This window comes from Saccopteryx bilineata, chromosome 5 (genome assembly GCF_036850765.1).
Source record: "Saccopteryx bilineata isolate mSacBil1 chromosome 5, mSacBil1_pri_phased_curated, whole genome shotgun sequence".
NCBI lineage: Eukaryota > Metazoa > Chordata > Mammalia > Chiroptera > Emballonuridae > Saccopteryx > Saccopteryx bilineata.
The window spans coordinates 129,270,868-130,424,300 of record NC_089494.1 but is presented as its reverse complement, the minus strand read 5'-3'; the positions used below and the strand labels follow the sequence as shown (position 1 = coordinate 130,424,300).

Below are 1,153,433 nucleotides of genomic sequence, written 5' to 3'. Positions count from 1 at the left end.
ACACTCTTTTAAGAATGGAAGTGGGGAAAGAGAGTTGACCAGAATCCCATGCTTTCTGGTGATTTCCTGAACACTTGTTTGAAGTGGAATCCCCATGATAACCCAAGTGGAAACTTCCTAGTTTCTGACAACCTCTCAAAATGTGTCCGATAATGATTAGTTTAAATTATTTATTTATTTATTCAAATCCCCCTTAGATATTAGTCACATGGAAAATCTACTAGATGATGTCTTTAAATACGCAATGCTGCACAGGTACCTTGGCATACAGTGGGTGTTTATTAAGTATCATGTTTCGGGAGGGAAGAGTAGCCAAATGAACCCTACCCTCTAAGTGCTGGTGCCGGTGAGCTCGCTTGGCCAGTCAGCTCCAACTGGAAGCTTACCAGTTAAGTCGGACGAGAGCAAGGACACACAGCCCCATTTCCCCGGGGACTAGCTTAACATTCTAGCCTAGGAAAGAAGCATATTTTTTAAATGTATACTGAAATATATATACAACAAGAAAGTGTGACTGGGATCTGGCTGCATAAAGAATTCACTGTTCTGAGGTGTCTTCTTGGCTCACAATTATTCCTTTTTCTCAGGAAAAGAGTCTGAAAGCAGATACCTTGCTCTGCTCTGCTCTGTCCCGTTGTCTGTAAGACAAGCAGGATCGGGCCACTGGCCATCCAGAGCTCCACTAGACTAATCAGATTCTCCTCTGTGGGAAAAATGAATGTTTAATCAACTCTCTTATCAGGTAGGAGTCCTTGTAGCTGAGTAAGGTTGGTGGGATACTCCAGTAGGGAAGTCTATGTTGCCTCATCACCAAACAGTGGTCCTATTTCTTTCTGTGTAAGTTTTATTTGCTTAGTTCTTCCTAGAATTATAAGGCACAGCCCACTATCTGGCCGCTGATGTCCCTCTCTCACTGGAGCTCCGCAGAGGTGGTTTCTGTTACTTGCAGAAGAAACATAAAATGATTTGGAAGTGTAGGTAGATGGCTTTAAGAATTGATGTAGCCAGAACTCAAGTGATTTGAAACCAGAAAGAAGACAAATGTGCCAGGTTAGGTGCAGGAGGAAATGTTTTTGAAGTAGATTCGAGTCAACTGGAGGTAGGAGTAGATTCCAGGCCAGGAGGACCTGGAGTCCATGCCGGTCATCAGGTAAAGGTAGCAGTAATGCAGGGGTCTGCCCAGATAGTGAGGCTAGATGTGAGGGTCTCTTTCTTCTCCCTACCCCTCCAGGTCTTGGCTTTATGAAGTGACAATCCATTTCCGCAGGTCGAGACTGCAGTAACGCTGTGCTGTGACTTAGTGTCACAGAAAGTTCCTAGTTTAGCTGTATTGAACAAGGAGAATCTTGACAAGAACTTTAAATTAAGTAGATGTCAAGGGATGTGTGGCTCTGGTGTCTGCCCCAGGGCAGCCAAACCCAACCCACAACCTGGAGTCTCTCGGTGGTCCCCTGAGGCCTTCCATGCCAGGGCCCTGAATCTGCAGACCCTCGGGTCATGGTCACACGCAACACCGCCCTGGGCAGGAGGAGTTGCCTCCGGCCACACACCAGTAAACACGTGAAATAACTAGATTCAGAGGGGGTTATTTTTGAAAGATACAGACAAAGCATTTTGTTTGCCCCAAGCAATGGTGGGTCAGCACCTCAGTAGTAGTTATGATTCAGGTGGCACCAACTGGGGACACCAACTGTGACTTGGCAGCCTATCAAGAATCCGGTTTCTTCAGATTCCCGTCGATAGCCACAGCTTTGGGCTCAGCTCTCAGCACAGTCTGCCTGCAGGAGAGTGAGGACATCATCAATTTTACTTATTATACTCTGTGGAAGCAAAGCTAGACATATTGTAGGTACAGAAGAAATGTTCTGTAGGTTCCAATGTTCCTGAATCAAGTTAGTATACCTCATCAGTTCAAGAAATAAGAATGTAATGTGAATTGTTTGCCATATCTGTTCTTATCATATTGTTGGGCAGATAAAATGTATTATGCTCACTTTGTTAAGGATAACACGAGGAGGCCGACGCCCAGGTGACATTAATGTGTATTGGGGTGGGCTAAAGGCAGGCAGGATCCTTGTAGCCTGGGGCTTGGTTTTGGGATTAAGCCTTTCCTACCCTTTTTGATGTGGGGTGGTACAATCCAATCATGCCTCAGAGAAGTGACTTTGTATTAGAGACTTCCCTACTTTGTATATTGGATTAGAGGTTGTGAAGCTACAGTATAAAGTGGGGGCAAAACGGGAGTTCGTGCTCTTGGTTCCTGAGATTATCATTAGAGGAGAGAGCAGAGCAGAGAGCAGAAGGAGGCCATGTGGAGTAGGCCAGGAGAAGCAGCCAAGAAGCCAAGATGGCGGAGTGCTGAGTGAGATGCCAGTTTGTGTAGAGTTTGTATCTGGGATAAGGAAGGAGATGGGGAACTGAGGAGAATAAGGCTGGTGAGCTAGAAACCTTTGATTCTAGGAAACTCGGATAAATCAGTAGCTTTGTGAGCACTGAATGTGATTGGGTTTTGGAGCCCAGTGTGTATGTTTTACTTGCCCACCGGGTGCAAGCTAGGATTAAAGATGAAGGCCCATCAGTTCTTGGCTCCGTTGTTTCTTTACCGACTGTCCGAATCCAATGCTAACCTGCATGTGAATGGCCATGATGGTGGCTTCTGGCTTTACACATATCTACTATTCCTAAAGTCTTTTCTTTTTTTGTCTTTTTTTAATTTCTTTGAGAAAGACAGGGAGAGAGACAGAAACAGCAAACTGCTTCTGTGTGTGCCCTCACTGGGGAATTGAACTAAAGATTTTTCAATATGTCCTTTGAATTCTTCTAGTAAACTGTTTAAACCTAATGAGTGAGAAGACAACCCTAGCCGGACAGCGTGGTTGGCTAGAGCATCGCCCCGAAGGGCAGATGTCGCTGGTTCAATCCCTGACCAGGGCACACAAGCAGAGGTGGATTAAGTCCGCTGAGGCCCTGGGAGCAGAAGAAAATATTGGACCCCTTACATTAGAAAAAAGTGTAAAGTTGGGGTTTTGCGGGGCCCTTCAGAAGTTGAGGCTCAGAGGGCATGCCTGGTGTGTCTGCCATACAATAATGTTCCCGTCTCTTTCTCTCTCTCTCCCTTTCTCTAAAATCAAGAAAATAAACATTAAAAAAATAAGTGTCAGAGGATAGAAGGCAGTTTCAAGATGGATAGCTAAATATATTTGACCAGTTGCATCTCACACAGTCAAACGCTGAGGCTGATATATATATATACAATACTGCTCACCCACGTTAAAAGCACTTACAGAAATAGTTCATGGGTATTTTTAAAATGGCGAGCAACTCTTTTTCTTTCAGTGAGTTTCTAGAAATATAATTTTTGCCAAGGACTAAAAATCTGTGGTATAAACTTAAGTGCTAAATAAACCTACATGGCTTCTGCTCTGATGCAAAGGAATTTGATGACCAAACTCTCTTCACAGCTCTCCACCTTCTCTCTTTGCCCACATCCAAGGTGCAGCATGCAGCAGCCCCGCCCGTCCATCCTCCCAGCACAGTGTTTGCTTGCACCCTGGCAGGGAGCACCGAAAGCCTCCTGAGAGGAAGCCGCACAAGGGCCATGCAGTGTCCAGCCTACAAGGGGATTTTACCCCAACTCAAACCTTATATTTTAAAAGATTCACTTATTCCTAGTCTCAAGTTTCACGGGGGAGGGGGGGCATTTACCACAGAAATGTAACAATAACCTTTCCCTGAGCTTCTGAAAAACTATTAGGCAACCAAAGCAGAATCATGAATAATAACTCTTAAGCAACCAGTTTATCTTCCTGACACATCTTCTTTCCAAAAACTACCACAAGGCCACGAAAGCCTGTCTTTGAATACCATTGCTTTGAAAAGTGAAGTTGTCTGAGTTTTCCTCGTGAGATTAATCAAAATGGATATCCAGTGAAAGCAGAGGCAAGACTGAAATTTCTGTCACATAAATGCTTGTTATGGCAACATTTTTCCATAACGTCATCAGAACATCTTGCCTTATTTTTTTAAATATTAACTACTAATTAAGGGAACCAAGCTTTCAGTGAAAAAAAAATTATAACTATTCCTTGATACTAAAATAAATGTGTGGTAGGCTGAAAATCTCTTTCCTCTCTCTCTCTGATGGGAGGACAATAACACTAAATAGAAAAGACAAATCTGGACTTAATAACACAGGATTATTATTAATAATCAATACAAAAAAACTACTTACCCAAGACCAGCGTTTGACAAACCGTTGTGAGCTGTACAAGATAAGTGCTTCTTCATAACTGCCTGGGAGAGTCCAAGCTAAGAACACAGGGGATTACTAATTATGAAGTGAATAACATAATAAGTTCTTTTTGATAATGAACTTGATTCTCTTGGTTGGGGTAATTGGAAGGACTTGAGGAAAGAAAAAACTAGGTTTTCCAATTTGAATATTATGTGCAAAGTTGGGCAGAAGTGGAGAGGGCATTTGAGAGAAGCTCAAAGCCTGTGGAATAGAGTGAACAAACCGTGTGGGCTCAACGAGTCACTCAGTGAATATTGACATCAGTGCCTGCTTCCTGCCAGCAGTTAGCTTAGCATACAGAAATGGGGACAGTTCTATTCCTCAGATAGATCCCAGTCTTACAGGATAAAACATGCATTTGCAGAAAATTACAAAATAACATAGGAAAGGCTGATACAACAGTGGCACAGCTAGGGCCCCCATTGAGCGAAAGAGAAGAGAAGAGTGGATTAGATTATTTTGAGCAGAGGAGTCACACTGTTAAAGAATTCCATCTGGCCTTGGCTGGTTGGCTCAGCAATAGAGCGTCAGTCCAGCACATGGAAGTCCTAGGTTCGATTCCTGGTCAAGGCACACAAGAGAAGTGACCATCTGCTTCTCCATCTCTCCCCGTCTTCTCCTCCCCCACTTCTTCTCCCGTAGCCATGGCTCGATTTGAGTGAGTTGGCCCTGGGCGCTGAAGATGACTCCATGGCCTCGGCCTCAGGTGCTAAAATAGCTCAGTTGCTGAGCAACAGAACAGCGACCCCAGATGGGCAGAGCATTGCCCTATAAGGGGCTTGCCAGGTGGATCCTGGTCAGGGTGCATGCAGGAGTCTGTCTTTCTGCTTCTTTGTCTCTCACTTAATAAAAAAAAGAAAAGAATTTTATCTTTCTAGAACAATAAGACAGTTTCAATCACAAAGGGCACTGCACACTAAGGGCATCCCTTTATCTCCTAGGCTACAAGGAAACAGAGAATGGTTTTGGGAAAGAAAGGTGTTGGATCACAGCTCACTGGACATAGATGGCACTGGCAGCAGAATGGAAGGGCAGAGAGGTGGGCAGCCTTCCCCAGCAGGGCACCTGGCTGGGAGGCTCTGAATGTGGCATGTCTGTTCCAGGGTGTTGACACAAAGGTTGGAGAAGAGTTGACACCATGGTGGTGAAGGTGGAGCTCAGTCAGGAAACCAAAAAGAAGGATTGCTGAGGACAGTCTCAATTAATGCTGTAGGGTTAACCAGAGGAAGAGGGGGCAGAACTATTATTCTGAGGACTGCGCTCCAAACCAGAGAGGCCCTGGGGGACGTGGTGTGCGGTAGTTTTCAGGAGCCTTGTCGATATTTTGCTCAGATGGGTCACAGGGAAAGCAATATGAAATAATTGTTCCCCTAATTAAATGCACATTTTGTTGAATAAATTGCTTAATTATGTTAGCAATTAATAACCAATAAATACGTATAAGCTCAATAATAAAACTTCATTGATTCCCTATGCCCACTATACCATCTAAAAGACATCTAGACACATGATGGAAAGAAGGCTTGTCGCTGTTTGGACCCACCTCATGCCATATGTCCAGCCTGGTTTGACCAAATACCCCAGAGCCCATCCAGAATGCTTCCTTTCATAGCTCTATGAAGACCAATGATTAGGGCCATGTGCTAATACATTTTTTATTACATGATTCTTTCCTTTTCTTTTCTTCTTTTTTTTTTAAACATATAAAGGTGAACAAAAATATGAGTCTTGCACTTTAAGAATAATGCCCACGGGCCCTGGCCGGTTGGCTCAGCGGTAGAGCATCGGCCTGGCGTGCGGGGGACCCGGGTTCGATTCTCGGCCAAGGCACATAGGAGAAGCTCCCATTTGCTTCTCCACCCCCCCCCCTTCCTCTCTGTCTCTCTCTTCCCCTCCCGCAGCCAAGGCTCCATTGGAGCAAAGATGGCCCGGGCGCTGGGGATGGCTCCTTGGCCTCTGCCCCAGGCGCTACAGTGGCTCTGGTCGCCGCAGAGCGACGCCCCGGAGGGGCAGAGCATCGCCCCTGGTGGGCGTGCCGGGTGGATCCCGGTGGGGCGAATGCAGGAGTCTGTCTGACTGTCTCTCCCCGTTTCCAGCTTCAGAAAAATACAAAAAAAAAAAGAATAATGCCCACGGAAAAATGTCCATCACAACTGGTCAATGTTTCTCTAAGAGGCAGCCGCTGCATGAGCCCCTCACACTCAGGTCAGCCGGAGCTACGGGGAAACCTGTCAGGGCCACTGAACGGCTCAGGAGCCCCAGCAACCTCACCCTGTCTCTCCACTCATGGAGAGTGCTCAAAAGCCCCGATCGAGGCCTGCTTCCTGGGTGACAGTACCTTAGTGGAAAGAAATTGACCTGTGAGCTACCGAAGTCCCTAGGTCCCATGGCTCTGAAGTCTGATTAGGAGGTTCGCTGTGGGACTAACATCCAGTGATAGAAAACATGAAAAAAAAAATGTCTCAAACAGCGTTTGAGATTGATTTAAGGGCAGAGCCACCTGCACTGCTGACCCTGACTCTGCACCTCCTCGCTTTCTCCATCGCCGCTGTTGCTGTGATTGCGCACACTCTGAGCGGAGCTAACAGCCCCACTTCACAGGAGCCCTGCTGGGCAGGGTACTACATGGGGATGGTTGCCGGGCAACCGCCGCCAGAACGACTTGTTTGGGAAGCATTTGGAGAATGATTAAGCTTGCAGGGTTAGAGTGGGTAGGACACTCCGGTGTGCTTTATTTCCCCCTTCCTTGGGTATTATTCTTGGAGGTTGTAAATATTCGTCTACATTTTGCATATGAGAGGGAGAAACATTACTGAGATGAGTCTGGGAGGGTGATTTGGGAGGAGGCACGCCCCCACACTCCTTTAAGCTTTGCAGGCAGTAGGTTGCCAAGAAAAAAGTGCTTGTGTGACCATCCTGACACCAATGACAACGCAACATGACATGTGCTGGTGACGCAGAGCAGCGGGCACTGGAAAGACGCAGTCCAGTGAAGGCCCCGAGTGATGTCTTGGTAGACGCTGAGGATACAAACACCGTGCTCCATCGTCAGATGCATTTTCCTCTCCAGTGTGGCTGCCTCCACCCCTCTTTTAGAATGGGGTGTTCCCTCTTCCTCCCCTGTCGCAAGAGCAACACATGGAAATACAGCACTCAGTGAAGCCCGGGAAGCTGACTTGGAGAGGATACAGGAAGAAACTCCTCCTTTCATAACGAATCCGGCAGGTTTTACGGTTGTGCAGCCCATGGATTTCAGACGAGTCCTAGTCGGGTAGGAATGACAAGTGCTTAAACATCACTGGTGTCACAATTCCTCACGCCCGTGAGATATTGACATGCACATGCACCCCTGCACCCCACTGGAGATGGCCTTGCTTCACAATTCACAAATAGTGAAGAGAACTTTCCAGAATTTTTGTTTTCTTAAGGACTTAGGGAGCCAGCATTAAAATTATGATTCTCCCAAATGCTTCCCCATATGCTTTCAATACTCCCGTTAAAGTTAATTTCTTCAGTTCAGACACATTCTCCACGTCTTAGCAACTACCTCCTCACCTAGCCGAATGTGACATTCTCCTGCTTTGTCTCCTTTTGGCCTTGATGAGAGCCTCTGGCGCCAATTGGTAGAGGTTGAGGCTGGCTCACCGGCAGACACAACAGTTGATTCCAGGACACTGTCCAAGACGGATTCTGTCTCTACACTCTTAGGGACATGTCTCTTGGCTCTCTAACAATATGAGTCTGAGGCTGTTGGGCTTCCAGTCCAAACTGCACTTAAGTAGGTATCTCACCTAAAGGAGTCCCATCTTTGGTCCATAATCTCAGGTCAGCTAACTCTCTTGCACGGGAGGTAGACTTTGGCAAAGAATCCAGTAAAACTTTACCTGGCTCCTTGTTTTACCCAGAAACATGACTTCATGATTCAGTTTCATTTTGGGATGAGGTCACTTAAATATCCCAGAATAAAATTGGGATGAAGGTGTAGACAGTCAGGAGGGTAGAGATGGACAGGTGAAGGAACTCAAAAGTAAACTTGTTTTCTACCTTTCCTTGTGGATGATGGTGCTGGGTTAGAACAACAGGTTGGCCGGACGTTTCAGCCTGAACCTACCCTTGCAAATGGCCTTTCATATCTCCATCAGACAACCTTCTGTTTATGGAGAGCTTATTACGTGCAAGGCACCCTCATCGCACTTGCAGAAGCCATCGAGAGCGCAAGACGCAGACCCCTTCCTCAAGGCTGCAGCACACAGGGCCCCTACTGGGCTTCAGAAAGAACATCCACCCTCCAGCAGCTGTGCCTGCCCTCCTGCCCATGCTGCCACCCTCCAGCGCTGTGCCTGCCCTCCTGCCCACGCTGCCACCCTCCAGCGGCTGTGCCTGCCCTCCTGCCCACGCTGCCACCCTCCAGCGCTGTGCCTGCCCTCCTGCCCACGCTGCCACCCTCCAGCGCTGTGCCTGCCCTCCTGCCCACGCTGCCACCCTCCAGTGCTGTGCCTGCCCTCCTGCCCACGCTGCCACCCTCCAGCGGCTGTGCCTGCCCTCCTGCCCACGCTGCCACCCTCCAGCGCTGTGCCTGCCCTCCTGCCCACGCTGCCACCCTCCAGCGGCTGTGCCTGCCCTCCTGCCCACGCTGCCACCCTCCAGCTCTGTGCCTGCCCTCCTGCCCACGCTGCCACCCTCCAGCGGCTGTGCCTGCCCTCCTGCCCATGCTGCCACCCTTCAGCGCTGTGCCTGCCCTCCTGCCCATGCTGCCACCCTCCAGCAGCTGTGCCTGCCCTCCTGCCCATGCTGCCACCCTCCAGCGGCTGTGCCTGCCCTCCTGCCCATGCTGCCCTCGCAGCATTCCAGCCTCATGATGAGAACAGTCACTTCAACTCAGAGGAACTCTCTGACTCCACTGCATTCGTTGTTCTCTGAAAACTGCCCTATGTCCTCTGACTCCAAGTGTACATCCAGGAACCAGCCCTTCTCTTGCACTGCACTTCTAGGCAAAGAGCATATGTCCTAGCGCCACCGCCACATTTAGACACTTGTCTGTTGTTTGGCTCTGCTGAGCCTGGCCACCACATTGCCCTTCACGAGGCAATTACTCATGAAACCTGAACATGCCTGCAAATTAACGTTAGGTAGCATTCATTTCCCAATTAGCCACCCATCTGCTCTTATAAGATTCAAGTAAGTCATAGTCAGCCTTTCCCCCTTCAGCCTTTAGGAAGAAGATAAGAAAAAGTGTACCTAACATTTTTAGGCAGATAATAATTAACATGTGAAATGATCCACCAAAGGCAACAATGAAATGTGCACGGGAGAGTCTATTCAAAGAAGAGCCAGACTAAGAAGAAAATAAATGCCATGATATAAACATTAGACAGACAGGTGGATGGGTTGGGCTAGACCATATGGCCTCCTTCTGTCTGGAAATGCACTGTGAGATTTCTATTCTGCAAAATCCCTTTAAGAATCGAGTAGGTTTTGAGACAGTACATTAATACCAAAGGAAATGCTCAGGGTGCCGTGGCTGCGTCCATCGACTCAACATTAATATTGTGTTTCTAGGAATAGCACTGATGGGCATACACAGCAATTGAGGTAGCAGAGGCTGAGGTGCAAAGATGGAGAAGAACTTAGTCCTTTTTTCTTTTTTTCTCAAGAGAAGCAGGTATGCATTTTCCAAACTCATGGCAGAGGAGCATGCCCATGTCCCACCGCAGCTTTTGCAAACAGCCACTGTGACGTGAACCCCATTTGCCAACCTCAACAGTGGACATGAAATGCAGCAGTTAATGAAAAGCAGGGTCGTATCTGGAAAGTGTTAGCAATGAGGCCTCTCCTCCTCCAGAAGGCAACATATGATTTCCATTCTCACATTATGGCAGCAACACTCCGTTTGCAGCGCAGGAAGGGCTGTTGCCTGAAGTTGCAAGAGACCACGCAGGACGGGGAGCTGCAAGCCTGCTTTCTCAGGCCCAGTTTAATCGACACCCTGCTTGACCTGATAACACTGTTTTGACAGCAGCTCAGCACGGAAATAGTTTCTCCTTGAATTTCAAAAAAAAAAAAAAAAGCCATTCTTGCCAACAGGTTGGGAAACAAGAATTCTGTGGCCTTTCAGAGCTATTTACTGTATCCTTTGAAACAGGACTCACAGATGGGGTCACCACAGCTGCTTAAGAATGGCAATAGAGTCACTGTTAATTGTGACAAAATAGTACTTCTCTGTTTCTACTCTCATCAGACAACCCCCAACTGCAGAATACCCTGTCACCTCAAATCCTCCTGTTCCTTCCTAGAGAGCTCACAAGTTATTCTCTGGGTGATTGAGCCCTCTCAGGTTCTATATGACACTTATCATTGACCTTGAACCTGCCTTCTTGCTGAGATGCCAACAGTCGCTACAGATGCAAAAGTCACTAAGGCTACAGCGATGCTGGTGGGAGTACCCTTTCACCTGTGCCTATAGGCAGCCTTTATTTCCACCACACTTCCAATACAGCCACACAGACCACACTGGTCGAGAGAACACACAAACTGGCAGGCCCCAGTGCTGGGCCCCAGCGGTCTCAGAGCAAAGACCCTTCTGCGGGAGCTGTTTCATGTCCCAGCAGACATTAGAAAAAGGAGAAAGTGCCCTCCATCCACACTGGTGCTTTGTCCTCATGTAGGCCACCGGTCGTAACTCCCGGTGGGTGTCACAGGGCTCCTAGAGAAACAGCTCTCCTTTGTCACCTGATTCCTTATTGTAGCGTCCTCTTCCAAGACTGCTGTGAGAGCCCCGGAGAGCCTGGCCGGATGAAGTTAGAGAGGCAGACAGGACAATGTCCTCGAAATGTTCTCCCGTGTGTCTCGATGGGTGCCTGACTGAGCCTGAGCTGTTCCCTAGGAAGGTTGTCACCCACCAGGCAACCATGTGCCCAACAGCCATGCCTGGAGCTCTGGGCACATGGTCCCCTAGGGGTCCAAACTGGGTCCCCATGCACAACTTGAATAATTGAATGGAATAATATTTTTATAATCCTTGGCATTTTAATTTTATAGAAACCAATGCTAAATATCCAAAGAGAACATTTAGTAGGTGTTTAGATGAGCATACTGCATGTAAAAGCAGAATTGGTGACTTGATAAAATGGAATTATTCTACTTTTTCCTCTCAGTGTAGATGAGACTCACTTTAGGAAAGTGTTGGAAGATGACTCATTTTTCCTGAGCTTTGGACAGTCACAATGTCTTCAACAGAAGAGCAAGAAAAATAATATTAAACATAAAAGAAAACAAAAAGACCTGGTCAGATAGTCTTTTCAATCTTTTGCCTGCTCTGCCTGCAAAACTAATTTGAACTAACACTATAATATGATAACCTACTGGCCAACGAAAAGGTTGGTCATTTAACTAATCATTTTTACCTATATAGGGCCAAGGAATTAGTGTGACCCACATCTTCCCCTCTAAAAGACTGGTGCATAGATTTTTTAGGATGGCATTTGACAAGCACATGCTAATAATGTAGAAGCCAGAAGGAAGTCATCACTAGCCTCAATTTTAAACTATCATTTCTTCTTTAATGCATCAAACACAATAAAAATAATTTTGTAGGCACTGTTATATGTTTTCTCAGTTCATTTGATCATGCATTCCATATGGCTCCAGAAATAGGAAGCATGTTTATAACCTTTCAATGAGTATGATATTCTTCTTAACTTATATGAAATTTATATATATAAACTTCTAAACTTATATGAAAAGTTCAAATGTGGGTAAAAGAAAATGCTTTTAAACCACTTCCCATTATGAAAATGCCATTCGTACAAACTTTCTGGTTTTATTTTATGGTTTAGACTTACTACAGCTAACCAAGATGACTGCAGTCAATATTTGCCATCTTTCAGACCTCAGAACTGAAAAGGAGTGTGGTGTCCACCCTCAACAAATAAGGTGACCTGGCAGGCACCTAGGTTCCTCCTGAGGTTCAAAAGCCACTTATTTTGAAGGGAGAAAATAAACAAACAAATGGCCCTGGCCAGGAACTCAGTGGATAGAGCATCAGCCTAGAGTATGGACATCATAGGTTCAATTCCCACTCAGGGCACACAGGAGAAGCAACCACCTGCTTCTACCCCCCTCCCTCTCCCCCTACTTTTTCCTCTTCCCCTCCCATAGCCAGTGGCTCAGTTGGTTCCAGCATGGCTGAGGATAGCTTGGTTGGTCCCAGCACATAAGCCTCAGGTGCTAAAAATAGCTCAGTATTGGAGCATCAGCCCCAGACTGGTGTTGTCAGGTGGATCATGGTCAGGGCACTTGTGGGAGTCTGTTTCTCTATCTCGTCTAAACAAACAAACAAGCAAACTAACTAACAAACTAAGGGAAAACAAAATATACCAGAGACTATATAGCCTTTTCAACATCTTCTTGTATCACTTTACTAAACCAGTACAGTCCAGGAGGAGTATCATCGATGCATTGTTTCTTCAGTTTCTTGAGCATTCAAGGCCACTAAAGCTATAATTAAGGATACGCCCACCAACAGGAAGCACACACTAAGGCAGCTTCAACCCACAGTGGCCTGTGCCCTCAGAGGTTGTACTCAGTGCACTGAGCCGGTGTACAAGCACCATCGCCTGTTACAAGGGGACCACACAACTGGGCGCATGTATGAGAAGTGCCAGGTAGGACAGTCTGCAGCATTATGGATTGGCAGCTCCTCCAACACCATAAAGAGATGACGAATCAGCACTATGTCACCTTGGTGTGTCCCAGGAAGATTTTCATGATTGTGTCACAGAAGATTCACACATTTTTATACACTCCCTCGAGGTACCAGTCATTTTCATTTTCTAGATAGTCCAGCTCCTGGAAGCTTTTCAGAAGACAGGGTGAGTTGAGGACAGCACAACTCCGATATCAGGGATGGAGATTTTCAGAGGATTGGGAAGCCCTGGGTTAACTCATCTGCCAGGAAGTAACAGCTTCATTTGAGATGGCTGCACCAGGCAGGGGCTTCATAAATTTCCTATTGTTTCCAAATGGTGCAGAGATATGAGCAGTACCAGCTCAGCAAACGTAGTTCAACTATCTCTGCCAGGTGTCTGGTGAGGCATGAAGGACCTCACTGAGGTCCCTTTGTGTGTGTCTTGGTGGAGCGAAGGGATGGCAGGAGAGAAATAAAATTACTGCAACACAAGCATGTGCATTCATCCACTCCCTCTCAGAACATCCAAGCCCCACCCAGAGCGTGCTCTTCGTGCCGAAGCCATGATCGACACTTGAGACGAAAACCCTTCCAACGTGCAGCACAACCAAGGGCTGGCACGTGTCCATGCCTGGTTGACTCTCTCGTTTCTCAGCTACTCTCTGATGCCTAAGTGTGAAAGAGTCAGTATACCCACACCGAATTTTTAGAGTGCTGCACATTAATACACATTTGTTTGTTTTCCAAATCAACAACGAATGTAACTGAAATACACTGGCTGCTCAGTCAGCAGCCTCGCCTGCCAACTGCCTGGTGCTGGGATGGGGTCCACTCCTCTGAGTGTGGGTGGCTTCTGATGGCACCAATGGTGCAGGTAGAAGCATACTTACAAGGCATGAATCAAAGGACAAAATATACCTGCCCTCTAAGTACATATTATTGTTCCTGGAGAAAATCAGCACCAATGTACCTGCGTGTGTGTGTGTGTGTGTGTGTGTGTGTTTGTACACATAGGACATTGCTTCCACCTCACTCAGAAGTACATCATGAGACGGTCATGCAGCAGGAAGACACCCAGGCAGGGAACCTGTGTCACCCAGGCTGCCAGCTCTCACTGGACCCGATGCTCTGTCCTGATTTTGAAGTTGCCCACACACTGGAGAAAGTGTGACTCCCTCTGAACAAGCGAGTATTGGGGGAAAGCTTGACTGCCTAGAATATCTGAAGTTTTGTTTCTAATTAGTTCCACTAATCTCATGGATTTAGCTTACAGTGAAAAAAAACCCTAAAATATGCAAATGTAAAAAAGACCCCACAATTTAGTGAAGACAAAACCTTTCATAATTCCTGGAAGAAAAATGTCTTCCTAACCAGTGAAAGGAGTCCAGCTATTATCACTGAATAAACGAGGGGCTGTTCTGAGATTCCAGCCTGCAGCCGGCTCCCACGGGCCACCAGCTGCCACTGCACCTTCTCTCCCTACTCTTGCCTGAGAAAGATAGCAGGTTGAGAAATGTCGGTGTGTAAAATGTAGGATTTTAAAGACTTCCATTCACTCTCCTACTCATTGATTCATTCAACTGCCTATTGGTTCTCCCTGCCCACATACATCTACAGATGCCTCCTTGAGAAACTTGGTTATACCTCTTTGAACAGAAGTAGAGGGAAGGTTACTTTCTATGGAAACAATTAGAGAAAGAAACCTAAATAAATGGAAATATATTCCAATTTCCTACAATTTTAGTACAGCCAGAAAAATCTGACTTTCGAGGTTGGTTCACATTTTTGCCTGATGTGAGTCTTTCCTGTGGCTTGGATGTTGCTGACTTCATCCTTTGATACCCTGACCAGAATCAGTTTCCTCTTAGGGCTCCTTCTTCTGGGGAACCCACCCTTGCTCCATCCACACACCCCCAGGTTCTGCTGTGCTCAATATTGACCACAGACATTTAAGTTTCATGGAAAAAGACTATACCAATGTTATGATGGGTCATCTGCACTTGTTTGTTTCATTATTAGCTTCCAGTGATATTATAAATATTTTTTTCTGACCAGCTAGGGTTCGCCACCTGGGACGCAGATGCCCCATTAGTCAGAGGTCATTGTGTTCTGAGAAAAGCTGACTGCCTTTATTCCCAATCCACCATTCTCTGTGGTCTCCAGGGCCAGACCCTGAAGGTATAGGAACCACTGGTGAGACTCAGGTCACTGAAGACAGACTGCCGAGTACAGTAGACCAGTGGTCCCCAACCTTTTTTGGGCCACGGACTGGTTTAATGTCAGAAAATATTATCACGGACTGGCCTTTAGGGTGGGATGGATAAATGTATCATGTGACCGAGACAAGCGTCAAGAGTGAGTCTTAGATGGATGTAACAGAGGGAATCTGGTCATTTTTTAAAAATAAAACATCATTCAGACTTAAATATAAATAAAAAGGAAATAATGTAAGTTATTTATTCTTCCTCTGCAGACCAGTACCAAATGGCCCACGGACAGGTACCGGTCTGCGGCCCAGGGTTGTGGACCACTGCAGAAAACCGTCTACCATGCTGGGTCTAGATGGGGATGGAGGGAGGTGGTTCCTTAGTTCCCCACATCAATGTCACCATGAACCAGGTGGCTTAAACCCACACATCTATTGTTGCACAGTTCTGAAAGACAGAAGTTCCAAATCCAAGGTGTCAATGGGTTGGTTCTGTCAGGATGCTCTCAGGAAGCATCTGCTCCATGCTGCGGGCAGTCTCTGTGGTCCTCTGGCTACTAGGTGAGCCCCCACTTTCTGCCTCTGGGGTCCCATGGCCTTCTCCTTCTGAGGCAGGTTTCTGTCTGCTCCCCTGACAAGGACACTAGTCATGCTGGATGAGGGGCCCACCCTACTTTCCAATATGACCTCATGTCAACTGATGACATCTTCTGAGACACTATTTCCAAAGAAGGCCACTTTCACAGTGTCAGCAGTGGAACCTGAATCTTTTTGGAGGACACAGTTTATCCTACAATGGGTGGCAAGGGAAACAATAGTAATATATGTCTATCTACCAACATTAAGTATAATGTTTATGTTGTTCAGTAGGCAACACACGGGCAACCAGGGAAAATCATGGGAGAGATACTCAGACAGGAGAAGCTGAGAGACTGAGGAGGCCCCGGAGGCCATGCTGACAGTGACGTGTGGCAGAAACACCCTCCCAGCACGGCGACGGAGGACAGGCTGCCTGCCCCAGTGCCACTCCTGCTGGCCCGGCCTGCGACAAGACTTCTGCACAAAAGCCAGAGCCGACGGTTTGGACCTAACAGAGGGCTTATCTCACTTCCAAAGTGTGGGGTTACTGCCCTCAGCTCTCCTCTCGGATCTATAGTTTCACAGGACTCCTGGGACATGTGGACCTTACAGTTGCCTGCATACTTAGAATGCAGTGTCTAAAAAAGACACAGACAACGTCATGGAAATATTTCCAACTGGTTTGACTCATTCGTAAGTCGAGTGCAGAAGTTCTTCATCATTCAGATGCCCCTGTCTGGAGAACAGGTGAGTTTGTGTCTCCTCAAGTTGACCCTGAGACAAAGGACAGCACAGGGAGTGAGGAAGTCCATCCCCTTTGAAAGTCTCCCATCTGGGCTCAAGGGGACAGTTACAATGGCTCGTCCCAGACCATGAGATATAAGGAGATGCAGGTGGTGGGGAGCCAGTGAGCAGGAAGCACATCCAACAGGTCTGAGGCAGAAGGGCCAGAGGAGTGTTTTACACAAAAAACTCCCATCCTCTCTGTTCTTCTCTCGTGTTCTAGTTAGCATGTGCTTCTCATTGATTTGTGTAGATGGACATCCCTTAAGAAAAGATGTTTTCTCAAATATCTGCTAATTTTCCAAGTAGGGACTGCTTCTAGAACTTGCTGGAGCTATCATTTTAACATCATGCTGGGGTTCAATGAGTATGGGCAGGAGCAAGACTGACTCCTCATCTGATGTGAGGAAACCCACCAGGGCCAAAGAGGAAGACTAAAAATGGAGGCGCCTCACCGTGTATGGTTTCTACTAGATTTACAGTACTCCCCTGTCCTCTCGCCACCAACCAGAGATGGAATCTTCCATCTGTCTCTCGTCATAAAGCTCATCACTTTTTAGAAAAATGTGTTGAATTTGAGTCAAGTAGTGGAATTCTGGAGGCTGCTGACTTGTAAGAAAAGCGAGACAGCTGTTTTTGTGTGTTAAAAAGAATTTGGATTTACCATTAACACAATTGACTATGAACATTTTGTCCCCCGCTGCAGATGGATAAGTAAGTACGTTTGGCATGGGGTTGTAAAATCTCTGTATTTGCACATATGTCTTGATATACCATGAGCCTCAGAGAGCTTGTGGTCCACAGAATAGTTGACAGCTCATGTTCCACGTGGACATTTTTTTCCCCAGAGTCATTCACTTTCAAAAAGAAACATAAGTCTTACTTGGTTTTTCTCAGGGGTCTCATCAGAGACTGCTCCTGTGTTCTGTTAATGAGATGTGGAAAGACCCTCATCACGAGGGCTTATAGCATGGAGCCAGCAAGAGCCAGCACACTCCGTCACCAGCAAGTCCCACTGTGGTCCACTAGCAGTGAGGTCCAGGCGCTGAGAACACTATCCCACCGGGGACGGTGTAAAGCAGGCTGGTCCGAAGGCTGGTAACAAGAAGCAAATGCTGACCATGGTCTTTGAATTGTCAAATGCCCAACAGGAGAGCAAAGATTTCAGCTTGATGCAGGGAAGGTCGTCGATGACCAAGATACAACAGACACTGAAATGTCACAGGAGGTCCCACAACCCTTTAACAGTAGCTATGACAATTTATATTGGGGCTTACTGTGTACCTTGTTGTGGGGAGCTTTTAGTTTTACCTATTAAAATATGTAGGTGATAAATAAATACATATATAATAAGTAAATACTATAATAAAGTCATAACATAGTATCAAAAGTAAATTAAAAATAATTTTTTTAGTGAGGAGGAGGGACAGATAGGGACAGACAGACAGGAAGGGAGAGAGAGAAAAGAAGCATCAGCTCATAGTTGCAGCATCTTAGTAGTTCATTGATTGCTTTTTCATATATGTCTTGACCAGGGGGCTCCAGCTGAGCCAGTGACCCCTTGCTCAAGCCAGTGACCATGAGTCACATGGCCCAAGCTCAAGCTGTGATCCCACACTCAAGTTTAAAATCCCTCAGGATTTTAAACCTGGGGTCCTCAGCATTCCAGAATGATGCTCTATCCACTGTGCCACTTCCTGGTCAGGCTCAAAAGTAAATTTTTTTTTTTTTTGTATTTTTCTGAAGCTGGAAACGGGGAGGCAGTCAGACAGACTCCCACATGCGCCCGACCGGAATCCACCTGGCATGCCCATCAAGGGGCGATGCTCTGCCCATCCGGGGCATCGCTCTGTTGCGACCAGAGCCACTCTAGCGCCTGGGGCAGAGGCCAAGGAGCCATCCCCAGCGCCCGGGCCATCTTTTGCTCCAATGGAGCCTTGGCTGTGGGAGGAGAAGAGAGAGACAGAGAGGAAGGCGAGGGGGAGGGGTGGAGAAGCAGATGGGCGCTTCTCCTGTGTGCCCTGGCAGGAAATCAAACCCGGGACTTCCGCACGCCAGGCCGACGCTCTACCACTGAGCCAACCGGCCAGGGCCTCAAAAGTAAATTTAAAGTAATAAATAAGTAAAATAGGTATAAGTAACAAAACACTAGTTGTCTAAATTTTAAACATTGCAAATAAAACTGAAGTTCCCTAGACCATACTCCCCCCACTACACCTGACTTCTGTTTCAAAAACTGTGCAACACAGCACTCAATTTTCTCTGTACATTTCCAGACTTCTTCTTACACACACACACACACACACACACACACACACACACACGCACACCTGGTAGACAGCATTCTCTTTACAAATGATAGATACTATCTAATTATACCCATTATTCTGTTCTTATCATGTATCATTTCAAATATATACATGCTTATCTTTTCACACCAGTATAGATTGATCTACTTCTTGCAAAGTATTATATAGCTAGATATTTAGGCTATTTTTATTTTTTCCCATTATAGGCGATACTGAGAGTATCACCTCGTATCTGCAGTGTCTCAGCAAAGCCATTTCCTCTCATGTTTACTCATGCTTGACATTATCTTGTGGACCTTTAAGAACAAAATGGACAGCCTCCTGCTCCTGGGGGGTCGGATCCTTCATGCTGTGAAAAGCCAAAGAACAGGAGAGAAGATCTCTCAAGTCCACGGCCACTCCTTGAACCAGTGATGAAGGGTGTAATGAGTTTCTCTGATGTTTTACAGAAAAATTACCCAGAAAGAGCAAATTTTTAGAAAACACATCCTTACTTTAATTTTCATAGACGTATGAGAAAGGACAAAATCAGGTGCACGTTCAGTAGCTTGCTTCAGACTTAGTGAAAGCTTCTCTTCCCTAGGACATAGCTTAGGGCTATGGGATATATTCATTATTTAAAGGCTCTTTCCCCCCATACATTCCTAATCACAATGTGGGCTCAGCCAAGTGCTGGCCTCTGGGGATGGAGAGAGAGAAGGGAGACCCAGCTGTCCTTTCGCAGAGTGCACAAGCAACGTGTGCCATCCTCCAACAGGAGCCACAGGGAGATACAATGGAGTTCATCTCAGAGATGAAACCCTGCTTCTGGACAGTGTGAACGCATCCCAGGGAGTCCTGCATGCACTCATAACTATGAAATGCCTGAATTTCATTTCTACAGGCACTGGCCACTGCATCAACTCCACATGCATCTTCTTCCTGGTCTGTGTTGCTCAGTCTACCTGCACTGCACATCAGCCTCCACGCCAGAGCTGCCCTCGGAGGGCAGTAGGGAGCCAGCCACTGCCGGAATAGGGGATCTCTCCAACCCTGCAGATGTGATACTTGAAAACAGATAGGCTATGTTTATTTGTGACCCAGAAGAAACACATATAAACAAAATGACCGGTGACCCTACATTTCTGTCCCCCTGTAAACTTTAAACTGTTCTGAAATAAACTATCCATTTAAAAAAAATCAAAAGAAAACCAACTTCTTTTTGTTATAAGGATAAATCACAAGTGCCAACTTTATAAATGAGCATATTACCTAAATCGTTACTTAGGTACTGACTCAATTAAATTCACAGGTGGCAAAGTCTGGATGCATTGGAGACAGAGCAATTTATCTATAGATGTTCATGTTTTGCCAAAAATAGAAGGCAGCATCTTTTACAGACACTCTTCCCACATTCCTTCTTATTTTTCTGAAGATTAATTGCTTCATCTCGTAGGCATCCATTATTCCTCTCCCCCATGCAGATGAGAAGGACATTTGAGGGGTGAGCAGTTCACTCAGCCCTCCAGGGGCAGCTGGTGAATGGAATGAGAGACGCAGCTGTCCACATGAAGCTGACATGTCCAGCAGCATCAACAGCTGCCATTGTTCTTTCTGCCCACTAGGAGTTCATTGTGTATGGGTGGGTCCTCCTTCAGGGTCCATAATGAACTCTGGGCAGGTGGAGCTAAAATAAGCCTTGGATGGAACCCTAAGCTGTCAAACTCACAGAGGCTCGTACCTGCTGATTGTGGTAGTACTTATCGTAAATTGGAACTGCTTGTTACCACAGTCCTCCTGCACCGAGGGAAACTGGCCACACATCAGCAACTCCTGGCTCGGGTGACTTTGAAAAACTGACCAAGGATTCAAACTTGGATTGGGGAAAATGCTCATAATCTCCAACCTACAAACTCTCTTTGACTAGATGCTATTTCAACAAAATGATCTAGTTTCTCTACCTAGATCTGCACACAAACCCATGCTCAAACAGAAGTATAAATAAATAAAGTTCCCTAAGGATTATTTATACAAACTGAAAATGGGAAGCCTTCAGTGGCACACAAAGGAGTTTTGGTAGTAGTAATTTTGGAATATCCACAAGATAATCAGTTTGGTCTTAAAAAATCTTATTTTTGGTATACAGTCAATGTTATAGTAAATGCTCAAGATAAAAACAATGTTCAGGGGGGAAGAGACGAGCCCAACACTGTGCATTTAATATGATGTCAATGTAGATACTTTGTATATATGCATGTATGCTTTTCTGCCAACCCCCCAAAATACTTACAAGGTGGTAGGATTATGAATAATTCTCTTAAAATGTGCTTCTATATTTTCCGTGTCCATCATGAACATATATTAATTACAGTTTGGAAAGAAATGCACATTTAAAAATTGTTTTTATCTTACAGATGAAGATTGGCTTTGATCACGCAGACCCTCCTAAAGACATTCACTAGACCCCTAATTGTATTATTTTTGAGAAGTACAAACTCCAATAGTCTCAAACTAGCCTGAGCCTTTTGTGATTCTATCTAAAGATATGCCCACATCTATGACATTTAAAATTAACCCCTTCACATGACCTTTGAAACATTTAGCAGTTTCAAACATCATGCTACCTAGAAAGCCAGCAAATAAAACAGTCTGAGATTCCCAGTTCAGAGGCTAAGGGGAGCAGTCTCATCAAGTCAAGGTTTTCACATGATTTATTTACATCCACTTGTTTATATGCAAAGCCAGCAGGAGCAACATCTTTAAGCATGAGGAGTTACTTTCATGGTATACAGAATTTGGGAAAATTTATCTGCAGATTTGCAAATGCACCCAGGGACCACCAGTTCTATTAGTAACTATCTGTTGTTACTCAACTTAAAAAAAGAATGCATATTTTAAAACAGCTTCTCTTGTGTACCACATTAGTTAATTAATTAATACATAAATTCCAGGCCCACACAGGAAAATAATGGTTAAAAAAAATCAATCATATAATTCCTGAAGAAAAAAAAGCAAAGTTTCCAAATATATCAAGCATGGGAGAGCACCCCTTGGTCAAGAGCCATCCTCAGTAGGCGTGGGAAGGACCCAGAGACGGTCCTGCAGAGCCCCCAGTCTGAGCCTCTTTGTGCATCACTTTAGGCACCCAGGTACCTTACCACCTCTTCCCCAAACCCCATCCAAACTCTGCTTTCAGGGGGGAAAAACAAAACCAAATACAACCCTAAAATAAATTTGCTTTAAGTCCAATGAAGGAGGGACACTTAAATCTAAGAATCAACCAATGAGTAGAGGACAGTTTGAGAGGAGCAGAGGAGAGGGCAGCAGAGGGCAGGGACTGCACTTCAGGTGAGAGCAACCCCACTGAGACCCAAGAGAGTAGTGAAGACAGGAGCTGGTGGGTTCTGGGCCAGGGAGCCTGGCCTCAACCTCTTGGGACCTTGGACAAATTAAACTATTGGAGCCTGTTTCCCCATCTGTGTAATGGAAAGATTAGGTAGGATCTTGTACCAAAGGCCCCAGCCCAGGCTTGATTCATAAATAATTGCTCCAAATGGCTAGTGTCATAAGGATGCTCACCATAGTTATGTTTAAATTTGCAATAATAGAAGAAAAAAGAGAGAGAAATTATTTTGTATTCCACTTTCGTGATAGGGAAAGTGAATTTCAAATCCCAGGACCTACTTTGAAAGTTATGAGAAAACTAAATATTCTTGTGTCTACAAAAGAATTCTTTCTTGCTACAACAAATTATACTTATTAATATACAGTTAAAACCATGCATAGCCATTACTTTCTAGGAGAAAGCCTAACCAAAACAAAGATGAAAACGAAAATAAGAAGATCGTGCCCAAGAAGAGTGCTGGCATGTTTTTTCTATCTTTTTGCCAATATTTGCCAGTGTTAACTCACCCTACCTCATTTCTGTCACCATTTTTTAAAACTCTCCAGAATGAGGCCTTGTTCTCTTCTGGAACCCCACCACTTGGTCTCTGTGCACAAGTGATGACACCGATCACATTCTGCTGGGACTCAGGGTCCTGGTCGCCATAGTTCTGCCCCCACCGCCATGCTGGCCCCTCTGTGTCCACTCCAGGAGCCAGGTCATCTTGATATCCGAAGACTCTTTGGTGCCTTGGAGGGAGGGGCTTTGGTGCTTAAAGTAAGAGAAGAGACTTGGGGTTGGGGCAGCAACCAGGGAGTTTAAGACAGCTGGAGGCCTTCCTAAAAAGTCCTTGTTATTTTTGTCACCTTCCTTAAAAGAAATATTTGCACAACCATTTTTATTTTATCAATAGATATATTTTTTCATGTAGCAAGGGTTATTTGGAATTACTCAAATATCTATTTTTCCCATAACCTTCAATGTGTCGTGTTGACCTCAGGTTTGGAATTCCCTTTTGGGAAAATGAGAGGGAGAGCGTGCCTCCAACGTGACCCTGGTGATAAATGGAACCATCAGGGAGCTCACTCTTGGCACCTCAAGTCTCACCCACACGTCTGTCCTGCCAGTCCTAACTGGGAAGACAGGACGTCTTCCGACCCTATGCACACCCACTGTCAAGGTCGGAAAGAGCCCAGACGCCCACACTTGCACAGGCAGTCAGGAAAGGATCAGAAAACACCGTCACTAAACATCTCCTGAGTTGATGAGGAAAAACAAAACAAAAGGAATAAAACAAAAGTCAATCACACTACTGATTAATTAGACTTTTAAATGTGCTATGGATATCAGAGGGATTTCATACAATTGTCTCCTGGAATTTGGCAGGGAAATCATTAATCATTTGATGTTAAATTTATACAGATTGTTTAATAACTGTTACTAGACCCACATGATAGTGAACCAGAGAGAGAGAGAGAGAGATGACAGGAGAGAAAAGAAAAGAGGAGATTTCCTTTTTCCAGGCCACTCACAAAGCAAATCCAGTAGCCGTGGTTACCTAGAGCCTCAGTATTTTAATGCTTGCATACATGCATGGCCAGGAGTTGTAAGAGCTTTAAAAAGCTGGCCAGGCCCAAAGATAGAACTTACTCGAGTATCACGCAGCTTTTAAATAGATGGAAGTTCAGGGCAAGTATGAGTGTTGCACAACCTCAGAGAGTATGGCATGTCCACTTGGTTGTCCTTCAATGAGCTTCCGGGTGTCCCTGGCCATCACTGGGCGTCCACAAACATCGTCTATGCTGGGTGGTGTTCAGGGGAAGGGATGGCTCTGCTTTCATGGGGCTTCACGCATGTAACGTCACAACACTCAGCCCATGCGGCTCCCAGGTGCAACAGTTTCACTCCTCCCCACATGCTGCTTCTTCAGGATGTCAGATTAGCAGCACAGGGAGGGTCAGGCAGCAAGCCACACATGCAGACAAGCTAATCAAGTAAGCCAGAGAAACAGAGGACGCCCATGGGAAAATAAATCTGGGAAAGTGCGGTATTTGCCTACCTCCTATTAACTGGCCATCAAACCTCATGCAAGTTGTGAGGTTTGTAAATCTTTGGTAGCAAAAAGCTGCACTTGGCACAAAGCTGTATAAAATACTATAAGAAACACAGGAACAGGTGAAATGGGGCTCTTGCCACCAAAAACCATGCATTCTCAAGCTCAGGGTCCGTTCCCTAAATCCTCTCTTCTTGCATTCAAAGGCCACCTGCATTGTTTTCTCAGGCAATTGCAGACTTCAGAGAGGTCAGAGTGAGTATGAACCCACACCAACCTTTATCCATCACCACCCCCAGGTGTGCTTCCCTTCCCAGGCTCCAGGCTGTTGTCCTCAGCCCACATGCTCGCTGCTTCTGTGACGAAAGCCTTCCTCTGTGTCTCCAGACCTCAGGTTCACCCATCAATCTGCATAGCCTGAGCAACTTCCCATTGTAAAAATCTCAGTTCCTTCACACCACCTTCCTGAAGAATGCCCTGAAGCTCTCCCCCTATCCACAAGATAGAATCTAGATGCTTCCTTGGGCATTCAGAGAGGGACCCCTCTGTGGCACAGACATATGATTAAGAGATGCAGCGTAACTAAAATCTCGAGCCAGCACGGTTCCCGGCCAGGGCTAAATGTGTGAAAGTGGGAATCACATTAGGACTGGCCTCACTGTGGTGCTTGGGGCTGCATTAATTTTTGAGTGGCAGTCCACCTTGGTGCATATAAATTGGGTAATTACACCAGTAAATTGGAATTTTTGCATTTAGAATCAGCACCTGTAAATAACAGGACAGGGAGCAAAAGGCTGATTGAAATGTTGGCCTTGTTCTCTGAAAGCACCACTCTGTCGGCAGCTAGAAAGCTGAGGGGTTTGAAGAGACCTCCCAGGAAAAAATGGGGAGGGGGGTAAAAGAAAAGAATCCCTAACTGTTTTGTTCATGCATTATTTTCTATTTAAAGATAATAATGTGGTGTAGAAAAGCTGAAACACAAAAATTATATATTCAGTTGTCTCATCTCAACTTCCAGCTGAGCAACAATTGTCTCAGAATTATCATCCCCTGCTTGGACAAGTTTGTCAGAAGCTCACAGCCTGGATGCTCACATCCACCCTGAGACCAGAGAAGGACATGTCTGGAAGCAAGTGTGTTCTCTGTCTTTCTGGAAAGAGCTTGGGTGGTGAGTGGACTTTGTGGTGGATTAACTTGGCCAATCAACCATAATGTGGAAGATGCTGCCCACGGTGACATAGAAATATCTTTGTGTCGATCTGGGGTTAATGTACACGCAAAAACCACTTTGCTATCAGGGGGAAGATGCTGACATGGGCAATGGAACAAATGTAGAAATATATATTGTGTGCCTGGCAATCTAACCATTGAGTGCTGTTTAATCTTGACAACACTGTGTTATATTACTGTCCCTAAATTTCAGATTAGGAGACCTGGAGAGGTCAAATAACCTATCCAAACTCCCTCAGCAGGTGAGTGGCATAACTAGTATTTATTTCACTCATATGTGGAGTTTGAAACCAAAAGCCACAAATGAACAAAGAAACAAAGAAAGAACCTACAGACTCAGACAACAGTATGGTCATCCCTGGAGGGAGCAGTAGGGGTGGGTGAGGAGGGTGGAGGGGACAGATAAAGGGTGGCAGCGGAGTGTATTATACATTGTACACTTGGAACTCTCATAAACTTATTAACCAATGCTACTGCAATATATATAATAAAGCATAATTTAAAAAAATGCTGGTTTGCCTATCTAGGTGATTCTTAACCAAGAATGGAGGGTGGGAGGGACCCTATTATCTCCTCACACCCCTGCCCTCGGCTGGACACCCTGGGCAGGCGGGAGGTAGGACGACACGGCCACTGTTGCTGAGAGACCTGTGACATTCCTCACTGATGTTAATGCACAAAGCAAGCCTGAAAGCTCTGGTCCAGCTTCTCAACTGTGGCACTTCACATCTCCTGGCCATAGCTAAGGTCCCCTCCAACAATAAAGCATTACTGATTTTAATCAATGGTCATGAAGCAAACATCAGTCAGGACCTTCAGGCCTGGGGCATGCAGTGTCTGATCTCTGACATCATTGTCAAAGCCAACATGATATTCTAACCACTCATGGAGAAGGCACTTGAGAACAAAATTCCCCACCTGATTCTCACACCATGCATTCTACAGGATTCTCTCTCTCTCTCTCTCTCTCTCTCTCTCTCTCTCTCTCTCTCTCTTTGGATTAAGGCATCACCAACATTTGTTAAAATGTATTTTAAATCTGGGAGCTAAACAGGCTCTACCATTATTGTCTTTCACAACCCTGTGCTTGTGCTCCCACATACAGAGACACAGACACAAAGAGAGAGGGGAGAGACGGAGACTGAGACAGAGACACCCTACGTCCAGGGACAACAGACCCAGTTTATCAGATTTCTTGGCTGAGAGCAGACTCTTAAGAAAACAGTTAAGAAAGCAAGTCAGTTTTGATGGGAAATGAGATCATAACAGATCAGAGACTCTGGCACTTCCTGAGGGGCTATTGGCGTCGGGGACACTGAGCTCCTAAGAACGAGGAGGGGGGAAGCTAGTGGGGGAGTTGCTGAGAGGAGAGAGCAAACCTTCCCACTTTTCCCAGGACTGAAGCTCTGGTCACCAGCTCTGAGACCTGCCAGATTTGGCTTCCAGGAGTTGACCTTTTGAAGGCCATTATCTGTACTGCTGGCTCTGTCGGAAATGAACTGCATGGGGTCACAGCAGCATCTATGTGGAAGGTGTGCTGGGACAAAAGGGGGCAGATGTACTCTCGGTGGCTGGTGATCAACTGCTTAGGAAAGTTCACTCAAAGGCTGTCCCAGCTCTGCCAGACCATCTTCCACATGTGAGCAGAGTCACGTGTGAGCAGGGCCGCGTGTGAGTGGAGTTGCGTGCATTTATGCAAACACCCAAGTTCTGACTTAGCCATGGCATATCCGTGAGATTCCCATTAAGGGTCCTTTTATTTTTTCGTGTGACAGAGGCAGAGAGAGGGACAGACAGGGATAGACAGGCAGGAAGGGAGAGAGACGAGAAGCATCAATTCTTCGTGGGGGCACCCCAGCTGCTTATTGACTGTCTTCCCACATGTGCCCTGACCAGGGGGCCACAGCAGACTGAGTGACTCCCCCACTCAAGTCAGCAATCCTGGGCTCAAGCTGGTGAACCCCACTCAAACCAGATGAACCCACACTCAAACTGGCGACCTCGGGGTCTCGAACCTGGGTCTTCCACGTCCCAGTCCCGTGCTCCATCCACTGCGCCACCACCCAGCCAGGTCCTTGTTAAGGATTCTGAAGAGCCAAGCTTGGCCCCAACAGGACCTTTGACAGACTATTTATGAGACTAGTTAGTGCTACATACTAAACACATGCACTGTTGGCAGTAGCGTTCGAAGCTGCATTTTATTTCCACAGCAATACTTCTGTTCTTCTGCAACACACATTCCCAAGGGTAAGAGAGGGAGCGGTAAGTCAGACAGGGACCCTCAAGAGCCAGAAAAATGACAGGAAGGGCACCATGTGTGCAAATCGGGAGTCAATTAAGACACCACTGATAGTTCAGCTGACGGTGGCGGCAAATTCAGCCACCAAGGTGCTACACACCTGTTAGCTCCATGCTGTGGAAGGCAACACCCAGTACGGGGGACTAAGTCAGTTGTCCCCTGTACCACAGGGAGTCAGAGGTAGAACAGAGATCCAGACCCAGGCAATGGCTGTGTCCTTCTCCTCCTGAGGTCTGAGTGACACAGCCAACCTGGCTCGGTCATTCCTCAGGGTCCCATAGCAGGCAGTTCGCAGGACAGCAGCTATTCCAGTGGGGGAGGGGACAGAGTACACAGTTAGAAGATGAGGCAAGTGGCCCTCGTCCATGGTCCATGGTCTCACATGCCAGAGGAAAGTGTTGAAAACTTCTGGAAGATCTCGTTTTTCATATTCATTCTGCTTATTTGGCATTTTAGAGCAAAGGGCTCTTAAATGTGGGCTTATTCATGGTGGAAGCCCCCTGTTTGTCATAAATAGCTTAAGTCAACAAAAAAGGACAAAAAATAAAGACAGACATTAATGAACACCTTTACAGTTTCTCTCTGGCAACAGAATTTTGATACATGTAAATTTTCTGTTATTTCTGACATATTTTTTGCAATAAGCAACAAAAAATCCCCTTCCCCTGGGAAGTCCAATGAAGGCTGGAAATGCCAGCTAGCTTGAGACACTTTTCTTTTTTTTTAACTAAGGATCCATTTTCTTATAAAAATGACTTTACTGTCACCTAAAAGAAGTACAGTTTCCCCGTGTCCCTTGCAGATTGTCTCTAGAACACCCCTCCATACCACAATCTGTGGGTGTTCAAGTCCCTTATATAAAAATAGGGTAGTATTCATAGACAACCTGCACATTTCCCCCTACACTTCAAACAACCTGCAGATTCCTTATAAAAAATGAACACAGTGTAAATGCTGTGTGAATAGTTATTACACTGTATTGAATTAAGGAGTAATGACAAGGGGAAGAAGTCTGTACACATTCAGTATAGATCCAACCATCCTAGGTCTAGCTATCTAGTATATGTCAGCAACAACATAACATTCCTTCTGAATATGTCCCATCCACTGTGGATTGGATCCACAGATGTGGAACCCTTGAATACCAGGGCTGAATGCAGTATTGTCCCGGAGCATCCATGATAGCCATTCTGCAATGAGTCCAGCAGGTACCATGTGCTTACTACAGACCTCAGTATACATCGTTCCTGTAGAATTGTAGTTACGGCACGAGTTGGGAAAGAGAAAAGATACGCATGCAAAAGGGAGACACTTAAACATTATCTGAAAACTAATTTAAAGTAATAAACATACTATCTTCCTTTATAATCAGTCTGTTTGCTAAAGAGGTTTGGAATAATGATCTTATCAGAGAATATATGTACAGTTTATGCTCAGAAATTACCATAACATTTAGTTACTGTTACTGCTAAATTGAATCTGATTTTGACCATGGCCATTACTGGTGTAGTGGCCTTTCAGTAACCCATTAACAGTGTCCTAGGCTTCGGTGGCTTAAAAGGCATTGTTTGTTCTCTTAAGTGTTGGCACTTTGCCATCGTTTCTCTCTCTAGCACCACACTCGTGGGTCGATCTGGTGATGGCTTTCCCAGCTCTTCCCCTTGCTCCACCCTGAGATGCCTGCCCCTTGGCAGCTTGTGGACTTTCCAGTGATCTGTAAGGCAGCCCATAAAATGAGGGTGTGAGGATCTGGGGCACCATGCGTGACCACCAATTCTTGCCGCTGTATGTGATTTTAAACAGCTTCAGAAAATGTGTCTGCGTGCATGTGTGTGTATGTGTGAAAATTAATTCAAGCTTCACCCAACGACTTTGTATTCCCCAAGCTTCCAGCCACCTCAGAGCATGTTTCCTATTGAGAATTTATTTTTCTCTAAGACGTGATATCTCTGCTCCCTGCAAGAGGTTTCATTCCCATTTAATGCCTGTTAAAATCTCCTTGAGATGGGATTGAGCAGGTGGTCTCTGAATACAGGTTTCCATGAACAGTGTTACTGCAGAAAACAAAATCAAGTCTGAGAAAATCTAGTTTTTTGAGATAGGTGAGAAGAAATCAAATTGTCATTCTTGTTTGACCTTGGCAATTCCCTTACCCTGTGTCTTCTGTTTGCCAGTAATAGAAGGAAATAGTTTTCGTCTCCTTTCTCCTTCATTAGAGCATTGGGTGCGTACCTACCTGATGCTTTCAGAGCTCACCAGACTTGCAAGTGTAAAAATTACTGGTGTTCTCATGATTCAACACTTGCCTCTGGCCCTGTGTGAAATGGGCATTCTCTGGCTAACATGCAAGTGATCATGGACCTGATGCTTACAAGGGGCACCACATCACAGCCTGTTGGTGATAGAAATGTGGATCACACACAAGATAGCCTCAGGTAAACCATGCATCCCCCTTCTTTTTTTATTAGTTAATATGTCTCTGCTCCAATGGAAGCAAGTGGCAACCCCTTACAAAGGCCTCGCCTGTGAATCAGCCTTGATCACATGCAATAGCAGTACAGAGTCAGAAGGTCACTCTGAGCCATATTAAGTTATAAAGAGGAGGGGAGCCCATGTGATGAATCCAAAGGCCACACAAACCTGAGCCATTGTTTCCCTTTGGGCAGTGATCGATCTAACTGTCTCTCAGGCGTTCACCGTGGTGAAGACCGACCTCCCTGGGCATCCGGAGAAACACCTCACTGTTCCCACATAGGCACACACACAGTTGGAGGCAACTATGGGCAATTTCACATTCTTCTGCAAATTGTCTCAATTTTGTTGTTTTATCCTTTCTGCCACAGCCAGGCTCCTGCCTACTGTCTTTAATATGTCTTTCATGGAATCTCATTTTCATCCTTGTCACTAGAGTCCCAGTGCCAACATACTGATTATTCATGCTGTGACAAAGACAGTATCTCTCCAGCAGTCCCTTCCGGTCTCAGGCTCCTGAGAAAACTGCTCACTCGCCACTGCCATCCTCTTCGTAAACAGCATGCTACAGTCACCACCAACCCTTGCAAGCCCTGCACAGGTTGTCCTGGACAGTCTTCATGTCGGTTCTGAAATGATACTTCTCCCCAAGTTCTGCCTCACCTGTCTCCTGCCCATCTGTGTGTCTGTGTGCAGCTCTGTGGTCAGCAGGACACATCCTTTGACCCCCTCTAGCCTATCACCAAGTTTAATTTTGGCACTCCACAAATTACAGTAAGTCCCACAAATCAGATCAAAGCATTCACCCTGCATGCTGGCCAGACTGGGCAAGATTCCCCTGACAGTTTCTTAAGAGTCAGCTAAGGAGCACCAGGGCCTGCGAGTTCACAGGACAAGTCAGCAGGGTCAAACCGAACAGCTCGGGCAGGATCACTTAACGTGAAAGCGATCCCTGTTCTCTGGTGCCACATGGGGCCAGGCTGAAGGACAGGCTTCTGCAGAGATGCCTTTGTGGAGAGTGTCATACTTGAGACATATCTAAACACCTCAGCTGGGCAAACGGGGCCTTGGTCATATTGGTCAATTTCATGTCCATTTGATAAAAGAGGCTCAGGCTCCCCACAGCCCAGAATGCTGGTCAGTCACCACTGCCTGTGGACACAAGAGTTTCTTTCTCAAGCTTTTGAATTAAAAGAAAATCTACTAAATTTTTTTATGAATAAGATAAATCTTATTTCTTTCTGCTTTATATATATATACCCACTAAACCATTTAGCAAGAAAGTGATTCCCAATGTGTATCTTCTCTTTATAGGTTTATTTTGTTATTTAAAAAAAATGGTTGAGAAGTTTCTCCTGGCTTGTTCCCATGGTGTTTTGGGGAGAGCAACGTGCACTCATCGTCAATTTCTGCCTGTTCTCTTAGAGTATTTCTGGTATCCCAAGAATTTAAATGTTAGGAACGTTGACAGAGGTGCTGACATTTCCCATCTGAAGTCTGGAAGAAGATCAGTCCCTGGAACTAGATAGGCTGATCCTGAAATAAAGTTCGCCAGAGTGCAATTAAGGGACAGCCTGACAGGCCAAGTATAATCCCATAACAGGGGTGACTGAGAGGCCTCCTAAGGGCAATGATTTAAAAAAAGTCAGAACGCTGTTCAGGAGAGAAATTTCATTTTATAACAGTAAGAAAAAATTTTTAAATATACTAGAGAAGTTGTATTTGGTTTTTTTCTTTTTTCTTTTCATGTTCCATTCCTTCACGTGGGAAACAGGCTGTAAGCAGGCAGGGTCCTTCTAGCCTAAGGCTTAATTTTTAGACTAAGCCTTTCCCACCCTTTTAATACTAAGATCTTTTCAACATCCTTCTAATACTAAGATCTTCTCAAAACTAAGCTTTTCTCCACACCCTTGACTGTTGCATGATGTGGGGTGGTTCACTCTTATGAGGAATCCCATTTATGCCTCAGATAAGTGACTTTATATCAGAGACTTCCTTATTTGTATATTGGCTTTAAGGTTTTGATTTCTACACTATAAAATGGGGCAGACCAGGGGCTCACTGTCTTGGTTCCTGAAATTAGCATTGCAGCAGAGAGGCAGCCAAGATGGCATAGTACTGGAGAAGCCAGTTTGTGCAGAGAGAAGGAGATGGGGAACAGAGATGAATAAGGCTGATGAGGTACAAACCTTTGATTCTAGAAAAACTCAGATAAGCCAGTGGCTTTGGGAGCCCTGAATGAAAAGGGAAGTGTTTTCCTACTGTGTGTATTTCTCGCCCACCAGGTGTAAGCTAGGATTGAAGGTGATGGCCCACCCATTCGTGGCTCCGTTGTTTCATTACTGCCTGTCCGAATCACACCTGAACCTGCACTGGCCAGGCGGCTGTGATGGTGGCCGTGGCTACTGGCTTTACACATACCTTCTCCTTGTAGAATTTGGCTGTCAATCAATACATTGATGTCCACCAACCAGAAAGTGCTATTGACCCTCAGTGTCCAGAGTTTTTATTGAAGTCCTGTTATATAGGCGTGATTGATGACTCAATCCCAGCTCCACTTCTCTCCATAGAGGTTGGCTGCTGCAAAGCCCTAACTGTCTAGTTACATAGTTGGTCTTTCTGGTGACCAGCCCTCCTGAGCTATCTCATCATCATTAACTCAGGTGTGACCTAGGGATCTTATGAATAACAGACACCCCTATCCACTGGGAAATTCCAAGGGTTTTCTAAGCTCTATGTCAGGAATCCAAGATAAAGACCAGAAACATTCTTTATTATACAACAGAGCCCAATGACACAAAAGCAAATGCAGTCAGGTAATGCAAGTCTCTACATAGATAGCCTGTTTTGGCCCATATACACAGTTTTCTTATGGATGGCTTAAAAACAAATGTGAATTTTAGAGCACCTAAAAAATAAAATAGACTTAATTATCTTTCAAAATGTTTTTCATAATTAGTTATTCCCTCAGCTATATATTTATAATTTACAGCATTTAATTAATAACCCTGAAAAACTACATGTGAGAAGAAACCTAGCAAACATCACCATAACCAAGTAATTCCAGTTAACATCCCAGTACTGGGACAACAAGACATGATGTGTGTCTTCATATGATTTACTGAGAAAGATACAACATTGCTTCTGTAGTATTACTACCAGCAATTCATAACTTGAATCTATTCCTGAGGAAACATCAGACCAACGTCCAATGAGGGGTGTTTCACGGAATAACTGACCTGTACTCTTAAAAACGGTGAGGTCACGAGAAATGAAAACAGACTAAGGGATGGGATATGACAAGGAAATGGAATCTGTTACCTTGAGTTGGATACAATACAGAGAAGAAAGTAGTCTATAAAGGACATTTTCAGATCAATTGGTATAAATTATATGTGAATTATGGATCAAAGAGTATTATTATTCCAGGGTTGTCTTTCCTAGCTTTGATAATCGTATTGTGTGCAAAGACACACACGTAATAAAAAAATTTCCCTTTTCTTAAAGAACAAACACTGACATATTATGGAGTCACCAAGATGTATCTGGTCTTCACTATCAAAGATCCCCTCTGAGAAACAGAAGGAGGGCAGTATATGATAAAGTAAACAAGGTAAAATGTGAGCAATAAGTGATCATCTCTAAAGAGTATTCAGAAGTTCTTTGAACCCTATCTAAAACCTTTTATTACATTTAAAACTATATTAAAATCAAAAGCTAAGAAAGAAAGAAAGAGAGAGAGAGAAAGGAAGAAAGAAAGAGAAGAATAAATAGAGAAAGAAAGCCATGCACGAAGAGGGAAGAAATGTGAAATATTACAAAGAAAATATGTAACTAGGCTGAGAGAAACCACAACACAGGAGCTGTGATGCAGATATGTGCTCGCTGTACTGACATTGGAGATTTTTTTTCATTGAGAGGAGGGGAGGCAGAGAGACAGACTCTCATATGCGCCCTGACCAGGATCCACCTGGCAAGCCCACTAGGGGGAGATGCTCTGCCCATCTGGCGCATTGCTCTGTTGCTCAACAACCAACCTCTTCTTAGTGCCTGAGACAGAGGCCATGAAGCCATCCTTAGCACCCAGGGCCAACTCACTCTAATCAAGCCATGACTGCAGGAAGAGAAGAGAGAGAGAGAGAAAGAGAAGCAAGAGGGGAAGGGCTGGAGAAGCATATGATCACTTCTCCTGTGTGTCCTGAGTGGGAATTGAACCTGAGACATCCACAAGCAGGGCTGATGCTCTACCACAGAACCAACTGGCCAGGGCCTGGAGATCTTTATAAAATGATACTCTCATTTCTCATCTCATTGCTTAAGACTTTGATACTTTTTCACAATTTGAATCTCTGTTTTCCCCATTCTCGCTAAATGGGATTTTTTTTCTCTCTTCTCTTCTCTTCTCTTCTCTTCTCTTCTCTTCTCTTCTCTTCTCTTCTCTTCTCTTCTCATCTCTTCTCCTCTCCTGTCCTTTCTTCTCCTCTCCTCTCTTTATTCTTTCTTCTTTTTCACTGTTAAAAGAAGAGTCCTGTGCTTTTCACTGCAGGAAACATAACACAAAAAAAGCATGTTTGTTACTTAATGACCTTACCTTTTTGCAAGGCAGATAGTCTTTCTCATATTTAACTGTTTACAAGGGATATAAATTGAAACATAAACATGATATCAAGTGCTATAGAGCACACGTCTGATATCCTGCTGAGTTTTGTGAATAGCGGGACTGGTGAGAGCAGATGAAGACAGAAAGCTGTCCCCAAAGCATCAGCTTCCCTCTCTGGGCAACCCTGACAAACCCTTTACTACAAAAGCATGCTCACATCCTTTCCTCAGTAATTCTTTCAGAACTATGTATTGATGACTTCAAGTTCAAAGGACATTTTGTATTATTTTCTCTTCTATTTTTCCTCCTGTGCTTTTTTGTTCTCTGTCTCTCATTGTTTCAGCAAGCATGAATTCATGCCTAGTGATTCAATCAGTCCCTAACAGGCCGGAATTGGAATGTAGCTTTGACCTCTGATGAGCCTGAGCAGCCCAATCTAGTTTTCCACGGGGGTGGAATTGTAAGCAAAGATCAGCACATCTTGACTCAGGTAAGAATAAAATTCAGGGGCCCTGGCTGGTTGGCTCAGTGGGAGAGCGTTGGGCCATGTGTGGATGTCCCGGGTTCAATTTCCAGTCACGGCACACAGGAGAATCAACCATCTGCTTCTCCACCCCTCCCCACTCCCTTCTCTCTCTCTATCTCTCCCTCTCCTGCAGTCATGGCTCAGTTGGAGCAAGTTGGCCCCAGGCACTGAGGATGGCACCATGGACTCACCTCAGGTGCTAAAATAGCTCAGTTGCCGAGCAACAAAGCAATGTCCCAGATGCTCAGAGTATCACCAGGTAGGGGGCTTGCCAGGTGGATCCTGGTTGGGGTTCATGTGGCAGTCTGTCTTTCTGCCTTCCTGTTTCTCACTTAAGAAAAAAAAGAAAAGAAAGAATCAAATTTGGTTAATGGCCTTTGGATGGCATCGACAGAAGGTGACCCTTGACTTTGTTTGGTGGGGGGAATTCCACACTCCATCAGTGAGTTCCATCTGCTCTCTTCCTTTACATAAAAACAGAGACATAGGAAGTAAACTGAGAAGTCAGAGGTGGTCAAAAGAATGCTTACACATGAGCTTTAACGTTATAAAAACCTGATTTGTGGAAAAACATTGCATTTCTTAGATCAAATTTATGTAGGAGACCCAAATGGACTTTTATAATCTATGGCTTATAAATCCACCCTGATCCTTACCCTTTCAGTCTTCTAAAAACTACAGAGAAGCAAAATGTCTGTGGCACACTCAAAAGAGCCCTCAGGCATCCCGTTCTAAGAGCTAGAGAGGGTCTGCCTACTTTTCAACAGTAGGTGTGACCACGGGGAATCAGGGCCTCTCTGTATGACTTCCCACAGCATTGAGACAGCTCTGACCAACTGACACAAATTAGTACTTCAAACATATACAAGTAGCAGAAGGAACATCTTCATTTGTCAAGACAGACGAAATAAGCTACTTTCTTGCTTTGAGTACAACCATGACACAAAAGAAATAGTATCAGCTTCATTATACCATAAAAAAATTTATGTCTGGGAAGCATTCTTCCCTCCCTTGGGCAAGAACATTTGGCATTATTAACAAAAATACTGTGATAGACTACTTCTTGGCCAGATTTCTATATAACACTGTTGGTCTGTTACATTTGACTAAATTTGCGGGGGAGCAGTTTTGCTTAATTAGATGATAGATAGGTGATAGATGATAGATAGATAGATAGATAGATAGATAGATAGATAGATAGATATTGATGTAGATATAAAAACAGAGAGAGAAAGAGATAAGCTTTTAGCAATTTAACTCATGGAATTGGAATTTTACATGCACATTATTACACATTATGCTTTGAACAATAAAAATGACATTTTTTCATCATCATAAACATTTGAAAAATTCCAGTTGGGTTTAGGGCACTTGGAAATACTTTAATTGCAAGCATTCAAGAAAGACCTCTAAGTTAATAGCAGCTGACTCAGTGTCTGTTTATAGTTAAGGGGACCAGGAAAATTGAGGTAAGATATTAAACACAATCTTTCAACACATGGAAAATTCAGTTCTAACATAGGCAAGCATTCAAGAGATTGAGCTGGCTCCCTGTAAGCTTAACTATGTTCTGTTTCATGGGGACGTCAAAGGGTATGCATTATCTGGCCGCTTGACCTGCTTAGAACCCCTTTCTACTATCCTCACATTCCTTTTCTCTATCTAAAGCCCAATTGAAAAGAGAGACAGAGAAAGTTATACACACTAATCCAGATTAGAGGCTCTATGAACTATGAAAGAAATTATTAAACAAAGAATAAAGTCTTAAGAGACACCAGAAGTGTTACTTACATATATAAATTGCACTAGCTAAGAACTTGGGCTTCTAGACTTACATCATCAGCTAAGAGATGCCCATGTAGACCAACAACTTCCTGTTGCCTCTAACATTGAAATACACGGATCCCATGTTTCAGTGTGGAGACATTCTGTCCCAGCATCGGGCCCCCTCCTTTCTCACACTAATAGTGTGATGAGTCATCCTCATTATTCTAGACATTAGCCATTGATTTATTTTTACTATCTTTCATGACTGATTTAAGTCTTCTATCTCCTTTTTTGTTTAACTCGCCTCTTAATGTTTCAAATTTTTCAAGACCCTGTATAAAAAGATGTTATCCTCTCATATTTGAGTCCCCTGCATCTACTCCCCCACCAGCCTCCCATTTCTTTTCTTGCCTTTTGTGCTCTGCTTTGGCTCTCGTTAGTTACATGTCAGTCTCTGACAGTTATTGTCCATTCCTTTTCTTACCTGCCATGACCGTGAACTCTGCCACTTCACTGAAAGCCATGGTGCATTTGCGTACAGACTGTGTGAAAATGATGCTACCAGAACTGTCCTGCTGCCTGGCGAGCACTTCAGCATCAGTGTCTGCCCCTCCCAATGGGCTGGCTTAAAAGAGGCATCTCATTTCCACCATTATCCTTGACTGCATTAGTCTACCGTCACATGCCGCCTGGAGACAAGGGTACGTTCTGGGAAATGTGTCCTTGGGCAATTTTGTCATGGTGCAAACACAATAGGGTGTACTTACCCAAGCCTAGATGGGACAGCCCGCTACTGGCATTGAGTGGGCTGTGGTTCTCTGAGACAGGCAGGGCAGTGTGTTTGCTCACACCAGCATCAGCACAAACACAGCGGTAAGGCACTCTGCTGTGACACAAGCAAGGCCACAATGCCATCAGGCACTGTAGCACTAGTATAAGCTTGTGAGACTGCTGCTGTATACGCAGTCCATTCTTGACCAGAAACAACATTATGCAGTACATATGGCAACTATATTCTCAGTCCCACAAATGTCATCAGGCATATACCAGAGAGAAATTCTGTAAGTTATTAGATTTTTAAGGCACATTTTACATTTTGTTTTGTTTTGTTTTATAGAGTAATGACAAACCTAAATGGAAATACAATATACCCTACACAGAAGACCATTACAATGTATTTCTCTAATTAGGCAGGTGAGTCATGGCTCATCCTGCAGAAATAACTCTCTGGATTATAATATAATCATATCGTGTGGGACAGGAAAACAGAGAATGGTTTTCCCCTCCTCAAGCGGAGACTGACAAGACTGCAGTTTGTGAGCAGAACTTTGAAGTCACTGCAGAAGGGAGAACCTTCTAAGGGTGTGTCATGGTACATCAATGTATTTCTCACGAGCTCAAGAAAGACAGAAGATGTGTGAAAGGCTGATGCTGATCTCTTGATTACAAATGGATTCCAGATGTGAAAACGTGTTTATCAATAAAAAATAATAATAGTAAGACAAAATGCCAGGCTGCCCAGCAAGCAGGGGCTGAACACCTGCCTGAGAACAATGGGACACAAACTATGCTGCAACAACTTAGATATTCCTGAAACTTCCTTCCTTACCCCTGACAATAGCCCCTGCATAGTTCTTTCTCCACATGAACTACAGATTCCTAGACTGAACCCATCTAATGTGTGTACTTCCAATTTTTCTCAGCACATGTGAGGTATACTCGTGTTTTGCAACTTCTGTGATAGTGTAACTGGTTCTAACTCTCTCATTTCTGTACCAATCGCAGCGCACTCTTCCAAAGCTGCCTCGCAGGGCCCGCACTGGCTGCAATGGCAAGCAGCTGCTTGCTGGCTCTTCAAGTCCGTGGTGGAGAACCAGGAGAATTGCCCTGTGACTATGTACTGAAGTACACTCTCGCATCCTCTGACCAGCTTGAGACAGAGGTTCAACTCTTATGTTGGATTGCTTCTTGAAAACAGACCCAAAAAATTCCAAAGGGACCTCTAGCACAAGATTAAGGAACAACAGGTCACCTACTCGAAAAAGCAAGTTTATTTTTCAGGAAAAGAGACAAACACTAAATTACCTTCTAGAATAATCAGACCGCTCTGAGACCCAGGTGTCATTTTACAGGCAAATCTGACAAATGAACCAGTGAATGGATTTGCAGACTCTGGGAACTTACATGGATTATGAAAACCCTTAAGGATTAACCAAACATTCTGAACTTCTTTCCTGTTTGACCATGAGTATTGTAGAGACATCACTGTAACATGGTTCAAGATACACTGTAGCTAGGTTATATGAATTCTGACTCAAATACCAAAATGAAGAGTCCTCTTTAAAGTCCTTTTAAAATAAATTCAGGAAAACACCAGTGTCAGTGAACTATCGAGAGAAGGAGACTACGGTTAGGCATTACTGGTAAAAGAAATAGTGTTTCCCACCCCCCAGCACCCACATAGAATGAGAAGTGTTTTGTTTTTTTAATTCACATGTCTATGTTTTATTTGTGCTTTATGGGGAGTTTAATCTTCAGTAGCAATTGCCATTGTTGAAAGATCTGCTTTGATTAAGTGTAAGTTAACTGCATTTTGACCTATTTAGATAGTATAATTAAAATAGTAAGATTGTTAAGACCAAGAATTTTTAGAATCTTTGCTTCAGCAGTATAATTTTGTGGGGAAAAGTAATAAAAAAAAAATGAAGCCCGCTTACAAGAATACCTGCTTAAAGGAAAGCTCTATAGAAAAGATCACATGTGAAGTCAGACAAACAATATTAACAACCATATGATAAAATGAAACATCATTACCTATGGAACATGTATAATGAAATATGAATATTTATACAATACAATAATGAGAAACAGAATTTAAAAAACCACATGGTCACTTTTACTTCATCTCAATTAAGCACAATCATGCTTGGCATAGAGGTTTCAGGTGACAATGTAAACAGATATAAAAACCATTAAAATAATGATATTCATAAATTTATTTATATTCTCACATGGTACACTATGTATAATAATAACCTTACACATGCAAAAGCAAGCAAGCTACGGAAAATTTTCTGGAGGTTTGCCTTATTAAATAACTTTTATTTACATTTCCAAAGCTCAGTTAAAGGGTAGGCTACCTATTTTTTATGTGTGTGTATTATTGTTATGAAATTTTGTAAATGTCATTTACATTTATAAATTCAAAACTTCAGAAAAGATATGACTTACCTGGGATATTATTTAGACACTTGCTCAGATCTCATTCTCTAATAGCCATTCAAAACATTTTCACTTTAAGATTATTTCACTTTTTTTGCATAAGATAAGTCTACAACTTCCTTTTAAGATGCTAAGATGATAAAATATTATTACCATCTTAAATATAATAATGAGATCATACTTCAAACATTTTTCAAAATAGAATAAAAAAGTTTTGGAACATAATTCATTTAAGAAAAGTAGTATGAACCTTCCTGAGTTGGCATCTATATCATAAGGAACTACAGAGCATTCTGACCAACATCCATGAGTGCAAGCAACTGTGATGTCCATCAAGTGCTGTTATTGGAAAATGTGCTTTCAGAACATGTTTGCAATCTTAAGGAGATGGTGGAACTCCTGACATGGCCCCAACAGTTCACATCCCAATAAGATTGTGATATTAGAGAATAAAGAAAAAAAATAGTCTTTTATTGTAATTAGTATATATGGCCATTTTATTTGTATTTACTTCATTTTATTAGTAAAGACCACCTCATACCTGTTAGACTGTCTGCTATCAACAAGACAGGTAATAGCAAATGTTGGAGAGTCTGTGAAGAACAAAGAACCCTCATCCACTGCTGGTGGGAATGAAAATTAGTACAATCATTAAGTAAGAAAGTTTGTTGGTTCCTCAAAAAATTAAGAAAAGAGTTACCATATGACCCAGCAATTCCTCAACTGGGTATTTACCCCAAAAAAAACTTAAAAACATTGATACACAAGGACACATGCACCCCCATGTTCATCGCAGTATTATTAACAGAGGCCAAGACATGGAAACAACCAAAGTGTTCCTCAATAGAATATTGGATAAAGAAAACATGGTACGAAGAGGCAGCAAGTCGGTGGATGTGAGGTTTAGCGCCAGTTCAGGAGGTGTAAAGCAAGGAAACAAAGGCTTAAAAATATCAGGTCTTACCTAAAATCACACAACTGGGAGACCTGAAGATGGCAGTGGAGTAGGCAGATGCACAGACTCTCAGCTCACAAGACCGAACTGGATTATAAACTAATTTATGAAAAATTAGCATGAAAAACCAAATCTGGACTACAAGCACAGCTTTCAAAAACCAAGAAGCAAAGAAGAAGCCACAAAAAACCTGGTAGGGAGGGCCTGAATCTCCCTGCTTACAGGAACAGGGAGGGGGGGAGTGAGGCTGGGCTCTCACTCCAAGGAAAAGAGCAGTAAATACTGCTCACAGCCACTTGCCTGGTGACCAGGGAACAAGGTGTGTTTAAAGGGCCCATTTGTCTTCCAAAAAAAAAGAAGAGAGAGAGAGACAGATGGTGAGGGGAAGAGGAATACAGGTGATGACATGAAAAGCTGACTCGTTCAGTGTGGGAGGCAGCCATAACTAGGGGAGTGGCTGATCCTTCCACAAAGCAAAATATAAAAGTACTTCCAGGTAACAGAGATACAGACATCTCTCCAGCTCCAATCAGCACAAAAAGATACAGCTGAAAACAAGAAGTGGGGAGGACGGGCAGTAACTCAGGTCTCCATGGAGATATAAGATACACCTCCCCCTACTGAAGCTGAGAAAGCAACCCGCCCCCAAAGAGATTAACTGGCAGAAGAGGACCTTAGAGCCTAGGGTCACACCCACCTTAGAGCCTAGGGTCACACCCACCACATTCCTGGATACAGTTTCAAATAAGCCCTCTGCTGAGATCAGCAAACAAGACAATCACCTGTTAAGAAAACAAACAAATCAAGACTTCAAAGCAGCCCTAATCCAAAAGTGGATTACAAATAATAGCTGATACCAACCCAATAAGACCTAGAAACAACACAAGTAAAAACTGGAGGCAGAAAACACCAAGCCTAGACTCAACCAGCTCTAGAAAGAAAACACCGAAACACACAGACACAAGGAGAAGACAAAGAACTGCAATCCAAATGAAACCACAAGAGAAACCTTCAGGAGATGAACTGAGTAATATGGAAGTAATCAAACTTCCGGATGCGCAGTTTAAAATAATGATTTTAAGGATGCTTATGGATCTTAGAACAACAATGGATGGTCATTATGAACACCCAAATAAAAAAATAGCAAGTATAAAAAAGAATCAGTCGGAGATGACAAATACAATATCAGAAATGAAGACCACAATGGAAGGAATTAAAAACAGGATGGATAGAGCTGAGTATCGAATCAACGAGTTGGAGGACAATTGGAATGAAGGCATGAAAGCAGAGAAGAAAAAAGAAAAGAGACTCAAAAAGTCATAGGAAACTCTTAAAGAGCACTGTGACAACATAAAGAGAAATAACATCTGCATCAGAGGGGTTCCTAAAGAAGAAGAGAAAGAACAAGGGATAGAGGCTTTGTTCAATCATATCATAGCTGAAAACTTCCCTAAATTAATGCAGGAGAAACTCTGACAAGTTCAAGAAGCACTGAGAACTCCACTAAAAAGAAACCCAAAGAAACCTACACCAAGGCACATCATAATTAAAATACCAAAGCTAAGTGATAGAGAAAATATAAAAAGCTGCGAGAGAAAAAAAAGGTTATCACCTACAAAGGAGCCTCCCTAAGGATGACATCAGACTTCTCAACAGAAACACTTGAAGCCAGAGGGAATGGCAAGAAATATTCAAAGTAATGCAGAACAAGAACCTACAACCAAGACTACTTTATTCAGCAAGACTATCATTTAAATTGAAGGAGAAATAAAAAATTTCCCAGACAAAAAAAATCTCAAGGGATTCATCCCAACCAAACTAATGCTGCAGGAAATTTTAAGGGACATGGTGTAAACAGATCAAAGTAGGAAAAGAATATAGCAAAAGAGGAATGCAGCTTTAAAGAAGAAAATGGCAATAAACAACTACATATTAATAACAACCTTAAATGTGAATGGATTAAATGATCCAATCAAAAACATAGGGTAGCTGCATGGAAAAGAAAACAGAACCCACACATATGCTGTCTACAAGAGACACACCTTAAAACAAAAGATGCACATAGGTTGAAGGTAAAAGGATGGAAAAAATATTTCATGCAAATGGAAATGAAAAAAAAACCTGGGGTAGCAATACTTATATCAGACAAAATTGATTTTAAAACAAAGAATATAGTAAGAGATAAAGAAGGCCACTACATAATAATAAAGGGAGTAATCCAACAGGAAGATATAACTCTTATGACTATCTATGCACCTAATATAGGAGCACCCAAATATATAAAGCACACTTTGGTGGATATAAAGGGTGAGATCAACAGCAACACTATAATAGTAGGGTATTTTAACACCCCACTAACATGACTAGATAGATCCTGAAGAAAGAAAATAAAAGAAGAAACAGCAGACTTAAAAGACACACAAGATCAACTCGATTTAATAGATATCTTCAGAACCTTTAACCTGAAAGCAGCAGAATACACATTCTTTTCAAGTGCTGATGGTACAGTCTCTAGGATAGACCACGTGTAAGGGCACAAAAGTGGTGTCAACAAATTTAAGAAGACTGAAATCATATCAAACACTTTCTCTAATCACAATGGTATGAAACTAGAAATCAAGCACAACAGAAAAACTCAAAAATTCTCAAACAAATGGAAACTAAATAGCAGGTTGTTAAATAACGAATGGAATAAGAATGAGATCAATGAAAAAATAAAAAAAATTCCTGGTAAAGAATGATAATGAGCATACAACAACTCAAAATTTATGGGACACAGCAAAAGCAGTACCGAAAGGGAAGTTCATAGCACTACAGGCACACTTTCAGAAGTTAGAAAAAGCTCAAATAAACAACTTAACCCTGCATCTAAAAGAACTAAAGAAAGAAGAGCAACTAAAGGCCAAATGTAGTAGAAGGAAGAAAATACTAAAGAACAGAGCAGAAATAAATGACATAGAGACTAAAGAGACAATACAGAGGATCAATAAAACCAGGAGCCAGTTTTTTGAAAAGGTAAACAAGATTGATGAACATTTAACTAGACTCACCAAGAAAAAGAGAGAGAGGACTCAAATAAATAAAATTAGAAATGAGAGGGGAGAAATAACAACTGACACAACAGAAATACAAAGGATTGTAAGAAAATACTATGAAGAACTGTATGCCAAAAAACTAGACAACCTAAATAAAATGAACAAATTTTGAAACATCCAATCTTCCAAAAATCAATCGGGAAGAATCAGAAAACCTAAACAGACTGATTACACCAAATGAGATCAAAACAGTTACCAAAAATTCCCAACAAAGAAAAGTCCTGGGCCAGATGGATTCACAAGTGAATTCTACCAAATATTCAAAGAAGAACTAACTCCTATCCTTCTCAAACTATTTCAAAAAATTCAAGAGGAAGGAAGACTTCCAAGCTCCTTTTATGAGGCAAGCATAATTCTGATTCCAAAACCAGGCAAAGACAACACAAAGAAAGAAAATTATAGGCCAATATCTCTAATGAATATAGATGTAAAATCCTCAACAAAATATTAGCAAACTGGATCCAACAATATATGGTAAAAATCATACACCATGATCTAGTGGGATTTATTCGGGGGAGGCAAGGCTGATACAATATTCAAAAATCTATCAACGCTATTTATCACATAAAGAAAGGGAGGAGAAAAACCACATGATAATTTCAATAGATGCAGAAATAGCATTTGATAAAATCAAGCACCCATTCATGATCAAAACTCTCAACAAAGTGGGAATAGAGGGAACATACCTCAACATGATAAAAGCCATCTATGACAAACCCACAACCAACATTATGCTCAATGGGCAAAAATTAAAAGCAATCCCCTTAAGATCAGGAACAAGGCAGGGGTGCCCCTTTTCACCACTCTTATTCAACATAGCCCTGGAAGTTCTAGCCACAGCAATCAGACAAGAAGAAATAAAAGGCATTCAAGTTGAAAAAGAAGAAGTAAAGCTATCATTATTTGCAGATGATATGATATTGTATATAGAAAATCCTAAAGTTTCAGTCAGAAAACTACTGGACTTGATAAATGAACTCAGCATGGTGGCAGGATATAAAATTAATACTCAGAAATCACAGGCATTTCTATACACCAACAATGAACAGTCAGAAAGAGAAAATAAGGAAACAATCTTCTTCACTATTGCAACCAAAAAAATAAAGTACCTAGGAGTAAACTTAACCAAGGAGACTAAAGACTTGTACTCAGAAAATTATAAAACATTGATTAAAGAAATCAAGGAAGATACAAACAAGTGGAAGCATATACCGTGCTCATGGTTAGGAAGAATTAACATCATTAAAATATCTATATTACCCAAAGCAATTTATAAATTCAATGCAATACCAATTAAAATACCAATGACATACTTTAAAGATATAGATCACATCTTTCAAAAATTTATATGGAACCAAAAGAGAACACGAATAGCCTCAGGAATCTTAAAAAAGAAGAATAAAGGGGGAGGTATCACAGTTCCTGATATCAAGTTATACTACAAGGCCATTGTACTCATAACAGCCTGGAACTGGCATAAGAGCAGGCACAAAGATAAATGGAACAGAACAGAGAACCCAGAAATAAACCCACAGTTCTATGGACAACTGATAATTGACAAAGGAGGTAAGGGCATACAATGGAGTAAAGACAGACTCTTCAACAAATGGTGTTGGGAAAATTGGACAGCAACCTGCAAATAAATGAAACTAGGCCACCAACTTACACCGTTCACAAAAATAAACTCAAAATGGATAAAAGACTTAAATGTAAGGCGTGAAACCATAAGCATCTTAGAAGAAAACATAGGCAGTAAGCTCTCTGACATCTCTCGCAGCGATATATTTGCTGATTTATCTCCAAAGGCAAGGGAAATATAAGACAGGATAAACAAATGGGACTATATCAAACTAAAAGCTTCTGCACAGCCGAAGACAATAAGAACAGAATAGAAACACAAACTACACAATGGGAGAACATATTTGACAGTATGCCTGATAAGGAGTTAATAACCAAAATTTATAAAGAACTTGTAAATCACAACACCAGAAAGACAAACAGTCCAATCAAAGAATGGGCAAAAGAGATGAATAGACACTTCTCCAAAGAGGACATACACATGACCAATAGGCATATGAAAAATTGCTCAACATCACTAATCATTAGAGAAATGCAAATTAAAACCACAGTAAGCTATCACCTCACACCAGTCAGAATGGCGCTCATCAACAAAACAACATAGAATAATTGCTGGCTAGGATGTAGAAAGGGAACCCTCCTGCATTGCTGGTGGGAATGCAGACTGGTGCAGCCTCTGTGGAAAACAGTATGGAGATTCTTCAAAAAATTGAAAATTGAACTGCCTTTTGACCCAGCCATCCCACTTTTAGGAATATACCCCAAGAACACCATAGAACGCCATTTCTCCAGAAGGAGAAATGCACCCCCATGTTTATAGCAGCATTGTTCACAATAGCGAAGATCTGGAAACAGCCCAAGTGTCCGTCAGAGGACGAGTGGATTAAAAAGCTTTGGTACATATATACTATGGAATACTACTCAGCCATAAGAAATGATGACATCAGATCAATAACATGGATGGACCTTGATAACATTATACGCAGTGAAATAAATCAGAAAAAACTAAGAACTATAAGAATGCATACATAGATGGGACATAAAAATGAGACTCAGAGACATGGACAAGAATGTGATGGTAACACGGAGTGTGGTGGAGGGGTGGGGAGAGGGCGAGGAAGGTGAGGGAGGGGGGAGGGGAAGGGGAGGAGCACAAAGAAAACCAGATAGAAGGTGACAGAAGACAATTTGACTTTGGGTGAGTAGTATGCAGCATGATCGAAGGTCAAAATGATTTGGAGATGTTTTCTCGGAACATATGTACCCTGAGTTATCAATGTCACTGCATAAAAAATTAATAAAAATAAGATAAAAAAAGAAAATATGGTACATATATATGTACAATGGAATACTACTCAGCCATAAGAAATGATGACCTGTTGCCATTTATGACAACATGGATCGATCTTGAGAACATTATATTAATTGAAATAAGTAAATCAGAAAAAGCTAAGAACTGTATGATTTTACATATAGGTAGGATATAAAACTGAGTACCATGGACATAGATAAAAGTGGAGTGGTTATAAAGGGTAGAGGGTAGGGGGAGGGGAGAAAAGAGAGACAAATATATGGTGACAGAAAATGATTTAACTTTGGGTGGTGAGTACACAGCACAGTCAGCAAATGTTATAGAAATGTTCACCGAAACCTTATGTACTCTTGTTGATCAATGTCATCCCATTGAATTTAATTTCCAAATATTTTTTTTTTTTAAAAAAAAAGCTTTTTTGTACTCTAACTCCCCTAGAAAAGCTGTGAGATTGATAAGAATTTCTATGAGGTTTTATAAATACTGAAACTGGAGAGTCTGGGGTAGAGGGTCCACCCACATTTTGAGGATCCTCATGACCTAGAACTGCAGCCCCGGAGTCTTGTGCAAACCGAGTGGCCACACTTTCACAGAAATACACCACGCAAAGGGAGAGCAGCTTGAGAGCCACAGGCCAGGCCTCTCCCCTACTCTGCAAATCCCTTGCTCTCTGGAAGGAAGAAAGCAAATTCGCCAAGACAAGGGACTGACTCCTGCAAAGCAGAAGGAAAGGACAAGAAAATTCATAATTAGCTAACATATAATGTCTTTTTTTGGCCCCTTGTCCCCACTCCTGGTTCAGTGATGCATCTTCTTTTCAGTTACTCGTGACTGGTCCTGGCTAAGCTGCTGACCAAGGCTCAAGCACTGACCTCTCTCAAACTTTTGAATCGTGGTGTTTGTGGTCCATATTGTCATCATGTCCCAAGGCGATGAATTCATTATGTAACAATATGAGTCAAATAGCCACCATGGTCAAGACCTTCACAAACTCGCTGAACTTTCATAGCATAACTTTGCTAAATAGGAATTTCTCTCAAATGTTCCAAATTAAGACTTAGGAAGGTAAGGAATGTGTCCAAGATCATACGGCTTTACAAGTGGCAAATCTGAGATTCAAACTAGGTAAGTTCGATGGCAAGGCCATCATTACACACCACCAGGCTGATTTGCGATGACTATTGAGAATACATGAAAGAAGATGAGAGGGACACGTTCTCTCTTTTTTTTAATTTATTTATTAAATTTAATGCAGTGACATTGATAAATCAGGGTACATATGTTGAGAGAAAACATCTCTAGATAATTTTGACATTTGACTGTGCTGTATACCCCTCCCCCAAAGTTAAATTGTCTTCTGTCACCTTCTATTTGGTTTTCTCCCCTCCCCCAACTTCTCTCTCCTTCTTCGCCCCATCCCCCCTCACCCCATCCCCCACCCCTGTTGCCATCACATTCTTGTTCATGTCTCTGAGTCTCATTTTTATGTCCCATCTATGTATGCATTCAGACAGTTCTTAGTTTTTTTCTGATTTACTTATTTCACTCTGTATAATGTTATCAAGGTCCATCCATGTTATTGTAAATGATCCGATGTCATCATTTCTTATGGCTGAGTAGTATACCATAGTATATATGTACCAAAGCTTTTTAATCCCCTCGTCCTCTGATGGACACTTGGGCTGTTTCCAGATCTTTGCTATTGTGAACAATGCTGCCACAAACATGGGGGTGCATTTCTCCTTCTGGAGTCGTTCTGTGGTGTCCTTGGGGTATATTCCTAAAAATGGGATAGCTGGGTCAAAAGGAAGATCCACTTTTAATTTTTTGAGGAATCCTCATATTGTTTTCCACAGTGGCTGCACCGGTCTGCATTCCCACCAGCAATGCAGGAGGGTTCCCTTTTCTCCACATCCTCACCAGCACTTATTCTGTGTTGTTTTGTTGAAGAGCACCATTCTGGCTGGTGTGAGGTGATATCTCATTGTGGTTTCAATTTGCATTTCTCTAATGATTAGTGATGTTGAGCAATTTTTCATATGCCTATTGGCAATCTGTATGTCCTCTTTGGACAATCTGTACAACCTCTTTGGTTGTAATTGTGAAGGGGATAGTTTCCTTAATTTTTCTTTCTGACTGTTCATTGTTGGTGTATAAAAATGCCTGTGATTTCTGAGTATTAATTTTATATCCTGCCACCATGCTGAATTCATTTATCAGGTTCAGTAGCTTTTTGACTGAGATTTTATTGTTTTCTATATACAATATCATATCATCTGCAAATAATGGTAGTTTTACTTCTTCTTTTCCAACTTGAATGCCATTTATTTCTTCTTCTTGTCTGATTGCTGTGGCTAGGACTTCCAGGACTATGTTAAATAAGAGTGGTGAAAAGGGGCACCCCTGCCTTGTTCCTGATCTTAAGGGGATTGCTTTTAATTTTTGCTCATTGAGTGTGATATTGGCTGTGGGTTTGTCATAGATGGCTTTTATCATGTTAAGGTATGTTTCCTGTATTCCCACTTTGCTGAGAGTTTTGATCCTGAAAGGGTGCTGGATTTTACAAATGCTTTTTCTGCATCTATTGAAATTATCATATGGTTTATCTCCCTCTTTTTCTTTATGTGATGAATCACATTGATTGATTTATGAATATTGTACCAGCCTTGCCTCCCCAGAATAAATCCCACTAGATCATGGTGTATGATTTTTTCCATATATTGTTGGATCCAGTTTGCTAATATTTTGTTGAGGACTTTAACATCTATATTCATCAGAGAAATTTGCCTAAAATTTTCTTTCTTTGTGTTGTCTTTGCCTGATTTTGGAATCAGAATTATGCTTGCCTCATAAAAGGAGCTTGGAAGTCTTCCTTCCTCTTGAATAGTTTGAGAAGAATAGGAGTTAGTTCTTATTTGAATATTTGGTAGAATTCTGTTGTGAAGCTATCGGGCCCCGGACTCTTCTTTGTTGGAAATTTTTTTATAACTGTTTTGATCTCATTTGGTGTAATCAGTCTGTTTAGGTTTTCTGATTCTTCCAGATTGATTTTTGGAAGATTGGATGTTTCAAGGAATTTGTTCATTTTATCTAGGTTGTCTAGTTTTTTGGCATACAGTTCTTCATAGTATTTTCTTACAATCCTTTGTATTTCTGTTGTGTCAGTTGTTATTTCTCCCCTCTCATTTCTAATTTTATTTATTTGAGTCCTCTCTCTCTTTTTCTTGGTGAGTCTAGTTAAAGGTTCATCAATCTTGTTTACCTTTTCAAAGAATCAGCTTCTAGTTTCATTGATCCTCTGTCTTGTTTCTTTAGCCTCTATATCATTTATTTCTGCTCTGACCTTTATTATTTCCTTCCTTCTACTATTACATTTGGGCTTTACTTGCTGGTTTTTTTCTAGTTCTTTTAGATGCAGGGTTAAGTTGTTTATTTGAGCTTTTTCTAGCTTCTGAAAGTCTGCCTGTAGTGCTATGAAATTCCCTCTCAGTACTGCTTTTGCTGTGTCTCAAAAATTTTGAGTTGTTGTATGCTCATTGTCATTCATTTCTAGGAATTTTTTATTTCTTCTTTGATCTCATTGTTAATCCATTTGTTATTTAACAACCTGCTATTTAGTTTCCATGTGTTTGAGAATTTTTGAGCTTTTCTGTTGTAGTTCATTTTTAGTTTCATGCCATTGTAATTGGAGAAAGTGCTTGATATGATTTCAGTCTTCTTAAATTTGTTGAGAGTTCTTTTGTGACCTAACATGTGTTCTATCTTAGAGAATGTACCATGAACACTTGAAAAGAATGTGTATTCTGCTGCTTTCAGGTTAAAGATACTGAAGATATCTATTAAATCGAGTTTATCTAGTGTTTCCAATAAGTCTGCTGTTTCTTTGTTAATTTTCTTTCTTGAGGATCTATCTAGTGATGTTAGTGGGGTATTGAAATCCCCTACTATTATAGTATTACTGTTGATCTTGCCCTTTAAATCCATTAAAGTCTGCTTTATATATTTGGGTGCTCCTATATTAGGTGCATAGATATTTATAATAGTTATATCTTCCTGTTGGATTACTCCCTTTGTCATTATGTAGTGGCCTTCTTTATCTCTTACTATATCCTTTGTTTTAAAGTCCAATTTGTCTGATATAAGTATTGCTACCCCAGCTTTTTTTTCATTCCCACTTGCATGAAATGTTTTTTCCATCCTTTTACCTCCAATCTATGTGTATCTTTTGTTCTAAGGTGTGTCTCTTGTAGATAGCATATGTTTGGGTCCTGTTTTCTTATCCACGCAGCTACCTTATGTCTTTTGATTGAATCATTTAATCTTTTTATATTTAAGGTTTTTATTGATATGTAGTTGTTTATTGTCATTTTCTTCTTTAAAGGTGTATTCCTTTTTTGCTATATTCTTTTCCCACTTTGATCTGTTTACAACAGGCCCCTTAACATTTCCTGCAGCATTCGTTTGGTTGTAATGAATTCCTTGAGTTGTTTTTTGTCTGGGAAGCTTTTTATTTCTCCTTCAATTTTAAACGATAGCCTTGCTGGATAAAGCAGTCTCAGTTGTAGGTTCTTGTTCTGCATTACTTTGAATATTTCTTGCCATTCCCTTCTGGCCTCAAGTGTTTCTGTTGAGAAGTCGGATGTCATCCTTATGGGGGCTCCTTTGTAGGTGATAACTTTTTTTTCTCTTGCAGCTTTTCATATTTTTTCTTTATTGCTTAGCTTTGGTATTTTAATTATGATGTGTCTTGGTGTAGGTTTCTTTGGGTTTCTCTTTAATTGAGTCCTATGTGCTTCTTGGACTTTCGAGAATTTCTCTTGCATTAATTTAGGGAAGTTTTCAGCTATGATATGATTGAACAAAGTCTCTATCACTTGTTCTTTTTCTTCTTCTTCAGGAACCCCTATGATGCATATGTTATTTCTCTTCATGTTGTCACAGAGCTCTCTAAGAGTTTCCTCTGACTTTTTGAGTCTCTTTTCTCTTTTCTTCTCTGCTTTCATGCCTTCATTCCAGTTGTCCTCCAACTCACTGATTCAATCCTCAGCTCTATCTATCCTGTTTTTAATTCCTTCCATTGTGTTCTTTATTTCTGATATTGTATTTGTCATCTCCAACTGATTCTTTTTTATACCTGCTATTTCTTTATTTAGGTGTTTATAATGACCATCCATTGTTGTTCTAAGATCTCTAAACACCCTTACAATCATTATTTTGAACTCCACATCTGGAAGTTTGATTATTTCCATATCACTCAGTTCATCTCCTGAAGGTGTCTCTTGTGGTTTCATTTGGATTGCACTTCTTTGTCTTTTCATTGTCTGTTTTTGGGTGTTTTATTTGTAGAGTTGGTTGAGTCTAGGCTTGGTGTTGTCTGCCTCCAGTTTTCAGTTGTGTTATTTCTAGGTCTTTTTGGGTTGGTATCAGCTGTTATCTGTAATCCACTTTCAGATTTGGGCAGCTTTGAAGTTTTGATTTGTTTGTTTTCTTAACCGGTGATAGTCTTGTTTACTGATCTCAGCAGGGGGCTTCCTTGAAACTGTATCCAGGAATGTGGTGGGTGTAACCTGAGAATCTGAAGGCCTCTTTAGCCAACTAATCTCTCTGGGGGCAGGGTGTTTTCTCAGCTTCAGTAGGGGGAGGTGTATCTCAGATCTCCATGGAAACCTGAGTTACTGCCCCTCCTCCCCTCTTCTTGTTTTCAGCTGTGTCTTGTGCTGATTGGAGCTGGATAGATGTCCGGAGATCTCTGATATGGAAGCAATTCAGCTCTGTTTTGTGAAAGGTTCAGTCCCTCCTCCAGCTATGGCTGCCTCCAGCATGGATGAGTCAGCTTTTTTAGGTTGTCTCCTTCATTCCTTAGCCCCTCACAGTCTGTCCCTCTCTCCTTCCTTTCCACTTGGGAGATAAGCTGGTCTTTTCAACACACCACACTCCCTGGTTGCCAGGCAAGTGGCTGTGAGCAGTAGTTTCTGCTCTTTTCCCTTTTGTGAGATCCCCTCTGGGCTCTCGACCTCACCCCCCTCCTTTCCTGTAAGCAGGGGAGATTCAGGCGCTCTCTACCAGATTTGTTGTGGCTTCTTCTTTGCTCCTTGGTTTTTGAGAGCTGTTCTTGTAGTTCAGAGTTGGTATTTCATGCTGATTTTTCCTAAATTGATTTGTATTCCAGTTTGGTGGTGAGAGCTGGGCATCTGTGCATCAGCCTACTCCGCTGCCATCTTTTCAGTCCCAGGACATGTTCTTTATAAGGGGTCTTCTTTACACCTCTCATTTCATCACATAAATGACATCCTACACACAGGGCTGGCTCTAAAACCAAATTTCTTACAAACCTTGTTCAGCCTCTGTCATATTGCTTAACCAAATCTATTAAACTAGATGCAATTTATATCATATCTTTGGATAAGAACAAGTTTATAAATTACTACTAGAGCAGGGCAGAAGTTTATGTTACTCAAGCAGCCTCAAATGGGATTTATTTCACACATGGGATCAATTTGGCGACACAGGGAATTGCTGCATTCAACAGTCCCTAACTCTTCTGGCCTGGACTCAGAGTGTCTCCCCACACAGTGTGGTGTGGAAGTGATGTCCCCTGGGAGATGAGCTTCATTTCATTTTCAGTTCTTTGTGTTGAATGAGTTGTATAAGTGTCTGTCCCCTGACTGGTCTGTGCTGTCTCTCTGCTCCACCACAACCTTTACTTTATTTGTAAGGCCCTTCCTGGATCTGTAATTCTCTGGTGCATTTATGAATTTATTCAAGGAATATTTATTTCCTACTATGTCCTTGACACCAGGCACAAAGATAATGATAAATATCTGGTCCTTTCCTGAGAAGTTCTTATCTCTTATTCCTCACCATTTTGAATGGTCCAGATCTGACTTAGAGAGCACTCGTGCCACAAGCCATAGGCACAGATGTGGGTTTCAATGTCATGCAAATTGAGAAAGGGCTAGTGGTCATTCCCAAAGCTGCTGAGGGTAGTAGGAAGGAATCTCTCTTTTTCAAGAAGGGCCAGTGTCTCTTGGAGAATGTGGTTGCTCCCCAACATCTGGGCTCAGAGGATTAAAGACCTTTCCTAATCTTGATAAATTGCTCCCTGGTCCCAGATATTTCATACACAGGTTTGAGAATATCTTTTTATCTGGCTGGGGAGGAACTTCCACTCCAGAATGTCTCTGACACACATGGGGGATGGCTTTCCTCTGGAAAATGAAGAGAGGTGTTCAGACTGCCAGTTTCTTTGAGGCTTCTGAACAAGATGGATGATGATCTTGGGTCCAGCAATTTGCACATATGGGAGGCGCTCCTCTGCAGGGTGGAGTTGCCTTCTTCCAAGGTTGCCCCTCATGAAGTTTTCTCTTTCAGCTCCATCTCTCATTTGAAATTCCTTGCAACTGGAGTGCTAAACTCATGGCTCTTGAACTCGACGACCTTCTTGCCATTTTCAGTATTGAAATTAATGCTTAAGTAGAATCCTTGAGATAACAATTTGCAGTTGTTATGATCACATCTGAAATTTTTGTCTTGACCATCCACCTAATTATTCCCATTTTGTATTCAACTCAAGACAAAAGGGAATGATGTAGAGGATCTAAGTGTTGCATGGGAGGCATTTAAACAAAATAAATACTTTTGAAATGGTATTTTTTGCAGAGGAGTTCTTTTTCCCAATATTTTATAAATTAACACATAAAACAGATAATAGAGTTGTTCTTATTGAATGGAGAAGAGAGCCTTTTTTCACCATCCCTTTCTCTTCCTGTCCCCCTTCCCCTATCACATGGAACATTTAAAGAGGCATGTACAGACATCTAGAAGTGGACCTTAAAAAATTAAATTATCTACCTTTATAATTGCATCTAGCTCTAAAATCAATGTCATGATTTCCAGGTCAGCCACAGCCTTATTAAAAATCATGTCTTCCCTTGCTGCTCTCTCAGCATATCTGGAATCTGAATTTTTGTGCTGATTGTAATTACCATTTTCTTTTCACAATATTATTTGTTCTTTCATTGTATTATGTAAAGCTTCCTGTGTTCTGACTTGCCTATGATAGATTGTGTCCTGCACAGAACAAAGCATAGAATTAGATGCAATATATTTTTTCAGTGTATAAATACTCATCAGCCCCTATAGTTGAAATGTGAGGACAGGAACCATGCCTGACTTTCTCACCTTTGTAGTCCCAATGGCACATAGTAGATGCTCAAAAAATGTTCATTGGAAAGATAAAATTAATTCATTTGGATTAATTTACTAAAAATGTTTATTTTACCTAGTTCTTCTAATTTGTGTCACTTCATGCTTTTGTATTTTTACCCACATAGCCGAATCTAGTCCTCAGAGGCAGTGGAGAAATTAAATGTAAGCCACAATAGCAGTCAACACAAAGTAGGTACTTAGTTAACATTTGTTAGTAAATGAAGAACTTTGCCTTTCCATAGTGGCTGAGTTTACTGTGTTTGATTTTACTGAATGAGTCATTTGCTTTACTATCTTAATGAGCTAGGGTTTTTTTATCCACCTAGAAAATAGAAAATCAGAAAGTAGTAATAAATTTGCTTTTTGCATAATTCTAAGTGCTATGAGTGTTTCTGTGAGAATAATTTTTATTTGTTGGGTTTAGCAGAGGTTATAAAGTATTCTACAAAGGAAATGGCCTCTTTGATTTAAATTACCAGTAACTCAGAACCAGCTGCAAGGAAACCTTTTTCTTATGTTAAAAATCTGTATAGATATTTGGCTTAAAAAGAATCAAGGAGACCTGGCGATTGGCTCACTCGTAGAGCGTCGGTTGGCCCAGCATGTGGAAGTCCCAGGTTTGATTCCCAATCAAGGCACACAGGAGAAGTGCCTATCTGCTTCTCCACCCTTCCTTCTCTCCTTTCTTTCTATTTCTCTCTTCCCCTCCCACAGCCAAGGCTCCATGGGAACAAAATTGGCCCAGGTGCTGAGGATGGCTCCATGGTCTCTGACTCAGGTGCTAGAATGACTCCAACTACAGAAAAGCAACATCCCAGAGAGGTCGAGCACCACCCCCTGGTGGGCATGCCGGGTGGATCCCAGTCAGGTGCATGCAGGAGTCTGTTTTTGCCCCCCCCCCATTCTCACTTATGAAAAATACAAAAAAAGGAAAAAGAAATAAAAAAGAATTAAAATCTTATCTCTAAAAGATAATGTTTTAGAAACTTTTTTTTGACAGAGACAGAGAGTCAGAGAGAAAGACAGACAGACAGGAAGGGAGAGGGATGAGAAGCATCAGTTCTTTGTTGCAGTACCCTAGTTGTTCAGTGACTGCTTTCTCATATGTGCCTTGATGGGGAGGGGGGGATTACAGCAGAGCAAATGACTCCTAGGTCAAGCCAGGGACCTTGGGCTCAAGCCAGTGACCTTGGAGTCATGTCTATGATCCCAAGCTCAAACTACAGACCCTGCGCTCAAGCTGGTAAGCCCGTGCTCAGGCCAGCTACCTCAGGGTTTCGAACCTGGGTCTTTCACATCCCAGTTCGATGCTCTATCCACTGTGCCACTGCCTGGTCAGGTAGAAAGTTTTAATGGTGTGAAACTTGGGGTGACAGTAGAAATTTCTTACACACCTAATGACAGCTTTCACTAGAATAAATAGCATAATGCATATTGGGGTACCCAACTGAATTTACTCTGTCATTGTATAAGACAGCAGACAGGTGACCAACAAAAAGAACAGTAATGTCTTTTAAAGTGAAGAGCAGGTAAGAGAATATTGAGAAAGGTCTTTGTCAGCAAAAAAACTAAAATTGGGACTCACATGTCTCTACTTCTTCCCTGAACTTCTTTATAAGGTATTCATTTAAAAGGGATTCACCATTTTCCCATGTCATTTACATGTCAAATGGGACAATTACAGTTATTTTGCAGAGGTCATTTAATCACACAGACTTGTGTCTCGTGCAACAGAAAATCGCCTGAGCGGAATAGCTTTCAGGTGTTGGCTGGACCCTAGAGGTTTCATGTTTGCTTTTCAGTCACCAGGTTTTATTATTCAAACCTCTCTCAGAACCTCTAATGCCAGCACCACTCAGGTCTATGTCGTGGTTCAGGTAAAAGGTGACATTGATAGCAGAGACAGCCGGGGCTGATTCCAGCTCAGTGCTTGCTGCCACCTATTTGTGGGTGTGTCCCCTGTCGCCAATGGGACTTCTTGATGAGAAAGCTGAGTGTATTGCTTGTTGTGATGAGAGGAATACAGGCCTCTGGAGAGCCAGGGAAGGGTCCTGGGAGGAAAAGAGCACAGTGGGTCTCAGGGAGATTTTGAAGTTTGGTTTATTGGTGGGTTTTTCTAATCAGAACCTTTATTAGAACCAAGTAAGAGTCATACCAGGACAATCCAGGGTGTGTGACAAGAGCAGGGTATGGGTTTTAAGGCCAAGGATCCAAACAACTTTGAAGAACAATCTGTCCATTCATTTCCGTTGAAGGAGTGGTGGATCTTGTTGGTCAGTTCCTGTAATGAACCATCCAATCATCTACCTGAGAATGTACTCCTGGGAAAGGGAAGTGAGGCTCATTCCACATTATAAGTCTCATGCCTTTGTAATGGTTTGTGACACAAAACCAGATACATGGCAGGATCTCAAGAAGTAGCTGTTGATCAGAATGGCATCTCTCACCCCCCTCCACCCCACCACACTTCTCACCCCTCCCCACCTGTTTTCATCTATTCCCAGATAGAGAGGAGAGTGGGAGCTTAGAAGATTCCATGTTTCCAAGGACACGGTGGAGATGTATCTGCTTGATATTTAAACAATTTAGTCAAATTCAGTCTAAAGTCGAGCAAGTCCAGATGTCTTTAATTGGGGAGACAATGTCTAAGCTTTCTAACAATATGGCTTGGGGAAAACATTCTCTCAAAGATTTGCAGGTTTTTTTCTTTTAATCTACTAAACTAGTTCAGAAATGGAGGGAGAGGCTGGGTGGAGTGGGGAGGGGAACCTTAAAGAGAACATTGCATGCAGGAGGCTTGGGCTTTCCTGCTCAGAAACAGACTTCATGGGGGATCTTGGGAAATTCAGCAGGAGTCAAATTGACTGCCCTTTAGACTTATTTGAAGAAGGCTGTCATTGCCCATTCTGGATGGAAGTCACACTCTTGACTGGGCTGCAGTGTGAGCAGGATGGAGTTGTCCTTATTAGAATCTCCTATGTCCTGGGAGAAGAAAAGAGGCATTGTGTCCAGCACACCCCTGTCCCCCTGGCCTCTGCTCACTGCTGACTGTTTAATTCTCATGCTTTCCCCTTCTGAGACCTGTGGTATTCTCCCAGTCCTTAATAGTCTACCTTCTGATATTCCCCCAAACAATATATCTTTTGTGTCAGCTGTCCAATACTCATATTTGACTTGTTATTTTCAGAGACAAATATAAGGAAAGCTGTTAAAATAGCAATTAAGACATAAACCAGAGCTCTTTTGTGCCCTGTTGGAAACAAAGCCATCCTCCACAGCTTCCCCTGTAACTGAATTATCAGAGTGTGATGTCATTTCGGCCTCCTCGCAGGACAACCCTGCGAGAGAAATTTCTCCAGTCCCCGGCCTCGTGACCAGCTGTAGTGCCGAGTCTCTCAGGCACCTGAGAGCGAATCTCACAAGGCCATAATTTCATTTTCCTTATCTGTATTATATCATTTCTTGCCATATAAAGGCTTTTAACATTGTTTGTATCGTCTTTATTATATCTTTGAATGAAGTTAATGAAACTTACACTGTTTAAAATACTTGGAAGATTTTTTAAATAATTTTCATGAAATAATTTCAGCATGCCTAGTGGAATTGGCTTGACTCTTCTGAATGATACCATAATCATGCTATTCCAAAGAATAATGTATTAATTATTCATATTTTTCTTATTAATTACTTTGTCTTGGGATCAATTTTATTACTTGCTCTGTCTCTACCTATTATATCTAAAATGATCAACAACCATGTACTTTAAATTTTCTGTGCCAACATTTTATAGACTCAGAGTTAAAAATCAGTCTCTGTTTTCTTCTAAATAGCCAGTTTTCATTACAATGGAAAAATGGCAACTGTTTGAAAGGTGCCACTCCCCTGGTGGGCACACCGGTCAGCAGCTTTGGAACCTGTCCGGTCACCTTGGCAGCATGGCGAAAGACCGGCATTTTATCATCTCATGCTCACTCAATCTGAAAGCAGAAAAAGGGTCTCCAAATTATTGTCACCACATTGAAGAAGAGTGTGATCAGTCTCCAGGAAACCGAGACACACGTCTGTCCATAAAGGTTTACTTTACGGCATTTGCTGGGCATGACTGCACCCCTCAGAGGAGTGCAGAGTCAGGACTCCTCCCTGGCACACACTGGCTGCTATGTGCCCGTGTGCGAGCACTCAGGGAGCAGAGGAAGTGACCAGTGGAGCTATGGCACGTTATTTAATGACCTTCACTGTAGCCACAAGCATTTAATGAATTCAATTTAGGTAACATGTTGTGACCTGAGCTTGCGAAGGGAGAGCTATACTCAGTCTTTAAGCTCTTGTTTCATAGCAGAATTAGTACCGTAAAGGGCAGTTCATGATTTCCAAATCAAGACAGAGCACTCCATCTTTATTTGGGAACTAATAAAAAATTCTACCCTTAGGCCCTGACTGGTTAGCTCAGTTGGTTAGAGCATTGTCCCAAAACGACAAGGTTGCGTGTTCGATCTCTGGTCAGGCCACACACGAGAAGCAACCAGTGAATACATGACTGAATGGAACAACAGATGAATGCTTCTTTTCCCCCTCCCCTCTCTCTCCCTTTCTCTCTCTGACTCTCTAAAAATCAATCAATAAATAAAAAATAATAAGACCTGGCCAGATACTCGGTTGGTTGGAACACCTCCTTGATGCTCAGCATTTGCTGGTTCGATACCCAGTCAGGGCACATACAAGTGCAAATCAATGTTCCTCTCTCTCTCTCTCTCTCAAAAAAAAAAATTCTACTCTTTTCTTCCCATACCCTCAATTTCCAACAGTTTTCACATATCACAAATTAAGCTTTTTGATTCTAGGAATGTATCTTTTTCAAATATTTTAATGACTTGTCTTTAGCCTGAAATGAATTTTTCTGTAAAGAGGAGTGGTAATATTGCAACTTCAGGGAGGTCTTCCTCTTACTGAAGAAGTTTCTCAGCAGCTTTGGGAATACCCAGTTGTCACGTGCTGACTCCAGCGTCACCCACACCTCATTAATAAGACCACGCTGAGTTTGTTTCTTTGGAGGGAGAACGCCCCTCACGGAGTGCTGATGGCATCTTGGCATGGGAAGGACAAGGTTGAATTTTCCTGAGAGTTTGAGTTCTGTCTGTTGGAGAGGAAGTGCTTTTCCTCCACCCTCTTTGGTTCAGTATTGGAGATCTGCAAACTCAAACTGCAAAAGACAAGTTAGCAAGAGAAAAGATGTGTCTGTGTTCTCATAGCAGGGGAAGCTCACAGGGAAAAGTGACTCAAGAACAGAATTAGAATTTGGAGTTTATAGGCCCTGGCCAGCTTGCTCAGTGGATAGAGCATTAAGCTGGCGTGTAAACATCCTGGGTTCAATTCCTGGTCAGGACACACAAAAGCAGTGATCATCTGCTCTCTCCCTGGGTGCTGAAGATGGCTCAGTTGATTTGAGCATCAGCCCCAGACAGGGATTGTCAGGTGGATCCCAGTTGGGGTGCCTGTGGGATTCTGTCTCTTTATCTCCCCTCCTCTCACTTAAAAAAAAAGAATTTGAAGCTTCTAGACCATTTTAGTAGGAGAAAAACCAGGGTGATAAAGGGCATTCTTGGGAAAACAAATAATTCATGGAGAAAACCAAGAGGCCATTAGGACACAGGAAAGATATAATCATGTTGTGACCATCTGCGTAGGTGACTTCTTAGGGCAGTGCTGACTTTGGACTTCTGCTGTCCAGTGATAAGAGAGAATTTTCCCTTATTGCACAACATTCATCTGAACTATTTGGAGGGGCTCTGCTATTAGGAAAGAAGAGTTCCCCCAAAACACAAACCTCTTTACAGTGGTATGGTCTAGATCTCTCAGGTTTAAGTTGGGCCTTCTGTGACAGTTTAGGATTGCAAGCACAGTCCCCACAGAATCCCCAGGACAAGTTCTCCAGAAAAGGTGCCTTTCCCAATGAGAGCAGCATAAGGATGTCTCGGCCCCTCAGTGTGGGTTACAGAGGACATTAGCCCAAGCCAATCCTCGGGCTTACTGACATTGGTGAGGAAAAGAATGGCCAGTCTGGGCACTAGGCAAACTTGTCAAGGGGTTTGAAGGTCTCTCCCTGACATACAAGCTCTGCCATTTTTAGTTATGTCTCCTGGGCCTATCATGCAACTCCAGAAATATTTTAATAATTTCTATATCATGTATTTCTAAAGCTCAAGAGCTTTTCCCTTCTGGTTTATGAAGCTTCTGGCCATACCAACATGTGACAATAGGTAAGTAATTAGTAATCAACAAAAGAAGGGAGCAAATGGTATCTGACATTAAGCTTGATCTGCTAAGAAGGGGCAGCTTCACAGACTCCCAAGGGTATAGTCACATCCTCCTCCCCAAAAGACACTAAGCAGGCAGGAAGGACTGGCTCCCAGTCTCCCTCAGGGAACAACTGGCCTGTTAGCCAGGATTACCAGGGGAGGGATAAAACAGTAGGGGGTGAGAGGCCCTCCTACTAAAGGGGAGGAATCTAGCTTGGAAAAACCTGGGAAAAGACCAGACAGGATCAAGGCACAGAGCCTGGGAAGATCCAAGGAAGGGATTGGGTAGGAGGAGGCGCCGGCACCAGCCCACAGGAAATTAGGAAGAAGACTGGTCTGTTTGAAAGAAAGTTTACCCTTTCCCAAACCCAAGGAGATATCATCAAAGCCGAACAAAGGCCCAGGGCTCATTCACATGCTGTTTTTAGTAGCCTGTGGGCCTGGCACCAATGCACAGGCCCAAGTGCAGTGCCAGTCGAGGCCAGATGCCATCGGGCCGGGGAGATCAAATGTCCAGATGAGGAAGTTCTGCATCTCTGCTGTTGGCCCTCTTGGCCTGACAGGTTCAGTGCAGGTCTGAAGTCCCAGGGGCTGAACTTATTTTGCAACGAGAATGAGTTGAGCCTATCTGGTCATGGAGAAGACATTGGGCATCTGGGGGAGGGACTTTGTTTTTGCTCCAATGCTGTGAATATTACCACCATCCTCATCTTCTTATATGGGGTCACTGAAATGCTTCACTCATGGCTGCAGGGAAGAATTCTATTTCCACCAGCAGCAAACATTATATTAATAGAACTATATGAGGTCTAGCCCTTTGTAAAGAGTGGACAGCAAGCAGGATGGGGCTAACTCTCAGAGCCCAGCCCACATTCTGAAAGAAGAACATTTGATTCCAACAATCAAAAATATGTTCTTCTGCCTCCTTTTCCTTCTCTCAGCTCTTAGCTGTCTGTGCTGGTCCTTGCTCATTCCAAATCTTCCAACTGAAATAGACCAGCTCAGGCCTGCCTATCTCAGCTTGATTATAACTTGTTCCCAACTTCTATTACTCTGGACTTTGCTCTTGAATAACAGTCATCAATACATTCACAGGTTGTCATGCCCCAAGGGAACACATTCATATTTTATTGGTAGAATAAAACTCATCTCCCCTACTGCATTTCTCCTGGACTCTCACACTAGACCACATTCACAACACTTCTGACAAAAGATGTGCAGATGTGTGGGGGGTTCCCCAACATCTAGCAATTCTGTAACACCAGCTTGGTGCTCAATAACTTAACTCAACTCTTACACTGTCTATCCAGAAGCAGCATCTGACGCCCCCAGTCAAGTGTGCAGGTGCCAATCCCAAGTAGTAAGTCTCTAGGTTACCCACAACTTCTGTCCAATGTGCCTACAAGTCGGAGGTTCCCACGACCTGCTCCTTTTCCAGGGCAGTTCACAGAACTCAGGGGAGTCTTCACTTGCCCGAACTGGTTTATTCAAGGACATGATAAAGAAGAACTCAGATGAACAGCCAGGTGAAGACATGCACAGGGTGAAGTTGAGGAGAGCCCCGGGCACAGGAGCCTCTGTCCTCTGTGGAGCTGAGGCAAGCCAGCCTCTGGGTGTGGAGGTGTTTGCTCACTTGGAAGCTGCCAGAACCCTATACTGTTGGGATTTATGGTGGCTTCCTCATGTCATCATGATTAATCATTAGCTCCCATTCCCAGCCTCTCCACCACTCTGAAGAATGGGAGGTAGAGCTGAAAATTCAAGCTTCTAATCATGGCTTATCTTTCTGGTAACCAGTCCCCATTTGGGAGCCCACTTGGAGTCACCTCCTTAGAAAAAAAGGCATTCCAATGTCCAGGAAATCCCAAGGGATTTAAGAGCTCAGGTCCGAAACTGAGGGCAAAGGCCAAATATTATAACAAAAGCCATTTCTACAACACCGATATTCATATACACAGTTTCTATTATCTCTCACATAGAGGGACAGACACCCTCCATATCTTCATCATAACAGACAGAAGCTCAGGTACTCAAAGACCAGAGATGGAGCTGATGTTCACACAAGCAGGACTGCTGTATAAAGATGTGTACATTATGCACTGCCCAATGTCAATCAAGCAGCACCCCCTGGAGCTGGGAAGATACTGTCCCAAACAACACCTGGGGAACCTCCTCAGTTGACTTGGTACGGAGGCCACCGTGTAGCCTTGAATTCACTACAAAAAGACCACGTGTTCTGCTTTCCTCATTGTGCTGCGAGGTGTAAACTCAACAGTCTCCACTCCTTCTTTTGCTTTTAAAATTTAGCTGGTAGCTTTCAGGGTTCAGGATTAAAATCTTCTGCATGTGATGCTCATGTAGGGAGAAGAAATGTTTTCCCATGTTGTCTTTGATCTTATAGTTTCAATAATAATATTTATACATCAGTCTGACACTGACATGCCTCAGGTAGCCTGTGTTGTAAGCATGCAGGGATAGGTTCTCTTGGTTCAAGAGCAGTTTTTCAGAATTCTAAATAAGATAGGGAAGCATGAGTAATTTCAAATAGCTATAAAATAGCTTTATTTGGGAGAAATTGGCTTGGGTAATGTAATCTGAAGAAAGTAAAGTTTTTCCCAATCAGGGCACACAGGAGAAGCACCCATCTGTTTCACCAACCCTTCCCTTCTCACTTCTCTCTCTTTCTCTCTCTTCCTCTTTCTTCCCCTCCTTGCAGCCATGGCTCGATTGGAGCGAGTTGGCCATGGGCACTGAGGATGGCTCCATGGCTTCCGCTTCAGACACTAAGAAGAGCTCAGTTGCTGAGCAGCAGAGCAATGCCCCAGATGGGCATAGCAACGCCCCCTAGTGGGCTTGCCATTTGGATCTCGGTCAGTTGCATGCGAGAGTCTGTCTCTGCCTCCCCTCCTCTTACTGAATGGAAAAAAAAAAAAAAGCAAAGGTTAACCAAATGTTCCCTGAGGAGATAAGGCAAAGGTGATTCCTTCAGAGAATACATTAGAAACTCTCCCAAGGGAAAGGAACAACACTTTTTGTTTTGTTTGTTTTCTAAAACAAAATGTAGCATGGTTTACAAAAGAAACACTCTATAAACAACCACATGTAAATTGACCTCCAGGAAGAATAAAGCTGTATTTGCAAATATGTCCAGAGTCTATCAGAACACAGCAGTGAAAACTAGAAAATAAATCAGTTGCAGTCAGGGTGACTACTGTCCTGCAACTGTGTGATGTGTGAGCTTGGGCGAGCTACTGAACGTCTCTGAACTTCAGTTTCATCACCTACACTGCAGTGAATTAGTAGACATTACTTCATAGGAAAAAAAGAACAGCTGACATCTCAGAAAGCACTCACTAGACTGTGCTTATTATCATATCCCTGAACATTTCAACCATCTTTTTGACTTCATAACCATTACCCAAACTGTTTCCACTCTTAAGGAAACTAGAAGTCTTGAATCTGACGCCATGAGTTTAAATACTTTAGTTTGAAATGCAAATGATACTTGCTTCTGTCCACTGTGAGGGGGAAACAGCCTCCCACCAAACTAGCCCTCTCAAAAGGGAGAGTCTCTGTCCCTCCAGGAAGCCCTCCACATCTTTGCAGACAAGAGAGCAAAGTTCACAGAGAGAAAAATGACAGGAACCCATGGAGTACTGAAAAATCACTGGGCAGGAAAGCCAGCAGGGTGCAGTCCTATCTGTCCTCCGGGCTACAGAACACAGGTCTGGATCCCTGTCTAACGCCAGATAAGCGGGAAGACAGAGCCAGCGCTGGCTCTGTCTGCTCAACTATTAACGACCACCCACGTGCACACACAGCCAAAAACCTGGGTATTTTGGCACCATATAGATAAAACACGCATTTTAAAACTGAATATTTTACAATTTTATTTGGATGTTTGACAGCATCTGGTTATTTATTTATGTATGCCCTCATTGCTTCCCAAAAAGGTTCCAGATGACAATGCTGTAAAGATAGCCTTAGGTTATAATTTGCTCTAAAAAACAAAACAAAACAAAGAAACCTCTAGCAGCAAACCTCACAAACACATTATTTGAAGAGGGGAGTTATAAGTTTATGTAAATACTATACCATTGACTTAAGCGGTAAACTAAAATAATAATCTATTAGGCATAGAATCACACCCGCGACGGTATCTTAAAGTTTATCCATGAAAATAATCATTGTAAGCTAATGAGAACATTCTTCATTACAATAAAATTAACCAGTAAACCCATTTGCATTATCTTATGTGTTTAGCACCAACACCGTTTCAAAAGCAAGGGTCCTAAAATGGAGGTTAGTACCACACCACTCTGGCCAAATTTGACCAGAACAAAAATTCAGCCAATCTTTAAGTGAGGAAAGAATGAATACATTTTATGCCACTTCAGGACTAAAGTTTCATTTTATTTTTCACATCATTTATGTAATATAGCCATAAAAGAAAACCACAACAGTGACGGCTAACATCACCTGAGCTTCAAATACCTAAAATCTAATGCAGGGGTCCCCAAACTACGCCCCGCGGATCGCATGCGGCCCCCTGAGGCCATTTATCCGGCCCCTGCCGCACTACCGGAAGGGGCACCTCTTTCATTAGTGGTCCTGGAGTCCTGTATGTGGTGGCATCGCTCACATATAGTACTACTTCCAGTGACGCGGGATGCACACGTCACGGCTCCGGAAGCGCATCATATCACTTGTTAGCAGTGACAAATATGGAACCGGACATTGACCATCTTATTAGCCAAAAGCAGGCCCATAGTTCCCATTGAAATACTGGTCAGTTTGTTGATTTAAATTTACTTGTTCTTTATTTTAAATATTGTATTTGTTCCAGTTTTGTTTTTTTACTTTAAAATAAGATATGTGCAGTATGCAAAGGGATTTGTTCATAGTTTTTTTAATAGTCCGGCCCTCCAATGGTCTGAGGGACAGTGAACTGGCCCCCTGTGTAAAAAGTTTGGGACCCCTGATCTAATGGCTCTAATTTGGGACTTAGTATCATTAGATTTTATCAGTGACTCATTTAAAATAAGGGGTTGGGTTACTTTACCAATGATAAAAACATTAAATTCCAGCCTGTCGTCTTAAATGGCACTTCACAAAGAATGCATCTGCCCAGGCTAGTAGATAGAAACATCCCTCATGGTGTGTATTTGCTAACGAGAGCTACCTGACCCAGTCAGACTCTCTCCAGTCTCCTGTGCCCATTGCTGCCGTTGTTGAACAATTATCACCTACGCAGAGCACAGGTGACTTCTTTTGCTCTTCACCACAAACCTGTGAGGAAGGCAGTAGAGCGTGTGCCAGCCTCAGTGGAGAGACTTGGGTTTAGAGAGCTCTGGCCACAGGCAGGGAGCCGGGCACGTGCACTTGGGCCCCAAAGACCATGGTCCTAATCACCTCAACTTCCCATTCAGTCTTGACATCCACAGCTAATATTTCATTCTTACTCTTTCTTCATACATCTTCTTATCCTTGATACCAAGCACTATGTAACAGTAAAGCTCATTGTCAGATTTTATTACTTTCATTGTTTGTCTTGTAAATAAAAACAAAAACACTAAAATCATGGGCCTGCTGTTCAGTTCTCTGGTGTCTATACCTATGGATGTGACCTCACCTAATGGCTGCTCACCCTGTCGGGACCCAAATGATGCAGGAGACTAATGTGACAACCACCATGCTGACTACGGTGACCAGACGTCAGCCTCCTTGTCCCTCATAGCGCCAGCCCCACTCTGCTTCCCAGGGGGACTGTAAGTTCACTGAGAACAAGGGCAGTACCTGACGCTGTCGTTCTCCTCAGAAAGGCTACGACAGGCAGCCGCCAGGGGCTTTGACATCGCGCATGTACGTCATCATGTGTTGTGTTCAATCAATGTAAACCGGACTTGACTCTCCCTAGATTGCCTCGAGAGCATCTGGTCCACAGCTACCTCTCCCTCCCAAGCCAGCCCAGGGCCTCCTGAATGAGCGGCTGACGACAGATGGAAACCTCATCATTAGCTGAATTTAACCTCTAATTTGTGTCAGAAGACCATTAGCATCACCAAGCATGTCCCTGGTAATAATCACATAGACCTGCTTCAGTGTTCCACCACCTCCTGATCTTTCTATTACCCTTCCAAGTTCCTCCAGGTGAATCTAGTCAATCATTCAGCAAAACTTGAAGGATGTGCTGATGCCAGACGATGTGATAGGGAGACAGTTCTTGAACCTCTATCTCTACAAGCATGGCTATTTCAACATCTCTCCTTTCAGAACTTTCCCTCCTCATATTACATCCTTACCTTGGTTTCAGTTTGTAACTCTCTGATCTCTAGTGCTTTTAAACTGTTTCCTCTGTGCATAAGGCCCTGCATATCAAACCATACTTCATGGAACCATTTCTTTTAGATCTTCAAAATGCATGTCTCCTTTTCAAACGTTCTTTGCAGTGATGTTGACCATGGCTTGTGAAGTGTTGATGTTCCACCATCAACATTTTAGTTAAGATAATTACATCTGAAGAGATAGGGGACCACTTCCAAATTCAACCTACATTTTTAAGAAATAGTTTCAGTTGTCTTCTCTTTGACTCTGTGGGTGAGAGAGGGCCTCCTGTCGTAGGGAAACGGTGGTAACCAAACGCGTGGCACCTGCCCCTGGACAGACGAGAACAGCAGCCATTTGTGTGTCACTGGTACTCACAGCCCAGGGGTGAAGGATACTGCCTGCCACACAGAGACAGCCGGGAGCTGCACTTGGGAACAGCATAGATGACCAGGAGGCTGCAGAAGTGTATGGTAGAAACAAGAGGGGGCAGTGTCCCATGGCTCCCACGTGGGGACGTGGTCGGCTTGCTTGAATATTTCCTTGGGCTGTCAAGGCAATGAAACTCACTGCTCAGGAGTAAGAGGAGCTGGCATGACCCACGATGAGGAGATGTGTTTGGCGAAGGTATGTTCTCTGTGTGAGCAGTGTGGGGAGGGGAATTTGGAGTTAGGCCATGGGGGCTCCTCCTGGTTTCCCCTTATGATGAGCTACACATAATATTGGGTCTTAAATTTAGGAACATGACACATTACCTAAGGAGAAGAGCAAGTTCTCTTTTCCCGTATATCCCAAAAGAATATAATTTATATTAGATGTGAAAGGAGAATTTAGACCATTGTTCACAACAAACATGGGGCAGAGAGGACCTATCTGGCCTGAACAATGGACTCTGAGGAGGCGAAGGCCGGGGCTCCCTCTCCCAGTCTCTTCCAGCCTGGGACCACCAGGACCCATTCTTCCTTCCAGCGCATGCAGGTGATACAATGTGTACACAGACTGTCTATCTCTGAGAGTGACAGGACAGCATGCAATAATGGCCCAATCAGCTCGCATCTTCCTTATTCCCAAAAGCATTCTAAGAACGTGAAATGAAGGAGCACGGTCCTCTGCAGGTAGAGCCGAAATGTCTCACTATGGACCGGTGTTCATTCCCATGCTCCATTTACGCAAGAGAGATCCCCAGGAGGGGCAATTTTTTAACCAAACAGCAAAGTAAAATTTGCAATATTTTATTCTATTATGGCCTCCAATTTTTTCCCCTCAAATTATTCTAGAATTCGTTTTTCAGAAATTTCACTGCCTGGAAGCCTCAAGGTCTGTGACAATGAGCATGAGTGCCCCCCCCCAGCCGTCACCCCTCCCCCTCTCGGTCCTGACCAACCAGCTTCGCCTTGGCGAGCACAGCAGGGCTCTGGTGTGAATGAGGATGCTGCAGTGCCTTGTCTCATCCTATATAGTAATGTGCACTTATGTTTCAATTGAGGAATGAGACTTTTTTTTTTTTTAATAAATTTTTATTAATGGTAATGGGATGACATTAATAAATCAGGGTACATATATTCAAAGAAAACATGTCTAGGTTATTTTGTCATCAAATTATGTTGCAAACCCCTCGCCCAAAGTCAGATTGTCCTCCGTCACCCTCTATCTAGTTCTCTGTGCCCCTCCCCCTCTCCCTAACTCTCTCCCTCCCTCCCTCCCATGTCCTCCCTCCCCCCCCACCCTTGGTAACCACCAAAACCTCAGAAACATTGATACGTGAAGACACATGTAGCCCCATGTTCATTGCAGCACTGTTCACAGTGGCCAAGACATGGAAACAACCAAAAAGCCCTTCAATAGAAGACTGGATAAAGAAGATGTGGCACATATACACTATGGAATACTACTCAGCCATAAGAAATGATGACATCAGATCATTTACAGCAAAATGGTGGGATCTTGATAACATTATAAGGAGTGAAATAAGTAAATCAGAAAAAAACAAGAACTACATGATTCCATACATTGGTGGAACATAAAAATGAGACTAAGAGGAATGAGACTTTTAAAAAAGCATTTTTAAAGTCTTTTCCCATTGATTTCTCTTGGAGAACCCTGAGAAGACAAAGCAAGGCCAAGGTTAAACTGTGGGAATATTTATCCGGTGCCTTATCCTGGACGCTCAGGTGCCATTTCCTTCCTGCCATTTTCTCCCCCTGCTAAAGAAAAGTCATTTTTTTTCCATTATTGTTTCTGAACATGCTCTCTAGGGTGACCCTGAAGCAATGTCTATGGCAGCCCCCCTGCCACAAGCTTCGAGCAGCAGCTATTCCTACTGGCCATATCCTGCCATTGACTTTTTACGTAGAACTCCCCATCGATTTCAACAGGGAGTTTTTCTCTGTGATCAATAACAGGGTACAGTAGGTGACATTAAGCATAGATAAAAGACCCTTGAGTTAACTGTCAACAGAGCAAAATCTGAGATGTAAACTTATTTAATGACAATTGGTTTGCAGAGGTTCATCAGAACCAAAAGCATTTCAACATGACTCACTTCCCCTTACAGTCAGTTTAAATAAGATTTCTTGGTCTCAAATTGTTATTTTTTTAGATTTGGCTTTTTACTTTTTATGTTGATCAAAATCACATTTTCATAGAACTTCTAATAGAATTCAGTTTTGTTCTGTTTTTTTTTAAAGAAATTAAACGTGGTTTTTGCCCTCAAACAATATACTCTCTAGTAAAGAAGAAAGCTCAGTGCATAAAACTTTGGCCCAAAGGGGTGGAAAAGGAGAGAGGACAGAGGAGGGGAGTGTATCACACTCTGGGGTTTTTAAAAAAAGACGTATGTACAGTGTGTGTACAAGTTCTCAAATAATGGAAATAAACAATTAAAATTTTAGCCATCCAAGTTTTCTGATGGTTTCTCATATTGCACATTTATTGACTCTATTGGTATTACTTCTGCATCAAGCTCAGAGCAGAAAATTGCCTGTAGACAGAATGGGCTGTCAGTAGGGTAATCCTCCCTCCTAGTATTCCTTGAGAAATCCTAGTTCTTTTAAAGACTCACAGGAATTGTTAAGAACACCCCTTACACTCTCAAAAGTGGCCTCATTCAGGCCAAGAACTCCACCATGACAGTGTGAACAAGGCTGATGTCAAGATCCACCCTAGCTGTGAAGTCAATGCTGAGAATAGAAAGGGAAGGTGTGGAGGAGGCCGACGCGCCAGCCGTGGGTCAGGCCGTCAGGGGCCGGGCTCTTGCCCCATGGCTGTGCGGGGCAGCAGCGCCTGAGTGTGACCTCCAGGGACACCTAAGCAATCTGTGGTTCTGTGGGCTCCACAGTCTTAGGTTCTGTCGACCCTTTTCTCTCCTTTTCATTTATCATTTTGTCTCTCTCTCTTTTCTCCCCATTCTCTGTTTCTTTCCCCCATCCTAGAATCGTCAGTTGCTGGATGGTTATGCCTAACGTCATCTGGTCTGTGGGCCTGACCAAGAACCTCCAGATCTTCTCCTGGTTGTGGGAAAGCCTTTTAGACCCGCCAGCCGTCAGTCAACAAACACCTGCTGAACGACTGTTTTGCACCTGACAGGGTGCTAAGTTCCAGGGATATAATGGTGAAAAAGTCAGCAAGAGATATGACAACCTGTCCTAGATTTAATATTCTTTTACATGGGTTTTGGTTGTATGGGTTGACCATGCAGGACAGGCACCACTACATAAATGTGATCTCAAATTTGTTGACAAACTTCCAGTTTTCCATCCCACATCTAAGAAGCTTGAAAGTCACCCCTTCATCTTAACAAGTAAAAAGTGGAACAAAGGACAAAATCAACAAGCCCTGAGCTCCACAAAGAAAGGCAGGTCACAGGACAGGCCTCTGTCCCCACCCCAGACTGACTGGTGAATAGAGAGAGATTCACAACTCACTGGAGCAGAAAACCACCCTTGGCAGCCCCTGGGGAAGCCTGTAGTAGGATCGGAAAACCGAGAAGTAAGGAAGTGGACTTGAGTTGCCAAAGGCTCTGTGTGGACAAGTCTGAGGGCTGAAAACTTCAGGGAGACCTGGATATAGCAGTTACTTTTACCCAGTACCTCATGTCAGGCTCTCAAGAAAAAAAGTTACAAATTTGCTGACAAATTTGCAAATTATAACCACATAAAATTGAGCAGAAGATTTCATCAGTCTGAATAGCTTAGATGATAATCAGGAAATTTGAAACCTTTTTCTAGTTAGTGGGGAAATCATATTGGGTTAATTCATGTATATTTGAAATGGACATTAATCTCATTCAAACATGTTTAATGAACAATCATTAAAATTTGATGTAAGTAGACTTCAGAGATCCATTCCATTTTGAACAAAGAAATTGTGTGGATAAAATGAAACACAACAAAGGAGCTTTGTTCTTTGGGCATAATAACATCGGATTGACAGATTTGAAATATTCTATCAGCCTAATGTTTGCTTTTTTCCCCCAGTTCTAGTTTGTTTCTTTGGTGTTTTTCCATGTGTATACACCCAAGTAATGGATCTCAGATGTTACCCAGAGAAAGCTGCTTATGTTGAAATTCTGGGATTGTATGGTTACATTTGAAGAAATGGCTGTGGACACAGGTACACTTAAGAGTTAAAAGAGTTTGTTCAGATATTTGGCTTCCAGAACCTTCACGTCACAAGGGGAAGGAAGGTTATGTAGCTCTTGAAGTTATTTCATAGGAATCTGAACTCACCGCCTCTGCTCACTGGCTCCCGCTTTCACCACACCCAGCAAGTGTGGCATTTGAATGTGTAGCTTTATTTGTAAACAACGTGAGCCACAGAAACCCATGCAAATGACAAAAGCATGAAGCTTCAATGAATGTGAAACTCCCCAAGGATGTATGCAAACTGTTCATTTCTTCCTGGCTGAATGGGAGGCATCAGTTCAAGAACAGTGTCAAGTCCCAATAAGCAATAATCATGCAAAAAAAATGGTACCAATTTCTTTAGTACCAGATAAAATCTTTACACAAAGTTAAACCATCAAGGGTGGGGACTGCTCCCCCCAGCAGAAAAGCCTTCCCTTTTCTCTTCAAGCCAGCCTGCCTTCCACTGTGGTCCTCAGTGGGGAGCTGCCTCCATGCCTCCTGAATGAGAGAGCTCGATTCCAGTCTTCTTTCTGGCTTAGGACAGCTCCTCAGCCACATACAGAAGCTCCTCAGCCTGGCTGACAGGAGTCCTTACAATGCAAACAGTCCTATTGCAGTCAAGCACCTGGGAACACAGGAGGTTTATTGCGGTCTGGGGTGGAGATGGTATAGTTTTTTTCATCTTTCCTTCAAGTTGTCTATACTCCACCTTAGCTCTTCACTGTTGCATGAACACACATACACATGCAAATATATATATATATATATATATATATATATATATATATATATATATGCACACACACAACAAACTCACTCACAAGAAATGAGAAAAGGTTATCTGAGTCTTGCCATCACCTCCCTGGTCTATCCACAGTTCACCAGCACGCATCATGGAGAGCTGTGGAAACTGCATGCTACCTGGCCTGCCTTTCTGGACTGTCCTCCAAGCACATGGTGGGATTGCTATTCCTAGCCATCCTAGTCAGCTGTGGACATGTGGTTTGCTCTGGCAGATGAAGGGGACAGGAGTGACACGCATCTCTTCCAGAGGGAACAAAGCTCGGAGAGCAATTGTGTGCCTCGCCGTTCTGTCTTCCCTCGGCCTCACTGAACAGCAGTGTTTTAGCTGATGGCTATTCCATCACCACGGAGATAGGGCAAAGCAGAAAAGAAAACGAATGTGTGGGCTGACAGAAAACAGCCCTTGTTTTAGAACCGCTGAGATTTAGGGGTCACTGAGCACCATAATTGAACCTAGCCTGCATGGCTGATATACTAACCACAAAATCTCACGCCATCTAGGAACGGAGTCCCAGAGGCCAACACTGTAGCCATGTTGCTCCTCTGAACAGCAGGGATGGGAGTGTCAGTACTGCCAGAACCAGCTTCCAAAGCAGCAAAATGCTTTGTTTTACAAAAGCTGGACTGTGCATCTCTGCAGAAGGAAAGAAAACAAAAATATGTTAAAAGTCTATGCCTTTTATTTTTGAAACCAGCACTTGCCCTTCATCTTCTGTCTGCCTGAACTTACTCTCTCATCAACTCCAGCAAGTGCACCAGCCCATCAGACATGCACACAGGCACAGGGCAGCCTCTCTGTTTTAGGAAATACACACTTAGTCATCCATTTCTCCACCTAACTATTCACCCGCCCCACTTCCAGGAATGATTTTCATTGAGAGCAGCAGTTCCTCTCTATCCCCCGCCCCATCTTCCTTGGCTGGACTATCTCTCAATGCATAATGGGCCACGTGGAACACAAACCAGCTGGGGAGGTGGGCCAGCGATCCCTGGGCAGGGGTCCCCTGCCTGGGTCTCTCCTCGGGGCTCCTCTGCTGGGGCTGCCTTAGGGGACTCAGTTCCATAAATAATACACATATACTTTTCATAAAAATTAAGAAATATTTCAAAATGAATATGAAAGATAAAATGTCCCCTAATTTTTGTGAACAATATATTAGAATCTCCAAATGCAGCTCTCTGCAAACTTCACTTTTTTTTTTTTTAATTTATCAGGGTGACATTAGCTATAATAGGATCATTGGGCTTTCAAGTGCAAACTTTAGATTTACTGAGCTTAAGGTTAAAAAAATAATAAATAAATTGATGATGTGCAGGCCTGATAGAAAAAAATGTAAGGCCCTGGCCTTTTGGCCCAGTGGGTAGAGTGTCAGCCTAGCTTGCAGACGTCCCAGGTTCAATCCCTGGTCAGGGCACACATGAGAAACAACCATGTGCTTCTCTCCCTTGTCCTCTCCCTCTTTTCTCTCTTCCCTTCCCACGGCCAGAGGCTCAATTGGTTAGAGCATTCGCTTGGGCACTAAGGATAGCTTGGTTACTCCAAGTGAGTCAGCCTCAGGTGCTAAAAATAGCTTGGTTGATTTGAGCATCTTCCCCAAAAGGGGGATTGCCAGGTGAATTTTTGTCAGAAGACATGTGAGAGTCTGTCTCACTGTCCCACTTCCTCACTTTAAAAATTATAAAAAGAAAAGAAACATAAGGCAAAACAATATGACACTGAAATATTAAAGAAAAGGATTTACCACAACAAATTTAATTTTAAAAATAAGATTTACATGATAATAGGGAAACAGATCATGTTTTTCACCATTGTACCTGCATATAATCACAAAGCAGTATAATCACATATACCACAAAAGAGTACCATATTTTAGATTAAACCTAGAAGTTCAAAAGATTGACAGAAATCTTTTGTTCATTTCCAAAAAAAGTCAGAGAAAGGCACCAGAACATACCTGCTAATAATGGAGTGCCCTTGACCAAGGGTCTCACTAGCTGAGATTTTCCTCTTCATGTCAAAGCCTGTTCTATTGAGACCATCAGTAAAGTGGATTAGATTATATCACCATGCTCTGAAGATCTTTCTTTTCCTTTTTTTTTTACAATTTTATTTAGAAAATTAAATTTAATGGGGTGACATTGATCAGTAAGAGTACATAGGTTTCAGGTGAACATCTCCATAGCATTTGAACTGTTGATTGTGCCGTGTGCCATCACCCACAGTCAACTCATTTTTCATCACTGTGTATTTGTTCCTCTTCACTCTTCTCCCCCACCTCCTCTCCCTCTGATAATCACTTCACTTTTATCTATGTCCATGGGTCTCAGTTTTATATCTCACCTATATAAAGTCATGTAGCTCTTAGCTTTTTCTGATTTACTTATTTCTCTTAGTATAATGTTCTCAAAACATTTCTGTGTAGGAAAAGTGAGGCCTCCCTTCTGGTTAGGTGCCCTTTTGTTATGCCTCTTAGACACTACTCCCTGTATCATTCTATCCTTCTCTTGTTCTCACTGTTCAGGAAAAGTTTGTGCCCTCACCAGCCTGGACATTCCCTGAGAGAGGGACAACATCTGAACTCACTGTGATGTTCTTGGCAGTGAGCATGATGGCTGGCATAGAGCAGACACTCAATAAAGACTGTGTGTCTAGGGTTCTTTAATGATGCCACATTTGAGCATCCCAGACTCTCCTCTGAGCCAGGGCAGGGGGAAGAGGATGTTTTCTTCATAGGAAGAAATTTCCCCAGCTCTGTGTCTGAAGGTTCAGGGGAAAAGTCCAAACAATGCTCACCACCATCTTACAGGTCTATGATCACACTGAGAAATGTCATTCCTTTATCTTAAAGCTTAACCTCTATTTAAAAACTAAACAAACAGGCCCTGGCCGGTTGGCTCACTGGTAGAGCATCGGCCTAGCGTGCAGGAGTCCCGGGTTCGATTTCCGGCCAGGGCACACAGGAGAAGCGCCCATCTGCTTCTCCACCCCTCCCCCTCTCCTTTCTCTCTGTCTCTCTCTTCCTCTCCCGCAGCCAAGGCTCCATTGGAGCAAAGTTTGCCCGGGCGCTGAGGATGGCTCTGTGGCCTCTGCCTCAGGTGCTAGGATGGCTCTGGATGCAACAGAGTGACGCCCTGGAGGGGCAGAGCATCGCCCCCTGGTGGGCATGCTGGGTGGATCCCAGTTGGGCACGTGCAGGCCTCTGACTGCCTCCCGTTTCCAGCTTCAAAAATGAAAAAAAAAAATTAAAAACTAAACAAACATCTGATTCTTCATTTGATAGATTAGAATGTTAAACACACACACACACACACACACACACACATGTACACACACACTAATCAAAACCTCGTTCACATCAGATGTTAAAAGATCCAAACTAGATCCTTCAGTTCCACGCGAACTGAGACTTAGGGCCCAGTTCTCTGAATGGTCTTGCATGCCACATTCCCCCCTTGCACCTTCTGTTCCAGCCTCCCAGCCTACTCTCCACACTGCCTCATACCTAGCCCTTTCCAGAGCAGAGACTTTGCCACATGACATCACCTCTGCCTGGCACAGTCTCCTGCTAGAACTTTGTGGGGCTCACTCCTTCCCCATATTCTTTTGTTCCTCGGAGTAACCTTTTCGAATCCCCCCATCTCCTCTCACTCTCTCACTTTTGATCCCTGTTCTGGTTTGTCTTCACTCACACTACAGACTTGTGACACCGGAGGTTGTTTTGTTGCTCCACACACCAATCGGTTCTCCCACTGTCCCAACACCAGCTGGGTGCCCTCAAATCCGATTCAATTTGGACACTGCCACCAAACTCCACAGGTTCAAGGGCTCAGTTTCACAAGACTGCCCCTACTTCAGATGCCAGTTGCATGTCTCGGGTCTCCAGGTCCCCATATTTCTGTCTGGCTTGTCTACAAAGTCCAGGAGGAGGGGTCTCACATCACCCTCCTCTTAGGTTTGATAATTTACTGGAATGGCTCACAGAACTCAGGAGGACACTTAACTTACCATTGCTATTTTATTATAAAGGGTACAACGCAGAAAGAGCCCGATGGAGTGGAAGCATGGGCAGGCTCTCAGTGGAGAGGTGTGGAGTTCACATGCCCATGCCTCTCCAGGTGCAACATCACCCTCACCTGAAGGTGTTCGCCAACCTGTGATCACACTGAGGAATGTCATCCCTTTATCTAAAGCTTAACCTCTATTTAAAATTATGCAAAAATCAGATTCTTCATTTGATAGATTAGAATGTTAACTACACACACACACTAATCAAAACCTTCTTCTCATCAGATTTTAAAAGATCCAAACTCGTTTTCATGGAGATTTCACTATGTACGCATGGTTGATCAAACCCTTGGCTGTTGGTGATGAACTCAATCACCAGCTCCTTTCCTTCTTCTTTAGGGGACTCACAGAAGGCTGTGACCCTTTTAACCATGCCTTGATCTTTCTGATGACCAGCCCCATCCAGAAACTATGTGAAATTCCTCAACCACTAGCCATCTCATTAGCATACCAGAGACAGTCTTATTATTCTGGAGACTGCAAAGATTTTAGGAACTAGGCCAGGATCCATGAACAGTGTCGGCAATGACATCATTATTTATTTATTGTTTATTTTGCCTGTCACCCTGATTATTGTCTGTCTTCTCCTACTAGAAGGAGAGCTCATGGAGGACCAGGACTCAGACAAACTCAGCAGACACTTGCTGGATGAGGAAGGGAGTTAATAAGCCTGAGGCTCACAGGGTAAGTGACTGCTCAGAGTTACAAGACCTGGGTATTGGACTCTTCTCCATTTCTCACACCAGGATGTAAAGAAACAAGAGTGCTGAGTGACTTCCTCTGTAGTCTGAGCACTGTGTTAGTGTCCTGTGTCTGGTTTAACAAAGTACCACGACTTGGTGGCTTAAACCAACTGAAGCCTCTTCTCTCCGTCCTGGAGGCTAGAAGTCTGACATCCAGGTGTGGCAGGGCCACGCTCCGTCTGCAGGCTCAGGGGAGGGTGCTTCCCTGCCAGTCCCGCTCTGTCGTGCCAGCATCCATGCTGTTCCTCGGCTTGTATTTGCCGCACTCCAGGGCCTGCTTTCACTGTCATGTGGCCTTCTCCCTTGTGTGTGCTTCTGTGTCTCCTCTCTTTTTCTTACAAGGGCACCAGTCATAACGCAATGTGGCTGTCTTAACCGGACTGCCTCTGTAAACAAGCTCATGTTCACAGGTACTGCAGTGGGGACTCCAACATCTCTTTGTGGGGAAGACAATTCAGCCCACAAGTGTTAAGAGTCACATGGAGCACAAGGGGCCACTTTAAGGATCCACCTTTCCTTCTGGGCTAGTCTTGAAGTGAGTCCACATAATGTCTCCCAGGACATAGGCACAATCAGTCTCAAACACATGAAATTTTGGAAGGAGCTGCAAAAGATAATCTCTGAAAATTTTAAGGAGTGTCAGTTAAGGGGGTAAACAGAATACAAAGTTAACTATGTAGATGATAGAAAATTGTAAACTTCTAAGAGTTTTACTGAGTGAACTATTATAGTAATTTCCACACCAGCCCAGCACACAGAAGAAAAATTAGACAACAGTGAGAAGCAAACCAGGGAGGAAAAACCATCCACAACAGTAGGTGGAAAAGAATAAAAATTCTTATTCTAGTTCATGTAAAGGGATTCTGAACCAGGTAAGAAAAGGGAGAAAAGGGAACCGCACCAGTGTTTCTCAGAAGCCTGGGAATTTAGGAGAGAGGTGGGTCTGAATTTTTAATTAAAAAGCAAGCGAGTTTAGTCTTGGCAACAAAAATACATCTACTCTATCTACCAAGGACACACATTTCTGGGGTAGGAATGTGAGAAATGACCCCAGAAGCCCTGACAGCAAGTGGCTAGTCTCTCCACACAAAAAGAAACAAAACCTGCATCCCAATAACTCCAAGACCAGCAGATGATAGTGCAAAAATTCAGCAAGCAGACACTCATTTGGTGTGACGACAAATATTCAACTGTCATGTTGTTGTGCAGAACTACCAATGGTTTGACCTGGTGTCCTGCAGGGTGTATGAGAAATTAGGATGGTAGCCATGCCCTCTGGGATGTTTCGTAGGGTGACCAGGCTCCTATCCTCAGAGCATGACTGACTCTGAGGTTCTACCTTGTCCTGGGTATGGATTGATTACTTGAGTACCAGAAGAATTGTTCAGCTGCTGAAAAGGCCAATTCAGCAAAAGGCATTAAGTCTGCAATTGCTCAACGTACATGTGTCCCACCCTAAGCCCACTGATGGCTGGGTTTGAGGCTCATGAGAAGTTGTGGAGGGGAACGTGCCATTTATCTCTAAGATACATAGAAGTGGGGGATCTTCAGAAGAGAATGTGTTTTCTTTGGCTAGCGCACTCTGCAAATAAAGTGCACTTCCTTGTGAGGTAACGAATGGGTCCTCAGACTTTAAAATATCCAAGCAGCCACTGACTGGGATACTATGCAGTAAATTCCTGCAAAATCATGGAAAACAATCTCTCGTTCTCTTTCCAATCTCAACAATCGTATAACTTTGTTGGGACAGAGATTTTAGTCCGTCTCAGATTTCCGATGCACTGTTATTTCCAGTTCACTGAAGGAAAGACAAGAAAAGAATAACATGATAAATGCTAGAGAGGGAGTTTAACTGTGGACATAGTCACTTTCAGAGGCCGATCTGTATGAACAGGACCAGGGGCGTGGAGTGGCTTTAGAGGCCGGCCATCGTGCGGGGTACCCGAGATATCAAGTTGTCCTCCTACGACAAGAGTCAAGGAAACTGCGATTTGTAATGGTTGATATTGTATAGCACTAGTTTTAAAACCAAAGGTGCCTGCGTGGGAGTAGAGGGTTGTTGGGTTTCATTCTTGAGTGTTTTCACAGTACGGGAGCTTGTCCTTTGGAAGAGGTGGAGGGAAGTCAAGGGTGCATTTGGAAAGGTTCCTTAGGAGCTTCTTAAGAGTCTTACCTGGTTCAGAATCCCTTTACATGAACTAGAGTAAGAATTTTTATTCTTTTCCACCTACTGTTGTGGATAGTTTTTTCTCCCTGGTTGGCTTTGCTTCTTACTGTCGTCTGATTTTTCTTCTGTGTGGTAGGCTGGTGTGAAAATTACTGTAATAGTTCACTCAGTAAAACTCTTAGCCAAGTGAAAAGGTTGTTTTGTTTTGGAGTTTTTTGGGGGGAGTCAATTTAAAAAACACCATTAATTTATGGTGATAACAATCTCTCACATCTTGAGAGTTTGGGAGGAAAAAAAAATTCAAAAACAGATGATGGCCAAAAAATGTGGTGCATTCCCTTTTGTGTTGCTGCACAAGTATGACGTACCCCAACCAGACCTCCCACATTCAGGGACGTTCCTCAAACCCCTAGGCTTTTAAAGACTGAGAAATGTGCTGTAGGTCCAGCTCCCTTAGGTCTCCACACCCTCCTGCTCTGCAGGGAGAGGGGACATCTGCTCTCTGGGAAAGCCTGTTTCACTATTAGATGTCTCTTCTGTTCAAAATGATGTTGGTTTTATTTTGGGGTTTTTTTGTTTGTTTGTTTTGTTTTTTGCCTTCCCTTCAATGTTTAAATCAGATAATAACATCTGTGTCAACAAAAATAACAAGTAATAGCATAGAACTGTGTCTTCTATACTTGCTGAGAAGTAAGAGTCAGGATCAAACCTTGGTTTTCTCAGTTCCATGGAAAGAATTTACCTCCAGAGACTTCTAAAAGCAGGAGTCTGATGAAAATAGGATACTGGGTGCAAAGGAAGATTATAGAATCTTTTAGACTTGGGGACTTCACATGATCAGTTTTTGTTTCTTAGTCCTAGCAGAATGTATTGGAAGGCATGCGTGTGTGTGTGTGTGGAGAGAGAGAGAGAGAGAGAACACGAGAGAGAGAGAGAGAGAGAGAGAGAGAGAGAGAGAGAGAGAGAAAGAGAGAACATGAGAAAGAGAGAACACACGAGAGAGAAGAACGAGCTGTTTTGGGTGAAACAGAAACAATGCAACCATGTCTTCTTCCTAAGAAAGTGTAATGATGTTTCTACATCACGGCCTAAGAGACTGATAAAATGAGAGGCAGGGATTTCACTGGAGTAAGTCTTTGCCCAAAAAACAAAAGCGTTAAGCAAGTCTGGGTCTGGTGTCATTCAAATTTAAGCAACAACCAAGAACCAAGTTACTTAGTTTTGTTAAAAAAAAATTTGTTGTTGCAGTTTTGTAATTTTCTTAGTGTCTTACTTGTTTTAAATCTTGTTTCTTTAAAAACACAGACAAAAACCAGCCAAAAAGAAGTTTGCTAGTTTTTTCTCTGGAGCGGTGGGGGTGGGGGGAATGTGTCAAAGCAGTTCAAACATTTTGCTACCCTCGTCACAGCCAGAACCCTGCCCTCAGGAAGCGGGTGCGCACTGAGGACGAGGGATTACAGACCCTCAGTTCATCCTGTAGGGAACAGTTTAGGGTCAGAGGAGCATATCAGACAAGCCTCTTAGCAGAGGCGGATTTAACACTGAGCGCACCTGGCATGTGCCCTAGGCCCCGACTTCTGAAGGCCCCACAAAACCCCAACTTTACATTTTTTTTCTAGTGACACCAAGTTTGGTTTCATATGTGCAATTTTATCATTAACAGTACATATTTTCATTTATTTAAAAATATGGTTAACATGTATTTTTATTTTCCCTGTCTCTCTTTTTTTAAGAGGCCTAATATTTTCTTCTGCGCCCTGGGCCTCAACCAACCTTAATCCACCTCTGCCTCTCACAGAGGTCATGTTTACACCAGGCTCTCAAACACAGCTGCTCTTTGGAAGCTGCAGGGGAGCCCCAGGCATGACACGGTCCAGATATGTTTCTCCTAAACTTTTGAATCAGAACCTGTACCCATGACCCAGGTGGAACTGAAGCAGTGGTCTGACCCCGGGTTTTGGGAAGAGAGAAAACTGAAGAAATGCAGAAGTACACACCACAGATGGAGGAGTGGCTGGCACTTAGCAAGGTGAAGGGGTCACTTGTCTGAAATGGCGGCCACAGCGTAAGGGGCTTTGAGCATCACCATCAGGAGGCTGGACTTCATCTCAAAGACAATACAGCTGGATGAACGGAGCTGGAGAATGGAAGGAGCAGCAGGGTCTCCAGAGCTGTAGGGAAAAGACGAGAGGCATTGGGAAGCCGCACCAGAATCATGCCCTTCTTCAGGGTTTGAATCAGCCCAGAAGCAACTCTGTTACCTCTGCTGCCTCATTCATCTCCTTCGGCCTCTCATCCTTTTTACTGACATCTCTTCGATTCCCCATCAGTCAAGAGAGAGATGAGGTGGGAACACACCTGTCGCTCATGATGAGCCACACACACCTGACTTGCACCTGCACAGACAGATACGCACACAACCTCAGCAAAGGAGAAAGTGGAATGGCTGTCCTGTCATGTTCTTGGGCTACTTCAGAGGCTTGTTTTAACTAGTCACACTTATAAATAAATATTGTGGTTTGTTAGAGCCTCTCCCTCCAAGGGTGGTGCTAGGCTCATGACCCTAAAACACACCACAGGAAGCTCTCCACACTGTCCTCCCTGCTGCATGACCATGCCCTCAGGTCACAAAGCTCCCCCTGGCTTCAGAGAGGGTCCTGACATCAGGAGAATACAAGTGGACACAACAGGGTGAACAGTTTTGTCACCGAGGACAGGTCCAGCCTCCCATCTTGACAGCTGCCTATCCCCCAGGGGACATACCCGTCAGCTCAACTGGCAAAACTGCAGGTTGGGAGCCAACATCGACAGGAAGATTTAATAAAAACATTTAGTGCTAACATGTCAAGAAATGGATCTTTAAAAAAAAAAGCACAACTTTTTCCTCCAGGCTTTGTTTCAATGAATACACATGCACTTATAAGCAGTGAGGTTTCCCTAAGCAGAGGAAGCAGATAAATGAGGAACAAACCAAGCCCTCACCTCAGTAACAGAGGTTACTTTCATTACCAGTAACCATATATAAAATAAATTGTACGGAAGAGTGACTTGAAGACATTTCCCTTCATCCAGTGGGTGTTGAAATAAGGCTTTTCTTGCAACAATTACACGTGTGGAGAATCTCATTTTAAACGTTGACTATAGACTTCGGCCAATGGGTTCCTCACGCCCCCTCCACATAGCTTCTTGTAGCTGTGTTTCTGTGTTTCCAGTTTTAATCAGCCATCACTGGTATCTGCAGGGACAGACAGGAGCCAAGATGAAGAGGAGAGTTACCAGCCCTGGCCGATTGGCTCAGTGGTAGAGCATCAGCCTGGCATGCAGGAGTCCCGGGTTTGATTTCCGGCCAGGGCACACAGGAGAGGCGCCCATCTGCTTCTCCACCCCTCTCCCTCTCCTTCCTCTCTGTCTCTCTCTTCCCTTCCTGCAGCCAAGGCTCCATTGGAGCGGAGTTGGCCCAGGTGCTGAGGATGGCTCCACGGCCTCTGCCTCAGGTGCTAGAATGGCTCTGGTTGCAGCAGAGCAACGCCCCAGATGGGCAGAGCGGCACCCCTGGTGGGCATGCCGGGTGGATCCTGGTCGGGCGCATGCAGGAGTCTGTCTGACTGCCTCCCTGTTTCCAACTTCAGAAAAATACAAAAAAAATACAAAAAAAAAAAAAAAAAGAGGAGAGTTACCAAAGAATGATTAACCTAACCCTTTGTGGTCTGCTCTGAGTCTAACCCAAACAAACTATTGGAACTCCAAATCAAGACTGTCCAGAAGTCTCAGTGTCCCCCACTCAGACATATTTCTCTCCAAACCATGTCTGTCTGTGGCAAAGAGTGGTCACAGATGGAATCACCTAATCACGGTCATGACTAAAATCTAGAAATTAAATTGAAAGAAAATTTTAATGCAACAAATGCTCCTAAGGAGCATGCAGATGTATTGGTGAATTGGATTCTTATTTGGGGGGAAAAAATTCTTACATGTGAATTTATTTGTTATTCTAATGCTGTAGTTTAATTTCTGGAATGAAGTCAAGATCTAGGTTAAATATAAAACAATTTGAAATACAAATCTATGAGTTCATAATAGAGCTCTTTTTTTAAAAAAAAGAAAGAAATTAATACATCACAAATATATCACAGTTTCTTTTGAGCTATTCTTCCCAGGAGAGGGAAAGAAAAATGGAGCAATGAATAGAAAGAGCAGTACAGGGGAGAAAAAGAAGCCGGAATGTTCTATTATCCATGTGCAGATAGCTTGTTTGTGTCTCACAGTTGGGCCAAACCCAAATTCTGAATGTATAAATGAAAGAGAATAATAAGTTTTTACTTGGGTGTTTGATAGAGTCCCAAGCTTGTGAATATGGATTCAGAAACATCTGACTTCCCTGTCATCTATCTCAGCTTGCCCAAGACTAAAACCTTGGGTGGAACTAACAGCTCCAGTCATGCAAGCTGATACCTCCAAGGGAAAGAGGTGAGAATGCAGAAATATTAACACAGCCGTCAGAGAAACAACACTACACTGGCTACTGACCCTGTTTAGTCTCATTAGCTTGTGAGGATGGGAATGAATTGTGGTTAAGGACTTGCTGCAGGAGAACACAGCCAGGTATTGAAACCAGACAGGCTTGAGGTCCCTCGTAAGATTTCATCTGACAACAGTTTGTGGTTGAGAAGTCAAGACAGCTCCTGAGGACCTAGAGTTAACCCTTCCTAATCTGGTGCCAAGTCCAAGAGAGGGCATGAAAATCAACTTTTATAGAGTCCATGGCACCAACAGTATATAAAGTTTTATCATCTCACATCCACAACACGATCCTTACTGTTTCAATTTCCGTCCTGCTGAGACTTTGGAGGGAAAAATGGTAAACGCAGAGGTTAGTCTAGACATGCTCTGGGCCCAGGGGTTAAAGAGTTTATACGAGTCATTACTTAGGCTGTAAAGACTGGAAAATTCAAAATCAAAACCAAGGTTGGTCCTAAAGAAATAACCTAGGGTCCTCAGAAGGCTGGACACGGACAAAGGTATGTGGCAATCACCCAGGGTTCCAACACATCAGAGCTGTGGGGTCTGGCTCAGTTTTCCTGTGAAAACCAAAGAGGGGACAAAATGCATGTGGCCTGTCCCTCTGCACTTTCCTTTCAGCAAGCACTCTGCAACAATGTCATGAAATCAGCTTTCCTGTTGAGCTCTGAAAGCAAATTAGGTAAATGTGGCTAAAATTAAAAAAAAAGTTCACCTTCATTTGTGATTACCCCCCCTCGCCCGCCAAATCTCACGTAAATAAATAAGGAGACATGGACTCTGACCCTGAATGTACCATACGACCATGTGCTACATTCCTTGTATTCATAATTATTGAAAACCACCCAGAGACACATGAATTGATTTCTGTGGCCATTTCATGGCTTGACTTCAAAAAAATCACATGATTGTCCAAGATTTGCCCAGCATTGTGGATGACAAAAACCACAGAACTGTTTATCCCTAGGGTTATACATGGCAGGCTATACCCAATCTCTCAGACCTTCTGGGACCTAGAAGAGTATGCCATGTTCAATCACAAGACCTAGTTTGGGACCCCAGCTCTGCTACCTCCTGACCCAATGACATTAGACTAATGTACAGTGACCTATACTTGTGAATTGTCTTATTTCTGTTCCATTTAAAACCATTTTCCCATCAGTGCTATGCCTAAATTCTTTCATTTTTACCATTAAACACTTCTATTGCATTTATTAGAATTATGTTTTTATGAAACATTGATACACTAGAGTTTACAATGTCAAGCTCCTTAACTATTGCCCCATTATATCCTGAGAAGTAGAACATGATAATGATTATAAGTGCAGTCACTGGAGTCAAACCTCTGCATTCATAACGCACTTTTGACACCTACTGGGTGTGCAACCTTCCACAAGTGTCTTCACCTCTCTGTGTCTGAAGTTTATATCTACCATATGGCTTTCAGTGAGGAGAGTAAGGTACCCATCTTTTGCAATAATTATGTGAGAATTCAAAGCAAAAATTCATTAAAGTTGTACTTAAAAAAAAAGTTCCTAAGGCATAGTGAAGAGTTAAATAGTCCATTTTTATGAACTGGATAGTTGTATATAATTTTAAAAGTAACATGGTACCACCATGTTGATCCTAAATAACAGGCATCATCCCTCACCTCTCTCTACTATATGTGTCAGTCCTGCCACTGAGCACCAACAGGTGACGACTTATTCGCTGATTATTTTGATAATTGCTTTCCCTTTTTAAGTCATATGATTAAATTCAGACCAGATATATCAATACTCTGTTAAAACAGGGAAGGAGTCAACGATCTGATGTACATATGCACACACATGCACTCTATATTTCTGTTCCCCACCATCCTCCCATCACATGATAGAGGAAGTTTTGGTGACATGCAATTATTGTCTCTAGCTGAGCCACAGCATGAGCTATGACACATTTCCTTCTTCACAGAATTCTCTTGGTTAATAATGTAGTAAATAGTGTTCGTTCGTTTAATTAGTTCTCTGTGCCCCATCACTAAATCCGTCTTTGACAGAGATGAAGTGGGGAGCCTTGATGTGAGTGTATCGGGAGCACCAACATGCTTAGACCCCTCTCCTGGGCCCCCTATCTCCTCCTTGAACCTCTTCTACTTTTACTCTGGGCACAACTGCAATTCTGTGCCTTCTCTTCATCATCAACAGGAAACTGCTTTTTCTTCTCTCTCTCTCTCTCTCTCTCTCTCTCTCTCTCTCTCTCTCTGCACTAGATGCATTGTTTCCTAATCTCCTACCTTGTTCATTATTTATTCTTTTGTCTTATGAAAACAATCTTCCAGTGGCTTCTGTAGAAAAGATGCATGGGAGGTCTGTTTCAAGACCTTAATATGTCTTTAAAAATTCTCTCTGGCCCTGGCTGGTTAGCTCAGTGGATGGAGTGATGGCCTGGCGTGTAGATATCTCAGGTTCAATCCCTGGTCAAGGCACACATGAGAAGCAACCACCTGCATCTCTCCTCCTCCTTCTCCCACTTCTCTCCCTCTTCTTCTCCCACAGTGGTTTGATTGATCTGAGCATCAGTACTGGTCCCTTAGGATAGCTCAGTTGGAGCACATCAGCCTCAGGCACTAAAAATAGCTTGGTTGATTAGAGCCTTGGCCCCAGACAGGGGTTGCTTGGTGGATCCTGGTCAGTGCTCATGAGGAAGTTTGTCTCCTTATCTCCCTTCCTCTCACTTAAAAAAAAATTCTCCCTTTATTGGCTCATTCAACTTGATACAGAATTTCAAGTTGGAAAACATTTCCTCCAGAACTTAAAGGCATTGTTATATTGTTTATCTGGCTTCCACCATTGTTCCTAAGAAGTCTGGTACAACGTATCCAGTATCCAGGTGGATACTGAAAATTTTGGAGGAAACACTTTGTAAAGTATATGATTGTCTAACTCCTAAGCAGACACCTGAAACTAATTCAAAATAATAGTGCCAACTGTCATTGAAATACCTAGAAAATATATTTTAAAATAAAAAAGGAATATACTAAATGATAATCATTTTTCAGGGTAGTGAGTATAAATTTTTTCCTTCTTTTTCATATTTTAGATTTGTCTCAAATAATAAAGATGTATTATTTTCATAATTTTATTTATTTATTTATTTATTTATTTATTTTTATTATGTGTCCTAGGAATCAAACAACTCTGGCCACCAATACAGGCATCGAGCTAGGATGAACTAGGGCTGAACACCTGCTTTGCCCCTGACTGATATAAGGACAGCACCACCAGTTAGGTGCCTCCTTGCCCATTGCCAGAGGCTTATTTTCATAATTTTAAAGGTTAAAAATTAAAAAAAAAAATCTGGTGCAATTGTAAAAAGAAGCCCTCTGTGTGTGTTGTGTGTGTGCTATTTTATTCTAATCTGTAGATGCTGCTGGGGTTTTCTCTTTATTCCTGTTGCTCAGGAATTTTATAATAGTGAGTCCTGAGTGTTTGTTTGTTTTCCTTTTATCACTTTGAAATCTCAGTGTAGAAAGTCATATCCTTTCGTTCTGAAAAATTTACTAGGAATTATATCCTTGATCATGTTCTCTCTTTCTCTCTGTGTCTCTTTCTGGAATTCTTATTTGTTATATATTTTATTTACTGGCCCAAAACTCTATTTTTCTTATCTTTTTTTTTATCACCCTTTTATAACGATAAAAGTTATCTTTGCTTTTCTTTCTATATTCTGAACACTTTTTAATCTTATCTTTTTTGCCTCTTTATTAAATATTTTATCTTAATTTTGCTTTCTTGTTTTCCCACTGTGTACTATTCTTTTTTTTTATTTTAAGGTGGTGACATTGATAAACCAGGGTACATACATTCAGAGAAAACATCTCCAGATTATTTTGACATTTGATTATGTTGCATACCCCTCACTCAAAGTCAAATTGTCTTCCGTCACCTTCTATCTGGTTTTCTTTGTGCTCCTCCCCTACTCTACCTCCCCTCCTACCTAGCCCCCTCCCCCCCCCATTTCTATCACATTCTCGTCCATGTCTCTGAGTCTCATTTTTATGTCCCATCTATGTATGGATTCATATAGTTCTTAGTTTTTTCTAATTTACTTATTTCACTCCGTATAATGTTATCAAGGTCCATCCATGTTATTGTAAATGATCTGATGTCATCATTTCTTATGGCTGAGTAGTATTCCATAGTATATATGTACCAAAGGTTTTTAATCCACTCGTCCTCTGACGGACACTTGGACTGTTTCCAGATCTTTGCTACTGTGAACACTACTGCCATGAACCTGAGGGTGCATTTCTCCTTGGGAACAGTTCTATGGTGTTCTTAGGGTATATTCCTAAATGTGGGGTACCTGGGTCAAAAGGCAGTTTGATTTTTAATTTTTTGAGGAATCTCTATACTGTTTTCCACAGTGGCTGCACCAGTCTGCATTCCCACCAGCAGTGCAGGAGGGTTCCCTTTTCTCCACATCCTCACCAGCACTTATTCTATGTTGTTTTGTTGATGAGCGTCATTCTCACCGGTGTGAGGTGGTATCTCATTGTGGTTTTAATTTGCATTTCTCTAATGATTAGTGATGTTGAGCATTTTTTCAAATGCTTATTGGCCATGTGTATGTCCTCTTTGGAGAAGTGTCTATTCATTTCTTTTGCCCAATTTTTGATTGGATTGTCTTCCTGGTGTTGAGATTTACAAGTTCTTTATAAATTTTGTTTATCAACCCCTTATCAGATGTATTGTCAAATATGTTCTCCCATTGTGTAGTTTGTCTTTTTATTCTGTTCTTATTATCTTTAGCTGTGCAAAAGCTTTTTATTTTGATATAGTCCCATTTGTTTATCTTGACTTTTATTTCACTTGCCCGTGGAGATAAATCAGCAAATATATTGCTGCAAGAGATGTTGGAGAGCTTACTGCCTATGTTTTCTTCTAAGATGCTTATGGTTTCATGGCTTATATTAAAGTCTTTTATCCATTTTGAGTTTATTTTTGTGAATGGTGTAAGTTGGTGGTCCAGTCTCATTTTTTTGCAGGTAGCTGTCCAATTTTCCCAACACCATTTATTAAAGAGGTTGTCTTTACTCCATTGTATGCCCTTACCTTCTTTGTCAAATATCAGTTGTCCATAGAGCTGTGGGTTTATTTCTGGGTTCTCTGTTCTGTTGCAATGATCTATATGCCTGTTCTTATGCCAGTACCAGGCTGTTTTGAGTACAATGGCCTTGTAGTATAACTTGATATCTGGAAGTGTGATACCTTCACTTTATTCTTCTTTTTTAAGATTGCTGAAGCTATTCATGTTTTTTTGGTTTCATATAAATTTTTGGAATATGTGGTTTATATCTTTGAAGTATGTCATTTGTATTTTAATTAGTATTGCATTGAATTTATAAATTGCTTTGGGTAATATAGATATTTTAATGATGTTTATTCTTCCTAACCATGAGCACGGTATATTCTTCCACTTGTTTGTGTCTTCCTTGATTTCTTTTATCAATGTTTTATAATTTTCCAAGTACAAGTCTTTAGTCTCCTTGGTTAAGTTTACTCCTAGGTACTTTATTTTTTTGGTTGTAATAGTGAAGGGGGTTGTTTCCTTAATTTCTTTTTCTGACTTCTGATTTCTCTTTCTGCCTGTGATTTCTGAGTATTAATTTTATATCCTGCCACTTTGCTGAATTCATTTATTAGGTCCATTAGTTTTTGACTGAGACTTTAGGGTTTTCTATATACAATATCATATCATCTGCAAATAATGAGAGTTTTACTTCTTCTTTTCCAACTTGAATGCCTTTTATTTCTTATTCTTGTCTTATTGCTGTGGCTAGGACTTTCAGGACTATTTTCAATAAGAGTGGTGAAAGGAGGCACCCTTGCCTTGTTCCTGATCTTAAGGGGATTGCTTTTAATTTTTGCCCATTGAGTATGATGTTGGTTGTGGGTTTGTCATAGATGGCCTTTATCATGTTGAGGTATGTTCCCTGTAGTCCCACTTTGCTGAGACTTTTGATCACAAATGGGAGCTGGATTTTATCAAGTGCTTTTTCTGCATCTATTGAAATTATCATGTGTTTTTTCTCCTTTCTTTTGTTTATGTGATGAATCACATTGATTGATTTGCAAATATTGTACCAGACTTGCCTCCCCAGAATAAATCCCACTTGATCATGGTGTATGATTTTTTCCATATATTGTTGGATCCAGTTTGCTAATATTTTGTTGAGGATTTTAGCATCTATATTCATCAGAGATATTGGCCTATAATTTTCTTTCTTTGTGTTGTCTTTGCCTGGTTTTGGAATCAGAATTATGCTTGCCTCATAAAAGGAGCTTGGAAGTCTTCCTTCCTCTTGGATTTTTTGAAATAGCTTGAAAAGGTTAGGAGTTAGTTCTTCTTTGAATATTTGGTAGAAATCACTTGTGAAGCCAGTAGGGGCAGGACTTTTCTTTGTTGAGAGTTTTTTGATAACTGTTTTGATCTCGTTTGGTGTAATCAGTCTGTTAGGTTTTCTGATTCTTCCAGATTGATTTTTAGAAGATTGATTCAAAGAATTTGTCCATTTCATCTAGATTGCCTAATTCTGGGGCATACATTTCTTCATAGTATTTTCTTACAATATTTTGTACATCTGTTGTGTCAGTTGGTATTTCTCCTCTCTCATTTCTAATTTTATTTATTTGAGTCCTCTCTCTCTTTTTCTTGGTGAGTCTACTTAAAGGTTCATTGATCTTGTTTACCTTTTCAAAGAACCAGCTCCTAGTTTCATTGATCCTCTGACTTGTTTCTTTAGCCTCTATGTCATTGATTTCTGCTCTGATCTTTATTATTTCCTTCCTTCTACTACATTGGGTCTTTACTTGCTGTTCTTTTTCTAGTTCTTTTAGATGCAAAGTTAGGTTGTTTATTTGAGCTTTATCTAGCTTCTTAAAGTGTGCCTGTAGTGCTATAAATTTCCCTCTCAGTATTTCTTTTGCTGTGTTCCATAAATTTTGAGTTGTTGTATGCTCATTATCATTTATTTCTAGGAATATTTTTATTTTTTCTTTGATCTCATTCTTAATCCATTTGTTATTTAACAACCTGCTATTTAGTTTCCATGTGTTTGAGAATTTTTGAGTTTTTCTGTTGTTTTTGATTTCTAGTTTCATGCCATTCTGTTCAGAGAAAGTGCTTGACATAATTTCAATCTTTTTAAATTTGTTGAGAGCACTTTTGTGCCCTAACATGTGGTCTATCCTAGAGAATGTACCATGAGCACTTGAAAAGAATGTATATTCTGCTGCTTTAGTTTAAAAGGTTCTGAAGATATGTATTAAATCCAGTTGATCTAGTGTGTTCTTTAAGTCTGCTGTCTCTTTGTTAATTTTCTTTCTTGAGTATCTATCTAGCGATGTTAGTGGGGTATTGAAATCCCCTATTATAGCATTGCTGTTGATCTCGCCCTTTATATCCATCAAAGTCTGCTTTATGTATTTAGGTGCTCCTATATTAAGTGTGTTGATATTTATAATAGTTATATCTTTCTGTTGGATTGCTCCCTTTATCATTATGTAGTGTCCTTCTTTATCTCTTTCTATAGCTTTTGTTTTAAAGTCCATTTTGTATGATATAAGTATTGCTGCCCCAGCTTTTTTTTTTCATTTCCATTTGCATGAAATATTTTTTTCTATCCTTTTATCTTCAGTCTATGTGCATCTTTTGATTTAAGATGTGTCTCTTGTAGACAGCATATGTGTGGGTTCTGTTTTCTTATTCATGCAGCTATCTTATGTCTTTTGATTGGATCATTTAATCCATTTACATTTAAGGTTATTATTGATATGTAGTTGTTTATTACCATTTTATTCTTTAAAGCTGTATTCCTCTTTTGCTATATTCTTTTCCCACTTTAATCTGTTTACAGCAGACCCCTTAACATTTCTGCAGAATTGGTTTGGTTGTAATGAATTCCTTGAGGGTTTTTTTTGTCTGGAAAGCTTTTTATTTATCCTTAAATTTTAAATGATAGCCTTGCTGGATAAAGTAGTCTTGGTTGTAGGTTTTTGTTCTGCATTACTTTGAATATTTTTTGCCATTCCCTTCTGGCCTCAAGTGTTTCTGTGAAGAAGTCAGATGTCATCCTTATGAGTGCTCCTTTGTAGGTTATAGTCTTTTTTTCTCTAGCAGCTTTTAATATTTTCTCTTTACCACTTAGTTTTGATATTTTAATTATGATGTGTCTTGGTGTAGATTTCTTTGGGTTTCTCTTTAATGGACTTCTCTGTTCTTCTTGAACTTGTGGGAGTTTCTCCTGAATTAATTTAGGGAAGTTTTCAGCTATTATATGATTGAACAAAGTCTCTATTCCTTATTCTTTTTCTTCTTCAGGAACCCCTATGATGCGGATGTTATTTCTCTTTATGTTATCACAGAGCTCTCTAAGAGTTTCCTCAGACTTTTTGAGTCTCTTTTCTTTTTTCTTCTCTGCTTTCATGCCTTCATTCAACGTGTCCTCCAACTCGCTGATTTGATCCTCAGCTCCATCCAATCTGTTTTTATTTCCTTCCATTGTGGTCTTTATTTCTGATATTGTATTTTTCACCTCTGACTGATTCTTTTTTAATATTTCAATATTCTTTTTTTTTACTTGCTATTTCTTTATTTAGGTGTTTGTAATGACCATCCATTGTTGTTCTAAGGTCCATAAGCATCCTTGCAATCATTATTTTGAACTCCGCATCTGGAAGTTTGGTTATTTCCATATCACTCAGTTCATTTCCTGGAGGTTTCTCTAGTGGTTTCATTTGGATTGCACTTCTCTGTGTTCTCATTATGTCTTTGTGTTTAGGTGTATTGTTTGTAGAGCTGGTTGATTCTAGGCTTGGTGTGTCTGCCTCCAGTTTTCAATTGTGTTATTTCTAGGTCTTCTTGGATTGGCATCACCTATTATTTGTAATCCACTTTCGGATTTGGGCTGCTTTGAAATCTTGATTTGTTTGTTTTCTTAACAGGTGATAGTCTTATTTACTGATTTCAGCAGAGGGCTTATTTGAAACTGTATGCAGGAATGCGGTGGGTGTAACCTGTGACTCTGAAGGCCTCTTCAGCCAGTTACTCTCTCTGAGGGCAGGGTGTTTTCTCAGCTACAGTAGGGGGAGGTGTATCTCAGATCTCCATGGAAACCTGAGTTACTTCCCCTCCTCCCCACTTCTTGTTTTCTGTTGTGTCTTGTTGTACTGATTGGAGCTGGAGAGATGTCTGGAGATCTGTGACCCAGAAGCACTTTAGTCTTTTGTTTTATAGATGGATCAGCCCCTCCCTCAGTTATGTCCTCCTCCAGCACTGGATGAGTCAGCTTCAGGTCATCCCATGCATTTCTCTGCCCCTCACCATCTGTCTCTCTCTCTCTCCCTTTTCTTTTTGGAAGACAAGCAGGCCCTTTCAACACACCTTGTTCCCTGTTCACCAGGCAAGTGATTGTGAGCAGTATTTTCTGCTCTTTTCCTTGGAGTGAGAGCCCTTCTGGGCTTCAGCCTCACTCCCCTCTGTTCCTGTAAACAGGGGAGATTCAGGCACTCCCTGCCAGGTTTGTTGTGGCTTCTTCTTTGCTCCTTGGTTTTGAGAGCTGTTCTTGTAGTCCAGAGTTGGTTTTTCACACTAATTGTTCCTTAATTAATTTGTAATCCAGTTTGATGGTGTGAGCTTGGAGTCTGTGCATCTGCTATCTTCAGGTTTCTCCCCACTGTATACTATTCTTATTGCACAACTACATTACCTTTCTTCTCTTTCTGGGGATAGTAATTATTGAGGCATTTGTTTTGTTTTCTTTTCTTTCTCTTATTGCTGTTTTTTGTTTTTTCAAATATTTCTTTTCTTTTTTTTTCTTTCTTTTTATTTGTTTTACCTTTCATCTGGGAGCCCCTCCTGAAGTACTGGAGAGTCTCACCTCTCGCTTAGATTTAAGGGAAAGAAACTTGAGAGCTAATTATAAGCTCTGTGTGCCTCTGTGGGGCTTACAAGCTTTGCATTAGAAAGCCAGACAGGGACCAGTCATTTAACTGGATGATCTTAAATGTCAATATCAGCAAGTCTCTTTTTCTTGAGCCAATCAATTTCTTTAGAGAAGAATCATTTGATCTCCAGTTATCACTTGGGTCCAGATGTCAGTCGCAGAGGGAACTGGATGAACTAGGGAAATGCATCTCTCAGTAAGACAGTCTCTGGCTCTCTCTATTTATACCATTGTGGCATCCCCTGCCTTTTGTTTTCTTGTGAATGAAAATTCTGAGCCTATGCTGCCATTTCCACAGAGGCTGTGTTGCCTACCGCTTGAGATGGGAGGGAGAGGATGGGGATCCTAACTGCTTCATGGGAAGAACTTCTTCCTGCTAACAAACCTTTCCTGCTAAGTCTCCAGGCTGTCCCAGATTTTATGAAATAACAGAGGGACTCCTCAAGGCTGTTCCTCTCTAAAGGCACACAGACTTCAGAGAGATAAGTCTCTTCTCAATTCTTCTCTGCTGTACATGTTCTGAAATTTTGTCGACAATTGCAGTCCACTGTCTGTGTCCTCACTCAGTCTCTTTGTCCTTGGGCCTTCAACCTCTTAAAATTAGGCACCATCGGAAAAAAAAATTAGGTACCATTGGTTTTGAAGCAAGTGGGCATGAATAGGAGTGACCATGTGTGCTTAGGGCATTTAACACTGTAAAGTATTTTACTGTTGCTGTTATTATTAATGCATAACAATAATAGCATCAGTTAATATTATCATCAAGTAATCGCTCCCCACATCCTCTGCTCACAGTGAATACCAACACATTTTAAAAAGGAAGCAGGATTCATGGAAAGTCAGAAGCTGGTCACAGTTTGAGGAGCTCCCCCTTGCTTGGCAATGAAGAGCCCCACAGTGGAAAATTCCTCCTCCTCCCTCCTGGCTAAACTGCACCTCTGTAGTGGCCTTCCCAAAAATGTTCTGGGCTCCTTTCCTCTAGGAACTGTTTAATAGGCCCCCTGACAACATTTTGACCTTCCATTGACCCTGTGGCTCCTTTCAATTCCTCCCCTCCCAAACCAATCTTCCTCTTCCAACATTTCCCTTACTTCTTCCTGTTCTCCACTGGCCGTGCTGGCTCTCTCCTGCTCAGGTCATCAATAGGTCTCCATCATCTGGCTTCCAGATCATGGACCTGGCAAGGCATAACGAAACCTCAGATTCAGTCTTGTCTGCATGGCAGATGGTCCTGAGCTTTTCCAAGAAAAGGCTCTGTATCAGGGAGAAATCCTTGAGGAAAGGAGAACAAACTGCGTCTCTGCCCTGGATTGTACAAGTGGAAAAGAGTCAGGGTGACCCTTTTCCTTTCTTAAGTTGACATTCTAAAACAAGCCCAGATCCTTTCTCTGTCCAGAATGTAAATTATTAGCAATTCCTCCACAGACCTCTTGGATACTGGGACTCACATTTCTGAAGAAAGCTTCAATTTCTCTCTGTGTCTTTCTGCCTTTCTCCCTAAGTACCACATCATCCTCCCTGCAGAGGGAATTGAAATTCTGGCAGCACGTGAGTGTTCTGCCCCTCTGGAATGTTTCCCTTGATTTTGGCATGCTCTGGCTTACTTATTTATGTCCATTCCATAGGAGGTGAGTGCCTGAGAAAGGCCACCAGGCACTGGCTGTGTACAGGAACTTTTAGACCTGGCATGAAAGGGTAGAGGGAAAAAATAAGGATGTAATAAAGGTGCATTCTAGCACAACAGCAGAAGTGAAGTTCTGGAGGAGACATGTATCGAAGGGAATTGTCTGGCAACTTCCTTTTTGGATGAAGAGATGATATTGTAAGAGCAAGCTAGGAAAAATATCCTGGAGTAGGGGAGTAGGGTTAAATGATGGAATAATTTAAGTAAAGATATTGAATCTTTCTGAAAACCCCTGAATTATAATTCTTGCCTACTGGCAAAATCTCAGGTTAGATACTCCTGGACAATTTGATTGTCCATGCCTATTGTCCCTCTTTAAGCCTCACGGTGAGCCAAGGAAGCTGTCCAGGGCCACCAAATATTTTGGTTTAATAGTAGATTGTTTACCTTGGCTCCTAAACTTCTACATCTCATCCCCTACCTTCTCTTGGGTCAAAAACAAATTACCGAGTTCACAGAACAGATGATAAAAATTGTCCTTTGGAATAAAATAAAGAAAACTGATTTGAGTTTATCCTATATTTGATGAGAAGAATGAAGACATGCACATTCTTTAAATGTTGCCTTACCATCTGTTGTTTTTCCCAATTTCACCTCCCTAGAAAGAGTTATTAGTGAGACTGAAAATGGGAATGGACTCTAACCATGGACCAGTAAGTCTATCATCTTTTTTATTTTCTAAAATAAAAGCTTTGCCAATCACACCACATATAATTTCTACCACCAATACCCAACTGAGAAACAAACTGATAGAAATAAAAGAATAGTTTATAATAGAAGTAATGTTCAAAATAATCTTTTCATTCACATTTTTTTCTTCTAGTAAATATAATATATTTGTAATTTTTTTGTCATTTTTGTAGGAAAATTAAAATTGTGTGTGTAGAAGAGATTTTAAGAGGTTTAATTAATTGGGGGAACCATATCCAATTGAACAAAAACAGTGTCAATTTGGAGGCAGCATTAAACTAACTGGTCATCGTTAAAAATATTAATATGGCCAAGAGCTCTCTATCTTCCCATGAGCAGGGACTTACAATGATATCGGAAAGCTTGCACCCCACAAGCAAAGATGCAGCTGCTGTGCTGTTTTTCTTGGCATGCAGCAGAGTCATTGTGGGTCCTAAATAAACCTGAGCTTTGGAGCCAAGCAGCTCTAGCACCACCAGCTAGGTCTCCTGAGAGTTCACGCCACTGAGTAAAAAGATACTTAGAAAATTCAACTGCTTGTTTGGATGCAAGGAGATATGGACACTTAGCCAGGTGTGACAACATGGCTAGACTTCTGTTGATGTGGTGTTGGACATTGCTGGCTTCGTGGGGTGGAGGGAAACGAGCTTTCCCAGACAACAGACTCTTGGCACTACAGCCCACCCAGTCTTGTAGCTTGCACTCAGAAGTGCCTGTCTCTACTTTCTTGACCCCCTTTCCTGAGGGCTTTCCATTAAGTGCACATTGGTTTCTCCCTTTCCTGTTCTCAAGTGTAGCCTGGGCCAATAAGCACTTGAAGCTTCTGGGCAGCCAATAATAGGCTTCACCAGCCTTCTGATGCATGAAAGTGCTCTCTGAGTCTTACGGCATTGGAGCCCTCAGCGTTTTTCTACGCAAGGTAAGTCCAAGTAATATCTAGGATCAAATGGAGTTGATGAGGTTTGAAGTGTCTAAATGCTTACTCTTTTTTTTTCTTTTTTTAAAAGAAAACTTAACCCCATTACATTCATACAAGTACATAAAGTGCATGATTTACTCACCAAAAAAAATGTTTCTTTAAAAAAAAGGTTTCTTGTAGAACCAAAATATAAAAGTGGCAAGAAATTTTTGCAGCAAAATTAGTCACAAATGGGATGCAAAGAGGCCAAAGAACAGAATTTTTTTACATTGGCAGGGCTGGAAAGCACACTTTTAATATCTGCAGAAGTTACTATAGTCTTTACTTTGTGGAGAGCTGGTAGAAATAGAAAGAACAGTTTTGTAGAAATAAGTAATCCATGCAGACCACTTACAAGAGATGATCACTTTTTCTGATCACTATGGCATTGATTGTGGTCATTTCAAGATTGACTTTACCTCAACACTTGTTGTTAATGGATAGATGAAAACAGGCACAGGTCAAATATATTCCTCATTGAAGTGCTCTGTCTCCTTCTTCTATGCCCCTGGATGGGATTAAAAGGGAAGAACTGAGTCATCCTCTTAAGAGAGAAGCTGCTTTTCATCAACTTGGGAACAGAGATCACCTGACCTACATTGTCCTTGTCTCACTATTACGCCTTTTAAATTCTGCTTAATGGCTTGCCAGGCCAACTTCCCACTGGGTTGTCCCCTTCCCTCCCTGCAGATGTGAGGTCTGCTCCGCACAAGGCGAAGGTTTGCCTGGAAGCATGACAAAGAGTGGTTGCCTCCTCACAACTCCATATTGATGATCAGAGTGTGTAGCAAGGATGGGGCAGTTAATCGTGACAAAGTGAGCACCGTCTCTGTGACATGCTGGGGTGAGACCACACAATGACACATATCATCATCAAAATTCACCTGCTAGTGTACCTGGGAGGTCAACATAAGGTAACTTTGGATTTTGGACCAAGCAAGGAAGTGTTGCTTTGAGAAATGATACAGTTTTATTAGGTCTCCACCAGATAAGAATGTTTCGAGTCAAATGAACGCAACTTATTTACTATGATGTGTTTTATAGGAACCCAGCAGGAAAAGGATCACTTCTGACTAGGAGGTTTGGAAATGCTGTATAAGGAAAGCAGCACTGGAGCCAGACTTGGAAGAGGAGGCAGAGTGTGGACTCATCAGATAGGGTAGGGGAGGGAGAGCAGGTGGGTGGAAGGAATAGTAGCAGCACAGGCAGTGCTGCAATAATGGGGTGAGCATAGCGAGCAGGGGCAAAGGAGAAGCTGCGGAGGTTGCTGGGGGTCCTACCTCACTTGGTCTGACTTACATGCCTGAAGATCAGACTATCTGTAGACAAAAGAGAGCCATTGAGGTTTCCAAGCAAGAGATTGTCATAATCAGAGCGAGATTCTTAGAGGATGAATCTGACTATGCAAGAGGATTGGATTGGAAGCAGGAAAGACACAAAGTGGGCAGCATCTTTGAGGCTGTTGAGTAATCCTCAAGGGAAGTGAAGTTCTGAGCCACAGGTGACAGTGGGGCTGGAAATCAGGGATAGATGGTAGAAAAGGAACCAAGGGTGAGTCAAAGACTTAGATATGAGTTGGACCTGAGGGGTAAGACAGGAGGGCACTACAAGGTCACTCATGTTTCGAGATCAGGAGACCAGACCAAGATGGATATGCCACCAAGGACAGACTTAGGGAACCTGTCTTAGATATATATCATTTGAGGGAGCATCCAGACATTCAAGTCTAACCTTGAAGACAGAAGTGCAAATGCAAGGAGCTAAGAGTCAGACCCGGGTGGGGGGCAGTCTATATAATGTAGGAACCCCAAGGCACAGTGCTGCTCACTTAATAACTATAAATAAGTATTCATTAATTGCATGAATGAGAGTGAACAAAGGGAAAAAAGATGAATATAAATTTATTAGCTCCAGTTACAGCAAAGATTGAACTCAAGGAAAGTCAGATGCAAATAAAGGCTGGAAAGTATCCAAGACCTGAAGATGCAGGTGCTCCCAAAAACTTAATCAAGTTGACACCATTCCTGTCATCTAGGAGTTACTTAATGAAATAAGTAACGGGATGTAATTGTATTGGAGATCATCACTTCCACTCATGAGCTATATTTGCAAGCGACCACTTGCAAACCCAAGAATATGTTGTAAAGTACCAAGTATCACTGCTCTGCTCAATAAACCACATGATTAAATTAATATGAGGTGTTCTGCTATGGTGGTGGGATTTCTTAATCCAAGGATCTGGGCACCCTGCAGCCAGAAGGGGCTCATTACGCAGGATGCCCAATCATTTGAATCTCTCCTTGATTGCAAAGCTTCAGTCCATCAACTGTTGTAAATAGTTTTGTTCTGTGGTTGTTGTTTTTTTCTTTCTTAAACTAACAGCAGGTTGTAGCAGCTAAATTATAAACAATGGGTATTTCTCCAAGCACTTAATTTTTTTTTCTCTTTCATTTCATGAGAGGGTGGATGCTAGTAGAAGATAGGTATGGGTACTTGTCCTAAATATTGTCAGTGGCATAAAGGAGATTGGGAACTGTAATGCTATTAACAATGTATACTGATATAGCATCCTTCCATGAAAGGGCTTAGAGGGATTGTGGAACTATTTTATTATATAAATGGAAAACATTATGGTATTTGTGCTATTTGTTTCTTTAGCTTGGTCAATAAAATGTTCTGTACTCTACCAATAAAGAATATTATGAAGATGTTAACTCTGAATCTGTGTCTTTCTTTTATGAATGGTCACTTTTTTCTAAACCTTCATCACTAATAAATCATCTGAAATGATTTTCATTGAAGTTCCCTTGACTGCAGAGCTAAACAGGATTAATAATTTGAGGAATCACGGCCTTTTATTTTCAGGAATAATAATTTTGCCAAGAGTGCTGGTAGGCGTGGAAGTAGAAAGCAGAGAGTGAGTTTGGCTGGTGGAGACAGGAGCTGTAGAGAGAAAATTTAGCTCTTACCTGTAGGACAATAGCTGAAGAAAAGGACATTTCACCTCTGTCAGTGGATTTCTGGAACTTCTGAGGTACTCCCCATTCTATCCCAAGTCAGCTGCAAAGGACAAGGGAAATAAGTTCCAGCTAATTTAGGACCTCCTACACCATTGCTAAGAGCCTGGGCGTATTTTAGTTTTAGGATTCTTTGGTGGTGTTCTCCAATAGGTTGGCAGCAAAGACACTTAAAACCCCTCATAGGCCCTGCCCCCTCTTCACTGCCACAAACCCTCTGAGGGACAAGGAGATGGGGGACTAACAATTCTTTCATCTTAGCCTACCAGAGGATCTGGCCACAAGCCTTACATTGTAAAAGAGTGAGCGAAGGCAGGAAAGCATGCCTGAGATACCTGTTTAGTTCATCCTCAAATCACCATGGAGGGACTGCTGGAGCTAGGCTTCTTAGTGATTCAAAAATAAACAATACATGCCTAACCAGGTGGTGGTGCAGTAGATAGAGTGTCAATTTAGGATGCTGAGGACGCATGTTCAAAACCCCAAGGTCATCAGCTTGAACATGGGATCATAGACATGAGCCCATGGTCCCTGGCTTAAACTCAAGGTCACTGGTTTGAGTAAAGGGTCACTAATTCAGCCAAAGCCCCTCCTCACCCAGTCAAAGGCACGTATGAGAAGCAATCAATGAGCAACTAAAATGCTGCAACTGTGAGCTGATACTTCTTATCCTTCTCCCTTCCTGTCTGTAAGTCTTTTTCTTTTTATCTCTCTCACTAAAAACATAAAAACAAATCCTGACCTCAAAAGACTACCTCAAGGTGGTAACAGTTGGGGATGGCCAGGTCAGCACCCCTCTTCTCTGGGCCCCTGGGACTATGCTGCATTCTCACTGTCTACCTTCTCAGCCTCGGGACAGTACAGAAGGAGAACTGAGTCACTTAGTTGGTCTTGGCCCCACTCCTTCTCTCCTTCCTGGTGCTGCTTCTTGGCCCCCTTCACCAGCCACTTCAGCAACACAGTCACCTAGCTCCTCCCTTCCTCCCTTCTCTCAGTCATTAAGGGAGAGTAGCCATGCACATCTCTTGTAATCAGACCCCACACGGCATCCTAAACAAGGCACACTCACTCTGAAGCGAGGGGGCTGGTTTTCCTACATGATGCACAGCACACCAGGTCCTCCTTTACTTTAGAGTCATCCTCAGGACACCCACCTTAGCAGGAATCTAAGTGCTTGCTGGAAACTGACCAGCTAGGGTGTTGGGCCTCATCCACTCAGGTTGTTACCACAAATTACCAAAGACTGAGTTACTTAAATAACACACGTTGATTTCTCACACATGCTGGAGGTTGGGAAGTACAAGGTCAGAGGGTCTACACAGTGAGGTCTGGTGAGGGCCTCCTTTTGGTTTACAGTTGGCCGTTTTCAGATGTGTCCTCCTATGGTCACACACTGTGAGAGGAAGAAGCTCTCTCCTGTTTCTTCTTATAGGAAACTAATCCCATTCATAAGGCTTCACTCTCATGACCTAATTACCTCCCAAAGGCCTCTCCTTCTAGTATCATCACTCTGAGGGTTAAGATTTCAACATTTGAATTGGGAGGAGGGGGACACATGTAGTTTAGAAGAAACTTTATTGCTGTTTAAACTACTTTGAGCTTTATGAGCTGGTCAGTGAGTAGTGGTTTCAGAGAAAGGGCCCTTCTTGGCATCTCTGAAGTCACTCTATTAACATGACCCTATATCTTTGTTCAACCTCAGCCTGCAGTATCCTTTATGACAAACAGTAGCCACAAGCAGCTGTTTAGATTTAAATTAACCAAAAGTACAGTGGTACCTTAAAATATGAGCAGACCAACATATGATTTTTTTAAAGATACGAGCTGCGACTTGGTCTATATTTTTGTTCAAGATCAGAGTGAAATTCTGAGATATGACTCATGATTCGGGAAGCTGCCACTAGTTGGCATGTTGGCGCATGGGTCCAGTATCGGCAGCACAACACCAGCATCTCGTTCTTTCTTACATGTTACACGCAGAATGAAGTCAAATTTCATGCACTGTACTCGTTCTTGCATCATTTTTGCATTTTTTACTAACTTTTTCTTGTGTGCTATCATGGGGCCGAAGAAAGAGAGTGTAAAAGACAGTGGTGAGAAGAAGAGAATGATGTCAATAGAAATAAAGCAAGAAATAATAGAAAAACATGAGCATGGTGTACGAGTGATTGAACTGGCCAGCTGTACGACCGCAATACATCTATAATTTGTACCATCCTTAAACAAAAGGATGCCATCAAAAGTGCAAATCCAGCAAAACAAACTACAATTCTGTCCCAATTAAGAACAAATATCCATGAAGAAATGGAGGAAAAGCTTCTGCTGGTGTGGGTGAAAGAGAAAGAGCTGGCAGGAGATACGGTGACAGAGACTAATATGCGAAAAGGCCCCGTATTGTTTTACAGCGACTTGAAGAAGAAAGAACCATCAACCTCAAAAGAGGCAGCAGACGGTAATTTTCTTTATGGCATGAGTTTGGGTAATTTCTATTTCAAGAGTGTAGTTACTCAGAGAGAGAAGATGGCAGCGGAGTAGGCGGATGCACAGACACCCAGCTCTCAACACCAAACTGGAATACAAATCAATTTAGAAAAAATCAGCATGAAAAACCAACACTGAACTGCAAGAACAGCTCTCAAAAACCAAGGAGCAAAGAGGAAGCCACAATAATCCTGGTAAGGAGTGCCTGAATCTCCTCTGCTTACAGGAAGGGAAGGAAGGGGGTGAGGCTGAGAGCCCAGAGAGGATTTCACAGAGGAAAAAGAGCAGAAACTACTGCTCACAGCCACTTACCTGGCGACCAGGGAGCAAGGTGGGTTGAAAAGACCAGCTTATCTCCCAAGTGGAAAAGACAGGGAGAGGGACAGACTGTGAGGGGCTACGGTATGCAAGAAACAAAATTAAAAAGCTGACTCATTCGTGCTGGAGGCGGCCATAGCTGGGGGAGGGACTGAACCTTTCACAAAACAGAGCTGAAGTGCTTCCGGATCAGAGATCTCCGGACATCTACCCAGCTCCAATCAGCACAACAAGACACAGCTGAAAACAAGAAGTGGGGAGGAGGGGCAGTAACTGAGGTCTCCATGGAGATCTGAGATACACCTCCCCCTACTGAAGCTGAGAGAAAAAACCCTGCCCCCAGTGAGGTTAGTTGGAGGAAGAGACCTTCAGCGTCTCAGGTTACACCCACAGCATTCCTGGATACAGTTTCAAGGAAGCCCCCTGCTGAGATCAGTTAACAAGACTATCACCTGCTAAGAAAACAAACAAATCAAGACTTCAAAGCTGCCCAAATCCGAAAGTGGATTACAAATAATAGCTGATACCAACCCACAAAGACCTAAAAATAACACAACTGAAAACTGGAGGCAGACAACACCAAGCCTAGACTCAATCAACTCTACAAATAAAAAAAAGAAGAAGAAGAAGATGAGAAAACAAAGGAGTGCAATCCAAATGAAACCACAAGAGACACTTTCGAGAGATGAACTGAGTGATATGGAAATAATCAAACTTCCAGATGCGGAGTTCAAAATAATGATTGTAAGGATGCTTAGGGATCTTAGAACAACAATGGAGGGGCAGTTTGAAAACCTAAATAAAGAAATAGCAAGTATAAAAAAGAATCAGTTGGAGACGACAAATACAATATCAGAAATAAAGACCACAATGGAAGGAATTAAAAACAGGATAGATAGAGCAGAGGATCGAATCAGCGAGTTAGAAGACAACTGGAATGAAGGCATGAAAGCAGAGAAGAAAAGAGAAAAAAGACTCAAAAAGTCAGAGGAAACTCTTAGAGAGCTCTGTGACAATATGAAGAGAAATAACATCCGCATCATAGGGGTTCCTGAAGAAGAAGAAAAAGAACAAGGAATAGAGACTTTGTTCAATCATATCATAGCTGAAAACTTCCCTAAATTAATGCAAGAGAAACTCTCACAAATCCAAGAAGCACAGAGGACTCCATTAAAGAGAAACCCAAAGAAACCTACACCAAGACACATCATAATTAAAATACCAAAGCTAAGCGATAAAGAGAAAATATTAAAAGCTGCAAGAGAAAAAAAAGTTATCACCTACAAAGGAGCCCCCATAAGGATGACATCTGACTTCTCAACAGAAACACTTGAGGCCAGAAGGGAATGGCAAGAAATATTCAAAGTAATGCAGAACAAGAACCTACAACCAAGACTACTTTATCCAGCAAGGCTATCGTTTAAAATTGAAGGAGAAATAAAAAGCTTCCCAGACAAAAAACAACTCAAGGAATTCATTACAACCAAACCAATGCTGCAGGAAATATTAAGGGGCCTGGTGTAAACAGATAAAGTGGGAAAAGAATACAGAAAAAAAGAAAAGAAAAAGGAATACACCTTTAAAGAAGAAAATGGCAATAAACAACTACATATCAATAATAACCTTAAATGTAAATGGATTAAATGATCCAATCAAAAGACATAGGGTAGCTGCGTGGATAAGAAAACAGGACCCATACATATGCTATCTACAAGAGACACACCTTAGAACAAAAGACACACACAGATTGAAGGTAAAAGGATGGAAAAAAATGTTTCATGCAAACGGAAATGAAAAAAAAGCTGGGGTAGCAATACTTATATCAGACAAATTGGACTTTAAAACAAAGGATATAGTAAGAGATAAAGAAGGCCACTACATAATGATAAAGGGAGTAATCCAACAGGAAGATATAACTATTATAAATATCTATGCACCTAATATAGGAGCACCCAAATATATAAAACAGACTTTGATGGATTTAAAGGGCGAGATCAACAGCAATACTATAATAGTAGGGGATTTCAATACCCCACTAACATCACTAGATAGATCCTCAAGAAAGAAAATTAACAAAGAAACAGCAGACTTATTGGAAACACTAGATCAACTCGATTTAATAGATATCTTCAGAACCTTTCACCCTAAAGCAGCAGAATATACATTCTTTTCAAGTGCTCATGGTACATTCTCTAGGATAGACCACATGTTAGGGCACAAAAGTGCTCTCAACAAATTTAAGAAGACTGAAATCATATCAAGCACTTTCTCCGATCACAACGGCATGAAACTAGAAATGAATCACAGCAGAAAAGCTCAAAAATTCTCAAACACATGGAAACTAAATAGCAGGGTGTTAAATAATGAATGGATTAAGAATGAGATCAAAGAAGAAATAAAGAAATTCCTAGAAACGAATGACAATGAGCATACAACAACTCAAAATTTATGGGACACAGTGAAAGCAGTGCTGAGAGGGAAGTTCATAGCACTACAGGCACACTTTCAGAAGCTAGAAAAAGCTCAAATAAACAACTTAACCCTGCATCTAAAAGAATTAGAAAAAGAACAGCAAGTAAAGCCCAAATGTAGTAGAAGGAAGGAAATAATAAAGATCAGAGCAGAAATAAATGACATAGAGGCTAAAGAAACAATACAGAGGATCAATGAAACTAGGAGCTGGTTCTTTGAAAAGGTAAACAAGATTGATGCACCTTTAAGTAGACTCACCAAGAAAAAGAGAGAGAGGACTCAAATAAATAAAATTAGAAATGAGAGAGGAGAAATAACAACTGACACAACAGAAATACAAAATATTGTAAGAAAATACTATGAAGAACTGTATGCCAAAAAACTAGACAACCTAGATGAAATGGACAAATTCCTTGAAATGTACAATCTTCCAAAAATCAATCTGGAAGAATCAGAAAACTTAAACAGACCAATTACACCAAAGGAGATCGAAACAGTTATCAAAAAACTCCCAACAAAGAAAAGTCCGGGGCCCGATGGCTTCACAACGGAATTCTACCAAATATTCAAAGAAGAACTAACTCCTATCCTTCTCAAACTATTTCAAAAAATTCAAGAGGAAGGAAGACTTCCAAACTCCTTTTATGAGGCAAGCATAATTCTGATTCCAAAACCAGGCAAAGACCACACAAAGAAAGAAAATTATAGGCCAATATCTCTGATGAATATAGATGCTAAAATCCTCAACAAAATATTAGCAAACCGGATCCAACAATATATGGAAAAAATCATACACCATGATCAAGTGGGATTTATTCTGGGGAGGCAAGGCTGGTACAATATTCGTAAATCAATCAATGTGATTCATCACATAAACAAAAAGAAGGAGAAAAACCATATGATAATTTCAATAGATGCAGAAAAAGCATTTGATAAAATCCAGCACCCATTCATGATCAAAACTCTCAGCAAAGTGGGAATACAGGGAACATACCTCAACATGATAAAAGCCATCTATGAGAAACCCACAGCCAACATCATACTCAATGGGCAAAAATGAAAAGCAATCCCCTTAAGATCAGGAACAAGGCAGGGGTGCCCCCTTTCACCACTCTTATTTAACATAGTCCTGAAAGTCCTAGCCACAGCAATCAGACAAGAAGAAATAAAAGGCATTCAAGTTGGAAAAGAAGAAGTAAAACTATCATTATTTGCAGATGATATGATATTGTATATAGAAAACCCTAAAGTCTCAGTCAAAAAACTACTGGACCTGATAAATAAATTCAGCAAAGTGGCAGGATATAAAATCAATACTCAGAAATCAGAAGCATTTTTATACACCAACAATGAACAGTCAGAAAGAGAAATTAAGGAAACAATCCCCTTCACAATTACAACCAAAAAAATAAAGTACCTAGGAGTAAACTTAACCAAGGAGACTAAAGACTTGTACTCGGAAAATTACAAAACATTGATAAAAGAAATCAAGGAAGATACTAACAAGTGGAAGCATATACCGTGCTCATGGTTAGGAAGAATAAACATCATTAAAATGTCTATATTACCCAAAGCAATTTATAAATTCAATGCAATACCAATTAAAATACCAATGACATACTTCAAAGATATAGAACACATATTCCAAAAATTTATATGGAACCAAAAAAGGACACGAATAGCCTCAGCAATCTTAAAAAAGAAGAATAAAGTGGGAGGTATCACACTTCCTGATATCAAGTTATACTACAAGGCCATTGTACTCAAAACAGCCTGGTACTGGCATAAGAACAGGTATATAGATCAATGGAATAGAACAGAGAACCCAGAAATAAACCCACAGTTCTATGGACAACTGATATTTGACAAAGGAGGTAAGGAAATACAATGGAGTAAAGACAGACTCTTTAACAAATGGTGTTGGGAAAATTGGACAGCTACCTGCAAAAAAATGAAACTAGATCACCAGCTTACACCACTCACAAAAATAAACTCAAAATGGATAAAAGACTTGAATGTAGGCCGTGAAACCATAAGAATCTTAGAAGAAAACATAGGCAGTAAGCTCTCCGACATCTCTCGGAGCAATATATTTGCTGATTTATCTCCACGGGGAAGTGAAATAAAAGACAGGATAAACAAATGGGACTATATCAAACTAAAAAGCTTTTGCACAGCTAAAGACAACAAGAACAGAATAAAAAGACAAACTACACAATGGGAGAACATATTTGACAATACGTCTGATAAGGGGTTAATAACCAAAATTTATAAAGAACTTGTAAAACTCCACACCAGGAAGACAAACAACCCAATCCAAAAATGGGCAAAAGAGATGAATAGACACTTCTCCAAAGAGGACATACAGATGGCCAATAGGCATATGAAAAAATGCTCAACATCACTAATCATTAGAGAAATGCAAATTAAAACCACAATGAGATATCACCTTACACCAGTCAGAATGGCGCTTATCAACAAAACAACACAGAATAAGTGCTGGCGAGGATGTGGAGAAAAGGGGACCCTCCTGCACTGCTGGTGGGAATGCAGACTGGTGCAGCCACTGTGGAAAACAGTATGGAGATTCCTCAAAAAACTGAAAATCGAACCGCCTTTTGACCTAGCTATCCCACTTTTAGGAATATACCCCAAGGACACCATAGAACGGCTCGAAAAGGAGAAATGCACCCGTATGTTTGTGGCAGCATTGTTCACAATAGCGAAGATCTGGAAACAGCCCAAGTGTCCGTCAGAGGACGAGTGGATTAAAAAGCTTTGGTACATATATACTATGGAATACTACTCAGCCATAAGAAATGATGACATCGGATCATTTACAATAGCATGGATGGACCTTGATAACATTATACGGAGTGAAATGAGTAAATCAGAAAAAAAAACTGAGATGAATCCATACATAGAAGGGACATAAAAATGAGACTCAGAGACATGAACAAGAATGTGATGGCAACAGGGGCGGGGGGGTTGGGGGAGGGGGGAGGGGGTGAAGGAGGAGAGAGGGGTTAGGGGAGGGGAGGGGCACAAAGAAAACCAGATAGAAGGTGACAGAAGACAGTTTAACTTTGCGGGAGGGGTATACAGCACAATCAAATGTCAAAATAATCTAGAGATATTTTCTCTCAACATATGTACCCTGATTTATCAATGTCACTGCATTAAATTTAATAAAAAAATATTAATATTAAAAAAAAAGAAAAAAAAAAGAGGCAGCAGAAGATATGTTTAAGGCAAGTCACGGCTGGTTTGAAAATTTCAAGAAGAGATCTGGCATCCACTCGGTGGTGAGGCATGGTGAAGCTGCGAGTGCTGATGTTAAGGCAGCTGAGAAGTACATCGCACGTTTTGCTGCGCTTATTGCAAAGAAAGGCTACATCCCCCAGCAAATGTCCAACTGTGACGAAACAGGATTGTTTTTGGAAAAAAGTGCCCCAGAGGACTTTCACCACCACAGAGGGGAAGAAGCTGCCAGGCCATAAACCCATAAAGAACTGTCTGACACTTGCATTATGTGCAATGCTAATTGTGACTGGAAAGTAAAGCCACTGCTAGTGTATCATTCTGAAAATCCTCGAGCCTTTAAGACTCACAAGATTCTTAAAGAAAAACTGCAGGTTATGTGGTGCGCCAGTGCTAGAGCACGGGTTATGCGGCAGTTTTTTATTGACTGAGTAAATCTCGTCTTTGGTCCTGCAGTGAAGAAATATCTTCAAGAAAATAAATTCCCAATGAAAGCATTACTAATCCTTAAAAATGTTCCAGCCCACCCACCTTGTCTTGAAGATGACATTCTCAATGAGTTCAAATTCGTGTAAGTTCTCTACCTCCCACCCAACATGACTTTCAATCTTGCAGGTCATTTCCAACTTTAAAAAGCTTTACACAGCCTGACCAGGCTGTGGAGAAGTGGATAGAGTGTTGGACTGGGATTCAGAGGAACCAGGTTTCAAGACCCTGAGGTCACCAGCTTGAGCGTGGGCTCGTCTGGTTTGAGCAAAGCTCACCAGCTTGGACCCAAGGTCGCTGGCTCGAGCAAGGGGTTACTCAGTCTGCTATAGCTCCATGGTCAAGGCACAAGGCACATATGAGAAAGCAATCAATGAACTAAGGTGTCACAATGAAAAACTAATGATTCATGCTTCTCATCTCTCTCCGTTCCTGTTTGTCTGTCCCTGTCTATTCCTCTCTCTGACTCTCCCTCTGTCTCTGTGGAAAAAAAAAAAAAAGCTTTACACAAAGCACTTGTTCCTCCACTGCTTTGTTCCTCTGCTGCTTTGAGGCGACTGAGAATACAATTCCAACCCTTTGAGAGTTTTGGAAAAATCACTACAACATCATGATATGTTTACACATTATTGATTTGCCATGGCAAGAGGTTATAAGAAGAACCTTGAACTCAGCATGGAAAAAGTTATGGCCTGATGTTGTTGCAGACAGGGACTTCAAAGGATTTGAACCAGAGACCAAGACCTAGGGAGAAGCGTTGGAGGAGATTGTGTCCCTTGGAAAGTCGATGGGTCTGGAAGTAGATGAGGGTGATGTAAATGAGCTCGTCCAGGAACATGAGGAGGAACTCTCAACTGAGGAGTAGAAGGAGCTACAGATGATGCAACATACAGAGCTTCTGCAAGAGGTTAGTAGTGAGGAGGAGGTAGTGTTGGAGGAAGTGATTTCTACAAGTGAAATTAAAGACATGCTGGCAATGTGGGAGAAGCTTTCAAGTTTCATTGAAAAGAAACACCCAGAAAAAGTTTCAACTGGTCATGCTTCAGCACCTTTTAATGACACTTGTTTGTCACATTTCCATAACATTTTAAAAGACAGACAAAAGCAAACCTCTTTGGATAGATTTTTATTCAAAAGTCCTGCAAGTGAAAGTGCTGAAAGTGCAGCCAAAAAGGCAAAAACAGGTGATGATTAAATAAAAAATACGTAATGTTAGGCTTAGGTTAAGTTTAAAGTTAAGAAAGTGCATTCTTTTACAATTAAGTTTGTGTGGTGGTTTCATTTTAAGTAAAGAAAGTGCAGTTTTAGTTTTTTTTTAAAGTAAAGAAAATGCAGTTTTAGTTTACATTTAGTGATAAGAAAGTGCAGTTTTAGTTTACGTGTCTACAGTGCCTGCATCCCTTCCTCCCTCCCTCCTCCACCATTCACCTCTGTTAGCCGCACTCGTCTGTCTCCAAGATAAGAATACAGTACTAAATAACACTTTTTTCTTTCATTTCATATATTTTGTTATGCATTGGTAAAGTATACATGTGTATTTCTAAATTAAAAACATGTATTTTTTTCATAATTTAGGATGTTTTGGGTATATTTCACAGGGCTGGAACAGATTAAATATATTTCAGTTATTTTAAATGGAAGAAATTTGTTTGATATATGAGTTCACTGACTTACGTGCTCAGTTACAGAACAAATTAAACTCGTATCTCAAGGTACCACTGTAAATAAAATTTGAACTTTAGAATCTTGGTCACTTTAGCCATATTTTATGGGTTTAGTAGCCACACGTGGCTAGCAGCCACCATGTTGGACAACAAAAATTTTCCATTTCCTCCGACATTACTGTTGAACAGTTCCTGCTCTGAACCAATATTCAAACTATGACTAAAGATCACTTTCAGATGTGAAAGTTCACACAATAGAAATCTAATCACTTACATTTTAAAAAAATCAGCAGCAATAAAAATTAAACTATAATTATCCAAGACAATTCCTTCTCCCACATATAAAAGGATCAGAGACAGCATTTTTTATTTTATACCAAAGAAATAACATAACAAAGACTTCCTAAATAAAGTAAGGACTGAACTGAAATGAGTTAGAAAGAAAGAAATGAGCAAAAAGAAAGAACAGTTTATCTTTTAAACAGGCTTAGTCCTTGGAGACCTATCTAAAGAGGTTCTTCATAATTATAGTCATGCTCACACAGTACACTCAAAGTCACATAAATATTTTAATCTTTACATTGTTCCTTTCACATCTAATAAAAGCACACATGAAAGCTTGCAGTGTGAAAACCAGTGATACCAGACACAAAGCTATCTCCAGCCAATCAGGTACCAGGTTGGGAAGGACCGAAACCAGGCACAAAGACCAACATTCTGTGCAAAGAAAGGTCCTGGGACAGCTTCTCTGGAAGACTCTCTTGGTGCCAAAGTATCTGGGAAACCTTGCCTGGCTTCTCAAAGCCCTGGTTGGTGCTCTCTTTCTGGTTGACAGCAAAGTAAAAGCTTTTTCAACATCAGGCTCTCTTGGACCTCAGCTTTCTATGGGCCCTTCCTAAAGCTCGCTGTGGTCTTGTCAGCATGGGCTAGTGAAGCTGATAGAGCTGACAGTGCAGGGTCGAGCTGTGCACTGCAGCCCACTGACACTTGGAGAACAGCCCGGCTGGCCCCTGAATGTGATGGGAGAAACATATGAAACATATTTTCACCATCCCAGCCGCAACCCATATCCCTCCCTATTTTCAATCCAGCGCATAACAAAACATGAGATCCAGAAGAGCGTAAAGCAGGAAGCCACAGGTGTGTGGACTCTGTATGGCCTCCCTGAGTCTTTCTCCCTGCACACACTCCAGGTTTTGCCCCATTCCCAAAACTAATTCCCCTTCCCTGGGATGGCTCAGCCTGAGGGCAGCCCACTCAGAGTCACACAGAGTCAGCTTCTCCCTTCTGAGTATGAACTAAAATACACCCAAAGGTCCTTGTCTTGCCCTACCTACAGTCCAACATTAATGCTCTTGGTGACCTAACAAGAGACCCAAAGACCAGCCATTCACAACTGTAGCCATTGGTTCACGCATACTCACTGGCATCCAGTACACTGGGGAACAATTTTTTTTTAAACCACTTACAGTCCAACAGAATGGCAGCTATTTCTTGACAGCTCTAAATGGAGTCTGAAATGTTTTCTCCTACACAACAGTAATGTTTATGCAGCGGTTCCAATTGGTTATTCAACTCATCTGTGAGAAGATTATAATGACATAAAAATTGTCCTCAACTTTCTGAAGTATGAGGCGCATAACTGGATCATTTCTGTGGATCTTAAAATGGTAAATTTCCTGCTAGGACAACAGAGAGGTTTCATGAAGTATCCTTGTTTTCTGTGTGTGGGACAGCCGAGCTCAAGAGAAACACTGGACACAGAAGGAGTGGCTGAAACGTGAAGCTCTGGAAGTAGGGATGCAAAATATTGTGAATGAACCTGTAGTTAATTGAGACAGGATCATTTTTCCCCCACTTCACATCAAACTTGGCTTAATGAAGCAGTTTGTTCAGGCTTTGAATAGAGAAAGTGAATGCTTTCAACATATTATTTCTGCTTTTCCTGCCTTGTCTTTCGAGAAGATAAAAGCAGGTATATTCAATGGACCTCAGATTCGAACCCTCATGAGAGATGAAGAATTTGCCAGGAAGATGCATAAGGAGGAGAAAACAGCATGGCAGTCCTCTGTGGCAGTTACAAAGAACTTCCTTGGCAACAAAAAAGCAGAAAACTATGAACTTCTGGTTCAAAGGATGCTGTTGGCTTTCCGCAACATTGGATGTAACATGAGCTTTAAGATTCACTTCCTGAACAGTCACCTTGATAAGTTTCCCGAAAATCTTGGAGCTGTTAGTGATGAGCAGACTACTGCTGGAGCATCAAACGCGATTGTCCTCAACCAGTACACAAACGCAAGAGCTACAAATGCAAATTTTTGCCTGAATAGAATTTAAGTAAGTTTTGCATAAATTTAATGATTAAAATAAGTGTTTTAATATGTTCTGTTTTGAAATTTTATACAAATTCTGATGCAATCATATTTTTTGGTGTATTAGTGTATTTACTGCATTATATAAATTATTATATTTTCACAAAGATGATGCCCAAGAAGACATTCTACTTCATTATGTTAAACTAAATGTTGAAAATTTTACAATAAAATGAAAACCTAAAATCTTGAATTGCAAACAAACTGTAGCTTACAGAGAAAAACTAATGTCATATTTGAGATCAGTACACTCGAATTAGGTAAGAACAAGTGTTTTTTATCAATGCAACAAAAATTTTGTTCCCCAATGTAATAAATCCAAGCTCTTTGCTTCCATAAAATTCCCAGGCAGAAGTACTCTGCTCTATTACAATGCCCAGAAGAAAAAACAGTGACATAGTCATCAAAACCCTAGCCATTGGTCACTACCTGAGTATTGAAAGCATATGAACAACAGGGGTGGGGGGGTGCTAAAGGGCAAAGGGGGAGCAGCAATGTTGATGATGTCAGAGGCACTGAAAAGAGAGGAAGAGGGACCCTGAAGGTCAGCCTCAGCACAACCATAGTCAAGGACACAGCCTGGGCTTCTTCATTTCACCATCAGGAAACTTCTGGAAGTTAATTACAAGCATCTTTTTCTTCTTTCATTTTCTCCTTAGTTTTGTTCACTTCCCATAAATACCTAGACGTCCATTAAGTCTCTAAAATTCTTATATGAACACACAGCTACTATAGACAAAATATGTATGTCCCACCAAAAGTTAAAAGGTTAAAACCCAAACCCCAATGTGGAGGTATTAGGAATTGGGGTCCTCAGGAAGAAGATTAGGTTTTGATTATGAGGCCCTCACGAATGAGATTAGTGTGCAGGTAAGAAACCTCAGGGAGCTCCCTTGTCCCCTTCTGCCACACAAGGACACCAAGAAAGGGCTGCTGTCAATGAACCAGACAGTGGGTTCTCATCAGACACTGCATCTGCCAACACCTTGACCTTAAACTTCCCAGCCTCTGCAACTGTGAGAAGTATGTTCCTGTTGCTTATACATTCACCAGGCTCTATATTTCTGTTATAAAAGCCGGAAAAGACTAAGACAACTTCTCCGCCACAGTAACCCATTCTCTCTGTCACACCCACCTCCCGAACAGATGTACCTGACCATCTCCTGCAGCAGCCATGGGAGCAGGGCCATGTTCTCAGGGAGCCGAGTCAGGACCAAGCCAGCTGGAGGGCAGTAGTCTCCAGTGCTTCTTGTTTTCTGGACTGCATTGTAACAGTGGGCTGAAGCAAGTGCATGGCTCTGAGCAAGTCTCCAAGCTTGTAAGCACAGATAGGCAGGATCAGCTCCTGAGCCACTCTGTGACTCTGACACAATGACATTTCAGTCGCGCTTGGCAAATGCACTAATTATGGCCTGAAAAAGTGAACACTGGAGTCCATCAGACTGGGATGCGGAGGACCCAGGTTCGAGACCCCGAGCTCACCAGCTTGAGTGCAGGCTCATCTGGTTTGAGCAAAGCTCACCAGCTTGGACCCAAGGTCGCTGGCTCGAGCAAGGGGTTACTCAGTCTGCTGTAGCCCCACGGTCAAGGCACATATGAGAAAGCAATCAATGAACAACTAAGGTGTCGCAACACTCAATGAAAAACTGATGATTGATGCTTCTCACCTCTCTCCGTTCCTGTCTGTCTGTCCCTATCTTTCCCTCTCTCTGACTCTCTCTCTCTCTCTGTCACAGTAAAGAAAAAAAAAGTGAACACTGGGGTGGCAATGAATAACACCATTTTTTTTTCTAGAAGCTCAGCCTGGCACAGATGACATTCTTAAGCAATTTAAGAGTTCCTTCAAGGGTTTGGAATGATATTTAAACCAAAGAGTTCAAGATCAAGGTGGAAGGAAAGGAAAGAGTATCTGTGTGCGACGACAAGGGCTGAGTGGTGAGCAGGAAGTGGAGTTCAAAAGAGGCCGAATAGTGACTCACAAGAGGCAGCAATAGGTTGGGAGGAGCAATTAATTGGATCAGTGTGTCGAAGCTCAAGACAGTCTGATAGAAAGACAACGTAATATCCTCCTTCCCAAGTTAGAGTCCCAAGTCTTCCATATTACTAATAATTAAAGCCAGCTCTTGAGAAATAAGTTCACTAATTTGTATATTCAAAAGGGGGGATGCAGTTAGCTCTTTGACCTTACTCTGAATATTTTTTTGGAAGGGGGAGTGTGATTGAAGTCTTTAAGATCCTCAAAAAAAAGGTTTAGAAGCTCCACATAACCATGATGAATTTGAGACCCTAATGAAAGGGTCAGGAACCAACCCTCGCTTCAACATTTAGCCACACATCCTGTACAGCCCACCTCGTTTGCTTTTGAAGGCCCAACCGCTAGCTTCAGCATATACTTCAGTCTTGCTGATGATGTCGTATTTTTCTATTTCTTTCTCCATTGTGCTGTCCAATTTTTACACTTGCAGGCACACAGGCATATACACAAACAGCACCAGAAATTTGGGCAGGAGCAGGACAAGTAGCTCGACTACAGTGAGCTGAGGTGAAACTCAGGCCAGCTGTCTGGACCTCAGAGCAGAAACCAGGTACTCAGCCATCCAGCGCCCCCTCATTGGCTCTGGCCTGCAGGGAACCCAGACTCTCCAAGGGACAGTGACTCTGGTTTCCATCAGAAGAGTTACCAGCACAATCATGCTGAATAGTAAAGATTACTTCATCTTTTTTTCATGCCATTTTCAAACAGGAGAATGGCCCCACCTCTACCAATGAGGAGGGAGTTGCTCAACTTTTGTGGCTTGGAACAGCGTACATGAGAAAATGACATTGACATACATGGTAGTGACAGGTGAGAAATGAAAAAGAGAGAGGTTTTGTGTTTTTTCTTTTTTTCTTTTTAAGAAAAAGAATTTTACTCTCTGCTTCCAGGAATAGTCAAGGGTTCTTCTCCCCCATCAATAAGAGGAAGCATAAAGTGGACTCTGTGTTAAGAGAAACAATGGAGAATGTGCTGCATTGTTTGTGGAGTGAGGGAAATGCACCAGCTGGAAGGGGGCCAGCTGAAAGTCTTCACTCCAAAGAGCTTGTGAAGGTGGGTCGTACCTCGAGGACAGCTGAGAGCAGGGCACTGGCAGAGGCCACCACCAAAGGAAGCAGAACAGCCCCTAGTTAGTGGCCAACATCCATCAGAATTACCTGGGCCAGTGAAGGTGAGGAAGGCCTTAAACTCAGAGATGCTGTTTTAGCAGGTCTTGGGTGCAGCCAATAAATTTGCATGTCTAACAAGTCCCCAGGTGGTGCTGCTGCTTCTGGGACTGTAGACAGATGCATCTCTGCTAGAGCGTGATTACTATTAAAACTGGAATATTACCAAAATTTATAAAGAACTTGTAAATCTCAACACCAGGAAGACAAACAATCCAATCAAAACATGGGCAAAAGAAATGAATAGACACTTCTCCAAAGAGGACATACATAGTTAATAGGCATATGAAAAAATACTCAACATCACTAATGATTAGAGAAATGCAAATTAAAACCACAATGAGATATCACCTCACACCAGTCAGAATGGTGCTCATCAACAAAACAACACAGAATAAGTGCTGGGAGGATGTGGAGAAAAAGGAACCCTCCTGCACTGCTGGTGGGAATGCAGACTGGTGCAGCCTCTGTGGAAAACAGTATGGAGATTCCTCAAAAAACTGAAAATCAAACTGCCTTTTGACCCAGCTATTCCACTTTTAGGAATATATCTCAAAAACACCATAGAACTGTTCCAAAAGGAGAAATGCACCCTCATGTTTGTGGCAGCATTATTCACAATAGCGAAGATCTGGAAACAGCCCAAGTGTCTGTCAGAGGACGAGTGGATTAAAAACCTTTGGTACATATATACTATGGAATACTACTCAGCCATAAGAAATGATGACATTGGATCATTTACAATAACATGGATGGACCTTGATAACATTATACAGAGTGAAATAAATCAGAAAAAACTAAGAACTATATGAATCCATACATAGATGGGACATAAAAATGAGACTCAGAGACATGGACAAGAATGTGATGGTAACAGGGGTGGGATGGGGGGGTGGGTAGGGGTGAGGAAGGAGAGAGAGAGGTTGGGGGAGGGGAGGAGCACAAAGAAAACCAGATAGACATAATCAAATGTCAAAATAATCTGGAAATATTTTCTCTCAACATATGTACCTTGATTTATCAATGTCACTGCATTAAATTTAATAATAATAATAATAATAAGATATAAAACTAAAAAAAAACTGGAATATTATGAAAAACTCTAGCTCCATGTTGCTTTTTAAGAGTCAATCCAACAGCAAGTCTCAAATAACATTGTTCCATTATAATGTTGACAAAACACCATAGAAGCTTAACTCTGGTTTATGTCCATTTAGTCGGTGACAATGTTGGTATCTTTATGTTATTTCGCTATAGTTCCAAGAGCTATGGGCGGCATCCAGCAAGGACCTACTGCATTTCATGAGGCCTCTTGGTAGAAAATGATGTTGACTTGCTTGCAGGTGAGAAGCTTCAGCCAATCCAGTGGGTCTACCTTGTTCCCAAGAACCAGGGAAGAGGACTCAATATCAATTGTTAGCAATTTGTGACAGAATAATCGCTGTCACCAGAGTTTTACTGAAAAAGTTGGGTTCACATATATACACAGCTTTTTGAACCTGTCTCTGAATTGATGGATAGCTTTGATATTCTGTGATTCCACTTCTTCATGTCCATGGTTTTTTTAAGACACAGCTCAAGATATTTCTGAATATTATACCAGGACTTTTCATTCTTCACAACAATGGTTTACAGCTAATCCTATTAGGAGTCCCTGGAGACTTCTGTACACCTATCAGGAGAATCAAGTACCAGCTTCACTCCAAAAGGGAGCTTAAGTTGTGCAACACTCTGGCTTTGTTTGGTGTTGAACTTGATTTGGTGGTGGTGGGATCAGGTGCAAAGGGAAATTGTAGAATGAATACACACAATACATTTAACTGCAAAAGTCAGTGACTCCCAAACAGGTATATTCTGTTTGGCCAACTAAAAATTGTGTCTCCAGGTGATCTGAGGGAGACAGCTACTTCACCTCATGGTAGAAAAGCTCTACTTCCACTGTAAAACCATTTCAGCACTTGTTCATTACATTTAGATTTAAAACATCAAAGAGAATTTGCAAATCTGGAAAGCATTTATAAAAAATTTAAATGGGGTGTCACTTTGGCAGTATAAGTAGCATGAACTGTTTGATTTTCAACTATTTGCAGATGTATATGACTCTAGGATAATACACACACACACACACACACACACACATTCCAGGAGAAATTATGTATGCAAAGTTTTAACAAATTTGCCTGGAAGAGAGAAATTAATTTAAATATAGATAGTGTAAAACTCCTATATATAGTGTGTGTTTGTTTGTGTATATGAAAAAAGAGGAACAATTTTTTTCAGCTTTGTATTGTTTTGTAACTCTTGATATCATAAATTCTGCATCAAAGATTTAGAAACTTAATGTTCTAGTCCCATTTTGTTTGGAATTCCCAAGTTTCAAAGTTGCTAAATCCTTCCTTTCGTGGTTTATATTTACTTTTTAAAACTTCCCTTAAAAAACAACTTGGTAATTGGTCACACCAGACAATTCCAAGAAACATCACAAACTGAAAATATATCTGGCCCTCTACAAGTCCAGACGTTTTCTCAAGTACTGTGTTTTTTTATTATTATTATTATTATTATTATTATTATTATAGATTCCAGTAAATGAATGATACTGTGACTCAGAGTTTCAACTCTTGGGGAAAACTAAAGAGGAAGAACGTTCAAGTCTTAGCCTAGAATACTCTGAAAAATAAAGTGCTCTCATTTGAAAAATGAAGTTTCTGTAACTCTCATTTTAGGTCATGTTCATGTCACTTCTTACTCCTACAATGATTTGATGTGACTTACATAAGTACACATAATGCTTTTAAAGCAAGCCAAGCAAATGAAGAAAAAAAAATGTTGTCAGAACATTTTATTAGAAGCCTGCTGTAGGTGGGGATCTGCATTTTCTAGCAGCCAAGCCAGAAACGGAAATACTTTTTGAAACTATTTTTAAAACATGAACTGTTCAAGAGAAGAATAATTTGTTCTGGTAACAGTGCTGAGACCTCAGTGAAATTTTTTACATGGGTCAGTGGAGAAAGAACACTCTGTGATATTCTCCAAAGCTTTCCCACACGATATAACAGTGACTTGCAAAAGACTTGAGTTCTAGACGCCCCTCAGTGCAGAACTCACTTAGACAATGCCATGGGGCAGTAGAATGACACCTTCCAGAGAAACAGCTGTACTCTTATCTATCTCGATCCAAGGAGAAAATTATGTATATCTAGCAAAATGGATGGACTGCATATTCTTCAGGTAGTTATCTCGAGGTATCATGTCTTTTTTTGTTTTTAAGTGAGAGGAGAGGAGATAGAGAGACAGACTCCTTCATGCGCCCTGACAGGGATCCACCTGGCAACCATCCATCTGGGGCTGATGCTCAAATCAAGTGAGCTATTCTCAACACCTGAGGCTGATGCACTCAGACCAACCAAGACACTGACTGCGGGAGGGGGAAAGGGAGAGAAGGAGAAAAGGAGGAGGAGAGAAACTGATGGTCACTTCTCGTGTGTGCCCTGTCCAGGGAGCGAACCTGGAATATCCATCAGCTGGGCTGATGTTCTATTCATTGAGCCAACCGGCGAGGGCCCCAAGGTATCATCTTAGAAATCAAGCCTTTGAAAATGTTGAACAATGTCCCCCTAGCCTCCTTGTGCATATCTCTTGGAGAACTGTATAAAAACGCAGTCCTCAGTGATACTTCTGAAATCGCAATTCCACATCTCACTCGTGACTGCTACTGCCCGCCCGAGGTCTGGTCACCACAACATCGCAGCTGGAATGATTGGACTCTGATCTTCTTCAGTCCGGACATGTTCAGAAGAGCTGGAATAGTTTGGATGGAATCGTTTGACATTCACAAAGCACACCCTGGACTTCAGAAGTCTTGTGGTCTTTGACTTACCAGAAAAATTGTTACATATGTGCATCTCAATGCACTTTTCCGAACATCCTGACCGCATGCAGATTCTGTACTTTTCCATGTTTGTTAGCGCGCTCACTCTGTTCCCTCCCGTGGAAATATTCCTCTGATCACCCCCAGACAAGACTCTATTCCTGCCGAGTGTCCGAGGCCACTCAGCTATGCGTCCCACACATCACTTAGAACAATGTCCTTCCCAGAGCTGGAGTTCAGCTTAATATTGAACAAATGTGTGAATAAATGTTTACAATTACATTTTTCTCTTGGCTGCATTATGCAGGGAAGTAAAGTTTTTTATCATGGTTTTTCATTATTTAACTCAATCCTTTCGGGAGCAAACAGTCTTTTTTGATATCCTTTGGCTTTTCTTAGAAATCAAAGAGAAAAGCCCTCATGTGTGACCCTTCACAAAAGGTAAAAGAAATCTTTCAAGGGAGCCACATGACGTATCCTCTCAAGACAACCTTGTTTGACACCACGCATCAGAGTCTCGGTGTGGAGCACACCCCTCCACGACACAGGGAAGTCTGCAGGATGAGCACTAAGGTCGTGAGAGCAGGCAGCGCAGCAGCAGAGCCATGGCTCCATTAGGAGAGAAGCTCAAGAGTCCAGGAGCATCATTCATGCTTCACGTGCCTGCTGCTCCGGGGGCAGTGACACCATGGGACACTGTGACTTATCAGAGGGAAATAGTCCAGTAATAGGAGCACAACTAGACCTCATTAAGATGACACAGTGTCTGATATCCTTGACTCAGACAAAAAAGGATATGAAATTGAAGTGGTCAGCGTTACTGCCAAGCGGGCATTTGAAAAGGATCTGACAAAGTGGCAATTGAAGTCACTCGGGGAGGGAAATACCCACAAATGAAATAGAGGCATGTTGAATGTAAACCTCTGATCTTAAATGCATTCCAATAAGACTTTGCATGCTGAGATCATTTGCATCCAATAAGACTCCCTTCCATGCTGAGATCATTCAGAGCAAATCTGTAAAAGAAACAAGGTGTCCACATTTAATGTGTGCTTGTCAAAGCCCCACAGGCAAAGGTGGTGGTAGGATTTACCTAATCCCCAAACACTCACCCCCCTGAAGTCAAGGTGGACACGGGGAGTGATTCACGAAGAGGGGGTGAAGGAGGACAGCTGGTGACTCCTGACTTGGAGAATGTTACTGCCACCAGCCATAGTTCTCCAAGATGCTTCTGTATTGAATAGAAGGGACATCCATTACCCAACATTACTTTGCTATCTGCCATCTCCCAAAACTGAAGGTGAGATGGAGGCATCTGTTCACAGTGCCCTTTGGCTAGTGAGCCACACAGTCTGTAAATGTGAGAAGCATGTGTCACATAACAAGCCACATTCTCAGGTGGCTTCAAAGGAAGAGAGGCCACGTGCTCTTCTTCTCTGAGGAGCCAAGGGTATACCTCATGGCCTTTCCCTCCATGTCGTGTCTTGTGTTGCTTGTCATAATTTTGTCTTGGTTATTAACAGAAGAAAACCAGATTACCTTTCCCCCAACCAAATCATTGTTCAAAGACACCATTTTCTGTCTCCCACTCAGAGGGCTACCTCCCACCGTTTATCTCCCTGTCTTTAGTGTTCCCCTCACTCTTGCCATATTTCTAAAACAGCCAATGAGCAGCATTTGGCCGAGGAAGCAGCCTTTAGACTCCATGAGGGGCTACAGGGGCCAACATTGAGGGGCTGTCTCCCATGCCCCTCCTTCTGCCTTTGCTGGTTGTTAATAATTTTTTAAAGTGAGAAACTTCTGGACTTGAAATCATGTGAAGCTGCATCTTAAAACAGCATGAACATCAGTCTACTAGTTGACTTTAAAAATATCAAGTTAGATACAGCTATCCATGGTAGATCTTGCAGTTTTTTAAAAAATAGGTTTCTTTGATAGATTATTTCTCTGAAAAAATAAGTCTTTGGAGACTGTCACCTTATGGGACATACCTTCCTCAGCCAACTGTGACAACAGTAATAAAGGGTGAAGTTCTTGCTATGGGGAAAGACAAAGCTAAAAACAAAACAAAAAAGTGCAATGTGCTCTGTGCAGAGATCTGCTTTGAAACATGAATCACAACATCGCAAAAGAAAATTACTTTCCCACAATTCTTCAGAAACCTGTCTCATCTGCCCAGCTGATTTAAAATGAAGAAACAATGAACTTTTCTTTTTTCTACATCTTCTTCTTTTCCAAGTGAGAGCAGGGTAGACAGAGAGACAGACTCCTGCATGTGCTCTAACCAAGATTCCTCCAACAATGCCTGTCTGGGGCCAATGTTCTGTCCATCTGAGGCCATGCTCACAACTGAGCTAATTTTAATGCCTGAGGTGGAGGTTCCACAGAGCCATCCTCAGTGCCGGGGCTGATGTGCTCAAACCACTTTAGCCATGTCTGTGGAAGAAGAAAAGAGAGAGAAGGGGGAGATAGGTAGATGGAAAGGCAGATGGTTGCTTTTCTTATATGCCCTGATTAGAAATCAAACCTGGGACATCCACATTCCAAGCCAAGGCTCTACCACTGAGCCAACCACCCAGGGCCACAATGTACCTTTCTAAGTATAGCCTCACTTCTTAAAATAAATAAATATTTTCAACAGGGCAAAGGGCATTATCTCAAAGGGACACTGTAGCCAAAGACAGAATGAAGAAGTGACCACACAGAGTTCCAGTTCTATTTCCGGGTTACCAGGACTCCAAGAGTCTGTTTCTGAAACTTTCTGTTTCAGCTTTTTCTACTTGCCAGGTGAGATTCAACGACAGACATATTGCAGACCTACAATGTGTCACCATCACAACAATAATAAGAAGAGAGCTTCTGTTAAATTCTGAAGATTTATATTATTTCAAGGAACTGTGTTAAAGAGATTTAATTTCTGGCTTTGACGCTCCTGGTAAATTTTTTCTAAGGAAAATTGCAATGAGTAACAGGTTAAAAAAAATTTTTTCCCAGATCCAAGAGATAACATAAATTTGGTATAGGTGGCCTGACCAGGCAGTGGTGCCATAGATATAGCATTGACCTGGGATGCTGAAGACCCAGGTTCGAAACCCCAGGGTCACTGGCTTGAGTGAAGCCTCATATGGCTTGAGCGCAGCCTCATATGGCTTGAGCACAGGCTCACCAGATTGAGTGTAGCATCATTGGCTTGAGTGTGGGATCATAGGTATGACCTCATGTTCTTTTGCTTGAGCCCAAAGTTTGCTGGCTTGAAGCCCAAGATAGGTGGCTTGAGAAAGGGGTCACTCGCTCTGCTGTAGCTGGCCTCTCTGTCAAAACACATAAGAGAAAGCAATCAATGAACAACTTGATGTTTCTCATCTCTCTCCCTTGTCTGTCTTTCCCTGTCTCTCTCTTTCTCACTTACTAAAAGTAATATATATATATATATATATATATATATATATATATATATATATATATATATATATATAGTGTATATGGTGTAGGTGATGATGGCAGGATGGGAGGGAAAGTAAAGTGTCTCACATTGACCTGTTCTAGCTCCTCTGCCAGTGCACCCCATGAGGTTATTTTACCAGTCAAGAGGGGATGACAGAGTTAACTCTAAATGCAATTCTGGGGGTCAGATAACAAGCAAGTTTTCTTGTTTCTACACAAAGCCAGAACGCATTCATTTTGACTGCAGAGACTTGGGTGTTAATGAGTTCTGTGTCTGCGTGGGAGTTTTTGTATATGGTTTAGAAAAAAACTGTGAAAACCGCACAGATAGTAGAACCATCATCTCAACATTAACAGAGAATCCCCTTTCCCACCCATGTTGCCCAGCCATGCATTCCCGGTGTCTTTGACCTTCTGCAATGTTTCCCACAGCAGTTCCTCCTGGGAGTGGCAGGGCCGACAGTACCTGTAACGGAATCGTGAAACCCAGTCCTGCCCTGGGTGGTTCTTTTTCCTTTCTCTTTCCCTCTCTCTTTTCACTTGTTTGTTTGTTTATATTAAACCTCAAATACCCCAGAACTCTCTTTGCGTTGGCCCTCAGAATCTGACCAGAAAAGAAAATAAGGTCTTTTCCCATGGTAAAAACAAAATATGTCTTCATAACATGTCATCTTAGTTATTTATTAACTAATTATTTATTAACTGATTTTCAAAGCAGAGGCCCTGAGTCATTTAAACCCCCTCTCTCTCCACCACCACTTACAAACTCCTTCACAGCACTCACAACCCGAGGAGGTGCTCCTGAGAGAGGGAGTAATTACAACATGCTCCTGAAGAGTGCAAACATCACCTCTGCTTGACTCTCAGCTCCAGCATGTCCAGGAAAACGAGACGCTGAAGACTCCACGTGGAAATTCATGGGGTGACGCAGGCCATTTTTAAAGCGACAGCAGCTGTGGGACCATGCAACACTCAAGAATTCAGTGGGTAGGACATACTTCTCATTTCCTTTCTGCAATTTGTTTTTCTACCCCCTGATAATACCAGAGCCAAGGAGTGAGCTCGGGGAGTAGAAAATCAAATATTATTATTAATCACTGTAATTACTTTTCTTGGCACAACTGTGGAGCTGGGACACAGACCAAATTCTCTTGAGTGCACTCTTAACTAGAACACATTGCTAAGCCACCATTACCTCATCCTTAGTCATCTACAAAGAATATTACTGCAAATTTTTTTTCTAAAATAGAATTGAACTTGTTTGTTTACATATATCTAACTCCTACAAGACAAAATTTAAAGCACTTTTCCCTAAAGATGGAGAAAAATCTTGTCTTAACTCCCAAATGTTCCAAAAGCTTCAATGTAAACAAATTAGTTCAAAAATTACTTCTATGTATGAGAATATACTTCTGCTTACTGGTTGAGGAAGATTACAATTTCAGAGTTAATAATATTTAAATACCTTGTTTGAAATTATAGCTGTTGCATATTTAATATCTTAGTGGTATGTTCCCTTTTGTTTTGTTTTATTTTCTTTTTACTGCTTATTTTATTGATTTTAAAGAGAGAAAAGGAGAGAAAGAGATAGAGGGATGGAGAGAGAGAGAGAGATAGGAACCTCAGTCTGTTTCTGTATGTGCCCTGACCAAGGACTGAACCAGCAACCACTGTGTTTTGGGACAACCCTCTAACCAACTGAGCTACTCAACCAGGATAGTATCTATTTTGATAAAGGTACATCTATAGGACCTCTATCACTGCATTCCTCTATCAGTGACATTTATATTGAAAAAAATCATAGATTTGTGTCTTTAGTATAACCATTCTCCAACAGATGGAGAAAGTCTTTTGATCTTAAACAAATCAAAACCAGCACATTATGACAGTTTTTTAAGGAAAGCATGCCTTTTTTTCTAATCTGCACAGAAGCAAATATATTAAATGCATTCCATTGAAAGCCACCAATATGGGTTATAGACTGTACCAAAATATTTTGATTGAAATAGATGGGCAAGTGAAACTATCAGTTATTTTGTGTTGTACTAAACAACTGTTAAAAAGATTAAAATTTTCAACCAGGGAATTTGCTTTGAGGTGGTCAAGTGTGAGACCACATGAATGAATGTAGCATTCTGACTGTTTATACATGACTGTGACTTAGCTTTATGGGGGTAAAAAGTTTAGTTTTGCAAGCTAGTTTAGACACACTGAATTCTTACATAATTTAAGGCATATCAATTTACCCCACCCACTTTAGTTACTTCACCTAAAAAAATTATTACAGGTCTTTTTGATTATTTATTTTATGATTATGAATTTGCTCCACTTTCAAGAATGTATAATTGCACTGGATTATAAAAAAAAACAACACCACCTTAAAGAAAAATTAGTATTTGGCAAGTCAAATGGCAGCCTATAAGACATCCAAATGGGTCAACTCCTATTTTTTGTCTTGAAAAACATATATTGAGGGATAATTGACATACAATAAACTGCATATGATTAAAGTGTACAATTTGATAAGTTTTGAGTTATGTATATACCCAGCACCACATTCAAGATCATGAGCTGATTCATCACTTAGATAAATTCTTTCTGCTCCTTCATAATCCTACCTCTGGCACCTTCCCTCCCCAAACTCATTTTTAAACCCCCCCCCACCCCAATGGACTTTATTTCACTATCAATTAGTGTGTATTTGCTGGAATTTTATATAAATACAATTATATAGCCTTTTTTTCTGGATTATTTTATGTAGTATAATTATTTTGAGATTTACCTGTGTTCTTTCAAGTATCAATAATGCACTATTTTTTATTGCAGAATGAGCAATATTTGATCGTGCGGTGATACCAGAGTTTATTTATCCATTCAGCTGTTGATGGACATTGCAGTTGTTTCCATTCTGGGGTTATTATAGATAAAACTACAGGAACATCTGTGTGTATATCTCTGCCTGAACATATACTTTCATTTCCAGGCATAGAGTTGTGGATCATACAGTGTGTATGCACACACCAGCACAATGCAAGGGCTCCAGTTGCTTCGATTTCTTGCCAATGTTGGTGCCATTTGTCTTCTTAATTTTGGATATTCTGTTGGTGCCCAGTGACATGTAAATGTGGTTTTAATTAACATTCCCCTGTGCTCAGCATATTTTCATGAATTTACCTGTCACCCATATAGCTCATTAATAAGATGTCTATTAAAATCTTTTGCTCATTTTGCTTTTGGCTATTTGAGGAGGGAGTAAGCCTCCCTTCTGCTTTGAGAGGAGAGAAACCAGAAGAATACAAGGAAAAGGAGCCATCAAGATAACTGAGTCAGCCAGTTATAAATTAACTACATTCCATAGTTCTCTAAATGGTTGCTTAGAGCCACTTGCAACACAAAGCAAGAAAAGCAGAATCTGTATGTAGCTATGACCAGTGATCCGGAAACCCCTTACCCCTTGCTGACTCCACTGAAACTCCTTTCCCCTCTCGAGTCCTGGGAAACCTTGAAGGAATCACATACCCATTGCTTAGATACTATAACTGTATATAACCTGTAAGAAAATCTAATTCAGGGAGCTTGTGCTTTGATGCTACTAGTCTCACGTGCTCCACCGGCTACTAATAAATTCTTCTTCCTTCATTAATTAAGTTGTCTGAGTGTCTCCTTCATCAGGGTTGTTTTCCTGCAACAGTTTACCTTATTACTTAGTCATGAAACTTCATTATATATTCTTAATACAGTCCAGTAGCTATCTTTTCTTTTTCCTTAGAGATTTTTCAACAAGGTTTTAAACTGATAACCTCTAATTTATCAAATTTCTTTCTTTTATTGATTGTGCTTTTGATGTAATATGTAAGAGATCTTTGCTTAACTAAACATCACAGATTTTCTCCTGTAAGGATAGAAGTTTTCTTCCACAAGCTTTATGATTCTGTTTTTTTATTTAGGTCTGTGGTCTATTAAGAGTTCATTTTTGTATACTGTACAAGATGGTTATCCAGTTGTTCCAGTAAAATCAGTTGGAAAGACTGTCCTTTTTCCCATGAATTGCTTTTACAAATTTTCAAAAACTTACTGACCATATATATGTATCTGTCTGTTTACAGACACTCTTTGTGATTTGTCTATTTATCCTTGTAGTCTATAGTTTCTGCTTCCTATATTTTGAAGTTCTGTTTTTAGATGTATTAGTTCTTATAATGGGTGTGTTCTACAACAAATTGACTCAGCATTTTGAAATAAATTTCTTGATTCTGCTAGTAATACCCTTTGCTCTAAAGGCTTCTTTCATTAATATTAATATAGCTACTGGAGCTATCTTATGATCAGTGGTAGCATATTATCTTTTTCCATACTTTTTCTTTTAAACTAATTATGTCTTTATAGTTAAACTGCATTTCTTCTAAAGAGCATATGGTTAGCTTTGCTTTTTTTTCTGCACCTGAAAATTTCTGCCTTTCTTCTTGTTTTTATTCAGAAAATTAAATTTGACAGGGTGACACTGACCAATAAGGGTACATAGGTTTCAGGTAAACATCTCTAAGCATTTGAACTGTTGATTGTGTGGTGTGCCCATCACCCACAGTCAGATCACTCTCCTTCACTGCATACTTGCAATTTCTGCCTTTCAACTGTAGAATTAGGCCATTGTGGTGTAATGAACTCATAGAAATGGCCAAGTTATAACTACCATCTCACTATTTATTTTTATCTCTGCCATATATTTTTTATTAGATGGTTGAATGACAGCTATTGTTTTACTGTGTATCTGTATTTTCCATATTTCTTGCTCCTCTTTTCTTTTTTTTTTTTTTTTTTTTTTTTTTTTTTTTGGAAAAGGTTGTCATGATGTTCATATTTATTTTAGGACTATTAATCAGCATGTACTCCGTGCCAGGCATCACTGTAGGCACTAAAAATACAATCTTGAGTAAAACAGACAAAAATTCTTGCCCACTGAGGCTTATCCTGTAATGGGACCAGATGCCTAAAATGGGATTTATGAGGAGAGTGGAAGAAACTATAGTAAGAGGTTCAGACAAGGGTCAGATCACAGAAGGTTTTGTGAATCATAACAGTGGTTTAGATTTTATTCTCCGAATGATGAGAAGCTACTGACAGGTTTGAAGTGTGAAAGTAATGGGATCTGGTTTTCATTTCAGAAGAATCAACTCTGGTACCAGGTGGCAAAGGTAGAGTAGTAGCAGTAAGTATCACTTGGAGGCTGTTATAGTTCCCAAAGGAGAGAGATAATGCCGTTCGGAAGGTCAGTGGTTGGATTCTGGCTATAGGTTCATGGTCAAACTGACAGAACCTACTCATGGATGGATTTGGGAAAGGAAAAAAAAATCAGGATGATTTCTAGGTTTTTATCTCAGTAAAAACATGAAAGTTGGCCCTGGCCGGTTGGCTCAGCGGTAGAGCGTCGGCCTAGCGTGCGGAGGACCCGGGTTCGATTCCCGGCCAGGGCACACAGGAGAAGCGCCCATTTGCTTCTCCACCCCTCCGCCGCGCTTTCCTCTCTGTCTCTCTCTTCCCCTCCCGCAGCCAAGGCTCCATTGGAGCAGAGATGGCCCGGGCGCTGGGCATGGCTATGTGGCCTCTGCCTCAGGCGCTAGAGTGGCTCTGGTCGCAATATGGCGACGCCCAGGATGGGCAGAGCATCGCCCCCTGGGGGGCAGAGCACCGCCCCTGGTGGGCGTGCCGGGTGGATCCCGGTCGGGCGCATGCGGGAGTCTGTCTGACTGTCTCTCCCTGTTTCCAGCTTCAAAAAAAAAAAAAAAACAAAAAAAAAAAAAAAAAAAAAAAAAAACATGAAAGTTAGTACCATTTGGTGCAGATGATTGGGTTTTGTTCTGGACATATAAGTTTAGGATGTTTACTACATATTGAGATGGAAAGATCAGCCAGGAAGTTGGATAAGAGCCTGGAAGATGAGGGGAAAGACATCTTGGAGAAGAAACTTTCTGAGTCACCCATGGGATTCTGTAAACTTTTATGAAAATACCTCAATTGCTATATTCCAAGGAAGAACTGATTTTCTTGTGAGGCAGATATGGTATATTTCTTTGTGCTCCAAGTCCAACTATCACATAACCTCAATTCATGAAGGTTCTTTTGATTACATACAACAAAAACTGACTCTGAATTGCTAAAGCAAAACAAAATTTAAAAAATGGAGAAGAAATAAATGAAAAGAAATTTTTCCATTTAATCACAGAATTAAAGGAATGTTGAAAATCATGACATGGGAAAGTCAGCAACTAAGGCCAGACCAGAGATCTCCACGATAAGTGTTTAAGGAATTGCTGTTAATAAAACTCAGGTCCAAATGGCTTCAGGTCCTCAGAACCATTGCAATGTTCTAAAACACCAGAAGAAGGTTCCCCTGGTCCTCCACTGTTAAAGCAGGGGATTGAAATAACTCTTTGCTATTCAGAGTGTGGTCCTTGGCTTAGTTTGTTTGGAATATAGAACCCTATATCCCACTCCAGACTTAATCAATCATAGTTTGCATTACAACGTCACTCAGTGACTAAAATACATGTTAGTGATAGAAAAACACTAAACTAAATAATCCCCTAGCAATAAAGTTCTCTGGTTGTCTGAACTGAGCAGATGTTTCATATAGCAGCTATATCAATGGAAGATCTTTTTGGATTCTTACCCAGATTAACTTGAGGATTCCATGTTGATTGGTTTATACTGTTTTTTTAATGCTTTGTGTCTTGTTTTCCTGTTAGAGACTCTGAGCATGACTATGTATGTATATATGTATGATGTATGTATGTATGTATATGTATATGTATGTAGCTTATGTTCATCTGTGTCAACATTTTACCACTTCAAGTTAAGTTTAGAAACCTTACTTCTATTTAGACCCCCAATCTTCCCCACTTTTAAATACCATTGTCATAAGTATCAGGTAGTATCATATTTTTTGTTTTAGTTATCACATTTGATTTATAGAACTCATGAAGGGAGCGATGGTCTATGGTATGTATTTGCATCTATTTCTACTTTCCATTGTTCTTACTTTTTGATGCTGCAAAATTCCTTCTTTTGTCCTTTTTATTCTGTTTGAAGAACTTTCTCTAGTAGTTCTTCAAGGACAGGTCTGCCAGCAACAATTCATTTTAGTTTTTCTTCATCTGGGAATATCTTAATTTTTCCTTCATGCCTGACAAATAGTTTTACCAGACACTTGAAAATGGTGGTGCCACTTCTTTCTGGCATCCATAGTTTTAGATTAGAAATCTGCTGTAATTTAAATGGATGTTTCCTTATAGGTTGTTGTCTCTCTCTCGCTGTTTTCAAGGTTTTTATTCTGTCTTTAGCTTTCAGAAATGTAATTATTATGTGTCTTAGTGTTGATTTTTTGGAGTTCATCCAATTTTGAGTTTACTCAGCTCCTGGAATCTCTAGGTTTATGTTACTGGCCAAAACTTTTAACCATTATTTCCTCAAATACTCTTTCAGCCCCACTTGCTTTTTCTTCTCCCCTGGTACTCCACTGATAAAAAATGTTAATTTTTTTGTTATTCTCCCACAGATCCCAAGATTTCATTCACTTTTTACGGTCTCTTTTCCCTCTGTTGTTCAGAATGAATAAATTCTATGCACCTGTCCTCAACTTCACTGATGCTAGTCTTTGTTATATCTACTTTACTACTAAATCCTTAAGGAAGCATTTTTATAATAATTGCATTAAAATGCTGATTCTTGGTGTTCAATTGATTTTTTATATCATAGTTTGGACATTTTAACTTTTAGGTTAGCAGACTCTGAGCCTTATTTAGATCTCTTAGGAAAGCAGACAGTCACCCTGTATATAATAGATTTAGCACATGGGTACTAGACTAACTTTGTGCACTGTAGTTCCAATGACCACTTAATTTACAGAGCCAATGGGGTGCTATTTTGTCTGCTTGTTTGCTTTGTGTCACTGGGCTCCCACTAGTGCTGGTACTGCTTGGGGTGATGGGGTATATTTCCCCCAATTCAGGGTATCTAGTGTCTCTACATGGGGAAAAGGACTCTCTGTCCAAGAGTACAAAGAGACTTTCTGGACCAAGTTCTTATTATGGTGGTTTCCTTTGTTAGGACCACCCAGCACTCAATGTCTCTGGCTGCAGGGATGGAGTCTCATGCACGGAGGGAGATCAGAGCACTTCCTGAGTTGGTTTCCTGTGCCACAGGATCCCTCTGTCAGGGCCTCTGTGTCATTAGGAGGAGGGGTGTCTCAGTCCCATTGAGGAACAAGAGCACTTTCCCTGGCCATTTGTCATTAGCAAGACTATCAATCTATCCCCATTTCAGGTGCTGCTAAGCTTGGCTAGTCCTGGCAGGATTTACTTTCAATCCAAGGAACTGATGACTCTACCTGAAACTGCCTTCTGTAGAAATTATGGATCAGAAACTACTAAGCTTGTGTTACCTCTTCTGTTGGGTAAAGAGATTACAAGACACCCTAAAGCTGTTTTTTTCTGTAGTGCTGAAGTCTCTAATCACTTGCAGCTTAGCTGAACTTAACAAGGAGAAATGAATCTATACTATTTTACCTAGAAAAGAAGTCCCTGGATTGAATTTTTTATGTTTATTTTGTGTATGGTTGTGTATTTTATTTTTTTATTATTATTTTTTTTTGTATTTTTCTGAAGCTGGAAATGGGGAGAGACAGTCCGACAAAATCCCGCATGCGCCCGACCGGGATCCAACTGGCACGCCCACCAGGGGGCGTCACTATGTCATGACCAGAGCCACTCTAGCACCTGGGGCAGAAGCCAAGGAGCCATCCCCAGCGCCCAGAGCCATCTTTGCTCCAATGGAGCCTTGGCTGCGGGAGGGGAAGACAGAGACAGAGAGGAAGGAGGGGGTAGCGGGGGAGAAGCAGATGGGCGCTTCTCCTGTGTGCCTTAGCCGGGAATCAAACCCCGGGACTCCTGCATGCCAGGCCGATGCACTACCACTGAGCCAACCGGCCAGGGCCGGTTGTGTATTTTTTTAATAAATTTTTATTAATGGTAATGGGATGACATTAATAAATCAGGGTACATATATTCAAAGAAAACATGTCTAGGTTATTTTGTCATTAAATTATGTTGCATACCCCTTGCCCAAAGTCAGATTGTCCTCCACCACCCTCTATCTAGTTCTCTGTGCCCCTCCCCCTCCCCCTAACTCTCTCCCTCCCTCCCTCCCATGTCCTCCCTCCCCCCACCTCTGGTAACCACCACACTCTTGTCCATGTCTCTTAGTCTCATTTTTATGTTCCACCAATGTATGGAATCATGTAGTTCTTGTTTTTTTCTGATTTACTTATTTCACTCCTTATAATGTTATCAAGATCCCACCATTTTGCTGTAAATGATCTGATGTCATCATTTCTTATGGCTGAGTAGTATTCCATAGTGTATATGTGCCACATCTTCTTTATCCAGTCTTCTATTGAAGGGCTTTTTGGTTGTTTCCATGTCTTGGCCACTGTGAACAGTGCTGCAATGAACATGAGGCTACATGTGTCTTCACGTATCAATGTTTCTGAGGTTTTGGGGTATATACCCAGTAGAGGGATTGCTGGGTCATAAGATAGTTCTATTTGCAGTTTTTTGAGGAACCACCATACTTTCCTCCATAATGGTTGTACTACTTTACAATCCCACCAACAGTGGATGAGAGTTCCCTTTTCTCCGCAGCCTCTCCAACATTTGCTATTACCCGTCTTGTTGATAATAGCTAATCTAACAGGGGTGAGGTGGTATCTCATTGTAGTTTTGATTTGCATTTCTCTAATAACTAATTAAGCTGAGCATCTTTTCATATATCTGTTGGCCATTTGTATCTCTTCCTGGGAGAAGTGTCTGTTCATGTCCTCTTCCCACTTTTTTATTGGATTGGATTGTTTGTTTGTTTGTTGTTGAGTTTTATGAGTTCTTTGTAAATTTTGGATATTAGGCCCTTATCTGAGCTGTCGTTTGAAAATATCAGTTCCCATATAGTTGGCTGTCTGTTTATTTTGATATCAGTTTCTCTTGCTGAGCAAAAACTTTTCATTCTGATGTAGTCCCATTCATTTATCTTTGCCTTCACTTCTCTTGCCATTGGAGTCAAGTTCATAAAATGTTCTTTAAAACCCAGGTCCATGCTTTTAGTACCTATGTCTTCTTCTATGTACTTTATTGTTTCAGGTCTTATATTTAGGTCTTTGATCCATTTTGAATTAATTTTAGTACACGGGGACAGGCTGTAGTCGAGTTTCATTCTTTTGCATGTGGCTTTCCAGTTTTCCCAAAACCATTTGTTGAAGAGGCTTTCTTTTCTCCATTGTGTGTTGTTGGCCCCTTTATCAAAGATTATTTGACCATATATATGTGGTTTTATTTCTGGGCTTTCTCTTCTGTTCCATTGGTCTGAGTGTCTATTTTTCTGCCAATACCATGCTGTTTTGATTATCGTGGCCCTATAATATAGTTTAAAGTCAGGTATTGTAATGCCCCCAGCTTCATTCTTTTTCCTTAGGATTGTTTTGGCTATTCGGGGTTTTTTATAGTTCCATATAAATCTGATGGTTTTTTGTTCCATTTCTTTAAAAAAAATCTCATAGGAATTTTGATGGGAATTGCATTAAATTTATATATTGCTTTGGGTAATATGGCCATTTTAATTATATTTATTCTTCCTATCAAAGAACAAGGAATATTTTTCCATCTCATTGTGTCTTTTTCTATTTCTCTTAATAATGCCTTGTAGTTTTCGTTATATAGGTCCTTTACATTCTTTGTTATGTTTATTCCTAGGTATTTTATTTTTTTTGTTGCAATCGTGAAGGGGATTATTTTTTTGAGTTCGTTTTCTAATATTTCATTGTTGGCATATAGAAAGGCTATGGACTTTTGTATGTTAATTTTGTATCCTGCGACCTTACTGTATTGGTTTATTGTTTCTAATAATCTTTTTGTGGAGTCCTTCAGGTTTTCGATGTATAGGATCATATCATCAGCAAAAAGTGATACCTTTACTTCTTCTTTTCCGATATGGATGCCTTTTATTTCTTTGTCTTGTCTGATTGCTCTGGCCAGAACTTCTAGCACCACGTTAAATAAGAGTGGAGAGAGTGGACAATCCTGTCTTGTTCCTGATTTAAGGTAGAAAGTCCTCAGTTTTATGCCATTTAATATGATGTTGGCTGATGGTTTATCATATATGGCCTTTATCATGTTGAGATATTTTCCTTCTATACCCATTTTGTTGAGAGTCTTAAACATAAAATTGTGTTGTATTTTATCAAAAGCCTTTTCTGCATCTATTGATAAGATCATGTGGTTTTTGTTCTTTGTTTTGTTGATATGGTGTATTACGTTAACCGTTTTGCGTATGTTGAACCATCCTTGAGATTCTGGGATGAATCCCATTTGATCATGATGTATTATTTTTTTAATATGTTGTTGTATTCGGTTTGCCAGTATTTTGTTTAGTATTTTAGCATCTGTATTCATTAGAGATATTGGTCTGTAGTTTTTTTTCTTTGTGCCATCCTTGCCAGGTTTTGGTATGAGGGTTATGTTGACCTCATAAAATGTGTTTGGAAGTATTGCTTCTTCTTCAATTTTTTGGAAGACTTTGAGTAGAATAGGAACCAAGTCTTTTTTGAATGTTTGATAGAATTCACTAGTATAACCGTCTGGGCCTGGACTTTTATTTTGGGGGAGGTTTTTAATAGTGTTTTCTATTTCCTCCCTGCTGATTGGTCTGTTTAGGCTTTCTGCTTCTTCATGACTCAGTCTAGGAGGTTGTATTGTTCTAGGAATTTATCCATTTCTTCTAGATTGTTGTATTTGGTGGCATATAATTTTTCATAGTATTCTACAATAATTCTTTATATATCTATGATGTCTGTGGTGATCTCTCCTCTTTCATTTTGGATTTTATTTATTTGAGTCCTGTGCCTTTTTTCCTTGGTGAGTCTTGCCAAGGGTTTGTCAATTTTGTTGATCTTTTCAAAGAACCAGCTCCTTGTTTTATTGATTTTTTCTATAGTTTTTCTGTTCTCTATTTCATTTATTTCTGCTCTGATTTTTATTATCTCCTTTCTTCGGCTGGTTTTGGGTTGTCTTTGTTCTTCTTTTTCTAGTTCCTTAAGGTGTGAAGTTAAGTGGTTTACTTCGGCTCTCTCTTGTTTGTTCATATAGGCCTGAAGTGATATGAACTTTCCTCTTATTACTGCTTTCGCTGCATCCCAGAGATTCTGATATGTCGTATTTTCATTTTCATTTGTCTGTATATATCTTTTGATCTCTGCGCTTATTTCTTCTTTGACCCATTCATTTTTTAGAAGTATGTTGTTTAGTTTCCACATTTGTGTGGGTTTTTCCCCCTCTTTTTTGCAGTTGAATTCTAGTTTCAAGGCTTTATGATCAGAAAATATGCTTGGTACAATTTCAATTTTGCTAAATTTGCTGATATTGTCTTTGTGGCCCAACATATGGTCAATTCTTGAGAATGTTCCATGTACACTAGAGAAAAATGTATACTCTGTCGCTTTGGGATGAAGTGTCCTGTAGATGTCTATCATATCCAGGTGTTCTAGTATTTCATTTAAGGCCGCTATATCTTTATTGATTCTCTGTTTGGATGACCGATCTAGAGCCGTCAGCGGTGTATTGAGGTCTCCAAGTATGATTGTATTTTTGTTAATTTTTGTTTTAAGGTCAATAAGTAGCTGTCTTATATATTTTGGTGCTCCTTGGTTTGGTGCATATATATTAAGGATTGTTATGTCTTCTTGATTCAACTTCCCCTTAATCATTATGAAATGACCATTTTTGTCTCTGAGTACTTTTTCTGTCTTGTAGTCAGCATTATCAGATATGAGTACTGCTACACCTGCTTTTTTTTGGGTGTTGTTTGCTTGGAGTATTGTTTTCCAGCCTTTCACTTTGAATTTGTTTTTATCCTTGTTGCTTAGATGTGTTTCTTGTAGGCAGCATATAATTGGATTTTCTTTTTTAATCCATTCTGCTACTCTGTGTCTTTTTATTGGTAAGTTTAATCTATTTACATTTAGTGTAATTATTGACACTTGTGGGTTCCCTACTGCCATTTTATAAATTGCTTTCAGTTAGTTTTGTATCTTGTTTGATTCTTCTCTTTTGTTTTTCTATCATTTGTTTTTGTTTGTTTGTGTTCCATACTTCTTTCCTCTGTTGCTACCTTTTTTAAGTCAAGTGTTTTTGTGGTGGTTTTTTCAAGGGTGGTTACCATTAAGTAATGAAAAGGGTACCTACCATATTCATTGTAGTACCCTATCTTATGAGTATTTCTGCACTTCATCGTCCTTTGCTACTGTTAATCTCCATCCTCTCCCCCCTTTTTTTCCTTTGTTGTCACAGTTTAAGTTTGGTTTTATTGTGTTCTTGGTGGAGCTGTTACTTGTGGTGTTGTTTTCTTTTGTTCTTTGAATCTGGTTGGAAAACTCCCTTTAGTATTTCCTGGAGTGGGGGCTTTCTGCTGATAAATTCTCTCATCTTTTCTGTATTTGTGAATGTTTTTATATCTCCTTCGTACTTGAAGGATAGCTTTGATGGGTATAGTATTCTTGGCTGAAAGTTCCTCTCTTTCAGGGCTTTAAATATTGGGGTCCACTCTCTTCTAGCTTGTAGAGTTTCTGCTGAGAAATCTGATGATAATCTAATAGGCCTTCCTTTATATGTTGTATTCTTCTTTTCCCTGGCTCCCTTGAGAATTTTTTCTTTGTCATTGGTTTGTGTCATCTTTATTATGATGTGCCTTGGAGTGGGTTTGTTGGGGTTAAGAAAACTCAATGTTCTGTTTGCTTCTTGAATTTGAGGCTTTAGTTCTTTCCACAGGCTTGGGAAGTTCTCGTCTATTATTTGTTTGAGTATATCCTCCGTTCCATTTTCTTTCTCTTCTCCCTCTGATATACCTATTATTCTTATGTTATTCTTTCTGATGGAGTCAGACAATTCCTGTAGGGCTTTCTCGTTTTTTATTATTTTTGAGTCTCTTTCTTCTTCTCTCTGTTGTGCCTCAAGTTGTTTGTCTTCTATTTCACTAATCCTATATTCAATCTGGGCTGTTCTGTTAGCTAAGCTTGTTACCTCGTTTTTCAGCTCATGAATTGAGTTTTTCATTTCTGTTTGATTTGTTTTTATAGTTTCAATTTCCTTGGTAATATATTCTTTGTGTTCATTGAGTTGTTTTCTGATCTCCCTATATTGCCTTTCTGTGTTTTCTTGTATATCTCTGAGTATTTTTAAGATTTCTATTTTAAATTCTCTGTCATTTAGCTCCAAGGCTTCCAATATGTTAAGTGTTTTCTCCATAGATTTTTCCACATCTATTTGTGTTACCTCTCTTTCTTTTGTATCCATAATATTTGATTTTCTCTTTCTTATTGGCATCTGAGTGTGGTCTTTTTGATAGCACTAATTAGAATTAATAAAGAGTAAAAAGTAAAAAAAAAAAAAAGGTAAAACACCCCACAAAAAAAACCAGTAATAATTTATTATTTCCCCCTTTTTTCTTTCTTCTCTTTCCCTCCTTTCCCCTCCTCAGGGAAATATCGTGATGACCTGTGAATTATATTATTCTAAATGGAACAAAAACTGCCTATAATGGAGGGCCTGATTTGGGGTGAAGAGTTCAAGGGGCAAAAAAAGGGAGTAGGTACCTACTAAATGCAAAAAAAAAAAAAAGGAAGAAAATCTTAGACAAGCATAAGATGATTTGCTTGTAAGTGATTTTCGACTAAGAGATATAATGAGAGGGATAAGAGGGAACCAGAAAAAAGGAGAAAAAAAGAAAGAATAATAAAGAATAAAAAAATAAAAATAATAAGTAAAAATCTGTTGTATTAAGTGGAGCTAAGACTAAATACAATGAAGACCTTGGGTTGGGAGGAATGCTAGTGAGTTAAAAAGCAACGTAAAAAGTACCCAAAATGCCACAAAAATAAACAAACAAACAAAAACAAAAGCGAAAAAGAAAAATAATACCAAAAAAAAACCTTGAGTCCCAAATAAACTAATTTGTTCGTGATTGAGGTTTAAATGGGAGGAAAAGTAAAATGAGAAAAGAAAAAATGAATAGAAAGGAAAAAATAAGAAAAAGAGAAAAACGAAGGAAGAAAAAAAAAGAAAGAGAAAAAAACAAAATAAAGCAAAACAAAAAAAAACAAAAGAGGAGAGAGTGAGAGTTAATTGTTTTGGAGTATAACCTTAAAGGAGGGTGAGGATGAAGAAAAGAAATAAAATGTAACACTCATGGGTAGTGTAGTTCAAGAAAAGGGAAGCATAAGATGGGCAGAGAATAAAAGGACCGAGGTGGAGGAAATAGAAATAATAATAATAAAGGCAATAAGATAGAAGAAACAAACAACAACAACAAAAAAAAATTAGTGGAACAAGTTGTAAAGTCTATGGATTTTTCTTGATTTTGAGAGGTTAACTTCTTCCTTTTTCTTTTCTCTCGCTCTTCCTGGTCGGTGACTCTGTACCCCAGGCTCTGCCCCTGTGTCACACTTAGGTAGGGATTTGCAGTTGATGGGATTCTATGGCAATGTCATATAATTGTCTTTAGTCTTGCTGGTAGTCAAGGCTTGTTGGCGTTTGCAGGGTCCAACGATGAGAGAGTTTGCTTTCCTGGAGTCTCTCTCCTAGTCCCCCCTTCCTGAATTAGCAGCCTGGTGATCCAGCTATAAGGCTGCTACTGCTTCTGCCTGGGAAGTAAGAGGCTCAAAGAGCTAGGAAATCCCCACTCTATCCCCACTCAGCGCAAGGCTTTGGGAAAGGCTCTGGCAGTCAGAGCCTCCAGTGTAATCAGGCGGGGGTGGGAGTCAATTGTTGTCAAGGTGACTGTTCAGCGCCTAGCATTCAGTTGGACCACTCAACCCAGGCTTTTCACACTTTGTAGCCTGTTTTTGCTGGGAAGAAGAGGCACTAGTCTCTGCTTGCGACTAGTGTAGTATAGATCTTATTATCTGCCAAGTCCCTCTTGTTAGCGTTTATCCCTGAATATGGAGGCTCTATCAATCAGAAGTTGCCCCTGCCCCTTTAGCGAGAGGCACTAAAAAATATCACGCCTCTTGTCTTGGATCGCTGAACTGAGAGAGATCTTATCAATTAGAGCCCCGTGGGTGCGCAGATTTCATGGGTTAAGCTAATTTCAGTGATTGGGTCCGCAGCTGTGCTCCCGAAGGTATTTCAGGCTGCCTGCGCGCCCCTCCCCAAATGCTTGATTGTTAGCTTGAATGGCTGGGTGAGGTGCTCCGCCCACGGAGAGAATCTCCCAAGTAGGCAAGACCGCCCTGGCGTCTCTCCCGCTCGCCTGGCCGCTGGCGGCTGGGGCCCACCGGGCGCAGGATAATGGGGCACCCTGGGTGTGTGGGCCAGTAGGGCGCTCTGGGCATGTGGGATGCCCAGGGCACGTGCGCGAATGGGGTGCTCCGGGCACCGGTGGCTGGGGACTCTCACTCGCAGTGTGCGGGCCGCTGGGAACGTTAGCGGTGCTCGCTCTGCAACCGGACCGGGCGCGCGTCGGCGGCTGCTCGCCGCTCCCGAGTGTGGGCCGACTCACCACAGGCGCACTTCCTCCGCGGCTTGAATGAACGTCCCTGCGGTAGTTAGCTTCTTCCACACCCTCGTCTCTCAGATTCAAGTGATAACAGTCCTTTCGCTTTCAGTTTGTGTGGAACTCCGGAATGCTCTGAGGATAAATTTTTCTGTTTCTAGTTGATAAATTTGTTGTGATTCTGGGGAGATCTGTCGGCCGCGCTGCTCACGGCGCCATTTCCGTGACGTCGGTTGTGTATTTTAAAAAGACTCCATTTATTGATTTTAGAGAGAGGAGAGAGAGAGAGAAAAAGAAAGGTGGGGGTTGGGGAAGGAGTGAGAAACATAGTTGCTTTTCATACATACCTTGACTAGGCAAGTCCAGGGTTTCAAACTAGTGACCTCAGCATTCCAGATTGATACTTTATCCACTGTACCACCACAAGTCAGGCTTATGTGTTTTTTAATAATTCCATTTACCTTCTTTGTTTTCTTATAGCTATATTAGCTATAACTCTCTGTGGTATTATTTTGATAATTGGTTTAGGGTTTATAGTACAGTATACATTTTTAGCTCATCAGAATCTATCCTCAAATGATATTATGCCACTTCACATATAATACAAGGACCATACAGTAGTATAGTTCCATTTCTTCCTTTCAGCCTTCACGCTATTATTGTCATACATTTCATTTCTACATATGATATGTATTCCATAATCCATTGTCATTGCTTTAAGTAGTTCATTATCTGTTCAAAAGAGTTAAATAATAAAAAGAAACTTTTTATGTTATCTACAAAATTATTGTTTCCTGATCTCCTCCATTTCTTTGTGTAGATATAAATCTTCATCTGGAATCATTTTCCTCTGCTTAAAGGACTTCATTTAACATTTCTCATAGTGTTGCTAATCATTTTTTTTAGCTTTGTCTGTCTGAATAAGTCTTGATGTGCCTCTTTATCTTTCAAAGATAATATTTTCACTGCTGAAGACTCTAAGGTGACAGTTTCTGTCTTTGAGAGATTTTAAAATGTTGCCCATTGTCTTCTCACTTGCATTGTTTCTTGAGAGAAAACTTGTTTTCTTTGCTCTTCTGAATGTAATGTGTCCTTTTTCTCTAGCCATTTTTAATATAGCCTCTTTATCACTGGTTTTAAACAATCTGATGATTTACCTAGGTGTCATTTTTTCATGTTTCTTATTTGTTTGTTTTTTAAGCTTCTTCAATCTTGTTTAGACTTTCCATAAAATTTGAAAATATTTTGGCCATTAATTCTTCAAATAATTATTTTGTCTTATCTTAATTACACCAATGTTGAACCTCTTGAAGTTGTTCCAGAGCTCCCTGGTACTCTTCCTATTTTTTTCTTCTTTCTCTTTTTAAAATTCTGTTTTCACTTTATTTCATTTTGGGAAGTGTCTACTGCTACGCATTCCAGCTCACTAATGATCATTATGCAATGCCTAATCCACTGTAAACCACAGCCCATACAGTTTTCATCTCAGGCATTACAGGTTTCATTTCTAGAAGTTTGAATTAGTTCTTTTTTTTGTATTTATATGTCTCTACTTCATATATTCAATCTTTTGTCTAACATTTTCATCATGTTAAATAGAGTTATAATAACTATTTTAATTAAATCCCTGTTTACTAATTCTAATATGTTTCAATCCTGAGTCAGTTTTGATTTTTATCCTCATTATGTGATAGCCTCTCTGTTTTTTTGTATTTGTAAGTTTTGATTGGATACCAGACACCGTGATTCTTACCTATCAGTTGCTGAATAGTTTTTTGCATCTTTTTTTCTGAGATGTGATCAAGTTACTTGGAAACAGCTTGATTCTCTTGGCTCTTGCATTTAAGAATTGTTAGGCAGGACCCTTGGAACATTATGTCTGGGGAGAACATTCTTCACTTTTTTAATTCTAATTCTTTTAACAAGTTCTTCCTCTACTCTGAGTAGTTTCCTCAGCAACATGCACTGAGCACTATTCAGCTAAATACTTGATAAAGATACCCAGCAGACCTTCAGAGTTCTTTCTGCACCTGTCTCCAGACTGGTACTCTGTCCTGTGCTATCTAACCACCTTGACCTCCCGGCGTCCCAGTCCCTTTCTCCTTAACTCAGAGAAACTTCCATTCCTTGCGTTAGGGCCTGAAAACCTTCTCCACATTGTAAGCCAGTCATTCATGGGACTCATTGTGTTTCCTATTTCAGTTGCTTCTGTCTGTATCACCTGGCAGCCTAATGTCCAATGTCTTGAGAATTTTTGTTTCACGTAATTTTTCTAGTCTTTTAATTTTTTTATGTGAAAGGGTAAATCTGGTCCATGTTAATTTACTGTGGCTTGAAATAGAAACTTGACTCTTATATTCTTTATGTGGAAAAGCAACCTGGAATTACCAAAACCTAATGGAATATCTCCAAGCAGGCTATGTCCAGGAAACTCTAGGATGGTGTGGTAAAGGTGGAGAGAGATGGATAAACGAGAGATGTTTAGGAGGTAAAATCAACAGTGCTTGATGACTGATGGACTCTGCAGGAAGGTCTGAGGAAGGAGGAGAAGTGTCAGCATGGGCCACTGAGTGCGTGCTGACACTGCTGACTGACAGGAACTCGGAGCAGGAGGTGGCATAGGTGAGGTGAGTTTAATTTGGGATATGTCCAACTTGATTTTGAAGGGTAGAGTGTTCATAAAGTGCAGAGTGACTTATTATTAAAAGATGAGTTAGGAAAAAATAAGAATACAGAAAATAGATTATAGAAAAAGAATTCAATGGAGAAAAGAATGTAATCATAACTTTCCAGGGTACTTTATGGATTATTCATTACTTCCTTTGTGTAAAGACATTTATTTGACACTTAAAAACATAGAAGTTTCACTGTCTAAAACTGACTGCTTTTAGCATGTCAATAAAATAAAAATGGCTTTAATTACTGACTGACCTCAAAGGTAGATGACAAACTGATGTCTCAAGAAGTCAAAGCATTGAGCCAGATTGACAAAGCAAGTTATAAGAATTCACATCAACATTTGGAGAAAATGGTGGGCTCTGTTGTAACACAACAAAGATAAAAATTGTTCCTCATTGTATACACTGAGAATCTCCAAATATATAAAAATAATTACTTACAAGGAAGAGATTCACTATAAATATTTACTCCAATAATAATAATAATAAACTAACATTCTTAACTCTAAAATCAGAAGGTGAAACCATTCTTAGTTTTTACTGACATGTTAAAAGCAAACAGAACTGTTTCAGGCTAAATCTAAAAGGTCTGATTATGAGCTGACATCGAAAGTGTGGACAGTTTTGAGCAGCATTAGCAAACAGTTGTTGAACTCACTGTCATGTTTAATATCATGCTGAATTTTGAGATATAAGATCACAGTTTAAATACTTGTCTAACAAAACAGCACCAGGATCAAGATATTGACCTTTAATTGCCTAAAACACACAGAACACGCTCTTTCCAGTCAGTGAGTGTAGCTGTCAACTGCTGGTGTGCAGCTTACTGAACACTCCCAAGATTGTCAGTGGAGACATGGATGTTAAGTATACATTTAATCAGCTGGGGAAGGTGAGAAGGAGCATTATCCTGACTAATTTCAGCAGTCACTGTAATCGGCTCTTAATTATATTTAGTGCCTAGTAGATGCATTTACTCATTGATTGCAAGACATAGTGGCAAAACCAGAGCAGGTTACCTCTCTTTATAGATGGTGCCCATTTTAAAAAGAAACTCATACTCTCAAAGCCATATGATTGTAAATATAAATCGAGTAAATATGTTCAGAAGGCCATTTGGCAATACCTATCAAAATTGATATGTGCTTATATACAAAGAACTCATAAAACTCAACAACAAACAAACAAACAATCCAATAAAAAAATGGGAAGAGGATATGAATAGACACTTCTCCCAGGAAGAAATACAAATGGCCAACAGATATATGAAAAGATGCTCATCTTCTTTAGCTATTAGAGAAATGCAAATCAAAACGGCAATGAGATACCACCTCACACCTGTTCGATTAGCTGTTATTAGCAAGTCAGGTAATAGCAAATGTTGGAGAGGCTGTGGAGAAAAAGGAACCCTCATACACTGTTGGTGGGAATGTAAAGTAGTACAACCATTATGGAAGAAAGTATGGTGGTTCCTCAAAAAACTGAAAATAGAACTACCTTATGACCCAGCAATCCCTCTACTGGGTATATATCCCCAAAACTCAGAAACATTGATACGTAAAGACACATGCAGCCCCATGTTTATTGCAGCATTGTTCACAGTGGCCAGGACATGGAAACAACCAAAAAGCCCATCAATAGATGACTGGATAAAGAAGATGTGGCACATATACACTATGGAATACTACTCAGCCATAAGAAATGATGACATCGGAACATTTACAGCAAAATGGTGGGATCTTGATAACATGATACGAAGCGAAATAAGTAAATCAGAAAAAAACAGGAACTGTATTATTCCATACGTAGGTGGGACATAATAGTGAAACTAAGAGACATTGATAAGAGTGTGGTGGTTACGGGGGGGGAGGGGGGAATGGGAGAGGGATAGGGGGTGGGAGGGGCACAAAGAAAACAAGATAGAAGGTGACAGAGGACAATCTGACTTTGGGTGGTGGGTATGCAACATAATTGAACGACAAGATAACCTGGACTTGTTATCTTTGAATATATGTATCCTGATTTATTGATGTCACCCCATTAAAAAAATAAAATTATAAAAAAAAAAAAAAAAAAAAAAATTGATATGTGCTTATGTCCCCTTTGACAAAGCAATTTGAATTTCATTCTTTCTCCTGCAGATAGTGTCACAGACAGAAAAAGATGACCATTAGAGAATGGAGGGTAATCAAGAAACATTGGAAACGGCCTAAATGTTCATCAGTAGAAAACTGGTTAGATAAATTATAGTGTTTCTATACCATGGAATAACAGTGCAGTTACAAAAATGAGATGGTACTTCTGTGTATATTGATTTGGAACATTTCCAAGCTACATAGATTTATGAGGAAAATAAACTGCAGAACAATGTGGAATATACTAGTATTTGTGTCAAGGAGGAGGGTGAGTGTGGCTGCTGTGCCGGAATGAGCGCTCGTGTTTCTCGGAAAGCCTGTGTAAGAAATGAGTGACCATGGTTATCCCTGGGAAGAATTGGAGGTGGAAACTGAGGAGCAGGCTATGAGGCAAGGCTGACTTTTTGTACATATCATTTGTGTGTTTTTGATATTTTAGTATATAATAAATAAGCTATTCAAACATTTAAAAATCTGTCAAATATTTGAAATTATAAAAATTTTATTATATGTTTTGATACAGCTTCAGGAAAAACTACTTGTGAGAAGACTGAATAGAGGTCATTCAAAACGTCTGGAATCCTATTAAAATTGTTCATAAAAAGAAAATTAGAGTTTTTGATCAAACTAATGATGATTAAAAAGAAGTTAGAAATACAGAAACAAGGAAGCTGGGATGCTTGCTGGGCACATGAGCTTCAAATTCTGGGGGGAAACATTGTGACATATCTTCTGAGTGAAAGACAAACCTGAAAGTCACTTACTCCCTCTCAGTTCCTCCTCCTCTCTAGGGTGGCTCAGACTTTGCAGTTGCCCAGCATTCATTAGGCTCCTATTAATAAACAAGTTTGTCTGAAAAACAGGGGAAAGAGAATCAGGAAAATGAGAAAAGACACCACTCAGAATGTTTACTGGAACAAAAAAAAGAATAATAGGATGAAAAGTGTTTTATTTTTTCAAATTTCTATGTAATGCACTGTAAATGTCTATCTGTTTAAAAGACCTTCATTGGTGACATTTGTAAGTTTGTGGAAGAATAGAGACAATACACAGTGGACATGATGAAGTAAGCTGTAGATGTGCTCACCCCTTGAGCAGCTCTGCAAAGTGCTATAGCCCAGAGGAGGCACATCTAGGACATATGGAGTAAGTCTTTGTAAATTCTGTTTGGAGTATACAATCTAAACGTACAGCCATTGTTTTGCATTTATAAATATCTGACTAGTCAGTTAGCTCAGTTGGTTAGAGCATTGTCCTGTAACACCAAGGTTGTGTGTTCGATGCCTGGTTGGTGCACATACGAGAAGTGACCAAAGAATGTACAATTAAGTGGATCAACAAATGAATTCTTCTTTTTCTCTCTCTGCCTCTCTATGAGTCTCTAAAATCAATAAATAATTTTTTAAAATTTTTCTTAAATAAGAAGGGGGGAAGCAGAAGGACAGACTCCCATATGTGTCCCAACTGGGATCCATCCGGCAAGCCCCTTACCTGGTGATTCTCTGCCCATCTGGGCATTGCTCCATTGTTCAGCAACCCAGATATTTTAGCACCTGAGGCAAGGCCAACTCACTCCAACCAAGCCATGGCTGCGGGAGAAGAAGAGAGAGAGAGAAAAGGGGGGGAGGGATGAAGAAGCAGATGGTTGCTTTTTCTGTGTGGCCTGACCAGGAATCAAACCTGAAATATCCACACATTGGGCTGACAGTCTACTACTGAGCTAACCAGTCAGGGCCTAAATAAAGTTTTTAAAATTATAAAATAAACAAATAAATTCAGAAGTTTGTTAACTCTTTACTTTCTAACTTAAAACATTTTTTAATGGTACTGGTTCAAGAACTTAATACATTAAACAGAATTTATCTTTTTAATTAGACATGAAAAACTGGTATTTTGTTTTCCCTTTCTGGCCAGTTTGAACCATTATAAGCTGATGGACTAAAAGACTTAGTGAGAATAGTAGCCACCAGTTAAAGAAGAGAATCACCAGATTGAGTACGTAACTCAAACATCAGATTGGCTTGGTCATGAATTGTCCATGAGAAAAGTCATTTTTCAGCTTAATAATTGCCTTCATCAAAGTTCAATCAGATTCCACAACTTGTTGGATGTTTTCTTGGGCTGATCCCCTTTGGTAGAAAACTTAACTGGCTCTAAATACAACCCATGAGAAGTTTAAAAGTGTGTGGCTCCCCTCCTGTTCACAGGAGGCTGCATTTTAAAGAACTGACCTGGTGCCAAGACTAACCACACTTTCTGTGAGGAAAAAAAAACACGAGAAGAGAAGAAAAGGCAATGCAAGAGGTAATGAAAAGGGAAGATACATCGAAGAAAATAAGTCCATTTCCTCCAGAGGAACAAACTCTTTTGCTTCCTGCCTTCTTCACAACATCAACAAGGACAGCTCCTTCGTACATCTCAGAACCAATGTCCACTTCCACTTACCTAATGAAAACAGTTCCTCCCACTTCTCTCTCCACTTGAATATGTTCCAGACATCCTTCCCTGGTCTTGAACAATTCTTCTCTCCTTAACTTGTAGTTGTTTATTTAGCATCCATATGTATGGGACTGCAATGCATGAGTCATCATCCCACTCACCATCGAGCGAAAGTTCTGCAGCTCTTGACTCTGAAAATCAAGCCCAACAAAGGAGAACAGACTTCAGTATAGTCTATCTTCATCAAAACATTCTACCTGTTTTGTGAACTACTTTCACTTCTGCTAGATGCAGAAGTATCTGCTAGATACTGAAGTATCTCCTTCTACTTCAGTTATTATGATTTCTGTTCACAGATTTTCTGTTGCCCAAATGCTGGGTAAGTTGGTATTTGTACTGTTTCCTGTGATTCAACCAAGAAATGCTTTGCCTGTGATGTGGAGAGTTCAAAATGGTTTCACAAAACTCTGTCAGCCCTACAGTTCCATAAATATATAATTCTGCATATCAGGATAACCAAAAATCAGAGTGGTGCTTTAGTGAATCAATCATTCATTGATTCAGCAATAAAGTTATTAAATGTTTACTATATGCTGTACAAGTTCCTAAAATAAAAAAATGTGAGTAAGACATAGATCCTGCATTAAAATCACAAAGAACATTGGACACATGTAGCATGTTGAGTAGAAGTAAAGGGTAAAGATAGCAAGTCACAAAAGTAAACAGGTAATATAAAAGATATGCCTTTGATGGTAAAGGAACACAAAAAAGTGGAAATTGAGACTCAGGGTCAGGGAAGAGTTCTGGAAGCAGGTAGATCCTAGAGAAACTATATAAGATGTATGTGAATCTTTATGGGGAAGAAAGAAAAGATAGCAGCTCATTCAGAAGGCTGAGCTTGGTAGATTACACAACAATGGGACCTGTCTACTCCTTTGCCCCAGTTCTAACACAAGATCTGGTGTATTGTGTGCTAGCAATGGATACTTGTTGAGTGAATGAATGTATGATGAATAAAGGAATTGTTCTAGACATCTGTAACAGAGTGAGGGAAAAAGGAATGTCAATGGATGAGGTTTTAGTAGTAGGAAGGTCATAAAGAGACTTACCTGTCTCTTGGAAAGGAGTTTGTAGTTTATTCTCTAGGCAACAAGAAGCTACGGAGAAACAGACATAGAAATGTTCATCATCATTTGCCCAGGTGTTAAATGCCATGTATCAGTGACTATTCCCACCTCAGTCCTCTAGAGTGCTTGTGAGACCATCTGGATGCACACTTGAGCTGTCACATTTTTCTCTGATGGAACCTTTCCAGAGGGAAGTTCAGAAGAATGAGGATCAGGGCATATGGGTGGGTACTACCTGAATGGGGACATATTCTTGATAGAATCCTCACACCTTGGGAACAAGTAGACATTTTAAATCTGGGACTTTTTACCTGATCTGCAAGCTAATAAATGAGCTTATTTTTGTGTCATGGGTGTTCACAGACAGCACAAGTTTCCTGGGTCAGAGATGATAGACTGTTACAGCACAGCAAGCAGCGTTGGTACCTCATGTTTCCATTGATCCCCTTGCCCTCGAAGTTCCCTGAGCGTAAGGCTCCAGGAACCCTAGTGGATACAGTGCACACAGGAGGTTGGGGTCTTGGCTGAGGACCACCGACCGAGCTTGGAGACCTCACTGCTTCTGGATGATAAGCAAGTCTGTCCGCTCTTTGTCTAGAGAGAGATGCGACCTTATGTCTAAAGGTGGTCAGCCTCAAACACAACCTGAAGAACCAGCCTAGGTAAAAAGCCAACAGCACATTATGCCACACATGATGTAGAGTAGCTAAAAAGACCTGGAATGCCTGTCTTTCTTGATCAAGTTTATAATCTTAGAAACTATACCGGGGGGAGTGGGAGAAGGGGGATGAAAACAACTTATAATATTAGTGTTTGGGCCTGGTCAGGCAGTGGTGTAGTGAATAGAGCATCGGACACAGAGGGCCCAGGTTTGAAACCCCAAGGTTTCGAACATGATCCCATGATTGCTGGCTTGAGCCCAAAGGTTGCTGGTTTGAAGCCCAAGTTTTCTGGCTTGAGCCCAAGGTCACTGGTTTGAGCAGGTCACTCACTCTGCTGTAGCTCCTCCACCCCACCCCACCCCCAACCCCATCAAGACACATATGAGAAAGCAATCACTGAACAACTGAGGAGCTGCAACAAAGAACTGATGCTTCTTATCTCTTTTTCTTCCCTATCTGTCTCTCTGTTCCTCTCTCTCTCTCTGTCTCTGTCAAAAAAGGAAAAATATATTAGGGTTTAGGGCTTCCATGATGCCTTAGCAGATGTGTCATTTCAGAAGTCTCCTCTCTCCGATGATAGAAGAAGTGACAGTCCCAGGTTGAACCCTAGAGAGCAGCAGTATGGTCCTCTGCTGCCTTGTGAATTCCACAACTCAGTAATGATAATGGGATAAAAACATACCCTATTTATGTGAATCATCTCATTTCATCTTTACAACCCCACGTGATGAATTCTATTATCATTCTTATTTTACAAATGAGGTAGGAGAAGTCCAGACAAGTTTCATACCTGTCGAAGGTCACTTACCTGGCAAAGCTGGATTTTTAATGCAGATCTGATGAACTTCAGAGCCCATTCATCTCTGGAAAAATGTTCTAAAATATCAAATGATTCTTTCAGGACCTGCAAGCACATGTTTTTAGTTTTATTTATTTAAATACATTTAATGTTCTTAAAAAATAATAAAGAAAAAGGAAAGAAAAAATCCCTCCTCCCTTTAGGTAACCAGGTAGTCCTGGAGATATTCATGGGCTTGTGACACAGGGATTGCAAGTCCGGGGCCTCATATTGGAAAGCGTTGTTGAGTTTGTCAACGTAAGAAACATCCAAACCCACAGAAAATTTTTATAAGAGTTTATTGAAGCCAAACAAATGCCTGGAAGCAACATCTCAACAGACTGAGAAAAATGCTTCAGAGACTGAAAGTTCTGCAGTTTCTTGTATGCATCTGAGGTTAAGGAGGGACTGTAAGGAAGGTCACATCAAAATGGGGATCATATTGCAGGGTAGTTAAGGAGGAAGGAGGGACTGAAGGGGGCATTTTAAAGCTGTGCTAACCGGGACACACAGGAACAATGGACAAGACTTACTTAGGGCAAAGGTAAATAAGCCTTTAATTAGAAAGTTGTATGCCCGGGGCATGACTACCCACTGTGACCTGCCCAGTTAGGAATTTATGACCAGATCACCTGGAAGGTAACTTTTCATAGAACCCCTTTTTCGTCCACAAGTCAAATAGAGATTCGCAGAGTGGTGAAGTAAGAGCCAAGAACAGACAAGAAAGGAATGGGAGTTGTTTTCTCATCGCTGTCTCAGTCTAAGAGTAAGAAATCAAGGAATCAGCTGAGTCTATCTCATCAGGGCAAGCAGAGTTGCCACCCCAAAATGTGCCTCTTTGGGATATTGAGCTAGTTTAATGTGAGCTAGTGTGTGATAGGGAGACACACAGCAAGGCTCATTCAATCAAAGTCCTTTCTGTGTCCCATAGTTTTGAGATGGCCCAACAAACATTTATTTACCAAACATTAACTCTCTTCATCTCCTTGTAAATTGCCTCACTTATCATTTGCATTCCTAGATCCCGACTGGCCCCTCTTACTCCAGAATGAAACGCATACTTTATTTTGCCTTCCTATCTTTGGAATTACCACATGTATGTGAATTGCCCATGTGCACATTTTAATTCTTTACTTTCTCCTGTTAATCTGTCTCATGTTAATTTGATTATTAAGCCAGCCAAAGAACTTGGAAAGGTAAGAGGAAGATTACAGGCAGACTTCAGGTGACGAGTGAGATAGGTTCTGTAGGTTTGTTCTTAGGTTGAATTTGTATGTGAGTTAAATAAACAGGTACATTTACCTAGTAAAGGCAACTTAGACAGATGTTTGTCTTAACATGGTATTTATTTTTACCTTTCTGAGCATATAAATACTTAAACATTTTCAAATACAACCTTAAACAACCTTGGATGATGCAGAAGATGATGGACTTGTTGGAGAGGATGGGGCTGGTGTTAGAGTCAGGGTTTGACTCTGTTTCTGGAGTCAGTTTCTTGACATAGGCATCTAGGGAGGTTTGGACAGAGTTGTGTTTTTTTGTCTCATCATAGATGTCCCTGAAGCATCTCAGGCCTTCGGTAACTGTACGGTAAACTTTGGTGAACCTCTCTGTATCAGGATTTTGCTCCTCTAACTTTGCCATTCCTGCTTCAATGAGATGAAAAGCATCAGCTAACTCTTTTATAGAAAGCTTTTTCAGTTCTAGAGTTTCTAGGTTCCTGTTTTCTTTCCTAAATTCTACCATCTGCTGTTCTAGTTCCATAAGGTCTTCACTGGTTAGTTCTTTCCTATGGTAGTGGAGTAACTCTACGATATCATTTTCAAGGATGTCCAACTGCAGTAAATTACCAGTTGCCCTTATGGCACTCCGAGACTTACTGTAATTGTTTCTTCCCCCACCCACAATAAGTATGTACCAGAGGCAGGACTCGCTGTCTCAGCCCACCTGTCTGTGAGGCCCCGCCTGGGTCTCTGAGCATCTCATGAGACAGGAGATGTTTCTCAAAGAACTGTCCCTGGAATCACCTAGGGAGAGAATCAGATTAACTGTCAGCAAACAGGATCAGCATTAAGACAGGAAAGTGGTTACTCATTCCTTCACTCTGGAGGGTGAGATAGGGTGTTTACAGAAGGAACTCAGGAACAGAAAGAGTAAGACTATATAAACATGCTTTGTACGGTTCAGTATCCACATGTCTCCGTGACTATTCAAGGGCAGTCTTGAAAGGGTTGAACTGCCCTTGAGGTTCCCATTGTAGGAACCTCAAGCTCAGATACACCATACTTAGCAAAATAGGGAGACCCAAACTGGAAACCACCAACCCACAGGGAGCCTGAGGGAAACAGGCTTCAGAAGGCTGTGTCTCTTTGTCAAAGCTCTTAGTCTCCACACTCAATCCACACATTCATCATTCTAGATATCTTTGTTTAACAAAACTCCGTATCACTGCCCTTAGGAAGATGTACAAGGTTGGTATCCTGGACAGAGACAGCCGGCACTGTCCACAGACCTACAACCTTTTGTACTTAAAGAGGTTTCGCTTGGTAACGAGGAGATGGCTTCTCACAGAAGCGGGTAACTGGCCTTCAGAACCAAATTTGACTCCAGCTGTCCTATGAACTACTGGATCTCAGGAGACAAAAGCTTCAGAGATAACTGACTGTCACCTGGAGATTTTATTCATTTAAATTACACTCTCTAATATCGATGGAAGAAGCAGATTAAGCACCCAACCATGAAAGGACATCTCCCCCTCTCTCTCAGACCTGCCTCCACCTACAACAGACATCAAAGACTCCCTGAAGAAGAGATGCTGCTGACATCTGAGGTGGACAGCTATCCTAAGGCATGGACAGAGTCTGGATACTTTTGGATTGGTATTTCAATTCAGAAACCAATTGTTTGTTTGTTTTAACCTGTCTACTAATGATATTAGTAATAATGATAGTAGTACTTGTTCTTTGTATTTTCTATATAGTCAAACTGTTTATGATTAAACAGATCATGTATAAGATAACTGTTAGTGCTTTTCTGATGGCTTATGTAAATGTCATACTGGGGGCCAAATACAGAAAAGTGAACAGACAGCAAACTCAGCTCAGGATAGTTTACAGGGTAGGAATGACCTCAGATGTTCTTTGCAGTGAAGACCATAGACATGGCTGCCTTCCATTTACCTGTCGTTTCCCTTTTGTTTAGAAAATATGGCCTCAACTGATATCCCACAGTCTTGGTATTACCCCATGCCCTGTGATCCACCTTTTCAACAAGATGATTCAGTTGATACTGAGACTTACTGGGTATGAGCCTTTCTAGCCCTGTGAAACCACACTATCCAACCTAAAGGTTAGTTTTTGATGTATCTTTCAGCTAGGTTTATTGCCAAGAGGCAGAATTGTGAACAAAAAATAGGAGGTTCTATGGAAAGTCACCTCATGAGGTGATTTGATCATAAATTACTAACTAGGCAGGTTGTGACAGGTAGTCATGCCCCAGGCATATAACTTTTTTTTGAGAGAGAGAGAGAAAGAGAGTCAGAGAAAGAAGGAAGGAGGAAGGGAGAGAGATGAGAAACATCAACTCATATTTGTAGCACTTCAGTTGTTTATTGATTTGCTTCTCATACTGAGGGAGGAGAAACCAGAAGAATGCAGAGGAGGGGTGGACTGCAATGTCTGAGATCTTACATGCAAGCCAGTGACTTCAGTGTTTAGGACTGAGGGAGCAAGGGCAGACAGAAAAGTTTGAAAAACAACAAACCACAGATGTGGTCCTTGCTTGTTATCAGTTCCTTGAAATGAACTTGCAGTTCCAGAGAGAATGAGTGATAGTCAAGGACAGACCCTCCAGCCTCCTTTCCTCCTCCCCTCCCAGAGATACAGAAGTCAGGTAGGTCTGCAGACAAAGAAGTCATAGAAATCAGGCTTTTGTCATGTGAGAGCTAAAGCTGTAAAGGTATGTAAGATGTAAGAAATCTAACTTCAGGGAGCTTATGTTTTGCTGTCTCTTTTGACGTCACACTGCTCAGCTGGTTAATGAATCCTACTTCCTTCATCAAGTCGTCTGGGTGTTTTTGTCCTCCTTAATTCCTGCTGCAATACATACTTTGACTGGGATCTCAAGCCAAGCCAGTGACCCCTTGCTTAAGCCAGCGACCTTGGGCTTCAAGCCATCAACCATGGGATCATGTTAATGATCCCACACTCAAGCTGGTGATCTTGTGCTCAAGCCAATGACCTTGGTGCTTCAAACCTGGGACCTCAGCATCTTAGGTCAAAGCACTATACACTACACCACCACCTGGTCAGGCAGCACATAACATTTTTAATAAAAGGGTTATCTTTTCCTGTCGATTGTTCCTGTGCATCTAGGTTACTCACCTTTGAAATAAGCCTAACCACCCCCAGGAAAGCACGTCATCTTGTGAATGCTCCTGTAATCCAACCTGCCTTGCTTCTTCCCACCTCCAGGCAATCTTCTCTATGCTCCTCCACAGTTTCAATGCATGAAACTGCAGAACTGTCATCCTCTCAAGTATTTGAGATCTTGCCTCTCAGCAATTGTCAGTTTGGCTCAAATAAACTTTTATAAAAATTCTCGCCTGACCAGGCAGTGGCACAGTGGATAGAGTGTCAGACTGGGATGCGGAGGACCCAGGTTCGAGACCCCAGGGCACCAGCTTGAGCGTGGGCTCATCTGGTTTGAGCAAAGCTCACCAGCTTGGACTCAAGGTCACTGGCTCAAGGAAGGGGTCACTCGGTCTGCTGAAGGCCCGCGGTCAAGGCACATATGAGAAAGCAATCAATGAACAACTAAGGTGTCACAATGAAAAACTGATGATTGATGCTTCTCATCTCTGTTCCTGTCTGTCTGTCCCTATCTATCCCTCTCTCTGATTTTCTCTGTCTCTGTCAAAAAATTTAAAAAAAAATAAAAATAAAAAATTCTCATAAGAAGAGTGTGTGTGTAACTAAAACCAAGTTTATGTGAGTACATATAGAGCAGTTAGACACTGAGACATGTGAAGGTGAAAAACAACACTCATATATCTACAGATATCTAAAGTGGGAAGTCTCTAGAACAGAGATTTTTTCAACTGGTGAGCCTCAAAAATTTTTAAAACATACAATACCTGACTGTTTAGTTATGGGCACTGACCTCTTTTCCCATAGGTTGTCAAATTTAAAAAAGGGATTATTGTCAACACAATAGCTGTCCAGTGTAAATGAATCAAAAAATTATACCTATTTTTTTTTGTCAGATCGGCAAAAAGTATATTTTTGGGTGTGCTGCAGAATTTTAGTAATTAGTTTGTAAGATGAAAAAGGTTGAAAATTGCTGATATAGAGGGCATTTCTCTTCTCGGTGATGTCATCATGCATCCTGTGACTTCTTCACCGCTCCACTATGATGGAGGAACATTTCTTGTCTGAATGTTTGATGTCGTCTACTTTAAAGTTTTCTGATTTCTTAAGCACAGGACATTGATAGTATTTAATGAGTTTATTTATTTATTTTTTAATTAAGTGAGAGGCAAGGAGTCAGAGACAGACTTCCGTATGCACCCTGATTGAGGTCCACCCAGCAAGCCCCCTACCAAATGATGCTCTGTTGCTCAGCAACTGAACTATTTTAGCTCCTGAGATGAGGCCATGGAGCCATCCTCAGCACCTGGGGCCAAGTCTGCTCGAACCATCCAAGCAATGGCTATAAGAAGGGAAAATAGAGAGAGATGGGGAGAAGGGGTGGAGAAGCAGACAGTCGCTTCTTCTTTGTGCCCTGAGAATTGAACCCAGGCCAATGCTCTATAGCTGAGCCAACTGGCCTGGGCTCAAGGATTTTAGAAGCAGTACCTTAACATTACAGGAAACAAAGCTAGAACATGAAATTACATTGACCTTGGGGAAAATTTTTAGTTGCTATCTTTCTTTTTTTAGCATTTTATAATGTGAGAAATGGATTAGGTTCTTCATTTCATGTATTCAGGACCCAAATGGAACATACGTACCTTTCCTTACCTTTACTTTGACTCATCACACTTAGTGGATAAGAATTAGGGTCACCACCATTATGGTTAAAAAATAAATTGTATAATTAACACCCCTGAAAAGCTCTTTGGTGGATGAAAGAAGTCTCAGTGTATGGACACCACATTCTTGTTTTTGTTTTTTATTGATTTTAATTTGTGTTTACATAGATTCTAGTATTGCCCAGAATGCATCACCCCCTTCTCCATAATCACCTCAACATCTCCCTTGCCCCCTTCCTACAGCGCCCTCCCCCCTTCCCTTCAGGTTTATCCCATCCTATCATCCCCTTTCCCTCTGTTCTCTTTAACTCTAGTCCCTTTGATCTCTCCTCTGTCTCCATTATGTGCCTCAGTTCAAATTGTTCATTGGATTCCTCAAATGAGTGAGGTCATATGATATTTTTCTTTTTCTGCCTGGCTAATTTCACTTAATATAATAATTTCCAGGTCCATCCATGTTGTTGCAAAAGGTAATATTTCCTTCTTTTTCATGGCCATATAGAATTCCATTGTATATACAGTGTGTCCGTAAAGTCATGGTGCACTTTTGACTGGTCACAGAAAAGCAACAAAAGATGATAGAAATGTGAAATCTGCACCAAATAAAAGGAAAACTCTCCCAGTTTCATACCTATTCAGTGCAGTTCGATGTGGGCTAATGCACAGATTTTTTTAGGGCTCCTTAGGTAGCTATCCCGTATAGCCTCTACAGACTCGTCACTGACTGATGGCCTACCAGAACAGGGTTTCTCCACCAAACTGCCGGTTTCCTTCAACTGCTTATACCACCGAGTAATGTTATTCCCATGTGGTGGTGCTTCGTTATAAACGCGCCAATATTCACGTTGCATTTTGGCCACAGATTCAAATGTAGTGAGCCACAGATCACACTGAACTTTCCTCTGTACCATCCACATCTCAACTGGCATGGCCATGGGCTGCTCCGCTGTATACACGGTGTTACGTCATCATCTGTGCATGCACACATGCTGCCACACCATCCTACAGAAACTGGGAGGGTTTTCCTTTTACTTGGTGTATATTTCACATTTCTATCATCTTCTCTTGCTTTTCTGTGACCGGTCAAAAGTGCACCATGACTTTACAGACACACTGTATATTTACCACTGCTTTTTAATAAATTCATCCACTAATGAACAGTTGGGCTGTTTCCAGATCTTGGCTATTGTAAACAATGCTGCCACAACATGGGGATGCATTTCTTCTTTTGAACCAGTGCAGTGGTGTTCCTGGAATATGTTTCTAAAAGTGGGATGGCTGGGTCAAAAGGCAGTTCCATTTTTAATATTTTGAGGAATCTCCATATTGTTTTCTACAGTGGCTGCACCAATCTGCATTCCCACCAGCAGTGAAAAAGGGTTCCCTTTTCTCCACATTCTTGCCAGCACTTACTATGTGTTGTTTTGTTAATGAGCGCAATTCTGACTGGTGTGAAGTGGTATCCCATTGTGGTTTTAATTATTTCTCCAATGATTAGTGATGTTAAACATTTTTTCATCTGTCTATTGGTCATCTGTATGTAGGTCCTCTTTAGAGAAGTCTCTATTCATTTCTTTTGCTCATTTTTTGATTGGATTGTTTAGTTTGAGCTTTACAAACTCTTTATAAATTTTGGTTATTAACCCCTTATCACACGTATTGTCGAGTATATTTTCCGATTGTGTGGGTTGTCGTTTCATTCTATTCTTATTGTCTTTAGCTGTGCAAAAAGCTTTTCGGTTTGATATAGTCCCATTTGTTTTTTCTGTCTTTTATTTCACTTGTCCGTGGAGATGAATCAGCAAATATATTGCTGCGAGAGATGTGGGAGAGCTTACTGCATATGTTTTCTTCTAAGATGCTTATGGTTTTATGATTTATATTTAAGTCTTTTATCTATTTTGAGTTTATTTTTGTAAATGGTATAAGTTGGTGGTCTACTTTCATTTTTTTGATGATAGCTGTCCAATTTTCCCAACATCATTTGTTAAAGACGATGTCTTTACTCCATTGTATGCCCTTACCTCAATTGTCAAATAACAATTGTCTATGAAGGTGTGGGTTTATTTCTGGGTTCTCTGTTCTGTTCCATTGATATATATGTCTGTTCTTATGCCAGTACCAAGCTGTTTTGAGTACAATAGCTTTGCAGTATTACTTGATATCAGGAAGTGTGATATCACCCACTTTATTCTTCTTTTTCAAAATTGCTGAGGCTATTTGTGTTTTTTCTTGGTTCCATATAAATTTTTGGAATATATGTTCTATATTTTCGAAGTATGTCATTGGTACTTTAATTGGTATTGCATTAAATTTATAAATTGCTTTGGGTAATATAAACATTATAATGATGTTTATTCTTCCTATCCATGAACACGGTATATGCTTCCACTTGTCTGTATCTTCCTTGATTAATTTTATCAATGTTTTATATTTTTCTAAGTACAAGTCTTTTTTTTTATTTTATTTATTCATTTTAGAGAGGAGAGAGAAAGGGAGAGAGAGAGACAGAGAGAGAAGGTGGGGAGGAGCTGGAAGCATCAACTCCCATATGTGCCTTGACCAGGCAAGCCCAGGGTTTTGAACCGACGACCTCAGCATTTCCAGGTTGACGCTTTATCCACTGCACCACCACAGGTCAGGTTAAGTACAAGTCTTTAATCTCCTTAGTTATATTTACTTCTAGGTACTTTATTTTTTTGTTGCAATAATAAAGGGGATTGTTTCCTTAATTTCTATTTCTGACAGTTTATTGTTGGTGTATAAAAAAGCCTCTGATTTCTGATTATTAATTTTATATCCTGCCACCTTGCTGAATTAATTTATCAGGTCCAGTAGTTTTTTGACTGAGATTTTAGGGTTTTCTATATACAGTATCATATCATCTGAAATTCTTTTTTTCCAATTTGGATGTCTTTTATTTCTTCTTCATGTCTGATTGCTGTGGCTAGCACTACCAGAACTATGTTGAATAAGAGTGGTAAAAGGGGGCACCCCTGCCTTGTTCCTGATCTTAAGGGGATTGCTTTTAATTTTTTCCTATTGAGTATGATGTTGGCTGTGCGTTTGTCATAGCTGGCCTTTATCATGCTGAAGTATGTTCCCTGTATTCCCACTTCGCTGAGAGTTTTGATCATAAATGGGTGCTGGATTTTATCAACTGCTTTTTTTAAATCTATTAAAATTATCATGTGGTTTTTCTCCTTCCTTTTGTTTATGTGATGAATCACATTGATTGATTTGCAAATATTGTACCAGCCTTGCTGCCCCAGAATAAATCCCACTTGATCATGATGTATGATTTTTTTCATGTATTGCTGGATCCAGTTTGCTAATATTTTGTTGAGAATTTTAGCATTTAAATTCATCAAGTTTATTGGCCTATAATTATCTGTCTTTGTGTTGACTTTGCCTGATTTTGGAATCAGAATTATGCTTGCCCATAAAAGGAAGTCTTCACTTCTCTTGAGTTTTTGAAATAGCTTAAGAGGGATAGGAGTTCATTCTTTGAATATGTGGTAGAATTCACCTGTGAAGTCATTGGGCCCAAGGCTTTTGTTTGTTGGGAGTTTTTTGATAACTGTTTCAATCTCATTTGTTATAATTTGGCTGTTTAGGTTTTCTGAGTCTTCCCAGTTGATTTTTGAAAGATTATATGTTTCAAGAAATTTGTCTATTTCACATAGGTTGTCTAACTTTTTGGCATACAGTTTTTCATAGTATTTTCTTACAATCCTTTATATTTCTGTTGTGTCAGTAGTTATTTCTCCACTCTCATTTCTAATTTTATTTATTTGAATCCTCTATCTTTTTTTCTAGGTGAGTCTAGTTAAAGGTTCATCAGTATTGTTTACCTTTTCAAAGAACCAGCTCTTGGTTTTATCGATCCTCTGTATTGTTTTTTAGCCTCTATATCATTTATTTCTGATCTGATATTTATTATTTTCTTCCTTCTACTAGCTCTGGGCTTTCCTTTCTGTTTTATTTCTAGTTTTTTAGATACAGGCTTAAGTTGTTTATTTGAGCTTTTTCTAGCTTCTTGAGGTATGCCTGAAATGCTATGAACTTCCCTCTCAGGATTGCTTTTGCTGTGTCCCATAAATTTTGAGTTGTTGTATGTTCATTATTATTTGTTTTTAGAAAATTTTTTTCTTCTTTGATCTCATTGTTGACCCATTTGTCATTTAATAATATGCTATTTAGTTTCCAAGTGTTTGAGTATTTTTCAGTTTTTCTGTTGCAGTTGATTTCTAGTTTCATGCCATTGTGATCAGAGAAGATATCTGATATGATTTCAGTCTTCTTAAATTTGTTGAGAGCACTTTTGTGCCCTAACATGTGGTCTATCCTAGAGAATGTACCATGAGCACTTGAAAAGAATGTATATTCTGCTGCTTTAGGGTAAAAGGTTCTGAAGATATCTATTAAATCCAGTTGATCTAGTGTGTTATTTAAGTGTGCTGTTTCTTTGTTAATTTTATTTCTTGAGGATGTATCTAGTGATGTTAGTGGGGTATTGAAATCCCCTACTATAGTAGTGTTACTGTTAATCTCGCTCTTTATATCCATCAAAGTCTGCTTTATATATTTAAGTGCTCCTATATTAGGTGCATAGATATTAATAATGGTTATATCTTCCTGTTGAATTGCTACCTTTATCATTATGTAGTGACCTTCTTTATCCCTTCCTATAGCCTTTGTTTTAAAGTCTATTTTGTCAAATATAAGTATTGCTACCCCAGTTTTTTTTTTTCATATCCTTTTGCATGAAATTATTTCCAACCTTTTACTTTGTCTATGTTTATCTTTTGTTTTGAGTTGTGTCTCTTGTAGACAGCATATGTTGGGTCCTGTTTTCTTATCCATGCAGCTACCCTATGTCTTTTGATTGGATCGTTTAATCTATTTATGTTTAAGGTTATTATTGATATGTAGTTGTTTTTTGCCATTTTATTTTTTAAGTCTACATTCTTCTTTTACTATACATTTTCCCCCTTTGTTCTTTCTACAACAGGCCCCTTAACATTTCTTGCAGCTTTGGTTTGGTCACAATGAATTCCTTGAGGTTTTTTTTGTTTTTGTTTTTGTCTGGGAAGTTTTTTATTTCTCTGTCAATTTTAAATGATAGCCTTGCTGAATAAAAAAGTCTTAGTTTTAGGTTCTTGTTTTGCATCACTTTGAATATTTATTGCCATTCCTTTCTGGCCCCAAGTCTTTATGTTGAGAAGTCGATGTCATCCTGATGGGGGTTTCTTTGTAGGTGATAGCCTTTTTTTCTCTTGCAGCTTTTAGTATTTTTTTCTTTATCTATTAGCTTTGGCATTTTAATTATGATGTGTCTTGGTGTAGGTTTCTTTGAGTTTCTCTTTAATGGAATTCTCTGTGCTTCTCAAACTTGTGTGACTTTTTCCTGCATCAATTTAGGAAAGTTTTCAGCTATGATTTCTTCAAACAGGCTCTCTATCCTTTGTTCTTTCTCTTCTTCTTCAGGAACTTCTATGATGTAGATGTTGTTTCTCTTTATGTTGTCACCAAGCTCTCTTATTGTTTCCTCAGACTTTTCAAGCTTCTCTTCTTTTTGCTTCTCTGCTTCCATGCTTTTGTTTATCTTGTCTTCTAACTCGCTGATTTGATCCTCTGCTTGATCTAGCATGCTTTTAATTCCTTCTAGTGTAGTCTTCATTTCTGATATTGTATTTGTCATTTCTTACTGATTCTTCTTTATTATTTGAGTCCTTTTTGATGCTTGTTTTCTCTTTATTTAGGTGCTCATTGTGTCCATCCATTGTTGCTCTAAATCTTTGATCATTCTAATAATCATTATTTTAAACTCTGCATTCGATAGTTTGGTTATTTCTATCTCACTTAGTTCTTTTTCTGGGGGTTTCTGTGGTTGATTCATTTGAATTGCACTTCTCTGTATTTCTCATTTTGTGTATACACTCCTCATTTGGGTTTGTTGTTTGTGAAGCTAGCTAAGTCTAGGTTGGTATTGTCTGCCTCCAATTTTCAGTTGTGTTATTTCTAGATCTTCTTGGGTGGGCCTCAGCTGTTGTTTGTAATCCACTGTGAGCTACTTATCTGCTATCACTGTTCTTTTTGTTGTTTGTGTTCAAGTTTTCTATGTCTTAGCTGGGTCAGGTGTGAGGAGTTCTTTCTTAAGTTTCCACTCTAACAAAGGTTGTTAGGTTCTGAACTGGTGCTTTCCGTTTCTGTCCACAGAATGTGACTTCCCTGGACCTCCCTGTGAGGGGCCTGGTGCAGATCAGTGGGAGTCACTGCCTATGATTGGCTTTTATCAACCTTTTTGTAGCTAAAGGCATTCCAGATCTTGTGGCTGCCTCTGCTGGGTCCAGGTGCCACTGTAAATATCAGCAGCACTCCTAGGCTTGCTTTTATCTACTCTTGGCCTGGGGGAATTTCCTTTAAAAGTTCAGGTTCCCCTGAGATCCACTTTCTGTTGCCTCTTATTGCTGGCAACTTGTTGGGCTCAGTAGTGTAATTTAGTGATTAGGTATGATATTAGATGTGGCCTGCTCCTTAGCCTCAGGTGTCATTCTATCCAGACGTTTTTATTTATTTTTTTCTTCTTTTTTAGCACTCAGTAGGGTGTAGTCACAGGGGCCCAGTGGGTGTGGCCCCTGTATTACCATTGTGTGGTCTGTCCACCAGCCCACCACCACTGTTGCTGCCCAGACATTTTGGGCTCAGGTGCTGCCGCAGCCACCACTGTCCTGGGCAGGCTTGCATGCACATGCGTGTAGCTGCTTGTACTGCTTCCAAGGCCTCCCCAGCCTCCACCACCTCTGAGGGCAGGCCTGACCCGCAGGCAAGTTTGCGCACAGGCTTGGGCCTCTGCAGATTCTGTCCCAGCTTCTGCCTCCATGGGTGGGCCTGTCTATGCCGCTCAGACCACTTCCAGGGATCCCTCAACCTCCACTGCTGCTGAGGGTAGGTCCTCTCAGCCAGGGCATTTGCGCATCAGCTTAGACCTCCTCATCAGCCACTGCAGCTCCCACCTCTGCAGCAGAACCAGCAGATACCCACTCTGACAACTCCTGAGGTCACCCAGCCTCCATTGTCACTGAAGGTGTGCTTGCACCACTGGCGGGTTTGTACACTGGTCCGGACATTCGCAGTAGCTGCTGCGACCTCTGCTCTCACTGGCTTCCATAGCCGCGCCCTGCCACCTTCAGCCCACCTGCCCCCAGTGAGCACTCAGCAGTTCAGGGGATGGTGTAGCTTAGACCTCTGCAGTCACTATTTGTGTCCCTAACGTGCTGCCTGCCTCTATGCACCTTTGTTCTAACTGGGGCAGGTGAGCCTCCAGTAGATGGGGTAATTTCCTACCTTTGCTGGTGATGCTGTTCTCAGGAAAAAATGTTCATTTTAGATTTGGGGAGGGACTCAGTGCAGGAGTTAGGGTGTCCATCCCTCAAAGTGTCTCCCCCTGTGCCTCCGAGACCGCTCTCTCTCTTGGCAACTCCAGTCCTCCCAGTGCTCCCCACTCCTGGAGCTCCAGAAAAGTGGCTGTGAGCAAGGCTCTCCATGCAGTCCCTTTAATACAGAGCCTGGGTCCGAGAGTTCTGCCTTTTCTCAAACAGTATCTAGGCTCTTTTCTCAGCCAAATATAGTCTGTAAGCCTCTTCCAGGCTCCAGGGCTCTAGGCTGGGATCCAGTTTTGGGGCTGAGGACCCACAACTTGCCAGGCAACCTTTCCCATCTCCGCTGGCTCCTGGGAGCAAGTCAACCCTTTCTGTGTCTCCACCTTTCCTACCAGTCCCAGTGTGGGTTCTTTGGTGGTCCTTGGCTGTAGAATCTTCTTAGCTTAGTCCAAAGTTGATCTTTTCAAGATGAGTGTTCTCAGAATTAAGTTGTAATCCACCTTGGTTTTGGAAAGTGGGAGTTGGAGCATTTGCCTACTCTGTGGCCATCTTGTCTTGACTGGACACCATGTTTTTGATGGCCTAGTCTCTCATGACTGTGGCTATGAAAAAAACAAGGGCTAAATAACATACCACAGAATAGCTCAGCGGCAAATTGTAAACAGTAATAGAGACCCAGGAATTTACAACCAGGAATTTAAGGGGCTATCACCATATTATTAGTCATACATGTTTTTGCCTACCATCGAATCTACTTAAAATATTTTATTAAAAATTTAAAATTATAATTATTTATCACCTGATTCAAGAATAATAGGTAAAGAGACTCTGGGTGATTAAATACTCATCTCAAGATTTTATTTATTGTTGGGGACTGAAATATAAACAGGGTGTTTTTATAATTTGGATATCTAGGGGACAGAGGTGCTGGGCCTAACCACCCATCTTACCTACCTAGTTAACAAAAAGCTATACCTGATTATTGCTTGTCCCATCCATGTTCTCCGCAAGAGGCTGGAAGCTAGTTTCTTATTGGTCTAAAGTTAGATCTAAATGGTATGGTGGGTGTTGGCTTTGAGTTGTCTTGGAAACAACTGAATTGCTAATGGACCACGTTTTTTCCCTGAATAAAGACGGATGAGCTTCTGGGGGCTGCTATTGCATCGACTCAGGAACAGCAGAGACCATTCGCCATGTAGTCCTCCTGAACCCATCTGTATGTATATATCTTTAATTCTCTATCATTTATTTAATTACATACCTTTTCCCATTCGAGGACCCTGTAACAGACTTGTCATGGCTGGACTGTGACAATTGGTGCCCATATGTGTGATCATCGAAAAAGGGAAAGCAGAGAGGTTATGAAACTCCCCCAGAAGTGAGCACACAAAGTTAAAGCTTTTAGAGAGTGAAGCTTTTAAGTACAGTGTGGGGGGAGAGTATAGTAATAATTTGAGAGTAAATAACTATGGGAGTACTAGGTTCAAAAGTGAGGGACCTTTTTCTTTTTGTACAAATGTTTTTATCTGAGAGTATGTTGTTTGATCAGAATGAGGTAGAAACAGAGGAATGTAAATATAAGAGCTTGGAGTCTGAGAGTAACTCGGAAGATGGGAATAGCATGGCTGTGGCCATTTTAAACTTTGCAGCTCCGCAGTCCTCTGCTCCCAAAGTCTTTGTCTCAGATTCTTGGAAATCTCGGCTCCCAAGATTGGAAGGCTGGCCTCCCCAGGCAAGGGTGATGAGCCGAGAGCCAGTAAAACAGCAGGGACAAGGCTGCCCGCAGACTAGGGTTCGTGCTGGCCTCACAGCTTGCCCTGCCCTGTGCCTCTGAGGTGAAGCGAGCAGGTGACAGCGGAGGCAGAAGCAGTGGCTTCCCAGGTCAGTGGGCTAAAAAGACACAAATGCGGCAGGAGAGAGCTCCGGCTGGTGCTCGGAATCCACATACAAAAGGTGCACAGCGGGGAAGGTGCGCCCCAAATACAAGGCTCCAGATGCCGCCAAGTTCCTGGGAGCGCAAGCGGGAGAAGCTGCGCCTTTCGCCCAGCCATGGTCCCCTCTTGAAGGCACAGGCGGCCACTTGCGTGGGTAGTGAAGGAGGAGTGCCCCATGTGCTCGCGCACAGGCGCAGACAGCGGAGGGGACGTGTCCCACAGGTAGCGCGGGCAGGGTGCACAGCACAGCCTCCTGTGCTGGAATGTGTGACTCCCATGAGCTCGCCCCGCAGCAGCAGAGGAAACGCTGCAGAGGCTGGGGCCCCAGATCCCCTCCCAGTGGCCACGGGGGTGGCGGCTCTACTACAAGCTGACCTTTGTGCAAGAGGGGCGCAGCTCTGCCCGGGAGGCCCAGACCCAGGAGAGGAGCGGGAAAGTATTCCCTCCCAGATAAGCTAAACCTGCCTTTTCACGGGGGTTGAAATGGAGGGATTTTGGCTGCCAGTTGTATCAGCTGTTAGAATTTAAGAATGATTAGAAGACTGAGATGCTTTTTAAAGTTGTGTTATTATCTGATTTACTTTAGTAAATGAAAAGACTTAAGAGTTTGGGAAAATTACTTTTTTCCGTTGTTCTCTTTCTCTAAACTCATATTATTTCTTTCCTATTTTATGCCTGAAAAGAGGGTGAAGGGAACGCCTGTTTGGATGTGGCTAAACAGAATCTCAGAAATGGCCATCCTCGAAACTTTTAGAGAGAGAGTTCTGTTTAGTTTCTATCCTTTATATTCCTATCAAAATAGCCCTGTACAAAGATCAAGCAGGCCACATTGTAATCTCTAAAATCCTGGGTTTCTCTAATTTGTCTGATTTTTCTATTCTTCATTGTGTTGGGTCTTTGTTTAATATTGCCTAAATGTGATTTTTTTAAGTTTTTGCATGCAAAAAATTGGAAATTCCGGCTTTAATATTGAAAAAATAAAATGATATCATCCCTACAAATTTTTTATTTTAATTGGAACAAGTATAGCGTGCTCATTTAAATTTAAGTAGAATGGAATGTGGATCCTAAAGATTGCTAAATTTGGCTAAACTGCTTCAAACTTCAGGCTGCTTGCTTCAGCTGCAGAGCTTGAAGCAGAATAGATTTACCTAACAAAGGTGTAGTTTTTTTAATAATATAGGAAAATAATGAAAGCCACACTGGAATTTTCCAGCTTTAATGTGCTCTTTAATTTGCCTGTTAATTAATGGAGTAGATATGTTTTAATAAGTATGGGAATGTTACTTGAAAATGCATTTACTATATTTTGTTAGAAGTTAACATAAAGAAAACTATTTCTTACAATTTTGAAGTCAAGGTATTATAAAATGTGCTCAACAAATGCTTAAAGGTCAATTATAAATAATATAAAAAGGGGGAGAGTCATATCCTGGAACTTCTGCAAATCTATTTTATCATGCTTTTTACTTTTAAAAAAATTTTCTTTTGAATGCTGATGTACAGGGTTATCCAGCAGTTGAGAGACTCTGGAATCCTATAGGAGATGCCAAACTTCTTTTCTTTCTCCTGCAAACTTCTACCCTCTTTTATTTGATCCAGCTGATAACACTGTTTTGTCTCTTTTCAGCCAGCTCTAGATATACGGAAAAAGTTTATATAGGCAGATGGGGACCCTCAAACCCCTCAGCGAGATCTTCTGAGCATGACTTTTAAGGTCTATAATGACCAAGAGAGGAACAGAAAAGGCAGACTGCACCCAAAAAGAGATCAGGCAAAATACCAGCTCTTGGCATAAACCCATAAAGGCTCCAATGCCCCAAAGGGGCTTCATAGGACTCCATCAGGGCCCTGCTTCAAGAGTGGAAAGGAAGGTCATTCAGCTAAAGCCTGCCAGGCTTCTCTGCCCCCACCAGGGACATGCCTTTGCTGTGGGACATTGGAAGGTAAGCTGCCCCCTCACTCCTCCAAGGGAGGGTTCAGTCTCTTCCAGCCCTGCTCCAGCCACCTGTGACCTGACCTTGCTAGCCTACTGGGGCTTGCCACTGAAGACTAAAGGTGTCCAGGGCCGTCGGCTCCATCTCACATTGCTATGGATGAGCCTAGGGTATTTCTTCCAAGTAGCAGGAAAACTGATCCCATTTTTTATGGACACAAGGGCCACTTACTATGCCTTGCCTGAATATTCAGGTTTTTATTCATCCCTCAAAGATCTCTGTTGTGGGTGTTGATAGTCTTATTTTCTGCTGCTTTGTTCAATATATAGTATTTCCTTTATTCCTCTTGCCTCAATGCCCCCTGCCTATTTTAGGCTGGGACTTGCTCCTAATTTAGACAAATTTACATCTGCCACCCAGCATAGTGTATTTCCAGGTTCTCTTCACCATACCATGGTTTCAGAGCTCCAGGGAAAGGCACCCTGGGTTCACCTCTCCAGTTTAAAGAAAACAGAAGCTCTGTCTCCATACGTGCTGCAGATGGCCTTTCCAGTCTACCTGAATTGTTACCAGCTAGAAGCAGTGGTCATTGGGACTTGGACTCTAGCTGCAAAGTGTGGAAATGTGACCACAACTCCAGTGCCTTGTGGACTTTTACTGAATGTGTGTGACTCCTGTTCCTTAGGACACTTCTCAGACTGAAGTGGGGTTGGGTTACATTTACAAATAATATGAAGCAGTGATGGTGTCAACATGGACTTGGTAAAAGTACATTAACATATTAAGGACATTTAAGACTGTAGGAATTTTATTTTAGATCTTGTTATATTAAGACTTTGCTTGATAATCTAATAGGCTTTAATCACTTCATTGTATTAGGACACTTGTTATAGTATCTGTTAGCACTGGCTACTTTAATTTTGTTGTTTATATTTTTCCAGTCTGCCTCCAAATTGGAACATGGGAATTCAGATGAGTATGAATCACAACACATGAATTGAAGTTTTAATAAATACAAAAGAGGGATCTGTTGGGGGCTGAAATATAAACAGGGTATTCTTACAATCTGGATATCCAGGGTACAGAGGTGCTGGGCCCAACCACCCATCTCACCTGCCAGTTAACAAAAAGCTATACCTGATTATTGCTTGTCCCACCCATGTACTCCAGAAGAGGCTGGAAGCTAGTTTCTTATTGGTGTAAAGTTAGATATAAATGGTATGGTGGGAGTTGTCTTTGAGTTGTCTTGGAAACAACTGAATTGCTAATGGACCACGTTTTTTCCCTGAATAAAGATGGATGAGCTTCTGGGGGCCAGCATTGCCTTGGCTTAGGAACAGTAGTGACTGTTCACCGTGTGGTCTTCCTGAACCCATCTTTATGTATATATCTTTAATTCTCTGTTTATCATTTATTTAATTCCATACCTTTTCCCATTCGAGGACCCCATAATAGACTTGTTGTGGCTGGACCGTGACACTTTATTATTAAAAAGAAAATGAAAGAAAAGAAAAATACCTTAAATTATGAAGGGGAAAGAACCCAGAAGCTGTTAATAACTGTCACTTCCAAGTCAAATCACTTAAATTGGTGTTTTGCGCTATGTTAACTTCAATTCTTCCTGCAGCAGAGTGAGGCTAGAGGAGGGTTTATAAGACACTTCTTTTCTTGGTACTCTGAGCTGCTGTTTCTTGCCAGCACTGATGTACATCATTACTTTCTGAGCACATATGGTGGCAGCTGCTTCTGCCAAGCTTGCCTTGTACTGAATTGTTCAAATGTAACCAGCTCTGTTCATTAGAGAAGACAGCATTGGCCAAGAGATAGACTGCTAGTCTCAGCTCCTCTACTAGCTTGATATGTGGCTTTAAAGACGTCTTTGCCATTCCAGGGCCAGATTTTTCAGATCTAATTTAAGGGTGTTGCATGAGGAGATCACAAGGACTTCCCGTTCCTCATTGTATAGTCTGTGATTATAGGAAAGAAACGCAGACCTACAGAGGAGACAGTAACAGTGGCCTGACAGGAAGCTAGTTCAAGCTGAAAGTCCAGGTCAGCAGTTTGATCCAAAGAAGGAAGGAAGGAAGGAAGGAAGGAAGGAAGGAAGGAAGGAAGGAAGGAAGGAAGGACAGGGAGGGAAGAAGGAAAGAGAGAAGGAGGTAGGGAAGAAGGGAGGGTGGAAGGAAAAGAAAGAGAGAAAGAATGAAAAAAGAAAGAAAGAAAAAAAGACAAAAAAAGAGAGAGAAAAGAAAAGAAGGAAATTCAGGGGGCACGATAGCAGGAGCCTAGTTCTCAGTTTTGTAATTCTTGACTCAAATCTTAGAAAACCAACATCTCGGGGTTTTCTCCATTTTGGGGACTCAGATTCAATCCTGAGGCCAACCGTTTGCTCACTGTGCCCATGGCAAAGGGCCCTCCTAATCTGGATTCTTTCCTCGGGGATTCTTTTCCTGTCACGCCAACACAACCATAGCAAGATGGCTGAGAAACAGGAAGAGAATTTATAGATATGCAGCAATGAAACCATGCAGGTGAAGGAGCTCTCACATCACAAAGGAACCCAAAACAGCAGGGTTTAGCAGTAGATGACTACTGTCCCCTCATCCCCCTGATGAATAAGTCTCAAAAAATACCAGAAGGAGAGTGAGGGAGGGGCTGTAAGCAGAAGACTGGCCCAGGCATCCTCAGAAATGATTGAATACATTGAGATGTTTTTTAAATGTCGAAATCAAGAAGAGAATATATTATCAACTCCCAAGGGAAGACGCTGAAGTCCCTTTGCTGGCATTATTCAAATCTAGTCAAGTCAGGGCATGCACAGGGATCTGACAGTGGGGCTGTGTGACTTAACAAGCCTCACCTCACTCTATTTTGGTGTGACGATGAAAGTCGTGGCAGGATCCCTAAGGCTTCATGGACAAGAATAGCATTGCTTAAAACATCCAAGTTCATAGTAATTAGACCTCAGTTTATAGGTACAGGGTAATAAATTTCTAGTTTGGGCAAATGGTACAATGGGACAAGAGTGTGTTTTTCTTGCTGCTGCTCAAATTCTTGACTGCATTGCCATGAAAGCAAACCTCCTCTAAATCATCAACATAAATCCTATAGAACTGTCTGGATCCTTGAGGCATTGGCAGGTGGGTGAGGGAGTACGTTTAGGGGAGGGAGGCATTTTACATCTCTCTACCTAGTTAAACATAAGAATGTGACAATTCTGTTTCTGCCCTAGATAACATGAGAAAAATATTCTGACAAATACCACAGCTCCTTGCGTCCAGCTGGAGAGGGTGACAATCCAGACAGAGCAGCCCAAGTCCCCTCCATTGTAAACAGCTCCTGCGAGTGCCCTGTTGTGAACGGGACACTAGTAGCTTTATCTGTGGCATCTAGGAATGAGTGATGCATGCCGAGTACATCCAAATGCATTCCTGTTCCTCCCAGCAGATCATACTTGTGACAGGACAGTGTCTGCTTCTAGAAACCCAGAACTCCCACGGCGATAGAGAACAGGTATGCCAGTGAATTCAGCTCTCAAAAACGGAAGCACCAAAGAAAATAGCTACAAGAAAAGCAATGCAGGCAGCAATCCAAAGCCTCAGGTCGCCTGCACCCCACTCCGCAAAACAGATTTTTCTGCTGTTGCTGTGAAACAAACCAGCTCTTAGCTAACCAGAATTGCAGATTCATTTTCCCTGCAGGTTCTGACCAGACTCCACCTGACAGAGTTCCTGAATTCTAAAGAACCTTTCCATAATAATGGAGTATCCTCCAGGATAAAACATGACCTCTTTCTTAAACAGCTTGGATCCTAACTAAAAGTTATAAGAGACTATAAAAATACATATATATAGTTACTTCCCTAAAAATCCAAACATTTGTCCAGTAATAAAATCAAAAGCAAGAGAGGATGACGTCAGAGTAATGGCGGGGTAGGAAGCGATACCGATAAATCTCCCCCAAAACTCAACAAGATCTTCAACCAGAAACAGAAAAACCTATACTTGGAGCTTCCAGATGCTTCGCAATACACCCAAAGGTATGATTGAGTGAAAAATTGGCTAAATATATAACCAAACCCCGAAGGAAATAGGGAGTAAGAAATGCTCCTCCTTCCTCACTAACCTAAACAGGGCGGCTTTCTCTGGTAACTGTGAATATAGAAACTGAGGCGGGCAAAGGGGGTGAATAGATCCAGGCCGCCGCAGCACAAACGGCTGAACCAGGCTGTGGCACAGAGATCCAAGCCGAGGAAAATCTGATCCTGTGGCAACCCGGGCAATACAAGCTAACACTTGCGCCAAACCCAAACAAAGAAAAGCAGAGCGGCCATTTTACCCGGTCTCCTGGTCGGTGCGCAGTTAGTGGGCGAGAATTTCTTCCTGGGAAAGCCACGCACAGGAGGGAGTGAGAACTAATTCCAACGGTGGAGATTTTCCGTGCTGGAGGGTGTTTCACTCAGAGGGAACCGTGGCCGGCCTCATATCCTGGTTTGCGCACGCTGATAAGGAGTGAGCGATTCCTCCGAGTGCCTCGGCAGTGCGCGCCCGTGTTATCGCACAGAGGGGCAGAGTCAGGGGCCTTTGTGTGGGCCAAAGCGGAATCTCGAGCCGCCCCAGCGCCTTGCAAAAGCCGCGCACGGGGACGGAGCGAGACTCAATTCCAACAGTGGAGATTTTCCGTGCTGGAGGGTGTTTCACTCAGAGGCAACCACGGCCGGCCTCATATCCTGGTTTGCGCGCGCAGATAAGGAGTGAGCGATTCCTCCGAGTGCCTCGGCAGTGCGCGCCCGTGTTATCGCACAGAGGGGCAGAATCAGGGGCCTTTGTGTGGGCCAAAGCGGAATCTCGAGCCGCCCCAGCGCCTTGAAAAAGCCGCGCACGGGGACGGAGCGAGAGCCAATTCCAACGCTACAACTTTTCCCTGCGGTTGGGGGTTTCACTCAGAGCGTGAGACTGCTGGCCGGATATCCTGGTCACAGACAGTGAGTGAGAGTTTCCTCCAAGCGCCCCGGAAGTGGGCGCCTGCTTGTGTTACCAGACAGAGTGGCAAAGCCAGAGGTCTTTGAGTGGGCAGAAAGCCCGCCTGATTATGCTAGCAGCTCTGACTAACTGACCCTTACCCAGAGCCCTGTGCTGAGTGGAAATAGAGTGGGGAGTTGCCAGCTCTTTGAGCCTCTTACTATCCAGGCAGAGGCAGCAGCAACCCCATAGCTGGATTATCAGGCTACTAATTGAGGAAGGAAAGACTAGGAGAAAGGCTCCAGGAACACGGACTCTCTCACTGTCGGAGCCTATAAATGCTATTGAGCCTCGACTGCCACGAGACTAAAGCACAATACATGACATTGCCATAGAGACTTATCAACTGCAAACCTCTACCTGAGTGTGCCAAAGGGGCAGAACCCGGGGTACAGAGTCACCGACCAGGAAGAGGGAGAGAAAAGAAAAAGCAAGAAGATAACCTCTCAAAATCAAGAATAATCTGCAGACTTTATAACCTATCCCATTTTATTATATTTGTTCGTTTGTTTCTCTTATCTTCATTCTTGATACTTTTTTTTCCTCCTCCAATTTGGCCGATTAACTCTCTACCGGTCTTACTCTCTCCTCTCCTTGAACTACACTACCCATAAGTGTTACATCTCCCATTATCTTTTCTCTTCTCTTCCTTTCTCTCTATGAGGGTTGCACTCCAAAACCCTTAACTCTCTCTCTCTCTCTCCTTTCTTTTTTCTTCTTTTAGTGGTTACCTCTTTTTTTCTCTCTCTCTCTTTCTTTTCTCCCTCTATATTAGTTTCTTCCTTTCTCCTTTACATCTCCTCTCATTCAAACCTCAATAACAAACAAATTATCTTATCTGGGACTCAAACCTATGTTTGTGGCATTTTGGGGGGTTTTTACTTCACCTTTTTAACTCACTAGCAATGCTCTCATCCCTGGCTCTCCATATTATCTAGTTCTTGTTCCACTAAATACAATAGTAATTTTTTAATTTGTCCCACCATTTTTCCGTTTTCCTCTTATTCCTCTCATCATAACTCTTAGACAACCAACACCTAAAAGCAAATCATTTCATTCTTGACCCAAATTTTTTCCTTATTTGCTTTTTGTGGGTCCATACGCTCTTTTTTTTTCTTTTTTCTTTCCTTTTTTTTTTTTTTTTCTTTTTTTTTTTTTTTTTTTTTTGCCCCTTTATTACTTTTCCCCAATTCAGGCCCTCCATCACAGGCATTGTTTGTTATAATTCACAGTCCACCACAAGATTTTTTCAAAAAAGAGGGGAGAGGAAAGGAGAGGAAAAAAGGAGGGGGGGAATAATTTCCTTTTTTTAATTTTTATTTTATTTTTCTTTATTTCATTATTAATTTTTTTTAAAAAAAAAAAACTCTTCGATTTTTTATTTTTTTATTGTTATTTTTTTAACTTTTTATTCTTTATTAAATCTCATTAATACTATCAACAAAACCACCCTCAGATGCCATTAAGGAAGAGAAAATCGAATATCATGGATACAAAAGAAAGAGAGGTAACACAGCTAGATGAGGAAAAATCTATGGAGAAAAAATTTAATATATTGGAAACCTTGGAGCTAAATGACAGAGAATTCAAGATAGAAATCCTAAAAATCCTCCGAGATATACAAGAAAACACAGAAAGGCAATTTAGGGAGCTCAGAAAACAACTCAATGAACACAAAGAATATATGTCCAAGGAAATTGAAACTATAAAAACAAATCAAACAGAGATGAAAAACTCAATTCACGAGCTGAAAAACGAAATAACAAGCTTAGCTAATAGAACAGGTCAGATAGAAGAGAGGATTAGTGAAATAGAAGACAAGCAACTTGAGGCACAACAGAGAGAAGAAGAAAGAGACTCAAAAATTAAAAAAAATGAGATAGCCCTACAAGAATTATCTGACTCCATCAAAAAGAATAACATAAGAATAATAGGTATATCAGAGGGAGAAGAGAGAGAAAATGGAATGGACAACATACTCAAACAAATAATAGATGAGAACTTCCCAAGCCTGTGGAAAGAACTAAAGCCTCAAGTTCAAGAAGGAAACAGAACTCCGAGTTTTCTTAACCCCAACAAACCTACTCCAAGGCATATCATAATGAAATTGACACAAACAAACAGCAAAGAAAAAATTCTCAAGGCAGCCAGGGAAAAGAAGAATACAACATATAAAGGAAGGCCCATTAGATTATCATCAGATTTCTCAGCAGAAACTCTACAAGCTAGAAGAGAGTGGACCCCAATATTTAAAGTCCTGAAAGAGAGGAACTTTCAGCCACGAATACTATACCCATCAAAGCTATCCTTCAAATATGAAGGAGAAATAAAAACATTCACAGATACAGAAAAGATGAGGGAATTTATCATCAGAAAACCCCCACTCCAGGAATTACTAAAGGGGGTTCTCCAATCAGATACAAAGAACAAAAAAAAAACAGAGCCACAAGTAAAAGCTCCAAGAAGAACACAATAAAACCAAATTTAAACTGTGACAACAAAAAAAAAAAGAGGGGAAGAAGATGGAGATTAACAGTAGCAAAGGACGATGGAGTGCAAAAGTACTCACAAAATAGTTCGCAACAATGAACAGGGTAGGGACCCTTTTCATTACTCAAAGGTAACCACCATTGAAAAAACCACCACAGAAGCACATGAGATAAAAAAGATAGCAACAGAGGAAAGATGTATGGAATACAACCAAATAAAAACAAAAGATAGAAAAACGAAAGAGAAGGATCAAACAAGACACAAAACTAACAGAAAGCAAGATATAAAATGGCAATAGGGAACTCACAAGTATCAATAATTACACTAAATGTAAACGGATTAAACTCACCAATAAAAAGGCACAGAGTAGCAGAATGGATTAAAAAAGAAAATCCAACTGTATGCTGCCTACAGGAAACTCATCTAAGTAACAAGGATAAAAACAAATTCAAAGTGAAAGGCTGGAAAACAATACTCCAAGCAAATAACATCCAAAAAAAAGCAGGTGTAGCAATACTCATATCGGATAATGCTGACTACAAGACAGGAAAAGTACTCAGAGACAAAAATGGCCATTTCATAATGGCTAAGGGGACACTGAATCAAGAAGACATAACAATTCTTAATATATATGCACCAAACCAAGGAGCACCAAAATATATAAGACAGCTACTTATTGATCTTAAAACAAAAACTGACAAAAATACAATCATACTTGCAGACCTCAATACACCACTGACGGCTCTAGATCGGTCATCCAAACAGAGAATCAACAAAGACATAGTGGCCTTAAACAAAACACTAGAGCACCTGGATATGATAGACATCTACAGGACATTTCATCCCAAAGTGACTGAGTATACATTTTTCTCCAGTGTACATGGATCATTCTCAAGAATTGACCATATGTTGGGCCACAAAAACAACATCAGCAAAATCAGAAAAATTGAAGTTGTACCAAGCATATTTTCTGATCATAAAGCCTTGAAACTAGAATTCAACTGCAAAAAAGAGGAAAAAAATCCCACAAAAATGTGGAAACTAAACAACATACTTTTAAAAAATGAATGGGTCAAAGAAGAAATAAGTGCAGAGATCAAAAGATATATACAGACTAATGAAAATGACAATACGACATATCAGAATCTATGGGATGCAGCAAAAGCTGTGATAAGAGGGAAGTTCATATCGCTTCAGGCATATATGAACAAACAAGAGAGAGCCCAAGTGAACCACTTAACTTCTCACCTTAAGGAACTAGAAAAAGAAGAACAAAGACAACCCAAAACCAGCCGAAGAAAGGAGATAATAAAAATCAGAGCAGAAATAAATGAATTAGAGAACAGAAAAACTATAGAAAAAATTAATAGAACAAGGAGCTGGTTCTTTGAAAAGATCAACAAAATTGACAAACCCTTGGCAAGACTTACCAAGGAAAAAAGAGAAAGAACTCATATAAACAAAATACAAAATGAAAGAGGAGAAATCACCACGGACACTGTAGATATACAAAGAATTATTGTAGAATACTATGAAAAACTTTATGCCACTAAATTCAACAACCTAGAAGAAATGGATAAATTCCTAGAAAAATACAACCTTCCTAGACTGAGTCAAGAAGAAGCAGAAAGCCTAAACAGACCTATCAGTAGAGAAGAAATAGAAAAAAACATTAAAAACCTCCCCAAAAATAAAAGTCCAGGCCCTGACGGCTATACCAGCAAATTCTATCAAACATTCAAAGAAGACTTGGTTCCTATTCTACTCAAAGTCTTCCAAAAAATTGAAGAAGAAGCAATACTTCCAAACACATTTTATGAGGCCAACATAACCCTCATACCAAAACCAGGCAAGGATGGCACAAAAAAAGAAAACTACAGACCAATATCTCTAATGAATACAGATGCTAAAATACTAAACAAAATACTAGCAAATCGAATACAACAACATATTAAAAAAATAATACATCATGATCAAGTGGGATTCATCCCAGAATCTCAAGGATGGTTCAACATACGTAAAACGGTTAATGTAATACACCATATCAACAAAACAAAGAACAAAAACCACATGATCTTATCAATAGATGCAGAAAAGGATTTCGATAAAATACAACACAATTTTATGTTTAAGACTCTCAACAAAATGGGTATAGAAGGAAAATATCTCAACATGATAAAGGCCATATATGATAAACCATCAGCTAACATCATATTAAATGGCACTAAACTGAAGGCTTTCCCCCTTAAATCAGGAACAAGACAGGGTTGTCCGCTCTCTCCACTCTTATTTAATGTGGTACTAGAGGTTCTCGCCACAGCAATCAGACAAGACAAAGAAATAAAAGGCATCCATATCGGAAAAGAAGAAGTAAAGGTATCACTTTTTGCAGATGATATGATCCTATACATCGAAAACCCCAAAGAATCCACAAAAAGACTACTAGAAACAATAAGCCAATACAGTAAGGTCGCAGGATACAAAATTAACATACAGAAGTCAATAGCCTTTCTATATGCCAACAATGAAACAACTGAGAAGGAACTCAAAAGAATAATCCCCTTCACGATTGCAACAAAAAAATAAAATACTTAGGAATAAACATAACAAAGAATGTAAAGGACTTATATAATGAAAACTATAAACCATTGTTTAGGGAAATTGAAAAAGATATAATGAGATGGAAGAATATACCTTGTTCTTGGTTAGGAAGAATAAATATAATCAAGATGGCTATATTACCCAAAGCAATATACAAATTTAATGCAATTCCTATCAAACTTCCAATGACGTTTTTTAAAGAAATAGAGCAAAAAATCATCAGATTTATATGGAACTATAAAAAACCCCGAATAGCCAAAGCAATCCTAAAGAAAAAGAATGAAGCTGGGGGCATAACAATACCTGACTTCAAACTCTATTATAGGGCCACGACAATCAAAACAGCATGGTATTGGCAGAAAAATAGACACTCAGACCAATGGAACAGAATAGAAAGTCCAGAAATAAAACCACATATATATAGTCAAATAATTTTTGATAAAGGGGCCAACAACACACAATGGAGAAAAGAAAGCCTCTTCAATAAATGGTGCTGGGAAAACTGGAAAGCCACATGCAAAAGAATGAAACTGGACTACAGTCTCTCCCCCTGTACAAAAATTAACTCAAAATGGATCAAAGATCTAAACATAAGACCTGAAACAATTAAGTACATAGAAGAAGACATAGGTACTCAACTCATGGACCTGGGTTTTAAAGAGCATTTTATGAATTTGACTCCAATGGCAAGAGAAGTGAAGGCAAAAATTAATGAATGGGACTACATCAGACTAAGAAGTTTTTGCTCAGCAAGAGAAACTGATAACAAAATAAACAGAAAGCCAACTAAATGGGAAATGATATTTTCAAACAACAGCTCAGATAAGGGCTTAATATCCAAAATATACAAAGAACTCTTAAAACTCAACAACAAACAAACAAACAATCCAATAAAAAAATGGGAAGAGGATATGAATAGACACTTCTCCCAGGAAGAAATACAAATGGCCAACAGATATATGAAAAGATGCTCATCTTCTTTAGCTATTAGAGAAATGCAAATCAAAACGGCAATGAGATACCACCTCACACCTGTTCGATTAGCTGTTATTAGCAAGTCAGGTAATAGCAAATGTTGGAGAGGCTGTGGAGAAAAAGGAACCCTCATCCACTGTTGGTGGGAATGTAAAGTAGTACAACCATTATGGAAGAAAGTATGGTGGTTCCTCAAAAAAGTGAAAATAGAACTACCTTATGACCCAGCAATTCCTCTACTGGGTATATACCCCCAAAACTCAGAAACATTGATACGTAAAGACACATGCAGCCCCATGTTTATTGCAGCATTGTTCACAGTGGCCAGGACATGGAAACAACCAAAAAGCCCATCAATAGATGACTGGATAAAGAAGATGTGGCACATATACACTATGGAATACTACTCAGCCATAAGAAATGATGACATCGGAACATTTACAGCAAAATGGTGGGATCTTGATAACATGATACGAAGCGAAATAAGTAAATCAGAAAAAACCAGGAACTGTATTATTCCATACGTAGGTGGGACATAATAGTGAAACTAAGAGACATTGATAAGAGTGTGGTGGTTACGGGGGGGGAGGGGGGAATGGGGGAGGGAAAGGGGGAGGGGGAGGGGCACAGAGAGAACAAGATAGAGGGTGACGGAGGACAATCTGACTTTGGGTGGTGGGTATGCAACATAATTGAATGACAAGATAACCTGGACTTGTTATCTTTGAATATATGTATCCTGATTTATTGATGTCACCCCATTAAAAAAATAAAATTATAAAAAAAAAAAAATCAAAAGCAATCCGACTAGCTATTTAAAGTTATCCTTGGTTCATTAGAGCTTCAGTATCATACCTCCTACTGAGCTAGTGACAGGTGGGATTTTGCAGAAACCAGGGTGTCCAACTAGCACCAGGGGTCTGCAAGTCAGATGCTTCCAGGATACAAATTATTGGTAACATTTCTAAATACAGATTGACAGCTGAAGCTAGGACAGCCTTCTCTACACTTTTGAAACATTACTAAGAAACAAATACCCTACCCAACTTTTGTAATATATAATATATATATATATATATATATATATATATATATATATATATATATATGAATCCTAAGAATTTTGTTGCCATCCTTACTCACATGGTCAGGAGACTGGTATACACTTTCTATAATGAACCCAAAACCAGCTTCTTAAAGATGTCCACATTTTACACATTTAGGAAAATACCTATCCAGGCAATGAGGCTGTGAAAGTTCTCAGTCATGATAAAATTATACAGTTGTTTGTTGAGAATGGTGCCACTTGTACGCTCTCCTGGCCTCATAACATTCTAGACACCCATCATGCAATAGAGGCCATTTTAAACTAGTCATTCTCAATGGTTTCCTTAACATAATAGTGCCTGATGAGCTAACCCCAAATAATCCACAGGTAAAACCCAGTAATTCCAGACAATCAGTTTGTAGGAAAATATTGGAATTTCTGATTGTTAAGTAGGTTTTCTGGTATGTATTTTTCTTAGATCTTGATGTTCTCCCCTCGGGTGTCTGTGAGAATCCACTGGCAGATGAAAAAGTAGAATAAATAGCAAATAGTCAGAGGGAAACTCTGTAACAGCAGACCCTGCTGGTTCAGCACCTTGTGCCTTTTTCCAGGTACAGGGCTGTGGTTTATATGACAAACATGGAACATGTTTCCATTACACTTTTCAACTTTCACAAGAGGGGAGATGTCCCTACCCACAGCTCAACTGACTGCTTATGCTGTTTTCTCAAAAAATTTAAAATGGAACTGCCTTTTGACTCAACTATTCCACTTCTAGGAATATATCCTAAGAATCCCAAAGCACTTAAAGAAGATATGTACCACCATGGTCATCACAGCATTATTTACAATAGCCAAGATCTAGAAACAGTCCAAGTGTCCATCACTGGACAGAAAATTTGTGGTACATTTATACAATGGAATACTACATGGCTGTGAAAAAGAATAAAATCTTTCCTTTTGTGATCATGAACAGCCTTATCCCTGAAAACCAAAAAATAATTTTTTTAGGTGGGAGGAGAGGCGACAGTAAGGCAGATTCCCACATGCGCCCTAACTGGGATCCACCCAGCAACCCCATCTAGGGCCGATGCTTGAGTACCAAGCTATTTTGAGTGTCTGAGGCTAACATTCTCAGACCAACCAAGCTATCCTCAGTGTTGGGGGCCACGCTTAAACAAATCACCAATTGAGCCACTGGCTGAGGGAGAGGAAGAGGGAGAGAAGGAGGGGGAAAAGCAGATGGTCACTCTTCCTGTGTGCCCTGACCAGGAATCAAACCTGGGACATCCATACACCAGGCCGATACTCTACCCACTGAGCCATTGGCAAGGATGAGGAATCATTTTCTAAAAGACAGAAATCTCCTCAGTAGTCTTGAATTAAAAAGTATGCCCCAAGAATTCTAAATTATGACCATAGCAACAATCCAGGGATATAGATATTCACATCCATCACCTCACATGTTCTGTCTGGCCTGTTCCTGCAAAGAGAAACGTGGACCTCAGCCTTTCTTCTTACTGCTGTCTGTACACAGAAAAGAATGCAGGAAACATGGGGATAAAGATCTGTCATAAATGCTCATATTCTCACAAAATAGTGATTGCCCTCTAAAGAGGAGAGCAGCTTAAACTTTAGTTAAAAAAAAAAAAACAGTTTAAAAAAACAGAAGTTTAATAGAGCAGTATTAATATTCTATTCAAACCATCTCTTGATTTCCATTTTTCAGGGCACCATGAGACAGCTTGATTTTCATGACAGGGAGGAAAAAGTAAAATGACTCCTTCCCATTCTCCAAAAAGAACAGCAAAAATAGGTTTCACTAAAAGTGAACATTGACAAGTCCCAATGGAAAGTTTGATTTTTGTGCAGAGGTGAAGAATAGCTTAAAAAATAGTGCAATCAATTCTTAAAAACTGAATTTTTTTCCTTTTATCTGGGTTTTCAGCTAGTGTGCTCTTCAATCTGGAGTACTCCTTGGAGCGATGTTAATCTAGCACACAGAAGAAAATGAACTAGTTAGCTCCACACTTAATGGCAAACTCCAGTGCAGCATATGCGTGAAGCCCAGACCCCGGTGAGCCCTGATCAATACGTTTGGTTATGAACCAGAGGCCCTTGTGCAGTTCAAGGTGCCACTGGAGACGGAGGACCGAGGGCTGTCACTGATCGATGCTCAGTCAGCAGGGCACTGACAGGCCTGCCCCAGGAAGCAGGCTGGCAAATCATATAAAAGCAATCAGTGGGACCTCAGAAAATGCGGACCAGAGCAGACCAGGAGTCACGACTCTAAGTCAACAGACCTGAGCCCTGGTGTAGCACGTGGGGTTGTGTGTGAGTCTGAACTGTGTCTACCTCTAGTGGAGGCAGTTCTGTGAACCCCAAGGGCTCCCATGGACTCAGGCTGAAGAGCCTGAGGTGGTACATGGAAGTGCCAATCAAGCAAGCTGCCAACCTTGGCCGACCAGGCAGTCCTGGTCGGAAAAGGCAGCTGCCTCCTCCTGAGCATCTGGGCCTGGCTGCAGACACCTTGCAGGGACAATACTAGCAGCACAAGTGACAGGAGAGTCTTTGTCCCAGGCGGCCCTCCAGTGGAGTGGTTCCACTGGTGAAGAAGCAGAGGTATCCCCCAGACAATTCTGTAATAATGCAGAAGCAACTCCTTTTTCTGACCGGAATATGACACAGGTTTGCTGAAGAACGTTGAAGCTCATAAAAAGATGAGAGAGCAACAATAATACATCAAGCAGGTAGGTAACAAGCAACAACAAGAGAAAAGCCAAAAATATTTCAGCAGGTAGTGACAGGCAATCCACACAGACCCTCAGTGAAAGAGTCAGAGGTCCTGTGGCCACATTTTTGTTTCTTCTGAAGAAAAACCAAAACGCGTTAAAAAAAAAAAAAAAAAGAAGCCTGCCAGTGCGTGCAGTACTTCACAAAGGATTGGGACAGGTAAGTCAAATTTCCAAAACCTTTATGTTAGTGCCTGACTGTTAAACAGAAAGGAAATAATCAAGGGTCGACCTACCCTTCTCAAAAAAAGCTGATCCTAAAAACCAACATCTGAGTTCAAAAGAACCGATGGGAACAAATGGCACGTCACCTAAATAAGATGAAATTATGTCATACTCTCTCGATGAGGACCGGGAACCTATAGTCTCTCTAAGCAATTCCTATAGTATAAATTCTCAGGGGGGAAAAGAAATGCCGTTTAAATCAAACAACCCATGTGACATGGTAGGCAATGGATCCAAGTTAGTTTCCTTCCTAATATTTGATCAACTTGCTTTTTTCAGAGGATATCCACATAGCACAGACACAGGCATGGTTCAGAGGAAGATGGCCAGCCACAAAACCATCCCGAGCTCTACCAAAACACACACAGGGGTCCAAGCATGGCCCCCCCCCCCCGTGTTTCAGGTGAATGGTGGTGCTCCAGGTAATCCATTAGATATGACAGTTCACCATTTTCTTTTGCTTTTTTTCTTTCCCTTCTCTTGTTTTGTTTTGTTTTTTTGGTTGGGGTTTTTTGTTTTATTTATTTATTTATTTATTTATTTATTTATATAACAACAGCTGTATTCAGAAACCATTTCTTTTTTGATCCTTGGACAATGGTTGAAATCCTGGAGGTCAGAAAGGGGCATCTTTGTAGTTTTGACCCAGGACTCCTTTCCCTGAGAGCCATTCATTCCCTAGTTGTCCATTCATCAAATTTTCCCTTTGACTCAAGTGCCAGGAGTGCTGTCCTTCCCTCCCTCTAGCTTTTTAGTTAGATTTCCCCTGAGGAAGACTGAGGAGGGGGCTCTGTTGACAGGGAGATCCCCCCAGAGGGGCTTTCATCTCCAAGACCACAGGTTCCAACTCCCCAAGGCTCATTTGCTGCCCCCAGGAAGCCCCTCCAAGGTGGTGCGGGGGTCAGTAACTGAGACTCGCCAGCAGCCCATATTGCATGCTCATAAAGCGATGACCAAGAAAGGACAGCTTTCTGTGGGACGTGACCCTTGAACACACATCCGGATCCTTTTCCAAGGAACAACTCTTCCTGTTCTTGGCTGTATGGCTCTCAGCCATTTGTCTTCAGTGAGCCCTTTTATCTTTTGCAATAAATTTCTGTTGGTCATCTGAAATTCTTTTTGATTGGGAGCTCTAATTAGTAATCATCTTGGCCATAAAAAACTATTTTTGGGGGGTGGGCTTTTGGAACATTAGGTAGCCATCATTCCACCCTGTACAACAAAATCCCTTATTATGTGCCCATCTTTTGGCCTCCCAATCCTATTCTAACCGCCTGCCATTGTGCTTCCTGGCTTAGCCAGTCTCCTTCTGAGAACATCATTACAATTCACAAATGAATAAGCAAATAAAGTGCTAGGATATGCAAAACCAAAGCAGGGCACCAGAAATTCTGGAAACCAGAACTCAGCTTAGAGATCTGTTGCCTAGCAACACACTGCAACCTCTGCCCTCCCATTTCCAAACCAGTTGATGCCTGTGTTGGTTTGTCAGCATACCAGTGTAAAATTTCCCCTTCCCTTTTAAAAATTAGAAATGAATGTTTGGCTTTTTAGTTCAGGGAATCAACTTTAACTACCATCCTTTTGTTGTTGTTGTTGTTTTAATTTCACGCAGTGCTGATTTCCTGCTTCTCAGTAGGTTCCAATGTGTTTTTCTTCCCCAACAAAAACTACTTTTATCCTCCAATTAAGGACTATATAGAAGAACAATTTTCATATTTCTTATAAGCTTCAAATAGAGGTTTAATTGATTTTAATGAATAATAATACCACCAGGAAATCAGGAAATTAAATGGCCCTTTTATATTCTACCAAGTCCTTTCATGTCCACTAATACATTTAATTAACATTTTAGATGCTTATCCACATTTCCCTAGCTTATGACACCATGTTCAAAAATTTTAGAATAAGGGATGGGAGGTAGGTTGTGGTGATGTCTTTTGTTGTTTTGTTTCAAAGTAAGAGAATATCTAGCAACTTGGCTTTCACATGGTAATTTGGGCATTTCAATCCATGGTCTGACCAGAAATTTAAAGGAAATAAAAAAAAATATTCCTCTGCTCCCTTCCTCCAACACTGAGCTCCATCTCACAGGTGACTTGTCTTAGTCAGGGCTGCTTAACCAATGAGAAGCCCATTTAGCTCTCTTCTTCCAGCCCCAACTCCTTGGGGTCTTTGAAAGGAAGCAAGGTCACCCTTATCTTTATACCTTTTTTTATGGCTATTTCAAGACTCTGAAATTTTCTCCAGATAGATAGTAAAGAGACTCTGACAACACTGCCTTGTATGTTATATATAGCACAATTGCCTTCACTGTCATCACAGACCACATCAGCTCTGTGTAATGGTTCATGGGGTCTTTTCATCTTTAACTATTACCCTTCTTGGCAACTCTCCCTTCACACCAGGCTTCCTGTGGACTCCCAGATCATGGGCTGAGCATAAGTGTTCGCAGACTTCCAAAGCACAGTGATCTCTATTTGCTGTTAAATCAGCCAGGGAGCAGGGCCCAGGTTCTGTGACATAAGGGGTCTCATTCGCTGAATCATCCCCGTTTCGTCTCTGCAGTGATAATGCTCTGCAGGGTAGTGGTCTTTGCTCTCCAAGCCTGGAAACCAAGCATCAGCACCACGCGTTATAAAAACCACTTAGAGAGCCCATGGAGAGGTCTGAATAAATTAAATCAGATGAGGGAATTTTCACTGTGAAGGACTGTATTTAGACATCAACAATCAGTAAGGAAAGCCAATGTGTCCTAAAATATCTACATCCTTTGGCAGCTGTATTATTTGGTTTGTGTTTAAGGATATGTGACTGTGTCTATTTTAAGGTTCCAAATATGTAATGTGAAGAAGTAGAGAAAAAAATCTACTCAAATATTTATCTTGATTTCCCACAATGCTATCACTGTCCAAGTAAATCTCAGTAGACAGTATGTATCTTCTATCCTTTATTATTATTATTATTATTATTATTATTACTCATTCACACCAAAGAAAGGGTTTCTCAAGAGTCTTTCTCACCCTTCCCCCTCACTGTCCCCACTGCACACAACTGGACTGGTCTGCACTTCTAAGTGGTTCATCTCTTTAGAGAGCAGAAGAGAAGAAAATGCCCTTGCCAGAGAGTGAACATCCTCTAGCTCAGTCATCATTTGTGGTATTCGAAACAAAATACAACGCCGGACCTCTGTTTTCAAAATGATTAAGTGTCTGCAGGTGGACACAGTGGAGCAGAAGAGCCAGCCCAGGGCTCTTCCCGGCTCACAGGAAGCCTGCCTCGCCTCTGGCAGAGGGAGCACCTCTCTTCTGGGGCTGGAAACTTAGGAAACACACAATGCAGCCAAGGAGGGGTTGTCAACAAGACCAGGATAGCAGTGACAGTGCTTCTTTCTCAGAGCCCTGTCAAGTCTCCCACCATTAGGCAGAAAGGCAGATTCGGCAAGAAAACACTGATGCGCATCAGGCATTGTATGGGAGAGCTGTGTTTAATGTCTGTTTTTGCATTTGCCTCCTACAGCAACATTCTGAGGAAGCTAGGTCAATGTAACAGAAGAAAGAAACCCAAAGAATGCTAGCCACGGTCCCAAGTTTTACAACTTTAAAAGTTATAGAGAGGGAAGCCGATGAGTACACCATTGAAACAGTCCTCACATGCTCTCACCTTGGTGCCCAAACCCTGGACTTGCCCAAACATCCTTCTCATCAAAATGTCCTGTATCCCACAAGTGTCAGGGAAGAAATAGAGTGTGCTAAGCTAACCAACCAGAGCCACATAGTTATGAGTCGATACCTTAGCTAGACTCCCAAAATGCAAATAATGTGTGAATTTCAAGGCTTTATAGCAAGGTCACTGAGGTGAACATTTTCCCCTGAGGAACACTTTACTGAACCCCTCAAATTATACTTCTTAGTCATATAAAATCCATTCTTTGTTGACCTAGAGAAAAATAAATGATTTAGACATGATTATCAGGTACATCGGTTAGGTAACAGGTTGTAGAAAGTCCTCAGATACCACAGAACTTCCCCAGGCAGCAGCGATAAAACACTTGAGGTCCAATCTGCAATAACCTATATCTTGTTGGTGCTAGGCCTGCATTGAACAAAATTATCACTTCTGCCTAATTTCATGATCAGTGATCCTGTGATACAGAGAAGTGTCCAGTATGGATTAAAATGAAATCATCATCAACATAAATGAAGGACCTATGATAGCCATTCAAATCTCCAACCACTTCACTGTGGACTCCACCAAAACAGTAGAAAAATACTTGAGGAAGCATTCCTGCAAAAAATAACCACATCACTCAAAACCTCAATATTGTCCATATTGGATATGATATACTATCTCAGAGTTCCCTGATTTTAATATTCAAATGCTACTCTTTGATAAGAAAGAAGCTATACTGGGTAATAAACTTGGTTCATGTACAAGTTTCAAACAAGTTGAAAAGAATATGCTATTTAGGCTTAGAATGTAATTTTAGCCTTCACTTGAAATGTGGTCATGGTCTGATAGTCTAGAAAATGACTTCTAACAAGTTAATCAAGTCACAGGATGGAGATCTGACCCAGAAGAATCTGGGAGAACTTTCCCAATCTTGTTCTTTTTGCATTTTCCATACTCTTTGGAAACTTTTTTCTCCTAACTTCCATGACACTGTGCTTAATTTCTTAATTACTTGTATGCAATTAATTATTTCCTCTCTGAGTCTCTCCTTTGTGGTTCCTCTCCCCCTATTCTGTTCTCCAAAAACCAGTCATGGTCTCCCATCCATTCCTTCTCTCTCTCTGCCGTTTGACTATTTCTCTTTGCTACTTGTCACAATACCAATGCATATCCTTGGTTCTGAATCTTCATCTCCAATTCTGTTCACTCTGGGGACTTAAAATCCTGCATTCTTAATAATCTAAACAACCTCTTTCCATTATGAACTCAAGAAATCTGAAATGAAACACAAAGGTAGAATATACTGTTAGAGGCAATATAATGTTCCCTATCTTTAGAGATGTCCATTCTTACTTTGAACTTTCCTTGGTGAGATGAGATAGAGGAGGTCTGAACACTGGAAGGGACATTAGACTAAATGAGCTTTAGTTAAGGGCCTACCAACGATGAGAATCCATAATGTATTACTTTTCTCCCAGACTAGCTTCTGTTGAAATTGTCCTAGTTACCTAGTCTCAACATCATGGGGTCGATATTGTTTCTTATTTTCCTTTCCTTGCATATCTAATCAGTCACCAAGTTCCATTAATTCTCTTAAACAGTCTTGTTGGGGCTCTCCTACTCTCCATTCCTATCGCCCCCAGGCTTGTAAGGTGGTAAATTTAGCTGATGCAGGTGATGCCTTTCAGCAGAATCTGGGCTGACTCTGAACGACAAACCTCCATAGCAATCTGTTCATCAGCAGGTCAAAGTGCTCAAAGGTGAGAGCATGAATAAAATGAGCGGAGATGAAGAAGAAAAGATGAGGAATAAAAGCCAGGGGGCAGGTGGGTCCACAGCCTCTCCTTGGTCCCCATTGGTGGCCATGTCTTCAGGGTGGGTTGCTAGGCTTTCTGCTGCCTCTGGGTTGATGGTGTCTCCTCCAAGGTCTACTGAACGTTTCCCTCGATAAGTTCAGTCCCACTCCCCTCAACAAAGCCTCCATTGCCATATTTCTCTTACTACCACAATACTTCTTGGATACTGCACCAGACCCAATGTCCCTTCCCATGAGAAAAAAAAAGAAAACACTGTACCTGGAAGCCTCAGCTGACACCAACTCTCCATCGGGTTCTGTTTGCACTCACTTCTTCACCAGACTGTTTATCTTACTCAGATGTAGCAACCATCCTCCAATATCTTGAAATCATTATCCACTCACACTGGGTGGCTATTGTTCTGATACCTGTTGTCATTTTTTTTTATTTGACAATCTAAAGGAAAAGAAGTCAGTGCCCATGACTATGTATTTTATGTTTTTCATGTATTTCATGTTTCAAAAACAGTCTCACAGATACAGAGAACAGACTGACAGCTGTCAGAGGACATGAGGGTGGGGACTGGGTGAAAAAGGTAAAGGAATTAAGCATATTGAAAAATAATACCGACAATAGTGTGGGGGTCACAGGAGGGAAAATGGGGTGGGGCAGGTGAAGAAGGGTAGAGAGGGAATAGATGGTGACAGACTGAAACTTGACTTGTTTTGGTGAACACACAATGCAATATACAGATGATGTGCTGTGGAATTGTGCACCTGAAACCTGTATAATTTTATTAACCAATGTCACCTCAGTAAATTTAATAAAAATTTTTTAATAAACAAAATAAAAATTCTTGTGGCACACAGATTGAAAATCGCTGGTCTATGGCATGAGAAGACAAGAAAATGTTTTCATAGGCACCTTCTAAATTGTGCAAAACTAAATTCTGTTTCATATACCTGTAACTTTGAGTGAATAATATTTTGATCATTTAGAACTTTAAAATACCCTAAGTAGTGATGTTCCCAGGTAAAGGGATTTTTTAAAATTTGTTGTTTTACCTGGCAAGGATGGCACAAAGAAAGAAAACTACAGACCAATATCTCTAATGAATACAGATGCTAAAATACTAAACAAAATACTGGCAAACCGAATACAACAACATATTAAAAAAATAATACATCATGATCAAGTGGGATTCATCCCAGAATCTCAAGGATGGTTCAACATACGCAAAACGGTTAACGTAATACACCATATCAACAAAACAAAGAACAAAAACCACATGATCTTATCAATAGATGCAGAAAAGGCTTTTGATAAAATACAACACAATTTTATGTTTAAGACTCTCAACAAAATGGGTATAGAAGGAAAATATCTCAACATGATAAAGGCCATATATGATAAACCATCAGCCAACATCCTATTAAACGGCATAAAACTGAGGACTTTCTACCTTAAATCAGGAACAAGACAGGGTTGTCCACTCTCTCCACTCTTATTCAACGTGGTGCTAGAAGTTCTGGCCAGAGCAATCAGACAAGACAAAGAAATAAAAGGCATCCATATCGGAAAAGAAGAAGTAAAGCTATCACTTTTTGCTGATGATATGATCCTATACATCGAAAACCCGAAGGACTCCACAAAAAGATTATTAGAAACAATAAACCAATACAGTAAGGTCGCAGGATACAAAATTAACATACAAAAGTCCATAGCCTTTCTATATGCCAACAATGAAATATTAGAAAACGAACTCAAAAAAATAATCCCCTTCACGATTGCAACAAAAAAAATAAAATACCTAGGAATAAACATAACAAAGAACGTAAAGGACCTATATAATGAAAATTACAAAGCATTGTTAAGGGAAATCGAAAAAGATACAATGAGATGGAAAAATATTCCTTGTTCTTGGATAGGAAGAATAAATATAATCAAAATGGCCATATTACCCAAAGCAATATACAAATTTAATGCAATTCCCATCAAAATCCCTATGAGATTTTTTAAAGAAATGGAACAAAAAATCATCAGATTTATATGGAACTATAAAAAACCCCGAATAGCCAAAACAATCCTAAGGAAAAAGAATGAAGCTGGGGGCATTACAATACCTGACTTTAAACTATATTATAGGGCCACGATAATCAAAACAGCATGGTATTGGCAAAAAAATAGACACTCAGACCAATGGAACAGAATAGAAAGCCCAGAAATAAAACCACATATATATGGTCAAATAATCTTTGATAAAGGGGCCAACAACACACAATGGAGAAAAGAAAGCCTCTTCAACAAATGGTGTTGGGAAAACTGGAAAGCCACATGCAAAAGAATGAAACTCGACTACAGCTTGTCCCCGTGTACTAAAATTAATTCAAAATGGATCAAAGACCTAAATATAAGACCTGAAACAATAAAGTACATAGAAGAAGACATAGGTACTAAAATCATGGACCTGGGTTTTAAAGAACATTTTATGAACTTAACTCCAATGGCAAGAGAAGTGAAGGCAAAGATAAATGAATGGGACTACATCAGAATTAAAAGTTTTTGCTCAGCAAGAGAAACTGATATCAAAATAAACAGACAGCCAACTATATGGGAACTGATATTTTCAAACGACAGCTCAGATAAGGGCCTAATATCCAAAATTTACAAAGAACTCATAAAACTCAACAACAAACAAACAAACAATCCCATAAAAAAATGGGAAGAGGACATGAACAGACACTTCTCCCAGGAAGAGATACAAATGGCCAACAGATATATGAAAAGATGCTCAGCTTCATTAGTTATTAGAGAAATGCAAATCAAAACTACAATGAGATACCACCTCACTCCTGTTAGATTAGCTATTATCAACAAGACGGGTAATAGCAAATGTTGGAGAGGCTGTGGAGAAAAAGGAACCCTCATTCACTGTTGGTGGGACTGTAAAGTAGTACAACCATTATGGAGGAAAGTATGGTGGTTCCTCAAAAAACTGCAAATGGAACTACCTTATGACCCAGCAATCCCTCTACTGGGTATATACCCCAAAACCTCAGAAACATTGATACATGAAGACACATGTAGCCCCATGTTCATTGCAGCACTGTTCACAGTGGCCAAGACATGGAAACAACCAAAAAGCCCTTCAATAGAAGACTGGATAAAGAAGATGTGGCACATATATACTATGGAATACTACTCAGCCATAAGAAATGATGACATCAGATCATTTACAGCAAAATGGTGGGATCTTGATAACATTATAAGAAGTGAAATAAGTAAATCAGAAAAAAACAAGAACTACATGATTCCATACATTGGTGGAACATAAAAATGAGACTAAGAGACATGGACAAGAGTGTGGTGGTTACCAGGGGTGGGGGGGGAGGGAGGACATGGGAGGGAGGGAGGGAGAGAGTTAGGGGGAGGGGGAGGGGCACAGAGAACTAGATAGAGGGTGACGGAGGACAATCTGACTTTGGGCAAGGGGTTTGCAACATAATTTGATGACAAAATAACCTAGACATGTTTTCTTTGAATATATGTACCCTGATTTATTAATGTCATCCCATTACCATTAATAAAAATTTATAAAAAAAAAAAAAAAAAAAAAAAAAATTTGTTGTTTTATTATTTGAAGAAGAAAGCTTCCACAGTTTTCTATGCCCTGGCAAGTCACCAGAATGACCCTTACCCAATCAGATCTGGGGCAGTCTTAATGGTGCTTGAGAAGAGGTCAACAAATATCTGTTCATTGCCAAGAAGACATCATATGCAAGTCACCTGAAGAGCCCTGTGAGCAGAGGTGCCGAAGGAGTGTCTGCCTGTTTCCCTGGAGAGCCCTGGATATGCTTGACCACACGGAGAAGAGACTGCCATCCAGTAGTCATGATAAACCCTGCTGCTGATAACATGCCTCGATATCACCTCTCGGGGAGGGAATCGGGCAAGGTGCATCAGAAACCTTAAAAACGTGCTCGTTCTGTTTGACCTGATCATCCAACATCGAGACTCAAATGATTCAGAATGTGGATGAAGATGTCAGGCAAAAAACATATATATATTGTTGTAGTACTATAATGTTATAGTAATTAAATATATAGAAATATAAAAAACAAAAATATGGAAGATATATAAAATTAATTAAAATATAATATTAAAAATAATTAAGGAAATTAAATAAAATTATGACATCTGGATAGGAATTAATATAGTGTGTGCAGATGTAATAAACAGACTCTGACTTTCAAGCAGGGCCCAGTTAGTGTGTGTGTGAAGTTATACATAGATAAGAAGTGGCTTGATGTCATAACTTTGTAAGTTAAGGTAAATAAGAACATCTTAAAAAGTGGTTTGACGTAAACATTTTAGTAGATTAACATAAAAGGGCTCCCTGCAAGGAACTCCCAAAAAGGTGGTTTGAGGTGATAATCCTATAGATTGACACCTGTTAGAAGGCGTTGGCCAAAAAAGGTATTAAAGCTGATGGGCCCCTGCTGAGGTAGTCACCCACATTCCAACGTGAACGTGAACTGTCTCCACTTCGCTATGAGCTCTGACCAAAGACTGCCGAGAGGAGCACGCGGATGGAGTCCCCTTAAGCTGTACCCAGGCATGCCAAAAAAGGATTTGTGAGTAATAAATTGCCTGTGTGATTATTGCAACTACCTCTGTGTGTGTTGGTTTCATGTTTTTCCTCCGGTGGCAGTTAGTGTTGGCACTGGTTAAGTAGCATCCTCATAGCCGCCTCAAGAGTAGTCTCGAAGAGGTTGCCAGTCCTGCTGATAAGCAGGAGTGTCCCACTGCATGGGGAAGTCGAATCAGGGATGCCTGATCGACGTAGAGCATGGGCTCTACTGGGACATATATTATTAATGAGGAATTATTTAACATAACAAACCAATATAAAAATAATCAGAAACAACTCTATGGTCCAGCAGTTAGGTTAGAATTGTGTCAATTATGAAACCTCCACAAAATAAAGCATTATGCAGTCATTAAAAGTAGTGTTTGCCAAGAGCTTGCTAAGACAAGAGAAAATGTTCATGATGTCATGCTTAATTTAAAAAAAGAGTAAGTCCATGAGTGTTTGTAGGGCATTGTCTCAACTGGCCAGGTTGCCTCCTGCTGGCTTTGTTATCTCCCCCTGCACTTGGCAGCAGCCTCTGTACATCAGGGTCTTGTCTGTGTGTCAGTAACAAATGACTCACCAGCACTAGATGAGTATTTTTAGATGCATAAATAAATTCTGTAAGCAATACATATATATTCCTTCTAACATTTGGATGAATTGAAAGTTCTATCTATTAAGAGATAAGTCTGATTCTCAGTTCCTCAGGGGCACAGTAGAGTTCAGAGAATGATGCAAATAAGTTCATTACATTTCCCTCTCCACCTACAAATCCCTTCCTGCCAAGGGGCAGGGAGTGTGAGCACAAGCTGGTCCACCCTCACGTTCCCACCAGGCCCTCAGGACTCCCTTGGTCACTTCAACCTGTTACTTTCCCCAGGTTCCTTTTTCTAGTTGAGTTTTTCCAAATGATCCTCAAGAGTGAAACATTTACAAGAGAAATAAAACACTTTTATTATGAAGTGGACCATCTTTTAGTATCTCTCTAATGTTCTGAAAGAATCACCATCTTACCCTTCTCAGCTTTACTAAAGAACACTTTTTGCTCTGTAACATAACTTATAGGGACTAGTGCTACAGAGGAGTGAGCAATGAAAGAAGACAACCTTTATTGTCATGAACGCAAATGCCTTGTGCAACAATTAGGATATGCTTATTTTTTATTTGTAAGAGAGCGCAAGAAAAAAACATTGAGTTGTTGTTCCACTTATCCATGCATCCATTGGTTGCCTCTTATATGTGCCCTGACTGGGGATCAAATCCATAATCTCAACGCATCAGGATGATGCTACAACTAGATCTACATACCCATATAACCAGAGTGTTTTTCTCTGGGCAGTAACATTAGAAATAATTTTCTACGGTATTTATATATGTATTTTTTTCTATTTCTCACAACTGGCATGTAAGAGGTTATAAACATTTGAAAGCTAGTTGACTACATTCACAATTTTTAACATCCTTCTCTGTTAGTCAAAAAGCATATTAAAAAAAACCCATTATTCAGAGAAGAAAAATAAGTAGCAATTAAGACAAGCCCCATAGAGCAGTTTCCTCTGAAACCACGCCAACTTGAAATGGAATGTCAAATCACCTCTGTCCTTCACCAGGTCATCCCTCCTGGATAATTTTGAGACAAAACACACTATCTATAATTTATCAAAAGTTTGCTTTCTAAAGACCCCTCCTGATCATCTTTGATTTCCTGAAATTCAATTTCCCTGTACCAGTGAGTCTAAAAGCACATTACAGCCCTTCTCTTTAAAATGCCAGTGTAGTATTTATGAAGAGACTTGAATCTCCACACTAAGCAAGGAAGTCGGAGTCTCAGTTCCCGCGATAAAAGTGATAATTACTATGGTAAGCAAGGCTGGGTCTTTGTGCATTTTGCTGGTCTTGCTAGTCATTGACTGTATACTGTTTTTGGAAAGCAGGAAAACTTGAAGTGACATTTACATATTTGTTTACTTTAATCATTTTATTAAATAAAAGTCAGTGAACTATTGCACATCAACTATTAATAACAACTGTCTTCATTAATTGCTTCCCCATCATCAAATACACACTTCCCCATAATGCCCACGGTTGCTGATTCCTGAGCACATACCCTAGGAGAAGGCATGGCATATTATAAAGTGCAACACACCTGAAGGAGAGGTTGCTATTTCACTCATTGATTATACATCACCCTACTATGCTTCTAGTGCCATGAGCACAATGCCATTCACAGTTTCTTGCAGCAATAGCACAAATATGCCCATTGGTCTGTCATTAGAAAGAGTGAACAATTTTCTGACTGAGACAAGGAAAACAAAAGCTCCTGCAGTCATGTCCCCTGGCCATTGCGAACCTCCTATGGTTACAGTACTAGTTTGTGTGTAAACAATCATGTACAATAGACTTTGATCTCACAGAGCCACTACCTTGCTCAGGCACTATTGAATTGTTTAGGCTGGCTTGCTCTCCTGCAAGATGATCATTGAATGGCTCACAAACTAAAGGGAAAATTGACATTGTTATAAAGATGCAACTCCATCTCAATTTTCTCTCTTATTTCTAAATCATGCAAATATACATGGGCAAAAATGATTGTAGTATTACCACTAATATAATTGTTTTCATGTAGGATTTGGTATGTCTGTACATGTCAATACATCACAAAATAAAACCACCATAGAAAAAAATTTTGAAGCAAAAGTGGTAATTTTATGTGGAAAAAGCATTGGACTGGGAATCAGAAAGAAGGATCTCAGCTTCCAATCTGTGAATTATTTATGAAAACACTATGGGCTAGTGTAGTGACTTCATTTGTCAAGAACCTGGGCTTAATAAATAAGATAAACTTTGGTGTGACTGAAGGCTCCACCACTTACATCTGTGTAACCTTCAGCAAATTACTACTCAAGCCTCAGTCTTCTTCATCTATATACATAAAATAGTACTAGTTAGTATCCAATTCATGTGGTTGTTGTAAATATTACAGTAATAGTGCATGCAAGGTGTTTAGCATGGCATCTGGTAGATGATATCCAATAAATAACAAGTACTATTACTCATACTAAGGCATTATTTTTGAGTGGCAAATTCTTCAGCTCTACAAGATTACTGTGTGAGGCCATATCTGAAGATCCACCAGGGATAACAGTCTATGATTGAACTAGAGAATGGTTGCACTTTGCTATGGAATTCCTTAGAAAAAAATTCAAATGACAAAAATAACAACTCATTCACACACATATTAACTTCTGTTTTGGAAATCTTACATGAGGTGAAGATCTGATAGTAGAAAAAGTGTGCAGGAATTAAGATCATGTATCTCTGCCTTTATTTTTCTTCCCAGTAGACTAAAGTTTGGGGAATTATGTAGTATTTATCTTTGGAATCCCAACATTGATCTAATTGGGCGATTTAAAACACATAGATAAATGAGAGAGTAATTTAATGATGGGAACAAGCAGCCTACCATTTCTTTCTCTGTGTTGAATATAGTCAAGTAAGTAAAAGAAATCTTGGGCTAGAGTTTGTAATTTTGGTTAGTATGGCCACAGAAAGCTTCACCAAGGATGTAACATATGAGTAAGAGAAGAATGTGAGGGAGGAAGTCACTTTGATTTCTGAGGGGAGAGCATTCCAGGCAGTGGGAAAGCAGGTGCTCCAGCCTGGAGTCTGATTGGTGGGTTAAAGGAAGGTGAGGTTCAAATGGAGGAAGTAGTGGAGAGAGAGGCAGGAGATGCAGTCAAAGAGGTAACAGGCAAGAATAACAACAGGTCATGGAGGGGGGTCCTACAAAGCCTTTCAAAAACTCTGGTGTTTTTTTTCTTTGAATTAACGGAAAAGATTTGGGAGGTGGAACAGAGAGGTAACTGAGGCGGATTTGTGATGACTTTGTTGGTTATGCTGGGTGTAGTCAGGGGTGGAGAAGTCTAAGAGGAATGAAGGCTGTTAACTAGGGGGCTATTGCTTCTTAAATAGAAAAGAGGTCATGGTGCTTTGGTTCACTGTAGTAGAACTGATGAAAACATGTCACGCTGAGGATATAAATATTGAAAATGGAATTGTAAGATTTCTTTATAGATACAATTTGGGTGAAGACAGAAGTAAAGAGATCTAAGATAAGCAACTGGAAAGGAGCTCTTTCCATAGCTGGGACATGAAGACCAGGGAAAACAGAGTCTAAGGGAGATGGTAAGAACTCAGTGTTTTACTTGTTTGGTCTGAGGTACATAGTAGACATCTAAGTAGACTGTTTAATACAGAGTTAGATACAGAGTCTGGAGTTTGATATAGAGGTTAGAGTCAAAGGTATAAATTGAGAATGATAAGTGATTAGTAATACTTAAAGCTATGAAACTGAAGGAGATAATAAAGGCAGTATGTAGAGAGAAGGAAAAGAAAATGGTCAAAGACTGGGCCTAGGAACACCTGAATTGTTTTCAGGTGGGTTTTTCTGAAGAGAAACCAGTGACAGAGTCAAAGAGGCTCAGCCAGTAAGGAAGGGAGAACTCCAGGACAGTGGAAACATAGAAACCAAGTCACAAAATGACCAAAGATGAGAGCACAGAAAACTGTGTCAAATGCTGGTGTAAGTCAGGTGAACTCATGGCCAAGAACAAACCATCGGGATTAACAACATGGAGGTCATCAGTGATCTTGATAACAGAATTTTGGTGAAATGGTGTGAGAAAAAGCCTGATGAAGAGGATATGAAAGAAAATGAGTGTGGGGAGTGGGGGAATTCAAGAGAGCGTATATGGGAAACTCTCAGAAGGGAAACACAGTAGTATATAGCAATAGGGAAATGGTCTCTAAAGAGTGGGGTTTTTTTTCTTCTAAAATGGGAGAAATAATAATGTCTTTGTGTGTTGATGGGAGTAATCCACTGAAAAAGAAAACATGGTGGTGTGGGAGAGAGAGGAAGGTTGTCAGAACAATTTCCCGGTGTGAAAGAGGACATGTGGAGCCATTAGCTACAGATCAGAGACAGTCGGTTCCTCCATGATCATCAGCGATGAGAGTAAAAGAGACATGGGCAAGTTTAATCATGTGGTTCTTTATTTTCATTCTTTCCCGATGATGAAAATAGATTGGCTTCTTTCTTAAATACACATCTGATTACCAGAGCAGCCCCGGAGTTGTTATTCTAAATTGCAGATGTTATGGAAATAATTTTAATTCGGCAAATAGCACTTCACCTGACTTTTCAGGAATGCATCTAATGCTTGACTTAAATTACCCCTAGACAGTAGAGCTTACTTTTGGAACCAGCCAGAATTTTTTTTTTCTATTTAATTTCTGAAGCTGGAAACGGGGAGAGACAGTCAGACAGACTCCCGCATGCGTCCGACCGGGATCCACCCGGCACGCCCACCAGGGGCAACACTCTGCCCACCAGGGGGTGATGCTCTGCCCCTCTGGGGCGTCGCTCTGCTGCGATCAGAGCCCTCTAGCGCCTGGGGCAGAGGCCAAGGAGCCATCCCCAGCGCCCGGGCCATCTTTGCTCCAATGGAGCCTTGGCTGCAGGAGGGGAAGAGAGAGACAGAGAGGAAGGGGGGGTGGAGAAGCAAATGGGCGCTTCTCCTGTGTGCCCTGGCCCGGAATCAAACCCGGGTTCCCCACACGCCAGGCCAACGCTCTACCGCTGAGCCAACCGGCCAGGGCCCCAGCCAGAATTTTGAGAATAAACTTTTACTAATATTTTGTTGAGGATTTTAGCATCTATATTCATCAGAGATATTGGCCTATAATTTTCTTTCTTTGTGTTGTCTTTGCCTGGTTTTGGAATCAGAATTATGCTCACCTCATAAAAGGAGCTTGGAAGTCTTCCTTCCTCTTGAATTTTTTGAAATAGCTTGAGAAGGATAGGAGTTAGTTCTTCTTTGAATATTTGGTAGAAATCACTTGTGAAGCCATCAGGCCCAGGACTTTTCTTTGTTGGGAGTTTTTTGATAACTGTTTCAATCTCATTTATTGTAATTGATATGTTTAGGTTTTCTGATTCTTCCAGATTGATTTTTGGAAGATTGTATGTTTTAAGGAATTTGTCCGTTTCATCTAGGTTGTCTAGTTTTTTGGCATACAGTTCTTCATAGTATTTTCTTTTAAATATAGATTTTCTACATAGCTTATGCTCTCTTTGCATCAGCAATCTGGAGTAATATTTCTTATCTAAATTATCTTTCCGTCTTAGAAACCTTTAAAGTCCCCTTGACTACTTTTCATCTTCTCAGAATGCTAATAGTACTTATTGTATATGCCATTTATTTAACACTTCATTAACTGAAAACATATATTGTTTAGTTAACTTACGTGTGATACATATGAGTGTGTGCACACATATCAATGAACATATTAAGTAATTGTAGAGTGTGGGTCACTTTTGCTTGTATTTTTGCATTAGTGTTGATAATTGAAACAGTAACCTAAAAATAAACAAATCCAGGAAGTTTCTGGGAGAACATCCATTGTAATACAGTGATTAAAACAGAGGTAGAACATAAATAGAAGCATGAGTCCATGGAGAAATAAGCCCCCTGGACTACTAGAAACAAGTGGCAAGCCTATATTCATTCTTCAGTGAAGAAAACTTCAAACGTCCCAAGACAAATATCAGACCATTTTCAAAAACAGTATCTTTCTTTTAAACTCTTGGCAAAAAGTATCCCAAGGTAGATAGTACCTGAAAATAAAATTGTTGGCATTATAGATCTTTTCTTGTAAATCTCATATAGAGAAATTAGCTGGCCATGTTCACATGAAAGACAATGAAAGGTTAAATGCAACCCCACATTGGGTGCTGGCATCTTAGAAGTTTTTGTTGGTATACCATGTCAAGTAAAACTTAGGTCAAATCTTCTCTCCCATCCTCTTTTGCACAATAGATCTTAACCACCTGGCTATAAGTTCCTCAAGGAAAGTCTGCTGCCATCTTATAGCATGTAATCAGGTACAGAAAGGCACTTGAAATGTACTTGTTAAATTTAATTTTCACAGAGAAATTTTCAAGTGATAACAAATATTTTTTAGATGCAGTTTCTAATTCTTGGAGATTAAATGTTAAAACAAAATTGTGACATATGTTATTCATATTAATAAACTATGAAATGCAAATTTCTATTAATCAATTGCTTCTTAAAATGTACTGAAAGTGATACATTTTATTAACATTTATTAATTAGGCTTTATTGATAAAATTATAATTTATTATAGAAAAATTGAGAAATATAGAAAACACAAAGAAAATATTTTGTATCATTATTAGATACCATGTCCCAAATAAATCATTAACATTTTATTATATTATAATAATAAATATTTTTCTATCTAGTTGACATTTTATAGTACTTGTTTTATAGCATAGTTTTTTGACATCATTATAATATAACATGAATGGTCTTCCATGTCATTAGTAATTTTCTAAAATATCATTTCTAATGGCTGCATCAGAATACAGCTACACTACAATTTATTTCATAAATTCTTTATAATTTGTTATTGTTATTTTTATTTTTTATTATTATAAATGATGACAAAATAAACATTCCTATAAATAAACTCCTCAAATCTAAGGCTATTTTCTTAGGTTGAATTTTTCAGAGTGAAATTATTTAGCCAGAAGTTTTAAGCACTATAAAGATTTAAAATAAATATAGCCAAATGGTTGTATTTGTATATAATAATAGATATTGAATAATTTACATTCAATACAGACTTTGAGAAAAGAACTGAGTTTTTTTTGTAATCTAATATTAATCCTTTTAAAAAGAGTAGTATCAATTTTGAAAAATTTGAAAGATAAAAAAGTCTCATTGTTTTAATTTGCATTTCTTTGCATTCTAACAAGTTGGACTTTTTTCAAATTTTCTGGCTGTTTATACTTCATATTTTAGAAATTCATGTTTATGTCTTTTGCTTTAGTATGGTTCTCTTTCTATTAACTTAGTCTTCTTTTACTTTTCATTTATATAGTAACATATTAGGATATCAGCCTGTGCTCACATATGTGTCTTAAATATTTCTTGTTCATTATTCTCTTTAATTGTATTAACAGATGGTATTTTTATATGTATTAAATTTTTCTTAAACTTTTTTTTTTAATATTTTATTTATTGATTTTTAGAGAGAGAGAGAGAAGGGGGGAGGAGCAGGAAGCATCAACTCCCATATGTGCCTTGACCAGGCAAGCCCAGGGTTTCGAACCAGCAACCTCAGTGTTCCAGGTCGACGCTTTATCCCACTGCGCCACCACAGGTCAGGCTAAAATTTTTTTTTTTATTTATTCATTTTTAGAGAGGAGAGGGGGGAGAGAGAGACAGAGAGGGAGAGAGAGGAGAGAGAGAGACAGAGAGAGAGAAGGGGGGAGGAGCTGGAAGCATCAACTCCCATATGTGCCTTGACCAGGCAAGCCCAGGGTTTCGAACTGGTGACCTCAGCATTTCCAGGTCGACGCTTTATCCACTGCACCACCACAGGTCAGGCATGTATTAAATTTTTCAATGGCCAACTCTATTAGTTTTATGTAGTAAATATTTGTATATTAGCTTCTTAGCACCCATTTTGTCTTCTTACCAGCACTTCTAATTTCCTTTCTCCATTCCCACTGAGTAGTCTTGCAGGACAGTAATCCTAAACCCTACCCTCCGTGGCCAGAGGGTGGATATATGATAAAAATTTAAGCCTATAGAATATATTCTCTTTATAATTTAAATTTTTAGCTGAGGAAAAAAAGAAACTAAAAAAGGTTTGAATTTGTCCTACTCCAACTGATGTGCCCTGACCATATTGTTTTCTGCTATAAAATCATTCTTATAATTTTGACTTCTTAATCTTCAAAACTCTTATGGTAAACACCATCTTCCAAGCCTGTCTATTTCCAAGCATCCATTCTGTGAGCTTCTGGTTTTAATCCAGTATCTATCTTTTCCCTTAATGAATCAGTCGATATAAATAAGTTTCTGCTAAGGTAACAAAGAACCCGAACACAGAACCAAAGTTCTTTCTCACTCATATTTTGTGCTGGCAAAAAAAAAAAAGTTATGCTCCTCCAAACCATGTAGGACCCCTGCTGACAGAATTTTAATATTAATTCATATTTTCATGATTATGGGGGCAGAGAAAAAAGTAATTTAAATCTCTCTAAGATTTTCTGCCCAGTGGTGGCACACCATCACTTCTTACTTCTCATAGGTCACAGCAAGGCAGACGGCCCAGCCTGATGTTCCAGAGGCAGAGAAATACAACATTTCCCACACAGAGAGACAGAAAATACTTGGGACTATATTAGAGTCTACTATATTTAGTTCATCCAAAAGGATCCCCATTGTTTATAACCGAAGAACTCAATAATTCAATTTTCCTCTTGCAGTTCTACTTTGATATTCTTTAGAAAGCCCTCCCTTGAGTTTTTAATCCAAATTTCCCAAATTGGTGATATATTTGAAAATAAAAATAGTTCTACATAATTATACCAAATGCTGCATTATAATTCAGCAACAAGAAAACCAGTTTAGTTTGATTTGGGGCTTCCCAGACGTATGTAGCCATAGAACTATTTTTCCATGTTAACTTATCACCAGCCCGCAGGTTGGTTGATGCTCCTTTGAGTGCAATTAGGAAATGTGTTCTTTTCTCTTCTTTGGGATTTGTTTGGCTATCCAGGATGTAAACCTCCGTTTTTGTTTTTTTTGTTTTGTTTTGGGGTTTTTTTTGTTTTTTTGTTTTGTTTTGTTTTGTTTTGTTTTGTTTTGTTTTGTTTTGTTTTGTTTTGTTTTGTTTTTGGTGGCAGAGACAGAGAACCAGAGAGTCAGAGAGAGGGACAGATAGGAACAGACAGACAGGAAGGGAGAAAGGTGAGAAGCATGAATTCTTTGTTGCAGCACCTCAGTTGTTCATTGATTGCTTTCTCATATGTGCTTTGACTGGGGTGCTACAGCAGACTGAGTGACCCCTTGCTCAAGCCAGTGACCTTGGGCTCAAGCTGGTGAGCTTTGCTCAAACCAGATGAGCCTGTGCTCAAGCTGGCGACCTTGGAGTCTCAAACCTGGGTCCTCCGCATCCCAGTCCGATGCTCTATCCACTGCACCACCACCTGGTCAGGCAAACCTCCACATTTTGAATGCAAAAAGTTAACCAACTGTTCTAGCACCATAGGTTAAGTAAATTCTCCTTACTTTAAAGTACATTCTCTTTATTAGACACCCCAATTTATCTCTACAAGGATTTGTTTCTGAAGCTTATATTCTATTTTAGTGATCTTTTATTCAGTTCTGATACAAGCAATGTATTGTTTTAAGTCTTTGAAATTTATCACATTTATCTGTTATTGCAGAACCTCTGCTACTCTTTAATGACTTTTTTTTTCTTTTTTTCATTCCATATTCACAAAACTAGAGTATCTGTTAATGCAAGGAATTGTGACAGGCAGAATAAAGTACAAGTGACTAAGGGTGTCTGCATATGTGGCAGGATATACATTCATTAAGCAGTTTATTACACATGTTATTGAATAAAATTTCGGCACCTTCTGTGAAGCATTGTGAAACCATAGGATTAAATCAGTGATTACCCTGGCGTCTTCTGTGAACTACATGATGGTGAGCTCGTTCTTCAAGGACAAGAAAGACACAACCAGGGGAAGAGGAAGAGAAAGAGAAATCCAAGCAGAAGAAAGAATAGTACAGATCTTCAGGTGGAGGTATACGAGCATTTAGGGCACTAAAACCACCAAGGCTGGAGTAGGGAATGTGTCTGGGATACGGTTGAGGGGAACAAGATGTGACTGACTGGTGAGGGTGCCTGCTGATCATAAATACTTAACCTTTTATCCAGGGGCTCTACAGCCCTCTGCCAAACTCCTTCTCCAGCTCACTGTATTGGTAAGATGTTCTAGAAATGATAGCAAGTATCCTTGCCTTAGGACTGGCTTTAAGTGAAATGTCAAGTATAGTTGTTTCTAAAGAACAGTACTGCCTGACCAGCAGTGGCACAGTGGATAGAGTGTCGGACTGAGATGCAGAGGACCCAGGTTTGAGACCCCGAGGTTGACAGTTTGAGTGTGGGCTCATCTGGTTTGAGCAAAGCTCACCAACTTGAGCAAGGGATTACTCCGTCTGCTAAAGGCCCACAGTCAAGGCACATATGAGAAAGCAATCAATGAACAACTAAGGTGTCGCAATGCACAATGAAAAACTAATGATTGATGCTTCTCATCTCTCTTTGTTCCTGTCTGTCTGTCCCTATCTATCCCTCTCTCTGACTCTCTCTTTGTCTCTGTAAAAAGAGAGAGAGAGAGAGAGAGAGAGAGAGAGAGAGAGAGAAAGAGAGAACAGTCCATAAGCTTATAATACATGGTTAGACTGATAAAGGATTCCCAGGCCACCTAAACTTGAAAACACCATCATGAGGAAGGCAAATGGATTTCTGTATTGTTTTTGCTTTCTCAGACGTTTTCAGATGTTACTGTTCATTCTGAATATCTGAGAAGAGCTTAACCTACAGTGCTTTCTAAATTTATTGGAACATCTATCCTTTTCCCTCCTCTTTAGTATCTTTTAGGCCTCATATTTTGCAGGACACTACTTTGGAAGATGCTGCCTAGCTATTTCAGCACCGGTTTCCTCTAAACTGTTTTGGTTGTAAGCAAGGGAACCTCAATGTGGACTTTCCCTAGTCTCACATCAGTGGGTATAGGATAGGTGATAATTTGTGTTTACAGCACCCAGAGATAGTATGTGGGGGACAAGATAACAGTGAGTTTTGTGATCTCCTGCTTTAGTGCCCAGGCTTGTGCCTTCAAGGGATCGGGGAAAAAGGAGATTATTCTGACATTTCAAAGGTATGTTAGCAAAACAAAGACAATAGACAACTTCAAAGTTAAAGGTTAACCTTTGCCAAAGAAGTAAAGATGTGACTACCCCCCATGACCCACTTTTAGTTAGGAGTTTTTACATTTAGACCATCCTGGTAGTTACTTTGGTCTCTAGGTTTGTAAGACTGACTGACCCTGTTGGACCTCCCCTGAGTTTGTCAGGTTTAGAATGTGGTCCCTTTTCTGTCCACACACACAAACCACATATATGCACACTATGTGAATAACCAAAGACATTGCACAAGTAAAGACGTTTTAGTGCCACTCACTAAGTTGCTGTGTTTGAAACGTCTGAAACAAACTCTCTGGCACAGTGTTGCACCACACATACCAACACATAAAAAGGCAACTCAGCTTAAAAAGAAAAAAGTGCTAACAGCCACCACGTTCTAATTGGGGCCAAATGGTGCTCTGGGACACCGTGTGCTGCCTCTTCCACCCGAATCCACTTGGAACATTTCCTCCAGGGGGTCACCTATCCCATTTCCTGCCCTCACTTGGACTTAGAACACTTTACAAGAAACCTGAATGCTTCTGTTCTATCCTTTACCCAAGGATAGAGGGCAACTCCAAATGATTACAATTAAATACAGAAGCAAGTTCATTTTTAACCCCTGAGCTATCCAGACTACATTTTATCCGTTTAAATAAAGACCCACCCAAATGAAATAGAAGGTAGAAGCTGTTTCTCCATGTACCACATGAAAGCAAATGATCACAGGGTATCCAGGACACCATTTGAATGCTCTCTGCTTTGGCAATATTAGCTGCAAATGGGGCCCATGAATAGGGTGGCCAGTAGCTTCTGAGTGTAGGTGTCAAAGACCTGGGACACAACTACCAGGAACCACACTGTGAGCACCCTCACAGGAGCACACTCTTTTTTTTCTTTTTTTTTTCTTTTCTAATTTCTGAAGCTGGAAACGGGGAGAGACAGTCAGACAGACTCCCACATGCGCCCGACCGGGATCCACCCAGCATGCCCACCAGGGGCGACGCTCTGCCCACCAGGGGGCAATGCTCTGCCCCTCCGGGGCGTCGCTCTGTTGCGACCAAAGCCACTCCAGCGCCTGGGGCAGAGGCCAAGGAGCCATCCTCAGCGCCCGGGCCATCTTTGCTCCAATGGAGCCTTGGCTGCGGGAGGGGAAGAGAGAGACAGAGAGGAAGGAGGGGGGCAGGGTGGAGAAGCAAATGGGTGCTTCTCCTATTTTCCCTGGCCGGGAATCAAACCCAGGTCCCCCGCATGCCAGGCCGACGCTCTACTGCTGAGCCAACCAGCCAGGGCTGGAGCACACTCTTACTGGCACCTCAGGTCTCCCTGCATTGCCTCCCTGTCCCTGGGCCTCTATTCCTGTACTTCAAGGGTCGCTGGAAGCTGCTTATCTCTTGGAAAAGAGAATGCAAGGGAAGGAGCTCCCACAAGAAAACACATGGTCTAGTTTCCTGGAATAGAGAATGGAAGGAATGGATTCAAAGGGTGCTCAATTTATTTTAGAGGAAAAAGGTATTGAGCAGGGTAGTAATTAGGCTAAATTGTTTGAAAGAATAATGTTAAAAGATAGGTGTGTTGGACCATGTGTGATATTTTCCATAACCAGATGGCATTTTGTTGTTGTTGTTTTTGTTGTTTTAAAAAAAGAAATGCATGTCAAAGAGTCATTTCCTTGACATTGGAAGCAATAAGGTTAACCACTCACCTACCACCTGCTTCTATTTCCCCATTCCTACCACCACCAGGATGTAGGGCAGAGGGCTATAAGATGATTAAGTCTTCTCTCCATTGGAAGAACCCTTTTCACTCTAACCTTGTCAACCATTTAACTACCTATTCAGAAGAATGAGCTTTCACATTCTCCCACTCCCAAAGCACAACGTGAAAACACAAAAGCTGTAGGTGAAAACTTAGAGCATGCTCAGAGAGAAACAGAAAGCTTCAGGACCCAACAAGCAGAGGAAGAGGTGATTTCCTGGCCCTTCCAGTCACTGGTGGCCTGGGATATGTGAACAGCATGTAGGGAAAGCAGAGCCTCTCTGAGAGTGTGTGAGAGCTGTGCTCCTTCAGGTGAACTTGGAACAAGGGCACAGGTAGAGAATGAGAATTTTCCCCAGCTGGGTGTAAGGACCCAGCTACATGAAGCATGTGTGCTGGGGCCAGAGGTAGAATTGTGAATAGCCACAGAAAAATAAATCTGGTGAACTCAACATAGGTGATACATGCCTCAGATTCTAACAGAATCAGTTCTCATACCCAAACTAGGTTCAGCATTCTCACCAACTCCAACTAAGAAGAAACTGATTTTTCTTTTTCTTTTTGGCCCAAATTCCTGATAAATGATGGTCTCAAGTTTGGAACACTGAACAATTCATCTGTTGATGATACTTCATTAGCTATATAAACATTGCGTAGACTCCTCATTCCATCAATAGATTGCATCATTTTTCAACTGTGATTGTTGTTGTCAAGATGGCTATCTTATTTGCAAAGGTTGACGCTCACAACCAAGGTTTTGCGGTATCACTGAGGAGACCAGGTGGGTAGCTCTGTTGGAGGACAACCCAAGCTGACCTTAGTCTGTGCACACCACCCCCGCACCTAGCCAATGGGAAATACGTGTTTCTCATAACTAAGCATGTCTACCGCTGCATTCCTACATGCGGTCTTATCTCCTGGCTTTCCTACCTTGGCAGTCACCCCAGAAAGGCCTGCAGGCTTCCCTATGACCACCACCTTTCAACACAGCCCTTCTCAGAGAAAGACTCCTCTGGGGACAGGGACCATGGCTTGTTCATCTTTATAGCTCACACCCTTCCCTCAGCCACTCCCCCAAATTCCCAGAATGGTGGCTTACACATGGCCTACACTCAATAAACACTTATTTGAAGTCAATCTGCTATAACCTCCTTTACACTAACATTTTGAAAGTGCTAAACATCTAAGCCACTTATCTTGAGAATAAGAAAACTGTTGGTGAAGGAGGAAGTGTATTTTCAAATAACACTTGTGAGTTTTCATTCTGATTACAAGAGTAATACATATTTACTACAGAAATTTGGAAAATTCAGAAAAGCAGAATAAAAAGCAGAATAATTAATCATCCCATCAGCTATGAAAAAGACACTACTAACATTCGATGTCTAGTCTTCCGGGTTTCTCTCTCGCCTCTAAGCACACACATCACAAAACTGGGATCCCAGTGAGTACTATTTCATAATCCATTTTACATAACTTAAGAGTGTTTCATGCACGTCCTTGAATATTCTCAGAGACCATGATTTTTAATGATTGCAATGTGTTCTACCATATGGTTGTTTCAGTATTCTAGAATTTAACCAATCTTCTTTGTTGGGTATTTTGGTGGTTTTAATTTTCCACTATTATACATACAGCTTCAGTGAACATCCTAGTACATAAATCTTTGCACCCATTTTAATTATATCCATATGTGAACTTCCTAGAAGTGGAATTCCTCAGAAACTAAAAAGCAAGACTGTTTTAAAGATGAAAAGTTAGAGAGGCAGTCAACATTCTCCCTAATCCATTTAAGGAGATGAGGATCAGGTTGCAGTCTCTTGGCCTCAACCTGTTGAGCCCTCACTCTGTGGTTCATGTACCCACAGCCTTTCATTCTATGAACAGAGTATCATCTGTTGAGAGTCAATGCCACAAAACAAATTGGTACTTGAATCTAAAGCCAGACAGGCCTGTGTTCTAATTCTGATACCCCCATTTGTTAGTCATGGGACCTCGACAATACACTGGGCCTGGCTTTCGACAAATGCAGAAAGAACTGTCGAGGAATGCTGGTTCCATATCTAGCCTCTGTTCTCCTCTTTATCTTTATTATAAGTATTTCATGTTTTATTTGAGGAGGCATTGAGGCCTAGTGATTGTAGGACAAAAGTCAGTCCTCTTGCAGCTAGTGTGGCCTGAGGAGGCATTGAGGCCTAGTGATTGTAGGACAAAAGTCAGTCCTCTTGCAGCTAGTGTGGCCTTATGTATTAGAAGTTAATAATAAGATGTAGAGGAAAATTGTGGTGGGATTTCTGTGCCATTTTTCTTAGTGGCTGTATCAGTTTGCATTCTAAGAACACTTCTTTAAAGCAGGAAAGTTGCAGGGGGCCCCTTTACAGTCCTTTCTTTCTGTTGCTTGGAATGTGATGGCTGGAGCTCCAGCAGTTGTTCTGGGACCTTAAAAATAAAGCCATGCTCTAAGAATATAGAAAAAGAAAAACTGGTATCTTGGTCCCATGTGATATCATGGAGCTGCCACAACCACCCAAAACTGACTCATTCATACTTACTTAAACGAGAGAATAAGCAGCGTTTGGTAAAACCACCATTGTCTCGAGTCTTCTCTTAGCCATCTCTAATCCTAATCAATGAGAATACCTGTATTATTATGAGAATAAAATAAAGTAATTTATTAATACACCTGACATCTAAAGGTTAGGTCCTTTTTTAAAAAGTTATATCCAGTTTTCCTTCCCAGAAAAATGCTGACCTCCTCTCCTTTCTGCCTTTCCTCTCCCAATAGGATTTCAGTTGAGAATTTCTTCCTGATAATCTGAGCAGTCTTTTTTCTCCAATAAATTTCTCCTTCTTCCACCACTTTCTGCTTCCCTCCTTCGAGCCTAGGCTTCATTGATTCACGAGGATGTCTGGACTCCCATGCCTCTCTTCTGATTTTCTAACAATTGACTCAAAAGTGTCCTTACAATGTTTTTCACCAAGATCATGTGTTGCTACAAATAGCTATCCCATACCCAGACATATTTGGGCCTGAAGTTCTAATTTACAGTTTAATTTACCCTGCAGGTCAGATTTCTCAGGTTCCCTAGACTCCAGTCAGAAAACCTTCTTCTCAATTCAGAAACCAGAAAAATACCTAGTTGCCCTTTCTGAGGTGCTGAGAACCCATTGAGCTCTCTCTCTCCCCACTGCTTTCCTTTAGTGGACTGGGAATCTGAAGCCACAGAAACTTTGTTGTTGGTCAACAAAGGGATTTGACCAATTTTTCTTATTGAATTTGTTGGGTGACACTGGTTAACAAAATTACACAGGTTTCAGGTGCCCAGTTCTACAGCACATCTCTGTACACAATATTGTGTTCATCCCCCCCAAAGTAAAGTCTTTTTAAGGAAAGGATGGAAAAGAGCTAAAACATCTGACAGAAGAGTAAGTCACTGCCCTGATAGCCTCACGAGATTTTTGAGACCACATGAAACCAAGTTATTGAAAGTAACTTTTACCAAAAGTGCTATACAAATATAAGGTAAAGCTCTGAGACAAACCTCAGTAAACTCTGAATTCCTTCGGGCAGGATCCCTCTCATGTGTGTTTCCAGTACTTACCACGATGCCTGGCATATGCCACATCTCAATTATTTTGTTTTGTTTGTTTATTTTTAGTAAGAGAGACAGACAGACAGAAACAGACAGGAAGAGAGAGAGATGAGAAGCATCAACTTTGTAGTTGCAGCGCCTTAGTTGTTCATTGATTGCTTTCTCATACATGCCATGACCAGGGAATTCCAGCTGAACCAGTGGTCCCTTGCTCAAGCCAGCAACCTTTGGGCTTAAGCCAGTGACTATGAGGTCATATCTCTGATCCCACATCAAGCCAGCAACCCCCCACTCAAGTTGGTGAGCTGCGCTCAAGCCAAATGAACCTGCGCTCCAACCGGCAACCTCAGGGTTTCAAACCTGGGTCCTCAGTGTCCCAGGCCTACACTCTATCCACTGCACCACTGCCTGGTCAGACTCCATTATTTTGTTTATTCAACTGCTACTTCTGAGTGGCTGCCCCGTGCCAGAAATGTGCATTGTGCTGGAGAGAGGGAACAAGAATAGCATTGCTCTGGCCCTCAAACCCACTATGTGCCATTGAAATAAGGGGTCAGTTTCTACTGAGCAAAATGAGATTGGCTTGTGTTCTTCACCTGTTATCTTTTTAAAAAACCTCAATGACAGTAACAGCATATTTCAAACAATATTTTAAAAAGGTGAAGATAAACTAAGGAAATATGAGCAAACCTAAGACCTGTTAGATATATACAGAGTCCCTACCATGAGTGGCCATGCCCAGAGTCTGTGGGGAGTGAAGAGAGGCTGTGACCTGACACCTGTCCCGTGGATGGCAGTGGGCAGGAGGGAGACAGGCACCAGTCACTCTCAGAAGGCGGGCTGTGAGAAACATGGCAATGGGGCAGTACAGGATTAGAGGAGAACAGCATGGATCTTAGTGGGGTTTCTGCTCAGGTCTGCCTAAGCTTGCTTGGCAGCTTCAGCTGGGACAGTTTGACAAACAGATTTGAGAGCATTTCTGACATCTTGCCCACCCTAATGAGAAAACAGCAGCTCTAAGAGTGGTCAGTGGATGAGGGACTCCTATTAATGGGCAGGGCGAGACCTGGATTTCAGCAGGACTTCCCTTTTACCTGGAATCTGAGTTCAGCATCACAAGGCAGGAAGAAAAGCTGGGGACCATCTAGTTCAACAACCCACCTGGGACCTCATTTTTTGTTAGGTCTTTTGATCCCTGAGCCTGTGTCCATGCTCCAAGACAAATGTTCTTTCAATTGCACCCTATGGCAGCCCCTTGGATGTTGAAGGTTGCCCACGCAGAAAGTAAAAGGAGAAGAAATGTACATTCAATTAAATGTAACTCAAACAATCTGTTATATCAAGGCAGGTGGACCATAAATCAGAGGGATGGGTGTCATTCCAATTGCATGAACAAGACAGGAACTTGGCAATGGCTCTATCTTGGCAAAGCTCTTCTTTCAGGTCTACAGAAGGTCAGTATGGTCATTCATTTCCTGAAATTAATTTAATTCAGCTGTCTGTAACCAAATGGTTATTTATCTTCACATACAGAAGCATGTCATTTCAGGTAAAAATTGATATTTGGAAATCCAAGTTTACACTCGGGTGAATTGTTACTACACTGTACCACTGGCTCATTTTACTGAGGGACATTTCCTAAACACCTTAAGATGAGAGTCCCTTAAAGAAATCATTTTATATCACCCTTCCTGGAATATAGTCCTTCCATGACATTGGGTATATCTACAATGAAAACATCCCTCCCTGGTCAGCAGATAATGTTTGTGCTAAGACAAGTTCCAAACATGTGAGTGGTAAAAGTCTTCATGCTGCTGAGACAGCTTGCTGGAGGTAAATTTTAACTTCTTCTCAAATTATAATAATTAATAACAGATTTTTCCCCCTGTGATTGGCCCAGGGGTGAAGGCAAGCTTGAAAAAGAGCCAAAACAGATCTACATGATGCTCTCAACGTTGTTTTCCTCTGTAGCACCAGCCTCACTTTTTCCCACATCTCTGGCAAAGCTATCTCCATGGCCTTCCTCCGGCAGAGTGGGACTACGTGCACCACAAAACACATCCAGAGAGTGGTCAGCAATCTGCAGAGGGCTCACGAAGTGAGCAGCACTCCCCTCTGTGAACTGAAGTCGGGTTGTTTCTCTGTTCACCTCATGTGCACGATGTGACAGAAGACACACAACCTTGAACTCTATTTGGAGCTATGAATTTATGAAACCTTTACCATAGGGAGCCAGACCCAGAGGGAACGTCTTCACTGTGTGCGTGCTCAGTGAAGCAGAAGAGTGTGTGTGTTACTTGAAGATGTTGATGACATGCCCATGCCTGTATTCAGTAAACTTTTAACAAACACTAACAAGACCAGGTAAGGACCAGGTCTTAGATAGGAAGAGATAAACTCCACATATGATGGATGGATGGACATGCCCTAAGAGAGCTGGATGACCCCCAGGAGAAAGGCTGATGCTATCTCGGGCCAGAGGACAGATGTACAAAATTGGGGAGGGAATCTAACCAGCGACGTTACAGTCACTCCTTCCTTTCTCACACATGAAAGCTTTCCAATGATAGTGACTTTAACAGAGATACAATTCTGATTTTGGTCCCCCCCCCAAAAAAAAAAAAACCTGAACGTATGTTTGGAATAACCCATGTAATGAGTTACATGTAAAACTCTTCTTTTCCAAAAAAGAAAAAGATCCTATTTTATGCCAGTGCCGTATATCAGACAGACTCTCTTACTCTCGGCACGTGCTCACCTTTCTCATGTAGGTTACTAGCTGCAGGTGAGCCGATGAGACTCTCCCTCTTCACTTCTCATGGGGAAAAAAGGACGGCTATACCTAGCATAAGGCATTGCCACATGTATGCGTTGGACTAAGCCAATTTAATTTCCAGGATACTAGGACTTTCCAAGCCTTTAGAGGTGACAGCAAGCTGGGGATGTGAAGGGGAAGGACCACCCAAGGCCTGCTCAGATTCTGGAAGTTATTTTTCTCTTTTATATAAACTATTAAGGCAATGGAAATGATTAATTTCACTGTATTTACTCCATAAGATCCCATTTTGTAACTGTATTTGAACACCTATCACAATCAAGGGAAAATAAAAGGTGAGGCGGAATGACCTGTTAGTATTGGGTCTAAAGAGAATGTACCCTCAGCTGCAGACTGGGCTTCTGTGTGGATGGCCATGGATGTCAGGACAAACTGAGGGACCAGGAGCAGTTGGCAAGCCCAACACGCTTGCTGTGAACCCGGGACGTTGTCCTGTTTCCTATGGAAAGGCACAGCCAGAATCAATCAGATTAGGCTTTAATCAAGGACATGGGTCAACCAGGAGACTACATCTCAAGGCTAATTCTGGCACTGTCCCAAACAAAGACAAAAAAAAAATAGATTGACATTGTCTCTGGTCCTCCATGAAAACAGGAGCATCTGCCTTATGAGAAAAAGATGTTATTTATCCAACACAAGTTGAGAGACTTCATCCATGGAGGCTGCATGCATAATTACATGAGGACAAGTCATAATTTCTATAATTCCCAAGAACGTGTTTACAGAATTACACAGCCTTTGATGAAATTCTCATTGCATCCTGCTCGCAGGACTGTGCAGAGGGAGTCATCCTTATCTTTAAATAAACAAATGCCAAGAATATCCCACCTCATAACCTCTCTCGGCAGAGCAAAAAAATGTGCAATTTTTTTGTGTGACTGGATGCTCATTTTGCTTTCATTTTCTGTGTTGATTATATTTTCCAAATTTATTTCTATGTATTGAATTGGTCCAGCTTAAATTTAATTGGCTTCCTATAGAACAAAAATAAGTTTCATAACATTGTTACTGAATTTTTTAAAATGCCAAATAGAAAAATACAAGAATGCAAGGAGATATATTCAATGGTGTCAGTTCTATCTCACATTCTTGTTCACATGTACATGGTTCAATCCAGACTGCACACCTATCATTTTAAGGTGTCTGGAAAATTATTACACATGTGACCATATTAAGCAACTTGTCACTTGGTTTAGAGGGAAAAAGACTACCTATATCATAACTCTGCATTTTATTTTATATCATTTTATGTCTTTTTTAAGTGGGAGGAAGGGAGATAGTGAGATAGACTCCTACATGCACCCAGACTGTGATCCACCCTAAACCCCTGTCTGGGACCAATGCTTGAATCAACTGAGCTGTTTTTAGCACCTGAGGCCAACCCTCTCAGACCAACCAAGCTATCCTTAGCACCCCAGGCCTACACTAGAACCAATCGAGCCACTGGCTGCAGGAGGGTAAGAAGGAGAGAAGAGGGGGTTAGGGGGAGAGAAGCAGATAGTCTCTTCTCATGTGTGCCCTGACTGAGAATCAAACCCAGGACATCCGCACACCAGGTTGACACTCGGTGACACTGAGCAAACTGGCCAGGGCTGAAACTCTGCATTTTAATATCAGGAAAGCCAGCAAGTATAGCCACACATTTAGCAAGAGTTTCTCACATAAGAGTATTGATTAGGAACCCACCTGCACATGTGGCTCTGTAGAGATAAACAGACTTCACCTGTGTCTAGGAAACTGAAATGTCAGTGCCTGCAAATAATATATTGTGTAGAGATCGTAATTGTTCACATGGGATTTGGTTTTCATATGCAGATATAATTTTTAATGAAATATTTTACTGTTCAGTACCAAAATATCATTCTCAGCATATTCTTAAAAAGCAAAAAAAGTATATACTATTCAGTCACCCCTTTTTTTCAGTTCAAGTTGCACTTATATTAAGTCTTTCAGTGTTATATTAGTAAAATGGCTGTGTTCAGTAAAGCCTCTAGTTACCTAGGGTAGGTTGGTTAAAGCTCTTGTACTTTTTATTGTGAAAGGTTTTTCTCACTTAAGAGCAAGTAAGAGTAGTTAATGTGAATCATGGCCCCAACCTAGACAAGGACTCAGCAGGAAAGAGGCCCTAGGAATGACTCAAATGGCAACACAATTTGCTACATCTGGTCCACACACGAAAATTCCTCCTGCCCCTTTCAAATCTCCTTTAGAGAAGGCTGCCCAAACCCTCAAGATTCTTGGAGGGCAAGTATCCTTTCTCTAATACTTCTGAGGGTGACTGTTAGAGGGCAAGGAGGTGGCTGCCCTTGTAGAAACTCACAGCAGAGAATTCAGTCTGGACCAAACTCTTCAAGCTCCCCCAGAGAGGAGGCAGGGAAATGGTGTGTCTTTCTCTGCTCCTCATCCCCCAACCACATCCTTGTTCAATGCCCCTTTCCTTGACCCATAAATCATACCTGAAATGCCCTCCCTAAGCAAAACCCAAGCTCCCCTTTCCCTAATCTACCATTCTATTCACCTATCCTTTGTTTTCTTTTTTCTTTTTCTTTAAGTGAGAGGAGGGGAAATAGACTCCCACATGCACCCTGACCAGGATCTACCTGGCAACCCTTGTCTGGGGCCAATGCTTGTATCAACCGAGCTATCCGAGTGCCCAGGGCCAGTGCTTGAACCAGTCGAGCCACTGGCTGCAACAGGAGAGAAGGGAGAGAAGGGGAAAGGGAAGGAAGGAAAAGAGAAGCAGATGGTTACTTTTCACGTGTCCCCGGATGGGGACCAAACCCAAGACGTCCGCACGCCAGCTGGCCAGGGCCATCATTCACCTACTTTACCTCTTCCAAAATAGGTCTCCACAGACTTCCTCATTCTTTCTTGCCAAAATTTCTAACATTTTCTCCTTTGACAAAAATACCATAGTGCCTGTGCTCTCTCTGTTCTCTGTTTTGGGTAGCATGTCACCCAACTCCACTGAATCGCACAATGTCCAGGTGTTGATAGAACCATGAAAGCTGTTCTCCACCTGCAGCTCAGGCCCTGTCCTCCCAGGGTGCTCATGCCCCACTGGGGCTGCTCTTTGTCCAGTGGTGGCTAGTGACAGGACAGATGGAAGCATCCCATGCACCCTTCTGCCCGGGGCACAGTGTTGTGTCTTACATAGCCCTGACCAGTAGGATCCACAGTAAATAACTTTTGGGGGATTTGGGCAGTATATACAGGGAATGATCAGTTGGTATCAATAGTAGAGCAGAATAAAAAGGAAGGAGACACATCATGACATAAAGCACTGCAGATATTAAGAGATCACAGGATCAAGTTCTGTTTTCATGGCCTCCGTACCACTTGACATCTATGCTGAGTGAGCCTGGGGCTTAAATAGAAAATGCCTCATTAAATACCTACTAGCCTATCCATTTTCTTTGCACAGTTCGCCTCCTTTTCCCTGCCCCCCACATTCAGGAATACCACCATGATTGCTGAGATTCTAGAACCTTATCGCCCATCCCCCGCCCCTTCAGCAATGCATCTACCCCCCCACCACCACCCGTGGAGGTTGTTAGAGACAGCTAAAGTCCTGTTCCATCTGCTGAATGCACAAAGTGTCTGAAGACATTTTGGTTAAAAAATCATTGGCTAGCTGACTGTATGTGAGAACAGTTGGAAAATCAGTACGAAATATAGAGGGGACGCAGTTCTTGGAGGCTGTATCTAGGAATGTCACAGGGACCAGTACACATGATCATGTATTAACTTAACCAGTATCAGAAGGCTGTTTAAGCACACAAAGAATATCAGGGGTAAAAGCCAACAATAAAAATCTGGTTAAAGTGGTCTTTGGAGGCCTGAGGCAATAGGAATAATAGCCCACATGCCCCTTGAAAATGTGCCATGTGCCCGAGTGTGGATGGCACCAACCAATGACATTTGCACCTTACTGAGTTTAATGGGTAGATTTATTTTATTTTTACATTTCTTCCTGGTTCCTGATATCTTACTGAGAGCGATGAAATCATCTGATCTTAAATTCTACTCGGGCGTGTTCGGCGCTGTGCACATCTGTGGTTGATTTCTCTGGGCCGCGTCTACTGCACGGTGACAGACGGCAGCTCGCTTCGCCATAACGCCACCGTCTCATTTTGATAAAGGGTAGAGCCTGTAATGAACTAAGAAAAGATGAAATTGGTGTTTTCATAGTAAAATAAATGCCTTTTAATCTTTTGGAGCCAAAGAAACTCTCAGAAAAAAATCTTTTAATTTGATTCAACTCTGAAAAATTATCTCACTTTCATCTTCTCACTAGAAAGTAGTCTTTTTATTTCACAGCTGATGTCGGCATTTTTTTTCCCAAGTCTTTATATCCTTTGTACCAGGAAGCAATCCAGTCCACTTGCAAGAGTTGTCCCAGCTATAAGATAACCCATTTGCCAAGTCTTCTCAAACAATTCATTGTCAGCAACATTTACAGATACCAGAAAGACCCCACAGATTAGCATTTCATTCACTAGAGAATATAAGTACTCAATTGAAGAGAACCCATCAAAGTGGGTTTGGCATCAAAACCCCACAAAGAGCTTGATCAGGCAGTGGCAGTTGATGGAGCACCAGCCTGGGATGCTGAGGATCCAGGTTCAAAACCCTGAGGTCGCTGTCTTGAGCATGGGCTCTCCAGCTTAATTGCCAACTTGAGCATAGGATCATAGTCATCACCCCATGGTCACTGGCTTGAAGCCCAAGGTTGCTGGCTTGAGCAAAGGATCACTGCCTTGGTTAGAGCCCTCTGGTCAAAGCACATATGAGAGAAAGCAACCAATGAACAACTAAGGAGCCACAACTACAAGTTGATGTTTCTCATCTCTCTCCCTTCCTGTGTGTCTGTCCTCCCTCTCTCTCTCTCTCTCCACACACACATACCACACACATAAAGAAGAAAAACCTATTTATTGATATTGACTTTGTGTTGGAAAATAGTACTTAAAAAATCAATTAATCAAACCACAGAAACTTCTTGATAATTCATGAACTAAATGAAAATATCATTGGCTTTACTCTGATTTTGTAATTATCTCAAATTTCTCAGGAAAAGAGAATTAATTTTAATTAGTGTGTGTGCATGTATGAGTCTCACAAAGTAGCTACAAAAAGAAAAAGAAAGAGTTGCAAAAAAGAGCCAGAGAATATTAGCAATTTTTAAAAGTTAGAAATTACTGGATTAGACAGTGGGCACGCATTTTTTTTTCTTGCTTTACCTTTTAAAAGAAGTGCAACTCTGTCCACAGCATGCTCAGTTCTCTTCTTTCTCCAGTTTTCACACAATCACCTCATGCTTCACAGAGTACAAGTTCAATATGAAATGGAACAAAACAAGACACAGCAGCCCTGGTTGGATAGTTCGGTTGGTTAGGGTGTCATGCCCAAGCATAGAGGTTGCCGGTTTGATCCCTGGTCAGGACACATACAGGAACAGATCTGTGTTCCTGTGTCTGTCTCTGTCTCTCTCTATCTCTCTCTTTCTCTTTCTTCCTCTCTCTCTAAAATAAATAAACAAAAGAAATTAGAAAAAAGATGCACCTCAGCTCACTCTGGCTCTCTGGAAACACTGCTATAGACGTAGGACTTGAGGGTCACTGCCTGGCCAGAAAGAGGGGTCCAGTCAGGCCACAGCGGGAGGCCCTGCTGCTTCTCTCGCAACTCTCTAATCGCTCTGATACAGATTATCCCGGACAGTGACCGCTTACCAGCCTGGAGGCTGCAACCCACTGCTGCTTCCTACAGGCGGCAGAACCACGTGAACGTGAGCCAGTGAGGAATATCATAGCACCTACCCTGTGGCCCAGAAAAGTTACTGTAGGGGAAGGGAGCAGCCAGATTTTAAATGGGTTCCTATTTGGTCTTTGTTTACAAAGGTGCTTGCGGGCTACAACTGTTTTTACTCAACTTAATTTTGTGTGGGAGTAACAACAAGTATATCCATTTCTTACAAACAGGCTTAGATGACGAGCAGTTTCAGACTCCCAGTTGTAGGCCCTGGCCAGTTGACTTAGTGGATAAAACATCAGCCCAGTGTGCAGACATTCACGATTCAATTCCCAGTCAGGGCACATATGAGAAACATGAGAAGTAACCATTTGCTTCTCTTCCTCTTCCTCTCCCTTTCCCTCTTCTTTTGATCTCTTCCCCTCCCATAGCCAGTGGCTCGATTGGTTTGAGCATCAGCCCCTGGCACTAAGGAAAGCTCAGTTGCGTCGGCCTGGCGTGCAGGGGACTCGGGTTTGATTCCCAGCCAGGGCACATAGGAGAAGCGCCCATTTGCTTCTCCACCCCCCCCTTCCTCTCTGTCTCTCTCTTCCCCTCCTGCAGCCAAGGCTCCATTGGAGCAAAGAAGGCCCGGGCGCTGGGGATGGCTCCTTGGCCTCTGCCCCAGGCGCTAGAGTGGCTCTGGTCACGGCAGAGCGACGCCCCTGAGTGGCAGAGCGTCGCCCCCTAGTGGGCAGAGCGTTGCCCCTGGTGGGCGTGCCGGGTGGGTCCCGGTCAGGCGCATGCGGGAGTCTGTCTGACTGTCTCTCCCCGTTTCCAGCTTCAGAAAAATACAAAAAAAAAAAAAAAAAAAAAAAAAAAGGAAAGCTGGGTTGATTCAAGCATCAGCCCAGATGGGGGTTGCTAAGTAGATCCCGGTCAGGGAATCTGTTCTTCTATCTCTCCTTATCTCACTTTTAAAAAGAAAAGAAAGAAATATATCCCTTCCCCTCGCATACCATGAGTGGTGTTCACTTCAGAATGTGATCTCTTGTGAGGAATATGTTGTCTGTTCTGGGCTCCATTCACCCTGACATAACAGGACAGTGTTAGCAAGAGTATGTTATCCTCCTCCAGCCTCTTGGGTATGAAATGCTCTGATATCAGATACATCATAATGACAATTTTAAGGAGAACAGAATCTGGTCTCTGGAGACGGGTACCATATACAGAATTAGTTGACGCTACAGCTATTTGCATCTAGAATCAACAACTCTTCTCCTTGGCTCTCTCCCCCATTCCAGTTATCTGGCCTGCTAATTTACAAACACATTCAGCATTAACATCCCTGTGTTAACATCTTGCCTTCGACATATTAGATGAAATAGGTGATTTCTTCTAATCCCTACTACTCCAAGGCAGTGAGTTTCAACCAGTGTCACAAGAATTTTTAAAACATGCACTACCTGACTATTTAGTCAGGGGCACTGACGTCTTTTTCCTTAGATTATCAAATATTTTTAAAATGACAAAAGCCAATACAAAAATAGCTGTCCTGTGAATAAATCAAAATTATACCATGTTTGTTGTTAATAGACGGGCAAAAAAAAAATTTTTTGGTATGCTGCAGAATTTTAGTAATAAGTTTATGTGTGCCACGAGTTGACAAAAGTTGAAAATCGTGACTCTAAGGTAACACATGCATTTGTGTCTTGGCCAAAAGAAGACCTTCCAAGAAACCCATCTAAGAAATCTCTTCACAAGTCCCTATTATGTTAAAAAAAGAAAAATTCAAACCTTTGCATCAAATACGTATTTACCTGAGGGAATCACTGGGGCATAGTATCATACATAATTCATCTAATGCACGCACCTCGGGAAGACTCTAAATGATACCTAGACAAATTGTTGTGTTACTTAGCAGAAATTAAAAAAGCAATATGCTACCTAAATATTTAGGCCAAAAAAAAAAAATACTCTTCACAAACTGTGCCATTGTATCCTTTCTGTCCTGACTTTAACCGGGTGAAGTCTATTTCCTCAGGAAGGAGCACAGCGGCTCCCTACGTTCCTCCCCCACATGGACTTACAAGCCTGGACACAGTTCTTGGGCAGTTTCCCAGTTTTCTACATTTTGACAAATGGGTCCCAGAAAACCCTTTGTTGATGCCATCTCATAGAGAGCTAATATGTGGGGTTATATCCAATGGGAATTGACTTGTTTTATGACCTGCCTTGAATAGCAAAGTAATACTAAATTTTTCTTTCTTGGTTTTCATAGATCCACTTTTTTAAACTTTGGGAATTTATTACACATTGAGTTTTCAAGAAGCACATCATCAGAGTAATTATTCATTTTATAAGTCATAAGGTCTATTACATACTCAGTAGAAAGAAATAAGAATAAAGAAAAAAGCTGTGTCTTTGTTTCAGAGTCCTCATACTACGAGTGTCTAGAGACCAACCCTCGTCCCTTTCTCCTTTATCTCGTTAGTTAATAAATGCTGGATGACGTCAGAGTAATGGCGGAGTAGGAAGCGATACCGATAAATCTCCCCCAAAACTCAACAAGATCTTCAACCAGAAACAGAAAAACCTATACTTGGAGCTTCCAGATTCTTCGCAATACACCCAAAGGTATGATTGAGTGAAAAATTGGCTAAATATATAACCAAACCCCGAAGGAAATAGGGAGTAAGAAATGCTCCGCCTTCCTCACTAACCTGAACAGGGCGGCTTTCTCTGGTAACTGTGAATATAGAAACTGAGGCGGGCAAAGGGGGTGAATAGATCCAGGCCCCCGCAGCAAAAACGGCCGAACCAGGCTGTGGCTCAGAGATCCAAGCCGAGGAAAATCTGATCCTGTGGCAACCCGGGCAATACAAGCTAACACTCGCGCCAAACCCAAACAAAGAAAGACAAGCGGAGCGGCCATTTTACCCGGTCTCCTGGTCGGTGCGCAGTTAGTGGAAGAGAGATTTCTTCCTAAGCCGCGGAAGTGGGTGCCCGTGTTGCCCCACGGAGAGGCAGGGTCAGAGGCCTTTCTGTGGGCTGAGGGCAGAGTCTCTGGGCAGCCCCAGCGCCCTGGGAAAGCCACGCACGGGAGGGAGTGAGAACTAATCCCAACGGTGGAGATTTTCCGTGCTGGAGGCTGTTTCACTCAGAGGGAACCACGGCCGGCCTCATATCCTGGTTTGCGCGCGCAGATAAGGAGTGAGCGATTCCTCCGAGTGCCTCGGCAGTGCGTGCCCGTGTTATCGCAGAGAGGGGCAGAGTCAGGGGCCTTTGTGTGGGCCAAAGCGGAATCTCGGGCCGCCCCAGCGCCTTGCAAAAGCCGCACACGGGGACGGAGCGAGACTCAATTCCAACGCTACAACTTTTCCCTGCGGTTGGGGGTTTCACTCAGAGCGTGAGACTGCTGGCCGGATATCCTGGTTGCAGACAGTGAGTGAGAGTTTCCTCCAAGCGCCCCGGAGGTGGGCGCCCGATTGTGTTACCGGATAGAGTGGCAGAGCCAGAGGTCTTCGAGTGGGCGGAAAGCCCGCCTGATTATGCTAGCAGCTCTGACTGACTGAGCCTTACCCAGAGCCCTGTGCTGAGTGGAAATAGAGTGGGGAGTTGCCAGCAATTTGAGCCTCTTACTATCCAGGCAGAGGAAGCAGCAACCCCATACCTGGACTATCAGGCTACTAATTGAGGAAGGAAAGACTAGGAGAAAGGCTCCAGGAACACGGACTCTCTCACTGTCGGAGCCTATAAATGCTAATGAGCCTCGACTCCCAACGAGAATAAAGCACAATACATGACATTGCCATAGAGACTTATCAACTGCAAACCTCTACCTGAGCGTGCCAAAGGGGCAGAACCCGGGGTACAGAGTCACCGACCAGGAAGAGGGAGAGAAAAGAAAAAGCAAGAAGATAACCTCTCAAAATCAAGAATAATCTGCAGACCTTATAACCTATCCCATTTTATTATATTTGTTCGTTTGTTTCTCTTATCTTCATTCTTGAGACTTTTTTTTCCTCCTCCAATTTGGCCGATTAACTCTCTACTGGTCTTACTCTCTCCTCTCCTTGAACTACACTACCCATAAGTGTTACATCTCCCATTATCATTTCTCTTCTCTTCCTTTCTCTCTATGAGGGTTGCACTCCAAAACCCTTAACTCTCTCTCTCTCTCTCCTTTCTTTTTTCTTCTTTTAGTGGTTCCCTCTTTTTTTCTCTCTCTCTCTTTCTTTTCTCCCTCTATATTAGTTTCTTCCTTTCTCCTTTACATCTCCTCTCATTCAAACCTCAATAACAAACAAATTATCGTATCTGGGACTCAAACCTATGTTTGTGGCATTTTGGGGGGTTTTTACTTCACCTTTTTAACTCACTAGCAGTGCTCCCATCCCTGGCTCTCCATATTATCTAGTTCTTGTTCCACTAAATACAATAGTAAGTTTTTAATTTGTCCCCCCATTTTTCCATTTTCCTCTTATTCCTCTCATCATAACTCTTAGAAAACCAACACCTAAAAGCAAATCATTTTATTCTTGACCCAAATTTTTTCCTTATTTGCTTTTTGTGGGTCCATACGCTCTTTTTTTTTTCTTTTTTCTTTTATTTTTTTTCCTTTTTTTTTTTTTTTTTTTTTTCTTTCTCTCTTTTTTGCCCCTTTATTACTTTTCCCCAATTCAGGCCCTCCATCACAGGCATTGTTTGTTATAACTCACAGTCCACCACAAGATTTTCTCAAGAAAGAGGGGAGAGGAGAGGAGAGGAAAAAAAGACAGGGGGAATAATTTCCTTTTTTAAAAATTTTTATTTTATTTTATTTTTCTTTATTTCATTATTAATTTTTTTTAAAAAAAACAACTCTTTTCGATTAGTTATTTTTTTATTTTTTTTAACTTTTTATTCTTTATTAAATCTCATTAATACTATCAACAAAACCACCCTCAGATGCCATTAAGGAAGAGAAAATCGAATATCATGGATACAAAAGAAAGAGAGGTAACACAGCTAGATGAGGAAAAATCTATGGAGAAAAAATTTAATATATTGGAAACCTTGGAGCTAAATGACAGAGAATTCAAGATAGAAATCCTAAAAATCCTCCGAAATATACAAGAAAACACAGAAAGGCAATATAGGGAAATCAGAAAACAACTCCATGAACACAAAGAATATATGTCCAAGGAAATTGAAACTATAAAAACAAATCAAACAGATGAAAAACTCAATTCACGAGCTGAAAAACGAAGTAACAAGCTTAGCTAATAGAACAGGTCAGATAGAAGAGAGGATTAGTGAAATAGAAGACAAGCAACTTGAGGCACAACAGAGAGAAGAAGAAAGAGACTCAAAAATTAAAAAAAATGAGATAGCCCTACAAGAATTATCTGACTCCATCAAAAAGAATAACATAAGAATAATAGGTATATCAGAGGGAGAAGAGAGAGAAAATGGAATGGAGAACATACTTAAACAAATAATTGATGAGAACTTCCCAAGCCTGTGGAAAGAACTAAAGCCTCAAGTTCAAGAAGCAAACAGAACTCCAAGTTTTCTTAACCCCAACAAACCTACTCCAAGGCATATCATAATGAAATTGACACAAACCAACAGCAAAGAAAAAATTCTCAAGGCAGCCAGGGAAAAGAAGAATACAACATATAAAGGAAAGCCCATTAGATTATCATCAGATTTCTCAGCAGAAACTCTACAAGCTAGAAGAGAGTGGACCCCAATATTTAAAGTCCTGAAAGAGAGGAACTTTCAGCCACGAATACTATACCCATCAAAGCTATCCTTCAAATACGAAGGAGAAATAAAAACATTCACAGATACAGAAAAGATGAGGGAATTTATCATCAGAAAACCCCCACTCCAGGAATTACTAAAGGGGGTTCTCCAATCAGATACAAAGAACAAAAAAAAACAGAGCCACAAGTAAAAGCTCCAAGAAGAACACAATAAAACCAAATTTAAACTGTGACAACAACAAAAAGAAAGAGGGGGAGAAGACGGAGATTAACAGTAGCAAAGGACGATGGAGTGCAAAAGTACTCACAAAATAGTTCGCTACAATGAACAGGGTAGGGACCCTTTTCATTACTCAAAGGTAACCACCATTGAAAAAACCACCACAGAAGCACATGAGATAAAAAAGATAGCAACAGAGGAAAGATGTATGGAATACAACCAAATAAAAACAAAAGATAGAAAAACGAAAGAGAAGGATCAAACAAGACACAAAACTAACAGAAAGCAAGATATAAAATGGCAATAGGGAACTCACAAGTATCAATAATTACACTAAATGTAAATGGATTAAACTCACCAATAAAAAGGCACAGAGTAGCAGAATGGATTAAAAAAGAAAATCCAACTGTATGCTGCCTACAGGAAACTCATCTAAGTAACAAGGATAAAAACAAATTCAAAGTGAAAGGCTGGAAAACAATACTCCAAGCAAATAACATCCAAAAAAAAGCAGGTGTAGCAATACTCATATCGGATAATGCTGACTACAAGACAGGAAAAGTACTTAGAGACAAAAATGGCCATTTCATAATGGCTAAGGGGACACTGAATCAAGAAGACATAACAATTCTTAATATATATGCACCAAACCAAGGAGCACCAAAATATATAAGACAGCTACTTATTGATCTTAAAACAAAAACTGACAAAAATACAATCATACTTGGAGACCTCAATACACCGCTGACGGCTCTAGATCGGTCATCCAAACAGAGAATCAACAAAGACATAGTGGCCTTAAACAAAACACTAGAGCACCTGGATATGATAGACATCTACAGGACATTTCATCCCAAAGTGACTGAGTATACATTTTTCTCCAGTGTACATGGATCATTCTCAAGAATTGACCATATGTTGGGCCACAAAAACAATATCAGCAAATTCAGAAAAATTGAAGTTGTACCAAGCATATTTTCTGATCATAAAGCCTTGAAACTAGAATTCAACTGCAAAAAAGAGGAAAAAAATCCCACAAAAATGTGGAAACTAAACAACATACTTTTAAAAAATGAATGGGTCAAAGAAGAAATAAGTGCAGAGATCAAAAGATATATACAGACTAATGAAAATGACAATACGACATATCAGAATCTATGGGATGCAGCAAAAGCAGTGATAAGAGGGAAGTTCATATCGCTTCAGGCATATATGAACAAACAAGAGAGAGCCCAAGTGAACCACTTAACTTCCCACCTTAAGGAACTAGAAAAAGAAGAATAAAGACAACCCAAAACCAGCCGAAGAAAGGAGATAATAAAAATCAGAGCAGAAATAAATGAATTAGAGAACAGAAAAACTATAGAAAAAATTAATAGAACAAGAAGCTGGTTCTTTGAAAAGATCAACAAAATTGACAAACCCTTGGCAAGACTTACCAAGGAAAAAAGAGAAAGAACTCATATAAACAAAATACAAAATGAAAGAGGAGAAATCACCACGGACACCGTAGATATACAAAGAATTATTGTAGAATACTATGAAAAACTTTATGCCACTAAATTCAACAACCTAGAAGAAATGGATAAATTCCTAGAACAATACAACCTTCCTAGACTGAGTCAAGAAGAAGCAGAAAGCCTAAACAGACCTATCAGTAGAGAAGAAATAGAAAAAAACATTAAAAACCTCCCCAAAAATAAAAGTCCAGGCCCTGACGGCTATACCAGCAAATTCTATCAAACATTCAAAGAAGACTTGGTTCCTATTCTACTCAAAGTCTTCCAAAAAATTGAAGAAGAAGCAATACTTCCAAACACATTTTATGAGGCCAACATAACCCTCATACCAAAACCAGGCAAGGATGGCACAAAAAAAGAAAACTACAGACCAATATCTCTAATGAATACAGATGCTAAAATACTAAACAAAATACTAGCAAATCGAATACAACAACATATTAAAAAAATAATACATCATGATCAAGTGGGATTCATCCCAGAATCTCAAGGATGGTTCAACATACGTAAAACGGTTAATGTAATACACCATATCAACAAAACAAAGAACAAAAACCACATGATCTTATCAATAGACGCAGAAAAGGCTTTCGATAAAATACAACACAATTTTATGTTTAAGACTCTCAACAAAATGGGTATAGAAGGAAAATATCTCAACATGATAAAGGCCATATATGATAAACCATCAGCTAACATCATATTAAATGGCACTAAACTGAAGGCTTTCCCCCTTAAATCAGGAACAAGACAGGGTTGTCCACTCTCTCCACTCTTATTTAATGTGGTACTAGAGGTTCTAGCCAGAGCAATCAGACAAGACAAAGAAATAAAAGGCATCCATATCGGAAAAGAAGAAGTAAAGGTATCACTTTTTGCAGATGATATGATCCTATACATCGAAAACCCCAAAGAATCCACAAAAAGACTACTAGAAACAATAAGCCAATACAGTAAGATCGCAGGATACAAAATTAACATACAGAAGTCAATAGCCTTTCTATATGCCAACAATGAAACAACTGAGAAGGAACTCAAAAGAATAATCCCCTTCACGATTGCAACAAAAAAAATAAAATACTTAGGAATAAACATAACAAAGAATGTAAAGGACTTATATAATGAAAACTATAAACCATTGTTAAGGGAAATCGAAAAAGATATAATGAGATGGAAGAATATACCTTGTTCTTGGTTAGGAAGAATAAATATAATCAAGATGGCTATATTACCCAAAGCAATATACAAATTTAATGCAATTCCCATCAAAATTCCAATGACATTTTTTAAAGAAATAGAGCAAAAAATCATCAGATTTATATGGAACTATAAAAAACCCCAAATAGCCAAAGCAATCCTAAGGAAAAAGAATGAAGCTGGGGGCATAACAATACCTGACTTCAAACTCTATTATAGGGCCACGACAATCAAAACAGCATGGTATTGGCAGAAAAATAGACACTCAGACCAATGGAACAGAATAGAAAGTCCAGAAATAAAACCACATATATATAGTCAAATAATTTTTGATAAAGGGGCCAACAACACACAAAGGAGAAAAGAAAGCCTCTTCAATAAATGGTGCTGGGAAAACTGGAAAGCCACATGCAAAAGAATGAAACTGGACTACAGTCTCTCCCCCTGTACAAAAATTAACTCAAAATGGATCAAAGATCTAAACATAAGACCTGAAACAATTAAGTACATAGAAGAAGACATAGGTACTCAACTCATGGACCTGGGTTTTAAAGAGCATTTTATGAATTTGACTCCAATGGCAAGAGAAGTGAAGGCAAAAATTAATGAATGGGACTACATCAGACTAAGAAGTTTTTGCTCAGCAAGGGAAACTGATAACAAAATAAACAGAAAGCCAACTAAATGGGAAATGATATTTTCAAACAACAGCTCAGATAAGGGCCTAATATCCAAAATATACAAAGAACTCATAAAACTCAACAACAAACAAACAAACAATCCAATAAAAAAATGGGAAGAGGATATGAATAGACACTTCTCCCAGGAAGAAATACAAATGGCCAACAGATATATGAAAAGATGCTCATCTTCTTTAGCTATTAGAGAAATGCAAATCAAAACGGCAATGAGATACCACCTCACACCTGTTCGATTAGCTGTTATTAGCAAGTCAGGTAATAGCAAATGTTGGAGAGGCTGTGGAGAAAAAGGAACCCTCATACACTGTTGGTGGGAATGTAAAGTAGTACAACCATTATGGAAGAAAGTATGGTGGTTCCTCAAAAAACTGAAAATAGAACTACCTTATGACCCAGCAATCCCTCTACTGGGTATATATCCCCAAAACTCAGAAACATTGATACGTAAAGACACATGCAGCCCCATGTTTATTGCAGCATTGTTCACAGTGGCCAGGACATGGAAACAACCAAAAAGCCCATCAATAGATGACTGGATAAAGAAGATGTGGCACATATACACTATGGAATACTACTCAGCCATAAGAAATGATGACATCGGAACATTTACAGCAAAATGGTGGGATCTTGATAACATGATACGAAGCGAAATAAGTAAATCAGAAAAAAACAGGAACTGTATTATTCCATACGTAGGTGGGACATAATACTGAAACTAAGAGACATTGATAAGAGTGTGGTGGTTACGGGGGGGAGGGGGGAATGGGAGAGGGATAGGGGGTGGGAGGGGCACAAAGAAAACAAGATAGAAGGTGACAGAGGACAATCTGACTTTGGGTGGTGGGTATGCAACATAATTGAACGACAAGATAACCTGGACTTGTTATCTTTGAATATATGTATCCTGATTTATTGATGTCACCCCATTAAAAAAATAAAATTATAAAAAAATAAAAATAAAAAAAAAATAAAAAAAAATAAATGCTGGCTCTTTTAGGAAAGGGAATGTTGAAAAAGAAGTCACAGAACATGGGCACTGCCAGGGAGAACATTTGGACATCTACCTATTAAACTGCATGAACTAAAAAAAAATAAAAATAGAAGAAGAAAAAAAGAAAAAAAAAAGAAAAAAAGAAATATTTTTGAATATAATAAGCCACTACTAATATGTCAGACAAACATATGGCATTTTGTTCACACTTTTTCTTATAACAGGTTTCTTTCAAAGGTAAGGTATATTTTTACCCTTGAAAATCTTTTCAATATCAGTAAATGCTGAGTTAAGAAATATATATAACCTGTCTGTCAAGTGCCTGATTCAATATGGACATGTTAGGAGGAGACAAAGTTGGTTAGACTCAGAAGACATTCAGCATGTTCTAAATGTGTACTAGTCCACCGCTCTCTTCAGAGGAAAGATGAAAGCCAGCTTGTATTTCCCCTCACTGTAAACATGGGTGCATTCATTTTCTGAACATAAAATAATAATGATTTATAAGAGCATCCATTTCTGGTATGGAATCGATTAGCTGGAGTTGTGTTACTAATGGAATTTAAGCTATTTTCACTTACTATTCATAGTGATGCTTGGTTTCAGCTCTAAGCAAAAAGCGTTAAATAGGAAAAACTTATATTTGGTGCCTTCCCCTTCACGAGAAGTTTCCTTCATGGGCAAAGTTAGATCCACACTGACTACGGTGTTTAGAACCAATGCAGCAAAATATTCCATATTTTATATTCACTATTTTGTCTCTGCCAGGGTTATCTGCACACAAATAATGGAATTTAACATTCCCAAAGAAAGTCATTCTAAATTTGAGATCCCAGGTAGTAACAACCAGCCAGAGGAGGCATGTGTGACTGGGAAGGGCTCTGTGCACACCGTCCACAGTTCACAATGCTTCTCCATCGCTGTGGAGGCCAACGCCCATGAAAACAGCAAAGCACTAAATTGTAAGCACCAATCTAGCTATTATTTGTAAGTAGATATTGTATGAAGTGTTTCAATTCAACATTATGGAACAGCACTTCGCAAAATGTTACACGATCTCATTACAAACACAGAGCAGTGTTCTCTGTGCTTTTTCAAAATACAGTGTGTCCGTAAAGTCATGGTGCACTTTTGACTGGTCACAGGAAAGCAACAAATGATGACAGAAATGTGAAATCTGCACCAAATAAAAGGAAAACCCTCCCAGTTTCTGTAGGATGATGTGGCAGCATGTGCGCATGCGCAGATGATGACGTAACACCGTGTATACAGTGAAGCAGCCCACGGCCATGCCAGTCGAGATGTGGATGGTACAGAGGAAAGTTCAGTGTGTTCTGTGGCTTGTTAAATTCAAATCCGTGACCAAATTGCAACGTGAATATTGGCGCGTTTATAACGAAGTGCCACCACATAGGAATAACATTACTCAGTAGGATAAGCAGTTGAAGGAAACCGGCAGTTTGGAGGAGAAACCCCGTTCTGGTAGGCCATCAGTCAGTGATGAGTCTGTAGAGGCTATACGGGGTAGCTACCTAAGGAGCCCTAAAAACTCTGTGCGTGAGCCCACATCGAACTGCATTGAATAGGTATGAAACTGGGAGAGTTTTCGTTTTATTTGGTGCAGATTTCACATTTCTATCATCTTTTGTTGCTTTCCTGTGACCAGTCAAAAGTGCATCATGACTTTATGGACACACTGTACAGACAGCAAGAGGCTTAACACAGACTGTTCTTTGTTTAGCTAAAGGAAATCTCCATGAAATAAGGAAGAGAAGAAAACCATGGCCTCCAGGCATGCTCACTGTCCTCTTTACTGACCTTATTTACAGATAGATGTCTTACTGATGAGCAACAACAGTAGAATTTCCATGGGCGTGATTGCCAAGCCAACTCTTCACTTTCTGAATTATTCCCAGAGAAACAAGAGAGTACAAGGGAATGAATTTTGGACTAAGAATCTAAGTTTCAGAGTTCAAGTCATGGACCTGTCCCTGAGATCTGAGCAAATTATTACATTTTCTCTGGGCTTTTAGATTCTCATCTGCATAAAGAACTAGATTTCAGAAAATCTTGCCAGCACTCACAGCGTCTTGAACTTAAGAACACAATAACAAACACACATGAATAATTGTCCAATTAAAACCCCAATCTGGAATGATAAATAGGCCTTGAAATATTTGACTTACTTTAAATAATGGTTTTCTTATTTCCTCTGCCATATATTCACACTCACACCTGTTACAGCCCTCTAGTTATGATTCATGAAGAAGGGGAAAATATCTTTCCTTCTGATTTAGTGAAAGGCTCATTTTAAATGTAATTCAGGTCAAAGTTGCCTTTTCTCTGTCAGGTGAAATTACAAAACTTGCTCCAGAAAGAGGATTACAGATTAGCTAAAATAATAGCATTTCCAGTAATTGATAAATCAGCTTGTCTTGCTCTATGCAGTGAACATTTCACTCAGATCTGTATTTATTCTATCGTCAAATATGGATAAGCCTAAATGAGACAAAGGGCTGAACACCAATTTCGGTTTGTACAGCACGGTGGGGAGTGGGAGGCAAAAGCCCTGCCAATAACACAGCTTAGTCTTGTATTTATAAATTGCTTAATAATACTCGAGTGGCTTTGGAGAAATTGGATTTCCTCCACATGTCCTCAGGCAAGGAACCAGAAGAGCTCTGAACACGGCGAACAGAGCCCTCTCCTCCAGACTCTTCCCTAAAGCTGAACGATGGATCTTAGGCCAGATTGGCTGCTTTATTTTCATTTCACATCATCTTTCGAAGAATACTCTTTAATAATAGACTACTCTTTGGGTCTCTTGATGGAAGCGAGTGACTATTGATTGACTGGTTAGAACTTTCGTGCCTTACAAATGGTTCTCTAGAGGTGATGAAATGAGGAAATCAATGTTTTTTTTATTTGTGTTTACTGTCAGTCAGCAGAGTGAATTGGATTTTCAAGCACAAGAGACAAAGGGCAATTTTAGAACACTATTAGCCAAGGAATAAAATTTTAAAAGGACTAATTATATCAAGGCAAATGCTGCTCAAAATATTCTTCAATGTTCCAAAACCAGTGATTAATGTGAAGAGAAGCCAACTCTCAGCCATTCGCTCTGGCTCACTTTAAAACAGAAACTGTCATGTTCGTCATTGTTCCCTTGCTGCTTAATATGTGTAAGAGCAGGGTTTGGAGTCATATTGAGCTGGCTTTGCTTTGGATGTATGGCCAGAAGCAAGTAGCTTAGTTTATCTAAATTTTAGTTTATTTTTTTATACAATGGAATAATAATAGTTCTTCCTCCTAGGATTCTAAAGAGGATTAAATAAGTAATTTATCACATAAAGCCTGGCTTATGAACAGCAACATAATAAATGGTAACTGTCATATTACTATTATTATTTTATTATTATAACTACTACTACAATGTAAGTAGAGACTCAATAAATGTTAATGAAGTAAACTTTGTAAACAAGTTCTCAGAGGTCTGCGGCTTCCTGGTCTGACCCCCATGTCTCTCCCATGTCCCATTGTCACATCCACTACTTCAGCTTCCAGTTCTTGGAGCTTGGTCGTCCAAACTAAGGCCCCTGTCTCTTCTGTTGGGACCTTTGGTGTTAGTGAATGGTATACTTTCTTCCAACCAAATGCAACCCTACTAAGCACTTGTGTATTCTCAACTCATAAAACGAACGCTTCTCAGCTGATCTCACTGGTGTGGTCCACGACCACCGACCCCTAGACTTAAACCCTGCTGTGAGGTTGGCTCTTTTTGTCTTACATCCTAATTGGGCTCAGCTTTAATTCTCTACAGGCTTGCTCTGTTTACACTGGTTTTTGGCTCACAAGCCTCCTTCCTGCTCCTCTGATACGGCCGGTGACCATTCCTGTCAGTTCCTCCACTTTCCTCACCCTGGCACTACTGGGTCACACTCTCCAGATTAGAGCTGCACCCACACTCTGAACCCCTCCAGTTTCTCTAAGTCTCTACCCATAAAATCCCTAGACCCTCTGTCCTCCCATATCCCTCACCCTTTAGTTACACTTACCTACTCTTTACTCATGAACACCAATATCTAGATTTCTCCTTTTCTTCTGGACCAGTGGCCCCTCCTACCTTCTCTTACCTCTCTCTCCTTTCCCACCTCATCCTTTCAATGACTTTCTTTCCAGAATCTTAAGCCCCCTTACTCACTGGTCTTTCTGTCTCCTGTTGTGGCTTCCTAATCTTAGATAGATTCCTGTAACCTTGCTTTTTCTTAACTACTCATTATTATTTCAGATCAAAGGAGTCTAGTGTGTGGTTCATTGAAAATGAATCATTGAATATGATTACCCTTTATTTTGGTACTCCATTTTGCTGGCAATGTTTTTATTCATCTTTAATTTACTTCTTATTGCTTTATCAAAGTTAGTATTCAAGTACTTTCTATTGGGTGCAAATCCTTGGGTTTCCACTAACACACACACACACACACACACACACGCACACACGTACTGATGTTCAATACACCTGATATCCTCCATCTACTACCCATGCTTTTCTTTTTCCTTTTTTCTTTTTTTTAATGCTTCTTATTTTGTCCTCTTTACAAACCAACTCCATTTCTTATGACCCTAACCAATTCTCCCTGCTTGTGTTTGATTCTATCTCAATTAATCCTTTTCTTTCCCTTTTCTGTACTCTTTCTCTTGCCAGAATCCATTTCCTTACTTTCTGCAAAACATATTCAAATAGGCCCATTATATAATTTGTTTTAAGTTTTTTTTAAATGTTCTTTGCTTTATCTGCTGTCATCTCTATCTTCCTTTCCAACAAAATTCACTCACTCTCCTACTCTTTCTAAAACTGTCTGCACCTACCATTTCAAAATCATGTTCTACCTCAGAGACATTACTCAGAGAGTTTCCAATTTGTAATCCTCATCCTCTCAGTTTCTCTGCAGCATTGAAAAGTTTTATTTCTCCCTCATGAAACACACTTTGCTCTGCGCCTGCAGCGCTCCCTTTTCCTCCACATACCACCTTGTCTTGCTCTTCTCTCCCCACATTTAAGAGATTTCTATTTTGGCAGGAATCTCCCAGAGTTTTGTGCTTGCCCCTCGTACCTCACTTATTTCTCTTTGTTGGCCGTTTTGTCTACTTATACCGCATCTTTCAGGATAATGACTGAATCTATGCCTCAAGTTCACATCCAAGCTCCTGACCATAAGGTATGACAACATGGGTGTCCCAACACTCCTTATCCGCACATGTCAGAGAGTTTTGTCTGTATACCGATTTATCTGGCAAAGCTGATGAGAAAGCCCAGGTGTTCCACCTTTGGCTCAGGTGAGAAGTTCAAACCAATCATGAGAACCAATGCCTTAGCTATGGGGAAGACTCTGAGCCTATTGCCCTGTGCCCTGTGCCTGCTCCCTCCACCAGTGTCAGATATGCTTGGGAGCTTCCCTGCTCTCCCACAGGGAGCTGTGACTGATGGACTTTCTCGTCCCCTTTGCTGTAGGTGTGTGTGTGACATCGTCAGTCTCCACAACAAAACCACATGTTGGGTGCAAGTCCATCTCAGTTCTTCAGTGTAATCACCACATTTACCCAGTCAGCTTTCTGTGTCTTATTACAAATGTCTAACTCTACTGACCAGTTATCAAGTGCTGCCTTGTTAAATCTCTCCGATATTCTCCAGGAAGCTCAAATATACTTATCTTTTTTCTGATATTTTCTTTTTCTCAATTGTCTCCCCAATGAAATTTTGATCAATCATTTCACAATTTTCCATAACTAAATCTCAAACAAAAAAATTGTATTTCTTTCTTAGTCTTTCCCATTTAGCCTGAAATCCCACTAAACTGTGGCACTTAACTTCCCCCCAAAAGTCCTGCCTTGTCCACAGTGGGCACCCTGATTGCAGTCTGGTCCCTCAGAAGTGATCATCCTCATCCCTGGCTTCCTGTCTAAACTTCACCTGAATGGATTAGCTAAGGTTGTTTATTTGGTTGCAAGGGTCTTAAAATATATCTGGACTAACAAAATAATAAAAGAGAATGCACTGGCTCATATCATTTAAAAAACCCATAGTTCAGGTTTTGCACAAGGCTTGATGCAGAAAATGTACACAGCACCCTCAGGACCCAGTTTCTCTCCCTCCAACTCCAAGTTCTTCAACAACTGCAGCCCTCCACCTTCACAATACCAAAACCAGTAGAAGGTCAAGATCCTTTCCCTGGAACCCCTGAAAAAATCCTATATTCACTCTGATTGGGTCATCCTAGGTTATGTCACCCCGGAGTCAATTATAGCTAAGAGGATGTGAAGTACTGAATGACTCAGGCATGGGTCACATGACCCATCTGTGGAGCAAAAGATTGAAGAACGCCCAGACCACAGTGACTAAGAGTGGGAAAAGGCTGGATTCCCCAAAGATCTAGAAATGTTACAGGGAGAAAAGGAAAGGAATGCTGGGTAGAAAAACAATAAATGTCCATCAGATTAGCTGTTTAGATCCAACTCACATTAAAAAAATAATTCATTTGTGTGTGCTGACAAACATTAACTAGACATTATGGTGGGCGATCATTTTGTAATATATGCAAATATCAAATTATGATGTTGTACACCTGAAAGTAATATAATGTGTGGCAGTTATACCTCAGTGAAGATAAGAACCAGCTCAAATTTCACTTCCTTAGTATATATTTCAACTCACCTCCACTGAAAACAATGTTCTGCCCTAAACTCCCATTACATCAAGCGAGCTTTCTGATAATATTTGGTCATATTGTGTCTTGTAGAGGATCATTTCTCTAAACTCCAGAAGCAGAGAACACATAACACTACTTTTTGTATTTTCCTGATTATAAATAATGCTTTATAAATGTTTATTGAGTCTGTCCTGTGCTAGATAAAGTGTAGACCTGAAACACTGAGGTCACCAGTTCAAAACCCTGGGCTTGCCTGGTTAAGGCCCATACAAGACACAGCTATGAGTTGATGCTTTCCGCTCCACCCACACCCCCTGTCTTTCTCCCTCTCTCTAAAATCAATAAGTAAAATCTTTTAAAAAGTGTTTATTGAAAATAACAAAATCCCTAATGAGAGCATTAAAATCATTAATCAATTTCATTATAACAACTGTATTTTCTTTCCTACGTAGTTAATAGTTATTCAACTTTTCTAGCAGTCACTCTCTGTAGGGAAAGAATAAAAAAATAGCTTGAAAAAGTGTGAATGGTTCAATAAAGTGCAGACAAGATTTATAATACTCTCACCTAAGGGTATATATCAAACTAGAAGTTGTTTCTTTCTCTTCTCATTGCATTTTCCAAAGGGAAATGGGGTAATTTTAATGTATATATTGTTCAGTAACAGAATGTTGCTTTAGGTTTACAAATCATAGCAACTGCAAAGATACTCTTTTTTTTTTTCTTTTTTTTTTGTATTTTTCCGAAGCCAGAAACGGGGAGGCAGTCAGACAGACTCCCGCATGCGCCGACCAGGATCCACCCAGCACGCCCACCAGGGGGCAATGCTCTGCCCATCTTGGGGCGTTGCTCTGCCGCAATCAGAGCCATTCTAGCTCCTGAGGCAGAGCCCACAGAGCCATCCTCAGCACCCAGGCAACCTTTGCTCCAGTGGAGCCTTGGCTGTGGGAGGGGAAGAGAGAGACAGAGAGGAAGAGACAGTGGAGAAGCAGATGGGCACTTCTCCTGTGTGCCCTGGCCGGGAATCGAACCCGGGACTCCTGCACGCCAGGCCAACGCTACCACTAAGCCAACCGGCCAGGGCCGCAAAGATACTTTTAAAATAGTCTCCAGGTCGTGTTCTGACATTAGTGGGACTGAAAAGCAGCAGAATGTTAAAGAGAAATCACGTGTATAACACTTCTCTTAGACAAAATTTCTTTATGGGGTGAGAGTCTATCCCACACTCAAAAGTGTAATTCCTGTGGAGCAGAACAGAGAGAGTAGCTGCTAAAGATGAACACAGAGGAAGACTTGAAGTACCAAGGAACTGAGACTGGATGTGTTGTCTCCCAATTTGCTATTATGCCTCCTTCCATCATGAGCAGACAGTATAGCCCGAATGGTTGGGATAGTGAGGACAGCCATAAGAAAGAAGGCTGTATGAAGGAGACAAGACCAAAGGACATAAGAAAACAAATTTGTATGAGTCAGACTATCTTCCTTAACTGTCATTATGATATAATAAAAGGTGTAATGCATGCTAAATTAAATGACAAAATATATAAAAGATCTAAAAAAAATTGGTGTATCTCCCCATTCAGTGCTGAGTAGTCAACAAATCTTAATTTTCTTCTTTTTAACATAAACATCATTACTATGCTCTTTAACAGCACCTTTTAAATGGATGATTTCAGTTCTTGAGGTAAACATTTCATCACAGAGGTGATTTGTCCATTCCATCTTGCCTTACAGTGCTTTGAACAGAGCACTGTCCCTCTAAAAGTATGTTTGAATGAACTTATTTCATCAATAACGCCCTCTAACCAATTTCTTGAGTGTCATTCCAAATCATTACAAACACTCTAAATGACGCTTCCCTCACAAACAAGGCCTCTGCACACTCTGCTGTCCAGGCCCCTCTTGCTCTCGTCCACCAGCCCAGGAGCTAGGTACAAACAGCAGAGCAACAAATAAACAAACCAACACCCAGGACGTTACTGCTTCCCTGTCTCCATAGCAACCCCTGTTAACTCAGGTTACTTTAGTGCTAGGTCCTCCAGAGCTCAGAAATGACATCTTTTGTCCTTTGCATTATTGGGAGCACCAGATAACAATCTATTAATATTCTCTGTTAACAATTTCAGTATTGTAACTGTTATCAGTTTAAGTGACTGGAAATGTTTCAGGGAGCAGAAGAGAAAATAAGAATTTTATGGGCAGTTTTGTGGTATTATCCTTTCTGCAAATTATTTACAAGGTGGTAAAATATATACTCAATGTCTTGATTTCAATCCAAAATAAAACTTTACCTTGTTTATTGCGTGTCAGTATTTCTTAGTACAGTCAGATTTATAGAATGTTATTCCATCTAAAATCTTCTCTTAAAGTAAAGCTGCCATCAGTGAAATAGACATTTATTTGAGTGGAAGCAGTAATATTTTTTCCTTTTTGTTATTCAGTAGTAAAGATTAGAGAAATTTAAATTATGAAATAAAATTGCCATTAAAGTAGAAACGAGCTAAGGAAAGAATAAATAAGACAAATATGAATACTTTGAAAACAACAAATTACGATAAACATTCATAATAAACGCTTTACATTTCCAAAATACCTCTATTCAGAAATCTAAGAATTAAAGGCAATGGGCAAATAATGATAACACACAGGAAATAAGGCAAATGAATATAGCACTCCCCTGAACATTGAGTGAAGGGAAGTAGAATTTAAAAAGAAAACAAAAGGTCATGGAATGATTTCTTCACTCTTTTATGTTCTTAGGAGAAATGAGTTTTCTTTCAAAATGTCTTTCCTCTCCATGGGTTTCTATGCACCATGCATTCCCTGGGACAGCAGAATAAGACAGGCTTGGTGTGCTGAGGCCAGCATGGTAACGTGTATGTTTTGGAAAGAATAATACTTTTTTTGCTCTGTGTGATTCCCCCTTGCTATGGTTTCTGAACGGAGGGCTAAGACAGCCAGGGGAGAGGGGAGGCAGGAATGAAAATCCTTCACCCAGCCACGAGTCCTCGGGAAACCTCGCACAGATGATTTAACCTCATGCCAGGCTCCTTCGCACCCAAAACAGGGCGCTAGAAACCACAGCCCTCGTGGGCGCGCCTCCCCGTTGCTCTGTGCCTATACTTTTCTCTGTGTACTAAAAATTATAGGAACATTTTAATCCCTTGTTAATTAAAAAACAAAACACCACACAGCAGTCTGTTTTATTAAAAAATCTCAAAATTCTCATCAAGATACAGAAATTTGATCTATGTTTCAGGAGATGGTGTTCAATACAATGTTTCAAGTTCACAATACTCACTCCCATAAAAACTTTAAAAAATTGAGATGTGAATGTTTTGGCTATCATCAATAAACCAACAAGGGTTGGTGAGGATGTGGAGAAAAGAGAATCCTTCTGTACTGTTGATGGGCATATAAACTGATGTAGCTTTTATGGAAAACAGTATGGAGGTTCCCCAAAACATTAAAAAATTGAACTACATAGTGATCTAGTAATTTCACTTTGGGGTATATAGCCAAAAAAAATAAAAACAGGATCTCAAAGAGATACCTACACCTTACCTGTGTTTATTGCAGCATTATTCACAATAGCCAAGATCAGAGGCGGATTAAAGTTGGTTGAGGTCCTGGGTAAAGAAGGAAATATTGGGCCCCTTAAAAAAGAGAGAGAGCCTGACCAGGCAGTGGCACAGTGGATAGAGCGTCGGACTGGGATGTGGGGGACCCAGGTTCGAGACCCCGAGGTCACCAGCTTGAGCACGGGCTCATCTGGTTTGAGCAAAGCTCACCAGCTTGGACACCAGGTCACTGGCTTGAACAAGGGGTTACTCGGTCTGCTGAAGGCCCGCGGTCAAGGCACATATGAGAAAGCAATCAATGAACAACTAAGGTGTTGCAACGAAAAACTAATGATTGATGCTTCTCATCTCTCTTTGCTCCCATCTGTCTGTCCCTATCTATCCCTCTCTCTGATTCTCTCTCTGTCTCTGTTAAAAAAGAGAGAGAGAGAGAGATGGAAAATAAAAATACATGTTAACCATATTTTTAAATAAATAAAAATATTACATACTATTAATGTTAAAATTGTACACATGAAACCAAACTTGGTGTCATTAGAAAAAAGTGTAAAGTTGGGGTTTTGTGGAGCCCTTCAGAACTCAGGGCCCAGGGCGCATGCCTGGTGTGCCTGCTGTTAAATCCGCTTCTGGCCAAGATATAGAAGCAACCCAAGTATGTATCGACAAGCAAATGGATAAGGAAGATGTAATATATAATATTGTTTTGTATGCATATGTTTTCTTATGTGGCCATAAGAAACCCTATCAATTGCAACAACATGGAAAGAACTTCAGGGCACCATGCTAAGTGAAAGAAGTCAGACAGAGAAAGACAAATACTGTATGACATCATTTATACATAGGATCTAAAAAAACGTTGACCTCATAAACAGAATATAATGGTGGTTACCAGGATCTGAGTCGGGGGAGGAACAAGGAGACGTTAGTCAAAGGGTACAAACTTCCAGCTGTAAGATGAGTAAGTTCTGAGGATCTAAGGTTCAGCACCATGATTATAATTGGTAAGACTGTGTTGCATCCTTCAATGTTAAGCTAAGGGGCTAAGAAGGTAGATCTTAAATGTTCTCACCACAAAAAATAAATGGCAAGTATGTGACATAATCGAAGTGTTAGCTAACACTATGGTAGTAACCATTCTATAATATATACATGCATAAAATTAACATATTGTATACTTTAAACTCACACAATGGTATATATCAATAAAACTGCAGGGGTATTGGTCCTGGCCAGTTGGCTTAGTGGTAGAGCGTAGGCCTGGCGTGCAGAAGTCCCAGGTTCGATTCCTGGCCAGGGCACACAGGAGAAGCGCCCATCTGCTTCTCCACCCCTCCCCCTCTCCTTCCTCTCTGTCTCTCTCTTCCCCTCCCGCAGCCAAGGCTCCATTGGAGCAAAGATGGCCCAGGCGCTGGGGATGGCTCCTTGGCCTCTGCCCCAGGCGCTAGAGTGGCTCTGGTCGCAATAGAGCGATGCTCCGGAGGGGCAGAGCATCGCCCCCTGGTGGGCGTGCTGGGTGGATCCCGGTCGGGTGCATGCGGGAGTCTGTCTGTCTGTCTCGCCCTGTTTCCAGCTTCAGAAAAGTACAAAAAAAAAACAAAAAAAAACTTCAGGGGTAAAACCCTATGAGTTCGTCCCTCAGAGTCCTTCAATGGCTGCAGAAGGCTGCATTGAGAAGCAACATTATCTCTTCCAGACATGGAAGGTGCCATAAGAGAAACTCCACCAAGAACAGCATAAGAATGGTGTGCTTTCAGTTCACCTCTCTCACATACCTGTGCAACCTTGGGCATGTCACTTCCTTTCCAAACAAGCCCTCACTTGCATTGCCTGTGATTGTCACAGCATCTGCTGCACGGATTGCTTCAGAGGGTAACATCATCTCTAATGCTTGACTTAAAATAAACGTTGGCTGTAATTAATGTTATTGCCTCTCTCCCAGATTAAGAGTTCAATATCCTTAGAAGATATTTCCACAGCAAGGTCAGTTTGAAGATGTTGCGGTCGGCCCCTTGCACACCTGTTTTTAAACCTGTAATACCAGAAGTCCTCCAGTGGAAGAATAGCACGACTTTCCAATGAGAGACAGATGGGAAGTGAGCTCCTGGCTTTGGTTATGGAAGGGTACACGTCCCATAATCATTCTACTCTGACACCCACCCCATCCCTCCTCCCCACCTCTTCCCTTTCTTGCTCTCAGGGTGACTAGGACAAGTCAATGGCAGGTAATATCTGGAACTACCATTACTTCTGAGAGAGAGAAGGGAGAGGGCAGTGTGGCAACTGGAGGTGGTGTTATCTTTGGGTGGATGACTGGAGTCCAGAAGCAAAAATCATTTCAAACGGGCTGGGAGAGGGAGGACGCAAGAACTGTCAACATGTGAGTGAGGTAGCAGGACCTCGCTTATCGGCCCCAACAGATGCAAATGCGCACAACAGCAGCTGGGAAGATAAAAGTGGAATTAGAAAGGAACTACCTCCAGGAGATACCATGCTCCCAAATTCGATATGCAATTGTAATATAGATAACAAGCAAAAACAGATAATAAATACCACTTTTAATTCAAACACATCCTTCAAAGAGCTTTCTCCTTAGAAACACAAATGAAAAGCCCCAAACCTTTGATAGGGCAGATGCAAACAATAAGTGCCCTCCCTTGTGCTCCCACCCCGAATTCAAGGCACATCACAGATCATTCTTCTTAATAATGGCCTCGTAGTGTACTCTTATCATAGTTTATCACATATTCCAAAGTTCTTTATCACACTGGAATGTTACGCTTCCTCTGCCACATTTTATCTCATTCCAAAGGCATCTTATTTGCTGGGCGAGCCTGTGAGTCTTTCTCAATGACAGCACAGAACAGTGTATGATAGGCAGGGACATTGCCGCCACTCTTATCAGTGGGCAAGATAAAGAGACCATGGCTGGCCAGAAAAGTCAGCCAGGCTTGGCTGAAGTGTCAGGGGCCCCGGCCATGGGGCAGGGAATGAGGAAGGAACCCAAGCCACACAAAGTCAGAGTGGCCCGTGCTCTCTGCAGAAGTGACTTCTCCACTGCAGCCAAGAGATTGTCACTCATTGTCCCTGCGAGCAGAGGGAGGCTCTGCATTAAACTGCTCTCTCCTGGATCCATAGTCTCTCATGTAGGACAGAGCCATAGTACTTCCATTGAAGCGAACTACGCGTGTCGGTCTCTTAAGGACCACGTGGCTCTTCCCACCATGACTGTGAAGCAGACGTTGTTATTGCTACAGGACAGTTTGTAAATCACATGGAAAATCCTGGAAGAACCAAGCCCCTGCAGTGTCCTTGTCATCTTAGTCACTCCTTTTTCCCTGTCCTATCTCTTTGGTTCTCATTCTGAAACAGATCACTTGTGTTGTGTGTCAAGAATGTCCCATGAGACAGGAGGGGTAAACGTACAGCTGCTTTTCTCAAACAAGCATTCAAATATTTGACTGCTTTCCTCATGTTCAAGACTACTGTAAAATACAGGTTTTTAAACAAAATTATAGGTATGGCCTGCTTTCAAAAGTCTGTTACACAAAGAAACCAAATATCACCAGAAAAAAACATTCTCATTTCTGATATTAATGCCTAGTATACATTCTCTGACTAACAAAAGACAGAAACTCGATCTGTAAAAAGTAAAACGAATCTGACCCCAATGATGAATATATTAATTCATCCAATATTATGTGAAATGATACTGTTCAGAAAACATCTTAATCTTCTGAGTCAGGTGCCTGGAGACCAGGTGCAAAGACAACCAAAAAGTTGTAGCATTCCAGATGACCCGGGAGGCAGGTCAACGACCCTTATAAACCCCATGGTCCATTGGGCTGGATGGATGGACCACAATCCACAAGCAAGCTGAGAGGGAGTTATTTCCTCTCCAGGGCAGTTGAGTTGATATACCAGTAATAAAATTACAAATGCTTTGATGGGGTTAGCTGAGTCACTTCACAGACAATGCTAATGATGGCAGCTTTGCAGGGTCAAACCCCACACAGGCTCCTTATGTTTGACAAGGGGACATCAAGGGGACATGATGAACACAGCCAGGGTGGCTTCAGTACCACACACATGTCTCTGGTGGGACACAAACCCAACACCAAAACCCATCAGTACTTCTGGAAAAGCATTTCTTTTTCTTTTTCTTTTTTTTTTTTTGTGACAGAGATAGAGTCAGAGAGAGGTATAGATAGGGACAGACAGACAGGAAGGGAGAGAGATGAGAAGCATTAGTTCTTTGTTGCGGCTCCTTAGTTGTTCATTGATTGATTTCTCATATGTGCCTTGACCGGGGGCCTCAGCAGACCGAGTAACCCCTTGCTCAAGCCAGTGACCTTGCGCTCAAGCTGGTGAGCCTTGCTCAAACTGGATGGACCTGTGCTCAAGCTGGCAGCCTTGGGTTTCGAACCTGGGTCCTCCATGTCCCAGTCCTATGCTCTATCCACTGCACCACTGCCTGGTCAGGCTGGAAAAGCATTTCAAAGGACAACTTTGCACCATCTCATTATGCCCAACAAGTATTTTCACTGCAAGGAACCCATGAGGTCACGACTAAGTCTGGTCGACTGAGAGCACACATGGGCAAGGCAGTGATCTAACTGCCTCTTGTCATCAAAGAGAGCAGAGAAGAGAAAGGGGGAAAGTCAGAGCCAGAAGCGTGATTGCTTCAGAAAGAGATGGTGGAATCTCAAATGTTGGAGAGAGCAATCATAAGACATCTCTGCGGGGGCGGACAAGGAGCAATCTAAAAAGGTTGACAGAGCACAAGGTGCTCCAAAGAAAGGAGATTCTTTCACAGCAGCTCCCAACACTCCATTAAACACTCCCTGGAGGGCCCTGCCCCAGCCCCTAACCTAACAGTCTCCACATTTCACCACCACATTGCAGGGCAAGACAGTCTCAATAGTCTCTTCCTCAGTTGAGATGATGCATTCAAAGGACCAAGTCCACCCGGACTGAGGAATAAACACTAAATTCTGAAGAGTATCTCTATCCTGTTTCTCACAGTTGTGTTCCAGTACCATTACTGATTCAATAGCAAGTTTCATTTCTAAAACAGGAGTTTGGTGAGTCAGGTCCTAGAAAACAAATTATACCCACAACCACGGCAGCATCAGAGGGCTGACAGTGAAACATCCCCTCCAGTTCAGAAGTCAACCCTTTTCCATACACAGGCGTGGACACTGCCTCCCTGCCAGGTCCTGTATGTGCCAATCACAGACCTCAATTCCATTTGACAAATGAGAAGATGTAAAGGGATGCATGAGCTAGCCCATCAGGGAAAAGGTGAGGCGGGTTCATAAATGCTACCACGCCTTCAGGATATTTACCATCAGAAGCCATTCTTAAAAATATAAGATGCAACAAGGCGGCAAGATGGTGATATACTAGGCGGATGTACCAACTTCCACCTCCCAGAACTAAAGTTGATTATAACTTAATTTTAAGAACAGTCATCTGGAAAAACCAACTTTGGGCTAAACTAAGAAGACTCTTTAACCAAAGATCACCAAAGAAGCCACACTGAGACTGGTAGGAAAAGTGCAAACGTGAAGAGGGCTGCCCAGTGAGCAGCAGCCCAGAGGAACCCGTGTGGTAGTGGGGTTTTACTGGAGAGGGGAAGGTCCTAGGCCCCAGGACCAAAGCCCCAACCTGTAGCCCTGGTGCCTAGAAGAGGCATATGAACAGATTTTAGCTACAAAACAAATCAGGATACTATTTTTGAGAAAGAGACAGATTCTCAGACTCAGGATTCTTCTTAAAGGGACCACACAGAAAGCCTCTCTCACAACCACTCACCTGGGGCTCCAGGGGACGGGGAGAGAGGAGAAGACCAGATGATCAGGAAGAGAGTGTAATCTAGGAGGCACAGGAAGAAACACTTTGAAGAACAGCCACCCTAACCCCTGGGACAAGTCACTCCCCAAATTTAAAGTGAATATTTTTCCTGGAACCAGCAATACCAGCAAAGGGAAGCAGGACACCAGCCAAACAAGCTCTTCTGTGGCACTCAGAGCAGAGTTGCTTAGGAGAGAGCCAATGTTGAGTGCTGACGTATGAGCTACAATGTCATCCCCACACTGCTGAGTGTTAATTGGAGGGTGGGCAATGGCGGGATGCAGGAGCATGATCTCTTCCACAGGGGCAAAAGCCGGAAGCCAGCTGCAGCTGAGGCCCAAGCGGGTGAACACAGTCCTGCACACGGGAGCGGGGTGGAAGCCTGGGAACCTGCCAAAGCAGCCAGCGGGGGCAAGGCTGGGCCTGGGGCCACCTAAGGCTTACAGTCAAGATGCTTGAACGCAGTCCTGCCCATAGGGGCAGGGCAGAGGTGCAGGGCCAACCAAGACTTGCTGACTGTGCACGCATGTGCAGTCCCACCTGCAGAGGCAAGGTGGAAGCCACAGCAGCCGCAATGGCTGGCCAGTACTGGCAATGCTGGTGTCTGAACATCAAAAGCTGAAGCAGCGGTGGGGGTGGGATTGTGTACAGACTGCACCTCAAGAACACAAAGGCCACACCCATTGGACTCCTGTGGCCACACCCTTCTGAGGGCTGAAAAGAAAAAACTTTATAAAATAACATAAAATAAAAAAGAAGGTTGGATAGAATGACACCTTAAGCTAAGGGGCAATCCACATCCAATACCGTATCTAACCCCTGATTTACAGTACTGAGCCCAACAAGCAACCAATAAAAGGCAGCAGGAAGCACGTCTCAGGGTTACCTGAACATTTAAATGAACATCTTCCAGGCCAAAAGTAAATAAAAGCCAGCCTAAGTAGATATTATCAATGGCTCCTGGGTTCAGCACAGGCAGCCACAGAATCAGGATTAACTGTTGCTCCAAAAAGATAGATAAGAGCCAGTCATAGGCAGTGACCCCCACTGATCTGTGCAAGGCTTCAGCCAAGAAGGTCCAGAAAGGGCACATCCAGAAGCCAGATACGGAGAGCATCAGTTCAGGACCTAACAACCCTTGTTAAACTGACATCTTAAGGAAGGGCTCCTCACACCTGGCCCAGTTAAGATATAGAAAAGAGAAAAGTGGTTCTACTAGTTAATGATAGTACAACTCGAAAAAGCCTGCAAACCACAAACAGAAACAATGGGAAGACAGAGGAACGTAAGCCATATGAATCCACAAGAAAAATCTCCAGAAAAAGACCTGAATGAAATGAAACTAATCAAATTACCAGATGAAGAGTTTAAAATAATGATTGTAAGGAGGCTTAAGGATCTCAAAGCTACAATGGATGGACTTAATGAGCACCTAAATAAAGAAATTTGTAAGCAACAAAAAGAAAATGAAATCATAAAAAAAATAGACAGAAATGACAAACACAATATCAGAAATGAAGACTACATGAAAATGAATTGAAAGCAGGATGGATGAAGCAAAAAAAAAAACCAGCAAAAAGAAAAGAGAATAAAAAAGTCTGAGGAAATTCTAAGAGAGCTCTGCGACAACATGAAAAGAAACAATATCCACAAAACAGGGAGTCCTGAAGAATAAGAGAATGAACAAGGTAAAGAGAACCTGTTTGAAAAAATCATAGCTGAAAATTTCCCTAAATCTATGCAGGAAAGAGTCATACAGGTTCAAGAAGCACAGAAAATTCCATTAAAGAGAAACCCAAAGAAACCTACGCCAAGACTCATCATAATTAAAATACCAAAGCTAAGTGATAAAGAGAAAATATTAAAAGCTGCTAGAGAAGAAAAAGGCTATCATCTACAAAGGAGGCCCCATAAGGATGACATCCAACTTTTCAACAGAAACACATGAGGCCAGAGGGAATGGCAAGAAATATTCAAAGTAATGCAGAACAAGAGCCTACAAACAAGATTTCTTTATCCAGCAAGGCTATCATTTAAAATTGAAGAAGAAATAAAAAGCTACCTAGATAAATAAAAAAAAAAAACACAAGGAATGCATTACAACCAAACCAGGGGACCTGAAGATGGCAGCGGAGTAGGCGGACACACAGACACCCAGCTCTCACCACCAAACTGGAATACAAATCAATTTAGGAAAAATCAGCGTGAAAAACCAACTCTGGACAACAAGAACAGCTCTCAAAAACCAAGGAGCAAAGAAGAAGCCACAACAAACCTGGTAGCGAGCGCCTGAATCTCCCCCGCTTACAGGAATGGAGTGGGGGGGGTGAGGCTGAGAGCACAGAGGAGATCTCACTCCAGGGAAAAGAGCAGAAAATACTGCTCACAGCCACTTGCCTGGCAACCAGGGAGTGAGGTGTATTGAAAAGACCAGCTTATCTTCCAAGTGGAAAGCAGAGAGAGAGGGACAGACTTTGAGGGGCTAAGAAATGCAGAAGATGACATACAAAAGCTGACTCATCCATGCTGGAGGCGGCCATAGCTGGGGGAGGGACTGATCCTTCCACAAAACATTACTGAATTGCTTCTGGATCAGAGATCTCCAGACATCTCTTCAGCTCCAATTAGCGCAACAAGACACAGCTGAAAACAAGAAGTGGGGAGAAGGGGCAGTAACTCAGGTCTCCATGGAGATCTGAGATACACCTCCCCTTACTGAAGCTGAGAAAACACCCTACTCCCAGAGCAATTAGTTGGTGGAAGAGGCCTTTAGAGTCTCAGGTTACACCCATCACATTCTGGGGTACAGTTTCAAGGAAGCCCCTGCTGAGATCAGTAAACAAGACTATCACCTATTAAGAAAACAAACAAATCAAGACTTCGAAGCTGCCCAAATCCAAAAGTGGACTACAAATACTAGCTGATATCAACCCAAGAAGACCTAGAAATAACACAATTGAAAACTGGACAAAGACAACACCAAGCCTAGACTCAACCAACTCTACAAACAAAACACCCAAACACAGATAATGAGGAGACAAAAAAGTACAATCCAAATAAAACCACAAGAGAAACCTTCAGGAGATGAACTGAGTAATATGGGAATAATCAAACTTCCAGATGTGAAGTTCAAAATAATGATTGTAAGGATGCTTAGGGATCTTAGAACAACAATGGATGGTCATTATGAACACCTAAATTAAGAAATAGCAAGTATAAAAAAGGATATTGAAATATTAAAAAAGAATCAGTCAGAGATGACAGATACAATATCAGAAATAAAGACCACATTGGAAGGAATTAAAAACAGGATGGATAGAGCAGAGGATCGAATCAACGAGTTGGAGGACAACTTGAAAGAAGGCAAGAAAGCAGAGAAGAAAAAAGAAAAGAGACTCAAAAAGTCTGAGGAAACTCTTAGCTCTATGACAACATGAAGAGAAATAATATCTGCATCATAGGGGCTCCTGAAAAAGAAAAAAAAGAACAAGGGATAGAGACTTTGTTCAATCATATCATAGCTGAAAACTTCCCTAAATTAATGCAGGAGAAACTCTCACAAGTTCAAGAAACACAGAAGACTCCATTAAAAAAAAAAAAAAAAAAGAAACCTACACCAAGACACATCATAATTAAAATACCAAAGCTAAGCGATAAAGAGAAAATATTAAAAGCTGCAAGAGAAAAAAAAGGTATCACCTACAAAGGAGCCCCCATAAGGCTGACATATGACTTCTCAACAGAAACACTTGAGGCCAGAAGGGAACGGCAAGAAATATTCAAAGTAATGCAAAACAAGAGCCTACAACCAAGACTATTTTATCCAGCAAGGCTACCATTTAAAATCGAAGAAGAAATAAAAAGCTTCCCAGACAAAAATAACTCAAGGAATTCATTACAACCAAACCAATGCTGCAGGAAATGTTAAGGGGCCTGGTCTAAACAGATCAAAGTGGGAAAAAGAATATAGCAAAAAAGGAATACAGCTTTAAAGAAGAAAATGGCAATAAACAATTACATATCAATAATAACCATAAATGTAAATGGATTAAATGCCCCAATCAAAAGACATAGGGTAGCTGCATGGATAAGAAAACAGGACCCATACATATGCTGTCTACAAGAGACACACCTTAGAACAAAACATACACATAGATTGAAGGTAAAAAGATGGAAAAAAACATTTCATGTAAATGGAAATGAAAAAAAGCTGGGGTAGCAATACTTATATCAGACAAATTGGACTTTAAAACAAAAGATATAGTAAGAGATAAAGAAGGCCACTACATAATAATAAAGGGAGTAATCCAACAGAAAGATATAACTATTATAAATATCTATGCACCTAATATAGGAGCACCTAAATATATAAAGCAGACTTTGATGGATTTAAAGGGTGAGATCAACAGCAATACTATAATAGTAGGGGATTTCAATACCCCACTAACATCACTAGATAGATCCTTAAGAAAGAAAATTAACAAAAAAAAGCAAACTTATTGGATATACTAGATCAACTTGATTTAATAGATATCTTCAGACCCTTTCACCCTAAAGCAGCAGAATATACATTCTTTTCAAGTGCTTATAGTACATTCTCTAGGATAGACCATATGTTAGGGCACAAAAGTGGTCTCAACAAATTTAAGAAGATTGAAATCATATCAAGCACGTTCTCCAATCACAACAGCATGAAACTAGAAATGAACCACAACAGAAAAGCTCAAAAATTCTCAAACACATAGAAACTAAATAGCAGGTTGTTAAATAACGAATGGATTAAGAATGAGATCAAAGAAGAAATAAAAAAATTCCTAGACACAAATGATAATGAGCATATAACAACTCAAAATTTATGGGACACAGTGAAAGCAGTACTGAGAGAAAAGTTCATAGCACTACAGTGACACTTTAAGAAGCTAGAAAAAGCTCAAATAAACAACATAACCCTGCATCTAAAAAACTAGAAAAAGAATTGCAAGGAAAGCCCCAATGTAGTAGAAGAAAGGAAATAATAAAGATCAGAGCAGAAATAAATGACATAGAGGCTAAAGAAACAATACAGAGGATCAATGAAACTAGGAGCTGGTTCTTTGATGAGGTAAACAAGATCAATGAACCTTTAACTAGACTCACCAAGAAAACAACAGAGAGGACTCAAACAAATAAAATTAAAAATGAGAGTGGAGAAATAAAAACTGACACAACAGAAATACAAAATATTGTAAAAAAATACTATGAAGAAATGTATGCCAACAACTAGACAACCAAGATGAAATGGACAAATTCCTTGAAACATACAATCTTCCAAAAATCAATCTGGAAGAATCAGAAAACCTAAACAGACCGATTACAACAAATGAGATCAAAACAGTTATCAAAAAACTCCCAACAAAGAGAAGCCCTGAGCAGGATGGCTTCACAAGTGATTTCTACCAAATATTCAAAGAAGAACTAACTCCTATCCTTCTCAAGATATTTCAAAAAAATTCAAGAGGAAGGAAGACTTCCAAGCTCCTTTTATGAGGCAAGCATAATTCTGATTCCAAAACCAGGCAAAGGCAACACAAAGAAAGAAAATTATAGGCCAATATCCCTGATGAATACAGATGCTAAAATCCTCTACAAAATATTAGCAAACTGGATCCAACAATATATGGTAAACATCATACATCATGATCAAGTGGGATTTATTCTGGGGAGGCAAGGCTGGTGCAATATTTACAATCAATCAATGTGATCCATCACATAAACAAAAGGAAGGAGAAAAACCACATGAGACTTTCAATAGATGCAGAGAAAGCATTTGATGAAATCAAGGACTCATTCATGGTCAAAACTCTCAACAAAGTGGGAATACTGGGAACATACCTCAATATGATAAAAGCAATCTATGACAAACCCACAGCCAACATCATACTCAATGGGTAAAAATTAAAAGCAATCCCCTTAAGATCAGGAACAATGCAGGGGTGCCCCCTTTCACCACTCTTATTCAACATAGTTCTGGAAGTCCTAGCCACAGCAATCAGAGAAGAAGAAGAAAGGAAAGCAATTCAAGTTGGAAAAGAAGAGGTAAAACTATCATTATTTGCAGATGATATGATATTGTATATAGAAAACCCTAAAGTCTTAGTCAAAAAAGTACTGGACTTGAAAAATGAATTCAGCAAAGTGGCAGGATATAAAATTAATACTCAGAAATCAGAGGCATTTTTATACACAAGCAATAAACAGTCAAAAAGAGAAATTAAGGAAACAATCTCCTTCACTATTACAACCAAAAAAAATAAAGTACCTAGGAATAAATTTAACCAGGGAGATTAAAGAATTTTACTTGGAAAATTATAAAACATTGATAAAAGAAATCAGGGAAGATACAAACAATTGGAAGCTTATACCGTGCTCGTGGTTAGGAAGAATAAACATCATTAAAATGTCTATATTACCCAAAGCAATCTATAAATTCAATGCAATACCAATTAAAATACCAATGACATACTTTAAAGATATAGATCCCATATTTCCAAAATTTATATGGAACCAAAAGAGAACATGAATAGCCTCAGCAATCTTAAAAAGGTAGAATAAAGGGGGAGCTATCACAGTTTCTGATATCAAGTTATATTACAAGGCCATTGTACTCAAAACAGCTTGGTACTGGCATAAGAACAGGCATATAGATCAATGGAACAGAACGGAGAACCCAGAAATAAACCCACACCTTTATGGACAACTGATATTTGACAAAGGAGGTAAGAGCATACATTGGAGTAAAGACAGCCTCTTTAATAAATGGTGTTGAGAAAATTGGACAGCTACCTGCAAAAAAATGAAACTAGACCACCAACTTACACCATTCGCAAAAATAAACTCAAAATGGAAAAAAGACTTAAATGTAAGCCGTGAAACCATAAGCATCTTAGAAGAAAACATAGGCAGTAAGCTGTCTGACATCTCTCACAGCGATATATTTGCTGATTTATCTCCACGGGCAAGTGAAATAAAAGACAGGATAAACAAATGAGACTATATCAAACTAAAAAGCTTTTGCACAGCTAAAGACAATAAGAACAGAATAAAAAGACAAACCACACAATGGGAGAACATATTTGACAGTATGCCTGATAAGGGGTTAATAACCAAAATTTATAAAGAACTTGTAAAACTTAATACCAGGAAGACAAACAATCCAATCAAAAAATGGGCAAAAGAAATGATTAGACACTTCTCCAAAGAGGACATAGAGATGTCCAATAGGCATATGAAAAGATGCTCAACATTACTAATCATTAGAGAAATGCAAATTTAAACCACAATGAGATATCACCTCACACAAGTCAGAATGGCGCTCATCAACAAAATAACATAGATAAGTGCTGGCAAGGATGTGGAGAACAGGGAACCCTCCTGCACTGCTGGTGGGAATGCAGACTGGTGCAGCCACTGTGGAAAAAAGTATGGAGATTCCTCAAAAAATTGAAAATGAAACTGCCTTTTGATCCAGCTATCCCACTTTTAGGAATATACCCCAAGAACACTATAGAACTATTCCAGAAGGAGAAATGCACCCCCATGTTTCTGGCAGCATTGTTCACAATAGCAAAGATCTAGAAACAGTCCAAGTGTCTGTCAGAGGACAAGTGGATTAAAAAGCTTTGGTACATATATACTATGGAATACTACTCAGCCATAAGAAATGATGACATCGGATCATTTACAATAACATCATGGACCTTGATAACATTATATGGAGTGAAATAAGTAAATCAGAAAAAACTAAGAACTATATGAACCCATACATAGATGGGACATAAAAATGAGACTCAGAGACATGGACAAGAATGTAATGGTAACAGGGGGTGGAATGGAGGGTGATGACTGGGCGAGGAAGGAGAGAGAGGGTGTGGGGAAAGCGAGGGGCACAAAAAAAACAGATAGAAGGTGACAAAAGATGATTTGACTTAGGGTGAGGGGTATGCAACATAATCAAATGTCAAAATAATCTGGAGATGTTTTCTCGGAACATATGTACCCTGATTCATCAATGTCACTGCATTAAAATTAATAAAAATAAGAAAAAAAACTCCCAACAAAGAAAATCCCTGGGCCAGATGGCTTCACAGGTGAATTCTACCAAACATTCAAAGAAGAACTAACTTCTATCCTTCTCAAGGTATTTCAAAAAATTCAAGAGGAAGAAAGACTTCCTAGCTCCTTTTATGAGGCGAGCATAATTCTGATTCCAAAACCAGGCAAAGACAACACAAAGAAAGAAAATTATAGGCCAATATCCCTGATGAATATAGATGCTAATATTCTCAACAAAATATTAGCAAACCGGATCCAGCAATATATGAAAAGAATCATGCATCATGATCAAGTGGGATTTATTCTGGAGAGGCAAGGCTGGTACAGTATTCTCAATCAATCAATGTGATTCTTCACATAAACAAAAAAAAGGAGAAAAACCACATGATAATGTCAATAGATTTAGAAAAAGCATTTGATAAAATCCAGCACCCATTTATGATCAAAACTCTCAACAAAGTGGGAATACAGGGAACATACCTCAACATGATAAAGGCCATCTATGACAGACCCACAGCCAACATCATATTCAATGGGAAAAAATTAAAAGCAATCCCCTTAAGATCAGGAACAAGGCAGGGGAGTCCCCTTTCACCACTCTTATTCAACATAGTCCTGGAAGTCCTAGCCACAGCCATCAGACAAGAAGAAGAAAGAAAAGGCATCCAAATTGGAAAAGAAGAAATAAAACTATCATTATTTACTGATGATATGATACTGTACTGAGAAAACCCTAAAGTCTCAGTCAAAAAACTACTGGACCTGATAAATGAATTTAGCAAGGTGGCAGGATATAAAATTAGTACTCAGAAATCAGAGGCATTTTTATACACCAATAATGATCTGTCTGAAATAGAAATTAAGAAAACAATCCCCTTTACTATTGCAACAAAAAATAAAGTACCTAGGAATAAATTTAACCAAAGAGGTTAAAGATTTGTACTCGGAAAATTATAAAACATTGATAAAGGTAATCAAGGAAGATACAAACAAGTGGATGCAAATACTGTGTTCATGGATAGGAAGAATAAACATCATTAAAATGTCTATACTACCCAAAGCAATTTATAAGTTCAATGCAATTTCTATTAAAATACCAATAACATACTTCAAAGATATAGAACAAATATTCCAAAAGTTCATATGGAACCAAAAAAGAACACAAATAGCCTCAGCAATCTTAAAAAAGAAGAATAAAGTGGGAGGTATAATACTTCCTAATATCAAGTTATATTACAAGGCCATTGTACTCAAAACAGCTTGGTACTGGCATAAGAACAGGCATTTATTGATAGATCAATGGAACAGAGCAGAGAACCCAGAAGTAAACCCACACCTTTATGGACAAGTAATATTTGACGAAGGTGGTAAGAGCATACAATGTGGTAAAGAAAGTCTCTTTAACAAATGGTGTTGGAAAAATTGGTCAGCTACCTGCAAAAAAATGAAACTAGACAACCAACTTACACCATGCACAAATATAAACTCGAAATGGATAAAAGACTTAAATGTAAGCCATGAAACCATAAGCATCCTAGAAGAAAACATAGGCAATAGGCTCTCCGACACCTCTCGCAGCAATATATTTGCCGATTTGTCTCCAGAGGCAAGTGAAATAAAAGACAGGATAAACAAATGGGACTATATCAAATGAAAAAGCTTTTGCACAGCTAAAGACAATAAGAACAAAATAAAAAGACAAACCACACAATGGGAGAACATGCTCCACAATACTTCAGATAAGGGGTTAATAAAGAAAATTTATAAAGAACTTGTAAAACTCATTACCAGGAAGATAAACAATCCAATCAAAAAAGGGGCAAAAGAAATGAATAGACACTTCTCCAAAGAGGACATACAGATGTCCAATAGGCATAGGAAAAAATGTTCAATATCACTAATCATTAGAGAAATGCAAATTAAAACCACAATAAGATACCACCTCACACCTGTCAGAATGGTGCTCATCAACAAAACAACACAGAATAAGTGCAGGAGAGGGTGTGGAGAAAAGGGAACTCTCCTGCACTGCTGATGGGAATGCAGACTGGTGCAGCCACTGTGGAAAACAGTATGTAGATTCCTCAAAAAATTGAAAATGAATCTGCCTTTTGACCCAGCTATTTCACTTTTAGGAATATATCCCAATAACACTACATCAATGATTTAAAAGAAGAAATGCACCCCCATGTTTATGGCAGCGTTGTTTACAACAGCTAAGATATGGAAACAGCCCAAGTGTCCGTTAGTGGACGAGTGGATTAAAAAGGTTTGGTACATACATACAATGGAATACTATGGGGCTATGAAAAAGAAGGAAACATTACCTTTTGCGGCAACATGGATGGACCTGGAAACTATTATGTTAAATGAAATAAGCCAGGCAGAGAAAGAAAAATATCATATGACCTCACTCATTTGAGGAATGCAATGAACAATATGAACTGAGAAACGGAATAGAGACAGAGGCAGATCAAAGGGACCAGAGGGAAAGCAGACAGAGGGAAAGGGGATGATAGGAAGGGATCAGAAATGGGAAAGAGATTGATGAAATTATACACACATAACACAGTGTTATAGAGAGCAGAACAGCAAATCCTGGAGGTAAGGGGGAGGGTGTTGCTGGGAGGGGGGAAAGAGGGATGTTGTGGGGAACACAGGGGAGGGGGGATGCATTCAGGGGGACACTAGAATCTATGTAAATATAATAGGTTAAAATAAAAAATTCAAAAAATAATAAATTAATTAATTTTAAAAAAAGAAAAATGTAAGACGCTGCAGGTAAAAAGGCTGGAAGATGAGGAGTGGATACCAGGGTAGAGGGTTGAGATTTGACAGCCAAGCATAAGAAATCTGCTTAGTATGTCTATGAAGAAGTCAATAATTCAAACCTCAGTTCCCTCAAATTTTATTCCTGTCTTCAGACCAACAGGTAACCTCTTCTACATTTTTCATAGCTTTTATGATCAAGGTGATTGACTATAGGGAACAACAAATGGCTTCTTTCAATCCTGGACCACTTTAAGGGCATCACCATCAGAATAGGCTAAGGGACACATCTTCCAAATTCTACAGACCTTTAAGACAACCTCCCAGGAAGCAAAACCAACAGAAAAGTCTAGACTTGTACCCTGATGTATTGAAACTGTTATTGGTAAATGCTCTTCAAATTGTTCTTCTTGAGAGTGTGTTTCTAGTCTTAACTGATAAGGAGAAGGTCAGAGAAAAAAAGGTTACCAACTGAGAAGATAGTGCAGACTGTCAGAGAACCCAAGCAATCAACTTAAAGAAAAATTAAAGCCTTGGTTTAATAAGAAAAATGATAACTACAAGTGAGACTTTTCTGTGCTATTATAAACAGGAGAACAATTTTCTCTGTCAGTATCTTAGTGACTGTCTGCTATGGACCTTGACGGAGTGACTTCCACAAAGGACTCCACCTGGGAAGCCTCATTCTGTGCACATTGAACCTCTGTGTCCCTCCCACCCTTCTTCTGACTCGCTGTGTGCCTTATCTGAATTCTGTCTCCATGTCATGCCAGTCCCTCCTGAGAATGTGTGATTGTTTACTTGATGTGGAGGGAAAACATGTAAGTAGAAGAAAAATGAATTCCGCAGCTCACCCACTTGTTCTTATACAATGAGGCCCCTCATGACATTCAAGCCTTTTCCTGAGAAGACTGCTGCCAAGTCAGCAGCTCTCTCCTTCCTTCCCACAGTCCTTATCTCTAACACTCACTGCTAGGTTTAGTTGTCTGTTTATGTAAACTTATCATGCTTTCAGAATAGACAGTAAACTAATGAACACAAAAGCCATTAAAATGAGATAACATAAGTGATTAATGTCATCTGTTTTTATAACTCCCCTAACTATACCTAGCATAATACCTTATATAGTAATTAATAAATATGTTAATTAAATACATATAAGTAATGGTTAAATAGGCAAAACTTCAATACTCAACTACAAAATCAGGGATTCAAGTCAGATAATCTTTAAATGATATTAAAGCTTTAATAGTCTATCATTCTTACTCATTAATTTGCAATCAAATGTTTTATTGCAAGGTTTATTTTTGCACAGTCTACATAAAAATTATTTGCTGATAAACTCATAGAGAATGACAAACAAGACTCAAAGAATGATTAAGTGAAAGGGTTTTGCTGTTATTGGATGGCTTTTTTTTGCACTTCAGATGCATTTATTTGATTCAAATGTATAAGTTAATTATAGATTCTTATATTCATTTTGATAACTATTCTCTTTGGTACTTTAAAAACAACAAAACTATTTTTATAAACTGTAATCAGTGGTTACATGTCTTGATTACTGAAACAGATTTTATCTAATTTGCAGCAAAGTCAGGGTTCAGTCACTAAGTCATTTCCCCCAGACCCACAACCTTTTTAAAGCTTACAAAATAAAAATATATTTAAACCATCCTATTGAATTGGCTATTCATGTCACCATCTATCTTTTATCTGCCAAAGTTAATAGCTCATGTGTAACCAATTCAATAAATACTTACTAAGAGACTATCATACTTTAAGCAATATATGCCACACTAGATTCAAGGAAAAAAATATAAATTAGGTTAAAATTCAGGAGAAATAAGTAGAATTATACAACCAACTTGTACTAAGTGGTCATGTGCTGGAGAAGAACAGAAGATTCTCCTGATGTCAGGAAAAAAATTTTAAATGTTATCCCAGATGAAGTTTAAAGGAGAAGTAGCGTCTAGCAGGAAGTGATACTTTCTACTCAGAAGGAACTGGTCATACAAAAGTGAAGAGGGAAAAAAGGACATGTTCTTAGAAGAACAATTACAAGCTGGACTGGAGTGCAAGGGTGTAGAATGGGGCAATGTGGATGGAAGGAAGGAAAAGGAGAAGATAAGAAAGGAGGGAGAAAGAAAAGGAGGAAGGAAAGAAGGAAGGAAGGAAGGAAGGAAGGAAGGAAGGAAGGAAGGAAGGAAGGAAGGAAGGAAGGAAGGAAGGAAGGAAGGAATCAGAAAAATGAGCAGTGTCAAGATCATGCTAAGATCTTATGAGCCATATTAACAAGTTTAAACTTTATTTTTCAGGTGGTAGGGAAATCCATTGACGTGTCCTAAGATACAGGAATAAAATAATTACAAGATATGAAGTTGTCATGTAGAGAATAAATAGACAATGGTCAAGACTTGGCATAGGGAGAGAGAGCAGTAGGAGTGTGAGAAGACGGTGAGCTGGGCCAAAGCAATTAGGAAGGAGATAACGGGAACATGTACAGGAGTAAGGATTGCTTAATATAGGGGTGAGCAGGTGGAAAAATTGAGAATAGTGCCCAGGGCTCTGTCTTGGATAACTGGGTAAATGCTAGCATTATTCACTGCAATTGAGAACAAAAAAATGATGATTTGTGGGGGTGTGAAGAGGGGGAATGGGGAGGGCAAGTGATAACAAATTGAGTTTTCCTGGTGTTGAGTTCAACAGAAGTGTGAAACATCTCATTGGAGCTCTGTAGTTGATAACTGGATCTGCAGATGAGACAAGAGCTTTGACTTGGAGATAGGCTCTGGGAGTCATTAGCACATAAATGGCAACTGAAGTCACTAAAAGGCAATAACAGGAAAGTAAGAAGAAAGAACAGGGACAAAATCCTCATTAACAGTCATGTTTAACCATGGTTGGAAGAGGAAGTCAAAAAGGGAATTGAGTGGAAACAGCTGTAGAAGAGAAGGAAAGCTGAATGTCATTTCATAAATGCAAGGGAAGAAGGTGTTTCCAGAAGGAAAAACATATGAATAGTGCTGAGTGCTCCTGGTCAATAAAGATGAAAATGCAGCCATTTGGATTTAAGGACAAAGAGGTACCTTGAGGCCTCATTGAGAACAAGTTACTAGGGTTATGGATGATGACAAAAAGCCAAATCGTAGAGTTCTCCTTCCAGACCTCTGCACAGGACTAGAAAGAGCCAACCTCATGTCTCCCACTAGCTCCTAGCTGCATCGGTGTTCTGGTATTCTGCGGGCTTTCCTCTTCTATCCTGGAGGGGTCATTTTCTGAGTCCTCTTCCTCCCACTCATACCCACTGAGCATGAGCACCCTCCAAGGTTGGGTCTGAAGATGGCTCTCCTCTTCTCCCCACTCTCTCCTCTTTCCAACACCCGTCAAGAACCCCATCCTCCCACCTTCATCACTTTCACATCACACCTGACCTCCTACACCTGCTTCCCAAGCCTCTGGCTCTCTCTCTCTTTCCCTCTCCCTCTCTCTCTTTCTCTCTCTATATCCCTTTTTCCCCTCTTCATCTCTCAGTTTCCACTCCTCCTCACTCCCTCTCTGTGACTTCAGTTCCACACACCAAAACCACACTGCTCATCAACTGAAAACATCTTAATTTCAGAATAATCCAACAGAATTCTTTGCCAACCTATCCCTCCTCCCCCCCCAGTGCCTCCATGCCTTCATTTCCTCATTTCAAAACAAGGAAATAATTTTTTTATTCCCTTTTGCTCCCTGACTTCAACCTGTTGAGAGATTACATCTACCTTATTACCTCAATTATGCTCACAACTCCCTCTGCCTTTGAGGACACACCCACCATTCTAGTCTGGGACAGGCTTACACTTTTCCCACACTAACACAGATTTCTCATCAGTCATTTACATTCTGCCTCAGAACATGCTTTACATTTGGGCCCAAGATCCAGCTTTAATCACATTTCTCCTACTTCAACTCTGTAACGCTTCTCCATTGCCCACTGAAATAAGTACAAACTTCTCTGATGTTCTTGTAGAGACCTCCATAATCTGACTTTTCTACCAGACTTGTCCAGTTGATGGCTCCTCTCTTAGCTCTAAGTCTCAAGCACACTAGATAGCTCACCCTTGAACAAACTAAACTTACAATTCTCACCCTGCTTCTGCCTGTCATGTCTCCTCCCTGGAAGTCCTTCCATTCCATGAGGCCCATCTCCAATACCATCCCTGCCCACTACCAGCAGCACCTCCACCCTCAAAAAGAATTCCTCATAGCATTTTTATGGTACTTTTCTGTGGCATTTACTATTTTTAGCTTAACTACAATTATTTGTGTCTTTAACTATAGTCGTCACCCTCTACTGCAATCCAAGATTCCCATAGGCCAAATCCATGCCTGCTAATCTGGGGCTTTAAGTGGGCAGGGATTGTCTTTCAGCTCAAATCAATGAGATTCCATTGCACATGTGTAAGCATTTGTTAATGAGTTAATTTTTCCTTTTCTAGTAGAACAGCAGTCCCCAAATAGGCAGCTGGAGACTGAATCTGGCCCGCAGATGTGTTTTGTTGGATCCACAGTTATTTTTTTTTAATTGAGTCAACATTTTAAAATGGAATGTTTTACAGAAAATGCCAGATTTTAAGCTTCTCTCCATGTAGAGTGTTCTGGCAACAACGAGCTCATATTTACTCCTGACAGTAAACAGTGGGGGCCTGCTGGCTCCCCTTGGATGGAGCGCACACTCTGCTGTTCACCGAGGCTCCCCACACAGCCTCCTCGCCCCACCTCCCCCTGGATGTCACCAATCGCCTCCTGCAGGCATTCACGTCTGCGACTCCTGCTCTAAGTCCTTCTCAGGCAGTCTGTAGAAGCTAAAGTGACCCAAGTTTCTAGCTTAGGACTGTTCCCAGAATCAAATTTGAGATAAACAAATTGGATCATAGCATCCCTTCTCCCCAACTTTTGGTGACAGCCTCCCACAGTGCCCTCAGGTCTCCAGCAGAAAATGCTTCTTTCTTATCAAAATGCACCTACCATCTAATGAGAGTGGGACCATTAATGTATGCTCCAATGTTAATGAATTAATAATGACAACATTTCCTGCTTGGGTATAATAAGTATGGCAAACTTGTGTCGAGAGTGATGAGTGTGTGCACATGCACACCTGCACACACGCACAACCATAGCAGACATCACAAATCCACCATCGTTCTCCGCCCAGCAAGGTGCATGTAGATGCTCAGAAACCACCTTCACACAGCACATTAAAAGCCACCCCAGGAGCTTGGAGCTGGCCTGAACACAAGCACCCTGCATCCCTCACCTGAAACACCTCTTCTTTAACTCAGCAGGACCAAATGGTTGACAGAAGAGGTAGTATTATCATCATTTTGGAGATGAGAAAACAGATTCTGAAAAATCTGTCACTTGTTCAACAATGAGCAAGATAAAAGGTATGCGAGATAAATTTAAAATCCTGCCCTCCCCCATGGGAAGGCACATTTTAATAGCTCTGCAGAAAAAGACTTAGAGACTTCCATTGATTTTAACTAAAAAGAAATGAAAATATGATATGGCTTCCTATATGTTAATGCAAAATTGGACTCTCATATATCAAGAGCAGTGACATGCCTACCCTCTTTACGCTTCTCAAGGTGTGAGGAGAATAGTTGAAGGGTTTGAGGGTGTCTGACTGTGAAAAGAGAAGAAGTGACCATCCCATGAAAGATATTGGAAAACTGATGTGGACTTCATAAAGAAAGGACATTGAAATGAATAATTCTGTTCACTCAGTGGATCGTTGTCATTGGAAACATTCGAGGAGGTTTCAGGGGAATTTCAGACTCCGGGATCCCTTTCATTGCCTTAGTGTTCTGTGCTTCCATGTGAAGGTCCCTTCGCGAGGAAGGGCTGAAGCCAAGTTTGTTTGCTGGCACACCTTCCTTCATATTAGAAGCTTTCTCAGGTAATATATTTGCATTTTAATGGAGAACATCAGTGTCTCAGAGCAAAGAAATGTATAATGTAGTAAGCTAGCACAACAAGGCATGTCAGAGCCACATGGTTTCTGTTTATGATAAGTTATTACTTGTTCTCATACCACCACTCATAGCTATCGTAACCCATACAGAAGCTTCATCTTGCTAACAAGACTCTGCAAAATGCCCAGGGAGCATGACCTGTGGTGGCGCAGTGGATAAAGCGTCAACCTGGAAATGCTGAGGTCACCAGTTCGAAACCCTGGGAAAACCTGGGCTTGCCTGGTCAAGGCACATATGGGAGTTGATGCTTCCAGCTCCTCCCCCCTTCTCTCTCTCTGTTTCTCTCTCTCCCTCTCTCTCTCCTCTCTAAAAATGAATAAAAAAATTAAAAAAAAAATGCCCAGGGATATTTGCTTTCCAAAGGACTCACAATGTTGCTGGGCAAATCTTGCTGATAATCTGCATAATCTGCAACTTTTGTGGGTTGAGTCTTGAGTTTTGCGTCCATCAATAACCCACCTTGGGAGAACTGTTCTACCTTCATGGTGCCTGTAGTGAAATCCAGGGACTAGGTGAGCTGTGCGGTGGTAGAAGAGAATCAGATAACAGTGATCCTGGGAAATGGCGCTGCAGACAGTGAATAAACCAAGGCCTTTCCATAGATGGACAGGACTGAACCTGAAAAGAGCAAAAGAACAGGTCACCAGAGGACTAGTGAGAATGCAGACATGCATCTGTATTTCTGTCTATAATTTGTTCCCATTGGTCATTCTATCAAGATATAATTGACATGTAACATAGTTTAAGATAAAACAAATTATATATATATTACCACAGCTTTAGTTAATATCCATCACCTTGCTTAGTTCCACATTGTTTTCCTTGTGATGAGAACTTTTAATATTTATTGTTAGAAACTTTCAGATATACAATATAGTACAGTTGAACCTTGAACAATGCAAGTGTTAGGTACACCCATCACCTATGCCGTTGAAATTCTGGAAACGAAAGTCAGCTTCCACATATGCAGATATGCAGATTCCTGACCACAGACAGAAAATGCAACTGACCTTTGACCAACACAGGTTAGAAATGTATGTGTGGGTCTACTCGTGCACAATTCAAACCTGTGTTTGGTTCAGAGGTCAACTGTATTGCTCACTGTTCTTCTCACCATGTCATACATTACATTACCAAGATTTATTTGTCTTATAACTGAAAGTGTATACCTTTGGACCACTTTTACCCATTTCTCCTACCCCCAAGTCCCAATTCTGGGAACCACCAATCTGTTCTGTTTCGCTTTTTTCTTTTATTTTCTTAATTTTTACTGAATTTATTGGGGTAACATTGGCTAATATAATTCTATAGGTTTCAAATGTACAATTCTATAACATCATCTGTATATTGAATTGTGTGTTCACCCCCCCCCACGTCGAGTCTCCTTCCACCACCACCTATCCCCCCTTTGCCCTCTTCTACCCCCCCTTACCAGGTAACCACCATAGTGTTGCCTCTGTCTATGAGTTGTTTTCTTTTCTCAATTCTCTGTTATGATTAGATTTTTGTTTTCCATATTCCACATTATTAGTGAAATCACATGGCATTGGTCCTTCTCTGTCTGATTTATTTTATTTAGCATAATGCCCTTAAAGCTCACCCATGCTGACACAAATGCAGGGTTTCCTCCTTTCATGGCTGAATAATATTCCATTGTGAATTCACATATGTCATAGTTTCTTTTCCATTCATAGGTCGATGGAAAAGTTCCCAAGTCTTGGCTATAGTAAATAAAGCAGCAACGAACGTGAGGTTGCATATGCTGACTTCATTTCCTTCAGGTATGTATCCAGAAATGAAATCGCTGGATGATCTAGTAGTTTTATTTTTAATTTTTTGAGAAAGTGTTTCATAGTGGCGGCACCAATTTACATTCCCACAAATAGTGCACAAGGGTTCCGTTTTCACCACATTCATGCCAACACTTGTTATCTGTTGTCCTTATGACAACAGCCATTCTAACATGTGTCAGGTGATACAGCGTTGTGGTTTTGATTTGCATTTTCCTGATTAGTGACATTGAGCACCTTTTCATGGACCTGTTGACTACTTGTAAGTCTTCTTTGGAAAAAATGTTTCTTTAGATTCTCTGCCCATTTTTTAAAAATAAATAACTTAAAATTTTATTTCTAATTTATTGGGATGACATGGCTCACCAAACCATACAAGCTTCAAGTGTACAACTCAAAATAACACCGTCTACAAACTGCATCATGTATACTCTGTCCCAAGAAAAGTCTCTTTCTTTGCTTCTTTGCCCCCACTCTCCCCCCCTTATCCCTCGTCCACCTACCTCCACCCCCCTTCCCTCTGGCTATTGCCATCCTGTTATCTGTATCTATGTGTTATGTATATATGATTTTGGCTAATCCCTTTACATTTTTTGATCCAATCCCCTCACCCCCTTCACTTTGACAGTTATCCATCTATTCCTTGTGTCCATGCCTCAGTTTCTATTTTGTTCATCAGTTTATTGTTCATTAGATTCTGCATGTATGTGAGATCATATGATATTTGTCTTTCTCTGCCTGGCTTATTTTGCTTAGCATGATAATCTCCAGGTCCACCCATGCCATCACAAAGGGTAAGATTTCCTTCTTTTTCATGGCCACGTAGTATTCTATTGTGTATATGTACCATGGTTTTTTTTATTTATTTGTCACTGACAGACACTTGAGCTGTTTCCAAATCTTGGCTATTGTAAACAATGCTGCAAAGAACATGGGGGTGCATATTTCTTTTGAATTAGTGTTTCAGGATTTTTAAGATATATTCCCAGAAGTGAGATAGCTGGGTCAAAAGACAGTTTCATTTTTAATTTTTTGAGGAAACACCACACTATTTTCCACAGTGGCTGCACCAGTCTGCATTTCCACCATCAGCGCAGGAGGGTTTCCTTTTCTCCACATCCTCACCAGCACTTGATGTGTGTTGATTTGTTACTGAAAGACATTCTGACAGGTGTGAGGTGGTATCTCATTGTGGTTTTAATTTACATTTCTCTGATGATTAGTGACATTGAGCATTTTTTCATATGCCTATTGGCCATCTGTACATCCTCTTTGGAGAAGTGTCTATTTAGGTCCTTTGCCCATTTTTTATCTGAATTGTCTTCTTGGTCTTGACTTTTTATAAGTTCTTTATAAATTTTGTTCATTAACCCCTTGTCAGATGTATCAGCAAAAATATATGTTCTCCTATTCAGTGGGTAGTCTTTTCATTTTATTGATGGTTTTTTTTTACTGTGCAAAAACATTTTAATTTGATGTAGTCCCATTTATTTTTTTCTTTGTTTTGCTGGCCCAAGGAGATATATTGGCAAAAATATTGCTTTGAGAGACATCTGAGATTATACTACCTATGTTTTCTTGTAGGGTTTTTATGGTTTGGTGACTTACTTTTAAGTCTTTTATCCATTTTTAGTTTATTCTTGTGTATGATGTAAGTTGACGGTCTAGTTTAATTTTTTTTGCATATACTTGTTCAATTTTCCCAACACCATTTGTTGAAGAGACTGTCTTTACTCCATTGCTCTTGCCTCCTTTGTCAAATATCAATTGTCCATAAAGGTGTGGGTTTATTTCTGGGTTCTCTGTTCTGTTTCATTGATCTGTATGCTTCTTATGCCAGTAACATGCTGTTTTGATTACAATGGTCTTGTATTATAACTTGATATCAGGAAGTGTGAACTTTCCACTTTGTTCTTCATTCTCAAGATTGCTGAAGCTATTTAGGTCTTTTCTTGATTCCATTCACATTTTTGGAATATTTGTTCTAGATCTGTGAAGTATGCCATTGGTATTTTAATAGGAATTGCCTTGAATCTATAAATTGCTTTGGGTAGTACAGACATTTTAATGATATTAATTCTTCCAATCCCACTTGTTTATATCTTCCTCAATTTCTTTTTATAGAGTCCCTTAATTTTCCAACTAAAAGTCTTTTAACTCCTTGGTTAAATTTATTCTTAGGCACCTTATTTTTTTTATTACAATAATAAGTGGGATTGTTTCTTTAATTTCTCTTCTGATAGTTCATTCTTGGTGTCTAAAAATGCCACTGATTTATGAATATTAATTTTATATCCTGTTACTTTGCCAAATTAATTTATTAGGTCTAGTGGTGTTTGGTGGAAATTTAGGGTTTTCTATATATAGTATCATGTCATCAGCAAATAATGACAGTTTTACTTCTTCTTTTACAATTTGGATGTCTTTTATTTCTTCTTCTTGTTTGATTGCTGTGTCTATAACTTCCAGTACTATGTTGAATAAGAGTGATGAAAGGGAATACACCTGTCTTCTTCCAGATTTAAGGGAAATGCTTTTAGTTTTTGCCCATTGAGTGTGATGTCATCTGTAGGACTGTCATATATGGACTTATTGTACCCTATTTCCATTTTGCTAAAAGTTTTTGTTATAAATTGTTGCAGGATTTTATTAAATGCTTTTTCTGTATCTACTGATATGATCATGGAATTTTTATCCTTTATTGAACAAAATGTAATGTATCATCTTTATTGGTTTGTGAATATTATTTCAACCTTGCATACCTGGAATAAATCCTACTTGATTATGGTGTATGACATTTGTAATGGATCCAGTTTGCTATTATTTTGTTGAGAATTTTAGCATCTATGTTCATCAGGGACATTGGCCTATAGTTTTATTTCTTTGTAGTATCTTTATTTGGTTTTATAATTGGCATAACGCTGGCCTCGTAAAATGAACTTGGAAGTCTCCCCCCCCTCTTGAATTTTTTGAAATATCTTGAGAAGAATAGGTGTTAGTTCTTCTTTGAATGTTTGGTAAAATTTATCTATGAAGCCATCAGGTCTAGGACTTTTGTTTGCTGGGAGTTTTTTAATAACTGCTTCAATTTCATTGATTATAATCAGTCTGCTCAGGTTTTCTGATTCTTCCAGATTCTGTTTTGAAAGACTGTATGTTTATAGGAATTCATCTATTTTACCCAGGTTGTCCAATTTGTTGGCATATAATTCTTTCTAGTATTTTCTTACAATCGTTTATATTTCTGTGATGTTATTTGTTACTTCTCCTCTTCATTTCTCATTTTACTTATTTGAGTCCTCTCTCTTTTTTCTTGATGAGTCTAGTTAAAGGTTCATCAATTTTGTTTAGTCTTTCAAAGAACCAGCTCTTGGTTTCATTGATTTTTTTGTATTTTTTTTTAGCCTTTATGTCCTTTATTTTCACTCTGATCTTTATTATTTCCTTCCTTCTACTTCTTCTGAGCTTTGTTTTTGTTATTTTTTTTTTAGTTCTTTTAAGTGTAAAGTTAGATTGGTTTTTTTATAATTTTTTTGCTTCTTGAGATATTCTTTAATGCTATGTACTTCCTTCTCAGGACTGCTTTCTCTGTGCCCATAGATTTGGGGTAGTTGTATGTTCCTTTTAATTTCTCTCAAGGAAATTTTTTTATTTTTTCCCCTTGATCTCATTGTTAACTCATTCATTGTTTAATAACATGGTATTTAGCCTCCATGTGTTTGAATGTTTTTTAGTTTTTCTATTGTAGTGGATTTCTAATTTCATACCATTGTGGTATGACTATGAAATCAATCTTCTTAAATTCATTGGAACTTTTTCTATGTTCTAACATGTGCTCTATCATAGAAAATGTACCATGAGCACTTGAAAAGAATGTGTATTCTACTGTTTTAGGGTGAAATGCTCTGAAGATATCAATTAAATCCAGCTGATCTAGTGTGTCATTTAAGGCCTCTGTTTCCTTGTTGATTTTCTGTTTGGAGGGTCTATCAATTGATGTCAGTGGAGTGTTAAAATCTCCTATTATGACTGTATTGCTCTTGATCTCTCCCTTTATGTACACCAAGATCTGCTGGATAAAAATAGATAATCCTACACTGGGTGAATAAATATTTACAATGGTTATATTCTCTTGTTTGATTGTTCCCTTCATCATTATGTAGTAATTTTCTTTGTCTTGTACTATAGCCTTTGTTTTAAAGACTATTTTGTCATATATAAGTATTGCTTCCCCAACATTTTTGTTGTTGTTTCCGTTGGTACGGAATATTTTTTTCCATGTATTCCCTTTTAGTTTATGTGTATATTTTGATCTAGTTGGGTCTTTTGTAGACAACATATATATGGGTCATGTTTTCTAATCCATTCAGCTACCTATGTTTATGATTGGAGCATTTAATCTATTCACATTTAAGGTTATTATTGATATGTACCTATTTATTTCTATTTTACTCTTTAAGCCTGTAATCCTCTCTCTCTCTCTCTCTCAATTTATTTTCACTTTTTCTCTCCTTAAAGCATCCCTTTAACATTTTTTGTACTACTGATTTGATGGTAATGAACTACTTGAACCTTTTTTGGTCTAGGAAGTTCTTTATTGCTTCTTCAATTTTAAATGATAGTCTTGCTGGATAATGTAGTGTTGATTATAGGTCCTTATTTTTTATAACCTTAAATATTTCCTGCCAAACCCTTCTGGCTTGAAGTGTTTCTATTAGAAATCAGCTGGCAGCCTTATGGGGGCTTCTTTTTAGATAATCTCTTTGGCTTTCATCTTTGGCATTTTAATTTTGATGTGTCTTGGTGTGGCCATCTTTGAGTTCATCTTGACTGGGAATCTTTGTGCTTCCTGAAGTTGTGGGACTTTTTCTTTCACCAGGTTAGGATAGTTTTCAGATATTCTTTCTTTCTTTCTTTGTTTCTTTCTTTGTTTCTTTCTTTGTTTCCTTTCTTCCTTCCTTCCTTCATTCCTTCCTTCCTTCCTTCCTTCCTTCCTTCCTTCCTTCCTTCCTCCTTCTTTCCTTCCTTCTTTTTTAAGTGAGAGAAGGGGAGATAGACAGAGTTCTGCATACGCTCCAACTGGAATCCACCTGTCAACCCCTGTCTGGGGCCAATGTTCAAATTAACTGAACTATCCTCAAGGACTGAGGCTGATGCTCAAACTAATTGATCAACTGGCTGTGAGAGGAGCAGAGAAAAAGAAAGGGAAGAGGGAGGGGAAGAGAAGCAGATGGTCATTTCTCATGTGTGCCCTGACCAGGGATCAAACTTGGGACATCTGCATACTGGGCCAATGTTGTGGACCGTAAATGGCAAAAAGTTTTTGTAGATTCGAGGCTTAGCAAAAGGCTAAGTTCTCCCCCCTTCACCTCCATATTGGCTATGATGCTGAGTATTTGCATCCACTTCACTTGCTTGCTTAAGTTGCTGGAAGCAATTTACATGCCCTTCCTCTCACTCTTTGTTTGTTCAGATATTGGTTGATTTCGCTTATGCATGATGGAGGAATTCTCCATGCCTTGGGAGAGTTCCTGTTTTAGCCTCAGATGTGTAACTTTGTATCAAGGACTTCCTTGATTTACATATGGCTATATAATAAAGCAAACTGGGGCTATGGGGCACTTGGATATTGCCATAAGCATTGAAGAGGCCTCCGATCCCATCCTTTTTTCTTAATAAGTCTGTTTTCTTAATTTTACACCGTTCTCACTCAAGACCAAGAATTATGAACTGTGCTGGTCCATGGCAAGTGGTGCCTGAACAGAGGACTTGAGTATGAGAAAACTAAACTAAAGGCAGGTGACGGAACTCCCCAAGGGATGTGTACACAGTGAGTAAAGAAAGTATTTGGGGAAAGTATAGTCTGAAGTAAAAAATTATGGGGCAGTTAGGTAAAAAATAAGGGATCTTCTTGTAGAAATGTTTCCATATGAGGACAAATCATTGTCTGAAGAGTATCATGGTGAGCCGGAAACAAAGGGATGTGAATATGAGGACAATCTGGAGTCTGAGGATGACTTGGGTGACAAAACATCCGTGGCTATGACTGCCTTAGCCGCGGGGCCTCTTCTGCCCTTGGCTCCTTCCTACGTTCAACCCTCTGCTCCTCTGTTCCCTTATCAGGCTGATTCTGGAGTCTATAGCTCAAAATCTGGGAAATTCCCTCTCCAATAATTTATAGACCAGGCTCGAAATATAGGGAAAACAATAAATGGCTTTACCTGCTTTCCTGTTGTAGAAAGACAGGATGGTACAGGGAGACTAGTGCAAGAACATGAACCTGAACATTTTAGAACTCTGAAAGAGCTTAAACTTGCTTGTGTTCAGTATGGGCCTACTGCCCCTTTTACACTTGGTTTATTAGATACTATTAGTGCAAAGGCTCTTCCCTCAAATGACTGGAAGTCAATTGCTCGTGCTTGTCTCTCTGGGGGGGGGTGATTATTTGCTGTGGAAGTCAGACTTTCATGAAAAGGCTGTTGAGGTAGGAGAGAAATCTCAGCATAGTCAACCTGAGCTGTCGGTTACAGCAACTATAGAATTTGAGAATGGATAGAAGACTCAGGTATTAGGAAAGTTACAGCTTTTCCTGTTATGGCCTGATTTTTTTTAATGTTTTAACTACAATCTTTTGAATGATCACTTTGTTTCTTTCTTATTCTTTGCCTGAAAATTGAGGCAAAGGACTTATGTTGGATCTGACTATAGAAAATACCCCAGCAGCTGCCCAGAGCAAATTTTCTCGGGGAGATTTTGTTTAGTCTCATCCTTCAGTCCCTCTGTCTGAAAATGCCCTGACAAATCAGGCAGGCATCTTTCTAATCTGGTAGTGCTCTGGAATCCTGGGTTTCTCTCTGGTTTGTCTGGTTCATCTAATTCTTGCTTCTGTTTAGTCTTCGTTTAATGTTGTCTAAAATGTGTCTGTTTTTAAGGCCTGAATTAAGGGGGGGGGGTTGCATGCAAAAATTGGAGATGCTGGCTCTAATATTTAGCAAAAATAAAATGATTTTTGAACTTTTAAGGAGCACTCAGTTAAATTTAAATAGAATAGAATGTGAATCCTTAAGACTTACTAATGTGGTTAGTGCATTGTGAGGTGTGTTCAGAGTTAGGAGCCAAATAGCAATTCAAGTATTAGGATTAATCAAAGTTTTATGTTATACTTGTGTTTTTTGTGTGCAAATTGTCTTGTTTATGTGTAAGGTTATACTGAGGCAGGCAAAACAAAGGAATTGAGAAAAATTAATCAGGGCCCTAATAAGTCATTTCAAGAATTTGTCTCAAGCTGCTTCAGGCAGTTAGAAGAATAGTATAAGAATGCTAATTCTGCTTCTCAGGCCACATCCTGCAGAGGGGCCCCAAGGAAATTGGTGATTTGGCTCCTCTGATTTTGCCAATTGGATTCAAAAAATAGGTCAAGAACACCCAGAAATAGAACTAACAATACAAGGGTGTAAATTTAAAGAACTAGTAGATACTGGAGCTGATGTATCTGTTGTTGCTAAGCTACATTGGCCTCATTCCTGGCCCACTGATGCAGCAGCCACAGAATTACAAGGTATAGGGCAGAATAAATCCCCTCAACAAAGTTCTAGTTTTTTACAATGGGAAGATAAAGAAGGTCATTCTGGACTTTTTCAGCCTTATGTGCTCCCTGGATTGCCAATTAATTTGTGGGGTAGAGATGTCTTGAAAAATATGGGAGCATTGCTTGTCAGTCCTAATAGTTTAGTCAATACTCAAATGCTTAATCAGGAATTTTTGCCCACTAAAGGACTAGGGAAAGAACAGCTGAAAATTCTCGCCCCCATAGAAGTGGCACCCAATACCAGAAAAAGTGGATTAGGATATCAAAATTTAGCATAGGGGACTTAGTAGCTCCTGCTATTTCAATAGTGCATTGTGCAGACCCAATTATTTGAAAATCAGATAATTCTATATGGGTAGACCAATGGCCCCTTTCTCAGGAGAAACTTAAGGCAGCTGCTCAATTGGTACAAGAGCAGTTACAGCTTGGGCACATTGAACTTTCTAATAGCCCATGGAATATGCCTATATTTGTCATTAAAAAGAAATCAGGAAACTGGAGGCTATTACAAGACTTGAGAGCAATAAATAAGACTATGGAAGTTATGGGTCCTCTCCAGCTAGGACTCCCTTCTCCTACTGCCATTCCATGAAATTATCACCTTGTAGTTATTGACTTGAAGGATCACTTTTTTACTATTCCTTTAAGCCCTCATGATTGCAAGCATTTTGCAATGTTCCTTCACTTAATTTCCAGGCTCCAATGGAGCGATAGCAGTGGAAAGTTTTGCCTCAAGATATGGTTAACAGTCCTACCTTATGTCAAAAATATGTTGCTCAAGCTATCTCTTCAATACGAAGGCAGCACCCTAAGAGGTACATAATTCATTATATGGATGATATTCTTATTGCTTATCCAGATAAAGACATTGTGTTGACCATTTTGCAACAACTAGAATATTCTTTGAAAGAATCAGGACTTTATATAGCTCCTGAAAAGGTACAGCAATCTTTACCTTTCTCTTATTTAGGACAAATTATTGAGGGACAACAAAATCATCCACAGAAGTTAGAAATCAGGATAAATCATTTGCAAACTTTAAATGATTTCCAGAAATTATTAGGAGACATTAATTGGTTTAGACCTTCCTTGAAATTAACTACCAGGGAACTGAAGCCATTTTTTATATTCTTAGAGGCTCGGCTGAACCAGCTTCTCCTCGGCTACTTACAGCTGCAGGACAGCAAGCTTTAAAGCTTATAGAAAAAGGCAACAAGCACAACTAAAACATATAAATCCTGAAGAATCAATTGCCTTACTAATTTTTCCCTCAAATTACACTCCAACAGGACTTTTGTGGCAAGCTTCAAGTCCTGTTGGGTGGATCTATTTGGCTGTTACTCCTAAGAAAGTTTTATCTCCATATCTTGATCTTGTTGCCTCTTTGATTATCAAGGGATGTAGGCGACCCTTACAGCTTATAGGTTTTGAGCCTTATTGTTCCCTTTGCAAAGGATCGACAACAATGGCTCTGGGAAACTTTCACTAAATGGCAAATTGCTTTTGCAAATTTTAAAGGCAAAATTGATTCTTACTATCCAGCTGATAAAATAGTTCAATTTTTATTAATTACTACATTTGTCTTTCCTAAGACAATTGTTAATGAGCCCATTCCTGAAACACCTACAGTCTTTACTGATGGGTCCAGCTCAGGAATACCAGGCTTAATAATCAATAAGTTTATAATGAAACACTTGCCTTGAAATCAGCTCAACGAGTAGAATTACATGCCATTATCATGACTTTTCAGCACTTGCCATGTTTCTCCTTTAATCTGTATACAGACAGCAAATATTAATGTATAGTTATCTCCACTATAGAGACTGCTGTCTTAGGGACAACTGCTGATGAGGAACTATTTCAGCAATTTTTCCTTCAAAGACTTATATGTCAACATAGAGCTCCATATTTTATAGGACATATTCAAGCTCACTCCCTGCTCCCTGGAGCTTTAGCACAAGGGAATGCCCTTGTTGATCAAGCTACCCAAAAGAAAATTATTGGAGTAACCATGACAGATCAAGCAATTCAGTCTCATCACCAGAATGCTGCAGCCCTGTGTAAACAGTTTCAATCCTGTCCAAAGTGCCCTATACTACAATCTGTCCCTTCATTTGGGGTTAACCTTTGAGGACTCCTACCAGGACAACTTTGGCAAATGGATGTTACTCATATACCTTTATTTGGCAAACAGCCCTTTGTCCACCTTACAGTGAATACTTATTCTGGATTATAGTAGCCTCTGTCAGAACAGGAGAGGCTGCTAAGCATTTATAGCTCATTGTCTATATGCATTTTTTATTATTGGACTTTCTTAACTGATTAAAACTGACAATGCTCCTACATATGTAGGAAAAGCATTTACTATATTTTGTCAAACCTTTGAAATACGGGTATTTTTTATAATCTTTAGTCAAGGTATTATTGAAGTGTACCCAGCAAATACTTAAGGTCAATTTTAAAAAATATAAAAGGGGAGTCATATCCTGGAACTCCTGCAAATCTACCTTATCATGCCTTTTACTTTAAAGCTTTTTCTTTTGAATGCTGATGTACAGGAGACGCCAAACCTCTTTCTCCTGCAAACTTATACCCTCCTTTATTTGATCCAGCTAATAACACTGTTATGTCTTTTTCCAAATAGCTCCAGATATACAGAAAAAGTTTATTTAGGCAGATGGGGACCCTCAAGACCCTCAGCGAGATCTTCTGAGCATGGCTTTTAAGGTCTATAATGACCAAGAGGCAGACAAAGCCCAAAAGAAATCAGGTGAAATACCAGCTCTTTTCATACACCCTTAAAGGCTCCAACACCCCAAAGGGGCCTCATAGGACTCCATCAGGGCCCTGCTTCAATAGTGGAAAGGAAGGTCATTGAGCCAAAGCCTGCCAGGCTTACATGCTTTTGCTGTGATGAAAAAAGGGGACACTGGAAGGTAGGCTTCTCCCTCGCTCCTCTAAGAGAGGGTTCAGTCTCTTCCAGTCCTGCTCCAGCTACCTGTGACCTAACCTTGCTCAGCCTGCTGGGACTTGCCACTGAAGGCTAAAGGTGCCCAGGGCCCTTAGCCCCATCTCACGTCTCCATGGATGAGCCTAGGGTATTTCTTCCAAGTAGCAGGTAAACTGATATAATTTCTTATGGACACAAGGGCCACTTGCTATATCTTGCCTGAATATTCAGGTTTTTATTCATTCCCTCAAAAATCTTTGTTGTGGATGTTGATGTCCTATTTTCTGCTGCTTTGTTTAATATATAGTGTCTCCTTTATTCCTCTTGCCTCAATGCCATTTATATTTTAGGCTGGGACCTACTCTTAATTTAGAGCTCTTTTTTCTCCTTTTTGTCAATTTCTGTTACAAATTTACCTCTGCTACCCAGCACAGTGAATCCCAAGGTTTTCCTCACCACCCTACAGATGTAAAGCTCCAGGGAAAGGCCCCTGGGTTCATCTCTCCAGTGTGAAGAAAACAGAAGCTCCATCTCCACATATGTTGCAGATGGCTTTTCCAGTCTACCTGAATTATTACCAGCTAGAAGCAGCAGTCACTGGAACTTGAATGTGAGCTGCAAAGTGCAGAAATGTGACAACCATGAGGACTTTCCCTGGATGTATTTACTGGACTCCTGCTCCTTGTGACAGCTTTTAATAGACTGAACTGGAGTTGGGTTGCATCTGCAGGGATTTGAAATGGTGATGGTGCCAACTTGGACTTGGTGAATATGTTAAGGACATTCAAAACAGCAAAGATTCTTTTATAGATCCTGTTATATTGGCTAAGAATTTGCTTAAAGGCTTTAATCTTTGTAATGTATTAGAATACCTGTTTGGGAATCTGTTAGCATTGGCTATACTAATTTTGTGTTTATTCTGTATTTTTTTCAGTCTGCGTCCAAATTAGAATCTGGGAAACTAGAAAATCAGATGAGTGCAAATCTCAGCACAAAAATTAAAAGTAAAAAGAAAAGGGGAATATGTTGTGAACCATAAATGGCAAAAAGCCTTTGTAGATTCGAGGCTTAGCAAAAGGCTAAGTTCTCCCCCCTTCACCTCCATATTGGCTACGATGCTGAGTATTTGCATCCACTTCACTTGCTTGCTTAAGTTGCTGGAAGCAATTTACATCCCCTTCCTCTGATTCTTTGTTTGTTCAGATGTTGGTTGATTTTGCTTATGCATGGTAGGGGGTTCCTGTTTATGTCTTGGGAGAGTTCCTGTTTTAGCCTCAGATGTGTAACTTTGTATCAAGGACTTTCTTGATTTGCATGTGGCTATATCATAAAGCAAACTGGGGCTATGGAGCACTTGGATATTGCCATCAGCATTGAAGAGGCCTCCCAATCCCATCCATTTTTCTTAATAAGTCTGTTTTCTTAATTCCACACCATTCTCATGCAAGACCCAGAATTATGAACCATGCTGGTCCGCAGCAGGCCAATGCTCTACTTAGCAAACCAGCCAGGGCCAAGATACTGTTTCTTTAAACAGTTTCTCTATCCCTTGTGTGTTCTCTTTTTCTTCAGATCTTCTATAATGTGAATGTTGTTTCTCTTCATGTTGTCCCAGAGGTCTCTTTTAATTTTTTTTTAGTTTTCTTAATTCTCTTTTCTTTTCACTGCTCTGATTGGGTGCATAAAGTTGTCTTGTCCTCAAAATCACTGATTCTATCCGTGCTTCATCTAGTCTGCTATTGATTCCTCCATTTTTCTCAAGAATGCTGTGGTTATCTGGGGTCTTTTGTGCTTCCATACAACTTTTAGGGTAAATTTCCTAATAGCTGTGAAAAATGCCATTGGAATTTTGATAGGGTTGCATTAAAACTGTAGATAATAAAAATATTTGAACAATATTAATTCTTTCACTCTATGAGTATAAAATATCTTTCCATTTAATTGTGTCTTCTTCAGTGAATTTCATCAATAGTTTATAATTTTCAGTGCAGAGGTCTTACTTAATCCTTTTTTGTGACAGAGACAGAGAGAGGGACAGATAGGGACAGACAGGAAGAAAGGGAGGGAGATGAGAAGAATCAATCATTAGTTTTTCATTGCGACACCTCAGTTGTTCATTGATTGCTTTCTTATCTGTCCCTTGACCGTGGGGCTACAGCAGACCAAGTAACCCCTTGCTCAAGCCAGTGACCTTGGGTCCAAGCTTGTGAGCTCTGCTCAAACCAGATGAACCCATGCTCAAGCTGGCAACCTTGGGGTCTCGAACCTGGGTCCTCTGCATCCCAGTCCAATGCTCTATCCACTGCACCACTGCCTGGTCAGAGAGAAGCATCAATTCTTTATTGTGGCACCTTAGTTGCTCATTGATTGCTTTCTCATATTTGCCTTGACCGGGGGGCTACAGTAGAATGAGTGATCCCTTGCTTAAGCCAGCGACCTTGGGCACAAGCTGGTAAGCTTGCTCAAACCAGATAAGCCTGCACTCAAGCTGGTGACTTCGGTGTCTTGAACCTGGGTCCTCCGCATCCCAGTCCAATGCTCTATCCACTGTGCCACTGCTTAGTCAAGCTTATTTAATCCTTGGCTAAATTTATTCCTAAATATTTTATTCTTTTTGGTATAACTGTAAATGTGATGGTTTTCTTAATTTCACTTGCTGATAGTTTGTTGTTAGCATACAAAAATGCAACAGATTTTTATTGGTTGATTTTGTATTTGACAAACTTACTAAATCTGTTAGTTCTAAAAAAATTTTAATGGAATTTTGAGGGTTTCTTATGTGTAATATCATGACATTCATAGAGATGTTTTAGCTTCTTCTTTTCTAATTCAGATGCATTTGTTTTTCTTGCTTAAATGTTCTGACTAGGACTTTTAGTATGATGTTGGATAAATGTGATGAGAGTAAGCATCCTGACCTTGTTCTTGATCCTAGAAGAAAAGCTTTCAGCTTTACACCCTTTGAGTATGAAGTTAACTGTGGGCTTGTCATATATGACTTTTATTGTGTTATGTTTTCTTTATACTATATTTTGAGAGTTTTTATCATAAAAGATGTTAAATTCTGTCAAGGGTTTTCTCTACATCTATTGAAATGATTACATCATTTTGTTAATATGCTGTACCATGTTAATTAATTTGCAGATGTTGAACCATCATTGTATCTTTTAAATAAAACTCACTTGATCAGTGTGTATGATCCTTTTAATGTATTGTGGAATTCAGTTTGTTAATGTTTTGTTGAGGATTTTTTTCATCTATATTCATTATAGCTATTGACCAGTAATTTTCTTTTCTTGTAGTTTTCTTGTCTAGGTTTGGTATTAGGGAAACATTGGCCTCGTAAAATGAGTTCAGAAGGCTTGGTGTTAATTATGTTAATGTTTGATATTGGTCCTGAATTTTTCTGTTAAAAGATTCTTGATTAAAATTCCATCTCTTTACTAGAAAGTGGTTTGTTCAGAATTATGTCTTCATGATTCAGTCTTAGTAAGTTGCATCTTTCTAGGATTCTTTCCATTATTTTTAGTTTGACAAATTTTTGACATATAATAATAGTCTCTTATGTTCTTTTGTGTTTGTGTGGTATTAATTGTAATTTCTAACTTATTTATTTGAGTCCTCCCTCTTTTGGTCTTGGTGAGTTTGTATATTTTGTTTATCTTTTCAGAAAATCAGCTCTTAGTATCATGTATTTTTTATATCATCTTTTCAGTCTCTATTTCATTTATTGCCACTGTGACCTTTATTATTTCTTTTCGTCTACTAATTTTGGGCTTAGATTGGTCTTTTTTCTTTCTAATTCATTGAGGTGTGAAGTTGTTCATTTGAGCTCTTTCTGTTTTCTTAATACAGTGGTACCTTGAGATACGAATTTAATTGTTCTGTAACTGAGCTAGTAAGTCAGTCAACTCGTATATCAAACTGCTGATACTAGACCCATGTGCTAACGCGTCAACTAGTGGCAGCTTTCCGAATCACAGCTCATATCTCGGAATTTCATTTGGCTCTCAAACAAAAATACGGACCAAGTCACAGCTCGTATCTTAAAACATTCATATGTTGGTCTGTTCATATCTCAAGGTGCCACTGTATACGCATTTATCGCTATGAATGTCCCTCTTACAATTGTCTGTGCTGTGTCCTATAAGTTTGTTGTGTTGTATTTACATCTTAGTTTGTATCAAGGTATTTTTAAATTTTTTTTCTTTATTTATGATTTGACTCATTGGTTGTTCTGTAGTATGTTGTTTAATCTCCACATATTCATGATTTTCCAGGGGTTATTTTTGCCCTTGTAATTGATTTCTTGTTTTATACCATTATGGTCAGAAAAAAAAGATGCTCAACTTGATTGCAATCTTCTTTAATTTATTAACACTTGTTTTGTGGCCTAACATATGATCTATTGTGTAGAATGTTCCATGTGCACTTAATAAGAATATGTATTCACTATGTTGGATGAAGTGTTTTGTGTTTACTAAGTTCATCTGGTCTAATGTGTGGTTTAAGCCCAATGTTTTCTTATTGATTTTCTGTCTGGGTGATCTATCCATTGTTGAAAGTGGGTTAATAAAGTCCCCTACTGATATTGTATTGCTCTCTTTCTCGCTTCAAGTTTATTAATATTTGTATTATATATTTAAGTGCTCCTGGGTTGGATATATACATTTTACAAATGTTATATGTATTTGTTGGATCAGCCCCTTTATAATTCTTTAATGACCTTTTTGTTATTACAGTTTCTGTCTTAAAGTTTATTTTGTCTTTTATAAGTATAGCCACTCCTGATTTTTTTCCTTTGGTTTATATTTGCATAAAATATCTTTTTCTATATCTTCACTTTCAGCCTGTGCATATCCTTACATCTGAAGTGAGTCTCTTGTTGACAAGTATAAATAGACCTTGTTTTTTATTTTTAATCATTTAGTCACTTTATGTTTTTTTGATTAAAGAATTTAGCCTATTTACATTTAAGTGAATTACTTATAGGTATAGACTTACTATTGCTATGTTGTTAATTGTTTTCTGGCTATTTTTTTATTTCTTTATTCCTTTCTTTATATTTTTGTCTCCATTGTAATTTTTTTATTATTTAGAAAATTAAATTTAACAAGGTGACATTGATCAACAATTGCACATACATTTCAGATAAACATCACTACATCATCCATTGTGATTTGACTTTCTGTAGTAGTATGCCTATATGCCTAGATATCTTTCTCTAACTTTTGTGTGTCTATTATAGATTTTTGCTTGTGATGACCATAAGGGTTATATATAACATCTTATATTAAACAACCTCTTTTAAGCTGATAACAACTTAAGTTTGCTCAAATGCTAAGGTCTATATTTTTACTTTTTCTCCTCTCATGTTTTATGTTTGTGATATCACAATTTGCATCTTTTAATATTGTATATTCATTAATTATAGTTATAACTATTTTTATGACTTTTTTCTTTTAACGTTTATACTGTTTATATTTGATTTACCCACTATTAATATTTAGAATATTAGAATATTCTAAATTAACTATATATTTACCTTTACCAGTGAGATTTATACTTTCTTATGTTTTTCTGTTACAAATTAGTATCCTTGCATTTCAACTTGAAGAAGTCCCATTAAAATTTCTTGTAAAGTCAGTCTAGTGGTGATGAATTCATTCAATTGTTGCTTGACTAGAAAACTTTTTATCTTTCCTTCAATTATGAAGAACAACTTTCAGGTAGAGTATTCTTGGTTGGTGTTTGTTTCTTTCAGCATTTTTAATATATTATGCCACTCCCTCTGGCCTCTTTTTCTCCTGAAATACTCTGCTGTCAGTCTGATGGAAATTCCTTTGTACATAAGTTTTTTCTCTTGCTGCTTTTAAGATGTGCAGCTTCTCTTTAACTGTTGACAGTTTAATTATAATGTGTCTCAGTCTGTGTTTCTGGATTCATCTTATTTGGTATTCTCTGGACTTCCTGGATCATGTTTTTTGTTTGTTATTTTTTCCTTCACAGATTAGGAAAGTTTTTCAGCCACTATTTTTAAAATAAACTTTCTGATCTCTTTTCCCTTCTCTTCCTCTTCTAGGACCTTTGTAATGTGAACATTGGTTCACATGATAGTGCTGCATGTTGCATAAGTCCCTGAAGCAATACTCAATATTTGTATTCTTTTCTCTTTTGTTCCTCTGATTGGATGAATTCTATGCACTGTCTTTGAGTTCACTGATCTTTTCTTCCATTTGAAATAATCTCTTGCTGAACCTTATATTGAAATATTTTTCAGTTCAGTTATTGTATTCTTCAACTCTATATTTCTGTCTGATACTTATATTTTTATCTCTTTGTTAAAATTCTCACTTTGTTCAAATATTGTTCTCTTGGCCTCAATGCACATTCTCATGATTGGTATTTTTAATTTGTTAACAGGAGATAAAAAAATTTATGTCTCTCCATTTTATTAAGATTTGTTTCTAGAGTTTTATCTTTTTTGGTTGTTTGTTTGGGACATAATCCTTTGTTTCTATACTTTCTTTGACCCCTTGTGTTGCTTTCTACACATTTGATAGAACAGTCACCTCCCCAGTCTTCATGAAGTGGTATCCTGTAGGAGATGAACCTAATCATGCAGTTTAGCTTTAGTTTTTGGTTGCCTCTTACACACTTGTGATTGTTCAAACCACCTACTTTGTGGATCCCAGTAGTTGAGGGGATGCCAAGTCCATCAGTGTATGAAAAGGGTGGATCTCTGCAGGCTGGTTGGAAACAAGATCTTCAGGCAGCAGCATTTAAAGTATGCAAATATATCTCTTTCAGGGAAAGACTTGGATATTGAAGTACTGTCTCTTCCCTCTGCACTGTGCTTGGGTAGGGTGAGGGGGTGCCATCTTAACTATATTTTTGTTTGCTACAGTCCTGTCAGACCTGAAAACACAAGCCCCACTCGCCATCAGAAGCAGGCAGTCTCAAGTAGTATGTATCTTGGGCGGTGGCTACCAAATTTGGGGTCCCAGACATATACACAGCTCCTTTCAGGGAGATAGCAGCCATATGGAGCAGAATAGAGAGAAGATGGCTTCCAGTGGCTTCCTTGGTCTCCTAGGAAGATCACAGCTGGCCCTTAGAAGTATGCTAAAATAGAAACCTGATTGTCAGGCTACAGATTTTAAGAACTACAAATAGACTTCTGTCATGGAAAGACTAGAAGATGGACATTTTTTTGCTCCTTCTGCAATAGTGCAAGCCCATTAAGAATAGTTTTTCGTTTGTTTGCTTGTTTGTTTACTCATTCATTTGTATGCTATAATCTAGTAAGTCTCTTGGTGACAAGCTCTGTTGGCTTTCAGGGATGGGTGTTTTGAGGGTTCATCCTTCAGATGGAAGTCTTAAAAAGTTAGGGTACCACTTGTTGGGAGTTAAGAGTTTGAGTTCCCTCCTGACTGTGCATTGCTGTGTGGGATCAGGGGATTATGCCAAGAGTATGTCTCAGCCTTTCTTATCTATTTTTATGTGGTTTTGTTTTTCTCAGTCAACCAATGTGTAGGAGTCACTCAGCTAGTTTACATTTTTATTTTGGAGGAAAGAGTTTCAGGATGTGCTCATGAGAAGAAGGGTTAGCTCAGGAGCTTCCTAGGTTAGACCAGATCCCACAGCTAAATTTTGGAAACCATAGTCCTAAAGTCTTTTTAATATCTCAGAGGAAAATAATTTTTTTCTTTAAAATGTGCCATTTCAGTTGCCCCTGACAGTTGTACACTGTCCTTGTGCTGCTTGGTCCCTCCTTGTGGCCAGAGTTTGTGAATAATGAAGTTGAGGCCTTGGGAGACACAGAAGAGCCTCCAAAGTAGACTTGCATTTCAACCTGAACAAAGCTGTAAGACATCAGCCACTAACTACTGGGGTACACCATTCATGAAGGCCCCATGGCACATGATGCCTCATATAAGAAGGTAAACTTAGTCCAAAAGGAGCATAACCAGAGCACTAGAGAACAGACTCCTCAGCAAAACAAGACAGTTAACAAAAAAGGAAATACTAACCATATATTATGGCCTCTCTATTAACACTGGTGATGAGAGGAAAGAGTTAGTCAAGAATACAGAGTGGAGGAAAAGTTAGCTTACAGTTGTGAGTACATGAAACACAGTAGTTTAGTCTTGTATCATTATTTATTACTTGGTGTATTATTATCAATACAAACAACTGTAAACTTATTTTTGCCCCACCCTGTATAGAGATTCCTAGGGTTAAGTGAGCCTGAAAACCAGGCAGGCCTGGCTATCAAACTTAGGTACCACCACCCAGAGGGACCTGAGATGATCTGCATGTAGCAGCCAAGTTTCTTTGTTTTTGTATTTGTCTTGCAAAGGAGAGACAGGGGGGGGCGAGGAAAGGGAAAGGGAAGGACAGACAGACAAGAAGGGAGAGAATGAGAAGTTGATGCTTGTAGTTGTGGCACTTTAGTTGTTCATTTATTGCTTTTTCATATGTGCCTTGACTGGGGGCTCTAGCCGAGCCAGTGACCCCTTGCTCAAGCCATCAACCTTTGGGCTCAAGCCAGTGACCATGGGGTCATGTCTATGATTCTATGCTCAAGCTAGTGAGCCCATGCCCAAGCCAGAAACCTGGGGATTTTGAACCTGGGTCCTCAGTGGCCCAGGTTGATCAATGCTCTATACACTGCTCCACTGCCTGGTCAGGCAGGAGGCAAAGTTTTTTTTTGTTTTTTTTGTTTTTTTTGTTTTTTTAATTTTATTTTTTTCATTTTTCTGAAGCTGGAAACAGGGAGAGACAGTCAGACAGACTCCCGCATGCGCCCGACCGGGATCCACCCGGCACGCCCACCAGGGGCGGTGCTCTGCCCCCCAGGGGGCAATGCTCTGCCCAACCTGGGCGTCGCCATATTGCGACCAGAGCCACTCTAGCGCCTGAGGCAGAGGCCACAGAGCCATGCCCAGCGCCCGGGCCATCTTTGCTCCAATGGAGCCCCGGCTGCGGGAGGGGAAGAGAGAGACAGAGAGGAAAGCGCGGCGGAGGGGTGGAGAAGCAAATGGGCGCTTCTCCTATGTGCCCTGGCCAGGAATCGAACCCGGGTCCTCCGCACGCTAGGTCGACGCTCTACCGCTGAGCCAACCGGCCAGGGCGGAGGCAAAGTTTTTAATCAGCCAGGAGCTTCAGGCTTCCTATTAGTTCAGGAGTTAAACCCATAGCAATTGTAGTCCGAAGGTTACTTCTTTTTTTTTTTTTTAAGATTTTATTTATTGGTTTTGGAGAGAAGGAAGACAGAGAGTAAGAATGGGGAGGAACAGGAAACATTAACTCATAGTTGCTTCTCATATGTGCCTTGACCAGGCAAGCCCAGGGTTTCAAACTGCTGACCTCAGTGTTCCAGGTTGACACTTTACCCACTGCACCACCACAGGCTATGCAATTGCAAAGAAAGGGGAAAATATGGTAGCTCAAGGGCAATTCTGACCCATGGTCATGGAAGCCACCCCAAGATTCAGGGACCTTCTTTGCAGATTCCTAGTCATACATGTGTTGTCTAATATTTTCAGAACTTAGTTTGGAGAATGGCAATTACTTGTACCTTTCCAAAGCTAAGATGTGGTGTGTACACACACACACACACACACACATATTCTCATCTACGCATATTATACTTGCTGGTATTGTGTGCCAAAATATGGCCCACCTACATAGCTTGACAAGAACACAAATTGGGGGAAATAGAAACAGAACAATCCCGTGTATCACTATCTGGCAAACCAGTCTGTGTCTTCAGAGAAATATAAGCCTCACCATCTGGTAGCTTCTCAAAAGCAGTAAAACAAAGCGTACACCCCCAGAGAACAAATATTTCCCTACTTCCTACATGGCCACGTCATCCAAAGCACCATACCTAAGCGACTGCCTGGTAAGTGTCTTGTGATTGTTCTGGTGCAACGTATGCAATCAACACAGAGCCAGCAGGTCTGCCTGCTATGTGTGAGACGGGCCGAGTTTCTACACTGCCGAAGGCTAACTCCAGGAGAGAAAGGGTTAACGGCATCTCCATCTACTTAAACAGTTAACCAAACTGCTCTGTTCAAAGGTATACTGTCACTAAAAAAAATAATAATAAAAAATAATAGAAAGGAGAAAACTTTGGTTATAAAAAAATTTTGAACTAGTGATTAATGGCTATACTTAACAGGGTATTGCTTACATTCATCTCTGTCATAAGTTGCCTTGATAGCTTTGAGAGACCTTTATCTGTGTTAATTTTGAAAGAGATTATTACAAAAATTATGTCTCAAGACGTAACCTTTTATTTTCAGGATTGGGTGGCAGATTCTCCGAGAATGTAACCTGGAGCTTTTGTGTCATCAAAGCACAAACAATGAGAACTTATTGCCTGTGTATCTCTGAACAGAAGAAAGAAAAAATTCTACTGTTTCTTCCCATGCTACACTCAAGGGTAAAATCAATGTCTGTTTCTCAGAGTGGGGCTTCGGTGTAATAATTCAATATTAAATTCTTGACTGAATGGGGTTCTTCCTAATCAGCCATAGTCTATAATCTAAATCCACTTTATAGGCACAAGGAGTCGGAAAGAAGAACGGGGTCCAAAGAATCCACATACGGTGTAAGGAAAGGACGTGAAGTCTATTAGGAATACTCTGGTCGGGTGAGCTCTGCAGGACCCCGGAGCCCTGTAGCTCTAGTAAAGCTCTGCAATAATTGCAGGATCTGCTGCTAGGTGACAGGAGACTCTTAGTGACAGAGACTGGAGAGTTTGATTTTCTTTCTACACTGCGCACAAAAATGAGGGAATCAGGGAACATGCAGATACTGCAGCACTTTAAGCCTTTTGTAGAGTGCATTTTCACCAATGAAATAAAAGTTGGTTTTGCATCTTATTTGCATAATCAAACAACTTTCTTTGACCTGTTTGCTTTTCTGATGTTCTTGTTTAATAAAAATAAACCAAATGCTTCTTTATCACTTCATATTTGTTTTGAAATATCCCCTAATTTTTGTGAGCAGTATATTTTCTAAAGTGATAGAGATTTCGGTATACCACAGCTTAACTGTTCTTTTATAAGTAATCTTACTGAGTAAAGTGTTTGATGGAGATTCATTGGCCCACTTAGAATCCCTTAGGAAGTTACAGAAGATAAGATACCATTTTAAGGAAATAACTAGAAGGAGGGGAGAAAAAACCAAGAAAGTCTGATACCTTCCTGATGCTAGCCACCAGCGTCTACCTCCCTCCTCTGTGCTCTGTGGCTCATGCACAAACTTGCAGGAAGTCTACCCATGCATGTCCATTGCCACACTGGCATGCACACAGGCAGTTCCTGTGCTGCCCAAGCAAGGTTTTTGGGTCATCATCTGAAGAGATTCTAAAAAACACAGACAGACAGATCCTTTTCCTGAATGGGGCATTTTGAAAATGGTGGCATTTTCCCAACCCAAAACAGCAAATGGCTATTATACAAATCTCAATTTGATTAAGGTAACATCACAGTGATCTTTTCACTGTTGGTTTGCAGAGTCAGGTCTGTTGTGACATTTTCTCCATTACGAATCCAGGCCCCTGGTGGGGAGGAGGAGTAGTGTGTGGCCCCCCCACAGGCAAGGAGTGCCTACACCCATGATGGTGGAGCTACAGTTTCTGTGATTACCTCTGAAAGCCCTGGGGCTCAGAGGGTTTAGTAACTCACCCAGGGCCCTAGGCTTAGGGCAAGTATGTGGCTGAGCTGAGACTCAGATTCTGATCTGCATAGTGGCAAAGCTCACATTCTGCCCACACAATGCTCCTGGCCTTCAACTGGTGCATGCTAAGCTGCCCTCTCTGAGTAAGGAAAGGCTGGGGAGGAAAGTAGACCAAGGGAAGGAGACATAAGCAGCAGCAAGCCGAACATGTTCAAGATGACAGTTAGGAAATTCAAGTCAAGGCCAAAAATTCAGAGTACAAAGATTGTCATGAAAACAGACCAGCACCAGCCATCCACACACCCACAGGGAGAGCCAGGGCAGACATCACTGGGAACTGGACATGCAGACATGGGAGAACCAGAACTCAAACCCTGAGACAGTGGACTGGCCTGAGACCGTATGCTTTCATTATCTCCTCACCACGAGTACACTAGTCGTCAGTAAGTCCGGCCTGATGCCCTGCAGGTGAGGACAATGGGAAACACCTGGCAGGCTGGTGCATGTGAGAACAGGGAGCAGGCTGACCCTTTTCCCTGGCAAAGGTATTCTCCTGACAGGTGGCAACAGGAAAGCCTGTTCCCACTTCAACCAAGTTGGAAGGAAAACACTAAAAAGAAACAAATGCCATGTTGCCCCTTCCAAATCTCCACCTTAAATGGGTTGCAGCAGATGAGCTGGACCTGGGGAGGGGGGGAGAGGGGAAGGGGAAGCCCACCCAACTGAGGAATGACACATGAACGCCCTCCATGGCCAGCTCCCTGCAAGCAGCTAAGCCCTGGGTCCAGGAGCTCCTAACTCACGGTAGGCGTGGTGATAATAACAACAGCAACACTATGGAAGAATCCTCATGATTACTGCAAACACATAGCACCAATGGCCTTGTTTATCATCCCATCACCCTGGAGTCTCCCCATGTCATGTGTGAGAACCCAGTGGTCCCCATTAGTTAAGTGACTCGTCCCCTGTATGCAGAAGCACGCTCTCCTATGGACAAATGTCCTAAAATCTCAAAGATGGTCCTATCCCAAAGCCTGTGCCCTTTCGGGGCAGCCTGTGAGAGCCTTCTTCCTCAACTACACAAGGTCCTGGGCAGTGGCCGGGAGAGCGTGCACACACCAGGAAGGGATGTGCTGCTGTGTCCCATTTGGCAGTTTTCAGAGACATGCCCAGATACTTCTTTTTACAATGACTGTGTCCAACCCTTTTGCTCCCAAAGATACATCTTAAAACAAAAATACAAGTGTTAATCACTCATATAAAGTACTTTCTTCACGTCCCTCTTAAGAGCAATTGGCTTATCTTTACCCCCGAATTTAACACTATAAAAACAGAAAATCTTCTTTTTATTTCAAAAGAATTATATCACTTTTTAAAAAAATTTTAGACAATATTATTGAAATTTCCTAGATCCAATTTCCTTGATTTAAAATTTTTTTTATTATTCAGCTGAATTATGTAATCATTAAGGGGCTTTTACAGAAATGTTCCCAGATAGCACACTTAATTCCCTGCTTTTAGGCCAGGAATTGTGGGCTCTCTCAGCCAAAATATGGTTAACTTGAGCACAAGTAAAAATTATAAAGACTTTTTTATCCCATACCACTAACTAAACTGTAGACTTATTTAGCATTTTTGCCCTATTAGAGAGCATTGCATGAAAAAAAACAGATGTATTTCACTAGTTTGTATTAAACTCTATTAAGGAAGTTGATTTAAGGACACATACTTATTAATAGTTGATTGTTTTTATCTGTGGTTTTACATCCAACCCCAGCAAGACCCTCCAGAGAAACTTCAAGGGACTGGCGTTCCTAAGAGAGGACTGTTTATGAAACTGTGCTGTCCTCATTCCCAAACAGGCTCTTCTTAACAAGCATGGAAGCTGCAAACAATGCCAGAAACACATTCTGGAAAACAGCATCCCAACATCCTAATGAGTTACAGATAGGTTGGGAACCTTCCTGCCGTTTTTCGTTGTTTACTGGCTTCCTTTGTTTCTGTCTGGAGTTTTATTGCTCGGTTTCCTTGTTGGCCTCCTGGATTCTTGAATAAATGGACTGTCTTCCCACACTGTGGGCGACACCGACAGCCCTCAGCCCTGAAGGTGCCTGCTGGTGGAAAGGGTTCTTAGGCTTTGGAGTATATGTCTACACAGTCTGTAATGGAAGATGCTCATACTAGCTCTGGCAAGGGGGTTGGAAACTATATTTCTGTAAAAATATTAAAATTACTTTGACAAAAAAAAAATTTTTTGGCCCTGGCCAGTTGGCTCAGTGGTAGAGCGTCGGCCTGGCGTGCAGAAGTTCCGGGTTCGATTCCCGGCCAGGGCACACAGGAGAAGCGCCCATCTGCTTCTCCACCCCTCCCCCTCTCTTTCCTCTCTGTCTCTCTCTTCCCCTCCTGCAACAAGGCTCCATTGGAGCAAAGATGGCCCGGGCGCTGAGGATGGCTCCTTGGCCTCTGCCCCAGGCGCTAGAGTGGCTCTGGTCGTGACAGAGCGACACCCTGGAGGGGCAGAGTGTCACCCCCTGGTGGGCGTGCCGGGTGGATCCCGGTGGGGTGCATGCGGGAGTCTGTCTGACTGTCTATCCCCGTTTCCAGCTTCAGAAAAATACAAAAAAAAAATTTTTAATTCCCACTTTTAGAATAATGTTCTTGGAGAAGCTGAACCAGGTCAGTTTTATTAGGTCAAATATCAGTCCGTAAAGCTCAGGCTGCCAGGGGACTCTTATGTTAGTGAAGTTAAGTTGGCATGTCAGTGGTTCTGCCTGTTGGCAGTATTAACTGGTTCATGAGGCGGGGAATGATTATTGCCTGACACCAGTGTATCCTTGCTGAACGCCAAAAGCGATGGCTTAAATCCAGCCAAAATTAACCATGTCAGACACCACTGGTGTGGAAATAATGGCTGATGGAGACAAATAGTGGAGAAAAGGACGGAGTTTGGGAAGTAGACTGGATCAGGATTCAGAAGACGTGAATCAGACTTCAGCGTACAGCCCCAGGGCTGTAGGAGGCACCTGCTTGTGCTCACCCAGACTTCACCCCTCTTCCTCCCTACTCTGGGCAGAGCGACCAGTGGGGCTGTCCATCACAGTTCACTGCAGCTGACCCAAGCCAGCCAGTCAGAACCCTGCCCTCGGAAGTTCTGACTCTGACCTAAGAGAAGATAAGTTCCTGTGCTCTGAAGTGAAATCAGGGAGCCACCAGTGGCTGTGTCCTCACCACCTAGAAGCCGCAGGTTTGTAGCAGGAAAATAGGAGGCTGACAGTCTGAGAGCAGCAGACACAGGAGAGCTGGGTAGCCAGTGACCAGCGACTGTCCAGCTCCAATTCCATCATCCAACTTTGCCTTTCCCAGAGTTTGGGACCTCCAGCCATCATGCCACTCCCATGCCTGAACTTACTTGATGTGGGCTTCTCTCACTTGACATAAACAAGTCCTGATGGATGAATCTCTCTGGGCGTCAAGGTCTTTGAAAATATTTTTTAAAGTGTTGTACTATATTACCTGGGATGTAGATTTCTCTTCTGTTCAAGGGACCTGAAGTGACCATTTCTTACTCATGTAAAATCTCAGAGCTGGTTTGCTATCCTGCTCTGTGAACTTGTCAGGGTCTGCATCTCCTCCTCAGCAGGGCTCCTGAGGGGCTGTCAGAGAAATGACTGCACAGCAGGGTGGGACTTGTTGCTATTCCTTCCCTGGGTGGGTTTGGACCCATCTTGCTATGGACCAAATACCATGGTGTGTTTCCTGCTCTTTTCTAAATAGAGGAATTGTTGTTGTTTTTTTTAATCGAGTTTATGGGGGTGACATTGGTTCACAAAACCATACTGGTTTTCAAGAGTGCAGCTGCTTTGTGTGCGCATCACCCAAAGCGAAGTCTCTTTCCGTCCCCATCTGCCCTCTGCCCCCGCCCCGTCCTTCCAGCTATCACCATACTCGTGTTGTCTGTGGTGTGGGTGTGTAATTTTTAATTTTTTCTTAATCTCTTCATCTTTTTTTCTGTCATCAGTCTAATCTTGCATTGTCATTGTACATTGCATGTAAGGAGAAAACAGACGACTTGTGTTTACTATGTAGAGGAACCTTATCTAGATGTTACCGAGATGACTATACTATCTGTCACCCAGAGATCTAAGATCTTTTTTTTTTATTAGGAGCATGTTTTTTTTTTTAATTATTGGTTGATTTTAGCGAGAGAGGAAGGGGAAGAGCGAGAGAAAGACAGGAACACCGAGCTGGCCCTGTGTGTGCCCTGCCCTCTGCATTCTGCAGTGATGCTCTAACCAGCCGAGCTGCTGACCAGGGCAAGATCCCAGATCTTGAGCTGAGTGTAGTGACTTGGTGGGACTTTAGGGGGATCTCTTATGGGCAAGGGCTGGGTGTGGTTTAGAGTGAAAAAGAATGCATATAGATCTATGAGTGACCAAAATAGGTACTGTGACGGAGACTGCTGATTGTTCCCAAAGAGCTTCTTCATTTCTTAATGCCTAATTTTTAACTGGATGGACCATTGTAGAATAAATAGTATATATCCTAACCTCTTTGCAGCTAGGCATGGCCAAGCAACTACGTCCCTATTAATGAGGTATAGCAGAAGTGATGTGTTCACTTGTGGACTATACCCCAAAAAAAGAGAAAGGCGTGCCCGCCACTTCTGTTTCCTCCTGAGAGCTGGCATGCAGACTGGAGGTGAACCATCTTGGAAGTGTAGATGAGATCAAGGCCCCAGGGACACAGAGCATGTAGACAGGAGGGCCCGGGTCCCTGACACAGTGATTTCACTGTATCAGTACTGGACTGCTGTGTGAGAGAGAAATACATTTGCATCTTTTTTACGTCACTTTTATCTGGGTCCCTGTTGGGGCAGCTAGATATCAGTCTGTGATAAGAACTGGGAAAAGGCATGTCCAAATCGGCACTCCTTTCAGCACTGAAGTTCCCAGAAGTCAAGGACTAGAAGTATTCAGTGTTCTGTGTGAGTGTCAAATTGTAACAAATGTTAGAGACAAGAATGTAAGGAGATTGAGACGAGCAATGGCATCTTTGCCCTGCTCTCCTTCCCCAGTTCCTTGGGGCAGCCATGTGCTTGCCTTGGGAGTGCCCCTCTGCCCGGATCCACCTCAGTCTTGCCAGGGGATAAAAGGCACAGGCTGCCTGGTCTCCCTGGGGCTGGGAAGAAGTTTTAAGGAGCTGGTATTATTTAGGACATAGGTATGGCTGCCAGGACACACAAAATTATAGGACTTCTGTGGCACTGTGGCAGGTATGAACCTGGAGCAGTCCTAGGAGCAGAACTAACTTTTGGGCCCCAGCACCCCCCCAACCTTACCCCACAGCCTCATTGTTCAGCAACTAAAGGGTTAGCTCCCAACACACTTGGTTAGCATGATCGTAAGATTGTCTCCAAGGCTAGATCACTGCACATCAGGGTGCATAGAATGCTTCGCATCATTCTTGCCCATAGGTACCAAACTATATTTGTCCATCCAACTACATTCAAATGAGTTTCCATGAGTGGGTTTCCACTTAGTTCTCATGCTTATTTTTTCTTCCTCCCACTAGAACTGAAGCCCAGTCTTCATGCCCATGTTCAGAGACCCTCCCATGTTCTTGCAGATTTTCTTCCTTTGGGGACTAGTTGGGTTCTACCAAGAGTAAAAGACACCCCTCATGTCATCCCCCTAATTGCCACACACATCCCATCACCCAGTGAGCACTTGGCTGACACCTGCTTAACCACACCGGGAGGTATTGCATAGATTAGAGTTTAGAGCTCTGGCCTCAGAAAACCAAGGTTCAAATCCTAGTTCCATCCCTTAAAGTAATGACTGTGGCCTTGGGAAAATGAGCTTAAGAATTTTCACTGTCCACATAAAGAGGATAATGCTTACCTCACAGGCTTGTTGTGAGGATGGAATGGAACAAAGTAAGTCACCAAGAAACTGCAGCTGACCTGAGTGGGGACAGCTGAGCTCACCATCCACCTGCTCTCCAGCCCTCAGGCTGCCTCTCAGCAGTCAGCCTCCCCAGGTGAGATGTCCTCCCCATCCATCCAGCTCCCGTCCTTGTTCTACCCGACAGTGTCACCAGTCACAGGTTAGTGTGCTCAGTCCCACCCAAAGCATAATGCCCTTGCACATGGCAGACCCCTAGTGAGTGTCTATGGACTCAGTAAATGGAGGGACACATGAATTAAATACAGTGCCACTATCCACTGTTTCCTAAATATGCACCAAATATCGACTCTAAGAAACGACCAGTCCCAATTGATGTGAGCACACATGAAGTCGCTAAGCATGGTGGCTTCTTCCAATGACTCACTATGGATATCCCTCAGTGTCAGTGTCAAAAAGGGCAGTATGAGTTGGTTGACTTATCTCTTCATGTCCACACTCCCAATAATGCCCTTGAATGTACAGGAAGAGAATAACTGAAGGAAGCTCATGTTTGCTTCTGATTCCTGAGAGTCACCCAATTTGAACCTCTCGGTGGCCCCCACAACTGCACACCAGCCAGCAGGAGAGAGAGCAGGTAACAAGGGTGTGAGTGCCATCACGTCAGTTTTCCTGCAGGGAAGGAATTCCCAAGCCCTGGCCCAGAACTCAGGAGCAGCTGATTGTACCCTGGGAACAGCATAGGATCTAAGTGATAAACCTGAAAATAATGTCCAAAGGGGTAAACTTCAGTGTATACTGGACATGCCACTTGTCCCATGAAGTGGGATGGGTCCCTGTGCCATCACCTCTGAGCCTCGCCGTTCAATACTGCCATAGGATGTGGAACAAAAGACAATGCCTACAAAGCTTTGCTCCGATGGTCACCTCTGCCTTGTCTTGGGGTCTTGGGTGGAAGCCATCTCTTTTCCTTTTGTTGCTCTTTATTCTCAAGGGTAACTGTCAGGTCCTGAAAAATAGTGCCATCATTTTAGAAAGTGGATGGGAATAAAAATGATGTTAGGAAGGGCTGCAGTGACAAAGGAGAGGTAAGTGATCTGATGACAGAAGGGTGAAGATCAAGACAGATAGAAAAAAAGGAAGAATTAATCCAGAAAGAACCAGTTGGAGTTTTATGCACCTAGGAACACACATGCCAGACAGCCCACTGGTCTGGTGGCTGCAAGCTCCCATCCAACTACAGACCAGCAGATGACACAGATGATGAAACATGGAATCTGAGTCCACCGTGTTGATCAAAAGTATTATTTAGATATTTTACAGTGATTTTCCTCTTACTGTCCCTCCCTCATCAGTGGCTACAAGCATGAGCAGTGTCCGTGGAGAGGTTCTGACCCATCAGGCATGTGTCTGCTTTCCCCATAGACACCTGCTCCCTATACCCCCTCCCAAATCCTTGGGCCCTTCCCTGGACAGAGCAGATGTTCCCACAGGACTATGTCCAGCACTATGGCTCTGGTGATCTGACCTACCCATGATATGACCCATGCTCTGGCTGGTTGGCTCAGTGATAGAGCATCGGCCCAGTGTGTGGATGTCCTGGGTTTGACTTCTGGTCAGGGCACACAGGAGGAGCGACCATCTGCTTTTGCACACACACACACCCCTATCTCCCTCTCTTTCTTCCCCTTCCACAGCCATGGCTCGAAAGGTTTGGGCAAAGTTGGCCCTGAGTTCTAAGGTGGCTCCCTGGTCTCTTCCTCAGGTGCTAAGAAGAGCTCAGTTGCTGAGCAACAGAACAACTCTCCAGATGGGCAGAGCATCATCCCCTAGTGGGCTTGCCAGGTGGATCCCAGTCAGGGTGCATGTGGGAGTCTGTCTCTGCCTCTCTTCCTCTCACTGAATTTTTTTAAAAAGGTAGCCATGGCTGGTGGGCAGAGGGGATATCAGTTGTGACTGAGAAATTGAGGCCTCCTTTGGCTCTTCTCACCCATTTCAATATCTTCCACAAGCCAAGCATGTGATAGAAAGGAGGGTAGAATTGTCATGTATTGTGGCACTTAACTGCATTCACTATGGTAGTTGATTAATTGTTGGTGGGTATCAATCCTTTCCTCCACATCAGTTACATAGATTGTCTAAGTACAAGGATCACATCCTGGTCATGGAGACATTCTGCAGTGTCGAGCAGCATGCCACTACATGTTGGAGTCACGAGTGTGAGAAGGTGGAGGCCCAGGCTTTGCGTCTGTTTCTGAGCACAGCTCACCATCCTCACTGCCCTTTCTCTGCAGAAGTCTGAATTCCATTGACAGAGAAGGAGCATGAAAGTTGGCCAACATGTCTCCTGCCACAGAGCTTCTCTCTGGCCAACAATGACTCAATCGGCTCTTAAGCAAAGACCTGGAATGCCTGTCACTCTAGAAGTCTCGTGCCGAGCACAGGGTGTAAAAGCTCACCTTTCCCCCTTGCTGCTCACTCCTTACCCTGTCTTGTACCAATCTCCTCTCTGCACTCAGATGACCTTCCTTGCAGAAGCACAGGCACTAGCTCTCTGGGCTCAGCTTTGCCAAAAGTAACAGACTTCTGCACCATAGTGCCTCCTTTCTCTTCCTGGAGAACATTCCAAATTTCCTTTCACCTTGGAATATGTTGGGCATGGGAACCGAATTGGAATGGCAACAAGAAGACTCAGAGTCACCGAGCTTCCACATTCCATTCTTCACTTCCTGACCACCACCTAACTTCTCTTTGGCACAAGAAATAATGCCTGTGTCTGGTGCAAAGACAATGCTTTATAAATGGCTGTTGAAATATTTGGTGCAAAAACACAACCTGTGACGGATTCTCAAACCCCTTCCCTCTAGGATAGCTCCCGGAATCTCGCTAATGAAATTACTCTTGAACCCTGCAAAAGGATACACTAATTATCTCATATAGATCAGTAACCATCAAGATTTATTTTGCCATCATCTCAATTAAACTTAAGAAGCACCAATGAACTGAAGACTGTGTGAGAACGCCCGGGGCGAGTATGAGACCAGAAGGAGAAGTCCACCGTGTCTGCTCAGCAGAGTAGCACTCAGTTGAGGGAAGGATGGATCAACAATTCATAAAGATACATGGACATCCAAGGACTGTGACACCCACTCGCATGATTCCCCCCGGGAGTAGGGTTGATGGATAGAGGCCAGGCAGGGCTGATTTAGGAAGTGTAGTTTTTCTGGACCTGAAGGCTGAAACACTGTGGTGATTGTGTGCGTATGAAGGGTGCTGGAGGAGGGATAAATGGTGATGGATGAAGATGTGACTTGGCAGGGAGTGAACACACAATATGTTATCATACAACTGTGCACCTGAAATCTGTATACTTTTGTCAACCAGTGTCACCCCAATACATTTAATCTTAAAAAGTAATAAACAAATAAACAAAGGCTGCAATTTTCCTATCAGATTGCGTATGCTGAGGTTGGGGGTGGGAGGCGTGGGGTGGGGCTGAGCAGGGTAAGGGAGAGTAACAAAGTGGGCACTCCCAGCAGAGGAAGGTCATGAGCAAAGGCATGGAAGGGTGAGGTCTTGGCAGTGACTAATCGCATGCGCCTTCAGAGGAGCATTTATAGATGGTGATAAGTTGCTGGAACCATGCAATGGGCCCGACTATGAAAGGCATTGACCTCCACACTTGGGACATGTCCAGGAGATGCCTACATGACTTTACACTGGAAATGGCCTGATCATGTGTGTTTTAGCAAAGCTTTCCTCAGCAGAGAGATTCATTTCACCTGTTAATGAACCGCAGGAGATTGAGTGCCCACTGTCTCACCTCATCGCTAACATATGGATACAAAATGACATCATGGCAAGGTACACGCAGGTGCATGATGTCCCTGTCCAGAGGAGTGTCTTTACCCTGTCCTGGCTCAAGGTCCTCCAGCAGGTTACTAAGCCTGGCCAAGGACGGGTGGAGGAGTGTCTTCCCTTTCACCACCTGGCTCAGGTAGGTGTCCAGACCCCACACCTTCCTCTTCAACATATTCCGGGAAGTTCTCCACCTGGAGTTGATGAGACTGCTAGGCATCAGTGAAGACACAGCATGCCCCCCATCTGCTGGGTACTATGGGAGGGTGCTGGCAGGGCTCACCCAGGGTGGGCAGGACAGTGTGCGCACCAACCCTGCTCCTGTCTGCCCAGTCCCTTCTCCTGGTGGGCCCTCCAGCCTCGCGCTGTGTCCACCCCTGTCTCTGGGCGTGGACGTCTGTCCCCAAGCAGGAGGCCGAGGGAGAGGGAGGATGAGGTGAGAGACTTATGCTTCACAGTGACGTTCTCTTACAATCTTTCAGAAGTTGAATCCGTTTCTTTTCCAGTAAAAGAAAAAAGAAAAGATCCAGAAAGAGTTGTCTTTCTCTGCTTTCTCCTCCCATTTCCGCTTCAAGAGCCAATGCTCACAGAATAGTCCCACAGCCTGAATAGGAAACAGGACAAAATGGGGAAGTTGCTTCATTGCTTCACATCTCAAAAAAAATTATTTTACAGCAGGATGTGGTCAGGGTTGCCAGGTTTTATTAATATCTTTATTATCTGCATGAAATGCCAAATTCTTGAAATTCATAAAATTTCTTTTTATTTTTTTATCCAAGTCACCAGGGTGCAGGTATTTATGGACTGGTGGCTACTAGTAAAGCCAATGGAATCTTAATTGAAGAGGTTGTATTTCCACACAGACAAAACTTGGCAGTGCTCGTTACTGCAATCCATGCTGGCACTGTCTCCCCCGCAGCGCGCTGCTGCTCTGAGTCATCGTGCACAGAAAATACTTTAGCAGATATTTTCTTTTTTCTAACCAAAAAAAAAAAAAAAATGAACTCCAGATACAGAGATAATTCACTTCATCCCTCAACTATAAATCCTAATCTAGCCTAAGTAGAGTCATATCTCTTTTAAACAGTCTCTTTAGGCTCCTTGAGCTTTCTAATCTCTTCTTTCAGAAAACCACTCAGCTCTGAAAAATGTCTCTCCTGGCTTCATACTTGGCCTCGTGCATCCCGCCCTGAACTCGTACCAACTCCAAAGGCCTCACCACCGGGAAAACACATTTCCCAAGCTGCCAAATCTGTTGGAAGACTCTCAGAGATGCCAAAATACTGTTCTTGCCCATATTTCACCCCCGAAAAGGTGCCAGGGGGTTTTATTTCTGTTCTGCAAGATGACATGCCCTAATATGCTTGAACGAGATCACCCTAAAGATGGTCCTCCCAGGAGCTCCAGTGACACAAGCGCGGATCCGTGGGGAGACGTACTCCCAGGTGAGGAGGCCTTGCCCCCACCTGCAGGCAGCAGCGCCAGTAAACCCGGGTCCTTGTCGTTTCCACAGGGAGCACTCCCAGGTGAGGAGGCCTTGCCCCCACCTGCAGGCAGCAGCGTCAGTAAACCCGGGTCCTTGTCGTTTCCACAGGGAGCACTCCCAGGTGAGGAGGCCTTGTCCCCACCTGCAGGCAGCAGCGCCAGTAAACCCGGGTCCTTGTCGTTTCCACAGGGAGCACTCCCAGGTGAGGAGGCCTTGCCCCCACCTGCAGGCAGCAGCGTCAGTAAACCCGGGTCCTTGTCGTTTCCACAGGGAGCACTCCCAGGTGAGGAGGCCTTGTCCCCACCTGCAGGCAGCAGCGCCAGTAAACCCGGGTCCTTGTCGTTTCCACAGGGAGCTCTCCCAGGTGAGGAGGCCTTGCCCCCACCTGCAGGCAGCAGCGTCAGTAAACCCGGGTCCTTGTCGTTTCCACAGGGAGCTCTTCCAGGTGAGGAGGCAGCCAGGCAAGTAGTTTTTTGAAGGTTATTGACTTGACTTAATTTTTCATGCCTAATACATACATTTCTGAAAAGTTTTCCTTCTGCCTAGGCTCCCACTCTAGGCTTTTTCTGGGACTCGTTCTCTCTTCATTCACTGAAATTCAAGAATGTCATTTTTCTTGTTATTTTCAGTATGTATGTTTGATTTTTATCTCACAGTGGACTTTCCAGAATTATGTGTAAGTGGAACTATTATTCACAGAGTATGGGACAGGTAGGAGAACCCTTAATCACTTCAAAACATTATTTCTGCACCAGGAGCAAGTACCTGTGTATGTGGGGGAGGAGACTTTATTGCCTAAAGAAGCTCTTCAATAGCGAATCACTCACTTAAAACTAAAAATTGTATATTCCTGACTGAAAAGGAATTATTTTTTAAGTATACCTGTAACAAGACTAACTAATTAAGTCATCCATTCTTTAAGTTTCAGAATCCTCTGGAATGTTCTTTGAGACTCCAACTTTCTGGGCCCTTCCGCAGGCCAATGAAATCAGAATCATTTGGTGGGAGGGGCTTAAGGGTCTGTGCTTTTAACAAACACTAAGTGATTCTTAAGAACCCTACAGTCTGAGAACCACTAAACTAAATATTGTGAATAGCTATTATTATCCTAGTGTATGTACTTTCTCCACCCCCCCCCAAAAAAATGTTAGATCTCTCAGACTTGGTTTTTATGAAGACTTGCTTTCAAAAAAACGGTCTGCTGCCAGAGTGCATGAAAATAATTTACAATGGATATCATCACAATGGCAGCACCTGATGACTCCCTCAGAATAATTTACACCAAAAATATTGCCAGCAGTACTCCTCAGATACCTACCCTTCCTGCTCCTTCCATCTACTCTCAAAAAATAGATCTCTATTAAAAAATCTTTCTCCCTTATGCACACAAGTTATAAAAGAAATCTTCAGAGAGTTGGAGACATGTGATATGAGCTATATTTATTAAATGGTATTATAGAATGATTTATTTCGTTAGATGTGACAATAGGAGTGTGGTTATGTAAGCGAATGTCTTTGGTCTTAGAGGCTGAACTCTAAAGTGTTTAGGGGTGAGGTGTCATAACATCTTCCATTTAATTTCAAATGGTTCAGAAAAAAGAAGCACAGTACATGTATTTGTGTCTATATGCACATATATACATGTGTGCACATACACGTATGTGTGTGTGAGCGAGGGAAAGCAAATGTAGCTACCTGGTAGTGGTCGGTGCAAAGTATTTATTATGTTACCTTCTAACCGTTCTGTAGATCTAATCTTCTTCAAAATAAAAGGTTTGGGGCAACCAGTCCCCTTTGCTTTTCCTTCCTATTCTCTCCCCACCTCCCAAGCCCCATCACGGGCTGCCTACGTTCCAGCAGGAAGTGACTCCACTTTCTTAACCATGTCAAACTACCACACTTCCAGGTGTTCTTTACCAGCTGTGGAAGCAAAGGGAAAAACAGCTGCTCCCCGTCTAACTAATATTCTTCAAGAAATTCCAACTTATAAAATGTTCCACCCTATCATGCACAGGTATGCTTATCACTTAGTTTCCAACTAGCAGTTAATGGGAAAACTTCAGGGTTCCCAGCCATCCAAATGACCTGGAGAAGTAGAATACCACAGATGGTCCAGGGCATGGGGGCAGAAGGCTGTGTAGAGGGCACATTGGGATTTTTGTCTAGACTGACCATGAGAACCCTCAAGAACAAATATCTTCCATTTACCCCTTAACCAGCTCATCAGTAAAATTCCTTCAGTACCATGGTTCTCTAGTAAATTCTGAGTGCTAGATAATGTCACAAAATCCTTTGCATACTATGAACAAGTAGGACCATGCATAAATGGCTAGAGAGGAGGTTTAATAATGTTCTGGGCAGTATCTTGTCCATTGCCTCTGCCACCGAGGGTCCCAACCTCCCTGTGATCACAACACTTTAGAGATCTTAGGAATGACAGGCCCCGAGCCCTTGGAATTGAGGGGAAATAGGAGTTGCTGCATCCAGTAGCCATCCCAGGGTCTTAAGTAAACCAGGCAGCTAGAAGTTTGTAGAGTTTCTTGGAGCTAAGCCAAGCCCCATCAGCAATACCGTGATAAATGTCACTGTGGTAAAATGCACTTCGGTTATCTGTGTGAGACCCAGAAAGCAACCCTTTGGTGTAGAACCTCATTGAAGCAGTTGGGTCATGGAGGGTGGAGGCCAGGAATCCCCCGCACAAGGACAGAAGCAGAAATTAAGATGAAACGCGAAATCGAAAAGAGCTGCCAGCCCTGAGAAGGACTTCTCTCAGCTGCTCCATGCTGACCGCAATGCCCACCTCCTCAGTGAGGGGAAAACAGGAAATGCTGGTCAGAATCAGACTGTGGTAGGCTGAGAGGCTGTCCTTGTACATAGCCACGTCCTCCTCCCAGAACCTGTGACTATTACTTTATAAGGCAAAAGATACTTTGAAGATGTGATAAGTTAGGGATCTTGAGATAGGAAGATGACCCTGGGTTACCTAGGTGGGTCTTAAGTGTGATCACAAGAATCCTTGTCAGAGACTGGTTAGACAGCCAAAACAAAGAGAAGGTCATATGGAAGGACAATGGAAGTAGAGAGGGGCGCGATGTGGCCAAAAGCCAAGGCCATGGATTGGCAGCCCCTGGAAGCTGCAAGTGACTATGGACATATTCTCTCCTGTAGCGTCCAAGAGGAGCCAGCCCTGCTCACACCTTGACTGTAGACTCCAGGGCTATGAGAGACTAAATATGTATGTTTTAAGTCACTATTTTTGTGATTTGTTACATTGGCCACAGGGAACTAATTTGTCAGTCACAGACACTTTCATTGCATGTGTTCATGCTGAACAGCAAACTTTTGTTGTCATTGCCCAGCATTGACTAGGTATTTCTCATTAACTCCCACTTTTTGTAGCCTCACAAAATTTTAGGTCAACAGATTCTATACAGATTTGTTACAGGCTCTAAAGGAAAAGCCTACCCACTGGCACGGTCAAGGCCAGTGCCGGAGACAGGAAGATGAATGAAAGCCATCCTAGTTCTGGAAGGGTCAGTGCCATGATGGCAGAGTACCATCCCTTTCCAGCTCCCATATGACCACATCACTCAGGACATCGTAGGACCCTGGAATGTAGAAGCTACTTCACAAAGCCACCCCCAAAATGCCAGTGCAGGCCACAGTTTGATGTCATAGGAAAACAACAGACATGTGGGCTTTTGAATCCCAACTCTACAATGGCTGCTATAAATTCTGAGTTCCTGTGTCATCCGAAATCCAGAAACAATAATATGTGTTATTGACTAGCTTTCTCATGTGGATAAAATCAGATTATGCAAGGAAGGCCCTAGCCTAGGAACTATGATGATTGTGATTCCTAATAATAAAAACAAATTTCCCAATCCCACACAGAAAGTAACTGGAGGAAGAAGACTAGAGTCTACATCTCCTGAACACAGGATGCCTCTCCAGGTCACCCACCTGACGCTGGTTCAGGGCAATCTTGGGGTTCCTGTGCACGTCACTTGCTGTCAGCTTTCTGGCCACCCACAATGCTGCCTGTAACAGCCCTGGGCTCACTGCATCGACATTTGCACAACACCAGCTGCGTGACACATGGAGGTGACTGTGGCTGGGCCAGGTGGCGGGGCAGGCACTTGGAAGAGCAAACAAGGCCTCTTCCTCAAGGAGAAGGTACTTGAGTGCGCCTGGACAAGAGCAGAAATGATATTTGTGTTGCAGACGACAGGAAGAGCCATTGAGAGGGCAAAGTCCAGCCATGCACCAGCATGTGGGCAGGTGAAAGGCTTCAGGATGGCCCCCTAAAAGGGAGCTGATTGACGCAGGCCCTGGAGACATCCGGGCTGTGACAGGTGGCAGAGGGCAGGGAAGAGTGGGAACATCTGGGGCCTGCTTTGGCAAGGGCAAGCAGTGTGCCATCTGGGACATTAAGGGACACGGGAGCCATGCTGCTGTCTACTAGCCTTAAAATGCAAATGCCACTGCTTGTTTCAGGAGAGTTCTGCTTCATTCCTCATGGTCAGCAAGCACAGGGTATGGCGCTGAAGTTCAAACCAAGCTGGAGCCCCTGCTCTGTACCGTGGAGCAGACGAGTAACTCTGCTGAGAGAAATACCTTTGGCTGCTTCTCTTAGTTAAACAACTGTCGAGCCAACAGGTGCTCAGGAGCATGAAGAAAATCCAGGGGAGGCTGAAGGAAGGCATCACAGGACCCTTTGGGCATAGCTCTGCGGAGAGACATGCTAATTTCCAGGGAAGCCCAGATCCTTGCTTCCCGGTTCTGAAAACCAGAGAAGCCAGTTGGCACAGGAGAGGGGGCCCTGGCTGTAGTCAGTGGCCAGGAAGGAAGCCAAGGATGCCAGCAGAAAGTCTACAGGAGGAAATGAGGTTTGTGCTGGTGACCAGAGCTCAGCCAAGGGCCTGAGGTTCCTGGGAGAGGACCGGCCCCAACACAACCAGGGCCTACTGCTCCAGGCTCTTCCAGGCCCACGAGCTGACGCAACCCAGCACTTGGATGTGAGTGTCAACTGAAGGAAGGGTGGTCATCTCAGAGACCAGATGAAATGGGATACTCTTCTGAGATGTAATCAGGGGTCCAGGCTGGGGAGAACACCCCCCTAGCAGAGGAGAAGTTAGCGTCAGACTGTGCAGGATCACTCTTCGGGATGACAACTACATTATTTTGAGCATAGAAGCGTCTGCGCTGGGCAACTTGGAAAAGAAAGCAGGAGACTGTTGATCACATTGGTATCCACTGGCCAAAAGGTCCTGCCATCTCCACAGGTGGCTATTGCTTAGTTCCAGATTTCAGTGTGCCAATTTGCACCTGCGTACCCATATCAGTGGTATCCTATTCACAAGGTGACCTAGCAGGGACCGGGGCTGCTAAACACGCATGCTCTGTGCACCAGTCACCCAGCTCCAGAACACTTTTGGATGAGGACCTTGTTAAATATCTGAAAGATCTTCCCTGGGACAGGGCCTGCGTGGATTTTATTAAATGCATTCGTAAAACCCTTGTCAATGTGTCTCTATATTCAATTCTAGGTAAAGGTCCCTTCCCTCCACAGCTTCCTGTCATACACTATTTTTAATCAGGTAATTTCACATCAGATGACGCCAGTTTGGAAGCAGGCCAACACCTGTTCAGGGAAGGGTTAAATGCAGCTGGTCTTCTGGAGTTTGGTTGGGCACTTGGGAGAGTGTCTGCTTATGTTCTTCAGGGACTCAAATTCTCTGAGATCAATACTGTGCTTCCTCCCCACCCTCCAATCTGTCTCCCCCACTGAGTGCACTCCACCCCAGACCCCAGAGGAAGATGCTGGGGGTTCCTACCTCGCATCATGCCCCTTGTTGTCCGAAGGGACTGTGGATTGGGGGGTGGGAGTGGATGGGGCATGAGCATGGCCCTAGGGCTGCTGACCTAGGCGGACCCGGCTCCCATTTTGCCAGGGGCAGGAACAGACAGCTGCCCCACACACACACACATGTTTGCGTAGATGTAAATACCCATCTAGCCCTGGAACTCGAGAGCAGTCTGGTCACCTGCCACCCATTCGGTAAGCGTCTCCCCTGCATGTCACAGATGGACACACACAAGCAGGGGTGTCTCTGCCCCCACCCCCAGCACTCACGCAGCCCCAGAGCTGAATGTCTGAGCCTTTGAGGTTTTCCCTTCACTTCAGTACAATAGAGAACACAATACAAATAAAATCTTGTGTTAGTGTTCCATTGTTCTCTCAAGTGGGCAGGGCAACACTGGGGTACTGTTAGCAAGTCAAGGTTGAAAATGCCCAGACAATAGGCCATATGGGCATTCTTTCCCTCTCTCTTCCAAGCTGTTCTCTTACAGGACCGACTCATACAGCTCTCACTCAGATCCAAATCCACAGTCCTCTGGAAAAGTTCCTACTTCAGATCCCAGAGACAAAAGTGAAGTGCGAAGTGTAGTCCCAAATGAACCCTATTATGCCTCCGACTACCCCTTTTCCAGACCCCAAAGCTGCACTGACTTCCCTGTTCTTTCACTGGATTCTTTTTGCCATACAGAAGTCAAAACAAGAGAGACTGCATGCTTTTTCCCTTCACACCAGCCTCCAAGGGCAAAATGTTATCAAACTCCTGCTCTTAGATATTTACCTGCTGGGAGTTGGAAGTGAGTACGGGAAGTCACCCATGCTTACTGAGTTTCGTCACACACATCAGAGAAGGGCATTGGATTGGCACGTACACGGCAGCTGCAGTGACGTTTCCTCCTTCCAGAAGCATGTTCATCCCTCTACTAGGCTCCCATTTCCTGCCCAGGACCAGAAGCCTAAAGTTCATGTGTATTCCTAAGCACTCTCATGATACACTCTGTCACCCCCATGCCATCCATACTCCAAACCAAGCAGCCCTCAGAGGAATGGGTGAGGCAAGGGGCAGGGAAGCTGGCAAACTTCGTGAAAATTTGTCTTGTCTGTGCCACAATGTGACCTTGGGGGGCAGGCAGTAGGGTGGGGAGGCTGTAGTTGCCCTGTAAGCAGGAAGTAGCTGTTCCAATGACAAGACTACGGAGCATCTGCCTTGGAGAGCTGGCCTCCTGTTAACCAGTTCTAGGCTTTCCCTTCCTTTGTCCACCCAAAATGTGCCTGCCTCCTGTACCACTCTACCAGGGACGGCCTTGGCTGGCTTTACAGGACAACTACATAACCCACTTTGCATTTTCACACCAATATCCTAATGCTAAAAGTGTTGCCTAATGATAGAAATGTAGGGTATGGACAGCTAGCTAGTGCAAGGAACATTTGAGAACACAAAAATAATAATAATAGATGACCACCAGCTGCTTGATGGAGTCTTATATTTATTCTTTTTTTTTTTTTTTGTATTTTTCTGAAGCTAGAAACCGGGAGAGACAGTCAGACAGACTCCCGCATGCGCCCGACCGTGATCCACCCGGCACGCCCATCAGGAGGCAATGCTCTGCCCACCAGGGGGCGATGCTCTGCCCCTCCAGGGCGTCGCTCTGCCGCGACCAGAGCCACTCTAGCACCTGGGGCAGAGGCCAAGGAGCCATCCCCAGCGCCCGGGGCCATCTTTGCTCCAATGGAGCCTCAGCTGCGGGAGGGGAAGAGAGAGACAGAGAGGAAGGAGAGGGGGAGGGGTGGAGAAGCAGATGGGCACTTCTCCTGTGTGCCCTGGCCGGGAATCAAACCCAGGACTTCTGCACGCCAGGCCGACGCTCTACCACTGAGCCAATCGGCCAGGGCCTTATATTTATTCTTAAGCAATAGAGTTGGGAATATTAAATTGATATCCCACCAGTCTTCCCATTACATTATTTCCCATCACAAAAGGGAATGATAAGACTCTAGGAGGCACATCAAATAGGGATAAACAATGTCTCCCAGACCTGCAGTCATTAGTCTGGCAATGTGGATATGTCATGTAAAGCTGGAAGCCAAGGCCAGGGCCACCATCAGAGCAACCCAGCCCATGCAGGTTCACACTGGATTCGGACAATCGGTAAAGAAACAACAGAGCCAAGAACTGATGGGCCTTCATCTTTAATCCTAGCTTGCACCCGGCGGGCAAGTAAAAAATACACACTGGGCTCCAAAACCCAATCACATTCAGTGCTCACAAAGCTACTGACTTATCCGAGTTTCCTAGAATCAAAGGTATCTAGCTCACCAGCCTTATTCTCCTCAGTTCCCCATCTCCTTCCTTATCCCAGATACAAACTCTGTACAAACTGGCATCTCACTCAGCACTCCGCCATCTTGGCTGCTTCTCCTGGCCTCCTCCACGTGGCCTCCTTCTGCTCTCTGCTCTGCTCTCTCCTCTGAAGATAATCTCAGGAACCAAGAGAGCCCAAGCCCCCGTTCTGCCCCTATTTTATAGTGTAGATTCAAAACCTTTAATCCAATATACAAAACAGGGAAGTCTCTAATACAAAGTCACTTCTCTGAGGCATGATTGGATTGTACCACCCCACATCAAAAAGGGTGGGAAAGGCTTAATCCCAAAACCAAGCCCCAGGCTACAACGATCCTGCCTGCCCCGAAACACACATTAATATCACCTGGGCAAGTGCCTCCACGTGGGAGGCACCATCTTTAACAAAGTGAGCATAATATATTTTATCTGCCCAACATGTCACCTGGCCAACGACAAGTTCTTCCTGCTCAACAAGGGCAGTGTGGTGCACGGACTCTGTCCACCTAGAGAGAGCAGAGGAACGACCACTTTCTTGTGCACTCCAGGAGTGTGCACCCCACACCAGCCTGGAAATCAGCCGTGTTCAGAATCATCGGATCACATCGACCCCTTCTCTGAGCATCTCCTCCAAGGATTCTCCTGACACACTTTATTGAACTGGATTTGATTTAAGCACTTTGCTATCTACAGATTCTCCCAGTTGTGCATGGTGAAAATTACGACAGTAAGGCGCTCAGCTTCCTCAATGACCTTTGAGCACTGATGCTCCTGACCTCTTGCATTTCCCAGATTGAGAAAGAATTTGGTTAGGGCTGCCCCTTGTTCCCAGGTAGGCCGTGCATTATGTCACTGTCCTCACACTAGTAGCCATGCCGTCTGGCCACCCAGGTTACTCTCCCTGACAAACTGTGACTCTTAAGACCCCTTCCCCAACACAAATACCTCCCACCAACCTGGAAAAGCCACTTTCCTATCTACACAGAGAGAAGAAGGAAGCAATTTTATAGAGTTACATCTCTCTCCTAGCCTCTTTTTTTTTTTAAAGTCATCTCTGACAGTTCCGGAGAAGGTCACATCAGCTCCTATCTGCGGGCCAGTTCTTTGATTCACTGACAGTCCAGGCAGAGTGGGAATTACGGGTGTGCAGAGAAGACAGATTTTCAAAACAATTTCCTCTCAGAGTGTGAATGGAATTTTAAAATGATATCTAAAGCACAGCAGGAAAATAATGTAAATCTGGTGCCGGGGAAGTCTTCCCTCTGGGCACTATTCAAAAGCCAAACTCATTTGAGAGAAGTTCCAGGGGTTCTGAACAGCGGAGAAGGCACGTGCTTGGCCTCGCCTGACCACATCAGGGGGAGAAAGGAGTGTGGGGGATGGTCGCGAAGACTGGCGCACAGGGCGAGGTGGGAGCTGTGCGGCAGCCCTCCAGACCCTCACCGCAAACAAGCATTCAGGCGTGTCCCGCGGCTCTGGGGAGGTGCGTGTGGGCGGATCTAGTGTTTCAGGGGCTTTCAGAGTATTTTGTCATGTCATTTGTTCCATTGAGATTTGTTTAAAAGAAAAAAAGGAAAAAAAAACCCAGGAAGCTAACACCAACAACTGAGGATTTTGTAAACACCATTCCTCCCACTTCCAGTGGCCCTGCCTACATCAACCCTCACCACACACCCGTGATGTGTCTGAAAGAAATTATGTGGAAAGCAACAGTCCATCGTTCTTCAGGAAGCTTTTACCAAACATCTTGTTTAGTGTCATGCTTCTGAGCACAAGCAGCCATGGCCATCCTGCTAAGCGGAAGCCCTGTTCTCAACAGGCAAGCCAGTAGTGCCTTGGCCAGTGGCTTCTGTCCGAAGCCGTCCTCACACCAGTGTAACACGTGACACAGGACCAGCCCAGAAGTTTATGTAACCCACACCAAAGGCAGGGGGCAAAAGCTCTTAAATAGCAATAGCACCTGGAAGTTTCCTCAGGGATATGCTGATTGTACTAATACACAGGCAACACCAGAGATGAAAATGAGGTTGAGTGAAATGATAGCCTTTTGAGCAACATTCAGATCAAAAAGGACTTTGGCCCTGGCTGGGTTGCTCAGTTGGTTACGTTGTCATCTCAATACTCCATGTGGGTTCCATTCCCAGTCAGGGCACATATGAGAGTCAATAAATGCATAAATATATGGAACAAATCTCTCCCTCTCTCTCTCTCTCTCTCTTTCTTTCTCTCCTCCCTCTCTAAAATCAGTAAATTTTTAAAATTTTTTATTTAGAAAATTAACTTTAACAGGGTGACACTGAGCAATAAGAGTATATAAGTTTCAGGTAAACATTTCTATAGCATTTGAACTATTGATTATGTTATATACTTATCACCCAAAGTCAAATCATTTTCTGTCACTTTATATTTGTCCCTCTTTACACCCTCTCCCCTCCCCTTTTGCTATTCCCCTCCCCCAAGGCCTCCTCCCCGCTGGTAACCACTTCATTTTTCATTTTTATATATGTTCCTGAGTTACAGTTTTATATCCCAAACTTTTTTTCTCACCTAAAACCATAGGGTTGTAATCCTCTCCCACTGCACCAGTAGAAGGCACTAAGGGTTGTGAAAGTTTTGTTTGTTGCATTTGGGAAGCTTATGCTAAAAGCAGGGAACAGTGATAAGAGCAATACTAATGCAACTGATGAACACTGTGAAGCTGGAGAAGGAGACCTTTGCTCCTGACTGTCACCTGGTGGGGGCGGGGGGTGCAGAGCATGCTGTCCACCGGGACCACAGCAAGATGAGCCTAGTGCATTGCTGGGCTTGCTGACCAGCTGCAGGGGCAGGGGTGGGGGTTGCAGAGCATGCTGTCCACCGGGACCGCAGCAAGATGAGCCTAGTGCATTGCTGGGCCTGCTGACCAGCTGCAGGGGCGGGGGGGGGGGGGTGCAGAGCATGCTGTCCACCGGGACCGCAGCAAGATGAGCCTAGTGCATTGCTGGGCCTGCTGACCAGCTGCAGGGGCGGGGGTGGGGGGTGCAGAGCATGCTGTCCACCGGGACCGCAGCAAGATGAGCCTAGTGCATTGCTGGGCCTGCTGACCAGCTGCAGGGGCGGGGGGGGGGGTGTTGGAACTAGCTCCACTTTGGGGCTGATTCAAACTAATCTTCGAAACAAAGGAAAGGCTTGTATTTCAAATCATAAATACCTGGTGTGGTCCTTCCTATTCCTTCCTATCCCTTTCCTTCCCTGAACCCTCCAGTCCTAGAGGAAACAGGGGAGCAGGACAAGGAGTGGAGGGAAGGAACAGCAGTGGATCCTAGTGGGATGAAGAAACCAAGGGCGATCAGGGGGACATCCCAAATAAGTGTCACCTACAAAGGGTGTCAGGGTTCAAGCAGGGCAAAGAGGTAAACCACATGGGGGCAGCAGCCATAGTCCAGCCCAGGGAACTGGAGCCCAAGTGGGGTAAAGGGTGTTGTGTGGGGACCAGAGACAGATGAAGGAATTGAGAGAATCATCAAAAGTGCAAAGGACCATAGGATTTAGGTTTCTCACTGCCTGAGAAGGGAGTGACAGTAGGGGAATAGAGGAAAATCGTGTGAACCCCATGGTTTTCTATTAAAATTGGAGGTGCTAATATGATTCTTTGGGTTTTCAGAACAGACGGCTAGAGAACAGACATTAATGTAGATGCAGAGGTAAATGTGTATGCACACCTACTCATGCATTTGTATATGTATGCTTGAGTGTCTGTGTGGATACACAGTCATTACCTACACACATTTATATCCTATCTCTGTCTACCGAGAAAGCAACCTCCCAGTGGCAATGAGTATCCCTAGAAGCTAGATACTGACCTCTACCTACCATTCTCCTCAAAAGGAACCAGGGATCCCTCAAGAAGTGAGTGATACCCTGGCTAGGGCTAGCAAAGCAATAATGAGCCTAAGACAATTGATTAGCCAAGAAAGGAAGGAAGTGCTCAGATAACAAGTGTAGACATATCAGGTGTCCCAGAAACGAGCTGAAGGATCCTCTGCTAACCACACCGAGGACCACTGAAGAATCAAAGTAGGTAATGTCAGCAATGGACCGTAACCCAGTGGTTTGGACCTGCGGGTGAAGACACTGTGGTAATCCAATAAATAACAAGAAAAGCACGAGTGCATGTTGATACACACATACATGTGTCAGAAAGTCATAGAGTAGCTGATTATTTACATAGTTTCATTACTTATAAATTACAAAGGGTAGAAGAACAACTTCAATGTGGAGCAGGCTGGCAGACACCACAGTCACCTGCCTAAGTGAGCATCACCAATGGAACAAACTCAAGTCACGCCTCCCCAGTAGGATGCATTGAGAAGAATACAGCATTACCTCAGATATTTCTGCCAAAGTGACATGATCAAAATCTTATGAGAACACAGAGAAAACCCAACCTGAGAAACATTCTATAAGACTGTTATCTTCTAAATGTCAAGGTCCGGAGTACAAAACAAAGACTGAGGAAATATTTCAGACTTGCAGCCTGACAACTCGGTGCAGTGCATGGTCTTGGGTTGCATCTTTTTGCTCTACAAAAAGGCCATTGTGGGGACAACTGGTGAAACTGTAATGAGGTCAGAAGATTAAATTATTGTTGTCAGTCGTTGGTGATTGCATTCTGGTTATTCGGGAGAAGACTCTTGTGTGTAGGAAATACACACTGAAGTATTCAGAAATGAGGAAGATGTAAGTTTGCAACTTCATCTCAAATGGCTCCTAAAAAAAGTATTTGACACTTTTCTTTTAAATTTTTTTAAAGAATCAGGCAGGGAAGGTAAATTCTACAAGGATTAATACAGCAATGGGGCTTTCTGAATAGTGATTCTAAGACCACAGACATAACAGAATTACCTAAGGAATTTTTTAAAACACACACACACACACACACACACACGCATCCCAATTCAGCCGCTGATCCTACTTAAGTGCGCTGTAGACAGGGCATTGATGCGGAACCACAGAACCAGCTTGTGGGAGTGCGTGCTTATTATAACACAAGGGAAGGGTCCCACAGAAAGTGGGTTAGTACAAAGAAGCATTTGTTGTCTCTCCTTGTGTTGATATGATACCCAGCTAAGCACACAAGGACCAAAGCTCTCTTTGTAATCTATCTGCTTAAAACCCAAAGTTTAGGTCACAACCACAGCAGATAATAATTGGCTGTAGCTGTAATTACAGGATGCCCAAAGTTGCTGTCCTGAATAGTTACAATAACATAATAAGGTGTCTATCAAGGAAAATATGATTACCCCATAAGTTATAGTAACCTGTGCACTGGAGACACAGAGCAGCTGAGATTCTTGCTCAAATTCACACAGTTATATATGTCCTCAGTATTTGTTCTTCCCAACTCAGGATGGAGGCTGGATCATCCTCCCTTCCGGGTACACTTCACTCAGTGGGACAAGCCCCACTCCCTTAGTAGGAAAGACCCAGAAAAAAATCTATGGAGGGGTGTCCAATTTCCTGAGGGTCAAAAAGAAATCCTTTTCTTATCAGAACACCTTGAAATTGAGCCAAGTCATTTCAGTGTCAAGACGCATTGCTGCTATCCCAACCCGGGAAGTAGTGGAGGGTATCCCTCTCCCCTTCCCTGCTACGGGAGTCCCGCCCACTTCCCAAACTGTATGCAGCACAAACGGAGGGACATGCTTGTCTTCACTGCCCGTGCCCAGTGCACTCTGCTGTCTCTCTGACTCCCACAATCTGCCCCAGCCACTTCTCGCTCTGGAGTGGACGTGACTGGGCAGGACTGGAGGTGCTCACCTCTTTGTGTCTTCCTTACCTAGGCCTCAGCATGTGAGCCTTTCTATAGCCCCTGAGCAGTGCTGAAAAGCTAGGTAAGGTTGTGTGCAACTTCGTGAGAGGTACTCATACTTACACTAGCTCTTAGCAAATCTACAAATGAGAATGTCTACTAGCTGTTGTGCAAAAGAGGCATTTAAACTGAATACAACTGAGTTTTAGCCTCTATATTTATGTCGTGATTTGCAAGACCAGCAGAGACCCTTAACACACTAGTTTTTGGATCAGCTCTGGGATTAGAACAACCCCACCCAGCAGAGGAAAGAAGACAAGGGACTTGTAGGCAGTGAAAAATAAGCAGAAATGCAAAAGGTTACGTAAGAAATATGGACTCCATTTTAACAATGACCTTCCAGAGTTCCATTCTGTTCAGACATTCAACAAACACATGTCAAGACTCTGCTACATGCCAGGCCCTGGTCTTGCCTCTGAGTGCCCAGAAATAAGCCTGGCAAATGGATCTCTGTCCTGGTGGAGAATCAATTGCTCCATCAGTCATTCAACAAATGATTATATGCTCAGCCAATAGTCAAAGCACTCTGCCACTACAGTTTGCTCACTCCTGGCTCTTCCCGCCCCTGTTCTATCCAGCTCCGTCTGTCACTTTTCAGGCTGTGTGGGCCACCAGCTCATGGAAAGGAGGAAGTGTGGGCCTCCCATCTTCCTTCCTCTCCCCAAACAGCACAGAAGTCAGGAGCTGACTAGCAGGGTTTCTGTCTCAGAGAGAAGTGCAGCGACACTGGACTCCAGCCATGGAAAGCTCTAGAAGACATCTCCAAGAAGGCAGCTATGCACAAGTTGTTCAGATCCATTCATGAAAACTGGGCTGTCTCCAGGTGAACACCAGCATCTGCAACATGCAAAGCTGGCAATACTCTGAAGGCAAAGTCAAGACAAGACTCCCTTCTGCAGGGTGAGCAGTGTGAAGCCCCCCACCAGTCAAGTGCTGGGGCGGGGGAGCTGGCAGGACTATGTCCTGTCATGCTGCCGTGAGGCAGATCTCAATGGGCTCCACCATTTTTTTTTTCTGAAGTTGGAAACAGGGAGGCAGTCAGACAGACTCCCGCATACGCCCCACCGGGATGCACCCTGCATGCCCACCAGGGGGCGATGCTCTGCCCATCTGGGGCGTTGTTCTGTTGTGACCAGAGCCATTCTAGCTGCCTGAGGCAGAGGCCACAGAGCCATCCTCAGCGCCCAGGCCAACTTCACTCCAGTGGAGCCTTGGCTGTGGGAGGAGAAGAGAGAGACAGAGAGGAAGGAGAGGGGGAAGGGTGGAGAAGCAGATGGGCACTTCTCCTCTGTGCCCTGGCCAGGAATTGAACCCGGGACCTCCTGCTCTACCACTGAGCCAACTGGCCAGGGCTGGGCTCCACCATTTTTATGGCAAAGACACCATTCTGGAGTTGTCTGGGGCTTATTACAGGCCCTCCTCATGACTGGAAAGGAAAGCCTCCCTCTTTGTACAAAGCCGCTGCATGTTTACAGAGGAGTTCTCGAAACAATGCCAACTGCGGAGCATGAGGCTGGCCTCATTTGGAAGAGAATCTTAATTAGTAACAACAGCAAAAAAAATACCATTTGAACCAACATTGCATGTTCCAAAAGTTTTCATCTCAGCACCCCTAGACTCAGGAATGATTACTTCTGGAGCGATCTCCCCACGAGAGAGCATCCAACACCATATATTTATCTTACTGAGTCCAAGGGGAAAATCCTAAGCAATGCCAAATCACGGTTGGAGAACAAGAATGAGTCCACACAAGCACAGTTGGTCCTGAGCCTCAGGTTTCCCTGAGCGGTTCCCCTGTCTCCGGAGGGAGCTTACCGGGAGCCCCGTCTGCTTTCCTAGCCGGGCCACAGGCTCAGCTATCCAAACTTAGTTGAGGAAGGAAATCTTCAGGTAGTCAGCATTTCTTAAGCATTAATGTGCATGTGAATCACCAGAGGACCCTGTTAAAATCCAGCTCTGGATTCAGGAGGCCTGGGGTGAAGCCCAAAAACCTCTGTTCCCCAGAAGCCACAGACACTGTTGCAGTGGCAGCGTTCTAGGTGAGACTCTGAGTGTGAAAACTGGGCACCCTCTTGCTCAGAAGAAGCCCCCAAACAAGTTAGAGGCAGGGGGCCGAGCTGAAGGGCAGAGCAGGATGGCTGGGCAGCCTGGGGAAAGAATGCCCTCAGGTTCCTGGAGCACTATGCCTCTCTGTGGCTCCATCCGGCCCCTCATGAGAGATGACCCCCCAACAACACGCCACCTAGTGCCCAGGAGCACCATTTGCAGCCATTTCCCCCCACACTTATCTAAGGTGACAGGAAGACGGAAAATCCCACACGTGGCTTAAATGTACTATTTAGAGTTTTAGGTTCGATTTTCTCTCCCAGCTCAAATTTTCTGGCCTGCCTGACTCCTTATTCATGCTGATCCTTGAGGAATGGTGCCTGCCTGTCACCTGTTATGAAGAGTCCTCACCTAAGACTCGGGGCAGCTGGAAACATTTCTGTCTGTTCTGTGCTCCTCCAAACAGTATTGACTCACTGGTGGCTGACTGGTCAGCCCTGCAACATGATGGATCTGACTTTCTACAGGAAAGAGCCCCTCTCCACCCCCATCCTCATTCTCCTCCCCATCTATTCTCTTAACCACAAGGTGGAGCTTTCCAAATGACCACGTGTTCTTCGGGGATGCAACAGTTAAAATGTCAAGGGTTGATGACAGTATAAGCAAAGAAAGAAATGAAAAAATAAATTAAAACAACCATCCAGTCATCTGTTCGATGAAAGTAATGTGAAACTGTAGATTCATTGTGGTTTGGGGTCCTGCTTCTCTAAGGGATCATGATGCACTTGGCATAATCCACATTTCTGGGTCTCCCGGAGATGATCCCTGCTGTGAGGACCTGCCCGTGTGGCTCTCAGTACTTACTTGGGTTCCCAATAGAGATGGCTCCTCTCTTGAAATTCCAATTTCTATTAAATTTCAAAATTTCTCCTGCACGTGGAAAAACGTGGTATGGGGAGCAAACACAAATTCAAGTTCACAGTGAGCTAGAGACTTTGACCATGGAGCCGTGGTCTGGAAACTAGCCACGTTGGGGCCACCTGGAAGCTTGTTGAAAAAGCGGAGTCTCTGGCCCCACCCCACCCCCATGACTGCTGAGTCCCATTCTGCATTTTTACAAGATCTCTGTGTGACTTGGAAGTGCATCACACTTTGAGAAACTGCTATAGAGTGCTAGTATTTATGTAATGTAACATTTTGGCAACTCTCATCCAAGCAAGGAACCGATCCCGGAATAGCAGATGAACTGACCACCTAGCTTGCATGCAGCTCACAGTCTCTACTATGGAAAATAAGACCTATGTGCCCCTTGTTTAGACAGAGTCTTCTAAAGAAAACAAGTGTTCTGGATTTAATAGCCATGAGAACTCTAAAGGATTTTTTAAATGTTTTCTAGGGCAGACTGAGAAGTGTCTACAAATTCTCTTAGATGGACTAAGAGATGCTGGATAATGTTTCCTGATTTTTAATATACAATGGAGTGAATTTTTACCCCACCTCATATTACATTTGTGGCATTATGCTAGCAATCCAAAGAATCATACAGTTTGTTGTGTGTCATGGAGCAACAGGGGTAATAAAAATCTGTCTTTCCCTTCACTGCCATTAGCATCTTACTGCATGGTCTTTCTCTCTTGCTCACAGTTCCAGAAGCACTTCTTATATTAATTATTTTCCTGCTAAAAATTACTAATATTTTGAGGAATAATAGTGTGGCTTATTTGGAGGAATCATCCTACTAAAACAAACCCAAAATTTCCTGATTAAAATTCAAAACAAAAACACAACTGCCTTCTTTAAAAATGTAATTAAAATGGATTCTGCTGCCCAGGGAGGTAGGCAGACACAGAGGTACTTTTGCCCAGAGAGCAATTGCCTATCTTGGCAAATGTGAAAATTTATTCTGATAGTTGATGGGAGAGGACACAAATCATAGTTCAGAGTTTACAAAAAAGGTAGGTGGCCCTCAAGTTAGCTGGTGCCCACCAGAAGCACAGTCTTAGGGTAAGAGTCAACCAGAAGTTACAGAAGCCTAACATTTTGTATCCAGGTTCCTCCACCTCAAGTTCTACACTCATTTTAAGTGTCTCAGACTGGTGATGCAACCAAACTCTTAGGAGAAACAAATGTCAACTCTGTGCAGGAGGGTACCTTCATGCTAACCCTCAGATGATTCTTAAAAGTAACTTTCCCAAGAAAAGGTAACCAGGCCAATGAGAAAGCAAGACACCAGGAGCAGAAACCAAGAGAAGAAGTCATCAGAAAAAGACCTCAGATATTAGAATGAACAGATAATAATTATCAGCATAGTCTGCTCACATATTAAACATCAGGAAACATTATCCAGAATGCTGCACATAAAAAAAAGAGATGCCAATACAGAAGTAAGGTTCAGAGATACAGTGAACAAACTGATAATATCTAACATATTTCAATTGACATTCTGAAATGAGAGAAGAGAAAAGGTGAAGAACCAATATTATTTTTAATATAATAACTAAATAGTTTCCAGAATAATGAGAGATGCCAAATGATAGATTTAAGGAGTACAACAAATCCCCAGTAGAGAAAATAAAAAGACATACACTGACATAACATCAAAGTAAAATTGTGGGAAACAAAAGGCAGAAAGAACATCTAAAAAACAATAAGAGGAGACCTGAAGATGGCAGCGAGGTAAGCAGATAAACAGACTGCCAGCTCACACCACCAAACTCGATTACAAATTAATTTAGGAACAATCAGCACAAAAAAACAACTCTGGACTACAGAACCAGCTCTTAAAAACCAAGGAGCAAAGAAGAAGCCACATTGGGCCTGGTAGGGAGTGCCAAGGAGTGGTCAGTCTCCCCTGCTTACAGGAACAAAGAGATGTGAGGCTGAGAGCCCAGAAGGGCTCTCATTTCAAGGAAAAGAGTAGTAAATATTGCTCGCAGCCACTTGGTTGAGGACCTGGGAACTAGGTGTGTTGAAAGGGCTGGCTTATCTTCCAAAAGGAAAGTGGGGGAGGAGAGAGAAAGATGGTGACTGGCAGAGGAATGCATGGGAGGACCTGAGAAGCTGACTCATCCAGTGCTGGAGGTGGCCATAGCTGGGGGAGGGGTTGAGCCTTCCACATAACACAAGACTAAAGTGCTTCTGGATCACATATCTCCAGACATCTCTTCAGCTCCAATCAGCACAAAAAGACACAGCTGAAAACAAGAAGAGGGGAGGACGGGCAGTAACTCAGGTCTCAATGGATACACCTCCCCCTACTGAAGCTGAGAAAGCACCCTGCCCCCAGAGAGAGTAACTGGCAGATAAGGCCTTCAGAGTCTCAGAGTTACACCCACCACATTCCTGGATACAGTTTCAAATAAGCCCCCTGCTGAGATCAGTAAACAAGACTATCACCTATTAAGAAAACAAACAAATCAAGACTTCAAAGCAGCTCAAATCCTAAAGTGGATTACAAATTACAGCTGATGCCAACCAAAGAAGACCTAGAAATAACACAACTGAAAATTGGAGGCAGACAACACCAAACCTAGACTCAACCAGCCCTACAAACAACACATCCAAACATACAAACATAATAAGAAGAAAGAGAAGTGCAATCCAAATGAAACCACAAGAGAAATCTCCAGAAAAGGATCTGAATGATATGGAAATAACCAAACAGCCGGATGCAGAGTTTAGAATAATGATTGTTCAGATGCTTAAGGATATTAGAACAAAATGGATGGTCATTATGAACACCTAAATAAAGAGATAGCAAGAATAAAAAAGGATATTGAAATAAAAAAAAATCAGTCAGAGGTGACAAATACAATATCAGAAATGAAGACCACAATGGAAGGAATTAAAAGCAGAATGGATGAAGCTGGGTATCGAATCAGTGAGTTGGAGGACAAGATGAACAAAGGCATGAAGCAAAGCAGAAAAATGAAAAGAGATTCAAAAATTCTGAGGAAACTATGAGAGAGCTCTATGACAACATGAAGAGAAATAACATCCACATCATAGGGGCTCCTGAAGAAGAAGAAGAGAAAGAACAAGGGATAGAAACTTTATTCAATCAACTCATAGCTGGAAACTTCCCTAAATTGATGCAAGGAAGGGTCTCACAAGTTCAAGAAGCACAAAGAACTCCATTAAAGAGAAAACCAAAAAGACCTACACCAAGACACATCATAATTAAAATAGCAAAGCTAAGTGATAAAGAGAAAATATTAAAAGCTGCTAGAGAAAAAAAAAAAAGCTATCATCTACAAAGGAGCCCCATAAGGATGACATCCAACTTCTCAAAAGAAACACTTGAGGTCAGAAGGGAATAGCAAGAAATATTCAAAGTAATGCAAAACAAGAACCTACAACCAAGACTATTTTATCCAGCAAGGCTATCATTTAAAATTGAAGGAGAAATAAAAAGCTTCCCAGTCAAAAAAATAACTCAAGGAATTCATTACAACCAAACCAATGCTGCAGGAAATGTTAAGGGGCCTGTTGTAAACAGATTAAAGTGGGAAAAGGATATACCAAAAGAGGAATAGAGCTTTAAAGAATAAAATGGCAATAAACAACTACATATCAATAATAACCTGAAATGTAAATGGATTAAATGATCCAATCTAAAGACATAGGGTAGCTGCTTGGATAAGAAAACAGGACCCATACATATGCTGTCTACAAGAGACACACCTTAAAACAAAAGATGCACATAGACTGAAGGTAAAAGGATAGAAAAGAACATTTCATGCAAATGGAAATGAAAAAAAAGCTGAGGTAGCAATACTTATATCAGACAAAATGGACTTTAAAACAAAGAATATAGCAAGAGATAAAAAAAGACACTACATAATGATAAAGGGAACAATCCAACAGGAAGATATAACTATGGTAAATATCCACACACCTAATATAGGAACACTTAAATATATAAAGCAGATTTTGATGGATTTAAAGGGTGAGATCAACAGCAATACTATAATAGTAGGGGATTTTAATACCCCACTAACATTGCAAGATAGATCCTCAAGAAAGAAAATTAACAAAGAAACAGCAGACTTAAAGGACACACTAGATCAACTCGATTTAATAGATATCTTCAGAACCTTTCACCCTAAAGCAGCAGAATATACATTCTTTCCAAGTGCTCATGGTACATTCTCTAGGATAGACCACATGTTAGGGCACAAACGTGGTCTCAATAAATTTAAGAAATTGAAATCATATCAAGCACTTTCTCTGATCACAATGGCATGAAACTAGAAATGAACCACAACAGAAAAACTGAAAAATTCTCAAACACATGTAAACTAAATAGCATGTTATTAAATAACAAATGGGTTAACAATAAAATCAAAGAAGAAATAAAAAAATTCCTAGAAACAAATGATAATAAGCAAACAACAACTCAAAATTTATGGGACACAGCAAAAGCAGTCCTGAGAAGAAAGTTCATAGCATTATAGGCATTCCTTAAGAAGCTTGAAAAACTCAAATAAACAACCTATCCCTTCATCTTAAAGAACTAGAAAAAGAACAGCAAGTAAGGCCCAGATGTAGTAGAAGGAAGGAAATAATAAAGATCAGAGCAGAAATAAATGACATACAGGCTAAAGAAACAATATGGAGGATCGATGAAACCAAGAGCTGGTTCTTTGAAAGGGTAAACAAGATCAATGAACCTTTAACTAGATTCACCATGAAAAGAAGAGAGAGGACTCAAATAAATAAAATTAGAAATGAGAGTGGAGAAATAACAACCAACAAAACAGAAATACAAAATATTGTAAGAAAATACTATGAAGAACTGTATGCTAAAAAATTAACCAACCTAGATGAAATGGACAAATTCCTTGAAATGTATCATCTTCCAAAAATCAATCTGGAAGAATCAGAAAACCTAAACAGACTGATTACAACAAAAGAGATCAAAACAGTTATCAAAAAGCTCCCAAAAAACACAACTCCTGGGCCTGATGGCTTCATTTCATTTGGTGAATTCTACCAAATATTCAAAGAAGAACTAACTCCTATCCTTCTCAACCTATTTCAAAAAAACTCAGGAGGAAGGAACACTTCCAAGTTACTTTTATGAGGCAAGCATAATTCTGATTCCAAAACCAGGCAAAGACAACACAAAGAAAGAAAATTATAGGCCAATACCCCTGATGAATTTAGATGCTAAAATATTAAACAAAATATTATCGAACCTGATCCAGCAATACATTTTAAAAAATAAGACATCATGATCAAGTGGGATTTATTCTGGGGAGGCAAAGCTGGTACAACATTCGTAAATCAATCAATGTGATTCGACACATAAACAAAAGGAAGGAGAAAAACCATATGATAATTTCAATAGATGCAGAAAAAGCATTTGATAAAATCCAGCATTCATTTATGATCAAAACTCTTAGCAACGTAGGAATACAGGGAACATACCTCAACATGATAAAGGCCATCTATGACAAATCCACAGCCAACATCATACTCAATGGACAAAAATTAAAAACAATTTTTCTAAAATCAGGAACAAGGCAGGGGTGCCCCCTTTCACCACTCTTATTCAACATAGTACTAGAAGTCCTAGCTACAAAAATCAGACAAGAAAAAGAAATAAAAGGCATCCAAATTGAAAAAGAAGACATAAAATTATCATTATTTGCAGATGATATGAAACTGTATATAGAAAACCCTAAAGTCTCAGTCAAAAAACTACTGGACTAATAAACAAATTCAGGAAGGTGGCAGGATATAAAATTAATACACAGAAATAAGAGGCATTTTTATACATGAACATGAACTGTCAGAAAGAGAAATTAAGGAAACAATTCCCTTTACTATGGCTACAAAAAAAATTAAGTACCTAGGAGTAAATTTAACCAAGGAGGTTAAAGACTTGTACTCAGAAAATTATAAAACATTGATAAAAGAAAGCAAGGAAGATACAAAGAAGTGGAAGCATATACCGTGCTCATGGTTAGGAAGAATAAATATCATTAAAATGTCTATATTACCCAAAGCAATTTATAAATTCAATGCAATACCAATTAAAATAACAATGACATACTTCAAAGATATAGAATACATATTCCAAAAATTTATTTGGAACCAAAAAAGAACACGAATAGCCTCAGCAATCTTGAAAAAGAAGAATAAAGTAGGAGGTATCACACTTCCTGATATCAAGTTATACTACAAGGCCATTGTACTCAAAACAGCCTGGTACTGGCATAAGAACAGGCATATAGATCAATGGGACAGAACAGAGAACCCAGAAATAAACTCACATCTTTATGCGCAATTGATATTTGACAAAGGAGGTAAGAGCATACAGTGGAGTGAAGACAGTCTCTTTAACAAATGGTGTTAGGAAAACTGAACAGCTACCTGCAAAAAAATGAAACTAGATCACCAACTTACATCATGCACAAAAATAAACTCAAAATGGATAAAGGACTAATTAAATGTAAGGCGTGAAACCATAAGTATCCTAGAAGAAAACTTAGGCAGTAAGCTCACCGAGATCTATCGCGGTAATATCTTTGCTGAATTATCTCCACAGGCAAATGAAATAAAAGACAGGATAAACAAATGGGACTATATCAAACTAAAAAGCTTTTGCACAGCTAAAGACAATATGAACCGAATAAAAAGACAAACCACACAATGGGAGAACATATTTGACAATACATCTGACAAGGGACTAATAACCAAAATTTATAAAGATCTTGTAAAACTCAACACCAGAAAGACAAACAATCCAATCAAAAAATGGGCACAACAAATGAATAGACACCTCTCTAAGGAGGACATACAGATGGCCAATAGACAAATGAAAAAATTAGTGTTCATCACTAATTATTAGAGAAATGCAAATTAAAACCACAATGAAATACCACCTCACACCAGTCAGAATGGCGCTCATCAACAAAACAACACAGAATAAGTGCTGGGGAGGATGTGGGGAAACAGGAACCCTCCTTCACTGCTGTTGGGAATGCAGACTGGTGCAGCCTCTGTGGAAAACAGTATGGAGACTCCTCAAAAAATTAGAAACGGAACTGGCCTTTGACCCAGCCATCCTACTTATAGGAATATATCCCAAGGACACCATATCACTGACTGAAAAAAAGAAATGCATCCGCATGTTTATGGCAGCACTGTTCACAATAGCGAAGATCTGGAAACAGCTCAAGTGTCCATAAGTGGACGAGTGGATTAAAAAGCAGTGGTACATATATACAATGGAATACTATGGGGCTATGAAAAAGAAGAAAATATTACCTTTTGCAACAATATGGAGGGACCTCGAAACTATTATGTTGAGTGAAATAAGCCAGACAGAGAAAGGAAAATATCATATGATCTCACTAATTTGAGGAATCCAAGGAATAATGAGAACTGAGGAGCAGAATGGAGACAGAGGATGGATAAAAGGGACCAGAGGAAAAGAGGACAGAGGGAAAGGGGATGATAGGATGGAATAAACCTGAAGGGAAGGGGGGAGGGCAGTGTAGGGAGGGAGGCAAAGGAGATGTTGAGGGGAATAGGGGTGTGGGGGTATGCATTCGGGGTGACCCTAGAATCTATGTAAACACAATTAATTAAATAAAAAAAGAAAAAAAATAAGAAAATAAAAAGAGTACATTTAGACTGACAGACAACTTCTCCAAAGTAACACTAACAGCTAAACATCAATGGAAAATATTTTTTCTGTATTGAAGAAAATTACTATCAATGTAGAATTTTATATATAATCTGTGCATCAATATCTCAAATATGCAGGTAAACTAAAAATGAAGAGCTTGCCCATACCACACCTGCATTAAAGGAATCCTAAAGCCTTACTTCGCAAATCCGATTTTTGATGCTGGGGATTTTAAAATTTTCCATCTGTCATGAACTGGACCTGTGGTTTAGAACCAGGTCCTCAAGTCCAGTGCAGTGATCACATACCTGGAAATTACAGCAATGGCAAACTGCTGTCCAGCTTTAAGTTCCTCATTTCCTGTGCTTACCTTGTGGTGGACTGGTACCGAACCATTTATAGACTGCCAACCATGCTGTAGACCACACTGACAGTAGCCCAGTGTTACAATAATGCACTCGAGGGAGAAGGAAAGGAGTCCCTGGTGGGTCATCTGAGATGTAAGAAGCAGGAAAGAGCCAAAAAAAGTGAGTGATCTTGTTGACACACTCATGAGGACTCCAAATATCAGATTTTACACAGAAACAGCTTTACACCTCCTGTTAAATTAAGTGAAGCTGACTGAGGGGAGGTGGCTAAGGGAAGCAGTTTTGCAAACCATCTTTTCCTGTGTGGCAGGAAAGAGTGAATCCCATTGCCAAATGGACAAGGGCAGATTTTTCCTCCTCTCTAAAAAAATAATAATAATAAATATATTGTGTAATGATGCACGATCTTGTAAGGAGTGTTACATTTCCCTGATGATAAAAGGTAACGGTAGAAAACCACTGGAGAACATTGTCCCAGAAAAAATAAAAAAGTAAAACAAATTTTAAAATCTACTCTATTTTCTCTTTACATTATGATGAAGAGAAGCAAAAAGAAACTGGGCGCAGTATCGGGCACGGAGCTCTCAGCAGAGACCCAGGAGGGCACGGCCGGTCAGAGTGGGGCTTCTGTCCTCATTGCTTTAAATAAGTAATAATGTCGTGGTGTAGAAGAAACATTTATTATTTAGTATTAGTATTCTTCAAAATAGTAAGAGCTTGAAAATAAGATTCCCACTGTGGATGATGAAGAGTTTGTACCACCAGCTCAATCAGAACTGGCATTCCAGTATTTCATGTCTTTTATATAAGAATATTTTTTAAATGTGTATTTGGAAGTCATCTTTCTCTTTCCCTTTTTCTCAACTAATTAATATAGTTGTTCCCCTTTTTCCTCATACACAGCTTCTAGTCCCTGATTAGAAGTCATTCAATGGCATTGAATGTGAATATACTCTTGTAAACTATCTATTCTCACAAAATGCTTGTTTTATGTACAGGTATTTGTATTACATGCAAAGAGTGTTGCATTATATGTTTTAAAAATATAAATGTCTCCTGTTTCACAAACTCATGGCTTCATAGCAGTTAAATTGACCTTTGATGTCACAATCCATCCTTCCTGCCAGGCTGGCTTTGCCCATACCTCATCCAAGTGTCAGACATACTGGCTGACCAGGCTGGCTCACACACACTGAAGAATGAGAGCCTCGCCCTGGCCGGTTGGCTCAGCGGTAGAGCGTCGGCCTAGCGTGCGGAGGACCCGGGTTCGATTCCCGGCCAGGGCACATAGGAGAAGCGCCCATTTGCTTCTCCACCCCTCCGCCGCGCCTTCCTCTCTGTCTCTCTCTTCCCCTCCCGCAGCCAAGGCTCCATTGGAGCAAAGATGGCCCGGGCGCTGGGGATGGCTCTGTGGCCTCTGCCCCAGGCGCTAGAGTGGCTCTGGTCGCAACATGGCGACACCCAGGAGGGTCGCAACATGGCGACGCCCAGGATGGGCAGAGCATCGCCCCCTGGTGGGCAGAGCGTCGCCCCCTGGTGGGCGTGCCGGGTGGATCCCGGTCGGGCGCATGCGGGAGTCTGTCTGACTGTCTCTCCCTGTTTCTAGCTTCAGAAAAATGCAAAAAAAAAAAAAAAAGAATGAGAGCCTCAGTGGTAAAGGGGCCAGTGCCATGGTGTGGGTCCAATCCATGAGAGCTCTCTTCATTCTCCTGGGCTAACATGCCACCCTATATGCCATGCATCTTATTAGCTCTGCACTAGGATTCATGGCAGCATGTGACACAGTGGATGTCTCACTGGGGACAGTTCTGCCATCTCGTTTCCTAGGCTGAGACTTAGCAATTGGGCTTTTAAAGGCCTACTGCCTATAAAATCATTGACATTTCCCTTAGCAATAATTTTTTTCTGATATATCGACTCGGGCAAAGGAAACAAAAGAAAAAATAAACAAATGGAACTACATCAAACTAAAATGTTTTGCACTGCAAAGCATAACATCAACAAAATAAAAAGACAACCCACTAAATAGAAAAACATAGTAACCAATGATACATTTCATAAAGAGTTAGTATCTAAAATTTATAAAGAACTCATACTATCCAACACCAAAACCCCAAACAATCCAATTAAATATGGGCAAAGGACCTCAATAGACACTTCTCCGAAGAGGATATACAGATAACCAACAGACACATGAAAAGATGCTCAATGTCACTAATCATCTGAAAAATGAAAATTACAATTACAATGAGATATCACCTCATACCTGTCAGAATGACAGTCATCAATAAATCAACAAGAAGTAAGTGTTGACACCACTGTGGAGAAAAGGAACCTTTGTGCACTGCTGGTGGGAATGCAGACTGGTGCAGCCACTGTGGAAAACAGTATGGAGATATCTCAAAAAATTAGCAACAGAACTACCTTATGATCCTGCAATTCTATTTCTAAGTAAATATCTGAAGAAACCCAGAACAGTAATTTGAAAATCTATATACACCCATATGTTCATTGCAGAATTATTTACAGTAGTAAAGATCTGGAAACAGACCAAGTATCCATTGATAGATGAGTGGCTAAAAAATGATGATACTTATATACAATGGAAGATTACTTGGACATAAAGAACAATAAAACGTTGCCATTTGCAACAGCAAAATTGACCCAGAGGGTATTATACTAAGTGAAGTCAGTCAGAGAAAGACAAATACAGTATGATTCCACTTATATGTGGAATCTAAGAAACAATGTCAATAAACAAAACAGAAACAGACTCATAGATGCAGGGAACAGACTGATGGTTGCCAGAGAGGAGAGGGTTGGAGAACTGGGTGGAAAGGCTGAAGGATTCAGAGGTACAAGTTGGCAGTTACAAACAGTCACAGGGATGTACAGTACAGCATAGGGAATATCATCAATGATATTGCAATAACTTTGCAAAGTGCATGACTGTCTAACAGCTATGCTGTGCACCTGGAACTAATGCAAAGTAATGCTGAATGCCAACTGCAATTAAAAAGTAAAAATTATAAAAGACTTACTGCCTGACGTGTTGTATCAGCTTTCCTTCCCTTGCGTCATTTCCTCCTGTAGAAATCTTCTTGGGCTGCTCAGTTTCTGCAGGGGCTGTGTCTCTCCCAGCCCCTTACACACCGCACCCCCTTTTTCTATATCCCTCCGACCTGCTGCTCACCCTGCAGGCTCCTGCCACTATGGCTGTGTTTGCCCCACTTTTTTCCCCTGACACTGTTCCTCTCTTTCTTCCAAGACTACAAGCAACTTCTGCTTCCTCTGTGATTGTTAGAGAGCACACAGTGAGGGGGAACACCGTCAATGGCAAAGAGCTACCAAGGAAAACAGTGTCCCAATAGAAGAAGCTTTGTGTCATACATGTCTGTGACAGTTCTTGGTCACTAGGAACAGATATCAACTACAGTTCATTTCTGCTAAAAGGGATTTCACATTAAAAAGCTCTATGCTCTATGATCTAGACTAGAGAACAAGTTCAGCAAGCGGACCAGAAGGCAGAGAGCAGAGAACAGAGCCCCACACAGCATGGGTCCTCTCTGTGCATGTGTCCAATGCCCCTTAGCACCACCAGATGCTTAGCACTACCTCTAGCTTCGTGGCGAAGCCAGTGCCACAAGATTCCTGCCACCAGAGCTAATCTTTCGGCCTTGTCCTGTCCTCCACTCACTTCCTCAAAGCTCAGATCCAACACAAGAGCATCTGATACCCAGGCCAGGGTCCTAGAACTACACTCCAGGTGCCAGGAAGAGGGAAAAGGGAACAACAGGCCCTGAGACAGTCTTCCTCACAGGACTCTAGACAAGTCAGAAACAAATAGATTACTAGGAGTGATTAGGAAAGGAACTAATTATTCTTGAACACAATCCACGTTTCCCCAGTTCCGTGATGTCATGCACATCTTGAAAAACTTGTGGAAATGTTCTCAGTCAGGATTCTCAGTGGCAGAAACAAAATCCAGGACCTGCAGCTTGTGGAAAACATCTTACTCCCCTTAGAAAAGAATTTAAAATATTGCTAAAATTTGATGATTATACACAAGAAGCACCAGCAGCTGTGTGAGGAGGGACTGTGGCTCATGCCTCTCTAGTCTATCAGAGGAATCCATGGAGCAGAGCACAGGGGAGGTGTCGGAAACACAGAAGCAGCTGTTGCCAAGGTGGCTCTACCACCAGAGGTGGGTTAAGGTCAGTTGAAGCCCTGGATGCAAAAGAAAATATTGAGCCCCTAAAAAAAAGAGAGAGACAGGGAAAATAAAAATACATGTTAATCGTATTTTTTTTTGTATTTTTCCGAAGCCAGAAACGGGGAGGCAGTTAGACAGACTCCCACGTGCGCCTGACCAGGATCCACCCAGCACACCCACCAGGGAGTGATGCTCTGCCCATCCGGGGCATCGCTCTGTTGCGACCAGAGCCACTCTAGCGCCTGAGGCAGAGGCCACAGAGCCATCCTCAGCGCCCGGGCCAACTTTGCTCCAATGGAGCCTTGGCTGTGGGAGGGGAAGAGAGAGACAGAGAGGAAGGAGAGGGGGAGGGGTGGAGAAGCAGATGGGCGCTTCTCCTTTGTGCCCTGGCCGGGAATCGAACCCGGGACTCCTGCACACCAGGCCGACGCTCTACCACTAAGCCAACCGGCCAGGGCCCGTATTTTTAAGTAAATAAAAAATATTATGTACTTTTAATGTTAAAATTGCACATATGGAACCAAACTCAGTGTCATTAGAAAAAAGTGTAAAGTTGGGGTTTTGCAGGGCCCTTCAGAAGTATACCACATGCCGTTGACTCTCCCAGCTTGACACATGTGCAGACTTATTGTCATTTCAGACCATCTGCATGACCCTCTGCAGAAGCCTTGGACATATAGACCCACTTGCTGTTTCTACTAATGTCAAGTCACAAGGCCATCCAGTGCAGTCTCTCAAATACACGCAGAAATACTTCTTGCTGCCGGTCACAGTCAGGTGCTGCGAGGCCAGAGACACTCAAAACTGTCTTGGTCCAACAGCCAATGGCCAGCCCATGAACCACTGTTGGAGAGGTCACTGAGGCAAGGATTGGACCCTGGAACCAGGTCTGCCCACGGCAGTGTGATAAGCTCAGGGGGCCACATTATCAGCTAGAAAGGTACAAGAAGGGAAGTGGTGGGCACAGGGACCCCTGGATGCAACTAGAGAGCACATTTGGGCCTCTTGCCAGCTGTCGGTACCAAACTCAACAGATGAGAAGAGTAAGGTACCACAGAGACTGCTGCTGGGTGCTTAACCGGTGTCCCCTCTCCCTTCTTCCCTGTAATAGCAGGTCAACCCGACTCACTCAGGAGTCAGGAGCTGGCAGAGGAGACAAAGTGAAAACCATTGAATGGGATTTCGAGGAGTCCTTTCCAAGCCACATGTCCTCTCCCTTCTTTGTCTTGGCTAGAATATGGACATGATGGCTGGAGTTCCTGCAGCCATCAGAGAAAGCTGAAGACCTCAGAATCACCCTAAAGCCAGACAGAAAGACAGACGGCGCTTGAGTCCTCCACGGCTCTGAGAACACCACCTCAGTCCTGCACTGCTTATTCCCAAGCTCGTCTTCATGGGAGTGAATACACTCTTCATCTTTCTGTGCCATTCATTTGGATCTGTTAGCCCACCAAACCTCACATGTACCATGGACAAGAAGAGCTGAGGGACAGGAGGAATTCAGAAGCCCAAGCAGGGGTGCAGTTGCAACTGTCAGAGGAAGTAGGAGGGTAGGTAGGACACTGGCCATAGCAGCACCCTGCGTGCAGCATAGGGCACCGCTGCGGGCTCCCAGATGACGGGGCTGCCAACCATGTCGCCCAGATGGAACATTCTCTAGGCAGCTAGGCAATGTCCAGTTTGGAGAATTTATATACACAAACTGAGTTCCAGGAACAAATGAAAGCAGTTATCAGGACCAGATGTGGCCCCGGGTCAAAGCAGCATGAATAGCAGAAGGGACTCAGTGCCAAGTCCTCCAACCCCTCTTGGAGGGACTCAGGACCCGACCAGAGCCAGAGACCCGGGTGAGGGTCAGCTTGAAGATAGGTGACGAGTGGCTTTGCTGTGATGCAAGGTTACACAGGCTCTGGAGCTGAAGCAGAAGGATGCCAAACCAGAGAATGTCCTTCTTCCCACCTTCTCGGACAGTGAAGAACCAGGTCAGCACACAGGGGCCAGCCCACCATCGCTCCTCCCACGAGGAGTCCCTTCAAGCCCTGTTCCCTACAGATCCCGCTCCTCAGAGAACACTGGGACAGAGGAGGGAGGCAGCAAGGTGCCACCACCTGCTCCGGGAGGGACAGCCCGAGAGGGGTGCTGGGCGGGAAGATGGCGGGCGGGGCCTGGCTCTGCTCCTGGGGGCCTTGTCTTCTGCTTGTACTTGACCATCATAAGGAGTTCAATTAAGAAGCTCCAGCTACGCAGGATCCTATCGCTGGTTAAAATGGCTTAAATGCGAAGGGCATTTATTATTCCACTCAGCAAGAGCTTAGAGTTAGGTTGTTTCAGGAAAAGTTAATTCAGCAGGACTTAAGGCTGCCATGCTCAGTCCACTGACTGTCCACGTCAGCCTTATCCCCATGGCCGCGGGAGGGCCACCCCAGCTGGCAGCAACCCATCTGTGTTAGCACAAAGCCTTTCTTGCCCTTCCCTTGCATGCAGATGGCCGGAATGAGATCATATGACCTGGCTGCAGGAGAGGATGTGAAAATAAATATTTGGCTTTTTTGTTTTTCTAAGCCCTTTGTGAGAAGTGGCTTCTGCCAGCAGAGAAGAGGGTTGGAAGTAGATGTGGAAAGACAGCAGATGGCTTTGTTCTGTAGACAGCAGGACCTGCTGTAGAAAGATGGAGCAACTCTACTTCTATAATCTGAGGTCCTAGGAACTGTCTAGAGCAGGGGTCCCCAAACTTTTTACACAGGGGGCCAGTTCACTGTCCCTCAGACCGTTGGAGGGCCGCCACATACAGTGCTCCTCTCACTGACCACCAATGAAAGAGGTGCCCCTCCCAGAAGTGTGGCGGGGGCCAGATAAATGGCCTCAGGGGGCCACATGTGGTCCACGGGCTGTAGTTTGGAGATGCCTGGTCTAGAGACACTGTCATGAGATTCTCCAAAATGCCTCATGTAGGTGGGATAGCGAGAATCTGTTTTTTCTCTGATCTTGAAGGAACTGTCAGTCAAGCCCAGCCCTGTTGTTGGCCACGGCTGTGGGCATATAATCTTGGTCCTCCAATGTGACTCTGGGTGTCACATATCACTCAGAAAAATCGTTCATCAGCTGCCTCACATTGCCCTCCACAAAATCACTGCATCCCTGCACTGCCCATGAGCATTCCGACCACATCGCCCTTTATGTCCTTCCTGCAGGAAGATTCTGGGGCTAGGCACCCAAGTCTATATTCCTCCAGATCCCTGGCTGTTCAAATATTTGGGAACTTTTTCTTTAGATATATGAGCCCCCCCCCCCATCTCTCCACCAAACATCATTTCGATAGATGGCTTGTTAGACGATGAAGGAAAGAATGGCTTTTACCTGACGTCAAGAAAGAACCTGGATGGCCTCAGAGTCCCACTTGCTCATGGGGCAGCCAAGATAGGCTGTCACTCCCATTCAAAACACACACACCTCTATTCCTAGCCACCAAAAGATGATGAAACACCAGCATTTGAATGGATTTCATGTTATTCAGCCCACATTTCAAAGCACTAACATCGGCCCCTTCCAGGTGAAAACACCACAGTTCCTTGAGGTCTTGCACAAATGAGACACCTTCCACTCAGCCCAGTCGATCGCTGACTTCTTCACAAACAGACGTGAACCCTACCTCCCAGCCCGCTCCATCCACGTGTTAGAAAACCACCAGGCAGATGATAGCTACACCTCCTTTCATGTATGAGTAAAAGAGAGCATTAATTTTACCAGGGCACTCAGCACCGGAATTACCGCTGGCATCTCTCCCCCCAGAGAAAGAGCCCAACAAGGTCTCTTCTTCGTTGAAAAACAAAATGAGAAGCAATGACTATCAGGAATATTCAATGTTAATCTCAGCTTTTTTAAATGACACTGAAGTCCTTTTTCTCCAAAGAGATCTTCAAGCAGGTGCTTGCCATTTATTACGAATGAAACCAAGGACACCTTTGTTAAACCGGGATTATGCTATTGGCCACATTGGACAGCCAGCCCTATTGAGAGAACAATGTTTCACTCCCTCGCATCAAACATATGCACCCTAATAATGATCTGATCATTAGGATTGTGGCTTGTTCAGACTAAGCCCACAAACCATCAGTCCTACAACCAAGCTGGGTTGGGTGGCCGGCACAGGAAGCACAGGGCAGGCTCCTGGCACAGAACTGAGGAGCAAATTGTGCATTTGCAATTACTAATCAATGCCTTGGAACCCCGTGAGAGAAATCTGGAGAGACACATGTGAACGATAACAAAGCTCAATGTGTGAAAAGGCTTGATTTTCACTTGGGCACTGAGCTATTCTCCTGACATCTGCATGGTGTATTCTCATAGTACAGCCGCTCAATCCAACATTCAATACAACAGGGTTTTTAGCAACTGAAACAATATGATCATGCAGCCTGAAGGAAAGCATTAGGTTAGCAGGAAACCCAGATCCAAGTTCCAAACTGGGACTTCCTGCCAGACACACTCCACCCTGGACACGGACAGGACTCTGCGGCTAACACTCCATGTGGGCTTTCCTCCCAGCCATAGCATGGCCAGCACCCCAGGGCAGCTGGCGCCAGGGGGAGCACCACCAGCAACACTGGAAGAGAGCCCTGGGCAGGGTTGGTGCCAGGAGCCCAGAAGGCGCTGTCCCAGAAGGACCCACAGCACTGTCACTGGCCGAGAGCCACCCCAGGGCCCAATCTCAGGCCTCTTTGTACCTCCTTTGATTGATACCGTTTTAGTCGTTGTAACACCATGTTCTTGGAGCTCTGCTCTTTCTGCAGCCGAGTCCCTCCCCTGAGGGGCCTATACAGAATTGGGAATGACTGCCTGGGAGGAAGGACTTAGACTGGACTCTCCTGCACAAGGATCTGTGGAGGCTGCCGGTGGGCCCTGTGTGGAGGGGAGGCTGCAGAGACATCCCCATTTTCCTCCCCTCATCGGACACTTTCCCCAGTGGGGGGGGCAGAATGGGACAGAGGCTCTTTGCTCCAGGATACGTCCCCAAACCCCAGCTTTGGTAAGACATCCCCTGTACGTCTTTTAGAACAACCTGTGCTTATTTTAGCTGATTTTTTGTTTGTTTGTTTTGTTTTGTTTTTACAGTGCTCACATCGACCACATTTCTGTGTATAGAAAATGCATCAACCTCTGCTTTGTGGGGGCTGACTCATCTGAGTCACTCTGATTCCCTCCCAGTAACACAGTGATGGGCAGGGAAAAATAAAAGCAGAAGGTGAAAAAAAAAAAAAAAGCAGAAGATGAAGGAAACACCATTCACTGCACACCCAGGAAAGTAACACTGTCACAGGGACACAGGTGTCTTTGCCCTGATAGAGCATGCTGTCTCACAGAAGATGGGCCCTGTCCCCATGTGGAGGCTGAACCCAGGCACCACGGTGCAGTGCCATGAGTGCTGTGCCCAGGGAGAAAAAGGGTCACAGAGACCATTAGTTATTGCTGGCAGAGCTCACAAGACGTCAAAGCCTCCGAGAGAGGGAGAAACCTCGAGTGCACGACTCTCCTCCAGAGGAGCCCTGGCAACGTTGGCGGCTTACATTTCCATGTCTGACATGCCATGCCTTCCTCCCCACGGTGCCTTTGAAACCCACACCTCAGACTGAACATTCGAGTGAGGAAATGTGCTGTCCCGCTCGGCAGAGGGCAGAACCCTGTGGGCACCCAGGCCCCGGGCTCTCTGGCTGGGCTCCTGCTTGGCTTCCCTGGCGTGTTGTGTTGACGTATCCGTGGGCTGCTGCAAAATGGCTGTAGTGGTTCCGGCCATCACATCAGACATGGTGGATGGGCTTAATCACGTCCCCCCAAGCTCATCTGCTGAAATCCTAATCCACAGTGTCTCAGAATGTGACTATATTTAGGGATTGAGTCTTTCGAGAGGTAATTAAGGCCAAGCAATGCCATTCATGCCAGTTGTAATCAGACTTGTATCTTCATAAAATAACAAGATTGGAACACAGACACACAAAAAGACCATGTGACAGTATGGAGAAAAGACCACCATCTACAAGCCAAGGAGATAGGCCTCAACAGAAACCAGCCCTGCCCAGACATGAACTAGACTTCTGGTTTCCAGAATTATGAGACAATGAACATTTATTGTATAAGCCTCTCAGTCTGTCTTTGGTATGGCTGTCCTAGCAGGCTAATAAACAATAGCCTCAGCCAGAAACACAAAGGTCACACTCTCTCTTCTTTGGGATTCTGTCTCCAAAGGACTATGCTTCATGTCTCACAGGCCAGAATCAAGTCCCAGCCCCCTTTCTGGACAATCTGGCAGGGTGAATGAGATTGCCATGGTCCTATTAAATCCTCACATGAGATGGATGCATGCTGGGAATGCACAGCCTCACAAAGAACAAGGCACTGTCTGCTCCTCTGCCCATTGCCACGCATACCCAGGACAGCTGGATAGGAGCACCCCAAATGTATAAAATGGACCATAGTATTATTCATTATGGCTGGTTGTATTTCTCTTTACGTTCTTAAACTGTGTAGCAACCAACAATCATTTACCTTTCAAGATCAAATCTATTTTTGTAAAGAAAGAGGAAGCCTCGACAAAAAAGAATCACTTTCCTGACCTGGCAGAGGTGCAGTGGATAGAGCTTCATCCCAGGACAGTGAGGGCACTGGGTCAAAACCCTGAGGTTGCTGGCTAGAGTGTGGGCTTTCCAACTTGAGTGTGGGATCATCAAATTGATCCCAATGTCGCTGGTTTGAAACCCAAGGTCTCTGGCTTGAGCAAGGGGTCCCTGGCTCTGCTGGAGACCCCCCCCAGGTCAAGGAACATATGAGAAAGCAATGAACAACTTAGGTGCCGTAACTACGAGTTGATGCTTCTCATCTCTCTCCCTTTCTATCTCTCAAAAGAAAGAGAGAGAGAGAGAGAGAAAGAAAAAGAAAAAGAAATAAAGAAAGAAGACTCACTGTTTTCCCTTTGAGATCATGCAACAAAATGTCCTCTGTCACCTGTTTTTTTGTTGTTATTTGTTTGTTTGTTTTGTTTTTTATTTGTGACAGAGACAAAGAGAGACAGATAAGGACAGACAGACAGGAATGGAGAGAGATGAGAAGCATCAATTCTTTGTTGTGGCACTTTAGTTGGTCCTTGACTGCTTTCTCATATGTGCCTCAATCAGGGGGCTACAGTAGACTGAGTGACCCCTTGCTCAAGCCAGCAACCCCATGCTCAAGCTGGTGAGACTTGCTCAAACCAGATAAGCCCGCGCTCAAGCCGGCGACCTTGGGATTTCAAACCTGGGTCCTCCACATCCCAGTCTGATGCTCTATCCACTGCACCACCACCTGGTCAGGCCTCTGTCACCTGCTAAGGGTCACCTGGGCAGCACACTGTGCCTCACGTATAGTCAGCACTCAGCAGTGGTAGGAAGGTAACAGGTGACTGTGAGAGCCTTCGCTGACTGAGACAAATAAAGACGTGAGTGAAACCTTGGGCAATGTTTGGGAACCACTCAGAACCCACCAACGCTGACTGACAGGGTTCACACGAGAGTCTATCCCTCAGCAAATGGCTGTGCCCAGGCTTTCATGGGGTCTCTCCGGCCTTTTCACAAATAGCTGGGCATTTTGTAAATTTTGGGAAGACATCAGATACACTGTCCTACTGTCCCTGTCCAACAGTGCTGGAGTCCTCTGTCCCAGAGCCTGCCCCCCCCACCACAGTGCCTACTGCAGGGGAGCCCATAAGCACCCACATGGTAAGTACGCACCTCTGTTCTGCAGCCTCATCACATCTGATTCCCAGTCAGCGGTCGACCCACAGGCAGGCCAACACCTCTGCAAGTCAGCGAGGCTGGCCTCACCAACTCCAGAACACACCAATCGGACTCCACATGTGAGGACTCGAGCCGTAACACTGACTCCAGTTAGCAGCCATGTCTGGAAGGGTGTAGAGAGAATGCTCCGGACAGCGGGAGCTGCACCTGTTTACTGAAAAAGCCGGAGAGAGCCGGGGTACAGGTGGGACAAGCCAGGCGGACAACACGGCAACTTTACTTCCGAGTCAGCTCACCACCACCTCCTGCCAATGTGCTGCTGCTATCAGATCATCTCAGGGAAAATTCAGGACTCTCCTTGGAGGCAGCATATTCTGTTGGCCTAGACATGTCATGTTTTCCTTCGATGGTGGTTTCTTCTTACCTCAGAGTTATTTATGGCCAAGTCTTTATGTATAATATGTAGCACCCAGCTGAAGAAAATGAATGAGTGTATCCCTGGGGTTGTTCTCAGATGTGTGGATCAGGGGTTTGAGGGGATGGCCAAGGGCTAACTCCTGTCACCATGACTTTCACCAATGCCTTCTCTTCCTTACCACCTCTAGACGTGGAACACCGGAAAACTCTCCAGAGGGTGAAACCCCTTCAAAGATGGAGCTTGGGAAACTGGTTGAAAAGTACAGTGTGGTGGTTGCCTCTGCTCTCCCGTGGCAACGGCAGCTGTTTTGTTCCTTGGCGTCCCTGCCCTGACCCCAGCTTCTGGACTTGATCCCTCCTTTGGGCTGCCCCTCTGAGTGCTGCTGGCTCTCTACTGGGCAAGGGCTGGTAAGGGTCACTTTCCCTAGCAGGTCCATGTGGGCTGGGAGACTGACATACCAAATTTCAAAAGGAGATGTGTGATGGCAAACATCAACTTTTTGGCCCTGGCCAGTTGGTTAAGTGGTAAAGTGTTGGCCTGGCTTGTGGAAGTCCCAGGTTCAATTCCCAGTCAGGGCACACAGGAGAAGCGCCCATCTGCTTCTCCACCCCTCCCCCTCTCCTTCCTCTCTGTCTCTCTCTTCCCCTCCCACAGCCAAGGCTCCATGGGAGCAAAGTTGGCCCTCGTGCTGAGGATGGCTCCATGGCCTCCGCCTCAGGTGCTAGAATGGCTCCAGTTTGGGGCATTGCTTTGCAACAGAGCAATGCCTCAAATGAGCAGAGCATAACCCCCTAGTGGGCATGCCAGGTGGATCACAGTCGGGCACATGCAGAAGTCTATCTCTCTGCCTCCCTGCTTCTAACTTCAGAAAAATACAAAAAAAAAAATCAACTTTGTTTTCTGATTTCTTCTGTTAGCTTGTTTCCCCTAAGGGTAATCCCTAGAGACCCCCAGGTACAATGACAAAACCATAAAGTGAACCAAAATTCCCCAGAAGCAGAAAACCAGGACACTGGAGAGAGAATACCAAAGAAGGGGCACAGGTTGCTCTGTCTGGGTGATTGTAAAAAGAAAATAGACCCCACCGCCCGGGTCCATGCTTGGAAAACACATGCCCAGTTCGCTGGCAAAGCAGACCACAGCACTCTCTGGACAGACACATCTGGCACGGCAGTGTTGTCTTCTCATTCTTTTCCACACTGCCTGCTCCCGCCTTTCAGGTCTGGGGCTGGGGCTGGGGCTGAGAGTGGGGGTTAAATATTATAATCTACACTGTTTGGAAGGGTGTGTTAGGAAGCACACATTTGCTCTTCTCATTGCCGCATTTTCGAATGCTGATGGAAAATGTAAGGAAGAATTAAGTTAAAAAGGTTTCCAAAGGACAGCCTGGTCCCAGAGAAAGAGCAGGTGTTTTTGTTCCACTGGTCTTTCCTGATAGACTTGTGGAATATGACCATGCAGTCAGACTCAGGACAAAGCTGGCCAGTGTAGAGGGGAAAATGTATACCTGGCAGGCTCTGGGGCACCACGCGGACTATTCTTTGTCATCATCCTCAGTGACACAAACGTACATTTGAGAAGGACTTGCATCCTGCAAGGTAAATAGAAGGGGAAGCTCTCCTGGGGGAAATGTAAAGGGCACTGGCTGTAGTGCACTGGCTTTCTCAGGAAGAGCCGCTTCCCAAAATCACCAGCCCGGGCTCCACACGCTGCGACCGCCTGGTCACCAGTGAGCTCATGACACTTCCCATGCTGGCGGTCAAGGCTGCTCCTGCACTACATGTGCTCAGAGGAACAGAGAGGATGCCAGGTAACCTGGCAGCCAGGTAGAGGTTCCTGCGACTCACTGACTGCTCCAGTGACTCTGCTCTTGGAATTCTGGGTTCCTTCACATCCGGTGGCAGACAAATATATCTAGATAGATATAGATAGATGATAGATAGATGATAGATAGATGATAGATAGATAGATGCCTTTCACAAGGATGTAGAATTGCAACTCCCCTCCATTGCTGGTGGGATGGAAAGTGGTATAGATGCTCCCGAAACAGCTTGGCAGTTTCTTAAAAAGTTTCTAAACACACACCAACCACAAAATGCAGGCATTTCATTTACACAAGAGAAAAGAAAGCTACTCCCATGAAACAAAGTGTACACGAATGTTCATAGCAGCCATAGCAGCTTTCTTTATGACAGCCCAAACCTGGGAAGATTTCAACTGTGTACCAGCAACTGAAGAAGCAGACGATGGTCTTGCCATACAGTGGAGTAGTACTTGGCCAGAAAAGAAAGAACTGACTACATGCAACATGGAAGAATCTCAAAATAATGGTGCAAGGGAAATAAGCCAGACAAGAAAAAGAATACATACTATATAATGTTGCTTATAAAACATTCTAGAAAATGCAGGCTAATCTCTATTGACAGAAAGTCTGTCAGTCCCTGGAAATGGCAAGAACGGCAGGAAAAGATGACAAAGAGGCACAAGGAAGTTCCTGGGGGCACCAGGCATGTTTATTATCTTAACTAACACGATGATTTCCCAGATGTAAACACATGACAAACATCCGTTACATCCTTTCAAAATGTGTCATTTATTGTACATCGATTACGTCTCAGTAAAGCTGTCTGAAAATGTATGCCTTTTGCTCTCTTCCTGGAACCACTGCCCCCTGTTTATCCTTGAAAATTCAACCTGAGCATCTGCCCCTTTCTCTTGGAAGGTATCTTGGCCATTACTCTCTTCCTCTTCCACACATACTCTGTTCAGCCTCCTCTCTACTCAGCATGTCTCTCTAATAACACTCACTAGGGTAGTTCTATAAGGAATGATTGTCTTGTGTGGTCTTGGGGGACAGAACATCACCTTTCATAGCTGTGCCCTTAGCACCTGCTGTGGTATCAGAAGCATAGCTGCTCCGTGACTGTTTGTTGAATGAAGAAATGAATAAATGAGAGAATTTAAAATATTTACTTGGCATCTTCTAAAACATTAGGTAATAAACTAAGGACATAATCTATGTTTAATATTCAATAAAGGATGGATGGATGGATGGATGGATGGATGGATGGATGGATGGATGAATGGTTAGAGGGATGGATGGATGGATGGATGGATGGATGAATGGTTAGAGGGATGGATGGATGGATGGATGGATGGACGGAGAGATGGACGGATGGATGGATGGATGGGACCCACTAGCCTGACCACACCTAAGCCTGTAGCATTTGAGACTATATTTCCCCTTGACCTGGAGTTAGCTTCTGGAATCCCTCCTTGAATCTTCCTCGATAGCCCTGGTGCTACCACACCAACAGCCAGATCCCATGTTTCCTGCCTATCAGGAATTACCAGGTCCAGTTCACCGCAGAGCCTCAGTTTAGTCTCTGTTGTGACATCAGGACTTCTGCCAGGCCTTTCCAAATCAACACTTTACCTGGAGAATATGCTATTTTGTCATGGTGCTGTGTGGGGGAAAATGAAATAAATTATTCCAGTCTGATACCTTCCTTTCTTTCTAGTAAACCCCCAGTTTCTCAAATAATAATTAAAAAAGGAAAACATTAGGGCACAAACAGCCTTAGAACATTGCATCGCTGCATTTGCTGGAGATTCCTCTCTGAATCCACATCCATAGGCAATTTAACAATAGGAGAAATCTCAGCGGCAGTTCCACAGATGAAATGAACACAACACACAGCTCAGGACTAAAATATTTCTCTTGCTTCCAGCTGCTCTGTGTAAAAACCCCCATCAGATGACAGGATTTGTTGTATGCAAATTGAAGACTAAATGGTTGGTGGCACCTTTCAGCTCTGCAATGCTGGAAATGAGTGTTTTAATAGGAAATTAGATTAGTCACATTTTAGTCAATAAAAATGCAGAAGGAGAGTCTGCTCAAAGATGAGAAAATTATTTGCACAAAGAGACTTTTAGAACTAAGTGTGACAATCGTTGAAATTTGTGACTGGTTACCAGGGGTGGGGGGAGGGAGGATGCAGGAGGGAGGGAGGGAGAGAGTTAGGGGGAGGGGGAGAGGCACAGAGAGAACTAGATAGAGGGTGACGGAGGACAATCTGACTCTGGGCAAGGGGTATGCAACATAATTTAATGACAAGATAACCTAGACATCTTTTCTTTGAATATATGTACCCTGATTTATTAATGTCATCCCATTAACATTAATAAAAATTTATTTAAAAAAAAAAAAGAAAGAAATTTGTGACTGGTTATTCATAAAACAATTTCTCGGCACTTCTCCTAGCCAAAGTTCAGGGCAGAAAGTAATGTGGGGTTTTTTGGAGGTTTTTTTTTTTTTTTTTTTTTTTTTGGCATACCTCTATCACAAAATCCCACCGCAATTAGTGTCCTAGATAATGACACAATAGTTCCTTCCATCACAGCAACTTAGTTTGTGTGTAACCTGATGCTTAAACCCACTGCAGGGCAATTATATTGATACATTCTAACATCTGAACGGGTCCTAAGCACTCAGCACATGGTCTCTGGAAGGATGGGGGGGAAGGGGCACAGGGTAGGGAGGATGGTAGGGAGAATTAGGTGGAATCTGGGTATCTGGACCCCTTGCTACAGCAAAGGAACCTGGCTGGGTTCCAGGAAACCAAGTGAGGCAGGCTGCACCTAATACTAATATTAAAGGGAATTGAACACCTAGGGCTCATTCCCAGCACAGGAGAAACTGCCTGGGGATCTAGTCTAAAGCACGCAGTCCCAGGGAAGAGGAGAGAACCTGGTCAGAGACAACAGTAATGAAGGACCGGTCACAGAGGCCCTGGGTACCATGCTAATGCAGAGAAAGATGGGTGGTTTTGTGTTTGGAGACAACCTCTAGAAGGATTTCTTGGGCAAACCTAGGTTGTGAGGGGTGTGAAACTCCTCCAATGAGGGGCGCTCTTTTTATGAAGATAACAGTTTTATCTATTATCTGTGCCCACAGGGGGCACAGGGTCTTAGAAGGAGCTCTGCAAAGGAGGGGCCCTGGGACTTAAGCCATTTATTCTGCTTAAATTTTCTCTATTTCGTCAATTAGAAGGTATACTCCATTTATTAATTATAGAACATTCTCAGCCATTATCTCCCAAGTTATTGCTTCTTTAGAAAGTTTCCTATTCTCTCCTGACATTCTGAATAGACTTACAATTTATCCTTGTAGAAATTTATCTGGCAAAATGAGGGGAGCTGGGGACGAGCCTGGGACACGTGTCTTGGAGGGAGACGACGCCCAGAGATAGGTGAGGTGGAGGGAACAGGCAGAGCACTGGCACCTGGAGCGGTCCCAGAAAAGGAACATCAAACCAGAGAGAGGTGGCCTGTCCAGCTCCCCTGCACCAGAAGCAGGGGATGCAGGGTGTGTGCGCTGCCACTAGGCACAGGCTTGTGAGAGCTGTGATGCCCCCTTCCCAATGGCTGTGCAGAACCCCGTGGAGGCAGCAGGGTGAGAACTAGGGAGAGGCAGCCCTGTGAAAAAGGTTCCTGGGTCCCCTCCTGCTTTGATTGTGCAAACCCTTCAGGGACTGCCCAGCCCCGTGTCCAGGGCCGAAATGGCTGAAAGGGAGAGAGGGGTGCCCAGTGGGACAGCTCGTGAGAGGGGATTTTAGCAACCAGAGCCTGTGGTCCAGCTGCGCAGGTCACTGCACTCAGCTACTGTGCAGACTGTACTGGGTCAGCACCTCATTGTATCCTAGTTCAGAGCGCTGATATTGTAGGGGCCACAACACCTACATCTGCATCCTGCCCTACCACTGACTAGCTGTGTGACCTTGGACAGACAATAAGTGTGCTTGGTTTACACAATTGTGAAATGGGTACTGTCATAATATCTACCTCATAGGGGTGTTGTGCATTAATGTACTTATGTGGCTTGCAACAATGTAATAGCAAGCATAATTACACAGACTGATGAATACACAGACTGATGAATCTCAAACAGGATGTACCCATCGCATCAACAGGCAACCATTTCTTTTTTTGGGAACACCTTTCAAAGTAAACTCTGTGTTGCAATCTAATTCCCATCTAGAAAAGGATTTAAACACTGCTCTCTAACAAAGTCATCCTGAATAGTCTGTGTTACCTCACAGAATTCAGAAACAAGACATAGCTGGGTCCTCCCTCCCAGGGTCTCAAAAGCTGCGTCGTGACGTCACAGAGACGGAGCCTGCTGATAGGAGACCTGGGGGAGGGCTGGCCCCTGCCCAGCACCAGCACCCTGATCCTCAAGCGCAGGGCTGGAAAGGCCCTGGTGCCCCTCCCTACCACACCTTACCGTGTCAGAGCAGGCCGCGGAGTGAGCCAAAGTGCCAGTCTGTATAAACTCAGAGAGGGGCAAAGCCTTCCTCCTGCTGCGACCTGACCTGCCGGCAGAGGTGGGGCCCTGCAGGGAGCGACTACCAGGAGGCCACTCCAGAAACAGCCTGGCCCAGGTCTCATTTCCACATTGAACACTGCTTCCTACCTGCATCTCCGGAGAAAAGGAGCATGAGCCCCAACACCTGGGGCCGCCCCTGAATGGGCAAGTTCACGGTCAGTGCAGTCTCCCATGCAGCACCACGTGGCCTGGGGAACACAGGGCCTTGGGTGGGGAGCATGAGCTGCAATCTGACATGTGCGTGCACCTGTGCATTGGGCAGTAGTTTCCATCCTCTCACTGAGCCTTCCTCTATTTGAAGAAGGTTCTATACACCTTGCAGGGACAGGGAAGAATAAATAGGTTGGAAGCAGAATGCCTGATCTATAAGCAGCACTTCATCATGGTGTTTCCCTCGCCCCATGTTTCGAGGTATTGCTGTCTCTCCGACAGGAAGTGCTGCCGTCCTATCCTCTTCCCTAAAGCCACTCTGGGTCCTGAACCCTCTCAGGCAGTGGCTCCACTCTCTGATCTCCCCCTTACCTTGGAACCCACATCACTGCCTACCCGTTTCACACATACCTTAGTTTGGGAGTTCTATCAATTTAGCACGATAATGAATATGGTCTTTTATTTGAGCTTGTTTCCCAATACTTTCATGTTGGAAATAACATCTCCTAAACAGTTGGTTGTTTGAAGATAGAAGCTATGCCCAAGATCTTTGCTGTTGTTGTGTTTTTTAAATATCTACTCTACTGTCCAGCCCATAATATCCGCTCGCTACTTACTGAATGGAGTTGCACTCGTTCCCATCCCTCATCAGGATAAAACCGACTGCATCACTCATCCCTCATCAGGATAAAACCGACTGCATCACACTGTCTGTCTACATTGCCCTTAGCAGAGAACTGTGGGGTTGACAAGCTGACAGGTTCCCAGAGAGTTTGGATTTACTTCCAATTAACCGATGAGTCAAGAGCACTTTGTGGAGCCACCACGAGGAATGCACCACAGGGGACATGCAAACACACAGAGTACAGTCTTTGCCACCAGGCAGCTGATAGACAGCACCAATGAGAAGTGAGCCCACAGAAACATGATCAATGATGAAAAGCAAAGCATGCAAAGTGTTTGATCAGTAGGACGAATCATTGAAGAGCTCTGTGTGAAGAGACGTCCCATGGTTACAGTGGCCTGGAACACTTCTCCAGGGAGGAGAGAGAACTTGAGTCAGACTGTGAAGGGTGAGTGGGCTGAGGCTGATGGGGAGGAGAGTAAGGAGAGAGATTTTTCCAGCCAGAGGAGCGAAGTGACCCAAGGGTCAGCCAGGAGTACAGGATGTGATTTAATGGGAGAAGTGTGGAGATGGGAATGATGCAGAAAAGGTTAGGAAGGTTGTCTGGGCCAGAGAGAGCCTCAAAGCCAAGGGAAGGAAGTTGGACACTTTGTCCTGGACCAGCAGGACCTGTGCAACTCTCTAGCTGAGGAATGACTTGAGAACTTTGGCTCTGAGGTAGGTCAGTCTGCCTTCAGGGTCCAGCCCAAACTGGAAACTGATGGCATTAAATAGGAGGTCACAACGTGGCCCAGGACAGCCTGGTCCTGACCTGCAGGGACTATCAGGGTCTGAGTGGCTGTGTCCTTAGTCCTTATGTGGCTTCTGCACTAGACAGTTCTCCCTGTGCACTGCTCTGTATGCTGTTTCCATGGAGGGCCTTCTCGTTGCAAAAGACACAAAACAAAAACAAAAGCAAGTAGTCATTTGGGAATTCCTGCAACTGTGCAAGCTGGTGATGGACAACATTTCTCATACCTGGGACCATAGCCACACTGAGCTGCAGAATCAGGAAAACTAAAGAAAGAAAAAACTCAATAGGTTTTTTTAGTGGGTCCCCCCAGACTGCTTTCAACTGTTCCCCACAGATTGGGATTAAATTACTCTAAAACACAATTGCTTCCCAAGAGGCCAGATAAAGAGAATAATAATTTTATTAAAAGAGTTATGAGCCTGACCTGTGGTGGCGCAGTGGATAAAGCGTCGACCGGGAAATGCTGAGGTTGCCGGTTCGAAACCCTGGGCTTGCCTGGTCAAGGTACGTATGGGAGTTGATGCTTCCTGCTCCTCCCCCCTTCTCTCTCTCTGTCTCCCTCTCTCTTTTCTCTTTCTTTCTCCTTCTATCTCTCCTTTCTAAAATGAATAAATAAAATAAAAATAAATAAAAAAATAAACTTAAAAAAAAAAAGAGTTATGATGTTGAAGTTACTTAAGCAACTGCCATATAAACACATTAGTAAACTCCCTCCAAAACATAACAAACCTAAAATGGAGTCAAAGTCAATCAATATTCTGACCACATTCCCCTCTTCCTCAGGAAGCAATGGGGTTTTTGTCGTCAGCAGGCTGGCAACATAAGCAGGCTCTTCTGGGAGCGAGGGTGGTCTCTGCTCATGGGGTGGGAGTGGGCACAGGGTCCTAGCCTGGGTGCAGGGGCTCTCAGTGTGAGATGAATTAAAGATCAAAGCTCCAGCTGTCAGTGAACATGGAGGACTTCTGCTAGAGGAGAAGTGGGACAGGAAAGCAATTCAAGTGGATGGAGGATAAAGAACGTGATGACTGCATGTTTAAGGAGAGTTTCCTGAGCATCCCTGGAAACGCCCTCCGGAGCCCTCTGGACAGAAGGAGACTGCCAGGAAGCACCGAAGGAGCTGCTTTTACAAAGCAATTGTAAAGGAGAAGAGCAACGAACACTGTGGAGGGTACTTATTTTGTTCAAGCAACTAATTCTCTTAACTCTATGACATAGGTCCCTACTTCACAGATGAGGGTACTGAGACTGGGAGGGGTTAAAATCCAAGACAACTTGGTGAGGAAGTGATCAAGCTGTAATGCAAACCCAAGTCAGCTGACTTGAGCTCATGCTCTTTGATGCTGAACTGAGTTGTGTCATAAGCAAGGCTGAGAGCACTACTACCCAGAACATGGGCAACGAGAGAAGACCGTGAGCTCCAGGGAAGCCCCAAGGCCTCTGGCAAATCAAAGCTGTGGCCCAGGAATTGGGGAATTCAGAGGAGGCACCAGGAAGGGAGCTGTGGTTCCTGGGCTCGCTGAGGGGGGTGAGGCAGACCAGTCTGGAGACGGGAGGAGGGGGAGCAGAGGGTACCAGGGACACTGAGACTGGGTGTCTCCAACATGCTGATGTGCAGGAAGGAGGGGGACAGAGCGAGAGAAGAGAAGAGGCCCAGGACAGATGCCAGAGGAACACCAATGTTTTAGGAATTGACAAAGAGATCTCAGACTCAAACCCAATGTTATTAAAATGTGTCCACTTTCATTAGAAACACTTATTTTCTTCTTTCTCTCTGTTTTCATCTCTCTCTCATTGTTTACCTGTTTGTTTTAAGTGAGAAAAAAATTAGAAAGAAAATAAAGCAAAAATGTTTAATTCCTTTAAATAAAGTTTATTGTCAAGCATTCACTCAACAAATATTGGAAGTCTACTATTAAGAAAAGAAAAAACCCAGGAGGACTCAAATTAACTTCATGGTCAATTATTTTCAAAAGAGTACACATAGCAGAAATAATAGATGGAGTGTCCCTGGTGGAATCTGGGACAGCAGAGTGTGACACAAGCCTGGCGTCCATTTGGGGAGATGCCGTAGAGCTGTTTGGTCAAAGCAAAGCATCACGGAGCATCGTAACACTAGAGAAGCTCACTTTGCATGGAAGTAAAACCAAAGCCAGAAATAAGCCTAAAACATGATACTGCGATTAAACACCCTCAGGGTTAACTGGTACAAGGATCAATATGTGTATGAAGCATCAGAATCATGCTGCAGAGCCTGCCTGCAATAGGGCACTCAGGGGGCACAGGTAAGGTCAATAGAAGGGCTCCAATTATTTTTTTAAAACCTGGGCTGGAGTCTCAAATGGATGTAACTGAACTGGAGCCCTGCGGCCTGTGGGTGGGTCAGTTTGTGATGGGCTCCAATATCTCTTTGGCACTCTCCCCTTCAGGTCCACCAAAGTGAAATTTAAGGTGTCTGTCACTAAAAATTCTAGTGTTTGTGGTTTTTCTTCCAGAGGATGGTCCCATTTTTACAGGAAAAACCCGAGATCTTTTTTTTTCTAGGTGAGAGGAGGGGAGATAGGGAGGCAGACTCCCACATGTGCCCTGACCAGGATTCACCCAGCTAGGGCTGATACTCAAGTATCAAGCTATTTTTAGCACCTGAGGCTGATGCACTGGGACTCACAAAGTTATCCTCAGCACCCAGGGCCAACACTCCAACTACTCAAGCCACTGGCTGCAAGAGGGGAAGAGGGAGAGAAGAGAGAAAGGAAGGAGGAGAGAAACAGATGGTTGCTTCTCATGGGTGCCCTGAACCAAGAATCAAAGCCAGGATATCCATACGCTGGGCCTACACTCCATCCAGTGAGCCATCGGCCAGGGCCAAGTCTTAGATCTTTAAAAAAAGAGACGTTAATCAAGAAAATGGGCAGAGAAAAGGTGCCTGGTGATGAGGTCCGCCTGAAGAAACTCAGCCTCTGAGCAGAGAGGAGCACAGCAATGACTCTATCACGGCTCTGCGTGGCAGTGCGCAGAATGTGCAGTCTGGCAGCAGAGCCTGCTTAACATCAAGGCTTCTTTAATGCAGGCGGTTAACCATGCCCACCACCTGAAGCCTTTGTTCTCCTTTGTAAGAAATGTTTAATCAGAGGGGGAGCGGTATTTTCTACACTTCCAGGGTGATCAATACCCCCACCTGTGTGCCAAGAGGCCATTGGCCTGAGCCAGCATTGTCACTCATCTCTCCAATACTCAGAAAGAAAGTCGGCACTCCTGAGCAGGACATGAATCTTTAATGGTCTCCTAATGGCCAGCATGATTAAATAGTAATCATATGGCTCTAGACTCCTCAGCGTCTTGTCCTCTTGGGAGCCAACGAACTCTGAGTGCCAAGCACCCGATCCTTGTCCCACCTCTCTTCTCCTTTCAAGGAGGAGCTGAAAAGCATGTATCCCACCTCCCAGTATGTTGCATGACTTCTCTGTGTCTCTGGTTTACCTTCAATTATAGCTCTAATGAAAAACAGTCATCTGGCAGGCACATTCTCGAAAGGTTGTGATATGGACCATAAGGGAGAGGAGAGAGACCATGGGATGGCTTCTGTGCCAAGGAGAAGCACTGTCTCCCGTGGGGAGCCCCCCCAGGTCCCACTGACCACCCTAGAGGTAAATCCTGGAGCAGCTAAGTGAGAACTCCTATTTCCAGTAATCGTAAAAGCGGAGATCTTAAACAATTCAGCTGCTAATTAAACTTTAAAATCTTTCAGCAATGGCCAGAAAAGAGCCAGCCAAGAGCTGATCATTGGAGGAAAACCTGTTCTATTTCCCGAATCAGTGCTTAAGGAAAGAGGACCACAGAACAGAAAACTTTCTGTTTCTGGATAATCTGAAGGTTTAGAAACCTTCTTACGCTCCTCTTTCTGGAACTCAGCTCTTTAAAAAAAAAAGAAAGAAAAAAAAAACAGGAAAAACAAACTCTCCCAAACCTGAAACACGCTCAGGGGCAGGTAGCTTCCACATCACCTTCTCTGGTTTAAGGCACTGGTCAATAAGAGAAGATTCCCACTGAGTAAGTAGATCTGCAGAGCAATCAAAGTTGTGTTGGTCCATTTTATTCACCCACAGAACATGGAATGGCGACTAGTTAGAAAGAGATCAGCTTATTTCTAGATAGGAGCCAACTGGCAATCCATTGGGGTGGGGAGGGGCAGCGAGGGTGCTGCTTCAGGTACATGCTTCAGAGCAAATGAAATGACCCACCATTCCCAGTCTGAAAGTGAGAAAATTCCAAGTTTTGTCAAAGGTCATTCAGTTGGGGATATTAACACTTTTTTTGGGGGGGGGCATCTTTGTAACCTATCATGGAATAATAAGACCATTAAAAAAAGAGACATTAAAATGTGACACATTTTCTTTTTATCATTCTACATCAATAAGCTTACCAACTTTGGTTATTGCTCCTAATTTTATATGGCATATTCAAGTGTATCAGAGAAAAGATCTTGTTAGAACCTTCATCATCTGCATGGTATGATTTATTAAAAAGAAAATCAGGTCCTATACCCACTACACTCAGAGTTCATTTATTGTATTGTGGAGGGATTGCTATACTGAAAAATTTATAATAAAATATAAATATTTCAAAAAAGAAAAACTACAGTCACACATGGTAAGACAGTCTTCCCATTTCCTGTTTCTAGTCCCAAAAAAGTTCTAAGATGTAGGAACTGGGTGGGAAGGCACCCCAGCCATAACGGCGTGGTTAGCTCCACAGTCTATTGGGTAATAGACTGCCCATGGTCCACACAGTCACTGTGAATGGAAATTTCCTCTACACACTGAGTGTGGTTTCTGGAGGGTTCATACTGCTCCCCTTTGAAGTCTATCTCTGTATCAATGCTGTGCTTTCCATGACCTTTTCTCAGTCAGCAAGGCAGCAGGATACTGGGGCAGACTTGCTCTGGGGTTCCTCTGAGGAGTGACTTTGACTCAAAGACCCCCCTGACCCTGCCATGGTCCTTATCAAAATTTATTAGATTCCCTTTAGCTTGTGGCCTTTCTTCATTCCCTCTCCCTGCACAGCAGTCAGAATTGCGTTACCTTCTGATGTCGTTTCCAGATGCTTCTGGCTCCATCCCTATCACCCCTCACCAGCACTCCTCTGATTAATCTAGCATACATAAAATGCACACGCTATTTCACCAGAAAAGGGTTGTGTCCGTAGACCCAAAACAAGGGACTCAGATGCCCTCACCATCACCAATTAGCTTCAGCTGATAAGTCATTAAGTTTCAAGATAAACCAAGTTGCTTTCCAAGAATTTCAGTTGCATTTCTTTGGGTTTATGTACTCACTGATACTGTATGGCCTCTCCTTTTTTAGCTAATCTTCCTATCTATTCTACCTGCATACGTGGTGTAGTTAATTTTCCTGAAATCTTGCTCTTATCCTATCTCTCCCTTGCTTGATGCTCAAGAGGGCTGCCTCAGAAATCCTTAAATCAATCCTCTGGGGGGCCTGAAGGAGCCCTGGGAACTCCTAACAACAAGAGTCAACAGTGATCCCTCCTCTGTCTCAATTCCGTTCCTCAGTTCACATTGTTCCTCAGATTCCTCAAATGAGTGAGGTCATATATTTTTCTTTCTCTGCCTGGCTTATTTCACTTAACATAATAGTTTCCAGGTCCATCCATGCTGGACCAGAGGAAAAGAGGACAGAGGGAAAGGGGATGATGGGATGGGATAAACCTGAAGAGAAGGGGGGAGGGTGATATAGGGAGGGGGTCAAGGGAGATGTTGAGGGGAATATGTGGGAGGGGGGATGCATTCGGGGTGACCATAGAATCTATGTAAACACAATTGATTAAAAAAGAAAAGAGTCAACAGTGAGCCAAGCATCCTGGTGTGAAGGCCACATCTTCCAGGCCTTCATCCCTTCAATGGGAGTCAAGAGGGGGCCGCAGGTTTAGCATATGATATAGTCCTTCAGATCTCTTGCCAACATTCATAGGGGTTACAAGAGAGCCACAGACACTCTCTTCTCTCTATTCCCTTATATAATAGCCTTGCCACCATTATGCCCACTTTTTCTGTTTATGGTAATCATCACAAGAAGCCACAGATCCAGGAAGAAAAGATGGCAATGGAGTAGGCGGATGTACCAACTCCCACCTCCCAGAACCAAAATGGATTACAAACTAATTTTAAGAACTATCATCTGGAAAAACCAACTTTGGAATAAAATAAGAGGACTCTTCAACCAAGGAACACTGAAGAAGCCACACCGAGACTGGTAGGAAAAGCAAAAACGCAGAGAGGGCTGCCCAGCTCCCTGGAGCGAACAGCAGCCGGGAGAGACTCGTGTGGCAGAAAGTTAGTTTAGCAAAGAGGGGAGGGCCCTGAATCCCAGTAACAAAGCCACAGCCTGCGGCCCCAGAGCCTAGAAGAGGTGTATGGACAGTATTTAACTGGAAACAAGACAGGATACTGTTTGTGAGAAAGAGACTGATTTCTCAGACCCAGGATTCTTTTTAAAAAGACCCCACAGAAAACCTCTCTCACAACCACTCACCCGGGACTCCGGGGAATGGGGAGAGAGGAGAGGACCGGAGTAGCAGGAAGAGAGTGTAATCTAGGAGGCACAGGGAGAAACATTTTGGGAGACAGCCATCCTAACCCCTGGGATGAGTCACTCTCCAAATCTGAAGTGAATATTTCCCCCGGAAACAGCAATACCAGCAAAGGGAAGCAGGACACCAGCGAAACAAGCTCTCCTGTGGCATTCAGAGCAGAGTCGCTTAGAAGGAGGGAGCTTTCGGGACTACAGTAGTGAGTGTTAGGGGCTGAGCTGCAGCGCCCCCACCCACACGGCTGAGGGCTCGCCCAAGGGTGGGCGGCGGCAGGACACGGAAGCATGGTTCTGTTGGCAAGGGCGGGAGCTGGGTGACCACACTGGGCTCACGTGTGAGCTCAATCTTGCCTGGCTGGGGAGGAGTAGGCATGCAAAAGCGGTCAAGCCCAGCTGCGGGCCATCTGTAATGCAGCCTGTGGGAGAAGTGCGGGAACCCTGGAAGGGGTGGAGACCAGTCCTTGAGCAAGGGTGCAGGAACACAGCCTTGCCCCACCCGTGGAACAAAAGCTTGTGACCTGACTTGGGAGCTGGCTTCTCCCACAGGGGTGGAGCCAAAAGCCCAGAACAGATGAGTCCCATTACTGAGTGTGGGCATGCAGTTCCGCCCGGCCTGTGGAGCCAAGGCTTGCAGCTGTCCCACAAGCGAGCTCCTCCTGCAAGGGTGGGGCAGAAGACCAGAAACAGGCAGAGACCCGCAACTGAGCAAGGGTGCTCGCCACTGCCCTCAGAGCTGAGCATAACGCCACCCACGGGGCTGGGCAAAGGCCAAGGTCACCAAGGCTTGTACACCCAAGCACATGATCACAGCCACCCCATGAAGGAAAGGTGGACACGACAGCAACAGCCCCAGTGGGAAGGCACTTGCAACCCCCATACCCAAACACCCTAGGCAGCAACAGCAGAGGGGGTAGCGGGCCTGCAGACAGACCATACCTAGGAAACAGAGGCCACACCCAGTGGACTCCAGTAGCCAAGACCTTCTTTTACACAGAGAAGATGAGAAGGCAGAGAAATGCAACACAAATGAATCAAGAGAAATCCCCAGAAAAGGACCTGAATAAATCAGATATAACCAAATTACCAGATGCAGAGTTTAAAATAATGATTGATAAGATGCTCAAAGATATTAGAACAACAATAGATGGTCATTATGAACACCTAAATAAAGAGATAGCAGATATAAAAAAGGACATTGAAATAATAAAAAAGAATCAATCAGAAATGACAAATACAATATCAGAAATGAAGAACACAATGGAAGGAATTAAAAGCAGGATGGATGAAGCTGAGAATCAGATCAGCGAGTTAGAGGACATGATAAATAAAGGCACAGAAGCAGAGCAGAAAAAAGAAAAGAGACTCAAAAAGTCTGAGGAGGCCCTGGCCACTTGGCGCAGTGGTAGAGCGTCGGCCTGACGTGCAGAAGTCCTGGGTTCGATTCCCAGCCAGGGCACACAGGAGAAGCACCCATCTGCTTCTCCACTCCTCCCCCTCTCCTTCCTCTCTGTCTCTTTCTTCCCCTCCTGCAGCCAAGGCTCCATTGGAGCGAAGATGGCCCAAGCGCTGAGGATGGCTCTGTGGCCTCTGCCTCAGGCGCTAGAGTGGCTCTGGTTGCAAGATAGCGATGTCCTGGATGGGCAGAGCATCGCCCCCTGGTGGGCGTGCTGGGTGGATCCCAGTCGGGCTCATGTGGGAGTCTGTCTGACTGTCTCTCCCCATTTCCAGCTTCAGAAAAATACAAAAAAAAAAAAAGTCTGAGGAAATTCTAAGAGAGCTCTGTGACAACATGAAGAGAAATAACATCCGCATCATAGGGGTCCCTGAAGAACAAGAGAAAGAACAAAGAATAGAGACTTTGTTCAAGCATATGATAGCTGAAAACTTCCCTCAACTAAGGCAGGAAAACATCTCACATGTTCAGGAAGCACAGAGAACTCCATTAAAGAGAAACCCAAAGAAATCAACACCAAGACACATCATAATTAAAATACCAAAGCTAAGTGATAACGAGAAAATATTAAAAGCTGCAAGAGAAAAAAAGACTATCACCTACAAAGAAGCCCCCATAAGAATGACTTCCGACTTCTCAACAGAAACACTTGAGACCAGAGGGAATGGCAAGAAATATTCAAAGTAATGCAGAACAAGAGCCTACAACCAAGACTACTTTATCCAGCAAGACTATCATTTAAAATTGAAAGAGAAATAAAAAGCTTCCCAGACAAAAACAAACTCAAAAAATTCACTACAACCAAACCAACGCTGCAAGAAATGCTAAAGAACTTGTTGTAAACAGATGAAAGCATAAAAAGAATATAACAAAAGAGGAATACAATTTTAAAGAATAAAATGGCAATAAACAATTACATATCAATAATAACCTTAAATGAAAATGGATTAAATGATCTGATCAAAAGACATAGGGTAGCTGCATGGATAAGAAAACAGGACCCATACATATGCTGTCTACAAGAGACACACCTTTAAAAAAAAGATGCACATAGACTGAACATAAATGGATGAAAAATAATATTTCATGCAAATGGAAATGAAAAAAAAGTTGGGGTAGCAATACTTATATCAGACAAAATGGACATTAAAACAAAGACTATAGTAAGAGATAAAGAAAATCACTACATAATGATAAAGGGAGCAACCCAACAGAAAGATATAACCATTATAAATATCCACGCACCTAATATAGGAGCACCTAAATATATAAAGCAGACTAAGATGGATATAAACAGCAATACTATAATAGTAGGGGATTTCAATACCCCACTAACATCACTAGATAGATCCTCAAGAAAGAAAATTAACAAAGAAACAGCAGACTTAAAGGACATACTAGATCAACTCGATTTAATAGATATCTTCAGACATTTCACTCTAAAGCAGCAGAATATACATTTTTTTCAAATGCTCACGGTACATTCTCTAGAATAGACCACATGTTAGGGCACAAAAGTGGTCTCAACAAATTTAAAAAGATTGAAATCATATTGAGCACTTTCTCTGATCACAACAGTATAAAACTAGAAATCAACCACAATAGAAAAACTGAAAAATACTCAAACACTAAGAAACTAAATAGCATGTTATTAAATAACAAATGGGTAAACAATGAGATCAAAGAAGAAATAAAAAAATTCCTAGAAACAAGGGATAATGAGCATACATCAACTCAAAATTTCTGGGACACAGCAAAACAGTCTTCAGAGGGAAGTTCGTAGCATTACAGGCAGACCTCAAAAAGCTAGAAAAAGCTCAAATAAACAACTTGACCCTACATCTAAAAGAACTAGAAAAAGAACAGCAAGTAAAGCCCAGAGCTAGTAGAAGAAAGGAAATAATAAAGATCAGAGCAGAAATAAATAACATAGAGGCTAAAGAAACAATACAGAGGATCAATGAAACCAGGAGCTGGTTCTTTGAAAAGGTAAACAAGATCAATGAACCTTTAACCAGACTCATCAAGAAAAAAACAGAGAGAACTCAAATAAATAAAATTAGAAACGAGAGTGGAGAAATAACAACTGACACAACAGAAATACAAAATATTGTAAGAAAATACTATGAAGAACTGTATGCCAAAAAACTAGACAACCTAGATGAAATGGATAAATTCCTTGAAACATATCACCTTCCAAAAATTAATCTGGAAGAATCAGAAAACCTAAACAGACCAATTACAACAAATGAGATTGAAACAGTTATCAAAAGGCTCCCAAAAAAGAAAAGTCCTAGGCCTGATGGCTTCACAAGTGAATTCTACCAAATATTCAAAGAAGAATTAATCCCTATCCTTCTCAAGCTATTTCAAAATATTCAAGAGGAAGGAAGACTTCCAAGCTCCTTTTATGAGGCGAGCATAATTCTGATTCCAAAACCAGGCAAAGACAACCCAAAGAAAGAAAATTATAGGCCAATATCTCTGATGAATTTAGATGCTAAAATCCTCAACAAAATATTAGCAAACTAGATTCAGCAATATATGAAAAAAATCATACACCACAATCAAGTGGGTTTTATCTTTGGGAAGCAAGGCTGGTACAATATTTGCAAATCAATCAATGTGATTCATCACATAAACAAAAGGAAGGAGAAAAACCACATGATAATTTCAATAGATGCAGAAACAGCATTTGATAAAATCCAGCACCCATTCATGATCAAAACTCTCAGCAAAGTGGGAATACAGGGAACATACCTCAACATGATAAAGGTCATCTATGACAAACCCACAGTCAACATCATACTCAATGGGCAAAAATTAAAAGCAATGCCCTTAAAATCAGGAACAAGGCAGGGGTGCCCCCTTTCACCACTCTTATTCAACATAGTTCTGGAAGTCCTCGCCACAGCAATCAGACAAGAAAAAGAAATAAAAGGCATCCAAATTGGAAAAGAAGAAGTAAAACTATCATTATTTGCAGATGATATGATATTGTAAAAGAAAACCCTAAAGTAGCAGTCAAAAAACTACTAGACATGATATATGAATTTAGCTAGGTGGCAGGATATAAAATTAATACTCAGAAATCAGAGGCATTTTTATACACTAACAATGAACTGTCAGAAAGAGAAATTAGGAATCAGTCTCCTTTACCATTGCAACCAAAAAAATAAAGTACCTAGGAATAAATTTAACCAGGGAGATTAAAGACTTGTACTCGGAAAATTATAAAACATTGATAAAAGAAATCAGGGAAGATACAAACAAGTGGAAGCATATACCGTGCTCATGGTTAGGAAGAATAAACATCATTAAAATGTCTATATTACCCAAAGCAATTTATAAATTCAATGCAATTCCAATTAAAGTACCAATGACTTACTTCAAAGATATAGAAAATATATTCCAAAAATTTATATGGAACCAAAAGAGAACACGAATAACCTTAGCAATATTGAAAAGGAAGAATAAAGTGGAAGGTATCACACTCGGGATATCAAGTTATACTACAAGGCCATTGTACTCAAAACAGCCTGATACTGGCATAAGAACAGGCATATTAATCAATGGAAAAGAACAGAGAACCCAGAAATAAACCCACACCTTTATGGACAACTGATATTTGACAAAGGAGGTAAGATCGTACATTGGAGTAAAGATAGCCTCTTCAACAAATGGTGCTGGGAAAATTGGAAAGCTACCTCCAAAAAAATGAAACTATACCACGAACTTACACCATTCACAAAAATCAACTAAAAATGGATAAAATGGATAAAAGACTTAAATGTAAGCCATGAAACCATAAGCATCTTAGAAGAAAACAATTGCAGTAAGCTCTCCGACATCTCTCACAGCAATATATTTGCCAATTTGTCTCCACAGGCAAGGGAAATAAAAGACAGGGTAAACAGATGGGACTATATCAAACTAAAAAGTTTCTGTACAGCTAAAGACAATAAGAACAGAATAAAAAGACAAACTACACAATGGGAGAATATATTTGACAATGTGTCTGATAAGGGGTTAATAACCAACATTTATAAAGAACTTGTAAAAATTAATACCAGGAAGACAAACAATCCAATCAAAAAATGGGCAAAAGAAATAAAGAGACACTTCTCCAAAGAGGACATACAGATGGCCAATAGGCATATGAAAAAATGCTCAACATCACTAATCATTAGAGAAATGCAAATTAAAACCACAATGAGATATCACCTCACACCATTGCAGAATGGCGCTCATCAACAAAACAACACAGAATAAGTGCTGGAGAGTAATGGAGAAAAGGGAACCTTCCTTCACTGCTGGTGGGAATGCAGACTGGTGCAGCCACTGTGGAAAACAATATGGAGATTCCTCAAAAAATCAAAAATTGAACTTCCTTTTGACCCAACTATCCCACTGTTAGGAATATACCCCAGGAACACCATAGCACTGTATGAAAAGAAGAAATGCACCCCCATGTTTATGGCAGCATTGTTCACAATAGCGAAGATCTGGAAACAGCCCAAGTGTCCGTCAGACTAGTGGATTAAAAAGCTTTGGTACATATATACTCTGGAATACTACTCAGCCATAAGAAATGATGACATTGGATCATTTACAACAACATGGATGAACCTTGATAACATTATACTGAGCAAAATAAGTAAATCAGAAAAAACTAAGAACTATATGATTCCATACATAGGTGGGACATAAAAATGAGACTCAGAGACATGGACAAGAGTGTGGGGGTTACAGGGAGGGGGGTGGAGAGGGAGGGGGTTGGGGGAGGAGAGCGGCACAAAGAAAACCAGTTAGAAGGTGACGAAAGACAACTGGACTTTGGTTGATGGGAATGCAGCATAAGCAAATGGCAAAATAACCTAGAGCTGTTTTCTCTGAACATATGTACCCTGATTTATCAATGTCACCCCATTAAAATTAATCAAAAAAAGAAGAAACCACAGATCCAATAGACCCCCCCTCCCCAACACTCTAATCCCTACAAAGCTCTCAGCACCCCTTATTTGGTCCTCAATCCTGTCTGTCCCTTAGCTGTGGAGCTCGTCCCCGGTGCTTCAGAACAGCCATGTCCGGGTTTACAACAGCAAAGCCTTGTTCTCAGCCTTGTCTCAGCGCCCTGCAATCTGAGGACAGGGTTCCAGAGTCAGCATGTGTGGTGGCTGTTTTTCCACTATGTTCCTCTTAGTTCTGGGCACAGAGTGGTCATGGGTATATATATCTCTTTATCCTGTTACATCTCCAGGTCTGTCTCACCAAACTCCCCTCCTCTTGAATGCCATGCCACAGAACCTGTGACCCTCTTCAACCACCTCCATTCCATCATATCATTCCTCCTCATTTCTCAAGGACTTCTGACCTGGTTGCCTATCACTTTTACCAGCTCTGTTCTTGTCATCATGGGTAGTGATCACAGTGTCCCTGATATCCAGTTAGCTACCTTTCATGGACCTTAACCATTTGCTCTAGGACTGATCATAACCAGTCATGTCAGTCCTTTCATAATCTCAGTGTCCACATGGCTCACCACCCTGCTTCCCTGTTTGTACGGACAGGGCCTCAGTGAGGATTATCTCAGCTCCAGAGGGTTTCTGCTGAAACATGTGGCATCTAAACCCCAAGTTGGGCTCCCCAGTCCAGAGTATCAGAGCTGAGAAGAGGTGAAACATATCATTCAGCTGTGAAAAAGAGCAAGGTTTCAGTCTGCCAGAAAAAGTTGGGAGTTTGCAGAGATTCAGGCACCCTCTTAAAGGGTTAATGCAAAAATCTCATTCACAGCCACTTACCCTGGGCTCCAGCGAATGGAGGGCTGAACAGACTAGAGTCCATGAGTGGAGTCTGGGGTTTGTGGCTCTGGAGAGATAATGTAAATGGATTCAATAAATACTTTGATGAGAAGACATAGGGTAGCTGAACAAATAAGAAAGAAATATACATATATATGCTGTCTACAAGAGACCTACCTCAGAACAAAAGATACACACAAACTAAAAGTAAGGGGATAGAAAAGGATATTTCATGCAAATGGAAATGAAAATAAAAGCTGGAGTAGCAATACTTATATCTCTAACAAAATAGACTTTAAAACAAAGGCATAAGTAAGAGACAAAGAAGGACATTACATAACAACAAAGGGCGCAATCCAACAAAAGGATATAACCCTTGTAAACATTTATGCACCCAAATAGGAGCACCTTAATATGAAAAGCAAATTGTGATAAACATAAAAAGAGAGAGTGACAGCAATACAGTCATAGTAGCACCCCATTGACATCAATGGTTATATCTTTCAGATGGAAAATGAACAAGGAAATGATGGCCTTAAATGATGCACTGGATCAGCTTGATTTAATTGATAGCTTCAGAACATTTCACCCCAAAGCAGCAGAATATATATTCTTTTTAAGTGCACATGGTACATTTTCTAGGATAGACCACATGTTAGGACACAGAACAAGCTTCAATAAATTTAAGAAGATTGAAATCATATCAAACATTGCCTTTGACCATAATGATATGGAAATAGAAATCAATCTCTCTTTCTCTCTCTCTCTCACACACACATGCACACACTAAAAACATACAAAGACATGGAGGCTAAACAACATGAACTAAACAATGAATGGGTTAACAATGAGATCGAGAAACAAATCAAAAGGCACCTTGAAACAAATGAAAATGAGAATACAACACCTCAAAATCTATGAGACACACAAAAACCGTCCTAAGAGGAAAGTTCATAATATTACAGGCCTACCTTAAAAACAAGAAAAATCCTAAATAAACAATTTAATTTTACACTTAAAAGAACTTGGAGAAAAACAACAAAAATCAAAGCCCCAAGTGAGTCAAAGAGAGGAAATAATAAAGATCAGAGCAGAAATAAATAAAATAGTGTCTAAAAAATACAAAAAAATTAATGAAACCAAGAGTTGGTTTATTTTGTTTGTTTGTTTGTTTGTTTTATAAATTTTTATTTATGTTAATGGGGTGACATCAATAAATCAGGGTACATATATTCAAAGGAAACATGTCCAGATTATCTTGTCATTCAATTATGTTGCATACCCATCACCCAAAGTCAGATTGTCCTCCGTCACGTTTTATCTAGTTTTCTTTGTGCCCCTCCCCCCTCCCTCTCTCCTCCTTCCCTCCCACGCCCCCCCTCCCCCCACCCCCAGTAACCACCACACTCTTGTCCATTTCTCTTAGTCTCATTTTTATGTCCCACCAATGTATGGAATCATGTAGTTCTTGGTTTTTTTCTGATTTACTAATTTCACTCCGTATAATGTTATGAAGATCCCACAATTTTGTTGTAAATGATCCGATGTCATCATTTCTTATGGCTGAGTAGTATTCCATAGTGTATATGTGCCAAATCTTCTTTATCCAGTCATCTGTTGAAGGGCTTTTCTGTTGTTTCCATGTCTTGACCACTGTGAACAATCCTGCAATGAACATGGGGCTACATGTGTCTTTACATATCAATGTTTCTGAGTTTTGGGGGTATATTCCCAGTAGAGGGATTGCTGGGTCATAAGGTAGTTCTATTTTCAGTTTTTTGAGGAACAACCATACTTTCTTCCATAATGGTTGCACTACTTTACAGTCCCACCAAAAGTGAATGAGGGTTCCTTTTTCTCCACAGCCTCTCCAGCATTTGCTATTACCTGTCTTGTTGATAATAGCTAATCTAACAGGTGTGAGGTGGTATCGCATTGTAGTTTTGATTTGCATTTCTCTAATAACTAATCAAGATGAGCATCTCTTCATATATCTGTTGGCCATTTCTATTTCTTCCTGGGAGAAGTGTCTGTTCATGTCCTCTTCCCATTTTTTTACTGGATTGTTTGTTTGTTGTTGAGTTTTATGAGTTCTTTGTAAATTTTGGATATTAGGCCCTTATCTGAGCTGTTGTTTGAAAATATCATTTCCCATTTAGTTGGCTTTCTGTTTATTTTGTTGTCAGTTTCTCTTGCTGAGCAAATACTTCTTAGTCTGATGTAGTCCCATTCATTTATCTTTGCCTTCACTTCTCTTGCCTTTGGAGTCAAATTCATAAAATGCTCTTTGTAACCCAGGTCCATGAGTTTTGTACCTATGTCTTCTTCTATGTACTTTATTGTTTCGGGTCTTATATTTAGGTCTTTGATCCATTTTGAATTAATTTTTGTACAAGGGGACAAGCTATAGTTGAGTTTCATTCTTTTGCATGTGGCTTTCCAGTTTTCCCAGCACCATTTGTTGAAGAGGCTTTCTTTTCTCCATTGTGTGTTGTTTGCCCCTTTATCAAAAATTATTTGACCTTATATATGTGGTTTTATTTCTGGACTTTCTATTCTGTTCCATTGGTCTGAGTGTCTATTTTTCTACCAATACCATGCTGTTTTGATTGTAGTGGCCCTATAATAGAGTTTGAAGTCAGGTATTGTAATGCCCCCAGCTTCATTCTTTTTCCTTAGGATTGCTTTGGCTATTCGGGGCTTTTTATGGTTCCATATAAATCTGATGATTTTTTGTTCCATTTCTTTAAAGAATGTCATTGGAATTTTGATGGGAATTGCATTAAATTTATATATTGCTTTGGGTAATATGGCCATTTTGATTATATTTATTCTTCCTATCCATGAACAAGGAATATTTTTTCATCTCACTGTATCTTTTTCAATTTCTCTTAACAATGCTTTGTAGTTTTCATTATACAGGTTCTTTACATTCTTTGTTATGCTTATTCCTAGATATTTTTGTTGTTGTTGTTGCAATCGTGAAGGGGATTATTTTTTTGAGTTCGTTTTCTAATATTTTATTGTTGGCATATAGAAAGGCTATAGACTTTTGTATGTTAATTTTGTATCCTGCGACCTTACTGTATTGGTTTATTGTTTCTAGTAATGTTTTTGTGGAATCTTTGGGGTTTTCGATGTATAGGATGATATCATCTGCAAAAAGTGATACCTTTACTTCTTCTTTTCCAATATGGATGCCTTTTATTTCTTTCTCTTGTCTGATTGCTCTGGCTAGAACTTCTAGCAACACCGTAAATAAGAGTGGAGAGAGTGGACAACCCTGTCTTGTTCCTGATTTAAGGTGGAAAGTCCTCAGTTTTTTGCCATTTAATATGATGTTGGCTGATGGTTTATCATATATGGCCTTTATCATGTTGAGTTATTTTCCTTCTATACCCATTTTGTTGAGTGTCTTAAACATAAAGTTGTATTGTATTTTATCGAATGCCTTTTCTGCATCTATTGATAAGATCATGTGATTTTTGTTCTTTGTTTTGTTGATATGGTGTATTACATGAACCGTTTTATGGATGTTGAACCATCCTTGAGATTCTGGGATGAATCCCACTTGATCATGATGTATTATTATTTTTTAATATGTTGTTGTATTTGATTAGCCAGTATTTTGTTTAGTATTTTAGCATCTGTATTCATTAGAGATATTGGTCTGTAGTTTTCTTTTTTTGTGCCGTCCTTGCCAGGTTTCGGTATGAGGGTTATGTTGGCCTCATAAAATGTGTTTGGAAGTATTGCTTCTTCTTCAATTTTTTGAAAGACTTTCAGTAGAATAGGAACCAAGTCTTATTTGAATGTTTGATAGAATTCACTAGTATAGCCGTCTGGGCCTGGACTTTTATTTTTGGGGAGGTTTTTAATGGTTTTTTCTATTTCTTCTCTTCTAATAGGTCTGTTTAGGCTTTCTGATTCTTCTTGATTCAGTCTAGGAAGGTTGTATTGTTTTAGGAATTTATCCATTTCTTCTAGGTTGTTGAATTTAGTGGCATAAAGTTTTTCATAGTATTCTACAATAATTCTTTGTATATCTACGGTGTCTGTGGTGATTTCTCCTCTTTCATTTTGGATTTTGTTTATATGAGTTCTTTCTTTTTTTTCCTTTGTAAGGCTTGCCAGGTGTTTGTCAATTTTGTTGATCTTTTCAAAGAACCAGCTCCTTGTTCTATTCATTTTTTCTATAGTGTTTCTGTTCTCTATTTCATTTATTTCTGCTCTGATTTTTATTATCTCCTTTCTTTGGCTGGCTTTGGGTTGTTTTTGTTCTTCTTTTTCCAGTTCATTAAGGTGTGAAGTTAAATGGTTCACTTGGGCTCTCTCTTGTTTGTTCATATAGGCCTGAAGTGATATGAACTTCCCTCTTATCACTGCTTTTGCCGCATCCCATAGATTCTGATATGTCGTATTGTCATTTTCATTTGTCTGTATATATCTTTTGATCTCTGCGCTTATTTCTTCTTTGACCCATTCATTTTTTAAAAGTATGTTGTTTAGTTTCCACATTTTTGTGGGGTTTTTTTCCTCTTTTTTGCAGTTGAATTCTAGTTTCAAGGTTTTATGAACAGAAAATATGCTTGGTACAATTTCAATTTTTCTGAGTTTGCTGATGTTTTTTTTATGGCCCAATATATGGTCAATTCCTGAGAATGTTCCATGTACACTAGAGAAAAATGTATACTCTGTCGCTTTGGGATGAAGTGTCCTGTAGATGTCTATCATATCCAGGTGCTCTAGTGTTTCGTTTAAGACCACTATATCTTTATTGATTTTCTGTTTGGATGTCCAATCTAGAGCCATCAGCGGTGTATTGAGGTCTCCAAGTATGATTGTATTTTTGTCAGTTTTGTTTTTAGGTCAATAAGTAGCTGTCTTATATATTTTGGTGCTCCTTGGTTTGGTGCATATATATTAAGTATTGTTATGTCTTCTTGATTCAGCATCCCCTTAATCATTATGAAATGACCATTTTTGTCTCTGAGTACTTTTGCTGTATTGTAATCAGCATTATTAGATATGAGTATTGCTACGCCTGCTTTTTTTGGATGTTATTTGCTAGGAGTATGGTTTCCAGCCTTTCACTTTGAATTGGTTTTTATCCTTGTTGCTTAGATGTGTTTCTTGTAGGCAGCATACAGTTGGATTTTCTTTTTTAATCCATTCTGCTACTCTGTGTCTTTTTATTGGTGAGTTTAATCCATTTGTGTTTAGTGTAATTATTGACACTTGTGGATTCTCTATTGCCATTTTATAAATTGCTTTCTGTTAGTTTTGGATCTTGTTTAATTCTTCTCCTTTGTTTTTCTATCATTTGTTTTTGTTTGTTTGTATTCCATACTTCTTTCCTCTGTTGCTATCTTTTTTAAGTCATGTGCTTTTGTGGTGTTTTTTTTCAAGGGTGGTTACCATTAAGTAATGAAAAGGGTACCTATGCTATTCATTGTAGTACCCTATCTTGCAAGTGTTTCTGCACTTCATCGTCTTTTGCGACTGTTAATCTCTGTCCTCTCCCCTTTTTTTTGCTTTTGTTGTCACAGTTTAAATTTGGTTTTATTGTATTCTTTTTTAAATTTATTTATTAAATTTAATGCAGTGACATTGATAAATCAGGGTACATATGTTGAGAGAAAACATCTCTAGATTATTTTGACATTTGATTGTGCTGTATACCCTTTCCCCAAAGTTAAATTGTCTTCTGTCATGTTCTATCTGGTTTTTTTTGTGCCCCTCCCCTCCCCCAACACCTCTCTCCTTCTTCACCCCATCCCCCCTCCCCCCACCCCCCACCCCTGTTGCCATCACATTCTTGTTCATGTCTCTGAGTCTCACTTTTTGATTTTTTTTTTTGTATTTTTCTGAAGCTGGAAATGGGGAGAGACAGTCAGACAGACTCCCACATGCACCGACTGAAATACATCCAGCACGCCCACCAGGGGCGACACTCTGCCCACCAGGAGGCAATGCTCTGCCCCTCAGGGGCGTCACTCTGCCGTGACCAGAGCCACTCTAGCGCCTGGGGCAGAGGCCAAAAAGCCATCCCCAGCGCCTGGGCCATCTTTGCTCCAATGGAGCCTTGGCTGCGGGAGGGGAAGAGAGAGATAGAGAGGAAGGAGGGGGGGTTAAGTGGAGAAGCAAATGGGCACTTCTCCTATGTGCCCTGGCCGGGAATCGAACCCGGGTCCCCCGCACACCAGGCTGATGCTCTACCGCTGAGCCAACCGACCAGGGCCTCTGAGTCTCATTTTTATGTCCCTTCTATGTATGGATTCATATAGTTCTTATTTTTTTCTGATGTACTTATTTCACTCCATATATTGTTATCAAGGTCCATCCATGTTATTGTAAATGACCCGATGTCATCATTTCTTATGGCTGAGTAGTATTCCAGAGTATATATGTACCAAAGCTTTTTAATCCACTTGTCCTCTGACAGACACTTGGGCTGTTTCCAGATCTTTGTTATTGTGAACAATGCTGCCACAAACATGGGGATGCATTTCTCCTTTTGGAGCCGTTCTATGGTGTCCTTGGGGTATATTCCTAAAAGTGGGATAGCTGGGTCAAAAGGCAGTTCAATTTTCAGTTTTTTGAGGAATCTCCATACTGTTTTCCACAGTGGCTGCACCAGTCTGCATTCCCACCAGCAGTGAAGGAAGGTTCCCTTTTCTCCATTACTCTCCAGCACTTATTCTGTGTTGTTTTGTTGATGAGCGCCATTCTGCAATGGTGTGAGGTGATATCTCATTGTGGTTTTAATTTGCATTTCTCTAATGATTAGTGATGTTGAGCATTTTTTCATTTGTCTATTGGCCATCTGTATGTCCTCTTTGGAGAAGTGTCTATTCATCTCTTTTGCCCATTTTTTGATTGGACTGTTTGTCTTCCTGGTGTTGAGATTTACAAGTTTGTTATAAAATTTGGATATTAACCCCTTATCAGATGTATTGTCAAATATGTTCTCCCATTGTGTAGTTTGTCTTTTTATTCTGTTCTTGTTGTCTTTAGCTGTGCAAAAGCTTTTTAGTTTGATATAGTCCCATTTGTTTATCCTGTCTTTTATTTCACTTCCTCGTGGAGATAAATCAGCAAATATATTGCTTCGAGAGATGTCCGAGAGCTTACTGCCTATGTTTTCTTCTAAGATGCTTATGGTTTCATGGCCCACATTTAAGTCTTTTATCCATTTTGAGTTTATTTTTGTGAGTGATGTAAGCTGGTGATCTAGTTTCATTTTTTGGCAGATAGCTGTCCAATTTTCCCAACACTATTTGTTAAAGAGTCTGTCTTTACTCCATTGTATTTCCTTACCTCCTTTGTCAAATATCAGTTGTCCATAGAACTGTGGGTTTATTTCTGGGTTCTCTGTTCTGTTCCATTGATCTATATGCCAGTTCTTAAGCCAGTATCAGGCTGTTTTGAGTACAATGGCCTTGTAGTATAACTTGATATCAGGAAGTGTGATACCTCCCACTTTATTCTTCTTTTTTAAGATTGCTGAGGCTATTCGTGTTCTCTTTTGGTTCCATATAAATTTTTGGAATATATGTTCTGTATCTTTGAAGTATGTCATTGGTATTTTAATTGGTATTGCATTGAATTTATAGATTGCTTTGGGTAATATAGACATTTTAATGATGTTTATTCTTCCTAACCATGAGCACGGTATATGCTTCCACTTCTTTGTATCTTCCTTGATTACTTTTATCAATGCTTTGTAATTTTCCGAGTACAAGTCTTTAGTCTCCTTGGTTAAGTTTACTCCTAGGTACTTTATTTTTTTGGTTGTAATTGTGAAGGGGATTGTTTCCTTAATTTCTCTTTCTGACTGTTCACTGTTGGTGTATAAAAATGCCTCTGATTTCTGAGTATTGATTTTATATCATGCCACTTTGCTGAATTCATTTATCAGGTCCAGTAGCTTTTTAACTGAGACTTTAGGGTTTTCTATATACAATATCATATCATCTGCAAATAATGTTAGCTTTATTTCTTCTTTTCCAACTTGAATGCCTTTTATTTCTTCTTCTTGTCTGATTGCTGTGGCTAGGACTTCCAGGACTATGTTAAATAAGAGTGGTGAAAGGGGGCACCCCTGCCTTGTTCCTGATCTTAAGGGAATTAATTGCTTTTAATTTTTGCCCATTGAGTATGATGTTGGCTGTGGGTTTGTCATAGATGGCTTTTATCATGTTGAGGTATGTTCCCTATATTCCCACTTTGCTGAGAGTTTTGATCATGAATGGGTGCTGGATTTTATCAAATGCTTTTTCTATTAAAATTATCATATGGTTTTTCTCCTTCCTTTTGTTTATGTGATGAATCACATTGACTGATTTACAAATATTGTACCGGCCTTGCTTCCCCAGAATAAATCCCACTTAATCATGGTGTATGATTTTTTCCATATATTGTTGGATCTGGTTTGCTAATATTTTGTTGAGGATTTTAGCATCTAAATTCATCAGAGATATTGGCTTATAATTTTCTTTCTTTGTGTTGTCTTTGCCTGGTTTTGGAATCAGAATTATGCTTGCCTCATAAAAGGAGCTTGGAAGTTTTCCTTCCTCTTGAAGTTTCTGAAATAGTTTGAGAAGGATAGGAGTTAGTTCTTCTTTGAATATTTGGTAAATTTCCGTTGTGAAGCCATCGGGCCCCGGACTTTTCTTTGTTGGGAGTTTTTTGATAATTGTTTCTATCTCATTTGTTGTAATCGGTCTGTTTAGGTTTTCTGATTCTTCCAGACTGATTTTTGGAAGATTGTATGTTTCAAGGAATTTGTCCATTTCATCTAGGTTGTCTAGCTTTTTGGCATACAGTTCTTCATAGTATTTTCTTACAATATTTTGTATTTCTGTTGTGTCAGTTGTTATTTCTCCTCTCTCATTTCTAATTTTTTTTTATTTGAGTCCTCTCTCTCTCTTTTTCTTAGTGAGTCTAATTAAAGGTTCTTCAATCTTGTTTACCTTTTCAAAGAACCAGGTCCTAGTTTTATTGATCCTCTGTATTGTTTCTTTAGCCTCTATGTCATTTATTCCTGCTCTGATCTTTATTATTTCCTTCCTTCTACTACATTTGGGCTTTACTTGCTGTTCTTTTTCTAGTTCTTTTAGATGCAGAATTAAGTTGTTTGTTTGAGTTTTTTCTAGCTTCTGAAAGTGTGCCTGTCGTGCTATGAACTTCCTTCTCAGCACTGCTTTCGCTGTGTCTCATAAATTTTGAGTTGTTGTATGCTCATTGTCATACGTTTCTAGGAATTTTTTTTATTTCTTCTTTGATCTCATTCTTAATCCATTCATTATTTAACAACCTGCTATTTAGTTTCCATGTGTTTGAGAATTTTTGAGCTTTTCTGTTGTGATTCATTTCTAGTTTCATGCCATTGTGATTGGAGAAAGTGCTTGATATGATTTCAGTATTCTTAAATTTGTTGAGAGCACTTTTGTGCCCTAACATGTGGTCTATTCTAGAGAATGTACCATGAGCACTTGGAAAGCATGTATATTCTGCTGCTTTAGGGTGAAAGGTTCTGAAGATATCTATTAAATCGAGTTGATCTAGTGTGTCCAATAAGTCTGCTGTTTCTTTGTTAATTTTCTTTCTTGAGGATCTATTTAGTGATGATAGTGGGGTATTGAAATCCCCTAGTATTATAGTATTGCTGTTGATCTCACCATTTAAATCCATCAAAGTCTGCTTTATATATTTGGGTGCTCCTATATTAGGTACATAGATATTTATAATAGTTATATCTTCCTGTTGGATTACTCCCTTTATCATTATGTAGTGGTCTTCTTTATCTCTTACTATATCCTTTCTTTTAAAATCCAATTTGTATGATATAAGTATTGCTATCCCAGCTTTTTTTTCATTTCCGTTTGTATGTAATGTTTTTTTCCATGCTTTTACCTTCACTCTATGTGTGTCTTTTGTTCTAAGGTGTGTCCCTTGTAGACAATATATGTATCGGTCCTGTTTTCTTACCCACACAGCTACCCTATGTCTTTTGATTGGATCATTTAAACCATTTACATTTCAGGTTATTATTGATATGTAATTGTTTATTGCCATTTTCTTTTTTAAAGGTGTATTCCTTTTTTGCTATTTTCTTTTCCCACTTTGATCTGTTTACAACAGGCCCCTTAACATTTCATGCAGCATTGTTTTGGTTGTAACGAATTCCTTGATTTGTTTTTTGTCTGGGAAGCTTTTTATTTCTCCTTCAATTTTAAATGATAACCTTGCTAGATAAAGTAGTCTTGGTTGTAGGTTCTTGTTTTGCATCACTTTGAATATTTCTTGCCATTCCCTTCTGGCCTCAAGTGTTTTTGTTGAGAAGTCAAATGTCATCCTTATGTGGGCTCCTTTTTAGGTGATAACTTTTTTTTCTCTTGCAGCTTTTAATATTTTCTCTTTATTGTTTAGCTTTGGTATTTTAATTATGATATGTCTCGGTGTAGGTTTCTTTGGGTTTCTCTTTAATTGAGTCCTATGTGCTTCTTGGACTTGTGAGAGTTTCTCTTGCATTAATTTAGGGAAGTTTTCAGCTATGATATAATTGAACAAAGTCTCTATCCCTTGTTCTTTTTCTTCTTCTTCAGGAACCCCTATGATGCGGATGTTATTTCTCTTCATGTTCTCACAGAGCTAAGAGTTTCCTCTGACTTTTTTAGTCTCTTTTCTCTTTTCTTTCCTGCTTTCATGCCTTCAGTCCAGTTGTCTTTAAACTCGCTGATTCGATCCTCTGCTCTATCTATCCTGTTTTTAATTCCTTCCATTGTGGTCTTTATTTCTGATATTGTATTTGTCATCTCCGACTGATTCTTTTTTTATACTTGCTATTTCTTTATTTAGGTGTTCATAATGACCATCCATTGTTGTTCTAAGATCCCTAAGCATCCTTACAATCATTATTTTGAAATCCGCATCTGGAAGTTTGATTATTTCCATAGCACTCAGTTCGTCTCCTGAACATATCTCTTGTGGTTTCCTTTGGATTGCACTTCTTTGTCTTCTCATTATCTGTTTTTGAGTGTTTTATTTGTAGAGTTGGTTGAGTCTAGGCTCGGTGTTGTCTGCCTCCAGTTTTTAGTTGTGTTGTTTCTAGGTCTTCTTGGGTTGGTATCAGCTGTTATCTGTAATCCACTTTCGGATTTGGGCAGCTTTGAAGTCTTGATTTGTTTGTTTTCTTAACAGGTGATAGTCTTGTTTACTGATCTCAGCAGGGGGCTTCCTTGAAAATGTATCCAGGAATGCAATGGGTGTAACCTGAGACTCTAAAGGCCTCTTTAGCCAGCTAATCTCACTGGGGGCAGGGTGTTTTCCCAGCTTCAGTAGGGGGAGGTGTATCTCAGATCTCCATGGAGACCTGAGTTACTGCCCCTCCTCCCCACTTCTTGTTTTCAGCTGTGTCTTGTTGCGCTGATTGGAGCTGAATAGATGTCCGGAGATCTCTGATCCGGAAGCACTTCAGCTCTGTTTTGTGAAAGGTTCAGTCCCTCCCCCAGCTATGGCCGCCTCCAGCATGGATGAGTCAGCTCTTTTAGTTCATTTCCTGCATTCCTTAGCCCCTCACATTCTGTCCCTCTCCCTGTCCTTTCCACTTGGGAGATAAGCTGGTCTTTTCAACATACCTCGCTCTCTGGTTGCCAGGCAAGTGGCTGTGAGCAGTAGTTTCTGCCCTTTTCCTTTGTGTGAGATCCCCTCTGGGCTCTCAGCCTCACCCCCCCCCCCCATTCCTGTAAGCAGAGGAGATTCAGGCGCTCCCTACCAGATTTGTTGTGGCTTCTTCTTTGCTCCTTGGTTTTTGAGAGCTGTTCTTGCAGTTCAGAGTTGGTTTTTCATGCTTATTTTTCCTAAATTGATTCCTATTCCAGTTTGGTGGTGAGAGCTGGGCATCTGTGTGTCCACCTACTCTGCTGCCATCTTTTTCTCTCTTTTATTGTATTCTTGGTGGACCTTTTACTTGAGGTTTTGTTTTGTTTTGTTCTTTGGATCTGGTTGGAAAACCCCCTTTAGTATTTCCTGGAGTGGGGGTTTTCTGATGATAAATTTCCTCATCTTTTCTGTATTTGTGAATGTTTTTATTTCTCCTTCGTACTTGAAGGATAACTTTGATGGGTATAGTATTCATGGCTGAAAGTTCTTCTCTTTCAGGACTTTAAATATTGGGGTCCACTCTCTTCTAGCTTGTAGAGTTTCTGTTGAAATATCTGATGATAATCTAATAGCCCTTCATTTATATGTTGTATTCTTCTTTTCCCTGGCTGCCTTGAGAATTTTTTTTTTCGTTGATTTGTGCCATTTTCATTATAATGTGCCTTGGAGTAGGTTTGTTGTGGTTAAGAAAACTCGGCGTTCTGTTTGCTTCTTGAATTTGAGGCTTTAGTTCTTTCCACAGGTTTGGGGAGTTCTTGTCTATTATTTGTTTGAATAAATTCTCCATTCCATTTTCTCTCTCTTCTCCCTCTGATACACCTATTATTCTTATGTTATTCTTTTTGATGGAGTCAGATAATTCCTGTAGTGATTTCTCATTTTTTAAAATTTTTGAGTCTCTCTCTTCTTCTCTCTATTGTGCCTCAAGTTGCTTGTCTTCTATGTCACTAATCCTACCTTCTATCTGGCCTGTTCTATTAGCTAAGCTTGTTACCTCGTTTTTCAATTCATGAATTGAGTTTTTCATCTCTGTTTGATTTGTTTTTATAGTTTTAATTTCCTTGGTAATATATTCTTTGTGTTCGTTGAGTTGTTTTCTGAGCTCCCTAAATTGCTTTTCTGTGTGTTCTTGTATATCTCTGAGTATTTCTAGGATTTTTATTTTAAATTCTCTGTCATTTAGCTCCAAGGTTTCCAATATATTAAATTTTTTCTCCATAGATTTTCCACATCTATCTGTGTTACTTCTCTTCCTTTTGTAGCCATGATATTTGATTTCCTTTTTCTTAATGGCATCTGAGGGTGGTCTTGTTGATAGCACTAATGAGAATTAATAAAAAATAAAAAGTATAAAAAATAAAAAATAAAAAAATTGGAAAAAAACCCAATAATTATTATTTCCCCCCCCTTTTCTTTCTTCTCTTCCCCTCTTCTTCCCTTCTTTTTAGGAAAATATCATGATAAACTGAATGACATTATGCTAAATGGAACAAAAACTGCCTATAATGGAGGGCCTGAGTTGTGGGGAACTGTTCAAGGGGCAAAAAAGGAAGTAGGGACCCACAAAATGCAAAAATGAAAAATATTTGGGCCAAGTATAAAATGATTTGCTTGTAAGTGATGGTCAACTAAGAGATATAATGAGAGGGATAAGAGAGAAACCAGAAAAGGGAGGAAAAAACAAACTATTGTATTAAGTGGAGCAAAGACTGAATAGAATGGAGATCCTGGGTTGGGAGGAATGCTAATGAGTTAAAAAGTGACATAAAAAGCACCCAAAATGCCACAAAGAAACCAAAAAAAACTTGAGTCCCAAATTAAGTAATTTGTTCGTGATTGAGGATTGAATGAGAGGAAAATTAAAAGGAGAAAAGAAGAAACTAATAGAAAGGGAGAAACAAGAAAAAGTGGAAAAGGAAAGGAAGGAAAAAAAAAACAAAAAGAGAGAGAGAGAGTTAAGGGTTTTGGAGTGTAACCCACATGGAGAGTAAGGAAGAAGAAAAGAAATAGAAGCACTTATGGGTAGTGTATCAAGAAAAGGAAAGAGTAAGATGGGCAGAGAATAAAAGGACCAAGGTGGAGGAAATAGAAATAATACTAATAAAGGCAAGAAGATGAAAGAAAGAAACAAAAAAAAAATAGTGGAACAAATGATAAAGTCTGTGGATTTTTCTTGAATTTGAGAGGTTAACTTCTTCTTCCCTTTTCTTTCCTCTCCCTCTTCCAGGTCGGTGACTCTGTACCCCAGTGGCACGCTTAGGTAGGGATTTGCAGTTGAGAGTCTACCGCAATGTCATATATTTGGCTTCAGTCTCGTTGGTAGTCAAGGCTTGTTAGTGTTTGCAGGCTCCAACAATGAGAGAGTCCGCTTTCTCGGAGCCTCTCTCCTAGTCTCTCCTTCCTGGATTAGCAGCCTGATGATCCAGCTATGAGGTTGCCGCTGCCTCTGCCTGGGGAGTAAGAGGCTTAGAGAGCTGGCAAATCCCCACTCTATCCCCACTCAATGCAGGGCTCTGGGTAAGGCTCTGGCAGTCAGAGCCGCCAGCGTAATCAGGCAGGGCTGGGAGCCAATTGCTCTCAAGGTGACTTTCTATGAGCCTCCAGGCCTGTTCAGCACACCTAGCACTCTGTGGGACCACTGTCCCCAGGCTTTCTGCACTTTGCAGCCTGTTTTGGCTGGGAAGAAGATGCACTAGTCACTGCCTTCAGTACAGGAGGTCTTAACACTGCCAAGTCCCTCTTTATATCATTTATCCCTGAGTATGAAAGCTCTGCCAGTCAGAAGTTGCCCCCACCCCTTTAGCAAGAGGCACTAGAAAATATCACGCCTCTTGTCTTGGGTTGCTGAACTGAGAGAGATCTTGTCAATTAGAGCCACATAGGTCAGTTGGGAGGTGAGCAGCCTGTGGGCTAAGCTAATTTTAGCGATTGGATCCGCGGAATTTCTCCAGAATGAACTGCAAGCTGTGCGCGTGCCCCTCTCCCAATGCTTGATTGTTAGCTTGAATGTCTGGGTGAGGTGGCCCGCCTGCCTAGATAGGCTCAGGTGTAGGGAAGTTCGCTTTGGCACACTCCCCGTGCGCCGCTGGCAGCTGCTGCTCCTGGCGCGGGCGATTACTCGCACGCGGGTGGTTGCTCTCGGTGTGCATGGGCTGCTGGCTGCTCCCGGCGCAGGGCGCAGGTGGTCGCTGGCAGCGCAGGCCGGCAGCTGGGATGCTCAGGGCGTGGCGCACGGGGGGTTGCTCTCGTGGGCTGGTTCACCACAGGCACACTCCTTCCTCGGCTTGAACGAATGTCTGTGCCGCAGCCTAGCTTCCTCCACACCCCTAGCTCTTCCTGACTCTCAGTTCCAAGAGAAAGCAGCCTTTGCTCAGGTTAGTGAGGAAGGCAGAGAGTTTCTTTGTCTGACTTATTTCCCTCTGGATTGATCATATATTTAGCCAATTTTTCGCTCAATCCTACCTTCGCCTTCAGGGTGTGGAACTCTCGGATGCTCCAAGGATAGATTTTTCTGTCTCTGGTTGATGAACTTGTTGAAATTTTGGGGAGATTTTTCGATCCGTGTCCTCACGGCGCCATTTCTATGATGTCCAAGAGTTGGTTTTTAGAAGAGATAAACAAGATTGAGAAACCTTTAACAAAACTTATCAAGAAAGAAAGAGGACCCAAATAAATAAAATCAGAGATGAAAGAGAAGTAACAACAGACATCAAAGAAACACAAAGCATTGCAAGAAAATATTACAAACAACTATATACCAACAAGTTAGACAAACTAGAAGAAGTAGATAAATTCCTAGACACATACAATCTTTCAAAACTAAATCAGGGAGAATTAGGTTACTGTCCAGTGACACTGAAACAGTAACCAAAAAACTCCCAGCAAACAAAAGTCCTGAACCAAATGGCTTCACAGGTAAATTTTACCAAACATTCAAAGAACTAACAACTATCTTTCTCAAACTATTCTAAATTATTCAAGAGGAATAAAGACTCCCAAGCTCATTTTACAAGGCTAGCATGGTCCTAATTCCAAAACCAGATAAAGACACTATAAAGAAAGAAAATTACAGGCCAATATCCTTGATGAACACAGATGTTAAAATCCTCAACAAGCCCTGGCCGGTTGGCTCAGCGGTAGAGCGTCGGCCTAGCGTGCGGAGGACCGGGGTTCGATTCCCGGCCAGGGCACACAGGAGAAGCGCCCATTTGCTTCTCCACCCCTCCGCCGCGCTTTCCTCTCTGTCTCTCTCTTCCCCTCCCGCAGCCAAGGCTCCATTGGAGCAAAGATGGCCCGGGCGCTGGGGATGGCTCCTTGGCCTCTGCCCCAGGCGCTAGAGTGGCTCTGGTCGCAACATGGTGACGCCCAGGATGGGCAGAGCATCACCCCCTGGTGGGCAGAGCGTCGCCCCTGGTGGGCGTGCGGGGTGGATCTCGGTCGGGCACATGCGGGAGTCTGTCTGACTGTCTCTCCCTGTTTCCAGCTTCAGAAAAATGAAAAAAAAAAAAAAAAAGAAAAAAAAATCCTCACAAAATATTAGCAAATTGGATCCAGAAATACATTACAAAGTCCATACACCATAATTAAATGGGATTTATCCCAGGGATGCAAGGTTGGCATAATATCTGCAGATCAATAAACATGATACATCACATACTAAAATGAAGAATAAAAACCACATAATCATATGAATAGATGCAGAAAAAGCATTTGATAAAATCTATCACCCATTTATGTTAAAAACTCTCAGGAAAGTGGGAAAAGAGGAAACAAACCTTACTGTAAATAAAGGCCATATATCGACAATAACTACAAATGTTTCCCTTAAGATCAGAAACAAGACAGGGATATCCTCTATCACCACTCTTATTCAACATAGTACTGGAAGTCTTAGCCACAGCAATCAGACAAGAAGAAGATATAAAAGGCATTCAAATTGGAAAGAAAAAAGTAAAACTGTTATTATTTATAGATGACATATATAGAGAACCCTAATGATTCCATCAAAAACTACTAGAACTTATAAATAAATTTAGTAAAGTAGCAAGACACAAAATAAACAGTCTAAAATTAGTTCCATTTTTATACACCAATAATGTACTATTGGATTGGGAAACCAAGAAAACAATACCATTTACAATTGCTTCAAAAAGATTAAACACCTAGGAATAAATTTAACTAAGGATGTAAAAGACCTGTACTCGGAAAATTATAGGACACCGTAGAAACAAATTGAAGAAGATACAAATAGTGGAAGCATATACTGTTTTCATGAATAGGAAGAATTAACATCATTATCATGTCCATACTACCCAAAGCAATCTATAGATTCAATCCAATTCCTATCAAGATATCAATGGCATATTTCACAGAAGTAGAACAAATATTCCAAGATTTATATAAAATCACAAAAGACACTGCAATCTTGAGAAAGAGCAAAGTTGGAGGAATCACACTACCTGATATCAAACTAGATATATGACAAGGCCATATAGTCAAAACAGCCTAGTACTGGATGATCCTAATAACATATCAGTCTGTGTTCCTTATCTGCTCACCTCCATTGATCTTGGCTTCAGCCTCTCCCATCAACCACCCTCCTGTCACAGCTATACCTATCAATGTTCCTTTATGATCTCTGTCTAGAGCACCCACTCTCTGACCATTCTAATTCCCCATCTCCTACCACCCCTTTGACTGTAATTCATTGATCAACATGGCTTTCTGTCTATATCTGACTTGCCCTCCCTTTTCTCCTTATCTGGGTCCAGTCATTATCATAATAAACTCTCTCCTTCCTCTCTTCCTCAACCAAAGCTCACCTTGACACTCACCTGATGAAATGCTAAGCCCGGCCTCCTCCCTGTTCCCTGAACAGGCTGTGCACTGCCGCCTCAGGTGTCTGCATCTGCCGACCCTTTCCTGCCTTCCCTTGCTCTGCCTTCTGATAACCACACAGTGCCATCTTCAGATCTCTGCTCAGCTGCGCTCTCTGTTCACTTGGCTGGAAAGAGCGGTCCTCTCAACCCTTGTCATTTTCTATCTTCTGAAACTACCATACTTTCTTCATCCCAAGTATCAGTCCATTTTACAGTGACTCCCCATTAGAATAAGACTGCTATTGACTGTAGTATCCCCAACATCCAGCACATTAGCTGCCATAGAGTAGGGTCCACAAATAAATGAATGAATGAATGAATAAATACGAGATAATCATTTTTCCTAAACTTACTCCACATTCTACATTCTACATTTCAGGTCCTATAAAATGGCATCTTCTTCAAAAATCAATATTAGCTTCTTCATGGCCCTACAATTACCTTGAACAAATTGTACAAACAGGATATCCGTGATTTTCAATTAATCCAGAGGGAAACGTAAGTGGCTCGGAGCTAGGTAGCCAAGAATGCCAGCGCAGTGTGTGCAGGAACCAATCAGAGGTTGGAAGTCCCCGATGAGTCATTCCCTAATGAATGGGGAGAGCATTTCCTGGCTTACTTACGGGAAGGAGAACTGGAGCCACAGGAAGTGCTGCCTGTGGGCTGGACTCCTTATGGGAAGCTCATTCCCTCAGGCCAGCCCAGCTGGTCCTTGCAGACAATGAGTGCTTGATTGTCTGAGCTTCTCCTCTGGGGGCACAAGATCAGAGGTCTGGGTCATCAGCTCCTGGCTCCTGCCTCCACACCCCAAAGTCTACTTACAGGAGCAAGGAGGAGACACATCCATGCTCACAGAGAACAGACACAGCCCTGGTGATGCAGAGCTGCCCAGCAGAGCCCATCGTCTGGTCTCCTCCACTCACAGCTGCTCAAACCACACCCGTGGCTCTGAGTCCCTCAGGGGTTCCCTGTTTCTCAGAGGCGCTGTGGCTGTGTTTGGTGAGGATCCTGAGTGAGCTAAGCCACACATTTCATGTGTGTGTGTGTGGGGTGTCTCCCAGAAAAGCTGCCCCCCCATGGACCAAAGACCATTCACACTCTGCTTCTTTGAATCATATACACCCAACTCCGTGAATGGGTCATTTCCCGCTGTCTAGTCCTAGCCTCGTTTTCTTAAGAAAAATTAAATGAAACACACAGAAAAATAATAGGTAAAGAAAAAAAGAACCCTCTAAGAATGATTTACCTTTTGATTCCCTAGGTGGGACGCAGAAGCATGTTTTCAATGCATGTCCAGCTTGAAACCACCACAAATGTCTGACGACATATTGTCACAGGTTCTTTCCACCTAGGCTGAGCACATGTGATGATTTCATGCAGATTTGTCTCCCATCCAAGTACTAACCAGGCCCGACCCTGCTTAGCTTCCGAGATCAGACGAGATTGGGCACGTTCAGGGTGGTATGGCTATAGACAATTTCACGCAGATTTGTGTTGTCTCTCAACCTCCCTGCTATCCCTTCTGCTTTGTATTAGCACCCGGAGTTCTCTTTTGCACCTGCTCCAAACACGGAACCGCTAGGACAGGCTTTTGGCCCTGACCAGGCTTCTCCACCTGTGTCCTATTCCCCTTGTTCTAGATCCCACATGCGACTAGGATCCACACAGCAAGCCCACTAGGGGGCGATGCTCTGCCCATCTGGAGTGCTGCTTCATTGCTCAGCAACTGAGCTATTTTTAGTGCCTGAGGCAGAGGTCATAAAGCCATCCTCAGCACATGGGGCCAACTCACTCCAATCAAGCTATGGCTACAGGAGGAGAAGAGAAAGAGAGAAGCAAGATAGGGAGGAGTGGAGAAGCAGATGGGCACTTCTCCTGTGTGGCCTGACTAGGAATCAAACCTAGGTCATCCACACGCCAGGTCAACACTCCACCAACAGCCAACTGGCCAGGATGTATATATATATTTTTAATTTCACCATCTTTCCTCTCACCTATTTTCTCAACATGAAAGCCTGGCTTAGAAGTGAATGTCTTTTGGTCTAAGAGGTTGGAATAGCAAGGCAGAGGATATCGAGCACAGAACAGTGGTCACCAACCAGGGACCCAGTGGGTGTGCCAATCCCCACAGAAGCCTGGGACTGTCAACATCAACAGGCATTTTAAATTTGCAGCACACTGGGCCTGATGTGGGACTAACACATTACATTCATATCACCTGATGTATGTGACATATAGCATATTTCATATGTACATATGTAGTGTTCTAGTGTATGTAAATAGTGCTGTGATTAATAAAATAAAATGTATTTTAAAGGCCTTACTAATTTCCTAACTCTTTATACATTATATTGCATTTCTTTCCCCAATCACTACACCACCATCAACTAAGATATTTAAAATTGTAATAAATGAAGAACTTTTCTTTTGATAGAACCTAGACACCACAAGGGTGGGCTGCACCCAGGACAATGAGTTTTTTGTCCTGATTGAGCTGCTCACCAACTGGCCAGTCACCAATTCTGTGTGATTTAGTTACCCCTGGGTAAAACTGGACTATCATGTCTCTGACTTGCTCCGTAGGGTTTAGAGGTTCAGAAAGAAGAGGATGTCATACATACTGCGAATGCTCCATGGCTAAAGCAGGCAGGGCAGCTCTGCACCCTGATGGCAGGCTCTGTGAGAATGCTTCAGCTGCTTGGACCAGCGGGGCCAATCCCTGGGCTCAGAAGGGAGGCAAGCCAAGCGGATCAAGTTAAGGGAAGTTTGGAAATGGAGTAGCAAGTCAAGGCATGTGATGGGCAAATTCCCTTGGAGGTATCACAAGATGAGTTCAAAGGTCTGCAGCTTTCAAAAATGCCCCATACTCATGGGCAAGTCCTAGTCTACCTGTGTCCTGGTTTCACCCATTTCATCCCAACAGAAACGATGGTGATAAGTAGGTTGCCACTGAAAACTGGAGCTCAATAAGAGCTAGTCAGACAAGAACCAAACCCTGAAATCAGATCGTCAGCCAAGGTCATGGACAGGTTTAGAAATGTGTGCTGTTTTCTTGCCTTCACTCGGCCAGCAATCTGCAGCATTTCCCCCCTTCCCCCCCGCCTCGGAATTTGCAGTCGGCTGGACCCCTGAGCCATGTGAGGCCATTTTTAATGGCAAAATCTTCAAAGTTGTACTTAAAATACTTGCATCATAAAACCCTTCACCTAAGCCAAGCTTCAGTTTCAGGAGGAGCCTCCCAGCAAGAAGCGAAGTCGCCCCAGAGAGGAGGCCCCACCATCACCAGTCCCACCTTCAAGCAGTCGGCACCCCCCAGGCTGCTGACAGCCAGGAGACAGCTGCCCTGTCATGTCTGGGGACAGACTCCAAAGAACAACAGTGGAGGTGACTCAGCAGTTAGTTGAGCAATTCAGAAAAGTGTGTTTTTCACACATTGAGTTGATCCTGGGAGCCAATAAATGCCAAGGAGGAAAGATGAGTTGTTAAAAACTTTGTGGAGGGAGGTCTCTCTGTCCTGGCTCTTGGACTCTCCTCCTGTGTCCACTGCAGGATAGACCCATCTTGGGAGGGGTAGGCTGATGTACATAGAAATGAAAACTGGTCGAAAAGCAATCATTTACATCTAAACTCAGAAAGGAAAAAAGAAGATACTTATGAGCAAAAGCAACTGTCTTCCTTGGCAAAGGATGATTGATCAATAGGACCAAATGAAATCCTTTAGAAATGAAATGCTATAGTAGAAGGTTTAACCTGAAGAAACTAACTTGATGAATAAAGGACACCCAAGGTGTTTGCTTTGCTGAATGGGCTATGCACACTCTGAGGAGAGGGTGGGCTGGGGACAGAGGCTGGCTGGGAGGCGAGTCTCGGACGGAAAACAAGTATGATGGAAACAAGGCCCTTCCACATGAAGTGCAGCGGCCATCTGCCTTTCTGGCCACGAGATCTAAACTAAAATAACATTCCTGGTTATAAAAAAAGAGGAAGAGAAGGAAGGAAGGAAGGAGGGAGGAAGGAAGGAAGGAAGGAGGAAATAAGGAAGGAAGGAAGGAAGGAAGGAAGGAAGGAAGGAAGGAAGGAAGGAAGGAAGGAAGGGCCTCAGGTTTAGAATGGCAACGCTCATCCTACAGACATTAAAAAAAAATAAGTTTAATTCAATCAGCTTTGTGACCTAATCATCACTCAGAGCAGGTGGTTTTCCATCAGAGTACCGCCATCACCCTCACTTTCTGACCTGTGTGTGTCCTCATTAGAAACCTTATTAAGATGGTACCCTGTCTCTGAAGTGAGAAAGAAAGATTACCTCCTTACCTGACATGTCACCATCAGAGGAATCTTCATGGGGGGGGAAAGAAAAATGACTGTTACATAGACATGTAAATTTGTGGTCGCTCTGCCACCCAGAGGACATCCACGATGGGATAGACGTGGAGACACTGAACCTGCGCAGCATCCTCCCCGTGACCAGTACCGCCGGAAACAGAGGACAGCCTGCTCCATCCAGGTTCATTCTGACTGGGGGCAAGACTGGGGCTTTATAGACTCCGAGGAAACACACTGCACCAGACAAGAGTAGGCACATGTAGCATTATAGAAATCAGCTACCTATACTTGGGTGTAGATACAACAGGTGCTCACTAAGGAAAACCACTGAAGGGAGGGGTGGAGCCTGGAAGATGACCAGCATACCGGGGTCAATCGCAAGCAGCAACATGGACAGAGGAGCCTCAGCGACCCTGGCCTCTTTCCTTGGCCTTGTTTCTAGACCCATGGTAGCAGCCTGTCACCAAGCACATAGCTGAGGGAGCGGTCAGCTCCATTGATGACATTCTACCCCTTTACATAAAGGGTTTCTGGTAAAACAAGTATCTCCCACTTAAGAAAACAGCAGTCATTTGGTCTACTGGCTCTAATGTGATATATCTGACGTTCTCAGCAGAAAACCTGGGCAGCCTGGATCCCCTGCTCCTTCCTGGGCATGAGACAGCCAGGGCAATTGTGGCTGCTTTGACCTCTGAGCAGCCTGTCTCACACACCACAGGGAAGAGGGGTGGGGGTGGGGTGCTTAAGTTACATATACTGTAGCTACATCATATATTTTTATAACATTTATATATATATACATATATATATATAAATCTTTATAGATGATATAGTCTTAAATGACAGAGGTGTTAATAAGGTAACAGTGGGCCATCTGTGGTGAGGGCCAGTTGAGTTACTCCATGTCCATCCTCATGCAAATGTGGCTGACTGCCCCATTCAATGACTCGTATATCCGCTGCAGATACGGGACAGAGCACAGCACATGTGTGGACCATGCCCAGTGTGCTCCTCCCATGGACGCACACATCCTGCAATCCAGAAAGACCTTGTAACGTGATCTGGAGCCAGAGCTCCGTTCCTGTGGACAGGACTGCCTCACAGAGCCCAGATGCACATCTACACTGACCCACAGCCATCCCCACTTCTCAGTGTGGCTCAGATGGTCAGTCCTGTGTGACAAGGGTCCCCGTAACATTTGATATCACACTGCCTGCACCACTTGCCCCTGTCAGTGGAGATAAGGAATCCGCGAGTGTTGGCATTTGCTAAGGGCTTCCTGGTCAGCAAGAAAATGAACAAACCGGTCCATGTTTCTCTCCTACTTCCCACACCTCGTGTGCAGGTAAGAGCCAAAGATGTGTTATTTGCTTAGCATGCTGCATCTCTCTTGTTAGACTCCTGAGGGGGTGGAATGAGGATTTAGTGACAGGATGAGGGCTGCCATGGCGACCAACCGATGCAGGCACTTCATGTGAAAGGCACTTTTGACCAGCCGAAGCAAAGTGCGCCCTGCAGCTAGAGACAGCATCTGTGCCTGAGACACACCTGGGATGGACTGCCCTTCACACCGCTCAACAGTGGACACACATCAAAGACTCAGCAAAACCTTATTTCTGAATTATTATAGAAAAGGAAGAACCAGCTCCCTGTGGGATGTGGGCTAGAATTTGCACATTTCTCTGGGCTTGCCGTACACAAGGCTCAAACTCAATAAAAAACGTTTGGCTTGCGAAGGGCAATCATAAAAATTCATATGTAGTTTTTGCCTCACTATTATTTTTTTATTTAGTTCTAGTGTGTTGGCTCCTTCAATTCAGAATCCCCAGGCCTCTCTCGGTAGCCCGAGCCTTCCATGGGGCTCATTAAGAAGGTCCTTCTCTCATCCCTCTCTCCTCAGGTGTTCAAATAAGCAACAAATCACCCCCTTCTGTGTCTGCCCAGACAGATAAGAGGAAACTTTCTACTTTTGCTCAATATGCAAAAAGGGCCACATCTGCTAACATACTTAAAATAATAAACTCCAGCGAAGAGAGTTTCCACAAGAATACTGTGGACACCACAAACAACAGGAAGAAATATGCCTTTTATTATAAGTCTCCTATGTACAGAGAAAGCTGTTTCTCCCAGTGCAGGGCGGCCGTGAGAAAGAGCCCAGCCACAACCAGGTCACCGCCTTTACAGTGCGCCATGGAACCACTGTCGCGTGTCAGGAACCGCGACACAGAAATGCAAAAGGAGCACTGTTGGCATGCAGACTTTTCTGAAAACAAGTAGACACAGAATACAATGTGCCAGTAAAAAAATAAAAGGTGACCATATCAGTACATGTCTTTTTTAAATTTAATTTTATTTTTTTTTAATACATGGGATGCTGAGCTTTTGTCTCAAGCATTTTTCACATTGAGATTTGCAGGCACTTTAGCAGCCCAACCACACATGATGCGACTGACAGCTGAAGACATGGGGTCCCCATGACTCACACGTACAGTCCAGCATTGCCAGAAGCAGCCCTTTTGTCACTGCTGCTTGGGGACACCCCTGGTGTGAGGTACAGCGGGCCTCCCTTGCATGTCTTTTGTTTCAGGACAGTTATTCAGTAGTGGGCGCATCACCAGGCAGAGGTCCGCATGTGGGTGCACTGGGCCCATGTCTGTTCCTATCAGCACAAGAAACTGGAGGACGCAGGTGAGTGTTTAGAATCTCTGAATAACTGGCCTCTCTGTGTCTCTCCCACCAACCAGTCCATTGAAAACAAAATAATTCCTGGGATGTCCTAGACCAGAAGTTCACCCTGGGAGAATTGTTTCTTTAGCTACCATTTCCCACGTCATGATACACGCAGGGCCGATGGGCAGGCCCAGCCCCTCCCCACCAGCGTCCCTCCCACCTCCCACTCTCTCAGTGCAGAAATGTGGTGACCCAACACATGGGTGAGGAACATGAGAATACATGTATTGATCATCTTGACCTAGAATGACCACTTTATTGGTAATGTCTAGTTATAAGGCAGTTACAAAAGGAGCCCCAGGATAAGCAGACAGTGTGTGGACATGGCTTAACTTCCTGATAATGTGAAGCAATTCGCCTGTTACAAAGAGCTGAGACCAGCAAGGGAGAACCACGTCAACCAGAAATGACTATGCTGGGAAGTCCCGTACAGCTCTGATTCCGATTCTGGAGCATGTCACACACTTCCGTTCCCTGGAAACCGAGAGGTCCCGACACATCTCAGAAAAATGTAATGGGAATCCAGAGAAAGCAACTCTTCCTCAGCTGCATGGAAATCTGTCCCCTGACGTGTCTGGGACTGTAACACAAAGCCATGACCATCGCTCGAGCTGTAGATGCTTCCAGCAGGTGATTGTCAGACGGCAGGAAACCCTTCCATCAAACACACAGGAGACATGCTGGCAGACTTTAAGGCCTTCCATTTCTCTGCCCATACTGTTAAAGGCACTGATACCAACAACAGAAATATTCCATAGTATCATAGAGGGTAAAAAAAAAAATCTCCCAAAATACAAATCTTCACAGGAAAATGTCCTTTATTGCAAGAACAGAGTGTCTGCCCTTCTCCTGCTCAGGAATAGAAGGGCCTCCCCTTCTCGAGGGTCTGAAGTCTGTTCAGCCGAGCGACCTGAGATGGAGATGGGGGCACGTCCTGCCGGAAGGGCCCCTTCGGAGGCGTGCGACTGGGGTCCTGGGCTTTCTTATACGAGTCATAGTCATGGGGCCCCTCAGGTGGGGGCTGCTTCTTCATCTGCTGTTCCTTCCGCCTCTGCTCCTGGCGGAGCAGCTCCTGGGTCTCGAGCATCACCCTGGCGTTGAAGCCACGCCCGCCCAGATAGCCGTTCCGGGAGCCCTGGTAGCTGCAGTACCTGGGGCTCTCCTTGGCGCTCTGGAAGCCTTCCCCAGGCGCGCAGTGCTGCTCCCAGGAGTCCTGGGACACGGAGCTGGCGTTTCTCCGGCTTTGCCTAGAAAGCAAAGCCCAGAGGTCAGTGTGAAATCGAGAGAAGGAGAGAGAAGGATAGGAAGGAAGGGGCGAGAAAGAACATGCATTTCAGTATTTAAACAAGTAGGACTGCACTCCATTCCAGGGCCGGACACTGCGAGGGGGCTGCAGGAAGGGAGCCTGGCTGCCCTCAGCAAGCTCAGGTCTCAGACAGGAGCACAGACAGGGCTGGCAGGACAGAGAGCCAGCAGACTCAGCTATGCAGAAGCAGGTCCTCCTTCTGCATCCTAGGATGGACTGCCTGTCCTGCTTCGAGCAACACCTATCTCCCGCCACTGAGACACACATCGGCAGGATGCTGGAGAGGAGATGAGCGATCTGGCAGCCTCCACCCCAGCAATAATGGCTTCCTTCAGAACATCACAATTCCATCCTCAGCAAACAAAGCAAATATCTTACAGAGCTGCCCCCATGATGCCAAAAAGGCTAGCTAACAAGAAGTACCTGTAACAGATTACAATATGAGTTCAGTTATGAACGATGGAAAATCTCGACTCCTTTTATGATTAAAGATGCAACCGGAGGCCCCTCACAGCCTCAGCTTTCAAGGTGTTCGTGTGTGTAAGCACGCAACACTCCTCAGAGCACATGTCGTCAGGACCACGGCCCTGGAAGTCTGTGGAGTAAGCACGGTCCTCCTGCATACCGTACCCTCACCAGCAGGCCAGGAGAGCTTCCTAAACTCCCCTTTCAAGTCACCACAGGACAGGGGGATAAATCAGCCACATAGAAATTCCAAATTCTCATCATTCATGCAATAAGGTGACACGTCATTTTCAGGAAACATTATTGTTTTGAAACATTTTTAATTTACTCTCATGTCCCTGGAGGCTTTCATGAATTTACGGTTAGATGGGCTATGATACAGTGAGACACTTGTGTGCTAGGAAGGAAGACATGGCCTGATTTTTAGCCTGGAAAATGGAACAGAGGAAGAGAAAATTGAGTAATAAAACAAGATCTATTACTCCATTTACCAATCAGAAAACCATTCGGTGACAGTGCATAGGGCTCAGCCTTTTTTTTTTTTTTTTTAAAGATTTTATTTATTCATTATAGGGAGGGGAGAGAGAGAGAAAGAGAGAGAGAGAGAGAGAGAGAGAAGAGGGGAGGAGCAGGAAGCATCAACTCCCATATGTGCCTTGACCAGGCAAGCCCAGGGTTTTGAACCAGCAACCTCAGCATTTCCAGGTTGACGCTTTATCCACTGCACCACCACAAGTCAGGCTGGCTCAGCCTTTTGCATCTGCACACCTATGATGGGGTGTCAGACCGGCCGCCCTGCAGAGAAAACACAGTCTGTGCGGTCATGCGATCTTCCACAGAGATGAAGCAATTTGCATTTCTGAACATTTAGAAGTACCATCAGTATGGTCTGGCATGAAATCTGCCCATTTTCCGTATGGTCTAAAATGTAGTCAGGGCTCTTTATAACATGGCAATGAATGAGTGACCAGCATCATCCCTGGATAGGATGTGATTACTGAGCTGTTGACAGTTCATCCATCTGTTCTCTTTTCATGGGAATCCAACTGTTTGTACAACTATCCCAGGCAAGAATCCTTATATTTGATAGAAGAGTTTATTTGCCTAAAGCACTGATTATCTTCACTTTAAAAAGTCATAAATTAATCTGCCTGGAGGCAGGAATGATAAAAAAAATGGCAGTGTGAAACTGGGGATCTGACATTCATCATGAGACTTTAATTAAAACAATGAACTTGTTACTGAGGTTATGGCAACAGATGTGGGACTCCTTCACGAGTCAGTTATCCATCTAAAGACAACCAGACACAGGCTGCAGACAATCCCCTCTCACCCGTGGCCCAGGGCACTCCACGCCCGCTCCTCACAGCCCGCTCCCGACCCTCTGCAAGTCACACACCGTGAGCCGAACTTTGAACCATTCCAGGAACACATCGGGTTCTCTCTGAAGGTGTGTGAGGGACGGGGACTATGATGTTGTGGGAGAATTCTTCTTTGCTAAAACTATCTTCACATTAATCAGAATAGACAGATGGAAGCAGACCTCCCTGAGGTCTGAAGTAAGGCATGTGGAGAGAGTACACAACCTAGACACACAAACATGCACATGCTTTTCAGGTAAGGAAGTCAGAGGATCCTCAGCTCTTGATTAAGGCCTAGGAAGTGAGCAGACAACAGAGAGACTCAAAGCTCAGCAGACAAGTGTCCTGCACTAGGATACCTGTCACCTGGGCAGTGGGCCTGATGGGACAGTGGCTTAGGGTCAGACATAGATTCAAATTTGAAACGAGCCACTGCCCGCTGTGTGATTCTGGGATGGTTGTGTTCTCTGGGACCAACTTGCTTCACCTTGAAAAATGGTATACTATGACCTTGCAGGATTACAGGCCAGAAAAAAATGGGGGAAAAACCCAAAGAAACATGTAAAATGTTTAGAAAAGTGTGGCACAGAGCAAACAGTTGACTGATGGGTGCAGGAATAGTCTCTTTGCCTTCAAAGAGTTTGCCCTGGGTTTTGGGAGGCGTCTTTCTGACCAAAGAGGAAAAATAAAGTAAAACATTACCTTTCTCTTTCTCTCCCTTTTTTTTTTTTTTATTATTAGTGAGAGAGACAGAGAGAGGGACAGATAGAAATAGACAGAAAGGGAGAGAGATGAGAAGCATCAATTCTTTGTTGTGTCACCTTAGTTGTTCCTTGACAGGGGTGCTCCAGCTGAACCAGTGACCCCTTGCACAAGCCAGCGACCTTGGGCTCAAGGCAGTGACCATGAGGTCATGTCTATGATCCCACGCTCAAGCTGTTGAACTTGTGCTCAAGCCAGCAACCTCCGGGTTTCAAATCTGGGTCCTCAACATTCCAGGCCAATGCTCTATCCACTGCGCCACCACCTGGTCAGGCAGTTTTCTCTTTCTTTGTCAGAGAAATTGAGTAGACACAAGAAAGAGAGAAAGGCGCTAGGGGATTACTGAAGACCCCCACCCACCGAGTGAGGGCACACCTGCATAATTCCACAGACTCAACAGGGAAGTTCTTGCCTGCCGCATGGTTGCCCAAGGCCATCCTGACAACAGCAACAAGGAGACATCCATCCCTTCCATCGATTCCTTTGTAACTAACATGAAGGTCTGTCTGGTCTTGGAATGAGCCCACAAGAGATTTCTGCATCCACTGAGAACCCTGATTTGTCAACAACTATCTCTCGGTTATGACAGTGATCTCCAGTGTGGTCTGAAGGCCATCGTCATGTAGAGGACTCACAGCAAAGACCCCATGCCTGAGGAAAGGCACTGAGCCACCGAGGAGAGGAGCACGCAGAAGGAGAAGAAAGGTAATACAGACCAAGGCTAACAAGTCAACGAGCAGCACAGGGATGGGCCTTGGGGGAGACCATGTCGGGTGCGAAGACAAGGAAGCACCAACGGCCCTGAAGGGACGGGGGAAGGGTGGAGAAGACGCGGGGAGACAGCAGGAAAAACTAAAAAAAATCAAACGATCTCCAGTAAGTCTATCAGTGACTAAGATTAAAAATGGACTTAGAAAAAGATAGTAAAAAAAGAAAACTATTTTAGGAATTTAAAAATAAAAAAATAAATCTTTGTCCTATTGAGTGTGGGGCTGTGTAGGTTCCTGTTTTCTTGGAACTCAGGTAAGCACCTGGCTCATGTTCCCACTGGCGCTTCAAAATGAAACTTGAATTCTACCTCTCAGCATCCTTAATTACAGTTGAAACTGCAAACCATTGTGGCTCACACAGACCCTAACAAACCACCTTACCGAGGGTGGCCAGGACAACATCGGGATCATTTGTTTTATGTCATTCTCCACTTGGCAACTGAACTATTTATCTTTGTGTGAAATCTTTTTGGTATCAAATGCCAAACCAATCTGTTTAGGTAAAAGTCTGCTAATTGTCAACATCAGAAAAGCAGAGGTTAAGCGTCTTTGAAGGCTCTTGCATGTCAGAGATGGGGATCATGCAGGCAGCGCAGGCCCCTCTGTCCTCCTGCCTGGCTTCGTCCCCTTCCTGCAGGCTTCTGCACCAGCCCACACAAGGGGATGGCCACTCCGCTCAGTGGAGGCTAGGCATGGCCTTCTGCACACACACGAGTTATTTTCTACTCCGCTCAGTGGAGGCTAGGCATGGCCTTCTGCACACATACGAGTTATTTTCTAACAGAAGAGAGAGTGGCCAGCCCTCCTGGCCTACATGCACACAACTCTTTCATTTTGGGTTTTCTGCTTCTCTCCTATCTGCCTAGAATATAATGGCTAAGAATAAGGGAGCCCAATCACCCAGTGGGAGAGCTTTAGGTTATTCAGGGAAATGCTAAATGACACCAGTAGCCACTACAGCAGCACCCACCTTCTCCATCTTCTATGTGGACATACAGATGCTCCCAGCAGGGCTTCTAGGAGGAGGCAGAGGGAGCAGAGGGGAGGTAGACAGAGGTGGTGGGAGGGAGGCGGAGAGTGAAGGAAGGAGACACGGCAGGACAGAAGCATCAGGGAGGATCACTGAATTCCTGTCCATGTGACCAGGAGAAATTCCAAGGAAGTACCAATCTCTATCCCCAAGGACTGGAACCTGTGTCTCTCTCCTGCCAGGCATCTGCCCTTCTAGAACTGCTGGCCACCATCTCTCCCACTTCCCTTCCTTAGTCCTGTGCCTGTCAACTCACTCCTCCTCCTCCTACATACACAGTATGGTATTTCACCTCCATTTCTCTCAAATACAACTAAAACACAAAGCCACACAACTTCCAACAGACAGATCCTGGTCCCTGCACAGACAGTGTATTACGACATAGCCATCACCACAGGCCATGGTGTGCTCTGGGCCACCTCTGTGGCTGGGGCAGCAGGGCCATACCCAGGGCGTTGATTCATGCCCACTACCATGCTCATCTTCCTCACAACTGCAAGCCAGCGGGCCGGAGACAGGCACTCTGTGGGAGAGGCACTGTGTAAAACCCTCGAGGTGTCTAGCCACTGATGCGCTGGGCCTACTTCCAAATGCCAAGGGCACTAGAGTACAAAGTGGGGCTCCACACCTGCATCTGTCAACATTCCAAGGTTGGAATATATATGAAGAACTTTTTGGGAACAAAAGCTCTTGGCCAGGATGAGCCCTAGAAATGATGGGTTATCGAGGGCAGAATTCCATACTAGCTGTATGTCATTAGGGAGACCTGCTTAGCCTTTCATACCTGTTTTCTTGTGAGGCTATCAGTTATCTTCCTACTTAAAAGAAAAGGTAATTCCATGTAAAAGGAAGAATAATTTGTTTCTCAAAAGATATAATTTTATGACTGGAAAACACAAAATAAATAACCAACCAAAGGAACAAGTCCCTATAGATAGTAATGGTACTCATCCCGGTAATAAATTCCCACTCAGACCTGTACTCCCTGGTGACCAGTGTGGTCCAGTCTTGCAGTCACTATAGTGATTATTTAACATGGTAGAGGGGCTCATCTTTATGAGAAATTAAATCAAATTATTTTGACATTGGTTAGTTAAGTTTACACAGAAAAGCATTTGCCTCCCCTCCCCCAAATGAATGTTCTGCTCAAATTTGAAATAATGGATATAGACAAGGTAAATGGATATTTTGTTTTCTACCCTAAATATTTTTTTCTACCTAGTTTGAGATAGAATTGTGATTCTAGGAGGGACTTGCTTTGGGAAGTCTGGAAAGCTGAATATTCTAAAATGCTTTTCTTCTTTATTATGTATGGAGGAACTACTCAGATGGAAAAGGGTTATTGGTCCATGTGTTAGGGCTCAGTCTCCTGACTGCTCTCCTGGTTTAAGCAGGTACCCCTAGAGCAGAGGTATGTACACGTGGGGAGCCCAGCCCATGAACCCTCTGGCTTGGCTGTTGGCCAGTGAGGTGGGCAAACTGGGGTCCTCTGAGAATCAGCACAAGCAAAGTCAGAGTGAGCAGCAGAGAGGGAGGCTGGGGCCATGGTGCCCACCCACGCACGGAGAACAGAGCAACCACCCACCCTTCTGAAGAGCTCTATAGGTACAAAGCAATTATTCTAACTTCCCTGTCAACTAAGAAAAATGAGAGTTCTCTCTCCAATGAGGAAACATGTGTCTGTGACTGCGGGGGAGGGAGCCAAACGGACAGACAGCCCAGGCTCAGTCCCCGAGCACTGATCTGTGAGGTCACCTGCCTCCCATTAAAAAACGTCTGTGTGATCATGTCGGCATCTCCTCTTCTAGTCCTCTTGCCCCGTAGTAGGTGGTCTCTGAGCCAAGTTACGATACCCACTCCCACCCCCGCGGGTGGCTGCTCCCTGACTCATGTGGGGGGGGGGGCAGGGAGAGGGGCACTGTACCGGGGCAGTGAGCTGTACTGGCGCTGGGCCTGCTGGAAGCTCTCGCGCTCCTCCTGCCGCTGGCGCTGCATCTGCACCTCCACGGACACCGAGTGCCGGCCACTCTGCGCCGCCGGCTGCGCGCTGGGCTGCAGGAGGAAGAGGCAGAATCACTCACTAGAAGGGAAGTGCATCAGTTTTTACAGACGGTCATAGATCTACTTGGCACATTCTGTGACATTTAAAAAATATACATATGAAGTACAGTTTTCTCAAGCTAGAGAAAAGAGACATCTCATTGTTCTTAGGAGCGCCACAAACTGAACTGTTTTAAATTTGGATCATGATTTTAGTGTGGTTGGAAATCGAGAGGTCAACCTTTCTATGTCTTCTTAATGAGGTTTAGGAAATCCTGACGTTAGATGCTAGTTTATAGCCCTGTGCACACAGCAACCTAAAATTCAATCCCAAATAAATGAAAAACTGGCTACAGTTAATTCACCAAAGTGGGCAAGTTCATGGATGCACACTTGAAGGTCAGCCACGTGGCGAATGTTTCTGAAAACTACATACTTTAGTTTAACAGCAGAATACAATGCAAGCTGGTTCTCCTTTCCTAAAGAATGAGAGTTAAATTTTGAACCATGATTAGTAGAAACTAGCCACCATTAGCCACACACGTCTCCTCCAGTGCACAGATGGAGCTGAATTGGAAACAGAGGTGCTTATCAAAAGAATACATCTAAAAGTGAACAGGTATTTGAATTGGTTAGGAGATAAGACATGATTAGGAAAAGACATTTTTACCTTGGTTAAGTATGTCCTCTAGAGAAATGTTTAACCCTGTTGGCTGAAGACTTTAGCCAGCAGGTCCTCTGGGGACTATGACTCTCACCCACAGCAGACACTGGGTATGCACCATGTGCTATATTGACCAAGCCTTGCAGATACTCTGGCCCCTCATGAACAGGGTCAACTTACCTTCTGGATCTGGCCTTTAGAAATGGAAGTAGCCCTGTTCCCAAGAGACAACAATGCCTCCCCTGATGCCACAAACATCCAGCAACGGCTTATCACAGGGTCACTGACACAGGTCTTAAACAATCCTCTGATCCATGCTAACCTCTGCTCCCCTTGCTGTTGTGCAACATTGTGTAACAGGCGAGCTCTCAGTGAAGAATGTCCATTAGAGACAAGTTACTGACCTTCTTCTAGAGTTGAAAGCCAACAGCCAACTTGGACTTAAGAATAATTTTCTAAAAATAATGGAGTCATAGCATTCATTTTGGAGAAGAGCAAGAAAACAGGTGGGCTTGTTACTTAAAGAATGACCCTTTTAGTGGGTGTCTGTGTACACAGAGAGCAAGCACCGCCTACTGTTGCCTTTCTGCCTGGCCAGTATTATCTTACTTGTTGGTAAGCAACAACATGGCGACATACAGGACAAAACTTTCAAAGCATATGGGCTTAGTCAGTGAACATATTAAAAAATATCCTGATACCAAAATAACGTGCAAAGAGATTAGGCTTTACAATACCCCAGTTTCTAACTGTGGGTATGTATAGCCACACTTATTGGAAGAAATGTGTGTTTGGAGAACCTCTCCACAACACTGGTCACATAACATATCCATGGTGCTGTTAGCAAGGAAAATTCTCCACTCAGTGAGTTCTGCTTGTGCGAACAAAGCATCAACCAAGCGCTCATTGACTGCATTAAAGAAGACAGACATTGTCTTCCAGGATCCTTGATGAGGCCGGTCAAACAGCAAGCCGAACTGTTCTGGTGTTCACAGCGAGCCAAAGGGATCCTGGGAGTGGCCACAGATGGAGGGACAGCAAAACTAGAAAATACAACACAATTTCCTCCATGCCCTCAAACAACCGCATGTTCCTTCCCTTCATCGGGAAAAGGTAGACATGTGTCAGGCAGCCTTCAAAGGTCTGGCATCCTGCAGCAAGATGTTAGCAACCAGTTTTATAAGCCCATGCTGTTCTGTGACAAACCACTGTGGTGTGGAGAGGGGAAAAGAAAATGCAAAGTCTTGCAGAAATTTTAGGTGTATTTTTAAGTCATTTCTCCGAAAAGCCAGAAAATTTGATTCTGGCAGAGAAAAAAACAAGTCAAAAGGCTATTGTTTCCTCCACTGTGTGTGTGTTCTGACACATTCACCTCAAACTTCACAAGCAGCGAGCATTTGCTGGAATTATGATGAACCCAGACAATGAAATTATCATCAGATGGGATCCAACCTCTTCAAATGAATGAGTTTGGGGTCAGCATACAGACATGTTTCATACTGGTGCGCTCACTCTAATGCAGTACACATCTCAGGCTGACCATTCCTATTTTACTCAACTTCTCTTTTCAGAGCATGCAGAAGGGTAGGTCACTGGGAAGAGTCATCTTTATCTTTAAGATGAAATGTTACTGGGCCACCAATTTCCAGGAAGCATGTGTACATGGCCAGCTTAAAGCAGCAACTAAGTAAGCTCACCTGGAGAGTTTCATACTTGACCTGAATATAACATAACCTTACACATGATTTCCATGAAGATCTCATAAAAATATAAATTGCGAGAACAGAACTCCAGTCAATAATCCTGACTTTTAAACATCATGGTTCTCTGTCCTCATGGTGGAAACAGAATAATGTATTGAGAGTCCCAAATTACAAAAACATAGAAATGAAGAAAGAGGGAATTGGAAACCCCAGAGAGAAGTCCCTGTTTTCAAAGAAAACAGCATCCACAGCTACACCAACAAAGGGACATGAGTTCTGGGGGACACACAGGGAAGCACGATTGGAATCATTCTGGAGATTCATCAGATAACGAGGTTATAAGTCTGCTTCAAGAGTGCAGATTACAAATACCCTTGGACCTTCTTATGGATGATGGTGACGAGCAAGGACCTTTGACTTCACAAGGTCGCCAGGTCACCAACGCCATATGACAGAGGAGGCAAGATGAAACAGTCACATGATTATTCATTGCACAGCTCTCTAGAGGACCACGACATGTGATTCTCTTTGTAGCTGGTGTTTAAATCCCGACTGAAAACTATGTGCATTGCTTTTGTAAATAAACTCCAAACCACTGGTCTTTCTCATGATTATTAAAGAGATTATATTTATACTACATAAAAATTCTATAAAACTTAGAAAAGCTACAAAATTTTGGTGTCACTTACTAATGTAAAACAAAATTTAAAAAATTATCTTCCATGTAGTGTTTCACCAAATTATATAATTAACGAAGCATTTCTCTCAAACAGAATCATTCTTGTTTCTCCAAACAAATAGACACTACAAAAAAATTAAAATACAAAACCAATTCTGCTAAGAGTTAATAGAGAAAGATAGAACAAAAATAAATATATACAGTACAAAGTTTCAAGACTAGTTAGAATGAGGCAATGTAAGATTTTAATATTTTTAAAGATTTTATTTATTCATTTTAGAGAAGAAAGAGAGAGAAAGAGAAAAAGAAAGAGAGAGAAAGAAAGGGGGGAAGAGTGGGAAGCATCAACTCCCATATGTACCGTGACCAGGCACGACCAGGGTTTAGAACCGGCGACTTCAGTGTTCCAGGTCGACACTTTATCTACTGCACCACCACAGGTCAGGCTGGTTTTTAGAGGTTAATATAAAAGCACATATGTCACTTATGAAATAAATTCATGGCTGTTTTATTAACATTTAAATAAAATATGCAATGATTTTTAAATGCTTTAATTTTTCTTCACATACATAAGAAAAATAGCATGTAAGAAAGTGTGTGCTTTTGTGTATACACACATACAGTATACACACACATAACAGTCTTATAAATGATCATTTAGGTGAGTTTTCTACTAAAGTATGAATAAGAAAATTTTTTCAGATTTTCATATAGTGCAAGGGGATGTATAGAAAAGAAATAACACTGTTTTGAATGTGTTTGGGTGAAAACCTACAGTGGAGTTGGTGATGACAATGATGACTGACAATAACAAAAAGAACAATATACCCTTGAGATACACAGTCCTTCTCTTAGCAATTAAAATATAAATTCCATCTTCTGATAGAAAAATGGTGATTTAAAGATTTTGTAAGAGGCTAAGAATAATTTGGGCGAGGGGCACACTGAATCCTGTAAAGAGGATAAATAGTTTACTCTGTTTAAAGTGGCCATTGCTAGCATGGATCATTATTTTATGACAGCAGGCTTATACAGAACTAGTCCAAAGTTAACTTTGGTCAATCGATCCTGCCTTCCTCGCCCTTCACCTCTACCCCATCACCTACTCTGCTTAAACAACTATTGATTGAACTCTTCTATGTTCCAAATGTTGAAAAGCTTAATTGCTACTAATGATGTGAATCATGGCTGAAAAAAACCTGCAGAGGACGGCAATGTCCCTCATTAAGTTTTCATAAATACCTGGTTTGGTTTAAACACACTATCTGTCTTCACCTTTTTCCCAACCAGTGTTTGGATCTATTTCCGCCCATCTGAAGTCGCAGCTACTTTGAAAACAAAAGGTACAGCCCTGGCCAGTTGGCTCAGGAGTAGAATGTCAGCCCAGATTGTGGAAGTCTAGCATTAGATTCCCGGTCAGGGCACATAGGAGAAGTGCCATCTGTTTCTCCACCCCTCTGCCTCTTGCTTCTCTCTCTTTCCCTCTCTTCTCCTTCCCTCCTTCAGCCATGGCTCAACTGGAGCAAGTTGGCCCCAGGCACTGAGGATGGCTCCACCTCAGATGCTAAGGAAAGCTCAGGTGCTGAGCAACGGAGCAACGCCTCAGACGGGCAGAGCATCGCCCCCTAGTGGGCTTGCTGGGTGGATCCTGGTCCAGGCACATGTGGGAGCCTATCTTTCTGCTTTCTCTCCTCTCACTGAAAAAAACAATGCAAAATAAAAGGGGTGGCTCACCACACAAGCTCCCATTCTAGTGTGCGGGGCTCCCACAGCCCAAGGCAGCCTTGTGAATCTACTACCATAGGCCAGGCCAGTAAAGTGGCCCAGGGCTCATGAAGGTGGTGACCAGCAGGATGAGGTCACAGGCTGCAAAAAAAAAGGGGGTATCCTGCTTTGTGGCAACACAGAAGTTTTTGCCATGAGTAAAGGATACCCCCTTTACTGCAAGAATGGCTTTGTCCAGGTCAGTTTCCAAGGGGTGATGGTGACTCCCACCCAAACTAAACTGGAGTTCTGCTACTGTAGGGCTGTCGTATAGGAAGGCATTTTTGAGAGTCAAATACAGACACCCACTGTGAGGAAATGATCGCCGAGACCTTTGACGTCTTAAAAAAAAGATGAGAACAGAAAGGAAAGCATTTTTTTCTCAAATTCCCAGGTACAGAAAAAGCAATCTAGGGATGCAGGGAGACTGTGTACTTGTCGACTGGCTCTCTAATCAGAGCAGCCAAAACCCGATGATGGTAAGGGGAGCCATTAAAAGTCCAAGACAGATTTTTTTCATCGTTATTATCTGTTTAAAGACAGACAGCTAGGAAGAAAGCTGGAGGAGAAGAGGATATTCACAGCGCAGAGGAGCCATTTTCTGTCTGAGGGACTAAACTCCTCTCAGTCACTGCCAGCCTGGGGTGGGGGAGGGTTGAGCAACACAGCTATTAAAGTCTCCATTATCCCCTCTGTCAGTCGACTTAGACAGTGAGTCTCCTTGTGGGCAACACTCGGTTACCTGAAAAGTTTTAATAGCCTACTATCCTTTTGTCAGCAGCCTGCAATTTAATTCTTTTAAAAGCAACACTAAGTCCTGTCCATACTGGAGCTCTGTGATAATAACCCTAACCTCAGCTCTTGTTCCATTATCTCAAGAAAGATTTAAAGCAACTTGCTGCTTTGCCTATGTTGCGCCTGGCACTAGGAAGGAAAGAAGCTGCTTTTTCTGCGTCTTCTCTGACTCAACTCAGGAGAGAAATTAGTTCAATTAAGGAGCTAAGGAATTTTCTGGGCTTCTGCTCTCCTAAAGACCTTTAGAACCACAATCCATCTTCCTCAGGCCCAAACATTATTTTGAACAAAAGCCCAAGAACAGATGCATTCTGTACTGCTAGAGTTTAAAGGGAACCCTTTGAAAAGGGACGAATTGAAAGGGGCTACTTGCCACGGTGTTTCTCTGTAGGTCAAGTAATTGGCGGGGACGTTTTTCTGTATGATGCACCTGGCTGCACTCTATGTGTGGGCATTTCTAACAAGCATGGCAATTTCAACTAACACAGTATAAGGTGTATGCGGCGTGCCAATGAGCTTATGGCTCCTTATAACAGAAACAATCACAAACCTTTCCAGTGGGTGAGATCCAGGTCTCCATCCTTCCCAAACAGGGTGAACTTTCAAGGTCAGAATACAGATGGGGGAAAAGGAAAAAGATTCCAGGATACTCAAAATTGCCATTTGTCAAACACATAATAATAATAATAAAAAAAAACAGACCAAACTACATTTTGAATTAGTCAGCAGCTCTTGTTAAGGTGACAATGAAAATTGGTTATGAAAATTAATACATGAAGTAGAATTAGAATCATTTTAAGCTCACTTACATGAGCAGGAGAGTGGAGGGTATTCAGTGAAATCCCAATTGTTTGAAAAAATAGATAGACAGATAGGTAGATGATAGATGGGAAAGGTTGACTTCTGATCTGCAATTTAGGAAATTATTACATTCCTAAAGCAATCAGCCTGTCATAGAGATAATCTCCTGCTCACTCATTACAGGAAATGACAACACAAGTCAAGTTGTCTGTCTAAAGTTGCTTTGGCATTTGGGTAAACAATCATTTGGTCCATGACCTTCAGTAGTTGGGTTTCTAAGTCCACAATATTTTGTGAAACATTTTTCCTAACATGGTTGTTCACAGTAAGTGGTAATATAGAAACGCATGTCAACAAATACAAGAACCCCCCCCCCCCATTAAAAAAAAAAAAAAGGCCCTGTCTGGTTGGCTCAGTGGTAGAGCGTCAGCCTGGCGTGCAGGAGTCCCGGGTTCGATTCCCGGCCAGGGCACACAGGAGAAGCGCCCATCTGCTTCTCCACCCCTCCCCCCCCCCCCCCCCCCCCCCCGTCTCTCTCTTCCCCTCCAGGGCACTGAGGATGGCTCCATGGCCTCCACCTCAGGCAGCAGCAGAGCAAGGCCCCAGATGGGCAGAGCATCGCCCCCTGGGGGGCATGTCCAGTGGATCCCGGTTGGACGCATGCGGGAATCTGTTTGGCTGCCTCCCCACTTCTAACTTCAGAAAAATACAAAAAAGAAAGAAAGAAAGAAAGAAAGAAAGAAAGAAAGAAAGAAAGAAAGAAAGAAAGAAAGAAAGAAAGAAAGAAAGAAAGAAAGAAAGAAAGAAAGAAATTGTTTCTTCTTGTCTCAGTCCTCTAAGAATGGTTGTTATGGTCATGTTACCATGTGGATAGGTTCTTACCAAGAACCTCACCTAGACTTTCCTGCCTAGAACAGCCTGTTCACTCACCAATAATTGACTGTATCTCAGGTTTCCAAAGAGATTCTCCAAAAATACCCCTCATCTTGAACCCCTGAGTCTGTGCCAATACCTTCTGCCTCCGGAAGTGCCATCCTCTCTTAGGCAAAACACAAGACTGAAGCCCAGGTCTGGGGTAAGACTGAGGAAGATGTGGAATTTGGCCACTCAAAAGTTTTGCTTCAGAAAGACCTGTCTGGCGGTGGTGTGGAGGGTAGGCTAGAACAGCGACAGAGGCGGACAAGTGAGACAGATGCAGCAAACACATGGGTAAAGATTAAAGAAATACGAATTACTAAATGCTGTACTTTTGTACAGAAGATACGCAACAGACATGTGAGCTAATTTATTCTGCTCTGATTCTGAAAATATATAAAGAAAAATATTCACTGAACTTAAAAATGCATCATTGAGAGCAAGAATACTCTGTCATAAGTCAGATGAAACCTATTGTGCAATGGACAGATGGTGCCATGGGATGTAAAATGAAATTAGCAATGATGAATCCCAGATGGAAATGAGGGGAAGGTCAAGGGAATTTGGTTCCATCTTGTCTCATTTCACCCAGACCGAGGTCACAGCTTAGTGGCTTCTACAGCAGAAAGTTGCAGGACTATCTGTTATGCCAAAGAAGCAAAGCCTCACCCAGGGTTGCTCAAAGCTGTAAGTGCGCCGCCGGTCTTCCACATCCTCACCCTGCTTTGCCTGCTGGAACTCCTGCCGCAGGCGCTGTATCCGATCGTGGTTGCTGAGGGTGGATCTCTTGCTGAAAGAGAAAAGGGGCAACAATGAACACCCACCACAAACACTGTCTATGACTTGGAGTTACTGGGGGGGGGGGAAATGGCATCTTATTGGGAAATGATGCTATTTAGGAGGAAGTGAATTTTTAAAACAATATCTGGGCATTTAACATGCATTTCCATTTTCATTAAGATATTCTGAAGTCTTTTCAGACAGATATTCAAGAGGGTGGGCTGTAGTTTCAGACATTCCTTTTTCTTTTTCTTTTCTTTTTTTTTTTTTATTAAGTGAGATGTGGGGAGGCAGTGAGACAGACTCCCAAAATGTGCCCTGATCAAGATCCACCCAGCAAGCCCCCTCCTCTGCCCACCTAGGGCTACTGCTGTTACTTGGCAACAACCAGAGCTATTTTAGTGCCTGAGGCAAGGCATGGAGCCTCAGTAAACAGGCCAACATGCTTGAACCATTTGAGCCATGGCTGCTGGAAGGGAAGAGAGAGAGAGAGAGGAAAGGAGAGAGAAAGAAAGGAAACAGAGAGGGGTAAAGAAGTAGATGGGCGCTTCTCTTACGTGCCCTGACCGGGAATCGTATCCAGGACATCCACATGTCAGGCCAACGCTCTACCACTGGGCCAACTGGCCAGGACCCCTTTTTCTTTTTTTTTCTTTCTTTTTTTTTAGTGAGAAAGACAGAGGCAGAGAGACAGAGAGAGGGATAAACAGGGACAAACAGGAAGGGAGAGAGAGATGAGAAGCATCAATTCTTCGTTGTGTCACCTTAGAATTGTTCATTGGTTGTGTTCTCATATGTACCTTAACTGGGGGGCTACAGCAGAGCCAGTGACCCCTTGCTCAAGCCAGCGACCTTGGGGTCGTGTCTATAAGTCTACGCTCAAGCTGGCAATCCAGTGCTCAAGCTGGTGAGCTGGCGCTCAAGCCAGATGAGCCCCTGCTCAAGGTAGTGACCTCAGGGTTTCAATCCTGGATCCTCTGCATCCAGGCTGATGCTCTAGCCACTGCACCACTACTTGGTCAGGTCCCTTTTTCTTTTTAAGGCAGGTCTGTAAAAACCTCATTTCCTTTCTGTAATCTGGTGAGGTGTCAGCAGCAAAATTTTCGGGGGAAGAATGTTGCATTGAAAGTCAGAAATACCAGGGTCCAGTCCTGGTTCCTCCACCTTCTTAGACTAAGGCACTGACTGCCTCTGAGATGCAGTTTCTTTATATACATATGCTCTAAATATATATATGCATGCTTATTTTTGCTCTAAATATCATGCTGGTAACAGTCAAGTGAGACAATACCATACAATACAGTTTCACCATGTTATTTTCATAATGCCATTATATGAAGTTCCTATTTGTGGGTTGTCAAAGGTATCTGCACAAAAGGAACTCCCACAGCATAAATGAGAGCATTTTTAAAATAACTTCAGGTGCTAGTATGATGTAATCAGCTTGTTCATAATGATGTTGCCTTCCTTAATTTTTTATAGCATTGAATTCTGCTTTATTATCATAATAGCTTATAAGATAGGTTTAGAAGGCACTATTACACACACACACACACCAATGTAGAAACCATTATTCACAGAGAATATGTGACTTCTTAGAAGCTTCCCTGTGGAAAAAGTCAGTCGAGAAGCCAGATTTTTTTTCTGAGTTCTAGTCCAGCCCACACTGCATAATGCCATGCTGTGTCACTTAGAAAAAACATATGGTACTCCAAAGCCCTTCCTTTACAAAATCATAAAAATTTTTTAGTTTTAAATTTTATTTGGAAAATTAACTTTAACAGGGTTGCATTGATCAATAAGAGTACATAGGTTTCAGGTGAACATTTTTATACCATTTGAACTGTTGATTATGTTGTGTACCCATCACCCAAAGTCAAATCATTTTCTATCACCTTATATTTTGTCCCTCTTTACACCCTCCCCCCCACCCCCTCTCCATTCACTCAAGTCCCCTTCCCCCTCCTTCATGTTCCCTTCCCCCCTGGTAACCACTTCACTTTTACCTTTGTCCTAGTCTCAGTTTTATATTTCACCTATGTGTGAAATCATACAGTCCTTAGCTTTTTCTGATTTACTTATTTCACTCAGTATAATGTTCTTAAGGTCCATTCATGTTGTTATAAATGTCACTATGTCATTGTTTCTTATGGCTGAGTAGTATTCCATTGTATATATTTACTACATCTTCATTATCCAATCCTCTATCGAGGGACACTTTAGTTGTTTCCCTGTCTTGGCCACTGTGAATGCTGCTATGAACATGGGGGGGGTACATGTGTCTTTATGTACCAGTGTTACAAATTAAAAACAAACAGTATCTGGCAAGAGTAACAGAGATGACCCACAATGAAATCAATCTTAAATCTCACACCACTTTTGGTCTCTTCCACGCCCTGAGCACTAAGTTGCATCCTGTCAAAAAAGCTACTCTAGCATGTGAGGCATCTACCATCTCTCCAGCAAGACTTGAGACCTCTTGAGGACATGCACCACATTTTCTACTTATCAGATATACCCTTCAAGCTGAAACAAGGTGGAAAGCTGTAAGCTATTAGGAAGATGGGATCTCTTCACTGCAAACTTAGCTTTGGTTATTTGGTGTGTACCCTAGTTCTTGTGGTACACAGTCCTGGGGGACAAAATTTATGAGAAGTAGCTTGGAAAAAAGGAAGTCTGTCTATGACAGTATATATGATTCTCAAACTAACATATGTCTTTGTATAATTCCACATATTTTGAAGAATTCCAAAGGCTTAAAAATCTGAAATTGAAAACGTTCGTAGAGAGGACCAAAGTCTAGTCTTTCTCCATTTAATCTACTGGGTGTGTCCCTCTCATCTTTCTGTTTTTACCAATTTCTTTAAAGCTTCTGGAACATCTTGCCAATATATTCAATGTGATTATATCCTCAGTCAAGAAAAGCGCGTTCTCCATCTGACAAATCTGGGCCCATCAGCCCGAGAACATGGAAGGTGAGTGGGTCTACAGAAGGTGCCATGTGACAACACAAGGTTTCGGCCTTTATGTGACCAGCCTCAAAACTTGGCCCTCCGTACTCTCAAGCCAGGCAGGTCGTTACTATCCTGGCTGGTTTTTAAGACATGTTTGTTCAAACAGATACATCTTCAGGAGTGGCTTCCCGATGGAACAGCCAGTCTATGGCACGCCTTGCTCTGTGAAGCTAACAGTGTAGGCATGAGGACTGTCACACTCATGAGACAAAGAGCTAGGAAAGGGAGCATTCATTAACCTTGCTGGACTCTCCCCAGCCTGACCTCTGCTCTCCTGGCACTTCAGAGCTTCTAACAGGAGGACTGGAGGAGGCTCAATGAACAAAGTGTTTTACAGATCTAACCAGAAATACTTCTCTACTATCTTCATGGAGCACAGACAGCTTTAATCCTGTAATTATTAAGTTCATAAAGTCCAAACAACTGATGAAAACTGACTCCCCTACTATTTGTGATTAATTGACCCAATGTCCTTAATTTTACATACTGGGGCAACTTCATGGTCGTGGTAGAAGATGAGTTCTGCAGTCACTTCCACTCTTATTTCCAAGTCTGAGCAGCTGGAGAGGCCATGCTGCATGTTCCGTTTACTTTCTTCCTGTGCTTTATCTGAAAGTGCCAACCAACTTGTCAAGGACAGGAAAGCCACTTGGAGGGCTGGCACTGGTATGCACACTGCAATGGTTTTCATGATCGATGAGATGTACAAAGACTGGAAGACTACCCAGCATCCCTGAGGAGCAGCAGTTGGCACTTGGAGATGCAACCTGGCTCCGAGAGATGAAACCATCGCAGCCGCCCGGCGCCGTTTCTCAGGCCAGTGTAGGAGATCCAACACTCACACCTACGCTCCTCATGTTCTGGGTTGGCTCTCTGGCTGAGAGAGCCAAAGGGCATCTTAAATGTTCATTAGCACTGATGGCTAATGCCCCAATCAACTTATATTTAGGTTCACTGACTACTTAAACTTGCTCATCATTGTTTTTTGAAAGAAATATAATATATATATACCACCTGAGTCAGTCAGGTGGGTGAGCAAGACTCTTACTGAGGAGTCAGTACATCATCATTTAACAATAATTTTCAGAAAAGAGGGGTGGAGGAGGAAAATTATAGGGATTTTTTGTGTAAAAAATTCACACATAGACTAAAGACAATTGCGTACAATACTAACATGTAGCCTCCCCTTATAATTGGTATTTGTAGCCCAACTAAAACTTTATATATATCAGCTGAATGAAGAGAGTTAGTTTGGGTTCACTAACAGTCTGGGTTAACAAAGGGTACATTGAATCACACATGGTGGAGACTCCCAACCTGGCATGCACGTCACCACTCTAAATTTTATGAAACTTGAACCTTTCCCATCCATAATTACCATGGGATGAACCCTCTCTGGCCAGAGGCAGACCACACAGTATACCAGGCTTGCTCTTCCAACTAGAATACCGCAAGGTGCTTCAGGAAAGCCACTGAGTGTGCCTGTCCCTGCTAAGTGCAGCCACAGCGCTATGGGCAGGTGGGCCCTCGCAGGACCGGTCCACCTGCACCCCACAGATGACAACCCACCACTGCCTCAGGTGAGCAAACGAGAAACACTTGATGACAGGGATCCTCACGTGCATGTTGTATCACGTGTGCACATTGTATATGAGAGTCATCTAGCGTGCTTGCTAAAAAACGCTGCCCAACTGGGACTGCACTGGAGATTTTCTGATTCACTAGGTCCAGTGCGTGGCTTGGGAATCTGTGTATGTCTGAAGGCATGGCTGGTGCTATATGGCGAATGCACTGAAAACGCCCACAGGCTTTATAGTCAGGACAACCTCCAATGTCTGCAGAGCAATAAGCCACAGAGGGGAGGGGACCCCACTGCCCTGGAAGCACCCCTACATTCTGCAGCAGGTGCGGATAACGGGCTTCATCTAGCAGGGGAGGCTCTAGTTGGTTCCAGTAGACTGCTGCACTACAGGAACACGAATCTGGTGATGCCTTCATTTATTTTTAAAGAGAAGTCAGAACTATAGTTTCCCACACCCCACCCCAAGTTTTATATGTTGGTTTATTTAATTTTTTTTAATCCTAGATGAGCCTCAAAAAAATGTCTGCTGTCTGCTATCTTGCACCCTCTACATTATAGTCTGCAGCTGCAGCTGCCTACTTTTGGTTTGCTTTTTTGGACTGTTTATTATCTTCCCCTCACTCAGACAAGGCCAGTGGTCATGGTCCCAAGAAACAAATATTAAAAAGGACAACTTGGCATTGTGCACATAACATAGTCTTCCTTCATCTAAAGTGTCTAATCCCTTGGGTCTGTCAAACCCTGGGCGCACTAACTGCCCCGCAGGCTGGAATGCTGACCTAACCCTTCAGAGCAGCCCATGCGGAGGGAGAGGAGTTGGTGACGTGACCAATTGATCCCTTGTAGAGGAAAAGCATTTCTACATTTACATTTTTAACTATGCCAAGGAAAGCTGGAAAACTGGAAGGAGGAGGCATAGCTTTAAGATCCAGAATTAAACGGAAGGGCGACCAACCACTCACTTACTTTTAAAGGGAGGTACCAACTTGCTCTACACTCTCCTTCCCATAGAAGAAAAGAAAAGGTGGCGGAGGAGCTGGTCGATAGAAGAAAGGGGATGAATGCTGGCAGGCTGTCTGTGGTGTGCATAGGAGGGAATTATTAGCATCTCTAGCACGAGAGAAGAGAAGCCTTCAAAGAGGAAGAGAAATTTGCTCATCTTTCTGCAAACCCCTCTCCTTGTCTTTCCATCCTTACAGTCAGTCAGAGAGATCAGATTCCACTGGCTTGATGCCTTCCTAGCTGCTTCAGCTACGTTCCCCTTCAATAATCAATCAATCTTTCAATAATAATTGTCCTCTGACCCCATGCTGTCTCATAGTGTTTCCAGAACTTGCATGTGTGTGTGTGTGTGTGTGTGTGTGTTTCTCTGTCTTAAGATTATGCCTTCATCACAACCCCTTAACATGTACATATTCTGTACCCATGTCCCTGTGGCAGGGCAAATGGTTCAGCACATATTTGTGATACAAAGTCTTGAAGGTGGGCCTGTGGCCATGGTCCCCACCTCCTGGTAATCATACTTTGTGCCAACCCCTACCCTGAGTGTGGGCAGCCTACAACTCTCTTCTAGGCAGTAAATGCGACCTTGGATCAAGGAATGTATATGACAACACTGTTATAATTATATAAGAACAGCATCCAACTTGACAATCCATCCCTCTCCTTTCTGCCTTTGAAGGTGAAAGCTGCCATGAATCCCACAGCTGCAAACATCAGAATGCTGCTGGCAATTCCAGCAGTAGGAGCAACACTGCCCCATGGGCTGCCAAGGGAGACCCAGTGTGCTGGACACACTGGCTGATCCTGGATGGGACACTGGGCATAGGACTCAGCTCAGCCATTGCCCGACCCCAGACCCACAAAACAGATTTGACAAATGTGTGTTGTTCTAAGCTGCTAGGTCTGTGTGAATTTGTTATGCAGTGATGGAAAACTAATACCCATGGATGTCGACATTGGCCTTGTGACTTGATTTGGCCAATAGGATGTCAGTGGATTGATGCAAATAGGGGTTTACATGTGATTGTATGTTGGGTCTGCCCTCTTGTGTGTCATTTCAGCAAAAGGTAACAAATTCCCTAAACCTTCTTCCCTTAAACACACACACACACACACACACACACACACACACACACACACACCACTACACGACACTACCAGCATCACATCATCTTACACAATGTTAGGGCCTTATACATACTTATTAAATGAAATAAAGTGTTCTAGAAGCGCACAGCCCTATGCCCTGCCCATGCTTGTAGACAAACAAATATTGCCTGTGGCAGAGGTATGTTGGTGAGTAGACCAGAACAGAAGAGAGGAACTGTATTTTTGGAATATGTAAATTTTCCATTGTCATGTAGATGGTTAGCTACACCGAAGTTCTGATCTTGGAGAAACCTGCACAAAGTACATACAGGGTGGGCAGAAGTAGATTTTCAGTTGTGAGTCCACGACACATAGAGTTTGTTCTTTATTATTCTTTATTAATCACTGTACTATACTGTCCATATAAACTGTAAACCTCCTTTTTCCCTGGCCCTATACTGTTGCAGATGTCACTGAAAGATGGTAACTGCCAGAACTTAATACATGAAAACAACCAAACGTGTTTTCCGCTCAACACCACTAACCAAAGACACAAACTTCCCATGAAAATCTATCCAACTGTGTAGGGTGACTTCTTTGTCAGCTTCCCCATCACTCTACCCAAAGCACAGCACTCTGGCTCTGTGATCTCTGAAAATCAGCCTCATGAGACCGAAGCAGAAACACGGGTGTTTCCCCAGAGTGTGGTGAAAACGTGGTAAAAGTGAACTCTAGGGCTCCCTCTGAGATTCACTCTCTGGCAGAGTCTGGTGGCCTGCTGGAATCTGGGCCGACACTCAGCTCACAAGGAGATATAGATTCCTGGTTAAAACTGTCAGCTCATGGTCACTGATGCCAATTTAGCACCAACAGGAATCCCCAACTTGGGGTGCAGTGAGGCAGGAAACTTTATTCAGTGCAAACAGTTCAACTGTGATACAGCCCAGTTGTGAAGCAGTCCGGGGGCCAGGCCCCGCTCAGGCTAGACATTTCTGCTCTGCTCTAGTAGGACACTCTTTAAGTTTTTCCTCAGGAGGGGAAACATAACCCTCAGTGGAATGGGAAAGTGCACTCTCAGAGCCAGAGTGGGTCTGGCTTATAGAGACAGAAGTCCCCATCCCAGTCCCTTATTGGTCTATCCTCATGCAAATGAGACTCTAAATTCTCACATTTTGACTGGTCCAAGAGGCACTGTCCTGATTGGTCAGAAATGAGCTGCACTGATTGGTTAGTAAAGAAGCTGACGGGAGTGGGGAATAAAGCTGCACAGCTGATTGGATATGGAACGTCTCAGTCCTATTGTTTGAAACAGAATCCCAGGAACTCGGGCAAAAGATCCCTCACAATAGAGTAATGGCGGAGTAGGAAGCGATACCGATAAATCTCCCCCAAAACTCAACAAGATCTTCAACCAGAAACAGAAAAACCTATACTTGGAGCCTCCAGATGCTTCGCAATACACCCAAAGGTATGGTCGAGTGAAAAATTGGCTAAATATATAACCAAACCCTGAAGGAAATAGGGAGTAAGAAATGCTCCACCTTCCTCACTAACCTAAACAGGGCGGCTTTCTCTGGTAACTGTGAATATAGAAACTGAGGCAGGCAAAGGGGGTGAATAGATCCAGGCCGCGGCACAAACAGCTGAACCAGGCTGTGGCACGGAGATCCTAGCCGAGGAAAAACTGATCCTGTGGCAAGCCGGGCAATACAAGGTAACACTCGCGCCAAACCCAAACAAAGAAAGACAAGCGGGGCAGCCATTTTACCCGTTCTCCTGGTTGGTGCGCAGTTAGTGGGCGAGAGATTTCTTCCTAAGCCCTGGAAGTGGGTGTCCGTGTTACCCACAGAGAGGCAGGGTCAGAGGCCTTTCTGTGGGCCGAAAGCAGAATCTCTGGGCAGCCCCAGCGCCCTGGGAAAGCCGCGCAAGGGAGGGAGCGAGAACTAATTCCAACGGTGGAAATTTTCCGTGCTGGTGAGGGTTTCACTCAGAGGGAAACGCGGCTGGCCTCATATCCTGGTGTGCACGCGCAGATAGGAAGTGAGCGATTCCTCTGAGTGCCTCGGCAGTGCGCGCGCGTGTTATCGCACAGAGGGGCAGAGTCAGGGGCCTTTGTGTGGGCAAAAGCGGAATCTCGGGCCGCCCCAGCGCCTTGCAAAAGCCGTGCACGGGGACGAAGCAAGAGCGAATTCCAACGCTGCAACTTTTCCATGCGGTTGGGGGTTTCACTCAGAGCGTGAGACTGCTGGCCGGATATCCTGGTCTGCGCACGCAGATAGTGAATGAGAGTTTCCTCCAAGCGCCCCGGAAGTGGGCGCCCGCCTGTGTTACCGGACAGAGTGGCAGAGCCAGAGGTCTTTGAATAGGCGGAAACCCCGCCTGATTATGCTAGCAGCTCTGACTGACTGAGCCTTACCCAGAGCCCTGTGCTGAGTGGGAATAGAGTGGGGAGTTGCCAGCTCTTTGAGCCTCTTACTATCCAGGCAGAGGCAGCAGCAACCCCATAGCTGGATTATCAGGCTACTAATTGAGGAAGGAAAGATTAGGAGAAAGGCTCCAGGAACATGGACTCTCTCACTGTCGGAGCCTATAAATACTAATGAGCCTCGACTGCCAACGAGACTAAAGCACAATACATGACATTGCCATAGAGACTTATCAACTGCAAACCTCTACCTGAGTGTGCCAAAGGGGCAGAATCTGGGGTACAGAGTCACCGACCAGGAAGAGGGAGAGAAAAGAAAAAGCAAGAAGATAACCTCTCAAAATCAAGAATAATCTGCAGACTTTATAACCTATCCCATTTTATTATATTTGTTTGTTTGTTTCTCTTATCTTCATTCTTGATACTTTTTTTCCTCCTCCAATTTGGCCGATTAACTCTCTGCCGGTCTTACTCTCTCCTCTCCTTGAACTACACTACCCATAAGTGTTACATCTCCCATTATCTTTTTTCTCCTCTTCCTTTCTCTCTATGAGGGTTGCACTCCAAAACCCTTAACTCTCTCTCTCTCTCTCCTTTCTTTTTTCTTCTTTTAGTGGTTCCCTCTTTTTTTTCCTCTCTCTCTTTCTTTTCTCCCTCTATATTAGTTTCTTCCTTTCTCCTTTACATCTCCTCTCATTCAAACCTCAATAACAAACAAATTCTCTTATCTGGGACTCAAACTTATGTTTGTGGCATTTTGGGGGGTTTGTACTTCACCTTTTTAACTCACTAGCAGTGCTCCCATCCCTGGCTCTCCATTTTATCTAGTTCTTGTTCCACTAAATACAATAGTATTTTTTTAATTTGTCCCCCCATTTTTCTGTTTTCCTCTAATTCCTCTCATCATAACTCTTAGACAACCAACACCTAAAAGCAAATCATTTTATTCTTGACCCAAATTTTTTCCTTATTTGCTTTTTGTGGGTCCATACCCCCCCTATTTTTTTCTTTTTTCATTTTTTTTTCTTTTCTTTTTTTTTTGCCCCTTTATTACTTTCCCCAATTCAGGCCCTCCATCACAGGCATTGTTTGTTATAATTCACAGTTCACCACAAGATTTTCTCAAGAAAAAGGGGAGAGGAGAGGAAAAAAGGAGGAAGGGAATAATTTCTTTTTCTTAAAAATTTTTATTTTATTTTATTTTTATTTATTTCATTATTAATTTTTTTTAAAAAAAACAACTCTTCGATTTTTAATTTTTTTTAACTTTTTATTCTTTATTAAATCTCATTAATATTATCAACAAAACCACCCCCAGATGCCATTAAGGAAGAGAAAATCTAATATCATGGATACAAAAGAAAGAGAGGTAACACAGCTAGATGAGGAAAAATCTATGGAGAAAAAATTTAATATATTGGAAACCTTGGAGCTAAATGACAGAGAATTCAAGATAGAAATCCTAAAAATCCTCCGAGATATACAAGAAAACACAGAAAGGCAATTTAAGGAGCTCAGAAAACAACTCAATGAACACAAAGAATATATGTCCAAGGAAACTGAAACTATAAAAACAAATCAAACAGAGATGAAAAACTCAATTCACGAGCTGAAAAACGAAGTAACAAGCTTAGCTAATAGAACAGGTCAGATAGAAGAGAGGATTAGTGAAATAGAAGACAAGCAACTTGAGGCACAACAGAGAGAAGAAGAAAGAGACTCAAAAATTAAAAAAAAATGATATAGCCCTACAAGAATTATCTGACTCCATCAAAAAGAATAACATAAGAATAATAGGTATATCAGAGGGAGAAGAGAGAGAAAATGGAATGGAGAACATACTCAAACAAATAATAGATGAGAACTTTCCAAGCCTGTGGAAAGAACTAAAGCCTCAAGTTCAAGAAGCAAACAGAACTCCAAGTTTTCTTAACCCCAACAAACCTACTCCAAGGCATATCATAATGAAATTGACACAAACCAACAGCAAAGAAAAAATTCTCAAGGCAGCCAGGGAAAAGAAGAATACAACATATAAAGGAAGACCCATTAGATTATCATCAGATTTCTCAGCAGAAACTCTACAAGCTAGAAGAGAGTGGACCCCAATATTTAAAGTCCTGAAAGAGAGGAACTTTCAGCCACGAATACTATACCCATCAAAGCTATCCTTCAAATATGAAGGAGAAATAAAAACATTCACAGATACAGAAAAGATGAGGGAATTTATCATCAGAAAACCCCCACTCCAGGAATTACTAAAGGGGGTTCTCCAATCAGATACAAAGAACAAAAAAAAACAGAGCCACAAGTAAAAGCTCCAAGAAGAACACAATAAAACCAAATTTAAACTGTGACAACAACAAAAAGAAAGAGGGGGAGAAGATGGAGATTAACAGTAGCAAAGGACCATGGACTGCAAAAGTACTCACAAAATAGTTCGCTACAATGAACAGGGTAGGGACCCTTTTCATTACTCAAAGGTAACCACCATTGAAAAAACCACCGGAGAAACACATGAGATAAAAAAGATAGCAACAGAGGAAAGATGTATGGAATACAACCAAATAAAAACAAAAGATAGAAAAACTAAAGAGAAGGATCAAACAAGACACAAAACTAACAAAAAGCAAGATATAAAATGGCAATAGGGAACTCACAAGTATCAATAATTACACTAAATGTAAATGGATTAAACTCACCAATAAAAAGGCACAGAGTAGCAGAATGGATTAAAAAAGAAAATCCAACTGTATGCTGCCTACAGGAAACTCATCTAAGCAACAAGGATAAAAACAAATTCAAAGTGAAAGGCTGGAAAACAATACTCCAAGCAAATAACATCCCAAAAAAAACAGGTGTAGCAATACTCATATCGGATAATGCTGACTACAAGACAGGAAAAGTACTCAGAGATAAAAATGGCCATTTCATAATGGCTAAGGGGACACTGAATCAAGAAGACATAACAATTCTTAATATATATGCACCAAACCAAGGAGCACCAAAATATATAAGACAGCTACTTATTGATCTTAAAACAAAAACTGACAAAAATACAATCATACTTGGAGACCTCAATACACCGCTGATAGCTCTAGATCGGTCATCCAAACAGAGAATCAACAAAGACATAGTGGCCTTAAACAAAACACTAGAGCACCTGGATATGATAGACATCTACAGGACATTTCATCCCAAAGTGACTGAGTATACATTTTTCTCCAGTGTACATGGATCATTCTCAAGAATTGACCATATGTTGGGCCACAAAAACAACATCAGCAAAATCAGAAAAATTGAAGTTGTACCAAGCATATTTTCTGATCATAAAGCCTTGAAACTAGAATTCAACTGCAAAAAAGAGGAAAAAAATCCCACAAAAATGTGGAAACTAAACAACATACTTTTAAAAAATGAATGGGTCAAAGAAGAAATAAGTGCAGAGATCAAAAGATATATACAGACTAATGAAAATGACAATACGACATATCAGAATCTATGGGATGCAGCAAAAGCAGTGATAAGAGGGAAGTTCATATCACTTCAGGCATATATGAACAAACAAGAGAGAGCCCAAGTGAACCACTTAACTTCACACCTTAAGGAACTGGAAAAAGAAGAACAAAGACAACCCAAAACTAGCCGAAGAAAGGAGATAATAAATATCAGAGCAGAAATAAATGAATTAGAGAACAGAAAAAGTATAGAAAAAATTAATAGAACAAGGAGCTGGTTCTTTGAAAAGATCAACAAAATTGACAAACCCTTGGCAAGACTTACCAAGGAAAAAAGAGAAAAAACTCATATAAACAAAATCCAAAATGAAAGAGGAGAAATCACCACGGACACTGTAGATATACAAAGAATTATTGTAGAATACTATGAAAAACTTTATGCCACTAAATTCAACAACCTAGAAGAAATGGATAAATTCCTAGAACAATACAACCTTCCTAGACTGAGTCAAGAAGAAGCAGAAAGCCTAAACAGACCTATCAGTAGAGAAGAAATAGAAAAAAAACATTAAAAACCTCCCCAAAAATAAAAGTCCAGGCCCTGACGGCTATACCAGTGAATTTTATCAAACATTCAAAGAAGACTTGGTTCCTATTCTACTCAAAGTCTTCCAAAAAATTGAAGAAGAAGCAATACTTCCAAACACATTTTATGAGGCCAACATAACCCTCATACCAAAACCAGGCAAGGATGGCACAAAAAAAGAAAACTACAGACCAATATCTCTAATGAACACAGATGCTAAAATACTAAACAAAATAGTAGCAAATCGAATACAACAACATATTAAAAAAGTAATACATCATGATCAAGTGGGATTCATCCCAGAATCTCAAGGATGGTTCAACATACGTAAAACGATTAACATAATACACCATATCAACAAAACAAAGAACAAAAACCACATGATCTTATCAATAGACGCAGAAAAGGCTTTTGATAAAATACAACACAATTTTATGTTTAAGACTCTCAACAAAATGGGTAGAGAAGGAAAATATCTCAACATGATAAAGGCCATATATGATAAACCATCAGCTAACATCATATTAAATGGCACTAAACTGAAGGCTTTCCCCCTTAAATCAGGAACAAGACAGGGTTGTCCACTCTCTCCACTCTTATTTAATGTGGTACTAGAGGTTCTCGCCACAGCAATCAGACAAGACAAAGAAATAAAAGGCATCCATATCGGAAAAGAAGAAGTAAAGGTATCACTTTTTGCAGATGATATGATCCTATACATCGAAAACCCCAAAGAATCCACAAAAAGACTACTAGAAACAATAAGCCAATACAGTAAGGTCGCAGGATACAAAATTAACATACAGAAGTCAATAGCCTTTCTATATGCCAACAATGAAACAATTGAGAACGAACTCAAAAGAATAATCCCCTTCACAAGTGCAACAAATAAAATGAAATACTTAGGAATAAACATAACAAAGAATGTAAAGGACTTATATAATGAAAACTATAAACCATTTTTAAGGGAAATTGAAAAAGATATAATGAGATGGAAGAATATACCTTGTTCTTGGCTAGGAAGAATAAATATAATCAAGATGGCTATATTACCCAAAGCAATATACAAATTTAATGCAATTCCCATCAAACTTCCAATGACGTTTTTTAAAGAAATAGAGCAAAAAATAATCAGATTTATATGGAACTATAAAAAACCCCGAATAGCCAAAGCAATCCTAAAGAAAAAGAATGAAGCTGGGGGCATTACAATACCTGACTTCAAACTGTATTATAGGGCCACGACAATCAAAACAGCATGGTATTGGCAGAAAAATAGACACTCAGACCAATGGAACAGAATAGAAAGTCCAGAAATAAAACCACATATATATAGTCAAATAATTTTTGATAAAGGGGCCAACAACACACAATGGAGAAAAGAAAGCCTCTTCAACAAATGGTGCTGGGAAAACTGGAAAGCCACATGCAAAAGAATAAAACTGGACTACAGTCTCTCCCCCTGTACAAAAATTAACTCAAAATGGATCAAAGATCTAAACATAAGACCTGAAACAATTAAGTACATAGAAGAAGACATAGGTACTAAACTCATGGACCTGGGTTTTAAAGAGCATTTTATGAATTTGACTCCACAGGTAAGAGAAGTGAAGGCAAAAATTAATGAATGGAACTACATCAGACTAAGAAGTTTTTGCTCAGCAAGAGAAACTGATAACAAAATAAACAGAAAGCCAACTAAATGGGAAATGATATTTTCAAACAACAGCTCAGATAAGGGCCTAATATCCAAAATATACAAAGAACTCATAAAACTCAACAACAAACAAACAATCCCATAAAAAAATGGGAAGAGGATATGAACAGACACTTCTCCCAGGAAGAAATACAAATGGCCAACAGATATATGAAAAGATGCTCATCTTCTTTAGCTATTAGAGAAATGCAAATCAAAACGGCAATGAGATACCACCTCACACCTGTTCGATTAGCTATTATTAGCAAGACAGGTAATAGCAAATGTTGGAGAGGCTGTGGAGAAAAAGGAACCCTCATACACTGTTGGTGGGAATGTAAAGTAGTACAACCATTATGGAAGAAAGTATGGTGGTTCCTCAAAAAACTGAAAATAGAACTACCTTATGACCCAGCAATACCTCTACTGGGTATATACCCCAAAAACTCAGAAACATTGATACGTAAAGACACATGCAGCCCCATGTTTATTGCAGCATTGTTCACAGTGGCCAGGACATGGAAACAACCAAAAAGCCCGTCAATAGATGACTGGATAAAGAAGATGTGGCACATATACACTATGGAATACTACTCAGCCATAAGAAATGATGACATCGGAACATTTATAGCAAAATGGTGGGATCTTGATAACATGATACAAAGCGAAATAAATAAATCAGAAAAAACCAGGAACTGCATTATTCCATACGTAGGTGGGACATAAAAGTGAAACTAAGAGACATTGATAAGAGTGCGGTGGTTATGGGGGGGGGAGGCGGGAATGGGAGAGGGAAAGGGGGAGGGGGAGGGGCACAAAGAAAACAAGATAGAAGGTGACAGAGGACAATCTGACTTTGGGTGATGGGTATGCAACATAATTGAACGACAAGATACCCTGGACTTGTTATCTTTGAATATATGTATCCTGATTTATTGATGTCACCCCATTAAAAAAATAAAATTATTAAAAAAAAAAAAAAAAAAAAGAATCCCAGGAACTCCTCTATAAGGGCTGCTTCAATGGCAAGAATACAGGGCAGGCAGGTAGCTCAGTGCATGTTTCTCCCTGAAGTGCAGTTTGTGTGAGAGGCCTTTATGCAGAAATGGCTGCAGGGCTCTGTTTTTTTTTTGTTTGTTTGTTTTGTTTTGTTTTTTAACATTTGAGCCCATTAGCCACCAGGAGCCCATCTTAGTAGCATCTTCTCTCTCAGCATCCACGAAGCTTAGTTTGGTTTTAAAAATGATTTTACTTAGTTTGCCAAGGGTCTAGGAGATGTCCTTCAAACTCCCAATTTACAAAAGATAAGGTACACAGTAAAGATTTTTTGTTAAGCATATCTGCTTATATGCTCAGCCTTTTCATTTTTACCATATTATTCTCAGTCCTAGTAATTTACTTTTGGGCTGAAGTACAAACTTCTCTTCCAAATGCTAGTGATTTTTACACCTGCCCTTGGCACCCAATTACTGGGGATACCAAAGGACTCTCTTTATCCTTTTTCCAATTAAAAAAATATAAAAATAAATTTCCAGGTTATATATTGAGAGTGTGGAAATACCCCATTGAAGCTTTTTCCTGTTGTTATTTCTATTACCTGCTCAGTGTTCCATACCCAGACCAGAGGGACAACAAGGCTCGAGTTCCCCTAGCTGCCCATTCCTCTGCTTAAGGAACTCTGTCTCCTTACCCACCAGTGCGCAAAGTCCTCTCCTCTCGCAGGTCCCGGGATTCTCTAGTCAAGACTTCTGAACCAGCAGACTTTGCGTCCTGGCGCACGTACAAAAGAGAAGGTAGTATGTTAACGCTTCCGGGACTCCCTTTAGGCTCCAAGTCCCTGACTTCTCCAAGCCTGGAGGGTGGCTTTAGGTAATGATGCAAAGCCTTCACAGGAGGTTCCTATGTGCCAGTCACTTATTTGAGGAAAAGTTCTCTCTTTACTGACTTCCTTGGTAGTCACACAGCAGAGTGCATGAACAGCCCACCCTTACACAGTACTTGAAATGCCAGTGGCTGAGGCCAAGGCCAGGCAGGTCCACACTGAATTTGGGCAGATGGTAAAGAAACCGTGGAGCCGGAAAGCGTTGGGCCATTCTGTTTAATAAGAGTCTCACAATGGTGGACGAGCACACAGGCAGGGGAAACCGCCTCTCAGGCAAACAAATAGTAAAACAGCCCCTCATAGCGGTGAGCAGGCAAGCTGTACACCCATGATCCCCAATCTCTCTTGGGCACAAGCACCCACAGCCTTTTACAGGCCATACACACGTGGCACTGCTGCGCACCCACACACCAATCAGGCAGAGTGCTTGAGGCTGGTAACCCTCGTGAGCACGCCTAACACAGCTGCCGCACAGAACTAACTGTTCTGTGTGTGAAACATTTTCATTGGAGAAACATGAGAGCACCTTTCCATTCCTTGCCCGATTGCTAATTCTTCCATCATCCCAGGAAAAATAGTTTTAGTCCCTTTATCCGTACCAGCGGAAAATCTAAAATCCAGCTATTTCCTAGATGTCACTTAAAATGGACACCAGGAAGGACTGGAGTAGGCAAAAAGTGGCACTGGAAAAAAACATATATAGGACAGACCTGTCACATCGCGTTAGAGACACAATGACCATAAGTGTCTCACATCATTAAGCAATGTCTCACTGTGATGCCATGCACGGAGGTGCAGAGTTTGTAATCCTTTCAAAACAGACAGACTGTCAGAATGATAAAGTGGATACAAACACATTCTGGTACAGGGATGACTAAAGTGTTGGGGGAGGGAGAGTCACCACACTAAAGATGGATGTCTGCAAAACCACCAGGCACTGATGCCACTGAGACGACAGGTGAACACGTTCTCCTCACTTAGGTGGCCTTTTGTACTGATTAGCAATTCCATTAAATATTCCTGATCTTATAATCGCTAACTAGTGAAAAGCTACAAATGTCAGAACTGAGTTTGTAATTGCTGTAAATTAGTGAGCACACAACAGATACCTCATTTAAACCCATTACACCCTCATGTTAAAACAGAGCACTTCTTACGTGTTTGCTTTCCCTGGCGCTCAGATCAGGAGCGTTTTTTTGTAAAATCCTGGGCACAGACAGAAAGGCAAGGAGATAATAGTGCTAGGGTGTTTGCGTGTATGTGTGACAGGTCTCTCTCTCCCTAAAGGTAAGCTCATTCTTGGGGAGAAAACCTTCGCATGGTCAAGACTGTGTTGCCTAAATTTTTAGAGTGAGCTATACTGAGTCTCCATCTTTGCTTACTTAAGACAGAGTGGCGTGGTGGTACCTGGCCCCGTGACAGCTTTTGCTTCTCCTAAAAGAACCTGGAGCACATCCATCTAGGATGCATGGGTTTATCTCCTGTCACCCATGCGGGCGTGGAAGCATTCATTGCTAAATTAAAACAGAGAGGAGAAGGCTCAAATTTTGTGGAAGAGCTAAACCTGGCTTTGACTGAGGCTTTCTACCAGGCATCACTCAGACGGGAAGATTTATGAGCAAAGTGGGACAGGGTGGGAGGGTTAAAACAAGAAATGTATCAATTACCAAAGTACAAATAAAAATAACTCCTCTGCACAAGCTTCATTAAGTTTTATCAGCAAGTACCTTTGGGTTTCACACTCAAACCACAGGTCATAAATTCATAGCAAAGCCCCCATATGTTCACCAAACACCTGAATTCAATTTCTGCTTGTGGAGCAGGAATGTGGTGCTCAAATTAATTATGCATGCAAAGTTAGCTTCTAACAAAGGTGGCTTTTTCATCAATATAGCACTTTTATATTGGTATGTGGGGATACATTCTCTTCCAAGTTTGAATAGTGGGGAAAAAAACAGAATTAGGAAAAACTTTGTTATAAACTTGGCATTTTTTTTCTACAGATAATCCCAGACATTTTTGAGCTATAACAAGTGGTATTAATATCTACTTTAAGGTTTCTAGACAAATATTTCTGTGGATATGTACAAATTATCTTGAATTATAGAAAAAGTCTAACGAAACTAAGCGCTATATTTATATTTATATGTGTACATGTGAAATTAGCTACTTGGGAAATATCATGACATTTTCAGTTTCACCCATTTGTATTATGAAAAGAATTAAGAGAAACCTATGCAAACCCCAAAGGCACTCACATGCCTTGGCTGATGAAATTCATTTTCAGATTCTGACACCCAAGATTTGTTGTCCATTTCACATCAACCTCACTGTAATAAATCAACATAATTTCTTTTTTCAATTCAGCAAGAGGAGAGGCAGAGACAAAGTCCCACATGCACCCTGACTGGGATCCACCTGGAAAACCCACTAGGTAGTAGTGCTCTGCTCATCTAGGGTGCTGCTCTGTTGCTCAGCAACTGAGCTCTTCTTAGAGCCTGATGTGGAGGCCATGGAGCCATCCTCAGTGCCCATGGCCAACTCGCTCCAATCAAGCCATGGCTGCAGAAGGGGAAGAGAGAAAGAGAAAAGAGAAGCAGATGGGCACCTCTTCTGTGTGCCCTGACTGGGAATCGAACCTGGAACATCCACACACCAGGCCAACGCTCTAACACTGAGCCAACCAGCCAGGGCCAATCACAGCGATACACAGGGCATACACAGCGATGCTCTTTTGATTAAAAAAGGTAGTCACCCAACTGTTTGCATTTGTATCTGGTGTGATCACTCACAGGGAGGGTCCCCTCGCTCCATCTGGAAGACATACAACTCAATTTCACCTGGTCCCTCTGTGGTCATTCAGTAATAGGGCTGCCCTTTTATAAGCAGCAAAATCTCAGGAATGCTCCCCTCATCCATTTTATTACTATCATCACTCTTCCTTACAAGCCTGTCACTGGTCTCAGGCCAGCACAAAGCAAATTTAACTCTACTTTTTCAAGGGGAATTCCTAGTGCTACAAATAACACACACACACACACATAATAAGACACACGTACAGACACACACAAAAAGACAGGCTGTTGTGAGCCTGAGGTAGCCTTTCCTGAGAAAATGAAATGACAAGACCCAATAGTTTCCTTTTTTTTTTTTCCACTCAAAAGAATGGTAACTCTATTGCAGACTCATTTCCAAAGTGGCATTGGCTAAAGATGGGACACAAGTAATATTATGTAGCAAGCTTTAAAAAAAAACCCTATCATTACAGAACTAATGATCAAAGTTGGTTCAGAAATCAGATTCCGATAAAACTTTTTAAGCAAATGTCCTTGCGATATTGTGAGAGTGAATTGTGAGAGTCTAAAACCCAAGAGGGTGGGGAGTCCAGACTGAGGTCCCACAGGTCCCTGTGAAGAGCACAGGCAGAGGTCAGGAGCAGGGGTAGAAATGGACTTCCGTGCCTCTTGCATCTTACTAATTCGTGGGCTGGCTACTCTGCATAGCTCTACACGAATAAATGATGGAAGAGAAAATGTTTTCCAGGTATATCAATGCCTTTAAATGCATTCTTGAAAATAAACTATATTATCTACAAGAAACCACATAGTCATTTTTGTGTTATACTGCAAGAAGCGGTTATAATGTGGGGTGAATGCTCAAAGTGCACTTAACTTCTCATAGACTGTGTGATTTTCCTGAGCTGTCTAATAAATGGCCAGGATACATAAGATATTCTAACAGGTTAGAGAGCTGAAGAGAGTTTATGCATTATACTATTCATTCAATAAAACCATTGGGAACATCAAGGTTAGCCAGTTGTGACCTGCAGTTAAAGACCATGCTTCCAACAAGAATACACATGTGGATGTCTGAATAAAAAGGAAAAGGAATTTAATATTACAGGTAAAAATCCTGAAGAACCAAAAGAAGAACGAAAATCAGGAATACATTATAAAAATTTGAAATAAAAAAGCAGAGAAAATGAAATGACAAGACCCAATAGTTGTTGTTTTTTTTTTTGTATTTTTCTGAAGCTGGAAACGGGGAGAGACAGTCAGACAGACTCCCGCATGCGCCTGACCGGGATCCACCCGGCACGCCCACCAGGGGCGAGGCTCTGCCCACCAGGGGCGAGGCTCTGCTCACCAGGGGGCGATGCTCTGCCCCTCCGGGGCGTGCTCTGCTGCGACCAGAGCCACTCTAGCGCCTGGGGCAGAGGCCAAGGAGCCATCCCCAGCGCCCAGGCCATCTTTGCTCCAATGGAGCCTTGGCTGCGGGAGGGGAAGAGAGAGACAGAGAGGAAGGGCGGGGGGGGGGGGTGGAGAAGCAAATGGGCGCTTCTCCTATGTGCCCTGGCCGGAAATCGAACCCAGGTACCCTGCACGCCAGGCCGACGCTCTACCGCTGAGCCAACCGGCCAGGGCCAAGACCCAATAGTTTGATGACAAAATAAAAATAATCATCATGTTCTTTTTCGTATTTGAGAGGTTTTTATCGTACATGCATTGAAAGTAATTCTAGAACCATTATTTTAATTTTTAAATCACACCTGATTACAGAATTCAAGGCTAACATTTTCTTTGTTTTTTCATTCTCTGTTTTTAAGGACAGCATAATTAAAAAAAAAACTATACAAAACTAAACTATGTTTTCTCAAAGATAAAATTCCCAATATAATGCAGTGCTTAATGCTCATGTCATAATTCTAAATTATGGCTAAATTCTATATGGCTTTCCTGAAATGACTTAAAATGGAAAATAATGTTCATTTTATGAGTGGCTAATTCGGAAGTGTTTTTGAGAATAAAAGTAGGGGAAAAAAAGAAAACAGAACATTGGTGTGTGCACCCTGAGAAAGAAGATACTTACTAAGAAAGGCTCCCAGTGGTCAAGAGGGCTCAAATTTAAAAGCAAACAATACTCCAGATTCTAGCAGCCATTTCTGCATAGGGTCCTCTCCTGCAAACTTCAATTCAGGGAGAAGCCTACACTGAGATACCTGTCCGCAATGTGTTCTTGCCATCTGAGCAGCCCTTATTAGAGGAGTTCCTGGGATTCTATTTCAACCAATCAGACTTAGGCTTTCTCCATTCAATCAGGGCTGTGCAGATATATTAACATCAACATTTTCACTGACCAATCAGAGCAGCTTCATTCTGACTAATCCGGACAGTGCTTTCTCGATCAATCAAACTGTGAGGATTTGAAGCCTTCATTTGGACAGACAAATCAGGGACCAGGGCTGGGGACTTCTGTCTATATAAGTCAGTGCCTCCCCCCCTCCCCACCGTCTTGGAAAGTGTACTTTCTTTTTCCATTGGATACTGAAGATGGTGTTTTCCCCATTTCCCCAGGCTGGAGCTAAAATACCAGGGATGTCTTGCCAGGTCAAAGCAGACCAGTGTAAGTGGAACAGACCAGAGTAGAGCTGCTTAGCCAGAGAGACTTGGGCCCTAGCCCAGAACTGCCTGACCCTGGGCTTCCTCATAGCTGTGCTGCTTTTCTTTTCTTCTTCTTCTTTTTTTTTTTTTTTTGTATTTTTCCAAAGCTGGAAACGGGGAGGCAGTCAGACAGACTCCCGCATGCACCCGACCGGGATCCACCCGGCACGCCCACCAGGGGGTGTTGCTCTGCCCATCTTGGGGCGTGGCTCTGCCGCAATCAGAGCCATTCCAGCGCCTGAGGCAGAGGCCACAGAGTCATCCTCAGCGCCTGGGCAAACTTTTCTCCAATGGAGCCTTGGCTGCGGGAGGGGAAGAGAGAGACAGAGAGGAAGGAGAGGGGGAGGGGTGGAGAAGCAGATGGGCGCTTCTCCTGTGTGCCCTGGCGGGGAATCAAACCCGGGACCCCTGCACGCCAGGCCGACGCTTTACCACTGAGCCAACTGGCCAGGGCTGTGCTGCTTCTTGATTGAGCTGTAATACTACCAAGCTGTTCCATAGATGGGCTGTACCATAATTGAGTGGTTTGCACTGAATAAAGTGTCCTTCTTCATCGCACTCCAATTGGGGGATTCCTGTTGGTGTTGAAATGATACCATTGGTTGACAAATGTGCTCAAAGGAAGAGTTGGTATGTGCCATTGATTTTAAAACCCTTTAAGATAATTTGTCATGACAGATAATATTTTTAACTTCTATATATGCTCCTTATTAAATTCATTAGTTAATACATTTCTAGGCTTTTCTTCCACTCATGATTCGGCCATGTCCCAACTTACAAATAATCTATCTAGAAAGAGGAAAGAAATGAGTTAAAGACGTCAACCAATTTAACTTCATGTTTAGATGAATTATTACAAGTATGACCATATTAATTTGGAATTGATAGGTTTTGTAAGTGGCTTGCATCAGTCTTGTGTAAATTACATTGTTTCAAGGTAATGCTCACTATTTTATATTTTAAAATGCTAACTAAAAGGTTCCTTCTTTTCTTTTTTGTTGAATTTCTTATAGTGACATTGGTTAATAAAATTGTACAGGTTTCAGGTGCACAATTCTATAACAGGTCATCTGTACACTGTATTGTGTGTTCAACACCCCAAGTCAGGTCTCCTTCCATCACCACTCTTCCCCCTCTGCCCTCTGCTCCCTCCGCATACTCCCCTTTCCCTCTGGTAGTCACCATATGTACTATTGTCTGTGTCTATGAGTTTTATTCTTAACCCTTTCGCCTTGTTCTCCCAGTCCCACAAACCCCTTCTCCTCTCATGCTAGTTCTAATTTCAGTCGTGTGGCCAATTTGCACTTAGATTAGCAAAGTAGTCTTTTCTTTCTTAATACAAAAACAGAATTATTGTTAATATTATTTAATTAATTTTAAAGAACAGCTAAGAGGGTTTCTCTTTTGTTTTTATGTAAAACAATGTGTTAGTAGAATTTCATTTATCTTATTAATCAAAGGAGAAATAAGAAAGTAATTTTTTTCCAGTGATTAGCCCAAAAACTGAGTGGTGTGTACATATGCACAGGTAGAAAACAGAATGATTTATAGCCGAAAATAGACCTTAGTAGTTTGTTGAAGTCAATAATTATGCAGAAAGAAGATTTAGGCCACAAAGAAATTGTGTTTTATATGAGGGTTACCTGTGCAAGTCAGTGACTATTGTCTGTGTAACCTGGCCTTTCTCTCCTTCCTATTGCCTCTGTTTTCAACTTAGAAGTTGCTGCCTTGCTACCACCACCAGCATCCCACCACCTCCAACCCAATATTGTTGGTATTACACATATTCATAAAACTCTCTGAGTCAAGGTCATCCTTTTACTAAACCTTATTCCCCCCCCACACACACACACACAATGATTTCTCAAACATAAAAATTTGACTGGAATCACAGATTCACAGAATATTAGCCCTAGAAGAGAACTTAGAAAACAAATACGCTAATACCCTTATTTTACAGTTGAAGGTACTGAGGCCATGGAGAAAAAATGGCATCGCTTGTGGTCACACAAGAATAAAACAATCTCCTCTTCATCAGGTACTGACTATCCAATCATAAGAAAAGCACTTTTAAGACTTTTAGCTGTTTCCTATGATTATTTCTTTTTAACTCAACCTGAGATATTCAGAATCAATCAGTTATAGTTTCTCATTTGTGATTCACTCTCATCAGTGATTTTTACATGGCTCACTTTCATTCTCTTAGTGTTCTTAGTACTCAGTGCTCAATATTATTAAAAATAAAGTATTGACTCTGGCTGGTTGGCTCAGCAGTAGAGCATTGAACTGGCACGTGGAAGTCCTGGATTTGATTCCTGGTCAGGGCACACGGGAGAAGCGACAATCTGTTTCTCCTCCCCTCCTCCTTCTCTCTTTCTCTTTCTCTACCACTCCTGCAGCCATTGCTCAATTGATTTGAGCACATTAGCCCCAGGCACTGAGGATGGCTCCCTGTAGCCTCTGCCTCAGGAGCTAAAAATGGCTCTGTCAACAGCAAGGCCCCAGATGGGGGTTGCCCAGTGGATCCTGATGGGGGTGCATGCCAGAGTCTGTCTTACTATCTCCTCTTCTTTCACTTAAAAGAAAAAAAAAGTAAAGTATCAATATGATCCAAAACACAAAAATAAAATTTAGGGATTTAATATTATCCCATATCTAACCAAATACCTCTGGTATTTAACTACATAATTTTGAATAACATGTTTATACCACCATCTCCCTATTCATTAATTTTCAACGTTATCAGTTGACTTCCTATGAAGGTAGACAAAAACGTTAGTTCTACTACTCCCTGTGATCCCAGTTTACAACCCCCATTCTCACTTCCCACATCCTCCCAATATAGTTGTAGCACAACTTTTAAATTATTGTATAGTGTTTAATAATATAAACACTGTCTACTGCTAATGCAAGTGGAGCACTGTGATTGCATTTCCTTCCTTCTATGGCATTCTTGTGTTTTTTTTGTCTGTTTCTTAATTTTCTTAGACCCTGTCCCTAGGCCTTTTAAAAAAAAACTTAACTTTTTAGAGCAGTTTTACAATCACAGCAAAATTGAGAGAAGGGTACAGAGATTTACCATATACCCCTCTCCCACACATGTAAGGCAGCCTTTCCTGTTATCACCTCCCTCCTCCCCAAGAGCGGTTCATTTGTTATAACTGATGGGCCAACAATGACACATCATAATCACTCAAAGTTCACAGATTACATTAGGATTCAGTGTTGGTGTTGTACACTCTATGGGTTTGGACACATTTCTAATGGCATTTGTATATCACTATAGTATCACACCATGTAGATTCACTGCCTTACAAATCCTCTCTGCTCTGCTACCCATCTCGGCCTCCACTGCCCCCTTCCCCAACACCACCAGCAAACACTGATCTTTTCAATGTCTCCACAGGTTGTTTTTTTCTGCATTGTCACATAGTTGGGATCCCACTGTATGCAGCTGTTTCAGATTGGTTTCTTTCATTCAGCAACAGGCACTTAAGTTTCTCTATGTCTTTTTACAGCTTGACAGCTCATTTCTTTTTAGGTTTGAATACTATTCCATTATCTGGAGGCATTGACCCATTACCTACTGAGGAACATTTGTTGCTTTCCAGTTTTGGCAATTTTGAAAAACACTGCTATAGACATGATCCGTGTTCAGGTTTCATGTAGAAGTAAATTTTTGACTCTTTTGGGCAAGTACCAAGGAGCACAGCTGCTGGATTTGTATGGTAAGAGTATGTTTCATTTTGTAAGAATTCGCCAAACCGTCTTCCAAAGTGCCTGTTTCAGCTTGCACCCCCACCAGCAGTGAGTTCCCACTGCTGCTCCACATCGGTGCCTGTGTTTGGTGTCAGCATTCCAAATTTCGACCATCCTAATAGGTGGGTAGTGGTTTCTCACTGTTGTCTTAATTTGCATTTCCCTGATGACATGATGTGAAGCCAATTTCCACATTTATCTGCCATCTGTATATCTTTTACAGTAAGGTGCCCATTAAGGTATTTGGCCCTTGATAACATTGGGCTGTTGGTTTCCTTGTGTTGAGTTTTAAGAGTTCTTTGTATATTTAAGACACAGACAGCAGTATGATGTTACAAGAGGGGAAGGGGGATGGGAGAGGTAGAAGAAGAGAATAGAGATGGGATAAATAGAAATGGAAGGAGACTTAACTTGGGGTGGTGAACACACAGTACAATATATAGGTGATGCAGTACAGAATTGTATACCTGAAATCTGTATAATTATTTATTCCTTTAATAAATGTCACTCCAATAAATTCAATTAAAAAAGTGAAAGGGAAAAAAGAATTCTTTAAATATTTTGGATAACAGTATTTCATCTAACATGTCTGTTGCAAAAAATTTCTCCCTCTCTATAGCCTTTTAGTACAAATTTCCACAAAATCAAACCCATCATAGCCCCGATTTTGTTCTTGGTGCCCTCCCATCTCAGGCCCTTCTCCCACCTATTCCAGCAGGCCCTGGCTCCCTGGTCCTCATGCCCTGGCTCCCTGGTCCTCCGCACAGTGGGGGCCCCTTGTCATCATCTCGGGATTTGTTAGAGTGCACATCCTATAGCCTCCTAAAAGAGATGATATATTAGAAGTAAAAAGAAAGTGTATTTGCATACTTAAAATATATCTATTCTATCATCACTATTCATTGACAGTTGAGTTAGGTATGGAATTGCTGGTTTTATAACATGATACATTTTTTTTTATGGCAAGAGAGAGACAGGAAGGAAGAAAGATGAGAAGCATTAACTCGTAGTTGTGGCACTTTAGTTGTTCATTGATTGCTTCTCATACTTGCTTTAACCTGGGGGGCTCCAGCTGAGCCAGTGACCTCCTGCCTAAACTAGTGACCTGGGACTCAAGCCAGCGACCTTGGGCTTCAAGCCAGGAACGTTGGGATCATGTCTATAATCTCACACTCAAGCTGGGATCACAAATATCACTTAACTTTTAAAAAAAGTTTTAAGCCTGACCAGGTGGTGGTACAGTAGATAGAGCATTGGACTAGGATATGAACGACCTGGGTTTGATACCCCGAGGTCACCGGCTTGAGCACAGGGTCATCTGGCTTCAGCACAAGCTCACCAGCTTGAGCACAGGGTCACTGGCTTGAGCGTGGGATCATAGAAATGACCCCATGGTCACTGGTTTGAAGCCCAAGGTCACAGGCTTGAGCCCAAGGTCATTGGCTTGAGCAAGAGATCACTCCCTCTGCTGTAACCTCCTGGTCAAGACACATATAAGAAAGCGATCAGTGAACAACTAAGGTGCTGCAACAAAGAATTGATGCTTCTCATCTCTCTCCCTTCCTGTCTTTATCTGTCCCTCCCTCTGACTCTCTGTCTCTGTAAAAAAAATAAATAAATAATAAATAAATAAATAAAATGTTTTAAGATTTTCACAACATTTAGTTCTCAATATAGAGTACTGAGTAGAGAAAAAGAATAAATGAGTCACATCTTACTCTGTTGACTAGGATATGACCCCAAAACACTTTTGCTCTTTTAATTATTTTTTACAAATTCCCTATAGCAATGCTTCTGTAGGCATTTTCTAAACATATAATTAATTTTTGTTTAATTAATGGTTAGCTTCTAGTTAATAGAAACTTTATTGTACCATGTTGCTTAAACAGAATTTTAAAATTAAACTGTAGTTGAATGAAATGAGAAAAAAAATCTTTACTTCCTTTGAGGGCATGATATTCATAGAACAGAGTCTTTTCTCTAGTCTGACATTTTTCTTTCTCAATTTCAAATATTTTCAAATTTCTGTAAAAGAATCAATAATAGTGTATTCCACACACAAGTGTTTTAAAATGTGGATTAAACACCTTGTGACCTTTAGAAGTTGATTGATGCAGTAAAATTTTCACATTTCTCTGTCTAAAATGTTGTTCAAAGACTTTAATTTGACACTTTACTAACTTAAATTTCTTTTTGGGGAAAAAAATCTTCATTTAACATGATGACAGGTTTGAGTAAAGATTTGTTTTCCTGCAATAAACAGAATTCTTTGACCTTTCCATTAATATCAAAGAGCTGGAAAACAGGCAGAGTGGCACCCAGTCAAGGTTCTGTGACTCATGAGTAGAAGCAGGAGTCACAGGGATTCAGGTGCCCATTTTGAAAGTAGCCTTGATGCCAGAAGGCTCACCAAGGCAGGGTCTGTGCCAGCTTACACCCAAGCACAGAGGATCAGGGAATAGAGCAAAGCATCTGTTAAAACCCAGTGTGATCCTTCCCAAACAACACTGATTTTCATGTACTTGTATGTCCAACCAATGTACAAGTCCTTGTGTGCAAGGAAGGGAAGAGGACCAAAGAGAACTACTGTATTTCTCCATGTATAAGACACACCCTTTTTTGAAAAATTTGAGGTCTAAACACTGGGTGCGTCTTATACAGTGGTTGTGGCATTTCAAATACCATAGATGGAACTGAAGACGAGGCAATATATGAAGGCAGTGATTCATCATCAGACACAGATGAGGACAAGCTAATGGATGGGAGTTTTGACAATGATGAGGAGTTGTATGAATTTTATGATGAATAAAACTTAAGTTCAGTAACTTTATGTAACACATTTTTTTTTCAAATTTCAGACCCCAAAATTAAGGTGCATCTTATACATGGGAGAGTCTTATACATGGGAAAATACAGTAATTATGTATGTGGTAGCAACAGAAGCTGAGAATGAGAGATACAGACATTGACACTGACAGAGATCTAGACATAGTCATGATTTTAGATATAAATACCAGTGTTATTCTAACACAGAAACTTATATTAAAGAATGTGGTTGGGATATCTTATTATTTTTTTTGAGTTGCAAAAGAAATATTTACAAACTATACACTGAAATTTTACCTGTTTGTCACGAGCCAATCATTTGCCCTGAAGCTACACTGAGACCCACAAGACCCCGGCCTCTGCAGATACCATTCTGTTGGGTCTTTCCTCATATTGTCCACCCAGAAAGGCACAAATATTGTTTCATTGTGATATCATAATAATGTCTCCATGGGTTTTGGCTGACATTTTGTTGTAACATTCTGCTACAATAGAAATCCACTGCCATTTCATTTTGTCACTGAGACACTGTTTCTATAGGTTCCTACAACATTATTTTGTTTTGATATCAGAATGTCCTCTCCATGGCCTTGGCACAATATTATCTAGTGAATGTTATAAAATGGTATGAATACTGTGGAACAGATGGGTAAAATGCAGAACATGTAATAAACTTGGGAGCATGTTTGATAAACACAAATGTATATGACTGTATATGACACTTAATACAAAATTTGTAAAACAGTTTCCATCAAGTCACTAGTGTTTATTACAACATGGGTTCAGTTAAGGTGTCAATTCTCCCATCTTTCCCCTAAAAGGAAACCCTATGATAAACCCTTCACATGCCAAAAAGTTCAGAGAAGTAATCATCTACTCCTTTGTTGCCAGAAATAAGTTTGTTAAAAAAAATTTATATGGTCTGTTTGTGTGTGTGTGTGTGTGTGTGTGTGTGTGTTGTAACCTGAACTAAAATGTAAGAAGTAGGTATAGGAGTGACGTCAGAGAAATGGCGCCATAAGGAGCAATACCGATAAATCTTCCCCAAAATTCAACAAGATCTTCAACCAGAGACAGAAAAATCTATCCTTGGAGCCTCCAGAAGTTCCACACTAAACACGAAGGTATGATTGAGTGAAAAATTGACTAAATATATAATCAACCCTGAAGGAAATAAGATGAAGGAAGAAACACTCCACCTTCCTCACTAGCCTAACTAAGAGCTGCTTTCACTGGGAACTGAGAGTATAGGAACTAAGGCGGGCATAGGGTGTGAATAGAACCACACAGAGGCACAAACGTCTGAACCAGGCTGTGGTATGGACATCCAAGCCAAGGAAAACCTGTGCTTGTGGCAACCCAGTCAACACAAGCTAACGCTTGTGCCAAATCCAGACAAAGAAAGGCACTTGGGACAGCCATCGCCCCAATCTCCTGGTCGGCGAGCCTAGATACTGAGTGAGAGATTCCTCCTAGAGCCCTGGGAGTGGACACCCGTGTTACCGGACAGAGGGGCAGGGTCAGAGGCCTTTCTGTAGGCCAAAACCAGAGTCTCCGGGTCACCCCTGTGCCCCGAAAAGCAGCACGTGGGGAGTGAGTGGGAGCAAAATTTCCTACGCTCAAACTTTTCCGTGCAGGTGGGGCGTCTCACCCGGAGTGAGAGGTGGCTGGCCAGATATCCTGGTCTGCGAGCCGAGATAGTGGGTGAGAGATTCCCCCGGGAGTGGGTGCCTGTGTTCCTGGACAGAGGGGCAGAGTCAGAGGTCTTTGTGTGTGCCAAAGCCCCGCCTGATTATACTAGCAGATCTGACTGACTGAGCCTTACCCAGAGCCCTGCTCTGAGTAGGAATAGAGTGGGGATTTGCCAGATCTTTGAGCCTCTTACTCTCCAGGCAGAGGCAGCAGACTACTAATTCAGGAAGGAAAAACTAGGAGAGAGGCTCTGGGAATACAGACTCTCTCATTGGCGGAGTCTGTAAATGCTAATGAGCCTCGACTGCCAAAGAGACTGAAGCCCAATATATGACATTGCCATTAAGACTTATCAACTGCAAACCTCTACCTAAGCATGCCACAGGGGCAGAACCCAGGGTACAGAGTCACCGACCAGGAAGAGGGAGAGAAAAGAAAAAGCAAGAAGATAACTTCTCAAAATCAAGAATAAGAAAAGATGGCGCTGGAGTAGGCAGATGTACCAACTCCCACCTCTCAGAAGCAAAGTGGATTACAAACTAATTTTAAGAACTATCATCTGGAAAAACCAACTTTAGACTAAACTAAGAGGACTCTTCAAACAAGAAACGCTGAAGAAGCCACACCAAGATTGGTAGGAAAAGCAGAAATGCAGAGAGGGCTGCCCAGCTCCCCAGAGCGAACGGCAGCTGGGAGAGACTCGCGTGGCAGGAAGTGAGTTTAGCAGAGAGGAGAGGGTCCTGAGCCCGAGGAACAAAGCCCCAGCCTGCAGCCCCAGAGCCTAGAAGAGGTGTATGGACAATATTTAGCTGGAAACAAGACAGGATACTGTTTGTGAGAAAGAGACTGATTTCTCAGACCCAGGATTCTTCTTAAGGGGACCGCGCAGAAAACCTCTCTCACAACCACTCACCTGGGGCTCCGGGGAACGGGGGGAGAGAAGAGAGGACCAGAGTAGCAGAAAGAGAGTGTAATCTAGGAGGCACAGGGAGAAACATTTTGAGAGACAGCACCCTAACCTCTGGGATGAGTCAGTCCCCAAATTTGAAGTGAATATTTCCCCCGGAAACAGCAATACCAGCAAAGGGAAGCAGGAAACCAGCCAAACAAGCTCTCCCCCAGCACTCAGAGCAGAGCTGCTTAGAAGGAGGGAGCTTTCGAGGCTACTGTAGTGAGTATTAGGGTCTGAGCTGCAGCGCCCCCACCCACATGGCTGAGGGCTCGCTGAAGGGCGGGCAGCGGCAGGTCGCAGAAGTGCGGTTTTGTCGGCAAGGGCGGAAGCCGCTGGCCACCACTGAGGCCCAGGTGTGAGCTCAATCTTGCCCAGCTGGGGAGGAGTAGGCGTGCAAAATCGATCAAGCCCAGTTGCCGGCAGCCTATAATCCAGACTGCGGGAGAAGGGCGGGAACCTGGAAGGTGTGCAGACCTCTCCTTAAGCAAGGGTGCAGGAGCAGCCTTGCCCCACCCACAGAATTGAGGCTTGTGGCCTGACTTGGGAGCCAGCTCCTCCCACGGGGGTGAGCCAAAAGCCCAGAAAAGGCGAGTACCGCTACTGAGCGTGGGCACGCAGTTCCGCCTGGCCTGTGGATCCAAGGCTAGCAGCTGTTCCATGAGCAGGCTCCTCCTGCAAGGGCGGGGCGAAAGCCTGGAAACAGGCGGAGACCCACAACTGAGCAAAGGTGTTGCCACTGACCACAGGGCCAAGCATAACGCCACCCATGGGGGTGGGCGAAGGCCAAGGCCACCAAGGCTTATACACCCGAGCAAGTGATCACAGCCACTCCCATGAAGGAAAGGCAGAAACCACAACAACAGATCCAGTGGGAAGGCACTGGCAACCCCCATACCCAAACGCCCTAGGAAGCAACAGCAGAGGGGGTAGCGGACCTGCAGACAGACCATACCTAGGGAACAGTGGCCACACCCACTAGACTCCAGTGGCCAAGACCTTCTTTACACAGAGAAGATGAGAAGGCAGAGAAAGGCAACACAAATGAGTCAAGAGAGATCCCCTGAAAAGGACCTGAATGAAACAGATATAACCAAATTACCAGATGCAGAGTTTAAAATAACGATTAGTAGGATGCTCAAAGATATAAGAACAATAGATGGTCATTACAAACACCAAAATAAAGAGGTAGCAGATATAAAAACGAACATTGAGATAATAAAAAAGAATCAGTCAGAAATGACAAATACAATATCAATAATGAAGAATACAACGAAAGGAATTAAAAGCAGGATGGATGAAGCAGAGAATCGAATCAGCGAGTTAGAGGACAGGATAAATAAAGGCACAAAAGCAGAGCAGCAAAAAGAAGAGACTCAAAAAGTCTAAGGAAACTCTAAGAGAGCTCTGTGACAACATGAAGAGAAATAACATCCGCATCATAGGGGTTCCTGAAGAAGAGAAAGAACAAGGGATAGAGACTATGTTCAAGCATATCATAGCTGAAAACTTCCCTCAATTAAGGCAGGAAAATATCTCACGTGTTCAGGAAGCACAGAGAACTCCATTAAAGAGAAACCCAAAGAAATCAACACCAAGACACATCATAATTAAAATACCAAAGCTAAGTGATAAAGAGAAAATATTAAAAGCTGCTAGAGAAAAAAAGACTATCACCTACAAAGGAGCCCCCATAAGGATGACTTCTGACTTCTCAACAGAAACACTTGAGGCCAGAAGGGAATGGCAAGAAATATACAAAGTAATGCAGAATAAGAGCCTACAACCAAGACTACTTTATCCAGCAAGACTATCATTTAAAATTGAAGGAGAAATAAAAAGCTTTCCAGACCAAAAATACTCAAGGAATTCACTACAACCAAACCAAGGCTGCAAGAAATGTTAAGGGGCCTGTTGTAAACAGATGAAAGGATAAAAAGAATATAGCAAAAGAGGAATACAATTTTAAAGAATAAAATGGCAATAAACAATTACATATCAATAATAACCTTAAATGTAAATGGATTAAATGATCCGATCAAAAGACATAGGGTAGCTGCATGGATAAGAAAACAGGATCCATATATATGCTGTCTATAAGAGACACACCTTAAATAAAAAGATGCACATTGACTGAAGATAAATGGATGGAAAAAAATATTTCACGCAAATGGAAATGAATAAAAAGCTGGGGATGCAATACTTGTATCAGGCAAAATGGACTTTAAAACAAAGACTATAGTAAGAGATGAAGAAGGTCACTGCATAATGATAATGGGAGCAATCCAACAGGAAGATATAACCATTATAAATATCTACGCACCTAACATAGGAGCACCTAAATATATAAAGCAGACTTTGATGGATTTAAAGGGCGAGATCAACAGCAATACTATAATAGTTGGATATTTCAATACTCCACTAACATCACTAGATAGATCCTCAAGAAAGAAAATTAACAAAGAAACGGCAGACTTAAAGGACATACTAGATCAACTCGATTTAATAGATATCTTCTGAACCTTTCTCCCTAAAGCAGCAAAATATACATTTTTTTCAAGGGCTCATGGTACATTCTCTAGAATAGACCACATGTTAGGGCACAAAAGCGGTCTCAACAAATGTAAGAAGATTGAAATCATATCGAGCACTTTCTCTGATCACAATGGCATTAAACTAGAAATCAACCACAATAGAAAAATTGAAAAACATTCAAACACTTGGAAACTAAATAGCATGTTACTAAATAACAAATCGGTTAATATTGACATCAAAGAAGAAATTAAAAAATTCCTAGAAACAAATGATAATGAGAATACATCAACTCAAAATTTATGGGACACAGCAAAAGCAGTCTCGAGAGGGAAGTTCATAGCATTACAGGCATACCTCAAGAAGCTAGAAAGAGCTCAAATAAACAACTTAACCCTACATCTAAAAGAACTAGAAAAAGAACAGCAAGTAAAGCCTAGAGCTAGTAGAAGGAAGGAAATAATAAAGATCAGAGCAGAAATAAATGACGTAGAAGCTAAAAAAACAATACAGAGGATCAATGAAACCTGGTTTCATTGGAGCTGGTTCTTTCAAAAGGTAAACAAGGTCGATGAACCTTTAACCAGACTCACCAAGAAATAAAGAGAGAGGACTCAAATAAATAAAATTAGAAACGAGAGTGAAGAAATCAAAACTGACACAACAGAAATACAAAATATTGTAAGAAAATACTATGAAGAACTGTACGCCAAAAAACTAGACAACCTAGATGAAATGGACAAATTCCTTGAAACATATCACCTTCCAAAAATTAATCTGGAAGAATCAGAAAACCTAAACAGACCAATTACAACAAATGAGATTGAAACAGTTATCAAAAAGATCCCCCCCCCAAAAAAAAGTCCCAGGCTTGATGGCTTCACAAGTGAATACTACCAAATATTCAAAGAAGAACTAACTCCTATCCTTCTCAAGCTATTTCAAAAAATTCAAGAGGAAGGAAGACATCCAAGCTCCTTTTATGAGGTGAGCATAATTCTGATTCCAAAACTAGGCAAAGACAAAACAAAGAAAGAAAATTATAGGCCAATATCCCTGATGAATTTAGATGCTAAAATCCTCAACAAAATATTAGCTAACCGGATCCAGCAATATATGAAAAAAAAAATCATACACCATGATTATGTGGGATTTATTCTTGGGAGGCAAGGCTCGTACAATATTTGCAAATCAATCAATGTGATTCATCACATAAACAAAAGGAAGAAGAAAGAGTATATAATAATTTCAATAGATGCAGAAAAAGCATTTGATAAAATCTAGCACCCATTCATGATCAAAACTCTCAGCAAAGTGGGAATACAAGGAACATAGCTCAACATGAAAAGGCCATCTATGACAAACCCACAGCCAACATCACACTCAATGGGCAAAAATTAAAAGCAATCTCATTAAGATCAAGAACAAGGCAGGGGTGCCCCCTTTCACCACTCTTATTCAACATAGTTCTAGAAGTCCTAGACACAGCAATCAGACAAGAAAAAAAAAAGGCATCCAAATTGGAAAAGAAGAAGTAAAACTATCATTATTTGAAGATGATATGATATTGTATATAGGAAACCCTAAAGTCTCAGTCAAAAAACTACTAGACCTAATAAAGGAATTCAGCAAGGTGGCAGGATATAAAATTAATACTCAGAAGTCAGAGGCATTTTTATATACTAACAATGAACAGTCAGAAAGAGAAATTAAGGAATCAATCCCCTTTAGCATTGCAACCAAAAAAAATAAAGTATCTAGGAATAAGTTAAACCAGGAAGGTTAAAGATTTGTACTCGGAAAATTATATAACATTGATAAAAGAAATCAGGGAAGATACAAAGAAGTGGAAGCATATACCATGCTCATGGTTAGGAAGAATAAACATCATTAAAATGTCTATATTAGCCTGACCTGTGGTGGCACAGGGGATAAAGTGTCAACCTAGAAATGCTGAGGTTGCCTGTTCAAAACCTTGGGCTTGCCTGGTCAAGGCACATATGGGAGTTGATGCTTTCTGATGCTCCCCTCTTCTCTCTCTCTTTCTCTCTCTCTCCCCTCTCTATAATGAATAAATAAAATTATAAAAATAATAAAATAAAATTTCTATTTTACCCAAAGCAATTTATAAATTCAATGCAATACCAATTAAAATACCAATGATTTACTTCAAAGATATAGAACACATATTCCAAAAATTTATACGGAACCAAAAGAGAACATGAATAGCCTCAGCAATACTGAAAAGGAAGAATAAAATGGGAGGTATCACACTTCTAGATATCAAATTTTACTATAAGGCCATTGTACTCAAAACAGCCTGGTACTGGCATAAGAACTGGCATATAGATCAATGGAACAGAACTGAGAACCCAGAAATAAACCCATACCTTTATGGACAACTGATATTTGACAAAGGAGGTAAGAGTAAAGACAGCCTCTTCAACAAATCATGTTGAGAAAATTGGAAAGCTACCTGCAAAAAAATAAAACTAGACCACGAACTTACATCATTCACAAAAATCAACTCAAAATAGATAAAATATTTAAATGTAAGCCGTGAAACCATAAGCATCTTAGAAGAAAACATAGGCAGTAAGCTCTCTGACATTTCTCGCAGCAATATATTTGCCGATTTGTCTCCACAGGCAAGTGAAATAAAAGACAGAATAAATAAATGGGACTATATCAAACTAAAAAGGTTCTGGACAGCTAAAGACAATAAGAACAGAATAAAAAGACAAACTACACAATGGGAGAATATAGTTGAGAATATATTTGACAATGTCTGATAAGGGGTTAATAACCAAATTTATAAAGAACTAAAGCCTCAAATTCAAGAAGCAAACAGAACTCTGAGTTTTCTTAACCGCAACAAACCTACTCCAAGGCACATCATAATGAAATTGGCACAAACCAATGACAAAGAAAAAATTCTCAAAGCAGCCAGGGAAAAGAAGAATACAACATATAAAGGAAGGCCCATTAGATTATCATCAGATTTCTCAACAGAAACTCTACAAGCTAGAAGAGATTGGACCCCAATATTTAAGGTCCTGAAAGAGAGGAACTTTCAGCCACAAATACTATAACCATCAAAGCTATCCTTCAAATACAAAGGAGAAATAAAAACATTCACAGATACAGAGAAGATGAGGAAATTTATCATCAGAAAGCACCCACTCCAGGAATTACTAAAGGGGGCTTTGCAACCAGATACAAAGAACAAAACAATACAAAACCACAAGTAAAAGCTCCACCAAGAACACAATAAAACCAAATTTAAACTGTGACAACAACAAAAAAAAGGGGGAGGGAGGACAAAGATTAACAGTAGCAAAGGACGATGAAGTGCAGAAGTACTCACAAGATAGTGTACTACAATGAACAGGGTAGGAACTGTTTTCATTACTTAATGGTAACCACCATTGAAAAAACCACCACAGAAGCACATGAGATAAAAAAGATAGCAACAGGAAAGATGTATGAGACACAACCAAATAAAAACAAAAGATAGAAAAACTAAAGAGAAGGATCAAACAAGACACAAAACTAACAGAAAGCAATCTATAAAATGGCGATAGGGAACTCACAAGTATCAATAATTACACTAAATATAAATGATTAAACTCACCAATAAAAAGGCACAGAGTAGCAGAATGGATCAAAAAAGAAAATCCAACTGTATGCTACCTACAAGAAACACATCTAAGCAACAAGGATAAAAACAAATTCAAAGTGAAAGATGGGAAAACAATACTCCAAGCAAATAACATCCAAAAAAAAGCAGGCATAGTAATACTCATATCTGATAATGCTGACTACAAGACAGGAAAAGTACTCAGAGACAAAAATGGTCATTTCATAATGATTAAGGGGACGCTGAATCAAGAAGACATAACAATTCTTAATATATATGCACCAAACCAAGGAGCACTAAAATATATAAGGCAGTTACTTATTGACCTTAAAACAAAACTGACAAAAATACAATCATACTTGGAGACCTCAATACATGGCTGACAGCTCTAGATCCGTCATCCAAACAGAGAATCAATAAAGATATAATGGCCTTAAACAAAACACTAGAGCACCTGTGTATGATAGACATCTACAGGACATTTCATCCCAAAGTGACAGAGTATACATTTTTCTCCAGGGTACACGGATCATTCTCAAGAATTGGCCATATGTTGGGCCACAAAAACAACATCAGCAAATTCAGAAAAATCAAAGTTGTACCAAGCATATTTTCTGATCATAAAGCCTTGAAACTAGAATTCAACTGCAAAAAAGAGGGAAAAAAACCCCACAAAAATGTGGAAACTAAACAACATACTTTTAAAAAATGAATGGGTCAAAGAAGAAATAAGCGCAGAGATCAAAAGATATATACAGACAAATGAAAATGACAATACAACATATCAGAATCAATGGGATGCAGCAAAAGCAGTGATAAGAAGGAAGTTCATATCACTTCAGGACTATATGAAAAAAACAAGAGAGAGCACAAGTGAACCACTTAACTTCACACCTTAACGAACTGGAAAATGAAGAACAAAGACAACCCAAAATCAGCTGAAGAAAGGAGATAATAAAAATCAGAGCAGAAATAAATAAAATAGAAAACAGAAAAAGTATAGAAAAAATTAATAGAACAAGGAGCTGGTTCTTGAAAAGATCAACAAAATTGATAAACCCTTGGCAAGACTTACCAAGAAAAAAAGAGAAAGAACTCATATAAACAAAATCCAAAATGAAAGAGGAGAAATCACCACGAACATCATAGATATACAAAGAATTATTGTAGAATACTATGAAAAAGCATATGCCACTAAATTCAACAATCTAGAAGAAATGGATAAGTTCCTAGAACAATACAGCCTTCCTAGACTGAGTCAAGAGGAAGCAGAAATCCTAAACAGACCAATTAGTAGAGAAGAAATAGAAAAAACTATTAAAAACTCCCCCCAAATAAAAGTCCAGGCCCAGACGGTTATACTAGTGAATTTTATCAAACATTCAAAGAAAACTTGGTTCCTATTCTACTCAAAGTGTTCCAAAAAATTAAAGAAGAAGCAATACTTCCAAACACATTTTATGAGGCCAACATAACCCTCATACCGAAACTGGGGAAGGACGGCACAAAAAAAGAAAACTACAGACCAATATCTCTAATGAATACAGATGGTAAAATACTAAACAAAATACTAGCAAATTGAATACAAGAACATATTAAAAAAGTAATACATCACGATCTAGTGGGATTCATCCCAGAATCTCAAGGATGGTTCAACATATGTAAAACGGTTCACGTAATACACCATATCAACAAAACAAAGAACAAAAACCACATGATCGTATCAATAGATGCAGAAAAGGCATTTGATAAAATACAATACAACTTTATGTTTAGGACTCTCAACAAAATGGGTATAGAAGGAAAATATCTCAACATGATAAAGGCCATATATGATAAACCATTAGCTAACATCATATTAAATGGCATAAAACTGAAGGCTTTCCCCCTAAAATCAGGAACAAGACAGGGTTGTCCTCTCTCTCCACTCTTATTTAATGTGGTGCTAAAGGTTCTAGCCAGAGCAATTAGACAAGACAAAGAAATAAAAAGCATCCATATTGGAAAAGAAGAAGTAAAGGTATCACTTTTTGCAGATGATATGATCCTATACATCGAAAACCCCAAAGAATCTACAAAAAGACTACTAGAAATGATAAGCCAATACAGTAAGGTTGCAGGATATAAAATTAACATACAAAAAGTCCATAGCCTTTCTATATGCCAACAATGAAACATTTGAGAATGAACTCAAAAAAATAATCTCCTTCATGATTGCAACAACAAAAAAATAGACAGGAATAAACATAACAAAGAATGCAAAGGACTTATATAATGAAAACTACAAACCATTGTTAAGGGAAATCAAAAAAGGTACAATGAGATGGAAGAATATTCCTTGTTCTTGGATAGGAAGAATAAATATAATCAAGATGGCCATATTACCCAAAACAATATACAAATTTAATGCAATTCCCATCAAAATTTCAATGACATTTTTTTAAAGAAATGGAACAAAAAATCATCAGATTTATATGGAAGTATAAAAAATCCTGAATAGCCAAAGCAATCCTAAAGAAAAAGAACGAAGCTGGGGGCATTACAATACCTGACTTCAAACTATATTATAGAGCCACGACAATCAAAACAGCATGGTACTGGTAGAAAAATAGACACTCAGACCAATGGAATAGAATAAAAAGTCCAGAAATAAAACCACATATATATGGTCAAATAATTTTTGATAAAGGGGCCAACAACACACAATGGAGAAAAGAAAGCCTCTTCAACAAATGGTGCTGGGAAAACTGGAAAGCCACATGCAAAAGAGTGAAACTCGACTACAGTTTGTCCCCTTGTAATAAAATTAATTCAAAATAGATCAAAGACCTAAATATAAGACCTGAAACAATAAAGTACATAGAAGAAAACATAGGTTCTAAACTCATGGTCCTTGGTTTTAAAGAGCATTTTATGAATTTGACTCCAAAGGCAAGGGAAGTGAAGGCAAAAATAAATGAATGGGACTACATCAGACTAAGAAGTATTTGCTCAGCAAGAGAAACTGACAACAAAAGAAGCAGAAAGCCAACTAAATGGGAAATGATCTTTTCAAACAACAGTTCAGATAAGGGCCTAATATCCAAAATATACTAAGAACTCATAAAACTCAACAACAAACAAACAAACAATTCAATAAAAAAATGGGAAGAGGACATGAACAGACACTTCTCTCAGGAAGAAATACAAATGGCCAACAGATATATGAAAAGATGTTAATCTTCATTAGTTATTAGAGAAATGCAAATCAAAACTGCAATGAGATACCACCTCACACCTGTTAGATTAGCTATTATTAACAAGACAGGTAATAGCAAATGTTGGAGAGGCTGTGGAGAAAAAGGAACCCTCATTCACTGTTGGTGGGAATGTAAAGTAGTACCACCATTATGGAAGAAAGTATGGTGGTTCCTCAAAAAACTGAAAATAGTACTACCTTGTGACCCAGCAATCCCTTTACTGTGTAAATACCCCCAAAACTCAGAGACATTGATACATAAAGACACATGTAGCCCCATGTTCATTGAAGCATTGTTCACATTGGCCAAGACATGGAAACAACCAAAAAGCCCTTCTATAGAAGACTAGTTAAAGAAGATGTGGCACATATACACTATGGAATACTACTCAGCCATAAGAAATGATGACATCGGATCATTTACTACAAAATGGTGGGATCTTGATAACATTATACGAAGTGAAATAAGTAAATCAGAAAAAAACAAGAACTGTATTATTCCATATGGAGGTGGGACATAAAAACGAGACTAAGAGACATTGATAAGAGTGTGGTGGTTACGGGGGGCGGCGGGGAGAGGAAGGGGGGAGCGGGAGGGGCACAAAGAAAACTAGATAGAAGGTGACGGAGGACAATCTGACTTAGGGTGATGGGTATGCAACATAATTGATTGACAAGATAACCTGGACATGTTTTTTTCGAACATATGTACCTTGATTTATTGATGTCACCCTAATTAAATTAATAAAATAAAAAAGAAATATGTATAAAGTATACAATTATGACTACATTTCATTAAACAGAAGAAACTTTGGATCATGACACATTTATATATCTCTGATATATATATATAAAAACTGTTTATATATATATATATAAAAACTGTTTATAATTAAACTGACCTTGATTGTAAGAAACATCTTGACATTATAAATTATAAACTGTAAAAAAATGATTATAACTGTGGAAAATGGTGGTGATATGACATTTGATGAAAGCAATATTAACAATTATGGTAATACACATAATTGGTGATAGTTTAAATTTTTTTTCTTTCTTCTTTTTTTGTGACAGAGAATAGAAAGACAGAAAGAGGGACAGACAGGGATAGACAGACAGGAAGGGGGAGAGATGAGAAGCATCAATTCTTCATTGCAGCACCTTAGTTGTTTATTGACTGCTTTCTCATATATGCCTTGGCCAGGGGCTACAGTAGACCAAGTGACCCCTTACTCAAGCCAGCGGCCTTGGGCTCAAGCTGTTAAGCCTTGCTCAAACTAGATGAGCTCGCACTCAAGCTGGCAATCTCAGGGTTTCAAACCTGGGTCTTCTGCATCCCAGTCTGACTCTCTATCCACTGTGCCACCACCCAGTCAGGTGAATAGTTTTTTTCTTAAAAAAAAAATCATTGGATATAAATATAACTCTTAAACTGATTTTGCAGTTTTAGGTAGAAATTGATGGTGGATTTCTCAAGAGTGTCTGAAACAACATTCTCCCTTTCCTGTTGGTCTCTTTTTTCATTTGGATTTACAAAATTCTCTGTGAACATCTATTAATAACAAGACCAACAATATTGATCCAGAAAGTGAAATACATCTAGGTTATATTCCCCAAAATATCCTTATAATATAATGTTGTACCTTCAATTTTGGTCAAATGTCATGTGACAAAAAGTCATAATGTGAATACTAGTGTGTTTTTTACAATCCAAATTTGCACACATAATTCAATTTGTGTAGTTTTATTTTATGAATACATGTAAAAATTACTCCTAAAATACAATGTCATAGAAGGCTATTGCTACAAATGACCTCATATACTTCCATTTATCACATCCACAATTCACGCAAGAATGTTAAACATTCTTTATTTGAAAATGGTAATTTTGTTAAACAATTTTCATTTTCAAAGGACATATGGTTGAAAATGACTACTGGAATTTAGTGCTACTGAAAGCATTTTTCCAGACAGACTCATACAATTCCTTTTGTAACAGAGTAAGGATTTTAAGTCATCCTCTTTGCCTTGGCTACCAGTAAACTCAGATAAATTTAATGTCCAGTTATAATTACTCTCCCCAGTTTCCTAATATAGCTCTTCTCTTTCTGTCCTTTACAACATCCTTTTAATTGCTATTTATAAATATCACTTCAAATAATTTTTTTGGAAGCTAGGTGTGCATAACTCCTACACAAATAAATTTTATGTCACCAACCATAGTTCTTAGAATGTCACAGTGACCACTTTCTCGAGTATGGAATAGAAAGCATATTCCTATTTAGTTCTTTCTTCCTCCTCTTCCAGTAGAAAAAAAATGTTTGGCTTCTGTGTATGTAAATAAGATGAGCTAGGTATAAGTAAGCCCCAGCCCAGTGCTGAGCACAGAGCAGGTGGTTCCTATACACTGAATGTAATGAGGAGACACAAAGTAGGTCATTCTCAACCCAGGCCAGCAGCTCAGGAAGGAAGGAACACTGAGCTATCACATTCGTGATCCTCAGCACACACCCAGGAGTACCATGAGCCCAGGGAGTGGATAAGCACCCAGAGAACAAACAGACAAGAAGAAGGCTGGGAATAGATGATAGATCCAGCCAGCGCTCTTCTTAGGAGAGGGCTGTTCTCACTCCTCACATTGTCTGTGTTAGTGCCAGAGGAGTGCAAGGAGGATGGGGTTGTTTATGACATGGAGGTCCCACGGGGAACAGAATGGGCTGTGTTTAAAAGTGGCACTCTGCTGCTAATGGCTCGTCTTGGGAGTTCCTGAGAGGTTCTGACACAAACTTCCCTGTTCTCACCAAGCTGGACGCGGGCTTGTGATACCTGGGTTGCTGGCAAGTGGTATCTGCCTCAGGAGCTGCTGACCTCATTCCTTTCGTGAGTGCTATGGTTTCACCAACTAGAGGAAACTTTGAAGTAACTAAAATTTTGTTTAATGGAACAAATGAATAAGACCGCCATGATGTATTATTGTCATGATCACCTAAGTACAAGTCGTTAAGATGAACTTTCTTAGTTCCTTGATATCTGTTATCAAATATGTTTCCTGTCCTATCCATAGTTTGGCTAACTCTTCCTATAAAAAAGAATTAAAAAAACAGTACAGATGTGTCCCTCTCTTGACAAAGTCTATAATTCACTATATTCTCAGTATTTCTTTACAGATGAACCACTTAGTTTATGTAGTTTCTAAGTCCCAATGGATATTATTATGAAAGAGATGTTTCTGTTTAAAAAAAAAGACCTGATTGGATATCTTCAATTTATTTAAATATATCCCAAAACATCATTGTTTGTCCTTGTAACTTAGAATCTTAATTCTCTGGAGAAATTTTGAAAGGAATTAAGACATTAAGTTAAAGATTTCACCAACAATATAAGTCTAATAACAAAAAGAAATACAACGAGACAATGAGCTTTTTTATTTTTAAGAAAAAAAACCCCAGAATCTATCACTAACTCTAACTGGAGCCATGGTTGGAAAAGCAAGATGTTTGGCATTGCAGAGCAGAAAGGTCTTTTACTTTATAACATTTTAAGTAAAATTCTCACTCCAGAAACATGAGTGTGTATGCGTGCAACAAACTTCCCAATTAAAGCTTAAGGTTACATATATGTTCATTATCTCTTTCGTGTGCACTTGGGAGAGGGGCTGTAGACCCCACTCAAATCCAACCCACGAACACACTTCAATCTAGGACATATTGTTCACATTTTTGCCAAGTCATAACTGATGGTACAAAGGATGGAAAAGCTTAAATTTAGAAAATGTAGCCATCCTCTTTTTACCACATGTTCCTAGAAACCACATCACAAAGCAGATTATGTTTTTTCCCATAGGAACAATGTTATAACTGGAGGTCATGTTCCTGACCAAGAGTCGGCTCCAGATAATTCCACGACAGAGCTAACAGCAATGAATCCCTTACATGTAGGGAGAATCACTCTAAATCTTTATAGTCATGTCAATAGTAAAAGTGGATTGCAACTACTACAAAATTTAAAGGTCGTTTCTGTTACTCATACAAGTATAAGTATAGGAATATAATACATACATATTATTATATAATATTTAAAATACCAAGGCATTTTTAGAATTTTGGAATGAAATAAACGTGCCAACAAACTCTGATAGAGCTTTTGCTCTTTCTCTTTAATTTAAAATGCCTTTGCGGAGGACTAAGACCAAATGTTTGAAGGAGGAAGAAGGACTTCTCTAGTTAAACCTTGTAATTTTATCCCAGAAACCCAACATTCTCTTTACATGATTTTTCCACAAGATCTTTTCTTTTACTTTAAAAACAATTTTTCTGTTGCTAGCAAAGACTTTCAGAAAATCAGTCCATCAACTTCAGAACTCTTCCAACACGGGAGAGAGCCAGGATGTTGCAGATCGTTGGACTAAGTAAAATGTGTGTTGATCTCTATCATGGCATTTAATGTTATTCAAGTGTCACCAACAACACCTGGCTTTAAAAGAAAGACTATTCAATCGTCTCTCAGATAATTGATAAAACTGGCACTGAATGCTATCTAATCCATACTTGGCCTGTCTGCTTCTCTCTCTTCTTGTTCAGACCCTGGTAGTGAAGCATACCGCATGAAAGGTTAAAGGAGAGGAAACCCAGGTGTCCATCACACAGTAGGGAATGAATGGCTGACCAGACGGAACCTCAGGCTACTACACTCCCCGTGCATAGGACTGTATCTTAGAATGAAAGAACCTTGCAATTAGAAAGCAACTTTGAGATCTTTGAGGTCATTGAGAGCAATTCCTTCATTTTATTGATGAGGCCTAGAGAGATAAAATGGCATGCCAATGTCAACACACTAGGAGACGGCCAGCTTAGGACAATGCAAGTGCATGGGGCCTACGCCCAGGGCTACTCCAGGGGCATGTGTGTGAACACTCTGTGGCTTGCTTACGTCTTCTGGATGCACAGACCTTGGAGGGAAAAATTTCTTGCCTGTGCCAGACTTTAATTAGGAGATACCAAGTGTGTGCACTCCCTCTGTCTATCTGTCTGTCCTTCTCACACATACACACATGTATACAATAAACTTTCAGTTCAAAATACGAATTTAAAGTAAAGATGATTCTCTTTTATATTTATCCCACATAGGATCAGCAATTTGTCTTTAATGTATAGCATAATAATATACATTTAAATGTATATCATATTTGAGGTATATAAAAAATAAGAAAACCAGCCCTTGGCTATTTTTAATTCAGATCCTCTAAAAGTAAGTAAAATTTATATAATTCTTTTGTCCAAGATGCATCATTTATTAGGAAACAGTTTTGTTCAGTCTTATGAAAGAGGTGAATTAAATATTAAAGTTGAAAAACATTTTAGCATCTATTCCATTATCTTAAATGTAACTCCAGACAGACCACCGAAGCAAATCTTTCCCCACCCCTTACCCTTCAACATAAGTAAGCCTTTTAGTCTTTTCCCTTACAGTGTAATTCATACCAAATGATGATACTATTTACAGGATCTGCTTTGAAAGGGCACAGTTTCCATTCCTATTTCAATGAAAGCCACAGTGCAATTACGCTTTCCAGAAACAATTAGCAGAGGGAAATCCATTTTCCTAGCTCTAGCCCTTTTACAGTTGAGTGGTGAGTAGCCTCTCTTATCACTAGTGGCATTGAAGTAATTATTTAATGTTAAGGTTCACTTTCACTGGTGTAAATTTTGGTTTCAGTTGACGCTAAAAAGAAACATCAATTTATTAGGAGATAAAAATTGTTCTCCAGTAATGGAGTAGCTGTGTACACAAACTTATTGCAGATTAATGTTCTCACATATAAAGCAAGTAGTTTTCTGACAGACAGATTGGCCACTGACATGACAGTGTAATGGTAAAAACAGTGTGTGAGGACCTGCACGATGGGGGGACCTGCGAGGGCCTGCACGATGGGGGGACGGTGCGAGGGCCTGCACGATGGGGGGACCTGTGAGGGCCTGCACCATGGGGGACGGTGTGAAGGCATGCACGATGGGGGGACCTGCGAGGGCCTGCACGATGGGGGGAGGGTGCGAGGGTCTGCACCATGGGGGGAAGGTGCGAGGGCCTGCACGATGGGGGGACAGTGTGAGGACCTGCATGATGGGGGGACAGTGCAAGGGCCTGCACCATGGGGGGAAGGTGCGAGGGCCTGCACGATGGGGGGAGGGTGCGAGGGCCTGCACGATGGGGGGAGGGTGCGAGGGCCTGCATGACAGCAGGGATGCGTACAATAGACACAGCACCATGCCTGCTGCAAGAGCAGCTACCTTCAGGTGTGGTACTCATTGCCTGGGGTTGAAAATATTTTCCCAGTTCATCTCGAATTAGTTGTGATTTAAAACTGCTATAAACTAGTTTTGTAATTGTAATATGTGACAACAATTACCATCCCTATTTACTGAGTAGCAGGTATGGTGCCAATTTTTCAGAACACAAACATGGGAAAAGTGGCTCTTCCACCCAACAGTTGGGGAACAGAATACAAGGGAAGGTCTTAAGTGAATCAGGTAGAGTGTGCTTTTCTGTAGAAGTAAGGGGCAGGGGTGACAAATTCTTAAGGAGGGCTTGGAATGAAGAACAGGCATCAGCCAGCCAGGCTGGCAGATGGGACAATGTGCAGGTGCGGCAGGTTTTGAAAGCAGTCTGTGGTTCTTGGTCCCTGAGTGGATGCTGATTATTCCTGTCCTCCAGTCAGACAGGACAGACTGACAAATTAAAGAGTGGGCAAAGAACCTGAATAGTCACATCTCCAAAGAGAACATACAGAGGGCCAATAGACATATGAAAAGATGCTCAATCAATACGATATACAGATGATGGATTATTGAATTGTACACCTGAAACCAATATGATTTTATTACCCAACATCACCTTTATAAATCCAATAAAAATAAAAGACTACCAGAAAAGAAAAAGATGGAATAGCTGTAGATAATTCACCTGACTTCTAAAACATCACAAAAGAGCAAACAAAGAAATAGTGTCTTAAAACCACCAAGATAAAGAGAATGACAAGAGAGGAGACCACGGTAAGTGGAAGAGAAGACGCTAGAACATGAAGAGGTAAGGGATGAGGTTCAGCACCCTGGAAAAGGCAGACCCTCTGCCTGCATCAGGGACAACGCTGAGAGGCAGAGCCAGTCCTTCGGGGCCCGAGAATGACCTGAGAGTGGAGACACAGGAACCCACAGCCAGAAGCTGGTGGACGAGAGCAGAAGATGACTTTCTGGGCACTTTTCCTTCACACAGTTCTTCCCTTCTCCATCTTCAGAGACCAAGAACCCTTGAAGAACATGTATGTATGTATGCCTATATGTGTATGTGTGTGTATACAATACATACTAATTTTGGGGGCTCTTGTGGTGGCAGCAACAGGGCCAATACAAGGGGATCAGTGGAGAAGGTGTGCACTGGTGGACACTCAGGCCCTCTGCAAGCTAAGCATGTGCAGAATGGGACAGTGTGCTCACCATGATGCTCTGAGCAGAGGCAGAAGTGGGAGCTGCTCATTCCCAGTGAGCTGCCCAACTGTGGATGTTAGCCCAGTCCAGAAGGGCTGTGGCTCATGCCTGGGGCCTGGACTCTGCTGTCCACTCTGAAAACTCTAAAACAGTAATTTGAACAGGACAGTGACAGTGCTATGTAAGGCACATGGCTTAGAAGCAACACATATAACTATTAAATGGAATGACTACAAAATGGAATGACTGAAAGATATATAAGTGAGAGGAAGGGAGATAAAGAATCCTGCACACACTGACAGGGATTCACCCGGCAACCCCCTTCTGGGGTCAGTGCTCAAATCAACTGTGGGGCAGCTGTGTTAGGCTTGCTCGCGGGTTTACCAGCTGCACGCACTTTGCTTGATTAGTGCATGAGCATGTGCAGAGCCTATGTAAGGCTGTGGGTGCTTCCCTGGGTGGTGATTCTCTCAGATTCTCTCCCACCACCGTGAGGTGTGGTTTTCCTTGCTCCCTTGCCCTTACTGCGAATAGCAGGTTTTCCTTTGTTTATTAGCTCTTTCTCTGTTGTTGTTTATTTGTTCTTCTGTCTGCGAGCCTCCAATAAACAGGTATGGACCGATACTTTCTGGCTTCTCAGTTTCTCTATCCTCTGCCTGGCCTCGGCCACTGGCATTATATCAATCAAGCTATTTTTTAGCACCTGAGGCTGACGCTCAGACCAGTGAGCTAACTTCAGTGCCTGGGCTGATGCTTGAACCAATAGAGTCACTGGCTGTGGGAAGGAAAGAAAGAAAGAAGTGGGACAGGGAGGGGGAGAAAAGCAGATGGTCGCTTCTTATGAGTGCCCTGATCAGGAACTGAACCTGGGATGTCCATATGCTGGGCTGATACTCTATCCACTGAGCCAACCAGTTAGGGCCTATACTTCATATTTTTATAGAGAAGCCACAAGTCTTGGATTTTGCCGAACATCCACACTTTTAAACCACCTACACCCCTACAACAGATTGCTCATGGTCAAACTGTGAGCATGTCCCAATTTTAAGTGGACACTCAATGGTCAATATGGGGTCAGGAATCAAAGGGAAGGGCTTCACTCTGAGTGCTCCCTCAAGAACACTTAGAGTGACTGAGGAGAGCTGGCAATTGAGGTTCTGCCTGAGAAGGTCCTATTGACTTCCAGGCCCTCCATGAGCCTTCCCCTGGCAGGGATGCAGCTGCCGGAATTGGCCACCAGCATTTGCGCGAGGAGCAGCTTGTCAGGACGGTGGGGCCAGGTTCCGCAAGGCTCCAGCTTGCCCACGGCCCTTCTGAAGCTCTTGTCGTTGCACAGTCCACTGCCCAGGCGCTTACTAATTCCCTATCACTTTGGTTTATGTGACTGGGGAGAATAGCTTCTGCACATTTAATCTTCTTACCATAAATACCTAAGCGGAGAAGAGAGGTGCCAGTGAAAGCTCACCCTACTCAATTTATTCCTCTTAGCATTCTTTCCATGGAAGAAAGGTGGAAGGAAAACACCAACCCTTTGAGAAGAATGCAACATTAAAAGGAAAAAATACCTGTGCTGAATCATGAACACAATTATCATATGAATAGATACAGAATTAATTTTAAAAATCTCACTTCAGAGCTACTTTTAAATCCTATGAATGGCTGTGGTCTCGGTGAAACTTACACAGGAATGTAAATTAGCAAAGGGCAGGATTTTCCACCTTGGTGGGGACAAGAAGGGTGACGTAGGGAGCACAATTCTGGTTTTGACACGGCAAGGTCCCTGGGTGAAAATATCCTTCCCGCTGGCCAAGGAAGCGGCCACTTCGGCCACTAGCCCTCTGTGCTCAGCTGTCTCAGGCTCCTGCAGATTTGCAGACGGAGGTGGATCTCTCTCTCTGGGATCAGGCAGCAAGGTTCTGTGAGGGTGTCATGCCCATGTCTGTTGCCCAGTAGCCTGGTCCCACGGTGACCAAACAAGAGCTCCGCGAGTCTGCTGAAGGGATGAGCACCTCTGATCTCTCCAGGCATGTGATCTTCCTTTCTCCCATTTTTAAACATTTTCTTTGATAAAAATTTACATTCTATGTCTGCACCTCCCAACACAGAACATCAATCATGAGGACGGACAAAACTTCTCCCGGTACAACCAATCAGAAAGGATTCCCTATACTCAAATACACAGAATTCACAGTAAAACTCTTTCCACCATATACTTCCAAGATTTCTAAACTTGTGACTCATCTTTAAAGAGTTTGGACAGGCCCTGGCCAGCTGGCTCAGCAGTAGAGCATCAACCTGGCATGTGGATGTTCTGGGTTCGATTCCCAGTCAGGGCACACAGGAGAAGTGACCATCTGCTTCTCTATCCTCCCCCTCTTCCTTCTCTCTCTCAACCTTTCTATTCCCCTCCCTCAATCATGGCTGAGATGGAGCAAGTTGGCCTTGGGTGCTGAAGGTGGCTCCATGGCCTTGCCTCAGAGACTAAAATAGTTCAGTTGTAGAGCAATGGAGCAATGGCCCCAGATGGGCAGAGTATCACCCCATAGGGGGCTTGCTGGGTGGATCCTCATAGGGTGCATTTGGAGAGTCTGTCTTTCTGCTTCCTGTTTCTCACTTAAGAAAAATAAAAAAAAAAGAGTTTGGACCATCAGCTTCTTCCTATACAGGGCTCCCCCTTCCCAGTCACAACCTCCCCCAAAATGAAGCACTAATTTTTCATAGTTCTGTTACCCTTACCCATACAAGGATGACAAAACACATATGACAAAGCTTAATACTATTTAGGAAACAGGCATTGGGACATTAGAAAAAGAATTCCAGTTATTGTGTTAATTCTACAATTCTAACCCAGGATTTGACCACAACCCTGGGTCAAAGATGCCTTTAACACAACAACACAACAACCCAGATGAACAATGTACACAAATATATACCTGACAGAGAGATCACGAAATAAAGCTATTTCTTCTTCTTCTTTTTCTTAGTATTTGGATGTGTTTTTATTTTATTCCTTTTTTTATTGATTTTAATTTATTGTGTTTACATAGATTCTAGTGTTGCTTTGAATGCATCCCCCCTCCCCCGTATTCCCCTCAACATCTCCCTAGCCCTCCCTTCCCTTCAGGTTTATCCCATCCTATCATCCCCTTTCCCTCTGTCCTCTTTTCCTCTGGTCCTTTTGATCTCTCCTCTGTCTCAGTTCTGTTCCTCAGTTCACATTGTTCATTGGATTCCTCAAATGAGTGAGGTCATATGATATTTTTCTTTCTCTGCCTGGCTTATTTCACTTAACATAATAGTTTCCAGGAACTATTTCTATTTCTAATGTACTCTCTAATAAGTTCTAGTCTATTCTACATTATTCTTTTTTAAAAATCATTGGTGCCAACCTACTGAGATGATTTCATAACCCAACCAACAGGAAGTGATTTGAGGTTGGAAATCCCAAAGTTGTCCATCTCTCATTGCACTGAAAGAGATCCATTTTGATGTGATTCAAAGGCAAAACAGAGTCATGAAGCCCCAGAATGCTGGAAGTAACTTTCATGGAAGCTAAGGGGCCACGACACTCTGCAGAACTCCCCGTCGGGTTAATTCACTCTTTGCATCTCCGCCTTCGAGGCTTTCGGTGGCTTCTGTTTGTTGGATTACGTTTTCTCTTCCATTGCATGCTGCCTGCATGCGTAAGAACCGCAGGAAGCAGGCAGGGGCCAGGAGAGGAAGACAAGAAGGCCCTGCTCAGTCCAGACTCTGGTCAGCCCAGGCTTTATTCTGCAAGGCCAGAGACCCTGTCCTGAGTACCACAGTGGACCTAGGAAATAAGAAGGTCCCAAACCGTAGCTCATCCCTGTGCTTATCTGCCACGGTTCTCTGTGAACATCCCCCTACAATGTCCCACAGAACTTACTGCCGTGATGGAAGCGTTCCACATGGATGGCCACCACTCACTATGTGGGTCAACTGAATACTTGACATGTGGTTAACTCAATGAGGAAACTGAATTTTAAGTTTGATTTCCTTTTAATTAATTTAAAGTTAAAGAGCTCAATGTGTCTGGTGGCTTCCCTATTGAGGAGTACAGTCTTTCCCCCTTTTAGAGGTAGGAGGAGAGATAAGGTCGGAAGGCTGAGGAACAGGTAAGAACCCGGGGATACCTATCCTGAATGTTTTATCCCATCAGCTGTTTCCAAGACTCGGGATTGAGTGTTGGCACTTGACAACCTCAAACCTTGAAAGAGAAATCGAGTTTACGGAACCAAACAATCATAGTGCTTCACTGAGAGTTTCTGTCATTGGTAATAAGCAATCTCTTCGAACTGGATCCACGGTGAAAGGTGTTGTCACAGACAGCTCTATGTTCTTTGAGGGGTGGAGGAGGCGTGCATCTAGTTTACTGTGAGGTGTTAGAAAGGCCTAAGCTTATATTCCACTTGGTCACATTCTGGCTGTAAGAGCAGGAGCAAGTTACAAACAATTTCTTTTAGGCTTTACCACTACTGATGAGCACCTCTGAGCATCTAATGTAAGGGCAGCGCTCAGGGCTGAGGCGCTGGGTAGGCATACAGGGTCATCGTTCACAATGCTCAACAGTGTATGCACAGGGTAACTACCGATTTAAACCACACAGGTAGAGTGAAGGCTGACGTTGTCCTTCATTTGTGTAATGCCTAGAAAAGGGCATAAAGTAGTCTAGAAATTGCAAGAGATGAGACACTCTAAATCACAAATCCTTAGCACACAGTCCATGCTATTGATAAATCCCCAAACCTCAAACATGGCAGGCCAAAGTTGGCTCTGTGAGCTAGCTTATTCCTCACTATATTCACAACAAAACAGCTAACACAGCTATATGGCCCTTACTGTATACAAGGCACTGTACTAGCAATCTAATCCTTTATTCTAGAAAGTTAGTACTACTGTGCCCATCTCATAGATGAGGTAAATGGGCAGAGAAGTGGGATTACACAAAACACACATGTCAATCACTACCTACACGGTCCTCCTGTGAGCAGTGGGGTCTGCATGGAGAACATTCATCTTCACAGACTCGCCCAGGAACTCGTATGTAAAATAAGGCAGCATCTTAACCAGTGCCAAGGGCACAACAGGAGTGAACAATCAAAGACGATGACAGAGGACATCTCACCAAAACAGGCTCAACTACTTTAACAACCTAAAGTTATCCTTTAGAGGTGCAATCACTTCTCCCTGTCTTCAAAACCCAAGGAAACAGCCGGTGCACATACAGGACTGAGAGCCATCGAGTCAGGTTACACTGCTGAAGATGTTAGGGAGTCATTTAAATATACTTTAAGAGAATTCTCTCTAGATACTAAAGATAACATGGGAAGAAATGTTGGTTCCAAAGGCATCGGCTTTGGTGGTTTGGAAGATTCTCTACACTGAACACAGGGCACAGTCACACAGAACTAACCAGACCACAGTAAACATGGCAGGTCGCTCTTAGCACCTTCCAGGCCCTTACGCTGGAAGAAGAATGTATAGCTTGGTGCTATCCATAGGCACCACCACAACACACTCCAAGAGAGCTGCAGTTCCAACCCCACTGCTGGGAACACGTTTTTAAAGTGTACTAAAATAAGGGGCCATGGAGGTGTTCCGAAATTAGCTCTAACAAGGTGAGTAACTGCTGTTCAAGTCACACCTCAATTTAGAGACTGCATTCTCACCCTGAGTAAGGTGCTGAGGTTGCCTTTAAAAGGTGCTCCAATATAACAGATTATTGTTACTCATGCCAAGGGCTCCAGAAACAAAATATACCCAAGGGAAAGGAGAAAGATCACCACACTGAATTATTATTCCATTTTTACTTTACATAATTATCATTTTCTTACTACAGCATGAGTAAGAATGGACCGAGAAAGGGTTGATAGAACCTCCATGGTCAACTCGTGGAGGGCAGTGAATAGCAAATCACCAATTCAGCCTTTGCCTAAAGTAGCAACACCAGCAGCTTCACGGGAGGCTGGACATTCGAAACAAACAGCTACCAAATGATAAACAAAAGGAAGAAATGGCCATAAAAATGCCTTCTGTTTTTGACCAACTTGTGAGATTAGTAGAAACCTTCCTTGTTTTTCTCTGATGGGGATGTGTTCCATTGTGCTTTAACATTATTAAACATGGCAAAGAGTGATCACAGGCTGGTCTGCAACAGGCATGTAAACACAATTTCTATAATTTCTGTAATCGCCAGGGATTAACCCAAAATGGATCATTTCAGGTCATGCAATACCATGAGAATACACCTATAACAAATAAAGGCTACAATGTAGCTGCATAGAAGATAATATTTTAAAGCTTTCAATAAAGAAGCACTTGTTGAATTATTCTCACCAGAATATTAAGACAATGAAAAACAAGTGTGGTCAGAGGTCTGAATGAACTGTAACAATGAAGAATATTGATATATTTTACTTTGAGATACATTTAAACAAATTCCAATCAGTACTATTACAGACTGGTTCTGTAGCCACTGCCAAAGACTCCTTGTACTTTTACTGTGTGCAAACACTTTAAAACTGACTTACATGTAAAGAGGCTGCTCTTTTTTCTTTCTTTTATTTTTCTTTTTAAGTGAGAGAAGGGGAGATAGTGAGGCAGACTCCTGCATGCACCCCAGCCAGCATCCACCTGACACCCCCATCTTGGGCCAATGCTAGAGTACTAAGCTATTTTTAGTGTGTGAGGCTGACACACTAGGACTACCGAGCCATCCTCAGTGCCTGGGGCCAATGTTCAAACTGGTTGCAGAAGAGAAAGAGGCAGAGAAGGGGAGAGAGAGGGGAAGAGAAGAAGATGGTCTCTTCTCCTCTGTGCCCTGACCAGGGATTGAACCAGGGACATCTGCATGCCAGGCCGATGCTCTATCCATTGAGTCAACCAGCCAGGGCCTGCTCCTTTTTTAAAATTTAGAAAATACTACTCTTAGTATATATTACATCTAGTTGGATGAATGGACACACACACACACACACACACACACAGTGTAATTTATTTGCATAGTCCTTTGAGTTTGTAAAAGAAAGTACTGTAGTAGCATTTCTGAAACAAACTGACTAAATTCATCCATAGACGTTAAAAAGTCACAACGGGAAAGTTTTCAAGAAATCACCTGGCCTTGACCCTTGAGTTCAGCCAACTGACTGTAAGTTATTTAAAACAGATGAGTCTTTCTTTTCTTTCTTTTTTTTTTTTTTAAGATTCACTATAGCTCCTATTAGAATCCCATCCTAACATTTCATGAAATTCTTTCTAAAACACAGACCAAAGCATAAAGTCTCCTTTAATTTAAACTCATTTTCTTTTAATTGGCCTCTAGAAGGGTAGGGAAAAGTTGGTTCGACTCCTCCTAAAACCATTTGTGTTTCTAACAGTAAGGGCTCAGTCCCCATCCAGTTTTCTCTTTTACAAACTCAGTCAATTTCAGCTCTCTCACTTTCTTGTGGGGCCTCCCTTCCATCCCTCGATGCTGTCTGTGGATCCTGCCAGTTTCTCCATTTCCCTTTTGACATGTGGATACCAAATTTTACAAATAAAAGCCAGGAAAAATTAGAAAATTAAAAAGCCATACATGTGTGTACCATAACTTTACTGAATATCTACACTTTGCAAGGTGATGTGAGGGCGCAACGCCCACCGCGGCCCCAAGAGGAAACGCGGTCCTTGCTTTTTCACTAGGGGAACTCTGTCTTTCGCATCTCAAATTGTATAGCTTCCTCCACCACCTGCTGCTCACAGCGGCTCTACTCTTGCTTGCTCTGGATGAGTAATTAGGAATTCACTGCCTGAGTTATTTTCCTCTTACTTATCATCAATGCTTCCTTCATGGTGGTTTGAGTTATCTCAGCAACATAACCTTTCCTTGACCTTCCTATCCAACCCTCATCTCCCCACTCTTCTATACCCAACATCGCATGACAGTCATCACACGCTACTCCCTCACCTCACCTTATCTTCTCAGCCTCCAGCCCTGTGCCATCGGAAGCTCCCTCTGCAGTCTCAAATGATCTTCTAAGAGCTTACGGCAGTGAGGGGTTGCTTCTGGTCTTCATGTCTTGCAAAAATTGACCCTGCTGATTCTCCCCTGAGTCTAACACACGGATTCTTCATACTTGCTGAGGAGCATCCCAATTATTACTGATCTTTTTGTGTGTGTGTGACAGACAGAGATAGAAAGATACAGAGAGGGGGGACAGATAGGAAGGAAGGGAGAGAGATGAGAAGCATCAATTCTTCATTGCAGCTCCTTAGTCGTTCATTGATTGCTTTCTCATATGTGCCTTGACCAGGGGCTACAGCAGAGCAAATGAACCCTTGCTAGAGCCAGCGACCTTGGGCTCAAGCTAGTGACCTTGGGCTTCAAGCCAATGACCTTTGGGCTCAAGCCAGTGACCATTTGGTCATGTCTATGATTCCGCGCTCAAGCCAGCAACCCTGTGCTCAAGCTGGTGAGCCCGCGCTTAAGCTGGATGGGCCCGTACTCAAGCCGGTGACCTTAGGGCTTGGCACCTGGGTCCTCTGCATCCCAGTTTGATGCTCTATCCATTGTGTCACTGCCTGGTCAGGTTGATTATTACTGATCTTTCATCTCTCTGTTTGCTGCATCTATAGGCCAGCTTATGCCAGGAGATCAGTGATCATTTCCATTTGGTGGAACCTATAACTCCAGGGCTACCCTTTCTTCTAAAGACCACACCCACTACTCCTGTCACTCGCTGCTGTCTCACCGGGAAATGATGCCACCATTGTGAACCTGCTATCCACAAAGGTGTATCTTCCTCTCCAAAGTTTCTCCCACTTCTTTTTTCCCTATATTGGTGAATGCTATCACCATTGTGTCTTCCAGTCAGCCATGTTTTTATTTCTTTCCCTGATCCCTACCTCAAATTCAATGCGCTTTAATCAAAGATATGAAGTAGGAATAAGGGAGTTTATTTATTTATTAGTGATTGATTTTTAGAGAGAGAGAAAAGTAGACACACACACACACACACACACGATTTGTTGTTCCACTTATTTATGCATTCATTGGTTGAATCTTGTATGTGCCCTGTATGGGGTTCGAAGCTACAACCTTGGCGAATCAAATAACACTATAACCAACTGAGCTACCCAGCCAAGGCAGCAGTTTACTTTATTGCTGATAAAATATTAACTTTGGAAAAATAGTTGTGCTATTGAATAAAATTAACTGGAAAAGAAAGTTAAATTTAGAAATAAAGCTTAGTGTGTTCCAAAGCATGGACTATGCTCTTTCTTAAGAAGTGTTGATGGATATTAGTTCTTCCTGGTCTCAAGATAAAATTCTGTTGTGACCCTGATTGATGGAAACACCAGATATTTCATTTGCATTAAAAAGAGCTTGGAAGGGAGCTCCAAGGACTCATAAGCCCATGCCTGAGGACCTTTCATTCATCTAGAAGAAAGGCCACTCACAAAATATAGTTGGTCCTTGAACAACACAGAAACTAGAGGTGCAAACTGCCACCTAGTTGAAAATTTGCACATGACTTCTGACTCCCCCAAAAGTTAACTACTCATAGCCTAACTGCAAGCAATACTGCTAAACAGTCGATTAACACATATTTTGTATGTTATATGCTGGATCCTTATAATATATTATAGTAAGCTTAAGAAAATCATAAGAAAGAGAATATGAATTTATTGTATTTATTGAAAAAAATGTGCATAAATGGACCAGCTCAAAATGTATTACACAACCTCCCCGCAAAACACACACACATACAACCCAAAACTCAACCTGTAATTCCCTTAATACTTCTCCTTTAAAAAACAAAAACTAAAAGTAAACCTTAGAGATATCTGTAACTTTAATGGTATTTTCCTCTTTTTCTAGTTAAGAAAGGGGGCTCCAGTATAATCCAATATCAACATTTTGAACAATCCATCTGAACTGATACATTCTGTTGGGGGTCACAATTTGCAAAACAAAACAATTAAGCTAATTAAGAGTGATGTGTGAGAATAAAATAAGCATGACCCATTTTGTCTGGGCGCGACGTTGAAAACCTGGTACTCCATTAAAGTCCTTTCAATCTGCAGGGTCGGCTTAGTTTGCTGCCCTGTTTAACTCTCGGCTAGAGGGTGTGTCTGATGTCCATCTGAGGGGACAACCCCAGGCACAGGGCCGCTGACCTTGGCTGCAGAAATTTCCTTCTCATCCACAATGACAAATTAAATACTGTATTTTAATAATCACTCATCTAGATATTCCTTCCAAAATCTCTAACTACAATGAACTATTCTTAGCCCAAAATTATACCAAACCCCTCAGGTCACTGTGAACATCAGCCCTCACTGCTCAACTCGGCCTGTGTGGGCGCTCCGGGGTGTGAGGGTTGTGGTCCTGGGTGGCGTGCCATGCCTGCTGGGCCGGGCACAACCAGGCTCCCTGGGAGGCCTTTTCATGATAACACGTCTGCACCAGAAGCAGGACCAAGTGCTTTCCAGCAAAAGGTGCTCCGTTCATGACAAGACCTTTACAGTCTCTAAAGAAATATATATATTCTTTGTATATATATATATACAAAAACTGCCAGTCAAGATTTTACTTCTATGGTTAGTAGAAAATAGAATAAATAATATTCAGGTCAATGGCAAGAAAGTCCATCTTCTGAAATAAATGAAAAAAAAAAAAAAGAAGTTAGAAAGCACAACCCAGTCAATAGAAAAATGTCATCCTTGATGACATTTATGAGCACAGATATGTCTCTGTGATATACTGTAAGCTTCTCCTACAAATAGCTTGTTTACACTTGAACATGTCTGTCCTTTAGGAATGAAAGGTAACGTTGTAAAGAACATTAATTTCTAATTACTTTTATAGCTACTTATTTGTGTCCTATGGTACAATAATAGACTCTTGGTACGAATGGAAATGTCCACTGACCCTGTCTCCTGAAATCACGTAGCAACCTGAACAGAAAGGGCTGCCCTTTGTCTGGAGCTGTTCCCAGGGGTGCATGAGTGCTCTGTTGAAACACGGATCTTTTTGAACAAAGGTCATACCCCTAATAACAGCTTGATATAGGGTTTTTCCCATCTCCTTGTCTTCTTAATGAGAAGATGAAATATTTGACAGTACTGTCACATGGATGCTATCTTCACCATATAGCTTTGGTACCAGTGGCTGCAGTCCAGTTCTCAGATGGGTAGCTTAAATATTTTATGAATAATGCCCCTTCTGACAGAACTGATAATAATGCCATACACGACAGACTCTACACTAAGTTTTAGAAACAGTTTTAAGCATTATTTTTGTGAAATCTTAGTAAATAATTCTCTTGCTGCATAGCTTGTTTCTTGTTTCTTTCTTCCTTAGTTTTTATTTTCCATTTTGAAATTAAATTTAACAGAGTGACATTGATCATTAAGAGTTTCAGGTGAACACCTGAAACATAGGTTTCAGGTGAACATCTCCATAGCATTTGAACTGTTGGTTATGTTGTGTACCCATCACCCAAAGTCAAGTCATTTTCTGTCACCTATACTTTGATTTATTTATTTATTTACTTATTTACTTCAGTGAGAGGAAGGGAGGCAGGGACAGACCAGGACCCACCTAGCACGCCTACTAGGAGGCGATGTTCTGCCCACCTGGGGTGTTGCTCAATTGCTCAGCATTGGAGCTATTTTAGCACCTGAGATGGAGGCCATGGAGGCATTCTCAGCACCCAGTGCCAATCTGCTCCAATCGAGCCATGGCTGCAGGAGAAGAAGAGAGAGAGAAAACTAAGCAGGGGAGGGGTGGGGGAGCAGATATATGTCTCTCCTGTGTGCCCTGATCGGGAATCAAACCTGAGACTTCTACACAGCTAGCTGATGCTCTACCACTGAGCCAACCAGCCAGGGCTTTGTTTTTTTCATAATATTTTTATTTAAAATGTTTTTTTTTATTTTAATTTTTATTATTTTTTTTTTTTTACAGAGACAGAGAGTCAGAGAGAGGGATAGGGACAGACAGACAGGAATGAAGAGATGAGAAGCATCAATCATTAGTTTTTCGTTGCGCATTGCAACATCTGAGTTGTTCATTGATTGCTTTCTCATATGTGCCTTGACTGTGGGCCTTCAGCAGACCAAGTAATCCCTTGCTCGAGCCAGCGACCTTGGGCTCAAGCTGGTGAGCTTTTGCTCAAACCAGATGAGCCCGCGCTCAAGCTGGCGACCCCAGGATCTCGAACCTGGGTCTTCCGCATCCCAGTTCGATGCTCTATCCACTGCGCCACCGCCTGGTCAGGCTAAAATGTTTTTTTTTTTTCTATAAAATTATGTTAGTATACAATGCATCATAGTAAACACTAGTTTTAAAGTGAGTTTCTGATTTTTTTTTTTTATAAAATTTTTTCCCTTCATCCAGAGAAGGGGAGAATGTTTTTGAGCCATCCCAAAACATCTTGCCAAAGCCCTATGTTGCTATGAAATGTTCAGCCCCCACATAATTGCGGTGTGGCTCCACTCAGCCTGAGAGTCTCTGAGGCATGGGGGAAATCCCCAGGACAGGTATGCGATCCGGTAAGTCACTGTGCAAACAACCCCTCTGCTGGCTGTCCTGACAGGCCCTCCCTGCACAGGGCTCACTGGCTCCGAGGCGGTCACTGAGAAGAGCACCTGTCACCAACCGCTACTGCCCCATGTTTCTAAAATCTATGCTCATAAAACATGTGTGGAACCTTCTCCCAAACACAGTTTGCTTTTGTCTTTTCAACACCCAAACTCCTGTTGTTCCTCCAAGAATTTCTAAATAGTCAGAGGGCAATAATTACGTCACACAGAATCCTTTCATTGTAATTATTGGTGTTACTCTTACACTAATTATCTGTAATACAGACAAATCCACTTTCTCTATTAGAATGTACCATGGAAATGCAGTTAATGGAATAGGATTAAAGGTTACCTGGAATGCCTGCTGCCCTGCTGATGAATTAAAAAAACTCTGTATACTATAGGATCATTTCTATCCCACACCATGTTTTTGATATTCAATTTTGGTGCTGAACTGCTTTGTCTAAAACGCCTCTTGTCCCCTCTGAAATGCCACTTTTCCCTCTAAGTAGGAATCAAATTCGCAAGCTACATTTTTGTCATTGATTTCAAGCCGACTGGGGCCAGATATGGAGCAGAAAGGAGCGCCTATTGTGAGTCCCACTGCTAAGTACCAGGCATCACAGGAAATGCAAAGGGGCATCAGGAGCCCTGCTCCCAGAGGCTCACCGCTGCAGAGGAGGAGCAAACCCGGCAGGACCAAGCAGGAAGCTAGAGCTCCTGCAACGGAACAGAGCCCGGGAGGAGATGCAGAGTGGAGCTGGGGAACAGAGAAAGCAGGGTGTGCTGGTGACAAACTTGGAGTTGAATGTTCACTCACAACTGGAATGAGAAACTTCTGGAAACCCTAAGGAGATGCTACATGATCCAAGAGATGGATTGAGGAGGAAACTGTGAGAGGCCAGCTGTTCCCCCTCTCTACTGGGGCCTGAACGGAGGGAGGGAAATGTGCACTTGGGGATTTAGACCAGAGAGAAGGAATACCATTCTGACAGTGAGCTTTATTAAACAAATAATGGAATAGGGTACAGAAGGAAACTGTGAAATGTCATCTGTGAAAGTCTTTAAGAGTGGGATGTATTTTCAACAGCCTAAAAAATGGAGCAGGTGAGGTGGGGAGCATACTGGCCTAAGGGAAACCACAGAGCAGGGATACCCAAGGACTGGACACAGGCTTCCTGCTGCATCCACTCTGGGTTCTTGTTCTGGCCTTGATCGTCATGTGAACCATCCCGATCCTTCACAAAGCCTCTGCCGACCCCCCAGTGGGCGTCTGAGGGGTGGGCGTCTGAGGGGTGGCCAGCAAGAGAGGTCTGTTTGCTTCTGTGACATGACACTACATTAGATTGACGGGCAGACTCCTTAATAAACTCCATCCCATAAGCTCACGTTTTAAGTCTGGGTTCATTAGAAAATGTTTAGCTCTGAAGAGCTGGATTAGCATACTGTGTAAATTACAGGTTTATTCACTCCACCACTTCACTGGGGTCTCACCCTCATGTTTGGTGGTAGGCACACAGCGGCACAAGCCAGAGTCACTGCCCTCAGGAAGACAGGCACACTGTCAGTTAATTATACATCGGAGTGACAAATGCTAGGACAGGCGTTAAGCCCAGAATGTGTGGGAAGCGCAGATGGTGGACAATGACTCTAGATAGGAGGTCCAGAGAAGGCTCACGGACTGACACTGCATGATCTTGGGAGAAAAGAGTCAGGTAGCTGGTGGAAGAGAAAGGCCTTCTCGCATGTCTGAAGGCACGGCATGCCACAACAAAAGAGGATCACGCCAAGCCTAAAACAAGGGGAAGACTGTTTTGGGGCAAAGTCAGAATCTCAGCTAGTGTTCTACTTGCCTTCTACCATCAAGATTGCTTTTTAAAATTTTTAAGTAAGTCCTTCAACCTTGATTAGAGCATCTGTCATATGAATATGTATTTGTGGCTATCTGATAATGTATTAGGCATGAAGTTCAAATGCCCTTTGATTTACCAGTGGCTACTAGGAACTGTAATCAAGCCAAGTTCCCTTATCTAAACAAACTCTCTAAATGTAGGGATAGACATCTAAATATAAAACACGATGAATTGGATCACTGTTTCTTCCACTGTGGGTGGAGCACAGAGCGCATTCCTAGCAGCTGTGGCTGATGCAATGCTGTGAGAACACTCCAGCTCCCAGAAGCCTCCTGGGCACACCCAGGAAGGAAGCTCGCCCGCTATAAGGAAGTGACTCAGTGCCAACCACGCAGCTCCCTGATCTTTTCAGCCATTGGCTATGAAGGACACGCTGTGACATCCTATAGGCTGAACCTGTGTATATAAGCTAGCCTACTTCCTGAATAAAGTGGGTCTGCATCACTGAACCTGGTCCCCGGAGTCGGGTCTTTGCGTCTCCGTAGTCCTCACCCCCTGGCAGGACTTGTCCACATTCCACTGTAAACACTCACTCATTATTCATGAATATATTCTCATATGTGTATACATATATGAGAACACGCACACATTCTACTCATCAGTCAACAAAAAAGTGCCACATTCAACATATGACTGGACAAGCTAGAATTCAAGCTTTATCAAGAGGCAAAAATGACACGTAATGAATTTGTAAAAATTCTCTGGTTCTACATCAGCTCGAATTATGACATTCAAAGTAAAGACAATGAAAGTGGCTCTTTTAAGTTTGTCCCCCAGTGAGGTGTTCCCAGGAGCTACGGGTAGCACTTCACTTGCTCATCCACTGTCAACATAGCTAAGAGGACAGCGAGTACGAAATATGGACAAGGTCTCTGAGGAGTCAAAACACAGACATCTCACAAAGTGATACGAATACAATTTGTAGAAGAAAGGAAGAAAAATATTAAGGTATGGTGAGTAAAAATATGGCTTTTGTCTATGCTGCATGACCCATACAAGGCCCTGTTTATTTTCAGTCCTTGAGACTCTACAGTCACCTACCCCCCAATCCCCGCCTACGATGCGTAAAACAGAAGCTGTCCACACATGGGATCTTCCCAGACCTGCCTCCGGGGTCAGAGTCCTGACCCTCAAACCCCAATTTCTCTGGGGTCTTTCCAAAGACTTCTCCTCGTTTCTCTGCCTTGACAAAGGCTTTACTAAAAAACTCAGATGCTTTGGACAAGCAACTGCTGTTGTAGCGCAATCTTCTCAAGCATTGTGTCAGTGAATCAGAAACAGGTGGCTGACATTTTCCACAAAATTGAATTCATATGGACTGAGATTTAAAAGGGAAAACAGTGTTTTCCAAAAAACATGGTCTGAGTTTTGCAAAGATCCAAGTACTGGGAAAATACATAGTTTAGGTATTTACTGAAATTTTAACAATGACCAAAATCACTCACCCCACTGCTACAAAACCTGGGTTGTTGAAGGCAGTGTCGTGCTCAGAGAAGATGACACCTATAGTGATGACCCACCTTTGCAATCTGGTAAAGAGTTCCAGCAGAGTCAGATGAGAATGGGACCTAAATGTCCAGTGTGAGGACCCAAGACAAGTGATCCCACCACTGAACGTGCACACGGGTTATTTGGGGGGGTCTCGTGAACATGAGATTCCAAGTCAGCAGGTCTCAGGTGGGGCTTGGAATTCTGCTGTGCTTATAACAAGCTCCCAGGTGCGTCTAGTCCGCAGGCCGCCTTTGAACAGCCAGGACATAGATCACCCGTCTGCCATCACCACACGTCATTCACACTAAGTTATAGACGTCTGAGCTCCCTCAGATTCCAATTTGTTTGATGACCAGGAAAAAAATAATAATACAGGTAAAATGACATTAGTGGGAATTAAAATATTCTGCTAAAAAAGTACAGGTAATTGCTGTGAAATTTACATAACAATATCCACTGATTAGAAGTGGCGAGTAATGTATTCGTTATTACAGATGAACCATGAGGAAACAAATAAGAAACAATAAATATTCATCGTCACCAGCTCTGCTACAACTGAACAGCCGCCTCCACTGGGCGTCCTCTCAGAACAGCTTCCCCCTCACCACTGACTTCAGAGACAAGGCCTGTTTCGAATTCCAGGGCTTCTTTTGTTTACTACATGACTAATTAGTCAGGAATGTCTAGTCCTCACACTCATCAATTTTTTCACAATTGGATTTTCATCTCTGTGACAGTGTGGACTTTGCCTCCTGCCTTCTGAATTCCCAAGAGTCCCTCGGCTCGCCTCCTGTGCTGACTGGGAAGGGCCCGTCCTCCACAGCCAAACAGAGTGCTGGCCAGCCAAGGCCATGCCGACGGCCACACCCATTCACACATGCCAGAACACATGCTATTCGAATAGCAACAAATCCAGTTCTGTCTGTCACCTGAAGTGAGAGGGTGAAAGCAGGGGACAGATGCTGGAGCTAGGCAGGAAAACCTCCGACGTTCTGAGAAAACATTACATACCTGTCTACAAAGCTTGGTGAAAAATCAGGAATTTATTTCCCTTCCAGGGATTGAATGTAACTTGTGAAGGTGGAGAAAGTCATCATTTTCCTCTTGGGTAAACTAAAGCAGAGAAGTGGCTTACTTTTATGTCTACCACACACACACAAGCACAATGGTAAAACCAGAAGTATTTATCAAACCCTCCAACTTCCAAACCATTATTCTCCCTCTCCCGGCAGGAAGACATATATATATATATATCTGGCAGCCTCTCTCAGGGCAAGGTCATTCCCAAGGTTCTGAAAAATCCATTCACATGGCAACCCCATCATTGCCTTTCATTTTCCACATTTGAGTAGTTGGGCAAACAGACCCAGAAGGTTCTCTTATCATGGCCATGAAGAAGGTCAGCATGTTGATGTGGCTCTGAGAATCTGAGCTATTGGCTCTTTTTCCTGCTTTGAATTGTTCTGCAGTGGAAGAACTCAAGGCCATAGCTCCCCTCACCAAGGGGTCCCAAGAAGATTCTGCTCACCCCTCAGGCAAGGAGGACAGGAAGCATTGCCTCCTATCAGCATGTCACACAATTGTTCGTGAGAGCCATGCCACATACACTGAGTTGACAATCAGATCTCTGTATTGGGAATGTCATCAGGTATAATATGCACTTTAGGAAAATAAATCCAGCCTTCATATGGCCAAACAGAAATCAACGTAAGTGCTACCTATTTGAGTAGGACTCCTCAGAATGGAATGTTTCAAAGTCATGACTGTCATAAATTCATCCTTCCAATAGGAGTCACACAACAACTAACTATATTCACAGCATCATCCTAGGCTACATTTGGGGACAAATGCAGTTATTTTTTTTTCTTATTTTAAAAGCAAAGAAATCTGCAATTGAGTTTGGAGTACAAGACATACACATGTAAGCCAGGAAGTGACTTTATAAAGCCCAGGGTATTCATACAAGAGATGTTTGAAAATGGCATCAATTATAAGAAAAACATGCTTGAGCTACATCCTGAAGGGCGAGAAACGTGTGTAAAGAGAGAAACGGAAAACATTCCAGATCAGGGATGGGCTGTCAGGAACCCCTGATGCTGACTGGCTGGTGCAAAAAGGACAGTATTAGATAGAAATGGAGGTTGTGAATAAAGTAAGAAAATCAAATTTTCTAAATAATTAAATTTAAAATAAAGAAAATTAACAAATCAAAGAGCATGGACACCATCCAGTAGATGGAGGTTTTCAAAAGATGTTTCTCAGAAAGCTAAGATTCTACAGAGGTGACTCAATCTTCTCAACGATTTATATTAAGAATAAGGAAATAGGCCCTGACCAGTTGGCTTAGTGGTAGAGTATTGGCACAGTGTGCAGATGTCCCAGGTTCAATTCCCGGTCAGGGCACACAGGAGAGGCAACCATCTACTTCTGTCCTCCCCCATTCTTCTTCTCCCACAGCCGTGGCTCCATTGATTTGAGTGCATTGGCCCCAGGCACTGAGGATGGCTCTGTGGAGCCTCTACCTCAGGCACTAAAATAGCTCAGTTGTGAGCATGGCCCCAGATGGGCAGAGCATCATCCCCAGATAGGAGTTGCTGGGTGGATCCCGGAGGAAGGGGTGCATAAAGGAGTCTGTCTCTATCCCCCCTCCTCTCACTTGAAAAAAGAAGAAGAAGAAGAAAAATAGGGAAATAGAATATCTTTGATCTGAACACTAAGTCTATACTCATAAACTTGTTTTGATCAGTTTTATCTGTTGGGACATTCTACACAATTTTATTGAGGAAAAAAAAAAGAACGACATTGATAATGGAGTGCTCCCTTCTTAGTTATCACATGAAAGAGTGGCATTCATCCACTGAAAGTATTTCATTTTTATAAATATAAATTTACCTCAAAACATATTTAAAATTTATTGTATCTTTAAGACAATACAAATACTTGACACTTGGGAGTGTCTAATGTCTATAATGGCAAAGTTATTGCCATTATTAATTATATCAGTCTGGCTGCACCATATCGTATGATGAGAACTAATCACATCACAGCATGTACAATTATGGATTGAACTGCACATGGTCAGAAGAATCATTCACTTCCCCTGATGGTGTGCCCTTATGTATACAATTCCTAGTAACTTCAGGGAGAGTTAAGCCTCAGGCGGGGATAGCCAATGGTAGGCTTGTGCTCTTGATGACTCTGCAGAAAGGTATTAATTTCAGGTTTGCAGTTCATTCAAAACAATAGCCTGGATAGCCTGGAAAAGCCCTGCATGTGTGTGTGTGTGTATGTGTGTGTGTGTGTGTGTCCCCGCATGCGAGCACAGCGTGCGTGTAGTTGGGGCATGCATTCACGTAAGTGAATACACACGCATCTAAACCAAAAGAAACTGTGCCCAGTCATAAAGAAAATTAAAAATAAACTTAAATGTGCTTCCCTATGCCAGTGCAGGAGCCCCAGGGATCAGATCGTAAACTTGCATATTTATATTGTCTACAAGAATTTCTGTGTGTGTGTGTGTGTGTGTGTGTGTGTGTGTGTGTGTGTGTGTGACAGAGACAGAGAGAAACAGAGAGAGGGACAGATAGAGACAGACAGGAAGGGAGAGAGATGAGAAGCATCAAGTTTTTGTTGCGGCATCTTAGTTGTTCATTGATTGCTTTCTCATATGTGTCTTGAACAGGGGCTGCAGCAGACCGAGTGACCCCTTGCTCAAGCCAGTGACCTTGGGTTCAAGCTGGTGACCTCAGGGATTTAAACCTGGGTCCTCCGAGTCCCAGTCTGACACTCTATCCACTGTGCCACCACCTGGTCAGGCTGTCTACAAGAATTTTTGATTCAAAAAGCGTTCTAAGCTATTTTATCATCACAGTCACATAAACGATATTTGCACTTGGGGAAAAATATTCCTTAGACAAGCAATACGATATTTTATCTAGACATTTCAAGTATCAATTTACAGTAAGTGAAACTTCTGGATTTTAAGAAGCCTAATAAAGCTACTCCTTCTCTTGAATTAGAAGGTAATAATAGGCCCTGGCTGATTGGCTCAGTAGTAGAGCATCGGTCGGCATGTGGATGTTACGGCAGGCATGAGGATGTTTGATTCCTGGTCAGGGCACACAAGAGAGGCACCCATCTGCTTCTTCACCCCTCCCCCCTCACTTTTCACTCTTTTCCTCCTATCCTGCAGCCATGGCTCTATTGATGCAAGCTGGCCCTGGGCACTGAGGACAGCTCCATGGCCTCAGCCTCATGTACTAAAATGAATGTGGTTGCAATGGAGCAATAGCCCCAGATGGGCAGAGCATCGCTCCCTAGTAGGCTTGCCTGGTGGATCCGGCTGGAGTGCATGTGGGAGTCTTGTCTCTCTGCCTACCCTCTTCTCACTGAAGTAAAAAAAAAAAAAGAGAGAGAGAGAGAAAGAGAGAATAAAAAGGAGGTAATAATAGAGTGAATAATACAAGGCATATAAAAGAGGGATTTTAAAATAATTTGTTTTATGGAATGATGGAGAATTTTTAAAGTTAAATTCTATTAATTTGTTAAATCTCCCTGTATCAACTCATTTAAAACCTCTTCTATTGCTAAACAAGAAACAGAGGTTTTGGTTCTCATAGTATGTCCTACATACGTATAGCATTCTCCTCTCAATGTAGTGAGATGACTTCCGGACAGTGACCTCAGTCACTAAGCATCCTTCAGACACTGGGATGCAAACCAGAAATAAATAGTAAATAATTCAAACACTTAACAAATGTTTCTCTAAAACTTTATTTCATATTTTCAGACTAAAAGCAACCATGCTCATGTGATCATTGTAAAATTAGGTGTTATTTAAAAAACAAAAGGAGGCTACACAATGCCTAGGTCTATATGCCCATGGGCTGTAGCAGCTGCCGCTTCCCTTCCTTGATCTATTATATCCAAGAAAATAAAATGGCTTGAATCTTAATTCCAATTAAGAAAACAATAAAACAACCATGTCCTGTAATCAAATGACATTCATGGGTTTTTAAGCCAGGAGGATGCAAAAACAAGGATATTAGGTTTTACTAATATGTCACGTCATTTTAAAAATTTTAGTGAGAGTCAGTAAAATGGAGAAAGAGCAGAGGAGCACTGGAGATTAAATTCACAGATTAAATTCATGCTTGTTAGAGCAAGAATCCACTTGTTTGTGGAGAGATGGTCTCAATTAGCTGGTGGTGGAAGTGGATAATTTGTTTATCGTTTCCACTTTGAGGAAAGGTTTTCTTACGCATTTCCAACCAAAATAATGGGCCCAGTGGTATTCTGTTTTGTCTCTGGGGCAGCTCCTGCCACCTGTACCAGTCCCCACAAACCCCTCCCTGCCTCCACGCGGGCTCTACAATCACTCCTTGGCACCACCAGGGGCCTCGGAAGAGGCCTGGACTTCTGGGTATTCCAAAGGCTGGTGCAATCAGATCCCAAAAAGGCTACAGTTAAAAAGAAACATGCACATGTACACACAGATACAAGCTTGCACATCATAAACCCTGAGACAAGGATTAATAAAGTCATCCAATTATAAATGCCTAAATGATTGAGCCACTGAATTCACAGGGCTTTCCTGGGTTAAAAGACTGTCAATTGGGAAGTGACTGGCAATTGTGCAAAAAATAGTTTTTCTCTTTAAAAAATCCTTCCTTAGGAAAGGTGGAGTCAAAGGAAGCTATTCTATCATTTATTATTATATACATCTCAATATTAAAATTCCAAGGCTGGTTTGTTGAGGCATGCTGATGGCAAGAAAGTAGCAAAGTCTTATAGGTATAGAACAGACTGGATATTTAAAACCATAATCTGCAGCAGCAGATGTGTGTGGGGGGGAATACCACAAGCCACGGCACTGCCCTGCCCCTACCCTTCCTTTGCCTGACCCAGCTCCCGTGCTGTTACACTTCTTGTGGGACAATCCCTGGAATAAACTTCTTTCAGAACTGTGATCTTCACTAATGATATGATGGAATAGGATAAAAAGTAAGACAAACACCTCTAAATCAATTTGACAAGTCTTCACCCACCAGATTTCAAAAATACTGAAGGAAGAAAACCTCTATCTTAGACTAAAATAATTTTTTAAAAAATGTCTTCTTTCATTCTCTCTGATCTGGTCTGCTCACTGGGTTGCCAGCTTTGAAGCCTGACTCTTCCTTGAAATCCATTTATTGTTCCCAAACCTCAGCCCACTGGGCCATCAGAACACAAGAACTGCTTCCCTGCCACCCTGTTTCCTGTGATCAAGGCACTCCCTTGAAGGGGCAGGAAGGCTATACTAGCCTTCGGAACATCACAGCTGCTTTCAAGAGCCTGCGACATCCACCCTCATAGTTAACAGAGAGGCAAGGAGTGCTGCCTCCTTGGCTCCCAAGCCCTTCATCTGGGGCTGCCATGTTTCTTCTCCCTGGTGGGCTGTCTAGCCCTCAGCAGTTCAGACCCTGTGAAGTTAATTGACACAAATTAGTATCATGGTTCCTGAGATTACTCTAATAATGAAACATACCCTTAAGTATATGTATCAATGTCAGCAGAAGTATTTTCTACTGTCTTTGCTATTAAAAAAAAAAGAATATCCTATAAATGACATTTTTATGTTTGATCAAAGGAAACTACTTAGAACAACACATTTTTGTCTGCAAATCCGTAAACCGTGCACAGATAGAGACAGGGATAGAATGCATTATGTGGATAAGCCGAGACTTCTCTAATAACACGAACACTGACACTAGTAACCTATCTTCTTATACAATTACCTACAGCAAAGTTGGTTTCTTATACTGCAATCCAAGTTCAGCAAATATAAATCCTAAGATTTTGGTACCAAAGGGGGAGATTCATTTAAATCAAGGCATCCTGGGAACAAAGTAGGTAGGTCAACAGCTTACAGCCCACTTTCCGTCAGACCTCAAAGATGTTGCTGCCATTTTTTTTTTAAAAGATAAGATAAGGAATGTTAATACCTGTATAAAATAAAGGAACCCACGACAGGTAGCATGCCTCACAAACACTGACCTTACTGTGAGAATTTCTCCGAAGGAACAATGGGGACAAGCCCACCTCACAGACCTGACTCAGCAGTCTCGCACTGCCAGCCCACCTCACAGACCTGACTCAGCAGTCTCACACTGCCAGCCCACCTCACAGACCTGACTCAGCAGTCTCGCACTGCCAGCCCACCTCACAGACCTGACTCAGCAGTCTCGTACTGCCAGCCCACCTCACAGACCTGACTCAGCAGTCTCGCACTGCCAGCCCACCTCACAGACCTGACTCAGCAGTCTCGTACTGCCAGCCCACCTCACAGACCTGACTCAGCAGTCTCGCACTGCCAGCCCACCTCACAGACCTGACTCAGCAGTCTCGCATTCCCAGCCCTGCCTCCATCTACAGTCATCATGAAACAATGGGCCTTGTGGCATGGGGGTTGGGGTCCACACAGGGATGGACATTTGCCAACTCAGAAAAAAAGGTTTGTGGTCAAATGAAGGGAAATTTTTGATGATGATGGATGTAACAATTTTAAGTTTTTATAATTTGCATTGCAATTGGCTAATACAGTACTTTTATCATTTTAAGATGAGCCCAATGTATTAGGATATCTGTTTTACTAATATTGGAATTGAGGTTCAAAGAAGATCAATGATTTGGCGAGGATGTAATTAGGGCACCAAGCATCAAAGTCAGAATGCCACGCTGGTGCCTGAAGCTTGGCAATGGCCGGTGGCTCCGGCACGTCACCTGCATGGCCAAACACAGGGACACTGCCCAAAGCCTCACCCCCCGGAAACCGACAGAGGGAAAGTCAAGGAAAATGTCAAGATGGAGGAGGAGGAGAGGTCCATATTTCTCCCTGCCTTTCCAACACAGAAACAACACAAGGAAATTCATGTGCAGTAAGCACACTGCTCACGCACAGAGAGAATGTATTTCACAATTGACTGCAGGTCACAGAGGTCCTAAGTAGAGGCACCTATGAATAGCATGAAGATCTGGAAGAATAGCCCTCCAGTGGAACATTTCAGCTATGTTCACTTCAAAAAATATAGAACGTTTCACAAAATATGGGTGAACATGCTGCCATTTTTCAACTTGGGAAGCCCTTGAATGTGAGAGGCATCGAGCGGAGACGGTTCTGTCTCTGGGTAACACGAGAAGCCGGAATGTTTTGGCAGTGGAAAAGCAATGCTTCATATAAATCAACTCAAAACTTAAACATATCACTTAAATATTAACCAAGGTAATTATAGAAAAATAGTCCAGAAAATATCTGTAACAATCCAAGATAAATAAACGTCCCCAGAGTAAAAAAAAAAAAACAAACAAAAAAAAACCTCATTTGTCTATATTGGAAGCTGACTTACTTCATGTAACTCATACCAAATAGCATATGCTTGACTCTATGTGTTCTAAATGAAATGATCTCCTAGTGGATAGCTAATTCTAATTCAGCAGACCTACAGAAAACACACATGCAGGCTACAAAAGAGGGAAGGCTGGGTGCTAGGCAATAAAACAAGGAAAAGCAATAGCCGTCAAAGAGAAACACATCACATTTTAATGGAGCCTGTTTCTCAAACTACTTCCTTGAGGAACGTATAAAAGACAAAAAGAAAAAGGTACATGTGCAGGGATTAGGCATATACATAACACGGAGGCCAACAATTCAGGGAGACAGAGACAGGAGAGAGGCCAGTGCTCAGTATCTGCAGAGAGTCAAGTCTCTCTTGGGTGGTTTGAGATGTTATTCTGTTGAGGCAGTGTGGTTAGATGGGCTTTCTATGGAGGAGGGAGTTGAGTCAAAATGAAAATAAGTACTTCGACGTTCTAGGATGATCTGGGGATATAGATTGCAGACAGAAGAAATAGCAAGTGCAAAGGTCCTAAGGCAACAGCCAATGTCCTTGTGGACCAGAAGAAAAGCCTCTCAGTGGCTGAAGCATCATGAACAAGGGGATCCATGTGTGGCTCAGTGCTTGGTATACCACTGCATGCTTAAGGACATTAGCTTTCTTTCTATCCGCTGAGCAATTTAGAATACGGAGGAAGGGCTAGGCTAAGAAATCCAAGCTTACTATCTAGGCTCCAATATATTTTGGTTACCAAGGAGAGCAGGTAACACAGGACCTGGAGCTAGCTGCTGGACTCTCAGCCTTGATGTGAAATGAGGGTAACCACTACCATCTTAATAGGGTTATTGGGCTGGCACCTTACAGGGGCGCACATCACTGCCAGCATAGTATAAACAGTCCTGGCTTTTATAAGCCTCTTTAGGAAATGTGTCTGGTGGATTTTGTTTTGACAGATTGTTAACTTCTTGAGACACTTTGAGCATAAGTGCTAAGACTAAGGATAGTGGCTGACCAATTATAAACACCAATCAGTCTGCTCTGAAGTCTTGACTTCTGGGGAAGCTGTGACACAATTAATAAATGTTTGGTTTGTATACTGTTGCATAGAAGTATGAATTGGTGTGATGTGTCAATGTTGCAAGTTGAAAAACGTTCATACACTGAGCTCAGAGGGATAATTAAACTGAGCTTAAGTCTTGAAATTTCCCTTCTAAGCTGTGCAACATGCCACTGAAGAACAGGGCTATACTGTTTCATCAAGGCAACCAAGAGTCCCAGCACCATCAGTTGTTCTGGTTTCTCAGTCTGTGTCTGGTAGATAGATACAACTTTTCTACAATTCACACATTTTCTTTTACAGTGGTACCTTGAGATACGAATAGACCAACATACCAATTTTTTTTTTTTTTTTTAAGATACGAGCTGCGACTTGGTTTGTATTTTTGTTCGAGATCCAAGCGAAATTCCAAGATATGAGTCAAGATTCGAGAAGCTGCCACTAGTTGGCACGTTGGCGCACAGGTCCAGTATCGGCAGTTTGATATACGAGTTGACTGACTTATGAGCTCAGTTACAGAACGAATTAAATTTGTATCTCAAAGTACCACTATATTTCCTCATAAGTCAGTTAATGCCAAACGTCAACTGCTCTTCACAGCAACAGGTCAAATGCCCTTTTTTGGAACTCGCTGACATCTGGTAATGTGGGATTGCTCCAAATCCTCTTAATTCAGGAAGTTCCTACAGGAAACATTCTATGTGACCTCTATGCAAATCAGCTCAACTCCTGGGTACCTTCCAAAATCACTACTAACATCACCTTTGAAAACCCCCAAATAAAGGCTCTTCAGTCCATATATTTTAAGATGAAGATTTTTCCAAAGGCAGGGCCAGGATAGAAGAGAACAGTTGCACAGTTGGTAACAAGAATCATCCTCAGAAACGACCCTAATTTATTATATTTGGGTCACTAAAATGTGTCAGATAAGAATCTGGTGAATTTACTTTGACCCACACTGCTCCCCTCCTGAGTACACAAGGCTGAAGCAAAGCCAGATGTTTCCAATCTGTGCAGCTTGACACCACTGCCCAGCAAAACCAGCTGGAAACAACCTGGAAGAAAGTGCGTGTCCTGTCAGGAGCAGTCCGGTCCTGGCATGCTCGGCGTTGCACACGCCCCAGACCGAGCTCTCCCTTCCAGAGCCCATGCCCGGGTGACTGTCCGGATAGCCTGGTCCAGCCAAGGCTTTGGGAGCAACAGAATGATCTCATCCTTTTTCCTAGAGTTCCAAACTCCTTGTTTTCCCAAGGAGAATGTTCCCTGTACACACGATAACATGAAGGTAACAGATCAACTGCTTTCATCATTTCATCTGACTTACACCATGGTAGAGATGTGCATGTGAACACAGAACACACCTTAAGAATTCAGGCCCTGGCCAATTGGCTCAGTGGCCCGGCATGTGGAAGTCCTGGGTTCAATTTCCAGTCAGGGCACACAGGAGAAGCACTCACCTGCTTCTCCCCCCCTCCCCCCCTTCCTCTCTGTCTTTCTCTTCCCCTCCTGCAGCCGAGGCTCCATTGGAGCAAAGTTGGCCCGGGCAGTAAGGATGGCTCTATGGCCTCCACCTCAGGTGCTAGAATGGCTTCGATTGCAATGGAGCAACACCCCAGAGGGGCAGAGCATCACCCCCTGGTGGGCATGCCAGTGGGTACTGGTCAGGCACATGCAGGAGTCTGTCTGTCTGCCTCCCCCACACCCCACCCCTGCTTCTCACTTGGGTGTGGGGGAGAATTCATCTGCCACTAATTCTTATCACTTGGAAAGATCTACCTTGAAGGTAGCTTTTGAAGGTGTCCACAAAGAGGTACTGTGCAAATTTCTTGAATGTTTTTGAAAATCTACCACAACGGGAGTTTATTACAGGAAACAGTGGCTATAATAACCAGTTCTCAGGACTTCATGTGAGGACCATCCACGCCATGTGACACAGGCCAAAACCACGCACAAATATTATCTGTTTGGCACAAGTAAATTTCCTAGCACCACCAACAAGTGCCTCTTTGTTCATCTCCCTTCAAACTACACTTCATAAAAATAAACTTTCCTTAAAAAAAAAAAAACATTAAAATTTGAACTTTTCAAAAATTCTAACTGACCTCCCATCCAACAGGGGGTGAGGTTCACCCCTCCCAGGGCACGGTTACTCTCACTGCATCACTCCTGTCTTCTACTCAGTGTGTCTTCCTCATAAGAAATGCAAGTACATATGTTTATTGGGCAAATCACATCCGAACTGGAGAAACATCTCAATGCTGCCACCAGCTCTTGTCAGATAAACACGTCAGGAAAGTGGAAATGCTCATATCCATGAAGAGAATGAGGAGAGGAACATTCAGCCCCTAGACCACATGGAAGCTCTTCGGAATACTCACAGTATCAAACAGGGAGCAAAAACTCAGAGGACCCCATGTCTTGCCAAGTAAAGTAGTGGTTGAGTACACAAATCAGCAAATGAACAAATCTTTGAACTGACGGTTCAAAGACAGCAACAAAGATCCTGATTTCTGGTGTGGTCCAGCTGCTGTGTGTCCTGGAACACTGGACCCAGATCTTGCACTGGGGGGTTGGACCGCAGTACAAGCAGAGCTTTGAAAATGAAGAGACCAACCGGAGACAAAATGGCCACAGAGCCCACCCGCAGCACCATAAAAGATACAGTAAACCAGTGGTTCTCAAAGTGTGCGCCAGGGTGCACTGGTGCACCCTCGAAGATTTCCAGGTGCGCCCTGTGGTATTCCAGAGAAATATGTGCCTGTTGGGGACCAAAAAACCAACAGGGTTTTTGGAGTTTAGATTTTTGGGGGACAGACGTGTGGGAAATTGGCTGTAAGCTGACAGTCTGCTCAACCCCCCACCTCACTTGCCTGATTAGGTTGCAAAAGGCTGTTAAGCTGTGGTGCTGGATTGTTTACACTACCACCCATGTTCCCTGGAAAGACTGGAGGCAAGTTTCTTCTATGCTTTGTTTGGTGTAAAGTTAAGATGATATGTATGGTGGGGGTTTTCTGCACTCAACACAATTAAGAGTAAAAAGAGAGGAATTCTTCAATGTATTGACGAGGAAGTGAGAGTTTGCCTTTCAAATATATGCCCAAACATTGAAGCAATCACTAGGACACATCAGGCTCATGTTTCTCATAAACACAAGAATGAAAAAACTTAACACATTCGCACTGGGACCTGCCGAATTTACTAAATTTTACTAAGAATGTATCTATATATATAAAAATAACTTTTTGTAGTTTTTTAATTTTTTAACCCCTCTTTTTCACAAATTCTAAAAAGCATACAAAAAATGTAACATAAAAATGTTTTTTAATATCAGAATAAATTTAATTTTGTCGTATTTATTTCATTTAATTACCATAAAAGCATGCTTGGGCTTTATATTTTTTCTTTAATATTTGACTTAATTATTATATTTCTCAGAAATCTGTATATAGTGCACCCACAATTATTTGTAGGATTTTAAATGTGCCGACTTTAAAAAGTTTGAGAACCACTGTAAACTGTGAAGTGTCAGACCTTCATCCATGATTACAGCATCCAGGTTTTATCACCCACCCAGGCATATCAACAGCCTACGTTTGATGTCCCTTTCCATAAACATTCCCCTCAACCTCCTCAGCTCCAAGCGGCGGCATATCTACCTAGGTGAGGGGCAAGGATCATTGGCCTGCCATCATGAGTGGTTATCGGGGAACCCCTGACTCACAGGGAGGGGTCTAGAGAATTAATTAATGTTTGAAAAGTGCTTGTCAATTCACAAGCCAAGGGGTATTATATCATATAAATGCAAATTATCAGCATCTTTCTGTGTTCTACGGGGCCAGACCGCCCTGAGATCTACTCATGCCTGATAAGAACACCAAAGCCTCCTGAACCCCAGGCCTTCCTCTCTCAGAGGGACTGTCATGTTACAGCCTGGGACGACTATGCCTGCACACCAGCCCCTGTTCCAGGACTGCGGGTTTTGGGGGTTTTGTTGTTGTATATATTTTTTCCCCTCAAGGAGCTATTTTTTTTTTTCTGTATTTTTCTGAAGCCAGAAATGGGGAGAGACAGTCAGACAGACTCCCGCATGTGCCCAACCGGGATCCACCCGGCACGCCCACCAGGGGGCGATGCTCTGCCCCTCCGGGGCGTTGCTTTGTTGCAACCAGAGCCACTCTAGCGCATGGGGCAGAGGCCGAGGAGCCATCCCCAGCGCCCGGGCCATCTTTGCTCCAGTGGAGCCTCGGCTGTGGGAGGGGAAGAGAGAGACAGAGAGGAAGGAGAGGGGGAGGGGTGGAGAAGTAGATGGGTGCCTCTCCTGTGTGCCCTGGCCGGGAATCGAACCCGGGACTTCTGCACGCCAGGCCGACGCTCTACCACTGAGCCAACCGGCCAGGGCCTCAAGGAGCTATTTTTGAACCCTGGGTTCCTAATACTCCAAGCCTGCAAAAGAGATCAGAACCTATCATCGAAAACAAATCCTACCTCTCACTTTCTCATCTTCGGGAGGAGAGAAGACAGAGGTCTTGACTTTTTTAGAAAATGCAGTCAGTCCCTCGATGAGGCTCAAGAGGCTCTGGCCCTGTCCCATTTTTACGGATTGCCTTCTGCTCACCTCAGGGTCCTGCTGCTCCCCCTACATATCCTATTAATTCCCACCTCCTGCCCTCGAGTGATTTGCAGTCTTCCCCTGTTCTGTTTAAACATGGCGGCATTTCACCTGCTTCAACCCTCTTCCCAGGAAGAGAATGGACTGAGTATTCAACACCAGGGCAATCCCTTTTAGGACGTCGACCCCTGCACCCCTGGTATGTTGTGTTGTGTTGTGTTATGTAGGTTGGATCAGCGATTAATACGTCATGTTTCGACATGGAGTTTCTGCCTTTATCTCTGCAAGTTTCCCATTGAACCTGGGAAAAATGTTGAGAGGTTAGGGATGCCTTGCCCCAGGTCCTGGTCCTCACATATCTTTGGCAACATTTATTGCCCTTTGAGCACCGCATTCCTTTGTCCTGAAGAGCACATCTCACACAGTGTGTCGTTAGTCATGACACAGATTAAGAGCAGCGTTGTTGCACTGCTCCCCAAACAGGAAAAGGAGACAGGCTCTAAATTAGTTTCCTTGTATGTTAAAAACAGAAACAAAACCAAAAGCACAAAAGGAAAAGAAGTAATCATTTAAAGTTAATTCCTTCATTTACTAGGTGTTTGTTGAAGTGCTGTCTGCAACACAGAAATGGCATTTAGTTTTAGGATATTTTTACCTCTCACATTTCAACTCTAGAACATTTTTTGAATTTATTGATTGATTTTAGAGAGAGAGGAAGGGAGAAAGAGTGAGAGAAATGTCAATCTGGTTGTGTATATTCCCTGACCAGGGATAGGACCAGCATCTTTGAGTATCGGGACGATGCTCTAACCAACCAGGGCTATCTGGCCAGGGCTGAGCATTGAAGTCACCTTGGTAAGAAAAGGGCAGGGCAGACAGTGATTAAGACAACTACTCAGCTTCACCTCTGAACTAAAACACTTACAGGTATATTTATGTGTCCCAGAGGAGGCAGTAGATAAGGAGGAATCATAACCTACCACTGTCCGTATCATGTGACATATATACATGTGTGTGTGTGTGTGTGTATGTGTGTAGGAGAAGTCGACAGTTTACTTAGAAAGTGCTTTAAAATTTGCCTTACTGACATTTCACAACAATCCCCTGAGTGAAGCAACAGGTCCATTTTACAGACAGGAAAACTTTTCCTCAAAGTAGCTGAATGACGTGTCCAACAGTCACACAACCAGTCAAGGTGTGCAGTTTGCAGGTGAGCCCAGGTGCTGCCGAGCCGTGGAGCAGGCCCCTCTCTCCACTTTAACACAACTTCTGAGCAAGGTGAGAGGTGACCAGAAAGACAAGTGAAGTGGGCGGAATGTTGTGGTGAAGGGGACACAACTTTCTCAGAAGCACACCAGCTTCCAAAGTGTCCCCAGGGCAGAAAGATTCCCAAACACTGTGACTTGTGTCTGTGAGCTGGAATATAAGTGACCCCCCAACTGTTCTGACAGTCGCAGCTCTCTGTTATGAGGTCTCCTGGACTTCACTTAGCAACTCTAAAAGAGTCCCTCTATCGGTCATCACAAAGGCCATGGCTGGCCCAGGTTTCAAGCCTCCGTGTCCCTCTGAGCCGCCTAGAGTGAGCTGTGATTCCCAGAGGACACTGAGGGGAGCTGTGATGATATCAGCCAGGCCTGTCCATCAGCCTCTCCTCTGAACGTCAAGATCCTGTCCACCTGCTTTTTCCCGTGACCCTTCTGGTGTCAGTCCCTTGTCGACTGTACTCTTTGTGACTGACATCTCCAGTCTGCACTCAGACCCTCCCTAATGGGACGGTGACTTCCTACAGACACAAGCAGAGATTCATTTCTCTTGGCCTTCTTAGCAGTACCAATTCCAAGCCCGAGAGACCAAAACCGTCCACTGAATTAGTTCTGGAAAAACCCAAGTCCTGCCTGACCTGTGGTAGCACAATGGATAGAACATTGACCTGGGATGCTGAGATCGCCAGTTCAAAACTCTTGGCTTCCCTGATCAAGGCACATACAGGAAGCAACTACTATGAGCAGATGCTTCTCGCTCTTCTCCCCTTTCCCCCCCCCCTCTCTGTCCTCTATCTAAAAATCAATAAATAAAATCTTTAAACAAACACACACCAGTCCTTATGCACCTGTCCTCTCTCCCATTGTGTACAAACTCTATGCAACGCTTAGAACCATCACCTTCTGGAGACAGGACACTGGGGCAGTTGTGAACAGTGACTTGGGTCTTTAGCTGTTTGGTGTGTGAAGTCCCGGGACCAAGCTGTGGCTGTTCTAAGAGTGCATGGGGCAGTGAGGGGTCATCATACAGAATGGGCCTTGAAGGCTATGGGACACCATAGCATTTCGCCATTTTTATTGACAGCAATAGCAAGAGGCACTGCATTGGCCAGGAGGTGCACCAAGCATTTCCTTGCTGGTTGGAGGACTTCCACCATGACAACCTCAGGAACTGTCATTTAGAATCCTCATGTATCACAAGCATGTCTGGCATCTCAGGCCACAACCCACCCATGCCTGTGCCCTCCACAGCACAACGAAAACAGATGCCCAGACACTCCCTTTGGGAACAAAGGCAGGCTCCTGCCTGGTGCTCATTAGTTTCTTCTGCATCTCTTCCCATAGAAAAAAGGAAAAAAAAAATTAAACCACAACTTTCATCAAGACATTGCCGGACAGGGCAAAATAATGTCTGGCAGGAACGCTTGGCCTCAGGAAACCACAGCCTCCTCCATGAGAACGGTCATGTGGTGAGTACTGCGTGCTTAGCCCCTGAAACGCTCCATGCCTCATGTCCTGTCTGTGATTCCAGCTCCCGAGGCTTTCAGTGTGAACTGACGTCCGCAAGACTCTTGCTATCCCTGAGAGTAAAGTGTTTTCCGACGGGCTGTGTGCTCCTTCCTGCTCCGGGCAGCGCCAGCTGTGCTTGCCAAAGCAAAGCTGCCACCACGCTTTGTTCTTAAGGCATTTAACCATATCACTTTAAATCAGCTGAGTCCATCAAAAGGGCAATACCTGTTATCCTTCTAGCATGACAATGGGAAACTTCCTGTCACCGAAGTTACCCCAGAGAATGCGGCTGAGAGAGGAACATGGAGCTGCAGTGAATTAAAGCACTTTTGACTGCTTGCTGATTGATTTCCCTCCTGTGAAGGCAGCTCAAGAGAAGTGTCCAGAATAAATCACTCGTTCGAATGCTCTTCTGAAGAGCTGAGAGTGTATTGATTAATAATTATTCGCGCTAACAGACTCCACGAATGCAATATCATCAATTACCTTAAAAATGGGCTTGGATCAATCACAATAAGATCAGAGGAGATGGGAGATTCATTGTCTTCTGCTTTGTGCTTTTTTTTTTTTTAAAAAAGAGACCCAAGAAAGGGCCAGTCTCCAGGACAGAGCCCCTAGCAAACAGGGCTAGCCCACTCAGAATGATCTGTGATTATTTCTGGATGTCATACTGGCTAAACCTTCTCACTTCAGTAACAAGCCTCCCACACTTCCACTGACTGGGAGGTCTCTGTGGTACACAAAGGTGTTCCACATATGACACGAGATGAATGTGTGTAACCCAGGATATGTAGAGCTGATGACAAAACACAGAGACAAATACAGCCAGAAAGTTAATACCCTGGGAGGCCAAAGAGCCAATGAATGATTCATGTGCATGTGAACTTGATGTATGAACTTGATCTGCCCAAGATGCCTCCCCTGAGCACCCTCCACAGGACAGAAATAAGAACAGCCAGAAATACTAGCAACCTATTGTATAGGCACGTAGTTGACTGTGTTTAAGCGTCTGTGGCACCGTGGCTGGTTGGCTCAGAAGTAGAGCATCAGCCCTACGTGGAAGTCCTGGGTAGGATTCCCAATTAAGGCACATAGGAGAAGCAAGCATCTGCTTCTCCATCCTTCTCCCTTCCCCTTCTCTCTCTCTCTCTCCTCTTCTCCTGAAGCCGTTGCTTGATTGATTTGAGCAAGACTGCTCCAGGCACTGAGGATGGCTCTGTCCAGCTTCCACCTCAGGTGCTAAAAATAGCTTGGTTACCGAACAACAGAGCAAAACCCAGAGGGACAGAGCATCACCCCATAGGGGGCTTGCCAGCTGAATCCCAATCAGGGTGCATGCGGAAGTCTGTCTCTCTGCCTTCCCTGCTCTCAATTAAAAAAATAAAAAGGAGCCCTGGCTGGTTGGCTCAGTGGTAGAGCGTAGGCCTGGCATGCAGGAGTCCCGGGTTCGATTCCCGGCCAGGGCACACAGGAGAAGCGCCCATCTACTTCTCCACCCCTCCCCCTCTCCTTCCTCTCTGTCTCTCTCTTCCCCTCCCGCAGCCGAGGCTCCATTGGAGTAAAGTTGGCCCGGGCACTGAGGATGGCTCTGTGGCCTCTGCCTCAGGTGCTAGAATGGCTCTGTTTGCAACAGAGTGATGCCCCAGATGGGCAGAGCATCACCCCCTGGTGGACATGCCGGGTGGATCCCAGTCGGGCACATGCGGGAGTCTGTCTGACTGCCTCCCCGTTTCCAACTTCAGAAAAATACAAAATAAATAAATAAATAAATAAAAATAAAAATGAGTTTGTGGTTTACTTAGTCTGACACACTCATTCAGTGATGCAAAACAAATATGGCTAATTTCTGGCAATGACATCCAGTTCCAAGTGCCCAACTTTCCAAGAAGTTGAAGTAGGGTGCCACCCCTGTCACCCTAAGGCACAAACATGACCATGCCACTTCTCCCCATGACTTTCCTGGCACACCACCCACTAACTCTACAGCCCTGAGCAAGTGGCCTCTGCCTCACTCTCTAGTTCTCTGGTGCTCCAAGTGTGGCCTGAGGACTCCTGGATGTGTCTCCAAGATCCTTTCAAATGTCCCTTCCACCACCCAGGTCAGAACTAGTCTATAATCACACTGAAACATCATTTGCCATCTTCACTGGATTAACATCTGCAGGATAGGACAATGACAGCTGTCCCAAACCATACCACAGGTCTCTGCACTCTTCCCCTCTGAGCCGTGAGGGAGAAGAAACATGTTCCTCCTCAGCACACATGCCAGTGAAGCAGAAGGTACCACCTTTAGTAACTCTTGCCCCCGGGTGCACACCTTTGTAACACTCCATCAGGAGAAAGCAGCATCCACAACACGGCACTGTTCCACACCGGAGTCCGACGCTTGTCAGAAGGAACTGACTGCTGTTGGGACAGGGCTGCAGCTGAACTGGGCATTCCCCCCACCCCTAGATAATATCATTTTTACTTACAAAGAACAACTGACCAAAACCTGGCATTCAGACACATATTTAAAAGACATTTTCTTGGAAATGAACAAAGGGGACCTGTCCTTTTGAGAAAAGCTACTGACGATGCTTGTTGCCAATTACAAAATTTGAGCTTTCAAGTCAAAATCAGAACTTTGGAACAACTGTCTTTACTGCCATGAGTTCGATAGCCTCATAACACTTAGGGATAGATGTTCTCTTTCCATTTTGTATAAATGCATCATCATTTGGAAATCTTTACCACTCAATGGACTCCTAATTTCCCTGTGACCAAAGCATGGCATGGCTAAATCACACGGGTAAGAAGGTTCTGAAAGCGGAAAACATCAGTAGTGGACAGTCCATCCCTGTGGTTTCAGGTTTCATGTGAGAAACGACCACCATTCGAATTTTGGTGTAAAAAACCAGCCACAATCAAGGCACACTGTCTTCATACACAATAGTACAGCCCACTGAACCAGACTGAGTGTAGACGCCATTATGACAATCTAGCCGTCTCATCTGATCAAGTGGTAATGTAGTGGGTACAGCATTGACATAGGATGCTGAGGACCTAGGTTTGAAACTCCGAGGTCACCGGCTTGAGTGTGGGGTCATAGACATGGTCACTGGCTTGAGCCCAAGGTTGCTGGCTTGAGCAAGGGGTCACTTGGTCTGCTGTAGCCCCTTGGTCAAGACACGTATGAGAAAGCAATCAATAAACAACTAAGGTGCTGTGACAAAGAATTGATGCTTCTCATCTCTCTCCCTTCCTGTCTGTTCCTACCTCTCTCTCTCTCTCTCTCTCTCTCTGACTCTCACTAAAAACAAAAACAAACAAAAAAAGAATCTCTCAGTCTTCTTAATAAGCCAGATTCTAAAGAGCAGAGCAGTCTAAAAATATAAAACAATGTCAATCTCACTACATTCTTTTTCATTTTGAAGAATGGTTACTTTATATTGAAATGTATCATGTATATAGTACCATGTCATATGACTTTATTGTGCTTAATTTTAAAGGAATAAATAAACCATGTTAACATTGCTCTGTCTGAATGTCAAATGTAACTACCACAGTAGCTACTGACCCATGAGATGAACAAAATACTCTTTGGCTGGCTGTTCTGTTCTCCTCACCAAACACAGTTCCTGCACTTGGACATCGCAGCCTAATTGGGAGACAGACCAGAAAACAAAATGTAGAATACTGTATGACAAATGCTCTCACTAGAGCTGGAGGGCAGCTGAAGAACCCATGACAAATTCAGCCTTGGAGGGCGAGGGGGGAGGAGGAGGAGGAGGAGGAGGAGGAGGAGGAGGAGGAGGAGGAGGCTGTCGCAGCTTCTCAGCAAACACAGAAGATACTGGTGGGGAAGGGGCATTTCAGGCAGAAGAAATAGACCCAAAACATAAATGACAGGGCACATCCTGCGTTTATAAAACCAGGCTGGGGCACAGAAGGCGGGAAGGACAGAGTGAGAGATGTTGGAAGCAGAGGACTCCACACCAAGACGTGGGTGACGTGGTGTCAGGAAGCCTGTAATCGGGGATGCAACAGAGATTCATGTTTTTAAGAAAAAAACTGTTAGGTTCAGAATTGGGAGGGAAGAAGTAAAGAGGTATGTGGACAGAGGGGAGGAGCGAGGTTAGGAAGCTGCTGCGAAGAGTAGGTAAGAAATTACAAAGGCCTGAGCCTTGCATGGGTAATCTGGAAGGAAGGAGGGGAGCCCAGATTATGGCATCATTAACTGGCAGAGAGGAAGTAGGAAGTGAGCCCGTTTGAAAGAAAGCTATTGGGCTAAACTGGGTATTCCATCTGCGTTGCACAAAGGAGCAGCAGGTGTAAGATGACAGGTGGGCAGATGGAGGTATTTTGCGCTATGAACACAGGGTGGGGCACAAGTCGGTTTACAGTTGTGAGTACGTGAAACACAGAGTTTATTCTTGTATTGTTATTTATTATGACTATATTATTTTCTACCTGTAAGCCCCGACTTTCACGCCACCCTGTACAGCAAGCCCTGGGGCCACTGAAAGAACCAAGGCGTCCCCAAGGAGAAGGAGGAGGGCTTGCACAGCGAGGAAGGCGTGCTCCAAGGTCCGTACAGTTTGTCCAGAGTGGGAACACCAACCCCTGCAACCACTCTGATGAAACCTCAGTTGTCTTACTGGATATTTGAAAACAGACTTCACCAACTAGATATTTCCCAGCTCACAAGCTAAAGGTTCTGTATGGAATGTGCTTCAGCCAGTGGTTGGTGGTAGGGTGGGGACTGGGGCAGAAGGGGAGGGAAGGAGAAAAACATGGCATGGATTCAGGAGGATTTCTGCCCCTGCTGACAGAGAATGGATCCCGCCTTCCCAGTGAGGAATGACAGTATCATCATCACCATCTAACTGCCCCACATTAGACACACACAAGCGGTTCAGGTAAGGGAGCCCAAGGCAAAGGGACAGTTCCATACATTACTTGTGATCAAAATTATTGCATAAAAACCAACTATTTTATCTCTGACATCAGGCAATGGATACTTTGGGCTAAAGACATGGGCTCTCCTGACGTCAGTCAACTCAGTCTGAAACACACAACTGGATAGAAAGCAAGAACTCTCCTCAAAAGACATGCACGTGTGTGGAGCCCTTTCAGTGCCAAGTATTTGGAAAACTAGCATAAACCTCTCCTGTCTGTTCTTCTGCCTGCCCTCCAGGTTGTTGTGTCTGGGGGGGGGGCGGCGGAACAGGGGTGTTGGAAATAGCACCAATCTTATAAGATGGTTGACATCTTCTCAACACAGGTCTTCAATTAATCAATCATTTCCTTGTTGCTTTATGCTCTGCAAGGATGTTTTCCATTTATTTAAACTAAAGGCTTTTCACTGAAGATCAAACGTCTTTCCTCTTCTTCTTCGGTCCCAGGCAAGGCTGAGTGAAAGCAAAGGTGTCCCCCTAGAAGTGAGGAGGCAGGCACGGTGATGGCGGCGGTGTTCTCGTCTCGCACAGAAAGCCTTCTGAGGGTCTAGGGACAACGAGTTAGCACTGGCCTGTGTGTTGCAAGGCATTCTACGATCCCACTGCATGAACATACCATGTGACTGGAATAAAAACAGGGACCCCCACACTCACCCCTCTCACACCCAAATGACAGAAGCGTGACAACTGGAAAGTACTCTTATCGCATTCTAACTCTTAGGTTCAAATCGATGTTACTTTTAACGGAGCTGCTCCAGCTCCTAAAACTGGTTTTTGAAGGCAATGGGAACACTGCTAAGGACAAATCTTCCCTGTATTATATAGAACATCTTTTGAATTAAACAACTACTATTTCTCACTGAAATGTCTAATATGAATTGAAACATTTCTTCACAGGCCTCAATTAGATGTACCTTTCCTGTAGCATCTTAATTCTATGCATTTTTATATTTCAAAGAAGCTTGCTAGCAAAGGAGGTTGCGTATTTGCATTCATTTACATACAATTTGCAAGAAATGCTGAAGAAGCTAGAAAAGGGAGAGACTGTAAATTCATAGATTTTCCCCCTAAAATAAAAATGTCATTTCTACGAGGAAAGAAACAGTGCAGTTTTTTCTCAATTACTTATAGTACCTTCAAGACTACTTTTAATATTTGCTCACACTGAGAGCTCTATTTAATGATACTGCAACAGAGAGCCTTTCCCAGGCATGGTAATAACAACTATGAAAAAGGCTCTAAACTTCTAATCACCTTCTTTTTTGTTGTTTGTTTTGGTATTTTTCCAAAGTGAGAAGCGGGGATGGCAGACAGACAGACTCCTGCATGCACCCGACAAGAATCCACCCCGCATGCCCACCAAGGGGTGATGCTCTGCCCATCTGGGGCGTTGTTACATTGTGGCTGGAGCCATTCTAGCACCTGAGGAGGAGGCCATGGAGCCGTCCTCAGGGCCTGGGCCAACTTTGCTCCAATGGAGCCTTGGCTGCAGGAGGGGAAGAGAGATAGAGAGAGAAAGGAGAAGGGGAAGGGTGGAGAAGCAGGTGGGCACTTCTGTGTGCCCTGGCCAGAAATCGAACCCGGGACTTCCACACACCAGGCCGATGCTCTACCACTGAGCCAACTGGCCAAGGCCCTAATCACCTTCTTAATAAGGACAGGAAACATCCTCACATAGATGATGCCTCCCCCCAAAATAAATATCGAGTTGCAAAGAGCATCTTTCTCATACAATCAGGTCACATTTTATCTATTCTAATCCAAAGATTCACCCAATTTAAAAACAACTTCTTTTAGTGATAGGTAATTTATTCTGTATGATTTTCACTACAGTTAATTGGATTTTCTCCACATCCCTCTCCTGAATTTCTATTCACAGGAATTCTGAATCCCTACCACAGCACCTACGGAAGGGAGCTGGGTGTGTGTGGGGGGGTACTGGTTGGGGCCACTCTTTTGGCAAGAAAATTCTTTTTGCTATTTTTTAAGGATGGAAGTTGTTGTATAATGCACACCTTCACAGAATGCCTGCTGGGTACACACACACACTCACACACTAAGGCCCTAAAATACTAACTGTGAGTACACAGCAGCACACTAGGTGCCCTGTCAGAGAAAAACCCTTTAAAAAGGACAAATCATAAGTAAACACACATTATAGATTACTTATGGATCGAGATGGGAACCTCATTTGTCATCCCCAAGAAACGAGCTTTGGCTTAGGAGACGAAGTATATTTCTATAACTGAGAATAGACGGTGTCATTTGTTACATGGAAACCGAGAAGGAACAGAAAGAGCCCTAGAAAACAGCATTTAAAATGTACTTAAGAGTCATGTAGATGGACACACATCTTCCAACCCAGATTTGAGGCAGTGTGCGTGGTGTTGGCCAACAGTACAGGAGCAGTCAGGTGCATACATACAGACAGTGGTCGGGTTCAAATAATTTAACAGCCAGCTCTCTGTCCTAATGACTGTTTTAAGTATAAAAAATGAGATACTGAAAGGTAGTTATTACACTGCTCACAAAACTAGGGGATATCTTGTTGCTTCATATTCATTTTGAAATATCCCCTAATTTTTGTGAGCAGTATATTTTATGCATTTAGTACTTAAATAAACAATAAAAGAGGTACACAAACTAGATTATAAAAAACAGTTTTAAAATATTAATAAAAATGTTAAATAATACCTGACAAAAAAAATACAACTTTTTTTAAAGATATTTCCATATTACTTCTTTTTTTTTTTTTTTTTTTTATAATTTTATTTTTTTAATGGGGTGACATCAATAAATCAGGATACATATATTCAAAGATAACAAGTCCAGGTTATCTTGTCGTTCAATTATGTTGCATACCCACCACCCAAAGTCAGATTGTCCTCTGTCACCTTCTATCTTGCTTTCTTTGTGCCCCTCCCCACCCCCTATCCCTCTCCCATTCCCCCCTCCCCCCCGTAACCACCACAGTCTTGTCAATGTCTCTTAGTTTCAGTATTATGTCCCACCTACGTATGGAATAATACAGTTCCTGTTTTTTTCTGATTTACTTATTTCGCTTCGTATCATGTTATCAAGATCCCACCATTTTGCTGTAAATGTTCCGATGTCATCATTTCTTATGGCTGAGTAGTATTCCATAGTGTATATGTGCCACATCTTCTTTATCCAGTCATCTATTGATGGGCTTTTTGGTTGTTTCCATGTCCTGGCCACTGTGAACAATGCTGCAATAAACATGGGGCTGCATGTGTCTTTACGTATCAATGTTTCTGAGTTTTGGGGATATATACCCAGTAGAGGGTCCATATTACTTCTTGATTGGTGTCCTCGCCTACAATATTTTTCACCTACGGATGGAATGAACATTACTTACAGGCACTTAGAATACGCTGTTGCGCAGAGGAACATTAAAGAAGAGTAAGGAATGTAAATCTGTGATTCCCACATTAGGCGGCTGCCCAGGCGCTCACCTTGGAGAGAACCCTGGTTACAAGTGCCATTTTAACTACCGGTTTGCCAAACTCAACAAAAAATTAGGTATTGGTTCTGCCAAGCAGATGTGAACCTGCTGAATCCCACCACTGGTAGTAATTTACCGAGTTGTGCAGGTCAAAGGTTGCAAACACGGACGGAATCTACACCCAGTGCTCAGGCAGCGCCTGGTGAACAGAGTACACGCTCAAGTCCTGTGAGCTCTGATGGAACTAATTTAAATTAAACTTCCCTCACCCCTCTCTCCACCCAATTACTCATTCTCATGTCACTTAATTTGTTCTCACTGTGACTCTTTCCATCCCCTTAGTATGGTTGCTGGCCCAGGAGCCCCTTGTCTACAGTTTCTAGAAACAAGTGACCCAGACGGACTTCAGTGTCACAGGGTGCATGGGGTGACACAGTGTAAAATGACTGCATCTCAGCTTTGTGACATAATGCTTTGTCCAGAGTGCATGGAATTGCACTAGTTGACAACGTATCAAATCTAATTAAAGAGTCACTTTTTCTTTTTATCTTTTCATCTTTATCCTTAATATCACTTTTTCTTTTCATCTTTATCCTTAATATCTCTGAACCTCCTTGTGTCATGGACCAGTTCCTATGTTTATGAAGGTCTTTGACAGAGGCATGATCTGACCTTTTATCTTAAATGGAACAATGTGTGACATCAACAGGCTGTTCAGAGGTGCTTAGAACTCATTCTGGCCCTGGCTGTTGGCTCAGTGGTAGAGCGTCGGTCTGGCGTGCAGAAGTCCCACGTTCGATTCCTGACCAGGGCACACAGGAGAAGCGCCCATCTGCTTCTCCACCCCTCCCCCTCTCTTTCCTCTCTGTCTCTCTCTTCCCCTCCCGCAGCCGAGGCTCCACTGGAGCAAAGATGGCCCAGGCGCTGGGGATGGCTCCTCGGCCTCTGCCCCAGGCTCTGGAGTGGCTCTGGTCGCAACAAAGCGACGCCCCGGAGGGGCAGAGCATCGCCCCCTGGTGGGCAGAGCATCGCCCCCTGGTGGGCGTGCCGGGTGGATCCCAGTTGGGCGCATGCGGGAGTCTGTCTGACTGTCTCTCCCCATTTCCGGCTTCAGAAAAATACAGGAAAAAAAAAAAAGAACTCATTCTGTTTCATAGGTTTTCATCACAGTGGCTTTTTCTTGTTACTTACTTTGGAATTATCTTATCCTTTGAGTTACAAGTACTTTGTGCCCCTTCTGTCCTGATGACTAAAGAAGTTAAGAGGAAGATCAGTGCTAAAACCAATGTCTCTGTGACATCTCACATGACATCTCCCGAGGCTAATTCTTTTGTTCCTGATGTCACTATGCAGTGTGGGCTTTGCCCATCAATCTTTATGAAATAGCTGGTTCTGTCTGGAGGCGGGTAGACATTTCACTTGACCACCTTATGCTTTCCTATCTGCAAAGGCTGGATGAGAAAAGAGCTCCAAACCAAGTGGAAATTACTTTGAATAGCTCAGGGTCTCAAAACAACACATTTTATTCCATATTTAAAGGAGTATGCATGCACACGTGGGCATTTAGCTCATGATCTTGAATAACGTATTGTAGTCAAGCAGGCACTATGTAAGTGTTCTTAGGAAAAACACTGGCTTGTTTTTAAGATTTAGTTAGTTGGCTTCTGAAAATTCACAGATGGTCTTAATGTTTTAATTACTCCATCAGAGGGACTGATAAGACCAGGGGTGGAATGAAATCTTCAACCCCCTGGTTTCTGTCCCATTGGTACACAGTTCAGACTGCTTCTTGTTCCCCTCCAAGAAAAAGCAAAGAACCTGCCCAGCTCCACTAACCGAAATGAACCAAAACCAAACACCTCTCCATCAGCCTCCTAGTTCCTGGCATGTATTCTTTTGTCAAACTGTTAACAATGCAAACATCAGTTTGTGTTTAATTACAGTGAGACATAAAAATCACTCTAGCCCTCTCTCTTACCAGTGAGTGAACTAGCAAATTCAGGAGGCCACATTAACACAACAAAGTCTTTTCTGACACAAAATAACTAGTCATTTGCTTGAATTCTCCACTATGGTTTACTGTGTAACCTTAGCTGCAACTTCAGAATGTGAATCTGTTATTATTTAACAAAAAGACAGAGAAATGTCTTAGACCTTGACATTTACAATACAGCTCTTAACAGCAGTAAGGACAGCAGCAAGTTTTTAGAAAGTAGTGCAGTAAATAAAACTGAGAAAGAATTGTATAAGTCAGGCATGTGCACAATTTCTAGTCAATTTAATTTTTAAAACCACCTTCTTTTTTAATTATCAAAAACTATAATGAATTTAGATAAGACTGCTATATAAAAAGGAGAAAATTTTAAAAAATCACTGCTAATCCGGGCAATTCTGATTTCGTCTTGTTTGTTTTTTCTTATAGTCAACAGTCAAGTAGTGACCCAGTGAAAGGTTTATCTTATATCCATAAGTTCCACTTGAGTATTGATTTTAACTAAAAATGTAGAAGCATGCCCACTTGAAACCGCTGACAGTAATGTATATATATCCATATAGAGATATTTGTAAGACTGGCCCTAGACAGATGTTGGTAGGACATGGGATCATCTTCACTTTTTTTCTTTATCCTTTTCTGTGTTTTTGAGGTTTTATAATTAGCACTATTCCTTTTATTATTTAAAAAAATAAAATTATTCTATTTTGGTTGAAAATTTTCTCTGGCTGTCATTTGCTATATGACAGTCCACGGAACCTCAAAATCACCCTTGATATCTCTTTCTAGATTAAAAAATTGTCAAAAGTCATTAATTTCCTCAAAAGGTATCATACAATAAGCAAACACAAAGGGAATGCCCAAATGCTAGATTAAACCTCGGACATCACATGGAGGTGAGCAGTGACTTGATAGCTTTGTGTGACGCAGGGCTGGGCAGAGGTAGGTAGTCGTTGTGGGTACGGAAAACCATACAGTCATGAATAAATGACAACACAAGAATAAAGTCCGCTGCGTGTGTTCACAAGTGTAAGTCTATGTTCGCCCCACCCTATACTAGTGTGTATGTCACTCTGCTCCACATGCAGGGGACTGTTTAAAATGAAGAAAGGACTGGCCGTGGCAGGTACAGACATGGTGCACACAGACCTGGAGAGGGGACCGTCCCGGAAGTAATGGTGTGCGGACCAGGAGGGAATACCAAGTGCTCTGAGCTGGCAGTCGCCTGTGGATGGCACAGGCAGAGCCCAGAGTTAACGAGCCCAAGGCCAGCATTGCGGGTGGTGACCAGGGAGCTGTGCTCTGCTCCACAGCCACTGAGGGTGCCCAAACTCCAGTTAACTGGCAGCAAAGGCTGGCCTGCTGTATTAAGGCAACAGGAATAACCCACAAAGCAATTGCAGTATTAAAAATTCACCTTCCAGCCCTCGCCAGTGGCTCACTGGATAGAGCATTGGCCCGGTGTGCAGATGTCTCAGGTTTGATTCCCAGTCAGAGCACAGAAGTTGCCATCTGCTTCTTTTCCTCTCCTTCTTCCCCTTCTTTCTCTCTTTTCTTCCCACAGCCAGTGGCTCCACTGGTTCAAACATAGGCCCTGGGTGCTGAGGATAGCTTGGTTGGTCCCAGTATATCAGCCTCAGGCACTAAAAACAGCTCAGTTGATTTGAGCATCAGCCTCAGATGGGGTTACCAGGTGGTTTCTGGTCAGAGCACATGCGGGAATCTGTCTCTATTTCCTCTTCTCTCACCAAAAAAAGAAAAAAAATCACCTTCCTGTCAAGTGGAGTAATAGCTCCTTCCTTCCACTTTTAAGAATAAAGATGCCTGAACAGCCAATCAGCACAGAGGAAGAAGCTGGGTGGAAGGAAGGGCATGTGTTCTCAGTGCCAGCCTCATTCTCCCTCGCCTCTCCTAGGTGCTTTGACAGGAAACAGTATTCTTGCAAAAAGAGTGGCAACTGTGTAGCCCAACAGAATACAGAGAACTATACCCATGAAAAACAGTCTCACCACTCCAGGACACTAGGTTTACATCCTGGATTTTGCTGAGCCGTGAAATGGGATTGATGAGTAAAGGCCTGCTCAGAAAAAGCGAAACTGTAAAAATGAACTACCTTTGAGGCTATGATCATGCGGCTCTTGGTTACAAACCGTGAGGATGACCTTCTAGTCTCTAGCTCCATTACGTGCTGTATATTCCTGGTCTCACTCATTCCCACCCCTCCTCAGGTGAGAAGGAGCCCTGTGACTCTTCTTTTGTAAAAGAAGAGCTCAGAGAGGGAACGTAACGGGCCTAATGTCACCCAGCAAGTTAAAGTCAGGGGGAGCAAGACTCCATGAGTGTTGACTTCCAATACCTCTTACCAACAGACACAATCAATCAGATTTTCTGCAGACAGTTAACTTATTTAGGGAGGTGCGACAGTTGTAACTCAGAAAGGTGGTTAGGTGATGATGGCTGCTGCCCTGTGGAGAAACTGAGAGTGTCAACACATCACATGAGGGGAGAAACACGCCGGGTATGAACGCAGGGCAGCATGTAGGATCATGGAACTGTGCAATCGTAAGGAGTGGGTCTGCATCTGAGAAAGATACTGTTAACTGCTCCTTGCCCACCCATCCCACAGCTTAGTATTTACTGCATTCTGATCAGGTCCCCATAGCTCATGGGTGTGGACACTCGCTGTGGACTGAGCGCCAACGCACGTGAAGAAAAGACAAAGTTTTAGTTGCCAGGCCACTGGTTCCTGGCACACGAGGCCACTGCTGCACGTGGAACAGAAACTCACATGCACGGACACCGGAACTACAAGAGCAGAGGGCCTGTCAGCTGGCCGCGATGGCCAGCACCGGCGGGCACCTGAGGGGCATGGCTGTCCTGACATTAGCCTTTGCTCTTTCAGAAACAGGGTCCACTCAAACAAGCTTTTCTTGGCAGACCGCCCCTTCACCCCCCCCCCCCAAGTGTACATGTGAGCACTTGTGTGCATGCACACACACACTCCTGCCAAACTATCTTTATCAACCGTATCCGCTCACCAGGAAGCAGCCCAGAACAGGAATGGGATGGGGCATTGTATGGGGTCTGGAGACAGAGATGCCGGTTCCAGGCTCGTCTCTGTCCCCACGTGCGCTCTCTCTGCGGCTGCCATCTCTCATTTCTCCTCTGCCCAAGAAAGGCATGCTCACGTCCCCGCGGGAGCTCTGGGAGTGGAGCACAGTGGCACCTGCTGCAGAGCCAGGGTCTGAAGCGCACAGCCCCGTGAGTGCCGCCCACACCACGGTCAGCGGCTGCTGCTTAGCAATTGTTGATCAACCACATCTTATTTCCATGGTGAGAACCTTCTTGGAAGAAAACAGATACTCTGTCATTACAGTGGTACCTTGACATACGAATTTAATTCGTTCTGTAACCGAGCTTGTAAGTCAGTCAACTCGAATATCAAACTGCCGATACTGGACCTGTGCGCCAACGTGCCAACTAGCGGCAGCTTCCCGAATCACGACTCGTACCTCAGAATTTTCCTCGGATCTCGAACAAAAACAGACCGAGTGGCAGCTCGTGTATCTGAAAAATTCATATGTTGGTCTGTTTGTATCTCAAGGTACCACTGTATTTGAAAACAGTATTTTATAACAAAAAAGATCTTTCTCTCCACATAAATATAAGCTTATTTAAAAATTATTAGAAAACCAAGAAGAAATAGAGTGAAAATTTAGAAAGAACTGAAGAGCCACTGTGTCTGTAGGCCAGCCTATTCTGGAGAAATCCCAGCCGCTGGTTCACCTGTTCAGAGTGCACACAGGGACTCCTTCAAAAGGGGAGACTTCTTTTTTATTTTTATTTTAAATTAACAGAGTAAAATTGACTTTTTTCTGTGGTTCTTTAAAATTCATAGGCCTGTACACCAACTATGTCAACTCTACTGTCAAAAAAATAAATTTTAATATATCTAAATTAAAGTGCTTACTTTTTTAAAAAAAATTACTGTTAATATATCAAGAGACTCGTGTTAAATATCCCATAATTGGGATGCACACCTTCCATCACCAAACAATGAAAGGGAGGGGTGTGGCGCCATCTGACCCTTCCTCTCTGAGCGCCCACTTATGCTGATGGTCGCACGGGGTAGCAGGGAGACAGGGCTCAGAGTCGAGAGCCCCACCCCAGAGCCTGGGCGCTATTGATCAGAGAGCTTCCAACATATTTTAAAGACTTTTCAAGTATATTCATTGCATAGGAGAAGTGTGTCAGAAGTCACTGAAATGCAGACCCACTCCTTAAAAGATGAACGCATCCTTTCTTGTCTAAACATCGCATGGCATAAATACAGACTCAAACAGAGGTAGAGAGAGGCCAGGTGACTTCTCTGTGCTCCACAGCAGACCCAGAACCAGGGCCAGAGCAGGTGGCACGGACTGAGTCCCCAACATGTCTGAAAACTCGGTACAATAAACCTTCCTTCCTTCCTCTTATCCCAAGCAATGATGATTTTGCATGGGGAGGCATTCCTTATATGCACAAATACAGCCAAATCACATTGTAGAATTCACTCTTTTTATGAGTTTCTAAGTTAAAAACAGAAGAAAAAAGGAAAAATAGGTCTAAATATGTGCTTTATACGTTACTTTTCCTGCCAATATTTAAGGAATAATACATGAATCTATTTCTCTTACTGGACAGACACATGGAAGGCAAGTGGCTTAGATCCAGAAAACCATAAAGTAGCAAACACACTCAGTGACCATGGCCATCCTGTGACTGAAAATGCCTGATGTCTGAGCGGCCAGAGCTGAGCCCACAGTGGCCTGTAACCCTGTAGGCACGGTTACCTTTCGCCAAATTGCCTTCGCTGCCATCCAGGCTCCACTGCCAGTTGCAGCCCAGGGTACACATCTCTAGCTTCTCCCTCTGCCTACGCCAAGACATCATGGCAGTTTAACCGTGACGGTCATTTTTGGGATGGGGATAATGCAAAAGAGCTCTGTTTCTCTTTGTCATCACCATGAAATAGAATAATGAGAGACGTCCATGTATAAACCAGGCAAGGAAGAAGGCAGGCCAAATAGCTCCTATGGAGAAATTCTCATTCTAGACGCAGATCCAGTGTAGGGTGGCTCTGAGTTTGGTCAAGTTCCCATGGGACTCCAAGCCTTCCGCATCTTCTGCAAAGCTTCTGAGGCATGTCCCAAATACAGTCAGAGAAATGACAGCCTGGAATCCACACCCTTGACTTTGGCAGTTGCTATATGAGTGAGTGGTTTGGCTAGCGTTGAAAATATTCTCACCTGATGAAATCCGGTTGATGTAAAACATTTCGATCACGTGCAAGAGAGGGTTGTGAGATGTCTGATCAGTTTTGAAGAATGTTCTGGATGAATCCAAAGATGCCTCTCAAGTTTGGATTAAAATCAATGGAACCTAGAGTGTAGTTGGACTATTCATGAATTCTATTCTGTCCCTTGATTAGAAGTTTCTGAATAATCAATGTACTGACTCAGCCCCGATCTCACTTAGAAAATAGAAGGGACATGGGATGTAAACACATCAGCATTTATTGATAGTACTGATTTCAATAAGGATGACATGTTACCCTTTTAGAATGCAGCTGGCCGAGGCCAGGCAGGTTTACACTGGGTTCAGGCAGATAGTAGAAGAACTGTGGAGCTGGAAAGAGTTGGGCCATTTTCATTTATTAGCTTCTTGCAATAGCAGGTGAGTGAACAGGCAGGGGAAAATTTCTTCTCACAGCACTGGACAAGCAAACAGGAAAACTGCCCTTCTCAGTGATAGGCAGATGGTCCGTGCCAAGGGAAAGCACCTGTAGCCTGATGTAGGCTACACACATGTGGCTCTGTCACGTGTTCATGCCCTAATCATACAGAGTGCAAGCAAGCAAGCCTAACACAGTCATTTCCCCCACATTCCTCCCCTTTAGGGCTGCTTGCCACGTAATCTACGTGCCAGGTAGGTACCTTCCGCAATGGTCCCTCTGTGCGGAGTGAGATGCATTACATAAACAGAGACAACAGCACAGCACAAGCTATTCAATTACCATAGTTACAAAGGGGCCCTTCACAATGAAATCTCCCCGGGCATCCAAGGAATAACAACACACTTCCACCTTAGACGGCTAGGTGCTGGCTGTCCAGGGAGTCACTGGAGTCCCTCCCCACAGTGCTAACTGGGCCACCCATCCTAGGTGGGTGGCCTGCACAGTCCAGGGTCATGTCCACTGAAGCCATTGGCCTTTGGGGCAGGGAGCTGTGTTTTCTAAATAGAAATTTGGGCAGCCCTGCTGCTGCCCCAAAGCCCAGCTTAAGTAAAGTGTCCCTGGTGTGGATCTGCAGCTGGATGGGAGTGGCTGCCCAGCACAGGAGAGTCCGCATAGGTGCTGCTGCCCATCAGGGTCTCTTGCAGTACTTTCCACAAACATTGTGTTCACCCAGCAAGGGAGCCAGCGCCCCCTCTCTTTGCCAGCCAGTTACACATTGGACTTGGCCGATGGCAGAGGAAGCTGCGGAGCTGGACAATGTAGGGCCATTTCTGTTTATTAGATTCTCGCAATGGCAGGCAAGCAAACAGGAAAACCACCCTCGCAGTGGCAGGCAAGAGCCGCTCAGAGGGCAAGCCAGCGCCGGCCGCCTGAGGCAGGCTGCGGACACAGGGCTCCGCACACGCTCGCACGCATCACGCAAGTGCACGCGAGCGAGCCTGGCACAGCTGTTTTCCCTACACCTTTCAATAAAAGTTATAAGAGAACCTAAATTAATTTTCAAATTATGTTTCTTGATGTGGATATCAGCTAGCACAAGAGTTTCCAACTCATGCCATAGGCTTCATGGTCAGAAATGCGTAACTTTATAAGTAGAACAAGTGTTGGGCAACCTTTGGATTTGCTTCTTTTATATCTAATTACCTACCCATTAATTCATTTTAATCATATTAAAGAACTTCATAAAACTTTTCAATGACTCAAGGGAAAGGTAGTTTTAGACACTCAACCGCAATTAAGCAAAAACAATTGTATTGGTATCATTATGTCAAATGTAAGGTGTAATTTGAGTCTGGGGACTGTCACCTTCAAGAAAGAAATTGGGAAAACAACACATGGTAAACCTGTGCATCACAAGCACATTTCGTCAACAGCAGCCCCCTCGGGCCTGCAGTGAAATCAATTAGGTGTGTTATGTAGTTAACAAATGGGGGGGGGGGAGAAAACTTTGATCTTGTGTTTCTCAACTAAGAAACAGCTGATGCTGAAGTCATTGAAACTTTCAGGTGAGAATCAGTGGGAACTGAAATCTTAACGCCAGGTGTTCAGCTTGCCTGATCTGCCTAAATTTAGTCCATGATAGTGATATCTGAACTCAATTGTAAAATATCCCGATGCTGGCCTACATTCTCTGAAAAGGCTGTATAGGCCAGGTGTAATGAGAAAACAAATTAAAGTACTGAAATCCTTTTGGAGTGTTTCTTTTTCTTTTTAATTTTTAAATTAGAAAACAAACACTCTTCCAATTGTATTCTCTTGATCATTTTTCAGAAGTGAATCCATGAACTGTGATCACTCTGAGGAGGAGTCAAACACAAAGGGGCTTGCTTGCACAGGAGACAAGGTGCCAGCCAGAGGCAGTGAGGGGACGGCAGAGGGCGCCATTCCGGACAGCGAAGCCCTGGGTGGTGAAGGAAGCAGCAGCCGGATCTTAATAAGCAAGGACACACCCTCCAGAGGCCACTCCTTGGGGCTCATCACTTTCTAAACCTCACCTGGGGTCCAAACACAACTGGTCCCAGGGACGCTGTGGCTTGTTTCTGCCACTGCTGTTTGGACGGGGAGCAGCAGCGCTATGGGGGCTGGTGTGAGTGTGAGTTCTGCGTAGGGGCCCCCTCCCCGCCCTTGGGGCTGGGCATCCGTGGGATGCTGTTGCCAATCCCCTGTGGGTCATGGCTGAGGATGACGAGAGAGTGGAGGAGGCGCAGCCACATTGTGGCAGGAAGGGGGAGGAAGGAATGGATGCTGTAGAGAGCTTTGGCACAGCTGGACAGTGAACGCCACACGTGATTCCTCAGGACCCTCACTGCCGTCCATGGAAGAGAGAAGGAGGAGGGTGGGCAGCTCCAGAGCAGGTGTGAGAGGTGGCTGCCGGGGGAGCTGCAGCAGGAACTGTGCCCAGAGCAGTGACATGGGGCACGAAGAGAAAGAACAGCGTGCTGCCTGTCAGGAGCTCCATCGGCCCCCTGGCTACTACCTCCAGATCTCCAGCACACTGGGACATGCAGCTAGCCTGAAGGTCTCAGGTGTTCATCATGAGAGTTCCAGCAAATCCAGCACTGTCAGTAAACAGGGCATAGGTGACATCTGTCTTGAATGAATCCCCCAACACCCCTCTCATGGCTCTTCTGCTACTGACACTTGTCAACCCCTGCTGGATATGTTTCTGGAGGACATCCTTGTGAATATGGTCAAGAGAAAAACAGTATTATCTCCCTATAATCCAGACAAACAATACTGGACACTACACAGTTTCATCAACCAACAGGCACTGGTTGTCACTTTCCCCGTGCCCAGGCTTAATTTACCATCTGCCACTGTGTGTGTGTGTGTGTCCACCCACAGGGAGACTAGTGTGTGTTTTAGACGCACCAGGGGCAGGGATGCCTCCCTGTTCACAATTTGCCAGAGAAACAAGACGTTTTAAGCTTAGAGCAGCAATTCGCTCCTAAAATTTATTCCCCCTTCATCGTATAGAGAAAGATTTGTGATTCATTAAGATTCAGTCTTCTGATTATCTCCCTTTCAAATGGTTATTTGCTTTGCAACTCTTGGGTAAAAAGAAAAAAGTAGAAAGAAAGAAAAGCAATAAAATAAATAAAAACAAGCAGAGGAGCAAGTGTTTTTAACAAGCAGTCCTTAGACTAACGGCTAGGAGAAAGAGCTGTTCTCCTGCAAGCTAATTTAGTGTAAATAAGTCAGGATGAAGAGGAGGGGACCTGGCCACAGGGCTCCTGGTGAAACTGTTTCCACAACGGGTGGGGCACAACCCCCCCTCACCCCCCCCCCACTCCTCAGATGGAGGGTGAGAGGTCATTGCAGGCTGGGACACCATGGATTGAGTTTCACTCGCTCCTGACCAAGCTGGTTCCAAAAATAAGGACTAGAGTCACTGAAGGGTTAAATGATATGTCACCTTATCTTCTATCAAGAAGACAATTCATGTTATTGTAAATGATCCGATGTCATCATTTCTTATGGCTGAGTAGTATTCCAGAGTATATATGTACCAAAGCTTTTTAATCCACTCGTCCTCTAACGGACACTTGGGCTGTTTTCAGATCTTCGCTATTGTGAACAATGCTGCCATAAACATGGGGGTGCATTTCTGCTTCTGGAACCATGACGGAGGACGATTTGACTTTGAGTGAGGGGTATGCAGCATAATCAAAGGTCAAAATAATCTGGAGATGTTTTCTCGGAACATATGTACCCTGATTTATCAATGTCACTGCATTAAAATTAATAAAAATAAGATTAAAAAAAAAAAGAAGACAATTCGCTGCCTTTTTACAAATTTCCCCCAACCCACCCAACAAAACACACACTAATAAAGACAGAGTAAACCTTATGGGGATTCCCAACTGATATTTATCAAATGGGTTTCATGCCAAATTTCTCAATCCCAACTTTAAATATAATTAGCCAGTTTGATCCTAGTCTTTATATGGTGGCCACTGACGCTTCATTAGAAAAGTCCAAATGGCTAATTTGAAAAAAAACAAAAGATGCCTTTTGACTCTTTTTTCCAAAAGATAGAAATTTTATGGCCAAAGAGGCAGCGATCTAACTTTCCATAAAAGAGAAAAAGTAATGAACTCTCTCTGAACTGAATGTGTCCAGGATTCTCATGCAAAGATTATACTTTTCCAGTTTTTCAAATTGAATAGTCCCTCTGGTGTAAAATAACTGTAAGTAGTTTTGCTAATTAATAAGCTGGCTTTTAACTATAAATCAACAAAACTGCATTTTTTTTTTAAATTTTTTTTTTTTATTTTCATTTTTCTGAAGCTGGAAACAGGGAGAGACAGTCAGACAGACTCCCGCATGCGCCCGACCGGGATCCACCCGGCACGCCCACCAGGGGCGAGGCTCTGCCCACCAGGGGGCGATGCTCTGCCCATCCTGGGCGTCGCCATGTTGCGACCAGAGCCACTCTAGCGCCTGGGGCAGAGGCCAAGTAGCCACCCCCAGCGCCCGGGCCATCTTTTGCTCCAATGAAGCCTTGGCTGCGGGAGGGGAAGAGAGAGACAGAGAGGAAGGCGCGGCGGAGGGGTGGAGAAGCAAATGGGCGCTTCTCCTGTGTGCCCTGGCCGGGAATCGAACCCGGGTCCTCCGCACGCTAGGCCGACGCTCTACCGCTGAGCCAACCGGCCAGGGCAACAAAACTGCATTTTTAGAGACATATAACCATGAACATTAGTTTTATTTTTTCCTTATATCATTAAAAAAATCAGTCTGTTACAGACACACGTCAAACCAAGTGCAAATAACAGCATTCATTAACAAAGGAGTATTCTAGCAAAGGAAAGTAACTGACCATCACCATGACTCCTGCACGAAGGCTGCTGGCAGGTGGCCCGAATGTGGGACACGGAGCTCAACAACAGAGGTTTTGCCTGACTATTTATCTAGTTGTCAGAGATGAGAACTCCAATATTGGTGAGTTCTCATCTACCATTTCCGACACCACCAGAGGGACGCTGGCCCTTTAAATCCATCATTAACGAGGTCGAGGTCATTGACAATGCACCACATACCCCATGCCCCAGGAATACCTACAGCCCGTGTCTTGTGAGTCTCACTTTGCACAGGGTTGAAGATCACGGACAAGGCAGGGAAGAGCAGCAGCAAATGTGGCAGAAGTGTGTGACGCATGAAATGGTGGGCCCCTGCTTCCTTAAACAGGGCAGCAGTCAGTGAGCAGGAGCTGAGTGCCCAGCAATGGGTCCCATCTTGGCACAAGACCATCAACAATGCCCACACTGGAAATCACACACAGGCCTCGAGGAGCCAATGGCCACCAGAGTCCCCAGGTGTTTGGACCTATTCACACCGTTTGGGCCACGCTCTCTGAGAAGGCTGCACACTTACTCACAGGTTTTTTATGTCTTAGAAAGAGCTATAAAGGGAGTCCACAATTCTTCAAAAAATACTGACCATTGGGAACTTCTAAAAACAAACAGACATCTTAAATCTTCCCCCTTACATTTAAATATATCAAATTCTTTAAGCTTTCAGAAATATACTTGTCTGATATATACATATAATTTTACACACATATATATAATGTTATATATAAATATTCTCACAAGGGTAAAGTAATATTATTTGAGGATGACCATTTTAATACAAACTAAATTTTCACAAATACTACTATTTTCATTAAAAAAAATAAAGCAAGCTTTAATCTCATTTAAAGTTAGATAAAAGGACCTTATATTTTTCTACTTTTATAACCCTGATTCCTTTAAATTCCAATTCTTGGGTCTAGGGATGAACAATATATGAATGCACTAGTTGTTTTTGTGAGAAACAAATTTCACAGGAAACATCTTCTCATCAAAAGTCTAGGAGAATATTTAGCCAACTAATTCTGCAGACCCCTTTATTACTCACACCAGATAGCCCTGGGTGGGGCACGGGTGGCGGCTGATCCTGGCCTGCATCTCGCGGGAGGTGCCAAAGCCAGCACACCCTGTGGACAGCTTCAGACAACATTGAAGTACCACCCAACCACCTCCACCAGCAACACACTCAAGGGAGAAACAGAGCACCAGAGCCCCACTGAAGTAAGTTTTGTGCTGTGAGGCTGGCCCCTGCCCAGCTGACCTTCCACATTGACTATAGCCAGTCCACGAAGTGAATCGCCTGGGGGTAAATCTGTGCCACTGAGGTTCCAACAACAATCAAGACTCAACTACAACAGGAGGTGAACACAGCCCACAACAGGGGACACACCGTGCGTGTCCAGCCTGGGTGACTGGAGAGACTCTACCACTGGACCCCACAGGAGATCCAGTACATAAGGCCTCTGTGCTACACCTGGGAGATGCAGCAGCTCTACTTAATACACAGAAACAAGCAGAGGGAGGAGACTAAGAAACATGTCCCAAGTGATTAAAAAACCAGAACAAAACTCCAGAAAAAGAAATGAGAAAAATAGAGACAAGCAATTTACAAAATGCAGAGTTCAAAACATTGGTTATAAGGATGCTCAATGAACTTGAGGGAAGAGTAGATGAACTTAGTGAGAACTTTAGGAAAAAGGAAAAGAAATGAGCCCTGGCCGGTTGGCTCAGTGGTAGAGCGTCAGCCTGGCATGTAGAAGTCCCGGGTTCGATTCCCGGCCAGGGCACACAGGAGAAGCGCCCATCTACTTCTCCACCCTTCCCCCTCTCCTTCCTCTCTGTCTCTCTTTTCCCCTCCTGCAGCCAAGGCTCCATTGGAGCAAAGATGGCCCGGGCACTGGGGATGGTTGCTTGGCCTCTGCCCCAGGCGCTAGAGTGGCTCTGGTCACGGCAGAGCGATGCTCCGGAGGGGCAGAGCATTGCCCCCTGGTGGGCGTGCCGGGTGGATCCTGGTCGGGTGCATGCGGGAGTCTGTCTGACTATCTCTCCCCGTTTCTAGCTTCAGAAAAATACAAAAAAAAAAAAAGTAAAAAAAAAAAAAAAGAAAAAGAAATGGAGATTGAAAACACAAAAGAGAACCAGTCAAAACGAAGAACACATAATAGGTAATAAATAGTGGGGTAGATGAAGCAGAGGATCAAATCAGAGATGTGGAAGATATGAAAGCAAAGAACATCCAATCAGAGCAGCCAAAAGTGAAGAGAACACCTCCCCCCATGAGGCTAGTATAACAAGCCTCTGGGACAACTTTAAGCACACCAAAATTCACATCATGGAGGTGCCAGAAAGAGGAGAGAGAAAGCGAGGGATTGAAAACTTATGTGAAAAAAGAATGATGAAAAACTTCCCTAACCAGGTGAAGGAAACAGACACACAAGCCCAGGAAGGACAGAGTCCTAAGTAAGATGAACCCAAAGAGGCCCACACCAAGACACATCATAATTAAAATGCCAAAGGTTAAAGAAAAAGAAAGAATCTTAAAAGCAGTAAGAGAAAAGTAGTTATCTACAGGGGAGCTCCCATAAGACTATCAGCATACTTCTTTTTCCCAACCAAGTACTAACCAGGCCCAACTCTGCTTAGCTTCCGAGATCAGACGAGATTGGGTGTGTTCAGGGTGGTATGGCCATAGACCACATACTTCTTCTTCAACAGAAGCATTTCAGGCCAGAAGGAATTGGCATAAAATATTCAAAGTGATGAAAAGCAAGGACCTACAACTAAGCAAAGCTACATTTAGAATCAAAGGACAGGGAAAGAGCTTTCCAAACAAGAAAAAGCTAAAGGAGTTCATCACCACCAAAACAGTGTTATATGAAATGTTAAAGGGTCTTCTTTCAGATGAAGAAAAAATGATCAAAATCATATGCTGCCTAAAAGAGACACACTTCAGATGGAAAGGCAACAGACTAAAAGTGAAAGAATGAAAAAAATATTTTATGAAAATGGAAACAAACAAAAACTGGGGCAGCAACACTTACACCAGACAAAACAGACGGTAGAGGCTCTAACAAGAGGTAAGAACTCAGCAATCCTACTGAGTTTGTCTGAAGAAATCCAAAACACTAAATTGAAAAGACAATCCATACACATGTTCACTGAAACATTATATAGAATAGCCAGGATCTGAAAACAACCTATGTGTCCATCAGTATATGAATGGATAAACAAGAAGTGGTGCTAATATACAATGAAATATGACTCAAGCATAAAAAAGAATGAAATACTACCACTTATGACAGCATGGATGGACCTAGAACATATTGTGCTGAGAGAAATAATTCAGACAGAGAAAGACAAATGCCAGATGATTTCACTTGTATGTGGAATCTAAAAAACAGAATTAACAAGCAAGCGGAACAGACAGACACATGGATACAGAGAACATTTTGAGGGCTGCCAGATGGGAGGGGGTTGTGGGACGGGTGAGAAAGGTGGAGGGATTAAGAAGTACAGATTGGCAGTTCTAGAACAGTCATGGGAACATAAAGCACAGCATAGGAAATATAGTCAATAATATTGTAATAACTATGTATGGTGTCAGGTGAGTATGAGATTTATCAGGATGGTCACTTAATAAGTCATATAATGTCTAATCACTGAGGTGGACACCTGAAACTAATATAATATTGTATGTCAACTGTAATAAAAATATTTAAAGTAAAAAATTATTTATAGATTGGAAAGATAGGAAGATTTTTTAAAAGAATTCATATTAAAAAGTGTCCATGTGCACAATACTGTCTTTGTGGTATGTGCAAGGCCAGGACCAAGGATTTCCCGGCATGTAAGAAAACACCTCACATGTCTGTTACCATCAGTGTAGAGATGGGTCCTGCACTGTGCACTCATGTATGGTGTAGGTGGTGGAGAAAGAAGCATTGGAAGAGTATGAGGTATGCTTGGGTTTTGCTTCGTACCTCTGTTCAGCACGATCATGGTTTAATTCTCCAGTGATACGTTAAGAGGCATCACAACTGCTCTTTCACAGGAGAACGACCCACACACTCTGCATGTGAATGCTGGATGAGGCTCTGGATGAGAGCAGTGGACACGGACAGTACTTTCCTCTGGATGCCTCCCTCACTGAAGCTGGATTTACAGCTCTTTGGGGTCTGCACATTGGGAGTGGGTGGTTGTCTGTGGTTTTAGACAGCTGTCCTGTCATGAAGTCACCATCATCATTAATCCGGCCAGACCCACAACTCCTATGACAGGATTTGGTACCTCTTCCTTTCACACTGCCAGGGACAAGGTACACAGCCCGCCAAGGCCTACGGTTTCAAGCATGGTTCTGCGACTGTTCTGCACACAGAGGAGGAAAGAACAAACACGAGTCTCCCTCTGCCCTTCCTCTGAGCGCCACCACCTCCACGCAAACGGGAGAAAACCCGCGCAGTTGTTTATACTGAGCTTGTCATGTGAGGAATGCCTGAAAGAATCCTAGAGAAAGAGGACTTGAACAACTCTTCCTCAGGAAAAGTCTAACATTTTGAAAACAATTAAAAACTTTACCAGAGGGAAAGGGGGATGCAGGGACATAGAAGAGAGATGGGGAGATAAATGGTGGTGGAAGGAGACTTGACTTGGGGTGGTGCACGCACAATACAATATACAGATGATGTGTTACAGAATTGTGCATCTGAAACCTATATAATTTTATTAACCAATGTCACCCCAAAACACTCAATAAAAAAGTAAAAGAAAAATAGTAACAAAATAAAAAATAAAAACTACAAAGTCAGGATATTTTAGTAAAGGAACACTGACAATAAGATGAGTTTCCAGCACTTCAAAGGGACTATATCATTTGAAAAGCCTAAGATCATCAGGCCTGGTTTCCTTTAAGGACCAGACCTCGTCAGGAAGTTAAAGAATGAGCTTTGCTAACAGCTGTCATAACAGCATTAATTGCAGTGGCCTCTCTTACTTATCAGGTCCCTCTTGCCTTTTGACTTTCTAGGCACCTTGCATAAATCCCAAATAAACCCAAGAAAAATCTCATTAAAAGATAAATCCTAAAACTATGCCAATAAATGTTAGATATACTCTAGATACATTCATTTTGCATCACTCTTAGAAAACAATGGTGTGAATATTGCAAAGCCTTTTAGAGGACAGTACCAATCTTAGGTAGTCAACCTGGAAAATACAATTAAAGTAGTAAAATGAGCTCAGGCCTGTCACACTTACAGGCCTGGTTTCCATCGGTGCTATATTTAAGGAACCTTATAAGGTTTATATGATGCTCTGTTTCTACATGTTATAGAGGGAGATACGTCTGAGATAAATGTGTATTGAAAAATACATAAAATGTCACGAGAGGCAAGCTGAAATGTCGCTTTCAAAAATCTATGCTTGCATCCACAGCACATATGTCTCATCAGAAAGCACAGAATCTGCTCTGGGAACAGCTCTTATAAGAATAAAAGGAGTTACATTTTAAGCATGAAACTTAACAACTTGTGACCTAAAGAGTGGACCCATCAAGAATTTTTTCAGGTGTTCCAACTCCACGGATTATAAAAACGCCTTTCTGTTCATCTCTATAGAAGTATATAAACGCAGGCTCAACGTCTGTCCTTTCTGTACAGGGTGAAGCAATTGATTCTATTCAATAAGTCATAAGAACTGTCTAAGGAAAGGCATTTTCTTTTAATCATTTATAAACCAACGAACAAATAAATTATATTTGTTAATTGAACAATTAAAAGAGCGCTCAGTGAAGAAAAGGAATGCATGCATGTGTATGCTTGGGGGTGGTGGGGAGATACATATTTAAAAGTAACACCTGAAATACCTGTATCCAAAATCCCATAATGATTATCTTTGGGTGGTGACATTTGTGTTTGTCATTGTGCCTTTCTGTATGCTCTATGGTTTTTATATTAATGATGTCATGTTTCATGTTTAGTAAAATAGTGCTCTCTAAAAACATACAAGTGGGTATGAGCACTACAAAGATAGCAGTTGATTGAATCATTCAATTGTTCTCAGAAAAAAGAACACAAAATATGAGTCCAATGACTGACATGACTTCTGACCTCAACTGCATTCTCTCATTTGGGCACAGCTGATGGCCAAAGATGGCGCTGCCGCAGTCACGAGGCCCTTCCGCCCGACTCAATTATCTTCAGGCAAACAGTTAAGAAGCATGCACGCAATTGAGTCAGTGGGTCACTGCTTAATCAATGAGCCTTCATCATGTCATTGGTGCTTCTGCTTGCAGAGAATACCAGTGTACAATCTCTTTGGGAATTTTTTTAAGTGAGAGGAGGGGAGTTAGAGAGATTCCTGTGTGCACCCGGCAACCTGACCGGGATCCACCTGGCAACCCGTCTGGGGCTGATGCTCGAATCAATGGAGCTATCCTCAGCACCTGAGGCCGATGTTCAAACCAATTGAGCCAGTACCTGAGAGAGGGGAAGAGGGAGAGAGGGGGGAGAGAAAGAGGGAGGGAAGCAGATGGTCGCTTCTCATGTGTGCCCTGACAGGGGATAGAACCCAGGACATCTGCACACCAGGCCAATGTTCTATCTGCTGAGCCAACTGGTCAGGGCCTCTTTGGGAATTTTATAAATGGAACACTGTCACATTCCTAAGGAACATTTTCGAAAGTAAACACATTGCTTGGATCCAAGCAGCCTGAGCCACTGCAAAGCAGCTTACCCTTATCTCCCTGTGCACTGCCTTCCTGAGTAATTGAGCTTTAGGTCCCAGCTGCCCACAGACTAGACCCCTGAGTTATCACCCACAGCAACCTGAATGCTGGCAGAGACAGGAAGCTGCGCAGAGCCCAGATGAACAGACATGTCAACACAAAGCTGCTTAACCTAACGTGGCCTATCTCACGGCGGTGCGGTGTGGAGTTTGCGATTCTGCAGCATGTCCCTCTGGCAGGAAACGGGTGGGAAAGTTTGGTCTTAAGAAGTGTCAGCAAACCCTTCAGGCTCTTGCCTGTTTATCTGGCAGCAAAGCTGTCTTAAATATTTTATAAGTGGCAGAATGTCAGCAAGGCCTGTCGGACTCCTCTCACACAGGAAAATGAGGATGAGGCTTTCCTTGACTATGGATGCAGAGATGAATGCTACTGCCTGTTACACTTCAGAGGAAACTGTTTGGGTTCACCTGTTCTGAGCTACTGCCATTGTTAGATGGGGATACCCACCCTCGTCCAACAGCACGCATCTGGAAAAACAAGAAACTCTTCATTTCAAATAAATATTTGTTTCTTTAGCCACATGTCTCTTTCATTGTGACACCTCCAGTGAGTCCCCACCCAAACATCGTTCTGCTTCTGCGGAACAGTGTGGGCGATCGGCACTGGGGGCTGGAGGAGAGACCAGTGTTTCTGCTTCTGCGGAACAGTGTGGGCGATCGACACTGGGGGCTGGAGGAGAGACCAGTGTTTCCGCTTCTGCGGAACAGCGTGGGTGATGGGCACTGGGGGGCTGGAGGAAAGACCAGTGTTTCCGCTTCTGTGGAACAGTGTGGGCGATCGACACTGGGGGCTGGAGGAAAGACCAGTGTTTCTGCTTCTGCGGAACAGTGTGGGCGATGGGCACTGGGGGGCTGGAGGAGAGAGTAGTGTTTCTGCTTCTGCGGAACAGCGTGGGCGATGGGCACTGGGGGGCTGGAGGAAAGACCAGTGTTTCTGCTTCTGCGGAACAGTGTGGGCGATGGGCACTGGGGGGCTGGAGGAGAGACCAGTGTTTCTGCTTCTGCGGAACAGTGTGGGCGATGGGCACTGGGGGCTGGAGGAGAGACCAGTGTTTCTGCTTCTGCGGAACAGCGTGGGCGATGGGCACTGGGGGGCTGGAGGAGAGAGCAGTGTTTCTGCTTCTGTGGAACAGCGTGGGTGATGGGCACTGGGGGGCTGGAGGAGAGAGCAGTGTTTCTGGGCTTCTGCGGAACAGTGTGGGTGATCGGCACTGGGGGGCTGGAGGAGAGACCAGTGTTTCTATGGAAGATAAATGAGTCTGAAATCGTGAATTCGGGTCTGCTGGGGACAGCAGCTCTGCCGGGTGGGCCGGCTCACTGCCATCATGTCCCAGTGCCCTTGCACACTCACCCTCCTCTCAGAAGATACACCATCAGGCCCTGGCTGGTTGGCTCAGTGGTAGAGCGTCGGCCTGGTGTGCAGGAGTCCTGGGTTCGATTCCTGGCCAGGGCACACAGGAGAAGCACCCATCTGCTTCTCCACCCCCCCCCCCTTCCTCTCTGTCTCTCTCTTCCCCTCCCACAGCCAAGGCTCCATTGGAGCAAAAAGATGGCCCGGGTGCTGGCGATGGCTACTTGGCCTCTACCCCAGGTGCTAGAGTGGCTTTGGTCGCGGCAGAGCGACGCCCTGGATGGGCGTGCCGGGTGGATCCTGGTCGGGCGCATGCGGGAGTCTGTCTGACTGCATCCCCGTTTCCAGCTTCAGAAAAATAAAAATAAAAAATGAATAAAAGAAGATACACCATCATCATGTGGGGACAATGAGCACATAGCAGGTAACGCTGCCCACTGTGCTGACACAAGTCATCCTGTAATTATCAACAGAGGAAGGGCACAGGCCTGATCATGAAAGATCCTCACGGTCTGTCATTCTCATGACGCTGATGGCAGAACTTGTTTTCACCTTCCCCCTTCTTCTGCTTCCTTCTGTGTCCCAATCCTCTAGGCCTTCCTCCAGCCATGCCTTCTGGGCCCTCTGCCTGCACCCCCATCCTTCGTGCCCTCACCCCCATCAGGCCATTTTAAGGATGAGCGGTAATGAATCGTCCTTTCCAAAGGCTTACAAAAGTACTGGGACATCTACAAATGGAGGCCCTGACGCCAGGTGTATCCAGTTCAGAAGGTGATAGAACAGAACTGGCCCCGGAAGCCATGGGGAGGTGCTGGCTCCCCCCCACACACAAGTTCTCAGCTCAGCTCCGGATGTCCGCAGCGAGCGCTCCCCAGTCCTGTTGTTTCAGGAGCAACCTAGGGGCAATGGCCAACGGCAGCCGCAGCATTCACCAGCTGGAAGAAGGAGGGTGAACCCATTTTATATGCTCACCTTAAAAACCAAAATCCACCGACGGTTTAGGAATTACTAGTGTCCCTTCTCAGTTGGGTCTGCCCATTGAGAACATTAAAATCAAAATGCAATCTAAGAACCTTTCTTCTGGGTTTGCAGATCATCTCAGCCTCTCTCGCTCTGCCAGGTTAATCCTGCAAGGCAGCCCTGGAGGTTTCCGCCCTGCTGTGCCTAGCTGTGGGGAGGGCTCAGCAGGAGGAAGTGGTCCAGGATACCTTCCTGAGAAACCGGGAAACCCAACACAACAGGCCCTCGAGTGACACCGGTCAGTCAACTTGGAATGAGATGCCCCAGGAACTTAACTCTTGTTTCTGCCAGCTAGCCTGTGGTGAAACGGGTTTCCTCACCTGTCATTTTCTGAGAGTCGAGGAAGCCATCGACACTGTTAAGTGAAGACTTCTTGCACTACCAATCCCCATACCAGAAATAAAAGAAAAATTCTAGGAGAAAATTGGTTCCATTTGTCAGGGTACATATTCTTAATTAATGACGAGAAAGAACCCAAAGAAATGTTCCACTACCTTTCTCACAGTAGCTGGAATATGATCTCCCCATGCCCTCCCCCCAAACTCATGAAACAAAGCTCAGCTTTACACACCTGGTGCTTTTCTATGCACTGACGTAGTGTGTACAATGTTCAACAGGGATTGTTTGAATAGCGCTGGTAATGAGATACGGGTGTAAAACCTCTCTGTTAATTCAGCGGTCCTCCTGAGATGTAAAAGTTTTATGTCACCAGTGTTTTACTCCAGCCTGCCCCCTAGTTTTGACACTGGGTTTTAAATATCCACTTGTAAATCTTCATCCACTTGTCCCCATCAAAATTCTCGTCTATGTTCTCCCGGCCTCTACACCAGCATGCGTCTTTTCCCAATTTGGTCAGCACTAACTAAAATGCTAAAAAATTAATAATTGGACGCGGTCATAATCCATACATTCTGAAAACAAGCCTCAGCAGAGTTAAGCCCTAAGATCTCTCCCGTCAAAGGTAAAGGGACCTCGACGAGGTGGAGCTCACCAAGCAGCTGCCTTGCCTCCGGGCCTTTCTGTCAAGGGGCACATCGGTCCCCCGAGCAACTTCAATAAATGACTTGCAAATTAAAAAAAATATTTTTATGATTCATAGCAGTAGCTTGCTTTTTGGGATACAAGGTTAAAAGTGAAGAGTAAACCTTTTAAGGTGATTGGAACTAAATTATTAACACCACATTTCACCTTCCCGTTCATCCTCCTTACAGCACGCTGTCCCAGCGCTCCCGCCGCTCCACTCCCACAAGTCGTAAATCCTCAGGTGAAAGATCTTTACAGCCCAACCCAGCTGATTAAAATGGTAAAAATGCAGGGGAGAGAATGGGGGGGGGGTGACACATTGCCTTTTTATTTTATTTTTTTAAATATAAAGCTTCTGATAGCTTGTGGAAAGTAAGTATGTTGTGAAAATTGTGCATGTTCATTTCCAGAAGTAAGCAAAAGGGACAGTTCCACTTTTGAAATCCATTTGTGACCTTCAAAATAATGAGTAGTTTACTGCAGTAGAATAGCACTTTGCGTGCTGCCTGGAGAGCCTTTTACCTAAGCGGCTTTCTGCTCAGACCTGAGCTACTCCAATGGAGCCCACTCAGGGCAGAGACAGAGCACTCCTCAGTTCGCTGACTAGGGGATGAAGCACAGGCTCTGAAGTCAGGATGGGGGCAGGGGCACTGTGAGGTGGCTGAGAAATGCCCCGTGCCTCCCTACCTCCTTGGGGCCTCAATCACATCAGCTATAAAATGGGCTTACGAGAGTTTCCTCAGAGGTCACATCTGGGAATACAGTCTTTGCCCCTTCCAGCACGTGTTCAATAAAATGGTCATGGAGTGATTAAGGTTTTATTTAATTGATAAAAATCATAGTTCTCTGATTCACAAAAGTTTCAGTTAGTTCTGTGTGTTCTGACAGATAAAGCCAATGCGATTGCACCACCAGCCATATCAGCTCAGGAACTGGGGAAGGAGAGGGCCAGTGCACCTGAGGGAGGGTGGGGGTGCAGGACGGACTCAGGAACCCGGGGAAGGGGAGGGCCAGTGCACCTGAGGGAGGGTGGGGGTGCAGGATGGACTCAGGAACCCGGGGAAGGGGAGGGCCAGTGCACCTGAGGGAGGGTGGGGGTGCAGGACGGACTCAGGGACCCGGGGAAGGGGAGGGCCCGTGCACCTGAGGGAGGGTGGGGGTGCAGGACGGACTCAGGAACCCGGGGAAGGGGAGGGCCAGTGCACCTGAGGGAGGGTGGGGGTGCAGGATGGACTCAGGGACCCGGGGAAGGAGAGGGCCAGTGCACCTGAGGGAGGGTGGGGGTGCAGGACGGACTCAGGAACCCGGGGAAGGGGAGGGCCAGTGCACCTGAGGGAAGGTGGGGGTGCAGGACAGACTCAGGAACCCGGGGAAGGGGAGGGCCCGTGCACCTGAGGGAGGGTGGGGGTGCAGGTCGGACTCAGGAACCCGGGGAAGGGGAGGGCCCGTGCACCTGAGGGAGGGTGGGGGTGCAGGACGGACTCAGGAACCCGGGGAAGGGGAGGGCCAGTGCACCTGAGGGAAGGTGGGGGTGCAGGATGGACTCAGGAACCCAGGGAAGGGGAGGGCCCGTGCACCTGAGGGAGGGTGGGGGTGCAGGTCGGACTCAGGAACCCGGGGAAGGGGAGGGCCCGTGCACCTGAGGGAGGGTGCGGGTGCAGGACGGACTCAGGAACCCGGGGAAGGGGAGGGCCAGTGCACCTGAGGGAGGGTGGGGGTGCAGGACGGACTCAGGAACCCGGGGAAAGGGAGGGCCCGTGCACCTGAGGGAGGGTGGGGGTGCAGGACGGACTCAGGAACCCGGGGAAGGGGAGGGCCAGTGCACCTGAGGGAGGGTGGGGGTGCAGGACGGACTCAGGAACCCGGGGAAGGGGAGGGCCAGTGCACCTGAGGGAAGGTGGGGGTGCAGGATGGACTCAGGAACCCGGGGAAGGAGAGGGCCAGTGCACCTGAGGGAGGGTGGGGGTGCAGGACGGACTCAGGGACGGGGAAGGGGAGGGCCAGTGCACCTGAGGGAGGGTGCGGGTGCAGGACGGACTCCAGGAGCCGCAGAATCCCGGGGTCTGACTTAAGGGGCCTCCGCAGCTTCCATTCCAGCATTTCCCTGCCTGCAGTGCTGTGCAAGGCATCTGCTCTGAGCAGGGCCAGTTCGTGGGCTGTGTGGCCCAGGCACTCAGTCGCTGGGGCCCCGGGTACAGAGGGCTCTGCCATTGCTGCCCCGGAAGTCCTGCCAGTTCACCTCAGAGTCTGTGCGTGTGATACCGGGGACCCTGGAGGCAGAGTGAGTAGAGGCGGTCCCGTAGTGTCCCTGCACACTTCGCTCGCTCACTCCTCACACACCTCGCTCATTAGCTCCTGGTCACTTATCTGCGTTTCCATCGAGACGCCCACCTGTGGCTCAGCCCCAGAGGCCGCTCTTTCCCTTCCAACTAGAACCTGCTTCCAGTGCGGAAAAGGCAACGGGTCCTAAGAAACAGGACTGACCAAGGAGCCCTGTCACTGACCAAGGAGCCCAAAGCCTTTCTGACTCAGGTTAACCCTGTAGGGGACCAAACACACACTGTACAGAGTGGCAGAGAGGCCACAGGAAAGACACGAGCACCAGTGATCCCTTTCCTTGTGGCCTGATTCACGGTAAGAGAAGGGAGAGTGTTGGCAGGAAGTGCAGCTCTCGGGAGAGGGAATCAAGACGGGAGCAGATCTGGGCACTGGTTCACTGCTCTGCTGACCGTGCCACACATAGGGATACGTGACCTAGGACAAGCCAGCAATGAGTTAAATGCTCTTATTGTTGAATTTAAAACTGGCATTGATCACAACAATGTAAATGCACTTAGGCCAACTGTGCTTAAATATGATGAAGACGGAACATTTTATGGAGATTTCACCACAACAAAAAAGACTGGCATTGCACAGTCTAAAGAGGAATGGTAAAATGTATGCTAATAATGCAACATTTTCAATGTTTCCTTACTTAAAACAACATTCCACAGCAAATTAAAAACATTACGGCAGATCGGAAAAGAGACCACAGGAGAAAGAAGCTGTTTATTTCTGTGCCTTTAGGGCACGTTTTCTTGCATTTTGAACCAGGGCCAGCATTTTTGTTTTGTCCTGGACCTTGCGAACTCTGCCACTAGCCCTGACCATGAACCAGGTGCCCGAGTGCTCGTCCCTGTCCTTGGAGGGACCTGAGGAAAACTGGGGCATGCCCACCACAGACAAGGAGCTGGTCCTCTTGCAGAAAGCAGCACAAATAAGAGGGCTACTCAGGACTGAGGACACGAGGCTCCAAATGAGGAGATGGGGAGATACTTTACAGATTTAGGGACCCTCCTTACCTCTCCTGCCTTTGCAGCAAGTGAGCTCCCAGGAGCTCAGTCACAGTAGAAGCTAGCCAGCATCACCAGGGTTGAGAGAGAGAGAGAGAGAGAGAGAGAGAGAGAGAGAGAGAGAGAGAGAGAGAGAGACACCCATCTGGTGGTGAAGGGAGACACTGTGCTTCCCACCTGCCTGAAAGCGGGCGAGGTAACCAGCATCGCGGGGCCCGCCTGGGGCCAGGACTGGGCCAGCACTTCAGCTCTGGAAACAGAAGCACTGCAGTGTCTTCACCCACCTCCAAAATGACCTTCATGCTCTGGCAGCGCCCCCCACCGGAATCCGGTGCCTAAGCCCCCTGCAATAGTGTCCCAGCTGTGCTGCCCCTTCCGAATCGGCGTTGCAGCAGGAGATCACAGCCCTTTCAGGCACATGGTCCCCTTGACTGCTGTCATTGAGGATGTGCTCCCTGGACTCCCATCCTCCCTGGGCCTGGCAGCCCCTCTGACCGCTCCCCCTCTGCTGTCTTGCAGTCTCTTTTCCGGTCTACCACGTGCCTCTGTCAGGCCTTCCCATGTATCATATCCCTGGGAATTTGTGACCACCCACCCTGGAGATGAGAAGTCAGTTCTGAGAGATCCATGGAACACACGACCTCACAGAGGAAGCCGAGGCAAAGTGGGGAATGCACTCATGTCCAGAGACTACACCTGCTGTCCCATCACGGCCCGCCAGCTCACGAGGAGACAACCAGCCTGGCGCCATGTGGACAGAAGATGAAACAACCGGCCTGCATGCTACATGATGGCAACCTTGAGAAAGACGTATGAGGAGGACCAGGGGCGAGAATGTTCACGATGAGGAGAGACTGAAAAGACATTGCAACCGCATGCAACACACAAACAACTGGATCCCAGGTCAGAAACAAAACTACACCAATACAAGGAACTTGACTGTGGTTATATATTAGATACCATGGAATGAATATTAACTTATGAGGGCTGAGTGTTCAAAGGTGAACCGGAAGACAAAGACACTCTTCAGGAGACAGCATACCTCTTTAGGGGCAGTGAACGGGGTGGGAGATAAGTTTGATTGTATCTGTCAGAGGTGATTTCTTTAATAAGAACACTAAATATTAAAAAAAACCCCAATAAAGCAAGGGACACTGTCTAAGGCACAGAATGCCATGGAGTGATCAGACAGACAACATAAGTTCACGAGAGCAGAAAATTCATTAAGAACATTAGTAAAGACAGCCATTTATGAAGAATGTGTTATGTGTGAAGCTTAGATCTACACATCTATCTATCCCTTGGTTAACCTTTGTAACCTCTCTGTGAGCCAGGTGTAAACATCATTTTAACCGAACAAAAAACTGGGGCTCAGAGAGGTCATGTAATAGAGTCAAGGACACACAGCTCATGATTTTAACCTAGGTCTTTGTGGTTCCAAGTCTCAGCCTAATCATTATTCGAAACTCCATGTTTTCAACCACAGGAGAGGGAAGGAAATAAATAAAAGGGGTATTTTAAGTGCTTGTTGTTAAACCCTGAGGACATATTTGATCCCTAGAGTCTGACCTGGCTCTGACACCTGGGCAGGTCAGCCACAGCAGGGATGAGTCTCTCGCTGACAGCCAGTGCCAAACCCTAACCATTACTGTCCTTGCATTCCTATCTCAAAACAACAAACCTTAAGAGACTGACTTAAACGCTTCCCATGAGACATAGATATGAAGATATCCAAATACATCATTTGCTGATTCCTGCTTAAGCAGGAACCATGGAAAGATGATTTCTCAGTTAGATTTGGGTAAATCTCATGACATTTTACAGAGGCACATGAGGGACTTGGGGCAATATTTCTTTCTCTTCCATTAATGCTTTAAACATATTGAACCCCCTCCTTGGGGGGAAGGGCCAGGTCTCATTCCAATGTGTGTGTGTGTGTGTGTGTGTGTGTGCGCGCGCACACACATATCTTCCACAGGGCACAGGGCAATAAGCTTAACATCTACTAATCCTCCATAAATAACTGCGAAGAAAGCAAGCTAAATTTTCTCTCACTTGATTAGGAAAAAATACTACAAACAAACCTTTGTTGGAACAAACTTAAAATAAATCCAAAGGCACTGGCTGTTGCCTCACCTGGTAGACTAAAAATGCAGTGTCTCAGCCACCACAGGAAGTGTACGTGACAACGAGGAGAAAGGAGGCATGTCTTGGTGATCAGCAGGGACAAGGGAAGCCCTGGGAAGACACGAGCACACTCAGACTGCGAGTCCACAACAGAGATGAAACCGGCCACACGTCTGCCATCGCCTGAGGATGTTCAGGTGTTCTATGGCAGTTATCCATCACCATGTTCGAGTCCCATCAAACCACTGTCCCTTTTCACGTGTCTCTCTCAAAAAGTGACAAAACAGCTCTGCAGAAATCTGGGTGCTGTTGGCTGGAATGATGAATTCCTTTTCCTGAATGAAATGAGCTGGTTCCCTGGACCATTGACATTGTTGGTGATGTTTCAAATGCTAGCGTGTTTTACATGTTGAATAAGAGAGAGGGAGAGGGAGAGGGAGAGGGAGAGGGAGAGAGGATAGAGAGGAAGAGGGAGAGGTAGAGGAAAAGGGAGGGAGGGAGGGATTTTTAAGGATCATAGAGGTTAATACTTAATTAATTGCACCCGAAAAGTATTTTAGGTCCTACTATGTTTCAACCACTGAGGATGCAGAGATGAAGCAGCTCATATTCTAACAGGCAAGGCAGACAAATGCATCACAACACAGGGCTTTACAGTGAACACTGTACAAAGAGATAGGAAAGGAGTAAGTTCCACCAGAGTGGAGAGGAGAGGACAGGGCAATCATCACAGAGAACTCAAACAGCCAAGCTAGGCTGGGAAGGAGGAACAGAATGTTGCAGACTCTTTGTCTATTTCTGACATAATTTTTGGTTAGAATATCCACAATCAAACAAGAGAACTTTGGTTCCTTACTTCATACTATACACACACAAGTGCACACACACACAAAATGAACCAAAGGCATCAATATAAGAGCTAAAATAAAAAATTCTAGAAGAGAACATGAGAAAACATTCATGGCCTTGGGTGAGGAAAAGAATGCTTAGCTATGACACCAAAGTCATGATCAAGAAAACAAAAACTGATGAACTGGAACCATCAAAATTAAGAGCTTTTACATTTTAGAGGACATCATTAAGAAAACTGACAAGCTAGCCTGACTGGTGGTGGTGCAGTGGATAGGCATCAATCTGGGGTATCAAGGTTGCTGGCTTGAGCCTGGGGTCACTGGCTTAATCCTCAGTCAGGGTACATATGGGAAGCAATCAATGGCATAACTCAAGTAGAGCAATGAGTTGATGCTTCTCTCTCTCTCTCTCTCTCTCTCTCTCTCTCTCTCTCCTCTCTCTCCTCCTCCTCCTCCTCCTCCTCTTCCTCTGCCTTCCTTTCTAAAACAAAGCAAAACAAGTAAACTGACAAGCCAGACTATAACAAATGTTGTCATGTCATATATCTGTTAAAGTATTTCTATCTAGAATATGCAAAAGACGACTTACTTATAACTCAATAATAAGACAACCAATCTTATCCAAATATAGGCAAAAGATATGAATGGTTTACTAAAAGAAAACAATATGCAGATGGCTAACAAGTACATGAACATAAGTTCAACATCATCAGTCATTTGGGAAATGCAAATAAAAAGCATAAGATATTACTTCACACCCACTAGGATGGCTCTAATAATAACAACAATAATAAAAGACAGTAACAAGTATTGGTGAGGAAGTGAATAAAACAGAAAGAACTCTCAGATACTGCTGTGGAAATATAAAGTTGTTTGGCCACTTTGAAAAAGAGTGTGGCAGTTTCCTGGGAAGGTAAACAGACAACACAGCAATCCCATTCCTGGGTGTCCATTCAAGAGCAATGAAATGTGTCCACACAAAAACCTGTATGTGAAAGTTCTTAGCAGAATTATTCATAACAACCCCACATTAGGAAAACTTAAATCTCCATCTACTGGTGACTGAATAATCAAAATGTAGTATATCTTCACAATAGAATACTATGAAGCAACAGAAAGAAACTGCTGAGGTATGCTATACCATAGATGAACTTTATTAAAACATTAAACTAAGTTTAAAAAATCAAATGCAAAAAAATTATGTTTTATAGTTAACTTGAAATATAAAATGTCCAGAAAAGACAGAAAGCAGATAGATGAACTGCCAACGGGCATGAGGGAATCTTTCGGGGATGATAGAAATAGTCTAAAACATGATTATAGATGCACAACACTATACATTTACTGAAAGTAAATGAAGTGTACACTTAAAATTGGTGAATTTTAATGGTATACAAATTATACCTCAATACAGCTGTTAAAAATGATTGGTTAGAATGAAAATGGGTGGGAAAGATAAGAATTTTTAGGCAGCATGGTAGGTATTTGCATTAGTTTAGTGTATGGTTACATTTTTTTTTTAAAACAAACTCACCAATAATAAACACCCTGCCCATAACAAATGCGGATAAATAATTTCCACGGTGCAAAACTCTTCTCCCCTTCGAAAAACATGTCCTTGTATGCTACGAGAGGAACTGTGGATTGTTCAGAATTCTCTTTCCTTTCCTTCATTTCTACTGTCACCTTGTCTTGCCCGTGACCGTGCTTTCTTGCTCTTTATAACAGAATTAACCAAGTCTCATGAAGCAGACAAGGTGAAGTATGTCCTGGTCCTCTTCCTCAGCCTCACAGCCTCCAGCACCAGGCTCTCTTGAAGCTTTTGGTCTGAGTCCTCATGCCCCCAAACAGCTCTCCAGCTCACTCACACACCTGGGAGGTGGGTTCCTGGGCCCAGCTTTAGGCGCTGGCAGCAGCTACAGGAATCTTTTTACATGGAACACCCTCCTACTCTCCAGAGCACCCTACATAAGTTCCTCCCAATGGGGTTGGCTTAACGCTTTTCTTTCAAAATACATCCCACAACTAGGAAGTCTGAAACGCCTCTTTAATTCTGCTCCTATTTATACGTCCCATTGTCATTCTTCTCTAGTTGGGGAGTGTGTGTCTACAACCAGATTAAAACTCAAGATTCTTAACAATGCCCTGAATATATTTTTGTTATTGTTTTGTGAATAAACAAATGACCAGAGGCATGAACGAATGGATAAGTTGCTGATGCAAGAGAGGCACGTTTCTTTCGTTTTATATGATTCATTCAATTTGCCCATTTAAATACCTTTGGTTAAGCCTGCCCTGTGGTGGCGCAATGGAGAAAGCCTTGACCTGGAACACTGAGGTCACCAGTTTGAAACCCATGCTTGCCCTGTCAGGGCACATACAAGAAGTAACTATTACAAGTTGGTGCTTCCCGCTCCTTCCCACCCCCTTTTTCTCTCTCTCCTTTCTCTAAAATCAATAAGTAAAAAATCTTGTTAAAAAAAGAAACACCTTTGGTCATATAAGAAAAGCCCTCAGTGCCAACTCCTCATCCACCAGCCCTTACCTGTCCTGCGGCTCTGATGTTCATTGCTATTTCCATTTGCATAGTTTGAAAACGCCCCAGCATCAGTGTACAGACCTGCCTTTGGCTGGCTCTGAGGTGAGACAGAAAACCTAAATGCATTCATGTCAGATATGAGCAGCTTTTCCCTGCCCAGCTCCGGGTAGGCCCCAAGCCGAGGAAACAATTTGGCCTTTTGGCTTTATGTAATACACCAAGCAACCGCAAATCAAAGACCACCACCGGTAAGGAAACACACACAACAGAACATAAACCAAGCCAGTGACAGAAACCAGGAAAGCCTCAAGCTGTCGATTTCCTGACTGGAGAGAAACACAAGGGCAGACCTGGCCCCAACCACAGCCCCAGCCAGCAGGCTAGCGGGACTTGCTGCACACCCATCCATTCTCACCCCTCCCTCCACTGCATGCTGCCAACCGGAGGCACCTTTCCTTCAAGGTCAATGGTAAGGCAAGCGTTCCATTTACATGCGTCAAAGAGCAGCAGTAAAATGACATTGCGATATAGCCAATATCCAGGTGCTGGCTGAGGGGAGAAACAGGATTGGAAGCTTCCCGTGCTGAGCCATACCCTCTAGGCCTTTCAATGTACACCTGGAATGTCTCTATCTGCTCCAAGGTATGTCTTTCTGTCCACTCAGTACTGGGGGTTCCTCAGCCCATTCTGGCAGTACATGACACAGTGCAACCCAGTCACCTGGAACACAGCAACCCATCCCCCAGTCTCCTTAAAATGACAAAGTCAGAAAGCAGAGGGAAAGTGTATAAGCAACAACTTAAAAGAAAATGCCCATCTCCCTTAAGGGCCTCTACATTCTTAGGCTACTCTCCCTGTGCCCAGAAGGAGAGGCTTATCCCAGCCACAAAATTGTTGAATTAGGTCAGACATCCACATGCACACAAAGGAGCAACAGCGTTTCCAGGAATCAATGAGGTGACAAACTCTACGCTTACAGAAAAAAATATATATTGTATGAGTTTCTCCCTTTTTCATTGATACAGGTTTCAGTGTTATAAGACAAAGGAATGATATTCACAAACTCCTTGCCATGAAGAATCAACTTTCAGTGGCTGAACTTCACGATTCCCACAATTCACACCAGCTGGAGCTATATGAGTTACCTCTGAAGGTCATAGAATTTCAACCCATTTTAGAACATCAGGGTTGTCTGCGGCGTGTTCCAAAACTCCTCACTCACAGCAGCGGCTGTGGCATGAGAAGGGCCCCCCTCAGGTCCACTGCCAACTCACGTGAGTTTCACGGGGCAGAGATGTACAGAGACCCCTGTCTGCGGCCAACATGATCCCTGGGCCGTCTCCACCACTCTCTGTAAACAGTTGTCCATTGTTCTCCCACACGGACAGACTTGGCTCTAAATCATCTTTTTTCCCCACCCAGGCTCTCTTGCTTGCTCATGCCCTGACCCTGGCATCAGTGCCTGAACGACAGCGCGTGGGACCCGCTCCAACAATGCTGACTATTCGCAAGCCATGGAGCATGCTTGGTGGTGTCACTGAACTCATCAGGGACGGATATGACATTTCGGCCTGACAGAACATACTTCTAAACACAACCTGAGTGAGCAGCAGTGTGGCCTGGTGATGAGTAAAGCAAAACAAGCACATTTTGTTCTGCTATGAAAATAGCACTCAGACCAGGAAAATAGGATTTCTGCTCTGATCCCTGTAATTACGGTAGCAAAGCAAACTGGAAGATAACTTATGCAAGAAGCTGTCCTAGTCTAAACCCCTCAGTGATATATTAGGCAACCCGTGGAAATCTAATAAAGGTTCAAATAGTAATCAATCACTTAGCAAACAACCCCTTTTCCAATCCTGGCTGGTAAGAGCAGAGATAGACGCTATTGCTGTTGAGATAATATCACTAGGAAAACAACATCTTATATGTAAACGATAGCAACTACCTAAGTTATGTCTTAGTCTAGGCGGGATATTTGAGGGCAGATAAAGCTGACAATGTGTTGGTTTCCAAAGACCCCAACCTCCTGCAGTTTTATCACCCTCTCTATTCGGTCAAGATGACTTGACCAGATATGACAAATAAAAAAGGAAGCTCGGGAAGGCAGAGGGAATACCTGTGCCCTTGGCCAGCTGGGGGACGACCCTCCAGAGCTCAGGAAATGGGCAAAGCCTGCGATGCAGGCTTCCCTGTGGCACACAGGAAAGGCAAGCCTTTCATGAGACGTGAAAGAAATCAAGTCCCGACAAATATGTCCTGAGATTTTTTTTTTTTTACAAACAAGATGACTTTTAGACTGGAAATGGACTTTTCCTCCTTTGTGGAATGGCCTGACAGACGAAAGTTGGTTATAAAAATAATTCGGCAATGGATGTGTGCCGAGCAAACAAACTACTCGGTCCCCAAATTATGTAGAGAAAGCACCTTGGAAGGTAGCCGGTGACCAATGGCAAGTGCAGAGCTCATGCCGGGAAAGCTATCAGGATGCAAATGCAGTGGGCTCAAATAGGAATAACTTTCTCGTTTTGCTTTCTTCTTGCCCGCCCGCTCTACCTGGACCCTGAGCTGAGGCAAAAACTCATTACTCTGTGCTCAGTAGCATTTCTACTCTTTGTGCAATGAACAAAGGCATGAATGAATGCGTGAACAGAGGAATTTCCATGCCTACAATGCCTCTGTCAATAAATGACTTCCAAGCACCACAAATAAATAAAAACTCAGAAATATTTCTCTTTTATTTCTTATAAAGAAAGATTTTTTTGCAAGGCAAATTAATAATATACGTGCACTTCAGGGAGCAAAACCACTTAAAACTGCTAGCCCATTGTGGATTCTTTAGAAACACTGCTTTATTTACCAAATGGTAGGCTATTTACAAGTTTTTCTTATCTATTTACCAAAGCAATTTCTCCAAGGAATTCCATGAACTGAAAAGTAATTAAATTACTATTAATTTATTTTAAGGTTCTATAATTCAGGCCACTAATTCAGTTTTCTCCTACTTAATGTGAAAGTATTAACTTTTGCTGTATTTTTTTGCATTCATTTCTTTTTTTTCAAGCAAGATTATTCTGTTATAGAACTACAAAAACACTTTTCATTCTATAGGTTGCAATGTCGCAAGTTCTCTGGAAAATAGAGAACCTGTTGTTTGGAGACCAGGGAAGAGGCGGACAAGAGCCTTGCCACGCCAGCCCAACGTGCCTGCAAGGCATGAGGATGAGTCAGAATGAGTTCAGGGCTGGTGAGTCTGGGCATCCTTCAGAGTCTGCCAGCTTGACTGTCTGTAGCCCCTCACACTACTCACCTGTGTCACATTCTCTCCTGCTCACAGATACCTTTGTGATGGATATGGTATTAAGCAAGACTGGTTACTATTCACTATTTCCAATTCATATGTGGTGTCTATAAAATGCCACATTGACGACTACTGCAGTTTAGTTACTGGATGGTGATGACTGACCCAAAGGAACATGTATGTGCACGTGTGTGTGCATGTGACTGGCATGTGACATGCTCCATCTTGCCATGTTCTGACTAACGATACTCCCTTTCAGGTCTTGCTAGTCTAAGGATGAGTCAGTGATGCCGGCTCATACAAGCAACGGTTATAATAGTTGCTTCTGCACATGCATGTCTTTCTTCATACAGAAATCATACAATGATTTTCACTTGTTCCAAGAAAACGTCTGACAATATTCACGTCAATGTATTTTTCCACCTTAAATGCTTCCAAACACAATATTTCCCTCTAACATAACCAGATAAAAGACCTCAGATACTTTTTAAGGCATTTGTATCAATGGAGACAAGATGATACTGAGAAAATCCTGTCCAGCTAAAGGGTGCTAGCATGACAATGTCATTTGGTTCCATAACCGGGAAACACTCAATGCTCAGAGTCAGAGTTAGAGATACCTTGGAGGCTGTGTTCAATCCACCCATCTACTATGTGCACAGCTGGGGTTAGGTTCCATAACAGCCAGCACATGAATGCCCTATAGTTTATGATTGAGAGAAATGGAGAGCACTCTCAGGAAGGCTAATTACTGGATCCCACATCTACCCAGCCAGTAGTCCAGTGACAGAATATCAATCAAAGAAAACTATTGAGGAATTGATACTACATTTATTTTTCCACTCAGACATTGAAACTTACTTCGACTTCCCACCCCTACTTCAGTTTCCGGGGCTGTCTGATCAATAACAGTTTTACTGCCACTTTTACACAATTTTCTCACAATTCTTTTTTTAAAAAATTATTAGTAGTATTATTAAGTGAGAGGTGGGGAGGCACAGAGACAGACTCCTACATGCACCCCAACCAGGATCCACATGGCAAGCCCCCTACTGGGTGATGCTCTGCCCATCTGGGGTGTTGCTCCATTGCTCAGCAACTGAGTTCTTCTTAGTGTCTGAAGTGAAGGCCAAGGAGTTTCCTCAGCACCCAGGGCCAACTTGCTTGAACCATTTGAACCATGACTGTAGGAGAGTAATGGGAGTTGTGGGTGGGGGAGAGGAGTGGAGAAGCAGCCAGTTACCTTTCCTGTGTGCCCTGACCAGAAATTGAACCCAGGACTTCCACATGCTGGGCCAATGCTCTACCGCTGAGCCAATTGGCCAGGGCCATCACAATTCCAATGAAGAAGAGATCACTTATTTAACTATATCAAATATAAAAGTAAAAATAACGGCATCTCCCTATAATGCACGGATGATAAATAATTAAAAGCTTTAACTGTGAAAAGTATCCTTCCCCTCTCATAAAGCAGGAGTCTTTCTGCCCTTGGTTTTGTTTTTTGTTTTACAGAGACAGAGAGAGAGTCAGAGAGAGGGACAGCCAGAAACAGAGAGAGATAAGAAGCATCAATCATTAGTTTTTCATTGTGAGACCTTAGTTGTTCATTGATTGCTTTCTCATATGCGTCTTGACCGTGGGCCTTCAGCAGACCGAGTGACCCCTTGCTCGAGCCAGCGACCTTGGGTCCAAGATGGTGAGCTTTGCTCAAACCAGATGAACCCACGCTCAAGCTGGCGACCTCGAGGTCTCGAACCTGGGTCCTCCTCATCCCAGTCCGATGCTCTATCCACTGTGCCACTGCCTGGTCAGGCTCTGTCCTTGTTTTTAATAGGTGGTATTATGTAGACATTGTCTTGCAGCACTGGTTCACGGGAAGAATGGCTCTAGTCCCATGCTGGTGCTCAAAGACTGAAAATGTTCACTGACACCAAAATCTCTGCACCAGGGTGAAATTTTCCAAAGTTTTAGTGGAGTTTAAGAAGGAATAAAACGTGGGATAAAGCTCTTCATCATTCTCTTAGCACCAATCAAGTCTCCCACAAGTTTGACTGACTCCCATTATGCAAACAGGGTTAGCACAGGTCTGCGGCTCCTTTCCCCAAGGGCCAGGGCTGAGGGGATAGGCTGAAAAGTACGATTCTTAAGCATTTGGAAACTTTAAGAACTTGAGCTCCTGAAGATATTATCTCCAATACTGATAATGGTTGATGTTAAAATAACACAAACTTGTATGCTCTCTGAAAAGAATTTTTAAGTTCCAGCTAAGAACAGAGAAGCTATAATTGATAGAAGCCTGGTTGCCTCTCACAGTTCATACCAAACCCATCACAACACTTGGGACCAGGTGCTGGTTGTCAGAGGGACCCTGTGCCTTTAAACTCTGAACCACAGAGGAGGGGCTCACTTCCTGAGGGGTTTTAGTTTTCTTTGAAACAGATGGTCCACAGTAAAGATGAAGAAAGCTGTTTTGATCCATTGTGTAGGTATAGAATGTTATCTTTGTTTTGTTTAAGCATTACACAGCCGCTCACAAACGAGTTGGGAGAAAATTCTCGGCTTCCTTTTGAGGTTAGAGCACCAGCCATGTGGAGACAAAGTGTCTGATAATTTTTCTTAGTGTATTTGCATCAATGTTTACTGCCCTGTGAACATTATTATAAATAGAGCCATTCTCACTGCTTACAGAGTAGGGCAAAAGTAGGTTTAGAGTTGTTTGTACGACAAATAACACCATAACTAATAAACAATCACACAAGAATAAACTGTGTTTCACATACGCACGACTGAAAATGTACTTTTGCCCCACCCTGTATAAAGCTTTTTTAAGGGATAGAGACATACTTTTACATACATTGTTTGCTGATATATGTTTTTAAGCCACTAGAATCATCTTTTGTAGAAATAAAAGAAATGCTGCAGCCTAACAAAGTGTAACAGAAGATAGAAGGGGCTGGGGGTGGGAGTAAAGAGGGACAAATGTAGGTGACAGAAAATGACTTGACTTCGGGTGATGGGTATCCAACATAATCAACAGGTCAAATGCTATAGAAATGTTTACCTGGAATCTATGTACTCTTTTATTTTATTTTTTTTGGAAATCTATGAACTCTTATTGATCAACATCACCTCAGTAAATTTAATGTTCTGAAGAAAATTTAAAAGAGACAAGAGGGTAGAGCCTAATTTAAGTTGTTACACAACACCTCCAACAGCTTTCAATACAGAAAGCAAATCTCCCAGACACATCCTTTGATTTTTATAAACTGCACAATTGCTCATTTAACTCTGAAATGTTGATTCACTGAGGAGCACTTGCACAGGACATTACTGTGATGGACACTATGATCTGAAATTGCTTTGTTGCTCAAATAAAACGGCTCAGGGTGGAGCCCCTCACGCACAGAGGACTCGGGGAAGCGCTGCTGCCGCCTCTGTACACGGAGCATTTGAATGTGGGGTTGGTTTTCTTTGCCTCTCCTGGCTTGGCTTTCCACTGGTAAAGGGTGTTTCATGAGCCCAAATCATTGGGGAGAAGATGGTGCATGGATTTAGTTTATGAACACATTTCAACCCACAAATAGGGATGTAACACTGCATCACAAAGGGACTGAAGGAGAACAAAGACAGCAGCAGCCAACAGGACAACCCAGATGAACCGAACACAGGCCCTTAATTTAACAGTAAAACCACTTCAGTCGACAACTGGGTGCTGGGCCACACCGCTAGCCTTTCAGTTATTAAAATAAATGCATATTCAGATGTTTCCCAGAGATCCTCTCCTCTGTCATTGGAAAAAACGCCTTTCTAATCCAATACATTTCTTCTCACTCAGCACTTCGGCAGCTGTCTTGCGTGATTTCTAATCAAAGCTGATGATAACTGGCTTTGGCAACAGACCGCTGGATCCCAAATGGATAATTAAAGCTATGAATGCACTCACTTCTTCCTCAAAACCCAGGGTGCACTTCAGAGTCGAACAGACTCAGGCTCAACAAGGCTCTCCTGGGTTTTAAATCTGGTCAAGGTCTTGAATACATTAGTAAAGGGAGTGGCTCAGGGTTTGTGTTAGCGTTTTTTCAATAGCGGGGTCCACTTAAACAATGCATATGTTGGTGGGCTAAAAAAGACTTTCAGTCTCTAGTACCTCCCACACATGGGGGCCCAGGACAGAGAAGCTGATAGCCAATAATTGGTTTGGACTAAGAAAGAGAAACGTGAAAAAAATAAAAAGATAAGGCATTTGAAAGGGAAACATAAAACATTTTTAAAAGCTGAGAAAATGCTCCAAAAAACCAAAACTATGCAGGGTAGAACGCTTTAAATCTCTGAGAAATAATAGTCAAGGGTAGAGATATTCACTTTGAAACTTACTGGACTGTGAAGAAATATATTCTCTCCACCCTAACCCACCCTCTTTAAGAAAGATTTGAGCAACTCACAAAAAAGAGTAAATGTAATAGTTATACCATGTCAACTTAATTAAAGTCTAAACAACATTTTCTTTCCAACTCTTATTAAGTGCATCAGGCAACTGTGACTATAGATTTTTCATACACATAATTTCAGTAGAAATTTAAATAGGCCGTATTTTAAAAAGGGAACAGAATTATATTAGAAATAGAGCTGGGCATTTATTTTTTTAAATAATGCAAAAGAGCCTGACCAGGCGGTGGCGCAGTGGGTAAAGCGTCGGACTGGGATGCGGAAGACCCAGGTTCGAGACCCCGAGGTCGCCAGCTTGAGCGCAGGCTCATCTGATTTGAGCAAAAAGCTCACCAGCTTGAGCCCAAGGTCGCTGGCTCAAGCAAGGGGTTACTCGGTCTGCTGAAGGCCCGCGATCAAGGCACATATGAGAAAGCAATCAATGAACAACTAAGGTGTTGCAACGCGCAATGAAAAACTAATGATTGATGCTTCTCATCTCTCCTTTCCTGCCTGTCTATCCCTCTCTCTGACTCTCTCTCTGTCGCTGTAAAAAAAAAAAAAAAAAAAAAAAAAAAGCAAAAGAACAGAAACCCTTTGACATGACTAAGTTTCTTTACTTACATGCCTAATCCACTGAGATAGAAGATTCAGAATTAGACGATTCACATTCAATTAAATTGTTCAACATTTTATTTAAGGTCATGTGCACTCTTAGAGACTACTGGTGAGTTTTTCAACACTCACAGACTGTGTTGTTTAGTCTAATATCCTGAGCCACAGCCCAAAGAGCTCAGAGAAGGGATAAGAAATGAGAGCACAGAGAGGCACCAGCTGAGGGACCATGGAGGCACTCTGGGCTGCCTGAGACCACTGGAGGGGATCAGCCCCCAAGCTGGAGACTCATCTGTAGCTGAAGGTCGAAGGTTGAAGGTCGGGTGGGAGAGGCAGCAGAAGAGGGAAGTGGAGAAATTTCTCTTGGCAGATGGAGACCCCTAGGGCAATTGTTTTTATAAAAACTAAGTGCTTTTCATCTGGGATTAGCCTTATTCAAAATGCTCTCCCATTTAAAAAAATAATATTATATAAAAATAAAAAAATATTTGTATTTCGAGTTTAAAACAGTTTTACTGATAAAAATACAACTCCACACTTGGATGTACAAGGGTAGGCAGACAGAAACAGTAGGTGCTAATCACTGGTAATTACTAGGCACTCACTCTGAGACCCCACGCTTTGTTCTCCACACTTGTGTCACCCCTCCATTCCCAGAGACTGCCAAAGGCAGGCTGAGGGCCCCTTTCCCAGGCAAGAACGCTGAGCATCAGGTGGCTGAACAATTTAAGCAAGGTAAGTCCATAACATGAAATATCACAGCCATTTGCAAAATACTTTTGTAAGAGAACGCTTACTGGCATGGGAAGGCACTTGTGACATATTAAGTAAAAAGGCAGGTTACTACAGGGTGACATACAGTACGATTAATTCTATTTTTAATTTTGAATAAGCACATTATGCAAATATCAATGTGTGTCTAAGAACATACTCTAAAATGTCAGCAGTTATTGTTGTGAGGAAGGACAATCGTTTCCTTCTCTGTATTTTCTGAGTTTTATTTTAAAAGTATGACTTTAATATAAAGATAATTTTAAGGTTTAGTGAAAGAAGTCATAAAATTAACATATGTTAATCCAATAATAACAGTTTCCAGAGCTCTTCTCTAAACACAACCAAAGAATATTTTTAGAAGGCATTCACAAAGGGTTGAAAGTAAAATCTTTGATTAACAGCCTTTGAAATGTACCTGCCTTGCGGTCAGGCAGGTCTGGAATTGGTGAGAAGGAGGCACTCCAAACACAACGAGTGGAGTGCGCCATGGAGGCTTTGTTTGCTTCTGGTGCAGTGTCTTTGCGGAGTGGAGGTGCACCCAGGAGCCAGCCGCCTCACCTGGCAGGACCTCCTGAGGGGAGACAAACGGTCCCTCCCAGTAAGCAAAGTTCAAAACTATCAGCCAAGGCACCATAGCAGACAGCACAGAGAGAGGATTGCCTCAGAGTGCTATCCAGCAAGGTGAGGGGCACAGGTGGCAGCCTGCACCCCACAGACATGCATGTGCACACATGCACACACATAAACACATGCAAGATATATACAAATATACACACATACACATACATACACACATGCATGCAAGTGTATGCACAGAAATTCAGGGGGTCCTCAGGTTATGACACAGTTCAGTTCCTACAACAGTGATGTAACCTGAATTTAAGTGTAAGTTGAAATAGTACATCCTAGCCTAACAGAAGTGGAAAACTTGTGTGTTTAACAGCCTTAAATGGCGTAGGTAAGTGTACTGGGGGAAGCCAACTCCCTCACTCATAGCCGTGTTACTGTGTGTTCTTCTGCCACATACAACAAACTAGTTTGCTCATGTAGTCTGTAAGTACGACGCTAACAGTGTAAGCCAAAATACTCACGTCTCAACTGTTTGAAGTTTTTATGGTAGTGAGCATCATAAACTCAAAACATCGTATGTCGAGACTGTCGTAACCCGAGGACCCCATGTATACAAACACATAGACACCCCTACATATAGACAGACACGTGCACACAAACATCCATACGTATAAATATTTACATGCAAACACATGCATATTCAGATACAAAGACACATTCATGCAAGTATGTGCACACGTGCATATACACATACATATGTAAACATATATGTACACACAAAAATCCATAAACACAAACATCCCCACACACACATGCATACATTAAACAGATATGCAGCACCACCGACTGCCAGCCACCCGTGGTCAGGAGCTTGCAGTCGTGCAGGTAGACAGGACAGACTGTGGTCTCTGTTGTGATCACACCCATCTCCTCTTCGAGGTGACAGCCCGACAATCCTAGAGGTCTCAGAAGAGGTTGCCACGCGGGAGGTGATTACAGTCGCAAGCTGCCACACACAGCTGCTGCTTTCTGTCTTTCAGGGTGCTTTCCCACACGTACTTGACCTGTGTTTTCTTCCTTCTGCATCCGCCAACCAGGTGTGATCACTCCTCTCTGAACAACCTGCAAGGAGGCTGCTGACAGGTAGGTCACACAAGGTGGCCACTCTGGCCCCAAGGTTCCCTGGCTCCAGGGCAAGTATTCTTGCCACGGTACCAAGGCATCATTTATTTAAAATTTTTTATTATCAATTATTTATTCATTTTAGAGAGGGGAGAAAAAAAGAGAAATAGAGAGAGAAGGGGGGAGGAGCAAGAAGCATCAACTCCCATATGTGCCTTGCCCAGGCAAGCCCAGGGTTTAGAACCAGTGACCTCAGCATTCCAGGTTGATGCTTTATCCACTGCACCACCACAGGTCAGGCAGAGACTTCCTTAAAAGTAGGACAATCAGGCCCTGGCCAGTTGGCTCGGTGGTAGAGCGTCGGCCTGGCGTGCGGGGGTCCCGGGTTCGATTCCCGGCCAGGGCACACAGGAGACGCGCCCATCTGCTTCTCCACCCCTTCCTCTCTCCTTCCTCTCTGTCTCTCTCTTCCCCTCCCGCAGCCGAGGCTCCATTGGAGCAAAAGATGGCCCGGCGCTGGGGATGGCTCTGTGGCCTTTGCCCCAGGTGCTAGAGTGGCTCTGGTCACAACAGAGCGACCCCCGGAGGGGCAGAGCATCGCCCCCTGGTGGGCAGAGCATCGCCCCCTGGTGGGCGTGCTGGGTAGATCCCAGTCAGGCACATGAGGGAGTCTGTCTGACTGTCTCTCCCTGTTTCTAGCTTCAGAAAAATACAAAAAAAAAAAAAAAAAAAAGTAGGACAATCACCTGAATCTGCACCCCATGCCTCTGTTCCCACTTCTGTAAGATAAGGTCTGTTCAATCACACTTCTTCCAGCTCTAGCATGGTAGAAATCTCTGATTTTAAATCCATTTTTCTAAATACAAAATTTAATAAAACCCAGTATTTTATCACCAACAAGAGCAACATTACAGCTGTCAAACCACTGCTCCCCTTTGATGGTGGAAATGGAGAAATGATTATCACTTTAAGGACCTTGTTAAAAAGTGTGCACATTAAAAATAATTTACGGAACCAATTCTTGGTTTGCTGCCACAGTCTAAGAAATAGGAAAAACGTATTTGCATTTCTATTTTGTTAATTCTCATGTTACACTGATGTGACTAATAACATAAAATATTTAAAGTTCGTAACACAGAGCCAACTATAATAATCTAGTGAGAAACGATGTTATATGGGAATCTAAAAATAATCTATTTTGCCATGATAGCAGATCACACACATTATGAAATAAATTCTATTGCCAATTAAATGTTACAGTGGCTCATCTGAAAGAACACGTCTGAGCTGCTCTCATCTAGCTGATGCCCATGTTCACAGCACAGTATCTGGATAACACCAGGTATACACATATGCATTATGCATGTGCACATGTAAGTACACTGCACAATATATCATATTCAGGGATTATTTCATTTTGCTTACTCCATAGCTTGGCCAGCAGTTTATACTGATTAAATTGCATTTAATATTAAATCCAAGAAGTTGTCCAAAACTATACAAGGTGCTAAAACTGAATGCTTCTTCAAAGTAAACATGCTACTCATTGAATTTTCAAAATCTACTTATGAGAAAGATTTTTTTTATCATACTATATTTCTTTCATGAGATTTAACCTGCATCACAGTTAAATACATTTATAATACTATAAGCAGGCACTATGTTGAAGTTTTACCTACATTATCCCACTTATCCTGTACAATGCTGAGAGACAGTGATTATTTATTTGTATGTAGTTATTTCATTTTCAAGATAAGGGAATAGAGGTGTTCATTCAGCTTCCCAAATTCAGTGTTTCGGTTTCAGAGGGGAAAGAAAATCATACATCAGTCATAGTCATTTCACATGGCTGATCAATTAAACTAATAAATGTGTTGCTAAGCTTAATATTATTTCTACTGTATCTCTATATCAATATCACAGCACACCAACAAGACGCCCCCCCCAACAATGTTTAATTACCAGAGCCTTTGCTTAGAATTTGATACTAATTTTAACAGGATTTTGTTTAGTGTAAACAGATTTCTCAAAAAGAAGCTGATTAAGGGATAATATGTTTTCTACTCAGGAAACATTTAAAGGAAATCAGCAAAATGTTGTATCTAGTTAAATATGGTGCCCGGTAGTGTCTGAGTTATCTGCACAGAAGGAAAACATGGATAAGAGTGAAAATACTGAAGGATTCCAAAATAACCTATAATCCTTGTTTCCTTCTGATACCTAGTCTTGAACCTAATATGATCAGGAGGACGATATGTTGTGATCACTGGCTTAAGACGTTTACCATATTCGATTCAAGATGACAGCAGACCAGGTACATGTTACACTCACTTCCTCCCAGAACCAAACTGAAGTTTTTATTAAATTTAAGAGCAATCATCCTAAAAAAAACAACTCAAGACTGAATGAAGAGGAGTCCATAACTAAGGAATCACAGAAGAAGCCACAAGGAAACTAGTAGGAATGGCTAAGATGTGAAAGTGGCTGGCCCTATTCCTACAGACAGCAGCTGAGGTTCTGGAGGGACACCTCAGCTATGGGGGGAATCCCCACTGATAAGTGTGGGTCCTAAAGCCCAACCCAGGCTCCCCAGCCTAGAGCAGCAGAGCCTAGAAGAGGTGCTCGCATAGAATCTGACTGTGAAAAGTGGCAAGGTTTTTGTCTGCCAGAAAGGAACCAGAGATCTGAGATGTAGGCACCCTCTTAAGGGGCCAATGTACAAAATCTCGTTCACAGACACTTACCCTGGGCTCCGGTGGAGGACGACTGAGTGGACTAGAAACTCATGAGGAGAGTGTGAGATTAGCAGATTTGGGAAGAGACACAAAGGGGGACAGCCACTAGGACCCCTGTGCTGAGTCATTCTCCAATGCTGCAGTCACCATCTTCTTTCTTGGGTGAAGCAGTCCCCTCTGTGTGGCATCTGCCTGGTGGAAAGCACTTGCCCCACCCTTGGGAACCTCTCTCACCCCACCCTGTGAGATTAGGCCCTGCTGAGAAGACAGTAGCCTTGGCTGGGAAGTGGAGGTCTGGACAGAACCGGGAGTGACAGTGACTTGGTTGTCTGGCTTTGACACAGGAGCTGTTCCCCCGCTCTTTGTGAGAATCTGACTGATGCTTCCCCCTCAGGGGAGATTCACTGAAACCACTCTACTGGCTGTTGGCAGGCCAGGCTCTGGGTTCCATAGGCCCTGCCCACCTAATTCCTGATCGCTCTGTGCTGCTGAGGTCAGAGGAAAAATCCAAATTAGACCAAGCCTTGTGACTCTGGGATGGAGGCCACACCCACTACCTTTCCTAAAGAATGACAGACACTTTCACCTCAGGAGATATCCATTAGCCCCATCCTCTTACTCTACCAGAGGCTCTTTCAGTGGCAGAGCCTGACAAGTAGCCAGAAGGCAATAGCAGCTGAAAGCAAATCTCAGGGAACCTTGGGCCTTTTGCTGACATTCCCCCAGGCCTGGGGCTGGTAAAAGCCAGCCTACATGTGCAGCTTGGTCCTTCCATGTGCACATAACCCAGCAGAGGCAGCCACAAACTCTGGATCACTTATAGCTCCAAACAGGTTGCTTTGGGTCAGTCACAAGTAGCATCTTGTGACTGCACCAGGTTCCCTCCTAACAGGCTCAGAACCAACATACCCAGTGGCCAGCTTCAGGCAACATCAGCAGAATCCAATTTGCTTTATAAGCAGCATATACAAAGTGAGAGCTCATCAGGAACAAAACCCTGCTGAGGCAATTCCTCTTTCTCTGGCCAGCACCTGCATGGCAGCTCGCACACTGGTTGAAACTGAACCTCACAGTCAGCCAGCCTGAGGGTGGATCACAACAGGCCAATAGCAATCAAGACTCAATTACAATAGGAAGGCCCACATAAACCACACATCAGGGACATTCCTGGAGCAGCTCAAGTAATCAGTAGTCTGCACCACTGAACCTAAAAGAACATCCTCTACACAAGGCCACTCCATGAAGATATAGCAGATCTAGCTAATACATAAAGACAAACACAAAGAGACAGTTAACAATGGGGAGAAAAAGGAATAGGTGCCAAAAGACAGAACAGGAGAACTCTCTAGAAAAAGAGCTGACTGAGAGAAGCAATTTATCAGGTATAGAGTTCAAGGCAATGGTTATATGGATGTTCAAAAAACAAAGTGAGAACTTCAATGAAGAGATAGCAAATATAAAAACAGACAAAGAAACCATAAAGAGGAACTGGTCAGAAATTAAGAATGCAATATCTGAAATCAAGAAAACACTGGAAGAATAAAGAGTAGGTTGGATGAAGCTGAATATCAAATCAGCAATTTGGAGGACAAGATAGAAAAAAAATACCCAATCAGAGCAGGAAAAATTAATAATAATAATGAGGATAAACAGTTTAAGAGACTTTGGGGACAATATGAAATGTAACAATATCTCTATTGTGGGAAGACCAGAAGGAGAAGAGAGAGAACAAAGAATCAAGAATCTATCTGAAGAAATAATGATAGAATATTTCCCTAACCTGGTGAAGGAAAAAGACACACAAGTGCAGGAAGTGCAGACAGTCCCAAACAAGATGGACTCAAAGAGACCCACACCAAGACACATCATAATTAAAATGGCATGGGTTAAAGACTAAGAGAGAGTCTTAAAAGCCTCAAGAGAAAAGCAGTTAGTTACTTAGAAGGAAGCTCCCATAAGACTGTCAGCTGATTTCTCAACAGAAACATTTCAGTCCAGAAGGGAATGTCATGAAATATTCAAAGTGATGAAAAGCAAGGACTTACACCAAGACTACTTTACCCAGCAAGGCTATCTTTTAAAGTTGTGGGAAAAATAAAGAGACATTTATGCACACAGTGCAGGAGCACCTAAATATGTAAAGCAAATTTGATGAACATAAAGGGGAAGATCAACAATAAAACAGACATATTAGGGGATTTTAACACTCCATTGACTTCAATGGATCAATGTTCCAGAAAGAAAATCAACAAGAAAACAGTGGCCCTTAGTAACACTGATCAGATCAGCTGAATTTAATTGATATGTTCAGAGCATTTCACCCCAAAGCAACACAATATACATTATTGTCAAGTGTACATGAAACATACATGGACAGACCATGTGTTAGGACAAAAAACAAGTCTCAGTAAATTTAAGAAGAGTGAAATCATGTCAAGCATCTTCTCTGACCACATGGTATAAAACTAGAAATCAATTAAAAGAAAAAAAATCAAACATCACACAAAGACATGGAGGCTAAATAACATGTAGCTAAACAGTAAATGGGTTAACAATGAGATCAAAGAACAAGTCAAAAGATACACTGAAGCAAATGAAAATGAGAACACAACAACCCAAAATATATGGGACACAGTGAAAGCAGTCCTAACAGGGAAATTCATAGCATTACAGGCCTACTCCCCACCAAAAAAATAAATAAATAAATAAATCTCAAATTAACATTCTAACTTTACACTTAAAGGAACTTGAAGAACAACAACAAAGCCCAAAGTCAGTAGCAGTACGGAAATAATAAAGACCAGAGCAGAAATAAATTAAACAGAGATTAAAAAACAAAACAATACAAAAGATCAGTAAAACCAAGAGAATTACCAATAGAAACAAAAGGAATACAAAGCATTGTAAGAAAATATTACAAACAACTATATGGCAACAAATTGAACAATTTGGATACAATGGATAAATTCCTAAAAACATACACTCTTCCAAAACTGAGTCAGGAAGAACCAGAGAATCCGAATAGAAAGATTACAGCCAGTGAAATTGAAGCAGTAATAAAAAAACTCCCAAGAAAGAAAAGTCCTGGACTGAATGGCTTCACAGGTGAATTTTACCAAACATTCAAAAAAGAACTAACACCTATTCTTCTGAAACTATTCCAAAAACTTAAAAAGGAGGTAAGACTCCCAAACTCATTTTATGAGGCCAGCATTCTAACTTCAAAACCAAATAAAGACACTACAAAGAAAGAAAATTGTAGGCCAATATCCCTAATGAACATAGATGTTAAAATCCTCAACAAAATATTAGCAAACTGGATCGAGCAATACACCAAAAACATCATGCACCATGATCAACTGGGATTTATTCTGGGGATACATGTTTGCTACAATATTCACAAATCAATCAACATGATATACCACATAAACAAAATGAAGGATAAAAACCACATGATTATATCAATAGATGCAAAAAATTATGATAAAACCCAGCACCCATTTATAATAAAAAACTCAGCAAAGTGGGACTAGAGGGAACATACTTCAACCTAATAAAGGTCACATATGACACATCAACAGCCAATATCATACTCAATGGGCAAATACTACAAGTGTTCCCCTTATGATCAGGAACAAGTCAGGGATGTCTGCTATCACCACTCTTATTATTATTATCACCACTTTTATTATTATTAACATAGTACTGAAAGTCCTAACCACAGCAATCAGACAAGAAAAAGAAATAAAAGGCATCCAAATTGGAAAGAAGTAAAACTGTCATTATTTGCAGATGACGATACTGTATATGGAAAACCCTGAAAATTCCACCAAAAAAAAAAAAAAAAAAACCTACTAGAACTGATAAATGAATTCAGTAAAATCATAGAATACAAAATAATTATCCAGAAGTCAGTTGCATTTTTATATACCAATAATGATCTATCAGAAAGAGAAGCTAAGAAAACAATTCCATTCATAATCAATTCAGAAAGAATGAAATATCTAGGAATAAATTCAACTAAGAATGTAAAAGTCCTGTACTCAGAAAATTATATGATACTGACAACCAAAACTGAAGAAGATACAAAGAAGTGGAAGCATGTACCATGTTCATGGATAGAAAGAATTAACATCATTAAAATTTCCATATTACTCAAAGCAATCTATGGATTCAGTGATTTCTGTCAAGAAACTAGTGGTGTATTTCACAAAACTAGAACAAATATTCCAAAAATTTATATGAAGCCACAAACACCCTAAATAGCCACAGCAATCTGGTCAACATTTGCTTCTGAAAGTCCAACATTTGCTTCTGAAAGACCAGACTGTGGAGAAAGAAGTACAAAGTTTGAGGAACCACACTACTTGACAGCAAACCATACTACAAGTCTTTAGTAACCAAAAAAGCCTGGTTCTGGCATAAAAACAGATATATAAAATAATGGAACAGAATAGAGAGGCCAGAAATCAACCCTACCGTTACGGTCAATAAATATTTGACAAAAGAGGCAAGAACACACAATGGGTAAAGCCAGTCTATTCAATAAATGGTGTTGGAAAAATTAGAGCAAAAAATGAAACTGGACTACCTTCTTACACCCTATACAAGAATAAACTCAAAATGGATCAAAGACTTAAATATTAGACACAAACTATAAAAATTTTAGGAGAAAACACAGGCAGTAAAATAACAGACATATCCATAGCAATATTTTTTTCAGACATGTCTTCTTGGGCAAGAGAAATGAGAGAAAAGATAAACAAATGGCACTACATCAAAGAAGGACACATACAGGAGAGTGAGAATCTGGTGGCTTTCTAGGAAAACACCACACCCAAACTTTTAGACTTGATTCTGCAGTCCGGTTTTTTGAGCAGGAATAATGCCACCCAACCATCCCTAAATCCAGAAAACAAAATCGGGGGGGGGGGGGCGTGAACTGACAAGACAAACAGTCTAGAAAATGGATCAATAAAAGCTCACGACTAAGTATGGGAATGATGGGAGGAGAGTAAGGAAGGGCACAGAGGGACAGGGAGGATGGCAGTAAAAATGGCAGAGAGGGCACAGTGTGGTGGCCACAGTGTTGATCATAAAAGTCATACCAGATCTGTGCCAGTTGAGATTTTGGTACAGGCAGGATACCCAAAGACTTATGTGCAAAGTAGGTCTGGCATTCAGAAACAGAGCAGCTCTACCTACAAAACCAGAGGAGACTGTAGGTGCATGAGAGCTGCAATGTATGGGGGACAAAAGAGCAATCTGTAAAGGTGGAGGTCAGTGAAGATAACAGATAACAGTGTAAGAGACCAAGGATGAACTATGTAAGATGAATGCAGGACGCCTTCTCCAGGAGGTGTGGAGGAACAGTCATCAAGACTAAACATCATAGCCTGACCAGGCGGTGGCGCAGTGGATGGAGCGTCGGACAGGGATGCGGAGGACCCAGGTTTGAGACCCTGGGGTTGCCAGCTTGAGCGTGGGTTCATCTGCTTTGAGCAAAGCTCACCAGCTTGGACACAAGGTTGTTGGCTCGAGCAAGGGGTCACTCGGTCTGCTGTAATTTCCTATCTGTAATTTTCATAATTGAACAATGTGTCCTATTTAAAAATTTACTGTAGAATCTCACAGCACAATCTGAAATTTTTTTTTTTTTTTTTTATTTTTCCGAAGCTGGAAACGGGGAGAGACAGTCAGACAGACTTCCACATGCGCCCGACTGGGATCCACCTGGCATGCTCACCAGGGGGCAATGCTCTGCCCACCAGGGGGCGATGCTCTGCCCCTTTGGGGCATCGCTCTGTTGCGACCAGAGCCACTCTAGTGCCTGGGGCAGAGGCCAAGGAGCCAACCCCAGCGCCCGGGCCATCTTTGCTCCAATGGAGCCTCGGCTGCGGGAGGGGAAGAGAGAAACAGAGAGGAAGGAGAGGGGGAGGGGTGGAGAAGCAGATGGGCGCTTCTCCTGTGTGCCCTGGCCAGGAATCGAACCAGGACTCCTGCATGCCAGGCCGAGGCTCTACCACTGGGGCCACAATCTGAAATTTTTTTTTTTTTTTTTTTGTATTTTTCAGAAGCTGGAAATGGGGAGAGACAGTCAGACAGACTCCCGCATGCGCCCGACCGGGATCCACCCGGCACGCCCACCAGGGGCGATGCTCTACCCTCCAGGGGGCAATGCTTTGCCCCTCAGGGGCGTCGCTCTGCCGCGACCAGAGCCACTCTAGCGCCTGGGGCAGAGGCCAAGGAGCCATCCCCAGCGCCCGGGCCATCCTTGCTCCAATGGAGCCTTGGCTGCAGGAGGGGAAGAGAGAGACAGAGAGGAAGGAGGGGGTGGGGGTGAAGAAGCAAATGGGTGCTTCTCCTATGTGCCCTGGCCGGGAATCAAACCCGGGTCCCCCGCACGCCAGGCCGATGCTCTACCGCTGAGCCAACTGGCCAGGGCCAATCTGAAATATTTTTGAATGCCAAAATATACTTTCTCTTTAAATGATTCCTAAAACAATAATGAGAATGTCCTTTGCATCCTAGCAACTGAACTTTTATGTCTACCTTAAATTCATATTCTGAATTTGTAGCCCCCCATCAAGGCACATATGAGAAATCAATCAATGAACAACTAAGGAACCACAACGAAGAGTTGATGTTTCTCATCTCTCTCCCTTCCTGTTTGTCTGTCCCTATTTGTTCCTCTCTCTGACTCTCTCTGTCTCTGCCACACACACACACACACACACACACACACACACACACACAAGACTAAACATCAGAAAATACAAAGTTCCAGATCTGGCAAGTAGAGAGGTGCTGCAGCCAAGCACAGAGGGCTCTGCAGTAAGAATGAGGGGAGGCAGAGGAGGAAGCCATCTACAGAACAATAATTCAAATAATTGTAAGAGATTTCCACTTCTGGCAATGAGAAGATAATATAGTCTAGAGTTGTCTTCTGACTCTAAGTGCCTAGAAAACTAGTAAAATACAGGGCACAAATATTCTCAGAAACTGCGGATGAGGGAGACTGAGACTCACATCCCCAAGGAAAGGGGAGGAGCCCCATTGTCAGCAAGGCTTGCTTTCTGGTGGCGAGTCCCAGACTAGAGCGCAGGGAGGGGAACCCAAACAGCACTAGCATCCCACGGAGGTGAGGAGTCGGAATTCTGAATTTGGGGGGGTCAGAATTTGTGAGGCAGGTTACCTGAGAGGAGGGATCTATACCGAGAAAGACCCAGAAATGGGCAGGGTTCCTCTTTAGTCTTTAACACCAAACTGAACATGATGAGTAAGGCAAAGCAAGCTCCATCAGCTCAGACAGGAACGTCTGTGAGAAAGGAACTTCCAGGCAGCAGTAAGATGAATTGTGGACACTCTCACAGCACCAGAATGGAGTGTACTCTCTCCAACTGGAAGAGGTGACCTCACGGAAAAGGTAGGCTGAACACACTGGGTGGGTATTCATTCAGAAGGAGCAAATTTTGGAAATGGTACTAAATCAGGCCTTAACAAGAAGGCTGCTACTCTGCACCTAGTCTAGCAGAGACTAAAAAGCAACCTACAAAACAACACACTATCAGTCAGCAATTCAATGGCCTGCCAGGGAAGACCCAGCCCTCTTACAAAACACAACTAAACCCAGCCTCAACATCATAAAGTTCAAAATGCCTAACATTCAATAAAAACTTATCAGACACAAGGAGGAGAAAAATGTGACCCACAACCAGGAGGAAAATGGACCCATAGAAAATACTCAGAAAGGGGTGTGATGATAGAATTAGAAGAAAAAGCACTACTTCAGATTCCATGTTATATGCAAACAGATGTAAAGGTAAGCAGCACAGGAGAGAAATAGAGGCACACCTACTCTGAATGCACTGAGGAGGCAGGGGATGCAATGACTACGTAAGACCTTGTTCTCCTAGAAGACAACCTGATACTGCCACAGTAATTGATGACTACACAGGAGTGGTACTCTGATGCAGAGTGATTGGTCTGCTGGGCCCTTTATAAAAATGAGAGAAGAAAAAAACAAACAAACAAAAAAACTCCATCCAGTCTTTCTATTTTAAATTTGACTACTTCTTACAAATGTTACTGCAAAACCCCACGCTTTACGTCGAGTGTTGCGCCACCATTTAGAACGCAGCCTGTCCTTTCTCCCTGCAGTCAACCAGCACAGGGAAGTTTTATTACGTACACACTCAGGCACCACCACCCATTCTGCATACATTCCTTTCTAATCTCATTTCACATTCTGGTTGCCCACAGTTCTTTGGTGCAACACGTTTGACAAATGATAATTTGCATGTTTTCTCTTAAGATGGGTGCTTATATCACCGAGAGCTGGGATAATGGACCAATTTGAAATAAAACATTTTGCTAACAATTTTCATGGCTCACTGGCAGAGAAAGGAAGGCTTCTGGGCTTGGCACTCCAGCTTTGGCTTTGTACATATGGTAAAGAAAACACCAGATTTTTTAAAAGTCAATCAAACCATTCTGGTCTAGCTACTAGAAATAAACAGCATGGTCAATAAAACTGGTTGTGTTATTTAAGTCCATCTGTTATTCTCCCAAAAGACTAAGAGAGAATGACTTACTATAGAGACTGGATCTGTCTTTCTGTTTGAGACTTAATGCTGTCTAACACAAATCATGAAGCGTGGTTATAAAGAACATATTTTCTACCTATAAAAAGTCAGAACACAACTGACATATGGTCTCACAATGGAAGAAAAAAATTTTTTTAACTACAGATGAATTTAAACGAAGCCCACGGAGGTTAAATGATTTGCCAAATATCCAAGTAAATGTCAGAGCCAAGAGGCGCACGCGAAGCCACCCGGGTCCCCTCTACTGCCCAGCTGCACTCGCTCCTGCATGAGCGCAGAGGCTGCTGGGATCCCAAGGACAACGGACAAGTCCAGTAACGAGGTATTACCTGCTGTCTTCAAACTTCTTCCTGGAATCCTGAAGAGGATCTTAAGCAAAGAACAGACTCACTGAAATACTCACAGAACAGCAAGTCATGGTAACGCTAACATGTAGCAAAAAGTATATATTTTATAACAAGAATTCTTAACACACCTTTCAAAGCTAAGAAAATGTAAAGAGTAGCTCAGGATAAAGAAAGTCTTACAATTTATTAATGGTGGCTAACATTTCCTTATACATAAATGCTTTAACTCCTGCATAAGCAGGTATTTATAGATCTACTGGTGGTTCATTAATTTTTTAGACACGTTTCTGGAACAGAAATCCAGGGCATGAAAACAGTAAGTATTAAGTTTTCTGAGAAAGATTAAAAAGGCAAAACAGGTTCCAGTTCAATGAGAATATGTATACCTTTTACAAATTTTTAAGCATACAGATTTTTATTTCTCATATTTAGCCGTTTTTGCTCAGAATAAAGACTGGTATAGCTCATGAAAATTAATAATACAAGGCCCTGGCCAGTTGGCTCAGTGGTAGAGCATCGGCCTGGCGTGCAGGAGTCCCGGGTTCAATTCCTGGCCAGGGCACACAGGAGAAGCGCCCATCTGCTTCTCCACCCCTCCCCCTCTCCTTCCTCTCTGTCTCTCTCTTCCCCTCCCGCAGCCAAGGCTCCATTGGAGCAAGGATGACCCAGGCGCTGAGGATGGTTCTGTGGCCTCTGGCTCAGGTGCTAGAATGGCTCTGATTGCAACAGAGCAACACCCCAGAGGGGCAGAGCATCGCCCCCTGGTGGGCATGCCGGGTAGATCCCGGTCGGGTGCATGCGGGAGTCTGTCTGACTGCCTCCCCGTTTTCAGCTTCAGAAAAATATAATAATAATAATAATAATAATAATACAGGTACATACTTTATACAAACCATGGAACATGGCTGTAGAACACAGACACGGTATTTTACAACCCGAAAAAATGAAAATATTTATGTAGTCATCTATTCATTGTTTTCCCTTGCTGCTTTAGCTGTCAGAATCTCAGTCTGTACTAAGTAGGTTTCATGTCCTACCTAGATGAGCTACTTCCAAAACACCTAGAATAGATCTGTGCATTGAGGAGAGTAACAGGAAGTTTGGTCCTGCAGAGGTTCCCCTCAGACTCCCTCTGCTGCCTGGGTTGTCTCTGGCAGTGGTCATTCATGTCCATTCCACTGACAATTTAATAAGAGAAATGGCTTACCTGACCAGGTGGTGCAGTGGATAGAGCGTCAGACTGGGATGCAGAGGACCCAGGTTTGATACCCCGAGGTCACCAGCTTGAGCGCAGGCTTGTCTGGTTTGAGCAAGAGGTCACTCGGTCTGCTGTAGCCCCCGCCCCCCAAGTCAAGGCACATATGAGAAAGCAATCAATGAACAACTAAGGTGCCGCAACGAAGAATTGATGCTTCTCATCTCTCTCCCTTCCTGTCTGTCCCTCTCTCTGTTTCTCTCTCTGTCTCTGTCATGAAAGAAAGAAAGAAAGAAAGAAAGAAAGAAAGAAAGAAAGAAAGAAAGAAAGAAAGAAAAGAAAGAAGGGAGGGAGGGAGGGAGGAAGGGAGGGAAGGAAGGAAGGAAGGAAGGAAGGAAGGAAGGAAGGAAGGAAGGAAGGAAGAAAGGAAGGAAGAAAGGAAGAAGGAAAAGAAAAGAAAAGAAAAAAGGAAAGGAAAGGAAAGAAAAGGCTTATTTCTGCACAGGCATTGTATTAGTGAGGGCAGGCTCCGGGCTTCTCCATATGCAGATCAACACTCCCTAGGTGGCAGCACAGAAATCTGGGACAGAGATGAGACCTGAGGACACACAGCGCACCTGCATGTCTGAGGCCAACTGTGAGTCTGAGCCTCAAGTAACCAGGAAAATGTGAAAATAAGGTACACACACAGAGTGGTCTCATTGGCTGAGTACACCACACACAAGAGGCTTTGTTCCTGCAAATTGATGGTGTACTTGAAGAATGACTCCAGGCTATTTACTTCCTGTCTTTTGCAGATGATAAATCAGTACTTATGCTCCAAACATCCAAAACAGTAAGTGTGCACCTGATTACCAGCTGTTCAAGTGATAACAGACACCTGCCCTCCACACAACATAGAGATTTCTACAGGCTAGAACTCCTAGCTTTAAGTACAGTTAAAAAAAAAAAAAAAAGAAGTTGGGTCAATCAGCAACCCAATGTTGGGAGACATCTGATCAGTGTCTCAGAGGCCAGAGAGTATACTAGAGAATGAGAAAGAGAGGGAAAGTTAAATCATGTCTGTCATCAGGATGAGTCAAGGCCAACGAGGAGGTCTGCAAATCAGCAGGTTCTAATGAAATATTAAGGTAAGTGATTATTGATGAAAAATGAGTAAGCCTTTTTGATTTTGTCAACCTTCAAATCACACCTGGCTAATTAAAACAACTCTAAAGCATTTATTCATTAACTCCTCAACGGGCATTTAGCTATCCTTGGGTGTAATGAGTCTTCATTTTGTGAGGCATGCCTAGAGTTGATCCCATGCGAGAGGCCAAAATGTGCAAGAAGACATAGAAGAGAAAAATTTAGCCTCTTAAAATATTTGAGCTATCATATTCAGGATGAGAATTAAAAAAAAATCACCTAAGCTATTTGTTTACCATAAATAGAACATCAATAATACTCTGTATCACATATTTATCAGCATGGAACCTTATTTTAGTTCATGGTCATATAATGTACACTAGGCATCTATAATACTAATATGACACCACTACATGGTCATTTTTATTACAATGTATCCCAGAGCTATTTAAATTGGCCTCATTCTTCCACCCCAGACTTCCCAGAAGGAAGCAGTTATCAGTTCCTCAAAAGGTGTGAACACCCTTGTCCCACCCCCACCCCCCACCCCCCACTGCATCACAAGGAGGGGGAGCTCTGATGCCAGCCCAGTGCTGAACCATCTTCATTCCTGTCCTCTGCTGTCAAGACCCTCATTCACCTTCATCTCCTGCTCTGGAAGTGAACCTGTGGCTATTCAAGTTGAACAGTGCACCAGGTCGCTGTGGACTGTACTGCTTCCTAATGGTGTAAGCGTGAGCACGACGTGCACAATGACGCACATGTTGGCACCAGTGCATAGCGTACAAAGCTGTCGGCATGAGCAGTAGCATCAAAATAAAAGAGTTGAGAAACCTAAAGGAACTTTTTACGCAAAACAGATGCTAAACAATACAGAGTCATCATCGTATGCCCCATTTATGCAAGATCAATTAATGCAGCAAACTAGCTTCTGAATGTCCTAGAGCTCAAGAATATACATAACGATGGTGGTGGCAGTGCAGAAATAATAATGATGATGATAATAATAATAAATAGCAACTAATACCTACTGATGATGTCTTCCTATATTAGGAGTATTAGGAGTGACTTATGTGCAGTCCTTCATTTAATCCCCAGAAAAAAGCCCCAGTGAGATAAGTACTATAATTATCCCCAGTGACAGACGGAAAAAATAGGCGTGGAAGGTATGTCACTGGGGCTGGGCTGTGAACCTGGGCTGACCTCAGGGGCTGTGCTGGTAGCCACACCTGTGTCAGAGAGGAAGGAGGGGAGTGTGGAGAAGCAAATGGGTGCTTCTCCTATGTGCCCTGGCCGGGAATCGAACCCGGGTCCCCCGCACGCCAGGCCGACCGGCCAGGGCCTTTTTTTTTTTTTTTTTTTAACTAATTAACAAGCATGAGGAAAGGGGCAATCTAGAACCTCTAGGCTAACTTTCTAAAGGCTGTTCCTGTGCATTCCTTTGTGTCTGCACAAATGTCCCTCACTCATACAGCTTCTTGGTTTGCATCCAAGAGACATTCACTCATCACTTGGGGCTTTTAACTAAAGTTCCCCAATCCACATCATAGAGGGCTCAAGGTTAGATGGGAGGTTCTCTACATCTCCCCCTTTTTTGTTTTAGCAAAGATTAACAAAGAGGAAGATGGTTAGGTGGTTGTGGTAGAAGGTAAAGAGCAAGCATAAAGAGAAGCAGGTTACTAGGTGTTTACAGGCATTTTTGTATTTTGTAGAAGTTCTTTAGCATGCCTGATTAGATGTTTTAAAGTGTCCCAGGTGATGTCAGGTGCTCCCTGAGTGCTTGGGAGCAAGTCAGGTGTCTTTCTTTTCTGGGTTCATTTCCAGAGATGGATTTATTATCAGCTTCTGGATCTCTGGAACCGGGTTGCTTTCTAGGGGATAATGCCAATTCATGATGAGGCTTCACATTTCTCTTTTCTTGCTGGCATTCAAAGAGGACCTCTTGATGACAAAATTGGAACCTACACTCCCCCTTCAAGTTAGTACTTTGATTGGATTCTGCAGCTCAGGGCCAGCTGACATATCCCAGTACAACATGAGAGGCTTAGGCCATTGCTCGGCTGGTATAAAATGCCTCTTGGCTGCAGTAAGTCCAGAGAAGGAAATTTTCTTCTAATTAAAAGTAAAAAATGCCTTATACAATTGTTCATGTGGGGTGCGTCTCTCCTCCTGACTCCCTCTTTTTTGTTTGTTAAAATGCAATGAGCACATTCTATACATGCCTGTCCTATTGGATTATAAGGAATATCTGTAACATTTTTCTTAAAGGATATTAACAAATCTTGCCAATATCTGTACAGGCCCACAGTTGTACTGGAATATCCTGCAACAAACCTTCAGTCTCAAATTATTTTACATTCATGGAAATTTCTTTAAAATTATATTTTCCCAGTTGGTACAGTATTTGATTTACTTTTAAATACATTTTACCTTTCTGAAAGATATGTGGGCAATCATTGGTTTTAAGCAAATTTTACCCCGTTAGGTTAACTGGGGCAAACTTGATTAACAAAATATATATATGGCCCCTTAATATTCCCTCATTGGAAAGTGTATGGCCAGTAGCCATGGCCACCATCACAGCTGCCTGGTCCATACAGGTTCACATTGGATTCGGGCAGATTGTAGTCAAACAACGGAGCCAAGAACTGGTGGGCCATTACCTTTATTCCTGCTCACAATCATTGGCTGAGAAAATATACACAGCGGGAAAACACTTCCTTTCCATCCAGGGCTCCCAAAGCCACTGACTTTCTCCAGTTTTTTCCTAGAATCAAAGGCCTCACCAGCCTCACCCAGTCCTCTCTGCATGCCTCCATTTTGGCTGCCTCTTCCCTGCAACAATGTGGTCTCCTCCTCTCCAAAATGGCCTCCTAGCTCCTCCTTTTAAAACCTTTCAGCAGGACAATCCCCTCCAGCAGCACACATCAGCATAACCAAGTCCTTCCCCAAGTATGAAGGTAATCAGCTGTGCCACGTGGGCAGCGCCAATCTTTTTTTTGGGGGGGGGAAATAAGATCACTTTTATTGCGTGAAATGGATACATGTCAAGGAAAACTTTAGGGGAGGGCTGAAGGCCTGCTTGGTTGGGTATCAGATTTCCTTCAGGTTCATAGTTTGGGGTTTCCGGCAGCTCCCCAGCTTCGTGGCATTTGAATTCACTTATCCAGAGTGAAATCCAACTTCTAAATTGCACGCACCTCTGCCGAGCAGCCTGCTGAGACCTCACGTTGTTTCCAATGCGTCCCGCCCAGGACGTGAATCCGGCAGCGCCAATCTTAATTAAAAGTGAGCAAAACCAAATAACACAAATTCTACAAACTTATTTGCCTAACAGAAAGGGACAGGTTTGGATTTAACAATCTTTGGTTGATTACATATTCCTACCACTTGTACATAAGCTTTACTCTGAAGGAGGATGCAACTTAGTTGGGTTGAGTTAAGGACAGATAACGTAGCCCCCAGTATTTACAAGAGTCTTAGCAATTCCCTTTGTAATGAGAATTTTTAAATTTCTCCTAAATTGTTAGTAAGGAGAAAGGGAAATGCCCTTCCATAGTCCTTGGTACAACTATAAGCTTAATATGATACATAAATTGTTTTTAAATTCCATTTCAGCTTCCTATAATTTTAAGGTGACCTGGCTTTTTTTTCCCCCCCCTGTATTTTTCTGAAGTTGGAAACAGGGAGACAGTCAGACAGACTCCCGCATGTGCCCGACTGGGATATACCCGGCATGTCCACCAAGGGGCGATGCTCTGCCCATCTGGGGCGTCGCTCTGTTGCAACCAGAGCCACTCTAGCGCCCGAGGCAGAGGCCACAGAGCCATGCTCAGCGCCCGGGCCATCTTTGCTCCAATGGAGCCTCGGCTGTGAGAGGGGAAGAGAGAGACAGAGAGGAAGGAGAGGGGGAGGGGTGGAAAAGCAGATAGGTGCTCCTCCTGTGTGCCCTGGCCGGGAATCGAACCCGGGACTCCTGCACGCCAGGCTGACACTCTACCACTGAGCCGACCAGCCAGGGCCAAGGTGACCTGGCTTTTTACAATAAAAAAAAAACTCCTACTTGGGTGCTTTACAATCCTGAGCCATATATGCAGGCTTCTCACAGTTAAAACAGGATGACTGGGTCTTCACTGCTGCAAATGTTTGAGCTAAGTAAATTCTGTTGTTTGGCTCCTAGAAACCAGCAAATATATTATTTAGAATAGGTCAGAATAGCCAGGATCAAATGTTCCAAAACTGAAATTTTAAATTTCTTTGTGAACCCATAAGGGTCCCAGATAAAATTAGGGAAATCTTTCATTTAGGTTAATTCTACTCTACTCTAAGGAACAAACACAATTGCTGGTTCCTTTCTACTTGAAACCAGCTTTTTTTCAAATGGAGCTGCTAGAATTCCTGGATTATTCTTGTCTGGATTCCTATTCTTATTTTCTCCCCTAAGTCAGCAGGGAATGGTAGTAGAGGATGCAAAGATAGAAGAGGAAGGACGAAGACAGGGGGAGTCTGGACAGGAAGTGCAGACAGCAGACAGTGAAGAGGCTGTGGAAGAGGAATGCGAGGTTAGCAGTCACTAACTTCAAAGGCCTTCATGACTTCAGAGACAGTCTCTAAAATTTTTTCCAAAGAATTTTTGTGCTTCTCCCAGAAAATTCTACTTCCAATCAATGTCTGCTTCCCATTCATTTAATATTAATTTAAAAGCTGGCATTTTCTAATTAAGTGTAATGAAAAAATCACTTAGGAGGGATTACAAATTCCCCACTTTTGGCCACTTAAAGCTGACAATTTTCCATCTCAGTAGATACTTGCAAGTGAACCTGCAGAATTATCAATGGGGCTGGTGTGCTCGGGGCTTGCCAGCCTTCAGGTACAATTTCCCATGTTAATTTTAACCTTCTCCTGCAAAGTCTGAACACATTTCTAGGGATATTGTGTAATGGGTTTAAGTGTGCTGCTTGTGGGCTGAACTCCAAGGAAATTTCACCTCCCAAGTCATCTCAAACCCTCTTACATGTCTCGGTTTCTCTCCCCGGCTGCCTAATATAGCCGTGAGGACTCGGAGCACGAGGTGACCAGCCTTTATATGCGCGTCCCCAGACAAGTCAATTTTCTAAATTACAGTTGAATTAGGAGGTCCCTATTGGCGACCTACACATCATGAGGGATGCCCTCTTGACACCTCCACAGAGATTCTTAGTCACCTAAGAATACCTGAGATTCGGGCTGGAGGAAGGAAGTGCCCCTTATCTTCACAGCTAAACAAGTTCAGGTCCTTTTATCCAGCAAAGGTTTTCTTTGTTCAGACTTGCAGTTAAGTAGTTCCAAAGGAAAAATGCCAAAATTAAAAATCAGCCATCCATTATTTATTCCTCTGTTTTACAGACCTGATTACAGTTTTACACACAAACAGGAAAATTACAGTTCAGAGACACAAGCATGACACATAAATAAATCTGATTAACCCTAATAGCAGTGTTGCTTCTTGGCCCCCAACTCTGAAGACAAGAACACAGAGTAGAGCAGTCAGCATGGTAAGACCTCACAAAGTGCAAACCAAAGAAACAAGTTTAGGATCCAAAATTCCATTCTATTTAAATTTAAATGAGAGATCCTTACATATTTTAATTTTAAAGCAATAATGCAAGAATGAAACTATTTTATTTAGTTCTCTATTAAAGCTGGCATTTCCAATTTTTGCATGCAAAGAACTTAATTCAGGCCTCAAAAGAACCACGTTTTGGTTATTTTCAGTTGATATTATTTTACAGATTTTTAAGCATAGGTTGGCCAATTAGACAGAATTTACCACAGGAAGGCTATCCTTAGGTATGCACTGGGTGTTACCCATTTTATTACAATATCAGACAAAAACTAAACAGAAACCAGAATCAGACAATCCAGAGAGGAACCCAAGATTTCAGCTGCAACCAGACCAGGAAGGTGCCTGATCTCAGTGAGGGTGTTCTGTGACAGGGTGCTGGAGGATGGAACTAGCAGAACCTCCCTGAGTAAATACACACTCAGCAGCCGCTTGGAAGTACTGTAATCAGATCCTCCAGGTCCCCTAGTATGCGACTAATTTCAAGGCAAAGAATAGGAAGAAATAAAATGATAGTTCAGAGGATTGTAGCTAAAACATTAAAGAAAATCAGAAAAAATCAGGACTGTACAATAATAGGGAGAGCTGTAGCTTTAATAATATCTGGGTCTCCTAACATTAATCCTTCTCAGAGACAATTTTCCATTAAGGAAGGAGTATGACTCTTCCCAGGTCCTGGGGGTGGGGCGGAGGAAGAGGTGTTTTGTCTTTCTTATCAGCCTCCCCAAATTTCATGGTTGCTGTAACTGGTGGTTCAGGTTGACTATGCTGAGATTCCTCTTTTACTTTCTGCCAAGTTGTGAGAAGAGAAACAGAAATCTTTAATCATCGTTCAAACTGCCTTTTCAAAACTTTACCTACTTGCTTTCATAATTCGAAATCTAAGGTTCTTTCATCAGCAAACCATGGGCAGTAGTGCTCTAGTAGAGCAAGTAAGAGTTGCTATAATGTTTTAGGCTCTATAGCAGGGGTCAGGAAACTTTTTGGCTGAGAGCCATGAATGCCACATATTTTAAAATGTAATTCCATGAGAGCCATACGATAACCCGTGTATATTACGCATTATCCAATAAAAATTTGGTGTTGTCCCAGAGGACAGCTGTGATTGGCTCCAGCCACCCGTAACCATGAATATGAGCGGTAGCAAATGAATGGATTGTAATACATGAGAATGTTTTATATTTTTAACGTTATTATTTCTTTTATTAAAGATTTGTCTGCGAGCCAGATGCAGCCATCAAAAGAGCCACATCTGGCTCGCGAGCCATAGGTTCCCAACCCCTGCTCTATAGTATACTGAGCAGCATGGAGCAAGTGTTGTAAATTTCTAACATAAATGCACTGCTGCTTGGTGAGCTTCTGACCCATGAGGAAACCCCTCTTCGACCTACATGCATAGGTGCCTTCCTCAAGGTGAGTAGGGACTGTTCCTTACTGGAATTCCCATAAGATGTGGCCGCTAAACTACTCTTCATACACAGATTCCACCCGATCACGTCGGGGGTCACCACTTGTAGTACTCCAGCGTGCTGGGAACTACCAGTGTTGTGTGGAAAAACCTACTCAAGACACAAACCTATGTCAAGAGGAAGAGGGGGAGGCCTGCCAAGGGAGGCAAAGAAGACCTCCTGAATTTCCTTCTCCCTAAACTTTTATTGATCAGAAGCAGAACAGAGGTAACAGGATTAAAAAGGAGAGAGACCAGGTGATAAAGGGAAATTGCTGACATGAAGAAAGGGCTAATTTGGGTCAGTACATTTTTTTGCTTTTGCTAATTAACAAGCGCAAAGGAAAGGGCAATCTAGAACCTCTAGGCCAGGGGTCCCCAAACTTTTTACACAGGGGGCCAGTTCACTGTCTCTCAGACCGTTGGAGGGCCAGACTATAAAAAAAAAACAACTATGAACAAATCCCTATGCACACTGCACATATCTTATTTTAAAGTAAAAAAACAAAACAGGAACAAATACAATATTTAAAATAAAGAACAAGTAAATTTAAATCAACAAACTGACTAGTATTTCAATGAAAACTATGGGCCTGCTTTTGGCTAATGAGATGGTCAATGACCAGTTCCATATTTGTCACTGCTAGCCGTAACAAGTGATATGACGTGCTTCTGGAGCCATGAAGCGTGCATCCCGCGTCACTGGAAGTAGTACTGTATGTGAGCAACGCCGCGCTTTGCGTCCTCTCACTGACCACCAATGAAAGAGGTGCCCCTTCTGGAAGTGCGGCGAGGGCCGGATAAATGGCCTTAGGGGACTACATGCGGCCCGCAGGCTGTAGTTTGTGAACCCCTGCTCTAGGCTAACTTTCTAAAGCATTCCTTTGTGTCTGCACAAATGTCGCTCACTCATACAGCTTCTTGTTGTTTGCATCGAAGACATTCACACAGGGCTTTTAACTAAGGTTCCCCAATCCAAGTCATAGAGGGTTCAAGGTTAAATAGGTGATTCCCTACAACTTCATTCCAGTTGTTGGAGTTGACTGACATGAAACAAGCATGAAGTGTGAGTGCACAATACCATAACATTACATGCACCAGCAAGAAACAGAGCAAGGAAGGTAGTTAGAGAGTGCAATGGGAAGGAGGGCAGAGTTAAGATGTTAAGTGATTTATAGTTCCTCATACGGACTTGTGTTAGTCACTGCTGGTGGCATTGCCTGCACCCCTCCTCCATAGCTGCCGTGGAGACAGAGGCAGGCCACCTCAGAGGCAGCTGGGCTCTTTGAAAGTGAGTGTTCTGGAAAGCATGACCCTCCACCTGGAAGCATCTGTGACTCACTCCCTCCTATGGCTGAGGCTTTTGCAGTGGCCCAGAATTTGTTTGAAATGCAAACCAACATGTTATCTATCACCTGGTCCTGGCCCATCTTCTTCTCCCGAATTAACCATCTTCTTAGTGGCTTCCCTTCTCGCTGTTGGCATTGAAGAGGAAAGCAGGAAGCCCACAAGCATGAGAAAACTGGTGGCCAAGTGCGAGCATGGGCCAGATCCCAGACAGCACACAAAAAGGGCATTGCTGCCCCACAGGAGAACGAGACACTGAGCCCCACGTGCTGTCTCGACAGTGACGGGGACGTGGCAGAGCCCTCGCTTGGATATGCCTCAGTCTCACGATCTCCCAAGATCTTGGAGCTCAGCACCAGTGCCTGCAGGAAACTCTAACTTCTACCATGGTTTCTCTCCCTCTAGGAGCACAGTTTCATCCAACCCCTCCATACACACATGTATGTGGTGCTGACACAGTCATCTGACATTTAAACATTTTCAACAATGTGTGTATGAAATGCTGTTGGGTTGGCTCTGACTTCTGGAGACTCTATGAATAAGTGACATCCACAGTGTCCTGTCCTCAGCAGTCTTGCTCCACTCTTGGAGACTCAGGTCTGTGGCTTCTATTACGGAGTCCATTCACTCCACATTTGGTCTTCCCCTCTTCCTGCTGCCGTCTGTTTTTCCCAGCATTGCTGTGCTTTCCAAAGAGCCCTGCCTTCTCATGATGCATCTGAAATAGGACAGCTTCAACTTTGTTATATTTGCCTCCAGAGATGTTTCAGGCTTGATTCGCTCTAGGCCCACTTGTCTTTCCTGCAGTCCCCAGGGTATCCACAGAGCTCTCCTCCAACGCCACATTTCAAGTCAGTTTTTTCCTCTTTGCCTTCCTCACTGTTCCACTTTCCCGTCTGTACACAGAAATTGGGATACGAGGGTGTGGATGATATTAGCCTTGGTCTCTAATGACATTATCTTTGCCCTTCATGCTCTTTCCTAATCCTTCCATGGCTGCCTTCCAAGTCTCAGCCTCCTCTTCATTTCTCGTTTACAGTCTCCATTGGAATTGATGACTGAACCAAGGTAAGCAAAATTTCTTTGTAACAATTTTAAAAACCCTGTATTCCCAAGGACTCAACATTATAACCCCTGTACAGGCTTTTGGGTAGAACTAATAATGAAGGTCATAAATTAACACACAAAATTCAGTTTTAAAAACATGAGTTTTCAGCCATAAGAAATGATGACACCGGATCATTTACAATAACATGGATGGACCTTGATAACATTATAAGGAGTGAAATAAGTAAATTAGAAAAAAACTAAGAACTATATGAACCAATGCATAGATGAGACATAAAAATGAGACTTAGAGACATGGACAAGAATGTGATGGTAACAGGGCGTGGGGTGGAGGGGTGGGGAAGGGGCGAGGAAGGAGAGGGAGGGAGTGGGGGGAGGGGAGGGGCACAAAGAAAACCAGATAGAAGGTGATGGAGGACGATTTGACTTTGAGTGAAGGGTATGCAGCATAATCAAAGGTCAAAATAATCTGGAGATGTTTTCTCGGAACATATGTACCCTGATTTATCAATGTCACTGCATTAAAATTAATAAAAATAAGATTTAAAAAAACATGAGTTTTACAGAAATGTGTGTGTGTATACATACATACATACACACACACACACACACACACACAATGATAGACATCCAGACTCATTCTACAAACTCTGAGTCCCTTTTATGCAATTTCAAATGCATATTCAAATAATTACTAAATGCACATAGGATATATGACTTATCTACTCATTTTCTATTCTGTAAAATAGAGAAAGTTGGGAATTTTCACATTTCTATGTGCACATCTATTTTAGTGGAAGACGCTACAGATGTCCCAAACACTTCCTTGATTGGAAAAGATAACAAATATCTGTTTAAAATCAAATACTGCTTCTCCTTAAGTTACCCGAGATGGGAAAGCAATGGCAAGAGGAGAAATAAAACAGCATGCAGGGACTACTCAAATAGTTATCTACAAAAACTCTAGAACATCTGAGAAGTTAATTTAAAAATGGATTTTGGATTCCAATCTTGACCATGTCTCTCAGGAAGAGGAAAATGCATCTCACAACAGGGCTGCACATAAATCCTTAAGAATGTATATTTATACTTGATTTGAGACTTCATCCTTGTGCAGATGTGGGAAAGAAAATAACACCTATCTACGAGCAGTAAACACCAGCAAGCTTGGTACTTGCATCCACAGGTTTGGGCCATCTAATGGACAGAACCAGGCAGGTGGAGTCAATAATAAGATGCATCATCGTGCCGAGCTTCTGGGAAAGCAGCATCTTGGAGCTTCAGTGAAATACCAAGCAGCTCAAGGGAGATTCTGACCACAGTGTGACTGGCTCATCAACAAGGACCTGGAAGTTCCATGCCCCACAGAGGAAAGAGGGTAAAACAAAACTGGAAACCCTCTACTAGACGACCCTGTACGGGACAAAGACTGCCAAGGTCTAAAATAGTTTCCACTCATCCTCATATTTTTACAGGATATTTAAACTTTCTCTAAGGCTAAACTAAATCTACCAATAAACAAACCTCCATTACACATTACTTCTCCAAACAAATTGTGGTTTGAGGCAATGTTAATCAACAAAAATGATTAAACAAGAGGGAGGCTTCAAAATTAGCCATGACCTTATTAATGGCTTCAGTATATTCAAGATTTCATTTGAGGGGTGGTGTGTGTCACCTCAGCCTTTTAATTTAATCATAGCACTTTTAACTATATTAGAAGAGCTTATGGTGGTGTCTTGTTTTACTCATCAAAAGTTAACATCTGCAGAACATATAGCACCAAAGAGCCACTAAATTCACACAAGTATAGATTCATACTTTGGGACCGATTCTTTATTGGGAAAGTATGACATGAACGGAAATGCCATGGACTGATATAATTATGGACAAGGCTAAAAACCCCCATGACCATTGGCACTGTGTGGAGGGCTCAGACTGCATCATGGAGACAAGAAACTACCACAGTATGCACAGTTTTAAACTACGGAAGGGGAGACATCCGATGTTTATTTTAGAGAGCAAAGTTCAGTGCTTGGGCTGAAGTTGGGATTGAGGCAGGAAGAAGAGTTAGGAGCCTACTGCAGTCTCCCGTGTGGTGGCAGGAGAGGAGACGAGAGGCTTGGAGTGGTTTAGGATGTAAAACAGGAAGGCCTTGTTACTGATGAATTGTGTGGGAAGGGTCGGGGGTGAGAGACTGGACGCAAGAGAAAAGTTTATCATGTGAGCTGGTGTGCAGGGGTGGTCACATTTTCAGACATTGGGCTTGGAACAAAGAATAATGAATCTGGTTTTGTACAGGTTGGGTTTTGGTGTAGGAGAAACACAGGAAGCATACATCCCCAGTGGCCCACAGCTCCAAGGCCCTGTTTTAGCTCAGCTAACACAAATTACGCAGCTACTCGTGCCTCAGGGCAGTGACAGCCGCCTGAAAAGAACACCTAGGGTGTCACAGCGGTACCCGCCATTTTCCCATGGAGTTCAGAATAGGGGCATGTAGGAGAGAATCTTTAAAAAGACAGTTAAGAAATAACCAGAAAGGAAGGAAGAAGCATGAAAGCAGCCACACATGTGGAAACGAGGAGACCAGTGTCAGGAGCACAGCAGAGTGACCGAGAAGGACGTGAGCTGGAGCTGTGTTGAGTCAGGATGAGAGGGGCCATTAAGGGATGACTACTGTGGCTGCAACCAGTTCCCACAAACTGCTGCCTTATGATAACATACATTTATTGTATTATACTTCCAGAGGTCAGAAGTCTAGAATGGGGTTCACTGGGCCCTCACCCAGATGTTGGCTGAGTTGCATTATTCTGGGAGCCTTACCCTTTTCAGCTTCTAGAATTACCTGCATTCCTTGTCTCCAGGCGAGCAGCGTAGCATCTTTAGACCTTTCTGTGACATGGACCCATCTGCCCCCTTGTTTACCTGCACAGATTCCAGCAGGATATTCTGGGAAAACCTCCCTGTTATGACCTTTCATGTAATCAGACCTGCAATGTCCTTATGGCTGTATGAAGTAGTGTGCTCACAGGTCCCGGGGCACCTTCGGGGAACTGTGATCCCACCTCTCACCAAATGGTGAGAACAAGACCTGGGAAGGAAGATAGAGCTGTCTATATCCAACCTAGATTCATCTTTCAAGAAGTCTGGATTTTAAGTGGAAAGAAAAAATTGGAGGAAAATAGCTAGAGAGTAAAAAAGGATTTTCTTTTTTAACAGATGATAAAGACATTAGCACACTAGCAGCCATGCAGAGGGGCCGGCAGAGAGGCCCGGGCGCGGGAAGGAGGGAAGGGACAGGTTGCAAGAGCGGACTCCTGGCAGGGCAGGGCTGGGGTCTGGCAGCATCCACAGAGCCTGCCCAGAACAAGGGGAGGGGATGCTCGGCAAGCTGGGAGAGGGGCAGCCCGGGCACAGATGCAGGTGACTGGTGTGAAGATGGAGGTATGTGAAGAGAACAAGTCTGGAACATGTTCCAAGGTGAATGGAGCTGGCCAAGTTTAGAAACAGATAGCTAAGGGCCTGGAGCTGGGCCAGGGCTGAGCGTGTTAATTAGCAATGGCACACTGAGCCAACCTCGGAAACACATGTAACAATGAGATTTGCTACATTTGGGAATTACTCAGTCACACACATTGCAAGAAAAGCAGAGATGAGCAATACCAGGGAAATGTGAGTAAATCAAGTGGTATTTTACTTTTTTGAACAGCAAATACAACTTGGTGACAGGACCCAACATTTTTAAAAGAGCACACATGCTGAATAACTGCCTGCATCTAAGAAAATTCGCTTTGTGCCATGTGTGCCAGAGTTCCTTCTGACAGAGCGGAGTTCCAGTTTTCATGGTGGAAAAAACAAGTTCACAAAGGTCTTTTCTTTTAAAATCATCGTTTTTCTTTTGAGTGGTAAAATGCACACAGAAAACATGTGATTATGGTATTTATGTTTCCATTAATGGTGCCCTCAAGAAGCAGGGAGAGTCTAGCCTACTATTTGCCTGCTGTTTAGATTTATAGCAGCACAGTACCTATTTTATTTCAATTATATTTGAGGACAATGCACTCTTGGTGGCAAATGAGTGCATGCTGACAGTGAGCAAATGTCCACTACAGCTGTCTCTCTGTGGAGTTTTTAACTACAGATTCTAGAATGGGAATATAAAAATATAAATTGTATGGTGTACTCAAGTTAAAACAAAACAAAACATTGATCAGAATTTATGTCATCATTTCTTTGTGAGAATTCAGAGCATACTAAACTTTTAAATTGAAGTAGTATAACTCACATGAAAAGAAATTTTTTGATGAAAAGTAACACTGAATAAAGGTTACAAATATCATGCCGGCAATTGGACCTTTTAAATATGATAATTATTAAGTCCTGGGTGAACAATGGAAATTTATGAATGCCAAGGTAAAATTGTGTCCAGTGTGGAAATTATAAATCACTGTGAAGAGTAACCTCAGTACACTAACTTCTATTGAAGTTCCAATTTGCTTTTTCTTTAGCCCAAGGGCAGAGCTTTTCAAAGAGTGGATGGGATACATCACAGTCAACTGAGGGGCTTGCTGACAATGTGGCTTCTCAGCCCCCAATAAGAACACCTGAATCAGAATACCTCTTCTGAGGTTAGGTAACAAACCTATGTCTGTGAGCACACTCCAGACCCTTTGTATATATGCTAAAATGTGAGAAATCATTGCTTTGGAACACAGTCATGACAGTTCTCAAGCTCATGACCCTGCCATTACCATACTGTGCTGATTCCTGTGGCTTTGTAGTATGGTTTGAAGTCAGGGAGTGTGGTAACTCCATCTTTGTTTTTCCTCAGGATTGCTTTGGCTATTCAGGGTATTCTGTGGTTCCATACAAATTTGAGGATTATTATTTTGTTCTACATCTGTGAAAAATGCCATTAGGGTTTTGACAGAGATTGCATTAAATCTACATTGCTATAGGTGACAGGGCCATTTCTATGATGTTTTTTTCTTCCAATCTACGAGCATAGAATCTCTTTCCATTTCTTTCTGTCCTCTTTAAATTCTTTCAACAATATCTTGTAGTTTTCAGTATACAGGTCTTTCACTTCTGTTGTTAAGTATATTACCGGTTATTTTATCCTTTTTTGCTGCAATTGTAAATGGGATAGTTTCATTTCCAGTATATTGAAACACAATGGATTTGTGTACACTGATTTTGTATCCTGCAACTCTACTCTATTTGTTTATTATTTCTAATAGTCCTTTCATAGAGACTTTGGGATTGTCTGTATATAGAACTATGTCATCTGCAAATAGTGACAGTTTCACTTCTTCACTCTCAGTTTGGGTGCCTTGTATTTCTCTCTCTTGCCTGACTACCCTAGCTAGAACTTCCACTACTGTGTTGAATAAGAGTGCTGAGAGTGGGCATCCTGTCTTGTTCCTGATCTTAGAGGAAAAGCTTTAGTTCTCCATCATTGAGTATGACATTGGCAGAGAGTCTGTCACATGTGGCCTTAGTTATGTTGAGGTACTTTCCTGCTAGACCCTTTTTATTCAGTGTTTTAATCATAAATGGATGCTGTATCCCATCAAATGCTTTTTCTGCATCTACTGATATGATCATATGAATTTATCCTTTGTTTTCTTAATGTGGTGTACCACATTGATTGATTTATACATACCTTCATCCCTGGAATAAACCCCACTTGATTGTGATTTATTATCTTTTTAATATATTGTTGTATTCAATTTGCTAGGACTTTGTTTATGATTTTTACAACTATATTCCTCACAGATACTGGTTAGTAGTTTTCTTTTTCTGTGTTGTCCTTGCCAGGTTTTGGCATCAGGGCAATGTTGGCCTTGTAAAATGAGTTAAGAAGAATTCCTTCTCCTTTAGCATTTTGTTAAAGTTTGAGATGGACAGATAGTAAGTCCTCTTTTAATGTTTGGTAGAATCCACCAGTGAACAGAATTGAGAGCCCAGAAATAAACCCATATACACATGGGCAACTAATATTCAACAAAAGAGCCAAACCACACAACGGAGAAAAGAAAGCTTCTTCAATAAACGCAGAGGGGAAAAGTGCAAAGTCATATGCAAAAGAATAAAACTAGACTGCTCTCTGATACTACACACAAAAATTAACTCAAAATGAATTAAAGTCTTGAACATAAGATCTGAAACAATAAAATGCAAACAAGAAAACATAGGCACTAAACTTATGGACCTTGGTCTCAGAGGGGTTTTTGTGAACTTGACCCCAAAGGCAAGGGAAGTAAAAGTAAAAATAAATGAATGAGACTACATCAAACTAAAAAGCTTCTGTCCAGAAATGAAAACATCAACAACACAAAAAAAGCAACCAAGTGGGAGATGGAAAACGCTTAAAAAACAGGCTAGTTAATGGCTAAAGAGGTACCAGCACAACTGCCTCCTCCCACGTTTACATGCGTGTGAAGTGTAAGAAATCAAACCTACTTGTGTTCATTTGTTTCATTCCTTGCTTGTTTCTGTCTCCAGGAAAGGGGGCTGTGCTTTCCCACGAGCCAATGCCCACTTCTTAACTAACAACAGCAACATCCACGCTTCATGAGTGATTTGCTGCGGACAGAGTCCCATGCTAACTGCCTTATGTGTGCTAACAAACACAGTCATCCCTACATTCATGAGGTCCTTTTGTAGGAGAGGAAAATACAGTGGTACCTTGACACCTGAGCATTTTAAATCATGAGCAATTTGAGAGACGAGCAGTCACTCATGGGATTTTTTGCTTTAAGCCACAAGTGGATATTTGAATCATGAGCTCCTGCCACCCTCCACTAGGTAGCCTGCAAATGTTCTGAAAGGGTGGAAGAAACAAACTTCCATGAAAAGGTTTTTGTTGAAAGAGCCTCTAAGTCAGGGGTCTCAAACTCGCGGCCCACCGAACAATTTTGTGCGGCCCGCAGACTAATCCACAGGCTTACTTAATTTTATCCAAAATATTTTGAACTTCGTGGATTAGTCTGCGGGCCGCACAAAATTGTTCCGCGGGCCGCATGTGGCCCGCGGGCCGCGAGTTTGAGACCCCTGCTTTAAGTGAAAGCGAGGGAAGTGTGGTGAAAAAGCCAAAAGTCCGTGAAGAAAATTATGAATGTTGGGCAAATGAGTCTGTAAAATCTGTATTTTCTGAGTTTGCTCATTTTTATTATTAAAAATGGCTCTGGGCAGCTGTCTGTGAAATTGCTTATTACCTTCCTGCTTGGGAAGGGCCAGTATTATGCTAACGTTGCTGGAGGAGGGGTTTTCACGCCAAAAAGTTTTGAAAAGAGAAGGAGAAGGAGAAGGAGAAGGAAGCCATACAATGATTATTAAGCAAGTAAAAGAATAGCAATTAAGTTTAGCAATAAAGTTATATATCATACAAAGTGTGTAAGTTAAATTTTGCAATTAAATGTAGCATTAAGTGTGTAAAGAGTAAGTTATGTTAAGCAATAGCGCACGAAATGCAAACCTCCTCCACTTGTCTCCTTCCCCTCTGCCAGCATGTTCACCTGACCTTGAAGGTAAATACACTTCATAAACCAGCTTATTTCTTTATATTCTCTCTTATTATGTATATATCTATATATATGTATATGTATTTGTTTTTTATAAAATACATTTTCTTATTTAAGAGCATATAAAACAGCCCTGGCCGGTTGGCTCAGCGGTAGAGCATCGGCCTGGCGTGCGGGGGACCCAGGTTCGATTCCTGGCCAGGGCACACAGGAGAAGCGCCCATTTGCTTCTCCACCCCCCCCTCCTTCCTCTCTGTCTCTCTCTTCCCCTCCCACAGCCAAGGTTCCATTGGAGCAAAGATGGCCCGGGCGCTGGGGATGGCTCCTTGGCCTCTGCCCCAGGCGCTAGAGTGGCTCTGGTCGTGGCAGAGCGACGCCCCGGAGGGGCAGAGCATCGCCCCCTGGTGGGCAGAGCGTCGCCCCTGGTGGGCGTGCCGGGTGGATCCCGGTCGGGCGCATGTGGGAGTCTGTCTGACTGTCTCTCCCCATTTCCAGCTTTAGAAAAATACAAAAAAAAAAAAAAAAAAAGAGCATATAAAACAAAAAATTTGTTTGGTTTTTAGGAACTGGGACAGATTAATTGCATTCTCATTAATTTAAATGGGAAAATTCGGTTTGACATATGAGCAAATAGATCCATGAGCTCGGCCGTGAAAAGAATTAGACTTGTGTGTCAAAGCACCACTGTAAAACACACAGCTCCTACAGCTGAGAGTGGGGAAGCCCAGTGGCTCCACCCTTTAGGCCCTTGTGTGTCACCTTCAACTGCCTCCTACTTCAGAGAAGGGTTGTTGCTAGCCTGCAGGGAGCAGGACATCTGAGCAGAGCATCTAAGCGAGCAAACATTGGATGGATAATAACTTCTTTAAGTACAAGCTAAACACATCGAAAGGGAGAAGAGCTAACTGAATGAAAACAGAGAATTCTGTCCATGACTTAATTTTACAAATTACTGTGGAAATGATTTGACTGGGGATACTTCTACAATACACAATTTATTTTTCTGCTGAGAAAAGTGATTGTATTATTTTCTTTCTCCCCCCCATCTTTTAATGAATTTATTGGGGTGACATTGATTAACAGAATTACACAGCAATTCTACAACACATCGTCTGTACACTGTATCGTGTATTCACAATACAGTCTTTGTCAACCACCATTTATCCCCCTGTACCCGTGTCCACCTCACCCTTGGCAATCACCATACTGCTGTCTGTATCCATGAGCTTTTTCTTTTCCTCCCTTATTTTGCTCAACCCCTCCCCCACCACCCAACACCACCGACAGCTGTCAGCCTGCTCTCTAAGAATGAGTCTGTCAATATTTTGCTTGTTAGTTCATTGTGTTCATTAGATTCCACATATGAGTGAGATCATATGGTACTTGTCCTTCTTTGACTGGCTTATTCCACTTAGCATCATGCCCTCCAGAAAGAGAATTTTTAATCTAAAAATGATGATTCCCGTTCAAAATGCACAAAAGCTCCTATGTGCATAATTCATTCCACTCAAAATAGAGTCTTGACTCCATGAAAAAGAAAGCTGACAGAGGGTGACTTAAACATGTGAGGGGTCAGTCCCACGAATCATGAGACACAAAAGCTGGGCAGGTTGTTTCCCTCTCGCTCCATGCAGTCTTCATCTTTGGGCTGTTGGATAAACCCCACTTTGGAGCACCCATCAAAGTCCCAGGAAGACAGAAGGGGAAAGGGCACAGGGAAAATGCTGGGTCAGACCCACCATAATCAGAAGAAAACTAGCTCTACAGGAAGTCCGACCCTAGATCCATTTCTGACTCACTCATCAGAGTAGTGTCACAAGGTCACCTCATCGTATCAGAGGGGAGCCAGGCACATGGCCACCCTAAACAAAATTAGTATTCCATTAAAGTAAGGAAGAGAGAGACTAAGTATTAGGTAGGGAACTAGAAGAGTCTCCCACAGAGGAGGAGAAAGATGGGAAGAGAGAGAACACTGTTTCAGGCCCTGAAATGTTCTTGCCAGCAGACGTCTCAACAAGCAAATAGAAAATGCACTCTCGCCACAGAAATACAGAATTCTGAGTTATTGACAACAGCTAAATCTCTGAAGTCTCTGGCTAGACACAAGATAAAAAAGAAGGACACCAACATTTTGTGTGGGTCTGTACCCATTATTCATATACAATGGAAGGGTAGGGCCAGCTTCTCTTGGAAAAATCAAAAAGTTACCAAGGACATTAAAAAATACTAGTACCAATGACACTGTGACCCAAGCATACAGTCAGAGAATAAATAGTTCATGAGTCCATCAGAATAAACAGGCATGGAAATAGTTCTAAACATAGTAGGAAGCTATCCTATAAAAAGCATTTTTATAAATAATATGTGGAAATGGAGATGTCCAAATTTGACATCAGATTCACAGCATTTACCATGTGAGGCTACCAGACCCGCACCTCTGACTATGGAAGCCATCAAAATGATTACATGATAAAATTCAGAATACTGCTTCCTCACTGGACAAGGAAAATCCCAAGACAAATGCAGGCTGCAAATCAGACTGTCAACCAACTGCTTAGACTCCCACAAAATCCAAAAATCTAAACCGTAACGTTCATCAGAACCAATTGCAAATTTGGGTGAAATGTCATCAGTCAATAGAAATTTCTTTATGAGATATACTCTTCATACAAGATATACTGTTTGAAGAGTTTTCAAGTTTTATTTGAATGATTATTTTTTAAAGGGTCAATAGAAGCACATTCTAGGTCCTACATGGGCTATGTTACCATCTGCATTTAAGTTTACCAATAGGAAGGCACCAAAAATGCTCCTTCCACTGTCTAATCCCTTCCATGTCTACTAATGATGACAGAAGCAGGCTGGACTTGCCGTGTAGACAGTGCATCAATGAGTCTGGACAGCAGAGACTGCTGCACGAGGGCCTGCAGAGGCCCGGCTGAGAGAAGTCAGCCCGGGCCTGCGGGGGGAACTGAACAGCACAAAGGACCCTGACACACAACAGCCATGCATCCGCGCTTTGTGCAAGAGTTCAGTTGAAAAAACAAAAATACGTTATTGACCACATTAAATTAATGTGTTCATTCGAATGGAATAGTTTGGCTGTTTTGTTTGTATTTAGTGTATAAGGATGTTTGGTTTTATAGCTATATAATGGCTGTACACAGAAGGAGTTTAACCCTACTTTGTTTTTATACACTGATGTAACATCACCATCAAAATGACTTACTTCTACACAGCAGTATCGAGAGACTGCCTTACTTTTCAAAAGAAGTCTCTACACTACTCAGGTCTCAAAAACACTCTTCTACAGTGTTCTCTTTGACAAAAAATGATGACAGAAGTCATGCCCATTCTCCCTAACCCAAATTCATACACACTTCCCAGCTGGTGAAGAAGTACTTTATAAGGGTGCTAAGTCCCAACTTTTTGGGATTAGTAATTACCATTTACTTCTGCAAAAAACAAAAACAACTAAATGTACATTTCTTTGATCCCCCTTAAAAAAAAGAAATTATCTCTCTTCTGAGTTGGGAGTTCCTTAGAAATGCTCTAGTCCAAACTCCCTATGTGGGGACGACTGCGCAGAACTGCATCACCCCCACAGAGCCATCCACGGCTGCGCAGAACTGCACCGTCTCCCACAGAGCCACCTCTGGCTGCACAGAACTGCACCAGCCCCCACAGAGCCATCCCCAGCTGCGCCTAGGCGCTTCTGAAAATGGCCATGTCCACCATGTGATTTTGAGCTGTTCGCTGCTGTATCTGACTCATTTCCATGACTTAGGTCTCCTCTGAAACTTTTTTATTCTGAGTGGGTTTTCGAAGGAAATTAGTGGGAGGCTGAGTTTCAAGGTCAGGTCAGCATGGTGCTGAGAAGAGATGCAGGCGGGGCTCTGAGCAGGTAAATAAGCCCTGTGAGAATGTGCACAGATCTTCAGGAGGGGTTTAGATTTGAGTAGGGCAAAGGGGCTCAAACTGGGGCTCAAAGCAACTGTTTCTGGCCCTCGGGAGCCAAAAAGATGGCTCTTCATTACTGTCTCCTGTCAGATGGGACTTCTGAGTTTTGGGAATAACTACTACAAGCACATCCACAATTTTTTAGACTTTCAAACTAGATGTGGAAGGTGCTAAAAATGATTACTGCTTTTTATCAATGATCAACAACACATGAACTCATTTTCTCTTAGTTTTTTCCAAAAGTGACTCACTGGCAATGCCAGGGTTTTTGCGGCCATTTCTCCCAAGAAAGCAACTGCCAATGGACATTCATGGCCTTCCAATGCTCTCTGACCTTCTATAAGCAGCAAAAACCCAGGAAAGGAAGCTTTTTTTTTTTTTTAAAGAAAACATCACTGTCCCTGATAATAACATTAGCTTTTTAATCCTAACATACCTGTGTTAGTTACTAAGTACTCTGAATGTTCCAAGTGTTCACAAAGGAGTTTAAATACACTATAAGCCTCTTATGTAGGTTTATATTAATCACGTATTACAGTCAATGTCAGATTTTCAAAAAACAATAAAGAAAACCTAAAACCCAACAAAAAACAAAAATTAAAACAACAACAAAAAGGAAACAACAGAACAAATATCTGACCAGTTTCCCTTAATATCTGCTTCTCCTTTTGCTATTCTTTAAAATGCTTCCTCCTGGGCTTGCCCAAGGGTTACTTGTTGCCTTTGCACATATCTATTTAACATAGCTAGCAGTAGGGGATTCCAAGATGGCGACAGGATAGGTGGACGTTCCCACTACCACCTTACAGAACCAAATTGGATTAAAACTTAATTTAAGAACAATCATCTTGAAAAACCAACTTTGGACTAAACGAAGAGGAGTCTATAACTAAGGATCACAGAAAAAGCCACACCAAAGAAGTCACACTGAGACAGATAGGAAGGGCAGAGACACAGAGAGGACTGCCAGCTCCAAGGAGCAAGTGGCGGCTGAGTGTCCAGAGAGCCTCTCACTGTGGGGAGGATCACGTTGTGAGGTGTAGGTCCTCAGCCCCAGGCCAGGAGCCCAAGCCTAGTGCCCCAGAGCCTGGAAGAGGCACCCAAATAGCATTTGACGGTGAAAAGAGCCGGGTTTCTGTCTGTGAGAAAGGACAACTCTCAGAGATGCAGGCTCCATCTTAAAGAGCCTGCACAGAAAATCTCATTCACAGCCACTTACCTAGGGCTCTGGTGGAGAGAGAGCTGAGAGGACTAGAGTTGCATGAAGAGAGTGTAAAGTTGGAGGCCCAGGGAGAGACACTGTGGGGGACGGCTGCCAGAACCCCTGTGCTGAGTCATTCTCCAGTACTGCAGTCACCATCTTTCTTGAGTGGAGCAGTCCCCTCTGAGTGGCATCAGCCTGGGGAAAAGCAACTGCTCCACCCTCAGGAGTCTCTCCTACCCCAGTCATAGAGACTGGGTCATGCTGAGAAGCAGTGAGGCAGGGCGCACATCAGTGACTCAGTTTTCTGGCGTTGAGGTCGAACCTTTCACCCACACGCTCCTGAGATTAAGACTGCTAATTCTACTTCATGGAGATTCAGTAGAAACTGTCCAGAGTGCGGGAAAATCCAGAGTGGGTCTCAGAGGCCACACCCACCAGACTCATGAGGCCACACCCTACTGAGGTCTGTGAAAAAACTCAGAAGAGACTGAGACCTGGGGCCGTGGGGCGGAGCCACACACATCACCCCTCCTATTCCCTGAATTGCTGCAGGCTCTAGACTCTACCAGAGCTTTTTTCAGTGGTAGAGCCCAACAAGCAGCCAGCAGACAGAGGCTGCAAAAGGCAAGACTCAGGAAACCTTGGCCTTTTAGCCAAACCTTTCCCCCAGGCCCAGAGTGGGTAAAAGCCAGCCTAGGTGGGCAGTTTGGCATTTTCATGTGCACCTGGGTCCAGAAGAGGCAGCCACAAACTCTGAATTGCTTGTAGCTCCAAGAAGGTTGCTAAAGGCCAATCATGGGCAGTGTCTCCCACTGGTCTACGCCGGGTTCCAGCCGGGTAGGCCCAGGGCTGGCACATCCAGTGGCCAGCTGCAGAGAGCATTGGTTCAGGACCTAAATACCCTTGCTAGAGTGGTATCCAAAGAAAAGGCTCCTCACACCAGGCCCAGCTGCGGCAAGTTCCGCTCTCTGGGATTAGCACTGGCACAGCAGCTCATATGTATTGGATAGGGTGGAGCCTCACAGTCAGCTGGCCTAGGTGCTAGATATTCTGCTCTGCTGGGGTAGACTCTAGTGGGGGAAGGGAGGGATGCCTGCAGCATGGATATTAAAAGTGTTGGTCCCTGTGAGTCTATTGTTGGATATGGTCAAGGGACTTAGCCACTTTCAGGGAGGGCAGAGTCAGCCCCAAGACAGGACTCTCTCAGTAATCCTCCCTAAGACCTGGGTTTCACCAGCTGTAAGAACTTATGCAGAGGGGACTGTAGGCACCACTGGATCTCAACTTGCTGCTCACCTTGTTGGGGAGAAATAAAATTTGAGTATCCAGCAGTGGCTGAGGAATTAGGCTCTGGAGTAGCAGCCACATTCCCCATACTGAGCTACTGACCAAGACATCCATAAAGAAAGGGGTCCCACTAATGATATATTCCCAACTTCAGCTTCCCTAACCCAACAAACATGCAACCTGTAGAGGGGTTGGTTGGGTGAGGTCAGTCTGGGCCCACACTACAGTCTACCTACAGAAGACTCTGTGGGAAGATGAGGCAGCTGAAAGAGGAGGTGGAGCAACTGAAAAGTAGAGGCAAATCTTACAGAGCTTCTTTTATGGAGCTGAGGTCACCTCTAAGCAAGAGGAGGCTGATCCTTATACACAGTTCTGTACTTTCCCACACTACCCAGGTACAGAAAATGCAGACACAAACAGCAAAAAGAGCAGTAGCTGCAGACAGGTAGCCCACAGTGGGTTACAAACAACAGCTGAAGCTAGCCCAAGAAAATCGAGAACCAACACAACTGGTAGTGGTAGACAGCACCAACACTACACTAAGGAGCTACACAAACAGCATGTCCAAAGGAGTCTAGTAGGCACCAGACACTGTGGAGAATAAATATGCTCAACAAGACAGAAATTGCACAGTGTAATACACATAATCAAGGTTGACTCTTGGAGCCAGCCAGTCTTAAGGAATAACCATACCAAGAAAGGATCAACTACATTCAATACACAAAAACAACAGGAGGGATAATAGTAGCCTCAAGAAGCATTTCTAAAAGAAGGAAAACCGGTGGCCTGAAGGTCAGTAGCACTGAGCCCATCTTCTGTATAAAGACACCACAAAAATTTCAAAGTCAGACAGCACTAGCTAATACACAAACAAAATGGGTAGACAAAGAAGTGCAACTCAAACAAATTAACAAGAGAAATCCCCAGAAAAAGAACTAAATGAAATGGAAGTAACGAAATTAACAGATGCAGAGTTTAAACAATGATTTTTAGGATGTTCAAGGATCTTGGAGCAACAATGGATGAACATAATGAGCACCTAAATAAAGAGATAGAAAGCATTAAAAAGGATATTAAAATAAAAAATAAAACCAGTGAGCAATGACAAATACAGTATCAGAAATGAAGACCGCACTAGAAGGAATCAACAGCAAGCTGGATGAAGCAGAGGATTAAATCAGCAATTTAGAAGACAAGATAAACATAAGCACAGAAGCAGAGCAGCAAAATGAAAAGAGGCACAAAAAGACTGAAGAAACTCTAAAAAACCTGTGACAACATGAAGAGAAACAACATCTGCATCATAGGGGTTCCTGAAGGAGAACAGAATGAACAAGGGATAGAGAACCTCTTTGAAGAAATCAGTTAAAATTTCTGTAAATTGATGGAGGAAAATGTCAAACAAACTCAAAAAGCATACAGAGTCCCATTGAAGAGGAACCCAAGGAGGCCTACATCAAGGCACATCATAATTAAAATGCCAAAGTTGAGAGACAAAGAAAGAATATCAAAAGCTGCAAGGGAAAAACAGTTAATTACCCACAGAGGAGCCCCCATAAGGATGACATCTGACTTCTCAACAGAAACATTTGAGGCCAGAAGGGATTGGCAAGAAATAATCAAAGTGATGCGAAACAAGAACCTACAACCAAGACTACTTTATCCAGAAAGGCTATCATTAAAAATTAAAGAAGAAATAAAAAGCTTCCCAGACAAGAAAAGACTCAAGGAATTCATTACAACCAAACCAGTACTGCAAGAAAAGTTAAGGGGTCTGTTATAAAAAAAAAAAAATCAAAGAAAAAAAAAAGAAATTGAGAAAAAGAGAAATGTACATTTAAAGAATAAAATGTCAATAAACAACTACATATCAATAACATTAAATGTAAATGGATTAAATGCTCCAATCAAAAGATATAGGGTAGATTCATAAATAAGAAAACAAGACCTGTATATATGCTGTCCACAGGTGACCCACCTCAGAACAAAAGATACACATACACTGAAAGTGAAGGGATAGAAAACAGTATGTCATGCAAATGGAAATTAAATTAAAAAGCTGGGGTAGCAATACTTATATCTAACAAATTAGCCTTTAAAACAAAGGTGATACTAAGGGATAAAGAAAGTCACTACATATTGATAAGGGAGCAATCTAAGAGGAAGATATAATCATTGTAAATATTTATGCGCCTAATATAGGAGCATCTAAATATATAAAGCAGATTTTGATGAATATAAAGGGCGAGATCAATGGCAATATTATAATAATAGGGGATATTAATACCCCACTAACATCAATGGATAGATCCTCCAGACAGAAACTTAACAAAGAAACAGCAGAGTTAAAGGACACACTAGATCAACTGGATTTAGTATATTTCTTCAGAACCTTTCACCCTAAAGCAGCAGAATATAAATCTCAATAAATTTAAGTAAAATTAAAATCAAATCAAGCATCTTCTCTGATCACAATGTCATGAAACTAGAAATCAATTACAATAGAAAACTGAAAAATATTCAAATACTTGGAGGCTAAATAGCATGTTATTAAATAACGAATGAGTTAACAACGACATCAAGGAAGAAATAAATTTCAATGAAACAAATGAAAATGAACATACAACTCAAAATTTATGGAACACAGCAAAAGCAGACCTGAGAGGGAAGTTCATAGCATTACAAGCATACCTTAAGAAGCAAGAAAAAGCTCAAATAAACAACTTAAACCTGCATCTAAAAGAACTAGAAAACAACAACAACAGACAAAGTACAGAAGAAGTAGAAAGAAGAAAATAATAATGATTAGAGTGAAAATAAATGACATGGAGGCTAAAAAAAAGTACAAAAGATCAATATAACCAAGAGCTGGTTCTTGGAAAAGGTAAACAAGATTAACCAACCTTTAACTAGACTCATCAAGAAAAAAAGAGAGAACTCAAATATAAATAAAATTAGAAATGAAAGTGTAGAAGTAACAACTGATACTGCAGAAATACAAAGGATTGTAAGAAAATACTGTGAACACCTATATGCCAAAACATTGGACAACTTAGGTGAAATGGATAAATTCCTAGAAACACACAATCTTCCAAAACTCAATCTGGAAGAATCAGAAAACCTAAACAGTCCCATTATAACAATGAAATTGAATCAGTTATCAAAAAACTCCCAGCAAACAAAAGCCCTGGATGGGATGGCTTCACAGGCAAATGTTACCAAACATTCAAAGAAAACTAACTCCTATCGTTCTCAAGCTATTTCAAAATATTCAGGAAGAAGGAAGACTTCCAAACTCCTTTAATGAGGCAGCATTATCTTCACTGCAAAACTAGGTAAAAACACAACAAAGAAAGAAAACTATAGGCCAATATTCCTGATGAATTTAGGTGCTAAAATTCTCAACAAAATATTAGCAAACTGGATCCAGCAATACATGAAAAAAAACCCCATACATCATGATCAAGTGGGATTTATTCTGGGAGGCAAGACTGATACAATATTTGCAAATCATTAAATGTGATTCATCACATAAACAAAAGGAAGGATAAAAATCACATGATAATATCAACAAATGCAGAAAAAGCATTTGATAAAATCCAGCACCCATTCATGATCAAAACTCTCAGCAAATGGGGAATACAGGGAACATACCTCAATATAATAAAGGCCATCTATGACAAACCCACAGCAAACATCATACTCAAGAGGCAAAAATTAAAAGTAATCCCCTTAAGATCAAGAACAAGGCAGGGGTGCCCCCTTTCACCACTCTTATTCAACATAGTTCTGGAGGTTCTAGCCACAACAATCAGACAAGAAGAAGAAATAAAAGGCATTCAAGTTGGAAAATAAGAAGTAAAACTATCATTATTTGCTGATGACGTGATACTGTACATAGAGAACCCTAAAGTCTGTCAAAATACTACTATACCCGATAAATGAATTCAGCAAGGTGGCCAGATATAAAATTAATATTCAGAAATCAGTGGCATTTATATACAGCAACAATAAATTGTCTGAAAAAGAAATTTAAAAAACAATCCCCTTCACTATTGCCACATACACACAAAAAGTAATCAGGAGTAAATTTAACCAAGGAGATAAAAGACTTGTACTCAGAAAATGATAAGACATTGATAAAAGAAATCAAGGAAGATACAAACAAGTGAAAGCATATACCATGTTTATGGATAGAAAGAATAAACATCATTAAAATGTCTATATTACCCAAAGCAATCTATAAATTCAATGCAATTCCTATTAAAATACCAATGACATACTTCAAAGATATAGAACAAATATTCCAAAAATTTATATAGAACCAAAAAAGAACACGAATAGCCTCAGTAATCTTGGAAATGAAAAATATAGTAGGAGCTATCATACTTCCTGATATCAAGTTATACTACAAGGACATTGTACTCAGAACAGCTTGGTACTGGCATAAGAACAGGCAAACATACAGATCAATGGAACAGAACAAAGAACCCAGAAATAAACCCATGCCTTTATGTTCAATTGATATTTGACAAAGGAGGTAAGAGCATATAATGGAGTAAAGACAGTCTCTTTAATAAATGGTGTTGGGAAAATTGGACAGGTACATGTAAAAAGTGAAACTAGACCACCAACTTACACCATTCACAAAAATAAGCTCAAAGTGGATAAAAGACTTAAATGTAAGTCGTGAAACCATAAACATCTTGGAAGAAAACATAGGCAGTAAACTCTCCAATATTTCTCGTAGCAATAATTTTGCCTATTTATCTCCATGGGCAAGTGAAATAAAGGACAGGATGAACAAATGGGACTATATCAAACTAAAATGGTTTTGCACAGCAAAAGACAATAAGAACAGAATAAAAAGACAAACTACACAATGGGAGAACATATTTGGCAATACATCTATCTGATAAGGGGTTAATAACCAAAATTTATAAAAACTGCTAAAACTCAACACAAGGAAGTTAAATAATCCAATTAAAAAATGGGCAAAAAAACTGAAGTAGACATTTCTACAAAGAGGACATACTGATGGCAAATAGGCATATGAAAAAATGTTCAACGTCACTAATCATTAGAGAAATGCAAATTAAAACCACAATGAGATATCACCTCACACCAGTCAGATGGTGCTTATCAACAAAACAACACATAATAAGTGCTGGCGAAGATGTGGAGAAAAAGGAACCCTCCTGCACTGCTGGTGGGAATGCAGACTGGTGCAGCCACTGTGGAAAACAGTATGGAGATTCCTCAAAAAATTAAAAATGGAACTGCCTTTTGACCCAGCTATCCTACCTTTAGGAATATATCCAAATACTAAATACTGATTCAAAAGAAGAAATGCACCCCCATGTTTATGGCAGCATTGTTTACAATAGCCATGAGCTGGAAACAGCCCAAGTATCCGTCACTGGATGAGTAAATAAAAAACCATGGTACATATACACAATGGAATACTATGCGGCCATGAAAAAGAAGAAAATTTTTACGTTTTGTGACATCATGGACGGACCTGGAAATTATTATACTAAGTGAAATAAGCCAGGTAGAGAAAGACAAGTATCATATAGTCTCATTTATATGTGGAATCTAATGAACAAAGTGAACTGAGGAACGGAATACAGGCAAAGGCGGGGTCATAGGGACAGGAGGGACAGCTGTCAGAGGGAATGGGGATGAGGGGATGGGATCAGAGAAAGTGAAGGGATTAGTGAAATTACATATACATAACACAGAGATACAGATAACAGGACAGCAAATCCCAGAGGGAAGGGGGGAGGGAGTTAGAGGGAGGGGGCAAAGAGGGTATAAGTAGGAACATAGGGGTTGGGGGGTGAGTGTTATATTCAGTGAGACACTTGAATCCATGTTAACACAATAAATTAAAATTAATAAATAAAAAATAACTAACAGTAATCAGCTAAAGCAGACCAGGTTGCAACATGTCACAACCAAATAACACATGGTGCTACAGATGATGTGAATTCTAATTTATCTCTGGTCCTGCAGGAGTGGAATGACCAGTTACACAGCATCAGACAGGAAAATTTATTAGATATAGAAATGCAAATTCTCAGGCTCTGCGCCAGACTTATTGTATCAAACTCTGGGGGCGGGTTCATCAATTTGGGTGTAAAGAAGTCCTTCCAGTGATTCTGTTGCACACCAGGGTGAGAGGAGCACGGGCTTTAAATGAAACCTGTTCCAAGCCCAGCATCCTGACAGAGGAATTGTGAGGATAAAATCCATTATAGGTGGTGAGTAGCACACTGTTCATGACAACAACAACACGTGTTTCAAATACAAACAAAGATGATTTTCTTTGTCAGCAAAACTTCACGTGACATTTGCACATATAAGCAAAGGTTCTTTGAATATAAAAATGAAGGCATGAGAAAAGGTCAGGGTTTAAACTGTCTCAGTTAAAATGTGAAATGGAGCTCTAGCCATTAGCACACAGTCCACGTGGCACTACTCTGTGCCTGGCTGACACTAACCAGACCTGCGTGAGTCGCTTGTAACAAGCAAGCTGAAAACTGGCTCTACTCTTACTACAGTGGCCCCTCATCCATCGTGGGGTTGGCTTCCAGAACCCCTACAATAGGCAAAAATCCACGAAGTAGCAACCTTATATTTAATTATTTATATATTTTTAAGGCTTTTTAAACCCTCCCCACACTCTTATAAACCTTTCCCACACTGTTATTAACCTTTCCTACACTCTTATAAACACTTCCTATGCTCTTAAACACTTTCTACACTGTTAAACCTACATAAAATCCCACGATATAGCAAAAAATACACAATACAAAATTAGATATATAATTTAAAAATCCGCGATACAGTGAGACCGTGAAAAGTGATCAGCAATATGGTGAGGAACAACTGTAATCCCTCCAACATACAAAATCTTGTCACCAAAAAACAGTGGCCCTTCTATATAAATCACCATCAGAACAACATCATGCCTGTCCCCATCTATTCAATTACCATGACTAGAGGCTCCCCTAGTTGTAAAAGGAAATACAGCTTATGTCGAAGAGCCATGATTTCAGGTGTACTTTTTCTTTGTGGTATAAGCAAAAGGTGAATTCTCTGCTCTAAAATCATGTTAAGAACCAAGATGAAATAATGTGGGAATCATTAGACGTGCTATCAGAGCCTCTTCTGCCCCATCAGGCTTCAATCTGCGTCAGCCTGAAACTGTTAGATGCAATGCCTCTTGAATGGTCCTCCATCAGGGGCAGCCCTGGTTTAGGACCAATGAACCATTTACCCCCTTGTCAAAAACTCTATCGAGGTGGAGGTGAAAGCCGTCTCCTCACGGCTCTTGGAGCCTACCTGTCCGTGGGTGAAGGTTTGGAATTCCGTGACTTCTTTATTTGTGTGTACAAAGCATCCATCATGTGTCCCTCTCTCGGGCTTTGAGGTCTGGCACTGAGAGCCATGGAACCCTCGTAGGAAGAAATTCCACCGTACATCAACCCGTCATCACAACCAAACGTTCGGTGCAAATCTTGAATTTCAGCATAGTCACGTTCTCGAGCTTGCCGCTCTCTAAATTCTCGTGTTTTGGCTTGAATCCTGTAAAATCAGGACAAAGTTGGCATAAGAGAAGCTATGTCTTCTCTAAGAATGGTATATAGAAACATCCATCAAAATGTGCTGTCAAACACATTTTATTGCCTCACCAGGCTGTAGCGCAGTGGATAGAGCATCGGACTGGGAAGCAGAGGACCCAGGTTCGAGACCCTGAGGTTGCCAGTTTGAGTGCGGGCTCATCAGGTTTGAGCAAAGCTCACCAGCTTGGACCCAAGGTCGCTGGCTTGAGCAAGGGGTTACTCAGTCTGCTGTAGCCCCACGGTCAAGGCACATATGAGAAAGCAATCAATGAACAACTAAAGTGCCAAAACGAAAAACTGATGATTGATGCTTCTCACCCCTCTCCATTCCTGTCAGTCTGTCCCTATCTATCCTTCTCTTTGACTCTCTCTCTGTCTCTGTAAAAAAAAAAACACCCCAAAAAACCATATTTTATTTCATGCAGCTCTTAAAAATATTGATGGTATAAATGATGTTTTCTATTCATTTTAGACTATCAAGGTAATGCTGTGGATGCTTATAAATAATCGCTTCAGAAACCTTTTGTGCATGTTGAAACTATAGAGTCATGGTTTAGATCTTTATTTAAATAGCCACTTATTAAGTAGGTTTAAAACACTCACAAAGAACAGATAGTTTTAGGCATCTAATTGGGTTTTTCTCATGAACTTTTTTTTTTTTTTGTATTTTTCTGAAGCTGAAAACGGGGAGAGACAGACAGACTCCCACATGCGCCCAACCGGGATCCACCCGGCACACCTACCAGGGGCGACGCTCTGCCCACCAGGGGGCGATGCTCTGCCCCTCCGGGCGTCGATCTGCAGCGACCAGAGCCACTCTAGTGCCTGGGGCAGAGGCCAAGGAGCCATCCCCAGCGCCCGGGCCATCTTTGCTCCAATGGAGCCTTGGCTGCGGGAGGGGAAGAGAGAGACAGAGAGGAAGGAGGGGGGGTGGAGAAGCAAATGGGCGCCTCTCCTATGTGCCCTGGCCGGGAATCGAACCCGGGTGCCCCGCACGCCAGGCCGATGCTCCACCACTGAGCCAACCGGCCAGGGCCTCTCATGAACTTTTTAAAGGCAAGAAGTGATTTTTTGTTTTGTTTGTTTTTTTACAGAGACAGAGAGAGAGAGTCAGAGAGAAGGACAGATAGGGACAGACAGACAGGAACGGAGATGAGAAGCATCAATCATCAGTTTTTCGTTGCGACACCTTAGTTGTTCATTGATTGCTTTCTCATATGTGCCTTGATCGTGGGCCTTCAGCAGAACGAGTAACCCCTTGCTCAAGCCAGCGACCTTGGGTCCAAGCTGGTAAGCTTTGCTCAAACCAGATGAGCCTGCGCTTGAGCTGGCGACTTTGGGGTCTTGAACCTGGGTCCTCCACATCCCAGTCCGACGCTCTATCTACTGCGCCACCACCTGGTCAGGCAAGAAGTGATGTTTAAAAAAGTTACTCCTCCCAAATACACATACTATTTATGCATACATTATGCATGAGTGCATAAAATACATATTACTTACTATAAATATACTGTACACATTCAACATACTGTAAAGCTTAAACGTGAATCCACCCCATAATCTCAGTTTAAGAAACCAGCTTTAAACTTTATGTGCTGTACGTGGCACATAAAATTCAGAGACTGAGGAGAAAAAGGCATATAAGCCAATCAAATTCCGAAATAAAACTTGCCTACGTTATAAGCAGGAAACTGACTTTAAGTAGCTACTTTCACTTAAGATATATTTAAATATTTCCTAAGATATTTATTAAGCTACTGGGTACAAACTTCTCTTCAACTAATAATATATTGATATAATTTATTCTAACTCAATTTACTGATCTAAAAACAGAATTTTGATGACTTTTTTGATGATGTTTGATACAAAAATATTTTTCATGATGTTTGATGGGGAAAATACTTACCAATGTAAATGTTTACTTAAAAGTGAAGTCTTATTTAATAAAGCAATATTTTAGACTGAGTTGAATATTTTACTACAAAATTATTTACTTCTATCATAGTTGAAATAGACTAATGCTTACATAAATGACACAGAAAATACATACTCAAAAGAATACAGAAAAGATACAAAAATGAGGTAAAGACCATACAAAAAAAGGAAACTATAGGCTGATGTCCCTAATGAATATGTTAAATCCTTAAGCAAACACTAATAAATAGAATTCAGCAATATATAAAACAGAATTATGCACCATGACCAAGGGATGTTTATGCAAGTATGCAAGGCTGGTTCCGTATTCAACAATCAATCAATCAATGTGATCTACCATACTGACAGGCTAAAGGAGAAAAATCACACACTCTATCAATTGATGCAGGAAACGCACCTAATAAAATTCAACATTCATTATGACAGAAACTCTCAAAAACCAGTAACATAAAAGAGCTAACTTCCTAATTTGATAAGGAGAATCTACAAAAAAACATATTGGTAACATAATGCATATTAGAGAAAGACTGAATGTTTTCCCTTAAGATTAGGAAAAAGATAAGGGTATCTCTATTCCCACCACTTTCATTCAACATAGCACTGGAAATTCTAGACAATGTGATAAGCTAGAAAAAGAAATAAAATGTCATACAGATTGGAAAGAAATAAAACCATTCTTATTTGCTGATGACATAATTATCTATATGGAAAATCCCAAGGAATCTACAAAAGTGTACTAGAACTCAAAAGCAAGTTCATCATGATAACAGGATACAACATCAATGTACAAAAATCCATCAAATTTCTACAAATCAGCAATGCCATTATAATCACTAATAAAATATTTATACATAGACAATAGGTATAAAGAAAGGTTGATTTGTAGATATGTATACAAAGTATATAGATGTAACTCTAACAACACAGGACTTATACGCTGAAGACCACACAATGCTGATGAAAGAAATCCAAGAAGATCTAAAGAGGAGAGAGACAGACTATAACCATGGATGACACATTCAACATCAGAGAAGTCGGTTCTCCCCAAGTTGACATACAGGTTTAATGTAATTCCTATAAAAACCCCAGCAAGATTCTTGTAACTATAGATAAGATTATTGTTAAATATATATGAAAAGGCAAAAGATAGAATAGCTAAACAATTGTGAAAAAGAATTGTGACAATAAACTGGAAGGAATAACACTCCCTATCGAAAGACGTGGAATACAACTACAGTAATCGAGACAGTGTGGAGGGACAGACACACAGATCAATGAAAGGATAAAGAACCCGGAAACAGCTACATAAGTATTGGGGGAAACTAAATGAAGGGTACATAAGACTTCTCTGTACCATCTTTGCAACTTCCTGTAGATCTAAATCATTACAAAATAAAAAAGTTTATGTTTTGTGTTTTTTTTATGGTGGAAAACTCACAAAGCATTGCAAGCAAAATTTACATTTTTGTCCCTTGTTTTCTTTTATCACCATCATGCAAGTCTTGTTTTCCAAATTTTGGACCCACTAGGTCAAATTTCTGTAACTTCCCAGTTATAAAATAGAAGGACTTAAACTCACTTAGCTCAGAGTATCTTGAGGGACGTTCAGTGACATTTGAGAAAAGACAATTTGTGGTTCCAGCCACATACCACCCAGCAGCACTTCCTAGCCCTGAGGGCAACCAACCAGGGTTCACATATGTACTCCCAAAACCTCCCCAGGGACTTTATTTCCTGAATTGAAAACCAAAAACTCTCTTAATTCATAAGAGAATGTTGGAAAGTTAAAAATCTTTACCAGGAGAGCCTTAGATTCTAATAAATATAAGTCCCACAGATGGAATATCCATAACAGAAATAGCAACTCAAATTCTAATGTCAAATTTAGCTAAATTCAAAGATTTTTAAAATTATTATCTACTCACTGAAGAGCAAGGATGTCATTAGAAAAAGCTGATTACCACTAACTGCTGTATATTCATGATGAAAATATCACATAAGTTGAGAGAGAATTTTATTCTTTGTACCATACTGTCTTCTTGACTCTGTCTTCAGTCAGAAATACTACAGAGAAAAGGAAATTACTTCTTTCTTCACTTCAATGGAAGATTCATCTGAAGCTCAATTATTCAATACAATCCGTTATCTGACAAACCATGTTACCACCCTGTTTGGTTATATCAGACAGTCACCCAATACTATAGGTATCCAGGGTAACTGGGTTTCACATAAGTCTTAAAAATTCAGAAACCTGAAGAAATATGAAGGGCTGCAATAGAAATAAAGCCCCAAAGCTCTGAATTTGGAGAGCTCCCAGAAATCGAAAGGAGTGGTTTACATTACTAATGTTTATAATTGCCTTAACACTATGGTGCTTGAAACTCACTAAAAGTGAAGAAGGCCCTGGCTGGACAGCGCAGTTGGTTATAGCATTGTCCCGATATGCAACAGATTATCTGTCTCTCTCTCTCTCTGCCCCTCTCTGTTTCTCTAAAAATCAATCAATATATATTTTTTTAAAGTGAGGACAATCTGGCTTACTTATGTTGGAGAGTGCAGTCCTGTTAAGAAAGGAAGCCATCAGAAAAATGAAAACAGGAATAGTCTCTTCTCAAGGGAAGCACAGAGCTCAGGAAGTCTCCAACCTCCTTGCACATCAGTGTCATTCTGTTATTGATGGGTTTTTGTTTTGAATGTTCTTTTGTTTCAAGTCATTCAGAAACAAATGTTCATAGGGCGTGGGGGGTCAAATGCTCGAAAAAAATGCCCAGCAGCATGAGGTAGCATTCATAAAGCCCAGTTCTCAACTGCTTTCTTTTATCCAAACTGGCACATTATTACCAACTGCCTCTAATCATTGAATCCCATAAACATTAGTCACATTCACAGTAGCTTCTAAAAAACACATTTGTCCCCCTAAGCACCACCAACAAAATAAATTATATTTTTATCATTAACCTTGTCATCACCAGTCAATGTATCTTCAAGGTTATACAAGCTGGCTGCACCCTCTCCTTCCCATCCTGATGGCTCACCCTTGTGATGAAAACATTAGACCAGGGGTAGTCAACCTTTTTATACCTACCGCCCACTTTTGTATCTCTGTTAGTAATAAAATTTTCTAACCACCCACTGGTTCCACAGTAATGGTGATTTATAAAGTAGGGAAGTAACTTTACTTTATATAATTTATAAAGCAGTTACAGCAAGTTAAAGCATATAATAATAATTACTTACCAAGTACTTTATGTCAGATTTTCACTAAGTTTGGCAGAATAAATCTTTATATAACAACTTACTATAGTTAAATCTATCTTTTTTTAAAATCTATCTTTTTATTTATACTTTGGTTGCTCCGCTACTGCCCACCATAAAAGCTGGAACGCCCACTAGTGGACGGTAGGGACCAGGTTGACCAGCACTGACTTAGACTGATCACAAAGGTGGGAAAAGGGCTCCACGAGTCCACTGAACTTGATGTGCACTCTGAAGTTCCCTTTAGAAGATCAATGCTAATGAAGCTTGCTGTGCAAAAGGCACTGCCAGGTAGATTTTTAAAACTGGAAATGTATTGAGGATTTCGGGAATTTTAGTGACCATTTAGTTAGAGTAACAAAACACACACATGGTTTTCTTTTTTATATATTTTCATACTTGAACATCTTCCTATTATGATTTGAGAAAAGGAACTCTGTAACACAACAGAAGAGGTTTATTTACATGTTGTACAGTTTTATTTTTGGTAGAGAAATTTATTTCAGGAAATTAAATAATTGAGGGGAGAAAATATTTTTGGTAAACTAATAAAAAAGAGCAGAGTTTCTTAAGAAAACTTTTTTTTTTTAATGGTCAGCATCTTGCAGTTGAGCCTTTCATGGTTCCAGATGGTCCAGGCTTTAAACGAACTCCCTCTATTCTTTTGCTGTGACCCCGAGGTCACAAATGATCTCTAAGATGTAAGAGTCGGTCCTTTTCCTGCAGAGCCGGGTTGTTGTGTAGCATTCACCCCATTTGTCTCAAGTCAAATCTCAACAATGACAGAAGTAGCTGATTAGCCCAAAGTTAGCAAAAGTTATAAACAACGCAACTATTGAGGTTTAAAGGACTATAGATAGTCAGCTGCTTCTGGCAACATCCCCTCGGACCATTTCCCTAGCCTGGAAATGTAAAGACAAAAAGAAAAAGAATGAACAACTAAAACCTTTAAAAGTTTTCACTAATTTGCTATGTTGAAACATAAATATTCACCTCTTTTTGTTTTGCTTAAAAAAAAAAGTCTTTTCCCTTATGGTAATGAAACAGCCTTGAATCTACATGGAAAATAACACACAAATTTCTGCCATACACTGAATCAAGTCAGTAATAAGGTTAATTTCTTTCCTGCTGTCACTAAACTCACTCTAACCATCTCTCTGCAGTTTGACATCAATTAATGATTTTAATTCCAGACTCTTGTCACAGTGTCCACCACTCTATTCTCTAATTAAGACGGATGATGGAGATAAAACACACACAAGACTTGTTCTTGTAGCATTTCTATTCATTAGGACATTTGCTTTTCCAATAAATGGCTTTTTACCACTAATTGCAGCAGAGTACAAGGAAAATAACTTTCTTATGACTATGAAGTAAAATCTTTATATATCCCAAAAAGGGTACAAGGCATGAGAATCACTTCTGAGTAACCAACCCCGGGGGGGGGGGGGGGGGGGGGGGGATCAGTGGCGGACTGCAATTACTCCACTGCATCTTAAGTACTTCAAAGTCCAAAGCCTATGAAGCCTCAAAACATAAAATTACCAATATTACATTTTTTCAAAAGACTCTTAAGAAATAGAAATTGATCTTTAATGATTTTAATTTTTAAAAATGCTATTAATGTCTACAGAAGATAAAAGATACTAATATTAATTTAATAAAAATGTTTTAAGTAAATTTCAGATCGCTACATATTAGATAATTGGGTTAACCACTTTCAAAACAATGTTTAAGATATTATAATTAATTCTTCTGAAAAACAATCTGCCCCAAACTTATTCTACTGCCACCCAAAAACCTAATTCTGGTAACAAAGGTCCTAGGTTTTTTTCCCCACGAGTATTTCCTGCATTTAAAAATAAGGATCACAAAAATTCATCAAATGAAACCTAAAATTAAGGCAGAATGAAGTATAAGCTTACAAGAAAATGGAAGGAACCCCATGAAGCAGCTTTCAGTCAATTAAGTGTTCTATTTGCATCTCAAAACACTTCTGTAAATGGCAGACTTCAGAAGCACTGTGGCTCAATCATCTGGTGCTTAGCCTACACAGCCAGGTAAACTGCACAAAGACAACCCACTAGTGTACAAGCTGCCAATTTGGTGTCTGCTAAATTCCCAAATAAGGGACAATATTCCACAAATTTCTAACTTAAAAATATATGTCAAGCACGCTATTTCAGTAACAACAGCATCAGCAATAAAGACCTTCAGTAGAAAGAAAAAAGCCATAATTTTAAATGGAATTTTTATTACTTTTATCATACTGGATGGAGTTAAAGTTTATTGATAAGGAAAGCCTTACACATTCTAAATGGGTCCTAACACATTTTTTTCTGAATTAGGAACAACTGTTTTAAAGGCACATTTCCAATTCGAGGGCAGAACACATGCTGATGAAATCAATAGTGGCGGCTGTTAAAGGGAAAACCACAGGCCCTGTGCAGAGCCACTGTCACGTGGCTGCCGCCCATGACACTGAACCTAGATTGAACACCAAATCCAGTGGAAGTTTCAGCCTTCCCTGGGAATGCAGTCTCCATCAGTCTGGTCACCAATGAGGTCAGCAGTCACGGGAGCCTCTCTATCCGCCCCCAGGAGGCTAAGGCAGTGTGCCTGACCATATCCAACCTGCTCCTAAGGAATGATGACCTTACCTGAAACAATCCTTTTGTTTCTTTTGATAATAGCTTTCTTGCTTGCCCAGTTTCCTACAAAACCCTTCTATTTTCTCAGTGTTCCTCAGAGCACCTGTCTGCTTGTTAGACAGGCAGTGCCTGATGCATGAATCTTTCAATAAAGCCAAAAGGATATTCACATTTCTGTGCCTGAATCTTTGCTCTTTAACCACTTTATAGATGGGGAGGCAAAGTTGTTTCATCCCATAATGCTACAATGAGAGGATACCATGTTAATACAAAATGGTTAAAAGTTGTAAAAGAAACAAAAGAAAAGCATTCATAGATATACCACTAACCACTAATGCAACAATTTTTTTTTTAAGTGAGAGAGAGAAAGAGAGAGAGAGAGGGACAGACAGGGATAGACAGACAGGAAGGGAGAAAGATGAGAAGCATCAACTCATAGCAGCAGCACTTGAGTTGTTCAGATTGCTTTCTCATATGTGCTTGCCTGGGAGACCCCAACAGAGCCAGTGACCCCTTGCTCAAGCCAGCAACCTTGAGCTCAAGCCAGTGACCTTAAGGTCATGTGTATGATCCTATGCTCAAGCCTGTGACCCTGTGCTCAAGCTGGCAAGCCTGTGCTCAAGCCGGCAACCAAAAATTTTAAAGAATCTAAACAGTTAGAAGATTATCCACCCTTAGGACCCTTGTGTGAGGTGAAGAATAGGCAGAGACTGGTTGTGGGTATGAAATTTTTTCATTTTTCATATGTATAAGTTCTCGGGAGCTAGACCTAGACCCCAAATTACCATCTCTCTGAAGCATTCATTATGAACTTTGGCCCCAACAACCTCTTCCCTTACCAGAGCTCTGTCACCTACTTTCACACTTGATCATACTGTCTTATATTAATTTGCTAATATTAACATACTAAAATATTTCCCTTTCAACAAATGTAAGGGATCCCTGAGAAAGGAAACATTATAATAATAAAATATTTTATATTATATTCTGTGTTCAATATATGGTCAATCAGCTTCTCTTTTATACCTACAAATAAAATACTAGAATAATATTTCACTAACCAATATATAGGCACATGTGTGCACTTATACACGCACATACACACACATTCATGGATACTCATTCGTTCAATTATGTTTGGGCTTTCACAAGCATCAAAGCACTCCCAGTTTTTTAAAGTCAGCTATCATGAAAAATTAAAACCTCATTTTCCTACTCCAGTTATATTTTGTCAATAAAATCAGTTCTAATATGGCTTAATTTGCTCAAGAAAGTTAATAGATTCTTAAACATTTTTGTTCACCTGCATGATAAACATAAATTTGTGTGTATGTGTGTGTGTCTATAAAATGCTTGATGAACCTAATCACATGTAGAGCTGCCTTTTCTGAAATATTCAAGAAGTCAGAGAAAGATGAAAATCTGTGCTATGAAACAGAAAACTATATTTCTTCTATAAAAAGGTTAATTTTTGAAAGTCAAGGTCTGTTTTAATGACAATGTGTGACCTAGATGCAAAGGTTCTCTGGATGACACGGATTCTAATTGTGATGTCAGAATTCTGGGAACCTGGTCACTACGTTTTAAGCCAACAGAGTAAAAACTTTTTTTATTTCTTCCAGAGGCACAGGAAATGTACCTATCGTTGCTATAAAGATGGTTCCTCCGTAGTTTCACTAACTTTTTACTTATTTCAAGCAAACTTTACTACTACATTATATGGTACATAACAAAAAAGTTAATTTCTTCAAAAAAAATCAACAAATATGCCTGCTGGAAAGAGTTTCACCAACTAACAGATACCACAAAAAGGTTTTGTGTCAAAATTTAAAATACTCAAAGTAGATAATGGGAATGGTTGGTAAACTGAAAAGAGAAATACTAGTGAATGTGAACTGAATGCAGAAATGCCATAAAAACTTAAAAAGGACAAGTAATATGACAGGGGGTATATCACTTAAGGACAGGCGCAGTTCAAAGGCCTGATATTGAAAACACAAGGCTTGGAAGGGCAGCTATGGCTTTGAACAATGGAACGTTTCAAGCCAAACACTTCCTTAGCAGATTTATAAATACCCTTGACAGACTGGAAGGATTTCATAAGAATTCATTAACTTTTTTATGTCTCTACTTCAAGCCTCGTTTCCTTGGAAATATTTCCAAGCACAACGTGCTAGGTGGATATAGATAATAATATCAAAATAGGTATCCCTGACTGAGTAACTACAGAAAGCCAAGCCAGCTAACATTATAAACCTCATTTAACAGAATGACTAACATATGAAATAAACACTATTTGAGTTAGGGAATTTGGATATCACAGCTCATATTTCATCTTTCAGGCCTTCTTTCCAACCTTCCTTGCCATCTATCCATTAACACAGGCTTATTGTTATTCCAGAAAACATTGAACACAATTTTTTAAGAATGTATAAAAATGCAATATAAATCAAAATGAAAATAGATACTAACTTTTAAAAGCAGTATGTGCAGGAAAAAAAAAATCTTTTTTTTATTTATTTTTTTATTTTATTTTTCTGAAGCTGGAAACGGGGAGAGACAGTCAGACTCCTGCATGCGCCCGACCGGGATCCACCCGGCACGCCCACCAGGGGGCGATGCTCTGCCCCTCCGGGGCATCACTGTTGCGACCAGAGCCACTCTAGGGCCTGGGGCAGAGGCCAAGGAGCCATACCCAGCACCCGGGCCATCTTTGCTCCAATGGAGCCTCGGCTGAGGGAGGGGAAGAGAGAGACAGAGAGGAAGGAGAGGGGGAGGGGTGGAGAAGCAAATGGGCGCTTCTCCTGTGTGCCCTGGCTGGGAATCGAACCCGGGACTTCTGCACACCAGGCTGACACTCTACCACTGAGCCAACCGGCCAGGGCCAAAAAAATCTATTTTGTAGAAAAAATAGGCATAGACTAGTATGGTAACAGTGGTACTATTACTGATCATTTTTTTGCCTTCCTATTTTAATGGTATGACATTTTCCCCCCAAAATTTTCTGTAGATTTAGAGTTAGAATAAATTTATAATTAGACCTTAAAATGCACACATTTGAAACAGGTGAGAATCACATGGGAAAGAGTCAAGTGATAAAGAGAGGTGGAACAAGGTTAAGATTCCTCTATACACAAAGCAGGAACTCCAAAGGAGAGGCAGGTCGCATGGCTCATGGGTCTAAGAAACAATCACCCGACTCCCATGGCTGGTTACACGGGTGTGGGGATGGCTATGGTTGCACCAGAGCCAACAGCTGGTTGTCTAGTCCTGTCCCAGTAACTCATAATGCACATTAACATAATCAGGGCTTTGAGAAATAACAAAAGGAAGAACTATGTATGCATAAACTAGTTTAATCAAGAAGCTCTTAAGACATATTTGCACATGGAACCCTTCCTGCACCACACTGTTTAGACGCCAACCATTAAAGCCTAAGGGGAGATATTATTGGAGCAAAGACACAAAAGAAAGCCAAAATGTCGCTTCTGACACCTGGTCAAAGGAGAAGCCCATCCCTGCACTTCATAATAAAAGCTCAGTAGACCTGAAGGGCAGATGTCATTTAATGGCACATGTTCCATTTAGGGTGTGGAGTCCAACACTTTTGTGCAGTGGAAATGAGCCAACAGGTGCTCAGTCCTCAGCACCCCTGAAAGAGGGACCAGTAAGAGGTAACCATCACTGAATTCACACTGCAACTCCAAATATCACAGCTTCGCTTAGTGTCCTTGCCGAGCTCAGGCTGTGGCGAGCAGCCTCTCTGAGACGGCAGGGGACCTAGGTTCAGAGCTCAGAGCTGGAAGTCACATGAGCACAAGGCAGAACCAGCTAAACTCACCCGACATCAGCTCCAGCTTCCCCCTTCTCAAGAGGCCCTGGGCGTGCAGACTCAGGTCTGCAGGCCAGCACTATGGAGTCAGAGGACAGACCCACATGTGATCTTCCTCACCCATATCACCTTGGTAGACAGGCATATTCAAGACCCATCTCCCAGGATGGCAGGGAGCGGACGGCAAGAGGAGGGAGTTAGCAAGAATGGAGTCAGAATCCACCTCAACCGCATACTCAGAAGAATCTAATGGACTTTCTAAATAGATCTTAATGTGAAAGGCAAAATGATTTAAATTATGTTCATTGTGCTCTTAATTTTTCAATATTTATATCTTAAATAATAGTCACTCTTCATGGGTGTGTACAGACAAATAACATTTTGGTATGTGGGCATGTCATAATCAAGGAACGCCAAACTTTCTTTACATGGAATCAGCCAAAATAATTTTTTGGAACTCACAGCTACAGTGGTAAACAATGTCACAGGACATGCTTCACCACTCCTCAGCACTGAAGTAAAGACTGTGGTGAACATATAAATAGCGGTTTATTCATATTTATCCATCTCTCCAATCAAATTCTTTCCAAAGAAGTTGCCATTTCCAACCTCAGAAGGAGATCTGCTGATGCTGACAGACTTACAAAATAGAAAGAACTTAAAATATAGAAAGAATTTACAAAATAGACTTACTTCTATACCCTATTCTTAGAAAGGACTTACAAAACAGGGCTTTCTCTATCCAAACAAGAAACACTAAGCACACTTCACTTATTAATCCGAGCATTTACAAGATCCACATGTTTAAATAAAACATACTTGTAGAGACTGTTATGGAAGGAAAAAGTATAATAGTATTCTTAAATTATGAAGCTAATTGATTTTTTTTAATGGATCATTCACTCTCGGCCTCTTGTATGTTGTAAATTCATCATGACCCACCACGTTCCCGGAAGCATTGCATCACCAGAGGAGCAGAGCTGGAGAATAAAAGCGAAACTGAGAAGGGCAATGTGCCTGAGGCAGATTAATAATACAAGGAAAACCATTATGTAAAACAATAAATAAAAAATCATTGTCTGACTGGAAATTGTTGAGTATGCATTATAAAAGTATTTTGGAAAACATTGATAGAATACTGCATTGAAACACAGAAGTCATTTCCAACTACAAAAAAAAAAAAAGGAATATTTAGGATGTAAAAATGGTGAAGGAAGAAAACTGTCCCCTTTGGCTGGCACCACACAGGGCAGAAGGAGAAGGTTTCTATCACTCAGACTGTTCTCTAACTAAATTACATGGCTGCCCGTGGGTAAACCTGAGTTCATTCTTTTACCTGGTGTGTGTGTACTCTTCCTTTAAGGTCCAGAAAGTCTTTTAGAACAAAAGTTCATAACGATTAAGCAATTGAATGCCATGTTTTACAATGAGTTAATAAATTTGAGGAATCCCAAACTGGTGAGAATAAGACAGAGTCTTAGAACTCAACAAAGATAGAATGATTTTAGAAAATAAAATTGGGTAAGAACCATAAAAATAAACTCAGATTTGCACCATAAATTAAAAGTCCGTATTTTTCCATTTACATATTTTATATTTTGAAAAGCTACAAACAGAATAACTATCCTAGCAAAAAGAAAGAAAGAGAGAGAAAAAGAGAAAGAAACCTCAAATATGAGAAAGATAAAGGAAAAAATACCCAAATATTAATTGCTTTCAAGGAAAACTGTAGCAGAACACTCCTTTGGGTTCATTCATTGTTTACATCAAACCAAAAGCAGCTCGATTCTAGAACTGTAGTAGACTTAAAGATGCTGGGCTCTGATCCTAGTGATGGATAATATTTCGCTTGATAGCTTTGATCAAGGCACCAGAAACCCTCGCACACCCCAGGTTATTTGGAATAAAGTAGACAGTCTCTGTTGCCATGGCAGCTCTGCTAAAGAAACGTGACAGTACGGGGAGCTCACGGCAAGCCGTGAACCTGCAGCAGATGTGTCAGATGGCTCTCTCATGCCCTGAGAATGACAATGAGAAAAATTGTAACTGCTTATCAAAAAATAGTTTTCAAGTGTCTGCTTAAAGTAACTCTTCAGTCATCTCCTTGGTCTCTGGGTTCCCTTGAACAGTTTTGTAGGGTTCAGAACAAGCCTCCTTGGAATGTGCCACTGCGGCACACAGATGATTCTGAGCTGAGGAAAACTGAGGCCCTCAAAAACCCCGGGAAGACCTTGTACCTCCCCTCTTAACTGCCTAAAAGAATTTAGACAGAAGGTTTAGTCCAGGAAGAGAACTCTCACCAGAAAGAACTATGAAGACTCTAATCCAGGTGTGGGAATGGAGAGAACCTATGAGGAAGGCCCGTTTGTGCTAAGCCCTGTCTGGGTCCTGTCACTGCTTGGCACAGCCAACACCTATGTACCACACATCTGCTTCTCCGTCTTCCTGTCAATCTATTTCCTCCCTCTGAAGTACCAGGCGTCTCCCTCTCCTCTTCAGCGCAGATTGGTGCAAAGCCTGACTTCCTGTACCTCATGACATCACGGAGTCCCCACACTTCTGGAATTGAAGTTGGTTTTCTCCTGTTAATCTGTCTTATGTCAGTTTAAGTCTTCGACCAGCAAGAGAACCTAGAAGGGCAGAGAAGAAACCTTTCCTTCCTAACAACAGCAATCTTTCCAGATGAGCTAGAACACAATCAAAGCAAAAATAAATAAATAATAAATAAATAACATTACCAAATGCGAGGAGAGTGAAACAGAGTGATAAAACAGACATAAATGTCAGGTCTGAAAGGAAAGCAACTCAGCAAAAATTAACATCCTTCTTAATTCTCATTATAAAAGCGTGATATTTTAAATGCAATATAAAAATTCAAATAGTCTTATAGCCAAATGAGTATTTCTTAAAAATTATTATCATATAATACACACTCAAAGATGAGAGAGAACTGTAAATACTTCTTTATGGTGTAAAAAATGACTGTAAATTCAGTTTTAATGTACATTCCCAGTGCCTTACCATCTCCTATGCGGAACATCTTAATGAAAACCAATAGATAGACTGACCAGGCGGTGGCGCAGCGGATAGAGCGTCGGACTGGGATGCGGAAGACCCAAGTTCGAGACCCCGAGGTCACCAGCTTGAGTGCAGGCTCATCTGGTTTGAGCAAAGCTCACCAGCTTGGACCCAAGGTTGCTGGCTTGAGCAAGGGGTTACTTGGTCTACTGAAGGCCCATGGTCAAGGCACATATGAGAAAGCAATCAATGAACAACTAAGGTGTTGCAACGAAAAACTGATGATTGATGCTTCTTATCTCTCTCCGTTCCTGTCTGTCCCTACCTATCCCTCTCTCTGACTCTTGCTCTGTCTCTGAAAAAAAAATTAAAAAAAAAGAAAACCAATAGATAGAATTCATTGTAATACCTCCCCCATAAATGTAAGGTTTTTCTTTTAATCCCTCTTTACACTGTATTCAACCCATAACCATCAGTAGTTCAATTCACACAGAAAAAAATAAAACCAATTGAATGCAAAGTCTTTATATTTAAAAAGAAATCATAAGGAAGAGTTGAAAGGGAGGAGGGCCTCGCTAGTGAGGTGTGGTCAAGGAACTGCGTCTACCTCGCCTGCTCCTGCTGCATGCGCCTCCTGTCCTCTTCCGAGGTTAGGGAGTCCTGCATCTGAACTTTACCCGTGCTGTCAATCTTGTCATCTTTGCGATGTTTGCCAAACCTGTTGACAATAAAAAATTCTAACTTGTCAATATATACAAAATAAGTTTCTTCATCTATTGTGACAGAGACATTGACTGGTACCCAATGATACGGGAGCCCCTTCCATGCAGGGGCTCACGTGTCCCCTGTGGTTCGCTAGTGTGACCTGGCCTTAATATATTTAACCAGATCATTTGATTCTTTTTTCAGGAAAACTGGCTGGAGAGAACCCTTTTAGAAAATGGTAGCAATACTCATTTTTCTTTTGCAAAACAAACAAACAAAAATAAACAACAAAACAACAGAAACCTTGAGTTCCTTGTTATTAAACAAATATGCAATAAATGTATATAGGACAGAGTGTCGAAAATACCTCAGATGCTGGGAGGAGGGCAGACATCTGCATTGGAGTGAGTTTCTCTTACGACTAAAGGATAATAATCTACGGTGGTCAATTTAATAACCTCTCCATAAACAACAGCTCATGATTTTTGGTCAGGTTTATTGGAAACATTCATCCCAGTTTAAAAACAGACAAGCCTGTGTTTGTGAGGTTTAAAGTACAAAGGATAATTCACAATGGTGTGATACTCATAGCTTATAAAATGGAAAGCTGGGGAACTCGCATCAAATCCTTTTCCTAAATTTGATGAAAAGCAATTGCCAAAGATGGAGTCTTTGACTTGGAAATCTTTATCTGATAAAAAAACAAATATGCACGATTCAAAAACAGTCTACACCAACTTCCACAGAGGGGTGCTGAGCTCGAGGCTCTCTAAGAAAACACTTCTGACATCTAAAATACCTCAGAAACCTCATCCCTGGTATCAATTCTTTTTCCTACTCTGTTACTTCCTCCACAAAAATACCATGCTGTCAGGAAGGCATGTGCTACATATTCTCAAATGATCTCCATCTATAGTGACTGGACCACCAGGTGTTTCAAAAAAAAATCTTCTATAGACTGTTACTCAACAAAGCACTCATGTAAAGTAAGTACACTGAGTATTTTTGAGGACAAAGTGGAAATCTGACTTTTGGTGATGAACCTATGAAAAAGAGGGTGTACAAGAGTGGGTCCGAACTGGAAATAGGAGAGAGAAAAGTATTTCCATAATGGCTTGGTTAGTAGCCTAGGTCATTATTAATACAAATCTGATGCTGAATACGGGTCAATGTCTCAGCTATGTAGGAATGTCTCATATGTTAAGTAAAGTAACATTATGTTTGCAGAGGGATGAAAGGAAAACATCTTTAAAGTGTTAAAACAGAAAAGTTAAAACACCATCACTACCACCGTTACTTTAAGAATTATGTCTATTACTGGATAGCACTCAAAAGTGGCTATAAAATGAACTTCTATAAAGCAAATCTATCCTTAAATGTTGTTGTTACTTAGAAATTAAAGACCATTTCAACTGCAAACAAGAAAAAAGGAGAAAAAGAAGGAATAATTCCCAATAACTTAAGTTCAGCATCTGACCACTTCTCACAAGGAATAAAATATATACTATGCTTTTCAAGCTATTAAATATACAATATTAAAAATAAAAACTTTCTCTTTCCTTAATTTTTGTTATATAAATACTGCTTAAGAATTAAGCATAATTATTGAGTTTATAGAATGAATGAAAGAATATAAAAAATAACAAAAAATGAATACATCTCAGAAGAAGCCAACATCTAAAACATGTTTGTTAATTTGACAACAATTTGCTTAGCATCTATAGAGAATTAAAAATAAAAACTTTAGTTCAGAAGAGAGGACAAGGCTGGATGGATTAACTTGAGTGGCATCAGTGTGTAAACAGTATTTAAAGCCCATGTGAATTCCCATCCTAAACATTTGGCCCTGGTCAGTTGAAACAAAGGTAGAGCATCAGCCTGGCATGTGGAAGTCCCGGGTTTGATTCCTCATCAGGGCACACAGGAGAACTGACCATCTGCTTCTCCACCCCTCCCTCTCCCCTTTCTCTCTCTCTTCTCTTCCTGTAGCCATGGCTTGATTGGTTTGAGTGCATTGGCCAAGGGTGCTGAGGATGGCTTGTGGAACTTCCACCTCAGGAGCTAAAAATAGCTCAGTTGCAAGCATGGCCCCAGATGGGCAGAGCATAGGCCTCCGACAGGGCTTGCTGGGTGGATCATGGTCAGGGCACATACTGCAGACTGTCTCTATCTTCCCTTCTCTCACTTGAAAAAGAAGAAGGAAATAAAAATTTTCTGCAACAAAGAGGCATGTGGAAATATGAAATATATTAAATTCTAAATTCAAGGAAAGTATAAGTTCAAATCTTAATACATGATATATATTTATAACTAGGTACTCATAAAGGTAAAACATTGTAACTACTTGTGGTATTTCAGTTTATAAATGTTCTTCAGATGATACAATCCTGCTAATATTGACTTATTTTGTTTTGTTGTTACAGATATTGTGTCAGTTCACATTCTAGGCTTCCTACATTTATCTCTATATCATATTTGAGAAACATTCAGTGACAAAAGATACATTATATATCCATACCAAAGGTACAGTTTCATCTTATGAGAAGATCATGTATATCTATCCTTGGAGTTAATATGAGGAAATGTTGAGAGTTTTTCATACTGCAAAACAGTTGATATTTTCAGCTCCAAACCTAACACTGGATCTAAATAGCTATGTTAAATCTTTTTCTTAAATGGTCTTTGTCCTACTTTGTAAAGACTGTTATAATTTTGACCCTGTCTGGGTAGCTCGGTTGGTTAGAACATCATTTCAGTGGGTTCTGTCCCTGGTCAGGGCACATACAGGAATCAACCAATGAATGTATAAAATGAGTGGAACAAGAAATTGATAACTTTCTCTCTATTTCTTTTTTTCTTAAAATCAATCAATCAATAAAATTTTTTTTTAAAGTTTTATTTTTATATCTAAGTCCACCAACCTTCAGCTTTTTAAGTACATGTGATTAAAAAAAATAGAATCCTGACTCATATTTAAGAAGCGCTTCTTCTTTCTCACTGTATTACATAGTAAATGTAAAATATTAGTTTCTTAGATTGTTCCCTTATCTATTTAATGATTTTCAAATTTATTATCAAACTGTTACAGTACATTTTCTATGTTTAAGTTATAGATTCAAGATTAGTATATGAAAAAAAGAAACCACAAACAAAATGTAGACTAGTATACTAGCACTGGGACATTTCTCTTAATACCTGCTGTAGTGAATAAAGTATCTCATTCCTTTAGGCCAGGAGTCGGGAACCTATGGCTCGTGAGCCAGATGTGGCTCTATTGATGGCTATATCTGGCTCACAGGCAAATCTTTAATAAAAATAAATAATATTAAAAAATATAAAACATTCTCATGTATTATGCTCCATTTCTTACTGCTCATGTTCATGGTTGTGGGTGGCTGGAGCCAATCCCAGCTGTCCTCCAGGACAACACCAAATTTTTATTGGATAATCCATAACATACACAGTTTGTTGTCAGGTCAGGAAGTAAACTTACCTCCTTTTAGTCAAGTAGTCAGCTAGCTAATTGCAGAAACCCTTTTGACAAAGAAGAAGGCTAAAAGAAAAAAAGATGAGGAGTATCGTACTTTTCAGCAAGAATGGACAAAGAAATTTGCCTTTGTGGAGAGAGCAGGTTCTGCAGTGTGTCTAATAGGCAATGATAAAATTGCATTGATGAAACTGTCAAATATAAAGTGGCACTTTGACACACGCCATACTACATTTGCATCGAAATATCCAGCAGGGACAGCAGGAAGAAAGCATGTCAAGAGCTACTGTGCAGAGTGCAAGCTAGTCAGCAGCAACTCTGTGTTTGGACCCAACAAGGTGACTGGAATTCAGGTAGCTTTGCTGGTGCTTTAGCAATTGTGAGAAATGGAAAGCCATTCACAGATGAGGAGTATGCCAAAACATTCATGCTTGATGTTGCCAATGAACTTTTTGACGACTTTTCGGATAAAGACAAGATAACTGAACGAATAAAAGACAAGAACTGTTCATGATCATACCATCATGATGGCAAATCAAATTGAGGCAACACAAGTGAAGGACATAAATGCAGCACCATTCTTTTCTCTAACTTTAGATGAGTCAACAGACGTAAGCCATTTATCCCAGTTCAGTGTGATTACAAGGTATGCTGTCCGTGACACACTACGTGAGAAAAGTCTTGCTGTTTTGCCTATGAAAGAGACAACAAGAGGGGAGGATTTATTCAAGTCTTTCACTGAGTTTGCTAAAGAAAAAAATCTACCAATGGATAAACTTATTTCAGTGTGTACTGATAGTGCTTCGTGCATGGCATGAAAAAACAGGATTCGTAGCGCTTCTTCGTGAACATGAAAAGAGACCCCTCCTAAGTTTTCACTGCATCCTACATCAGAAGGCGCTTTGTGCTCAGATGTGTGGCGAGCAGCTTGGTGAGGTGATGTCACTGGTCATTCGGGTGGTCAACTTTATTGTTGCCCATGCTTTATTTTTTTATTATTTTTTTATAATAATTTTATTTTTTTAATGGGGCGACATCAATAAATCAGGATACATATATTCAAAGATAACAAGTCCAGGTTATCTTGTCGTTCAATTATGTTGCATACCCATCACCCAAAGTCAGATTGTCCTCTGTCACCTTCTATCTAGTTTTCTTTGTGCCCCTCCCCCTCCCCCTTTCCTTCTCCCTTTCCCCCCTCCCCCTGTAACCACCACACTCTTATCAATGTCTCTTAGTTTCTCTTTTATGTCCAACAAAGAATGTAAAGGACTTATATAATGAACACTATAAACCATTGTTAAGAGAAATCGAAAAAGATATAATGAGATGGAAGAATATACCTTGTTCTTGGTTAGGAAGAATAAATATAATCAAAATGGCCATATTACCCAAAGCTTTATACAAATTTAATGCAATTCCCATCAAAATTCCAATGACATTTTTTAAAGAAATGGAGCAAAAAATCATCAGATTTATATGGAACTATAAAAAACCCCGAATAGCCAAAGCAATCCTAAAGAAAAAGAATGAAGCTGGGGGCATTACAATACCTGACTTCAAACTATATTATAGGGCCACAACAATCAAAACAGCATGGTATTGGCAGAAAAATAGACACTCAAACCAATGGAACAGAATAGAAAGTCCAGAAATAAAACCACGTATATATAGTCAAATAATTTTTGATAAAGGGGCCAACAACACACAATGGAGAAAAGAAAGCCTCTTCAATAAATGGTGCTGGGAAAACTGGAAAGCCACATGCAAAAGAATGAAACTCGACTACAGTTTGTCCCCCTGTACTAAAATTAACTCAAAATGGATCAAAGATCTAAACATAAGACCTGAAACAATTAAGTACATAGAAGAAGACATAGGTACTAAACTCATGAGGACCTGGGTTTTAAAGAGCATTTTATGAATTTGACTCCACAGGCAAGAGAAGTGAAGGCAAAAATTAATGAATGGGACTACATCAGACTAAGAAGTTTTTGCTCAGCAAGAGAAACTGATAACAAAATAAACAGAAAGCCAACTAAATGGGAAATGATATTTTCAAACAACAGCTCAGATAAGGGCCTAGTATCCAAAATATACAAAGAACTCATAAAACTCAACAACAAACAAACAAACAAACAATCCAATTAAAAAATGGGAAGAGGACATGAACAGACACTTCTCCCAGGAAGAAATACAAATGGCCAACAGATATATGAAAAGTTGCCCATGCTTTAAATGACCGCCAGTTTAAAACACTGCTGGATGAAGTTGGGAACAATTATCCTGGTCTGCTTCTGCACAGCAATGTGCATTGGTTGTCAGGACGGAAGGTGCTCAGCCATTTCACGGCTTGTCTGAGCAAAATCTGGACTTTTCTTGAAATGACAAACGTCAAGCTTCCTGAGAGGCTTCTGAAGTTCTATTATCTCGTGGACATGATTGAACATCTGAACCAGCTCAATGTGAAAATGCAAGGCGTTGGAAATACAGTCTTATTCCTTCAACAAGCAGTGTTTGCATTTGAAAACAAGCTGGAACTCTTCATCACAGACATTGAGACAGGTTGTTCACTACACTTTAAAAAACTGGGAGAGTTTAAAGATGCATGCACAGCAAGTGACCCTGCTCAACATCTTGATCTCCAGCAGCTAGCGGGCTTCACATCTAATCTCCTGCAGTCATTCAAAGCGCACTTTAGAGAATTTCGTGAACGCACTCATCTTTTTAAGTTCATCACCAATCCACACGAGTGTGCAGTGGACAGTGCTGACCTGAGTTATATCCCCGGTGTCCCTGTCAGAGATTTTGAGCTACAAGCTGCTGAACTGAAGGCCTCAGACATGTGGGTGAATAAGTTCAAGTCACTGAATGAAGATTTTGAAAGATATGCACGACAGCAAGCAGAGTTGGCGAGCAAACACAGTGGGAGAAATGAAAAAACTTTAACCTGCGGACCAGCTGATTGTCAAAACTTGGAACGCGCTTCCCGTCACATACCACACACTGCAGCATGTGAGTATTACTGTACTGACAATGTTTGGCTGTACGTATGCATGTGAGCAGCCTTTCTCACAACTAAAGAACATTAAGACCAACCTATGATCACATTTAACGGATGGAAGTCTCAACACCTGCATAAAGCTTAACCTCACCATGTATCAACCAGACTACAAAGCCATCAGCAAAACCATGCAGCACCAGAAGTTGCATTAATGGTAAGAAGTACTTCATTCATCATTGGTTAGCAACAGCATAACCACGTTATTAAAAAGAATTCAGAGACTTATTGTACTTTAAAAGTGTTGGTCTTACATAGAATGCACACATTTACTTGTATTTAGTGTTAAACATATTGTATGGCTCTCATGGAATTACATTTTAAAATATGTGGTGTTCATGGCTCTCTCAGCCAAAAAGGTTCCCAACCCCTGCTTTAGGCATACTATAACATCCCAGCATATTACTATATAATTGGGGTAATAATCTCTCAGCCATAATTTTTTGACAAAATTTAAAAAATAGACTGTAAGTAAGGAAATATACAACCATTCTAGAATATAAAAAGAAAAAATTAAGTAGTTACACCTCATTCACTCTATTCTAGTGTTCTTAATTTATAGTTGCTGAACTCTTCCTGAAAGGGGGAGGCGGTGGTCATTGAAAATTTTCAGCTACAGGGACTCAGCAGTCAGTTTCACAGCCCAAATCAGTCACCAACCAATGAGGACAATCATTTAATTGCAAGGTACTTAAGAACTTAGAAGATATCAATTACATTTATTGTATCTTTTAAAAGCCATTGATGAATTTTTATGGGTCCCATTCCAAGGAACAGCAGGGCTGAATAAATACTGAACTAATATCAGAATCAGGAAGCAAACCCGCTCTCAGCAGAGAATTGGTTTTATGAATTGCTTTCTGACTATCCGAAGCACAGGTGCGCACGGGTACTGCCTCACCCAGCAGGTACGATGCTGAACTAGAGAGCGATCTCCTAGATCCATGACTGTGTGTGTGTGTCCTTTTTTTTTAATAGAGAAAAAAAACCCAGAAAGCTTGAGAATAAGTTGATAGGAAAAAAATTGCTTTGGAGGTAGTGCTGCATGGACAGAGCTGGTTCCAGGAAAAATAAAACCAAAACACCACTGCAGACATTCTGAGGAAGCCACAGAACACCACTGCAGACATTCTGAGGAAGCCACAGAACACCACTGCAGACTCATCGTCAGGAAGCCACAGAACACCACTGCAGACTCATCGTCAGGAAGCCACAGAACACCACTGCAGACTCGTTGTCAGGAAGCCACAGAGGAGCCACGTCTCATTAGAACAGGACTGACGTGAGCATCTCTTCCCCGGACGCTTTCTTCACAGAGAACACAGAAATGCTTGACTCTGCAAAGTTATCTCACAGTCATTTGCTAAAGGAGTTGTCCTGTGATGCCTCACAGTGAGGTCATGGGTGTCTGCCCAGCCAGCCACACACAGGGTCACTGTCCAGCATGACGGGCCAAATGTGCCCTGGCATGTGGGGAACACAGAAAGCAAACACATACAGCGATGAACAGCTATGGAGAAATTCTTAGGGCTTTTGTATAGAAAGCACTGTCAGAAACAACTAATCGTCAAGAGTTGAGGGCAATTAAACTCCATCATTTTGGTTTTTAGGAGACCTAACTCTGTCCACAGTGTACCTGGCATGGAAATCTTTTGCTGTAGTTTATGCTGCTAATAAAATTAGAGATCTTTAGGGAAAAAATATTATGCCGAATGATAAAATAAAAATATAATGGGTTCTGTGATGAAAAGGCTTTTCTTCATATCACATTGAAAAACATGGTACAGTAAATAGAAAATCGAACAACCCACTGTCCTATTTCAAAGTTGACGAATAGAATATCCAGTACCAATTATCATCTAAGCTTTGAGGAATAATATTTAAAATTAAATTATTTTCCCAAAACAACCTCACTGAACTGTTGCCTAGAAATCTGTATAACCAAGGTCTTCACGTGTAAGAAGGACTTTTCTGCGACACATCTCTTACTATGGATCCTGAGATACATTGGTTGAATGATGCTCCTTGGCTGATGAAGGGAAATGAATGTGGGTCACAGGGGAAGTCAGTACCAGCTGCCCAAACCCCGTCTGTACCCCCAAAGCCCAGCTACTGCCAGGGAGTGCCCGACACAAACATCTCACACCATCCCCTGCCCTGAATGCTGCCCTTGTTTCTACAAGTGGGAACATCTTACAATTAAACAATTCCTTTCTCCACAATTTTTAAAATCTCCTCCTGGAACCTTCCAGTTGCTTCTAGTGGACACACAGGTGCCCGGTGGGCAAAGTCCAAGACCCTGTCCAGCAGATACACACACTAGGTGCTGGGTCCTTTTCACGCCCCAGACTCCATGTGCCTCGGGAGCACACTGTCACCCAAACCAAAGCACTTGTCACGAGCTTTTAACATCACTCCTTGCTAGTCCTCTGAGTCATACTTTTCCTAAACGACTTCAGATCCAAGCTCCTCTAGAAAACCTTCTTCCATTGATTCTGCTACAGGCATTTTCCATGTTCCTGGTGTGAGCTTTGACTTCCCTCCACCCATCACCCTGACTTCTAATGCAATTATGAACTGATTTTTGTCATAAGCCCTAAAAGGTAAGAGCTCTAACTTTTATGTAAAAACAAAAATCTAGCCATATATCCCTGTAGCTTGTGTTACTGCACTTTTGTCCACTGAATGTATATGTGTACTTGTTTCTGAAGCTTAAAGCCTGGAGATTAGGCACCTCACCCGATATCTTTGACAGGCAAGGGTATTAAAGCCCAGGAGGTATACAGAAGTGCCCAAAGTCACAACGTTAGGTAAGTATGGGTCACCTCCTAGCTAGTTTAAGATATCCCAGTGACTCTGAACTTGAATACTCCTAGAGAAAATGAAATTTCCAGACCTGTGAAGTTCACTTGCTGTAAATCCTGAGACACATAATTGAGCACCTGTCCAATGCTCTTCTGATTACTTAATTATACTTAACTAGAATTTAATGAATTCTTATTATGGACTTAACCTCACTGATCCCACAAACAAGGTATGAGGTGGGTGTTATCTCCTGTTGAGGAGCTACTTCAGCAAGCTGAGATGCATTTAATGATTTCACAGGTCAAACAACAAGAAATCACAAAGGCAGACTTCAGACCCAAACTCTCTGTTACTCCCAGCCACCTCAATACCTTTAGGAAGCAAAGACTGCCCATTATTGTATTCTGTTTATTTTTTTAGTATGTGCAAGAAATAGAAAGAGACAGACAGGAAGGGAGAAAGATGAGAAGCATCAACTTGTAGTTGCATTACTTTAGTTGTTGACTGACTGCTTCTCATACATACCTTGACAGGTGGGCCCCAGTCGAGCCAGCGACCATGGGGTTGTGTCTCTGGTCACATGCTCAAGCCAGATGAGCCTGCACTCAAGCCAGTGACATCAGGGTTTTGAACTGGGGACCTCAGCGTCTCAGATCAACACTCTGTCCACTGTGCCACCACTGGCCAAGCCACCACTCTATTCATTTTAGGGGGAGCAGATGGTGAAAATGTCTTTGCTGAAGTGAATGAGATACACTGTAAACTGCCTGTAGCCATGAGGTACAGGGGACATTGTCTGTCCCTAAAAGACATTTGTCAGTCAAGGCCAGGAATCTGAGAAGAGTGGTAAAAACCAACCACAAACCCATTCCCAGGCATTGCCAATATGTCTAAATGCAAAGATACTCCAAAAGCCCATACTGTCTGTCCTGACGTATGTAAATACTGCCAGGCAGCAGTGAGACCGTCCCACTGCCCTATGCATTTACATCGTATAATGATGTGCTCCCAGATTCTGGCCCTATTTTTGGTTCCTCAGCCTCCATTTTATACATGAGAAAAAGATAAAGTCAGTCATCTCTAATATGCACTTCCCACACAGGACCGTACATGTCTTAGTAACACTGGAAGACATTGCGACCGTGATAGCACCCTTAATTTGCTCAGCAGTAGAATGTGGTGATGCTGGATGAAATCAGGGAGCAGGCTGATTATGACAAGCACAAAGCTCCTATTTAGGCAAAAAAAAAAAAAAAAACCACAAAAAAATCCCACATCTTGATAATCAACAATGATGAGAAGGGAGCCTCAGATAAAGGTACCTGAGAATTCACTAGTGCTCTTGCAAAATGGAATACGGTTTTAAGTCGATGGAGTTTGGCAGAGGTTCTCTTTAAAAAGGAAATCCACAGACTGGAGAATCATTATTTGATTGTGTGCAGCCTTCGTCAGTGCTGGCCTGATTAGATTTTAATGAACTAAATTTGTGTTGCCTGGTATCAGAGGAAAAAGAAGTGAGTTTTTCTAAAGAAAAAAAAAGGTAGCTCCTACTTAGCCAAGCTAGAACAGCCTGTAGCTGTACAACGCACCCTTAATGAAGAACATATCCTTCTCAGGACACCTGTGAAACGTCCTCATAAGCACACCTGTCCCCACGCAGCCTGTGTTATCTCATCAGCAGTGCACAATATGCCCAGTCACTCTACTTCAGGAGTCCCAGAGGTTATGGAACAAGGAAATATTAAAACAAGTAAACTGAACCAGTGCATTATCGGTTTTGTCTTTATAAGAACCACCGTAAACTCCAAGGATTTTAAACACTAAACCAAACACACATACACACACACGCTCACACACACACATACTCAGACTTGCACACAGTGAGATCCAGATATTAAGACTTGAGAAGAAAAACCCAAGCAAACACAGTAATCCTTCAAAACACAAGATAAATACCTAAATAATTCTAAAAAGGACCTTTATAACCTATACTTAGAGCCACTCAATAAAAAAGACAGAAAATTGAGGGGAAGCATACCTCAATTATGTTATAATTTTTCAAGCATCAGCCAGTTCATAGAGCACATGACAGATTTTCTGTACAAATAAATCCCCTTTTTGTAAAAAGGGATAAATTAGTAATTACTGCTCCATACAGGATTTTTAAAAGATTTGATATACCTTATTTTTCTCAAAGCATTGCCAAATAATCAAACCACATTTATAACCCCATAAAGCCAACGTGCAAATGCAAATAAATATGCAGGTTATTTTTGTTTTGCCTTTACAATGACTTTATAATGAATAATATATATACATTATATTATATATTGTTATATACATATTATATATATTATATTTATATATATTATATAAAATTACACTCATGCACACACATTTAAACACAGTAAAAACAACATACAACTCAAATTTCTCTAAACGTTTAATTTGGTGCTGAAATCAGCCATGTCCACTTATAATGAAATTAAGAGAGCCTGTCACACAACTAACTACTTCTCTGCATCCTTCCTTCCCACTATTCTCCCCATTCTTGCTCTGTTCATTTTAATACATTATTGTTTCATAATACAATACTACAGATTGCAAATTACACTTGGCTCCAGGAATGATTATGAAAAATACGATCGCTGCTGCCTCTGCTCAAATAACTCTGATAGTAATGAGGGGCTGATGGAGCTCTAAGGAGCCCACGTGATGAGAAGGGTCAATTTGAAAATTTCTATTAAGCTCCCCTTGTGAAACACAACACTTGGCCAGGTCAGAGGGAAATAATCACACCCTGCATCTGGTTACCATGGTTTCCCCTCTCCTGAAGCATCAGAACAATTTAGTAGGTGGCATGGGCCCAAAGGCAGCCCCCGCCCCCCGCGAGAAACGCTAATGAGACTTAAGTCAAAAAACACATCTATGTAAAAGGGCATTTGAAAGAAAAAGTAAAAAGGTAGGACAATATTGTACCACATGGCTTCTCTCCTATTAGGACAAAGAATCAAGGGTTTTTGTGTTTTATTTTTAGTAGCAAAGATAATTCCAATAATTTCTGTTACTCGCCTACCTAAAAATCAAATCGGCATCCGGGTTGTGAATGCTTCTGAGGGAATGCAAACACAGGCACAATATAGGGACACCCATTTTGAGTCAAAAATATTCACCCTCAATTAAATAAATATACCCTGAGATTCAAATTCATCTTCAAGACTACCAACAGGGGACTTGCTTCCAGGTGTGGTGGAAATGCCCTCGGGTGTGTTCTTAAGTTGTCTGTGTGTCTTTGTATATGGAGCCAGTGAAACTGACAAAGACAAGCAGAGCATGGTCACTGAATATGGGGAGGAAGAGGAACAGACTTTTTGTAAAGGTCCTGGGAACTCTGAAAGATGGAAACTGCCCCAAAGATCTCATTATCTGTAAAGTGAAGGTGGTGCAGTGGTGGGATTCAGCTGGTCCGCACTGGTTCAGCAGAACTGATACCTAATGTTTTGTTGAATTCAGCAAACCAGTTGTTAAAATGGCACTTGTAATCAGGGTTCTCTCTAAGGTGGGCTCCTGGGCAGCTGCCCAATGTGGAAATTACAATTTTATATTCCTTACTCTTTTTTAATGTTCATCAGCACAATAGCATATTCTAAGTGCCTGTAGTAATGTTCATTCCATCCACAGGTGAAAAAGTACAAGTGAGGACACCAATCAAGAAGCAATATGGAAATATCTTAAATAATAGTTTAATTATTTTTTGTCAGATATTATTTAATACTTTTTCATTAATACTTTAAACCTCTTTTAATCTAGTTTTGTGTACCTTTTTTATTGCTCTTATTTAAGTATTGAATGCATGAAATAATAAACTACCTTTTGGTATATCAGTTCTTTATACTTAAAACAGTCATTAGGGCAGAGAACCAGTTAAGTTATTAGAATCCCACCTCTGAGGTGGTGGCTCCTTTTCCCTGTAGATGACAGGCAAGGATTGCAGTGGATACTCTCTGTGGAGCAAATGAAGAGGTGCAAGGGTCCATGTGTACCTTCCCATTATTCATTTGCATGCTGGGCTGGGGGAGGGGGGGCAAGCAGTCAAGAGCATAGGACACACCCGCTTCTCAAACAGAGCTGAGAGCAGACACCGGCAGACGCAGTCCCCCCACCCCCCGCCCCAGAACCCACTGTCAGTCTGAGTCACACCACTCTCTTAAAGGAGGGACTGCAGGCCACACAGATTTGCTTACAGTCAGTGCTCCTGCAGCACACCTGGGTCCTAGCAAGCTGGACGCAGAGAGAAAACAATCGTGTGGCACCAGATACGGCCATTGCCCTTCTCTACAAGATTCTTGGCACCTCTGCGCTGCGGTTTCACACCACCAGGACGCACAGCTCTGCGTCTTCTTCAGAACTCAGCTGTGCTGAGAGCCAGCTGGTAATGCAGACACACAAGCTCGAGAAGGTCTCCTGGACTGACTGACAGGGCCAAGAACAAGGCCCGTCCGTGTCTCAGCTCCATCCAGTGCGGCCCTCGGGGAGCGGAGCGTGAGACCTATCGAATGGCAAGCCACTACCCTCTCCTTATCTGACTAAACAATTCAGCAAGCCTTCTAACACAGGACTTGTTGCTCTGGGCGCTGGCCCAGGAGTCCTGCTGTGCCAGCCCACTTCCATCGCCCAAGAACCATTGGGTCTGGGGTCTGTGCTGCCCCCTGTGTGGTCCAAGGCCTCGCTGCTGTGCTGGCCAAAGCAGAGTGGATAGTTGTCTAATCAACTGTCCTGGAACAGGAGCCAATCCCATTAATATCAGCCTAAGTGCTCAAGTCTGTCCAGCTGCGGTGGCTTTTACAGAAAGGATATCATGTTACTTTTCCTTGACTAAAGATGGAAACGCCCAGCCCAAGCTTGTGGCTATAACCATGGTGCATTAGCAAGCCTCACTGCCTGAGGACACTGCATCTGTCTCCCTGCACATACGGATATATTTCTATCCCAAAAAACAGAAATAACCGATATATCTTTTATATCAAATGCATGTAGAATATGTCTACAAATTAATACAGAAACAATTAATCTAAGGAAAGAAAGTCCATGCAATAACAAACAAACAAAACACTTAAGCAAGAACAAGTTGACAGATGCACAGTACTTCAAAGTTCAAAAAGCTTTTCGAACACACGATTTCATTTAGTCCTTAAAATGGAACGTGGAGAACACAGGGCTGGGGGAAGCTGAGGCTGCCATCAGAGCTCAGTGCCAGGGGCACAGAGCAGAGTTGAGAAGAGAGAGCACCAGACTCCAAACCCCAGACTCCTTCAGCTCCAGAACACTGTCCCCCGCTCAGACCAACCGCATGCCTCTTAGGCTCTTCGTGCTACTTTACATGTGAAGAGTTCACGAATTAAAGTAAAACCCTTATTTATGACATTGAAATCACATAAAAAATAAACTTTAAGGAAGGTCACCATGGAAGCCTCTTAAATGGTATAATACCAACTGCACCAAAAAATACTTGAAAGTGGTCCATGGAAGTTTAAGTCTTAAGTGTCCGCCCCGACGCACGGAGCAGTGTTCCTCCACACAGAATGATGGAAGTGTGCCAAGGATGGATGGGCCTGCAGGCAATCAGACACAAAACACTGAACAGTTCCAGCCCGGGCATCCTTGGAATGCTGGGTAGACACTCCTGTGTCGTGGGGGCTCTAGTGCCTCAGAGGATGTGTGGCAGCATCCCGGGCCTCGAGCCCGGGCATCCTTGGAATGCTGGGTAGACACTCCTCCTGTGTCGTGGGGGCTCTAGTGCCTCAGAGGATGTGCGGCAGCATCCCGGGCCTCGAGCCCGGGCATCCTTGGAATGCTGAGTAGGCACTCCTCCTGTGTCGTGGGGGCTCTAGTGCCTCAGAGGATGTGTGGCAGCATCCCGGGCCTCGAGCCCGGGCATCCTTGGAATGCTGGGTAGACACTCCTCCTGTGTGGTGGGGGCTCTAGTGCCTCAGAGGATGTGTGGCAGCATCCCGGGCCTCGAGCCTGGGCATCCTTGGAATGCTGGGTAGACACTCCTGTGTCGTGGGGGCTCTAGTGCCTCAGAGGATGTGTAGCAGCATCCCGGGCCTCTAGCCGCTACATAGGAGTAGCACCCCCGTCTTGTGACAAACAAATAAGTTACCAGAGACTGCCAAAGGTCCCCTGTGGGGCAAAACCCCGGCATTGGAGCACCACTGGATTAGGATTTACAACAACTAAGTTCAATGTGATGTCTTCCTGATTTACAAAGAAGAGGAGGAGGAATCCGAGGACAGTGAAAGGTATATTGTTGGGTCTTTCACCCACAAATGCTCCATTTATTACTTCCTAAACACTGAAGGAGCTCTACTGAAATGGTTAAGGTTGTATGCAGATAACCATCTAAGTCTCAGAAGACAAGACCTAGCCTGCTGTAAACCAAGAACATGTCTGGGGAATGTACCCACAAAACCCAGTATGTTTAAAAGGCACCAAAGGCAGAGCAATCAACATTAGAACACTGATTAAGGGGCTTGTACTAAAACATCAGAAAGACATCAGTTACCTGATGTGTGACAAATAGGCACTATTACATACTAATAAAAGTACTATCACAAGAAGCGAGAGACAAGATGGCGCTGGAGTAGGCAAACGTACCAGCATCTACCTCCCAGAACCAATGTGGATTACGAACTAATTTTATGAACTATCAACTGGAAAAACCAACTTTGGACTAAACTAAAAGGACTCTTCAACCCAGGAACGCTGAAGAAGCCACCCAGAGACTGGTAGGAAAAGCGGAAACGCGGAGAGGGCTGCCCAGCTTCTCGGAGCGAACGGCAGCAGGGAGAGACTCGCGTGGCGGGAAGTGAGTTTAGCAGAGGGGAAAGGGTCCTGAGCCCCAGGAACAAAGCCCCAGCCTGCAGCCCCAGAGCCCAGAAGAAGCTTAAGGACAGTATTTAGCTGGAAACAAGTCAGGATACTGTTTGTGAGAGAGTCTGATTTCTCAGACCCAGGATCCTTCTTAAAGGGACCACGCAGAACATCTCTCTCACAAACACTCACCTGGGGCTCCTGGAGACGGAGGGAGAGGGAAGAGAACCACAGTAACAGGAAGAGAGTGCAATCTAGGAGTCATAGGGAGAAACATTTTTGGGAGATAGCCACTCTAACCCCTGGGACGAGTCACTCCCCAAAGCTGAAGTGAATATTTCCCCCGGAAACAGCAATACCAGCAAAGGGAAGCAGGAGAGCAGCCAAACAAGCTCCCCCGCGGCATTCAGAGCAGAGTCGCATAGAAGGAGGGAGCTTTCGGGTCTACGGTAGTGAGTCTTAGGGTCCGAGCTGCAACGCCCCCACCCACACGGCTGAGGGTGCACCGGAGAGCGGGCGGCAGCGGGAGACAAAAGCGCGGTTCTGCTGGCAGGGGCGGAAGCCGGCTGGCCACCAGTGGGCTCAGGTGTGAGCTCAATCTTGCCCGGCTAGGGAGAAGGGGGCGTGCAAAAGCGGCTAAGCTCAGCTGCCGGCAGCCTGTAATCCAGCCTCAGGGAGAAGGGCGGGAAACCCAGAAAGGGTAGAAACCAGCCCCGGAGCAAGGGCAGAGGAGCACATCCCTGCCCCGCCTGTGCAACCCAGGCTTGCGGTCTGACTTGGTAGCAGGCTCCTCCCGCGGGGATGGAGCCAAAAGGCCAGAAGAGGCGGAGTTCCGCTACGAAGCTGTGCTTGGGCACGCAGCCTTTCCTGGTGGTAGAGCCAAGGCTAGCAGCTGTTCCTTGAGTGGGATCATCCTGCAAAGGCAGGGCGAAAGCTCGGAAACAGGCGGAGACACGCAGCTGAGCAAAGGTGCTCGCCAGTACCCTCAGGACCGAACATAACATCACACACGGGGGCGGGGCAAAGGCCAAGCCACCAACCCTTGTGCACCCCAGCACGTGATCACAGCCACTCTCGTGAAGAGAAAATGCGGAGGCAGAGAAATACAACACAAATAAACCAAGAGAAATCCCCAGAAAAGGACCTAAGTGAATCAGATATAACCAAATTACCAGATGCAGAGTTTAAAATAACGATTGTTAGGATGCTCAAAGATATTAGAACCACCATAGATGGCCATTACGAAAACCTAAATAAAGAGAAAACAAATATAAAAAAGGACATTGAAATAATAAAAAAGAATCAGACAGAAATGACAAATACAATATCTGAAATAAAGAATACAATGGAAGGAATTAAAAGCAGGATGGATGAAGCAGAGAATCGAATCAGTGAGTTAGAGGACACAATAAATAAAGGCATAGAAGCAGAGCAGAAAAAAGAAAAGAGACTCAAAAAGTCTGAGGAAACTCTAAGAGAGCTCTGTGACAACATGAAGAGAAATAACATCCGCATCATAGGGGTTCCTGAAGAAGAAGAGAAAGAACAAGGGATAGAGACTTTGTTCAAACATATTATAGCGGAAAACTTCCCCCAATTAAGGCAGGAAAATATTTCACATGTTCAGGAAGCACAGAGAACTCCATTAAGGAGAAATCCAAAGAAACCAACACCAAGACACATCATAATTAAATTACCAAAGCTAAATGATAAAGAGAAAATATTAAAAGCTGCTAGAGAAAAAAAGACAATCACCTACAAAGGAGCCCCCATAAGGATGACTTCTGACTTCTCAACAGAAACACTTGAGGCCAGAAGGGAATGGCAAGAAATATTCAAAGTAATGCAGAACAAGAACCTATAACCAAGACTACTTTATCCAGCAAGGCTATCATTTAAAATTGAAGGAGAAATAAAAAGCTTTACAGACAAAAAAAAACTAAAGGATTTCACTACAACCAAACCAAGGCTGCAAGAAATGCTAAGGGACCTGTTGTGAACAGATCAAAGGAAAAAAAGAATATAGCAAAAGAGAAAAACAGTTTTAAAGAAAAAAAATGGCAATAAACAATTACATATCAGTAATAACCTTAAATGTTAATGGATTAAATGATGCGATCAAGAGATATAGGGTAGCTGCGTGGATAAGAAAACAGGACCCATACATACGCTGTCTACAAGAGACACAACTTAAATCAAAAGATGCACACAGACTGAAGATAAAAGGATGGAAAAAAATATTTCATGCAAATGGAAATGAAAAAAAAGCTGGGGTAGCAATAGTTATATCAGACAAAATGGACTTTAGAACAAAGACCATAGTTAGAGATAAAGAAGGTCAAAAGGAAGATATAACCATTATAAATATCTACGCACCTAATATAGGAGCACCTAAATATATAAAGCAGACTTTGATAGACTTAAAGGGCGAGATCAACAGCAATACTATAATAGTAGGAGATTTCAATACCCCATTAACATCATTAGATAGGTCCTCAAGAAAGAAAATTAACAAAGAAACAGCAGACTTAAAGGACATATTAGATGAACTCGATTTAATAGATATCTTCAGAACCTTTCACCCTAAAAGAGCAGAATATACATTCTTTTCAAGCGCTCATGGGACATTCTCTAGAATAGACCACATGTTAGGGCACAAAAGCGGGCTCAACAAATTTAAGAAGATTGAAATCATATCGAACACTTTCTCTAATCACAATGGCATTAAACTAGAAATCAACCACAATAGAAAAATTGAAAAACATTCAAACACTTGGAAACTAAATAGCACGTTATTAAACAATGAATGGGTTAACATTGAGATCAAAGAAGAAATTAAAAAATTCCTAGAAACAAACGATAATGAGCATACATCAACTCAAAATTTATGGGACACAGCAAAAGCAGTCCTGAGAGGGAAGTTTATAGCATTACAGGCATACCTCAAGAAGCTAGAAAAAGCTCAAATTAACAACTTAACCCTGCATCTAAAAGAACTAGAAAAAGAACAGCAAGTAAAGCCCAGAGCTAGTAGAAGGAAGGAAATAATAAAGATCAGAGCAGAAATAAGTGACATAGAGGCTAAAGAAACAATACAGAGGATCAATGAAACCAGGAGCTGGTTCTTTGAAAAGGTAAACAAGATCGATGAACCTTTAACAAGACTCACCAAGAAAAAAAGAGAGAGGACTCAAATAAATAAAATTAGAAACGAGAGTGGAGAAATAACAACTGACACAACAGAAATACAAAATATTGTAAGAAAATACTATGAAGAACTGTACGCCAAAAAACTAGACAACCTAGATGAAATGGACAAATTCCTTGAATCATATAATCTTCCAAAAATCAATCTGGAAGAATCAGAAAACCTAAACAGACCAATTACAACAAATGAGATTGAAACAGCTATCAAAAAACTCCCAAAAAAGAAAAGTCCTGGGCCTGATGGCTTCACAAGTGAATTCTACCAAATATTCAAAGAAGAACTAACTCCTATCCTTCTCAAGCTATTTCAAAAAATTCAAGAGGAAGGAAGACTTCCAAACTCCTTTTATGAGGCGAGCATAATTCTGATTCCAAAACCAGGCAAAGACAACACAAAAAAAGAAAATTATAGGCCAATATCCCTGATGAACTTAGATGCAAAAACCCTCAATAAAATATTAGCAAACCGGATCCAGCAATATATGGAAAAAATCATACACCATGATCAAGTAGGATTTATTCTTGGGAGGCAAGGCTGGTACAATATTCGCAAATCAATCAATGTGATTCATCACATACACAAAAGAAAGGAGAAAAACCACATGATAATTTCAATAGATGCAGAAAAAGCATTTGATAAAGTCCAGCACCCATTCATGATCAAAACTCTCAGCAAAGTGGGAATACAGGGAATATACCTCAACATGATAAAGGCCATCTATGACAAACCCACAGCCAACATCATACTCAATGGGCAAAAATTAAAAGCTATCCCCTTAAGATCAGGAACAAGGCAGGGGTGCCCCCTTTCACCACTCTTATTCAACATAGTTCTGGAAGTCCTCGCCACAGCAATCAGACAAGAAAAAGAAATAAAAGGCATCCAAATTGGAAAAGAAGAAGTAAAACTATCATTATTTGCAGATGACATGATATTGTATATAGAAAACCCTAAAGTTTCAGTCAAAAAACTACTAGACCTGATAAAAGAATTTGGAAAGGTGGCAGGATATAAAATCAATACTCAGAAATCAGAGGCATTTTTATACACTAATAATGAACTGTCAGAAAGAGAAATCAGGGAATCAATCCCCTTTACCATTGCAACCAAAAAAATAAAGTACCTAGGAATAAATCTAACCAAGGAGATTAAAGACTTGTACTCAGAAAATTATAAAACATTGATAAAAGAAATCAGGGAAGATACAAATAAGTGGAGGCATATACCATGCTCATGGTTAGGAAGAATAAACATCATTAAAATGTCTATATTACCCAAAGCAATTTATAAATTCAATGCAATACCAATGACTTACTTCAAAGACATAGAACACATATTCCAAAAATTTATGTGGAACCAAAAAAGAAAATGAATAGCCTCAGCAATCCTGAAAAGGAAGAAAAAAGCGGGAGGTATCACACTTCCAGATATCAAGTTATATTATAAGGCCATTGTACTCAAAACAGCATGATACTGGCATAAGAACAGGCACATAGATCAATGGAACAGAACAGAGAACTCAGAAATAAACCCACAGCTCTATGGACAACTGATATTTGACAAAGGAGGTAAGACAATAATACAATGGAGTAAAGACAGCCTCTTCAACAAATGGTGTTGGGAAAACTGGACAGCTACCTGCAAAAAAATGAAACTAGACCACCAACTTACACCACTCACAAAAATAAACTCAAAATGGATAAAAGACTTGAATGTAAGCCATGAAACCATAAGCGTTTTAGAAGAAAACATAGGCAGTAAGCTCTCTGACATCTCTCGCAGCAATATATTTGCTGATTTGTCTCCACAGGCAAGTGAAATAAAAGACAGGATAAACAAATGGAACTTTATCAAACTAAAAAGCTTCTGCACAGCTAAAGACAATAAGAACAGAATAAAAAGACATACTACACAATGGGAGAATATATTTGACATAGCGTCTGATAAGGGGTTAATAACCAAAATTTATAAAGAACTTGTAAAACTTAATACCAGGAAGACAAACAATCCAATCCAAAAATGGGCAAAAGAAATGAATAGACATTTCTCCAAAGAGGACACACAGATGGCCAATAGGCATATGAAAAAATGTTCAACATCATTAATGATTAGAGAAATGCAAATTAAAACCACAATGAGATATCACCTCACACCAGTCAGAATGGCGCTCATCAATAAAACAACACAGAATAAGTGCTGGCGAGGATGTGGAGAAAAGGGAACCCTCCTGCACTGCTGGTGGGAATGAAGACTGGTGCAGCTACTGTGGAAAACAGTATGGAGATACCTCAAGAAATTAAAAATCGAACTGCCTTTTGACCCAGCTATACCACTGTTAGGAATATACCCCAAGAACACCATAGCACTGTTTGAAAAGAAGAAATGCACCCCTATGTTTATGGCAGCATTGTTCACAATAGCAAAGATTTGGAAACAGCCCAAGTGTCCATCAGAGGATGAGTGGATTAAAAAGCTTTGGTATATATATACTATGGAATACTACTCAGCCATAAGAAATGATGACATAGGATCTTTTACAACAACATGGATGGGCCTTGATAACATTATACTGAGTGAAAGAAGTAAATCAGAAAAAACTAAGAACTATATGTTTCCACACATAGGTGGGACATAAAGATGAGACTCAGAGACATGAACAACAGTGTTGGGGTTACAGGGTGGGGGGAGGAGAGGGAGGGGGTTGGGGGAGGGGAGGGGCACAAAGATCATGGCTTTTCAGCATTGGCCATATTCCCCCCTTAATCTATAGACAGACAGCAAATATTTACGTACGGTGTTCCCACTATAAAGACTGCTGTCTTAGGGACAAATGCTGACAAACTATTTCAGCAGTTCCTCCTTCTTCAAAGTCTTATATGTAAACATAGAGCTCCGTGTTTCATAGGACATACTCAAGCTCACTCCATGCTTCCTGGTGCTTTAGCACAAGGGAATGCCCCACCCCCTTTTTTTTTTTTTTTGTATTTTTTCTTTTATTTATTTATTTTTTGTATATTTCTGAGGATGGGGATGGGGAGGCAAGCAGACAGACTCCTGCATGCGCCTGACTGGGATCCACCTGGCATGCCTACCGGGGGGAATGCTCTGCCCATCTGGGATGTTGCTCTGTTACAACCGGAGTCATTCTGGCAACTAGGGCGGAGTCCATGGGGCCATCCTTAGTGCCCAGGTTGGATTTGCTCCGGTGGAGCCTTGGCTGTGGGCGGGAGGAGAGGGACCGGGAGGGGGGAGAGGGGGAGGGGTGGAGAGGTAGATGGGCGCTTCTCCTGTGTGCTCTGGCCAGGAATCGAACCCGGGAATCCTGCACACCAGGCCAATGACTCCGATGGGTCTACCATATCATGCTTTTTACTTAAAAAAAAAAAAAATTTACATTTCTTTTGAAAGCTGATGAACAGGAGACACCTAATCTACCTTCTTTATTAGATCTAGCTAATAACACTGTTCTGTCTTTTGTCCAAATAGCTCCAGATATATGGAAAAGATTTATATAGGTGGATGGGGATCCTCAAACCCCTCAGCGAGATCTTCTGAGAATGGCTTTTAAGATACCTAGAGGCAGAAAAAGCCCAATAGAGATCAGGGGGAACTACCAGCTTTTAGGATACACCCTTAAAGGCTCCAGCACCCCAAAGGGGTCTCATAGGATGCCATCTGGGTCCTGCTTCAATAGTGGAAAGGAAGGTCATTGAGCTAAAGCCTGCCAGGCTTACACACCTCTGCTGTGAGGAAACAGGGACACTGGAAGGTGGGCTTCCCCCTCGCTCCTCTAAGGGAGGGTTCAGTCTCTTCCAGGCCTGCTCCAGCCACCTATGACCTAACCTTGCCCAGAATGCTGGGGTTTGCCACTGAAGGCTGAAGGTGCCCAGGGCCGTCGACCCCTTCTACGACACTGTGGACGAGCCTAGGGTATTTCTTCCAAGAAGTAGGTAAACTGATCTCATTTGAACAAGGGCCACTTAACTATGTTTTGCCTGAATAGTCAGGTTCTTTATTCTTCCCTCAAAGATCTCTGTTGTGGGTGTTGATAGTCCTATTTTCTGCTGCTTTGCTTAATATATAGTGATTCCTTTATTCCTCCTACCTCAATGCCCCACTCATATTTCAGGCTGGGACCTACTCTTAATTTAGAGCTCTCTTTCCTCCTTTTGCCAACTTGTATTATGAATTTACCTTTGCCACCCAGCTTAGTGTATCCCAAGGTTCTCTTTACCAGGCCACAGTCGCAGAGCTCCAGGGAAAAGCAACCTGCTCTCAACTCTCCAGGCAGAGGAGAACAGAAGCTCCATATCCACGCATGCTGCAAATGGCTTTTTCCAGTCTACCTGAATCATTACCAGCTAGAAGCAGTGGTCATTGGGACTTGGACATGAGCTGCAAAGTATAGAATGGTGACAACAATTCCAGTGCCATACGGACTTTTCCTGTGGGGAACTTTCCTGGACTCCTGCTCCCTGTGACAGCTCCTAACAGACTGAACTGTGGTTGGGTTGCATTTTTCAGGGATTTGTCATGGTGAGGGGGCCAACTTGGACTTGGGGAACATGTTAAGGACACTACTCATTCATGGATTCTTGCTGTATTGGCCAAGAGTTTGCTTAAAGGCTTTTAATCACTGTAAAAAAATAGAGGACTAGATGAAGAAGATGGGGCACATATACACCATGGTATATTATTCAGCTAGGAGAAATGATGACATTGGATCACTTATAGCAGAATGGTGGAGTCTTGGTAGCATTGTGCGGAGTGAAATAAGTGAATCAGAAAAAAACAGGGACTGCAGGATTCCATACATTAGTGGGACATAAAAGCGAGACTGAGAGGCATGAACAGGAGTGTGGTGGCTAAGGGGGGTGGGGGGAGGGAAGGAGGGAGAGGGGGAGGGGAGGGGGAGGGGTACAGAGAGAACTGGATGGAGGGTGGCAGAGGACGATCTCTCTTTGGGTGATGGGTATGCAACATAACTAAATGACAAGATAACCTGGAAATGTTTTCTTTGAATGTATGTACCCTGATTTATTGATGTCACCCAATTAAAAAAAAAAAAAAAAGTACTATCAAAAATAGTAGCAGCAAAGATTAAATTCAACGTATGTTTTTTAACCATGAAGCACATTGCAGGAATCCTCACTCCAAAAAAGATATACTTTTCTAACACAAATATCTATATATCCATCCCCTGCTCCACTGCCATGTTGCTCCTCCTGGCTCCCTATGTTGGGAAGACTGTGGCCATTGTACGTGGTAGGTATGTTTTACAATATTGGTGGTCTCCTACCTGTCTTTCTGGTTAAGCCAGAATGATCTAGCTGGTGGTGGTTGGTCTTGCCCAGCACAGAAGTGTGGGCGGCAGCTGAAATCCCAGAAGCCTGGGGCGACCTGGCTTTACAAACAGTGCATTAGAGAGGCAGTTCCCAGGAGAAGGCACTCCACAGCAGGTGCTCTCCACTGCCCACCCAATAGCCACTTCCCCTTCTTCCTTACAAGTGGAACTTTGAGTTGATGGGGAGAGGTAATAAGCCTCATTGGGATAAAACTACTTTTCCCAGCCTCCTTTGAAAACAGGAGCTTAGATACAGTGACTGTGGGTGATGAGCACACAACACAATCAACAATTCAAATGCTATGGAGATGTTCACCTGAGACCTACGTGCTCTTATTGATCAATGTCACCCCATTAAATTTAACTTCTAAATAAAAAACTTTTGGCCTGACCAGGCAGTGGCGCAATGGATGGAGCATAAGACTGGGATGCAGAGGACCCAGGTTCGAGACCCCGAGGTCGCCAACTTGAGCGCGGGCTCGTCTGGTTTGAGGAAAAAGATCACCAGCTTGGACCCAAGGTCGCTGGTTCGAGCAAGGGGTTACTTGGTCTGCTGAAGGCCCGCGGTCAAGGCACATATGAGAAAGCAATCAATGAACAAGTAAGGTGTCGCAATGCGCAACGAAAAACTAATGATTGATGCTTCTCATCTCTCTGTTCCTGTCTGTCTGTCCCTGTCTATCCCTCTCTCTGTCTCAGAAAAAAAAAATTTTTTTGAAAAAGAAAACAAGGAATCCAAGACAGAACCCAATTCCTGAGTCAAAATCCCAGTTTCGCCTCTCACTAGCTGGATGGCATGATGACAGCCATATGATTCACATACTGGGACAGCTCAACACCTGCAAGCCTCAATTTCTCTTTGATAAAATATAGCCACCGTCATGGGTTTATTTTGAGAATTACATGATTATACATTTACTAGGTGTTAGCGCATACAGGCATTTGATAAATAGTAACTACTTTATTGTCATTGTTCTTAATTTATGATTCATAAAAATTGATGATAGGATGTCTGGGAAAGACCCTTATAAAGGAAGCTGGGTACACTAGAAGTTGCCACTGCTCACTCATGCTTAAGACTTCTGACAGGTTGACTAAATCATGACATGAAAGTGAGGACAATAATACATGTCAAGACACCCAGGATCATAGCAGCATTATTCACAATAGCCAAAAGGTGGAAGTGAGCTTGGTGTCCGTTACTATAATGAATCCACACAGTGGGATGTTATCCAGCCTTAAAGAGAGGGAATTCTGACAGTACATCGTGGGTGAACTTGGAGGACATTGTGCTAAGTGGTATCATCCAAGGACAAAAAAATAGGTAATTACTATATATTCCACCTATAGGAAGTATCGACAGGACTCACATTCAGAGAGACAGAATGTAGAAAGGAGTAAAAGAGGGGGCCAAGGTTAGTACTTAAAGGGCACAGAGTGTTTATTTTGCAAAATAAAGAGAGTCCTAGAGATGGATGGTGGTGGCTGCGAAGGAAAAAGGAAAGAAACCATCCTAGCAGAAACAGCAGTGTGGGGATTCCCAGAGGGGCAGGAGCCTGGGGGTAGAGGAGGGCAAAGGGAATAAATGGTGATGGAAGGAGGCTTGACTTTGGGTGGTGAACACATAGTCCAAATACAGATGATGTATTCTAGAATTGTGCATCTAAAACTCGTATAATTTTATTAAGCAGTGTCACCTCAATAAAGGACAGTTGACTCAAAGGCAGCAGTGACATGGGTGGGGCTCTGGAGCCACCATATAGACCTCGGAACTGCCTATCCTCAAATTTCTTCTAAATGAGAGAAAAACAAGCGCTGTCATGTTTACAGCACAGTTGCTTGGGTCTGCGTTACAAGTAAACAGTTCTCACAGATGAAACCTCAGAGATGAAAAGGCAAGAACACATGTCGCTGTTGGAGTCCTGGACCAAGAACCAGAGAGCATGTTACTTGCGACATCTTTGTGAAGGGTCCTGTCACATCCATACATCCCGGGTTCAGCCCTCTGGTTCCCAGCAAGGAACTTGCTCCTCAGGATGTTTCCCCTCGTGATGCATGGTGGCCAGCGGAGGGCAGGAGGGAGCCCACAGCCTTCTGAGTGTGGGAGCAGCAGCACTGAGACACCTGAAACAGCCACCCAGGGACCCCCCACCAGCCAGCAGGGACATTCCCCCTGAGAAAGACCTCCCTGGGGAGACAAGCAGAAAACCCCATTCCGTGACTCAGAAATGACGTCCGTTCTTCTCCATTGTTTCTGACACCACTGGAGAGCTCTCCCACTTGGTGATAGGAGACATGTCACTCATTTTCTTCCTTCTGGCTGTTCACAAGGGGTCCTCTCCATCCGAGGGCAACGCCCTGTGTGGCCCTGTGTGTGTGCAGGACAGAAGAGGACATGTACCAGAGGGAAGGTGCTCCCCCGCAGCCGACAAGATGAATTGGAAACAGTAGGAAATTTCTGCTTTCCTGAAGAGTGTGACTCTCATTTGACAAGAAAAACCCCATCTCCAGGAGACTGGCCGAACGCAATAGACAGGGGTCGACTCCGAGTCCAGCAAAGAATACGACAGTAATGATAATGAGACCCACATGGATAAACCGTATTTGAATATGGGGCCTTCCCAAACAAGAGCTCCAAAAGAAAACAGTTTTTATACGTTTTTCCTATTTTTGCAAATTGAAAGCACAGAGCTAACATCTTAGTAATAACCTATTAAAGTCAGGGATGATAATCTGAATCAGACCAAACAATTACCAACCAGTGATCTTCTCTACTTTCTTTCTTAAATCACTTTGTCTATGATATTTTATTATTGAAAATATAATAGAAACCCAAACAGTGTCACAGCAGGAAATACATGTAATTCCATACTTCCCTGGGAAACACATTTCCAGAAAGAAATCCAGTTGAAATGCTTTTGAATGTGACAATGACCACACAGTGCATAATGCATAAAGTGATTCATACTTAAAGTGCATGCAAAAGTAACAAAAAGACATTTAGAAATTGTATCTGCAGGCAGAGCGCAGCAGGAACCCTGCTGAAGGGAAGCCAAACCCTCGGGCATGCTCAGCATGCGCTCCCATGGCCTGGGCACAGCATCAACAGCTTGGACGTACCCAGAAATTTATACCCCTTGCACAGAACACGAAGGACAACACTGTGGCCTTAGAAAAGAAGGACATCTGTAATCCCCAGTTTCTTCTTCTTCTCCTTTGTTTTTGTAAAGCCACGGGAATGCAAATACCTGCCAACTGGGGGAAATGCGGCCCGTGGACATCACACTCTGAAAACGCATGCACGTGGAGAGCAAGGACTCCTGACGTGTGTTATGATGGTTCAATGCCACAATATGTTTTTTATAAAAAAATAGGTTTTCAAAAAAAAAAGGTAATTCTAAACCTGGCCCTTTGATGAAATAAGGTACAGTATTTAGCTAACCTAAGTACTTTGCTTGCTTTATAAACATGAGTGAGCACTGAAAGTAGGTAGTAGCATAATTGAAGATGTCATCAGGGTCCACACCCACTCTGGCCAACACCACAACTGTCCCACATGGAGACAAAAGAGAGACAGACAGTGGGTGAATTGTAAATTCTCTCACCCATGAAGGTAAGAAGTAATCGCATGTCAATAAAAAATAATCATTAAATTTATTTTCCCTCCATGTTATATTTTGGCAATTTACTTTAAAAAAAATGAATCCTCATACCCTAATTTCTACAAGCCTTGGTAGAAATCTATAATTGGGATGGTGTCACTAAAATGCCATTTCTATTGCTCAAAAATATGGAAATCTGGCATAGGTTTTTGTGTTTATGTAGGGAGTGTTGGGGGTGGGAGAGCTTTGCTTCTTTTTTTTATTTTCATTTTTTTTTTTTGTATTTTTCTGAAGTTGGAAACAAGGAGGCAGTCAGACAGACTCCCGCATGCGCCTGACCGGGATCCACCCAGCATGCCCACCAGGAGGCAATGCTCTGCCCATCTGGGGCATTGCTCTGTTGCAACCAGGGCCATTCTAGTGCCTGAGGCAGAGGCTATGGAGCCATCCTCAGCTCCCAGACCAACTTTGCTCCAGTGGAGCCTTGGCTGCAGGAGGGGAAGAGAGAGACAGAGAGGAAGGAGAGGGGAGGGGTGGAGAAGCAGACGGGCGCTTCTCCTGTGTGCCCTGGCCGGGAATCGAACCCAGGACTCCTGCACACCAGGTTGACACTCTACCACTGAGCAAACTGGCCAGGGCCGAGCTTTGCTTCTTAACATAGAAATTAATAGCCCTGGTCGGGGCTATTAATAGCACATTGGTTGGAGCATCAACCCAAAGTGCAGAGGTTGCTGGTTCAATTCCCCAGTCAGGGCAAATCAGGAGCAGCTTGATGTTCCTGTCTCTCTCTCTCTTGCTTGCTCTCCCTCTTGGAAATCAATAAATAAAAACTTTTTAAAAAATAGAAATTAAAATATGCTATCCTTAGCTTGGAGCACACATCAGCTTCAGGGTGTGCACGGCCACACAGACACACTGCAGTACCGCACGTAACAGTGGGTAACCGTGCATAGTAGGTCCAGGGACATCCGTTACGTTAGTAATCCCCATGTGGCTGAGACCAGGGACACCTTCCAATCTCTCAGCAGGAATGCTGCTGGCCACATCTTCAAATGAACAAAAACAAAGTCTAGCCCTGGTGTCACTGACCGTGCCCTTCTGGCTTTCCTCCTCTCTCTGCGGAGGCAGATCATTGACACCTCCTCCCCTCCCACCAGCCCAGTCCACACCCCACCGTGAGCCGCCCCCAGTGTCTGAAGATGCCTCAGAACTCTGGCTTTGCCTGGATCCTTTGGCCTGCCCACATTATCCCAATACCCGTCCACAACACTGCCATGGAGTCATGTCTCAGCTTTCTGGGCCAGGCCCTCCCTGTCTTCAACCACCAGTTGCCTCCATGGGGCTGGACCACAGATAAGGAAAAGTCAGACTCCACACGAGGTTTCCTCCAACACAACCTCCCTTTCCTGCTCCCTAGTCAGTGCGTGACCACTCACCACATGACCAGGGTTGGATCGTGGGGATCCCTTCTCACTGTTCCTTCTCTCTTGTGTTCTTATTCTTATTCTCTCTTTCAGTAAGAGGAGGGGAGAGAGTGAAGCAGACTCCCACATGCTACCTGACCGGGATTCACCAAGCAATCCCATCTTGGGCCAATCTTTGAGTACCAAGCTGTATTTGGTACCTGAGGCTGATGTGCTCCAACAGGAGCTATCCTTAGGGCCTGGGGCCACTCACTGTGGGAGGGAAAGCAGGAAAGATGGGAGAGGGGGAGGGGAGAAAAGCACCTAGTCGTTTCTTCTGTGTGTCCTTACCAAGAATCGAATCTGGGATGTCCATACGTTAGACCAGTGGTAGTCAACCTGGTTCCTTCCGCCCACTAGTGGGCGTTCCAGCTTTCATGGTGGGTGGTAGCGGAGCAACCAAAGTATAAATAAAAAGATAGATTTAACTATAGTAAGTTGTTTTATAAAGATTTATTCTGCCAAACTTAGTGAAAATCCGACACAAAGTTCTTGGTAATTATTATTATATGCTTTAACTTACTGTAACTCTGCTTTATAAATTTTATAAAGTAAAGTTACTTCCCTACTTTATAAATCACCATTACTGTGGAACCAGTGGGCAGTTAGAAAATTTTACTACTAACATAGATACAAAAGTGGGTGGTAGGTATAAAAAAGGTTGACTACCCCTGCGTTAGACCAACGCTCTATCCACTAAGTCACTGGCCAGGGCCCTCTGATGTGTTTTTACATCTAATCCCATAACCAACTACCCTAGATTCCTCCTGAGAAACAGAGATGGCACCTCTGTCCCCATGGCCACCACCATTTCTGGCCATGGTTTCTACAGCAGCTACCTGACAGCTGACAGCATCCTGGCATGCACCCCAGTGCAGCTCTTTAGTTCAACCTACACCTACACACAGTAGTTACAGTAACCTTCTAATTTGCTACGCAGTGTGAACTTTATCAATTCTCCTCCCTGCCCCCCCCCCCCCCGTCCCAACCTTTGCAAACCTGGAAGATGTCTACCACCTGAACAATATTTTTCACCTTGTGTGTTGCAACCCATTAAAAGATGTAAAATTGATTTTATAGCGAGATATTTTAATTTTATTTATTCATTTTAGAGAGGAGAGAGAAAGGGGGAGAGAGACAGAGAGGGAGAGAGAGAGGAGAGACAGAGAGAGAAGGGGGGAGGAGCTGGAAGCATCAACTCCCATATGTGCCTTGACCAGGCAAGCCCAGGGTTTCGAACCGGTGACCTCAGCATTTCCAGGTCGACGCTTTATCCACTGTGCTACCACAGGTCAGGCTATAGCGATATTTTTTTAAATGATTTACAGAATAAGAATAGTAATGTGAATGGCTAACGTTTATGTTGTGCATTCTGTATACCAGGAGGGGCTCTAAAGTGCTTTGTGGACATGGACCCTCTGGAGCTTCCAAGCAGCCCGGTGAAGCATTACTATTCATTCTGTACAATGAAGAAAAGTAAAACACAAATGTGTTTGTAAACTTGTACACACACGAGGTCAGAGAGTGTGCAGCTAGGATTGGACCCAGGCGATCTCGCTTCAGAGTCCAGGCCCTCCAAAGGCTGCCTCTTAGCTACCTCCCTGAGCGTGTCGGAGGGGGAAGGCGGCCATCATTCTACGCAGTGTTTAGTCATGTACACAGGTGTACACGGGGTTGCAAGGCAGCCCTGTTTTCTTACTGCAGGTCTTATCAAAAAGAGTTTGAAGCCCACTGGTGCAAACACGCCTTTCCCCCAGAGCCTGCTTCACACTGAGAGCTCAGAACATCTTTTGGATCTCAGTTTCAACATCTGCATCTGGAGGGAGGCGGCCTTTTCCCGGCAGGGCGAGGCCCACAGGTGCTCCTTTTGACAACCACTGACCACTGCTAGCTGAGCTAACCCACCACCAGCGTCCTCTTACCCGGCACGAGGCCTGCTCACAGCAGGCTTCTGGTAAACATTTGCAGAAAATAGGAATTGGCAGTTTTACCTTATAATTACTAAGGAATCATATACATTCCACAACCGGACTAGAAAAAACTCCACCTGCTCATTGTTAGAAACAAGTCTCGCCAGGTGATTTGCGGTGTAACGCACACGAACCATACGCCCACTGTGCTGGTCTCTGAGTCCTATCACACAGCAGCAGGCAAGGGGGACAAAGCAGGGCTGCATGGGGTGAGGGATGAAGCTGTTCTCCGGAGAGGTGACCAGGGACCCAGCCTACACCCACCCCACATGGGTCTCTGGCCGCTCCCACCATGGCCCTCAGGTGGGGGTCACTGCCCCTCAGCCCCACTGCACAGGCAGGAGATATCTCCAGCTCCAGACCCACAGCTCACACCTGCCAATTGGCAAAGGAGCGGTGAGTGTCATCTTTGACAGGGTACTGACCATTAAGTGCTGATATGTGACTGTCCGTCGGAGGCTCACTGCTCATTTATATTCACCTGAACATGGAGATACAGCCAACCCTATCCCTAGTGTGTCTGAGACAACGCATATGTGCAGCAGTATCCCGTGAGGATGGCCACACGTGACGCCCCCACCACGCTCTAAGCAACACCAGGGACGGGCTGTTGCGGTGCTCTTGAGGGAAGCCAAGGGAGGCCCTCCTCCTGCAAGCGTGCCTGCCTACGGCTGGTCTCAAGTTCACCACCTTACAACTGTTTCGGAATCAGCCTGCACCAAGGTAAATTAAGTAGACGCTAGAACTAAAAGATGTGTCTAGCACCACAGTCTAAATGGAGTTAAAATTAAAAAGGAAAAAAGATGCCTGAAATGCTAGGAATTCCAAAGTAAACTACCTTGAGACACTATTCCTCATGACTAAAATCAGTTATAAACCCCGAAATCAGTCACGAAGTTATTTCCCTACAGGCAACAGTGGACACTCACTGAAGCAAGGTCTGTGGGTCCGACAGACACAGGAGTGGGCGCTGGAGGGGCAGGCACCTCCCGAGCCTGGACAGCCTCCCTGGGGTGGGGCCCCGATGGAGCCCAGCCTGGGAAACCCCTGCAGGACCAGGCAGGCTGGCTGACTGGGGTGGCCCTGACAGGGCTCCAGGGAAAGGGGACACAGAAGTGGCAGAGAAGGTTAGCTGAGGAAGCACAGACCTGCGACATGTCCTGAGGAAAAGAGGAGTGGTTGCACAATGATAGGAATCAGGGGACGAAGAAACAGCAGTGGTGGGCAGAGCAGGGGCATGAAAAGGGGTAGGAAGGGAAGGGAGTGGGCTGTCACAGCAGGCAAGGGGTCTGGGCACGGCTAGAACCAGCCAGCCGTCGGGAACAGAGAAGGAGGAGAGTGAGGCTTGTTGGTGTCCTTCTCCATCACTGTCCCTGATTCGGCACCGGCAGTACCAGTCTGTGCTGGAGCAGCTGGCAGTTTTTGTTTCTACTCATTAATATTTTTTAAATTGCTCTTTTTTTTTTTGAGAGACAGACAGGAAGGGAGAGAGATCAGAAGCAGCAACTTTAGTTGTTCATTGGTTGCTTCTCACCTGTGCCTTGACCAGCAACCTTCAGATAGTGTTGATGACATAGGCTCAAGGTGATGAGCCTATGTTCAGACTGGTGACCTCAGAGTTTCAAACCTGAGACCTCAGCGTTCTGGGTCGGCACTCTGTCCACTGTGCCGCCACCGGTCAGGTGGTAGTTTTAAAATTAACAGTAAAATCCCTGAGTCCTTAAGAATAATTTTGGGGAAAGACCCCAGACACAGAAAATGACAGAAATTAAGTAGGACAGAAACATAAATACAAAGTCAGGTTCAAAAGACACTAATGTCCGCATTCCCCTGCTCGCCACAGGGGTCTAGTCTATGAGTGTGCACGGCCAGGCTCCTCACATGCCTCACCCGGCAGCAGTCTTGCCTCCTACATGGCTGTGGAGGCAGCAGAGCACAGTGGAGGTTATGAAAGCGGGGCTGTCCCAGCGGAGGGGCGGGGGCAGGTCTGAGGGGGGGCCAGTATCTGATACCCAAAGGGGTTCCGTGTGCTCTGCCGCACGCCGCGCAAAGCCTGTGAGGGCTTTGTGACTAGCTCACCTCTCTGAACCTTGTACTTTGTTTCTTCAGCCATAATGGAACTAAAAGAACATCCACTTCTGGGTTATTCTATGGACTAAGTGGGTTACCAAAAATCTACCGTGTGGTAGACTGTCCAGAGTGCCACACGCAGCGAACGCTAACCACTGGTCACAGTACTGGTGGAAGTGACTCCAGGAAGGATGCTTCTCTCCTTAGGGAAGACATGGTAACCAGAGACCACCCCTCACAATCAGAAAAGGGAACTCGAGCCGTCAGGGGCAACCTGGAGGGGCGAAATAGAGACACCTTTGTACAGAAAATGGGGACATTCTGCAGTTAGAGTGTGCCAGTTCAGTTCACTTCACAGTCTCTGCTTCTTTGTGTGGACAGAGAATGTCAAGTTATTCCTTTATTTTTCTCTTTTAAAAAACCAGAACTATTAAATAACCAAAGAGACGAGAAAAATAACATTTACAGAGGAAATATAAGTGACAACGTAAATAAACACCATAGATATTACAGAAGGAGAAACTAAGGCAGTGAAGCGGTCCTCACCGCCCAGAAGGATTCAAGGCCCCAAGTGCTCAGCAGGGTCCACGCAGAGCTGATGGGAAGAATAAGAAAGAGGTGCAGGCCCACCCTTAGGTGAGGCTGTTTGCTAGCCCCCAGGACAGAGCCTGCAGGGCAGCAGGGGTCTGACCAGCTTATTTCCAGGGCAGCAGCAACTCAGAAAGCTGTGAAGGGTCAAGCCCAGACTTCTTTTAGGAACAGAACCTCACACTGTCTCACAGAGGCTGACGTTTGATGCTTACGGAGGCATTGACCCCTCAATTATACAACTCCCAGCCTAAAGGGGGAAAACTGCCCAAAATGAATTTAATTTGGAAATATATATATATATATTACAAATCAGCTGTATTAGAAAATAATTAAGTCATGTATGGCTCCTGAGAGCCGAAAGAGCGTTAGTGTCAACAACAAAGAGCGTGCAGTAAGCCCAGGAGCAGGCCAGCCCTGCGGGAACTGCTGTCTCCACCGTCACAGCTGGCTCGGCAGGTGACAGTGTCTCTCAAGGATGGGAACCACATGGGCACAAGCTGCTCTGGTGGGACAACTCGTCATCATTTATAAAATTACACCAGGTAGAAACCCCTCACATCCGCACCACCCCTTACACTAGACCAGTGGTTCTCAAAGTGTGCGCCAGGGTGCACTGGTGCACCCTCGAAGATTTCCAGGTGCGCCCTGTGGTATTCCAGAGAAATATGTGCCCATTGGCGACCAAAAAACCAACAGGGTTTTTGGAGTTTAGATTTTTGGGGGACAGAGGTGTGGGGAATTGGCTGTAAGCTGACAGTCTGCCCAACCCCCCACCTCACTTGCCTGATACGGTTGCAAAAGGCTGTTAAGCTGCCTGACCAGGTGGTGGCGCAGTGGATAGAGCATTGGACTGGGATGTGGAGGACCCAGGTTCAAGACCCCAAGGTCCTATCTTGAGCGCGGGCTCATCTGGTTTGAGCAAAGCTCACTAGCTTGGACCCAATGTCGCTGGCTTGAGCAAGGGGTCACTGGGTCTGCTGAAGGCCCACGGTCAGGGCACATATGAGAAAGCAATCAATGAACAACTAAGGTGTTGCAACGAAAAACTGATGATTGATGCTTCTCATCTCTCTCCGTTCCTGTCTGTCTGTCCCTATCTATTCCTCTCTCTGACTCTGACTCTCTCTGCCTGTTAAAAAAAAAAAAAAAGGCTGTTAAGCTGTGGTTTTGGATGGTTTACACTACCCCCTCATATTCCCCGGAAAGACTGGAGGCAAGTTTCTTCTATCCTTTGTTTGGTGTAAAGTTAAGATGATATGTATGGTGGGGGTTTTCTGCACTCAACACAATTAAGAGTAAAGAGAGGAATTCTCCAATGTATTGATGAGGAAATGAGAGTTTGCCTTTCAAATATATGCTCAAACATTGAAGAAATCACTAGGACACATCAGGCCCATGTTTCTCATAAACACAAGAATGAAAAAACTTAACACATTCATGCAGAGACCTGCCAAATTTACTAAATCTTACATACTAAGAATGTATCTATATATATAAAAAGATGACTTTTTTGTTGTTTATTTTTTAACCCCTTTTTTACAAATTCTAAAAAGCATAACTCAAAAAATGTAACATAAAAATGTTTTTTTAATGTCAGAATAAATTTAATTTGGTTGTATTTATTTTGTTTAATTACCATAAAAGCATGCTTGGACTTTATATTTTTTCTTTAATATTTGATTTAATTATTATAACATATTTCCCAGAAATTTGTATACAGTGCGCCTACAATTATTTGTAGAATTTTAAATGCACCCCGACTTCAAAAAGTTTGAGACCACTGCTCTATACACTTAGCTCACTATGGCTAGTCAATCTCGAGACAGGGCACCAGGGCAGCGGGTTAACGGAACCTGCCAGGAACTCTGGCAGGGAAGCCGAGATGTGACAGGGGAGTGAAGTGTGCTCAGTCTGTTGTCCTGTGGGCTAGGAGAGCTCGACGCCACAGGCCAGCTCTCAGAGCGGGTAGCAGGTACGACAGGGCCTCTCCACCTGTAACAGTCACAGACCAGCCAGGGTTGTTCAACCGCAGATTCTGGTGTCAGTAGGGCTGGGGTGGGGTTGTGAAGCTTCCTCTCTGATAGGCTCCCAGTCCTGCCATGTTCCTGGTCTAAAAACCATATCTTCAGGGCTAAGGGCACAGACATCTTCCTGAGAGTCATATTCCTAAGGGCCATGGGGACTGGAGTCTTTTAACACTGGTGTTCTTGGGTCATTGGCCGAGAGTTGCTCTGAAGAGGTGTGATCCCCGTGCACTTCTGGAAATACTGCTCAGAGAAGCAGGGCTTCCTCCCAGGTGCCAGAGAAGCCTTGGGCACAAGAGGCAGAATGCGGCTGCTGGAAGTCGGGGCACGCACTGAAGGAATGCAGGCAGCTTGGCACCTGTCCCTCCGCTGGGCACTAACTGTGTGATGGGCGGTCTACTCATGATGTAGCGGTGGGTGGAAAGGGTTAACAAGCCCTGTGGGTCTGGATTATTCACCCACATTGGTGGGACACAACTTCTGTTTGGCGATGAGGTGAGGAATGCACAGGAGGAAAATAATGCCAAAAGTGGGGTGGGCAGGATCACGGGCGAGGGGCAAGGTCTGATGTTGGAGTGACCCGCAAAAGGTAGACATTTGAGTCAAGATGGTACAGGCACGAGAGAGGACCCATAGTTATAAGAGAAGATTCCTCTGCAGAGTGGTGTGAGCAGGGACGGAGGCTCCGGGGACCCAAAGGGTTCAGGGAAGATGAGGCCAGGGCAGCTGGAGAGAAGTCAGCAAAGAAAAGACTAGAAGGAATGAGGTCAGCGAGGCTGGGGACTGTCCTGTAGGGTCCAGCATGTGATGCTAAGAATGTCAGCTCTTACTCCGAGTGACTGAGAAGGCTATGGGGGAGCTGAAGAGGGAGGACAGTGATGTGACGTCCAGCTGCCATGTTGGGTGTGTGCCATGTGAAGAATGCAGGCGGGCAGGGCAGATATGGGCTTCGTCACTGGACCACGGTGGCAGTAGAGGGGCCCTGGAAGTACTAGGATTAGAGAGGCGTTTTGGGACCAGATCCACTGGGCTCTGGCTTTTGAACATTAATAAATTAAATATGGGGTACAAGGGAAAAAATAGGAGTGAAGGATTATTCCAAGGTTTTGGACCTAACCAACAAAAAGCACATATATTATTCTCTGAGAAAAAAAAGACGGAGAGGAAGGATTCTGGGCCAAACATCTGGGACTGAGCCAGGAGCAGGTTAAGCTCCAGATGCCTAGTTGGCATTTGAGCAACTCTGTCAAGATGATGGTCTGATCAGCAAATCTAGAGTTCACAGTGGATTCCCAAGCGGGAGACATGAAGCTGGGAGTCATCAGCTCATGTGCTGTATGTAGAGCGCAAGGCTCTATCTCCTGAGAATATAAAAATCCTGTTTTACTGAACAGAAAGAAAGAGAGTGGGAGCAAGGGCTGAGTGCTGAGGCGTTCCAGTACCAGGAGAACAGAGCTGGCCATGGGATTGGTAGAGAAGACAGAGTCAGAACGGGCAGAGAGGAAGGGGGACGTGGCCAGAGTGACCTGAAAGCACAGATGGAATCCACATGTCAACTGCACCTGCAGTCCAGGGGCAGGTGAGAATAGACAGGGAGGATGGTAAAGGAGCCACGGGTGACCTACAGAGGCAGACTGGGTGGAGCTAGGACAGGAGGAAGTTCCGTGGAGAGAGTCGAAGAGAGAACACGGAACTTCGTGAAGTGAAAGACAGCAAGTGAATGTCTCTAAATGTTGGATCAGACGTGTGGGAGAGAAGATGGGCAGCAGTGGAAAGGGCAGTGTGGGGAAGAGAAGTTTCTCTAAGATAGAGGAATTCACAGCCTAGTGTAGGACAAAGTGAGAATGGCCAGGTAGAGGTCATGAATGACATGGGAGAAAGGAGAGAGCACTGTGGACAGGCTCAAGTCCTGGACTAGGCGAGAGAGGGTCAGGACGGCTTTGGGGGTGTGGCCTTAGAGTAAAGCAGTGATTTTCAACAGTCAGGACACAAGAATTTTTAAAGCAGGAAGTACCTAAGTATTCAGTCAGGGGCACTGACCTCTCTCCCTTAGACTTGCCAAACAAAAAGATGTCAGCAGCCAATACAACAATAGCTGTCTGGTGTGAATGAATCAAAATTATACCTATTTGGGGTTTTTTTTGTTGTTGTTTGTTTTTTGTCAAATTTGCAAAAAATATATGTTTGGGTGTGCTGCAGAATTTAGTAATTAGTTTACATGTGCCATGAGATGACAAAGGTTGAAAACCGTTGGTGTCGAGCATGGGTGGCTCATTCATCCTAAAACAAAATGTTCAGTGGAAAGGTAACAAGAACCTTAGTTATTTTGCTCTGATATGAAATTTAATCCAGTTTTAGTCTTCTGTTTCTAAATTGACTATTATTAAACACAGGTCAAGTGGAAAACCATCCTATATTCAATTATTAAAGAGGTCACTACCCCAGTGAATTCTTTCAAAAGACTATTTGGAAGGATCAAAGAATCATCTTTAAATATTCTGTAGTTTGTTAAAATTCATTTATAAGTAATATGGACTTGCTTCATTCTCTTTCATGTAAAAGATGTAGGGCCTCTAATAGGAATAAATAAAAACCATCAGCTATACTATTCCAATATACATTGTGGTAAACATCATTCACTGAGCCCATAGCTTCTAGCACGTTTCAGTGGTGAAATAGCGTTTATTTAACCCTGTATTATTACAGAATGAATGGTCTCTAGCCTTCAATTTTCACTCCCATTACAGGGAGAAAAGAAAAAAAAAAAGATTCCATTTTCTACCTAGCCTTGAATTGAAATTGACTTGTGTATTTCAGAACTGTCAAAAAATTCTTTGACACAAACGGTCTGCTTTGCAAGGACTCTAAGGGAAGTGTCATCCCTGCCACCTGCACTCTTTCTCCCCACCGCCAGTCTGTGGAAAACAGTGTTAAGTAAGCATGGGAAGGGTGTTGGAAAGATCCGCCTGCCGTGTTCTGGCCGCCCCCGGCTTCCTTACAGTCAGCCTCAGCACTGTAGCTGTCAGAGGCTCTCTGCTTAAAACCACTAACCAGGAGGCAAAGGGTCCTCGAAGAGCATGGCCTCAGCTGCCCTAGAACTGGCCTTGGCTAGCAGGTCCACTGGACACGGTTTCTGTGTTCAAAACAGGAACCTCCATTTCCATTCAAATTAAGAGGCAATCAGTCAATCCTTGGGATTTACAAATTCGGAATTACTCCAGTCAGTGCACTTATAGACAATAGGTGTGTCCTGTCCAGGTGACAAACAAGTAAACGAATAAAATTAGGCAAGACCGCACCCTCTTAAGTTCTCCCTTTTCCAGGACACTGTATGGCTTCCACATCTCCTCTGGATAATTTTAACCACGTTCCCTAAGCCCCTGGCAGGTTGCTCAAGACACCATTTGATTTTATACTAATGCGATACTGGTCACATGACCAGTGCACAAGCCCTGTGTCAGAAAATGTACCAGCCCCAATACTTCTGACACAAACAGATAAGCCTGTTTAGGGTGCGTCCTTCCTGTAGAGGGCTTTGGCTTGGCGGCATGGGGGCCGCGGTTGGTGATGAAGCCAAAACCATGTCAGCAGAGGGAGTCCTTCTCATGGCTCGTGACCTGATCCCATAAGACCCTTTTTATTTTACGTGGATTTCTTGTGCGTCACCCAATTTGTGTCCAAGTGGCCGGCAACCTGGACGTTTTCAGAAAACACAGATAGCTACATGCAGTCCGTGTGTGAAATCCTGAGGGGCCATGACAAACAAAGCCTTCTTCCAGGCAGAGAGCTTCATTCTAAAGGAAGGGCGCTGGGATCTGCCTGGACCAGCATTCGGGACTGTGATCAGAACCCCTCACTGGGAAGTCTCTCTCCAGAAATGTCTTTATGAAACTGTGTGCCCTCACTCGCTGAGGTCTCAGCAAACCTCAGGATCACTGGACAGACCAGCTTTTCTTTTTAACACTGGAAAAACTTACTGGTTCAGCCATCCCTTACTCACAGATATTTATTTTCCTAAGCCCTCACTTTCTGTTTAAACTCTGTAACCCACAAAGGCACTTTCCCTTGCCCAACACTCACTCTCAAACAAGCCGCTTGGTCGTCCACCGATGGGTGGCTATCCTAACGGACACACCTCCTTGCCTTTGGACTGTTTACCCACCACCTGCCTGTCTCCCTAGCCACTGAGACACACAATGAAATCAAATGGGTACGTTCCACAATCTTAAAAGCCTTGCAATAACATCGCTTGGTGTATGCTGAGAATTTCTGAATATGCCAGCAGCGTGGACTCTGGTTTTCCAAAATAAAAAGTGGCTAGCCCAGGCCTGTTGGCTCAGGGGTAGAGCGTTGGCCAGGCATGTGCAAGTCCCAGGTTCAATTCCCAGAACACACAGGAGAGGCACTCATCTGCTTCTCCACCCCTCCCCCTTTCACTTCTCTCTCTCTCTTTCTCTCTCTCTCTTCCCTACATACAGCCATGGCTCCATTGGAGCGAGTTGGCCCCAGGTATTGAGGATGGCTCTGTGGTCTCTGCCTCAGGCACTAAAAAGAGCTTGGTTGCTGAGCTATGAGCAGTGCCCCCAGATGAACAGAGCATCGCCCCCTAGTGAGTTTGCCAGGTGGATCTTGGTCAGGACACATGTGGGAGTCTGTCTCTGCCTCCCACCTCCCCCATAAAATATAAAATAAAATAAAATAGGCTAATAAAAAAAATTTAAAAGAAAACCTCTGCTTTTTCATGTAGTACTTTAAACACCCCAAAGCTTGAAATCAAGATCAGAAAGTTCAAATTGATTAATACTGAAATTACTAAACTGTCAAAAAAACTGCTGATGTCGTAAACAAAAGTTGTCAACAGCCACTAAGGATTCATTAAAAGTAAATTTATTGTTTGTTTTTTTCCTGAAAAAACTGTGCAACCTGTGCTTCTCAAGCCATTTTTGAATCTGGTTTGTTGTTCATCTTCTCGGGCTTCAGTTTGGCAAGGCTGAACGAGAGACACGGTACAGACATACAGTTAGTACGGACGGGAAAGCGGAGGAGCAACAGAGCATGCACCTGCTCTTCTCTCAACAGCCCACACACGGTAGTCCACCCACATGGTGTGTTTTGATATCCGATTGTGGGCACTGCATACTTCAAATGAGTCTGTCCTAAAAAGGGAAAGACAGCAGTCTATCTGGTATCATCAACTCAGCCAGGTTTCAAACTAAATTATCTTATTTCCTTGTAGAGAACTGAATTAAAACAATGTTGCAGGGAATGTGGCCATCCTCTGAAATGTAACTGGAGGATTCCATTTTAATAAAGGCAGTGTTGTAACATTACTTTTGCCTTAATTTCCACTGTGGTCAGCTCTCAGCTCTCACATGTGGACACCAGCGCAGGTCAACCTGAGAGCACAGTAGGTCAGCGTGAAGAACCTTCTGTCTTAGATGCATACAATTCCAGGGCATTCAAATGATAATACTTCTGATTTTTTTTTTCAGGGAAGGCCATATCAGATTGCACTTACTCCAGGTCTGAAACAAAGGGGGACTACGTAATTTTAAATGCTTACTATCTTGTTGATTATTTCAAGTTGGAGATGCAACGAAGGCAGAAACATGGTGCTCAATAATGCTGCTGTTTTCATTTAAAAATGAACTTGTTTAAAATATTACACAATAGATCTCTCTTCTAAAACACAGACTTACTTCCCTCATAGTTGACAATTTTGTACAATAGCAGAAGTCTTGGAAACGTATGGTAATTGGTTTGAACAGCCAAGCATCTGAGAATTAAGCATAGACAGAATAAACCTTCTAGCTGTCCCTGCCCTGCACTTGGAACTCAGAATGATTCCGTGAGCAAGTTGTGTTTAGCTGTTCAGCCAGCACACGCAGCTTTCTGAGATGTGAAGCCACTTCGATTAAGGCAATCAGAACTCCTGACATGCATCAGGAGAGCTTGTGTGCACAGGGAGAAATTCACACCAAAAGGCCACACTTTCCATTTGCTATTTGATCCCTTACAGATTTAAAACACCCATTAAGGCAACTTTGCACTTTATACACTCTATAATTTGTACACAGAAGAGGGACTCACATGATATAACATTCTTTTCTATAGTTGTTTATCAATACTTAAATCATTTTTATGACTACCGTTCAAAGTCACTGCTGTACCAGTGAATTAAATACCTGCTCAAGGTGCTACGTTTTCCCTTCAGTAGGGTTCTCAAAATATGGTCCATCTATCTGACCCTCATCAAACTTAACCAAAAACCACAGACACCCTAGAGACAGAAATAAAGCGTGTGGTTTTGTGGAGTTTTTTGGGAAGGGCTGCAGGGAGAGAGCATCCTCTGAGCTAATCTTTGAAGGAAAACACTTCATTACCTTCTCCAGCAACTAGAGAAAAACCTCCTACGCTATACTCCCAACATCTAATGTCCTTTACTCTTAAACCTACTCTTTGTTATCTGAGACAAAATCACAACACACACTTGTGCACAAACACACACGCTCACACATCCCTGCTCTGCAGTTCAAGCCAATACCAGGCAAGCCACACCTGAGTCTCCCCTCAAACTGCTCCAGGGAACGCATATGTGCATATACATTCTTATTAAGCTCTTTAAAAACAACACTGCTGAGAAAATCCCATCCCATCTAAATGAACAGAGAGAAAGAGACTAATTCTAAAATCTTACTATATATTCCCTATGTCATTAAAATAAACAAAGAAAGAAAAGAATCAACCTGAGAGTCTGTTCGTCTCAAATCATCGTATCCAGCAAGTATGGAAGGCAGTCTCCCCTGTCCTGAGAAACCTAACAGTGCTGTGGTAGACTTCTCATCCTAAGGAGCTGTAGTAATGGAAGTCAGTAAGGACTGACAGCCAAGAGTAAAACAAAAAGCTGATTTTATGCTTAATAAGTTACTTTCAACTCATCTCTGAGGAGTAGTATTGGGTAAGTTTCAACCATTTCCCAAAGGGATGAGTACCAGTCTGCAGGTAGGAAGAAGACAGCCATGACCAAGAGAAGTGGGCAAGACAGAAGAAGTCTGCTTAACACATCATTATATTCTCCACATGGTGCTGAGGGGAAGCCAAACTTGCTGCCCCGAAATATACCCCCCCCCCTTTAAAGAGAGAGAGACAGGAAGGGAGGTAGAGAGAGATGAGAAGCATCAACTCATAGTTGCAGCACTTTAGTTGTTCACTGACTGCTTCTCATACCTGCCTTGGTGTGTGTGGGGGGGTACGGCTCAAGTCAGTGATCTTGGGCTTCAAGCCAGTGACCTTTGGGCTCAAGCCACTGTCCTTGGGATCATGTCATATCAACGATCTTGTGCTCAAGCTGGCAACCCAATGCTTAAGCATGCAAGCCTGTGCTCAAGCCAGCAACTTCGGGGTTCTAAACCGGGGACCTCAGTGTCCTGGGTCCACTGTGTCATTGCAGGTTCAGGCCAAAATATGCTCTTTTCTTTAAAGATATTATTTTAAGCTGTTTATTTATTTATTTATATTTTACTTATTCATTTTTAGAGAGAGAGAAAGAGAAAAAGAGAGAAGGTGAAGGAGTAGGAAGCATCAACTCCCATATGTGCCTTGACTGGGCAAGTCCAGGGTTTTAAACCAGCAACCTTAGCGTTCCAGGTCGACACTTTATCCACTGCGCCAGCACAGGTCAAGTGAAGTTGGTTATTTTTAAGGAATGAAAGGCTCAGGAAAAACCTTTGATTTTCCCCCCAACTGCCTAACAGCATTTATATAGAGAACCTGCTCTAGGAAGGGAGCACCCATCACAGAGAACTATATTTTAATATGAACTAGTTAGTGTGAGAGACAGGGAGGAACCCAGCAAGGCCCATTTGGTCAAAGTAATCAAATAACTAGGAAGTATTTTCTAAAACTTTTTTTTTTTTTTTTTAATTTTTCGCGAGAGGAGGGGAAGCAGAGACAGACTCCTGCATGCTACCCGACTGGGATCCACCCAGCAAGCCCACTAGGGGGTGATGCTCTGCCCATCTGGGCCCTTGCTCAGCTACAACCAGAGACAGTTTTTAGTGCCTGAGGCAGAGGCAATGGAGCCCATCCTCAGCACCTGAGGCCAACTTGCTCTAATCAAGACACAGCTGCAGGAGGGGAAGAGAAGAGGGAGAGAGAAAGGAGAGAGGGAGAAAGAGAAGCAAGAGGGGGAGGAGTGGAGAAGCAGATGGTCACTTCTCCTGTGTGTCCTGACCAGGAATTGAACCTGGGACATCCACATGCCAGGCTGATGATCTACCACTGAGCCAGCCAGCTAGGGCCTACAGAATTTATTTTTAGTAACCATTATATTTAACAACTGGTTGGCCAATCTCTAAAAATTGTACAACTGGTTTCACAAGCAAATGTGGGCCGGTTCTAACAAACCACGGGTATGTCACGTACCCAGAGAAGTACAGACCTCTCTGATGCTAACAGCCATTCTTAGTACTGGAGGAATATAAACTCAGTTTTTAGAAAAACTCTTCAGCCCCAACACCTAAACACAGAAGTTGATTTTCAGGACTACACAGGCCTTCAAAGTTATAAATGGGTCCACTTCTTTATCACAGGACTGGTTATAGAGATCAGCTATACTGTTTGATCTAGGAAAAACCATCCAGTGTATTTCACAGAGCTTTTAGCAAAAAGGGGTTTGGCTGTGTGGTCCTTCAGGGTCCCTTGGAAGTTATATACATTTTCCCATGGCCCCTACACTCTCCTCTCCTCTTTGTGGGAGAAAAACTCTACCACAGGGCCTCTCTGATTCTGGAGTTACAAGTTACAAAAAAAAATAAAGTTATAATTAAAATGACTTATAATTTACAAAGTAATTGATAAGACAAACAGAAGTCTGCTCCTTATCTATTGTAGTCCAGGAGAACAAAGCACTGTGTCTATCAGGTAAATGCTAACTCAGGGGTCGGGAACCTTTTTGTCTGAGAGAGCCATGAACGCCACATATTTTAAAATGTAATTCCCTGAGAGCCATACAACAACTGTGTATGTTACGCATTATCCAATAAAAATTTGGTGTTGTCCCAGAGGACAGCTGTGATTGGATCCAGCCACCCGCAACCATGAACATGAGCGGTAGGAAATGAATGGATTGTAATACATGAGAATGTTTTATATTTTTAACGTGTTTTTTTTTTATTAAATATTTGTCTGTGAGCCAGATGCAGCCATCAAAAGAGCCACATCTGCCTCGTGAGCCATAGGTTCCCGACCCCTGTGCTAACTGATCAAAGGAAACAAACAAGCCATTAGCTTCCAATAAGACTTCAGGAGAAACCCTGGCAATGAGACTGGGCTCCCATGGGTTCTGTCCATTTTGGGGGAGGTTTGCTTCACTTGCATAGTCTCTAATTTCAAGAACTCAGCAGTACAGATTCCTCATGTTCAACTTAGAGGCAACCACCTTCTTCCCATGTGTCTGTGGGTGCCTGCTTGTGAGCTGTTGGTCTGCACACAGGGAACGAAAGCCCCCGGGCTGACACAGGCACTGAAATAAGGGAACAATTAGAGCCTTTCACCCCAGTGTTCAAGAAACATGAAATATCATGAAAAACTAAAAGATGAACTAGCTGAAATGCATGCAGGAGGATCCGTCCATAAACAAGAAAAACTTACGTACAACTAGGAAAATCCCAATGTTTTGAAGCCCTGGAGATGGAAGTCCAACTGTATTTCAGTGAAAGCTGACTGGGCTGATAGGCCAAGTAGTGTGCTATCTCCCTCTATAGCTCCTTCTATGCACTGGACTTAGCCAGACACCTACAGGACACACCTGTCGTGTTGTGCAGCCTGTATGCTGGGCCCTGCGTCTTCAACTTGGTGGCTTGACATATCTATAACTCCTGGAGTTACTGAGGTCAATCTCAGGATCACCAATTTAAAAAAAAAACATTCTATGAAAATAAAAACATATTCTGATGTTCAATTTAAAAAAGTTAAAAGGAAGAGATTCGTAATGTAGGATGACTACTTTTTGAAGAGTCAAGTGACTTTGTTGTATGTACTCAAATGTAAACCATCATCATGATATGTTTAAGGGCTTAATTTATGGAACAATTCAGTAATCTTTATATTGTACATTAAATAGCTGAACATTATAAATCAACTTAAATGAACATTTATGGAAGCGCTGCAGTGTAACTTCTGAACAACTTATCACCTTTACTGTGCAGCAGAAATCTGCACAGAATGATATGCTAAGTAATCCTAGAATATAATTTAGGGACACAAAAACTGCTGTCAGAAAACAGCCAGAGACTCCATTTAACAAAATTGCTAAAGGTTGAAGTCACATATATTAAATTAATCCCTATTTGTATGATGTTTTTATTAGAAATGCTTTTAATGAACCTCTAAATGCCACCGCTAACTTGAGCTCTACTTTAAATTTAAATAATAAACGATTGTTCACACTCACAAAGGAACAAACACTGCTTCAAGAGCCCTTTGTCCCCATGGGTCTGTGACTGAAATGCCCGGCTAACAGACAGATTTGTCCACCTTCTGCTCACCAGTCACTGCGACAGTTGGCAAGGTGTCAACTCTAAGACTGCTAAAGGAGTTCCACATAATGGAAGTAGAAACCTTAAGAAGGCAAACATGAAGAAACTAAGACTGGACACTAGAAAACAATTCAGGTTACCCCCAAAGATAATGTTTCCAAAGTCTGTGCTTTCAGTATTTCTTATTAATCATGTATATATAGGCTGAGAAATGATCTGGTTTGGGTTGGTGAAAGACTTACCTGAACATGTCGCCCAGACCCTTCAGCATTCCCTTCTTGGCTTTCATCTTATCCTTTTCCTTCTCTCTGTCTTTTTTCTTCTCCTTTCCAGTTTTCTCCTTCCTCCTGTTAGCCTTATCTCCTTTCTCTCGGTTCCCATTCATGTGTCTCTCCAGAGAATGTGAAGGCTGGTCACTGGCTGTGGACACAGACTCTCTCCCTGACCTTGAGCTTTCCTCTGTGTCTTCTTCCACTTGGAAGAAAAAAACAAGAAAAAACAAAAACAGATAAGGAATACAGTGAGCCACAAAAACAAAGATAAGGAAGCTAGGCCCTGTCCTGTTAGCTCAGTCAGTTAAGAGCATCATCCCAAAACAAGAAGGTTATGCGTTCAATCTCTGGTCAGGGCTCACACAGGAAACAGCCAATGAATACACATCTGAACGGAATATCAAACGAATGCTTCTCTTCTCCCTTCCTCCCTCTGTCTCTAAAATAAATAAAGACAGAAAAATATTAAGCCCTGACCAGATAGCTTAGCTGGTTGGAGCCTCATCCTGGAGCGCGGAGGTTGCCAGTTTGATTCCCCAGTCAGGGCACACGCAGGAGCAGCTCCATGTTCCTGTCTCTCTCTATATTAATTAATTAAGAATAAAAATAAGTAATGAAGCTAAACTGTATGTGAGGGTCTTCTTTCCTCACATTTTCTACTGTATTGTCCTGCCACCGCCATGGGTTGCAGTGCTGTTCAATCCTGTGTGGCATTAAAAAGGACTCCATGACGTAAATGATCATTATGCACATGTTTGTCCTTAGGGGCAGAGGACATGCCAACAGACAGAAGCATCTTCCCCGTCGGGAGCTGGTTCCCCCAGGGTGACACCCTACTTGTCACAGAGCATATACTGCGGCAGGAACTGGCTGGCCCTCATTGCAGCACAGACCCATAGGGTCCTGCTTACTGTCTCTGCAAAATGAAAAGAAAACACACAGCCCCTCCCTGTGTGTTTCCCCTCCCCACTGGGTACAGTGAAGTGGATCTACTCCCCTCATTAAGATCTTAACAGATGCCATCCTCTCATTATAACAACAATGTCACTGCAGGCTCCCCAATTTGTCCTCTGATGATTTCTGCACCCCGAAAACTGGATCTTCCCAGCCTCTGAGTTGCTAAATAAGGCCAACATCACAAGGAGATGGTTCTATGTGTTCTAACCCTACATAAGTTTGCACAGCACTATACCCACTGGCAGGTAAACAGAGGTGGGCAGAGCCATGAAAATGTGTGATTCGATAACTTCATACTCCTCCGAATGCTGTGGATAAAAGCTCTGAGTAATAATAACAAGATTCCATCTTTGGAACCAATATTTCATGAAGATATGACCCAATACCCCAAACTGTTTGCATTTGAACAAATGACAAGTAACTAGAGTGGGTTTCCACTATCAAAAAAAGACTCAGAATTTATATATTAAGTGGGAAGCAATAGATGCAAATATATGTATTTTAATTTTTCCATTGTTTTCAGAAAGAGAGAGAGAGAGAGAGGAAGGGAGGGAGAGAGAGAGAGAGAGAAGCATCAACTTGTTGCCCAACTAAGTTATTGCATTTTGTTCTGAGCTCACTGACTGCCTCTTGTAGGTACCCTGATCAGGGATTGAACCCACAACCTCAGCACACCAGGATGATGCTCCATCCACTGAACCACCCAGCCAGGACCTAGATGCACATATTAACAACCAGTCTTATAACATATATTCTGAGATTAATTGCCTGAAAGTTGGGGCTATGAGTTATCCCTTGCATTCTGAGGCCATTTTTATTTTTCTACATCAACAAATAAAGTATGAATCAATATTTTTTAAGGTTCTTCTAGTATAGAACCAAATAAAACAGGCCTCTTCCTAAACTTTTACAAAGAGCAGAAGTCGAATCACTGTTGCCTCACTACCAGCAAGGGACACTCAGGTTGGCAATACACTCTATCAAGAGTATAAGAAGACATGCACTACCCTGGCTGGTTGGCTCAGTGGTAGAGCATTGGCCTGGCGTGCAGAAGTCCCGGGTTCGGTTCCCGGCCAGGGCACACAGGAGAAACGCCCATCTGCTTCTCCACCCCTCCCCCTCTCCTTCCTCTCTGTCTCTCTCTTCCCCTCCCACAGCCGAGGCTCCACTGGAGCAAAGATGGCCCAGGCGCTGGGGATGGCTCCTCGGCCTCTGCCCCAGGCACTAGAGTGGCTCTGGTCGCAACACAGCGACACCCTGGAGGGGCAGAGCATCGCCCCCTGGTGGGCGTGCCGGGTGGATCCCGGTCAGGCGCATGCATGCGGGAGTCTGTCTGACTGTCTCTCCCGGTTTCCGGCTTCAGAAAAATACAGGAAAAAAAAAAAAAGAGTATAAGAAGACATTAAAACAAACTCAGTATCTAAATGTTTGTTCCTAAACCCTCACACACATGAGAAGAGACTATAAAATGATGACATGACTACAACCAGGTAAGCTTTTTTTTTTAATACTAGCTATCTACTATAATACTAAAAAGAAAAAGAAAGAAAAGGTATAAAATTCTTTTTTTTCCAGAGAGAGAAGGGGGGAGGGGCAGAAAGCATCAACTCCCATATGTGTCTTGACCAGGCAAGCCCAGGGTTTTAACCAGTAATCTCAGTGTTCTAGCTCGATGCTTTATCCATTGCACCACAACAGGTCTAGAATTCTTTTGGTTGACACATCTGGTGAAAGACAAGCCAACCTATTTCCCATTCTAGCCAGTCATACCCTAGGTCCAGCCAAAGAGTAAAAACACCAAGTCTAAATCTAGGCCAGGAACTCTGTAGGTTATATAGACCAACTTTTCCGCTAAATGCTGAGTAAACAGAAAATTTGAAAATTCTCAGACTGGAAATGTTTCTACTATTATACAGTTGTTCTTTAGCAAGACCTTCTAGTTTGGATTGCTAGATTCAATGCTTCATACAGCGTGGATGTCAGTCATCCATCATCCAGTCACTACGCAGTCTGCCCACAAGATAACCACAGCAGCCAGAAATCCGTTTCAGAAACTTATTGTCAACCCTGCATGGTCACTGAACACTGTGACTTGTGGCTCACACTGATGAAATCACTCCAGAAGCAAGGTCACGGGACCGTGGCTCTAGGATGGGCTAGTGACCATAGAAATGACTTCTGAAAAGTGGAGTTCCGTTGGCAACAGGCTATCTCATTGTGAGCCACTCTCCTCTTCCAAGGAACATGGTAGGTGTTTTCTGTTTGTTTTTTTAACTTGCTTCTTTTCCTCTTGGTCAGTTAATATATAAATAGGAATTGTACAGGTTAGAGGAAGCCAGTGACAACAGCCAGATGGCCATTGCTAGTGACAATCTGCAGCCTTACAGATAAATGCTTCGTTAAAGTTTTGCCTTGGCCAGTTGGCTCAGTGGCAGAGCATCAGCCTGGCTTGTGCAAATCCCAGGTTCGATTTCCAGCCAGGGAACACACGAGAAGCGTCCATCTGCTTCTCCACCCATCCCCTTGTCCTTTCTCTCTATCTCTCTCTTCCCCTCCCACAGCCAAGGCTCCATGGGAGCAAGGCTGGCCTGGGCACTGAGGACGGCTCCATGGCCTCCACCTCAGTGCTAGAATTGCACTGACTGCAGCGGAGCAAAGCCCCAGAGAGGCCAAGCATCTCTCCCTGGTGGGCATGGCAAGTGGATCCTGGTCGGGCACATGCGGGATTCTGTCTGCCTCCCCTCCTCCTGCTTCTCACTTTGGAAAAATATAAATAAATAAATAAATAAATAATAAATAAAAAGGCTGTAAGGTTTCGTGATCTGCAGAGACCCTGACCTGCTGGCCCAATGGCTTGCTAATTATGTGAAGCCTTTTCAAATGACAGCCCCCCCACAAGGACAAAGAAGGTAAATATAGCATTAGTAGAGCTGCAGCAACCTGTCAGGACTCTGACATGGCTGCGCCTGCTTACCACTGCCTCAACTCTTTGAAAATAGGTGTGGCCTCAACTTTGAGATAGTTTACCAAATCACCATAGAAAATGATTCTCAACAGCGGTAGAGTGTCGGTCTGGCATGTGGAAGCCCCGGGTTCGATTCCTGGCCAGGGCACACAGAAGAAGAGCCCATCTGCTTCTCCACCCTTCCCCCTCTCCTTTCTCTCTGTCTATCTCTTCCCCTTCTGCAGCCAAGGCTCCATTGGAGCAAAGTTGGCCCGGGCTCTGAGGATGGCTCCATGGCCTCTGCCTCACTCTGCCTCAGGTGCTAGCATAGCTCTGGTTGCAATGGAACAATGCCCCAGATGGGCAGAGCATCACCCCCTGGTGGGAAAGCTGGGTGGATCCCAGTCGGGTGCATGCGGGAGTCTGCCTGACTGCCTCCCTGCTTTTCACTTCAGAAAAATACAAAAACAAACAAAAACAATTCTCAAAAGCTCTTAGGAGCTATGAACCTAGGTCTCTCAGTACACTAAAGTTAAACAGATGGATGCTAGTGGATTTTCTAAAATTCCTAATGTGCTAAACTTCTTCCACTATAATTCCACAGCTCTTTTTTTGTTTTTGATTTTTTTTGCATTTCTCTGAAGCCGGACACAGGGAGGCAGTCAGACAGACTCCCGCATGTGCCCGACTGGGATCCACCCGGCACGCCCACCAGGGGGCGATGCTCTGCCCATCTCGGGCATCACTCTGTCGCAACCAGAGCCACTCTAGCGCCTGGGGCAGAGGCCAAGCAGCCATCCCCAGCGCCCGGGCCAACTTTGCTCCAATGGAGCCTCGGCTGTGGGAGGGGAAGAGAGAGACAGAGAGGAAAGAGAGGGGGAGGGGTGGAGAAGCAGATGGATGCCTCTCCTGTGTTCCCTGGCCGGGAATCGAACCCGGGACTTCAGCACGTCAGGCCAACGCTCTACCACTGAGCCAACCGGACAGGGCTCCACAGCTCTTTGTACAAACTCTTACCATTGCACTTCTCATACAGATGTCTGCCGCCCTTCCTGAGTGGTTGTTAAAATGAAAGTGTACTGGTAAACCTGACTGGTGACTTTATCCCAACCAAACAAGCACTGATCCATTCTCTGGGGATCACCATCCCTCTCGCTTCAGAACAATGCCTACTCTCCTCTCATCAAACCTGGCCCAGAAGGCCCACTTACAGCTGACCCTTGAATAACACGGGGCTCAAGGGTCCCAATCTCAACCCAGTTGAAAATCCACAGGTAACTTTGAACTCCACAGAAACTTAACTACTCATAACCTAACTGTTTCAACTGAAGCCTTATGGCTAACATACGCAGTCCATTAACACGTCCTTTGTATAGTATATTTTGTGTAATACATACTGTATTCTTATAATAAGGTAAAAGAAAGAAAAGAAAATCTCGTTAAGAAAATCAAAAGAGAAAATACGCTCAGAATACTGCATGTATTTACCAAAAACTACCCACGTAGAAGGGGACCTGAGCAGTTGAAGCTCACGCTGTTTGAGGATCAACTGTTCCCGATTTGGCTCTCACCAGTTTCTGGTATATTTGTGTGCCATTGTTGTTAGTGCTCGATGTGTCGCCTAATGGATGGCACAACCACCATCAAGTGTCTAAACCTACAAACAAAAAAGGGAGCCCAGCAGATGTAAACAAGCTGCCTTCTACCCAGTCGTCACCATAGCTCATGAATGAACTGTCAGAGGTCTGCCTGTTCGCTGTCGCGTGGCTGGCAGCTGTACGTGGGCATACGTCTGCTCTTGGCTCAGGACCAGGAGAAAGGCAGGCCCTTCCCCGTGAACTATGCTGAAGGCGTATTTGTTGCCAATTACTTTCATAGTCATAATAATTTTCTGGAGTCTATAATACTATTTTTTTCCTAAATTGTGTGAAACAGAGAAAATTAGTCATAAATCATGTATTAACTTTGGGTTTTGTAAACTCATTTTCTAGAAATAAAAAAGATATTAGCTCACTCCTGCCACAAGTGAATAGACTACTGCAGATCATACTTGCCACATTAGAGAATTGTGCGGGCTTGTTTTGAACATTCTAATTTAGATCAAACGTTATCACAGAAATTCTTTGGAGGGTGCTCTGATTTCACTTATCCCTTTGATGCCAACTAATTCAAGATATTTTGCAATATGTAGCTTTGTATGTACAAAACATAAGATGTTCTTTTAAAATATCACATATATAGGCTTCAAACTCTAAAATAATTTGACAGGAAAAAATGCAAGATTACTTTGGTTTTAAAAACAAATAAATTCATTACGCATGCTTAATTTAAAAAATATATGTGTACATGCATGTGTATACACAAGATCACTGACCTCAGTTAGTTTATTTTAAAGGTTTAAAGTCAATATTTGTACATTTAATACCAGCTTTATAATAAAGTACAACTCAAAACTAAATAAATAACTTAAAATAAATAAATAAAAATTTTAAGTAAGAAAAGTACTGAGAATATATTAGCAGCAGACGGCTTGATCTAATGTGTCCATGCAGTAAATTACAGTGCAAGAACTATTCACAAACCCACATTTAGTTAATTTACTATTTAAAATGGTATATAAATTTAATATTTTTCTCTTTAATTTTTCTCATTTGTACAGATTATTTGCTTTCTTTTTGCAGACAGCCTAAATAAAGAAAGATGATTATCTCCTTCCAAACAAATAGAAGTTTCTACTTTTGATGAACGTTTATGCCTATGCACTGAACTATAAGCTATTTTACAAAGCAATTACCTGTAAAGATAGATACTCTAGTTTCTTTTAAAGAAGGTATAATGTAAAGCTGCGTATTTCTCTTGAACATACCATAGTCATTCTACAATTAAGATATACCTAATTACCATGTTTTCAACAAATACAAATAAAGCTCAATTAAAATTCTAGTCAGTGCAACAAATTAAGCTACTCAATTCTGCATGGTATCCTGTTAGGACTGAGTCACCAAGAAGTTTAGAAAAAAATTGGGCACTCACACATTAATGATTATGGAGAAAATTATTTTAGGTTTCAATTGAAACTCCAAGTTCTGGACCTTAAGTATTTCTATTTAGTCATCACAAACATTTTATTGTCAAAGGTTAATGCTAAGCCCCATGGCCACTGGTCTTTTTTTCCCACCATTGAGAAGCAATGCTACTGTTGATCTCTGCTGGTTGCTCACTTCTTATTATTCCTAATGGATCCCTGATTGTGTTCAGAATGCAATCTAGCTCAAGAAAAGGAAGATGAAGAAAAAGAACAGCGAGAGATACAGATGGTGTCAAATAACAGGATCTGCTATTAATCCTGGACTGATGAGTTCCTGGCAATGGAAGAACTCAGCTCTTTCAGAACACTTAAAAAAAGAAAAGCCCACACATACAAAGCTGGCATGAAATATGAAGAATTAAGAAGCTTTTACACTAACATATGGGATGGAAATAATAACTGACCATGAGAGGAAACAAAGATATGAAAGAATCGGGTGACATTCATCAGTGGCATTACAGAGGTTTTACCAACTGGAGAAAGTTCAAGATGATTCCTAAGACATTCTATTTTAAACATGCATTTATTTTATTAAACACACATACACACACACACACCTCAGTTTAGTTGGGTTGGGAGTGTGTCAGAGGAGAAAAACAATATGATCATCCTCCCCCAAAATGTAATGCTTAGTACCAAAGACCATTCTTCACTGCTACTCTGCATTCTAAACTTCTCTAAAATGCTTATGAAGATATTGGTACAGCCTGACCAGGCGATGGCGCAGTGGATAGAGCATTGGACTGGGATGTGGAGGACCCAGGTTCGAGACCCCAAGGTCGCCAGCTTGAGCGCGGGCTCAACTGGTTTGAGCAAAGCTCACCAGCTTGGACCCAAAGTCGCTGGCTCGAGCAAGGAGTTACTCAGTTTGCTGTAGCCCCATGGTCAAGGCACATATGAGAAAGCAATCAATGAACAACTAACAAAAAACTGATAATTAGTGCTTCTCATCTCTCTCTGTTCCAGTCTGTCTGTCCCTATCTATCCCTCTCTCTGACTCTCTCTCTGCCTCTATATAAAAAAAAAAAAAAGATATTGGTAGAATGTTACCTCCATCATCCCACCTTTCCAAGCGAGTGCTGTAGCAAGTATAAGGACGGTTACACTCAGTTTCCTGAACCCTTGCAAATTTGCTTTTGGTGTGCAATTGATTTTTATATGCAATGACTGTCCATAATGGATACTGTTTCCAGTTTGTAGGGACAATGTCTATTGACACTGAAGCCTTTCCTTTTAACAGAGACTGGACAGGTTACATAATCAAAATGGCAACATTCATAATTACCCTGCTGTTGAAACTGCCCTAAAATTTTATTTTAATAAAGGAGTGAGCTTGGTGTCAAATATATGTTGTAACAATATACAGAATATTATTGAGAGTGTCAAGAAAAGACATGCCAGGTCACTGCTACGACATTTTTTAAGTGGAAAACAAAGGAAAATAATAACAACCGACACGTGCCAATGGGATCAGAAAGTGAACGGTCAGCGGTGCCCTAGTTGAGTATTTATGGAGAATTCATAGGGACTGATCCCTCAAGGACAATGCTCTTGAGCCCTACGCCACACAATCCACATTGGGGCATCCACGGAAATCTTTTGTTATTAAAAAAATTCTATATAATCAATTAAGACTTGAGAAAGTCAACCTAGAAAACCAGATTGTTTAGAAAAGAAGTTTTTAAAAAAGGGAGAAGATATTGTATTGCACATATGCCAAAGGGCCAGTCAGAGGGCAGTGAGAAGATACGGCCCCCCAGCCCGAAAATATCACGGAAGCCTGGGGGCTGGGCAAATAAGAATGTGATCACGGGGGCTCACTCAGCCAATCCATAGAGAGCAGGGCTGGCGAGGAGACCCTCACAATGACCTCAGACGTGACAGAATGAGCACATGGGCTAGACTGGGCAGAAGTGGAATGAGATTTCACGAGGGAGGGGAGAGGAAGAGAACTTGGTAATGAACTTGGTAACTCAGTGAGATATAACTATCCATTTTTGAACCTGGAAGTGAAATGACACACAAGCGTCGCCGTCCATCTCTGCGCATGAGATGCTAAGTGTGAGCAAGCAGCCCCTTGCTTTCCTCTGGCACCTCCAAGCACCACTCCTCATCTGGATTCTTACGCTGTCATCACATAACAGATCATTTTGTTACCAATGCTGCTGCTTCCATCCATCCAAGCCCTGATAACCCACTCTCAATCTCATGGCCCCAACAATCATACCTTTTACTTGAAATTCTTCAAATGCTCTTTAAGGTCCTTAAGAGTGAAATACAAATAACTTAAAAAGCATATTTTCTCTGATCTGTTCTCTGCCTACACCTCACATCCCGTTCGCCACCATGCCTCCACTTGCACTGCACATGACAACCGAACAGAAGTGCGGCTATCCAGAGACAGCCCTCTTTCCCTGTTCTGCCTTCCATCTGCTCCCTGTGCACCCTGCGGAAGATCGCTTGAGCCCCAGTCCTCCCTCAGCCAATATTTCTTCTGGGAGGCCTCCCCCTCCCCCTCCACTTTAATTCTGCAGAGGCTGTGAGTACCATACCCTCTGCTGCCACGGTCACCTGTGCACTACAGTGGCTCTCACTGCACTGAGTCTCAGTGTCCCTTTGTTTATCCACCGGGTGAGCCGCCCTGACCCCTCCAGGGTTTACTGCCTAAGTATCAGATTCTAGGTGCCACGACTCGTTGAAGCACACAAACAATTTTAAAGTGCTTTAAATGTAATAGGCTTTCCTATTTTGGAAGTTTAATAGTATTGAAAAATCACAAGACCGAGAATCAGAATTATTCCATGAATCATTTTCAAAATAAGACCTTGCTCAATGATTTAAATACTTTTCTTCTTAACAAGAAAATGGTTTAAATGAGGAATCTGCAATTCTAACACTTCAGATGTTCTTTGTGCCTTTGACTTCAGTTACTTCTCACAAGCACATGGAATATAACGTTCACGCTGCAGTCAGAAACTTCCGAAAATTAATTGAAGCTCCTTTTCTTAAATTGCAGCTAATATTTAAGTATACAAATTGGCATAAACTGATAGAATAAGTCACTCTTTTTTTTTTTTTTTCATTTTTCATTTTTCTGAAGCTGGAAACGGGGAGAGACAGTCAGACAGACTCCCGCATGCGCCCGACCGGGATCCACCCGGCACGCCCACCAGGGGCGACGCTCTGCCCACCAGGGGGCGACGCTCTGCCCATCCTGGGCGTCGCCATGTTGCGACCAGAGCCACTCTAGCGCCTGAGGCAGAGGCCACAGAGCCATCCCCAGCGCCCGGGCCATCTTTGCTCCAATGGAGCCTTGGCTGCGGGAGGGGAAGAGAGAGACAGAGAGGAAAGTGCGGCGAAGGGGTGGAGAAGCAAATGGGCGCTTCTCCTGTGTGCCCTGGCCGGGAATCGAACCCGGGTCCTCTGCACGCTAGGCCGACGCTCTACCGCTGAGCCAACCGGCCAGGGCGGAATAAGTCACTCTTAATCCTAGCAGTTCAGAAAAAAAATTTTTTTAAGATCAATATCCAGTTATCCATTAAAATAGTAACCACAGAGAAATCTTCTACCAAGCTCTTTGATTTTGATACCCCTGTCCTGAATTCTTCCAGTTACCTGCTGCAATCCTAGGGTTCCGTCTAAGATAAAATTAGACTTAGTTTTCATTATTTCTGCTCAGAGAGGCAGTAAGAAAAAATGGCTAGAAGTGGACAGAATGCGGAGCAGAAAAACTGAGAAATCCAATGCAATATGCTATTTTGGAGCTAATAAAACAAGCAATAATTCTCCTAGAAACTCTCATATTAGCTGATTTACCAATGTAAATTTAGTGGCTTGAAATCTTATTCTGCTCACCCAAGTTATGTATAGTGTAGAGCAAATGCTTTTTCCTTATCTCCTAGTAAAAGAACTATTAAGAAAGTGGGCCATCCTGGCCGGATAACTCGGTTGTTAAAGAGTGTCAGCCTGTGCACAAAAGTTGCTGGTTCAATCCCCGGTCAGGGCACATACAAGAACAGATCACTGTTCCTGACTTTCTCTCTCTCTCTCTTTCTGTCCCATTCCTCTCTCTCTAAAGTCAATAAATCTCTTGTGAATAAATGATGAAAAGAAAGTAGGCAAGCTACTCAAAAGCAATCTGTCTCTGTTTTCACATTTAAAATTCCAAACTACATACCTCTTAAAATCTATAAGTACAATTAATAGATAGCATTTGGTTTTGTTGTGTTTCACCTCCTTGATCCCAACAAAAAGCTGTTACTACACTGATAGTAAGACTTACAATTTGGCAACATTTAACAGAAAAAAAAACCCAGAATCATATAATTTTCAAAAGGAAAACAAAGAAATATTATTGCATGGATTATCTTGGTAGCAACAGAGACTGATTTACTATGGGGGATACAAAAGCCACCTGCTGAGAGACAGGCATGGTATGTAATTTGCATAGAAGAGGTAGCAGATTGTGGATGCCCTGACCTGTCAAACACAGGTAGAACTTTGGAGATAATGGGTCCCAGAGTACAAAGCTCCGTCTTGATCCAGACAGACACAAGACACAGGGAGGCCAGATGGGTTGAACACAAGACAAAAACGTCGGCTTCTGCCATCTCCGCGGGGGAGAATGTGTTACAGAAGATGACAGATACTAGATGTCACATGGATGCTGCCCCAGTCTGGCAGTGCCCAGTGCAGTGCCAACACTGACTTCCACACTACTGAGAAGAGGCCAGTCTAAGGAGAGCCACTGGGGAGGTACTCAACCCCAGTGACGAGAGCAATCCACGGTGCCGTGCCTAAGACGTGAGGGGAGAGAAACAGGTCCGCCTGTCCACACCACCAGCCTGGCTTCCTCCTCATGCTGCTTCTCAACCACAGCCCCGCCCTCTCCCAGCATTTCCAGGGTGACCTGACTGCATCCCTACAGGACAGCCTGGACAACCAACAGATTGTTTGCTCAGACAGTAGTCCTGCAGTCTGCACAGCCTGGGACAGCACCCTCTGCCACAGACAATGGCAGACAGGACATGGGCAAACAGCAAGGGGCAGCGTGGCAAAGGCCAGGATGCAGGAGCCCAGCAGAAACACGAGCGCAGAGCCCAGGGAGGCAGAGTGACAGGAAGTGTGCCGGGAGAATCCACAGCCAGACTTCAGAACTCCAGGAAGAGGGGTGACAGCAAATATTTTCTCAGGACTAGAGCCACAGGACATCTTTCTATATCTAATCCCATGAAAGGGTGACAGGCTGATGACCACCAACAGTAACACAAGCCTCGACAGATAGCGAACATATGTTTTATATACCATATGTGACATATACATATATAAGATATATGTATATATATTTTTAGAAAAAGTTTGGTCCTGGCCAGTTGGCTCAGTGGATAGAGCATCAGCCCAGTGTGCAGAAGTCCCAGGTTCGATCCCCAGTCAGGGCACACACGCAAAGCGACCATCTGCTTTTCCCACCTCTCTCTCCCCCTTCTCTCTATCTTCTCTTCCCGCAGCCAGTGGCTCAAATGGTTCTGCATGGACACAGAAACTGAGGATAGCTCGGTTGGTCCGAGCATCAGCACCAGACAGGGTTGCTGGGTGGATCCCGGTTGGGGTGTATGTGGGAGCCTGTCTATCTCCCCTCCTCTCATTTAAAAAAAAAAGAAAAAAAAAAGAAAAACAAACTTTGTTGAGTCTCGAGGTCAAGCGAGCACAGGTACAATATGGGATGTAAACAGGAACGGCAGAGAGTTGTGACCGTCTGCTTCCTCTGCATATAGAGTGATTCTCTCCCCCTCCCCCTGCTCATTCCCTCCACTTCAGGAACACATGGTGCCCATTAAGAGGGTGCTTGCCTACTGTAACAATTACCCACTGAAGTCTGACTGCCCAGCCCTGTGCTGGGTTCTGCAGGAGTTAAACACACACGCTGGTGTTTCCCCGCAGGGACCTTACAGAGCTGACAGGAGGGCACGCAGGGTCTGGGGAGGTAACTGGACACTGCTCGAAGAGCCATGGCATGTGAACTAGCCAGCAAACGACCTTTCATTGAAAGTAAAATTTACAAAGGACCACAGTGCATTAGAAGGGATTTTAAAAGCCCGCAGCTGTCCGGACAGAGCGGTGGTGACCATGTGGTGGGGGCAGAGGGAGCTCACAGCTTCCGCAGAGGTCCCCTCGCTCAGCCTCTGCTGGCTGCCTGGTCCCGAAACCACGGGGCTGCCCTCCCGACCAGACATCACCACACATCATCTGAAAATCAGGAGCCTCACTGTCCAAATCTCCAGTTTAACAAATGAGAAAATTAAATCTCAAGGATTTTAAGTGGTTTTGACCAAAATCCCAAACTGGTGGAAGACTGTGGATAAAGACACACGTTGTCCAAACCCCAGGTCTATTTCGACTCCGCTCTCCGATTCACACTGCACATCTCTGTATAGCAGCTGCCCTTCATGGCCCACCCAACGTTCAGTGGACTAGTCTGAAAAGAAATGAAACCAGGACTTCAGCCTGACCTGTGGTGGCATAGCGGATAAAGCCTCGACCTGGAATGCTGAAGTCACCAGTTTGAAACCTCAGGTTTGCCTGGTCAAGGCACATATGAGAAGCAACTATATATATATAAATAAATATATATATTTATATATATATATTTATTTATATATATATATATTCTTTTGTATTTTTCTGAAGCTAGAAATCGGGAGAGACAGAGAGACTCCCGCATGCGCCCGACCGGGATCCACCCGGCACACCCACCAGGGGGCGACGCTCTGCCCACCAGGGGGTGATGCTCTGCCCCTCCTGGGCATCGCTCTGTTGTGACCAGAGCCACTCTAGCGCCTGGGGCAGAGACCAAGCAGCCATCCCCAGCGCCCGGGCCATCTTTGCTCCAATGGAGCCTCGGCTACGGGACGGGAAGAGAGAGACAGAGAGGAAGGAGAGGGGGAAGGGTGGAGAAGCAGATGAGCGCTTCTCCTGTGTGCCCTGGCTGGGAATCGAACCCGGGACTTCTGCATGCCAGGCCGACGCTCTACCACTGAGCCAACCGGCCAGGGACGAGAAGCAACTATTATGAGTTGATGCTTCCAGATCTTCCCCCACTTACACACACTCTCTCTCTCTCTTTCTCACTCTCTGCTCCCTAAATTCAATAAATAAAATCTTAAGTAAAATAAAATCAGGGCCTTGGCCGGTTGGCTCAGTGGTACAGCATCAGACCAGCGTGTGGAAGTCCCGGGTTCAATTCCTGGTCAGGACACACAGGAGAAGCGACCATCTGCTTTTCCACCCCTCCCCTCCACCTTCCCTCTCCCTCTCTCTCTCTCTCTCTCTCTCTCTCTCTCTCTTCCTCCTCCTGGTTTTAGTGCATCAGCGCTGAGGATGGCTCCTGAAAACGGTTCCATGGAGCCTCTGCCTCAGGTGCTAAAAATAACTCAGTTGCAAGCTGGCCCCAGATGGGCAGAACATCAGCACCAGATGGGGGTTGCCGGGTAGATCCCAGTCAGGGCTCATGTGGGAGTCTGTCTCTCCATCTCCCTTTCTCTCACTTGGAAAAAGAAGAAAATAAAATAAACCTTATAAAATAAAATAAAATCAGGACTTTGAAAAACACGGAACTTTGTACTGTGAGGGGGTTCATGTCACCATAGTCACCACCAGCTCTTGTCTAGAATTTCACTTCGGGCTCCCAAATGGTCATTAGGTTATTCACTTTGTTGTTGCTCCTGGTGTTGTTGTTGGTCTTGATGATTGTTTGATGAATGAGCTTTAATATAATATTCTTAAGTATGTTATTTCCAATTTGAAAAGGAAACTAAGTTTATACAGGGACACATTTAGATGTCTACACTGGTGGGAAGCTCCCTATAGGATTAAGAATATGCCCTAAGGAATCTGTCCACTGATGACTTAAAATGAGTAACATATGTGAAAAAATAAAACTGCCATTTGTAAGGGAATCTAAAATAACATTTTAACCAGAAGAGCTTCAGAAGCACCAAGTATTACAGATGCTTAGGAAACAAATACTGAGGGGCCAACAACTACATCTCCTATTAAATACACACCCAGGGCAGACAGAGGCAAAATCTATAGGTCATAGGGTTCCAACCCCAGCCGGGCTGCACAAGACATGTCTGGTTAGGGCGGTAAGGAACTGTGAGTACAATAGGAGGAAACTCAAGAAGGCTGAAAGCTTCTATGACTCAGAGTCTTGGAGATGAGGCTTGGCAGCAAAAATAGGAAACGTTCTTCATCTGGCAAGAACAGGCTGCATGCGCTTGAGATCACTGGCTGGCGGGAGTGAAAAATCAGTCCAGATTTAGACAAAGAACTGTAAGGCGAAGAGGCTACAGCCATGGTGTCTCTGAGGCTTGCTTTGCCTGTTCCATTATGACAGCAATATTCCCCTTCCCAACACGTGACATGACACAAGAAAGAAATCACGTAGTTTTCCTTTAACTCTGCTCAGATGAGATTTCTATTCAACACTCTTCTTCCTCACCAAAATTTTCCTTACCCGTGTGGGAGGGATGGGATCCACCCAAAAGTTAAACAGCAAGTAATTTACAAACCAGTTCCATTATCTCTGGTCTCTGCTGTGACTTTAAGCTATGGTGACTCCAAATTTTCTTACAATGGTTCGATAGTCAGATTTGAAGTTAAAAAACTAAAATGTAAATCAGGAGTTATGAAAAAGCTAATCAACAGTTTTTACTATTAAGAATTCCTGAGCCCTTTCTCTTCTATGCAAATAGACTAGTAGAGTTTTTTCTTTACATTTAAAAAAAATTTTATGTACTGATTTTTAGAGAGAGAAAGGGAGACAGAAAGAAACATCAGTTTGTTGTTCTATGTATTCAGACATTGACTGGTTGATTCTTATCTGTTCCCTGAATGGAGACTGACCCTGCAACCTTGGTGCAGCAGGACAATGCTTTAAACAGCTGAACTACCCAGCCAGGACCCAGTTTTCCCTTATTTTTAAACTGAATGGTTATATGTATACCATAAATTATTACTAGATAATTCTCTGAAGCATACATTTGTACATACTTATAAATGTTAATTTTTTCTCCATATACTTTGGAAAACATATTGTTCATATTAACGTTTGACTTTTCATTATGTTGGCTTAAAATATTTTTCAATTTGGAAGCGCACAACATATCTTGCTAACTCAGTTCAAGAAAAGAGTAATTCATAAATACAACAGAAATATGGTTTCGAAATCACAGATTATTGTCTACGCCATAACACCATGAACACACCCAATCTGATCTGATCTCTAAATTATGGATTATTACATAGCACTCCTGGGAGACATCACATCATACACATACTGTATAGCAGTGGTTCTCAAACACTTTGGTCTCAGGATGTCTTTATGCTCCTAAGCTATTAAGAACTCAAAATTTAAAAAATGATGTGGATTATAACTATCAATATCTACTGAATTAAAACTAAGAAAGTTTAAACATATTTATTGCTTTATAAAAAATAAATTTTGTTAGCAGAAATTATATTTTTAGAGAACAGTAACTGCTTTTTAAAATAGTGAGAACTATGTTATATTTTATCAAATCTCTTTGAAACGGCGCTAAAAAGACAGATTCTTCTATCTGTTCTACATTCAGCCTGCTGCAATATCACAACATGTGGCCTCTAGAAAATCCCTACAGTATACATGTGAGAGGTGAGAATACAAAGGTAAATAAGATATAGTTATTATGATGATGATGAAAATCACTCAGACTTCCCTGTGGAGGGTCCTAGGAACGGCCAGGGCTCCCCAGAGCCCACTGTAAGACACCACCACGTTACAGACCTGTTTGTCACTACTTCTTCTGATGTAATACACTTACATGTCTCCATGCCTTCATCATCGTCATCCAGGGTGGGTTTGTCGTAAGATTTGTCAATGGCGGCACGGAAGCTCTCGTTGCATCCCCGCCCTCTGATTATCCGTGGCCGTGGCCGATGGAATGGAATGTCCCCATTCAACGTCACCTCAGCAACTGCTGTCTGAAGGCTTTCTAAGGAGCTAGACTTCTTCAGACCCAGAGATGGGCCCACATCTCTGCTGGGGGAACCTTGAAGTTTACACAAACAAAACCTTAGTTAGAATCAGTGATGAAATGTATACTCCTGAACATTTACAAATTATGGGGGGAAAAAACAGGACCTTCAACAAATGGATGAAAAGGTATATTAAAAAATAAAGTAATAGTACCTAGTTTTTATTTTTCTCAAATATATATTAAATTTTGTCGATTTTCTTTATTTTCAGGAGGAAAACCTTTATAAACATTAAGTTATCCATTTCCATTTTTAGCTCAATGGGTGAAATCTTTGTCAAATCATTTCCTCTATGTTCTGTAAATGATCTAAAAGGACAGGAATAACCCCGAAGCTGACTTGCAGACCAGAAATAAGGAGGCTTAGGTAAGCCATCAAGAGTAAGCTTTCTAATTAATTGAAATAAATTTTGACAGTTCAAAATTATTTTTTCACAGAAGTTAAACTTTCATATCAATGAGCTTTATCAAGTCCCTTCCTTTCTGATTCAAGTGCGGTTCACACAATTCATAAGTAAGGAGAGCCCAAAAGGCCACACGTCACCAACACCATCACAGTACCCTGACACCAGGAAGAATCCTAATTCTGGGCAACGTGAACACTCTGTGGGATGAACAATACAAGATTTGAACAGAAACCAACAATATACTTCAGCACCCTCTCTAGAGAGAGGGAAAGGAGGAGAGACTGAAGAGCTGACAGGAGGACTCAGACCTCCAGGCCTGGGAATAGTATCTGCTTGAGACACAAGATTTAACAATTACCAAAAAAATTTCAGAAGATGGCAGGGAAGAATTCAGGGAATTAAAAATTTGGCTCATCTCTTGAGAGTCTAAAGCAGAAAGACCTAAAATAATATGAATAGGCAATGGAAATAGATTTCGTTCTCTAGAAAAGACAGGGTCATCCATCACTGCCCAACCTGGGACTCAGTAATAGATAAATTTAGACTCCAGATGACTGAAATACCAGCTTTGTGCCACCACTTGGGAAGTCCATGTTACAGACTAGTTCTCCACTGATCCTATTAAAAAGGCACATGCAAAAGCCCTGGCCAGCTGGCTCAGTGGTAGAGTGTTGGCCCAGCGTGTGGAAGTCTTGGGTTCGATTCTTGGCCAGGGCACACAGGAGAAGCACCCATCTGCTTCTCCACCCCTCCCCCTCTCCTTCCTCTCTATCTCTCTCTTCCCCTCCTGCAGCCAAGGCTCCACTGGAACAAAGTTGGCCTGGGCACTGAGGACGGCTCCATGGCCTCTGCCTCAGGCGCTAGAATGTCTCTGGTTGCAACAGAGCAATGCCCCAGATAGGCAGAGCATCGCCCCCTGGTGGGCATGCCGGGTGGATCTCAGCCAGGCACATGCAGGAGACTGTCTCTCTGCCTCCCTGCTTCTCGTTTCAGAAATATTAAAAAAAAAAAAGGGAATAAAAAGGCACATGAAAAAAGATGAGAGGGTAGGAGAAGCTAGGGAGTTTGTCTCTACATGGGGTCATCAGCCCATACATTGATCAATAGTTAAGAAGTCACCTTGGTACATTATCGCCGAAAAGACACATGATTATAACATGGGCTTCCCATGGCTCAGAAAAATTAAATTGAGAGAGACAAAACAAGAAGTATCTTTTTAAGGTTCCTTTCCATTCCATCTTTCACATAATTTTCACAATGAGGTAGCAGTTTTAAGTTTGGGTCACTATGTTAAAAATGTAACACAGGCAGAAAGACAAATGATTTCAATGAAGAAATAATATTCCATAAATTACTGTGCTTGGGAGAGAAAGATGATTTATTTTACTTCACATATGGATTATTTCATGACAAAAATTCACATAAGCTTTTCTTTCGAGGATGGTCAATACCACTTTTTCTCTTGATAGCACTATAATGTTTGAGTTCTAAATACCAAGAAAAGTCATGGCACAGGAGATGATAAATCAGTTTTGTTCCAAATCACTAAATAGAAAAGTAAGAAAGCAAGGAACCAAAGAGAATGGGAAAAGATTATTCCCAGGCAGAGACCTCTACCGTTGTGTGTCCTATAATGAGCACTGGGGAGATCTTTCTTTGAGTAAATCATGCCTACCAATTCCAGTAACTTACCAGCTGCATTTGTATTCTATAAACATTGATAAGGCAAATATTTGGTGACTTCTTGGATTCATAAAGGACATGTGGATGGATAGAGGGGTGGGCAAAATTAGGTTCATAGTTGTCATGATGGTTACACCAGCTTTATTAACTCAACAAGAATAAACTCTGAAAAAAATAAATACACTGTTTCACCTGCTTATAACTGTAAGTCTACTTTTGCCAACCCCTCAATATGTGTATGTATGTGTGCATATATGTATGTATGTATATGTGTGTTCATAGATTCTTTCTGTCTCTTATTTATCTGCAATAAAGATTTCATGCTTCTAGTAAAGATGATCATAAAAACATCCTCTTCGTTAAGCTTTTCTTTATGAAAGGTTAGACAAAATTTGACTGAAGGTACTCCGAGCACTAAAAACTTTAATATTGAATTTCAGAAATAGCAAGAGTATTTATTAAATTATGTACACAAATATTTATATATGTATGTGTATATAAATACATGTGTTTATTAAAATGCATAAGCGCAGGCACATCTGGGAAGAAGAATAATGGAAGTACAACTAAACAAACAATAGGCATTTGTAAGTGCCTATTGTTCAGGGATGACACTGTGGAGGAATAACATTTTGGAAAAATGTTTATAAATATCAATGGTGGGTCTCAGCTTTATGAGAGGTGAGTGAACCTCTCTATTTACATATGAGTGATAATTTTCATAATAAAAATGTAATAAAAAAGACATCTATTATTTGTGAATATATAACAGATCAGCAAATCTTGGGCCAAATTTGCAATTTTTTTTTTGGAACACAGCCATGCCGATGTGTTTTCATACATTCTATAGCTGCTTTCCCGCTACATTAGAATTAAGTAACTGCTACCCATATGGTCTGGTCTCCACAGCCAACATAAACATTTACTATCTTGTCCTTCACAGAAAGAGATTGCCAACTCTTGATCTGTAACATGAATATCATTCACTTAAGTATTAAATTTGTCAAAGAAACTTTAGCAAAGCTTCTATTAAAGAACGTATGTGTAGTAAGATGCCTGCGTGAGGATTACTAAAATCCCAAACATCAAAACCTCAGCATTTACTGGCCCTGAACATTTGGCTCAGTGGTAGAGCATCACTATGGCATGTGGAAGTCCCAGGTTCGATTACCAGTCAGGGCACAAAAAAGAAGTGCCCATCTGCTTCTCTACCACTCTCCACCCTTCCCTACCCCTCACTCTCTCAATATTTCTCTCTCTTCTCCTTCCACAGCCATGACTCAATTGATTTGAGCACATTGGCCATGGGCACTGAGAGTAGCTCCATGGAGCCTCCACCTTGGGCACTAAAATTAGCTCAGTTACAAGTATGGCCCCAGATGGAGAGAGGGTTGGTCCCAGATGGGGGTTACAAGGTGGATCCCGGTCAGGACACATGTAGAAGTCTGTCTCTCTGTCTCCCCTCATCTCACTTAAATAAAAGTAATAATAATAATAATAATAATCCTCAGCATTTATTAGTAAGAAAAATTAAAATTTGTTTTAATGGGCAAAGGGATAGTTATATTTATACACACACGTGCGCGTGCACGCACACACACACACACACAATCAACGTCTTTTAATTTTAAAATAATATTTTAAAACTCTTTATATAAATCTTTTAGGTCATTAGGATACTATGTTTATTTTTTATATTTAGGGATTAAACTGTTAGAGGCCCAATTCTCTTATTAGTCCTGTTCTTTCTTTTATTTCAGAAAGAAAATTTACCCCCAAATATCATAAAAGAACCCTAAATCCAGGAATTAAATGAAAATCATAATGAGACTAGTTTTTTTAGGTTTAGTTTTCTATTCCTACCCTTCTTTCTGAAACAAACAAACAAACAAAAAACCATATACAATGTTGTCTGCAAGGGCAAAGGGAAATAAAATCCAATATCCATTATGAAAGGTTTATGGCTACACACACAATCGATGCAAAATGTCACCACAACTCTACTAAAAAACTTTTGAGAAAGAAAAATAACTGAAAATTTGGTGTCTATGTAAGGCTTTTTGTCCCAAGTTAATCCAATTTAATTTGGTAGAATGAATTAAACATAGAGCAAAAAATAATGTTCTTTATAACTAGGATGTTAAAATAGTATAAACCAGAGGTAGTCAACCTTTTTATACCTACCGCCCACTTTTGTATCTCTGTTAGTAGTAAAATTTTCTAACCACCTACCCGTTCCATAGTAATGGTAATTTATAAAGTAGGGAAGTAACTTTACTTTATAAAATTTATAAAGCAGAGTTACAGCAAGTTAAAGCATATAATAATAATTATTTACCAAGTATTTTATGTTGGATTTTCACTAAGTTTGGCAGAATAAATCTTTATAGAATAACTTACTATAGTTAAATTTATCTTTTTATTTGTACTTTGGTTGCTTCGCTAGTGCCCCCCATGAAAGCTGGAATGCCCATGAGTGGGCAGTAGGGACCAGGTTGACTACCACTGGTATAAACACTGATTCAATTAGTTTATAAAATTTCCCTTCTCATCATGAAAGTTATTTAATATTTTCAGCTGAAATCTGCAAATCACTATTTTTTAATAATTAGATTGTTCTTTTCTTTTCCATAGTAGTGAGATGGTTAAATTAAGTATTTTCCTTATTTTATCTTATAGGCATAGAATATAAATTCATATTCTTTAACCTTAGTGGTTCAATTTGGTTTTTATGAACATTAACTTGGACAGAAGTTACTTCCTTAAAAGTACTAAAAACTAGTAACTCCAAAAATTAATAACTAGTTTACTACTATAAACTATCAAAAAATGCTTTTCTTTAGCCCTGTTTCAAAATGTCAATGAATTTCAGGTTTGATAAGAGATATAACTACTTAATAAGGGTTGAAGCTCTAGTTAAACTGCCTTGTACTACAGTTAATCTTATGACTGGATGCAACTTTTACACTCTATCTTTTATTCTACAGAATGTGAAAACACCAATCAATAATCTTTACATATGTATATGGGATAAACATTATGCTGCACGCAAGATAAAATCAATTACTACTGTAAGTTAAAATGGTGAACTGAAGCTAATTAATGGTAAGTAGTATTAACTATTATAATCATACTGGATCTAGAATAATTAAAACATTATTCTAAACTTAATAAATCATAAATTTTCAATTGTACAAAGTATATTACTTTAATTACACATTAAAACTTTCCTTTAATTCTTTTCATTATATAACATAAGAAGTCAAATATACTATAATGCAAAACTCAGTTCAATATAATCCATTGTTTCTATGGAATGATTTCGGCAGCATTTTAGAAGCCAGCGCTAAATTGTTAACAAAACAAAGAAACTTTTAAACAGGTTTACAAAGTTAAGATAAGGAGCCATATGCATCATATAGTCTAATTTCAATGTCAGATAACTATGAGCTAATTCATGCATTAGAAAAAGAAATAAGGTTTTCTGAGTGACTAATGATAGCAATTACTGGATATTGTCCTTTGGTGAAAAATATTTACATTTGCGCTATTATTACCCTTCAAAGCAAACTCACTACTTTGAGAATCTTTTTTGGATGTTAACATAGGCATCAAAGAAATAACTAAAGACAAAGGTCTGCCCGGAAGATCATGTTCTCAGGATTCTGATTCTTCTTAAATTGTAACAAGTCATTTCTACGCAAATATAATTAAGAAAATCTAGGTTGTTTAGCATGCTGAAGCTCTAAATTGTATTTCCACGTAGATGTACTACACTGATAAATCTCTTCCAAGAGAAACTTTTTTCTCTTCTTGTACCATTTGATTTCCTACAGTAAAACATCCATGCAAGACTGGAATATTTATGTGTACAGGCAATATGATTGGCAGCTCTATAATTATGATAAACTCCTTGGACCACAGTTTCTATGGCAACAGTCTACCAGTCCATTCTTACCTGCGTCCTGGTCATCCACTGTATTGAGTTTAGTCTCGTCAGCTACTGTTAAAAGGTAAATGTACAACAGTCAGCCCAGTTAGTCCCACAGCTCGACATGCTTCCACCACATCCCGATCTTTTAGGTTATGTGATAATACTTAGGTAATATTTCATGCAAGTAATATAGAACCTCAAGAAAATATATATAATCAAAAGCGGGGAGGCAGGGAGAGAAGCACTGTCTCCATGCAATGTGCCAGTCACTTCATTTCACAGACACACGTTACATGTTAGCACATCATCATTAGCCAAGGCAAGGCGTCACCCAATTTTTCTTTTGACGCATGGGATAAATTAATGCTTTTAGTTTAGAAATACAAACAGCCACCAGGGAACAGCATAAATAAGTTACAGTTAATTAACAAGGATTTTAAAAAATCATTCACTTTATGATTAATTATTCTCCTTTTTTTGTTTGTATGTATTCTCTTGGATTTAAAAAGAGACACTGCCTGATTGACACTTGACTGAACAACTACGGTTGCTGTCCTGTCCTCATTTGCTTCAGACTTTCTATAATGAATATTCTCTCAAATTATTACTTCAATTAAATGCCTTAATCATAAAGACCAAAGAGTTTCTATTAAATAAACCTTATGGCATAGTCATAAAAAGAAAATATGAAGTAACCAAATTCTAGACATGGATTGAGATAATGATTCTTTCTCCAAAACTTTTTCTTTGCATTCAAAATGTCACAACCAAACAAATACTACTGCAGTGAAATTGGTTTTAAACAGTGTTAAAACATTTCATTGTTCCCAATAAACATACATGAATATAGTATGACATACCCATGTGATTCTTTTCTCATCACAAAACATATACATTAACATACTGCACATTACATAAACATGCCAGTTATGAGAAATACGGTGATCTCAAACTCAGAGATTCATTTTTACCAAATTACCACATTTCCCATTTATTTTCTCTGTTGCTCAAAGGAAACAGACATGTGTCTGGTACCATCAATTTTAATCCGAAAGCATCTACTTAGATAAAGATTCATGGAGATTGTACTCACTACCTAAATCCATGCTTTTTGATTTTCGTGTTTTAACGAAATCCAATTGACTGGCATCTGAAAATTGCTTTGTGCGTTTTTCTGACATACTCTGACGGCCAAATCCTTCTCGTTGGAATGCAAGTACTGGATCAACATCTGGACTCAGCGAACTGGCAAGGGAAGAGAGAGAAACAGAAAAACATTTACTAAAAATGGAAGACATCCAATTTAGGGAAGTTTACCTATACCTGTGTGTATAAATGCATGAGTATATACAGTCCTCAAAAAGATTTAAACTAAATCACACAAATATAATTCATTGGAAACAAAAACTGTGGCTGTGCAGGAAGTAATGGGAAACACACCATTAATTTACATTTTGTAATTTCTTTCTCCGCGTGAGTTCTCTCCTCCTCGGCTTCCCTCTCACTGTTTCCTCACTCAATATTTGACAATGCCTCATTATTTCTGTGAGTATTAAAAATAAGCCTTCTATCTTTCACACACTGGAATGATTAAAAGTTTGAGAAAAGCTCTCCTATATTAATACAAAAATTGGCAGCAAACAAGTGACTCCCTAAATTGAAGTTTTCAAAAGGACATGTCTGGTCTTTGTGTATCTGTATCTTTTATCTTGTGTTTCAGAAAATAAAAATAAAAAAGACACTTGATGGCGTACAGTTTGATTAGGTTGTCGTGTCTCTGCGATTCTTAATCAACTGAGGAGATCAGCTCAACACATCTTCATTAGAACCTGTTCTGATGAAGGCACCGTGCCGGGCACCAAAGTCAGAATGGCAAATAAGGAAAGACCTCAATTTCGGATCTCTGTGCATGTTTAAGAAAAACACCACACCGGAAGTATCTAGTAGGAGCTTGGCTGCAGAGCTGAGAGAACAAACAGCACTTGAGGGAGTCAGGAAAAGAGCGACTTCAGTGGCGTGTGATTTGGTCACACAAGCACAGCAGCTGAAGCAGCGATGAGGCAGCACACGGCAGATCCTTGGGAACAGGACACAGTCAGAAGTGTCTCCCAGTGGGAGGGGCAGTGGGTGATATGAAAGAAATCTCTCCTATTGGTATGAACTTGCGAACACTTTCTAGAACATATTAGGTGTTCTGAGCACAGCCCACATGATGGAAATCATTCTTCTCCATGCTGGGCACACTGAGAAAAATATAGCTCTTCAGTGTTAGCACCGCGACACCTTCCTGACCTACCTGTTTAGGTGAGAGTACATCCCCACCACAGGTGAGTAATCCACTAGAATATGAGGGGGCCACTTCCACTGCAGCAGCTGGATTTATGACAACCTCCCTCAGGCTTCTGATGGAAGCAAGCTTCTGGAGCCCTTGGTGAGAATTACCTTCCATGTCAGGAAGGGGGTGATCGTCTAGTTCAGATATATATCAGAAATTTAGCTGTCATTAGCTAAAATTGCATGAAATAACTGGCTCTGACAGAATTCAAAAATGGTGAAAAGGAAGACATCAAGGAAAATGCTCTGACGTCCAGTTAAGTGACCTGAAAAGTATCGAGCCTGCGCGTCTTATGATGCTCAATACAGACACCACTAGTTGCCTGCCTCAACCCTAGTACAAGGCCAGTGAGAAAATTCAACGACATGGGCAAAAGCCCTTTGTAAACTGCAACCTGCTATACAAAACAACTTACTATTATCCAACAAAGACTTTCTATCTCAAATTATCAAAGACATACAAAGTATGATCATGGAAATAGAGTTCTAAAAAACCACACAAAGGAACTGAATCATCCTTCTCAATCTTTCCCACCAAATACAGAGCAGGGCCCCGAGGATGAGGTAGAATTTCAGGATGTACCTACTCTCCGGGTCATGCAAGTTCAGGGTTGGCACCCAAGAGTGAGCACCTCCCTACGTTTTGAACCCTGGACTTCACTTTAGTGCTGGCCTAAGTCCTGAAAACTCCCAGGGATTGGGATTTAGCTCAAGGCAATTACAATTTTTTCCTTTTTTGTAAAACACTATCTTATGTCCTAATAAAGTTGTTTTCTTTGCATCTCCACTAAATCTTTTCATTTTTAACATATTATATTTTTACTATAAAACTCTGAATACATTTGATGTTCCAGAAAGAAGCCAGTCATGTTTATCTTCAAGCCTTAGGTGCCCATGAACATCTTACAATACAAATGGTTCATACTTGAATGACACGGGACTAGAAGAGCTGACCCCACCCCACAGTCAAAAATCCATGTGTAACTTTTGACTCTTCAAAACTTAAGCTGTCCTTAGGTATTCATAGAAGTTTGGCTCCAGGACCCTCTGTGAATACCAAGGTTCCATGGACGCCCAATCCCCTGATACATGATGTACAACAAAGCCTCCAGTCAGCACCCTGTATCTTCCGGCTCTCAACCACAATTAGAAAACTACAGGTATTTATTGAAAAAAAATTACATATAAGATATTCAAGGGTCACCTGTACTCTGTATGTGAGTATGTATAGCAGCAGTTTACATCATATATATATAAAGTTATATTATTTATACATATTTCTTAAATATATATATGCAAGTATATTAGGCTTATGTCATAGTATTCACATACTACTATGGTAATAATTCCCAGAGCACATACACACCAATTCAAATACACAGTAGCAGAAGTGAAAAATTAAAATGCAGATGATGACAACTATGACTCAATTTGTAATAGAAACTCTAAATAATAGATTTTCAATGAAATTGACTTTTTATATGTTGAAAGTTGATTTCTTCAACCATTCTGCATGTGTTTATCAACCTTTTTTTTTTAACAAATTTTATTTTATTTTATTTTTTTTTTATTTATTCATTTTTTTTTTTTTTTTTAGAGAGGAGAGGGAGAGACAGAGACAGAGAGAGAGAGAGAGAGAGAAGAAGAGACAGAGAGAGAGAAGTGGGGGAGGAGCTGGAAGCATCAACTCCCATATGTGCCTTGACCAGGCAAGCCCAGGGTTTCGAACCGGCGACCTCAGCATTTCCAGGTCGACGCTTTATCCACTGCGCCACCACAGGTCAGGCTATCAACCTTTTTTTGAATTACGTGTAGTACTTTAAAACCAAGAAGCCATCAAATTGGTGAGCAGAATGATTTTAAAATACAATTTTAATAGAAGTTATGATTAAATTTTTTTCAAAGAAATATAAATTATTATTGTTAAGGTTACCTGAAAACCACATATTGTTGTACTTCATAAACTAATGTTATGGCCTCTAAAGTTATGTTGTCACTGCAATTAGAATCTGCAAATTTTTTCCTTGAAAATGCTGTTAATGTTTCCTAAATCAATTAATGGATTAAAAAAAAGTGTATTCTATTAGTTCACAAATTAAAAGTGTAGCCATTTGATATATTGGACCTTCCAGTAGAGTGAACTATAAACATACACTATCTAAAATGTCAAATGAGTGTGTGGGTTAATAAGAGCCTTAATATTACTGAATATGCTTAAACCATGAAATATTAATACATCCCTAACAACAATCCCCTTAAACTAATTTCAGACACAATTAACAGGACATGAGTGTACTTAACAAATTAGACTGCAGGGCCGACAGCTGATTCCTTAAAGAATGTAACCATATCATGACCTCCAATGTTACTAAAATTCCAGTTATTAATCCTGCCTTATTGCCCTTTTGTTCTCATAACATTTTCATCCAGAATTAGGGAGACACTGTCAGGCCAGGAACCTTACATTTTTGGCTGTGATTCAGAACAGCTGCCATTCGTGTTTAGCTAATCCCTTATTCCTCCTGCTGTCCTTGCCCCCCACAACCCCTCAGCAAAGCCACACAAGCCCTCCCCATTTCATAAGTCCCCTTCAGGGCAGTCACCACCACAACCAATCCCTGGGAGTTTGTTTATTCATTTGCACCGATACACCGCTTCACCTGGCCCCCTGTAGATTTGTTCCCTTGGCCACCGCCCCAATTTCTCACATGGTGGGGAAATGGGGTCCCTAAGAGAAGCCCTGCAAACGCAGAGCCCTTATTGGTCTCTGTTGCTGTTTTCATGTCCAGAGAGAGAGGATCTGCAGCAGCAAATGCATAGGCAACTGTGGGTTCACAGGGAGTTTCCTTTAAGCTGGAGTGTCCTCTCCATGTTGAACCAAAAAAAAAAAAACTTGCACAGAGAAGCTGTGTTTAAATCTGTGTTTTCAATAAGAGAATTAAAGAGAGAGGGTAGAGGTGGAGATAAGGGGGTTTGGGAAGGAAATGGGGAGGAGGAAAGGAGCAGAGGGGAGAGAGGAGAGGAAGGGAAGAGGGAGGGAGATAGAAAGAGGGAAAGGGAGAGAGAGAAGGAAAAGAGAGGGGGAGGGAGAGCAGAGGGGGAGGGAGGGAACAGGGGAAGAGGGACAGGAAAGGGGTGGAGGAAGGAGAAAGGGAAAAGAAGATGATGAAGAGGGGAAAGAAAGGAAAGGGAAATAAAAGAGAGATGGAGTTTTCAAGGGTGCAAAGAACAGGTGAGACTGTTCTATGGAAACACCTGCAGAACTAACCAAGGACCAGGCTGTGTTTCCAGTTGCTCACAGGAGGAGTGGGGGAAGAGGATTGCAGGGTGGTTCAGGTTGTCAAGTTTATCACTAAAATGTTACTACAAGTAAATGCCCATCCTCTGGACTCCTCCTATCTAATATGTAATGTTGACACAAGTCCCGGGATGAGCAGGAAACAGAAATGGATGGGTGCTGAAGGAACAATGCCAAAGCATTTAAAAATTATTTTACTGGTGCCCTGGCCAGTTGGCTCGGTGGTAGCACGTCAGCCCAGCATGTGGAAGTCTCAGGTTTGATTCCTGGTTAGGGTACACAGGAGAAGCGCTTATCTGCTTCTCCACCCCTCCCCCTCTCCTTTCTCTCTATCTCTCTTCCCCTCCTGCAGCCAAGGCTCCACTGGAGCAAAGTTGGCCGGGGCACTGAGGATGGCTCCATGGCCTCCACTTTAGGAGAGCTAGAATGGCTCCGGCCGCAAAGGAGCAACGACCCAGATGGGCAGGGCATTGCCCCCTGGTGGCCGTGCTGGGGTGGGGGGTGGGGGGGTGGATCCCGGTCAGGCACACGCAGGAGTCTGTCTCACTGCCTCCCTGCTTCTAACTTCGGAAAAATACAAAAAAAAAAAATTTTACTGGTGTTATCAATAAAAGACACCAGAGAGAGGGCAATGAGAACATCCTGGTATAATGCTTCATGTGGTCTGTGCTAATTATCACTACAGCCTCACAAGGTCATGGCTAGGTGGCACTTCCCTGCTGTTTACTGCTTTCAAGAATTACTAGGCATGAAAATTGAAGTTCACATCCAGATTCATGGGCCACACATTAGCTCAATAATATGGAAAGCTTACTTTATTTGGAAGGATATAGGAGAAAAAAATGGCATGAGACGGCCCCCAAAGTCACAACGCTAGAAACAAGTACAAAGTATTTTAAATTAATTATGGCACTCTTTAAAAAAACAACAACAAAAAACTTCCCATTCCCAGAACATATCAACTAGTAGTTTGGCCAGTCATCTAATTGTGACAAACTGTGAGTCACTTTAGGGATTTGCTTAGAATTTATTTACCTAAAGGAAAAACCATTCATCAACCTGACACTTATTTAAATAATTCATAGTAAATTAACAAATAAATAGGGTTTTCCCCGTGCTAATTTTGTTGTCCTTTTGGCTAAACTATCAACTACAGCCCTGGAAAGGCTAAGACCACTGAGCAAGTATATGGCCTTGGATGAACTCTTTCATTAAAAGAGCAATAACTAATTAAAAGAGTATTACATCCATGAAAACAGAACACCATTATACACGTATTGGACTGACCGCGCTCCATGATAGACTGTTTTAACAGAAGGTGAACTGGGACAACAATTCACCCGTCTCCTTCCACCCTGGCAGGGGACCTTACCAGTCTGCAGAGTCATGAATGGCCGCCTTGGCCCAGGGACCAGGATCTGTCGTCACGAGTCCGACGTCGTCGTGGGAGCTGGAGGACGACTGGTCGGAGAGGCGTGGAGGCAGCACTGGCACCCTGTCGTCCTCTATCATGACAGTGTCATCCTGGGGCATATTCACTGTGGGCGACAGCTGGTATTTGCCTGTCCGGTAAACAAAGAAAGAAAGACATTCTAGATGCACAGTGGGAGCTCATGGGCATGCTTCACACCATTGTGCACGTCAGGAAATGTCTACATTTCCACACATCCGCTCAACCAGGTAGAACAAGACAGGATTAAGGAGACATAATTTTTCATCAAGGAATGCCAAGTGGAGATCTCATGTCCATTCTTTCCTCGGCCATTGGGGAGCTAATGTAGCTCTGGTCAGCACATTCAATCTCTCTGGTTTTCAGTTTCCAAAAGCCAGAGATGACTCCCAGAATGCCTTCTCATGTGAAAACGCGACACAGTGGCTGAGTTATGGAAGTCCTTTGAAATTGTTCAGCAGGAAATGGAGAGGGAAGCCCTGCCAACTCACACCAACCCTTCTCTCATTCCTTCATGAAGCAGTATGTAAGGAAGACCTTCTCTATGCCCCTCAAACACTCATGCCCTAGATTGAGAGACAGACCTAGAAAAGATGGCCACGGATTGGTGCTATGAGGGACATGCCCAAAGTCTTGGGTGCTCACTAGTACTGGGACTGCCTGGGTAGCTAGACACAAAGGGTGCTGGGAATCTTAATGAAAGTTAACATCAGAGTTGGGCTTTGGATGACGAGTAAGATCTTTTCTGCTAGAAGAAATGACATTGGTTTTAGATGCTGGCAGCATCATCGTTAAATGCCTGACAGAGAAAAGCCCAGGAGACCCCCCAGGTGACACTTTGAAGATGAATACAAGCAGAATCATGGCCTTGGGAGGGGGTGGAGGAAGACTGATCCCCAGGAGCCAAGATTAGGATCGGACTGTGCAGAGATTTTCAGCCCAAGACAGGAGGCCTGTAGATTCTGATTTATATAACTAAAACAGCGTTCTTGGTAAGGAGGGATGCAGAACTGTCCACACTGAGCAGCTTCTTTCAGGAAAATCTGCCCAGGTCCTCAGACGAATGTGACAGGCATTTACATTTCCTGTGACAAAATTAAGATTCAAGGCCCTGAATCCAAAGGGTGCCACCTTCCGCCCCCAAATGCCTAAAGCTTTACTAGCTGACTCCCAAAACATTGTGCCATAATTCTTTGCAAGAACTGTGGACCATGCTTTGAGCCACATAACTACATTGTGGGAGGCCATATGCACAGAAATGTGCCACATGGGTTACCATGGGCCCACCAGCCTGGCTTTTCTAACATAGCAAGGAACACTGACAATTCCCATCACCTTACAAGAGGATGCAAAAATTCTCCTTTTGAAGCCACTGTCCAAATCTATTTAAATCAGCTATACAGGTTCTTACCCCAACAAACAGTACTACCACACTGTCCCAACACAGCCACCATTTTAACTGGGGTACACTTCTCTTATATTATAAACTAGTGCTTAACATAGCACAAGACCAATGTATAGAAAGTCTGTTAACATTTTAGCCTCAATCTTAAGATTTCATTTTTCCTCATGTTTTATTGATTTTAGAGAGGAAGGGAAAGAGAGAGACAGAGACAGACACAGGAACATCAATCTGTTCCTATATGTGCCCTGACAGGGGACCTAACTAGAATTTTCGGTGCTGTGAGAAGTGCTCTAACCAAGCGAGCTATCTGGCCAGGGCGAGATTTCATTTTTAAGTAAGTGATAATTTTAGTTTTAACTCTTTGGGAACTTTGGTATGACAAGTAGACGGTCTTATAGAATTTCTAAAAATATAAATTACTCTAGACATTTCAACAAATGTATAAAAATTAAGTCAATACATATCTCTTCAGGACAATCCACAAAACAAACCTTGAGAAAAATTTTAAATGCATTCAATTTAGCATCAACTACTCTATTATGGAAACACAGCATGCTAACTAAAATGTCTACTCAGCATTTTTTCCAAAAAAAACACTGTTTTGATTGAAAATACATCATTTTGACAAACTATGAAAACTAGCAACTTTTTATGGATGCTCATGATAAAAACAAATCAAATTTAATACTTAATCATTTCCTTTCCCAAATTCCAGTCATTAATATATTCCTACTAGAGTTTTAGAATATTAGTACAGAAAGACAGAAATCTGTTCAATAAAATATAGCATTATTACCCAAAGAAATATTTCCTTCTGAAGACAAACTTTTTCTCCCAAAAGTGAACACAAAATGAAAACACCAGAATTTTCCCTGACAGCTCAGCACTGACAAGGCATGTCTCAAAGCATTAAATACCAAGTTCCCACATAGGCACTATTTATTGGAAGGAAATATTACAGTGTAATTAGAGTGCAGTTATTTTTAACACAAGTAAAATGCTTGGGTTTACAAAGTATACTCTGCGAGACAGCCTAATAAGCAATGTGGAACACTGAACGGTTCTTCCTGTGACAACCCTTTTTCCTCAGATTTGCTTTGAGTAGAAATATTGTACCTCAGTGATCCAAAATGTTATGCATAAGTAAATAGTAAGAAATTTCTCAAACAGTAAGATATTTAGCTTTCTTTCTTTTTTTCTCTCACCTCTGATTCTGGAGGCTATTATCTTAAAAAGTTGGAGAGTTAGTATCATCCATCAGTATTTCACTTCTTAACATGCTTGTCAGGAATAGAGTTTGAGACTGTGACTGCAGGGATATATGGTGGGTAACAAATAACTAAGTTCTCTAACTCTGTGTTTTACTAAACTCCACCTAGTCAATATCCCCGAATGACGACTGCTATACTTGGCACGTTGTAAATGTGCAACCGTGGAAGAATGACTGGAGAAGCCATTGATTACTTTTTTTTTTGTGACAGAGACAGAGAGAGGGACCGATAGAGACAGACAGACAGGAAGGGAGAGTGATGAAAAGCATCAATTCTTCATTGCTGCACGTTACTTTTTCATTGATTGCTTTCTCATACTTGCCTTGACGGGGGGGGGGGGGGGTGCGCTACAGCAGAGCCAGTGACCCCTTGCTCAAGCCAGCAACCCTGGGCTTCAAGCCAGTGACCCCACACTCAAGCCACATGAGCCTGCACTCAAGTCAGCAAACTCAGGGTTTTGAACCTGAGTCCTCTGTATCCCTCTGATGCTCTATCCACTGCGCCACCACCTGGCCAGTCTGATCTACTTTTAAATAGATAAATATTCCTTTGTCCTCAACTAGTCCACTAGCAACTGCACACTAAGACTTAAACCAGTCAATACCTTGCAGAGAAGTGAGAAAATGCAATGCACAATGATTGTTCACTAAATATTTATTCATTGGTACATTTATACAGAAGATAAGGCCATGCATGACACTAAAAACAGATGAAACGAGAAAAAATTTTCTAGTGATGTCACTCACAATAAAAACTTTAATGTTCTATTCTTCAATTTATAACAAAATAAAATAATATGAACATAATTATTAAACTTCACCACTTGTATGAATAAAAAGCTATTGAGATTAAATCCTAAAATGGACACAACAGATTCTGGTTTTGCTTTAAATAGAAAAAAATTTTCATGTTAAAATGTTGGAAAAATTTTAAGGTTCAATGTTGCCAAATATCAGCTTCTGATTTTATGAAGTGAACATGTTGGTTAATGACCTACGCCTAGTATTGTTATTATTATTAGTTAAGACAGTCCAACAATTTGTAAAATATTTTTAAGGCTTTTAAAGAAAGACACCCTATCCAAGCTCATTACAGATGTCTTTTTGATCAAATTCCAGGATGACTCTTTCAAAATGCACGACCCTGGAAAGTCAGCCAATCTGGATGATGTGGAGATATCTTGCCTCAGGTCACAAACCTGCTGTCCCCACCAAAGCTGAGGAAATGGAAGGTCCGAGCAGCGGGGGAATCATGACTCACAAAAACATACATCGGCATTTTGGCTGAGAAGCCCAGAACTGTGCAGTTTTGGACCTGTCAGTTAATGTCTTTGGTCCAGAATTCCCTGACCAGAAGACAAGGAGCTTGGTCTACTTGATTTCTAAGGTTGTTTTCCAAATTAAAGTCTCTGATTTTTAGAACACTGTAGTTGCCAGGAGGGAATAGATTCTAGAGGGTGTCTACTGCATTTTGCTTAAGATGTGAAGACTTATAAATTGATGGTGACAAAGAATAAATGATACCAGTTGTGTGGCCTCAGTATTCTCCAGAGAAAGCAGTTTTAAGAAACAGAAAATAACTAAAAACACAATAAAAATCTCCATGGGACCTTAGGACTTCGTTCCTTTGTTAAGTGGGGAATGTGGCTGACTGCACCTGACATCCTTCCCACTCTAACCCTCCTCCTTCACTCACCGAGGCTTTGGAGGCGTCTTTGCTAGGATAGGTTCCCACAGAAATGAGTCAGAAAGCCTCAGAACCCACTTTGATCTAGAGTCAGTCCTACCTGAGAAATAGCTGATGTGAAAATTCAGTTTGCCTAACAACAATCATTTCTTCATGTAATTAGCTGTATCTTCAATACTAAGGTCTAACTGAATCATAAAGTAAATACCACCACCCTCTAGTTAGTGTCTACACAGGAGTTATTCTAGATGCATAAAAGACAACCATTAACCAAATAAAAGCTGTCGGAGAAATTTCCTAGACACTACGCAAATCAATAAATGCTAGTGGGGTAGATTAAAAGAAATTCTGTGCTCTAACATCTTATATCTGGTACCCAGTTTTGGTATTTTATTACAAGGTCACATCTATTATAGGATTTCTAACTTAAAGGGGGAACTGACTTAACAAAACAGTATTTGTGTGTTAGGGCCAATGATACTGGAATAGGGACTGATAAAAACTGAGTAATTCTTGGGCCATGGCTCAGTGGTAGAATGTAGAACCAGCGTGTGGAAGTCCTGGGTTCGATTCCCTGTCAGGGCACACAGGAGAAGCGCCCATCTGCTTCTCCATCCTTCCCCCTCACCTTTCTCTCTCTCTCTCTTACCCTCTCGCAGCCAAAGCTCCACTGGAGCAAAATTGGCCTGGACACTGAGGATGGCTCCATGGCCTCTGCCTCAGGCACTAGAATGGCTCCAGTTGCAACAGAGCAACAGCCCAGATAGGCAGGGCATCGCTCCCTAGTGCACTTGCTGGGTGAATCTCAGTCAGGTGCATGTGGGAGTCTGTCTTTCGGCCTCCCTGTTTCTCACTTCAGAAAAATAAAAGACTGAGGAATTCTCAAATTTGCAAAGCTGAAGATAAATCAGATTAAGTACATGAATTTCTCAGGGTAAAACAATAGGCAATGTCTAGTCTCTAGTGCAAGAAGTAAAACAAACTGTCTTTAATATGCAAATCATTCAACATCAATTTGGCCTGTCATCCAATGAAAAGAGTCTGTTATCCTCCCCTCGGTACCACAGGGCACGCCCAGTACATGATAAAGCAGAGGAGGAGGGAAGTCACTGCCCTGGGTGAAGCATCTATTAGATCTCCATGAGAGGAAAGGCAAAATAATGCCACCTACAGTGTGGACAGAACCAGACTAATGATTCCATAGCTAACAAAATCAGGGCCACAAACTTTAAAGAAAAATGAAGGAATCCTCAACCCTTGTGTCCAGCATGTCAAAAGGTTACTAGGTGAATGTGGGGTTTTTTGTCTGTTTTTTAGTTTTAGTTTTTCGCCTTCCTCTGAAGCATCAGGGATTGGAGGCAGGATGCCGGGTACAGGAGCTGGTGGACCAGTGGTCTGATTCTGTATGGCAAGTCCTATGTTCCTATAATAGAGGGGAAATTACAGCGTATCACTTTGTATGCACACAGATCCAAGGATACAAGCAAGCGCTCTCTCTCTCTCTCTCTCGCTCTCTCTCGGACTGAATTTTCATCAACAAACAAGGATTGACCAAAATAACATTTTTATACCAAATCCAAGAAAGTATGGAAGATCTACAAGCCAAGAGGAGAGTGGTCATTGTTAAACCAAGGTTAATATGCTAAGTTAACATGAGACGTGTCGTGTGATAGGTACACAGTGTCTTTATCATTCTTCCTCTGCTTTCCTGTATGCCAAGCAGGCAACAGAAAGAACGGTGCCCAATCAAACGACATACAGTCGGTATGTCCACATTTCAAGTATAACAAAATAACGGAGAATTTAGTGGTTTTTCCAAACTAGAAAGCAGGCAGGACTGGAGGAAGAATGACACAGGATTCCAGTAGGCAACTTTATGTCTATTTCTCATCATGCCCAGGAAAAAGCTCTCTCATGGCAGAGACTGTTTCTGTCCCTCTCTGTAGTGACCACAAAGATAGACGCACAGTGCCTTGCCAACAGCAGGCTTTCCACGAACACCTACTGAGGCATGAAATCAATGCTTCTTCTGATCAAACCTTCAATCTCTCAAATCTATACTTTATGTACTCAAAAACTGAGTAAAATTTAAGGTTGTACTTTATCTTGGCAAAACGTACCAGCATGAAAAGTGTTTTACTTCAAGGAGCTATTTGAATCAAAATGGTTTTGGGGACAATTTGAAAATTGTAACCAGGTAATCCCCCAACATAAGTGACTCAGTCCCTTTAAGCAGTCGTGGGCAAAGCAAGTCTTGATGAATAGAAATAGTTATCCAAAGCTATATTGCTATAGAGCCAGTGTGGACCACCTCATAGACCCACCGGGAGGGCAGGCACAGGGCATGGTGTGGAATCCCAACAAAGGAGGCAAAATAACTCATCTCAGGATTTTTAAATGAAGGCTTTGAAAAAGTAGAGATGCAAGTGAAAAACCAGTGCCCTCTTATGAAGCGCCAACCAAACCAGTGTATCTGACACACACATATCCGCTCACCCACATTGACTCTCTCCTGTCAGACAGCGCTGCTGCGAGTGACACCTACCTTCCAAAGCTTCCTGGCCATCAACCATTCAATTTGGATCTTTCTTTTCTTTTTTTTTAAACACAGCTTCATTTATTATCTCAAACAAACTAAGAATCTCTTGATCACTGACAAATGTTTCTATGGGATTCCTTACTTTCTTATTTTCTTTTCTTTCCACCATTACTACATCTAAAACTCATTTAACAAAAATCAATGTATTGATTGACTCTTTCTACATGAACACTTCCTGAGTGATTTTAATGACCTGCTCTTTTCCTCTAGAAAACACCCCCCCTCTACATTAATGGTATGTTGATAACCTTTCCCCAAATCAGGGAACACAAAACAATAAGATGTGGTCAACAGTTTTATGTGACTCACCCATTATCCGACTGAGCGCAGTGTTTCTCGTGGGGGACTCATCGAAGCCCTCGATGCCCCCATAGAGGGAGTGGGAGATCCTCCGTTCTCTGTCGTCCAGGACTGTCTCAATGGGCAGCTCGGGGCCTGAGGGGCTCCCAGGTGACTTCAGCTGCAGAGAAAGGGTGGGGGGAGAAAGAGTCAGGACTGGAGGTCAGTTAGCAGCAGGGGAGGTGGTTATAACAACTTGCCTGGGTCCTGCATCCCCACTAGGCACCAAATGAACTAGAACTTTTCACCCTGTACCTAAATAACTTGTGATGACAGCTCTGCCTACTGACCAGCTTTCTGGTCCCTTTCCACAGTGCTTCCCAAGAAGTCCTGTCAGATTGCAACCACTGGGGAAAAAAAGTGAATATTAACAGTTTAAAAAAAAAGACATATCCTGTTGCATATTTTTGTTTGTTTCACTCTTAGTATCTGTTACAAGAGTGATAGTGTTACAACTATCTGTTAGTTGATTTACAATTTTATTCAAAATTCGTCCTAAGATATCACTCTGCCCGGGGCATGCTACAGCAGGATGAAGGCTGGAGCTGAAGCACATCCGTACACCAAAAGGATGTGTACACGGAATAATCAGTGTGGGTGCGTGCCAGCACATTTACTATCTGCTCTTCAAGACTTAAGGACTCCTTGTCAGCTCAGGTGTCTCAAAAATACATGGTGCCCACGTTTCTTCTGCTAAACAGTAGGAATCGTCATCCTCTTCCCTGACTGTTACCTCAAGCCTGAGGCAGTGAGTAACTGAGAAAAGGACTTCAATGGGACACAAATAATATAGAGAAGAACCAACGACTCTAATGAAGCAGGCAAAGATGCAGAGTTCATCAACATATGCAATTGAATAAATCAGCAAAGAACACAGGTCAAGTTCTATTGCCATGAAGTAATGGTTTGTGGATGCCTTGCAACAGCAGTGCCATCCTGCTGAGGCAGCTAATCGGATAAGAGCGTCGCCCTGACACGACAAGGGTGTGGGTTTGATCCCCGGTCAGGGCACATGGGAAGCAACCAATGAATGCAAGACAGAGTGGAACAGCAATGAATCCTTCCCTTCCCCCTCTCCTCTCGCTGACTTTAAAAAAATTTTTTTTAGTTTAAAAAAATAATAAAAATTAAGCCCTGGCCATATAGCTCGGTTGGGTTGCTGTCTGGGAGTGCAGAGGTTGCCAGGTATGATTCCACAGTCAGGTCACATACAGAAACAGCTGATGTTCCTGTCTGTCTCTCCCGTTCTATCTCCCTGCCTCTCTCTCAAAACAAAACAAGAAGCAGCAGTGCCTTCTCAGCTGTATTCTTTTTTTCTTTCTTTTTTTAAAATTTTTATTTATTGATTTTAGTGACAGAGGCAGGGAGAGAGAGAGAGAGAGAGAGAGAGAGAGAGAGAGAGAGAGAGAGTCAGGAACACTGACCTACTCCTGCTTGTGCTTCGACCAGGGATTGAACTGGCAACCTCTGCGCTTCGGGACGATACTCTAACCCAGGGGTCTCAAACTCGGGCCGCATGCAGCCCGCCGAACAATTTTGTGCGGCCCTCAGACTAATCCACGAAGTTCAAAATATTTTGGATAAAATTAAGTAAGCCTAGGGGCCTACTTGTATTTTTCATTTCTCTAGCATCCTAGCTAGATATTAGCTTAGTTAACAGCAGCTGTGATGCGAACTACAGTTTCTGGTTGTTTTGTGACACTGAGTAAACTGCATGTATGACTGTGCTTGTTGTACTGATTTTTTTTTTTTGTTTTCAACTGCAGTGAGAAAAGTGTTGCGTAACAGTTCCCTTTTGTAGACCTAGTGCGGCCCGTCTAACGGCTGTGATCTTGCTCTGCAGCCCACATGCTGAGTTGAGTTTGAGACCCCTGCTAACCAATCGAGCTCTCTAGCCAGGGCTATATATTCTTCTTAAAAATAATAGGAATAAAGAACTGATGTCAGCGAGGCCTTGAATCAAATCTGCTTTAAGAGGAACAAAGCATACTAAGCTGTACTCCCCCCAGCGTGGGCTCTGAGACCACCTCCAGGGACTAACATCTTAGGACACTCAGAGGCTAGATGCAGCCAGCGGCAGAGTGTGCTTGAGAGGCAAGGAAGCCGGTTCGCTCGGTGCAGATCAGCAAGGCACGGCACCGCACGGCACCGCACGGCACTACAGAAGCAGAGGCTGCACATGCCAAACAAGAAACCACAACGGTCACCGTTCTTTCTCCTGAACAAATTATGGTTTCTGTAAGGAAACCAATGAGATATTTAATGCAGTTCTGAATAACAGACTTATCTCTCCCAGTCTGATAAGCACTGAGGACATTTACCACACTAGAGGGTCAGAACAATTACAACTGGAGGCACGTCATCCTACAGGAGAATAGTAAGTTCCCAATGCCAGTGAATTAGACTCAAAAAGGTTCAAATTGTAAAATATAGACTTGCTGTAATATTTTCTTGAATTGCAGATTTCGCCTGACGGCTTTACTCAAAAGCATATGAAATAGTCAAGGTCTCTGATGTTAAGAAGAAAAGAACACTTTGTGAAAAAAATACTATGCCTAAACTCCAAGGTTGTTTGGGAAATAAAAACAAAGGAAACACCAATCATATAACCTTAAGAACAAGTCTATTTGAATTTTTAAAACGAGCATCCACATTAAAGAGACTTGTGATACAAGGGTGAACACACAACCCACCGGCTATGCAACAATTTCATCATAAGACATCCTCAAGTTGCTTAACACATACATTTCATTTAACTATGTAACTGCTGTTTTCCAGATGATACTCTATACAAAACTCCTTCATGAGAAATCCCTAAATATACCAGGAGGTGACTTTAGAACTTGATAAAATCAAAGAAAAACATGCAGGCTTTCTAGAGAAAAATAGTAAGACTCCTGTTCAGATGGAACCTGGCACTCGACCACTTCTTGGGAAAGAGCACGCACACCCACCCCCCGAGCAGTGTCCCCAACTGCTGCATCTCAAGGGACAGGCTGAGATAAAGACAGCATGGCCTGCTTCATGACATTTAACAGAGGACACAATGCCGTTTTATATCCTAAAAAATAAAAATAAAAAAACACTGATTTTAAATCTTATGAGACTGACCAGATGGTGGCACAGTGCTGATAGAGCATTGAACTGGGAGGCAGAGGACCCAGGTTCGAAACCCTGAGGTCACCGGCTTGAGGCCAGGCTCATTTGACTTCACTGTGGATTTGCTGGCTTGAGCGTGGGATTGTAGACATAACCCCATCATTGCTGGCTTAAAGCCAAATGGCTGGCTTGAAACCCAAGGTTTCGGGACTTGAGCGAGGAGTCACTGGCTCAGCTAGAGCCCCCTGGTCCAGGCACATATGAGAAAGCAGTCATTGAACAACTAAGGTGTAGCAACAAAGAATTGATGCTTGTCATCTCTCTACCTTCCTGTCTATCCCAATCTCTCTCTAAAATAAAATAAATAAATCTAGTGATGATTTGTGTGTATGCTAAAAATGAGGTTAAGAAAGAGAAGCAGGGGGTGGCAAGATGGCGACGGAGTAGGTGGATGATTGTGATTTAAATGACAGAGAATGCAAGACTGTAGTTTTGAGGGGTGGCAAGATGGCAATGGAGTAGGTGGACAACCAACTTCCACCTCCCAGAACCAAAGTGGTTACAACTTAGTTTAAGAACCATCATCTGGAAAAACCAACTTTGGACTAAACTAAGAGGACTCTTTAAACAAGGAACACTGAAAAAGCCACACCGAGACTGGTAGGAAACGTGGAAACACGGAGAGGGCTGCCAGCTCCAGGAGCAAACAGCAGCCTGGAGAGACTCGCGTGGCAGAAAGTGAGTTTAGCGGAGAAGGGAGGGTCCTTGGCCCCAGAAACAAAGCCCCAGCCTGCAGCCCTAGAGCCTTGAAGAAGCGTATGGACAGTATTTAGCTGAGAAACAAGTCAGGATACTGTTTGTGAGAAAGAGACTGATTTCTCAGACCAAGGATTCTTCTTAAAGGGACCACGCAGAAAAACTCTTTTTTTTTTTTCTGTATTTTTCTGAAGCCGGAAACGGAAGAGATAGTCAGATAGACTCCCGTATGTGCCCAGCCAGGATCCACCCAGCATGCCCACCAGGGGGAGATGCTCTGCCCCTCCGGGGCATCGCTCTGTTGCGACCAAAGCCACTCTAGCGCCTGGGGCAGAGGCCGAGGAGCCAGCCCCGGCGCCCGGGCCATCTTTGCTCCAGTGGAGCCTCGGCTGCGGGAGGGGAAGAGAAAGACAGAGAGGAAGGAGAGGGGGTGGGGTGGAGAGGCAAATGGGCGCTTCTCCTGTGGGCCCTGGCCGGGAATCGAACCTGGGACTTCTGCATGCCAGGCCGACGCTCTACCACTGAGCCAACCGGCCAGGGCCCAGAAAAACTCTTTCACAACCACTCACCCAGGGCTCTAGGGGACAGGGAGAGCTGAGAGGACCAAAGTTACAGGAAGATAGTGTAATTTAGGAGGAACAGGCAGAAACACTTTGAGGGTTAGCCAACCTAACCCCTGGGCTGAGTTAGTTCCCAAATCTAAAATGAATATTTCCCCAGGAACCAGCAATACCAGCAAAGGGAAGCAGGAGAACAGCCAAACAAGTTCTTCCACGGCACTCAGAGCAGAGTCGCTTAGAAGGAGGGAGCCTTAAGAAATAAAGTATTGCCTGACCAGGCAGTGGTGCAGTGGATAGAGCGTTGGACTGGGATGCTGAGGACATCAGGTTCAAAACCCCGAGGTCACCAGCTTGAGTGCAGGCTCATCTGGTTGGGTTTTTTTTTTTTTTTTTTTTTTTTCATTTTTCTGAAGCTGGAAACAGGGAGAGACAGTCAGACAGACTCCCGCATGCGCCCGACCGGGATCCACCCGGCACGCCCACCAGGGGCGACGCTCTGCCCACCAGGGGGCAATGCTCTGCCCATCCTGGGCGTTGCCATGTTGCGACCAGAGCCACTCTAGCGCCTGAGGCAGAGGCCACAGAGCCATCCCCAGCGCCCGGGCCATCTTTGCTCCAATGGAGCCTCGGCTGCGGGAGGGGAGGAGAGAGACAGAGAGGAAAGCGCGGCGGAGGGGTGGAGAAGCAAATGGGCGCTTCTCCTGTGTGCCCTGGCCGGAATCGAACCCGGGTCCTCCGCACGCTAGGCCGTCATCTGGTTTTGAGCAAAAGCTCACCAGCTTGGACCCAAGGTCGCTGGCTCGTTACTCAGTCTGCTGAAGGCTCACGGTCAAGGCATATATGAGAAAGCAATCAATGAACAACTAAGGTGTCGCACGCAATGGGCAATGAAAAACTAATGCTTGATGCTTCCCATCTCTCTCTGTTCCTGTCTGTCCCTGTCTATCTCTCTTTCTGACTCTCTGTAAAATTAAAAAAAAAAAATACAGTATTGAGTGCTAGGGTCTGAGCTGCATTTCCCCACCCACACTGCTGAGGGCTCGCTGGACAGCGGGTGGAAGTGGGATGCGGAAGTGCGGTCCCGTCGTGGGAGTGGAAGCTGGGCCAGCCACAACTGAGGCTTGGCGTGAGCTCACTCTAGCATGGCCAGGTTGGAAGGGGCACAAAAAAGTGGTAAGAGTGGCTGCAGGCACACCTCCAATTCTACATGCAGGGGAAAGGCGAAAGCAAGTAACTGCAGAGACCCGCGGCTGCAGGCACACCTCCAATTCTACATGCAGGGGAAAGGCGAAAGCAAGTAACTGCAGAGACCCGCGGCTGAGCACAGGCACGCAGCTCAGCCCACCTTGTAGAGCCGGGCCGATGCACGGGCATAGCTCCACCCACAGGGGCGGGGGAAAGCCCAGGATTGGGCGGAGACCCACGGTTGAGCAAAGGTGCTCACCCCTGCATTCAATGCTGAGGCTTGTGTCCCTGGTCACAGTGTGCCAAGGCTTGTAGACACGAGCGTGGAAACACAGCCCCTCAACTGGAGGAAAAGCGGAAACTTCACTGACAGGCGCAGATAGTTGGCATCAGCAACACCCATACCCGAACACCCAAGGTAGCAACAGAGGGGATGATGGGCCTACAGACAGACCACACCTAGGGAACACAGAGGCCACACCCAATAGACTCCAGTGGTCACACTCTTCTTATACACAGAATGGGAAGGCAGAGAAATGCAACCCAACAAAATCAAGAGAAATCGCCAGAAAATGACTTTAATGAGAGAGATATAACTAAATTACCAGATGCAGAGTTTAAAATAATGATTGTTAAGATGCTCAAAGATCTTAGAACAACAACAGATGGTCATAACGAACAACTAAATAAAGAGATAGCAAGTATAAAAAAGGATATTGAAATGACAAAAAAGAATCAGTCAGAAATGACAAATACAACATCAGAAATGAAGACAACAATGGAATTAATTAAAAGCAGGATGGATGAAGCTGAAGATCGAATCAGCGATTTATAGGACAAGATAAACGAAGGTACAAAAGCAGAGCAGCAAAAAGAAAAGAAACTCAAAAAGTCTGAGGAAACTCTAAGACAGCTCTGTGACAACATAAAGAGAAATAACATCTGCATCATAGGGGTTCCTGAAGAAGAAGAAAAAGAACAAGGGATAGAGACTTTGTTCAATCGAATTATAGCTGAAAACTTCCCTAAATTGATGAAGGAAAAAGGCACACAAGTTCAAGAAGCACACAGAATTCCATTACAGAGAAACCCAAAGAAATCTACACCAAGACACATAATAATTAAAATACCAAAGCTAAGTGATAAACAGAAACTATTAAAAGCTGCTAGAGAAAAAAAGGCTATCACATACAAAGGAGCCCCTATAAGGATGACATCCAACTTCTCAACAGAAACACGTGAGGACAGAAGGGAATGGCAAGAAATATTCAAAGTAATGCAGAACGAGAGTCTGCAACCAAGACTACTTTATCCAGCTAGACTATCGTTGAAAATTGAAGGAGAAATAAAAAGCTTCCCAGACAAAAACAAAACAAAACAAAACTCAAGGAATTCATTACACTCAAACTAATGCTGCAAAAAATGTTAAGGGGCCTGTTGTAAACTGATCAAAGGGCGAAAAGAATATAGCAAAAGAAGAATACAGCTTTAAAGAATAAAATGGCAAAAAACAACTATATATCAATAATAACCTTAAATATAAATGGATTGAATGATCCAATCAAAAGACATAGGGTAGCTCTGTGGATAAGAAAACAGGACCCATACTTTTGCTGTCTATAAGAGACGCATGTGCATCTTAAAACAAAAGATGCACATAGACTGAAGGTAAAAGGATGGAAAAAATATTTCATGCAAATGGAAATGAAAAAAAAGCTGAGGTAGCAATACTTATATCAGACAAAATGGACTTTAAAACAAAGACTATAGTAAGAGATAAGGAAGGCCACTACATAATGATAAAGGGAGCAATCCAACAGGAAGCTATAACCATTATAAATATCTACGAACCTAAATATATAAAGCAGACTTTGATGGATATAAAGAGCAAGATCAACAGCAATACTGTAATAGTAGGGGATTTCAATACTCCACTAACATTACTAGATAGATCCTCAAGAAAGAAAACTAACAAAGAAACAACGGAATTAAGGGACACGCTAGATCAACTCGATTTAACAGATATCTTCAGAACCTTTCACCCTAAAGCAGCAGAATATACATTCTTTTCAAGTGCTCATGGTACATTCTCAAGGATAGACTACATGGTAGGGCACAAGGTGGTCTCAACAAATTTAAAAAGATTGAAATCATATCAAGATTTTCTCTGATCACAATGGCATGAAACTAGAAATCAACCACAACAGAAAAACTGAAAAATACTCAAGCACTTGGAAACTAAATAGCATGTTATTAAATAACAAATGGGTTAACAATGAGATCAAAGAAGAAATTTAAAAATTCCTAGAAACAAATGATAATGAGCATACAACAACTCAAAATCTGTGGGACACAGCAAAAGCAGTACTGAGAGAGAAGTTCATAGCATTACAGGCATACTTTAAGAAGCTAGACAATGCTCAAATAAACAACTTAACACTGCATCTAAGGGAACAGTTCTTTTTTGTTTGTTTGTTTTTTACAGAGACAGAGAGAGAGTCAGAGAGAGGGATAGACAGGGACAGATAGACAGGAACAGAGAGAGATGAGAAGTATCAATCATTAGTTTTTTGTTGCGCATTGCGACACCTTAGTTGGTCATTGATTGCTTTCTCATATGTGCCTTGACCGTGGGCCTTTAGCAGACCGAGTAATCCCTTGCTCGAGCCAGCAACCTTGGGTCCAAGCTGGTGAGCTTTTGCTCAAACCAAATGAACCTGAGCTCAAGCTGGTGACCTCGGGGTCTTGAACCTGGGTCCTCAGCATCCCAGTCCGACACTCTATCTACTGCGCCACCTCTTGGTCAAGCTAAGTGAACAGTTTTTATAAAAAGGTTGACTACCTCTGATCTAAAAGAACTAGAAAAATAACAGCCAGTAAAGCCCAGAGGTAGTAGAAGGAAGGGAATAATGAAGGCAAGAGCAGAAATAAATGACATAGAAGCTAAAGAAAACAATACAGAGGATCAATGAAACCAGGAACTGGTTCTTTGAAAAGGTAAACTAGATCGATGAACCTTTAACCAGATTCACCAAGAGAAAAAGAGAGGGGACTCAAATAAATAAAATTAGAAATGAGAGTGGAGAAATAACCACTGACACAACAGAAATACAAAGGATTGTAAGAAAATACTGTGAAGAACTGAATGCCAAAAAATTAGACAATCTAAATGAAATGGACAAATTTTTTGAAACATATATTTTAAAAATCAATCGGGAAGAATAAGAAAACCTAAAGAAATCAATTACAACAAATGAAATCAAAACAGTTATCAAAATACTCCCAACAAACAAAAGCCTGGGGACCGATGGCTTCACAAGTGAATTCTGACAAATATTCAAGGAAGAACTAACTTCTATCCTTCTCAAGCTCTTTCAAAAACTTCAAGAGTAAGGAAGACTTCCAAAGCTCCTTTTATGAGGCGAGCATAATTCTGATTCCAAAACTAGGCACAGAAACACTAAAAAAGGAAACTATATGCCAGTATCACTGATGAATCTAGATGCTAAAATCCTCAACAAAATATTAGCCAACTGAATCCAGCAATATATGAAAAAAAATCATACACCATAATCAAGTGGAATTTATTCTAGGGAGGCAAGGCTACTAAAATATTTGCAAATCAATCAATGTGATTCATCACATAATCAAAAGGAAGGAGAAAAACCACATGATAATTTCAATAGATGCAAAAAAAACATTTGATAAAATCCAGCACCCATTCATGACCAAAACTCTCAGCAAAGTGGAAATACAGGGAACATACCTCAACATGATAAAGGCCATCTATGACAAACCCACAGCCAACATCATACTCAATGTACAAAAATTAAAAGCAATCCCCTTAAGATCAGGAACAAGGCAGGGGTGCCCCCTTTCATCACTCTCATTCAACATAGTTCTGGAAGTTTTAGCCACAGCAATCAGACAAGAAGAAATAAAAGGCATTCAAGTTGGAAAAGAAGAAGTTAAGCTATCATTATTTGCAGATGATATGATATTGTATATAGAAAACCCTAAAGTCTCAGTCAAAAATCTACTAGACCTGATAATTAAATTCAGCAATGTAGCTGGATATAAAATTAATACTCAAGGATTAATAATCAGAGGAATTTTTATACACCAACAATACACTGTCAGAAAGAGAAATTAAGGAAACAATTCCCTTCACTATTGCAACCAAAAAATAAAGTACCTAGGAGTAAATTTAATCAAGGAAATTAAAGACTTGTACTCAGAAAATTATAAGAAATTGATAAAAGAAATCAAGGAAGACACAAACAAGTGGAAGCATATACTGTGATCATGGTTAGGAAGAATAAACATCATTAAAATGTCTATATTACCCAAAGCAATTTATAAATTCAATGCAATACCAATTAAAATACCAAAGACATACTTCAAAGATATAGAATACATATTCCAAAAATTTATATAAAACCAAAACAGAACACGAATAGCCTCAATAATCTTAAAAAGAAAGAATAAATTGGGAGGTATCACACTTCCTGATATCAAGTTATACTACAAGGTCATTATACTCAAAACAGCCTGGTACTGGCATAAGAACAGGCATATAGATCAATGGAACAGAGCAGAGAACCCAGAAATAAACCCACAGCTCTATAATCAACTGATATTTGATAAAGGAGGTAAGAGTATAAAGTGGAGTAAAGACAGTCTCTTCAACAAATGGTTTTGGGAAAATTGGACAGCTACCTGCAAAAAAATGAAACTAGACCACCAACTTACACCATTCACAAAAATAAACTCAAAATGGATAAAAGACTTAAATGTAAGCCATGAAACCATAAGCATCTTAGAAGAAAACATAGGCAGTAAGCTCCTTGATATCTCTTGCAGTGATATACAGTGTGTCGTAAAGTCATGGTGCACTTTTGACTGTTCACGGGAAAGACACAAAAGATGATAGAAATGTGAAATCTGCACCAAATAAAAGGAAAATCCTCCCAGTTTCTGTAAGATGATGTAGAAGTATGTGCGCATGTGCAGATGATGATGTATCACTGTGTATACACCGGAGCAGCCCATGGCCATGCCAGTTGAGATTTGGATGGTACAGAGGAAAGTTCAGTGTGTTCAGTGGCTCCGTAAATTCGAATTTGTGACCAAAGTGCAACGTGAATATCAGTGCATTTATAACAAAGCACCTCCACATAGGAATAACATTACTCAGTGGGATAAGCAGTTGAAGGAAACCGGCAGTTTGGTGGAGAAACCCTGTTCTGGTAGGCCATCAGTCAGTGACGAGTCTGTAGAGGCTATACGGGATAGCTTCCTAAGGAGACCTAAAAAATCTGTGCGTGAGCCCATATCAAACTGCACTGAATAGGTATGAAACTGGGAGAGTTTTCCTTTTATTTGGTGCAGATTTCACATTTCTATCGTTTTTTTTTTGCTTTCCAGTGACCGGTCAAAAGTGCACCATGACTTTATGGACACACTGTATTTTGTCTGGTATATGTATGGCTACCCTAACTTTCTTTGTTTTCATTTACATGAAATATCTTTTTCATCCCTTTTTACCTGAAGTGGGTCTTTTGTAGGCAGCATACGTAAGGGTCTTATTTTATTTTTATTTTTTTGTACTTTTCTGAAGCTGGAAACGGGGAGAGACAGTCAGACAGACTCCCGCATGCGCCCAACCGGGATCCACCCGGCACGCCCACCAGGGGCGATGCTCTGCCCACCAGGGGGCGATGCTCTGCCCCTCCGGGGTGTCACTCTGCCATGACTAGAGCAACTCTAGCACCTGGGGCAGAGGCCAAGGAGGGCCATCCCCAGTGCCCGGGCCATCTTTGCTCCAATGGAGCCTTGGCTGCGGGAGGGGAAGAGAGAGACAGAGAGGAAGGAGGGGGGCAGGGGGTGGAGAAGCGAATGGGCGCTTCTCCTATGTGCCCTGGCCGGGAATCGAACCCAGGTCCCCCACACGCCAGGCTGACGCTCTACCACTGAGCCAATCGGCCAGGGCGGGTCTTATTTTCTTATCCATTCAGCCACCCTATGTCATTATTATTATTATCATTATTATTAATTTAAGAGAGAAAGGAAGAATAATCCATATGTTATTCCACTTAATTATGATTGAATTGGCTGGTCCTTGTATGTGCCTTGACTGAAAATCAAAACCTCAACTTGGTGTATCAGGATGATACTCTAACCAACTGAGCTGTTCAGACAGGGCACGCTATGTCTTTAAATCCGAGCATTTAATCTGTTTGCATTTAAAGCAATGACTAATAAATAAGTAGTTATTTCTATTTTTCATTCATTCTTTTTAAAGTATCTTCTTTCTCTCTTGAAGAAGATCCTTTAATATACTGCTCACAAAAATTAGAGGATATTTTATTGCTTCATATTCATTTTGAAATATTCCCTAATTTTTGTGAGCAATATATTTCTTGTAATACTTGTTTGATGATGTTGATGAACTCCTAATAGCTTTTTCCTGTCTGGGAAGTTATTTATCTGTCCACTTCTATATGATAGCTTTGCTGGGTAGCGTAGTCTTGATTGTAGGTCCTTGCTTTTCATCTCTTTGAATATATCTTTCCAATTCCTCTGGCCTGCAAAGTTTCTGTTGAAAAATCTGCTGACAGTCTTATGGGAGCTCCCTCGTATGTAACTAACTGCTTTTCTCTTGATGCTTTTAAGATTCTCTTTATTTTCAACCTTTGGTATTTTACTTATGTCTTTGTATGGGCCTTTTTGGGTTTATATTGTTTGGGGCTCTCAGTGCTTCCTGGACTTGTATGTCTATTTCCTTCACCCAGTTAAGGAAGTTTTCTATTATTATTTCTTCAACTAGGTTTTCAATTCCTTGTTCTCTCTTCTCCTTATGATACCCTCATAATGCAAATGTTGGTATGCATGATGTTGTCCCAGAGATCCCTAAAACTATTCTCATTTTTTGGATTCCTTTTTCTTATTGTTCTAACTGGGTGTTTTCTCCTATCTTAACTTCAAATCCCTAATTCACTCCTCTGCTTCATCTAACCTACTGTTGATTCCTTTTAATGTAGTCTTCATTTCAATAATTGTATTCTTCATTTCTGACTTTTTTTTTAATATTTTCTAGCTCTAGTTTTATGTTATCAATGAGCATCCATATAACCACTGTTTTGAACTCTGCATCTGGTAGATTAAAAATGTTTGAAATACACTTAAGTGAGATAATCAGATCTGAGGAGCAAAGGGAATCTAGAATCACTATTAAAATGTTAATTAACTTTGTTACTGTTCTGATGGTTTAATTAGACATTCAGTGTCTACTAGTAACTAAGTTCTCTTTTTCTTTACAACTGTCAAACTTTCTAGAACTCCCTCCTCAGCATTCAGTTCTTGTTCATGTGTCTATCTTGGGTTGCAGCCCAGAGACACAGAAACAGGAACACTGCAGAGAGAGGAGGTCCCCACCATCTCAGAATTTATAGTTCCCACCAAAGAAAACCAAAATGGAAAGTAGGACAATGTGGTAGCTGCTGGGTGACTGGGAAAACAAAGAACCAGGGGAATACTCTAGAGCAGTGGTCCCCAACCTTTTTTGGGCCACGGACAGGTTTAATGTCAGAAAATATTTTCACGGACTGGCCTTTAGGGAGGGACAGATAAATGTATCACGTGACCAAGACAAGCATCAAGAGTGAGTCTTAGAGAGATGTAACAGAGGGAATCTGGTCATTTTTTAAAAATACAACCTTGTTCAGACTTAAATATAAGTAAAACAGAAATAATATAAGTTATTTATACTTTCTCTGCGAACCGGTACTAAATGGCCCACGGACCGATACCGGTCCATGGCCCAGGGGTTGGGGACCACTGCTCTAGATGGCGAACCTTTTTATAAAAACCACCCACTTTGCCTGACCAGGTGGTGGCGCAGTGGATAGAGCGTCGGACTGGGATGCGGAAGTACCCAGGTTCGAGACTCCGAGGTCCCGCGCGGGCTCATCTGGCTTGAGCAAAGAGCTCGCCAGCTTGGACCCAAGGTCGCTGGCTCCAGCAAGGGGTTACTCGGTCTGCTGAAGGCCCACGGTCAAGGCACATGTGAGAAAGCAATCAATGAACAACTAAGAAGTCGCAACGCACAACGAGAAACTGATGATTGATGCTTCTCATCTCTCTCTGTTCCTGTCTGTCTGTCCCTGTCTATCTCTGCCTCTGTAAAAAAAAAAAAAAAAAAAAACCACCCACTTTTGCAGTGCTGGTCAACCTGGTCCCTCCCGCCCACTAGTGGGGGGGCGAGGGGGGGGGGGAGAGAGACACACCAGGTTAACCAGCACTGCAATAGTGGGAGGTTTTTATAAAAAGGTTCGCCACACAGCTCTAGAGAGAGAAAACTGAAATCTACAGGCTGTCTGCTGGACAAGGAGCAGAACCCATTCGTGTGGGAGACCTGGAGGAAAACTGGGATTCTGCACATCTGAGACACTGAAGGTTGTGTAGAGAAGCTGGAGCAGAGGCTGCACAGGCTGCAGGGGCCACAGACACCAGGTTCTGTATGTCCTCGTGGGCACTGGGGTAGAGGCTGGCACCAGTCCCAGAGAGGATGGAAAGCTGGGAATGACATGGCCAATTTGTTGTTGTAGAACAATCTTCCCGACAGCAATGTAGAGAATGGGAATGAGAGAGAGTGCCCAGCTACAGAGAAACCTCCAAGAGCAGTGACATAGAGCTCGAGAAAATGATGGGCAGGAATGTGGGCACTGCCGAGGGATGGAGAAGAGAGAGACGCTTCAGGCAGAGGCAGCAGAGAGAGTCCAGGCTGTGGAGATAGATCAGGAGTGATCTCAGATCTCTGGCTTTGACAACTGAAGGAATGGTGGTGTCCTTCATGGGAACACAAAGGTGACATGGGTGGACGAAAGACATCAAGGAGGAACTGGCTTTGGAGGAAAAAGCATAAAGAAACTTCAGTGGATCCTTCAATTAGGTGTCTAAGGAATATCTCAATGAATGCCTCCATGGTCACTTGGAACCAGAATTGAGTTCTGAGCTGGAAATAGGATTATGGCATCCATCACCACCACACAGTTGTTTTCTAAGGACCAGGAGATACCCCTGGAGCATGTACAGGAAGAAGAAAAAGCACAGGAAGGGCCTTGAAGAACAATAACAATAAAAAAAAATAGGTATAAAAGAGGGAAGAGAAAAGGACTAGAGGGAAGTAGAAGAAAAATGGAGAGAGCAGGCAGCAAACAGTTCAAGAACGAGGTGGTGTTCAAAGATTCCTGAAAGGTCAAGCAAACCAGATAGCAATGTCTCCCGGAGAAAATCTCTAAGGAGCCCTATAGGGGTAACTACTAGCGAAATGCAGGGTGAGTTGATACTTAGTATGGTGATGTGACAAGTTGTTTATTTTTAAAAGCTAAGATAATACACAGCCCTTCCCACATAGAAGGGCAAGGAAAGATGTGACAAAGTCCAGGAGAGTTTCTTGCACAAATTCTCACATTCTCCAGCTTGAAGTTTAATATGCAAATCCCTGACTTAGAGATCTGGTTGTAAAATATAGTTTTGCGATAGCTCAAACACTGGACTTTCTGGCTGACTCACAGACCCAGAAGGTGAGAACATGAGCACTGTGTTTAGCTTGAGGTTCATTCATGACAAAACGCCTTATGCTTGTAAAAATACTTACTGTAACATAATTGACACACACACTCGAGTTCATTCAAGGACATTTTTTCCCAAAGGTAATACAAGTACAACAGCAGCAAAACCATGCCTTAAGCCTTATGGGAAGCTGAATGTGGCTCTCCCATCTTCATGTAATTCTTTAGTTAAACCCTATAAGTACGAAAGGATTCTTGCTGGCATTCTAAAGAAAGCACAACCTCGTGGAAGATTTTTTTTACATATATAATTGTTTTATAAGCTTACTCTAGCCTAAGAAGTAGTAAAAACAAGCAATGTATGAATGGTGTCCTATGGAATATTAAAATATTAAAGTCTACTTATTGTCTATTCAGCTATTCCCTGACTTTAAGCATTTCATTCACTTAATTTCATATGTAAAAGTGAATGAGATACAGCTACTGTAATGGGATTTCAATATTAAATCTTTTACAGAACAAGGGGTATAAAATCAGTGCTTTTCTCAGAACATCTTCAAGCTGGTACTCGTTTGTTTGGTACTGTCTGGGGGACACCAGGGATCACAGGCATCAGACAGACACACATCTGAATTCAGACTGCTGACTTTAGTACATTCCTCACATTTATGTCTCCCTATCACACCCACTGCCTCTGAAGGCAAGTTTGCAAAATGTTACTAATTTTAGTTTGTTTTATACAGTCTGGGAGCAGTATAAGTTCTATGAGAGAAGGACCACATCTGTTTACTCACCTCCATATCCCTGGGGTCTAACACTTGTTCTAAATACAGTGATTACTCAGTAAACATCTGTTTAATAAAATAGGCACTGCTTGAGGAATGCAAAATTACTCAGTTTCAGGAAAAAAACTAGTAAAGCACAATGTCTTGTGAACTTACTGTTGAGAATTTTTCATGTAGCACTTTAAAGGGCTTTTGTGAAAAAGATCAGATAATGATTTTTCAACCCATAAAAACTATTATTCAAGAAAATGAATCCAGAAGTCTATTATGAGAGATTAGCATGTACATTTATATTATAATTATGTGAATGTTTCTACACTACAGTTTTCTCCTCTAAGATTTTTAAGCTACAGTTATATTATTCTCTTATGAGGGTAAATAATAATTTAGTTACTATTACTTCATTCTCTATTTGGAAATTAAAAATAAAACAAAAGTAAGTCAGTGGTCAATGAGCTTCTGAAAACTGGCCACCTCTACCCCGACTGCCCACGAAGCTCAGGAGTACATTTTTACTGCAAAAGATGATGTGCTATCGGATCGGACCAGTGATCGTCACAACCTGAAAAACTTGCTTTATATACTTATTAAACAGGGATTTTAAAATTAAGAAAAACACAAACAATTTAGATAGCACTTTCAGTTCATAGAATCTGCTAGTAATTTTTTCTTAGTTGGACTTTAAAATGTGGGGATTTGAGCATCAGTGAAAACAAAACCTAATCTTTATATTTTCAACAAGTTTTGTTCTCTGTAAATTCTCAGGTCCCAACTATTTTCTATAGATGGCATATAATTTAAAATAGATTTATAAAATTTTTTTTCAGGTTCCAATACTAATGCTTTGATTATATGTAAAACTTCTTTTTAACTTTAATTTTCAGATGACCTGCTAAAGAAGAATGTGTGTTTCTACTTAGTATGTTTTTGTTTATTTGGGAGGACACAATCCTACCTTTCCTACCCACCCCTAATTAAACAGTGTTGCATATATTCTGAACCAACCATGGTATTATAAAATAGTTATCACTGAAAAGCCAGGGCTCACGGGGAAACACTCAACTTCACAGTGAGGGAGAAAGTAGGGATGGGAGACAGGGGCCGAGGCTCTCCCTCTGACAGAGCCACAGGATAAAGAGACTCCCGTCAGAGACTTAGTAAAAGGCATCTATTTTAGATGAACAAATGAACAACAACAGCTGGTTCACTGTTTCTCCCTACTAGTGGCAACACTGCTGAACAAAAGAGACTCTTTGGTTCTGGGCAGGAAGGCGGGATCCTAGCTAAAGGGGCCTCTGAGATCCCCATCTCATCTGTGGAGTTCGGAACAAAAATGCTAATGCACAAACAGGAATATATTGACCATAGAATTAAGAAAACACAACACCAGTCACAGACAATATATTAGAAACAGAGCAAGCAAAGATCATTTCTAGTGTTCCCAGGTGAAGCCCCCAGACATGCTGTTCTCTGTCCACTGTTAGGACTGAAACTCAAGTCTTACTAGACTTTCAAAATGCTAGCAACTTAAGTCTTTTCACGTTTTTATTCGTTACCTCATTGCGTTTGCTTATCCGCCTCGCAACAATGAGCTGGATCATCCCCCGCTTGTTCCCTTCAGTGGACATGGACCTTCTGAGGGTTTCCATGGCGTCTTGGTTTGTCTTACCCAACAGGGACTCTCCATTCACTGCTATCAGTTGGTCGTTAACCCGAAGCCTTCCATCCTGAGAAGCAAACAGGTAAAAATAAGTGCTACTAAATAGCCTGTTATAACAAGAAGTTGCTAGCCTTTTAGTTAAAAAAAATAAAAACAAAGCAAAAATAAAAAATGGGGGTTGGGGGGCTTTAAGTCTCGTGGATTTGCTCAATTGAATACTAGCATAATAATGGCTGAGCAGTCACCATAGCTTTTGTTTATTTCAAACATTTATACATTTGAAAATCAGGTCATGATCATAATCTGTTTACCAAAATCACTTACTAATTCAAAGGACACAAAGTGATTACTTTCTTGCTTCTAGAAATCTATAACCCAAGACATGCAAACACTCAAGGCCATTGGACAAGCGCAGAGAGAGGGAAAAGCGCCCCCTTAACCAACAGCGAGGACGATTTCTCCAGGCTGGGAAACAGGATGTGTGATCCACAGGCAGGGAAGGAGAACAGCAAAGGTAAGCCTGTATTCTGCTCAGTGCCAGAAGCTAACTGCGTCTCTGCAGGGATTCCCTCATTTCATTAGCATAATTACGGGTTGTAAATCTTATGAGATGAAAAAAGATGGGGGTTGACTCCATGGACATCATCTCTAAAATGAGAGATCACTGAGATTTATTCTAGTTGTTTGATCCTGGATGGAAATGTATAAAAAAAACAGAACAACAGTGATTTTAAGTGTTATAGGATATCAGAATATGCTGGCCCAAAGGACACCACGTTGACATGGCATAAGAATGATTTCGAGGGGAAAGAAACTGAGAAAAGGCAGACACACCAACTGTTCACTGCCTTCCCCTTTCTACCTAAACACAGGACATAAATTTCCTTCCGTGAGGGTGCCCCCTGGCCTCCCCGAAACCAGGAAAGGGAGGGCAATGCTTGGCCCCAGAGGGAGATGGCACAGAGATGAGTCTGCATAAGCAACCCTTAGAAAATAAACCTTATCAAGCATTTGCTCCCTCACATGTTTACCTTCTCCTAATTTACAACCGCTAGATCAGTGTTTTTCAATCAGTGTGCCTGAGACATGGTCAGGTGTGCCGTGGAGAAATTAAACATGGGTCCCCAAACAACGGCCCGTGTGCTACAGAGGCTATTTATCTGGCCCGCCACCAGCCGCCTCCATCCGAACATAATCATTCCCCTCACAATCCCTCCAGCTATCAGCGACAGGAAGAGTGGAGGCACAGGGAACACTCACTGACCAATCACCTTCTAGGATTCATCCCAACCACTAGCAATGAACCAATAGTAGGCCGCCTCTCATCCACACCCAGGAAGGTCCCCACTCGGGCTGCCGCGCACTTGTCATTGTGTGGCCACGGTGAGTAGTTGAAGCTGCTACTCCTCCCCATGGTCCCGATTTCTAATCCTGGTCAGGACTGGAGGTAAATGTTGCCACCACTAGATGAACTCTCAGCCTCAGCTGGTTATGTCTATCCTGATGGTGTATATAGATATTTGACCTTTTTCTTTTTAAAAGAGGCCCCCCGCAGAGGGTGATATACAATGCATCACAATGCATCACAATGTTATCTAACTTTAAAGCTAAAGTTTGATGATCTTCCTTTGGACAGTTTTTGGTTATCTGTTGCCAAGGAGTTCCCCATTCTGGCCAACAAAGCTATTTTGACATTGCTCCCATTTTCAACCACATATTTATGTGAGCTGAGCTTCTCAAGCTTGACTGCGATAAAAACTAAAAACAGAGAGAGACTGAGAACTGCTGAGGAAGAGCTTCATGTGTGTCTTTCTACCATTCCTGCCAGGATATCCCTTTTGTGTTCATCAAAAGAGGCCCAGGTTTCACACTAAGTGAGTATAAATACATTTAGAAACTATATTATTAACTATATGTATAATATGTACTGTGTTAGAGAGTCATTTTGGTAGGTGGTGTACCCCAGGATTTTGTAAATGTAAAAAATGTGCCATGGCTCAAAAAAGGTTGAAAATCACTGTGCTAGAAGCCCAAACCTTTTTTCCTTATTTTTTTTTTTTTAAATTCTTTCCACCATGTGCCCTTTGCTTAAATGGTATATGCACTTCCAAGTCCCGTGGCCTCTTCAGTTTTCACTTCTTTCCAATGGAACCTCAGTACACATAAAATTTAAATATATATTGGCTTCAACAAAATGTGTAGCCTTTTCACCTGTGAATCTGTCTTTGGTCAGTTTAATTCATAGGTCTCAACCTCCTCTGCAGTGTGTATGTTTCCAAAACAGGTTCGGGGTCAGAATGAAACATTTTAGTTAATGGCTGTGCTTACTTTAGATGCTGCCCCTCCATTGATGATGGACTTGACAAAGATTCCCAGGTCCGCATGGTTCTCCTTCGACCGGTTGCCTTTGACACTAACCCCGAGACCTGCTGATCCCGAATCGTTCAATGGAACTTCAAATGTCAGAAATTCCCGGGTGCCATCCGGTGTGAGCACAACGTCCTCGTCTTCAGCTTTCTAACAGGGAACAAAATTGCAGAACACATTATACTCCTGAGTTGCTCTCTCCCAGAAGAGTTTAAAAACTGCTCGTGAGCAGCTGCCAATCACAATAGGCGTAGCCTCCACCCATGTTCCATGACGACAAGGCCCGGGCTTCCCCGCACATCTGCACGGCACCAGATGACGCCCGGGGACCAGCTGTTCATGTTTTCATGCACTATTTGTTTCAATATTGAGACAACTGAAGCAGATTTACAGGGAGATGGGAGAAACAGAGGAAAACTGAAAACACATAAATCCCTAGAGTTTGGAATTTTTTTGGGGGGGGTTGGGGGGTGGACGGGTCTGTCTATAGAGACAAAACTTAGGTTTCCGGTTGTGAGTATGTGAAACAAGTATGTGACACATCCTGTACTATTTATCAATGACTGCACTATTTTCAGAATGAACAAGTGGAACCTACTCTTGCCCCACCTCACATATTTTCTTAACCACAGAAGAACAGGACCAGCAGGAATCAAAATACATGTAATTCATCTGTTTTTTGTTGTTTTTATTTTTGCATTAGGAATTTTCGATGTGATTAATAGTTGTATGTTGACGAGGGGGGCATCATCTAATTCACAAAACAGTAACACATCCTGATGACACAAAGCCAGCAGGAAGAGGCAGTCCTCTTCAGAGAGCCAATAGCAAATGTTCACCTTCGACACTGGTGAGACAAAGCTGCGAAAAACCCCACCGGAGGGAACGTTTTCGCAACACCACACCATACATGATACAGATGGAGAGTGTCATTCAAGCAGTATTGCTTAATTAATTAGTTGCATAGGCAAGCTTTTGGTTTCATAATTGCAGTCTTCAAGTCATAAAAGACTGTTTTAGCACACAACCTATTTTAAGTTAGACAAACTCTTACCCATCGTAACACAGCAAGGAAGAAATACAAGCTTCAAGGATACATTGCCTGGGTGCAGTGAGATGACAGTCCATCAATAAAATCATACACCGCAGGAGGAAGCCGCTTGCCTCCTACGCTACTCCCTATCCATCTTGGGTAAGCCCACTCTCGGCCAAAGACTTCCACCACCTTAATCTCTACCCTGGTCACTTACCACGTGCAAGGCCAGAATTCTTTTTGAAATTCAGTGTTTACAACCACATACTGGACACATAGCACGAGCTCTTCAAATCACACCCAAATACCTCATCTCGTACCTGTTTCTCCTCCTCTTCCCCAAGTTGGAACTCTGTGAGTCTAGCACCCACCCCATCACTCAAGCTAATATTGTCAAATTATAATTGAAGAATGGTGAAATATACTGTGGTATAAAGTTAAGCTGCAATAGAACACATCCTTTAGCAGGGGTCCCCAAATTTTTTACACAGGGGGCCAGTTCACTGTCCCTCAGACCGTTGGAGGGCTGCCACATACAGTGCTCCTCTCACTGACCACCAATGAAAGAGGTGCTCGTACAGGAAGTGCAGCGGGGAGCCAGATAAATGGCCTCATGGGGCCACGTGCGGCCCACGGGCCGTAGTTTGGGGATGCCTGCTTTATAGATTGTGCTTTTCAAAATGCTTCAATTACACACATGAAAGCAGGCTTGTGCCTAGGTAAACTCCATTTATTTTTTCATTGTTTCCAAAGAATTTTTAAAAAATCTTCTAATATACCAATCAAAATCAGCATAAATATAAAATAATTTTTTAAAGGAATTTAGAATTTAACATACAATCTGAAATATCTCAACTGAGTGAAATAATTTTTGGAAGAAGAGAATTTACCAGTAAGATTTTTTTTAGTATATGTTACTACAAAAGATATGCTACCTTGACAATGGCATCTGAAGGGAGTGTCAGTCTTGTGGGACTATGTCCTTACCTTGTGGGGTGGACATTGACTGCAGTTAAGGTCAGATTTGTTTGGTGTAGAAAACTCACACATCTTGCATTAGAGGTATCGAGTGTGTGAGTAGTTTGTTCCTACTAATTTCTCTATTATAATTTACTTATTTCTTTCTCACTCCCTCTCCACAGAAGTAATATTTTTATTGCTGAGGTCATGAAAAATTAGTAACAAAATATGAACAATCTCACAACAAAGGAAAAAAAGATGTGAATGAGTAATTCATTATAGATGAATTGTCCAAAAAATAAGGTTCAATCTCACTTGCAACAAAAGACATGCAATCAATAAAAATTATTAGATTGCTATAAAATTTTTTATTAAGTAATGATATCCAAGAATGCAGGGAGTGTGGTAAAATGGGCGCTTTCTTCCCTGCCTTCCCTGCTGATGAACATATAAAAAGGTACATTATTTATGCAAGCCAGTTTAATAATTTTTCTTATTGCTTAATCTAGAAATATAACTTTTAGTAATAAGTCATTAAAAAACTAAATGTGGTTGTAATTATAACAGCTAAAAATTAAAAACAAGTTACATGTACGATATCAAGTATATTACGATATATCTAACACAATGAAATACCATTCAACTATTTTTTTTGTTGTTGTTGTTTTTGTTTTTTTTTGCATTTTTCTGAAGCTGGAAACAGGGAGAGACAGTCAGACAGACTCCCGCATGCGCCCGACCGGGATCCACCCGGCACGCCCACCAGGGGGCGATGCTCTGCCCATCCTGGGCGTCGCCATGTTGCGACCCTCCTGGGTGTCGCCATGTTGCGACCAGAGCCACTCTAGCACCTGGGGCAGAGGCCACAGAGCCATCCCCAGCGCCCGGGCCATCTTTGCTCCAATGGAGCCTTGGCTGCGGGAGGGGAAGAGAGAGACAGAGAGGAAGGCGCGGCGGAGGGGTGGAGAAGCAAATGGGCGCTTCTCCTATGTGCCCTGGCCGGGAATCGAACCCGGGTCCTCTGCACGCTAGGCCGACGCTCTACTGCTGAGCCAACCGGCCAGGGCCCATTCAACTATTTAAGTGTCTTTAAAAAAAATTTAGTGAGATAAAAAGATAAAAAAAACAATTATGACTAAGAAATCAGGTTTCATGCCCATGGGCTTTCACAGTCTCCAGTACTTCCCACCTACCATTAGCCTTGATATCTTATTTCTCAATTTTTTTTAAGTGAGAAGTGAGCAAGAGAGAAACAGACAGACAGACAAGAATGGAGAGAGATGAGAAGCATCAATCATCAGTTTTTCATTGTGACACCTTAGTTGTTCATTGATTGCTTTCTCATATGTGTCTTGACCAGGGGGCTCCAGCTAAGCCAGTGATCCTCTGTATGTGAGATGAATCTTTATGCATGTTGTGATGATATTTTAAGGTTAATTATTCTTATTGTCAAAGTTAGAAATGTCATATCTGGCTTTACTGTGCTTTTGTTCTAATTCAAATAGTGAATGCAAAATAAGTAAAAATTTAAAATGTATTCTTTGATAACACAAATATTGAAAATAACTGTTTCATCCAGTTATTAATCTGTGCCGTTAAGCTAAACAACACTTATCCAATCAAAGAAATGTTCCACAAACCCTTGCTCTTCAAAAATGAAAAACAGCTATAGCAGGTTGGCTTAGTGGTAGAGCATTGGCCTGGCGTGTGGAAGTCCTGAGTTCAATTCCCGGTCAGGGCAATAGGAGAAGTGACCATCAATTTCTCCACCCTTCCTCTTCTCTCTCTATCTCTCTCTTCTCCTCCCACAGCCATGGCTTGAATGGTTTGAGCAAGCTGGCCCCAGGCGCTGAGGACAGCACCACAGCCTTGCCTCAGGTGCTGCAATATCTCGGTTGCCGAGCAATGGAGCAGCAGCCCCAGATGGGGCTTGTTAGGTGGATACTGGTCCAGGTGCATGCGGGAGTCTTTCTCCCTCCCTGCCTCCCTGCCTCCCTGCCTCCCACCTCTCACTTAATAAAAAAAAGAAAGGAAAAAAGAAAGAAAAAGAAACATAACCTAAAGACCTGTTTCAGAAAAAGGGAGACTAAAAAGACAAAATTAAATCTTATACATAACCCTGAGGTGAAGTCTGGATCAGATTTTAACTCTTAATGCCTTCATCCATCCCTCCATCCATTTATTTCTGCATGCTATCAAAACATTAACTGAAACAACGTAACATAACACTGTTAAATCCACGTTCATTTTACGATTTGGAATTAACTATAATGTGATCACATAAGAAAATGTCTTTGTTCTTAGTATACACATACTAAAAATATTTACAGATAAAGGGAAATTATGTCATCGATATATTATCAATTCAGAAAAAAGTAATATGTAGTAGGAAGGAAAGGAGAAAAAAGTGGGGGAGGAAGAAATAGAAGACAATTTTATCTCAAGTGTGGGAAAATATTAACAATTAGATAATATGGATGAAGGAAGTGTACACTGGGGTTGTTTTTAAAACTTTTGTGAAAATTGTGCCATTTCAGAATAACTAATACCTACTAATTAAGAATAGTTTCTCTATATCTAGTACAATTTTTATTTTTAAATCAGACATTAAACTAGCAACATAATATTTAAAATAAACTAAGTTCAAAAGCAAACAACACACTAAATTTTAAAGATATCTATTTTATCACTATACCACTAACGGGCAATAAAATATAACTAAGATATATTTCCCAAGGGAAAACACACCAGACAGTAAGAAATTCTTATTTTACTATAGTAATAGTTAGCAAATGCAATCCTTAAACATTCACAGATTCACCATATGAAGTCATTACTATTTTTTGTAAGCTAATGAAAATATTAATCTATTCCAATTTTGGAAGAAGATTGTTTTTAAATACGTTTGAAATATTTGAATTATGTCAGTTTAGTTCATTAAATTACAAGCTTAAGATAACTCGAAGCATTTAAAGCACTAGCAGTAGCCCACATTATATAAAATTCTTTACAAGGACAACAACATTAATTAAGATCAACAAATTTAGTGTCTGACAGTATAAATTTTCAACAAAACCTTAAAGTATAAAGTTCTGTATACTTTCATCTACAATATGTTCTCTAAATATCAGAGTTAATATGGATTACAGGCCTAAACAAGTGTCTGATGATGAGTTTATCCCAAAGAATTTATACAAAGTTTTGAGAAAGATGTAATGACTCGCACTTCACTCCCCCAGTAGGCTCCCCATTTGTTTCCACTCAACTGTTTTCTCTTTTTCCTCCAGCTTTACTAAACTATAATTGACAAATGTGACTGTGTTCATTTAAGGTACACAATATGCTGATCTGATAGACTTATTTATTGAAGAATGATTCCCACAAAAGCATTAACTATCACCTCCTTCAAATCACATAATTACCTTTTCCTGGGTGTGCCGTGAGAATATTTAAGATCTATTTTTCAGTAGGTATATATTCCCACATTTGTAATTATAATTACTATTAAATGCCCAGAACTTATGCATCTTATAACTGTAAGTTTATTATCTTTGACCAAAATCTCCCCTTTCCCTCCAATCCCCAGACCTTGGGAACAACCATTTTACTCTGTTTCTATGAGTTTGGCTTATCCAGATTTCACATGTAAGTAATATCAGACAATATTTGCCTTTCTCTGTCTGACTTATTTTACTTGGCATAACACCCTTGAATCATGTTGCAAATAGCAGGATTTCCTTCTTTCTTGTGGCTGAATAGGGTTTCACTTTGTACATATGCACATACTACATGTTCTTCATCAATTCATCTGGTGATAGATACTTAGGCTGTCCCTGCTGTTCTGAATAATGCTACAACAAAAATGGGAGTGAAGCTATCTCTTTTGAGATCTTGATTTCATTCCCTCTGGATATATACTCAGAAGTGAAATTGCTAGTGCATAGTTTTAATTTTATGAGGGGCCTTCATATCGTTTTTCCAGTGGCCACACCACTTACATTTCTACAAACAGTGCACAAGTGTTCCCTTTCTCCATATCCTGACCAACATTTGTCATCTCATGTTTTTGATGGGAGTCATCCTAACAGATATGAGATGATATCTTGTGGTTTATGTTTGTATTTCCCTGATGATTAGTGATGTTGAGCACCCGTACATAACCTGTTGGCCATCAGTGTGCATTTTTTCACATCCTTAGGCCATTTTTTAACTAGATAAATTTTCTGTCTAGTGAGTTGTAAGAGTTCTCTATAGATTTTAGATATTAACCTCCTTTCAGATATACGATTTGCAAATATATATTTTCTCCTACTCCATAGGTTGCCTTTTAATTTTGTGCTTTCTCTTCTATATTTAATTTAGTCCCACTTTCGTTTTCTTTTGTTGCCTTTGCTTTGGTTTCAAATCAAAAACCAAAGCAACAAACAAAAAACATTGCCAAGATAAATCCAAGTCAAAGAGCTAACCTATTGTGTTTTCTTGTAGGAGTTTTACAGATTCAGCTCTTACATTCAAATCTTTACCCATTTTTTAGTTGAATTTTGTATGTGGCGTAAAATCGGGGCCAGGTTCACTGTTTTGCACACAAGTAGTCAAGTTTTCCCAACACTGTGTTATGAAGAGACTGTCCTTCATGTCCCCTTCCCACCTGACTGTATATTCTTGCTCTTTTCTCATAGGTTAATTGACCACATATACATGGGCTTACTTCTGGGCTCTCTATTGTTTCCTTGACCTATGTGTTTGTTTTTATGCCAATACCATACTGTTTCTCTTTGTTTTGTTTTGTTTTCAATTTTTCCACTGATTTGAGAGAGAGAAGAGAGCGCACAAGTGGGACACAGAGAGAGAGAAGTATCAACTCATTGTTTCACTTAGTTGTTCCATTTAGTTTTGCTCTCATTGGCTGCTAATCATATGTGCTCTGAATAGGTATCAAACCCATGACCTTGGCAGGCAGGGATGACGTTCTATCCACTGAAACACCTGGCCAGAGCCAAAATACCACACTGTTTCAATTACTATAGCCTTGTAACAGGATGAAATCAGGTAGTGTGATGCCTCCAGCTTTGTTGTTCTTTGCTTTAAAAATTTAGATTCTTCTGTAGTTCCATGTAAATTTTAGGATTTATTTTTTTCTATTTCTGTGAAAAATGCCACTGGAATCCTAAAAGAGATTGCAGTAATTCTGTAGATCACTTTGGGTAGAACGAACATTTTAATATTATTTCTTTTTCAATTCCAGGCACATGGATACCTTTCCCTTTATGTGCGTCCTCTTCAACTTCTTTCATCTCTGTCTTAAGTTTTCAGCATACAAACCTTTCACCTTCTTGGTTAAATTTATTCTTAAGTATTTATTTCACCCTTTCTAAAGTTATTGCAAATAGCATCGATTTCTTGATTTCTTCAATTGTTTTCTCAGTTAACGAGGCAGAGGTCAATATGGTAGCATTACTTGATATACTAAGACAGTTAAATGAAGCTATTACTGAGCATGCTCACAGCCCTGCTCATTACTCATTTAATCTCTAAATCAAGGTTATAACTGTGTGAAGTTAGCCTCAAGAGGACTCCAGATCTTCAGGAAGGTTCTTCCCAATGTATTCCTGTGGTTTCTGTAGAGAGAACCTATTAACTCTGTAATTCATTTTGACAACATAATATCTCAGCATGTAGTAAGTATATCTTATCTCTATACTCCAGATTCATCTCTAACCTATATTTTCTAAAGCTCTACTTTTATCCAATAGCCCTCTTTAACACACAATTCTATTCTTAGGTAGAAGCTGAAGCATTCTTGGAGGGCTTACCTCCTAAGCAGGGTTGCATTGGTTCTATTTGAAACCCTAGGATGAAATGGGTACTTTGGGAAGGGAAGGCCAGGTAGCTTGTAGGTGACTCTACAACCTCATTCTAATGTTCATTTTAGGTGACACCTTGGAGGGTGTTTTTGAACAAGAAGAATATATTTAAATTCGTAAACTCCAAATAAAACAGATTGTTCTCCACAATATGGGTGGGACTCATCCAAAGGTTTAAGGCTTGAACAAGATAGAAAGACAGTACTCTCTGAGCAAGACGGGGGCCCTGTCAAACAGATGACTTTGGTCTTGATATGCACCACTGGCTCTACTGGGGTGAAAAGCCTGCCAGCCTTTGGAATGGAGCTGGAACAGGGCTGCCCAGGGTCTTGAGCCTCACTAGCCTCCACAATCACATAAGCTAACTCATGTTACTAGAGTTCTTTCCTTATATACACACATACTATGAGTGTCACTTCTCTGCAGAGCCTTAACACTTCCATGAATGTCTTGTCCAAGCTGGACATCCACATGCGCATTCTTAGTATCAAGTGAATCAGCGTTTCCGAGGTGAAGGAGCTTGTTCAGGATGTGAAGCAAAGGCCCTGAGATTTTGTGAATAATTCAGCCTTTTGTCCTATTTTTGTAGGTAACCCTAAAACCAGAGTTCCTCATCTCCCATTCTCATCAATTAATACATTTAAAAGGTGCACAGAAAATTTACATCACAAAAGTTCAAAAGGTCTATTAGCTATGGATACTGCTCATCCACCTTAATACCTTTCTTAAATTTCTCAGACTAAATCAGTTTATGAGTCATTATGACAATCATCCAATAAAACAAAATAATTTAGCATTAGGACATGTCTGTTCTCAAGGTGTTTACCATCCCATGACAGATTGACAGATCAAATCATGCCAGAGAATTTCAAGACTTAAGTTAATGATACATTATTGGCATGGCAGAGACCCGAGATGTAAATTTTTTAAAATTAAAAGTTTAACATGAAGGCTTTAATAGCCCCAAATGGTACCACAGACAGAGCACAGGCGTAAGGATATATTTAAAAAAGAAAACATTTGAAAGGAGACTCTATGCTTTTTGAATTTACTTGGAAAACTCTCATCAGAAAATAATTCCATTTGTAATTGGAAATTGGGGCAACAGGCATATGTAGAGTTTGTCTTTGGTTAAGGTGACCGAATTGTCATTTGCTCGGGCGTGCTGTCATGGCCACACAGGGCCGTGGTGGGGACTGGGCTGGACGGCTCATATGGTTCTTGGTGGGCTAAATCCAATATTTATAGCCCATGCTGCTTCCCCACCTTAGAGATGGAGCAGTTCAGGGTTAATCATCAATGTTCTCACTAGAACGGACTACACATTTTGAAAGAACATCCCTATCTTTATAGTTTATAGTGTCATTTCCTATCTCAGGCTGTCTTAAGCATTAACAGACGTAGTTTCTATATGAAATCATTACATTTTCCAAAAAGTTCTATGGTACTGAGATTCTAACAAAAAAGCAGTGGTCTTTACCCAAGGGTTACACTGCAAAACACTTCCCCCATCTGGCATGTACCTTGTAACTATTGCATGGCTTGGTTATAGCTATACAGAAATATACACAAACCCACGCACTCACACACAAACCATTCACCACCCATTATTTACCTAATGACATCTTGAGTTACACAACATACACTGTTTAAAGTTAACAGAGATTTGTTTCATCATATGTTTTAGTACATTCTGTTTTAGGTTCAATTTCATAATAAACTGGGATTTATTTTAGTGTACAGTGAGAAAAAAGAAATCCCACTTTTTAAAGTGAATGGCCGATTGTTTTAAACATTAAGACACCATACTTGACTGCCATTTTGAAATACTACCTCTCACATGTATACACACAGCAGGTGTCTATTTCTTTCATCGCTAACATGTAACAATATCATGTTATTTCAATATGTTAGCTTTACATCACTTTTGGCCATAATTATTGTCCTTTAAAATAGTATAAATTCACTTTTATGCCCATGGTATTCTATACAATCAATTTGTTCGAGTTCCCTCCCCTTTCAGCTCACGCTCCATCCCCCGACACACACCACTGTGATTCTTATTAGCTGCCTCCAAACTACTGACTTGAGAAAACAAAAATTAGGACTGTGAATTTTTTACAGCTCATATAACTTTTGAACATAAAAACATTCTCAAGGTTTCCTGATTTTTCTTGGAGGTCTGATTTGCCATCCACCTTTGTAATTATGAAATATTTGACAATAACACTCTATTTGTATGCTTATTAGGTTCAAAGTTGTTTACAAATGTATAAAGAAAAATCAAACCTGTTGGTAATTATGATATTCACACTCCTCATAGTCATACGTTTTCTTTTTTCCCTTTGGTCTACTTAATGTGACCATTTTTGTAAAACATATATGAGCATCATCCAGGTGGATATGGTTCTATTAAATTTTCTTTCTCTTGACAAGTTTTAGGAATAACGTGTCTTACGCTATGTTCGATGAATAAGAGGACCTAACTGTTAGAATGACCACCTGATGATACTACATGTTAAAGAAACACTCTCTGTCTCTTCCCCCTGCAGTCCATCTACACCAAATGGTACTTTCAGAGACAGTCTTGGTAATTCCCTATGTTAGTACTGCCAGCTAGAACTCAACTTCTTCATCTGCCTTCAGTCTGTATTAGGGTCTGTCTTGTAAACAGGACACAACCAGATCTGCATTTTAATCTACCCAGCGGGTGCTTATTTTTATTAAAAAATACTACCCCTTAGAATATGCTATAATAAATATAATACTTATAAGACTCATTAAGACCACTAGTGTAGTTAAATTACTAACATATTTTATTGTCCCTGATGATGATACCTTCTTATTTTGATGCTCCCTTTCCTATTTTTTCTGTGCCTAAATCAAGTTTTTCTTTTTTCTTTTTCTTTTTCTTTTTTCCCCACTTTGTACCCACTTACAGCACTTCACACCTCGTGAAGTCCTTTATGTGTACACCATACAAGGCTCACCAAATCGAGGTCCCACTTATTATGCAGGTAAATAGAAAACCAATCTAATCTCCCCTCCCCTTTTTATTATTTAATCATTGTCTGACAAGAATAATCATGAAATAGTCTATGCCTGGGATAAAAGCTGTAAGTCATCTGATGATAAGACTACTCCCACTCTGGAATTTGATAAACTTATGTAATATCTACATGGGCCAGGACAAGGGAGGACAAGTGCACTTCATATTTAATCAGTACTTAGTTAGTTCCATTTATTTCTCAAAAATCTCTGCATTCTACGAAAGACAAAGCTCTTACCGTGTCTTTGGAAATCTGCATCTGACTGGGCTCAGCATTCTAGAAGAATTGAAGAAAAACATAAATACAGACTGACTAAAGCCACCTTCAACACACAGGGACACAAAGCTTTACTTAAAAAAAAAACTTTTGCTGGTTTCTAAAATCCACAACCTATAGAAAAGGTAATTATATTCTGGCTGAGGCATAACTCTGCCTTCCAAACATTCACTCATAAACATATTTTCTTGGGTGGATGTTGTGTTTTAAGACATTTTTCTAGATGTAAGTTGTTACTTGCTCAATCATATACATTGTCGATTTATCATAGGGAGAAAAACAAATCTCATCTGGCTTTTCTATTTGCAGCAAGCACTGTGGCTAATGTGTTAATTTTCGCAACTAAATCTAAGCTAGAAGGTACACTGTAATTTGATAGCTAGACCAGATAATAAGTGTGAACCACAAGGGTTATACTTTTAAAATATGACATATGTTTTAAGTATGATTTTTTTCATGTATTACAGAGTAGCTTTACTTACACAGATCATCACAAGGTTGATTTATTTTTAAATATACATAGTGATAAAAAGTATTTCATTTTAGACACCAAATAAACATAGAGGCACCCCAAACAGAGGAAAAAAGTTTGGTAATTGGATTCCAAGTAGAATGTAAACGCTCCCTTCAAGTTGTCAGAATGTTTCTTCTGAATCTCCACAAGGAGCTGCAGTACACGACCCCTGAACTGGTGGCCTCCTGGCTCGCTCCTTGAGGAAAAGCACCCGAGCAATAGATTACATACCCAAGAGAACACAAAAGCAGGCAGTGGAAGGGGCAAACAGAAGCCTAAAAGATAAAAATTGGACAAGACGAGCCCAAATAACCGTGAGTGGGCTCGGTGTTGGCTCTGCCTCAGGAAAGGTGGAGGAAGGGCCATGTCTCAGCATGGCAATCCAGAAATGCTGTTGCCCAAGTTCACACGTACTAAGGAAGCATGAACACTGTACCACATCATATCTCCATCTTGGCTTTGTTCTACATGCTAATTTACAACTCAATAAATATCTCCAGATTTAGAATCAGGTGGCATTTTAAGCACAGAATTGGTTAACAGTGTATGTGCATGTTAGGGGGAGGGGACAATGCCTTAAACCTTTTAAAACAGAAGTTAAGCACATTTTATAATTTTTCAAAATCTACTTAAAAGTGTTCAGTTTTCACCTTTATCAAAATCTGAGCCTGACCAGGCGGTGGTGCAGTAGATAGAGCGTCGATTAGGATGCGGAGGACCCAGGTTTGAGACTCCGAGGTCACCAGCTTGAGCGCGGGCTCATCTGGTTTGAGCAAAGCTCACCAGCTTGACTCAAGGTCGCTGGCTCAATCCTCATGGTCAAGGACATATGAGAAAGCAATCAATGAACAACTAAGGTGTCGCAACAAAAAACAAATGATTGATGCTTCTCATCTCTCTCCGTTTCTGTCTGTCTGTCCCTGTCTGTCCCTCTCTCTGACTTTCTCTCTGCCTCTGTAAAAACAATAAAATAAATAAATGTTTAAAAAAAAATCTGAAATTTCCACAAAAATCACAGAGAGCTATATATGTGTTAGTAACTATGGGATGGGATGTTCTCAAAACTCAAATTTATTTAGCTTATCATAAAAAGAACATCTTATTCACCAGGACACTCATCTTTGAAGTATGAGTTTAAGAGATTTAGGGCTATCAGGCAAATGTGGGACCAGTGGCCCTAAAACCTTGCCCCACTAGTGTATACAAACTGGTTTTCTTAAAATAAAGCTAAAGGCTAGCTGAAAGAGATGTCAAATGTTGTACAATGACCCAAACCAGAATCTGGTTTGAAATATTTAAAATACCACTGACACTTGAAGGAAAACTTTTTTCACTACATCAAAAGAGAATGGTGATTCCTCCAATTACATTGTTTTTATACATAAATGAAACATAGCACTTTTTGCAGAAAAGCACATAGAACTATGTCAATGTAATATACCTATTTCCTTTGCACCGATATTAGACAAATATGCCTATCTAATATTTAGATGCATTGATAAACGCATAAAAAGTGAAAAACTGTTTATAAACGAATGCCTTTCCATTTGACTTACAACATTCAAAATAATGACATATATTGGTAACTAATGGCCATGTAGGTTACTGCCACTCTGATCTTTTTATTTTCAATAACAATATTTAATAAGGAATTCCTTTTCATACAAAAAAGCAAGCATCTTTACTTCGCTGAGGGACACAGGCTATGAAAATCTGCAACGGGCAGAGGTGTCCCTCACGTGTAGTAGGGAAGGTGGCATGCTTTCAATGGTAGCCTTTGAAATGACAGTCTTAAAATAATTGCTGTCTCTGTATTCACTCAACCCATCTGAAATCACTCAGTGCTCCACATGTACTGTTCTAAAAGAAACCCCGCTCTCTGATTTTTAAACACCCCTACACTCCATGTGGTAGGTATCTATTTCCATCACTGAGTAAAGATAAGAGAAGAACGCTTGTATTAAGTGAAGGCTGAAAGACATTTAAATATAAAAATCACTTGGGCAATGTCTCAGTAGACACTGGCCTTCAAGGAGTCCGTCCCAGACGCATGTGCATCAGAAGCCTTTCAGCTGCTCTAAATGTACACACCAATTCCCGTGGGTGGAAGGCATCTTCTTGGCGAAAGACCAGGAGGTTCACAGTGCCCTCCATCTTGGTGCTTCTCAGCAGGGACACGACTTGCTCCTGGGACTTGCCGGCTAAATCCACTCCATTTACCTAAAACAAATAAGAAGTTTTCAGCTGAGACCATGTGCCAACAGATACCAGAAGAAAAGATATTCATTCTAGAACTGAACCTGTCAGCTAAAGAACATCACTCATTCCATAGTACAGTCTACATGATCTGGTAACCACTAGGCGGTTGTGGCAAACAGAGAAATGCAGATCAGGTACCTAGCAGTGAGATAGGAAGGAGGAAATCTTTCAGTACTTATCAATAAACCAATAGCTGCAGCCATCAGAGCAATAGAAAGAAACAAGTGATAAACAAATAGAGCTAAATTGCCAAGTTAGCACAAAATTGGCTAGCTCGGAACTGATTCCGTGATGGCCTTGTGTGGCACAGTTGTCTTACACCAAAATAAAAAAGTGCCTTTTATACAATGAGATGGAAAAATATTCCTTGTTCTTGGATAGGAAGAATAAATATAATCAAAATGGCCATATTACCCAAAGCAATATACAAATTGAATGCAATTCCCATCAAAATCCCTATGAGATTTTTTAAAGAAATGGAACAAAAAATCCTCAGATTTATATGGAACTATAAAAAACCCCGAATAGCCAAAACAATCCTAAGGAAAAAGAATGAAGCTGGGGGCATTACAATACCTGACTTTAAACTATATTATAGGGCCACGATAATCAAAACAGCATGGTATTGACAAAAAAATAGACACTCAGACCAATGGAACAGAATAGAAAGCCCAGAAATAAAACCACATATATATGGTCAAATAATCTTTGATAAAGGGGCCAACAACACACAATGGAGAAAAGAAAGCCTCTTCAACAAATGGTGTTGGGAAAACTGGAAAGCCACATGCAAAAGAATGAAACTCGACTACAGCCTGTCCCCGTGTACTAAAATTAATTCAAAATGGATCAAAGACCTAAATATAAGACCTGAAACAATAAAGTACATAGAAGAAGACATAGGTACTAAAATCATGGACCTGGGTTTTAAAGAACATTTTATGAACTTGACTCCAATGGCAAGAGAAGTGAAGGCAAAGATAAATGAATGGGACTACATCAGAATTAAAAGTTTTTGCTCAGCAAGAGAAACTGATATCAAAATAAACAGACAGCCAGCTATATGGGAACTGATATTTTCAAACGACAGCTCAGATAAGGGCCTAATATCCAAAATTTACAAAGAACTCATAAAACTCAACAACAAACAAAAAAACAATCCAATAAAAAAATGGGAAGAGGACATGAACAGACACTTCTCCCAGGAAAAGATACAAATGGCCAACAGATATATGAAAAGATGCTCAGCTTCATTAGTTATTAGAGAAATGCAAATCAAAACTACAATGAGATACCACCTCACTCCTGTTAGATTAGCTATTATCAACAAGACGGGTAATAGCAAATGTTGGAGAGGCTGTGGAGAAAAAGGAACCCTCATTCACTGTTGGTGGGACTGTAAAGTAGTACAAGCATTATGGAGGAAAGTATGGTGGTTCCTCAAAAAACTGCAAATAGAACTACCTTATGACCCAGCAATCCCTCTACTGGGTATATACCCCAAAACCTCAGAAACATTGATACGTGAAGACACATGTAGCCCCATGTTCATTGCAGCACTGTTCACAGTGGCCAAGACATGGAAACAACCAAAAAGCCCTTCAATAGAAGACTGGATAAAGAAGATGTGGCACATATACACTATGGAATACTACTCAGCCATAAGAAATGATGACATCAGATCATTTACAGCAAAATGGTGGGATCTTGATAACATTATAAGGAGTGAAATAAGTAAATCAGAAAAAAACAAGAACTACATGAATCCATACATTGGTGGAACATAAAAATGAGACTAAGAGACATGGACAAGAGTGTGGTGGTTACCAAGGGTGGGGGGGGGAGGGAGGACATGGGAGGGAGGGAGGGAGAGAGTTAGGGGGAGGGGGAGGGGCACAGAGAACTAGATAGAGGGTGACGGAGGACAATCTGACTTTGGGCGAGGGGTTTGCAAAATAATTTGATGACAAAATAACCTAGACATGTTTTCTTTGAATATATGTACCCTGATTTATTAATGTCATCCCATTACCATTAATAAAAATTTATTAAAAAAAAAAAGTGCCTTTTATAGGAGGAAGTAAAAAATACACTGAAATATATTTTGGTATAAATATTTTAACTTTCAGTGAAGTTTTACTAAAAATTATGAAAATAAGCTTTTTATCCCAAAAAAGGCTAGCATTAAAGAAGAATATCTACAAAGTAATCATAATATTTGGGGGGCAATAGCAGTATTTCACATCTTTATATTTTTCAATATTTTAAGAGAATTCTGCCAAAGTAAAACACTGGAAATAACCAATTTCTGGGAATTGAATAATTTTTATTTTGCACAAAATAAAGAAACTATCAGAAAGCACCATATATTTAACAGAAATGAGAGTAGAATTTGCTTTTAAAAAATACTCTATCTTATTTTCTTTAGACCAAAATAACATTCTATTCAAGGCAATTAATTTTATTTAAGTATATTTAAACTGTGATAGCAACATCTTCCTGGAGTCAGAAAGTGTTTTGGAACCTTCCCCCTCTAAAAACCAGCTTACTGCCATGGCCGGTTGGCTCAGCGGTAGAGCGTCGGCCTAGCATGCGGAGGACCCGGGTTCGATTCCCAGCCAGGGCACAAAGGAGAAGCGCCCATTTGCTTCTCCACCCCTCCGCCGCGCTTTCCTCTCTGTCTCTCTCTTCCCCTCCTGCAGCCAAGGCTCCATTGGAGCAAAGATGGCCCGGGCGCTGGGGATGGCTCTGTGGCCTCTGCCTCAGGCGCTAGAGTGGCTCTGGTCGCAACATGGCGACGCCCAGGATGGGCAGAGCATCGCCCCCTGGTGGGCAGAGCGTCGCCCCTCGTGGGCGTGCTGGGTGGATTCTGGTCGGGCGCATGCGGGAGTCTGTCTGACTGTCTCTCCCTGTTTCCAGCTTCAGAAAAAAAAGAAAAAAAAAAGAAAAAAAAACCCAGCTTACTCTGCTCAACACACTACTATTACAGGCTCACAGAAAACAGAGAAAAAACAACAAGTTAAAAGGAAGCAAAAAAAATTCTAAATAATAAAAATGTCTCTTGATCTTTTTTTCTGTATGCTTCCAGATATACAGACACCCAGAAAACACAACACACAGAATTACTGATACTATATAAATACAACTATAAATACTAGATAATTAGATTTAAAACATAGAAAATGTAGTTTCAATTTTAAGAGAAAGCTAATAGCTATAGAAAATAAAACCTAACTGAAAAAATACAGGTTGCAGGCCCTTCCTATTGCTAAAAAAAAAAAAAAAAAAAAAAAAAAAGTCTTTGTAATGTGTTGAAAGTAAAGCAAATGTGATAAAAGACTCAAAAATAAAGTAAGGACCTTTATAAGGAAAGAGGTTGGAGGGGCAGATTGAAGGAGAGAAGGAGGTCTGGGACAGAAGACACATTTGGGGGCGGGGGATTACTTAGAGGTAATGACTCAAGTCCCAGCTGAGACTCTTACTAAATAAAACAAGCTACAAATACAAATTTGGAATAATACTACAGTTGGCTCTTGAACAACATGGGTTGAAACTGCACAAGTCCACTTATATATAGATTTTTTTGAATAAATAAGCATAGTACTATAAATGTAATTTTAATTCCTTATGGTTTTTTAATAACATTTTCTTTTGCCCAGCTTACTTTCTTAGAAGAATCTAGTATAGAATACATATAACATGAAATAAATGTGTGTTGATCAACTGTTGGTTATTAGTAAGGCATCACTTACCAATCAACAACAGTAGGTACTAGCAGGTGGGTTTGTGGGGAGTCAAAAGTTATACTCAGGTTTTCGGCTGCAGGGATGTCCGAGTCGTCAAGGGTCAACTGTGCAAAATATCTACCCAAAGGATAAGTGGTCCTCTTTAGAAACAACACCTTAAATATAATTTGTACTGAAACCTTTCTTTTTTATTCAGCCTCTTCTATCTGTGTCCATTAAAAACTGGTGACACGTGAACAAGACAAAAAGGAAAGAATCAAGTAATCTGGCCCAAATGTAAACATGAAAAAAAAATAGGAAGTTACTCCTTTGCTCTATTACTTTTCAAGAAATCTTTACAGGAGCTCAATCTAAAGAGTTCAGAATTACATGTGAAAATACAATTAAAGAAAAAAGGATAATGTTATAAAAATGCACTTTAACATTAGAATTTGAATACTAGGTAATAATTAGACTTGTTGCTAAAAATACCGACAGTCTATGTTTTCTGAAGAAAACAGTAAAAAATAACAGCTAATAAAGTATACCTTTACTCACTTTTTCTACCCTTTATTTCTTTATGCACAAACATTCAGGCAAACAAGAAATTTTGGAAAACAGTTCTTGACTTTTGACATTTGATTTTTTTATGTCTCCATTCATTTTCCATGCAGCCATTTGAAAGTTCCCTTGTTCCTCTCATTAAGATACAATGTTTCCCTTAATTCACTAGTCTCTTTGCAGTTTACACAAGTAGATAACATTACTAGATTGCCAGACATAAATTTAAAGCCACCCAGAAATATAACCTAATGGACATCATTACAGAATGACAAAATGTTATGTCACCTCTTCAACAAAACATCTCAGTAAAAACTGAGTACATTAAACAAAGAAAAAGGTGTTTCTCATCCAAAAACACGGGAAAATACAAAAGTAAAGCACAAATACGTTGTTCTGTGATGCATGCTTCTGCTAAATGTTAAGTTTCATATTTCATAAAGATATTTTTTAAAGTAGCCATTCACCAAATACGGACCTTCTGACACAGAGAAGTACTCGCTCACCTCTACAAGCCGATCCCCTGCCTTCAGTCGGCCATCTTGGATGGCAGCACCCCGTGGGAGGATGTTTTTCACATAAATTGGAGCTGAGCCGCCTATGGTGACGTCTCTGGAAGTGATGCTAAATCCTAACCCTTCTGTACCTAAATAGATAGGAGAGGAAAAAAGAGTCAATAAAATGATTAGTCTCGATGTTCACTAATGTATTCTAGAGAAACCATTGGTTATGATGCTGTACACCAAGTTGGCCTACATTCCCTTTAATATTTTAAAAGCTGTAACAGATTCCCCCCCACAATAAACTGAATTCTGAAATGGTTTACATATCAAAATTCATTATTTTGAGAAGAAATAACTATCTAAAGAGATGGAAGGATATACAAATATGGTTCGCTAAGTGTTTTTAAGTTGGTCTACACCTTTGATTGTGAAAATAAACTCAATTTCTTTAGGCAAAAACATAACAAAAAAACTTGCATTAAAACACACAGTATGTCAAAGAGCACATACTATTGTGGAATAATGGTATCTAGATTTGATAGGCAGGAGGTGCAGAGGAAGAAACATGTTCAGGGAGATGAAAAAGAAATTTTTTAATCTGCCCAAGCTATAATTACTCACAGCAAGTTACAAACAGAAGGAACACTATTGTATGTGCCTGGTTCTCTTCTAACTCACCTCAATATGACCAGGGACAAACCCATCATAGATCACAGCTATAAAGTGTGAGAATCATCATACCATATTTACAAGTAATGAACCTAATGAGGCATTTAACAGTTCCTGTGCTGATGTGTATAATTTAAATTCTAAGTTCTTTGGTAGCTTTCTTGACAGGCACTCTTATAAGCTTAATACAGTATAGGAAAAGGTTGTATGTCTCTGGAACCAACACACAATAAGCCAAAATGAGCGGGGGGGGGGGGGGGATGTGAAGGTAATGATAAATCACGGAACTTTTATAAAAATATTAGGTTCCATGTCAGTTAAAATGATATTAGGACAGATACTTGCTCATTATAGGATCAAAAGATTAATAAAGGTAAAAAGTTTTTATATAATTTATTTTATATAATTTATTCATTTGATGCAGCACTGAGCACAAAATTATCAGCAAGAACACAGTCTATAAGTAAACACATATGGGCAAATAAACATGAATGAAAAAGTTAATTCAAGAAGATACAAAGTAAAAGTGAAGAAAACACCCAATAATTATACCTACAACAAAACCTAATGTAAATATGCTCAATTTCGAACAAGACATTCACTTACTGCAAGTCTAAAGTCACGTTCCTATGCCTGGACTGTTCATTTCTTGTAGTTTGTGCTGAAGACATGAATGGCTGGCATATTGTCTATATGAAATTTCCCTAATTATTCTGCTGGGACTATCCCATATAAGTTACTGAACCTTAATACTACTAAAATATCAGCTTAAGTAACCCTTAAATCTATAAGCTAAAAGTTCAGGCAATGACGTTTAAAAGAAAGACAAATAGATATCAATTTTAATTTAGCAACGCCAACAAAATATTTTTCACTAACAAACAGATCACTGATCTTCTCTTCTGACTTTATTAAAAAACTAACTTCTACAAAAGAACAGGGAGGGTATTTATTTGAGAATGCCAAAATGGCAATAAATATTAAGAAATTATACTTATGGAAGCAAGTCTTAGGGGCTATAAGGCTTCTTTTTTTTAAGTATTTAAAACTGATCTCAGCTTACAAAAAGCTTCTGTCAAAGCATGTCAGGTCACTTTGAACTGAGTTAAAAGTTTAACATTGACCTACCCTAGGTTTTTGATGTACCTCATTAAAAATGTTAACTGTAACAATACTGGTAAAAAGATTAACTGTTAATTAACTATAATGAAAGCTTGTTCAAGTCTCATACAGCCATTATTTAAATAGCTGTATTTAGTACTAATCAGAGACAATCAGCATTCTTCACTCTTATTTATCATAAACTATTTTTTGTGTAAAATATTTGTAAGTATTGGCAAGAATAAAAAGGTACTTTCTGCTTTTGTCATACAGTCTCACACTAAATTGAAATCAAGGTAAAGTTATGAAGTGCTATCACATTTAGATGACTCGAGATCAGAAAAAAATGTTTAAAAGAAATCATTGTTTCTAGATTTCTTGGGTTGACTGAGCACATTCTTTCTAAATTAGCTTGTAAAGAATGTAACCATAGCTCTTTAAATGCTATAAATACAAAACTTAGTTTCTTTATTCAAAAGATGATTCTTTTAATGGCAAATATAATTTCACTTTTAAAAGTTATTGTACATTATGTTGCTAAAATAGAACTGTGTCGAAAATTAGTATGAAATAAATATGCTTGCAGGAATATAACAAGGCAAAGATACGATGAACCAATATCTTCATGACAATGATCAAGTAAAATATTTTTCCTTTGTTGAGAGACCCCAAGCAGAATTCTATCTTTCATACAACTGAATTTGTGCTTTTCAATGTGCTTTTGGCGTAAAAACTAGGGCTTGTCACTCGAGTAGAGAAACAGCAAGTCAGAGGATCTGCTGTTTCTCATTTAGGAATTAACGGAGCTAGGAGGGATTTATGCTGATAGGACTTCGTGTTTGTAATGGTTTCAAAAGTGGAGTAAAGCTGTCAATTCCACATCATGTCAACCAAGTATTTGGAGCTTAAAAGCCAGTAACTAGAAATAAAGAATTTGTGGTTCACGTAATGTTCAATGAAGGAACATGATTTAGAAAGGAAATGGGAATCTCAAGGCTTTACAAGCTTGTAAACTTGACCCCAAATGGGAAGGAAAATTGTCTACATGTCAAGATTTGGAATGTTCTAGAGGAAACTCCGGCCAGCAGGAGCCACGTGAGCAAACTCACCTCTCAGGTTCATCTCTGTCTAACCGCAGGAACTGGTTGAGCTCATAAAAAGAGAAATAGCCTTAACATGACACACCGTTTTGAAAGGCAAAATTTAAAAACCTATCAAACCAATCAACTCAGACCAATGACTGACAGCAAAAGTGTACCTCAGGACAGCGGCTGGAAACCAGGGAGCCAAGTCTAGCCCCTGCTCCGAGTCATGGGGAAGGCCAAAAGGAAAAAGCGTGCTTCCTCTATTCACAAGGACCCATGAGCTATGGGATGGGGCTACTCAAAGACCTAAGCTGATATGAGGGACATGTAATAAAGAATTAGCAAGGCCTATTATAACCCTGTCTCCTTAAGGAAAGCATGAAAATATTCTGGAATGGTGGCGTAGCTTCTCATTCTACCACATACCGCCAACAGTGCCAAAGGAATCAATCACATCCTATCACCCTGATGCCAGGGCTGCAATGGAGGAACTCTCTGAAGTCCATCAAGTGGGCTGACCAACACCATCAAATCCTCACTATCGCTTCAGGTTTGAACGTGACATTCTAAAATCGTTCTTCTTCATTGTTAAGTTGGGTTTTTTTTAATTGATTTTAGAGAGGAAGAGACAGACAAACAGACAGAAATATTGGTCTGATTCTTATATGTGCCCTGACTGGGGATGGAACCAGCAACCTCTGTGTATCAGGACAACGCTCTAACCAACTGAGCTATCTGGCCAGGGCCATTGTTAAAAATTTTGCTGCAGTAGTAACTGCTACCTCCTTCACACAAACTTTTTTTTAAAACCTTCTCCTCCAAACATTTGAAATTTCCATACAGCAAAATAAATCTGAAAAGCATAAAAATACATTTTAAATACTCTCTTAAAGAAAGGTCCTAACATCACTTCCTTCACATTTTAGGTGAGTGGGCTGAGTTTCAGAGAGAATACCATCAGACAAAAACAAGAGAGGGTGTACCTTTCTTCAGCTGGATATTCAGCCTCTTGCCTATTTTTTTGTTGTAGCCGCTGCTCACATTTGTACCGAGCACGCTCTGTGGGGCGGGGGCTGGAGCTGTGGGTGGCTTCCCGGAGGGCTGGCTGCTCTGAGGTAGTCGTGGGTGGGCGTCGCCCTGCTGCTCCGCTGGATGGGGCGGATGGGGCGCTCTCGGGGCAGTGGGCAGCCGGGCACCGCTCCCACCCCTGTTGTCACCATACTGGCTGTCGGGGCTGACACGGCTCAGGTAGTAGTTGTTCTTCTCGCTCTGGGACAGTTGTTCGTACTGCTCTTTCTTCGCTGCCGGGACGACGTGGAACCAAATGATGGGTGTGCGCATGGCCTGACGGAACATGTGCTGGGCCCTGGGTGGGAGACGAGTGGGAAACAGAAAATGGAGACTGGCAGACGAGAAGGCATCATGAGCTTCACTAAGTACACTCGTTAAGCAATGAGAAATGACACACTCTGGGGAAGCTGAAAAACGGCCTTCTGATAGTGCACAAGTCACGGTTTGCGAGCCCTTACAGAAGCAGAGCCGTATTTCTGACAGGAATTTCTCATGCTTTAAGTGAAAATGACAAAATTATCTCAACTACAGATAAAATCCAGTTCTCTGAACTATAAATCGTGAAATGATAGCTTCAAGAACAATGGAGATATTATCATTTCAATGTGAATAGAAATATAACCACCTCCACAAAAGTATAACGTTATCCAGTAGCACTTTAAAAAATTTTACAGTATTTGCTTACAGGGAGACCACTTGACTTTTTAAAGACATGGATCTAATCACAAAGATACTTAAAAACCACATGATGTATTAGCAAAATTAATTCAAGTCTGTGTGTTCAAAAATCCCCAAAACAATGCGTCCTCAACAACAGAGTTGTTGTTGTCAGGAGCCGCAGGCCCGGTGCTGCTCCGTGACCAACCTGGGAAGCCACCCCATCTCACACCAATCCCCCAGTCCTTGTGATGTCTGCCTACTCGTGCCTTGTTTTATAAGAACTAGACCACTTTACCTTCAGTGGAGTAAAAGCACCTGAATCAGGATAAATAAAATCTGAGGAGACCACAACACTGTGGCTCAAAGGAGCTCGGTCTGCTTATTTGTACTGAGAGGCAATACGTGGGACAAACCTGGACATGGGATGTTAGAGCACAAGACAAACGCGGCCCTGGTTAATGCTGCAAAAGCAGGGGGCGGGGCAGAAACGCCAGAGCAAATGGGGCCCGTCATATTTTCTGACGAACTCTACCAGTCAGAGGGTGTTTTAAAGTGTGGTTGAATGGTAGTGATTAGAGTTGGAAGAACTGTTAAAAGCTCCCTAAGGGCAGATGACATTCCATGGCCAGTACAGAGATAGAGACCACGAACGTGGCACAGGAAGTGTTCCCGTGGTCTGTGTGCCGCCGCACCCGGAGCGCCGAGCGCTGCGAGGCCGCCCGCTCACACTTACTGTTCAAATCTCCTGTTGCGAAGGTCACCATCGTTAATCCGCACGATGCAGTCATTCTCGTGAAAAAGGTTTTCTTGCTCAGCCTTCCCACCTTTCTCCAACCGTTTTACTAACAACCCCAGCGTTCTGGAATATCAAGAATGCAAATCACTGCACGTGTGACATTTCCACCGAGTACTGTACCGCTGCTTCAAGGCTGGTATGATATCTATAGAGACCTCCCAATAAAGGGGCATGTTAAAGTACTACTTGTACATCTTAAAATTAACACCACGGAAAAGCTAGGACAGTATCAATAATGTGGGGAAAGGAGCCCTTTCAAAAAAATTTAACAGATCGTTTCTGACTTGCCAGTAGTATGTTTCTGAAACAAATGGCAGACTTCTCTCTAAGCTTACTTTGAGTAGTGAGTTTTTTTCATGCTCGCTGACCGCCATGAGTGACTTTTTTATAAAAAAAAGGAATTAGTTCCAGTTACAGTTTTATTAACTTAAAATTCTGTTTGTTTGATAACCAATTTATGGAAATAGGAAGAACATACATTTGCCTTTTTTTAATGTTGCCTTACATATTTTTAAAATAGAAATTTTTGTACGATCGTACTCTGGATGGTCAGGAGGCACGAGGACGTACATGAATGTTTGTACTACCCAAAGGGTTAGACATGTTTCACATAGCGCTGGCCTGGGGTTCAGTGAGCATCACAGTGTGGAGCACGGGTGGGCACGGGCGTGGGCACAGGTCTGGTGGTTTTCTGTGTTCACCCAGCTCCATCTCACATGACAGTAAATGGAAGGAGAGACACCCTCAGCCCATGGTCCAGTGGAGAAGCAAAATGAAAAGGATTTAAAAAGGAACTAGGCTCTGCTCTTGGCATCTGAATTTGAGAGTGCCTAATATTCCGAATTTCAAAACTCATTTGATCTGCCTAACGGAAGTAATGTGTTGCCATCCCTCTCATTGGGGGAAAAAAAAACAACAAAACAGAAAAAAACCAGTAACAGGCTCAAATCATGCCACATATTCATCTTTTGCACGTGGACTGAAACTTCAGGTTGGAGAAAAGCCTCGATGAACTTGGAGAGGCCGACATGAATGGGAGCAAAGGAAAACTTCATGTGTGCTTGGACTAGAACACAGACCATCTGACTGACCGCGGGCCTGGCCAGCCCCCGAGCAGACATGCCTGTGAGCCCAGTACAGGAACAGGAGCCTGCACCTCGTTCCAATGCTGTGCTGTATGTGAAGGTTAGCATAGTCTGTAGCATAATCACATTAAAATTTTTATGAACTTATTTTTGGCTTGTCCAAAGTTTGTATTTTCAGGAGGCAGGAGGAGGTGAAGGAGTGTACAGGAGAGAAAAATGGTGGTGGATGGAGACTTGACTTGGGGGTGGGGGTGGAGTGGTAAACGTACAATATAGTATCCAGATGATGTGTTAAAGAATTGTGCAGAAGAAACCAGTATCATTTTATTAAAACCAGTTTCACCCCAATAAATTCAAGAAAAAGAAAAAAAAATAAGCCTAACATTTAGAGGGGAAAAATGCCCATGGCCTTGGGCATATAACATATAACTAAATTAAAATAAAGTGAATTGTGGCAAAGGTCCTTTTTTGCTTATTTTGCCATTGCTTAATCTTGGATAGAGCATTGGCTCAGCATTCAGATGTCCCAGGGGTTGGATCCCCGGTCAGGGCACACAAGAGAAGCGACCATCTGCTTATCCAACTCCTGCTCCCCCTCCTTCCCACAGCCAGTGGTTCGATTGGTTCGAATGTTGGCCCGGGGCACTGAGGATGATTCAGTTGATTCGAGCATGGGCCCCAGATGGAGGTTGCCGGGTGGATCACGGTCAGGGTGCAGGTAGGAGTCTGTCTCTGTATCTTCCCCTATTGTCACTTATTAATTAAAAAAGGGGGAGGGGAATGCCCATATCAATACAATTTAGAATCCTGCATAAAGACACCATCAATTGCAATAGCCTATATATCTTTCCCAATAGCCTAAAATTTGCAGTACCCTATACATTCTATGTGATCCAGGAGACCAATACCCAAATAGTCCCTTCTTCTTTTTCAGTCATTGTTGCTATCTGCTCTGTGGTCATTTATCTCACCACTCCCCCCACCCCCGTCAGTGTCCTTGACAGACACCCCTTATCTCTACTATTGCACTGTAAGCTCTTGGAAGATACAGAGCATGATATTCAGCAATACATGCGCAAGCCCTTAGCCAGTAGGGAGGTCTGGATAAATGATAAGGGAATGCATGGATGACCAAGTGTTGCTGAGGGAAATGAGCCTTCGATTCTAACTAGCTTTTGGCAAAAGAATACAAATGAAATGACATTGAGACTCTGATCATGGTTTGTTTGTTTTTTAATGAAAGTTATCATTTATACCCAAATATATATAATTGAATGGAAATAAAGTATATTGTGGCAAAGGTCCTTTTCTTGCTTATTTTGCCATTGCTTAATCTTGTTTCTTTTGTGAATATTTACAGTTCTCGTTTAATATCATTCTATTTTTTATTATTAAATACAGTAAAGAGGCATTGTACCTGACTAGGGCCAAGTCCACCCACTTGCAAGAATAATAAGAGGAGATAATATTGAAAACGCCATTAGCATCTACTAGCATTGAGTCTAAAAATCTAGTGACTGATAAAAACAATATTCTGTAATTTTTAGTTCCGTACTATCATACATTGGTACTAAATACATATAAAATGTCTCTGAGCTCAAGGTAAGAATAAAGCAACTGAACTGTCTAAGTCTGCATCGGAAAGAAAGATATTTCAGAATATGTCACACCGATAATGAAGTCATTGGTAAAATGCCACCATATCCACAACCTACCCTCCTATGCTACTCTATTGTTTAAGTTGTTTCTACGTGCAGCTAAACAATGCTCTACCAGAGGAATCCAATGAAGATATTTCTATGAGCCTGCTGAATGGGACAAAAAGTTTTGAGAAATCAAATCAAGTCAAGGTCACTGATAATAGTGGAACAAGTAAAAGACATGTGGCCACTTTACCAGCAAAGGAGATGGTGACTCAGCCTCCCATGAACAGTAATGACATAGCCTGCACTCAGTCCCCGCAGCCAAAATAAACACAATCGAGAGCTGCTCTATTAATCAGTCACTAATGGGTGAAAGCAGCATTGCAGCATTTCTGCAACCTAAAGTGACTCAACAGAATATTTTTAGAGAAATATATATATATATATATATATATACTGTATAAATATATAATAGACTGTTTCATAGAAATTATTTAGCAGTTAAATAATACCAGTCATTTAAATTTATAAATTTATCCCTGAAAGATCCTTCAAGTATTTATGACAGTTTAAAATAATGTCTTTTGGAAATCTTTAATTTAACTCTACAAGGAGCATCAATATTTTTCAGGTGAATAGGTCTAAGGATCCATATTCATCTAGGTAATCATGTGACTTTTCATACTTACTGTTTTCTTTCTGGGAATCACTCTACAATGATAATTCAGAGTAAGAAAAGCATGACATGCTTCATGTATTGAATGGCTTGTCTATAAGCCCTCATATATTGCCACAGGCATCAATAGTCCTAATATATAAAAAAATGCTACAAATCATGAATAAATAAACTACCACACTTAAATAAAATATAATTGAAGTTCATTAAATGAGGTTTTTAGAATCCAACATTGTTAAAATAGTCAAAAAAAATCACAGAATCCTTTTTCTCAGCACTGGAGACAAGAGAACTGATGGGGGGAGGGGAGTGGGAAAGAAGAGGAAGAATTTCACCCTGAACTACAGGGCAAGTAATTAGGGAATCAATGAACAGACTGAATTTAGAAGTTAGTAGCCTGCTGATTTCCTAGTGCTTGACCTCACTGTTAGAATAATTCTGAAAAAGAATGGATTAATTTAAAAGTGCAGTGATACAATCTGCAAAATTATCTCATTTGCTTCACTAGGTGAAAATATTACAAGAAGGAGTGGGAATGAACTATCAAAATAAAAAAAAACTTTACAAGAAAACTGCACTGATAATGTTAACAGCCAGACAGAGAATGAAAAGTGCCCTCTGAATGGAAATCAACAAGAAGTAATCACAGATCCTTTCGTTTTCCTGGAAAATGTGTGTGTGCAAAGCAGACGTATTTCCATACCCTCTACATTCAATTTAAAGGCACCTCAAATGGTACAGATCATGAAGAGCAATTAAAGTTAACATGCCACAAATTCAACCAGCAACTAGAACTTGCTCTGAAGTACAGAATGGAGATAATAAAATTAGGAACATGTGACATGCCCATGTGCTGAAAAAGAGGAGTATTTCACCTTGGCAAGTAACAGAATTCCTTCTTAGGAACAACCACTGTCCATCAGAAGAAACCACTTGGCAAAAAATAAAAGAGGGGAACAGAGTGAGCTCCGCGTTGAAGGAAACAGTTCAGGAGCAGAACCAGCCACCAGACGGGCTGGGCTGACAGACACGGGAGACAAGCATAGTGCCCCAATTACTGGGGCAGAGCAGACTCGGGAAGATGTGTCCACGGGGTTTTGGGTTGTGTGAAACACAACCCTACTGACCTCCCGTTTGAATCTAATGAAAATCCGATGTGGTACATGTACACGGTTCACAGAAATTAGAGATTTCAAAATGAATGTGAAGCGATTAAAAAAAAAGTAATTGATTTTTTTTTTAATTAAACAAGAACATCAGAAAGCAAATGACAGGTCAAAGAAAGTTGTTTGATTATGCAGATGAGATGCAAAACCAACTTCTATTTCATTGGTGAAAACGCACTGTACAAAAGGCTGAAAGCACTGGAGTATCTGCACGTACCCTGATCCCCTCATTTTTGTGGGCAGGTTATTTGTGAACCAAATGATTATTTTTTTCCTGTAAAACTAAACATCCCCAAACATACTCCTCTTCTATGGTGCTCTATATCTTTTTCACAACTGGGGGTAATTACTATATCCAACATGCACAAATCTCAATTCTGAATAACATTCCTTAAAATACCTGCAAATATACATATTTATTTTAAGACTTTCCTTGTAAATTTTGAATAATGTTTCTAAAAAAAATAAAAAAGAAGATACCAAAATAGAAAAAAAGAAAAAAAAAAAAGGACCGAGTCACAGAAAGCAAGCATCTTTGTACTTGATATTGGATGCATAATTAGAAATTTAACTGCTGAGATTATATTAAGGATGGCACCGCTACATTTTTACAAAGTTCATTAGCCTAATTACATACTTAATTAAAACAAACTCAGCCACACATGTTAACATTTTCAATTTTAAGTATAAGTTTACAACCAATGCTAAAACTGAAAATAAGTAATGCATGTTTTATTGACATCTAAATTGGCTGAGCAAGTCTGAGTTTTGCTTTGTTAATGCAAATTCCCACAACTGCCACCCAGCGATATGGAAATGATCACAATTCATCTTAATCAAAGCTGACACAGGGTAAACACCATGACTGTGGTGAAGTCAGAGCTGGGACGGACAGACCCTATGCCAGCAACGCATACCAAATAAGAACATACCAAAGAGGAGCAGTGGGCAAGTACCTACTATTGACCCCTGGGAACCAATCACAGCCCTTGTCTCAGCCGACACAAACAGGAAAAAAAGTTTAAAGGAATTCCAAGTTAAAATAAAATCTTGAATTTTTCTTAAAAGTCTTTAATTGATGAGGTGTAATAGAACAAAAAATGGTAAACAAAAAAATAGAGAATTTCTTCAGATTTAAGGCAGGATTGAGTGGCTCTATACTATTACACCTAAAGAAACAAGATTAAACTTACTGTAAAATACACCTGTTCTCTCAAAAACAAATTCATTTATCACGATCCTTGTTGGGCAAATAAGTTTGTAAAATCTGTAATTTTGGGGTTTGCTCAATTTTATTATTAAAAATGGCCATTGACCATGTAATTGTGTTGCCCAGGTGATACTGTTAATTACCTTCATGCTTGAGAAGGGGCTTGGTTATGCTAATGTGTGCTGGAGGAGGGACTGTCAGGCCAAAAAGTTTTAAAAGGAGGAGACTGAAGGCCATTTTGTGAAGAGGCCAGGTGGCTGCAAAGGAAGCAGGCGGCATGATGGCAGGTGCCGAAGGGGAACAGGCGAGGGGCTCTGTGAGCTCTGTTGAGAACTGGTGGGGCCTTTGATTCTAAAAAACTCGGAAAAGATTCTCCTGGTTGTGGAACAGGAGAATGTATGAATGGGTTTTGGTGCCCGTGGGTTTGTTTTTACTCACTGGCCGAGTGCAAAGCTAGAAATAAAGCAAATAGCTCACCATTTCCTGGCTCCATTGTTTCATTACCATCTATCCAAATCTAATGTGAACCTGCACGGGCCAGGCAGCCGTGACGGCCCTGACTACTGACTTACAGTCCTTTAACAGAACAAACAAGTCTGCAGCTGAGAATGTACAATCGAAAACTTTCAGATAAAAGGCATCAGATTTAGAAAATAAAGGTAAATTATTTTTTTCTAAAGTAATTAAATTAAAATTGAGTGCTCGAGTTCAAAAGTATATTTTTTCTTTTAAAGACAATATTCAATTTTAAAACTCTACAGTGAACTGAAACATACACACCTCAAATAGAGCTTTCTTTAACAACCAAGCTAGTACCATAAAATCCAAATTGGCTGTATTCTTTATTAACAGAGGCACCCAACTAACTAAACAAGTGCATATTGGGATTCTCAAATTGATGATGAAACATTAAAAACTCCTATCAGATTCATGAGAGAAGAGAAAAATGATCACTTTCTACTATTATATATACTAATAAGCACCTTCCTAGAAAGCCATACCACAAAGCATTAAGGAGTGAATTTTAAGGCCCATACAGGAAGATAAAAAGAAGACAAGAATGTTTTTTTTTCTTTTTAAATTAAATTTACTGCTTGACCAGGTGGTGGTGCAGTGGTCTGGGACGCTGAAGACCCAGGTTCAAAACCCTGACGTCACTGGCTTGAGCACAGGCTCACCAGCTTGAGTGTGGTGTTGCCAATTTGAGTGTGGGATCATAGACATGGCCCTATGGTCACTGGATTGAAGCTCAAAGTCACTGACTTGGAGCCCCCTGTCAAGGCACATATGAGAAGCAATCAATGAATAACTAAGGTGCTGCAACTATGAATTGTTGCTTCTCATCTCTCCCTTCCTGTTTGTCGCTGTCTGTCCCTCTCTTTCTTTCTCTCTCTCTAAAAAAAAATAAATAAATTACTTAAATTTACTAAATTGACAACGGTTAATAAGAGTACATTGGTTTCAAGTGTACAAGTCTATGATAGGTCACCCATATCACAGAATATATGATATCTACATGTCCAATACAGCAGTGGTCCCCAACCTTTTTTGGGCCACAAACTGGTTTAATGTCAGAAAATATTTTCACAGACCAGCCTTTAGGGTGGGACGGATAAATCACAAAATAAAATTATGTGACCAGCCTAAAAACTGTGGTATTTTTAAATATAATTGTCGAACTTATGAGACAAACAACAAGAGTGAGTCTTAGACAGATGTAACAGAGGGAATCTGGTCATTTTTTAAAAATAAAACATCATTCAGACTTAAATATAAATAAAATGGAAATAATGTAAGTTATTTATTCTTTCTCTGTGAACCAGTACCAAATGGCCCACGGACCGGTACTGGTCCACGGCCCGGGGGTTGGGGACCACTGCAATACATGGTGACTGAAGAAGATCTGACATTGGGTGGCGAGTACTTAAAGTATCATTGTTATTTGCTAACCCTACCAGGTATTTTCCCTGTGTTTTATAACTCCATGCATTTTCTTATTTATACCACACAAAGTCATAGAACTGTTTCATCCTGCAGGTCCAAGGGTAAGTGACGCTAACTTACCAGGCCACACTTACTAAAACTACAGAGCCAGCTTCCATCCAAAATAATGTGACCTGTTTCTAACAACCCTTCCACCAACGACATGAAAACTCGGTCTGTGATCAAGTCAGAAATGGACTGACCCCAAAAAGTAAAACATTTTTAACTTAAAATTCTGAAAAGAAATTTACATTTGTTCTTTGATATGCTATATAAAGAGCAAAAACTAATAAAGTCTAGATTAGAGGAGCTAAGAGTTCAAACTAAGAATAATTAATGACTAAACTTAGGAGTCAGTCATGTTCAATTTAGGACAGGGAGCGACACGCAGATTTTCACTGAATAATTCAGTAAATGAGTATGGACTTCTTGATACCTTCAAAACAGATTTGTAACTATTTCTATAGACAGGTTAGCTAAATATTTTATAAAATCTTTAGTTTTCATTTGAAAGAAAAAATATTCATTACATATATCTGATGCAGAAAATAAACATTCATATTTATTTCAACCATTTTCTGTATTAATCTGATAACATGAATACATATTTTCCAGTAAGGTCTCTTTTATTTCAACTTGAATCTTGAACATTATAAAATATTATTTTAGTTACATGATTTTTTTTCAGCTAGGATGGCAGAATTTATAGATAGTAATGTAAGGAAATCAAACCAGGAAAAAATAGTCATGAAAAATAAATTTAATGCAGAAATTTAAAAAGTTTGGCATTGACCCTCTGCCTAATACTCTAAATACCAAATTGAAGATAAATGGTTGAAAAGATCTTTTGAGATAACAAAAATTAATCAGACTAATCAAAAGAATTTATAAAAATTAAGATGAGAAGTAATTAAGATGCTAGCACGAGCAGGTAGATAGCTAAAACCACACGCACCCATACATACCTTCACATGCATACACACATGTATGTTACCGCTCTTACCAAGGGCTGTTTCCCTATTTAAAAACTTTACATTTTTCCTTAAGTCTCATGACTTTCAATCAGATATTAGGAAGAAGAGTTCTGTGAGTGCTTATTACTATCAGAGGATGTTAAATAAAGTTGTTTTTTCTATTTCCTTTAGAATTAGGGGTATATGCCCTGGCCGACTGGCTCAGTGGTAGAGCACTGATCCAGAGTGTGGACGTCCTGGGCTCGATGGCTGCACACAGAGGAGAAGCAACCATCTGCTTCACCACCTCTTCTCTTTCCCCTTCTCTCTCCTTCTCTCTTCCTCTCCCACAGCCATGGGTCATTTGGAGCTAGTTGGCCCAAAGTGCCTCCATGGCCTCACCTCCGGCACTAAAATAACTCAGTTGCTGAGCAATGGAGCAATGGCCCCAGATAGAGCATTGCCCCATAACGGGCTTTCCGGGTGGATTCCCGTCAGGGCACAAGCTGGAGTCTGTCTCTCTGCCTCTCTACCTCTCACTTAAGAAAAACAAAATTAGTGGTATGTGTTAGTGGGAAATAATATATAGATACAATAAAGAAATTTTCTTATCAACCAATAAGTGGGTACAAAGTTTTAGACTCTTGTCTCACCCCCAATAATATGAATAAAAAGAGAAGAAAATTTAGACATAAAATATATTAGACTGTAAATGCAATGATGGCAGGCATTTTTACCTGTTTGGTTCTCTAAAGTAGAGTGGGCAAATGACAGACCCTCTGCCAAAATCCAGCCTACCACCATGGCTATACATGAAACTCTACTGGGACTAAGTCACACTTGCTTGGTTATGTACTGTCTTTCATGTGACAAGGACAGCACTTAATAACTTGCAATTCTGCCAAAAATACTGGCTACCTGACCCTTTCCAGAGAGTTTGCCAACCCAGATAGAGTATGCCTAGATCAAGAATGGTGTGTGACAGAGTCCAGATCTTTTTTAAACTAGCTTAATGAAAAAAATGAATAAAACATATAATGTCTATTTACACACAAAAAAAGGTATTATAAAAGAAAATGCCAATCTGACCAGGTGGTGGCACAGTGGATAGAACATCAGCCTAGGATGCTGAGGTCCCAGGTTAGAAACGCTGAGGTTGCTGGTTTGAGCCAGACTCGCCCCTTGAGTGCGGGATTATCTGCTTGAAGGTGAGATCACAGACATGACTCCATGGTTGCTAGCTTGAAGCCCAAGGTCGCTGGCTTGAGCCCAAGGTCACACTGTCTTGAGCAAGGTGTCACTGGTTTGAGCAAGGGGTCGCTGTTTTGGCTGGAGCCCCCCCAGTCAATACTTCTATATATAGGCTAGCTAAATATTTTATAAATCTTTAGTTTTCACTGGAAAGAAAATTATTCATTACTGGTCAAGGCACATATGAGAAGCAATCAATGAACAACTAAAGTGAAGCAACTATGAGTTGATGCTTCTCATCTCTCTTCCTGTCTTTCTCTCTCTCACAGAAAAAAAAATGTAACAAAAGAAAGTTTCAAGGACAACAGGTTCCAGTCTGAAGAAGAATATGTGGGAAGTGTCCATTATAGAAAAAAAAACAGAGAAGCTGACTGTGCTTTGAGAATCATGTTCTTTTAGCCATACTTGTTTTCATAGGGGAAAAGATTTAGAATAGCTACTACACACACACACACACACACACACACTACTCATATATATATGACACTGTAAGTTAGACTGGGAGTCCAAGTAGAAGAGTATCAGTTTCTTAAAAATAATACAATTATATTTATGAAAAACTTCAATAATTTCTCCATTATTTAGTGAATTCAGTCTCAGGGCCACTAATAAAGGGCTTTCTAACACTCTTTTCAGGGCATTGTTTTGAATCAACAACTCATTATTTAAACAACTAGGTATACAGTTACATTGCATCTTCCTTTCATCTATTTCTTCCTGGAAAGCATGTCTAACCAAAACATCACTAGCATAAATCCTGTATTTCTTTCACAGGAGAGATACAGTTTCATTGCTTCCCTAGGGGTTTGCAGAGCAGCCACTATTCAATAGTCCTGCTTCCTCTGAGTCCCTGTGGCCCAGGGACAGAGAGCTCTTTTGACAGACAGCATGACTCGTTTTACATACATATTTCTCAATCTGACTGTAAGTTCCTTAAAACAAAATATAAAATCTTATAATTTCATAAGCCCAGCCCAAACTTTACCATACTATTTTACATTTTGCTTTTTAAATACTTAGCATATCATATTAAATTATATTTCCTATATGACTAGAAAGCCTCATAAAAAATACCTACTCTTAACAACTATCAAGCCAGGCTACACCCCTTATCATTTTATTCGTAATACAGTAATGCCATAGCTAATATGAATACTCACAGGTTCATTTATTCTTTTTCTAAGCAATACCTACAAGTCAAGTTATAGAAGAATAAAAATATATACCAAAAATAAACAAATTTTCTACCATATGAAGTGACAATTATTCATTTTCTGAGAGTAGTTAACATTTGTGATTTAAACAAGGAAGTCATGTTCATGTTTGACATTTAAATAAGGCTGAAATGGAATTATGACTATACAGTGAAAACTGATTTCAATGTCATACAACTGGGTCAAGACTCCTGGAAGGGGATCAGTTAATGTTACTTTTGGGTAACATACAAGATAATGAGTAAAGGGAAACTATATCAGCAAAAGATATGCCTGTCTTTTCTTTTTTTTTAAGATTTTATTTATTCATTTTAGGGGGGGAGAGGGAGTGAGGGAGGAAGGGGGGGAGAGAGAGAGAGAGAGAGAGGTGGGGAGGAGCAGGAAGCATCAACTTCTATTTGTGCCTTAACCAGGCAAGCCCAGGGATTCGAACCAGCAACCTCAGCATTCTAGGTCAACGCTTTATGCACTGCGCCACCACAGGTCAGTCTATGCTGTCTTTTCTATGCACTCATTTGTCTCTATTTCTGGAGACGTGAAGCACTGGTTCTGGGATGGGAAACCAACTGCTGATTGTCACTGATGCCCACTCAAGGGACAACACCCAACCTACAAGATCTTTGTTTAAAAAAACAAACTTCACTATGCCTCAGGCCATCATTATATCCAAGTGGCTACCCTATTTTCCTGAATTATATTTGATATCTGAGATATTCTGCATTGCCTCTTTATGGTGCACAATTACCATCTATATTGTTCTTTAGACTCGCTGTCCTTGAAATCTAAACCAGAAAGCCACAATCGCAGATGTGTTTCTTTTTTAGAACTATAGGCAGACCTCAGAGAGACTGCAGGGTCTATTATAACCAGGGCAATCCCGCAAATATCACAATGTAAAACAAGTTCCACACATTTTGTTTCTCAGTACATATAAAAGTTATGTGTACATTTTACACTGTAGTCTACAAAGTGTGCAATAACATGTCTTAAAATGTACATACCTTCATTAAAAAAATACTTATTGTTGCTAAAAATGCAAACATTAACCTGAGCCTTCAAGCAAGTCATAATCATTTTGTGGGTGGAGGGTCACACCTTCAATCTGTAAGAAACACAATATCCGCAAAACTCAGTAAAGCAAAGTGAAGCAAAAGGAGGCATTGTAATGCCTCACTTAACATCACCAAAGAGTTCTTGGAAGTGCGGTGAAAAATGATGTAGAATGAAACCAATTTTGCTGCAGACTGACTGATATACATATGTGTAAAACAACCCCTTCACATCACATCAACATTCTAACAAAATAATGTTGAACAGAACGATGCCATCCAAGCACGTGCTATGTGCCTGTCACTATTCAGTTACACTCATTTAATTGCAGCACCAACATCAAGATGGCCCAAAGTGGACTGTGATTTTGTAAAAATGAAGTTACTGTTGGAAATTTCCTTTTAACATCCTACAAATATGAATTTTTGTATTCCCATGGACACGAGTGCAGTATCTTCACCAATTCCACTTCATGTCTTCCTTTCTGCTCTACTGAGTTGCTTAATTTGCCTGTGCAGCCACCATGGAGTTGATGCAGCCCCTTGTACAAGCTAGCAGCATCCTGCTTAAAATCATCGTCCCCCAAAAGCCAGCTTCAGATACCTAAAGCAGACAATACATTACCAGCTCAAAGAATAGTTGTTATGTAACTATTTCAATATCTAGCACATAAGTGTAATTGTGTGATTTCAGGGCTGTCACGCCACCCTAACAGCACATCCCTAGTGAAAGACAAAGTCCTGTTCATCCTGTTTATCTTTGTTCCCTGGCGCCTAACAAAGGAACTACCAGGGGCTAAACACTTGGAATGGTATCTAACTGAATGAGAAGACTCTATGTATAATAATAAGCATGCCTGAGTACAAGGGAAATAGGGGTTTCTGGATCCCAAAGATCGTTGTCTACGATTCTGAACAGCCTGCCTATATTTCCTCGCTCAGAGTCAGCCTCCCTCTGACGAGCTGTTTCTATCCTGGCCACGAGGAAGCTTACTGATGCAGCACAGGCACTGAAGAAAATTTAGTGCTATTGTTTCTCAATATAAAAATGGGCAAAACCTCTAAAGGGCTGATACTCCAGAACCTGACTTGACTCATCTCTTTGTGCTGACTATAGAGAGCTGTACAAGGTTTTCTCTATGAAGTGTCAAACCAACGGAAAGTGAAAATGACCCAGCTGAAAAACTATTTCTAGTTCTGCAAAGGGGAGACTTGCCTACTTATACGAGTTCTACAGATCAAAACTAAACACTATGGCAACTAGTCACTGGATGGGATTTGTGAAATGTCCTTTGTTGAATTAATTTGGAGGTTTATTTTTCTTGCTCATTCCCCTTTTGCTTTATGCTTCTCATCAATTCATTTTATCCTAACATCCTTTCACACTGACACAGGAAACAGGTAATAAATGACAGAAAATAACATGTTTGTCATTGAAATAAGGGTTCAAAGCTGGTGCATAAACAATTAGATCCCATTTGTGATGACTTATATAATATTCCACAGAAAGTTAAAGACCCATTAATATTAGGAAGCTATAATCCATGCATTTTATCTTATTTTTTCTACTTCTGATAGAAATGTAAACAACATTAAACTTTTGAGATCATTAAAATTATATATTTAGCTCTAGCCAGTTGGCTCAGTGGTAGAACGTCGGCCCGGCATGTGGATGTGTCAGGTTCAATTTCCGGTCAGGGCACACAGAAGAAGCGCCTATCTGCTTCTCCACACCTCCCTCCTCTCTTCTCTCTCTCCCCATCCTACAGCCAGTGGTTCTGTTGGAGCACCTCATGTGCTAAAATAGCTCAGTCACCGAGCAATGGAGCAATGGCCCCAGATGGGCACAGCATCGTCCCATAGGGGGCTTGGCAGGTAGATCCTGGTCAGGGTGCATGCAGAAGCCTGTCTTTCTCCCTCCCTGCTTCTCACTTAAGAAAATAATATATATATTTAAAGGAAATAACAAGCAAGAGTCATTCTAAAAACAACAGAGCTTGAAGAACGGAATGTTCTTGGGGAAGTTCCAATGCTTCCCCAGAGTTTAAAATTTAAAAAAGAAGTACCAGAGAAAAAAAGTGAAAGCAGTTACAATTCCATGACTATAAAACCACCCCCAAACTCAAGGTGCATGTCACATCTTGTTACACAGCGCCAACATTCAGACTCCAGCACAGCTGTAGGTGAACCACAGTTTCCGTGTCCAGAACCTGCACAGAACATGTGCTTTACCCATGAGGTAAAGTCTGCACTGCCACAGTGGGGAAGACACAGCAGGAAGGTTATACAATTGTTTAATACTCATCTAAAACTAGAACTAGGCAATTTCAACAATGCCTGTAATAGATATTACATCTGTCTTTTCAAACAAGTAGTAGTTGTAATTCTTTGGCCAGTGTTTCAACCGCATTCTAAGTTCTCAGTCACTGGTCCAAGGCAACGTTTCAGCTTTCCCTTCTCCCAATGTAGAGAAAGAAAAATATTAGAATAGAAAAACAAATAATAAAATAAAAAAATGATAACAATAAAAGAAGTTCAAAATAGGAAGCCATACAGTACATCAATCTATTTCACCATGGAGTCATTAGATGGGTAAATAAGAGAAGACGTGATAAAACTTCACGCGATAGAAGTTTCATGGGCATAGTTCATGTCCCTGGGAAGGACAGGCTGTGCTGCTGTTGTCTGACAGAAGCCCATCCTCCACTAGCTGCAAAAATCAGCTCATCACATGTATTTGAATATACTAAAACAAACCAAGACAAAAATAATAATTCTTTCATAGAATAAAAAAAAAGCAGCAGATTGAAAGATACTCATATAACATTTTAACCTTTTAAGGATACATGTCTATAAAGTAATGAAGCCATGTTAACAAACAATACATAGTTCCGACACCTGAATGTGCAGGCAGAAGGGGAGGGGCTACCAAGAACAGGGAAGGAGATAAATCTACAGCTTGTCTTACTATATAGTTTAAATGTCAAGCACAATCATGAAAATCTTCTAAAATTAAAAAACTAAACAAAAAATGTAATTTTAAATGAATAATTACCTAAGTGACCCAGATAATTTCTACTGGATAATTCTTTTCCCCAGAAAATGACTTTTGGCTCTCTCCCCCTTGAGTTTGCAAATCCAGTGGAGTTCTGACTCTCAAGTCTGTCATCCATTTATAGCAAAGTAAAATGCACGGATATAATGAACAATGAAATTATTAGGATAATCTGAATATTACTTGACATCTTCACTGCCCTAAATATATTCTGTGACTGTGACATAGGTGTATGCATGGAGTGGCCACTGCCCTAGATGAAAGTGTTTCCATTAAGCACATGCTAAACCAACACCACTCTACCTCTCAGCATCAATGAAAACAAAAACTCTTCACATTATGATTTAATTAAAAACCTCCAAGATACGTTACCTGCCACCTCGAGCACTGAAAGGCACTACATGGATTCCCAGAGGCCCTCCATCGTTGGGGACGTGTACGAGCTTTACCATGTCACTGTGAGACAATGATGAATGAGGGAGCATGAACATGGACTGTCAACAAACCAAACCCAAACAGAACAACAACAACAACAAAAACACAGCAATGCAGACACACAATAAACAACAAAAGAGAACAAGACAAAAATCCCACCAAGCACACATGTTTATACACACACATTCTGGGAGATAAGCATGGTGATATGAGGGCAACGTTCAACACTACATACCTGAACACTAGTCTGAGGGCATGGAGGGAGAGCAAGCATCAGAAATGACTAATTAAAAATGGCACAGAACCATTTCTCTCCAACCTCACTCTTCTGTGTGATACCATGACAAATTGTGCAAGTCAATTCTCTAGACTGCCACTGAAAATTTTCCACCTCAGTATCTACTTCCAGGGCAGTGAATATTAAATGAATAAGGGTGTTGCAGCTACAGAGCACTTGATAATTGACAAAGAGCTCCTAAATAAGGCACACCGTTGACCCTTCTGATAATCCAATACGGTCAACATTTTGCCCCTGTGGATAGGTGACACTCTAGGTGGGATCCAGCAGTTCTGACTTTCCACCATTTCACAAAAATTTAAAGTCAGCATTGCTCAAACCACTACAAGTGCAGACTATGAAACTCCTTTCTCAAAGCCAATAGCTTTCCAGTGAAAAGCAAATCATTCTCATACAAGTGTTTGCAAATGAATTTTAAAGTAATGAAGCTATTTATACAAAGGAACATGAAGTTACTTCTATAACATAACTAAAGTACTTTACTATTAATGTAATAAGCCTGAGTGAAATAAAAATTGGTGTTTAGAGAATAATTTAGACAATGTGAATTTTCTAAACCATTTAAGTGAGATTTCACTTTCTTTGTAAATTTGTGTGTGTGTGTGTGTGTATCACATAAAAATTAAGCAGTACTTACCTAACAATCAATATTTGGAAATAGTATTTTAATTAAGTATCTAGTTTAAACAATTTAGACAATCATAAGTGATTACCAATGGATTTGACAAAGGTCACAATACCGTTTCATATGATGGAAAATGCCAATTTGTCAACTTCCTAAATAAAAACCTGACACTATCCTATATACAAAGAATATCATGGTTATATGAAGAAAATTAAAGATAGAAATATCACACAAATTAAAACAAAACTGAAAATGTGTTCAGAGATTAAATCACATAAACTAATTAGGACAAAAAAAGATTGGCCATACTAACCTAAGACTATTTAAAGGATTTTACTTTTTTACATTTTTGTAGAATTCTATAACATCCTATTTTAGATACTATTAATAACATTTACACATTTTTAATGATGAGTTTATCAACTAAAATTAGTATGGTTACTTTATTAATTATTTTTATTCTATATCCTTTCTAAAAAGAACTATGACATGGCCAGTGTTTCTTAAATGTAAATATTAAGAGCACTGGTTACTCTAGATCCAAACATAATCTGATTCTAGTGCCTAATCTCACTGAAGAAGTTCTTAGAACCTTCTCTTGGAAGACTAAAAGAAGACAGAATTACAAGTTTAAATGTGAATATTTATAACATCTACCGGAAAGTTCTGTCCGTTTTTGGAATAAAACAAAACACAAAATTTTCTTACCGTCAATAAACTTTATTAAATAATATAATTGCCATTATTATTAATGATTTCTTGCCAGCGTGAGGGCAATTTGTATATCCCATTTTTGAAAAATGTTTTCTTTTGATGCAAAAAATTGAACCAGTGCTTGTATGATATCTTCATTTTTGAATTTTTTGCCCTTCAAAAAGTTTTGTAAGGACAAAAACAAGTGATAGTCGGAGGGTGCAAAGTCCAGGGAATGTAGTGGATGCTACATATAGACATGCTTCTATAGCATTTCTTCCTTGTTGAAATTCGTAAAAATTACAGTGGCGTAAATGAACTTTATCAGTAGCCATGGGTACACTATCGCTTCACAACTAAGACTAACGTGAACGTGAATCAACTTTGTTTTAGTTAATTTGCTACGTCAGTATGTACACATTAAGTGATAAAAATAGAGAGGCACACATGCGCCAAATAAACATATGCTTACGTGTTGAAACTTGTGATAAAAATGGACAGAACTTAAAAAAAAAAAAAAGAAAGAAAAGAAACAGACAGAACTTTCCGGTAGACCTTATATATCCACTAACTTTTGCCCAAAGTCAAAGAAAAATTTTAGAATGACTGCCCTTCCACAGAAACATGCCAAAATTTAAAACAATTGTACAGTTGTGATACTGTAAGTTTTACTTTGTCCTCTCATACTTCACATCTAGTCCAATGTTCCTAACCTATGACCTGTAACTTTGTAAATACCTTGAGAGATTCTATTTTTCCAAATCCAAATATATATATAAAATGGTTCATGCTTATATGGCCCAACTAGCATTTCACGTAAAGTAAGTTAGGCTTACTATTTCTTTTTAAAACTTAAACTAAGTTGAAGAACAAATAAATGACCAAAATACTGACATACAAAGCAATCTGAAGCAGGTGTGTGGCTGAAAACATGACACACATTTTCAATTAAACACTAATTCATAGTCTAATTCAGTAGTCTATTTAGCTAGGCATGAATCTCAGGACACATGGGAACTCCCATGCTGGTCTCTGTACATTAGATAATCAACACAGCAGGAGAGGGATGCTCTCTGGAGAACAAAGCAACATGAGCATGCTTTTAACTCGGCACAAACATCCCACGTGTGCCACATGAGCGGGGCACTCCCAGCTATCAGTGATACTGCATGAGTATCACAGATTTTGGTAAAACCCTCAGCAACTTACTCAAGGGAAAAATTGGGTATGTTCTCCAGACCACTGTCGGAATGTCCAACGGGCTCCACACGACCGCTGTCTTCGGCCACGTCCTCGTCCTAGATGACACAACACAAAGAGAAAGTGCACTCCGTGTGAGGTGTATTTCTATAACGTGGGAGAAAACTGGGTAAACATGGGATCTAACAGGCACTCTGGTCATGGGATAATTAGGTTTTTTATGGAAGGCAGATGACCTTTCATGGTAAGGTGGCCATGTGGATACATTGCATCGGAAAGTAATAGTCTGAATTAGCACCGTCGAGGGAGGCAAACAAGATACCTCTGCAGGAAGAAAACATTAGAGCTTAATGTTAACTTCCTTAGCGCTTTTATTTTACCTTACTTATTGGTTTATGTTTTAGGAAGTGATTGCACGTTACTCCAATGTTATAATGTATTAATAATATAAATATATTAATACATATACGTACAGGACACTGAGGATGCATGGTTAAAATTTTTACCAATCTAAACAGTTAAGACCATTATAATTCTTAATGACTACCAAAATCTGCAAAATCCTATTTTTCAGATCCTCAGTTCCACGAGCACAGCTTGGCAAAAGGAATATGCAGTGAGTACAACCCTTGACTCAAATACTTCATCCTGTGAAATGTCCCACACAGTAACTGAGTCAATAGACTAACAATAATTAGAATTACTCACAAAGGCTTTAAGATCTCCGTTATAAAGAACCACTTCTGTTTAGTTCTCTTAACGAAGGGCCACGCTGAGTCTGAGGCACATACAGCAACATTATCAACGGCAGCCTCCGGATTCTGCCTTTCACAAAGGCAATGTTTTGTAAAAATTATGTTCCAACATGGGGTTGGGTAAGGAGACCACATGGAATAAACATGATGGTTGATAAAAATAAATAAAATGTCACCCAAGAATGTGCCTGACCTTATATATAATTCCGGTCATTTAAGTAGTTCACTAAACATTTAAGTTTGGCTTCCTGGGATCATTTGAACAATGATAAACAGGTCTAACTGATATCAATGGTCTTGTTACTTAGAATATTTACCAAAGAATCAAGAGTTTCCAAACGCACTCTGGTCATGGGATAAGTAGGTCTTTTATGAAGGGAAGATGACCTTTGATGGCAAGGTGGCCATGTGGATACATTGCATCGGAAAGTAACAATCTCTTGAGTTAGCACCCTCCGGGGAGGAGAGCAAAGTGAACTCTTTATAAATCAAGTGGAAAACATAAAGATAATCCTACAAGTTAAAGGTGTTTTGTTGCAGGATTCACAAATAATTGAAGCACCATGAGACGCCAACAGGATGAACATCAGTTGAAAGATCAATGTCACATTATGAAAAGCAGCCACATAAATGAAATGCCCCAAACCACAGTGGTGAACTGTCACCAGTGACTGACACATTCATTGTTCCACAGTGGCCATGATCAGACCTCCCAGACCCACAGAACGTTATTTTGTGAAGCTGCCAGTGATGTCCAGGTGACATAGCAACAGTCACCACCCTGGGGTGGAGCGGCAGCTGCCTGTGGGAACCACAACTCAGACTTTTCCGATATCAGGACATATTCAGATCAGCTTCCATGTTGCTTTATTTTATTGTTTCATACTTTTAAAAAGCTGTGACTGAAATGATTACTTTTAGCAAGAGGTATGCACTAAATTCAATCATAACCATAGTCCAGCAGCACCCCAAATTGTCAAGGGATAGGTTTTCAGACCCTCAGAGGATGCCTGAAACCCAGGGAGCTCCATACCCTATATACACTGTTTGTCCTCCACATACACACCTGTGCTGAAGTTTAAGTCATAAATTAGATACAGTAAGAAATTAACAGCAACTAACAATGAAATAATCACAACAATCTACCATAATAAGATTTATGTGCAGCTGGACTCCCTCTCTACCCCTTCTGATAAGGGCTCTGACAAGTGACTAATGGGCGGGTGGATATACAGCCAAGAGGCACTGGACAAAGGGAGGAGTCATGTCCCAAGGGGGACTAAATGAGATAATCTGCAACTTAAAACTTACAAATTGTTTATTTCTGGAGTTTTCTATTTAATATTATTGGACTGCTGTTGACCACGGGTAACTGAATCCATGAAAAGCAAAACTGTGGATGAAGGGGGACTGCTGTACTTATGTCAGTTCAATGCTGAAGGCCTATAGCTCTAAACTACACAGACAATAGCGTAGTGACTGCTGGGGGAAAGTGGGGCAGGCAGATGTGAGGATGCGCGTAAATGGTGATGGACAAAGACTTTACGGGGGCGCGAGCTATGAACACACAATACAGTGGACAGATGATGTGTTATGCAATTGTGTGCCTGAAACCAGAATAATTCTTTTTGTGTGTGACAGAGACAGAGAAAGAGACAGAGAGAGGGACAGATAGGGACAGACAGACAAGAAGGGAGAGAGATGAGAAGCATCATTTCTTCGTTGCAGCACCTAAGTTGTTCACTGATTGCTTTCTCATATGTGCCTCGACAGGGGGGCTACAGAAGAACAAGTGACCCCTTGCTCAAGCCAGCAACCTTGGGTCCAAGCTGGTGAGCCGTGCTCACACCAGATAAGCTTGTGCTCAAGCTGGCAGCCTTGGGGTTTCAAACCTGGGTCCTCCACATCCCAGTCCAATGCTCTATCCACTGCGCCACTGCCTGGTCAGGCAAATGCAGTATAATTTTGTTAACCAGTGTCACCCCAATAGATTCAATAAAAAGAGGAAAATAAAATAAAATTAACTACACGATGCTTAAAATTATCCCAGTGAGTCAATATATTTTTTAATCCTTTCCCTTCTCTGCATTTTATAGCGTGGCACTGGGGTTAAGAACTCAGGTTAGAGAAGTAGACAGACCTGGGTTTGAATGCTGGCTCTAACATATCCCAATTTTATATTCTCAGGCAAGGTATACAACCTTTCTATATTTCTTTTTATTTTTAATTTTTTAAAGACTTTATTCATTTTAGAGAGGAGAGAGAAAGAGAGAGAAAGGGGAGGAGCAGGAAGCATCAACTCCCATATGTGCCTTGACCAGAAAGCCCAAGGTTTTGAACTGGTGACCTCAGTGTTCCAGGTCAATGCTTTATCCACTACGCCACCACAGGTCAGGTCTTTCTATATTTTTATCCCTCCTTCTTCAGTAAAACAAGAACAAAAAACCATCTTCACAGGACAACTGAGAGGAACAACTAAGATGGTGCCTGATATACAGTAATTGCCCAATAAATGTTGGCTGTGATTGAAAAGAGTAAGTAAATATCACAAAAACATACTTCAATAATGTCTCATGGTAATGAATGCTAAGAATGTTAAGAATATATATATATATATTCATTCCTTCAGACACTGTGTCTTGCAATACAATTTAATATTAAATATATTACCTACTCAATTAAATATATAATGTATCATCCACATTTTAGAAAGCTGCATGAAACCCAGCATTTGTTGTGCTTTTCAGTTTACAAAGTACTTTCACTGTAAAATGCCTTTGGAATAAGAAAACACATTAAAAAACATATAAGCCACAAAAGGTTGTATACAACCCAGTACATGGCAGGACAATGGAAACACTATGGGTTCCTGGCTGAAGAAATTTTCAAAGAGAAAACCATGTCAAGGGCTGCCAAGGGTCTATGACTACCCTTCTTGCAAGCTCCTATGCGAGCCCACCATGGCTCCATGGATGCTAGAGAAAGAAACAGGACTCTGGATCCAAGACAAAGGACAATTTATTATAACAAGCATTAGTCAAGAATATCATTCTTGCCTGACCAGGCAGAGGTGCAGTGGATAGAGCGTCAGATTGGAACATGGAGGACCCAGGTTTGAAATCCCGAGGTTGCTCGCTTGAGCATGGGCTCATCCAGCTAGAGTGTGGGCTCACCAGCTTGAGCACGGGGTCACTGACTAGAGTGTGGGATCATAGACATGACCCCATGGCCACTGGCTTGAGCCTGAAGGTCACTGGCTTGAGCCCAAGGTCGCTGGCTTGAGCAAGGGGCTACTCGTTCTGCTGTAGCCTCCTGGTCAAGGCACATATAAGAAAGCAATCGATGAACAACTAAGGTGCCACAATGAAGAATTGATGTCCCTATGTGTCCCTCTCTCTGTCTCTGTCACACACATACACACACACACACACACACACACAGAATATCATTCTTTTACGGGCTGGTTCCCCCAAGCATAAATTCTCTTCCAGCAACAGAGTTTAACTCATACACTGCCAAATGGCAGCATCCACATGATTACTAACAAACGAAAACTAAGAGTATCATTAAGAAATGCCCTAAGAGAAGGTCTTCCTTGTTATGAAGTAAAAACAATAACAACAACAACAAAAAGATTAAAAAAAGCCAGCCTGACCTGTGGTGGCGCAGTGGATAAAGCGTCAACCTGGAATGCTGAGGTCTCTGGTGTGAAACCCCGGGCTTGCCTGGTCAAGGCACATATGGGAGTTGATGCTTCCTGCTCCTCTCTCTCTCTCTCTCTCTCTCTCTCTCTAATAAAAATAAATAAATAAAATTCTAAAAAAAATCTTTTTCTAAAAAAAAAAAAAGGCATACCTTCTCTATCAAGAAAAAAATTATCTTTCAGTGTAGAACTCTATGTTCAACCAAAGAAAAAAATCAAATGTGAAAGTTGAAAACACTTTTACAGACTGGCCAAGTCTTTACTTTCCATATATTCTTTCATAAAGAGCTATGGTTGGATATGCCCTAGCAAAATCCAGGAAATTCAATTAAACAATGGACAGATCCCAAGGAAAGTCCCAGAATATGGTGAAAAGACAACCCAGAGAGGCAGATACCAGGTGACACTAGAGCAGCAGGTGGAGAGGTGTAGGACATCAATCTTCATGAGAAAAAGAAACATAACTGTTCTGACATTTTTGAACACTTGGGAAATTTGATACAGAATGTGGAAAGCATGTGAAAGAAAGTCAAGATAGGTATAGAGAAATCAATTTTTTTAAGAAAGTCAAAGCAAATAGCTCCAAGAACAACAAAAGAAAATTGTAAGAGGGGAAATTTAATCATAATGCCAACTCGATTAAGCAGTGAGCAATTCTTACATACCAAATTTTGTGACAATGGACATTGATTAACTTAGATTTTTGATGTAACAATACCGAGAAGAGGCAAAATGGAAAGTGAAAATAGCATAAAAAGAAAATCTCTTGCCTGACTGGTTGTGGCTCTAGGGATAGAGTGTCAACCTGGGATGCTGAGGTCCCAGTTCAAGACCCTGAGGTCACTAGTTTGAGTGCAGGCTCACCAGCTTGAGCATGGGGTCATTGACATGACCCCATGGTCACTGGCTTGAGCCCAAGGTCACTGATTTGGCTAGAGCCCCCTGGTCTAGACTCATATGAGAAGCAATCAATTAACAACTAAAGTGATACAACTACAAGTTGATGCTTCTAATCTCTCTCCCTTCCTGTTTCTCTCTCTTTCTCTTGCAACAAAAGAAAATCTCTCATCTTTTGTAATAACAAATCAACAGATGTCATAAATGGTTTATTTAGAAACATGGAAGTAAACAACAGAACAAACATCTGCATATACTGAAAACAGCTGTTAGCTTCCAGGCAGAGGGACGGGGAATCAGGAAGAGTAGAAGAGAGAGACAGCTAGTTTTCACTGATTTATTTTTATTCTGACTCCATATGTGATCCCAACAGATGGTCTGTGGTTCAACTAAACATCGAGACTCTCAAGACCCCCACAGGGCACTGACCTCAGACGGGTATGAGTCAGGAAAGCCAACTTGCCAGTCAGGCAGCAGCCTGCTTCTGCCCTTGGGAGGACAGCTGTCCAGGAGCTGCTCTTGCAGGTCTCCCACTGACAGCTCAGGGCCTGGAGAGACCTTCACCTCAGCTGGGGAAAGGTACTGCCCTGGTTGATCAGCCTCTTGTTTCCGAGAAGCTAGTCTTTTTTATCAACAACACCACAGCCATAGCTGCTAGTTAGAAATTCAGTTTCTCAAGTCCAGATGCAACTGACCAATCAGAGGTCACTTTTATCACAACAAGGTGGTAAATGTAAACCTTTATCAGGTATCCAAGAAAAGGAAGCCAAAAGTTAGGCCAAGTTTAAATTCTCATGCGGAAGGGGGAAAGGATTGTGTTATACCATATGCTATAGCTCTAAGAAAAAAAAATTTAAAGATGGAGTCAAAATAATCAAAGGGGAGAAAAAGAATGGAGAGAAAATGAATATTGGATAAGCTTGGGTAAGAAGGGTAAGTTTTACATCACATTCAAAATTCGTATTAGACCAGTGTACATAAAGGCAGCAAATGAACCTCCCTGTTCTCTGCCCTTACTGTTCACAACACTGATGATGGGCGGCTGACCCACAACTCACAACCCTCGTATGACAAAGTCAAGGGATGGCGCACACTGGTATCAGCAGTGCCCACAGGAACAATGTGTTTAAGAACACTGAGTTTGCCTCAACTCCTTCCTACCTATCTTGTTAATTTGAGAATTCTCTTGTTGCCTGTTATATACTTGAGGTTGAAATATATTCTTTATTTTCATAAATTTAAATATATATGTGTGTGTGTAAAAGAAAAGGAAAGATCTGATAGTACCTTGTTAAATTAATTTAAAATATTCTTCCTCAAATGTTTTAGTTGTTCTTAGCAGTAAAATAATTTAATTGGTTCAATAATATGGCTGCAAACTGGCTCAACTAAATTGGTTTTTTTACACTTTTTAAATATCTCCAACATTTTCCAAATGTAATAAAAGACATGTAAACTAGTAAGGAACTAGAGTATGCCAGGGAAAATATTTATTTGGCTGACAGTAAGAGTTAAACTGGTCTGTGCAGGACCACATTTGGTGGGAAATAATTCCAAGTGGAATCAGTTTCCAAGTCCCCTTAGTATCATAAATAGGAATTCAGATGGCTTTGAATGTTGCCATGACTTGATTAGTAGGTCATATCACCAGGGAAATGTAATTTTGCATCAAACCTGGAAAGAAACAAAGTATCAAGGGCGGAAGCACAGGGATTCCATCACTGAAAATGATAAATCTATAGCAACCTTCCAAGAAATAAAATTAGGAAATGTGTAATATAATTTTACTTCATGATCATTATATTCCACTAGAGTAAAAACATTTATGGAGAAAAACTTAATTCAAATACTTTTTAAAGGACAGACAATACTAGTTAATAAACAAGATCTTTTACAATAAAAACACCTTCTAAAATAAAAATACAAGGAGGGGAAATTAATGTTTTATACTTTTTTTTTGAAAACTATTTTTTAATTTTATTCATTTTTAGAGAGGAGAGAGAGAAACAGAGAGGGAGAGAGACAGAGAGAGAGAAGGGGGAAGGAGCTGGAAGCATCAACTCCCATATGTGTCTTGACCAGGCAAGCCCAGGGTTTCGAACCGACGACCTCAGCATTTCCAGGTCAACGCTTTATCCACTGCGCCACCACAGGTCAGGCTATAAGTTTTATACTTTTAAAGGCAGTGCCATTAATTATATTATAAACTGTGCTCTGTGGAACCCAGAGCTCAACACCAAATAATTTCGGATGACATGAAGAGTCATTCTGTACCTGTGCCGTTGAACATTACATATGAGCTTTATACCCTCAACTGAATTCCTAAATTCTCATCTCAAGCTAATAACAATCAAATGAAACGATGAACATAGTATTTAACCAAGTCCACGTAATTTCCATTTGCCACAGAAATGAAACATATCCTATCTTGAAACGTACACAACACAATTCCACACAACTCAAGGCAAGAGAAAGAAGGACAGACAGTATTGACGTATGGGAGCTATCCAGCTGCAGAGAACAGCCAGTAGTGTGCCTCCACATCCCGACACCTATGATGTGAAGAGTGGCATCTTACAATTGAGTTCCAAACTGTAAGTCTGTTTCTCATAGAGGATGAGAACTCTCAGGGCAAGAAGGACTCTTACTGGAAGACATCTGGTCCAACATTCAGTCATAGACTCAAATATCCTCCTTTCTTCTTCTATCCTCCCTGTGCTCCATGATACACAAAGGACACCTTACATACTAAGGCTCACTAAGCATCACTGAGTTCAATAACTAACCAACCCCAACAGGCCACCTGGCATCCTCTGCCTCCCTCCTGTTCATATTGATCCCAAACAGAGGAGCACGCAAGTACCTATCACCCTGCAGCAATACAATGGCCACCTGTTATGCATGAAGAGACTGTGCAGTAGTCACAAGTCCCCCCACTCCCACCCACACTCTAATGGCCAAGAGGCCACCTGTTAGGTAACATGATTTTCATCAGTCTAATTAATCTTTTTATCAGACATGGCTTGCTTACCACAAGAACCCCAATCTGCTTTCTTTTGAACATTCCTCAAAAAATATTCTGATTTTGGATTGTTAAAATATACAGATTTTGTCATCTGAGCATCCTTGCTTCTCTAACAACATTCTAATCCTTGTTGAGATGACATTTTAAAATATTTTTTGAGGTGAAATAAGTAACACATGAGTAAGTAAACAATATTATCTTATGCATATCACAATGATATGTTAAGAGACCATTACCTTTAAAAGCAATGTATATAGCCTGACCAGGTGGTGGTACAGTAAATAGATAATCAGACTGAGACTCGGAGGACCCAGGTTTGAAACCCCAAGGTCTCTGGCTTGAGCACGGGCTCATTCGGCTTGATCATGGGGTCATTGGCTTGAGCTTAGGATCATAGATATGACCTCATGGTGGCTGGCTTGAAACTCAAGGTCACTGGCTTAAAGCCAAGGTTGCTGACTTGAGCAAGGGGTCACTCACTCTGCTGGAGCCCCCTGCTCAAGGCACATATGAGAAAGCAATCAATGAACAACTAAGGAGCTGCAATGAAGAACTGATGCTCATCTGTCTCCCTTCCTGTCTGTCTGTCCCTATCTGTCCCCCTATCTGACTCTTTCTCTGTCTCTGTCAAAGAAAAAAAAAGCACCCTGGCAGGTTGGCTCAGTGGTAGAGTGTCGGCCTGGTGTGCAGGAGTCCTGGGTTCGATTCCCGGCCAGGGCACACAGGAGAAGCGCCCATCTGCTTCTCCACCCCTCCCCCTCTCCTTCCTCTCTGTCTCTCTCTTCCCCTCCCGCAGCCAAGGCTCCATTGGAGCGAAATTGGCCCCGGCGCACCAAGGATGGCTCCATGGCCTCTGCCTCAGGCACTAGAATGGCTCTGGTTGCAACAGAGCAGCGCCCCAGATGGGCAGAGCATCGCCCCCTGGTGGGCATGCCGGGTGGATCCTGGTAGGGGGCATGCGGGAGTCTGTTTGACTGCCTCCCCGTTTCCAACTTCAGAAAAAAATAAAAAAGCAATGTACAACTTTTCATTCAGTTTCCCCAGCTTAAAAAAGATTTCAAAATTAATCCTTGATTCATTAAGGTAGGAACTAAAATATTTTGTAAATAAACATTTATTTAAATCAGTAAGAAATAAACAAAAAACCCAAAACCAGTATTTCTGGCTAGTGATAAGCGCAAAACACTACTTAAAATGCAAGAAATGTAAAAATTTTTAAATGTACAATAAATAATAAGATAATTGCTAGTACATACTAAGGACTCAGGATGTGCCAGGTACTGAAGAACCCATTTCTTTAATCCTCACTACAACCTCACGTTTAACCTCAGCACAACACTTAAGCACATTTCCTAAAACAAAACATATGGTATTTTTAATTTATTAAGACTGTGCAAAATTCCCCACCCCCCCAAACATAACTGAGCAACATAACCACATGACAAGCTCCCAGTGACTTGAGAACGACTTAACAGTGCATACCACATACATTAGATATATAGACATGAAATATCTGTTGACCAGGGTTCCTGAACATTTTCCAAGTAACTATATCTAGAAGTGTACTGGCCCCAACCAGCATGGGCAGAGGTATAATGTCACTGCTCCACCCTTATTTATCTCACTAAGTCCTACTTTCTTCATCTGAATTTCAAAAGTAGCTTTACTGATCCAATAAGCCTGCTGTGATAGACTCCTGGCTGCCACTATAATATGCAAAGGACCTCAGGTATAAAAGTAAAATGCTGAGGATAAAGGGAAAGAACCAACTTTACTATAAGTATCTAACTATGCCACAAACTATTTAGATGGTTGCAGTTTATCACCAAAGAAGCTAGAAATTCTTATTATGAGGAAATGAGGCCTGACAAAGATTTCAAGATTCCTCCAGTGTCACATTGAAAATTGCACGGCGGGATATTAAAAATTGCACCAAGGCCTGTGGTTCCTCATTCTCACCATGCTCGTAACACTCATTTTACTCCCAGAAGAGTAAGCCAGACTACCACGTAAAAATGTGACCCAACCCAACTAGTTAGTGTCAGGGCCAAAATCTGTAACAGAAGAAAACAGAATAAAATTTTTGTTATAAAAAAAATTAAATCTTGAACATATATAATAAATGTACTGTCACAGAAAGTAAAAGTTACCATTAAAATTTTGTTTTGCAAGTTATTTCAGGAGAAACATCAGTTAAATTTACCAGTGGTCAGTTATATATGAGTGGCGAGGCTACAAGTGATTTTTAATATTAAGTACTTAGACAATGAGCATAAAATCTCTCAGCTGCAAAGAAATGTCATTTTTATTTTTTTTAAAACTTTACACTTTCATAAATTGTTTTATTACATAACATCATTATATTATAATTTCTCTAAAAAGTAACTTTGCAAAGAATCAAGGATCTAGAAAGAAAACAGAACATTTTAGAAAAGTACAAACATGGACAGTTCATTATTACTGATACATATCATATTTAATCGGTTCTACAAGTCAAGCAGGGTGACTTTTTTTTTTTTTGTATTTTTCTGAAGCTGGAAATGGGGAGAGACAGTCAGACAGACTCCCGCATGCGCCCAACCAGGATCCACCCAGCACGCCCACCAGGGGCAATGCTCTGCCCACCAGGGGGCGATGCTCTGCCCCTCCGGGGCACCGCTCTGCCGAGACCAGAGCCACTCTAGCGCCTGGGGCAGAGGCCAAGGAGCCATCCCCAGCGCCCAGGCCATCTTTGCTCCAATGGAGCCTTGGCTGCGGGAGGGGAAGAGAGAGACAGAGAGGAAGGATGGGGGGTGGAGAAGCAAATGGGCGCTTCTCCTATGTGCCCTGGCCGGGAATCAAACCCGGGTCCCCCACACGCCAGGTCGACGCTCTACCAGTGAGCCAACTGGCCAGGGCCTTAAAAAAAATAATAATAATTTGGTATAGTATTCTGAATGGCAGAAAAGTTAACCCCCCCCCCCAAAAAAAAATCATGGTCATGGATTGTAGGGGTTGGGGGAGGTGTAGCAGAATAAAGAGATAATAAATGGTGATGTACCAAGACTTGACTGGGGGGGGGGGGGTAAGCACACAATGCAGTGTACAGAAATGTGTTGTAGAATTGGGCACCTAAAACATGTATAATCGTATTAACCAGTGTCACCCCCATAAATTTTTTTTAAAAAATGAGAAAAAAACTGAGAAGATGCTGTATCAAATAAGTTAGATAACTAGAAGAAATTTCAATTAAACAGAATCAAAGAAGAAACAGCTAAGAGTAAAGAAACGTCACACAAGGCAAGTTCATTGCCTGAGCTCTGTGGTCCACATAAACCTAACAGATCTTCACAAGGTAGCCAAGGATATATGACCATTTTCCTTTATGATAAATACATATTTCACCAATTTAATTTTGAAGGGCTTTTAAAGAAAACATTTGGCAGTCCAAAAGTCCTATACTTCATTAACTTAAAATGTTAAACAAATAAAAAGCAACATGAGTCCTGTAACAAAATCCACTTGTGTAAAAATTTACTTATTAGAGTTGGCACTGTGTTTTTTTTACTTTCCAAAGCAATACTATTTCACCAATGAAATGTGGTTGGTCATTAACTTAATTGAAATCAATCCACAATTTGGATAAAATAAATAGCTTTCAACAAAAGTCTTGCTTCCCTTCTATTTTCTAGTTAATGTCATGAAGCAAAGCTGGTTGGTAGGCTTTCTGGGGATCAAGAGATTATAGTCCCTAAAACACAATGAAACCAATTAATATGTTTGACGCAAGGTACACGGCAGTGGTAATTAGTTTACATATTACCTTTTAAATCATTAGTCTGAATGCTAAATTTCCAATCAAAAGTTTATAATGAATTTAGAGATGAATGTGAATAAAACTGGTTAGTTGTGTATTCTTGCACAGTTCTTAATGCCCAGAGTGTCTAACAAATGCCAAACAAACAGTAAGACAGTAAACGAGTACACTAAGTAAAAAATATTAAACGTATAATGTACTTGGGATGGCACTAAGACAAAAGGTTAAAAAAATGGACACTGCATACTGAATGATTCTGAAAAATTATGTCACCTCTCTGTGTACTCACTTATAAACTGGGGGCGAATAACAGTATCTACTGAGTTGCTACAAGAATCAATAAGGTAACTGATGTAAAATACACATAACCCTGCCTCTCGACTAGCAAGTGATAAATAAGCATTCAACACCGCTTTCTAAATAAATTTTTTAAATAGAAAACTTGATGAATAATACATCGTTTGGTTATAAAGATAAGTCTATGTCCTATTTAGATGGGAGAAAAGCTTCATTGACATCTTCCGTACTAAGACAACAACGTACTGATACAAGATGATTTGCCCACTTTTTCCACCTTTCCTTCGGCATTTTTTTCTAGTTTTTTTTTTTTTAATCACATAGGTTTTCTTTGTTTATACAGTAATAGAATAAAATATAAATTTTTCCATTAATCTATGATTTTATTTCAAAGGCTACAGAAACCACTTTTTTATTTTTATTTTACAGAGACAGAGAGCGAGTCAGAGTGAGGGATAGATAGGGATAGACAGACAGGAACGGAGAGATGAGAAGCATCAATTATTAGTTTTTCATTGCACATTGCGACACCTTAGTTGTTCATTGATTGCTTTCTCATATGTGCCTTGACCGCGGGCCTTCAGCAGACCGAGTATCCCCTTGCTAGAGCCAGTGACCTTGGGTCCAAGCTGGTGAGCTTTTGCTCAAACCAGATGAGCCCGTGCTCAAGCTGGCGACCTCGGGGTCTCGAACCTGGGTCCTCAGCACCCCAGTCCGATGCTCTATCCACTGCGCCACTGCCTGGTCAGGCCAGAAACCACTTTTAATGACATACTATTTCATCAACTCACTTCTCATAAGCACATTTTTACAATTCAGTAATTACAAATTTCTAAATAAAAATATTTCAATACTTTGGTTATTTTCTTCGGGGAAAAAGAAAACTCAAAAATAGAATGTTTCATGGCAATCCTTTCAAGGTAGGTAATGCAGAATTACTTTCTGCAAGAACCAGACCAATTGGTATCACTGTCTACTAACCTCTATCAAACGGTTCATGTCACTACTCTTACTGTCTGTACTGGACGACAGTTTTCCATTGGACTCTTGAAAATATGCATGTCCCAAGCAAAGGGCAGGCATCGTAACTGTCCTCAAAAGAAGAGTCAGGGTTCATCAGCTCAGGGCTCCTCTTCTATAACACACACCACAGAGTGCGCAGACCTCTATCTGGGCCCACTGGTAACACTGCCATGGGTGCAAGGGCTGAAGGCTTGTGCTGCTCACTTGCTGAAATTTACACAGTCTCTCATCTCTGACCCGGGAGGCTCATGTTTTCTGAAAGGGTCCTTAAAACTGTGGCAGGAGAACTTGTCTTCTCAGTTCTTGACTGAGTGCTGTCACACACACACACAAACACATTGCCCTACACCTGACCACCCAGAAGTCTTGCTGCTACTCCACTTGAATGTAACATTACTGGTGGGTTTGTACTTAGCCTCTTTGTGAAACGTTTCATTTTCATCCTGTGTACAATGGAGGTGGTGATGCAAAAGAGCAGTCCTTAAGACAGGAGATTGGCCTCCTAGGTCACTTCACTTCTGGCTTTAACGCAGACACACACTTCACTTCCTGCCACATTTCCTTTCCCTGGCATCCCACAGGGTATGAACCCTCTGCTCTGAGTGGTCACCTTTAGAAATGTCACCAGCCATAAATGGTCGAGAGGAGAGAACCGGTTGGGATGGCGAGTGCTCAGAACATCCATTTCAGCACCGTGACTTCTCACCAAAATTTCTTGAATCAGAAAAATGAATTAAATGCTGGGAAATCATTTCATTAGGTTTAATAACCCCATCATTTGCTTTTTATTATACAATCTGATATAATTATATCAGTACTTTTGGTTTCCTCAGGTTGTTCCCTTGGGATATAATTAAATCTGGAATTCATGGTTTGCAAATGCACTGAAAACCTCAGCTCATTCTATATGAAAAATGTGTCTTATCGGTATTTCCCAGGAAGAGATGCCTTCAGAGTAAATAAGAAAACAAAGTCACTACAATTTTTAGTATGAATAAATGCATTAATGATGCACAGGACAAATAAAAATATATAAAACACAACAAAGACTAATTACTTTCAGATACAAAAATAAAACATTGGAAATATTTATCAAGGTTCTTCTCAGGGACAAAAACCGTTTTACTACTGACATATTTACTTCTAAAATGGGGATCGGGTTGTCTGCCTCTTTGCTCTGCACTAAGGTGACCAACTTTTTTACAATGAAAAGGACAAAAATAAATTGAAGAAAACAATATCATAAATAAAAGAAACATTTTATTCATTATAATGATAATACACTATAATATGATAAATGCACAATAAAAACATTTGTAATATTTTATATTGTAATTATGCTTACATGCCTATTAATTTTTAATAGTAATTGTAAGAAAAAAGGACGCATTTAGATACAAATACATCATATCACACACAATGGATCAACTCTGCATCAATTGAATACAGACATTTATAGATTAGTCTTCCAATATCAAAAAGGAGAACACTTTTCGAAGGAGGACAGAACTTACAAAAGAAGGACTGTTCTCCTCAAAGGAGGCCTACTGGTCACATTATCTGTATATAATAGATCCAGTTAAACTGAACTACAACTACTGGGAATTTTCTCTCTTGAAAAAGTTTACCAAGCAGTACATCCATCCAGGAGAAAATAGGCTTTGTAAATAATAACAAATTGAAATAATTTTTTTTTTTTGTATTTTTCTGAAACTGGAAATGGGGAGAGACAGTCAGACAGACTCCCGCATGTGCCAGACCGGGATCCACCCGGCACGCCCACCAGGGGTGATGTTCTGCCCACCAGGGGGCGATGCTCTGCCCCTCCGGGGCACCGCTCTGCCGAGACCAGAGCCACTCTAGTGCCTGGGGCAGAGGCCAAGGAGCCATCCCCAGCGCCCAGGCCATCTTTGCTCCAATGGAGCCTTGGCTGCAGGAGGGGAAGAGAGAGACAGAGAGGAAGGAGGGGGGGGTGGAGAAGCAAATGGACGCTTCTCCTATGTGCCCTGGCCGGGAATCGAACCCAGGTCCCCCCGCATGCCAGGCCGATGCTCTACCGCTGAGCCAACCGGCCAGGGCCAAATTTTTACTTATTAGACAGGTAAAGGTATATTTTTTTAAAGCCGCAACATCTATCCATTGAATGCCATCACTCCAAGAAAGGGACTTATTCAATGTGTATGAACAACACACAGAATCCACAGATAATGACACCGCAAAGAGAAATACATTTAAGAGACTTTCACACATTTCCTATGAAGCCAGCTCAGCCTTTGTTATTCAGAATAGCTTTTCAAGGGCCACAGCAACATTTTCTCCCCTGATTTGAGAAATCTTTTGAATACCAAATACAGTTTCCTATTCAAAACCCAGAATCTGCCGTTAGACAATTTCTGAAACCGGTCCCCCAGCTCCTTCCTCCTGGTCCAGTCCCTCTGTGACCCCTCGCTGCCTGGTTCCTGGATCTGGGTCTGCTGGCGGGGTTTCTCGGGCTCTGGCCACTAAATGTAAAACCCACTTCTCGTGTGGACGCACCAGCTTGTTTCTGCTCAGAAATCACTCCTACAGGAGAATTCTGTGTAAAACTGGAATTGTTGGGGTGTGTGGGGGATACCTAAAGCAATCTGGAGGATATCATGTCAGATATTAATAAAATGACAACTTATTAAAAGAATCATTAGCCTGACCAGGTGGTGGCGCAGTGGACAGAGTGTCAATGTAGGATGCTGAGGACCCAGGTTCAAAACCATGAGGTTGCCAGACTGAACACAGGCTCACCAGCTTGAGCACTGCCTTGCTGGCTCGAGTGTGGGACCACAGATATGCCCCAATGGTCACTGGCTCAGCGGGAGCCAGCCCACCTCCATCAAGGCACAGATGTGAAATCAATGAACTAAAGTGCCGCAACTGCAAGATACTTCTCATTTCTCTCCCTTCCTGTCTTTCTGTCTCAGTCTCTCTCCCCCTCTCTTTCACACACGCAAATTAAAAACAAAAAATCAAACTATGTGGAAGTTTGTTGTTAAGGTCCAAGTAGTTGAGTCACACAAAGGTCTAAGTCTAAGACACATTCAGTTACAGACTTCATTTCTTCTGACATTGTAAAAAAATCTTCCATCAAGACACAAGAATAGGTTAAAAACAGAAACACATACACTGCACTCTACATGTCTAAAGGGAGTCATCTACTGAGCAGGTGTATTCTTGGTGCGCTCAAAACTCTATGACACTGTTAACAAGAAAACGCTCCAAAGAATGCTCAGGCCTGCCTTGCTTCTCTCATAGCACTAAACATTTAAAAAGGGTCACATTTAAACCACACCCTCAGTTCAAACTCATGGGATTTGTATCAAAGCAATGTTACTAATAAAATGCAGGGAAAACTTGACCTGAAAAGACCTACCTACACACCCCTCCAATCACAACTCCTCTTAGGGCACATGGAGAGGGGCTTGGAGGGAGAGGCAAGCAAAGCAGGTGGACACAGATGTGCAGAAAGCCATTTGGGAGAACTAGAAGTTCAATTGTGATGGTTCAGGACAGAAATGGACACCATGAGTGGACTGTGAGAGCAGTGACTTAGAGGCATAACAGACAACTTCTCAGAACTGGTGTGAAGACGCAACAACCAGGATTACACTGACAGATGTCTAACAACTGGCTCTCTGGAAAAAGAAAAAGAAAAAGAAAAAGAAAAAGGAAAAAGAAAAAAGGGGGGGAAACTGATGTAGTGCTTGCTAATATCTGTGATACAAGTTCTTCCCTCCCCCATGGCAAATTTGAAGCTACTGACATAATGTCACTGAACAGAGTCAGGAGGATATATGCCACCAGGTAGGTAGCAGCTACGGGAATGATTGTTAAAGAAGTACTCAGCACTGTACGAGAGGAAGAAGAGTGCCCTGGTCAGACAGCTCAGTTGGTTAAAGCATCATCCCAAAGTGCAAATGTTGCTGGTTCGATTCCTGGTCAGGGCACATACAGGAGCAAATCGATGTTCCTGTCTCTCTCTCTCTCTCTCTCTCTCTCTCTCTCTCTCCCTCCCTTCCTCTCTAAAACCAATAAAATAAACATTTTTTAAAAAGAGTTCTTAGAAGAGTAATAAATACAGAATATCATGAATATTAAAAATCAACTGTACTTCTGATTATCAGATTAGACCAGATTATTGCTTAGTTTCATTTTATATCCTAACAGGTCTATTCATATATTAGATATTTAAATATTATTTGAGTCAACTAACAAGTAAATTACAATCCACCCATGAACCTTTAACAAAAACCACTCCTCTGGCAGCAAAGGACAAATCTTATCTAAAGCGGAACGGGAAGTGCAGCAGGCCGGGTGGCGAGGGGGCAGGCACTACAGTGTGTCTGTGGTGACAGGTGAGGGAGTGAGACCACAGAGGGCATCCCTGTGCAGGGCTCCCCTTGGCGTGCAGAGTACAGGCGGCATGTCACCCCACTTCTCCCCTTCAGCAAGACGCCTCAGTGTTTTATAACTATGCCTATTCTAAATGGAGTATTTTATTCTCTTATGGGTATTTTAGTAAAACATTGAAAGAACTCTATACAAAGCAACTTTCTCAAGAGGATGGAGATGGACAGGAAGAGAGAAAACAGGAGTGTTAATAACACTAAAAATCATAGTGAAGGTACCAGGGGCTACATATGAGCTGTTCCTGTTTGCAAATAGAGAACATAGCCCAGAGTGGTTAAGTAACCCACACAGCAGCCAATCACCTGAATCAGGTGTGCCCTGATAAACCTTCCCGACTCAGGAGAGCTCCCTGAGGGTAGGCAGGGCGGGAGACCTGTGAAGAGTACAGCACACACACTACAAGCACTGTTAGGTGAAGTAGCTAGTTAGACACGAGCCAGGGCAGGCTAAGGGGGAAAGGGGTGAACTGACCCCATGCATCCCTGCACATCTGCAGGGTCTAGGAGAATCTTAAAGCCGGTATGGACCTCACCACACCCAGACTGGTGGTTCGGGCTCCCTGATAGTGTCAGCCGCATAGCAGTACAGTGAAGACAGATAAACAAGAAGAAGCTGGGGGCAGTGGGGAGGGACTGGGGAAAGTCCAGGAAGTAAAAGCGCATAAATCTACACATTCTGGCAGTTGACCTGCCCGCTCAGGCCTTCCTGAGTGTCCTCCTGCACGGCCAGTACACCCTTGCTCCGCTTACTGCACTGTCTCCTGACTGAACTCTCTCCAGCAGACAAGAATCGAGGTCTCCTCAGCTCACCAGTAAGGAGGTAGAAATGTGAAACGAGGTTATCAGGGGCGGTCTCACAGGTAGGAAAGGAGCGGAGCACCCATAACGCCCTTTCCTGTCGCTACAGTCAGAATGCTCCGAGCAGACAGGGCTGCCCTAGCCAGGGCATGTACCATGAAAAGGGTCCAAAACTCCCGCCCTGTGACAGTTCACACATCCACAGGAGGGCAGGGAGGAGGCTGCAGAGACGATCGTGCCTCACGCACAGCATGAACTCCGTGTAAAGAAGGACAGGTCAGGAGAGTCGGCCAGCAGAGACTGAAAGTCCTTCCAGTGAGCACACTCAGAAGGAGCATCTGGGGTCGGGCTTTCCCCAGGCATCTTTGCACTCAGTTCCCGACTCATGTCCTAGCCTTAAAGTTCAGCCCCCTAGAATGCGCTGGGTTATTCCTAAGGTAACATAAAGCCTGATGCGAAATGAAAGGCAAAACACGGCTGGACCCAGACAGGTCTCAGCCTCAGCACTTACCAGTTGGGGACAGAACGTGGAGAGTAAGACTAAACAGAGAGAAGAGGCAGCACAGAGACTGAGTCTGAGGCGGTCCAGTCCTTCAAGAAAGACTAAGCTAAACTGTGAGATTTTTTTTTATTATAATTTCATGCGCTGCAATGACCGAAATTTAGGTAAGAATGAGTTTACTTGACATTTTAAAAGAAAATGAAAAGAACCTGAATTGCATGTAATTTCCTTTTACTAATATTTTTGTATCTTTAAAAATTTTCAAACCTCCATAAAATTGAATGGACCTTTCATCTAAGTTCACTAAGCGCTAATGTTTGCACTCACTGAAATGTTTTATTCTTCAACCATTGAAGAATAAGTTGTCATCTGTATTCTTGAAGGTGACTTGAAGGTGATAAATAATTTTTCAAAAATGAAACATGGAGCCTAACCAGGAGGTGGCACAGTAGATAGAGCGTCAGACTGGACTGGGACGAGGAAGACCCAGGTTCGAGACCCCGAGGTCACCAGCTTGAGCGCAGGCTCATCTGGTTCAAGCAAGGCTCACCAGTTTGAACCCAAGGTCGCTGGTTCGAGCAAGGGGTTACTCAGTCTGCTGTAGCTACCCCCTCTGCAAGGCACATATGAGAAAAAAACAATCAATGAACAACTAAGGTGCCACAATGAAGAACTGATGTTTTCCATCTCTCTCCCTTCCTGTCTGTCTGTCCCTATTTGTCCCTCTGTCTGACTCTGTCTGTCACACACACAAAAAATGAAACATGGAATTTAATTTTCTAGGTTTATTTTAAATTTGGAGAAATTTCTGTAATAAAATGATGGGAACATATGTCTTCATGGTTTCCAATTACCAACTGCATTTATTTCTGCTCAGCTTTTCTGATGGTTTACAGAGAGAGAGAGAGAGAGAGAGAGAGATTAAGTTTAAATTGCAAAAGATTAGAAATTTGGGCCCAGATAGTCTACAGCTAGTCTTAAAACAATACAAATAAAAACATCCTTGCCTTCACAGATTACAATGTACCTTTATAAATGTTTCCACAGAGGGAAATGGCCAGTCTAGAAAGGATTAAGGTTTGCTCTTCAGAGAATGTGCCAAGTAGCCAAGGCAGGTCTCAAATCCAAAAACAAAAAATAAATATGTAATTTTTGTTTAGTGGAAGCAAATTTATAGAAGCTTTTCTGAGGTCCATAAAAATTAATCTGTTTCTTATTTATCCATTTGCAAAGATTTGGATGTACTAACTTTAAGGCATATATTGGTAATAAACATAATAATACTATATAATTATATATGCTAGCTGGATAGTGAACATCAAGATTTATATAGTAAATTTTTTAGTGTTTATCATGAAACTCTTCAAGACAGTGAAGTACCATGGATGGTACTAATAATACATTTTTTATTTTGGACATTATCTGAATTCGTATGGGAATATAAAATAAATGTTATTCTAGAAGACTTAATATTTTGTCTCATAAATAGGAGCAAATAAATTAAAGGGTCTTTATATATATCCATGACTAATGTTCTTCAAAACATTCCTCCCAGCAAAGAAAAGTCCTGGGCCAGATGGCTTCACAAGAGAATTCTACCAAATATTCTAAGAAGAACTAACTCCTATCCTTCTCAAGCTATTTCAAAAAATTCAAGAGGAAGGAAGACTCCCAAACTCCTTTTATGAGGCGAGCATAATTCTGATTCCAAAACCAGGCAAAAAGAACACAAAAAAAGAAAATTATAGGCCAATATCCCTGATGAACTTAGATGCAAAAATCCTCAACAAAATATTAGCAAACCGGATCCAGCAATATATGAAAAAAATCATACACCATGATCAAGTGGGATTTATTCTTGGTAGGCAAGGCTGGTAGAATATTCGAAAATCAATCAATGTGATTCATCACACAAACAAAAGAAAGGAGAAAAAGAACATGATAATTTCAATAGATGCAGAAAAAGTATTTGATAAAATCCAGCACCCATTCATGATCAAAACTCTCAGCAAAGTGGGAATACAGGGAACATACCTCAACATGATAAAAGCCATCTATGACAAACCCACAGCCAACATCATACTCAATGGGAAAAAATTAAAAGAAATCCCCTTAAGATCAGGAACAAGGCAGGGGTGCCCCCTCTCACCACTCTTATTCAACATAGTTCTGGAAGTCCTAGCCACAGCAATCAGACAAGAAAAAGAAATAATAGGCATCCAAATTGGAAAAGAAGAAGTAAAACTATCATTATTTGCAGATGACATGATATTGTATATAGAAAACCGTAAAGTCTCAGTCAAAAAACTACTAGACCTGATAAATGAATTTGGTAATGTGGCAGGATATAAAATCAATACTCAGAAATCAGAGGCATTTTTATACACTAATAATGAACTGTCAGAAAGAGAAATCAAGAAATCAATCCCCTTTACCATTGCAACCAAAAAAATAAAGTACCTGGGAATAAATCTAACCAAGGAGATTAAAGACTTGTACTCGGAAAATTATAAAACACTGATAAAAGAAATCAGGGAAGATACAAATAAGTGGAGGCATATACCGTGCTCATGGTTAGGAAGAATAAACATCATTAAAATGTCTATATTACCCAAAGCAATTTATAAATTCAATGCAATACCGATTAAAATACCAATGACTTACTTCAAAGACATAGAACACATATTCCAAAAATTTATATGGAACCAAAAAAGAACACGAATAGCCTCAGCAATCTTGAAAAAGAAGAAAAAAGCGGGAGGTATCACACTTCCAGATATCAAGTTATATTATAAGGCCATTGTACTCAAAACAGCATGGTACTGGCATAAGAACAGGCACATAGATCAATGGAAAAGAACAGAGAACCCAGAAATAAACCCACAGCACTATGGACAACTGATATTTGACAAAGAAGGAGAGACAATACAATGGAGTAAAGACAGCCTCTTCAACAAATGGTGTTGGGAAAACTGGACAGCTACCTGCAAAAAAATGAAACTAGACTACCAACTTACACCACTCACAAAAGTAAACTCAAAATGGATAAAAGACTTGAATGTAAGCCGTGAAACCATAAGCATCTTAGAAGAAAACATAGGCAGTAAGATCTCTGACATCTGTCGCAGCAATATATTTGCTGATTTGTCTCCACAGGCAAGTGAAATAAAAAACAGGATAAACAAATGGGACTTTATCAAACTAAAAAACTTCTGCACAGCTAAAGACAATAAGAACAGAATAAAAAGACAAACTACACAATGGGAGAATATATTTGACATAGCGTCTGATAAGGGGTTAATAACCAAAATTTATAAAGAACTTGTAAAACTTAATACCAGGAAGACAAACAATCCAATCCAAAAATGGCCAAAAGAAATGAATAGACACTTCTCCAAAGAGGACACACAGATGGCCAACAGGCATATGAAAAAATGTTCAACATCACTAATGATTAGAGAAATGCAAATTAAAAGCACAATGAGATATCACCTCACACCAGTCAGAATGGCGCTCAGCAATAAAACAACACAGAATAAGTGCTGGTGAGGATGTGGAGAAAAGGGAACCCTCCTGCACTGCTGGTGGGAATGAAGACTGGTGCAGCCTCTGTGGAAAACTGTATGGAGATTCCTCAAGAAATTAAAAATCGAACTGCCTTTTGACCCAGCTATACCGCTGTTAGGAATATACCCCAAGAACACCATAGCACTGTTTGAAAAGAAGAAATGCACCCCCCATGTTTATGGCAGCATTGTTCACAATAGCAAAGATTTGGAAACAGCCCAAGTGTACATCAGAGGACGAGTGGATTAAAAAGCTTTGGTATATATTGATATATACTATGGAATACTACTCAGCCATAAGAAATGATGACATAGGATCTTTTACAACAACATGGATGGGCCTTGATAACATTATACTGAGTGAAAGAAGTAAATCAGAAAAAACTAAGAACTATATGATTCCATACATAGGTGGGACATAAAGATGAGACTCAGAGACTTGAACAACAGTGTTGGGGTTACACGGTGGGGGGAGGAGAGGGACGGGGTTGGGGGAGGGGAGGGGCACAAAAATCATGGCTTTTCAGCATTTGCCATATTCCCCTCTTAATCTATAGACAGACAGCAAAATATTTATGTATGGTGTTCCCACTACAAAGACTGCTGTCTTAGGGACAAATGCTGATAAACTATTTCAGCAGTTCCTCCTTCTTCAAAGACTTATATATGTCAACATAGAGCTCCATGTTTCATAGGACATACTCAAGCTCATTCCATGCTCCCTGGAGCTTTAGAACAAGGGAATGCCCCCCTCCTTTTTTTTGTAGTATTTTTTCTTTTATTTATTTATTTTTTGTATTTCTCTGAGGATGGAGATGGGGAGGCAGTCAGACAGACTCGCGCATGTGCCTGACTGGGATCCACCTGGCATGCCTACCAGGGGGGAATGCTCTGCCCATCTGGGGTGTTGCTCTGTTACAACCAGAGCCATTCTAGCGACTGGGGCAGAGGCCATGGGGCTATCCTTAGTGCCCGGGGTGGCTTTGCTCCGGTGGAGCCTAGGCTGAGGGCAGGAGGAGAGAGATGAAGAGGAAGGAGAGGGGGAGGGGGGGAGAGGTCGATGGGCGCTTCTCCTATATGCTCTGGCCAGGAATTGAACCCGGGAATCCTGCACACCAGGCCAATGACTCCGACAGGTCGACCATATCATCCTTTTTACTTAAAAAAAAAAAATTACATTTCTTTTGAATGCTGATGAACAGGAGACAGCAAATCTTTTTCGCCTGCATACTACTATCTTCTTTATTAGATCTAGCTAATAACACTGTTTTGTCTTTTTCCAAATAGCTCCAGATATAAGGAAAAGATTTATATAGGCGGATGGAGATCCTCAAACCCCTCAGCGAGATCTTCTGAGAATGGCTTTTAAGATACCTAGAGGCAGAAAAAGCCCAATAGAGATCAGGGGAACTACCAGCTTTTAGGATACACCCTTAAAGGCTCCAACGCCCCAAAGGGGTCTCATAGGATGTCATCTGGGTCCTGCTTCAATAGTGGAAAGGAAGGTCATTGAGCTAAATCCTGCCAGGCTTACATGCCTCTGCTGTGAGGAAACAGGGACACTGGAAGGTAGGCTTCCCCCTCGCTCCTCTAAGGGAGGGTTCAGTCTCTTCCAGCCCTGCTCCAGCCACCTATGACCTAACCTTGCCCAGAAAGCTGGGGTTTGCCACTGAAGGCTGAAGGTGCCCAGGGCCATCTTCCCCATCTACGACACTGGGGACGAGCCTAGAGTATTTCTTCCAAGAAGCAGGTAAACTGATCTCATTTGAACAAGGGCCACTTAACTATGTTTTGCCTGAATAGTCAGGTTTTTTATTCTTCCCTCAAAGATCTCTGTTGTGGGTGTTGATAGTCCTATTTTTTGCTGCTTTGCTTAATATATAGTGTTTCCTTTATCCCTCCTACCTCAATGCCCCACTCATATTTCAGGCTGGGACCTACTCTTAATTTAGAGCTCTCTTTCCTCCTTTTGCCAACTTGTATTATGAATTTACCTTTGCCACCCAGCTTAGTGTATCCCAAGGTTCTCTTTACCATGCCACAGTCACAGAGCTCCAGGGAAAAGCAACCTGCTCTCAATTCTCTAGGCAGAGGAGAACAGAAGCTCCATATCCACGCATGCTGCAAATGGCTTTTTCCAGTCTACCTGAATCATTACCAGCTAGAAGCAGCGGTCATTGGGACTTGGACATGAGCTGCAAAGTATAGAATGGCGACAACAATTCCAGTGCCATGCGGACTTTTTTTGTGGGGAACTTTCCTGGACTCCTGCTCCCTGTGACAGCTCCTAACAGACTGAACTGTGGTTGGGTTGCATTTTTCAGGGATTTGGCATGGTGATGGGGCCAACTTGGACTTGGGGAACATGTTAAGGACACTACTCTTTTATGGATTCTTGCTGTATTGGCCAAGAGTTTGCTTAAAGGCTTTTAATCACTGTAAAAAAAATAGAGGACTGGATGAAGAAGATGGGGCACATATACACCATGGTATACTATTCAGCTAGGAGAATTGATGACATCAGATTACTTACAGCGGAATGGTGAAGTCTTGGTAGCATTGTGCGGGGTGAAATAAGTGAATCAGAAAAAAACAGGAACTGCAAGATTCCATGCATTGGTGGGACACAGAAGCGAGACTAAGAGGCATGGACAGGAGTGTGGTGGTTGCGGGGGGTAGGGAGGGGAAGGAGGGAGAGGGGGAGGGGGAGGGGTACAGAGAGAACTGGATGGAGGGTGGCGGAGGCTGATCTCCCTTCGGGTGATGGGTATGCAACAGAACTAAATGACAAGATAACCTGGAAATGTTTTCTTTGAATGTATGTACCCTGATTTATTGATGTCACCCCATTAAAATAAAAATTTATTTATAATAAAAAAAATACAAATTTAAAATTGATCAAATAATTTTTAAAGCTGTTGGGTGTTGAAGGAAGACTGGGAGAGAAGGAATGCACAGAAATAGTATGAAACCAAAGGACAAACCCTCCTCAGTTTTGAAGTGTTTGTGTCTCTTTGATAATTTTTTTAATGTTACAGGAAATGCTTTCCCACCATTATGCCATCTCATAAAAGCTTAAACTGGTGCCAAAGTCTATATATTCCATATATAAGTGAGATCACAGAATTTGCCTTTCTTCATCTGACTTATTTCATTTAGCACAATGCCCTCAAGATCCACCCACATTGTAGCAACTGACAAGACTTTCTATTTTTTATGGCTGAATAATATTCTATTGTGAGTATATGAGTGTTTGTGTACATGTACTTAAGTGGGACAGTTAAGTTCCTTCCAAGTCTTGACTATTATAAATGATAATGCAATCAACATGGAAGTATACATATCTTCTTAAGTTAATGTTTTCATTTCTTTGGTTTTTAGTACAATTTATGAGCATATAAATCACTATTTCTTGAGGTAGACATTAGGAACAAACTGATAAAATCCATAAATCCTTCTCCCATGAGCAAGCTCATGATGTATCTTCCTTATGAGTTCAGGGAGTCCTCATCCATCTATCTACCTGTTTCTCTGGTGACTGAATGTCTACAATGTGCCATGCTCTGTCCTAGGCACTTGAGATACACAAATGAACAAAACAGAAGGTATTGTTGCCATTCCTGATATTAATATTTTAACAGCCAGGAACTTAAATATACAGTAAAAGTAATAAGTAAATTATATAGGTATCAGAAAGTGTTATTAAAAACAGAGTACTAAGGTACATAGATACATAGATCAGGCTGCCAGAGGGAAGGGCATTGGGGGTGGGGTGAAAAAGGTGAAAGGATTAAGAAGTACAGACTGGGGTCCTGGCCAGTTTGCTCAATGAATAGAATGTCAGTCCAACATATGGATGACCCAAGTTCAAGCCCGGTCAGGGCACACAGAGAAACAAACATGTGCTTCTCCACCCCTCCCTCTGCCCCATCTCTCCCTCTTCCCCTCTTGTAGCCAGTGGCTCAATTGCTTCAAGCATTGGCCCTGGGCACTGAAAATGGCTCAGCTGGTCTGACTCCATCAACCTCAGGCACTAAAAATAGCTCAGTTGATTTGAGCATCAGTCCAAGGCAGGGTTGCTGCGTGGATCATGGTTGGGGAGTATGCAGGAGTCTATCTCACTATTTTGCCACCTATTACTTTAAAAAGAAAAAGATGATGTACAGATTGGTAGTAACAGGACAGTCATGGGAATGCAAAGTACAGCACAGGAAATATAGTCAATAATATTGTAATAACTGTGTATGGCACCAGGTGAGTACTTGAAATATTGGGCGATCGCTTTGTAAAGTAGATGACTGTCTAACCACTGTGCTGCACAATTGAAACTAATACAAAGTAATAATGAATGTAAACTATACTTTAAAAATAAAATGAAAAAAGGTAATGTAAATTAGGAATGCAGAAAGTGAGGATGTGGTAGGGCAGCAAGTTAACCCTCTAACCAGAGGTGTTGGTGACATGCCAGCAGAAACGTGATAGGCCAGAGTGGGGGTGAGGAGCTGTCTGGGGAGAGAGTGCTCCAGGCAGAGAACAGAGCAAAAGCATAGCTGGGCATGCCGGGCACAGCCCTCACAGACGCCCCTTCCCACCCCACCCCTGGGTATCTCACTTCATGGAAAAATCTGCGTCTGCAGTTACAGTCAACTCAGTAATAGTGTGGTCAACAATATTGTATTATAAACTTCAAAACTGCTCAGAAACTAGAAGTTCATTTTTCTCACTATTCAAGTAAAATAATCATGTGATGTACCAGAGATCCTAATGCTAGAGTAATCATCATATTGCAATATATAAGGTTGTTAAATCACTACTTTATACACTTTAAACTTACAGAATTTATATGTAAATTATATCTCAATAAAAATAAAATAAGAGCCCTGGCCAGTAAACTCAGACGCTCGGCACATTGTCCCAAAACACCCATGTTGCAGGCTTAATTCCTAGTCAGGGCACAAACAGGGAGCAACCAGTGAATGCACAACTAAGTGAAACAACAAATGAATGCCTCTCTCTCTATCTCTCTCTCTCTCTGTCTCTTTAAAAAACAATCAATAAAAAAAAAGTTTTAAAAAGTTTAGCAGATTAAAATTTAAGAAATGGTGATTCTTATCATTACTATTAATCAAAAATTACCCTAACAAAACAGAGATGTGCATGTGCACATACACACACTGGCTCTTGGGGTTAAAAAAAAAGTCTGTTTTTATTACTTTTTAAATTGTTTTTATAAAAACTGGAGGAGCAAGAAGTTGAGTTCAACTATATAACAATTACCCAGGTTTTCCAGACCACCTTAGAATCATCATGATTTTTTTCATTTAGAGAAAATTATTATTACAGTTCAAAATAGTCACAACCTGTGAAAACTTATAATCTCACGGGAAATTGAAAAGAACCCATGAAAACCTGGTGTAATTTTTGTCTTCTTATTCACAGGAATTTCTTAAGCAATATTATTCTAGTAAAATCCCACTCACCCCAGAATGAAGATTAACCTTCAAATCCCAGTTCATTTTGAAACTCATATTCATTTTTATATATGCAAGTGTTACATGTTGTAAGGTATGATTTATATACATTTATATACATTAACATCTTACCTAATAGCGCAAATACAACAGAAGATATTAAAATTTGATGATAACTATTTCCATAATTCTGTTACATAAAGCTATGCATGCACAGGGTAAAAAAAAAATCACTGGCCATATCCTATGTTCCAACAAACAAACATAAAAATAAGAAGTTCCTAAACATGAACATAGACTTTAGGAATCAGAACCACTTCGGATAAGAATTAAGACCAATGTTACTTAACATATGCATAGTAATATGTTCAAAGAAACAGACAGCAAGATACACCAGTAACACAAAACCATTTAGATCAGCAGAAACCAGAGGGTCTTTGAAAGACTCCAGAAGGAACTGATCACACATGAAGTGTGATTAAATCTGCCTTAATAATGCAAGGGAATAAAGGTCCTCCTTAAGTTTAAACTTTGAGCAAACAGCCTTAACAAATGAATAAATGGTTTATTTCCATCAGCAGGCAAGTGGGCAACAAGTCCACCTGTCATTTAAAACATTAAGTACCAAGTACCTACCTCACTTCTCTTTGCATTCCGTGTTTTATACTATACTTACTTCCCATTCATTCCCCAGCTCCCCCAACCCCCAAGAAACCTGATAAATGTCCCTCCATTTTATTACTACCACTGCTGTGAGACATTTTTAAGGTCTCAATTACAGAAAATCACATCCTGATTATTACCAAGACCCAGGGAGTCTAGCTCTTAAGATCTATCCAATTTATTCTTTCTAGCACCACTGCAACAGCCTGGGTTTAGAACATTACTTTTTCTTCTCCTAACCGGACTATTACTTCTCAAATCCATTTTTACTATACTTAAATGGTTTAAAAAAAAAACATTTATTAAGAGCCAATGTGATAGATGGACCCCTCTGCTCCATTACCAGTCTTGTCCCTACATAGTACATACATGTATATTCGGATACTTACCTTTTTCTTTTTAACAGAGAAAGTCAGAGAGAGGGACAGATAAGGGACAGACAGAAAGGAAGGAGAGAGATGAGAAGTATCATTTCTTTGTTGTGGCTCCTTAGTCTCCTTAGTTGTTCATTGATTGCTTTCTCATATGTGCCTTGACTAGGGGGCTACAGCAGACCGAGTGACCCCTTGCTCCAGCCAGCGACATTCGGCTCAAGCCAGTGACCTTGGACTTCAAGGCAGTGACCTTTGGGTTCAAGCCACCAACCATGGGGTCATGTCTATAAACCCAAACTCAAGCCAGCGACCCCATGCTCAAGCTGGTGAGCCCGCACTCAAACTGGATGAGCCCACGCTCAAGCTGGTGAGCTCAGGGTTTAGAACCTGGGTTCTTCGCATCCCAGTCCAACACCCTCTCCACTGTGCCACTGCCTGGTCAGGCTGGATACTTTCATAAATGGGCCCAACTGAAATTCTAGTATCTGCCTTATCTACATATGAACACTAAATTCTCAACGCACTTGATTACTCCCCAACAAAAACCCAACTGGCAACTGCATGGCACAGGAAGAGAGAAACAGATACCCTACACTGGCACATGCAAGCAAGGGGCACCTGGGTATGGACATGGAATATAACATGGCAACCAGAGCCCTGGCTGGCTTGATCAGTTGGTTATAGCATCATCTCAGTAGCCAAGGTTACAGGTTTGATGCCTGGTCAAGGCACATACAACAATCAACCAATGAATGCATAAGTAAGTGGAACAACAAATCGATATTTCTCTCTCTTTCAAATCAATAAATAACATATTTTTTTAAGTTTTTAATGAAAACCAAAAGGGAGGGAGGGAGGGAGGGAGGGAGGGAGGGAGGGAGGGAGGAAGGAAGGAAGGAAGGAAGGAAGGAAGGAAGGAAGGAAGGAAGGAAGGAAGGAAGGAAGGAGAGAAAGATGCAAGTGATGTCGCCTTGAACTGTTTATAGGAAGGAGGCTACCATGCAGAAGTGCCTGAAATGAAGCCAGACCCCGCCAGTGGGCAGCAGGGCCAGGCAAGCAGCGGAGAATCTGGCTCTGCTCATTCAGTCACTAGTAAGGGAAAGAACACAAAAACTAGTTCTATTTTATAAAAGTTACAAACTGAAATAAAATATGCACAAACATTAAAACTAAATGATTTTATACAATTTTGTACACACACACATAAACACACACGTAATTATGGGGAAATCAGTTAAAATTCGTCAGCAATGCAAAATCTTGACCAAAGTATATATGGAAACTATATTTAGAAGGTATCATAGTTTTTAGAACAAGACAAGCTTATAATTTCAATTTAATATGTACAGATTCTAAATGAATATGGAACAGAATACATCAGAATATTCCTTTATACATTAAAGCCCAAAGTTATTTTTAATGAAGAAGGGAGAAAAGAAAAAGCTAGAAAAATCTCAGAAACTTGGAAAACAAACATATATATCATGTATGCAGGCTAAAAAATATTCATGAATTGAGGTAATTGGAATGTATTCATGACTTGAGCTTCTAATTATATTTCCTTCAGCCTGGATACCTCTTTTAAATTTAAATTAAATGTCAACCTATATGAGAAGCATTACAGCAACAAGTAAATTAAAATACTTAACCAGTAAATAAAAGTCTGTTTTGCTTACAGAAGAAAACCATAGTCATAATCCTAGTACTTCTTGTTAAGGTATTAAGAAACATCTTATTTAAGGTGTTCACAGTTCCAGCACAATCAGAAAAACACACTGATTATCAAATATATATAATTTAACCATATATTCGTGTATATATATACACACAAACCCTGACCGAATATTTGTAAAAAATACAAAGAGAATGCTGATTATATATTCTAAATTTGTTTCCAATACAAAAAAATAATAATAACCTAGAATTTTTTACAGTAGAATAGACTACTGTGCATAATTTGCTCATTATTCTATTGAACACAGTGTTATATGTAAAGATATGAAACCGGCTGGATTCCTAAACAATCGAGTATGCCTAGATAGAAAACCCAACAATTACTTAGGACAGGGACAGTGGCAGAGGATAACACTGGGAAACTTTTTTTTTCCATTGTCTGTTGCATGAGATTTTAGAACTTTTTCTATATATCTCTGCATCACTGATTCCAAATCTGAAATCTGTTTTCTGTTGCATGCTCTAGTTTTTATACAATTTTAATTTATTTTTGTTACAGTTAATGGCATGCATTGGTTTTTAAATTGGAGTTAAAGGGCAACGACTCTTGGATTGAACATAACCACAAGGTTATGGTATAACAATTAATGTTATAGAAACGTCACTTTTACATAATTGTAGTTGCTTTTAAATGTAAAAAATTATTATCTGATAAAAACATTCTCTTATTTTGTTTTAAGATTGAATCATGGCTTCTTCGAGTAGGCGAAAATGTAAGAATAGTCCTGACACCTTCTGTTATATATGTGACTGTTATACACTTCATCAAAGGCACAATATTTCATCATTTCTGACACGTGCATATATTGCCTATTTTCAAGTTCTCCTTGGCGATCAAGACAAGAATTGGGCTCCTCATATTGTGTGTCATAATTGTGAGGAAATGCTTCATGACTGGACTAAAGGAAAACTCAAAGGAATGCCTTTTGGTATTCCCATGGTTTAGCGTGTACCTAAGGACCACAGCAGTGACTGTTATTTCTGCCTGATCCATACAAAGAGCATCGGCAAGAAAAAACGGCATATGATCACATATCCTGATATTCCTTCAGCAATACGACCTATCCCACACTCTAAGACACACCCAGTTCCAGTTTTCAATGGTTTTATTTCTTCTAAGGACAAAGAAAGTGAACATGGTGATCAAGTGTATTTTGATAAGATGCATGAGGAAATGGTTGTAGAATCTGAAGGGTCTTCTTCTGATGCCAAGCAGTCATTAACCCCTCAGCAGTTTAGCCAGCCCGAATTGAATGACTTAGTAAGAATGACATAAAAATTATCCTCGACTTTCTGAAGTATGAGGAGCATAACTGGATCATTTGTGTGGATCTTAAAATGGTAAATCTCCTGCTAGGACAACAGAGAGGTTTCACAAAGTATCCTTGCTTTCTGTGTTTGTGGGACAGCCAAACTCAGGAGAAACACTGGACACAGAAGGAGTGGCCGAAACGTGAAGCTCTGGAAGTAGGGATGTAAAATATTGTGAAAGAACCTGTAGTTAATCGAGACAGGATCACTTTTTCCCCCACTTCACATCAAACTTGGCTTAATGAAGCAGTTTGTTCAGGCTTTGAATAGAGAAAGTGAATGCTTTCAACATATTATTTCTGCTTTTCCCACCTTGGCTTTTGAGAAGATAAAAGCAGGTGTATTCAATGGACCTCAAATTCGAACCCTCATACGTGACGAAGAACTTGCCAGGAAGATGAATAAGGAGGAGAAAGCAGCATGGCAGTCTTTTGTGGCAGTTACAAAGAACTTCCTTGGCAACAAAAAAGCAGAAAACTATGAACTTCTGGTTCAAAGGATGCTGTTGGCTTTCCGCAACATTGGATGTAACATGAGCGTTAAGATTCACTTCCTGAAGAGTCACCTTGATAAGTTTCCCGAAAATCTTGGAGCTGTTAGTGATGAGCAGACAACTGCTGGAGCATCAAACGAGATTGTCCTCAACAAGAACACAAACGCAAGAGCTGCAAACGCAAATTTTTGCCTGAATAGAATTTAAATAAGTTTTGCACAAATTTTATGATTAAAATAAGTATCTTAATATAATCTATTTCAAAATTGTAGATGAATTCTGATGCAATCATATCTTTTAGTGTATTTATTGCATTATATAAACTATATTTTCACAAAGATGATGCCCAAGAAGACATTCTACTTCATTATGTCAAACTAAATGTTGAAAATTTTACAATAAGATAAAAACCTAAAATCTTGAATTGCAAAAAAAACTGTAGCTTACAGAGAAAAACTAATGTCAGATTTGAGATCAGCACACTGAACAAGTGTTTTTGTTGATGCAACAAAAATTTTGTTCCCCAGTGTAAATATTCTGATTAGCACATTCCATAATTAAAATAACATAATTATTGAACATTGAGCTACACATACTTTGATTTAAACCTCACAAAATTTCATGGGAAAGGGCCTATCATCTCACCACATTTACAAATAAGAAACCGGAAACAGGAAATGTGTCAAATCATTGCGACCACGGTCCCACAGACAAGGGCACCAGAAACCTAACTTTACCCAGATTGAGAGAGGAAGATGTTCCTTCACCACAATGGTGTAAGCGTTAAAGCTTCTGAACAACTGCACTGTCAGAGAAAGAGATCATTCCCCAATGGTAAGGATGAGAAAATGGCAGCTTTGGAAGGCTGGCTACCCAGGCTCTCAGAAAGGATGGAGTCCCAGCCTGTGATGGTAGGTACACAACACTACTTTCTTGGAGGGGCCTGCACAGAGGGACCACCAGAGCACCTTTCACTTCCTGTAGTAAAAACTCACCCATGCGTTGTGGAAAGATCAACTGAAACGAATGATTTGGATTTCCTCAGGACTTTACAACAATTCTTTTCCCCAGAGATTTTTTGAGTATTTGTTTTCTTTAAGGGAGCATTTCAATCTAGGGTCTGCTCACTCAGAAAATGAAAGCATCAGTAGCTCACTCAAGATTCAGCTAAAGAAGTCTGGACTTGGGTCTCCGTTTGGACCACCTGACTAGTGTCCCCGGTCCAACCACTCCATCTGCAAACACGCGGGTGTCTTAGCAAAAGCTTCCAACAAGCAAGTGACCAGAGACTGAATTAAGCACTAGCATGCTGCTGTGGCAAAAGGTGGGGGACATCTGAGGTGAAGAAACACAGTATTATTTCAGAGGAAGGAGCAAGAGGCCCACAGAGCATGGATGCTGCATGAGGTCATAGGAGGAAATGAGGCCGAAAAATGTCCAGTTGGAATCTGTGTTGCAGAGTGTACTGTATACCGAGCTAAGAAGTTCCCTTTTAAATCAGAGTCCAGTAGGAAGATTTTTCATGCTTTCAGACTTCAAGGTGATGCAATACAAGTTGTCATTGTGAAAAATTAAGCAAATAGGAATATGCAGAATGATTTGAAAAGGAAGAAATGGTAGAAGAGAAATATTAATTACATCAGTCCAGTCAATAGGACCATGGCTGACATTAGAAACTGTAGTATGAAGGTAGAAAGACACATACATACACATGCAATAGAAAAGGGAGACTAGATAACCCCTGGCCATAGATAAAAAATGAAAGAGTAGGAAAAATAAAAAAATAAAAAAGGAAAGGAATGAATTTGAACCCTGGGAAGCTCATGGCAAAATTACAAGAAATATGAGTCACCATACACTCCTAAAGTTTGCTACACCTAGGGAAACGTTAGCGAATTACACACAGTTCCACAGGTCCAGAACAGGGGGTTGGTTTCAACTCACTGCCCTTTAGACTAAGGATCCCTCTTTCTCTCTGTATTACAACGGAGAAAGTGTCAAGATAGGTCAAAGACTCCTAGACAGAAATACTCTTCTAGGATTTGTAGGTAAGTGCCAGGCTGGAGGGATGGGAACAGAGAAAAAGGTCACACCAAGGAAGAAATTATAAAACCCCAGCTATAGAAAGTTAAGAGGAATTTTCCAGGGATGCAATGAACTCAAAGTTCTAGTTTAGCCACTTAACCAACAGAAGGAGAAACACTCCACATGCATCTTAAAGAATATATTTTCACTATCAACAGGAATTATTTGCATGTTTTACCATTTCTAATGCACTTAAGAAAATAAGAATGTAGGATTCACTCTTTTATTAAAATCTGCAAAAAACAATAAATAAGTCAACCATTAAAGAATAATATATACACTCACAAGTCAAAAGCAAAAATTAAGCCACAGAAAACACTTCAAACTACTGCCTAAGCCCTAAGTCATGTACAATACTGAAAAATAAAATTAGCCAAAAGTTTAATGCATAGCTCAATGGGGAAAAAATCTCTTAGAAATAACAAACATTTTTTTTTTTACTTGAATTGAGACCTGTTTTTCTTGGCCAACATACAGAAATATGTTTTCTTTTTCTAAGAGTACAGGAGATTAATATCAAAGTCATAGCCAAAGGTTTATGAAAGTATTATTGAATTGTGTGTGTTTATGATTAAAATACAAAGTTCTTTTTTTTAATTTTTATTTATTTATTTATTTATTTTACAGAGACAGAGAGAGAGTCAGAGTAAGGGATAGACAGGGACAGACAGACAGGAACGGAGAGATGAGAAATATCAATCATTAGTTTTTCGTTGAGCATTGCGACACCTTAGTTGTTCATTGATTGCTTTCTCATATGTGCCTTGACCACAGGCCTTCAGCAGACCGAGTAACCCCTTGCTTGAGCCAGCGACCTTGGGTCCAAGCTGGTGAGCTTTTGCTCAAACCAGATGAGCCCGCGCTCAAGCTGGCAACCTCGGGGTCTCGAACCTGGGTCCTCAGCATCCCAGTCTGATGCTCTATCCACTGTGCCACCACTTGTATTTTAAAATACAAAGTTCTTAAGAAAATTAGTTCCTCAAGGAACTTAAAATATGAGTACATCCAGAAGCCTTAATTTCTGCTGATATGGTCTAAATTCTGTACTCTCCTCCCAAACTTTCTCCAATTTAATCTTGAAGAGACTCTTGAAAACTTAAAAATTCAATGGTAAGGAAAGATAAAATCCCATCTACAGAATAAGATACTTTCTATCAAAATGCTCGCTATAAACATGTTTTAGGAGAATGTTTTTAAAAGTTACAAGCCTATAGCTATTTACAAGTGTATTCATAAACGTATGGCATGCTTAGAAGCAAATGTTGCAAAAGAAATTTAATGCCACCAGGAGGTTAGTCATGCCTAACAGATATGGGTCACCCTCATTAAAGGAGAAAGATGAGTCATTCATGTGAAATGTGATAAGATGGGAAAAGACTGAAACGTGCACCTGAAATTTTGGCAAACGGGTAGGAGTGTGGAGAAGTTGGCAGGCTACAGGTCAGCGTCAAGAAAAGTCTTGTGAAGATGCAGGATCAGAAAAAGGGAAGAGACAGCCACCATGTGCAAAGGCCCAGAGATGGGAGAGCGAGAGGAATCTGGTGACCAGAATGAGCTCAGTGGAGGTGGGACTGCACCGGAGGAGCAGCTGGGATGTGGGCAGGGAAGTGATACCTGGAAGACCCTCTTTCAACAACACACTACATCAAAATTAACACTTCTTGGCCCTGGACTGTTGGCTCAGTGGATAGAGTATTGGCCTGGCCTATAAAAGTTCTGGGTTCCATCTCCATTCAGGGCACAAGGAGAAGTGCCATCTGCTTCTCTCCCCCTCCCTCTACTCCTTCTCTCTCTCTTCCCCTCTTGCAGCCATTTGCTCAGTTGGTCCAAGCATCAGCCTCAAGCACTAGGAATAGCTTGGCTGATTCAAGCATCAGCCCCACATGAGGGTTGCTGGGTAGATCCTGGTCAGTTGGGGTGCATGCATGAGTCTGTCTCACTATTTACCCTCCTTTCACTTAAAAAAATAAACTAACACTTATTGAGTGTTTGCTGGATGACATTTACTGTTTTTTACGTTTTACATGAATTGGTCCATATGATCTTCACCATCCTTTGAAACAGGTCTTCAGGAATCTGCTCCACGTGAACATGTGCAACAAAATTCCAATCCCAGTTACTTGGATGGACGTCAGGCAGCTAATTAACCACTTGGTCCCTCACTGCTCCTTAGGGTGGTCCAAGTCCTCAAGGGTGAGAATTACTGTTCTTTATCACACATCACTCTGAGCTCAGTGCAGATGCAGCAAGTGGCAGGGCGATGGCCCCACTCCAGCAGGGACCCACACAAGCCAAGGCCAGCCTGAACTTGGGAGGAAGAGAGGGGCGTGGAGAGAAAGGAGTGTCTCTGATGACATTTAGAAAGAGAATCTCTGGGAACATAGGCACAGAGAAAAGAAACAGGAAACATGAGGAATAATACTCAGAATGCACTAGTGGATGGAAGATGCAAGGCCACAGGACCCTAGGCTGTGTTTTCTCCAGTAAACATAGTCTCTAGCTCAGGTAATCATCGCCACATTCACAGAGCAACACTCACGCACATTCACACAAGGCTTTGCTCTTAGCCAGAATCTACATCAACTTTTATCAACTGCTGCATTTAATAAATTAGACCAAGCTTATCTATGGTAAGAGGTAGAAAAACTGACATAAATAAAGTGTCTAAAACCATGGGACACATAATGGTAAAGGACATTTAAATGGAAACAGATATTCTGTCCTTGTAGATGCTTAAATGCAATTTTAGAAGTTTTACATTTGATACCTATAATTAATATAATACTAACTCTTACGTGTGTGTGTGTGTGTGTGTGTGTGTGTGTGTTGTAACCGTCTGGTCCACATTTTAATGCTGTAAATAAAAGAAAAAAATGAAGAAGAAAATCACTGCATCTGTAGCTATCCCTGACACTGTCTTTTGAACCTGCAGGTACCATCACCATCTCAACTTTCTAAGCACCAGAAAAAGAGAGTTGTGAACATGGCAACGATAATCTAAACCAGTTACTCTAAAGAATAAACTAATCAATGCATCCACACACAGAGCATTCCGATCAGTTTAGGCAAAATTAAAAACAAAAAAACAGCTTCTAGAAATATAGACACAGTGAAAATGCTATAGGGCACAGCTACCTAGGTCTCAGTGAGGGGAGAGAATCTAAAACCATTGTATAAAATGGTGTAGCGCTTAAGAGAGCAGTTTTTCAGGACCAGGACAGAACCATGCTGAAGGCAACCAGAAAGAGCCTGAAGAGCAATGACTGTGTGTGTGTGTGTGTGTGTGTGTGTGTGTGTGTGTGTACATGTGTGTATGCATGTACGTGCACAAACCTAGGTCATACCATGCTACAACTAAAAGTGGCTTAGGAGTGACCCTGTTCCCACAGGCAGGCTTCAGGAAATGAATAGTGAGAACAATCCACTATAGGCTGAAAATGTCCCTGAGGTCTCTTAACCAGTGTTTTTCAAAGACTAGCTGTCCCACTGCTCACAGAACATCGAAACAAAGGAAAAGATATTTGAAAGCCAACAAACAGCACAGCAGGTGGGTGGGACTCGATAGAGCTAGAGTGGAAAGCAGGTATGCTTTCCCACCCTCCAACTCAGCCACACAGCTCTTCACAGAAGTCTTCTAAGAAGGCTGCCTGTAATGAAGATATAAAAAAGCACCTGAAGGTCACGGCCACAAATGAAAACGTGTCTTTATCCACAGAGTGCAAGCTCCAAACGCCATGTTCTTGTGGCTGCGTGGTTCAGTCAAGAAAATCACCTGCATTAACAGGCTCCCCATGCAGGCTAGTCCGCACACCGCCAGTCTTCTCTCAGAAGAATTTCTGACTCAATTCCCTGCTGCTTGTAGCCTTTTAGCTCCACAGGCCAAAGACATAATCAAACAGCCAGGCACAAAGGGACTGGAGAACTGACAAGGACCCCTAGAAGGCACAACTCATTCCAAAAGCCAACGAGCAGCAATGAGCCTCCCTAATGCCCTTCGCATCAGAGGGGGACCCAGATGTTCAGCAGGTGGCCAAGCAGAACCTTGGTAAGAAACTGGGCATTCTCAACCGGTTCCCTTCTATTTCACCATGTTAAAATCACGTGTGTGTGCCAGAACTGAAGTGAACATGAACAACAGTCACAGACACAGAGGATAAAAAACTAGTATCATTTTCGCGTCAGGATAGGTTCTGCAGAAAAAAACCAGAAGTGATTTTAAAAGATTAAATTTTATTCTGACTCTGATAAGATGACCAGGGAAGCTGGAATCCAATTCTGAAAGGATGACAAAAGCATTGGAAATACTCCAGCAATAAAAACAAACCAGCCTGCCAGACCAAAAAGTACTTCCTATAAGCAAGGAGAAAATATTATTTAAGGAAAAAAAATTAGTTCCTCAACAGTAGAGAGTCATTGGGGTAGAGCCGGTGAGCCCATTCTCATGTCAGCCTGAGATGGGAGGAAGCAGCATGCGCCGCCCCCCCAGAAACAGGACCCACACTGGCACAGGGCCACGCCCCCAGTTTTCACACAACGTCAACACCTGACCAACAGGGACTGCTTCCCCCTTTGCACACAGTAAAAAGGAAGGGGACAGGGTCTCCGCAACCAGGGAACGGGGGTCAGATGACAGGGCCCATTTAGTGGAGGGTTAAGTCTCCATTCCAGGCACACACACCCCAGGCTCACACCGAGTCCCCACTGCTGAATTTACGGTGAAACGCTACCCAACGTGGCCCTGCATGGGGCTGGCCCGGCTCCCTCGGAAATCAATATGTTCTTCCCAGAAAGATGTCCACCAGCACCCCTACATTCTAGTCCTAGCCATCATGTGATATTTTTAGTCCACAGTTCTTTGATAATCTGAGTAGAAACATGGAGGACTTGTGAGAAATCGTATGTGTCACATACATATGGGATGCTCTGATCATTACATGTTTTAAAACTCCAATAAATTTAAGATATACAGCAGTCATCGTCAGAGGTCAACTATCAGAGGTCAACACAAGAACCTGGTACTGGTATTAAGATAGCCTCGTGACATGACAGCTCGCTTCCTGGGTTATTTTGGTTTTGTTTCTGGTGTTACTGTAAACATGACGGACTTCTGATATCAAGAAAATCTCTGCCATTATATAAAATAAACAGAATTTAACTCTTTAAAACAAACTTTGTGTTTTTAGTTTCTACACTTGCTGTTGCTAGAGGTAAACACAATGATGTTAGTTTCTACCCAAGTTCTGCAATCGTTTGCCAGTTAGGAAATAATATTAATAAATTCCCTCCTTATTATGAGAAACCTGTGGAGTTTAGAAACGGGAGGCAGGGGCTTTGATTCTTTAATCCGGATAGCCCATACAGTAACTGGTTCCTCAGTGCTTGTGGCCAGGAAACAAACGAACAAGCAAAGCACACTGCAGTTCCCACGTGGCAGCCCAGCAGCAACCTCTATCCCATCAGTGATGGACGGCTGGTCACCCTGCAGCCCTGTCTGTTCCTGTCGCTACGTCAAAGTTTCTACACCTTCTGCCGTCCTCACAGGATGGCTCTGCCAGCATTGCCCTAACCAGTTAGAAGCTGTTATAACCAGGTTTCTAAAGAAGTCATCCTCCAGTTTGTAATTAAGAAAATACGATCATGGCCTTGGCCAGTTAGAATAAAAACAGTTATCAGTTAAGAACGTAGTCCCAAAACGACAAGGTTATGGGCTCCCTGCCCAGTCAAGGCAGACATGGGAAGTAGCCAATGAATGCACGACTGAGAGGAACAACACTGACTTCCTTCCACCTACCTTTTCTCTCCCTTCATCTCTCTATCTCTCTTTAAAAAAAAAATCATGAATAAATAAAAGAAAAAAATTAAGCCCTGGTCGGATAGCTCGGTTGGTTGGAGCGTCATCCTGGAGCGCGGAGGATGTCGGTTTGATTCTCTGGTCAGGGTGCATAAAGGAACCACTCGATGTTCCTGTCTCTCTCTTCCTACCTCTCTCTCAAATAAATAAATAAATATTAAAAAAAGAAAAGAAAACACAATCACTTCATATTCTGGAATGCAAACTAGGTCATCTGGATGGTTCTAGATGTCAGTGAAGTGAGAATTTTTTTCCACTATTCAGCACTTGGGAAAGGAAGGAGATCTTACCCTGTGCAAGAAGATCAGAGGAAAAACCAACTGTAATAAGACATGAGGAAGGAGAAGTCGTGGCCTGTTCATCCCACACCCATCACTTTGTCATACCATAAAAAGTAGGCAAACTTGCGGCCACAGTGACTCACTGACCGGCTCAATCACCTGCAGTAGCCACCCCCACGTCACATCGAATACACTTAAAATGTTTCTCCATTACTGTCTTTTTTACTTGCATCCAAAATAGGCTCTACTTTCTAAAAATCCACTTTTGCCCTCGATCTTCAGAAATGAGGCCTTAATCAAATTATAATAAAAAATGAAAAGGAAACACTTCCAAAGACACATACCTTTCCCATGATTTGTGAATAGACTTATTGTGTATTATGTGAATATTAGTTAGAATGCATATGTACTTTCAAAAGTTTTTAAAAGTTGGACTAGCTTGACCAGGTGGTGGTGCAGTGGATAGAATGTTGGACTGGGACACGGAGGACACAGGTTTAAAACCCGGAGGTCGCTGGCTTGAGTGCAGGCTCACCAGCTTGACTGTGGGGTTGCTGGCTTGAGTGTAGGATCACAGACACAAACCCATGTTTTCTGGCTTGAGCTCGAATGTCACTGTCTTGAAGCCCAAGGTCAATGGCTTGAGCAAGGGGTCACTTGGTCTGCTGTAGACTCCTGGTCAAGGTACATATGAGAAAGCAATCAATGAATAACTAAGGTGCCACAACTAAGAATTGATGCTTCTCATCTCCCTGTCGGTTTGTTACTATCTGTCAATCTTTCTAACTCTCTCTCCATTTCTGTTAAAAAAAATAGTTGAACTATTCTTTTTATGAGATAGGCAAATGAGAAGCATTGACTCTGTAGCAATAATTTATTTAAATGTTTACTGTTGTCTGCCTGGTGGTACCGCAGTACATAGAGCGTCAGCTCAGAACACTGAGGACCCCAGTTCAAAATTCCAAGGTCACCACATAGAGCAGCTGAGCACAGGTTTGACAACTTGAGTGCAGGATCATCAACATGATCCCAGCCAAGGTCGCTGGCTTGAGCAAGGGGTCACTGGCTCAACTGGAGGCCCCAAGTCAAGGCACGTATGAGAAACAATCAATGAATAGCTGAAGTGCCACAACTATAAGTTAATGCTTCTCATCTCTCTCCCTTCTTGACTGTCTGTTGGTCTCTCCCTCTCTCTTTCTCTCAAGTAAATAATTAAATAAAATATTTTCCGCTTCTTTGACACTCAACTATTTTCTAACCTTAATCTCTAGGGCTGGACAAGTAGAGGCTGGTGTACACACAGACATGCCCCCTCTGCATCAGCCCTCTCAGCTCAAAAGTGAATAAACGGAGCACGTCCAAATGTGCTGTCCACCATGGAGAAAGGAGAAGCAGCAGCTCTGTGGCTGCAGAGAGGGGCAGAAGTGCACGAGTAAAAAGAAGAATGGCCCTGAGACTTGAAGACTGAATGTAGGACACACCGGCCAGGTATGAAGGTGAGGGTGCAGCACGGGGGCACTCTGAAATCTTGCCACCACCACACATGGAAGGTAGTTTTCCTCAGAGCTCATCTTCTTCATGATAATCAGCTAATCAGAGCTATGGTTTTTAATCTGTTCATTCTTGGGGACCGGTAAACAAAAGAGAATTATTTCAGGGACCGCTAAGGCAGAAAATCCTCCTGAGCACAGGCAAATTCGACTAAGATCACTGGGACTATAAACTTCATACAACTTTCGCAATGGGCACAAAATTTCTGGTGGACAGGTCTGCAGAATGGTGGTTGAGAAACAGGAAATTAGATGAAGTTTTTGCTAGACAGAAAGAATCCTAAAACATGTACTTTCTCTAAAGCTCACAGCAATCATTCCCATCACAGAGCCTCAGTGGTGGCCTAGCCGAGCCTAGAGACGTCCCAGCTGTTTCTGCTCACCAGTTTCAGTTCTGCTAACACAAGGCAGTGAAAATGGCAGCTCCAAATTACCTTAACTTCCCTCTCCTTTCTGACCCTAAATTTTTTCAACCACATATTGTAAAATTCCTGCCTCCTTTTTTGTGGAATTTATTAGTTGCAATAAACAGAGAGGATAAAAGAACAAGTCAGCAGACAGTCTATTATTAAATGACAGTCTCCATGGAGTCAGGGAAATGGGAATGGTTAAAAGGAATGCAGATTTCCCTGAAAGCATTGTTAAACATCAGAATTCAGGGGTTTGTGGCTTTTATTGTTCCTTTAGTCTCAAAATCAAAAGTTCAGAAGCATGACCACTTTTTCAAAGCAATACAACAAGAACACATTTTGAAATCTTTTGTGCTTCCCCTGAAATCTCTCAGAAAGAAGGAAGTCACAAGACTGATGTAAGAAAAGGATGTTCTTTGAAAGACACATAGTCCTCTACCTTTGGAGATGAACCTGATCTAGGATTCAGCTATGGGCTATGCTCAGCAAGGTGAACCACTCACTGAAAAGCAAGACTACTATTTTGGTAGGAAAAATGGTTGAACTTGACTCCAAGTGCTTCCTGGTTGCAGAGCTGTAATAAGAGACATCACTTCCGTATAGGTATGGAGATGTAATTACCAGTATTCTAATCCCACAAAAAGAGAAAGACATGCTTAGCATCCAGAGGTCATCTGCAAGCTTAGCATTTTCAAACCTACTGTTCATTCCCACCGGCAAAGTGGATGTAGTCATAACTGCTTTCCAAAAACAAAAACAAACAAACAAAAAAACAAGATAATAGGAGGCAAGCACTCTAGGAGGAAATAGAACAAAGAAAAAACCTTGAAGCATATAAAACCCAGAACTTTATTGACTTCCTTTTTCCCGATGGCATTAAAGAATACAGTCATCAGTTCCACCATGGTGATCCCAAATCATACAGGGGAGGGCTGATGTTTTTTCTTTTATCTATGGATGCCATTCTCTTTATTATATTTTTAATGGCAAAAACTAATGAGGGGGGGGGGGGCCAAGGAAGAGACATGGGGCCATTAAAGCCAGATGACTCACAGGGAACAATTAAAAGAATAAATGCACAATTACATGAGAATAGCTGGAAAAGCTTTCCAATGCACACAGCATAACCTATTAGTCCTCCTCTGCCCAAACAATTGTGCTGACTGTTGGTCCAAGTTTTAATATGGATTTGATTAGTTTTTGTTGATCTTGTCCAGTTGAACATATTCTGGTCTAGCTAATTATTCTGCTTATGTGAATTTAGCGAGTGGATCACCATTTTTTAAAATGTAAGCCAAGGAAAAAGATCATTGAAATGACTCAGGAATCATGGCTAATGTCATCTGTATTAGACTATGCAGACTAAGAAAGTACTTACTGTTACAAAACTTGTTTATCATGAAACAAATACTTCAATTATAACCTCAACAGAAATAAATCAAGACAGTCTTTGGAGGTAAAAAAAAAAAAAGTGCTCAAAAAGAAACTATTTTATACCAAATTTACAAAGAAAAACTTATTACTTCCTTAAAATGGGAGTTATTACTGTAGGAGTAAAATAAAATTTATATTCTTAGAATTAAATATATCATATTTTTAAAAGTCTGGGCTGACCACTTTTTCCCCTCCTACTTTTGCAATAAAAATTGTCGTATTTACCTATTTAACTAACCTTACCATCCTTTGGGTTCTAGTAGAAGCCTGATTGGGTGTAGTGATGAGCAGCAGTTTTTCAGGGAGAGGGAAAAAGCTGCCCCCCTCCCCCACCCCCAACCCCAGGAGGTCAAGCTCAGTTGGTCTAAACCAGTAATAGTCAACCTGGTCCCTACCGCCCACTAGTGGGCGTTCCAGCTTTCATGGGGGGGGGGGGCGGTAGCGGAGCAACCAAAGTATAAATAAAAAGATAGATTTAACTATAGAAGTTGTTTTATAAAGATTTATTCTACCAAACTTAGCATAAATCCGACATAAAGTACTTGGTCAGTAATATTATTATATGCTTTAACTTGCTGTAACTCTGCTTTATAAAGTAAAGTTACTTCTCTACTTTATAAGTCACCATTACTGTGGAACCGGTGGGCGGTTAGAAAATGTTACTAACAGAGATACAAAACTGGGCAGTAGGTATAAAAAGGTTGACTATCCCTGGTCTAAACCAAAATGGGTACACTTACCCCCTTTGATTTACAACTGGGCAGGCAAGAAATGCCTGTTAGGTTTGGGTTGAGGGCTCCTTTAAATCCAAAGCCCCTTTAAACTCAAATTCCCCTCTCCCACCTCCCACTAGGGCAAATTCTTCATTAAGCATCTCCCTCATCCAACCTCCACCTTCCCTTAAACAACTCCCCCCATACACACACACCCTGGGAAAGTTCTGGGAAATGTCTCTGGGACAAGGCCTTTGGGAGGAACCTGAGGGCTGGGAAAGGGAGAGCCTCTGTGAGCAAGGCCACAAACCAGGACGTGCTCATCTGAGCATGCCCAGGTGCCCCCAACCCCATGTCAGCAATGTCTGCAGCAGCTCCCATATCAGACCCCTTCCTGCAGCTCTCTGCTGACGCCACTTGGGTCTCAGCCCGTCTGCGTGCAGAGGCATAAATAAACTTCTTATAAAACTCATCAGGCCTGGCCCTGGCCGGTTGGCTCAGTGGTAGAGCATCGGCCTGGCGTGCAGGAGTCCCGGGTTCGATTCCTGGCCAGGGCACACAGGAGAAGCGCCCATTTGCTTCTCCACCCCTCCCCCTCTCCTTCCTCTCTGTCTCTCTCTTCCCCTCCACAGCTGAGGCTCCACTGGAGCAAAGAAGGCCCGGGTGCTGAGGGTGGCTCTGTGGCCTCTGCCTCAGGTGCTAGAATGGCTCTGGATGCAACAGAGCGATGCCCCAGAGGGGCAGAACATCACCCCCTGGTGGGCATGCCGGGTGGAACCCGGTCGGGCACATGCGGGAGTCTGACTGCCTCCCCGCTTCCAGCTTCGGAAAAATGAAAAAACAAAACAAAACAAAACAAAAAAACTCATCAGGCCTGTGATGAGTTGTCCCTCCTTCAGCCGACATAACACTTTCCACACCAAAACAATAGGGGCATCTGTTGTATGGTTTACTGTTCTCTTCCTCTTTGTGAGATCTTCCTCTGTGCAAAGATAGGATGGTCATGGCTCTGGCCTGAAAGGACAAGCTTGAGAGCACAGAGCCAGGGCCCTGTGAAGGCTCCTGGAAAAGAAAGACTCCTGGTGAGGTCACTGGATTGCAGAAGAATGCCCCCAAGCTCCCAACCCTGGGCCTTCCAGTACTCCAGACTTCCTGCTAATGAGTAACAAACATTTCCTCATCTGCAATTTAAATTTCCTGTCATCAATAGCCAAGTTTAATGGGCTCCCTGCTAGCTCCTTCACAGGTATTGCATCACCTGACACAGTGACCATCAGAGGCAAGTTCTACGGTGATCCCCATTTGATAAAGGTGTAAACTGAGATATAGGCGAGTTCAAAAATATGTGCAAATCTCCTATAAAATATCATATATGGACTCTGGCCGATTGGCTCAGTGGTAGACAGTAGGCCTGGTATGCGGATATCCCAGGTTTGATTCCCAATCAGGGCACACAAGAGAAGTGACTATCTGCTTCTCGACCCCACCCTACCTTACCCCACCCCCTCCTCCTCTCTCTCTCTCTCTCTCCCTCTCTCTCTTTCTTCCTCTTTGGCAGCCATGGCTTGATTGGTTAGAGTACATTGGCCCCAGGCACTGAGGATGACTCTATGGAGCCTCTGCCTTAGGTACTAAAAATAGCTTGGTTGCCAGCACGGCCCCAGATGGGCAGAGCATCAGCACCCAATAGGGGTCGCTGGGTGGATCCTGGTCAGGGAGCATACAAGAGTCTGTCTCTCTATATCCCCTCCTCTCATTGGAAAATAAATAAATAAATAAATAAAAATTTTAAAATCTCATGCATGGTAAATGACTGCTAATCAGCTGGTTCAACTCCAGGTCCATACCAAAAAAAAAAATCTAAATCTTAAAAACATTTTCTCCAAAGTGATGATGAAATAATAATACCAATTCATTTAAAATCTACATTAGTTTGAGAAAATTATGTATTTCCTAAGTAGAATGTTCATGGTTTGTTTGTTTTAATTATTTAAATTTTTTTCAATTACACAATGGTTTTGTAGGCTAACATTTACTACAGGATGAAAACTAGTACATCAGCCTTACAATCAGTGGTATCAAAGGCAAAGAGTCCTTTTCCATAGTTTCATATTAGAACACCCCTCCTACACAAGTTTTTTTTTTTTTTTTTTTTTTTTTTCATTTTTCTGAAGCTGGAAACAGGGAGAGACAGTCAGACAGACTCCCGCATGCGCCCGACCAGAATCCACCCGGCATGCCCACCAGGGGCGACGCTCTGCCCACCAGGGGGCGATGCTCTGCCCATCCTGGGCGTCGCCATGTTGCGACCAGAGCCACTCTAGCGCCTGAGGCAGAGGCCACAGAGCCATCCCCAGCGCCCGGGCCATCTTTGCTCCAATGGAGCCTTGGCTGCAGGAGGGGAAGAGAGAGACAGAGAGGAAAGCGCGGAGGAGGGGTGGAGAAGCAAATGGGCGCTTCTCCTGTGTGCCCTGGCCGGGAATCGAACCTGGGTCCTCCACACGCTAGGCCGACGCTCTACCGCTGAGCCAACCGGCCAGGGCTACACAAGTTATTTTAAAAGGTTCATGGTACTAAACACAGAGTGAGATTAAGTAAAAACACTTAGGATTTTTTCCACTGATATCATTAATCTAAATGGAAAACAGCTATTCCCGTATCTAGGCAACATAATTATTAATGATTTTAGAAATTATTGGAACACATAAACAACAAAATATTCTCTCACTGAGTACCCTCAACCTTGTTTTCCATCCTTAGGAACGTTTTAAAAAAAGAAGTGATAATATAACCACACAAGTAGATTTTTAACATCAAAACTCTTAAAACTATAAAGAAATCATGGGCATTCTCACCATAAAGAAAACACTGTGACTCACAATAAATAATTAAGACTTAAAAAAAAAACACTAGGAGGCCCTGGCCGGTTGGCTCAGCGGTAGAGCGTCGGCCTGGTGTGCGGGGGACCCGGGTTCGATACCCAGCCAGGGCACATAGGAGAAGCGCCCATTTGCTTCTCCACCCCCACCCCCTCCTTCCTCTCTGTCTCTCTCTTCCCCTCCCGCAGCCAAGGCTCCATTGGAGCAAGGATGGCCCGGGCGCTGGGGATGGCTCCTTGGCCTCTGCCCCAGGCGCTAGAGTGGCTCTGGTCGCGGCAGAGTGACGCCCCCGAGGGGCAGAGCATCGCCCCCTGGTGGGCAGAGCTCGCCCCTGGTGGGCGTGCCGGGTGGATCCCGGTCGGGCGCATGCGGGAGTCTGTCTGACTGTCTCTCCCCGTTTTCAGCTTCAGAAAGAAATAAAAAAAATTAAAAAAATAAAAAAAACACACCAGGAGAATTCTATTTGTATACAACAAAACGTACCAGATAAATTCTTAAGTCTTCATACAAAGAGAAGGTCTGTCTATCAGTGATACAACAACTTTGCCAACAATCCTTCCTCCCGAGAAAGGGAACTGTTATTTGTACTGAGGGATAAACAACTCCAATTTCACTAATTAGAGAAGGCTACCATGCACTGTGAACTAAGCCATTCTAAAAACTTATAAACCTAAAATAGACCTTTGACATGGATTCAAGGGTAAGTCCCCATACTTGACATATAATCTGAATGCTGAAACACCCCAGAGCCCATATGTCTCTCACAAAGTGATGTCAGGTATAGCAGAATTTTAATCTGCCTCTCCTTAGCCTTTGACCCACTGCCTATGAATGAAGAAAAGAACCCAGGAGTAGTCAGTCTTGAAAGTCTGCTCATGAACAGCATTTATTAGTCACTGCCCAGTGTCTTGGCCTGGGCCACAGAACAAGCCCTGAATTCCTCGAGATGTAGAAGAATCTACCGCAAACACTGACAAGAGCTTATGTGGAATAATCTGTGTTTGGGGAAACCACAGAAATATTCTACACTCGTGTTGGGCAAACTCCAACACAGAGCCCATTACTTAACTAAAGTGTGCTACAACAACTGACCTATCATCGCCCCTGTAGTGGCAGGAAGCATATTCTGGTGCAGGGGTTACGCAGTTTAGACCGAAGGCACACGTGAAAGGGTCCGTTTCCGTTACCTGTTCTTGCTTCTCCAGCCACTTGTCCACCATCGGGTGACTGGCACTCAGGGATGAGCGGGCGTTGTCTCTCTGAAATTGGTTAGACCAGTGACTCGTGTCTCGTGGGAGGCTCCTGTAGTTTTCATCTTTCTGTTCAAAAGAAGAAAGAAAGGTGTCTTATAAAAAAACAAAACAAACAAACAAAAAAAGACCCTGCAAATTAATGGCACACCTGATTTGTTAAAAGTAACAGAAAAATGATTCCACATATTAAAATATTTTTTACATGCCTATACAAAATAGCCGATCGAGGCCCTTTCACCCAGCTTGGGCCTGAGGAGCGGGGTCTAAGGAGCACAGAACGCAGCCACAGGGATGTGCGCAAGAGACGAAACAGGCAGTGCACTGCACTTCCTCCCAGGTCACCCTCCCTAAGCCAGGGGTGTGCACCAAAAGCAAAAAAACTATTTCCATACGACACTTCTCTCTTCCTCTTCTTTCCAGTCTTGTGATATTTTCTGTAATTTACCAAAAACTTTTAAAATAAGGAAGACGAATAGATTTGGCTCCCTATTTAGATCTTTGCAGCTTTATGACTTTGAGTAAGGAACGTAAGACCGTCTGGGTTACTCTGTTACCTATTTCACAGGCTGTATTTGTAAACATCGATTCAAATATCGAATAAAGTAAAAAATTAAGTCTATCTTATCTTAACACATGGCACATAACAGACACATAATCATTGACCCCAACATGCTTATGACAAGTGATATATTTTCACTTAAACCTAGTTGGTTTATAAATATTTATTTAAAACGTACCAGAGCAACCACATGCTATTAGATGTTTCTTTTAAATAACAGCTTATAACAGCGTGCTTTGGCTATCAGATTGTAAAACTTAATTCCAATATTCTAAAAATAAATGAGAAGGCTAGGATAAGGTAGGGAACCCAAACATATTAGTTCAATAACTAAATCTAGATCTATCCTAAAAGAACAAATTAAAAATATTAACCAGATTTCATCCCACTTATATCAACAACCCTACTTCAAGAGAACTTTCTCCTTCACCACTTTGTTAAAGGTAGACTGTCTGTGTTCATCTTACAGGCATGATTGACTATTACTCTTCATTACTTATACCAGGACCAGAGAATATAAACATAGAAACAAAAAACATGTAATATGATAGGTTTACATTGTATCAACCTCAGCAATAGATGAGGAAGGACATTGTTTTTCTGTTTCATTCAGGAGTTCCATCAGAGAAGAAAACTTAAAAATGAATTGATAGTTTTGGGTCTATGCCAATACTGTGACATATAAAATTTTTTTAAATCTGTACATATTCACCAGTATAAATTTTAGCATGAAACTTTATAAGGCTTTTTAAATTAACCTAGAGCAAATAAACATTTAAAACTCAATAGTTAGAATTAGACATTAGCAGCAAGTATTTTTATAAGAAAATCTCGATACATTTCTGGTCAGTGCAGCTCAAAAGAGCTAGGATAGAGTATACTGACACATTGTCCCAGAGCAATGCTGCTGAGACTGGGAGGCTGCTCCCGGCTCAGGGGCTGCGGACTTACCTTGCTGACAGGAACGCGGAAATGGTAAAGTAAACAGAGGACATAGACACAGTCTAAAGAAAAGAATGATGTGAATAAAAACACTAAAAGCTAAAAAAAAACCCATAAAACACTAAAAGCTCACGTCTCCCCAGATACTAAGAGCCCCTCCTTAAAACTTGATCATGATAACTTCAGAACAAAGCAAAACTATGTTTCACATAACAGTCTATATACTTACAAGAAATTCAAATGATTCATAAAGGGTAGATAAACTCATTAAGGACAGAACCTTCAATGTCCTCAGAGAGACGGGGATTGGACATGTAAAGAAAACACAAGTAGAATTTTTATGTCAAGGACCTTGCAGCTAACTACCGCCAGCTAGGAACTTAGCTGTTGTATTCATTTTTCTTTTCTGAAGCAATTATTACACCAATTCTTTATTTGGAAAATGAATCATTAAACAAAAAGTATTAAAAATATATCCTGACTTTCAATAGAAACAGTATTTCAGAGATGCCAACAATGTCAGTAGATGAAGAGAAGCTTGTAATTTCAGAAAAATGTCAAGCCCTGGCCAGATAGCTTTTTGGTTGGAGCATTGTCCTGAAGCACAAAGGTTGCCGGTTTGAACCCTGGTCAGGACACATAAAGGAACAAATGGGTATTACTGTCTCTCTCTCGCTCTCTACCTTCCTCTCTGTAAAAATCAATAAAATAAGAAAAAAAAAAAAGAAAGAAAAATGCCAAGTAGTGAAAGTCAAATAATTTTTTGTTTAAAAATCACCATTTTTGCCTGACCAGGCAGTGGCACAGTGGATAGAGCATCAGACTGGGATGCCGAGGACCCAGGTTCGAGATCCCGAGGTCACCAGCTTGACCGCGTGCTCATCTGGTTTGAGCAAAGCTTACCAGCGTGGACTCAAGGTCGCTGGCTCAAGCAAGGGGTTACTCGGTCTGCTGAAGGCCCACGGTCAAGGCACATATGAGAAAGCAATCAATGAACAACTAAGGTGTCACAACAAAAAACTGATGATTGATGCTTCTTATCTCTCCTTTCCTGTCTGTCTGTCCCTGTCTATCCCTCTCTCTGACTCTCACTCTGTCTCTGTAAAAAAAAAAAAAAAAAGTCACCATTTTCAACTCCTAAAGAAATAATTGATTCAGGCTAAGATAATCAATGGATCCTAAAACTATGAAGTAAGTTAAAGTTAATATTGAACTGGATGTTTGCATAATGTCAAAATGCCACTTGCAAAGGGAAAAAAATATATCTTTAAATTATAGAGACCAGATGCCACAAACTTCTCACTTTTCTTGGTGTTGGGAATCCTGTATGCTACTGGTACTTCCATGTGATTCCTTTTGAATCTCCATCATTATTCCTCTTCCCTTTTCCGACCTGGGCCGGTTCACCCCTCCTTAGGCAACCTGGTGGTCCCCCGCTCCCAGGAGGTCACCATATTGATGCTGAACTTAGTGCGGACACCTGATCGGCATAGCGCACTACAGCCCAGAACTGCTGGGCTCAAGCGATCCTCCCGCCTCAGCCTCCCGAGCAGCTGGGACTGCAGGCACACCACTGCGCCCGGCTGTTCCTCCTCCCTTGAATGGTTCTTATTGATACTATAAACTGCTTACTATTCCCCCCCACCAGCTTAAAAAATATAAAATTTCAAAGCCTTCTCCCTGATAACTTCTAGGCTTCTAGGCACAGGTCACCAACACTAAAGGTTTTCCTGACTTCATGGTCTAAATTTCCACTGGATATCCCAAAGATGCTTCAAAATCAATAGATTCATCGTGAAACTCACCTATCAAGTCCAGATCAGAAAAATACTGATCATCATCTTCAACCATCGCCTCCCTCTCTAATCCCCACAAGGGCTCGGTCTTGGCAATCTGCCATTCTTTGCAAGATTGTACACTTTGGTGGTCACCCATTCAGGATCAACTTTTCTCTCCTCTGAAATGATAAGTCTTGTAGCTGGACATTGGCTCAGCCTCCCCCTCCCCCACAATGTTCTAAGCCATTTCGACAGGACTTGTCCTTTTTAAAAATTAAAAAAGAGGCAGGGAAAGAAAGACAGTAATATCCATCAAGCTGTTCCAGCATGTGACCCGACAGGGACGGGACCACACAGGGAGCCGCTCCAGCCTGTGCCCTGATGGGGACGGGACCACACAGGGAGCCGCTCCAGCCTGTGCCCTGACCGGGACGGGACCACACAGGGAGCCGCTCCAGCCTGTGCCCTGACGGGGATGGGACCACACAGGGAGCCGCTCCAGCCTGTGCCCTGACGGGGATGGGACCACACAGGGAGCCGCTCCAGCCTGTGCCCTGACGGGGACGGGACCACACAGGGAGCCGCTCCAGCCTGTGCCCTGACAGCAACCTCTACACTTCAGAATGACACTTCAACCAACTGAGCAATCTGTCCAGGGCTGAATTTTTAAAATTGATTGATTTTTTAAAGAGATAAAGAGAAGAAGGAAAAGAGAGGAGAGGGGATGGGGATGAGAAGCATTTATCTGTTGTTCCACCTAGTTGTGTATTCAATGGTTGCTTCTCGTGTGTCCTTACTGGGATCAAACCCACAACCTTTTCATTTCAGGACAACACTCTTAACTGACTGAGCTAACAGGCCAGGGCCAGAACTTTTCTAAAATGTATGTTAGGTCACATCACAGCTGGGACAAGCACTGCAGGTGACGAGAGGACCCTGCAGACAAGTGTGCTCCGTGTGCCACATGCCTCTCACCTTCATTCACAACCTTTCTGAGCCTAAACTCCCAAGGACATTTCTTCTGTAAAAATACCACTTTCCAACCCCCCAGATCAAAGGCTACTTTCTCTAAGAAGATTCTCAACAGAACTAATAATGCTACGCTTCTTATAACCACTACATTCTAATTTTACTTCCCATTATAATTCTAACTTATGATTTAGTTAATTCTCTAAATGGTGGCTTCCCCTATGACATGAGACCCAGACCCAATGCTAGCACTCACCTTTCTAGTCCAGCTCTTAGCTCACAGCTGGTCTATACCAGCATAGATGGCTTTTCCTAAATCTGAGATTTTCTGCCTTCACATGGATTCTGAACACTGACACTTTAGAAGAACACTTCTGCAACATGTTTAAAAAACTTGATAAGGAAATGCCTTAAAAGGCATATAGATAAACTTCAGGGAAAATGTCAACAGAACTTCCAGCCTTATACTAAAAGATTATACCACTGCAGTGTGTTTCTTTCAAGCGGAGGTCATACTTCTAGTACAGGAGCCTGTGGAAGACGTGATGATGTCCAGTTGCCTCTGGGAAGCAGTGTGGAATACCCCCAGCTACATCAATTACGGTACTCAATTCATGCAGCAGGCCAGCACAGGGGGGGTCACACCACAGGGGCATCACAGAAATAAATGCTAGAGTCACAGATCTAAGAGTTATCCTCTGAACTCCACCAGAAATATTCTACAGTTCTATATATTCTTAGAATCAACTCTGAGAACGTAATTGATGACAAAATAAAAACTGACATTAACCCTTCATTACACACACACACAGACAAAAAAAGTTTTCCTAATTCAACATTGTTATAGTAAAGTCCATAAGGAATTCGGGTATCTATTATTTATTTGTGATGGGTAGGGAGCAGCAAACTGCAGTAACCTTCCCTCACTTTCAGGTAAGCGAAGAATTTCTAAAATATAGTTAATCGCTACATACGACATACACGTTATTTTTGTCGATGACACCAGGCAGGTGTCACTAGCCTTTCAGCCATGATCTTGCTGACAATTCAGTCTGAAGCATGGGCCAAGTATGTGCAGAGTTGAGTCCTGAAAAGCTATGATTCCATGTGTACAAGGTGAGCACATTACCCAACAGCCTAACTTACAGCACATTTTCTACTTCCCTATACATGTACTCATGTATGCTTGGATGGTAACTGTTTCCAATGGAAATGTGTACAGTATATTCTGTTTCTAATCTGGAAACACTCATGGTGGTGTAAATGATTTTTAAAATATGGAAGTCTTGCCTAACAAAGTGGTGGTGCAGTGGATAGGACGTTGGTCTGAGATGCTGAGAACCCAGATTTGAAACCCCAAGGTCACTGGCTTGAGCACAGGCTTACCCAACTTGAGTGTGGACTCACCAGATTGAGTGCGGGGTCACTGGCTTGAGCATGGGATCATAGACATGACCTCATGGTCGCTGGCTTGAGACCAAAGGATGCTTGCTTGAGTAAGGGGTCACTGGTTTGACTGTAGCGCCCCCCACATCAAGGCACATATGAGAAAGCAATCAATGAAAAACTAAGGTGACACAATGAATTGATGCTTCTCATCTCTCTCCCTTCTCTCTGTCCCTATCTGTTCCTCTCTCTGTTTTGCTAAATATATATATATATATGAAAGTTCTAACTATGTCTATGTAAGACAATCTACATTTTTCATGAAATCAAACTATAGTCAACTATAAAAAGAAAGTCAAAATTGTTAGGTTACATGTACTTGCAAACGCTATACTGCACAACCTTAAGAAGGGAAAACCAACCATACAGATATTTTTTGCCATGAATATTTTTGGAACAAGTTAGGGCTATATTTATAATAAATTTCAGACTGTGATTTTAAGTCAATTTCATTCTATGAAAAAAATTCATGCCTCCAATGTGTATATTGGTAAACTTAGGAAAAACAAAGTCTAGACTTATAAGTTTAGACTTATAAAAGTTTATAGGGCCCTGGCCGGTTGGCTCAGTGGTAGAGGGTCGGCCTGGCGTGCGGGAGTCCAGGGTTCGATTCCCGGCCAGGGCACACAGGAGAAGCGCCCATCTGCTTCTCTACCCCTCCCCCTCTCCTTCTTCTCTGTGTCTCTCTTCCCCTCCCGCAGCGAAGGCTCTACTGGCTGAGAGTTTGCCCGGGCACTGAGGATGGCTCTGTGGCCTCTGCCTCAGGCTCTAGAGTGGCTCCGATTGCAACAGAGCAACGCCCCAAGATGGGCAGAGCATCGCCCCCTGGAGGGCATGCTGGGTGGATCCCGGTGGGGCGCATGCGGGAGTCTGTCTGACTGCCTCCCCGTTTCCAGCTTCGGAAAAATACAAAAAAAAAAAAAAGTTTATAAGTGCCAGTATTCAAATTCCTAAAGATTATTAAGTTTGCTAATGACAAGAAATAATGTACTACATGAAAGCTGTACTTTATTTAAAAGAGTATATAAGAATCGTACCATAAGGAAATACTCTTTTTTAAAGTAAATATATATATATTTACTCCTCCACCTTTGAGGCTGCCCCACTCAGCTTGACTGCTGGGTGGGAAATGTGTCCTCTCGCCAGAAAGAACAGCTGTTCCTGCTGTGATCGGTGACTGTTCTTATTATCTAACCATACTGCCAAACTATCAGGTGTCAGGAGCTATCTAGGCTGAGAAACCATGTTAATTCACTGCTCCCTGGTAGTGGTACCCTGGTTGTGGAGTAAATTTCTTCCAGGGTAGAAAGGGATTGATTTCTCTCCCTCGAACCTCTGCCCAAGCCAATTACAATTCAATAAAATCCCCCAGAATCCAACACTGCCTTAGGACAGAAGTTTATTCCTGGCGAGCTTAGGGGCTAGTCCAAAGCTCTATCTCACAGAAACGGCCATATAGCTGGTGGCCAAGAATTCTTGGCAAACTCACATTCTTACACTGCAGAAATACAGACTACTTCACAAACATGGGAAAAATGGGTAATGTCTGTGTTCCCATAAGAAACCCAGCCTCGTTTTCACTTTGTTTTGATGTAAAAATTCCAAATACTTAAAAAAAAAATCATTAGGAATTATGCCATACTAAATACTCAAAGAACATAAATTTCACTTTTTTTTTTTTTTTTTTTTTATTTTATTTATTCATTTTAGAGAGGAGAGAGAGACAGAGAGAGAGAGAAGGGGGCAGGAGCTGAAAGCATCAACTCCCATATGTGCCTTGACCGAGCAAGCCCAGGTTTTCGAACCAGCGACCCCAGCATTTCCAGGTCGACATTTTATCCACTGCGCCACCACAGGTCAGGCAAATTTCACTTTCATACCTTCCACACACCCTAGGCTTTCAAATACTCCCACATGGTTTCCAGATTTTAAATTTACAGCAATTTTCTGTCTTCCATGGTAGCCAAAGAGAATCCAGTTTGCCATCTTACAACCCTCCCCCCCCCCAAAAGAAACATTTTCAGGATATATAACCTGAAATGATGAGATTGCAGGAAAATCAGGAACTATGGCTTTGGTTCATTTATTTTTAATTCCATGAAGCTTGCTGAAATCATCAGTAATCATATTGTTGATTCGAGTAGCAGACCCATTCCCCTCCCTGGGGCCAGAGTCATCTCCCGGGCCGGCAAAGGCGACAGCAGAGCTTGACCCTGGACGCAATGCCAAGACTGAAGCTCAGAGAAGGGAGTAACCACAGTGTTCTGTAGTAATTGTTGTCGATGTACCTTTCTGACCTTTAAGTCATCCTCTAAGTAACAGGTGAGAATGAGAGAGGAGAGAAAGGAAGAGAGATGAGGGGAGGATACACTGACTCCCACAAAACAATACAGGGTCGATAACCAAACCGTAAACAAAGGCAGAAAGTTTGACAGTCTCTACCCATGTAACCCAATGCCTATTAAGACAATTTTAAAAAATAAATACAGGATTCTATTCCAAACACAGTATTTCTCATTGCTTACCCTAGATACATGGCTATTTTAAAGTATGATGAACTGAAAAGCATTATCTGACATCCATTGGTGACTCATGTCCTACCTGTCATTCCTACTCTTTTTGCTCTGAGGGCATTCCATTGCCACATGAACTGTCACTCCTGTGTGTAGGCAAGCACGAGGCCTGGTCTATGGCAGTGGTCCCCAAACCCCAGGCCGCGGACCTGCACCGGTCCGTGGGCCATTTGGTACCAGTCCACAGAGAAAGAATAAATAACTTACATTATTTCCGTTTTATTTATATTTAAGTCTGAACAATATTTTATTTTTAAAAAATGACCAGATTTCCTCTGTTATATCTAAGACTCACTCTTGCCGCTTGTCTTGGTTTCGTGATACATTTATCTGTCCCACACCTTAAAGCTGGGGTCCCCAAACTGCGGCCCCCTGAGGCCATTTATCCGGCCCCCGCTGCACTTCCAGAAGGGGTACCTCTTTCATTGGTGGTCAGTGAAAGGAGCATAGTTCTCATTGAAATTCTGGTCAGTTTGTTGATTTAAATTTACTTGTTCTTTACTTTAAATATTGGATTTGTTCCCGTTTTGTTTTTTTACTTTAAAATAAGATATGTGCAGTGTGCATAGGGATTTGTTCATAGTTTTTTTTTATAGTCCGGCCCTCCAACGGTCTGAGGGACAGTTAACTGGCCCACTGTGTAAAAAGTTTGGGGACCCCTGCCCTAAAGGCTGGTCCGTGAAAATATTTTCTGACATTAAACTGGTCCATGGCCCAAAAAAGGTTGGGGACCACTGGTCTATGGGTATGCCTCACTTTCCTTCTCAATATTTGCTTCCTTCTACACCCAGTTGCTGTATGAAGATTACAGACCCAATGATCTTAGTTGAATTCTCTTATGCTCAGTGTGATTTCTGCCTGAGTGGCCCGTGAAATAATTCTCCTATTTTCACCAGTTCCCAAGTGTAAAAAGCTGAAGACCATGGCTCTACAGAAGCCAGCTTCACTTCTGCCCCCATGGAACATCTGGCTGCACTTTCCTGGTCTGCAAACTGAGCTGCCTGTGTGAGATTCCTCAACTGAGCTGCCTTACAGAGAGACTGCTCCACAGCCTACTGATTCACAGCTGAGCTGTTCTTACCAAATCAAAGTCTTCCCTTTCACCATACTCCAAACTGGGCACTCCTGTTGGTACTGAATTGTCAGCAACAACCTTGAGCTGACACAGCAAATGCAAATGTTTGAGCAAAATAGTCTAAGGTTTAAGTCTCAACTGGATCTCCTGGGGACTAATGCCCCAGAAAATTAAACACAGCTACAGGTCTCCCACAGAGGAAATCTGTGGTTTAAAAGAGCTATCGTAGCTCATCCTTTGACGATTTAGAGGTTTACTCTATCAGGCAGTCATTGTTGGCTCATAATTAAGCAAGAAATAAACAACTATTATTTCTTAACTGCCAACTGTTCAGGTTTAAAAATAAAGTATATTCTAATTTGTCAATAGGACATTAGAAAGAATAAATGAGGAGAAACAGACTAAAAGCCATATGATTAAGAAGAGGATGAGGAAGCAAAGAAACAAGTACATACATGTGAAACATCACTTTAGAGTGAGTGAATGAATGATGGGCAAGCAAGCAGCTATCTTAGGGTGCCAGGAAGTCCAAGTACATTTCAACTGGTAACATGTTGTCTACATATCACCTGCCAAAGCTTTCTCACTCTCATTATAACAAGGAATAAGCCTTTTCTGAAGGTTCCTGGTGTCTGAAGGAACACCAGTGATCTCATATACAATACTAAGAATTTGGTGCCTATACCCAATGTATTCAAATTGCACTGTAAACCAAGATGGAGGGGTACACAAAAGAACAACACAGAAACACTCTCTGTTTTATAGCTTCTATCTAGAAAAAACCATTCCCTGTCCTATTTTCGCATTGATCGAATAGTATGAAATACTTCAATGGTTTGTTGCAATACTTCTTTGCAAAACACCAAAAAAAATTCATTTTCATTGATTTCCATTTGAAAATGATAAATTTGGGCAATCTCAGTGTGAAAAGAAGTGAAATGTCACAAAACCAAATATGGTTCCAGAACCTATTCTGCTGATAGAAAAATTAGGCAAAAAAGAAGACCTGTCTAAATAACTATGACACTACTCCACTTACCCTCCCGTAACGGGCATGCACACTCGCCCTTCTCAGGTGGACCTGAGTTCTCAAAAAAAAAGGCCCTGCCCAAAAATCAACAGAGCAGCTTTAAATAAACACATACCAATTTCCTGGAGTAAACGTATCTGTGGATGTGTTTGGATTTCATCTTTTAACAGTTTACAGGTAATTCTGGTACACAGCCAAATGGGACAATTAAGGTAAGACAGGAAGTTCTCGTGAGGCCAGTGGCCGCTGCCGCGGCCACGTAGGTTCTCGCTGAATCAGGGCTGACGGTAAAGAAACAGCGGAGCCGGAGGATGGTGGGCCATTCTGGGTTTTTTTATTTGTCTTTTAATATATTCATTTTAGAGAGGAGAGAGAGAGAGAAAGAGAGAGAGAGGAAGAGAGAGAGAGAGAAAGGGGGGAGGAGCAGGAAGCATCAACTCCCATATGTGCCTTGACCAGACAAGTGCAGGGTTTTGAACTGGTGACCTCAGTATTCCAGGTCAATGCTTTATCCACTGTGCCACCCCAGGTCAGGCCATTCTGTTTAACTGGCGTCTCACCAACACAGGCAAGCCACAAGAAACCAAAGGGAAAAGCAGAAAACTGCTTTTCGCCGTGGAGGACAAGAGATCAAGGAGGAAATAAGACCCTACCGCACCTCTCAGCGGCAGGGCAGAATCTCTCTTCTCCCCGCTGCGGAGAAGTAATGGCATCCTTACAATATAGTGCTGTCACGTGCTCCTGCACTATTTGCACAAAGGGCTTGCAGCGAGTAAAACTATGAGCAAGCCTAACACAGTCATTTTCCACACAGTTCTGGAACTCAGGAACAGGTCCAGTTCCTTCCTTGTCTTCTTCCTATACCCCCCATCCCTTAGCTCACCCCATCTGGGGCTTCTCACAATACTTTACACATTATTTTATTATTCATGAACTTATTATGCAACATAATTATTAACCAGCCTTAAAAAAACAGTTCATGTTCCTGGTCAAATAAGTCTACTTCAGAAATCTGTTCCAGGAACAAAATCAGAGATGACAACATAAATTGATCTACAAGATCTTCTCTGAAGGGTTCTTTCTTCTGAAGATTGCTTATAAGAGCAAAAATTAAATAATAATAATAAATTAGAAGAATATAAATTTCAAGCAACAAAAAAGATAATCACCAAATATAGTTAATAAACACCAACTACTCCTCCAAAAAATCAGTATATAATAAAACATTACACAAGCTCTCAATATTTATGAGATGGAAGATAACATCTCAATATAATACAATTAGGGAAAAGAAAAAATTAAACTGTACTTGTTGGAAGCCTCCCCATTGGTAATGAGGACACCAGCAGCTGTACAGAGCTGTGTGGAAATGCTGAAGGTGATGCACCCACTACCAATACTGTTGTAAAGTAACGTTCCACCAGGTTTATGGAGAGACACCAAGTCCAAATGAATTTTTAAGGAGTTTTATTAAAAGGAGGAGATTTATTAATATGCCGGCTGCATATGACTAACATGGGGCATAGCTGACCCAAACCGTGCTGTCCAGACTATAGTTCTGAGGCAGGTTATGTACCTTTGATCACACACAGGTTGGCGGGAAAAGGAGGAGGAGGGGAAGATGACACAATCATTAGCAAGCTTGTAACATTCGTCTAAAGGATTTATAAAAAACATTCCTACATGTTAAAAATTATCAGGTAACATGAGAGCGAAAAATGTTGTTTTATATATTAAAAGACATTCCCAAATCCTTTAGTGTTCATCTGCCATCACTTTGTTTAGAGGTATCTACATTAATCACATGTTTTCAGGATGGGAGGGGGAGCCTACAGCACCAGGGGATAAGTGTTTGTAAATGGACCATTAAAGAAAGAATAGGCCCTGGCTGGTTGGCTCAGTGGTAGAGCGTCGGCCTGGCGTGCAGAAGTCCCGGGTTCGATTCCCGGCCAGGGCACACAGGAGAAGCGCCCATCTGCTTCTCCACCCCTCCCCCTCTCCTTCCTTTCTTTCTCTCTCTTCCCCTCCCACAGCCGAGGCTCCACTGGAGCAAAGATGGCCCGGGCGCTGGGGATGGCTCCTCGGCCTCTGCCCCAGGCACTAGAGTGGCTCTGGTCGCAACAGAGCGACGCCCCCTGGTGGGCAGAGCGTCGCCCCCTGGTGGGTGTGCCAGGTGGATCATGGTCGGACGCATGAGGGAGTCTGTCTGACTGTCTCTCCCCGTTTGCGGCTTAAGAAAAATACAGAAAAAAAGAAAAGAAAGAAAGAAAGAATAAGCGGGAAAGGGCTTGCTTACTCTTTTTCCCTTCTCCTGCTAGGTGTTTATCCTCTTCCTCACAGGAGCGCAGGAAGGGAGGGAATCCAAGTTTCCTCTCGGCTTCCACTCAAAACCCTACACAAAATCTATTTACAACACAGTGCTGTCGTCCATCCTGAGCTGGTACAAATCACACACAAGTATAAAAATCATATTTATAAAATCTTTCTGTATGCTTAGCCCAAATTATAAAATGACCTTTAAGCTTCCTAGTAAAAGGGGGTTTCCTACACAGTATGTCTCTGCAAGCCAGGAAACTTTCACATTCCTCTCCCCTCACTCTCTACAGAAAGGAGAGGAAAAGAAACCTGACTCTTCCTCTTAAAATATTAATTTTTGCAATTCTTTGGTACTTTACCACAATATCACTCATCTTCAAGATTCCAAATTACTAATATGATTCCTTATATTTTTTGATTATTTATAAATGCAAAGAACAAACAGTCTTATTACCAGAAAAATAATTAGTTTTGGAAATCTTAAAATTTACTACAAAAAATGTTTATTAAAATAATTTTCTAAAGTTAGATGAAAAATCACACAACTGTTCTAATTGAAAGGAAAAAGAGATGATAAAGACATATTTAAGACAGTATCACTTCCAAAAGTCTGCATGTATCAGGGGTGTTGGAAAGATACCAGAAATGCCAAACAACTAATCAAACAGAAATAATAATCCCAGAAAGTCAGAAACAGTCAAATTAATTTTTAAAAAAAATTAATCACGTCAACCTAATCAGCTATGAATCTCTCCTGGAAATTAGTCAAAATATATTTTTATGCTAAATCTACATATGTTCCTTTTTGGGAGGCATTGCCAAATTTAGCATACAAAAGCAAGAACTCTATTTCTGTAAAAAGAACAGTGGCTTATAACTACTGCACAATAAAATGACACAGATTTCATCCTTGGAACTTCACAGCAGGCTGATCATAATAAGTGCCTCATTATGTTATTTTTGATGGAATGAATCAAATACTGTTCATATATTACTTGGACTCTATATTTGCAGGAACACTAATCTAATAAAGATTACTTAAAAGAGGTGACAAAATAACTTAAGTATTAACATTGATTGAAATACTCATTTCCCAAGATGAAATACTAATAAGCTCATGTAAGATGTCAAATGAAAATACATCTCCTAGCAAGAAACGTTCTAGATATAGTACAAGCAAAACACTTTGAAAGAGATGAATAAGTTAGCCACAAAATGCAGAAAAACAGAAATGAGTAAATAGTCCAAAGAACACTAAAAAAAGCTATGATATGAAAGCAGATACACTTCATTTCCAAGTATAAGAATTTATGAAATCCAGAAGCCCACAGAACTTTTGGTCTCTCTGAGCTCTGACCTGGCATAACAGTATCAAAATCTGTGTGCGTTGTCCTCTAAACTTAATAGTGAAATGAGATGCTGCCACTATCTTAACTGAGAAAACTCTACCTCTTGTCTGCTGTTTTGAACCACAGAACAGAATTCAACATGGTGGCATTCTAATATATAAGAATGAAACGTTCTTGTTCAGAGATCAGAAACTTTCATTCATTGGTGACATTATTCTATTATTTTATTACTTGGGGGGTTGGGGGTATGTAGATAATGTTGGCTAGACTAGATGGTTTCACTGGTGAATTTTACCAGACATTCAAATAAGAACACCTATCCTTCTCAAACTATTCAAAAAAAATTCAATAGAAGGGAAGACTCTCAAGCTCATTTTACCCTAATTCCAAAACCAGGGAGTGACATTATTCTAAAACTGCTTGTTTTGCTCGTTCAACTTGGAAGAACAGAAACCACTTAACTATGTACATGAATTATGTCAGAATGTCAACTTATTTTAACCATTATAGACCAACAAATCTAAAGACTCTGAACCAACCTTGTACTAATTTGTTTCCATGTTTTTGTACCAAAAACCTAAAGTACACACTAATAAAGAATTATAACATATTAAAATTATCCAGCATTGGTAAACACCAGCAGACTCAACAGAAATACATTCAAAACTGATCAACACACATGCTTCCTCCAAGCATCCTTTCTGAATATCAAAATTTACAAAGTCAAACCATAGCAATAAGACAAGAAAAACATAAAAGGCACCTAAATCAGAAAGGAGAAAGTAAAGTTCTCATTATTTGCAGATGACATGAGACTATACATGAAAAACCCTATATGCCACAAAAAGAAATTATTAGAGTTAATAAAGAAGTCAGTAAAGTCGCAGGACACAGATCAACATACACAAAATCTGTTGCATTTCTAAATACCAATAATGAACAATTAAAGGAAAAATTAAGAAAACAATCACATTTACAACTGCACTAAAAAACATAAACCACCAAGGAATAAATTTAATAAAATACATAAAAGCCCTGTACTCTGAAAATTGTAACACACTGGGGAAAGAAATCTGAGGAGATACAAATAAATGGAAGAATTATGTTTTGCTTGTGAATTGAAAGGATTAATATTGTTAAAGTGTCCTTACTACCTAAAGCAATATACACATTAAATGCAATCTCTATTAAAATAGCAATGACATTCTTCTCAGACTAAGGAGAAATAATCCTCAAATGTATATGGAAACACAAAAGACCCAGAAAGAGCCAAACAACCCTTGAGAAAGAACAAAGTGGGAAGTATTTTGTTCTCTGATATCAAACTGTAAAGCAAAACTACAATAATCAAAAAAGTATGGTACTGGCATGAAAACAAATATATAGATAAAAGGGAACAAAACAGAGAGCCCAGAAATAAACCATCACTTACATGGTCAATTAATATACAATAAAGGAGGCAAGAATTTACAATGGGATAAAGCTAGTCTCTTCAATAAGTGATGTTGGGAAAACTGGAAATATACATGCAAAAAAATGAAACCAAATCATGTCCATATACTATATATAAGCATAAACTCAAAATGGATTAAAAACTTAAATGTAGGACCTGAAAACATAAAACTGTAAAAAGAAAATATAGATGGCAAACTGTTTGACATGGGCCTTAGCAGTATCTTTTTGAATATGTCTTCTAAGGCAAAGACAACCAAAGGGAAAAAATAAGATTATATTTAACTAAAAAGATTTTTCACAGTAAAGAAAATCATCAACAAAACAAAAACTACTGAATGGGAGAATATAGTCACCAGTGACACATCTGATAAGAGATTAACATCCAAAATATGCAAGGAATTAATAAAATTTAGTAAATAAATAAATAAATAAATAAGTAAATTAGATAGATAGATAGATAGATAGATAGATAGATAGATAAAGTAAATAGATAAATGAAATAAAACAGAGGATCACAATAGACACTGTCCCCAAGAGGACATACTGATGGCCAATAGGCTTATAAAAGATGCTCAACATCACTCATCATGACGGAAATGCAAATTAAAACCACAATGAGATACCCTTTCATCCCTGTCTGAAGGGCACTCATCCATAAATCAACAAATGACAAGCACTGAGGAGGATGTGGAGAAAAGGGAAGCCTCATGCAAAATAGTGTAGCCACTACCGGAAAAGAGTAGAAAGCTTCCTCAAAAAAATTAAAAGCAGAATAAACATATGACCCAGCATTTCTACTTCTAAATACTTATCTGAGGAAGACAGAAGCACTAATTCAAAAAGATATATGCACCCTTATGTTTACTGTAGCATTCCTACTAATAGCCAAGATATGGATGCAACCAGATGTCAATCAATCTAGACCTAAATTTCAAAACAGATGAACAGATTAAAAAGTGATATACATAGACACACACAATAGAATATTACTCAGCAATAAAAACAATGAAATCTTGCTTTATGACAATATGGCTGGACCTAGAGGCTATTATGCTAAGTGAAGTAAGTAAGAGAGAGAATAACAAATACCACATAGTTTCACTGATATGTGGAATCTTAAAAACAAACAAACAACACAAATAAATAAAAGAGAAGTAGACCCCTAGATATAGAGAATGAGCTGATATTTACCAAAAGGACTGGAAGAGGGGAAAGAGGAGATGGGAAATCAATAACACTTTAAAAGTAAATAAATAAAGGAAAAAAGAAAACATGGTGTTGGTCAAATAAATTTGCAAAATATGATTTTTTGCTTGCTTATAGTTTGCACTGGGCAGCGCCAGGTATATGTCTGTGAAATTGCAAATTACCTTCCTGCTTAGGAAGGGCCATTGTCTTGCTAATGTTTGCTGGAGGAGAGGTTTTCCTCCAGTTTTGCCAGAAAGTTTTGAAAAGAGAGAAGAGGGAGAGAGGGAAGCCATGTTTGCAGAGTAAGAACAGAGAGAGAGAGGCCCTGGCCGGTTAGCTCAGAGGTAGAGCGTCGGCATGGAGTGTGGAGGTCCCAGGTTCGATTCCCGGCCAGGGCACACAGGAGAAGCGCCCATCTGCTTCTCCACCCCTCCCCCTCTCCTTCCTCTCTCTCTCTTCCCCTCCCGCAGCTGAGGCTCCTTTGGAGCAAAGATGGCCCGGGCGCTGGGGATGGCTCCTTGGCCTCTGCCCCAGGCGCTAGAGTGGCTCTGGTCGCGGCAGAGCGACGCCCCGGAGGGGCAGAGCATCGCCCCTGGTGGGCGTACCGGGTGGATCCTGGTCGGGTGCATGCGGGAGTGTCTGACTGTCTCTCCTCGTTTCCAGCTTCAGAAAAATACAAAAAAAAAAAAAAAAAAAAAAAAGAACAGAGAGAGAGAAGTTGTGCAGATGGGGAACCAGAGCTGAGGGGCTTTTGCGAGCTCCGCTAACACTGGTGGGGCCTTTGATTCTAGAAGAAACCGAGTAGATTCTCCTGGTTGTGGAACCCGAGAATGTATCAGGGCTTTGGGAGCTGTGCGTGTTTGCTCGTAGGCCGGTGAAAGACTTGAATAAAGAAGGAATGTCCCACCATTTTCTGGCTCCACTGCTCCTTGACTGTCCGAATTCAATGAGAACCTGCATGTGAATGGCGACGATGGCTGCAGTTACTAGCCATACACATGGGAAGTCTTTACATAACTGAAAATAAAACAGCATTTAACCAGCTACACAGGGTGGGACAAAAACAGATTTACAGTTATCTGTATGAAAAATAATACAAGTAATTAACAATAGAAAAATAAACTGTCTTTCAGATATTCACAACTATAAGCCTACTTTTGCCCCAACCTTTATACATATTTTAATAAGCTCTAACTAAAATATAAACAGCTTAAAATTTGGACAGCACATTTAGTAAATGATATTTGAAAAGTAAGCCCAAAGATCATTCAAAAGACAAATTTATGACATATTACCTTTTAAGTATACTGTATGTGGAAGTCATTTCATCTTCAGATATAAATATAAATCAAGACCTTTCTTACAGGAAAGGAAGGGCATTTGGCTACATGAAATACCACTTTATATATAAGGAAAATGCTTACGGAATACATCACCATTTTTAAAATAAAAAAGTTATATCCATTTGCCTCACAGCAAATGGTAGTTATATAACTGATAGTTATAGTGTGAAAAAAACTGAAAATGGTATAAATGTCCAACAATAAAAATAAATAAATCAGTATAGACCCTCTAAATGGATAATTTTGCATTCAGTAAAAATATTTCTAAAATGCCTGGAGAAGAGTTACAAAGATTATTTTTAAAAAATTCAAGTTTGGTTGATAGTGGGCCCAAAGGATATAGATGTATTCTATAGACTTGTACATTTGAAACCTCTATAATTTTATTAACCAATATCACCCCCAATAAATTCAACAAAAGGAAAAAAATATTTTCTAATAACATGCACACCATGGGAAATCCCTATGCTATGAACAAAATGTAGAAATGATCAGCATGCAACTAGGTAACATAATATGACTTCCAACTCAGGGTTCATGGTTGTCACTGAGTTTGGGAGTTATGAATAATTTAATTTTGTTCTATTCTTTTTTTTTTTCTGAAGCTGGAAACAGGGAGAGACAGTCAGACAGACTCCCGCATGCGCCCGGCCGGGATCCACCTGGCACGCCCACCAGGGGCGATGCTCTGCCCCGACCAGAGCCACTCTAGCGCCTGGGGCAGAGGCCAAGGAGCCATCCCCAGCACCCGGGCCATCTTTGCTCCAATGGAGCCTTGGCTGCAGGAGGGGAAAAGAGAGTCAGAGAGCAAGGAGGGGGTGGGTGGAGAAGCAAATGGGCGCTTCTCCTATATGCCCTGGCCGGGAATCAAACCCGGGTCCCCCACACGCCAGGCCGACGCTCTTACCGCTGAGCCAACCGGCCAGGGCCTTGTTCTATTCTTTTTGTTGCCCAAAATTTGTTTTAGAATGACAGATACATGCTATGTAAAACAAAATGTCAGTGTGGTGGATGTCAGTCACTGGCAATAAGCACCTCAACCCTCTTCCAGAGTCAAGTCAATTTCCCAGACTCCCTAGCAGATAAGGATCTGGAAGCAAATTATATTCTGCCAGTGTGTGTGTGTGTGTGTGTGTGTGTGTGTGTGTGTGTGTGTGTGTGTGTGTTGTTGTTGTTGTTGAGAGAGAGGTTGAGAGAGACAGAGAGAGAATATTGATTTGTGGTTCCACTTATTTATGCATTCACTGGTTGAGTTTTATCTGTGCCCTGACTGGGAATCAAACCCACAACACTAGTGTATCAGGATAACACTCTAATCAAGTGAGCTATCCAGCCAGGGCTACTTTCTGTCAATCTGGATTCAACAGCCTAAGATTTTAATGACGGCTGAGAAACAGAATTTTCATAGGCTATTGGTCCTGGCAAGCATAGCTATGGAGGCCTGAGTTTTCCAAGGCATATCTGGGTTCAGTTCCCACCTTCATAGGTGACGACAGGTAAGGTGGCACACCTGGAAACAGCGTGCTAGTATTTGGCGGGCAGAGGCAGGTGGGAGGTCCCAGGCCAGCAGGCCCCTCTTCCTTGCTGGGCGGGCCAAGCGTACCGTACCACAGTGTTCAGAAAAGCCAGGAGGCCCAGCCTAGGATCTGCTTACCAAGCCCTTTTAGAGAAACAAATTCTTAGTATTAAGTCCTTTAAGGTTTAAAACAGCTCCTGTGTTTCAGTTTGCTACAACCGCAGCGGAACGGCACACCGAAGACATTAAGTGAGTTAAAAGGAAACGTGGTTACTCTCAATGGCTTCTCATCCACTATCCTTCAACTCCACTAAAACCTTTTTAAAAATAATTTTTTTAAAATTGCCAATTGGACTTATTCATACATTTGTGACTCTCCATGGAAATTAAGTCTATTCTGAATACAAATTAAATGTCATGATGTCTATTCATAAACTGAATTCTGCCTCTTTGGAAAGTCTACTGCATGATAATGAAGTCTAAAATTTCACGCTAACCACAGTGAGAAAACACTCCAAATTCCTCATTGAATGTATAATAAAATGTCAGAAGTGTGAGCCTTATGGTTCAAGCCCTAATGGAAAAAATCAGACTCCAATACACTGTTTTTTTCCTGATATATGCTTTTCAGTTTAAACTTACATATTACATAATATTTTCCTTACTTAAACTAGTGTGAAAAAATTTGTAGAAAAATATTTAAGATAAAGATAAATAAATATTTAAAACAAGGATTTTTGCATAAATATTTAAAACAAGTTAAGATAAATATTTAAAACAAGGATTTTCACATAGATGCAACAACTAAATAAAACAAATTTTAAGCCACATTCACTTTAATACTGATGTGATTAGTATAGTTCCATATTCTTTAATATATATATATATATACTCTATATATATTTATACACACACACACAAAGTATACACTATGCTAACATTGAAAAATATTTATTAACTCACTTAACAGATGTTTACTGAGAATTTATTTTATAGATTCAGTGGTAAAAATGACAAACACAGGTTAAAGTTCATTGGGTAAAAGGTTACAGGTCTAACAGAATAAGATGATAAGGGTTCTGTAGAAATATATAACAAAGCACATTAAGCAAAAAAAAAAATTAAAAAAATAGACTAAAATGAGTAGGTCATTAAATAGAATAAACTAGGTCAAAGAAGAAAATTTTACTTTCTAGACTAGAGGACATTTCCATTTTGGAGGGAGATTAAATTATCAGTTGAGTAGTTATAAATAAATGAGTCCACTTTCGTCCTTTAAAGTCCATCCTGCCATAATTTCTTTAATGTACCACACGAGCCAATAGTAGTATCTGCTTATACATGTGTAAAACATCCCTGTACGGACATGCAGAATGCTAACGAGGGGGTTTTCCACAAGGAGAAGCAGAAGTAGGACAGGGGACAAGGCAGGGACTTTGCTTGTACATCCTTCACATCAAAAAGGTTTCATTTTTAACCATATAGATTAATTATCTATTAAAAAATGGACCAATAAATGGACACCAAAGAAGGCATGAATTTTATCAGGAAATCAAGGGCAACATAAAATCAGAAGTTATCTGAACACTAAGGTAAAAGTTGAGAAGCACAAACGAAAGACTATCCTGAAGATACTGAGACACAAAGAAAAAGCGGTCACCTTCCGGTCACAGGCTTTGGGGCTGCCCGCCGTGTTCTGCTTGAGGAAGCCGGCCGTGGTGGACCAGCGTGTGGGGTTCTTCCGTGATGGCTCTTCCGAGGAAAAATTACCATCGCTGACGGAAGTTGGGAGGCCAATCAAAGCTGGATCACTGCTTCGTCGGACATGAAGAGGCATGTCTACAAAATATAAAAAATAATAAAAATGTTATATATTTTTTAAAAAGATAACTAATGTCAGAAAACAACATAATAGAATAAAAGCAGTTAAATCCCAAAGAGTAAAGAACAGAATAACGATTGAAGATGGGTCAGCATTCTAGTCAGACATTCCATGAGTTCCTTTAAAATACGATGGCAAAAGAAATGGTTATGTGAGGGAGGACCTGATCTGAGGTAAGACCACCTGTGCTTGAACTTGTGCTGCACCTCTTGTTACCCGTGTGGTTCTGTCTCTGGTGCATTCATACGCAAGTGACAATAAAACAGTACTTCTTTCCTAAGGGTACTGTGTGGACTAAATAAGATAACATGCTTAAAACAGCGCCAGACACATAGGATATGCTCAACAGAGGATAACAATAACCACTAGTGCCATTACTATCCTAATTATCTTTTCTAAGGGGGGGGGGGCAGACAGACAGACAGGAAGGGAGAGAGATGAGAAGCACCAACTTGTAGTTGGAGCACTTCAGTTGTTCATTGATTGCTTTCTCATATGTGCCTTGATGAGAGGGGGGGCTCTGTTGCTGAGCAACAAAGCAACGTCCCAGAGGGGTAGAGCATCGCCCCCTAGTGAGCTTGCCAGGTCGATCCTGGCAGGGTGCATGCAGGAATCCGTCTCTGCCTCCCCTCTGCTCAATGAAAAATAAATAATAGATTAAAAAAAATTTTTTTTTAATTTCCCAGAAGACACAAGTTGTATACATGATTCAAATTAGATCATTAGAACCAGCATCTGAGGGGACATGATCCTTGGATTAATCTGTTTGTCTGATAACAGACAAAAATAATCCACATTCAACCTTCTTGTGTCTGTAACTCTCGACACTAAAAATGCAGAAAATAAATGGGAGTGACCCCGACACTGTGGGCAGACCCTTCTGGATGGAGACCAGGCACCAGGAGCATTCCCTGCAGAAAGAGCAATGTGGAAGACACACCAGTGAGGCTCTACTCTTTACACAACCTTTTCATTTTAGGGATTACTGTAAAAGTAATTCCTATAAATATAATCTGAATTCTTCCTTTGCTCTACCGACTTGCCAAGTATTTCCAGGCAAAACAGAACTCATGTTTACACTCATGCCTACTGTCAAATCCAGGAAAGAGTCCAGGTTAATGAAAGAAACAGAATTCAATTTAAAAAGTAAACTATGTGTTCTCACCAAAATAAAATGCCTAATGGCATCCTAGTGATCTTGAAATCAAGGTTTTCTTGTAGCTCTATGTGCTAGAAGAACAGGGGCCACAAGCAGCATAACCCAATCCAACCGGCCCAACCAGGGCCCCAGGACAGCAGCCTACAATCTATGTAGCCCACAGCTCAGTCAGCAGAGCTGCCCTGTCCTGCACACGGATGGCGGAAATTTATATTTTTATTGGTTTGTCATTTCTTCTTGGTTTTACAATCGCATGGAAAGTGTAAGGCACATTTATCCAGTTTATGCAAAGGCGCACACACAAGTTTAAGTTAACACATGGAATCAATGATTCGCCTGGAGAAATCTAAATCTGTTTGTTTTTCATATGTCCCTGGCATTAGTCATAGTGAATGCCATGTGACCCTGAAGATAGGAACAAAGCTCAGAGAGATGACAAGAGGAGCACAGGGATGATTTTCTGGCCAAAACTTCAAAGCTTCCTGGGTTGGGGCTCAATCACTATTATTCAATAACTCATTGGAAAACATTTTATTTCAAGCTACTTGCAAATTAAGAAAAAAAAATACTGGCCTCAGTTTTGTAAAAGAGATGGATTTTATTGTTTTCAAGGTAGAATTATAAACACTGAGAAATCATAATACTGGTTTTAAATAATGGATTCCTGGTCAGAGCCCACAAAGAAGTGCCCATCTGCTTCTCCAACCCTCCCACTCTTGCTTCTCTCTCTTTCTCTTTCTCTCTCTCTCCCTCTCACCCCTGTCCTGCAGCCATGGCTCGAATGGTTCAAGCAAGCTGGTGCTAAGGATAGTTCCATGGACTCTCCTCAGGCACTGAAATAGCTCACTTGCTGAGCAATGGAACAGCAGCCCCAGATGAACAGAGCATCGCCTGGTAGAAGGCATGCCAAGTGGATTCCAGTCGCAGCGCATGCAGGTCACTTAATAAAAAAAATTTTTTTTTAAAGTACATTAGCTATACATACATATTTAAACAATAAACATCCCAATTTCAGAAATGTTAAAATAAAAGACATTAAAAAACAAAACAAGCCCTGGCCGGTTGGCTCAGCGGTAGAGCATCGGCCTGGCGTGCGGGGGGACCCGGGTTCGATTCCCGGCCGGGGCACACAGGAGAGGCGCCCATTTGCTTCTCCACCCCCCCCTCCTTCCTCTCTGTCTCTCTCTTCCCCTCCCGCAGCCAAGGCTCCATTGGAGCAAAGATGGCCCGGGCGCTGGGGATGGCTCCTTGGCCTCTGCCCCAGGCGCTAGAGTGGCTCTGGTCGCAACATGGCGATGCCCAGGATGGGCAGAGCATCGCCCCCTGGTGGGCAGAGCGTCGCCCCTGGTGGGCGTGCCGGGTGGATCCCGGTCGGGCGCATGCGGGAGTCTGTCTGACTGTCTTTCCCTGTTTCCAGCTTCAGAAAAATACAGAAAAAAAAAAAAGAAAAAAAACAAAACAAAACAAAATTACTGGTTAAATAAAGTGCAATATATAAGATATCAAGAATGCCCCAGAAAAGAAAGACCTAGGCCAGGCGTGGCCAACAGTTTTTGCCCCCAGGCCAGATTAGAAAGAAAACTTTTTCACGGGCCGGATGAAATATTAAAATTAAAAAATGTTAAATACAAAAATGATTCATTTAAGTAAACAAAATCTTATTATTTAATTTTTATGAATAAATGTGAGTGAAAAATTTTAATATACAATATTATTTTAATAAAAATATATTTTAATAAAAATATAATTACATACCATATAAATATCCAAATGGTATCGCAATCAGTCGAAACAATATTTAATTAATAGAATGAGCTTGAAGGGTTATATCACAAATAAAACAATTATTTCATTTTACAAACAGCCTGGACACGTTTTCTCTCTCCAAAAATCAATAAATTAAAAAAAAATTTTTTTTTTTTTTTCATTTTTCTGAAGCTGGAAACAGGGAGAGACAGTCAGACAGACTCCCGCATGCGCCCGACCGGGATCCACCCGGCACGCCCACCATGGGGCAACACTCTGCCCACCAGGGGGCGGTGCTCTGCCCATCCTGGGCGTCGCCATGTTGCGACCAGAGCCACTCTAGCGCCTGAGGCAGAGGCCACAGAGCCATCCCCAGCGCCCGGGCCATCTTTGCTCCAATGGAGCCTTGGCTGCGGGAGGGGAAGAGAGAGACAGAGAGGAAAGCGCGGCGGAGGGGTGGAGAAGCAAATGTGTGCTTCTCCTGTGTGCCCTGGCCGGGAATCGAACCCGGGTCCTCCGCACGCTAGGCCGACGCTCTACCGCTGAGCCAACCGGCCAGGGCAAAAAAAATTTTAAAAATGAAAAAAACATTTAACTATTAATTCCTTCTTTAAGTTAAAAATAAAACTATTACAAGCTCAAGTGAAGAACAGAATTATGTGAACATTCTATTTCATAAAACCGAAAATTAAGAGGGCACAGAGCTGCTTTACACTGTTCAATATAAGACATCTGGGTTCTCATCTCTGTTCCTGTACCCAATCTGCTGCAACATGACAAAGTTGTTTTGTTTTTTTATACTATACAAACACTTAGCTGGAAGAAAAAGTAGCATTTTAATCATCTTTCTAGTTAATTGTGAGTATTCTTTCTGGATACCACACCAATACTTGGCAAACAAATTTCCCAACAGTTAGCTGCAATGTGGAACATAAACTTCATTTTTTGTTAACATGAAAATCTGCTTGTCTATGTTACACTCTGAATGGATCTTGAACCCATGAAACAATGTATAATATTATTTATTCCAACTATATTAGTAATTGGATGATGCCAGTTTTCCAAATGTTGATACATTTCTCCGTATCAGGAAATCACATATATGAACATCGCTACAAATTTAATCAGCAGAGACATTCAAGTGATGGGAAGCTGTCATGCTTACAGCAGAATACAAGCTTTGCAACATATAGCAGCATATAAGCTTTGCAACATCTGATCTTCACCAGAAGGCTTAATGGTTACCTCTGGCAACAAATACTGTCAGTTGTTTGCCTTGTCATGACAGACTCCTTCTTCATTCATTCTTGTAGAAACTCTCCCAGACACCACAGGCTAGATGACCCCAGTTTTTTTCTGTCTTCGCCAATAAAAAAAAAAAAAGGTGTTCTATTACAAAATGGCTACTTCTGTTCCAACTCCAGCTGTCCCATAAACATTTCTCTGAAGATAGCCACTCTTCTCCATGTGCGCATATCCTTGGGGCCCACCTCTCGCATGGCCACCCAAAATATTCATATGCGTATTCAAGGGGTCAGGACTGAATAAAAGTCATCATGTTTGTAACTTTATCAAGGACAGCAATAAAAATAGATCTTAAAAGAAAAAAAAGAAAGAACGGTGTGTGCATATTGGGTAAGGAACACATGGGCCACTCGTGCCTCCATCTCTGCGAAGCGGCCCACATTGCACCCCCAGGGACTCAGCATCACCCATGCAGATGAAAAGCCAAGCGACAAGAAACACATCTTGGTGAGTCCATGAAAACACTGGCCCTGTCTCAGTGAAAATGTCTCTGGGACTCGCAAGGGCCCACAGACTGACCGTCCATGGAGAACCCCAAGGCTGGACTTGCAAATTCTGTCCAGTCGCCTCTGCAGGCCTCCATCCCCGAATCTATGAATCCAGAAGCAGCACGGAGGGGATCAGTAGGTCTCCTTCACGCTGAAGTAGGTGTGATTCCATGTAAGTTCATATACCCCTAAGGCCCTGACCCCTCACCCAGCTGCATCCCAGCAGAACTTGCAACAAGTTATGAAAACTGTACAAGCCACACAGGAGGAGAGACATCCACCAGTGCTACTGATTATGGTGCAGAATTTGCCACAAGAGACAAGAGGCCTTTGACAAGTTGAGCCTGGTTTTTTGTTTTTGTTTTGTTTGTATTTTTTAGATTTTATTTATTGATTTTAGAGAGAAGAGAGAGAGAGAAAGGTAGAGAGAGGGGCATGAAATATCAACTCATAGTAGTTGCTTCCTGCATGTGCCTTGACCAGGCAAGCCCAGGGATTTGAACCCATGACCTCAGCATTCCAGGTCGACACTTTATCTAGTGTGCCACACAGGTCATGCTGAGCTAGGTTTTAAAGAAAAAGTATCATAAACGTCGGGCCTTAATCAACAAAATGAATCATGAAACCCAAGGGCCTGGCTCATCTACCAGGTGTCTCAGCCGTAATGTCATGATGATGCACAGAACACATAAAAAAGGCAGACATGTCTGGGTATCGGAGAACTACGTAACATGTAAATACAGTCTTTCCCTTCAATTTCTTCACACTTATGGGGTCAAAGAATATTTCTACATTCCTAGGGATCGGACAAATGTGTGCTCCTTACAGTATTGAAAATAACAGAAGCTTCTTATTCAAGGTAATATGGTAATGTGGTCATTATTTCTGTAAATCCTAATCCGCAATTTGAAGAAAAACCAATGTATTTAAAAGACCACAATGATGATGACGGCCCTGGCCAGTTAGCTCAGTTGGTTAAGAGTGTCATCTCCAAACTACAAGGTTGCAGGTTCGATTCCCAGTCAGAACACACACGGGAAGCAGCCAATGAGTGCACAACTGATTGGAACAACGAATGAATGCTTCCCTTCCCCCTCATCTCTCTGAAACAATAATTTAAAAGAAATTAAGACCTGGCCATATTGCTCGATTGGTTGGAGCATCGCCCCAGAGCACGAAAGTTGCTGGTTCGATTCCCTGGTCAGGGCACATACAGGAGCAGCTCCATGTTTCTGTCTCTTTCTTTCTGCCTCTCACAAAATTAAATAAATAAATAAATAACACGACGATAAAACTTCTTTCCCCATCATATTCTGATTTATTTAACATACAGATTTTCAAAGGATACCCCCTGAAATATTAAAAGGAAAATTCAAAGACAAGGAGCTTCAATGATGAAGCCGCTGGCTGACGCAAACAGTCTGGGGTGCACTGTTGAGGGGGCAGAGGCTGTTTGATGTGTGCATCCCTTTGAAGAGCAGAGAAAACAGCCCTAAATTCTCATCACGATACTTAAAATTCTCTGTGGCTGCTAGTTCACTGTCAATATCGATATGCTTCCCCAGGCAGGGGGCCCTTCCATTAAGTGCAAAACCACAAATCTAATAATGAATTGTAGCAAACACTGAGAGGGCAGATATATAGGTACATTATTTTTAAGATTTTATTTATTCATGTTAGAGAAAGGAGACAGAGAGAGAGAAGGAGGGGGAGCAGGAAGCATCAACTCCCATATGTGCCTTGACCAGGCAAGCCCAGGGTTTCGAACCAGTGACCTCAGCATTCCAGGTTGATGCTTTTACCTACTGCACCACCTCAGGTCAAGCCTGTAGGTACATTTTTAACTGTTAAATGCCTCACCCAGACTCCTAATTCCTTTGCCCATTGCTTTTCTTAATTTCACTCTCCTGGTAATTTCCACAGTATTTTAACCACTCAAGACAATAAATAAAACCTTTCCCAAGAAGAGAGGCATCAGCCAACAAGGAATTTCATCAAATCTAAAAACAGTATGCAGCTACACACATTCTATTAGAACACAGGATGCAAACAGCCTAATTACTTCCATGCAAAATGGAGACCATTTCCTTCCACAAATCTTAAGGACAATTATACATGTCCAGAGATATGTCTCACATGGTAAGAATAACCAAGTCATTAACACACGCCAGGAGATAAAAATCCTGTTGTCAGGATGTCAAAATCGACCTTCCGATATATGTTACCCCTTTTTATAAAGGTACGTGTTAGAATTTTGTTTACTGAGGTAAAAATCCTGGATAGAAATTTGTAAAAAGCAAGGCAGGAAACGAGCTTTAAAAAAGAGTGAGTGTTGGCCCTGGCCGGTTGGCTCAGCGGTAGAGCGTCGGCCTAGCGTGCGGAGGACCCGGGTTCGATTCCCGGCCAGGGCACACAGGAGAAGCGCCCATTTGCTTCTCCACCCCTCCGCCGCGCTTTCCTCTCTGTCTCTCTCTTCCCCTCCCGCAGCTGAGGCTCCATTGGAGCAAGGATGGCCCGGGCGCTGGGGTTGGCTCTGTGGCCTCTGCCTCAGGCGCTGGAGTGGCTCTGGTCGCAGCATGGCGACGCCCAGGATGGGCAGAGCATCGCCCCCTGGTGGGCAGAGCGTTGCCCCTGGTGGGCGTGCCGGGTGGATCCCGGTCGGGCGCATGCGGGAGTCTGTCTGACTGTCTCTCCCCGTTTCCAGCTTCAGAAAAAAATGGAAAAAAAAAAAAGAGTGACTCGAAAGAGAGGATATAAAATGGGTTTTATCACCCTACTACGAGTTATTTTATACACAGCAATAAATAAGTAATACTGTACAGGGGGTCCTCAGATTATGACAGTCTTGACATACTACATTTTGAGTTTACAATGCTCACTCCCATAAAAACATAAAACCTTAAAACTGAGATGTGAGTGTTTCGGCTTAAGACGTTAGTGTAATACCGACCACATGGACAAACTAGTTTGGTTGCAGGCGGTGGAAGAATACACAGAATCACGGCCTATGAGTGAGGGAGGTGGCGTCTCCGGTGCGCTTACCTACATTATTTTGGACTGTTAAAAGTGCAAGTGTTCCGTTTGTATTGCTTTCTTGGGGAACTTTTTGGCCCTCATCATGGCTTCCTAACAAGAGTCAGTCTCCCAGTGGTAGTGCTTTGAAGAAGAGGAAAGCCTATGATTTTATAACTGTGTTAAGATAGATAAGTGCTGGATGTGAGGGCGATCTGGCTGCAACATCTGTCACCCCATTGATCACCAGGGTTGATTCAGCTGATCAGGCTGGCTAGGCGGGTGTCCCCTTCCTCCCTCACCGCTCCATGTGCGTCCCTCCCAAAGCTGCGCGCTTGGTCGAAGAGGACGACCTTCCCCGCTAGAGGAGAGGACTGTTCTTCAGTCAAGGGTATACGAGTAGCTGTGCTCCCCTGCTAGAACCTCCAAACAAGTTTCAAGATAGATAAGTGACTTAGCTAGGGTGTGTTTCGACTTACACCAAATCTGGGTTACATCACTGACATGGGAACGGAACTGTGTCCTAACCCAAGGACCTCCTGTAGTTGGAAGCTCTCTTAAACTGAGATGTCTCATTTATAGAGGAGTGCAATACAGACCTGATGGATCGCAGGGGTCCCCAAACTTTTTACACAGGGGGCCAGTTCACTGTCCCTAAGACCGTTGGAGGGCCGCCACATACAGTGCTCCTCTCACTGACCACCAATGAAAGAGGTACCCCTTCCAGAAGTGTGGCAGGGGGCCAAATAAATGGCTTCAGGGGGCTGCATGCGACCGCAGGCTGTAGTTTGGGGATGCCTGGAAGGGCTAGGTCCAAGGTCACACTGCTCCATAGCCAGTGGCAAACGGAGTGCTTGTTAGTGGAATCCCCTGCCTTGCGGATTGGGTTGGATCACACCGCTGTCTGGGAAGAACGAAAACACGTCTGAAAAGGCAGCAGTTGTGGCTGTCATCGCCACGGCCACAGCCAGGCAGGTGCAGGTTCCCATTAGATTATTAGATTCAGATAGATGGTAATGAAACTGCAGAGCCAAGAACCAGTGGGCCATTCCTTTTATTCTAGTCTCGCTCCAACACAAACACACAGGGCTCCAAAACTCACTCATTCAGTGCTCACAAAGCTACTAACATATCCAGGTTTTCCAAAATCAAAGGCCCTCACTAGCTCTGGTTCCCCATCTCCTTCTCTCTACACAAACTGGCTTCTCCTTTAGTACTCCACCATCTTGGCTGCTTCTCTGCTAAAATATGGCCTCCTTCCTTTCCTTTCTCCTTCACTTAAAACTTTTTGGCACAAAACCCCTCCTCCAGCACACATTAGCATAACCAAGCCCCTCCCAAGCAGTGAGGTAATTTACAGTATCACCTGGCAGCACAATCACGTGGGCAGTGGCCATTTTTAACTAGTGAGCAAAATCAAATAACACAAATTTTACAAACTTATTTGCCCAACAGTATCAAATTCACAATATGTTTCCATTTTACCAGAAAATGCAGGTGTTTTCTTGGGAAGGTTGAGTTTAAAACATTTCTACAGATAGCAGGATCTCTTCAATGGCTTCACTGAATCTTAGACACTCAGGAAGAAAAAGCAAGTCAAAGGAAAAATAATCAATATTTGACTCTTGAATGCCACAGGAATGTTTCCAAAGAAAAATCAAGAACATTTCTGAGATGTATGAAATGTGTCACTTCAGAATCCTCATTCTGAAACTGAAAATACAACCAACCTGATCAAAAGCCCTCCAAACAGCCATACCAGTACAAGTAGAAGTGGGGAGATGAATTAAGGAACAGGCGACCTGTAGCAATGTTAGTATCACTGTGATAGAATACCAGAGTTTTTTGAAATCTTAGCATTGATTATGATATAAAAGGAACACCTCTGTAGTATTTCTTATAACTGTATGTAATTCAACAGTTATCTCAATTAAAAAAAAAAACAAACCCAGGGGAGAGGTCGATCTCAAGGCCTGCCACAACCAGGACATTCAAGTGTTACTAAGCTACTTTTTATAACAGGCTTCTCATGACCCAAGCTCAAGTGCTACACACTGTGTGTACCCTGTGCGATCCACTGCAACAGCTCCGTCCACATGCCCCACAACAAAAAACCGCCACTTCAAAATGCTGATAGACCAGCATGTCTGCCCCATGACCCACACAACCTACACTGTACAGCTTTCTGTGCCTGACAGGCTTCCTCAAAGGACACCAGCTCCTCCAATGCGTCAGCTCCAGCATCAGTGTCCCAGCAGCAAACAGCTAGCTAGCTCACAAAGTGGTACTTAAGGAGAGTTTACTGGAAGGGCTGTTTCCAGTCACACAGCAGGATTAAGAGAAAAAGCAGCAAGGGATGGAGTCCCCTCCACCCAGGGGCAGGACAGTGATGGCTGTGGTCTACAGGGACATAGCTACCAGCGCACCACAACCGGGCACACAGGGGTCCTTAATAAGAGAGACCAGTCAGCTCTCTCCCATTCTCCCTCTTCAGTGTCCCGCTGGGCCTCCCCGGGCCTCCCCAGCCCCACGCGAGAGAGTGTAAGCCTGGCTGTCATGGGAGAGGCCAGCGCTGACCACCTGAGAGCACAGACAGTGAGTCTGGAGGGGCACAAGGGAGTCGTGCAGCTCAGGAGGGCAGTGGAGTTCCTCTGCCCCTTCTCCCAACACACACTGTCTCTCCTTGTAATATCAGCCAGTCATTACACGAAGGACAAGTATTCCCTCTATCATTGTCTCCAATCTCTCTTTCTTTCTCTCTCTCTCTCTCTCTCTCTCTCTCTCTCTCTCTCACACACACACACACACACACACACACACACACACACAGCAGAAACTAAAATTTTTAGCAGCTGGTTAAGATACATCAGTCCAAAACAAACAAAAAAAAAAGTCGTTAAAATTAAATAATATACATTTATAATTAAATAAAGTATATTACACACAAAGATGATACTCAACTCCTTCCCAATTATTGTACTACATTTCATGGGTATCTATGCCCATGACGCACCTGTTGCCTCTGTACAGTGGAAACACCACATGAGGCTGTGCTATGATGGGTCTTTTATCACCTCTCTATTCAGTGACCATATGTTGGCAACCTGAACTTGCACTGTGAGAGTGGAAATGGGCAAATGCTACAAACCAAGTCTTTTCTGGTTTTCAGAGATTCAGTGGTTTAACATTCATCAATGTTTAGTCCTAAGGCACTAAAGAACCACACAACAAGACTCTGGGATCAGGAAAGATTTACCAGAAAAATGGTTACTTATCCCAAGGAACAAGTCATGGTTAGGCAGATGGACAGTGAGGACAGAGGAGAAGCTCATCACGTGAGGGGAATCAGGTGCTTAGAGCTGAGCAGGTCTGAGAGCTGCTAAGAAATTCATCCAAGGGAGCTAGTTATAGGACAGAACAAGATGACATTGGGAAGACAATCACATGACAGCTCTTGCAAACCTTAACAAAAACACTAATATTGTTAGCTGTGATAAATATATATATATATGGAAAATACTGCAAGTTTTTAAGCACTGGAGATAGAAAGAAGACATGTGCGTTTTCAATAGTCATTCTTGCTTCTGCAGAACAAACCGAAAGTTTTCTCCAAAAGAGGATGCAAGGCGGCCAGCAGATGACAGGTCCAGTAGCTCCACATCTTCCTGGCAATACCGCACTATTAGCAAAAACTTTTCTTTTCTCCCCTGAAGTGAGAAGTGGGGAGGCAGAGAGACAGACTCCTGCATGTGCTCAACCAGGTTCCACCCAGCATGCCCACTAGGGGGCGATGCTCTACCCATCTGGGGCACTGTTCAATGAAACCAGAGCCATTCTAGTGCCTGAGGCAGAGGCCATGGAGCCATCCTCAGCGCCCAGGCCAACTTTGCTCCAGTGGACCCTTGGCTGAGGAAGGAGAAAAGAGAGAGAGAGAGAGAGAGAGAGAGAGAGAGAGAAAGGAGAGAGGGAAGGGTGGAGAAGCAGATGGGCACTTCTCCTGTGTGCCCTGTCCTGGAATTGAACCTGGGACTCCTGCACACCAGACTGATGCTCTACCGCTGAGCCAACTGGCCAAGGCTGCAAAAACTTTTTGAGCATACTTATCATTTATCAGTTAAACACATGCTCAATTATATCAATATACACATTACTAGACTCATAAAAGAAAATGGTATAACTTTAAAATATGAGATAATAAAATAAAGATGCATGCAAAGTGCTAATATTCTCTTGACACGTGTGAACATCCCACCTCAGAGACCTCCAGCGTTGCTGGCCTTGAAAGATAAAATGGAGGATGCAACGTCAAGAGCACCAGGTGAGGACTGTGGGAACTGCAGCCAGACACCACTCTTAGGGACAAGCAAGCCCTGGCCGGATAGCTCGGTTGGTTAGAGCATCATCCTGAGGCACCAAAGTTGCCAGTTTGCTCCCCAGTTGGGGCCCATATAGGAACAGATCGATGTTCCTGTCTCTGTCTCCCTCCCTTCCTCTCTTTCTAAAATCAATAAAGTAAATATTTTTTAAAAAACTACAATTAGGCACAAGCAAGCTCATGCTAAGACACACCACACTAGGAAAAACCTTTCCAAACCTCAGAAATGCTGGGAATGACCAAATACCCCCACACCGTGCCTACAAAAACACCACAGTGACCCGACACAACTATCTGGACACTTAATTTCACTAGTGGCAAATATAAAATGTTAAGCTCATTAAATAAATGCTATTTCTCCCGTGTACTTGAACAGTAAACAAACCAAACAATAAAACAACTTAACATATCAGTTGCTAGTCTTATAAAAATGCCCAGGATTCCTCTGAGGGACCCCTACCAACACCAGCCCTGTGGTAGCCCTGTGTCCGGCACCCACTAAAGCCCAGGCAGAACTGCTCGTCAATGCTTCTGACACCTACCACGTGTCAGACCCCATCATCCGCGGTCACAGTGCCCAGAGAAACATCAGTCTTGTTAGTCCCCAAGAAACCTCATCAGAGTCCAAATGACAGAAAACTGGGTTGATCAGTGTCCTTAGAACAACTAGTCTTTCAAATAAGCAAAAACAGATTCACAACACTTTCCAATATCACTTTGAACACTGAAAATAGAGCCAAGAATGTTCTTGGTCTTAATTTACTGTTAAGCTTCATGAAATAAAACCAACAAACCCAAAATGTGGCCTCTCTCATGAACGGGACAGGACTGCTTAGGGAAACACAGACTACAGATGTAGGGAGGGCAGAAAATTCATTCACTGAGCATGGAACCCACTGTCGTGGCAGAAAGCAAGGAAGCTACTAACAAAATCACTCCACAGCCAAGTTACAGAGGTCCCAGGACTACAAATATCAACAACTTGGGCGCCAACAGGTATGATAATGCGATCAACTAGAATAATAACTATATTAACATTTATGAGTTCTTAGTGACACTGTTTTTTAAAAGAAAGGGAAATGGGTAAAAAAAGAAAAATGTTAACCTAAAAAACCAATTCTGAAAACTAGTAAAGAAAGAGAGTTAAGCATTTGATTTGTCTGTCTTGCACAAAGTTATAGTACCTCAGGGTTAACAGAGTAGTTGACTAGGAAATTATTCTCTTTACAGAAATATTCTAGCTAATAAATACAAGCAAAACATCAACATGTTGCAAACATAAAAACACTAGAACTAGGCTGTAATCCCCAATGCCGTAAATCACAAAGTGAAAAACACCCAATCTGTGTACAGGTTATATTGGGACCAGACAATATCACCTAGAGATACTGTCGTCAAAAATCCATACCAGAATCAAATCCAGACTCTACATCACAGGACACAAGTTTATAAGAAACACAAGGGACATAAGAACTAGATGCCACAGAGATGGATTCAGCTAAATCCAGACAGGGAAGAACCCAATTTCAATAAAAAAGTGCAGCATGTGTGCGTGTGTGTGTGTGCGCACTCACGGACAGGCATACTATATATTAAAGAGATGTATCAAATGCAATGAATGGATTTTCTTTGTATCCTGTTTTCAACCAGCAAAATATAACATTACATTTACAAACTGAAGTAATTATAATTAAGAATATGACATAGAATTTAGAAAGTATTGCCTTTTCTGAAAGAGTAGGAGTATGTAAAAATTTACCTTTTAGAAAAATACACTGAAATATTTCCAGGAAAAAAAAATGATGAGGTCTGGAATTTACTTCAATATTACCCCTTTTTGGAAACTATAGATGAAGCAAGATTAGCCATCAACTGATCACTGTTAGACCTAAGAGGGGGTATGAAGTTTCACTATACTATTCTCTTGAGTCTTGTATATGTTTGAAATTCTCTATAATAAAAAACTGAATAAATGACAATCTTGCCAGGCAGACAAGTATAAAGTAAAAATATGCAAATAACAGTATTAACAGTCTTTTTCACAATTAGAATTCAATAAAATTTTACAAAAAGGAAAGCTGCCTAAGTTGCATGTCCATCATAACAATGTCTACATTTTCTGTGCTGCAGTTGAATGAGTCTCTTTAGTACAGGCTGGGTTGACTTTATACAGTATTTACTCAAAAGAAATTCAGTTTCAGTGAAAAGATTTGCTAAGCCAAGTCTCATAAAACGCTGTTTCTCACAAATTAAACAATTTTAAGATGCAACATGAAATTTAACAACATGATCAGGTCAGTTAAGCTGTGGCATGAAGCCAATTTACTCTGATGCACCTTGACTTTGAAAAAGTAAGTAACCAACCCTGGCTGGTTCAGTGGGTAGAGTGTTAGCCTGGAATATGGACATCCTAGGTTTGATCCCTGGTCAGGGCACATATGAGAAGCGACCATCTGCTTCACCTCCCTCTCCCTCCTCCTTCTCTCTCTTTTCCCCTCTCACAGCCAGTGGCTCAATTGGTTAAAGCATCAACCTCAGGCACTGACGATAGCTCAGCTGATTCAAGCATCAGCCCCAGATAGGGGTTGCCGGGTAGATTCTGGTAGGAATGCATGCAGGAATCTGTCTATCTCCCCTCCTCCCACTTTAAAAATACATACATACATACATACATACATATATACATACATATATACAAAAGAAAGAGATAAAATACCAGAGTTGCATTGACGAGCTCCTGGTGAAGCTTCCTCTCGATCTGTCCCCATTTGGGACTGACAAGAGTAATGCTAAGACAGAATGCTCCCCTCCACCCAGGTCCTGGAGCCAAACGGGGGCAAACAGAATGGGGCATGCAAAACCACTTCTGACAATAAAAGCAATGAGGGAAAAAATAGATGAGCAAACATAGTCTTAAGAATTAAACAGGAGATCTGTAACAAGTGCCACCAGAAGAGAAGATTCCCCTCTGCCAGGCTTTCGTGCTGATGGAATAGTCTATGACCGTGATGGTGAACCTTTTTACCAGGTTGATCAGCACTGCAAAAGTGGGCAGTTTTTATAAAAAGGTTCGCCATCACGAGTCTATGACATGTGTCTTGCTGTGATGTTCACTGATAGAAAAAAGGCCTTAAATGTCGGGTTAGAATGGGAGGTGCAAATGAGAAAGAGATCTGTTCATAATCTAATCGCATCTATGAAGACATTGCATGCAGTTGTTTTCTCTATGTAATAGTTTGGAAATGGGCGTTCTGGTTTTCATTTACACTGTATCTTCATTATTATATTTAGAGCTACTTTACCATTAAATTTGTTCAAGTGTCAGCACTGTTTCTCTGCCTGATAAATAGGGAATATAACTTGGCAAATAAGGTATATTCCCACACAAAAGAGTTCAAGGAAAAACCCTCAGAGTCAAGTAAGTGTACTAGCCAAAGACAAAGAGAAGTGATTGGGCAGAAGGGATATCTTTGAGGGGGAGTGGAATCTATAACCCTGTTCTTCCCAAGAATTCAGCAAGTGTGACTGACACAGAAAGACTTGTGCACACCGTGTCCAGTTCCACATGGTCCGGGTTTAATTTCAAAGTCATCTTATAGGGGAGCCTGGAATACATTCCGCCCTAGAGTACCATGGTGGAAAGACTCCGCCCCAGAGTACCATGGTGGAAAGACTCCGCCCCAGAGTACCATGGTGGAAAGACTCCGCCCCAGAGTACCATGGTGGAAACACTCCGCCCCAGAGTACCATGGTGGAAACACTCCGCCCGAGAGTACCATGGTGGAAAGACTCCGCCCTAGAGTACCATGGTGGAAAGATTCCGCCCTAGAGTACCATGGTGGAAAGATTCCGCCCGAGAGTACCATGGTGGAAAGACTCCACCCTAGAGTACCATGGTGGAAAGACTCCGCCCTAGAGTACCATGGTGGAAAGATTCCGTCCTAGAGTACCATGGTGGAAAGACTCCGCCCTAGAGTACCATGGTGGAAAGACTCCGCCATAGAGTACCATGGTGGAAAGATTCCGCCCGAGAGTACCATGGTGGAAAGACTCCGCAAAGGCAGCACTAGTAAACTCTGCAGGCGTCTTTTCAGATGAACACACTGGCCAGGAAATCACCTGATAACTACAAGCCAAAGTCCTTCTGATTTCATGGGGCAAATTAAAAAAAACTTTTTTTGCTCGCCCAATCCCCAGTCAGGACACACAGAGGAACAGCTCGATGTTCCTATCTCTCTGTCTCTCTCTCCCTGCCACTCTAAAATAAAATTAAAATAAAATAAATATTATACTTTTCCACCCAATGAATTGATAGTCACCCTTATTAAGTGTATAATGTTAAATACATATGTACAAAGATATTTTTTAATTAAATGCTTCATACAGGTGTAATTAGCTCGTGTAAGGCAGTGGTCCCCAACCCCCAGGCTGCGGACCGGTACCGGTCCGTGGGCCATTTGGTACCAGTCCGCAAAGAAAGAATAAATAACTTACATTATTTCCGTTTTATTTATATTTAAGTCTGAACGATGTTTTATTTTTTTTAAAAATGACCAGATTCCTCTGTTACATCCGTCTAAGACTCATTCTTGATGCTTGTCTTGGTCACATGATACATTTATCCGTCCCACCCTAAAGGTCGGTCCGTAAAAATATTTTCTGACATTAAACCGGTCCATGGCCCAAAAAAGGTTGGGGACCACTGGTGTAAGGGACACATGCTTATTTCACATAAGGATTAACTCAGAAATATTGATGCCAAGTAGGGAAGGCAAAGATGTTCTGACCCTAAGTCAGGTGTTTGGAAACACAACAGAGAAACCGAAAAAGGGGGGCCTTGATATTCACTACGCATTCAGGTTTTAGGCAGTCAACTCTCCTTGTCTTGAATACGAAGGCGTAAACTGCAGTTATGCCTGATACACAGACTATGTTAGTTGACTGCATTCAGCCTGGGGTTCCCAATGGTGAAAATAAAGGAGGGGACCTCAGAGCATTCCAAGGGACCGCGACAAAGATATGGAAAGCTTACCCAAAATTCCCATACGCAATACAAAAGACTAGAAGCATCAGTGGGGTGAAGCCAGGCACATGTCTAAATTGTCCTGTGCTCCAGTGAAGGAAGAAAGGGTGCTTGGGTAAAGTAAAGCAGCTATAAGTGACACAGTGTATTAAAAAGACTATACAGGGGTCCCTCGTCCATCGCAGGGATTAGATTTCAGAACCCCCCAACCCCGCAATAGGCGAAAATCCACGTAGTGACCTTACATTTATTTTATTATTTATATATATTTTAAGACTTTATTTTTTTATATTGCTTTCAATTTTTTAGGCTAGAAAATGCTTATTTTACCACAAAAAATAATTAAAATAGTAAATATATAAAAATACACATATACCGCAAAATCTTGTGATAGAGCAAAAAATTCGCAATACAAAATTAGATATATACAATTTAAAAATTGTAATACGGTGAAATCATGAAAAGTGAACTGCGCTATAGCGAGGGACGACTGTATTATTACTTCAGTGTGTCCCAACCTCAAGACTACAGATGAATGTTTCAGACCAATATAGAAGATGGGTTTTTTGTTTGTTTGTTTGTTTGTTTTGTTTTTTAACTGAGAGAGCAAGATAGATAGGGAAAGACAGGAAGGGAAAGAGATGAATGAGAAGCATCAGCTCTTAGATGCAGCATCTTAGTTGTTCATTAATTGCTTCTCATACGTGTATTGACTGGGGGACTCCAGTCTAGCCAGTGACCCGTTGCTCAAACTAGCAACTTTTGGGCTCAAGCCAGCGACCATAGGATCATGTCTATTATCCCACGCTCAAGCCAGTGATCCCGCGTTCAAGCTGGTGAGCCACAGCAGGTGTTTGTAAACCTAATAATACTTGTATTCTAATACAGGGAAAATATATTTTGTCAACCTTTTATGAATGGAACATGTGAGAAGGCATGTTTAATGATAATTTTATGACCGAAGTCACCATATGTTGATGGCTGGTTATTTAATTGAAATAAAAAGAAAATGATGGATAAAATATACTTCCTCATGATACCAAATATCAATGAAAACAGAAATTTTATTGCACTATTTAAATGTGGTCCTTCAGAACAAAGCACTCCATCCGGAGACCATGTGCCTGCTGCCCCACGGCCATCCCCAGCAGCCTGTCCTCTTAGCCAAACTGCACGTTAGGCTGGGCAGGTTCCACCTGTGCCTGCAGTTTCTGTTTCAGCGGGGAATCAACATCAGTCTGCTTTACCACCAACTGCGAGCTTGAAACGCTCCCTCAGAGGCACTGTCCCCACCCATCTGCAGTCCTCTAAACACACTCACCTGTATACATACCATTATTTTTAAAATGTCAATTTGGCTTGCAGCTTTGGAGGCTAGCTTAGCTTAAATAAACACACACACACACACACAGAGAGAGAGAGAGAGAGAGAGAGAGAGAGAGAGAGAGAGAGAGAGACTATGCAAAATAAAACCCCATATTACAATACTAAGTGAGCTGAGCAACAATTCACTAAATTTTTAATGGATGGAGGGAGGGATGGAGGGAGGGAACAAAGGAAGGGAGGGAGGGAGGGAGGGAGGAAAGAAGGGGAAAGGAAGGAAGGAAGGAAGGGAGGGAGGGAGGGAGGGAGGGAGGGAGGGAGGGAGGAAAGACAATCTGAATTTAATTTTTAAATGTTCATTTCATGGAGTATTTCTAAGTAGGGCACAGGTGAAAAGAAAGAGGATTACTCTGCCAACTGGATGTGACTCCCCCACCTTTATTACAGGTCCGAATGGAGAGTACTCCAATGCATAAACAAACAATGGAATGGCGTGGAAACGAGAACAAAGAGAAGCTGAGAGTGGTACTCCACTCTCTGCCTCTGCCTGCTTCTAGTGTCCCTGACAATGAACACACTGACATTCAAAGGCGGACTGATATACACACTCTCACAAAAAGAGAGACAGAGAGACTTTGTGAGCAAAAAGCATCAAAGATATACAACAAAATGTCTGAACCCCCATAAAACAATTTCTGATGAAACACTGTTTTTCATTTTGCAGAAGTAAAATATTCACCAACCAACCTGCAATTAGCTAGAAAATTACAATAATTACAGCAATTTTGAATCCCATCCCCAATCCAATTAATAGATAGATGACCTTGTCAACATGTAATAATCAGATTGCATCTACAACAGAACTGGGTGAGTTTTACACGCTAAAAAGAACTTACACAGTAAGGAGGTAATTATTTGAAATACTGAGAATACCATTTGTATGCTATGCTTCACTTCACAAGATAAAATGCAATACAATAGGATTATTATTTCTATTTTCAATATATATTTAAATCAAATCCAAAAATTTTATTCTAATACCAGTTAATAGGATAGATCTCTAAACCAAAGATCTTAGATATCCTAGCAAGACAAAATCACTCTGCACATACTTAGCTAAGAAAACAATGAAGAGACCAGGAAAGGAAAAGGACGCTCACTGTAACACAATCGTTCTGTGGCATTTTTTTTTTTTTTTTTTACAGAGACAGAGAGAGTCAGAGAGAGGAATAGTTAGGGATGGAGAGATGAGAAGCATCAATCATTAGTTTTTCCCTGCGACACATTAGTTGTTCATTGATTGCTTTCTCATATGTGCCTTGACCGTGGGCCTTCAGCAGACTGAGGAATCCCTTGCTGGAGCCAGCGACCTTGAGTCCAAGCTGGTGAGCTTTGCTCAAACCAGATGAGCCCGCGCTCAAGCTGGCGACCTCGGGGTCTCGAACCTGGGTCCTCCGCATCCCAGTCCAATCCTCTATCCACTGCGCCACCGCCTTGTTAGGTTCTATAGCAATTATTGATATCTTTTTTAAGTTCTGAAAGGTAGAAAGCTAGTTACTCTTACCAATTAGCTTAATAGCACCATTTCAGATAAAAATTGGGCCCATAATGGATATAAATGAACTGGAACATTAACATACCTTACAAAAGTTTTAAAATGTTAAAAGAGGCCCTTGGCCAGTTGGCTCAGTGGTAGAGCGTCGGCCTGGTGTGCAGGAATCCCAGGTTCGATTCCCGGCCAGGGCACACAGGAGAAGCGCCCATCTGCTTCTCCACCCCTCCCCCTCTCCTTCCTCTTCTGCAGCCAAGGCTCCATTGGAGCAAAGTTGGCCCGGGCACTGAGGATGGGTCTGTGGCCTCTGCTTCAGGCGCTAGAATGGCTCTGGCCTCAACAAAGCGACGCCCCAGATGGGCAGAGCATCGCCCCCTGGTGGGCGTGCTGGGTGGATCCCGGTCAGGCGCATGCGGGAGTCTGTCTGACTGCTTCCCCGTTTCCAACTTCAGAAAAATACCAAAAATAAATAAATAAAATAAATACAAATAAATTAATAAAAAAATGTTAAAAGAAAAAAGTACCCAAATAAAATGTTAAAAGACTTAAAAGATAATTAAAAATAAAAAATCAAAAAAAATTTTTTTTAATTTTTTTACAGAGACAGAGAGAGAGTCAGAGAGAGGGATAGATTGGGACAGACAGACAGGAATGGAGAGAGATGAGAAGCATCAATCATCAGTTTTTCATTGCAACACCTTAGTTGCTCATTGATTGTTTTCTCATATGTGCCTGACCGTGAACCTTCAGCAGACTGAGGAACCCCTTGCTCGAGCCAGAGACCTTGAGTCCAAGTTGGTAAGCTTTGCTCAAACCAGATGAGCTCGCGCTCAAGCTGGCAACCTTGGGGTCTCGAACCTGGGTCCTCCACATCCCAGTCTGATGCTCTATCCACTGCGCCACTGCCTGGTCAGGCTCCTCAAAAATTTTATAGCAATACTATTTTCAGAAATTTTATCATCTCTAAGGGCAGAGGCCACTTGCAAAGGAGTCTGCAGTCCGGGTCTTCCAGAGAATAGATTAAAAAATCAGAATTCTGGGGTTCAAAGGAATCTCGCCACCATGCTAAGACAAGGTTACTCCAAAATGTCTGACCTCTATAAAAAGACTTTAAGAATTTAAAAGAGAGAGAGAGAGAGAAATCCAGAGGTAAAAAAAAAAAAATCACTAGACGTGGACTCAAATGATTTACATAGGAAAAGTGTGCCCTGTGTATATTAATTTTCTGAGTCTGGTTGTGTGAACACTGAAAATGAAGACAGTTCCACTATATATCACGGAATTGTGAGGTTAAGAGAAAAAAGTCTCCAGGTGACTCTGTCTGAAAATGTAGCACTTTCACCTACCTATAATAGATAGTAGGTCCTAACCAAGAATACATGTCCTGGCCCTGGCTGGCTGGCTCAACAGTGGCCTGGTGTGTACAAGTCCCAGGTTTGATTCCCAGCCAGGGCACACAGGAGAAGCGCCCATCTGCTTCTCCACCTTTCCCCCTCTCTTTTCTCTCTCTCTTCCCCTCTTGCAGCCAAGGCTCCACTGAGGCAAAGTTGGCCCAGGCACTGAGGATGGCTCCATGGCCTCCACCTCTGGTGCTCGAGTGGTTCCGATTGCAGCAGAGAAACGCCCCAGATGGATAGAGCATCACCCCCTGGTGGGCAGCAGGGTGGATCCCTGTGGGGCGCATGCGGGAGTCTGTCAGTCTGCCTCCCAGCTGTTTCTCACTTCAGAAAACAAACAAATAACAACAACAACAAAAAACCCCACATGTCCTAGTTATTTGGGTTCTGTAACTTCTCAACCCTTCCAAACATCAGTAAGAAGTGGGTCTACACTCAAGCATCACCATCATCCTCACCATTCTACAGCCTTCTGTTAACCTCGTGCTTATTATGTGTCAAGCAATGTCTCAGGGTCCGAAAAAATCTCATTTACTGTTCACAACAGTGATAAGGTAGGTACCTAGAAATTAAAGAACTGAGGCAGAGAAAGATGACTCATCTGCCCCAGTGTTCAGACTGACACAATATCGACAGTACTCTTTCTGAACCAGAAATACTCTATGCCAGTGTTTTTCAACCACCAGTCCACGGACCTATGCCAGTTAACAACATCAGGGTCGTTACTCTTTCAAGAACCGGCACAAAATTTCTGGCAGACGAACAGCAGTCAACAGGCCAGCAGTTGAAAAACTGCTCTAATGTGATCCTAGAAAGGAGGCTCTGCATAGTAAACTCATGTTTAAAAAAGAATAAAGTCAAATATACTCAAACTTACCAAATATATGGTTGAAAAACAAGACCATTTATGTAGTTTATTTGATAATCAATTTATCTTTAAATTGAAATATGCTTACACCTGGGAGGAGGCAAGGACCTTTGAAGAGATGTGGGAGCATTGAAGTCTCAGGATTTAATGGTAATAGCTTCATATGCAACATTCCCTAACATGGCTGGACTGGCCTGAACAAAGGGTCAGGTAAAATGCAGGCACTCCCCACCCATGTCTCCAAGGTCACCAGCCCTAGCTGACACACCCACGAGGCAGAGGAGACCCAGCGCTGGGGCCCACGGTACTTCAGAGGTCCCCCTGTTTTAATTTCTTTTAATATCAGAAGGATAAATGTAAACTTTGAGAGTTAAAAAAAAAATTGTTTAAGAAGGGTAATAGCAAATGTTGGAGAGGCTGTGGAGAAAAAGGAACCCTCATCCACTGTTGGTGGGAATGTAAAGTAGTACAACCATTATGGAAGAAAGTATGGTGGTTCCTCAAAAAACTGAAAATAGAATTACCTTATGACCCAGCAATCCCTCTGGGTATATACCCCAAAAACTCAGAAACATTGATACGTAAAGACACATGCAGCCCCATGTTCACTGCAGCATTGTTCACAGTGGCCAGGACATGGAAACAACCAAAAAGCCCGTCAATAGATGACTGGATAAAGAAGATGTGGCACATATACACTATGGAATACTACTCAGCCATAAGAAATGATGACATCGGATCATTTATAGCAAAATGGTGGGATCTTGATAACATTATACGAAGTGAAATAAATCAGAAAAAATCAGGAACTGCATTATTCCATACATAAGTGGGACATAGAAGTGAAACTAAGAGACATTGATAAGAGTGTGGTGGTTCCGGGGGAGGGGGGGGGGAGAGGGAGAGGGAAAGGGGGAGGGGAAGGGGCACAAAGAAAACTAGAAAGAAGGTGACAGAGGACAATCTGACTTTGGGTGATGGGTATGCAACATAAGTGAACGACAAGATAACCTGGAGTTGTTATCTTTGAATATATGTATCCTGATTTATTGATGTCGCCCCATTAAAAATAAAATTATTTTAAAAAATTTGTTTAATTTTTTTCTCACACCATACAAATATAATACATTTAGGGACCATTGCATAGGACCAGAAGAAATAATATATTGAAATATTTAAAGTTATATGAAATATACTTTTTATGATTGACAGTGGTGTTAAGGGAGGAGGGGCAGGGCCCATGAACATCTAGGAAGGTTGTCATGATGCCCTGAATTTAGCTCCCTCTTCTGCTTCACAAAATTAAAAAAAAACTAAATTACAAGATTAGGGAGGGGAAAAAAAGCATCACCTAACCTGCATCTTACAACTGATACAAATACACACAACAAAAACTTCCAGGATGCCAAAGGAAGGGACATGTTGATACAATGACCTTGATGTTGAAAAAATAAATGACTCAAAATAACAAATCCTTTTTGCCACACAGTTTCTAGTTCACTCATTTTGACACACAGAAAAAAACCATAAGCCAGATAGTTGTTAGCCTGATGATATATCAATAAAGAAATAACTTTTGATGAAGGACCACTAATTGATGCTTGCCAATCCCTCTGGCAGGGAGTGAGAAGAATGAGCAATACTGCTACAACAAAACCCGTCTGCTCCTTCTACTCTTGTCTACAAACAACATTTCTCTGATAATAATTTCTTACCCTAGAAACAACTAATATTTTTTACTGGATGAGGGTACCAATAGGAGAAAAGACCATCTTAAAGAGGAACATGTGGCTTGACCTGTGGTGGTGCAGTGGATAAAGCGTTGACCTGGAAATGCTGAGGTCACCAGTTCGAAACCCTGGGCTTACCTGGTCAAGGCACATACGGGAGTTGATGCTTCCAGCTCCTCCCCCTTCTCTCTCTCTGTCTCTTTCTCCTCTCTCTCCCTCTCTGTCTCTCTCCTCTCTAAAAATGAATAAATAAAAAAGAAAGAGGAACATGTATAATAAAAATACGTTTTAGAATTTATAAGACTGAATATTACAAATGGGCAATGACCTCCAATGAAAAAAAAAGAAAGAAGCCCTGGCCGGTTGGGTCAGCGGTAGAGCGTCGGCCTAGCGTGCGGAGGACCCGGGTTCGATTCCCGGCCAGGGCACACAGGAGAAGCGCACATTTGCTTCTCCACCCCTCCGCCGCGCTTTCCTCTCTGTCTCTCTCTTCCCCTCCCGCAGCCAAGGCTCCATTGGAGCAAAGATGGCCCGGGCGCTGGGGATGGCTCTGTGGCCTCTGCCTCAGGCGCTAGAGTGGCTCTGGTCACAACATGGCGACGTCCAGGATGGGCAGAGCATCGCCCCATGGTGGGCGTGCCGGGTGGATCCCGGTCGGGTGCATGCGGGAGTCTTTCTGACTGTCTCTCCCTGTTTCCATCTTCAGAAAAATGAAAAAATGAAAAAATAAAAAAATAAAAAATAAATTAAAAAAAATAAAAAAAAGAAAGAAATCTGACCCATAATCTGGAGAAACCAGCCCAGGAAGCCAGCCTGCTGCTACCTACAGCTCCCAGATCAGGACATTAGACAATTACCAGTAGCAGCCAGTTCAGAAAACCAAACAATAACCCTGTAACAATCCGCTGAAAACAGCCAGGTCCTAATTTATAACTGACAGCTTCCCTCATTTTTTACCCTTCTGCTAAATTAGTAACAACCAGAAAAAGCCAAATATGCACCCTTAACCAATCACAAAGGATAACCCACTTATAGGCAGCCCACTTACAACTGCTCCATGCCAACAGCTTCCAATCAGGGCACACCTGAAGACTCCCCTGCACCTTTATTCTAACTAAAAATCTTTCCCACCTCTCTGACAAATGCAAGTGATAGTTGCTATGAAAATCTCCGAATAAATAGCTTGTTCTCATCTGAAGGCTCATTGATTTCCACATTAATAAGCAAAAATTGTTTTATATTATATACTTATGCTATTTTGATCATTTATGTACTAACTGATTATACAGTACATTTACACTTTACAGAAATGTTGGCCCTGGCCGGTTGGCTCAGCGGTAGAGCGTCGGCCTGGTGTGTGGGGGACCCGGGTTCGATTCCCGGCCAGGGCACATAGGAGAAGCGCCCATTTGCTTCTCCACCCCCCACCCCCTCCTTCCTCTCTGTCTCTCTCTTCCCCTCCCACAGCCAAGGATCCATTGGAGCAAAGATGGCCCGGGCGCTGGGGATGGCTCCTTGGCCTCTGCCCCAGGCGCTAGAGTGGCTCTGGTCTTGGCAGAGCGACACCTAGAGGGGCAGAGCATTGTCCCCCGGTAGGCAGTGCGTCGCCCCTGGTGGGTGTGCCGGGTGGATCCCGGTCGGGCGCATGCGGGAGTCTGTCTGACTGTCTCTCCTCGTTTCCAGCTTCAGAAAAATACAAAAGAAATGTTAAGAGTTAAAACTTTTACTGTGTTTTCTTAGTTTCATGCATACAAAAAGATGGCCAATGAAAGATATTCAAGCCTAAAAATATACTAGGTTAAAATTCTGAGTTACACAAAATGGGGGAAAAAAGTCAACGACAAAAAGGAATTAAGTAAACCTTCAAAGTTTTAAAGAAATGTTTTTATGCAAGTGTTCCCCCCCCAAAAAAAAACTGACACACAAAAACCACCTTTATTAAGAATAGGGCACACAAAAGTCGAAAGAATGTACTAACTACCTCTGTCACCACAACTATCCACACCCCACCTCCCCAGCCTGTATTATTTTGCATCAAATTACAAATATATCATTTCTACCAATATATATTTTATTAAGTGTTATAAAATATAAAAAAACTCTTTAGAAAATAATTTCAACAATATGATCACAACTAAAGAAGTAATTCCTTAATAGCAAATACTCAATCGGCATACAACTCACCTATCAGCATAGAAATGTTTTTTTTAAAGTTTTAAATAGGGATTTAAGCAAGACCTACCCCATGATTAGATGCTCTGTCTCCTAAGTACCTGTGAATCTGTAAGTTCCCTCGCTATTTCCCACACACACTCCTTGCAACTGATCTACTTAAGAACTGCAGTCATCTGTCTTATTCAGTTTCCACAGTCTCGACCTGACTGACAGCCTCATAGTGTTCACATGCTTCCCAGGGCTATCTGTATTTCCTATAAATGGGCTGTTGGGTCTAGATGTCTGGTCAGACTTCTATTTGTTTCATCAAGACCACTGCTTAAGAAGTATTATATCCTTCCATCAGGAGTCACACCACGCTTGGTGGACTCATATTAATTTATATTACGTTTTTACATTAGCAGCAATTGATGATCAATGCCTAGGTCCATTATTTCAACATGAGTTGCAAAATAATGATGTAAACTTACTGCAGTTACTATCTTTCTTGATGTTCCTATTGTCCTCCTCTGGCCAGCGGGAACCTCAGGTTGACAACAGGGCCCTGTAGGTAACTCTAGGAACCTCTCCTAACTTCCTTATTTTCTAATATGACAGAATAACCCAAAATTCTCTCTTACATTTTCTGCCCAGATCAGAATTCAACCATTTCTCCAAGAAGCTCTGATCCCTTTTCCTGGGAAATGCTATTTCCAGAGCTCAGCCTGGAGATCAGAAAGACTCAATTACTGGGTTGGTCATTTGTTTTAGATCTTTTCAATGAAAACAAAGGATTTTCCCTTCCTTCTCTTTTCCTTGTCGTATGTGTGTATGTGTGTGTGTGCGTGCGCATGCTTTTGTGTGTGTGTGTGTGTGTGTGTGTAATAAAATATACTATGTGTCACCATATGTCCTATTCAAATTGAGCCTTATAGGACTTTTATTTATTTTCCTCTAACTGATATCTGTATCCCTTTTCTTCTGTATTAAGAATCCTGGGTCCTCAATGGCAACAGGGATAACAGAATTAGAATAGTGTCATTCCTCAATGGCCTCATCTCATAAAATCCATCTGACAATCGAAGATTAACAGTACCAACATTACCAACAACAACCAGTTTTAGGCTTTTTGTCTGATTGGCAGTTCTTTTTTTTTAACTGTGTGTGTGTGTGTGTGTGTGTGTGTGTGTGTGTGTGTGTGTCAGAAAGGACAGATAGGGACAGACAGGAAGAGAGAGAGAGATGAGAAGCATGAATTCCTAATTGCAGCTCCTTAGTCTCATTAGTTATTCATTAATTGCTTTCTCACATGGGCCTTGACTGAGGGGCTATAGCAGACTGAGTAACCCCTTGCTCAAGCCAGTAACCTTGGGCTTCAAGCCAGTGACCATGGGGTCATATCCATGATCCCACAATCAAGCCAGAGATTCTGGGCTCAAGCTGGTGAGCCGAATAAGTCCATGCTCAAGCCTGCAACCTTGGGGTCTCCAACCTCTGTGTCCCAGTTCAACGCTCTATCCACTGCACCACCGCCTGGTCAGGCTGGTCGGCAGTTCTTTTTTCCCATCTCCCCTTGGTTGTACAAATTATTCTGTTTTACGTTTACTTGAAATAGATACTCTTGAATGACTGAACCATCAACTGAATTGAGCTATCAACTGATGTCAGTTGTGTCATATCATTTTTTATTTTAATAATGAAGAGCTCTTTACTTATTAAGTATTGTTATTAATGTAAAAATGAGGTAGCTAACAGGGAGAGGAGGTTGTAGGGGAAAGGGGAGGGAGTAAAGAGGGACAAATATATAGTGATAGAATATCATCTGACTGTGGGCACACAACATAATCAATAGTTCAAATGCTGTAGAAATGTTTTCCTAGAGCCTATGTATTCTTATTGATCAGTATCATCTCACTAAATTTAATTTTCTAATTAAAATTTTAAAAAAGAATTTTATTTTAAAAATTAAATGTTTACCTGAAACCTATGTATTCTAATTGACCAATATCACCTCCATTTAATTTAATTTCTAAATTAAAAAAATTTTAAATGTGATGATTTTATAATTATAAAAAATAAGATATGATTCAAATACCAAATATACAAAAGAAGAAATTAGAAGTCTAGCTTCTACCCCATTTCCTCCATCCTACTCTTTTCCTTCATCATAAGTACCTATATTTTTCATTAAAATAGATACCCTATTGTATTTTTCTTCAAAATGAGAAGCTTTTATATAAGGTAGTCTTTCATTATGTGGTCTATTTTATTTACTTTTCAATTTTTAAAGCACGTTTTTATGTTTAGGAAAATTTATTTTTATTCTGTTAATTATACTTACACTACTACTTTTGCGTGATACTGCCCATAATCCCCTCTTTTTGTTCATATGGTCTACTGGCCACCTACTGTTTTTGTTTCTTTTAGGTCAGAGCTACTTTAACCTTAATGACAATGACTCTTGAAGCAGTATTTTCACACCAGCACTCCTGACACTTTAAGCTTGAGAAATCTTTGATCTGGGGACTGTCCTGCACCTTGTAGGGTGTCTAGCTGCATCCTTAGCCTCCGCCAGCTGCTGACAGCATCCCCACCTTCACCAGCAGGGCCAACCAAACATACTTCCAGGCATTGTCAAATGTCACTCGAGGGAAACCACACCTAGTTGAAAGCTGCTGATGTAACTAACTCTGTATCTATTACAAGAAAGCTGAAGGGACTGTTAGTGAAGATACTAGACTTTACCTTAATACCAAATAAAACTTAGTATCAACTCTTGACTGAGAAAAAAAATAATGTATACTTTTCTCAGTTTCCATCTATTCTTTATGGAACAAAGGGAATTCATTCATAGAAAACATGGAGAAGTCATTACTTTCTTTAAGACAAAAATTAGGAGTTTATTTATTTAAGATCCTTTATTAACCATGTCCCTAACTGGAGGTCATTGTTCCTCAACTGAGCAAAGCTCTACATATGTGGGCTTCCTTAATTTCACATCTGTGAATAAGGAAGACTGCTAAACATAAACTCCTAAATGACAAAGTTAATGGCTTATTTTAATACAACTCTGGCCTCTTATCACCTAGCACAACACTTGGCCAGCATAGATCAATGTTAGTTTTATTGTAAAATTAGTGATATTAATACAATATAAAAAATCATCTTAGCCCTGGCTGGTTGGCTCAGCGGTAGAGCGTCGGCCTAGCGTGCGGAGGACCCGGGTTCGATTCCCGGCCAGGGCACACAGGAGAAGCGCACATTTGCTTCTCCACCCCTCCGCCGCGCTTTCCTCTCTGTCTCTCTCTCTCCCCTCCCGCAAGCCAAGGGCTCCCATTGGATGACAAGATGGCCGACTGGGCGCTTGGGGATGGCTCTGTGGCCTCCTGCCCCAGGCGCTAGAGTGGCTCTGGTCGCAAAACATGGCGACGCCCAGGATGGGCTAGGAGCATCGCCCCCCTGGTGGGCCAGAGCGTTGCCCTGTGGGCGTGCCGGGTGGATCCCGGTCGGGCGCATGCGGGAGTCTGTCTGACTGTCTCTCCCTGTTTCCAGCTTCAGAAAAATGAAAAAAAAAAAAAAAAAAAATCATCTTAGCCCTGGCCGGGTAGCTCAGTTGGTTAAAGGATCATCTCAATATGCCAAGGATGTGGGTTCGATCCCAGCTCAAGGTACATCCAAAAATCAATCAATGAATGCATAAATAGGTAGAACAACAAATCAATTGATCTCTCTCTCTCACTTCCTTCTCTCTCTCTAAAAATCAACATATAAAAGTTAAAAATAAAAGTCATCTTGCTAAACTGATGACTGCTATGCAATGAGTAACTTTTACATAGTCGCCAAACTTTGTGTTTAGAAAATGCTTACCTAAAGCCTGCCATGGCCACAAAATCTGAACAACTTTAGTACATAAAAATCAGAGTAAGTGAGATTTGTGTACGTCCCCACTGGTAGCTGTGAAATAACACATGCACCCTTTCCTCAATAAAAATAAAGCAAAAGAAATATTTTGGGTTGAAAACAGCATTTAAACTTTAACCCATCAGGCCAACCAAATGTGGGTTGGAATGGTTTTAGAATTATTTTTTTGAGTCCAGAGAAATTAAAAGATGAAAGTTGATGGGAATCATGCCATCCCAATTCTTCTTAACATAAAGGCAGAGTTTCCCTTTTCTCCACCACATTAAGGTACAGCCAATTGAAAGGTTCATCTTGCTTTATAAAACATATAAATAAATAAACTACAACAGTAACAAAATTTTCTGTATTTAATTATATACATTAGGGTGTAATTACTCACATAAAGAAACTATATTCCAAACATACTTGCACCTGAATATATGTAATCAAATTTTTGTTTTACTCAAACGTAATCCACTTTCTATACACATGCTTATTCCAAGCAAATAATCATTAAAGCATAGACTCCATGAGCTAGTCTACAAAAATATAAAGTAAAGTAACCTGTCCACTTACATATTATCATGTACATCACACACAGGACATGCCTTGCCTTTTCAAAACTTTGCCTGAAATAAATCCAACCTAAGATTTTTAAATAGCATATCCATGCATGTAATCAAATGTTATTGACACAATTACTTTAAAACATACAAGGTGGGGCCAAAGTAGGTTCACCATTTTCCGTAAGGAAAATAACACAAAATCAATAATAAAAAAAATAAACTGTGTTTTATGTATGTGCAACTGTACCCCTGGTTTTGCCCTACTCTGTACTTGAACTGTCTACCCCAAACATGTGCAGAAACACGTAAATCTCCTGGGGATGAGGAAATGTTCGACTAAGACACCTCGACACCTCCAGCATCTTCCCACTCTGAGCCTCCTTGGAACCATTTCTCACTGAACCCGCTCTCATGCGGACCTGTTTCTTGTCCTTATGAGAGAACGCAATACAGGAAGTGGTGGACACTGGCCTGTACCCACATATAACCCTCTCGGGCATCAGTGAATACCCCACCATACCAGTGTGCCTCCTCAATTCTCTACTCTCTCCATGGCACACTGTCCCTGTGGTTTCTGATGTCCCATCAGAACTGTTAACTATTAAACTGATATGCTTCTCTGTTCTCCTCATATATACCTACAAGAAACAATGGAACATCTAGAAGTAAATGGGCAACAAATGCAATAGGTTGCTACCAAATGTAAAAAAGGAGAAAGAGGGATGCATTTTAGAAGAAGATACTATATATTCTAATTATTACCCACTTATAGTCTACATATTATTTCTATATATTATCGATCTATTATATTATTAATTATCTAGACGTGAAGGTCTACTTACAACCATCAGTAAAACAGCACAAGGCTAAATTTTATACTTCAAAAATGTGTTTCTCAACAGATGTGCATTAAAAAAATGATCTCTTATTTAAAAATTTCTTCTTATAGTTAACAGCTACTCAGTCATAAGAGCATACATTTACAAAACAAAATGTGATTTCCAGAGAAGTGCCTCATTTCTGAGTAAAACCCTCTGGGAATGGCTGACAGAATGCCTCAAGCAAGTGCACCAGAGCCTGAGTCCTCTGGGTCCCGGTTTCCTCACAGAAACTCTCTATGCCCTAGATGTTCTGGCCTTGAGGTGGCATTCTGATAGCTTCTCTTCCAGATCCCTGCAGTCTCTCCTCCTGCTCTTCCAATAAAATTCAAGTAATGACTACAACCAGCTTGGCTGTCAATCAAAGAGGCCATGTTTTATTTCAAGGTAAAGCTCTTTTATTATTTCTATTCTAGCATTCAGAAGAAATATATGGAAGAAAAAAGTCTTATCCTTATTTACCTTTAGTGAACAATTAAAAGCCTACCACCCTAAAGTAAAATAAGCCCAGTCTATTCAAGTGTAAAGAATCTCTCATCTCTTTTGTGAAAGACATTTGCCCAAGTTTTAAACTTAATCAATTTTTGATAAATACAGATAATGAATTCCATTCCCAGGGGCACAGCTGGATAATACAAGTTGGCACCCTTATAAATCAAGATGAGATGTACACTGAAGTATAAAAAAAAATTCACATACTTGCACGAAGCACCGATGGTGTGACCTCAATTTCACTTGTTGCTTGATAAGGCTGAAAGGCGGAAACATTGTTGGTGCCAAGCTCGCTGCCAAATATCTCTGGACTCTGGGTGCCCGTGGAGCTGGCACTGGTGCCGTCCCCTCCGTGGTGCGGCTCCTGCTCATCAAACACCGCTACCAGCTGGAAACAACAGGGAGGTCTGTGTTTACAAAGACAGGCATTTAAAATGACAGCCGCCAACCCACACTACATCAGACTCACATCTAGAGAAGCAGAATCCATACCTGGGAACCTGGGAATGGGATGCTTCAAATTAAAGCCAAACTTCAAGAAACAATCTTTCCCTAAATTGTAATGCTTTACTTTTTTCATTTCAAAGTTGTACGTTTCCTATCCAAAATGCCACAGGTGAAAAATAGTCAGACGGTTTTATATCACAGAATGCTAAGGGAGATGGGGTTGATTTCAATCTTTTTGTAAATGATATATTAAGTGAAAAAATAAAAATGTATGTGTATATATAGTGCATATTTATATATGCTGTATAGTATATATACCAAAAGGTATAAGATATCCTCTATATAAAAAGAAGAGGATATTAAAATTGACACATGGATCTGCTCATTGGTGCAAAAGAAATAGAGGAAAGAACAAACCAATGACACCGGCTGCCTGCAGGGAGTTAACAGGGTTGAATGAGATAGAGAGTGGGAATGGATGATGGAGATACTGGTACAGTGACACTGTCCTGAATATTTTTTTTGTAACTGACTCTTAGAACCATAATAAAATAATAACCCAAATACCTAAAACAGAAATAAATAGTAGAAATCAGTTAGGGAGCAGGAGAATCCAAAATGGAACACAAACGAACCTAATGTTACAAATGAAAAACCCAACCCACTGAAGGGGAAGGGGAAGGCTTTCCACTGTTTATTGAAGGCTAATAAGAACTGCTGCAGAAACACTGTGTTCTAGTTAATAAATGTGTTCCTCACAGCACATAGTTGGTAAATTCTGACACTACTATTTCTATCACTATTACTACTCCTCCACCTCCTCCTACACCACACACACACCAGGAATAAATGAGAAGAAAAAATAGTTGGGACAATAAAAGCCAAAATTCTTACTATCATATACAGAAGATACAAATAAAATAAACTCATTGGTATTAAATTAAAATTGGAGGCATCAATATGAACTCGTGGTTTTTATAGGTAAGTATAGTAAGTAGGTAGAAGGACAGAGAGATATGTGTATGAAAGGATGTTAACCCATTTGTGGTATGCAAACATACATTTCTCAGTTCTACTCACTGAGAAGTCCCAGAAGCAATGACACCCACTCAGTACCAATGCACACAAGCACTCAAATCTTGGTTTCCAATGCCCTTCTCCAATAAATGACCCAAGGCTCCTTAAAGACACAATTCCACAGCTGGAGGAAGATAGAACACATGATGAGCCTGGAACATCGTATGATGCATCACAGATGTTGGGGGCACACCAATGAGAAAGGAGTGCGACTTGACAAAGCTCCCCATGGCTGAACAAGTGAACCGCTTATAACTCAGAAATAAACTAAATATCTGGGATTCCATAATGACGTAAATAAATAACTGCAGAAATAAATAAATGGTGGCAAATGAACAGCTCCTTTTCTTTGTAGCATTCCAATTAATACATGCAGAAGAATGATGAAAATAGGAATCAGTATCAAACACCTCCATGGTAATATCTACTGCAGGTAAATCTACCAATGGATGCCAAAATTAATGGGTGAGAACATAATGAGAAGCAGGATATTCACCTATCTCAAAGTATCTACCCATAAGATAGTCTTAATTAAAAAGAAAAAACAGTACCTTTGCCATGGAGAAATATGACCACTTTACCAAGGTTAATAGCATCAGTAATAAAACATTAGCATCACACGCCCTGTGATAAAATGCACTGAGAAGTATAACCTTACGTCAGTGGTATTCCTGCCAAAAATGAGTGCACTGTATCTATGTAATTATGAGGAAGCATCGGACAAATCCAAATTGAGAGACCTTCTATAAAATGACTCATATTCTTTAAAACTATCAAAGACATGTGCCGCGACCAGCGCGGGGAAGTGAAGACCTGAGTAGGGATAACAGAGGATGAAGGAAAACACAGAGACGAAGATCAGGTTGGGCCAGGTGGGACAGCGGCTCTGACGGAGACACACTGCCTCCACGCCTGTGTTCAGGCTGGTGATCTCTTGGGGCTTCGAACCTGGGTCCTTTGTTATCCCAGTCCGACACTCTATCCATTGTGTCACCACTGGCCCTGCTTTTGACACCAACTCCACAAACAGCCTTCAAGTTGTTTTAGTGACCTCGCCTTGCCTGGTCCCTCAAGGCCGAGCAGGGCCCTTCCTCTGCGCTCGGCTGCACGTGGGCCGGACGCATTCAGGTGCAGTGGCTCTCTGCAGACATGAATAGTGATGGACAGAACTCATGTGATTATGGAAGCTGAAGGACACAGAGGAGAAATAAGAGCTACATCCAATGCCAGGTCCCTGGCTGGATGCTGGACTAAAACAAACAAAAAAGGGACATTAGTGAAAATGAGGCCAAGTTCAAATGAAGGTTATAGATTAGTCCTTACCTTTGATAACTGAACTGTCGTGTGGTTCTGCAGTAGGAAGGCTTACGTGAAGGACATATAGAAACACTCTGTATTATTTTTGCAACTTTTCTTAGGTATAGAATTATGTCAAAATAAAATATTTTTAATTTAATAATACAGCATATTACAAAGTGCCATAAAAACTAAAATTCAGTCAGTTTCTTATTATAACTAAACAGTGGCAGCACTTCCTTAAAACCTGAAAGAATTATAAAAAAGTAACGAAGTCCAAAGGAACAACAGCACCCCGTCGTTCACCCTACACTCATGCCTAGCAAATTAAGCTCAGTGTTCCAAGAAAAGGGGGACATGGCTATACCCTAAACCAACCATGTGCTCTGCCTCCTATCTGAGCTTGTTCAATGCCAGTACTCCTATCGTTACAAAGGACAGCAAGATAAATTTACAGACTATGAGAAGGATTTGTAACTACAACCCTCATTTCATCGACAGTTTTGTCACTTTGAAGAAATACAATTTCCAACAACACACTATCAATCAATGCATAAGACAAGGAAAAGAAAGAAAGAAAGAAAGAAAGAAAGAAAGAAAGAAAGAAAGAAAGAAAGAAAGAAAGAAAGAAAGCCATCCTCACGTCATAAAGACGTGTTCAAACAGGAAGCTCGCAACCTCATTACAGTGCCTACATAATGTGCTGATCAAACAATCTGTAAGGGGTCTTGGCCAGTTGGCTCAGTGGTAGAGCACTGGCCCAACATGTGGAAGTCCCGGGTTCAATTCCCGGTCAGGGCACACAGGAGAAGCGACCATCTGCTTCTCCACCCCTCCCTTCTCGCTCTTGTTCTCTCCCTCTCTCTCCTCTCCCACAGTCATGACTCAAATGGTTCAAGCAAGTTGGCCTCAGGCACTGAAGTTGGCTCCATAGCTTCACTTCCAGCACTAAAATAACTCAATTGCCAAGCAACAGAGCAACGCCCCAGAGGGACAGAGCACTGCCCATTAGGGAGCTTGCCAGATGGATCATGGTTGGGGAGCATGCAGGAGTCTATCTCTCTGCCTCCCTGTCTCTCACTTAATAAAAAAAATCTCTAAGGAAGGTCACTGATAGGAAGAAATCAAAGTAGAATGAATAGTTGGGCCATTCAACCCGAGATAAGCAACGCCAAGTAGGAAACGAACTCCATCACATTTACAACAAATTGAAAGGTGTTTGTCTGCACAGAAATTTCCATACAAAGTCATGAAATCAGCCTAAAATCTAACCATTGAAGGCAAGAGCCTCCCTATGTTAATCATACACATGCATCCTACCACATCAGGGGTCGGTACAATTTTTTTGGAAAATTTACAGCCAGATAGATAGTAAATGTATTTTGGAGCTGTGCAATCTATATAGTAATCTACTCTGCCACGGTAGCATGAAAACAGCCATAGATAAATAGATAATACTTAAATAAAGGCACATAACTATCTCTGGCCCACAGGCCACACTTTAACAACTCTGCACTAGACTGCTCAAACTTCCAGTACTTTGCAATTTGGGAAATAAAACTAAAAGTCAAAGTTCCCTTGGTAGCCTGGATAAGCCTAACACTATCCATGGTCAGGCTACTCATTGGGATTACGATTTTTTTTTTTTTTTTTTTTGTATTTTTCTGAAGCTGGAAACGGGAGAGACAGTCAGACAGACTCCCGCATGCGCCCGACCGGGATCCACCCAGCACGCCCACCAGGGGCGACGCTCTGCCCACCAGGGGGCGATGCTCTGCCCCTCCGGGGCGTCGCTCTGCCGAGACCAGAGCCACTCTAGCGCCTGGGACAGAGGCCAAGGGGCCATCCCCAGTGCCCGGGCCATCTTTGCTCCAATGGAGCCTTGGCTGTGGGAGGGGAAGAGAGAGACAGAGAGGAAGGAGAGGGGGAAGGGTGGAGAAGCAGATGGGCACTTCTCCTATGTGCCCTGGCCGGGAATCAAACCCGGGTCCCCTGCAGGCCAGGCCGACGCTCTACCGCTGAGCCAACCGGCCAGGGCCGGGATTACAAATTTTTAAACTTGATAGTACCATGTCATTGGATCTCTCACAATGTTAGTGGCTGAAAATGCATTTGAAGACACTAGGTTTTGATATCTTGGCACTTGTGAATGGAAGCCAATGAAACAAGACCTGTTATGAACATCTCTCAACTGTGTGTTCTCTTAAGAATCAAGTCCCACCTGACCAGGCAGTGGCGCAGTGGACAGAGTGTTGGACTGGGATTTAGAGGACCCAGGTTTAAGACCCTGAGGTCGCCAGCTTGAATGTGGGCTCATCTGGTTTGAGCAAAGCTCACCAGCTTGGACCCATGGTCACTGGCTTGAGCAAGCAAGGGGTTACTTGGTCTGCTGTAGCCCCCCCAGTCAAGGCACATATGAGAAAGCAATCAATGAACTAAGGTGCCTCAACAAATAACTGAAGCTTCTTACCTCTCTCCCTTCCTGTCTGTCCCTATCTTTCCCTCTTAATCTCTCTCTCTGTCTCTGTCACAAAACTAAATAAATCAATAAAAAGAATCAAATCCTTGCTGCACACTAAAAATAACCCCCCCCAAATATCAGAGTCTTTAAATGCCATGCACGGGGTAAGGATGTCCACATACATTAGTTTCAATAATTATCTCTGGCATTTTTAGAAAATGCGAGGACTATGAAGTCTAGATCAAGTCTGGAAGAAATGCTGCCTGAATTTTGGCGGCAGGATTGCAGTTGGTGATGAGCGACGTGCCAACACCACACAGTTCCACAGCCTTCTGTAAGCCAGAGGTGAGGGCCAGGCATGGGTATGAAGTCCTTCTGCGTTCATCTGGGAAGGCTAACATGATTTTAGAAAGCTGACTCTACAAAGCATACACATAGTAACACAGCAAGAGGAAATGAGACTGTAACAAAAACATTACATATTAAATTTATCAAGAAATAAAAATAAAGGAAATGCCTGCTTTTAAATTTGTGAGACATGACTCAAATCTATATTTTAACAGATGGAGTCTTCACTGCTGCCCATGAAGTAGATTATTCTGAAAGCTCACTTTTGCTTTCAATAGCTGTTACTTGACCTCTTCTGATCTTCGTCTGTCAAGCCACCATGAGAAAAGACAGGTTGACTTGAGAATAACAGCCATGACAACCTGTGTATGTATCAACTTCAAACTCGGCCACATGTGTCCCACCACCCTCAGGATGAGCCATTGTAACACTTTGAAATATCAGAACCCCACAACAGAAAACCCATTTTATACACATCACACTCCAACACTTACAAACCGCTTGGATCCAGGGTGCCCCTTTCGATGGGTGAAATGGTGAGCTGCAGGCCTACAACAGCATGTAGGCAAGTGGCTAGTTCACAAAGAGACCTGCATTCAAAAACAGTGCTGCCTCCACTTCCTGGACGGTGGTAGGTAAATCCAGTGGCCTCTCTACCATCTCTAGGCCTTACTGTACTGATACTAAAAAAAGAGCAGAGTGCTTGTGGCTGGCACAATCCAGGCCATTACTGTTCCTGCCCAAATCCCCAGGACCTATCCCAGAACCTATGGGTGTTCTTCTTTCATGGCAAAGAAGACTTGAAGATGGGATTCAAGGTAAGAACCTTAAAGAGGAAGGTGAGCCTGTATTATCCACTGAGCCCATTGAAGCCCATGAGCAGAACAGTAGAGAACCTTTTTCAGTGGTGTCAGAGAAACGTATGACAATGTCTGAGGCGGTACCATGTTTGTTGCTGACTTTGAAAATGAGGAAAGAGACCCATGAGCCAAAACCATGGGGCCTCTCCAGAGGAAAAGCGAGTGAACTCTTGGTCAGGACCTCCAGAAAGAAACGCCTCTCTGTTCTCACCGTTACGTCACCCAGGCCAGATGTCTGTCACACAGAACTGTAAGGCGATAAATCGGTGATGCTTTAAGCCCCTCAGTTGTGACAGCAGCAACAGGAAACTAATACAGTGCCAAGGCCCACCCTCCTAGCCTTGCTGTGACAGAAAAGCTATAACAACTTTCAGAACACAGTGAGTGCATATTTAATAGTAGCTAGTGTTAAGTTATAGTGGTTTGGCTGACAAGTATGTACTTTTGTAAATGTGAGCATCAGTTTCAAGAGTAACTAAGGCCCTGGCCGGTTGGCTCAGCGGTAGAGCGTCAGCCTGGCGTGCGGGGGACCCGGGTTCGATTCCCGGCCAGGGCACATAGGAGAAGCACCCATTTGCTTCTCTACCCCCATCCCCTCCTTCCTCTCTGTCTCTCTCTTCCCCTCCCACAGCCAAGGCTCCATTGGAGCAAAGATGGCCCGGGCGCTGGGGATGGCTCTTTGGCCTCTGCCCCAGGCGCTAGAGTGGCTCTGGTCGCGGCAGAGCGACGCCCCGGAGGGGCAGAGCATCGCCCCCTGGTGGGCAGAGCGTCGCCCCTGGTGGGCGTGCTGGGACGCATGCGGGAGTCTGTCTGACTGTCTCTCCCGTTTCCAGCTTCAGAAAAATACAAAAAAAAAAAAAAAAGAGTAACTAAGGACTGCCTGACCAGGTAGTAGTGCAGTGGATAGAGCCTCAATTTGGAACATTTGAGGACCCAGGTTCAAAACCCTGAGGTCACCAGCTTAAGTGCAGGCTCACTAGCTTAAGCGTAGGATCATAAACATGATCCCATGGTCACTAGTTGAGCCCAAAGGTCGCTGGTTTGAGCCCAAGGTATCTGGCTTGAACAAGGGGTCACTGGCTTGGCTGGAGACCCTGGCCAAGGCACATATAAGAAAGCAATCAATAAACACCTAATGAGACTAAGGAGTCGCAATGATGAACTAATGCTTCTCATCTCTCTCCCTTCCTGTCTGTCTGTCCCTATCTGTCTCACTCTCTGACAAGTACATACCTTTATAAATGTGAGCATCAGTTTCAAAAGTAACTAAAGACTGACACAGAACTCTTCTATACACCAATAAAAAGAGAGGGGAAAAGAGGAGGGGCCCTGGCCGGACAGCTTAGATGGTTAGAGTCGTCCTGAAGAGCAAAGGCTGCCAGTTTGATCTCTGCTCAGGGTACATATAACAACAGATCGATGTTCCTGTCTCTCTTAGTCTCTTCCTTCTTCTATCTAAAATTAATAAAATAAACATTAAAAAAATAAATACCACAGAAGAAGAGAAAGAGAAACTTTGCTAGATAAAATCCAAAATCACATGATCCAAAATCACAATAAGCACAAAATGCAGTTCATTCAGAGACGTACTACATCCTCCCCACTGCTCACAGAAAATCAGAGAGGACTCTGTATTTTACAGAAAACTAAGACGCAGATGAACTTGGCCAGAGTGGAACAATAAATAAGTACCCAGAATGAATCTGAGATTGGAAAGCAAACCTCTCTCTCCCAGGACTCCTGTGCATAGCAGAGCCCACTGCGAAGCCACGGACTGCAACCACCTGTAAGTCTTTGAATATGATTCTGTTCATTCTTGATTTCCAAAGGAAATAATCCTCCTCACCAAATTCACGTCATTTTGACACCAGCCCCTAACATGTTCTGAACATATTTGAGGGTAACCAAGACAAATAAAAACAAATCCATGCCAGCACTATCAGAAGAGTTTTCAAAAAGCATCACACAGCCTCTCAGATTCTGTCTTCTTGCAGGAAAATGGCAGGTGACTGTAAACCAAGGAACTATCTAAGTGAGATCTCAAGGCCCAGACTCACACACCTCAGAAGTTCCTTTACCGACACCATCCTTGGGCAATCGTTCTGCTGATTTCTACATGGACAGGCTAAATATACCCCTAGAGAAAGGGCATTATCATGAGTCACATAAATGTCTTTTGCATACTCAGCATAAGATATGGAATGGTTTGACTCTGAAATAAAGAACTCTTTAGAAAGGTTTCATATTTTTGGCCCTGAAAAAGGTCCGAAGCATATTGGAAAAAGAAACTACTACAAATCAGAATAAACTTGAAAATACCTTTCAGACCCCCTCTTCGCCTTAAGGAACTTGAGTGGCATCAAGGAGTTAGGCAAACTCCACTGAATCACTTGGTCTACAATATCTCAAAACAAAATCAGCAAGAAACACAAAAGAGAAAGAGCACTTGATTGTGGTTCTGGCTGGGAACGACTGTCTGTGTCTGACATATATAATGTCAACAGTCTCCCTAGCACAGTACTATGGTGGTGATGCCCTTGAACCCCAAAATAATGAAGGCGTAATATAACGTGCATCTCTGGGCAACACCGGGGAGAGCTCACAGGCAGATCTGCCTATAAAGGATAAATTCAACAGAAAGAAATTACAGTCAACGTGACAGCTATAAAACAAAGCACCAAGTTCCTGAAAAACTAACATTGAAAATCCAGTGGTCAAGACACATCTATTTTATGATTGAAGTGAGGCTGTCCCATAACACACAATCTTAAATGATCACTATTCCAGAAAAGGCTTTTCCTTCCTATAGGTCAATCTATATATGTGTTTTTATTGTTAGGAGCACACACATCGAGACCTTTACATTGTGTGCCCTTTCACTCAGAGATGGTCTTTCAAAGAGCTGGTAAAGTAGGTTCTGGGATTCCCCTTTATCCACCTTTTTTTTTTTGGAAATTCATCTTCACTTGTCTCTGTAAAGCACACGGGATAACCCATGGCACACGTGTAAGAGGAAAACATAACAAACACTGGCATGGTTATCTAGTTGAGCACACTATGTCATGTACTCCTAAGAAAGGAATCAATGTAATAAACCCTTACCGCTGCCATTTGAAACAACGTAACACATCGCAAGGTAAGAAATTGCTACCTGGTCCTGGCCAGGTGGCTCAGTAGTAAAGCATCAGCCTAGCATGTGGAAATCCCAAGTTCGATTCCTAGTCAGGGCACACAGGAGAAGTGCCCATCTGCTTCTCCACACCTCCCCCTCTCCTTTCTCTCTATCTCTGTCTCTCTTTCCCTCCCACAGCCAAGGCTCCACTGGAGCAAAGTTGGCCTAGGCACTGAAGATGGCTCCATGACACTAGAATGGCTCTGTATACAACGGAACAACACCGCAGATGGGCAGAGTATCTGGTGGGCATGCCAGGTGGATCCTGGTCGGGTGCATGCAGCAATCTGTCTGACTGCCTCCCCACTTCTAACTTCAAAAAAGTACAAAAGAAAGAAATTGCTACCTGTACCACCAAGGAGGCCATCCCCATCAGGCGTTTCCACCTATTGCTATTCAAAGGTCACCAGCCCCACAAGAGCTAGCAGCACCCTTTATAATGAAAGCACTGGGTCACAGATCCCTGATAAAAAAGGTATTATGCTCCATGTGGAAACTGCAGTGAACTATTTTTACTTCGGATGCTCCCTGGCCCGATGCTCACATTTCAGAGCTAGAATTTAATTCTGCTGTCCCTCAGGGTTAAACATTCTATCATCATTCAGCATTTGGACTGATAAGATTCTCATGTTAGAGTCATGTTCAACTAATAGTCTTCAATATGTCAATAGCAAACCACAATGAAAATATGCAAATGCTACACCCATAAGCTAGCTGACCTACTTGTCAGATATAAGCTAAACCCTTCTCCTCCTTTCCCTCCCTACCCCGTCACCAAGTGCTGTGTTCCATTTGTCCTCATCTGTGAGGTTACAACTGCATGACACCACTGCTTAAGAGGTAATAAAAAGCAAGGTTGTACAGTACAATAAAAGAAAATAATCCTAAAATTGGCTAATCACAAACAGGCATGTTGACTTCAAACTAAAGAAGGTGGCCTTCGTTGTGATTTTTATCATGAACACACACAGCTTTCACTCAGGGAAAAAGGAGACACTAAGGTAAAACTGGGAAAGTGATACAAATCTCAGACACAAATGTACTGATAAATAACTAGTAACTATATTGACATGAAAAAACAGAAAGAACTTTAAAATCCATTAAACTTCCTGATGACTGAACTTATTTTAATGACATAAAGACCATATATTAGATCCTTAGTCATTCTCTGAGCCTTACTTGCTCTAATGACTCATTAAAAACTTACTTAAGACAGCCACGCCCGGGAAGGAGGGGCAGAAACCACAGCAACAGCCCCAGTGGGCAGTCACCGGCAACACCCATAACAAAACACCCTAGGCAGCAACAGCAGAGGGGGTGGCAGGACTGCAGATAGACCATACCTAGGGAACAGAGGCCACACCCAGTAGACTCCAGGGGCCAAAACCTTCCTTTATACAGAGAAAATGAGAAGGCACAGAAATGCAACACAAATGAATCAAGAGTAATCCCCAGAAAAGGACCTGAATAAATAAGATATAACCGAATTATCAGATGCGGAGTTTAAAATAACGATTGTTAGGATCCTCAAAGATATTAGAACAACAATAGATGGTCATTAAAAACACCTAAATAAAGAGATAGCAAATATAAAAAAGAACATTGAAATAATAAAAAAGAATCAGTCAGAAATGATAAATACAATATCAGAAATGAAGAACACAATGGAAGGAATTAAAAGTAGAATGCATAAAGCTGAGAATCGAATCAGTGAGTTAGAGGACACATAAAGAACAAGAGAAAGAACAAGGGATAGAGACTTTCTTCAAGCATATCATAGCTGAAAACAACCCTCAATTAAGGCAGGAAAACATGTCACATGTTCAAGAAGCACAGAAAACTCCATTAAAGAGAAACCCAAAGAAATCAACACCAAGACACATCATAATTAAAATACCAAAGCTAAGTGATAAAGAGAAAATATTAAAAGCTGCTAGAAGAAAAAGGACTATCACCTACAAAGGAGCCCCCATAAGGATGACTTCCGACTCCTCAACAAAAACACTTGAGGCCAGAAGGGAATGGCAAGAAATATTCAAAGTAATGCAGAACAAGAGCCTACAACCAAGACTACTTTATCCAGCAACGCTATCATTTAAAATTGAAGGAAAAATAAAAAGCTTTCCAGAAAAAAAAAAACCTCAAGGAATTCATTACAACCAAACCAAGGCTGCAAGAAATGCTAAGGGGCCTGTTGTAAACAGATCAAAGGAGAAAAAGAATATAGGAAAAAAGGAATACTGCTTTAAAAAATAAAATGACATAAACAATTACATATCAATAATAACCTTAAATGTAAATGGATTAAATGAACCGATCAAAAGACATAGGGTACCTGTGTGGATAACAAAACAGGACCCATACATATGCTGTCTACAAGAGACACACCGTAAAACAAAAGATGCACATAGACTGAAGATAAAAGGATGGAAAAAAAATATTTCACGCAAATGGATACAAAAAAAAAGATGGGGTAGCAATAATTATATCAGACAAAATAAAATTTAAAACAAAGACTATAGTTAGAGATAAAGAAGGTCACTACATAATGATAAAGGGAGCAATCCAACAGGAAGATATAAGCGTTATAAATATCTGCGCACCTAATATAGGACCACGTAAATATATAAAGCAGACTTTGATGGATTTAAAGGGCGAGATCAACAGCAATACTATAATAGTAGGGGATTTCAATACCCCACGAACATCACTAGATAGATCATCAAGAAAGAAAATTAACAAAGAAACAGCAGACTTAAAGGACATACTAGATCAACTTGATTTATTTTTTGTTTGTTTGTTTTGCTTTTATATTTTTCTGAAGTTGGAAGCCGGGAGGCAGTCAGAAAGACTCCCGCATGCACCCGACCAGGATCCACCCGGCATGCCCACCAGGGGACGATGCTCTGCCCATCTGGGGCGTCACTCCGTTGCAACCAGAGCCATTCTAGTGCCTGAGGCAGAGGCCACTGAGCCATCCTCAGCACCTGGGCCAACTCTGCTCCAATGGAGCCTTGGCTGCAGGAGGGGAAGAGAGAGACAGAGAGGAAGGAGAGGGGGAGGAGTGGAAAAGCAGATGGGCGCTTCTCCTGTGTGGCCCGGCAGGGAATCAAACCCAGGACTCCTACACGCCAGGCCGACGCTTTACCATTGAGCCAACCGACCAGGGTAGATCAACTTGACTTAATAGATATCTTCAGAACATTTCATCCAAAAACAGCAGAATATACATTCTTCTCAAGTGCTCAGGGTACATTCTCTAGAATAGACCACACGTTAGGGCACAAAAGCGATCTCAACAAATTTAAGAAGTCTGAAATCATATGGAGCATTTTCTCCAATTACAATGTCATGAAACTAGAAATCAACCACAATTTAAAAACTGAAAACTATCCAAACACTCAGAAACTAAATAGCATGTTATTAAACAACAAATGGGTAAACAATAAGATCAAAGAAGAAATTAAAACATTCCTAGAAACAAACGATAATGAGCATACATCAACTCAAAATTTGGGGGACACAGCAAAAGTAGTCCTGAGAGGCAAGTTCATAGCATTACAGAACATCTCAAGAAGCTAGAAAAAGCTCAAATAAACAACTTGACCCTACATCTAAAAGAACTAGAAAAAGAACAGCAAGTAAAACCCAGAGCAAATAGAAGAAAGGAAATAATAAAGATCAGAGCAGAAATAAATGACATAGAGGCTAAAGAAACAATACAGAGGATCAATGAAACCAGGAGCTGGTTCTTTGAAAAGGTAAACAAGATCAATGAACCTTTAACCAGACTCACCAAGAAATAAACAGAGAGAACTCAAATAAATAAAATTAGAAACGAGAGTGGAGAAATAACAACTGACACAACAGAAATACAAAATATTGTAAGAAAATACTATGAAGAACTGTATGCCAAAAAACTAGACAACCTAGATGAAATGGACAAATTCCTTGAAACATATCATCTTCCAAAAATTAATCTGGAAGAATCAGAAAACCTAAACAGACCGATTACAACAAATGAGATTGAAACAGTTATCAAAAGGCTCCCAAAAAAGAAAAGTCCTAGGCCTGATGGCTTCACAAGTGAATTCTACCAAATATTCAAAGAAGAATTAACCCCTATCCTTCTCAAGCTATTTCAAAATATTCAAGAGGAAGGAAGACTTCCAAGCTCCTTTTATGAGGCGAGCATAATTCTGATTCCAAAACCAGGCAAAGACAACACAAAGAAAGAAAATTATAGGCCAATATCTCTGATGAATTTAGATGCTAAAATCCTCAACAAAATATTAGCAAACTAGATCCAGCAATATATGAAAAAAATCAGACACCACAATCAAGTGGGTTTTATTCTCGGGAAACAAGGCTGGTACAATATTCGTAAATCAATCAATGTGATTCATCACATAAACAAAAGGAAGGAGAAAAACCACATGATAATTTCAATAGATGCAGAAACAGCATTTGATAAAATCCAGCACCCATTCATGATCAAAACTCTCAGCAAAGTGGGAATACAGGGAACATACCTCAACATGATAAAGGTCATCTATGACAAACACACAGTCAACATCATACTCAATGGGCAAAAATGAAAACAATCCCCTTAAGGTCAGGAACAAGGCAGGGGTGCCCCCTTTCACCACTCTTACTCAACATAGTTCTGGAAGTCCTAGCCATAGCAATCAGACAAGAAAAAGGAATAAAAGGTATACAATTTGGAAAAGAAGAAGTAAAACTATCATTATTTACAAATGATATGATATTGTATATAGAAAACCCTAAAGTTGCAGTCAAAAAACTACTAGACCTGATAAATGAATTCAGCAAGGTGGCAGGATATAAAATTAATACTCAGAAATCAGAGGCATTTTTATACACTAACAATAAACTGTCAGAAAGAGAAATCAAGGAATCAATCCCCTTTACCATTGCAACCAAAAAAATAAAATACCTAGGAATAAATTTAACCAGGGAGATTAAAGACTTGTACTCGAAAAATTATAAAACATTGATAAAAGAAATCAGGGAAGATACAAACAAGTGAAAGCATATACCGTGTTCATGGTTAGGAAAAATAAACATCATTAAAATGTCTATATTACCCAAAACAATTTAAAAATTCAATGCAATACCGATTAAAATAACAATGACTTACTTCAAAGATAGAGAACACATATTCCAAAAATTTATATGGAACCAAAAGAGAACACGAATAGCCTCAGCAATCTTGAAAAGGAAGAATAAAGTGGGAGGTATCACACTTCTGTATATCTACAGAAGTTATACTACAAGGCCACTATACTCAAAACAGCCTTGTATTGGCATAAGAACAGGCATATAGATAGATCAATGGAACAGAACATAGAACCCAGAAATAAACCCACACTTTTACGGACAACTGATATTTGACAAAGGAGGTAAGAGCATACATTCGAGTAAAGATAGCCTCTTCAAAAATGGTGTTGGGAAAATTGTACAGCTACCTGAAAAAAAATGAAACTAGAACACCTACTTACACCATTCATAAAAATAAAATCAAAATGGATAAAAGACTTAAATGTAAGCTGTAAAACCATAAGCATCTTAGAAGAAAACATAAGCAGTAAGTTCTCTGACATCTCTCGCAGCAATATATTTGCCGATTTGTCTCCACAGGGAAGTGAAATAAAAGACAGGATAAACAAATGGGACTTTATCAAACTAAAGAGCTTCTACACAGCTAAAGACAATAAGAACAGAATAAAAGACAAACTACACAATGGGAGAATATATTTGACAATGTATCTGATAAGGGGTTAATAACCAAAATTTATAAAGAACTTGTAAAACTCAATAGTTTTACAGGAAGACAAACAATCCAATCCAAAAATGGGCAAAAGAAATGACTAGACACTTCTCCAAAGAGGACATACATAGGCAGATGAAAAATGCTCAACATCACTAATCATTAGAGAAATGCAAATTAATACCACAATGAGATATCACCTCACACCAATCAGAATGGCTCTCATCAACAAAACAACACAGAATAAGTGCTGGCCAGGATGTGGAGAAAAGGGAACCCTCCTGCATTGCTGGTGGGAATGCAGACTGGTACAGCCTCTGTGAAAAACAATATGGAGATTCCTCAAGAAATTAAAAATCGAACTGCCTTTTGACCCAGCTATCCCCCCTTTTAGGAATATACCCCAAGAACACCATAGCACTGTTTGAAAAGAAGAAATGCACGACCATGCTTATGGCAGCATTGTTCACAATAGCGAAGATGTGGAAACAGCCCAAGTGTCCATTAGTGGACGAGTGGATTAAAAAGCTTAGGTACATATATACTATGGAATACTACTCAGCCATAAGAAATGATGACATCGGATCATTTACAACAACATGGATGGACCTTGATAACATTATACTGAGCGAAATAAGTAAATCAGAAAAAACTAAGAACTATATGATTCCATACATAGGTGGGACATAAAGATGAGACTCAGAGACATGAAAAACAGTGTTGGGGTTACAGGGTGGGGGGATGAGAGGGAGGGGGCTGGGGGAGGGGAGGGGCACAAAGAAAATCAGTTAGAAGGTGACGGAAGACAATTGGACTTTGAGTAATGGAAATGCAGCATAATCAAATGACAAAATAACCTAGAGATGTTTAATCTGAACATATGTACCCTGATTTACCAATGTCACCTAATTAAATTTAATTAAAAAAAAAAAGAATTTGTCTCACGGCTAATTCAGGCAGTTAGAAGAAAAGTATAAGGATGCTAATTCTGCTTCTCAGGCCACATCCTGCAAAAGGGGCCCCAAGAAAATTGGTCATTTGGCTCCACTAATTTTGCCAATTGGATTTAAAAAAATAGGTCAGGAACACCCTGAAATGGAACTAACAATACATGGGCATAAATTTAAAGGACTTTTAGATATTGGAGCTGATAATTGGATTTAAAAAAATAGGTCAGGAACACCCTGAAATGGAACTAACAATACATGGGCATAAATTTAAAGGACTTTTAGATATTGGAGCTGATGTATCTGTTATTGCTAGGTACACTGGCCTCCTTCCTGGCCCACTCATGCAGCAGCCACAGAATTACAAGGTATAGGGCAGAGTAAATCCCTTCAACCAAGTTCATTCTGGATTTTTAAGCCTCATGTGCTCCCTGGATGGCCAGTTAATTTGTGGAGTAGAGATGTTTTGAAAAACACAGGAGTGTTGCTTGTCAGTCCTAATGATCTACTCAGTACTCAGATGCTTGATCGGGGATTTTTGTCCACTAAGGGACTAGAAAAAGAACAGCGAGGAATTCTCACCCCCATAGAAGTGGCATCCAATACCAGAAGGTGTGGATTAGGATATCAAAATTTAGCATAGGGGCCTTGGTAGCTCCTGCTACCCCAATAATGCATTGTGCAGACCCAATTACTTGGAAATCAGATAATCCTGTATGGGTAGACCAATGGCCCCTTACTCAGGAGAAACTTAGGGCAGCTGCTCAATTAGTAAAAGAGCAGCTACAGCTTGGGCACATTGAACCATCTAATAGCCCATGGAATACACTTCCATATTTTGATCTTGTTGCCTCCTGGATTATCAAAGGGCATAGGCGACCCTTACAGCTTATAGGTTTTGAGTCTCAAAATTATTGTTGTTCCTTTTTTCAAAGGATCAACAACAATGGCTCTGGGAAGACTAGAATTATATGCCATTATCATGGCTTTTCAGCATTTGCCATATTCCTACTTTAATCTATAGACAGACAGCAAATATTTACTTATGGTGTTTCCACTATAAAGACCGCGGTCTTGGGGACAACTGCTGATGAACTATTTCAGCAGTTACTCCTTCTTCGAAGACTTGTATGTCAACATAGAGCTCCATGTTTTATAGGACATACTCGAGTTCACTCAATGCTCCCTGGAGCTTTAGCACAAGGGAATGCCCTTGTTGATCAAGCTACCCAAAAAAAAATTATTTGGATCAACCATGACAGATCGAGCAATTCAGTCTCATACTATTCATCACCAGAATGCTTCAGTCCTGTGTGAACAGCTTCAACTTTCTCGGGAAGCAGCATGGCAGACTGGGAAATCCTGTCCAAAGAGTCCTACACTACAATCTCTCCCTTCATTTAGAATTAACACTCAAGGACTCCTACCAGGACAACTCTGGCAAATGGATGTTACTCATATACCTTCATTTGGCAAACAATCCTATGTCCATGTTACAGTGGATACCTATTCTGGATTTATAGTAACTTCTGTCAGAAAAGGAGAGGCTGCTAAGCATGTTATAGCTCATTGTCTGTATGCATTTTTCTATTATTGGATTTCCTAAACTGGTTAAACTGACAATGCTATTGCATATGGAGCAAAAGCATTTACTGTATTCTGTCAAACCTTTTGAATTATGTGTATTTCTTACAATCGTCAAAGTCAAGGTATTATTAAAGTGTACCCAGCAAATATTTTAAGGTCAATTTAAAAAAATTTAAAAGGGGGAAGTCATATCCAGGAACTCTTATCCTGGGTCTACTATTTCATGCTTTTTACTTAAAAATTTTTAAATTTCTTTTGAATGCTGATGAACAGGAGACACCAAATCTTTTTCTCTGGCAAACTTCTATCTTCTTTTATTTGATCCAGCTAATAACACTGTTTTGTCTTTTTCCAAATAGCTCCAGATATACGGAAAAGGTTTATATAGACGGATGGGGATCCTCAAACCCCTCAGCGAGATCTTCTGAGCATGGCCTTTAAGGTACCAAGAGGCAGAAAAAGCCCAATAGAGATCAGGTGAACTACCAGCTTTGAGGATATGCCCTTAAAGGCTCCAACACCCCAAAGGGGTCTCTTAGGATTCCATCTGGGTCCTGCTTCAATAGTCAATAGGAAGGTCATTCAGCTAAAGCCTGCCAGGCTTACCTGCCTTTGCTGTGAGGAAAAAGGGACACTGGAAGGTAGGCTTCCCCCTCGCTCCTCTAAGGGAGAGTTCAGTCTCTTCCAGCCCTGCTCCAGCCACCTATGACCTAACATTGCCCAGAAAGCTGGGGTTTGCCACTGAAGGCTGAAGATGCCCAGGGCCAATGGCCCCATCTACGACACTGTGGACGAGCCTAGGGTATTTCTTCCAAGAAGCAGGTAAACTGATCTTACTTGCACAAGGGCCACTTAACTATGCCTTGCCTGAATAGTCAGTTTTTTTATTCTTCCCTCGAAGATCTCTGCTGTGGGTGTTGATAGTCCTATTTTCTGTTGCTTTGTTTAATATATAGTGTTTCCTTTATTCCTCCTACCTCAATGCCTCACTCATATTTCAGGCTGGGACCTACTCCTAATTTACAGCTCTCTTTCGCCCCTTTGCCAACTTCTATTATGAATCTACCTTTGCCACCCAGCTTAGTGTATCCCAAGGTTCTCTTTACCATGCCACAGTCGCAGAACTCCAGGGAAGAGCAACCTGGTCTCATCTCTCCAGGCAGAGGAGAACAGAAGCTCTGTCTCCACATATGCTGCAGATGGCTTTTCCAGTCTACCTGAATCATTACCAGCTAGAAGCAGTGGCCATTGGGACTTGGACGTGGGCTGCAAAGTATAGAATTGTGACAACAATTCCAGTGCCATGCGGACTTTTCCTGGATGTGATCTTTTTCTGGGCTCCCGCTCCATGTGACAGCTCCTAATGAACTGAACTGGGGTTGGGTTGCATTTGCAGGGATTTGGAATAGTGTGCTTGCTGTATTAATCAAGAGTTTGCTTAAAGGCCTTAATCACTGTAAAAAAAAAATAGAAGACTGGATAAAGAAGATGTGGCACATATACACTATGGTATACTACTCAGCCAGAAGAAATGATGACATTGGATCATTTACAACAAAATGTTGGGATCTTGATAACATTATACAGACTGAAATAAGTAAATCAGAAAAAACAAAAAAAAAACCACCAACATTTAAATAGAGCTACTGTTTTGCTGAACAAGCAAACAGCATTAAAAGAGTATCTCTGAGTCAATGATTTTCTTTAGTAGTAGTAATACAAGCCACACCAGTAAAACTTCTCAAAGGGGAGAATCTCAAGTTGCCACTTAGAAACTCTAACTGCTCCACAGGCAAGAGTAACTGTGCTTCATCAGCATTTTAACTAAGTATATTTTGTCCTTTCCAAAAAAAAAAAAAGGAAATAAAATGGACCCAAAGCTTAGAAAGGAAGTCTTTAAATGCCATGCGCATACTAAAAGCTAAGCTAAGGATGGCAGCAAGTAAGGAACACTCTCCCACAATGCACCACGAGACTTGACCTCAAACCTACTCAACACCTAGCTCCAGGGCTTGAGACTTTAGAGGCAGCCGGCCTCGCCACCTGGTCATTCTGCCAGTCTTCCAACACATACCCATCTAAACATGAGGAAGTCATGAAACTAGGATTCCACAACAAGGTGTTTTGACAATCAATATGTATGACTTATTAATTCAGGAATAGCTATTCAGGATTAATATTCAGAAATAAGCAGCATTAACAAACAGTAAAGAGACTCCCTCAAGAGCAACTCTTTCAATGAATGTGTCACAGTGTGGGATTGGGGTAGATGTTAAAATGTATATTTTATTTATCCAAAGCCCAACATCACGTAAGAAATAGGGCACAATGAGACAAGCCAAAACCACACGCACATATACATACCACACCTTTTCAATGCCTTACTCTAAACTGTGATTAAAAGTACACTACCAAGACCTTGATGTTACCTGAGCTTTAGTGAGCAAGTATGTGTGAAATGAACCTTCCCACCTCCATCCAACAAAGCTCTGCCATTTCCCCCTTCACTTTCAAGTCTTTGACACCATCCTCAGCTCTCCCCAGTCCCTGACCCCCAGACTTAGGGATGAAAAGCAGCCGGTGATTGCTCATCCCAGAAGTACAGCTCCATAACTACCACCAGGCAGGACCACCGAGTCTTCGATAGATAAATCTCACGCCCTGCTCTCATTCATCTGGATTTTTGTTTCCATTGGGTAAGTCTGCCAAGGCACTTGAGCCCCTTGGTGAGGAAGAAGGTCCCCTGGAGTTTTTGCACCTCCTCAGCCATCCAGGCAAATGAAGCCTGGGCCTGTTAAACTCATCTGAACACCTTGTTTCCATATGTTCATGCTATCCTCAATTCCTCCCCGCATCGCACTGTGCAACCAGCAAGATACAAATGTTTGCAAGAGAGGAAGGTAGGAGGGTTGCATGAGAGGAAGGTAAGCCTAATATGGAAACTCCATTCTCCCACAAGCCTGAATCATGGAGTTCTGAGCTGGAGTTTGTATCAGACTCTTTTGGGCATACAGGAGAAATCAGCCTAAGTCTTCCATCAGGTGACACCATCTCCCAGAACTTAGACACCTGCACACGTCTGTAATCAACCCATCACTAATTAGACTGTTGAACACATGACAGATGACTCGGCACAACATTTTCTCACCAGTCAAATCTAGTAAACTAGGATGCTTTTTTCGGGGGGGGGACAGGGGGGGCATTCAATTGTAGAAAAATTTCCATCTTAAAATAGAAATTTGAAGTATCACTTCCTTAGTTTGAAATTTTGCAAATTATGTTTAAAATTAAAAGCGCCAATCAATCAGTACTAGCAAGTAATTAGTTACACAGAAACCATTTCAGCACAATGACAGGACCTAAAGACGATGAGACAGAGGTAACCAAACCATCATCTGTGGCATTTAAAGACAAGATAATATTTTCAACTCAAAGAACCAGCCTTGTTTCCAAGGCAACCAAAACAGCCACTGGTAGAGGGGGGCTCACGTGGGAGTTAGTAATCCCTTTAACTGCTGACTTCACAATGCAAACTAGACCCCCCCCCCCCGGTTCCTTAGATCCCATCTAAAAAAGCATCATCAGTAAAAAGGAGAGCTTAATTGCTTTAAGAAGAAAGAAAGAAATTCGGATGATTCTGTTAAGTCTTTGGGGAGTTATATCAGTGGAAGAGGAAAAAAAAGTAGCCTAAGAAACTCGGAGCAGAAGAGGGAGTCGTTACTGAACAGTGACTTATTTTCCAACGAAGACGCATCAGACCTACTATTTCTATTTACTCCAAGTTCTGAACGAAAGTACAGTTCACAAAGATCTGTAATAAAAAGTCACTCTTTATTTTGACAACCACAGACCAAGATAAAAAAACTCAGTAACTTGGTTTTGTACAATAGAATGCTAATGTTATATAACAAAATGCCTTTTGGCAAAAAGGAAAAGTGGGGTTTTAAATATCCACCCAGAGGAGGAAATGAAAAACTTCAAACATTTTCAGACTCCTTATTGCAACATGCACTATGTCAATACCTTCTAAAAGAGAGAGAACTATCCTTGACATTAACCTAAATTACCTTCAGTATGCAATGCACTGCTTATTGAATTAGGCTGGTTTTAATCAGTTGGCAGGTTCATTCAAAAAGCAAAAATTAAGTGGTAGAGCATTGGCCGGGCGTGTGGAAGTCCCGGGTTTGGTTTCCAGCCAGGGCACACAGGAGAAGCACCCATTCGTTTCTCTACCCCTCCCCCTCTCCTTCCTCTCTATCTCCTCTTCCCCTCCTGCAGCCAAGACTCCATTGGAGCAAAGTTGACCTGGGTGCTGAGGACGGCTCCATGGGCTCCACCTCAGGCACTAGAATGGCTCTGGCCACAATGGAGCAACACCCCAAATGGACAGAGCACCGCCCCCAGGTGAACACTGGGCATGTGTCCCATTGGGCACATGCGGGAGTCTGTCTGACTGCCTCCCTGTTTCTAACTTTGGAAAAATACAAAAACAAAACAAACAAAAAAGCAAAAATAAAATTCTTTACAACAACTTTTCCTCTGTATAACCTGTTTAGCAATTTTTAAAAAAAATAATAAGGCAAACACAGAATACTAATTTTGTGTCAACCATTTCTCCCTCATATTTGACAGGTAAAAGAAAAAACTTACAACTTAAACATTTCTCCCAATGCACAAATCATTTAAACACTAAAATTTAATACAAATCCTTTGAAATCCAGTGTCATGTAATGGATTCAGTCAAGCCCAAAGAGTATGGAAACTTGATTTTTAGGAAAATACATTCTGAGGAAAACCAAAGCCAATGCCTTCCTGTCATCTACTTCTCATGGAAAACATCCACCACACAGATGACCTGGGACAGTGGACAGAGAGCCACACATATCCTGTCTTTGTAGGGCACTCCACTCGTTACATGGCCATGAGTGCTAATCTCAATTTGGTCCCCGAGATGAGTTTGAGACTCACAGAGGTGACTCATCAGCTGTGTAACCCTGAGCAGTCTCTTCAGTCTGGGTCTCCGAGCACTGCATGGGATGCTCACATGGCTTAACTTATTTTATTATTACAAACTGCTCAGAACTATTCCTGAAAATAGCAAGTACTCAAGAAATGTTAGCTACTACTATTATTACTTGAGAGAATTTCAAGAGATTGACAGTATCTAAGAGAGGACCCTGGGATTCAGGTTAACCCTGTGAACTTTATCCTAGAAAGGGTGACCACCATTGAATGCACATGCATTTAACTTGCATTATTCCACAGAAGGTTTCAAGGGGTGTGTATAAAGGACTAGAAGGCAAACACTCTTAGCCTGTTTGTCCAATAATGAACTCATGATGGCTTAGACTAATAGAAAGCTAGCTGAGTAAAAAGGCAACTGAAATGTGTAATTATTAAAATGCAGGGTGAGCCATATTTAAAAAGGTTTCGTATATGGTGGGCGGGTAGGCAGTTAGTTCATTGGAAGAGGGGATGAATCTGACAGGTCTAGGTTTGTGGCATGGGTAGCTGAGCAGAGGGACAAAAAATGATGCATTCAGTTTGAGGTCAACCTATAGTATACCCAGTATTCGCTATCCAGAATCCGATTCCCAGGAGACAACAGGAGATAGAAGTCAGTGGGTGAGGAGCAGCTTGTGGGTGGTTCTTGCAGCTATGAGTTTAGAAAAGTCCTCCATCTAGATCTGAATCAAGTATGCAAATCAGGGCCAAAACCCGGACAGAGCTGGGACTGCAGGTTTCTCTTCCCTTTGGAGAGGGACAGGGATTGCAGGGCCATGATCACTAGCATGTAAGCAGCACACGAGTCACAGTTGCACTTTCTAAAAGAGTTACATCAATACAGTTGTCATCAAGTGCATCCTAGAGTTATTCCACACCAGTGCTAAAATAATCTCAATAACAGAGGATGGATATTAAGAGAATTCAAATAAGTTTAATTTTTAGACACGCAAATATTTGTTCAAGTAACAGCAAGCAGATAAATTTCTCTTCCCAATAGGTTTGTCTTAATAAATGCAGATTATGTAAAAAGTTCTTGTTTTTTTGTTTTTGTTATTTTGTGTGAAAGGGTATATTCATTCATCTTTGTGCCTTGCTCCTAGCTAAAAAATGCCCCAATAAATACATGCTGAATCAATATCATTTATCGTATCTATTTTGCAATTTCTTTGAAAAGTGTAGGCAAGTTAATATAAGCAGCTAATATCCTACAAGTCTTCTGGGCATCTTTCCCTAACCTCATCCCTTCCTTACACCCAGAAAAATCAAGCCCCCTTCACAGCATACAACAAAAGAGAAAGAAGTACTTCTAAAACACTCCATCCCAAGTTTCTCACCATTAATCCACTTCAGGCTCTGTCACACCATTCCATCGCCACTGTAGTTACTAGCTATGTTCCACAACGTGGAGTCAGTTGAGTAGGACTTCAGTGTAGCATTAAAATATTTAAAATACTTGCAGTTATCACTTCCCTTTTCAAATATATAAATATATCTCAAGGGCATTTAAATCATCACATATTATTAGTCTCCAACTCTACAGTGACTCACAAACCCACCAAACATAAAAAAACCTGGAGAAAGGTTAAGGCTGTGTTGATAATCACCCTACAACCCATTGAAGGAGTAATGGGGGCTACAGTTCTTCCCAATACCAATATGTCCACGAGGAATAGGGACTGAGCTCTTTATCTACATCACAAGTCACTTTTCTAAATGTTTGTAAGTTAAAAAAAAACAAAACCTAAAATGTAAGATGAAAAGTGAGAAAAGAAGGAACAGGAAGTAAAATAAAGAAAAAAGACCAAACTAGGAAGACAAGGCAGAAACCTATTTCCTATTCACCCTGCATGTTTCTCAAACCACAGGGCAACTTTCAAAGGAGTATTTTTGAAACTTAAATTTCCCACTTGCAATCTGTTCACAGAGGGAGCCATGATTGGAGAACCACTGACTAGTGAAGGATTGAACATAAACAAGTTCTTGTTTGCTTTTCAAGCTTTAAAGTTCTAAGTGAAGGATTTTCTTTAAAATATTTTTAATCACAGTTTGATAAGTTATGTCCGTGATATTTACAAAGACCCTAATTACACAGAAAGAAGTGTGGATATGCTTTGATGTCACGAGTTAGATCTCAGGGAGTGTGAATTATTTCAGAAACAGCTAGTACCCCAGGGCACATTTTCTTTTCATCATTTCCATTAAGCAGAGACTTCATTGGAAGGTCAATAAATAGTCAATTGAATACCTTCATGGAAGGAGCATCAAATTAAATATGTCAACACCATCTATTCAGTGACAGCCCCTGTCTTGCACTTCACCAAGAGAGTTCACTCTCCCAGACCATGGGCATATATATCGCTGACAACTCACAGCAATACTTGCTTGACAATTCCAGGTATTGAAAATGTGATAAGGTACCAAACAATTGAAAAATTAATATTGATATTTTAGGAGAAAAAGTCAAGTTTCTTGTCCTCTCCTTTCTGTAGGAAATGAGGGAAAAGGAATGTGGGAATTTTCTGGCTTGCAGAGACATACTGTGTAGAAAATCCCCTATAACTAGGAAGCTTAAAGAATATATTATAATTTAGGCTAAACATACAGAGATTTTGTAAATATGATTTTTATACTTGTGTGTGATTTGCACCAACTCAGGATGGACGACAGCACTGTGTTATAAATAGATTTTGTGCTGAGTTTTGAATAAAAGTAGAAAGAAAACTTGAATTCTCTCCCTTCCCCCACACCTGTAAGGAGGAAAATAAACACCTAGCTAGGTGCAGGGGAAGGGAAAAGAGATTAAGCGAAGCCTTTCCTTTCCCTTTCTTTATTTTTTTTTTTTAATAAATTTTTATTAATGGTAATGGGATGACATTAATAAATCAGGGTACATATATTCAAAGAAAACATGTCTAGGTTATTTTGTCATCAAATTATGTTGCAAACCCCTCGCCCAAAGTCAGATTGTCCTCCGTCACCCTCTATCTAGTTCTCTGTGCCCCTCCGCCTCCCCCTAACTCTCTCCCTCCCTCCCTCCCATGTCCTCCCTCCCCCCCCACCCTTGGTAACCACCACACTCTTGTCCATGTCTCTTAGTCTCATTTTTATGTTCCACCAATGTATGGAATCATGTAGTTCTTGTTTTTTTCTGATTTGCTTATTTCACTCCTTATAATGTTATCAAGATCCCACCATTTTGCTGTAAATGATCTGATGTCATCATTTCTTATGGCTGAGTAGTATTCCATAGTGTATATGTGCCACATCTTCTTTATCCAGTCTTCTATTGAAGGGCTTTTTGGTTGTTTCCATGTCTTGGCCACTGTGAACAGTGCTGCAATGAACATGGGGCTACATGTGTCTTCACGTATCAATGTTTCTGAGGTTTTGGGGTATATACCCAGTAGAGGGATTGCTGGGTCATAAGGTAGTTCTATTTGCAGTTTTTTGAGGAACCACCATACTTTCCTCCATAATGGTTGTACTACTTTACATTCCCACCAACAGTGAATGAGGGTTCCTTTTTCTCCACAGCCTCTCCAACATTTGCTATTACCCGTCTTGTTGATAATAGCTAATCTAACAGGGGTGAGGTGGTATCTCATTGTAGTTTTGATTTGCATTTCTCTAATAACTAATGAAGCTGAGCATCTTTTCATATATCTGTTGTCCATTTGTATCTCTTCCTGGGAGAAGTGTCTGTTCATGTCCTCCTCCCATTTTTTTATTGGATTGGTTGTTTGTTTGTTGTTGAGTTTTATGAGTTCTTTGTAAATTTTGGATATTAGGCCCTTATCTGAGCTGTCGTTTGAAAATATCAGTTCCCATATAGTTGGCTGTCTGTTTATTTTTATATCAGTTTCTCTTGCTGAGCAAAAACTTTTAATTCTGATGTAGTCCCATTCATTTATCTTTGCCTTCACTTCTCTTGCCATTGGAGTCAAGTTCATAAAATGTTCTTTAAAACCCAGGTCCATGATTTTAGTACCTATGTCTTCTTCTATGTACTTTATTGTTTCAGGTCTTATATTTAGGTCTTTGATCCATTTTGAATTAATTTTAGTACACGGGGACAGGCTGTAGTCGAGTTTCATTCTTTTGCATGTGGCTTTCCAGTTTTCCCAACACCATTTGTTGAAGAGGCTTTCTTTTCCCCATTGTGTGTTGTTGGCCCCTTTATCAAAGATTATTTGACCATATATATGTGGTTTTATTTCTGGGCTTTCTATTCTGTTCCATTGGTCTGAGTGTCTATTTTTCTGCCAATACCATGCTGTTTTGATTATCGTGGCCCTATAATATAGTTTAAAGTCAGGTATTGTAATGCCCCCAGCTTCATTCTTTTTCCTTAGGATTGTTTTGGCTATTCGGGGTTTTTTATAGTTCCATATAAATCTGATGATTTTTTGTTCCATTTCTTTAAAAAATCTCATAGGGATTTTGATGGGAATTGCATTAAATTTGTATATTGCTTTGGGTAATATGGCCATTTTGATTATATTTATTCTTCCTATCCAAGAACAAGGAATATTTTTCCATCTCATTGTATCTTTTTCGATTTCCCTTAACAATGCTTTGTAATTTTCATTATATAAGTCCTTTACGTTCTTTGTTATGTTTATTCCTAGGTATTTTATTTTTTTTGTTGCAATCGTGAAGGGAATTATTTTTTTGAGTTCGTTTTCTAATATTTCATTGTTGGCATATAGAAAGGCTATGGACTTTTGTATGTTAATTTTGTATCCTGCGACCTTACTGTATTGGTTTATTGTTTCTAATAATCTTTTTGTGGAGTCCTTCGGGTTTTCGATGTATAGGATCATATCATCAGCAAAAAGTGATAGCTTTACTTCTTCTTTTCCGATATGGATGCCTTTTATTTCTTTGTCTTGTCTGATTGCTCTGGCCAGAACTTCTAGCACCACGTTGAATAAGAGTGGAGAGAGTGGACAATCCTGTCTTGTTCCTGATTTAAGGTAGAAAGTCCTCAGTTTTATGCCGTTTAATAGGATGTTGGCTGATGGTTTATCATATATGGCCTTTATCATGTTGAGATATTTTCCTTCTATACCCATTTTGTTGAGAGTCTTAAACATAAAATTGTGTTGTATTTTATCAAAAGCCTTTTCTGCATCTATTGATAAGATCATGTGGTTTTTGTTCTTTGTTTTGTTGATATGGTGTATTACGTTAACCGTTTTGCGTATGTTGAACCATCCTTGAGATTCTGGGATGAATCCCACTTGATCATGATGTATTATTTTTTTAATATGTTGTTGTATTCGGTTTGCCAGTATTTTGTTTAGTATTTTAGCATCTGTATTCATTAGAGATATTGGTCTGTAGTTTTCTTTCTTTGTGCCATCCTTGCCAGGTTTTGGTATGAGGGTTATGTTGGCCTCATAAAATGTGTTTGGAAGTATTGCTTCTTCTTCAATTTTTTGGAAGACTTTGAGTAGAATAGGAACCAAGTCTTCTTTGAATGTTTGATAGAATTCACTAGTATAACCGTCTGGGCCTGGACTTTAATTTTTGGGGAGATTTTTAATAGTTTTTTCTATTTCCTCCCTGCTGATTGGTCTGTTTAGGCTTTCTGCTTCTTCATGACTCAGTCTAGGAAGGTTGTATTGTTCTAGGAATTTATCCATTTCTTCTAGGTTGTTGTATTTGGTGGCATATAATTTTTCAAAGTATTCTACAATAATTCTTTGTATTTCTATGATGTCTGTGGTGATCTCTCCTCTTTCATTTTGGATTTTATTTATTTGAGTCCTGTGTCTTTTTTCCTTGGTGAGTCTTGCCAAGGGTTTGTCAATTTTGTTGATCTTTTCAAAGAACCAGCTCCTTGTTTTATTGATTTTTTCTATAGTTTTTCTGTTCTCTATTTCATTTATTTCTGCTCTGATTTTTATTATCTCCTTTCTTCGGCTGGTTTTGGGTTGTCTTTGTTCTTCTTTTTCTAGTTCCTTAAGGTGTGAAGTTAAGTGGTTTACTTTGGCTCTCTCTTGTTTGTTCATATAGGCCTGAAGTGATATGAACTTTCCTCTTATTACTGCTTTTGCTGCATCCCAGAGATTCTGATATGTCGTATTTTCATTCTCATTTGTCTGTATATATCTTTTGATTTCTGTACTTATTTCTTCTTTGACCCATTCATTTTTTAGAAGTATGTTGTTTAGTTTCCACATTTTTGTGGGTTTTTCCCCCTCTTTTTTGCAGTTGAATTCTAGTTTCAAGGCTTTATGATCAGAAAATATGCTTGGTACAATTTCAATTTTTCTAAATTTGCTGATATTGTCTTTGTGGCCCAACATATGGTCAATTCTTGAGAATGTTCCATGTACACTAGAGAAAAATGTATACTCTGTCGCTTTGGGATGAAGTGTCCTGTAGATGTCTATCATATCCAGGTGTTCTAGTATTTCGTTTAAGGCCACTATATCTTTATTGATTCTCTGTTTGGATGACCGATCTAGAGCCGTCAGCGGTGTATTGAGGTCTCCAAGTATGATTGTATTTTTGTTAGTTTTTGTTTTAAGGTCAATAAGTAGCTGTCTTATATATTTTGGTGCTCCTTGGTTTGGTGCATATATATTAAGGATTGTTATGTCTTCTTGATTCAACTTCCCCTTAATCATTATGAAATGACCATTTTTGTCTCTGAGTACTTTTTCTGTCTTGTAGTCAGCATTATTAGATATGAGTATTGCTACACCTGCTTTTTTTTGGGTGTTGTTTGCTTGGAGTATTGTTTTCCAGCCTTTCACTTTGAATTTGTTTTTATCCTTGTTGCTTAGATGTGTTTCTTGTAGGCAGCATATAGTTGGATTTTCTTTTTTAATCCATTCTGCTACTCTGTGTCTTTTTATTGGTAAGTTTAATCCATTTACATTTAGTGTAATTATTGACACTTGTGGGTTCCCTACTGCCATTTTATAAATTGCTTTCTGTTAGTTTTGTATCTAGTTTGATTCTTCTCTTTTGTTTTTCTATCATTTGTTTTTGTTTGTTTGTGTTCCATACTTCTTTCCTCTGTTGCTACCTTTTTTAAGTCAAGTGTTTTTGTGGTGGTTTTTTTAAGGGTGGTTACCATTAAGTAATGAAATGGGTACCTACCATATTCATTGTAGTACCCTATCTTATAAGTATTTCTGCACTTCATCATCCTTTGCTACTGTTAATCTCCATCCTCTCCCCCCTTTTTTTCCTTTGTTGTCACAGTTTAAGTTTGGTTTTATTGTGTTCTTGGTGGAGCTGTTACTTGTGGTGTTGTTTTCTTTTGTTCTTTGAATCTGGTTGGAAAACCCCCCTTAGTATTTCCTGGAGTGGGGGCTTTCTGTTGATAAATTCCCTCATCTTTTCTGTATTTGTGAATGTTTTTATATCTCCTTCATACTTGAAGGATAGCTTTGATGGGTATAGTATTCTAATGGCTGAAAGTTCCTCTCTTTCAGGGCTTTAAATATTGGGGTCCACTCTCTTCTAGCTTGTAGAGTTTCTGCTGAGAAATCTGATGATAATCTAATAGGCCTTCCTTTATATGTTGTACTCTTCTTTTCCCTGGCTGCCTTGAGAATTTTTTCTTTGTCATTGGTTTGTGTCATCTTTATTATGATGTGCCTTGGAGTGGGTTTGTTGGGGTTAAGAAAACTTGGTGTTCTGTTTGCTTCTTGAATTTGAGGCTTTAGTTCCTTCCACAGGCTTGGGAAGTTCTCGTCTATTATTTGTTTGAGTATATTCTCCATTCCATTTTCTTTCTCTTCTCCCTCTGATATACCTATTATTCTTATGTTATTCTTTCTGATGGAGTCAGACAATTCCTGTAGGGCTTTCTCATTTTTTATTATTCTTGAGTCTCTTTCTTCTTCTCTCTGTTGTGCCTCAAGTTGTTTGTCTTCTATTTCACTAATCCTATCTTCAATCTGGGCTGTTCTGTTAGCTAAGCTTGTTACCTCGTTTTTCAGCTCGTGAATTGAGTTTTTCATTTCTGTTTGATTTGTTTTTATAGTTTCAATTTCCTTGGTAATATATTCTTTGTGTTCATTGAGTTGTTTTCTGATCTCCCTATATTGCCTTTCTGTGTTTTCTTGTATATCTCTGAGTATTTTTAAGATTTCTATTTTAAATTCTCTGTCATTTAGCTCCAAGGCTTCCAATATGTTAAGTCTTTTCTCCATAGATTTTTCCACATCTATTTGTGTTACCTCTCTTTCTTTTGTATCCATAATATTCGATTTCCTCTTTCTTATCGGCATCTGAGGGTGATCTTATTGATAGCACTAATTAGAATTAATAAAGAGTAAAAAGAAAAAAAAAAAAAGGGTAAAACACCCCACAAAAAAAAACAGTAATAATTTATTATTTCCCCCTTTTTTCTCTCTTCTCTTTCCCTCCTCTCCCCTCCTCAGGGAAATATCGTGCCTATAATGGAGGGCCTGATTTGGGGTGAAGAGCTCAAGGGGCAAAAAAAGGGAGTAGGGACCAACTAAATGCAAAAAAAAAAAAAAAAAAAAAAAAGGAAGAAAATCTTAGACAAGCATAAGATGATTTGCTTGTAAGTGATGGTCAACTAAGAGATATAATGAGAGGGATAAGAGGGAATCAGAAAAAAGGACCAAAAAAGAATAATAAAGAAGAAAAAATAAAAATAATAAGTAAAAATCTGTTGTATTAAGTGGAGCGAAGACTAAATACAATGGAGACCTTGGGTTGGGAGGACCCAAAATGCCACAAAAATAAACAAACAAGAGAAAAAATAAATAAAAACAAAAGCAAAAAAGAGAAATAAAACCAAAAAAAAGCCTTGAGTCCCAAATTAACTAATTTGTTCGTGATTGAGGATTATATGGGAGGAAAGTAAAATGAGAAAAGAAAAAACAAAGAGAAAGGAAAAAATAAGAAAAAGAGAAAAACGAAGGAAGAAATAAAATAGGAGGAGAAAAAAACAAAATAAAGCAAGACAAAAAAAAAAACAAAAGAGGAGAGAGTGAGAGTTGTTTTGGAGTATAACCTTAAAGGAGGGTGAGGATGAAGAAGAAAAATAAAATGCAACACTCATGGGTAGTGTAGTTCAAGAAAGGGGAAGCATAAGATGGGCAGAGAATAGAAGGACCGAGGTGGAGGAAATAAAGGCAAAAAGATAGAAGAAACAAGCAACAACAACAACAAAAAAAAAAAATTAGTGGATCAAGTTGTAAAGTCTGTGGGTTTTTCTTGATTTTGAGAGGTTAACTTCTTCCTTTTTCTTTTCTCTCCCTCTTCCTAGTCGGTGACTCTGTACCCCAGGCTCTGCCCCTGTGTCACTCTTAGTTAGGGATTTGCAGTTGATGGGATTCTATGGCAATGTCATATAATTGGCTTTAGTCTTGCTGGAAGTAAAGGCTTGTTGGCGTTTGCAGGGTCCAACGATGAGAGAGTTTGCTTTCCTGGATTCTCTCTCCTAGTCCCCCCTTTCTGAATTAGCAGCCTGGTGATCCAGCTATAAGGCTGCAACTGCTTCTGCCTGGGGAGTAAGAGGCTCAAAGAGCTGGGAAATCCCCACTCTATCTCCACTCAGTGCAAGGCTTTGGGAAAGGCTCTGAGAGTCAGGGCCTCCAGTGTAATGAGGCGGGGGTGGGAGTCAATTGTTGTCAAGGTGACTGTTCAGCGCCTATCATTTAGTTGGACCTCTCAACCCAGGCTTTCCACACTTTGTAGCCTGTTTTTGCAGGGAAGAAGAGGCACTAGTCTCTGCTTACGACTAGTGTAGTATAGACCTTATTATCTGCCAAGTCCTTCTTGTTAGCGTTTATCCCTGAATATGGAGGCTCTATCAATCAGAAGTTGCCCCCGCCCCTTTAGCGAGAGGCACTAAAAAATATCACGCCTCTTGTCTTGGATCGCTGAACTGAGAGAGATCTTATCAATTAGAACCGAGGGTGCGCAGATTTTATGGGTTAAGCTAATTTCAGTGATTGGGTCGCAGCTGTGTTTCCGAAGGTATTTTAGGCTGCCTGCGCGCACCCCTCCCCCAACGCTTGATTGTTAGCTTGAATGGCTGGGTGAGGTGCCCCGCCCACGGAGAGAATCTCCCAAGCTTCTCCCAATCGCCCCACCGCTGGCGGCTGGACCGCCCCAGGCGCAGGATAATGGAGCCCCCTGGGTGTGCGGGCCAGTAGGGCGCCCTGGGCGCATGGAATGCCCAAGGCACGCGCGCGAATGGGGCGCTCAGGGCACCGGTGGCCGGCGACCCCCACTCGCAGTGTGCGGGCCGCTGGGAACGTCAGCAGTGCTCAACCGGACCGGGCGCGTGGCGGTTCGCGGGGGCTCGCGGCAGCTCGCGGTGGCGGTTCGCAGGGGTTCGCGGCAGCTCGCGGGCTCGCGGCGGCTCGCGGTCGGCCGCTCGCGGCGGCTCGCGGTCGGCCGCTCGCCGCGGCTTGCGGTTCCCAAGTATATGGGCTGACTCACCGCGGGCGCACTCCCTGGCGGCTTGAATGAGCGTCGCTGCGGTAGCTTCCTCCACACCCTCGTCTCTCAGATTCAAGTGATAACAGTCCTTTTGCTTTCAGTTTGTGTGGAACTCCGGAATGCTCCGAGGATAAATTTTTCTGTTTCTAGTTGATAAATTTGTTGTGATTTATGGGAGAGCTGTCGGACGCGCTTCTCACGGCGCCATTTCCATGACGTCACTCTCCCTTTCTTTCTTTAAATGGGCCATTCACAGACCCTTATCCCCTGGCGCCATGTAGGGTTCCGGTCCCATCCTGAAGGCATAGTATAGTTAATGTATATCCCTCTAAACAAAGGAATAGCAGATAAACACTGAAAGATTTAGAAATGTCTTTAATATAAAAAGCAATATTTTTAACTATTGTATTACCTTATAGGTTTTAACATGTAGGAATGTTTTTATAAATCCTATAGATGAATGTTACAAGCTTGCTAATGATTGTGTCATCTTCCCCTCCTCCTCCTTTTCCCGCCAACCTGTGTGTGATCAAAGGTACATAACCTGCCTCAGGACTATAGTCTGGACAGCACGGTTTGGGTCAGCTATGCCCCATGTTAGTCATATGCAGCCGGCATATTAATAAATCTCCTCCTTTTAATAAAACTCCTTAAAAATTCATTTGGACTTGGTGTCTCTATATAAACCTGGAGGAACGTTACTTTACAACATAAACATCTGGTTAGAATTAATACAATTAAAAGGATCTTACTTCCTTCAGTCTTTCATAAGGAAGTTAAAAAATAAATTGAGTAAAGCTCACAGGCAAATACTACTTTAAATTTTATATGTATTTTAAAATTCTGAAAGAAAAAATCCCATGTTCAAATGAACTGGATCCATCAGAAACATATAGCAAATCCACACAGAGGAAAATAAATTTTATTAAACAACTTTCATTAAAATTAAGACAATACTATATACTTATATAATATTATATATACATATCTTAAGTATATAGTTAAATGCTATGAAGATCCTCAAAAATGTAGATCATCCTTGTCCTGTCTGGAGAGCTCAGTCAGAGTGTCAGATTGCTGGTTCAATCCCTGGTCAGGGAACATACAAGAATAAATGTTCCTCTCTCTCTCTCACTCTCTCCACCCTGCCCCCACATTTTCTCTCTCTTAAAAAAATTTTTTAATATAGATCAGTGTAATTCTTAAATAAGTAGAGAATTCTAGCTGTAAATTTCTATAATAATCCAAACAATTCAAATTAGACTCCTTGAAGAAAAATGGGACTAGATGATGATAATAAATTGACCCAAGAAATTATTTCAATGCTCTCCATGCAGGTAGTTAAAAAGAAAAGGTTTCTTATCATTTCCTAGTTCAAAATAACACCCTTCCTTATAAAAGCACCCAGAGCTTTTCGGGGTGGTCCCCGGCCAGTAGCGTCAGCATCATCAGCGACTTGCTAGACATGCAGGTACTTGGGCCCCAGCCCAGACTCACTAGGGCAGGAACTCTGAGGGTGGGGCCTAGAAATTTGTGTTTTCACTACCAACCAGGCAACTCAAAGGCAAATTCAAGTTGGAGAAAGACTGCCCTTACCTTCTAAAAAGGACAAAAAGAGGCCAAAGGACAAGTTGAAAGACTAGAGTGTTTGTACTAAGCAACACACAGATTCATTTCATTGAATCCTAATAATTTTATGACACAGGATCTACTATTCTCATATACGTGGGAACATCTCTGGCTTAGAAATACTAAGAACTAAGCCAAGGCTAAGAGGCCGTGGAAAGCCAAAGTTCACCCTTAACTGTGACAATGTTCCCCAGCCAAGGGTCTCTCTCCCTCTCTGTGGTCACGGTACTGAGTGAGTTCACCCAATTAATAAACTACATAAGATCTTAGGAAATAAACATTCCCTACAGGTAATTTAGGGTGTGACTTCAGTCTCTACTCCATGTGCTTCAAGACTTCACATGCATTAATACTAATTCCCTCCTCAAAATTAAGGCAGGGTGTTCATATGTGATGGTATCGAATGCCTCTCTCAGCTGTTCACATTTTTATATAATTACTTAACGGAAGAATAACCTACAAAACCCACCTTTATATTTTTGCAATTTGATGAACTGTTCCCAAATCAAGACAAAGTCTCCACAACCGGTTCATTTTTAACCAAAACCCCAACTTCCCCAATCTAAAGGCACTAGGTAGAGAAACAGACCTTAACAGGCACTTGGAGTTGAGATTCTAAAGTGGCATCTCCTCAGACTCATGGAAATGAGAGACTTAAAAACCAAACACTAGCCCTCAGGTCCTGCCATCAGCATTGCAAAAGAGAGGGAGCCAAGATGGCAAAGTGCTGAAGGAGAAGCCAGTTTGTGCAGAGAGAAGGAGATGGGGAACAGAGGTGAATAGGCTGGTGGAGCCTTTGATTCTAGGTATACTCAGATGAGTCAGTGGCTTTGGGAGCCTTGAATGGAAAGGGAAGTGTTTTCTGAATGGAAAGGGAAGTGTTTTCCCACCGTGTGTATTTTCTCACTCGCTGGGTGTGAGCTAGGATTAAAGGTAATGGCCCGCCAGCTCTTGGCTCCATTGTTTCATTACCATCTGTCCAAATCAAATGCGAACCTACATGGGCCAGGCGGCTCTGATGGTGGCTGTGGCTATTGGCTTTACACCTCCCTATACCAGGAATAAGGAGACAGTCTTACCACCAGAAATAGGAGTAAAGGCTGAATTCTGCACCAGGTCTTGATAAAATAATTTCTCTCTCTTTTTTAAGATACATTCATTCAGCGTCATAATCAGACTATTACATTTAGCAATCAACAGCATGGGTACAAAAAAAATCTACAATAAAACCCTTTGTTGGAAGGCTTTACACTTTACACAGAACAGAAATTAAAATAACTTGTTATACAATTAGTCACAAATGTAGTCCTCAAGCTTTTTGCCCATTCAGATAAGTATTGTCTAAAACATGTCTACTTTGTAGCACTAGGCCCTGCCACCACTGTGCCTGGCTGAGTTCACAAATTTGTTGTATCGTGTAGCTCTTCTTGGTCCTGTACCTCAGTTGGTTAGATCATTGTCCTGTTATGCCAAGATTCCTGATTTGATCCCTGTAGGGAAAGCAGCTGTGCTAGGCTAGCTTGCTTGTACTTTGCATGATCAGTGCATGAGCACGTGTGTGTAGCCTCTGTAAGGCTGCAGGTACTTTCCTTTGGTGCAATCTCTTGTCCACCACCGTGAGGGGCGGATTTCCTGTTTGCTTGCCCACCACAGCAAGAAGAGGTTTTCCCCTGCCTATTTGTTTGCCCATCATTGTGAGAACTGAATAAACAGGAATGGCCCAACGTTTTCCAGCTCCGCAGTTCCTCTACTGTCTGCCGAATCCAGTGTGAACCTGCCTGGCCATGGCCACTGACATTACAGTCCCAGGTCAGGGTGTTACTGGATGGGATATAGCCAGGAGAGATTTCACAGCATGAGTCCAGGAGATTTTGAGAGTACACTTATTAAAGCTGAGGGCAATGCAATGAAGGAAGGGCTTAGGATAAAAGAAGCAACAGGATAGAGCCTAGGCAGGGCTGCTTTGGCTCTCTGGAAAGTCAGAGAAAAGAGGGCCTTGGAGACAGGTACGGGGAGTAAGCCTGGGATGAGATGCCACTGCCTGCTTCTCCCCTGGTTGCAAGTCTCATGGGGACCCTTAGAGGAAGAGAGAAGAGTATGGGCATGATCTAGAGCAGGGGTCGGGAACCTTTTTGGCTGAGAGAGCCATAAACGCCACATATTTTAAAATGTAATTTCGTGAGAGCCATACAACCCGTGTACGTTACACATTATCCAATAAAAATTTGGTGCTGTCCCAGAAGACAGCTGTGATTGGCTCCAGCCAACGGCAACCATGAATTAAAAAAAAAACAACAAAAAAAAAAACAAAAACACTACTGGCCCTGGCCGGTTGGCTCAGTGGTAGAGCATCAGCCTGGCGTGCAGTAGTCCTAGGTTCGGTTCCCGGCCAGGGCACATAGGAGAAGTGCCCATCTGCTTCTGCACCCTTCCCCCTCTCCTACCTCTCTGTCTCTCTCTTCCCCTCCTGCAGCCAAGGCTCCATTGGAGCAAAGTTGGCTTGGGCACTAAGGATGGCTCCATGGCCTCTGCCTCAGGTGCTAGAATGGCCCTGGTTGCAACAGAGCAATGCCCCAGATGGGCAGAGCATCGCCCCCTGGTGGGCATGCCGGGTGGATCCCGGTCGGGCGCATGCGGGAGTCTGTCTGACTGCCTCCCCGTTTCTAACTTCAGAAAAATACACACAAAAAAACACTACCACTGTCCAAAACCACTTGTCAGCAGCTGGGCAGATAAAATATATTATGCTCACTTTGTTAAAGAGGGCGCTGCCCACGTGAAAGACCATCACCCAGGTGATAGTATTAATTGCCCTTCTTACTTGGGATGGGTGTGATTGTATTAATGCACTGGGGGAGGGCTTTTGCGCCAAAAGGTTTTAAAAAGGAGAGATCATGTTGTTCCAGAAAAGTGATTGCTTTCTAGGAGGAGCTCATGCTGTAAGAGAGCAGAGAAAGGCCACATGGAGGAGGCCAGGAGAAGCAGCCAAGATGGCAGAGTGCTGAGGGAAAAGGCAGTTTGTGCAGAGTTTGTGCAGAGAGAAGGAGATGGGGAGCAAAGGTGAATAAGGCTGGTGAGTTAGAAACCTTTGATCCTAGGAAAACTCAAATAAGTCAGTGGCTTTGGGAGCCCTGAATGGAAAGGGAAGTGTTTTCCCACTGTGTGTATTTCTTGCCCACCGGGTGCAAGCTAGGATTAAAGGTAATGGCCCACAGTTCTTGGCTCTGTTGTTTCATTACCATCTGTCTGAATCAAATGTGAACCTGCACGGGCCAGGCAGCTGTGATGGTGGCCACGGCTACTGGCTTTACACACACCTACGAACTAAAGGTCAGGAAGAACCTATCAACATGGATAATGAAGGAAAAAAATATTTATAATAGTTCTATTAAAAATTTTTTAGCCTGACCGGGCGGTGGCGCAGTGGATAGAGCGTCGGACTGGGATGCGGAAGTACCCAGGTTCGAGACTCCGAGGTCCCGCGTGGGCTCATCTGGCTTGAGCAAAGAGCTCGCCAGCTTGGACCCAAGGTCGCTGGCTCCAGCAAGGGGTTACTCGGTCTGCTGAAGGCCCACGGTCAAGGCACATGTGAGAAAGCAATCAATGGACAACTAAGAAGTCGCAACGCACAACGAGAAACTGATGATTGATGCTTCTCATCTCTCTCTGTTCCTGTCTGTCTGTCCCTGTCTATCTCTGCCTCTGTAAAAAAAAAAAAAAAAAAAATTTTAAATACCCTTAAATATAGAAGACATATGAATCCCTGTACATTAATAACATCAAAACTTATATAGCTATTAAAATAGATAACCACAGCCCTAGCCAGACAGCTCAGCTGGTTAGAGCATCGACCCAGTACACCAAGTTGCAAATTTCACCCCCGGTCACGACAAACACAAGAATCAACCAATGAATGCATTAGTAAGTGGAGAAACTAATCAACGTTTCTCCTTCTCTTCTCTCTTTAAAATAAATAAAAAATTTATTTCAAAAATAACTTTAAAAAATAAATGATAAACTACATAACCATAGGCAACGGAAGAAGATCAAGCACTGTACACTAAAATATTAACATACTGTATTAAATATTTAATGCTGTCAAATCATAGAGGATATATTTCTGCTTTCAATTCCTTGCACCATAACCATGCTTATAATCTTTTAAAAGTGTATTTATGATAAAATAAAAGAAATTAATGAAATAAAAATGTTCTATGCTTTTAAAAAAGAGAAAATTTTCAGTATATATGTCAATATTAAAGTAATGATGAGAAGTTTTAAATTTTGAAGTTAACGTTTTATGTTAAACGGTTAAAATGTGGCAGATTTTAACTAATTCACTATGGCAAAACACTGCAGGAATACATTTTTGCACGATGAAGAGAAACAAGTACTTTGCAGATAACAGCAACTACCAATACTCATTTCATCAACCAGTTTCAGGACATAGTTTTTATTTTCACTGGAATTAACAAAACTGGCTTTCCTCCAGTTTCACCTTGTTTTAGATAGTCAGTATATATATTCTTTGGGCTCAACACAGTGAATGAGCACACTAGAATTTAAAAACATCCAAGAAGGACCCCAAAGAGAGAGAAAACACAGTCATTATGTCGGAACACAAAAGCAGAAAGTATTTTTAAACATTTACCTTAAACAAAAGGTATATTAATACAATTTAGTTATTCAGTATTTGACAATAAAAACACAGAAATTGTCCTAGTCTACAATGGCTAATGAAACTTCCAAATGCTTGTGCAAATTTATGGAATGAATGAAGCTATTAACAGTTCATCAGAAAGTTAAAAGGAAGCTCCTACTGACAGCCAGTTCCATTAGGAGGTTAATTCAAAGAACATTAGCAATTTATAATAATTTACAAGAGAAAAAAATGTGGAAACAAGACTACTTGCTCTGCTTCCTTTCTTTATTTTACACAACCATTTAAAAAATAGAACATTGGGGTTTCAAAGTCAGATACACAGCTTTTTTTTTTTTTTTTAACCATATTTTTTTTTCTGAAGTTGGAAACGGGGAGGCAGACAGACTCACTCCCACATGCACCCGACCGGGATCCACCCGGCATGCCCACCAGGGGGCGATGCTCTGCCCATCTGGGCCGTTGCTCTGTTGCAACCAGAGCCATTCTAGCACCTGAGGCAGAGGCCATGGAGCCATCCTCAGCGCCCAGGCCAACTTTGCTCCAATGGAGCCTTGGCTGCAGGAGGGGAAGAGAGAGACAGAGAGGAAGGAGAGGGGGAGGGGTGCAGAAGCAGATGGGTGCTTCTCCTATGTGCCCTGGCCGGGAACTGAACCCGGGACTCCTGCACACCAGGCCGACGCTCTACCACTGAGCCAACCAGTCAGGGTCAACCATACATTTTAAGTGTAAACAACATAAATAATCTTCTAGAAGTATGCCACATCTTTTTATCTCCTTGGGAAGATTATAAAGGTTACATGTACCATGTGTATTAAGTAATTAAGATGGCAGATAATCACAGCACACATACAACATACACACTGCTGTCAAGATTTCATGTCCAGAGATTTATTACATCGAATTCAGCCTAGCTTTTAAGCTATGTAAGGAAATAACAGGCTTAGGTCTTAATATTACACAAAAATTATAATCAAGGTGGGGGCGGGGGTTGGGATGGGGCAATAGTAAGCACTTGGGCAGATCTGCACTTGGATGGATTACTAGATCTTTCTTCTCACCACATAAACTGACGTCTATTGCTCTAGTGGCAACTCAAATTAAAATACTGTTTCATAATGAGAGGGGGAAATATACATTGTACAGCTAAAGAAAACACTTCAAGAAGTGACTATGCTTTAAAAGTGGCTGATGAACCAGCAAATTTGGACCATCAGTACAAGTAAATGATGAAAAATTAGCCTCCATAAACATAAAAAAAAAAAGTCCCATGACTTCACATGCGGTATATTCCTGTGAGCTCTAAAAGCTAACTATGGGGCTAACACATGCAGACAGCTCAATTTCTGTCGACCGAGCACAGAGTCTTTTCATCTGATTTTTAGGCCATGCCAGTTAGCCAGCACTTTATCAACTTATTTGCAAGCAATTACATTCATTAAACCCAGAACTCAGGGTTCTGTAAATCCGAACAATCTCTTTCTCCCTTCTTTTTGTTGTTACGTCCCCCATCCCACAGAAGTTTCTCTACTTTATAAAGGAGCATGGCATTCCCAACTCAAATAGCATTACTTTTACACAATAGTAGTGACTAAAGAAATGTGGTTTATGAACAATACTCCTCAAAACTCCAATCTTATAAATGGAAAGTACCAGTCTTCTCTGTGTCCTAGACCAATGGCAAGACCTTCAAGGAAGAGCCACAGAAGTGACTGGTTTTACTTCTGTAAATACTTTGAATAAAAAAATCTCTCACTCCCAGCAAGAATTCCTTTGGTTTTTTTTTTTTTTATCACATCCTTAATGAGTTCCTGTTCATTAGTCTCAAAAGTAAGCTCCTATGTAGTAGTCAACATTCAATTACTAGGCAAGAAATGATCCAGGCATATCCATTCTTATTTCTGCTATGTCCAACTAATCAAACGACCCAGACAGCTCTATGGAGGATGGGCAGAAGCAAAGAAACTGCAACATCAGATAACAATCATCTCAACAGAGTAACGTTCTTTCATGTTTTTGTTGATATCTTCCAACAACAACAGAAAGTTTGGTTCAATGTTGTTTTTCTTCCATACATTAATGATGGTGTCTTTTAAAAATCCAGTACCTTGGAAACTGCTTGTAATAGTGCCGATTCCCACATGAGAAACCTGCTGAATTAGGAATCTTCCTGGGGTATGCTATATAGGTTTGTATTGCTACAGAATTCTGATGGTCGCCTTTGACCTGGGGTGCTGGACCACAAAGTCTTATTAAATGATGAACCAAGTCAACTTTAATTTTCTCCTCTGAAAGCTCAGATTTTGTGATGTGCCCCATTAAGAGAAAAACTATCAAAACATTCTCTTAGCCACAGACCCTGTATTCACATTATAAAGGTAACAATCTTTTTTCTTTTGAATCTAACTAAAAAGCCCTCAGTCTGTGAAGCCCTCTGTCATATGAAGTCAGCATGACAGATGGTGGGGGAGGTGTTGCTGCTTACCTGGGCTTTCTGCACTCGTGGAAGTTGGCCAAGCCTTGCCCCCATGATCCAGTTCTGCTTTCTTGTTATCGAGCAAAAACATCTCTAATAACTCCCCAAATCCATCAAATCTACATACTAATTAAACATGTCCTCAGGTTTTGCTGTTACTTTGTTTCCTTTTTTAATTTATTTTGTTTTTTTAGTGAGAGGAGGGGAGGCAGAGACAGACTCCCGCATACACCCTGATCAAGATCCACCTGGCAAGTCCACTAGGGGGTGATGCTCTGCACATCTGGGTCCCTTGCTCCACTGCTCAGCAACGGAGCCATTTTTAGTGCCTGAGGCGGAGGCCATGGAGCCATCCTCAGCGCTTGGTGTCTCTCTCTCTCTCTCTCTCTCAGCTAATCAAGCCATGGCTGCAAGAGGGGAGGAGAAGAGAGAGGGAGGGAGGGAGAGAGATGGTGAGAGAAGGAGGGAGAGAGATGCGAGAGGAGGAGGGGTGGAGAAGCAGATGGGCACTTCTCCTGTGTGCCCTGATCAGAAAATGAAGCCAGGACATCCACACCCAGGCTGATGCTTCACTAATGAGCCAGGGCTGTTACTTTGTTTAAAATGATCATCCTACTATCCTCAAACAGAAATAAGTTTCCTGGAAACATTACAGCCAGAAATCTTATTTCAAAACATGATGTCATTGTGTGTCCATCTGTTGACGGGGACATTCTTGCACATTCCCCTTCTTCAGGTAACATGGGCTGTGGTCCTATGAGGACCTAGTGATGGAAAGGGACAGCATGAAGATGAGCCAGCCCACACTTCGGCTTCTCCTGGATGACCATGCCCCGACAGTTCTGCAAGCAGATACCATCCATCATGCAAAGGTATACTAATGCCAACTGCAATCACACTGCCTGCAACCCATGTCACCAAGGAGCTACTGACAGAGCAAGAACTTTGCTGCTAAACACTCTCTCACACCTAAGCCAACTTAGTTTAAAAGAAAATCTCATAGGCTCTGTGAAATGAACCATGGTTCACTTTTTGATACCTTAACTGAACAGGGTGGTGGCACCTGTGTATTCAGCTCCAGCCAGACACAGTGATGCTTGGTAAGGAAGACATAGTCCCTGTATTATTACTACACCACACTCAGATCCCTGCCACATACTGTTGTCCGTCTTCCATGGAGTGTAACCTATAACCCACAGAGAAACTAAGTCCTTCCATTAAAAATAAAATACTATAGTGCAATACAAAATATTTCAAGAAAATCATGTCGCCTGACCAGGCGGTGGCGCAGTGGATAGAGCGTCGGACTGGGATGCGGAAGGATCCAGGTTCGAGACCCCGAGGTCGCCAGCTTGAGCGGGGCTCATCTGGTGTGAGCAAAAAGTTAACCATCTTGAGCCCAAGGTCGCTGGCTTGAGCAAGTGGTTACTCAGTCTGCTGAAGGCCCACGGTCAAGGCACATATGAGAAAGCAATCAATGAACAACTAAGGTGTTGCAACGAAAAACTGATGATTGATGCTTCTCATCTCTCCATTCCTCTCTGTCTGTCCCTATCTATTCCTCTCTCCGATTCTCGCGCTGTCTCTGAAAGTAAATGTTTAAAAAAAAAAAAAAAGGAAAGAAAATCATATCCACAGACACTTAAGGGGGTAAAAAATAAAATGTCCCTCCTCGGGGCTTGCATAGTTTACAATCACTCCATATTTGGAGATAATCAGGACTTTCTTCCAACTCAGAAAAAAAAAGAGGAATCTTGTCTGAGTTCTTATAACTATAAGTTTGAAAATTAAACAGCAGGAGTACAATATTTAAAAGTTTCACTTCAAAAACAAAATGTTTTTCATTAGTTAAATGGTCTACTCTTTTTTTCACCTGTTCCTTTTCCTTAAGGACACCGTGTCTGTACTGTCCCACACTCAAACGTGTCACAGGGCTGACATGCTGTACAACACAGGCCCTTCAACACAAGCAGAAGTTCCCCGTGTGCATCAGTGCCTGCAGGGAGTACTGTAGAAATTTTCGCATGCTGCTCTAGTTCTGAGCCCCGGTTACAGAGAAACACATTAGACTTGAACTTCCTCAAAACATGTGTAAAAAAGAGTGACTCTGAAGCAACTGAAGTTATGAAAGAAAGTCTCATGTATATCACCTATCTTATGAAATCTCAAAGTCACTTAAGTTTGCACACACAGGCGTGCATCTCAAATGGGATAAGAAAGAAACATATTCTAAAGCAGGGGTCTCAAACTCGCGGCCCGCCCACCAATTTTGTGCGGCCCGCAGATTAATCCACGAAGTTTGATTAGTCTGTGGGCTGCACAAAATTGGTGGGCGGGCCACACGGCAGCGAGTTTGAGACCCCTGTTCTAAAGCATACAGCTAGCTAGGTAGTCTTTCCAGAAGTCTGAATCCTGGCCACCAGCACCCACAGCCCCACCCAGGGAAGTCAGTTATTTTTACGTGACTGGCTTAACAATCAAGTAATTGTGATACCTTAAAAGTTAATAATACATCAGGCCCTGGTCGGTTGGCTCAGTAGTAGTGTGTTGGCCCGGCGTGTGGATGTCCTGGTTTCGATCCCAGTCAGGGCACACAGAAGAAGTAACCATCTGCTTCCCCACCTCTCCCCCTTTTGCTTCTCTCTCTCTCTCTCTCTCTCTCTCTTTCTCTTCTCATCTTGCAGCCATGGCTCAATTGGAGCAAACTGGCCCCAGGTGCTGAGGATGGATCCATGGCTTATGACTCAGGTGCTAAGAAAAACTCAGTTGCTAAGCAATGGGACAATGCCCCAGCTAGGTAGATGTTGCTCCCTAGTGGGCATGCCCAGTTGATCCAGGTCAGGCGCATGCGGGAGTCTGTCTGTCTGCCTTCCCTCCTTTCACTGAATTTAAAAATAAAAGTTAATACATCATATATAGTCATTCTTTTTAACCTACAGAGCACATTGACTCACTCCAGTGCACATGGATGACAGTCTGTGTGAGGACGAAACGCAAGAGCCCTGCCCTGGGATGTTCATCTCCTCCAGCCTGGGCTCCAGGTACGTCTGCGGTACAGCTGCACACGCAGCTTACAGCCAAACATCGAGGAGATGTGCTGAGCATGGAGGCCCAAGGGAGTGGGAGACGGCATCCGCCCCAGCTCCGGAGTGGCATCATGAGACCAAGCAAGGAACAGCCCACTGAGACAAACCCCAAAGGGGAGGAGGGAGCAGGCAGAACGATCCCCATTAGAAGCTAATGTGCAAACAATAGCGTTGATCAGGCGAGGGTGATGGGTATCTGGGACACCAGCCTCAACCGAGTACAGAGGACACACTCAAAGGCCCTCGGCAGCCAGGGCACCCACGCCTCAACCGGGTACAGAGGACACACTCAAAGGCCCTCGGCAGCCAGGGCACCCACGCCTCAACCGGCTACAGAGGACACACTCAAAGGCCCTCGGCAGCCAGGGCACCCACGCCTCAACCAGGTACAGAGGACACACTCAAAGGCCCTCGGCAGCCAGGGCACCCACGCCTCAACCGAGTACAGAGGACACACTCAAAGGCCCTCGGCAGCCAGGGCACCCACGCCTCAACCGGGTACAGAGGACACACTCAAAGGCCCTCGGCAGCCAGGGCACCCACGCCTCAACCGGGTACAGAGGACACACTCAAAGGCCCTCGGCAGCCAGGGCACCCACGCCTCAACCGGGTACAGAGGACACACTCAAAGGCCCTCGGCAGCCAGGGCACCCACGCCTCAACCGGCTACAGAGGACACACTCAAAGGCCCTCGGCAGCCAGGGCACCCACGCCTCAACCGGGTACAGAGGACACACTCAAAGGCCCTCGGCAGCCAGGGCACCCACGCCTCAACCGGTACAGAGGACACACTCAAAGCCCTCGGCAGCCAGGGCACCCACGCCTCAACCGGGTACAGAGGACACACTCAAAGGCCCTCGGCAGCCAGGGCACCCACGCCTCAACCGGGTACAGAGGACACACTCAAAGGCCCTCGGCAGCCAGGGCACCCACGCCTCAACCGGCTACAGAGGACACACTCAAAGGCCCTCGGCAGCCAGGGCACCCACGCCTCAACCGGCTACAGAGGACACACTCAAAGGCCCTCGGCAGCCAGGGCACCCACGCCTCAACCGGCTACAGAGGACACACTCAAAGGCCCTCGGCAGCCAGGGCACCCACGCCTCAACCGGTACAGAGGACACACTCAAAGGCCCTCGGCAGCCAGGGCACCCACGCCTCAACCGGGTACAGAGGACACACTCAAAGGCCCTCGGCAGCCAGGGCACCCACGCCTCAACCGGCTACAGAGGACACACTCAAAGGCCCTCGGCAGCCAGGGCACCCACGCCTCAACCGGCTACAGAGGACACACTCAAAGGCCCTCGGCAGCCAGGGCACCCACGCCTCAACCGAGTACAGAGGACACACTCAAAGGCCCTCGGCAGCCAGAACACCCACGCCTCAACCGGGTACAGAGGACACACTCAAAGGCCCTCGGCAGCCAGGGCACCCACGCCTCAACCGGCTACAGAGGACACACTCAAAGGCCCTCGGCAGCCAGAGCACCCACGCCTCAACCGGGTACAGAGGACACACTCAAAGGCCCTCGGCAGCCAGGGCACCCACGCCTCAACCGGGTACAGAGGACACACTCAAAGGCCCTCGGCAGCCAGGGCACCCACGCCAAGGCAAATGGGACTGTGACCTCACAGGACAAGCCACCGAAATCATTCTACGCATTTGAAAGAGACAAAAATCTCTTAGTACAACCGAGCAGAAATATGATGTTATCATCACCCCTGCTTTTTTTCACATCTGGGCCCAGCTCCGAAAAAGAGCCAGACCTGCAGGAAAGGAGACACTGTAGACCACACATGTTCAAAATTGTGTCTTGGGCAGCAGCAGTCCTACAAACAGCTACAACCAAATTTTAAACTCAATTTTCAAAAAATAAACCAATTTTTTTTAAAAAAGTACATCCTCAAGCAAATTATCATTTTAAACAAAATTTTAGTTTTCAGGAATTGACTATTTTAACTATTCAATACACTGATTCTAAGTTTTAGCAGACTGAAAAAAAACCCTTTAAAATACCAAGCTAACTACCCTTACATCGCAACAGTGAAAGCTCTTGAAAATCTTGCCGCTGATGACTTTGAGTCTGTGCCTCAGAAAGCAGCACCTCGAATACTAAAGTACCCCACAAAGCAACACTACATAACACAGCTCAACAACTTGACTATGTGGTCGCACTCTACGACAGACTTAAACATGCGCTGGGTGAGACCCTGGTGATAACTTAGGGAAAAGACCACATTATCCTAAATCAACCTTCAATCCTCAGCAGCAGCCAGACTTCGATGGTGGGAATGACGAGCCATGGGCTACAGGGCTTGCCAGACCCAGTGCCCGGATCAGAACCAGCAAGGGGCTTCCTCTCCACTGAGTTCCGAGTTCCCAGAGCACGATCTCAAGAAGCCTGGGAATTGTGACTCCCAGCCTGGTTTTGCACAGAGGGGAAGTAAGGACTTAGGAAATCTTTGGACAACAAAAGGAGAACTTGCAAAATATAGTACCATAGTCAATAAATGGCACATCTCAGGGACACTAAATAGACAAGGTTAGGGAGGATCCATGGGCAGTGTAAAGGTCTGGCTCAGAGGAACATTGCTTTGTGTCCTCAAATGCATGCTTTTTATGGAACACACAAATGAAAGCAAATTACCCTGGAACAAATTTGGGGAAGGGAAATTTTAAGAAAGCATGACACAAAACACAACGCATGAAATACAAAAGTTTTCATTAACTAAATATTTAGGTTTTAGGAAAAAATGGGTTTTCAAACCCTGCTGGACCACATGAGTTGTTACCACATAAATAGGTAATGTTTCGTTCAAAAGAATGGTAAGAGCCTCATCTTAACCTTTATAATACCACAACAGAATCTATCAAATACCATGGAAGCAGACCCAGGGGCCAGCAACCTGAGGCTCTGGTGCTGCCAGTTTATATATTAACAGCTACACCGGTGATACATTTAACACACAAATGCCAGCACTCCAGGCAAGGGTACAAAAACTGGCTGTGGATGTGCTTTAAGTTAACATGGGTTCCAACAATTCACCGTCCATCAGCTTATCCCAGAGCCAATTAGCACCTTAATAATCAAGAGTAAATATCTGAGAAACATGTTCACAATTAAAGGGAGGAAACATTCCATATTACAATCAGGAAGAGGCTTTAGGTTAAGTGCTAAAAGGTAACTACCATCTCAGAACATCAGGTTACACAGCAGAACACAAAATATTATATACACACTGTACCAAATTACACCATGGAGACCTCATTTAAAATTCAGTCAGTGCCAATTATTACTTACTGCTTTCAAAGCTAAGAGGTCCTCTACTTGAATATAAGAGGCCATAAACTTTGTGCATCATTAACTTACACTCCCTATCAGTAATGAAGTGTTGACAAATGCTTTCAAGGAACCAAGAATGTGAAATGTTCTCAGTAAAGGTAGCTTATGGTCTTTCTTTGTACTAATGTTTTAATGCTTACCTTTTTACAAACAAAGAAGAGGTTGGGCCCTAGCTGGTTGGCTTAGTGGTAGAGTGTCGGCCCGGCATGTGGATGTCCTGGGTTTGATTCCTGGTCAGGGCACACAGGAGAAGCACCCATCTGCTCTCTACCCCACCACCTTGTCTCTTTCTCTCTCTCTCTCTCCTCCTCCTGCAGCCATGGCTCAATTGGAGTGAGTTAGCCCCAGGTGCTGAGGATGGTTCCACAGCCTCTGCTTCTGACACTAAGAAGAGCTCAGTTGCTGAGCAACAGAGCAACACTCCAGATGGGCAGAGCATAGCGCCCTAGTGGGTTTGCTAGGTGGATCCTCATCTGGGCAAATGCAGGAGTCTGTCTCTGCCTCCTCTCCTCTCACTGAATTTAAAAAAAAAGGTGGTATATGTAGCACATGGCTTATGGTCAAGTTTCATTCTTATATAATCTAGAAAGCAGAATATAAATTTCTAAGAATTTAAACATCTAACATTTTTAAGCAGAATAATCCTAATAGTTCAAAAATATAATATAAACTGAAAGAAATTTCACATACCAAGTCACCTAGGTGTAGTTAAGGTCCAATGACAACTCAAAAGCCTTTCATCATGAATCAGAGCCTCACAGTATTGGCGCCATTTTTTGAATTATTCACCTTTAAAACTGTTAATAGGAAGAGTTGATATATTTTTGTTAAAAACCATACCAACTCTTCACAATGAGAAAAATAGCCAAAAGCATTCATTCATTTCCAGCATTTCATTAACTAGGAAACTAACAGCAGGATATTTAGAAGGCACTGAATAAAACATTTGAGATTCTAGTAATTGGTTGAAAATGAATAAATAGACACTCTTTTAAGAACAGTAATCCAAACGTTAGCTTTGGCCTGTGTGGCTCCAATCTATTCCAACAGAATGATTTTGCCTCTATTCTACCTAACAAATGTTGCATTTTTAATTCTATTTTAAAATTCAACTAGAAGACAAAATCTTGTATATTGCATGCATTGGAAAATGACCCCCTAGGAAAATTTTATGTCAGAAATAACTGAGGAATAAAACAAAGAAAATGTGTAGGCTCCCAAAATAATGACTATTTTAATTTTTCCTTTAACTGTTAGAATAAGCCTTGTAACAAGGAGGTGGGTCATGTCACTTTCATACCTGAATGCTTATTGCACATTGTTACTAGTCTATCCTTATTTTTTCCTCACTATTGTTCAGTTTTTTGCAAACACTGGTATCTTATAAGGCCAATATATCCGAGTTCAACTGCCATGGCCTATTCTCTGAGAAAACACCTCCACTCATCCTCACACTGACCTTCCTTCCTACCTACTGCCCTTCCAAACAGGTGAGCCCTTGGTAGACAGGCGCTCTGCATGACACTCCTTTGTCACCTGCAGACAGAGCCATCACTACTGCCACTGCCCTGCACCCCCCTCCACTTCCTGACATAGCTCATGAGGACCGGGCTGGACCTCTGATCTCTACTGCACCAATGGCATTCTCTCTCCAGAAAGCCTGCAGGTGGGGCTGAGGGACCCAGAGGCTAGAAAGAACTGAAACACAATTTAGTGATGCAGGATAGGCAAAGTAGAATAATGGAAACAGAGAGGCAAAGAACACTGCTCCAGGGAAAGAAAAATAAAGCAGAATTCCAGAAGGAAGCAAGAAATTGGGGACTGAGTAGGGTTACTTTCAGGGTGCCTAATGCCGTTTCAGTTACTGTTTCCATGACCTTCCTATGCTAGTTATGGTTATAAAGAATCCCTGCAGTATCATTCCACTTTTACTGTTTTCTGCTTAAGCTAACTTGATTTTGTTGTTAAATATCATGAAACTCTACTGAATGAATATATCTAACCTCCCATGTGCAACGAAGATTTAGTATAAAACCATGCTACTCATTTTAACAGTACACCAACTGCAAGAAACCCCATTTTGCGAACAAACCAACTTGGCACTGGCATTCAAGAGCAAGGCTCCTGGCTTTGAGTTCAAGGTGGTAGAGTAGCAAGACCCTGAGCTCACCTCCTCTTACTGACACCGAAGCTACAACATACAGAACAGCTCCCTCAGAGAACAACCCAGAGGCTAGCAGGAAAGATGTGCGTAACTGTGGATGGGAAGGAGAGGCAGAGTCAGCCTAGTCAGGAACCACCCACGCCCCACTCCCTGTGCAGGGACCACACTGGGAGGGATGTCACAGCCATGGAGGCCCCCATGAAGAGCAAAGGGTCCAAGCCCCAGCCCGAGGACCCTGCATGAGGTAGAGGAGCCCCTAAAACACCCAGCTTTGAAAACCAGCAGGGCTTACGTGTGGGAGAATCAAAGGGCTGCAGGAAACCTATGTTCACTCTTTTTCCAAGTCCCAGCGCAGAGGCAGCACCTGGATCATATGTGAAGGTGACACAGTGACTATTTTTAGGGCATGTACTGAAAGGACAGGGATCCTTTGGAACTCTCTCCAGAATCAGAAGTGGGTACCATTTTATTCCCTTCTTTACTCCCCTTCCACCTAGCTGGTCTGACGTTGGCAAGCACCATTTCTGATACTCTCTATTAACCCTGCTGCCACTGTCCACCCCACCCTGGCATTCCCCAGAAGACCCACCCAAGCTGGCACCCCTCCAAAGCGGCTCCTGCCCTGCTGCACCCAGTGGACAGCCTCCGTCGGCACCAGTACACAGCAGTGTGTCTGCAACACTTGAGGACGGACCCTGCAGAGAACCACACTGAAGGCTTCCCTGTACACCAGTGAGCCCACGACCATCGTGGCCAGGCCTCGTAGTCATCCAGTCCAGGCACCAGCCTCACCTGCCAGTGAGTTCACAGCAGTTGTAACCCAATCAAAAAGGAAGCCACACTAGTCCACACAGAAAACACCTCTGGAACACTTGGCTCTGGTGACAAGATTCCACCACAAGATGCCACAGACACCTAAATAAAGCCAATTTTTCAAGACCAGGAGACGTAACTGATATGCCTAATGCAAGGGTGGCAGGGAAGGCAAAATGAGGAGACAAAAGAATATGAATAGGTTCTAAACAAAAAGATAAGACAAAGCCCCAGAAAAAGAAGTAAATGAACCTAACACATAAAGACTTCAAAGTAATAATCATAATAATGCTCAAACTCTGTAGACAAATGGATGAACTCAATCAGAACTTCACCAAAGAAATAAAAATAGTAAAGAAGAACCTATCAGAACTGAAAAATACAACAACTGAAATGAAAAATACACTAAAAAGAATCAAGAATAGATAAGATGACACAGAAAAATGAATTAATGATCAGAAAGGCAGACTTCTGAAAATCACCCAATTGAAAGATCAATAAGAATTAAAAAGCCCTGGCCAACAGCTCATTGGGTTAGAACATCAATCCGAAGCATAGAGATTGCTGGTAAGATCCCTGGTCAGGACACATACAGGAAGAGATCGATGCTCCTGTCTCTCTCTCTCTCTCTTGCTTTCCTTTCCTCTCTCTCTCTCAAAACAAAACAAAAAAGTATTACAAAGGAAGAGCTAGTATGAGAAACCTCTGGGACAATATCAACAACATCAAGCATACTAACATTCACATTTATAGGGTCAATGAAAAAAGAGAGAGAAAGGGATGAAAAACCTATTTGAAAAAATAATGCTGAAAACTTCTCTAACCTAGCAAAGCAAACAGACATCCAAGTCCAGTAAGCACAGAGAATTTCAAACAAGATGAATCCAAAAGACCCACACCAAGACACATCATACATAAAATGTTAAAAGTTAAAAGATAATGAAAGAATCTTAAAAGCAGCAAGAGAAAAACAACTAGTTACATACAAGGGAATGCCCATAGGCTATCAACTGATTTTGCAACAGAAACACTGCAGGCCAGAAAGGAGTGGCATGATATATTCAACATGATGAAAGGAGAAGATCTACAACCAAGAATACCCTGCCTGGCATGACCAGGTGGTGGTGCAGTGGATAGAGCGTCAGACTGGAACCCGGGGGACTCAGGTTAGAAACTCCAAAGTTGCCAGCTTGAGCACAGGCTTACCAGCTTGAGCACGGGGTCGCTGGCTTGAGTGTGGGATCACAGACATAACCCCATGGTCGCTGGCTTAAGCAAAGTGTCACTGGTTTAAGCAAGGTGTCATTTGCTCTGCTGTAGCCCCCGGGGTCAAGGCACATACGAGAGAGCAATCAATGAACTAAGAAGTCACACTTAAGAATTGATGCTTCTCATCTCTCTCCTTCCTGTCTGTCCCTATCTGTCTCTCTCTCTGTCTCTGTCACACACACACACACACACACACACACACACACACACAGAAGAATACTCTGTCCAACAAGGTTATCATTCAGAATTGAAGGAGACATCAAGGGTTTCCCACAGAAGCAAAAGCTAAAGGAACATCAATTGGTTCCTGTATGTGCCCTGACCAGGGATCAAACTGGCAACCTCTGCACTCTGGGAGGAAGCTCTAACCAACAGAGCCATCTGGCCAGGACTAAACAAAATTCTTTAAGTAAAAAATTGAAGGCCAAAACTAGAAGAGAATATAAGAAAGAAAAATTATCTCACTAGTAAAGGCAAACATATAATATAGGTGGTAGATCAATCACTTAAAAAAAAGCAAATGTGAAAATTAAAATTGCTATAAGTATATTCCTATTAATAATAACTTCAAATGTAAATGAACTTAAGTGCTCCATTCAAAAAACACAGGGTGGGGCCCTGACCGGTTGGCTCAGCGGTAGAGCGTCGGCCTGGCGTGCGGGGGACCCGGGTTCGATTCCCGGCCAGGGCACATAGGAGAAGCGCCCATTTGCTTCTCCACCTCCCCTACCCCCCTCTTTCCTCTCTGTCTCTCTCTTCCCCTCCCGCAGCCAAGGCTCCATTGGAGCAAAGATGGCCCGGGCACTGGGGATGGCTCCTTGGCCTCTGCCCCAGGCGCTAGAGTGGCTCTGGTCTCGGCAGAGCGACCCCCCGGAGGGGCAGAGCATCGCCCCTGGTGGGCGTGCCGGGTGGATCCCAGTCGGGCGCATGCGGGAGTCTGTCTGACTGTCTCTCCCCGTTTCCAGCTTCAGAAAAATACAAAAAACAAACAAACAAAAAACACAGGGTGGTTGAATGGATACAAAAACAAGAACCATCCCTGGCCAGGTAGCTCAGTTGGTTGGAGTGTCATCCCAAAATTCCAAGGACATAGTTCATACACAAAATATAATTACCAATCAGAAAAACTAGAATATATAAAAGTATGACAGAATTATTATTATTATTATTATTATTATATTATTATTTACCATTATTTGACCAGAGCTCTTTCTCAATCACAAAGGAAGACCACAGTGCTACTGCAGGCCATCTTTAATAGATACAGAAGGCCATCCAAACATTTCTCAGCATCTACTTACTGTTGCACATGGACAGCAAATCTCTTTGCTCACAAGTACTGATAGAGCCGTTGCACCTTTCATTGCTGCACCCCAAATCACCTAGAGCTACTATTACAGAAGCTAGTTTATGACTTGCTTATTCCATCACCAATATGAGTGGATACTGCTACAAAGCTGTTTTTGTTTAAACAGCTATTTATCAGAAATTCTGTTGCATTGTATTAGGCATACAGAATCATAAGTAGAAATCACATGTTAAACTATCATAATTGCCTTGATCCTCATAAAAATGGATAAAATAACATCGTTCCACTAATTCATTTCCTCAAAGTCTTAAGTTGTACCTATTTTGGAAATGAGTGCTATCTCCCTTCAGACAGCCCCCGGCATCTGCCGATGCTACCTGTGCAGTCGGGTCAAAGTATCCTGCTACAAAAGCTGTGTCACAGCTCTACGACCTGACATCACCCCAGACATGCACTCGTCTTTTACTCCAGTTGCTCTGAACCAACAATTAAGTACAGAAACACAGGCTGCTTCAGATCCCAAACATCTACGCCCTCTGCCTGGGACTGGCTCCTCCCTTAGAATTAAAAGACATTTCCTTTTCTTTCTCAAGGTCTTAATTAGTCGTCCTTAGCCCCTGTGCCAATCCCTCTTCCTTCCTCCACGTCCCTATAGTATTGGCACCACACACACTCTGCCTTGTATTCCCGGTGGCTGTGCACCTCTTTTAAGAGCTCGATTTAACTGAATTTATCATATTGAAGAAGCAGTATTTTTCCTCGAACCAAGATTAAAAGGCTTTTAAGTTTATTACTACAAAGTTGTTATGATTTCTATAACCCACGCATTAGGGGAAATGTCTTGGCTGGTGCACTTTTTAGGTAAGCGTCACAAACTCGGAAGTGTGAGCCAGAGATGCTTACTAGGACAAATTTTATGTAAACTGCGAGCTTCTAGAGCTTTCACAACACTCTCTAAAAGAAAAGTGGGACACAAGGGTGTGACCTCCACCCAAGTTGCATGAGTGACCAGTCAGAACAGACATACAGCAACCAACAGAAGAAAACAGGCTTGCTACCTTTCTAATGGTTCACCACATCAAGATTCCTTACATGAATGCCCACCCATCAGCGCCACAATTTCCTCTGTAAATCATTATTGGAACAGTTTCATAAATAGCGTCACTTACCCAACAGAAAGACACACAGTAACCAATTAAAATGATGATCCCCAGGGCAGCAATATAATTTGAACTGGCTTACTCAATGAGAAGAGAAGTAACTATAACCACAAAAGTGTACATCAGAGCTTACATTGGTCACTGCTTGTCAAAGTGAAGAATACAATAAATGTAATTTAAAATTATCCTGGGAGCTAAACTAAGATGGTTCATGTTATATCTAGAAACAGGTATTTAAAACAAGTTACTGAAAAGAAACGTTTTCTCATTTAATAAAATATCTTTTATAGAGTCAAGGATTTTAAAAGTTTAAGCCAGAAATTGACATAGGTCATGTACCTAAACTATGTGCATCATAATAATCTGTATTATGCTACAGAGCACAGAATTTCAGAGTAAATCAAAATATTGGTAAATTTTGGCTTCCCAGAAAAATAAATTGATTTTTAAGACTTAAATATGAGACACCATATCTAACCATATCTGAATCTGAAAAAAGAATCAGAGCCCCTAACCAGTATTATAGGACACTATTCATTTGACCTTAGAATGCTGATGTTACCATATTCCTAGTATTTTAGAAGGCTCTATACTCGTATAGCGTCATATACTAGTACTTCTCAAACACAGAACAGCTATTGTTCAAAACTGGGCCATGTACCAAAAGTTAAAGACACCACAAATACTTATACAAAGCAGATACTTTTATATATGTTAATTCCTGTTCTCATGTTTCAAGAGTATAAGAGTTGTTATCTATGTACAACATGACAATGAAAAAAGGACATGAAACCTAGTACAACAAGGTCACCTAAAACTCAAAATATCTTCTCCATAAGAGGGTATTCTCTCTTTGGTTCCCTCCATGTTAAGCCTTTTTTGTATGTACATACAATGAATTTACTATTTGTCCTTTATAAAGAAGCAAATTCTGGCATATTCCACAACACAGATGAACTTTGAGAAAATTATGTTCAGTGTTAGGTAAGCCAGAAACATGATGACCCCACTTACACTGTCATGTTTACAGAAAGAGAAACAGAATGGTGATTTTCCGGGGTTGAGCAAGGTCAACCTAGGGAGTTCTTTCAACGGCATCAAGTTTGGGTTGCTGAGGTACTCTGGACACTGGATGTAAACTGTGAGTATATGTACTTAACACTACTGAACCTTAGGCACAGATGGTAAGATGGTAAACTTTATATTATGTGTTTTAGCATAATTTAAAAAAATCTAACTTGAAAGTTGCTTGGGCCCCTTCATTCTGGACTCTTGCTTTAGGAATACAAACTTGGGGGTGTGAGGGTAGGATTCTCATCAGATTGGTAACACAGCAAAGGAAGCCTAACAAGGCTCCATGTTTCACTCTCTGGTATATTCCCATTCACAGAGCCATCATTTCACAAGAAAGTCCTGTGCTCTATCCCCACAAAAATGCCGGTCCTGAGAGGAAAAGAACACCCAGGGTTAGACTCTTCATTTGAAATGCATGCTAGGAAGAAGCGACCCCAAAGTCCAGAGCAGTGGTTCTAACGTAGTACAGCTTGAAAACTACCATGGAGCTTTGGGAAAAGATGTTCATGACCATTTCTGATGTTATGGACCTGATACTCACCACTGTAAATGTCAAAATAAGTTGTTTTATCAGTAACTAAACAAAACAAAAAAGGCATTTTGTGATAAGAAGGTTGATACATCAGAGAACCCTAACAATCATAAATGTGTATGAGTCAAACACAATTTCCAAATACAGGACGCCATCCAAGCACCACACACACTTGCTGAACACCCAGCCCATGCCACAGCCTTGCTGAATCTTAATTTCCAGAATGCAGCCCCAGGTACTGAGGATAGCTCCCCATTGATGTAAGCATGCTACCCTTAGGCACAAAAAATAGCTCAGTTGATTTGAGAATCGGCCCTAGAAGAGGGTTGCAAGTGGATCCTGGTCAGGGCGCTTGTAGAAGTCTGTCTCTTTATCTCCCCTCTTCTCACTTAAAAATATAGATGATAGATAGATAGATAGATAGAATCAATAATATTAACCCTTTGAATAGTATGAATGTTCATGTACATCCTCGTGCCTCCTGACCATCCAGAGTACGATCATATAAAACTTTTTTATTTTAAAAATATGTAAGATAGCCCTGGCCGGTTGGCTCAGCGGTAGAGCGTCGGCCTAGCGTGCGGAGGACCCGGGTTCGATTCCCGGCCAGGGCACACAGGAGAAGCGCCCATTTGCTTCTCCACCCCTCCGCCGCACTTTCCTCTCTGTCTCTCTCTTCCCCTCCCGCAGCCAAGGCTCCATTGGAGCAAAGATGGCCCGGGCGCTGGGGATGGCTCTGTGGCCTCTGCCTCAGGCGCTAGAGTGGCTCTGGTCGCAACATGGCGACGCCCAGGATGGGCAGAGCATCGCCCCCTGGTGGGCAGAGCGTCGCCCCTGGTGGGCGAGCCGGGTGGATCCCGGTCGGGCGCATGCGGGAGTCTGTCTGATTGTCTCTCCCCGTTTCCAGCTTCAGAAAGATGAAAAAAAAAAATATGTAAGACAACATTAAAAAAGGCAAATGTATGTTCTTCTTGTTTCCATAAATTGGTTATCACACAAACATCACTTTAAGTTAATAAAACTGTAACTAGAACTAATTCCTTTCTTTGAAATAAAAGTCAGTCCTGGAGGGTCAGCAAGCATGAAATAACCTCGCTATTCAAAGGGTTAACTGCTGGCCAGAAACCTAGAATAATTTATTGTCCAATTATATCCAATTATAAGATCGAGTTTAATTATATCAAGACAGTTCATTTACTCAATACTGAAGAATATATAGCCCCATAAAAGACATAATCTAAAGACTTAATAATTTTCTTTTTTTTAATTTACTCTAATTTATTTATTCATTTTTTTCTTGTGGGAGAGACAGAGAGAGTCAGAGAGAGAGACAGATAGGGACAGACAGACAGGAAGGGAGACAGACGAGAAACATCAATTCTTTGTTGCGGCTCCTTAGTTGGTCATTGATTTCTCATACATGCCTTGACCGCGGGGTTACAGCAGACCGAGTGACCCCTTGCTTGAGCCAGCGACCTTGGGCTCAAGCTGGTGAGTCTTGCTCAAACCAGATGAGCCCGCGCTCAAGCTGGCGACCTCGGGTCTCAAACCTGGGTCCTCCACATCCCAGTCCGACGCTTCATCCACTGCGCCACCACCTGGTCAGGCTAATTTTTTTTTTTTTAGATTTATTCATTTTTAGAGAGAAAGGACAGAGAGGTTGAAAGAGAGAAAAAGAGAGAGAGAGAGAGAGAGAGAGAGAGAGAGAGAGAGAGAAGGGAGAGGAGCAGGAAACATCAACTCCCATATGCGCCTTGACCAGGCAAGCCCAGGGTTTAGAACCGATGACCTCAGCGTTCCGGGTCGATGCCACCACAGGTCAGGCCAACAATTTTCTTAATTCAGTAAACACCTTGCTCTTTAACAACTCAATGTTTTAGGTAATGTTTTAGGTCACTTATTCCCAATTTTTAAAATCTGAGTTTTTTAAAAAGTGATTTTGAGGCAATACTATAACTGTGAACCTGTCCTTTTGGCAGTAAGATACTTTATCTTTTTGGCATTCCTTTGCAGATTTTGTGTAAGCTTACAACACTAACCAGACTACATCTGGGTCCATGGGTTCCTCAGGATTCCTGTAAGGGTTCTTGTGGGTCACAAATATTTTTCTACTACTCCTTAGATGTTTGTGTTCTAATCTCTTCCTATCTCAAGTGCACAGCGCATTTTTCGAGGCTGTAGGCTCCCTGCTTTGACATGGTGCCGTGAGTGGACATGCTTGTCTCTTCTCATGCTTCAAATGTTTCTAAGTATTAATTTCTGAAGTGGGCTAGATCCGACATACATACATAAAGGCTCTATGAGGTTTTCAATAATTTTTGGAAGCATAAAGATTCCAGGCCCTGACCCGTTGGCTCAGTGGTAGAGCACTGGCCCAGTGTGTGGGTGTCCCAGGTTCAATTCCTGGTCAGGGCACATAGGAGTAGCGTCCATCTGCCTCTCCACCTCTCCCCCTCTCACTTCTCTCTGGTGATTTAGGCCTCACTTCAACTGGTGAGGTACAAACAACTGATTATAGCTCCCATATGGCAGGCTGAGCTTTGAAACTCAGTTTGCTCTCTGAGGCATCAGAGTTAAAAAAAAAAATTAAAACCTTATTTTTTGTGTTGTTATTACCTACCTTTCATAGAATCCTAGGCTTCAACATTTTAATATCAAAAAAGGAGTGCCAGTTTAAATTCACATTTATCTGGTTGTAAGAAGACATCACTATGCCCCCTCACCATTTGGGATTTAATAAGTTGTTATAGTTTTGAATGGAATTAAAAACAGCCCAGCACATTTTAATTTATTTCTGAATAAGACTTTCTAACCCAACTTCCCTACTAGGAAGAAGAAAACCATTGCTGAGCCCTGCTGTAAACCAGCACAGTGCACTGCCTTTGGGTTCCTAAAATAACTTAAACAAATAGAAATGGGAATACACTTTTGAGTGTTCTGGCTGTAACCAGGGGACTAAACAACTTCCAGAATTCAAAGCTGAGGATTTTTTTACTTATGATAGGGTTAGATACACGTGTTTTAGTTTGTTTTCCTACTTTTAGAAAATTTCACTGAAGACCATGTGCATTCATCTCCACTTGAGGCACATAAAGTCTATGGGTGGCGCTGAGGTCACCTACTCCTGTTTATCTTTTGGTAAGATGTTTAATAAGATGGAAAGTGTAATTTCACCTACTGTTTTCAGTTGTCCAAGTAGGAAGGAAGGGCTTGCTCAACCAATGGTTAGTCAATCCTCACTCAAACAGCTATAGATAACCTTAGTGTCATCATCTTTTATTGATAATACAGTTTTTCTAAAAGTTTTTTTTTTTTTTTTTTTTTTTTTGTATTTTTCTGAAGCTGGAAACAGGGAGAGACAGTCAGACAGACTCCCGCATGCGCCCGACCGGGATCCACCCGGCACGCCCACCAGGGGCGACGCTCTGCCCACCAGGGGGCGACGCTCTGCCCACCAGGGGGCGACGCTCTGCTGCGACCAGAGCCACTCTAGCGCCTGAGGCAGAGGCCAAGGAGCCATCCCCAGCGCCCGGGCCATCTTTGCTCCAATGGAGCCTTGGCTGGGGGAGGGGAAGAGAGAGACAGAGAGGAAGGAGGGGGTGGGGGTGGAGAAGCAAATGGGCACTTCTCCTATGTGCCCTGGCCGGGAATCGAACCCGGGTCCCCCGCACGCCAGGCCGACGCTCTACCGCTGAGCCAACTGGCCAGGGCCAAGTTTTTCTAAAAGTTTTGATAGCATTTAGTGATGTTGACTTGTGCTGATTTTTTTAAAAATTACAAATTTATTTTGAGCCATTTTTTCTCATAATTTAAAAATAGTTAAAATCAAAACCAAATTAAATGTTTTAAGATTTTATTTATTGATTTTACAAAGAGAGGAGAGGGTTAGGGGAGAAGAAAGGATCAACTCATAGTTGCTTCACTTTAGTTGTTCATTGATTGCTTGTCATATGTGCCTTCACCAGGCAATCAAGGGTTTCAAAGGAGCGACTTCAGCATTCCAAGTCAACGCTTTATCCACTGTGCAACCACAGGTCAGACCCAAATTAAATGTCTTATGTAAGTTTTCTTGTGGTAATCAGATCACCTCCTCACCAAAGCCTCATTCTTCTCTAGAATGATTCTGCACTTCTCTACCATTTCCATATACTGATGTTTCCATATTCTGATGCATTAACCTTAGTGCAAAATAGTATTTATTTCACTCTTAGCTAATGTTGTGTGACTGTCTTTGCCTATTCAAGAGAATTCTACAAATGAGTATTTTTTTTAAGAAAAATATAATTACTCCTTAAATTATTATGTATAAAATATTATTTATCTGGCACTTTAAGTTTTTCATGTATATTTAGGTAGTATAAAGAGGACTTCAGAATAGTCTGAGTTTAGGTTGGACTATTAATACCTGTTAATTATTATTCACACTAAGGAGTGATTTTTAGGATAGCTTTATTAACATTTTTCACATAGAGATAATAATACATACTTAAAGGTAATTAAGCTTGTATCAGTTGAAGTATTTAATATTCAATACTATTAGAAAAACATAAGGGAAGAAAATTGGGCAACTGACATTTGAGTACATGTTTTTACAGCTGAAGGCACTGGAACTCACAGAGGTAACTGTGTCTCAGTCAGACAGCCAGTTCTGGGGCAGGATTCCAGTTCTCCTGTCTGACTCCAAGGCCACTGTTCTCTAAACTTGCAAACTGCTATATAAAGAAGAGTGTGACTCCCTTCTCCCCCCACTCAGCCACTACTCAGCCATGTGACTCTTATCACATTACTAATTATATTACTATTGTGGTATAATGAAAATAATCACTATGTTTCTAAATAAAATTAAATGCTGTTTACTTTCACTTTTTATTTTTGTGTGTGTATAATTATCAGAGAGGTCAGTTTTTAAAAAATGTATAGACGCTTTCAAAATGAGCAATGTTTTGGTTCATAACAAAAGTATTTAAAATCATAATAAATTAAATCTCCTCCCAATGCTGCTTCATTTGCCCATAGGAAAACCTGACTCTCAGACCAGTTGACATTATTCACTTTTTTTTGTATTTTTCTAAAGTGAGAAGGGGGTGGAGGGGATGGGGAGGCAGACTCTCCCATGCATCCAGCCAGGATCCAACCAGCATGCCCACCAGGGGGTGATGCTCTGCCCATCTGGGGGGTTGCTCTGCTGCAACTGGAGCCATTCTAGCACCTGAGGTGGAGATCATGGAGCCATCCTCAGTGCCCAGGCCAACTCTGCTCCCATGGAACCTTGGCTGTGGGAGGGGAAGAGATAGAACGGAGAGGGGGAAGGGTAGAGAAGCAGGTGGCGCTTCTCCTGTGTGCCCTGACCGGTAATCAAACCTTGGACTTACATATGCCAGGCCAGGCTGACACTCTACCACTGAGCCAACCGGCCAGGGCTGACATTATTCACATTTTTAATACTGACTTTAGTTCGGTGAGTTTTAAGTTAACATTTTATGTCCAAGAATCCAGCAGGATGAAATGCAGTTACTAAAACTTCTTCCTTGTCTATTGCCCAGGAATGAGAGATAATCAACTTGAGTTTTGATCCAGGAGAGTTAAGATGGAGGTGGGAAAAAAGATGAAGTAGCCCGAGCATCAACTACCTCACAGGAGACACACAAGGCCAGCGCTGAGGAGACAGTTGGTTTCCCTCCCCCTTACCACCTATGGGTAGTTCTCCCCAACAGAACTTGACTGTATTTTGTTAGATATAGAACTTTGTGTGTCATGTGCCTTGTAGTAAACAAACCATGAGTACCAGCTTGACCCTGCAACACTTACACACATATCACAGGATTCCAAGGAGAGCGGGCTGGAATCTAAGTCTGAAGATGCCAAGATCCAAGTCCATTGCACTAAGCTTTCTGGTAAAATATTGATAGTGTAATATCCAGCTGTCATACCCTGGTTTCTGGTCTTCCTATTTGTATCTTATCATTTAAATAAATAATGCTCATTACTACTTTCAAAACCACTGAGAAATTTTAAATTAAACTGTCAAAGTGCATAACTGATGTTTGCAGCCATCTGTATCTGTATTCATTAATTCACTGGGGAACAGTTTTTTTTTTTCATTTTCTGTTGCATGAGGTTTTAGAACTGTTTCTATGTTTCTGCATCGCTGATTCCAAATCTGAAATCCATTTTTTGGTGCATGCTCTAGTTTTTATGTAATTTTAATTTATTTTTGTTACAGTTAATGGCATGCATTGGTTTTTAAATTGGAGTTAAAGGGCAACGACTCTTGGATTGAACATAACCACAAGGCAATTACTGTTTTACAAACATCACTTTTACATAATTGTAGTTGTTTTTAAATGTAAAAAGTTATTATCTGATAAAAATCACCCTCTTTTTTTGTTTTAAGATTGAATCATGGCTTCTTCGAGTAGGCGAAAATGTAATAGTCCTGACACTTTCTGTTATATATGTGGCTGTTACACACTTCAACGTCAAAGGCACACTATTTCATCATTTGTGAAATGTGCATATATTACCTATTTTCAAGTTCCCCTTGGCGATCAAGACAAGAATTGGGCTCCTCATTTTGTGTGTCATAATTGTGAGAAAATGCTTCGTGACAGGACAAAAAAAAAATGCAAAAGAATGCATTTTGGTATTCCCATGGTTTGGCGTGAACCTAAGGACCACAGCAATGACTGTTATTTCTGTCTGATCCATACAAAGGGCATCGGCAAGAAAAAATGGCATATGATCGCATATACTAATATTCCTTCAGCAATACAACCTATCTCACACTCTGAGACACTCCCAGTTCCAGTTTTCAATAGTTTTACTTATTCTAAAGATGAAGAAAGTGAACATGGTGATCAAGTATATTTTGATAAGATGCATGAGGAAATGGTTGTAGAATCTGAAGGGTCTTCTTCTGATGCCAAGCAGTCATTAACACCTCAGCAGTTTAGCCAACCCGAATTGAATGACTTAGTAAGAATGACATAAAAATTGTCCTCAACTTTCTGAAGTATGAGGAGCATAACTGGATCATTTGTGTGGATCTTAAAATGGTAAATTTCCTGCCAGAACAACAGAAAGGTTTCACGAAGTATCCTTGCTTTCTGTGTTTGTGGGACAGCCGAGTTCGGGAGAAACACTTGGACACAGAAGGAGTGGCTGAAACGTGAAGCTCTGGAAGTAGGGATGCAAAATATTGTGAATGAACCTGTAGTTAATTGAGACAGGATCACTTTTTCCCCCACTTCACATCAAACTTGGCTTAATGAAGCAGTTTGTTCAGGCTTTGAATAGAGAAAGTGAATGCTTTCAACATATTATTTCTGCTTTTCCTGCCTTTTTTTTTTTTTTTTTTACAGGGACAGAGAGAGTCAGAGAGAAGATAGACAGATAGGAACAGAGAGAGATGAGAAGCATCAATCATCAGTTTTTCCTTGCGACACCTTAGTTGTTCATTGATTGCTTTCTCATATGTGCCTTGACCGCGGGTCTTCAGCAGACCGAGTAACCCCTTGCTCGAGCCAGCAACCTTGGGTCCAACCAAGCTGGTGAGCTTTTTGCTCAAACCAGATGAGCCCGCGCTCAAGCTGGCAACCTCGGGGTCTCAAACCTGGGTCTTTTCGCATCCCAGTCTGATGCTCTATCCACTGCGCCACCGCCTGGTCAGGCCCTGCCTTGTCTTTCGAGAAGATAAAAGCAGGTGTTACGACGAACCACAGATTCGAACCCTCATGCATGATGAAGAATTTGCCAGGAAGATGAATAAGGAGGAGAAAGCAGTATGGCAGTCTTTTGTGACAGTTACAAAGAACTTCCTTGGCAACAAAAAAGCAGAAAACTATGAACTTCTGGTTCAAAGGATGCTGTTGGCTTTCCGCAACATTGGGTGTAACATGAGCGTTAAGATTCACTTCCTGAACAGTCACCTTGATAAGTTTCCTGAAAATCTTGGAGCTGTTAGTGATGAGCAGACTACTGCTGGAGCATCAAATGAGATTGTCCTCAACAAGTACACAAATACAAGAGCTACAAACACAAATTTTTGCCTGAATAGAATTTAAATAAGTTTTGCACAAATTTTATGGTTAAAATAAGTGTTTTAGTATGTTCTATTTCGAAATTGTAGATAAATTCTGATGCAATCATATCTTTTAGTGTATGAGTGTATTTACTGCATTATATAAATTATTATATTTTCACAAAGATAATGCCCAAAAAGACATTCTACTTCATTATGTTAAACTAAATGTTGAAAATTTTACAATAAGATGAAAATCTAAAATCTTGAATTGCAAAAATAACTGTAGCTTACAGAGAAAAACTAATGTCAGATTTGAGTTCAGCATACTCAAATTAGGTAAGTACAAGTGTTTTTGTGGATGCAACAAAAATTTTGTTCCCCAGTGTTATTTGTAACAAGTGCTCTATGGATGAACTGAACCTCTGAATGTTTGAAATCCTGACTGGATTGGTTGTTTGATGTTAAGTCAAATCAGTGCAAAAAGAAACTACTGCCAAAGAACGATGTTTGATTAAAACTATTTGAGAAATGACTGAAATTTTATTACTCTGATAATATACATCACACCCAAAGCAAACCTTTAGACATATAGACAAATATTTAGTAAATATTTTAATTTAAGTCTTATTGCTTACCAATATTTTTGACATGAATACTTGTCTAGATTGACATTTATAAAATTCAGCAGATTTGTTTCATTTTCAAAATACTTACTAAATCAGTACATAATGGAATAAAAATATGTCATAGCTGTTAATATTCTCTCTGTTGATGGTCTTTTCATCTTTACCAGAAATCCTTTTTTCAGGGAAGGCTGGCTTAAAAAGGCCTCATTAACCTTGTGTTTTCTTTAAGTGTGCACTAAACTAACAGCCATAAATTCCATTTCCTGTTATTAGTTTCCTGTGTAGCCATCTTTCTTAACTAGTCTATACTGCTCTTTATTTCCAAGTTTTTATAGAGGAAGTGACTATAAAGAGCCAGAGACATTAAATTTTATGCTAGAAGAAAATCCTCGAAGTCCATGAGCAGTTTTAGAAACGTTTTTCCTTTAAAAATGGTACATTCAAAAACAAGCATTTTTATAACAATTTAAAGATATGTTCTTGTCTTAAAGCAACACCGGCCCTAGCTACAATCAGATCACCATCATATGCTCTGTGTGGCTGTCTGTCTAATTTATATCTAGATAGACTATGAGGGGACTTCTATAATTTCCACAGTAAAAGCAAAAATGCATTGAAGGAAGAGAAAACTCATACATAGAACTTGCTGTTTCCCTTTTTGGGGAGTAACACACAGTTAATTTCACATTACAATGCTTTTGCCACTTTCTTTCCCATCTTCAGCTAGATGTCCTCACTGTATTTCCTGAGTACCTGTTTCCCATGCCTCCACTCTGCGCCCTGCGTCTCCACCGTGTTTCCCCTCGTCCCCAAGACACTTCTGAACTTGCCCTAGAGAAAGAAAGGCTCAAGTGGTGACTGTGACATTGTGTTTAAGGGGTTTAATCTATTTCGGAAATGTGTGGAAACCTGTGTTTAGCTGTAAGAGCAAGCCTGTAAAAGGTGCGTGGGTCTCCTTCTTGTAGATGCTTTTACAAAGACCTGTATAGAAATGACCCATGGAGGTGCTTTATGTTATGTTCCTGTCACTCCAGAAAACACACAAGCTCTGTCTGTCAATCTCTAAAAAAACAATAGCTCAAAAATTTTTGGAAAATAGAAAATATATATCTTTTTAAGTGCTGTGGTGGCGATAGGGCCAGGCATTTTTTTTCCCCTCACTCCCACCACAGGGGGGTTGCTGCTTGGGCCTTGGACCACAAGTAGAAAAAGAGCCCCTCTCTGCTGTATCCCTGTGGTGACTCCAGGACCAATGGAATCTGTTGCAAGGAATGGTCATTGGTCAGTTCCTTGGACAGTGACTAATCATTGAAAAATTAAAATTGAAATATTCCTGTCAATAAAATGGAAACACCAGTTGAATTGGGACTTTTTTTGTTTTTGTTTTACACCATTTAGAAAATGGGACAAATAATGAAACATCAATGATAGGAAGAATTTGAATCCTGTGTTTTTTGAAGGCTGTTCCCCACCTTCCAATGAGAACTGCGGGGCTACAGAATCAGATTTCTTGTTGCTCATCAGCCATTTAAAATCACCCTCCTGCATCAGTGAGGAACAGGAGCCAGACAGACATATGAAGCGCCTAGAGTCCTATTAAGAGCAATGGTTTCTTAAAAGAAGATTTTAACTGATTAAAGATGTGGTAAAAATTTGTATTTAGAACACTAAATTTCCTCTCTTTGAGTGGATAGCAGGATAATGATTTATACTGAAGATGAAATGAACAGATTGTTGTTGATGATGATGATGATGATGATGATGATGATGATGATATAAGCAGCTAACATTTATACTGCACTTAGTATGGGCCAAGCAGTTTTCTAAGTCTTTTATATATATAACTAACTCATTTGGGTCTTTATAAACCTATAAGGTAGCATTTGGCATTGTAGATCAGCTACCACTAAACATTAAACAGTCACAAGGATTCCTCTTTAGCATAAGATAAAAAAAAAACCTGCAATTATTTTAAATGTCAAAATAATTTAAAATTCCCTAAAATCTTATACATTTGGGACAAGGCAAATGACACACCAAAGAATAATAAACCAAAAGAACAGATGGGATTGAAATTTATATTGAAGAAAGCAATGATTGATTCAATTAAGAATGCTAATGTCTCTTATATAATGGAACCATCAGCCTTTAGGAACACTGGGTTGCGAAATTACTCTTTCCCTTAATGTAGACATTCCTATTTGGACCAATTTGATGTGCATCTCTTGTACAAGGTTAACTATTTAGGTAAACAACTATTTGTTCTGCTTTGTTTTTAATTAACTAGTATGAAAAATAATACCAGATTCCAGACTTAGTGAGAAAATTCAAACAAATATTACTATGCTCTGTCTAGTAAAAAATTACTTGGTCCTGAATTTCCCAAGCAATGAGAATTTCCACAAAGAGGTAAAAACATTTCTCAAATTGTAATAAGTATGACTACATAGAACTATGAATTGCTAGAGAAAGCAACTAGTAAGTCTAAATGCTTGCTATAAATTTTTGATATCTTGAAAATATTTTTTTAAAGATTTTATTTATTCATTTTAAAGTTGATGCAGGAAGCATCAACTCCCATATGTGTCTTGACCAGGCAAGCCCAGGGTTTCGAACTAGCGACCTCAGTGTTCCAGGTCGACACTTTATCCACTGTGCCAACACAGGTCAGGTGATATCTAAGTTTATTACTAATGCTCTAAATAAGAAAAAGTAGCAACAAAACTGGCTGATGTAGGGATTTTTTTAAGTAAGAACATGAGCTGCAAAACTTAAGATGAATTATTAAGGACTGAATTACCTTGAAATGGCCCAGAATCACATCGTGTTGTGGTTTTCTTACCCTGTGCTTGTCATCTCTTATATAAGACTTCCTGCAATGATTTTTCTTTTTAAAAAAAGATAGCTAAGATCAATTAGCTGTTGTATTAGAAATTGTCTAACCTAATAATGCAATGTAATATAAAATTCATTTTGGTGGCAGAATTTTTTAAATAAAGGTTTTTTTTCTTAGTTAACATATTGTGGGGGGCAATATTGTATCATATACTAGTATCACAAATTAAAACATCCTTCCCATTAACATCAGGAATTTCAAGGGTCTGTTAATAGTTATGCCTTGGAAGATATTCACCAACCTCAATATAGTTTCTGAGGTGCATTTTCCTCACGCATGCACTTTACATTAAATGCCATCAGGAAGTGCGACCTGGGGGCAGTTCTGACATTGTAGAGGGCATTTGTTTTCCAGTCAGGTTATTAGAATGATATTTTTATTATTATAAGTTTCTTCCTTTGTATTTACCTTTTATTGTGAACATTACAGATTTACCTCTTATGAGAATTTAGGTACTTAATTTTTCTACTTTTTATATTTATAGTTAGATTATATATATTTTTTATGAATTTCATCTCAAGATACCTAAAAGGAGTTACACAATATTTATTATAAAAAAGGGTCTAAAGGCTAAACACTACAACTTGAAACCATCTAAAACCATACACTTTGTGAACTCGATTGTGTCAAACCTTCCAAAATTCCTCCCTCAAATTCACTGTTACAGCTCCACATCTGTCCCTGCTCCCAATGTGCCCGCAGGCCCTTGAACACACAACACAGTGTGATCTACTCATCATTGTTCCCATGGAAAGGAGGAGCCTAGAAATCCTCCGCATCTTCCAAGACCCAGAACTCAAAGTCATGCGACTCTGACCAGAAACTTATCCTGGTGACAAGATGGTACCATGTGGCTGACAGCTCTGTAACAACGGGATTGGAGAATTTACTAAAGTCACTTAGTTTCTACAAGTGAACAGCGAGAGAGTGAAGTTGAATTAGTGACATGATTTCTGGGCTTTCTTAAATGCTGACTCCGTGCATCTAGGCAGTGCCACCATTGGATGGGGAATCACAGAACCAAGACCTGGAAGCTTCCTCTCCCCTTTAGACAAATACTCTCTTAAGAAAGAACAGTCATAATCCTCAAGGACCTCCATAAACTTTGAAACAGGAAACACTTTCAAAGACTGTCGGCAAAAATGTCCTAAGAGCCAGGTTCCTAAGAAGCCATTCTGATATCACTGACACTAACAGATTCCACAAGACCCCTTCTATACATAGTCACAGCATGAAAAGGATTACTTAAATTTATATCAAAAGTTGTAAAATTCTGAGAATGCATAAATTCTTAACAAATCGAATTCAATGTCCCACAATACTTATGAGATCTTATAGTCACTACCCTTTAAACCCTGAGGACAGAAGTCGTTAAGTAGTACGCTCTTTTCTTTTTCCTCTAAAGTGCCTTTCATGGAACACTTCAGCAGACACAAAACTGACTTTGAATCCCATCTTCTCCTTGTGTACACAAAGGACACACTCCACGGAATGTTATGCAATTTAAAATCCCAGGCAGGACCCAGGAACTTATATCTCAAGATCTCCTAACTCAAAGGAGTTGTGCTCCTCCACTAAGTGGGCCCTACAGCACATGCACAAAACCAAGAACCTGGGTCTTTTCCAGCAGATATTTAGAAAGTAGACCTGGGCTAAAGACCTGCTCAGGCAACTTCCTTTGCACCCTGTACAGAACCTGCAAAGAGCCAATCATAGCATGAGCACTGTGTTGTTGTCCAGCTCTACAGTAGGTGATTGTGATGTGTAGTCTCTTTTTTCTTTGTTTTTTAGGTGAGAGGAGGAGAGATAATGAGCCAGACTCTCTCATATGCCTCAACCTGGATCCACTTGGCAACCCTGTCTGGGCAAGATGCTCTATTTAGTGCCTGAGGCTAATGTGCTCATAACAACTGAGCTATCCTCAACTCAACGCCTGGGGCCACGCTTGATCCAATGGAGCTGTGGCTCTGGGAAGAGAAGAGGGAGAGAACGGGAAGAGGGAAGGGGGGGGAAGCAGATGGTCACTTCTCCTTATGGGTCCAAGTATCAAAACCAAGATGTCCATATGCCAGGCCAACGCTCTATCCACTGAGCAACCGGTCAGGGCCATGAATTAACAAGAGCCAGTATTAAGAGAATAAAAAGCAAGGTCTCCCCAAATCTCAATCTATTCATTTCAGTGGGAGACCTGGATAAAATATATATTGTAACAAAAGACAATATGTCATATATACCAGCTAGCCTAGGAGCTGTGTGGGTCCAGAGCTACAAACCCAAAACTAAATACCACCACCTTGTCCTCGGCCTCTGTGGCACCCCAAATCCATCCCTCCCTCCCTCACATGGAAGCTTTGTCTGCTCATCTCTACTTCCTCTTTCAGCTGTCATGTTCCCATTTCTTTCAGCTTTTAAAAGCTGAAGTCACCTAATCAGAGAATCTTTAAAAATGAATTCCAGTTGAATGAAATCATCTACAGAAACACACTGTATTCATTACTCTATATTTTTTTAGGGCAAGAAAAATTTTAAGACAACTATCTGATAAGAAGAGAGGGAAGGAGAAAAAGAAGAGAGAGAGAGAGAGAGAGAGAGAGAGACAAAAGCATTTTTTTTTTGCACCATCTAAAATGTGAGGTAACCAGATGGTGTCTGGTTTCCGTTTTACCTCTCTGCCCACCCTGAAGTTACGTGTCACACCCCCTAGCTGCACTAATCAGGGCTCTATTGAAGGAGACAGCTGTATGAATTTACTGGAAACCAAGGAAATCACTACAGAAATAGTCTCCAAACCCCTCAGATAATCCTGTAAGCTGACCAGTGTCAAGATCTGAATACTGAAACATACCAGTACAAATCATCTAAGGATGATTTTCGTTCCCGTAGAACGTGTCACTGTGTCATCGTTTCTCTGCATCTCGGGCATAAAAAAAGAAAGGAAATCTAGTTTTCAACATCCTCCTCCCTCTAAAACAACTTGCAATCAATTAACATTGTCAGTAGCAGAGCTCAATTTTCTCCCTGCCCCTCAACATGGAGAGGGAAATGTACCCAACAGATTGATAACTGTCGTGTGACTAAGTGTTTCTAAGCAGCCTTGCTCCATCATCTCCTCTGACAAAGAAACGGAGAGGAGTTTGAACGGCAGGCTGATGGAGCTCTGAATACTAATGGTGCGGTGGGAAGTACGCCTCGTAGCTGACTCTGGAGGAAAGACAGATGCAGGAGCAGATTCACGCTGTAAATAAATTCTAATTAAAACTGAGTGGGCAGCTCATGTAGCTGGATGCAGGCCTGCAGGTGATGTTTCGTGAGGGTCGGTCCATTCCACTCCCGTCAGCTGGGCTCGTTAATGTGCCTGCGGATTGACTTCAGCAATGATTCGTGTGCACTCTACAAATTACTTGAGGGAAAAACCCTCCAAACATGTCCATTTATTTGTGGAATTATTACTTTTTTAATCCTTTTAGGAATATTTAAACTGATGACATTCTTAAATTAGCATCTCTGCCCAAGAGATCTTTCCAGTCACATGCACTGAACTGTTACAGCCAAATCGAAATTAAAAACGTCTCCCATGAGTGCCCTTGTTGCTGAACACTGTGCAGCACAGCAGGATGAATCCAATTTGAGTGAAAACTCAAGGTGATTTTCTCCTCACTCCCTTTCCCGTCTCTGCCCAAATCTATCACTCTGTTGCTCCAGTAAAATGAGTTATCGTCTGCCTCATCTTCCCTGCCTGTGATTGAGAAATAATTGTTTCCCAATAAAAAGTACATAGAGCCCTGGCCAGATAGCACAACTCGTTAGAGCATCATCTCAAAACGCAGAAGTAGCTGGGTTCATTCCCCAATCAGGGCACATATAGGAGCAGACTGATGTTCCTGTGTGTGTGTGTGTGTGTGTGTCCCTCCCTACCTCCTTCCCTCTGTCGCTAAAAGCAATAAAATAAACACTTATTTAAAAAATTCAGACTACCAGAAAATAATATATTTATATTTTTTAATCTTTTGAATCAAAGCTTTATATTTCTCAGGAATAGAAATCATTTCATGTGTTGGCTGATACCAGAATAAACTTTTAAACATGCGACGCCTCCTCAGGCTACTCAACTGCTTTTCAATAAAGTATCACTGAAAATTGTGAAGTCTTTAAAAGAAGAAAAATTCTTAACTGAATTATATTCTGAGCACACTGAAAAAAATCTAGTTAGAGAAGTCCTACATAATTTTTTATAGACAAACAGGAAAAATACTACAAGCATTGAGTAAATCTTCATTTCTTTTTTTTTTAATTCTTAAAACATGTCAGTTTATTAATTCAAGTGAAAAGGTATTCCCATGCCAGTGAACAAAGGAAATATCAAATAATTCATTTTGAAAAAGTATAAGCCACTAACATCACTCCAGGCATTGTGCCTGCCATTCAAATGCACCTACCTCTTGTAACCCTGACAACTTCAAGGTGAGTTCTATTACACCACTTGTCCTAACACCTGAGGCTCTGGGTGGTCACACATCAAGTACGTGGAAGCAGAATCCAAACACATGTTCTGGAAAATAGCTTAGCTAACTAAAAAAAAGCCACTGCATGGAGTTTTAGAATTCTAGAAGTGGAAGAAAACAGTATTTTCAATCAACCTCTTATTTTAAACATGGGGATACTGAGGCCTCAAAAACACCCATCATTTGGCCTGGTTTTAGACAGTAATTACACTTTGCACATTTTATAGGAAATCAAGACTAAGATCCAGGTCTTGGAGAAACCAGGACTTGCTTTCTTGGCGTAGAGCTGGCTCTGATGAGGACAAATAGTGGGCTGGATTGAAGCCCAAGGCTTGAGTAAGGGGTCACTCGGTCTGCTGCAGCCCCCCAGTCAAGGCACACATGAGAAAGCAGTCAGTGAGCAACTAAGGTGCCACAATGAAGAACTGATGCTCCTCATCTCTCTCCCTTCCTGTCTTCCTGTCGTCGTCCCCCCTCAAAAAAAAAATAATAACAATTAATTAAATAAATTGTGGGAAAGAACCAGAAATGCTGACAGGCCTATGAAAGGCAGTGATAGAAAGAAGGGATTTCACCAGTTATGGATGAGAAATAGAACCTCCCAGTAACAATATTATGGGCAATCCCATGAGTACCTAAAAACTACTACTCAACATGCCTGACAACAACAGAAACACAGGAGCTGATTCACTGGCTCTCTCGAAGGCATCCTTTGTAACACACAAGCTGCCCCTACATTAGCTTCACAACTAACGGAGCAAAAAGCACAGAATGTTGATATTAACTATTTAAAAATTTACATCAAGACCCAGTGAACTCCCCAGTAGAAATATAAAAGATTTGCTGGAAGTTTCATTATTTAAATTTACTGCCCATTCAGTTGTCTTAAAAGTTGTGCTGTAACACACATTGTCCTTTGCTGTTCTTGATCACATTTGAAAGAAAAATCAAGTTCTCAAGAATGTTCCTGAAATTTTCTTCTATCCTCTAAAACGTAATCTTAGGTCCTTTTAAAAAAAAGTGAGTTGGCATTCGGCATATTGTTCTCAAAGTAATGTTCAGTTCCATTCAAGATTAAGAGGGGTAAAAAATCACACAGAAAACTATTCAAGCATCAAGCTACTTGCCTCTCCTCCTCAAATCTCTGGAAATTAGGTAAAGCTCAGAAGCAGTACTGAAATCGAGTGTTGGTATCACTGGTTGGAAATGAACTCAGGTAGCTTCCTTGGGCCAGCAGGTGATGTGCTGCCCAAGATGACTCCTCAATGAGACAGGTGCCCAGTTCCCTGACATGGAGGCCACCACACACACCAGCCCTGGACTGCCAACTGCTTGACATCTTTTACATTAAGAAAGAAAGAAAAATGTTTGGAGTGTCTAAATCACCGTTATTATGATTTGGGGGGATTTGGAGTTGTAAACTGCCATGCTTAATTCAAACTAGTAAAGCAAGAAGTGGTTCCAGAAAGTATTTACCAACTTGTTAATAAAAATATTTTGAAAAGAAAAAAATTAACTTTTTTTTTTTTTTTTTTTTGGCATTTTTCTGAAGCTGGAAACAGGGAGAGACAGTCAGACAGACTCCCGCATGCGCCCGACCGGGATCCACCGGGCACGCCCACCATGGGGCAATGCTCTGCCCACCAGGGGGCGATGCTCTGCCCCTCCAGGGTGTCGCCATGTTGCAACCAGAGCCACTCCAGCGCCTGAGGCAGAGGCCACAGAGCCATCCCCAGCGCCTGGGCCATCCTTGCTCCAATGGAGCCTTGGCTGCGGGAGGGGAAGAGAGAGAGAGGAAGGCGCGGCGGAGGGGTGGAGAAGCAAATGGGCGCTTCTCCTGTGTGCCCTGGCCGGAAATCAAACCCGGGTCCTCCGCACGCTAGGCCGACGCTCTACCGCTGAGCCAACCAGCCAGGGCCTAACTTAATTTTTTTTAATGCTATGAAAGTTAAATCACATTTAAGCACATGCCAGTGATACAACAGAACACTGAGAAGAAAACCAGCTGTCTCTGCAAGGAGACGCCGGAGTGCATGAGTCTCAGGAGTGGCTGGTCAAGAAAGCCACTCTTCTGAGTGAAATGATCAGAGACGCACAACCGCACCGTTTTTGCTGTTTCCTTCGGGTCTGGTTTGATTTCATGCCTTTGGAAAAATGAGTAAGGTTGCTAAACAAATCATCTCAAGAATGGAGGTTTTTTTTAGAGTCCCTCTGTCTTTGTTCAATCAGAGGAGTGCATTAGTCCAGCCTTTCAAATTGAAAAAATGGAGCTCGGTGAATCTACTCTCAGACACAGTCATGAAAGAGACACTAACAACTTAATTAGGAAATCTTATCTTCCAGAGGTCGCTGCACAGATGAAATATGAGAATATACGTGAATTCACTTTGTAAACACTAAAGTACATTACAAATGATATTAGGATTGATTCTATGTTAAAATGATTAGGAAAGGAAAACAGAATGGTTCGCCTACCAAGAGGAATGAGCTTTGCCCTTTTCTCACTTTAATTCTCCATCGGTTTCTATAAAGTTGATTATTTTTAAAAAAAATCAAATAAATAAGAAACAAATTTTCATTCCTTCATCTCTATTTAATTCATACCAATAATGTTACTACTTATAGATACTTTATTAGTGCCTTAGGCACACATAAAATCATATAATATGACAAATTCTTGACATCACTCGGGTTATAAAGCCTATGCTTGATACACAAATCTGAAGATATGAAGATGCCTGGCCCACCATACGGATATTCAGACCATTATTTTTCTTGGTCCAAAACAGACACACATTTGGTAATGTTGAGACTCGTTCAGTCAAAGGGTCAACCCATCATTATTGCATTAGAGAATGAAATCTTATCCTCTTCTTTATAGATGTAGACATACTGTCCCTTACAGCCCCATAACACGAAGAATGACCTACGAAGACTGTCTGGAAATACTCTGGTGTGGCAAGAAGGAAGAAACTCAATGCTGGAAGCAGAAAGATCTGGGGGGGGGGGGTTCCATTTCACTACAGCCACTTACTATCAACAACACGCTCGGTAAGATGTTACAAGTGGTAAGCTCAAGCCTAAACAAATGTAAAAGCAGGGACAATATTTATGGCAAAGGGCATTCATGCCTGACCAGGTGGTGGCGAAGTGCATAAAGTGTTAGCCTGGGATGGTGAGAAGGTTGAAAACCCCAAGGTCCGCTTGAGCGCAGGCTGTCAGCTTGAGCATGGGGTCATAGATATGACCCCATGCTTGCTGGTTTGAACTCAAAGGTCATTGGCTTGAAGCCCAAGGTCGCTGGCTTGAACAAGGAGTCACTGGCACAGCTGTAGCCCCCCAGTGAAGGCACATATGATAAAGCAATCAATGAACAACTAAGGTGCCGCAAGTACGAGCTGAGGCTTTTCATCTCTCTCCCTTCCTGTCTCTCTCTCTCTCTCACAAAAAAAAAAAAAAAAAAGGCATTCAGATGCTGATTCCATGGTCCCACCTCATCGCTTCTCAAGCAGCTGCTGAGAATCTTGAGGAAGAAAGGTACATGGTGCCCAAGTAACCAAGAGTCTCCCAATAGTCACATAAGAACAAATGTCATCGGACTCTGAATTTTCACGTGTCTCTACAGTGTTGGTCTACATTTTCGTTATTTTCTCAGTTAAGAGGCACACCTCTCTTGCAAATTTCTCTTACTGCAGGAGTTACAACCAATTCCTTTTGTCTGCCCAATCATAACGCCATCTAATGATGGGTGGGTAACTGGACAGATGAAATATGTAATAGTACTCCTAGATAACAACTTGATTTTTTTTTCATCTTATGGACAAAAAGACACTAGGTTAACGGTACTTCAATTCATATCTAATTCACAAAATAACTAACTGTCTCATACTACCTGTCTCCATAAATAGTCATTTGTTCACTAGGTTTTTCCCTCCTTTGATCCCAGGATTTGATTATTTCTCCCCAGATACATTAGTTTACTGTCTGCAAAGTAGTCTATTTCATTTTACATATGCTGATATACTAAACTGGTGTGAGCCTACTGCTTCATCTTCACTAACACTCACATAAAAACAAACAGCATCCCACTCACCATCATCTGCAGATTTCATTAATACACTGCTTAAGTCATGGTTCCAGATCATTAAAAATATATATACACATTACCCTGTGGTTCTCTTCAATTTGAGATTTTGCAATAATCATTTTCCTCTTTGAACAGTTTACTGCACATTTACCATTTCTTTATCCAATTGAGTTAATTTGGTATGTAAGCTTTCAAAAAATGCTTTCTTAAAATCATGATATTTAACATCTATAGGCTTTTTTAAAATCAAATAATTCTATAAAGCTATCAAGGAAAGTAATCAGGTTTTGTATGATTACTACTTTAAAGTCTGGTCTTTCTTCCCTTACCTTACAGATGGTTACATATTCTTCTTAATGTTATTTCAATCTATCAGGAATTGAAATTAAACTGGATGCTAACTTTTCTTTTTAAAAACAATCTACTACTAAATTTCCCCTGCTCTCTTTTTTTTTTTTTAGAGAGAGAAAGGAAGGGGACAAGGAGGGGCGGGGGAGAGAAGCATCAATTTGTTGCTCTATTTAGTTGCGCATTGACTGCTTCTCGTACATGCCTTGACCAGGAATCCCAACCACAGGCTCAAGCCAGTGACCCCTTGCTCAAGCAGGCAACCTTGGGCTCAAGCTGGTGACACTGGGTTTCAAACCAGCAACCTCAGTGTTGCAGGTGGACGCTCTATCCACTGTACCACCACCAGTCAGACCCCATCACTTTTTCTAATTCTTTTTTTGTCAAAACTCTAGAAGCTTACATATGATACCAACATCATGGAAAGTGAAAGAAGATAATCCTGACATGCAAAAGTGCTTGCAGGTTACTAAGCACACTTACTTCCTACCATTCAAACCAACTGCCTCCACTGCTTCTGGCCTGAAGATTTTGTCTTTTGTAAAATCCCATAATGTTACAGTTCATGTAAATTTTTAAAAGTGGGAAACAGTAAAAATAGTTTGTAGTTTGTGTGAAATGAAGGAGAGGTGCTTGCATTTATTCATTTAAACCTAAGCTAACTCTAGAATGGATGGACTGAAACATGCATGCACACACACACATACACACAGCAAAAAACAACAACAACAAACAAATCTGTCTCCCAGGAAGAAATTGGAGATGGCAGTATTATGTGTATGTTTTGAATTCTGAGCCATAAGAATATATTATTTATTTTAAAAATGCAAGTCCTGACCAGGTACTCAGTGGGTTACAGCGTCATCCTGATACAACAGGCTGCAGGTCTGACCCCTGGTCAGGGCACACACAGAATCAACTAATGAGTGCACAACTAAGGAGAGCAACAGCTTAATGTTTCCCTTTCTTTTCTCTCTCTCTCTCTCTCTCTCTCTCTCCCCTCCTTTCTCTTTAAAATAAATAAACAAAAAATATTTTTTAATGCAGTTATCATTACAGACCTTGAGTGAGAGACTCCACCACATGATGTTTACCAGTATCTTTTTTTCTTTTTCTTCTTTTCCAAATGAGAAGAGGTGTGATAGAGACAGAGACTCCCACATGCACCCAGACTGGGATCCACACGGCAACCCCCATCTGGGGCCACTGCTCTGCCCATCTGGGGTCATGCTCACAACCGAGCTACTTTTAACTCCTGAGGCAGAGGCTCCACATAGCCATTCTCAGTGCCTGGAGCCGATACACTCAAACCAATCGACCCATGGCTGCAGGAAAGGAAGAGAAAAAGGCAGTGTGAGAAGGGGGATGGAGAGGGATTGGATAGAGAATCAGATGGTCACTTCTCATTGGGAATCAAACCTGGGATATCCACACGCCAGGCCAACACTCTACCACTGAGCCAACCGGCCAGGGCCTACCAGTATCTTTTTAATCTTCCCTAAAATCCCATGTTATTCAAATAGCCAGAAGAAGAAATTAGATCAACAATATCAGGTAACAACTACAACTCTAACACACATTAGTTTTCAGCCCCAATTAAAGGGTACAGAAAGAGGACAACTGAAAATATAAACAAAGGAAATAAGGTAGGAAAAAAAGTAATATATTATATCAGGAATAACCTGATTGTTTTCTTTAAAGTACTTACTTGATCAAAGAAATTCGGTATCAAAACTGTGGAAAAGTACCGGAAGCACTTTAGTAGGATGAGTAGGAATACACCTCAGATTATTTTCATCAGACCTCAGTCTTCTCCTTGGGATAATCCCAAGGGAAAAACATTTTCTTGGCTTTCAGGACTAAATGACCACAGGAAAGGAGGGGAAAGGAAAGTGAAGGAAAGAGGGAACAAATCTGAAGATGTAGGACTCAAGTACACAGGAGTAGGTTTTTGTGGAGAACAAAATGATAAACCCATGTGTCTGTGTATCTGAAGCATTTTAAAACCAATTTCTGTACCATTATTATAATGATCTTCACCTTGAAAAAAATTGAATTAATTTTTCTCCCAGAGTTAAATACTACCATTAAAAAGCAGGTATAGGGTTATATAAAAGACAAAGGAGAATAACCTTCATTATTTTGGCAGAGATATTCATGTGCCATGGGCTAGATTCCTTCACAACTTTCCAAAAAAAAAAGACAAAGTTAGAAGATAGTCACTGTAGTGTTGGTGGTGATACTCGGTTTTGTATAAAAAGACAGTTGGAACTCATTTCATTTATACCTCCTATGTGCTAACAAATCCCCATGTTCTGAGGGGAGTTTTGTGCAAACACAATGGAAACCCATGATTAGTTCAAAGAATCAGGGTCTTACCACTGGTCAATAAAAGTAATCATGTGAAGTCAGTGTGAATAAGTGTCCTGTGGTCATTTACATTAGCACTCTGACACTGGCTCAGGGCTGACTCCTGGGGGTATGTTCACACAGAGCCTCATGCACTAGGTCTGATGCTCTGGGGCTGCAGCCTCAACATTCTTATTCTTTAACATGTGCGGCACGCCGCACATTTCCTTTTGCACAGGTCTCTGAAAACTGCAGCCAGCCCTGGCCCTGCTTCTCGAGGTGTGGTCTGAGAGCCAGGCACTTCAGGAGCACCTTGATTATGGGTCAGAGGCAGGGTCTCAGGTTCCAACCAAGGCCTACTGAACTGACACTGGCATCTGAACAAAATCCTTTGGTATCAACATGCATGGGAAAGCCTGAGAAGCAGTGCTCTCCTGGAAGTTATTCTTCATTAACAAACAATCTATGGACCTTGGCCGATCAGCTCTGTCCCGAAACAACAAGGTTACAAGTCAAGACACATAGAGGAAGCAACCAATGAATGCAAGACTGAGTGAAACAACAAATGAATGCTTCCCTTTCCCCTCCCCGCTATCTCTCTTCCTCTGTCTCTCTAAAAATCAATCAATAAATAAAAAATTAAGCCCTTCCCAGATAGCTCAGTTGGTTGGAGCATCATCCCAAAGCACAGAGGTTGCTGGTTCAATACCCCAGTCCGAGCACATACAGGAGCAGCTCGATGTTCTGTCTCTCTCCCTGCCTATCTTCAAGAATACCATGCTACAGAGGATACCTGACAGGTAGTCAAAAACTCGAGCAACCTATGATTTAAGAGTAAATAATGAAGTATTTTGTCCTGGTTAAACAGAGCTGGTCTACCTTTCTCTTAAATTCATTTCACTAGAGTTTTACAATTACTTTGTAAAAAAGGCTGTTTCTCTCCCACCCCTCAACAACAAAAATAATAATAATAACTGTTTATATGTTCAAGACCTAACTTCCAGCACTTCAAAATGTGCCTTGTCTTTGGAGTCAGGCTCCTTAAAGCAGTAATAAAGTTAACGTAGGTCAGGGGCTGGGCCCTAATCCAGTAGGATTGGTATCCCGATAAGAAGAGAGCAAAGCACACAGACACAGGAGAGACCATGAAAAGACACTAGGAGAAGGTGACCACCTATAAGCCAAGCAAAGAGGCCTCCAGAAGAAACCAACACCTTGACCTCTGACGTCCGGCCTCCAGCACTGTGAGAAAATACATTTCTGTTGCTCAAGCCACCCAGGGTGCCCACTCTGTCATGGCAGCCCTGCAAGCCAATACAAGGACATTTTTCTAGAAGAACCATAGCACATCAAAATACAGCTCTTTGTTCCTTTTTTTTTTTTTTTTTTTGACAATATCCAGGAATTAACTGTTAATTGTCAACCTTCAATTCACAATTGCATTAAGAGGGGAATGGTATCAAGTGTTGCTTTTAAAAATTACTCTGTTGGCCTGACATTAGAATACTCATGATTCCATGTCAAAGAGGAACAGATCTTAGTAATACACAGCATTTCCTCATAATTCCTACAGCTAAACACACTAGGATTTGCAGGCTAGAAGGAAGGAGAGTGACATGGATGTCATTTTAAGGTGGCCCAATGCTGATGTCTACTGCCATCATTTACACACAGACTGTAACATCACCCAACCAGAATCATTCCATACGCTTGTGCAACATGTGGCTACACCCTATGAAATTCCACATACTATCCTCTCCGTGAACAGTCAATGCTCTCAGTCCGAGTTTCACTAGCATGGACATAATTATCCCTTGTATAAAAATAACAACCTCAGCAGAGTATCATTCTCAAGTGATTGTCAGCCTTCTCTCTGGGGCTGCAGATGGGCAGTGGGTAATATTAGCCAGAGGAGATTGTGTGCTCACGGTGATCGGAGATATTTATCAACCACTCTTCAAATCTAATTCAAAATCAGTGCTAATGGAGGAACAAGACACACAATGTCCACTCAGAGGGACCTAGAAATAATGACATATCAAATGTGGCTTTGCATTTGGGTTCTTTTCACAACACAGGAAGCATATTCTGTCTGGATGGTTTGTCCCTTTTGTTTCCCCTAGTTTCTAATTTTCTCTTTGAGGGGGAAGGAGAAACAAAAGACACATTTATTGAAAAATTATCACAGCAAATAACTCATAGTTGGTAGCATTTTTATTGACTCAACGGTACAATTCTGTTCATTGTGATGTTTAAATTTGGGGGATAAGGTGTGTTCATTGGAAACTCAGCTACAGAAGAGTGAGAACACAAGATTTGGTGTTTCTGTTAGACAAAAGAGCGGTTGTGAGAAATACCACAGCTCTCTTCTCACTGTCACCTAAGGATCCCCGTCTGACAAAGATTGATCTGAGAACTTCTTCCTGGTTTGCAAAGAAAGTCAGTCCTAAAAGCAAAAACTACAGAGGGGACTGTCTAAACAGACAGAGTCTAAACGTGTCCTCCACAAAAATTCCACCTCTTCAAACATACAAGAATAAAACTCATAAATCCTGTGCCTAGGAGCAACTAGGGAGGAAGAATACTGTTCAGGCAAAGTACTCAGAAGCCTGGAAAAGTCTTTGTGTAGTCTCTGTGGCCATTTATTAACTCTCCTGCCTGTCCTCTCTCAGCCGGGCAGACCCAGTCTAGCACTGAAACAACCGTTTCTGGCCCAGAGATGGGTCTGTGTTTGCAGGACAGCTGCGGCCCAGGAACAGGAATGAGCAGGAGAAATCAAGTCCTATGTACCAGTCTTCTGTCTCCATCCTGAGCCCCACCCACCCCCAGCACCGGTCACCAGGACAAGCTTGTCCCCAGGCCCCTGTCACCCCTTCCCTACCCTTCCTTCACCCACCTCCAGGAACAGAACACCCATTTCTGACACTGGACTTTCTCTCAGGGGATAAATGTTACTCATTTTTATGTGTGCCCAACAGTTCTCCATCACACCCAGCATTCAGCCAGTGTTTGTAATGAAGGTGATCTTACTGGTTTTACATTAACTACAAAGGGGGTGAATATGGGGAAAGAGACACAAGAAAAGAGGCTTAGAGGTCTTCATGCCTTCTCCCATCCAACCAACCAACATTAGTGCGCCTACCACATGTCAAACACTATTCTACACAGGATACAGCAGACGGCTAGAGTGCATGTGACGCTCACAAGATAGCATCAGAGAGTCAAGTAAAAACTACAACATGAGCATGTGATAGAGGCTGACTTGTGGATCAGGAAAAATGTCTTTGAGTGTCATGACTAAATCTTGAAGTGTAGAAAAGAAAGGCTCTTAACATGAATAATTTTTGGCAACTTACTTTCTCTAAAACAAAGAGACTTTTAGCAGAACTTACTTTTCCTGAAAAGACTCCCTATTTCTGGCTTTGAAGCTAGTTTCCCAGACTGTGGCCTTGGGCTAGCTTTGCAAGGTTGCAGGTGTTCTCAGAATATTTCTCCCTGAATTAGCCCTATAGACAAACATTGTAAGAAAGCTTGTTTCACTGCTCTGTTTTACTGCTATGCTTTCTCTCCTCCCCATTCCTCAGTCAGTATGTAATTCTACCTTTAAAAGCAAGCCCCAAACTGTGTTTCCCGCTGCACTGATTTGAACAACTTAGGTCTCCAGGTGGTCACGCAGCCAGTTAACTAAAGACTACTTAATTTCTTAATTTGGCTAATTGATTGTTGGCAAGACATTTGTTTCTCTGTTTCGATACAACAAGCTAAGCCCTGAGACGAGGAGCCCACAATTCTAAAATTGGGGGCAGAGCATTCCCAGCAGAACAAGCAAGTGCAAGGTCCTAGTCTAGAAATGAACACAGGGGTCTCAAGGAGCAAAAAGAAATCCTGTGTGGCTAAAGTGGAGGCTGGGAAGGTGTGCAGTGTTGGCATGAGAGAAGCAGAGGGAGGTTACGCTGGGCTGGAAGGTTTCTGAACTCGGCATTACCAGAACTAGAACCTGCACATGCTTGCTTCAGGGGCAAGACAACACAGACATGATCACCAGACACTGGAGCAGGCAAAAGTAAAATGCAATGGAAAGTCACAAACCCCAGAAAAGCCACGGTGTCACTGTGCCAAAGGGAAGGTTAGCAAAGACTTGAGATATGCACAGCCCAAGATTTACTATCAACTCCAGTAAGAGACATCACTCTGACCTTCCTCACTGCCAGATTCCAAACTTTCCCTTCCTAAATATTGGGCAAACAAGTTTGTAATAAGTGTTTGCTCACTTGCTTGTATTGCAGAGCCATGTGTGTATAGTCTATGGAAGGCTGCAGGTGCTTGTCCTCAGGGCAGCAAATAGCAAATTGCCTTCCTGCTTGGGAGGGACCATTCGTTTGCTACTGTTTGCTGGGGAAGGGGTTTCTCCCCCAGCCGGTTTTGGCTGGAGAGTGTGAAGGGGTTGTGTGTGTGTGTGGGGGGGGAGGGGGGGCTAAAGCTGGTAGGGGCTTGTGAGTCCAGGAGAGTCCACAGAAGGAGTCGGGGCTTTGGGAGCCCTGAGGAGATGAAAACGGTCTTCCCTGTCTGTTTGCTCGTCAGCCCAAACGAGACTTTAATAAACGAAATGGCCCACTGAGAGGGGAGAAACCAGAAGGACGCAGGAGAAGGGGCCTGCAGGAATGACTAGCTCAGCCAGTGAAAGAGTATCCATATCCTGCAGATCTCTAACTGTTCTCCTCGAGACTCTTACCATACTCACAAGAAAAACAAGATCTGTAAATAGAAAAACCAGGGGTCTCGAAACCCCTTCCCCCTTGCTGCTCCACCAAAACTCTCCCACCCACCTTGAGTCACTAGGTGCACACAGGACTTCAAGCAATGGAATCAGGCGCCCCTTGCATGGACCCTGTGAAAGGCATATAAAATGTAAGAAATCTAACTTTGGGGAGCTCATGCTTTGGTGCTCCACCAGCTATTAATAAATTCTTCTTCCCTCATTCAGTTGTCTGGGTGCCTATAATCTTCCATTTGTGTGTGGTTTCTTGCAACACCACCATTTTCTGGCTCCACAGTTCCTTTACTGTCTGCACAAATCCAGTAAGAACCTGCATGGCCACGGTGGTGGCCACTAGCTTTACACTAAACTTTAGTCCTACCAAAGAACCAATTTGGGGGAACTCCAAAACTATCCACAAGAAGGAACTATGTATCCTTAACTCAAGGCCTTTCACAATATAGGTCCACCTTAGTTTTCAGAGTCATAATGCACTATTCCCAACAAAGCACTGCACATTCACTATTTGTTCATAATACACAAACCTTGCTTGTATTCTATTACTTACCTGTAATAGAATTGATGCACAAATTCCATTACTATAAAGGCTGAAACCTCCATACTTTGAATCACCCAGGACATTAATTTTATCTCACTGGGTGACAACTGAAACAAAGACACAACTTATAAGATACAGATTGAGGAACTGACATACCTGCTTACCAGAATGTAACATGAGGATGCATTTCATTCTATTAGCATTCTATTAGAATGTTCCCATAGCACCTAGTGCAAAACCTTCAAAGAAAGCCGACTATGTTCTAGGCAACACATAAGAAATTGCCCCTTACATAATCTCATTCAACTCTCTTAATTCAATGACGTTGGTCTACTGCAGTGGTTCTCAAACTTTTTGAAGTCAAGGTGCATTTAAAATCCTACAAATAATTGTAGGCACACTTTATACAAATTTCTGAGAAATATGTTATAATAATTAAGTCAAATATTAAAGAAAATAAATATAAAGTCCAAGCATGCTTTCATGATAATTAAATAAAATAAATATGACAAAATTAAATTTATTCTGACATTAAAAAACATTTTTATATTATATTTTTTGAGTTATGCTTTTTAGAATTTGGAAAAAAGAGGGGTTAAAAAATAAAACGACAATAAAGTTATCTCTTCATATATTAGTAAATTCGGCAGGCCCCGGAGCAAATGTGTTAAGTTTTTTCATTCTTGTGTTTATCAGAAACGTAAGCTTGATGTGTCCTAGCGATTTCTTCAATGTTTGGGCATATATTTGAAAGGGAAACTCTCATTTCCACTTCAATACATTAAAGAATTCCTCTCTTTTTACTCTTAATTGTGTTGAGTGAAGAAAACCCCCACCATACATATCATCTTAACTTTACACCAAACAAAGGATAGAAGAAACTTGCCTCCAGTCTTTCCTGGGAACATGGGGGGTAGTGTAAACAATTCAGCACTACAGTTTAACAGCCTTTTGCAACCTAATCAGGCAAGTGAGGTGGGGGGTTGGGCAGACTGTCAGCTTACAGCCAATTTCCCACACCTCTGTCCCCCAAAAATCTAAACTCCAAAATTGCTGGATTTTTGGTCCCCAACAGGCACATATTTCTCTGGAATACCATAGGGCGCACCTGGAAATCTTCTAGGGAGCACTGGTGCACCCTGGCGCACACTATGAGAAACATTGGTCTAATGAAACAAAGTCTCACAAGCTGAAACAACCAGTTCAAAGTTACACTAAAGATGCAGAGTCACTAAGATCTGTAGACCCTGTATTTTGCTTCTTTCTCTTCCATTTTCATTCAATAAATGGTTACTGAAAACCTGCCCTGGGCTGGAAAATGCTCAGGTTCTACAGATGCAAAAGTGAACAAATGAAAGACAAAGGGAAGCTGCAGGCTACTGAAGTGGGGAACATGTTATTAATATGGGTGGGAGGCGGAAATGTTTCAGGGTAGAGGGTAGAGATCGAAGATGATACAAGAGACATGAAAGAGGGAAATGATAGACGGGAAAACAGCATAATGGAGGTTCATAGTCTAAGTCAGTGGTGGTTAACCTGGTCCCGACCGCCCACTAGTGGGCGTTCCAGCTTTCATGGTGGGCAGTAGCAGAGCAACCGAAGTGTAAATTAAAAAATAGACTTAACTATAGTAAGTTGTTTTAATAAAGATTTATTCTGCCAAACTTAGTGAAAATTCGACATAAAGTACTTGGTAAGTAATTATTATTATATGCTTTAACTTGCTATAATTCTGCTTTATAAATTTTATAAAGTAAATTTACTTCCCTACTTTATAAATCACCATTACTGTGGAACCGGTGGGTGGTTAGAAAATTTTACTACTAACAGAGATACAAAAGTGGGCAGTAGGTATAAAAAGGTTGACTACCCCTGGTCTAAGTAATCATATTACAATAAATTATGCCTAACCAGGCAGTGGAACAGTGGATAGAGCACTGGCCTGGGACATTGAGGACCTAGGATTGAAATCCTGAGGCCCCTAGCTTGAGCACATACATGGTCACCAGCTTAAGCATGGGATCATAGACATGACCCAAACTCACTGGCTTGAGGCCAAAGGTCACTGGCGTAAGCAAGGGGTCACTGGCTCGGCTGGAACCCCCTGATCAAGGTACGTATGAAAAGCAATCAATGAACAACTAAAGTGCCACAACTATGCGTTGATGCTTTTATCTTTCGCCCCTCCTGTCTATCTCTCTCTCTCCCTCTAAAAAGAAAATAAAAAGAATTTTGAACTTGCTTGAAAATAATATATATATTTGTCTACACAGACATATGCATGTTTATTTACAGTTTTCTTAAAATTCAACAGATAGTTTTTTTTCTACAGAGACAGAGAGTCAGAGAGAGGGATAGATAGGGACAGACAGACAGGAATGGAGAGAGATGAGAAGCATCAATCATCAGTTTTTCATTGCGACACCTTGGTTGTTCATTGATTGCTTTCTCATATGTGCCTTGACCACGGGCCTTCAGCAGACTGAGTAACCCCTTGCTCAAGCCAGCAACCTTGGGTCCAAGCTGGCGAGCTTTGCTCAAAACAGATGAGCCCACGCGCTCAAGCTGGCGACCTTGGGGTCTCAAACCTGGGTCCTCTGCATCCCAGTCTGACGCTCTATCCACTGCGCCACCACCTGGTCAGGCTCAACAGATAGTTCTTATTTGAGCAGTACTTTGTACTGAGCATATGAAACGCAGGCACAATAACTGCAACCACAAGAAATACAAATAAACCGTACTAATATTCAGCAGTCACAGAGTCAATATACATCTTTATGACCTAGAATGTGCTTCATCTACAGTCACCTACTCAGGTTAACCAGCGCACACGCAGACACACACAGACACACAAAGACTCACACGCTAAGTCACACCCTCCCTTCAAGGGAGCCTATAAATCACCAAATGCCTCCTAACTATTAGAGAACATTAATTCAATTCCTTAAGCTAAATTACATTTCAAAGTTTCTATCAGTGGACTTGAATAGAACCCTGAGTGATTAATGTTTCATCAGCAATCCCCCAGCCCGGGGACAGAAAGCCTGCCATCTCAAATCCAGGTTAGCTCAGCACCACTGACACTGTGAAGACCCGAGCTATCATTTGTATGAGCATGATTATTTAAACTGAGTAAAAACTTGGAAGAGTTCAACTTCTGTAGGAACTCATTTCTGTCCTTTCACACTTGATATACTGTTTTCTTGCTAAAAGTCACATGACGCTGACGGGAGACTTGACAGAGAAGCCTTAGAAATCACACAGCTAAAAGAGATGGGTAATTCCTCTGATTCGGGCTCAGGAAAGGAATAGTGGGTATGGTGCTTCAAGCGTCTGCTACTCAGCTGTCTGAAGCTACACCATTTTTCATGGATTTACATTTATTACAGCTTACAATTATGACTGCAGCCTCTGCCTAAGCACTGTGGTTGCAGCTTCCTTCCAGCTCACAGAGAGGAAAGAAAAGGTTTCTTAACTTACTCAGCAGACAATCACATACCCTAAGGACAATACAATGCCCAGGGGACATGATCTATCTGTCTGGGAAATCCTGTTCAATCAAAGCACGCTATCCGAAGGGGCTAGTGTGTATGTAATCAATTTGTAAAAACACTGTCTTTGAAATGACCCACAATTTACATTCAGTTTGATTACATTTAAACTTTTATTACATATAAAAACTATTAGATTTAATTTCAGATTTCCAACTCCTAGAAAGCCTTCATAAAATCGCATACTCGTTTCTGTTATAAAGAAGTGAGCCAGATAGGTTTCTCCAGGACTTTTTATTCTCAACTCTGTGACCCACATTCACAAACCTCCATGTCACTGTGCCTTTTATAAAAAGCACTTCAACTCCCCTCTCACAGGGTTTTGCTAAAGACCAGAAGAACTCAAAAAACAGGGAGTCATCACCCCAGACATGATAGAAGTAGGATTATCTTTTGAGCCATGCTGGGAATCACTACCCTCATGATCCTGAAAGCTGGCTACTCTTTCCCTCGCCATTAGTCTTAAATAACTTTCTTGAAAGAAAACAGGATTGCAATTTTTGCCCTTGAGTGTGAATTACTATTTGTGTAGTTATGATTCCAACTTAGTGACTTTCATGCAGACCCTATACCCATCTCTAGAAGAATCTATCAAACCATAACCTACAAACTGGGAAATCAATTTTGGAAATTGTCAACACATTCATCTACTTTAGAAATGAAATCACAAAAGCACTTACAAGAGGAAAAAAAGAAAAAAGAAAAGAAAAGAAATCCTTAGTTAAGAACTCCAGAATGCACATATTCATAAAATTTACAGAAGACACTGAAACAAAGAAAAAAAAGAAATTCTAATCTATTCTAAAGAGCAAGAAGGCATCTCAGAAGTACTGCAGAATGAAGGAGAGGCTTATAAATAATGCCTACTGAAAAGAAAAACATGAAAGTATAATTAGGGAAAGAGGCACTGCACATATAGGAAAATTGAAATTTTAATATATATATAATACTGAAACATAAAATTGGCACCAGATGTCAGTTTGAAATGAAACTGACAGCTTTAGTACAAGGAACTGTCTACCCTGGAATAACCTATTTTAGTATTCAGAAGTAAAAATACATATAGAATATTCCATTTCTGTTCCATGTTTTCAGAGCACTTTTTTGATAATATGAAAAAGAAAAAAAAATGTAAGTGCAGGAGAACATCCATAAATGAGGCTCTTTTTCCAAAACATTCATTAAAACTTAACTATGACCCATCATACTTCAATTTATACCAGGACTTGGGAAGTATATTGGGTTGATCCCAGTGCCAAATACATTTGAAAACTGTAATGCACTGGGTAGAGGTCACAAGCCCTCAAAGCCCTGGGGGTATCAAGAGTAAAGAGCTAAGAACTGCTTCTACAGGGACAATGCAACAGCTGTGAGATCTCCCAACATGAAGAGCCCAAGCTTCCCTGGGCCTTCCAGGGTCAGCCCTACCCACCACCCCAGAACGCCCCTCTATCCGACTTGCCCTTTATGGTCCAGAACTGCACACCAATTTAACAGTTACCAACATAAAATCATGTCACATCCTCTCCCAGGAATGTCTTTTCCACTCCCCTTGTGGCTAAGCTGACAAAATCAACATTTAGGGATCAAGTCTGAAAGGCTTTCCCATTGACCACCATCACCTCTCTCCCCCTTCCCCCAAACAAAGCAAGACCCACACAGAGCTGGATTTAAGTACCTCATTACTGCTATCATCACTGCATTCTGATCACCCCTGCTAAATGCTGAAACTCTGCCTCACTGAAAACTACATATCCAGATCTGAGCATAGTGTTTGACATAACCTTCATGCAGGCCAATCCTGATTCCATGGCTCACTCCATGATCCAAAATGTCAGTGATCATTCAGCTTCTGCTACTTATTAACCTAAATATGGACACAAAATAGGTATCAACAGTTCACTGGCAGATTATGCCAAAACAGGAGTCTATAACTAAAATCTAGACTGCCTAAACCCCACTAAATCTCAAGAAATGCCTCTTGGTTTTATCTTCAAGCCTTTGTATCAGTCAAGTACACCTTAAAACAAACTCCCAAAATAACTTTATGACTCTCTTCAAATTAATGTCATGAACCAGTAATCAATAGTGAAGGACTGGCCCTGGCCGGTTGGCTCAGCGGTAGAGCGTCAGCCTGGCGTGCGGGGGACCCGGATACGATTCCCGGCCAGGGCACATAGGAGAAGCGCCCATTTGCTTCTCCACCCCTACCCCCTCCTTCCTCTCTGTCTCTCTCTTCCCCTCCCGCAGCCAAGGCTCCATTGGAGCAAAGATGGCCCGGGCGCTGGGGATGGCTCCTTGGCCTCTGTCCCAGGCGCTAGAGTGGCTCTGGGTCGCGGCAGAGCGACACCCCTGGTGGGCAGAGCGTTGCCCCTGGTGGGCGTGCCGGGTGGATCCCGGTCTGGTGCATGTGGGAGTCTGTCTGACTGTCTCTCCCCGTTTCCAGCTTCAGAAAAAGTACAAAAAACCAAAACAAACAAACAAAAAAAAAAAATAGTGAAGGACTGAGATTAGCAACTGAATGTACCTATGTAACAAGCATAGTACTACACACATAGAACATAGATTATCAAGTTTTACTTCAACAATTGTAACAGCTTTATGCAGTATTATCTTTCTGGTGGACAGGTACAAAATCTTAAGATGGCAGACAGGCTAAAATTCAAGCTGAAGTCTAAAATACTTCAAAACCCATTCTTTTTCCACTACAGATTCATGAAAACACAATAAAACCAAGTTTTAACTTTCCTATACTTTAACCTTTTTTTAAAAAAAGGCCTTTTTGGAACTTTTTAAATCTGATAAATGGTATCCATAAGAAAAACCTTTCTTTTAAATGGTGAGAAACAGGACACTTTCCCCAGAGCTCATGAATAAAACGCACTCACCACCATCCCCTGTATTCAAAATTGTGCTGAGGTCCTAGCCAGCAGAATAGGCATGAAGAAAAAATAAAAGGTACAAGGATTGGGAAGGAAGACGTTAGCATACGTAGCTAGCTAGTGATTCATAAAGGAAAGAGTAAATGGAATCATGCATTAAGCCTAATAAACTAGGGACCTGATTCACTAGGAAGTTATAGCATGCACAGGCTGCCCAGAGGCCCACTGCATCCTCCTGAAGGGACTTCAACTCTGAGCAATCTCCCAGTGGCCAGCAAATCTCTCCCCAAGGAACAACTAGTCTGTTTCCCACAGACTGGGGGATGGGAGGCAGAACCAGTATGGGGGAAATTCCTTTGCTGGGTGCATGCACAGGAGAAGACAAGATGGCCCAGGGGGAGGTAAACACGCATGCAGCAGAAACCAGATGATGCAACAAAACTTTGGGACATGCACAGCAGGAGCCAAGATGGAGCCATCAAGGAGAGGTATCTAGTCTGGGAAAAGGATCAGATGGATGAGGGCACAAAACCCCAGAATATCTAGGAAAGAGACTGGATAGGGGGAGGACCCAGCTTAAACCCCCAAACAATTAGGAAAGAGATTGGTTAGTTTGAAACAAAGCCTGCTCTCCTCTCCCAAGCCCAAGGTAATATCATCAAAGCTTAATCAAGGCCCAGCTGGGTAGCACATGTTCACCGGTTTGTTCATGTGTGTTCTCTCTCCACAGCAGCCAAGAGGGGGCTCTGAGTGTGGCTCCCAGGTGCAAGCTGGGCTGTGGCAATGCAACCAGGAACAGGCACTAAGCTAGGCAGATGGGGACAGAGACTGAGCTGCACTAAGCTTTGGCATGGACTGAGCTAAACTAGGAAAGCTTCAGATGTTCTGCCAGTGCCAGGCCAATGGCACAGAATCTCCGGGCTCTGGTCCTCCTGCGGTTAGGTGAGGGCAAGTGAGATACTGGATACCTGGGGACAGTCCCCTGTGTTTGTTCCAGCTCTCTTAAATCATTAAATATTAACACTGCACCTCATCTTCCTATGTATGGATCCCCAAAATGACTATCTCATAACTCCGTGGAAAAGCCCTATTTCCACCAGCAAAAAAAAAAAAAAAAAAAAAAAGAAAAACTGTTGACAGATAATATGTGAATGTATAAAATGAAAAATCATTGTTACATATGTGGAGGAGTGAAGAATAGAACAGCCATATGCCCACCAACAGACATGCACCAGAAAGCTCACAGGAGATGCATTCAGAATACCAGAGTGAGCCCAGAGCCGGGAAGAGTGTGCGAGAACCGTATGCCCAGGTATCAACAATAACTAGACTGAAAAAAAAATCTGGAAACAATTTTTTAAAAAAGACTACTACAAGTTAAGCTCTTTTTCACTGTTACCATGTACTAGCAAGTTCAAACAGTGTCAGTGATACAGCCCAAAAGAATCCTTTCCTTGATCAAAGTTTTAAAGAATTGTTATGGTTACAATCAAGTTTTGATTGTAATTTAAAATTCAAATTAGCATGTTTTTGTTGTTTATGCTTTAGTCAACACAGTTTTCCACATGGAGGTTAACTCAGAGAACCCCAGTTACTGAGCTGCCCCCCCAACGCCGCACCCCCACGTGCACTAGCTACAGACAGCCCCTCCCAGTAAGTTCCTCGCAGTGGGTATCATTCAGGCTTACACTTGGCCCCGTCTGTTTCTCCAGTCCCTGTGGCACCACATCTAACTAGGTAGTAGATTTGAATTTTAAAAAGAAAAGAAGGCCTGACCTGTGGTGGCGCAGTGGATATAACATTGACCTGGAAATGCTAAGGTCGCCGGTTCGAAATCCTGGGCTTGCCTGGTCAAGGCACATATGGGAGTTGATGCTTCCAGCTCCTCCCCCCTATCTCTCTCTCCTCTCTCTGTCTCTCTCTCCCTCTCTCTCCTCTCTAAAATGAATAAATAAAAATAAAAAAATTACAACCTTAAAAAGAAAAGAATGTCAGAGGGATGGCAACAATGAAGGAATACAACTTGAGTTATTTCGGTTCCATCATTCTATGTGGATCCTAGGACTTTTTTTTTTGGAATTTCAGAGCAAAGGCTGGGTGCACGATAGAATTTCAACCTCAGTTTTTGGCCGGCACAACTGACTTTTGTGCATGAGGACTTTTTTTTTTTTCCTGCTTAAAATTTTTCAGTGTTGAGGACATCTTGGAAATTCACAAGAATAATTCCCAAAGTAACACAGACATGGCAATTTTTGTAACGTATTGTGAAATGGGATTTTTAGAGCTCTCTGCCAAACTTATCTTCAAGACTTTTCCTAACTGGTGACATATACAGAAGTCGTTGCTTCCCGTCCCAGTGGAGCTGGAGCTCTACGTCCTTCAGGTGTCCCGTTCGGCTTCCCCGTGCAGTGGGACACTCCTGCTTAACAGCAGAGCTGGCAGCCTCTTTGTGACTACTCTTGAGGAGGCTATGAGGATTCTACTTATTGGTACCGAGATCAACTGCCACTGGAGGAAGGACACGACTGACACACAAGTTAGTTACAAGAATCACACAGGCAGTTTATTACTCACAGATCCTATGGTGTGCCTGGGTGCAGCTTAATGGGGCTCCGTCACTGTGCTCCTCTCGGCTGTCCTTGGTCAGAGTGGTGTGGAGACAGTCCATGTTCAATCTTGGAGTCTGGATGACTAACTGGAGCTTGGGGTCCCCTCGGCTTTAGTACCCTTTCTGACATACACGTTCTAACAAGTATTAATCTACAAGATTATTACATCAAGCCACTTTTTGGGAGTTCTTTACAGGGAGCTCTTTCTATCTATATTATTTCACACACACACACACTAACTGGGCCCTGCGCAGAGGGCAGAGTCTGCCAATCATATTCCTACACACTAACTTAGCTCCCAACCAGAGGGCATAGCCTTATTCACTGGCCTTAGTGGCTTTTAATATTATATCCTAACTTACTTCAATATAGCTTTTATATTTTTCTATGTTTATATATATATTTAATTACTATAACATAGTACTGTGACAGTTTATATGAAAGTTTTCAAAAATAAAGACATATACAAAGATACAGTGACAAATCTGATATATGACATAAATTTTGGAAAAGTCACCAAGAGAAGGCTCCAAAACAGAAATCACAAGCTATTATTCATTACTGTGACCGACCACTACTTTGTTTTTCAGGGGAAAAAAATTAATCATCACCAAAAACTATTAATCCATTTCTTTTTTTTCCATTTTTGCATCATCATTTTTATTTTTCTTACCTGACATGGTTAAATATGGGTGATTCACTGAAGGAAAACTTTCACTGCACCTCTTTCCTAGTGGTTCGTGTTGTAATTATTCATGAAACTAATTTGTGTTGATTAGTAGCATGGAGTGCAAACAATCCATGCTTACAACACATTAGGTACACTACGGATTAGGAGTAGCCCCAAGCTGGAAACAACCCAGATGCTCATCAACATCAGAATGAATAAAAAGTCGGGGCATAGCCTGACCAAGCAGTGGCGCAGTGGATAGAGCATCGAACTGGGATGCGGAGGACCCAGGTTCAAAACTCTGAGGTCTCCAGCTTGAGCATGGACTCATCTGATTTGAGCTCAGCTCACCAGCTTCAACCCAAAGTTGCTGGCTTCAGCAAGGGGTCACTCGGTCTATGTAGACCCTGGTCAAAGCACATATGGGGAAGCAATCAATGAACAACTAAGGTGCCACAAAGAAAAACTGATGCTTCTCATCTCTCCCTTCCTTTCTGTCTGTCCCTCTCTCTGTCTCTCTGTCTCTGTCACACACAAAAAAAGTCAGGGCACAATCACACAACAGACTACTACACAAAATGATGGCCATGACAGCCCACAACACAGGTAAGTCTCACAGATGCAGTAGTGAACGAATGAAGTCAGAAACAGGAAAAGCATAATCATGTTTTATCTTGTTTCTGTGATGTTCAAGAACAAGAAAATTGAGTCCATAGCGATGAGCCAGAAGTGCCAGTTGGGAACATCGGCACAGGAGCCATCCGGGGCACAGAAAATATTCTGTATCTGAATCTGGGTAGCAGTCTCACAAGTTTACAAACACATAAAAATTATTCAACCCTTCACTGTATGTAACACTGATTTTTAAAGGCCTTCTCTACTGCCTATATATACCCTTAGTGACCAGAAATGAAGTTCAAAACATGCAAAACAGGCATCCCAGATCATTAGTACTTAAATACCATCAGAGGCCTTTGATGAGCAAACAGATAGCAGTGTGGTGGTTTTTAGTTTCAAAATGCCCTCTTCCCTGGACGTGACGAGAGTTCAGTAGAGAGATTCCTGGAAAGATGCACAGGCGCATGCAGGGCAGCAAAAGGCTGTGAAATGATCCCGAGGATACAGGACCTAAGGGAGCAGACTGGAAAAATAAATGCTGCACTTTGAAAACGACTCTTCGCTGGCAGCTTGTTGGAGAAGCAACGGCACCTTGGTGGGCTGAAAGTTTCAAATTAGAAAGGACCACCTGCCTCGTGCTTTGCCGTGCTGGTGTTAATAGTCGCATCCTTGTTTCCCTTAAGAACTCATCTTTCCTGACCTGTGGTGGCGCAGTGGATAAAGTGTCAACCTGGAAACGCTGAGGTTGCCGGTTCAAAACCCTGGGCTTGCCTAGTCAAGGCACATATGGGAGTTGATGCTTCCTGCTCCTCCCCCCTTCTCTCTCTCTCTCTCTCTCTCTCCTCTCTATAATGAATAAATAAATTAAAAAAAATTAAAAAAAAAAAAAAAAAGAACTCATCTTTCCCGAGAGGGCACCCTGTCCTGGGCAGGGAAGACATGACACATTCCAAGAGCACCAGGGGCTCTGACTCTTTGCCCAATCACAAAATTAACTTGCCTGGGCTTAATCTGCAAAGATGGGCCCTTCCGCCTAGTTCCCTCCAAATAACACGGAACTGAAGGCATATGGTGAAGAGACACATCGGAAAGCAGACACTCAACTCAGGGTGGGGATTCCCCTGCCTCATGTTTGGGAAACAGGCTCCCACGTCCTTTAGAGGTCAGAGGTCAGAGAGGAGCCTCAATTATCAAAGCTATGAGCAGAGAGGAAGGATCTTGACCACTCACTTCTTTGCCAAAGAACCTGAAGTGTAACAGTGCGTGAGGCCATAACTCCAATGCCGGCACATCAGATAGAATGTAGAAGGAGAAGGGGTAAGGAGGTGAGAAAGAAAACATGAAAATATATTAAAAACAACATAAATATACAGAAAAAAACGTGGAATATAATGTAACCCTAAAATATACAAGTGGAGTCATGGGAAAAAGAGAAAGGTGGGCGGACGCTCAGGGCGTCAGCCATTGCTGTGAGCTGTGAAGGACAACACGCAGAGGGCAGGCATGTTCCATAGGGAACGGTCCCGTGTGCACCCGTGTCCTTCATAACCCAATCCTGAAGGAGGGTGGTGACAGTCAAAGGCATGTTTAGTCCCAGGCACCTTCAAGAACAAGAAATTCAAAAACCAACTGGTGCCTGACTAGGCAATGGTGCAGTGGGTAGAGTATTGACCTAGGATGCTGAGGACCAAGGTTCAAAACTCCGAAGTCACCCGCTTGAGGGCAGGCTCATCCGGCTTGAGCACAGGCTCACCAGCTTGAGTGTGGGATCATAGACATGACTCCATGGTTACTGGCTTGAGTCCAAAGGTCGCTAGCTTTAGCAAGGGGTCACTTGCTCAGCTGGAATCCCCTGATTAAGGCACATATGAGAAAGCAATCAATGAACTAAAACACTGCAACTACGAGTTGATGCTTCTCATCTCTCTCTCTCTCTCTCTCTCTCTCTCTCTCTCTCTCTTCCTGTCTGTCCTTTTCTCTCTTACTCTCAAAAAAACCAAAAAAACCAAAAAACTAAACTGGTTCCCCCCCCAAAAAAATCTGCTACCTTGAGATGAAAAGGGTCGATTCCCTCATTTCACAAAGAGAACCCAAAAAGCAAAAGATATGTGCCCAAATGAAATATGCCTCTGTAACAGTTATAAAACACACCCACCAACAAAGGCAAGTAATTTCCTGTTACTCTTGCCAGTTTTCACAGGAGAAATTATATATGCTTGAGGTGGAAGGAGAAGAAAATAGGGGAGCATGGGTGCCTGACACTTAGGCAGAGTGACCAAGAGAAAGGAGGAGGACAGGGAGCCAGCTGAAGTGGAGAAAGCATACCAGATCTAATTCTCTTCATCAAGTCAGCACATTGTAGTGAATGACCTTCCAGGATTTCTCTTGGATGGTTGGCTTCTCATGGATCTCAGCAGATAAAGAAGCTACATTCCTACAGTGGTTAACAGGGTCAACATGACAGCCCTCACCCAGCTGGGACGTCTAAGGCGCTGCCCAGGTTTCTGGATAGATGCATTATTTCAAAGACGACAGGCATACTTGAGATATGTACCTTGGCACAAAGCTTAATCTTTGGGGGCCAATCTAAGTTTCTCAATAGGCAGTACCAAATTTTCTGCAATTTACAGATTTCAAAATGCACGGAGCTTCACCACTCCCCATTCCATCCACAGAGTCATTACTGCAAATTCATTATAACTATAAAAATTCTACCATTGTACAGATAAACTCACAACATATACAACTCATATTTGCAAACAATCCTCCCAGGAATACACAAATGTGCTAAAACCCGCACCATTTCAGAGTTGTGTCAGAAAGAATAAAGACAAGAGCACTCTAAAGATGAGGTTTATGGGATGGGTTTTGTGCCAGCAACAGAAATCCTTAATGTGCAACCAGCTAAAAGAAGAGCTAAATAATTAAGTAAGTTCCTGCGATATGGATGAGGTGGGTAAGGAGTATGAATGAAAATGACAAGTTCTTAACAGCACTGACCCTAGATGATGCCTGTTTTTATCACCCTGTTTCTGTTCCAAATGTACTGAGAAAAAGGCGGAAAGGGCACATTCATCTTTGGGCACCAGCCAGACATTTCTTGTGTGTGTGTCCCTTGGCACCCCTCACAGCTCATTCTGCACTCAGTAGAAGGTGCCAGGGGCGAACTGGCAGGGAGAACTCCAATCAAAGTCTTGAATGGACAGACTTCCTCTCAGGCACTAGAATCAAAGCTTTGTGAGCACCACTGGGGGCTGGGAGGGGCGCTTTCATTTATTTGGGAGTCAGAGCAGGGTGCAGGCCATCCATATGCTAGCGCAGAACGTCAGACTCAATGTAAGCCCCCATGGTCGACGTCCTGAACTTCCTGACTTATGAACAAAGGGCCGTGCACATTCACTTTGTACTGTGCCTTGCAAATGATAAGGCCAGTCCTGAGTCAGAGTCTGCTTTCTCTCACCGACCACTCTTCAAACCCTCCCATTCGCTAACAAGCTGCCAGACCGTGTCACTGCTAGAGAAACAACAGAAAGAGACAGAACTCATCAAAAACTGGTTGGGAATAGTGGGAACAGGACACTCTTCAAACAACTAAGTCATTATGCAGACAATATTAATAGAAAGCCAACCTCAAAGGACATCTGGGGGAAATTCTCAAATAAATCAAAAAATGCTTCATCATCAAAGGGAAAAAAGCATGTCTGTACAAAGCATGAATAGGAGGAAAATTCTAAAGAGCCAGTGCGATCATGGTTGAACTATGTTCACTGACAAAATACCTACTAAGTTCTTAGAATATGCTGGGCATGTCAGGAGTTTGTTTTGGGTTTTTTTTTTACAATGGTGGTGGTGGTGCTCTGTTTTACTTTAGTTCATAATCTTTATTGATTCTGAGTAAAATGAAATTGGTGAACACTGTATATGAGTAACTCGAGGTTTCATAAACCTGCTACCCAATGGAACAATCAGGAAATAACCATAGCTTATTTATATCTGCAAATTTAATGACTGAGCCGCATGTGTTTACTGATAGTAAACTTGGAAACTTTTGGTTCTTCCATGATTTTAGAAAAGTAACCACCTAGGGAAATACATTTGTGTAATGACAGAAAGAAATAAGTGGGAGTTTTTTTCTCTTTTAAAAAGAAGTTGTTGCTAAAAACATTCTAGTCCCTGAACAATTTAGGAGAGCTGAAATGAGTCTGTCTTTGTGGTGCCTGATAAACTCATTCCTAAAAATGGAAGAAAATCACGATTCTACAATTAGGTAGTTTAAGGACCAGTTTATTCTTACATCCGTGCTTCCATGCATTCATTAAAAGAATTCTATTGTGACTGAGAAAACTAATTGTTTTCAGAGGTATTTCATGTTTACTAGTTACTTATAAAACACAGTTGACACAAATAAATATTAATGTTTTCTATCACAGTTCTGTAGCTTGGAGTAGACATTAAAAAAATTTTTTTAATCCGCTTTTCTTTTAGATTTTATTTATTCATTTTAGAGAGAGGAGACAGAGAGAGACAGAGACAAAGAGAGAGAAAGGGGGGGGGGCGAGCAGGAAGCATCAACTCCCATATGTGCCTTGACCAGGCATTCTAGGTCAACGCTTTAACCATTGCCTAAAAACATAACCTTGAGTAACAGCTAAGCTGGTTCACTGCAAAATAACTGCAATTTTCAGAATTAAAAAATGAATAAGCTGGTTAAACGGGAAACTTTTCCGGAGATAACAAAACTGTTTTACAGAGAAGCATAACCCTCATCCTCCAGGGAGGCATTATCTGCACACAGGAAAAGGCAGACCTGAGGACACAGCACACCCTGAAAGGGGAACAGAGCATGCCTGCCCCAAGGTGGGAGAGGAGCGACACCTAAGGGGACATTCTGGGTTCTCCTAGCGCCCTTTTAAATTTTGCATCAAATTCTGAGACCCGCTGAGCTTCCAGTAAATGAATGGAAATTCTTTTCAGTGTTGTGTTTAAGCCTCTCCTGGTAAGTTTAAGAGTCCCTTCAGGCACTCCCTAAAGAGCTCTATCCTGGGCCTGGGAACCACGGAGGCAAAGACCCCTGCCCTGCACAGCCAGACCCCGCTGCAGGGGGTGGGGAAGCCCCACTCCTCCGGGCTGTGCTCCCTCAGGGCACCGGCTCCCTCCCCTCGGGCTCCCTCCAACTGGTGCTCAGGAAACCTCTTCCTGTAAACCTGTTTTGCCTCCTCCTGATATCTATCTTGAGCAGGAACCCTTTGACAGTGACAGTATTACTAACACCAGGAAAACTAATTTGGCAAATCACATGATCAATACCATTTTCAAGACTCCTTCCCAATGAACTTCTAAAAGGACAAATTGGTATAGTTACAGAAGATCCTGAATACTATCTGGATCTTGGACAGACCACAGGTACCCCACCACTCCTGACATTCCATACACAGATTCTCATAATAAAATAATGGGGGGAGGGGACACTAAACACTGATAAAATTTACTTCAATCCATGCATATGAAAATGGAAAATTTAAGTCTAACATGCAGAATAAAGTAGCTCAAATACAGTATGCATGTATTAACATGTGTTAGTTAGCAATACATATATATATATATATAATTGTATATATAGGCCCAGTGTTCTAAATCTATGTTTAAAATGCACTAAATTTTTTTTTCATTTTTAACATATAAAATATTTTTCAAATATACCCCAATATCCTTAATTAAATCTACTTCCCCCTCTTATTCAGGGAGAAGTAATCCCTTAGGAAAAGGACAACCATGATTTTTTTAAAGATCATAAGACAATGTCACATTAACAAGAACTACCTTTCAGCCCCGTGGGCACATTCCCAGAGCACTAGGATGTGTGACAGGACAGTAGTGTGAGAGCACTACACTGGGCGGGGCGCCCTATACACTATCCTGACTCAGCGTCCTAGGGCCTGCGGCCTTGGGCCAGTGAAGGCAAGCTTTGATGCTGCGTGCACTGCTCTGGGAAACAGAAGCAACAACTCCTACCCTAAAGGGCAGTGGCGACGTTTCATGAGATAATAGATGGAGAAAGCTCTTTTACTCTGTCCAGTACTGGACACAGTAAAATGGAAGGTATTATTATGAATCACCACAGTGACCCCACAAGGTGGAGACCATTCTCATTCAGTGAAAAATAAGAGAATATGACACAAGTTACCGTAGTTTCCCGGAAAAAGACTAAGTAACTGTGGGCTGGAAAAAACTTAAGGGGAGATAAATAAAGTGCTCAACCATCCAATGAGGTAAGCAATACTAATTAGTCTTATATAAAAATTAACATAATGACTCTTCTAAGTTAATCCTCCAATCAACTATATACAAAACCTGAACCCACAAAGGCAGACATAACTCAACCAAAGATACAAGACAAATACGAATAAATATGTGCACTTAAAAGTCCAACACACAAAATAACTTGTCTTCTAAATTTAAAGACATACTTAGAACCAACCCACAGTTCATCAATCACTTGCATGTATTTTAAATCATTAGCATAAGTTTATTTTTGCATTTTTATTTACAAATATATATATATACATAATACGTAAAGTGAAAAATGTATATACAAGAAAGCTACCGTGTACCGTGATTAAACCATGGGTGTGTAGATGTGCTTTTGATCACCTGCTTTCCCTTTGATTCGGATCTTAGTTTTCACCTTTCTTAAGTCTAATCTGTGAAATAAATAAATAGATATATATACCTCATTGTCATTTAGAAAGTAATCCAAAACCATTTTTATGACTCAAAATGTGAGCTCAGCAACATCTGTAGAGTCTCAGAGCAGATCTTTGCAGGGATAACCAAGCCATGTACCACAACATTACAGTCATTAAGTTTGATTTAATTACAATCTACTCTCTGAAATGCACATGGTCCAGCTTACAATTAATCACCCCCCTTCAACCCCACTGCTCAGCCCACACAGCATCCAGGGGATTAGCAAACGGGCAGCCTAATTCTTCTGCCTATTATAAGAACAGGAAGAAAATTCAGACAATATGGCACCACAGGAAAAGGGCAAACATATTCATTTCCTGTAGAATAAAAAAAGAGTTTAAAAATTGTTTTTCAGTCCAATAGTCTCTAGGGATCAGCTTCCAAGTATCTGACTTTATGAAGGAAACCATTTCAGGTCAATGTACAAAAACCATTTTGCATCTCTCTCTAAAAGCTTTGTGCGTGTTTATTTTAAATGTGCTTTTTATGGGACATCGCAAGAGGCAGATTTATCCTGTCAAGCTTCATTGGTCAACAGACTGTCTTAGGAACAAATTTATCCACATTGCTAAAACTACAGCCATCACTAAGAATATACTGCATGGCCATCGATACAGAAAACATTTATAAACACAGAGAAGTGAGAACATGAATACTCACACTTCTTGGTATGTGTGTGTTTGCATGCAGAATCTGGCTTTCAGAGGAAAAGAGCTAAATTTGGAGAGAAGAAAAAACGTTCTTCCTCCTTTAAAAACTGTTTCTGCTTGGATACAGTGCTCCTGATATTTTAAGTCAACCCACGTTAAGTCCATGACCTCTCTCCTTTCACTCCACTGTCCGGGCAAAAGGACTGTCTCACAGAGGGTGGAGCAGGAGCCCCTGGGGAGTTATCTCAGAACAGGCTCTGAAGAAGGCTTAGCACACACAAGCTGAGGCTCTGGAGATGGCAAATTTGAGAATATCAAGTTCTCTTACAATGAATACTCAGAAAACAGAGAAAAAGGAATTAAAAACTACCAAGTTCAAAGAAAATCAGAGTGAGACAAAAAAAAAAAAAAGTGTGTGCTGTTCAAGGGTAACGAAGCTAATTAAGATCAGTCTTAACAGATTATTCAACTGTACCCAGAGCATTTCCCTTCAATCAAACACAAATAAGTTAATGTATATTTAAAATATTTTAATACTGGTTGACAATTTTACATAATTAAAAAGAAATAAAGTTTTCAAAAGTATATTTCAATTGTCTATCAAGAACCCAGTAAAATATATACCCAACAGACCACAATCAACTAACTGCTTCACACACTAAAAGCAAGGAACATCCAGGGAAGCAAAGGGGCTGCTTTTGTAAATTTAAACTCATGAAAGGGGCAGCTGCCCTCCAAGAATACAGAGCTATATTCCAGGGATGCAGAAAGCCTCAAAAAATCTAAATTGTATCTATAACATTTAGTTTTTTAATTTTTTTATCTCTCTGTGAGATGATAAAATTTAAAAGAAATGCAATTTAGTTTGAATATTTCTTTTGAAAAAAAAAAGGAAAACATTTTAAAGTTTTAGCAGATACAGTCTCTAAATATTGGTACTCACCTATATTCTCTGCTGCAAAACAATTATATTAGTACAACAGAGGATCCTCAAAACAGTGACCTTTGTAAACTAGAGCCTAAGGGCTTTGGGGGAGGGGGCAATTCCTCTGTAACTTCCTCTAAAATTCAGATTTCCTAATCTTGACTTTCAAATGTTGAGAACTTAACAAATGACTATATTTGTATATTAAGCATTCAATGATGACTCACTAACAAAGATCTATAAAAAAGAACCTGAATAAAATTCAAAGCCTATTGACCTAAGACCTCCTAGCATCACAGAATGAACAAAGGACCAAGCATTTTAGAAATTCTTAGCTTTGATTGAAGATTCAGTCACGCCTTTAAAAATTTCACCTTGGTCGGATAACTCAGTTGGGTTAGAGAACACTGTCCCAAAGCACAAAGGTTGCCAGTTCAATTCCCAGTCAGGGCACATACAGGAGTAGATCAATGCCTGTCCATCTCTCTCCCTCCCTCTCTCACTAAAAGCAACAAATAAATTTTTAAAAAATTGGTATATTTCCTTTTCCACTTGTTGGTCAAATAAGTTTGTAAATATGATATATATATTTGCTTGCTTATAGTTTGCATTGGGTATGGGGGACAGGCTGTAAGCAGGCAGGGTCGTTATAGCCTAAGGCTTAGTTTTAAGACTAAGCTTTTCCCCACACCCTTGACTGTTGCATGATACGGGGTGGTGCACTCCAATCAGGAATCCAGTTATGCCTCAGATAAGTGACTTTGTCTCAGAGATTTCCTTGTCTGTATATCGTATAAAAGGTTTTGATTTCTACACTATAAAATGGGGCAGAGGAGCCCATGATAGAGGAGAGCAGGGAAAGGCCACGTGGAGGAGAGGAGAAGCAGCCAAGATGGTGGAGTGCTGAAGGAGAAGCCAGTTTATGCAGAGTTTGTGTAGAGAGAAGGAGATGGGGAACAGAGGTGAATAAGGCTGGTGAGGTAGAAATCTTTGATTCTAGGAAACTCGGATAAGTCAGTGGCTTTGGGAGCCCTGAATGGAAAGGTAAGTGTTTTCCTACTGTGTGTATTTCTTGCCCACCGGTGCAAGCTAGGATTAAAGCTAATGGCTCACCAGTTCTTGTCTCCATTGTTTCATTACCATCTATTTGAATCAAATTTAAATCTACATGGGTCAGGCGGTTGTGATGGTGGCCGCGGCTACTGGCCATACATTTGGCTTAGTCTGTGACAGGATTTGATATAGATCAGTATGGAGCCACCACCACGTTTGAGCGATGCAGTAGAGCAGTGTTTTTCAACCCAGTGTGCCGTGAGACATGGTCAGGTGTGCCGTGGGGAAATTAAACTTGGGTCCCCAAACTATGGCCCATGTGCTGGATACGGCCCGCCACCAGCCGCCTCCATCCGAAAATAAACATTCCCCTCACAATCCCTCCAGCTATCAGCGACAGAAAGAGTGGAGGCAAAGGGAATGCTCACTGACCAATCACCTTCTAGGATTCATCCTGACCACTAGCAATGAACCAATAGTAGGCCGCCTCTCATCCACACCCAGGAAGGTCCCCACTCGGGCTGCCGCGCACTTGTCATTGTGTGGCCATGGTGAGTAGTTGAAGCTGCTACTCCTCCCTATGGTCCCGATTTCTAATCCTGGTCAGGACTGGAGGTAAATGTGCCACCACTAGATGAAGCCTCTGCCTCAGCTGGTTATATCTATCCTGATGGTGTATATAGATATTTGACCTTTTTCTTTTTAAAAGAGGCCCCCGCAGAGGGTGATATACAATGCATCACAACGCATCACAATGTTATCTAACTTTAAAGCTAAAGTTTGCTGATCTTCTGCTGATCTTCCTTTGGACAGTTTCTGGTTATCTGTTGCCAAAGAGTTCCCCATTCTGGCCAACAAAGCTATTTTGACATTGCTCCCGTTTTCAACCACATACCCATGTGAGCTGAGCTTCTCAAGCTTGACTGCGATAAAAACTAAAAACAGAGAGAGACTGAGAACTGTTGAGGAAGAGCTTCGTGTGTGTCTTTCTACCATTCCTGCCAGGATATCCCTTTTGTGTTCATCGAAAGAGGCCCAGGTTTCACACTGAGTATAAATACAGTTAGAAACTATATTATTAACTATATGTATAATATATACTGTGTTAGAGTGTCATTTTGGTAGGTGGTGTGCCCCAGGATTTTGTAAATGTAAAAAATGTGCCACAGCTCAAAAAAGGTTGGAAATCACTGCAGTAGAGGACTGGCTGCTGTTATGGTTCCCCAAGCTGCCCTTTTGGGGACCGTAGGCTGGCTGACTTTTACATCCATGTGTGAGGAAACTGAGAGGTCTGTGGAAGAGGTTTCCCGGGACCTGCAAACTGAGCAGTGGAAGGAGTTGGAGCAAACGTGGGAAAAAGAGATGCCAACCCTGGAGCTGGAGCAAACACCAGAGAAGGAGGCCGACCGGGTTCGTGAGATTTGCTTGGAAATGGAGCAGCCACTGGAGGAATCACAGATTTGTAAGTTGCAGATTATTACTCTGGACGTTGTGGAGAGCCAGCAGCAGCAGGAGGCCAGGGCTGCAAGGCCGGTGGAGCAGAAGGCAGCAGTGGCCCGGGACTCAAGCCCGGCAGCAGGAACTGGTGTTTTCAGTTCCTCTATGGAGGATGACGAGAATTGGGTTGTGATCCGCTGTCTCCAGAAGATGAGAACCCAGCAGCAAGAAGTACCTACTATGCCCCTGGTAGGTCTGCAATTTTGTGACATAGGGCTAAACGCCATCATGCTCTCTGGAGCAGAGATGGAAATGCTGACTGCCATTGCCACGTGCTCCTCTTCGGGACAGTGTAAGACCTGCCAGGATGGCAGGGATGGGGGGGTGGCTGAGGCCCCATGTGCTTGGACTGATTTCTGGACTACGACAGGAGTGGGCAATGGCTCCTTTGTTGGATGGACTTACAGATTTTGGACAATGTGAAATATCCTGAAGGGGGTGGGGGGTTGCTTTGCTAGAGGCCGTCGCCCTGCCCCGGGAAGCTTTTCCCATGGCTAGAGAGAAGGCCGAGGACATTTTGCCCTTTTGGCAAAGTGCTCAGAGACTGGTGAAATGTACCTTTGTAATTGTTGGAATTTGGTGATTTGTCATGTTGTTCTAATTTGTGCAATGTGCCTAATTTCCTTGTGCAGGAATACTTGTGCTTTAGATTGTGAAGCGAGCAAAAGGGTGGAATGTTAGTCAAATAAGTTTGTAAATATGATGTATGTTTGCTCGCTTGTAGCTTGCAATGGGTGTGGGGACAGGCTGTAAGCAAGCCAGGTCATTATAACCTAAGGCTTAGTTTTAAGACTAAGCTTCTCCCCCCCCCCCCACCTTGACTGTTACATGATGTGTGGTGGTGCACTCTCATGAAGAATCCCATTATGCCTCAGGTAAGTGAGTTTGTATCAGAGACTTCCTTGTCTGTATACTGGTTTAAAGGTTTTGATTTCTACACTATAAAATGGGAACAGACCAGGGGCTCTCTCTCTTGGTTCCTGAGATTAGCATTAGAGAGGAGAGCAGAGAAAGGTCACATGGAGGAGAGTAGAAGCAGCCAAGATGGCAGAGTGCTGAAGGAGAAGCCAGTTTATGCAGAGTTTGTGCAGAGAGAAGGAGATGGGGAACAGAGGTGAATAAGGCCGGTTGAGCTAGAAACCTTTGATTTTAGGAAACTCGGATAAGTCAGTAGCTTTGTGAGCACTGTATGAATAGGCTTTGGAGCCCAGTGTGTGTTTTTACTTGCCCTCCAGGTACAAGCTAGGATTAAAGCTACTGGCCTACTAGTTCTTAGCTCCATTGTTTCATTACCATCTGTTCGAATCTGATGTGAACCTGCATGGGCCAGACACTGTGATGATGGCCATGGTTACTGGCTTTACAGTGGCTATATTCAAATCTTGGAAGGGGGTTGGGGGGCCCTGTATCCCTACAGTGCCCTGTGTATCCTCTAGTCACCACCCCGCTGAGTCTCTTAAACGTCCCTGGCAATTCAGTGAGCACAGGTGCAAGTGCTGGAACAGCACCAGGAATGGCACGCAGTAACCCGACGGGACCAGAGCATGGCGTCAGCCTTCCCCCGGCAATGCAGATCGAGAAACCTTTTAGCAGACATGGCAGGAGAGGGGTGCTCTAGTCTAATGTTTACACAAAAGAAGCTACATCCAGCAGAGCATGCTGAAGACTTAGAGATTTCCAACATTTCACATCAGAACACGAGGTATGTGTGTATCCTTCACAGCCCTACAGCACAACGAGGACCCAAGGTTAGAACCTCAGCACCTTGCTCCACACCATGACCTAAAACGAACAGCCCCTCTTACCTTTGAACCTCTGTGCACAAACCTTCTAGTAAATTTCATGTCAACACTATACTTTCTACAACAGCCTCCATGACATTTTTATTCTCTAGTCTAGACGTTTCTGCTACCGGCTACTTCAATCACAGACACCATCACATCATGCACAGATTGAACTTTTTTTAAATGTCAGATTTTTCTTTTCTCATGCCAATGTCATGTTATCGAAAAGGAAAAAGGATTGCAAAAATAAATATATTTTCATTTAAAATGCCTGTTGATAAAAATAAGGATCCAACCCACAGAGCTCACGTTTCCATTCATTCGTTATTTAATATCCAAATATTTTGTAAAATTCAGGGGAAGTGCCCGATTCTACTAAAGGTGGCCATTCCTGCACTTGTTTCAATTAGAGAATTTCCCTTAACCTCAATCAAGTTTGTAGTACACTTGACCACATTTCTTGCTGAAAACAAAGGCTTGAATTCCTCTCACAGGGCAACATAAGACATCTATCAGAGATGTACAAAAGGAAGAACTCATTTACAGAACTTAATTGGGAAAACACACCGGAGAACAAAAATTCATGATCATTTACCCTGAAGAACTTCATTTTTTTTTCCTGATGTCATACCTTTTGCATAATTGTACATAAATACTACTTCTGAATCAGTAGGCCAATACTGTTTGAAATTATAACCTGAAGCCTTCAGAAAGCATTAATTACCTAAAGGAATAGCAAATAAGAAAACTATGTGTTTGGAAAAAAATAATATGTGTCCTTCTTTAGGATTTCTGAAAATCATTTTACATTATAACATTTTACCTCCAAAGAAAGCTAGTCATTTCAATTGTCAACAAAGGGTTAGATATTTGTCACAAGAGAATGTTTTCTCCCTTCTGCATTTGGGGGCAAAAGTCACTTAAGAGATAAAAATGAGTCTGTATCTATAGGAAGCTATCAATTATAACTGGCCCCATCACACTACATAAAATCACTAAGTTATGGTTGAATAAATTTATTGGATAAACTTAAATCGGCTGTTTAGTTTCCTTTACGCCGCCCACCCCCCAAAAAACCCTCCTTTAAAAAAAACAAGGTAGCCCTGGCCGGTTGGCTCAGTGGTAGAGCGTCGGCCTGGCGTGCGGGAGTCCCGGGGTTCGATTCCCGGCCAGGGCACACAGGAGAAGCACCCATCTGCTTATCCACCCTTCCCCCTCTCCTTCCTCTCTGTCTCTCTCTTCCCCTCCTGCAGCCAAGGCTCCATTGGAGCAAAGTTGGCCTGGGCGCTGAGGATGGCTCTGTGGCCTCTGCCTCAGGCGCTGGAATGGCTCTGGTTGCAGCAGAGCAACACCCCATATGGGCAGAGCATCGCCCCCCTGGTGGGCGTGCTGGGTGGATCCTGGTCAGGCACATGCAGGTGTCTGTCTGACTGCCTCCTCGTTTCCAGCTTCAGAAAAATACAAAAAAACAAACAAAAACAAACCAAGGTAATTTTGCTAAACCAAAAGAAAAATAATGCATGACAGGCTGTGATTTCTGTTGTTTCCTTGGACAGGGCATACTCCACATTAATACTCTAGTAGGTCTTGAACTCCCCAGAATGATCACAGTGGGAGAGTGTGCGTGAGCTTTCTCAGTAACATTTTCTGCAGATGTCCTCTTTTCCCTGGTGAGTGCATGGTGGTGCAGCCTGCTCTAGTTCTTCTCCATGTGGCAGAGTTTAAGAGAGTGCAGGTCACATGTGGACCTCGTGTTTCAGGCCCCTGGAGGCAGAGTAAGAAAAGTGATAAAGCAGTCAAAATCTATACCAAGAACACTCTACACCAAGGCACACAAAAGCATATGGGGATTTAAGCTGGGTTTCAACTGTCCAAAAGTGAAACTCACACTTCCACGCGCTGCATCAAGAACATGTACAGTAGTAGCTGCAGAATGGCCCCAAAAGCTGTTTCCACATGAGAAGAAACTGCGTCTCACCACATCTGACAGCATCAATGTACAGTAAACCTTTCTCCCCGGGCACATTACTATGGGTGCACATCACACATGCATTATTTAATGGTGCTACTAAACTGAAACGGGAGTGTTCTGCACCATCTTTGAATAGGCTATCCAACTCTCTCCCATCATCACATCATGCTCAGTTTCGAATGACTTAGAAATCTTCAATGTTCATCAAAAACAAGGTATTCGAATTTAAAACCTTTGGGACAAGTGTGTTTTATCATGTGGAACACTAAGAGACTACACTTCCCACAGTTAACCGTGAGGGGCTAAGAAAAATGACATGGGCACATCCTAGCAAAAGTAATCATCCAACACAGTCTTCAACTCCCAAGTCCACACTCTCCCTCTATGAACAGAACTGCTGGACAATCTTGGCCCAAACTCACATGTCCCTCCCAGCCACATGCTATCTGGTCCATGGAACTTGCTCAAAATCATGGTCTGCTGTTATTCTCTCCAAAGTCATCACTCATGGCAGACATTCAGTCTCAGGAAAAACACATGTCCCAGCTGTGTGTGTCCCACCACACGGGACATTTGTGTCCCTCTTGTCTAAGACAGAAAAATGTGGGTAAAAAAGCTAAAAAGCCCTCTCTGTTGGGAAACTAGCAGGTTCTCTATAACAATCAAGCTTGTCCTTTTTAATCCCCCTTTCTTCCCAGGAAGGACCAGGGAAGGACGCAGAAACACAGAGAACAAGGTCCTTAGACATCATTCTGTAATTAACTCGACACTTGGCAGAACAGACTCTGAAATGATTCATAGAGTGGGTGTTATAGATATTGTGACTAAAATATAAAATCAAGAAGGAAAACCTGACCGGTCTGAGGGCCCTAAGTCACATTTGTATGGGGACATCTGAAACTTCGCCAAGGAAGTGACAGAACCCAGGAGAAGAGCACATGCTTGTGCACACAGTAACCAGAACAAGCTTTCAAACACAGGTCCTTCTTTCTAACCACATCCAAGCACAGGAATGACTGAAACACATTCGCAAAGGGACATCAGCACCAATGCAATCCACACACGAGCCCACTTACGAAGCCCAAGCAATCATGACCAAGGACAGACTCAGATAAGGACGCATTGCCTTTTCTCTTGGCTGTATTTGTATAAAACTCCACTTTTGAAGCCATACAACCTTTTGAATGATTTTGCTGAGATACCCATGTCTTATGCATTGAAGTGTGTTCCCTCCCCCCAAAAATAGATGTTGACATCCTCCTACACCTCAGAACATGACCTTATTTGGAGCTAGGAGCTTTGCGTTAGTAATTACATGAAAGTGAGGTCATTTGTGTGGTTCCTAATCCAGTATGGCTGGTGTATTTATCAAAAGGGGAAATCTGAGCACAGAGACGGACACAGTGGAGAAGACGACAGAAAGGCGCCCGGAGAGAACACCGTGTGAGGACACGGTGGACAGGAGCGATGTGTCGCCAGCCCAGGAACACGCAGACACCAGAGCTGGAAGGGGTAGGGAGCAGTCCTCTCTAGAGCCCTCAGAGGGAGCACAGTCCTGACCACATCTTGACATCAGACTGCTGGCCTCCAGAGCTATGAGGCAATGAATTTCTGCTGGGCTTCGCAGCCCTTGGTTTCAGCACCCCACAAAGTTCTCGGGCCGTCTGTGGGCTCTCTGAAAGCACGTGCACTAGTTGGCTCTCTATCTGGGCAGAGCCTGCCTTCCCATCTGAAGCCCAGACAGGACAGGATGGGGTAAAGGACTCCCCAGGGACTGGCACAACCAAGATTACAGATCAATGAGTGCAGAGTTCATGCTCCTTGGGGATATTTTCCAAAGTCCAGCACCTTCTTCCCACAACCCTACCCTCTCCCCCACACCCCATTCTCTACTGAGAAGGACAGCGTGGTGCTGCACAGAAGTTCACACCAGGTTCGCACACCGTAAGGGGTGAGGGGAACGCACGACCATATGGAGTAAACGTGACTCATACCCCGCTGCACCTCTGCTACCTCCAGGCATACAGATAGCCCACCACATACCAGGGACGGACAGGGGCTTCTTCCCATATTCAGTAAAACGTGTCATATGGGAATCGATCCAACACCTACTGAATACCTGCTATGATTTAGGTCAGGGGTTGGCCAACATTTCCTGGAAATGGCCAGACACAGTACTAGTGAGGCTCTGCAGGCGCCATGAAGACACTGTCACCACCCCCACAGTGGTCAGGGCTGTGGTAAATAGAAAGCAGCCACAGACAGCACACGAAGGCGGGGCAGGCTGTGTGCCCACAGTGAGGCCAGACGTGGCACAGACAAGGGCTGTCACCCACAGACCTGACTGAGAAGATGTGGGTCCAGGGAGCCCGGCCCTACCGAGGCTTCCTGATCCTGTGCACACAGATGACGAAGAGGGGCTGACCGCTGTCTCAAACACAGAAGCGTGGCCAAGGAGATGGTGAGAAGCTGGAAAGAAGCAGAAAGAAAAACAGAAAGGGGAAGGGAAAACGAAGAGCCAGAAAGAATAGCTGCATTGCACACAGCTGGTGGGACTCACAAGCCAACACTCCACATCATGGGTGATGCTAGTAACATGCAACTAGAGACTTCAAAGATAATTTTTTAAATTCCCGTGAAAACCCAAATGGCCTACAAATGGGTAAGAGATCAGGTCTTTAAAACCTGCTCTGAAAGGGGGAGAGAGGGTGTTTAGTCCCTCCTTCAGCATGGGCTCTACACACGTCCAACATCGCAAAGTGACGAGGTGAGGGGAGCGGACCAGATAGTAAGGTCCTGGAGGGTCCCTAGCGGGGGCACAGGCTCCATGCCCACACCGTGCAGGCCGACTCAGCCGAGCCTGCACGGGATTGACTGCCCCTGACTCTCACATGAAGCGTGATCAGTATCTTGGAGCAGTTTGATATAACCTGTTAAAATTAAACTGCAACCACAAGACATACATCCACACCTTCGATGGCAAAAGCACATTACATTAATGTGAGCGCTCTTTATAGCCCTTGCCAAAAAAATGGGAAGTCTTTCAGTCTTAATTTATACACACACCCACAGCACACACACAAGCATGCACACACACAAGTCAAGGTCAAAGAGTAGAGAAATGGCTGTATGTCTGTTCCACTGCTCAGAGACAGCTTACAGCAACCCCAGAAAGAAATCTGCCCCCAATCTGCGAGAGGAAAGCCCTCAGGGGCCCAGGCTCATTGTGCATCACACACATGCATGAAGACAGATCAAATTTGATACTGCACAGACACCTCATCTGGCTGTCACACCCCGTGGAACGACTTGTTTAAAACAATGAACATGGGCTTTAATAAGAGAAATGGAGCCGTGAGGGGTGCTCCCGATATCTTCCCCTTAAATTTCAACAAATTCAACAACTAGAAACAGAAGAACAATCTCAGGAGCATCTGAAATACACATACACCAAACAAAGATACAATTGGGCGAAAAGGTGGCTGAATATATAATCCACTCTGAAGGCAATAAGATGGAGAACAGATTATTCCGCTTTCCTCACTGATCTGAGGAAGGGCTGCTTTCACTTGAAACTGAGAGGAAGGGAGGGCTGGGGGAGAGGGAAGGAGCGGGGCTAGGGCAAACGATCAAGCCGAGGAGAGAGCGCCCTGGCAGCTCAGCCTGAGATAGCTGACCCAGCGCTAGCAGGAGTGGCAGACTCTAGCAGAGGTGGCTGAGCGGGTTGCCTGTGGAGACCAGCACAAGATAGGCTTTGGGCTTTGTTCACTCCAGGTCTGCGATCAGGGACAGTGTACAAGTGGCTCCATCTGGCATCTCTGGTGTGGGCACGTGACTTCACAAAAGGGAGGAGCTGGGCCGGAGACTGTCAGCAGTGGACTTCTTCATGGGCTGTAGCCAGAGTTTCTGTGTGGTCCTGGCTCCTCAGCCAACAGCATGGGAAGTGTGCAAGGGCCAGGTTCCCTAGGCCTGGACCTGTCCAGGCGGGGAGCCTCCTCCAGCCGATACAGGTCACAAAGCACATTCCGTGTGGAAGTGGTGGGGGCTGGGCGCTGGGGAGGTGCACAAGCAGCTTGCTGCAGACTACCAAACAAGGCACAAGGGAAAGGCCTGTGGAGATCAGACCCGCAGAGTGCTGAGGCAAACTAGACATACCTGGGTTTCCTTAAAAAGGAGCCTGACCAGAAGTCAGCTCACTGCACTGCCTGCTTACACTGGCGGCTCTGGCTGACAAAGCCTTACCCAGAACTGTGCTTGGAGTGGACCCGAAGGACAGACTTGGCAGGTCTTAGGGCCTCTTGCTCTGTATGCAGTGGCAGGCAACTTCTCATCAGCCGATACAGGTTACAAAGCACATTCCCATGGAGCAGACCTCAGAGAACACTGTGGAAGTGGGCGGGCTGGGTTGTGGGCTTCCCAAACAGGGCACAAGGGAGAAGCCTGTGGAGATCAGACAGACACATGAAGCGCTGAGGCAAACTAGACATACCCGGGGACCCTTAGAAAGTAGCCTGACCAGAAGTCAGCTCACTGCCCTACCTGCTTATGCTGGTGGCTCTAGTTGACAATGTCTTACCCAGAGCTGTGCTTTCAGCAGACCTGGAGAAGTAACTTGGCAGCATTTGGGGACTCTTGCTCTGCAGGCAGTAGCTGGGGCATCTTCCCACCAGCCGATACAGATTACACAGAGACACCTGAAAAGCAATCAGCTTCCAGCCCTGCCTGCTTATGCTGGTGGCTCTGGCTGGCGAAGCCTTACCCAGAACTGTGCTTTGAGAGGGGCTGAAGAGGGGAGTTGGCAGCTCTTAAAGCCTCTTGCTCTGCAAGCAGTGGCTGGGGCAACTTCACAGCTGGATCAAGAAGGAGAGACATGGGGAGAGGCTCCGGGAAAACGGACTGTCCCTTTGTGGGAGCCTGCAAACCCTAAGAAGGCCTGACTACCAACAGGACTGAGGCCTAGTTTATGTCATCACCATAACAACACATCAACTGCAAATGTCTATTCAACAGTGACACAGAGGCAGAACCTGGGGTACAGTGCCACTGCCCAAAAAGAGAAAAAGGAAGAAGATAACTTCTCAAAACCAGAGAAAAAAATACATTTTTCATAACTGTTTTCCAGTTTTTTTTCTTGTATTTTTCATCTTTTTTTTCCACCTTGGTCATTTTATGCTCTTTCCATTTTATTCTTTCCTATTCATTTTGAACTTCATTACCCATAGGTGTTACATTTTCCATTCTTCTTTTTTTTTCAGTGAGGATTACATTCCAAAAACGTTAACTTTTTTTGATTGGTTTTTTTTCTCTCGTTTCTTCTTTTCTTTCACTTTTTTTCTCATTCGATTATCATTCATAAACAACTTATTTTATTCTGGATTCAAATTTTTTCTTTGTGGCATTTTGTGAGTTTCTTACTTCGTTTTTTATCTCTTTGTCTTTTCCCCCCAACTCCAGCTCTCCATTCTATGTAGTTTTTTTCAACTTAACACAATAAAATTTTTTCACTGTATTTTTTTAATTTCTTTTTTCTTTTCTCTTTCACTTTTTCTCTCATTTGATTGTCACTTACAAACAAATTACTTTATTCTTGATTCAAATTTTTTCTTTGTGGCATTCTGTGTGTTTTTACTTTGTTTTTTATATCTTTGTCATTTCCTCACAACTCAGACTCTGAATTCTATGTACAAATATCAAATCAAATATCATGAATACAAAAGACAGAGATGTAGCTCAGATGAGAAAAAATCTATAGAAAAATATTTCAATTACTTGGAAACCTTGGAGTTAAATGACAGAGAATTTAAAATTCAAGTCCTAAAAATACTCAGGTAAATAAAAGAAAGCACAGAAAGTCAATTCAGGGAGCTCATAAAACAACTCAATCAACAAAAAGAGTACACCAGCAAGGAAACTGAAACTATGAAAATGAATCAAACAGAGATGAAAAACTCAATTAATGAACAGAAAAACAAGGTAACAAGCTTCACTAATAGAACAGGCCAGATAGAGGAGAGAATTAGTGACATAAAAGACAGGCAAGTACAGACATTCCAGAGAGAAGAGGAGAGAGACTCACGAATTAAAAACAATGAGAAAGCCCTACAGGAATTGTCTGACTCAATCAGAAAAAGCAACATAAGAATAGGTATATCAGAAGGAGAAGAGAGAAAAAATGGAATAGAGAATATATTCAAACAAATAATAGACAAGAACTTCCCAAACCTGTGGGAAGAGAGCCTCGATTTCAAGAAGCAAATAGAACACCGAGTTATCTTAACCCTAAAAAACCTACTCCACGGCATATCATATGAAATTAACACAAACCAATGACAAAAATTCTCAAGGCAGCCAGGGAAAAGAATACAACATAAAAGGAAGGCCTATTAGATAAACATCAAATTTCTCAGCAGAAACTCTACAACCCAGAAAACCCCAATATTTAAAGTTTTGAAAGAGAGGAACTTCCAGCCAAGAATACTATACACATCAAAGCTATCTTTCAAATACGAAGGAGAAAAAAAAAACATTCACAGATACAGAAAAGATGAGGGAATTTATCACCAGAACACGCCCACATCAGGAAATACTAAAGGGGGGTTTCCAACCAGATACAAGAACAAAACAAAACAAAACAAAACAAAACTACAAGTAAAAGTTCCATCAGGATTACAATAAAAACAGGATTAATCTGTGACAAAAAAAAAAAAAAAAAAATAAGGGGAGAGGACAAAGATTAACAGTAGCAAAAGAGGATGGAGTGCAGAAGCACTCATGAGATAATGTACTACAATGAACATGATATGTATCCTTTGCATTACTTAATGGTAACCACCCCTGAAAAAACCACCACAGAAACACATGGCTTAAAAAAAGAAGTAACAGAGAAAAGAAGTATTAAACAGAGGAAAGAAGTATGGAATACAACCAAACAAAAACAAACGATAGCCTGACCAGGTGATGGCGCAGTGGATAGAGCACTGAACTGGGATGTGGAGGACCCAGGTTTGAGATCCCGAGGTCGCCAGCTTGAGTGCAGGCTCATCTGGTTTGAGCAAGGCTTACCAGCTTGAGACCAAGGTCGCTGGCTCGAGCAAGGAGCCTCCTGCTCAAGGCACATATGAGAAATCAATCAATGAACAACTAAGAAGCCGCAAAGAAGAACTGATGTTTCTCATCTCTCTCACTTCCTGTCTGTCTGTCTCTATCTGTCCCTCTCTCTGACTCTCTCTGTCTCTGCCACACACACACAAAAAAAAATGATAGAAAAACAAGAGAAGAACCAAACAAGATACAAAGCTATCAGAAAGCAATATATAAAATGGCAATAGGAAACCCTCAAGTGTCAATAATTACACTAAATGTAAATGGATTGAATTCACCAATAAAAAAACACAGGATAGTAGAATGAATTAAAATGGAAATCCAACTGTATGCTGCCTACAAGAAACACATCTAAGCTACAAGTATAAAAACAAATTCAAAGTGAAGGACTGGAAAACGATTCTCCAAGCAAATAACATCCCCAAAAAAGCAGGTGTAGCCATACTCATATCTAACAATGCTGACTACAAGACAGCAAAAGTAATCAGAGACAAAAATGGTCATTTTATAATGATAAAGGGAATATTGAATCAAGAAGACATAACACTTCTTAATATATATGCACCAAACCAAGGAGCACCAAAATATATAAGACAGCTACTGACTGACATAAAATATAAAACAACAAAAATACAATCATACCTGGAAACCTCAATACACCACTGACGGTTCTAGATCGTTCATCCAAACAGAAAATCAATAAAGAAATACTGGCCTTAAACAAAACACTAGAACAATTGGATATGATAGACATCTATAGGACATTTCATCCCAAAGCACCAGAGTATACATTTTTCTCCAGTGTACATGGAACATTCTCAAGAATTGACCACATGTTGGGCCACAAATATAACATCGACAAATTCAGAAAGATTTAAATTATACCGAGCATATTCTGACAATAAAGTTTTGAAACTAGAATTCAACTGCAAAAAAGAAGTAAACAAACCCACAAAAATGTGGAAATTAAACAACATACTTTTAAAAAATGAGTGGGTCAAAAGAAATAAGCGCAGAGATAAAAAGATACATACAGACAAATGAAAATGACAATACAACATATCAGAATCTCTGGGATGCAGCAAAAGCAGTAATAAGAGGGAAGTTCATATCACTACAGGCCTATATGAACAAACAATAGAGAACCCAAGTAAACAACTTAACTTCACACCTTAAGGAAAAAGAGAAAGAAGAGCAAAAGCAACCCAAAACCAGCAGAATAAAGGAAATAATAAAAATCAGAGCAGAAATAAATAAAATAGAAAACAGAAAAACTATAGAAAAAAATCAATAAAACAAGGAGCTCATTCTTTGAAAAGATCAACAAGATGGACAAACCCTTGGCAGGACTCACTAAGGGAAAAAGAGAACAGACTCATATAAACAAAATCCAAAATGAAAAAGGAGAAATCACCACAGATATCATAGATATACAAAGAATTATTGTAGAATACTCTGAAAAACTATATGCCACCAAATTTAACAATCTAGAAGAAATGGATAAATTCTTAGACAATACAATCTTCCTAGATTGAGTCATGAAGAAGCAGAAAGCCTAAACAGACCCATAAGCAGGGAAATAATAGAAACAATTATCAAAAACCTCCCAAAAAATAAAAGTCCAGGGCCAGACAGCTATACTAGTGAATTCTATCAAACATTCAAAGAAGATTTGGTTCCTATTCTACTCAAAGTCTTCCAAAAAACTGAAGAAGGAGCAATATTTCCAAACATATTTTATGAGGCCAATATAACCCTCAAACCGAAACCTGGCAAGGACAACACAGAAAAAGAAAACTACAGACAAATATCTCTAATGAATACAGATGCTAAAATACTAAACAAAATACTAGCAAATCGAATACAACAACACATTAAAAAAATAATTCATCATGATCAAGTGGGATTCATCCCAGAATCACAAGGATGGTTCAACATACATAAAAAATGGTTAACATAGTATCAACAAAACAAAAAACAAAATCTATATGATCCTATCAATAGACACATAAAAGGCATTCGATGAAATACAACACCATTTTATGTTTAAAACACTCAACAAAATGCGTATAAAAGGAAAATATCTCAGCATTATAAAGGTCATTTATGATAAACCATCAGCTAACATCATATTAAATGGCATAAAACTGAGGACTTTTCCCCTAAAATCAGGAACAAGACAAGGTTGTCCACTCTCTCCACTCTTATTCAACATAGTGCTGTAAGTTCTAGCCAGAGCAATCAGACAAGAGAAATAAATAAAACGCATTCGTATTGGGAAAGAAGAAGTAAAGGTTTCACTTTTTGCAGATGATATGATCCTATACATCGAAAACCCCAAAGATTCCACAAAAAGACTATTAGAAACAATAAAACAATACAGTAGGTCGCAGGATACAAATTAGTATACAAAAGTCCATAGCCTTCCTATATGCCAACAATGAAACATCAGAAAATGAACTAAAAAAAATAATCCCCTTCATGGTTGCAACAAAAAAAATAAAATAACTAGGAATAAACATAACAAAGAATGTAAAGGACATATATAATGAAAACTACATTGTTAAGGGAAATCGCAAAAGATACAATGAAATGAAAAAATATTTCTAGTTCTTAATATACAAACTTAATGCAATTTCTATAAAAATTTCAATGTCATTTTTTAAGGAAATGGAACAAAAAATCATCAGGTTTATATGAAACTATAAAAAACCCCAACTAGCCAAAGCAATCCTAAGGAAAAAGAACGAAGCTGGGGGCATTATGATACCTGATTTCAAATTATATTATAGAGCCACGACAATCAAAACAGCATGGTATTGGCAGAAAAATAGACACTCAGACCAATGAAACAGAATAGAAAGCCCAGAAATAAAACCACATATATATGGTCAACTAATCTTTGATAAAGGGGCCAACAACACACAATGGAGAAAAGAAAGCCTCTTCAACAAATGGTGCTGGGAAAATTGGAAAGCCACATGCAAAAGAATGAAACTCGACTACAGTTTGTCCCCTTGTACTAAAATTAATTCAAAATGGATTAAAGACCTAAATATAAGACCTGAAACAATAAATTACATAGAAGAAAAAATAGGTACTAAACTCATGGACCTTGGTTATGAAGAACACTTTATGAATTTGACTCCAAAGGCAAGGGAAGTGAAGGCAAAGATAAATGAATGGGACTACATCAGACTAAGAAGTTTTTGCACAGCAAGAGAAACTGACAACAAAACAGCCAACTAAATAGGAGATGATTTTTTCAAACAACAGCTCAGATAAGGGCCTACTATCCAAAATATACAAAGAACTCATAAAACTCAAAAACAAACAAGCAAACAATCCACTAAAAAAATGGGAAAAGGATATGAACAGACACTTCTCCCAGGAAGAAATACAAATGGCCAATAGATATATGAAAACATGCTCATATTCATTAGCTATTAGAGTAATGCAAATCAAAACTACAATGAGATACTACCTCACACCTGTTAGATTAGCTATTATCAACAAGACAGGTAATAACAAGTGTTGGAGAGGCTGTGGAGAAAAAGGAACCCTCATTCACTGTTAGTGGGAATGTAAAGTAGCACAACCATTATGGAAGAAAGTATGGTGCTTCCTAAAAAAATTTAAAATAGAACTACCATAGACCCAGCAATCCCTCTATTAGGTATATACCCCCAAAACTCAAAAATATTGGTACGTAAAGACACATGCAGCCCCATGTTCATTGCAGCATTGTTCACAGTGGCCAAGACATGGAAACAACCAAAAAGCCCTTCAATAGATGACTGGATAAAGAAGATGTGGTACATGTGTACTATGGAATACTACTCAGACATAAGAAATGATGACATCGGATCATTTACAACAACATGGATGGACCTTGGTAACATTATACGGAGTGAAATAAGTAAATCAGAAAAAACTAAGAACTATATGATTCCATACATAGGTGAAACACGAAAATGAGACTCAGGGACATGGACAAGAATGTTGTGGTTACCGAGGGGAGGGGAAGGGAGGCAAAGGAGGGGTGAGGGAGGAGAAGGACACAAAGAAAACCAGATAGAATGTGAGGGAAGACCATTTGACTTTGGGTGATGGGAATGCAACATAATCAAATGTCAAAATAACCTGGAGATGTTTTCTCTGAATCTATGTAGCCTAATTAACAATGTTACCCCATTAAAATTAATAATAAAAAATACATAAATAAATAAAACATGGACCAACATAGTTAAGGCCCTCTGCTTCCATTCTGAAGAGTCTTTTTTGAGTAACCTGTCATTTTTCGAAGGTCAATGGTGGATAGTGCTTATTTACTCACTGAGCAAGTACTACAGAGAGAGGGTATTTTGATATGAAGTATATTTAGCAATGTAGCTATTCATTTAAACATCGAAGGCATGAGATACAATAAAACAGGAAGGCACATACAGCTGTCCCCATGGTGGTCGGTGGACATTGGTCTGTGCTCCCCACATATATGAGCAGCTCCTATAGGCATTCCCTAAACACACCACCCTTCAAACTAGAAAAATGGGGGAGGGAGGAGTTGGGACAGATTTAAGAGAACAGTCACAGCCATGATAATTCAAGATTTTAGATAATAGAAATTTGTTCCCCATGGGCCTTGAGCTTCCTCAGCACAGAGCCAATCCCCAAACACCACCAACACTGGAAAAACTCACTCCCTTCAGCATACATTCCCAGGTCTTGTTTGTTTCAGGTTGTGTTAAAACATGGTATACCATGCTGCCTGAGGCTGGCAGAGGCCCCACAGCAGGAGGCAGCTCCCTCACATGTCCTCGTTCCTGCCCTCCAAATGCACAAGCAGCTGTGTCCAGTGATCCTGCCTGGGCATCTCCATCCACATGCAGCCTCACTGTAAGGATGCTTCAGGAGAAACACGCAGTGATCTCTGTGCCCCAAGACCTGCGTTCTCCCACATCAGCAACCCACCAGTTATCATCACAGGCTGAAGGAACCCCTGGGGCAACACAACCGTGGGACCACCGGTGGTCTGCTCAGGTAATGGGGATTTGCAGCATTCAAGGACTTGCCAAAACACAAAACCCTACTGCACTGACGCCACATAGCTCAAGACTGGTATCTGGCTTGAAATAATTGGGCACTTTCATGTCATTCAACCTCAGAGGCTGCCAGCTAAAAAAGAAAACACACTTACCTACTAAGACACTAGTGACTGGCCCTTTTCCCGACTTTACCTGATCCATTTCCTGGGTCCCCCTCACGCCCCTAACCTGCCCACACCCAGAATCTAACTCCAAAATTGGTGCCAAAGGGGCTACCCCAACCATCACATGAGCAAGGAGACTGGGGTGCTCCTGTTCCCATCAGTGCATTAGGCTGACTTAGCAGGAAGAAATTAACTTTGGATTTAAAGGGCCAACAGAAAATATACAGAAAACACAAGTAAACGGGGGAGGGGGTGAATAGTGACACTGATAACTGTAGACAAAGCAGCCAACACCAGCATCTGTGGCATATACACAGGTAGTAAACAGCAGCAATGCTGTCTCTCTGTTTAGAGAAGTTAGAAATGGGTTAGCTAAGTGTGTGTGTTGGAACATGGAAACCACAAGCCATTAAAAGCTAATTATACTGATTACACCCAAACAGACATTGTTGGTGGCATCCGGTTCTAGACAACTATCTAGCAAGCTATAAGAGCATCCACACATTTACAATATTTATGCATTGGTTCAAATAGAAGGAGGCAATTATAATTCTGCCTGTGATTTCTCTAATGCCTTGTCTGAGCATCTCTTTAATCCCTATTACATCAAAATGGTGGCCCTGTGGTCACAGAAAGTCAGGAAGAACCCAACAAGCGGGAGACAGAGCTCTCCATCTGTCAGCCAAACAACCGGGTAGAGCTTCCACCCCCAGGAGTTCTCTCCTGCATCAAGATTTTGAATGAAAGGATAGTACTGTGTGTCTGGACCTCCCCCACCAAGTCCATACTCAGTGCATCTGCCTGTCTAGTTCCAGCTTAAGTTCTCTGACCAGCCCCTTTGGAATGAAAAAGGTTGAAAACTACAAAATGCTAAGTGGATGATGTTAGTGGGCGGAACTGGCCCAAAAAGGAGAACAGGAAGAGCCCAGGAACTAGGAAACAGCATGGAAAGAACCATGAGAATGTGTCCAAAGCATCTTATTTTAGAACCAAAAAAAAGAAAGAAAAAGAGGGGGGCAAGTGTGTAAGACACTATCCTAATGACAGAGGAGCTGATAACAGATGAAGTCAATCTATATTTGCTGCTGCAGAAACACAGCCAGGATGCATTAGCAGAGCAGTGTATGTAACAGGAAGTATCTGCAAGTGTGTATGGAGGTGATTAAAATGCTCATATATGTGCCAAGATTTCTGGAAGGATGCCCCTTCCCAAAAAGAAAAGGATAATTGTGTTTTCTTTCCACAGTCAGGAAGAGGTATGGTATTCAGGGTATTTTTATTTATTTTCTACTTTACAACTTCTCTTTCTTAGTCCATGAACATGAACTACATTTATAATTTTTAAAAAAATCCTCATGCTTTAAAAGAACAGAAAGATTTCTAACCAGGGCAGGTGCAAGGTTTTAAGGGTCGTCCTGTTTAAGAAACAGGAAAGAAGCAAAACATGGCTACAGGTCCTTCACAGGCATGCGTGTGGCCACTGAGTGAAACACTCCCAATGCAACTCAGAAACCACCCTCAAGCTGGTGCTTTAAAATATATTACAAATGGAACCAGCGCCACAAAATACTGTGTCCAGAAGGCGGGGCCTTTCTCCTTATTGGGCGGGTTCTAGTCCAGATGGAAGCTGTCGTGCTGGTAACAAAAGGCATCACACCACCAAGAGGTGACGTCCTGAACGTGAGTGAGGTGAGGGCCACGCTGAGGTGGTGACACTCATCACCAAAGGTCGCATACATGCACAGCGCTGCGTTCGTATCCAAGACCCAGTTTGCAGAATGGGCTCCTCCTTGAGGTCCTCACACAGCAACTCCTAACTGTATTTCCAGAGCAACTCAGGTACTCCAACAATGTCCAGGGGTCAAACCCTGCCCCACTCAGGAGCAGAACCGAGGCCCACAGGTGACATGAAGTGCTCAAGCATACATGTCATGGACTAAACACAGGCTTCTCCCATGTGGGTGCTTGTACTCAACCACACTGCCTGTACGCAGTATACAGTGTGTCCGTAAAGTCATGGTGCACTTTTGACCGGTCACAGGAAAGCAACAAAGCAACAAAAGATGATAGAAATGTGAAATCTGCACCAAATAAAAGAAAAACCCTCCCAGTTTCTATAGGATGATGTGGCAGCATGTGCACATGTGCAAATGATGACGTAACACCGTGTATACAGTGAAGCAGCCCATGGCCATGCCAGTCGAGATGTGGACGGTACAGAAGAAAGTTCAGTGTGTTCTGTGGCTCGCTAAATTCGAATCCGTGACCAAAGTGCAACGTGAATATCGGCGCATTTATAACGAAGCGCCACCACATAGGAATAACATTACTCGGTGGGATAAGCAGTTGAAGGAAACCGGCAGTTTAGTGGAGAAACCCTGTTCTGGTAGGCCATCAGTCAGTGACGAGTCTGTAGAGGCTATACGGGGTAGCTACCTAAGGAGCCCTAAAAAATCTGTGCGTGAGCCCACATCGAACTGCACTGAATAGGTGTGAAACTGGGAGAGTTTTCCTTTTATTTGGTGTAGACTTCACATTTCTATTGTCTTTTGTTGCTTTCCTGTGACCGGTCAAAAGTGCACCATGACTCTACAGACACATTGTATTTGCAGAAATGTTAAAGGCCTAGTATTTCAAGTTGTAATACCCAGAAAGCATCAGTAGGTCTGTTTTTGTTACAGTCAGGTCTGGCTACCTCTGCAAGTGAGGCGCACGGTGCCTGAGGGCTGAGGCTCGGGCAACAGGGCCAGACAGTGAGCATGAGTCCTTGCTCTATTTTCCCAGCATGGGAAACTTTAACCTTTTCTGTCTTGTTCTGAGTGACCTCAGTGGTAGACTGAGGCTAACAGTGGTTAGCAGTCTCAACTGGGCAAAGTTGTTAAAAGGATGGAGATAATAAAGCACTTAGAACAGTAGCTGGCACAGAGCTCAAGCTCAATATTATGCCTCCTGTTACTCTGGGCACATCCACCAAGTCTGTTACACGGTGCACCCCTGAGATCAGCCAACTGACATTTGGAAATACTCACTCTGTGTGTCTTAATTCTTATTTTTCCTATTAATTCAATCATAAAGGACGATGTGGAGAGGGACCCAAGTGTGTGACACCTGCTGGAACACACAGAGACCGCACTGGACATTTACAAACACAATCAAACCATCTCTCCACGTGCACTGTGTGAGCAGACACTGCACAGATCAGGGGACACATCTGGGACGGTTCCAGGGCCACCCGAGGTTACAGGTGTGATGCATGTGGCAGACTGGAGTCGGAAGCCCAGGCCTGACGGAGAGAGTCTATACACACCCCACATCACAGCATGTGCTTATAAAAATCAAACAAACACTCCAATGGTTTGCCTTACTCTGTTTAAGCCAAACCAATAATCCACCCTCCGTCCCTGGACACCTACAGACAAAGTCTCCCCATGCTCTACCAGGACAGGTGTCTCCCCATCACCTCTGTTCCCCGAGTCCATGTTGGCCTACATATCATGCCGCATAAGCCCCACCCTCCATCTGGGCCTGTGGCCTACACCTCCTTTCCTACTGACCCTCTGTGGCACCACGATGCTCTGACACTCAATACGGATGGTACCTTGCCTGACCTCACCACCCAGTCAGTGAAGGCTGCTGGTGAGAGGCTTTGAAGGCATCGAACAAATAACTGGGGCAGTCACTGCACAAGGGCTTCCACCAGACAAGAGGATAAAAAAACTAAAACTCTCGGCCCTGGCCAGTTGGCTCAGCGGTAGAGCATTGGCCTGGCATGCGGGGGACCTGGGTTCAATTCCCGGCCAGGGCACATAGGAGAAGCACCCATTTGCTTCTCCACCCCTACCCCCTCCTTCCTCTCTGTCTCTCTCTTCCCCTCCCGCAGCCAAGGCTCCATTGGAGCAAAGATGGCCCGGGCACTGGGGATGGCTCCTTGGCCTCTGCCCCAGGCGCTAGAGTGGCTCTGGTCATGGCAGAGTGACACCCCGGAGGGGCAGAGCATCGCCCCCTGGTGGGCAGCGCATCGCCCCCTGGTGGGCAGCGCATCGCCCCCTGGTGGGCGTGCCGGGTGGATCCTGGTCGGGCGCATGCGGGAGTCTGTCTGACTGTCTCTCCCCATTTCCAGCTTCAGAAAAAAACAAAACAAAACAAAAAACTAAAACTCATCACCAAAAGTCAGAGGAGCAGTGATGCTAAGATCATGTGCCGGTTCCCATCACTCCCAGTTCTGTCAACAAATAAGCAAAATAAACTGAGGTACTTCATAATGGGCTATGTCTCTGCATTTCTTCACCTGCGTGGCCACTGTGACAAGCAGGCAGGAATTGAAGCAAGGGGCAGGGTTTGGAGAAAAACTGATGGATGGAGGAACTTCGCAATTGTTCCTATTATAAAAACCTATTAGACAAATATCTGCCTCACCTTATCATATCCAAAACCCAAGGTTCTGCAGTAAGGAAGTTAAAAACTGAGGCATGAAACCTACAAGGAACTTAAAATGAAGATAAACTCTGGGGAACACTCTGGAAAGTATGGGATTGTTTAACCGCTATGCGCACTACCTGAAATTAATACATAGTAACATTGAACATGAACTGTAATTGAAAAGTTCAAAACAATCAAAGTCTAATGCACAAGTTACACAAGTGTAACTACCCCCTTTCCCAAAGATTTAATAGTAATATGGTGCAGTTTTGTGCCTGCTTTTTTCCAGAAATCAATAATTAAAATAAACCTGTTAGCAAAGACTCAGTCAAGTGCTATGAGCAAGATTCTTGCAAGACTGGACACCATAACCCATAGGACTACAAAGTATTTACCATTCTTTTCAAAAACAAAGAAGCCAGAGCAAGCTTCTTTCCAGTAACTCATTTTATATGTATACCTCATAAGTGTTCAAGCACTAAAAAGGGCTCGCTACCAAACGCCTGCCACCAATGCTGGATGCTCCAGTGAGCTTGCTACCAAACGCCTGCCACCGATGCTGGATGCTCCAGTGAGCTCGCTACCAAACGCCTGCCACGGATGCTGGATGCTCCAGTGAGCTCGCTACCAAACGCCTGCCACCGATGCTGGATGCTCCAGTGAACTCGCTACCAAATGCCTGCCACCGATGCTGGATGCTCCAGTGAGGCATGCATTCAGTTAGCTCACCCCCATCCACAAGTGTTAGTTTTAATTACAAATGATCGTGTGTATCAGGGCCTTGCGGTGGGGACCAGTCACTGGGACTCTGAGCATTTCCCGACTGTGTCTGAATTCACTACAGTGCTTTGTCACAGGTGGGAATCTCTGTCTTCGGTAATAATGTGCTTTGTTCTCTCAAGGGTCCTTCACACCAAACAGGTGAACAGAGCGCCGTGCAGACCTAGCTCTGCAGCACGGTGGTGCTGCCCTCCCTTGGACGCTGCCGGCATGGCATTTCTAAAGAGGCACAGAGCAAGTGGGGAGACAGAAAAGGCCTGTCATGTATTAATATCAGGTGAGAAAACAGAAAGAGTTAACCTGTGAAAATATGACAGGATCGCTCCCAAAAACTCAACCATATTCTATGGGCACCAAAAAATCAAGTTGGCAGGCATGAAATACATTCAAATCTCAGGAACACAAGACATATCTATCTATTCTCTAGAATTTTCACACTGAAAGACTTTGACAAAAATGTATCCATCTCTACATGTGCACATGTATATGGTGCACACCCATACATCTGTTGCACCCTGCCGTCCTTAATACAAGCCATCCCTGAGTTATGAGTGAGACAGGGTCTGTAGGTTTGAAAATGTTTAAGTATTCTCATGCACAGAAAGGTAAAAATAAATTCTACATTAAGACAAACATCTGTCTTAAAAGTTGCATTTCATAGGTAAACATTCCTGTTCTAACTTATATACAGATTCTACATAAGAACTAACCTGCAGAACCGAACTCATCCATAACCAGGGAAAAACAGGGACCATCGAAGTCTACAGAAGTAACGGATATGCTCGTCCAGTAGAAAAAGAATGCAGAAAGGTAATTCAGACACAGGGGGGCAAGGAGGGAAGATGGAGAGTAAAGTTAACTAGGCTGTAAAATTCCTCACTAACATGCAATCACTAACTAGTATTCAGAGCGGGCAAGGGAATTCTTGAAATTTAAGTATGACTAAAACTTCAAAGGAAGTCATGAAGGCACCATCAAGAACATGTCATCCTTTCCTTTTTTGCTACATATTAAAAATACACGAAAAAATTAAATCCAACCCCTAAATTCATAAGTAGTAAAATTTCACTTATAAATCTCAAATCAAATTCAAGGGAGGGGGCTAAGTGGGAGAATCAAGCCATGTTTTAGGATTGCTCCCCATACAGATAAGGAGTTCACTATAAAATGGTTGGTACATCTAGGCAGCAGGAAACAGTGTTGTCTTCTGAGATGCCTCACAAATGCTATTATGACACCGACAATAATTTTCACGGCAGCATTCTTAAAAAATCTATTTTCACATGCCACACGGGGAAGCAACAGCGGTCACAATCCCTGCTCAACTGCGACCTGGCAGTGCCCTCTGCTGGCCAGTCTGTGCACCACACCATAACAACACAGGCATTAACGAGCATTTTGAAATAAAAATACCACAAAACAGCTCATTGATTTAGTCTTATAGCAGCCCCTTCGACCTGCTTTCATAAAACAGTTGAAAAGCGTAGGCGTTCTTGATGGGTTTACTTTGACTTGAAAATAAGTTACAAAGAGAGTCCAACCATCACACACATCTTTCTCTCTGTGTTTATACAATTCACAGTTCTCCCTCCAGGAAAAATGATATTAAATTGTTTTATAATTCTTAAAAAGAAACATGAAATGTGAAATATGGCTATATAAGTTTATTTTAAACAATACGTCTCGCTAGGCCTAAGGTCCTCATGACTTTAGCATAATATGTTAAAGTTTTCTCTGGTTTCAAATTCATTCTAATCTGTGAAACAGGACAGAATTAGGCATGAAAATGGTTAAATAAGGATGCCACAAAACCTCATCTTGAAGAAGTATGCACGGGAAAATAAAGTATGTATTATGACCCCCACTCTTTAAATACACAAAGCAACATATAAGACATAAAATACATGCTTTTAAACTGGTACTTCCAACCTTTTCCATCTTGTGGCACGCATAAACTAATTACTAAAATTCTGCAGCAAACCAATATTTATTTTTCCCAATCTCACAAGAAAGAGGGGTGTATAATTTTGATTCATTCACACCAGAGCGCTATGGTTGTGTTACTCTTTTTATTTGACCATCTAAGGGAAAAGAGGTCAGTGCCCTTGACTAAATTGTCAGCTAGTGTGTGTTTTAAAAATTCTTGCGGCTCACCCACCGGTCGAAAATCGCTATTTAGAACAAACAGGGCTGAAGCAGCTGCCAGAGCACATCTCTCCGCCCAGCGTGAGAGCAGATCTCCGCTTCCCCACTTAGCAGGAGTGGCCCGGCGGCCATGCCTCCTCACCTGTGAAGCAGGGGGAACAGCAGTGACCAAGCAGCTGTCTGAGAATCGCATGCCCCACACTTGAGAAACTAGATTTTATAGGAGCATGTCCATACAGAGAGGAGACAGGTGACAGACCTTCCTCCCACAGGCCCTCAGGTAGAAGTACGCCCCAACCTCCTAGACGGGCACCCTCAGCCTTCCTCTTGTCCAGTTTAAGAAAGAACAAGGAGGGCGGCTGCATTCAGTGCCCGCGCTGCACAAGGGCCCTTCCCCCAGAGGAAAGAGCTCAGAGAACGCTTACTTGTACAGTGAGTGAGTAAGACGACTTTATCGGTCTATAAGGTCTAAGTCAAATGGGCACAAGGCCTGCTCTGATTCTGTTTGTGCTCTGACATGTATAAATACAGTACCACGGGAGTCCTTAATTCAGGGCTCCACATTTTAAAATAACATAATTTCTCATGCAAGTCTAAAAAACAGTTACAGAACATACAATAGTAAAAGACTCCAGGTAGCAGAGGTAGGTGGGTGGGTGGGTGGGTAGGTGGGTGTGTGTGTGTGTGTGTGTGTGTGTGTGTGTGTGTGTGTGTGTGTGTGTGTGTGTGTGTGTGTATGGGTGTGTGGATGTGTGTGTTTCAGATTTTTACTCCATCCATAGCCTCCACTGGGGGGGGGAGGGGGGGAGGCAGCAAAACATTGCAAAGTTGTCCACACAGACTGGATACTGAATTCTGAAACAAATGAACAGTATTCAAAATCATTTCTCTGTGCCTTCGGAGGCTTCCAGAATCAAGCATGCCAGCAACACATGCCAGGGTCTAAGCCTGCAGCCCAGAGGAGTCATCTGCCCTGCAGCCGTGAGAACAAAAAACATGGAAGGACCCAAAGGACACAAAGTCTTCACCCGGCTCGGTGGGAATCTTCCAAGCTTAATACGTTAAAACTGCTCCATCCAAGTAGCAGCCACGTCCCATGGGCCCAGGTCCACGCTCTGACAATTTTCTGACTTCTGTGACAGGAGGCCCGGTTTGCCCTCTGGGGCCACAGTGCAGCTAACACTGGAGGACATGGCCAAGGGCAGCTGGGAGGAAGGTCGTCCTCAGAGTTCTAGGCATGCTGTGTGTGTCACACATCACTAATGTACATGGAGTCCTGGGCTTCATCCTGGCGCGTATTTCAAGAACAAATCCGCAGAACAGGGTAACAGATGTATATCCCTTGACTGTCTGACTCTGGTTTCTGAAAGGTGTCGCTTCAGAGTATGACAACAATGCCATCTTCACGTATGGCACACAAAACCCTCCCTGGCTGACAAGGATCCCATGTTCCTTCAGCACGTGCTGCTCGGCCAGAATGCAACAGCATTCCCGCTGACAGGAAACTGGAATGCCGTTTCTTACATAGTTTATGAATTTTTAAAATTAATTTTCTGAATAAGGAAGGGTAAAAAATATACGTGTATATATATATGAGTAAAAAAAATCAAGACTGAATCTCCTTGTAGTGCTGAGATGCTCACCTAATTTTCCAAAAGAGGTATCAGACAAGCAGACAGCAGGATTTTCTAAAAACTACATTGAATGAGGAACCAAGGTAATGGGATTCGAGAGTAAATGCTGCCACTAGAAGCAACGAAGAATTTTTTGTAAACATGTGCTCTCACTAAGATGTTAAGAAATCCTGTTTTTCATGACCAGGTGGGGGTGCAGTAGATAAAGCATGGGCCTGGGACACAGAGGACCCAGGTTTGAAACCCTGAGGTTGCCGGCTTGGGTGCAGGCTTGTCAGCTTGAGCATGGGGTAGCCAGCTTAAGCGTGGTATCAAGGATATGACCCCATGGTCGCTGGTTTAAGCACAAGGACACTGGCTTGAGCAAGGGGTCCCTGACTCAGGTAAAGGCAGTCAAGGCACATATGAGAAAGCAATCTATGAACAACTAAGGTGTTACAACTATGAGTTGATGCTTCTCATCTCTTTCCCTTCCTATCTCTGCCTGTCTGCCTGTCTGTCTCTCTCTCTCTCTGTAAAAAACAGAAGAAGAAAGAAACCTAGTTTTAAAAGAGCAGAAATCATGGTCACGGCAAGCAGCTTGCCTTGGGCTCCAGGGCTCTGTCCAACCTGTTGATACGATCACGCCGCCCTCCTCTGATGGAATGTAGAGACAGGGCTGGAGAGAGGAGGCTGGCACCACCCAGCTCTCCCTGACACACCCGCTTCCTCAACCTCTGCAAGGGACTCGGGGTTAGGGAAGAGCGAGACTAAGAAAACCCTGGGGAGCCTCCGCACTCCCAGAGGGCCTGACACCAAGGGTAGCAAGCCCAGGACTGCCTCTGGAGCTCAGGACTCGCACACAGCCCCACGGCCTCTGGCAGATGGTTCGGAACCTGACCAGACAGGCGCCATTATGGGCAGCAGGAATGGCGGCTGTCGCTCTCTGCGCTGAGCACAATCTGATTCCTGCTGCCACAGTAAGCACTGGATCAATGAATGAATAAAAACTCTAAGAAACAGGAGGAAAAAGTCAAAATACAGGTGGGAAGCGGTTACCAAAAGCAAACTATAAAAATGTATTATTATAGTCTGGCCTGTGGTAGCACCAGTGAATGGGGTGTTGACCTGGAACGCTGAGGTCACCAGTTCAAAATCCTGGGCTTGCCCAATCAGGGCACATGCAACAAGCAATCAATGCACAACTAAAGTGAAGCAACTATGAGGTGATACTTCTTGCCCCCCTCCCACCTCTCTTCTCTCTCTGTAAAAATCAATCAATAATTTTCCTTTTAAAGAAAGTGTTATATTTGACAAGTTCTAATTTTTTCCTGTTATGTAGTTAGATAATATTTTACTACTCTGAGTAAAACTTTAGGCTATAATCAAAATGGAAGAGAAATTCTGTCTGTAACTGATTAGCTCTCAGAATCACTAGGACAGTTCTGAACCTTGATAAAGGAACTAGGACATAACCTCCACCCTCCAAAAAACATAGTAATGGTGCAGAAGTATGAGTTTTTAGAAAAAGCAGCAAGTTAGAAATACTAAGACAGTGGCTATAACCTTTAAATGCTTCCAGTAGAAAAATAAATTGCTTTTTCTAAATAACCATTATCAGTAACTTCTTGTATTTGGATTAGCACAGATAAGTGACTACAATTAGCTAAACATTTTATCTGGAACCATAATTAAGTTCAGGAGAAACAGGAAAAGCAGACTCCCCTCCATCCTAAATAGTTTAGAAAATAATGTGCTTTTGATAGAAATTTATCCCTAAAGCTTTCTCTGCTGTCCAAATAATGTCCCAACTGCATTTCAAATTAAACTCCCAGGTTTCCATCTCTCCCCTCGGTGTTCTTCCCCATTACAACATATTTTAATATGTTTGAACAACAGCAATGCTAGAAAGTGTTATTTCTCCTTGAAAATGGTCATTATCGTCCCTTCACAGCTCACAGAGCATAACAACTTGGCAAGAAAACCAAGTACGATCCCCATCTACCCACAACCCGAGAAGGGAGTCCTGCCCACCCTACCGTCAATCACGGTGGGGTCTCCCCGGAAGCACACACCAGTCACTGCTTGGATAGGAACACCCAGGTCACATCTCCACATCAACAAGTCATGTGCTTTTTCGAGTCACTATCTTCCTCTCCAAATGTCCGTACACCTACCGTGTTTGGTACTGCTGCCCACAAAGGTGTTTGTGTTTTACAAAGAGGAAAGCATTTGCTTTTATTCAAGCAAAGAGCTTTATTAAGTCATTCTTCCACCCTGATTGCCATCACTCACTTTACAAGGAAGGAGGGGAGCTTTGGTGTGCCTCACGGGAACTGTGATTTGAACCACGGTCTGTGACCTGTCCCTTCCTGTGAAGACCCTCACTCACACAGCCCTATGCTTGCTGTGAGTGACAAGCTGAGGGGCAGGCTCAGGCGGGCAGGGGGCTGTCCTCACCTACGCTCTGCCCCACATCTGGTAGAGCCTGTATCAGCGCTCCACATGCATTTACCAGTAGGAGCATGGGCAGATTAAACAAAGAAGACGTCACATTCTACAGGGCCAGGCGGTCACAGAGTCAGCAATCTGGCAACACAGTCCATAAAGCTGAGCTTGTTTTGTATTCTAAGGCATAAATAGTATCGGGGGGGGGGGGGGGGGGAGGTAAACATGGAAACCTGAAAAATTAAAATAAAAAAATTTTAAAAATCCCTCTTTTCATGTTATAATCTGTGTACCAGACTAACTTATAGCCTAATTTCCTTAATATGCAAAAGTTTCACTTTTTATTTTCTAATTAATATTTATCCATTTCTAACACCTATTGGAGAAAATTCTGGGTTGTGTCTGTCAGTTTTTGAGAATAGTCAATCAAGAAATGATAAACATGCCTGACTAGTGGTGGTGCAGTAGATAGAGCGTCGACCTGGGACACTGAGATCCCAGCTGCAAAACCCCAAAGTCGCCAGCTTGAGCACCAGCTCACTTGGCTTGAGTGTGGGGTCACTGGCTTGAGCAAGAAGTCACAGGCTCAGCTGGAGACCCCCGTCAAGGCACATATGAGAAGCAATCAATGAACAACTAAAGTGCCACAACTACAAGTTGATACTTCTCATCTCTCTCCCTTCATGTCTGTCTGTCTGTCTCTCTTTTGCTTAAAATAAATAAAAATAAAAATAAAAAAAGAAATTATAAGCATATTTGGAATCGTGGCTCCATCATGTGTGAAACTGGTAGTCGAGGTTGAAGCATTGAAGCTCAGCCTCTAGGGCCTAAAATAAAACCTTGGAGAACAGGGTCCAAGAAGAGGGTGCAGGGAGACCCCAACGTTGCATCATTCTTCTCCACGTACAGCAGAGATGTACCAATCCCAGAGAGCAAGCACGACTCAGACACCCATGAGTATATTTGTGAACAGAAGGTCTGTCCTCCTCCCAGGATTGCCATGTGGCAGGCACGTGGGTCCGAGAACCACACCTGATCTTAACAAACCGACTACAACTTCACGTGACGCTGTGGCATCTTACAACACAAATGGGAGCCCAACAGTCAAAACCTATAAAGCTGAGTAAAGCTGCAGAGGGCAGTAAACGCCTCAAAGTCAAGTCGACCTCAAAAGAAACTCATAAAAGGAATGCCAAAAACTTTCATGAACGTTTTATGACTTACCTTTTAATGTGGACATATTTCATCTTAAAAAAAACCCACAACCTGTTGTGAATGCGCCTCCTTTTCATGCGGTGATACTGTGAGAGTCAGTGACAGGACCGAGGGTACCGTGCCATGCCGTGCCGACCTGGAAATGTATGTCATGACAAGTGACGGCTTTCAAGAGCACCAGTTGTCTCCAAGAGCCTGTCACTTAACACTTCCTAGATAGGTGGAGATGCTGGCTGTCCTTTGGGGAACAGCCAAGATAAACTCCCTGGAGTCACCACAAGTGAGTCCTCCTTACATATGACTGCAGAGCTGTGTGTGTTGAGCATTAAACCAACTGTACCCAATGCAGCAGATTCCTGAGCTTCTAGGATGTGCTGTTTCCAGCAAGCTGTGTCTGAGGGAGGACTGCACGACAGTGTGCAAGGGCATCTGTGAGCACTTGCACGTGGCGTGTAAAGCCAAGACAAACATGGTGTGAGCCGCGGGCCAGGGCAGGGGAAGACGCCGAAAGGGGAAATGAAATATTGCTTTCCAGTTGTTTAAATGATCAGATAAAGGCTCATACAGGTAGAGTGTTTGGATATGCTCTCAAAATGTCTTCAGCAGCAATTCCCTCCTGAGTGAATGTAGGTGTTGCCGGCACTAGAGGTAGAAGGCACAAAATAACACGAAGGTGAAAAATAAAAAAAGGTCAACAGTAGCGCTCTTGGCCACAAGTGGAGGAACTCCACCCTGTGGTGACTGAGGAAACACAACTGCACATCCCTTGAGTACTAAGGAACTGTGTCCACCAGTGGAGAAGGAGCCAGAGAGCACAGACGGCATAATCCTGGATGCACATCACAAAAATTAGATTTGTGTTAGCTCCAAATGGCAAAATCAACAGGGCCAAAGACTTCCCATGTATATTGTTGGTACAGGTGGTCTGTGTGCAGAATGACATACCTCTCTTAAGATCAGTCTTTTTCTTATGGACTGAGCACTGATGGTCCCTAGACACACCTTTCTACACGGGTGCACTCCCAGCTACACTTCTGTTCAGGAAATACTCCCTTTCACCCCTCTGATCTGGAGCTACTCCTGGCTACCCCTCTGTTCAGAGAAGTTCCTCTCACAAAACAGCTCTCTCACCCACACACAAGGGACTATACATAGAGGAGTGGCCCACATGTCCAGCAGGCCCTTCACTGCCCAGGAGCCAGGCATCAGAGGGAGACACATCCCCATCAAGCTCTAGACAGGGCAGCATTCACAATGAGAGGCCATCCTTACTAAGCATGGTGACAATCCTCAAGACACCCTGTTGCACCCATCTGGGTGGCTGACTCAGAAAGTCCTTCTTCAGCACGTGTCTGCTTTCAAAGCCTGTGTGCTAGGTGGAACACTGCCGACTCCTTCGACTCCAGGGCTGGCCCCACACTGAGATCACCTGACTGGCAGGGATGTGTGGAATGACAGGCAGAGCTGCATCTTCTGACCATATACAGGCTGAGAAGTCCCAGGGGCTGACGATCATGAGCAACTTCAATACTGTATGCTTGAAAGAGACACAGGTTTTTAGAAACTTCATATCGCGCTAATCCCTTTAGGCCCTTTTCTTTCTGAATGATAGGTTTTGTTGGTTGGTTTTCTCGTTTTTCCCTTTCTTGGCAAAACAAAGTGACAGACGAGTCACTTCCTACCTGTCCGCATTTCAGATTTCAGCCCTCACAATCACCTTTCTTGCAGAATTTACAAATTCAAACTGCAGTCATGTAATTAATGGTTTTCCCCTAAATAGAAGTTAGTTCCATGAAACAGACACAGCACCTATTCTTGCTTCACACATAATCCCTAGTGTCTGTCACAGCACCTGGCCCATGACACTGTCATTGTCTGCTCATGGTTCTCACTGCATTCCCAAGGGAGCTGCACACACACCATGCAGACACATGCATGAATGCAGAACATGTCGGTCACTGGTCAGTCCACCAGCAGCATCGAGGAACCTATCAGCCTGTGTGACTGGTCTGGGCTGACAGGTAAGAACAAGATGATAGCCCAAGATGCATTCATGCCTTTTTTTTTCTTTGAATTCTGTTTCCTTAGGGGATTCAAGAAAGAGATCTCCACTTTCTTCCAAAGCTGAACACGAGATCCCAGAAAACAGGGAGCACAGTTCGTATGAGACCTTCCACTGAACAACCACATGATACTAAGGCCAGAGGTGGGGTGGAGAGAGAATGCTGAACCTCCCAAATGGCCTTCAGCCTTCTGGTAACAGACAACAGCATAGACATGGAAAGACCCAGCAGACAAGCTGGCACACAACAGTACACTACTGTGTGCCTGTCTGTGGGACTCAGTGTGTCCTACTCACCTGGAACAGAGCCCAGAGCCTCACTAGAAGAACCCACGGGGAATAAACAGACAGACATTCTGCAGAATGAAACATGTTCATGTACAATCAATCGTGCCCAACAAATATGCAAGCTTTTTACTTTTACTTATAACCAAGAGTTTACATACAAAGCAGTACTCTCTGTTAAGTGCACATGGAGATCTGCATTTCGAATAAAAAGTTGGGAGCTAGAACAACTGGAACACAGAGGTGGTAAGACTTCACATCAGAAGAGCTCCTTTAAATGGGAAACTTAGGGCTCTGGAGTTGGCAAGGGGCATAGAGTAGCAAAAACTTTAAGAAGATGAATCATACATTTGAAAGAAAAAAAATGTGTTAGCCTAGATGACGTTAAAGGAAAAGTTTGAAGAGTCTTATGTACAGATTCATCATCAGAAAAACTGAGGCAGACAACAGGGGCATGATTAACAGTGGAAAGGGGGGCGAGAAGGTAGAGCAGGGTAGAAGGGGGTACACGGTGATGGAAGGAGACTCGGGGTGCTGAATACACATTACAATATGCAGATGACGTATTATAGAATCAAACCCCTGACATTCAATTAAAAAGAGGAAAAATCATTAAAATTATATTTTGAGCAAGGTTATAAGGACTGCTTTCTTTTTTTCTTTCTTTTTTAAGTGAGAAACAGACCAACAGGAAGGGAGAGATGAGAAGCATCAACCTATTGTTGCGGCTCCTTAGTTGTTCATTATTGTTTCTCATAGGTGCATTGACCAGGGGCTCCAGCTGCGCCAGTGTCCCCTTGCTCAAGCCAGTGACCTTAGGGTCATGTCTATGAGCCCACACTCAAGCCAGCAATCCCGCGCTCAAGGCTGATAAGCCCACGCTCAAGCCAGTGACCTTGTGGTTTCAAACCTGGGTCTTCCACATCCTAGGTCGATGCTGTATCCACTGCGTGACCACCTGGCCAGGCGGGAACTGCATTCTTTAGGAGGGAACAAATTATGGTCAAACATTAAAAAGGAGACAATGAATAGAGTAGAACCACTTCAGCAAAAAAGCCTTCATTTCAGACACTTAACTGGAAATATCTGCTGTCATTCTGGGGCCCTTCATTCTCCTGCGTGATCTCCTGATCAGCGGACAAATCCCTTCAACCATTTCCCTCACAACACATTACTTAACACGTTCTGCTCAGTCCCCTGCAGATGGATGTCCATCATGTTTAAGGACTGAAAAATCCGACCTTGCCATCTTTTTCCCTGTTTTGATGAACTTCCCCTCCCCTACAAAGAAAACGCTCCCACAAAGGCACTAAAGACAGCATGTATACAAAGACAACAGGGTACAGAACACGAGAACAGGAGCAGAGGCATGCAGAACAGACCGCTCTCTGGGAGAATGTACACAGGGGACGAATCTCTGACCTGGGCAACCCCACGGGGCACAGGGTCTGGGAAAATAGCGTGTGTGCCCATGAAACACCACCTGGACAGGCAATCACAGGGCAGACAGAAGGATAATCTAGAAGAGAATCATGTGTGTCCGTGCAGACATACACACACCCGAGGCCTCAGGCATCGATCCAACTCCCCTTCCTAACACACCAACTGCCTTATAAGCACAATAAAATTAAGTGCCTAAAAACCACTTTGGGCCCTGGCCGGTTGGCTCAGCGGTAGAGCATCGGCCTGGCGTGCAGGAGTCCCGGGTTCGATTCCCAGCCAGGGCACACAGGAGAAGTGCCCATTTGCTTCTCCACCCCTTCCCCTCTCCTTCTCTGTCTCTCTCTTCCCCTCCCGCAGGCGAGGCTCCAGTGGAGCAAAGATGGCCCGGGCGCTGGGGATGGCTCTGTGGCCTCTGTCTCAGGCGCTAGAATGGCTCTGAATGCAACAGAGCAACGCCCCAGAGGGACAGAGCATTGCCCCCTGGTGGGTGTGCCGGGTGGATCCCGGTCAGGCGCATGCGGAAGTTTGTCTGACTGCCTCCCCGTTTCCAGCTTCGGAAAAATGAAAAAAAAAAAAAAACAAAAAAAAACCCCACTTTGTATTCTTTCCCTTTATGAATATAGAAGAGCACACAGTAAATGCTTCTTCTGAGACTGACACTCCGCCAACATTTGCTAAACACACTGTGAACAATACTTGACCTGTTCAGAAAACAGTCATTCCCCTTATATCATCAAGAGATGTGTGTGTGCATGTTTTAACATGCTCTTTCTGTGTTAAACTTTTTTTTAAGTGAACTTAGCCTCTTATCAACCATTACAAACTCCTACAAAGTAGAGTTTAAACTGACCTGTGAACAGCTCTTCCACAGCCACCTGTTGAACTTTCCCACACTGCCCTGTGTTTGTCTATACATCTTTCTAACACACTAGTTCCCACAATCCTCTGTGATTTTTATCTGTAAAAGACAACAGGTACGGCCCTAGCCTGTGCCTCTCCTGAGCACACAGGACGGAAGTGGGGGCCAGAGTCACTGCAGGATAGTCCAACAAAACCTGCCAACAAGCAAAGATTACAGAGGAAAAGAATGGGACTATTCTCACTTCTTAACAACCCTGATGAAGTTCCACTCTGTGCTGTTTTACCAAGAGCCTTGGGGTTGACGGTTCAGAGAGCAGATGTGAGGGGGAGGCAGTGGGTCCATCTGAGAGCAACTGGAGACCAGGCAGTGTGCTTTAAAAAACAACACTCAAACGTAACAGAAACTTGAAGTTTCATTAGGGGAAGCCACAAAGAATCGGAATGAGCCAAGATGAAGAGCAACAAGAGAAGCAGGAGAGAAAGCAGTAAAAGTCAAGAGATACAGAGATTCCCCACACTCCCCAGAACTGAAGTAAAAAAACTAAAAGCATTTTTTAGTGTTATCTTCAATGCAAGCTCCAAAACAGATATCTGAGAAGGATGGCTTGAACATAGCCCTCTCACAGGGTAGAAAAACGCCAAAAAAATTTATGACATAAATTTAAATTAGAAGAAAAAAAAGTAGAAAACAAGTATTTTCTTTTTTTTTTAACATCTTTATTTATTTATTTATTTATTTATTCATTTTAGAAAGGAGAGGGGGGAGAGAGAGGAGATAGAGAAGGGGGGAGGAGCAGGAAGCATCAACTCCCATATGTGCCTTGACCAGGCAAGCCCAGGGTTTTGAACTGGCGACCTCAGCATTTCCAGGTCGACGCTTTATCCACTGCGCCACCACAGGTCAGGCAAAACAAGTATTTTCTTTAAAATCTCCCCTTCATCAAATTTACTACCACTGTCCCCATAGGCTAACATGTGGTTGTCAATCCATTCTCTACTCTTAATTTTTTTTTTTAATAGAGACAGAGAGAGAGTCAGAAAGAGGGACAGACAGGGATAGACAGAAGCAGAGAGAGATGAGAAGCATCAATCATTAGTTTTTCGTTGCGACACCTTAGTTGTTCATTGATCGCTCTCTCATATGTGCCTTGACCGAGGGCCTTCAGCAGACCAAGTGACCCCTTGGCTCAAGCCAGCAACCTTGGGCTCAAGCTGGTGAGCTTTACTCAAACCAGATGAGCCTGCGCTCAAGCTGGTGACCTCCGGGTCTCAAACCTGGGTCTTCCACATCCCAGTCTGATGCTCCATCCACTGTGCCACGGCCTGGTCAGGCTCATGTTTTATTTTTAAACTTCAAAATAAATTTTAAAAACTCTGGAACACATTCCATTCCATTATGTGCTTAAGGTTCCAGGAAACTGACCTTTAAACTCCCAGAGATGTTATATGATAAATATACTGTCACTAAAGATTTAAATATTGCTACTAAAGATATCATTTTGCATGCTCAAGTTTTCATACAACTGAAGTACATTAGTTAAAACTTGGCACAGTTGATGAAAACCAGGGAACAAATGAAAAGGAACATGACATGCGTATCACACTGCGCAGAGCAAATCATTATCTCTTTTTGGTAACAACGTTCCAGAGATAGCAGGAGCACTTGCCTATAATCACTTTAATCAAAAGTACTAATCCATCAAGATTCAAAGGGATTCCCTCATTGTTATGCTTTTAGGAAGTTCACCAGGCAATCAGACAAGACAAAGAAATAAAAGGCATCCATATCGGAAAAGAAGAAGTAAAGGTATCACTTTTTGCAGATGATATGATCCTATACATCGAAAACCCCAAAGAATCCACAAAAAGACTACTAGAAACAATAAGCCAATACAGTAAGGTCGCAGGATACAAAATTAACATTCAGAAGTCAATAGCCTTTCTATATGCCAACAATGAAACAACTGAGAAGGAACTCAAAAGAATAATCCCCTTCACGATTGCAACAAAAAAAATAAAATACTTAGGAATAAACATAACAAAGAATGTAAAGGACTTATATAATGAAAACTATAAACCATTGTTAAGGGAAATTGAAAAAGATATAATGAGATGGAAGAATATACCTTGTTCTTGGCTAGGAAGAATAAATATAATCAAGATGGCTATATTACCCAAAGCAATATACAAATTCAATGCAATTCCCATCAAACTTCCAATGACGTTTTTTAAAGAAATAGAGCAAAAAATCATCAGATTTATATCGAACTATAAAAAACCCCGAATAGCCAAAGCAATCCTAAAGAAAAAGAATGAAGCTGGGGGCATTACAATACCTGACTTCAAACTCTATTATAGGGCCACGACAATCAAAACAGCATGGTATTGGCAGAAAAATAGACACTCAGACCAATGGAACAGAATAGAAAGTCCAGAAATAAAACCACATATATATAGTCAAATAATTTTTGATAAAGGGGCCAACAACACACAATGGAGAAAAGAAAGCCTCTTCAATAAATGGTGCTGGGAAAACTGGAAAGCCACATGCAAAAGAATGAAACTGGACTACAGTCTCTCCCCCTGTACAAAAATTAACTCAAAATGGATCAAAGATCTAAACATAAGACCTGAAACAATTAAGTACATAGAAGAAGACATAGGTACTCAACTCATGGACCTGGGTTTTAAAGAGCATTTTATGAATTTGACTCCAACGGCAAGAGAAGTGAAGGCAAAAATTAATGAATGGGACTACATCAGACTAAGAAGTTTTTGCTCAGCAAGAGAAACTGATAACAAAATAAACAGAAAGCCAACTAAATGGGAAATGATATTTTCAAACAACAGCTCAGATAAGGGCCTAATATCCAAAATATACAAAGAACTCATAAAACTCAACAACAAACAAACAAACAATCCCATAAAAAAATGGGAAGAGGATATGAACAGACACTTCTCCCAGGAAGAAATACAAATGGCCAACAGATATATGAAAAGATGCTCATCTTCTTTAGCTATTAGAGAAATGCAAATCAAAACAGCAATGAGATACCACCTCACACCTGTTCGATTAGCTATTATTAGCAAGACAGGTAATAGCAAATGTTGGAGAGGCTGTGGAGAAAAAGGAACCCTCATACACTGTTGGTGGGAATGTAAAGTAGTACAACCATTATGGAAGAAAGTATGGTGGTTCCTCAAAAAACTGAAAATAGAACTACCTTATGACCCAGCAATCCCTCTACTGGGTATATACCCCCAAAACTCAGAAACATTGATACGTAAAGACACATGCAGCCCCATGTTTATTGCAGCATTGTTCACAGTGGCCAGGACATGGAAACAACCAAAAAGCCCGTCAATAGATGACTGGATAAAGAAGATGTGGCACATATACACTATGGAATACTACTCAGCCATAAGAAATGATGACATTGGAACATTTACAGCAAAATGGTGGGATCTTGATAACATGATACGAAGTGAAATAAGTAAATCAGAAAAAACCAGGAACTGCATTATTCCATACGTAGGTGGGACATAAAAGTGAAACTAAGAGACATTGATAAGAGTGTGGTGGTTACGGGGGGGGGGGGGGGGGGAGGGGGGAATGGGGGAGGGAAAGGGGGTGGGGAGGGGCACAAAGAAAACAAGATAGAAGGTGACAGAGGACAATCTGACTTTGGGTGACGGGTATGCATCATAATTGAACGACAAGATACCCTGGACTTGTTATCTTTGAATATATGTATCCTGATTTATTGATGTCACCCCATTAAAAAAATAAAATTATTTAAAAAAAAAAAAATGCGTCCTAATGACTATAATTAAACATCTGGGAATGGTGACCTCCTGGCTGAGCTTTTCCCATTCACTATGTACATGCCAGGAACGGAGAGAATTTACACAGAGATGATAAGTCAGAGGCCAGAAGTCACCCCCACAGTGCTCCCTGCTGTCCTGGACCCCTGGCTAACACTATCTGGTTGGGGAACAGATGGGCAGCCACAGCCCCAAGCCAGAGCCTGCATGCCTGCTGGACACAGTGATGTTGTGAGCCTTTTATTAAATATCCAGAATGGGGGTGGGGGAACAGCCACATTTTACTCAGTGAATAATGATGGTCTGATGCAGACACTGACCCTATGCTTTTGCAGCTAGTGAACCTTGGCAGGAGCACAAATACAGAGAGAACAAGAACATGCCCGCTTTCGAGCACCAGGTCCTGGCTCCTTCAGCTCGGGGACAAGGGGAACAGGATGGAAAGGCAGGCAGGTCCTTAGACAACGAGGTCAGTGGCAGTTTGAAATTCATTTGGTCACGAAAGAATTTTTGTCCAAAAACAGATTAAGAAGTCCACTCGGGGCCCTGGCTGGTTGGCTCAGCGGTAGAGCATCGGCCTAGCGTGCGGAGGACCCGGGTTCGATTCCCGGCTAGGGCACACAGGAGAAGCGCCCATTTGCTTCTCCACCCCTCCGCCGCGCTTTCCTCTCTGTCTCTCTCTTCCCCTCCCGCAGCCAAGGCTCCATTGGAGCAAAGATGGCCCGGGCGCTGGGGATGGCTCTGTGGCCTCTGCCCCAGGCGCTATAGTGGCTCTGGTAGCAACATGGCGACGCCCAGGATGGGCAGAGCATCGCCCCCTGGTGGGCAGAGCGTCGCCCCATGGTGGGCGTGCCGGGTGGATCCCGGTCGGGCACATGCGGGAGTCTGTCTGACTGTCTCTCCCCATTTCCAGCTTCAGAATAAAGAAAAAAAAAAAAAAAAGAAAAAAAAAAGTCCACTCGGATCTCATTTGGGTCAACTGATATCCATTTATTCTAATTAGATCAGCATATCCTTTTCCCAAAAGCCACAAGATTTGACTAATTACCTGCTACTTTCAGCATCATTTAGCTTTTGGGGAAATCAAAAAAGAAAATTGCATCATTTCATTGTTTTTCATGTTTATTTGATTGATTTTAGAGAGAGGACAGGGGAGGGAGAGAGAGAGAGATAGGAACACCAATCTGCTCCTGTATGTGTCCTGACTGAGGATCGAACTGGCAACCTCTGCACTTCAGGACGATGCTCTAACCAACCAAGCTATTCAGCCAGCGCTGATTTCATTTTTTTTTTTTTAAGATTGCTTGGATTTTATACCCTTTGGTAAATATGTAAAAATATAAGCCAGTACTAATTAATAACTAGATGCTAATTTTAATTACATATTACTTAGAATAAATTGACCAAAATTATTTTAATGCCAGATTTGCTTAATCCCAAATATCATTTACTATACACCCAAAATACAGTCGAGATCCAATAAGGCAAACAGAAATCACAACAGAGAATTTAACAGAAGGACTCAGGTGCACAAGTGAAAGGCCAGAAGCACCTAGCACCCCCGGAGCTGAGGACAGAGAGCCTGGGGTCAACAGCGCCTAGAAGCTTGGAGGAGAGTCCGGGAAGGTGGTCTCCAACTCAGAGCTGCTGGCAGGGCTGGATGGGAGCCGCTCAGCAGCAGGACTTCTGGGGCAGTAGTGCGGCCCACTGCCCTGTTCCCTAAGACGTCTGAGCAGGCTACTAGAGCTGGCACTCGGGCGGGGTGGAGACGTCCCCTAGGAAGACAACAAATGAAGCTGGTCTGGGGACTGCCCGACAAAGAGTTGAAACTAGAATCACCTGCCACTGTGGGGTGGTGCTGAAAGAAGAGTAAGCAAACAAGAACACACGAGGATCGCCTCCCCCTCCTCCCTCCCAGGCCCAGAGGAAAGCAAAGGTGCGACACCTGGAAGCCGAGAAGTGACAGCGGGGTCCCGGCACATCATTCATCACAGAGCCTCGATGTCCTGGCCCCCACCCCAGGGCACGGGAGAAACACCAGCACCCACACACAGTGCTGAGCAGCGAGCTGGTGGAAATGGAGAAAGGACTTGTAATCATACCTGGCACGTAACAGACCCAGAGTTATAAATGATGTTACTGTCAAAGAACTGGTTTAATTTCTATCACTGTATTCCTGGGAATTTACCCACGAAATCTATGTTACTAGTAAATATTAATGCAGCACAGAGACCACACAGAAGTGGCGGTCTGTACCCACAGAAGTCTGCTCCTAAAAAGCAGACCCATCAGAGTGAGGAGCCAGGAAGCCTGCCCCACGGAAGGTGCTGGCTCCAACAAGCACATGAGGCCACTCCATATTGCCCACTGCTCTCCCCTTAAATAAGAAAAGCAGATAAATACAGTGTCTAAGGTTCCTTCCAGAATGTAAAACTTTGATAATTATGAAACCCTGATTTTAATGAAGGCTTGCTGCAGGGCACAAGCATAGGTGAACCAACCACACATCATTAACCACAAAAGTGTCTGCACTCTTGTTTATTTTTTCACTAAACATGGACCACTCATAACAGAGAGTAAAATGTTAGCACATGAGTATGTCTTTAACAGAGTATTTTTCAGGCATTTAAACAAGTACATCACTGCACCCAGAGCTGCCATATAGCCTCATAGGTTTGTGACAGGGTGCCGAAGAATTGCAAAAATTGTTGACATTAGTATTTTAAAAGGAAGAGTCAGGCCCCCTTACCCCTCCTTTCTGAAAAGAAAAAAAAAAGAGAGAAAGACTATAAAGCCAGTAGCCATGGCCACCATCACAGCTGCCTGGCCCATGCAAGTATGCATTTGATTCAGACACAAGGTAATGAAACAATGGAGCCAAGAACTGGTGGGCCATTAGCTTTATTCCTAGTTCGCACTCAGCAGAAGAGAAATACACACAGTGGGAAAACACTTCCCTTTCCATTCAGGGCTCCCAAAGCCACTGACTTACCGAGTTTCCTAGAATCAAAGATTTCTACCTCATCAGCCTTATTCACCTCTGTTCCCCATCTCCTTCTCTCTGCACAAACTGGTTTCTCCTTCAGCACTCCGCCATCTTGGCTGCCTCTCCTCTCCTCCACATGGCCTTTCTCTGCTCTCCTCTAGCATGGGCTCTTCCTAGAACAACGTGATCTCTCTTGCTTTTAAAACCTTTTGGCGTAAAAGCACTCTCCCAACACACATTAACATAATCACGCCCATCCCAAGCACGAAGGGCAAGTAATATTATCACCTGGGCTACGGGATTCTACGTGGGAAGCACCATCTTTAACAAAGTGAGCATAATATAATACTTTATCTGCCTAACAAAGTGACTAAAGGGGCAAAGGTTGTAACTAATCATAGTTGAACTATACTTCTCTGGAAGGTCTAAGGCCACTTGCTAGACAGCAAGGAAGATAAAAGTTGTCTGAAAAACTTCTCCTTCCCCTTCAATAAGATCCTTTAGGAAACAATATTTACATATCCTACACTGATCCTAACTCTCCCTCCCCTCCTGGAGTCCTGGGAGTGACGTATACCTCTAGACCAGGGGTCTCAAACTCGCGGCCCGCAGAACAATTTTGTGCGGCCCGCAGACTAACCCACGAAGTTCAAAATATTTTGGATAAAATTAAGTAAGCCTAGGGGCCTACTTGTATTTTTCATTTCTCTAGCATCCTAGCTAGATATTAGCTTAGTTAACAGCAGTTGTGATGCGAACTACAGTTTCTGGTCGTTTTGTGACACTGAGTAAACTGCATGTACGATTGTGCTTGTTGTACTGATTTTTTTTTGTTTTCAACTGCAGTGAGAAAAGTGTTGTGTAACAGTTGCCTTTTGTAGACCTAGTGCGGCCCGCCGAACGGCTGTGATCTTGCTCTGCAGCCCACATGCTGAGTTGAGTTTGAGACCCCTGCTCTAGACAAAGGGATCGTGAGCCCACTCCCCTTGCTTGAAAAACCTGCATTCTGTAACATTTTATATGCTTTCTACTAATCATCCCTTTTGAAATTCTTCATATGTATAAAAACATGTAAACTAAGCAAGCGGGGACTAGCTTATTAGGTTTTCCTAACCCCAACACTTTTAGCAAAGGTAATTTCCTTATTCTAAGCTAAAACTTTTCACTGTTGTGGCAACAAGGATAAATGTAAACCCTAGAAAATTTGGGAATGTCTTTGATATGTAAGACAATATTTATCCCTACTGTGTTGATATGTAAAACAACATCACTACTGTGTAAAACATTTATCAGTATTGTGTTATCTTGTAAGTTTTGATAAGTAGGAAAGTTTTTTCCTTTTAATAGATCCTATAGATAAATGTTGCAAGCTTATCAGTAAATAACTTTTGTATCTTGCACCCTCTCCATTTTCACCCAACCCTTATGTGATCATGTCTATATAACTAGCCTCAAAGCTATATTCGAGGCTGCATGATTTGGTAGGCTGTACCCCCTGTAAGTCATACACGTAGGTAGCCGGCTTCTTAATAAATCTCCTAAAATTTCTTCTACATCCTGCCTTGGTGTCTCTATGTAACCCGCGGACTGAGTTGCTTTAGAACAGGTTATGGGGTGGTCCCGTGAAGCCGCATGGAGTGGGCATGTGTAGTCGCAGTGCAGCAGCCCCGAAGGTTCAGCTGGTGACACACAGAGCTAAACAGGACACACTGAAGATGCATGTGAGGAGAGTGCATTTGTCACACTGACCCCAGTACTCGCTAATGGACAATGCCCAGATGATCATCAGGGATGCCAAGTGCAGGTTCAGCCACTATGAGAGGTCCAATCAGCTCTACATCGGAGAGCAATGCCCGTACAGCAAGACTGCAGGCAAGAAAGTCACTCAACACAAGTTGAGCTCAGCTATTTCCCAGCTGGAGAAATTACACAAAAACATGACACAGAAGTTTTGTGTTCTCTTACAACATTGTAAACTATTTATTGCTATTGTTGCTTTTGTTATAACCCAATTTGCACCTCATCTCCAAAGGCAGCAGGTAAGCTACACATCTGCTGACCTAAGGAACTACTCATTTAAATAAACACAAGCTTTAAAAACTGGACTGACCAGGGACATTCATCACACATGATACAACCCTGCAAAGGCTGCTTTATACATGCAGCAGAAGGTCAAGTTTTATGATAAACCAGACTGGTAGAAATAATAGGAGTATTTTATAGATTCCATGTTTTTTACATATCATCCACAATGGGCCTCTGAAGGGGAAAAGAATAAATTTTTAAATGAAGCTGTAATTACTTGAGAAAGAAGGAACAAAAAGATGTTATGCACACAATATGCCAACAAAGTTAGAAACAGCTTACTATAAAATAAAACCTAATTTCAAATATCCCATGACAAAGAAAAAAGTTGGGACACTTTTTTTTTCTTTCTTTTTTTTAAGTTTAGTGAGAGAGGAGGGGAGGCACAGAGATAGACTCCTACATGTGCCCAACTGGGATCCACCTAGCAAGCCCAACAGTGACCTATGCTCTGCCCATTTGGGGCCCTTGTTCCGTTGACTGGCAACCAGAGCCATTTTTTTTTCCCCCTGAGGCAGAGGCCACAGAGCTATCCTCAGCACCGGGGGCCAACTTGGTTGAGCCAATCAAGCCATGATTGTTGGAGAGAAATAAAGAGACTGAGAGAGAAGCACAGGAGCACAGAAACAGATGGGCATTTCTCCTATGTGTCGTGACCAGGAATCGAACATGGGACTTCTACATACTGGTGCTCTATCACTCAGCAAACCAGCCAGGGCCAAATTTGGAATAGTCAAACAGTGCAAATGTTGACTTTTTCACTGAACAGGACTGATGACGGTCTGTTTCTCACCTCCAATTTTTTTTAATTTTAATGGGGTGAAATTGATAAATCAGGGTACATATGTTCCGAGAAAACATCTCCAGGTTATTTTGACATTTGATTATGCTGCATTCCCATCACCCAAACTCCAATTGTCTTCCGTCACCTTCTAACTAGTTTTCTCCGTGCCCCTCCCTTCCCACTACCCCACCCCTCCCTCTCCTCCCCCACCCCAAAAACCAACACACTCTTGTCCATGTCTCTGAGTCTCATTTTTATGTCCCACCTATGTATGGAATCATGCAGTTCTTAGTTATTTCTGATTTACATATTTCACTCAGTATAATGTTATCAAGGTCCATCCATGTTGTTGTAAATGATCCGATGTCATCATTTCTTATGGCTGATTAGTACTCCATAGTATATATGTACCAAAGCTTTTTAAGCCACTCATCCACTGAAGGACACTTGGGCTGTTTCCAGATCTTCGCTATTGTAAATAATGCTGCCATAAACATGGGGGTGCATTTCTCCTTCTGGAACAGCTCTATGGCGTTCTTGGGGTATATTCCTAAAAGGGGGATAGCTGAGTCAAAAGGCAGTTCAATTTTCAATTTTTTGAGGAATCTCCATACTGTTTTCCACAGTAGCTGCACCAGTCTGCATTCTCACCAGCAGTGCAGGAGGGTTCCCTTTTCTCCAAATCCTCACCAGCATTTATTCTGTGTTGTTTTGTTGATGAGCGCCATTCTGACTGGTGTGAGGTGATATCTCATTGTGGTTTTAATTTGCATTTCTCTAATCATTAGTGATGTTGAGCATTTTTTCATATGCCTATTGGCCATCTGTATGTTCTCTTTGGAGAAATGTCTATTCATTTCTTTCACCCATTTCTTGATTGGATTGTCTTCCTGGTATTAAGTTTTACAAGTTCTTTATAAATTTTGGTTATTAACCCCTTATCAGATGTCTTGTCAAAAATGTTCTCCCATTGTGTAGTTTGTCTTCTTATTCTGTTCTTATTTTCTCTAGCTGAGCAAAAGCTTTTTAGATTGATATAGTCCCATTTGTTTATCCTGTCTTTTATTTCACTTGCCCGTGGAGATAAATCAGCAAATATATTGCTGCGAGAGATGTCGGAGAGCTTACTGCCTATGTTTTCTTCTAAGATGCTTATGGTTTTACGGCTTACATTTAAGTCTTTTATCCATTTTGAGTTTATTTTGTGAATGGTGTAAGTTGGTGGTCTAGTTTCATGTTTTTGCAGGTAGCTGTCCAATTTTCCCAACACCATTTGTTGAAGGGGCTGTCTTTACTCCATTATATGCTCTTACCTCCTTTGTCAAATATCACTTGTCCATAGAGCTATGGGTATATTTCTGGGTTCTCTGTTCTGTTCCATTGATCTATATGGCTGTTCTTATGCCAGTAACTGGGCTGTTTTGAGTACAATGGCCTTGAAGTATAAATTGATATCCAGAAGTGTGATACCTCCCACTTTATTCTTCCTTTTCAAGATTGCTGAGGCTATTCGTGTTCTTTTTTTGGTTCCATACAAATTTTAGGAATATGTGTTCTATATTTTTGAAGTAAGTCATTGGTATTTTAATCGGTATTGCATTGAATTTATAGACTGCTTTGGTTAATATAGACATTTTAATGATGTTTATTCTTCCTAACCATGAGCATGCTATATGCTTCCACTTGTTTGTATCTTCCCTGATTTCTTTTATCAATGTTTTATAATTTTCCGAGTACAAGTCTTTAATCTCCCTGGTTAAATTTATTCCTAGGTACTTTATTTTTTTGGTTGCAATGGTTAAGGGATTGCTTCCTTAATTTCTCTTTCTGAAAGTTCACTGTTAGTGTATAAAAATGCCTCTGATTTCTGAGTATTAATTTTATATTCTGCTACTTTGCTGAATTCATTTATCAAGTCCAGTAGTTTTTTGACTGAGACTTTAGGGTTTTCTATATACAATATCATATCATCTGCAAATAATGATAGTTTTACTTCTTCTTTTCCAACTTGAATGCCTTTTATTTTTTCTGTCTGACTGCTGTGGCTGGACTTCCAGAACTATGTTGAATAAGAGTGGTTAAAGGGGGCACCACTGCCTTGTTCCTGATCTTAAGGGGATTGCTTTTAATTTTTGCCCATTGAGTATGATGTTGGCTGTGGGTTTGTCATAGATGGATTTTATCATGTTGGGCTTTGTTCCCTGTATTCCCACTTTGCTGAGAGTTTTGATCATGTGTGGGTGCTGGATTTTATCAAATGCTTTTTGTGCATCTATTGAAATTATCATATGGTTTTTCTTCTTCCTTTTGTTTATGTAATGAATCACAATGATTGATTTGCAAATATTGAACCAGCCTTGCCTCCCAAGAATAAATCCCACCTGATCGTGGTATATGATTTTTTTCATATATTGCTGAATCCGGTTTGCTAATATTTTGTTGAGGATTTTAGCATCTAAATTCATCAGGGATACTGGTCTATAATTTTCTTTTTTTGTGTTGTCTTTGCCTGGTTTTGGAATCAGAATTATGCTCGCCTCATAAAAGGAGCTTGGAAGTCTTCCTTCCTCTTGAATTTTTTGAAATAGTTTGAGAAGAATAGGAGTGAGTTCTTCTTTGAGTATTTGATAGAATTCACTTGTGAAGCCATCAGGCCCAGGACTTTTCTTTTTGGGGAGGTTTTTGATAACTGTTTTGATCTCATTTGTTGTAACTGGTAGTTTAGGTTTTCTGATTCTTCCAGATAGATTTTTGGAAGATTATATGTTTCAAGGAATTTGTCCATTATGAAATCAACTAGGTTGTCTAGTTTTTTGGCATACAGTTTTTCATAGTATTTTCTTACAATATTTTGTATTTCTGTTGTGTCAGTTGTTATTTCTCCACTTTCATATCTAATTTATTTTTTTGAGTCCTCTCTCTTTTTTTCTTGGTGAGTCTGGTTAAAGGTTCATTGATCTTGTTTACCTTTTCAGAGAACCAGCTCCTGGTTTCATTGATCCTCTGTATTGTTTCCTCAGCCTCTGTGTCATTTATTTTCACTCTGATCTTTATTATTTCTTTCCTTCTACTACCTCTGGGCTATACTTGCTGTTCTTTTTCTAGTTCTTTTAGATGCAGGGTTAAGTTGTTTATTTGAGCTTTTTCTAGCTTTTTAAGGTATGCCTTGTTTCCAGCTAAATACTGTCCATACGCCTCTTCTAGGCTCTGGGGCTGCAGGCTGGGGCTTTGTTCCTGGGACTCAGAACTCTCCCTCTGCTAACCTCACTTCTCGCCAGATGAGTCTCTCCCAGCTGCCATTCACTCTGGGGAGCTGGGGAGCCCTCTCTGCGTTTCCGCTTTTCCTACCAGTCTCGGTGTGGCTTCTTCAGTGTTCCTTGGTTGAAGAGTCCTCTTAGTTTAGTCCGAAGTTGGTTTTTCCAGAAGATGGTTCTTAAAATTAAGTTGTAATCCACTTTGGTTCTGGGAGGTGGAAGTTGGTACGTCCGCCTACTCCATTGCCATCTTGTAGCCCTCTCCTCCCCCACCCCCAATTTTATTTGATGGAAGGAAGATGAATTGGCTCACCAGCACTTGAGGGGCCTGAAAGACTTAAGTCGTAGCACAGGAACAGAGAGAGTTTATCTTCTGCTGACATCAGGAAGAGGAAGTAACAGGTATTAAGCCTAATATTTGCACCAAGGAGAGGGCGAGGGATTGGGGGGAGGGGACGAGACACAATGGACATGATCTGTTCATTCATCTACAGCCAAACTGGGCCTGGGGTCCACTCTAGACCGTCTTCCAGATTCAGACATCTAGACAGAATAAAAGAATTGCAGATGTAAGGGGTTTACACAGCTGGGATAGACCGCTTGACCAATGGTGAGACCTTGCTGACTGGGAAATGAGACCACGGACGAGAGGCCTTCAGGGAGGAAGGTGTGGTATTTTGCAGAATGATGCTGCATGGGGTTCCTTATCGTAGAGAAGTGCAGTCAAAGAGAGTAGCACACCTGCATACTCAAAATCATTCTTATAAAACACCACACCCCTGTCCTGCCTGACCAGGCAGTGGCACAGTGTTCAGAGTGTCAACCTGGGATTCTGAGAACCCAGGTTTGAAACACCAAGGACGCCAGCTTGAACATGAGCTCATCCGGCTTGAGCATGGGGTCACCGGCTTGAGCATGGGATCATAGACATGATCCCATCCATGATTGCTGGCCTGAGCAAGGGGTTACTGGTTTGCCTGGAGAGCCCATCACCCCAAATCAAGGAACATATGAGAAGCAATCAATGAACAGCTCAAGTGATGCAACTACGAGCTGATTCTTCTTATCTCCCTTCCTGTCTTTCTGTCTCTCTCTCACTCAGAAAACCTATACTCTTGGGGAGAGTCAGATATCCCCCATGACCAGCAGGCATGTCTCAGTGCAAAAAATGCAGGGCAGACCTGCCTCCAAAGTTTCTGCCTTGTCCATGGTCATTTTCTTTAACACATGCTCAGATAAGTCCTTAGTTGATATCTTAGAATAGCTGAAATGAACTGCTGCCCCTTTCTCCTTTATCCATGTTCCTCATTCTCGGAAGACACCTCTCTTCACTTCCAAACACCTGACTATAGGTAGATACTGATCTGACAAACAGGTGCCTGGAACACAGGAGAACCGCTCATTGTTTATGCCCTACCTGCACCTGAGAAGTTCCAGCCATGTCCAACATTTTAAAGAACTTCTGTCACTTATATTCACCCACAAAACTTTCTTACTTCCCACTTTCTCCTCCCAAAATAAGTTCTAAAATCCGTTCATATATTTATTTGCATCAACGGCTGTATCAATAGCAAATGTAATCAAAACCTTTTAGCCAGATCAGTGCTTGCTGCAGTCCATCAGTCCAGACAAGGCTCTGAGGAGGGGTATGCCAAGCAAATCTTTCTGTGCAAAACACTGACATGCTTTCCAATTTGCCACTGCATTCTCCAGCATACACTGGCCCTCCTCTGTGCTGGCTCACCCAGAGCATGCAGGCAGGACAGAACTGGGTCATGAATGACAGGACAGATTTAAGGGAATGATAGAAAGAAAGCACCTCCCAGGAAAGGCACCCTGCTGAGCAGGGGCAACACAAGTAAAACCACAATTACCAGAAAAACGACTTTTTTTTTTTTTTTTTACAGAGAGAGAGTCAGAGAGAGGGATAGACAGGGACAGGCAGGAACAGAGATGAGAAGCATCAATTATCAGTTTTTCGTTGCAACGCCTTAGTTGTTCATTGATTGCTTTCTCATAAGTGTCTTGACTGTGGGCCTTCAGCAGACCGAGTAACCCCTTGCTCAAGCCAGTGATCTTGGGTCCAAGCTGATGAGCTTTTTGCTCAAACCAGATGAGCCCGCGCTCAAGCCAGCAACCTTGGAGTCTCAAACCTGGGTCCTCCACATCCCAGTCTAATGCTCTATCCATTGCGCCACTGCCTGGTCAGGCGAAAAAACAATTATTTTTTAAGTAAAAAGAAAACATGCCTGTAAAAGTTTCCTGTAGTTAAGATAATCTGTGAAAGTTATTAATAATAAAGATTTTTAGCATCTATTTATCTAAACAGGCATTGCAAATCAAATCAGCTAGAGCATACTCATCTAAAACACAAATTTTTACCTCTAAATAAAAAACAATCTTCAAAAAAACAGGTTAAGTATAAAAGGTGTATTACGATTCTTTTTAAAACCTTAGCATGTCGAGTCATACAATACATACTGACTAATTACAAGGCTAACCTGGTAGCAAATAGCTTCTGACTCCGGTCACTACTGATTCCTAAAACAATACAAATCTCCTAAGCATCTCAATTTCCCCGTGCTCTATGTCAAAGCTTAAAAGCTAACTCAGTGCCGCTACCAGGCTCTAGCTGGCACTGCAGGAACAACTCAACAAGAACCAATACATGACTGGATTACGTAGGTATGTTCTATTCACTTCCTGAGGTCCACTGAAGGAGTCCTCGCTTGCGCTTCTTCAGCTTCTGCATTCAATCACCTGAGCTGACCTTTAAATGCAGGAGGAAGGGGAGGAGGGCATGAACACATGAGATGGGACAGATGGTCCCAAAAATTAAATGCCAAGCTTTAAATCAGACTTATCTGGACCTCATTTGAACCCAAATTTATAGACCAAACCTTGATTTGCATACTAAATTCTCCCACCTAAAGAAAAATAAAAGAATCTGTTCCAGACCTTATAGAAACATTCCATACTTAATACCTTGGTCCACAACGTGATTACTGACAGGCTGAAAAATCGGGTTTAGAAACAAAAAGGAAACCCAGACATTAAAAGTAATGTCCAGATAATGCTGACAGGTCAGAAATAAGTACCCCACTTCTAAACAAAGGACTGCATTCCAAGCTCACTCCAGAGCGTGTCACAAAGCACAGTAACCAATATCCAAAGCCACCACCCAGAGGCTCAGTGAGATGACTGAGGGTGTCTCACTCCGCAGTGGCATTCACAATGGCTACATTGATGGCCGGGCAAAAAGTTGAGGCTACAGCGCTGTCACCTTATTTGTCACTGAGCCATGAGAACATTATGCAGAGAGAGAGAGATTTTTATTTGACAGTCTTTGGCACTGAGAAATGCATCATGGTTTAAGATGGTTTTGGATCTAGCCAAATTTGGGCAAGACGTGAAGAAGCTGAACACAAGCACAAAAGGACTTAGACGTACACAGGTGGCACGGGGCAAAACCAAGGTACTAATCTTCTAGTCCAGTCCCACTGGATGAGCCCAGAGACTGACAGCTGAACGCCCCACCCCACCAGGTAGGCTTGGTCTTGGTAAAATAAAATGTAAGTATCAAAGTCTCCTTCAGTCCATTTTCTGTAGTGTGCAGATAGATGGTGTCTTATTGAGTTGTATACTTGAAAACTGTACTCGAATAAATCCAATTAAAAATAAGTGTCGCCTGACTGTGGTGGCGCAGTGGATAAAGCGTCAACCTGGAAATGCTGAGGTCGCCAGTTCGAAACCCTGGGCTTGCCTGGTCAAGGCACATATGGGAGTTGATGCTTCCAGCTCCTCTCCCCCCCTTCTCTCTCTCTCTCTCTCTCTCTCGCTCTCTCTCGCTCTGTCTCTCCCTCTCTTCTCTAAAATGAATAAATAAATAAATAAACATTTTTATAAAAAATAAATGTCAATATCAGCTACAACAGCTAATGTTTATTCTTAAATTCCCTAAGACATGATCATGATATGGTGATGATGTGGTTAAAAGTAATGCATCATAATGAGTGCTATTCTTATCAGTGGAGAATACAAAACACTCGCTGTTTCATGTTCCAAGGCTCACTCATCTAAAAGAAAACGAGGAGCAGAGATGTTCTGAAAACCAAGGAAGAAAGGTACACAAGACATGATTTTGGTCACTCTCTTCTTGGTCCTTCAATTTCCTGGAGGGATTAGCGATGGATACAGACATTCCCCAGGCCCTCTAAAATGGTGAAGGTAGAAAGATACATTTAAGAGTAATTGCTACTTCACATAGATACATAAATTAAGCTACCACTACTGTGACATCTCCAAGCCAGTAGGCCCTGGCTGGTTGGCTCAGTGGTACAGTATAGCCCAGCATGCAAAAGTCCTGAGTTCAATTCCTGGACAGGGCACACAGGACAAATGCCCATCTGCTTCCCCTCCTCCCCTGCTTCCCCTTCTCCTCTTCCCACAGGCATGGCTCAATTAGCTCAAGAAAGTTGGCACTGGGTGCTGAGGATGGCTCCATGGCCTTGACTCAGACACTAAAATAGCAACAGAGCAATGGCCCCAGATGGACAGAGCATCACTTGCTGAATGGACCCTGGTGGGGCACATGCAGGAATCTGGCTCTCTGACTCTCCTCCTCTCACTTAAAAAAAAAAAAAAGCTATTTCAATCTGTGGTTCATTATATTGTCTAGTAGTTTTCTACTTGCAGACCATCAGAAAGGACACGTGGATGGACAGACACAGTGCTCCTCACTGCCGCTCAAAGTGCAGAGGCAAGTCATGAAGGTGCCCAGCCAAGGATGCCTCAGCTGTTGCCATAGTAAACAGAGTAACAAAGCAAGCCCAGTGGGAGGGGACACAACTTTGTAAAAGAAATCATACACATCTAAGTGGGTACGTGCGAATGAAGATCTGGGGGACTTCTACGTATCATGGTTAATGGACATGAAAATACATTTATAATCAACTCAGACAAAGAGCAGGCAACTAGGTGATCTCTCCTTTAAAACAGAAAGTATGTGTGTGTTTGTGGCTGAAGGAAAAAAGGGTCAGGTTACAAAAACCACTCAAATACCAGCAGTGATGAGCGCTGAGCCACAATGGGATTACAGGTGATTATTTCCTTCTTTACATGTTTATTTTTCCTCATAAGGAGCTGTATTATTTTTATAGAAAAAAAATTCTAAGAAAGGAATGACAGCAGAGCGAGGTGGAGAGGAGAGGGAAAGGGAAAGGAAAAGGAAAAGTGAAGGAAAGAAGGGAAGGGGGGAGAGGGAAGGAGGGAAAGAGGAGAGGGGAGGGGGAGGGGAGGGGGAAGAGGGGAGGGGACGGGACTGGGGAGAAGGGAGGGAAGGGGGGAGAGGGAGGAGAGGGGAGGGGAGGGAAGAATGAACAAACCAGGATGAGGAAAGGGAAAGAGAAAAGTAATGAAAGATCAATACATTAGCTCAGGCATGGCCAATATACGGCCCGTGTAATGAGTTTATGTGGCCCGCGATTAAATTTTTAATAATCTCCACTACTTTAAAATCTCAGCTACTCAGAAGCGCCTTTGATTATTGGAAATCGAGATATTTAAGAAGATAGTGATATGTGGAAAAGAATTCTGCGTGTGACTAATCTAGGGTTAACTTTCAACAACTGGTCAAATGGATTCGCGATACTACTTTATTTAAAAAAAAAAATTCCATTATAAAAATTTACAACTTTTGTACTCGTCTGTATTCGATATGAACTGTTTGACATTTCGGGGCGATGTAAAACCCACATTCTTTTAGGTGGAGTTTGCCAGTGCGCACCCAAGGTCAAACAATTCATTATTTTTGTGGTCAAGTGTGCTGAATCAAGTGGCATTGTAGCATAGACTAGCGGTTCTCAACCTGTGGGTCGCGACCCCGGCGGGGGCCGAACGACCAAAACACCATCGCCTAAAGCCATCGGAAATAGCTGCATTTGGTAACTGAAAACGTGTCCAGGCTGCTTGTAAAACAAAATAATTGTTATATTTGAGATATAACCCCTTCAAGCTCATTCTATTTATTACTGTTCCGATTGATTGCAATACAGTTTGAATATTTATATGGTATGTAATTATATTTTTATTAAAATAATATTGTAGCCCTGGCCAGTTAGCTCAGTGGTAAAGCATCGGCCTGGCGTGCAGGAGTCCCGGGTTCGATTCCCAGCCAGGACACACAGGAGAAGCGCCCATCTGCTTCTCCACCCTTCCCCCTCTCCTTCCTCTCTGTCTCTCTTTTCCCCTCCCGCAGCCAAGGCTCCACTGGAGCAAAGTTGGCCCGGGCACTGAGGATGGCTCTATGGCCTCTGCCTCAGGTGCTAGAATGGCTCTGGTTACAACAGAGCGACGCCTCAGATTGGCAAAGCATCGCCCCCTGGTGGGCATGCCGGGTGGATCCCGGTTGGGCGCATGCAGGAGTCTGTCTGACTGCCTCCCCATTTCCAACTTCAGGGGGAAAAAAAAAAAATTGTATATTAAAATTTTTTTCACTCACATTTATTCATAAACAAATCACATAATAAAATTTTGTTTACTTAAACAAATCATTTTTGTATTTAACATTTTTTAAATTTAATATTTCGTTCAGCCTGTGAAAAGAGTTTTCTTTCTAATCTGTCCTGGGGGCAAAAACTGTTGGCCACGCAGGCACTAGTTCATGTCAACATTACGGCTGGGAAAGGGCGCCTCTCCTATTTACAATCTCCATGAATCTCTGTAGCTGTCATAAGCTCTGGAGCTGACCAACTGTAATTTAAGTCTCTCGTGGGTACTGCTCATGTGGACTGCAGGAAAAGAGTTTGAGCATCACCTCTTCCTGGCTCTCTAGAGAACCCAAAACCAATAAACAGCACCACAAGAAATAGAAGCAAATCATAAATGAGCAGAAATGTTCTGCATTTTGGACACAAGGTGCTCCCAGCCCACAGTATCCACAAGAGACCAACCCTATCATAGCACGTTAGAGTGAATCAGATATCCCTCAGTGTGCATAATATTTGGTCCCCGAAATTTTTCATTTTTCCTAAGATTTCAAAAAAATATATACAAGATGCCCACCAATTCTGAGGCCAGAACCCCACTCACGTAGGCATAAACAAGACACAACAGCATGCTCTCCAAGCTCCAGGCCAAGATAAGGGGCCGATGGAGTGGAGGCAAAGGGCGGTAATGAGAGTGCTCCCAGCAGGATGGGCTCCAGACGATTATACCACCTTCCAACACCAGGATGTAACCTTGTGGGTTTAGCCTACCTGGTGCTATGACATGACCACAATGACACCACCATGTATGCGGCTGAGCCTTTCAATAACTTCGTTACAACTTAACACAAGAGTGCCAAAGCCCACCCGCTTTTCCTCACCTCATCACAATAACGAGGTTGCTGACTTCCATACGCAGAGGCAAATGTCCTCTTACAAATTCTTAAAAGGTTGAGAGGCGCTTGACCAGGAGGTGGTGCAATGGACAGAGCATGGGACTGGGATGTGGAGGACCCAGGTTCAAAACCCCGAGGTCGGCAGCTTGAGCACGGGCTCATCTGTTTTGCACAAAGCTCACCAGCTTGAGCCCAAGGTCACTGGCTTGAGCAAGGGGTCATTCAGTCTACTGTAGCCCTGCCCCCAGTCAAGGCACCTATGAGAAAGCAATCACTCAACAACTAAGGAGCCACAACAAATAATTGATGCTTCTCATCTCTCTCCCTTTCTGTCTGTCTGTCCCTATCTGGCCCTCTCTCTCTGTCTCTCTGTCTCTGTCACACACACAAAAAAAAATGTTGAGAGGCTGTAAGGCCAGAAGCAAAGGCCAGGGCCACTATCACAGCAGCCCAGCCTATGCAGGTTCGCATTGGATTCGGACAGTCGGTAAAGAAACAACGGAGCCACAAACTGGTGGGCCATAGTCTTTAATCCTAGCTTGCACCCAGCGGGTAAGTAAAAACACACACTGGGCTCCAAAACCCAATCACATTCAGTGCTCACAAAGCTACTGACTTATCCGAGTTTCCTAGAATCAAAGGTTTCTAGCTCACCAGCCTTATTCTCCTCAGTTCCCCATCTCCTTCCTTATCCCAGATACAAACTCTACACAAACTGGCATCTCACTCAGCACTCCGCCATCTTGGCTACTTCTCCTGGCCTCCTCCACATGGCCTTTTCTGCTCTCTGCTCTGCTCTCTCATGCTAATCATCCCAGGAACCAAGAGCAAACTCCCGCTCCGTCCCCATTTTATATTGTAGCTTCACAACCTCTAATCCAATATACAAAATAGGGAAGTCTCTAATACAAAGTCACTTCCCTGAGGCATGATTGGATTGTACCACCCCACATCAAAAAGGGTGGGAAAGGCTTAATCTCAAAACCAAGCCCCAGGCTACAACGATCCTGCCTGCCCCCCAACACACATTAATATCACCTGGGCAACGGCCTTCACATGGGCAGCGTTATCTTTAACAAAGTGAGCATAATACAATTTATCTGCCCAACAGAGGCATTATTCCTCCCCGCTCCCTGCTCCCTCCTGCCCTCAAAGAGCACAGACAAAGTGAGGGGTGCAAGAGAACACCAAAGTGTGGGTGGCCACACTCACGATGCCAAAACCGAGTGCTGTGCTGAAGGTGGCACTGCAGTAGAAGGACCTGAGCAAGACGCAGGAAAAGAGGGCTTTATGAAAGCCCAGGACCCAGGGAGATGCCAGCACACACACAGGCTTTGTCACCAGGAAGTGCGCCCACACACGGCAACTTTGGGGTGGGCTAACGAGGGGATCAGGACTCAGAAACCTGTATTTCACAAACTGAAACACAAAATGATCCAAGTGACAGGTGTGAATTGTCGGGAAAGATGCTACATTAGGTGAAAATGAAAGAGGAATGGGGGAAAAAAATGTAAGGATCTAGCCATTCAAAAAGTTGCAATATTGAAATTCTAAAACTTAGCATTGAGTCCTAAGTGTCAAGCCAGGTGTTACACCCTGGTTCAGGGTGGTGAAGAGTCACAGGACTTATATTAAACATACCAGAGGGAGTCGCCCATATGGCTGTTAAAAGTATATGCATCTGAAACAGGAAGAACGTGTTCCTGCCTGCGCACTCCCTCCCAGGGCTTTGACAGGAGCGCTCAGACAGCTTCTCCCTGGACAGGACAGGACAGGACAGGACGAGCACTCACTCTGTCTTTATCATCAGCTACATCGCAGAGGATGTCGTCAAGATCCAGTATTCCTCCGTCTCCATGTTCCAGTCGGTGCACCTGTATCCAGTAGCTTGGGTCCTACACAAAAGAACAGAGAGAGATGAAATGCACCCAGTTAGCGGCACCAAAAGGAAATGCAACATTTTTAACTGCAGTCACTTCCTGCCATTAAAAAAAAAAATCAATCAGCCCCAACAAACATACTACAAAGTGATACAAAATTCAGGTTGCTCCCTAGCTCTGCTGTGGAGTCAATTTCCCTTTTCCTTGCTGACAGGGCCCCTCCAATGTACTCTTCCTCTGGCTCTCTTGCTACTACACAATGCTGACAGGAACTACAAGCATCTGGCAATATGCACTACATCAGAAATACTGATTTCTCTAAAGTACACCGTGTTTCCTGCTATCTGCCTCTCAATTCGATGCACAGAAATATTTTGATAAGCAAGCAACACACAGTGTCCATCTGAAACACTAGTGCTGCAGCACCGAAGTACGCTGGTCAAAGTACTCCCTGATATCGGGCCTGAATACACTAACCTGAACTGATGTGGACAGAACTGTAAGTGAGCAACGCAGCTCAGAATAATGTGGGTGATTTGACCCTATTTGTGAAAGCGCAAAAGTACCTACATTTGTATATCTGCACATACAAATGTATGAATATACACACATATACACGCACGTGTGTACATGCCTATGTACACACACTGTAACAAAAAAAGTTTTAAAATTATATGCAGAACAGTTGTTTTTAAACATCTACAATCATTCTCATTTGTATACCAAACAAAAATGGAGTACATTGTTACCTTTTGCCTTTATCTACTGAGTTATCCATAAGATGGAATTACAAATAAAAAAATAGTTCAATTCAAGGTAACAGCCCAATATTCCAGTTTAAAGTGACGTTAAGTACAGGGGTTTCTTAAAGGAAAGGCTGGAAGGGAAAAGGCAAAAGGTTAATCATCATTAAAATACACATTCCTGACCCCGCCCAAGATCTACTGAGTCAGGCCGAGCTTCCAGGGCTGAGACCAGGGACTCCACATCCTTAGGAAGCCTCCAAGAGAATCACTAACAAAGCCACGCCTAATAAGAGTTACTAAAACGGAACACTTGTAAAAAAATGCAATAGTTATCAATCCTTGTCATTTCTTAACCAGCACAGAAAGCAGCTCAGACACTAATTCTGAAAGTTCTAAACATTATTGTAAAACTACCATGCAAAGAAGCTACTGTTATTATGCTCCCTGATATAGCCAGACTTCTTTAAAAGGAGAGTTAGTACTCAAATCAACTGTTCATCTGTGTATGGCCAGTATCCACAGCCACCATCAGAACAGCCCGGCCCATGCAGGTTCGCATTGGATTCGGATAGTCGGTAAAGAAACAACAGAGCCAAAGACTGATGGGCCATCTTCTTTAATCCTAGCTTGCACCTGGCGGGCAAGTAAAAACACATATTGGGCTCCAAAACCCACTCACATTCAGTGCTCACAAAGCTACTGACTTATCTGAGTTTCCTAGAATCGAAGGTTTCTAGCTCACCAGACTTATTCACCTCTGTTCCCCATCTCCTTCCAGCTCCCTGCACAAACTCTGCACTAACTGGCTTCTTACTCAGCACTCCGCCATCTTGGCTGCCTCTCCTGGCCTCCTCCATGTGGCCTCTCTCTGCTCTCCTCTCTGATCTCTCCTCTAATCTCAGAAACCAAGGGCGCAAGCTCCCGTTCTGCCCCCATTTTATAGTGTAGCTTCATAACCTTTAATCGAATATACAAAATAGGGAAGTCTCTAATACAAAGTCACTTATCTGAGGCATGATGGGATTGTACCACCGCACATCAAAAAGGGTGGGAAAGGCTTAATCCTAAAACCAAGCCCCAGGCTACAAGGATTCTGCCTGCCCACAGCCCACCCCCAACACACATTAATATCACCTGGGCGACGGCTTCCACGTGGGCAGCGCCATCTTTAACAAAGTGAGCATAATATATTTTATCTGCCCAACAATCTGAAAACCAGAGTACGTTTATAAAATGCATGTACACTCAACACACCACATGCCACACACACACACACACACACATACATACATACATACACACACACATACATACACACACACTTCAGCAACCCCTTCATTCAGGGGGCCTTGCTGGACATGATCCCCTGATCCCAGAGTTACCCAGAGAAAGTCCTTAGGAGGCCTGCTGTGCAAGTCTGAGGGTGCCCTACAATTTGTCATTTCTAGATTTGCTGAGCCATCAAAGAGCCAAGGCCTAAGCAATCTATATGTCAGGTATGAACTCTGCAAGGGAAAGCAATATTCTAGGGGTCAACCTTGAAAACTGAGCCCCTAACCCTCATTCCCCAGCCACTTAGAACACACCCATCCTGTACTCTCCCCTCCACCAAGCAAGCGGTAGATGACCTCATCAACTTAAATATGAGCTTTCCTGTCTAAAAAACTTTTATACACACAGATGCAGGCAGATCTCTGAAACATGGTTTTTAAAAAAGCTATGAGCTTCCTAATCCTGCTCACTCTCTCTCCGTGAGATCACTGCCTACAGCCCTGATCACTGATTTGGAGCTACTCCTGTGAAGTAAATTCCCACCTAAAGATTTTCTCAACCTCTGAGTTCTGTACTTCAGAACCCGCTGTGATCCAGCCTCCTCCCCATGGCTTCCCCTCCCAGGGCCTGGGCCATATCAAGCCTGCATACCTGCAACCCTCCCCACCATGCCTAGGGCCCCACCCTAACCTCCAGGCTAACCCTTTCCATCTGTCCACCAAGACTAACCAGCACCTGCTTTTTCGAGCGCTTTACCTGAATGGGACACCCTGAGATGGGTAAGAAGTCTGTCTCTGACCTCACTACATGGAAAATAGTACTCAGATGTCAACACTGAGCCATTAATAGCTGTCCATCTTTTATTTTTGCACATGCAAAAACACCAAAACCTTCTGTTGACTTTACTGTATCATCTCATTATTATAGGAATTCTCTGATCCTCTTTTTTCAGAAAAAAAAATGTTTTAAATGGTTTCTTGTCGCAGATTCTTCTCCCCTAACGCCAACCAGGCTTCCTCCACACCACACTCCCAAAAGTGCCCACCAATGTCACCATCATGTTGCTTAATGCCATGGTCAATATACAGGACTCACCTTCCTGATCTACCACAGAGTTTCATATCACTGAGCATTCTCTCCTCCTTACAACACTCTATAAACTTGACTTACAATCATTCGCCTATGGGATGGAAGACTGCCGAATTTAGAGATTCGGTTGTTGAGGGGACCTGACTCACTGCTCAACTATGCCACGTCACCATGACAACACCATGCCAATGTTCACTCTCAGCCTGGCATTTATTAAAAGTTACTACATAATACATGCTGAATAGAGAGAAGGAACCAAGAGGAAAACCATTAGTCACCTCAGTTGAACACATGACACACAGAAAAGTCAGATTTGAGCAGGCCACATAAAAATGTCCTCGTCTCCCAAGAGTAAAAAGCCATGGACAGCCTGGCCTGTGGTGGCGCGTGGATGGGGCGCCAACCTGGAATGCTGAGGTCACTGGTTCAAAACCCTGGGCTTGCCTTGTCTAGGCACATACAACAAGCAACCAATGAACAGCTAGAGTGAAGCAACTACTTCTCGTCCCTCCTGCCCTATCTGTAAAATCAATAAATAAAATCTTAAAAAAAAAAAAAAAAAATGGACAAAGATAGAGATGTGTTATGGAATTGAGCACCTAAAACCTGAGTGATGACGTTAACCAGTGTCACCCCAATAAATTAAGTTAAAAAAAAAAGGAGTAAAAACCAAGAAAGGTATTCTGCCTGAGAAACACACTCATTGGAACAACAGAGTTTAACTGGCAACTCTCATTAACACAATTTTCTCTCAATAGACAGAAAACTGCTGTGTTTTAAAGGAAATAGCCAGATCCCCACCAGAGAAAACCATTTTCTGCACACAGGAGAGCACCCTTGTTGACTGCACTTTGTGGTAGTTGACACTAAACAGTCTGAAATAAAAACAGTACAACCATTATTGTTCTGGCTGTAGAAACTCAGAAATGTAATTGGAACAAAAGGACGGAAAGCCACTTTAAAAATACCAAAAACACTCATTCTACATCAGTATACTTGTCATTGGGTAAAAAAAAAAAAAAAGTGACATGCACTCAATAAAAAAAGAGTGTTTCTCACTTAGGATGTGTACATTTAGAACAACGAAAGATGAATATTAACATGACAAACTTAACTTCTTCTCTGTAGAGAATACAGGACAAGTTAAAGGACACCAAGAGAAAGCAACCCGACACTTCTAACAGCACAATGGGAGACTTTTGACAACACAATAGCACTAATCTCTTAAAAAAAAAAAAAAAAGCTCATGTCATCTGCTATCTAAGTGCAGTGTGTGACCCCAGAGTGAGTTCTGCATCTGGAGAAAATAAAACGTGAAAAAAGACAGTCCCAGGACAACAAGAGAAACCTGTCATCTTAGGTGACAGTTATATATATAATTAGGACATTTCCAGTGTGTCATTATTGTACAATGGCTATATTTTTAAAATTCTTGTTTTTAGAGAATGAATGCTGAAGTATTCTGGTAATTGAGAAGTGTCACAATATCTGTAGTTTAATCTCAAATCGTTCAACACTTGAAAGAGAAATTAATGTTACTACTGACTCGTATTTGTGTGACTATGTATAGGAAGAAATCAAAGGTAGCAAAATTTTAAAATATCGGTGATTCTAGGTAAAGGGTTCAATTTACTATTCTGCAGTTCAGAAACTTTTCAAGAGAAAATTTTTTTTTAAATGTCATTTCAGCCCTGACGAGCTGGTTCAGTAGAAAGAGCACTGACCCAGCAGATGGACGTCCAGGGTTCAATCTCCCGTCAGGGCACACATGGGAAGCAACCATCTGCTTCTCTCCCTCTTCCCCTCCTGTAGCCATGGCTTGATGGGTTCAAGAGTCAGCCCCAGGAGCTGAGCACAGCTTGGTGGTTCTGAGCACATCAGCCTCAGGTGCTAAAAAAAATAGCTCAGTTCATTCGAGCATCAGCCCCAGACAGGGGTTGGCAGGTGGATCCTGGTCAGGGAGCATATGGGAATCTGTCTATCTCTCCTCCTCTCATTTTTTTTTTTTTTTAAAAAAAGTCATTTAAAAAATATAACTGAGGAACTATTCTAGATCAAAGAGACTAAGACGGCATAATTCAAGGAGAAAATTTAGTAAGGTTCAATGTTAGATAATACTAGGAAATTATTCTTAATTTCACTAGGTTTGATTACTAGTTTCGGGAATATATAAGAGACCATCCCTTACTCTTACGGGACATATGCTGAAGTATTCCAATAAAGTGCCACGATGTTCACTACTTACTTTAAAATAGTACATGGTAGGTGTGTGTATATAAAAGGGGTGGGCAACAGTAGGTTTACAGTAGTTATGGGTGCATGAAACAGTTTTTTTCTTGTATTATTTATTATTTTCAGTGCAAACTGTAACCCTACTTTTGCCAACCCCCCATATATATATGATTGAGTGAATATCTACCATTCAGATTACAACCAGGAAAATATACTGCTCACAAAAATTAGGGGATATTTCAAAATAAACATGAAGCAATTAAAAAAAGAAGCATTTGATTTTTTCTTATTAAACAAGAACATCAGAAAAGCAAACAGGTCAAAGAAAGTTGTTTGATTATGCAAATAAGATGCAAAACCAACTTTTATTGCATTGCTGAAAATACACTCACTATACAAAAAGCTGAAAGTACTGGAGTATCTGCACGTTTCCTGATCCTCTAATTTTTGTGAGCAGTGTATATATCACCCCAACTACTTTGAGCAGAAGGAAATTAATATGAAGAACTAGTCACAAAGATGCAAGAGCTGAGGCTCAAACAAGGATGGCAGGCTGGCCTGTGGTGGCGCAGTGGATATAAAGCGTTGACCTGGAATGCCGAGGTCACCGGTTCAAAACCCTGGGCTTGCCTGGTCAAGGCACAAATGAGGGTTGATGCTTCCTGCTCCTCCCTCCTTCTCTCTCTCCTCTCTGTCTCCTCTCTAAAATGAATAAATAAAGACTTAAAAAAATACTTAAAAAAAGAAAAAACGGATGGCAGTGGGGTGGGGGCCAGCAGCGATTAACTGGAGCAGGAAGCCACCACCACCCCTTGGCTGAAAAAGCAAAGATAGGTGTCCCTGAGCCCAAGACTGGGATGCGGTGGCAGGACCTGGTCCTTCCTGTCAGGACCTGGGATTTGGAAAGAGACGCACCCAGCAGAGCCACAGCCCAGAGCAGCGAGAGAGCAAACCTTACCCCAGGACAACCTCATCAAAGGTCTCCCAGCTCCCAGTCTACCTCCTGCTGGCCAAGTCCAACCAGAGGTCAGCAACTGACACAGCTGTGCTTTCTCAACCGATATTTGCTTTTCATAACAAACTGGGAAAACAGATTGATCTTAAACAAATGTAATGGTCCAGCATTCATAAGCAGAGTAAGCCAGCCAGCATTCCCACTATGCCCCTGAGTTCTCAACTGTCGTACACACAGTGACTGGGGCTTGGGGATGGGGATTATAAAGTGGAATTGGGTACCATGCGTCAAAATGCTTAAAAATGAAGATAGCCAATAACCCAGGAAATAAAAGCATGTATATAGTGATTCAAGATATAGATATTAAATTAGAAATTTTAATAAACAATAACAGAATAGGAAACATCTTTGTATCTAACAATAAGAAATTGGTTGAATAGACTAAATCAATGAAACACTATACAGCAATTTAAATGCTGTGCACAGAGCTGTAGAAGAAACTGTCTTTAGTCTGAGGACAGTGCTACCTATTGGCAGACACACAAGTGACAGTCACTGTCTATATTTTCTCATTTTCCATAATAAACATATACACATTTTTTTAATGTTTTCATCTTAAATAAGTAACAAGTGAATGTGTCTTCTTCTCCCTTCCCTTCCTCTCCTGTCCTGAATAATGGGATTACCTTCTGACTCATCTGCTGTTTCTAGAGTCCTAGCCTTTCACTCTGGTCCTGCATGTCGGTGGGACATCCATATTCACAAAATACCCATTTTATCATGTCCTGGGATACGAATCACTTTCAGGGACTCACTACATCTGACAGTCCAAAACCGAACATCCTTGGCCAAGTTCTTGACGTTGCTCGCAAGTCTGCCTTCCCTGGACCCTCAGTCCCAGTGCCGGCACCCTCCCAGATGGGCCTCAGTGCTGTCTTAGCCCATCTGAGTCTTCGAGGCTGCAGTCCCTGGGAAATCCTGAGCACCCAGACTAGCACCTGAAGCCAAGCAGCTCAGTAAACACTGGCTCCTCACATTAATGAATCCTTATGGGTTTGTTTTTTTATCTTATTCCACACATCTGGAACATTCCTATCCCTATAGTTCCAACCACCCAAATCGTATGTACCTTTCCAAATCTAGATCCAAACCACACCCTCTGTGAAATGTACTCCAACCCCAAAGTATTTATCTACACATTATCTATCACTTATGAGCCTCTGTCCTTATACCTGTGGGGAGTTTTGTTTACCTCTAGGTAAGTTCCCCAAAAGCAGGGCCATCTTCTTTTTAGCACAGAACAAATAAAACAAAACACCATGTTGCATAATAATGTATAAATAAGAAATCAAAACTAATAACCCTATTGGATGAAGGAAAAATATGTAAAAAAGAATATCTCGGAGAATATGATCAACAACCACAGGCTTGTGCTCTCCTGGCTGCCGAAACAAAGTGCCCCATGGTCATGCCATACCATATCAGGACAAATGCCCCTCTCCCACCCCTGATCCTCGACTCCGAGAGGAGCTCCAATGCTGTCTGATTGTTCTGGCTGATGTCCACACAGACTCTCAGGGAGGGTGAAAGAAGGACTGAACAATAGGAAATGTCACTTGTCTGAGATCATCACACAGGTGATACAGGTGAAGAGGAAAGGGAGTCTCAGCCCAGGTATCACTCCAGCTTCTAAATTCTTGCTGTGCCCACTGGATGCATTTCCTATCACATGGGGAGCCAAAAGCTTTGTCAGGGGGAAAGATTTGAAAGGAAACAACTGGATAAAGTCCCTTTTTATTCTTTTTTCCTTTTTTGCTTAGAATGAAAAAAAGAAGAAGAGACCCTGGCCAGTTAGCTCAGTGGTAGAGTGTCAGCCCAGCGTGTGGAAGACTCAGGTTCAATTCCTGGTCAGGGCACACAGAAGTGCTCATCTGCTTCTCCACCCTTCCCCTCTCCTTTCTCTCGTTATCTCTCTTCCTTTCCTGCAGCCAAGGCTCCATTGGAGCAAAGTTGGCCAGGGCACTGAGGATGGCTCCACAGCCTCTGCCTCAGGTGCTAGAATGGCTCCAGTTGCAACGGAGCAATGCCCCAGATGGGCAGAGCAACGCCCCTTAGTGGGCTTACCAGGTGGATCCCAGTCAGGTGCATGCAAAAGTCTGTCTCTCTGCCTCCCCACTTCTCACTTCAGAAAAATAGAAGAAAAAAAGAAGAAGAAGAAGAATGACAGCTATAGCACCCACCAATCAATATATTTGGCTAACTTCTGTATCAGGAAATAATGATTGCCACCATGTTACCTATCAAAGATACACAGATTTTAAGACACATTCACTCCTGTCTTGCCCTAAGCAGTGCTGGGTTCAATTCATGAACATTAAAATAGGGCACTGTACACGTGTGGCTAAGACATTTCCTATCAAATGGTGTGAAATCCGTTAAAGCTAACTAAAGTGCTGAATATGTTTCTAGCATCTATACAAGAAATAACCAACCCAAGAGATCCCTAAGGTTAGTCACCCAGCCTCCCAAATAAAAAGCCCATCCTCACGTAGTTATATTCTCCAACTAGCACATGGGACAGGCCACGTCAGACCAAGAGGAATTTCTGTGACCCGGAAAGAAAACCTCCTTGAAACAGGAGAAACTCTCAAAAGAGTTCACAATGTTAAAGCAAACCAAGAGAAACACTACCCCAAAGCAGCTCTCCACTTCCCACTCATATGACTTCATGCAAAATCACCTTCCAATTTTTCTTAAAGAAATTATCTCAAGCTCCTTGAACATCACTCCTTACACTCGACCATCCTACATGTGACTGCGTCAGAAGAAATGCTCCCAAACTCACAGAGAGGAGACTGTGAGGAATTAGTGAATGTTGACAGAGAACTTGCCCCTCCCTTCAAGGTCCTCTCTGGAAGCCTCCTGGGCAAACAGTTCCCCAGCAGTCCCCTGTTGGCTCCTACAGTCCAACCTAGCACATCCCACACTGAGTGGGGTCTGGCTGACAGTTCCACACCATCACAACATCACAAGCATGGCCCAAAGGAATGGACACCAGACAGCATTGCTTATTGCTCACAAAACAGTCACTTGGAAGGGTGAAGGAGCCTGCCCCAGTTTTGCCTCAGGACTGCTGATGAAAGAGGTCAGGCTCCTTGTCCTCCCAGGACACTCCTACCATCAGTCCCAGAAGGATCCTTGATAGAATCTTCAAAAGAATTGCCCAAGACCAGAGTGCACCTGAGTCTTACCCCCACCGACACCTCGGCAGGCACAGAACATGTGGTAGCTTTTAGGAAAGATGTTCAGAGGGGAAGGAGCAACACAGACAAAGGACATCTATTTGCACATTCAGGTACACCAAGATTGGGCTAGCCACCTGTGGGCTATCCTTGTCGCCCAGGTGTTACCATTTGTGTGTGCTCTCCCAGAACACCATCCCCATCTCTTCTCTCATGAAAATTGTACCCAAATTTCAATTCCAAACATACTTATCTCTTCATGACATCAGTCTGCATTCCAGCTTTGCCACAATGTACATGTTTATCCTACTACAATGTATCACCCTAATGAGCTATAGAGGTCATTCATTCATTCCAGTATTTGCGGAGCCTCTACCACAAGGCCGGCACTGAACCAGACACACAGATGACAGCAGTCAAGCACGTGGTCCCTGCCTCCAAGAATCTTCACTCCAGCATAGGAAACCGTAGGCATTCTCTCTAATACATAGTCCCCAAACCCCAAAGAAAGCTTTGAATGTGTGACTGGTTATCCCAAGCCAAAGATCCACCTGTATTCCTTTATCAACCTATGTGTTTCAAAATGAGTTGGCACTTAAAAAAGATTTTTTCTGAAAGTCCCTCATGTGACTCAAGGTTGTATCTGGGCCCATCTAGTCCATTCCAAATACAGTTGAAATGAGGACTGTTCAACAAAGGGTGCAAAAATACCTTATAAATATATGTAAAGGAGATTAGATATAATGCCATATAATTTCTTAATTCCTTAAAGACATAGTTAGTTCTCTGTCCTTATAAAGTTTTCCCTTATGAGGTATTTGCAGTTTACATACCTGTGCCTTAAATGTATTCCTTCTAAGAAATTATGGTACACAGTACCTCAGAGAAAAATAAAATACAATAAAGCACCACAATCTAAGCACAAAAACAAAATATAGCAAGCAAGGTTATACCACAGTCTTGTACTGTTACTATTCTGTAGCACACTGAAAAGTTTCTGACAAAAATCCTGCAGGGAAGCAAAGAAACAAATTAGCTCAATGGGAACTCTGGCACAACATAATTACATAACTGGTAATTAAAGTGTGCAATGGATTACTTCAAACAACAATAAAACATGTAACTATCAGCTTGGGGGTTAGGGGGTGACAGAGCAGGAGCAAAGCTCCTCTGTGAGGCTGTAACGATGCACAGCTAGAGCAGGTGCAACAAGAAACCAGGGCTTTACTGACAAAGGCATCTAGTGGCACATATCCTGTCTATCAATAGATACACACACACACACACACACACACACACACACACAGAGCAATGAAATGAATATAATGCCTCTTCGGAGCCCTGGCCGGTAGCTCAGTTGGTTAGAGCTTCATCCCGATATGCTAAGGTAGAGAATTCAATCCCTGGATCTCTGGTCAGAACAATAAAAAATTGATGTTGCTCTCACCCCACCCCCTTTGTCTCTCCTTAAAATAAACAAACAGATAAATAAAGGTTAAGTGCCTGACACTACACATGTTCTTTCCTCTTTGTAGGCAGTGAAGCCCTGTGTGCATGTGCAGGGGTTAGATTATATCTGAGGGTCGCCTATTGCTCGTCAGTCTATGATGTTACATCATGAAAAAAGTAAACACATGCCAGGCAGCATTTCTCCTGAGTGGAAACAAGGTAACAATTCCCAGGAACACTATAATTTGCTTTTGACACAAAATTAAAACTGCCTAACCTTCCCTACAAGTTCTCTGTTAAAGGTATGTTTGTAAACATGTGTTGTTGCAGAGGCAGAGTGCTGAGGTCGGTAGATGCCACCCGACCCACACTGCGTGGCTTCCCAAACCAGTCTGGTGATGGTGTCAGACCAGGACACCACCTCTAGCAGGAAAACACACTGCAAGAAGCCAGGCCTGGCCCTGTGTGGCCTGCTAAGTGAGCCCATCAGCAGGAACATCTGAGGCTCCTAATGACTGAACACCCCCCACACCAACCACACACTGGAACAGCTGGAAGTAATGTTCTGGCACAGTAAGTACAACCTGCCAACGGAAAATACTCAGTCTGCAAGTGACGGTTTGGGAAAAAAGGGGGTACAGCCAAGCCTACAATAGTCACTCTGTTCTTGAAGACTTCAAAATTCATTTTGGGAGGCAAGCCACAGGGGTCTGGACAGTTCACTAGCAGGGCCTAATTACTAGCACTAAACGACAACCACATGGCACAGCAATGACAAACACTCAGAAAACACTGAAGACGAGCAACATCTTGTAAACGAACTAATTTCATTTCAATCAGGGGAAATCCTAGCACAAGGTGAGGCAGCCAAAGCAGGCATGGCGTGTCTGAACAATGGGAGGCGAGCCTGGACATGACACAGCCCTCCAGAACCTGGCTTTCATGGAGCTCTCCTTCCCCCGGGCACGGGACAAGGTTGAGCTGAGCTGACCATGCACAAGATGTGGCAAAGGGTATACGTACCTGAAAACTGATGGTGCCCAAGTGTCCTGTTTGTTCTAAACAGTTATTAAAACGTCGGCAACAGAATTATCAAATATGAACTCATAAAGAGAAAAAAGTGTTTTTTGGGGTTTTTTTTTAAAGAAGTATTTTTTTTTTATTTTTTTTTTATTTTATTTTTTTACAGAGACAGAGAATGATTCAGAGAGAGGGATAGACAGGGACAGACAGACAGGAACGGAGAGAGATGAGAAGCATCAATCATTAATTTTTCATTGCACGTTGCAACACCTTAGTTGTTCATTGATTGCTTTCCCATATGTGCCTTGACCACGGGCCTTCAGCAGACCGAGTAACCCCTTGCTGGAGCCAGCGACCTTGGGTTCAAGCTGGTGGGCTTTTCCTCAAACCAGATGAGCCCGCACTCAAGCTGGCGACCTCGGGGTCTCGAACTCGGGTCCTCTGCATCCCAGTTCGACGCTCTGTCCACTGCGCCACCGCCTGGTCAGGCGAGAAAAAAGTGTTTAATAAGACCTCAAATCAATTTTTTTCATGCTTTTTTTTTTTTTAGGTGAGAGGAAGAGAGACAGTGAGGCAGACTCCCACATGCACTGTGACCAGACCCAACCAGCATCCCAATCTGGGGATGATGCTCAAGTACCAAGCTATTTTAGCTGATGTGTTCCAACAGAGCTATCCTCAGCACCTGGGGTCGACACTCAAACCAATTGATCCATTGGCTGCAGGAAGGGAAGAGAAAGGGAAGGGGAGAAGGAGAGGAAGAGAATTAGATAGTTGCTTCTCTTGTATACACTGACCAGGAATCAAATCCAGGACATCCATACACCAGACCGATGCTCTACCCACTGCGCTAACAGAGCCTCATTCTAAATTTTAAGAATTTTGTGATTATCTTGATTCTTCTCCCAATTCTTCCCCATTTTTTTTTAAGTTCAATCTTTCCTGGATAAAACTCTCATTTCTCAAATTTGTTGTACAGTTCCTTCAAGCATTCGCTTGGAGTATAACAGCAGCTCTTTCTATTTGTCAACAGCCTAAAATAAAAACCAGTTCAGCAGTAGTAGGCAAGGACAACCAAACCCATCTGGCAGCTGAAGCCACAAGTGTGATCGTACAAATGTAAGAAAACCAGGAACCAACCCACTCAGCACCCTACAGCAAGAAGGCATGTCCACACACTTTGACCTTGTTTCACTGCTAGGATACTTCCAGCCAACTTGAGATTTGGACAAAGGATTTAACTTTAAGCTCAAGAATGAACTTTCAAATTGCAGCTGAACGACAAACAGTACAGATAGACCTTAACTAGCAGCAAATTAGCACATCCAGCTTTGTCAGGGGAGAAAAATTCCAGAGCTCATTCTTGCTGAAAAATCTATGACACCACAGGCGAGTCAAAGCCCGTGTGGTTCAGGTGAGTGTATGTTTTGATGCAAAACCTCCAGTTTCATTCCAGCCCAGGCCTGCCCCATACCTGACATTCCTGCAGAAACTTGTCTCTATTTTAGAGGAACCAACAAAGGAGATTGGCACCAAAATTTTAGTTCATAGTACCAAGTGTGTTAAAAAATCATTTCTCGGCCCTAGCCAGTTGGCTCAGTGGTAGAGCATTGACCCAGTATGTGGATGTCCTGAGTTCGATTCCTGGTCAGGGTGCACAGGAGAAGCGACCATCTGCTTCTCCACCCCTCTCCACTTCTCTATCTCTCTCTCTTCCCCTCCTGCAGCCATGGCTGGATTGGAGCAAGTTGGTCCTAGGCACTAAGGATGGCTCCTTGGCCTCCACCTCAGGTGCTAAGAAGAGCTTGGTTGCTGAGCAACAAAGCAACACCCTAGATAGGCAGAGCATCACACCCTATTGGGCTTCCCAGGTAGATCCCAGTCAGGGCAAATTCAGGAGTCTGTCTCTGTCTCCCCTCCTCTCATTAATTTTTTAAAAAAAAACAAAACATTTCGCTCTCAAATAAATACAGTATAGATTACTGACCCTTGTGGGGTTTTTTTTTTCTTAATTTTTTTGGGAAAAAAAAAGAACTGCCTTGGAAATAATGCAGCTTTGCATTGTGTTAAGAACTGTTCTCACCTGACCAGGTGGTGGCATGGTGGATAGAGCGTCGGACTGGGACACGGAGGACCCAGGTTCGAAACCCCGAGGTCACCGGCTTGAGCACAGACTCATCGGGGCTTCAGCACTGAGCACAAGCTCACCAGCTTGAGCACGAGGTTACTGGCTTGGGTGTGGGATCATAGACATGACACCTTGGTCGGCTTGAGCCCAAAGGTCACTGGCTTGAAGCCCGAGGTCGCTGGCTTGAGCAAGGGGTCACTGGCTCAGCTGTAGCCCCCCGGTTAAGGCACATATGAGAAAGCAATCGATGAACAACTAAGGAGACAAAGGAGCCGCACGAAGAATTGATACTTCTCATCTGTCTCCCTTCATCTGTCTGTCCCTATCTGTCCCTCTCTCTGTCTGTCGCATACACACACACACACACACACACACACACACACACACACACAGAATTGTTCTCAACTTAAGTCATTAAAAATCTTCCATATTATTTAGTAAGGCAAAATCCACAGCGGTTTTAAAAACAGGTAGCTTGCTGTTAAGAATTGTCAGTCTTGTTTAATGAGAAGCCACAATATTATGAAGTAAAAGGGAACACTTTTCAGATGAATTAGAAGGCATTTGATAGAACTTTGTACTGCTTAACACTAGAAAGGTTAATATAAAAATTTTGAAAGGGTGACTAGTTCATTCTAAATCTACACCAAATAATCAAAGTACCCTTGAACAAGCTCACCTAAGGGGACAGGATAGTACAGCGACATTTGAGTTGTTTATACATAAATCCTATGCAACATCATACTCTTTGCAATGACCAATGGTGACCTAAAGAAATCAATTCCAAAATTCTAAAAATAACAGAATTCTAATTTTCAAATTAAGTTATTTTTCCCTCTATTTCCATGCTGTCTTGATAAGAATTAAGCAACTAGAAAAAGCACAGAGTGTAAAGTAAGTCATGTGGAAAGAAGAAACACAATAGAGGCTAACAGTCCAAGACTGATTCAGTCACACCTGGTCGGCCAGGATATGAAGGAGCCTGAACGTTTTCTTCCTACGCCACCGCCTCTGGTGGGCGACCCCGCACAGACACTGACCTGGACTGAGAAGAGGACGGTGAGGAGGGAAGCTCTCCCTGTGAGTGCCTGAAGTCCAGAAGTCACGGGTTAAGTGACCCACTACTCTCAGGGTCACCAGGGGAGCAAGATGTCACTGCTCCACATCCTGAGTCACAAGTGTACAGCTGGAATGGCACCTCCCAGAGCTGTCAAATTCCAAGTTTTCACCAATGAGAACAAAAGTAAAGAAGAAAGAGACCTAATAAGAAGGTTGAGTCAGTAGCTGATAGAAGATATAAATAAAGCATTTAAGTATCACTTGTAACCTAAATTACATGCAAGTATTGTAATATATTTTGATTATATCAATATTTTATTTAATATTTAAAGAATAGTATTTAAAAAGAAAGCATAAAATGTGCCTTCTATGTGCACTAGATGTACAATACTGACACAAGAGAACCCATGTTGTGTCTACCATAGGGCTCACTAAGATAATATCAATTAAACAATAATAATTATTAGCCTTATTTTTATCCAAAGTAATCAGGGAAAGATGACAATTTAATATTGAAAAACAATGAAATATTTCCAAAAATAGTTTATAAACTGATCACCTTACGGCAAGCATTATCTCCAGTTAATTCTTTTTATTCTTTTATTAACTGAATGTATTGGGATAACATTGGTTTGCAAAACCATACGGATTTCAAGTGTACAGCTCAGTGTAACACCATCTACACACTGCATTGTGCACCCTCTGCCCCCAACAAAGTCTCTTTCCTTCCCCATTTTCCCATCTTTGCCCACCTCTACCTACTCCTCCCACCTTCCTATCTGGCTATTGCTACCCTGTTAACTGTATATATGCGTTATGTATATATGACTTTTGGCTAAGTCCTTCACCTTCTTTAATCCAGTCTCCTCACCCCCATTCTTCTGAAAGCTGTCTGTTCCATGTGTCCATGCTCTGTTTCTATTTTGTTTATCTGCTTATTTAGTTCATTAGATTCCACATATAAGTGAGCTTATATGGCACTTGTCTTTCTCTGCCTAGCTTATTTCACTTAACATAATAATCTCCAGGACCACTCATGCTGTCACAAAGCATAAGATTTTCCCTTTTTTATGGACACGTAGCATTCCATTGTGTCAACGTACCACACAGCTTTATGACTAACCAGGTGGTGGCACAGTGGACAGTGTCAACCTAAAATGCTGAGGACCCAGATTCAAAACCCTAAGGTCGCCAGCTTGAGCATGGGATTGTAGACATGACCCCATGGTTGTTGGCTTGAGCCCAAAGGTCGCTGGCTTGAGCCCAAGGTCACTGACTTGTGCAAGAGGTCACTGGCTCAGCTGGAGTTTCCTGACCAAGGCACATATGAGAAAGCAATCAATGAACAACTAAGGTACCACAACTATGAGCTGATGCTTTTTCATTTCTGTCCCTTCCTGTCTGTCCCTGTTTGTCTCTCTCTTGTGCAAGCGCACATGCGTGCACACCTGCACACACTGAAATATATATAATATATATATAAATTGCCGCAGCTTTTTTATCCACTCATCTACTGATAGGCACACGGTCTGCTTCCAGATATTGGCTATTGTAAATAATGTAATAAACATAGGGGTGCATATATTCTTCTACCAATACATTCAATTAAGCATATATAAATCGCAGATATACAAACTCTAACTCTAGAAAATACTGCCTTTATAATTTTCTAAATAGTAGTAAGATTTCACACACCACCCTCCTGTCATTCACCTTTGTGCTTTCCACTGGAAATCACCTACACAGAAAACAAATGACAGCTTACCTACTCTAGATTTTCTTAATAATAAACCAACTCACTGCTTTTGGAACAGGGTCACTATATACTATAATCGGTCCTAGGGAGCTTCCACGCAGGTACCATGGAAGGCTAGCTGCTTAATCTCAAGTGGGAACCAGTTAACTTAGACTTGATATTCAACACTGTGCTCTCATGGTCGTTCATCTTCTCTTCTCCTTGGGACACAATGCACATCACACTTTCTATATGACCTAGCCACACACATCTTGCCCAGGCTCTAAAAGCTAAGGCCTCAATTTCAAAAAATTTTAAATGGATATTGTAGGCCTCTGCATTTAGGACATCACAAAACATGGTTAAAACTCCCCTGGTGAATGAAGGCACAGTGGATAGAACATCAACCTAGGGTGCGGAGGTCTCAAGTTCAAAACCTCAAAGTTGCCACTTTGAAGCCCAAGGTCACTGGATCAACTTGAGCCCCAACCCCACCCCCACCCCAGTCAAGGCACAGATGAGAAGCCATCACCAAACAACTAACATGCCACAACTATGAGTTGATGATTCTCATTTCTCTCCCTTTCTCTCTCGCTTCTCTCCCTCCCTCTCTCTCTCTTCCACCACCTCCTCTCTTCCTCTTCTCATTTTTCTCAAAGAAAAAAAAAAGAAACCTCCAAAACACAGAATCAGCCCTGAGAAGGTAGCTCAGTGGGTTAGAGCAGGGATTTTCAACCCTGGGACCACCAGAAGTTTCGTGCTAGTTTGCAATAGGGTCTATAATCTTGAAACATCAGGGTGTTTAACTCTTTCACAGACTGGCAAGAAACCTCTGGTGGACCAGTCCTCAAATCAGGCGTTATAAAACATTGGGGTACAGCATCATCACAATACACCAAGGTTGCGGGGTTTGCTTCCCAGTCAGGGCACACACAGAAGTCAACCAATCAATGAATGCATGAATGAGTGAAGCAACAAAACAGAATCATCTTTACAAAGCATTTCTATGAGCCAGGTGTTAATTCAATATTCCCATTTGCCAAATGCATTCATTGATTTGGAGGGGTGGATATGACTTACATGTCTCTAATAAAGCCTTCAGGGGCGACATCACCGATGACAAATGAATCAATCTCTTTTTTTCTCTCTCTCCCCTGCTTCTCCCTCCCTCCCTGCCTGCTCTCTGCAGCAAAGTCATTATGTTTACTATGACTTTCTGGGGTTTTTCCCCTTTAAAGAAACATGGCACCTGCCCATCATAGATAAGATGATAAACTTCTTTCAGCTCATTTACTATATGTATCTCAAACAATCTTTTAAAAACCAAAATGTACTAGATATCAATCACATCATAGTGATGAAGCTCAGCTTTGTTATGTCAGAAAAATTCCCAAACTTCCCATTTTCCACAGTTGGTTCTATGCTTGGGGGAAAAAAACTCAACCACCTCGTAAGTTTTGCATTATTCTAGTCCTCTGTGTTTTAAAATATGCTCAAGTATGAGGGGGGCTGACTTTTTCCTCAGGGCCTTCCTTCACTCTGAGCCACCCAACAAAGGGGTCCTTGGGCTGGGAGTCCAGCTTTAGATGTCCTATGACTTTCGAGTTCCTGTTCCTACTTCTGCACTGACACAGGGACGCATCTGTGACCACAGTGAAAACCCAAAGCCATCAGCAGGGAGCACTCCATGAGCAGGGAAGGCAATGCCTTCCTCAGTGAAACCTCACAGCCAGGGTGGGGAGAGTTTGATCAAATATCAGAATAAACTCATGGGTTCATAAGAAAGTACACAGACAATTTGAAAATGCTGCAAAATAAATCCTATAGTGTTTAAAAGAGCTTTCTATATAAAACACTTTCCAAGAGGGGGGTAACCAATGCAGTGCAGGAGAGAAGCAGTGAGATTTTTGTCCTTCTTTGAACAAGTGCACAGCGTCCCATAACATGCCTGCCCGTTTGTAGAAGCTCTTGCAAGAACCTCCTGTCTTAGAATGACAGAGGTGATCACTTCAACTCTCTCATATGGCTAGTTTTTTTAAAGCTCATACAGTTCTAAATTTGCTAATAAAAAAATTTAAATTATATATCATGAGCTGCCTCATTCCTAGTCTCAATGAAATATTCAAAACTGGGTTCTCATCACAGTAAAGCAACCACAGAAAATTACTACAGTGACACAATCTGCACCAGTTCAATCGGCAAATTTGCATTAAATCCACAAATCAGACAATCGTCCAGATGCTGAGATAGCTTTGTCTTTCTCTTTATACTAGGCTGTATCATTGAATCTGAAGACAGAGCACCAAAGAGTGGAGGGCAGGGGTGGAGATGAGCTATAGAAATAGACATCCTCACTGCACTGTCAACGGAAGTCCCCCTTGTCACACTGTCTCTTGAACATCAGCACGCGAATGCCTACCCAGTAGAAATGCCGCTTCATGGGCTATATGGCAAGATGACTCCTGCATAGGAAGAAAGCATAAACTTGTGGGCACCAGCAAGAGCACCCAGGAGCTAGGAGTGACAGCTCTGGACTTCTGGAGCAAATGAACCTCATTCTACCTCAGTTCACACATCTGAGAAAAGTGGGTAGCAAGAGCACTTGGCTCACAGAGTAATTGAAATAACAAAATGAGGCAAAAACTTTCCAGTGGTTAAAGTAGCCTAGGCATTTAATCATTTTGCAGTTAAGTCTTAGTTACTATTATTTTTGGCCAGGACTTTCAATGCACTCCCTTCCTTCAACTGTGTAGGCTTGTACTGCCCACTCTAAGATCTACGCTCATAGGGACACAGATACCAAGTGTCTGTCTATCTAAAAATGGAATGAGCATTTACACTAGTGACGCTCAATTCTGATGTCATCAGAAACCTTCAGGGGGCTTTAGTAACTAGTGACAACCAAGCCACCCCAAGCCCATAGATCAGAGGCTAACTAATGTGCCACGAGCATCGGGTGCTCCACCACCTACACCAGGACCAGAAATGAACAGGACTAGAACTGAAGAACAAATTGCTTGGCCAATGGGCAATGCTCTCCAGTGGTCCGCAAAATCATTACTCAACAGAGCCAAATATCAACAATACGACAATTGAAATTTCTTTTGAGAGCCAAATTTTTTAAACTTAAACTATATAGGTAGGTACATTCCTTATCGAGGTAGCGCCCACATGTGGTATTTTGAGCCACACTCAAGGGGCCAACAAGCCACATTGGCTCAAGAGCCACAGTTAGCCGACCAGGGCTCTAGCCCATCGAAAATATTTGTTTCATGGGGATGGATGGTCTTTGGTGAATACACTCATGGCTTAAAAATAAATAAATAAACAACAACAACAAAAACACCTTGTTCTAAGCCAGGTAGCAGCTAAAAACAGTTTGTAAGCATATACTTATCTAGACTGGAACTAGGTCAAAGTTCTTCCCAGCTGACAGGGACCAGGTAGATAATCGACCAGCACCTCATGACTCCTGCCTAGCTGTCCAAGGACCATCAGGAGTTCCCTGTCTCTGAGCAGAGGTGGCATCACCTCCTCAGGCTCTGGGTGACACCAGCAATTGTAGGGAGATGGCTGTGGTGTCTAAGGTGAGCTCCCATCTCTCGGACGCTTGCTCAAGTCCAATGCTGCAGCTGTACTATCTCATCCCTGAGCACAGACCTGGGGGACGTCTCTACCCACACACAGTGTCACTAAGCCCAGGATGGCAAGCAGCTCTCCATGCACTCCTGCCAACCTGGAATCAACTCTTGGCCCACAGCTAGCTGTGTGAACTTGGCAATGACAAGCTTTGGCCGTCTCCTCATCTATCATAGGAAAGGGACACTCCAAAATCTAAGGGCCTGACTGCCCTTGACATGGTGCCAGACCACCCATTCCAGTTCACACAAGGTGCTGGGCTACTCTGTTGTTCCGAAAAGACAAGCTGAATATGTGGGCACGAGAATCTCCCAGCTCACATGCCTATGGGATGGATGGATTCCCACGAACTAGACAGCGAAACCACACCTGAGGCGCAGCTGCTCTGGCATGCAGGGGTATGAGCTCACTCCCGCCCAGGGCACCCCAAGCCTCAGGAAGGGCTGTGCTCTCTCACGTTTTATGTGGCATCTTCTACTGAGCTCTGTCTGGCAAAGACAGACACTAGTAAAGACCAGTGGCCAAACAGCCTCTATACAGACTGGGTCACGGGTCCCCAAGCAAGCAGGTCCCTCCTCAAAGGCACATAACTCCTAAAAGTACAAGAACAATACTACCCTGTCCTCTGGAAAGAGGCAGAAATTCATTTCACAGAACCAAGTGTGAGCAGAATAACAAAAGCGACTACTGTGTGGTGTTTTTTCCCCTTATCAAAAACTACCCAGATTCATTCATGAACATAATAGTATGTGATCAATTTGAATACTTTTAGATTTTTCTTCTGTCCCTGCTCTCTCCTTTCTCCATTCCTGGTCCCTGGTGTTGAAGACTTTCTTGTTTAAGAATTAAGTGTGTGACCTGAAGATGGCAGCAGAGTAGGCAGATGTGCAGACTCCCAGCTCACACCACCGAACTGGATTATAAACTAATTTATGAATAATCAGTGAGAAAAACCAAATTTGGACTATAAGAACAGCTCTCAAAAACCAAGGAGCAAAGAAGAAGCCATAACAAACCTGGTAGTGAGCACCTGAATCTCCCCTGCTTGCAGGAACAGAGTGGGGGGGGGGGGTGAGGCTGAGAGCCCAGAAGGGATATCACTCCAAGGAAGAGACCAGTAAATACTGTTCATAGCCACTTCCTGGCAACCAGGGAACAAGGTGTGTTGAAAGGGCCGGCTTGTCTTCCAAAAAGAAAGGGGAGACAGAGAGACAGATGGTGAGGGGCAGAGGAATGCAGGGGATGACCTGAAAAGCTGACTCATTCAGTGCTGAAGGCAGCCATAGCTGGGGGAGGGGTTGATGCTTCCACAAAACAAAATACAAAGTGCTTCCAGGTCACAGATCTGCAGACATCTCTCCAGCTCCAATCAGTGCAACAAAACACAGCTGAAAACAAGAAGTGGGGAGGAGGGGCAGTAACTCAGGTCTCCATGGAGATCTGAGATACACTTCCCCCTACTGAAGTTGAGAAAACACCCTGCCCCCAGAGAGAGAAACTGGCAGAAGAGGACTTCAGAGCTTAGGGTTATACCACCACATTCATAGATACAGTTTCAAATAAACCCCCTGCTGAGATCAGCAAACAAGGCAATCATCTGCTAAGAAAACAAACAAATCAAGACTTCAAGGAAGCCCAAATTGGAAACTGGAATACAAATGATAGCTGATGCCAACCCAAGAAGACCTAGAAATAACACAATTGAAAACTGGAGGCAGAAAACACCAAGCCTAGACTCAACCAGCTTTACAAACAAAACACCCAAACACACAGACATAATGAGAAGACAGAGAAGTGCAATCCAAATGAAACCACAAGAGAAACAACCAGGAAATGAACTGAGTGATACGGAAATAACCAAATTTCCAGATGCAGACTTCAAAATAATGATTGCAAGGATGTTTAGGAATCTTAGAACTACAATGGATGGTCATCACAAATACCTAAATAAAGAAACAGCAAGTATAAAAAAGGATATTGAAATTTTAAAAAAGAATCAGTCAGAGATGACAAATACAATATCAGAAATAAAGACCACAATGGAAGGAATTAAAACCGGATGGATGGAGCTGATGATCGAATCAGCGAGTTGGAGTACAACTAGAATGAAGCATTGAAAGCAGAGAATAAAAAAGAAAGAAGACTCAAAAAGTCTGAGGAAACTCTTAGAGAGCTCTCTGACAACATAAAGAGAAATAACATCTGCATCATAGGAGTTCCTGAAGAAGAAGAAGAGAAAGAAATAGAGATAGAGACTTTGTTCAATCATATCATAGCTGAAAACTTCCCTAAATTAATGCAGGAGAAACTCTCACAACTTCAAGAAGCACAAGAACTCCATTAAAGAGAAACCCAAAGAAACATATACCCAGACACATCATAATTAAAATATCAAAGCTAAGTGATAAAGAGAAAATATTAAAAGCTGCTGGAGAAAAAAAGGTTATCACCTACAAAGGAGCTCCCATAAGGATGACTTCCGAATTCTCAACAGAAACACTTGAATCCAGAAGGTAATGGCAAGAAATATTCAAAGTAATGTAGAACAAGAACCTACAACCAAGACTACTTTATCCAGCAAGGCTATCATTTAAAATTGAAGGAGAAATAAAAAGCTTCACAGAAAAAAAAAAAAAAACCTTAAGGAATTCATTACAACCAAACCAATGCTGCAGGAAATGTTAAGGGGCCTGGTCTAAACAGATCAAAGTGGGAAAAGAATATAGCAAAAGAGAAATACAGCTTTAAAGAATAAAATGGCAATAAACAACTACATATCAATAATAACCTTAAATGTAAATGGATTAAATGATCCAATCAAAAGACATAGGGTAGCTGCATGGATAAGAAAACAGAACCCGTACATATGCTGTCTACAGGGAGCAATCCAACAGGAAGATATAACTATTAAAATTTCTACGCACCTAATATAGGAGTACCTAAATATATAAAGCAGACTTTGGTGGATATAAAGGGCGAGATCAACAGCAATACTATAATAGTAGGGGATTTTAATACCCCACTAACATCACTAGGTAGATCCTCAAAAAAGAAAATTAACAAAGAAACAGCAGATTTAAAGGACACACTAGATCCACTCGATTTAATAGATATCTTCAGAACCTTTCACCATAAAGCAGCAGAATGTACATTTTTTTAAAGTGCTCATGGTACATTCTCTAGGATAGACCACATGTTAAGGCAAAAAAGTAGTCTCAACAAACTTAAGATGATTGAAATCATATCAAGCACATTCTCTGATCACAATGGCATGAAACTAAATATCAATCAGAACAGAAAAGCTCAAAAATTCTAAAACACATGGAAACTAAATAGCAGGTTGTTAAATAGTGAATGGATTAAGAATGAGATTAAAGAAGAAATAAAAAAATTCCTAGAAACGAATGATAATGAGCTTACAACAACTCAAAATTTATGGGACACAGCAAAAGCAGTACTGAGAGGGAAGTTCACAACATTACAGGCATACTTTAAGAAGCTAGAAATAACTCAAATAAACAACTTAACCCTGCATCTAAAAGAACTAGAAAAAAAACAGCAAGTGAAGCCCAAATGTAGTAGAAGGAAGGAAATAATAAAGATCAGAGCAGAAATAAATGACACAGAGGCTAAAGAAACAATACAGAGGATCAATGAAACTAGGAGCTGGTTCTTTGAAAAGGTAAGAAACATCGATGAAACTTGAACTAAACAAACCAACAAAAAGAGAAAGAGGACTCAAATAAATAAAACTAGAAATGAGAGTGGAGAAATAAAAATGGACACCACAGAAATACAAAATATTGTAAGAAAATACTATAAAGAACAGTATGCCAAAAAACTAAACAATCTAGATGAAATGGACAAATTCATTGGAACATACAATCTTCCAAAAATCAATCTGGAAGAATCAGAAAACCTAAACAGACTGATTATACCAAATGAGATAAAAACAGTTATCAAAAAACTCCCAACAAAGAAAAGTCCTGGGCCAGATGGCTTCACAAATGAATTCTACCAAATATTCAAAGAAGAACTAACTCCAATCCTTCTCAAGCTATTTCAAAAAATTCAAGAGGAAGGAAGACTTCCAAGCTCCTATTATGAGGCGAGCATAATTCTGATTCCAAAACCAGGCAAAGACAACACAAAGAAAGAAAATTATAGGCCAATATCCCTGATGAATATAGATGCTAAAATCCTCAAAAAAAATATTAGCAAACTGGATCCAACAATATATGGAAAAAATCATACAGCATGATCAAGTGGGATTTATTCTGGGGAGGCAAGGCTGGTACAGTATTTGCAAATCAATCAATGTTATTCAACACATAAACAAAAGGAAGGAGAAAAACCACATGATAATTGCAATACATACAGAAAAAGCATTTGATAAAATCCAGCACCCATACATGATCAAAACTCTTGACAAAGTGGGAATACAGGGAACATACCTCAACACGATAAAATCCATCTATGACAAACCCACAGCCAACATCATACTCAATGGGCAAAAATTAAAAGAAATCCCCCTAAGATCAGGAACAAGGCAGGGGTGCCCCCTTTCACCACTCTTATTCAACATAGTCCTGGAAGTCCTAGCCACAGCAATCAGACAAAAAGAAGAAGAAAAAAAAAGAAGTTGGAAAAGAAAAAGTAAAGTTATCATTATTTACAGATGATATGATATTGTATATAGAAAACCCTAAAGTCTCAGTCAAAAAACTACTGGACTTGATAAATGAATTCAGCAAAGTAGCAGAATATAAAATTAATACTCTGAAATCAGAGGCATTTTTATACACCAAGAATGAACAGTCAGAAAGAGAAATTAAGGAAACAATCCCCTTCACTATTACAACCAAAAAATAAAGTACCTAGGAGTACCTTTAACCAAGGAGACTAAAGACATGTTCTCAGAAAATTATAGAACATTGATAAAAGAAATCAAGGAAGATACAAACAAGTGGAAGCATATACCATGCTCATGGTTAGGAAGAAAAACATCATTAAAATGTCTATATTATCCAAAGCAATTTATAAATTCAATGCAATACCAATTAAAATACCAATGACATACTTTAAAGATATAGATCACATATTCCAAAAATTTATATGGAATCAAAAGAGAACACGAATAGCCTCAGAAATCTTAATAAAGAAGAATAAAGTGGGAGGTATCACACTTCCTGATATCAAGTTATACTACAAGGCCATTGTACTCAAAACAGCCTGGTACTGGCATGAGAACAGGCACATAGATCAATGGAACAGAACTGAGAACCCAGAAATAAACCCACAGCTCTATGGACAACTGATATTTGACAAAGGAGGTAAGGGCATACAATGGAGTAAAGACAGCCTCTTTAATAAATGATATTGGGAAAATTGGACAGCTACCTGCAAAAAAATGAAACTAGACCACCAACTTACACCATTCACAAAAATAAACTCAAAATGGATAAAAGACTTAAATGTAAGCCGTAAAACCATAAGCATTTTAGAAGAAAACATAGGCAGTAAGCTCTCCAACATTTCTCACAGCGATGTATTTGCTGATTTATCTCCATGGGCAAGAGAAATAAAAGACAGGATAAACAAATGGGACTATATCAAACTAAAAAGCTTTTGCACAGCCAAAGACAATAAGACCAGAATAAAAAGATAAAGTACACAATGGTTGAACATATTTGACAGTACGTCTGATAAGGGGTTAATAACCAAAATTTATAAAGAACTTGTAAATCTCAACACCAGAAAGACAATCCAATCAAAAAATGGGCAAAAGAAATGAATAGACACTTCTCCAAAGGGGACATACAGATGGCCAATAGGCATATGAAAAAATGCTCAACATCACTAATCATTAGAGAAATGCAAATTAAAACAACAATGAGATATCACCTCACACTGGTCAAAATGGTGCTCATTAGCAAGACAACACAGAATAAGTGCTGGCGAGGATGTGGAGAAAAGGGAACCCTCCTGCAATGCTGGTGGGAATGCAGACTGGTGCAGCCTCTGTGGAAAACAGTATGGAGATTTTTCAAAAAATTGAAAATCGAACTGCCTTTTGACCCAGCTATCCCACTCTTAGGAATATACCCCAAGAAAGCCATAGAACTGTTCCAGAAGGAGAAATGCACCACCATGTTTATGGCAGCATTGTTCACAATAGCGAAGATCTGGAAACAGCCCAAGTGTCCATCAGAGGACGAGTGGATTAAAATGAATACATATATACTATGGAATACTACTCAGCCATAAGAAATGATGACATCAGATCATTTACAATAACATGGATGGACCTTGATAACATTATATGGAGTGAAATAAGTAAACCAGAAAAAAACTAAGAACTATATAAATCCATACATAGATGGGACATTATAAATGAGACTGAGAGACATGGACAAGAATGTGATGGTAACAGGGGGTGGGGAGGGGGCGAGGAAAGAGAGAGAGGGAGTAGGGGGAGGGGAGGGGCACAAAGAAAACCAGATAGAAGGTGACAGAAGACAATTTGACTTTGGGTGAGGGGTATGCAGCATAATCAAATGTCAAAATAATCTGGAGATGTTTTCTTGGAACTTAAGTACCCTGATTTATCAATGTTACCTCATTAAAATTAATAAAAAGAAAAAAGAATTAAGTGTTTCCTACAGCACCCCGCCCCCACACACCCACCACACCAACCCTTCCAGCCACGTTCACTACTCTTTTGTGGGCACAGCTCCCCGGCGCCTGACATCTGACAAATGAGGTCCAACAACGTGCACACTGAGACCCTTGCTATGCGTTCTGGGCCCAAGACCAAATTTGTTCATTCTTTATTTTATTAGCTTCTAGGCTTCTGAGGCTTAGTCACGTGCATGATGGATCTAGAGGTGAGAAACCATCAGAACAATTAACATGACCAGGCAGTGGCGCAGTGGATAGAGCGTTGGGCTGGGATGTGGAGGACCCAGGTTCGAGACCCCGACGTCGCTAGCTTGAGTGCTGGCTCATCTGGTCTGAGCAAAATGCTCACCAGTTTGGACCCATGGTCGCTGGCTCGAGCAAAGGGTTACTCAGTCTGCTGAAGGCCCCTGGTCAAGGCACACAGGAGAAAGCAATCAATGAACTAAGGTGTCGCAATGAAAAACTAATGATTGATGCTTCTCATCTCTCTCCATTCCTATCTGTCCCTAACTATCCCTCTCTCTCTGTCTGTGTAAAAATTAAAAAAAAAGAATGTATCATCATGAATAAAACACAGTTTTGAGAAAAGCTCTCAAACTTCGACTCTCAAATACTGAGCAAAATTAGGCAGTGCTTCAAATACACTGCTCACAAATATTAGGGGATATTTTCAAAATGAATATGAAGCTATAAAATATCCTCTAGTCTAGTTTTTGTGAGCAGTATATATGCAAATACCCTTCAGGAAGCTGGTGTTTTAAAACCTAGCAAAGAAGCCTGACCTGTGGTGGCGCAGTGGATAAAGCATCAACCTGGAATGCTGAGGTTGCTAGTTCAAAACCCCAGGCTTGCCTAGTTAAGAAACATAGGAGAAGCAAGTAGTATGACTTGCAAGTACTATGATGCTTCCTGACTCCCCCTTCTCTCTCTAAAATCAATAAATAAAATCTTTTTTAAAAAAAGGCCCTGGCCGGTGGCTCAATGGATAAGAGCATTGGCCTGGTGTATGTACCTTATATTCTGGTTAATCCTCAGTCAGGGCACACAGGAGAAGTCCCAGACAGGGATTGCCAGGTGGATCCCAGTCAGGGTGCATGAGAGAGTCTTGTCTCACTATCTTCCCTCCTAACTTAAAAAAAAAAACCTAGCCAATAAAATTTCAAAAGGACTTTGACACAGACGAAGTGTCATTCTGAACATTTTCACACATTAGAAAAACAGTCAGATTAGGAGCCTGGTAGACCCCCATCTTAAACGTAACCTAAAAGAGGAGTAAAATGAAAAATGGTACCTGTCTACTTTAAAATGCTATGCTCCGGGTTCTGATGCTACTAACCAGGTGACAGTAAATATGTCACACTGTTGCTGACTTTTTAGTGCTCCCAACTCAGAAAATGTCTACAGTAAGACATTTTTACCATCCAGTGGAAAACAACCATGTCTATACTTACCTCTTCTTTCTCATTACTTAAAAACAGCAAAGATTCCAAATTCTCAGAAGGGACGTTCATTTCACTCATGTTCAACACAGCTTGTCATATTCAGTGTAATAGCATGGGTTTCCACGTTAGGCAAAATGATCAAATGATCCTCCTATGGAAATCCTTAAAATGCTGATAGCCTATGTTTTCAAAGGTGTGATGCTATCAGTAAAAGCACATGAAAATCTGACGTACTTTCCTCATAAAAGCAAAACTGAACATCCTCAAATGTCATTAACTTGATTTAATATAGAAGGATCTACAACAAGCCAATCGGACAACGGCATGCACAGAAAAAATCCCACTTAATTAAAACTACACTAAGGAGGAGGTAAACAACCAACTGCCTTCCTCACACAATGAGCATGTTCCCAAAGGGGCCAGAAGGTGCTGTAATCTAACAGCAGCCCGCATGGCTCACTGGGCTTCCCCTCTGGCTGCTGTGGACTCGTCCATCCCCAGGAAGAGATCAAATTTTAAAGGATAAAGAAAAGAAAGAAAAATCCTTCTGATAAACACCAAAGCCAACATCCCCCCCCACCCCTGCCTCCCTTTTGACAAAATGACCAGCTTTTCAATATGTGTTTTGGAGATTTTTTTTAACAGATCTGATAGCCTGAATCACAACTAAAGAGCAATCTGTAAAGAATTTTAGTGTGTTTCTTAAAATGCTCCATAAAATAATGTCTCCGGACTATATCCCAACCTAAATGTTGCCCCTCATGAAGAGCATCTGGTACCATACAGAAACATCGTGGTTCTCCTGTCTGGATAGCACAGTTGGTTGGAACATTGTCCTGATATGCAAAGGTTGCCGGTTTGATCCCCAGTCAGGGCACATATAGAAATAGATCAATGCTGTGCTTTCTCTCTCTCTCTCTCTCTCTCTCTCTCTCTCTCTCTCTCTAATCAATAAATAAAATTAAACAAATTTAAAAAAAAGAAATGCCATGGTTTGTCTTATGAAATGTGAGGTATCTCTGACCCATTGTCAATCCTAATTTTTTCTATGAAAAATTAATGCCCTTTTGGGAAAATAAATGTACAGGTGTAGGATGCCAGACTGTGAACAGTGAAAATTTCTGAGCATAAAAAAATACATTGAAAGACAATAAAAAAGTTACCAAGCTCTCCAATATAGAGTACATATATTTTTAAAAGATTTTTTTTATAGATTTTATAGAGATGGGGGGAGGAGACGAGAAGTTTCAACTCAAAGTTGCTTCACTTTAGTTGTTCACCCATTGTTTGTCGAATGTGCCTTGACCAGACAAGCCCAGGGTTTCAAACCAGCAACCTCAGCGTTCCAAGTCAAAAATTTATGCACTGTGCCACCACAGGCCAGGCAAGATACAGTACATGCTACAAAACTTTCAACTACTTACTAAATCAATGAATGGCTAAAATCAAATTTGCACAGAACTGTCTCTTTTGCTTTGCACTCACTGGTCATAATGTATGCTAAGTAATACATTAGTATTTATCAGTGTTGAGGCAATTAATGATTTTTGGTTGCTATTGTGACTTGTCATTCTAAATCTATGGCAATCCAGTATAAGGAAACTACTTTTTAAAAATCCAATGTGTAGGAATTAGAGAAATTGACTCCAGTTGGGTCAGTGTTCCTAGGAAACAATATTTACACCTCACCGTGCCAAGTGGCTGTATTTATTTGACAGTCCATTGTTGGTCTAAGTTCTATAGGGGAATGTGATGATAAAATTTGTCCTGGCTATCTCCCCAGGGTGTTTTATTCGACCTGCCTTACTCCAGCTATAAAACTCTAAGTGAAGACAGGGCTCAAAGCAGCAAAACTTTGTATTTATTTTAACAGCGGAACATACAGGGTATAGGTTCTCTTGTCACAACAAAATCAGTTCATCCTTAGACTATACACAAAGGCCAGCAATCCTTAAGGGGAGAGAGTGAGGCCGTGGTGTCACTCTCCCATCATAGCAATAAAAGTACAGTCCAGCCTGAAACGGAGACCGGTCTTAAACAAACGCAGTAAAGCAGTGAAATAGAGGATATTCTAAGGCCGTGATGGTGAACCTATGACATGCGTGTCAGCACTGACATGCGTAGCCATTTTCAATGACACACAGCCGCATGCGGCCGCATACCAGAGAAGTATTGGATCGCATGCAGAGAAGGACGTTTCATTCTTGGCTCCTGCATGGCCAGGTGCAGTAGCCGAGGATAAAACATTTGCTGTAGTATTGACACCCTGTGCCGGAGGTCTGTAGGCCAAAACAACAGAATTCCGGCACAGAGCGTCTAGTTCTAGGACTTCCAGTTAGGCCACTAGGGGATCTTTGACCTTGCTTCTGCTGGAGGAGCAGGGGGCAGTGGAATGCCGCGGGGGATGCATCTCTGGGGGCCCTGTGATCGCCATTACCAGCAACCACATAACCATGGCAATCATCATCCGATCTACTGTTCTGGGGTGTCGTGGATTTCTAATTGACCATCATTACTGAGATAAGTGAGGGGGAGACTGGGAGAGGCTAGGGCCTGTGCTATGGGTGCTGTTTCCGGCCATTAGAAATAGCAGCAGCCACCTTAATTTACATTGGATGCAACTTGCAGAATTTCAAAACAGCATCTGGGCTCAGGTGTTTGTCGACTTGAGATCAAAGCTTGAGAATCTGGAAAGGTGCCGCTTGGAGAATCAAGAGGAGTGCCACTACGAAAAGGAAATTTGGAGTGCCTGGAACCGATTAACAGACACTTTTAGCACCCTGAAAAATATAGCAATGGCTTTACTCACAATTTTTCCCTCTTCGTACTTTTGTGAGACCTTATTCTCAGCGTTAAATAATATCAAAACCGCCTGACCAGGCGGTGGCACAGTAGATAGAGCGTCGGACTGGGATGCAGAGGACCCAGATTCGAGACCCCGAGGTTGCCAGCTTGAGCACGGGCTCATCTGGTTTGAGCAAAAAGCTCACCAGCTTGGACCCAAGGTCGCTGGCTCGAGCAAGGGGTTCCTCGGTCTGCTGAAGGCCCACAGTCAGGGCACATGTGGGAGAGCAATCAATGAACAACTACGGTGTCGCAATGAAAAACTAATGATTGATGCTTCTCATCTCTCTCCGTTCCTGTCTGTCTGTCCCTGTCTATCCCTCTCTCTAACTCTCTCTCTCTGCCTCTGTAAAAAATAAATAAACAAATAAATAAATAATAATAATATCAAAACCAACAAAAGAAACATTGACAGATGAAGTTAGTAGCGCTTGCTTGGGCTTGAAGTGTACAAAATACCAACCTTCAACTGAAGATTTAGCCAATGAAATTCAGCAACTAAAAAGTCACTAATAGGCAGGTTAGTAAAAGAATTCCCCCTTCCCCTCACTTATCTTAGTTCACGGCACCCCACACAAGTTAAATAATATCAACATCAACAAAAGAAACAGACTGACAGATGAACAAAGAAGTCACTAAGCAGGTAAGTTAAATAATTAGTTTTTGGTTTATTAAATACAATTATATATTACAATTATACATTTTTGTTATTTAAACTATAAATATCGCAAAATTATGGGTTTTTTTCTCAAAGTGACACACCACCTGAGTTATGCTCGGTTTTTTGGCGAATTTTGACACACCAAGCTCAAAAGATTGCCCATCACTGCTCTAAGGAGATCTGAAGCAAGCTGCACCACTGTTTTCTCCCCTTCCCGAGTACACATCTTTGTAGTCTCTCTTGGATACCCTGATTGTATTCTTATTTTTCTTTTTTTTTTCTGTATTATTCTGAAGCCGGAAACAGGGAGAGACAATCAGACAGACTCCCGCATGCGCCCGACCGGGATCCACCCGGCACGCCCACCAGGGGGCGACGCTCTGCCCCTCCGGGGGACACTCTGTTGCGACCAGAGCCACTCTAGTGCCTAGGCAGAGGCCGAGGAGCCAACCCCAGCGCCTGGGCCATCTTTGTTCCAATGGATCCTCGGCTGCGGGAGGGGAAGAGAGAGACAGAGAGGAAGGAGAAGGGGAGAGGTGGAGAAGCAGATGGGCGCTTCTCCTGTGTGCCCTGGCCGGAAATCGAACCCGGGACTTCTGCACGCCAGGCCGACGCTCTACCACTGAGCCAACCGACCAGGGCTGTATTCTTATTTAAAAAAAAATATTTATTGTACTGATTTAAAAGAGAGAGAGAGAGAGAGAGAGGGAGGGAGAGAGAAAGAGACAGGAACATCGAGCTGCTCCTGTATATTCCCTGACCAGGAGTAAAACAGCAATCTCTGCGCTTCAGAATGATGCTCCAACTGAGCTAACCAATGGGGCTTGTCTTTAGAATGTAGATAAAATTTACATCTTACTCTACAATATATTTATGTGTCTTAATACCAAACCTAAACTTGATGTGGTACATATATACAATGAAATACAACTCAGCCATAAGAAACGATGACACAGTATCATTTACAACATGGATGGACCTTGATAACATAATACTGAGTGAAATAAGTAAATCAGAAAAGCTAAAAACTGCATGATTTCACACATAGGTGGGAATAAAAATGAGACTCATGGACACATATAAAAGTAAATGGTTAGGGGGCGGGGATAAAGAGGGGAGAAAAAAAAAACCCAAACCTTGGGATAAATGGACAAGGATCCCTGGCATGCCGACCCCTCCCCCAGTAATACTCTTACTCAAGGTGCGGCATACGGTGGGTGAGGGCCAGCACAAACAGCCCAGTGCAGGGACAAGAGCAATCCTGCCCTTGGCACCAGGCAGCAAAGCCCCCTGGAGGAGGTGGCATCCCTCTGTTAAGACCCTATTCTAGTCTCCTCCCCCACTCCTGCCCATTCTTCCTCTCCCTCTCTCTCTCTCCTGCCCTCTGGAGGAAAGGTGGGGACACTGCAAGAAAGGAGGAGGCCGGGATCAGACAAGGAAACAATAAAGTTCCTAAAGGAAAAACACCAGGGCTCAGAAACACACCTCTGTCAACTGCAAACAGACTTGCTTCGACTTTATACCGGAGTCCAGAGACAACACCACTGACCATGCACAAAGGCATGACTCACCACGTCACTGCTAACAAGCTGTTTCCTGATTACTCCTGGGCGCTGAACCTTCCCATTCCACCCAACTGCTGCTGCTGAAAATCCCATTTCGACCATTTCTCCAAGGGCTTTCTCTTTAAGACAAAACTTGGGGGAGAGGGCATTTTTTAATTTCTTTACTAGCTAAGATTTTATTGTAAACATAAGAAAAAGTATCCAGTTTAAAACCAACCAACCAACAACAACAACAAAAAAAAACCCAGCAAGTATGATCAGAGTTCTCACTAGGTGACTGTTCTGATAAGAAAGTTCAATAATAAACCTTCTTTCCGAAAATTCCCAAAATCAAATTAACTAATATCAATCCACCAAAAGAAAGTATAAACTTTGCTTCTGTCAAGGTAAAAATCAAAGCTGTTCTCCACTTATTTTCTTCCATGACAAAATGAACTTCATAAACAGTAAAACCATCAGTTATTAAGAAGAAAAAAAAAGTGTAGTATATGTAAGCAAACTATGTGGTTTTAAAAATAATAATAAACTAAGTAATAAAAAATGAACAGTAAAATAACGCCCATACTCTTAATTTATGATTTATAAAGTTTCAACTTTTTTTCCCAAGATTAAGAAGTAATTCCTTTTAAAAACACTCATCAGGCCCTGGCCGGTTGGCTCAATAGTAGAGCGTCGGCCTGGCATGCAGAAGTCCCGGGTTTGATTCCCGGCCAGATCACACAGGAGAGGTGCCCATCTGCTTCTCCACCCCTCCCCCTCTCCTTCCTCTCTGTCTCTCTCTTCCCCTCCCGCAGCCAAGGCTCCATTGGAGCAAAGATGGCCCGGGCACTGGGGATGGCTCCTTGGTCTCTGACCCAGGCGCTAGAGTGGCTCTGGTCGCGACAGATCGATGCCCCGGATGGGCAGAGCATTGCCCCCTAGTGGGGCGCATGCGGGAGTCTGTCTGACTGCCTCCCCGTTTCCAGCTTCAGAAAAATACCAAAAAAAAACCCAAAACAACACACACTCATCATAATGTAGTGTATCAGTATTATCCAGACCAAAAAGGTTGGCCCAAAATATATCTACAATGTACTTCACAAAGCACTCGGTGAATAACACACTGCTGCACTTAAACATCAGTCTACAGCCTGACCTGTGGTGGTGCAGTGGATAAAGCGTCAACCTGGAAACACTGAGGTTGCCGGTTCAAAACCCTGGGCTTGCTTGGTCAAGGCACATATGGGAGTTGATGCTTCCTGCTCCTCCCCCTTCTCTCTCTCTCTCTCTCTCTCTCTCTCTCTCTCTCTCTCCTCTATAATGAATAAATAAAATCTTAAAAAAAAAAATCTTTAAAAAAAAAAAAAAAAAAAAAATCAGTCTACATTCTCATCGGTGAATATTTGCCCTGACTTTACATATGAAATATATGGGCACTTTAAAAATAAAACAGACACAAAACAAAAACCTTAGGTACGATGTTAAGAAAACGGGTTCTTTATTTGGGAAGTAGAGGTGGCACAGGGAAGAATTTGGATTACCACTGTACCAAACACAGAATCAATTCCAGATTAACGCAAGATTAGATTCTACATGTTTTATGATTTTTAAGGTATTAAATTTAGAAATATTAAATACTTTTGCATTTAGAGTGAAGCAAGCCTTTTCAAGCAAGACTCTGGATGTAAAACTCAAAAGCCAAAGTTAAAATATCCTAGAGTATAGTATACAGCAAGCACACACACACAAGAAAAAATTAAACAACAGAGACACAAAATGTATTTTTAATATGTATCAAAAAGTTACTATAATAAAAAGTTCACCACAAAAACATCTCAAAAGAAAAACAGCCCTGGCCGGTTGGCTCAGCGGTAGAGCGTCGGCCTAGCGTGCGGAGGACCCGGGTTCGATTCCGGCCAGGGCACACAGGAGAAGCGCCCATTTGCTTCTCCACCCCTCCGCCGCACTTTCCTCTCTGTCTCTCTCCTCCCCTCCCGCAGCCGAGGCTCCATTGGAGCAAAGATGGCCCGGGCGCTGGGGATGGCTCTGTGGCCTCTGCCTCAGGCGCTAGAGTGGCTCTGGTCGCAACATGGCGACGCCCAGGATGGGCAGAGCATCGCCCCCTGGTGGGCAGAGCGTCGCCCCTGGTGGGCGTGCCGGGTGGATCCCGGTCGGGCGCATGCGGGAGTCTGTCTGACTGTCTCTCCCTGTTTCCAGCTTCAGAAAAATGAAAAAAAAAAAAAAAAAAAAAAAAAGAAAAACAGATAAATGGGAAATTCTGAGCAAAAGATATAAACATTTAAGAAAAACATGAGGCCCTGGCCGGCTGGCTCAGCAGTAGAGCGTCAGCCTGGCGTGTGGAAGTCCCAGGTTCCATTCCCGGCCAGAACACACAGGAGAAGCATCCATCTGCTTTTCCACCCTTCCCCCTCTCCTTCCTCTATCTCTCTCTCTTCCCCTCCCACAGCCAAGGCTCCATTGGAGCAAAGTTTGCCCATGCGCTGGGGATGGTTCTGTGGCCTCTGCCTCAGGCGCTAGAATGGCTCTGGCGGTTGCAACAAAGAGCAATGACCCAAATGGGCAAAGCATCGCCCCCTGGTGGGCATGCTGAGTGGATCCCAGTCTGGTGCATTCAGGAGTCTGTCTGCCTCCCACTTCTAACTTCCAAAAAATAAAAAAAAGAAAGAAAAGAAAATCATGAGTCTCACAAGTACTAAGGGAAATACTAATATACCAATCTTTGATTGCCAAACTGAAAAAAGAAAAAAAAATAGCTAACATAGCATTCACAAAAGGTAGAGAGCATAAATTGTTCTTTTTTACTGTAATCTGTCAATATCTTAAACATAAAACGTTCACTGGCTTTGCTCCAAGCAAGTCATCTATGCTCCATAGGGAAAACTCCCACACATGGAACAGATCTATGAAGATTCTGGAGCAGCAGATACTTTTAACAGAATACTGGGGGAAAATATGAAAATCATTAGAGGGACTGTTTACATAAGTTACAATACCTCCATCCTGTTAGACCAGTGATAGTCAACCTGGTCCCTACCGCCCACTACTGGGCGTTCCATCTTTCATGGTGGGCGGTAGCAGAGCAACCAAAGTATAAATAAAAATATAGATTTAATATAATAAGTTGTTTTATAAAGATTTATTATGCCAAACTTGGCAAAAATCTGACATAAAGTACTTGGTAATTATTATTATATGCTTTAACTTGTTATAAGTCTGCTTTATAAAATTTTATAAAGTAAAGTTACTTCTCTACTTAATAAATCACCATTACTGTGGAACCAGTGGGCGGTTAGAAAATACTATGAAGAACTGTATGACAAAAAACTAGACAACCTAGACAAAATGTACAAATTCCTTGAAACATACAATCTTCCAAAAATCAATCTGGAAGAATCAGAAAACCTAAACAGACCAATTACACCAAATGAGATCAAAACAGTTACCAAAAAACTCCCAGCAAAGAAAAGTCCTGGGCCAGATGGCTTCACAAGAGAATTCTACCAAATATTCTAAGAAGAACTAACTCCTATCCTTCTCAAGCTATTTCAAAAAATTCAAGAGGAAGGAAGACTTCCAAGCTCCTTTAATGAGGCGAGCATAATTCTGATTCCAAAACTAGGCAAAGACAACACAAAGAAAGAAAATTATAGGCCAATATCCCTGATGAATATAGATGCTAAAATCCTCAACAAAATATTAGCAAACCGGATCCAACAATATATGGAAAAAATCATACAGCATGATCAAGTGAGATTTATTCTGGGGAGGCAAGGCTGGTACAATATTTGCAAATCAATCAATGTTATTCAACACATAAACAAAAGGAAGGAGAAAAACCACATGATTTCAATAGACGCAGAAAAAGCATTTGATAAAAATGCAGCACCCATTCATAATCAAAACTCTCAACAAAGTGGGAATACAGGGATCATACCTCAACATGATAAAAGCCATCTATGACAAACCCACAGCCAACATCATACTCAATGGGCAAAAATTAAAAGAAATCCCCCAAAGATCAGGAACAAGGCAGGGGTGCCCCCTTTCACCACTCTTATTCAACATAGTCCTGGAAGTCCTAGCCACAGCAATCAGACAAGAAGAAAAAATAAAAGAAGGAGTTGGAAAAGAAGAAGTAAAGCTATCATTATTTGCAGATGATATGATATTGTATATATTGTAGAAAATCCTAAAGTCTCAGTCAAAAAACTACTGGACTTGATAAATGAATTCAGCAACGTGGCAGAATATAAAATTAATACTCAGAAAGCAGAGACATTTTTTTTTTTTTTAATTTTCATTTTTCTGAAGCTGGAAACAGGGAGAGACAGTGAGACTCCCGCATGCGCCCGACCGGGATCCACCCGGCACGCCCACCAGGGGCGACGCTCTGCCCACCAGGGGGCGACGCTCTGCCCATCCTGGGCGTCGCCATGTTGCGACCAGAGCCACTCTAGCGCCTGAGGGAGAGGCCACAGAGCCATCCCCAGCGCCCGGGCCATCTTTGCTCCAATGGAGCCTTGGCTGCGGGAGGGGAAGAGAGAGACAGAGAGGAAAGCGCAGCGGAGGGGTGGAGAAGCAAATGGGCGCTTCTCCTGTGTGCCCTGGCCGGGAATCGAACCTGGGTCCTCCGCATGCTAGGCCGACGCTCTACCGCTGAGCCAACCGGCCAGGGCCGCAGAGGCATTTTAATACACCAAGAATGAACAGTCAGAAAGAGAAATTAAGGAAACAATCCCCTTCACTATTACAACCAAAAAAATAAAGTATCTAGGAGTACTTTTAACCAAGGAGACTAAAGACATGTACTCAGAAAATTATAGAACATTGATAAAAGAAATCAAGGAAGATACAAACAAGTGGAAGCATATACCATGCTCATGGTTAGGAAGAAAAACATCATTAAAATGCCTATATTACCCAAAGCAATTTATAAATTCAATGCAATAACAATTAAAATACCAAAGACATACTTTAAAGATATAGATCACATATTCCAAAAATTTATATGGAATCAAAAGAGAACACGAATAGCCTCAGAAATCTTAAAAAAGAAGAATAAGGGGGAGGTATCACAATTCCTGATATTAAGTTATACTACGAGGCCATTGTACTCAAAACAGCCTGGTACTGGCATAAGAACAGGTATATGGATCAATGGAACAGAACAGAGAACCCAGAAATAAACCCACAGCTCTATGGACAACTGATATTTGACAAAGGAGGTAAGGGCATACAATGGAGTAAAGACAGCCTCTTTAATAAATGGTGCTGGGAAAATTGGACAGCTACCTGCAAAAAAATGAAACTAGATCACCAGCTTACACCACTCACAAAAATAAACTCAAAATGGATAAAAGACTAATTAAATGTAAGCCGTGAAACCATAAGCATCTTAGAAGAAAACATAGGCAGTAAGCTCTCCGACATCTCTCACAGTGATATATTTGCTGATTTATCTCCATGGGCAAGGGAAATAAAAGACAAGATAAACAAATGGACCATATCAAACTAAAAAGCTTTTGCACAGCTAAAGACAATAAGAACAGAATAAAAAGACAAACTACATAATGGGAGAACATATTTGACAGTACGTCTGATAAGGGGTTAATAACCAAAATTTATAAAGAACTTGTAAATCTCAATACCAGAAAGACTAACAATCCAACCAAAATATGAACAAAAGAAATGAATAGACACTTCTCCAAAGAGGACATACAGATGGCCAATAGGCAAATGAAAAAATGCTCAAGATCACTAATTATTAGAGAAATGCAAATTAAAACCACAATGAGATATCACCTCACACTGGTCAGAATGGCGCTCATCAACAAAACAACATAGAATAAGTGCTGGCGAGGATGTGGAGAAAAGGGAACCCTCCTGCAATGCTGGTGGGAATGCAGACTGGTGCAGCCTCTGTGGAAAACAGTATGGAGATTTTTCAAAAAATTGAAAATCGAACTGCCTTTTGACCCAGCTATCCCACTCTTAGGAATATAACCCAAGAACACCATAGAACGGTTCTAGAAGGAGAAATGCACCCCCATGTTTATGGCAGCATTGTTCACAATAGCGAAGATCTGGAAACAGCCCAAGTGTCCATCAGAGGACGAGTGGATTAAAAAGCTTTGGTACATATATATTATGGAATACTACTCAGCCATAAGAAATGATGACATCAGATCTTTTACAACAACATGGATGGGCCTTGACAACATTATACGGAGTGAAATAAGTAAATTAAAAAAAATTAAGAACTATATGAACCCATGCATAGATGGGACATAAAAATGAGACTCAGAGACATGGACAAGAATGTGATGGTAACAGGGGGTGGGGTGGGGTGGAGCAGTGGGGAGGGGGCGAGGAAGGAGAGAGAGGGGGTAGGGGGAGGGGAGGGGCACAAAGAAAACCAGATAGAAGGTGACAGAAGACATTTTGACTTTGGGTGAGGGGTATGCAGCATAATCAAAGATCAAAATAATCTGGAGATGTTTACTCGGAACATATGTACCCTGATTTATCAATGTCACTGCATTAAAATTAATAAAAATAAGATAAAAAAAGAAAAAAGAAGAAGCTTCCCTAGGAAAACCTTAAAAGTGGCTTGATGTGACTTTTCAGTAGATTAAAAAAAAAGACTCCCTGCTAGGAACTCCCAAAAAGATGGCTTGAGGTGATAAATCATGTAGATTGACACCTGTTAGAAGGCTTAGGCTAGAAAAAGGTTCTAAAGCTAAGGGCCAACCCCCCCCCACCCACCCTAGGCTGCAGTAATTGCCCAGACTCCACATGGTGTGGTCTGTCTGCAAGCCGCTCTGCCCAAGGACAGCTGAGAGGAGCACACCAACGGGGGCCCCTTCAGCTGTACCCGGTCACGCCAAAAGGATTTGTGAGTAATAAACTGCCTGTGTGGTTCTTGCAACTAACTTGTGTGTCAGTCGTGTCTTTCCTCCAGTGGCAGTTAGTCTTGGTACTGGTAAGTAGAATTCTCATAGCAGCCTCAGGGCCTCAAGAGTAGTCTGGAAGAGGCTGCCAGCCCTGGTGTTAGCAGGGGTGTCCCACTGTGCAGGGAAGTCGAATGGAAGCAGGGACACCTGATCAACGTAGAGGTCAGACTCTACTGGGACACTTAAGTGTGAGAACAAATTGAGGATTCTGATCATGGTGGCACCATCATTTTTTCCAAGGCCCATAAACCAAGTGTAGTGAGCCAAAGACAGAAGTTTCCATAGCAAAGGAGGGACAGGGAGCTTCCCTGAGACCTGCAGGACCCCAGTGCCAGAGACCAGGTGCAAGGGTGCACCTTACACAGGACCCGCTCCCTTCCTGGGGCTCAAAGGCTAGCTCATGAAGTCCTAACAGATGCGGGTATCTGGGCTCGGAGGCACTGCCACTCGGACCTGGACCTCTGGTAATAACAGACAACCCAAGCTGGTCTCTGAGGTCAACAGTTTTCTCATCCAGTAATTCCCAAGAACAGACTTTCCTCAAGGATGTGGGTCATGAATGGAAGGCCAGGACAAACTAGTGAGAACTGAGAGGAAGGACAGGAAAAAGGACAAAGCCTCATCATGAACTTAGCGTGCTTTCTGTCTGATCGGCTCAAGAACTGAAATAAAGGTGACAATCAACCATTAACCTCAAGACTTAAGAGAGGCTGTGCTTACCTGCCTCCGAGAGACCGGAGAGAACCGCAGGCGCTGGGCCCTCTTGCTCTCCTGGGGACTGAGAGCGTCCCCATGGTCAAGGACAGGATCACTGTCCCTCATTGCAGCTCAAAGAGGAGCACCTAGTTCACCGACACATATCAAGCACACCAAGCACGGGGACTGGGGTCCTAACCTCTGCCAGGGGACTGGGGTCCTAACCTCTGCCAGGGGACTGGGGTCCTAACCGCTGCCCGCAGACTGTGCTGGCAGACAGTGCTCTCTACCCTACTCCCATGCTTTCCCTTCCCTGCGCCCTTCCCAAATGCACCTTCTTAAAGACTGCTGTTGACCTTCTGAACCATTAAATTGTTCAAGTGCAAACCTCCTGATTTCTGGACCACTGAGGAGCCAAAAACAGAGATAGAAACGCTTGTTACATAGTCTCACACCTTGCTTCTTCCTCTCGAAATTTTAGTCTTCCACTTGCCTTTCTGCGTGAATCTTCAGTTTTAGACTTGAGTCACAAAAGGCAACGCCACTCACCCATTAGGAGGCTTCTAAACAACCACTTACTTTTTTGGATATCTGTGAAACAAAATTGTTTCTCTTTGACTCCTTTGGTCTGTGCTTTACTTTTTTAAAGATTTTATTGATTTTACAGAGAGAGGAGAGGGGAGGGCAGAATGAGAAGCATCAACTCATAGTTAGTTGCTTCACTTTTTGTTCACTGTTTGCTTATCGTATGTGCCTTGACCAGACAAGCCCAGGATTTCGAACTGGTGACCTCACATTCCAGGTTATCCACTGCGCCACCACAAGACAGGCTATACAATGCTTTTCCAATCCAAAGCCATTTTAGAAGTCTGGGATGCTATTCTGAATGCTTTACTTGGTGCCTCTGTTCACACTAAATCTTTTTCACTTCTACAATACATCTTTTCAGGGCATCTGTAAGATGTATTCAAATACAAATGTCATGATCATCAAATGCAGGCATAACTAAGAGTTCGCACACTCACCTCCCATAAGACCTGATTCATGAAATAAACAAGAGTTGTGAACGCAGACAAATGCAAACTGTCCATCCTCCTCCCTATCTCCTACCCCCTCTCTGAGACTGAAATTATCTCCAGAAAAACAGTATGATCTGAAAAACACTAGGAATTCCACTCAAAGTACATAATGTGCAAGGTTCTAGTCTGCATTTAACCTGGTAAGGGACACATTTCTCTGACAACTGATGTTAAACAGCAAGGCAACGAGAAATCATCTCTTCCGGGCACTCAGAGCTTCTCTGTGGGTGGCTTTGCTATGCTGTTCTCAAATTTGCTCTTTTCAGATAAAGTTGCCTTTTTTAGGCATTACATTAAAATGTATAAACTAAGGCACGAAATTTAATTTCCTAAACCAGCCTCCTTATTGGCACATCAGTGATGAGCGCGCCTTTGATCTCCACTCCTAAATCGCATCTGTTCCTGACCCCTTTGTAAGCAGTCAGTGTTCCTCTGTTGTCCAGCTACCCGCCTGAAGTCAGCAATGTTAGAAAATGCCACCATTATTCCCGTGGGCCACTTGAGGAACACCTTCCACAAGCAGGGCTGAGCAATGACGATTAGGAAGCCTGGCCTGGAAATGTCACTCGAATACAGAGAACAGAAAACCCCATGAACTACCCAGGAGTACCCACCTATCACCACTCCCATGCTAGATGTTGCTTCATACATTCCTACCAACCTTCAGCAAATCTCATGGTAAGCTATATTCTCCCCTTGTAAAGATCAGGAAACTCCAGTTCAAAAAGATTAAGTAATTTTTCCAAAGGCCTCAGCTAGAAAGGGACAGAACACCGTTCCAAAGCCTCTCCGTCACATCGTACCCTGCATCCTAACGACAGCAGAGGAGCTCTGAAACAGCAGCTTTTGGGGGAGGCAGGAAAATCGTGAGCGTTCCTGTGTCACCTGCTGTTTCCTCTCTCTGTGGTCATGCCAGGCTCCCCACACCTCACGGTGAATCATTTTCTAGTCTGAAGCAATCAAGCACTAAGGACCTCACATTTTAATCCTAGGAGCCCAGTCACAAAAGAAAAAAAATCCCCCAAAACATATCCTACCTAAAATTCAGGAACTAGAGTCCCAGCCCCACCCCCCGAGAGGGCACACCTGATCCTTAGTAACTCCTGGGTGGGGACGGGCAACAAGGAAGACTTCACAACCCTGGAAACCCCCCACTGTATAAGCTGCTGTGGGAGTGACTGAAACAGCTCAACCCAGTCAGGACAGAAGGCTGTGTCACTCAGAACAGGTTATCAAACAAAGTATAAACTAAGGATGACTTCTGATACTTGCTGCTGCCCAGGAAAAACAGTAAAAGGAAAAAATAAAAAGAACTGAAAATTAAAAAAAAAACAAACACTAAAATAAATGAAAATATTTACTACTGCTTCCGTTCATCAAATCTCCATACAGAGAATAGAAATAACGCAATGAGCTTTGTAAAGTAAAGACTAAACCATTCTTTTTTTAACAGGAAACAAAAGAAACATACGACCTGCATGGGAAAGTGAAATGCATAGGTCTGGTAAAAGAGTTCAGTCACACTTTTAAATCTCTAGACTGAAGACTTCAATGATCCTATCACTTTCAAAAAAAAAAAAACAACTATGTATAAATTTAATCAGTAAAAAGTAACCTTAGCCCTGGTTGCTGGCTTGGTGGATAGAGCATCAGCCTGATGTATGGATGTCCCAGGTTCGATCCCCGGTCAGGGTACACAGGAGAAGCAACCATCTGCCTCTCTATCCCTCATCTCTCTTCTCTTTCTCTTCCCCTCCCATAGCCAGTGGCTCAATTGGTTAGAATGTTGGGCCCAGGCACTGAGGATAGCTGGGCTGGTCCTAGTACATCAGCCTCAGGCACTGAAAATAGCTAGGTACTCGAGCATCAGCCCCAGATAGAGGTTGCCAGGTGGATCCCTGTCAGGGTACATGGAGGAGTCTGCCTCACTACCTCCCCGCCTCTTACCTAAATAAATAAACTTCAGGCTGGCTCACTCTCTTGGGCTGGCTCACTCTCCACCTTTCCTCCCCTTTTCCTCCCTCAGGAATGTGCCTTTGCTTCCTTTCTCCTATACTCTAGGGGCCCTTCTGTTGCCTTGGTAACATGTTTCCTGAGCCTACCCCCAAGTGAGCAACCCAGCTGGTTCACTTTTTTCACAACTCACTTCTTCGACCAACCTGTGACTTCATAAATAAACTTTTGCCGGGATTTAAAAAAGAAAAGGAGCCTGACTTGTGGTGGCGCAGTGGATAAAGCGTCGACCTGGAAATGCTGAGGTCGCCGGTTTGAAACCCTGGGCTTGCCTGGTCAAGGCACATATGGGAGTTGATGCTTCCAGCTCCTCCCCCCTTCTCTCTCTCTCTCTGTCTCTCTTCTCTCTCTCTCTCTCCTCCTCTCTCTCTCTCTGTCTCTCCCTCTCCTCTCTAAAATAAATAAATAAATAAATAAAAATAAAGAAAGAAAGAAAAAAGAAAAAAGAAAAGGAAAGAAATGAAAAGCTAAGTGTTTATAGGATGCGACGAGCTCTTCAGAACTGTTTCACAAGTGGCCTTGCTTAAGGAAAAGGTCACCCTGCTGGTTAGAAATCATGCAGAAATTTCCACAGGGCACTGTCACTTGTTCAGCACCTCAGAAGAATGGGGAAAGAATTGGGAACTCTGCCTTGAGAGGATGATACTCTTCACCATCGAACATTCCAAGGGAGAGCAAATGAAAGGACAGTGGGGGAAAAATTATTAGTATCAAGAAAGAAATCAGTGAGTTGATTTAGGGGAAGCCAATTCAATACTCCTCATCCCACACCAAAGGAAAATGCTTTGGAGCCAACAACGTGCTAAGCACAAGAATTTCAGCCCACATAATAATTCATAGAAATGAATATTGAAGAGGATTGTTGAGTGAAGGGTCATTCACAATGGCAATTCACTAGTCACCTATTCTGCACACGAAATAAAAAGAGAAGACAGCCTCATGGTTTCATGTCTTATTATAACAAGAAGTTTGTGTGGACTGCTGAGCTCTCTGCTTCCCCTCAAAAGATCAGCTTAGACCACTTATGAATTTCAAAAATACAACACTTTCCTTGAAATGAGGTATCTTTATTCATTTTTATGAGCATAACTTTACCCATCAAAACCTTTCACACTACCATTAAGTAGTGTGAATCCAACAAGTTCAGCAAGTTCAGTCTAATTCCAGGCGTTAACAAACTAGTGTATAAGTAAACTTGAATGTGGCAGGCAGCCTCTGCAGTGCCCTGCCCTATAATCTCCACCTTTGGTTTTCAAGCCCTTGTGTGAACCCCTCCCTTGCTCTACTTCTAATGAATAGATTACAGCATGAGTGAGGGGACGTCACCTCCAAATGAAGTTATCAAAAACATGGGGTTCCTGTATTAAGTGCTCACTGACTATCTCTCAGATTGCGGTGGGGACTGAGGCCTCTGCCAACAACCACATATGTGAGCTTGCATGGCGATTCCAAGCCTCACCTGAGCCTTTGGAGAACTGCAGCTTCATCAGAGAGCGAGCCAGAGACAGAGACCTGGCCAAGCCACCCCTGAGTCCTGCCATTAAGTTTTGGAATGTTTATACTGTAATAGGTTAATTGTTATACAAATAGATAATTAATACCCTTATTTTTTATATATGAGCCTGTCATAGAAAAGATAACATTATTTGGACATAAGGTTTACCCAACCCTTAAAAAAAAAAAAAAGGCACAAATGTATTCAATTACCTAGCCCTAATGAAAACAAAACCAGCCCTAGTTTGGACTACTTATATTTTAAACATTACAAAAAATATAAAGGTATAGTCTGGTATCTATGGAAATGTAAAACTAAACAATTTAGAAATATAATTTTTTAACTCTAAAAAGTGATCAGTAAAACATTTTAGGAATACAGCCAAATTATAAAACCCCTATGAGATTTCCAGAGGAACATTCCTTCCTCCACCACCCTGAAAATTATTCTAGCATTAGTCCACGGTACTTAAATGAGAAGATTTCCCTGAAAAACAGAGGCAGATTAAGGTCGGTTGAGGCCCCGGGTACAAGAGAAAATATTGGGCCCCTTAAAAAAAAAGAGAGACAAGAAAAATAAAAATTCATGTTAACCATATTTTTAAATAGATAAAAATATTATGTACTATTAATGTTAAAATTGCACATTTGAAACCAAACTTGGTGTCATTAGAAAAAAGTGTAAAGTTGGGGTTTTGCAGGGCCCTTCAGAAGTCAGGGTCCAGGGTGTACGCCCAGTGCGCCCACTGTTAAATCCGCCCCTGCTGAAGAATCAATGTGAAGCAAAGGCAAATACTATACTTTCCTGCTATGAAATCCATGTGGGATTTTATGCTGTGACCTATACTGTTCTTTTCTCCACCCCCCAAAATAATGGGGGTTGGGGAGCTGTGGCTTTCTATTTAACAAAAGAACACATCTCCTAAAGGAAGAAAGTACTGCTACCAAGAGAAGCACACGCATGTACTGGTGCATGAACTTGGAAGGAGAATGTCTCCAGGACGGGTTTTAAAAAGTGCTTACACACATTTCAGTAGCTCTGTATACATGGCTTGAGAACTCACACAAGGAGTCACCTAACATACGCACAAGTGTGTACACACAACGCAAGCAAATTTAATTTCACATAACAAGGCTATTCCACCATCTTGGTTTATAGTCATTCTCTTAATGACACTGAAAAAGTTTACCTTTAAAAAGAGGAAATCAAAAACTAGAAACCTCTAGAGAAAGCAATCAATGAACAACTGAAGTGCCACAACTACGGGTGGATGCTTCTCATGTCTGTTCCTTCCTGTCTCTCACTGGCTTGCCACAAACCAGCATGGCTATTAATTCTAGGTCCTGAGTGGGAATGGCGTGGAATTAAAAAAAATAGACTTATCCTGACCTACGGTGGCACAGTGGATAAAGCATCAACCTGGAATGCTAAGGTCGCCGGTTCGAAACCCTGGGCTTGCCTGGTCAAGGCACGTGTGGGAGTTGATGCTTCCTGCTCCTCCCCCCTTTCTCTCTCTCTCTCTCTCTCTCTCTCTCTCTCATGATCCTTTTCTCTAAAATGAATAAATAAAATCTTTAAAAAAATGAAAATTAAAAATAAAAATTAAAAAATAGACTTAAGGAGAAAAAGGATGGGGTCGGAAGGAATCTGCAATTGCTGATGGCAAGAACAGAGCATGCTCCATGACCACTTCTTGCTTTTATTTAAAGGGCAAAGTGAGGCCATTAGCAAATCAGAGATCTCTGATCACATTTCCACGACAATCCAAGAATTTTACCAAGTGCAGAAAACCCTCACCATACATAACATCTTAACTTTACACAAAACAAAGGATAGAAGAAACTTGCCTCCAGTCTTTCTGGGGAACATGGGGGGTAGGATGAGTATAAACAACCCAGTATCACAGCTTAACAGCCTTTTGCAACTTCACAGAATAAGTGAGGTGGGGGGTTGGGCAGATTGTCAGCGGAGTTCCCCACACCTCTGTCCCCCCAAAATCTAAACTGCAAAAACCCTGTTGGCTTTTCAGTCCCCAACACTGCCTCTCTCTCTCTCTCTCACTAAAAAAAAAAAAAAAAAAGGTAGAGCCTGACCAGTCAGTGGCACAGGTTTGAAACCCTGGTGTCACCGGCTTGAGTGTGGCTCACCAGCTTGAACGTAGGATCACTGGCTTGAGCATGGGATCAGAGACATGACCCCATGGTCGCTGTCTTGAAACCCAAGGTCACTGGCTTGAGTAAGGAGTCACTTGCTCCGCTGCAGCACCACCCCCCCCCCCGTAAAGGCACATATGAGAAAGCAATCAATGAACAACTAAGGAGAATAAAGAGCCACAAGAAAGAATTGATGCTTCTCATCTCTCTTGCTTCCTGTCTGTTTCTATCTTTCTCTCTCTCTCTCTCTCTCTCTCTCTCTCTCTTTCTCTGCCTCAAAAAAAGAAAAAGTAGAAACTTCTAATTCTGCCTTTCACACAAGAAGTCACCCACATCAACCCTAGATAACAGATTCTGGTTCCAAAACCCTCAAACACTAGCAACCTTATTTTACTAAATCATTTCCTTTTTTTTATATATAAGTTTCTTTATTGGCAGAATTTTTATGTTCCACAAAATAGCTTTGCTATGTGAGAGATGGAGGCAGCAAACATGGCTGTGTTGCTGATGAAGAACCAACCCGCAGCCGCCGTGCTGTGCAGGGACTGGCAGGGCTCTGCCCTCACAGGACACTGGCTGTGGTGAGGGCTTGTGGCTCTAACATCCGGCCAGCAGCAAGCCTGCCAGCTACAGCTCAAAGCACTCCGTTTATTTGTCCCTTCGCAAAAACAACATACACCAAGGGTATATTATTGTTTTTCCTTTAAGAATAAAAAAGCACTGTACTTCAGAACATCAACAGTATCCTCCTGGTTCGAACCAACACTCCACACACAAACTGAGAATCTTCTCCCCAATACATGTACTCAGAGACAGATTCCATCACAAATAGTCATGTTTGTCCCTGCTATGTTAGTTCCCAAAGGGGATGGTTCCACTTCCTGTGAGGCATTTTGGAATCTCTGCTGTCATGACAGTTGGAGGGACCACTGGCATTTAGTGGCAGGTGTCCAGAATGCAAAACATCCTGGGACATGTGGTCAGTCCCCCAGAAGGAAGGAGTTGTCTAATTTCTGAAGGTTAGAAACTGTTTAAGGATTTCTAAGCCTTGAGCTGAAATCTAAGTTTTTTGCAGTTTTAACAACATTCAATACTTCAGGAATACAATTACCATATAAGTGGAGCAAAGCCTGCCTGCAACTCCTCAGAGCTGGCCGCCACTCTGGGAGAGCTTGGGGACGCAGCAACACTGTCTGTGATGTTGAGTGGCAATGCCTGACACTCTCAGGAGTCATCAGCCGGCCAGGACGTTCCTGTGGCCACCGCGCAAAGGTGGGATGGAGGCTACAAGGGCACTCTCTGTACTACGGGCACTACTTCCTGTACATCTGTAATTACTGCACAATTAAAAGTCAAAGAAACGTTCAGTCCTACCGGATTAGGAACCACCACTCTGAAGTTGCCAAAGCCACCTCCACCTCTCTTAGAGCCCATTCTTTATCCCCCTCCTGCAAAGGAGGGAAGGAAAGTCTCAAGGTATATGTACCCAAAACATATTTAGGTACTCAGGAGATGAGATGTGGCTACTCCCAGCTCCCAATTCAATGTTTTTGCTTCTGTGCCACCATAGTTAGTTCTACTATGCAGAACTAACGCCTCCCAAATTCTAGCGTTCAGGTACAAACCTTCTTTTTCAAAATTTAAGTAAGTGCCACTGACCTCATCCCTTGGAGCTACATAATATGTACAATATGTACAATACAAGATCAAGAAATGTCAACAGAGTAATCTTTCTGGACTTCCCCATTCAAGTCATGTAGCCGTCACCAATAGGCCACAGCACCCTTTCCGCTCCATTTCATATGCTAAAAATGGAATTTGTACAACACACTGAGGCTACTCGCATCTGGCCGGCCTGAGGACTGACAGGCACCACATTCTGTTTAAGAACCACTGAGCTACCTCAGTTATTGGACATAAATCACCACAGGTTTAGACCTCTCCAGAAGCCAATAGAAATTTCCTTATCAACAAGGGTTGGACATCAGCCAGACTTGCAGAAGAATGAACAATCAAGGATTCTTGTAAAAACTTCCAAAGGATTGCGATTGAAATCTGGGTTGCTCATCAAATACAGGATCCCCAAATTATACAGCCGTTCGCCGTGTTCCAGCCAGGCTATGTCAGCCCATGAATGGGATCCCCACGAACAGGCAATGGTGTTCAGGAAACAGTTTCAAATAAAAACTCTGTAAGACTCCCTATCCTTGAGTGATACATACAGAAGAATTTATACGGGGGCAGGGGGAGGGGAGAGATTTTTCTGGGATTTACTTTGAAAGAATACAGCAAGGGAGGAGGTGGGGGAGTGCAGAAGGGAGTTATAGAAAACATAAGACCAGCTCTGTTTGTTTGTTTAAGATTTTATTTATTTTTTTAGAAAGAAAGGTGGAGAGAGGAGGTTGCAGGGAGGAGCAGGAAGCATCAATTCGTAGCAGCTGCTTCTTGTATGTGCCTTGATTAGGCAAGCCCAGGGTCTAAAACTGGCAACCTCAGTATTCCAGGACCTCAGCATTCCGGGTCGGTGCTTTATCCACTGCACCACCACAGGCCAGGCCCAACCAGCCATGTGTGATCAACACCTGTTAAAGCTGGAGGATGGGTACCTGAAGGTTCATTATTCTATTCTCTACTTACATGCTTGAAGTTTCCATAATGAAAAGTTACAAAAGAAAAAAAGTTGTGGGGTGCCTGGAGGGTATATCATGTGAAATGTAAGGTGGTAAATGGGTGGGTAGGTGGGGGACTCCTGGCAAGAAAGCAAAGGCAGAATTGCGACGGGGCTGGGGGCAGGGTCTCCTCCGCCAGCTTCCAGCGCCCGTCAGAGAAGCCCAGCAGTGTCAGACAAAGCTGTGTCCATCTTCCTAAACAGCCGGCATTGCCAATGCTGCGCTTTACACTGGAACCAATCAGGTTAACACATCTGGGGGTGGGGGGCGCTCATGGCTCTGAAGGAAATGTTTAACTCAGGTTCTTTTCTTCAACCATTTTCCAACCTCCTGCATTCGATTCCTCTGACAGGGGAGTAGAATGAGAAACAGCTAACCTGTTTACCAATCCCCCAGCCCCCTTTGTCCAGTCATCTGATTGTTTCCTACCATTCCTCAGCCCTCTTACCTAGTTAATGATACTCCATCTCTCCCTACTACCTTGATGTGGCCACTTAAACTAGCCAATCGAGAAAATATAAGATCATATGGTCAACACTCCAGCCAATGGAGCAAGACCCAGCATCCTAGGGCCTGCATTAGGGATAAAAACAGAATTTGCCCTCTGCCCTTGCACTCGCTGGCTGGCTTTCAATAGTGGCAGCACACTCTTCTACAGCAGTGATTAAAGTTGCCATGCCGAGATATTTTGTCTCCAGGAGTCTTGCTTAATTCCATCTCTAACAGCACCTAGAAAAGACACACACCTACCCCCCAGAAGTGCATTTCAACTGCAATACACTGGGTCTTCTGGAACCTTTACTCAACATCTCTATTCTCAAACAAAAAGGAACATGCAATCTGAGAGCAATGCCTCAATCCTAACCAAGATCTCCAAAAGCATACACTTTAAGGCTAAAGCAGTCCATGGGCATTCCACAGCCAAGGTTGATAGCTAGTTCAACCAGCTCCTTGGAGAGGGAAGCCACGCTGAGCCAGGTAGACTGCACGCAGGGCTCAGCAGGCACTTCCCAGCAGCACTGGATACTTCCTCTAGGCTTTTTCTCTGCACGAGGGCAGAGAGCATTCTTATTTCTCAGATGACAACATCTGAGAAATAAGACGCTTGACAAGACTAACAACAGCGGCATTTCTGCAGTGATTAGGAGTGGTTTTCATCCTCACTGAATCCTAAAAGTGAACACTAGTGTTCCCGCCCTCCCCCACTCTCATTTCACCGATGAGGACATGCAGCACGGCAAAGTTCGGTCACCTGCCTAAAGCATACCCGGGTCTCAACTGACAGAGCTGAGTTGCAAAACCAGCCCACACACATTCAGTCCATGCTCTGAACCACTGACACCACCACGCAATACATAATTTGAACAATCAAACTCTATTTAATTGAAATGACCTTTCTTTCTTTTTTTTTTTTTGTATTTTTCTGAAGTTGGAAATGGGGAGGCAGTCAGACAGACTCCCACATGCGCCCGACACGCCCACCAGGGGGCGATGCTCTGCCCATCCGGGGTGTCGCTCTGTTGCTACCAGAGCCATTCTAGCGCCTGAGGCAGAGGCCACAGAGCCATCCTCAGCGCCCAGGCCAACTTTGCTCCAATGGAGCTATGGCTGCAGGAGGGGAAGAGAGAGACAGAGAGGAAGGAGAGTGGGAGGGGTGGAGAAGCAGATGGGTGCTTCTCCTGTGTGCCCTGGCCGGGAATCGAACCCAGGACTCCTGCATGCTAGGCCGACGCTCTACCACTGAGCCAACCAGCCAGGGCTGAAATGACCTTTCTTTTTAATTGTTACCATCAATAGTTCATGTTTTAATTATGTTTATTAATAAATCACGGTATACCAAGTCAATGAAAAAAATCATACTTGAATCAGAATAAGCATGTAGGCCAGGGGTCTCAAACTCGCGGCCCGCGGGCCGCATGCAGCCCACTGAACAATTTTGTGCGGCCTGCAGACTAATCCACGGGCTTACTTAACCTTAATTTTATCCAAAATATTTTATCCAAAATATTTTGAACTTCGTGGATTAGTCTGCGGCCGCACAAAATTGTTCGGCGGGCCGTGAGTTTGAGACCCCTGATGTAGGCTAACTATACTGCTCACAAAAATTAGGGGATATTTCAAAAATAAATATGAAGAAATAAAATATCCCCTAATTTTTGTGAGCAGTGTAGTTTTCAATCACTTATGCTTTGTTCACCACATTTTGTCATGTCCTTGTGGGGCTCCACATAGCCCAAGTAAGGAGAAATCACTCACAGCCGAACAAAAAGACAGGAGAGGGGAATCTGCCCAGGGAGACACCTCAGGGCCCAAGGGCAGATTAAAATGCTGTCTGATTCAACACAGACATCTGTTCCGCCATACCACCATCTGCTGCAGTCCCAGACAGTAAAATATTTCAATAGGAAGTGTCAAACCTGACTGCTAATCAGGAAACAATTACCCACATTTGCTAGGAGCCCCAAAGATCCTTGGAAACTCCTGAGGCAAACGCTCCTGGAGAAACACTGATACACAGTGAGATGAGACTACATCTGGGCCAAGGGTCCTGCCAGCTGTAATATTTTAAGTACTTAATTGAATACACACACACAACTTAAGATGTAAGATGAGAGCTGTTGAGAAATTTTTCAGAGAAAAAGAAACAGTAGTTTGGGACACAAAGCCCTTTCTATGAAGGATGCAGGGGCCCTTCAGCCGCCTAAGGGGTCAAGCATGAGGCCAGCGGCTCTAGGTGAGCTCAGAGGACAAAGACAGAATGACACTGAGGGTTTAAGATAACTGACAGGGCCCTGGCCGGTTGGCTCAGCGGTAGAGCGTCGGCCTGGCGTGCGGGGGACCTGGGTTCGATTCCCGGCCAGGGCACATAGGAGAAGCGCCCATTTGCTTCTCCACCCCCCCCCCTTCCTCTCTGTCTCTCTCTTCCCCTCCCGCAGCCAAGGCTCCATTGGAGCAAAGATGGCCCGGACACTGGGGATGGCTCCTTGGCCTCTGCCCCAGGCGCTAGAGTGGCTCTGGTCTCAACAGAGCGAGCCCCGGATGGGCAGAGCATCGCCCCCTGGTGGGCAGAGCGTCGCCCCTGGTGGGCGTGCTGGGTGGATCCCGGTCAGGCGCATGCGGGAGTCTGTCTGACTGTCTCTCCCCGTTTCCAGCTTCAGAAAAATACAAAAAAAAAAAGATAACTGACAGGACTTTCACAGGTTCAGAAAAGCCAGCCAGCCATAATGTCAAAATGATGGAGATAAATAAAAAACTAAGTTGGGTATTAAAGACTCCACGTTTCCTCAGATGGAGACTTAGTGTGAAAACAGGTATTCTGGGTAAAGCACCCCTCCTCCCCCACCCCACGCAGCAGAGCACCTGGAACAAGAGCCACGTAATTCAGGAAGACGGTCTGAGAAAGCATCACGAGACAAACTGAAGATGTAGGAGAAGTCAGCATTGGTCTTCCCGGCAACAGAGAGCCGCTGGAGTTCCTTCAGTGGGTCTCTACGCAGCACCTATTATGGACCAGATCCTGAGGAGACAACAGGACTTAGAAGCACCGAGTGCTTGTTATAATAGACCCTGGGTTCTAGGGGATCGAGACAGAATCAAAGATACATGCTACTTTCAGTGGACAAGAAGTGTACTGGAAAAATAAAATGGGATGAGAAGCAGAGGGGCAGGGGCTCTCTCAGCTCCCACAGCCGCTGGACACTGTCACACCTTGTCCCTCTGGAAGGGTGTGCTCAGGGAGCAGGGAACAGAGGAACATGGCTCTGGGGACCTAAGTGATGTTGACAGGGCCTCACGGGACATGGGATGCTCCAAAACACCTGTGCAGCCTGAGAAGCCTCTACTGTCTGCTCAATTCAACCTCATTACCCGAGCTAATAAAAGGCAACCTCAGTAACAACTTCTTGTTTGCACAAGTAGAAGCATCTTAAGACAGTGGCCTTCACTTCTCTTCGGGATTCTGGCTGACAGTTCCAGTTTGTCACTGCTGCCTTCCAAAGCCCAGATGGATATAAGTTCAGCAGGTGACACCGTCCCTCAGTGAAGTTCCAGAAAGCAAGAGGGCGACAGCAGACTGTTTCTTTCATTGCAATTTTTTAAACAAGTTTAGCAAAATTTTAAGAAGTATTAAATAGATGAAGGTGGGATGAAGTGTGTACTTTCACACAATGCTGGTATGCAGGTGGAATTATAACAGTACAGTCTTTCTAAAAAGCAACATGGCAAGATAATACAGTTCATTTGCTTTAACCCAATAATTCCTCTTTTGGGATCTGAAGAAAATGTTGGCTATTTAGATAAGTATTTACATATAAACAAGTTCAGAGCAGGGTTATTCTAAAACCAAATTAAATACCTAAGAAGAAAAGTTATATAAACATAACCATATAGACCCTGGCCCGGTTGGCTCAGTGGTAGAGTATCGGCCCAGCGTGTGGAAGTCCCATGTTTGATTCCCAGCCAGGGCACACAGGAGAAGCACCCATTGCTTCTCCACCCTTCCCCCTCTCCTTTCTCTCTATTTCTCTCTTCCCCTCCCGCAACCAAGGCTCCATTGGAGCAAAGCTGGCCCGGGCAATGAGGATGGCTCCATGGCCTCTGACTCAGGTGCTAGAATGGCTCCAGCCACAATGGAGCAACGCCCCAGATGGCTAGAGCATTGCCCTCTGATTGCCCCCTGGTGGGCATGCTGGGTGGATCCCGGTCGGGCACATGCAGGATCCTGACTGCCTCCCTGCTTCTAACTTTGGAAAAGTACAAAAAAACACAAAAAACATAACCATACAAAGAAAAATGTAAGCCATTAGAACATATTCACATATTCGCTGATACATCTGAAAAGGGATTAATATTCAAAATTTGTAAAGAACTTATAAAACTCAATACCAAAAAAAAAAAAAAGTTAAAAACAGGCAAAGAACCTAAATAGACACTTGTCTAAAGAGGACATACAGATGACCTTCATATGTCAATAGACATATGAAAAGATGCTTGACATCACTAATCATCAAAGAAATGCAAATTAAAAACAAAATATGACCTGACACCTGTCAGAATGGCTATTATCAATAAATCAACAAACAACATGTATTGGCAAGGGTAGAGAAAAGGGAACCCTTGTGCACTGTTGGTGGGAATGCAAATTGGTGCAGCCACTGTGGAAAACAGTATGAAATTATCTCAAGAAATTAAAAATGAGACTGCCTTATGAGCTAGCTATCCCACTTCTGGGACTATATCCTAAGAATCCCAATATGCTAATTTGAAAGAATATATGTAGCTAAGATTTAGAAACAGCCCCAAGTAGTCATCAGTAGATGAGTGGATAAAAACCTGTGGTACATATACACAATGGAATACTACTCGGCCATGAAAAAGTAGGAATCTTACCTTTTGTGACAACATGGATGAACCTGGAGAGCATTATGCTAAATGAAATAAGTCAGAGAAAAACAAGTACCATATGATCTCACTTATATGTGAAATCTAATGAACAAAATAAGCAAAATAGAGACAGACTCATAGATGGAGAGCAGAATGACAGCTGTCGGGGTTGGGGGGAATTGGGTGAGGGAGATGGAGGGATAGAGCAAAAAAAGACAAAAAAACCTCACGAACACGAACAACAGTGTGATAATTACAGTGGGGGTGGTATAAACAGAGATGGACGAAGACTTGACTTGGGAGAGCAAATACACAATACAGTGCAAAGAGATATGTTATAGAACTGGACACCTGAAATTTGTATAATGATGTTAACCAGGGCCACCCCATCAAATTCAATTTAAAAAAAAAGATATGTAAGCCATTAAGAAAGTTTGAAATATTAAAACGGGAAAACATTAGTTTTATTTTACTTTTCAATTACAAATGTTTTTTAATGCAGGAAATGATCATCCTTAGTATGACCTCCAAATTAATAAGAATGTGAGGCCCTGGGCAGTTGATTCAGTGGATACAGCGTTGGCTCAGTATGTGGATGTCCCAGGTTCAATCCCAGGTCAGGGTACACAGAAGAAGTGACCACCTGTTTCTCTCCCCCTCCCTCTCCTCTTTCTCTTCCTCTTCTCCTAGTGCAGCCAGTGGCTCCATTGGTTCATGCGTGGCCCCAGGTGCTGAAAACAGCTCCTGTGATTCGAGATTTGGCCTCAGGCACTGAGGCTAGCTAGCTCTGTTGATTTGAGCATCAGCCCCAGGCAGGGGTTGCCAGGTGGATCATAGTCAAGGTGCATGTGGAAGTCTGTCTCTCTGTCTCCCCGCCTCTCCCTTTAAAAATTAAAAAGAATATGAGAGGAAAAAGAAATGAAAAGATAAATGTTAAGCCATGCAATCCCAATCTATCAGAAGTATTCATTTCTTTTTAAAGCACATGGGCAAAGTTTCTCTCCTTCCTCTTGTTAAGTTTTCAGTTCTGTCTAAAGACCCTCTGAATAGACCCGTTTACTTTATAAAGGCCTCAAACAATTGCTATGAGACTGTCACACCAGGAACAAAAAAACGCAGGCCTGACTTGGCCCTGGCCCACTTTTATTCTCTGAACAATAGATGTGAACCGTTTTACCATGAGGCCAAATATCTTTCTGAAGCCAGGCAAGGGGATAGGTCCCTGGCTCTCAGCCCTGGCTGGGGCCCTACACACATGCCACCACCTGCAGAGCACCATCAGGGTGTGGCTCCACCCCAGGCAAAGTGTCAGAGCTCTCCTGAGCATGAGTCCCTCAGGTATAAACAGGTCAACATCCAGCTGCCAAAACTGAACTCAGGTTCCCTCTTGGCGCACACACTCCTTATTCACCGCACCAGAGAAGACTCACGTGTGCATGCTCATCCCTCCAATTTCAAGACCTCCGTTAATAATTTCCGTTGCCCTCTGCTAAAGCTAAATGCAGATTGCTATCCCCCTCCTATGTCACCCTCAACCTGATGTCATGGTCAACAAGCCTTCACTGTCCATAAGACCATGTCGGCCCGTGTACTGCTCTGACTCATGCTCTGCAGCTCTCTGGCAGGTGGTGAGGGAACAGCTGAACCTCACAACTTTTGTGTGCTCAATGCTGGTGGCCTTACACACACACACACACACACACACACAGCCACTTCTCTCAGACCACCACCCTGACAAAATCTGTCACCACGTAGGGACCAATCCCTGCAAACAAGTTCTCCCTTCCATAGGCTTCCCTGGAAATCTCTGAAAATGGAACAGCAAATTTAGCATCCCCAAAGAATGCAGTGGGGCTCTCATTCCCTCTGCTCCCCTCCCACCACAGCTACCCGGCTCACCTCTGTTCTGCACTAGTGAACGAGGGTGAGGTCCATCTGCCTCTGGCCCACCTTCCAAAATTGCAATAACTCCTTTCCCATGAGATTTTTGTCTCAACCGTATATAAACTCTCACAATTATTATGGATTCCTCTTTGGTCTATTCCGCGACCATTTTCAACAAAAAGCCCCCTGATGTCCAGAGCATGAAAAACATTTATTGCGTCCCCTCTGACCCTTGCCACAGCACTGTACTCCATGGCTGCTTCACAACAATGTAGCTGAGGGCTCTCCACAAGTGTGAAGGTATGAAAACACAGAGGTCATCCCACAGCCCCCAGCCACTTCCAGGGTGGGAGGGCTGTTGACTTAGCCTCCATAAGCCTCCCACATCTAAGCTGTACCACGGAGGAGAAATGGGAGGACCTACTGACCTCACAGGGTCTTTGTCTGCACCTATGAAGGCAATTACAAAAGTTTCCATCGGACTCAATCTGCCCAAACTTCCCTGTGCACTTAATCAGTCCATCTACTCATGTGACACCTGGTTAGCCCACACAGTAGGGTGCTGGGGCTTTGCTTCCACAGAACCACATAGGAAAGCACACAGGAAATGCTATGGGACCACTAAAGAGCAGGGCTGGGTGGGTAAGGGTGGGTAAACGTGTGTCTGAGAGAGGAAAGGACAAAGGCAGGAATCTGGGAAGGGTGGGTTAGGTCAATAGAGACTTCTTAAACAAGCCAGGACGGAGATTAACCAGGGAAAACAACAATAGCAGAACAATAAATGATCTCTTCTTTATGGAAGTATGTCAATTCTACAAGAATTGTACGAATAAACTGGCCTCAATATTTCTCAGCTCTTTCATTTTAAAAATGGAACAATACTGTTAGCACTTTACACACTGAAAAATCTCCCAAATGCTCCAAATGACTTACAACTCTTCAAAAAAAAAAAGCAGGTTATACATCAGCACAGTCATTATAAACCCTGATAGACTGATTAGTTAGAATGTTAATGAATTACATTAAACAAAAATCTGTAGTGTACAGTGTGTCCGTAAAGTCATGGTGCACTTTTGACCGGTCACAGGAAAGAAACAAAAGACGATAGAAATGTGAAATCTGTGCCAAATAAAAGGAAAACTCTCCCAGTTTCATACCTATTCAGTGCAGTTCAATGTGGGCTCACACACAGATTTTTTAGGGCTCCTTAGGTAGCTATCCCGTATAGCCTCTACAGCCTCGTCACTGACTGATGGCCTACCAGAACAGGGTTTCTCCACCAAACTGCCAGTTTCCTTCAACTGCTTATCCCACCGAGTAATGTTATTCCTATGTGGTGGCGCTTCGTTATAAACGCGCCGATATTCATGTTGCACCTTGGTCACGGATTCGAATTTAGCGAGCCACAGAACACACTGAACTTTCCTCTGTACCGTCCACATATGACTGGCATGGCCGTGGGCTGCTCCGCTGTATACAAGGTGTTACGTCATCGTCTGCGCATGCGCAGCACATGCTGCCACATCATCCTATAGAAACTGGGAGGGTTTTCCTTTTATTTGGTGCAGATTTCACATTTCTATCATCTTTTGTTGCTTTCCTGTGACCGGTCAAAAGTGCACCATGACTTTATGGACACACTGTATTTGTTTTTCTTTGCATAAAAGCACATGCAGTGTTCTTCAGGCACACAGTTTTACCACACACACACACACACACACCCCTGACCACTCCCTGTTCGTGAGAATAATTGCCTTTAATAGGCCATCTGATTAACATAGCAGGCACTAGCATTAGCAGTCGCAATTGTTACCATTTGTTTTCAGAGAGCACTTGTTTTTTCTGGCACAACCACCTCCTGGATTGACAGCACCCATTTGTGCAGGGTGTGGCTTTGAGCCCTTGGTGCCTCATCACCAAAACCCCAGCTGCTGAGTCTCCAATACTTAGTCCTTAAAGTGACACGTGTTCAGAATGCTGTAATCTACCCTAATGCTTTAACAAACAGCTTTATGTTGTAAAAACATAGCCCCAATCACACATTTCTACTCAAAAATTTCCAGTGGCTCCCAATGACTCCCTAAATTAAGTAGCAGTGGATGGTCTACCTTCAAGAGCCTCTATTACCTGAAGCCAGTCATTTCCAGTGTTATCTTCCCCCTGCAGCTATATCATCTACCCACATATCTCCTGTACCTTCCCCTCCGCATCTCTGATTCTCCATGCTGTCCCCACCATAATACCCATAATACCACATATCCGTAAACCTTTATTTTTTTATTAATTTTAATGGGGTGACATTGATCAATCAGGGTACATATGCTCAGAGAAATATCTCCAGGTTATGTTGACATTTAATTATGTTGCATACCCATCACACAAAGTCAAATTGTCTTTCGTCACCTTCTATCTGGTTTTCTTTGTGCCCCTCCCCTCCCCCCCTCCATCACTACACTCATATCCATGTCCCTGAGTCTCATTTTTATGTCCCACCTATGTATGGAATCATATAGTTCTTAGTTTTTTTCTGATTTACTTATTTCACTCAATATAATGTTATCATCCATGTTGTTGTAAATGATCCGATGTCATCATTTCTTATGGCTGAGTAGTATTCCATAGTATATGTACCACATCTTCTTTATCCAGTCATCTATTGAAGGGTCATATGGTAGTTCAATTTTTAATTTTTTGAGGAACCACCATACTTTCTTCCATAATGGCTGTACTACTTTACATTCCCACCAACAGTAGATGAGAGTTCCTTTTTCTCCACAGCCTCTCCAACACTTACTATTACCTGTCTTGTTGATAATAGCTAATCTAACCTGTGTAAAGTGGTATATCATTGTATTTTTGATTTGCATTTCTCTAAGCTAATGAAGATGAGCTTCTATTCATATATCTGTTGACCATTTGTATTTCTTCCTGGGAGAAGTGTCTGTTCATGTGCTCTTCCATTTTTATATTGGATTGTTTGTTGTTAAGTTTTATGAGTTCTTTGTATATTCTGGGTATTAGGCCCTTATCTGTGCTGTTGTTTGAAAATATCATCTCCCATTTAGTTGGCAGTTTATTTTGTTGTCAAGTTTCTCTTGCTGTGCAAAAGCTTCTTAGTCTGATGTGGTCCCATTCATTTATCTTTGCCTTCACTTCTCTTGCCTTTGGAGTCAAATTCATAAAATGCTCTTTCTAACCAAGGTCCATGAGTTTAGTACCTATGTTTTCTTCTTTGTACTTTATTGTTTCAGGTCTTATATTTAGGTCTTTGATCCATTTTGAATTAATTTTAGTACAAGGGGACAAACTGTAGTTGAGTTTCATTCTTTTGCATGTGGCTTTCCAGTTTTCCCAGCACCATTTGTTGAAGAGGCTTTCTTTTCTCCATTGTGTGTTGTTGGCTCCTTTATCAAAAATTATTTGACCATATATATGTGGTTTTATTTCTGGGCTTTCTATTCTGTTTTATTGGTCTGAGTATCTATTTTTCTGCCAATACCATTATCATGGCTCTACAATATAATTTGAAGTCAGATACTGTAATGCCCCCAGCTTCGTTCTTTATCCTTAGGATAGCTTTGGCTTTCAGGGTTTTTTATAGTTCCATATAAACCTGATGATTTCTTGTTCCTTTTCTTTAAAAAATGACATTGGAATTTTGATGAGATTTGCATTAAATTTGTATATTGCTTTGGATAATATAGTCATTTTGACTATATTAATTCTTCCTATCCAAGAACAAGGAATATTTTTCCATTTCATTTTATCTTTTTCAATTCCCCTTAACAATGCTTTGTAGTTTTCATTATATAGGTCCTTTACATTCTTTGTTATGTTTATTTCTAATTATTTTATTTTTCTTGTTGCAACCATGAAGGGGATTATTTTTTTGAGCTTGTTTTCTAATGTTTCATTGTTGGCATATAGGAAGGCAATGGACTTTTTATGTTAATTTTGTATCCTGTGACCTTACTGTCTGCAAAAAGTGAAACCTTTACTTTTTATTTCCCAATATGAATGCCTTTTATTTCTTTCTCTTGTCTGATTGCTCTGGCTAGAACTTCAGCACTATGTTGAATAAGAGTAGATAGAGTGGATAACCTTGTCTTGTTCCTGATTTAAGGGGAAAAGTCCTCAGTTTTATGCCATTTTATATGAGGTTAGCTGATGGTTTATCATAAATGGCCTTTATTATGTTGAGATATTTTCCTTCTATACCCACTTTGTTGAGTGTTTTAAACATAAAATGATGTTGTATTTTATCCAATTCCTTTTCTGCATCTTTTGATAAGATCATATAGGTTTTGTTCTTTGTTTTGTTAATATGGTGTATTACGTTAACCGTTTTATGTATGTTGAACCACCTTGTGATAATGGGAGAATCCCACTTGATCATGATGAATTATTTTTTTAATGTGTTGTTGTATTCAATTTGCTAGTATTTTGTTTAGTATTTCAGCATCTGTATTCATTAGAGATATTGGTATGTAGTTTTCTTTTTTTGTGTTTTCCTTGCAGGTTTCGGTATGAGGGTTTTGTTGGCCTCATAAAATGTGTTTGGCAGAATTGCTTCTTCTTCAATTTTTTGGAAGATTGTGAGTAGAATAGGAACCAAGCCTTCTTTGAATGTTTGACAGAATTCACTAGTATAGCTATCTGGCCCTGAACTTTTATTTTTGGGGAGGTTTTTGATAGTTGTTTCTATTTCCTCCCTGCTTATGAGTTTGTTTAGGCTTTCTGCTTCTTCATGACTCAGTCTAGAAAGATTGTAAAGATTGTACTGTTCCAGGAATTTATCCTTTTCTTCTGGATTGTTAAATTTGGTGGCATACAGTTTCTCATAGTATTCTACAATGATTCTTTGTATATCTCTGCTATCTGTGGTGATTTTTCCTCTTTTATTTTGGATTTTGTTTATATGAGTCCTTTCTCTTTTTTCCTTAGTGAGTCTTGCCAAGGGTTTGTCAATTTTGTTGATCATTTCAAAGAACCAGCTCCTTGTTTTATTCTTTCTATAGTTTTTCTGTTCTCTATTTTGTTTATTTCTCCTCTAATTTTTATTATTTGCTTTCTCCTGCTGGTTTTGGGTTGTCTTTGTTCTTCTTTTTCTAGTTCCTTAAGATATAAAGTTAAGTGGTTTACTTGGGCTCTCTCTTGTTTGTTCATATAAGCCTGTTGTGATATGAACTTCCCTCTTATTACTGTTTTTGCTGCATCCCAGAGATTCTGATATGTCATATTGTCTGTATATATCTTTTTTTTTTTCCACAGAGACAGAGAGTCAGAGAGAGGAATAGATAGGGACAGACAGATAGGAATGGAGAGAGATGAGAGCATTAATCATTAGTTTTTCATTGTGACACCTTAGTTGTTCATTGATTGCTTTCTCATATGTGCCTTAACCGTGGGCCTTCAGAAGACTGAGTGACCCCTTGCTCGAGCCAGGGACCTTGGGTCCAAGCTGGTGAGCTTTGCTGAAACCAGATTAGCTCGCACTCAAGCTGATGAACTCAGGGTCTTGAACCTGGGTCTTCCGCATCCCAGTCCGATGCTCTATCCACTATGCCACCACCTGGTCATGTTGTATGTATCCTTTGATCCCTGCTTTTATTTCTTCTTTGACCCACTCATTTTTTAGAAGTATGTTGTTTAGTTCCACATTTTTGTTGGTTTGTTTACCTCTTTTTTGCAGTTGAATTCTAGTTTCAAGGCTTTATGGTCAGAAAATATGCTTGGTATAATTTCAATCTTTCTTTCAATTTGTTGATGTTATTTTTGTGGCCCAACATATGGTTCATTCTTGAGAATGTTCCATGTACACTGGAGAAAAATGTATACACTGGCACTTTGGGATGAAATGTCCTGTAAATGTTTATCATATCCAATTGTTCTAGAGTTTCATTTAAGGCAAAAATGTGTTTATTGATTTTTTGTTTGTATGAATGATCTAAAGCCGTCAGCGGTGTATTGGGGTCTCCAAGCATGATTGCATTTTTGTCTGTTTTTGTTTTTAGGCCAGTCAGTAGCAGTCTTATATATTTTGGTGCTCCTAGGTTTGGTGCATATATATTAAGAAGTGTTATGTCTTCTTGATTCAATGTCCCCTTTATCATTATGAAATGACTGTTTTTGTCTCTGATCACCTTAGAAGTCTTGTAGTCAGCTTTGTTAGGTATCAGTATTGCTACACCTGCTTTTTTGGGGGTGTTATCTGCTTGGAGTATTGTTTTCCAACCTTTCACTTTGAATTTGTTTTTATCCTTGTAGCTTAGATGTGTTTCTTGTAGGCAGACTACAGTTAGGTTTTCTTTTTTAATCCATTCTGCTACCCTGTGTCTTTCTATTGGTGAGTTCAATCCATTCACAATTTAGTGTAATTATTGACACTTGAGAGTTTCCTATTGTCATTTTATATATTGCTTTCTGATAGTTTTGTATCTTGTTCAGTTCTTCTCCTTTTTCTTTCTATCATTAGTTTTTGTTTGGTTGTAATCCATACATTTTTCCTCTGTTATTGATACTTCTTTTTTCAAGCCATGTGCTTCTGTGGTGTTTTTTTCAGGGGTGGTTACCATTAAGTAATGCAAAGGATACATATCATGTTCATTGTAGTATATTATCTTATGAGTGCTTCTGCACTCCATCCTCCTTTGCTACTGTTAATCTTTGTCCTCTCCCCTCATTTTTTTTTTTTTTGTCACAGATTAATCCTGTTTTTATTGTGATCCTGATGGAGCTTTTACTTGTAGTTTTGTTTTGTTTTGTTCTTTGTATCTGGTTGGAAAACCCCATTTAGTATTTTCTGAAGTGGGGGTTTTCTGGTGATAAATTCTCACTTCTTTTCTGTATCTGTGAATGTTTTTATTTCTCCTTCGTATTTGAAGGATAGCATTGATGGGTATAGTTTTCTTGGCTTAAAGTTCCTCTATTTTAGAACTTTAAAATATTGGGGTCCACTCTCTTCTAGCTTGTAGAGTTTCTGCTGAGAAATCTGATGATAATCTAATGGGCCTTCCTTTATATGTTGTATTCTTCTTTTCCCTGGCTGCCTTGAGTTTTTTCTTTGTCATTGGTTTGTGCCGATTTCATTATGATGTGCCTTGGAGTAGGTTTGTTAGGATTAAGATAACTCAGTGTTCTGTTTGTTTCTTGAATTCAAGGCTTTAGTTCTTTCCACAGGCTTGGAAATTTCTCGTCTTTTATTTGTTTGAATATGTTCTCCATTCCATTTTCTCTCTCTTCTCCCTCTGATATACCCATTATTCTTATGTTGCTCTTTCTGATGAAGTCAGACAATTCATGTAGGACTTTCTCATTTTTTTAAATTCGTGAGTCTCTCTACTCTTCTCTCTGAAGTGCCTCTACTTGCCTGTCTTCTATGTCACTAATTCTCTCCTCTATCTGCCCTGTTCTATTGGCTAAACTTGTTACCACGTTTTTCAGTTCATGTATTGAGTTTTCCATCTTAGTTTGATTTTTTTCAGTTTCAGTTTCCTGGGTGATGTATTCTTTCTGTTAGTTGAATTGTTTTTTCAGCAATCTAAGTTGCCTTTCTGTGCTTTCTTGTATATCCCTGAGTATTTTTAGTACTTCAATTTTAAATTCTCTGTCATTTAACTCCAAGGTTTCCAAGCTATTGAAACATTTTTCTGTAGATTTTTCCTCATCTATCTAAGCTACATCTCTGTCTTTTGTATCCATGATATTCAATTTCTTTTCCCTTAGTGGTATTTGAAAGTGGTATTGTTAATAACACTAAGAGTTGATAAAAATAAAGAAAAAATTTTGAGAAAATGCTGTGCAAATCTGAAAATTCAATTGTGCTAAGTGAAACAAAAATATGTAGAATTTTCCTCACAAACACGAAAATAATGAGGCAAGAACCAACAGAATGCCACAAGGAAAAAATTTGGATCACGAATAAAATAAAATTTTTTGTGAATGATGGTTGAATGAGAGAAATAGTATAAGAGAAGAGAACAAAAAAAAGAGAAATAAATACAGTGAGAAATGAAAATTCTATTATATTGAGTGGAACAGAAACTACATAGAATGGAGAGCCAGATTTGGGGGAAGTGCTAAAGAGATAAAAAGTGAAGTAAAAACACACAAAAGGCCACAAAAAATTTTGAATCCAGAATAAAATAATTTGATTTGTGGGTGAGATTCGAATGAGAGAAAAAGTGAAAGAGAAAGGAAACAAAAAGAAAGAGAAAGAGAAAAGAAAAAAATTGTTTTTTGGAATGTGACACTCATATAAAAAATAAGAATGGAAAATGTAACACCTATGGGTAATAAAGTTCAAAATATTGATAAAAAGAAAAGAATAAAACAAAAAGAGGATAAAATGACCAAGGTGGAAGAGGAAAGAAATGATAAAAAATACAAGAAAAAAATGGAAAAAGTTATAAAGACTAGATTTTTCCTGGTTTTGAGAGGTTATCTTGTTTTTCTTTCTTCTCTCTCTCTTTGTCTGATGGTGCTGTACCTCAGGTTCTGCCCCTGTGGCACTCTTAGGCAGAGATTTGTTGTTGTGTTGCTATGGTGATGATATAAACTAGGCCTCAGTCCCATTGGTAGGCGGGGCCTGTTAGCATTTGTAGGCTCAGACAATGGGAGAGTCCGTTTTCCCTGAGCCTCTTCCTAAATCTCTCCTTCATGTACCACCAGCCTGAGGATCCATCTGTGAAGTTGCCCCTGCCACTGCCTGGAGATCTTGAGGCTCTAAAAGCTGCCAAATCCCCCCTCTATACCCACTCAAAGCAGGGTTCTGGGTAAGGCTTTGCCAGCCAGAGCCACCAGCATAATCAGGCAGGGCTGGGAGCCGATTGCTTTTCAGGTGTCTTTCTATGAGCCTCCGGGCATGTCTAGTATGCCTCAGCACTTCGCGGGCCTACTCTCCCCAGGTTTTTTGCACTTTGTAACCTGTATCAGTTGGCAGGAAGATGCCCCAGTCACTGCCTGCAGAGCAAAAGGTCCAAAAAACTGCCAAGTCCCTTCTCTAGGTCCGTTCAAAGCACAGCTCTGTGTATGAAAGCTTTGTCAATCAGAGCCACTGCTCAAGCAGGCAGGGGAGTGAGCTGGCTTCTGGTTCTAGTTAAATTTGCCTCAGTGCTACACGGGTGTGCTCTCCACAGGCTTCTCCCTTGTTGGGAAGCCTACAGTCCAGCCTGCCCAACTTCTGCAGTGTTCTCTGAGGTCTGTTCCATGGGACTGTACTTTTTAACCTATATTGGCAGGCTGGAAGTTGCCCCAGCCACAGCCTGCAGAGCAGGAGGCCCTGAGAACTATCAAGTCCCTCCTCCAAGTCCGCTTAAATCACAGGCCTGGGAAAGAAGGCTTTGTCAGCCAGAGTCACCACCGTAAACCCGCCAGGCAGTGAGCAGACTGTGGATTAGGCTCCCTCCAGCACTCAGGGGATCTGCTCTCCAGAGGCTGTCTGCACACCCTTCCCCCCACCACTTTCGCAATTCTCTTTCCCAGGAATGTGCTTTGTTTGCCTGTATGCCTGGCAGAGGCACTGCGCCGGTAGGGAAGCCGGCTCTCCATGCACTTCCCGCATGCTGTCGTTTGGGCGCACCAGGATTATACAGAGACTTTGGTCACAGCCCATGCAGAGGGCCACTGCTGACAGTCTCCAACCCAGCCCCTCCACCCGGGAACATGGGCGCCCACACCTGAGGCGCCAGGTGGATTCATTCGCACACTGCCGGCACTCACCGACCGGGATACCGGGAGTAAACAAGGCAACTGCTTGCCCACCTCTGCCGGAGTCTGAGACTGACATTAGCTCTACGTGGGCTGAGCCACTGACACACTCTCTACTCAGCTTGAACGTCTCTGCCCTAGCCTAGCTTTTTCCGCGCCCCCAGCTCTCCCCTTCTCTCAGTTCCAAGTGAAAGTAGCCCTTGCTCAGGTCAGTGAGGAAAGCGGAATACTCCATTCTCTGTCTTATTTCCTTCAAGAGTGGGTTATATATTCAGCCATCTTTTCACACTATCATACCTTTGTTTGAGGTATGTGTATTTCAGATTCTCCTGTGATTGTTTTTCTGTCTCTAATTGTTGAATTTGTTGAAATTTCAGGGAGAGGTTTCAGGAGCACTCCTCATGGCGCCATTTCTCTAACGTCATTTGCGTTCTTCTATTAAAATATATTCAATGCCTTCTCCCTCTAGTGTTTCCTAATCATCACCAACCAGTGACCATCTCTCATGCCTTTGCACTTCAAAAGTGCATCCTAAGCCCTGGCCAGCTGGCTCAGTGGTAGAGCATCAGCCTGGCTTGTGTATGTCCCAGGTTTGATTCCCAGTTGGGGCACACAGGAGAACTGACCATCAGTTTCTCCACCCCTTCCTCTCTCACTTCTCTTTCTCTCCCTCTCCCTCCCACAGCCATGGCTCGATTGAGCAAGGTGGCCCCAGGTGCTAAGGATGACTTCATGGCCTTAGCCTCAGGTGTTAAGAAGAGCTTGGTTGCTGAGCAACAGAGCAACACCCCAGATCGGCAGAGCATTGCCCCCTAGTGGGCTTGCCAGGTGGATCCCAGTTGGAGCCTGCTTCTGCCTCCTCTCCTCTCACAGAATAATAATAACTTTTTTAAAAAAAGGCATCCTACCTCTGATTAAAAGTATCATTTTTTTGTTTGGTAGTCTTAGGATTCCCAAACTAATCCTATACCTCTGGCTCTTAGGTAGCCTGTCCACTCCTAAGGACGGAGCTTTGACTCATCCATCACCCCCTCCTAACACCCAGTACACAACGGGTTATCTGGTTGAACACAGTGTCTTTCACCTGACTTTTCATTGTAGGGGCCCTGAGTGTCAGGAAAATGGCTTGCAGGTGAACAAAAGCCTTGGACATTCTAATGCAGATGAATCATATGACTAAAACTGCACTGTAAGGGGATCAAGGTGGCCTGCCACAGGAACAAGTACTCAACTTGGGAGTCCAAACTAACCTGCTACAGACTAGCCATGTAACTTTGGACAGATGACTTGCACTCCGCCACCATGCACCAACACCAGACCCCAGGACCCAAAATTAAAATTTTTGATGTGGGCCTGACCAGGCGGTGGCACAGTGGATAGAGCACTGAACTGGGATGCGGAGGACCCAGGTTCAATACCCCGACATTGCCAGCTTGAGTGTGGACTCATCTGGTTTGAGCAAAACTCACCAGCTTGGACCCAAGGTCGCTGGCTCAAGCAAGGAGTTACTCGGTCTGCTGAAGGCCCACAGTCAAGGCACATATGAGAAAGTAATCAATGAACAACTAAGGTGTCACAATGAAAAACTAATGATTGATGCTTCTCATCTCTCTCCATTCCTGTCTGTCTGTCCCTCTCTCTGACTCTGTCTCTGTAAAACAAAAATAATTTTGATGTGGGAGTAAAGCAGACAGAGTGACCACACTGCATCTCAAGTTCCAGTTCCAACCTCGTGGTAGTGACTATCTGCAACGATGGAGGTGGCACAGAGAGTCCAGGTAGGACCTGTTCTTAGCATCCACCATGGACTTGGGAAGCTGGTGCCAACATGAGCCCATAGATTTGCCATCCCAGATCCTATGATCTTTAACGTCTACTAACATCATTAGATTTGGGGAGGTTTTGTGTTGTCCCTCTGGGAACTCCAAACCCCAAACGTCTATGAGGTTGTTCTGGAATAAAGTTGAAATGGGGGAAAGTGGAAAAGAAGGCGGGGGGAGGGGGGCGTAAGGGGAAAGGGATGAAAGAAAGGGAGGAAGACCTAGTATTAGAATGTGTCGTCATCAAACAGGCAAGTACTCATGATTTTCATCAGGAAACTACACAAAATTAAACAAATAATGTGATTTTTTTTTAAGTTTAAACTCCTTTAATTACAATGTTCTGTCCTTGAAAGCAAATGTGGACAGAGAACTGCAGATTCTGGAGCCAGTCTACATGGTAGGAACAACACAGACAGCTCAGTTTTCCCTATCCTCACTGTGGCTCAACATCACCCAGCATCCTCAGCCCACCTGCTACTGAAGTGGAGGCTAAAGCAGGTGGCAGGCGGTCTGGTCCACCAGTGATGAGAAACGAGACGGAAGGAATTTCTGACCTTCCTATGAATACACATCGTTCTGTGCAGCCAAGAGACTGGACGACGTGACCTGAGCCAGTACATCTTTAAAAGAGCCAGCACAAATGTTAACTACACCAGATGTTTGAACAAAGTTGATCAGTGAATCAAGTGTCAGTCTGGCATATGGATGTCCTAGGTTCAACTCCTGGGCAGGGCACACAGGAGAAGAAACTATCTGCTTCTCCCCCCCTTCCTCTCCCCCTTTACTCCCTTTCCCCCTCCCACAGCCAGGGGCTCCATTGGTTTGAGCATGGCCCTGGGTGCTGAGGATAGCTCAGTTGGTCTGAGTGCATCAGTCTGAAGCACTAAAAATAGCTTGGTACTTGAGCATTATCCCCAGATGGGTTTGCCAGGTGGATTCTAGTCAGGGAGCATGTAGGACTGGTTCTCTATCTCCCCTCTTCTCACCTTAAAAGAAAAAAATTATACTAAAGTAGGCAAATATCAAGTTGCTCCCTGAGAGATTCCATAATATTAAAAATGAGTGGAAAGAAACCAAGTAATCACAGTACCAAAACATGGACATGTTTAATTTCACGTTTAGAAATGGATCTACAAAGCCTGACCAGGCAGTGGCATAGTGGATAGAGCATTGGACTGGGACGTGGATGACCTAGGTTCGAAACCCTAAGGTCACCGGCTTGAGCACAGGCTCATCTGACTTGAGTGTCAGCTCACCAGCTTGAGCGCAGGGTTGCTGGCTTCAGCGTAGGATCATAGACATGACCCCATGATTGCTGGCTTGAGCCAAAAGGTCACTGGCTTGAAGCCCAAGGTCATTGGCTTGACAAAGTCGGGGCTTAAGCAAGGAGTCATTAGCTCTGCTATACCCACCCCACCCCACCCCCATCAAGGCACATATGAGAAAGCAATCAACGAACAACTAAGGTGCCACAACAAAGAATTGATGCTTCTCATCTCCCTTCCTGTCTGTCTGTCCCTATCTGTCCCTCTCTGACTCTCCTTGTTTCTGTCAAAAAAAAAAGCAAAAGAAATGAATCTACACAGACACAGCTCAAGCATACACCTTAAGAATTCTTAACACAACAAAAGGCAAAAACCAGTTAGTTTCATAAGATCAGCCTTCGTAAGATAGATTGCCTATACATAAAAAAAAGTATATAAAGTACTTTAAATGTTAACGATAAACACAGTAGATTCTTACAAAATGCACAGGCCACTCACTAAAAATGGATGCTGAACATTGGACTAATAAAGAGGGACAAATATAAGGTAACGAAGGATGATCTTACTTTGGGTGATGGATACACAACATAACCAACAGTTCAAATGCTGTAGAGATCTGTGCCCAAAGTCTATGTACTCTAGTTCAGTGGTCCCCAACCTTTTTTGGGCCACGGACTGGTTTAATGTCAGAAAATATTTTCACGGACTGGCCTTTAGGGTGGGACAGATAAATGTATCACGTGACTGAGACAAGCGTCAAGAGTGAGTCTTAGATGGGTGTAACAGAGGGAATCTGGTCATTTTTTAAAAATAAAACATCGTTCAAACTTAAATATAAATAAAACGGAAATAATGTAAGTTATTTATTCTTTCTCTGCGGACCAGTACCAAATGGCCCACGGACTGGTACCGGTCCACGGCCTGGGGGTTGGGGACCACTGCTCTAGTTGACCAATGTCACCCTGTTAAATTTAATCATCTAAATTAAATTTTTTTTAAAAAAAAAAGAAAGCTGTATATAGGCCCTGGCTGGTTGGCTCAGTAGATTAGAGGGTCAGCCTGGCATGAGGCTATCCCAGGTTTGATACCTAGTCAGGGCACACATGAGAAGCAATCAATTGTTTCTCCACCCCACCCCCTCTCCCTTCTCTCTCTCTTCCCCTCATGCAGCCGTGGCTCAGTTGGTCCAACCGTTGCCCTGGGTACTGAGGATAGCTCAGCTGATTCTAGCATTGGCCCCAGACAGGAGTTGCTGAGTAGATCACGGTCAGGGCACATGTGGGAATCTGTCTATCTCCTCCTCTCCCTTAAAAATTTAAAAATCTGCATGTAAGTGGAACCATGAAGTTCAAATCCTTGTTGTTCAAGGGTCAATTGTATATGTTAATTTGGAGTTGACTGAAAAAAACACTAGGCTAGCTAACACACTTAATGGACTAATTGTAAAGCCTGTTTCCAGAAGGAGAGATGAACACATTTCCATTTCCCTTTGGTGTTCCATTATCTGAATTTCAACCAGGTTCAGTCTGAACTGACATGTACAGTTGTTTATTAACTTTAAACCAATAAACCCAGATTGCAAAATTCAGCCCTTAACTCCCAAGAAATAATTCACGCACTAGAAGAATGTCCGTGCAATTTTTTGCTTTTAGCCATTTTGATAAGCATTTGTGGCACCAAATCCACATTACCTAAGAAACAAGTAATCTGGGAGAAGATACTAAAGGCAGCAAAGATAGACTATTTACCCACCGTATTTCTCTTACTAATAGAGTACAATGTTTTTTTATCCAAAAATAAATTAATTAAAACCCATGAGAAACACAAATAAAAACTAGAGTAAATTGGACTAATTTAATGCCTTCTTTTATTTTTGGCCTGTTTTTAAAATTGATTTCTCTGCATTTCCCTTTCTTCACTTTAAATGCCTCTGTATAGACAATTCTCTAAAAGAGACACAACCAGGAGCCAGCCTCCCAAAGAAAACTTTCATTCCCTACCCATGATTACCTTTTAAGCAGCTAAAATCACTCTTGCTTCATTCAAATCATTTGGCACCAAAATATGACAGATACACACTGAAGTTTAAAATTTCACTACCCTAATTCTAATATTTCTCAGAGCATATTTTATTGCACTGTACTGTTACAACACAAAATAAAAGTAATTATATTTTGCAACTGCATTATTTGAAGCTATAAAATAAACCTTGCTAACTTTTCTTGGGGTCTCCTTTGAATTGCAGCTTGACAAAAAGTCATTTGGAAACCTACTATATTTTGCAGCTATTACAAAGCAATGTAAGTTTCTTCAACCTTAGAAACGATCACAATTCAGGCCCTGGTTGGTTTGCTCAGTGGATAAAGCATCAGCCCAGCATGTAGATGTCCTGGGTTTGATACTTGGTCAGGGCACACAGGAGAAGTGACTATCTGCTTCTCTTTCCCTTCCTCTCTCCCTTCTCTCTCTCTTCCCCTCCCACAGTCAATGACTAGATTGGTTTAAGTGGCAGCCTCAGGCACAGAGGATAGCTCAGTTGATTCAGCCATGGACCCCATTTAGGGGTTGCTGGGTAGATCTGACCAGGGTGCATGCGGGGCGTTTTTCTATCTCCCCTCCTCTTACTGAAAATAATAAAAATTAAAAATAAACTTTAAATAAAATATCAACAGAAAAAAATATGTGGGGATGATGTGATCAAATTTCCACTGTCTGATTATAACATCCAATTGGCAAAATGTACACACCAAAATTAAGGATTTTTTTTTTTTAGTTATCCTCAGACTTCAAGCCAGAACTGTCCTCAGAATATAACAGATGAGTACATAAAAGGGGATAATAATGAGACTGTCAAGTTTAAGGACACTTGCAGGTGAATTCTGCGGTTTCCAGATAAACAAACTGATATGCACGGTCACAAATGGGACAGCTGTCCTGGAACTGAGTCGTTACTAATGAACTCTTCCCCAGCCCAGCCCGTCTCTCTGCCTAAACTCCCCACAGCTTCTCTGCCTCCTCCTTTTCCCGTGGCATCAACAGAGGCACCCACACTGCAGCAGGAGTGGCATAAAAGGGGAAAGGAAGGGGTCCCATCCATCCCCATAACTGAGACCTGTGAGGGAACTAGAGGTCCAGAGTGTGGTGGCAAAACAGAGAAGGTAGCCCCCGTGTCCACAAGAAGTGAGATGGACTTAACCACTCGTTGCAGCTTACCCTGGGTTCTCCAAGTCCAGGCCGTGTTCTAGGAGTTTGAGCGATGCACCCACCTGGCTGGATTGGCCTTCCCATTCGGGCGGTTTGTCCTCCATGTAGAGGTGCCGAGGAAAAACCTGTTGCCCAAAGGGGCAATCACTCCACCAGTGACTGGGCTGCTTGCAGTCAGGGCAGCCGCCGGCAGGGGCCCTGCCGGGACCAGTGGTCCTGCTTGCCACACTGAAAGGAAGCTGCTGGTGGCTCTGCTGGTCTCAGGGTTGCCACAAGAGCCGGGGTTTGGAGCGTTACCTTCTGCTGCATGCGGGCCTGGCAAACAGCCTTGGCCTGTTTCTACTAGTTGGGACCGTTAAAAACTTTAAATGCCATGTTCACAGGTTCCGTATAGGGGTTTGGGGGTTGAGAATAAGAGGAGGGGGGCTCGTGGGGAGCCCGGCACCCAGATCCTGCAGGAAACGTTGGAGCCAAAGGCAGGACAGGGCCAGAACTTCCTGCAAGAAAATTGGGGTTGGACGTCCTGAAAACCAGTGTAAGAGCCAATGCCAGGCTGAGAATGGTCTGACAGAGGAGGGGTTTATGAACACAGTGAGAAGGGAGGGGCCCCTGGCCAGCAGGGGAGGAGAAAGAGAGATGGTAGTGGTGAATAAGAAACAGGTTTTTGTGAAGGGAGGGGAGGGGGCTCTCAGAGGGAAGAGACCCGAGCACAAAAGAGGTCCGCAGAGAGACCAGAGAAAAGTCCCGAGAGAGAGGTGCCCATGGGGGTCTGACAGGAGGAAGAGAGAGAGATGGGAGTCCACAGAGAAGGAAAGATTAGGAGTGGAGGTTTTAGGGGAGGTTTCTCTGGCCAGAAAAAGGCCTGCGCAGTGGAACAGGCGCCACAGAGATTAAGGACAGGTGCATGAATAATTAGAAGCCGTATATATATAAGAGATCTCCAATTAGTTCCCAGCTTTTTTTGCAATTGTTAAATTGGTGAGGGTGTTAACACCGAAAGTCCCTTCAGGAGACTAATTCAGTGGGTTCTGTGGCCTGGCCACAGCGGAGAAGAACAGTTTCTTCTTCTTTAGGGAGGGAGATTCCTGTGCCTCCACGGCCGCCCTCAGTCCTCGGAGTGGTCAGATTTGAGTATTAACGTCCTAAATCTCAAGGTGTGGCCACGGACGTAAAAGGTAAAGTGGATATGCTCCAGACGTCTCCATAAGCACATGCACTCGGACGGACGGAAAAGACTTCCCTGACAAAGCTACGGTTTCGGACAGGGAGTCTCAGCGGAAATAACTGAGAGGAAGGCAGAGGCAGGGGACTTACCTCACCATGCGCCGAAGTGGATGGAAGGTCGGAGATCCTGGTTCTTTCTCCTGGTTCTTTCTTGCAGGGGATGAGGAAGAGGAGTGGTCCTTGTGGACTTCTACTCCTCCCGGGTTTTCGGCACGAAAATGTAAGGTATTTTTCCCCGCCAAGAAGAAGAAAGGAATGGGGCTAGAGCCACGAAGTGTGGAATAATAAAAGGCTTTATTGAGTACAGGCATCCCGCCCGGCAAGGTTCCCTGGCCCCGAGGTAAGATGGAGGCCAGGGAAGTTGCAAGGATTAAACCGCGTGGGAGATATTTAAAGGGGTCCCTCTAGGGAAGTCAAGCTAATATGACGTGGTGAAATCTCACTGGCTGGCAGACGGTCGCTTTTTTCGCAAGGGTTCCTGTGAAGCCTCTTTTGGCGCGTTTGGTTGTGGGTGGTCCTAGCCAAAGTTCACGGGTCTGGGTTTCCCACGTGACCATCCCCCATTATCCACCAACCTTACACCAAAAGCAAACAAAAAACGGAGAAAATGCCCTCGTGGTTCATACACTGGTTCCTCACTAAGGAGGAGGAAACAGCTATTGAAAGTTTTCATTTCTTTAATTAAAATAATATTTTCTCAATGAAGCAATTTTAAGTTTCTTATAAAACAAGAAAGGAAATGTGCACCTAAAAAACATAACTGGGCAGTCACTAATGTATGGAGCAGAGACATCTCATTATTGGCAAAGACACCCCCTGTACTGCATGAATAAGCATCTGTGCAAATCTCAACCTTCATCTAAAAATGTGTGACCTTCCACACTCAGTGAGAACTGGCTATCTTTGAGAGATGGTGACTACGGAAAAAGGAAGTAAATACTTGACACGTTCTAAAAGCATGTGCCCTTAACCTATCAATTACAAGTCTGCTTTTTCATGTTGATATCAACTGACAAGATCAAAGGTAGGACAGGACCTTCGCAAAGGAAGAAAATAAAAGTGATCCGAAGTCTTACCATACAGAGTAGAAGAGTCAAAACATTTGATAATTCTAATTTACTCTAGAATACTTATGAAAAAAAAAGTCTGTTTCTGCATGGTCCTATAGCTTGTATTCTTCCTAGAGTGAGCAAGGCTGCAATAAATACCGTTGCAAATACAGACACTCTCAGCAGAGGGACTGAGAGCTTTTAAAATATGGCTTTGACATGTTAATTTAACCACCAACGTCACTACACTGATACCAGGCATCTAGGAGAGCTGTGTCAGCTCACAGAGCTGCAGACGATTCAGCATCAGGCGGCACACCAAAGGAGGCCGGCACAGCCCCCTGGAGTCCAAGTCAAGTCATCCCGGCATCTTTCTCCTCCTACCGTAGCCTTCGCTAATTCTCTAATGTTCTCTTTACCTTTTCAAAGATTTTAATTATAGACAAAAAAATACTAAAAAACACACCTATAAACTCTCCATCTCTCTATAAATAACATTTGCCTGCTACCTTAGTTATACCACGTCTGACATTTTAATTATAGTGTACATTGAATTTTGTGCCTTTTCCACTTAACAGAGCATAAACTTTTTTCACTTTGTTATGCAGTCTTTATTTTTATCCACTTAATAACTACATTATTATTCCTTCTAATGCATAAGCTGTGGCTTCTATAACAATTTTCCTGTTGTTGGACCTTTAGAGTGATTCTGATGGTTTCACAATTTAAATGATGCTGGCTGCATGTCCTCACCCATACTTTGCAATTCCTAGGGATGAACAGGACCCCAGAGGACACGGCTCCAGAGGACTGGATGAGAACACTAGAACATTTTTGTAGCTCTTCATAATCTTGCCAAATTGCTGTTCAAAAAGATGGACGTGCTTTTAGCAAAGCCTCACGGGCAATGTCCCAACACGCCGGGTCACAGTGACTCCACAGCAGCAAACAGGTTACGCATTTTGCTTGTTTTGCTGATTTAATAGGATAAAGGGTAAAATTTTTATTTGTGTCTTTCAACACAAGATTTACTCACTGTTTTTCCATGGCTTTTTACTAGTGAATCCCCTCCTGTGTAACTGCCCATTTAGGTCCTTTAGACTAGTGGTCCCCAACCTTTTTTGGGCCACGGACCAGTTTAATGTCAGAAAATATTGTCATGGACCGGCCTTTAGGGTGGAAAGGATAAATGTATCACGTGACCGAGACAAGCGTCAAGAATGAGTCTTAGACGGATGTAACAGAGGGAATCTGGTCATTTTTTAAAAATAAAACATCGTTCAAACTTAAATATAAATAAAACAGAAATAATGTAAGTTATTTATTCTTTCTCTGCAGACCAGTACCAAATGGTCCGCAGCCCAGGGTTTGGGGACCACTGCTTTAGACAAACATCCACTGGGATCTTAATGTTCTTCTCAATAATTTGATTGAACCAAAGTGTCCCATAAGTGCCTGAGATTTCAATTAGGAGTGTTCATATTAGAAGAATAGAGATTTTAACCCTATCACTGAGCAGCTGGGTGAATGTCAGAAGTAAACAACGCATCATGACACCCCTGGACTCTCCACCTCCAGAAATAAAGTGTGCTTCCCTTTAAACCTGCAGTCCACTTGTTTATTGAACACAACCCACATTTTGCAACCATAACTCCTGTCCAATGGAGGACAAACTCAATGACAAAAATGGTCCATCACCATACATACATGTTGAAAGTAAACTTACATCTACTTAGAAATAGAGTTGTGGATGATTCATATTTGAGCAGCAGAGCATACCCGGCTTAAATCTTCATTATTAGAAAAGCGTAACCCCAAATGCTGTTGATAATCAAGTGCAACACTATACCCTAAAAGATTTGACCAAAAAATTCCCAACAAACTACATTGTCACATTTTATACAAGGTCTGGCTTCTAAACACAAGGCTGAGGTTAAGACAAAATTATCCTTGAAAGTTAAACAGGTGCTGGCTGGTGGCTCAGTGGTAGTGTCGGCCAGGCCTATGGATGTCCCGAGTTCAAGTCCCAATCTGGGCACTCATGAGAAGTGACCATCAGTTTCTCTGCCTCTTCCTCTCCCCCTCCTCTCTCTCTCCCCCTTTCCAGCCAGTGGCTCGACTGGTTCAAGAGTCAGCCCCAGGCACTGAGGATAACTTGGTTGGTTCAAGCATAAGACTCAGGCTCTAAAAATAGCTTAGTTGATTTGAGCATCAGCCACAGACGGGGGTTATCTGGTTAATCCTAGTCAGGGCACATGCGGGAGTCTGGCTCTCTATCAAGAAACAAACAAAAAAGGGAAAGGGAAAGGAAAGGGAAAGGGAAAGGGAAAGGGAGAAGGAGAGGGGAAGGGGAAGGGGAAGGGGAAGGGGAAGGGGAAGGGGAAGGGGAAGGGGAAGGGGAAGGGGAAGGGGAAGGGGAAGGGGAAGGGGAAGGAGAAGGAAAAAGAAAAAGAGAAGAAAAAGGAAAAAAAGAAAAAAGAGGAAGGAAGGGAAGGAGAGAAGGACAGAAGGATGAGAGACGGAGGGAGAGTGGGAGGAAAGAAGGGAGGGGGGAAGGAAGGGAAGGAGGGAGGGAGGAAGAAGGGAGGGAGGGAGTTACTTAAACAGACCACACAGTATAGCACTCATGGCTTTCTAGGTACTACTGCATTCTCTCTCACAAAGCCCGATGCCACTCGCTGCTCCATGGTGTTGGAAGAGACCACTGTTTCTTTGGGTGAACACCAGAAGAAACGAGTGTGGCTTGTATTTATAGGAATGTTGCATGGGAAAGAAAGTATTGTTAATCATTTCTAAGCAAACATTTATAGTCAGATTGGCAAAAGTTAAATGCACATAATACAATGCCACTGTAAATTAACAATAAAGATAAATGAACCAGTTTATCATATAAAAGCACAACAAAAGCAGCAAGTGAAAACCTCAGCCAACTTCAGACCACACTGATCTTATGCTAACAAAATAACCTTCTCAAATTTTATCTGTAATATAGCTACCTGTTATTTTTGCAACCCTGGGAAGTATTTCCCCCCTAGGAACAAAAAAAAAAGGATTTATTGACTCATTCTGTGTTAAGATGAAAAATCTAGTGTTGATCTCTCCTCTTGAATCCTTATCACACATACTGAATGGATTTACAGATTTATATTCTTTTAAACATACTTATTTTTAGTGCCTATCAGTGTATATTTTTTTAGTTGTTATCCTTTTTCAATTATACTGTACTTTCAGTATGATTTTGCATTGGTTCCAGGTGCACAGCCCAGTGGCCAGACACTCTGTTCTCTGCACAGCGTTCCTCTCCTCTGTCCAGCACCCACCTGGCCCCATACGTGGTTGTTAGAGCATCACTGACTACAGTCCTCATGCTGCGTTTTACATCCAGTGACAATTCTGTAATGGCCAATTTGTACTTCTTAATCCCTTCACCTCTTTCTCCCAGTCCCCAGACCTCCTCCCTTCTATCGACCACCAATCTGCTCTCCATATCTATGAGTCTGTTTCAATATAGTTTGCTCATTTATTTTGTTCTCATATGTGGAATCTAAAGAACGAAAGGAATGAACAAACAAAATTGAAATCATATGGTGCTTGTCTATCTCTAACTTATTTCACTAAGCATAATACCCTCTAGGTCCATCCATGCTGTCACAAATGGTAAGATTTCATACCTTTTTAAGGCCGAGTACTATTCCATTGTCTAAATGTACCACAGCTTTTTTTTTTTTTTTTTCCAATTTTTTTTTTCTACCACAGCTTTTTTTATCTACTTGTCCACTGATAGACACTTGAGCTGTTTCCAGATCATGGCCATTGTAAATCACACTGCAATGAACAGAGGGGTGTGTATATTCTTTCAAATTAGTGTTTTGGATTTCTTCAGATAAATCCCTAGAGGTGGAATCGTTGGGTCATTTGGAAGTTCCATTTTTAGCTTTCTGCGGACTCCATACTGTTTCCACAGTGGCTACACCAATTTGCCTTCCCACCAGCAGTGGACGGGGGTTCCCTTTTCTCCACATCTTTGCCAATACTTATCATTTGTGCATGTATTGAGGTGAGGTGGTATCTGACACCTATCAGGTAATATCTCATTGTGGTAAATGTAAGTAACTATGACAATTAGTTACATTGAGCATTTTTTCATATGCCTATTGACCATCTGCATGTCCTATGAGAGAAGTGTCTATTCAGGTCCTTCACCCATTTTTCAATTACATCGTTTGTTTGGTTTTTGTTTGGTATTGAGTAGAATGAGTTCTTTATAAATTTTGGCTATTAATCCCTTACTGGATGTACCATTACCTGATATGTTCTCCCACTCAGAGGCTGTATGTGAAGCTATTACCCTCAATCAATTTTTAAAAATTAATATCACTTCATTCATTAACAATATTTATATAGGCTCCTTGTGGAAATTTTCAAAATGTGTGAAGTAAATCAGTCAACTATCATTCTGACCAAAAAAAAAATGGATCTGTCAAGCCGTCAAGAACGCCAGAAACTGAAACTAGTCATCGCAGGACGGTGTGCCACCACCTCTAGGCTCCAGAAAAGTATTGTAATTTTGAGGAGTCTGAGAAAGAATACATTACACACCTAGAGGAGATAACACGGGAGACACTAAACCATAACAATCTGAGAAAGATGAGAAAGACAGCATCACAAAGCAGTTAACATCCCCAGGTAGCTGAGTTTTTAAAGCAAAGCATGTAAAACAACACACTACAGAGGAAACAAAAGTGTGCTGTAAACCACAAAGAACTTCATCCAGAAAATATCCATAATTAGCTGAAGCTCATGAATAATTTTATTTATTTCTTGTAAGTAGAGGGAAAGGAAGGTTCTAAACTGTATTTGGAGCAACGATGTGATGAGCTGCAGTGTGGAGAGTGTCAGCTACTGTGAGCCAATCAAATTTTTTCTTGATCTTTTAGAACAGAACTTCAAGCTAGAGAAGGAATAACAGTGGGAACAAAAAATTAGTAACCTCTCTGTCTCTCCAAAAAAATTTCTAGGAGAAAATTCCAAGGCATTTTTTGTAGTCCTGTGTCACGTCCCTACAGTGGGGCCTTTGGAGACTCCGCACTGCTCATGGACACAAGCACAAGTTCCTCTGCTGGACAATCAGCCCTCCTTCAACACCCCTCGGCCCATGGTCAGTACCACTTCTGGGGACTTTCCCACATCTGCTGCCTCCAATGGCAACATCTCTGCACGGGCTGTCACTTATCATCAGCCAGGCAGGAGTTCAGAAGGCATTCCCCGGGTCCCTAGAACACAAACACATCTCCTACCCCATTTCTATCTTTGCTGCCACTGTTTCTCACTGGACCGGGTGCTCTGTGGGGGCACCTTCCTACCAACAGCTCCAAGATCAAACCATATTTTTAATAAAGAGCTTGCTGTGTAAAAGAACGAGTATGCTTTTCTTCTTAATGCATCTTTTTTAAAAAATAAAAGGTATCTCCGCCTGACCAGGCAGTGGCTCAGAGCATCAAGTGTCAGACTGGGATGCAGAGGACCCAAGTTCAAAACCCCAAGGCTGCTGGCTTGACCGCAGAGCTCATCCAGCTTGAGTATGGCCTCACCAGTTTCAACACGGGGTTGCTGACTTGAGCGTGGAATCACAGACATGATCCCATGGTCGCTGGCTTGAGCCCAAGGTTGCTGGATTGAAAGGGGTCACTTACTCTGCTGTAGCCCTCTGGTCAAGGCACATATAAGAAAGCAATCAATGAACACCTAATGAGACTCAGGAGTCGTAATGAAGAATTGATGCTTCTCTGGCCCTGGCCGGTTGGCTCAGCGGTAGAGTGTCAGCCTGGCGTGAGGGGGACCCAGGTTCGATTCCCGGCCAGGGCGCATAGGAGAAGCACCCATTTGCTTCTCCACCCCCCCCCCTCCTTTCTCTCTGTGTCTCTCTTCCCCTCCCGCAGCCAGGGCTCCACTGGAGCAGGGATGGCCCGGGCGCTGGGGATGGCTCCTTGGCCTCTGCCCCGGGCGCTGGAGTGGCTCTCGTTGCGGTGGAGCGACGCCCCGGAGGGGCAGAGCGTCGCCCCCTAGTGGGCAGAGCTTCGCCCCTGGTGGGCGTGCCGGGTGGGTCCCGGCAGGGCATGTGCGGGAGTCTGACTGTCTCCCCCTGTTTCCAGCTTCAGAAAAGTGCAGAAGAGAAAAAAAAAAAAAAAAAAGAATTGATGCTTCTCATCTCTCTTTCTTCCTGTCTGTCTGTCCCTGTTTCTCTCTCTGACTCAATCTCTGTCTCTCTCTCTCTCTCTCTCTCTCTCTCTCACACACACACACACACACACAAGAATTTTTAATAAAAGGCATCTCCACGTCACACATCAGGTGAGGCAGACCAGCATGTGCATTCTGAGAGGACAGCTAAGCCCCAGCTAATGGACAAAGTTGTCAGACTTTGACGAAAAACCTAGCATCCTACAGCATACACAGTATACTGAGTCAATCAGCATTAATACGTATGAAGTTACACCCACCATCCAAACAACATAAAGCCACCATGCAAACTGCACCTGTTTCTGAATTTTCTATAAGAAATCCACTGGTGTGGAGGTGAAGCACAGACAGCGCAAGCAGCAGGAGACACCAGTGTGCTGTGACACTTCAATCACGTGGAACACAAACTGCATATACTACCATCCAGACGTGGTCCACGGCTCTCTCACTTGGCATCTTCCAAAGAAATGCCTGCACACAGGCAAATTCCCTTGTAGTTTCCTCGAGTTTCTGTCTTGTTTGGGTCTGTTCTACATGAGGCTCTAGATGCTCAGACATGAACAGTGACCACTGTCACTGAGGGATGTGTGCAATCAACATCTCCACATCACTCCTGCCTCACTCACCTTCTCTCCATCATTTTTTTTTCTTAAGTGAGAAGTGGAAAAGCAGAAAGACTCCTGCATGCGCCCCAACCAGGATCCACCCAGCAAGCCCCCTATAGGGTGATGCTCTGCCCATCTGTGGCCACTGAGTTGCTCCACTGCTCGGCAACAGAGCTATTTCAGCACCTGAGGCAAGGCCATGGATCCATCCTCAGTGCCTGGGGCCAATTTGCTCCAATTGAGCCATGGCTGCAGGCTGCACAAAGAAAAGAGAACAAGGGTGGGGAGGGATAGAGAAGCAGATGGTCACTTCTCCTGTGTGTCCTGATTGGGAATCAAACCCAGGACATCCATACACTGGACCGATGCTCTACCGCTGAGCCAACCGGCAAGGGTCTCCCTCATCATTTTCCCACAAAAGAAGCCATCTTAGACTTGTTGATAATCCCCATGGAAACGCCATGAAACTTATTTATATTCTGTACCATTTATGTGAATGGTGTTAAAGTGGCTATGACATATTGTATAAGATATTTATTTTACCCTTGACGTAACCAAACCTCAAAAGCCAATCACTAAATCCTTTCCTGGTCTTTCCCATTTCTTCCACTAGACCTGGATGTTCTTCCCCAAGAGAAGTGCAATGTAATTGATTAGGTGCTTTGAGAGTATTCTCTGTTGAAGCCCAGGTATTGGTTTATGATAGAATGCTTAGAGATGAGATCAACAGCCCTCTCAAAACTATCTGGAATGATGTGGATGATAAAAATAATAATTACAGAATAAGGTGCACAAGTACTTACCTTGCACTGTTAATAAATGCTATGGCATGTTTTCTGGGAATAGATATGTAATTATTCCAAGCCTATAATCGGAAAGAGATCATGCAAGTACTATCCTAAGGATTTATTTTTTGGAGGTCACAGAGAATCACAATAGGAGGAAATCCTGTCATTAAAACTCAACAGGGATTTATTAATCAACCCATCGCTAAGCAGGAATGTATTCGGTCATCTCTGGTCCCTCGTGTGCACTATCCCCAGGAACAGTACAACTCCAACTCGCTGTTATTTCTCTGTTCAGTTTCTCTGAGTTAAACTTGTCTTGTCCACTAACAGGACAGGAACCAAAGCATAGGAGAGCTACCCTATGTGGTAAGGAGAAAAGACTGAAAACTAACAGGTACACAGTAAAAACAGCTGAACCCCAAGGTCAAGGCTAAACTGCAAGGTATTTTTCACAGCTGTAAGGGGAGAGGTGAAAACCACTTGGGGTCCCCTGTATTTGGAGGGATGTATTTCCGGTGACAACGCACTGATTCTTCCTGAACTTGGGAAGATCACACCCCTCCCCACTCCGAAGCTATCCATTCCAGCTCAGTCTCCAAACAAAGCCCGCACCTCTGGGGACTGGGGCACACACCTCTCAGTCAGCCTGATTGCCTTGTGTACAGAGGCTCACAGAGCTGGGTGACGCCAGCGTTCCTGAGACCCTGCACAGCTGCCCAGGGTGCCAGTCAGGCAGCAGAGACAGACGGCAGCCCCAGGATCTTACCTGCCCCTCCCACCCAGGACCACAGCCCTGTACCATGAGCCTGGGTGCTTCCAAAGGGGAATCGGTATTTCCTGTGGGCTCTCAGCCATTTCCCATTCTCTTTTTATTGGTTTCCAGTGGGTCCTCCATTTGAGGGAAAAAAAGAGCAGACTACAGAGCCCACCAGACCTCAGCTTTCTTTCCCACCTCACCCTTGACTCAAAGGTAAAATTAACTGCCAAAATGGTACAATACCAAGAATCTGACAGCATTTTTAGAAATAGGTTAGTATGATTCCGAAACAGACGGATAAAACAAAGTCTGACTTGATTCTCCACATATGCTATGCCTGTTCCTATGAGACATGTAATTCCAATTATTTGTTCTTGAATAAACAAGGGGTTCTGGGAGGAAAGGTTGGGGATGGGGGCAGTAACACAGAAATTAACAATTTCAACTGTGTTGTGCTCAGCACCACACATATTGTACAGAGTGTGAAAGACACAAACTATTACCCGAATCAATGGGAGAGCGCTGAGTGACACCAGGTACTCCAGAACAGAGCCGTGTGGTCTGAGCAATCCCAAGAGGGCAGTGGAGAGAGGCTTTTTGACCTTTTAGCCAAACCAAACAGTAATGAATGCAACCTTCCCCTCACAGTGCTTAAGCACCTGAAAAGGTGAGAAATACCTCTGGTACCTTCCATGAAATGGTGGCACATTGCTATAACTTCTTTTTTTTGTTTTTGACTTATAATAGCAGGGGTCCCCAAACTTTTTACACAGGGGGCCAGTTCACTGTCCCTCAGACCGTTGGGGGGCCGCCACATACAGTGCTCCTCTCACTGACCACCAGTGAAAGAGGTGCCCCTTTCCGGAAGTGCGGCGGGAGCTGTATAAATGGTTTCAGGTGGCCACATGCGGCCCGTGGGCCGTAGTTTGGGGATGCTTGGAGTAAGGGAATGCACCAAGACTCAGCTACTACCAGATATGTTGCCTTCAGACATGACCCTGAAGAGCTTCTGCACCCAACTGCAGAAGAGCAAAGGAAATCACCAACAAATCATGGGGGCCTGACTTAAGGACACTGTGCAATACACACGCACTGTGACCAGGCCATGTGGAGAGGGCTGCACTTGGACACTGAGGATTCCCAGACACTGCAGCCTCTTCTATGGAGTGCTGATGTCAAGTTCTAGAAAGGCTACTGGTAACTCCTTAAAAGGAGTTCCCAGGTACGCTCAACCTGGGGCACTCAGAAAAGTCTTTGTAGAAGAAACCTCCATCCTTCATAAGCTCAAAATGTTAGCATTAGCTCCAAGTGTGTTCCTGACAAATAACTGCGGTTCTCACAACGGCCCCCAAACACAAGCACAATCACCGCTAACTGGTCGGAAGGCCTGTAATGCTAGAAATTCCTTCCCCTGCACAGGATTCTGCTGTTACCTTTACCCAACAACTCACAAAGGCTATTTTTCCCTCGACGCCAGCTTTACGCCAATGGAAACTTCAGGTGAACATTTACACCTTATTTAGTTTAAAATATATTTTTTAAAATACCACCTTTGTCAGTGTTTTCCATTTAAGATCTGGTTGAATCAAATCGAATTTATTTTAATCCAAGGGGTAACAGATAAAAATGCATCAATTGGGGAATATAACAAAATAATGATGTCACCCTCGTTAAAAAGTTTGAATCCTACATAGTCTCTCTAAAATACATTTATATTAACTTTTAAATATTTCTGATTGAGTTCAATTTTTATTTGGAACAACCACCTCAGGGTACATGTTATTATTTAAGACTATAGTAAGTCCTCTAGTACATTTAAAATAAAAGCAAGAGATTATACAGTTTTATTTTATTACAAAAATATAACCAATCAGATTATTAAAACTTTAGGAAGAAAAACAAAGGGGCCACCATCCTATCAGTTTAAAACAAATAATATTGGTTTAGTACATTTCCAGATCATTGACCACATTCTTTTAACTATTTGGAAGTATGCTATACGTAACATGTGCATCCTGTGTTTATGAAACTGCCCAAGTTTACATTCTTTTCTTTTTCATTTTTTAAGTGAGGGAGACAGAAAGAGGAACAGGTAAGGACAGACAGACAGGAAAGAAGAGAGACGAGAAGCATCAATTCTTCATTGTGGCACCTTAGTTGTTCACTGACCAAGTTTTCATTCTAACATTTGAAGTGTTCTAAAAAGTTAAGAGTAACTTAAAGTTATACAATATAAATAGCAAGATATAGCCTGACCAAGTGGTGGTGCAGTAGATAGAGAGTTGACGTGGGATGCTGAGGACCCAAGTTTGAAACACCAAGGTCACTGGTTTGAGCAGGGGCTCATCCAGCTTGACTGTAGGGTCTCTGGGTTCAGTGCGGAATCATCAACGTGATCCTAAGGTCACTGGCTTGGGTTGAGCACCAACCCCCAGTCAGGGCACGTATGAGAAGCAATCAATGAACAACTAAAATGAAGCAACTGTGAGTTGATGCTTCTCATCTCGCTCTCTCTCCTCTATCCCTTTCTTGTCTCTCTTTCATAAATAAATAAATAAATAAATAAATAAATAAATAAAATCTGAACATTAAGGAAAGGAAATTCCAGTCTTCAATGAGGTGTTAGAAGTAAAAGGACCCAACTAATCTGAATGTTTCACTTTACCCAGTAAAGAGCTGAATAATAACATAAGAGCAGGTTCAAGGGGAGATAAACTTTTTTCCTATTATTTTCAAATAAATCTTTTTAAAATTTCTCCTGCCTTCTCTCTTGCTGTCTCCTCATTTCTATCTAATCGAAAACCTCCTTTTGCTAGAAGTATGCATTCCTTTCAAATTTCACGTCTCAGTGCCCTCTTTAAAAAACTGATATAAAAAAAACCTAGGCCCTGGCCAGTTGGCTCTGTGGTAGAGCATCGGCCTGGCGTGTGGTTCGATCCCCAGCCAGGGCACACAGGAGAAGTGCCCATCTGCTTCTCCACCCTTCCCCCTCTCCTTCCTCTCTATCTCTCTCTTCCCCTCCCACAGCCAAGGCTCCACTGGAACAAAGTTGGCCCGGGCACTGAGGATGGCTCCATGGCCTCCACCTCAGGCGCTAGAATGGCTCCAGCCAAAACGGAGCAAAGCCCAGATGGGCAGAGCATCGGCCCCCTGGTGGGCATGCCAGGTGGATACTGGTCGGGCGCATGCAGGAGTCTGTCTGACTGCTTCCCTGCTTCTAACTTCAGAAAAATACAAAAAAAAACAACCCCAAAACCTAATCACCAAATAAGTTTCCTCACTGCTTTAGAACTGTTGGGAATGGTTAAAGTGGACACTGGCACTTATTTAAATCAATTATAAGGGAACATATTAAACTGTTCAATACTAGACAAAGTTGTTATGTTTCATGGGAATGCTGTTCATCTTTCAGTCTGGACAGCAAAGCTGTCTGGGATGCTAGCTTTTACACACTAAAATGAGGAATAATCTTGTCCTTTGAACAATGAACAGTTTTTCAAATCTCAGACGACCTCCATCCCCAAAAACTTGTAAAAGTTAAGTTTTTAAAATCCCAGAAATTTAAATCCATGATTTTAATAGTTTTCTCATTTCCTTAGTTTTCCACTTTAAAATACATCCTCCTGCTGATGCTAAGGATGATCCACATGACTCTCTCCAACAACCATTCTGAGTTCTGGCCAAAGCTCTGATCCATGACCCAATGAGGCCAAGTGATGGCACCACACCTGATACTGGACATGCCAAAATAAAAGTATATCCTAGTCAATGTTAAAATAGAAGATTTCTGGCAGGATGGTCCTAATAGGGAAAAGGAAGCAGGGAATAAGCCGATCAGGAAATGGTACAAACCCTCTGACATTCCAAAAGGCACTGTGCATACAACTGCCCCCTGGAGGCCTGACCAGAGAGAGACTTTAGGAATGGCAATGAGAAATCACAGGAGTCAGAGGCGTCTCATCACATCTGGGGATTAGAAAGGAATAGAGCTCACCTGCCAGCATTGGACAGGAACCTGCATAGGAGATCCACACACTGATCCAATTAATGTTTCTATTTCATAAGGCACCCTGAAGAGCCATTGACAATGTATCCATTTCTGACACTCACCACTTACTAATAATATACATTTTAAAAACTTAGAAATGAGTTTTAGGGTCCTACCTATATTTTTTATCCAATATGCCCATATACATATGTTTATAAAAGTCCAAAAATGTCATGCAGATGTCAAAGAAAAAGTGACTAAGGTAGGTTTAAAAACACCAAGCATAGAGATTAGTTTAAAAATAAGCACCACATCCAAGTCAGAGTCAAGTAATCAAAGATACATTCTGGGTCTTTCACATATTCCTTAATCTTTGGAAATTTAACAAAAATCCCTAAAAATCTACCATTCACTTTAAGACTACAAAAATAAAACCCAGTTCATATGAATAGGACTGATAAGTACAGATTAATCCAAACACAACAGGTAACAAGGACAACGTTATTCACATTTAATGAAGAAAATATGAGATATTACCAAAAATCAAAATAATAATGATTCCCAAATGGCAGAATCTTAACAAAAGACAAAGTGTTGATATGGTAATCGAAGGAAGTTATCACCTCAGTAAGAAGGTGAGTCGCCAAATAAGAACCGCACGGCAAGTGCTAAGAATCAGGACACTACTGGTCTCTGTCACGGTGGAGAGCATTTAAACTGCTGGATGAACAATGTTGCAGATACTCAGCATTTCGGCATTATTAAAGATGAGGGGGAAATCCCTGAAGACTACAGAGACAAATGAAATATATCTTGATGTGAGAAGTCTCCATCTGCTTCTCTCCCCCTCCCTCTCAACCTTCTCTCCCTCTTCCCCTCCCACCGCCAGTGGCTCAGTTGGTTCAAGCTTGGCCCCAGGTGTTGAGAATGGCTTGCTTGGTCCAAACACTAACACAACAGCCTCAGGCGCTAAAAATAGCTTGGTACTTGAGCATTGGCACCAAATTGGGTTGCCAGGTGGATCCCAGATGGGGCACATGTGGGAGTCTGCCTATCTCCCCTCCTCTTACCTAAAAAATATTTTTTATTATATATATTTTTCCCCCAACCCTAACCCTAACCATTTATATATATATACACACACACATACACACACACACTCATGAAACAGATAATCTTCACACTAATAATCCAGTTCTGAAAAATGTCACCCAACAGCCAAAACACAGAGCAGAGGGCATAGCTGACTTGCACCAACAAAGCATCTGCTAGCCAGACTCACCCAAGCATCCATAAGACACAGCGGGGCCTCATGGACAAATGGGGCTTTATCTAGAGCATGGTAGTCAACCTGGTCCCTACCGCCCACTAGTGGGCATTCCAGCTTTCATGGTGGGCGGTAGCAGAGCAACCAAAGTATAAATAAAAAGATAGATTTAATTATAGTAAGTTGTTTTATAAAGATTTATTCTGCCAAACTTAGCAAAAATCCAACATAAAGTACTTGGTAAGTAATTATTATTATATGCTTTAACTTGCTGTAACTCTGCTTTATAAATTTTATAAAGTAAAGTTACTTCCCTACTTTATAAATCACCATTACAATGGAATCAGTGGGTGGTTAGAAAATTTTACTACTAACAGAGATACAAAAGTGGGCCACAGGTATAAAAAGGTTGACTACCCATGATAGGAAACCTTTGAATTACACCCCATGTAACATTTTCAGGAAGGAAATCTTTCTGAGCAGTAAACATTGTTTCTACTGTTGCACATAGAATCCTAGTTCAAGGAAGCACTTGTATATCCCCCTGAAAGGGCAGAGCAAGTTGATGTTGTCACCTTTCATCTCCCAATTTGTCACTCTGCCCCACTAACACAGAAAAACTTAAGCAGTGGACTAAGACCAGTCACCAGTCTACCATGCCCTGACTGCCTACCTTGGGCCAAGCTCTAGGTCAGGCTTTAATACTCATCTCCCATTTGATCTTGAAGAAGGAGGCATGACAGCCCAGCTAACAGGATCAAAGTGAGGCTGGAGAGCTCATTCCAATAACAGGCAAATAGTTAGATAAATATATATGTATATGTATGTGTATGTGTGTGTGTGTGTCTATCTCCATAAATGAAATCCTATACAGACTTTAAACTCTACTATGACAATTTTTTAAAAAACATAAAAGAATGAAACTATATTAAAAGTACAATAAGTAGAACCAATTTTATACACATCACAATTTCAACTATTTTTAAAAATATTAACAGACACGCAAACTTGGAAAGAAAGGCAGAAATACTCAAATTTTAGATTCCTCTGTGTGGCAAGATAATGGGTGACTTATTATCTTCTATAAAAATCATCTGTAGCCCTGATGGTTGGCTCAGTGGTAGAGCGTCGACCCTGCGTGTGGAAGTCCTGGGTTTGATTCCTGGCCAGGGCACACAAGAGAAGCACCCATCTGCTTCTCCACCCTTCCCCCTCTCCTTCATCTCTAACTCCTCTTCCCTTCCCACAGCCAAGGCTCCAATGGAGCAAAGTTAGCCCAGCGCTGAGGATGGCTCCATGGCCTCCACCTCAGGCACTAGAATGGCCCCGGCCATAAGGCAGCAACACCCTAGATGGGCAGCGCATCGCCCCCTGGTGGGCATGCCGGGTGGATCCCAGTTAGGTGCATGCGGGAGTCTGTCTGACTACCTCCCTACTTCTAACTTTGGAAAAATACAAAAAAAAAAAAAATCTGTACAGTCCAAATTTCCTGTAACAAGACTGTATTTATTTTACTATCATCAATGAACGCTGAACATTTTTTTTCAAGACAACGTCCATCAGGCACGCTCAAGCCAGCACCTGGGGAAGATTCCTCACCGAGGCATGCTACTCTTTGTTCTACAGAGAGAAGTCGCCTGCAGAAGCTGGTTGTCTGAACTACTGAGCAGCTTCGGGCTCAGATCACACTTGTCAATTCCTGATCAAAATTATTGATGAACCTGGAAATTGCCTCATTTATTTAAAGACATGCTTTCAAAGGCAGCAGCAACGCAGTCTGAAGCCTGCAAGCTGGCCCGAGCAAGCAGTTTCTGAACTGCGGCAGGGTTTCCCATGGTTTTCTTACCCCAATGAAAGAAAATGTAGCCTGTATCTGTGTAAACAACATGCCTGCACATGGTCAGCCACTTCCCTCCCTGGCAGTAATTTACCAAGCGGCTCAGTCCTCCAGGAGGCAGGCATGGTGAGATGCTACTACATAAACACAGGGGAGAAAAGATACAAAATAGCTTCACCGGCAAGAGCACCACATGCCAGGACAGGTCAGCTGAAAGTGACAGAGAACAAAACCTGAGAAGCGAGCCCTGGTGGTAACACTGCCCACCAGCTCCTCCTCCCCCGCGGCAGCGCGCTCAGCCCTCTCAGAGCCAGGCCCGTGCCAGACAGCGCTTGTAAGCAAATGAGAAGTTGGAATACCTGGAAAAGGGGGAGGTGAGGGGGAGGGAATCAGGGAAAAAAATCAAGTGGGAGCCAAGTTAATCTCCCACATATGAAAAACAAAGTTTTCTTGTACATTTTTGGTAAATATTCCAGCAATATATCCCAATATAAATGGATTTTGTTTTGGGGTTTTTTTTTTAAGATTTGCTGAGCCATGCAAAAACCAACTGAATTGCTTTAATCCATATAGTTACATAAGGGAATTATGTACTATTTGAAAGGCAGCAAAAGGCAGCCTACGACTGTAAAATACAATCCCTAGGGCTCTCAAAGGAAAACACGCATGATTCAGTAACAACCATCCTGCCGACCTCAGCGTCCTACACACACACATACGTGGGTGTGCGCGCACGCAGGCAGAGTGCACACGGATATACCCACATGGATGTACACTCCTCAGCTGCAATTTGAAATCATAATAAAATGTAAAATAATTCCACAGTAGGAACAAAGACAGTCAGCGGCCCGCTACCCTACCACGCATCTTCCTCCACTCAGTTGGGCAACACAGAAAAGAAGTCCTACAAAAGCAGTCCTGATCTGGCCAGACAGTCAGAATCATTTTATGCTAGTCTATGCTCCTCTGAGAGAGACAGCCAATTCAGATCCCCGCTAAGCTAAGTCTGGACGGCCCTGGCAGGCACAAGCAGAAGCAACTCGGCTGAGACTTCACAACCTGAGTAAATGTCCCCTGTGCTACAGCAACCACCAAACTGAGGCCTGCAAAGTTCCCAAGACGTGGAGCTCACTGCCAGTGACAGCACGCAGCCCCCAGAGCAGGGACGGTGATGAGGGCCCCATCCCTGCCCACTGCAGGCAGGCATCTGCGAAGCCCACACCAGGGCCCTTCTCCTTGGGAAGCTGTGGGCTCAGCCAATGCCGTGCTCTGGTTGCAAGGAGTTCTTCAGAAACACTGCCTCTCTTTATGGGTTAGAGAGGAGGATGAGGAACACGGGCCCAGCGGAGCAGCAAGAGGCAAGACGGCACAATTCCCCCCTGTCAGTCACCCCACCCCATCCCTACCAGGAGCTGAGATGATGATGTCACCTAGTCAGACTCCAGGGCTGACACACTCCAAGGTGTCATCCTGGGGACCCACCTGGACGTCCTGTGCTGCCCACCTTACCAGCTCCATGCAACCCCCCCGAACCTCTCCAGGCACCCCACTGCTGCTGGGTCAACCTCAGGGCACACTGCACTGGCTCTGCACAGACCTCCTGCTCTGCCCAACCCCGGAGTGAGAGAACCGGTGACAATGGGAAGGGCTGTCCAGGGCCTCCCAAGCTCTCAGAGGGAAAAGGAAGGGAGGGAAGGTGGCACTGCCGGCTCCACTCCGTCCTCTCTCCAGTCCGAATGCTGCTACTTGCACGGCAGCCCTGTCCTCCCGCTGCCCCCTCCCACAGAGGCCACTCCTCAGAGCACGGCCAGTGCAAAGAAACACCTATTTACTCAGGCTTAATTATAAAAGATGTTTTTTTAAAAAATAAAACTCTCGGCTCTACAAAGCCAGAGGAGTTTTTCCTAATTACTTGTACCATTAGTTATAGTTGCTCTGCAATGTCCAGGGACCCTGTCTTACCCATTTTATGGACAAGTCGTCCACACCTGGAACCTGCACATCCACTGCGACCCTTATGGGGGCATCCAGCAGGGCGAGCCACAGCTGTCGGTGTTCAAGGCAGGGGACGCTGTGGGTTTCTGGGGGGCTGGCTGCTGAAATGCTCATGCATTAAAAAACAAACAAACATTTAAGAAATTCTTCACATGCCCTGGCCAGTGGTACAGTGGATAGAGTGCTGTCTCAGAGTGCTGAGGTCACCAGTTCGATCTCTCCGTCACCAGCTTGAGCCTGGGGTTGCCGATCCCAAAGTCACTGGCTTGACCCTGGAGTCACCAGTTTGATCCCAGGGTTGCAGCTCCAAGGGTGTCAGTTCAACCCCAGGATCACTGACTTGGTCCTGGGGTCGCTGGCAAGTTCCTGAGGGCACCAGCTCGATCCCAAGGTCACAGGCTCAATCCTGCAGTCACTAGTTTGGGCCCTGGCCAGGGCACATGTAAGAAGCAATCAATGGAGTGCACAACAAAGAGGAACATCAAATTGATGCTTCTTTCTCCCTCCCTCTATCCTATCAAAAAAAGGAAAGAAAGAAATCTTTCTCTATGGTATCAACTTCTTATCTCTTAAAAGTTCACCCACTTTTAATTATTTCCAAGTAACAAAACATATAATAACACAAACAAAACCATGCACCTCCGTGTATCTGATTTTACACCTCTGGCTTGGGGGGAGCAGGGATGGCACCAGCCGGTCAGTGCCAAGGGCTATGGAGAATGGACCCAGTGTGGCCTGCAGTGGCATGTGGGGCCCAGGCAGAGAGAATTCCAGCTGGAACACAGCCCTGAGTGCCTCAGTGGGGGGAGGCAGGGTGGACACAACTGTCCTGGTGGCAACAGGCAGCTTCGTAAACTTTCTGAGCAAAAACACCACAGCTCTGGCAGCAGCACAGAGGAAAGAGTGGAAATCCCAGGAGAGACAGAGTGAGGGAAGAGTTCCAGGGAGGGGACACCACATGCACAGTGAGGGGGAGCCTGAGAACTCAGCGTGACCCTGAGGCCAGTCCTGTCATGTCCCAGAGCAGAGGGAGGAAGAGTGGGTGGGCATCCAGGGAGCAGGGAAGCTGGTGTGTTTGGGGGCTGATATTTTTGAATGTGACTTGAAAAGCCACGCAGAACCGTGGATGCCTCTGTCCTGGAGCATGGATGAGGAAAGCTGTTCTCAGGACATGTGTGTGTGAGTGTGCATGTGCGTGTGGGTGTGCGTGTGTGTGTTGGGCAGGGTAGATGCTCATGAACCAGGAGAAAGCTGTACCAAACGAGGGCTAAAGAGCTGCTTACTCTCAAAGCCGATGCCTTTCAATGACATGTAAAGTGTCTCGTTCTTAGTAGAACTGAGTGGCTGCAAGCAAGACTCCATCTGGGCACTAGAGTAGCATCCTACTCAAAGGTCAGGCTCTCACAGGAGGAGTAAACTAATGTGCCATGTGCTTAAAATCCCGTTGAAAAGGCTCCCTGATGGGGGAACTGAAGAACAACACCACACAGGGGACAAGGGTTCCCCCTTCAAATGTCACCCGCAGTCCATGCCATACAGTCACTACGAGGGCAGCCACAAAACTACCTTTACCATTTCCACTGTCTCTGCTCAGCACTTAAATTTTAATCCACTGAAGTGAACCATCCCTGTGATGCAATACCTACAAGCATCTACCAAATATATATATATATATTTAATTAAATAACATTAGAAAAGTAACTGATCTCTAAATGTTAACACTTCTTTGGCATATTGTACATAATGTAAAATATCACCAGATGTACAAAAGTCGGTCTCCACCATTTTCCAGAATCCTACCCAAGAACTCATGCTCTGACCAGTACACAGGTCATTAGCGGACAGACAGAATTAGTTCACTGCCTTGTCCAGGTATAAACTCAGGGGCACTGTGGCTTATCTACCTCACAGGACAGTCCAATAAAGGGCTCAGGAATGGCACATCCACTGTGAACCTCCAAGAAGACAATACCACTCAAACCTAAGGTGTCATCGTCCTCACTCTGGATTGTGCAGCCTGGGAAAGCAGTCAGATCTCTGGACTCATGAATCATGAACACAAGGGTTTGGGAGTCATTCTAGCAGTTTTCCAACCTGAACACACAGAGAACCAATGAGAAGATGTATAGGAATATCAAGATCCATCCCCTTCACAGAGATCTAATTCCCTTGGTTTGCACAGAGATGGGACATCTGTTTTTGAAAAAGACTTGAAGGGTTCTGTTGGGAAAACAGCTGTTAGGCTTGTTCCCTTGCACTTGGCATGATTAGTGCATGAGCCTGTGACAGAGGCAGGTGTGCGTAGTCTATATAAGGCTATGGGTGCTCGCCCTCAGCTCGGACTGTGGACTGTGGATTGCCTGCCCACCACTGTGAGGGGCCGTTTTGCTGTTTATTCATCTGCTGTCATGAGAAGAGGTTTTTCCTGTTTGCTCATCTGCCACTGTGAGACTCTATTAAACGGTAATGATCCGATGCTTTCTGGCTTCGCAGTTTCTCTACTGTCCTCCTGAATCCAATCTGGACCTGCCTGGCCTCAGCCACCAGCTTTACAGGTTCCTGCCTGCACTCAGGATTGAGAGCAGCTGCTCTGGTGCTGTCTCAGGATCTGGCTAAAACACAAAGTCTAACACAGTCTGGGATAGGGTCCACAATTCTGTATTTTTAGTAAGCTTCCAAGCAAGGCTGTTGGTCAATGGACCACAGCCAAGTAGCCAGGTTCTTCTCAGATAGCCTAGCCTCGCCTACCCCCATCAACAGGGCCATCTCAAAAGTGCACCAGCCATTCAAGCAAACCCAAATCAGAACAGAACCTGTCTTCTCTTAGGAGCACTGGTTCTTGTAGAAGTGCGACACCCTAACACACAAGCCACACCAGTGTCTCATGATGTGCTCGTCACAGAGCAGGTTCTGTGGCCAGAGAAGGCCAAGCCACACATCAGATGCAACTTTCTTATCCTCTTCAACCCAAATGCTCCCACCTGTAAACTTGGGATGGCATCAACAACACCACTCTGTGGGATTAAGTATGCAGATAAGGCACTGAACCTGGCACTTTCAACCTGATACACAAAATGCCCCAGAAATGTAAGCAGTTACCAATTGTAGTAGGATTACTGCTACTATTTTCTTTTTCTTTTTTCTTTTTTCTTTTTTTTGTGACAGAGCCAGAGAGAGCCAAAGAAAGGGACAGATAGGGACAGACAGACCAGAAGGGAGAGAGATGAGAAGCATCAATTCTTCATTGTAGCTCCTTAGTTGTTCCTTGATTGCTTTCTCATATGTGCTTTGACCGTGGGGCTATAGCAGACCAAGTAACCCCTTGCTCGAGCCAGCCACCTTGGGCTCAAGCTGGTGAGCCTTGCTCAAACCAGATGAGCCCACACTCAAGCTCGCAACCTCGGGGTCTTGAACCTGGATCTTCCAAATCCCAGTCCGACGCTCTATCCACTGCACCACCACCTGGTCAGACCCACTAATATTTTCTGACACTTGTTTCTAGGTTCTTCTTCCTATCTCTCTGAAACCCTTCAGTGATTTGGGACTGAGAAAACATGATAGGTGTCTTGTTTGTTTGTTTGTTTGTTTTTGAGAGAGAGATAGGAAGGGATAGAGAGGGTGAGAAGCACCAATTTGTAGTTGAGTCACTTTAGTTGTACATCGAGCTTCTCGTACGTGGTGCCTGTGGGGAAGCTGGTATCCCTAGGATTGGTAAACAGCCTGCACAAGATGGAGTCAGTGTGGACAGGTCTGCTAGGTCAGATCTGGCCATGCATGACTAAGGGAACCAGGCTGGGGACAGTATGCATGTGCACCCACCTCATATAACTGATGTAACCCCCACCTGTTGTAATTATGGCTTGGTGCCACCTTCGTGTGATTTTACTATAAAACGCCTACACACTGCGTCAGGTGGCTGCTGTTGCCACTGCCGCACTGCATCTGGTTGTCACTGGCAATAAATATGTCCTATCTGCCCAAAGCTCCACATCAGCTTTTTCCAGCTCCCAGCCCCTCACAGCCTCAGTCCCTTGCCTCAGAACTTGGACCCAACAGTGCCATGACCAGGACCATGCCAGTGTCTCTTTGCTCAAGCTAGTGACCTTGGGCTTTTCACACCAGCAACCTTTCTGCTCAAGCTAGCAAGCTTTGAGATCATGTGAATGACCCGCCACTCAAGCCTGCAATCTGGTACTGATGAGCCCTCAGTCAGAGCCAGTGCCCTCGGGGTTTTGAACCAGCAACCCCAGCGTTCTGGGTGGACATTTTATCCACTGCATCACCACTGATCAGGCAACAGGTGTCTAGTTAAAGGTGCTACTCCACACCTCCCCAATCGTGACAGGCAAATAAACAACGCCCCTGATACAGCACCTCTGTGCAAGAGACTACAATCATCAGTCCTGACCCAAAAAGCTTACTGGCACCAACAGCAATGACTGAGCTAAAACTTCCCTTGCTTCAGACTAAAATCCCACACATTGAAACAGATGAAGATCTGTCTAAAACTCCCCCAGAAAAGAAAATAGTACTTAAATTTTTCACCGATATATATCTTATATATAGGTATATAGAGATAGGTATACTAATATAATAAAGTAAGCATATGAGGTGATAGTTGCGTTTGTTAACTCAATGGGGGAAGCTCTTTACAATGTCTAGGTAGCATATCAAATGATCACACTGTATACTTTCAGTATCTTACTATTTTGTCAATTATACCACAGTAAAGCAGGGGGGAAAACAACTCCCCTAGATATTTCTCCACAGTCTTGTTATAAAACCCTGGGAAAGTCTGGAAAGTTGTGTAAGGCACTCGTCATCATCTCTGTTAGCAAAGCAGGAAAGCACAGGAAGTGGAGAAGGGAAGAGCTACAGTTACATCCCAGTCTCTGGGATGCTCTCTTCTTCTTGTCCCGTCTTAAACAAAAGCTCTGGATCTCAAGTGCAGTCACACAAACCAGTGTTTACAAACAAATCCCAGAGGGATCAAAGTCAAAACATGAGCATTGCCCAACTAGATAAGCTGTATTATTTTAATCACCACTTAGCAACTTCCCTAAACACATATGGAGAGAGAGAAGAGGAGGCATTAATTAAGATGTTTAAGATCCTCCAAGAGAGTCAAACAACTTTCAGTATTTTGCTGTGGAAAACATGAAATGAGGGGAGGTGGTCCACTCGAACACAAAGCCAGCACGCTGTTGATCATGTGGTGAGTAGGACATAAGAACACTACCATGCCCAGACCTGAGCACGCCACACCTGCAAGGCACCCCTACTTACTCAGAAGGATAAACAGTTCTATATTTGGGTGAAGTCTTCAGGTGACTGGCACTGGGTGCCTTCAGCTGAACTAAGGTGTTAAAAGTTGCATCAATCTGCTAGCCCTTACAACCAGCTCCTGAAGCAAAGACGTTCTGTGCTCACTGACTGCTCCTTTAGCTGCTCAAAAACACCATCTTGAGACCCAGAGAAGGGTAGAGACATCTTATGTGTACGTGAATTATAGAGGGCTGCCTATCAAAGGATCGCAGAGGTCACAAATACGTCAGCCTTCCCATTTTATTTTATAACTCAGATTATCTCTGCGAGCTCCAGGGTATTCTCAGAACTACTAGTTAATAAAGGCTGAAGGACTTTAAAACATCTGTGCCTTTCACAAATATCAATAGTATTTACAAAAAAAAAGAAAGAAAAAGTAGTTATTTAGTTTCTAATTTTATCCTTTCAGAGATTCAAAAGATATTTTAATGTAAAATGTGTAACCAATGTCTTTTAAAGTACTGTAAATACAGCAAAGAAAGTTTACGTAATTTCCTTTGATCTAGCAGTGCAGCATCAGCAATTATTTTATAAACTAACAAGGGCTAATAGTAAAAAAAAAAAAGGCACACAACTAAAACAGTTGGACAAAAATAATTCTTCTCAAGCTATAAAAAAATCAGTTTTAACTACTGGTGATCAGAACATTCTTTTTTCTTCTATTCCCAATTTATTTGTTGGTAAATACTAACATGGGAATTTCTATAGTACATTTAGAAAAGGGAAAAGAAGTGATCCTTTAACAAATCATCTTGAAAAATGACACTCGGTAGCACAAATCAAATAAAAATCAAGTTGACTTTATGTATCAGCCGTTAAGACTGTGCCTGACCTATGCTTACAACTTGAAGAGAAAGTAAAAGACCTAATATTGACAGAGTCTATTACAAGACAGGGGCAGTTCTCCACATCAAATCACTTAAGCCAACAAGAGAGAGAATTCCCAAATTACAGGTGGGAAAACCAAGAACTTGTAAAGCTTGCCAAAATTCAAAACTACCGAAGAATACCACCCAAAACTGGAAAAGCGCTTCTATTATGGGCATCCTTGGGGCATCTACATCAATGCAGTGGGGTTTGTTTGTTTGTTTAATTCCTTTAAATTGCAAAAGAACATATTCTGTGATTTTTTAAAGAATTTTTAAATTTTTAAAATTCTTTTATTTTTAAAATAATTTTTAGCCTGTTTTTTTGTTTGTTTTTTAAGGGAGAAGTTTTACCAGGCATTCAATTCCACACATCTAGAGCCATCCTAATGAGATGGAAGAAACAATTTAGATGAGTTTATTCGAGTCTGACTAAATCACTGACAACCATTCTAAGCAAAACCAAAAGAACAGTCCAACAAATGTCAGCACTGTCTGACTTCCTATAATGCTTTTTCTCTCAAGCATTAGTTTGAAACGAATCCTAATGACAGTCCCACGTAGTAGGAGGTAACTGGGAGCCAGCTATCCCGGGCTTCCAGGGTTCCCTTCTACCTCTGACGCAGGAATGATGGGTCTCTGTGCTTCCAAACCCTGCTCAGGAGCTGGCACACTCCACGCCTGCCTCCCAGGAGAAAAACATCCACCAATCGGCTGTCCACCTCCAGCTGGTGATGTTTTTACAGGCACCTGTGTCTTATGAAGTGGATCATAAAATACAAAAGATAAAACTGACCCACCATAAAAAATTCAGGGTTTTCTTTAAAAAAAAAAAAATCCCGATAGTATGTGCCCTCATGATTTAAAACACATTCCTTTCATCTTCCACAGACCAGACAATGCTGAAAAAGCACCACCTTTCAGGTGTAGTTGCTTAAACAGTTATCAATCATTTAGATGTATTTCACATTCAGGAACTCTTGATGTGTGCAAAGACATTTTTCAGACCTCAAACCAAGTCGTAAAGGCACCAAACCTTTCGTTCAACTTGAGTGGATTGAGTGATAAGCTACCCTGTGTGGTTCCAGCAGGAAACCATATTCTATATATTCCACCTTCCCCTCCGCGGGTGCTGCGGCTGCAGTGAGAGACACCATGGTGCAGCGTAGTGCTGCTGGGCCGAAACCTGGCTGACCATCGTTCAGGCGTGATTCTGCACAGGGGGCTTCAGAATCATCAACTATACAGCCTCAGTGCCTTTGTAGTGTAAGAAAGTGTGTCAACAAGAAAACAGTGTCTTGTCTTCTTTTTTTTAAGGTGAGAGGAGGGGAGATAGTGAGACAGACTCCCACATGCACCCCAACCAGGATTCACCCAGCAACCCTGTCTGGGGCCGATGCTCAAGTACCAAGCTATTTTTAGCAAGTGAGGCTGATGAGCTCCAACCAATCTATCCTGAACACTCAGGACCACACTCAGATCAATTGAGCCACTGGCTGAGGGAAAGGAAGAGAGAGAGAAGGGGGAGACGGAAAGGGGGAGAAGCAGGTGGTCGCTTCTCCTGTGTGCCCTGACCAGGAATTGAACTTGGGACGTCCATACACCTGGCTGATGATCTATCCACTGAGCGACCAGTCAGGGATGAAAACAATGTCTTTTCTAATTCTGGATTTAATCCTGAGCTTAGGGAGGAAAAAATTAAACAGACATGAAAATTTTTCCAGGTTTTATTGTTTACTTAAAAGAAATAGAATAAAAAGCCCATTTCCTGTATCAACTATCTACATAAAAATGGCCCGTGGTTCTTAGTGCTTTTAATCTGTTCTTACAACATATTTTTAGTAGTTAGCAATGTTAGGCTTTTGAGATAGACAGTGAGTTCTTTTCCGGAGTGTTAGAGAAGAACCATTGATTTTTATTATAGAATATCTATGAAAGGTCCTTGCAGAAATATAAACCCTATAATATTAGATTAGTTTTCTCATCTAAAGAGATGTGATACTAATAGCAAGAAAAACCATACACCAGAAGAAAATAAATCGAAGTCCCAAAAAATTAAGTCTTACTGTGTTGTGAATGTTAAGAAAACATCAGAAGTGGAAAAAATAACACTACCTGTCATCCCTAGAACCACTTAAATTTATACCACCATAAATATACCAGTGTCATGAATATGCCTGGGTATGTCTACATTTAAAATACTATCCATTTAGCCATCCCTCAAAAAGGGAATACCTCTGACCATGTAATTTCTCTCAAGACAGCAAGGAATCCAAAGGGACCTCCAGGCAAATACATGCTAACCTTCCCCAGCATGTGCTTGATGAGGAGGAAAAGCCCCATCATTTCCAAGCAAGGGAAGCAGGACATTCTCACAGGGAGGCTGTGGGGAGTAAGGGCTCCTCTGGAAAGCCACCGCCCAGCACACAAGACTCCCGGTCCCAGGAGCACCGAAACCAACCACAAGGACAGATGACGGTGCCTGACCTTGGGGGAAGGCCAGCAGGAGCCCAGGCCAGAACTCCTGGAGTGGGAAGAGGAAGACAGGGAAACAGGCTGGCAGGGCTTGTGAAAGCTGCCCAGGCTGCAACTGCTGAAGAGCAAAACCAAAACCTGGAAATGCTCTTTTGTTCCTGTGCACCCTACTGAAACTTGATCCCGTGGTGTCAGCTGGTGAAATGGCGGGAGGACTCGCTGGCTGAGAGAGGTGGGTGAGAGGACAGGTGAGCCTCTGGAGAAGCGCGTAGGGGTTGATTTAGAGTGGGAGGACAGAGAGGAGACCCACGGAGTGGAGGCTTGGCATCAAGAGCTTCCCAGACAGCCACAGGACAGTGTGGGCGGGCAGAAGGAGGCAAGTTAATACCTTGTAGGGAACACTCCTAAAAACAACCAGTTTTCATTAGAGGTTTCTGGGCATCTCTAACCAAGAACATGTTTTATGGGACTCTCAGAACCATAAAATACCTAAAAATGGAGTTTTAGTCACAGTAGCTATGGAATCTATTTTTTTCTCAAACATCTTTATTGAGCTATCACATACCAAAGAACTTACCCATTGAAAGGATACAATGCATGTTTTTAGCATGTTTGTAAAGTCATACAACCATCACCCATTAACTAAATTTAGATGCCCCCTAAAAACAAGCCCCATAACCATAACAGCAACTCGCTATTACCCTCAACCTCCTGTCCAGTGGTTCTCAAAGTGTCCACCAGGGTGCACTGCTGTGCCCTAGAAGATTTCCAGGTGCACCCTGTGGTATTCTAGAGAAATATGTGCCCATTGGGGACCAAAAAACCAACAGGGATTTTGGAGTTTAGATTTTTGGGGGACAGAGGTGTGGGGAATTGGCTGTAAGCTGACAGTCTGCCCAACCCTCCACCTCACTTGCCTGATTAGGTTGCAAAAGGCTGTTAAGCTGTGGTGCTGGATTGTTTACACTACCCCCCATGTTCCCTGGAAAGACTGGAGGCAAGTTTCTTCTATCCTTTGTTTGGTGTAAAGTTAAGATAATATGTATGGTGGGGGTTTCCTGCACTTGGTAAAATTCTTGGGTTGCCTTGGAAACATGATCAAAGATCACATTGATTTGCTAATGACCCACTTTGCCCTATAAATAAAGCAAATGCGGTTTGGGGGCATGCTTTGTTCTTGCCAGCAGCAATTACAGGGCCCTCCCACCCCTGTGTTTTCTTAATTCCCCGTATTTTCTTATTTCCTCACCGTTCCCACTCGGGACCTAGAATTACTAACTGCACTGGTTCACAGTATGTGCCCAGATATAAAAATAAATATAGTTACTTTATATACCATTTTATTATGGAAATACCGCTCTTTTTGTTAACATATCATTATTTATTATTAACACATCATTATATTATCTTTAGGAAAATACACCCAAGTAAAATGGATAGATTTCTCAAAAAGAAGCATGATATTGAAGAATCCAATTCTGGAAGTGAGCAAAAGTTAAGTGTAAGTAAAATAGGACTTGAAGGCTGATGGGCAGAATTTAATTTATAGCATTTTCCATCACTCAATGCTGAACAATACAATTGGATTAGAAACCCACTCATGGAAGCTTCAAGTGATTTTGGTTTAACATTAACAGAAGAAGAAGAACTGGCAGCTACATCCACTGATTGTGGATTGATGATTAAACATAAGAAATTGTCTCTTGAAGCCTTTTGGATTTCTATACAAGAAGAATATGTGGCAATATCTAAAAGAGCTTTGAACATTTCACTACAATTTTTAACATCCTATTTATGTGAATTAGGATCTTCTATCCTCAATACAATTAAGAGTAAAAAGAGAAGAATTCTTCAATGTATTGATGAGAAAATGAGAGTTTGCCTTTCAAATATATGCCCAAAATTGAAGAAATCGCTAGGACACATCAGGCTCATGTTTCTCATAAACACAAGAACAAAAAAACTTAACACATTCGCACCAGGACCTGCCGAATTTACTAAATCTTACTAAGAATGTATCTATATATATAAAAAGATAACTTTTTTGTTTTTATTTTTTAACCCCTTTTTTAAAAATTCCAAAAAGCATAACTCAAAAAATGTAACATAAAAATGTTTTATAATGTCAGAATAAATTTAATTTTGTTGTATTTATTTCATTTAATTACCATAAAAGCACACTTGGACTTTATATATTTTTTTATTTAATATTTGACTTAGTTATTATAACATATTTCTCAGAAATTTGTATATAGTGCGCCTACAATTATTTGTAAGATTTTAAATGCGCCCCAATTTCAAAAAGTTTGAGAACCACTGGCCCAGACCCACACAACCACTACTCCACTTTCTGTTGGCCATTTGATTTTTTTGACTGGCTCCTTTCACAGAGTATGTTTCCAAGGTTCAGCCAGGGTATAGCATGCAATGGTATTCCACTCTTTTTCATGGCTGAATAATATTCTAATATATGGATTAGACCACATTTTGTTCACTTAATAAATATGAGTTGTTTCCATTTTTGGCTATTATAAATAATGTTACCATGGACATTCTTGTACATTTTCTGTGTGTGTACACAGGTGTTTTCATTTCTCTTATATATATATGTTGAATAATTTAGATTTAAGAGAAAAATAAATAGCATGTCACATCATTTATTTTTATTTTTATTTTTTTTCATTTTTCTGAAGCTGGAAACGGGGAGAGACAGTCAGACAGACTCCCGCATGCGCCCGACCGGGATCCACCCGGCACGCCCACCAGGGGCGATGCTCTGCCCACCAGGGGGCGATGCTCTGCCCATCCGGGGCGTCGCCATGTTGCGACCAGAGCCACTCTAGCGCCTGAGGCAGAGGCCACAGAGCCATCCCCAGCGCCCGGGCCATCTTTGCTCTAATGGAGCCTTGGCTGCGGGAGGGGAAGAGAGAGACAGAGAGGAAAGCGCGGCGGAGGGGTGGAGAAGCAAATGGGTGCTTCTCCTGTGTGCCCTGGCCGGAAATTGAACCCGGGTCCTCCGCACGCTAGGCCGACGCTCTACCACTGAGCCAACCGGCCAGGGCGCATGTCACATCATTTAAATATGAAGCTTGCAATTTTATTTCTAAGTTCTAATAACAGTTAATGGTAGGGGAAAAAATAAGCAAAAGTAACATTTAATAACCTAAACCAGTGGTTTCTAACCTTTTTTGGGCCACGGACTGGTTTAATGTCAGAAAATATTTTCACAGACTGGTCTTTAAGGTGGGACGGATAAATGTATCACGTGACCGAAATAAGCGTCAAGAGTGAGTCTTAGACGGATGTAACAGAGGGAATCTGGTCATTTTTTTAAAATAAAATATCATTCATACTTAAATATAAATAAAATGGAAATAATGTAAGTTATTTATTCTTTCTCTACGGACCGGTACCAAATGGCCCATGGACTGGTACTGGTCCGTGGCCCGGGGGTTGGGGACCACTGACCTAAACCACATAAAGATGTCAAGCCAGACACAAGAAGACATAGAGCTATGAAGGAAAGTCATTTTTACATCATTCCTCCAAATGCAAAAATAAAAAAAATTTAAATAGGAAAAATAACGACTAAAAGCCAAAAAAACCCATATCCTTTCTGCTATGGTCACAGAACTCTATATTTCTATTTTCCATGTAAAACAGAAAAGATAGCAGAAGTATATAGGTAAAACCGTATGAATTTACTGTTGACCTGAAACGACTACTGACCTTGGTCCCAGCTAGAGCTGCTGAATGTAGCGTGGCCATGAAGGAGGAAAGCACATTGTGTGGGCCTAACCGACCACCTCTCCCCCGCCCCCTGAAAAACGACCTGTGCAAAGCACCTTCCTGGATCAATGTTACATTCCCTCTTTCCATCCTTGAAAAAATGCAATTACCTCCTGAGTGTTCACCGTCACCAACCTGCACCCAACCCCACAGGAAGGTAAGGTTCCCAGGACAGATGGAGGCTCTGTCCCATGGGTCAGTGGCACAAGTGGGACTTTAAATGTCACCTCCACACCATCATCCACATTCACCATGAACCAAGCAGCTCTTCAGATCAGCCAGACTCTTCCCTGCAAATGTCCAATCCTAAATTTTTCTGTTAACTCTGGGCACTTCCCCAAGGATCCCAACTGACAGAATCAAGAGGCATCCGATAGAACACAGGTGTGCTTTGAGCCAGGTTCCCACATCACAATGGCCACCTGCCTTGAGCCTGGCCCAGTGCACACCAGAGGACTAACTACCCTTGGCTCAGTCTAAAAAACAGAACTCCGGGAACTCCAAATCACACTACACCTGAGCTTCCACAGCAAGCTCTTTGTGACAGTATACCAAATACAGCAAACACTAAAGTCCTTAAAATTAGCCAGCTCCAGCTATAACTTCCTAAGTAAAAGTTTTATTCTACGTGTAAGACCATGTGCCATGTATTTGTCCCCAACTTTGTCCTCAACCTCCAAGACGACAATGGGGCAGGTACAGGCTGTGCAGACTGAGGCAGAGCCGTGGCCTCCACACAGCTCCCCCTCAGAAGGCGCCAGCCCCACAGCTCTGGGAGCACACACTCCAGCACCACCCAGGAGAACTGCACAGAGCAGGCCAGCAAAGGCGCTGCGGGAAGTCCCCGGGAGAAGAGGGAGAACTTGGGCCAGCCTTGGGCACAGGGACAGCCCGTCAGAGCTCAGGCTCAACACACAGGCAGTCATGGGAGCAGCAAGCCAGCATTCCAGAAAAAAGAAACAGTAAATGCCTGAGGAAAGGTAGTGAAATGCAAGCAAGTCTAGTGCGTGGGGTGAGGGAGTGTGGTGAGGGGCAGACTGCAGGCAGGGGGCTCTGGCCAGGACCAGCCCTGCTGAGGGGGCACAGGGGCACTTGGGCAGAAGAGCCCAATGACAGCTGCATTTTAGGATGACCCGCCTTTCACACATATTCACTTTCTCTCCTTTTTGAGAGGGAATACCCCCAAAAAAGTGAATAAAATAATAAAATTTATTTCACTTCATTAGTGATGCTTGCCTCGACTGTCACTCAAACTCTGAAATCATGTATTTTCCTGAAAGTGTCAATAAGTTTTTCAGTGTGGAATAACACACAGTTACTCACAGGAAAAACCTCATGCCAGACACAAGATTTTTCATAAAAACCAGGACCTAGATGTTAGTAATCAACAGTCTTTTCCTAGCCAAAAGAAAAGAGGGCGGGAGGGCATATTTTTAAAAGTTACTATCCATAAACTCAAGTTGGTTTTTCTTAAATGACAACAAACTATTAAATAGCTCTAACAGACAGAAGGAGTAGCCCAAACACCAGCTAGAATACAGCCAATACCTGAGGCTTTTTCACTCCTGGCCTTACCCGCATTAAACGCACTCACACACCACACAATTTGCTCTTCTGATGGTGGTACTGCTCAGGCAAACAGTAACATTTTTTACCCATTCTTTAACCCTGTGAGTAGTGAAATGTTTTCATGCTCGCTGACTCCCGGGAGCGAGTTTTTTTTTCTCCAAAAAATGAAATTAGTTTCAGTTACAGTTTTATTAAATTAAAATCATGTTTGAAGGATAACCAATTTATGGAAACAAGAACATACATTTGCCTTTTTTTAATGTTGCCTTACATAGGTATGATCATACTCTGGATGGTCAGGAAGCACGAGGATGTCCATCAAGATTCGTACTACTCAAAGGGTTAACGAGGTACACACTGCCTTCCTCAGCAAAGAGGATAACCCACACAGGAATCAGACACTTGGGAAAGTTCCCCAGCACATGAAACTATGTGATGAGTAAAAGCATGAGTGATTCAGATCCAGGACGGGAGTTTCACGTTCATTATCCCGTCCTGTTGTCCTCACCGTGACCTTGCGAGAGAGTGCCCCATTTTAGAGAGGAGGTAAATGAGGCTCTGCAGGGTGGGTTTTGCCCAAGGTGACACGGTGAAAGAAAAAAAAACTCCAGGTCTCTTCACCCAATCCAGAGCCAGTGAGTCCACACATTCCCACAACTGCCTGCCTCCTCCCTTTGGCCTTCAGTCCCTTTCATGTTACTCAGGGCCAGCAGCAGCGGCTGAGCTGACACACACCGTGCTTTGGTCCTGGGCCCAGAGGACCACTTGCCCACACTGCTGCCCTGCCCAAACACCCCAGGCCTTCTCAAACCACCAGACTGTGTAAAGCCCTGTCTTGCCCCAGCACTCATAGCCCTCTTCAACTTGGTGCTGACCCACCACCATCTGACCCGAATGCTCCATAGGACCCAAGAGATCCCTGAAAGTCTGAAATCCTCTGCTCACACAGCATTCCACCCAACCTGGCCCTCCCTCCTACTCCTCAGGATCCACGTGGACATTGCCCACATTCACATGCCTGGCCCCCACAGGACCTACAGAACCACACCACCTTGGCCTGGCATGTGCTGTATGAGGTCCCTCCACTCCCCAGTCAGGAAGCACTACCTTAAATCAAGGCCAGACTTCCCACTCACAAAACCTGAAGCCAACCCAGGGCCACAGTGACCACTCCCATCTCTGAAATCCAGAAGCAATTACCATCTGTACCAACCTGCTGCCAATTAATGCTAACATGTACTGTTATTTATAGTTTTCCATAATCGTCCTGCCCTCCACACTGTGTGCTTCTTGAGTGCAAAAATTTAGCCTGCTTCTTCAGAGAGCATGACATTTTGTACACAGTAGCCTTTTTTTTTAAACAAGCACAGAGACTGTCTCATCTTCCTCCTAACCAGTCTGCATGCACGGCAGAAAAAATGAGAAGCCCAATTCAGGGCCACCTTCAGTTCGCTCAGAATTAAGGAGTACCCAGCAAAGTCCTCAGAAATCAAGGATTCCACCCTAAAAAACAAACAAAAACACTGCAGCCGGGGCTCATCAGTGTGTCCATCAGGAACCATGCATGAGCTAGGATGCAGGCAAGAGAAAAGCAGACACGTGCACAGGCAGCTGGGCCTCCGATTATAAGCACTGGAGAGAAGTCCCTGTCACATGGTTCTCAGCATGCAGCAGACCACACTCCTTAGGGCAGTGGTCTCCAACCTTTTTTGGGCCACGGATCAGGTTTAATGTCAGAAAATATTTTCACAGACCAGCCTTTAGGGTGGGACGGATAAATGTATCACGTGACCGAGACAAGCGTCAAGAGTAAGTCTTAGACGGATGTAACAGAGGGAATCTGGTCATTTTTTAAAAGTAAAATATCATTCAGACTTAAATATAAATAAAACAGAAATAATGTAAGTTATTTATTCTTTCTCTGCGGACTGGTACCAAATGGCCCACGGACCGGTCCGCGGCCCAGAGGTTGGGGACCACTGCCTTAGAGGGTCTAGATGAGGACAGGTGGGTGGAGGTGAACCTCCAAACGCTGTCACCAATCAGTGATCATGCGCAGAAAAGCAGTTTTTCCACTAGAAGGGGAAAAATGCTATGACTAAGTGCAAGCTTTTCCATATCTACTAATTGAGGATATTTTTAATATTAGGTCACAGCACTCTAATGTCAGGGAAACTGATTTGTTTGACCTGAAAACAGCTCAAATACAATGCCAAATAATTAGCTCCACCACATCACCAAACGCTGACTGCAGAGGAAGACTTGGTGACTAGGGATCTTTTTAACTCTTAACTTTTTTTTGTTTTGGGGGGGTTTTGCCCCCTTTGGCTTACTTGGTTTTTATACTAAAGCCATAAACATGATTCTTCCCACATTTTTCCCCACCAGATGGGAGTTTATTGTGCCACATATCACCTAGCAACCTAAACACCGCTCTACAGCTTCCCAGATACCCAGTTCTTCATACAAAATTTATCTTGTTCTATGAAACAATACCAGTAAGGAAGAGATACAAAATAAAAGTTGAAACAAGTGTTAACATGTGTTGCTTCCTAATTACTTTAAATAGAGTGGGAGAACTGGGAAGGACTGAAGTTTAACTGTAACCATTACCTGATAACTTAAGAGGAGAAAATACACACAGATCTGTAAGATACTCAGGTTCTTGAAACATGTGAGAGTCAAAAGTCTTGTGATCCAATGACTTAACTTTATATACTGCAAAGCCCATCTTAAAATTCAACCAATGAACTGCATTTAAGACTATTTAAATAATTTCACCAATCGTCTCTGACTCCTCCTCAACCGTTGTATGCAACTTCAATGCTACCATCACCCTGAGCACCACCCACCCACCCCATCCTTCCTTCCTTTTTCCTTCTTTCCTTCCTTCCTTCCTTCCTTCCTTCCTTCTTTATTTCCTCCCTCCCTTCCTTCCCAACTTGGTAATATACTTTCCTTTAAAACTCCACTCTGCTACTAAGTGGCCAGTTACTCACTTGGTTAGAGCATGTTGCTGATAAAACTCCACTTATATGCCCCTTCTCTTTGGGGTACCCTCCCAGACTCCCACAGGAAAATTGCACTCCCTTTTCCATGCTACAAGGTCACTGAGAAATAACCACCATTCATATTTTTCAAAGGTCTAGATCTATCACTGAGGCCTCTCAACTCCATCCACCCATCATCTGGAGGCCTCCTCTTCTCCCCACTGCACAACATGCCAGGCCACATTGATGGCCTCCTGCACTTAATGGCCATGTAGCCTCTTGTCCTCGAGTCTAGACTCTTACAGTCCAATTTCCACAAAGCTGCCAGTGTGTCCCCAGCACCCAGAACAATGCCCTGGAAACAGCAAATGCTTAAGGATTTCTGTGGAATGAACAAATGACTCCAAGTACATCTGTATCTTCCAAACAGACTATTGATCAATGTGCATAATGAAATATGACTAATTTTAAGAATGTCAATGCTTAATCATGTAAATGATGAATCTAAGCATGTAAATTTCAAGCATGTAAGCAAGGAAATGCAGCTAACCTCTCCCTACACAGGAACCTAAGTACACTGAAGTTTATATTATTGTTTTTTTCTTTCCTTTCAGGATTCTTTTTGTTGGTTTCCAGGAAACATGTGCAACCTCGTTAATGTTTCAGAACATTTAGATCCTGAACTGTAACTCACAAATAATCCTTTAAAATACTAAAGGTAGGTGCAGAGGGTACTGTTACCCAGCACAACCCCCCCACTGGCATTGCAAGATAAACAGATTCCTAGTTTCTGCTAATTTTATTTGATTTTTCGGTAAGAGTTCAACCAAGTGTAAGGCACATTTCAGAGCTATTAAATAAAGCCAACATCTTCCATCATTGTGCCATGTACTTAAACGTCCCTGACATCACCTTTCAAAGACCAAACACACTATTTTTAAAACATACGTGAAAAAGAAAAAAGTTTTAAAATAAAGTTGTTATTCTTAATTTCAGAGAAAGTTCGGAATGCCGGCTGCAGTACACACTCAGGCTGACAAAGTCACCGTCCTCCGTCACCTGCTGTCCCAAAACTCACAGGAGCGAGGCCATTTCACTACCGGGAACACATGGTAAACTTTAAAAGTGAAAATGCTTCCCAGCAAACGTGACTCCAAGGCAAAGGAAACATCTTCAGGAGCTGAAGAGAAAACACCGCACATCAAACAGCTGAACAAAATGCCCTTTCGCTTCTGATACATTGTAAAAGAACGCAGCGAAGTGGAGACAATGTTATCACTTCACCGAGAGAAAGGAAAACATCTGAAATCAGGCCCAGGCTCTGCAATCCCGACACCGTGTGGCGCTGGTTCCAACTCGGTCCACGCCGAGGCCTTGGCAGGAAAATTTGCAATTCTGTGCCCGGGCTCAGGCTCGCGTTTTGCTAAGGGCCCCGCCCCGCTCGAAAGCCCCAAAGTGGCCGAGCCCCGCGCGGGCGAGCCGGTGGAGCGCGCATCCCTGCCCCGGTCCTTCTCCCGGCCGCCTTCCAGACCTCCGGCCGCGGGCGGGCTCTCCACAGTCTGCCCTCCTGGACGGGCCCCAGAGTGGAAGCAGCAGACACGCGGCCACCCTCCGGCGTGTGCGGAATAATCCAACTCTCCTCCCAACACAAAAGTTCCCTCTCCCTGCTCCACCCGCGGGGCCTGGGCGTGCGGAGAGGCCTTTGGCTGGATTTCAGCCGCTGCAGGCGCCCGGGAAAGACGTCCGGGCCGGCCCCGCGCCCCAGACCGCTCAGGGAGCGCCTGTCACCACACCGGCCAGACCTCGGGGAAAGGCGCCCGGCGTACGGCCGGGCCGCGGGTCGGGCGCGGTCCCCGGAGCTGCGCTCGCGGACCCGACCAGGACGCGGAGAAGTTGGCGGCCAGCTGCCGAGCGGGGGGCGCCGGAGGCCCGGGCCGCCGCACCGCCGGGTCCCGCCTACCGCCTCCCTCCACCGCCTTCCAGGAAGCGCCATATTGATCCCGGCGCCGTCCCTGCCCCCTTCGCGCCCCGCGCTCCGACCCCTCACCTTGGCGATGGCCTTCCGGTAGCGGGTCACCGCTTGCTGGACGAGGCTGAAAACTTTCATGTGGCCGTCTCCGCACGGCACGACCACGCGGGTCCTACCGAAGCACACGGTCACTTTCATGCCGCCGCCGCGCCGGGCCGGCCCGCGCCCCTTGCAGACGGCGGCCCGGCGAGGCTGGAGGCTGCAGCTGGCGCCGCGGGGCCGCGGACGGGCGCGCAGCTAGGGGCGCGGGCGGGCGGCGCCAGGGAGCCGCTCAGCTCGCATGCCCGGCCCGGCCCCTCAACTCCCAGGCTCGCTTCGCCTCTCCGCCGCGACGCCCGCGGATCCCGCGGCTCCGGCCACCTGTTCGGCGTCTCGCGCGCTCGGCGGCGGCGGCAGCCCGGGCGGCTCGGCGCTGGCGCACGGCGGAGGCGGCGGCGGCGGGGGAGGAGACGACGGCGATCCGAGAGGAGGGAGGCAGGAAGGGAAAAGGGGAGGGAGGAGCGGCAGCGCACAACACCGCGCACGTGCGGCAGAAGGCGGTGGCTACACATGTGGGGCGGAGCGCGCCCTGGGACCTACGCCGCTCGGCCCCGCACGTCCCTTCCCGGGTTCCTCCTCTCAGCACCCGAATCAGACCTCCGGCCCCCCTTCCAGTCTTCCTCGGAGACGCCCGGTCCGCGCCTCCACTCTCTCCAGGGCACTCCCCCTTTCTTTGTCACTTTCAGTCCCTTTCCTAGGGCTGGAGGGTTCCGGGCGAATTTGCTTCTGGAGAGAGCTGTTTACTGTAGGCGCCAAGACGTTTGGAGCAGAGAGCTCACCGCGCCCGGGGAAGGTAGGACCCGGGTTGGGCCGGGCGGTTCTTCCCGCGGGGCCCGCAGCCTGGCAGGCTTTGACACTGGCCCTCTCTCTGGGCTGCATGGCCTGGCAGACCTCACTTCAGCGTTCAAAGCAAAATGTAATCGTCTGCTCCGGGCAGAGACTGGTTAAGCTTGGACTCGACCCGGCCTTTCTCTTGAGGCCACTGTTGATCTTAAAGTTTCCAGGGACCTCGTGATGACCCACCCACTTCCATAGGTAGACCTTAAACAACAGCAATTCAGATCATTTCCTTTCTTAAAATTATGCAACGTAAGCAACTCTAACGCAAATTTATGACCAAATATCAGAAATGCCGTGGGGGGGGGGGGTGCAATGGTTTCCCCACGATGCGCCGGCGCTGAACCCGTCCCTCCTCCCCAACAGACACGCGCGCGCACACACACAAAGCGACTCTGTATTGAGGACCTTGCCTGTGGGACCCGGGGCATTACAAAAGAGTGTGGACCAAATCAAAAATAGTGACTGACGTTCATTCGGCCTCAGTTTTGTGAGCTGTGATTCCTTCATGACTGTAACCACTGGATTTAAAGATTGGTCAGTGTCAGCAAGGAGTCGGTCCCCAAACCATAATAAATTAGTTTTGGCCAATTATTTCTGAAGATGTGAAAGCAATTAACAGCTTCTGTGAGCTCCTGTAGAATTTCAGCATTTAGAGCAGGAAGAGCGGGATCACTCCTCCATTCCTAGGCCTTCCAGTGTTAAAAAAAAGAAAACAAGAGGAAGAGAGATTCATTTGCTCCCCAGAGTCCCTGCACCAGCCCCCTCCTCCTCCCCACCCCCCAGCTAAGGTACAGTTTGTCATGTGAGATCTTGTGCTTCCTCTGATGGACCCCAGTCCTCTGTTCCAGGAAACCATCACAGTCCATAAGCACTGTGTCGTCCTCTCTTTCTCCAACTCCAGGACATTAACCGAATAGTGAAGTCCCTTGCCCAAGACAGAAACTGCATAGGCAAACTGCACAGGCGTGGAACAGGCTCCTCGTGCCCCTCCCTCTTCACTACTGCTGGGGTGTTCAACCTTCCCACCCAGGGACTCCCTTTATGACAACTGTGGAGCTCTCCTCACCTCTTGTACTAATACTTGGATTCACAACAGTTGCTGATAGTCATAGATGTTTTCTGTTTGAATGCACTGGGGAGGGAGGTGTATACTAATTTAGAGTGGGGCTTTTTCAAAATAATTCAGATGACAAAGCATGCCAAGGACTAGCCAGAGTGTGTAGGATCTAAGTTCAGATCCCAATTCTGCCACTTACTAGTGCCTTAGACCTGGTGTTCAGCCTCAAGCCAAACTCCGTTTTATCAGCTCAAAAGTGACACTGATGCTGTTGTCTCATAAACTGAGGATTGAATAAAATGATGTAGTAGACATTTACTACAGAGCTGCCACATGGGAGTGTGCAGTGCCGTAGTGTCATCCCAGTTACCATAGTGTAGGGGAAGGGTAATAATGTCAGGACAGGACAGCACATATTGATGTTGAGGGGAAGGGAGAACAGGGCAAGCAGGAGTCAGGGCTCAAAGAAATGCCTGAACTGGGGATGCAGCTATTGAGTGACTTCAGTTAGATTCCATATGCAGTTAGAAAAGCCCTTCCACGTGGGAAGTACTGGTTAAATATTACAGAATTACAAAAGTGAGTAAGGCAGTGGTTCTCAAACTTTTTGAAGTTGGGGCGCATTTAAAATCCTACAAATAATTGTAGGTGCACTATATACAAATTTCTGAGAAATATGTTATAATAACTAAGTCAAATATTAAAAAATAGATAAATTCCAAGCATGCCTTTATGGCAATTAAATGAAATAAATACAACAAAATTAAATTTATTCTGACATTATAAAACATTTTAATGTTACATTTTTTGAGTTATGCTTTTTAGAATTCATAAAAAAGAGGGGTTAAAAAATAAAAAGAACAATAAAAAAGTTATCTTTTTATATGTATAGATACATTCTTAGTAAGATTTAGTAAATTCGGCAGGTCCTGGCGCGAATGTGTTAAGTTTTTTCATTCTTTTTTTTTTTAAGATTTTATTTATTTATTATAGAGAAGTGGGGGGAGGAGCAGGAAGCATCAACTCCCATATGTGCCTTGACCAGGCAAGCCCAGGGTTTTGAACCGGCAACCTCAGTATTTCCAGGTTGACGCTTTATCCACTGCGCCACCACAGGTCAGGCAGTTTTTTCATTCTTGTGTTTATGAGAAACATGAGCCTGATGTGTCCTAGCGATTTCTTCAATGTTTGGGCATATATTTGAAAGGCAAACTCTCATTTCCTCATCAATACATTGAAGAATTCCTCTCTTTTTACTCTTAATTGTGTTGAGGGTAGAAAATCCTAATTCACATAAATAGGATGTTGAAAATTGTAGTACAATGTTCAAAGCTTTTTTAGATATTGCCACATATTCTTTTATAGAAATCCAAAAGGCTTCAAGAGACAATTCCTTATGTTTCATCATCAATCCAAAACCCCCACCATACATATCATCTTAACTTTACACCAAACAAAAGATAGAAGAAAATTGCCTCCAGTCTTTCCTGGGAACATGGGGGGTAGTGTAAACAATCCAGCACCACAGCTTAACAGCCTTTTGCAACCTAATCAGGCAAGTGAGGTGGGGGGTTGGGCAGACTGTCAGCTTACAGCCAATTCCCCACACCTCTGTCCCCCCAAAATCTAAACTCTAAAAACCCTTCTGGTTTTTTTGGTTCCCAACAGGCACATATTTCTCTGGAATACCACAGGGCACCATGGCACACACTTTGAAAACCGCTGGAGTAAGGCATAACCAGTGGTGGCGCAGTGGAGAAAGTTCCCACCCAGAACACTTGGGACCTCCAGTTAGAAACTCTGAGATCCCTGGCTCTGAGCACAGGCTCGTCAGCACAGGTTCATTGGCTTGACCACGAGATCACCATACAATCCCAAAGCTCTCCAGCATGAGCGCAGAGGTACTGGAATGAAAAGCCCAAGGCCACTGGCTTGAGCAGGGGACACTGGCACAGCCTGGTCAAGGCACGTACGAGAAGCTCAGTGCACAACTAAAGTGATGCAACTATGAGTTTGTGCCTCTCACCTTCTCTCTCCCTTCCTGTCTCTCTCCCCCCCCCCCAAAAAAAAAAAAATCAAATAGCAGGTAAGAAAAAGGCAATCTAAAGATTGAATAAAATAGCCTCAATAAATTAATTCAAGACATTAAATATGAAGTTCCAGCAAAATGTTAACGGCACTCCTGGGGAGGGAGGCGGCCTTCATAAAAGAGTACAAGTGTACCATTTGCTTTCATAAATTCCTTCCACTATTCAATATTCAATATTAATAAAGATTTAGACTTTTTTAAAAATGTGATCCATAGGATTAATAATTATAGTATCCCAACTAACCAGGTAAAGTCCTTAAAGTTTTATGCAAATGTACCTAGTTTATCTAGATACAGTGATTCCATTTGTATTGATGAAATAGCCTAACCTGTGGTGGCACAGTAGACAAAGTGTCAACCTGGAATGCTGAGATCGCCAGTTCGAAACCCTGGGCTTGCCTGGTCAAGGTGTATGTGGGAGTTGATGCTTCCTTTTCCTCCCCCTCTTCTTTCTCTTTTTCTCTCCCTCCTCTCTAAAATGAATAAATAAAATCTTAAAAAAGAATTTAATAATAATAATAATATATGATGGAATACTAATGCTGTGTTCATTTTAGATACCAGACCTTCAATGTCTTGAGTCAAATTCATAAAGTTTCTTCCCAAATAATGAATCTGCTTTCACTAATGTACTCCCCCAAGGTCCAAACATAAAGCAGCAGGACGAGGCTACCCTCACATCTGCAAAGTGTTCAGCTTAACCAAGTTGCTCATGGCCCAAGATGAGTATAAGAGCCAGCCCAGTCCCAGTGCGAAGCAGGATCATGAAAGTCAGATGGCAAGTGTTACACAGTTTCTTAAGTATTTACTCTCTTAAATGCTATCTATATATTTCAGGTAAAAACTAGGACTCTTATCTTACTTGTATTTTTTTTTAATTTTATTTATTCATTTTTAGAGAGGAGAGAGAGAGGGAGAGAGAGAGAAACAGAGAGAGAAGGGGGGAGGAGCTGGAAGCATCAACTCCCATATGTGCCTTGACCAGGCAAGCCCAGGGTTTTGAACCGGCGACCTCAGCGTTTCCAGGTCAACGCTTTATCCACTGCGCCACCACAGGTCAGGCTTACTTGTATTTCTTAGTTGTAGTTGATTGATTCAGTTGGTTGTGAAAATCCCCTGGGACATTCCAGGAATTAATTAGGATCCGCCTCATGTTTGTGCATACCTGCAAATGAGCAGGTATGACCACATGGACTATGCTTTCAACTCGGAACTGCAGCATTCACACACATCACGAAATGAACGCACACCCACAGGTACAGAAATTGTATTCCATTGCCTGGCACCTTCCCCTTAAAGAAGTTTTTTGTTTGTTTGTTTGTTTGCTTGCTTGCCTTTTTAGGTGAGAGGAGGGGATGTAGAAAGACAGACTCCCATATGCTCCCTGACTGGTATCCACCTGGCAACCCCTTCTAGGGCCAATGCTTGAGTACCAACCTATTTTTAGCACCTGAGGCTGATGCACTCTGACCATGCAAGCTAACATCAGTGCCCAGGTCCACGCTCAAACCAATTGAGCCACTGGCTATGGGAGGGGAAGAGGGAGAGAAGGGGGAGAAGAAAGGAGGGAGAAGCAGATGGTCGCTTCTCCTGTGTGCCCTGAGTGAGAATTGAACCCAGGATATCCATACAGTGGGCTGATACTCTATCCACTGAGCCACTGGCAGGATCCCCTTCCAGGAGTTTTTAAGATTTTGTCATACTTTGAAAACTCTGGGACATTTCGCACACACATACATGTCCTGGGTGCCTTGTCATAAATGTTATACTTAAGCTCAGGTGTAACAATCTTATATACCTATCCTTACTCAAGTTCAGTCTAGTAGAAGAGTTGGATCACTATTCATGGAGTAATTATTGTTCACCTGTATTATACCAAACCTTGCACAGCAGGCTGGCTGCGTGAGTCCCTCCCTCAAGAGTCACTCAGCTGGCAAATGTTTCAGGCATGAGCAGGCAGCCACTAGAGCAGGATAAGTGCTTTATATTAGAGGTAGTGCTGGGCACCGCAAAAGGTGTCTTGGTTCAGAGAAGAGGGAGAGAGGTGGAACAGGACCTCTAGAGCAAAGTTGTCCAAGAGAAACATCACGTGAGTCATACTGGTAACTTTCAATATCTTCTAATAACAGCAGATGAAGTTAATTTTAACAATAACATCTTATTTAACCCCCACACAGAGTATGGCAAAAGTGGGTTTACAGTTGTGAATATGAGAAACATGGAGTTTATTATTTTTGTTTTATTGTTTATTAAGTATATTCTTTTCCATATGAACAACTGTAAACCTATTTTTGCCCCACCCTGTGTATCCTATATATATTATTGTTTCACCATGTAATCACTTTTTAAAAATACCAACGAATATTTTCTCAGACATTTTTTTTCCCTGTGAATTCTTTCTGATCTTGTTTATAGTTTATACTTATAGCACATCACAATTGCAGCCAGCCCTCCCTACTTATTCACTCATACTCACTCATCAATCACTCATATGAGTTCAATGGCTCCTTATGGCTAATGGTCACCATATTGGACTGCACAGCTCGAGGGCAGTAACTGTCAACCTTTTTCATCTCATGGCACACATAAACTAATTACTGAAAATCTGCAGCAGACCAAACAGTACACTTTTGTTGATCTGAACAAAAAAATAGGTATAATTTTGATTGATTTACAAAAGTAATAATCATGGTAATTATCTACCTTTTTTGCTCCAGAGTGACTTTTTATCTCAGTTTCTAAGAGTCTGTTTTTGCTTTGTTTGATTTTATGTTATGTGTGTAAATAAAACCATACAGTATTTTTTAAGTGACTTTAAAAAAATGGGGTGCCTGGCCTTGGCCTGGTGATTCAGTGGATAAAGTGTCGACACAGTGCACAAGAAGCTGCAGGTTCAATCCCCAGTCAGGGCATGTAGGAGAAGCAATAATGAGTACACAACTAAATGGAACAACTTAAGTAAAACAATGAGTTGATACTTCTCTCTCTCCCTCTCTCCCTCCCCCTTCCCCTTCCCTCTTTCTTTCTATTTTACTCCTTTCTTCTATCTCAAATCAATGGGGAATTTTTTTTATTCAGGTGCCTATACTTGTATATAAGGATTTCTGGTACTAAGAATTAGCCAATCAGACACAACCTCATTACGCAACATGACCAACAGATGCAACTCTGTTAAATAACCTACACATTTGTGGTTCCAAATAGAGCCTTCACACCCCATGGCTATTGCTATGTTGGCTGTTGACTTTTTTTTTTTTTTTTTTTTTTTTGACACTCTAAGAGGAAAAAAAGTCATTGCCTCTGACTAGTCAGATACATGATGCATGTTTTAAAAAAATGCTTACACCTCACTGGTCAGAAATCACCGCTCCAGGGGATGGGATTGCAGAAGGCTGGAGGCCTCAGGAACTGCAGAGGGCATGCAAACATGGATATCAAGATCCTTGAAGACAGAAACTGTTCAGAGCACTGCCCCAGAGTGGCTCTCACAAGGTCAAACCTGTGCTGGTTACTCTGTAAGTGATGACTATGTGAATGCCTGAGTGGGTAAACATGGAGGGGCGGGGACAGGATGGCCTGTCAACATAGATTGGAATCATATAATAACACAGCTGCATCTGGGATACGATGCAAAAACAGAGGGAACTAAAATGGCACTCAGCTCAGTAGAGCTGCTCAGCTGGGCAAGATTAAACAAACACACATCTGAAAGCGGTGACTTTTCTAAGGAAGCATGAGTGCCTATGAAGTGTAGGAGTGAGAGGAATGCCAATGAGAGGGAGGAAAAGAATCAGAGAGAGGAGGAGCTTACACAATCCCCCAACCTGCTGACAGCAGTCCTCAGACGGGGCGGGGTGGTGTGTGTGGGGGGGAAGAATGTTCAAAACAGAAGTAAACTGTACAGACCAGACTCCCAGGGGCCACTTCCTTTCCCCTGCCACAGCTCTGGGCCTCACCCTGGAGGCTAATGTCATCCAACAACTCCTGACTCAATAGCTAGTGACTACAGGATGGGGCAGTATTCCCTTTTATGCCCTTACCACACATATCCAAGGCCCCACCTTTGGAAGATTCCAAGGTTGCCCTTATCAGCACATCAGCTGCCGTCACCAAGTGTCCCTCATATTCTGGTTGTTGTTTTCCAGTTCCCGGAAAGACGGAGGTGTGGCCTCACTGCCCTTCTGAGACAGCCCCTCTCTTTCAAGGTGAGGCCAGCACACCTGCTGATGCTGAAACTCAACCCTGTTGAGGACAACTCTCCAAGCAAGCAGCTCTGCCTCTCACTCTCTGGGCCCTGCAGCAGAATTCAGAGCATCCAGGGGTGTGGAGAGGTGTTTCCCAGGACTCTTCATAAATGCTGGTTCTTTCCTATGACTCTTTCAGAGTGACAACGTTAAGGGTCAAGTTCCCTAGTGAGACCTCCAGTGCTGACTTCCTCACATGCTAGAGCAGGGGTTGGGAAACTGTTTGGCTGAGAGAGCCATGAATGCCACATATTTTAAAATGTAATTCTGTGAGAGCCATACAACGACCCGTGTGCGTTATGCATTATCCAATAAAAATTTGGTGTTGTCCCAGAGGACAGCTGTGATTGGCTCCAGCCACCCGCAACCATGCACATGAGCGGTAGGAAATGAATGGATTGTAATACATGAGAATGTTTTATATTTTTAACAGTATTTTTATTTTTATTTTTTTTTTACTTTTTTTTTTTTAATAATTTTATTTTTTTAATGGGGTGACATCAATAAATCAGGATACATATATTCAAAGATAACAAGTCCAGGTTATCTTGTTCAATTATGTTGCATACCCACCACCCAAAGTCAGATTGTCCTCTGTCACCTATCTTGTTTTCTTTGTGCCCCTCCCCACCCCCTTTCCCTCTCCCATTCCCCCCTCCCCCCCATACGTAGGTGGGACATAATAGTGAAACTAAGAGACATTGATAAGAGTGTGGTACTTTTTTTTTGTTTGTTTGTTTTTTGAAGCTGGAAACGGGGAGAGACAGTCAGACAGACTCCCGCATGCGCCCGACCGGGATCCACCCGGCACGCCCACCAGGGGGCGATGCTCTGCCCCTCCGGGACGTCGCTTTGCTGCGACCAGAGCCACTCTAGCGCCTGGGGATGGCCAAGGAGCCATCCCCAGCGCCCGGGCCATCTTTGCTCCAATGGAGCCTTGGCTGCGGGAGGGGAAGAGAGAGACAGAGAGGAAGGAGGGGGTGGGGGTGGAGAAGCAAATGGGCGCTTCTCCTATGTGCCCTGGCCGGGAATCGAACCCTGGTCCCCCGCACGCCAGGCCGACGCTCTACCGCTGAGCCAACCGGCCAGGGCTAACATTTTTTTATTAAAGATTTGTCTGCAAGCCAGATGCAGCCATCAAAAGAGCCACATCTGGCTCACGAGCCAGAGGTTCCCAACCCCTGTGCTAGAGAAACCAGAGGTGTCGCTGGTGAAATTACGGCTGTGTGTGGGATTTTGATCTAAATCAGAATTCTCTGCTGGGTAGAAGGCAATCTCTGCAAGATCCCACCAGGAACATAAAGTACAGATCAGGTCTTTTTCTATGTTCGTTACTCTAAAACAACAACAACAACAAAAACCTTTGAAATGATCTGTGAGAGAAAGGAAGTAAGAGAGAGCAAGAAAGGGGAAGGGAGAGAGAGAAGCATCAATTCATTCCACTTAGTTCTATTTAGTTGTGTATTCATTGATTGCTTCCCATAGGTGCGCTGACTAGGGATGACCTTGGCATACCAGGATGACACTTTGTCCACTGAGCAACCCAGCCAGGGCTGGAAATGATTTCAATAATAGCTTAAGTGAAATTCTCCTCACTCAGAGGACATTTAACCTTTGACAATTAAATAAGAAATGATTAAATGAATTAACATACAACCTCACACCAATGCTCAGTAAATTTGAGCTCTAATGGTTTTCTGGTAAAAGAATTCTGAATCAGCCTGTAAAAACTATTAAGTAAATGTGGTTAAGCAGTTTCAGTCTAGAGAAAAAGGGAAAAGTAAATTTAGCACTGGTAAGAGGGACCCTGTCAGGATGATACGGCTGAAATTCTCAAATCCTGAAACGAGGATGAGTATGAAAGGTGCTTTAACTGCCATTGCTGTGGTAGAATTCAACCACGCGGGCCCTTCAGGGCTGTGGTCCTACCGGAGACCGTGCCAGAGCCCCCACCACCCGGCCCAGCTGAAGGATCAAAGGCTCCTCCTCCCAGAGCCAAACCTGTCATGTCAGAAGAAGGTGGGTGGAGGTGGGGCTACTTTCCGATGAAGTCCAGTGCCCGGAGCCCCTTGCAGTCCCTGCAATGACTCAGGTGCGCAGTCCAGTGCACCCCCAGCCCTGCTGATCCTCATACCTGACTTTAAGTGGCTGATTCATCCTTCCCTTCCCTATCTAGTGACTCTATTCAGCAAGGACTTCAATTTTGAAAGCTTGCTCTGGTGCTTTGGGGTGTCCTCGGCTCAGTGTCTATGCAGAGGCTATGAGCTTGTTTCAGCTGGGGAGGTTGACTGGGATGAACACATTGATGTAGGACTCAGTCCTGGGCCTAGAACCTGCAGAAGCAAGAAATCTTGATGTGGACAGAACCATCAGAGCTCACTGCCTCGTGCAGCCTTCTCTTGAAGGGGTGCTCTTGTGAGCCAGACCGCGTTGTTTCTCTGCTCCAAGGCCTGCACTGCTCCCTGTCACAGAGATAAAAGCGAAGTCCTCACCATGATTTGCAAGGGTCTCTGCAGTCCACCGTCTGTCCCCCACCTTTTTGACTACCCTCTCTTGTCCATCTGCCCAGGAGCCCTGGTTTCCCTTCTGGTCCTTAAACGGGCTCAGCAGGCTACCTCTTGGGGCCTTGCTCCCTCCCCACACCTGAATGCTTTTCACCCCAGTATCTGCTGGGCTGCCCCCTTCACTTCCTTCTGTCTCTGCCTTGATGCCACATGTGCATTTCCGGGCAGATGCCATAGTAACAATAGCTTCCCCTGTCCCTCTATGCCCCTTGCTTTATTTTCTCTACAGCACATGTCACATGGCAACATTCTAGTCACTTGCTTACAAATTAGTTGCCAGAGCAGAGACCTCCGGTACGTTGTTGCCACTGTGTCCTCAGCATCTGGGCTTGTGCTCAGTCCAGAACTGGGTGTTCAACACCAACTTGTGAAGTAAATTAAATCATGAATGACCAGCAAGACACTTGTCACTGGGGGAACTTTTTTTGTCACCTAGTGAATCTGTGCATCATCTTTCAAAGTGCAACCTGCAAGGTAGATGTCATGTGACTCCTAAGTCATTGTTATTTTTAAAAGAATGAATGCCAACTGTGGTCATAGGCTCTGTGCTGTGCACACACACCTATCATGAGTGGGCCAACCCTCCTCATGAAAGAGAAAGTATGTCCTCATGAAAGCATGGCTGTCTCATTAGCCCACAGGCCAAATATGACTCACTGCCTCTTTCTGTGTGGCCTAGGACCTAACCATGCTTTTTTTCCCCATTTTTAAATGGTTGAAGAAAAAAAAGTTAAAACTAGACTAATTATTTTTCCTACCATAAAAATGACATGGAATTCAAACTTCAGCATCCATAAACAAAGATTCAGTGGAAGCAGGGCATGCTCACACAGTCGTATTATCTATGGCTGCTTTTGTGGTCTCAGCAGAGGGAGAGGAAAGCAGTTGTGACAGAGACCATATGGCCCACACAAGCTAAACTATTTACTCCCCGCTCTTTACAGAAGACGGTTGCCAGCCATGGTTTACAGCAGTGCACAGTGGTTAGAAGGGGAGACACAGTGTAAAACAGAAGAAACATTTGGCTGAAAGCAAGAAATAGGATCTCTCCATCCATGTTTGCTTCGACTTCTCCTGGTACCTTGACAAGCTGATCTCTCAGAGTTTCCATTTTCTTATCTATTGGGGGGGCATATGCTAAAGTAGCCCCAGGAAGTCACCCCCTTATGTCATCCCTTCCCCTTGCATGTGGGGAGAACCTGTGACTTGCTTCTAAGTAGGATGTGCAGTCTCTCCTATGATTAGATTCCATCGGATAAGTCTCCAGCCTGGCACACAAGAAAGAGGCTCCAGTGGCCCTGTGGAAACAACCTGCTGTGTGTCGAGTGGCCTATGGAGAGGCCCTGTGGCAAGGGACCTGTAGGTGCACTTTGAAACAGAGGTCAACTGCAGCTGACAGCATGTGAGACACAAGAGGCACTCCATTTTAGGGCCACCAGGAAGCAAGAGAGTTCTGCCAATGATGAATGAGCTTGGAAACATGCCTTCATTGGACAACCTCCCCACCACCACCACTGCCCCAGTGAGAACACAGCCCTGTTAACACCTTAAAGGCAGCATGCAAGCCCTGAGCTCACAGAGAACCCACCTCAGCTGGGCCTGGACCCCTGACTCAGAACCTGTGCAGTATTAAACGTGCATTGTGCCTGACCAGTGGTGACACAATGGATAGAGTATCAAGCTGGGGTGCTGAGGTCCCAGGTTTGAAATCCCAAGGTGGCTGGTTTGAGTGCGGGCTCATCCAGCTTGAGCATGGGGTCACTGGCTTGGCTAGAGCCCCCTGGTCAGGACATGTATGAGAAACAATCAACCTGACCAGGCAGTGGCGCAGTGGATAGAGCGTCAGACTGGGATGCGGAAGGACCCAGGTTCAAGACCCCGAGGTTGCCAGCTTGAGCGCGAGCTCATCTGGCTTGAGCAAAAATCTCACCAGCTTGGACCCAAGGTCACTGGCTCAAGCAAGGGGTTACTCAGTCTGCTGAAGGCTCATGGTCATGGCACATATGAGAAAGCAATCAATGAACAACTAAGGTGTCACAACGAAAAACTGATGATTGATGCTCTCATCTCTCTCCGTTCCTGTCTATCCCTATCTATCCCTTTATCTGACTCTCTCTCTGTCCCTGTAAAATAAAATAAAATAAAATAAAATAAAAAAATAAAAAGAGAGAGAGAGAGAGAGAAACAATCAGTGACTAACTAAAATGAAGCAACTACAAGTTGATGCTTCTCATCTCTCTCCCTGTCTCTTTGTCTATCAAAAGAAAAAATAAATTAAAAAAAATAAATAGATGTGCATTATTTTGAGTCAGTGATTTGGTAGCATGTATCACATTTCAATAGAAAACTAATATGTCGATACAATAGCATCTTCGAATTCTAGTTTTAAAAAATGCCTTCAAATTCTAAGGTTCCACTTAAGCAGTGTGGCCTGATGCTAAGACTCACCCTGGATGCTTCTCCACACATGGATTTCATGGCTTTCCCCTCCAAAGTCACATTCAGGAGGTGTAGGATGAGTCTCAGAAACCTGCATTTTTAATAATCATTTTGGTTGATTCTTTTCACTGGTTGAGTTTACAAAGCACTAACTTTGTTGTCATAGAAATAAAAGAGAAAACATCACCATGGGCTGACGTGGTTGGAACTGAAGTGAGCAGGGAATTGAGGAATGGGGAATGAGCGTTCTAGCACCTCCATATCCAGCCAGTCCCTACACTGTATTCTATGGCTAGAACAAGCTCCTCTGATTAAAATTCCTATTCCTCCTTTAAACGACCTCCTCTTTGAAGCCATCTTCAAAATCCTTTGGCAAGAACACTTCTCCCACCTCTGGGTTCCCATTGCATTTTGTACACAATTCTATCACTCATTCAAAAAATGTTTACTGAGTGTCTGCTAGACCCTCAGGTCAGGATGTAGCCATGAACGAAATGAGTACTAACCCCTCCCCTTACTCAGTGAATGTTCTAGCATCTTGAAGCAGATTCTAAGAAGGAGTGGGAATTTTAGGGAGTGGTTCTCAAAGTATCATAGATTCCCTGGACCAGCAGGTCAGCCTCACCCCAGAACTTGTTAGAAATGCAGACCTTTGGACCTAACCAGTTGGCTCAGTGGTAGTGTCATCCTAGCATGTAGAGGTCCCAGGTTCCATTCCTGGTCAGGGCACACATGAGAGGTGCCCATCTGCTTCTCCACCCCTCCCCATCTCGCTTCTCTCTCTCTTCCCCTTCTGTAGCCATGGCTCCATGACCTCTGTCTCAGGTGCTAAGAACAGCTCAGTTGCTGAGCAACAAAGCAATGCCCAGATGGACAGAGCATCGCCCCCTAGTGGACTTGCTGGGTGGATCCCAGTTAGGGCATATGTGGGAGTCTGTCTCTCTGCCTCCCTTTCTCTCACTGAAAGAAGAAAGAAAGAAAGAAAGAAAGAAAGAAAGAAAGAGAGAGAGAGAAAGAGAGAAAGAAAGAAAGATGGACTCTAGGAGTGGTACCCTGCCATCTGTATTTGAAGCCCTCTGAGTGATTCTGATGTACAGAGAGGTTTGAGAAGCATCACTTAACAGCTCCGTCTCCCAATGAGGATGTCTGGGGTGTCACAAATCCTACTCATCATCAACTCCTGAAAAACAGCATGGAAAAAGTCCTACATTTGTGCAGTGAATAAATTATTTCACAGATGATTGAACTTAGGGTCTTCATAAGGTGGTATGGGGCCCAAAATAAATCGCACCCCATCCCAGCTTTATGTAATTAAAATCAAGTTAAAATTAAAATCAAGATGCAGTGTAAAGTGTCTCAAAGATTTAAAAATGAACATGGAATATCACCCAAGAGCTGGCTGTAGGAAGGGGGCTTGGGGACTTCCTTGCTTCGGACACAGCAGACGCTGCTGGATCCATGTTGGTGCATGCATCTGCAGCCTCCCTGTGCTGCCCTGGGGCCCTGCTCAGCTCTGTGACCCTGTGGAGCAGGGGTCAGGAACCTTTTTGACTGAGAGAGCCATGAACCCCACATATTTTAAAATGTAATTCCGTGAGAGCCATACAATATGTTTAACACTAAATACAAGTAAATGTGTGCATTTTATGTAAGACCAACACTTTTAAAGTACAATAAGTCTCTGAATTATTTTTAATAAGGTTGTTATGCTGTTGCTAACCAATGATGAATAAAGTACTTCTCACCATTAATGGTTTTGCTGCATGGTTTTGCTGATGGCTTTGTAGTCTGGTTGATACATGGTGAGGTTAAGCTTTATGCAGGCATTGAGACTTCCATCCATTAAATGTGATCGTAGGTTGGTCTTAATGTTCTTTAGATGTGAGAAAGACTGCTCACATGCATATGTAGAGCCAAACATGGTCAGTACAGCAATACTCATGCTGCAGTGTGTGGTATGTGACGGGAAGCACATTCCAAGTTTTGACAATCGGCTGGTCCGTGGATTGAAGTTTTTTCATTTCTCCCCACTGTGTTTGCTCGCCAACTCTGCTTGCTGTTGTGCAAGTCTTTCAAAATCTTCATTCAGTGACTTGAACTTATTCACCCACATGCCTGAGGGCTTCAGGTAAGCAGCTTGTAGCTCAAAATCTCTGACGGAGACACTGGGGATGTAACTCAGGTTGGCGCTGTCCACTGCACACTTGTGTGGATGGGTGATGAACTTAAAGACAAGTGTGCTCATGCAATTCTCCTAAGCACACTTTGAATGACTGCAGGAGATTAGATGTGAAGCCCACTAGCTGCTGGAGATCAAGATGTTGAGCAGGGTCACTTGCTGTGCATGCATCTTTAAACTCTCCCAGTTTTTCAAAGTGTAGTAAATGACCTGTTTCAATGTTGGCAATGAAGAGTTCCAGCTTGTTTTCAAATGCAAACACTGCTTGTTGAAGGGATAAGACTGTATTTCCAATGCCTTCCATTTTCACATTGAGCTGGTTCAGATATTCAATCATGTCCATTAGATAGTAGAACTTCAGGAGCCATTCAGTGTTAGCTAAGTCAGGATGCTCAATGTTTTTCATTTCAAGAAAAGTCCGGATTTTGCTCAGACAAGCCGCAAAACGGCTGAGCACCTTCCCTCTTGACAACCAACGCACATTGCTCTGCAGAAGCAGACCAGGATAATTATTCCCAACTTCATCCAGCAGTGTTTTTAACTGGCGATCATTTAAAGCTCGGGCAACAATAAAGTTGACCACCCGAATGACCAGCGACATCACCTCACCAAGCTGCTCACCACACATCTGAGCACAAAGCGCCTCCTGATGTAGGATGCAGTGAAAACTTAGGATGGGTCTCTTTTCATGTTCACGAAGAAGTGCTATGAATCCTCTGTTTCTCCCCACCATGTACGGAGCAACATCAGTACACACCGAAATAAGTTTATCCATTGGTAGATTTTTTTCTTCAGCAAACTCAGTGAAAGACTTGAATAAATCCTCTTCTCTTGTTGTCTCTTTCATAGGCAAAACAGCAAGACTTTCCTCACGTAGTGTGTCACCGACAGCATACGTTGCAATCACGCTGAACTGGGATAAATGGCTTACGTCTGTTGACTCATCCAAAGCAAGAGAAAAGAATGGTGCTGCATTTATGTCCTTCACTTGTGTTGCCTCAATTTGATTTGCCATCATGATGGTACGATCGTGAACAGTTCTTGCCGACAAAGGCATGTCTTTTATTTGTTTGATTAACTTGTCTTTATCTGAAAAGTCATCAAAAAGTTCATTGGCAACATCAAACATGAATGTTTTGGCATACTCCTCATCTCTGAATGGCTTTCCATTTCTCACAATTGCTAAAGCTAGCCGAATTCCAGTCACCTTGTTGGGTCCAAACACGGAGTTGCTGCTGACTAGCTTGCACTCTGCACAGTAGCTCTTGACATGCTTTCTTCCTGCTGTCCCCTGCTGGATATTTCGATGCAAATGTAGTATGGTGTGTGTCGAAGTGCCGCTTTATATTTGACCGTTTCATCTATGCAATTTTATCATTGCATATTGGACACACTGCAGAGCCTGCTCTCCACAAAGGCAAATTCCTCTGTCCATTCCTGCTGAAAAGTATGATACTCCTTATCTTTTTTTCTTTTAGCCATCTTCTTCGTCAAAAGAGTTTCTACAATTAGCTAGCTGACTACTTGATTAAAAGGAGGGAAGTTTACTTCTTGACCTCACAACGACCTGTGTACATTAGGCATTACCCAATAAAAATTTGGTGTTGTCCCGGAGGACAGCTGTGATTGGCCCCAGCCACCTGCAACCATGAACATGAGCAGTAGGAAATGAATAGATTGTAATACATGAGAATGTTTTTAATGTTATTATTATTTTTATTAAAGATTTGTCTGCAAGCCCGATGCAGCCATCAAAAGAGCCACATCTGGTTCACAAGCCATAGGATCCCGACCCCTGCTGTGGAGCCTCCCTTCGCTGCATCCTGAGGGTGGTTTCCAAGTCATCCAGGTGGGGGTCCCACTGTGCAGGAGCAAGAGCAAAAGGCAGGGTCACAGGCGTCTTTTTGTGAAACAGTGAGGACCAGACAAGCCTGTGAGAGTGGAGAGTTCTGGTACATGAGTGGCTGGAGGTAAAGGGTGAAAGGTCCAGCGGGGCAGCAGATCATGGTGAACCTCTCGTGCTGAGCGTCCCCTTTTCTCCGGATGTCAGGGAGGAGTCTGAAGGATGTGGATGAAGTACAAGGGGAGGATCATGAAAATGTCTGGTGAGAAAAGGAGACAGGTCAGCTGAGCCTGTCTCCCTGCCTCATCACCCTGACACCCAGGAACAAGAAGTGATCACAGCCAGGACTTGGGAGAGCACCCCCTACCCCATGGGCTGCCTAGGGTCAAAGATGCGTGGGGATGTGTGGACATAGCGGTAAGCCAGTTTCTTTCTCCAGCATCTGTACCTAGCAGTCCAGCAGTGACACTCAGGCTGCCTCTCCTCTCCATCAGCATGGCCCGATCACAGCCCAGGTCCAGGTGCCTCAGCAGCTTTCTCCCTCTCTTGACATCCAGCCTAGTCCACACTTCTGCACAACCTGTTTCACATGGTCCAAATGTGTCCTTGCAGAGTTTTGAGTCTTCTATGGAACATGTACTCACTCATGCAAGTTTTATTGGGACATTAGTATTTTGCTAAACACCGTGCTGAATAAAGGTAGTAAGAAGGTGAGATGTTCTCTCTGCCCCAGGGAAGTCCTTCTTTTGGTGGTGGGGAGTGGTGGCTGGAACATGGTATAAATATGCCATCCATTGTACTAGAGTGTGCAGCTCCCACAGGAACACGTGGGCTAGAGGCCTCTGTGGCCAGAGGTGGTCGGACAAAGCTTCCAGGAGAAGGTCATTTTCAAAAATAGATGATTGGCAGTGAGTCACTGAACCAAGGTGGGGAGAGTTCAATGCATGCAAATGGACTATGGACAGATCTGTGAATTCCTAGGATACAGGAGCAAAAAAGACTTAAAAATGACAAGGAGAAATTAAAAAGAAAACTGAAGTTTAAGCCAGTGCCACCAAAAACAAAATACGACTGGGTCATTGACAGGTTTGTAATTCAGCAGAAATACCCATTCGAAGTTGAAGGAGACTAGTGTTCACAGAGGGAAGCAGAATATGCTTGAGAAGAGTGCCCTTTTACATGTTGTGTCCTGGAGGGCATGGAGAGCAGTCCATCGCTCCTGAAACTAAGTAGCTTCACGACCCCCAAACTCGGTGTTGTGAAACGGAGAGACTAGGGGACTTGTAGCCTGAAGATTTGACTCGGAGCCTGTACTTCGCTAGCCATGTTGTTGGCTGAGCTGTGTAATCCACAATTATGTGAATAATTGTGCTGCACATATAAGTAATTCAAATGCCTGACCCGGCCCTGGTCAGTTGGCTCAGCGGTAGAGCGTCGGCCTGGCGTGCGGGGGACCCGGGTTCGATTCCCGGCCAGGGCACATAGGGGAAGCGCCCATTTGCTTCTCCACCCCCACCCCCTCCTTCCTCTCTGTCTCTCTCTTCCCCTCCCGCAGCAAGGCTCCATTGGAGCAAGGATGGCCCGGGCGCTGGGGATGGCTCCTTGGCCTCTGCCCCAGGCGCTAGAGTGGCTCTGGTCACGACAGAGCGACGCCCCGGAGGGGCAGAGCATCGCCCCCTGGTGGGCAGAGCGTCGCCCCTGGTGGGCGTGCCGGGTGGATCCCGGTTGGGCGCATGCGGGAATCTGTCTGACTGTCCCTCCCCGTTTCCAGCTTAAAAAAAATACAAAAAAAACACAAAAAACAAACAAACACAAATGCCTGACCCCAGGGTTGCTGTAACACCCAAATGAGATTATTAAAAGGAAAATGCATTGTAAAATGCAACGCACCGGAGATGACGTCAGAGTAATGGCGGGGTAGGAAGCGATACCGATAAATCTCCCCCAAAACTCAACAAGATCTTCAACCAGAAACAGAAAAACCTATACTTGGAGCCTCCAGATGCTTCGCAATACACCCAAAGGTATGGTCGAGTGAAAAATTGGCTAAATATATAACCAAACCCCAAAGGAAATAGGGAGTAAGAAATGCTCCACCTTCCTCACTAACCTAAACAGGGTGGCTTTCTCTGGTAACTGTGAATATAGAAACTGAGGCAGGCAAAGGGGGTGAATAGATCCAGGCCGCGGCACAAACGGCCGAACCAGGCTGTGGCACGGAGATCCAAGCCAAGGAAAAACTGATCCTGTGGCAACCCGGGCAATACAAGCTAACACTCGCGCCAAACCCAAACAAAGAAAGACAAGCGGAGCGACCATTTTACCCGGTCTCCTGGTCGGCGTGCAGTTAGTGGGCGAGAGATTTCTTCCTAGGCCCCGGGAGTGGGTGCCCGTGTTGCCCCACGGAGAGGCAGGGTCAGAGGCCTTTCTGTGGGCCGAGGGCAGAGTCTCTGGGCAGCCCCAGTGCCCTGGGAAAACCACGCACGGGAGGGAGTGAGAACTAATTCCAACGGTGGAGATTTTCCGTGCTGGAGGGGGTTTCACTCAGAGGGAAATGCGGCCAGCCTCATTTCCTGGTCTGCGCGCGCAGATAGTGAATGAGAGATTCCTCCGAGTGCCTCGGCAGTGCGCGCCCGTGTTATCGCACAGAGGGGCAGAGTCAGGGGCCTTTGTGTGGGCCAAAGCGGAATCTCGGGCCGCCCCAGTGCCTTGCAAAAGCCGCGCACGGGGACGGAGCGAGACTCAATTCCAACGCTGCAACTTTTCCCTGCGGTTGGGGGTTTCACTCAGAGCGTGAGACTGCTGGCCAGATATCCTGGTCATAGACAGATAGTGAGAGCTTCCTCCAAGCACCCCGGAACTGGGCGCCCACCTGTGTTACCGGACAGAGTGGCAGAGCCAGAGATCTTTGAGTGGGCGGAAAGCCCGCCTGATTATGCTAGCAGCTCTGACTGACTGAGCCTTACCCAGAGCCCTGTGCTGAGTGGAAATAGAGTGGGGAGTTGCCAGCTCTTTGAGCCTCTAACTATCCAGGCAGAGGCAGCAGCAACCCCATAGCTGGATTATCAGGCTACTAATTGAGGAAGGAAAGACTAGGAGAAAGGCTCCAGGAACACGGACTCTCTCACTGTCGGAGCCTATAAATGCTAATGAGCCTCGACTGCCAACGAGACTAAAGCATAATACATGACATTGCCATAGAGACTTATCAACTGCAAACCTCTACCTCAGCGTGCCAAAGGGGCAGAACCCGGGGTACAGAGTCACCGACCAGGAAGAGGGAGAGAAAAGAAAAAGAAAGAAGATAACCTCTCAAAATCAAGAATAATCTGCAGACTTTATAACCTATCCCATTTTATTATATTTGTTCATTTGTTTCTCTTATCTTCATTCTTGATACTTTTTTTCCTCCTCCAATTAGGCCGATTAACTCTCTGCTGGTCTTACTCTCTCCTCTCCTTGAACTACACTACCCATAAGTGTTACATCTCCCATTATCTTTTCTCTTCTCTTCCTTTCTCTCTATGAGGGTTGCACTCCAAACCCTTAACTCTCTCTCTCTCTCTCCTTTATTTTTTTTTCTTTTAGTGGTTCCCTCTTTTTTTCTCTCTCTCTCTTTCTTTTCTCCCTCTATATTAGTTTCTTCCTTTCTCCTTTACATCTCCTCTCATTCAAAGCTCAATAACAAACAAATTATCTTATCTGGGACTCAAACTTATGTTTGTGGCATTTTGGGGGGTTTTTACTTCACCTTTTTAACTCACTAGCAGTGCTCCCATTCCTGGCTCTCCATATTATCTAGTTCTTGTTCCACTAAATACAATAGTAATTTTTTAATTTGTCCCCCCATTTTTCCACTTTCCTCTTATTCCTCTCATCATAACTCTTAGACAACCAACACCTAAAAGCAAATCACTTTATTCTTGACCCAAATTTTTTCCTTATTTGCTTTTTGTGGGTCCATACGCTCTTTTTTTTCCTTTTTTTTTTTTTTTTTTGCCCCTTTATTACTTTTCCCCAATTCAGGCCCTCCATCACAGGCATTGTTTGTTATAATTCACAGTTCATCACAAGATTTTCTCAAGAAAGAGGGGAGAGGAGAAGAGAGGAAAAAAGGAGGAGGGGAATAATTTCCTTTTTTAAAATTTTTATTTTATTTTATTTTTCTTTATTTCATTATTAATTTTTTAAAAAAAATCAACTCTTTTCGATTTTTTATTTTTTTATTATTTTTTTATTTTTTTTAACTTTTTATTCTTTATTAAATCTCATTAATACTATCAATAAAACCACCCTCAGATGCCATTAAGGAAGAGAATATCGAATATCATGGATACAAAAGAAAGAGAGGTAACACAGCTAGATGAGGAAAAATCTATGGAGAAAAATTTAATATATTGGAAACCTTGGAGCTAAATGACAGAGAATTCAAGATAGAAATCCTAAAAATCCTCCGAGATATACAAGAAAACACAGAAAGGCAATTTAGGGAGCTCAGAAAACAACTCAATGGGACACAAAAAATATATGTCCAAGGAAATTGAAACTATAAAAACAAATCAAACAGAGATGAAAAACTCAATTCACGAGCTGAAAAATGAAGTAACAAGCTTAGCTAATAGACCAGGTCAGATAGAAGAGAGGATTAGTGAAATAGAAGACAAGCAACTTGAGGCACAACAGAGAGAAGAAGAAAGAGATTCAAAAATTTAAAAAAATGAGATAGCCCTACAAGAATTATCTGACTCCATCAAAAAGAATAACATAAGAATAATCGGTATATCAGAGGGAGAAGAGAGAGAAAATGGAATGGAGAACATACTCAAACAAATAATAGATGAGAACTTTCCAAGCCTGTGGAAAGAACTAAAGCCTCAAGTTCAAGAAGCAAACAGAACTCCGAGTTTTCTTAACCCCAACAAACCAAGGCATATCATAATGAAATTGACACAAACCAACAGCAAAGAAAAAATTCTCAAGGCAGCCAGGGAAAAGAAGAATACAACATATAAAGGAAGGCCCATTAGATTATCATCAGATTTCTCAGCAGAAACTCTACAAGCTAGAAGAGAGTGGACCCCAATATTTAAAGTCCTGAAAGAGAGGAACTTTCAGCCACGAATACTATACCCATCAAAGCTATCCTTCAAATATGAAGGAGAAATAAAAACATTCACAGATACAGAAAAGATGAGGGAATTTATCATCAGAAAACCCCCACTCCAGGAATTACTAAAGGGGGTTCAAACCTCCAATCAGATACAAAGAACAAAAAAAAACAGAGCCACAAGTAAAAGCTCCAAGAAGAACACAATAAAACCAAATTTAAACTGTGACAACAACAAAAAGAAAGAGGGGGAGAAGATGGAGATTAACAGTAGCAAAGACCGATGGAGTGCAAAAGTACTCACAAAATAGTTCACTACAATGAACTGGGTAGGGACCCTTTTCATTACTCAAAGGTAACCGCCATTGAAAGAACCACCACAGAAGCACATGAGATAAAAAAGATAGCAACAGAGGAAAGATGTATGGAATACAACCAAATAAAAACAAAAGATAGAAAAACGAAAGAGAAGGATCAAACAAGACACAAAACTAACAGAAAGCAAGATATAAAATGGCAATAGGGAACTCACAAGTATCAATAATTACACTAAATATAAACGGATTAAACTCACCAATAAAAAGGCACAGAGTAGCAGAATGGATTAAAAAAGAAAATCCAACTGTATGCTGCCTACAGGAAACTCATCTAAGTAACAAGGATAAAAACAAATTCAAAGTGAAAGGCTGGAAAACAATACTCCAAGCAAATAACATCCAAAAAAAAGCAGGTGTAGCAATACTCATATCGGATAATGCTGACTACAAGACAGGAAAAGTACTCAGAGACAAAAATGGCCATTTCATAATGGCTAAGGGGACACTGAATCAAGAAGACATAACAATTCTTAATATATATGCTCCAAACCAAGGAGCACCAAAATATATAAGACAGCTACTTATTGATCTTAAAACAAAAACTGACAAAAACACAATCATACTTGGAGACCTCAATACACCGCTGACGGCTCTAGATCAGTCATCCAAACAGAGAATCAATAAAGACATAGTGGCCTTAAACAAAACACTAGAGCACCTGGATATGATAGACATCTACAGGACATTTCATCCCAAAGTGACTGAGTATACATTTTTCTCCAGTGTACATGGATCATTCTCAAGAATTGACCATATGTTGGGCCACAAAATCAACATCAGCAAATTCAGAAAAATTGAAGTTGTACCAAGCATATTTTCTGATCATAAAGCCTTGAAACTAGAATTCAACTGCAAAAAAGAGGAAAAAAATCCCACAAAAATGTGGAAACTAAACAACATACTTTTAAATAATGAATGGGTCAGAGATCACCACAGACATCATAGATATACAAAGAATTATTGTAGAATACTATGAAAAATTATATGCCACCAAATACAACAATCTAGAAGAAATGGGTAAATTCCTAGAACAATACAACCTTCCTAGACTGAGTCATGAAGAAGCAGAAAGCCTAAACAGACCAATCAGCAGGGAGGAAATAGAAAAAACTATTAAAAACCTCCCCAAAAATAAAAGTCCAGGCCCAGACGGTTATACTAGTGAATTCTATCAAACATTCAAAAAGACTTGGTTCCTATTCTACTGAAAGTCTTCCAAAAAATTGAAGAAGAAGCAATACTTCCAAACACATTTTATGAGGCCAACATAACCCTCATACCAAAACCTGGCAAGGATGGCACAAAGAAAGAAAACTACAGACCAATATCTCTAATGAATACAGATGCTAAAATACTAAACAAAATACTGGCAAACCGAATACAACAACATATTAAAAAAATAATACATCATGATCAAGTGGGATTCATCCCAGAATCTCAAGGATGGTTCAACATACGCAAAACGGTTAACGTAATACACCATATCAACAAAACAAAGAACAAAAACCACATGATCTTATCAATAGATGCAGAAAAGGCTTTTGATAAAATACAACACAATTTTATGTTTAAGACTCTCAACAAAATGGGTATAGAAGGAAAATATCTCAACATGATAAAGGCCATATATGATAAATCATCAGCCAACATCCTATTAAACGGCATAAAACTGAGGACTTTCTACCTTAAATCAGGAACAAGACAGGGTTGTCCACTCTCTCCACTCTTATTTAAGTGGTGCTAGAAGTTCTGGCCAGAGCAATCAGACAAGACAAAAAAATAAAAGGCATCCATATCGGAAAAGAAGAAGTAAAGGTATCACTTTGTGCTGATGATATGATCCTATACATCGAAAATCCGAAGGACTCCACAAAAAGATTATTAGAAACAATAAACCAATACAGTAAGGTCGCAGGATACAAAATTAACATACAAAAGTCCATAGCCTTTCTATATGCCAACAATGAAATATTAGAAAACGAACTCAAAAAAATAATCCCCTTCACGATTACAACAAAAAAAATAAAATACCTAGGAATAAACATAACAAAGAATGTAAAGGACCTATATAATGAAAATTACAAAGCATTGTTAAGGGAAATCAAAAAAGATACAATGAGATGGAAAAATATTCCTTGTTCTTGGATAGGAAGAATAAATATAATCAAAATGGCCATATTACCCAAAGCAATATACAAATTTAATGCAATTCCCATCAAAATCCCTATGAGATTTTTTAAAGAAATGGAACAAAAAATCATCAGATTTATATGGAACTATAAAAAACCCCAAATAGCCAAAGCAATCCTAAGGAAAAAGAATGAAGCTGGGGGCATTACAATACCTGACTTTAAACTATATTATAGGGCCATGATAATCAAAACAGCATGGTATTGGTAGAAAAATAGACACTCAGACCAATGGAACAGAATAGAAAGCCCAGAAATAAAACCACATATATATGGTCAAATAATCCTTGATAAAGGGGCCAACAACATACAATGGAGAAAAGAAAGCCTCTTCAACAAATGGTGTTGGGAAAACTGGAAAGCCACATGCAAAAGAATGAAACTCGACTATAGCCTGTTTCCGTGTACTAAAATTAATTCAAAATGGATCAAAGACCTAAATATAAGACCTGAAACAATAAAGTACATAGAAGAAGACATAGGTACTAAAATCATGGACCTGGGTTTTAAAGAACATTTTATGAACTTGACTCCAATGGCAAGAGAAGTGAAGGCAAAGATAAATGAATGGGACTACATCAGAATAAAAAGTTTTTGCTCAGCAAGAGAAACTGATATAAAAATAAACAGACAGCCAACTAAATGGGAAATGATATTTACAAACAACAGCTCAGATAAGGGCCTAATATCCAAAATTTACAAAGAAATCATAAAACTCAACAACAAACAAACAAACAAACAATCCCATAAAAAAATGGGAAGAGGACATGAACAGACACTTCTCCCAGGAAGAGATACAAATGGCCAACAGATATATGAAAAGATGCTCAGCTTCATTAGTTATTAGAGAAATGCAAATCAAAACTACAATGAGATACCACCTCACCCCTGTTAGATTAGCTATTATCAACAAGACGGGTAATAGCAAATGTTGGAGAGGCTGTGGAAAAAAGGAACCCTCATTCACTGTTGGTGGGACTGTAAAGTAGTACAACCATTATGGAGGAAAGTATGGTGGTTCCTCAAAAAACTGAAAATAGAACTACCTTATGACCCAGCAATCCCTCTACTGGGTGTATACCCCAAAGCCTCAGAAACATTGATACGTGAAGACACATGTAGCCCCATGTTCATTGCAGCACTGTTCACAGTGGCCAAGACATGGAAACAACCAAAAAGCCCTTCCATAGAAGACTGGATAAAGAAGATGTGGCACATATACACTATGGAATACTACTCAGCCATAAGAAATGATGACATCAGATCATTTACAGCAAAATGGTGGGATCTTGATAACATTATACGGAGTGAAATAAGTAAATCAGAAAAAAACAAGAACTACATGATTCCATACATTGGTGGAACATAAAAATGAGACTAAGAGACATGGACAAGAGTGTGGTGGTTACCAGGGGTGGGGGGAGGGAGGACATGGGAGGGAGGGAGGGAGAGAGTTAGGGGTAGGGGGAGGGGCACAGAGAACTAGATAGAGGGTGGCGGAGGACAATCTGACTTTGGGCGAGGGGTACACAACATAATTTAATGACAAAATAACCTAGACATGTTTTCTTTGAATATATGTACCCTGATTTATTAATGTCATCCCATTACCATTAATAAAAATTTATTAAAAAAAATGAATGGGTCAAAGAAGAAATAAGTGCAGAGATCAAAAGATATATACAGACTAATGAAAATGACAATACGACATATCAGAATCTATGGGATGCAGCAAAAGCAGTGATAAGAGGGAAGTTCATATCACTTCAGGCATATATGAACAAACAAGAGAGAGCCCAAGTGAACCACTTAACTTCCCACCTTAAGGAACTAGAAAAAGAAGAACAAAGAAATCCCAAAACCAGCCGAAGATAGGAGATAATAAAAATCAGAGCAGAAATAAATGAATTAGAGAATAGAAAAACTATAGAAAAAATTAATAGAACAAGGAGCTGGTTCTTTGAAAAGATCAACAAAATTGACAAACCCTTGGCAAGACTTACCAAGGAAAAAAGAGAAAGAACTCATATAAACAAAATCCAAAATGAAAGAGGAGAAATCACCACGGACACCGTACATATACAAAGAATTATTGTAGAATACTATGAAAAACTTTATGCCACTAAATTCAACAACCTAGAAGAAATGGATAAATTCCTAGAAAAATACAACCTTCCTAGACTGAGTCATGAAGAAGCAGAAAGCCTAAACAGACCTATCAGTAGAGAAGAAATAGAAAAAACCATTAAAAACCTCCCCAAAAATAAAAGTCCAGGCCCTGACGGCTATACCAGCGAATTTTATCAAACATTAAAAGAAGACTTGGTTCCTATTCTACTGAAAGTCTTCCAAAAAATTGAAGAAGAAGCAATACTTCCAAACACATTTTATGAGGCCAACATAACCCTCATACCAAAACCTGGCAAGGATGGCACAAAGAATGAAAACTACAGACCAATATCTCTAATGAATACAGATGCTAAAATACTAAACAAAATACTGGCAAACCGAATACAACAACATATTAAAAAAATAATACATCATGATCAAGTGGGATTCATCCCAGAATCTCAAGGATGGTTCAACATACGCAAAACGGTTAACGTAATACACCATATCAACAAAACAAAGAACAAAAACCACATGATCTTATCAATAGACGCAGAAAAGGCTTTTGATAAAATACAACACAATTTTATGTTTAAGACTCTCAACAAAATGGGTAGAGAAGGAAAATATATCAACATGATAAAGGCCATATATGATAAACCATCAGCTAACATCATATTAAATGGCACTAAACTGAAGGCTTTCCCCCTTAAATCAGGAACAAGACAGGGTTGTCCACTCTCTCCACTCTTATTTAATGTGGTACTAGAGGTTCTAGCCAGAGCAATCAGACAAGACAAAGAAATAAAAGGCATCCATATCGGAAAAGAAGAAGTAAAGGTATCATTTTTTGCAGATGATATGATCCTATACATCGAAAACCCCAAAGAATCCACAAAAAGACCACTAGAAACAATAAGCCAATACAGTAAGGTCGCAGGATACAAAATTAACATACAGAAGTCAATAGCCTTTCTATATGCCAACAATGAAACAACTGAGAAGAAACTCAAAGGAATAATCCCCTTCACGATTGCAACAAAAAAAATAAAATACTTAGGAATAAACATAACAAAGAATGTAAAGGACTTATATAATGAAAACTATAAACCATTGTTAAGGGAAATCGAAAAAGATATAATGAGATGGAAGAATATACCTTGTTCTTGGCTAGGAAGAATAAATATAATCAAGATGGCTATATTACCCAAAGCAATATACAAATTTAATGCAATTCCCATCAAACTTCCAACGACGTTTTTTAAAGAAATAGAGCAAAAAATCATCAGATTTATATGGAACTATAAAAAACCCCGAATAGCCAAAGCAATCCTAAAGAAAAAGAATGAAGCTGGGGGTATTACAATACCTGACTTCAAACTATATTATAGGGCCACGACAATCAAAACAGCATGGTATTGGCAGAAAAATAGACACTCAGACCAATGAAACAGAATAGAAAGTCCAGAAATAAAACCACATATATATAGTCAAATAATTTTTGATAAAGGGGCCAACAACACACAATGGAGAAAAGAAAGCCTCTTCAATAAATGGTGCTGGGAAAACTGGAAAGCCACATGCAAAAAAATGAAACTGGACTACAGTCTCTCCCCCTGTACAAAAATTAACTCAAAATGGATCAAAGATCTAAACATAAGACCTGAAACAATTAAGTACATAGAAGAAGACATAGGTACTCAACTCATGGACCTGGGTTTTAAAGAGCATTTTATGAATTTGACTCCAATGGCAAGAGAAGTGAAGGCAAAAATTAATGAATGGGACTACATCAGACTAAGAAGTTTTTGCTCAGCAAGGGAAACTGATAACAAAATAAACAGAAAGCCAACTAAATGGGAAATGATATTTTCAAACACAGCTCAGATAAGGGCCTAATATCCAAAATATACAAAGAACTGATAAAACTCAACAACAAACAAACAAACAATCCAATAAAAAATGGGAAGAGGATATGAATAGACACTTCTCCCAGGAAGAAATACAAATGGCCAACAGATATATGAAAAGATGCTCATATTCTTTAGCTATTAGAGAAATGCAAATCAAAACGGCAATGAGATACCACCTCACACCTGTTTGATTAGCTGTTATTAGCAAGACAGGTAATAGCAAATGTTGGAGAGGCTGTGGAGAAAAAGGAACCCTCATACACTGTTGGTGGGAATGTAAAGTAGTACAACCATTATGGAAGAAAGTATGGTGGTTCCTCAAAAAACTGAAAATAGAACTACCTTATGACCCAGCAATCCCTCTACTGGGTATATATCCCCAAAACTCAGAAACATTGATACGTAAAGACACATGCAGCCCCATGTTTATTGCAGCATTGTTCACAGTGGCCAGGACATGGAAACAACCAAAAAGCCCATCAATAGATGACTGGATAAAGAAGATGTGGCACATATACACTATGCAATACTGCTCAGCCATAAGAAATGATGACATAGGAACATTTACAGCAAAATGGTGGGATCTTGATAACATGATACGAAGCGAAATAAGTAAATCAGAAAAAACCAGGAACTGTATTATTCCATACGTAGGTGGGACATAATAGTGAAACTAAGAGACATTGATAAGAGTGTGGTGGTTACGGGGGGGAGGGGGGAATGGGAGAGGGAAAGGGGGTGGGGAGGGGCACAAAGAAAACAAGATAGAAGGTGACAGAGGACAATCTGACTTTGGGTGGTGGGTATGCAACATAATTGAACAAGATAACCTGGACTTGTTATCTTTGAATATATGTATCCTGATTTATTGATGTCACCCCATTAAAAAAATAAAATTATTAAAAAAAAAATGCAACGCACCTCACAAATGCTTGCTAGCTACAATGATGGTTGTTCTTTGTTTCAACTTTCTTTCTTCTTTCTTTCTTTCTTTCTTTCTTTCTTTCTTTCTTTCTTTCCCTCTTTCTCTCTTTCTCTCTTTCTTTCATGGCAGAGAAAGAGAGAGTCAGAGAGAGGGACAGATAGGGACAGACAGACAGGAATGGAGAGAGATGAGGAACATCAATTCTTCGTTGTGGCTCCTTACTTGTTCATTGATTGATTTTTTTATATGTGCCTTGACCAGGGAGCTACAGCAGAGTGAGTGACCCCTTTCTCGAGCCAGCAACCTTGGACTCAAGCTGGTGAGCTTTGCTCAAAGCAGATGAACATGCGCTCAAGCTGGCAACCTCGGTGTCTCAAACCTCCGTCCTCCACATCCCAGTACAACGATAGTATTTCCTTCATGGTGATGATTTCTTTCTCTTTCTCTTTTCGATGGGCACGCTACACTTATCATAATGGCTTATGAGAACAAAGGTAAAAACGCTCTGCTTTTTCCATAATTCAAACACCATGGGAATATGTAGGTAAGAGAAAAAGTGAAACCTCCGTGTCTCCACCTCCAGAGATCAGCAGGGTTGGCAGATTCTCTCTCCAGGCCTCTCGCCTTGTTTGTGAAGCCAGTGTCTCCACCTGGCACAGCAGAGCGATGTAGGAGACACTCCACTGGTTTCTTCCCCTCACCTCTTTAATATTTTTGCGGTATGTGGCCCTGGCCGGTTGGCTCAGTGGTAGAGCGTCGGCCGGCGTGCAAGGGGTCCCGGGATCGATTCCCGGCCAGGGCACACAGGAGAGGCGCCAATCTGCTTCTCCATCCCTCCCCCTCTCCTTCCTCTCTGTCTCTCTCTTCCCCTCCCGCAGCGAGGCTCCATCGGAGCAAAGATGGCCCGGGCACTGGGGATGGCTCCTTGGCCTCTGCCCCAGGCGCTAGAGTGGCTCTGGTCACAACAGAGCGACGCCCCGGAGGGGCAGAGCATCGCCTTCTGGTGGGCAGAGTGTCACCCCCTGGTGGGCGTGCCGGGTGGATCCCGGTTGGGTGTATGCGGGAGTCTGTCTGACTGTCTCTCCCCGTTTCCAGCTTCAGAAAAATATAAAAAATGATAATAATAATAAAAATATTTTTGCAGGATGTAAATTTTCACCACTGGCTGGAAACTTGGCAGGCTCCCCTGTTTTCTCGCTCGGTTTGTCGGTACAGTACTAGGCTATTACAAAATACAGCATCAAGGCCTAAATTTGGTGCCCACTCCAAGATTGGACTCATTGGTTTAGGGTTTGTTCAAAAGAAAGATTTTTTTTTCCCTTTCCCTTTCCTGAACATAGTGGAGTCTGTTTTTTTTTCTGCTCTTTCCCACTTGCTCCGTTGGCAAAGTCAAGGAAGTGAGGAAGAAAGGTGAAGGACAGACAGACCTCCTTACTGGGCTGCTGACTGTCATTGTCCAGGCAAACAAATGCTTAGAGCCAGCATCCCATTTCCAGCTTATTTTTTTTTAAGTGAGGGGAGGGGAAATGGTGAGGCAGATTCCTGTATGTGCCCTGATCAGGATCCACCCAGTAACCCCGTCTGGGGCTGATTCTGGAAACAACTAAGCTATCCTCAGCGCCAGGGGCTGACACTTGGACAAAATGGACCACTGGCTGCATGAAGGAAAGAGAGAAAGAAAGAAGAGAGGGAGGGGGAGAGAAGCAGATGGTCGCTTCTCCTGTGTTCCTTGATTGGGGATCGAACTGGGGATGTCTATACGTCAGGCCGTCACTCTATACACTGAACCTCTAGGGTCTTTCTGAGGCATCTTCGAGTACCCCTGCTAGGCCCTTGGGCTTGGGTTATAGCTAGATGCACACTATTCCTCAGTTCTCTCGTGAAGGGAGACCTACTTCTGGAATTGAAGTGGACTTTAACTGGCTGCAACCTGTCTCCCCATTTTGAATCAGATCTGCGAGACGCTGCCCCCCATCCCTTGTCCATGAGCACGATGGACGGGAGTGTGGTTTCTTCGCCAACGCAGCTCCTGTGCTCTCTGCCCCACCTTCAACCCTTCTGCTGGCACAGATGTGAATCATGCACTGTGTATGGCGGTGCCCATCTCCAAGGGGCACAAGCCACGCTCTGTGAAACCCATCTTCTCTAGGCTTTCAACAGAGGACCTGACTCTCCCCTACTCTAGTCCCCCAGGAGCATAAGTCTCCTAATAAGTTTCCTCACAAAGCCCCCTATTCTCCACTCTCTTATATTCTCAATAAAAGGGTAAGAGGATCCCATAACCAGTTTGCAGGATTATTTGAAGGTTCCTTCAGGGTGGCCTGTGCCACACTCCATTTCGTGTCTGATATTTATCAGACCTGGACAATGCTGTTGAAACTTCAGTCTTAGCGTCTAGTTCCATAAATTTATAGGTGAATATAAATAGCTTCACAAAATAGTTTCATGTTACAGATACAGTTTTGCAAATTTGTTATATTGGACATCTTTTCATGTCAGTACAAATATATAGATCTGTCTTGTTACCACAGATTGTTACAGCTTGGATAGCGTAGAACCTAGAGGTATTCTGTTGTTGTGTTTGAGACAATGCTCCTAGGTTTGAGTGATCATCTAGATCACTTTGGCCTTGGCTGAGCTGTTGAGATGTGGCTATGGGCCTTGGCTGGGTGGGGCTGCAGTTGGTGGGTGGGTGGATGGGCATGGTAGTTAGTAGCTAGTGGAGAAGTAGGATGGCAGTAGCAGGATGGCATTCCCTCAAGGGCTTTAAATAAAAAGGCTGCTCCACAGAGCTGCACCTTGTCTCTATAGAGCAACACCGAGAATTTAAACTATGGGATGGGGACAGAAGGTGCAACCTCCTTTTCTCAGGGTCTCCATCCATCTTATCACTGTCTAATGAATCAAATGCCTCTTGGAGAGGTTCCTCAGAGTTCCACTTTCTCCTGCAGTGTTTGGAGCTGGGGAGAAGTGGAGGTGGGTAGGACTCATTACTGATGTGAGTGTTGAAGCTGGCAGAAGATACTACTCTAAAGACATACAGGACATCAAAAAACTTGAACAGGGCAAAGCAGTAAAGAAAGCCACCACAAATACTTTAAACTATTCTACTTCTCCCCCCACTTCTCCTCTTCTCCCTCTGCCCCAAGATTGCCAATGGGCAGGCACCATATTTTTGTCGTAACTTCGCAAAGCAAACAAACAGGCCAGTTATTGACCATTGAGCACCATGCAGAACCAGTAGAGCAACTCTTTTGGTTAGAGATTCATTTCTGGTTTGCTATGCAGCTCATCAAGGCTGGGTGCACGAACCAGCTGACCGTCTCAGGTTGTGAACACCCAGCATAGATGTGCACAGAGAAGAATTGCAACCTCTTGAGACAGGTGGGCTTTCGTAGACATGGGGTTGGAGAATGGCTCTGGCCACAGGCAGAGATTTGACCAGGGAGGACCTGCTGGTGCTACAGTGCTTGATGCTGAAGGAAGGATCTACAAGGAGGTATGAGGTAGGCGCTTCAAATAAGAATGGTTTGAGGCCCTGGCCGGTTGGCTCAGCGGTAGAGCGTCGGCCTGGCGTGCGGGGGACCAGGTTCAATTCCCAGCCAGGGCACATAGGAGAAGCGCCTATTTGCTTCTCCACGCCCCCCCTCCTTCCTCTCTGTCTCTCTCTTCCCCTCCCGCAGCCAAGGCTCCATTGGAGCAAAGATGGCCCGGGCGCTGGAGATGGCTCCTTGGCCTCTGCCCCAGGCGCTCGAGTGACTCTGGTCATGGCAGGACGATGCCCCGGAGGGGCAGAGCATCACCCCCTGGTGGGCAGAGCGTCGCCCCTGGTGGGCGTGCCGGGTGGATCCCAGTCGGGCGCATGCGGGAGTCTGTCTGACTGTCTCTCCCCGTTTCCAGCTTCAAAAAAAAAAAAAGAATGGTTTGAATGTTGCAGGATTCAGAGACCCTTGGGAAAACTGATAAAGTTAAAGGGTATTTTTGAAAAAAAGATATTTTTATGATCATACTGTCAAGTCTGACTATAATGTCAGGATGTTGTATTATTATATAGTCAAGTCAAAAACATTCACCCCCTCCACAAATAAATAAACTATATGTTCTTAGTCTATTCTAAGACTTAGTTCATATTATAATGTGATATAACCTAAATCTTTTTAAGATAAATTTTTAGAATTTAGTTTTCACTTTACCTTATTTTATTTTTCCAGACTGGTCCCAAGTAAACATCTAAAAACTTAATTATTATAACATTTTGTTCCCTGTTGGAAGTGGATTCCATTTAGTAGCTTATTATGCTTGAATCACTAGGTCTCTTCTGTGATAACATAAACAGAAAAGAATGTATTTTCAAAGTGGAGTCATTGATGACTCCCCAGGTTGATGTTAAAAATAGAAGAAAGGGAGAGACCTGAAGATGGCAGCGGAGTAGGCAGACGCACAGACACCCAGCTCACACCACCAAACTGGATTGCAAACTAATTTAGGAACAATCAACGTGAAAAACAACTCTGGACTACAAGAATAGCTCTCAAAAACCAAGGAACAGCCCTGGCCGGTTGGCTCAGCGGTAGAGCGTCGGCCTAGCATGCGGAGGACCCGGGTTCAATTCCCGGCCAGGGCACACAGGAGAAGCGCCCATTTGCTTCTCCACCCCTCCGCCGCGCTTTCCTCTCTGTCTCTCTCTTCCCCTCCCGCAGCCGGGGCTCCATTGGAGCAAAGATGGCCCGGGCGCTGGGGATGGCTCTGTGGCCTCTGCCTCAGGCACTGGAGTGTCTCTGGTCGCAACATGGCAACGCCCAGGATGGGCAGAGCATTGCCCCCTGGTGGGCAGAGCGTCGCCCCATGGTGGGTGTGCTGGGTGGATCCCGGTCGGGTGCATGCGGGAGTCTGTCTGACTGTCTCTCCCCGTTTCCAGCTTCAGAAAAAACAAAACAAAAAAAAACAAAAACCAAGGACCAAAGAAGAAGCCACAACAAACCTGGTAGGGAGTGCCTGAATCTCCCCTGATAACAAGAACAGAGGGGTGGGGGTGCGGCTGAGAGCCCAGAGGGGATCTCACTCCAAAAAAAGAGCAGAAAATACTGCTCATAGCCACTTGCCTGGTGACCAAGGAATGAGGTGTGTTGAAAGAGCTGACTTGTCTTCCAAAAAGAAAGGGGAATGAGAGAGACAGATGGTGAGGGGCAGAGGAATGCAGAGGACGACCTGAGAAGCTGACTCATTCAGTGCTGGAGGTGGCCATAGCTGGGGGAGGAGCTAATCCTTCCACAAAACAAAAGACTAAAGTGCTTCCAGGTCACAGATCTCCAGACATCTCTCCAGCTTCAATCAGTGCAACAAGACACAGCTGAAAACAAGAAGTGGGGAGGAGGGGCAGTAACTTGGGTCTCCATGGAGATCTAGTATACACCCGCCCCCCTGTACTGAAGCTGAGAAAACACCCAACACCAAGAGAGAGTAACTGGCAGATCAGGCCTTTACAATCTCAGGTTACACCCACCCCATTCATGGAGACAGTTTCAAATAAGCCCCCTACTGAGATCAGTAAACAAGACAATCACCTGTTAAGAAAACAAAAAAATCAAGACTTCAAAGTGGCCCAAATCCAAAAGTGGATTACAAATAATAGCTGATGCCAACCCAAAAAGACCTAGAAATAACACACTGGAAACTGGAGGCAGACAACACCAAGCCTAGACTCAACCAACTCTACAAACAAAACATCCAAACACACAGACATAATGAGAAGACAGAGAAGTGCAACCCAAATAAAACCACAAGAGAAACCTCCAAAAAATTAACTGAGTGATATGGAAATAACCAAACTTCTGGATGCGGAGTTCAAAATAACAATTGTAAGGATGCTTAGGGATCTTAGAACAACAATGGAAAGTCAGGGGGACCTGAAGATGGCAGTGGAGTAGGCAGACGCACAGACACCCAGCTCACACCACCAAACTGGAATACAAATCAATTTAGGAAAAATCAGCATGAAAAACCAATTCTGGACTATAAGAACAGCTCTCAAAAACCAAGGAGCAAAGAAGAAACCACAACAAACTTGGTAGGGAGTGCCTGAATCCCCCTGCTTAAAGGAACGGGGGGGGGGGGTGAGGATGAGAGCCCAGAGGGGATCTCACTCCAGAGATAAGAACAAAAAATACTGCTCAAAGCCACTTGCCTGGCGACCAGGGAGTGAGGTATGTTGAAAGGACCAGCTTATCTCCCAAGTGGAAAGGAGAGAGAGAGGAACAGACTGTGAGGGGCAAAGGAATGCAGGAGATGATCTAAAAAGCTGACTCATCCATGCTGGAGGTGGCCATAGCTGGGGGAGGGACTGATCCTTTCACAAAACAATTGAATTGCTTCCGGATCACAGATCTCCTGACATCTCTCCAGCTCCAATCAGAAAAAAAAAGACACAGCTGAAAACAAGAAGTGGGGAGGAGAGGCAGTAACTCAAATTGCCATGGAGATTTGAGATATACCGCCCCCTACTGAAGCTGAGAAAACACCCTCCCTGCAGAGAGATTAGTTGGTGGAAGAGCCCTTCAGAGTCTCAGGTTACACCCACCCCATTCCTGGATACAGTTTCAAATAAGCCCCCTGCTGAGATCAGTAAACAAGACTATCACCTGTTAAGAAAAGAAACAAATCAAGATTTCAAAGTGGCCCAAATCCTAAAGTGGATTACAAATAATAGGTGATACCAACCCAAGAAGACCTAGAAATAACACAACTGAAAACTGGAGGCAGACAACACCAAGCCTAGACTCAACCAACTCTACAAACAAAACACCCAAACACATATAATAAAAAGAAAAAGAACTGCAATCCTGATGAAACCACAAGAGAAACCTTCAGGAGATGAACTGAGTGAAATGGAAATAACCAAACTTCCAGATGTGGACTTCAAAATAATGATTGTAAGGATGCTTAGGGATCTTAGAACAACAATGGATGGTCATCATGAACACCTAAATAAAGAAATAGCAAGTATAAAAAAGGATATTGAAATACTAAAAAATAATCAGTCAGAGATGACAAATACAATATCAGAAATAAAGACCACAATGGAACCAATTAAAATAAGGGTGGATAGAGCTGAGAATAGAATCAGCAAGTTGGAGGACAACTTCAATGAAGGCAAGAAAGCAGGAAAGGAAAAAGAAAAAAAACTCAAAAAGTCTGAGGAAACTCTTAGAGAGCTCTGTGACAACATGAAGAGAAATAACATCCGCATCATAGGGGTTCCTGAACAAGAAGAGAAAGAACAAGGGATAGAGACTTTGTTCAATTATATCATAGCTGAAAACTTCCCTAAATTAATGCAGGAGAAATTCCTACAAGTTCAAGAAGCATAGAGAACTCCATTAAAGAGAAACCCAAAGAAACCTACACCAAGACACATCATAATTAAAATACCAAAACTAAGTGATAAAGAGAAAATATTAAAGGTACAAGAGAAAAAAAAAGCTATCACCTACAAAGGAACCCCCATAAGGATGACATCTGACTTCTCAACAAAAACACTTCAGGCCAGAAGGGAATGGCAAGAAATATTCAAAGTAATGCAGAACAAGAACCTACAACCAAGACTACTTTATCCAGCAAGGCTATCATTTAAAATTGAAGGAGAAATAAAAGCTTCCCAGACAAAAAAAAAAACTCAAGGAATTCATTACAACCAAACCAATGCTGCAGGAAATGTAAAGGAGCCTGTTTTAAACAGATCAAAGTAGGAAAAGAATATAGCAAAAGAGGAATACAGCTTTAAAGAATAAAATGACAATAAACAACTACATATCAATAATAACCTTAAATGTAAATGGATTAAATGATCCCATCAAAAGACATAGGGTAGCTGCATGAATAAGAAAACAGGACTCATACATATGCTGTCCAGAAGAGACACACCTTAAAACAAAAGATGCACATAGACTGAAGTAAAAAGCATGAAAAAATACATTTCATGCAAATGGAAATGAAAAAAAAAGCTGGGGTAGCAATACTTATATCAGACAAAATGGACTTTAAAACAAAGGATATACTAAGAGATAAAGAAGGCCACTA

General features: G+C 42.1%; 1 protein-coding gene and 1 non-coding gene across 10 annotated transcripts; both read right to left on the bottom strand.

Moving 5' to 3' along the window:
- Positions 1-88,234: 88,234 nt before the first annotated feature.
- On the bottom strand, positions 88,235-88,378 carry LOC136307283 (small nucleolar RNA SNORA48). The gene has a single exon (XR_010725940.1). It is a non-coding gene; the product is annotated as a small nucleolar RNA SNORA48 (small nucleolar RNA).
- A 294,203-nt stretch (positions 88,379-382,581) lies between these two features.
- PARD3 (par-3 family cell polarity regulator) lies at positions 382,582-1,115,878 on the bottom strand. 9 transcript variants are annotated; one of them, XM_066281087.1, is made up of 25 exons: positions 1,115,462-1,115,878; positions 1,002,478-1,002,579; positions 840,938-841,118; positions 808,541-808,719; positions 787,276-787,407; positions 738,048-738,136; positions 735,160-735,243; positions 719,440-719,565; positions 717,959-718,341; positions 714,124-714,263; positions 709,164-709,292; positions 706,520-706,558; positions 695,337-695,525; positions 692,905-693,075; positions 675,359-675,509; positions 668,011-668,200; positions 662,103-662,251; positions 661,031-661,075; positions 654,770-654,997; positions 637,891-638,122; positions 590,515-590,625; positions 574,936-575,178; positions 398,075-398,195; positions 389,969-390,096; positions 382,582-383,597 (listed from the first exon to the last, which is right to left on the bottom strand). In XM_066281087.1, the coding sequence occupies exons 1-25, from the start codon at positions 1,115,579-1,115,581 to the stop codon at positions 383,204-383,206; spliced, it is 4,056 nt and encodes a 1,351-aa protein (XP_066137184.1). In that variant the 5' UTR covers positions 1,115,582-1,115,878; the 3' UTR covers positions 382,582-383,203. The 9 variants fall into 9 exon arrangements, with proteins under 9 accessions (XP_066137184.1, XP_066137182.1, XP_066137186.1 ...); XM_066281085.1 differs by having other exon boundaries at positions 662,100-662,251; positions 1,115,462-1,115,877; XM_066281089.1 differs by having other exon boundaries at positions 662,190-662,251; positions 1,115,462-1,115,877.
- Positions 1,115,879-1,153,433: the final 37,555 nt, after the last annotated feature.

Excerpts from the sequence above, each read along its gene's own strand:
- PARD3 (XM_066281085.1), bottom strand. The coding sequence starts at position 1,115,581 with ATGAAAGTGACCGTGTGCTTCGGTAGGACCCGCGTGGTCGTGCCGTGC. Across the intron at positions 662,252-668,010 it reads ATTCATGACTCTGCAGACTG|TTCGCTGAGTCCAGATGTTG; the intron begins GTAAGGTCCCCT and ends TTCCCTTGCCAG. Across the intron at positions 398,196-574,935 it reads AAACCTTCACCCACGGACAG|CAAGAGATCCACCCTCAGCA; the intron begins GTAGGCTCCAAG and ends TTTCTCTTTCAG.